Raw genomic sequence first — 1,153,433 nt, 5'->3', positions numbered from 1 at the left:
CCTCCTGGTCAATTTCCTCCCCAGCGCCAGCAACACCCATATCCTCCTCATCCTGGTGTACTTCAACACTGACATCTTCAATCTGACTATCAGGAACTGGACTGCGGGTGCTCCTTCCAGCACTTGCAGGGGGCGTGCAAATGGTGGAAGGCGCATGCTCTTCACGTCCAGTGTTGGGAAGGTCAGGCATCGCAACCGACACAATTGGACTCTCCTTGTGGATTTGGGATTTCAAAGAACGCACAGTTCTTTGCGGTGCTTTTGCCAGCTTGAGTCTTTTCAGTTTTCTAGCGAGAGGCTGAGTGCTTCCATCCTCATGTGAAGCTGAACCACTAGCCATGAACATAGGCCAGGGCCTCAGCCGTTCCTTGCCACTCCGTGTGGTAAATGGCATATTGGCAAGTTTACGCTTCTCCTCCGACAATTTTATTTTAGGTTTTGGAGTCCTTTTTTTTCTGATATTTGGTGTTTTGGATTTGACATGCTCTGTACTATGACATTGGGCATCGGCCTTGGCAGACGACGTTGCTGGCATTTCATCGTCTCGGCCATGACTAGTGGCAGCAGCTTCAGCACGAGGTGGAAGTGGATCTTGATCTTTCCCTAATTTTGGAACCTCAACTTTTTTGTTCTCCATATTTTATAGGCAGAACTAAAAGGCACCTCAGGTAAACAATGGAGATGGATGGATTGGATACTAGTATACAATTATGGACGGACTGCCACGGTTAGGTGGTATAAAAAAACCACGGTTAGGTGGTATATAATACAATTATGGATGGACGGACTGCCTGCCGAGTGCCGACACAGAGGTAGCCACAGCCGTGAACTACCGCACTGTACACTGGTTGATAAAGAGATAGTAGTATACTCGTAACAACTAGTATGACGACGGTATAAAGAATGGAAAAAAAACCACGGTTAGGTGGTATATATTATAATACAATTATGGTTGGACGGACTGCCTGCCGAGTGCCGACACAGAGGTAGCCACAGCCGTGAACTACCGCACTGTACACTGGTTGATAAAGAGATAGTAGTATACTCGTAACAACTAGTATGACGACGGTATAAAGAATGAAAAAAAAACCACGGTTAGGTGGTATATATTATAATACAATTATGGATGGACGGACTGCCTGCCGAGTGCCGACACAGAGGTAGCCACAGCCGTGAACTACCGCACTGTACACTGGTTGATAAAGAGATAGTAGTATACTCGTAACAACTAGTATGACGACGGTATAAAGAATGAAAAAAAAACCACGGTTAGGTGGTATATAATACAATTATGGTTGGACGGACTGCCTGCCGAGTGCCGACACAGAGGTAGCCACAGCCGTGAACTACCGCACTGTACACTGGTTGATAAAGAGATAGTAGTATACTCGTAACAACTAGTATGACGACGGTATAAAGAATGAAAAAAAAACCACGGTTAGGTGGTATATAATACAATTATGGTTGGACGGACTGCCTGCCGAGTGCCGACACAGAGGTAGCCACAGCCGTGAACTACCGCACTGTACACTGGTTGATAAAGAGATAGTAGTATACTCGTAACAACTAGTATGACGACGGTATAAAGAATGAAAAAAAACCCACGGTTAGGTGGTATATATTATAATACAATTATGGTTGGACGGACTGCCTGCCGAGTGCCGACACAGAGGTAGCCACAGCCGTGAACTACCGCACTGTACACTGGTTGATAAAGAGATAGTAGTATACTCGTAACAACTAGTATGACGACGGTATAAAGAATGAAAAAAAAACCACGGTTAGGTGGTATATATTATAATACAATTATGGATGGACGGACTGCCTGCCGAGTGCCGACACAGAGGTAGCCACAGTCGTGAACTACCGCACTGTACACTGGTTGATAAAGAGATAGTAGTATACTCGTAACAACTAGTATGACGACGGTATAAAGAATGGAAAAAAAACCACGGTTAGGTGGTATATAATACAATTATGGTTGGACGGACTGCCTGCCGAGTGCCGACACAGAGGTAGCCACAGCCGTGAACTACCGCACTGTACACTGGTTGATAAAGAGATAGTAGTATACTCGTAACAACTAGTATGACGACGGTATAAAGAATGAAAAAAAAACCACGGTTAGGTGGTATATAATACAATTATGGTTGGACGGACTGCCTGCCGAGTGCCGACACAGAGGTAGCCACAGCCGTGAACTACCGCACTGTACACTGGTTGATAAAGAGATAGTAGTATACTCGTAACAACTAGTATGACGACGGTATAAAGAATGAAAAAAAAACCACGGTTAGGTGGTATATATTATAATACAATTATGGTTGGACGGACTGCCTGCCGAGTGCCGACACAGAGGTAGCCACAGCCGTGAACTACCGCACTGTACACTGGTTGATAAAGAGATAGTAGTATACTCGTAACAACTAGTATGACGACGGTATAAAGAATGAAAAAAAAACCACGGTTAGGTGGTATATATTATAATACAATTATGGATGGACGGACTGCCTGCCGAGTGCCGACACAGAGGTAGCCACAGCCGTGAACTACCGCACTGTACACTGGTTGATAAAGAGATAGTAGTATACTCGTAACAACTAGTATGACGACGGTATAAAGAATGAAAAAAAAACCACGGTTAGGTGGTATATAATACAATTATGGTTGGACGGACTGCCTGCCGAGTGCCGACACAGAGGTAGCCACAGCCGTGAACTACCGCACTGTACACTGGTTGATAAAGAGATAGTAGTATACTCGTAACAACTAGTATGACGACGGTATAAAGAATGAAAAAAAAACCACGGTTAGGTGGTATATATTATAATACAATTATGGATGGACGGACTGCCTGCCGAGTGCCGACACAGAGGTAGCCACAGCCGTGAACTACCGCACTGTACTGTGTCTGCTGCTAATATAGACTGGTTGATAAAGAGATAGTATACAATACTACTAATATACTGGTGGTCAGGCACTGGTCACCACTAGTCACACTGGCAGTGGCACTCCTGCAGCAAAAGTGTGCACTGTTTAATTTTAATATAATATTATTTATCATGTACTCCTGGCTCCTGCTATAACAACCTGCAGTGCTCCCCAGTCTCCCCCACAATTATAAGCTTTATATACAATACATTGATGTGCAGCACACTGGGCTGAGCAGTGCACACAGACTGAGTCACTGTGTGACTGTGTATCGTTTTTTTCAGGCAGAGAACGGATATATTAAATAAAACAAACAACTGCACTGTCTCTGGTGGTCACTGGTCACTGTGGTCGTCAGTCACTAAACTCTGTCTGCACTCTCTTCTAATCTACAGTATCACAGCAATCTCTCTCTCTCTCTCTCTTCTAAATCTAATCTAAATGGAGAGGACGCCAGCCACGTCCTCTCCCTATCAATCTCAATGCACGTGTGAAAATGGCGGCGACGCGCGGCTCCTTATATAGAATCCGAGTCTCGCGAGAATCCGACAGCGTCATGATGACGTTCGGGCGCGCTCGGGTTAACCGAGCAAGGCGGGAAGATCCGAGTCGCTCGGACCCGTGAAAAAAAAAGTGAAGTTCGTGCGGGTTCGGATTCAAAGAAACCGAACCCGCTCATCTCTAGCTGAAAGCAGTCTTCTTTCCAAGCCTTCGTTTGTACCTGAAAGAGAATGTTTGCCCACCAAAAGGCCTGCTAATCGACACCCTGCTTTAGCTAGGACAATTAATATATAACTTGCTATGTACAAGTTGCTGAACAACAATTGTCAAGGTCTTTTAGAAACAAAGGGGGTAATTCTGAGCTGATCGCAGCAGGAAATTTTTTAGCAGTTGGGCAAAACCATGTGCACTGCAGGGGGGGCAGATATAACATGTGCAGAGAGAGTTAGATTTGGGTGGGGTGTGTTCAATCTGCAATCTAAATTGCAGTGTAAAAATAAAGCAGCCAGTATTTACCCTGCACAGAAACAATATAACCCACCCAAATCTAACTCTCTCTGCAAATGTTATATTTGCCCCCCCTGCAGTGCACATGGTTTTGCCCAACTGCTAAAAAATTTCCTGCTGCGATCAACTTGGAATTACCCCCAAAATACCTTGTACTTTTCTCATAAGTGCCCAGTCCATGCAGTTCTATAACCATGCAGTCCATCATTCTCCAACTGCGCACTGCGCAGCGATATAACATACTGTATGACACATTATTAAACATATTTTAAATACCCGGTGCCTAGCACCCACAATACATTTAAAGATGGCGCCTAGCGCCAGTGCATGTTTAAAAATGGCGCCAAGCGCGTATTGTCCGCAAAATGGCGCCGGGCACTGAGGGGTTAAACCCTTCAGTGCCACGGCCGCCATTAACCATGTGGCTGGGGGGTTTCTCCTGCCACAGGAAGCATTTCTGGAAATCTGAAAATCACTGCCAGGATTCTAACCCTATTCTGACATCTGCTAAGATGAAAAAAATGTCTTGGCTAACAAATAGGAAATATGGTAGGCATGCATTAAGTGGAACATATATTTTGACAATGCAGAAAATGGTTTCACAGCAGATCAGAAGTAGCAACTGGTGCCTCCATGGCCCCTTTATCTGGCTAGCAGGTTCCCTGGAACAGCTAGGGATGGCCATGGACCATCGATGATTCCTAATCATTGATGGTTTTGGTCGATGTAGAATACTTTTGCCATCGATGGGGTGGAACCAGATGGTTTCCCTCCATCGATGGCATTGCTTAACCAAATATGTTTTCTTTTAAACTAGGTGCCGGGACACAGAGCATAGCTCCACCCCCTGACACCCGTGAAGCCCCGTCCCAGGCCCTGATTGGCCCGCAGCTCACTCCGTACTAAAGTAGGGAGTGACATCTATGGGTGAAACCATCAACAGTTTCCTTAGAGATGGTTTTCCACCATCGAGGTTATCCATCAATGGCACCATTGATGGGAACCATCGATGGATAACCCACCGATGGCCATCCCTAGGAACAGCATCCTGCAGTGTGTAGAGCTCCCGATAGCTCTCCGCACTTCTCCTGCCGGGGGACCCGCCCCCTAACACTACAGCCTGGGTTTTGGGGGTGGGGCCAGCACGATGTCCGTGAGCACTTCTCCGGTGCTGGGTGGCTGTGCAACTGTTGTGTTCCTACTCTCCCTGGGCAGGGGCTCCCGAATCTCAGGGGCTCTCCTGGATGCCCGAGAGAGTAGTCAGGTATCGTGGAGCCCGCCCAAGTGAAGAGAGCAACCTTGGCGGCCAATTACGCAATTTCTGGTGAATCATGGCTCCGCCCCTGCTTAACAATGCTGGTAATCGGGGCATTGTTGTGCTGTCATGATCCGTGCTCAGCTTCCTGTTCCTGCCTCCTTGTAGCCCTTGTAGACCGTGTAGATGAGAAGTCAGCAAGTATGGTCTCACCAGGCCTTGTAACTTATCGTAACATTTTATGTTATAATGTTTACATATTGCCTCTATATTGTGGACACACTTAGACGATATTGGTATGATTTGCCGCAGAGGAAAGTGAAATCGCGCTAATTGTCTAATGTGTACCCGTGATTGCTCGCTCCCGCAGGTCGCATGTGGCATCCGTGCAGCGACGCCAACCAGAAGATATCGTGTGCGATCCGGTGCAGTGCAATGAAGGACAGAGTGAAATGTCAACCCGTCATTCATTACAGTACTTAGGGGTCTATTTACTAAGCCTTGGCTGGAGATAAAGTGGACGGAGATAAAGTACCAGCCAATCTGCTTCTAACTGCCATGTCATAGGCTGGATTTGAAAAATGACAGTTAGGAGCTGATTGGCTGGTACTTTATCTCCATCCACTTTATCTCCATCCAAGGCTTGGTAAATAGACCCCTTGGTGTGTACAGGCAATCTTCCATGGTGTGGGCAAACGCCCTGACCATCACCCTGATTGCCAGTCGTGCCCAGCCTAAGTGTCTACCCAGCCTTATATACAGACTGATGCCTCCATCAAGGTAGTCGAAACGGTTGTCTAAAAGGTCAACGGATAGAGCAGCTAAAACTCTTATTAAATGATCATTGTAACGCACAGGTGGGTCCACGGTTATCTTGGCTAGTTTGCTGCGCCTAGGCACAACATGGTTTATTAACATAAAACCTTCATCTATTGTTCTCAGCTGCAATACAATACAGAGAGAACAATACAGCAGGGGATTAAGTCATTACAGCAGGGGATTAAGTCCGACTACCCTGGCTCAGTTAATCCTATTAAAGGTCAAGATAAACATGGACCCATCTGTATGTTGGGGATGCAGTTAATTTGCCGGCGGTCGGGATCCCAGCGGTCAGGATACCGACCCTGGAATTCCGACCGCTGACAATGCCGCCAGCCGGAATCCCGGATAACAGGGGCTATTCCCACTCGTGGGTGACCACGACACCCATAGATTGGAAATAGAACCTGTGGCGAGCCAGCTGTCAGTAAATCAATCATCAGTATTGCTCCTGCAGTATATGAAGTCGCAGCTGTCTATTCATATTAGTTTATTGACATTTTCACATGGAAAGGATTTTATTCAAGGGGAAAACAACAGATGTTTCTATTTAATTTCATTTCCCTTCATTGAATTGGATTTCGTTTGTAATTGTGTTTGTAGTTAATAAAAATTTACATAATAATTGCAACAGTGTCGGAACACTTTTCTCTTGCACATATGGTACTTCATTATATTGTTGTGTAGTGCACAAATAATACTGTAGGGTAATGCCACATGTGTATGTATTGGTGACCCTGCCAAGCGGAATCTCTACGCTGCACTGGTTGCTCCTGACAACGTAAACCTGGCACATTGCTGTTGCTTAATTGGGCAAAATGTGACGTGTCCCTCTGAGTATGATGTAAATGAGTTCTTCTCCCTGAGTATGAACGGGGGGCAAATACTGTATGTTCAGGGGCAGAGGGCAGGGCTAAGCTCCGTGCCCTCAGACGCTGAGGAGAAAATTGTAAAAAAAAAAATTGGTAGCACTGAACCATCGATGGTGGGAAACCATCTGGTTCTCCCTCATAGATGGTAAAAGTATTCAACATCGGTCATAGACCATTGATGATTTTGAATCATCAATGGCAGATGGCCATCCCTACACTGAACGACACATATCTATAAGCTATGCACACCGTACACCCTGCACCAGCTACAGACTGGGGCTCAAAAACGGCCCGGACATTTGTGAATGCGCGCTCGGCATGGGGGCGCGCCGCCACGATGTACGGGGGCGTGCTGCGAGTCCCCATTACCATTACCATGGCAACGCTTGCTGGGGGCGTGGACTCACAGCATGCCCCCATTTCCATGGAAACCAGTGGCTGAACCAGAGAGCCGGAGGCTCCCGGCTCTCTGAGGGACCGGATAGACCCACCTGCCCATCGGCCCTACCCGGCTCTCTGAGGGACCGGATAGGCCCACCTGCCCATCAGCCCTTCTGGCATGTGCCAGAAGTGCCAAATGGCCAGTCCAGCCCTGCCCTGCACCCATCTGTTGAATACTTACCCCCTGAAGAGTACCCCATGTCAGTGGCAGCAGCACTGCACACATCACCAGAAAAATGGCACGGCGGACATTTTCCCGACATATTGTGCATGCGAAGTAGAAAAAGCGTGGCAGCCATTTTCCCAGAGACCTGCATTTGTGCGCTGGACTCTGGTACATTTCTGGGGTCTCCTAGTGACCCTAGTGCACAGAGTTCTACTGGGTTGAGGCTAGGGAGGAGGGAGCCCAGCCAAAGACTGCACACTGGCCCCCTCCTCTCTTAAAATGCCCCTGCACAGTGTAAATGACCACACACTGCTGGTGGTCCTGACTACAATGTCCAGGCAACTTGGGCCGTAAGCAACTTCCCACATGGTGCCCCCCATCATGACACCTGGCGAAGTCTTTTCTCTACTCTGGAATTTACACTACTGGGTTCACAAGGCACAAAAACAGAACAGCAGTGATCCTGACTGCAGGATGCCGCACCAGGGCCATGGGTCGGTGGCGGTACCGCCCAAAGAGCCCTTGCGCTCTGTGCTGTCACACATGTTGCACACCCCTAGTGATGGCCCTGCAACTCACCTTCTACAGTATTACAGCAGAAAATAGCAAACCACTTGAGCAATTCAGGATTACTCTGGTGTAGGGACGGATATGGTAGGTCAACATTTATCATCTGGACACCACAGAAAACTTGTGTTGAGCGGTGTTCAGTGAGTTTTCTATCCCTAACCCTACCCGGGCCTAACCCAAAGTGCATAGGTTCCCAAATACTGTCCCCAGGACCCCAAACAGTGCATGTTTTCCAGGTCTCCTAACAGAATCACAAGTGAAATAAATACCTCCACCCATAGATCATTGAGTAATGAGTAGGTGACCTAGAAAACGTCAGCTGAGGACTGGGTTTGAGAACTACTGCCCTAGTGCCTAACCTTAAACCCCCCCCCCCAAACCCTCCCCCTCCCATAGCCTAACCCTAAACTTCCCATCCCGCATCCTTACCCTAATGATGACATTATAAGAATGGTGACATTGTGAACTAAAACTACTGAAGATTTCAATTAATCAGGCCACTAATGGTGAATGGACCCTCTACTTAAACCCAGTGCTGTTTCTAGCGGCAAATGAGCCGTACGATCGCATGGGGCGCCTGCTGCGGCACTTGAATACTGCTATTATTATTATTATTATTATTATCCTTTATTTATATGGCGCTATAATCGGCTCCCCCTCCTCCCAGCCATAGTATTCCGCTCACTGGGTGGAGATTCAAGAAATGACGCGGTAATAAAAGGGAGCCGCTGTCGCTGGCCTTCGGTGCCAGCGAGCATTACACCTGACAATGAGCATTACAAACCCCTGTTAATGAGCATGACAACCAGAGCATGAAACCTCTGGCAACGAGCATGGAACCCAGATCATGAAACCCCTGTCAACTGCATGACACCCAGCGCATGAAACCCCTGGCAACGAGCATGGAACCCAGATCATGAAACCCCTGGCAACTGCATGACACCCAGAGCATGAAACCCCTGGCAACGAGCATGGAACCCAGATCATGAAACCCCTGGCAACTGCATGACACCCAGAGCATGAAACCCCTGGCAACGAGCATGGAACCCAGAGCATAAAACCTCTGACAACAAGCAGGTAATTTAAAAGTAATTAGAAGCCTTAATGAGGGGCATAATATGGTGCAAGGGGCTTTACTGTGTGGAGCTTAATATAGTGGATTATTTATCTTTTCTGTGGTAGCCGAGGTCTACTGGTGCACGGTCAAAAACCGGTGTGTAAGGTAGTCTTTTCCTGCGAGGCCACGCCCATTTCAGCGATACCATGCCCATTTTAACTAGGCCACACCCACTCATTGGGGCGCTAGCAGAATATATATATTTTTTGGTCTGTCGGGTGGGAGGGGCAAATTTTTTTACTGTTCGTACTGGGAGCCAATTAGCTAGAAACAGCCCTGCTTAAAGCATACGGTGTGTTTCTCTGTGTGGTATTGAGCCTGTTTAGCTTAATGGATAGGACACCATGAATCACATCAAACATGTTTTCTTCAAATCAAAGCTTTGTTATGGCGATATTCAATGTACGTGTCTGTTTTATTATAAGCATCTGTCAGCGGTTCTATGCTTTGTGCTGCTCAGTGTACCCACTCGCCGCTGTTCATTAAGCTCTAATCTCTAAATCGCTACATAAATGTTTCAGTGTTAATTACTTCTGATCTGCTGTTTGTACTAAAGTGATAAAATACAATCACAACGTGAAGTGCCTATTTTCTAATGGACATTTAAAGAGGGAGATTTGATATTCAGCTCCCGATGGAATTAAGTTATGAAAGTAGGATGATAATGTTGAGCCAGATAATGCATTCTGGCTCGATCCATTTTAAATAGGCATTCATGAAAATATGAATATATAATGTATCCAAGTGAAATGTTTTGGGTTTTTGTTTTTTTTCAAATACAGAATTTAAAACATTTCTTGTAATTATTACCTAAACTTCAGTGCCAAAAATGTATTTTTAAAATAATGTGGCAGTTGTACTAAGCCTGAAGAAGGGATAAAGCAGTGATAAGTGGAAGGTGATGATAATGCTCCAGCCAATCAGCTCCTACCTGTCATTTTTCAAATCTGTAATCATTGGCTGGTGTGTTATCACCTTCCACTTATCACTGATTTATCACTTCTCCAGGTTAATACATCTGCCTCAATATAGGATTATAGGGTGTATTTACTAAGCCTTAGATGAAGATAAAGTGGATGGAGATAAAGTACCAGCCAACCTGCTCCTGTCATCTTTCAAACCCAGCTTGTGACATGGCAGTTAGGAGCTGATTGGCTGGTACTTTATCTCCCTCCACTTTATCTCCACTCAAGGCTTAGTAAATAGATCCCTTTGTCACCCTTCCTATTGTACATGGTAATGTAGAGTGAGTACAGTGAGGGCTTGTTAGCACAACTGGAAACAGATGCGGAGTGACACGGAAAATCAGATACACCGGTCAGCAGCCATGTTGCCAGGGCCTGAGTGCTGGTGTAATATGTACCAATAGTAATTATGGTGATCGCCATCCGTTGCTGATTGTAGATTCATGTATTAAGCTTTCCTCACTGATCATGTCCAGTGCCAAATTTCCCATTAGGCACGAGAGGCACGTGCCTAGGGGCGGCGCCTGTTTGGGGGCGGAACTTGGATGCTTGTGTTGGTACTGTCTCCTGTAAGTGTACCGGTAACTGCAAAATATTTCCACTGTACTGTACCATATGCCATCTTGAATGGAGTGTAAATGGGTAGGACAACCGCATACTGCCCCTGTAGTAAATATGTATACATAATAAAAAAATAAATTAAAAAAATCATAGTTAGTGGCTTTTTCTTTATAATTCTATTATATTGGCTATCATCAAATGAGGGCTTATAACCAATCAATAAAAATAATGGAATTAGGCAGGCTGGAGGGGGGGGGGAGGGGGGGCATTACTGTTGTTCCTAGGGGCACCCTCACCCATAAATCTGCCCCTGATCATGCCTACATAGCAGATTTTCTCAAACTTTGACATTACAGGCCAGGTTTTAAGGATATCTATGCTTGAGCACAGATGACGTAATTAGTACCTCAGTCAATTTAATTTAACCATCTGTAGTCAAGCATGGATATCCTTAAAACCTGGACTGTAGTGACTGACTTTGGGAGACCCTGCTATAGTTTACTGTATTTTAGAAGTTATTTTTGGCTATTTTCATTTGTACAATAGAAAGACACTAGAACCGTCTGTGCTGATATACTTGCCAACTTCTGAATGCTAGTATCTGGGTGGTCTGTTTGGAGGGAGGTTTAGGTGGGTGGGGTGAGAGTACGGGTTTGCCACCCCCCATGATGTTTTGACAAAGTGTCTGGCTTATGAAGCTGGGTGTAGAGTGGTCGTATGGTGCAACTGAAAACAGTTTAGGACACCCACTAAAACAGATACAACCCCTACGCTATGTGTTCTACCTGCCTTGTTCGCTAGAATCTGCCATCCAGTAGCGCTTCCTGGACACAAGAACATCAGAGGGTTCCATGGTGAGTGCGGACTAGTGTATATTGTGGGATAGAGTTATCCACCCTTCTAAAGCAAACAAGTAAAGATGTTGCCCATAGCAACCTATCAGATTCTAGCTACCAGAAAGAATCTAATTGGATGCAATGGGCATCACATCCACTTTAGATGGAGGTGACCTTTTGAACCTGTCGACCTTTCGTCGATGTCAACCTTTTCCAATGTCGACTTTTCATAGGCCAATGTTTTCTCTGTGTCGACCTTTTGTCAGTGTCAATTTAATGCATGTTGACCATATGGGCAAACTTCTAGCATTCTTGTACAGATCAGTTATCCAGTATATTGGTGCAACTAAAAAAAAACACATATGTCGGGGAGAGCGGCTGCTCTAAGCATCGGGATCCTGCCGGTGACAGCCAACATCGGGACCCTATTTGATGATGTGAGTACTGCAGGACACATACGAGAAGTGGCTCTGGTGGGGGGAGATAGGCTAACCAGCCCTACTCCCTGGCCTCATAGTACAGTACCCACCTTAACTAACCCCCTTTCCCACATCCAGAATATACCCTACCCCCTGGTCCCAGGGATATACACTGCCCACCCTACCCCACCGGCCCCAGACACATACATTACCCACTCTACATCCCAGGCCCAGACACATAAACTACCCACCCTACCCCCAAGCTCCAGGGACATACGCTCTCCAGCCTACCCATGGCCCCTAGACATACAGTAGCCCCCCAGCCCGGGGACGTGCACTACAAATCCACCCGGCCCCAGGTACATATGCAGCCCACACAATGGAAATCAAATTTATTAACCCATGGAGGTCTGGATTTGGAGTCACATTCAAGTGCAAAAACACACTACAGGCTGATCCAACTTTGATGTAATGTCCTTAAAACAAGTCAAAATGAGGCTCAGTAGTGTGTGTGGCCTCCACGTGCCTGTATGACCTCCCTACAACGCTTGGGCATGCTCCTGATGAGGTGGCGGATGGTCTCCTGAGGGATCTCCTCCCAGACCTGGACTAAAGCATCCGCCAACTCCTGGACAGTCTGTGGTGCATGTCGTTGGTGGATGGAGCGAGACATGATGTCCCAGATGTGCTCAATTGGATTCAGGTCTGGGGAACGGGCGGGCCAGTCCATAGCATCAATGCCTTCGTCTTGCAAGAACTGCTGACACACTCCAGCCACATGAGGTTTAGCATTGTCTTGCATTAGGAGGAACCCAGGGCCAACCGCACCAGCATATGGTCTCACAAGGGGTCTGAGGATTTCATCTCGGTACCTAATGGCAGTCAGGCTACCTCTGGCAAGCACATGGAGGGCTGTGCGGCCCCCCAAAGAAATGCCACCCCACACCATTACTGACCCACTGCCATACCGGTCATGCTGGAGGATGTTGCAGGCAGCAGAACGTTCTCCTTGGCGTCTCCAGACTCTGTCACGTCTGTCACATGTGCTCAGTGAGAACCTGCTTTCATCTGTGAAGAGCACAGGGCGCCAGTGGCGAATTTGCCAATCTTGGTGTTCTCTGGCAAATGCCAAACGTCCTGCATGGTGTTGGGCTGTAAGCACAACCCCCACCTGTGGACGTCGGGCCCTCATACCACCCTCATGGAGTCTATTTCTGATCGTTTGAGTAGACACATGCACATTTGTGGCTTGCTGGAGGTCAATTTTCAGGGCTCTGGCAGTGCTCCTCATTTTCCTCCTTGCACAAAGGCGGAGGTAGTGGTCCAGCTGCTGGGTTGTTGCCCTCCTACGGCCTCCTCCACGTCTCCTGATGTACTGGCCTGTCTTCTGGTAGCGCCTCCATGCTCTGGACACTACGCTGACAGACACAGCAAACCTTCTTGCCACAGCTCGCATTGATGTGCCATCCTGGATGAGCTGCACTACCTGAGCCACTTGTGTGGGTTGTAGGGAGGTCATACAGGCACGTGGAGGCCACACACACTACTGAGCCTCATTTTGACTTGTTTTAAGGACATTACATCAAAGTTGGATCAGCCTGTAGTGTGTTTTTCCACTTTAATTTTGAATGTGACTCCAAATCCAGACCTCCATGGGTTAATAAATTTGATTTCCATTGATAATTTTTGTGTGATTTTGTTGTCAGCACATTCAACTATGTAAAGAACAAAGTATTTAATAAGAATATTTCATTCATTCAGATCTAGGATGTGTTATTTTAGTGTTCCCTTTATTTTTTTGAGCAGTGTGTATATATATATATATATATATATATACTAGGTGCTTCATCGCGCCCTACGGGCGCTCTTCACACCGTCGCAAGGGGCTACGCCCCCTTAACCCTTGCATGCCTTTCTGGGGTTCAATATTTGTATTATATAAAGTATTACCTGCATTCCTTTGTTAGTGGTTAAATATTGCACAATGAAAGGGCGTGCGATGGTGAAGGAGGCGCAGCCCCTTGCGACGGCGTGAACAGCACCTGCAGGGCACGATGTACAGAATGTAGCGGGTGCGGGGGGGGACTGCGGATGGTGTCTGTAGATGCTGCAGGTGGAGGGGGGGCAGAAGTGGGGGTTGGGCCCGGATGGGGAAGAGTCGGGAGGTGCTGCGGGTGGGGGAGGGGCAGAGGAGTGGGGGATGCAGATTGGGGAGGGGTCCGGAGGCACTGCAGGTGGGGGAGGGGCAGGGGTGCCATGGGTGGGAGAGGGGCAGGTGTGGGGATGTTGTGGATGGGTGAAGGGTTCCGGAGGTGCTGTGGGATGGGAAGGGGCGGGAGTGCCGGGGGTGGGGTAGGGGTCCGCAGGCGCCATGGGTAGGGGAGGGGCAGGTACGGGTGGTGCGGCGCATAGGTAAGGAGGTCCGGAGGTGCTGCTGGTGGTGGAGGGGCAGGTGCGGTGGTGCCATTGGTGGGGGAGGGGTGGGTGAGGGGGGGACCGCGGATGGAGAAGGGTGTCTTCAGATGCTGCGGGTGGAGGGGGGCAGGTGTGGGGGTGCTGTGGGTGGTGAAGGGGCGGAGGAGTGGGAGCCGCAGGTGGTGTAGGGGGTCTGGAGGCACAGCGTGTGGGGGAGGGGTGGAGGGGAAGGTGCGGAGGTGTGGTGCATTGGGGAGAGGTCTGGAGGCGCTGCGGGTATTGTACCTGCCTAAAAGGTAGTTGGAGGGCATGCAGTAACAGGGCCAGGACAGGGGTGACAGGGTCAGAACAGGGTTGACGGGGCCAGGACAGGGGTGACAGGGTCAGAAAAGGGGTGACGGGGCCAGGACAGGGGCGACGGGGCCAGGACAGAAATGACAGGGACAGGATAGGGGTGACAGGCCAGGATAGGGGTGGCAGGAACAGGACAGGGGTGACAGGGCCAGTATAGGGTTGACAGGACAAGCACAGGGGTAACAGGGCCAGGATAGGGGTAACAGGGCCAGCATAAGGGTAACATGGCCAGCATAAGGGTGACAGGGCCAGCATAAGGGTGAAAGGGCCAGGATAAGGGTGAAAGGTCCAGGATAAGGGTGAAAGGGCCAGGATAAGGGTGACAGGGCCAGGATAAGGGTGAAAGGGCCAGGATAAGGGTGGCAGGGCAAGGCCAGGGGTGACAGGGACATGACAGAACACAGGGCACGGGAGAGATTGGTATTAGGGACAAAACAGTGGTGACAGACAGATGTGTCTTACCGGAGTCACTGCTGCTGGCTGCTGCTGTTCCACTCCAACCTGTTGGGATCTGCTGCTGGTGGAGACTTGGCATGGCTGACTCTCTTAGGCTGGAGTCCTGCTTCCTCTGCCCGTCCGCATCCCTCCCCCCCCCCTCCTCAGTCACACACCGCAGACCTCGCGCAGCTGCCGGGCACTGTGGTAAGGGGAGACTGGGAGTGACTGGTTAGCCCCCAGGAGATGCTGCGGCTGGAGGGAGGAGGGGGTCGGAGCCTGCAAGCAGCTCGGACTTCTGCAGCGTTACCCGCCGGCTAAAGTGTGTGAAGGAGCTGGGCGCACCTCACTGTGGGTGGCAGCGCTGCAGCTAGCGGTGGGGTTGCCAGGGCTGGAGATAACAGGGGCAGTACGGAACCTGCACAGCGGCAGGTGCCCCACAAGACTGCAGCTAAGAAGCGTGGAGTGTGCCAGAAAGTGACGCTCCTCTGCGCCAGAGAGGGGGGGGGGTCAAGCACACAGTGAGCCGGTGCCCGTCTGTCTGTACGGCATACCCCCTCACACACCCCCATACCTCCCAAATGTCCCGATTTTCGCGGGACAGTCCCATTTTTTGGGGTCTGTCCCGCTGTCCCACCCGCGGGTCGCAGTGTCCCGCAGTAACGGGGGGGTCAGTTGGAAAGCTCCTGTACTCGCTGTTCTGCTTAGCAGAGCAGCGGTGAATAGTGGAGACAGAGGGAGAGGGGGCATCAGGGGGTATGGATTAAGGGGGGGTTCCAGCAGCAGAGCCGGATTAAGGGGGGGGCAGGGGGTACGTACCGTTGGCCCCACAGTTTTAGGGGGCCCCCCGGCTCGAGTAGCTCTGTCCCAGCTCAGAAGCCCCCCCCCCCCCCCGTCCTGGCAGCAACAACGGCAGCATTGTGCTACTGTCAGCACACGCTGCTGCGTGTTGGCAGGTCTGTGGTGTTGCAGGGAGGCTTTCTTCTGCCTGTGCGGGTGTGTAGGTGGGAGCGACCACCTCCTCTGGATTTACCCCTAGCTGAGGGGCCAAAATTCCAATTAAAAAAAAAACAAAACGGAAATTTGCGTAAGGGGGCGTGACCTCGCGTCCCGCGATTAGGCCACGCCCCCAACCCACAGCAGGCACAGCAATGAGATAGGGCTCCCCTGTCTCAAGTGCCCTGGCCCCCCCGGACTCATAATCAGCCCCTGGGGGCATGCCAGCAGCTCACAGAGCGCTGGGCATGCCCCCTCATTGACGAAAACGGGGCCCTCCCGTGAAGCCACGCCCCCTTTTCGCCGAGTGTGTGTCCCTCCTTCTGTCTGAAGAAAGCTCCTGCAGAAAGCTGGGAGGTATGCACCCCTGCCTGTGCCATGCCCATACTATCTGCTTCTGCTCCTAGTTTCCTGTAGATTTGGCCAGATCTGTGACTCATTTGACTAACTCCGCCCACTGTTGTGACTCCGCCCAGAGTTAGCAAATGAATCACAAAGTCACAGATCTGGGCTATTATATAGTAGAGATGAGCGGGTTCGGTTCCTCGGAATCCGAACCCGCCCGAACTTCAGCTTTTTTTACACGGATCCGAGCGACTCGGATCTTCCCGCCTTGCTCGGTTAACCCGAGCGCGCCCGAACGTCATCATGACGCTGTCGGATTCTCGCGAGGCTCGGATTCTATCGCGAGACTCGGATTCTATATAAGGAGCCGCGCGTCGCCGCCATTTTCACACGTGCATTGAGATTGATAGGGAGAGGACGTGGCTGGCGTCCTCTCCATTTAGATTAGAAGAGAGAGAGTGAGATTGAGACAGAGACACTTGATTTACTGGAGCTTAGGAGTACTAGAGAGTGCAGAGTTTACTAGTGACTGACCACTGACCAGTGACCACCAGTGCAGTTTTATTTAATATAATCCGTTCTCTGCCTGAAAAAAACGATACACAGTGACTCAGTCACATACCATATCTGTGCTCAGCCCAGTGTGCTGCATCATCTATGTATAATATCTGACTGTGCTCACACAGCTTAATTGTGGGGGAGACTGGGGAGCAGTTATAGGTTATAGCAGGAGCCAGGAGTACATATTATTAAAATTAAACAGTGCACACTTTTGCTGCAGGAGTGCCACTGCCAGTGTGACTGACCAGTGACCTGACCACACTGACCACCAGTATAGTATACTATATTGTGATTGCCTGAAAAAGTTAAACACTCGTCGTGTGACTTGTGTGGTGTTTTTTTATTCTATAAAAAACTCATTCTGCTGACAGACAGTGTCCAGCAGGTCCGTCATTATATAATATATACCTGTCCGGCTGCAGTAGTGATATATATATATTTTTTATATCATTATTTATCATCCAGTCGCAGCAGACACAGTACGGTAGTTCACGGCTGTAGCTACCTCTGTGTCGGCACTCGGCAGTCCATCCATAATTGTATACCACCTACCCGTGGTTTTTTTTTTCTTTCTTCTTTATACATACTACATCTCATTATCATCCAGTCTATATTAGCAGCAGACACAGTACAGTACGGTAGTCCACGGCTGTAGCTACCTCTGTGTCGGCACTCGGCAGTCCATCCATAATTGTATACCACCTACCCGTGGTTTTTTTTTTCTTCTTTATACATACTACATCTCATTATCATCCAGTCTATATTAGCAGCAGACACAGTACAGTACGGTAGTCCACGGCTGTAGCTACCTCTGTGTCGGCACTCGGCAGTCCATCCATAATTGTATACCACCTACCCGTGGTTTTTTTTTCTTTCTTCTTTATACATACTACATCTCATTATCAACCAGTCTATATTAGCAGCAGACACAGTACAGTACGGTAGTCCACGGCTGTAGCTACCTCTGTGTCGGCACTCGGCAGTCCGTCCATAATTGTATACCACCTACCCGTGGTTTTTTTTTCTTTCTTCTTTATACATACGACATCTCATTATCATCCAGTCTATATTAGCAGCAGACACAGTACAGTACGGTAGTCCACGGCTGTAGCTACCTCTGTGTCGGCACTCGGCAGTCCATCCATAATTGTATACCACCTACCCGTGGTTTTTTTTTCCTTCTTTATACATACTACATCTCATTATCATCCAGTCTATATTAGCAGCAGACACAGTACAGTACGGTAGTCCACGGCTGTAGCTACCTCTGTGTCGGCACTCAGCAGTCCATCCATAATTGTATACCACCTACCCGTGGTTTTTTTTTTCTTTCTTCTTTGTACATACTACTATAGAGTATAGTAGCTTACTGTAGCAGTCTGCGGTGCTGCTGAGCTGACAGTGTCCAGCAGGTCCGTCATCAGTCATCATTACCTAATAAATATATTATCTACCTGTCCGGCTGCAGTACTAGTGATATTATATATACATACATATATATATTGATTTCATCTCATTATCAATCATCCAGTCTATATTAGCAGCAGACACAGTACGTTAGTCCACGGCTGTAGCTACCTCTGTGTCGGCACTCAGCAGTCCATCCATAATTGTATACCACCTACCCGTGGTTTTTTTTTTTTCGTTCTTCTTTGTACATACTACTATAGTATAGTAGCTTACTGTAGCAGTCTGCGGTGCTGCTGAGCTGACAGTGTCCAGCAGGTCCGTCATCAGTCATCATTACCTAATAAATATATTATCTACCTGTCCGGCTGCAGTACTAGTGATATTATATATACATACATATATATATTGATTTCATCTCATTATCAATCATCCAGTCTATATTAGCAGCAGACACAGTACGTTAGTCCACGGCTGTAGCTACCTCTGTGTCGGCACTCGGCAGTCCATCCATAATTGTATACCACCTACCCGTGGTTTTTTTTTTTCTTTCTTCTTTGTACATACTACTATAGAGTATAGTAGCTTACTGTAGCAGTCTGCGGTGCTGCTGAGCTGACAGTGTCCAGCAGGTCCGTCATCAGTCATCATTACCTAATAAATATATTATCTACCTGTCGGGCTGCAGTACTAGTGATATTATATATACATACATATATATATTGATTTCATCTCATTATCAATCATCCAGTCTATATTAGCAGCAGACACAGTACGTTAGTCCACGGCTGTAGCTACCTCTGTGTCGGCACTCGGCAGTCCATCCATAAGTATACTAGTATCCATCCATCTCCATTGTTTACCTGAGGTGCCTTTTAGTTGTGCCTATTAAAATATGGAGAACAAAAATGTTGAGGTTCCAAAATTAGGGAAAGATCAAGATCCACTTCCACCTCGTGCTGAAGCTGCTGCCACTAGTCATGGCCGAGACGATGAAATGAGAGCAACGTCATCTGCCAAGGCCGATGCCCAATGTCATAGTACAGAGCATGTCAAATCCAAAACACCAAATATCAGTAAAAAAAGGGCTCCAAAACCTAAAATAAAATTGTCGGAGGAGAAGCGTAAACTTGCCAATATGCCATTTACCACACGGAGTGGCAAGGAACGGCTGAGGCCCTGGCCTATGTTCATGGCTAGTGGTTCAGCTTCACATGAGGATGGAAGCACTCAGCCTCTCGCTAGAAAACTGAAAAGACTCAAGCTGGCAAAAGCACCGCAAAGAACTGTGCGTTCTTCGAAATCCCAAATCCACAAGGAGAGTCCAATTGTGTCGGTTGCGATGCCTGACCTTCCCAACACTGGACGTGAAGAGCATGCGCCTTCCACCATTTGCACGCCCCCTGCAAGTGCTGGAAGGAGCACCCGCAGTCCAGTTCCTGATAGTCAGATTGAAGATGTCAGTGTTGAAGTACACCAGGATGAGGAGGATATGGGTGTTGCTGGCGCTGGGGAGGAAATTGACCAGGAGGATTCTGATGGTGAGGTGGTTTGTTTAAGTCAGGCACCCGGGGAGACACCTGTTGTCCGTGGGAGGAATATGGCCACTGACATGCCTGGTGAAAATACCAAAAAAATCAGCTCTTCGGTGTGGAAGTATTTCAACAGAAATGCGGACAACAGGTGTCAAGCCGTGTGTTGCCTTTGTCAAGCTGTAATAAGTAGGGGTAAGGACGTTAACCACCTCGGAACATCCTCCCTTATACGTCACCTGCAGCGCATTCATAATAAGTCAGTGACAAGTTCAAAAACTTTGGGTGACAGCGGAAGCAGTCCACTGACCAGTAAATCCCTTCCTCTTGTAACCAAGCTCACGCAAACCACCCCACCAACTCCCTCAGTGTCAATTTCCTCCTTCCCCAGGAATGCCAATAGTCCTGCAGGCCATGTCACTGGCAATTCTGACGATTCCTCTCCTGCCTGGGATTCCTCCGATGCATCCTTGCGTGTAACGCCTACTGCTGCTGGCGCTGCTGTTGTTGCTGCTGGGAGTCGATGGTCATCCCAGAGGGGAAGTCGTAAGACCACTTTTACTACTTCCACCAAGCAATTGACTGTCCAACAGTCCTTTGCGAGGAAGATGAAATATCACAGCAGTCATCCTACTGCAAAGCGGATAACTGAGGCCTTGACATCCTGGGTGGTGAGAAATGTGGTTCCGGTATCCATCATTACTGCAGAGCCAACTAGAGACTTGTTGGAGGTACTGTGTCCCCGGTACCAAATACCATCTAGGTTCCATTTCTCTAGGCAGGCGATACCGAAAATGTACACAGACCTCAGAAAAAGAGTCACCAGTGTCCTAAAAAATGCAGCTGTACCCAATGTCCACTTAACCACGGACATGTGGACAAGTGGAGCAGGGCAGGGTCAGGACTATATGACTGTGACAGCCCACTGGGTAGATGTATGGACTCCCGCCGCAAGAACAGCAGCGGCGGCACCAGTAGCAGCATCTCGCAAACGCCAACTCTTTCCTAGGCAGGCTACGCTTTGTATCACCGCTTTCCAGAATACGCACACAGCTGAAAACCTCTTACGGCAACTGAGGAAGATCATCGCGGAATGGCTTACCCCAATTGGACTCTCCTGTGGATTTGTGGCATCGGACAACGCCAGCAATATTGTGTGTGCATTAAATATGGGCAAATTCCAGCACGTCCCATGTTTTGCACATACCTTGAATTTGGTGGTGCAGAATTATTTAAAAAACGACAGGGGCGTGCAAGAGATGCTGTCGGTGGCCAGAAGAATTGCGGGACACTTTCGGCGTACAGGCACCACGTACAGAAGACTGGAGCACCACCAAAAACTACTGAACCTGCCCTGCCATCATCTGAAGCAAGAAGTGGTAACGAGGTGGAATTCAACCCTCTATATGCTTCAGAGGTTGGAGGAGCAGCAAAAGGCCATTCAAGCCTATACAATTGAGCACGATATAGGAGGTGGAATGCACCTGTCTCAAGCGCAGTGGAGAATGATTTCAACGTTGTGCAAGGTTCTGATGCCCTTTTAACTTGCCACACGTGAAGTCAGTTCAGACACTGCCAGCCTGAGTCAGGTCATTCCCCTCATCAGGCTTTTGCAGAAGAAGCTGGAGACATTGAAGGAGGAGCTAACACGGAGCGATTCCGCTAGGCATGTGGGACTTGTGGATGGAGCCCTTAATTCGCTTAACAAGGATTCACGGGTGGTCAATCTGTTGAAATCAGAGCACTACATTTTGGCCACCGTGCTCGATCCTAGATTTAAAGCCTACCTTGGATCTCTCTTTCCGGCAGACACAAGTCTGCTGGGGTTGAAAGACCTGCTGGTGAGAAAATTGTCAAGTCAAGCGGAACGCGACCTGTCAACATCTCCTCCTTCACATTCTCCCGCAACTTGGGGTGCGAGGAAAAGGCTCAGAATTCCGAGCCCACCCGCTGGCGGTGATACAGGGCAGTCTGGAGCGACTGCTGATGCTGACATCTGGTCCGGACTGAAGGACCTGACAACGATTACGGACATGTCGTCTACTGTCACTGCATATGATTCTCTCAACATTGAAAGAATGGTGGAGGATTATATGAGTGACCGCATCCAAGTAGGCACGTCACACAGTCCGTACTTATACTGGCAGGAAAAAGAGGCAATTTGGAGGCCCTTGCACAAACTGGCTTTATTCTACCTAAGTTGCCCTCCCACAAGTGTGTACTCCGAAAGAGTGTTTAGTGCCGCCGCTCACCTTGTCAGCAATCGGCGTACGAGGTTACATCCAGAAAATGTGGAGAAGATGATGTTCATTAAAATGAATTATAATCAATTCCTCCGTGGAGACATTGACCAGCAGCAATTGCCTCCACAAAGTACACAGGGAGCTGAGATGGTGGATTCCAGTGGGGACGAATTGATAATCTGTGAGGAGAGGGATGTACACGGTGATATATCGGAGGATGATGATGAGGTGAACATCTTGCCTCTGTAGAGCCAGTTTGTGCAAGGAGAGATTAATTGCTTCTTTTTTGGTGGGGGTCCAAACCAACCCGTCATTTCAGTCACAGTCGTGTGGCAGACCCTGTCACTGAAATGATGGGTTGGTTAAAGTGTGCATGTCCTGTTTATACAACATAAGGGTGGGTGGGAGGGCCCAAGGACAATTCCATCTTGCACCTCTTTTTTCTTTAATTTTTCTTTGCGTCATGTGCTGTTTGGGGAGGGTTTTTTGGAAGGGACATCCTGCGTGACACTGCAGTGCCACTCCTAGATGGGCCCGGTGTTTGTGTCGGCCACTAGGGTCGCTTATCTTACTCACACAGCTACCTCATTGCGCCTCTTTTTTTCTTTGCGTCATGTGCTGTTTGGGGAGGGTTTTTTGGAAGGGACATCCTGCGTGACACTGCAGTGCCACTCCTAGATGGGCCCGGTGTTTGTGTCGGCCACTAGGGTCGCTTATCTTACTCACACAGCGACCTCGGTGCAAATTTTAGGACTAAAAATAATATTGTGAGGTGTGAGGTATTCAGAATAGACTGAAAATGAGTGGAAATTATGGTTTTTGAGGTTAATAATACTTTGGGATCAAAATGACCCCCAAATTCTATGATTTAAGCTGTTTTTTAGGGTTTTTTGAAAAAAACACCCGAATCCAAAACACACCCGAATCCGACAAAAAAAATTCGGTGAGGTTTTGCCAAAACGCAGTCGAACCCAAAACACGGCCGCGGAACCGAACCCAAAACCAAAACACAAAACCCGAAAAATTTCCGGCGCTCATCTCTATTATATAGGAGATATATATATACTAGGTGATTCATTGCGTCCTACGGGCGCTCTTCACACCGTCAGAAGGGGCTACGTCCCCTTAACCCTTGCACGCCCTTGTGGCGTGCAATATTTTTATTATATTAAATATTATTTATTACATTTAGCATATCTACGATCAGGTCTGAAATAGGCCCCATGTGCACTGCAGGGGGGGGGGGGGGGGGGGCTGTGTCGGACTGGGGCATGTAGGGCCCTCTGGAGGAATGCAGTGGTAGGGGCCCATGTTTAGGGGTGTGGCCAGTCTGCTGAGGAGGTGTGGCCTGCCACCTCATTGGTTTGACTAACTATTAGAGAGTGCAACATCTGGGCCTCTTCATAAATATATACAGTAAATTCTGCTGCATGCATGATAATGTACCAGATTAATAACAGATTAATAACAGCAATGCACTGTAGAAAATACACCATAGTCCAGTATAAGGTAACATATGCATAATGTATAATTCAAGTGCACAGAACCTGATCCGTAGAGCAGGAAGTGGGACCCCCCAGGCAGTGGGGGCCACCAGTTGTTTCCCCTGTGGTCCAGTCCAAGCCTGGGGAGGGAGCAAATAATAACATGTGCAGAGAGAGTTAGATGTGTTTAAACTGAAATCTAAATTGCAGTCTAAAAATAAAGCAGCCAGTATTTACCCTGCACAGAAACAAAACAACCCACCTAAATCTATCTCTCTCGGCATGTATTATATCTGCCCCCCCCCCCTGCGGTGCACATGTGGGGTCATTCAGACCTGATCGCACGCTGAGTGAAGGGGGGTACTCACGGAGCGATCGCTGCTTAAAATCTAAGCAATCTAGCAGGCCAATCTAGCAGGTCGCTCATTTCACCCGCTTGGTGAAATGAGCGGCCCCCCAGTCTCCCCCCGCACGCTCAGCACACATCGCGCTGTGCTGAGCGGGGGGAGAGATGTGTGTTGAGCAGTTCACTCAGCACACATCTCTCCCACATCGGGCCGTGAGTTCTGGGCAACTCAGAAAGTGCACAAAGCTTTTTTGTAGTGCTCGGCTGCACATGCGATCAGACGCTTGCAAAGCAAAAATACACTCCCCTATTGGCGGCGACTATCTGATCGCAGCACTGCAAAAAAAAGCTAGCGAGCGATCAGGTCTGAATTAGGCCCATGGTTTTACCTATTAGAGAACAATTTTGCTGCTGTGAATACTGTAGGTCTGAATTAACTGACCGTACCTTCCAAGGGTTTGGGGCTCATTTACAATTGGACACGTCAATATATTTGCACTTCTGTACTAAGCATGCCTGCCTTCCAAGTACACATGATGAGAAGAAGTACTGTAGCGCTAAGCTAAGCTGATTCTGTAGTCTATAATGCCGTTAAGGACAGGACTACAGGCATTCATTCCTAAACACAATGCCACAAAAAAACTGAGATAACTTTAGCAATCAGTGATTATATGGAATAAGATGGTAATCTTACATTCTGTTGCCAGCAAAATTATAGCTTCTTTACTGCTAAAAGGATATCTCCTAGGGACATTAAATAAAAGCAAAATGGATTATCAAAGTTTAAATTGTTCTCAAAAGCGCACTGAACTTTAAATGAAGACATTTTATTATACGCATTCGTCTCTCAATCATATCATCTCTGAATTTGACACTTTTTCTTTTGATTTCATTATACCTTTCACGATTTCACAATGCTAAATTCATTCTGTTCTATCAGTGAGGATAAAAGTTACCAGGTATGGGGTCTGACGTACTGTACTGATGGTTTTCCCCAAGGACAGTATGCCAGTACAAGTGGGGCAGATTGGCCATAAGGATCACCAGGAAGATTCCTAGTAGGCTGACGTGTGTGTGGGGCCTGTTATGTGTGTTGTCATGTGACCCCACCCCCCACATGACAGGCAGCCCACCACACTCAGTACACTGCATTGTCCCCATTCATTCTGTTATTCCATCTCTGCAGTACAGTAACTCTGCCATCCAGTGATGCTGCCATGACTACACGGTATGTTATACCTCTTGTGCTGCCCATGTAGGACCACGTCTACAAAATTTTACAGGGCCACTTTTAGATCCCATTCTGCCCCTGGTTTCTGACACAACTGCAACAAAAGATTAAAGGAAGGCCGCATTTGTGTACAATCAGGCCCTATTAGGAGGGATCCCGGCCCGATCACCAGACCACACCCTCTCATCAGACCGGACCCCCATTAGGTCTGCTTCAATAAATTTCCCGGTCTGGTTTTCCATCCCAATCCACCCGAGTACAAGAACTGTATGGACAAGGAGGAGCGCATCTGCTAAACATCCTAGTGATATTTGGTGGACCCCCTTCTTTAAAGTAAACCTTCATTACCTTCACAACCAGAAATAAAGACACGGAGACTTGAATTTTGGCAGAAAAATTGCTAGCTATTTATTTGTCCCTAACCAATAGCAAACCTGTAAATAGAAATTTTTATTAAGATGCCGATCCAGCCGGCATATGGTGGCAGCAAAAAGAACGGCTCTATTAACCTAAATTAACCTTAAATTACTAAAACTTCGAAACGATCCTAATTTTAATACAACCATCACACACCGGTAATAGGTGACAACTCAACCCCCACAGTGACTTCCCACCGCTCCTGGGTGCCCTGCCGCTGCCTTCCCGGACGGGTGGTCAAGCGGCCAATAAGTCGATGGAGGGTGAGTGCACCTAAACCATACTAAACTGTAAAACACTACAGTTTACCATACAAATAGAAAACTGCCGTTCTTTTCCGCCAATAAATAGCCAACGATAAAACCAGCCAACAACTTAACGCCAAGGCACCACGTGCCAGAATCTCTGACCACAAGGGCGGGAGGGTGGAAAGGCAAAATCTCCACAAGAGAGATCTAAAATGGCCTCACCTTTCTTATATATCACAAACCCTCCCCTTCAAAAAGGGCTGTACTTTCTTCACAGCTAGGTCCACCCCTCACCAGATGTTTAACTCTTTCCTTTCCTATGCAGTCAATTCTCTCTCCTAAACATCCTAGTGATATTTGGTGGACCCCCTTCTTTAAAGTAAACCTTCATTACCTTCACAACCAGAAATAAAGACACGGAGACTTGAATTTTGGCAGAAAAATTGCTAGCTATTTATTTGTCCCTAACCAATAGCAAACCTGTAAATAGAAATTTTTATTAAGATGCCGATCCAGCCGGCATATGGTGGCAGCAAAAAGAACGGCTCTATTAACCTAAATTAACCTTAAATTACTAAAACTTCGAAACGATCCTATTTTTAATACAACCATCACACACCGGTAATAGGTGACAACTCAACCCCCACAGTGACTACCCACCGCTCCTGGGTGCCCTGCCGCTGCCTTCCCGGACAGGTGGTCAAGCGGCCAATAAGTCGATGGAGGTGAGTGCACCTAAACCATACTAAACTGTAAAACACTACAGTTTACCATACAAATAGAAAACTGCCGTTCTTTTCCGCCAACAGCGAAAGACTCATCCCCAACGTCTTCGCACCGCCACCATAACCTACCCTAACTCCTGCAAAACGAAACCAAGATCCTCCAGGAACAACATCATCCCCTCATTGGATAGATGTACCCCATCAGGCCGGAAAAGGTGGCTGTCTCTGAACCGAATCCTAGGGTGGCGAACCACCCTCCCTCCGTGGGACAGCACCCACTTCGCCACCGCCCCGTTCACCTTTATCCGGGCCTCATCAATCTGGCGACCATCCGCCACACCCCTCCAACTCAACCTCGGCACCATCAATGAAAAAACCAACACACAATTGGTCCATGCCGCGGCCACACTTGCCAGATCTTGTATCATGGCCCACCGCAGATCCAGGGATGTCCTCTTCCCCAGGTCGTTGCCACCTAGATGGACAACCAAGACCCTAGGGACTCCATGCTTGCTGGCCTGGCTAACTAGCCTACTCTTCAGCTCGCTCCACATCATCCCTCGCCAGCCAAGCCATCTAACACCCTGTGCTCCAGGCAACGCCTGAGCCCCCTCCGATGCCACAAACTTGGCCGCCCAGTACACATAGGAGTGGCCGACCACCCAAATAGCCAAATTGTCTTCAACCCAACCTGAAGGGGAAAAGAGGGGTAAAATTGATTACTAAAGCTTCATTAATTGCTTTCACCTGAAGGATCTGCCAAAAAGAAAAAACTTATAGATCTCGCTATTGCAGCAGTCACGGCCTAGCCGATCTGCACCATGCTTCCTTGCCAATCTGAAGCGAACATAGACACACAAAGGGGAAGTTCAAAATAAATTCAAACAAAATTAAAAGGGGGGGGGGGGAGGGGGGGTATAAAATGGGAAACACATGTAATAACTCAGCTGGAGGTGAAAGCGTAAAGACCTGCTGAGGGACTCTGATTAGAACAGATTAGCCGAATTGTATATTAGAATTCAGTCCGTCAAGTCAGGCAAAAAATCGCAAAATAACTCCAGACCCCCGCTGCCGACTCATGCCAGCAACGACGAGTAGCTAATCCCTGAGTAGGATAAAAAGGGGGAAACCAACAGACGCACAATACCATAACTTACAGAACTGTAACAACATAATACAAACGCAAATAAACAGAGCGCCATGCGCAATCCGCCTTCTCATGCCACGGGGCGAATATATCGTCTGTAACTTGACGACTTCCATCGCCCCACCGCCTGGATTTCAGTTCTGGACAAACCCGCTGCCGCAGCCGACGTCACAGCGCCTATTCGAAAGGAATGGGTACCGAACGCAGCGGGTGGGAGGCCCAAGCCTGTCAAACAACGCCTCAGCATCCAACGAAACTGGTATTTCGTCACCGGCAGCCCGTCATAATGCAATAGCCATGACCCCCTCCTAGCAGGCCGCACCGCCACATATTGCACAGCCAGACCTACTGGGCAAACGCTCTCCTCCTGTGCCGGAACCAAAGTGACCCAGCGACCTCTCCCCACTTGGTCCGTCTTAGAGCGCCGCAATCTACACAGCAAGGACCTCTCACCCACTACCACGTCTCCGACCAGCATGCGCGAATCTGCTCTCTTGGAAGGCGCTACCAACTCCGATACCCTAAAGGCCCCGTGGTAAGCCATTGAGAACGCCAAACTGAACAAAAGCGTCTCAAACCTGGACGACGCGACTCGCCCCACCGCCGCGATGACGGCCGGCAACAAAGCCGCATCGATGGGCCGCCTCCCATCTGGAGGCGTCAGCGCTACTCGCGCCCACCCTTTCATAGCCTTCCGCAGAACATCGCTTTTTGTCACATCGGGGACGCCCCGCAGCTTGCAGAAAAACGAGACTCCAGCCAAGTACCGGGATACCACCGCACGGGACCTACCGGAAACATACAGCTGCCAAATAAAAGAAAGCATCAGCCGATGCCTGCTCTTACCTTTCTGCTGACGACCTTGGACAAACTCCTCCCATTCGTTCCAAGCTTGTCCGTAAGCCTTGAGCGTGGCTGGCGCGACTGACCGCAACGCTAGACCCTCCAGTCCGGCCCGATCACCTGCCAAACATAACCGGGACAATGAAAACCTTGCTCGTCGGCCTCGGGTGCCAACAACCAAAACCTCTCCCACTGTCCTCGCGACAAAGCGTCGGCAATTCCATTCTCCAAACCGGGCACATGTTGCGCGCGGAACCACAGGTTCCTGCGCAAGCATGTCAAAAGCAATTGCCCTAGCACCCGCAGAACCACCAACGACTTTGCCCTCTGGTTATTAATGGCATGCACCACGCCCAGATTATCGCATCTAAACATTATGCTGCGATTAGCCAGCCGATCGCCCCAGACCTCCAACGCTACCATAATGGGAAAAAGCTCCAGAAGCACCAGATCTTTTGTTAGACCTTCGCTATGCCATTTTGCCGGCCAGGATGCCGCGCACCAAGATCCCTCCAGAAAACAACCGAATCCAGAGGCACCCGCTGCGTCGGTGAACAGCTGCAACCGCTCGCTGTCCACCGCTGGCGCTTGCCATATGCACACCCCGTTGAACTCCTCCAGGAACGAGGCCCATATGGCCAAATCCCTTTTTATTTCGGAGGACAAACGCACAAAGTGATGTGGCCTGGCACACCCCGCCGTCGCCCTTTCCAGCTTCCGGCAGAAAACCCTGCCCATCGGTATTACCCGACAAGCAAAGTTCAACATGCCCAGCAAGGACTGCGCCTGCCGCAGCGTGACTTTACGCGACCCTTCAAACCGGCAAATGGAGTCGCGGAGCTTCGAAACCTTGTCCCGGGGCAGCCGACACTCTCCCGCCACCGTGTCAATCTCAATCCCCAAAAATGACAAGCATGAGGCCGGCCCCTCTGTTTTTTCCACGGCCACGGGCACACCGAAGTGGTAAAATAGAGCTCGGATGCTAAAAAGCAAGTCCCCGCACCGCGTAGCATTAGCCGGACCCGCACACAGAAAGTCATCGAGGTAATGTGCAACCCCGTGACCCCCTGACGAAGACTCCACGCACCAATGAAGAAACGTGCTAAAACGTTCGAAAAATGAGCATGAAACGGAACATCCCATCGGCAAACATTTGTCGATGAAATACTCCGCTCCAATCCGGAAACCCATAAAACGGAATGAGTCCGGATGCAACGGCAATAACCTAAAAGCTGACTCAACATCAATCTTAGCCATAAGGGCCCCGGTCCCGTAGCTGCGGACCATCTCTAGCGCCTCGTCGAATGACTGATACACCACCGAGCAATGAGCCGGCGGTATTGCGTCATTGACCGACGCCCCTAACGGGTAAGAAAGATGCTGGATGAGCCAGAAAGCGCCTGGAGTCTTCTTAGGAACCACCCCGACCGGAGAGATGACCAAATCATCCACCGGGGGTGACATAAACGGTCCCTCCATCCTGCCCAACCTGACCTCCTTATCCACTTTCTCCCGAAGCACTCCCGGCAAGGCTCGGGCAGATTGGAGGTTCCTTTGTGCCCGCACGGACACCTCACTCGCAACAGGCAAGCGAAAACCAAACTTAAAACCGTCAAACAAAAATTTTGCATCCTCTCTATTCGGATACAATTCCAACCACCAGCCCATAGTCCCCAACTTAATTGGTGTTGGAGCTCTGCGGAGCGGACCCGCTCGCGGCCTGCTTGGGGTACGCTTGCTTACCCCGCGCTCCCTGTCTATCGCCTTTGAAACAAGAGGCGGCTGGGTGGGATCCACCACACTGCAAGCAGGAGTGACGAAAACGACACTGCTTGCCAAAGGAACATGTTCCGCTGTTAAAAGCGAAACACTTTCCTCTCGTGGCGGAACGCCCTCCTGCCCGGCCGGCCGATCCACCTGCCTTGGCAAATCCGCCGTCCACGCCGGACGCCTGGGCTGATGGCCCCGCGCGTCGCCCATCCGTCCCCTGTTTCCGGGGTTCCTCCTCCTGTTGCGAGGCCCGGGTTACTTTGAGCCAGACCTCCACATCCTTAAATCCGAAGTCCATGACCCGCAAGCCATCCTGCTTCTCCCGAAACTCCTGATCATACCGACGCCACTCCGAGCCCGAGGATGTGCGCTGCATGTCGTGTACGAGATGCAGATACCGGATTACATTCATGTGCTCCTCCGGCCTATCCTCCAAGTAGCATGCCGCAAATACGCAGAACCCGGCCAGCCAATTATCGAAGGACCGGAAAGCCTCAGCCCCCATGCCCTTCTTTGCGGCCGCTGCCTTATAATCCTTCTTCATGGCCCTTGTTAAAACGAAAACGTCCACGAAGTCACCCCTACGAATCTTCTTGCGGCAGCTATCCCGCAGCCCCCGCATTACTGCGGTGTAGTCGCAGCGAACGACCCCGGGCAAATCGCGGCGCTTCTTGGCCCTACGAGCTTCCTCGCTATCCCGCTTGTGCCGCTTACGCCTCTTCTGCTGCTTTGCCGCCCGCTTGGCGAATTTCGTCGCCCTCTTCCTCGCCCTAGTAGTGCTACTTGCTTCGGACGCCTGCGACGACAAGGAAGATGAAGAGGAGGAAGAAGAAGAGCTGCGCGAACTAGAGCTTGCGGAGGACCCCAATACTGACTGCACCACCTCACCTGATGCTGTCGACTGTTCCGACATGGAATCCTCTGGCGCGTCAACCTCGACGTCTTCATCCATGAAGCCTGCCATCCCTTCGTCCTCGTGTTCTACAAAAGACAAAGAAGAGGGAGACCCGGCTCGCACTCGCGGCGCATGCCGAGCCCCACGAGCGGGGGGCTCTGCACCCACGCGCCCCTGCCCATCCCGTCCTTGCCCTAGCTCCAATTCCGCAGCGGCTGCTCCAAGCTCCCGGCAGGCGCGGGCCACCCGCTGCGCTGCTGAGGCTCCCCGCCTGCCGAACCCGCCTGCCTCCGCAGACGCGCCGGAACTTGCTGCCGCCCTCGGGGAGGCCACCGCGGCAAGCGGCCCCAACGCCTCCACCACTGTGGCCAGGGCCGACGCCAGTGCCCTGGGAGGGTTCCGACCGCCGCGAAAACCGGTAACGGACCCCGAAGGACCCCCGGCCAGCGCCCGGGCGCGATCCCGCGCCCGCCGCCCGACGGTCGTGCTCCCGGCACCCGACGTCCGCCGCCCAGGCGGGAAAGCGGGGGCACCCCTGTCGGAACCCCCACTCTCCCCATCAGAAAACGCCTCCTCCCCATGGAACTCAGAGTTATCCCCCGAACCTGGGGAGGAGCCGCCATCCCTCCGGCCGCTGACCCATTCCCTGTCGCCCCTCCTCCCCCGGAAGCCACTGTATTCTGGCTCCGGTGAAGTATTTTGGGTAGACAGGGAGGGCCGCGGTGCTGCTGCGCGCGGTCCCGCGCGTACAGCACCGCCCGCGGTGGGCACGCGCGCACGCCGTGTACGCGCCCCAGCACCGCTCACTGAAAGGACCTCTTGCCCCTGCCTTGGTCTCTCCTGCCCAGCGCTGCCTTCAACTGACATGCGCTGCACCCCCCTGTCCGCCCCCCTCCCCTCTTCTTTATTTAATTCTAATAATTTTCCTGGCTGATAGCAGTGCCTCCCATACATAATGGGAACGGGGGCAGAGCAGGGAGCGGGGCCAAGCACTGGGCTGTAAAAGCCCATTTAAAAAGACGCTGAAAGCGGCACTGAAAAAAGTGCCTCACTGACAGGATCAGCGGTGGCCCTGCAGTGTATGCGGCTCTCCCCCGTGCGGCTCTCCCACGTCCTCCTCCGCCGACTCCGTCCTCCCGCTCACAGCCAGCAACAGCAGGTTAGTCAGTCTCTCTCTCTCATTTTTACAGGTACCCCTATTGGATTCTACATGGACAAGTGGACGTGATCGGAGTGGGATGTAGGTAAGTCATCTCTCTCTCATTTTTACAGGTACCCCTATTGGATTCTACATGGACAAGTGGACGTGATCGACGTGGGATGTAGGTAAGTATGTGTGAGTGTGTAAGTGTGTTTTAATACATTTTTACTTTCACGGTGTGTGAGTTGTGTTTTTATTTGGGTCTTTTTTGTTGTTGTAGAACTACAGGTACCAGCGGGCCCGTTATTTCCCCGCATGCTGGTACTTGAGGTTCTCCAAGTACCAGCAAGCGGGGGAGGCTTGCTGGGCCTTATAGTTCCACAACAAAAAACAATATTCTTTTTTTACACACATGGCAATCAGCCCGGCACCCACCGCCCAGGGGTGCTGGGGACAGCTTCGGGCTTCACCCCTGGCCCTTGGGTGCCTGGAGGGGGGGCCCCCTTGATTTAAGGGATCCCCACTCCTCCAGGGAACCCCAGCCAGGGGTGACTAGTTGGGAGGGGGTAATGCCACGGCTGCAGGGACCAACATAAATGTGTCCCCCCGGCTGTGGCATTATGTCCCTGGCTAGTGGAGCCCGGTGCTGGTTTTAAAAATACGAGGGGACCCCTACATCTTTTGTCCCCCGTATTTTTGGAACCAGGACCGGACTAAGAGCCCGGTGCTGGTTGTCTAAATACGGGGAACCCCTGTCCAATTTTTCCCCCAGTATTTAAACAACCAGGACCGGCTCAAAGAGCAAGATGCTGTTTATACTTAGGAGGGGGGACCTCACAAATTTTTTTTTATTTTTTTTTAACCCATTCAGACCCTTCTCCATTAAGTTAATGGAAGCCCTGGACAACAAAATTGCATTCATGTCCTCCTCCCACTCCCTTCCCAAACACAATTTTTTTATTTCTATAAAAATGTACAATATATCACAAGTATGATGAGCAGGCAGGCAGCGGGCATTGGCGGCATCGGACTGAGATGCAAATTAGTGGCGGCGGGCTGGGTCAGTTGATGGTGGGCGAGTTTGTAAGCCATTGGCGGTGGCAGCGGGCATCGGTTCAGAGGCAGTAGTGGGCATTGGCTTGGCAGCGGTAGGGGTCATCGGCAGGATTGGGCCTCACCAGCCACTGACCTCACCGCACGCCACTGGTTTGTGGGCTATATCCAAAGCAGCCAGCATTAACCCCAGATGAAAAAAATTAAATAAAATGTGTTTGCACTCCTTGCCACCCTTGTCCTACTCTCCCGGAGCAGTTGGGAGGTTCCCAAGAAGCAAGCTGAACTCCCGGCCTCCCAGAATGGGGATATCTCCCAGCTGGATGCCGCCCGCCTGCATCTCCCAACATCTGTCAGCAACCCCCCATGCCGCTGTCCAAAGTGCATGGTCTGGGGTGTCCGATGATGCCATTCATGCTGAATCGTATCATCGTGTCCCCACCACCTGCCTCACAATAGCAGTAATCTTGGCATTACGTAGTTAAGGCGGTGCCTTGATGATGTGATTGCGCAGTCATGACCCCATCCCCCCCCCCCCCCCCGTTCTGCCCTCTATTCCCCACCATTTTCCCCTTGTCACGCTTCCTCATGCCACACCATGCACTCTGCTGTGCTGACCTGGCAGGCCCCTCGCCATGCACCCTTGCAGTGCAACATGGCTTGAAGCAAGTTGAATTCTCAGGTTTTCTCCCATCTCAGAATAAGCCCCATAGTGATGATATTGAGAATGTAATTTTGGCTTAGAATAGCAATCAAAATTAACTTGAAGAATTTGAAAATATAATTAATGGCAATCTGTCACCTTTCTGCCTTTCACCTAACCTCATAGCAATAGGAAATCTCAGTTTCTCTTACTTCCTAGAGGATGCTGGGGTTCCATTTAGTACCATGGGGTATAGAAGGGTCCCTTGGGAGCCATGGGCACTTTAAGACTTTAATAGTGTGGGCTGGCTCCTCCCTCTATGCCCCTCCTACCAGACTCAGTTTAGAAAATGTGTCCGGTGGAGCCGGTCACAGCTAGGGGAGCTCCTAGGATTTTTTCTAGTTTTGTTATTTTTCTTAGAGTGTTAGGTACAGGGAGGCTGCTGGCAACAGCCTCCCTGCTTCGTGGGACTTAGGGGGGAGTAGGATCCAACCCTAGAGGTTAATGGCCCCTATCTCTGCTGACAGGACACTGAGCTCCTAAGGGTGATGATCGCAAGCCCCGAGGCGACCGCTCACTCCCGCAGCACGGCCGCCATCCCCTAACAGAGCCAGAAGATAAGAGTGGTATGACGCCGGGGACCCGGTAAGCAGGTTGCTAGCGGGAACGGCGCAACAAGGGTGGGAGCGCAGACGAGAGGCTGCGCTCCAGAGGGCTCAGAGGTACAGATGTGAGGGGTGCCCTGGGCCAGCGCAATTCCCCTTAAAACTGGTCACAAAGGCTATCAGGGACATGTACTGCTGTTAGCTGCTTATTACCTCAGGCCAGTATAATACAAGAAGTACGGGAAGACGCGCCATTACAGGGGGCGGGGCTTCTGCTCACAGCGGATGCAGCTTCTCACCAGCGCCATTTTCTCCATGCAGCAGCATCAAGAACGCTGACAGGGAGCGCTGCCCTCCACATAACTTTAGCTATCCTATGAGGTATAGGGGTTATAGAAAGGGGGGGGGGGGGGTATAATTATGCACTGTCTATCCTATTACAGGTTACTCAGTCAGCGCCGGCTGGTTGTCATGATAACGGCCTCAGGGGGCGCTGTGTGGCTGGCTCCTTATTCTCTGTGACTCTCTGAAGGTATTCTGGGTGGAAACTGTGCTGACATTTTCCTGTGTGTGTGTAAAAAATGTACCATATTTAAGGGACATGTACTAAGCAGTGATAAAAGTGGAGAAGTGAGCTAGTGGATAAGTTGCTCATGACAACCAATCAGCATTGATGTAACATTTATAATTTGCATATTATAAAAGTATAAAGAGCAGCTGATTGGCTGTCATGGGCAACTTCTCCACTGGTTCACTTCTCCACTTTTATCACTGCTTAGTACATGTCCCCCTTTGTCCTGTAATGCAGAATGTATTGTACATCTTCTCCTGGGGAGTCTATACCATGCTCAAAACTGTATTAATTCTCAGGCTTCGGTGGCAGTTCCCCTGGGGTGCCCTCCATAAGGTGTACTTTGATTTATATATTTTATATATATCCCATACTGGAAAGAAGCCACAGATTTGGGTAGTCTGGGGAATAATATTCCACAGCTGTGCCTCTCACCCCAATTACATACCCTAACAAGCGTACACTTGCCCATATACAGCATGACATATGGAGGGGGGGGGCAACATATGTTTGAGGCTATGAGGGATGAGGAATATTATTTACGTATATATATATATATATATATATATATATATAAAGTGGAACAGCCCGGCACTCCCTGAGTATGTCCAATAACAGGCCCGGGTGCCCTCCAGGATAATGCAACAATAGATAAAGAAAAATCAGCGGCACTCCAGAACTTCAAAGTAATAAAGATGTGTATTAAAACATCACAAAATACAAACTGTGACCGACGTTTCGGGGCCCGCAGCCCCTTTTTCTTGAACGTCGGTCACAGTTTGTATTTTGTGATGTTTTAATACACATCTTTATTACTTTAAAGTCCTGGAGTGCCGCTGATTTTTCTTTATATATATATATATATATATATATATATATATACCTTCCCACTGTGTAGGGCATTTAAGCTCCTTATTTGGGAAATCCTGAGTACACCCAGAGATATTCTCCACATCCCTAAAGAGTGTCTAAATTGTCAAGGGTTGTGTTACCTGTCCCTGGTACAACCTCCATAAAGGCTGAACGTGGATTGATGCTAATCTCTAATACACTGCTGCAGGTGTGACTCGGAGAACCACTATTGCGTAGATCTCTGGGGCTATTTTAATGTGGTCAGGCTCCTTACTTGATGATTTACTTGTTTACTTGTACTTGTTTCTATGTCATATACAGGATTCTACTGACTTCACGGCTGGACGCCATGAATGAGATTGGCCTGCTTAATGCAGGGACCACTGCTCTGGCAGTTTCGACACGCAGGGGACGGTGGCTACACCAATGGACTGTGGATACAGAATCCAAGTAAGGTATGGTGAATCAGCCCTTCAACGAGTGAGGCTCTGTTGGGATGCTCGGGATACGGGAATATCCGAGCCAACTGCGGGTAAGTGGACAAATCTTTTTTCCGCAGCTGCGCAGTCCAGGGAATTAGATCCTACACCTATAATGCAATCCCTTCAAACCACAATGTTTACACATAAACCCAAGGGGTCCTCTACTTCCTTTAGAGGACGGTGGGGGAATTCCAGAAAACCTGCACCGCCAGGTTCCTAGGAATGGTTTTGGGTCCGGTATTCTCAAAACCTTTGTTTTGACAATGGACCTCACTGCCTGGGGATCAAGCAGGTGGGAGAGAGACTAAAAAGATTTCAGTAAAACATCTAGGTGATATCCTGCCTAGTCAGGGGTGCAGACTGGAGTTTTTAGTACTCCCGCCTCACAGATTCTTCAAATCAGGCTTTCTAGCTTCTCAGGCTGAAAATACATTACTGCTGGAAGCTATTCTAACATTTGTCAAACACATGTCATTATTCCGTTTCCACCTCATTTACGTAACAGGGGTTACTTTTCAAACATAAGGTCATTGGACCCCTACTGGTGGATGCTCAATTCAGGAGGGAGTCTGAGAGCGGTGACCTCTGGTCAAGATATAGGGGAATTCCTGGTATCCCGGTGTTAGGCGCCGGGGTCCGCTCGTCGGTGCGGCCCGGCGCCTAGCAACCAGGGACGCCGTGCGCGTACAGCCGCCGGCTCCCTGGCAACGCTAGACGCCGGGCGCACGGAGCCACTCTGACCCTAGCAACGGGGACGCCACGTTCGGGCCGCGTTCCCCGTTGCTGGGTCTGTTCTAATTGTATCATGATGTGCTGATTGTATCATGGTGTGCTGGCCGTGCAGCATGCAAGCTGCACGGCATTAATTGTGATGACCCAGTCTGGCTCCTGATTGGGGAGCTCACACTTATAAGCACCCTTTGGACTTCTCACAGACGCCGGTGATAGCTTCCTGTTTGCCTTTGTCAGTTGCAGAGAGTTTCCAGTCCTGCTCTATCCGGTTGTTCCTGTCCTCAGTGGTCCTGTACTCGGATATTTGTCATCTATTCCTGGAGTCTGACCGAGCACCTTTAACATCCTGTGGTGTTCGTGAGTCGCGGCGCAGCCGTGTGTTGCGGCTTGTCCGCTTACTGTTTATTATTTAGTTTATTTGTGTTCTGGAGCTTTTGCGGAGGATTCCGCTCCCACAGATCCACTCTGGTATCCAGCGGTGCTGGATAGGAGTAACGGATCAGTGGATCTTTGGTTGTCCTTTTCCCTGGCGGCTAGTCCGCACATACCTTGGTTTAAGTTAGTTAGCTTGTAACCCCTGGCCTGGTTGCTTAGTCAGAAGGCCCCTTGTTATCACCCTGTCTCGGATTTCCCTTTGTCTCCCATTAAGACCTGAGGGGGCATCGGGGTTGGGCAGACATAATCCGCCCTTCGAACGTGGCTGCCATGGGCTCAAGCAACCATAGTCTCGCAGGGGATTTCTGATAACACGGGCGAGACAACGGAGTTAGGGCGCCAGGGGTTACTAGGCTCTCCTGCTCCCACAACCAGCAAATCTTCCCAGTACTCAGACCTCTGCCATTAGATCTCCTATGGTCTGGAGTACGGGAATCATAACATTATCACCGGCCAGACAAAAAAAAAAAAATTAAAATTAACAGGAGTTGATTTTTTTTTACTTATTCAGTTGGGAGATTTTTGTCGGCCTCATGAATCCCACCGGTGTTGGGCCAAATCCTGGCCAGCTTCTAGTTAGTCAGATTCAAGAACTTACTCAGATGGTTCAGGATCTGTCTCTCCGGGTGAGGTCACAGGAAGATCTGTTACGGACTTCCCCGAGGGTCATTCCTGAACCAAAGATGCATCTGCCTGACCGTTTTTCTGGGGATAGAAAACAGTTTTTTAATTTTAAAGAGTCTTGTAAACTTTATTTTCGTTTAAGACCTGTCTCCTCAGGTACGGAGGCTCAGCGGGTTGGAATTATTATTTCTCTGCTTCAGGGGGATCCTCAGACCTGGGCTTTTGGTTTAAAGACAGACGATCCAGCCTTATTGTCTGTAGACGCCTTTTTAAAATCGTTAGGGCTACTGTATGACGACCCTGATAGAGAGGCGTCCGCTGAGAGTCAGTTGCGTGCTCTCAGACAGGGTAGGAATCCCGCAGAGATTTATTGTACGGAGTTTCGCCGTTGGTCGAACGACTGTGGATGGAATGACCCAGCCCTGCGCAGTCAGTTTCGCCTCGGCTTATCTGAATCTATTAAAGACAGTCTCCTTCAGTATCCCGCTCCTGAGACTCTCGATAAACTCATGGAGCTCTCTATTAAGATAGATCGTCGGCTCAGAGAGCGGAGGGCTGAAAAAGGAGCGTCTGTCGGGTCTACTCCTTGTGTTTTTTCCATCCCTGTGGACATGGAGGAGCCTATGCAGATAGGTCTCTCCAAATTGTCTCCTGAAGAAAGAACCAGGAGGCAAAATTCTGGTCTTTGTTTATACTGTGGAGGTAAGGGACATTTTGCCCGTAGTTGTCCGAACAAGTCGGGAAACTTCCCGACCAAGTGAGTTGTGAGGGGGTTCACTTTGGTCTGCAGCTTATCTCCTCAAATAATTCACTGTTAGTTCCTGCTAAAGTTTCCTTTGGCAGCCTCTGTTCCTCGGTCTCTGCTTTTGTGGACAGTGGAGCTGCAGGGAACTTTATGGATTTAACATGGGCCAAGGCCTTAGGTATTCCTCAGTTAACCTTGGGTAGGTGTGTCACCATGCATGGTTTAGATGGGAGTCCCTTGTCCAATGGGGTTATTTCTCTCTGTACACCTCCTGTTTTACTTTCGGTAGGAGCTCTACATTCTGAAAAGATTGAGTTTTTCCTTACCCATTGTCCAGCAGTTCCTGTGGTTCTGGGTCACCCTTGGCTGGCCTTTCATAATCCCATCATTGATTGGCAGTCGGGGGAGATCTTACAATGGGGTACCATCTGTAATAAAGAATGTATTACGCTTCCTATCCGAGTAGCTGCCGCCGTTCCCGCACCCATTCCTGTGGAATACCAGGATTTTGTTGATGTATTTTCCAAGGGCAATGCGGATATTCTGCCTCCCCATAGGCCTTATGATTGTGCCATTGAGCTAATTCCTGGTGCCACGTTGCCTAAAGGAAGGTTATATGCATTGTCTGGTCCTGAAACTGTGGCCATGAATGAGTATGTGAACGAAAGCCTTGGGAAAGGATTTATCAGGCCATCCAAATCCCCTTTAAGTGCAGGTTTCTTCTTCGTAGAGAAGAAGGATGGTTCTCTCAGACCCTGCATTGATTTTAGAGCTTTGAATAAAATCTCAGTAAAGAATACTTACCCTCTGCCGCTGATCTCTGTCCTCTTTGATCAGCTACGTTCGGCTGTGATTTTTTCTAAGATTGACCTGAGAGGAGCATATAACCTCATCAGAATCAAGTCAGGGGATGAGTGGAAAACGGCATTCAGTACTCAGTCAGGCCACTATGAGTATCTGGTCATGCCATTTGGCCTGTCTAACGCTCCGGCAGTCTTCCAGGATCTCATTAACGATGTGCTCCGTGAATTTCTTGATTTCTTGGAAGGTTCGTTGTAGTCTACTTAGACGATATTTTGATATATTCTGATTCTGTAGAACAACATGTTACCCAGGTGCGTCAAGTTCTAAAAAAATTACGTGAAAATCACCTGTATGCCAAGCTGGAGAAGTGTGAATTTCATGTTACGGAGGTATCCTTTTTAGGGTACATTATTTCCCCTCGGGGATTCTGTATGGAACCAAAGAAGCTCCAAGCCATCCTTAGTTGGGCGCAACCCACCAACTTAAAAGCAATTCAGCGCTTTTTAGGGTTTGCGAACTACTATAGAAGATTTATTCACTCTTTCTCTGACCTAGTTGCTCCCATTGTGGCACTAACTAAGAAGGGAGCAGATCCTACCAATTGGTCACGTGAAGCTGAGTTATCTTTTCAGGCCTTGAAACAAGCCTTTGTCTCAGCCCCTGTCCTCAGACATCCCAACCCAGAATTGCCTTTCATTGTTGAGGTTGATGCCTCGGAGGTTGGAGTGGGGGCTATCCTATCTCAGAAGGATCCGGATTCCCTTGAATTACATCCTTGTGCCTTTATGTCCAGGAAATTCTCATCTGCAGAATCCAACTACGATGTTGGTAACCGGGAATTGCTGGCTATTAAATGGGCTTTCGAGGAGTGGAGACATTGGCTTGAAGGAGCGACTCATACTATTTCAGTTTTGACTGATCACAAAAATCTTCAATACATTGAATCAGCTAAGCGACTGAATGCCCGGCAGGCTCGTTGGGCTTTATTTTTTACTCGTTTCAAATTCATTATCACCTTCAGGCCAGGTTCCAAGAATACTAAGGCAGATGCCCTGTCACGCAGTTTTCTTCCAGTTCAAGACAACAGTCCTGTTACTCCCATACTGCCGTCCTCAACCATTCGGGCAGGCCTCACACAGGATGTATTTACCCAGTTAAAGCTGCTTCAACATCAAGCTCCTGGAAATACTCCTGCTGGTCGTCTTTTTGTCCCTGAGTTTTTGAGAGCAACTGTTTTGACGGAGTTTCATGATAGCAAAGTTGCCGGGCATCCGGGAATCGCTAAGACTTTGGAATTAGTCTCCCGCTCAGTATGGTGGCCTGGTCTTTCCAAAGACATTAAAGAGTTTGTTTTTTCGTGTCAGGTCTGTGCACAGCATAAAGTTCCCCGTTCTTTACCCATCGGTCAACTTATGCCCTTGAATGTTCCTCTTAGGCCATGGTCGCATATCTCCATGGATTTTGTGGTAGACCTCCCTCTGTCAGCCGGATGCCGAGTCATATGGGTGGTAGTGGACCGTTTTAGCAAAATGGCCCATTTCATTGCTCTTCCCCGATTGCCATCTGCCCAGGGATTGGCAGTCTTGTTCCTCCGCCATGTTTTCAGACTCCATGGCTTACCCACTGATATTGTTTCTGATCGGGGTCCACAATTCATTGCACAATTTTGGAAGTCTTTTTGTGCTTCATTAAAGATGAAGTTATCTTTAACGTCCGGCTATCATCCCCAATCCAATGGGCAGACTGAGCGAGTTAATCAATCTCTAAAACAATATTTGCGTTTGTACTCGGCCAAACTCCAAAATGACTGGTCGGAGTTTCTTCCATTGGCGGAGTTTGCTTATAATAATGCCTGTCATTCTTCCACCAATGTGTCTCCATTTTTTGCAGTTTTTGGTTTTCACCCCAGAGCTAATTCATTTTTTCAACATTCCTCTGTCTCCTCACTGGCCCTGACCTCTCATCTTAAACTTATTTGAAGAAAAGTGCACCTGGCTCTCAGAAAAGCGGCATTCCGGGAAAAAAGATTTTCTGACAGGCTCCGGCGGCCGTGCACTTTTAAAGTAGGAGATAAGGTGTGGTTGTCGACTCGCAACATTAAACTTCGACAAACCTCAGCCAGATTGGGTCCTAAATTTATTGGACCATTTCACATTATCAAAAAAGTCAATCCAGTTGCTTTCCGGTTACGTTTACCAAAAACTTTACGGATCGGAAATACCTTCCATTGCTCATTGCTGAAACCATATGTTTCGTCCAGTAGATTGCCTCGTAAAATATCTCAGGGGAGATCACCTATAAATGTACAGGGTCAGCAGGAGTTCTTGGTGGAGAAGGTTCTCGATTCCAAGTTGTCCCGGGGTCGGCTTTATTTTTTGGTACATTGGAGAGGTTATGGGCCAGAGGAAAGGTCTTGGGTCCTGGATGAGGATCTTCATGCCCCGAGGCTCAAAAGGGCATTTTTTCGAGAATTTCCTCAGAAACCTGGCTTTAGGGGTTCCTTGACCCCTCCTCAAGGGGGGGGTACTGTTAGGCGCCGGGGTCCGCTCGTCGGTGCGGCCCGGCGCCTAGCAACCAGGGACGCCGTGCGCGTACAGCCGCCGGCTCCCTGGCAACGCTAGACGCCGGGCGCACGGAGCCACTCTGACCCTAGCAACGGGGACGCCACGTTCGGGCCGCGTTCCCCGTTGCTGGGTCTGTTCTAATTGTATCATGATGTGCTGATTGTATCATGGTGTGCTGGCCGTGCAGCATGCAAGCTGCACGGCATTAATTGTGATGACCCAGTCTGGCTCCTGATTGGGGAGCTCACACTTATAAGCACCCTTTGGACTTCTCACAGACGCCGGTGATAGCTTCCTGTTTGCCTTTGTCAGTTGCAGAGAGTTTCCAGTCCTGCTCTATCCGGTTGTTCCTGTCCTCAGTGGTCCTGTACTCGGATATTTGTCATCTATTCCTGGAGTCTGACCGAGCACCTTTAACATCCTGTGGTGTTCGTGAGTCGCGGCGCAGCCGTGTGTTGCGGCTTGTCCGCTTACTGTTTATTATTTAGTTTATTTGTGTTCTGGAGCTTTTGCGGAGGATTCCGCTCCCACAGATCCACTCTGGTATCCAGCGGTGCTGGATAGGAGTAACGGATCAGTGGATCTTTGGTTGTCCTTTTCCCTGGCGGCTAGTCCGCACATACCTTGGTTTAAGTTAGTTAGCTTGTAACCCCTGGCCTGGTTGCTTAGTCAGAAGGCCCCTTGTTATCACCCTGTCTCGGATTTCCCTTTGTCTCCCATTAAGACCTGAGGGGGCATCGGGGTTGGGCAGACATAATCCGCCCTTCGAACGTGGCTGCCATGGGCTCAAGCAACCATAGTCTCGCAGGGGATTTCTGATAACACGGGCGAGACAACGGAGTTAGGGCGCCAGGGGTTACTAGGCTCTCCTGCTCCCACAACCAGCAAATCTTCCCAGTACTCAGACCTCTGCCATTAGATCTCCTCTGGTCTGGAGTACGGGAATCATAACACCCGGGATATCAGAGGTGCGTATGTTCACATGGACGACCTTCACATCCTCCAGGGAGATGTTGTTACAGAGTTTTGCTCTCTAACATCAACTGTCCCGGGATCTTGGGTGGATCCTGAAGCTTCCAATTTCACATATGGAACCGACAAGGAGGCGTTCCTTCCTGGAGATGATTCTCGACATAGAAGTGCAGAGGGTGTTTCTACCGGTGGAGAAAACGTTGGCGATCAAATCAATGTTCCGGGATGTCCTGAAGACAGCCCGGATATCGGTTCATCAGTGCATTCCCCTTATGGGGAAGATGGTTGCCTCCTACGAGGATCGACAGTTCAGAAGGTTCCTTGCATAGTCTTTCCAACTGGATCTCTTAGTCAAATGGTAGGGATCTCATCTTCACATGCACCAGCAAATACACCTGTTGCCGAAAGCCAGAATTTCATTCCTCTGGTGGCTGCAAATGTCTCACTTTCTCGACAGAGGTTGGGGAGCTGTCACCCAAGGGGAAAACTTCTACGGAAAGTGGTCAAGTCTGGAATCCATCCTTCTGCAAACATTCTGGAGCTAAAGGCCGGGTTCAACGGCCTTCTACTAGCGGCACATCTTCTACAAGATCAGGCCATTCAGGTTCAGTCGGACAATGTAACGGCGGGATCCTACGTAAACCGACAGGGTGGAACGAAGAGCAAAGCTGTAATGTCAGAGGTGACAAGGATCCTCCTCTGGGCAGAAAATCACGCAGTGGCGCTGTCAGCAATCTTCATTCTGGAAGTGGACAACTGGGAAGCGGACTTCCTCAGCAGACTCGATCTCCTTCCAGGAGAATGGTGCCTCCATCCGGAGGTATTCGTAGAGGTCACAAGCCGATGTGGTGTACCTCAGATAGGCATAATGGCCTGTCGCCTCAACAAGAAGCTTCAGAGGTACTGTTCCAGGTCGAGAGACCCACATGCAGTGGCGGTGGACACCCTGGAAACTCCGTGGGTGTTCCAGTCAGTGTATGTGTTCCCTCCACTTCCACAAATTCCAAGGACAGGCCCAGATGTGCTTGGTACACGGATCTTCTGGACTTACTGCCTGAGGATCTGAGGCCTCTTCCTCTTCGCAAGGACCTTTTGCAACAGGGACCATTCACCTATCAAGACTTCCCGCGGCAACGTTTGACGGCATGCAGGTTGAATGCCTGATTTTATCTCGGAAGTGCATTCAGAGACAGGTTATTCCTACCCTGATACTGGCTAGGAAGGGAGTAACATCTAAACATTACCATCGGATTTAGAAAAAGTATGTGTCTTGGTGTGAATCCAAGAAAATTCCTTCTGTGGAATTTCAACTGGGATGGTTTCTCCCCTTTCTGCAAGCTGGTGTGAATGTGGGCCTACACTTGGGCTCCATAAAAGTCCAGATTTCGGGCCTGTCCATTTTCTTCCAGAAACAATTGGCATCTCTCCCTGAGGTTCAGACTTTCTTGAAAGGGGTTCTGCACATCCAACAAGCATTTGGGCCTCCTACGGCACCGTGGGATCTTAATGCGGTGCTGCAGTTCCTGCAATCGGATTGGTTCGAACCTCTTCAAGAGGCTGAGGTCAAGTTTCCTACTTGGAAGGCTGTCGCACTGTTGGCATTGGAATCTGCTAGGTATATGGTAGAATTGGGGGCATTGTCCTACAAGAGCCCTACTTGATTTTCCGTGAAGATAGGGCTGAGCTCAGAACGCGTCAGCATTTTCTTCCAAAGGTTGTGTCGGCTTTTCATATCAACCAACCTATTGTGGTGCCAGTGGCTACTGACTCCTCAATTACTTCAAAATCCTTGGATGTTGTAAGGGCTTTGAAGATTTATGTGAAGAGGACTTTTCGTCACAGAAAGTCGGACGCTCTGTTGTCATTTATGATCCCAACAAGGTTGGGTGGCCTGCTTCTAAGCAGATGATTTCTTGCTGGATCAGGTTTACTATCCAGCGCGCTTATTCTACGGCAGGATTGCCGTGTCCAAATTTTGTTGAGGCCCACTCTACTCGTAAAGTGGGTTCTTCCTGGACGGCTGCCCGGGGTGTCTCTGCTTGGCAGCTTTGTCGGGCAGCTACTTGGTCAGGGTCGAACACGTTGGCTAAGTTCTACAAGTTCGATTCTTTTGCCTCGGAGGACCTTAAGTTTGGTCAGTCTGTTCTGCAGGAGCCTCAGCGCTCTCCCTCCCGTACTGGGAGCTTTGGTACATCCCCATGCTACTAAATGGAACCTCAGTATCCTCTAGGACGTAAGAGAAAATAGGATTTTAATTACCTACCGGTAAATCCTTTTCTCGTAGTCCGTAGAGGATGCTGAGCGCCCGCCCAGTGCTTCGTGATCCTGCATTATTACTTGGTGAAGTATTGGGACAGCTGATGCTGTTCCTCTTTCCTGCAGATTAGCATGGTTTCTTCATGTTGCATGATGGATAACATGGTTTCTTTATGTTGCATGCCGGTTGGCATGGTTTCTTCATGTTTCATGCTGGTTCGCTTGATTTCTTCAAGTTGCATGCTGGTTTGCATGGTTTCTCCATGTTGCATGTTGGTTTGCATGGCTTCTCCATGTTGCATGCCGGTTAGCATGGTTTCTCCATGTTGCATGCTGGTCAGCATGGTTTTTCAATTCGGTGTGAGCTGGTGTGAATCTCACCACTATCTGTGTATTTCCTTCTCTCGAAGTATGTCCGTATCCTCGGGCACAGTTTCTAGACTGAGTCTGGTAGGAGGGGCATAGAGGGAGGAGCCAGCCCACACTATTAAACTCTTAAAGTGCCCATGGCTCCCAAGGGACCCCCATCTATACCCCATGGTACTAAATGGAACCCCAGCTTCCTCTACGGACTACGAGAAAAGGATTTACCGGTAGGTAATTAAAATCCTATTTTTACTTTTACCTCTTGTGCAATAACGAAGAACTTTATTAATCTAAATTCTCTAACTTTTTTCAGATCAGATATTGGTCACCTAAACCTGGTTATTAACCATTTACCCTGGGGCCAATATTTAAGGATTTTTAATTACTCAAATTATTTATAAAGACTTTAAACAACAATGGGAAGTTTTAAAATGAAATGTTCTGAATATAGGATACAAGAAGTAGCACCTTGAAAGTTAACAACTAAGAAGGGGAGCACGGAAAATACCTGTCCATCTTTAAGACACCAAATGGCAAATTTTATTCCCATCTTTATTGAACAAGCAACACGTATAGTAGAATTATTAAAAAAACATTGTGGGCTCTATTTAGTAAAAAAGTGGTAACATACTGTAGTTAGAAATATATTGCTTGCTTTCACAGCATATGCCCAATCTATTTTCATGTTATTTAAAAGGAAATTAGTGCCGAAACTCACGCTGCTCTAAAGGTCTGCTCTGATTCGCTGTCGGCTCCCGCTGCCTCCAGAATCCCTCCCAGGAGGGTAGCAGCAGCATCCTCCCTCTCAGTGGCGTAACTAGAAGTTTTTCTCCCCCAAGCCAAAAAATTCTCCGGCGCCCCCCCCCCCCCCTCCCCCAATCCCCCATCCCCTATAATTGGCACTATGAAAGGGACAAACATGCGCGCGCCGCCAAAAAGGGTGTGTGGCTTCGTTGGAATGGGCGTGGCTTTGCATAAAGGGGCGTGGTATTGCAGGAAAAGACTTCCTTATACCCCCAGTTTTGCAACCTGCACGCCCAGACGTTAGCCACCACTGGAAAGAAAAATAATCCTGATTCATGCCCCTTACATTATTTGTCATTTTTCCTCCTTATAGTAATGCCCAGTATACATTATGCCACATACTGCAATGGCCCTTAGACATTATGCCACACACAATAATGCACATGACACAATATGCACACACCATAATGCCCCCGACACATTATGCCACACACCGTAATGCCTGTGACACATTATGCCACACACCGTAATGCCTGTGACACATGACGACAGGAATCGCAATGCCCGTTATACATTATGCTACACACTGCAATGCCCCTGATACATTATAGCACATACAATGCCTGTGACACATTATGCCACGCACCGTAATGCCTGTGACACATTATGCCACACACCATAATGCCTGTGACACATGACGACAGGAATCGCAATGCTCGTTATACATTATGCTACACACTGCAATGCCCCTGATAGATTATAACACATACAATGCCTGTGACACATTATGACACACACTGCAATGACCCTGAGACATTATACCACATACCACAATGCCCGTGATATAGTATACAACACACAGTAATGCCCGACACATTATGACACATACCGCAATGTCCGTGATACATTATGCCACACACTGCAATGACCCTGAGACATTATACCACATATCACAATGCCCGTGATATAGTATACCATACACCATAATACCTGTGACACATACCGCAATGCCCGTTATACATTATGCCACACTGCAATGCCCCTGAGACATTATACCACATACCACAATGCACGTGATATAGTATGCCACACACCGTAATGCCTGTGACACATTATGACACACACCGCAATGTCCGGTATACATTATGCCACACACCGTAATGCCCATTACACATTAAGTCCTACAGTAAGGCTTCTAATTACTTTTAAATTACCTGCTCGTTGCCAGGGGTTTCATGCTCTTGGTTCCATGCACGGTGCCAGGGGTTTTCATGCTCAGGGTGTCATGCTCGTTGCCAGGTGTTTCATGCACTGGGTGTCATGCTCATAGCCAGGAGTTTCATGCACTGGGTGTCATGCTCGTTGCTAGGGGGTAGTGCTTGTTGCTAGGGCTGTGCTCCCAGTGCCACATATGACCCTAGTGCCACATATTCCCCCACGGTGCCAGGTACTCACATGCCCCCAGTGCCAAATATAGCCCCCCCCCCCTCCCCCAGTGCCACATATGCCCCCAGTGCCAGATATTCCCCCACAGTGCCAGGTACTCACGTGCCCCCAGTGCCAAATATAGCCCCCCCCCATGTGCCAGGTACACATGCAGTGCCATATATCCCCCTCAGTACCCCCCCAGTGCCATATATGCCCCCTCAGTGCCATATATGCCCCCTCAGTGCCATATATGCCCCCACACTCCCCCCCAGTGCCATATATACCCCCGCAGTGCCCCCCCAGTGCCATATATGCCCCCTCAGTGCCCCCTGTGCCATACATGCCCCCTCAGTGCCTTATATGCCCCCTCAGTGCACAGCGCGCGCCTCTCTCATGTCCCTCCTGCATCTCCGTCTCTCTGGTCTAATAAAGGAAGTGCCGGTTCGTGAGCCAATCAGAGCTCACGAACGGCACTTCCATTATTAGACCAGACGGACGGAGACGCAGGATGGACACTGGAGAGGCGCGCGCGGCGCGCGGTGCCCTCCGTGTCCCGTCCCGTTACAGCAGGGAGGGAGAGGAGACAGCAGATTGACATGCGGACGCTCGTCCACATGTCAATCTGCTCTAAATCAGTGGCGGCGCCCCCGCAGCCCCTTGCCCCCAAGCCACCGCAAGGGCTGCGGGGGCAGTAGTTACGCCACTGCTCCCTCTCCAGCCCAGCACATATATAATGGCCAGCGATCGCCACTCCCCACAAGCAGATTTAGCTGCAATGCCCTCCAATGGTACATGATAGATATCATAATTATTAAATATAATTGGCGGGGACACTCAAATGATAAAGACCAAAGTTGGGAATATAGGGCCTAATTCAGACCTGATCGCAAAAGCAAAATCTTTCTCTAATGGGCAAAACCATGTGCACTGCAGGTGGGGCAGATGTAACATGTGCATTGGTTATATTGTTTCTGTGCAGGGTAAATACTGGCTGCTTTATTTTTACACTGCAATTTAGATTTCAGTTTGAACACAGCCCACCCAAATCTAACTGTCTGCACATGTTACATCTGCCCCACCTGCAGTGCACATGGTTTTGCCCATTAGAGAACGTTTTTGCTGTTGCGAATAGGTCTTAATTAGGCCCCTAATTCCATGCCCTCTGGTCCAAGAGGTCACATTAAGTTTCCCACGAGGCCATGCTCCCTTTTCAGGGGCATGCGGGTTCCCGATTTACTCTGGATGGCGCCAACCATAGTAATGGCACAAGGTTAGAAATCGAATCCATATTTTGTAACTGCACAATTAATAATGATTTTTCTTTTTTCTTCCTTTGTGCTTTAGAGATACGTAATTTTCCAGTCAGTTTTTTCTTTTATTATTCAGACCATTTATTTCTATGGCAACCAGGAACACTATCCTCACTAAAGAGCAGGACACACCTGAGAATGCTGTATGTGAGGTGCATCCGGCTTTTAGCTATTATGGAGGTTCTATTCACTGGGTGTGGTATGTAAGGTCGACAGTAAGTAGGTTGACAGTGTTTGGTTCGACCACTATTGGTCGACAGTAAGTAGGTCGACAGGGATGCTAGGTCGACAGGGTCTTTAGGTCAACATGTTTTAGGTTGACAGGTCAAAGTGACGACATACGTTTTTGATGTTTGTTTGGTGTCGTTTTCTCCGTACAGTGACCGGGAACCCCAATTAGTGCACCGTGTCCCCTCGCGTTTGGGCAAGGTTACCGTTCCCAATTGTAGTCCGCGTGGATCGTAAAGTATGAAAAAGTGCAAAAAAAGGGAAAAAATGTAAAAACTCATATTGACCTTTTGACCTGTTGACCTAGAACATGTCGACCTAAAGACCCGGTTGACCTAGAAACCCTGTCGACCTACGTACTGTCGACCAATAGTGGTCGACCAAAACATTGTCGACCTAAAGAACGGATCCCCTATTTACTATAGCAATGAATCATCTCTATAGTGGCAGCTGGACTCGCAGAACATTTTGCCCAGTATGTACAAAGATAAGTGTTCTGTGGTTAGAGAGGGAATACTTTTATATTCACATAGATGTTTTATATTTTGCAAATAAAGGCGATGCTATAATTATTCTATAAATAGAAGCTCGTTAGTAGCTTGGACTTATTTTGTTGCCTGTCTATCTGTGCTGCAATCGCAATTTTTCTTCCTCTTATCAGAAATATATTTGATGATAGAGATTAAGAGCCAGAAAAAGTAGATAGCAGCATAAGAGGCAGAGGGATTATTGCTAATTGCGGCTAGGGACATTTCTCATATGTAAAGGTACTTTGAATATTTGTCAAAGAACAGTACAGACTTGGGGGGTCATTCCGAGTTGATCGCTCGCTAGCAGTTTTTAGCAGCTGTGCAAACGCATTGTCATCGCCCACTGGGGAGTATATTTTCGCTTTGCAGAAGTGCAAACGCTTGTGCAGCAGAGCGTCTGCAAAATATTTTTGTGCAAAACAAGACCATCCCTGTAGTTACTCTTCATGGCCCTCATTCCGAGTTGTTCGCTCGTTAGCTGCTTTTAGCAGCATTGCACACGCTAAGCCGCCGCCTACTGGGAGTGAATCTTAGCATAGCAGAATTGCGAACGCAAGATTAGCAGAATTGCGAATAGAAATTTCTTTGCAGTTTCTGAGTAGCTCGAGACTTACTCTGCCACTGCGATCAGTTCAGTCAGTTTCGTTCCTGGTTTGACGTCACAAACACACCCAGCGTTCGCCCAGACACTCCCGCGTTTTTTCCCAGAAACGCAAGCGTTTTTTCGCACACACCCATAAAACGGCCAGTTTCCGCCCAGAAACACCCACTTCCTGTCAATCACACTCCGATCACCAGAACGATGAAATTTCTTCGTTAGGCCGTGAGTAAAATACCAAACTCTTTTGCAAATTTACTTGGAGCAGACACACTGCGAACGTTGCGCATGCGCAGTTTGCGACTAATCGCTCCGTTGCGAAAAATTCTTACGAGCGAACAACTCGGAATATGGGCCCATGTGCGTTGATTCTAATGACGGAGGGACGGCTTTTGTCGTTACACACCCGCACAGCGAACGCCCAGCCACGCATTTGTTTTTTCTGGCAAACCTGCGTTTTACCAAACACCACCTGAAAACGGTCAGTTGCCACCCAGATACGCCCACTTCATGTCAATCTCCTTGCGATCGGCTGTGCGTTTGGAATTGTCGCTAGAACCAGTGCAAAACCACAATGGACTTTGTACCCGTACAACGCGCGTGCGCATTGCGGTGCCTACGCATGCGCAGATTTGCCATTTTTACACTGATCGCTATGCAGCGAACAACGGCAACTAGCGATCAACTCGGAATGACCCCCTTAATCTGATCTGCTGTAGATGAGTTACTAAAGCTGTGAGTTTTCCCCCAAATGTACATCCATTAGCCTATGAGGTTACGATTTTATTTTAATTTGTTAAATTATTTTGGAATCTGATAGGCTACTGGACGCATACACAGGTCCATCCAGCTTGGAATAAGCCAAAGGTAATTATTTCTATACTTCTATACCTCCTGTTAGGAGGCGCGAGAATATCTAGGAGGCTTAGGGGCTGATGTGAGATGTAGTTCTTTTTCTATTTTGTTTTTGTACCCCCCCTCCCCACCTACATCTCCTCTACATTCCATCTGCCCCCTCTATCTTCTTCTTCGCAGCCTGCCCCTTACTCTAGTCTACATGTCGTTCACCCCCTCTCTCATCTTCGTTCCATCTAACCCTTCACTCTACTCTACATGCCATCCACCCCCTCTTTCCCCTACATGTAGTCCGTCCACTTTCTCCTCTAGATGCCATCCACCCCCTCTGTCCTTTACATGCCGTCTGTCCCCGCTCTGCTCTAAATGCTGTTCCCCCCCCTCTGTCCTCTACATGCCGTCCATCCCCTTTGACCTCTATCCCTTCATTCTTCTCTACATGTTGTTCACCCCTCTCTCCTCTGCATACCATCCACCTTTTCACTCAACTCTACATGCTGGCTACCCATTCTCTCCTCTACTTCATGTACTACCTCTTCATGTACTACCTCTTTCCTCAACCCGATCTGTTCTCTAGATGTCATCCGCCCCCTCTATCCTCTATATCATATCCACCCCTTCACTCTCCTCTACATGCCACCCACCCCTTCATCCTCCTCTATATGCCACCCACCCCTTCACTGTCCTCTACATGCCACCCACCCCTTCACTCTCCTCTACATGCCACCCACCCCCTCTTTCCTCTATAGGTCATCCACCCCATTTCCTCTACATGCCATCCACTCCCTATCTCCCCTACATGCCATCTACCCCCTCTCTCCTCTACATGCCATCCACCCCCTCTCTCCTCTACATGCTATCCACCCCATCTTTCCTCTACATGCTGTGCACCCGCTCTCTTCACTAGATGTCACCCACCCCCTTTGTCCTCTACATGCTGTCCATCCCTCATTCCTCTACAAGCAAACCACCTCATCTCTCCTGTACATCCCATCCACTCCTTTACCCTCCTTTACATGCTGTTCTCCCCCTCTTACCGCTACGTCCCTTCTGCCCCTATCATTCCATCTGCTCCCTTAAATTCTGTCCCCTTCTCTCCTGTACACTCTGAATTTTCTCTCCTCTACATCCTGTCTGTCCTTTCTCTCCTCTACATCCCAACTGCCCCTTCTCACCTCTACATCCTGTCCTCTCTCTCCTGTACATCCTGTCTGTCCTCTCTCTCTCCACTACATCCCAACTGCCCCTTCTCAACTCTACACATCCTGTCTATCCCCTTTCCTCTACATCCTGTCTGTCCCCTCTATTCTCTACATCCTGTCTGTCCCCTATCTCCTCTACATCCTGTCTGTCCCATCTCTCCTCTACATCCTGTCTGTCCCATCTCTCTTCTACATCCCAACTGCCCCTTCTCACCTCTACACATCCTGTCTTTCCCCTTCTCTAAATCCTCTTTGTCACCTCTCTCTTCTACATACTGTCTGTCCCCTCTCTCCTGTACATCCTGTCTGTCCTCTCTCTCCACTACATCCCAACTGCCCCTTCTCACCTCTACACATCCTGTCTATCCCCTTCTCCTCTACATCCTGTCTGTCCCCCCTCTCTCCTCTACATCCTGTCTGTCCCCTCTATTCTCTACATTCTGTCTGTCCCCTCTCTCCTCTACATTCTGTCTGTCCCCTCTCTCCTCTACATCCTGTCTGTCCGCTCTCTCCTCTACATCCTGTCTGTCCCATCTCTACTCTACATCCTGTCCTCTCTCTCCGTCTCCTGTACATCCTGTCTGTCCTCTCTCTCCACTACACCCCAACTGCCCCTTCTCACCTCAACACATCCTGTCTATCCCCTTCTCCTCTACATCCTGTCTGTCCCCTCTCTCCTCTACATTCTGTCTGTCCCCTCTCTTCCCTACATCTTGTCTGTCCCCTCTCTCCTCAACATCCTGTCTGTCCCATCTTTTCTCTACATCCTGTCTGTCCGCTCTCTCCTCTACATCCCAACTGCCCCTTCTCACCTCTACATCCTTTTCTCTTTCTCCTGTACATCCTGTCTGTCCTCTCTCTCCACTACATCCCAACTGCCCCTTCTCACCTCTACACATCCTGTCTGTCCCCTCTATCCTCTACATCCTACATGTCCCCTCTATCCTCTACATCCTGTCTGTCCCCTCTATCCTCTACATCCTGTCTGTCCCCTCTATCCTCTACATCCTGTCTGTCCCCTCTCTCCTCTATAAAATGCCTGTCCCATCTCTCCTCTACATCCTGTCTGTCCTCTCTCTCCACTACACCCCAACTGCCCCTTCTCACCTCAACACATCCTGTCTATCCCCTTCTCCTCTACATCCTGTCTGTCCCCTCTATCCTCTACATCCTGTCTGTCCTCTCTCTCCACTACATCCCAACTGCCCCTTCTCACCTCTACACATCCTGTCTGTCCCCTCTATCCTCTACATCCTACATGTCTCCTCTATCCTCTACATCCTGTCTGTCCCCTCTATCCTCTACATCCTGTCTGTCCCCTCTATCCTCTACATCCTGTCTGTCCCCTCTATCCTCTACATCCTGTCTGTCCCCTCTATCCTCTATAAAATGCCTGTCCCATCTCTCCTCTACATCCTGTCTGTCCCCTCTCTCCTCTATAAAATGCCTGTCCCATCTCTCCTCTACATCCTGTCTGTCCTCTCTCTCCACTACATACCAACTGCCCCTTCTCACCTCTACATCCTGTCCTCTCTCTCCTGTACATCCTGTCTGTCCCCTCTCTCCTCTACATCCTACATGTCCCCTCTATCCTCTACATCCTGTCTGTCCTCTCTCTCCACTACATACCAACTGCCCCTTCTCACCTCTACATCCTGTCCTCTCTCTCCTGTACATCCTGTCTGTCCCCTCTCTCCTCTACATCCTACATGTCCCATCTCTCCTCAACATCCTGTCTGTCCCCTCTATCCTCTATAAAATGCCTGTCCCATCTCTCCTCTACATCCTACATGTCCCCTCTCTCCACTACATACCAACTGCCCCTTCTCACCTCTACATCCTGTCCTCTCTCTCCTGTACATTCTGTCTGTCCCCTCTATCCTCTACATCCTACATGTCCCATTTCTCCTCTACATCCTGTCTGTCCCCTCTATCCTCTATAAAATGCCTGTCCCATCTCTCCTCTACATCCTACATGTCCCCTCTATCCTCTACATCCTGTCTGTCCCCTCTATCCTCTACATCCTGTCTGTCCCCTCTATCCTCTATAAAATGCCTGTCCCATCTCTCCTCTACATCCTGTCTGTCCTCTCTCTCCACTACATCCCAACTGGCCCTTCTCACCTCTACATCCCTGCTGCCACCTCTCTACATGCTGTTCACCCCCTTTCTTCTTACATCCTGTCTTTCCCTTCACTCTCCTCTACATCCTCTTCACCTCCCTGCCACCCACTGTGCCATTGAGGATCACCAATGTTCTCCTGTCCCGTGTACATTGTGGCAGTATGGAACTGTTGGGGGGGGGGGTGGGGGTGGGGGGCACCACGCACGCGGCACAGCCCATGACAGAGAAGGGTCAGACCATTGTTGTTAAATACAAGTTACGACACTTAACCATCCCCACATATTTTTTCTCCTTGCTAGTGACTTTCTAACTGTGATTATTAAACTAAAAGTCCCCCTTCTTAGTGACAGTTGTATAACATCCTGAAAATCTCTTTACCCACAATCCTATGCAAACAAAACGCAGTCACATATAATTAGTTTGCTTTAATTAATGTGTCCATGTAACAACACTGCCCATTTGAACAGCTGCAGGCTGTCTCTTATAACCTCAAGGCTGGGGATCCCAGGAGCCCGTTGCTCTTGGTCAGCAGCTCATTTAAAAGTTTTCACAGTCAAAACATTTCTTCTGCGTGGAAGCATCTTACTACCACAGGACAGGGGCAATTACTAGGGCTATGTATAATTAATGAGCACAGCTTAATTCATCACATCCAGGTTGTCCACTGCTGTGACAATACAGTCTGATTTCCCTATGTGATACTTCCATCTCTGTAAACAGTTTTTAAAGTAACAAAACAGAAAGTGCATTGAGTACAATGGTGAGAATAAAAATAAACTGTGCTTCGGTACTAAGGTCACACTTAAAGGCACTTACAATCTACTATACATGACAATTCAATACAACATGAATAGGTGTATTTTCTAGAAGCAACAACGGAAGAGCTCCTTTGGGCGAGCAGAAGAGACAGCTACCAGCGCTAACAATTGAATTTCCCCCATAGACAGATTTTTGCATAGCCGCTGCATACTGCATTGCAGCTGTGAAACCATTTGCATACATATCTGAATCAGGCCCTCAGTACAGCTGAAAGCTTTATGTAACAAGGAGGTTCTGCAGCAGAGCCTCCATTTATTTGCATGTCTTTTTCACCTTATTTTTGTTTCACCTGAATGTACTGATGGCTAATGGCAAACCCTTAAATTCACATTAACTAAAATTAAATTGTAAAAAAAAATAACGGAGGGAGCCCTGTGATAATAACATTATCTTCAGATAGTGTTAATAGGGCTTCCCTCCAGTTCTCCAACTCTAGCACATCCTTCTGTGCCTGCTGGCAGTGAAGGATGTGCTGGAATCTGGCACCTGTGGCCAGCCATGTGTGTCTAAAAGACTACAGGTTGATCACTGTGTAAAAAAAATGCTAGAAGAAAAAGGAACACTTACCTGCATCCAGAGACCAGTGATCAGTTATCCGATGAGGGCAGCCAGTCATCTGATCGCTGTGCTCTTGTTGTGACCCCCAGCACAGTAAAGTGAAGCTATTAAGCCAACATTTTACTTTACAACACCGGGGGTCACAGCAGAGCAGGAGCTGATGACCGGATGCTCTCCTGGATTGCTGATCACCGGTCCTGGGAGCAGGTAAGTCTAAGCAGAGATGGGGAGGGGTTGCGGGTGGTAGCCAGCGGCGGTGGTGACGCATGCATGGTCACACACTAAGAATTGCAGTAAGACTATTTGCAGGGACATAGCTCTCTTGCAAGCTCTCAACCTGCATGCGATATTTGATATATCCTGCGATGTATTGAAATATTCCATAGCAGATTTGGGTGAATTTATCACAACCTACATGAGATGTGGATTGAGATAAATATGCCCTTAATCCCTTCGCTGCTGAGGGTTTTCTCAACCTGAGGTAATTTTTTCACATTTGCGCTCGTCACATTCCAACGTCAACATCAATGATTTTTTTATGCTGTACACACACAAATTGTACATTAATTTTTTCAGAAGACTTTGGGGGAAATTTACTAAAGCGTCTAAAAGTAATATGAGGTGATGTTGCCCATAGCAACCAATCAGATTTTTTTCTATAATTTCCTTGGATGCAATAAAAAAAATGATAGAGTGAATCTAATTGGTTGCTATTGGCAACATCACCTCTTTTCACTTTTAGAAGCTTTAGTAAATGTATCCCTTTGTCCTACCATTTTAAAAACTAGAAAACTTACCACATCAAACAATCACTTTTTTTCAATTTTACATACGATGTGGGAGATACAGTATGGGCTTTAGATGCCCCTCATCTGTGCAAAATGTTATTTTTTTGTGTACAATTTAAGTTATTGTCTGGGGATCATCAGACAATAACTTCTAAAACCTGTTAAATATGTACTTTTTATCCCCATGTCCCCCTATATAACTATGTATATTCAGTGCGTGTATTTGTCCATTCCCCATAGCATGTCCCAATTATATAATATTATATATTATATAATGGGCTTATAGTCTGTCTAGAATTTACACACTAGATATAAGGAAGAGCCCCTCCTAAAGCTAAGTACACCATAAGTGATATGTCGGCCGTATGAATGGGCAATTTATCAAGAGCCGGTGAGTATCACGCCTCTGTGCAGCACAGCCAATGGGCGATATATATACAGATAGATCAGTACATCTGGCTGTGTGTACGGGCCATCCACCAACTGACCGCACACTTGCTGGAGGGGCTGATGTCACAGCTTGTGGGTAAATTCAAATGCCTGCCCAACTGAGTGACCTGACTGACACCTCAACTGGCCGATCAGTAAGTGTGTAAATTTATCTGAATCGGCCACTCTTACGGGGCGACGGCGGATCCACCGACATCTCGGTGTACCCAGCCTAAAATCTCTCAATGCTGCTAGATGCTAGACAGACATAGGACCTGCCCCACCTGCCAGCTAAATAGCGTACTGCACAAGAAGTAACAGTCCCGGCAACGGGGCAAATGCTAGAAAGCCCCTTGCAGGCTCGCTGCGTTCGCCACAGGTGGGAATAATCCTAGCGCAGCAGTCGGTAACCCCGGTGTCGGTATTCTGACCACCGGGATATTACCTACATCCTCTCTAAACATATAAAAGTGGCAAATTAGGGTCAGTCAAAAATTATTTTAATAACAAAGAGTTATTTCCCAATTAGTACCTCCAAGGTTAGTTTGTCAGTATAGTGTACAACAGGAATGCCTCAAAAGCAGTGTGTGCTTGAATGAACATGCAGTTGATGTTATTTTTCCTACTTTCCATGCAGTTTGGTATTGCTAGCTTTGATAATCTGCACACCACTTTCTACTGTAGGTCTTATTGGCAGATGCCTACAAGTTGGTAGGTGTGCAGTAGAGATGAGCGGGTTCGGTTTCTCTGAATCCGAACCCGCCCGAACTTCATGTTTTTTTACACGGGTCCGAGCGACTCGGATCTTCCCGCCTTGTTCGGTTAACCCGAGCGCGCCCGAACGTCATCATCACGCTGTCGGATTCTCGCGAGGCTCGGATTCTATCGCGAGACTCGGATTCTATATAAGGAGCCGCGCGTCGCGGCCATTTTCACACGTGCATTGAGATTGATAGGGAGAGGACGTGGCTGGCGTCCTCTCCGTTTAGAAATTAAAATAGATAGGAGAGTGAGAGTGAGACACTTCATTTACTTACTGGAGCTTAGGAGGAGTTATACTAGTGACTGATGACCAGTGACCTGACCACCAGTGCAGTTTTATAATTTATTATTATTTAATAATCCGTTCTGTTCTTGTTCTCTGCCTGAAAAAAACGATACACAGTGACTCAGTCACACTCACATACCATATCTGTGCTCAGCCCAGTGTGCTGCATCATCTATGTATAATATCTGACTGTGCTCACACAGCTTAATTGTGGGGGAGACTGGGGAGCAGTTATAGGTTATAGCAGGAGCCAGGAGTACATATTAAACAGTGCACACTTTTGCTGCCAGAGTGCCACTGCCAGTGTGACTGACCACTGACCACTGTGACCAGTGACCTGACCACACTGACCACCAGTATAGTATATTGTGATTGAATGTCTGCCTGAAAAAGTACACTCGTCGTGTGACTTGTGTGGTGTTTTTTTATTCTATAAAAATTAAAAAACTCATTCTGCTGACAGACAGTGTCCACTCCAGCAGGTCCGTCATTATATAATATATACCTGTCCGGCTGCAGTAGTGATATATATATATTTTTTATATCATTATTTATCATCCAGTCTACTAGCAGCAGACACAGTACGGTAGTTCACGGCTGTAGCTACCTCTGTGTCGGCACTCGGCAGTCCATCCATAATTGTATACCACCTACCCGTGGTTTTTTTTTTTCTTTCTTCTTTATACATACTACATCTCATTATCATCCAGTCTATATTAGCAGCAGACACAGTACAGTACGGTAGTCCACGGCTGTAGCTACCTCTGTGTCGGCACTCGGCAGTCCATCCATAATTGTATACCACCTACCCGTGGTTTTTTTTTTCTTTCTTCTTTATACATACTACATCTCATTATCATCCAGTCTATATTAGCAGCAGACACAGTACAGTACGGTAGTCCATGGCTGTAGCTACCTCTGTGTCGGCACTCGGCAGTCCATCCATAATTGTATACCACCTACCCGTGGATTTTTTTTCTTTCTTCTTTATACATACTACATCTCATTATCAACCAGTCTATATTAGCAGCAGACACAGTACAGTACGGTAGTCCACGGCTGTAGCTACTTCTGTGTCGGCACTCGGCAGTCCATCCATAATTGTATACCACCTACCCGTGGTTTTTTTTTTCTTTCTTCTTTATACATACTACATCTCATTATCATCCAGTCTATATTAGCAGCAGACACAGTACAGTACGGTAGTCCACGGCTGTAGCTACCTCTGTGTCGGCACTCGGCAGTCCATCCATAATTGTATACCACCTACCCGTGGTTTTTTTTTTCTTTCTTCTTTATACATACTACATCTCATTATCAACCAGTCTATATTAGCAGCAGACACAGTACAGTACGGTAGTCCACGGCTGTAGCTACCTCTGTGTCGGCACTCGGCAGTCCATCCATAATTGTATACCACCTACCCGTGGTTTTTTTTTTCTTTCTTCTTTATACATACTACATCTCATTATCATCCAGTCTATATTAGCAGCAGACACAGTACAGTACGGTAGTCCACGGCTGTAGCTACCTCTGTGTCGGCACTCGGCAGTCCATCCATAATTGTATACCACCTACCCGTGTTTTTTTTTTCTTTCTTCTTTATACATACTACATCTCATTATCATCCAGTCTATATTAGCAGCAGACACAGTACAGTACGGTAGTCCACGGCTGTAGCTACCTCTGTGTCGGCACTCGGCAGTCCATCCATAATTGTATACCACCTACCCGTGGTTTTTTTTATTCTTTCTTCTTTATACATACTACATCTCATTATCAACCAGTCTATATTAGCAGCAGACACAGTACAGTACGGTAGTCCACGGCTGTAGCTACCTCTGTGTCGGCACTCGGCAGTCCATCCATAAGTATACTAGTATCCATCCATCTCCATTGTTTACCTGAGGTGCCTTTTAGTTGTGCCTATTAAAATATGGAGAACAAAAATGTTGAGGTTCCAAAATTAGGGAAAGATCAAGATCCACTTCCACCTCGTGCTGAAGCTGCTGCCACTAGTCATGGCCGAGACGATGAAATGCCAGCAACGTCGTCTGCCAAGGCCGATGCCCAATGTCATAGTACAGAGCATGTCAAATCCAAAACACCAAATATCAGTAAAAAAAGGACTCCAAAACCTAAAATAAAATTGTCGGAGGAGAAGCGTAAACTTGCCAATATGCCATTTACCACACGGAGTGGCAAGGAACGGCTGAGGCCCTGGCCTATGTTCATGGCTAGTGGTTCAGCTTCACATGAGGATGGAAGCACTCAGCCTCTCGCTAGAAAACTGAAAAGACTCAAGCTGGCAAAAGCACCGCAAAGAACTGTGCGTTCTTCGAAATCCCAAATCCACAAGGAGAGTCCAATTGTGTCGGTTGCGATGCCTGACCTTCCCAACACTGGACGTGAAGAGCATGCGCCTTCCACCATTTGCACGCCCCCTGCAAGTGCTGGAAGGAGCACCCGCAGTCCAGTTCCTGATAGTCAGATTGAAGATGTCAGTGTTGAAGTACACCAGGATGAGGAGGATATGGGTGTTGCTGGCGCTGGGGAGGAAATTGACCAGGAGGATTCTGATGGTGAGGTGGTTTGTTTAAGTCAGGCACCCGGGGAGACACCTGTTGTCCGTGGGAGGAATATGGCCGTTGACATGCCTGGTGAAAATACCAAAAAAATCAGCTCTTCAGTGTGGAGGTATTTCAACAGAAAAGCGGACAACAGGTGTCAAGCCGTGTGTTGCCTTTGTCAAGCTGTAATAAGTAGGGGTAAGGACGTTAACCACCTCGGAACATCCTCCCTTATACGTCACCTGCAGCACATTCATAATAAGTCAGTGACAAGTTCAAAAACTTTGGGCGACAGCGGAAGCAGTCCACTGACCAGTAAATCCCTTCCTCTTGTAACCAAGCTCACGCAAACCACCCCACCAACTCCCTCAGTGTCAATTTCCTCCTTCCCCAGGAATGCCAATAGTCCTGCAGGCCATGTCACTGGCAATTCTGACGAGTCCTCTCCTGCCTGGGATTCCTCCGATGCATCCTTGCGTGTAACGCCTACTGCTGCTGGCGCTGCTGTTGTTGCTGCTGGGAGTCGATGGTCATCCCAGAGGGGAAGTCGTAAGCCCACTTGTACTACTTCCAGTAAGCAATTGACTGTCCAACAGTCCTTTGCGAGGAAGATGAAATATCACAGCAGTCATCCTGCTGCAAAGCGGATAACTGAGGCCTTGACAACTATGTTGGTGTTAGACGTGCGTCCGGTATCCGCCGTTAGTTCACAGGGAACTAGACAATTTATTGAGGCAGTGTGCCCCCGTTACCAAATACCATCTAGGTTCCACTTCTCTAGGCAGGCGATACCGAGAATGTACACGGACGTCAGAAAAAGACTCACCAGTGTCCTAAAAAATGCAATTGTACCCAATGTCCACTTAACCACGGACATGTGGACAAGTGGAGCAGGGCAGGGTCAGGACTATATGACTGTGACAGCCCACTGGGTAGATGTATGGACTCCCGCCGCAAGAACAGCAGCGGCGGCACCAGTAGCAGCATCTCGCAAACGCCAACTCTTTCCTAGGCAGGCTACGCTTTGTATCACCGCTTTCCAGAATACGCACACAGCTGAAAACCTCTTACGGCAACTGAGGAAGATCATCGCGGAATGGCTTACCCCAATTGGACTCTCCTGTGGATTTGTGGCATCGGACAACGCCAGCAATATTGTGTGTGCATTAAATATGGGCAAATTCCAGCACGTCCCATGTTTTGCACATACCTTGAATTTGGTGGTGCAGAATTTTTTAAAAAACGACAGGGGCGTGCAAGAGATGCTGTCGGTGGCCAGAAGAATTGCGGGACACTTTCGGCGTACAGGCACCACGTACAGAAGACTGGAGCACCACCAAAAACTACTGAACCTGCCCTGCCATCATCTGAAGCAAGAAGTGGTAACGAGGTGGAATTCAACCCTCTATATGCTTCAGAGGTTGGAGGAGCAGCAAAAGGCCATTCAAGCCTATACAATTGAGCACGATATAGGAGGTGGAATGCACCTGTCTCAAGCGCAGTGGAGAATGATTTCAACGTTGTGCAAGGTTCTGATGCCCTTTGAACTTGCCACACGTGAAGTCAGTTCAGACACTGCCAGCCTGAGTCAGGTCATTCCCCTCATCAGGCTTTTGCAGAAGAAGCTGGAGACATTGAAGGAGGAGCTAACACGGAGCGATTCCGCTAGGCATGTGGGACTTGTGGATGGAGCCCTTAATTCGCTTAACAAGGATTCACGGGTGGTCAATCTGTTGAAATCAGAGCACTACATTTTGGCCACCGTGCTCGATCCTAGATTTAAAGCCTACCTTGGATCTCTCTTTCCGGCAGACACAAGTCTGCTGGGGTTGAAAGACCTGCTGGTGAGAAAATTGTCAAGTCAAGCGGAACGCGACCTGTCAACATCTCCTCCTTCACATTCTCCCGCAACTGGGGGTGCGAGGAAAAGGCTCAGAATTCCGAGCCCACCCGCTGGCGGTGATGCAGGGCAGTCTGGAGCGACTGCTGATGCTGACATCTGGTCCGGACTGAAGGACCTGACAACGATTACGGACATGTCGTCTACTGTCACTGCATATGATTCTCTCACCATTGAAAGAATGGTGGAGGATTATATGAGTGACCGCATCCAAGTAGGCACGTCACACAGTCCGTACTTATACTGGCAGGAAAAAGAGTCAATTTGGAGGCCCTTGCACAAACTGGCTTTATTCTACCTAAGTTGCCCTCCCACAAGTGTGTACTCCGAAAGAGTGTTTAGTGCCGCCGCTCACCTTGTCAGCAATCGGCGTACGAGGTTACATCCAGAAAATGTGGAGAAGATGATGTTCATTAAAATTAATTATAATCAATTCCTCCGTGGAGACATTGACCAGCAGCAATTGCCTCCACAAAGTACACAGGGAGCTGAGATGGTGGATTCCAGTGGGGACGAATTGATAATCTGTGAGGAGGGGGATGTACACGGTGATATATCGGAGGATGATGATGAGGTGGACATCTTGCCTCTGTAGAGCCAGTTTGTGCAAGGAGAGATTAATTGCTTCTTTTTTGGTGGGGGTCCAAACCAACCCGTCATTTCAGTCACAGTCGTGTGGCAGACCCTGTCACTGAAATGATGGGTTGGTTAAAGTGTGCATGTCCTGTTTATACAACATAAGGGTGGGTGGGAGGGCCCAAGGACAATTCCATCTTGCACCTCTTTTTTCTTTAATTTTTCTTTGCGTCATGTGCTGTTTGGGGAGGGTTTTTTGGAAGGGACATCCTGCGTGACACTGCAGTGCCACTCCTAGATGGGCCCGGTGTTTGTGTCGGCCACTAGGGTCGCTTATCTTACTCACACAGCTACCTCATTGCGCCTCTTTTTTTCTTTGCGTCATGTGCTGTTTGGGGAGGGTTTTTTTGGAAGGGACATCCTGCGTGACACTGCAGTGACACTCCTAGATGGGCCCGGTGTTTGTGTCGGCCACTAGGGTCGCTTATCTTACTCACACAGCTACCTCATTGCGCCTCTTTTTTTCTTTGCGTCATGTGCTGTTTGGGGAGGGTTTTTTGGAAGGGACATCCTGCGTGACACTGCAGTGACACTCCTAGATGGGCCCGGTGTTTGTGTCGGCCACTAGGGTCACTTAGCTTAGTCATCCAGCGACCTAGGTGCAAATTTTAGGACTAAAAATAATATTGTGAGGTGTGAGGTATTCAGAATAGACTGAAAATGAGTGTAAATTATGGTTTTTGAGGTTAATAATACTTTGGGATCAAAATGACCCCCAAATTCTATGATTTAAGCTTTTTTTTAGTGTTTTTTGAAAAAAACACCCGAATCCAAAACACACCCGAATCCGACAAAAAAAATTCGGTGAGGTTTTGCCAAAACGCGGTCGAACCCAAAACACGGCCGCGGAACCGAACCCAAAACCAAAACACAAAACCCGAAAAATTTCCGGCGCTCATCTCTAGTGTGCAGTGGATGTGAGCTAGGAGGTTAATCCACATGTTGACTCCAAACCGGAGTAGGTTTTATTGAAGATAATAGGATATAGATGATAGAAGATAAACGGCAATCAATATTATAAGGTATAAATCTCTCTTGGACTAAGGGGGTCATCGTCGCCAGACAACGACGTGCACAGCGAAAAAAGAAGATGCAGCGCCGATCGCAAGAAGATTGACAGCGGAGAGGCGTTCCGGGATCGATACTCACCGTTGGATGCCGTTTTCGAGGAGTGGTCGTCCGAACGCAGGCGTGTCCAGGCAAATGGAGGGCGGGAGGAACGTCGCTGGATCCGTTGTACAGGGTAAGTACCTCCAGGGTTACTCTTCCACTGCACAAAACTTTTTTAGCTAGGCAGGGCTGCACAAGTGAACGCAGCCCTGCTAAGCTAAAATACACTCCCCCATAGGCGGAGATTAGTTGATCGCACCAGCAGCAAAAAGTTGCTGGCTGCGATCATCTCGGAATGACCCCCATAGTACTGTACAGCAGTAAAGCACTGTGACACTCACAAAGAAGCAAGCCAGTATTTACCCTGTACAGAAACAATATAACCCAACCAAATCTAACTCTCTCTGCACATGTTACAGTGCAACATGGTTTTGCCCATTAGTGTGCTTTTTTGGTTTGCTAATAAACCACTAACAGTGTCTGGCGCTAATCACTATATGTATAAAAATATATGTATAACTGCGGATAGGTGCATGCATCCACATACACACTTACCTCGCATATACACAAGGAATTTGATTATAAAAATTCATATATATTTTAATAGAAACGAACCCATATAATCTGCAGAGCAGCGAAGGTAAATTGGCTTGTGGATATAGACAACACAATCCCATCTGATATAAACCAGATGTGAACTTAAAAAAAACTAAAAAACTCCTCGCGCTAAAATAATTAATTTGAGGCAACAGGACATGAACATACTCAATTAGTTCTTTTATGGTATTTTTTAAAATCTATGAAATCAATCATATAAAACACAAAGAAACATCACAAAATTGACTTAATTAATATGCGCATATGTGAGGAAGCTTCAATTGGAAGCGAAACGCGTCAGAGAAAGTTCCCTATTGTGACCCAGTTGACAACCTTTGTTGGTCCCTGTTGATGTGCTTCGCTGTCGTTTGAGGCTGACAGTCGGGAGAAGGGAGGACGCTATATGCGGCGGCTTGAGGACGGGAGCATACTCAGCTGACAGGCGCCTCCGGTGCGCTCAGCTCCAGGAGCCGGACTGTTCTTTCCCCTAAAGCCTAAAAGGTGTGTGTATTGCTCACCGGAGTCATTCTAGTGGGAGACGGAGGACGCCACTTGCGGTGGTTGGAAAACGGGAGCCATAGTATTCAACAGGTGCTTACGGTGCACCGAGCCCCGGGTGTTTGATTCTACCCTCCAGGATCTAGGCTTTATCTCCCATAAGTGAAGAATATTTCATTCTGCGAGCATATGGATAATTCCATTAACTGGTAAACAAAATTCTATCCATAATACACTACATGATATCTAATTCAAGAGATTTTTAAGCATACCTAACGGGACTATCCTATTCAGGAATATAATAAACTAAGGACATTAGCACCTTTACAAATATTGGATTAGTCCACTGTGGTCAAGTATAGTAATATAGATATATGATCCTCCTCTTATGTTCAATTAATATTATTATAATTATTATTTTAGATTTATCGGTTTTTTTTTACATATGCGCATATTAAATTTAGAGATGTGCACCGGAAATTTTTTTAGGTTTTGTGTTTTGGTTTTGGATTCGGTTCCGCGGTCGTGTTTTGGATTCGGACGCGTTTTGCCAAAACCTCCCTGAAATTTTATAGGCTTGAATGGCCTTTTGCTGCTCCTCCATCCTCTGAAGCATATAGAGGGTTGAATTCCACCTAGTTACCACCTCTTGCTTCAGATGATGGCAGGGCAGGTTCAGGACTGTTTGCTGGTGCTCCAGTCTTCGGCATGCAGTGGCTGAATGCCGAAAGTGGCCCGCAATTCTTCGGGCCACCGACAGCATCTCTTGCACGCCCCTGTCGTTTTTTAAATAATTCTGCACCACCAAATTCAATGTATGTGCAAAACATGGGACGTGCTGGAATTTGCCCACATGTAATGCACGCACAATATTGGTGGCGTTGTCCGATGTCACAAATCCCCAGGAGAGTCCAATTGGGGTAAGCCATTCTGCGATGACGTTCCTCAGTTTCCGTAAGAGGTTGTCAGCTGTGTGCCTCTTATGGAAAGCGGTGATACAAAGCGTAGCCTGCCTATGAACGAGTTGGCGTTTGCTAGATGCTGCTACTCGTGCCGCCGCTGCTGTTCTTGCTGCGGGAGGCAATACATCTACCCAGTGGGCTGTCACAGTCATATAGTCCTGAGTCTGCCCTGCTCCACTTGTCCACATGTCCGTGGTTAAATGGACATTGGGTACAACTGCATTTTTTAGGACACTGGTGACTCTTTTTCTGACATCTGTGTACATTTTCGGTATCGCCTGCCTAGAGAAATGGAACCTAGATGGTATTTGGTACCGGGGACACAGTACCTCAATCAAGTCTCTAGTTGCCTGTGAATTAACGGTGGATACCGGACACACGTTTCTCACCACCCAGGCTCACAAGACCTGAGTTATCCGCTTTGCAGCAGGATGACTGCTGTGATATTTCATCTTCCTCGCAAAGGACTGTTGGACAGTCAATTGCTTACTGGAAGTAGTACAAGTGGTCTTCCGACTTCCCCTCTGGGATGACGATCGACTCCCAGCAGCAACAACAGTAGCGCCAGCAGCAGTAGGCGTTACACTCAAGGATGCATCGGAGGAATCCCAGGAAGGAGAGGACTCGTCAGACTTGCCAGTGACATGGCCTGCAGGACTATTGGCTTTCCTGTGTAAGGTGGAAATTGACACTGAGGGAGTTGGTGGTGTGGTTTGCAGGAGCTTGGTTACAAGAGGAAGGGATTTAGTGGTCAGTGGACTGCTTCCGCTGTCATCCAAAGTTTTTGAACTTGTCACTGACTTCTGATGAATGCGGTCCAGGTGACGTATAAGGGAGGATGTTCCTAGGTGGTTAACGTCCTTACCCCTACTTATTACAGCTTGACAAAGGCAACACACGGCTTGACACCTGTTGTCCACATTTGTGTTGAAATAATTCCACACCGAAGAGGGGATTTTTTTTGTATTTTGACCAGGCATGTCAATGGCCATATTCGTCCCATGGACAACAGGTGTCTCCCCGGGTTCCTGACTTAAACAAACCACCTCACCATCAGAATCCTCCTTGTCAGTTTCCTCCCCAGCGCCAGCAACACCCATATCCTCATCCTGGTGTACTTCAACAGTGACATCTTCAATTTGACTATCAGGAACTGGACTGTGGGTGCTCCTTCCAGCACTTGCAGGGGGCGTGCAAATGGTGGAAGGCGCAAGCTCTTCCCGTCCAGTGTTGGGAAGGTCAGGCATCGCAACCGATACAATTGGACTCTCCTTGGGGATTTGTGATTTAGAAGAACGCACAGTTCTTTGCTGTGCTTTTTCCAGCTTAAGTCTTTTCATTTTTCTAGCGAGAGGATGAGTGCTTCCATCCTCATGTGAATCTGAACCACTAGCCATGAACATAGGCCAGGGCCTCAGCCGTTCCTTGCCACTCCGTGTCGTAAATGGCATATTGGCAAGTTTACGCTTCTCATCAGACGCTTTCAATTTAGATTTTTGGGTCATTTTACTGAACTTTTGTTTTTTGGATTTTACATGCTCTCTACTATGACATTGGGCATCGGCATTGGCAGACGACGTTGATGGCATTTCATCGTCTCGGCCATGACTAGTGGCAGCAGCTTCAGCACGAGGTGGAAGTGGATCTTGATCTTTCCCTATTTTAACCTCCACATATTTGTTCTCCATTTTTTAATGTGTGGAATTATATGCCAGTATCAATAGCAATGGCCTACTACTATATATACTGCGCACAACTGAAATGCACCACAGGTATGGATGGATAGTATACTTGATGACACAGAGGTAGGTAGAGCAGTGGCCTTCCATACCGTACTGCTATATATACTGGTGGTCACTGTCAGCAAACTGCAAAACTAAAATGCACCACAGGTATAGAATCTAGATGGATAGTATACTTGACGACACAGAGGTAGGTAGAGCAGTGGCCTTCCGTACCGTACTGCTATATATACTGGTGGTCACTGTCAGCAAACTGCAAACCTAAAATGCACCACAGGTATTGAATCTAGATGGATAGTATACTTGACGACACAGAGGTAGGTAGAGCAGTGGCCTTCCGTACCGTACTGCTATATATACTGGTGGTCACTGTCAGCAAACTGCAAAACTAAAATGCACCACAGGTATAGAATCTAGATGGATAGTATGCTTGACGACACAGAGGTAGGTAGAGCAGTGGCCTTCCGTACCGTACTGCTATATATACTGGTGGTCACTGTCAGCAAACTGCAAAACTAAAATGCACCACAGGTATAGAATCTAGATGGATAGTATACTTGACGACACAGAGGTAGGTAGAGCAGTGGCCTTCCGTACCGTACTGCTATATATACTGGTGGTCACTGTCAGCAAACTGCAAAACTTAAATGCACCACAGGTATAGAATCTAGATGGATAGTATACTTGACGACACAGAGGTAGGTAGAGCAGTGGCCTTCTGTACCGTACTGCTATATATACTGGTGGTCACTGTCAGCAAACTGCAAAACTAAAATGCACTACAGGTATAGAATCTAGATGGATAGTATACTTGACGACACAGAGGTAGGTAGAGCAGTGGCCTTCCGTACCGCACTGCTATATATACTGGTGGTCACTGTCAGCAAACTGCAAAACTAAAATGCACCACAGGTATAGAATCTAGATGGATAGTATACTTGACGACACAGAGGTAGGTAGAGCAGTGGCCTTCCGTACCGTACTGCTATATATACTGGTGGTCACTGTCAGCAAACTGCAAAACTAAAATGCACCACAGATATAGAATCTAGACGGATAGTATACTTGACGACACAGAGGTAGGTAGAGCAGTGGCCTTCCGTACCGTACTGCTATATATACTGGTGGTCACTGTCAGCAAACTGCAAAACTAAAATGCACCACAGGTATAGAATCTAGATGGATAGTATACTTGACGACACAGAGATAGGTAGAGCAGTGGCCTTCCGTACCGTACTGCTATATATACTGGTGGTCACTGTCAGCAAACTGCAAAACTAAAATGCACCACAGGTATAGAATCTAGATGGATAGTATACTTGACGACACAGAGGTAGGTAGAGCAGTGGCCTTCCGTACCGTACTGCTGTATATACTGGTGGTCACTGTCAGCAAACTGCAAAACTAAAATGCACAACAGATATAGAATCTAGATGGATAGTATACTTGATGACACAGAGGTAGGTAGAGCAGTGGCCTCCCGTACCGTACTGCTATATATACTGGTGGTCACTGTCAGCAAACTGCAAAACTAAAATGCACCACAGGTATAGAATCTAGATGGATAGTATACTTGATGACAGCGAGGTAGGTAGAGCAGTGGCCTTCCGTACCGTACTGCTATATATACTGGTGGTCACTGTCAGCAAACTGCAAAACTAAAATGCACCACAGGTATAGAATCTAGATGGATAGTATACTTGACGACACAGAGGTAGGTAGAGCAGTGGCCTTCCGTACCGTACTGCTATATATACTGGTGGTCACTGTCAGCAAACTGCAAAACTAAAATGCACCACAGGTATAGAATCTAGATGGATAGTATACTTGACGACACAGAGGTAGGTAGAGCAGTGGCCTTCCGTACCGTACTGCTATATATACTGGTGGTCACTGTCAGCAAACTGCAAAACTAAAATGCACCACAGGTATAGAATCTAGATGGATAGTATACTTGACGACACAGAGGTAGGTAGAGCAGTGGCCTTCCGTACCGTACTGCTATATATACTGGTGGTCACTGTCAGCAAACTGCAAAACTAAAATGCACCACAGGTATAGAATCTAGATGGATAGTATACTTGACGACACAGAGGTAGGTAGAGCAGTGGCCTTCCGTACCGTACTGCTATATATACTGGTGGTCACTGTCAGCAAACTGCAAAACTAAAATGCACCACAGGTATAGAATCTAGATGGATAGTATACTTGATAACACAGAGGTAGGTAGAGCAGTGGCCTTCCGTACCGTACTGCTATATATACTGGTGGTCACTGTCAGCAAACTGCAAAACTAAAATGCACCACAGGTATAGAATCTAGATGGATAGTATACTTGACGACACAGAGGTAGGTAGAGCAGTGGCCTTCCATACCGTACTGCTATATATACTGGTGGTCACTGTCAGCAAACTGCAAAACTAAAATGCACCACAGGTATAGAATCTAGATGGATAGTATACTTGACGACACAGAGGTAGGTAGAGCAGTGGCGTACCATACCGTACTGCTATATATACTGGTGGTCACTGTCAGTAAAACTCTGCACTGTACTCCTCCTATATAATACTGCTGGTCCCCAGTCCCCACAATAAAGCAATGTGAGCACATATATATGCAGCACACTGAGCACAGATATGGAGCGTTTTTCAGGCAGAGATCGGATAAAACTGGTGGTCACTGATCAGCAAAACTCTGCACTGTAACATTTCCAATGCACGAGTGAAAATGGCGGCGACGCGCGGCTCCTTATATAGAATACGAATCTTGCGAGAATCCGACCACGGGGTGATGACGTTCGGGCGCGCTCGGGTTAACTGAGCCATATGGGAGAATCCGAGTATGCCTCGGACCCATGTAAAATGGGTGAAGTTCGGGGGGGTTCGGTTTCCGAGGAACCGAACCCGCTCATCACTTATATTAATTAAGTCAATTTTGTGATGTTTCTTTGTGTTTTATATGATTGATTTCATAGATTTTTAAAAATACCATAAAAGAACTAATTGAGTATGTTCATGTCCTGTTGCCTTAAATTAATTATATTAGCGCGAGGAGTTTTTTTAGTTTTTTTGGTTTGCTAACAAACACAAATAACTCCCTATGTATCCTTATTTTCTCACAGAAATTTACAATTACACCCCTTCCCAACTGGAAATCTCTCACATTTTATATCTGCCCCACCTGCAGTGCAACATGGTTTTGCCAAGGTGCTAATTGCTCCTTTTTTAATTTGCTCCTACTGTATCTCTCAATTAGGCTTACCATTTGCACATATATGTATGTCTACCTTCGGAGAATGAATTGACAGAATAGGAGAGGAGTGGGTTAAACCTCAGCTAGTCTGGGGGCAGGACGGTAAGGGATTTTGGGAGTTTCTTGTAGCCTATGGGAATGAACGTTGGGGGTGGGTAGAAAAGATTTTTAAGCCTGGTAAAGGTCAGCCTCTTTTGCTGTAATCGTCCCACCCTCCCTCTCTGCTGGTGGTGTTTGTTTTCTTGTGCTGTTTGCGTTGGCTATTTCCATGGTGTGGGTTGTCACGGTTTTTGTTGTGGCGGGAAAGAGAACGGCAAGTTAACTTTTGTTGTATTAAAGAAGTTGATTGGAGGTCGTTTGGTGGTTGGTTTTTAGGTGCGCTCACCTTCGTTGACTGGTACCACCTTCACGGGGGCAGCCTCATCACCTTCATGGGTGGGTAGTCAAGATGGAGGTTGAGCGGATACCTATTGTTTGTTGGAAGGTTTACTTCAGTTTTTATAAGGTAGGTTTTTTTGTTCATGGGATAGGGTTGTTTTAGCCGTTCTTTCTGGCCACCATACTTTAGTTCAGGGGTGGCCAACCAGCCAGTGACAAAGAGCCAAAAAACCTTGATAGGTACGTCAAAGCTAGACAACACTCCTAGTATAAAATACATTGAAAAAGCCAGAACAACATATATATTTTTTAAAGCCAGATCCATTGAAAAAGCAACTGTCACAAAAAATAATTGAAAAAGCCAGATTCACATAATAAACTTCAGCTCCCCCATGTGTCACTCCTGCTAGCACCCTCCTATGTCATTCCAGCCAGCTCCCCCGTGTCACTCCAGCCAGCTCTCCCATGTGTCACTACTGCCAAGACCCTGCTGTCACTCCAGCCAGCTCTCCGGTGTGTCACTACTGCCCAGACCCTGCTGTATCATTCCAGCCAGCTCCCCCATGTGTCACTCCAGCCAGCTCCCCCATGTGCCACTCCAGCCAGCTCCCCCATGTGTCACTCCAGCCAGCTCCCCCATGTGTCACTCCAGCCAACACCCTCCTGTCACTCCAGCCAGCTCTCCCATGTGTCACTAATGCCAAGACCCTGCTGTGTCACTCCAGCCAGCTACCCCATGTGTCACTCCAGCCAGCTCCCCCATGTGTCACTCCTGCTAGCACCCTCCTATGTCACTCCAGCCAGCTCCCCCGTGTCACTCCTGCTAGCTCCCCCATGTGTCACTCCAGCCAACACCCTCCTGTCACTCCAGCCAGCTCCCCCATGTGTCACTCCTGCTAGCACCCTCCTATGTCACTCCAGCCAGCTCCCCCATGTCACTCCATCCAGCTCTCCCATGTGTCACTACTGCCAAGACCCTGCTGTGTCACTCCAGACAGCTCCCCCATGTGTCACTCCTGCTACCACCCTCCTATGTCTCTCCAGCCAGCTCTCCCATGTGTCACTACTTCCAGCACCCTCCTGTCACACCAGCCAGCTCCCCTATGTGTCACTCCTGCTACCACCCTCCTATATCCCTCCAGCCAGCTCCCCATGTGTCACTCCTGCCAGCACCCTCCTATGTCACTCCAGCCAGCTCTCCCATGTGTCACTCCTGCTACCACCCTCCTATGTCACTCCAGCCAGCTCTCCCATGTGTCACTACTTCCAGCACCCTCCCACGTCACTCCTGCCAGGACCCTCCTGTGTCTCTCCAGCCAGCTCTGCCATGTGTCACTCCTGCCCACCCACATGTATCACTACAGCTCCCCCATCAACTTGTGCCATTGCAGCAGTCCCTAATGTGTCCTCTGTTTGCTTGTGGGTGTCTCACCTCTAGTATCTGGCTTCTTCAGATTTCAGTCCCTGTAGTGCTGCTGCGTGTCTGGCTGGAGTGCAGCGCTTTCTGTATCTGTTGTGGTCACATGATTTAGAGTGTTGGGAGCCACATTTGAATAAAGAAAGAGCCACATGTGGCTCAAGAGCCACAGGTTGGCCACCGCTGCTTTAGTTTAATTAGTCATCAGTTAATGGTTCATTTAAATAAATAGCTAAAATTTTCTGCCAAATTCAAGTCTCCGTGTCTTTATTTATTATAGCTAAGTGTTGAGATGTTATGGTTTAAGGTTACGGACAATCCTATATGAGGTTTAAGTATAAGCAAAGAAATACCACACCAAAAGTGGCTAAAGTAAAATTTACGAATGATTCTTGTAGTTTATAGTCCTGATCACAGAGCGAGATTAAGAGGGGGGGAGCAGGGACACAGCCCCCGGGCCCCCCTCTCTATAGGCCCCCCAGCCGGAGCAGCACACTGCTGCACTGTGCAGTATTACAGAAGCACTCTGGGGGTCATTCCGAGTTGATCAACTAGTCGCCGCCTATGGGGGAGTGTTTTTCTGCATAGCAAGGCTGCGATCGCTTGTGCAGCCCTGCGATGCAAAAAAAGTTTTTTGTAAACCAAGACCAGGGTAAGACTTACTTACCCTGTGCGATGAATCCAGCGTTGCAGGTCCCGAAATTGAAGTCAGACATCTGCCCTCCAAATGCCTCGACACGCCTGCGTACGGATCTTCACGCCCAGCAAATGGTGAGTTGAAATCCCGGTACGCCTCCCTCCTGTCAATCTTCTTGCGGTCGCCGCTGCGACCGCTTTCTTCATTAGCAGTGTCGCTGCCCGGTGACGGCTGGCACCGGGCAATGACGCGCCTGCGCAATGCGGGCACAGCGCATGCGCAGTCTCGACCCCATCGCATGGCTGCGACGAAGCACAGCGTGCAATTGGGTCGGAATGACCCTCATTGTGCGATCTCTGCTTGCCACAAATTACAAAATCATCTGCTTAGGTTTCCTGGTGCAACCACGGTTCTCCCACTGCAACACAATGGTGGTGCACCTGCCGCTGCTGCAGTCACAGTGTCACCAGCCACATCCCAGGGGACCTACCATTATCTGTGAGGGAAGCTCAGACAACTCCTTTGGTCATGTGATGGCACCCCCAGCACTGCACAGAATAGGCAGCTAAGTCCTGGGCAGTGCTGACAAGAGGGAAAGGGCCAGTGGATTTATTTTCGGCCCTCCTGTCTTAAGTGCACCAGGCCCCACAAAGGCTTAATCCGGCCCTGCCTGGTCACTGCATCATCCAACATCCAAAACAAGGGCGCACTCTGTTTCTAATGGGCCCACCGATACCAGTGAAAGATATGAACGATCTCGTTCATTAATGAACGAGATACCATTCATATCTTTAAGTGTGTATGCACCAACGATGAACGATGTGTGGCCCTGCGCTCGTTCATCGATGGTGCCGGCTCGTTTAAACATGCAAGCCAATATGGACAATCTCATCCATATTAACATGCACTGCTATGGAGCCAAGTGACGGGGGGAGTAAAGAAACTTCCTTCCCCCCCCCGTCATTCCCCCCCCCCCCTCACTGCCGGGTCACCTGTCGGCCGTATCGCCCGTCGGGCCCCTTGCCCGGCAATCGTGAAGTGTGTAGGGCCCTGGTATGTGCAGTCTGCATGTCTGTTTGAATTGCGTAACCCAATGGTTACTTGCCTTTGATATATTAGATTGATACAAGACCCTACATTCAGAACTGGTTCTGATACAATCACGTTTAACTAAGGTGGATGGATATGCATAAGGAAAAAGGTTAGTCGTATTTCTGGTACTGCAGTAGTATCTTCTGGAAGAAACAAGGTATAGCTTGTGCAGGTAGGTACTGCATTAACAAAATGTGATATTGATGTTGGAATGTGACGAGCGCAAATATAAAAAAATGGGCTCAGCACAGGGGTGAGATAACCCTCAGCAGTCAGCCGGCAGCTACAGTGGACTGTCCGGACACAAGCCCTACCTCTACACAGATGGGGCTAATACACCAGGAACCCATCAGCCAAGCTGCAAAAAGCAAAACTCCTGAGGGACTATAGATTGCACTGTGGAGAATTTCCTATTACTTCCATCACTGGATTTACTTATCCATTTGTAGACAGAGGCGACGAGAGGGGGAGAGTGGGTACTGATTACTTGGGCCCAGGCTTTTTGGAGGGGCCCGGGTCAGACGCTAAGGAGGCCATTGTCCCTATTTGCAGGACTGCTGAAGCAGGGCCGGCTCCAGGCCTACTAGCACCCTGAGCGAGAAAATGTAAAAGTGCCCCCCCCCCATGCGCGCGCCGAAGGCGCGCGCGCTCTTGGAAAAGTGGGCGTGGCCTCCTGAAAAAGTGGGCGTGGTCTCGTCCCCCAGCAGTGCCAGCTACACATGACATGCCCTCCAGCAGTGCCAGCTACACGTGCTAGTGTTCACTTTTTAGGGCAGGTTGCTGATCACAGGGAGGGCACATTTTTAAGTTAGGTGGGCAAAATGATGTACATACTGTAATGCTTGTTGTTCCCATTTCCACACGCTAAAGCATGGACAGTGCGTGCCGAAGGCGCGCAGCAAAAATTTAGGGGAGTCACTTCGTGGGGAAGGTGCGTAGCCACATTATAGTGGCAATTCACATTACACCACACAGTAGTGCAGCTAATACACATTGCACCAGGTAGAACCTCCTATAAGAGCACGTTAGACACATTGCGCCAGGTAGAGCACTGAGACACACTGCCCAGCCACAGACGCCTAGCGGGAACACTACATGATATGCCCCCCAGCAGTGCCAGCTACACATGACATGCCCCCCAGCAGTGCCAGCTACACGTGACATGCCCCCCAGCAGTGCCAGCTACATAAATGGCCACACAGTTCCAGATGGATAAATGCCTCCACAGCGCAGATATGCCCCCACAGTGCCACATACATTAATGCCCTCACAGTGCAAGATATGCCCCCACAGTGCAAGAAATGTCCCCACAGTGCAAGAAATGCCCCCACGGTGCCAGATACATAAATGCCCCCACGGTGCCAGATACATAAATGTCCCCACGGTGCCTGATACATAAATGCCCCCACGGTGCATGATACATAAATGCCCCCACGGTGCAGGATACATAAATGCCCCCACGATGCCAGATACATAAATGCCCCCACGATGCCAGATACAGATACATAAATGCCCCCACGGTGCCTGATACATAAATGCCCCCACGGTGCCTGATACATAAATGCCCCCACGGTGCCTGATACATAAATGCCCCCACAGTGCCAGATAAATGCCCCCACAGAGCTAGATAAATGCCCCCACAGTGCCAGAAATGCCCCCACAGTGCCAGATATGTCCCCACAGTGCCAGATATGTCCCCACAGTGCCAGATATGCCCCCACAGTGCCAGATATGCCCCCACAGTGCCTGATATGTCCCCACAGTGCCTGATATGCCCCCACAGTGCCAGAAATGCCCCCACAGTGCCAGAAATGCCCCCACAGTGCCAGATAAATGCCCCCACAGAGCCAGATAAATGCCCCCACAGTGCCAGAAATGCCCCCACAGTGCCAGATATGCCCCCACAGTGCCAGATATGCCCCCACAGTGCCAGATATGTCCCCACAGTGCCAGATATGTCCCCAGTGCCAGATATGCCCCCACAGTGCCAGATATGTCCCCACAGTGCCAGATAAATGCCCCCACAGAGCCAGATAAATGCCCCCACAGTGCCAGAAATGCCCCCACAGTGCCAGAAATGCCCCCACAGTGCCAGATATGTCCCCACAGTGCCAGATATGCCCCCACAGTGCCAGATATGTCCCCACAGTGCCTGATATGCCCCCACAGTGCCAGAAATGCCCCCACAGTGCCAGAAATGCCCCCACAGTGCCAGATAAATGCCCCCACAGAGCCAGATAAATGCCCCCACAGTGCCAGAAATGCCCCCACAGTGCCAGATATGCCCCCACAGTGCCTGATATGCCCCCACAGGGCCAGATATGTCCCCACAGTGCCTGATATGCCCCCACAGTGCCAAATATGCCCCCACAGAGCCAGATATGCAATGCCCCCACAGTGCCAGAAATGCCCCCACAGTGCCAGAAATGCCCCCCACAGAGCCAGAAATGCCCCCACAGTGCCAGAAATGCCCCCACATAACCAAAAATGCCCCCTGTGTGCCAGAAATGCCCCCACAGTGCGGTTCTCCCCCCCCCCCAAAAAAAAAAATACCTGCGGCGCTGGGGAGGAGTACTGCTGTCCGCCTGTGTGGGAGCGCTGGCGGGCGGGCGGGAGGCCGGGCGAGTGAGCCTGAGCCTGAGCCTGGGTCCGGGCGGGCGGGCGGGCGGCCACTTGTGCAGGCGGGCTATGCGCGGCGCCGGCGTCTGACGTTAGATACCGGCGCCGCGCAGCGCGCATACACAGCGCGACCGCCAAATGCTGCAGCAGCACACACACAGGGCCGGCTCCAGCATCGAATATGGCGGCGCCAGCGCGTGGCGCCCATTAAGGGTGGCGCCCTGCGCGGCCGCTCTATTCGAACATGCCTAGAGCCGGCCCTGTGCTGAAGGGGACATATGTCCTTCTGTGCAGCCACCGGTGCCCCTTGTGCAGATAGTTTTCATTCTTTCTTTCTGGAGGGGTCATGGCCATGTCTCACTGGATTTGACAACGGCCCCAGTACCCTGCCTGTGCCCGCTCTTGCCGGCCCTGTTTGCAGACAGTGGTGCAAACTTACTGGTACCTCTTAACATTCAAATACTATTTTCAACTGGTGGCTTATGATTTTATTTGGTTATCAGGCTTTAGAACGGGATGCAGTGACATGACTGGCGGTTGGGATCCCGGCGGTCAGGATGCCGACGCCGGGATCCCGATCGCTGGCAATGCTGAGAGCTGGCATGCCGACATACAGGGACTATTCCCACTCATGGGTGTCTGCGACACCCATAGAGTGTGAATAGAACCTGGCGAGCCACTGATCCCGCAAGGGGCTCCGTTGCTCTCATACACCTCCGCTGGAATTCTGGCGGCCGGGATCCCATGCAGGGGTGTATCTACCCATTGGCCAGGATGGCACTCGCCAGGGGCGCCAGCCGATGAGGGGGCGCCGCCCGGCAGTGCCACCCTCGACCTATGAGTGGAATCACTGAGTAGTGGCAGTGCCTGGGCTGGTGGTTCGCACAGCAGCCAAGAGCTGGCACCGGTGTTCGGCACCACAATGCACCACAGTGAAGAAACTCAAAATAAACTACTAGAATGCTATTCTTAATATATCACTACATCACCAGGTAGTGCGCAGAGATACCTTTACACTGCCATTAATATTTGATATACCCCCTGACTGCAGGAAACATCGCTGGGCAGCGCCCCTCCTTGGCAAGGCATTGATGATTTCTCCACAGTGCGACAAGGATTACTGTGTGGGCATGATGTGTATGGGGCACTATGGTGTAACATAATGTGTATAAGGGGTACTACTGTGTAATGTAGTTTGAATTGGGGGTACTATTGTGTGGTCATACTCCTTTCCCACAAGATCATGCACCTTTTTTGCCTATGCACCTTCCCTATTTCAAATATGGGGGGCGTCAGTCCCTTACTTTGCCAGGGGCACCCGGACCCCTAGATACACCTCTGATCCCATGATCAGTATGCTGACCTCTGGGATCCTGACTGCCGGAAAAACAATCCCAACCCTTTAGAACCCCACAGGGGAGATTTATTAAAGCTTAAAAAATGGAGATTGATGATATTGCCCACGACAACCAATTGGGATCTGTCATTTTTTTTTAAATCTAGGTAAAGAAAATATCTGTTATAGGTAATAAATATCTAATACAGATTGCGCTCTCTCTCTCTATCTATATATATGATAGCTGTGATCCTGTGAGGTTATAACAGTGCCATTGAAAAGGTGTAGTGTTGTCTATTATTTGAGACACTACAAGCCCAGGCTTGGGGATATCTGTTGAAGTAAATGTGGAATGCAGGGTTCCACGGTCCCTGAAGGAATTTAGGGAATATCACATCATCTAACTCCGACTTATGTGTTGTTAATTGTTACAATGAAGTCATTTAGATATCATAAGAATTGAATACAGAATGTTCTATTGGATATATCATTGAGAAATACATTGAAAAATACAACCAGTGGTAACCTTTTCTGTTATACAAAACCTGATTTTAAAAAACACCTGATGAAGTCCTAACGGACGAAACACGTTGGGTTTGCGATTTGGGTTAATAAAGCCTTTTCCACAAGCATCTGGTTGGAGATACATCCTTTCCAAGTCATAACTGTGACCACCTGATTGTAATTCCTCAGATCAATTAAGAAACATTTATGTATGAGATTGATGTACTATTTTAATAAGTTTTTACATATTTACGTCAAAGACGAATGTAATGTTGTGAATATTGTTCATTTTTGTGAATAAAAATTCTTTTAAATATTGTAGTCTAAAGGCGATCAGGCTCCCACGAGAATCTTTACCGTTATATATATATATATATATATATATATAATCCTCAGCACTGATGACAATATATAATAAAAATCCTCAACGTTAACCACTTTGCTGCAGAAACAGATAATGGTAAAGTCAGTATCCAAGCATTATAATATAATGTATATAAGATAAAGAAAGGTGAAATGATGAACGATTGAGCCAAACTGTGCAAACAAATGGAAAGAAAATCCCGTGTTGCTGAAGGCTTAAAGTCTGCATTGTGCACTACATCCTGGATACTGCTTACTTGGGAATATGAAGGTTTAAATAATTACTTAGAAAATAAATCTGTTTCGCAGCATTAAATAGCCACCAGGGTCTGTGCCGAATCAGTGGAGAGGTGATGGACAGGTCTACCTTATCCCTGATGATGGCAATTTGAAAGCTCCAAGACACATTCTGCTAAATTGCACTTCCAAATAATAAAATGGACTGTCTGTATCATGCAGCCATCAGCTCCTGGTTATCTGTAATTAAAATTTATATCCATCAAGAAGTCCATATTTGCTCAGCAAATCTGGCATTGAGGTTGGGAGGCAGCGTTTCTGTATAATACAATTTAGAGCTTTGTGTCTTGTAATTTTTCTCGACTGAGCACTTGTAAAGTTGCTGATTATAAATTCTCTTGTATCACTCTAGAGGCCAGATGTTCTCATTATTTTCATTCTCTTGGAATTCTGGGCTCGTATAGTTACTAATTTTAGTAGCTATCTCTGAATAGGGGATGAGGGCTGATGAATGAGTGGATAAATGCACTGCAGTCTGAGTGGGATCTGAATATTAACAAACGCATAGGAAGCAAGCTTCTTACCATCCAGTGTTGTGTTCCTTTACTTTGTAGCATGTATGCTTAAAAGGAATAATTACGTACAGTATATATTGGTTCTTACCTCCTGCTTAGTGACCATTTATGGAACAGATTTATCAAGCCTTGGAGAGTAATACATTTCACGGTGATAAATTACCAGCCAACCAGCTCCTAACTGTCATTTTTCAAACCCAGCCTTTAGCAGTTAGGAGCTGATTGGCTGGCACTTTATCCCCATGAAATTTATAACTTTTGAAGGCTTAGTACATCTCCCCCTAGTCAGCTTGTCAACAATGGTCTAAGTCGTACCTTCACTTAATGCTGCCATTACCACAAGGGGATCTGTACTTTCATGTGGGTTCTCTGGGCAAATTAAGACCATTTTTCAAATGCATGGAAATGCCTCATCCGTAAAACCAGGAGTAAGAAGGGAGGCTGGTATCCGTTCGGTACAGCTGCCAAGTAGGGAAAATGTGCAGCTTGCTGCAGCGATTGCGTGCTTTGAGGGGCCATGGCTACACCTCCCAGACGTGCATATGACCTCTCAGTATCACCCGAGATCTTCAGATCTCTCAATGGCCCTGTATAAAGCTAAAATACACATAAATGACTGAATTAAGGGGGTAATTCTGAGTTGATCGCAGCAGGAACTTTGTCAGCAGTTGGGCAAAACCATGTGCACTACAGGGGAGGCAGATATAACATGTGCAGAGAGAGATAGATTTGAGTGTGGTGAGTTAAATCTGCAATCTAAATTGCAGTGTAAAAATAAAGCAGCCAGTATTTACCCTGCACAGAAACAAAATAACCCACCCAAATCTAACTCTCTCTGCAAATGTTATATCTGCCTACCTGCAGTGCACATGGTTTTGCCCAACTGCTAAAAATTTCCTACTGCGATCAACTTGGAATTACCCCCTAAATTAAAATCTTACGTCTTAAAAATATGTAGAAAGGAAAAGAAAAGGCTGCAAGAAAAGGAGAGTCATCAGTTAATGTTTTTTTCCACCATTTTTCAGCGTCTTTGTTGCATACAGATGAAGCCATGCTCAGCTTTGTGTGGTGTATGTATCGCAGCATAGCTGGCGCGACAGGTGACCACGACTAGGACGCGAGTGTGCACACGTACCAGCATGCCCATAGCAATTAATGGAACGTACGCCAGCTGTGAATAGTCACGGTCTGGCGCACTATACAGCATGCTGCATCACGGCAAAGCTGAACATGGCTGCATCTATATGTATCAATGTATGGAGAGAGATAAAGTGGAGAGAGATAAAGTAACATAGTAACATAGTACCTAAGGTTGAAAAAAGACAATTGTCCATCGAGTTCAACCTATTTGTGGTCTCCTATGCAGGATTATTTTGTATAAAATTTTGACTGATGCTGATGTCTGCTGTTACGTTTTATCCCTCTTTTTTATAATACTATAGTGCGTGACTATGCACCATAACCCTGGATATCCTTATCCATTAGGAATTTATCTAATCCATTCTTAAAGGTGTTGACTGAGTCCGCCATTACAACTCCCTCAGGCAGGGAATTCCAAACACGTATCGTCCTTACTGTGAAAAAGCCTTTACGACGTATTGTGCGGAATCTCCTCTCCTCTAACCTGAGCGAGTGTCCACGAGTTCTCTATGTTGATCTAACCAAAAACAGGTCCTGCGCAAGATCTGTGTATTGTCCCCTTATATATTTGTAGATGTTGATCATGTCCCCTCTTAGTCTCCTCTTTTCCAATGTAAACATGCATAGCCTTGCACGCCTTTCCTCGTATTCCAGCGTCTCCATGCCCTTAATTAGTTTGGTCGCCCACCTCTGAACCTTTTCTAGCTCCAGGATATCCTTTTTGTAGTATGGTGCCCAGAATTGTACACAAAACAAAAAACTGCAACAAACGAGCGCCTAATCATCAAAATAAAAAGTGAAAACCAATACGTGTTTCATAGAATTAAATAATCACAATTTTATGTTCCTGATAGTCTGCGCTTGCCGGAATACTATGTGTAGTATTGTGGTGATAGCATGAAAAAAGAACAAACGGCTGCGCTGAATATCAGGAACGAAACATAATGTACAGAGAGCCAACGTAAAAAATAACAATGTTTATTAATAAAACATATAAAAAGATTAATTATCAAATAACCGGTGAATAATATATATAAATATATATAAGAACAATCACTAGACGTGAACTAGTGGTATATTGTAATAACTCAGCTTATTGGGGTGAAAAGTTCCGTGATTCACTTGTTAGATAGTTGATAAATACCAGGTGTGTTGGTAGGATCCTAATGAATTAAAAGTCCCTCAGTTGAAATTGATATTCAATACCTTTCCAAAATGGGCTGGTAAGAGCCGAGCGTCCTCGGCTTCAATGTCCTGCAATGCCCATATACGCTGTGCAGCGGAAAGGAATGGACCGTCTCTCTCACAACCCGGTCGTGGCGGCGTGTGCGCTGAAGCCGCTGATGTCGGATGCTGTAGACGGAGGGTGCAGCGGGGACCAAGGAACACCTGGAAGATTTCACCTGAGCTGAGTGTGGATAGGGGCGGGTCCTAAAATCATACAAGTTATGTGTGCCCGGGTCAGTCTTGAACTGATGACCCTCCGCGCTGTGGCTCAGTTGCTTATCCACTGAGCCACGGCAGCTACATAGGACCCGCCCCTATCCACACTCAGCTCAGGTGAAATCTTCCAGGACATTGAAGCCGAGGACGCTCGGCTCTTACCAGCCCATTTTGGAAAGGTATTGAATATCAATTTCAACTGAGGGACTTTTAATTCATTAGGATCCTACCAACACACCTGGTATTTATCAACTATCTAACAAGTGAATCACGGAACTTTTCACCCCAATAAGCTGAGTTATTACAATATACCACTAGTTCACGTCTAGTGATTGTTCTTATATATATTTATATATATTATTCACCGGTTATTTGATAATTAATCTTTTTATATGTTTTATTAATAAACATTGTTATTTTTTACGTTGGCTCTCTGTACATTATGTTTCGTTCCTGATATTCAGCGCAGCCGTTTGTTCTTTTTTCAGAATTGTACACAGTATTCAAGGTGTGGCCTCACTAGTGATTTATACAACGGGAGTATAACACTCTCGTCTCTAGCATCAATTCCCTGTTTTATGGATGCTAATATCTTATTAGCCTTCTTTGCTGCAATCCTACTTTGGGTACTACTGCTTAGTTTGCTATCTATGAGGACACCTAAGTCCTTTTCCAGTACAGAATCCCCTAATTTTACCCCATTTAGTATGTAGGTGTTATTTTTGTTCTTGTTACCACAGTGCATTACTTTACACTTGTCTGTATTGAAGCGCATTCTCCATTTCGCTGCCCATGCTTCTAATTTAACTAAGTCGTTCTGAAGCGACTCAGCATCCCCCTCCGTATTTATAACTCTACACAATTTGGTATCATCTGCAAAAATTGACACCATGCTGTCTAGACCTTCTGTTAGGTCGTCAATGAAAATATTGAACAATAGCAGTCCTAATACTGAGCCTTGCGGCACACCACTTAGCACTTCAGTCCAATTTGAAAAAGATCCATTAACCACAACGTGCTGCACCCTATTATATAACCAATTTTTGATCCAAGTGCATATTGTGCTTCCTAGCCCTATTTCTTGTAGGTTGTAGATAAGTCTCATGTGCGGTACAGTGTCGAATGCTTTCGCAAAGTCTAGAAAGATTACATCCACCTCTTTACCCTGATCTAAGTTTGCACTTACTGTTTCATAAAAGCCAAGTAAGTTGGTTTGACAGGATCTGTCCTTCACAAATCCATGTTGATTCCTTTTAATGACCTTATTGACTTCAAGGAACTTCTGAATACTATCTCTTAGAATACCTTCCAATACTTTCCCCACTATAGATGTAAGACTAACTGGTCTATTGGTTCAGCTTTACTTCCCTTTTTGAATATAGGCACTACTTCCGCTATACGCCAGTCTTTGGGAACCATACGGCAGTCTTTGCCAACCAATCAGCCTCTGTCACTTTACAGAAACATAACAGAAGTTGATTGGTTGATATTTTATCTCTCTCCAAGCTTTGATACATACAGTATGTCCCATAATGCACTCTGTTGTAAAAGTAGCAGGTTATCTATCACACAGATACTATAAGGCTTACCACTAGCTCCAGACTATGATTTGGGGCAGCAGGGATGGTGTAATGGTCAGTATTACAGCTTCACAGCACTGGTGTCATGGGTTAATTTCCCACTATATGGCCCAAACTGTGTGGAGTTTGTATATTCTCCCCATGCTTGAGTGTGTTTCCCACAATCCAAAAATATACTGGTAGGTTAATTGTCTCTCAACAATATTAACCTTAGCATGGATGTGTGTGTGCATACATGTGGTAGGGAATATAGATTGTAAGCTCCTCCACTGGAGCGCTGCGGAATATGTGTGCGCTATATAAATATGTAATAGATAAATGTCTAAATCAGGAGGGTCCCTACAACAAATTCTGGCAGACCTACATATCCACCTTCCCCTGGAGGGTGAGGCGAGGTGGGGAGCTATAACCTTCTGGTACCACATAAGGAGATGCGAGACATCTTGTGCAGTACAGCCCAGGTTACCTGGATGAGTACCAATGGGAGCCTAGTGACCTGCTGTTTATGCCATGGGTTTATGTGTTAGAGATGAGGTGCTGATATTGCCTGTTCCTAGTATAATACAATCAGTGAATCACAGGCTACAACTGGCTGCTTCCCAGGGGAATCCTGTGACACATCTGTGATTTACATCTAGCTCTAAAATGAATGTCCCAGGAAACACTTTAGTCTAAATCATTCCCAAGACGTGTGTCTGTGATATATTAGGATAAGGACAGCCAGTTTTTATGGCACTTCTGTAAGGGGCATGACGGTTGATCATGCAAACATTGCAGAGGCTGATATTACACTGGTGAACAGATTGCTCTGGGGTTTTATAACCTGTTGATATTAAAAAATGTCCAATGTTCCATGCATTTTATAGAGAAGATGGTGACTTGGTGCAATTTTGATGCCCTAGTCACCTGAAAATGTGTTGTGTAAACTGAGCATTAACTCAGATCCTGTGAGAAATTATGTGCAAGGATGCAGGAGGAGATGTACTAAGCCTCAGAGAGAGATAGAGTAGAGAGAGTTAAAGTACCAGCCAGTAAGCTCCTAACTGCCATGTTACATAGAAACATAGAATTTGATGGCAGATAAGAACCATCCAGACCATCCAGTCTGCCCCTTTTTTATCCTTTAGGTAATCTCAACCCTTTTTGAACTTTAATTCTTTGTAAAGATATTCATATGCCTATCCCAAGCATGTTTAAATTGCTCTACAGTCTTAGCCTCTACCACCTCTGATGGGAGGCTATTCCACTTATCCACTACCCTTTCTGTGAAGCAATTTTTCCTTAAATTTCCCCGGAACCTCCCCCCTCTTCAGTCTCAGTGTATGTCCTTGAGTTCTAATACTTCTCTTCCTTTGAAGAATGTTTCCCTTCTGAACTTTGTTAAAACCTTTCGTATATTTGAAAGTTTCTATCATGTCCCCCCTTTCCCTTCTCTCCTCCACACTATACATGTTAAGATCTTTTAGCCTTTCTGGGTAAGTTTTGTGATGTAGGCCATGCACCATTTTAGTTGCCCTTGTTTGTACACTCTCTAATGTATTATTTATATCCTTCTGGAGATATGGTCTTTAGAACTGGACACAGTATTCAAGATGAGGTCGTACCAATGACCTATACGGTGGCATTATTATTTCTCTTTTCCTGCTACTGATTCCTCTCCCTATGCAACCAAGCATCTGACTTGCCTTTCTCATTGCTTTGTTGCATTGCTTTCCTGCCTTTAAGTCACTTGAAATAGTGACTCCTAGATCCCTTTCCTCCTCAGTAGTTTCCATTATAGTACCCTTGATACTATATTTAGCCTTTGGGTTTTTGAGACCCAAGGGTATGATTTTGCATTTTTTAGCATTAAACTGTAGTTGCCACATTCTTGACCATTTCTCAAGCCTAGCTAGGTCATCAATCATTTGTTTTACCCCTTCCCGGTGTGTCTACCCTGTTGCCAATCTTTGTATCATCTGAAAAAATGCATACTTTCCCTTTAATACCATTTGCAATGTCACCAACAAAGATATTAAAGAGAACTGGTCCAAGTACTGATCCCTTTGGTACTCCACTGGTAACATTTCCTTCCAAAGATTGCACTCCATTTACTACAACTGTCTGTTTCCTATCCTGCAACCAGGTTCTTATCAATGTAACTGTTTTATAATCCACCCCGACGCTTTCAAGTTTATTTAGCAGTCTGCGATGTGGGACAGTGTCAAATGCCTTACTAAAGTATAGATATGCTACATCTACAGCTCCCCCTAGATCTATTATTTTCATCACAGAGTCAAAAAAGTCAATAAGATTTGTTTGGCATGATCTCCCACCAGTAAATCCATGCTGTTTTGGATCCTGTAAGTTGTTTGATTTAAGATATTCCACAACTCTTTCTTTTTATAGTTTCTCATACATCCTAGAGGATGCTGGGGTCCACTTCATGACCATGGGGTATAGACGGTTCCGCAGGAGCCATGGGCACTCTTAAGACTTTTCAATGGGTGTGAACTGGCTCCTCCCTCTATGCCCCTCCTCCAGACCTCAGTTTTAGAAATGTGCCCAGGCAGACTGGATGCACTCTGAGGAGATCTACTGAGTTTCTCTGAAAAGACTTATGTTAGGTTTTTTATTTTCAGGGAGAACTGCTGGCAACAGACTCCAGCTTCGTGGGACTGAGGGGGCAGAAGTAGGAAGCAGGTATGTACGGAAAGAGAAAAGTATGACTCTTGTTTGGGTGCACTCTTGTGTTAACTAAATGTAAGTTAATAGTATCTAAAAAATGATAAAGTCTTTATTTCTACTCTTTAAAATGCACGAAAATTCAACAAAACAAACTAAATGATATTTAGACAAGCATAGATGTGCCAGCTGGAGAGAAATGTCTCCCAAGATTGAAAAAAATGTTCAGATCTTAATTATGCCTGGATAAACGCATATCGGAAGATGGCTACATATTATGCTACTTCCGTCTGCTCAAGATCTGTACAAACTGTGTTTGTATTAATGCAGCCCTAAATTGGGTTAATTCGTGAGTGGGAGAACCCAATCACTGAATAACAATTCTAATAATCAACCACTGTCTAGGTGAAGGGAAAAAGGATGAAGAAGAAGGAGGATTGAGTGTAAGTGGTGATACTGCTGTTGGTGTAGTTTCTACAGGGAAGAGAGTCTTCCTACTTCACTGGGTATTCCCTAGTGGTCGCCCATCTAGGTACTGACTCAGCCCACCTAGGTTTAGCTTCCAAGATCGGACGAGATTGGGCGTGAACGTAGGGGTATGGTCGTAGGAAGGTTTGATCCTATAGCACCAATGAGAGTGCACCGAAAAGGGAGGATTGATTCCTCCTAGGAAACGGAATGCTGAGAATGCGTGAAAAAAGGGGAAAGGTAATAGATGAGTAGGTGTGAATCTGCTGTCCACGTTAGACTGAAGAGACGTGTCTCCTAGGGGGACACGCACCCCAGAATCATGGATGAGAGTTCACAGAAGGAAGAGAAGCAGGAAAATAATGCTAGAATAAGGACAAGTAGTTACAAAGGACTATTAGATTGGATTACAATAAATCCCTTTGGGTCACCTCTATTTTATGGATACTATTAGATCCTGGTTCAAATATATCACTATAACAGATGTCAAAAACACTTCACAGAAAGAATAATAATAATAATCAAGGTAATGCAAGTTTCATATGATAGGTGTCAGATCACTAGATATGTCTGACACTACTTATACATGACAGATTTCAATAGCATTCAATGATTAAAGATTTTATCCAGTGCACCATAGCCTAGGCAAACAATGGTGATATTGCCCGGAAGTCGTCTGTCGACAAAAAAATGTGCGTTTCTAATATGAACCAATGTGTGAGGCAAAGAGATTATCACCTATGCGAACGTCGTTTTGGTGATATATCCCCAAAGAAACAGAAAAACATGACACATACAGTTTGAAAATACTTAAGGCAGACTGAAAAGCGGGATTGCACAACAACTGTTCGATAATTTGAATACGAGAAAAGGATATGTTTTTATAAAGCAATTGGGCAGAAAATAAATAAACGTGGATATGCTAAGCTCATTCACTGAAAGACACCAGAAATATCATTAATAAAGATTCTTTCAGTAACCAAATGATAGCATTCTTTGCTGGAATGGAGAGACTTAGCTATAACGGACAAGTAATGGGTGTCATTCATTCAATTGGCAAGCAATCGAGGTGCCCGCACTGGGTGCTGGGCAGTCAAAGCCCTGCCCCTGTCACAGGGTTAAATCGCACTTGTACCTAACTAGAAAAGTACATATACATGCAATACAGTTTGGATGAAACCACCAGCAATATAGGTAATTTCTGAAGCAAAGATATATAATTTTTGCATTAAATCTGGTACAATAAATTGAATAAGCATCAAATATCACCCATTCAGATGTCAGACAAGTAAGGTGCCCGCAAGGAACAGATGTCAGACAGGTAAGGTGCCCGCAAGGAAAACGCGTTTCACCCGGTTACGGGCTTGTTCACTTCCATTCTGAGCTGCTTCCTGAATGTCAAAAAACTAAATATTTAAAGCCCCTTATGGTTGTCAGCCTATGACTGACCATGAGGGCGGGGTTGAAATAAGCATATGGTCCAATCAGAGGCCTACACGAAGTATGCATCACAGTGATATACTGAATTGAAATGGAAAGGGCGGAAGTTAAACTTCTTACTTCCGCCCCGGCTATTTGATCAAAGTGTAGCCACAGAGAGTGCTGTAATCCTATATTATAATGGGAGAGCTACGGCGATCTGGGGAGGGCGGGGTTACTCCCGCCCCGGACGGTGTAGCCTTGGCCTCCCATGACAAGGTTACACCGTCCGGGGCGGGAGGTTCCAGAGGTTCGGACCTTCATGAAAGGGGTTCTGCACATCCAGCCTCCATTTGTGCCTCCAGTGGTACCATGGGACCTTAACGTGGTGTTGCACTTCCTTCAATCAGATTGGTTTGAGCCTCTACAAGAGATAGAGTTGAAGTTTCTCACTTGGAAAGTGGTGATGCTTTTGGCATTGGCATCCGCGTGGCGAGTGTCTGAATTGGGGGCCTTGTCTCACAAGAGCCCTTACCTGATCTTCCATGAAGATAGGGCAGAGTTGAGGACTCGTCAACATTTTCTTCCGAAGGTGGTTTCATCTTTCCACATAAACCAACCTATTGTGGTGCCAGTAGTTACTGACACGTTCACTGAGTCAAAGTCTCTAGATGTGGTTAGGGCTTTGAGGATTTATGTTGCTAGAACAGCTCGAATACGGAAAACAGAGTCTTTGTTTGTCCTGTATGCTCCCAACAAGATTGGGTGTCCTGCTTCCAAGCAGACTATTGTGTGTTGGATCAGAAGTACGATTCAGCACGCTCATACTACGGCTGGATTGCCGTTACCGACGTCGGTGAAGGCCCATTCCACTAGGAAGGCGGGCTCATCCTGGACGGCTGCCCGGGGGGGGGGGGGGGGTCTCGGCATTGCAACTTTGCCGAACAGCTACTTGGTCGGGGTCAAACACATTTGCTAAATTCTACAAGTTTGACACCTTGTCCGATGAAGACCTCAAGTTCGGTCAATCGTTGCTGCAGGGTCATCCGCACTCTCCCGCCCGTACTGGAGCTTTAGTATAAACCCCATGGTCATGAAGTGGACCCTAGCCTCCTCTTGGACGTATGAGAAAACAGGGTTTTAATACCTACCGGTAAATCCTTTTCTCCTAGTCTGTAGAGGATGCTGGGCGCCCGTCCCAGTGCGTACTATACCTGCAGTTTTGTTATTAGACTTACACAAGTTGTGTTATATTAGTTTCAGCATGTTGCTGTAATTGGTTCATGGCTGCTGGCGTGTGTTCTGTTGAATGCCATGTTGTGCGGCATGGCTGAGGTGTGAGCTGGTATGTATCTCACCACTAGTTTAAAGTAAATCCTTCCCTCAAAATGTCCGTCTCCCTGGGCTCAGTTCCTATAACTGAGGTCTGGAGGAGGGGCATAGAGGGAGGAGCCGGTTCACATCCATTTGAAAAGTCTTAAGAGTGCCCATGGCTCCTGCGGAACCGTTTATACCCCATGGTCATGAAGTGGACCCCAGCATCCTCTACGGATTAGGAGAAAAGGATTTACCGGTAGGTATTAAAATCCTGTTTTTTCCATTACTTTCCCTACTACTGATGTAAGGCTCACTGGTCTGTAGTTACTTGCTTCTTCCTTGCTTCCACTTTTGTACAGTGGAACTACATTCGCTCTTTTCCAGTCCTCTGGAATGGCACCTGTATTTAGTGACTGGTTAAATAATTCTGTTAATGGTGCCACCAGCACATCTTTTAGCTCTTTTAGTATCCTTGGGTGTATCCCATCTGGTCCCATTGATTTATCCAATTTTAGTTTTGAAAGTTCTGTTAGGACCTTCTCCTCTGTAAATGTAGTTTCATCTACCTTATTTTCTCCTCAGCTTCTACCTCTGCACGTCTGATCACTTTCTTAGCATCCTTCCGTCTGTCAAGATACACCTCTTTGTCGTTATTATTTTGAGTCTGTTTGTATTTCCTAAAAGCCATTACAGGCTGCATTTGAAATATGACAGGAGCTTATTGGTTGGTACTTTATCTCTCTCCACTTTATCAATCTCAAAGGCTTAGAACATCTGCCCCAAAGTTCCCAACACAGCAAATAATCAATGTCTTAATGAATACAATGATAGAAAAAAAAGGATAATTTGCAAGTGACAAAGCAAATGCTTTGGCTGTTCCTTGGCAGTGACAGGAAGGTAGGTAAGCAGACGCACATTGATGGTTCATCTTATGAGAGTGTCGGGGGTGTTTCGCTGTAGTGGTTGTGAATTCACACACATAATTGTGCACATTAGAAACTATACTCAATGGTGCGACCAATGTTATTTCAGCATACAAAGACGCTTAAAGTACTGTAGGTGCCTCTTTCCCTGCACATTAATGGGTAAATTTGCTAAGATAGGAGTTCTATTTAACAATCAGATTCCGGGTATTATCTTCTAGTAGGGACTAGATAAATGATAAGTAGAATCTGATTGGTTGCTATGGGCAACATCCCATCTTAAATAGAACTCCCATCTTAGTAAATTTACCCCTAAGATTCACAGAAGTACACCAGAAGAGCTTGCAGCTGAATTTGCATAAAGTTGCAGACACACAACCGGATACAGATGTCGCTGCGTTTGACTCCGCTGCTTAATATTTTGTATTATTAACCGTGTAAAACAAAAGTTAGGATAGTCTTGTCTAATGAGGCGATTAGATTTTTTTTTTTTTATCTTTAATAAATCTGGTGTACAAAAAATTGCTGGAAAAAACGTCAACTTCATTAATTACTTTCGTAATTGTCCCCTGTGGCAAAAACATCTGAGCAAACGTCATCAAAATTCCTTTATGGAACAGACATATTGAGCTGCAGGGGTAGACTAAAATATTTAGCAAAGACGAAATTTAAATATCAGCTTTTAACATTAAAGGTAATTAAATGCCTAATGTCCCGTTATTGTCTGTAAGGACTTTCATGGAACACAAACCAGCAATCAGGCTCTGCTATGGGGATGTCTGTGCCAGTGAGGGTGACTGTACAATGCGGAGTCTGTGCAATGAGTCACCCTATTGTATAACCGGGAGGGCACAGTGCTATTACATAATGTGCAGGGGCAGACAAGGGCCCCATCTGAACTTATTCCAGCTCTGCAAAACTTTGGACATTTAACTGTCTACTTCTCCTCTCCTTCTGGACTCAGTCTCCAGTGGAGCAATCAGGGTACAGCAGCCGTAGTTGTGTTCCCTGTGCGGCCTTTCATCACCTCTCTCACTAGCTATCAGTATGCAGTCAGTGTATCGGGTTATGTCACAGGGGAAATCCATCCGTCAGGCACTTTTTACTGCCACTACTAGATGGCATTCAACTTCTGCCCTTTCTTACACTCTTCTCACTGCGGGATGAGGTCTCTTGAGGTCCAAGCTCTTGAAGCTGCGGATATATCATCTGGCTGTACAGCACGCCAGGGGACCTGATTATTAATAATCCCAGTACTCCCCTTGAAAATGAGCATTTCTTATTGGTGCCACACACACACACACACACACACACACACTTACTTACTTACTTACTTTTTTATTCGTAGGGGGGGCTATTTATCATGGCTAATTAAAATAATTATATTTATTCAGTGTGCCTGGCACACCTGTCATCTACACATGGGTTGGGGCTGATATGCCGGCATTCGAGATGTCGGCGGTCAGAATACCAACAGTGGCATCCTGATGGTTAGAATGTTAGTATGCTAAATCTCCCTTCTGTAGGGTTTGACTTGTTGCTGTTCCTCCATTCGCTGAAGCATATAAAGGGTGCAATTCCACCTGGTCACTATCTCTTGCTTCAGTTGGCGGCATGGCAAAAGGAGCTGTTCTTGCAGTCGCTGCAATTTTCTACATTCGTCTGCTTAATGAATGCCAAAAATGAGCAGAAATTTTTCAGGCCACAGACGGCATTAGGGAGGCCAATCCCGGGCCATTTTTTCAATATCGGGTATCGGGATTGAAAAATGGTCAATCCCGGGATAGTCTTGTTTCCTTTGTGAGCGCCCGCTCCGTATCCTCCAGCATACATAACTCACCATACAACACAGGCGGGAAGGTGGGTCACTTCCTCCGGGTGCGGTGAGTGACGGGTGGCTGGCCCACACACACTTCTTTCGGGTTTGGCGACGTCGGTGCGGCGGATGACGACACATCTGACTTCACATCACGCTGCGCAGGGGGAGCCAGGAGGAGGGAGCCGGGCAGCACTTGAGCATCCTTAGGACGCTCAACACTGCCCAACACTGAAAAAAAACAAGGAGCTTTCTAATCCCAAAATCCCGGCCAATTTTAGGCCTAAATCCCGGGATTCCACTGATCCCGATCCAGGGATTGGTCACCCTGGACTAGTGATGAGCGGGTTCGGTTCCTCAGAATCCGAACCCCCCCGAACTTCAGCCTTTTTACACGGGTCCGAGGCTAACCCGAGCGCGCCCGAACGTCATCATCCCGCTGTCGGATTCTCGCGAGGCTCGGATTCTATCGCGAGACTCGGATTCTATATAAGGAGCCGCGCGTCGCCGCCATTTTCACACGTGCATTGAGATTCATAGGGAGAGGACGTGGCTGGCGTCCTCTCCATTTAGATTAGAAGAGAGAGAGTGAGAGTGAGACACTTGATTTACTGGAGCTTAGGAGTACTCAGAGAGTGCAGAGTTTACTAGTGACTGACCAGTGACCACCAGTGCAGTTTTATTATATTATTATTTAATATAATCCATTCTCTGCCTGAAAAAAAACGATACACAGTGACACAGTAACAGTATACCATATCTGTGCTCAGCCTCAGTGTGCTGCATCATCTATGTATATCTGACTGTGCTGAGTGCTCAGTGCTCACACAGCTTAATTGTGGGGGAGACTGGGGAGCAGTAGCAGGAGTACATATTATTTAACAGTGCACACTTTTGCTGCCAGAGTGCCACTGCCAGTGTGACTGACCAGTGACCACTGTCTGACCACCAGTATATTGTGATTGTCTGCCTGAAAAAGTTAAACACTCGTCGTGTGGTGTTTTTATTCTATAAACGCATTCTGCTGACAGTGTCCAGCAGGTCCGTCATTAATTATATAATATATACCTGTCCGGCTGCAGTAGTGATATATATATATTTTTTATATCATTATCATCCAGTCTATATTAGCAGCAGACGCAGTACGGTAGTCCACGGCTGTAGCTACCTCTGTGTCGGCACTGCAGTCGCTCGTCCATCCATAATTGTATACCACCTACCTGTGGTGTTTTTTTTTTTTCTATCTTCTTGATACTAGTAGCTTACTTTAGGAGTCTGCAGTGCTGACAGTGTCCAGCAGGTCCGTCATTATAATATATACCTGTCCGGCTGCAGTAGTGATATATATATATATTTTTTATATCATTATCATCCAGTCTATATTAGCAGCAGACGCAGTACGGTAGTCCACGGCTGTAGCTACCTCTGTGTCGGCAGTCGCTCGTCCATCCATAATTGTATACCACCTACCTGTGGTGTTTTTTTTTTTCTATCTTCTTGATACTACTAGTAGCTTACTTTAGGAGTCTGCAGTGCTGCTGACAGTGTCCAGCAGGTCCGTCATTATATAATATATACCTGTCCGGCTGCAGTAGTGATATATATATATTTTTTATCTCATTATCATCCAGTCTATATTAGCAGCAGACGCAGTACGGTAGTCCACGGTTGTAGCTACCTCTGTGTCGGCAGTCGCTCGTCCATCCATAATTGTATACCACCTACCTGTGGTGTTTTTTTTTTTTTCTATCTTCTTGATACTACTAGTAGCTTACTTTAGGAGTCTGCAGTGCTGCTGACAGTGTCCAGCAGGTCCGTCATTATATAATATATACCTGTCCGGCTGCAGTAGTGATATATATATATTTTTTATATCATTATCATCCAGTCTATATTAGCAGCAGACGCAGTACGGTAGTCCACGGCTGTAGCTACCTCTGTGTCGGCAGTCGCTCGTCCATCCATAATTGTATACCACCTACCTGTGGTGTTTTTTTTTTCTATCTTCTTGATACTACTAGTAGCTTACTTTAGGAGTCTGCAGTGCTGCTGACAGTGTCCAGCAGGTCCGTCATTATATAATATATACCTGTCCGGCTGCAGTAGTGATATATATATATTTTTTATATCATTATCATCCAGTCTATATTAGCAGCAGACGCAGTACGGTAGTCCACGGCTGTAGCTACCTCTGTGTCGGCAGTCGCTCATCCATCCATAAGTATACTAGTATCCATCCATCTCCATTGTTTACCTGAGGTGCCTTTTAGTTGTGCCTATTAAAATATGGAGAACAAAAATGTTGAGGTTCCAAAAATAGGGAAAGATCAAGATCGACTTCCACCTCGTGCTGAAGCTGCTGCCACTAGTCATGGCCGAGACGATGAAATGCCAGCAACGTCGTCTGCCAAGGCCGATGCCCAATGTCATAGTACAGAGCATGTAAAATCCAAAACACCAAATATCAGTAAAAAAAGGACTCAAAAATCTAAAATAAAATTGTCAGAGGAGAAGCGTAAACTTGCCAATATGCCATTTACCACACGGAGTGGCAAGGAACGGCTGAGGCCCTGGCCTATGTTCATGGCTAGTGGTTCAGCTTCACATGAGGATGGAAGCACTCAGCCTCTCGCTAGAAAAATGAAAAGACTCAAGCTGGCAAAAGCACAGCAAATAACTGTGCGTTCTTCGAAATCACAAATCCACAAGGAGAGTCCAATTGTGTCGTTTGCGATGCCTGACCTTCCCAACACTGGACGTGAAGAGCATGTGCCTTCCACCATTTGCACGCCCCCTGCAAGTGCTGGAAGGAGCACCCGCAGTCCAGTTCCTGATAGTCAGATTGAAGATGTCAGTGTTGAAGTACACCAGGATGAGGAGGATATGGGTGTTGCTGGCGCTGGGGAGGAAATTGACCAGGAGGATTCTGATGGTGAGGTGGTTTGTTTAAGTCAGGCACCCGGGGAGACACCTGTTGTCCGTGGGAGGAATAGGGCCATTGACATGCCTGGTGAAAATACCAAAAAAATCAGCTCTTCGGTGTGGAAGTATTTCAACAGAAATGCGGACAACAGGTGTCAAGCCGTGTGTTGCCTTTGTCAAGCTGTAATAAGTAGGGGTAAGGACGTTAACCACCTCGGAACATCCTCCCTTATACGTCACCTGCAGCGCATTCATCATAAGTCAGTGACAAGTTCAAAAACTTTGGGCGACAGCGGAAGCAGTCCACTGACCAGTAAATCCCTTCCTCTTGTAACCAAGCTCACGCAAACCACCCCACCAACTCCCTCAGTGTCAATTTCCTCCTTCCCCAGGAATGCCAATAGTCCTGCAGGCCATGTCACTGGCAATTCTGACGAGTCCTCTCCTGCCTGGGATTCCTCCGATGCATCCTTGCGTGTAACGCCTACTGCTGCTGGCGCTGCTGTTGTTGCTGCTGGGAGTCGATGGTCATCCCAGAGGGGAAGTCGTACTCGTAAGACCACTTTTACTACTTCCACCAAGCAATTGACTGTCCAACAGTCCTTTGCGAGGAAGATGAAATATCACAGCAGTCACCCTGCTGCAAAGCGGATAACTGAGGCCTTGGCATCCTGGGCGGTGAGAAACGTGGTTCCGGTATCCATCATTACTGCAGAGACAACTAGAGACTTGTTGGAGGTACTGTGTCCCCGGTACCAAATACCATCTAGGTTCCATTTCTCTAGGCAGGCGATACCGAAAATGTACACAGACCTCAGAAAAAGACTCACCAGTGTCCTAAAAAATGCAGTTGTACCCAATGTCCACTTAACCACGGACATGTGGACAAGTGGAGAAGGGCAGGCTCAGGACTATATGACTGTGACAGCCCACTGGGTAGATGTATGGACTCCCGCCGCAAGAACAGCAGCGGCGGCACCAGTAGCAGCATCTCGCAAACGCCAACTCTTTCCTAGGCAGGCTAAGCTTTGTATCACCGCTTTCCAGAATACGCACACAGCTAAAAACCTCTTACGGCAACTGAGGAAGATCATCGCAGAATGGCTTACCCCAATTGGACTCTCCTGTGGATTTGTGGCATCGGACAACGCCAGCAATATTGTGTGTGCATTAAATATGGGCAAATTCCAGCACGTCCCATGTTTTGCACATACCTTGAATTTGGTGGTGCAGAATTATTTAAAAAACGAGAGGGGCGTGCAAGAGATGCTGTCGGTGGCCAGAAGAATTGCGGGACACTTTCGGCGTACAGGCACCACGTACAGAAGACTGGAGCACCACCAAAAACGCCTGAACCTGCCCTGCCATCATCTGAAGCAAGAAGTGGTAACGAGGTGGAATTCAACCCCTCTATATGCTTCAGAGGTTGGAGGAGCAGCAAAAGGCCATTCAAGCCTATACAACTGAGCACGATATAGGAGGTGGAATGCACCTGTCTCAAGCGCAGTGGAGAATGATTTCAACGTTGTGCAAGGTTCTGCAACCTTTTGAACTTGCCACACGTGAAGTCAGTTCAGACACTGCCAGCCTGAGTCAGGTCATTCCCCTCATCAGGCTTTTGCAGAAGAAGCTGGAGACATTGAAGGAGGAGCTAACACAGAGCGATTCCGCTAGGCATGTGGGACTTGTGGATGGAGCCCTTAATTCGCTTAACAAGGATTCACGGGTGGTCAATCTGTTGAAATCAGAGCACTACATTTTGGCCACCGTGCTCGATCCTAGATTTAAAACCTACCTTGGATCTCTCTTTCCGGTAGACACAAGTCTGCTGGGGTTCAAAGAACTGCTGGTGACAATATTGTCAAGTCAAGCGGAACGCGACCTGTCAACATCTCCTCCTTCACATTCTCCCGCAACTGGGGGTGCGAGGAAAAGGCTCAGAATTCCGAGCCCACCCGCTGGCGGTGATGCAGGGCAGTCTGGAGCGACTGCTGATGCTGACATCTGGTCCGGACTGAAGGACCTGACAACGATTACGGACATGTCGTCTACTGTCACTGCATATGATTCTCTCCCCATTGAAAGAATGGTGGAGGATTATATGAGTGACCGCATCCAAGTAGGCACGTCAGACAGTCCGTACTTATACTGGCAGGAAAAAGAGGCAATTTGGAGGCCCTTGCACAAACTGGCTTTATTCTACCTAAGTTGCCCTCCCACAAGTGTGTACTCCGAAAGAGTGTTTAGTGCCGCCGCTCACCTTGTCAGCAATCGGCGTACGAGGTTACATCAAGAAAATGTGGAGAAGATGATGTTCATTAAAATGAATTATAATCAATTCCTCCGTGGAGACATTGACCAGCAGCAATTGCCTCCACAAAGTACACAGGGAGCTGAGATGGTGGATTCCAGTGGGGACGAATTGATAATCTGTGAGGAGGGGGATGTACACGGTGATATATCGGAGGATGATGATGAGGTGGACATCTTGCCTCTGTAGAGCCAGTTTGTGCAAGGAGAGATTAATTGCTTCTTTTTTGGTGGGGGTCCAAACCAACCCGTCATTTCAGTCACAGTCGTGTGGCAGACCCTGTCACTGAAATGATGGGTTGGTTAAAGTGTGCATGTCCTGTTTATACAACATAAGGGAGGGTGGGAGGACCCAAGGACAATTCCATCTTGCACCTCTTTTTTCTTTCATTTTTCTTTGCGTCATGTGCTGTTTGGGGGGTGTTTTTTGGAAGGGCCATCCTGCGTGACACTGCAGTGCCACTCCTAGATGGGCCAGGTGTTTGTGTCGGCCACTAGGGTCGCTTAGCTTACTCACACAGCTACCTCATTGCGCCTCTTTTTTTCTTTGCGTCATGTGCTGTTTGGGGAGTGTTTTTTGGAAGGGACATCCTGCGTGACACTGCAGTGCCACTCCTAGATGGGCCAGGTGTTTGTGTCGGCCACTAGGGTCGCTTAGCTTACTCACACAGCTACCTCATTGCGCCTCTTTTTTTCTTTGCGTCATGTGCTGTTTGGGGGGTGTTTTTTGGAAGGGCCATCCTGCGTGACAATGCAGTGCCACTCCTAGATGGGCCAGGTGTTTGTGTCGGCCACTAGGGTCGCTTATCTTAGTCACACAGCTACCTCATTGCGCCTCTTTTTTTTCTTCTTTGCGTCATGTGCTGTTTGGGGAGTGTTTTTTGGAAGGGCCATCCTGCGTGACACTGCAGTGCCACTCCTAGATGGGCCAGGTGTTTGTGTCGGCCACTAGGGTCGCTTAGCTTACTCACACAGCTACCTCATTGCGCCTCTTTTTTTCTTTGCGTCATGTGCTGTTTGGGGGGTGTTTTTTGGAAGGGCCATCCTGCGTGACACTGCAGTGCCACTCCTAGATGGGCCAGGTGTTTGTGTCGGCCACTAGGGTCGCTTATCTTAGTCACACAGCTACCTCATTGCGCCTCTTTTTTTTCTTCTTTGCGTCATGTGCTGCTGTTTGGGGAGTGTTTTTTGGAAGGGCCATCCTGCGTGACACTGCAGTGCCACTCCTAAATGGGCCAGGTGTTTGTGTCGGCCACTAGGGTCGCTTAGCTTACTCACACAGCTACCTCATTGCGCCTCTTTTTTTCTTTGCGTCATGTGCTGTTTGGGGAGTGTTTTTTGGAAGGGCCATCCTGCGTGACACTGCAGTGCCACTCCTAGATGGGCCAGGTGTTTGTGTCGGCCACTAGGGTCGCTTAGCTTACTCACACAGCTACCTCATTGCGCCTCTTTTTTTCTTTGCGTCATGTGCTGTTTGGGGAGTGTTTTTTGGAAGGGCCATCCTGCGTGACACTGCAGTGCCACTCCTAGATGGGCCAGGTGTTTGTGTCGGCCACTAGGGTCGCTTAGCTTACTCACACAGCTACCTCATTGCGCCTCTTTTTTTCTTTGCGTCATGTGCTGTTTGGGGAGTGTTTTTTGGAAGGGCCATCCTGCGTGACACTGCAGTGCCACTCCTAGATGGGCCAGGTGTTTGTGTCGGCCACTTGGGTCGCTTAGCTTAGCCATCCAGCGACCTCGGTGCAAATTTTAGGACTAAAAATAATATTGTGAGGTGTGAGGTGTTCAGAATAGACTGAAAATGAGTGGAAATTATGGTTATTGAGGTTAATAATACTTTGGGATCAAAATGACCCCCAAATTCTATGATTTAAGCTTTTTTTTAGGGTTTTTTTAAAAAAACACCCGAATCCAAAACACACCCGAATCCGACAAAAAAAATTCGGTGAGGTTTTGCCAAAACGCGTTCGAACCCAAAACACGGCCGCGGAACCGAACCCAAAACCAAAACACAAAACCCGGAAAATTTCCGGTGCTCATCACTACCCTGGACAGCATCTTCTTCCCCTATCATTTAAAAAAAAATTGTGAACCATCAAGTTTAATGTGTGAGCAAAACTAAACCCCCCCCCCCCCAGCCTCCCTTATATATTTTCTTAGTCAATGAAACAATTATAGTAACTTATCTAATTAATCCTTCTTTCTTTTCTTTTACAGCAACTGATGAGAGAAAACACGAGGAAAGAAGACTCTTCAATCGTTACCGTCCCCTATGCCCCCATTGATTAAAATTTTCAGACACAAACAATGAAATAAAATGAACTTACGAATCAATCCTTCCTTCCTTCTGATCTAGTGTCAGGGTCCAGGGACATACCCACAGTGCAGGATCTCTGAGACTACTGTTGCGGGTGCTGGCGGTACCGCAGCGGCGGGCGGCCTGTCTTTGCTCCTGGCGGAGGCAGGGGAGACAAACTGAGGTGTTTGGAGTGGGCAGCCTTGGAGCTCGGGGAGCGTGGACAGTGCGTACAGGTGAGTGCTTCCTTGTGGTCTGCATTCCTGGGCGCCGCCATGTTGGAGGCAATAACCATGTACTTTTAGACAATGGCAGTTCTCTTGAGTTTCTCAACCAATCCGGGCTTGTCATTTCCTTTTAAAAGGGGTTTGGACCATGGAAACACCGCCAGTGCTTTAAGTAGCTAATCATAGTCAAGTCTCTCAGCACTGTGCTCCTGAGGGTGATCCTGAACTCCACACTGGTTGCTAAATCCCTGAAGGCTTCTAGTCTATTTTTTCAGTGCCTCATTGTTCTCTCTGCTGCACTCTGAGCCGGAGCGTTGCCCGGCGCCGCTCCTCGTAGATCGTCCATGCACTGAGCATTGTTTCACGGGGTCCGGTGCTGCTGGAGGTTTCACTGGTTCTCTATACAGTTACCCAGCTTCAGTCATCAGCAGTTCATGTTTCCACGCAGTGCCTGATCCAGCTTCAGCTTCCCGCAGTTCATGTTTTCAAGCATCTACAGTCTCAGCTTCAGCTTCCAGCAGTTCATGTTTTCAAGCATCTACAGTCTCAGCTTCAGCTTCCAGCAGTTCATGTTTTCAAGCATCTACTGTCTCAGTTTCAGCTTCCAGCAGTTCGTGTTTTCAAGCATCTACTGTCTCAGCTTCAGCTTCCAGCAGTTCATGTTTTCAAGCATCTACTGTCTCAGCTTCAGATTCCAGCAGTTCATGTTTTCAAGCATCTACTGTCTCAGCATCAGCTTCCAGCAGTTCATGTTTTCAAACATCTCCTGTCTCAGCTTCAGTTCTTATCAGTTCATGTTTCCACGCATTGCCTAATCCAGCCTCAGATCTCAACAGTTCATGTTCTCGAGCATCTACTGTCTCAGCTTCAGCTTCCAGCAGTCCGTGTTTTCAAGCATCTACTGTCTCAGCTTCCAGCAGTCCATGTTTTCAAGCATCTACTGTCTCAGCTTCAGCTTCCAGCAGTTCATGTTTTCAAGAATCTCCTGTCTCAGCTTCAGTTCTTATCAGTTCATGTTTCCACGCATTGCCTAATCCAGCCTCAGATCTCAACAGTTCATGTTTTCAAGCATCTGCTATCTCAGCTTCAGTCTTCAGCAGTTCCAGTTTCCAAGTATCCAGTTTTCACAGTCTGAGTTCTTCGATCACGATTACCAAGTACTCAGTTTTCACAGTTTGTGTTCCTCAGTCACAATTTCCAGTTATTTTCTTTAAGTCACAGCATTCCAGGATTTGTACATTTATTTATTCCAGCCAGAGCATTTCAGGATTTCCTCTTGAACTTGTTCACTCTTGCAGTATATTGTCACCCACAGTCAAATAAATACAAAGGGGTATATTTACTAAGGTCCCGATTTTGACCGAGATGCCGTTTTTTCTTCAAAGTGTCATCTCGGTAATTTACTAAGCAAAAATCACGGCAGTGATGAGGGCATTCGTAATATTTTGGAAGTCCTAGGAAAAAATCACGAATCAAAACACCATCGGTCAAATACGCCTGCAATTTGGTAGAAATCGGGAATTTACTAAAAAGTGCAAAACACAAACACTGCCGACAATGGCCCTCATTCCGAGTCGTTCGCTCGTTCTTTTTTTTTCGCATCGCAGTGAAAATCAGCTTAGAGCGCATGCGCAATGTTCGCACTGCGACTGCGCTAAGTAATTCTGCTATGAAGAAAGGATTTTTACTCACGGCTTTTTGTTCGCACCGGCGAACGTAGTGTGATTGACAGGAAATGGGTGTTACTGGGCGGAAACACGGCGTTTTATGGGCGTGTGGCTGAAAACGCTACCGTTTCCGGAAAAAACGCAGGAGTGGCCAGAGAAACGGGGGAGTGTCTGGGCGAACGCTGGGAGTGTTTGTGACGTCAAACCAGGAACGACAAGCACTGAACTGATCGCACAGGCAGAGTAAGTCTGGAGCTACTCTAAAACTGCTAAGTTTTTTTTGTTCGCAATATTGCGTAAACTTCGTTCGCACTTTTAAGATGCTAAGATACACTCCCAGTAGGCGTAGACTAAGCGTGTGTAACTCTGCTAAATTCGCCTTGCGACCGATCAACTCGGAATGAGGGCCAATAGCCAAACACTGCCGTGATGAAATACAAATCGTGAAAAAGTGCTAAAAAAAAACAGACCTGCTTTTTTATCCCGTGTTTGTATAGGCATGCACGGATCCATGAGATCCGTGCATGTTTTTCAGTGGGAAGGGGTGGGAAATGTTTTAATTTTTATAAAAAAAAATGCGTGGGGTCCCCCCTCCTAAACCAAACCAGCCTCGGGCTCTTTGAGCCGTCCCTGGTTGCAAAAATATGGGGGAAAAATTGACAGGGGTTCCCCCATATTTAAACAACCAGCACCGGGCTCTGCGCCTGGTCCTGGTTCCAAAAATATGGGGGACAAAAAGCGTAGGGGTCCCCCGTATTTTTGAAACCAGCACCGGGCTCCACTAGCTGGGCAGATAATGCCACAGCCGGGGGTCACTTTTATACAGTGCCTTGCGGCCGTGGCATCAAATATCCAACTAGTCACCCCTGGCCGGGGTACCCTGGGGGAGTGGGGACCCCTTCAATCAAGGGGTCCCCCCCCCAGCCACCCAAGGGCCAGGGGTGAAGCCCGAGGCTGTCCCCCCCATCCAATGGGCTGCGGATGGGGGGCTGATAGCCTTTGTTGAAAGTAATGAATATTGTTTTTAGTAGCAGTACTACAAGTCCCAGCAAGCCTCCCCCGCAAGCTGGTACTTGGAGAACCACAAGTACCAGCATGCAGCGGAAAACCGGGCCCGCTGGTACCTGTAGTACTACTACTAAAAAAATACCCCGATAAAGACATTACACACACACCTTGAAAGTATTACTTTAATGCATACATACACACCACCATATACACATACTTACCTTATGTTCACACGAGGGTCGGTCCTCTTCTCCATGTAGAATCCAAGGTGTCTAAGTGGGTTTCTTCAGCCAATCAGGGAGCGCCACGTTGTGGCACCCTCCTGATCGGCTGTGTGCTCCTGTACTGTATGACAGGCGGCACACGGCAGTGTTACAATGTAGCGCCTATGCGCTCCATTGTAACCAATGGTGGGAACTTTGCGGTCAGCGGTTGACCGAAAGTGACCTCACCGCTGACCACAAAGTTCCCACCATTGGTTACAATGGAGCGCATAGGCGCTACATTGTAACACTGCCGTGTGCCGCCTGTCATACAGTACAGGAGCACACAGCCGATCAGGAGGGTGCCACAACGTGGCGCTCCCTGATTGGCTGAAGAAACCCACTTAGACATAAGTCAGAGGGGGTTTCTGGCATTCGGGGAAAGGGGTCCCATGTGAAAACATGGGGCCCCTTTCAGTTCGTGGTCGGGTGTCCCGTTTTTTTTATTTTTACAAGTACGTGGATTACAAATGGATTACCCGAGGAGCCCTCTACACTGGATTTGGTGAGTAGGATTTTTTCAACAGGTACACCTTGGATTCTACATGGAGAAGAGGACCGACCCTCGTGTGAACATAAGGTAAGTATGTGTATATGGTGGTGTGTATGTATGCATTAAAGTTATACTTTCAAGGTGTGTGTGTAATGTCTTTATTGGGGTATTTTTTTAGTAGTAGCACTACAGGTACCAGCGGGCACGGTTTTCCGCCGCATGCTGGTACTTGTGGTTCTCCAAGTACCAGCTTGCGGGGGAGGCTTGCTGGGACTTGTAGTACTGCTACTAAAAACAATATTCATTACTTTCAACAAAGGCTATCAGCCCCCCATCCGCAGCCCATTGGATGGGGGGGGACAGCCTCGGGCTTCACCCCTGGCCCCTGGGTGGCTGGGGGGGGGACCCCTTGATTGAAGGGGTCCCCACTCCCCCAGGGTACCCCGGCCAGGGGTGACTAGTTGGATATTTGATGCCACGGCCGCAAGGCACTGTATAAAAGTGACCCCCGACTGTGGCATTATCTGTCCAGCTAGTAGAGCCCGGTGCTGGTTTTAAAAATACGGGGGACCCCTACGCTTTTTGTCCCCCGTATTTTTGGAACCAGGCGCAGAGCCCGGTGCTGGTTGTTTAAATATGGTGGAACCCCTGTCAATTTTTTCCCCATATTTTTGCAACCAGGACCGGCTCAAAGAGCCCGAGGCTGGTTTGGTTTAGGAGGGGGGACCCCACGCAATTTTTTTTTAAGTTTAAACATTTTTAATTTTTTTTCAAGGTGCACAATGAAGCCCAGCACGAATCTCTCAGATCCGGACGAGATTCATTGTATTAAAGTCGGAAGTGTTTTACAAGTCACTCATGTAAAACACTGCCTAAAAAAACGAATGACATCGACATCAGAAAAACCGAAAATGCAGAATACGGCAGCTTAGTAAATTAGTTGTAATCAATTCAAAAAGTTGCATATTTACACTTTCGATGTCATTCGTGATTGAACTTTGACCTCAAACGGGAAAATACGATTCTTAGTAAATTTACCCCAAAGTCTAGATTATTTGAACTTCTATGTGCTTATGAGTGTTCTGTAGTTTCATGAGCAAGAATTACAAAGGAGCATGGCCTCGAGGAAAGGGGGTGTGGCTTCCTGGGATTGTCGCTATCGCTAGCCACGCCCCCATTTTCACCACTATGGGGCCATGGCCAGCGCTCTATCAGCTGTTGGCATGACCACTCCTCCTGTATCTCCCGTGAACAGACAATGTACGCATGCGCACAGCATCTATTCACCGCTGCTCTAAGAAAAGCAGCGAGTGACAGGAGCAGGGCCGGCTCAGGGGCTTTTTGCGCCCCGGGCGGCCATAGAGGGCGTGGCTTCATACAGGGGGCGTGGTCAGTTACGCCGCCTGTACAGTAGTAGTGCCGCTGAAATGATGTGCGGTGCGCAATGACGTCATCGCGCACCGCACAGCAAAGGTCCTCTCCACGAAGGAAAACTAGACGCTACGCTTCTAGTTCCCTTAGTGGAGAGGACCTTTGCTGTGCGGTGCGCGATGACGTCAACGCGCACCGCACATCATTACAGAAAAGGCCCTCTCCACGAAGGGAAACTAGACGCGTAGCACATCATTACAGAAAAGGTCCTCTCCACGAAGGGAAACTACACGCTACGCGTCTAGTTTCCCTTCACAGCGGGCAGCGCGTCTAGTTTACCTTCACATCGGACAGCGGGCAGCGGCAGCGGGGGGCACAGCAGCAGCGGATCTTGCCGTGGTGCGGCGCCCTCCGGATGGCACCGGCGCCCTCCGGAAGGCGGCACCCCGGGCAAAAGTCCTGCTTGCCCGTGGCAAGATCCGCTACTGGACAGGAGCCTCCCAACTGCCCCCACCCACCACCGCAGGACACTGCCGCCAAAGGCAGCAGGGGGCACAGCAGCAGCGGATCTTGCCGTGGTGCGGCGCCCTCCGGATGGCGCCGGCGCCCTCCGGAAGGCGGCGCCCCGGGCAAAAGTCCTGCTTGCCCATGGCAAGATCCGCTACTGGACAGGAGCCTCCCATCTGCCCCCACCCACCACCGCAGGACACTGCCGCCAAAGGGTGGGCTGTCCCACAACCGCGACAGTGATTGTCCCGAGAAAATCGGGACACTTGGGAGGTATGCAAGACTGACCTGACATCTAGTTCTTCTTGATTAGTTAAACATTCTTAGTTTAACTTTTCTATAAGGTCGCATAGTTTATTAAACTGCCCTCCTGTCTGCCACTGCACTGCCACTCTGTTTCCTATGCCCCACAGTGCCAAGTACACATATGCCCCCAGTGCCAGGTACACATATGCCACCAATGTGAGATACACATATGCCCCACTGTGCCAGGTACACATATGCCCCCAAGCCAGATACACATATGCCCCACAGGGCCAGATACACATATGCCCCACAGGGCCAGATACACAAATGCCCCACAGTATCAGATACACATATGCCCCACAGTGCCAGGTACACATATGCTCCCAGTGCTAAATACACATATGCCCCACAGTGCCAGATACACATATGCCCCACAGTGCCAAATACACATGCCCCCAATGCCAGGTACACATATGCCCCCAATGCCAGATGCACATATGCCCCACAGTGCCAGATACACCCCCCTCCCATTCCCCAGAGCTGCTCACTGTGCTGCTGCTCTGCTGCTTTGTGTAAGGGGAGGAGAGAGCAGTGTGCACCTCTCCTGCCCCAACTGTGCCAGGTACACATATGCCTCCAGTACCAGACACACATATGCCCCCCAGTGCCAGATACACATATGCCCTACAGTGCCAGATAAACATATGCCCCACAGTGCCAAATACACATATGCCCCCAGTGCTAGATACACATATGCTCCACAGTGCCAGGAACACATATGCCCCCAGTGCCAGATACACCCCCCTCCCACTTCCCCAGAGCTGCTCACTGTGCTGCTGCTTTGCTGCTTTGTGGGAGGGGAGGAGAGCGCAGTGTGCACCTCTCCTGCCCCTCACTCTCCGGCGGCGGTGTACAGTATATCTCCAATTAGGTGCCGGTCCATGAGCCAATCAAAGCTCGCGGTCCGGCAGCCAATCAGGAGCCACAGCTGCCGGTCTGCAAGCTCTGATTGGCTCACGGGGCCAGTACCTTGGAAACGGTGATCAGCGTGCCGGGCAGCGGGAGGTATGAGCAGGGAGCCGACGAGCTGCATGCGGAGGGAGAAAGAGTCACATACGGCTCGAGAGCTGCGGGTTGGCCACTGTTGCCTTAGACCATAGTGGCCGACTTCCAGGCTGCATCCTTCGCGAGAGAGCAAACAGTGGGGAATGATGCAGGGGGTGTGACACATCACAGGGAGTGGGGGGCGTGGTGACAGCTATTGTGTTATTGTGACCAATATAGAGATTACCAGCATTATACAGTGAGGTGCGTGAGTGAAGCGTGCAAGGACGTGATTTGCACTGAATTGCACCATCATAGCCACTATAATGGTGCAATTCAGTGCAAATCACGTCCTCGCACGCTTCACTCAGTAACTGGACGTCCGGGTTACAGGATGCAACCACACTATCGGGAGACTTGCCCATTCTTCAAGGAGGCCAGGAGGGCCACACAATTTTTGGTAGCCTTCCTGACATTCAGGGAGAGTAGACACACAAAATCGGGGCAAAAATAAGCCCTGTTCTGCTGCACCCAAGCAACTCCTAGATTTGTCCCATCAACTTCCACTTCTGAGATTAAAATCCAACTCTTTCAGTTGGAGGTACAGTATGTCCAGACAAGCAACTCCTAGATTTGTCCCATCCAAAGGCGTAACTACCATAGGTGCAGGCAGTGCAGCTGCTATGGGGCCCAGAGTTGAGAGGGGCCCACCTTCCCTGTCACAGTTACATGTGTTATATACATTTTTCACAACTGAGTGGTACGTAGGGGTCCTTTCAAACTTTTCCCTTGGGGCCTGCAATATATCTAGGTATGCCCCTGGACCTGCTCATTGTAGTGTGGTATAAAATGAACTGGAGGGCATTTTAATGTTATATAATATAAACCGGGGCACTGTAATGAGGCACAATATGAACAGGTAGCACTATATATCATAATGTGAATTGGGGGTACTGTGCGGCATAATGTGTACTGGAAGCTCTGAAATGTGACATAGGGTGAACTTAAGCACTACTGCGATTCCTAAAAGAAACTAGGGCACTACTATGGGGCATAACATTAAATAAGGCTCTACTATGGTTCAGAAAATGAACTAGGGCACTATTATAGGGCATAAAATTAACAACTGCTGCAGAGAAGTGTCTCTCTAGAAGCATTGGGACGGGGGGGCCGTCAAAATGTTGCTATGGGGCCCACAAAGTTCTGGCTATGCCCCTGGTCCCATTATCTTCCACTCCTGAGATAAAAATCCAACTCTTTCAGTTGGAGGTACAGTATGTCCAGACTATCACTTTCATGTTTCCAAAATGCAAGACCACTGCTCCAGGCAATCAGGCCTGCCCTGCAAAAAGCAAGATCATTGAGTTTATACATTATTCCTGGGGAACTGGACTGAGATCCGGATTCCCTGTATGCTGTGTGTGTGTCATTGATATTGTTGAGGACATGACGGCTAAGAAAATGTAAGAGACAGTTTAATAGAAATCTTTGCTGAACCATGCCTGGAACCATTGGTTATCGTGGTATAGAACATGTAGCATGCAACCAGTAATGAAATGAGTTCATTAACATTGAAATTGCGCACACAGAGGCTGGAAAACACCAGAGAGACCAGAGTGTATGGAGAATAATGCAATGTCATCACGAGTTTCTATTTTAAAAGGGTTTCGACCAATGCTAAAAGGAAATTGTGGTTTGGGTTTTATTTTAGTCTTTTATGCAGACTTGTATTGCTGTAAACAGAAAACCTTAAACCACTGGCTTCAAAGAAACAAGAAAGAAATAGAGGCATGCAATGTGGTGATGCTGCAGAGAACTGTATCAGTTCCATTAATTAACTCAGTTTGCTCTATTCGGAAATGATGAAGTGGAGCTGGTGTGTTGTGAGGAATCCGGGCTTTAATAGATTTAAAAGGCCCAGATTTATCAAGCCTTGGAGAGTGATAAATAGCACAATGATAAAGTACCAACCAATCAGCTCCTAACTGTTATTTTTCAAACATAGCCTGTAACATGGCAGTTAGGAGCTGATTGGCTTTATCACCATGCTATTTATCATACTCCAAGGCTTGATAAATGGGGGCCTTTATCTGGGGAAATAATTGACTTTGGTTTTATTGGTTGTTTACAATCATGCTTGTTTAAATATTTGCTACTAGATTAATATACTTTAGCAACAAAGATGGCTGTCCTGCAACATCAGCAGCATAATTCATTCCCTTAACAACAACTTTATGGCTTAATATAAATTATTTTTATAATTATTAACAGATGACAGCTTCCAGTCCACGGTGGAACGCTAATTCCGGAAACCCAACAATAAGTGTGAATCAGCCTAGTTGGGGGGACTGGAGAGCCAGGGGATGTGGAAAGCCACTGAGGGGAGCACAGGACTTGCCCAACAGGAACTCTCCCATACTCCCGGTGGCACAATGCGACGTGAGCCCGGCATTTACAGATTTTGGCCACGGACGGTTTAAACCTGGGACATCTGTGCTTTGTGTGGCGCACTGGCTGCATCACACTAGTTATGGCCCTGCTCTTACAAACTGTGAAAATACAAAACCTAGACCTAGTACCAAAAATTCAATGGCTGAGCCCAGGTACTGGGTATAATTAGTATGTTGCTTTGCTGTGGCATACACAATTGGGGGTGTGGTTGCATCGCCAAGTTAAACCACACTGGGTGGGGGGGGGATAAATTTACTAAGAATTGTATCTCAATATGTTTCTCTGAGATTAAACACGTGTGGGATCGATCGAACACAGGAGCATTTTTTTTAATGAAATACCAAAATTTACTACTGTATGCGCCCGTGTTTTGGGGGATCATGTTTTCCGATAGTATATGCAATCATATTTTACAGGTGTGTTTCAGGCGAGAATCACCAAACACTCCCGTAAATGGCTGGTTTTGCGTCCAGTCTATGTTTTTCAATTGCGCCTGTTTTCCAGTCCGTGTTGGCATAATGTACATACACCGTTGTGTATGTTGTTCTTGAAGTGATATGTCATTTCTTATGAAAAGTGCAACCTTTTCATTTATGTTTAAATGTTACCAAAGAAAGGTTTACATGACAATGTTTTGTGATTCATGACTACAAAAGTCAATTAGATATTTATATTTTTAAATATCCATTGGCAAGTTATATGTGTATTTTTTTTTTAACAATTATATGGGTAACCCAAATAAAAAAACAAACGGAAAAGAAAACACCTTTACATTTCAAAAAAAGTACCTGTGTATAGTTTATTAAGTTAAACCTAAAATTAACATATATGGATATTGCATCCAAAATAACTGGGAACTGTTTTTTTTAAATTATTATTATTATTATTATTATTATTATTATTATTATTATTATTGTTTTTTTAATAATAAGTATATGGTTATGTTAAATGAGAAATGTTCTATTGTAAGTAATGAAATTATCATGTGTGATTTTGCAAACATGCTGCAGGGTAAATTTACTGAGCTCAGTTTTTGTCCAAATTTGCAAACACGGGAGTGTTTGGTAAATTTCTGTGATTTAAAAATTGACCAAAGACAATTGGACAATTCACGGGTGCTGGTAGAAAATAATAGAGATTTTTGTGCAGAAGTCCTTTGTGGCGCTTCTTATGGGACGGTTACTGCCTTCTATATCCACTTATGGACCTATCCCAAAATGGTCCAAGAATTCAAGTAAAGAGGAGATAGTGGGTTTGTGGAAAAGATGGCGCCACCGCAGGTGAAGGTAGAGAAAATATATAAAATTGAGGCTAATATACTTAGCTGTAGTAAATGTATCAGAATTGATGTCCTGGGATGTTCCACTTCAAGTGTTGGAGTGGGTCCTCAAGGATATTGTTACGTTCTCTGTGCTCAGAACGTGAGGTACTGAGTGGGTTAGTCCAGAGCACAGGAACGTGACGCTGTAATGATAGCAAAGTTCAGCAGCAACCCCCAGGAACCTAACTCTGTTGTTCCACCCGCATGGTCGGTGTCACGATCCGGGTATCTGGACGCCATTTCTTACCCATCAGATGCCTCCTAAGGCTGGCTCAGCGCTCCAGGACCGGATCCCATCTGTTATCCTAATGTTCACATTCCTGCATCCTCTCCTGTCTCTCTGAGACGCTGTCACAGTAACGCCTTATTACATCTGGCATGGCGTCTCCCGCGGCCTCCGCCGCCGTCCCTGACCTTCTGCATGCAGAGTGTCAGAGTGGCGATTACGTCAGCCGCGGCCTCCGCTGTGTCCGCGTGGTTGGATGTGCACTTGTCAGCCTGGCGTCTCCTGTCTCCAGTGGCCGGCGCCGCCATTACTGTTTTCATTACCACATGGATTACAAACCAAACTTCCCTCCAAGTGTCTGCATGGGCGCAGCCATCTTGGATTCTGTCAGCTGATCATTTCCTCCAATCTGTTGTCAGTATTGTTACTCTGCATAATTGCCTAGCCAATCCCTTCCTTGCTGCAGGTATAAATACACTGTGCCTGAGCAAGGAAGGCGTCAGTGCTTTGGTTGTCAAACCTAGTTCCTGTTTGTCTCTCTCCTGTGATTGTCTTCCAGGTTCCAGCTCCTGTCTCAAGACTTCCACCATAGAGACCCGCACCAGCATTCCACCTGCGGTGTAGCCTGACTCTCCAATCCATTGTGGATTCATCTGTTTCCAGCTACAACATTACCTGCTTCCAGCTCAGCTTCCAGCAGAGTACAGCTTCCCTTAAAGGGCCGGTGTCCTTTCTACACTTTACCACTCTCCACCGGTATTATTATTTCTCCGCTCTCAAGTTCTACATTTCAGTTCATATTTCATCGCTCCCAAGTTCATTTATTATTTAACTGGTTCCAGCCAGTATCCACTCCGTGCTAACAACAGTCTGGTTCCAGCCAGTATCCACAGCAGCTGTTTTACCTTCAGCAACCCAGCTTTTCCTGGAACACCAGCTGGCACAATCCTGGGTTATCTCCATTGCTACAGTCGGGCCTGGTAAGGACTTTCCATCTAGAAGATCATAAGAACTATCTCACACTACCAGTGCCCTGTGGCTCCTGCCATCCTGTAGTACCCAGGAACTGTATTTTTTATTTGCTGACTTTTACGTTTTCTTTTACTGCTGCTGTGTTGCGGAGTTGTCATAATAAACATCATTGACTTTTATCTAAGTTGTCGTGGTCACGCCTTCGGGCAGTTATTATTCATGTTACTTACATGTCCAGGGGTCTGATACAACCTCCCAGGTTCCGGTACATCTCAGCCCCTACAACTGAGGCTGCCTCCCGTCAGCTCAGGCCCTCAGTTGTGACAGTAAGCACTGACCTAATGAATCCAGCCGGAGACCAGGATCAAGCGGCCAGGCCGATGCAAGAACTGGCAGCCCGACTAGAACATCAGGAGGCTGCACAGGGCCACATCATCCGCTGTCTCCAGGATCTCTCTACTCGGCTGGATGGGATTCAGACAACTCTCCGTGGATCAGGCGCATCTGGTGCGTCAACCACAGTGACTCCAGCTATAACCCCACCCACCTTACCCATTTCTGCTCCACGTCTTCATCTTCCAACGCCAGCAAAATTTGACGGATCTCCAAGATTCTGCAGGGGATTTCTCAACCAGTGTGAGATTCAGTTTGAGCTACAACCTGGCAATTTTCCCAGTGACCGTACAAAAATTGCCTACATCATCTCTCTTCTCAGTGGCTCCGCCCTTGACTGGGCATCACCGTTATGGGAGAGGTCCGACACCCTGCTATCTTCTTACACTGCATTCGTGTCAACATTCAGGCGCATCTTCGACGAGCCAGGCCGGGTAACCTCAGCTTCATCCGAGATTCTCCGTTTACGCCAGGGGTCACGTACTGTAGGACAATATCTGATACAGTTCCAGATCCTGGCATCCGAACTGGCATGGAACGACGAGGCCCTGTATGCTGCATTCTGGCATGGCTTATCTGAGCTTATTAAAGATGAGTTAGCTACCAGAGACTTACCTTCTAAGTTAGATGAGCTAATCTCACTCTGCACGAAAGTTGATTTACGTTTCAGAGAGAGAGCAACTGAGCGTGGAAGATCATCTGCTCCAAAATCTTCTGCTCCTCCTCCTCGTCAACTGTCACCATCTAAAGATGAGCCCATGCAAATTGGCCGTTCCCGTTTAACTCCTGCTGAGCGCCGAAGACGTCTCTCTGAGTCTCTTTGTCTTTACTGTGCAGCTCCGTCTCACACCATCAATGCCTGTCCCGAACGTCCGGGAAAACTCCAAACCCTAGCTCGCCCAGGAGAGGGCCGGCTAGGAGTAATGATCTCCTCTCCATCTCCTCATGATTGTAATCTCCCAGTCTCGCTTCAAGTTGCTCAACGTTATCGGAATGTCATTGCTCTCCTTGATTCCGGAGCAGCTGGGAACTTTATTACTGAAGCCTATGTTAAACGGTGGTCCCTACCCACCGAGAGACTTCCTTCCTCCTTTTCCTTAACTGCCGTGGATGGCAGTAACATTTTTGATACTGTTATTGCTCTAAGGACTCTACCAGTTCGTCTGAGAGTGGGAGTTCTTCATTCCGAACTTATTTCACTTTTAGTGATTCCAAGAGCCACACATCCTGTGGTCCTGGGCCTTCCATGGCTCCGTCTTCACAATCCTACAATTGATTGGACGACTACGCAAATCCTGGCATGGGGTTCCTCCTGTGCAGAGACATGTTTGTTTAAAGTATTGCCTGTCTGTTCTTCCTCCCCCAGGTCGTCTGATGTTCCACCTCCTCCATATCAAGATTTCACGGATGTGTTCAGTAAAGCTTCTGCTGATATCCTTCCTCCTCATAGAGAATGGGACTGCCCGATTGATCTCGTTCCAGGGAAGGTTCCACCTCGAGGCCGAACTTATCCGTTGTCTCTGCCTGAGACGCATTCTATGGAGGAATACATTAAAGAGAACCTAGCAAAGGGGTTCATTCGACCTTCTTCTTCCCCAGCCGGCGCAGGCTTCTTTTTTGTAAAAAAGAAAGATGGTGGTCTGCGGCCGTGCATCGACTACAGAGGTTTGAACGACATTACCATCAAGAACCGTTATCCTTTACCCCTGATTACTGAGCTCTTTGACAGAGTTAGCGGAGCTACCATCTTTACAAAGCTGGACTTGCGAGGTGCATACAATCTCATCCGGATCCGTGAGGGTGACGAGTGGAAGACCGCCTTTAACACCCGTGACGGACATTATGAGTACCTCGTCATGCCCTTCGGATTGAGCAATGCTCCAGCTGTCTTCCAGCATTTTGTCAATGAGATTTTCAGAGACATTCTATACCGTCATGTCGTGGTCTATCTAGACGATATCCTCATTTTTGCCAACGATTTAGAGGAACATCGTTTTTGGGTTAAAGAGGTTCTGTCCCGTCTCCGTGTCAATCATCTCTATTGCAAATTAGAAAAATGCGTCTTTGAAGTCAAGTCCATTCCGTTTCTAGGGTACATTGTGTCCGGTTCCGGACTAGAGATGGATCCTGAGAAACTACAAGCAATTCAGAATTGGCCGGTACCCTTAACCCTCAAAGGGGTCCAGAGGTTCTTAGGGTTCGCCAATTATTACCGAAAGTTTATACGAGACTTTTCCACCATTGTGGCGCCTATTACTGCTTTCACCAAGAAGGGTGCTAACCCGTCCAAGTGGTCTGAAGAAGCCATGCAAGCTTTTCATCTTTTAAAACAGAGGTTCATCTCTGCGCCTGTCCTGAAACAGCCTGACATCGACTCTCCTTTCATCCTAGAGGTGGATGCCTCCTCCGTTGGAGTAGGAGCGGTGTTATCTCAGAGGGCTAAAGATGGCCATTTACATCCTTGCAGTTTCTTCTCCCGGAAGTTCTCCCCAGCTGAGCGCAACTATGCCATTGGCGACCAGGAGTTGCTAGCCATCAAGCTCGCTCTAGAAGAGTGGAGGTATCTGTTGGAGGGAGCTTCTCATTTAATCACCATACTTACAGACCACAAGAACCTTTTATACCTGAAGGGCGCACAATGTCTCAACCCTCGTCAGGCCAGATGGGCACTTTTCTTTTCCAGGTTCGACTTTAAACTCCAGTTCTGTCCGGGCTCTCAGAATCGCAAGGCCGATGCCCTTTCCCGCTCATGGGAGCAAGAAAATGAGTCAGAGTCTTCAGACAAGCATCCTATTATAAATCCGTTGGCATTCTCCACGGTAGGGATGGACTCTACGCCCCCATCAGGGAAAAGTTTTGTGAAGCCGATGCTAAGGAAGAAGCTCATGCATTGGGCCCATGCTTCCCGTTTTGCCGGACATACAGGTATCCAAAAAACCCTGGAGTTTATCTCTAGGTCCTATTGGTGGCCAACTCTGAAAAAGGACGTCTTGGAGTTTATTGCATCTTGCCCAAAGTGTGCCCAACATAAAGTATCCCGCCAGTCGCCTGCGGGGCAACTGGTTCCACTATCCGTTCCCCGTCGACCATGGACCCACTTGTCGATGGATTTCATTACAGACTTACCCATGTGCAACAAGTTCAATACCATCTGGGTGGTAGTTGACCGGTTCACCAAGATGGCACACTTCATTCCTCTCACCGGTCTTCCGTCAGCTTCCAAGTTGGCTCAAGTATTCATACAAGAGATCTTCCGACTCCACGGTCTTCCTGAAGAAATTATCTCAGATCGAGGAGTTCAATTCAAAGCCAAATTCTGGCGAAGTTTATGTCAAGTCCTCCAAGTCAAGCTAAAGTTTTCCACGGCTTACCATCCTCAGACCAATGGTCAAACCGAGAGGGTGAATCAGGACTTGGAGGCCTTCCTCCGCATCTATGTGTCCTCCTCTCAAGATGACTGGGTTCAATTACTTCCCTGGGCCGAGTTCTGTCATAACAACCAGTATCATTCTTCATCTGCTTCAACACCATTCTTCACTAACTTTGGATTCCACCCTAAAGTTCCTGAGTTCCAACCGCTTCCAGCAACTTCTGTTCCCGCAGTGGATATCACCTTGCATCAGTTTGCCAATATCTGGAAGAGCGTACGATCAGCTCTGCTCAAGGCATCGTTCAGGTACAAGAAGTTTGCGGATAAGAAGCGTCGAGCAGTTCCTGCTCTCAAGGTGGGTGATCGGGTATGGTTATCCACGAAGAATTTGAGGTTAAGAGTTCCCAGTATGAAGTTTGCACCTCGCTATATCGGTCCTTTCAAGATTGAACAAGTCATCAATCCTGTTGCTTACAGACTCCAGTTGCCTCCCTTCTTAAAAATACCCAGGACATTCCATGTTTCCCTGTTGAAACCGCTGATCTTGAATCGGTTTCATTCCTCACTTCCTCCAACTCCGAAAGTCCAAACTCAACGAGGCGTTGAGTATGAAGTGGCCAAGATCCTGGACTCACGTCACCGTTACGGTCAACTACAATATCTTATTGACTGGAAGGGTTATGGTCCTGAGGAACGTTCATGGACCAATGCTTCTGATGTCCATGCTCCTGCCTTGGTCCGGAGATTCCATTCCAAGTTTCCTCAAAAGCCAAAGAAGTGTCCTGGGGCCACTCCTAAAGGGGGGGGTGCTGTCACGATCCGGGTATCTGGACGCCATTTCTTACCCATCAGATGCCTCCTAAGGCTGGCTCAGCGCTCCAGGACCGGATCCCATCTGTTATCCTAATGTTCACATTCCTGCATCCTCTCCTGTCTCTCTGAGACGCTGTCACAGTAACGCCTTATTACATCTGGCATGGCGTCTCCCGCGGCCTCCGCCGCCGTCCCTGAGCTTCTGCATGCAGAGTGTCAGAGTGGCGATTACGTCAGCCGCGGCCTCCGCTGTGTCCGCGTGGTTGGATGTGCACTTGTCAGCCTGGCGTCTCCTGTCTCCAGTGGCCGGCGCCGCCATTACTGTTTTCATTACCACATGGATTACAAACCAAACTTCCCTCCAAGTGTCTGCATGGGCGCAGCCATCTTGGATTCTGTCAGCTGATCATTTCCTCCAATCTGTTGTCAGTATTGTTAATCTGCATAATTGCCTAGCCAATCCCTTCCTTGCTGCAGGTATAAATACACTGTGCCTGAGCAAGGAAGGCGTCAGTGCTTTGGTTGTCAAACCTAGTTCCTGTTTGTCTCTCTCCTGTGATTGTCTTCCAGGTTCCAGCTCCTGTCTCAAGACTTCCACCATAGAGACCCGCACCAGCATTCCACCTGCGGTGTAGCCTGACTCTCCAATCCATTGTGGATTCATCTGTTTCCAGCTACAACATTACCTGCTTCCAGCTCAGCTTCCAGCAGAGTACAGCTTCCCTTAAAGGGCCGGTGTCCTTTCTACACTTTACCACTCTCCACCGGTATTATTATTTCTCCGCTCTCAAGTTCTACATTTCAGTTCATATTTCATCGCTCCCAAGTTCATTTATTATTTAACTGGTTCCAGCCAGTATCCACTCCGTGCTAACAACAGTCTGGTTCCAGCCAGTATCCACAGCAGCTGTTTTACCTTCAGCAACCCAGCTTTTCCTGGAACACCAGCTGGCACAATCCTGGGTTATCTCCATTGCTACAGTCGGGCCTGGTAAGGACTTTCCATCTAGAAGATCATAAGAACTATCTCACACTACCAGTGCCCTGTGGCTCCTGCCATCCTGTAGTACCCAGGAACTGTATTTTTTATTTGCTGACTTTTACGTTTTCTTTTACTGCTGCTGTGTTGCGGAGTTGTCATAATAAACATCATTGACTTTTATCTAAGTTGTCGTGGTCACGCCTTCGGGCAGTTATTATTCATGTTACTTACATGTCCAGGGGTCTGATACAACCTCCCAGGTTCCGGTACATCTCAGCCCCTACAACTGAGGCTGCCTCCCGTCAGCTTAGGCCCTCAGTTGTGACAGTCGGTTTACACCTGCAAGACTATATGTTCTTGGGCCCACAGCAGCCGCGTTTGAAGGGCGGATTAAGTCTGCCCAACTCCGATGTCCCCGGTCTTAATTGGAGACCAGGCGTAAACTGAGACGGGGCGGTAACAAGGGGACTAGTAACTAAATAAAGCACAGAACTAGGGGCTACTACTAAACTCAAACAAAACGTATGTGCGGCACGGCCGCCAAAGGAAAAGGACAACAAAGGTATACTGTCCATACCCTACACGGCACAGTCGTGTACCGGGGAGGACAGCTAGAACGGAAACCTCCACAAAACACCAGCAACAAATATAATGAAAGAATACTACAGCTTAGGCCGCAAGATGCGGCAGAAGCCGCTACTCACAACACCGGGGAAGTAACCACAGGTGAACAAGACCCCGAGATGACAAACACAGGTTACAATCGACTGGAGGGCTGGAAGGACTCCTCTGACCGGCTTCCGATCACCAGGACTCAGGACCACTGGAACAGGGTAGAACACTGAACAGGGAATTCTCCAGAGCAGGAAGAGCTCACAGGAAGCTATCACCGGCGTCTGTGTCAGGCAGAGAGGCAGAATGTAACCAGAACTCCGCCAATCACAGCAGAGACCCTTAATTAACTGATGTCGTGCAGCTGCCCTGCTGCACAACCAAAAACTGACAGGTGAACTTAATTACCTGGCAACGGGGAACACGGTCCGCGCCCGGCGTCCCCGTTGCCAAGAACCCTGCGGCTCAGAGTGCTCAGCGTCCTGGCGTTGCCAGGCGCCGAGCGGGGAGCAGGAGGAGGCGCGGTGGATGTGACGCACCAGGACCGTTGCTTAGCAACGGTCAGGCGCTGGCGCGAGCCGCCGCACCTGACAGTACCCCCCTTGAGGAGGGGTTAAAAAAAAACTATATCTGGATTTATGAGGAAATTCCTGAAAGAACAACCTCCTAAGCCTAGAGGCATGCAAATCCTTGTCCAGGACCCAAGACCTTTCCTCTGGCCCGTACCCTTTCCAATGAACCAAAAAATAGAGCAGACCAAGAGAAAATTTAGAATCTAAGACCTTCTCCACTAGGAATTCTTGTTGACCATGAACATCCACTGGAGGTCTACCCAGGAAAATTTTCAGAGGAAATCTCCTGGAAAGAACATATGGCTTCAATAGAGAACAATGGAAAGTGTTGCCGATTTTAAGTGACTTAGGCAAGCGTAGCCGAAAAGCCACTGGATTGACTTTTTTGACAATAAGAAACGGTCCAATAAATCTGGGTTCCAGTCTAGCCGAGGATTGTCGGAGCTTGATGTTGCGGGTTGACAACCACACCTTATCCCCTACCTTAAATGTGCACGGGCGTCGGAACCTATCAGAAAAAAAATTCTCCCGAAAAGCAGCTTTCTTAAGAGCAAGGTGTACCTTCCTCCAAATAACTCTGAGACGGGAGGTTAAGGTCAAAGAAGTAGCTGGATAATGGGTAGTAAAGGAATTGGCTCTAGGGTGAAAGCCCAGGACCGGAAAGAACGGAGACTCCTTGGTGGGTGAATGGCAAGCGTTATTGTAGGCAAACTCGGCCAGAGGAAGAAAATCTGACCTATCATTCTAAAGTTTGGCAGAATAAAGACGTAAATATTGTTTTAGTGACTGATTCACACGTTCAGTCTGCCCGATAGACTGTGGATGGTATCCAGACGTTAGACAGAGTTTCATGTTTAACGAGGCACAAAAACGCTTACAAAAACGGGCAATAAACTGCGGTCCCCGGTCTGAGACTATATCCACGGGTAAACCATGAAGCCTGAAGACATGGCGGAGGAACAGAACTGCCAGAACTTGAGCGGAGGGTAATCGGGGTAAAGCAATGAAGTGGGCCATTTTACTAAAACGGTCCACAACTACCCAAATTACCTGGAACCCGGATGAAAGAGGAAGATTCACCACGAAATCCATGGAAATGTGTGACCATGGCCCGAGTGGAATAGCAAGTGGCATGAGTTGCCCGACCGGCAAGGATCGGAACACTTAGTGCTTAGCACAATCCTGACAGGAAAGAACAAATTCCCTAACATCCTTAGAAAGATCTGGCCACCACACCGAGCGAGAGATTAACTCCAAGGTTTTAGTAATACCAGGATGGCCAGCAACCTTACTATCATGGAACTCTGCGAGGACACTGCTTCTCAAGAACTCAGGAACGAAGAGACGACCAACAGGAGTATTACTGGGAGCCTGCTGCTGAAGCTGGACTAGCTGTGTGAACAAATGCTGTGTGAGGCCGGCCCGGATAACGGACGTTGAGACAATGGGAGTTGCGGAAGAGTGGTTATTGTGAGCAGGAAGAAAACAACGTGACAGGGCATCGGCCTTGGTATTCTTAGAACCGTGCCTGTAGATGATGATGTACTTGAATCGTGTAAAAAAACAGCGCCCAACGCGCCTGCCGAGCATTTAGCCGTTTAGCTGATTCAACATACTGTAGATTCTTGTGGTCAGTGAACACTGTAATGGTATGCTTCGCTCTTTCAAGCCAGTGCCTCCATTCCTCAAAAGCCCATTTGACTGCCAGCAACTCTCGATTACCAAAAGCATAGTTGGATTCAGCAGCGGAGAATTTCCTGGGCATGAAGGCACAAGGGTGTAACACCAGAGACTTGGGGTCTTCCTGAGAAAGAATGGCTCCCACTCCAACCTCTGAGGCGTCCACCTCGACAATAAAGGGAAGATCAGGGTTGGGGTGTCTGAGAACTGGAGCTGAGACAAAGGCCTGTTTTAGGGCCAGGAAGGTAGACTTGGCTTGAGGCGACCAGCTGGAAGGATCAGCTCCTTTTCTTGTTAACGCCACAATAGGAGCAACTAAATCTGAAAAGGCATGAATAAAACGTCTATAATAATTTGCAAAACCCAAAAATCGCTGGATAGCCTTTAAGTTAGTGGGTTGCGTCCAGCTTAGGATAGCCTGGAGTTTCTTAGGTTCCATAAAAAACCCCTTTGGAGAAATAATATACCCTAAAAAAGACCTCAGTGATGTGGAAATCACATTTCTCCAATTTGGCGTACAAATGATTCTCCCGTAACCTCTGAAGTACTTGTCGCACATGGACAACATGCTGTTCTGGAGACTCGGAATAAATTAAGATGTCAAATAAACGACCACGAGCTTCCCTAGAAAGTTGCGGAGGACATCATTAATAAGATCCTGAAACACCGCAGGAGCATTAGACCGAACGGCACCACAAGATATTCGTAATGTCCGGACTGTGTACTGAGAGCCGTCTTCCCCTAATCCCCAGATCTTATTCGGATGAGGTTGTAGGCTCCTCTGAGATCGATTTTGGAAAAAATAACCGCAGTGCGGAGCTAATCAAATAACACCGAAATCAACGGCAAGGGGTAGGTGTTTTTAATCGAAATCTTATTCAAGGTCTGATAGTCTATGCACGGTCTTAGAGATCCGTCTTTTTTCTCAACAAAAAAGAACCCTGCACTTAACGGAGATTTCGAGGGCCTAATAAACCCCTTCTTCAGTCTTTCCTGTACATAGTCATCCATGGCCTTTGTCTCGGGGCCAGACAAAGCATAAAGCCTCCCTTTAGGCAGAGTGGCACCAGGGACAAGGTCAATGGCGCAATCATATGACCGATGGGGTGGCAGGATATCAGCGTTACCCTTAGAGAAAACATCAGCAAAATCCTGATACACCGAAGGTAAGAGTCCCGAAGTAACACCCGCAACTCGGACTGGATGGGAAATACATTCTTTTACACAGAAGGAACCCCACCGGGAAATTTCCCCAGACCGCCAATATATGGTGGGATTATGAAGGGCAAGCCAGGGGGGACCTAAGACGACAGGCACAGCCGGACAATGGGTGAGATAAAACTCAATTTTTTCGGAATGTAAGGCCCCTACTGTCAGTTGTACTGGAGGGGTCCGATGAGTAATTACCCCATTAGAGAGTGGACCACCGTCTAGTCCATGCATGGTGATAGGTCTATCTAATTAAAGCTGCGGAACCCCTAAAGCCTGAGCCCAAGCAAGATCCATGAAGTTCCCGGCAGCTCCGCTGTCAATGAAGGCTAAAACAAATGAACTGAGACTTCCAAAATACATTTTTACAGGAACTAACAAGGAGTCATTTGAGGAGATTAACTGCAGACCCAAGTGAACCCCCTCACAATTCACTTGGTCAGAGCGTTTCCCTGTTTATTTGGGCAGTTACGCGCAACATGTCCCTTGCCACTGCAATATAAGCAGAGCCCTGAATTTAGCCTTCTGGCTGTTTCTTCTGGGGACAGCCGGGAGAGACCCACTTGCATGGGCTCCTCGACGTCCTCAGGGAGAGCAAACACACATGGACTAGACCTGAAATTAGCCCCTCTTTCAGCCCTCAGCTCTCGGAGACGACGATCAATCTTAATAGCAAGCTCTATGAGCTTATCTAAAGACTCCGGAGCTGGATACTGAAGAAGACTATCCTTGATTACTTCAAACAGACCGAGGCGAAACTGACTGCGCAGGGCGGGATCATTCCAGCCACAGTCGTTCGACCAACGGCGAAACTCTGTACAATATGCCTCTGCAGGATTTTTACCCTGTTTAAGTGCACGCAGGTGGCTCTCAGCCGACGCTTCCCTATCTGGGTCATCATACAAAAGGCCTAACGACTTAAAGAAGGCATCTACTGTTTGCAAGGCTGCATCGGCGGATTTCAACCCAAAAGCCCAGGTCTGTTGATCACCTTGAAGCAAAGATATCACTATGCCCACCCGCTGAGACTCAGTACCTGAGGACCGGGGCCTTAAACGAAAATAAAGTTTACAGGCTTCCTTAAAATTAAAGAAATCTTTTCGGTTACCCGAAAAGCGTTCACGAAGGTGCATCTTTGGTTCAGGAATCATACCCGGGGAGGCTCGTAAAAGATCTTCCTGCGATCTCACCCGAAGGGCAAGATCCTGAACCATCTGAGTGAGTTCCTGAATCTGATTGCCCAAAAGCTGGCTGGGATTTTGTCCTAGCACTGCCGGATTCATGAGGACCAAATTTCAAGGCCACCCTGGAAAAAAATAACAGGTTTTTTTTGTTTTTGGCCGGTGATAATGTTACGTTCTCTGTGCTCAGAACGTGAGGTACTGAGTGGGTTAGTCCAGAGCACAGGAACGTGACGCTGTAATGATAGCAAAGTTCAGCAGCAACCCCCAGGAACCTAACTCCGTTGTTCCACCCGCGTGGTCGGTCTACGCCTGCGAGACTATGTGTTCTTGGGCCAACGTCAGCCGCGTTTGAAGGGCGGATTAAGTCTGCCCAACTCCGATGCCCCCCGGTCTTAATTGGAGACAAGGCATAAACCGAGACAGGGTACTTCTAACTAAATAAAGCACAGAGCTAGCGGCTACTACTAAACTCAAACAAAACATATGTACGGCACGGCCGCCAAAGGAAAAGGACAACAAAGGTATACTGTCCACACCCTACACGGCACAGTCGTGTACCGGGGAGGACAGCTAGGGCGAAAACCTCCGCAAAACGCCAGAAACAAATATAACGAAAGAATACTACGGCTTAGGCCACGAGATGCGGCAGAAGCCGCTACTCACAACACCGGGGAAGTAACCACAGGTGAACGAGACCCCGAGATGACAAACACAGATTACAATCGACTGGAGGGCTGGAAGGACTCCTCTGACCGGCTTCCGAACACCAGGACCCAGGACCACTGGAACAGGGTAGAACACTGAACAGGGAATTCTCCAGAGCAGGAAGAGCTCACAGGAAGCTATCACCGGCGTCTGTGTCAGGCAGCTGCCCTGCTGTACGACCAAAAACTGACAGGTGGACTTAATTACCTGGCAACGGGGAACGCGGTCCGCACCCGGCGTCCCCGTTGCCAAGGACCTGGTGGCTCAGAGTGCTCAGGGTCCTGGCACTGCCAGGTGCCGAGCGGGGAGCAGGAGGAGGCGTGGCGGACGTGGGTCTGGGACTCCAGGTCGACAACAAAAAGGTCGACACACCTTAGGTCGACGCCAATTGGTCGACACACCTTAGGTCGACATGGACAAAGGGTCGACATGGACAAAATGTCGACAGGAACAAGGTCGACATGAGTTTATGTTTTTTTGGTGTCGTTTTTTTCGTAGAGTGACCGGGAACCCCAATTAGTGCACTGCTTCGCTCGCCATGCTTCGGGCATGGTGCCTTCGCTCCGCTTCGCTCGGCACAGATTACCGTTCCAATCGTAGCCCACGTGTATCGTTAAGTATGAAAAGGTTCCAAAAAAGAAAAAAATTGTGAAAAACTCATGTCAACATTTTTCCATGTCGACCTTGTTCCTGGCGACCTTTTGTCCATGTCGACCTTTTGCCCATGTCGACCTAAGGTGTGTCGACCAATTGGCGTCGACCTAAGGTGTGTCGACCTTTTGTTGTCGACCTGGAGTCCGGATACCGGCGGACGTGACTCGCCGGGACCGTTGCTTAGCAACGGTCGGGCGCTAGCGCGAGCCGCCGCGCCTAGCAGATATGTGGAAAATACAACATAAAACACACATGTGTAGTACTATTTTGGTATCAAGATCAATAACGATTTTTTTTCTGGTCAGGCTAGCATACCTCACTTATAATATAAGTAGAAAAACAAAAGCATATAGAGGTATCTTTATGCCAAAACCAAAATATGAAATAGATATGAGACAGATTCTCTATAAAAAGAAATCCTGTAGGATAAACACACCTAACTTAAACAAGTAAGGGTGCGTGAACACTCATTATCATTAACATCTTTAGACTTTGACTGAACTGGTCCAATAAATGTCCACTAGGTAGTGCTCCAAAAGCAGGTAAAAAAACAGGTAAAAGGTATGTTGATACACATCATGGTTTCTTTACACTGTAGGTAGGCAGGTGTCTTTATCATACAGGATTTCATTTTATAGATAATCTGTCTCATATCTACTTCATATTTTGGTTTTGGCATAAAGATACCTCTGATTGACAGGCAGAGTTGGTCATGGGGCGCACCCCGGACAACGGAGGCTTGTCCTGAACGTTGTAATGTCACACACAGCCGCTGTGACCCGGGACACGGCGAGAAGTTCCTGCAAACGCACAGGAGCTGCGATGGCAGGGAGCTACTCAGCGGGTGCAAAAGCATCGCCCCTGTGCGAGGCGGTATAGCCCTGTGCTGGGTGTCCCCCCCCCAGCAGGTCTGAGAAACTAATCGTAGATGTGCTAAATTTAGCACATCTATGATCAGATCTGAATTACCCCCTAAGTCTTGGATAAAGTGGTTGGAGATCAAGGGGGTCATTCCGACCTGATCACACGCTGACGTTTTTCGCAGCGCAGCGATCAGGTCACTACTGCGCAGGTGCGTCGTACAGGTACAAAATGGATTGTTGCTGGGCAATGGATTTAACGAAGAATCCATTCGCACAGACGATCGCAAGGAGATTGACAGGAAGAGGGCGTTTGTGGGTGTCAACTGACCGTTTTCAGGGAGTGGTTGGAAAAACGCAGGCGTGTCCAAGCGTTTGCAGGGCGGGTGTCTGACGTCAATTCCGGTCCTGGACAGGCTGAAGTGACCGCAGCGGCTGAGTAAGTTCAGACCTACTCAGAAACTGCACAAACTATTTTTATACTGCTCGGCTGCACAGGTGTTCGCACACTTGCAAAGCTAAAATATACTCCCCGTGGGCGGCGACTAGGCGCTTGCACGGCTGAAAAAAGTAGCTTGCGAGCGATCAACTTGGAATGACCCCCAAAGTACCAACCAATCAACCGGAACACTCCGTCACTTTATCTGTTTCAAATAAAAGGTAGACAACACATACAGTGCTATACAGTATTAAATGACTGGGCCCAGTGTGGGTAGCAATACAATGTGTAAACTGGAATACTTCACAACGGCGAAGTATTTCAATATTAACTCTTTTCTGAGCTTTAACTCTTTACTGTTCTAAATTAATCTAAGTGAATGTCACGTGACTCAGAGGTTCAACTACACTAAGGGCTTCAACTACCAACTACTGCACACCATGGCTATAGCATAAACATGAATAACCTGTTATTGGCACCTGTAAATGTAGCAACAACAAAAACACAATGGTGGTCATTCCGAGTTGTTCGCTCGCAAGCTGTTTTTAGCAGATTTACTCACGCTAAGCCGCCGCCTACTGGGAGTGAATCTTAGCATCTTAAAATTGCGAACGACGTATTCGCTATATTGCGATTACACCTCTCTTAGCAGTTTCTGAGTAGCTCCAGACTTACTCGGCATCTGCGATCAGTTCAGTGCTTGTCGTTCCTGGTTTGACGTCACAAACACACCCAGCGTTCGCCCAGACACTCCTCCGTTTCTCCAGCCACTCCCGCGTTTTTCCCAGAAACGGTAGCGTTTTTTCACACACACCCATAAAACGTCCAGTTTCCGCCCAGAAACACCCACTTCCTGTCAATCACATTATGATCGCCTGAACGATGAAAAAGCCGTGAGTAAAATTCCTAACTTCATAGCAAATTTACTTGACGCAGTCGCAGTGCGAACATTGCGCATGCGCACTAAGCGGAAAATCGCTGCGATGCGAAGAAATTTACCGAGCGAACAACTCGGAATGACCCCCTATATGATAACAACAGTTATGGGCAATACGATGAGTAGCAGACAGTGAAATCACAGTGAATAAGATCCAGAATATATAAATATAATAACCTTTGACAAATGAGTCCGGTAATAAATCCGGATAACCTTGTAAACCTGGAGGGGGGAGGGGGGGCTGTACTGCACACCTTCTAATCTTCCCTGGCCAGGCTTTTGTCGGTGCATTTAAAACGTGGGGGGAGGGGCACTTTCACACAATATTGAGCTCAGAGATAGTTGAGTGTGTCGGCAATTTGTTTCACTGAAATGGTTCACAGACTCTGGTATGATATCCTAAAGAATCAGAAGGACGCTGTCCCAAGTATAAGAACACTTTTGTTTGTCTGAGCTGCTGACACTTTATGTTGACAGAATCTCATTAAACTGTAAAAATAATGACACTGCCCCCTTTGGCTATATGCCCACTGATATGTGGACTGGGGTGTGATTTACACTGTGTGCAGGCAGAAACAGAGGTTAGCACTTGATCCATCTAATTGAAATCTAACTACAATATGTGCACCAGGCTGACACAAATGCCGGCAGCTGCAGCCTCTACTTAGGCAGTAAATGATGGCTCTGTCTATATCTGGGCACAATATGTCAGTAATGGCTCAAAGTCTCTGTGCACAGGGTGTAGGGGGTAATTCAGACCTGATCGCTCGCTAGCTGTTTTTTGCAGTCCTGCATTCGCATAGTCGCCACCCACTGGGGAGTGTATTAGCTGTGCAAGTGTGTGATCGCATGTGTAGCAGAGCGGTACAAAAAGATCTTGTGCTAAACATCCTAGTGACATTTGGTGGACCCGTTCATTCCAAGTAAAGCATTCGGTACCTCTAAACCCAATAAATAAAGACACGGAGACTTGAATTTGGCAGAAAAACTGCTAGCTATTTATTTTACCCTATCCATAGCAAACCTGTAAATGAAAACTTTGTTAAGATGCCGATACAGCCGGCATATGGTGGCAGCAAAAAGAACGGCTCTACTAACCTAAATTAACCGTAAAATACTAAAAATTCGAAACCATCCTAATTCTACTACAACTATCAAAAACCGGTAATAGGTGACAACTCCACCCCCACAGTGACTACCCACCGCTCCTGGGTGCCCTGCCGCTGCCTTCCCGGACGGGTGGTCAAGCGGCCAATAAGTCGATGGAGGTGAGTGCACCTAAACCAAATCAAACTGTAAATCACTACGGCTTACCATACAACCACCAACTGCCGTTCTTTTCCGCCAATAAATAGCCAACGATAAAACCAGCCAACAATTCAATGCCAAGGCACTCCGTGCCAAAAACCTTTACCAACAGGGCGGGAGGGCGGGAAGGCAATTTCACCAACAAGAGAGAGACAAGATGTCTATCCTTCCCTATATATACTAACCCTCCCCTTTTCCCAAAGGGCTGTACTTTCCTTCCAGCTAGGTCCACCCCTCACAAGATGTTTAACTCATTCCTTTCCTATGCTGTCAATTCTCTCTCCTAAACATCCTAGTGACATTTGGTGGACCCGTTCATTCCAAGTAAAGCATTCGTTACCTCTAAACCCAATAAATAAAGACACGGAGACTTGAATTTGGCAGAAAAATTGCTAGCTATTTATTTGACCCTAACCATAGCAAACCTGTAAATGAAAACTTTGTTAAGATGCCGATACAGCCGGCATATGGTGGCAGCAAAAAGAACGGCTCTACTAACCTAAATTAACCGTAAAATACTAAAAATTCGAAACCATCCTAATTCTACTACAACTATCAAAAACCGGTAATAGGTGACAACTCCACCCCCACAGTGACTACCCACCGCTCCTGGGTGCCCTGCCGCTGCCTTCCCGGACGGGTGGTCAAGCGGCCAATAAGTCGATGGAGGTGAGTGCACCTAAACCAAATCAAACTGTAAATTACTACAGCTTACCATACAACCACCAACTGCCGTTCTTTTCCGCCAACAGCGAAAGACTCCTTCCCCGAGTCTTCGCACCGCCACCATAACCTCACCCTAACTCCAGCAACCCTAGGAACAGATCCTCCAGGAAAAAACATCATCCCCTCATTGGATAGATGCACACCATCAGGCCGAAGAAGGTGACTTTGTCTCTGACTGAAACCTAGGGTGGCGAACCACTTGGCCTCCGGGGGACAACCCACTTCGCCACCGCCCCATTCACCTTCTGCCTGGCCTCCTCAATTTCGCGACCGTCCGTTATACCTTGCCAAATCAACCTTGGCACATCAAGGAGAACACCAATATACAAGTGGTCCATTCCCCTTCTGCGTGGCCTCCTCAATTTCGCGACCGTCCGCCACCTTGCCAACTCAACCTTGGCACCATCAAGAAGAAACACCAATATACAAGTGGTCCATTCCCCTTCTGCGTGGCCTCCTCAATTTCGCGACCGTCCGCCACACCTTGCCAACTCAACTTTGGCACCATCAAGGAGAACACCAATATACTATTGGTCCACTGCTGCGGCCAAACTTGCCAGATCCTGTATCATGGCCCACCGCATCTCCAAATAAGTCCTCTTCCCCAGGTCGTTGCCACCTAATGGACAACCAACACCCTAGGGCTAACATGCTTGCTGGCCTGACTCACTAGTCTACTTCTCCACTCCGTCCACATCATCCCTTGCCAACCAAGCCAACGAACTTCTCGAGCCCTAGGAAACATCTGTGCCCCCTGCGAGGCCAACACTGGGCGGCCCAATACACATAAGAGTGGCCAACCACCAAAATAGGCAAATCATCTTCCAACCAACCTGAAGAGGAGGAAAAGGGGGTAAAAGTGGTTACTAATCATCTATACCATTGTTTAATTTACTGCATTAACCTGAAGGATCTGCCAAAAAGAAAAAATTTTGCTGTCGTATATTGCAGCAGTCTCGGCCTAGCCGATCTGCACGAGCAATCAGCCATTTTGAAGCCTAATATGAACACACAAATGGGAAAGATGAAAATAACAAAGGGGGGGGGGGGGGGAGAAGGGGTAAAACATGTAATAACTCAGCTGGAGGTGAAAGCATAAAGACCTGCTGAGGGACTCTGATTAAAAACAGATTAGCCGAATTGTGGATTAGAATTCAGTCCGTCAAGTCAGGCAAAAAATTGCAAAATAACTCCAGACCCCCGCTGCCGGCTCATGCCAGCAACGGCGAGTAGCTAATCCCTGAGTAGGATAAAAAAAGGGGGAAGACAAACAAACGCACAACACCATAACGTACTGAACTGTAATAACATGAGTAAACGACTGGAATTGACACACAAGTACGCGCGAGCTAACATCTCATGTAACGGGGCGCATATACCGTCTGTAACTTGACGACTTCCATCGCCCCACCGCCTGGATCTCAGCCATGTAAAATCCCGTCGCCGCAGCCGACGTCGCAGCCCCTATGCGGAAGGAATGCATCCCGAACGCAGCGGGTGGAAGGCCCAAGCTCGCAAGACAGCAGCCCAGCATCCCATGAAATAGATACTTCGTCACCGGCAGCCCGTCATAGTGCAGCGGCCATGACCCCCGACCGTCTGGCCGTACTGCCTCATATTGCACCGCCAACCTCACTGGGCACATGCTCTCCTCAAGAGCCGGAACCAAGGTGACCCATTGACCTCTCCCCACTTGGTCCGCCTTAGAGCATCGCAATCTGCAAAGCAGGGACTTCTCACCCACCACCACGTCCCCGACCAGCATGCGCGAATCTGCTCTCTTAGAAGGCGCTACCAGTTCCGAAACCCTAAAAGCCCCGTGGCAAGCCATTGAGCACGCCAACCTGAAGAACAACCGCAATTCAAAACATGGACGACGCGACACCTCTAACCGCCCTGATGGCCTCCAGCAACAAGGCCGCATTAATGGGCCTCCTCCTGTCAGGCGGCGTCGGCGCGACTCGCGCCCCTCCTTTCATCGCCTTCAACAGAATCCCGCCCTTAGCCACGTCGGGGACGCCCTTTATTCCGCTGAAAAACGAAATCCTGGCCAAGTACCGGGATACCACCGCTCTGGACCTACCCGAAACCTACAGCTGCCAAATAAAAGAAAGCATCCTCCGATGCCCGCTGTTACCTTGCTGAATTCGTCCTTAAACAAACTCCTCCTACTCGCTCCAAGCTTGCGGCTTAAGCGTGGCTGGCGCGACTGACCGCAACGCAAGACCCTCCAATCCGTTCCGATCACCTCCCAACATAACCGGGAAACTGAAACACCATGTTCGTCGGCCTCCGGAGCCAACAAACAAAAAAAAAACTTTCCCACTGCCCTCGTGACAGAGCGTCGGCAATTCCGTTCTCCAGCCCCGGCACCTGTTGCGCGCGGAACCACACGCTCCGACGTAGGCATGCCTACAGCAACTGTCCCAGCACCCGCAGCATGACAGCGACTTCGCCCCCTTGTTATTTATCGCATGCGCCAACGCCCAGATTGTCACATCTAAACAAGATGCTGCGAGGAGCCAGCCGTTCGCCCCAAACCTCCAGCGCCCCCATAATGGGGAAAAACCCCAGAAGCCAAAGGTCCCTGGTTACGCCTTCGCGATGCCGTCCACGAAGCCGCGCACCAAGATCCCTCCCGATAACATCCGTATACAGAGGCCCCAGCCGCATCGGTGAACAACTGCATCCTAGCGCTGACCACCGTTGGAGCCTGCCATATACACCCCCGTTGAGATCCTCCAGGAATGAGGCCCATATTGCTCCCTCCCCTTAAATCTCGGAGGATCATCGCACGAAATGATGTGGTCTGGCACACCCCGCAGTCGCCCTTTCCAGCTTCCGGCAGTGTGATCTTACGCGACCCTTCGAACCGGCCCATAGCTTCGAGGAGCTTCACCACCTTGTCCCGATGCAGCCGACCCGATCCTGCCGCTGTGTCGAAATCGATCCTCAAAAGGACAAACAGGAGGACGGTCCCTCAGTTTTCTCCTCATCCACTGAAACGCCGAAGTGTAGAAAAACAGGGCTCGGATGCTGACCAGCAAGTCGCCGCACCGTGCTGAATGTGCCGCCCCGCACACAGGAAGTCATTGAGGTAATGGGCGACCCCATGACCCCTTGGCGAAGACTCCACGAACCAGTGTAGAAACGTGCTAAACCGTTCGAAAAACGAGCATGAAACGGAACACCCCCTCGGCAAACTGTTGCCGATGAAATACCCCGCTCCGATCCGAAACCCCATAAAAACGGAATGAGTCTGGATGTAACGGCAGCAACCGAAAAGCGGACTCAACCTCAATCTTAGCCATGAGTGCTCCAGTCCCGTAACTGCGGACCAGCGCCAATGCCTCGTCAAACGACTGATAAACCACCGAACCATGATCCGGCGGCCTCACGTCATTGACCGCAGTCCCCGATGGGTAAGAAAGATGTTGAATAAGCCGAAAAGCGCCCGGAGTCTTCTTCGGAACCGCCCCCACTGGAGAGATGACCTCCGTATCCACTGGGCCCGAACCGACACCTCGCTCTCAACAGGCACGCGAAAACAAAACTAAAACCGGAAAACAGAAATTTTGCATCCGCCCTCTTTGGATACCAATTTAACCCCTTGCCCATCGTTTCTAAAGCAATTGGCGTTGGAGCTCTGTGGAGCGCTCCCGCCCGCGGCCTGCCTGGGATAAGTTTGCTTACCCCGGGTACCTTGACGACTGCCTTTGAAGCAGGAGGAGGCTGGATTTGGCCGATCCACCGTCCGCGCCTTACCCTTGGGCGGACGACCCTGCGCGGTGGTGCCCGTCCGCCCCTGGCTTCCGGGGCTCCTCCGTCTGCTGCGAAGCCCGAGTGACTTTGAGCCAGACCTAGACGTCCTTGAACCCAAAGTCCATGACCCGCTAACCATCCTGCTTCTACCTACGCCATTCCGATCCCGAAGAAGTGCGCTGCAAGTCATGTATGAGAAGCATGTACCGAATCACGTTCCTGTGCTCGACCGGCCTATCTTCCAGGTAGCACGCCGCGAAGACCCAAAACCGGCCAGCCAGTTATCGAAGGTACGGAAGGCCTCGGCCCCGATGTCCCTCTTTGCAGCCGCCGATCTATACTCCTTCTTCGCTTCCTTCGTACAGACGAACACATGTACGAAGTCCCACTACGAATCTTCCTACGGCCGCTATCCCGCAGGCCCCGCATCACTGCAGTGTAGTCGCAGCGCGCCCACCCGTGCAAATCGCTGCGTTTCTTGGCCCTGCGAGCATCCTCCCTAATCCGCTTACGCCTCTTCGAGCTCCCAGCTGCCCCGCCGCCCTTTTGGCGAATTTAGTCGCCTGATTCTTCGCCCTAGTCGCGCTACCGACTTCGGACGCCTGCGACGACAGAGCAGAGGAAAAGGAGGAAGAGGAAAAGTTGCGAGAACTGGGACTCGTGGATGATCCCGCTACCGACTGTAACACCTCACCTGAACCCGTCGACTGCACCGACACGGAATCCTCCGGTGTGGCAGAACCGACGTCTTCTTACCCGTACTCCACCATCTCCACTTCGCCGCGATCCCCTGCAGGAGAGAAAAAGGGGGGCGAAAGACACAGGAAAACAACTGCGGCGCCTGCCGAGCCACTCGTGAGGGGGTTGTCCCCGCAGCGCGTCCCTGCCCGTCCTGTTACGGACCGTGTTCCAGGTCTGCGGCGGCCTCTCCGAGCTCCCTGCAGGCGTGGCAATTCGCCGCGCCGCTGAAGCAGACCGTCTTCCGGACCCGCCTTCCATCGCGGCCGCGTCGGAGCTTGCCGCTACCCCCGGTGATGCAGCCGCAGCCAGCGGCCGTAATGCCGCGCCCACCTTGGCCAGAGCCAACGCCAGAGTTCCGGAGGGGCCCTTACTGGCCCGAACCACGGCGCCGGCTCCCCGGTGCCCCCAGCCGGGGCCCCCGCGCGCCTACCCGCATGACGCCCGACGGCGTCACCCGGGGGCCGACGTCTGCCGACCCGTCTGCCTTGGCGGGAAAAAAGGGGGAGGGGGCGCCCGTCTCTACCGAGGGACTGGCCGTCGGCGCCAACGCTGCTGTCGCTCTCCGAACCCCCCGCAGATCGGAGCCAACTCCGCCCGCTAGGAGGGACCTGCGGCGAGGCCGGATAGCGCCCGCAGCAGCCCTGCGGCCCCCCCCACCCCTTCCCTGCCCCCCCTCCCCCGCAAGCCACTGGCATCTGGCTCCAGGGGAGCGAGTTGGGGAGACAGAGAGACGTGCGGTGCCGCTGCGCGCGCAAACGACGCCGCCTGCCGTGAGTACTCTTCTGAGGGAACCACCCTCGTACCTCTCCTCCCCCCCCCTGCCCCCCGCCGGACTCCGGCTGCAGGGGAGCAAGCTGGGGAAACCGTGAGGCTGGCGACGCCGCTGCGCGCCCCCGTGCGCGCACGGCGACGCCGGAAGCGAGCGTGGGTGTGCGCGCACCTCGTGCGCGCGTCCCACTGCTTCCCGGCCGGCCGCATCCCCCTGCAGATCCGCCGCGCGAGGCCCAGTGACAGACCTCGCGCGGCTAGCAGCCGACTCCGTCCTGGCCCCGCCATCCTGCACAGCGCCCAGGGAGCTGCACATGAGCCCCGTGCGGCTCCACGGACGGGCGCCCACAGCGGCGCGCATGCGCGCGCCCGCGGTCGCCCGCCACTAATCACCCGCCGCGCTCGGAGGTGGGGGCAGCCGCCCTTCCACCTCCGGGCGGCCGGGACGCACCGCTGGCCCACCCCGCTGCCCAAGCCCCTCCGGCAAAGCCGGCCTGGAACTCAGCAACAAGCTGACCCGGGCTGCCGCACCTCGGCCCCGCTCGAGCCCGTGGAGGCCAGCCGAACTGTAGACTCAAAAAAGGGAGGGGGGGGGGGGGAATGCAGAGGAGGGGACCAAAGTTAATGAGCCCCAGGGGAAACACAGTAGAAGTCGGTAAGCCTGCTATGCAGCACTCACCCACTCCAGGCAATTTCACCAACAAGAGAGAGACAAGATGTCTATCCTTCCCTATATATACTAACCCTCCCCTTTTCCCAAAGGGCTGTACTTTCCTTCCAGCTAGGTCCACCCCTCACAAGATGTTTAACTCATTCCTTTCCTATGCTGTCAATTCTCTCTCCAGTTTCTGAGTAGCCCAGGACTTACTCAGCCGCTGCGATCACTTCAGCCTGTCTGGGACCGAAATTGAAGTCAGACACCCGCCCTGCAAATGCTTGGACACGCCTGCGTTTTTCCAACCACTCCCTGAAAACGGTCAGTTGCCACCCATGTACACCTTCTTCCTGTCAATCTCCTTGCGATCGGCTGTGCGAGTGCGAATGGATTCTTCAATAAACCCATCACACAGCAACGATCCGCTTTGTACCCGTGTGATGTGGCCTGCGCATTGTGGTACATACGCATGCGCAGTTCTGACCTGATCGCAGCATTCCAAAAAATGATAGCGAGCGTTCAGGTCTGAATTACCCCCTAGAGAGGTGCAGGTAATCGCATTTGTTTATATCCCTGGTAGGCACAAGTGTGAGGTAAAACTGAGTGCAATGCCTCAGATCTGTTCCAGGAGGTCTGTGAGTACCTCTGCAGCTGAGCTTCCCTCCAGTGTTGCCCCAGGGAGTCTCCTCAGCTCTGTAATAGCCGCCTTGTTGATGGTCCCCCATGCTATCCAGCATGCTACACTACCACCGCCCGGCATCTTTCCGTTGTCTCCTACTACAATGGCCACTACAGTCATCGCTCTCTGGGTCATGCTGCCCAGTGCTTCTCTCTTACACCTGGTGCTGAAAATGTACTAATATGGGAGTTCTATTTAAGATGGGATGTTGCCCATAGCAACCAATCAGATTCCAGGTATTATCTTATAGAAGGTGCTAGATAAATGAGAAGTAGAATCTGATTGGTTGCTAAGGGCAACATCCTATCTTAAATAAAACTCCCATCTTAGTAAATTTACGCCTGTGTCTCTGTGTGTCAGATCCCGCTGCCTGCATGGCATCTGCAGCCTCTTGTAGCCCCTCAGGCTTGCCAGCGACTCCCTGAACTCCTTTGCTTGTCCCCCAGCAGCTCAGTTTCCCACATTGGGCCTGGAAGGAACATCCTTAGAGGTGTCTGCGGGTCCTAGAGCATGGCCATTAACCCCCACAATGATGGGGTATCACATACATACACTGAGGGGACAAATATTAGTATTTGTTGAGCCACCTTTTGCACTTTATAAGGCTTGAATTCTACTAGACCTGAACACTGACAGTATGGTTCATGGGGAATATTAGCCAAAATGTGATAAAATGCATCTCCAAAATGTTCCCTCCACCAACCTGAAGAGTCATGACGCTGCAAGAAGCATCCATACTTATGTGCTGTTGTCTCCATATCCTCACCCTACCATCTGCATGGTGTAATTGTAAACGAGGTTCGTCAGACCCACATGACTGACTTCCCATCATTTAATGTCAAATCATTTGCACCCTGCTGAATCTTTTATTAAGTCTGCCAATGTATGCATGCCCCTTTATTCTCTGAACGGTCTGAGGAATTAGTACGCTATATTTCACCCTTCACTGAACTGCTTACTTGGTACTGTATACCTACTGTCTGCTAACCTGCAATATCGAACTGTGCTTAATTCTGCTATTGACTTTCCATTATCAGCATTACCTGCTACTATTAAGACATTAGATTATAAAGGGTTCAGAATGATAGCATGTAAATTGACTCTTTTGCTGCCCTGGTTTAGTTCTGGTACTAGGTATACAACTCAGTCACCAGCAGCCTGTGACACAACAAAGGTTACCGCCCCGAGCAGGCATAGTAGAATATTACTAATTCTCAGTATGTAAATGCATATGCAAATGGTTTACTGATTTGATTATTAGTATACTGTGATATTGCTGTACCGTTTGCAACCTTATCCTATATCCTCCTGTGCACCCTTTGTCTTATTTGTAGAAGTGTATTTGCCTTTTAATCAATTATTCTCATAGAAGTGACCAGTTTGATCCTGATTAATAAATCTTTATGTCACCGTCCTAATGTGTGGTGACCTATAGTTTGGGTCCCCCAGGGTTGGGGTTCCTCCTCCCTCTGCCTAAAGTTCCAGAAGTGAAACATTAGGTTGACAGGGTCAAAAGGTCGACATGAAAGGGAAGACAGTAAAAAAAGGTCGACAGAGTCAAAAGGTCGACATGAAAATGGTCGACATAAAAAAAGGTAGACACATGGTTTTCTTATAATTTTATATGTTTTTGGACTATTTCATACCTTCTCTATCCATGTCGGCATAGAGTTGGTTATAAACCTTGTGGTGAGCGCAGCGTGGTGTGGAAAACGAGCCCTGCGAGGGTATGCCATTCTACAATTGGGGGTCCCAGATGACAATACTATCCACACAAACCACAAACATGCAAAAAAATGGTGTCTAACTTTTTTGTGTCGCCCATTTTCAGTCGACCTTTTGACCCTTTCAACCTTTTGACCCTGTCGACCTTTTGCACTGTCTACCTTTTTTATGTTGACCTTTTGACCCTACCAACCTTCTGACCCTGACGACCTAATGTCTGTCTAACATGTGGTGTCTATCTATTGACTGTCTAACTAGACATGTGACATGCGCACACACAAAGGCAGTGACTGAGTGAAGAATGAATTGGATGTAATAACTGTCAACATATTAAAAATTATTAGTGGCGTAGTAGCTCTTCCGATACACCCATGAGGTGTCTGCCCACTGTTGTTTTTGGAATTGGGGTGTCCCAAGCAGCCCTGATCTCCAGCTTTCCTTTCAGTTTTATTATCACTTTTCCATTGCGAGATGGGTTTAAGTTTTCCTTCTGTTATCAATGTTGCTATTCCAAGGCTTTTAGGTACACAACATTTTTTTCTGTTCCCACCTCCATTTCTGTCAGTTATTTTAGTTCATTGATTTATGGTTATTTCAGTCAGTTATTTCAGGTCATTGAATTATAGTTATTTCTGTAATTTATTACAGTTCATTAAAGTTTTCATCCAAATTCATCCAGTGGAAGGCTCAGAGCAAGCTCCCTGTATCAAAGTTCTGCCCAAAATACATCAACAGAAGGTCCGACTGGGACTTCAACCTCATAGTATGTCTTCTGGGATCAAATGTTACCACTCTGTGAAGTTTTCCTCAAAATCCATCAAGTGGAAGGCCCAGAACAGTCTCCTTGGGTCACAGTTCCGACTGGCGCATTCCGCCATGAGGTCCGACCGACCCCATCCCCCTAGTATGTGTTCTGGGATCCAATATTTCCATTCTGACATTTTCTTCCAAATCCATCCATTGGATGGCCCAGAACAGCCTCCCTGGGCCAAAGTTCTTTCCGCTGTATGACTTCTGGGATCCAATGTTACTACTCTGTGAAGTTTTCTTCCAAATCCATCCAGTGGCAGGCCCAGAACAGGCTCCCCAGGTCAAAGTTCTCACCAGCATACACCAACAGGACATCTGACTGGGACCCCAACCCCCTAATATGTCTTCTGGGATCCAATGTCACAACTCTGTAAAGTTTTAGTCTAAATCCATCCAGTGGAAGGCCCAGAACAGGCTCGCTGGGTCAAATTTCTTCCCAGCGCACTCCACCGTGAGGTCTGACCGACCCCAGCCCCCTAGTATGTCTTCTGGGATCCAATGTTACCAGTCTGTGATGTTTTCTTCCAAATTCATCCAGTTGAAGGCACAGAACAGGCAGCCTGGGTCAAAGTGCTGGCCGGCGCATTCCGCTGTGAGGTTCAACCAGGACTCTAATCCCTCTAGAACCTGTCCAGGATCCAACTGGACCACCATTCTTTGGTTTCATCCCAGTCAGTGCAGGGCTGGCCGCATGTATAAATGAACAAACAACCAAAACATCAACAAAGTTTATATAAAACAGATATATGACCCTGGACCCGAAAGGGGTGGATTTTTTAAGTTGCAACCCAGACAGTATAATGAAGATGATGTGTACCAAGTTTGGTCCAAATGCATCAAGCCATGCAGGAGCCTATGAAGGACAAACACACATACATACATACATACATACATACATACATACATACATACATACATACATACACACACACACATACATAAATAAATTAAATAAGTACATATTTTAACTTTTACATATATGAAGTTAGACATCTGTTACTCTAATTTTTTTAATTGGGAAGGTAGTCATGTAACATATCAAACATATGCAGAATTTCAATGGTGGAGGAAGTTTAGGAAATGGTATACTTCGATATCTTGCTACTAGTATGCAATTGGGAGTTCCTGATACTCTGCTATCCATGAGCAGTTCTGAATCCCTGACATTCTAGTACAAGGGTGCAATCCTGCTTCCTGATACCCTGCTACCCAAGTGCAACCCAGAGTTTCTGACACAATACATGTGCAATTGGGTACATTATACACGCACCAGATGTGTGCAATTCTATGTTTCTGAGGGATGGGTTCGTGCGGTCACCATACCGACGGCGGGATCCCGGATTTTAGATGGCCGGGAGGAGGTGGGGGATGGGTGAGCGCAACGAAGCCCCTTGGAAATAGCCCCTGTTGGCCGGCATACCGACCATTGGGCTATTCAACGTTCAGGATCCCAGCATTGGTATAGTGAGCGGTGGTCGGTCAGATAACCGCATCCCGTTCCTGATGCTAACAGTGCAATGCTGTTATAGCTCTTGGCCTAAACATTCCCATATTATTGTTAATTCTTAACATAAGGATAAAGGTGGTCATTCCGAGTTGATCGGAGCCAGCAACTTTTTGCTGCTGCTGCGATCAACTAGTCCACGCCTATGGGGGAGTGTATTTTAGCTTAGCAGGGCTGTGATCGCTTGTGCAAAAAAAATTTCAAGTAAAAGAAGACTAGCCCTGGACATACTTACCCTGTGCGATGATCTCAGCGATGCTGGGGCCAGCTTTGACGTCAGACATCCGCCCTCCGTTCTGCTGGACACGCCTGCGTTTTCTTCTCCATTCCCCGAAAACGGTCTCCAATGGTCCGGTGACGCCCAGGTACGCCTTCTTTCTGTCAATTTTCTTGCGGTCGGCTCTGCGACCGCTTTCTTCGTACTCCTGGACGTAACCCGATGACCCCTGTCGCCGGGCAACATCGCGCACGCGCAGTACGCCCGCCGCGCATGCCAGACCTGTTCACACCACAGCGACAAACCGCTGCGTGCGAATGGGTCGGAATGACCCCCAAAATTAATAAAAGCTGTTTTGCAATAGTTTAATCAATCAGAAGACACTCCCTTGAAGGAGGAATTTTAAAGAGGTTCACCCAGCACTTTCTGTAACTAAACCAAATGCTTCTTTTAATGAAATAGACAATTTATACGTATACTCAAAATGTTAACAGATACAATTTGCTTTATTCAGAATTCAATGGATGTATCATGTTACTTATCTAGCTGGCACAGAGAACCTTGTGTGTGAGTGACACATAGTTTATAACTGGGGGCGGAGTACCACATCTAAAAAAACTATGATTTCCAATGTGTTAATATTATTTAAACATTAAAAATCTACAGCTTATAAATTGTCAGCTAGCACCGACAGGTTTGTCCCCTTTATAAGATATCGCTTCTAATTCAGGCTTGCTCTTGCTATGCTTGAGCTGGAATTTATGACGGTGCGCTGTCTACAGCAAACTTATTAATTTTTTCCCATTCCTCAAACTTTAGAGGGTTGTAAATTATTTTTTTTTTTTGAAGCACAACTCAAATTTGCAATAAGCTCTCTCGCTCTCATGATTAAATTCCAATTTTTAATAAATGTAAAAACCAATCTTGTCCTTTAATGTTTGAAACCCTATCTAACCATGAAAAGGAAATATAGCTGATTGCTATGGTACACGAAACATACGTTACATTCCTGCTGCATAATACACAAGTGATGCTAATAAATGTAAATCTTTATAAACGGCGACTTCTGGTATAAGGGTCTATTCATCATCAGGTAATTTATAGAAAATAAGGTGAAAATTAAAATTTTCACCTACAGTACTTTTGTATAAATTAGGATTCAGTGCTATTCATTATAAAGGTAACGCAGGAGGTATCACAAATATCTCCTGCTTACCTGTCACTCCTGATATGATCCGCTGGCCCCATACACTAATATGGGTATAGGCAAACGCAGGGGGGTTTCCGGTTGCCCAGAAACCCCCCTCCTCTTGTCTTGTGGCTTAAATTATGACAACAATAGCAATCGTATATAATACTATTACTAGAGCGGCCGCCACATCATGCAGTTTAAGGGACCTATCAGAGCTGCTGTACATGCCCAGTGGTAGCAGCTTATTCTACCAAGTTTGGTTCCTTAATGAGTACACTTGACCAGAGAGTAGCTTCCAGGAAGAAGAGACAGGAGCCTTACCATGAGGTGGAAGCATGTGTCCTTAGAAAATGCAATACTTGTTCTATTATGTTTGTGTATATATTATGGTATGTTTAACCCTTTTCTCGACCACTTACTTTATTATATTATTTAAATATGTTTTATACAGCCTGTACCCTTCTCAAACTCAGTCCTCAGGACCCCACAAAATTCACGTTTTCCAAGTCACCAGGCAAGTGCACTGTGTCTCACCAACTATCACATTTAAAAAATCCACAGGTGTCTTGGAAAATGAACTGTGTGGGTTTCTAGGGACAGAGTTTGAGAGCATTTGCCCTAGACCATCTATAGTGTTAAATATTAATACTGTATTCCATACAGTGCCCAGTGTATAAAAAAGACCAATGTTATACATCCAGGGTCATTACTAGGTTCCTATACTGCTTCCCCAGACTCACGCACTTGCTCCAATGTTCCGCAGAGTGGGAGATTGTGGATTGTGGGGGTAATTCCAAGTTGATCGCAGCAGGAAATTTTGTAGCAGTTGGGCAAAACCATGTGCAGTGCAGGGGAGGCAGATATAACATGTGCAGAGAGAGATAGATTTGGGTGTGGTGAGTTCAATCTGCAATCTAAATTGCAGTGTAAAAATAAAGCAACCAGTATTTACCCTGCACAGAAACAAAATAACCCACCCAAATCTAACTCTCTCTGCACATGTTATATCTGCCCCCCCCCTGCAGTGCACATGGTTTTACCCAACTGCTACAAAATTTCCTGCTGCGATCAACTTGGAATTACCCCCAGTATTTGGAAACCCCCCTCTAGAAATCCTGCATTTGCCACTGATGTGGACCTACATTCATAAAGCGCCGAAACGACTGTATTTTCGGAGCTTGACTGCCACTGCACTGCTCCTTCAGCTGGAGGTCACGCATGCGCAGATATATTGGCCCTCATTCCGAGTTGTTCGCTCGGTATTTTTCATCGCATCGCAATGAAAATCCGCTTAGTACGCATGCGCAATGTTCGCACTGCGACTGCGCCAAGTAACTTTGCTATGTAGAAAGTAATTTTACTCACGGCTTTTTCATCGCTCCGGCGAACGTAATGTGATTGACAGGAAATGGGTGTTACTGGGCGGAAACACGGCGTTTCAGGGGCGTGTGGCTGAAAACGCTACCGTTTCCGGAAAAAACGCAGGAGTGGCCGGAGAAACGGTGGGAGTGCCTGGGCGAACGCTGGGTGTGTTTGTGACGTCAACCAGGAACGACAAGCACTGAACTGATCGCACAGGCAGAGTAAGTCTGAAGCTACTCTGAAACTGCTAAGTAGTTAGTAATCGCAATATTGCGAATACATCGTTCGCAATTTTAAGAAGCTAAGATTCACTCCCAGTAGGCGGCGGCTTAGCGTGTGTAACTCTGCTAAATTCGCCTTGCGACCGATCAACTCGGAATGAGGGCCATTATACACACACTCTACTAAACTACTGTGCCCGGTTAGTGTCTCCATGCTCTGTTAAGCACCATCACAAAAAAGTAGTAGACGGATATAGCGCCTCATTTTGGGGGTGTGGTTACCCCTCCCTGGCTTGCCCCCCTGGACTCACACCTCCTCTCAGCGTTACCGTATGTCACAGATGGTGTCGGGGGCCAAGACTGCAGATGAGCAAGGTGGCCCATATACATGCAGCTGAGTATCACTTATTATCATTTAGAAGCCATGATAATAATATAGGGCCTGATTCTGAGTCTGTCACGGAAATGCCTGCAGCGGTGTCTGTTGGCGGTCATCTAGCTGCGACTTTATGCTAAGAGTGAATGTGTCATGTGGCCAAATGTGCAAGGACAGAGACATCCACCTTTACCGCCCGTGGTGTAATACCTATTGGTGCGTCCTTATATGCCACTATCGGTCGCATCATGGGAACTTGCACCAGTCCTGTGACAGTTGCTATTTCTTTGTCTGACAATGGCCTCCTATGCCCGCAGCTGTGCGTCTAGAAATGCAGTGACATGCCTGCGACAGTCCCATAATATGCCCATTAAATGGCCCATTACGGCATGCACTAGTCACCTACCAGTCACAGCCCAGGAACGCCCATAATTTTCTGCAACATTTGTGATACTGTTTGAATTGATCGCAACAATGTGTTTGGGCGTACACTCTGGGGTGCATGTACTAAGCAGTGATAAAAGTGGAGAAGTGAGCCAGTGGAGAAATTTACCATGGCAACCAATCAGCTGCTCTGTACAATTGTATAGTATGCAAATTAGAAATGTTACGTCAATGCTGATTGGTTGCCATGGGCAACGTCTCCACTGGCTCACTTCTCCACGTTTATCACTGCTTAGTACATGTCCCCTTCTGTGTAACAAATTCCATTGGAGCCAGAAATGATTGCTTATGCACAGTTGCAAAAAATCACTCAACTGTAGGAGAGAGACGCCTCCTGTTTGCATTAGCGAGGATCCGAGTGCTACGTCTCAGGATGCAGCCTTCATAGGCGTGTGCACACGCCGACACGGGGGTACCACTCCGGACATCCCCCCTCTGCAGAATCATGGTCTACTCTCCCCCTCCCCGTTCATCACATAGACTGCTCACCTGGGCGGCCCAGGTGAGCAGTCTTATGTCCCAGAGCAAGGGGTGGAGGAGGTAGTCTGATACCCGCCAGAGGGGGGAAGTCTGGAGCGGCACCCCCATGTCGGCATCTGCACACGCCTATGGCAGCCTTAGATCACCATTGTGAGCATCGGCTTTCATTCCCATTGCTTTTAGGCTCCAGAGAGCCTGCATAAGCTGAAGCTTACTCAGGCTGGCTATCGGATCCGAACATCTGGGTCCTGGAAGTCTGCATCTGACATTGCAGACCCTGCAGAGCCATCTTAACAGCAGTGTGGGCCCCTGGGCACAGCAATGCACTGGGACCCCTGCCCACCCATCAGCGGTAGGGGTGGAGGGTGCTATCAGCGGCAGCTGTGATGTCCCTCGGGTGGTAGGGGGTGTTCTATCTTCCGCTCAGCATGTAGGAATTGGAGAAATAATTTCTGCTAATTACTCCTTTACTGCACAGATGGGGCTAAACTGTAGAAGGGGCATTGTGCTGAATGAAGGGGCCGCAGTACTTGACTTCCAGGGTGGTAGGGGGTGTAATACACAGGAGAGGGGTCAATATTTGAGTGGGCTTAATATTCATAATTTTCTTGTGTGATGGCAGCTTGCTTTACTGCAAATATCTCCAGTTCCTGGAAATAGATTTCTTAGCTTTAATGGGATAAAAAAAAAACTAGAGAGTCCCACCTTTAAGGAGGTACTGGGGACACCTGTCAGGAGATACTGGGGACACCTTTCAGGAGGTACTGGGGACACCTTTCAGGAGGTACTGGGGACACCTTTCAGGAGGTACTGGGGGCACCTTTCAGCAGGTACTGGGGGCACCTTTCAGGAGGTACTGGGGACACCTTTCAGGAGGTACTGGGGACACCTGTCAGGAGGTACTGGGGACACCTGTCAGGAGGTACTGGGGACACCTGTCAGGAGATACTGGGGACACCTGTCAGGAGATACTGGGGACACCTTTCAGGAGGTACTGGGGGCACCTTTCAGGAGGTACTGGGGGCACCTTTCAGGAGGTACTGGGGACACCTTTCAGGAGGTACTGGGGACACCTGTCAGGAGGTACTGGGGACACCTGTCAGGAGGTACTGGGGACACCTTTCAGGAGGTACTGGGGACACCTTTCAGGAGGTACTGGGGACTTGGGGATCAGAGGTTAGGAACCAGAGCAATCCACCAACGAAAATATAAAACTGCATACCAGGCGTGTGGAGCTGGAGCAGGCACCAGCTGCTAGAAGGCTGATATCTCTGGTTCTGGGCATAGTAGAGACAAGCTGCCAGTGTCCAGTGAATGGGGAGAGTCACAGCTTTTAGAGTACACCCTCAGAAAAACTCTAAGTCAGACAGAACTCGAGATATCTGGCTGGGAAGAGCAATTAAGAGGCTTGGATGGGGACCACTGCTTTGAAGTCAGATATCTCCGGTTCCCCAGGGCCGATTTTCAAAAATCTGGTACCCCTGGAAAGAGGGGACCCTCTGCTATCAGCCTAAGACCCTTTTACTCCTGGGGCCCTTGGGCAAGAGCCCATTGAGCCCATACGAAAAGACGGCCCTGCGACCCTGCACCGCTCCACTACCTCAAACACTGCAGCATGTCAGTCGGCTGACAGGGTGCTCCGAGAGAAATCTCAAGACTACACCTGTACAGAAGGGGTCTTGCGCCTGAGTAAACCCCCAAACATTGTATCTGTATGGAAACTATTGGGTTTGTGTACAAATATGAACAAAGGAAATAATTCAAATGAGTTGATGACAAGCATGGCTGAGTCCACATAGGGTGTGGCTCGTTGGGTCGACATTAACTAGGTCGACAGTCATTACAGTAGGTCAACCACTATTGGTCGACATTGACTAGGTCGACACCTGAAAACGAGATTTATGGTAAGAACTTACCGTTGTTAAATCTCTTTCTGCGAGGTACACTGGTCTCCACAGGGAATGACATTGGGGTGTAGAGTAGGATCTTGATCCGAGGCACCAACAGGCTCAAAGCTTTGACTGTTCCCAGAATGCATAGCGCTGCCTCCTTTATAACCCCGCCAACTGTTAGTAGCCACATACACCACATTCTCATGACAGGAGAAAGTGTCAACGGCTAATGCCATAACAACCCAAAGAAGCTAAGTGCGTCAGGGTGGGCGCCCTGTGGAGCCCAGTGTACCTCGCAGAAAGAGATTTAACAACGGTAAGTTCTTACCATAAATCTCCTTTTCTGCTGCGGGGTACACTGGGCTCCACAGGGAATGACATTGGAGATGTCCTAAAGCAGTTCCTTATGGGAGGGGACGCACTGTAGCGGGCACAAGAACCCGGCGTCCAAAGTAAGCATCCTGGGAGGCGGAAGTATCGATGGCATAGAACCTTATGAACGTGTTCACTGAGGACCACGTAGCCGCCTTGCACAATTGTTCAAGGGTCGCACCACGACGGGCTGCCCAAGAAGGTCCAACCGACCGAGTAGAATGGGCCTTTATGGTAGCAGGAGCTGGAAGGCCAGCCTGTACATAAGCATGTGCAATCACCATTCTAATCCATCTGGCTAGGGTCTGTTTGTGAGCAGGCCAGCCACGTTTGTGAAAACCAAACAGAACAAAGAGAGAATCCGACTTCCTAATGGAGGCAGTTCTCTTCACGTAGATACGGAGAGCCCGTACCACATCCAAATCCCGCTCTTTGGAAGACAAGTCAGGAGAGGCAAAGGCCGGAACCACAATCTCCTGATTAAGGTGGAAAGAAGACACCACCTTAGGTAAACACCTGGGACGTGTTCTAAGAACCGCCCGATCACGGTGAAAAATCAGATATGGTGACCTACAGGATACGGCACCCAAATCCGACACCCGTCTAGCAGAGGCAATAGCCAGCAGAAACAAAACCTTGAGAGATAGCCACTTAAGGTCTGCAGATTCAAGGGGCTCAAACGGAGACTCTTGCAATGTCTCTAGAACCACCGACAAGTCCCAAGGAGCCACAGGCGGGACATAAGGAGGTTGAATCCGCAACACACCCTGAGTGAATGTATGAATATCAGGTAAAGTCGCAATTTATCTCTGGAACCAAACTGACAAGGCAGAAATATGAACCTTGATGGAGGCCAGACGAAGGCCCAAGTCCAGGCCCTGTTGTAGAAAGGCCAAAAGTTTTGCCGTACTAAACTTGTAAGCGTCATGATTGTTAGATGCGCACCAAGCAAAGTAAGAATTCCAGACCCTATGGTAAATCCGAGCAGAAATCGGTTTCCGGGCCTTCAACATAGTTTGAATGACCACCTCAGAAAAACCTTTGGCCCTCAAGACGGAAGCTTCAAGAGCCACGCCGTCAAAGCCAACCGGGCTAAATCCTGATATACACAGGGGCCCTGAACGAGGAGATCTGGGCGCTGTGGAAGTAGAAGGGGACGCTCTATCTAGAGACCATGAAGGTCTGAGAACCAATGCCGTCTGGGCCACGCGGGAGAGATCAGATGTAGGATTCCTCCTTCTTGCTTGAACTTCCTTATTACTCTGGGCAGGAGTGACACCGGAGGGAACACGTATAGCAGCTGAAAGTTCCATGGAATTGCCAGTGCATCCACAAATGCTGCTTGAGGATCCCTTGTCTTTGCTCCAAAGACCGGAACGTTGTGATTGTGTCGAGATGCCATCAGGTCCACATCTGGAAGGTGCCACCTGTCCACGAGGAGTTAAAACACTTCTGGATGGAGGCGCCACTCTCCAGCGTGTACGTCCTGATGACTGAGAAAGTCCGCTTCCCAGTTTAGGACCCCCGGAATGAATACTGCCAATATGGCTGGCAGATTGCGTTCTGCCCACTGAAGAAGCCTTGATACTTCCTTCATTGCCATGCGGCTTAGAGCGCCGCCTTGATGATTGATGTATGCCACCGTGGTGGCATTGTCCGACTGTACTTGAACAGGTCTGTTCTGTATTAAATGCTGGGCCAAGTTCAGAGCATTGAACACCGCCCGCAGTTCCAGAATGTTTATCGGGAGGAGAGACTACTCCTTGGTCCACCGACCCTGAAGGGAGTGTTGCTCCAACACCATGCCCCAACCTCTCAGACTGGCATCCGTCGTCAGGAGGACCCAGTTGGAGATCCAGAAGGGACGAACCCTGCTCAATTGTTGGTCCTGATGCCACCAGCTCAGTGACAGACGGACCTCTGGAGACAAGGAGATCATTTGAGACCTGATCCGGTGAGGCAGGCCGTTCCACTTGGCAAGAATCAGCTTCTGCAGAGTGCGGGAATAGAATTGAGCGTACGCCACCATGTCGAAAGCCGACACCATGAGACCTAGCACTTGCATTGCCGAATGTATCGACACTTGCGAACGAGATTGGAAGCATCGAATCCTGTCCTGAAGCTTCAGGACTTTCTCCTGAGACAAGAACAACCACTGGTTGTGAGTGTCCAACAATGCCCCCAGGTGCACCATGCTCTGAGCAGGGACCAGGGAAGATTTCTTCCAGTTGATGAGCCACCCTTGGGCTTGCAGAAACTGGATAGTCAGATCCAGATGGCGTAGGAGAATTTCTGGGGAATTTGCCAGGATCAACAAGTCATCCAGGTACGGTAGGATCCTGACCCCTTGACGGCGGAGTACAGCCATCATTACCGCCATGACCTTGGAGCCATGGTCAAACCAATAGGTAATGGGAAAATGCAGGTAAGCATACTGTATGTCCAGGGAGACCATATAATCCTCAGGTTCCAAGGCCAGAACGATAGAGCGAAGAGTTTCCATACGAAACTTGGAGACCCTCACAAATTTGTTCAAGTACTTGAGGCTGAGAATGGGCCTGGAGGACCCATTCGGTTTCGGGACTAGGAACAGTGGTGAATAGTACCCCTTGCCTCTCTGAGAGAGAGGCACCTGTACTACCACTCCTGTGTCCAGGAGGGACTGTACCACCGAATGAAGAGTTTTTGCCTTCACCCGAGCCGAAGGGACATCTGTCAGGCAAAATCGATAAGGGGGACGATTCTTGAAGGATACGGCGTTACCTTGAGTGACGACTTCCCGTACCCAGGCATTGGAAGTGCTCCTCAACCATTCCTGGGTATACCCTAGAAGTCGGCCCCCCACCCTGGGTTTCCCCAGAGGAAGGTCCGCCCCGTCATGCGGCAGGCTTGTCAGTTTTGGAAGCAGGCTGAAGGGCAGCACAGGCCCTTTTGGGTTTGGGCTTATTGGGTTTGGAAGTGTGAACCTGTTTCGGGTACGCCTGACCTTTTGCTTTCCCTGAAGGACGAAAGGAGCGAAATGGAGTACTTTTAGCCTTCGGCACCGAAGGAGCAGTACTAGGTAGACATGCTGTTTTAGCAGAGGCTAAGTCAACCACTATCTTGTTGAGGTCTTCTCCGAAAAGAAAGTCTCCCTTAAAAGGGAGTACCTCCAGGGTTTTCTTAGAGTCCAGATCCACAGACCAGGACCGTAACCAGAGAATCCGGCGAGCCAAGTGGACGTAGTAGAAGCCTTGGCCGCCAGAATACCGGCATCAGAAGCCGCCTCCTTAATGTAATGAGAAGCTGTGACAATATAAGACACACATTGTCTAGCATGATCAGAAGCGTTGGAAGGCAACTCCGCCTCCAGCTCCTGAGCCCACGCTTCAACAGCCTCTGCAGCCCATGGTGGACCTATGCGCAGCACCAGTTAGGGTGTAAATTGCCTTTAAACAACCCTCCGCACGCTTATCCGTCGGTTCTTTCAGAGACGTGACGGTAGTTACCGGCAGAGCTGAGAATACCACCAGCCGCGCCACCTGCGAATCCACTGGCGGGGGTGTTTCCCAGTGTTTACTTAGCTCTGCAGCGAGGGGGTAGCAAGCCAGCATCTTCTTGTGAGGTGTGAATTTCTTTCCTGGATTTTCCCAGGACTCCTGACGTATGTCAACTAAATGGTCAGAATGAGGTAAAACTTGTTTAACCACTTTCTGACGTTTAAACCTGTCTGGTTTCATCAGGCTCCGGGTCATCAGTAATTTGAAGAATGGTCCTGATAGTCTTCAACAAGTCAGGAACATCCACCTGTGAAACAGATTCCCCATCAGAAGCGTTGGGATCATAATCTATGGGGCCCGCTTAGAGGACCCCTTGGTCTTAGGCGGGTGAGGGTTAGATTTCTGAGTAGTCACTGATTGGTTCAATTTCTGTAACTGAGCGGACAGTTGATCTGCCCATGGCGGGTTAACCGCGGGGACCATAAGCGGTTGTACCGGCACAGGAGGTCCCATAGGAGGCGTTAGTCTAGTTACCAGCGTATTCAATAGCGTAGAGAAGGTAGCCCAAGGTGGGTCATTTTGAACCCCCGTTGCTACAGTCACACTTGGGGGTAGGGATCCCCCAGAACCTGAACCCTTAGCTGCTATGTTTTCCTCAAATGTGTCTGCAGCATCACCACCACACAATGCGGGATCAACTCCAGCACCATTGCCCTTTGTAGCTGTGATATCCGAAAGCTCAATACAAGGCAACACAGTACAATATCAGCAGCACAATACCTGACAAGAACCCCCTGTGTAGTGTATCAGCACAAACAGGGAATTCAAGAGGTATATGGTGACTAAAAATCACAGAGAAAAATACACACTGATTATATCTTGTGAACTACCTATATTAAATGATAAACCTGACGCACTTAGCCCCCTCAGGTTATAGAATATAGGGATAGCAATCTGAGTGAGATACACGAAATTGAGGTCACACAGCAGCTATATGCACACACACATAGTCACAGTGTACAATGCAGAAATTATGACATGCAATAAAACTGCACTGGACTAGCAATATAGAGTAGTACTATGTATAGCTATACACTCAATAGATATAACAATGCACAGTAAAAACTGGATGTATATCACAGGGTAATTGTACTATATAACCCTGACTAAATGCACTCTTCCTTAACTAACACTGTCAGCAGACATGACATGTAGAATACTTAAGTGTACTGTAAAATGCACAGCGCTGACATTCAGGCAGCTTTACAGAGGAGGATTTGCCCAAACAGTCCCAGGATCAGCTCAGCTTGTCCTAATGGCGCCCAAACGCTGACAGGAAGAGAGAGAGAGAGATATGCAGCTCCAGGGCGGGAACATTTACTCTAAATGGTGCCCTGGGGCTGGGAGAGGGGCTACAAGTCAAAGCCTTATCCCCTTGCTGGACTTCACCTAGGGAGGCCAATCCCGGGAGCGGGATCCCGGGATTTAGGCCCAAAAACGGCCGGGATTCAATCCCGGGATTGGAAGCTCCAATCCCAGGGATTGAGGGATCAGCGTTGAGCGTCCTCAGGATGCTCAAACGCTGCCCGGCTCCCTCCTCCTGTCTCCCCCTGCGCAGCGTGACCTGTGACTGTGAGGTCACGCTGCGCTTTCAGCAGCCGCCGAGCCGGAAAGTACAGCGGTCTTCACCCACCGCCTCCTCCCGGCTTACCCTGTACTCACCCGCTGCCTCCTCCCAGCTCCCCTACACTCACCCGCCAGCTCCGCTGCACTCACCCGCCGGCTCCTCATCACCCGCTACCTGGCTGTGCAGGTATGTTTTTTTTTTATGTCTGCAGGGCGGGAGGGGCGGGGCGTGGGGGGCGGCCGGACACAGTCTAAAGCCAATCCCGGGTATCCTGGGAATCCCGGGATTGACCAATTTTCAATCCCGATACCCGGGATTGAGAAAATGGCCCGGGATAGGCTTCCCTAACTTCACCACCGGGTGCTGTGGTCTTATATAAATGGTTTATGAGAGAAAACCGACCTGTGACCTTGCCCTGGTGGTCTAGTGGGGTCCCTGTACTACCACAGTGTCCACGCCAGCGCGTGGCCCGCCTCCCACTGGCCACGCGGGATCGCGATTTACAGTGGGTCCCGACGGGGGGGACCCACTTACCGCCTCCCTGAGTGCGGCCACGCGATCCAGGAGAACAGCGGTGGTACCTGGCAACCAGGGGCGGGAGTGTACAGCGCCGCTGGGGGAGGTGATGGAGCTGCAGCAAGAGATGTCTGACTGACATCTAACACAGACAGTGCCTCTGCTGCAGCCCTTGAAGTCTTCATTTTTCTTTTAAAAGCTTCTTCCCAGGGCTGCTGGAGCAGCCCCCCTGTTGTATGCCTGCTTACTGCATGGCACCAACTACAAAACTGAGCTCCTGTGCACGGAGACGGAGTTATAGAGGAGGCGTCGCTATGCATTCTGGGAACAGTCAAAACATTAAGCCTGTTGGTGCCTCGGATCAAGATCCTACTCTACACCCCAATGTCATTCCCTGTGGAGCCCAGTGTACCCCGCAGCAGAAATAGGTCAACACGGTCATAAGGGCCAACATGGAAAATGTCAACATGGGAAAAGTTGACATGAGTTTTTTATTTATTTTTGGTGCTGTTTTCTTCGTAAAGTGACCGGGAACCCCAATTAGTGCACAGGTTACTATTCACAATCATAGTCCACGTGGATCAGAAAGAATGAAAAAGTAAAAAAATATATATTATTTTTTAAACGTATGTCGACCTTTTCATGTGTTGACTTTTGCCATGCCAGCCTAGTGACCATTACGACATAACGACCATGTCGACCAATAGTGGTCGACCTAATGAAAGTCGACCTAAGTGATGTCGACCTAAACACCGGATACAGGGGGTGATTCAAACCTGATCGTACATGTGCTAAACTTAGCACATCTGCGATCAGCTTCCCTGACATGCGGGGGAACGCCCAGCACAGGGCTAGTCCGCCCCTCATGTCAGGCCCGAACCCCCCGCACAAGTACAAAAGCATTGCACAGTGGCGAGGCTTTTGTATTGTAGGAGTAGCTCTCAGCCAGCGCAGATCCTGTGCGTTGGCAGGGAGCTACTCATCGCTGCCCGGTCGCAGCTGCTGCGTGTGATGTCATGCAGCCGCTGCAGCCCGCCCCCCCCCCCCCAACGGTCCGGGCACACCTGCGTTGCCCGGACCGCACCCCCTAAACAGCGGCCAAACGCCGCCGACCCGCCCCCTCCCACCCAGCGACCACCTCTGCCTGTCAATCAAGCAGAGTCGATCGCAGGGCTAAGACAGCCGTCGACTGTCTGCCATGAGCCGATGCACTGCGGCGCCAGCGCATGTTCACTCCGGACCTGATCGCTGCTGTGCGAAAACTCACAGCACCAATCAGTTCTGAATTAGTCCTGCTGTCCGCGTACTCTATGGTAATGTTTTTTCTCTGTAAAAGGCATATGAAAAAAGTTTGTTTTTATTGAGTTTTCTATTCTGTGCTTTTACTAGTATAAGGAAAAGGTGGGTAAAATAGCCTACATGAGCTGTTTCTGGAATCGTGGCTGATTACTACCCAGTAATAATCACAGAGGTGAAATTAAACGCTGTAATTTCTAGAGCCAGTTCGGCTATTTACAAATAATTGGTTGTAAATTGCAGCATGAAGACTTCAAAGAGAAAAACAGATGTTGATTGTGATGGGCAGAAAATGCACTTGGATGATATGTGCATGCTGACCTTGTTTGTAGGCATTGTTCCAAATGCTCTAATTGTGCCCCAGAGGATCCGAACACTCCTACTGCGGGTACACTGGGCATAGTCTGAGAGGTGGGCACCATGAAAATGTGTAAATTAAACAAAAACGTCTGAAAGTTCATAGGAAGGTCAGCAAATGTGTCGTGGGGGCAGCCGCTCCTGGGCAGACAGAGGGCCCAGTTCAGAACTGATCGTTGCTGTGCGTTTTCGCACAGCGGGCGATCAGGTCTGAACTGCGCATGTGCCGGCACTGCAGTGCGGCGGCGCATGCCAGAGATGCGATCAGCATCTCTGCCCAGCTATCGCCTCTGCCTGATTGACAGGTAGAGGCATTAGCTGGGCGGGAGGTGGCGGGCTGGTGGCGTTGGGCCGCCATTTTGGGGGTGCGGTGAGGGCAACGCAGGCGTGCCCGGACAGTGCGGGGTGGCGGGTAGCGGTGACTGTGTGACACCACATGCAGCCGCTGCGACTCAGAGAGCGACGGGTAGCTCCCTGCTAGCGCACAGGAGCTGCACTGGTAGGGAGCTACTCTTCAGGTACAATAGCATTGCCACCGTGCGATGCTTTTGTACCTGCGAGGCGGAGGGAGGGCCAGACATGTGGGGCGGACTAGCCCTGTGCTGGTCGTCCCCCCGCATGCCAGGGTGGCTGATCGTAGCCATTTACGTAGGTCCCTGCGGCCGTGGCATTACCCCCCCAACTAGTCACCCCTGGCCGGGATTCCCTGGAGGAGTGGGGACCCCTTAAATCAAGGGGTCCCCCCCCTCCAGGCACCCAAGGGCCAGGGGTGAAGCCCGAGGCTGTCCCCAGCACCCCTGGGCGGTGGGTGCCAGGCTGATAGTCATGAGTGTTAAAAAAAGAATATTGTTTTTTGTCGTGGAACTACAAGGCCCAGAAAGCCTCCCCCGCTTGCTGGTACTTGGAGAACCTCAAGTACCAGCATTCGGGGAAATAACGGGCTCGCTGGTACTTGTTGTTCTACAACAACAAAAAATACCCAAATAAAAACACAACACACACACCGTGAAAGTAAAATTTTATTATAACACACGTACACACTCACACATACTTACCTACATCCCACGCCGAGAATCACGTCCACTTGTCCAGTAGAATCCAACACTGGGACCTGTAAAAGTGAATGAAAATAAGGAGTTACAGAGGGGGGAAAAGGAGAGAGAGAGAGAGAGAGAGAGAGAGAGAAAAAACACACCTGCTGCTGTTGTCTGCGGACGGACCAGCCGCCCGGAGAGAGCCGCACACAGTACAAGCAATCAGCGGGAGGGGAGGACGGAGCCGCCGGACTCTGGCAGCTGTCAGGTGCCTGTGTGCGGGAGGGGGGGACGGGGCCAGCGGAGCATAACAGGGGAGAGCAGCAGTCACTGCAGACCCACCGCTGCTGCTGCTCCCCTCCCAACTTCTGCCTCCCGTCGCGTCTTGGTGATTGGACAGCGGATCCAGTGCTGGATCCGCAGTCCAATCACAGCTGCCTCGCTGACATGGGGGTGGTGTCCCTGTCAGCGAGGCACTTTTTTCAGTGCCGCTTTGCCATTGTATTTCAATGGGCTTTAACAGCCCGATGCTAGGCTCCGCCCCCCGCTCTCTCCCCGTTCCTATTCTGTATGGGAGGCACTGCTAACAGTGCCTCCCAAAGTAATTTCACCCCCCAAAAAATATGCCATTACATAAGGAAGATACTTATGACATAGAATATGTGTCATTAGTATCTTCTATGTATTCTTTTACTAATTAATCTATTCTTTTACTAATTAATCACAGGGGAGGCACTGCCTCCCCTGCCTCCCCTGACTGCACGTCCCTGCTACACACTGCAATGCCCCTGATACATTATAGCACATACAATGTCGGTGACACATTATGACACACACCGCAATGTCCGTGATACATTATGCCACACACTGCAATGCCCGATACATTATAGCACATACAATGCCTGTGACACATTATACCACACACTGCAATGACCTTGAGACATTATACCACAATGCCCGTGATATAGTATACCATACACCTGTCAAAGTCAGAAAAATGTCTCTATGCACGTTGCCATATTTGCACCGCACACTGGTCCGCGCTGCGCATGCGTACGCTCTCCCGTGAAGGCGCATACCCGCGATAGCGTGCACTCGCAGGCGCGGTATGCGTATTTACGGTAGAGTTTATGTAGTCGTAGCGTGCGACTCATTCGTTACAAATTTTCATAATTAGTGTAGTTTATAGATCATGATCCCCTTGATAGATTCTGAAAGTTTGGTTAAAATAGAAGGTCCCTGTTTAAAGGAATCCCTCTTTGTATTGTACGAAGGGTCTGACAGGAATCATACAGCAGTGTTTGGTACCCATCGGAAGAGTATTTAATTAGTAATATTCCGGTGTTGGTTTGGAGCGTATTAATCGCTCGTGCGAATAGTTATGGACATAAGAAGTTTATGTCCATTTCTATTATTTACACATACTCAGGTATGCGGCGGGAAACCCAGTTTCCCACCCACCTGAGCTGTTGGAAATCGTCACAGCCCACCTGTATGAATCACCCTATGACCTTTTGTTATGATGCAGGGCCGAATTCCTTCGGCCAATGGACAATGGGATTGTAGGACCATGAGATTGCATTGTGTGTGGGGCATAAATAGGCAGGCCGACCATATCCAACTCTCACTCTCTCTCATCAACGGTTATCTGCTGATAGCCGGGAGCTGGATATCGAGGCGCATGCGATCATACCCTTTGTGCGTAAGTTTTCTCTCCGTAATCATTGTCTTACTGTGAGCCAATTTCTCTCATCTCTCCCCGTCTCTCTCTCTCTCCTCTTTTCTCTTATATCTCTCATAGTATTATAGTATTGTATTGTATTGCATTTAGGTCAGTGTAGTATTGTCTTTTTGTATTTATTGTTTAGTTCTGTGGTTAGGAAGTCTTTGTTATATTGGAGTGTATCATTTGTACTGTTATCCCCTTTTTACAAGTATATTAGATATAATACAGTTAATAGGCTTCGGACCCTAAACCAGTATCTGTGTATTTTCTATAGTATTAAGTGTTCACTTGAGCGTCGGTGACGCTCAAGTAGCCTTGTAGTTAGTCAGGTTACACAAGGTTGCACTTACACCCCGATTCACATTAAGGTATTCTGTGTATTTCATTGGTATAAGGTTTAGACATAAAGGTATAGCATTGTGAGCGTCTGCGCCGCTGGTGACCTCGTGGTCTTGAGCGTAAGCCACGCCATAGCGAATCATTACTCTAGTCATAGCCAATAACGTGTCCTGTGATCACTGGGCCGTGAGCGAACGTGACGCTTGAGCGTCTCGCCTACGGCTGAGCGATCGTTACGCAACTAGCGTACCATTACGGTACTTCTTAAGCAAACAGCGTACAGTGTTCTTAGACTTCATAAAGGGTTGTTTATACGACAAAGGAATTTAGCATTGTCAATTGGGGACTCGTCCTATCCTTCTCATATCTGCACTAGGTAGATCAGCAGACATTATCCCCCCAGCAAAGGGTGGGAGGTTGTCTCCCAGTGCTGACGGGATAAGCGTCTGCTTCGCTTAGATAAAGAGTGCTGAAGGAATCCGGGAACCGGAAGTAAGAACAAAACGCTTGTGTCTTTTAAAACTGTTTTATTTCTCTTCTGTCTTGCGTATACACGCACGCATACATTTATCTGCATTTCTTTTTCAATTTCGTATATCACTATTCCTGTTTGCCAATTTTTATAGTTGATAGAAAGTGCAAAAAAAGAGATTTGCTGTTATTTCATAGTAAAGGTAATAGTTAAAGTATAGAACAACACACGATTTGTCTAGGAGACAAGGCAGTCAGTGTGGATTGCGGTAGATGATCAGGGATCATTTACATTGATAAAAGTATATATTGTGTTACGGTGGATCTTTGCATTGCGTACACGTGTCGCTAACAAAGACTAGCGTACGCAATCCAAAAGGCAGACGCACGCAGCGTTCACTACGCAACGTAGCGTCCGGTTACGCCCACGTAGCTCAAGTCACGAAAAGTTGAATTAGCGCAAAGCGATAATTAGCGCAAAGCGATAAGTAACGCACAGCGGTAGATAACGCGAAGCGGTAAATAACGCAAATCTATTTTTGAAAAAAATCTGAAATTTAGTTTAACAGATCCTGCTCCTAATTGGTAACACTGTTGGACTGAAGACAATTTCTGCGCAGAAATAGATATAGAAACAAAAGTGTACATGTGTTGAGTGAGTGTGTTTTTTTTTTTATACATAAGTTTATACAACTTTAAGGTGGAACCAAAAGGAAAGTCGGGTACTCGTCAAGGGACATACGTGTAAGTGACATATACGGTGGCTAGGGAGGCATCCCTGGTTAAATAATATTTGAGCATTAGAGTATAGCGGACCATAAGGTAACAAGACCAGGAGGTCATAAGGTCAAGACCAGGAGGTCACAAGGTACTAAAAGGTCCGCTATAAAGGTACAAGAGGCACAACGCCTGGGGTGTTGGTGCAGAACCCATATAGGCCATAAGCTCATGCTGAAGGAATCGCGGCCGGAAACATCGATTCCATTAAATCTCTCAGTACATAACAGGTAGTGCTTATGTACTGAACGATTGGACCGCACGTAATTGTGTGCAGTAGTTAGTAATCTGACCTAATACCATTAGAGTAAAGTGGTCACAAACGCTATTTGTACATTCTGACGTGATTTGTGTAATTTTTTATTTTTAAAGGGAAGTTCGCTGGTCACTCAGGAACTATCTAACAACCCCACCTTTACTGGAAAGAGTAAGTGTCCTGCGGGTAACCCTCATATGTTCCAGTAAACAGAAGGTTTTTGGTAGGGCCCGGTATCGAGTACGCCAGCACCACGTCGGTGTGATCAGGTCGTATTGGTCGAGGTGGGCGAGTGAGTGGGGTACTCGGTAAACCGCCACCGCCGGCCTACTGTGGAGTAATTTGGTTGTCTGTAAAGGCTTGCTGAAAACCTTGATACAGAAATCCAAGGAGGACTAAGCAACACCTGCAGACTATGGGGGCCAGTTGCTCAGGTAGGGGGCGATCAACCCTGGTTCAGGTTGATTCTGTGAACCGACCAGTTGGGTCGGCACGATATGTAATGTGTGAAAAATATGGAAGTCACACCGAATCTTTATGTGATGAATGGGAGAGAATGACTGTACAAGACAGGGACAAATTCCCAAGAATAGGTAGCTTTAGTCCAGAAGTGTTACAAAATTTAAGGAGGAGGATATGTCTCGTAAAATCAACAAAGAGACGAATTCAACATCATGATTATTTACAGTTATGGCACCAGGAAGGTGAGATACAGAGAGGTTTGGCTCTGGCGGCAGGATCTGGGGCAGTCAGGAAGCTGATAGCCACAGCTCCTCCTCCACCATACATTGCAGGAGAGAAGTTGATTGCGGAGAGAAACGCACTGGGTTGTAAAACACAAACTCTTAGTAACCCTGTAAATGTTAATGATGTTAACCAAATAACTCATGCAAGTATTAACCCGTGCAAGATGTACCCTGTTTTGAACCTTCCTCAGGAGTGTGATCAAGAAGACGATTCAGCAACAATTTCAGCTCTCTCTCTTGCAGCCACCATAGCAGAGACCACAGTAGGCACCGCGACACCCACGAGATTAGTGAAAGCCCCTAGCGGAGGGATAGGTGAGGTCGTGTCAACGGGTAAGTACGGCACCATGCACTACACTGAAACAATTGTACCACAACAAGCAGTAGAATCTACACAGGAAGAGGCTGTTAGAAGTGCTCCTGTAAGGGTAATAGCAGTTCCCAATGGAAAAACAGATGTGTCTGGAGCCACCCCCATAAGGAACATTGCCATGTACACTCCATTTTCCAGAATGGAATTAAGAACAATAGTGTCCGAATTTCCTGACCCCAGAAAGGACTTAGTTGCTAGCCAAAAATACATCAGGGATCTAGGTAACACTGTAGAACCCAACAACAAGGATTGGCAGATACTGCTAAGAGCTTGTTTACCTTCCAATGTTGACGCAACTCAATTTTTAGCTGACTGTGCATTGGATAAAGATGTACCGCTTACAGACGTGTACAACAAGGATAATGTAAAAAGGATAAATTTACAGCTAAAGGAGTATTTCCCAGCCGTTGTTAAATGGAACAAGATATTTTCCATTAAGCAAAAGGAGTCCGAAACGGCAACAGAATATTTTCACCGGGCACTATTAGAAATGGCAAAGTACACTGGTATAGAAGACATTAAGACCAACCCAAACCATCGAGAAGTAGCAGTATCTGTACTGATGGATGGTTTGAAAGAAACATTAAAAGCTAGGGTACAGACCACGCAGCCATGTTGGCGAGGTCTGTCAGTGTCCACATTGAGAGAGGCTGCTATTGATCACGACAGAAACATCACTAGGCACAGGGAATCGCAAAGTGATAAGTTGATGTCCGTAAGTATACAGGCGCTGACCACAAGGCAGCCTGCGTATGTACCACCGAATCCTGTGGGTAAGGCAAGTGTAATAACATGTTTTTCTTGTAACAGACCGGGACACTATGCACGAGAATGTAGAACAAAGAGTGTACAAAGATCTTTTCAACCCCCTAGACAACGACACGACACACGACATTGGGAGCAGGGTCCACAGAGGCGGAGTTTTGAGCCACATACAGGGGAAACAAAAAGATATCCCCCGAACAGAGATTGGCATGCCTCTGGTAGTTCCCAGCTAACCCCCGCACAAGTAGTCGCTGCCAGCAGGATTCAGGGAGGTCAGCATACCCAATAGGGGTGTGGCCATACCTGTAATCTGCACCCAGTTAAGTTGATTGCTAGTCTTGGAAGCGAACCAGAGATTGCAATCAATGTAGCTGGTAAAACTTTAAACTTTCTTGTAGACACAGGGGCGGCCAAGTCAGTGATAAATTCGACAGTGGGCATGAGAACCACTGGTAGGACAATTCCAGCCATGGGAGTAACAGGAGTAGTCCAGCACTACCCTGTTAGCAAACCAGCCGAGATTACAATAGGGCCTTTGCATACCAAGCATTCCTTTTTGCTGGCTGCATCGGCACCAACTAATCTCCTGGGAAGAGACTTACTATGTAAAATGGGTTGCGTCATTTATTGTACTCCTGAAGGTGTATTCTTGGACATCCCTGAGAATCACGCTCAGGAAGTACGAGACATGTTAGACTCCCCATCAAAATTAATGTCACATTCCATTATGACAAATAGGAACCCATCCCAAGTAGAAGAGATGACATCTCAGATACCAGAGTCACTTTGGACAAAAGATGGACAGGACACTGGATTAATGGCAAATGTAGCTCCAGTAGTTGTACAAGTAAAAGATGGTAGGATAGCTCCAAAAATCCCACAGTATCCTCTGAAGCCAGAGGTGGAGTTAGGAGTTTTTCCCGTAATAGAGCGCTTGCTACAACAGGGCATTCTAGTAAGAACGTCCAGCACAGCAAATAGTCCCATCTTCCCTGTTAAAAAGAGTGGGGGGAGGGGTTACAGGCTAGTGCAAGATCTAAGGGGGATTAACAAAATAGTTGAGAGTCAGTTCCCCGTAGTGCCTAATCCAGCTGTCATCCTAATGCAAATTCCTCCCACTGCCAAATTTTTCACTGTTATTGACCTCTGCTCCGCATTCTTTTCGGTACCTCTGCACCCTGACAGCCAATATTTGTTTGCATTCACATACAGAGGAGTCCAATACACGTGGACTCGGTTACCCCAAGGTTTCATAGATAGTCCAAGTATATTTTCTCAAGCTTTGCATGATTGTTTACAGTCTTTCCAACCGGAGAGTGGATCAGTGTTGATACAGTACGTGGATGATCTACTACTGTGTTCTGATTCATTGGAGGCATCCCTGAAGGATACGAAACAGCTCCTGTTTCATCTTTCAGACACAGGTCACAAGGTTTCCAAAGACAAGTTGCAATTATGCCAAGCTAAGGTAAAATATTTGGGACACTGTCTAACACAAGGACTGAGACACCTGACCGCTGATAGAATCCAAGCCATTAGAGACATGACACTGCCACAAACCCAACAACAGATCAGGACGTTTCTAGGAATGTGTGGGTATTGCCGTAATTGGATCCCAGGGTTTTCCATATTGGCGCTACCTTTGCAGGAAATGGTCTCCTCAAACAAACCTGATCGGATTTCGCATACAGACGAATCCGAAACAGCATTTGAGAGACTCAAACAGTGTCTAACGCAGGCACCAGCACTAGGTATGCCAGACTATGGGAAACCCTTTGAACTATACGGAACAGAAAGTGCTGGGTGCGCAGCAGGTGTACTAACACAAAAACACGGTGACGCCAGCAGGCCAATTGCATACTACAGCGCCCAGCTAGACACGGTAGCGCGATCCCTCCCCACATGCTTGCGTAGCGTTGCGGCGATAGCATTGCTAGTGACAAAAAGCGAAGATGTCGTGCTAGGCCACAACCTCACAATCCATACACCGCATGCGGTATCTGCCTTATTGAATTCTGCCCAAACCAGACACGTCTCATCAGCAAGGTTTACGAGATGGGAATTGGCATTAATGGCCCCAGTAAACATCACCATAAGGAGATGCAGCGCATTAAACCCTGCAACATTTCTCCCAGGTGTGCCTGGTCAGGCACAAAGGGTGGGAGGTGAGAGTGATGGGGAAGGAGGATTTAATGCAAAGGAAGATACACATGATTGTATGGAATATTTGACCCAAAATTTTACCGCAAGGCCTGACATCAGTGACAATCCACTGGAAGATGCAGAACTCACGTTCTACACGGACGGTAGTTGTCACAGACAGTCAGACTCGGGAGACTTGTGTACTGGATACGCAGTCGTAGATGACCAAGGCACCATAGAAGCGGAACCGCTAGGCCCACCTCACTCAGCCCAGGTTGCTGAACTGGTCGCCCTAACCAGAGCATGTGAATTGGCTAAGGGTAAGTCAGCCAATATCTACACCGATTCTAGATACGCCTTCGGGGTAGTACATGATTTCGGAGCGCTATGGCGGCTCAGAAACTTCATGACGGCGGCTGGTACACCGATAGCGCATGCAGCTTATATAAAAAGGCTTCTAACAGCGATACAGGAACCCGACAGAGTGGCTGTTATCAAATGTAAAGCACATACATATAGCCAAGACCCAGTATCCCTTGGTAACAGCCGAGCAGACGAGGCCGCAAAGCTTGCAGCTGCTACCCCCATACGGACAGACACCACACAACTGATGGTATTTAATACCATCAACACACAGAAGTTGTGTGAGATGCAGAATTTGTGTTCCACACAGGAAAGAGCAGTCTGGAGGGCAAAGGGATATGGCCAGGAGTCCTCAGGGCTCTGGACGGATGGACATGGTAAACCAGTGGCCCCCAGGGCATACCTTCCATGTCTGGCTGAAGCAGCTCACGGGCTGACTCATCTAGGCAAGGAGGGGATGTGCAAATTGGTAAGAGCATACTGGTGCGCCCCAGGATTCTCCTCTCATGCGAGTAAAAGAGCAATGTCATGCCTTACCTGTCTGAGAAAGAATATTGGAAAAGCAATACCTACAGAACCATCCCATATCCCACCTGCCGGCGGCCCTTTCCAGGTAATACAAATTGACTTCATTCAATTACCCCCATGCCGAAATTTGAAATATGTACTTGTCTGTATAGATGTTTTCTCGAATTGGGTCGAAGCATTTCCAGCAGCTACAAATACTGCCATGTTTACAGCTAAGAAAATTGTGCAGGAATTTGTATGTAGATATGGTATCCCTAGAATCATTGAAAGTGATAGGGGTACCCATTTTACAGGTGATGTCTTTCAAGGAATGTGTAAGTTGATGGGAATTGATAGTAAGCTGCACACTCCGTACCGTCCACAGGCGAGTGCGAAGGTCGAAAGAGTGAACAGCACTATTAAAAATAAATTGAGTAAAGTAATGACAGAGACAGGATTGACGTGGCCAGAAGCTTTACCCATTGTTTTGTATAGCATCAGAACCACTCCCAGGTCCCCCCTTAATCTGTCTCCTTTTGAAATCTTGTTTGGTCGACAACCGCATGTCATGATTAACCCTCAGGATGATTTGAAATGTAACAATGAAGTAACTGTAAAGTACTTGATTAACATGAGTAAGCAGTTGAGGAGTCAAAATGATAATCTGAAGTTGGTGATTCCTGATTTACCAGGTAGTAATTGTCATGACATTGAACCTGGGGATTATGTAATGATACGAAATTTTCTACGCTCAGGTTGTCTTATTGATAGATGGGAAGGACCATACCAGGTCTTATTGACTAGCACCACAACATTGAAGGTTGCTGAGAGAGAGACTTGGGTCCATTCATCCCACTGCAAAAAGGTTGCCGATCCAGAGAAGTCCCGTGATAAGGAACAGACGGTAGAGGTTGTATCACTGGAGTGTCTGTTCCAGGAGGACTGAGGCGGCACCTGAGCCTTGAAGACCGAAAGCAGTTGTCGACTCCCTTCTCCCTTTTATTGTTTTTCTCCACTTCCCAGCCCCTCACCCTTAAAATTTCTTTTTCCCCCTTCTCATTCTTCTCTATTTCCTCCTCAAAGATGGACTTGCCCCAAGAGACTGTGATCCGGATTTTGATGTTAACCATGATGTTGACCAGAGCAGTCTGTTCCGGCGAGAGTACCATAGAGGTCGAAAGAGGTTCTGGAATGGGTTCCGATTATGATGATGGAGGCGTAGTTTTCCAAGATCAACCAAACCAACAAGCAAAGGCGAGTATCAGAAAACGATCCGATAGAAGAAATTGTGATGGATTGTTAGCTGAAGAAAATTGTATCTGTAGGCTCTGTGATAATCTGGTTGAAGATGGGTGCATAAAGAAATGCCAATCCAGTTTTAATGTCCATATGGACCGGCATCCATTGAGTGACTATCACTCCTTAGTGGGTAACGTGTTAAACCAAACAGATTGTTGGGTATGCTCTCAAGTACCTCAGGGTCACAGCAAATCAGGGCTAGTACCATTTCCTTTAACGTTAGGGGAGGTACTTGAGCTAAGTGGTGGGAGACCGGTGGACCGGAGGTTTAACATCTCCAGCCCTCCTAGTTTGAAGCTCCACCAATACCATGTGGATAGGTCCCTCATATGTTTTAACATCTCCAATCCCAGAAAACCGGGAAATTGGGAAGTGTCATGGAGCAACCTTACCATGACCTTTTCACACAGAGCAGATAGAATGCCTACAGATACAGAGCTCGTACGCCATATAGCCAGTAGAGGAAAATCTTTTCGGTATCGATATACCTTAGGAAATAGGATTACTAGAGTTGGAGAGGTATCACCAGGATACTGTGCACATATCGTACAAACTGATACGTGCATTAAGCAGATGGAAGAATTAGGGTCAGGAGATTTCACCTGGAAGGTTTGTAACATGGTCATGTCCTTCTCCGTCCCTTATGTTCTCCCCGATGATGCATATTTCATATGCGGGAGAAAGGCGTACAAGTGGCTTGCCCCAAATTCTGAAGGATTGTGTTATATTGGAAAAGTATTGCCTGAAGTGATGACTGTTACACATGACAAAATGAAGGACATACACCGTGGTGCCCAAGCTCCTTATACTCACACTCATTACGAGCACCGAGTTAAAAGACAGCTGTCAGAAAGGTTAGAGCATCCGGCCTCTGATCTTATCCATGAATCCACCGGGATTCAGGTTCTGGTAGCGTTAGATTTCACTCGTACCGCTCGAGGAGTGATGAATTATAGATACATTTCCGCACTCGCCAATTTGTTAGATAATATCACTGAAATGTATGATGACACGTTTAGATACACTGGAAGAGAACTTCAAGCTTACAAAACAGAACTAGTTCAGCATAGGATGGTTCTTAATTATCTTACAGCAGTAACAGGCGGATATTGTGTTACATTGGCAACACAGTACGGCATAAAGTGTTGCACGTATATCACAAATAGCACCGAGGATCCGGTAGAGGTCATAGACCAAAAGATGGACGATATTCTCCAATTGAAGTGGGAATTTCGTCGAAAACACAATCTCACCCTTGCTGCTGTAGGTAATGAGCTGACTGGTTGGGTGTCATGGTTGAACCCGCGAAATTGGTTCTCCGGTTTAGGAGACTGGGCTCAAGGAGTCATAATGGATGTTGGAAAGTTTCTACTATGTATCTTGGGTGTCGTTATATCGATTGGATTGATATTTAGATGCGGGCAGGCTTTAATGAGGTGCAAACAAAGTACAAAAGTGATGAGCTTGAGGAGCGAGGAAACCGTAATTAACCTGGATTTGATTTATGACCCAATGATAGAAACCAGAATGTGATGAAAATGCGATTATACGGTCCGTTTCTTTCACCTGTTTTTCTGCTTTTCTCCCAGATACAAAGACCCCCTTGGACGAGGAAGCTGACGAGACGAGATGTATACAGACAACGGATTGACCAAAGAAGAAGATTTGACAACTTTAAATATGGACACTTGATGAACTTTGCCATGGATCCCCAGTTTCCCTAGTATTTTTTTTAACTCACGCTAGCCCAACATTTTTTGTAAATCTGATGGCTCAGACAAAGCTATTTGCTCATGCCCAAGGAGCAATACAGCGCAAAGAAGACGACTCTCAACAGATACCGAACACAACTTCAACAACAGATGTACATTTCCCTGACATAGAATATCATTGCATTTTTCGTAAGTGTTCTTTATCTTCATCTCTACAACCCCCAGGTAACGACACACATAGACGATAGGGAATACAGGCACAGATATCAGCAACCACATACCTCCCCCATTCATGTATCATCAACTAAAATGTGCATCCCCATTTTGTTACAACCACAGCCGAAATGAGCTCGGTAGAGTTTGACAGCCCATCCACAGACCTGTACCACAGGATAAGAAGGAATTCAAATGTATACTTCGCAATACCTCGAAGCTTGATTTACCACACGTACGGCACGATGATACATGACCCTCCAAACATGGACTCATACACACATGCTTCTACTTTCTCACTAGGTCATACCCTTTTCACACCTACTCCTCTCTTCTTCCTTACCCCACCATGGAAATCAATTAACCCCTGATTTACATTTTTCTCCTTAAAATATTTTAGAAGGTGGCAGTTATTATTGACTGCCAAAGGGTGGACTGTCAAAGTCAGAAAAATGTCTCTATGCACGTTGCCATATTTGCACCGCACACTGGTCCGCGCTGCGCATGCGTACGCTCTCCCGTGAAGGCGCATACCCGCGATAGCGTGCACTCGCAGGCGCGGTATGCGTATTTACGGTAGAGTTTATGTAGTCGTAGCGTGCGACTCATTCGTTACAAATTTTCATAATTAGTGTAGTTTATAGATCATGATCCCCTTGATAGATTCTGAAAGTTTGGTTAAAATAGAAGGTCCCTGTTTAAAGGAATCCCTCTTTGTATTGTACGAAGGGTCTGACAGGAATCATACAGCAGTGTTTGGTACCCATCGGAAGAGTATTTAATTAGTAATATTCCGGTGTTGGTTTGGAGCGTATTAATCGCTCGTGCGAATAGTTATGGACATAAGAAGTTTATGTCCATTTCTATTATTTACACATACTCAGGTATGCGGCGGGAAACCCAGTTTCCCACCCACCTGAGCTGTTGGAAATTGTCACAGCCCACCTGTATGAATCACCCTATGACCTTTTGTTATGATGCAGGGCCGAATTCCTTCGGCCAATGGACAATGGGATTGTAGGACCATGAGATTGCATTGTGTGTGGGGCATAAATAGGCAGGCCGACCATATCCAACTCTCACTCTCTCTCATCAACGGTTATCTGCTGATAGCCGGGAGCTGGATATCGAGGCGCATGCGATCATACCCTTTGTGCGTAAGTTTTCTCTCCGTAATCATTGTCTTACTGTGAGCCAATTTCTCTCATCTCTCCCCGTCTCTCTCTCTCTCCTCTTTTCTCTTATATCTCTCATAGTATTATAGTATTGTATTGTATTGCATTTAGGTCAGTGTAGTATTGTCTTTTTGTATTTATTGTTTAGTTCTGTGGTTAGGAAGTCTTTGTTATATTGGAGTGTATCATTTGTACTGTTATCCCCTTTTTACAAGTATATTAGATATAATACAGTTAATAGGCTTCGGACCCTAAACCAGTATCTGTGTATTTTCTATAGTATTAAGTGTTCACTTGAGCGTCGGTGACGCTCAAGCAGCCTTGTAGTTAGTCAGGTTACACAAGGTTGCACTTACACCCTGTATTCACATTAAGGTATTCTGTGTATTTCATTGGTATAAGGTTTAGACATAAAGGTATAGCATTGTGAGCGTCTGCGCCGCTGGTGACCTCGTGGTCTTGAGCGTAAGCCACGCCATAGCGAATCATTACTCTAGTCATAGCCAATAACGTGTCCTGTGATCACTGGGCCGTGAGCGAACGTGACGCTTGAGCGTCTCGCCTACGGCTGAGCGATCGTTACGCAACTAGCGTACCATTACGGTACTTCTTAAGCAAACAGCGTACAGTGTTCTTAGACTTCATAAAGGGTTGTTTATACGACAAAGGAATTTAGCATTGTCACACCGTAATGCCTGTGACACATACCGCAATGCCCTGCCCGTTATACCCTATGCCACACACTGCAATGCCCGTTATGTATTATGCCACACTGCAATGACCCTGAGACATTATACCACATACCACAATGCCCGTGATATAGTATACCACACACCGTAATGCCTGACACATTATGACACACACCGCAATGTCCGTGATACATTATGCCACACACTGCAATGACCCTGAGACATTATACCACATATCACAATGCCCGCGATATAGTATACCATACACCGTAATGCCTGTGACACATTATGACACACACCGCAATGTCCGTGATACATTATGCCACACACCGTAATGCCCATTACACATTAAGTCCTACAGTAAGGCTTCTAATTACTTTTCAATTACCTGCTCGTTGTCAGGGGTTTCATGCACTGGGTGTCATGCTCGTTGCCAGGGGTTTCATGCTCTTGGTTCCATGCACGGTGCCAGGGGTTTTCATGCTCAGGGTGTCATGCTCGTTGCCAAGGGTTTCATGCACTGGGTGTCATGCTCGTTGCCAGGTGTTTTATGCACTGGGTGTCATGCTTGTTGCCAGGTGTTTCATGCACTGGGTGTCATGCTCGTTGCTAGGAGGTAGTCCTTGTTGCTAGGGCTGTGCTCCCAGTGCCACATATGACCCCAGTGCCAGATATTCCCCCACGGTGCCAGGTACTCACATGCCCCAGTGCCAAATATAGCCCCCCCATGTGCCAGGTACACATATACCCCCCCAGTGCCACATATGCCCCCAGTGCCAGATATTCCCCCCCAGTGCCAGATATGCCCCCAGTGCCATATATTCCCCCCCAGTGCCAAATATGCCCCCAGTGCCATATATGCCCCCAGTGCCAGATATTCCTCCCCAGTGCCATATATGCCCCCAGTGGCAGATATTCCCCCCGTGCCATATATGCCCCCAGTGCCAGATATTCCCCCCCAGTGCCATATATGCCCCCAGTGCCAGATATTCCCCCCCAGTGCCATATATGCCCCCAGTGCCAGATATTCCCCCCCAGTGCCATATATGCCCCAGTGCCAGATATCCCCCCCCCAGTGCCAGATATTTCCCCCAGTGCCATATATGGCCCAGTGCCAGATATCCCCCCCCCCAGTGCCATATATGCCCCCAGTGCCAGATATTTCTTCCCCCACCTCCCGCCGCCGCCGCCGCTTTTTATAGGGACACGGAGGGCACAGCTCGCCTCTCCTGTGTCCCTCCTGCTGCATCATCTCCGGCGGCCGCGGGTCTAATAGGGGGAAGTGCCGGTTCGTGAGCCAATTAGAGCTCACGGACGGCACTTCCCCCTATTAGACCCGCGGCCGCCGGAGATGATGCAGGAGGGACACAGGAGAGGCGCGCGCTGTGCCCTCCGTGTCCCTCCAACAAGCGGCGGAGGGAAGGAGACCGCAGACTGACATGCGGACGAGCTCGTCCGCATGTCAGTCTGCTGTAAATCAGTGGCGCCCCCGCAGCCCCTCGCCCCCAAGCCACCGCGAGGGCTGCGGGGGCAGTAGTTACGCCACTGAAGCCAGCTTAATTAATGTATAAGTGAGATTGTTTGTCTTCTACTTTTTCTGTTTGCTTCTTTTGCTTTGAGAGTAACAGGGAGTTAGACCTTACAAACAATATGGGAGGGGCTGTGATTGGGGACCTCACTCAGTGCATGTCGTGCAAGATGTATGCACACCTGGAGCTACCGGCCCAGTATGATTACATCTGCACGAGGTGTGTGCGAACGGTTGCCCTGGAAGCCCAGATAACTGATCTAGAGAAAACCGTTACGCGACTGAGGGAGATTCACAATCTTGAGCGAAGTTTAGACAGAACGGTGGAGGAGTTGCGGGTGGGGTCACTGGTAGAAGAGGATGATGATGAGGTAGCCAGCTGGGTCACAGTTAGAAGGAAGAAAAAGAGGGGGAGGCTGGACATCTCCGAACTATCAAACCCGAACAAATTTGCCCGACTGGACGAGGAATCGGAGGATGATAGTGAATAAATGACGTGCCGGAGGGGACTGCTCCCTCTAGCATCCAGAGGAGCGGTACCTCTGGCGCAGTTGGGATAAAAGATAGTGAGGTACCTAGTCAGATGGTGGTGGTAGGGGATTCTATCATCAGGAAGGCAGATAGGGCAATCTGCTACCGTGACCATGATCACCGTACAGTCTGTTGTCTCCCGGGTGCTCGGGTACGGCACATCGCGGACCGGGTAGATAGATTGTTGGGAGGGGCTGGGAAAGACACGGCGGTCTTTTTGCACGTTGGCACCAATGACAAAGTTAGCGGAAGGTGGGATGTCCTTAAGAAAGACTATAGGGACTTAGGAAAGAAAATTAAGACAAGGACATCTAAGGTAATATTCTCAGAAATATTACCCGTGCCACGCGCTAGTCCAGGGAGGCAGAGGGAGATTAGGGAGGTAAATGTGTGGCTTAGGGATTGGTGCAGGAAAAAGGGGTTTGTGTTCCTGGAACACTGGGCAGACTTCTCAGTCAGGCGTCATCTCTTTTGTCGTGACGGATTGCACCTGACTGAGGAGGGGGCAGCGGTGCTGGGGGGAAGGATGGTTAGAAGGTTGGTGGAGATTTTAAACTAAGAGCCTGGGGGGAGGGTTTAGCTAGAAACTACGGGTCATGCAGGGAGAATAGTGGGGATGGCGGTAGTAAACGAAATGGGGGAGAAGTTGGGGGGAGGGTAAGAGCAGGCGGTAAAGTTACTAACATGGGTACTAAAAGAGATTTTACCAAAGCACTAACCAATGACGATTACAGGTCATCATTGCTACATAAGGTGAAAGATGTCCCTAACGCAAGGGAAAATACTTATCTTAGTTGTATGTATGTAAACGCTAGAAGCATTACTGGTAAAAAGGGCGAACTAGAAATACTTGCAGCAAGCAAACAGTATGATATTATAGGCATTACTGAAACTTGGTGGGACGAATCTCATGATTGGACAGTCAATCTAGAGGGCTATACACTGTTTAGGAGAGACAGACTAAATAAAAAGGGTGGAGGGGTGTGTCTTTACGTAAAGCCGTTTTTAAAACCTGATATACGGGAAGATATTCAGGAGGGGACTGTAGACACTGTCGAGACATTATGGGTAGAAATTGCATGCGGGGAAAAAGGAATAAAACAGTTAGTATTGGGTGTATGCTATAGGCCACCTGGTATCAACGTATCTGATGAGGAATTGTTACTAAAGCAAATTGAAAGAGCAGCAGGAGTAGGAGACATAGGGGTATATGCAATTGCGGTCGAATTGCCGCAAAAGTCGAAAACCGGGGCATTTTCGACAAAAAAAACATGTAGAATTGGATTCGACAATGCAATACAGTACTTTTCGACAAAAAAACGGACGTTTCAGATTCGACTTTTTGCAATTCGACATTTATAAAATTTGACATGTCTGCAGTGGTAAAATGCGGCTTTTCGACAAAAGTATATTCAATTGAAGAATGTCGATCCGACAACAGTGCTTTTCGACAGTAATTTCGTCAATTTCATTCTGCCTCACTTTGCTGGCGGAATCTATTAAAAAAATTTAAAAACATATTTTTTGTGTGTTTTTTTTATTGCTAATAGCATATCTATTTATATTAGAAGGGATTATGTACTTGGTTTGTCTATTAGGAGACACAAGTATTATTTATATATATTTTTAAATATTATAATTTTTTTTTAACTGACTAAAATAGAGAGAGCATGGTTTTCAGTGGGAAGGGGTGGGAATGGGTTAAAATCAAGAAAAAAAATGTGTGGGGTCCCCCCTCCTAAGCATAACCAGCCTCGGGCTCTTTGAGCCGGTCCTGGTTGTAAAAATACGGGGGAAAAATTGACAGGGGATCCCCTGTATTTTTAGAACCAGCACCGGGCTCTGCGTCCGGTCCTGGTGCAAAAAATACGGGGGACAAAAGACGTAGGGGTCCCCCTTTTTTTTAACACCAGCACCGGGCTCCACTAGCTGGAGAGATAATGCCACAGCCGAGGGACACTTTTATATCGGTCCCTGCGGCCATGGCATTAAATCCCCAACTAGTCACCCCTGGCCGGTGTACCCTGGAGGAGTGGGGACCCCTTAAATCAAGGCCCCCCCCCCCTCCAGCCACCCAAGAGCCAGGGGTGAAGCCCGAGGCTGTCCCCCTCATCCAAGGGCTGCGGATGGGGGGCTGATAGCCTTGTGTCAAAGAAAAGAATATTGTTTTTTGCATCAGAACTACAAGTCCCAGCAAGCCTCCCCTGCAAACCACAAGTACCAGCATGCGGGGGGGAAACGGGCCCGCTGGTACCTGTAGTTCTACTGCAAAAAAAATACCCAAATAAAAACAGTACACGCACACCGTGAAAGTAAAACTTTATTACATACATGCCGACACACACATACTTACCTATGTTGACACGAGGTTCGGTCCACTTCTCCAAGTAGAATCCACGGTGTACCTGAAAATAAAATTATACTCACCAAAATCCAGTGTAGATCGGTCCTCTTCTGAGCTTGTAATCCACGTACTTGGCAAAAAAACAAACCGCATACCCAGACCACGGACTGAAAGGGGTCCCATGTTTATAACATGGGACCCCTTTCCCCGAATGCCGGGACCCCCTGTGACTCTTGTCACAGAGGGTCCCTTCAGCCAATCAGGGAGCGCCACGTCGTGGCACTTTCCTGATTGGCTATGCGCGTCTGAGCTGTCAGACAGCGCATTGCACAGCCGCTCCATTATCTTCAATGGTGGGAACTTTGCAGTCAGCGGTGAGGTTACCCGCCGTCAGTGGCTGACCGCGAGTAACCTCACCGCTGACCGCAAAGTTCCCACCATTGAAGATAATGGAGTGGCTGTGCAATGCGCTGTCTGACAGCTCAGACGCGCATAGCCAATCAGGAGAGTGCCACGACGTGGCGCTCCCTGATTGGCTGAAGGGACCCTCTGTGACAAGAGTCACAGGGGGTCCCGGCATTCGGGGAAAGGGGTCCCATGTGTAAAACATGGGACCCCTTTCAGTCCGTGGTCTGGGTATGTGGGTATGCGGTTTGTTTTTTTGCCAAGTACGTGGATTACAATCTCAGAAGAGGACCGATCTACACTGGATTTTGGTGAGTATAATTTTATTTTCAGGCACACCGCGGATTCTACTTGGAGAAGTGGACCGAACCTCGTGTCAACATAGGTAAGTATGTGTGTGTCGGCATGTATGTAATAAAGTTTTACTTTCACGGTGTGCGTGTACTGTTTTTATTTGGGTATTTTTTTTTGCAGTAGAACTACAGGTACCAGCGGGCCCGTCCCCTCCCCCCCCCCCCCCCCCCGCATGCTGGTACTTGTGGTTCTCCAAGTACCAGCTTGCGGGGAGGCTTGCTGGGACTTGTAGTGCTGCAAAAAAACAATATTCTTTTCTTTGACACAAGGCTATCAGCCCCCCATCTGCAGCCCTTGGATGGGGGGGACAGCCTCGGGCTTCACCCCTGGCCCTTGGGTGGCTGGAGGGGGGGGACCCCTTGATTTAAGGGGTCCCCACTCCTCCAGGGTACCCCGGCCAGGGGTGACTAGTTGGGGATTTAATGCCACGGCCGCAGGGACCGATATAAAAGTGTCCCCCGGCTGTGGCATTATCTCTCCAGCTAGTGGAGCCCGGTGCTGGTGTTAAAATAACGGGGGACCCCTACGTCTTTTGTCCCCCGTATTTTTTGCACCAGGACCGGACGCAGAGCCCGGTGCTGGTGCTAAAAATACGGGGGATCCCCTGTCAATTTTTCCCTCGTATTTTTACAACCAGGACTGGCTCAAAGTCTGGACTTATAGGTTTCAGTAGGCTGTATTGAAATGAATAGTGTTTCACTGTGGTATGGAATATGAAACAATTGTTTCAGATGGTGTAGCCAGTGTTGATTTATTAACAAGTGTAACTACTGTACACAGCTGTGCTAGTAGTAAATTTTAAGCTAAGTGTTTTTTAATAAACTTGATGTTTTATTGAATAATTGAAGAATAGTAGCAAAAGGGTATATTATTTTTCATGTCTAATTACAAATTATTTTAATAAATAGTCTCTATTCTGGACAGCGCCTTCAATTTGTTTTTTCATTACCTTACACTTGTCTGTATTGAAGCGCATTCTCCATTTCGCTGCCCAAGCTTCTAATTTAACTAAGTCGTTCTGAAGCGACTCAGCATCCCCCTCTGCATTTATAACTTTACACAATTTGGTATCATCTGCAAAAATTGACATCATGCTCTCTAGACCTTCTCTTAGGTCGTTAATGAAAATATTGAACAATAGTGGTCCTAATACTGAGCCTTGCGGCACACCACTTAGTACTTCAGTCCAAGTTGAAAAAGATCCATTAACCACAACGCGCTGCTCCCTATTATCCAGTTTTTGACCCAAGTGCAAATTGTGCTTCCTATCCCTGATTCTTGTAGCTTGTAGATAAGTCTCATGTGTGATACAGTGTCGAATGCTTTGGTGTAGCCAGTGTTGATTTATTAACAAGTGTAACTATTGTACACAGCTGTGCTAGTAGTAAATTTTAAGCTAAGTGTTTTTTAATAAACTTGATGTTTTATTGAATAATTGAAGAATAGTAGCAAAAGGGTATATTATTTTTCATGTCTAATTACAAATTATTTTAATAAATAGTCTCTATTCTGGACAGCGCCTTCAATTTGTTTTTTTTGTTTGGTGTTATAATTAGTGGGATTCAACAACCCATTTTTTGAGGGCAGCAGTCCACAATAGGGAAGATTAGTACTAATTGAGGTAAAATTGTGACAGTTGACACACACTCCAGTCTAGCGCTTATATTTGGTTTTTGGTTAAGTGTAAGATAATGCACTGTGGTAACAAGAACAAAAATAACACCTACCTACTAAATGGGGTAAAATTAGGGGATTCTGTACTGGAAAAGGACTTAGGTGTCCTCATAGATAGCAAACTAAGCAGTAGTACCCAAAGTAGGACTGCAGCAAAGAAGGCTAATAAGATATTAGCATGCAGAAAACGGGGAATTGATGCTAGGGATGAGAGTATTATACTCCCGTTATACAAATCACTTGTGAGGCCACGCCTTGAATACTGTGTACAATTCTGGGCACCTTACTACAAAAAGGATATCCTGGAGCTAGAAAAGGTTCAAAGGCGGGCGACCAAACTAATTAAGGGTATGGAGACGTTGGAATACGAGGAAAGGCTTGCAAGACTAGGCATGTTTACACTGGAAAAGAGGAGATTAAGAGGGGACATGATCAACATTTACAAATATATAAGGGGACAATATACAGATCTTGCGCAGGACCTGTTTTTGGTTAGATCAACACAGAGAACTCGTGGACACTCGCTCAGGTTAGAGGAGAGGAGATTCCGCACAATACGGCATAAAGGCTTTTTTACGGTAAGGACAATACGTGTTTGGAATTCCCTGACTGAGGGAGTTGTAATGGCCGACTCAGTCAACACCTTTAAGAATGGGTTAGATAAATTCCTAATGGATAAGGATATCCAGGGTTACAGGGCATAGTCACGCACTATGCTTATTATAAAAAAGAGGGGTAAAACGTAACGGCAGTCATCAACTTCAGTCAAAATTTTATACAAAATAATCGTGCATAGGAGACCACAAATAGGTTGAACTCGATGGACAATTGTCTTTTTTCAACCTTAGATACTATGTTACTATGTAAAGACAGCATGTGTGCAGAAAGAAACCAGTGGCTAACACCTATAATTACATAATCAAATTGGACGTTGCTTGCATATGAACTGACCAATAACACATCATGAACAAGGGATCTCCCTCCCCTGGACCAATAACAGAAGACTCAGTCCCAGGCATGTACCTCCCCCAATACACAGTATATAGGTATTTCCCCTCACCCAGGAAATTCTGTTTGTTAGTTGCTGTTGGTGCAAATTCAAAGATGGAGCAGAGTGTGCATTGAGCAATGTATATATGTTAGAACTGAATGATATATTGTACATATGTTATATTGTATGCATACCCTTTTAATATCAAATATGTACATCTCTGAGCGTTGGACCTCAGCCTACAATTTGTGCGATTGCTTGTTTTCTCTTAAGGGATGTAGTGTTTGTGACATACAGCACACTTTTATCGTATATGGTAATAAGATGCGCCATGTGTCCGCAGCATATATTAACGCTGGCATTTGAAATGTTTATTTAGAAATAATTAGAAATTTACAAAAGGCAATTGTTCAATTGCTTTAACACGCTATACTATATATGCAGGAACATTCACATAGCCCCTGGAGGATCAATTTGCAGCAGTAAATTACCACAGTTAATTGGGTTCCCCCTATATTTTTTAAATACGCCAGACTGACCAGTGATGTACTTGTAGATGGATACAGTGACTGATCTGGAGTTGGACACAGATGTGCTGCAGACACGTAAGTACCTATATGCTAATGCTGCAACCAATTCTGTTCATACTAAGATGTGCTCCATCAAACATGCACCATCCAAACTTGTGGGTGCGGTTTTCCCTCTGAACATGGTGTTCTGTGTGAGCAGTTCTGTGTCTTTATACGCAACTGTCTTCAGCGACAAGTCTGCGTCTACAAGGCTGCCACCCTGTTACCTCAAAGAAACATCAACTAAATCCACTCTCCCTGTATCTAAATGAGTTCTTTGTCTGTGCTGTGCAATATTGGGATGTATGCGCAGACTTACAATATCACCACTCAGCAGAGGCGTATATAGAGAGAAGGGGACCCGTGTGCAGTCTCCGTGTGTGGAACCCCTCTACCGTAGCCGGTAGCGCCGCTGTTAGCGTTCTGAGCACTGAGACTCTGGCACAGTGCCAGAATCTACAGCGTATGCGCAGGACTCTGAAAAAATGGCTGCCGCGCATGCGCTGTAGACTCTGGCACTGTGCCAGTCTTTAGTACTCAGTGCACTAGCAGCGGCCGTGCCAGCTACAGGAGAGGAGGAGGCCCACACACGGTCACTGATGGACGCCGGAAAGGTAAGTATAGAAGAAATGGGTTCCCTCTGGACCCAGGGGCCTGTGTGCACTGCACACACTGCACCCATTATAGATACGTCACTGCCACTCAGGTGCAAGGTTTCTCAGCAGTCTAGGCAAATAGTCGATGCTGGCTGTCAAAATACAGACACTTGCTAATTAAGTAAGTGTAGCTAACCCTCCCCTCCCCCCCCCCCCCTCCCAGTGGTGCCTAACCCTTACTCCCACCTTCCTGCAGCCTAAACCTAACCTGCCCGCCCCCCTCCTAATCCTAACCCTCCCCAGTGGTGCCTATACCTAACCCCCCCTTCCTGCAGCTTAAACCTACCCCCCCTTCCCGCATGCTAAATCTACCCCTCCCTCCCCCACAGCCTAATCCTAACCCTCCTCAGAGGTGCCCTACCATAACACCTGTACCAGCAGCCTAACACTAACCCTCTTACCCCTGCAGACTACCTCTAACCCTCCCATCCTGCAGCCTAACCTCTGCCCCCAAAATAGTAATTTGGACCCATCCTACAACGCTAACTGGTATATACATATATATATATATATATATATATACATAAACACAGGGTAGGGTGATGCTATGTGACATTGGGGCTGTGCCTCACACAACCCATCCTCCTCCCCCAACCATGTAGAAGCCCCTCTGCATGACCACAGCACCGGTGACAGGGGCAGACTGTCCTAATAACAGTCCCACATGGGCGTCACTGTGTGGGAGTATGTGGCTCACTCCTGGCTGGAGAGGGGCGATGGTGCGGTGCTGTCAGTGTGTAAAGTAGCTTGCCGTCTGCATGTCCCTGCACTGCTACTCACCTCTTCTCTCTGCAGGGCTGAGATACGCTCATCGGCGGGATGAGGGTGAGTTGCGAGGCAGGGACACGCATGGAATGGGGGGTGGGGGAAGCAGCTCAAGCATTTGGATCCGCCAGTGGTTGGGAAAACCTCTCCACCCCAGGTGAAGGTCCCGGCCCCGGCCTCCTCTTAGGGCTCCAGCAGCTCCGTGGCCTCCTTGCATGGTTTGAGGACCCGGCGGAGGAGCAGGTCTTTTACACGGTCATCGGGATGGGAGGGTGGGGGGAAGTGAGGAACGCAGTCACTTGCTTCACTTTTTTTGTTGTTGCACTCAGCGCTGCCCTTCCAGTGCTGCTGCCCATGGGCAGCTGCCTAAAGCTGTCTAATGGTGGCGCCGGCCCTGTTACCACTACAGCCACCACTGAATCAGGCCCTCTTTATTCATTGAAGTACTCTCTTGCTAGGTGGTCCTATTACATGCAGGGGCAAACTCAGGATTTCTGGAGGGGTTTCCAAATGTTTGATTTTAGAGCGATTGTCACCAGCCCATGAAGGATGCATAATTAGCATGTAATAAGCTACAGTTTGCCCCAAACAAAGTGCAGCTTATGTAATACAGTACATCAGACATATGCAGGCCAGGCCCGGCGCTACCCGCTCAGCGAAGGGATGCAGTGCATCGAGGCGCTGGGAGGGAGAGGCGCTCCCCCTGCTTTGCATCCCTGAACCAACCTTCCCTGCTGCGCCGTCCTGTCCCCACTGCTGCTGCCAGCTGCTGTGCGGCGCTGGCAGCATGAAAAGCCCACTCCCCCCCACCCCTCACCTGTGTGTCAGTGGCTCCGTACATATCAGAGGAGGGGGCGGAGCTACACGGACCGGAATGGGCGGAGCTAAATGGGACAGAAGGGGCGGAGCTACACGGACCAGGTTGCTGCAGTGCTGTACTGAGGGAGACAGTGGCTTAGGTAAGTGGAGGGTGACAGAGAAATGTGTGTGTGTGTGTATATGGTGGGTGTGTATGTGTGTCTATATGTGTGAATTGTGTGTGTGCGCACGTGCTTTATGGACGCTACTACTGGGGGGGCATTACGTGTAAGGACGCAACTACAGGGGGGGCATTACGTATAACAACGCTACTACTACTGGGGGGGCATCACATGTAAGGACGCTACTACTACTGGGGGGCCATTACGTGTAAGGACGCTACTACTACTGGGGGGGGCATTATGTATAACGCTACTACTACGGGGGGGCGTTACATGTAAGGACGCTACTACTACTTGGAGTGCACTACGTATAAGGCCGACACTACTACTGGGGGGGCATTATGTATAAGGCCGATACTACTACTGGGGGGGCATTATGTATAAGGATGCTACTACAGGGGGGGTATTACGTATAAGAATGCAACTACAGGCGGGGCATTACGTATAACGACGCTACTACTACTGGGGGGCATTACGTATAAGGACGCAACTACAGTGGGGGTATTACGTATAAGAACGCAACTACAGGGGGGCATTACGTATAACGACGCTACTACTACAGGGGGGACATTACGTATAAGGACGCAACTACAGGGGGGGTATTACGTATAAGAACGCAACTACATGGGGGGCATTACGTATAACGACGCTACTACTACTGGGGGGCATTACGTATAAGAACGCAACTACAGGGGGGGCATTACGTATAACGACGCTACTACTACTGGGGGGCATTACGTATAAGGACGCAACTACAGGGGGGGTATTATGTATAAGAACGCAACTACAGGGGGGCATTACGTATAACGACGCTACTACTACAGGGGGGACATTACGTATAAGGACGCAACTACAGGGGGGGTATTACATATAAGAACGCAACTACAGGGGGGGCATTACGTATAACGATGCTACTACTACTGGGGGGCATTACGTATAAGGACACAACTACTACTGGGGGGGCATCACTTGTAAGGATGCTACTACTACTGGGGGGCATTATGTATAAGGATGTTACTACTACTGGGGGGGCCATTACGTGTAAGGACGCTACTACTACTACTGGGGGGGGCATTACGTATAACGACGCTACTACTACTGGGGGTGCACTACGTATAAGCACGCTACTACTACTTGGAGTGCACTACGTATAAGGACGCTACTACTACTGGGGGGCATTACGTATAAGGACGCTACTAATATAGGGGGGGCATTACGTATAAGGATGCTACTACTACTGGGGGGGCCATTACGTGTAAGGACGCTACTAATATAGGGGGGGCATTACGTATAAGGACGCTACTAATATAGGGGGGGCATTACGTATAAGGATGCTACTACTACTGGGCGGGCCATTACGTATAAGGACGCTACTAATATAGGGGGGGCATTACGTATAAGGACGCTACTAATATAGGGGGGGCATTACGTATAAGGATGCTACTACTACTGGGGGGGCCATTACGTATAAGAACGCAACTACAGGGGGGCATTACGTATAACGATGCTACTACTACAGGGGGGACATTACGTATAAGGACGCAACTACAGGGGGGGTATTACATATAAGAACGCAACTACAGGGGGGGCATTACGTATAACGACGCTACTACTACTGGGGGGCATTACGTATAAGGACACAACTACTACTGGGGGGGCATCACTTGTAAGGATGCTACTACTACTGGGGGGCATTATGTATAAGGATGTTACTACTACTGGGGGGGCCATTACGTGTAAGGACGCTACTACTACTACTGGGGGGGGGCATTACGTATAACGACGCTACTACTACTGGGGGTGCACTACGTATAAGCACGCTACTACTACTTGGAGTGCACTACATATAAGGACGCTACTACTACTGGGGGGCATTACGTATAAGGACGCTACTAATATAGGGGGGCATTACGTATAAGGACGCTACTAATATAGGGGGGCATTACGTATAAGGACGCTACTACTATAGGGGGGGCATTACGTATAAGGACGCTACTAATATAGGGGGGCATTACGTATAAGGACGCTACTTATATAGGGGGGCATTACGTATAAGGATGCTACTACTACTGGGGGGGCCATTACGTGTAAGGACGCTACTACTACTTGGAGTGCACTACGTATAAGGACGCTACTACTACTGGTGGAGGCATTACGTATAAGGACGCTACTACTACTGGGGGGCATTATGTATAAGGACGCTACTACTACTGGGGGGGGCATTATGTATAAGATAAATAAGATTGTGCTACATTTTGGCGTAATTTTAAATGGGGGTACTATTGTGTTGCCATGCTCCTTGTGAGACTACACCCCTTTTCCTGGCGCGCGCCAAAGGAATATGAGAGGGCGCTAATTTATAGTTTGCAGGGGGGCGCCGAACACCCTAGCACCGGCCCTGATGCAGGCCCAATGATCATGGTAAGCAACTTACCTGATTCTCTCTCTGGTGCGATGATTGTGCAATCAGATCCACACACATACAGCAGACTTGGTAGGAAAATCTGCAGTCGCTGGGTATGTGCAGCAGCACCATTCCACCCTTTATACTGCATGTAGTGGGCACTGACCAGGCTGTGGGGAAGGGGGGTTTGCGTTTGTATATGGCATGATTCACAGAAAACATCAGTTCAGCTCTCCAGTAATAATGTTTAGCTTGCGTGTGCCGCGGGTGGGTGGCGGATGTTGTGAAGGCTGTGGGTGCCACGAGTGGGAGGGGGGCGGGTGCGGCAGGCAGAGGTCGTTCAAGGCCTGTGCGGCAGCTGAGCAGTCACCGGCTGCAGTGTCACCAGGGTGCAGGGAGAGTACGGGGAGGGGGAAGAGAGGGGAGTGGGCGGAGATGGGGAGGGGACTGGACGGACCGAGGGAGGGGACTGTTCCCTGCCTGCATCCAGCCACCCAGATCTGTGACTGTGACTCCGCCCAGCGTTAGAAATCCAGGCTCAGAGACACAAAGGCTAATATATAGGAGATAAATGGCTCTCTCTTTACAGATTAGCAAATACAGTCTTTTGGCATATGTGTAAATATATCCATAGATCCTTGTGTGGTTCTCAGTGCTGCCACGCTGTCTGCACAGTGTCTCTCACACTCTACTGGAACCCTGCCGAGGTGCCCATCGCTCTGTTTTGCGGGCACTCAATGGCCCTGACTCTTGACACCACTTCAGCAACGTTACTTGCCCAGTCTGTACTGTCAAACCTGCGGCACCTCACCCTGCTCTACAGCTCTGCTCCTCTTTGTTTCCCAATCTCTACTGTGAGAACAAGTCTCCTTTAATCTTGGCAGAATGCCTTCCTTGTGCTTCACAGTTCCACTCAGTATTACATGGTCTAGGAGGACAGGAGTATCACATTAGCACCTAACATACAGTAAAATGGTCATATTCCCATGGGCCCCCTGAAGCTTTGTGCTCTGGGTGGCTACCCTGAAAGCAGGCAGTTACTGGAACCAGCATCTTGTGACATGTTAGTGTAGACATGTGGTTGTCACTGACCTATATAAGGTATGTGTGTTATGTATGTCATTGTCCCTGAGGAAAGTATTGAATAAAAAGACTGAAACATTGGATAACACTGACATAGACTTTGTGTCACTTCCCTAATCCAATTCAAGGTCCCATAGTCCTATGGTCGTCACCTTTTTTGTCTTATATGTTTGGATCACAGGAAGGCATCTGGGCAAGTTTTTTCTTTTTAGTAATTTGGAAGTTAAATAAATCTAAGACCATGGCAGCATCTTATTGGGAAATTATATTTTATGTTTATTGTAAACTCATATATGACTATGGTGACTAGTGTTAGGACAGTTATCTACATAGTCATAGCAGTGAAATGAAGCATCAACTCATTGACTCCTGGGGCCGAATCCCGGAAGTCAGGCTGCCGCTGCGCATCGCGGAGGACAGCTCTTATCGGAAGAGCTGTCCTCCGCAATGCTGATCGCATATGTTAGTACATATGCGATCAGCATCGTGGCGCAGGGCGGCGATGGGTGGCGATGTACATTAGTACATCCCACCCTGAGTGTTTCCTTTTTCATTGTTGGATGGACCTATGTCTGCTGTGACATGTATAAGTGTTTCTAAAATCATTTGCCATTAGTGTTTATCTTTCTTTCCCTCACCTCAAAACCTATTTCCGTCATTATATACAGTATATGTACTCCGACGTCTGCGTTTTGGTTTTGCCAAAACTGCCCTTACGTGTTTTGATTTTGGATCTGTATTTATTTTATTTTTTTATAAAAACACATAATTTGTGCTTTTTTTTTTGTTCCTTCAGTATTATTAACCCAAATAACATTAATTTCCAGTAATTTCCAGTCAGTTTTGACCACCTCACATCTCACAATATTGTTCACCAATGAACCAAGGCTGGCTGGCTGAACGAAGCATCAGAGCAGCGGCACAAACACATCGCAGTTCAAAAGAATATAGCACATCTATCTATATTTCAAAATACAAGGCCACATCCATATCTCACTATCTCTCCCCACCCACCCCACCCCACACAAACACACACCCTGGCACACAGCGCTATCCCACAGCACCCCAGCACTTAGCGTTACGTGGCTGTCCCCCAGGAGGCAGGAGATGGGAGGATATTGTACTAGTGGTTTAAACCTGCCTTGGTGCATAGTCCCTGGTAACATCTGCGGCCACCAAATTTTAACATTCCCCACTTTAAGATGGAGCCAAATACTGGAACCATTACCTCACTAACAGAATTGGATTTTGAGGACCAGACATCTTACACACTGGCTGCAACTGCTAAGGATAATGGTATCCCCCAGAAGTCTGACATTACATATCTAGAGATACTGATTTTGAATGCCAATGACAAAATGCCTCAGTTTGTGAGGAACCGGTACCAGGGTTCTGTATTTGAGGATGTTCCAAGTGTGCTACAAACATCTGCATCAGAGACTCAGGTCTATAAGATACCGGAGAGAGTTAGTGCAAATGGAATAACTATTGATTTTTATTTTATCCCCCAATTAAAAATAAAAAATAAAAAAAACAATCTAGGTAAATTATACCCCAGTTAGATAAGCATATGCACATGTTACATTGAACATAAATATATATTAAATTACAACACATAAAATCAGAAAGAAATTATAAAATCCCACAAATTCCTTAAAAATCCAACTGCTTGGGAATAAACCTATAGCGCATATATGTCCAATTTTATACTGTCTGCTGGCAGACTTAGGAGGTTATTTATTACCAGCGGCATCCAAGGATGCGGATGTGAGGTGATAAAATTAGCCGAATCCGCACTGCGATAATTGATTACATTGCACGGATGTATCAATTATGGCATGCAGCTCTTTCCCTGCTATGCCTCTCTGCAGCATCAGTGTAGTATTTTTTGTGAAAAATACCCCGATATCCTGCTGCGCATGTGCCGACATCGCCGCCACCAGGTCGAACCGCCGTCACGACAACCCATCCTGCGCTGCGGACTCTCCCCCCCCCCCCCCTCTCACAGTAAGTATACTTTCCAGTCCAGGGAGCCAGTCATCGCTGTTCCTGCAGGGCTGCCGGTGCCGGATCCTGTGCGCTGCTGTGACCCCTGGTGCTGTAAAGTGAGCTGCCATTTTGCAGCATCACTTTACTGCACCGGGGGTCACAGCGCAGCACATGGAGGACCCGGCGCCCAGCTGCCCGCAGCGGAGCACTGATTACCGGCTCCTTGGACTGGTAAGTATGAGTTTTTTTGTACTTTTTTTTTTTTGTTTTAAACAGTGATCAGAGCTGATCACCGGAGCCTGGTCCCGCAAAGGCTGCATATTGCAGTGCTGCCCTGTGATCTCGCCAGCCTGAGCTGGACACACTGCGGTGTTTTTTTACACTTTTTTTTTTTTTTTAGTAAATTCGCTCATATCACATTTCCCATTAAAAGTATGGTAAATGCGATGTGGGTTACTAAAAAAAATTACAATTAAAGGGTTTGGCGCAGTTTTTCATGAAAACTGGTTTAAATGCCCTTTAATACATTGGAGTGATACACAAATAATGTGAAAAGGGTTTGAAAACTAATACATAGGCCTCTTAGGGCCTAATTCAGTAAGGATTGCAATGCAAATGCAGGAGGAGGTGCTTTTGTGAAAGCAAGACTGTGATCACAGATCGGGGTGAACATCGCAACCATTACTCTCGATGTTCATCTGCGACGGCAGGCTGAGTAAACCTGAGCTCAATCAGGCTGGCAGTCGCAGGGCAGCTTGCGAGGCCAAGGAAACTGTGGCTTGTCAAGACGCAGTTCTTAGGTCTCGCCGCTCCTGGAAAACGGGGGCGACATGCCTCCGCCTGTCAATCAGGCAGAGACGTTCGCATCCCTGCGACCAGTTCTGCAATTGCGAGAAGATACTGTAAATGTCTCTGCATAAAGCAGACAGTCACCAAAAGGCACCTTCTAGAAGATAATAGCTAGAATTTGATTGGTTACTGAGGGCAACACCTCCACTTCCAAAAATCCGCACTTTAGTAAATACTGTATACCCCAATATCTCTACAGATATTCTACCGTGAACACTAACTGTAGCTGTATCAGAGCTGGCATTAATATCAAAGGGATAGATCCCTGATCACATGTGCCCTGTTCTTAAGTCAAAAGCCAGCGGCTGGGAACAGCAGTGGTGAATGCAGATGCTGTGGTTACAGGCGATGTCCCAACACATGCTCTGCTGTAGGCACTGACACCTCCGAAGCTGATAACCATGCATGAAAGAGGAACAGCAACAGCTGAACCAATACTTAACCAAGTAGCAACGCAGGAAAACGAAGCACTGGGCGGGCGCCCAGCATCCTCTACGGACTACGAGAAAAGGATTTGCCGGTAGGTAATTAAAATCCTATTTTCTCTTACGTTCTAGAGGATACTGGGGTTCCATTTAGTACCATGTGGATGTACCAAAGCTCCCTCTACGGGAGGGAGAGTGTTGAGGATTCTGCAGAACGGAGTGACCAAACTTTAGGTCCTCAGATGCCAAAGTATCGAACTTGTAGAAGCCGAGACACCCCGGGCAGCTGCCCAGAAACAACCAACTGTACGAGTAGAGTGGGCCTTAACAGATCTTGGACATGGCAGGCCTGCCGTAGAATAAGCATGCTGGATTGTAAACCCGATCCAGCGAACAAATGCCTGCTTAGAAGCAGGACACCCAACCGTGTTGGGATCATAAAGGACAAACAGAGCGTCCGACTACCTGTGACGAGAAGTCCTCATCACAGAAACTTTCAAAGTCCTCACAACATCCAAGGACTATGAGGTAATTGAGGTGTCAGTAGCCACTGGCACCACAATAGGTTGGTGATATGAAAAACCGACACAACCCTTGGAAGAAATTGCTGAAGCATGCTGAGCTCAGCTCCATCTTCATGGAAAAACATGTAGGGGCTCTTGCGTGACAATGCCCCCAATTTCGACACCCGTCGAGCAGATGCCAATGCCAACAGTGTGACCACCTTCCAAGTTAGAAACTTTACGTCCACCTCCTGTAAAGGCTCGAACCAATCCGACTGCAGGAACTGCAGCACCACATTAAGATTCCAAGGTGCCGTAGGAGACACAAAGGGTGGCTGGATGTGCAGAATCCCTATCAAGAAAGTCTGAATCTCAGGGAGAGCAGCCAATTGTTTCTGGAAGAAAATGGACAAGGCCAAAATCTGGACCTTTATGGAGCCCAAGCGTAGGCCCACAACCACACCTGCTTGCAGAAAGAGGAGAAACCGTCCTAGTTGAAACTTCACCGTAGGAAACATCTTGTGTTCACACCAAGACATGTACGGTTTCCAATGTGATGGTAATGTTTAGACGTTACCCCCTTCCTAGGCTGTATCAGGGTAGGAGTGATTTTGTTCGGAATGCCCTTCCGAGCTAAGATCTGGCGTTCAACCTCTATGCCGTCAAATATAGCCGTGGTAAGTCTTGATAAGCGAACGGCCCCTGTTGCAGAAGGTCCTCGCGAAGAAGAAGATGCCTGGGATCTTCCAGCAGTAACTCTAGAAGATCAGCATACCAAGCACTTTTTGGCCAGTCCGGAGCAATGAGGATCGCCTGAACTCTTGTTCTTTTTATTAGCTTGAGAATCCATGGGATGAGTGGAAGTGGAGGGAATACATACACTGACTGGAACACTCACGGAGTAACCAGGGCGTCCACTGCCACTGATTGTGGGTCTCGTGACCTGGAACAGTATCTCCGAAGCTTCTCGTTGAGGCGAGAGGCCATCATGGCTATCTGAGGTACACCCCATCGGCTTTTCACCTCTGCGAATGCCTCCAGGTGGAGGCCCCATTCTCCTGGATGGAGATCATGTCTGCTGAGGAAGTCTGCTTCCCAGTTGTCCACTCCCGGAATGAAGACCGCTGACAGCGCCCGCGCATGCTTCTCTGCCCAGAGGAGGATTATTGTCACCTCTGACATTGCAGCCCTGCTCTTCGTTCCGCCCTGCTTGTTTATGTTGGACACCCCTGTGACGTTGTCCGACTGAACCTGAACGGCTTGATCTCGCAGAAGATGTGCCGCTTGTAGAAGGTAGTTGTACACGGCCTTCAGATCCAGAATGTTTATTGGAAGGAGAGATACCTGAACTACTACTTTCCTTGGAAATTTTCCCCCTGAGCGACTGCTTCCCAACCCCTGAGACTTACATCTGTGGTTAGATGAATCTAATTCTGAATCCTGAACCTGCGGCCCTCGAGTAGGTGAGAAGTTTGCAGCCACCAGAGGACTGGAATTCTGGCTTTCGGCAACAGGCGTATCCGCTGGTGCATGTGAAGATGAGATCCTGACCATAAGACCAGGAGATCCAGTGGGAAAGACCGTGCAAGGAATCTTTCATACTGTCGAGCCTCTCAGTAGGCAACCATCTTCCTCAGAAGGCGAATTCACAGATGAACCGATACTCAGGCTGGCATCAGGACATCCCAAGCCATTGATTGGATCACCAATGCTTTCTTCACCGGTAGAAACACCCTCTGCACTTCCATGTTGAGAATCATCCCCAGGAAGGAACGCCTCCTTATCGACTTCAAATGCGAAATTGGAAGATTCAGGATCCACCCAAGATCCTGGGACAGTTGATTTGAGAGAGTAACACTCTGTAAAACAACATCTCCCTGGAGGATGTAAAGGTCGCCCAGATATGGAATTATGTCCAATCCTGGTTTGTGGAGCGGGAGTATAAAGGCTGCCATGGCCCTGATGAACACCCTCGGTGTTGCGTAGAAGCCAAGTTCAGTGTTTGGAACTGGAAGTGACATATTTGTAGTGCAACCCTAGATAGGCCTAGAGAGGCGGCCAGATTGGAATGTGAAGTATGCACCCCTGATATCCCGGGATACCAGGAATTTCTCTACATCTCGAGCAGATGTCACCACTCCCAGATTCCATCCTGATTTGAACACCCACCAGTAGGGAATCATTGACCCCAGGTTTGAATAGTAATCCCTGTTACGTAAATGAGGTGGAACTGGAATAATGACATTAGTTTGACAAATGATAAGATAGCTTCCAACAGTAGTGCACTTTCTGCCTGAGAAGCTAGTAAGCCTGATTTGAATAATCTGCGAAGCGGGATTACTAGAAATTCTAGTATGCACCCCTGGGTAACCCAACTGTTTCCAGGGGTCTAGGCAGGATATCGCCCAGATGTGTTACTGAATCTCTTTAGTCTAGCTCCCACCTGCCTGATCCCCAGGCACCGACAAACCAAAGGGTTTGAAAAAGGCAGAATTTTAAATCAGTCCCTGGGAACCTGGCGGCGCAGGTTTTCTGGATTTCCCCAACGTCCTCTAAAGGAAAAGGAGGAATATGTGGAATCATGTTCGAAGGAATCGCAGTGTAGGTGTAGGATATAATTTCCTGGTCTGTGCAGCTGCGGAAGGAAGACATACCGACTTACCTGCAGTTGACATGGATAACCAACAGGGTCTTACCTGTGAAGGGCGGACCTGTCACACCTTACTCAGATTCTGCATCCGCAGTCCATTGGTGTAGCCACCGTCCCCTGCATGTCGAAACTGCCAGAGCAGTGGTCCCTGCATTATGCAGGTCAATCTCCTTCATGGCGTCTTGCCGCGAAGCCTATAGAATCCTGTATGTGACATAGAACAAATACAAGTCACTTCTACACATAGAATCTAAATCATCAAGTAAGGAGCCTGACCACGTTACAATAGCCCCAGAGATGTACGCAAAAGTGGGTCTCCGAGTCACACCTGCAGTATTAGAGATTAGTCTCAATAGGTGATCAGCCTTTATGGAGGTTGTACCAGGGACAGGTAAGACAACCATATTTGACAATTTAGACACTCTATAGCAGGCTTTTTCAACCAGTGTGCCGTGGCACACTAGTGTGCCGCGACCAGCTGCAAAGTGTGCCGCAGAGCCAGAGCAGCTTCCTGCACCTTCAGAGTGAACTGTTAGCCCGGGCTCTTCTCAGAGGATTAGTCGTGCTCCGGCCGTGACCTATGCCTTGTAGACGCGGCGGTGTAATATCGTAGGTCACGGCCGCCGCATCTCACCACCCAGCCAGCCCACCCGCCTGCATACACATCTTCCGGTTCCTGCCTGCATACACAGCTTTACTTGCCCACCCACATCCACACCTGCCCGACTGCCCGCTGCTCAGTATTGGCAGCAATCGACTATGAACAATCCCCGCCACTGAGGGACAGGAAGGAGGACAGCTGACCGGTAGGGGCTAATATTTGTTATTTTATTTCTCCTGTGGGGAACAATAGGATTTATGTGGGGAGAATAAGGATTTATGGGGGGAACAATGTGAATAATTCATGTGGGGAGCAATAGGATTTATGTGGGGAGAAATGTGATTGATTTATGTGTGAACAACATGATTTTGTGGGGAGCAATGTAATTGATTTATGTGGGTAGCAATAGGATTTTTTTGTATTGAGCAACATGGTTTATGTGGGGAGCAATGTGATTGTTTTTTTCTGTGTAGGCCAATGTATGTGTGGAATTTTTTTTTTACTGTGAGGGCCAATGTGTGTGTTTTGTTTTTTTTCTGTGGGGAACTTATGGTATGCCTTGGCAATTTTAAAATATTGTTCAGTGTGCCGCGAGTAAAAAAAGGTTGAAAATCACTGCTCTATAGGGATGTGGATAATAACTCTGGGTGTACTCAGGTTTTCCCAAATAAGGAGTTCAATGCTCTACACAGTGGGAAGGCATTCATTATATACATATAATAATATTCCTTATCCCTAATAGCCTCAAACATATGTTGGACCCCTCATATATATGCATTATATGGGCAAGTGTACGCTTTCTAAGGTACGGAGTTGGGGGGAGAGGCACAGCAGTGGGATTTGAAACCCCACTTTTCTCAAAACTGCGGCCTCTACCCAGTATGGGATATATTGTAAGCAATATATTCTTAAAGCACACCTTATGGAGGCCACCCCAGGGGGATCTGCCACCGAAGCCTGAGATGTGTACAGTTTTGAGCATGGTATAGACTCCCCAGGAGAAGATATTCATTCTGCAGTACAGGACAAAGTCCCTTAAACATGGTAAAGTGGATTATACATACACAGGAAAATGTCAACACAGTTTCCCCCCCAGAATATCTTCAGAGTCACAGAGCACAAGAAGCCAGCCACAGCGCGCCCTTACAGGCTTTTATAAAGATAAAAGCCCCACTGACTAACGTAACCTTAACAGGGTAGCTAGTACATAATATCACTCCCCCCTTTTATAACACCTTTTACCTCAGTGCAGTTCTGTGGAGGACAGCGTTCCCTGTCAGCGTGTGTCTGCAGGGAGAAAATGGCGCTGGTTAGTGCTGGATCCGCTCTAAGGAGAAGCTCCGCCCCCTGTAATGGCGCGTCTTCCCGCACTTAGAGATTATACTGGCCTGAGGTAATTTTTGCAGCAAACTGTGTTAGACCTTGAAAGCTATGTTTGACCAGTGTCAGGGTATCGCGCTGGCCCAGGACGCCCCTCACAGCGCTGTACACAGTGTGCCGCTGAGCCTTCTAGAGCGCAGCCTGTCAGAGCTGCGCTCCCACCCTTGTGCCGCCATTCCCGCCGGGGACTCCAGCGTCAGATTCACTACTCTTCTTTCTTCTGGCTCTGTTAGGGGGTGGCGGAATGCTGCGGAAGTGAGCGGTCGTCTCGGGCGGCTAACGATCATCACCCTCAGGAGCTCAGTGTCCTGTCAGCAGAGATAGTGGCCATTAACCTCTCAGGGTTGGACACTACTCCCCCCCTAAGTCCCACGAAGCAGGGAGGCTGTTGCCAGCAGCCTGTCTGTAAAATAACAATCTCTAGAAAACAATAAAACTAAGAAAACTCCTAGGAGCTCCCCTAGCTGTGACCGGCTCCTCCGGGCACATTTTCTAAACTGAGTCTGGTAGGAGGGGAATAGAGGGAGGAGCCAGCCCAAACTGTTAAACTCTTAAAGTGCCAGTGGCTCCCAAAGGACCCGTCTATACCCCATGGTACTAAAGGAACCCCAGCATCCTCTAGGACATAAGAGAAACATAGTTAACTTCTCTATACCAGGGACAGCCAACAAATGCATCTCTCTGAACGTTCACCAAATTGAGACATCTGCAGGGCCTGGGTGATCCTGAGCGGAAGGGCCGGATTAAGAGTTGTGCGGGTCCCACCCAAAAAATTTACAAAACACACAGAAACACACAAACTTAACCTAGGGTCTCACCCACAGTCACTCGCAGCTCTTCTCACTGGCCAGGGCTCTGCTATGGTGCTCCACGGCTTCTCTTTCAGCTGCTGGGTGACAGATGGCTCTTGTCCTTGAGGCGATGCCACCTGTAGACTCTCCTTCATTGGTATGTATCCGGCACTGGCAGGGCACTCTCCGGGTCCTCAGTATGGAGCCCACCAGGCAGGGTCCTCATTGCAGAGTTCTGTCCGCAGGGCTTCTCTCTCACTGTCTGCATCACTGCTTCTGAATATATACTCTACTGCATACAGAGCGGCACTGTGTTTGCACTATGCATTCAGAAGCAGTTTTGGACAGACTGACCCTGTTGCCCCCCTCTTTAATCCGGCTCTGATGAGAGGGTGTGGACAAATTTGGAAAGTATGACCAAACCCCCTAAAAAAAAAACATTTAAGATAGTATGCGTACCACCGCAAAGCAGCATCACACACTACAATAGTGGCATTTCTCTTACTGGGCAGATGGCCCAGGCACCCGCAACGACCCTCCAACATGCCTGGATCCTAGGTAATTAGTAATTCCCTCAGCATCCCTACCTATGGCCACAGCAACTTCCTGCTTTATTCTCATGTGTGTTTGTTTGTTATAGCTTGTAACACTTGAATGTTATAAGTTATAGATGCTCTTTCTTTCATTTAATATATTGTTTTTATGTAAAGCGCATCAGGTTACTATCACTGCTCTATAGGGGTCATTCTGACCCGTTCGCACCCAGCGGTTCTTTGCTGTGGTGCGAACAGGTCGGAACTGCGCATGCGTGGCACCCGCAATGCGCACGTGCGTCGCTGCCCAGCATCGCCGGGCAACGACCAAAAGAGAGAAGAAAGTGATTGCTAGCGCGATCGCAAGAAGATTGACAGCGGGGATGCATTCCGAGGCGGATACTCACCGTTTTCCGGTCATGGAGATCCGAACGCAGGTGTGTCCAGGCATTTGGAGGGCGGTTGTATGACGTCAGTCCCGGGACCTTCGTCGCTGGATCCGTCGCACAGGATAAGTAAGTCTGACCCTGGTCTTGTTTTGCAGGAAACTTTTTTAGTATAGCAGGGCTGCACAAGCGATCGCAGCCCTGCTATGCTAAAATACACTCCCCCATAGGCGGCGTCAAATTGATCGCATGAGCAGCAAAAAGTTGCTACGTGCGATCAACTCAGAACGAGGGCCTATACCAGTGTAGGGAGCATAAAACTGTGTCATACCCAAGCGTAATGAAAATAAGAAATTGCACCTGATGAGAACAAAGCACAGGACAAGAAAAAGATAAATACATGCATTTAATATTGGTTGCATGACGGCACCAACCAGCTATTAAATAAAATAACGTGAAGGTGATAAACTCTTTTTAACAGTCGTGGTTTCGTTTCTGCAGTTTGCTACTGACCCTGTGTAAATGTGACAAGCTCCTCAGTGCTTATTCGATAACATTTTCTCATTAGGATGCACCTTTCCTGCCAAAGAAATGTCGCGTCACCTTTATTGACTAACCCGCGCATTGTGTTGTTCAAAGATGTGGGAGATTAATGACGTGATATAACATAGCTATTTTCCACATACATATAAAACCACAGGTTGTAATCTTTGCAGTCAGTTATAGCGATTTACACATTCCACTAACTGCATGATTTACAGTACACATTTTCAAACCCACATGGCCACCTGTAGCGGGATACCAAACAGTGGGGCAGATGTATTAAGCCTGGAGAAGTGATAAAGCAGTGATAAGTGCAAGGTGATAACGCACCAGCCAATCAGCTCCTAACTGTCATTTTTCAAACCTGTAATGATTGGCTGTGTGTGTTATCATCTTGCACTTATCACTGGTTTATCACTTCTCCACGCTTAATACATCTGCCCCAGTGATACCAGATGATGCGGGAGACTCTAGAGATGAGCGGGTTCGGTTTCTCTGAATCCGAACCCGCCCGAACTTAATGGTTTTTTTCACGGGTCCGAGCAGACTCGGATCCTCCCGCCTTGCTCGGTTAACCCGAGAGCGCCCGAACGTCATCATGACGCTGTCGGATTCTCGCGAGACTCGGATTCTATATAAGGAGCCGCGCGTCGCCGCCATTTTCACACGTGCATTGAGATTGATAGGGAGAGGACGTGGCTGGCGTCCTCTCCATTTAGATTAGAAGAGAGAGAGAGAGAGATTGACCTGATTTACTGGAGCTTAGGAGTACTGTAGAAGTGTAGAGAGTGCAGAGTTTACTAGTGACTGACCACAGTGACCACCAGACAGTGCAGTTTTATTTAATATATCCGTTCTCTGCCTGAAAAAAACGATACACACAGTGACTCAGTCACATACCATATCTGTGTGCACTGCTCAGCCCAGTGTGCTGCATCATCTATGTATATATATCTGACTGTGCTCAGCTCACACAGCTTATAATTGTGGGGGAGACTGGGGAGCACTGCAGTGCCAGTTATAGGTTATAGCAGGAGCCAGGAGTACATATTATATTAAAATTAAACAGTGCACACTTTTGCTGCAGGAGTGCCACTGCCAGTGTGACTGACCAGTGACCTGACCACACTGACCACCAGTATAGTTAGTAGTATACTATATTGTGATTGCCTGAAAAAGTTAAACACTCGTCGTGTGACTTCACTTGTGTGGTGTTTTTTTTTTTTATTCTATAAAAAACTCATTCTGCTGACAGACAGTGTCCAGCAGGTCCGTCATTATATAATATATACCTGTCCGGCTGCAGTAGTGATATATATATATTTTTTATATCATTATTTATCATCCAGTCGCAGCAGACACAGTACGGTAGTTCACGGCTGTAGCTACCTCTGTGTCGGCACTCGGCAGTCCATCCATAATTGTATACCACCTACCCGTGGTTTTTTTTTCTTTCTTCTTTATACATACATACTACTACATCTCTTTATCAACCAGTCTATATTAGCAGCAGACACAGTACAGTACGGTAGTCCACGGCTGTAGCTACCTCTGTGTCGGCACTCGGCAGTCCGTCCATAATTGTATACCACCTACCCGTGGTTTTTTTTTCTTTCTTCTTTATACATACATACTACTACATCTCTTTATCAACCAGTCTATATTAGCAGCAGACACAGTACAGTACGGTAGTTCACGGCTGTAGCTACCTCTGTGTCGGCACTCGGCAGTCCGTCCATAATTGTATACCACCTACCCGTGGTTTTTTTTTCTTTCTTCTTTATACATACATACTACTACATCTCTTTATCAACCAGTCTATATTAGCAGCAGACACAGTACAGTACGGTAGTCCACGGCTGTAGCTACCTCTGTGTCGGCACTCGGCAGTCCGTCCATAATTGTATACCACCTACCCGTGGTTTTTTTTTCTTTCTTCTTTATACATACATACTACTACATCTCTTTATCAACCAGTCTATATTAGCAGCAGACACAGTACAGTACGGTAGTTCACGGCTGTAGCTACCTCTGTGTCGGCACTCGGCAGTCCGTCCATAATTGTATACCACCTACCCGAGGTTTTTTTTTCTTTCTTCTTTATACATACATACTACTACATCTCTTTATCAACCAGTCTATATTAGCAGCAGACACAGTACAGTACGGTAGTCCATGGCTGTAGCTACCTCTGTGTCGGCACTCGGCAGTCCGTCCATAATTGTATACCACCTACCCGTGGTTTTTTTTTCTTTCTTCTTTATACATACATACTACTACATCTCTTTATCAACCAGTCTATATTAGCAGCAGACACAGTACAGTACGGTAGTTCACGGCTGTAGCTACCTCTGTGTCGGCACTCGGCAGTCCGTCCATAATTGTATACCACCTACCCGAGGTTTTTTTTTCTTTCTTCTTTATACATACATACTACTACATCTCTTTATCAACCAGTCTATATTAGCAGCAGACACAGTACAGTACGGTAGTCCACGGCTGTAGCTACCTCTGTGTCGGCACTCGGCAGTCCGTCCATAATTGTATACCACCTACCCGTGGTTTTTTTTTCTTTCTTCTTTATACATACATACTACTACATCTCTTTATCAACCAGTCTATATTAGCAGCAGACACAGTACAGTACGGTAGTTCACGGCTGTAGCTACCTCTGTGTCGGCACTCGGCAGTCCGTCCATAATTGTATACCACCTACCCGTGGGTTTTTTTTCTTTCTTCTTTAGACATACATACTACTACATCTCTTTATCAACCAGTCTATATTAGCAGCAGACACAGTACAGTACGGTAGTTCACGGCTGTAGCTACCTCTGTGTCGGCACTCGGCAGTCCATCCATAATTGTATACCACCTACCCGTGGTTTTTTTTTCTTTCTTCTTTATACATACATACTACTACATCTCTTTATCAACCAGTCTATATTAGCAGCAGACACAGTACAGTACGGTAGTTCACGGCTGTAGCTACCTCTGTGTCGGCACTCGGCAGTCCGTCCATAATTGTATACCACCTACCCGTGGTTTTTTTTTCTTTCTTCTTTAGACATACATACTACTACATCTCTTTATCAACCAGTCTATATTAGCAGCAGACACAGTACAGTACGGTAGTTCACGGCTGTAGCTACCTCTGTGTCGGCACTCGGCAGTCCGTCCATAATTGTATACCACCTACCCGAGGTTTTTTTTCTTTCTTCTTTATACATACATACTACTACATCTCTTTATCAACCAGTCTATATTAGCAGCAGACACAGTACAGTACGGTAGTCCACGGCTGTAGCTACCTCTGTGTCGGCACTCGGCAGTCCGTCCATAATTGTATACCACCTACCCGAGGTTTTTTTTTCTTTCTTCTTTATACATACATACTACTACATCTCTTTATCAACCAGTCTATATTAGCAGCAGACACAGTACAGTACGGTAGTTCACGGCTGTAGCTACCTCTGTGTCGGCACTCGGCAGTCCGTCCATAATTGTATACTAGTATCCATCCATCTCCATTGTTTACCTGAGGTGCCTTTTAGTTGTGCCTATTAAAATATGGAGAACAAAAATGTTGAGGTTCCAAAATTAGGGAAAGATCAAGATCCACTTCCACCTCGTGCTGAAGCTGCTGCCACTAGTCATGGCCGAGACGATGAAATGCCAGCAACGTCGTCTGCCAAGGCCGATGCCCAATGTCATAGTACAGAGCATGTCAAATCCAAAACACCAAATATCAGTAAAAAAAGGACTCCAAAACCTAAAATAAAATTGTCGGAGGAGAAGCGTAAACTTGCCAATATGCCATTTACCACACGGAGTGGCAAGGAACGGCTGAGGCCCTGGCCTATGTTCATGGCTAGTGGTTCAGCTTCACATGAGGATGGAGGCACTCAGCCTCTCGCTAGAAAAATTAAAAGACTCAAGCTGGCAAAAGCAGTAGCACCGCAAAGAACTGTGCGTTCTTCGAAATCCCAAATCCACAAGGAGAGTCCAATTGTGTCGGTTGCGATGCCTGACCTTCCCAACACTGGACATGAAGAGCATGCGCCTTCCACCATTTGCACGCCCCCTGCAAGTGCTGGAAGGAGCACCCGCAGTCCAGTTCCTGATAGTCAGATTGAAGATGTCAGTGTTGAAGTACACCAGGATGAGGAGGATATGGGTGTTGCTGGCGCTGGGGAGGAAATTGACCAGGAGGATTCTGATGGTGAGGTGGTTTGTTTAAGTCAGGCACCCGGGGAGACACCTGTTGTCCGTGGGAGGAATATGGCCGTTGACATGCCTGGTGAAAATACCAAAAAAATCAGCTCTTCGGTGTGGAGGTATTTCAACAGAAATGCGGACAACAGGTGTCAAGCCGTGTGTTCCCTTTTTCAAGCTGTAATAAGTAGGGGTAAGGACGTTAACCACCTCGGAACATCCTCCCTTATACGTCACCTGCAGCGCATTCATAATAAGTCAGTGACAAGTTCAAAAACTTTGGGTGACAGCGGAAGCAGTCCACTGACCAGTAAATCCCTTCCTCTTGTAACCAAGCTCACGCAAACCACCCCACCAACTCCCTCAGTGTCAATTTCCTCCTTCCCCAGGAATGCCAATAGTCCTGCAGGCCATGTCACTGGCAATTTTGATGATTCCTCTCCTGCCTGGGATTCCTCCGATGCATCCTTGCGTGTAACGCCTACTGCTGCTGGCGCTGCTGTTGTTGCTGCTGGGAGTCGATGGTCATCCCAGAGGGGAAGTCGTAAGACCACTTTTACTACTTCCACCAAGCAATTGACTGTCCAACAGTCCTTTGCGAGGAAGATGAAATATCACAGCAGTCATCCTACTGCAAAGCGGATAACTGAGGCCTTGGCATCCTGGGTGGTGAGAAACGTGGTTCCGGTATCCATCATTACTGCAGAGCCAACTAGAGACTTGTTGGAGGTACTGTGTCCCCGGTACCAAATACCATCTAGGTTCCATTTCTCTAGGCAGGCGATACCGAAAATGTACACAGACCTCAGAAAAAGAGTCACCAGTGTCCTAAAAAATGCAGCTGTACCCAATGTCCACTTAACCACGGACATGTGGACAAGTGGAGCAGGGCAGGGTCAGGACTATATGACTGTGACAGCCCACTGGGTAGATGTATGGACTCCCGCCGCAAGAACAGCAGCGGCGGCACCAGTAGCAGCATCTCGCAAACGCCAACTCTTTCCTAGGCAGGCTACGCTTTGTATCACCGCTTTCCAGAATACGCACACAGCTGAAAACCTTACGGCAACTGAGGAAGATCATCGCGGAATGGCTTACCCCAATTGGACTCTCCTGTGGATTTGTGGCATCGGACAACGCCAGCAATATTGTGTGTGCATTAAATATGGGCAAATTCCAGCACGTCCCATGTTTTGCACATACCTTGAATTTGGTGGTGCAGAATTTTTAAAAAAACGACAGGGGCGTGCAAGAGATGCTGTCGGTGGCCAGAAGAATTGCGGGACACTTTCGGCGTACAGGCACCACGTACAGAAGACTGGAGCACCACCAAAAACTACTGAACCTGCCCTGCCATCATCTGAAGCAAGAAGTGGTAACGAGGTGGAATTCAACCCTCTATATGCTTCAGAGGTTGGAGGAGCAGCAAAAGGCCATTCAAGCCTATACAATTGAGCACAATATAGGAGGTGGAATGCACCTGTCTCAAGCGCAGTGGAGAATGATTTCAACGTTGTGCAAGGTTCTGCTGCCCTTTGAACTTGCCACACGTGAAGTCAGTTCAGACACTGCCAGCCTGAGTCAGGTCATTCCCCTCATCAGGCTTTTGCAGAAGAAGCTGGAGACATTGAAGGAGGAGCTAACACGGAGCGATTCCGCTAGGCATGTGGGACTTGTGGATGGAGCCCTTAATTCGCTTAACAAGGATTCACGGGTGGTCAATCTGTTGAAATCAGAGCACTACATTTTGGCCACCATGCTCGATCCTAGATTTAAAGCCTACCTTGGATCTCTCTTTCCGGCAGACACAAGTCTGCTGGGGTTGAAAGACCTGCTGGTGAGAAAATTGTCAAGTCAAGCGGAACGCGACCTGTCAACATCTCCTCCTTCACATTCTCCCGCAACTGGGGGTGCGAGGAAAAGGCTCAGAATTCCGAGCCCACCCGCTGGCGGTGATGCAGGGCAGTCTGGAGCGACTGCTGATGCTGACATCTGGTCCGGACTGAAGGACCTGACAACGATTACGGACATGTCGTCTACTGTCACTGCATATGATTCTCTCACCATTGAAAGAATGGTGGAGGATTATATGAGTGACCGCATCCAAGTAGGCACGTCACACAGTCCTGTCAAAGTCAAAAATATTACATAGAGAGACCATATAAACTGCACACATATAAGTCGCTATACTTGCAAATATGCGCAGCGAGCACAGCAATATATGGAAACACACGCATTTGCTCGGACATGGCACAGAGATGGATTCGGCACTTGTTTCATACAGTACATGGTTATAATAATGAACAGCACCAGACATCATGGAGATTTAGAATTGGCTAATGAATTAATGTCATGGATGTGTATCATTCGAACCGAACCAGATAAACACATCATGTTTGGTATTGAAGCAAGCAGAATCAGGTGTGGGTTAGTTTGAGGCCTGTTGTGTTGTTGTGGGACATTGCAGCGGATAGATATGATTATATGTATAAAAGCTAAGATCATATTGTTAGAACAATATGATGCTCAAGACAACCTTTTACTAAGTTTTCAGGGCTGAACCTGATTAGCATATACAAAGAGAATGGTGACTCAATACAAAGGAGAAAGAAAGACCCCTCCCCCAGGTACTGGTCAAACAGGAAGGTAGTGGTCAGGTGTGGCCTCAGAGAACAGATGTAATGTAGCTACACTCACAGACACACACACAGCTACCTGGCACCAAGCAGCATGGCGGCTGAATCCCCAGGACATCTTCCAAACTAAAGGCTAAGTATATAATCACATGGCTATAGAAGGAAATATAGACATATTGCTTTCTGGTTTAAATAGGATATTGTAACTTGGCTGTGATGATTGTTGGGTGTTAGTGTTGGTGCCCTGTGGAATCTGTGATGGTAGCTGGGATCTTGTTAATCATAAATACCACCATGCAGTACTTTTGAATATGTGCTGGTAGCAATGGCAGGCTGATACTTGTGAGTACCTGGTGGTCTGGTCTTGTGATAACTCATATGCTCTGGTTATTGAGATACTGAAGTTGTTTGGGATGTGAAATTATGAGATGGTTCTAGGAAGTTGGATTACATTGTGAAAGGTGTTTTAGATGGTTTGGAATTGTAAAATCAGAACATATGCATTGTTTTGAGGCTTGGACATTTTGGAAGAAAATGGAGTCTTGTGTTTTCTGCTATGTGATTGTGGTTTAGTATAGAGTGCCATGTGTTTGGACCTGCAAATCTAAAATGGCTGCTGCTGGATGTCTTCCCCTCCCCCTTTCAGCCATGTGGTGTGGTCTTTGGAATCAAGTGGAGGTTTCTCAAAATGGAGTCTAGCTTCCATCCCATGCTGTATTCAGCATTGACTAACTGCGCAGCGATTGTCTCTCACATGTGTAGTTTTATCTGCAACCATGTTGTCTCTTATTTAATGTTATCATGAGCCATTTCTCTCTATCTCTCTCTTCTTCTCTTCCCCTTCCATTTTCCCATAAATAGTAATTGTATTGTATTGTATTTCTTGTGTAGTTATCTGGTTAGGTAGTCTCTGTTATATTGTAGTGTATCATTTGTACTGTGATTCTCTTTTACAAGTATATTAGATATAATACAGTTAATAGGCTTTGGACCCTAAACCAGTATCTGTGTATTTCCTATAGTGTAATGTGTTCACTTGAGCGTCGGTGACGCTCAAGCAGCTTTGTAGTTAGTCAGGTTACACAAGGTTGCACTTACACCCTGTATTCACATTAAGGTATTCTGTGTATTTCATTGGTATAAGGTTTAGACATAAAAGTATAGTGTTGTGAGCGTCTGCGCCGCTGGTGATCTCCTCGTGGTCTCGAGCGAACCGCTACGCCATAGCGAATCATTCTGTCCTGTGATCACTGGGCCGTGAGCGAACGTGACGCTTGAGCGTCTCGCCTACGGCTGAGCGATCGTTACGCAACTAGCGTACCATTACGGTACTTCTTAAGTAAACAGCGTACAGTGTTCTTAGCTTCATAAAGGGTTGTTATAAGGCAAAGGAATTTAGCATTGTCAATTGCGGGCTCGTCCTATACTTCTCATATCTGCACTAGGTAGATCAGCAGACATTATCCCTCCAGCAAAGGGTGGGAGGTTGTCTCACAGTGCTGACGGGATAAGCGTCTGCTTCGCTTAGATAAAGAGTGCTGAAGGAACCCGGTAACCGGAGGTAAGAACAGTACGCTATTGTCTTTGAAAATCTGGTTTTTATTTCAATTTGGTGCCAACTACACACTCAGGCCTAGAATAACTTTAGGAGTTTTGAATGATGACTTTCTTTGTGACAAGAGGCCGCATGGTCTGTCCACCATTTTGTGTGACCCTCATGGAGGTGGAAGGGGGAGGAGCAGCGGCCATTTTGGGAAGGTCAAATTTTTTTTTTTTCTGAGCGGCTGGTTTTCAGTTGACTCAGGAAACAATCAGCCATCCACTGTCAAAAAGAAATCATCATTTAATGAGTTTTTTTTAATGCATTTATTTAATCTATATCATAGTCAATCATAAGTAATAGTGATTGGTACTTATATGTAATATCTATATGCGTGTGCTTACATCAATGTATGTTATTAGATTAAATTTAGAATTGCATTTTCATCTGTGTAAGTTTCACATCTCACCTTCCTGTTTGCCATTTGCATTGATAACGTGCTGAGAAAAAAACAAGCACACAGCATAGAAGATACTGTGTGGTGTTTGGTAAGCGTTTATATAGTGAAATATCGCTTATAGTAAGGCGATACAGAAGCCACAAGACAATAGCACACATTTGTTCAGTTTCCAAAATTTAGTTTAAATACCTTACTTTACTGTAACGCCTCTGGGGAGAGCTATCAGACTACGGGAAATGATTTTTCTGATCAGAAAACTATAAGAATGATAGTGGGTTGAAAACGGTATGAGTGTATTGAATCCCGCTTTGTGGACTTTGTGATCTATGTGATAAAACGGTATTGAATTCCGCTTTGTGGACTTTGTGATCTGTGTGATCTATGTGGAACGTGATGAGCACGATCTGAGTGAAAACGTGCAACAGAGTGTGATAAAGTTTTCGTTGTATTACGCTCTGGCTGTTTTGGAGCACAGTAGGGAGACTCCAATGATCCTACCATTTATGGGCAACAAGTGTCTATAAGTGGTACGATTGGACCGCACGGTTGTATGTGTGACCAATAACGCAACGTGATATGAGGTCGTATATCCATGCGTAAATCATGCCCTCATACGTGTTGTAGGGAGCACATGCAAGCGTGATTTGTGTAAAGAAAAAGGAAGGGAATTTTCTCAGGAAAATCTCTAGAGATAGGGCCTGCAACGGCTACACGTGTCTGCTAGAAGGCGGACCGGAGATACCCGGAGCAGAAGAAGTTCAGTGGAAGAGCTTTAAGGATTTCCAACGAAGTTCTGTGTTTGGTGCATTTTAGGAAGTTTTTCTGTGTTAAAAAGGTCCACAATGGCAGCCAAGTGCACAACACAGAGACGGTCGGAGGTCAGGATTCAGACTCCAGAGGCTTGCAGACCCCGAGGGTCTGCTCGGTTAGTAATGTGGGGGAAATATGGTCCCCACACTGAGACCTTTTGTGATGAATGGACACGAATGACTGCGGGGGATAAGGCACCATTTCCCGGGATAGGTAGTTTTGACTTAGAGGTGTTGCATAATTTAAGGCAAAGGATCAGTCTCATAAAATCCTGGAAACAACGAGTTAAACATGATGATTGTTTGCAGTTATGGCAACAGGAAAGTGAAATGCAAAGAAATGTAACTTACATATCTAACTTTCATCTTGAGAGGAGAGACATGGCATTGAAGAGGATTATGGTTGCAGAGAAATGGCACAATGTTGTACGATAAAAATGCACTTAGTAACTGTATTAAGAATGAAAGTGTTAAATGTAATAATGTTTATGAAAATGAAAGTGTAAAAATTACAAATGTTAACCTGTGCAAGTCGCACCCCATGTTAAACTTCCCTCAGGATTACCAACAAGAAAGTGAGCCCAGAACGATGTCGGCACCTCTTAAAGAAGCCATCCTACAAGACATCCAGGTGGACGCGACCAAATTGGTAAAGGCAATAATCAAACCCCCTAACGGAGGGTCAGGTGAGGTCGTGTCCACAGGTACGTACAATGTTTTATATCACGCACAAACAAATGTACCCCATATTGTAAGACCAAAACAAGGTGATGTAATTGAGTTTAGTCCTGTCAGGGTGATCACAGTCCCCAATGGGAAGACTGACGATCAGGGAATCATTCCCGTCAAGGACAGTGCAATGCGCCATCCCTGGTCCCGGACAGAATTGAGATCAATCATGTCTGATTACCCAGATCCTAGGAAAGATCTAACTGTATGATCAAAGATTCACAGAAGGCATATCAACTCCCTAGACAACGACATAATCATGGTATCCAAGGAACCAGGTAGGTACAGGGAAAGCGGTTGAGGGTGATGAGCATCCAAACGTTTGAGGAGGCATCAAATCAACCAAAACCCCAGGCCATTGGCACATGGAGGAACTTAAGGAGTTGTGATCTGTGCAAAAGAGAACTGCAATAACCCACATAAAGTTAGACCCCCTAGACATGAAAATGAGCAAAAGTTATGACACACCAAATTACAAGCAGGGATCATATAGGAAGAATTTTGGGCCACACCCATAATATATAGTTAGGAAAGGTGATTATTAGGAATGGAGGCAAGCCTGAGGTAACGGTTAATAAAGTGGGAGGTCATTCACTGGAGACACAGGAATGACCAGGTTGAACGTTGTAAATGTATTTGTGAAAAATGTTTTTTTTTCTCTCTCTCTCTCTCTATCCCCATCTCTGACGAGTATTGGTAAGAATTCACACATTGCATATCCACTTGGTCCTTGCAGAAGTCTACCAAACCCCAGCATGACCTCCGCCACAATGTATTTCTGGCCAGATACAGACAGTGGAGTAATGCAGGTGCTGGTGGGGAGGGACTGCTCAAGGAGACCATTAGACACATAGATATGACAGCCTAATAAGTCTGACAATGTTTTTCTAATGCTAACAATGTTTTCTTAATGTTGACAATGTTTAAAAATGTTTTGTTTCTCTTTTCTCATTGGTGGTTATTGTCGAGTTATGTAATGTATATATGCACATGAATTGTTCTCTATCTCTTTTGTTTTTTTGTTGTCTCTCTCTTCCCACTCATGTTTCCATGGTTTAAAGATGGTATGTCATCCCTCAGTTGGACCAATGGTAATGCCAGATTTTTTCTCCTTACAGAAAGATCGCCGGTTAGGAAGGAATATTGCATCACCAGAATGTTCGTTTGGAAGACTGAGAGACAGCACCTTTGAGAGGACAGCAGAACAAGAAGAACAACAAGACGAGAGAACTTATTATCGTAACAAGTTCTCTCCCCCTCAAACTGTTTTCTTATACCCCCTTTACAAATTTCTTCTTTTCTCCTCCTGTAAGATGGACTTGCCCCAAGAGACTGTGATATGGATTTTCCCGTTAACCATGATGTTGACCAGAGCAGTCTGTTTCGGTGAGAGTACCAGTGAGGTCGAGAAAGGATCCAGAAAGGTCCTGATGACTGAGACGGAGGTGTAAATTTCCAATAGCAACCCAATCACCAAGCAAAGGCGAGTACCGGGCACGATCTAACAACCATGTTATCTGTAAACATTTTCTTTGAAGGATTGTTAGTTCAAAAAGAAAAACTGTATCTGTAGGCTCTGTGACAATGGTTGAAGATGGATGCATAAAGAAATGCCAATCCAGTCTTAATATCCATATGGACCGGCATCCATTGAGTGACTATCACTCCTTAGTGGGTAGTGTGTTAAATAAAACTGATTGTTGGGTATGCTCTCAAGTACCTCAGGGTCATAGTAAATCAGGGCTAGTACCATTTCCTTTAACATTAGGGGAGGTACTTGAGCTAAGTGGTGGGAGACCGGTGGACAGGAGGTTTAATATCTCCAGCCCTCCTAGTTTGAAGCTCCACCAATACCATGTGGATAGGTCCCTCATATGTTTTAACATCTCCAATCCCAGAAAACCGGGAAATTGGGAAGTGTCATGGAGCAACCTTACCATGACCTTTTCACACAGAGCAGATAGAATGCCTACAGATACAGAGCTCGTACGCCACATAGCCAGTAGAGGAAAATCTTTCCGGTATCGATATACCTTAGGAAATAGGATTACTAGAGTTGGAGAGGTATCACCAGGATACTGTGCACATATCGTACAAACTGATACGTGTATTAAGCAGATGGAAGAATTAGGGTCAGGAGATTTCACCTGGAAGGTTTGTAACATGGTCATGTCCTTCTCCGTCCCTTATGTTCTCCCCGATGACGCATATTTCATATGCGGGAGAAAGGCGTATGAGCGGCTTGCCCCAAACCCTGAAGGATTGTGTTGTATTGGAAAAGTACTACCTGAGGTAATGAGTCTAAGGAGTGAGGAAACCGTAATTAACCTGGATTTGATTTATGACCCAATGATAGAAACCAGAATGTGATGAAAATGCGATTATACGGTCCGTTTCTTTCACCTGTTTTTCTGCTTTTCTCCCAGATACAAAGACCCCCTTGGACGAGGAAGCTGACGAGACGAGATGTATACAGACAACAGACAAGCACCAAAGAAGAAGATTTGACAACTTTAAATATGGACACTTGATGAACTTTGCCATGGATCCCCAGTTTCCCTAGTATCTTTAAACTCACGCTAGCCCAACATTTTTGTAAATCTGATGGCTCAGACAAAGCTATTTGCTCATGCCTAAGGAGCAATACAGCGCAAAGAAGACGACTCTCAACAGATACCGAACACAACCTCAACGACAGATGTACATTTCCCTGACATAGAATATCATTGCATTTTCCATAAGTGTTCTTTATCTTCATCTCTACAACCCTCAGGTAATAACACACATAGACGATAGGGAATACAGGCACAGATATCAGCAACCACATACCTCCCCCATTCATGTATCACCAATTAAAATGTGCATCCCCATTTTGTTACAACCACAGCCGAAATGAGCTCGGTAAAGTTTGACAGCCCATCCACAGACCCTTAGTACGGGATAAGAAGGAATTCAAATGTATACTTCGCAATACCTCGAAGCTTGATGTACAACACGTACGGCACGATGATACATGACCCCCCAAACATGGATTCATACACACATGCTTCTGCTATCTCACTAGGTCATACCCTCTTCACATCTTCTCCTCTCTCCTCCCTTACCCAACCATGGAAATGTATTAACCCCTGACATATATTTTTCTCTTTTTGAAATGTTTTAGGAAGTGGTAGTTATTGGTGACTGCCAAAGGGTGGACTGTCAAAGTCAAAAATATTACATAGAGAGACCATATAAACTGCACACATATAAGTCGCTATACTTGCAAATATGCGCAGCGAGCACAGCAATATATGGAAACACACGCATTTGCTCGGACATGGCACAGAGATGGATTCGGCACTTGTTTCATACAGTACATGGTTATAATAATGAACAGCACCAGACATCATGGAGATTTAGAATTGGCTAATGAATTAATGTCATGGATGTGTATCATTCGAACCGAACCAGATAAACACATCATGTTTGGTATTGAAGCAAGCAGAATCAGGTGTGGGTTAGTTTGAGGCCTGTTGTGTTGTTGTGGGACATTGCAGCGGATAGATATGATTATATGTATAAAAGCTAAGATCATATTGTTAGAACAATATGATGCTCAAGACAACCTTTTACTAAGTTTTCAGGGCTGAACCTGATTAGCATATACAAAGAGAATGGTGACTCAATACAAAGGAGAAAGAAAGACCCCTCCCCCAGGTACTGGTCAAACAGGAAGGTAGTGGTCAGGTGTGGCCTCAGAGAACAGATGTAATGTAGCTACACTCACAGACACACACACAGCTACCTGGCACCAAGCAGCATGGCGGCTGAATCCCCAGGACATCTTCCAAACTAAAGGCTAAGTATATAATCACATGGCTATAGAAGGAAATATAGACATATTGCTTTCTGGTTTAAATAGGATATTGTAACTTGGCTGTGATGATTGTTGGGTGTTAGTGTTGGTGCCCTGTGGAATCTGTGATGGTAGCTGGGATCTTGTTAATCATAAATACCACCATGCAGTACTTTTGAATATGTGCTGGTAGCAATGGCAGGCTGATACTTGTGAGTACCTGGTGGTCTGGTCTTGTGATAACTCATATGCTCTGGTTATTGAGATACTGAAGTTGTTTGGGATGTGAAATTATGAGATGGTTCTAGGAAGTTGGATTACATTGTGAAAGGTGTTTTAGATGGTTTGGAATTGTAAAATCAGAACATATGCATTGTTTTGAGGCTTGGACATTTTGGAAGAAAATGGAGTCTTGTGTTTTCTGCTATGTGATTGTGGTTTAGTATAGAGTGCCATGTGTTTGGACCTGCAAATCTAAAATGGCTGCTGCTGGATGTCTTCCCCTCCCCCTTTCAGCCATGTGGTGTGGTCTTTGGAATCAAGTGGAGGTTTCTCAAAATGGAGTCTAGCTTCCATCCCATGCTGTATTCAGCATTGACTAACTGCGCAGCGATTGTCTCTCACATGTGTAGTTTTATCTGCAACCATGTTGTCTCTTATTTAATGTTATCATGAGCCATTTCTCTCTATCTCTCTCTTCTTCTCTTCCCCTTCCATTTTCCCATAAATAGTAATTGTATTGTATTGTATTTCTTGTGTAGTTATCTGGTTAGGTAGTCTCTGTTATATTGTAGTGTATCATTTGTACTGTGATTCTCTTTTACAAGTATATTAGATATAATACAGTTAATAGGCTTTGGACCCTAAACCAGTATCTGTGTATTTCCTATAGTGTAATGTGTTCACTTGAGCGTCGGTGACGCTCAAGCAGCTTTGTAGTTAGTCAGGTTACACAAGGTTGCACTTACACCCTGTATTCACATTAAGGTATTCTGTGTATTTCATTGGTATAAGGTTTAGACATAAAAGTATAGTGTTGTGAGCGTCTGCGCCGCTGGTGATCTCCTCGTGGTCTCGAGCGAACCGCTACGCCATAGCGAATCATTCTGTCCTGTGATCACTGGGCCGTGAGCGAACGTGACGCTTGAGCGTCTCGCCTACGGCTGAGCGATCGTTACGCAACTAGCGTACCATTACGGTACTTCTTAAGTAAACAGCGTACAGTGTTCTTAGCTTCATAAAGGGTTGTTATAAGGCAAAGGAATTTAGCATTGTCAGTCCATACTTATACTGGCAGGAAAAAGAGGCAATTTGGAGGCCCTTGCACAAACTGGCTTTATTCTACCTAAGTTGCCCTCCCACAAGTGTGTACTCCGAAAGAGTGTTTAGTGCCGCTGCTCACCTTGTCAGCAATCGGCGTACGAGGTTACATCCAGAAAATGTGGAAAAGATGAGGTTCATTAAAATGAATTATAATCAATTCCTCCGCGGAGACATTGACCAGCAGCAATTGCCTCCACAAAGTACACAGGGAGCTGAGATGGTGGATTCCAGTGGGGACGAATTGATAATCTGTGAGGAGGGGGATGTACACGGTGATATATCGGAGGATGATGATGAGGTGGACATCTTGCCTCTGTAGAGCCAGTTTGTGCAAGGAAAGATTAATTGCTTCTTTTTTGGGGGGGGTCCAAACCAACCCGTCATATCAGTCACAGTCGTGTGGCAGACCCTGTCACTGAAATGATGGGTTGGTTAAAGTGTGCATGTCCTGTTTTGTTTATACAACATAAGGGTGGGTGGGAGGGCCCAAGGACAATTCCATCTTGCACCTCTTTTTTCTTTTATTTTTCTTTGCGTCATGTGCTGTTTGGGGAGGGTTTTTTGGAAGGGACATCCTGCGTGACACTGCAGTGCCACTCCTAAATGGGCCCGGTGTTTGTGTCGGCCACTACGGTCGCTAATCTTACTCACACAGCTACCTCATTGCGCCTCTTTTTTTCTTTGCGTCATGTGCTGTTTGGGGAGGGTTTTTTGGAAGGGACATCCTACGTGACACTGCAGTGCCACTCCTAGATGGGCCCGGTGTTTGTGTCGGCCACTAGGGTCGCTAATCTTACTCACACAGCTACCTCATTGCGCCTCTTTTTTTCTTTGCGTCATGTGCTGTTTGGGGAGGGTTTTTTGGAAGGGACATCCTGCGTGACACTGCAGTGCCACTCCTAAATGGGCCCGGTGTTTGTGTCGGCCACTACGGTCGCTAATCTTACTCACACAGCTACCTCATTGCGCCTCTTTTTTTCTTTGCGTCATGTGCTGTTTGGGGAGGGTTTTTTGGAAGGGACATCCTGCGTGACACTGCAGTGCCACTCCTAAATGGGCCCGGTGTTTGTGTCGGCCACTAGGGTCGCTTATCTTACTCACACAGTCAGCTACCTCATTGCGCCTCTTTTTTTCTTTGCTTCATGTGCTGTTTGGGGAGTGTTTTTTGGAAGGGCCATCCTGCGTGACACTGCAGTGCCACTCCTAGATGGGCCCGGTGTTTGTGTCGGCCACTAGGGTCGCTAATCTTACTCACACAGCTACCTCATTGCGCCTCTTTTTTTCTTTGCGTCATGTGCTGTTTGGGGAGGGTTTTTTGGAAGGGACATCCTGCGTGACACTGCAGTGCCACTCCTAAATGGGCCCGGTGTTTGTGTCGGCCACTAGGGTCGCTAATCTTACTCACACAGCTACCTCATTGCGCCTCTTTTTTTCTTTGCGTCATGTGCTGTTTGGGGAGGGTTTTTTGGAAGGGACATCCTGCGTGACACTGCAGTGCCACTCCTAGATGGGCCAGGTGTTTGTGTCGGCCACTAGGGTCGCTTAGCTTAGTCATCCAGCGACCTCGGTGCAAATTTTAGGACTAAAAATAATATTGTGAGGTGTGAGGTATTCAGAATAGACTGAAAATGAGTGGAAATTATGGTTTTTGAGGTTAATAATAATATGGGATCAAAATGACCCCCAAATTCTATGATTTAAGCTGTTTTTTAGGGTTTTTTGAAAAAAACACCCGAATCCAAAACACACCCGAATCCGACAAAAAAAATTCGGTGAGGTTTTGCCAAAACGCGGTCGAACCCAAAACACGGCCGCGGAACCGAACCCAAAACCAAAACACAAAACCCGAAAAATTTCAGGCGCTCATCACTAGGAGACTCACGATTTTTAGGGTAGTCCCCGGAAAATTAAGTTGAACTCCCACATCTCGCCCACTTCCTATTGTAGTGGGCAGGATGGGGAGACATGAATTTGAGGAATTGCAGGTCCATATGAAGGGGACGGGGCTAAAATTATAAAAATTGTGCCATTTTATGTTGGCAGAGTGTTGCGGTGTCGGATAGGGATGTTAGTCCACACAACGGCACTTAACCAAGATAATTGGTTTATTCAGATAACAGAGATAACAGGTTGTAGTATGTAGAAGATGTTCTGCAGCAGCAGGAACTCACAGTATACATGTGAAGCAGTACAGCGGTAACACAGCGTTTCAGTACACACAGGATGCGGCTGTATACACACAGGATGCGGATGCAGGGTAGACAAGGTCGCACACTGAGGAGAGCAGAAGCTGCACGTTAGTGCAGTTGTCTCTCCCAGGAAGAACTCTCTCAGACTGTGCACTAAGCACCTCCTCCTGCACTGAGCTGACACTAGGAGGGAAAACACTAGAGCAGTGAAGCTGCCTCTAGTGCTGGGAACGGAGACAGACAGCAGAGTGATCCACAGTCCAACATTTTAGACTCGCAATTCACTGTATTTTGTGACTTGTCATGGGACGGGGTCTTACACTTGAGATCCCGCCAAATGACCAGCTTCATCTCCTTTCCGGGCTTTGAGCAACATACAGTAGGCAGGTATGCATTTAGGCCCTCATTCCGAGTTGTTCGCTCGCTAGCTGCTTTTAGCAGCATTGCACACGCTTGGCCGCCGCCCTCTGGGAGTGTATCTTAGCTTAGCAGAATAGCGAACGAAAGATTAGCAGAACTGCTACTAAATAATTCTTTGCAGTTTCTGAGTAGCTCCAGACCTACTCCTAGATTGCGATCAGCTCAGTCCGTTTAGTTCCTAGTTTGACGTCACAAACACGCCCTGCGTTCGGCCAGCCACTCCCCTGTTTCTCCATCCACTCCCGCGTTTTTCCCTGACACGCCTGCATTTTTTAGCACACTCCCGGAAAACGCTCAGTTACCACCCAGAAACGCCCCTTTCCTGTCAATCATTCACCGTTCAGCAGTGCGACTGAAAAGCGGCGCATGAACACCAGCAAATCTACTAAGTTTTGTGTTAAATAACTTAGCGCATGCTCTCTGCGTACCATGCGCATGCGCATTTAGCAACAAATCGCAGCATAGCGAAAATCGGCAACGAGCAAACAACTCGGAATGACCACCTTAATTCTTATGGTTTCTTATCAGGGCCGCCGACAGCTTCGTCGGTCCCTGGTACTGTGAGGGGGTGTGGCCAACTCGGGGAGGTGTGGCCAGACTCCACTTGTGCAAAACTGTTAAAAAATTGACCATGTGCATGCCCGCACAGGGTGGATTCCAGTTGGTGGTCAGCTAGGGGCGGATGGGGTGGGGGAAGTGGGGTGTCGAGTGCAATTGCTTTCCAACTCTGCCGCCACACCTCACGCGAGGAGGGAGAGGACTGACTGTTGCTGCACTCCCCACACGCCCCTGGAGAAGTTCAAGTGTTTCCACTGTATCACTTGCGAGTTCCTGAGAAATGTTGCATATACATGTAGAATCTGTTGATGAGGTCAGTCGCCAGCTTCTGATTGACTCATGGCGAGTTCACCTCTCTAGCTGATAGCGCTGTCGTACACTTGTGCATATATTATATGATTGTGAGGGCATATTTTACCTGTAATTTTTATTTATTGTTCCCGTGGTATTATAGAGGATTTTTTACATATATAGAGGATTTTTTTTTGGACATATTTACATTTTTCTACCATTATTCTTATTATTATTATTTTTAACATGGTTTATTTGGATAAACTACATCCTTGTACAGTACCATAGGCTTAAAGCAAAGCCTACTGCTTCAGGTACCAGTTAAACAATCAGTGAACATGCTGATTGAATCAACAAACCTATTTTGTAGACCAGAGCAATTTATGGCTCCCCGGCATGCTGAGACTTGCAGATTCACACCAGCTGGAGAGCCACGGGGATCCCTGAGCCTGCCATAGCGTGGTAATAACGACATTACTCCACTAATAATATCATTAAATAGAGAAATGAATGCAATACATAATGAATATAGTATTTTACAGTTAAGAAAAATTAAAGTTACGTATAATTAATAAAAATAAATGTAACTAATATTCTTGTGTTAAGTCATTATTTTTTTATAGCAATAGCTTTATTTTTTATGTGCGCGCTGTGGTGCATATAAACTATTGTCATCATCATTAATGTTATATTATTATCATCAGTAAATAAACTGACTTGTCAATTGGCATCTGCTGGCAGAGCTGGACAGAGATTGCCAGGGCCCTGATACAGTCAGGCAGAGGAGACAGCTGCACTCAGCGGCAACAGTCTCCCTGGATCCACCGCATGGGGCCCATGGCTTCATGGGGAAGGGGCGTGGTCACAAAATAATACCAATTCATATAACGCTGCACAGTAATCTACATTATTCAAATTACGCTGCACAGTAGCGCCAATTACACACATTACACCAGGTAGAGCCCATCACACATTACACCAGGTAAAGCCCCATTTTACACATTACGGTAGGCAGAGTTCCCTTTTACACATTATGGCAGGTAGAGTCCTCCTTTTTACACATTAAGGCAGCAGAGTCCCCTTTTTACACATTATGGCAGTATAATCCCCTTTTTACACATTATGGTAGGTAGAGTCCCCCTTTTACACATTACGGCAGCAGATTCCCCTTTTTACACATTACAGCAGCACAGTCCCCCTTGTTACACATTGCAGCAGCAGAGTCCCACTTTTAACAAATTGCGGAAGCAGAGTCCCCCTTTTTACACATTACAGCAACAGAAATCCCCTTTTTACACATTATGGCAGATATAAGTATTTTTGGAATAATATCACTTACAAGTGCCACCAGGAAGAGGACCAGGCAATGGGCTGTAGTAATATGATGCAGCGGTCAGAGGAGGGACTGAGGTTACAGCGGCTGCCAAGTGCTAAGACACACCGCACAAACGCACAACCTTCGATTTGTGGGTCTTTGAAGGGGCGGGGCCAAATTCCAGAGGGGGAGGTGCTCAAATAGCAGCCCGTGGCTTCTTTGCAGGGCAGTGCTGCAGCGGCGAGAGGCAATGAGACAGAGCGGGCAGCGGCCATGCGGGTAGTGCTGCCAGATAGTGCGTCCACAGCGCAGTTGCACTGTGTGCAATGCAAAACTGGCAGACACATAGTTACGGCCGTAGGAGGGCCGCGCTGTGTATGTGGCAAAGCCTCAATTAGGTCACCCTGCAAAAGTCAATGATGATCTAATTTTGATCAGGGTCCAATTTTATAATAATATAATAGATACGTTTAAACTCCTGTAAATAATATCTACATAAAAAAATTAATACAGTATCTTCACTTATAAACTGTCATCACTTCACTGTTCGTTAAGAGAATGTTCCTTTGAATCTGGCATAATTAACTGGAACTCTGTTCAGGGACATTCAGCTGGCTGCCAGGCAGCCTTTGATAAGAATCCAGAGTCCATCTTAAGTTCTCATGAAGCTTATAGATACTGATCTGGATCTCACAACTTAAATACTGGCAATGGCTGGGGTGCCAGGGTCCTGTGCATAAACAGTACCTTGTACTGAAACATATCTTGGATTAACCAAGGTAGGCCATGGTATTTCTTACTAGAAATGGGTAACTGTTCCTTCGAGTATAGAGCTGGCTATCAGGAGTGTGAGTTGAGAAGTCAATGGATTTGCAGATTTTTTGAAGGCAGTTTCAAGTACCAAGATGTGGATGGCATCTGTATATGTGCTGGACAAGGAAGTGTGATCACGCTCATAATCCGGCATAGCAGGTCCCTGGTTTTGGACTGCGACACCCACTTTGAGCTTCTGTAAATGCTGTAGTACCACCTGGTTCACCATGGAAATGTGCAGTAGCTCTATGGGGGTAATTCCAAGTTGATCGCAGCAGGAAAGTTTTTAGCAGTTGGGCAAAACCATGTGCACTGCAGAGGAGGCAGATATAACATGTGCAGAGAGAGTTAGATTTGGGTGGGTTATTTTGTTTCTGTGCAGGGTAAATACTGGCTGCTTTATTTTTCACTGCAATTTAGATTGCAGATTGAACTCACCACACCCAAATCTATCTCTCTCTGCACATGTTATATCTGCCTCCCCTGCAGTGCACATGGTTTTGCCCAACTGCTAACAAAGTTCCTGCTGCGATCAACTCAGAATTACCCCCTATGTCCCGTGCAGATTTTCCATCTGAGTATTGCCTCCAATATGAACAATTGAGCGTCTGTGTACACAAACCCTTCAGAGATACAGTACGCCTGTGATGGTATTCAGTCTATAGGTCGACAGCAAAATGGTCTAGTCAATAGGTCAACCACTAATAGTCGACATACATTAGGTTGACGTGGTCATAAGGTCAGTAAAACAAAAAGAGAAGAAAGACTCTATATTGGGGCACTCTTTATAGAAATTACTAGACAATAAAACTTAACTTTTAATTAATTTTCTAAAATATAGTGACTCAAGAGCAAAAATAAGCATCAGTATTTATACATACTTGTATGCAATAAGTTTAATTGATGGTACAAACAACAATAATTAAAATAGACTAGGTGCTTCATCGCGCCCTACGGGCGCTCTTCACACCGTCGCAAGGGGCTATGCCCCCTTAACCCTTGCATACCTTTCTGGGGTTCAATATTTGTATTATATGGAGTATTACCTGCATTTCTTTGTTAGTGGTTAAATATTGCACAATGGCGCAACGGCGTGAACAGCACCTGCAGGGCACGATGTACAGAATGTAGCGGGTGCGGGGGGGACTGCGGATGGGGGAGCGTGTCTGTAGATGCTGCGGGTGGAGGAAGGGGGGTGGAAGCGGGGGGGGCCCGGATGGGGAAGGGTCAGGAGGTGCTGCGGGTGGGGGAGGGGCAGAGGAGTGGGGGCTGCAGATGGGGGAGGGGTCCGGAGGCACTGTAGGTGGGGGAGGGGCAGGGGTGCCACGGGTGGGAGAGGGGCAGGTGCGGGGATATTGCGGATGGGTGAAGGGTTCCGTAGGTGCTGTGGGATGGGAAGAGGTGGGGGTGCCAGGGGTGGGGTAGGGGGTCTGGAGGCACCGTGGGTAGGGGAGGGGCAGGTACGGGTGGTGCGGCGGATTGGGAAGGGTGTCCGGAGGCGCGTCAGGTGCGGGGGTGCCATGGGTGGGGGAGGGGTGGGTGAGGGGGGGACTGCAGATGCTGCGGGTGGAGGGGGGCAGGTGTGGGGGGAGACATATATGGGGGGTGGATGGTGGAGGGGGTCTGGAGGTGCTGTGGGTGGTGGAGGGGCATAGGAGTGGGAGCCACGGGTGGTGTAGGGGGTCTGGAGGCACAGCGTGTGGGGGAGGGGTGGAGTGCCGCATGTGGTGGAGGGGAAGGTGCGGAGGTGTGGTGCATTGAGGGGGGGTCTGGAGGCGCTGCGGGTACTGTACCTGCCAAAAAGGTAGTTGGAGGGCATGCAGTAACATGGCCAGGACAGGAGTGACAGGGTCAGAACAGGAGTGACGGGGCCAGGACAGGGGTGACAGTGTCAGAACAGGGGTGACGAGGCCAGGACAGGGGTGACGGGGCCAGGACAGAGGTGACGGGGCCAGGACAGGGGTGACGGGGCAAGGACAGGGGTGACGGGGCCAGGACAGGGGCAACCGGGCCAGGACAGGGGCGACGGGGCTAAGACAGAAATGACAGGGACAGGATATGGGTGACAGGGCCAGGGTAGGGGCGGCAGGACCCGGACATGGGTATAAGTGCCAGCATAAGGGTGAAAGGGCCAGGATAAGGGTGACAGGGCAAGGCCAGGGGTGACAGACAGATGTGTCTTACTGGAGTCACTGCTGCTGTTCCACTCCAACCTGTTGGGATCTGCTGCTGATGGAGACTTGGCGTGGCTGACTCTCTCAGGCTGGAGTCCTGCTTCCTCTGCCCGTCAGCATCCCTCCCCCCTCTCAGTCACACACCGCAGACCTCGCGCAGCTGCCAGGCACTGTGGTAAGGGGAGACTGGGAGTGACTGGTTAGCCCCCAGGAGATGCTACGACTGGAGGGATGAGGAGGTCATAGCATGCACGCGGCGCGGACCTCGTGGCTGCCGGGCACTGTGGTAAGGGGAGACTGGGAGTGACTGGTTAGCTCCCAGGAGACGCTGCGGCTGGAGGGAGGAGGGGGTCGGAGCCTGCAAGCAGCTCGGACTTCTGCAGCGCTACCCGCTGGCTAAAGTGTGTGAAGGAGCTGGGCGCACCTCACTGCGTGCGGCAGCGCTGCAGCTAGCGGTGGGGTTTCCGGCGCTGGAGATAACAGAGGCAGTACGGAAACTGCACAGCGGCAGGTGCCCTACAAAACTGCAGCTAAGAAGCGTGGAGTGTGCTAGAAAGTGACGCTCCTCCGCGCCAGAGAGACCCTGCTGAGTATGCTGATGTGGGGGGTCAAGCACACAGTGAGCCGGTGCCCGTCTGTCTGTACGGCATACCCCCTCACACACACCCATACCTCCCAACTGTCCCGGGGTTCCGGCAGCAGAGCCAGATTAAAGGGGGGGGGGGGGCAGGGGGTACGTACCATGGGTCCCACAGTTTTAGGGGGCCCCCCGGCTGGAGTAGCTCTGTCCCAGCTCAGAAGCTCCTCCGTCCTGCCAGCAACAGCGGCAGCATTGAGCTACAGTCAGCACACGCTGCTGAGTGTTGGCAGGTCTGTGGTCTTGCAGGGAGGCAGCAGTCTCCCTGCTTTCTTCTGCCTGTGCGGGTGTGTAGGGGGGAGCGACCAGCCGACCACCTCCTCTGGATTTAGCCCTAGCTGAGGGGCCAAAATTCCATTAAAAAAAAAAATCCTGGAATTTGCATAATGGGCGTGGCCACACGTCCCGCGATTAGGCCACGCCCCCAACCCAACAGCAGGCACAGCAATGAGATAGGGCTCCCCTGTCTCAAGTGCCCTGGGCCCCCCGGACTCATAATCCGCCCCTGGAGGCATGCCAGCAGCTCACAGAGCGCTGGGCATGCCCCCTCACTGACGAAAATGGGGGCCCTCCCATGAAGCCACGCCCCTTTTTGTTTACCACGCCCCCTTTTCGCCATGTGTGTGTCCCTCCTTCTGCCTGAAGAAAGCTGGGAGGTATGCACCCCTGTCTGCCTGAAGAAAGCTGGGAGATATGCACCCCTGCCTGTGCCATGCCCATACTATCTGCTTCTGCTCCTAGTCTCCTATAGATTTGGCCAGATCTGTGACTCATTTGACTAACTCCGCCCAGTGTTGTGACTCCGCCCAGAGTTAGCCAATGAGTCACAAAGTCACAGATCTGGGCTATTATATAGGCGATAATAATAATGAAGCGCCTTGGTGAAAATTATTTTTAGTTCAACAATGTGTTGACTGGGTGGACCTGTATATTATAGTAAGACAGGTTAGTCTAAATCCCAGGAGGGTAATCAGTGTGTCCTTTCCATTTGCAAGGTAATTTAAGAGCAGTGCCATCAGAGAGAAGGTAAAATGTAGCCTATATAGGTTCTAGAACACCCTCAGCTCTATATTCAGGCGGTGGTGTCACCAAAAGGCATTTGATTCAGCAACTTTTTAGCCTCTTGCACCTAGCAAGAGCCTGAGGGTATGTAATATGAAACCCCTTTTAGAATGCAGAAGAAAAATGGAGGTGTTTATCAGACCTGAAATGCAGAAAAGACTTTTGGAGAAAAAAATCCAAAAAAGAGAAAGGATAATAAGTAGGTGTCTTACTTCTGCTGTTCAGCTGAAATGTTTACTGCACCTGGTGTTCAGTGCTGGTCTCCCAGCCAATTACTGGCCAGGCCTTCCATAGATTAGCTTCCAAAATCAGATGTCCTGTGGAGTATGGCAGTAATCTGCTGAATGAGAGAGTATGGCTACCTCATAGAGAGAATATGCTTCTGCTGTCCAGTTTAGTGGATGAGAGAGCATATGATAGAAGTAGAAAATATAGGGGTGAGATGCTGAAAAAAATGGGATTAATTGGAATATTGCTATCAAATAAAAATTGGGAGAATGTGGAAATGCTTAATATGGTAGATATCTATTCCTCAGTATTTTAGGTACTGCAAAATAGTAATTAATAATGGAGAGCAACACCTGCACAAAAAGTAATTTATAATAGAGAGCAACACCTGCCTAGTATCTAGCTATTTGGAATACTGCAGAGTGATAGGTGCATTAGCAATTAATACTCTTAATAGACCAAAAAGAGAAAAAATATGAAACATTTCTTAAAATAGAAAAATAAGGTTGGTGAATATTTCTCAGTGTTTAGAGTGCTGCAGAATAATAGATAATAATAGGAATTAGCACATATCCAGTATCACACTGATTAGACACTGCACAATAATACTTGGCTATGGAAGTAAGCACATAAATAAATATATATAAAGATTAAAGCCCAAATGGGCGCTTACTGGACCGATATACCCCTTCAGTGGGTGTGTGTTGCGCAATCCCACTAACCCCACTATCCAAACGGACCGTTTCACCTATGGGTAGTCTTGTTCACTGGTGATTGATACTTCTCAAATGAGGGTATATATAATGTTTAAGGTAATCATATAATTGATTACCTACAGGGCCACCTTGTGTCTCGCGGGATTGGCTTTGAATAGGAGTATGCGTCATTCGTGACGCGTCCTTACTCCTTAATACAGGATTTAACATGGGGGGCGTGACTACAATCGAGGAAGGTATATGTAAGGTAATCATGTACTTGATTACCTACAGGAACGCCTAATATCCCGAAGTGAGCATCACCCGAGGCAGACACTTCCGGAAATGACGTACATCCTGCTCTGTGTCAGAAACATCATGTATTGCCTGGAATATGCGTGCGTCCCCCGTGGTTGGCACTTACGTGGTTGGCACTTACGTGATTGGCTTCCTTACTCCTTAATACAGGATTTAACATGGGGGGCGTGACTACAATCGAGGAGCGGGGCGTCATTCATGTCATCATTCATGACGAGTCATTGCTTGAGGATTGACTACATTAGCATAGGGGGCACGGCTTTAGTTACGGAGCGGGGTCGCTGCTTCAGCTGAAATGTACATTGTTTGCCGTGTTAAGCATGTCCCGTATTGTTTTCACAGGGCATAAGATGATTTAATAGAAGCTGATGAGGAGTTTGTACACGGACTGATAAGGAGTTCATCCGAAGAAGGACACATAAGTGTCTATATATATATATATATATATAATTGTTTAAATTATGAGAACACATAATATATTTTATATTGGTGATCCTAGTCACTAGTAGTTGGTAAGTTCTGCCATGTTATACCGTGGGGTAGGCAAAAGAAGATGGTCTAATATTATATGCTGTAGAGACTGGATGATGTTATGGGTAACAAGAGGGTACAGACACTTTTTGTCTGATTGTTTGTTAGTGGATACCTATATTGTAGGGTTGATAAATTAGAATACAGATAAGTGTTTATAGGATGAAATAACCCATGGTGAGTATATTTATTCATGACATTGAGTGTCAAACTGGGATGTGCTCGGCAATGTAATATACTTGATAGGATGTGTGAAAGTATATAGTTGGTGATGAGATGGTTGCACCAAGGCTGCACAGTGTGCTAAATAGGGGCAAAGGAAATAATGTGTAGTGATGATGGGAGCTCAGCGTGAAAGAAGGTTTTCATCAAACATTAAAAAGGGGGTGATACCAGTGTAAAATGATAAGTCACAGTTATAGAGATGACTGTGATTGTAGGTGAAGGCTCCTGGGAAAAATGTGAAGAAGGTGAGAGAGTGATGTCAGTTGTTGGTGGGTATGAGTAATTGTGTATGCCAGTGAATGTTATAAATAGCTAACAATGGATTACAGAGATGATTTTGAATGTTTAAATAAAAACCTCATAGTTGATATATTCATTCATACCATGGGGTGTCAAGCTGTTTAGGTTGTAGGTCCACTCGGATTCTATCTTCATGAGTTCCTGGGTTATATCTCCACCTCGTACTCCTAGTCTGATTTGTTCCAAACCGAAGGCTGTTAATTCCCTTGGATCACTACCGTGGCGATGTTCCTTATGGTTCCCACATGTTCCAAAATGCGGAGTTTTAACTTCCTGGTAGTCATTCCCACATAGCGTAGAGCACATGTGCAGACTAGACAATTGACTACACCAATTGATTTGCAGTTAATAAATTGATTGATGTTCTTCGCATTCCCATATCTGTCTATGACCTTCATAGTTTTTGCCATATATGTACATGCTCTACATTCCCCACATGGATAGGAGCCAATGATGATAGGTGTGCGCTTAGGATGACTGATGAAGTGACTAGTGACTAGACGGTCTTTTAAATTGCTGGATCATCTCCAGCTCATTGCAGCTTTGACGTCAAGACTTTTTGATAGGTCCTCATCTAATAGGAGAACTGGCCAATGTTTCTGAATGGAATCTTTGATTTCCTTCCATTCTTTGCAGAAGGTTCCAACAAATCGTAATTTGTTATCCGATGTCTGTTTGTTCTTCGCTTTATTCCCACTTGAGAAAATGAGAGAGTCCCTCCCAGTTGATAGTGTATGTTGTTTTGCCTTTTTGATTGATCTCTTGCTCTATCCTCTTTCCTGGAGTCTAAGAGAGAGATCCCTGCTTTTTTCTTTGAAGATGTTAATATCCGAGTAGTTTCCTCTGAGATGCAAGAACTCCCCTTTGGGGATGTTTTCCACTGTAGGTGGGAAATGGGCACTTGTTTGATGGAGTATGCTATTAGAGGCTGTATCTTTGTGGTACAGCTTTGTGTGTACCTGTCCCTCCATATCTTTATATACAGTGAGGTCCAAAAACGGAATTGATGACTCACTAATGTGGTGAGTTAATTTCAGATTTATGTTGTTCTGATTCAATACTTCTATGAATTTCAGTAGGGATAATCTATCCCCTTCCCAAATCAGAAAAATGTTGTCGATATATCTCCACCATACAGTGATGAACTGTGTATATATCTCATTTGTGGGGTTATGTACAATCTCTCTCCTCCACCAGCCTAGATATAAATTGGAATAGGTGGGAGCACATGCCGCCCCCATTGCTGTACCCCTAGTTTGGAGGAAAAAGCGATCATTGAAAGTGAAATAGTTCCTGGTAAGTACAAACGTCAGGAGTTGGATCAGGAATTCGTTGAAGTCATTCTGTCCTTCCATATCCAGAAAGTATTTTACTGCCTGTAAGCCTGCTTGATGATTGATGCTGGTGTATAAGGACTCAACGTCCAATGTGACCAAGAGGTGTTTTTCTTTTAATGTCACATCATGGAGCCTTTGCAACACGTCCATGGTATCCTTAAGATACAATGGTAGGGTTAGTATATACTTCCTTAAATGGAGATCCAAAAAGGTACTAGGTTTCTCCAGGAGTCCATCTTGGCCTGATACGATCGGTCTGCCTGGTGGTGTGACAATGTTCTTATGGACCTTTGGCAGAAGGTAGAGTGTAGGTGTCTTTGGGTTGTTAGGTAGAAGGTACCTCAATTCTTGACTTGTGATCGTGCATTGTTCAAGATTCTCTTCAATTCCGTTGTGTAGTGATTGGTTGGATTGAACAATATGGGCTTATAACAATCCTGATCACCTAACTGTCTCATTGCTTCTCTAGTGTACATGTCAACTGGCCATAGCACAATGTTGCCACCTTTATCGGATGGTTTTATTACAATATCTGTCCACGTGCTGATTTCTTTAAGTGCTTGTCTCTCATTCCTACTGAGGTTATCCGTCCTATGCGTCTTGTCTTTTGATTTTTTTGTGTATGAGATCGAGGTCTCTGGAGATAAGTTCCTAAAATACTCTTACTTCTGGACAGATGTTCTCAGTAGGGAAAAAGGTGGATTTATTCTTACAGATTGGTCTGGTTCCTTGACTTGGATTCTCAGATTGAAGATCCTCCAATATGGCTATGGCTTCAAGGTCTTCTGTTGTTAAGGGTTGTTCTTCTGTGATTGAAGCTCCTATTGTTGGATCATCTTTCTTTTTGGCAAAAAACTTCTTTAAAAAAAGTTTACGGCCAAAAAGCTTGAGGTCTCTCTCCCATTGGAATCTACTGAGTGATTTCATGGGTGCAAAGGATAGGCCCATTCCGAGTACCATGATGTGATCTTCTGTTAGGTTTCTGTTTGATAGATTGATGATTTTTAGGTTGGTGTTTTCCTTTGATAGTACCGGGTTGGATATCTCGGTGACCAGTCTGGTTCGTCTCTGGGGTCTCTTCTTGCCCCTCCACGTCTTCCTCCTGTTCGTAGTCTGGATCTTCCTCTTTTCCTGCCTACCCCTAAAAAAGAGAATGAGCCCATATGGTTACTTGTGTCTGTGTTGCCATAGCGGTATGGTTCCAAGACTGTATTGTAGGAATCCGAGAAATATCCGCCTCTGGAGGAATCCGCTTCCGATGATGTGTAATCCTCGTAGGTATGTTCCTGGTTCCCTCTTGGGGCTTGTTCACGTTCCCTTCTTGTGATAGGTTTTTTCCAATTAAAGACATTTCCAATTTGGAAGTCTTTCATATCTCTCGCAAATTTGTTATGTTTGCAGTCAATGATTCTATGCTCATAAGGTTCCAGGTCCTTTTTTATTTTTTCAAATGTCTGTTGGAATTTAGCCTCTTTTTCCCATTTCTCAAGATTCTTTCCTAAGTCATCTATCTCTTTTTCAACCGCATTTAGTGTTAGATGACTATGTTTCACTAGTATAGCCATGAGGTCCTGCGCGCATTTTATAAGTGCCCCTTCCCATTCTACTGTGAGGTTGTCCGTTATTAGAGGGAAGGCGGGGAATATTTTTGGGTGATCTTATTCTTATCTTATTCTTGGTGTAACTCTCCAAAGTCTTTATATCCCAGGTGGCTCGAATTCTTTTCTGGAGACATGCTCTCAATTTATTTAGTTATTGTAGCCAATCTTTATTTTCCAGACTGGGTGTGCCCGTGTTAGAGAAGATGTCCTCAATGTCGTCAAGAGTGGTATTTTTGCGGCTTAGTTAATTCCGTAAGTTAAAGGCGGCCATGTTTAAGCGTATAATTAGTGAATACTATTGATGTGTTGAGTACGTCACGATAGAAACTGTATTACATGTGATAATTTATTAAATGTCTAGACCGTGCTGGAACAAGAACCTGAATTTAATCAGAGAAAGACTAAGCTTGGTACAAAAAGCAATAGTTCCGCAACAGGTTATGGTGTCAGACAAAAACCACTAATGGATGATGGTCTGATAAATGACTTTGCTAATTATTTACACAAGATGTGATGATTGGGCATCGGTGGTGCTCCCAGAGTCAGTAGAGATACATGAGTAAAACAAAAAGAGAAGAAAGACTCTATATTGGGGCAATCTTTATAGAAATTACTAGACAATAAAACTTAACTTTTAATTAATTTTCTAAAATATAGTGACTCAAGAGCAAAAATAAGCATCAATATTTATACATACTTGTATGCCATAAGTTTAATTGATGGTACAAACAACAATAATTAAAATAGATAACAATGAAGCGCCTTGGTGAAAATTATTTTTAGTTCAATGGTGTGTTGACTGGGTGGACCTGTATATTATAATAAGACAGGTTAGTTTAAATCCCAGGGGGGTAATCACTTAGTGCAGAGGTTCCCAAACTGTGTGCCGTGTCTCCCTGGGGTGCCTCGGGACACTTGCAGGGGTGCCCTTGGTTGGTGGTCCAGGACCAATTCAAATTATTCATGGTCAATATAATAGGCAAAACCAGTGCTGGTGGTTGCCTGTCATAAAATATGTGGCCAAACAGAAGCAAATCTTGTACCTCACCACACAACTGACCCTAAGGATGACATATAAACGCAATCTACTTAATGTAATATTTTTTTCTAAATTTCTCAATAAGAAATTTTTGGCCTAGGGGTGCCGTGAAAAAAATTCTGAAATTCTAGGGCGCCGTAATTCAAAAAAGTTTGGAAACCACTAACTTAGTGTGTCATTTCCATTTGCAAGGTCATTTAAGAGTAGTGTAATCAGAGAGAAGGTAAAATGTAGCCTATATAGGTTATAGAACACCCTCAGCTCTATATTCAGGCGGTGGTGTCCCCAAAAGGCATTTGATTCAGCAACTTTTTAGCCTCTTGCACCTAGCAAGAGCCTGGAGGTATGTAATATGAAACCCCTTTTAGAATGCAGAAGAAAAATGGAGGTGTTTAGCAGACCTGAAATGCAGAAAAGAATTTTGGAAAAAAAAAATCCAAAAAAGAGAAAGGCTAATCAGTAGGTGTCTTACTTCTGCTGTTCAGCTGAAATGTTTACTGCACCTGGTGTTCATTGCTGGTCTCATAGCCAATTACTGGCCAGGCCTTTGTCAAAGTCGAAAAATATTGCAGTACACACATCACGTACAAACTACACACAGATGGCCTCCGTGTGCGTACTTATTTCTACCGTGCGTTCACATATTCGCAATTTGCGTATGGTCGCTCCCGCGGTCCTGCGTATTAGAGCATGGTATGGGTAATTACGGTAGAGTTTGTGATCGCATGGAAAAGCCATAAAAACACATTACATATTTAATCCAAATAGTGCACAATGTACACATAGTCTCCCTGCACCACACCAGCAAGTTACAATAGTTTAAATGGTATCAGAACAAAGGGATTCACCTTTACAGGATAGGAGGGGACAGAACTAGGTTATAAGGTGGTGTTTGGTATCCAGCTGTAGGGTATATTAAGGGAAATATTCCGGTGTTGGTTTGCAGAAGATCGCATGCTCCTGCGAATAGTTATGCGCAGGAGCAGAATATAAATATTAACTGTATTTACTGTACATTTAGTATGCAGCTGGAACCCAGAGGAGACCACCTGCAAGTGCACCTGGAACAGACATCGCCCACCTATTCAAACCGACCTATGACCTCTCCTGTACTGTAAATGACCATCCCTGTGTCCAATGGACAAAGAGATTAACGTATCCATTGTGTTAGGTTTTGGACTATTGTATAAAAGAGCCAGCTGCATGCCCGGTCACACACAGACTCTGAAGGTCATCTCCCTTGATGACTGAGGGCCGGCCGGGAAGCGCAGGCAAAACCAAAAACGTATGTACCATTGATTGTAGCCATTATTCTATTGTATTGTATTGTTATTGTAACCCCCTTTCAGTAATTATATGTTGGTGTGTCGGAACCTGGCATTTTAAATACAATCTGGTGTCGTGTCTCCTTTCCCTGCTAAGGTTATAAGTGTATTTCAGTCACACGTGTAGTTGCTAGTTCTCACGGAGTATCTTTAGGTGTGTACGCACTGCGTGTACTTTGTACGGCCAGCGCGGCATCTGTACGCAAAGTACGTACACGGTACGGGGCTCTGTACGCTAATGGTGTAAAAAGTACGTAGGCTAAGGATTGATTACAGCGGCCGCAGGGGCTCCATTTAAAGTGTATTGAATGTCTTTTTAAAGTGTTGCTTTTAGTCCTGTATGTAAACCGACGTTTACAATTGGGGGCTCGATCCGGTTTTCACATGCTCACAGCCAAACATGTCATAGCAGACTTAATCTATCAGCAAAGGGTGGAAAGTTATTTTATGTAACCTTTTCCTGGTCGGTGGATGTTCTGAAAACCCTATTTGTGTGCTGTTAGATTGCGTCTGCTCTTTCTGGTCTGCAGAGGTGCTGATAGAACCCGTAAAACAGGAAAATAGCTATTTAAAAATCTGTGAATTTTTTTTGGCGCCAAAAGCGTACACAAAGGGCACCGATACTTTGCATACCCTCTCACATTGTTGCCGCAAGATTTAGATTGCTAGATTTGTTTAGATCTGTGTGAAATCGGATACATTTGTTGCTCTATAGTTAAATTTGAAATAAAGTATTTAAGGAAGTAAATATAAAGCACAACACGCAGGTCTGGCCCAGTCGTAAGGGTTACACAGAGCAAGCGGGGATTGTGTTTGTGAGTGATTATAGTTAGCATTGCTCACATTTATAGAGGTTGTGGGATTTGTTTTATTGCGGATGCACGGTTTTGTACACGTGGCTCGGACAAAGTACAGGACCACTCACGCAGCGTAAAAGACACGCACGGTCGCGTGTTTATGCAAAGTGCGTAAGAGTGCGGACGCTAAGTACAAATTACACAATAGTTTCGTTCAATTAAAAGGTGGGACAGTAGCCATGCTACAATAGCACATAACTATCCGGTTTCAAAAGCAGATTAGTAGAAAACTTTTGTTTAAACTGTATTGCCTCAGGGGGAAAAGCTGCCGATCAGAACAAGTGGAAATTTTCTGTACAGAAAAACAAAGCGTATTTGAGTGAGTGTAAGCAGGAGTGAGTGGGTTGAACCCCGTGGAATTCGGGATCCCGTCGTTTGGTACACCAAGTAAGTGGAGGCTTAGCGGCGTGAGGCGGCTGACTCACGTTAGTATAGATTGAAATACGCAAATCGTGAGGAGATTCTGTTTGGTAATGACAACTTTATCACTCCTGCAAAAATCTCTCACTGCTGCAACTTTACATTCATCACATGCTTTTTGAATTCTGTTTGGTAATGACAACTTTATCTTTAATTAGTTATTTCTAGGCCAGACTATAGTCTGTTCTAACTGTGTATTAGTGGGGTAAAGTGGTTTGTTCACACCTTGAGGCAACCTTTTGTTGTGGGTGGAGTTTTCAGAGGGTGGGTGCTGCTATCAATTAACCCTGTATCCATGTCTGCATGGTTATTTAACTAGTATAGATCAAGGCTGCAAGCATCTTTGGCTTCAAGCATCTTTTGTTGCTAAGTATGTTAGTGCAAAGTATGATGATATAATCTATGGATATATACGGAGATAAACAGGAGAGAAACAGAAGGACAACAGACTTTCACCCCCATCTCAACAATAGACCTGCAAACAACAGACTACAGTGAGTTATCTAAACCATTACCAGCAACACCTGCAGCCTGCTCAGCCTGGACACTAAACTACCTGTCTGATTACGTAACAGCCCTACTGCTCTCACACACTGCTCACACTCCTCAGTTACACAATCTACAACCACTGTGTATCCATCTCAGCCCTTCCGTTCCTTCCATTATTTCTTAAAATCCTGTTTGCACTGTCTTTTGCTTTTACTACACCCCGCATTCACCTTGTTCATTCTATACTACACCCACACCACTCTATTCCTCTGAACTACACTACTGTACCGAATTATGGCTCCTCGTTCCTGCCCCATATCAATCTTCACTGCCAGGTCTCACCCCCCAAATTCCAAATCACCCACATATGCTCAGAACCCAGCCAACCTTATCCCTATCTCCCCTGTCCCCTCCCTTCCTTTCTCCTGTGCACTCTGGAATGCTAGATCAATCTGCAACAAGCTGCCAACTATCCACGACCTCTTCATCTCCCACTCTTTTCACCTTCTCGCCATCACTGAAACCTGGCTCTCCTCCTCTGACACCACCTCCCCTGCAGCCCTCTCCTATGGAGGCCTCTCCTTCACCCACACGGTCAGACCTGATGGCCGCCAGGGTGGAGGCGTGGGCATCCTTCTCTCCCCTAACTGCACCTTCCGTGTCATCCCACCTGAGCCCTCCCTCAGCTTTTCCACCTTCGAGGTCCACACTATCCGCCTCTTCTACCCCATTCACCTCCTTGTGGCAGTGATCTACCGCCCCCCTGGCCACTGTTCACCTTTCCTCGACAACTGTGCTGCCTGGCTTCCCCACTTTCTCTCCTCCGACCTCCCCTCTGTCATCCTCGGTGACTTTAACATCCCTATTGACATCACTAATGCTGCTTCCACTAATCTTCTCGCCCTTTCCACCTCCTTTGGACTTTCTCAATGGATCTCCACCCCTACTCACAATCTCGACCACTCCCTCGACCTTGTCTTCTCCCACCGATGTGATCTCTCTGATTTCTCCAACTCTTCCTTCCCTCTCTCTGACCACCATCTGCTTTCTTTCACCCTCTCATCCTCCCTCCTCTCCACGCCCAGACCCACCACCACCAGATGCAATCTCGGGTCTCTCAACCCCACTTTCATGTCCTCCCTCTAGACTTTCCTCTCTCCTCTTTCCACTATGACTTGTCCCAACCAGGCAGCCTCCTTCTATAACTCTTCCCTAACCGCTGCTCTCGACTCTGTGGCCCCCCCTCTCCTCTGTCCCCCTCCGCCGCTCCAAACCCCAACCCTGGCACACAAAAACTAACACGAAATCTCACTCTCTGCCGGACTTCCTCCATTTCAAGTTTATTCTCTCCTCCTACAGCTCTGCTCTTTCCCTCGCCAAGCAATCCTTTTTCCAAGCACTCATCTCTTCTCAGTCCTCCTGTCCATGCCGTCTCTTTGAAACTTTCAACACTCTCCTTCACCCCCCTCCCATCCTCCCTCACTGCCATTGACTTTGTCTCCTTCTTCATCTCCAAAATTGAGGACATCCAACTCGACATCTCCCGCCGTCACCCCTCTGCTACCCCCCTGCCCCCTCTATCCCTCCCCTCCATCTATCCCACCCTGTCCTCCTTCCGTCCCACTTCTGAAAACAAAGTCCACTCCCTCATCTTATCCCCCCCAACTGCCCCCTGGACCCCCTTCCCTCCCGTCTTCTCCGCTCCCTCTCCCCCACTGACTGCTCCCACCTTGCTCACCTCTTTAACCTGTCCCTCTCTACCGGCATCTTCCCCTCACCATTCAAACATGCTCTGGTCTCACCTATTCTCAAAAAACCCAACCTCGACCCCTCATCACCCACTAACTACCGCCTCATCTCTCTTCTCCCTTTTGCCTCCAAATTACTTGAACGACTGGTCTACAGCCGTTTCACAAGCCACCTCTCTGACAACTCCATCCTCGATCCACTACAATCTGGCTTTCGCCCACTCCACTCAACTGAGACTGCCCTGGTGAAAGTCACCAATGACCTGATTTCGGCCAAATCCAAGGGCCACTTCTCTCTGCTCATCCTTCTAGACCTCTCTACTGCCTTTGACACCATAGATCATCCTCTCCTTCTGCGCACACTCCAAAACGCTAGCCTCTCTAGCACTGTCCTTAACTGGTTTTCTTCTTACCTCACTATCCGCTCCTTCTCTGTGTCTGCCTCCAGCACCACCTCACACCCTTCCATCCTTCCTGTTGGTGTCCCTCAGGGTTCTGTCCTTGGACCCCTTCTGTTATCCATGTACACCTCTTCCCTGGGTGTGCTCATTAACTCCTTTGGCCTTCAATACCACCTCTATGCTGATGACACACAACTCTACCTCTCCTCTCCTGATCTGTCCCCCTCTGTCCTCTCCCAGGTTTCCAGCTGCCTCTCCGCAATCTCCTCCTGGATGTCTGAGCGCTCTCTGAAGCTCAACATGGACAAAACTGAACTCATCATCTTCCCCCCATCCAGAGCAACACCCCCAACCAATATCTCTATCAGTGTTGACAACACCACCATGTCCCCCGTTCCCCAACTCCGCTGCTTGGGTGTCACTCTTGACTCCTCCCTCTCCTTTGCACCCCACATCCAAGCTCTGGCACAATCCTGTCGTTTCCAGCTACGCAACATTGCTCGTATCAGGCCATATCTCTCCCAGAGTGCAACTAAACTCATCATCCACTCACTGGTCATCTCACGACTTGACTACTGCAATGTTCTCCTCACTGGCCTCGCTTGCTCCCATCTTGCTTCCCTCCAATCTGTCCTAAACTCTGCAGCTAGGCTTATCTTCCTCTCCCGCTGCACCACATCTGCCACTCCCCTTCGCCAAAATCTACACTGGCTCCCATTCCCCTACAGAATCCTCTTCAAACTCCTCACCCTCACATACAAGGCCATCTCTAATTCCACTGCTCCCTACATCTCCAACCTCCTCTCCCTTCATACTCCCTCCCACCCACTACGGTCGACCAATGACCGTCGCCTCTCCACCGCCCTGGTCACTGCTTCCCATGCTCGTGTTCAAGACTATGCCCGTGCTGCTCCCCTTCAGTGGAACGCACTCCCCCGCTCCATTAGACTCTCCCAGACCTTGCAAAGCTTCAAACGGGCACAAAAAAAACCACCTATTCATCAAAGCATACCCTCCCGATGCATAACCCAGTCCTGAAGCCGCGCTTCCACCCCCCTGCCTCATGCTATGAACATCTCAGCTTTGCTTGCATACTGCCATCCGGCTAACTCCCGCTTGCCTGCACCTCTTGTCATCTGTCTGTCGCCCCTCCCCACTAGATTGTTAGCTCTTCAGAGCAGGGCCCTATTTCCTCTTTTTATCTAAGCCCTCATCTCGACAAATTTCACTCCCAGCTCTCCCCTACTCAAAGACCATCTTTACCCTGCAAGTAAAGGCTCATCTCCATCTATGGCCACCAGCCTCTAGTAGTACGATGATCAATCCCTCAATACTTACATCTTAGCTGTATTATGTCTTGAGAATGTGTGGTGCTCTATGTTACCTGTACTCTATTTCTGTTATTTATTTACTGTAATGCAATGTTTTGTCTCCCTGTACTGTCCTTTGTACGGCGCTGCGAAACACATGTGGCGCCTTATAAATAAAATGTAATAATAAATGTAATAATAATAATTTGCAGAGGAGCGTAATAGGGAATTGTGCATTGTGTAGTATTGAAGTAAAAAGGTTTTTTGTTACACTCCGGCTGAGGGTCGCAGTTTGTACATCGACTCGTGGTCGTACGGCAGCTAGGTAACAAGTACCTATACGCTGTGCGATTGGACCGCATGTTTGTGGGTGCAATACGTAGCGCAAGTTGATACCCCTTTTACGAGCTTTTGCGTAAAATCACGGTATCATTAGCGCCGTGTAGAGCATACACAAGCGTGATTTGTGTATAAGTGCATAGGGAGTTTTCGCTGGTCTCTCTCAGGAAAATCTCCAGCGGTGGATATTTGATGGAAAAGGTAAGTCACTCCTAACACTTCCAGTAAATAGAAACCTTAGGGGACCTCATTGGGTACGCGGTGGTCACTATTGGAGTGAGTCGTGGTACTCAGCGGAGAAGTAGTGGGTGAAAGCGCTCTAAGAACTTTCACCGTCTATTCGTGTCGTGCATTGGGGATTGCGTAAAAGGAAAAAGTCTGCGATGGGATCCAATTGCACAAGCGGTGAACGTATGGTAGCCAGGGTTCAGGTTGAAGAGCCGCGGCCCAAGGGGTCGCAAGGTTTATTATGTGTGGAAAATATGGTCCACACGCTGAAGACTTTTTGTCTGAATGGGTACGTATGACTGACAAAGATAGGGTATCATTCCCTAGGGTGGACAGCTTTGAACCAGAGGTATTGCAGAACTTAAGAATAAGGATATGTCTGATAAAATCCCAAAAAACAAAGGATTAGACATACAGATTGTTTAAATCTATGGCAGCAAGAGGGGGATGTGCAAAGGGAATTAGCTCACACAGCAGGTTCCAAACCTAGCGGGAAAACAATGGCGACCGCACCACCACCACCACCATATATTGATGGGGAGAAAGTGGCTACAAGCAATGGTGCATTGGTACAGGAGAGGAAAGTGATTGATAAATGTACTAACGCTAACCCTTGCCAGCTGTATCCCGTTTTAAATTTTCCCCAGGACTGTGAGCAGGAAGATGAGCCCAGCACGATATCGGCACTCTCTCTAGCAGAGTCCTATTCATAGAAGAGGTTCTTCTTTATGGCTTTATCTTCCAAAACGATGTACCTCAAACAGGAGAGAGAGTAATCCTTAGTGCAACACCGTTTAATAACCAGATGTATGACACACTAGTAAAAATATCACACTCACATTTAGTGAATATTAAAAAGGCACATCATCCTCCACTTTAGGGGATTTAAAGTTAGATCTCCACTTGAAAGTATATAGCTCTTTATCTTCCAAAACGATGTACCTCAAACAGGAGAGAGAGTAATCCTTAGTGCAACACCGTTTAATAACCAGATGTATCACACACTAGTAAAAATATCACACTCACATTTAGTGAATAATAAATAGGCACATCATCCTCCACTTTAGGGGATTTAAAGTTCGATCTCCACTTGAAAGTATATAGCTCAGAGAAAAAAGAAACAGATATAGTGCAACACTGTTTCTTAAAAGCATAACAATTTATTCCACATAAAAGCACTCACATTTGGCATAAGCATAAAAGGCACATATCACCTCCTGTGGGAATATACGACCTCTACAGAGATAAGAAACGGAACCAGCCGATCCAAAAATCATAAAGGTCGAAATCCCTATGGAGTTACCCAGAGGATGAAAAGTCCAGTCTCAGCATAAAAGGATCCACCAGCTTAGTGTGTCATACATCTGGTTATTAAACGGTGTTGCACTAAGGATTACTCTCTCTCCTGTTTGAGGTACATCGTTTTGGAAGATAAAGCCATAAAGAAGAACCTCTTCTATGAATAGGACTCTGCAATAAGAGGAAAGACTTTCACTGTTTATTACAAATATTATCACCTTTTTGCGCCACTGGGTTTCTCTCTTTTCTGTATTGTATTGTTTATTCATTGGTTGGTGAACCATTGTGAGTTTACCTGGGCTGCATTCAAAAGGTTTATGCGCAACTGTTCTTGGTGTTCTTTTCTTCACACTCTCTCTAGCAGCCACCATACAGGATACTCAGGTGGGCACGGCCCAACCACTAAGGGTTGTAGCAAGGCCCCCTAGCGGAGGGATAAGTGAGGTCGTGTCCACAGGTAAGTACGGTACCATACACTATGCAGAAACAATAGCTCCTCACATTATAGAGTCAAACCAGAATGATGTAATTAAATTAAATCCTGTCAGGGTGATTGCAGTCCCCAATGGGAAGACTGACGCTCAGGGAGTAACTCCCATCAGGAACATTGCCATGCATTGTCCTTGGTCCCGAGCAGAGTTAAAGTCAATTATGTCAGAATTTCACGATCCCAGAAAAGATCTAGTCGGATGCCAGTAGTTTGTTAAAGAGTTAGGTAACGCCCATGAGCCCACAAATAAAGATTGGCGAACAGTGCTACGGGTGTGTTTACCCTCAAATATTGACACCACGAAATTCATAACAGATTGTAAGTTAGACGCAGAAGTACCTCTCACTGATGAATACAATCAGGAGAATGTACGGCAAATAAATCTGCAATTAGGAGTGTATTTCCCTACTGTTGTCAAATGGAATAAAATCTTCCCCATAAGACAAAAGGAAGGTGAAATGGCATCCGAATATTTCCATTGAGCACTGCAGGAAATAGCTAGATACACTGGGATCGAGGACATTAAAGATAATGCACACCATAGGGAGGTAGCTGTTTCTGTATTAATGGACGGGTTAAAGGAGGCACTGAGAACAAGAGTACAGACCTCTCTACCTAACTGGAGAGGTATCTCGGTGGCTGCATTGAGGGAGTCCGCTATCGAGCATGACCGTAACATCAGTAAGCACAGGGAGTCTCAGGGGGATAAGCTGATGACAGTAAGTATACATGCTCTTACAACAAAACCACATCAGCCAAGACCCCAGACCCCTGATGGTAAGTCACGTGTAGTAGTATGCTATAATTGTCAGAAGGAAGGACATTACTCAAGGGAATGTAGGAATAAAGGGACACATAATGTATACCGACCCCCTAAACCAGGATACGAACCACACTACAATTCACATAATTGGGATCAGGGACCACATAGGAGAAATTACGAGCCACATACAGGGGAAACAAGGAGGTACCCACCAAGGAGAGACAGGCAGACCTCCGAAAATTCTCAGTTACCCCCCTCACATATTGTAGCTGCCATTGCGCTGCAGGATAGTTCCACTACACAATAGGGGTTGGGCCACACCTGTAGTCTGCAGCCAGTGAAGTTAATTGGTAGCCTTGGTAGTGAACCTGAGATCACGGTTGATGTAGCTGGTGTACCATTACCTTTTCTTGTAGATACAGGGGCGGCCAGGTCAGTGTTGAATTCCACATCAGGTGTAAAGACCACGGGAAAAATGATTTCGGCAATGGGAGTAACAGGAACGGTGCAACAATACCCTTTGAGTAGACCTGCAGAGATTACGATAGGGCCCTTGCAAACCAAACTTTTTTTTCTGCTGGCTGCATCGGCTCCGGCTAATCTACTCGGCAGAGATCTATTGTGTAAAATTCGGTGTGTCATATACTGTACTCCTGAGGGTGTCTTTTTAGATATACCTGAGAACCATGCTCAAGAAGTACAAGATATACTAGACACCCCTCAAAGGCTAATGTCGCATTCTACTGTTATAGACAAGTGTCCATCAAAGGTAGAGGAAATGATCTCACAAATACCGGGTTCCCTTTGGACTAAAGATGGACAGGACACTGGATTGATGGCGAATGTAGCTCCAGTAGCAGTACAAGTAAAAGATGGTAGGATAGCTCCAAAAATCCCTCAGTATCCTCTGAAGCCAGAGGTAGAGTTAGGAGTGTACCCTGTTATAGAGCGGCTGTTACAGCAGGGCATCCTAGTCAGGACGTCCAGCACCGCCAATAGTCCCATCTTCCCTGTGAAAAAGAGTGGGGGAGGGGTTACAGGCTAGTGCAGGATCTAAGGGGGATAAACAAGATAGTTGAGAGCCAATTCCCCGTAGTGCCCAATCCAGCTGTCATCCTCATGCAAATTCCCTCTACTGCAAAACTCTTCACTGTCATTGACCTCTGTTCTGCTTTCTTTTCTATCCCTCTTCACACTGACAGCCAATACCTTTTTGCAGGGGAGTACAGTACACCTGGACTCTACTTCCCCAAGGTTTCATTGACAGCCCGAGTATTTTCTCACAGGCCTTGCAATCCTTTCAACATGAGAGTGGATCGGTACTAATACAGTATGTCGATGACTTATTGTTGTGTTCTGACTCATTCGAATCGTCCTTGAAAGACACGAAACAGCTTCTGTTTCATCTTTCCCATACAGGACACAAGGTTTCAAAGGATAAGTTGCAGTTGTGACAGACCAGGGTCAAATATTTGGGACACTGCTTGACTCAAGGACTTAGACACCTTACCGCTGATAGAATACAGGCGATTCGCGACATGACTCTGCCACAAACTCAGCAACAGATCCGCACTTTCCTTGGAATGTGTGGGTACTGTCGAAACTGGATTCCAGGGTTCTCTATACTGGCTTTACCTTTGCAAGAAATGGTCTCTTCGAACAAACCGGAACGGATCTCTCACACAGATGAGTCCGAACTGGCGTTTGAGAGACTCAAACAGTGTCTATCACAGGCACCTGCATTAGGTATGCCAGATTATGAGAAGCCCTTTGAATTGTACGGTACTGAAAGTGCTGGGTGCGCGGTGGTGTCTTAACTTAGAGACATGGTGATGCCAGCAGACCAGTAGCTTACTACAGTGCACAGTTGGACACTGTAGCGCGGTCTCTCCCCACTTGCTTGCGAAGTGTTGCAGCGATAGCTTTGCTGGTAAGTAAAAGCGAGGACGTAGTGTTAGGACATGACCTGACCATCCATACACCTCATGCAGTATCAGCCTTACTGAACGCCGCCCAAACCAGACATGTCTCATCTGTTTGGTTTACAAAGTGGGAATTATCACTGATGGCCCCGGTAAACATCACCATTAAGAGATGCAGCTCACTAAATCCTGCAACCTACTTGCCAAGTGTGCATGGACAGGCACAAAGGGTGGAGGATGAGAATGATGGTGAAGGAGGATTTAGTGCAGATACTGATACGCATGATTGTATGGAATACCTGAATCAAACTTTCACTGCGAGACCTGACATCAGTGACAACCCACTGGAAGGAGTAGACTTTACCTTCTACACTGACAGTAGTTGCCACAGACAGACAGAATCGGGAGACTTGTGCACTGGATATGCAGTTGTAGATGACGAAGGTATCATAGAAGCTGAACCCCTTGGCCCACCGCACTCAGCACAAGTTGCTGAGTTGGTCACCCTAACCAGAGCATGTGAATTGGCCAAGGGTAAGTCAGCTAATATATACACAGATTCTAGGTACGCCTTTGGAGTGGTGCATGATTTTGGGGCCCTATGGCGCCTCAGAAATTTCATGACGGTAGCTGGCACACCTGTAGCGCATGCGTCCCACATCAAAAGGCTTTTGACAGCAATACAGGTACCAGACAGAGTGGCTGTTATCAAGTGCAAAGCACACACTTACAACCAAGACCCAATTTCACTTGGTAACAGCCGGGCAGACGAAGCTGCTAAATCAGCAGCAAGCACCCCCATACAAACGAACATCACATCACTGATGACATTTAACACGGTCAACACACAACAGCTAATTGAAATGCAAAATTTGTGTTCCCTACAGGAAAAGGCAGTCTGGAGGTCAAAGGGATATGGCCAGGAGTCCTCAGGACTTTGGACAGATGGACACGGTAAGCCGGTGGCCCCCAGAGCATATCTTCCAAGTCTAGCTGAGGCGGCACACGGTCTGACTCATCTGGGCAAAGAGGGTATGTGCAAACTGGTAAGAGCCTACTGGTGTGTGCCAGGATTCTCTTCTCATGCAGGTAAGAGAGCAATGACATGTTTTACTTGCTTGAGGAAGAATATTGGTAAGACAATACCAACAGAACCATCCCATATCCCTCCGACAGACGGACCTTTTCAGGTAATACAAATCGACTTCATACAGTTACCACCCTGTAGGAATTTGAAATATGTGTTAGTATGTATTGATGTATTTTCCAACTGGGTAGAAGCGTTCCCTGCTGCCACAAATACTGCTACATTCACTGCAAAGAAAATGGTGCAGGAATTTGTTTGTAGATATGGTAGCCCTAGAATGATTGAAAGTGATAGTGGTACCAATTTCACAGGTGAAGTCTTTCAGGTCATGTGCAAACTGATGGGAATTAATAGCAAGCTGCATACTCCATACCGGCCACAGGCGAGTGCAAAGGTAGAGAGAGTGAACAGCACTATTAAGAACAAGCTGAGCAAAGTAATGGCTGAAACTGGATTGCTGTGGCCAGAAGCTATGCCACTAGTGTTGTACAGCATCAGAACCACTCCCAGGTCTCCACTATCACCCTTTGAAATTCTTTTTGGTCAACAACCTCATGTAATGATAGACCCCCAGGATGATTTGAAATGCAATAATGAAGTGACTATGAAATATTTGGTTGGGATGAGCCAGCAGCTGAGAAATCAACAAAGAAATCTAAAGCTGGTGATTTCTGACCTACCGAACAGTAATTGTCATGACATTGAGCCTGGGGATTATGTGATGATTCGAAATTTCTTATGCTCAGGTTGCCTCATAGAGAGGTGGGAAGGACCATACCAAGTCTTGTTAACCAGCATGACAGCACTAAAGGTCACCGAAAAAGAGACTTGGGTCCACTCGTCCCACTACAAGAAGGTCGCTGACCCGGAGAGAACTTGTGACAAAGAGCAGGGTGTGGAGAACCTCGTATCACTGTAGTGTTTGTTCCGGGAAAGTTGAGAGGCAGGACTGTTGAAAGGCATCTGAGCACGGAGAGCAACAAGATCTAGTACGGTTGTCGCACCATTTTCTTTTTTCACCCCCCCTCCTGCATTTTCCTTCCTTTTCTCCTTATTTTCCTTCTTTCCCTTAGCGAAATGGATCTATCACAAGAGACTGCGTTTCGGGTTCTACTAGTAATTCTGTTTTTGATCAGGACAATTTGTTTTGGTGAGGGTCCCAGAGAGGTCGAGCAGGGATCTGGAATGGGTTTTGATGGCGAGTATGAATTTGTAGGATCTCAGGAGCAGCACATCACTCGAGTAAAGGCTGGTATCAGTAAGTGCTCTGGTAGTCATGGAGCTCGGAGGCACTGTGAAGGGTTATTGTCTGATGAATATTGTATTTGTAGGAATTGTGAGAATATAGTCGAAGATGGGTGCATCCAGAGATATCAGTCCAACCTTAATATCAACATGGACCGCCATCCGTTGAGTTATTATCACTCACTAGTGCAGAGCTGGCCAAACCAGTCCTCGAGATCTACCAACAGTTCACATTTTCCAGACCACCTAGCTGGTGCACAGGTGTAGTCATTACTAATTAAGATGTGCTGCATTTATTCCTACCTGACAATTCTACAGATCTCCAGGAGGCCTGGAAAACATGAACTGTTGGTAGATCTCGAGGACTGGTTTGGCCAGCCCTGCACTAGTGGGTAAGGTCTTAAACCAGACAGAATGCTGGGTGTGCTCACAGGTACCTCCAAGGTCAGAGTAAGTCAGGATTAGTACCATACCTTTTAGCAATAGATGAGGTACTGGAATTACGGGGTGGGAGATCGGTGGACAAGAAATTAAATATCTCTAGGCCCCCTAGTTTGAAGCTCCACCAGTATCATGTAGGCAGGTCCTTATTGTGTTTTAATATTTCCAATTTCCGAAAACCAGGAAATTGGGAAGTGACGTGGAATAACTAGACAATGACCTTTTCACACAGAGCTGATAAGATACCCATAGACTCTGAACTTGTACGCCAAATAGCCAACAGTGGGAGGTATTTTCGGTATAGGTATACCCATGGAAGCAAGACCATGTGGGTTGGAAAAGTATCGTCAGGGTATTGTGCCCATATCATCCAGCCCGATACTTGTACTGAGCAAATGGGAGAACTAGGGATTGGTTTCTTTACTTGGAAAGTTTGCAATATGGTGATGTTACATTTTGTCCCCAATGTTCTCCCAGATTATGCCTATTTCATATGTGGGAGGAAAGCGTACAAGTGGCTTGCCCCGAGCTCAGAGGGATTGTGTTATATTGGGAGAGTACTACCGGAAGTCATGACCATAACCCACGATAAAATGAAAGACGTTCACCGCAGTGCTCAGGCTCCTTATACTCATACTCACTATGAACACATCATCAAGAGACACCTCATAGATAGGGCAGAAAACGCAGCCTCTGATTTGATCCACGAATCCACCGGGATTCAGTTCCTTCTCGCATTAGACATCACCCGTACTTCCAGAGGAACTATAAATTATAGGTATATACATGCGCTAGCGAATAATATCACTGAGATGTATGATGACACCTTCAGGTATACGGGAAGGGAGTTACAAGCCTACAAAAAGGAACTGATCCAGCACAGGATGGTCCTTAATTATGTTACAGCCGTGACAAGTGGGTACTGTGTTACTCTGGCAACTCAATATGGTGTGAAGTGCTGTACGTATATTACGAACAGCACTGACAACCCCACAGAGATCATCTATCAGAAGATGGACAAGATCTTGCAGTTGAAGTGGGAGTTCAGGAGGAAGCATAACCTTACCTTAGCGACTGTGGGTAATGAACTGACCGGCTGGGTCTCATGGTTGAACCCACGCAAATGGTTCTCAGGTTTAGAAAAGTGGGCTCAAAATGTCATTACGGGTGTGGGGAAGTTTCTCCTTTGTATCCTGGGAGTCATCATAACTATTGGTTTGATATTTAGGTGTGTTCAAATTCTAACGCGGCGCAAGCACGGCACAAATTTGATGAGTCTAAGGAGCGAGGGCACTGTTACAGCAGCAGATTTAATTTATGATCCATCCATAGAGACAGTGTTATGATAAGGATTGCAAATTAATTTCATGGCCTGTTTCTTTCACCGTTTTTCTTTGTCTCCCCCTCTGCCCAGATACATCCAACCGGAAAAGACGTCAGCCCTACCCAAAATGTTTATGTGAATGTATTTTTATATATGTGTCTTATCTTCATCTCTGCAACCTCCAGTTAATGGCACACATAGTCGACAGGTGATATTCACATATACCAGCACTCACATATGTTCCCCCTCCATGTATCATCAACTAAATGTGCACCCCATTTGTTGGAACAAGAAGCCGAAAAGAGCTCGGTATGGGATGAGAAGGATTTAATGTATACTTCGCAATACCTGGAAGCTTATTTAGAACATATACGGCACGATGATACATGCCCCTCAGATATGGATTCATACATACATGCTTTTTACTATCCCACTAGGTCATACATTTCCCACCTACAACTCTCCTCCGATCATCCAAGCTTCTGTATATAGGAGGTCATTCCGAGTTGTTCGCTCGCAAGGCGATTTTAGCAGAGTTGCTCACGCTAAGCCGCCGCCTACTGGGAGTGAATCTTAGCATCTTAAAATTGCGACCGATGTATTCGCAATATTGTGATTACACACCTCGTAGCAGTTTCTGAGTAGCTCCAGACTTACTCGGCATCTGCGATCAGTTCAGTGCTTGTCGTTCCTGGTTTGACGTCACAAACACACCCAGCGTTCGCCCAGACACTCCTCCTTTCCTCCGGCCACTCCTGCGTTTTTTCCGGAAACGGTAGCGTTTTTTCCCACACGCCCATAAAACGGCCTGTTTCCGCCCAGTAACACCCATTTCCAGTCAATCACATTACGATCGCCTGAACGATGAAAAAGCCGTGAGTAAAATTACTAAGTGCATAGCAAATTTACTTGGCGCAGTCGCAGTGCGGACATTGCGCATGCGCATTAAGCGGAAAATCGCTGCGATGCGAAGATTTTTACCGAGCGAACAACTCGGAATGAGGGCCCTATTGTATAGATATTTTTCTATTTATTGATTAGTTAGTGGCAGTTATTGGTGACTGCCAAAGGGTGGACTGTCGAAGTCGAAAAATATTGCAGTACACACATCACGTACAAACTACACACAGATGGCCTCCGTGCGCGTACTTATTCTGCCGTGCGTGCACATAGTCGCAATTTGCGTATGGTCGCTCCCGCGGTCCTGCGTATTAGAGCATGGTATGGGTAATTACGGTAGAGTTTGTGATCGCATGGAAAAGCCATAAAAACACATTACATATTTAATCCAAATAGTGCACAATGTACACATAGTCTCCCTGCACCACACCAGCAAGTTACAATAGTTTAAATGGTATCAGAACAAAGGGATTCACCTTTACAGGATAGGAGGGGACAGAACTAGGTTATAAGGTGGTGTTTGGTATCCAGCTGTAGGGTATATTAAGGGAAATATTCCGGTGTTGGTTTGCAGAAGAACGCACGCTACTGCGAATAGTTATGCGCAGGAGCAGAATATAAATATTAACTGTATTTACTGTACATTTGGTATGCGGCTGGTACCCAGAGGAGATGTACAAAAGGTCGACAGGTTCAGATGTTCGACATGAAAATGGTAAACACATATGGTCAACACAAATTTTAAAGTTTTTTTGCATTTTTCCCCCCAACTTTTTCCTACTTTACCATCTACGAGGACTACGATTGGGAATAGTAACATGTGCAGAGCCCAGCGGTAGTGGAGTGAAGCACCTTGCTCATGGCATGGAGGGCGAAGTAAGCCATGCAAGGGGATGTGGTACAATAATTGGGGTTCCCTGTGCTTTGACAGCGAAAAACTGCACAAAAAATAAAATAAAATGTTGTGTCAACCTTTTTTTGTGTTGACCATTTTCTATTTTGTACCTGTTGACCTTTTCCATTGTCTACCTTTTACCTGCTCACCTAATGACTCTGTCGACATTTTACATTTCGATCATATGGCGTTGACCTATTGACTGTTGACCTAATTAAGGTCATCCTAATTATTCATACCGGCCTGTGACACTCCCATAACACGGACATATTATAGGCCTTAGGATCGCCTCATCAATTGTAAAACTATTTATCATTGGGAGGAAACGGTTAATGGCTACGAACCATTGATGACTGATCGCCAGAAGTAATGTCACCACTAAAGAGATGAAAGGGTAATAGAAGTATACATGCCCGGTGTATTCCCCTGGTGAAAGTGCCCTGAATGCACTCCATTTACTACCAATCTCTGTACGGAAGCAACAAATAAACAGTAAATTCCTTACAGTCTTCTTATGACTGTGCTTTAAATTTTCTGCTCAAACACGTTACTGTCTGCGCTCTCTTCAGTCCTTTCATTTCCATACATTTCTTTTGCCATGAAAAGTTTGTAACGTTTACTGATCGACATTTATATATATATATATAGTCTCGCAATGGTGTGGCACTCAGCTTGATAAATAAGCAATAAACCAGTCAGGTCTTACAACGTTTCAGTGCTTTATTGCACTATCGTCAGGATACCAGGTATCCTGACGATAGTGCAATAAAGCACTGAAACGTTGTAAGACCTGACTGGTTTATTGCTTATTTATCAAGCTGAGTGCCACACCATTGCGAGACTATATCTATACATTGGTATATGTGGAGGCACCAGCGCAGTTATTTGAGTCTTCCGTGGAGTGCCGGTCCGAAAATTGCTATATATATAAAAGTATAAAAAATATATATATATTTATATATATATTATATAAATATATATATGTGTGTTATATATATAATATATAAATGTGTGTGTGTGTGTGTGTGTGTGTGTGTGTGTGTGTGAATTTATGTGTATTATATATATATATATATATATATATATATCCATCAGTGATGTGCAGTCAGGTGAGCCAGAGCCGTATTTGTCATACTCCAGTATACGCCACGGTTCTGACCATATATAGTATATGAAAAATACAAAGAATATACTACAAATATATTTTTGTATTTTTCTAATCAGATTTATAGTCAAAATTCTGGAGTAAAAAGTCTATGACAAGTGAGGCAATACCAACCCCCCCCCCCCCCCTTCCCTCCGCCTACCTTGTCCGCACATCTCTGATTAAAACTCACCAAATACTGCTGTACCTGTGTATAATACCAACATGAACCCTTGGGCTCGTATATTGTGGGTAAATCTGGCTCTGGCCTACTGAGCCATTTACCTCATTACATGTCCCTGATACATCTACCTGACCACCACCTACATTTGGGCGTAGCCCACTGTGCTGTAACTAGGCATTTTAGCTCTGTGTGCAAGAAACGGTATTGGCACGCCCCCCCACCACCACCACCACCACTATGCAAGATAGGGGCAGTGTGCGCCGTAGGCACGCGAAAACTATATAGGGGCGTGGCTTCACTGAGAAGGGGTGTGGCCACAAAATAATACCAATTCATACTACGGTGTACAGTAGTCTCCATTATTCAAATGACGCCGCACAGTAGCGCCTCTACACCAGGTAGAGCCCCTTTTACACATTACGGCAGCCAGTCCCCCTTTTTACACATTACGGCAGCCAGTCCCCCTTTTTACACATTACGGCAGACAGTGTCCCCTTTTTACACATTACGGTATACAGTGCCTCCTTTTTACACATTACGGCAGACAGTGTGCCCTTTTTACACATTACGGCAGACAGCGTCCCCCTTTTTATACATTACGGCAGACAGCGTCCACTTTTTACACTGTACAGCAGACAGCGTACCCCTTTTTACACATTATGGCAGACAGCGTCCCCCTTTTTACACATTACGGCAGACAGCGTCCCCTTTTCACACTGTATTGCAGACAGCGTCCCCTTTTTACACATTACCGTAGACAGCGTCCCCCTTTTTACACATTACGGCAGACAGCATCCCCCTTTTTACACATTATGTCAGACAGCGTCCCCATTTTTATATTGTACAGCAGACAGAGTCCCCTTTTTACAATGTACGGCAGACAGCGTCCCCCTTTTTACACATTGCAGCCAGTCCCCCTTTTTACACATTGCGGCAGACAGAATAGATATAGAGATAGATAGACAGACAGACAGACAGACAGACAGAGAGATACTTACCATCTCTCCCCGCTGGCTCAGGCTCCTCGGTGCAGGTGCAGCAGATCCCAGGCAGGGGAGGAGGAGGAGGGAGGGGTACTGGAGCCGCAGCAGCGCAGTGTAATTGGTGGTGGCGCTGCTGCAGAAGTCACCCTCCTTCCGCATTGGCTGGCCGACGCCGCTGTGAATGCTGGGATGAGGGAAGCGCATCCCAGCATTCATAGCAGCGCCGGGCAGCCAATGCGGAAGCAGAGGGACTGCTGCAGCGGCGCCACTACCAATTACATAGCGCTGCTGTGGCTCCAGTCCCCCTCCCTCCTCCTCCTCCCCTGCCTCCGGCGCTGCTGCTCTTCTCTTCTCCTACAGCCGTGGCGCACACAGCATAGCAAAGGCAGCTTATAATGAGTCAATTTGACTCATTACAAGCCGCTAGCCATTGCACCCTCAGGGCGACTGCGCTGTGTGCCAGGCACACTTGGCACACATATAGTTACGGCACTGGTAGCCCATATAGTACATCACGTGTCGTGTGCTGGCTTGGTGGGTATAGTGGGTATATAAGGTGTCTGCACAATTTATGTCACTTGTTGCTGTCATGGGTAAAAGTGGTGATTATCCAAGTTGTGAAAAGGGATAATTATCGGCTTTCGGGCCAAGGGTGGCAGTATTTCTGACACAGGCAGTTTGGGAACTGTCCGCGTGCTGCTGTGGTGAAGGTGTATTGTGACTGGACATATTGCAGTATTGTGAATAACCGACGAAGAAACTGCAGAGCACCACGTGTCATTGATGTGAGAGGTGAACGTTGGCTACGAAGGTGCGTGAGGGCCGACGACACACTACAGTCCTGGAGCAGCTCACCATCAAAATGAACCTCGGGGGCTACCAGACGTGTGTCTAAACAACAGTTCAGCACGTCTAGCTGCTGTCCGTGCTGCACACGGCGGTTACTCTGGCTATTAGCTGGTGGTCATAATAATGTAAAAACGGCGGCTCATGCGCCGCTGGTGCGAGCAGTGTCCCGATTTTAATCGGCAAAATGTTGGAAAGTATTCCCCAGTGTTTTAGGTTGCCCAGACATATTTACTACTAGTATTACTAATGCATTTGTTTTGCCTGTTTATTGGCCCTCATTCCGAGTTTTTCGCTGGCAAGCTGCTTTTAGCAGCATTGCACACGCTAAGCCGCCGCCTACTGGGAGTGAATCTCAGCTTAGCAAAATTGCGAACGAAAGAATCTCAAAATTGCGAATAGAAATTTCTTAGCAGTTTCTGAGTAGCTCGACACTTACTCTGCCACTGCGATCAGTTCAGTCAGTTTCGTTCCTGGTTTGACGTCACAAACACACCCAGCGTTCGCCCAGACACTCCCCCGTTTCTCCGGCCACTCCCGCGTTTTTCCCATAAACGGCAGCGTTTTTTCACACACTCCCATAAAACGGCCAGTTTCCGCCCAGAAACACCCACTTCCTGTCAATCACATTACGATCACCAGAACGAAGAAAAAACCTCGTAATGCCGTGAGTAAAATACCAAACTTCTTAGCAAATTTACTTGGCGCAGCCGCAGTGCGAACATTGCGCATGCGCAGTTTGCGGAAATTCGCTGCGATGCGATGAAAAAGAACGAGCGAACAACTCGGAATGAGGGCCATTGTCTTTTTCATGGATTCATTTTATTTTAAACCCTTTTTTTTTTTTCACCAGCAAAACACATTAAAGTTAACAGATATACTATACCGACTTTGTATGACTCTTCCATTTCTCAGAATAAGAATATGCTGTTTCTTTGTGTCGAACTTTACATCCCGTGAAAGTTAAATACCCGACAAAGGATACAATAATTGTTTGTTGGGGAACATATATTTCATGCCGCAGTAGAAAGACTTACCAAGGGAGAAACAACCTTTTTTATGCAGGTTTTTTTTTTTAATACTAGAACTTATTACTTGTTTTATATATTGCTTGAGAAAGCCACATACTTTACCTTGTGAAGTCAAACTAAAAATTCCCAGATATTATATATCAGAGCTTTGTCAATACGCCCCTTGTCCTTTGTCGCGTCTTTTCTCCTTGGGTAAATAAAAGGGGGCGGTGTTGGATGAGCTGGAGGAGGTGTATAGTTACTAATTTAGGGGATATTTAGGGGTCTATTCATCAAGCCGTGAAAAGTGTGAAGAAGTGAGCCAGTGGAGAAGTTGCCCATGGCAACCAATCAGCATTGAAGTAACATTTACAATTGTACGGAGCAGCTGATTGGTTGCCATGGGCAACTTCTCCACACTTTTCACTGCTTCATAAATAGACCCCTTACTCACCAAACCCAGGATGGCACTGCTTCTAATTATAGACCAGCCACCAGTTCCTCCAGGGATCATCTCACTGCAAAAAGTCACCTGACTCCATGACTGATATCGCCCCTGGATCCTCAGCAGCCAGCACACGTGACACTCCACTTGAGCTACGACCATACGTCATGCTCTAGGCCACATCTGTCCACTTTGCCATCCTCAAAGTCCATATTAGCAAAGCATTAGTTTGTTGAACGCACTTTTTGTTCAATTCAAGTAAGCAAGAAATTAAGTATAGCAATCATGATGAAAGCTTGCTAGCTATATATAGCTAAAGTACGTACAATTGCAGCCTGTGAGGACTGAGGAAGCAGAAGGGATTTTATAAGGACACTACAATAGCAGTGGCAAACACAGGATTTCTAGAGGGGAGTTTCCAAATGCAATCCACAGTCTCCCATTCTGTGGGCCACTGGAGCAACTGTGGGAGTCTGGGGGAGTGGTAGAAGGACCCAGTAATGATACAGAGGGAAGGGGGTCCTAATCTGCACACCATAATTAGGTAATGAGGTGCTACTCTGCTTGAGACTTAATACAGTGTACAGAGGGGAAAAATAACAGGTGCACTATCTCACACTAGCTCAACCTGTAATAATCAGAGGCATTTAGCATAATCCTTGCCAGTGCTATGAGCTTACCCACTGCACCAAGGTAGCCTCTCATTGGGTAAGTCCCTAATACTAACTACAGGACACTGAGGTAAGACTCCTACATTTTGTTTATTATGGCAGTCAATATTGGGGGGATTCCCTGGGGTGTGGGGCTTCCTGAACCTGCCGTGGCTGGGCATCCCCGGGGCACCGCAATCTAACATTTATTTCAACACACTATGGCACTTATAGTTTGTTTTATATATGTGTAACACTTTCACACCAATTTCTTTCACTCTTCACATTACACACAGAGGCAGAACTCTGGGAGGCAATGGAGTCATCTGCCGCCGGGCTCCTGCTCTGAAGGGGGGCACCTCTCCTCCCATTCTGTGACACCATTGAATCAAAAGTTAATTGATAGGTGCTGCTGTCTTTTCAGTGGCCGACTTCCTCACTGGTCCCTGCACCTTACAAATAACACCCTCTTTATTATACTGAATATACACCTTTTACAAGTATCACACCCAGGATTAGAAACCACAACCTATTACACTGGAAGCAGACACCTTACTGATGGAGCTATTTGCTCCTGTATAGGAAATATGAGAAATTTAACTATATGAAGATACTTCTCTGACAATTACACATAACTTCATATAGTTAGAATTCTCATGCTTCCACTACAGGAGCAAATTGCTCCATCAGTAAAGTGTCTGCTGTTAGTGTAACAGGTCATGGGTTCTAATCCTAGGTATGACTGCTAAGAAATGTGTGATTTAAAATAAAAGACAATTAAATGTATAAATACAGTATATACATTTTTTTAAGAACACTCCATACACACACACACACACACACACACACACACACACATACATGTGTGTGTATATGTGTGTATATATATATATATATATATATATACACACACACACACACACACACACACACATGCACACATACATACATATATTTATCTTAATATAGGAAATAGGGGGGCACCAATATTTATCTTGCCTCCGGGCAACTGTGACGAACTTACGCCACTGATTACACACACATGCAGCAGCAGCTGCTCCTACCCACTTAACTCTTTGTTTGTATCACTCTTGCGGTGCCCTGGGGTTGTCTGGCTGGGTGGCTTTGGGGTGCCCTGCCCCCCGGACCTGAACCCCTGTAGTTAGTGTTAGGGACTTACCCAATGAGAGGCTACCTTGGTGCGGTGGGTAAGCTCATAGCCCTGACCAGGATTATGCTAAATGCCTCTGGTTATTACAGGTTGAGCTAGTGTGAGATAGTGCACCTGCATCTTTTTCCCTCTGGACCCAGTAATGACCCTGGACATTAATGTAAGTAAATAATGGTCTTTTCATACACTGGATACTGTATGGAATACAGTATTAATATTTAACACTCCCCCCCTCTCCCTTATCCGTTGTTTGCCTATGAAATAGGAGAATACATTTATATCCTCCCTAGTTAAAAATGTTGAGATTCAGGGTCTGGTTCAGAGGTGGATGCTATAGGCACCGCCCCCTGCGTCTTCAAAATATACAAAAGCCTCAGGAAAAGAGACGCCCACCGCCGGCTACTGTGATCTGTTGCCTGCGCCGGGAGACTTGGCATCGGATCAACATCTCCACCATCGGTGAACACACGACTGCTGCAGACTGTCAATCATCCATGGTCTGCAGCCGTAATGTGTCTGGCGATGCAACACCAGATCTGCACGTGCACAGATCTAAAAACATTGGTCAATCGCAACCGGTTAGCCACGGCATCTATCTCTGAATCAGGCCACTCAGATGATTTTTTTGCGCCCGGAGACTTGGCATCGTATCAACATCTCCACCATTGGTTGCAGCATCAGACATCTGAGTAACCTACAGGTTACTCAGGATGCCTGGCAAAACTATGCACCTACGGGCCAGGGAAACTGCACCGGAGGACACAGTCACTGACCTTGGTACATCCAGAAAGCGGGGCCAATACTCACCCATTTTTTGCAACACTGACTGTCACCAACACACGACTGCTGCAGACTGTCAATCATCCATGGTCTGCAGCCGTAATGTGTCTGACGATGCAACACTAGATCTGCACGTGCACAGATCTAAAAACATTGGTCAATCGCAACCGGTTAGCCGCGGCATCTATCTCTGAATCAGGCCACCCAGATGATTTTTCCTCCTTGGATTTCTTTCTGAAATCGATTATTAGTAATTTATATAGGTCTAATCATATTAGGTAGTGTTGTACATCAGAGGTAATCTTTAACATCAGTCCGGGCCCCAGTGGTTCTTACATTATGGTGCGTTCGCCTGTGACTTTTTGAACACGTCCATGAAGGAGCCCAGAGCCAGGAGTAAAAGACAATATATTTGTGGTGAGCTTTCCCCGCCATTGGATGATTATGGCCCCCCGAGGTTAAAATGTGTGTGTGGCTGAACCAGGCGCCTCCCCCCATCCTGGACAACTGATAATTATGGTCCTGCTGGGCCGGGAGATCCTGCTAACTGTGGATAGCTTTAACCACACAAAAATCAGAATCCAGTTAGCCTACCAGTGTGTTTGTAGACAGTGGGAAAAAACTGTCACATGGAGGAAACACTGGGAAGAACATGCAAACTCCACACAGACAGCACCACGGTCGTAATTGAAACCAAGGCCACAGCAATGTGAGGCTATAATGCTAACCACTGTCTCACTGTGCTGCCCTTGGTTATATAAACCTGTCAATTACACGTCAAAGTCCATCGTTCGGCCATGTTAGGACCAAAAACTTTATTAATTTCCACTTTGACCTCTTCCTCCCAAAACACTGCTTGATTTATGGTGTAAATGAATCATGATTGTGAGGGGAGACTGGGACTGACTTAATGATACCATTTTGCACAGGGCAAGGACGCCCCGCGCCCCCCCCCCCCCCGCTGAAATGTGAGCGCATCACTCAACAGCAATGCGCTTGCATCTTAAGGGTTGCCCCCTGCCTCCGCAGTCTAGCTGTAAAGGCAGTCGGCGGGCCGCCATATCTTTGGTCGCAGCGGCTGCGTGTGACGTCACGCAAACAGTCCAGATGCTCCCTCCCCCCAATGCCGCTACGACACCCCCAAAATACTGTGAATTAGCCCCGTCGCCACCCCCGCCAGTACTTAAATTGCGAACGCGATCTTCCGATCTATGTCCTCGTGCATGTGCACAGGGGGGTGTGCGCATGTGGAGAAGTGCGGAAATCGCAGAATAGTGATTTCCGCACTTCTGCAACTGAAGCTGAATTAGGCCTGAAATCTGCCTGGAAATGCTCTTTCCTGCATGGCAGCCATCAGGGGGGGACTGTGGGGACTGGTGTCCCGGGCCCTTACAGAGAGGGGGGCACACCCCTGGCTCCTACCACCAATACCTGTAGAACTGCAGCAGTCTGTGAATCAACAGCAGGCTGATGTGCAGGAAGAACGCCTTAAAACAAGCCTTCCCTGCGCATCAGCTCTCTGTAAATCGCTCCTGTAGGACCGCAACACTCCACCTATGTGTAACGTCACAATGTATGACATCACATAGGGGTGAAGCAGTGCGGAAGAATCTTTTTTTGGGGGAGGGAGAGGCCCTGTCTATTTTGTCAGTCCCGGGCCCCATAATTTGTGATGGCAGCCCTGTTTTCCTGTATAACGTGCAACTGGCAGGCACAAAATTGGTTCAACTGAAAGCCTAGCGCAACTCCTGGTTTTCACCATTTCCAAAGATTTGAAACAGGAAACAAGTCATTTTGGTGGAGAAAAAGCTGACCTAAATGCAACATCTCCATCTTTTTATTCATATTTAAATATTAATATCCTATAGATTGTAAGCTTGCGAGCAGGGACTTCCAACCTCTATGACTGATTGTTATTAACCAGTTTTGTTTTATCATTGTGTCCAATTGTAAAGAGCAACGGAATATGCTGCGCTATAAAAGAAACGTTTAAATAAATAAATATCCCACAATACATCTCTTTTTTTGCCCGTGCAAATTAAATTTTCTCACCATCCTGTCACTGACCGACGATGCCCGTTGTTGTTGGCCGACATGTGTGGACATTGCGGTGCATACGCATGCGCAGTCCATTGAACAAAAACGCACAGCAGCAATCAGGTCTGAATCACCCCCATGGGTCATAGACACGCCCGTCCAGTGGCTGATATCTCAGCGGCACTGCACATGCCCAGAGCTCACGCCCAGAGCTGTAACTACGTGTGTGCCAGGTGTGCCTGGCACACAGCGCAGTCGCCCAGAGGGCGCAACGGCCAGCGGCTTGTAATGAGTCAAACTGACTCATTACAAGCCGCCTGTGCTGTGTTGTGTGCGCCGCGCTGGAGAAGAGGAGAACAGCAGCTCCGGAGGCAGGGGAGGAGGTGGGAGGGGGACTGGAGCCGCAGCAGCGCTATGTAATTGGTAGTGGCGCCGCTGCAGCAGTCCCTCTCCTTTCGCATTGGCTGCCCGGAGCTGCTGTGAATGCTGGGATGCACTTCCCTCATCCCAGCATTCACAGCAGCGTCGGCCAGCCAATGCGGATGGAGAGGGACAGCTGCAGCAATTACACTGTGCTGCTATGGTTCCAGTCCCTCTCCCTCCTCCTCCTTCTCCCCTGCCCGGGATCTGCTGCATGAAGCCTGCACCGAGGAGCTTGACTGCCTGAGCCAGCGGGGATAGATGGTAAGTATCTATCTATCTATCTATCTATCTATTCTATCTGCCACAATGTGTAAAAAGGGGGACTGGCTGCCGTAATTTGTAAAAAGGGGGATGCTGTCTGCCGTAATGTGTAAAAAGGGGGATGCTGTCTGCCGTAATGTGTAAAAAGGGGACGCTGTCTGCTGTACACTGTAAAAAGGGGGATTCTGTCTGCCGTAATGTGTAAAAAGGGGGATGCTGTCTGCCGTAATGTGTAAATAGGGGGACGCTATCTGCCATAATGTGTAAAAAAGGGGGATGCTGTCTGCCGTAATGTGTAAAAAGGGGGACGCTGTCTGCCGTAATGTGTAAAAAGGGGGACTGGCTGCTGTAATGTGTAAAAAGGGGGACTGGCTGCCGTAATGTATAAAAAGGGGGACGCTGTCTGCCGTAATGTGTAAAAAGGGGGACTGGCTGCTGTAATGTGTAAAAAGGGGGACTGGCTGCCGTAATGTATAAAAAGGGGGACGCTGTCTGCAGTAATGTGTAAAATTGGGGACTGGCTGCCGTAATGTGTAAAAAGGGGGACGCTGTCTGCCGTAATGTGTAAAATTGGGGACTGGCTGCCGTAATGTGTAAAAAGGGGGACTGGCTGCCGTAATGTATAAAGGGCTCTACCTGGTGTAGTGGCGCTACTGTGCGGTGTAATTTGAATAATGGAGACTACTGTGCACCGTAGTATGAATTGGTATTATTTTGTGGCCACACCCCCTTTCCCATGAAGCCACCCCCCCCATATATTTTGCGCACGCCTACGGCGCGCACTGCCCCTATCTTGCATGGGGGGGCGGCGCCAATGCCGTTTCTTGCACACAGTGCTAAAATGCCTAGTTACGGCACTGCTCACACCTATGTCACTCCTACCATTACAATATACTAAATGCCATTTTGACGTGTAAAATCCATGCATGATGCACATGAAACATAAGCTGGCAAACTGCACATGGCATAAATGGCTTTTCTATTTGTTAAATGCGCATTTTCAAAATTTCCTAAATTACCCTTTTTAGGATCCCCACCCAAAGTTCTAATAGTAATCCAGTTATTATGTGGAATTTTGAAAAACAAAAAGAAACCAGTGGTCAGACCTCTATAAAAGCCCTGCTGGATGCATCACACATTTTAGTGCCGTCACTTTCACCCAGGCAAGTTAGGAAACATAAATAACATAATCTCATTTACAGCTATTAAACATGGGCAGTTCAGCGTATACATTCTCCACAGCATTAAGAGCATATCGCCGTGATCATGGCAGGGCAAGGGTTAACTTTCCCCCCCCCCTCTTCTTCTTAAATACACTGATATTGACTCCCAGCTGAGCACATGCCATGTTGTTAGTCTTAGGCTGCTGACCCCTCTGGTGGTTCTTTGCAATCATTGTTTTGCTGTCAGATTACCCCCAGCCCCTCTCCCCAGCTCTGCAGCACTGTAGGGGTTAATCCGCCCTCTGGCAGTGAAAGGGTGAACTGCAAGATAATTGTCACCCTTTAACTCCCTCTCAGGTTTCTCGGGGAACTTCCTGAGTGACAGATGACATCACTGGAGGTGTGACTGAGTGGTGATGTGGTGCTGTGAGAAGCTGCTGGTGTGTAGGGCAGGAATTCTGCTGCTGCTGCTGCACAGCACTGTGAGCCTTCTTCCAATCCTCTCTGCACTAAGTTCACCTAACACTGGGGCTGCCTGAGGTAAAGGAACAAAGTATAGGTGCAATAAGGAAAAGAAATCTCAGCACTTAACGTGCATGTGGGATCAGGCTGGCTGAGGGTGTGGGAGCCTGAAACTCCCAGGCATCTGCAGCAAGCTGGAAGGAAAATGATACCAGCATGGAAATCACACGAACACGTCTCCCCTCACTATCCCTGAATAAGGAAGCTGACTGCTCTCCGTTCCTTGAGGTTGACCTGCTGCTGCTGCTGTGCCGGTGAGTTTCCTGCCAGCTAACCGCATGGAAATTTTTAGCCCCAGTAACTATATAATGCACAGTCAGGACATGCAGGAAGGTAGGCTGCTTCGTAACAAGTGGCAGGACTTGCATGCTGATGGGAGGCAGCTGAACTGATTTCAAATTCCATTTGCTTTTGTTTTTGTTTTGTTTTTGGAAAAAAAAGGTCCTTTCAATCAGACAAGCATTGTGGAACAGCCAGGGAAACGGGAACAGATTAATTCCTGCCGTACGGCTGAGTACGGAGGTCTACAAGATTTATGGGCACCTACAGTACCCGTGGCTGGGAACAACCAGTACTGTTATCGTCTTTGGCGGTGGAGAACATCAGTCTGCACTGTACACAAGTAAACAAGCATGAGAGGAGCAGGTTTGCCGTTGCTGGAGAAACTGCGTGGCTGGAGACCTTGCAGGAGGGGACGCTGGAGGACTCTAAAGTCACAGCTCCTTGTGGCCAGCTTGACATGTGCCATGCTGTTAGTGTACGTGTGCACCCAGGACCTGTTGCAAAGTCCTTTGCCTTTCTCATTGTTATGGGAAAGTCCTACCAAACCAAGGCAGGTCACAGTCCTCATCTGGTATGAACCTTTCGGCAAAAAGAAACGGCTTGGAGACTGCCATGTACTGTTCAACATTACCGGCTGCCAACTGTCAACCAACAGGAGCCTTTCACAGGAGGCTGACGCCATCTTGTTCCATCACCGAGACATTGGGGACTATGTCGACTTTCCTATGGACAAGCGTCCAGCTTCTCAAAAATGGATCTGGATGAACTTTGAGTCACCATCACATTCCGCTTGGCTTTCCACCTTAGGGGGCATATTCAACTGGACCATGTCCTACAGGGTGGATTCAGACATATTTGTGCCATACGGCTATTTATTTTCCAGGAAACGTGCCAAAATAATTATCCCCCGCAAACGAAAGTTGGTCACTTGGGTAATTAGCAACTGGAATGAGGATCACGAGCGAGTTCAGTATTACAACCAGTTGAGGGAACACATTGACATTGATATTTACGGGAGGTATGGAATGGATTTAAAATACGACAGCATTGTAAAGACTGTGTCAGAATATAAATTTTATCTTGCCTTCGAGAATTCCCTGCACACGGATTACATCACTGAAAAGTTATGGCGAAATGCGTTCAAGTCCAGCGCTGTCCCCATCGTCATGGGCCCCAGCCGGTACAACTACGAGATGTTCATCCCCAGGAACTCCTTCATTCATGTGGATGATTTCTCCAGTCCCAGAAAGTTGGCCATGTATTTGAAATTTCTTGATAGGAACATTCACATGTACAGGAGATATTTCACGTGGAAAAAAAAGTTTGATATCCACGTGACTTCATTTTGGGACGAGCATTACTGCATGGCTTGTGGAACCGTCAAGGCAGCCGGCAATCGGTATCAGACGATATCAGATCTCGCAGCTTGGTTTGAGAGCTGATACTTCCTCTTAGTCCTAATGACAATGTGAGCCATATCCGGCAATATAGGCTTTGCAAGGCTCTACGGATTCATAAACTCACTCACTAATGCCAGATTAGAGCCAGGATCTACGGCACGGGAAACCTAATCTGGAGAAGTCAGATTTCTAAAGAGACCACGCTAAAAGATAAAATTCTTGTAATGAAATTCAACCCAATCTTTTATGTGTTCTACTTCTCTTTCATAACAATTTTAACAATTTCACAGGTTGTTTTTTTGTTTTTGTTTTTTTTCATAGTAATATTTATAATTGTTTTCTTGTTTTGAATATCAGTTCAAGAAGGCCTTCTATCATGGGAAATATTTATAAACTCATTATTTATATAGGATGTGTTTTTAACTTAAGTTTTTCAAAAGTAAGTTATTTTGCAGGTGGATTGGAGATTTGTTTAGACAAAATGATTTGAATATTTATGTTTACGTACATAGAAGATAATATTATTACTTGAAGTCTATACTGAGAAATTATTTACGGTTCCTTTGGTCTACAAACTGGTTGTGCAGCAATTTGCAAGGTAAATGAATGCACAGAAGCACAGGACGTTACTTACCTTTATGGGTAATATTTTGCTATGCAAAAGTTATTTTTGTAGAGTATAGCATAGCTGGAAGGCTACATATAGACTAACAGTCAGCATTTATGCAGATGGGAGTTAAGAAAGTCACATTGGGCGGATGTACTAAGCTTTGGAGAGTGATAATGTGGAGAGAGATGAACTACCAACCAAACAGCTCCTAACAGCCAGCAACATGGCATCTAGGAGCTGATTGGCTGGTAATTTATCTCTCCCCACTTTTTTTTCTCTTCAAGGCTTAGTACAAAGGCCCCGTAGTGAGGACTCGGAGGCAGGAACTGAAGCATACTTACCTGTTTTACAATATCCAGGTGGGTGGACTCCCCCACATGGTGCTATGAAATGCATCTTCATAGTCCTGCCTCATTATACAATGGGGGTCATTCCGAGTTGATCGCTAGCTGCCGTTGTTCGCTGCGTAGCGATCAGTGAAAAAAATGGCTAATCTGCGCATGCGTATGCACCGCAATGCGCACGCGCGTCGTACGGGTACAAAGACCTTTGTGATTTTGCAATGGTTCTAGTGACGATTCCAAACGCACGGCCGATCGCAAGGAGATTGACAGGATGAGGGCGTTTCTGGGTGTCAACTGACCATTTTCTGGGAGTGTTTGGAAAAACGCAGGCGTGGACGGGTGTTTGCTGGGCGGGTATCTGACGTCATTACTGTGTCACTCGTCGCAACAATCATCGCACAGGATAAGTAACTACAGGGCTGGTCTTGTTTTGCACAAAATGTGTTTGCAGGCGCTCCGCTGCACAGGTGTTCGCACTCCTGCAAAGCGAAAATACACTCCCCCGTGTGCGGCGACTATGTGTTTGCACGGTTGCTAAAAACTGCTAGCGAGCGATCAACTCGGAATGACCCCCAATGTTACTATTTGCAGCATTGTGCAAGGGAAAGGGGGATATGATAAAGCAACCCAAAGCAGATAGCGTCACCAAGCTCCCAGACCTCACTTTAGGGGAGGTAGGGCGATTACAGGAGTCTGGTCTACTTTCCCGAAAATTCAAGAGTCTCTTGGACATTCCAGGAAAGTCGGCAAACAGAATTTTTTTATTTTTTTATTTATCAGATTGCAGCCTACACCTTTGCTAGAGCTACTGACAACATTGAGGGATCCAGCACAAAATGGGCATTGAAAGCGTTGGATTATGTTGAGTAGTAATATTTAACCCACGTGTGTTGGCCGCTGAGAACATGGTGTTATGGGGTAGATTTATCAAATCTTGGAGCGAAATAAAGTACTAGTCAGCCTCTACCTGTGGCTGCGCAAGTAAAATGACAGAATTGGTTTCTATGAGCAATGTCTCTACTTTATCTCTCTCCAAGGCTTGATAGATCTCCCCCTATGACTCCAAATTTGCTGAACCCATATCAACATATCAGATGTTTGATCTTATTTTGTAAACAGCACTAGAAAATACACAGAACCCCAGCACTGCCCTACTTTTCAGCCACATTGAATAAGACCGGAATAAAATCTGATTCCATAACAGGAATAGGACTACAGGGACAGATAGGGGTCTCGTACAGGGTATTCCCCCCTGGCAGAGAGGATGGTGTTTGCTGGCACTAGCGAGCCGCTGGTTATTGGCAGTATGTGAACGCACTGACACTGACTGATGTTTCTACGTTGTCCGTGTTTTTGTTTGTGTATACAAGACAGGATGTGTTTCTGCTGTGTTATATGGATTTTGTACTTTAACTAATGCCTAAAAGTGAATGCATTTGTTGCACATAAAATAAAGGGTTTACAACATGGGCACTATTTGGGCGTCAGTGTCTGGGATGTATTTTTGCCGTAAACCGGTTGCGTGTGCCGCTATTGCTGACCGTCACTTATCTCGAGCTCCTCACGTGGCTGGAAATAATCGTTTTATTCTAGAGTAATTTATGCCACTGCTCCCAACATTTGGGAAGAGAAGGAGGGGGGATATTATGTGCCGGCCAAAGGTGAACGCACAAACAGGGAGTGTGGCCTAATGCCAGAGTCTAACGCGCATGCCCAGGCCTACGGGAACATGGCGACTTCGCCTTGTTCCCTGGGACATCTCCACTGCGCATGCGTAAATCACCCGGAAATGGCCGCGGCGGCCATTTTCCAAGTGATTTGGGCCCGCACTGCAGGGCTGTTGCCGATGGACTCCGGAGGGGTAAGTATGTGCCCAGAATCATCTATGATCAAATCAAAGAGCATTGGCCCAGATTTATCAAGCCTTGGAGAGTGATAAATTGCACGGTGATAAAGTACCAGCCAATCAGCTCCTGTCATTTTTCAAACACAGCCTGTAACAAGTCAGTTAGGAGCTGATTGGTTGGCACTTCATCACCATGCAATATATCACTCTCCAAGGCTTGATAATTCTGGGCAATAGTATGTGATAGACAGACATTACCACCTTCACTATAACACTGGTTTTCATTTGGTGTGTTGCCATAGCATGTAATATTTTCTACCACTCATATAAAACATAAAAGTCACCTGTACTTAAGCATGTATATCCTTTAAACCTGGACTGTTAGGGTGCCTTGAGGACCGTATTTGGGAACAATTGGATTAAGATGTTCTGATCTCTCATCCACTGCAATGCTTTCTCTTTGTAGTGTGACTGACAGCATGGGATGGGATAACTCATCTATCTGGGTCTGGAGTGTGTCACCACCAAAGATCCAGGGACGGATCTAGACTTTTCTTTAGGGGGGGGCGGTTTACTGTTTAATCTTGACTCCTCCCTCTACAGTCCCAACTCCTCCCATCTGTAGTCCTAACTCCTCCTCCTCTCAGTTCTGACTGAACTTTTTGAGTGAGACTGAGATAGAGCTTTGTGATTGTTCTATCTACATGTGACTGTGCTATGGGGTAATTGTATTTATTAGCCCTAGTAGCCAGTAGCCACACACCAGCAAGTGAGGGGCAAATGCTCTGTAACCCTTGCTCTCCTGGCTCCCCTGTGCTGCTGTGGTATAAGCTGCAGCACATCGTTCTGCCTAAGGCTCTCCCAGGAGAGCTCTCTTCTGCTCAAAAGGGGGCGTGGCTATGACTGTGTTAGGGGGGGGGTTTACATTGTATCCCTGTCACAAATTTGGGGACTCTGCATTATAAAGTCCATTTATTTTTCAGAGGGTTGTGTGCATACAGTATGTGTGAGTGTCTGGGAATCATTACAGATTTCAGGGGATTTATATTGTAAAACCAGAGAACTGGGGTCTCAGTTGTTCTGTCATCAGATATCTGTGTGTCTGCATTATATTGTGGCCTACAGATCAAGACGTACTGTAACGGTGATTACAATGTTTGCTGTACCGAATTGTGTGCCAGGCACTAAAACACACTCTCTATTATAAACCAGTCACTGAGAAGCTCTCTGTATTGTATAAAGGTTACTATTTTGCTCTCTGTATTGCATAAAGATCACTGTTCTGCTCTCTGTACTGCAAAGCGGTAATTCTAACAAGCTCTGCATTGAACACTGTTAAAATGGGGAGGTGCTGTGTCTTATTATAGGTATCGGAAATAACAATATCATATAGGGAACATTTGGCCTGATTCAGAGATGAAAGCAAACCACATTTTTTTTGCAGTTGATCGATTATTGACAGTCTGAGCATGTGTCCACGTCTCACTGTCCATGTGCTGTGGTGGTCTTGTTAAGGTAGTCACAGAGGGGATTTATTTGCAGATTTAGTGACAGTCAGGGACAGTTTGGAGAAGCAACTGGGAGTGGCAGCAAAAAACGCAGGCGTGTTGTGACCATTTCGGGAGGGTGTTACTGTTACTTCCTACTTAGAACTTTGCTAATCGACTAATCTGCACGCAGGCGCTGGGACTTGCAAAGCCGCCGGTAGGCGTCACAATACGAATCCAGGTGGCAGCTACATCATACCTCCCAACTGTCCCGATTTCAGCGGCACTGTCCCGCTGTCCCTCCCACGGGTCGCAGTGTCCCGCGGGCGGGAGGGGCAGTTGGGGAAGGCTTTGATCACCCGCTGCTTTGCTCTATTCAGTGATCACTGAATAGATGCCATGCGCACGCGCAATGCTGGGAGGGGAGCAGGGGGCTGCCCAGCTGCTCGGGGAGCGCTGGGCACGTCCCCCAAATGTCAAAAATGGGTCCATGGCACTCGACCACGCCCACTCGACTGAGTCCACGCCCCTCCCATGGTAAGCCACGCCCCTTTTCGAGTATGGCTACATTTGCATATTTTTGCCCAGCTGCTGAATCAGGCCCATTGATTGGCTGATGCTGCAGTCGAGAGCACTGACATTTAAAACGTTATTCAGTAGACGTGTTTAGCCCTACAAATCTAATTAGGCCTATTCCTCTTTTTCTCATTAAAAAATACTGAATAAAAGATGTGCATTAATTTCCTACCTTTTAGCCGTGAAGTGTTTTGCCAAGCTGCAGAGTTTATGAGAATAGAATGTTTTTCGGTTACACCCATGGGTCATTTAGTGAAGTCATGTTTATTGGACCAACTGCCAAAAATACATTTATGCAGCTCATACATTCATTGAACAACGGTATTCGATCTTTAGGTCGAGATCACTTAGGTCGACATGAGTTTTTCACTTTTTTTTATTTATGGTACTTTTTCATACTTTACAATCCACGTGGACTACAATTGGGAATAATAACCTGTGCCGAGGCACCGACCCGCAGCAAGGGGACACAGTGCACTAATTGGGCTTCCCGGTCACTTTACGAAGAAAACACCACCCCCCAAAAAAAATCCAAAACCTTGTGTCGACCTTTTCCCATGTCGACAATTTTCAGTGTCAACATCATGACCATGTCGACCCATTTCAGGTGTCGACCTAGTCACTGTCGACCAATAGTGGTCGACCTAATGACTGTCAACCTAGTTACTGTCGACCCAGTCATCCACACCCTTGCACAACATGGTGTGTATTCACGTGTCTGCTGTAACACGCACCTAGCAATAACAATTTTGCTTGGGACATTTTAGCGCTAGTTAGACTAACATTATGTTGGTTGCTATGGGTTACAGCACAATTGTAGGAGCTTGTTAATATATTATTAAACACAGCATTGTGAAGCACATGGGCTTTAAATAGTATGCTGTGGATTTTGAATGGACGCAACCGCATCTGTATCTGCATCTTCTGCTGGTTGCACGTCTGCGACTTTACGCAAATACCTCTATAAAGCCCTTTGCTGGTGCACATCCATGCATCCATATGAGCGTCCATACACACAGTTAATACTGATTGTTGTGTTTTTAGGCGCATCCTTGTCACCCCATCATAACTAGCACCAGCCTTGTGAAGGCCTCTGGGAAACTTGTCCACTGGGAGAGCCACCCACCGGAGATTCGGGATTCTCCAGGACTTTAAGGGGACCATTTATCAAACAATATTTGCGGCTATGGGTGTTTTGGGGGGTTTGATGAAAATATTAAGTATCCCCCTGAATGTACAGTATAAAGAAGGGACTGCATACAGATATCTCCGATACCTACTGCAATCCCTCCATTTCTGCCAGTTGCCGCATCCCCAGATTTACAATATCCAGAATGCAAAGCATTACAGAGATTGGCCCATGCAGCTACTGCCATCTGAAGAGGACGGTAGCACATTGTAGCCTATGGGCTACTCACCGCATTTGCATTTGGCAGAGGGTCCCCACGGAACCCTCACCGGAAATGCCCGCTGTGTACGTGCAATCAGCGGGACAGCACATGTGCAGCAGCCCCGGCACCACACTCGGTACATTGCAGGGACGGGCTCTGAACTCTGAGGCTGCATATTGATAAATGGCACCAATGTAATCACATTCTACGGTGCAATCATTGGCGCTAATATCGCGCCCAGATCACATTGCAAATGCGATTAATGAAGTATAGTGTGACATCTCTAGCACACACTGATGTCACAATGTTTATCATGATTTTAATCCATTGTTTAGCAGAATTCACCAGCTTTCTGTCACATTCGTTACCAATTTATGGAAACAACTGGTTCAAAGAAATGAATGGTGTGATGAATGGACAAATATAGACATACGCGTCGCATTCAATAATGATCAAGTTGCTAAGCCAATCCACATATGCTCTTTTATCTATGCAACTGTGAGGCTGTATAGTTCCATGGATCAATATTCAAAGAACATACAGTATATGGGGGAGATGTATCAACCCTTTAAAAGAGATAAAGAGGATGGAGATAAAGTGCCAACCAATTAGCTGCGTACTGTCATATTACAGGCTGATGGCTGATACTTTAATCTCGCTCCAGTTTATCTCCAAGCTTTAAATATCCTCCTCCCCTGCATCCACAGGCACGACTTTCGAACCCAGAGATGAAATCAGTGTTGCCCATTATTAGGGTTAAAAAAACAACCTAGAAAAGAAGCACTGGTTATCAGGCACTGACAATGATTTAGGGGGACATTTACTAAGCAGTGATAAGAGCAGTGAAGTGAGCCAGTGGAGAAGTTGCCCATGGCAACCAATCAGCACTGAAGTAACATCTATAATTTGCATACTATAAAATAATACAGAGCTGCTGATTGGTTGATGGGACCACTTCTCCACTGCCTCACTTCTCTGCTCTTATCACTGCTTAGTAAATGTCCCTCTAAATCACACAATCTAAAAACACCTTCTGAGGAAGCCGCTGATCTTGTGTGCAGGCAGGAAACACGCTGCGATCTATAAGTCGGTAATCTGTGACCTGTCCTGAGGAGGCTTGCAGTGATTGGAAATTGATCCTTCCGGAAAAGGCTGCATTATAGGACTGCACCAGCAGCTGGGAGCAGTGGCGTAAATTCGTCCCAGTCGCCCGGAGGCAAGATAAATATTGGTGCCCCCCCTATATTTAAATAAATACATGTATGTATGTGTGCATATATATATATATATATATATCAGTGACGTGCGGTGGGGTGAAGCAGAGCCTTTCCGGTCATGGTAACGTTTGTGCCAGAGGTTTGACTGAATAAAGTATATGAAAAATACAAATAAATATGTTTGAAATATCTTCTTTGCATTATTCTAATAATTTTTATAGCCAAAACTCTGGAGTAAAAAGTCTACGGCACGTCCCTGAGATTATATATATATATATATATATATATATACACACATATGTGTATATATATATCCATTATCTCTCTCTCTCTCGATAGAGATATATTTATATATATATATATATATATATATGTGTATATATATATATATATATATAGAGTGTTCTAAAAAAAAAGAAGTATATACTGTGTATTTGCTGTGTATTAAACATGTGTATTAATGTGAAAAAAAAAAATATATATTATATACTCTGCATTTGCGGTGTATTAAAAATGTATATACATTTCATTGTCTTTTTTTTTAATCACACATTTCTTAGCAGTTATACCCAGGATTAGAACCCATAACCTGTTACACTGAAAGCAGACACATCACTGATGGAGCAATTTGCTCCTGTACAGGAAGCATGAGAATTCTGACTATATGAAGTTACGTTTAATTGTTAGAGAAGTATCTTCATATAGTTAGATTTCTCATATTTCCTATAAAGGTACAAATAGCTTCATCAGTAAGGTGTCTGCTTCCAGTGTAATAGATTATGATTTCTAATCCTGGGTATGAGACTTGTAAAATGTGCATCTACAGTATAATAAAAAGGGTGTGATTTTTAAGGTGCAGGGACCAGTGAGGAAGTCGGCCACTGAAGAGATAGCAACAGCTATCAATTTACTTAATTCAATGGTGTCACAGAATGGGAGGAGAGGTGCCCCCTTAAGAGCAGGAGCCCGGCGGCAGTTGACTCCGTTGCCTCCCAGAGTTCCGCCTCTGGCTGGGAGGCAATGGAGATGCCTGGCTCCAAGCCGTGAAGGGGCACCTGCATGTATAGCAGCATCTCTGTGGTTCACAGCGGGATCCAAGTGTGACCGCTGCTCTTCCAATGGAGCTCTGTGGCGCACCCACTGCTGCTGCAGAGTTAATTGACTCTGTCCCAGGAACCCCTCTAACACCTGCAATAGGGGACAGGATGGTTCCCGCCTGGTACCGCTCAGCCTGCTCTGCAGCAAGCGATGATGCACCTACCGCTGCTGCCGGACTGTGAGATGGGACCGCTGGTGGATGCTGATTCTGCATGCTGCAGACGGCTGAATCTTGTAAGCCTGACTCTGATCCACCTGCCGTTTTCACAAAGTGTAGCTATATACACGCCATACTTACCAACCCTCCAGGAAGCTGCAGGAGACTAACGATTTATAGGGTAGTCCCCCGCAGCTTCGGAAAGGTGTGTGACTCTCCCGCAAACACCCGCATCCTGCCCGCTTCCTATTAAAGCGGGCAGGACAGAGATACAAAAAATGAATAACGCATCAGTAGCGGAAAGGAGTGGGTCTAATGAAGCAAATCGCTTACCTACGGAACCACAAATAGCGGGCATTTCTCTGGTTTGGGGGTGGGGCCTAATGACGTGACAGTCCGGTTTCACCTCCCAAAGTGATCTGCTGTGTCTCACCTTGGGGTTGGTGGGGGCACCAAACTCCAACTTGCCTCCGGGCAACTGGCATGAACCTACGCCCTTGTATATGACTGTCTCTTTGCATACAGTATATGCTTAATTCTAATGGGCTCATCTCCTATATATTAGCCCAAGTCTGTGATTCTGTGCCTGGCTGTAACGCTGGGCGGAGTCACAGGGCTGGGTGGAGTCAGCAGCCTCTGCCCTGTGTCAGCACAACACTAGGGAGGCGGACACACTCACCAGGGAAAACGCCACTGGACGGACGCCCCACTGTGCCCGGTCAACATTATACATCCAGAGCCGGATTACTGGGGGGTCACTACCCCGGGACTCCCTATCTTAAATGGCCCCTCAGCTGGAGCTCTGTCCCCATTCAGGTTGCCGGGCCAGGGGGGATTTACGCTGCCGCGGGAGGAGTGCGGGCTGTGCATGCGGCTTCCTCCTCTCGGGCAGCACGGTCCAGCCTCCGCCGCTACCAGGAGATACGCTGCTGCCGGCGGAGGCTGGAGATTGCTCGACCGTGCTGCCCGAGAGGATGAAGCCGCATGCACAGCCCGCACTCCGCCCCTGCCAGCGTGGATCCCTCCTGCCCCGGCAACCTGGTGTCCTCTCTCCCTGCTGCAGCGCTTCCATTGCCTGTGTGACTGGGCCAAGTGAGCCGCGCGAGCAGCGGGGGGGGGGGCTTGAGAGTGCTGGTGATCGCTGGGGGTGCTGGTTATCGCCGATGGGGGTTCCGCTGTTCCGCTGGGGGTAATGGTCCTCGATGGGGGGGTGCTGGTGATTGGGGGGGGCGCTGAGGGTGCTGGTGATCGGCAAGGGGATGGGTGTGCTGGGGATCATGGGGGGGGGGGGGGTGCTGGTGATCGGTGGGAACCGCTGGGGGTGCTGGTGATCGGTGAGAGGGGGGGGCGCTGGAGGTGCTGGTGACTGGCGGGGGTGATGGTGATCGGTGGGGGGGGGGGGGGCGCCGGGGGTGGTGATCGGCAGGGGGGTGCTGGTGATCGGCGGGGGGGTACTGGTGATCGGTCGGGGGGGGGGGGGCACTGGAAGTGCTGGTGATCGGCAGGGGGGGTGCTGGTGATCAGTAGGGGGTGCCCACTGGAGGTGCTGGTGATCGGCAGGGGGGGTGCTAGTGATCGGTGTGGGGGGGCCCACTGGAGGTGCTGGTGATCGGCAGGGGGGTGCTGGTGATCGGTGGGAGGCACTGGAGGTGCTGGTGATCGGCAGGGGGGGTGCTGGTGATCTGTGGGGTGGGGGGGCACTGGAGGTGCCGGTGATCGGCAGGGGGGTGCTGGTGATCGGTGGGGGGGGCCCACTGGAGGTGCTGGTGATCGGTGGGGGGGTGCTGGTGATCGGTGGGGGGGCCCACTGGAGGTACTGGTGATCGGCAGGGGGGGTGCTGGTGATCGGTGGCGGGGGGGCTGGGGATCGTCGGGGGGTGGGGTGTGTGCTGGTGATCAAGGGGGGTGCTGGTGATTGGGGGGGCCGCTGGAGGTGCTGGTGATCAGCAGGGGGGTGCTGGTGATCGGTGGGGGGGGCACTGGAGGTGCTGGTGATCGGCAGGGGGGTGCTGGTGATCTGTGGGGGGGGGGCACTGGAGGTGCTGGTGATCGGCAGGGGGGGTGCTGGTGATTGGTGGGGGGGTGCTGGTGATCGGTGGGGGGGGCCCACTGGAGGTGCTGGTGATCGGTGGGGGGGTGCTGGTGATTGGTGGGGGGCCCACTGGAGGGGCAGGTGATCGGCAGGGGGGTGCCGTTGATCGGTGGGGGGGGTGCTGGTGACCTGGGGGTGCTGGTGATCGGCTGGGGGGTGCCGGTGGTCGGGGGCAGCACACAACCACTCAAACCCTATCACATACAACATCTACCCCAACCCGTAAACCCCATACACCTCAAACCTCCCCCACCAAAAAAACACTATAAAACTACTATTCTACACCTTCACATTTCTCTGGAGGTTACGGGGGCGTAGCCCCTTTCGACGGGGGGGTGGGGTGTGTGCTGGTGGTCAAGGTGGGTGCTGGTGATTGGGGGGGGCGCTGGGGGTGCTGGTGATCAGCAGGGGGTGCTGGTGATCGGTGCGGGGAAGGGGGCACTGGAGGTGCTGCTGATCGGCAGGGGGGTGCTGGTGATCTGTGGGGGGGGGGCACTGGAGGTGCTGGTGATCGGCAGGGGGGGGTGCTGGTGATCGGTGGGGGGGCCCACTGGAGGTGCTGGTGATCGGTGGGGGGGTGCTGGTGATCGGTGGGGGGCCCACTGGAGGTGCAGGTGATCGGCAGGGGGGTGCCGTTGATCGTGGGGGGGTGCTGGTGACCTGGGGGTGCTGGTGATCGCCTGGGGGGTGCCGTTGATCGTGGGGGGGTGCTGGTGATCGGGGGTGCTGGTGATCGGTGGGGGGTGCTGGTGGTCGGGGGCAGCACACAACCACCCAAACCCTATCACATACAACATCTACCCCAACCCGTAAACCACATACACCTCAAACCTCCCCCACCAAAAAAACACTATAAAACTACTATTCTACACCTTTCACATTTCTCTGGAGGTTACGGGGGCGTAGCCCCTTACGACGGTGTGAAGAGCGCCCGTAGGGCGCGATGAATCACCTAGTTTATCAATAAGTGATACAGAGTGATAAATTGCACCAGCCAATCAGTTCCTTACTTCCATGTTACAGGCTGGGTTTGAAAAATGACAGTTAGGAGGTGATTGGCTGATGCAATTTATCACTCACAGTGAAATTTAACACTCATTGATAAATGAGCCTGTCAATGACCAAAAAGGAGTTACCAATAATGGCTTACTAACTCACACTAACCATCTTTAAATGTGTTGACCGGCCAGGAATGGACATTAAACAGTACAGATTAGTAAATAGATTGATATCTTTCACATTACTAATAGGCCCTGCCCTGCACCAGGGGTGGCCAACCAGTCAGAGACAAAGAGCGAAGAAATCTTGTTAGGTACATCAAAGAGCCGACTTCGAGCCGAAGGCACACTTGCAAAAATGGGGTGTGACCTTGTGCCTGACAGGACACGCCCCTGGTATAAAATACATTGAAAAAGCCACTTCTACATCAAATAATTGAAAAAGCCAGATCCACATAATACACTTCAGTCCCCCCATGTGTCACTCCAGCGAGCACCCACCTGTGTCACTCCAACCAGCTCCCCCATGTGTATTTGGCTCCCTTAGTTCTCAGTCTACATAGTGCTGCTGCATGTCTGGCTGGAGTGCAGCGGTTTACAGATCTCTTGTGGTCACGTGACTTTGAGTGTTGGGAGTAAAGAAAGAGCCGCATGTGGCTCAAGAGCCACGCGTTGGCCACCACTGCCCTACACACTGGGCGATAATTCTCAAATATATGAACAATCTCGTTCATTAATGAACGAGATACCGTTCATATCTTTGAGTGTGGAGGCACCAGCGATGAACGATGCGCGGCCCCGCGCTTGTTCATCGCTGGTGCCCCGTCGGCTGTGCATGCAGGCCAATATGGACGATCTTCTATGGAGCCGTGTGACGGGGGGAGTGAAGAAACTTCGTTAAATCGTTAAATGTGTAGGGCCTTTAACAAGTTCAGCAAGGACACTTACCTTACTAAACAAGTGGAAGTTTATCCCACTAACTAAGGGGGTAATTCAGACCTGATATAGCAGCAAATTTGTTAGCAGTTGGGCAAAACCATGGGGGTCATTCAGACCTGGTAGCACGCAGGCGTTTTTTGGCACTGCTGCGACCAGGTAATCGCCGCCTACAGGGGAGGGGGTAATCGCTGCGCATGGGTACAATCGGCTGTGCAGTGAGCTGTACAAACAAAAGTTTGTGCAGTTTCTGCACAACCCAGGACTTACTCAGCCACTGTGATGATCCGGGCCGGAACGCCTGCATTTCTCCGGACACTCCCTGAAAGCGGTGAGTTGCCGCCCACGAACGCCTTCTTCCTGTCAATCTTCTTGCGATCGCCGGTGTGATCGCTTTCTTCGTTAGTTCTGTCGTTGCCCGGCGTTCCCCGTCGCCAGTGGCCGACGCGCCTGCGTATTGCGGTGCATGCACTGCTCAAACCGATCGCACGGCTGCGAAAAAGGCAGCGTGCAATCGGGTCTGAATGCCCCCTCATGTGCACTGCAGGTGTCACAGATATAACATGTGCAGAGAGAGTTAGATTTGGGTGGGTTATTTTGTTTCTGTGCAGAGTAAATAGAGTAGATTGCAGATTGAACACACCCCACCCAAATCTAACTCTCTCTGCACATGTTACATCTGCCCCCCCTGCAGTGCACATGGTTTTTCCCAACTGCTACAAATTTGCTGCTACGATCAGGTCTGAATTAGGGCCCTCATTCCGAGTTGTTCGCTCGTAAGATTTTTTCGCAACGGCGCGATTAGTCGCAAACTGCGCATGCGCAACATTCGCAGTGCGCCTGCGCCAAGTAAATTTGCAAAAGAGTTTGGTATTTTACTCACGGCCTAACGAAGAAATTTCATCGTTCTGGTGATTGGAGTGTGATTGACAGGAAGTGGGTGTTTCTGGGCGGAAACTGGCCGTTTTATGGGTGTGTGCGAAAAAACGCTTGCGTTTCTGGGAAAAACGCGGGAGTGTCTGAAGAAACGGGGGAGTGCCTGGGCGAACGCAGGGTGTGTTTGTGACGTCAAACCAGGAACGAAACTGACTGAACTGATCGCAGTGGAGGAGTAAGTCTCGAGCTACTCGGAAACTGCTAAGAAATTTCTATTCGCAATTCTGCTAATCTTTCATTCGCAATTTTGATAAGCTAAAATTCACTCCCAGAGGGCGGCGGCTTAGCGTGTGCAATGCTGCTAAAAGCAGCTAGCGAGCGAACAACTCGGAATGAGGGCCTATACCCCCTAAGTGACTGCTTTTGTTGTTAACACTTTATTAGATTAAATAGTAAGGTGCCAGCCAAGAATCAGCAGCTCCAAATCCCAGTGGCAGTTGGGAAACATTAACAGGTGTTTTCTCTTATTTCTCAAAACCTATCTAGTAGAGATGAGTGGGTTCGGTTTCTCTGAATCCGAACCCGCCAGAACTTCATGTTTTTTTTCACGAGTCCGAGCGACTCGGATCTTCCCGCCTTGCTCGGTTAACCCGAGCGCGCCCGAACGTCATCATGACGCTGTCGGATTCTCGCGAGGCTCGGATTCTATCGCGAGACTCGGATTCTATATAAGGAGCCGCGCGTCGCCGCCATTTTCACACGTGCATTGAGATTGATAGGGAGAGGACGTGGCTGGCGTCCTCTCCGTTTAGACACTTGATTTACTAATTTTGGGGAGCATTAGGAGTACTCAGTAGTGTACAGTGCAGAGTTTTGCTGATAGTGACCAGTGACCACCACTTTTATTTATAATCCGTTCTCTGCCTGAAAAAAGCGATACACAGCACACAGTGACTCAGTCACATACATACCATATCTGTGTGCACTGCTCAGGCTCAGGCCAGTGTGCTGCATCATCTATATATATTATATATCTGTCTGACTGCTCAGCTCACACAGCTTATAATTGTGGGGGAGACTGGGGAGCACTACTGCAGTGCCAGTTATAGGTTATAGCAGGAGCCAGGAGTACATAATATTATATTAAAATTAAACAGTGCACACTTTTGCTGCAGGAGTGCCACTGCCAGTGTGACTAGTGACCTGACCACCAGTATATAATATTAGTAGTATACTATCTCTTTATCAACCAGTCTATATTAGCAGCAGACACAGTACAGTGCGGTAGTTCACGGCTGTGGCTACCTCTGTGTCGGCACTCCGCAGCCCGTCCATAATTGTATATACCAGTGACCTAACCGTGGTTTTTTTTTTCTTTCTTTATACATACATACTAGTTACGACGAGTATACTATCTCTTTATCAACCAGTCTATATATTAGCAGCAGACACAGTACAGTGCGGTAGTTCACGGCTGTGGCTACCTCTGTGTCGGCACTCGGCAGCCCGTCCATAATTGTATATACCAGTGACCTAACCGTGGTTTTTTTTTCTTTCTTTATACATACATACTAGTTACGAGTATACTATCTCTTTATCAACCAGTCTATATATTAGCAGCAGACACAGTACAGTGCGGTAGTTCACGGCTGTGGCTACCTCTGTGTCGGCACTCGGCAGCCCGTCCATAATTGTATATACCAGTGACCTAACCGTGGTTTTTTTTTTCTTTCTTTATACATACATACTAGTTACGAGTATACTATCTCTTTATCAACCAGTCTATATATTAGCAGCAGACACAGTACAGTGCGGTAGTTCACGGCTGTGGCTACCTCTGTGTCGGCACTCGGCAGCCCGTCCATAATTGTATATACCAGTGACCTAACCGTGGTTTTTTTTTCTTTCTTTATACATACATACTAGTTACGAGTATACTATCTCTTTATCAACCAGTCTATATATTAGCAGCAGACACAGTACAGTGCGGTAGTTCACGGCTGTGGCTACCTCTGTGTCGGCACTCGGCAGCCCGTCCATAATTGTATATACCACCTAACCGTGGTTTTTTTTTCTTTCTTTATACATACATACTAGTTACGAGTATACTATCTCTTTATCAACCAGTCTATATATTAGCAGCAGACACAGTACAGTGCGGTAGTTCACGGCTGTGGCTACCTCTGTGTCGGCACTCGGCAGCCCGTCCATAATTGTATATACCAGTGACCTAACCGTGGTTTTTTTTTCTTTCTTTATACATACATACTAGTTACGAGTATACTATCTCTTTATCAACCAGTCTATATATTAGCAGCAGACACAGTACAGTGCGGTAGTTCACGGCTGTGGCTACCTCTGTGTCGGCACTCGGCAGCCCGTCCATAATTGTATATACCAGTGACCTAACCGTGGTTTTTTTTCTTTCTTTATACATACATACTAGTTACGAGTATACTATCTCTTTATCAACCAGTCTATATATTAGCAGCAGACACAGTACAGTGCGGTAGTTCACGGCTGTGGCTACCTCTGTGTCGGCACTCGGCAGCCCGTCCATAATTGTATATACCAGTGACCTAACCGTGTTTTTTTTTTCTTTCTTTATACATACATACTAGTTACGAGTATACTATCTCTTTATCAACCAGTCTATATATTAGCAGCAGACACAGTACAGTGCGGTAGTTCACGGCTGTGGCTACCTCTGTGTCGGCACTCGGCAGCCCGTCCATAATTGTATATACCAGTGACCTAACCGTGGTTTTTTTTTCTTTCTTTATACATACATACTAGTTACGAGTATACTATCTCTTTATCAACCAGTCTATATATTAGCAGCAGACACAGTACAGTGCGGTAGTTCACGGCTGTGGCTACCTCTGTGTCGGCACTCGGCAGCCCGTCCATAATTGTATACTAGTATCCAATCCATCCATCTCCATTGTTTACCTGAGGTGCCTTTTAGTTGTGCCTATTAAAATATGGAGAACAAAAATGTTGAGGTTCCAAAATTAGGGAAAGATCAAGATCCACTTCCACCTCGTGCTGAAGCTGCTGCCACTAGTCATGGCCGAGACGATGAAATGCCAGCAACGTCGTCTGCCAAGGCCGATGCCCAATGGCATAGTACAGAGCATGTCAAAACCAAAACACCAAATATCAGTAAAAAAAGGACTCCAAAACCTAAAATAAAATTGTCGGAGGAGAAGCGTAAACTTGCCAATATGCCATTTACCACACGGAGTGGCAAGGAACGGCTGAGGCCCTGGCCTATGTTCATGGCTAGTGGTTCAGCTTCACATGAGGATGGAAGCACTCAGCCTCTCGCTAGAAAACTGAAAAGACTCAAGCTGGCAAAAGCACCGCAAAGAACTGTGCGTTCTTTGAAATCCCAAATCCACAAGGAGAGTCCAATTGTGTCGGTTGCGATGCCTGACCTTCCCAACACTGGACGTGAAGAGCATGCGCCTTCCACCATTTGCACGCCCCCTGCAAGTGCTGGAAGGAGCACCCGCAGTCCAGTTCCTGATAGTCAGATTGAAGATGTCAGTGTTGAAGTACACCAGGATGAGGAGGATATGGGTGTTGCTGGCGCTGGGGAGGAAATTGACCAGGAGGATTCTGATGGTGAGGTGGTTTGTTTAAGTCAGGCACCCGGGGAGACACCTGTTGTCCGTGGGAGGAATATGGCCGTTGACATGCCAGGTGAAAATACCAAAAAAATCAGCTCTTCGGTGTGGAGGTATTTCACCAGAAATGCGGACAACAGGTGTCAAGCCGTGTGTTCCCTTTGTCAAGCTGTAATAAGTAGGGGTAAGGACGTTAACCACCTCGGAACATCCTCCCTTATACGTCACCTGCAGCGCATTCATAATAAGTCAGTGACAAGTTCAAAAACTTTGGGTGACAGCGGAAGCAGTCCACTGACCAGTAAATCCCTTCCTCTTGTAACCAAGCTCACGCAAACCACCCCACCAACTCCCTCAGTGTCAATTTCCTCCTTCCCCAGGAATGCCAATAGTCCTGCAGGCCATGTCACTGGCAAGTCTGACGAGTCCTCTCCTGCCTGGGATTCCTCCGATGCATCCTTGCGTGTAACGCCTACTGCTGCTGGCGCTGCTGTTGTTGCCGCTGGGAGTCGATGGTCATCCCAGAGGGGAAGTCGTAAGCCCACTTGTACTACTTCCAGTAAGCAATTGACTGTTCAACAGTCCTTTGCGAGGAAGATGAAATATCACAGCAGTCATCCTACTGCAAAGCGGATAACTGAGTCCTTGACAACTATGTTGGTGTTAGACGTGCGTCCGGTATCCGCCGTTAGTTCACAGGGAACTAGACAATTTATTGAGGCAGTGTGCCCCCGTTACCAAATACCATCTAGGTTCCACTTCTCTAGGCAGGCGATACCGAGAATGTACACGGACGTCAGAAAAAGACTCACCAGTCTCCTAAAAAATGCAGTTGTACCCAATGTCCACTTAACCACGGACATGTGGACAAGTGGAGCAGGGCAGGGTCAGGACTATATGACTGTGACAGCCCACTGGGTAGATGTATGGACTCCCGCCGCAAGAACAGCAGCGGCGGCACCAGTAGCAGCATCTCGCAAACGCCAACTCTTTCCTAGGCAGGCTACGCTTTGTATCACCGCTTTCCAGAATACGCACACAGCTGAAAACCTCTTACGGCAACTGAGGAAGATCATCGCGGAATGGCTTACCCCAATTGGACTCTCCTGTGGATTTGTGGCATCGGACAACGCCAGCAATATTGTGTGTGCATTAAATATGGGCAAATTCCAGCACGTCCCATGTTTTGCACATACCTTGAATTTGGTGGTGCAGAATTTTTTTAAAAACGACAGGGGCGTGCAAGAGATGCTGTCGGTGGCCAGAAAAATTGCGGGACACTTTCGGCGTACAGGCACCACGTACAGAAGACTGGAGCACCACCAAAAACTACTGAACCTGCCCTGCCATCATCTGAAGCAAGAAGTGGTAACGAGGTGGAATTCAACCCTCTATATGCTTCAGAGGTTGGAGGAGCAGCAAAAGGCCATTCAAGCCTATACAATTGAGCACGATATAGGAGATGGAATGCACCTGTCTCAAGTGCAGTGGAGAATGATTTCAACGTTGTGCAAGGTTCTGATGCCCTTTGAACTTGCCACACGTGAAGTCAGTTCAGACACTGCCAGCCTGAGTCAGGTCATTCCCCTCATCAGGCTTTTGCAGAAGAAGCTGGAGGCATTGAAGAAGGAGCTGAAAGGGAGCGATTCCGCTAGGCATGTGGGACTTGTGGATGCAGCCCTTAATTCGCTTAACAAGGATTCACGGGTGGTCAATCTGTTGAAATCAGAGCACTACATTTTGGCCACCGTGCTCGATCCTAGATTTAAAGCCTACCTTGGATCTCTCTTTCCGGCAGACACAGGTCTGCTGGGGTTGAAAGACCTGCTGGTGACAAAATTGTCAAGTCAAGCGGAACGCGACCTGTCAACATCTCCTCCTTCACATTCTCCCGCAACTGGGGGTGCGAGGAAAAGGCTCAGAATTCCGAGCCCACCCGCTGGCGGTGATGCAGGGCAGTCTGGAGCGACTGCTGATGCTGACATCTGGTCCGGACTGAAGGACCTGACAACGATTACGGACATGTCGTCTACTGTCACTGCATATGATTCTCTCAACATTGATAGAATGGTGGAGGATTATATGAGTGACCGCATCCAAGTAGGCACGTCACACAGTCCGTACTTATACTGGCAGGAAAAAGAGGCAATTTGGAGGCCCTTGCACAAACTGGCTTTATTCTACCTAAGTTGCCCTCCCACAAGTGTGTACTCCGAAAGAGTGTTTAGTGCCGCCGCTCACCTTGTCAGCAATCGGCGTACGAGGTTACATCCAGAAAATGTGGAGAAGATGATGTTCATTAAAATGAATTATAATCAATTCCTCCGCGGAGACATTGACCAGCAGCAATTGCCTCCACAAAGTACACAGGGAGCTGAGATGGTGGATTCCAGTGGGGACGAATTGATAATCTGTGAGGAGGGGGATGTACACGGTGATATATCGGAGGGTGAAGATGAGGAGGACATCTTGCCTCTGTAGAGCCAGTTTGTGCAAGGAGAGATTAATTGCTTCTTTTTTGGGGGGGGTCCAAACCAACCCGTCATATCAGTCACAGTCGTGTGGCAGACCCTGTCACTGAAATGATGGGTTGGTTAAAGTGTGCATGTCCTGTTTTGTTTATACAACATAAGGGTGGGTGGGAGGGCCCAAGGATAATTCCATCTTGCACCTCTTTTTTCTTTTCTTTTTCTTTGCATCATGTGCTGATTGGGGAGGGTTTTTTGGAAGGGACATCCTGCGTGACACTGCAGTGCCACTCCTAGATGGGCCCGGTGTTTGTGTCGGCCACTAGGGTCGCTAATCTTACTCACACAGCTACCTCATTGCGCCTCTTTTTTTCTTTGCGTCATGTGCTGTTTGGGGAGGGTTTTTTGGAAGGGACATCCTGCGTGACACTGCAGTGCCACTCCTAGATGGGCCCGGTGTTTGTGTCGGCCACTAGGGTCGCTAATCTTACTCACACAGTCAGCTACCTCATTGCGCCTCTTTTTTTCTTTGCGTCATGTGCTGTTTGGGGAGGGTTTTTTGGAAGGGCCATCCTGCGTGACACTGCAGTGCCACTCCTAGATGGGCCCGGTGTTTGTGTCGGCCACTAGGGTCGCTAATCTTACTCACACAGTCAGCTACCTCATTGCGCCTCTTTTTTTCTTTGCGTCATGTGCTGTTTGGGGAGGGTTTTTTGGAAGGGCCATCCTGCGTGACACTGCAGTGCCACTCCTAGATGGGCCCGGTGTTTGTGTCGGCCACTAGGGTCGCTAATCTTACTCACACAGCTACCTCATTGCGCCTCTTTTTTTCTTTGCGTCATGTGCTGTTTGGGGAGGGTTTTTTGGAAGGGACATCCTGCGTGACACTGCAGTGCCACTCCTAGATGGGCCCGGTGTTTGTGTCGGCCACTAGGGTCGCTTATCTTACTCACACAGCGACCTCGGTGCAAATTTTAGGACTAAAAATAATATTGTGAGGTGTGAGGTATTCAGAATAGACTGAAAATGAGTGTAAATTATGGTTTTTGAGGTTAATAATACTTTGGGATCAAAATGACCCCCAAATTCTATGATTTAAGCTGTTTTTTAGTGTTTTTGGAAAAAAACACCCGAATCCAAAACACACCCGAATCCGACAAAAATAATTCGGTGAGGTTTTGCCAAAACGCGTTCGAACCCAAAACACGGCCGCGGAACCGAACCCAAAACCAAAACACAAAACCCGAAAAATTTCAGGCGCTCATCTCTACTATCTAGTAATTATGGAAATAAGGATTCTCCTCCGTTTGTTTGCGCGAACCTCAAAGCTTCAGGTCTGCATTGAGTAGTGAAATGGAATGGTATCTAGAACATACGAGGGGATAATTTCCCTTCCTGTGATTTGTGACTTAAGGGGCCTATTCATGAAGCAGTGAAAAGTGTGGAGAAGTGAGCCAGTGGAGAAGTTGCCCATGGCAACCAATCAGCATTGAAGTAACATTTATAATTTGCATACTATACAATTGTACAGAGCAGCTGATTGGTCGCCATGGGCAACTTCTCCACAGGCTCACTTCTCCACATTTTTCACTGCTTCATGAATAGACCCTTTCATACTTACAAGTCTCATGAAAATGTAGGAGAATGTGGGGGTCATTCCAACCCGATCGCTCGCTGCACTTTGCCGCAGCGCAGCAATCGGGTCGGAACTGCGCCGGCGCCGCAGTGTGCCGGCACATGGCAGTCGTCTCTGCCTAGCGATCGCCTCTGAGACAGAGGTGGTCGCTGGACAGGAGGGTGCTGAACGGTGGCGTTAAGCCGCCGTTTAGTAGGCGCAGTCCGGCCAACGCAGGCGTGGCCGGACCGCTGGGGGGGCGTGCAGCGGTGGCTGCGTGACGTCTCGTGCATCCGCTGCGGCCAGCGGCAGCGACCCACAACTCCCGGCCAGCCGCAGGAGCTGCGCTGGACGGGATGTGCTCCACAAATACAAGAGCATCGCTGCTGTGTGATGCTTTTGTAGTTGTGCGGGGGGGGGGGGGGGGGCGGCGGCACTGACATGCAGGGTGGACTAGGGTCAGGGAAGATGATCGTAGCTGTGCTAAATTTAGCACAGCTATGATCAACTCGGAATGACCCCATATGTTCCCATACATACAGTACAATGTGAAGAGGCCATGAGGGTCTGTGGTCCTATCCCATGGTATAGATATGAGGACGTAGGTCAATAAAAGTCATTGTTAAGACGACGAAGCTTCAGGAATCTTTGGAAAATGCACAGAGTTTACTGTAAATAATCTTAGATTATTATTATTATCTCAGGGGTATATGTACTAACGTGCTGATTTATAGAAGTGAAGATGTTACCCATAGTAACAATCTGATTCTAGCTATTCTGGAAGATACTAGATAAATGATACGTAGAGTCTGGTTGGTTGCAATGGGGAACATCTCCACTTCTATAAACCCGCACTGTAATAAATATACCCCTCAGTCTCCAGGCAAAATCAAATGTTTTGACAAGAACACTAAGGAGGAGCTGTATCAAACCTTCTAAAGAGGACAAGTGAAGGTGTTGCCAATAGCAACCAATTAGATTCAAAACATAATTTATTTAGGACATTCTAGAAAATTAAAGATAAAGGGGTATATTCAATTGAAGTCGGATCCATTCCGACATTCATTTGTCGGAATGGATCCGACCAGGGCTATTCAATGCATTCTCAATTAGACTTTTAAAAAAAAGTCGAATTGAGATGCGGGAGCTGAGACGGGGGAGAGCCGCGGGCAGACGGGGGAGAGCAGCGCTACAGCAGTGGCTACAGCAGCGTAGCCGGAGGATGTGTCACAGCCGCCGCTCACGGCAGCGTCCACCCGGCTCCAGCAAGCGAGGTCCAGCAAGCGAGGTCCCCCGTCTGCCTGTGGCTCTCCTCTGTCTCCGCCCCCCCCCCCGTCTCCTCCTCGTCTCCCCCCGTCTCCTCCTCTCCCTCGTCTCTGTTCCCGTATCTCAATTCGACTTTTTTTAAAGTCGAATTGAGATGGTCGAAAAGGTGGCCAAAACCTATCGGTTTTGGCCCCGTTTTCGACAGAAGCATGCGGATCGGCAGCTATTGCGCCGATCCACGTCCTTTTCGACAAGTTGAATTCCTCGACTTGTCGAATAATTTGGGGTTAGATTGAATAGGTCAGAACCCCTTCTTTGACCTAAAAAAGTCGAAAACTGACGTCTTTTCGACAGACGGCAGCTTTCAACTTCAATTGAATATACCCCAAAATCTGATTAGCATTTTAGATAAATCTGCCCCTTGACATGAAAGCATTGTTCGATATTGTTGGAGATGGTTTATATTTATCATTGCTATCTGAGATAAAAGAGGTAACCTTCCTTTTCCTGAACGGTGACCATATGCTCGAGCTCACCGGCTAGCAGGTCAAAGTTTAAAATGGATGTGCCATCATCAAGATGGACATGACATGGACGGATCGGGGTGTGGATGACCAGGGGCATTCATTTCCCAATCAGGAATATGCTGGGTGCAAAATATCCATCTGAAACAGGCACCCTACAATGAAGCTGAAACCTTGGCCTATACATGACCACAACACTCCTATGACGCCATACCCTCCAACATGACCCATTCCATTAGGTAGAAAATGCTCTGTTCCTGGACTTTCTAGCCACTGGCAGTTACAGAGGTGGGGATCCAGCACAGTCCAAAATTCAAATAGGGGAGCCACACCAACTGCCATCCCAAGCACTGCCAGACATCACCAGCTGGGACTCACTGGCAGTTGGTGTGGCTCCTCTATCTGAATTTTGGACTGTGCTGCAGCCCCACCTCTGTAACTGCCACTGGCAAAGAAGTCCAGGAACAGAGCATTTTGTACCTAATGGAATGGGTCATGTTGGAGGGTATGTGACGCTCCTACTAGACGGAACTGGTCCGTCCGTTTACAAGATCACCGGCCCAGAAACATCCATATTATGAATAATGTGGTCCCTCGAAAGACAGATCAATCCAGCACAATAGGAAACGCCATCCTTTTGCATAAGTCTGACTTGTTGCGTGCGCCGACTTCTTTCTTTAGCGTGTGCTGAAATCTGCAGTCCGACCACACTGCCACTTGCGTCCGACTCAGAACCAGCCCGTCAGTGTCCCTATCTGATATCTTCTGAGGTTACAGAAATAACATCTCTGTATCACACTGCACCCAGGGGACTGTAATGCCCATCGTACCAAACAAGCAACGCCCCTATGTGATCAGAGTGGTAGTCTGCTGCACGGAATACCTGGTTCTCGTTTTATGAAGACGCTGTGAGCCCTTGGCTTGATGACAGTTCTGCTTAATCCCTGTGACTGATTTATGAGCGCTGCTCTGAATAAGAGGATAAAGCTGCTTAGAATGGGAGATGCAATGTAGAATACCAGGGATTAACACAATTCCTAATAGGTTCAAATCATTTGTACTCTTCCCCAGACAAGAGAGCAGTATATCACAGGAGGTGACAGCATAATCACTGGGTATATCCTATGAATGTGTGTTTACACTTCGTATTATCTGCATATTAAAGAGAAGGCTCGCCCAGTCACAGCCCGTGCCTCTGCCACTGATAGCAATGCAAGAAAGAATCACAGCTTACAGTATATTAACCTGCCAAGGATTTAGGGCAGGGGCGTAGCCAGAACTTTGTGGGCCCCACAGCAACAATTTGAAGGGGCCCCATCCCACTGCTTCTAGAGAGACACTTCTCTGCAGCAGTTGTTAATGTTATGCCCTATAATAGTGTCCTAGTTCATTTTCTGAACCATAGTAGAGCCTTATTTAATGTTATGCCCCATAGTAGAGTCCTAGTCTCTTTTATGAATCGCAGTAGTGCTTAAGTTCACCCTATGTCACATTTCAGAGCTGCCAGTACACATTATGCCGCCCTGTACCCCCAATTCACATTATGATATATAGTGCTACCTGTTCATATTGTGCCTCATGATGGGTGTAGTACTGGTGACCGGCGGTCTCCTGACCGCCGGTCACCTTACCGATGCCGGGATCCCGGCAGCATACCGACGCCGGGATCCCGGCGGGGAGGGGCGAGTGCAGCAAGCCCCTTGCGGGCTCGCTGCGCTCGCCACGCTGCGGTCGCCACGGGTTCTATTCCCACTCTATGGGTGTCGTGGACACCCACGAGTGGAAATAGTCCCTTTTGGTCGGCATGCCGACCATCGGGATAGTGAGCCGTCGGGCTCATGGAGGAGGTCATGTGACTGTCGGTCAGCTGACCGGCGGTCACATGAATACCACCCCTCATGATTACAGTGCCTTAATTCATGTTATATAACATTAAAATGCCCTCCAGTTCATTTTATACCACACTACAATGAGCAGGTCCAGGGGCATACCTAGATATATTGCAGGCCCCAAGGGAAAAGTGTGAAAGGACCCCTACGTACCACCCAATGGTGAAAAATGTATATAACACCTGTAACTGTGACAGGGAAGGTGGGCCCCTGTCAGCTCTGGGCCCCATAGCAGCTGCACTGCCTGCACCTATGGTAGCTACGCCCTTCATTTAGGGGCCGATGTCACAAACTATTTTTGCTGTCAATCCACCAAAACAAGATGTTACTTAAGTATCAGGGGTACTCATTAAAATGGCACCTTGGGATTTCTCTCCGATACTGACCACTCCTGCATGTGCGGCCTACTGGCTGTGCACTAGCTGAGCCCGGAAGTAAAGGGAACGTGTAAGCAATAGCTTTACTTTTTCCACCTTGCAAGCACATGCTCTTATTGGAGCCTGAATCCCTGCAAGGTGTTGTTGATACATAGCTCAAAAAAAATATTTCTAATACCCCATTTATACAATAATCTCGGATCCGACACAGAATTTGGAACATGGTTCCATTCCGGGTCGGATCCGGAATTTACCCTGTTTACACTGCGGTACTGACCCAGGATATTCCCAGATTGGCACCGTTCACACTGCACACGGGTGTTGTGTCTTTAAGTCCGGCGACTGGAGATGACATCATCTCAAAGAGTTGGGCAATCTGCCGTTTTGGACCCCCGGTGCGGTTAGGTCACGCTGGGGGCAAACCCAGCACTCGAGAAGCTGCTGCCGGTCTGTGCGGTGAATGGACGCTGCACTCAGAAGCGCGGTATCCATTCACCTTCCCTACCGTCACCGCTGCTGTCTGCATAGCAGTGCAGACAGCAGCGGAGACAGCGTGTGCCCTGTCCCTCAACCTCCTGTTGGCTTAACTGACAGCTGACCCGGGTCAACCAGGCAATAACCCAGGTTTTCGGCTTGGTGTAAAAGGGGTATTATTGTCAGGATAAGCGATGAAAAAAGAAAAAAAAAAGGATGCTTAGTGGGGTGTAAAATGCAGTTAATTAAACGCTGACCTCTTAGATCATTCTTGGGATAACAGGTAGCATGAAGTGTGGAGTGTAGCCACTCCCTCACCAGTGGCCACACCCTTCCCAGTACCCAGGCCCACCCACATTCTCAGTGGTCCTGAATGCCATATAAATAAACGATAATACTACAAATAATACAGTGAACGGATCAGGGATTTCTTAATAAATAGAGTTAGCTGAAATAGTGGATTATTCCTTACAGGATGACTGGCCAGGTAACTAAATAATTGTATAACTTGAGTTAAACATTTTATTACAGTTGTGAAACCGCCTAACCCAGTCATACCCTCTAGAAACACACTCTGGTTTCTACAGCCTATAATTAACCACTTTAATGATGCCACATTGAGTATAATAGTTTGAACAGGCAATGTTAAAAGTTTCTGCCCTCAACTAATTCAAACTATTAAAAAGAATTTAGTCTTAGGGCCCTTTCAGTTATTTGCACAGTCGCAGTCTTCAGGAGTAGGAGCCAATAGGGAATACTAATCCTTTACGAATTCTTCACCTGGCCGCGGCTTATTGTGTGCGATCTGTAGGACTGCAATACTGACACTGAAGGGAAGATTTATTAAGCCTGGTGAAGTGATAAAGTGGAAGGTGATAAAGCACCAGCCAATCAGCTCCTAACTTCTATGTTACAGGCTGGGTTTGAAAAATGACATGAGCTGACTGGCTGGTGCGTTATCACCTTCCACTTTATCACTTCACCAGGCTTAGTAAATCTGCTCCTGAGAATGTGTTTACTGTAACTGTGTATGTCATTTTCCAAGGGCCATGCGTGTACGTTGTAGGGATGTGCACTTGAAATTTTTCGGGTTTTGTGTTTTGGTTTTGTGTTCGGTTCCGCGGCCGTGTTTTGGGTTCGAACGCGTTTTGGCAAAACCTCACCAAATTTTTTTTGTCGGATTCGGGTGTGTTTTGGATTCGGGTGTTTTTTTTCAAAAAACCCTAAAAAACAGCTTAAAATCATAGAATTTGGGGGTCATTTTGATCCCAAAGTATTATTAACCTCAAAAACCATAATTTCCACTCATTTTCAGTCTATTCTGAACACCTCACACCTCACAATATTATTTTTAGTCCTAAAATTTGCACCGAGGTCGCTGGATGACTAAGCTAAGCGACCCAAGTGGCCGACACAAACACCTGGCCCATCTAGGAGTGGCACTGCAGTGTCACGCAGGATGGCCCTTCCAAAAAACACTCCCCAAACAGCACATGACGCAAAGAAAAAAGAGGCGCAATGAGGTAGCTGTGTGACTAAGCTCAACGACCCAAGTGGCCGACACAAACACCTGGCCCATCTAGGAGTGGCACTGCAGTGTCACGCAGGATGGCCCTTCCAAAAAACACTCCCCAAACAGCACATGACGCAAAGAAAAAAAGAGGCGCAATGAGGTAGCTGTGTGACTAAGCTCAACGACCCAAGTGGCCGACACAAACACCTGGCCCATCTAGGAGTGGCACTGCAGTGTCACGCAGGATGGCCCTTCCAAAAAACACTCCCCAAACAGCACATGACGCAAAGAAAAAAAGAGGCGCAATGAGGTAGCTGTGTGACTAAGCTCAACGACCCAAGTGGCCGACACAAACACCTGGCCCATCTAGGAGTGGCACTGCAGTGTCACGCAGGATGGCCCTTCAAAAAAATACTCCCCAAACAGCACATGACGCAAAGAAAAATTAAAGAAAAAAGAGGTGCAAGATGGAATTGTCCTTGGGCCCTCCCACCCACCCTTATGTTGTATAAACAGGACATGCACACTTTAACCAACCCATCATTTCAGTGACAGGGTCTGCCACACGACTGTGACTGAAATTACGGGTTGGTTTGGACCCCCACCAAAAAAGAAGCAATTAATCTCTCCTTGCACAAACTGGCTCTACAGAGGCAAGATGTCCACCTCATCATCATCCTCCGATATATCACCGTGTACATCCCCCTCCTCACAGATTATCAATTCGTCCCCACTGGAATCCACCATCTCAGCTCCCTGTGTACTTTGTGGAGGCAATTGCTGCTGGTCAATGTCTCCACGGAGGAATTGATTATAATTCATTTTAATGAACATCATCTTCTCCACATTTTCTGGAAGTAACCTCGTACGCCGATTGCTGACAAGGTGAGCAGCGGCACTAAACACTCTTTCGGAGTACACACTTGTGGGAGGGCAACTTAGGTAGAATAAAGCCAGTTTGTGCAAGGGCCTCCAAATTGCCTCTTTTTCCTGCCAGTATAAGTACGGACTGTCTGGCGTGCCTACTTGGATGCGGTCACTCATATAATCCTCCACCATTCTTTCAATGGGGAGAGAATCATATGCAGTGCCAGTAGACGACATGTCCGTAATCGTTGGCAGGTCCTTCAGTCCGGACCAGATGTCAGCATCAGCAGTCGCTCCAGACTGCCCTGCATCACCGCCAGCGGGTGGGCTCGGAATTCTGAGCCTTTTCCTCGCACCCCCAGTTGCGGGAGAATGTGAAGGAGGAGATGTTGACAGGTCGCGTTCCGCTTGACTTGACAATTTTCTCACCAGCAGGTCTTTGAACCCCAGCAGACTTGTGTCTGCCGGAAAGAGAGATCCAAGGTAGGTTTTAAATCTAGGATCGAGCACGGTGGCCAAAATGTAGTGCTCTGATTTCAACAGATTGACCACCCGTGAATCCTTGTTAAGCGAATTAAGGGCTCCATCCACAAGTCCCACATGCCTAGCGGAATCGCTCTGTGTTAGCTCCTCCTTCAATGTCTCCAGCTTCTTCTGCAAAAGCCTGATGAGGGGAATGACCTGACTCAGGCTGGCAGTGTCTGAACTGACTTCACGTGTGGCAAGTTCAAAAGGTTGCAGAACCTTGCACAACGTTGAAATCATTCTCCACTGCGCTTGAGACAGGTGCATTCCACCTCCTATATCGTGCTCAGTTGTATAGGCTTGAATGGCCTTTTGCTGCTCCTCCAATCTCTGAAGCATATAGAGGGTTGAATTCCACCTCGTTACCACTTCTTGCTACAGATGATGGCAGGGCAGGTTCAGGCGTTTTTGGTGTTGCTCCAGTCTTCTGTACGTGGTGCCTGTACGCTGAAAGTGTCCCGCAATTCTTCTGGCCACCGACAGCATCTCTTGCACGCCCCTCTCGTTTTTTAAATAATTCTGCACCACCAAATTCAAGGTATGTGCAAAACATGGGACGTGCTGGAATTTGCCCAGATTTAATGCACACACAATATTGCTGGCGTTGTCCGATGCCACAAATCCACAGGAGAGTCCAATTGGGGTAAGCCATTCCGCGATGATCTTCCTCAGTTGCCGTAAGAGGTTTTCAGCTGTGTGCGTATTCTGTAAAACCGGTGATACAAAGCGTAGCCTGCCTAGGAAAGAGTTGGCGTTTGCGAGATGCTGCTACTGGTGCCGCCGCTGCTGTTCTTGCGGCGGGAGTCCATACATCTACCCAGTGGGCTGTCACAGTCATATAGTCCTGACCCTGCCCTGCTCCACTTGTCCACATGTCCGTGGTTAAGTGGACATTGGGTACAACTGCATTTTTTAGGACACTGGTGAGTCTTTTTCTGAGGTCTGTGTACATTTTCGGTATCACCTGCCTAGAGAAATGGAACCTAGATGGTATTTGGTACCGGGGACACAGTACCTCCAACAAGTCTCTAGTTGCCTCTGCAGTAATGATGGATACCGGAACCACGTTTCTCACCGCCCAGGATGCCAAGGCCTCAGTTATCCGCTTTGCAGCAGGATGACTGCTGTGATATTTCATCTTCCTCGCAAAGGACTGTTGGACAGTCAATTGCTTTGGTGGAAGTAGTAAAAGTGGTCTTACGAGTACGACTTCCCCTCTGGGATGACCATCGACTCCCAGCAGCAACAACAGCAGCGCCAGCAGCAGTAGGCGTTACACGCAAGGATGCATTGGAGGAATCCCAGGCAGGAGAGGACTCGTCAGAATTGCCAGTGACATGGCCTGCAGGACTATTGGCATTCCTGGGGAAGGAGGAAATTGACACTGAGGGAGTTGGTGGGGTGGTTTGCGTGAGCTTGGTTACAAGAGGAAGGGATTTACTGGTCAGTGGACTGCTTCCGCTGTCGCCCAAAGTTTTTGAATTTGTCACTGACTTATTATGAATGCGCTGCAGGTGACGTATAAGGGAGGATGTTCCGAGGTGGTTAACGTCCTTACCCCTACTTATTACAGCTTGACAAAGGCAACACACGGCTTGACAAATGTTGTCCGCATTTCTGTTGAAATACTTCCACACCGAAGAGTTGATTTTTTTGGTATTTTCACCAGGCATGTCAATGGCCATATTCCTCCCACGGACAACAGGTGTCTCCCCGGGTGCCTGACTTAAACAAACCACCTCACCATCAGAATCCTCCTTGTCAATTTCCTCCCCAGCGCCAGCAACACCCATATCCTCCTCATCCTGGTGTACTTCAACACTGACATCTTCAATCTGACTATCAGGAACTGGACTGCGGGTGCTCCTTCCAGCACTTGCAGGGGGCGTGCAAATGGTGGAAGGCGCATGCTCTTCACGTCCAGTGTTGGGAAGGTCAGGCATCGCAACCGACACAATTGGACTCTCCTTGTGGATTTGGGATTTCGAAGAACGCACAGTTCTTTGCTGTGCTTTTGCCAGCTTGAGTCTTTTCATTTTTCTAGCAAGAGGCTGAGTGCTTCCATCCTCATGTGAAGCTGAACCACTAGCCATGAACATAGGCCAGGGCCTCAGCCGTTCCTTGCCACTCCGTGTGGTAAATGGCATATTGGCAAGTTTACGCTTCTCCTCCGACAATTTTATTTTAGATTTTTGAGTCCTTTTTTTACTGATATTTGGTGTTTTGGATTTTACATGCTCTGTACTATGACATTGGGCATCGGCCTTGGCAGACGACGTTGATGGAATTTCATCGTCTCGGCCATGACTAGTGGCAGCAGCTTCAGCACGAGGTGGAAGTGGATCTTGATCTTTCCCTATTTTTGGAACCTCAACATTTTTGTTCTCCATATTTTAATAGGCACAACTAAAAGGCACCTCAGGTAAACAATGGAGATGGATGGATACTAGTATACTTATGGATGACGAGCGACTGCCGACACAGAGGTAGCTACAGCCGTGGACTACCGTACTGTGTCTGCTGCTAATATAGACTGGATGATAATGAGATAAAATTAAAATATATATATATATATCACACTAGTACTGCAGCCGGACAGGTATATATTATGTAATGACGGACCTGCTGGACACTGTCTGTCAGCACTGCAGACTCCTAAAGTAAGCTACTAGTATCAAGAAGATAGAAAAAAAAAAAAACACGGGTAGGTGGTATACAATTATGGATGGACGAGCGACTGCCGACACAGAGGTAGCTACAGCCGTGGACTACCATACTGTGTCTGCTGCTAATATAGACTGGATGATAATGAGATAAAATTAAAATATATATATATCACACTAGTACTGCAGCCGGACAGGTATATATTATGTAATGACGGACCTGCTGGACACTGTCTGCAGAATGCGTTTATAAAAACACCACACGACGAGTGTTTAACTTTTTCAGGCAGACAATCACAATATACTGGTGGTCAGCAGACAATCACAATATACTGGTGGTCACTGGTCAGTCACACTGGCAGTGGCACTCTGGCAGCAAAAGTGTGCACTGTACTTAAAATATGTACTCCTGCTATAACTGCTCCCCAGTCTCCCCCACAATTAAGCTGTGTGAGCAGTGAGCACTCAGCACAGTCAGATAATGATATACAGTATTACATATGATGCAGCACACTGGGCTGAGCACAGATATGGTATGTGACTGTGTCACACTGTGTATCGTTTTTTTTTCAGGCAGAGAACGGATTAATTAAACTGGTGGTGGTCACTGGTCACTGGTCACTGGTCACACTATCAGCAAGTAGTACTCCGTCCTAAGCAGACAATCACAATATACTGGTGGTCAGTGTGGTCACTGGTCAGTCACACTGGCAGTGTGGCACTCTGGCAGCAAAAGTGTGCACTGTACTTAAAATATATTATTTATGTACTCCTGCTCTAACTGCTCCCCAGTCTTTAAGCTGTGTGAGCAGTGAGCACTCAGCACAGTCAAATATACAGTATTACATATGATGATGCAGCACACTGAGGCTTAGCACAGATATGGTATGTGACTGTGTCACGCTGTGTATCGTTTTTTTTCAGGCAGAGAACGGATTAATTAAACTGGTGGTCAATGGTCACTGGTCACACTATCAGCAAGTAGTAGTACTCCAGTCCTAATATGCTCCCCAAAATTAGTAAATAGTGTCTCTAACTCTCTACTCTCTTCTCTATAAACGGAGAGGACGCCAGCCACGTCCTCTCCCTATCAATCTCAATGCACGTGTGAAAATGGCGGCGACGCGCGGCTCCTTATATAGAATCCGAGTCTCGCGATAGAATCCGAGCCTCGCGAGAATCCGACAGCGGGATGATGACGTTCGGGCGCGCTCGGGTTAACCGAGCAAGGCGGGAGGATCCGAGCCTGCTCGGCCCCGTGTAAAAAAAGCTGAAGTTCGGCGGGTTCGGATTCCGAGAAACCGAACCCGCTCATCACTAGTACGTTGGGTGGCGTTTCGCTATGGCATCGTTCCTGAGTTGTCACTGCAGCACGCTTTTGAAGTACTGATGTGGTAACAAGGTCTCTGTAGCTCAGGGTTCTACCTGTCCCTATCCTACTGTGTGTCCTTGGGCCAGCCTCGATATTCTTGCTCTCTCTGTGGGGGGGTATCAAATTGTGGGAGAGGTAAAGTGGAGCATTTTAGTGGATCAATTTCCCAAAGAAACCAATCGGCTTCTGTCATTTTTAAAACTGTGCTAGATAAATGTAAATTAGAACATGAATGGAACATGAATGGAACATGAATTAGAAATGTAAATTAGAACATGAATTAGAACAACGTCTCCACCAGAGGCGGGATGGCCCGGAGAACAGGGGCCACGCTACTCCCAAGGGTCACGGGCCGGCCGCCACCTTCCACTACACCAGCGGTGGCCAACCCGCGGCTCTCGAGCCGCATGCGGCTCTTTCTATCTCCGCATGCGGCGCCTCCCGCTGCCCTAGTCTGCAGTGCCCGGCGCCGGCCTGTAAACCAATCAGAGCTCGCAGACCAGCAGCGAATCAGGAGTCTTAGCCGCCGGTCCGCGAACTCTGATTGGCTCACGGACCGGCGCCTAATTAGAGAGAGTTAACGCTGCCAGAGAGTGGAGACTGAGAGGCAGGAGAGGCGCACGCTGCGCTCTCCTCCCCTCACAAGCAGCAGACTGAGCAGAGCAGCAGCGCGGCAGTGAGCAGCACTTGGGGGGGTGCAGTGTGGGGACATATGTATCTTACACTGGGGGCATATCTGGCACTGCGGGGACATGTATTTCTGGCACTGGGGGAATATCTGGCACTGGGGGGACGTGGATCTGGCACTGGGGGCATATCTGGCACTGGGGGGACATGTGTATATGGCACTGGGGGCATATCTGGCACTGGGGGGACGTGTATCTGGCACTGGGGGCATATCTGGCTCTAGGGAGATGTGTAGCTGGCAGTGGGGGCATATCTGGCACTGGGAGGGCGTGTAGCTGACAGTGGGGGCATATTTGGCACTGGGGGGACATGTGTATCTGGCACTGGGGGGATGTATATTTGGCACTGGGGGCATATCTTGCACTGGGGAGACGTGTAGCTAGCAGTGGGGGCATATTTGGCACTGGGAGCATATCTGGCACTGTGGGGACATGTGTATCTGGCACTGTGGGCATATCTGGGACTGGGAGGACATGTGTACCTTACACTGGGGGCATATCTGGCACTGGGGAGATGTGTATCTGGCAGTGGGGGGACGTATATTTGGCACTGGGGCATATCTGGCACTGGGGGCATATCTGGGACTGGGGGGACATGTGTACCTTACACTGGGGGCATATCTGGCACTGGGGAGATGTGTATCTGGCAGTGGAGGCATATCTGGCACTGGGGAGATGTGTATCTGGCAGTCGGGGCATATCTGGCACTATGGGGACATATATGTATCTGGCACTGTGGGGACATATATGTATCTGGCACTGTGGAGGAATATATGTATCTGGCACTGTGGGGACATATATGTATCTGGCACTGTGGGGACATATATGTATCTGGCACTATTGGGACATATATGTATCTGGCACTATGGGGACATATATGTATCTGGCACTGTGGGGGCATATATGTATCTGGCACTGTAGGGACATATATGTATCTGGCACTGTGGGGACATATATGTATCTGGCACTATGGGGACATATATGTATCTGGCACTGTGGGGACATATATGTATCTGGCACTATGGGGACATATATGTATCTGGCACTTTGGGAACATATATGTATCTGGCACTGTGGAGGAATATATGTATCTGGCACTGTGGGGACATATATGTATCTGGCACTATGGGGACATATATGTATCTGGCACTGTGGGGGCATATATGTATCTGGCACTGTGGGGACATATATGCAGGGGTGTATCTAGGGGTCTGGGCGCCCCTGGCAAAGTAAGGAACTGGCGCCCCCCACCTCCCTCACTCAGAGACACAGAGGCGGGAGGTACAGATAGGCTGAGGTCAGGGACACAGATGGAGAATTACAGGGAGGGTGCGGGTAGGGACAATGAGGTGGAGGGCTTACAGGGAGGCTGAGGTCAGAGACACTGAGGGGAATTACAGGGATGGTGTGGGCAGGGTCACTGAGGGGGAATTACAGGAGTGTGTGGGCAGGGACACTGAGGGGAAATTACGGGGAGGGTATGGGCAGGGACACTGAGGTGCAATTACAGGAGGTTGTGGGCAGGGACACTGAGGGGAAATTTACGGGGAGGCTGCAGTCAGGAACACTGAGGGAGAATTACAGGAAGGGTTCGGGTATGGAAAATGAGAGGGAGGGGCTACAGGGAGGCTGAGGTCAAGGACACTTAGGGGCAATTACAGGAGTGTGCGGGCAGGGACACTGAGGGGGGAGTCACAGGGAGGATGAGGTCAGGAACACTGAGGGAGAATTACAGGGAGGATGCAGGCGGGGACACTGAGGATGAATTACGAGGAAGGTGCGGGCAGGGACACTGATATGGAATTACGGGGAGGGTGCAGGCGGGGAGACTGAGGGGGAATTACGAGAAGTGTGCAGGCAGGGACACTGAGGAAGAATTACGGTTAGGGTGCGGGTAGGGACACGGGGAGGGTACGGGCAGGGATACTGAGTGGTAATTATGGGAAGGGTGCGGGCAAGGACACTGAGAGGGAATTACAGGGAGGGTGCGGGAAGGGACAATGAGAGGGAATTACGGGAGTGTGCGGGCAGGGACACTGAGGGGGGAGTCACAGGGAGGCTGAGATTAGGAACACTGAGGGAGAATTACAGGGATGGGTGCAGGCAGGGACACTGAGGGAGAATTACAGTTAGGGTGCGGGTAGAGACACGGGGAGGGTACGGGCAGGGATACTGAGTGGTAATTATGGGAAGGGTGCGGGCAAGGACACTGAGAGGGAATTACAGGAGTGTATGGGCAGGGTCACTGAAGGGGGCAGTTGCATGGATGGTGCGGGCAGGGACACTTAGGGGGAATTACAAGGAGGGTGCAGTCAGGGACACCAAGGGGATATATGCACACATACATACAGTTAAAAACCCCTCTCTAGGTGTGATGGCACTACATGTCCCAGCAAATCCAGTTGACAAGGTGTGCTGGGACTTGTAGTCTCAACACAGCGGGACAGGCAGTCACTGGTCTAGATACCTCTCTATACAGAGCTCTTTGTAAGCTGTGATCCAGACTGCCTGGATAGACCATGCAGTGCAGCTACGGTACTGCAGAAAATGTACAGGTATGCTCATACTGCACTGCTGACTGGTGCTGATTGTAGCGGCTGGTGTTTGGTGACAGACCGTGTGGGACCAATGAGAAGGAGAGCGGATGAGGAAGAGGAGGTGCCTCGCCCCTCCCCATACCTGGAAGTACCCCCCTCCCTGGCTATATTCACTATCATTGTGACTGTAGTCACAGAGAGTGTCAGAGTGCAATACACTTCTGGGAGTCCCGCAGTGGATGAGCACTACTAAGGGATGTATTCAGTGAGAACTACTATGTAATTCTACGCCCTGGCACGGGTGGCACTGCCAGGTGGTGCCCCCCTCTTGGCCGGCGCCCCTGGCAAGTGCCATCCTGGCCAATAGGAAGATACACCCCTGCATATATGTATCTGGCACTGTGGGAACATATATGTATCTGGCACTGTGGAGGAACAGATGTATCTGGTACTGTGGAGGAATAGATGTATCTGGTACTGTGGAGGAATATATGTATCTGGCACTGTGGGGACATATATGTATCTGGCACTGTGGGGACATATATGTATCTGGCACTATGGGGAAATATATGTATCTGGCACTATGGGGACATATATGTATCTGGCACTGTGGGGACATATATGTATCTGGCACTGTGGGGGCATATATGTATCTGGCACTGTGGGGACATATATGTATCTGGCACTGTGGGAACATATATGTATCTGGCACTGTGGAGGAACAGATGTATCTGGTACTGTGGAGGAATAGATGTATCTGGTACTGTGGAGGAATATATGTATCTGGCACTGTGGGGACATATATGTATCTGGCACTATGGGGAAATATATGTATCTGGCACTATGGGGACATATATGTATCTGGCACTGTGAGGAATATATGTATCTGGCACTGTGGGGGCATATATGTATCTGGCACTGTGGGGACATATATGTATCTGGCACTGTGGGAACATATATGTATCTGGCACTGTGGAGGAACAGATGTATCTGTTACTGTGGAGGAATAGATGTATCTGGTACTGTGGAGGAATATATGTATCTGGCACTGTGGGGATATATATGTATCTGGCACTGTGGGGACATATATGTATCTGGCACTATGGGGAAATATATGTATCTGGCACTATGGGGACATATATGTATCTGGCACTGTGGGGACATAAATGTATCTGGCACTGTGGGGACATATATGTATCTGGCACTATGGGGACATATATGTATCTGGCACTATGGGGACATATATGTATCTGGCACTGTGGGGACATATATGTATCTGGCACTATGGGGACATATATGTATCTGGCACTGTGGAGGAATATATGTATCTGAAACTGTGGGGACATATATGTATCTGGCACTATGGGGACATATATGTATCTGGCACTGTGGGGGCATATATGTATCTGGCACTGTGGGGACATATATGTATCTGGCACTGTGGGAACATATATGTATCTGGCACTGTGGAGGAACAGATGTATCTGGTACTGTGGAGGAATAGATGTATCTGGTACTGTGGAGGAATATATGTATCTGGCACTGTGGGGACATATATGTATCTGGCACTGTGGGGACATATATGTATCTGGCACAATGGGGAAATATATGTATCTGGCACTATGGGGACATATATGTATCTGGCACTGTGGGGGCATATATGTATCTGGCACTATGGGGACATATATGTATCTGGCACTGTGGGGACATATATGTATCTGGCACTATGGGGAAATATATGTATCTGGCACTGTGGGGGCATATATGTATCTGGCACTGTGGGGACATATATGTATCTGGCACTGTGGAGGAATAGATGTATCTGGTACTGTGGAGGAATAGATGTATCTGGTACTGTGGAGGAATATATGTATCTGGCACTGTGGGGACATATATGTATCTGGCACTATGGGGAAATATATGTATCTGGCACTATGGGGACATATATGTATCTGGCACTGTGGGGACATATATGTATCTGGCACTATGGGGACATATATGTATCTAGCACTATGGGACATATATGTATCTGGCACTGTGGGGACATATGTATCTGGCACTATGGGGACATATATATATCTGGCACTGTGGGGACATATATGTATCTGGCACTGTGGAGGCACCCATTTTTGGGTGTTTTTATATGTATGTGGCACTGTACAGCGGCTTTATTTGTATGTGGCACTGTACAGGGGCTTTATTTGTATGTGGCACTGTACAACATGACTAAAATTGGGTTATGACACAAGGTCATACTCCTACAAACGTCAAACCGAAAGGTGTGCGCATAAAAATTGGGTGTGGCTTTGTGACAACTATGCCACGCCCCCATTTTTGCTTGCACGCCTTTGGCGCGCATATGATATGGCTCTTACCCTTGACTACAGATCTTTTCTGGCTCTTTGCCACTGACTGGTTGGCCACCCCTGCACTACACAGCTCTGCTGAAGCCGCGACCGCACTGACAAATTTATAATAAAGTGTCTTTGGGATAATTTACACCAGGCCTAATTGTCTTTTATTAATAAATATTTTTTAAACAAAATAAACTCCATTTAAGATGGCACCATTACTTAAGGGCCAGTGCTCTGGACTTGCCCCCCAGGCTAAAAGTTGCCAGCCAGCCCCTGGTCTCCACCATATCCTTTTCCAAGGCTTGATACATGTCCATCTGTGACAGTAAGCACAGCCCTCCTGGGACTGTTCCGCATATCACTGCATCTTCAAAACTTGCTATTCAATCAAACTTTCTAATTTCCTCATTTAGGGGGACATGTACTAAGCAGTGATAAAAGTGGAGAAGTGAGCTGATGGAGAATTTGCCCATAGCAACCAATCAGCTGCTATGTATGTGTTTATAGTATGCAAATTATAACTGTTACGTTAATGCTGATTGGTTGCCATGGGCAACTTCTCCACTGGCTCACTTCTCCACTTTCATCACTGCTTAGTACATGTTCCCCTAAAGGATGCAATTTTTCTACTGATTTATACCCCTTCCACATTGCCGAGTCGTCCCGGATCGAGGTGCAGTGTGTAAGCGTCAAAGTGAATAACCCAGGTCGAACAACCTGGCATTTCAACCCGGGTTAAAAGAAGGGTTAAACACAGGTCGGACCCAGGTCGTTGTGCAGTGTCAAAGCCTCTGACCCAGGATATTCAACCCAGGTCTCAGAAAAAGGTGCTGATTCGCTGTTTATGTGTCTGCTCAGAGCAGTCCCCAGCCCCTCCTTTTATTTCCTTTGAAACCTCATTAATGTAAGCCAGAAAAGTCCATTTTAAATCACATCACAGTGTTAAACATGGGTGATCCGGGCAGGGCCGGTTCTAGACCCTTTGGCGCCCCGGGCGGAAAATGGGGGTGTGGCTTCATACAGGGGGCGTGGTCAGTTACGCCCCCTGTACAGTGGAGTAGCGCCGCTGAAAGAAAAAAAAATACTTACTATCCCCGCTCCCGACCGCTGCAGATCTTCGCCGGCACCGCTCCTTTCCTCGGATGACAGACACTAGAGGTCAATTATGACCCCTAGCGTCTGTCAGTCCCACAATGCTGTGCGGTGCGCGATAACGTCATCGCGCACCGCACAGCAAAAGTCCTCTACACGAAGGGAAACTAGACGTGTAGCGTCTAGTTTCCCTTCACAGCGGGGGACAGCGGGACCAGCGGGGGACACAGCGGCCAGCGGGGGGCACAAAGTAGTGGATCGTGCCATGGTGCGGCGCCCTCCGGATGGCGCCGGCACCCTCCGGAAGGCGGCGCCCCGGGCAAAAGTCCTGCTTGCCAGTGGCAAGATCCGCTACTGGATCCGGGTTCAGTGTGAAAGGCACCAGCCCGGGAATAACCTGGGAATAACCTTGTGTCGAAACTGCAATGTGAAATGGTTTGATGCCTGTTTGGACTTGGGTCGGACCCGGTTTCAAAAGGGTCCAACTGGGGTTTGTGCTTTGTGATATGAAAGTTGTATAAGAGAGACTTCAGGGCTGACAGTGTAGGCGGCACTAGCCACACCCACACTTCACAACAGATCTCTGGCTTCTCACAGGGGCCATTTAATAATTTTCAACCCCAGTCCCATCACGTGGCCCTTAATCCGGACGTAGGGCCTAATTCAGACCTGATCGGTGCTGTGCGTTTTCGCACAGCAGCCGATCAGGTCTGAACTGCGCATGCGCCGTCACTGCAGTGCGCCGGCACATGCCAGACAGCTGACGGCCGTCTCAGCCCTGTGATGACCTCTACCAGACAGGCAGAGGCGTTCCTTGGAGGGAGGGGGCGGGCCAGCGGCGTTTGGCCGCCATTTTAGGGGCGTAGTCCAGGCAACGCAAGCGCAGCGCAGTCCAGGCAAGGCGTGACGTCATACGCAGATGCAGATGTCCTCACAGCGACACGTAGCTCCTGGCAGGGAGCTACTCCTAAAGTACAAAAGCATCACCGCTGTGCGATACTTTTGTCCTGGTGCGGGGGAAGGGAGGGGCGTCCCCCCGCATGTCTGTAAATAGTAGAGATGTGCACCGGAAATTTTTCGGGTTTTGTGTTTTGGTTTTGGGTTCGGTTCCGCGGCCGTGTTTTGGGTTCGAACGCGTTTTGGCAAAACCTCACCGAATTTTTTTTTGTCGGATTCGGGTGTGTTTTGGATTCGGGTGTTTTTTTCAAAAAACCCTAAAAAACAGCTTAAATCATAGAATTTGGGGGTCATTTTGATCCCAAAGTATTATTAACCTCAATAACCATAATTTCCACTCATTTTCAGTCTATTCTGAACACCTCACAATATTATTTTTAGTCCTAAAATTTGCACCGAGGTCGCTGGATGGCTAAGCTAAGCGACCCAAGTGGCCGACACAAACACCTGGCCCATCTAGGAGTGGCACTGCAGTGTCACGCAGGATGGCCCTTCCAAAAAACACTCCCCAAACAGCACATGACGCAAAGAAGAAAAAAAAGAGGCGCAATGAGGTAGCTGTGTGACTAAGCTCAGCGACCCAAGTGGCCGACACAAACACCTGGCCCATCTAGGATAGGCACTGCAGTGTCACGCAGGATGGCCCTTCCAAAAAACACTCCCCAAACAGCACATGACGCAAAGAAGAAAAAAAAGAGGCGCAATGAGGTAGCTGTGTGACTAAGCTCAGCGACCCAAGTGGCCGACACAAACACCTGGCCCATCTAGGAGTGGCACTGCAGTGTCACGCAGGATGGCCCTTCCAAAAAACACTCCCCAAACAGCACATGACGCAAAGAAAAATTAAAGAAAAAAGAGGTGCAAGATGGAATTGTCCTTGGGCCCTCCCACCCACCCTTATGTTGTATAAACAGGACATGCACACTTTAACCAACCCATCATTTCAGTGACAGGGTCTGCCACACGACTGTGACTGAAATGACGGGTTGGTTTGGACCCCCACCAAAAAAGAAGCAATTAATCTCTCCTTGCACAAACTGGCTCTACAGAGGCAAGATGTCCACCTCATCATCATCCTCCGATTCATCACCGTGTACATCCCCCTCCTCACAGATTATCAATTCGTCCCCACTGGAATCCACCATCTCAGCTCCCTGTGTACTTTGTGGAGGCAATTGCTGCTGGTCAATGTCTCCACGGAGGAATTGATTATAATTCATTTTAATGAACATCATCTTCTCCACATTTTCTGGAAGTAACCTCGTACGCCGATTGCTGACAAGGTGAGCGGCGGCACTAAACACTCTTTCGGAGTACACACTTGTGGGAGGGCAACTTAGGTAGAATAAAGCCAGTTTCTGCAAGGGCCTCCAAATTGCCTCTTTTTCCTGCCAGTATACGTACTGACGTGCCTACTTGGATGCGGTCACTCATATAATCCTCCACCATTCTTTCAATGGAGAGAGAATCATATGCAGTGCCAGTAGACGACATGTCCGTAATCGTTGGCAGGTCCTTCAGTCCGGACCAGATGTCAGCATCAGCAGTCGCTCCAGACTACCCTGCATCACCGCCAGCGGGTGGGCTCGGAATTCTGAGCCTTTTCCTCGCACCCCCAATTGCGGGAGAATGTGAAGGAGGAGCTGTTGACCGATCAAGTTCCACTTGACTTGATAATTTTCCCACCAGCAGGTCTTTGAACCCCTGCAGACTTGTGTCTGCCGGAAAGAGAGATACAACGTAGGTTTTAAATCTAGGATCGAGCACGGTGGCCAAAATGTAGTGCTCTGATTTCAACAGATTGACCACCCGTGAATCCTGGTTAAGCGAATGAAGGGCTCCATCCACAAGTCCCACATGCCTAGCGGAATCGCTATGTCTTAGCTCCTCCTTCAATGTCTCCAGCTTCTTCTGCAAAAGCCTGATGAGGGGAATGACCTGACTCAGGCTGGCAGTGTCTGAACTGACTTCACGTGTGGCAAGTTCAAAAGGTTGCAGAACCTTGCACAACGTTGAAATCATTCTCCACTGCGCTTGAGACAGGTGCATTCCACCTCCTTTGCCTAGATCGTGGCCAGATGTATAGGCTTGAATGGCCTTTTGCTGCTCCTCCATCCTCTGAAGCATATAGAGGGTTGAATTCCACCTCGTTACCACTTTTTGTTTCAGATGATGGCAGGGCAGGTTCAGGCGTTTTTGGTGTTGCTCCAGTCTTCTGTACGTGGTGCCTGTACGCCGAAAGTGTCCCGCAATTCTTCTGGCCACCGACAGCATCTCTTGCACGCCCCTCTCGTTTTTTAAATAATTCTGCACCACCAAATTCAAGGTATGTGCAAAACATGGGACGTGCTGGAATTTGCCCAGATATAATGCACGCACAATATTGCTGGCGTTGTCCGATGCCACAAATCCACAGGAGAGTCCAATTGGGGTAAGCCATTCTGCGATGATCTTCCTCAGTTGCCGTAAGAGGTTTTCAGCTGTGTGCGTATTCTGGAAAGCGGTGATACAAAGCGTAGCCTGCCTAGGAAAGAGTTGGCATTTGCGAGATGCTGCTACTGGTGCCGCCGCTGCTGTTCTTGCGGCGGGAGTCAATACATCTACCCAGTGGGCTGTCACAGTCATATAGTCCTGAGTCTGCCCTGCTCCACTTGTCCACATGTCCGTGGTTAAGTGGACATTGGGTACAACTGCATTTTTTAGGACACTGGTGAGTATTTTTCTGAGGTCTGTGTACATTTTCGGTATCGCCTGCTTAGAGAAATGGAACCTAGATGGTATTTGGTACCTGGGACACAGTACCTCAATCAAGTCTATAGTTGGCTCTGAAGTAATGATGGATACCGGAACCACGTTTCTCACCGCCCAGGATGCCAAGGCCTCAGTTATCCGCTTTGCAGCAGGAGGACTGCTGTGATATTTCATCTTCCTCGCAAAGGACTGTTGGACAGTCAATTGCTTGGTGGAAGTAGTAAAAGTGGTCTTACGACTTCCCCTCTGGGATGACCATCGACTCCCAGCAGCAACAACAGCAGCGCCAGCAGCAGTAGGCGTTACACTCAAGGATGCATCGGAGGAATCCCAGGCAGGAGAGGACTCGTCAGAATTGCCAGTGACATGGCCTGCAGGACTATTGGCATTCCTGGGGAAGGAGGAAATTGACACTGAGGGAGTTGGTGGGGTGGTTTGCGTGAGCTTGGTTACAAGAGGAAGGGATTTACTGGTCAGTGGACTGCTTCCGCTGTCGCCCAAAGTTTTTGAACTTGTCACTGACTTATGATGAATGCGCTGCAGGTGACGTATAAGGGAGGATGTTCCGAGGTGGTTAACGTCCTTACCCCTACTTATTACAGCTTGACAAAGGCAACACACGGCTTGACACCTGTTGTCCGCATTTCTGTTGAAATACTTCCACACCGAAGAGCTGATTTTTTTGGTATTTTCACCAGGCATGTCAATGGCCATATTCCTCCCACGGACAACAGGTGTCTCCCCGGGTGCCTGCCTGACTTAAACAAACCACCTCACCATCAGAATCCTCCTTGTCAATTTCCTCCCCAGCGCCAGCAACACTCATATCCTCCTCATCCTGGTGTACTTCAACACGGACATCTTCAATCTGACTATCAGGAACTGGACTGCGGGTGCTCCTTCCAGCACTTGCAGGGGGCGTGCAAATGGTGGAAGGCGCATGCTCTTCACGTCCAGTGTTGGGAAGGTCAGGCATCGCAACCGACACAATTGGACTCTCCTTGTGGATTTGTGATTTCGAAGAACGCACAGTTCTTTGCTGTGCTTTTGCCAGCTTAAGTCTTTTCATTTTTCTAGCGAGAGGCTGAGTGCTTCCATTCTCATGTGAAGCTGAACCACTAGCCATGAACATAGGCCAGGGCCTCAGCCGTTCCTTGCCACTCCGTGTGGTAAATGGCATATTGGCAAGTTTACGCTTCTCCTCCGACGATTTTAATTTAGATTTTTGAGTCCTTTTTTTACTGATCTTTTGTGTTTTGGATTTTACATGCTCTGTACTATGACATTGGGCATCGGCCTTGGCAGACGACGTTGATGGAATTTCATCGTCTCGGCCATGACTAGTGGCAGCAGCTTCAGCACGAGGTGGAAGTGGATCTTGATCTTTCCCTATTTTTGGAACCTCAACATTTTTGTTCTCCATATTTTAATAGGAACAACTAAAAGGCACCTCAGGTAAACAATGGAGATGGATGGATACTAGTATACTTATGGACGACGAGTGACTGACGACACAGAGGTAACTACAGCCGTGGACTACCGTACTGTGTCTGCTAGTATAGAGATGATAATTAATGATATAAAAAAAATATATATATAACTACTGTAGGTATATATAATATAATGACGGACCTGGTGGACACTGTCAGCAGACTGCTAAACTACTAGTATGAAGAAGATAGAAAAAAAAAACCCACCACAGGTAGGTAGGTATACAATTATGGACGAGTGACGACACAGAGGTAGGTACAGCCGTGGCCTACCGTACTGCGTCTGCTAGTATAGATAATATACTAAATATATTACTACTGTAGGATTATAATGACGGACCTGGTGGACACTGTCAGCAGACTCCTAAACTACTAGTATGAAGAAGATAGAAAAAAAAACCCCACCACAGGTAGGTAGGTATACAATTATGGACGAGCACTGACGACACAGAGATAGCCACAGCCGTGGACTACCGTACTGCGTCTGCTAGTATAGATAATATACTAAATATATTACTACTGTAGGATTATAATGACGGACCTGGTGGACACTGTCAGCAGACTCCTAAACTACTAGCATGAAGAAGATAGAAAAAAAAACCCCACCACAGGTAGGTAGGCAGAGCCGGCCTTAGCTATAGGCAGGCTAGGCATTTGCCTAGGGCATCCAAGCATGTCTAGGGGCATCCAAGCATGTCCCTGCAGTATCTCATGCTGGGAAGGACAGTTCGCAAACTAACTGTTACTTTCCAAATGTATTCAATCAGTACTTGTATACACTGCTGTTTACATTTGTAAAAAAAAATGCACACTGTGCCTTAAACTTCCTCTGACATGCTTGAATGCCCCTGACTTGTGAGACCTCAGACAGACAGCAGAAGCCAAGTAAATGCAATTCCTGGACCTGTGACATTTTCACTGACTATATAAGGTTATTACTGGATGGCTTCTATAACACATGTGTATTTTGGAAGACTGCTTCACAGAAACCTGACATCACCTATACTGCTTGTGCACATAGGGGAGGGGGACCCTGTTATCCTGTGTCCCTTATCCCTGTGCAATTCCCAGGTGTCTGCAGGGACATAACATGGGCAATGTTCTCCCCACACTTTATTTCCTAGTCAGTCCATGCCGTAAAATTCCCCTGCCACCCAGCACTGTAACGTTATCAGTAAGTTGCATTGTGGTTTTCTATATGAAACATCAGTGCAGCATGACTTTCGGACACATCAGACTGGAGGGCAGAGCATATCACTCCCACAGTATAAAGTAAAGGGCATGCAGTAACAGACACCTGCAAACACACTGAATAGTGAAGAGAATGGGCAGTTTCTACATGTTTGATACGGGTCTTTTTGTATAACCAGCAAGTGTGGCAGTATCTGAGGCAGTATATGTGTATTATGGGCATTACTAATGTGGGGCATATGTGTAAGGTGCATTACTGTGTGGCATTATGTGTATTATGGGCATTACTAATGTGGGGCATATGTGTAAGGTTCCTTTATTGTGTGGAATTATATGTATTATGGTCATTACTGTGTGGCATTGTGCAGAGTTGAACTGGCCCACAGGGTAACCCCCCGGTGGGCCCCACTACCTGAGCGTTGCAGGTACAGATGCAGAACTAGCGGCGGAGCTAGGGGGCACCAGACAAAATTTTGCCTAGGGCATCAAATTGGCTAGGGCCGACTCTGTAGGTAGGTATACAATTATGGACGAGCACTGACGACACAGAGATAGCCACAGCCGTGGACTACCGTACTGCGTCTGCTAGTATAGATAATATACTAAATATATTACTACTGTAGGATTATAATGACGGACCTGGTGGACACTGTCAGCAGACTCCTAAACTACTAGTATGAAGAAGATAGAAAAAAAAAACCCCACCACAGGTAGGTAGGTATACAATTATGGACGAGCACTGACAACACAGAGATAGCCACAGCCGTGGACTACCGTACTGCGTCTGCTAATATAGAGATGATAAAGATAGAGATGAAAAAAAAAAATATAACACTACTGTAGGTAAATATTTATATAATATAATGAATGACGGACCTGCTGGACACTGTCAGGAGAATGCGTTTATACTATAGAATAAAAAAAAAAAACACCACAGGAGTGTTTAACTTTTTCAGGCAGACAATATACTGGTGGTCACTGGCAGCAAAAGTGTGCACTGTACTCCTGCTATAACTGCACCCCAGTCTCCCCCACAATTCAGCTGTGTGAGCAGTGAGCACTCAGCACAGTCAGATATACATAGATGATATATCATGCAGCACACTGAGGCTGAGCACAGATATGGTATGTGACTGTGTATCGGTTTTTTTCAGGCAGAGAACGGATTATAAATAAAACTGGTGGTCACTATCAGCAAAACTCTGCACTGTACTGAGTACTCCTAATGCTCCCCAAAATTAGTAAATCAAGTGTCTCTCTAATCTATTCTAAACGGAGAGGACGCCAGCCACGTCCTCTCCCTATCAATCTCAATGCACGTGTGAAAATGGCGGCGACGCGCGGCTCCTTATATAGAATCCGAGTCTCGCGAGAATCCGACAGCGGGATGATGACGTTCGGGCGCGCTCGGGTTAACCGAGCAAGGCGGGAGGATCCGAGTCTGCTCGGACCCGTGCAAAAAAGGCTGAAGTTCGGGCGGGTTCGGATTCCGAGACCCGAACCCGCTCATCTCTAGTAAATAGTAGGTGATACAACCAATCTGTAGGCAGCTCAGTGATGATATCACATGGGAGAGAGGTTACGGTTTAGTGCTCCTATAATGCTTGCAAAAAATCTGAACTTCATACAAGAGATACAATTAAACAAAAACCACATTTCTTGGCCATATCATGCAATATAGCAACTGCTGTAACGTGCTCCACAAGCACTGTATGGGACAGGTATGGCCGTAAATCCTTCTTTTATGGAACTGAAAGGGTTAACCATCAGTGTTCATAAAAAATTACTCCCTGACATTCTTATATGACAGCTTGTATAATGAACTTGTCCTGAATGCATTAGCACACTCCTATAGATTAAACAGTAGCCGGCCCTCAGTAATCCCAAACACCAATAAAAGCATGCAGCAACACAGAGGAAGCTGCTGACATCACTTACATTACTAGTACACAGCCCACAATCATTGGTGTGACTGATGATATATATATCGCATACTGGGGTAGTATATACCAGTGAAGTGTACAGTCACTCAAGTCAAGGTAATAACATGAGCACTTAAACCAACGGATATAAAAAAAAATTGACTAAATGCCTTTAAAAAACTAAATACATAATTATAACGTTATGTAGACTGCAATCAAATAGAATCTTTCTTTTCCACTTGTTTTGCTAGCATGTGAAACACGGAGGCAGATATCTGTGCATATCTATAATAAAGTGATAATATAGCATAATAAACATATAAAATTAAACTCTTGTTATCGCAACACTTGCATTGCATTAATATTAACACACTGCGAAACATTTACATTTTATTAATCCCATCTGTGACCACAGGAAGCCAGTTCAGGTCACTAAGGGTACACTTGAAGTCAAACAGAACAACTGAGCATTTTTTTTTTCTTTCAAGACAACATTCAACATCAGGACTCTTAGACACAGGAGTTAATTTTAAGAGTTTAACATGCATTATCAAAGTCCATGAAACTCGCTGTACACACGCTCAGAGTCATAGCTGGGTAAAAATCTGACCTGTGTGAGCACCGCCCCCGAACAGGTGATGTCATGAAGTCACAATGAGGTGGTGGGGAGGCCCGAACCGGAAGAAGTTGAGCTCCCAAACTAGATGGCTCTACAGACTGCGGGGAGCTGATAGAGGCACCCTACAATTGCCCTGGGGCAGCAACGGTGCCATTCCCTAGGTCCAGCGTTGTAGGCAGCATAACTGCTCCCCCCTTATCTAAAAAAGAATCCTCCGACACTACCAAATCATTCAGAATACATTCGGCAATACACGTCACCTTTTCGCAGAATAATATATTTTGTCATCACCAATGAGCAGGGCGCCAGAGTGGTAGTGGTCAGGCTATAGAGTACCAGGGTCCAGGACTTTCTAGTGGTGGGGAGGCATAACCACACCACTTCAAAATGTGCAGCAAGGAGCAGAAAAATCAAGCAATAATACAAATCTGAAGCATAAAATGGAAGTTGCTTAATCAAATTAGTAATACCATTCAGGTGGTGAAAGGGAAGGGTTGTTCTAAACTAGAAAGGTACACAAAGTAGATTTTCCCCAGCACACCAAGGGGTCTTAGCAATAAGATTTGAAAAACTACATGGTGGTAGATAATTCAGAGATCTTAGTTACATATATTTGCAAAAATTTGGTAAGCCTCCAGGCCAACGTCAAGGCTTCTCTGATACTGGAGGTCCCTACACTGCATAATAATAGCACCCACTCTTGGCCATAAAATTGTCTACTGCAAGGCCACATGATAAAAGCACATACAAAAATATATATAAACTGAGAGCTAGCTTACCAGGAGACATCCCTAGGTCCTCCAAACAGCACCAGAGGAACCAGCATGCTCTCCAAATGCAGGTCCCATCTATGTCTCTCTAAACTGAAATATAAAATGAAAGCTGCTCAATCAAATTAGTAATACCCCTCAGGTACTGAAAAGGAGGGGTTGTTCTAAACTAGAAAGGTACACAAAGCAAATTTACCCAGCACACCAAGGGACATTAGCAATACAGTAATATTTGAAAAATTACATGATATTTGCACTGATATGGTAAGCCTCCAGGCTTAGACATTTGCATTTTATTAAAATATTGACATAATTTTGTTTGCAGCAAAGGAATTTGTTCCCAGCATGGAAATAATCCCAGTGACTTCCCCATGAAATGTGGACCCAGGGGTGCTAAGAGATTGGGCGGGGGCCAGGGGGCAACATAAAGTGTCTGGGCCTGGGCCTGATGGGGCATCAGTGGTTTAAAGTTCAGAAACCTCCTGAGACCCATCTGTCATATATCCACAAAACCTCCTGAGATCCATCTGTGGCTTTCACATACCTCCCAAGGCCCATCTGTGGTACTCATAAACCTCCTGAGACCAGTGGCGTAACTAGGGCCCCGCAGCCACTGCGATCGTTTGGAGGCGCAGGGCTGCGGGGGCGCCGTCGCTGCCGCCACTGATTTCTGCTATTTTGGGAACGACACGGGGGGGCACAGTGCGCGCCTCTCCTGTGTGTCCCTCCTGGGTCTCCGGTGGCAGCGGCGTGTCTGTTAAATGAACTGTTGGTTCGTGAGCTCTGATTGGCTCACGAACCGGCAGCTCATTTGACAGACACGCCGCCGGAGACCCAGGAGGGACACACAGGAGAGTCGCGCACTGTGCCCTCCTGTGTCCTTCCCAAAACAGCACAGCAGCGGGGGAGCCCGGGGGGGTGGGGGGGTACCTGGCACTGGGGGAGCATATTTGGCACTGGGGGGGGATATATATGTACCTGGCACTGGGGGAGCATATTTGGCACTGGGCAGGGGGGTGTATATATGCACCTGGCACTGGGGGAGCATATTTGGCACTGGGGGGGGGGTATATATGTACCTGGCACTGGGGGAGCATATTTGGCACTGGGGGGTATATATGTACCTGCCACTGGTGGAGCATATTTGGCACTGGGGGGAGTATATGTGTACCTGGCAATGGGGGGTCATATTTGGCACTGGGGGGTATATGTGTACCTGGCACTGGGGGGCATATTTGGCACTGGGGGTATATGTGTACCTGGCACTGGGGGGGGGGGGCATATTTGGCACTGGGGGTATATGTGTACCTGGCACTGGAGAGGCATATTTGGCACTGGGGGTATGTGTGTAGCTGGCACCGGAGGGGGGGGGGGGCATATGGGGCACTGGGGGCATGTGCATCTGGCACTGTGAGGGAATATCTGGCACTAGGGTCATATGTGGCATTGGGAGCACAGCCCTAGCAACAAGCATTACCCCCTGGTTACAAGCACAACACCCAGCTCATGAAATCCCTGGCAACAAGCATTACCCCTTAGCAACGAGCATGACACCCAGTGCATGAAACCCCTGGCAACGAATATTACCCCTTGGCAACAAACTTGAAACCCAGCACATGATACCTCTGGCAACAAGCATAACACCCAGCGCATGAAACCCCTGGCAATAAGCATGACACCCTGAGCATGAAAACCCCTGGCACCGTGCATAGAACCAAGAGCATGAAACCCCTGGCAACGAACAGGTAATTTAAAAGTAATTAGAAGCCTTACTGTAGGACTTAATGTATAATGGGCATTATGGTGTGTGGTATACTATATCACGGGCATTGTGGTATGTGGTATAATGTCTCAGCATCATTGCAGTGTATGGCCTAATGTATCATGGACATTGCAGTGTGTGGCATAATGTATCACGGACATTGCAGTGTGTGTCATAATTAGAGATGAGCGGGTTCGGTTTCTCTGAATCCGAACCCGCCCGAACTTCATGGTTTTTTTCACGGGTCCGAGCAGACTCGGATCCTCCCGCCTTGCTCGGTTAACCCGAGCGCGCCCGAACGTCATCATGACGCTGTCGGATTCTCGCGAGACTCGGATTCTATATAAGGAGCCGCGCGTCGCCGCCATTTTCACACGTGCATTGAGATTGATAGGGAGAGGACGTGGCTGGCGTCCTCTCCATTTAGATTAGAAGAGAGAGAGAGAGAGAGAGAGATTGACCTGATTTACTGGAGCTTAGGAGTACTGTAGAAGTGTAGAGAGTGCAGAGTTTACTAGTGACTGACCACAGTGACCACCAGACAGTGCAGTTTTATTTAATATATCCGTTCTCTGCCTGAAAAAAACGATACACACAGTGACTCAGTCACATACCATATCTGTGTGCACTGCTCAGCCCAGTGTGCTGCATCATCTATGTATATATATCTGACTGTGCTCAGCTCACACAGCTTATAATTGTGGGGGAGACTGGGGAGCACTGCAGTGCCAGTTATAGGTTATAGCAGGAGCCAGGAGTACATATTATATTAAAATTAAACAGTGCACACTTTTGCTGCAGGAGTGCCACTGCCAGTGTGACTGACCAGTGACCTGACCACACTGACCACCAGTATAGTTAGTAGTATACTATATTGTGATTGCCTGAAAAAGTTAAACACTCGTCGTGTGACTTCACTTGTGTGGTGTTTTTTTTTTTATTCTATAAAAAACTCATTCTGCTGACAGACAGTGTCCAGCAGGTCCGTCATTATATAATATATACCTGTCCGGCTGCAGTAGTGATATATATATATTTTTTATATCATTATTTATCATCCAGTCGCAGCAGACACAGTACGGTAGTTCACGGCTGTAGCTACCTCTGTGTCGGCACTCGGCAGTCCATCCATAATTGTATTCCACCTACCCGTGGTTTTTTTTTCTTTCTTCTTTATACATACATACTACTACATCTCTTTATCAACCAGTCTATATTAGCAGCAGACACAGTACAGTACGGTAGTCCACGGCTGTAGCTACCTCTGTGTCGGCACTCGGCAGTCCGTCCATAATTGTATACCACCTACCCGTGGTTTTTTTTTCTTTCTTCTTTATACATACATACTACTACATCTCTTTATCAACCAGTCTATATTAGCAGCAGACACAGTACAGTACGGTAGTTCACGGCTGTAGCTACCTCTGTGTCGGCACTCGGCAGTCCGTCCATAATTGTATACCACCTACCCGAGGTTTTTTTTTCTTTCTTCTTTATACATACATACTACTACATCTCTTTATCAACCAGTCTATATTAGCAGCAGACACAGTACAGTACGGTAGTTCACGGCTGTAGCTACCTCTGTGTCGGCACTCGGCAGTCCGTCCATAATTGTATACCACCTACCCGTGGTTTTTTTTTTCTTTCTTCTTTATACTTATACATACTACTACATCTCTTTATCAACCAGTCTATATTAGCAGCAGACACAGTACAGTACGGTAGTCCACGGCTGTAGCTACCTCTGTGTCGGCACTCGGCAGTCCGTCCATAATTGTATACCACCTACCCGTGGTTTTTTTTTCTTTCTTCTTTATACTTATACATACTACTACATCTCTTTATCAACCAGTCTATATTAGCAGCAGACACAGTACAGTACGGTAGTCCACGGCTGTAGCTACCTCTGTGTCGGCACTCGGCAGTCCGTCCATAATTGTATACCACCTACCCGTGGTTTTTTTTTCTTTCTTCTTTATACTTATACATACTACTACATCTCTTTATCAACCAGTCTATATTAGCAGCAGACACAGTACAGTACGGTAGTCCACGGCTGTAGCTACCTCTGTGTCGGCACTCGGCAGTCCGTCCATAATTGTATACCACCTACCCGTGGTTTTTTTTCCTTTCTTCTTTATACTTATACATACTACTACATCTCTTTATCAACCAGTCTATATTAGCAGCAGACACAGTACAGTACGGTAGTTCACGGCTGTAGCTACCTCTGTGTCGGCACTCGGCAATCCGTCCATAATTGTATACTAGTATCCATCCATCTCCATTGTTTACCTGAGGTGCCTTTTAGTTGTGCCTATTAAAATATGGAGAACAAAAATGTTGAGGCTCCAAAATTAGGGAAAGATCAAGATCCACTTCCACCTCGTGCTGAAGCTGCTGCCACTAGTCATGGCCGAGACGATGAAATGCCAGCAACGTCGTCTGCCAAGGCCGATGCCCAATGTCATAGTACAGAGCATGTCAAATCCAAAACACCAAATATCAGTAAAAAAAGGACTCCAAAACCTAAAATAAAATTGTCGGAGGAGAAGCGTAAACTTGCCAATATGCCATTTACCACACGGAGTGGCAAGGAACGGCTGAGGCCCTGGCCTATGTTCATGGCTAGTGGTTCAGCTTCACATGAGGATGGAGGCACTCAGCCTCTCGCTAGAAAAATGAAAAGACTCAAGCTGGCAAAAGCAGTAGCACCGCAAAGAACTGTGCGTTCTTCGAAATCCCAAATCCACAAGGAGAGTCCAATTGTGTCGGTTGCGATGCCTGACCTTCCCAACACTGGACGTGAAGAGCATGCGCCTTCCACCATTTGCACGCCCCCTGCAAGTGCTGGAAGGAGCACCCGCAGTCCAGTTCCTGATAGTCAGATTGAAGATGTCAGTGTTGAAGTACACCAGGATGAGGAGGATATGGGTGTTGCTGGCGCTGGGGAGGAAATTGACCAGGAGGATTCTGATGGTGAGGTGGTTTGTTTAAGTCAGGCACCCGGGGAGACACCTGTTGTCCGTGGGAGGAATATGGCCGTTGACATGCCTGGTGAAAATACCAAAAAAATCAGCTCTTCGGTGTGGAGGTATTTCAACAGAAATGCGGACAACAGGTGTCAAGCCGTGTGTTCCCTTTGTCAAGCTGTAATAAGTAGGGGTAAGGACGTTAACCACCTCGGAACATCCTCCCTTATACGTCACCTGCAGCGCATTCATAATAAGTCAGTGACAAGTTCAAAAACTTTGGGTGACAGCGGAAGCAGTCCACTGACCAGTAAATCCCTTCCTCTTGTAACCAAGCTCACGCAAACCACCCCACCAACTCCCTCAGTGTCAATTTCCTCCTTCCCCAGGAATGCCAATAGTCCTGCAGGCCATGTCACTGGCAATTCTGATGATTCCTCTCCTGCCTGGGATTCCTCCGATGCATCCTTGCGTGTAACGCCTACTGCTGCTGGCGCTGCTGTTGTTGCTGCTGGGAGTCGATGGTCATCACAGAGGGGAAGTCGTAAGACCACTTTTACTACTTCCACCAAGCAATTGACTGTCCAACAGTCCTTTGCGAGGAAGATGAAATATCACAGCAGTCATCCTACTGCAAAGCGGATAACTGAGGCCTTGGCATCCTGGGTGGTGAGAAACGTGGTTCCGGTATCCATCATTACTGCAGAGCCAACTAGAGACTTGTTGGAGGTACTGTGTCCCCTATACCAAATACCATCTAGGTTCCATTTCTCTAGGCAGGCGATACCGAAAATTTACACAGACCTCAGAAAAAGAGTCACCAGTGTCCTAAAAAATGCAGCTGTACCCAATGTCCACTTAACCACGGACATGTGGACAAGTGGAGCAGGGCAGGGTCAGGACTATATGACTGTGACGGCCCACTGGGTAGATGTATGGACTCCCGCCGCAAGAACAGCAGCGGCGGCACCAGTAGCAGCATCTCGCAAACGCCAACTCTTTCCTAGGCAGGCTACGCTTTGTATCACCGCCTTCCAGAATACGCACACAGCTGAAAACCTCTTACGGCAACTGAGGAAGATCATCGCGGAATGGCTTACCCCAATTGGACTCTCCTGTGGATTTGTGGCATCGGACAACGCCAGCAATATTGTGTGTGCATTAAATATGGGCAAATTCCAGCACGTCCCATGTTTTGCACATACCTTGAATTTGGTGTTGCAGAATTATTTAAAAAACGACAGGGGCGTGCAAGAGATGCTGTCGGTGGCCAGAAGAATTGCGGGACACTTTCGGCGTACAGGCACCACGTACAGAAGACTGGAGCACCACCAAAAACTACTGAACCTGCCCTGCCATCATCTGAAGCAAGAAGTGGTAACGAGGTGGAATTCAACCCTCTATATGCTTCAGAGGTTGGAGGAGCAGCAAAAGGCCATTCAAGCCTATACAATTGAGCACGATATAGGAGGTGGAATGCACCTGTCTCAAGCGCAGTGGAGAATGATTTCAACGTTGTGCAAGGTTCTGCTGCCCTTTGAACTTGCCACACGTGAAGTCAGTTCAGACACTGCCAGCCTGAGTCAGGTCATTCCCCTCATCAGGCTTTTGCAGAAGAAGCTGGAGACATTGAAGGAGGAGCTAACACGGAGCGATTCCGCTAGGCATGTGGGACTTGTGGATGGAGCCCTTAATTCGCTTAACAAGGATTCACGGGTGGTCAATCTGTTGAAATCAGAGCACTACATTTTGGCCACCATGCTCGATCCTAGATTTAAAGCCTACCTTGGATCTCTCTTTCCGGCAGACACAAGTCTGCTGGGGTTGAAAGACCTGCTGGTGAGAAAATTGTCAAGTCAAGCGGAACGCGACCTGTCAACATCTCCTCCTTCACATTCTCCCGCAACTGGGGGTGCGAGGAAAAGGCTCAGAATTCCGAGCCCACCCGCTGGCGGTGATGCAGGGCAGTCTGGAGCGACTGCTGATGCTGACATCTGGTCCGGACTGAAGGACCTGACAACGATTACGGACATGTCGTCTACTGTCACTGCATATGATTCTCTCACCATTGAAAGAATGGTGGAGGATTATATGAGTGACCGCATCCAAGTAGGCACGTCACACAGTCCATACTTATACTGGCAGGAAAAAGAGGCAATTTGGAGGCCATTGCACAAACTGGCTTTATTCTACCTAAGTTGCCCTCCCACAAGTGTGTACTCCGAAAGAGTGTTTAGTGCCGCCGCTCACCTTGTCAGCAATCGGCGTACGAGGTTACATCCAGAAAATGTGGAGAAGATGATGTTCATTAAAATGAATTATAATCAATTCCTCCGCGGAGACATTGACCAGCAGCAATTGCCTCCACAAAGTACACAGGGAGCTGAGATGGTGGATTCCAGTGGGGACGAATTGATAATCTGTGAGGAGGGGGATGTACACGGTGATATATCGGAGGATGATGATGAGGTGGACATCTTGCCTCTGTAGAGCCAGTTTGTGCAAGGAGAGATTAATTGCTTCTTTTTTGGGGGGGGTCCAAACCAACCCGTCATATCAGTCACAGTCGTGTGGCAGACCCTGTCACTGAAATGATGGGTTGGTTAAAGTGTGCATGTCCTGTTTTGTTTATACAACATAAGGGTGGGTGGGAGGGCCCAAGGACAATTCCATCTTGCACCTCTTTTTTCTTTTATTTTTCTTTGCGTCATGTGCTGTTTGGGGAGGGTTTTTTGGAAGGGACATCCTGCTTGACACTGCAGTGCCACTCCTAAATGGGCCCGGTGTTTGTGTCGGCCACTAGGGTCGCTTATCTTACTCACACAGTCAGCTACCTCATTGCGCCTCTTTTTTTCTTTGCGTCATGTGCTGTTTGGGGAGGGTTTTTTGGAAGGGACATCCTGCGTGACACTGCAGTGCCACTCCTAAATGGGCCCGGTGTTTGTGTCGGCCACTAGGGTCGCTTATCTTACTCACACAGTCAGCTACCTCATTGCGCCTCTTTTTTTCTTTGCGTCATGTGCTGTTTGGGGTGGGTTTTTTGGAAGGGCCATCCTGCGTGACACTGCAGTGCCACTCCTAGATGGGCCCGGTGTTTGTGTCGGCCACTAGGGTCGCTAATCTTACTCACACAGCTACCTCATTGCGCCTCTTTTTTTCTTTGCGTCATGTGCTGTTTGGGGAGGGTTTTTTGGAAGGGACATCCTGCGTGACACTGCAGTGCCACTCCTAAATGGGCCCGGTGTTTGTGTCGGCCACTAGGGTCGCTTATCTTACTCACACAGTCAGCTACCTCATTGCGCCTCTTTTTTTCTTTGCGTCATGTGCTGTTTGGGGAGTGTTTTTTGGAAGGGCCATCCTGCGTGACACTGCAGTGCCACTCCTAGATGGGCCCGGTGTTTGTGTCGGCCACTAGGGTCGCTAATCTTACTCACACAGCTACCTCATTGCGCCTCTTTTTTTCTTTGCGTCATGTGCTGTTTGGGGAGGGTTTTTTGGAAGGGACATCCTGCGTGACACTGCAGTGCCACTCCTAAATGGGCCCGGTGTTTGTGTCGGCCACTACGGTCGCTAATCTTACTCACACAGCTACCTCATTGCGCCTCTTTTTTTCTTTGCGTCATGTGCTGTTTGGGGAGGGTTTTTTGGAAGGGACATCCTGCGTGACACTGCAGTGCCACTCCTAAATGGGCCCGGTGTTTGTGTCGGCCACTAGGGTCGCTTATCTTACTCACACAGTCAGCTACCTCATTGCGCCTCTTTTTTTCTTTGCGTCATGTGCTGTTTGGGGAGTGTTTTTTGGAAGGGCCATCCTGCGTGACACTGCAGTGCCACTCCTAGATGGGCCCGGTGTTTGTGTCGGCCACTAGGGTCGCTAATCTTACTCACACAGCTACCTCATTGCGCCTCTTTTTTTCTTTGCGTCATGTGCTGTTTGGGGAGGGTTTTTTGGAAGGGACATCCTGCGTGACACTGCAGTGCCACTCCTAAATGGGCCCGGTGTTTGTGTCGGCCACTAGGGTCGCTAATCTTACTCACACAGCTACCTCATTGCGCCTCTTTTTTTCTTTGCGTCATGTGCTGTTTGGGGAGGGTTTTTTGGAAGGGACATCCTGCGTGACACTGCAGTGCCACTCCTAGATGGGCCAGGTGTTTGTGTCGGCCACTAGGGTCGCTTAGCTTAGTCATCCAGCGACCTCGGTGCAAATTTTAGGACTAAAAATAATATTGTGAGGTGTGAGGTATTCAGAATAGACTGAAAATGAGTGGAAATTATGGTTTTTGAGGTTAATAATAATATGGGATCAAAATGACCCCCAAATTCTATGATTTAAGCTGTTTTTTAGGGTTTTTTGAAAAAAACACCCGAATCCAAAACACACCCGAATCCGACAAAAAAAATTCGGTGAGGTTTTGCCAAAACGCGGTCGAACCCAAAACACGGCCGCGGAACCGAACCCAAAACCAAAACACAAAACCCGAAAAATTTCAGGCGCTCATCACTAGTCATAATGTGTCACAGGCATTGTATATGCTATAATGTATCAGGGGCATTGCAGTGTGTAACATAATGTATAACGGGCATTGCGATGCGTGATATAATCTGTCACAGGCATTATGGTGTGTGGCATAATGTGTCAGGGGCATTATGGTGTGTGGCATATTGTGTCATGGCCATTATTGTGTGTGGCATAATGTCTAAGGGCCATTGCAGTATGTGGCATAATGTATAAGGGGCATTACTATAAGGAGGAAAAATGACAAATAATGTAAGGGGCATGAATCAGGATTATTTTTTTTCCTGTGGTGGCCAACGTCAGGGCGTGCAGGTTGCAAAACTGGGGTATAAGGTAGTCTTTTCCTGCAATGCCACGCCCCTTTATGCAAAGCCATGCCCATTTCAGCAAGGCCATGCCCCTTTTTGCGGCGCTCGCAGATTCATCGCTTTATTGGTGCCAATTATGGGGGGGGGGGGGCAGAGAATGTTTTGGCTTGGGGGAGAAATATTTATAGTTACGCCCCTGCCTGAGACCCATCTGTGGTTCTCACATACATCCTGAGACCCTTCTGTGGTGTTCACAAACCACCTGAGAGACATCACTTGGTCACAAAATGGTGTTAACAAACTTCCTGAGGCACCTTCTTGATGTTTACAAACCTCCTGAGACCCATCTGTGATGGTCAAAAGCCTGCTGAGGTATATACACAGTGTTCACAAACCTCCTGAGACTCATTTGTGGTGTTCATAAACCTCCCGAGAGCCATATATGGTGTCGACCAACCTCCTGTAGCCCACCCATTGTGTCCTGATGTTCTCTAGATCTACAAATGCCAATGCGCTGCATCCTGAGAACAATCAGTTTCTTCACAGGTCTCCCGAGTGTATTAGAAGGTGGTACCAATCCCAGAGAGAGAATGCCCCAGCACAGGTTGTGTGACTACAATGTGCAGTAGACATCTCCTGGTAATATTTACTATACTCTATCGTCAGAACTATGACCACTTCTATATATATATATATATATATATATCAGTCTCTGACAGTACTGCTTTGTCTGTTCCTTAATATCCCATCTTATTTCATTACTTACTGTTTGTTCCCATACGCTAAAGAGTATACTGGCGCTATATGGATAAATGTTCATAATTAATAAATAAAATAAATGTGGATAATTTCCAGATTTTCTTTCCGGGAATGATACCAGTATGTCCATGTTTTTCTTTACTGGTCATGAAAAATAATCATTTACTTTTTCACAACGCTGATTTAATTCCAGCTTAATCAATATTCTTAGAGCAGCGTGCCCAAAGGGAATTCAGTGAGACATTCAAAGCAACCTTTGCTTTAATTGAATTATTTCTATATAACAGTTTATGTAAAACGTAATGATTTTTGCTCCTTTCTAGTTTGCTATTCAGGAAAAGCGGTTTCTGTGTCTACATGCAAGGTAAAGGTGAGGAGATGTAGAACAGCGGCTCCGCGATCAATCATTGTCCGAGTCTGATATCTTCCTTGGCAGAGGCAACAATAACACGCTGGTCAGTAGGCAGCAGGTGGCAATGCCATCTATCATTATAAGAACAGCCTATGTAATGTAAGTGGCCTTGGCAGAAACAGTAGCTGCTTCCCAGAGGATGTCCGGAAAAGGGAACGATATTGGCTTTATTACAGCAAAATCCGGAATGATTAGTACACATAGGTTATTTATAATGGAAAATGAGTATTCTTTATGAAGGATCTGTGTACAAGAGAACTGATTAAGGCACAAAGACACACACCTCTCTCTCTCTCTCTCTCTCTCTCTCTCTCTCTCTCTCTCAGCGGTCTATTCATGAAGCAGTGAAAACAGTGGAGAAATAGAACAGTGGAGAAGTTGCTCACGACAACCAATTGGCATCTCCCTCACATTTTCTAAAATGTACTTGATAAAGGCTTCCTTCAAAGCTGATTGGTTGTCATGGGCAACTTCTCCATTGGTCCTGTTCTCCACTCTTTTCACTGCTTCATGAATAGACCCCTTAGTCTCTCTCTCTCTCTCTCTCTCTAGGCATAATTCAGGTTTGTACACAATGCCGATGTTCACACAATGGAGCAATTAATGGCAGATTGCGCATTTGCCGTGATGGCATGGCGCACGCGCTAAGGTCCCGCCACGATCGCACTTACACAGAGAACTTAAATGCAGAGTGAGTGACAGGAAGGGACCATTTGGGGGAGGTAACTGGGAGCGGCATGAAAAACACAAGGTGTGTCATGTGCGTTTCTGCATTTCTCAGCATTGAGGACACCATAAATCCTGACCAAATCCCCAACTCCACTTGCTGAAATGCAGCCCCAAACTTGCAAGGAACGTCCACCATACTTCACTGTTGCCTGTAGACACTCATTATTTGTACCGCTCTCCACCCCTTCGGTGAACAAACTGCCTTCTGTTACAGCCAAATCTTTCACATTTTGACTCATCAGTCCAGAGCACGTGCTGACATTTTGTCTGCACCCCAGTTCCTATGTTTTCATGCACAGTTGAGACGCTTGGCTTTGTTTCTATGTTGAAGGTATGGCTTTTTGCCCACAATTCTTCATTTAAGACCACTTCTGGCCAGACTTCTCTGAACAGTAGATGGGTGGACCTGGGTCCCACTGGTTTCTGCCAAATCTGAGCTGATGGCACTGCTGGACATCTTCCAATTTCAAAAGGAAGTAAGCATGATGCACTAAGTTTCCTTGTCCAACCACTGCGTCTACAGTCCTCAACGTTGCCTGTTTCTTTGTGCTTCTTCAAAAGAGCTTGAACCGCACATCTTGAAAATTCAGTCTGCTTTGAAATCTTTGCCTGGGAGAGACCTTGCTGATGCAGTATAACTACCTTGTGTCTTGTTGCTTTGCTCAGTCTTGCCATGGTGTATGACCTGCGACACAAAACGGTCTTCCACAACCACACCTTTGTAGCAGAGTTTGGCTGTTCCTCACCCAGTTTTAAGCCTCCTACACAGCTGTTTCTGTTTCAGTTAATGACTGTGTTTTAACCTACATATGAAAATTATGATCATTATCATGTGTTTGGTATGATTGGTTAATCATACACCTGACTATAATCCAACAAAATCTCTGACTTTGTGCAAGTGTACCTAGAAGAATTGATGCTGTTTTGAAAGCAAAGGGTGGTCACCCCAAAATATTGATTTGATTTACATTTCTCTTTATGTACATTCACTTTGCATTTTGTTATTTGATAAAACCCATCTAGTCTGCCCTTTTTCATTTATCCATTTGGTAGCTTCAACTCTATTTGTTCCTTTGTAAGAATATTCGTATAGATTGTAAGTAAGCTTGCGAGCAGGGCCTTCCTACCTCTAATACAGTCTGTTATTTCCCAGGTTTTTTTTTATCACTGTTGTTTCCAATTGTAAAGCGTAACGGAATTTGCTGTGCTATATAAGAAACTGTTAATAATAAATATCTATCCCAAGCGTGTTTAAATTACTGTCTTAGCCTTTATCACCTCTGATGGGAGGCTATTGCACTTATCCTCTATCCTTTCTGTGAAGTACTTTTTCCTCAAGTTTCTCCTGAACCTATCTCCTTCATTGTCAGTGCATACTCTTGTGTTCTTAGATTTCTCTTCCTTTGATGAATTTATCCACCCTCTATCTTGTTGAAGTCCCTTGATATACCGGAAAGTTTCTATCATGTCCCCCCTTTCCCTCCTCTGCCCCAAACAATACATATTACGATCTTTAAGTCTTTCCTGGTAAGTTTTGTGATGTAGGCCATGCACCATTTTAATTGTCCTTCTTTGTACACTCTCTAATGTATTTATATTCTTCTGGACATATGGCCTTCAGAACTGAACACAGTATTCTAGATGAGGCTGTACCAATAACTTATACAGTGGCATTATTACTTCTTGCTTCCTGCTACTGATTCCTCTTCCTATGCCACTAAGCATCTGACTAGCCTTCCTTTCAAATCATCTGGAATGGTGACTCCTAAATCTTTTTCCTCCTCAGTAGTTTCCATGATAGTGCCCTTGATACTATATTTAGCCTTTTGGGTTTTTAATGCCCAAGTGCATGATAGACATTCCCGGTACCTACGCGAGGGTCCTGTTTGTCGATTTCAGCTCGGCCTTCAATACAATCGTCCCCAGCATCCTCCACCCCAAATTACTTCGCCTAGGGGTCCCAGAAGCTACCTGTTCCTGGATAATAGACTTCCTGACAGATAGGACACAGGTGGTGAAAGCGGGGGAATTCACCTCTCAAGCGCGGTCCATTAGTACAGGGGCCCCCCAGGGCTGTGTACTCTCACCCCTGCTCTTCTCCCTATACACAAATGACTGTACCTCAGAGGCGCAATCAGTAAGGATCATCAAATTCGCCGATGACACCACCGTCATCGGCCTCATCAAGGATGGGGACGAATCGGCCTATAGACGGGAAGTAGACCGGCTGGACCAGTGGTGCATCCACAACAACCTCGAGCTCAACCCCCTCAAAACTGTCGAGATGATAGTGGACTTCAGGAAGAAGTCATCTAGTGCACCTCCGCTAACGATTGCTGACAGTGTGGTATCGCTAGTGGACTCCTTCAAGTTTCTAGGGACCACAATCTCCCGGGACCTTAAATGGGGGTCCAACGCTGACGCCACTGTTGGGAAAGCGCAGCAGAGGTTGTTCTTCCTCAGGCAACTAAGGAAGTTCAACATCCCACAGAAGCTTCTGCTCCTCTTCTACTCTGCGATTGTGGAGTCGGTACTGTGCTCCTCGATACTCGTATGGTACAGCTCCGCCAGCGTGAGGGACAGATGCAGGCTCCAAAAGGTGGTCAGAACCGCAGAGAAGATCATCGGGGCCGACCTTCCCTCAGTCCAGGACCTGTACTTGTCCAGAGCTAAAAAGCGGGCAATGAAGATAGTAAAAGACCAGCTACACCCTGGCCACAGCATGTTTAACTTGCTTCCTTCAGGCAGGCGTTACAGGGCTGTCCCCGCCAGATCCACCAGAAGCCTCAAAAGTTTCTTTCCCCAAGCGGTCCGCCTGCTGAACTCCTGAACATTGACTGACTAGACGTACATGTAACTTACTTGTGTTCCTACCGTATACCTATCTGTGTGACTTTGCTTACCCCCCCCCCCACCCACCCACCTGCTTATCTGTTACCTACTTGGCTGTTGTATAGCAAACCGAAGACAAATTCCTAGTATACGCAAGTATACCTGGCCAATAACGCTGATTCTGATTCTGATTCTGATGATTTTGCATCTGTACATACAGTAGGTCAGGTTGTTATGTGTCACCCTGAATATGTATTTTCTATATAGTAGTTTATGTGGTTTCCTTTATGTTTCATTAAAAAAAAAAAAAAATGGTCTGCTTCCTTATTGTGCTGTTTGTGGGCTAACTAGCGACCTAACTTGTCATCGCACGGTAGCAATCTTTAGAGATCTTTGTAAACCATTCTTTTGCTGTCATTTGGCAATCGAGATTCTTTTCTTGGTCAGTTTCATTTTTATAGGATAAACAAATTCTTTTAGCGTCCAATGTGCTACGACCTCTATTCGCTTTCCGTCACGGCATAATGGTAATAGAATATTTAAATATTAATTACATAGCTCCTCAAACAGAGATGTGTATACTCTCACACCGGCCAGCCACGCATGCACCTCCAATCGTCTCCTCCCCCGTCCTCCGCCGGTTTGGCATTTACCTTTTGAATTTTAATCCTATTGGATGGCTGTTTTCTCTATGACTGGGTCATTCCACATAAAATCAACACAATTCTTGAACAAATGCTACCTTACAATCTCTAATTTCAATTAAATTTGGTATAATAAATGCTGCCATGGGTGTAATTATTAGTTTTTATTGAAATATACTGCTGTTTCTCATACGTCCTAGAGGATGCTGGGGACTCCAAAAGGACCATGGGGTATAGACGGAATCCGCAGGAGACATGGGCACACTATAAGACTTTGAATGGGTGTGAACTGGCTCCTCCCTCTATGCCCCTCCTCCAGACTCCAGTTAGACTCTGTGCCCAGAGAGACTGGACACACACTGGGGGAGCTCTCCTGAGTTTCTCTTAAAAGACTTTATGTTAGGTTTGTTATTTTCAGGGAGACCTGCTGGCAACAGGCTCCCTGCATCGTGGGACTGAGGGGAGAGAAGCAGACCTACTTCTGTGAGTTTCAAGGCTCTGCTTCTTAGGCTACTGGACACCATTAGCTCCAGAGGGTCTGATCACTTGGTTCGCCTAGCTGCTCGTTCCCGGAGCCGGGCTGTCACCCCCCTCATAGAGCCAGAAGAAAGAAGCTGGGTGAGTATTAGAAGAACAGAAGACTTCAGTGACGGCAGAAGACTTCAGAGTCTCAGAGGTACCGCGCAGCAGTCGCGCTGCGCGCCATTGCTCCCACACACAAGCGGCATTACAAGGGTGCAGGGCGCAGGGGGGGGCGCCCTGGGCAGCAATAATACCTCATATAAATGCCTGGCAAAGAGGTGTACAGTGCATAGGCACTGTATACTGACCCCTGCCAGTATAAAAAGGTAAAACAATAGCGGGACTGAAGCGTGCCGAGAAGGGGGCGTGGCTTAGCCCTCACAACTCTATACAGCGCCATTTTCTCCTCACAGAGACGCTGGCCCCGCCAAAAACACTGTTGAACTACTAACAGTGTAAAACGAGGGGGGGGGGGCACAGTTGTTTAGTGCACTACAGGTTCATAAGCAGCACTATATATATATTCTCTCGACTAGGAGGGCATTGTGGATTCACCAAGGGCTTGCTGAGGCTGCCTCCGAGGAATACTGGAGTATCTTACCTAGAAAGGTGTAACCTGGTTTGGGGATGGCTTTGTTAAGTTAATCTCGGCAGGTACCAGTGGTAAGTCTACCTTCTTGACCTATGTCCCTCACAGAGGTTGGTGACGCATTTTTTTGTAGGATGCAGTCATTGGACCGGTTGGATACTGTTTTTTCCCCTTCGTTGCAGGTAGAGGAAGGTGAAAAAGGTAAGAGTTCTGCAACCTTTTCAAGTTCGCAGAAGCAGATATCGTTCTCTGTTTCTACCACATCCACCGCATGTCGCTGGGTCTATCTTGCTGGAGCCCACACCGGTGGGAACTCGTCTAATACTCTTCAGTCAGTCCTGGAATGGACTTGGACCAGTGAGTTAAGAATAGAGTCCAAAGAGGGACATATTGGAGTGTCCAGATGTTTCCCCTCACTGATATTTCAAATAAATCTTACCGATTCTCCTCTGGACGAGGAGGTAGTATGCAACGCCATACAAGAGTTGGGCCAGGATCAGGACACTGTCCTGCTGTCCCTGTCACACAAAAAAAAAAAGCTGTTATTCAAGCTTTTTCGTGCTTCGGAGCCTGGACAGCTCGGTCAGAACAATCCCAAAAAAGATTTCTACTTAAGAAGTTGAACTACAAGATGGAATCTCTCAGGGTAGGGATCTCCAACCTGTAAAAGAAGAAGAGGGTTTTAAGGCGTTTTCATCCGCATTAAGCTTACCTGGGTTTGCTATTCAGGATTGTCATTGCCATTTCACCGGAGTGATGGCAGTATGATGGTTTTCTTTCAATAGTAAGAGCCATTATTATTCTGTACTGGAACTCTCTCCTGACTATGGCGAGGTCAAGAAACAAATGGTACAAATCGTTGTTTCTCTCTGACAGTTCTTTAACAGAGAATCGCTGTTGATCCCTATGACGCAGAGGTCGGAGGTGGGAATAAGATTAGATACTGAACTGTTGAGAGTTTGTTTTTTCCTGTGGAAAGAGATCTGAGGATCCAGAGTCGGATCAGATTTGCAACAGTGTAAACACATCAATACGTTCCGTTGATGAAGAAGATGGTTGTGGCCTACGAGGCCATTCGGTGAGCAGGTTAAATGCCAGAGTGGTTTTAGCGGGACCAGTTGGACATGTGGTCCGGGTCTCACCTGCACATACACCGGAAAATATTCCTATTTTCCAGTACCAGGATATCTCTCCTGTGGTGGCTTCACAGTTCTCACCTCCTAGAGGGACGAAGGTTAGGGATCCAGGATTAGATCCTGGTGTCCATGGATACAAGTCTCCGAGGCTGGGGAGCAGTCTTTCCAGGGGAAAAGGTCAAGCCGGGAAGCTTGTCTGCAATAAGCATTCTTGAGTTAAGAGCTATTTACAACGGAACATCTTCTTCGTGATCTGCCCGTCTTAATTGTGTCGGATGACTTAACAGCAGTGGCGTAAGTAAGCCGCTAGGGCGGAACGAGGAGCAAAGCGGCAATGGCAGAAGCTGCAAAAGTTTTCCGCTGGGCGGAAAGGCATGTAAACGCTCTATTAGCGGTCTTCGTTCCGGGTTTTGACAACGGAGAAATAGACCTCCTCAGCAGACACGATCTCCATCCAGGAGAGTGGGGTCTTCATCAAGAAGTTTTCACAGAAGTGACAAGTTTTTGGGGAATTTCTCAATTAGACATGATGTTGTCTCGCCTCAACAAGAAACTTCAGGGATATTGTTCCAGGTCAAGGGACACTCAAGCAATAGCAGTGGACACCCTCGTGACACCGTGGGTGTTTCGGTCGGTCTATGTGTTCCCTCCACTTTCACTCTTTCCGAAGGTGATAAACATAAGAAGAACAAAGGTTCAGGCGATCCTCATTGTTCCGGTCTGATCGAGGAGGGCTTGGTATCCATATCTTCAAGACTTACTCATAGAAGATCCCTGACCTCTTCATCTACGAGAGGACCTGTTACAGCTAGGACCGGGCGTGTATCTAGACTTACCGCGGCTGCGTTTGACGGCATGGCGGATGAACGCCATATCCTAGCCTGAAAGGGTATTTCCGGTGAACTCATTCCCACATTGCTTCAGGCTAGGAAGGGAGTAACGGCGAAGCTTTACCACCGTATTTTGGAGGAAGTATGTGTCTTGGTGTGAATCCAAGAAGTCTCCTACGGAAGAATTTCAGCTGGGTCGTTTTCTCCATTTTTTGCAAGCAGAGGTGGATGCAGACCTAAAGTTAGGCTCCATTAAAGTGCAGATTTCGGCCTTATCAATTTTCTTTCAAAAATAATTGGCCACCCTTCCAGAAGTTCGGACTTTCGTGAAAGGGGTGCTGCACATCCAACCTCCATTTGTGCCCCCAGTGGCACCATGGGACCTTAACGTGGTGTTGCAGTTTCTTATGCCACACTGGTTGGAACCTTTACGAAAGGTTGAGTTAAAATTTCTCACTTGGAAAGTGGTCATGCTGTTGGCCTTGGTGTCTGCAAGGCGGGTGTCGGAATTAGCGGCCTTGTCTCACGAGAGCCCTATTTGATCTTCCATGTGGATAGAGCGAAATTGAGAATTCGGAAACAATTTCTGCCGAAAGTGGTTTCTGCGTTTCACATAAACCAACCTATTGTGGTGCGTGTGGCTACTGAAGCTTTGGCTGATTCGAAGTCTCTCGATGTAGTCAGAGCTTAGAATATTTATGTCGCCAGAACGGCTCAGATTGGGGAAACAGAGGCTCTGTTTATCCTGTATGCTCCCAACATAATTGGGGCTCCTGCTTCTAAGCAGACAGTTGCACGCTGGATCTGTGATACGATTCGGCAGGCTCATTCTACGGCTGGATTGCCATTACCGAAGTCAGTGAAGGCCCATTCTACCAGGAAGGTGGGCTCTTCTTGGGCGGATGCCCGTGGAGTCTCGGCGGTTCAACTTTGCCGAGCAGCTACTTGGTCGGGTTCAAACACTTTTGCTAAGTTCTACAAGTTTGATACCCTGGCTGATGAGGACCTCATGTTTGCTCAATCGGTGCTGCAGAGTCGTCCGCACTCTCCCGCCCGGTCTGGAGCTTTGGTATAAACCCCATGGTCCTTTTGGAGTCCCCAGCATCCTCTAGAACGTATAAGAGAAAATAGGATTTTAATACCTACCGGTAAATCCTTTTCTCTTAGTCCGTAGAGGATGCTGGGCGCCCGTCCCAGTGCGTACTGTATCTGCAGATATTGGTGGTTACACTCATGTGGTGTTTCTTGTCAGTCAAGTCGGTTGCTGACATTATTCATGCCATGGCATGCGGTATGCGATTATTGGTCGTGTTTACACACAGGTTGTGTTACAGTTTCGGTCAGCATATTGCTGTATATTTTTCATGCAGTTGGCTGGTGTTCTATTGAATGCCACGTTCTGCGGCATGTTCGAGGTGTGAGCTGGTATGACACTCACCGTGTTTAAACAATAAATTCTTTCCTCAAAATGTCCGTCTCCCTGGGCACAGTTCTCTAACTGGAGTCTGGAGGAGGGGCATAGAGGGAGGAGCCAGTTCACACCCATTCAAAGTCTTATAGTGTGCCCATGTCTCCTGCGGATCCCGTCTATACCCCATGGTCCTTTTGGAGTCCCCAGCATCCTCTACGGACTAAGAGAAAAGGATTTACCGGTAGGTATTAAAATCCTATTTTTGTATATCATATTGAAAGCCCATAAAGAGTTTTAAAATGAGACATTGCCCAGCTCTCTAAAATGCAATTAAAAAAAAAAAAAACATTAATAGTGAATTTTTTGTTACCAAAAATTGTATCTAAAGGGGGAGATTCAAATGTTTGAAAAGTCAGTTGGAAGTCTGTTTTTTCCTATCTAATAGATTGGAAAAAACAGACACCCAACCGACTTTTCAAACATTTGAATCTCCCCCTTAGAGTCATATAAATTCAAAATCACTACATAGCCTAAGATTTTTCAGTTATCTTCACACCCAAGGCATCAATAAATATACCGTATTTCATTACAATCTGAAATGGTCAATTTGACACTATGCGCCCGATTCAGACCTGATTGCTGTTGTCGAATGACTGCGCATGCATATGCACCGCAATGCGCACACGCATCGCCAAGCAGCGACAGGATGGTGCGAAAACTTAGATCGCTAGGCATTTGCAAGGTGATTGACAGGAAGAGGCAATTTGTGGGTGGTAACTGGCCGTTTTCTGGGAGTGTCAGGAAAAATGCAGGCGTTCCCAAGCGTTTTCAGGGAGGGTGTGTGACGTCAGCCCTGGCCCCGATCAGCCTGTTTGTATCGCACTGTAGGAGTAAGTCCTGGGCTACGCACAGACTGCACAGACTGGAAAAATTATTAGATGGTGAGTGAGTTGCGAAGGATTTGCAGCTGTCCACTGTCTGGCAAAATTTTCGCACGGTGTACACATGCATTCGCACACTTGCACGAGGCGGTTTTCAGTCTCCCTGGGCGCGACTATCTGATCGCAAACCTCTGCAAATTTGCAGCAAAGCGATCAGGCCTGAATTTTAGATTGCGGACGCATCAGAACTATGGCTGACATCTGGCAGCGCCAGGCGGTCGGCCATCATTTATTTATCATAGCGGCTATGTGTTATGTCACATAGCTACCCCGAAAATGGTACCAGCCCGCCCCCTCAATGCCATGTCGCCGCTCCGCAAAAACGCCTACCGCTGTCAATTACTTTGCGGTCCCATCTATCTGGGATGCGGCCACAATGTTTAAGTCCTTGCAGCTGCAATGTGGCCGATGCGCATGCTGCGGGCCGCATTAGCGGCAGGGTCTGAAAGATCCCCCTCTGTGTTGATTTGGTGTGGAGTAACCTGACTTGCTTCACTATAACCATCACTGCTCGGCTCCCTTTTGTCATAGATTAATGTTTCATATACCAAAGCCTTCCACGACAAGTGCAAACCGCATGAAAAACCCATCCAGTGGTTCTAGAGATTAGCCAAACAAACAGACAGACGTTTACCAGGGATTTTATATTATGTAGAGATAAGTTTCAGGTAATTGCATCCAGGGTCAGCTGGAGTTGGAAAGGTGGTGCTACCACATGAAGGGGTTACTGTCTCCAGAACCATGTGTATACTCTACCCTAGTGTTCTGGATCTAACCATTGTTTTGTTTTCGTTTTGAAAAACCACACTTAAGTGTTTTTAGGATTGGTTTTGGATCTGGATTTCTTTAAAAATCAATAAAAACAGTTAAAAAATCATTCAACTTGGACCTGTTTTTGTTCTTATAGTATTATTAACGGGGCAGTACGGATGGTGTAATGGTTAGCATTACTGCCTCACAGCACTGAGGTCATGGGTTCGATTCCCACCATGGCCCTAATTGTCCGGAGTTTGTATATTCTCCCCGTACTTGCGTGGGTTTCCTCCGGGTACTCCGGTTTCCTCCCACAATCCAAAAATATACTGGTAGGTTAATTGGCTCCCAACAAAAATTAACCCTAGCGTGAATGTGTTTGAGTGTACATGTGGTAGGGAATATAGATTGTAAGCTCCACTGGGGCAGGGACTGATGTGAATGGGCAAATATCCTCTGTAAAGCGCTGCGGAATATGTGTGCGCTATATAAATAACGGGTAATAATAATAATTAACATTAATTATATTAATTTCCAGTCAATTTTGTCCTCCTCACCATACACTTTCCTCAGTGAAATGGCCATGAAATCACAAGAGAAGGACTTACAAGCAATCCAAATCTCAAGATTCTGTTTTTAAATCCCATTCAGAACTCGAGGGAAGAGCTGACTCAGGACTCAGTTATACTTGTGACTCAGGAATCCACAAAAGTGATCCAAGTTGAGACTCAGTTCTACGTGGATCACCAAAGTTTGGGTGTGTTCGGTTTTCAACAAAGAACCACTCATCTCTAATAATGAAGAGTAGGGAGTGTGTTGTGTCAAAGTCGAAAAATATCATAATGCATATGTCTTGTACTAATACAATATGTCTTGTACCATGCACATGCCCGCTGCTCGTGCACTCAGTCCGCCGTACGTGCACATATCCGCAATTTGCTTAAGATCGCTCCGGCGATCGTGCGCATGATATAGGTATTTACGGCGGAGTTTGTGAGCGTGTAGCGTGTTATTAGAACATTACATATTTAACCCATATAGCGTATATTGTAGATATAGTTCCCCTAGACCATGTCAGCGAGTATTATTAGTTTAAGCAGTTCCTGGACAAAGAGATTCTCCTTTGCATGATAGGAAGGGTCAGATAAAGGTTGGAAGGTGATGTCTAGTATCCAGCTGTAGGGTATTTTGAGGGTAACATTCCGGTGTTAGTTAGAGAAAGATCGCTTACTCCTGCGTATAGTTATGTGCAAAAGTAGATTATGAACATTAACTGTATTTACTGTAAATTACATATGCGGCGGGAATCCAGAGGATACCACCCATAAGAGCAGTTGGAAGAGACATCGCCCACCTTTTTAAATCCACCTATGACCTTTGCTGTAATGTGGAGACATATCTCTGTGTCCAATGAACAATGAGATTACAGTGACCATTGTATTGTGTATGCATGTAGTGTATATAAGGACCATTGTTGCCTGGCCGGTCAGAAGACTCTAAACGCTATCTGTATGACCAGCGGAGGACCCAGTTCGGGTTGCGCTTGCAAAACATTCTCACGTACGTACATTCTCTGTAGCCATTATTCTGTTTAGATTTACTTGTTAGCCTGTAGTGTATAAATTGTACTGTTATACCTTTTTGGAATCAATCCACGGAGGCCTTAGAACCCTGTGGTTTCAACTACAAACGGTGTTGTGTTTTCACTTTCCTGCCTGGGCTTTAAAGTAGATTTTCCTGTTTAAGGTGTATAAGCATTGTTAAGGTGTATGCACTGCGGATACTTTGTATCGCCAGGTTTAAAGGTATTAACATCGTTGCAGTACATTGCTGCCAAAGGTTTAAAGTATAAGCATATCATTACATTGTATCATTAACAAGGTTTAAAGGTTATCCATTGTGTGTGCGCTCGCTGTGTGTATTCCATACACTCAGCGCAGCGTGCGTATCACGTGCAGGACTCTGTACGCAAATAACGTACAAAGTGCATAGCACGTGCACATAGTCTAGCGGCCATAGCGGCTCAACGGTAATAGTGTACAAAGGGGTATAGCTTTGCGGTCTAAGATAATATCGACATTATCAGTTGGCTCACTCTGTTTTTTTCCATCCTTCATCTTCCTCACTCCTGTATATGACTTGCCGTGTTTGGTGTTCCTGCACCAAGTCCTACAGGGATGCGGTCATGTGACTGCTGCTTGGGATTCTGTCGGTCACTATGCCGCCGCCGTGATCCTGAGCAATCAAACACCTGACAGTCGGCATGCCGACTAACAGGGACTATTCCCACTTGTTGGTGTCCACAACACCCATAGACTGGGAATAGAACCTGTACCTGGGGCCCGGTATACTGACAGCCGGGATTCCCAGCGCCAGTCTCCCAGGCCCATTATCCACATGTCAGAAGTGGAATCTATGTTTTTCAGGTAGTCCCACAACTGGCACAGGGCCTAATTCAGATACATAAACAAGACGTTTACATACATCTCCAATGTCTTTTGAGCTGAGCATGTGCAGAAGCTGCACCGGGGCTGCAATGTCTCTCGCAGTGCCCCAAACACCGCAGCATGTATGACACACTGTTGGAGTTCAGATCAGGCAACAGGCAGCATTCCAGAAAACTGTTGCGTATATCGGCCCCGTTTTCTGAGCTTGCTGAAGCCAGTCACAGTGGCACCGGCAGCATGAATGTCCTGGCCAACCTGAGTAATCTGGGGGTTACTCAGATGACCGATGTCCACGCAGGTCCAATGCTGCATCTTCGGACACAGCAGAAGATCACAAAAGCCGTCAGTGGGCATCTTTCTACATTCTACTACAGGCGCCTCCTGCTATTACAAAGATGCAGAGGCTGTAGCTACTGTATATTGTCCATCTCTGACCCAGGTCCAGAGTTTGATAGCCATTTATTTAATCGTTGTATTTATATTCCAGATCTACAGTATTTACTTATGCTGGGGCTTTCGCTGCACATTGAGTAGACCACCCTTGATTATTATGTAGATTTTATCTTTACAATTTCTGGTTATATATATATATATATATATATATATATATATATATTTTTTTTTTTATGTTTGCTTTATTTTTATTTTTTTGTTTTTTTTACTTTGTTCACTTATCTAATAGTCTTCTTTGTTTTTACATTTTATTCCTATATATTTTTTTCTTTTTATCTAATTGTTTTTCAGCATCATCACTTTCTATTCACTGGTTTTGTTAATCAGTTGTCCTCATTCTATATTTATCACAGATTTAAATAAACTTTATTAACACCTCTCACCTGTTTTCTTTTCATATTCTTGTCTATCTAACAATGTCATTCATAAGCATCCTCGACTTATATCCTCAATCATCTACCTCCTCTATAGCTGTATCACTGCTATAATTACTACACATATCTGACACCACACACATACGTGTCCCCTGCTCTGCTTTCTGCAATCCCCCTCTCCTCTACGTAAGATAATATTCCTGCTTCTCGCATCCCCACACATAGCGTTTCATACCAATATCTTAGTTTAGTCCGTGTTACTCCTATAACTTTTATATGAGTACATTTATCGCAACCTATCACTGTTATCTTCTTCTTCTCTTCATCCTTATCCTCATCAACTGCACCTTCATTTTCTGTAACCCACATCTCTTCCATTTATCCCCTCTTCTTCACTTCTTCTTAACTGTTACCTCACACAACCATTCCTACTTCTACCAGCCACACTCCCACTCAGCGCCGCTGCATCCCAGAGACATAAGTAACTTAGTTATGTACATCTATTATTTATGCAAATACTATGCATGCAAACACTCATAAGACTTCTGATCGATTATACCGATTCACTCCATGTATACAATAATTGAGAGTGGGATCCAGATTGCAAATTCCCCCTCCTCCCCCACCCACACACATCCACACACCAGGACACACAACAATTCTCCCCATGCCAAAGGAGTTAGGACAGATTAGCAGAAGGAAAGAATCGGCACATGGTAAGGATAGCTGGTCAAGGGAGAAGCTAAGACAACCTGGTCCCTGTTACTACTGTAGTTTTATATCACACCCTGTTATGCATTATTCCAGAATGCTATCTTACCTCACTTCTTTACCTGCATTTCTTGCATTACTTTTACTGGTTACTGTGCTCGCTCCATCCCTAGCTACAGGAATAGGATGATCCTTAGGATTCCATAACTACATTTAACAGAGACCATGGACCTGGTGAGCTTGGGTAGAACCCTACTCTTAGGGAAAGGATAACTGGCCTATGTAGACATAATGGCAGATGACTCTTGGGAGAAAAAGGCATACCAGCTATTTTTGACGGTCTACCAGAACCATATCAGAACTGAAGTCTTTCCATGGGAAATACACACTTTGGCAAAAGATAAATCAAGTCAACTCATGGTTACAGCCGGGGACCCAACCTTTAACCTGACTTTCTTAGTGCCTGGCTTGATGATCTACCTATATTGGGCCTCCATCATTATGCCTATATGCATCTAGTTAAGAATGCCCTGACTGCAGGAGAGACAGTAGGACAATACAGGACAATGCCTCACGGTTGCTCTAAGACAGGCATGTCAAACTCGTGTCCCTCCAGCTGTTGTGAAACTACAAGTCCCAGCATGCTTTGCCAGCATACCTTCCACTGATTAGCTGGTAAAGCATTCTGGGACTTGTAGTTTCACAACAGCTGGATGACCATGAGTTTGACATGCCTGCTCTAAGAGATAGTCACAATGATGGGAAGAGAAAAGAGGACAGCCATAGATTACAACAGACATATCTACCAATAGCCAAGAGTATGAGGACTACACCACATTTCTCACCTCTTTCTTGATGCCTCAGTTCCTCTACTCCAGACTCATATTCCCGGTCTTTGGTTTAGGATAGGGAACCATCATGTTTGGGCTGAGAAAAAAATGACATCCTGATGCCAGCTGGCCCCAGATGCGCTGTTCCTCTTGTTGAGGTCTTCAGTCCTGGCTGCTTTATTATCTGGGCCTGCCTTTAGCACAGGTGCTGTTGCTAATGCAGGGGATAAGTGGCCAGAGAGGCGGCAGAATCTGGGGAGGAGAATATGTCAGTTTGGAAGGGTAAGTATTTCAATCTTCAAGCTACGATTGAGCACGTAAGCTATCTGATACACCCCTGACACTCCCACAAGACAGAAGAGTTTTCCGCACAGCTACCACCCAGAAACGCCCTTTTCACGTATAGCATGCTCTGTCAAAAGACTGATAAATCCGTATACACTAGCCAACTCTGTGTACATATACAGTTGTACTCATAAGTTTACATACCCTAGCAGAATTTGTGGTTTCTGGCCATTTGTCAGAGAATATGAATGATAACTCACAAACTTTTCTTTCACTCATGGTTAGTGGTTGGGTGAAGCCATTTATTGTCAAACAACTGTGTTTACTCTTTTTAAATCATAATGACAACAGAAACTACCCAAATGACCCTGATCAAAAGTTTACATACCCTGGCCTGACAACATGCACACAAGTTGACACAAATGGGTTTGAATGGCTACTAAAGGTAACCATCCTCACCTGTGATCTGTTTGCTTGTAATCAGTGTGTGTGTATAAAAAGGTCAGTAAGTTTCTGGACTCCTGAAAGACCCTTGCATCTTTCAACCAGTGCTGCACTGACGTGTCTGGATTCTGAGTCATGGGGAAAGCAAAAGAATTGTCAAAGGATCTGCGGGAAAAGGAAATTGAACTGTATAAAACAGGAAAGGGAAATAAAAAGATATCCAAGAATTGAGAATGCCAATCAGCAGTGTTCAAACTCTAATTAAGAAGTGGAAAATGAGGGATTCTGTGGAAACCAAATCACAGTCAGGTAGACCAACAAAAATTTCAGCCACATCTGCCAGGAAAATTGTTCTGGATGCAAAGAAAAATCCACAAATAACTTCAGCTGAAATACAGGACTCTCTGAAAAAAAGTGGTGTGGTTGTTTCAAGATGCACAATAGGGAGGCATTTGAAGAAAAATGGGCTGCATGGTCGAGTCGCCAGAAGAAAGCCATTACTACGCAAATGCCACAAAGCATCCCGCTTACAATACTCCAAACAGTACAGAGACAAGCCTCAAAACTCCTGGAACAAAGTCATTTGGAGTGATGAGACCAAAATTTAACTTTTTGGCCACAACCATAAACGTTACATTTGGAGAGGAGTCAACAAGGCCTATGATGAAAGGTACACCATTCCTACTGTGAAACATGGAGGTGGATCATTGATGTTTTGGGGATGTGTGAGCTACAAAGGCACTGGAAACTTGGTCACAATTGATGGCAAGATGGATGCTGTCAGTGTTCGGAGTCTTACCAAAATGCTGGGGCTGCGGGGCTGGCTTCCTTGGCGATGTGCGGGCAGCGGCGGAGGTGGGCTGCTGCACCAGATCCGTGGGCAGCAGTAGCGGCGGTGAGGGGGTCCGCTCGTGGCGGCGGGACATCGCTACAGCGGGTCGCTCTTGCTGAGCCGTTGCTAGGAGACCAGGGGCAGTGAGCAATGTGGCTTTGCAAAAAGGTCTGCATTACTGGGCGCCGCCATGTTGTAGACCAAGTTTTAAGCATAGTTCCTGTTTCCTGTTTCTTCCAGCCAATCCAGGGGAAGCTCTCCCTATAAAAGGGGGCTGGTTTAGGACAGTGCTTCAAGTTATAACCCTGTTGTAGGTGCTTTAGCCTGTGTTCCCAGGATTCCTGCTGTATTCTGGTTCTTCCTGATCCTGCTTGGTCGGTTCTCTGTTGCTCCTGCAGCCCTGCCGTTTCTAGCCTGCTACTGCCTGTGGAAGTGCTCCTGGAAAACCCGGTCCAGTAAGACTCTTTGGGCACAGTCGGCCCCGGGTCTTCTGCCTCGTCTTTCAAGCCACACTCCACAGATCTCCTTCAACAGCCACGCCTTTGTACCACCGACCACAGTCTGCAGATTATTATCTTCAGCTTCGTTTTCCAAGCCACAGTCCAGTCCTTGTCTCCAGCCACGTCTTCAACCACCATCCACAGTTCATCATCTACAGTCTCGTCTTTCAAATCACAGTCCACGGTTCTTCACCTCCAGCCACGTCTTTAACCACTATCCACAGTTCCGCAGTTCATTAATCACAACCTCGTCTTTCAAGCCACAACCCGCAGTTCTTTATCCGCAATTATGTTCCTTAACCATCGTGCTCCAGCCTTGGTTCTCTACCTCAGCCCTGTACATAATAAATACTTTCCATTGACTCTCAAACCCCGCCTACGTTCTTCATTGCTCCGTGTCCCATGCGAAGGAACTATATCCAGCCCCCTCATCTTGTACATTCACAGCCTGCTACCTCCTCATGCAAATCTCAGCTGCCGGATCCTCAAACTTTGCTAGACGTGACAGATGCAGCATGTTATCAGAAAATACTGGAGGAAAATTTGCACTCATAAGCCCGGAAGCTGCGCATGGGACGTGCTTGGACGTTCCAATATGACAATGATCCAAAACACAAGGCCAAGTCGACCTGTCATTGGCTACAGCAGAATAAAGTGAAGGTTCTGGAGTGACCATCTCAGTCTCCTGACCTCAATATCATTGAGCCACTCTGGGGAGATCTCAAACGTGCAGTTCATGCAAGACAGCCCAAGAATTTACAGGAACTGGAGGCTTTTTTGCTAAGAAGAATGGGCAGCTTTACCATCTGAGAAAATAAAGAGCCTCATCCACAACTACCACAAAAGACTTCAAGCTGTCATTGAGGTTAAAGGGGGCAATACACGGTATTAAGAACTGGGGTATGTAAACTTTTGATCAGGGTCATTTGGGTAGTTTCTGTTGTCATTATGATTTAAAAAGAGTAAACACAGTTGTTTGACAATAAATGGCTTCACCCAACCACTAACCATGAGTGAAAGAAAAGTTTGTGAGTTATCATTCATATTCTCTGACAAATGGGCAGAAAATCACAAATTCTGCTAGGGTATATAAACTTATGAGCACAACTGTAGCTGATCCCGTGCATGCCCATTAGCCTATTTCTTGCTCTGGCGTGTGTGCAGTACGGTGAACTCATTAATATCCATGCACAATAACTACTTGCGTGCGGCTCAGAATCAGGCCAATAGGGTGGATGTTTGAGGGATGTATTGACCTATCAGACTGCCAGAGACCCCTTATAACATGCACTTCCCCAAGGGTGGGTATATGACTGTTAGTGGCATGCTTTTGCATTGAAAGAATCATACCTGTCATTCTTCAAAGGAAAATTATAACGAGACCTTTCCTGGTCTATCGCCCCTTAGCTTCCTGTTTTCATATTATTCCACAGATTGTTCTCTCATCCCCGACATCAGAAGAAAAACATACATAGATATCATTCCTAGGATGCCTGTGGGCCCTACTTATACAGGACTGAGATTTTCAGGGCAAAAGAAAACCACTTTGTGCCTTTTCCCAGGAGACAGAAAGGCAGGTAGAAAAAGCTCCAGGAGCCAGATGGACACAGGATGCAATAGATCAAGGATGCAATCCAAATCTGCTACACAGCAGAAAGGAAACACTGCCCAGCCTGATACACGCACATTGTACACGAGGAATAGCAGCCTCTTGTACAGAGAAGAAACAATATGAACCTACTTGGAGCTGTCCTCATACATTCATTACGCATTACAGAGCCAACATGTAGGCCTCCAAAGAAGCAGCTTTTGGCACATGATGTTGCAGTCTACTGTTCCCACTCTTAATTTATTCTTATCCTGCGAGTAGTGTAGCTGGGAGAACACAAAGCAATGCCTACATTTATCTTGCAGAACTTTACGTTCTTTCAGTATGAGCAGCAGCACAAAGGGTATCCGTTCACATGGTCGACCATGTTATGGTCGACAGTCATTAGTTCGACCACTATTGGTCGACATTGACATGGTCGACACATGAAAATGGTTGACACGTGAAATGTCGACACATGAAAAGGTCGACATGAGTTGTTTTTTTTCTTTTTTTTTTCTTTTGGGGAACTTTTCCATACTTTACGATCCACATGGACTACGATTGGAACGGTAATCTGTGCCGAGCGAAGCGGTAGCGGAGCGAAGGCACCATGCCCAAAGCATGGCGAGCGAACGCGGAGCACTAATTGGGGTTCCCAGTCACTTTACGCAAAAAACGACACCAAAAAAAGTTACAAAAACTCATGTCGACCTTTTCATGTGTCGACATTTCATGCGTCGACCATGCGTCCATGTCGACCATGTAAATGTCGACCAATAGTGGTCGACCTAATGACTGTCGACCATAACATGGTCGACCATTCATACCGGAACCAGCACACAGCACAAACCTACAGTACCTGGCCAATCGAAAGACTACCCTGCTTGCCTATCCAGTTTAAGTATTCAATTGTGGAGTCAAACTGGAGAGATGAGCTGGTTTACAGGTTCCCAGATTTATTTTCTTTAACCAACTTTTCTGTCTACAGGTGTACAGATAGGTCCTCATATACCTACCCTGTTTGTGCCATATGGTGTGAAATAATAGTAATTTTATTCATATAGCGCTCTTTCTCCAACAGGTCTCAAGTCGCTCTGCAGACATCAAAAACAAAGCACACAGTACAAAAGATTACAGGCTTAAAACAAAGTACATGAGGCCTAATTCAGACCTGATTACCAGGCTGCGTTTTCGTACAGCCTGAGATCAGGATTAAACTGCGCATGCATATGCACCGCAATGCACAGGCACGTCGCACAGGTACAAAGCGGAGCACAGCTCAACGATGGGTTTGTGCAAAGAATCCATTTGCACGGGCGTTCGCAAGGAGATTGACAGGAAGAAGCCGTTTGTGGGTGTCAACTGACCGTTTTCTGGGAGTGGTTGGAAAAACGCAGGCGTGTCCACGGGCCTAATTCAGACCAGATCGCTAGCAGGCGATTTTTGCACTGCTGCGATCAGATAGTCGCCGCCCATAGGGGAGTGTATATTAGCTGTGCAAGTGCGCAAAACAGATCTTGTGCAGTCTCTGCGTAGCCCAGGACTTACTGCAAACGCATGGACACACCTGGGTTTTTCCAACCACTCCCAGAAAAAGGTTAGTTGACACCCACAAACAGCTTCTTCCTGTCAATCTGCTTGCGATCGCTCATGCAAATGGATTCTTTGCACATACCCATCGCTGAGCGGTGATCCGCTTTGTACCCGTGCGACGCGCCTGTGCATTGCGGTGCATACGCACGCCCAGTTCTGACCTGATTGCAGGCTGTACGAAAACGCAGCCTAGCGATCAGGTCTGAATTAGGCCCATAGTACAAAAGATTAATATAGTAATACAAAGTAATAAAGAAAACCTAGATCGCACAGTAAGTGTAAGGCAGAGTTGGTGCAGACATTTTGGGTAATAACTTCCATGGGTTATATAGTCCACCCATAAAAAGGTACCAGGTAAGGCAGCCATGTTAGGTGCAAAATGTAGAAATACTCTGGGTGGACTAGATCGTAGAAGAGATTACACACAATAGAGAATAGGGTGATTGCTGCAATCGAACGCTAGAAGTAGGGTTCCAACATAACCGTCAGCTCCATGTATTTATCATCCCGTCCACGAGCGTACCAGGTGAGGCAGCCATGCTGGGCACACCATGAAGGTTACACTGTGGAAGATAAGCCATACAAGGACCCAAGGCATACATGGGAAAAACTAATGTCTGTAGTAGTACGATACACCCTGTATGGATAGAGCCACATGAAGCACATCTTGCACCACGTGGAGGTATAGCAGACAAGCATTGCATACGGTGGAGCGAAAGTACATAATACATGATGGGGTCCATGAGATAGCTGATAGAAGAAACCATAGATGGCAATATCAGCATACAGCAAAATAGGGCAGATTTGCAAGCAAGAGTCCAGCAAAACAAAAGTCCATGTGTGTGTGTCCCACTGACAACTCCAGCAGCCGTGTTCTCCTTTGGGAGTGCCAGTGTCCAGGAGGGTATCAGCGGGTAGGTGCTGGCAGAGCTAGGCAGGTCCACGGGATCCTGAGGTCCTCGCCCAGGAGAAGCAGCAGGCAGCAGGGTTGTGAATAAAGATGAGTGGGCTCAGTTCTCCGAGAACCAAGCCCACCCGAACTTCTGGGATCCGAGGGAATCCAAGCACCGTGTCAAGTTTTTCTGCCTCGCTTGCAAGATTCTAAAATTAGACAAAACGTCATCTTGCCGGCGTTGGATCTTGCGTGTTTTGGATTCTATATAAGTCACTCCTGTGGTGATTTGGGTGGCATTTTACACTGGACGGAGAGCACATCCACTAGACTGCTAAGGCATTAAGCATTATAGCAAAACTGGTGCATTGCTGACAGTCCAGACTTCCTCCTAAGTATCTCCTATGGGCAGTATTATTATTATTATTATTTTTTTTTTATGCCATACCGAGTAACCCTTCATTGGAGCACAGTCACAGCATAAGCCCTTGGTGATGTTCTTTTTTTTTGTCATTGCCCACAGTGTAGCATTAACCCCTTATTGGTGCATGCCACCATTACTAAAATAAGTACAGTGATTCACATCAGTATATATATATATTATATTATATATATATATATATATATATATATACACATATACACACACTGCTCCAAAATATAAAGGGAACACTAAAATAACACATCCTAGATCTGAATGAATGAAATACATAGTTGAATGTGCTTTACATAGTTTAATGTGCTGACAACAAAATCACACAAAAATGATCAACGGAAATCAAATTTATTAACCCATGGAGGTCTGGATTTGGAGTCACCCTCAAAATTAAAGTGGAAAAACACACCACTGGCTGATCCAACTTTGATGCAATGTCCTTAAAACAAGTCAAAATGAGGCTCAGTAGTGTGTGTGGCCTCCACGTGCCTGTATGACCTCCCTACAACGCCTGGGCATGCTCCTGATGAGGTGGCGGATGGTCTCCTGAGGGATCTCCTCCCAGACCTGGACTAAAGCATCAGCCAACTCCTGGACAGTCTGTGGTGCAGTGTAACATTGGTGGATGGAGCGAGACATGATGTCCCAGATGTGCTCAATTGGATTCAGGTCTGGGGAACGGGCGGGCCAGTCCATAGCATCAATGCCTTCATCTTGCAGGAACTGCTGACACACTCCAGCCACATGAGGTCTAGCATTGTCTTGCATTAGGAGGAACCCAGGGCCAACCGCACCAGCATATGGTCTCACAAGGGGTCTGAGGATCTCATCTCGGTACCTAATGGCAGTCAGGCTACCTTTGGCGAACCCATGGAGGGCTGTGCGGTCCCCCAAAGAAATGCCACCCCACACCATTACCGACCCACTGCCAAACCGGTCATGCTGGAGGATGTTGCAGGCAGCAGAACGTTCTCCTTGGCGTCTCCAGACTCTGTCACGTCTGTCAGATGTGCTCAGTGAGAACCTGCTTTCATCTGTGAAGAGCACAGGGCGCCAGTGGTGAATTTGGCAATCTTGGTGTTCTCTGGCAAATGCCAAACGTCCTGCACGGTGTTGGCCTGTAAGCACAACCCCCACCTGTAGACGTCGGGCCCTCATACCACCCTCATGGAGTCTGTTTCTGATCGTTTGAGTAGACACATGCACATTTGTGGCTTGCTGGAGGTCATTTTGAAGGGCTCTGGCAGTGCTCCTCCTGTTCCTCCTTGCACAAAGGTGGAGGTAGCGGTCCTGCTGCTGGGTTGTTGCCCTCCTACGGCCTCCTCCACGTCTCCTCATGTACTGTCCTTTCTCCTGGTAGCGCCTCCATGCTCTGGACACTACGCTGACAGACACAGAAAACCTTCTTGCCACAGCTCGCATTGATGTGCCATCCTGGATGAGCTGCACAACCTGAGCCACTTGTGTGGGTTGTAGGGAGGTCATACAGGCACGTGGAGGCCACACACACTACTGAGCCTCATTTTGACTTGTTTTAAGGACATTACATCAAAGTTGGATCAGCCTGTAGTGTGTTTTTCCACTTTAATATTGAGGGTGACTCCAAATCCAGACCTCCATGGGTTAATATATTTGATTTCCATTGATAATTTTTGTGTGATTTTGTTGTCAGCACATTCAACTATGTAAAGAACAAAGTATTTAATAAGAGAATTTCATTCATTCATTCAGATCTAGGATGTGTTATTTTAGTGTTCCCTTTATTTTTTTGAGCAGTGTATACATATATTGAAAAAAAACAGCAAGAAAAAAACTTGTGTGTTTCCAGAGACAGGCCATCCCGATGCTTTAATAATATAAGCGCAGCACTTTGCAGTAGTATGGGGGGGGGGGGGGAAACATCCCCCCAAACACCCATAGCAACTTGTGTTTGTTCAGGGCCAGGCCATGCACCATTTGAGTGTGAGTTGTAATAAAAAGTGGTTTTATTTATAACTTTTGTGTTCAATAATGCTTAATAGGTGCTGTGCTGCACTGCAATTAAACATATAAGCACTGTGACTCTGCAGTGTGAGTTGTCATTTCAGAAAAAAAGTTTATTAAAAAATGTGTTCTTTTTTTTTACAATTTGTGTGTGTTGTACCCCAGTGCATTTGTTTACATAATATAAGCACTGTGACTCCGCAAGCCATACCGCACTGCGTTCACATATGTACTGTGACTTTGCAGGTCGTACCCCACAGCATTCACATAATATAATACTGTCAGTTTGCAGTGATAGTTGTTATTTGCAAAAAAAAAGTTCAAATAAGAAATATTTGAAATAGTTTGTTTTTTGTACATCTTGTGTGTGCTGTATATGGTGTACACTATTGCGTTCTCATAAATATAAGCACTGAGTTGGTATGGATCATGATCAGTCAATAGAAGAGCAGGAGCAGTAACCAAGTGCTAGTGCCGTGGCTGTTGGCAGTCATGATAGTACTGCAACATCTAGTAAAGGTGGTCCAGTGGGCATAAAGTTTAGGAAAGAGCACCTGAAATTAAAATCATTCACACTGTTAAAAAAGGGGTAGCAGTTTCACATTAAAAACTGACAAATCAGTTCCAAAAAAAGAACACTAAATCTGAAAAACAAACAGTGTTCATAAATTCACAAGGAAAATCTAGATGTGTCCACGTTAGCTATGTGTGACTCTGACATTTCTCAGACTGTACTCATAGAAAAGCCTTATTTTCCTCCCACCATTTCTGCACCATCTGCAAATGAGCAGTACAAGTGTAGATGGTGATGATGATGATGATGATGACATAATAGAAATTGAGGATGATACTGTGGAAGTGTAACAGGATGAGGGGAATATTTATGTACTATCTTATGCTACTAAGGATGATGAGGATGTTGATGATGTCATGTGTGTAAATCAGCCACCAGTGGCAGCATTTCTTGCCCATGATAAAAAGAAAGCCACTGTGATGCTTGGCCAAGGACCAAAAAACCCAGCTCTTGGGTGTCAGATTATTTTTACCCAAATCCTGACACCACTTGTGAAAGCATCTGGTCCATTTGTGAGGTCAAAGTTAGTAGAGGTAGGGACGTTAACCATCTAGGCACCTCCTCTATGTTACATTATTTGTGGCGAGTTCATGTAATTTATTTTACAAAATTATAATAATTTGATGTAATTAACACCCTCATCATTAACCTCCTCATTCGTGATCAGAGATAGTCTGTTAAAAAAAATTGTTTGGTGGGGGCCCTAACAAAACAAGCACTACAGCCACAAAATGGCAGTCGCTGTCGCTGAAGTGCTTGGTTTGTTAGACTATGCATGTCCTTCATAAAAGTTGGTGGGACAAATACATCTTGCACCACTTTTCTTTTCATAATGGGCTATATTTTTGGGGGGCATTGGGGACGTTATTTTCATTACTATTTTGCAACACATTTTTCACAAGAAATTATGTGGTGCCTCACACATGCTAATATTAATGAATGAATCAATCAATCAATTAATCAAAAATTATTTTACCTGCCTTCCACTATATACTCCAACTACAATTCCCTGTACTTTCCTCAGGTCCCCGAGCTAGTTCTTAATTAATGAAGACATTCTTGGTTACTTTTTATGGGGTCGTATAGTTTATTAAACTGCCATTCTGTCTGCCACTGCAGTGCCACTCTGTTTCCTAGATTTGCCAAGTTTGAACTGCCACGTGTTTGTGCCGCCCAATGCTGTTGCTTAAGCTTAGTCAGCCAGTTATCTTGGTGCAACCTCTTGGCCTAAACTGGATGAAAACAATATTGTGAGCTGTGAGGTGGTCAAGACTGACTGGAAATTTATGTTATTGAGGTTAATAATACTGTAGGAACAAAGAAAAGGATCAAATTATGTGGTTTAACCTGTTTCTATACATTTTTGAGTCGAAACAAAGATAAAAACAAAAACACGTGAGGGTGATTTTGGCAAAACCAAAACAAGAGGTTAATACAGATCCAAAACAGAAACACTGGGGTAAGCGGATATCTCTATTTGTAAACAGCACTGACTCCCAGCTGGGGAACCCACGTGGCGGCGGTAAGATGGCGGCCGCAAGCAGGTCCTGGTGCTCCCTAATCTCTCTGCTATGGAGGCAATGCAGCTAGAAACAGCAGTGAAAGGAGTCCAAGGGAGACAGGGAGGCTGAAACTGTGACACACCCCGCCAGCAAATGTTCCCAGGGGTAGGGAGTTTTTAGGCAGAGGTGAGGCCACAGGGCAGCTGTGGAGACTGGGTGCTGATGAGAAGCATCAAGAGGGTTCAGCAGATCCAGTGGGAGATCCCAGTGGGCAGCAGAGGAACCTGGAGTAGATTAACCACATGTGTAAGACTGCAGCAGGCCAGGTGTACTACCACCACTATAGCTGCAGCTGCAGGAGTAGAGCAGATGTGGGTCCAGGAGGGCAGCAGAGGGACCAAAGCCACATAAGTGAAGAGGAGAGCAGCATTTACCGCAGTTACAGCTGGACGGGACACTCAGAGCAGCAGCACGGTGCGGTGTCTACAGCTGAGTGGTGGAGCAGAGCAGGGTACCGGAGCAGCATTAACAGTTGGAGCAGGTGCAGCTATAGGCGAGTGGCAGGCTGGTGCAGAGGGGCTCCCCAGGCAAACACATCAGTCCAGACCATAGTAGACTGTACACCAGGGAACGTCTCCCAGGTATGTCCGCTCAGTAGCATGACCAGAAGAGATGGATGGCATGACTTAACCACTCTTTCACGGGCAGTGCTACCTGGACTTTTCCCCCTGAATTTAGTGTCTTTTTTGCATCGTAGGCGCTCACTTATGTGGCGGGATGTAATGCCGCCCGAGTCCGGATGTTTTTTTAAAGGGGCAATCACTTACAAGGCATGGTTTTGCCTTGTAAGTGACTGCCTCTTTAAAAAAAAGTCTGAGATAAGCCGGCATCCTGCACACCCGCCAGACTCGGGCTTCATTACATCCCGCCGATGGTGTCCTAGCCACTTAGAATAAGTATTTTTGTTGCGAAGGAATTGGTATAAGATTAAGAACAATGAAACATGGTGCAAAGCCTTGAGCGGCTCAGTCGTTTCGGTTAGCGTTTGCGTTCCATACAGCTATAACAAGCACCAGTGTCCATGGTATCCGTGCATTACACAGGTGTTTCATTAGTGATGCCAATAAGACACATATTTTGTGATAAAGTCTGCGACTGGACTCAGGACTCATGAATGTTCCCAAACTACTGTGGGGCAGATGTACTGTACTAAGCCTTGGAGAATGATAAAGTAGAGAGAGATAAACTACCAACAAATCAGCTCCTTACTGTCATTTTTCAAACACAGGGGTCTATTTACAAAGCCTTGGATAGAGATAAAGTGGATGGAGGTAAACTACCAGCCAATCAGCTCCTAACTGCCATGTTACAGGCTGTATTTAAAAATGACAGCCATGTGCTGATTGGTTGCCACTTTATCTCCATACAAGGCTTAGAAAATTTATCCCACAGTCTGTAACATGAAAGTTATGATTGGCTGGTACTTATCTCTCTCCACTTTAACTCTCTCCAAGGCGTATTACATCTCCCCCTGAATCCTCTACTTTCTGAATGCCCCTGCCCCCTTGCATGCCCTTAGTGTACTGCCAGCATCACCATCCAATACTCTAAGAAAATGTGCACTTCAGTAAATCACTTGGCTCAGTTCTGTGATAGTAATTTGTCTTCTAAAATGGATTAATCTTTCTAATGCCGCGCCAGTTCTGAGATATTTTATAAATCCCATCAGATTAAGAATGCATTATTTCCAGAAGAACGTTGTCACTGATAATAAAAGATTAATACCTAGATGGGAGTTCCGTTATCACAGTTATATAAATCCTCGGAAAGCCCATGAAAGATGAATTTTGAATTGTCATTAATGCTCCTCTGGACTAAATCACGGAGAGCAGGAAGGTGTAACGAGGCTGCCAACTGCCACTAATTACCAATACTTAATTCTGAAACTGATTTTTTTTTTCTGCTGGATCCAATTCTCATCATCTCTTACATTTTTTTAAAACAAATTATTTGCATAGTTCTTCAGATTACCATCATTTAACCCTGATTAATTGAAATGTATTAAAAATATATAATTAAAATGAAATGTTAATAAATGATATGTACAGATATAATTTTTTATTATTATTTTCAGTAATCACGCAGATTTACTATTTATTTATTTTTTTTACAAAGAAATTAATTTAATCTTCTCATTGATACAGTGAAGTTCATTGAGTCCCCAACTAACCAATCAAGAGGCCTGATATGGAGTAGTCAGGGAATTTTATGTGCCCACGACACCCCTATACATTCGAGCAGCTGCCGCCCCGGATTTGCACCAGCCCTTTCCTGAGTGTAAGAGATCGATCTGAAATCACTGGATCTTTACATACGCTCACCTCTGAATAGTCTGCAAGTCTGTCAACACATTTATACCCCTCAGCAGCTCGCCCTGGACCCCACCAGGACCCTCCAACAGGCACAGGCCTGGGCAATTAGTACTGTCACCCACCTGCTCGTCTCTCATCATTCATGGTTGACAGTCCAACTGGCCTCTCTTTCATATTTCGGGTCTACAAGCGCCAACATAACCAAGCAGTTTTATGGATACCAGTGCTCGCTGGGACCAGTAGTACCACATATGTAAACATGCTGGCATGCCATCACACAAACACACTACCTGTCACAACTTTACGGAAGATCAATACACTCCGCTCCTGAAATACAATGTGCTGCTGTGAGCATTTCTTCATAACTGGCGCCTTGCATAAAATAAAACTGATCTGGTTGTAATTGGGTTAAACAGAATGTTCAGATCAGTTTTCCTGCTCAGTTAATGAGCCAGAACCCTTTATGAAACCTTGATTTACTCTTATATTACCCCCCCCCCCCCCCTCCACCTCTAGAATTCAAAGCTTACCTTTTTGTCTACCACCAAACCACAAAACCCCTGACTGTGAAGCTGTAACAATACCACTCCATTATTTAACCAGGTGACACCTCAAGAAAGTCGGAATTCCCTGGAGCAGGCCAGCAGTGCACACAGACAAATGTACCCATTCAGCCGGCTGTAAGGCACACCGCAGAGAGCTATGCCGGTAGAAAGGTCTGACGTTATTTTCATCTGGTAGAATCTGCAATGCCATGAAGTCTATTCTTTTCCACATAGTACCTGTCTGTTCCTTTCAAAGGAGAGTTACTCTTTTTTTTATGTTGCACTAGGGTCATCGATTGTACCTTTTTGTGTGACTTTGTTACTTGAGTAATCATTTGTTCCATCTTAGAGGTTCTTATGACAGTCACCAGTGAGCCCTTTATAATGAGAACATAGCAAGACATAAAGAACTTCCTCTCCAACTTCTCATGTATACAAGGGTATTACATAAGCCTTACTCAGCCAATTTCCCTGCCACAGCCAAAGGTTATTGGGGGTAATTCCAAGTTGATCGCAGCAGGATTTTTGTTAGCAATTGGGCAAAACCATGTGCACTGCAGGGGAGGCAGATATAACATGTGCAGAGAGATTTAGATTTGGGTGGGGTGTGTTCAATCTGCAATCTAATTTGCAGTGTAAAAATAAAGCAGCCAGTATTTACCCTGCACAGAAACAAAATAACCCACCCAAATCTAACTCTCTCTGCACATGTTATATCTGCCTCCCCTGCAGTGCACATGGTTTTGCCCAATTGCTATCAAAAATCCTGCTGCGATCAACTTGGAATTACCCCCATAATCAGGGTTGATTGCAAAGACTTTAAAAGTCACATTTTTAACAAGCCATAAAGAAAAAAATGTGGTCAGTAAAACAAAACAAACAAAAACCCCATAGACCCATTTTACTGTAGACGCTGGTTTCAGGTCTGGAGAACTTTTGTTACAGCATGACAATGAGTCACAAGAAAACCGCGAGCATTCAGTATAGTTTGATAAAAGCGTCAGTAAAAATATTTTCAAGGGCTCGCCACCCTGGTTTGAATGTTTTTTGTTGTTGTTTTTTTTATTTGATTGGTTTATCACTTGACTTTTTTTGTTATACATTTCTTTTAGGAAATAACTGTTTACATTTCATTTACTTTTTTTAATAGTTTTGATTTCTTATTTCCCCATTGCGTAAGACAGGACAGATGGCGTAGGCAGTACAGATGGTGTAATGGTTAGCATTGCTTTTACTGCCTCAGAGCACTGAAGTCATGGGTTCGATTCCCATGACAGCCATAACTGTGTGGAGTTTGTACGTTCTCTCCATGTTTATGTGGGTTTCCTCTCACAATCCGATATACTGGTAGGTTTATTGGCTTCCAAACAAACAATAACCGTGTGTGTGTGTGTGTGTGTATGTGTGTGTGTACACATATTATGTGCCAAGTGGTTCTTATCTGCTGTCATAGGGGGTCATTCCGAGTTGTTCGCTCGCTAGCAGTTTTTAGCAGCCGTGCAAACGCTATGCCGCCTCCCACTGGGAGTGTATGTTAGCTTAGCAGAAGTGCGAACGAAAGGATCTCAGAGTGGCGGCAAACTTTTTTTGTGCAGTTTCAGAGTAGCTTCAGACCTACTCAGCGCTTGCGATCACTTCAGACTATTCAGTTCCTGTTTTGACGTCACAAACACGCCCTGCGTTTGCCCAGCCACGCCTGCGTTTTTCCTGGCATGCCTGCGTTTTCCGAACACTCCCTGTAAACGGTCAGTTGACACCCAAAAACGCCCACTTCCTGTCAATCACTCTGCGCCCAGCAGTGCGACTGAAAAACTTCGCTAGACCTTGTGTGAAACTACATAGTTCGTTGTAATAGTACAATGCGCATGCGCATTGCGCCACATACGCATGCGCAGAAGTGCAGTTTTTTTGCCTGATCGCTGCGCAGTGAACGAAAGCAGCTAGCGATCAACTCGGAATGACCCCCATAGTCTGTAGACTAGAATTGGCCAATTACAAGAGAACATAATGTGTTTTCTGTAAGGATTATATGTACTTCAAAATAAAATAAAAGGCCTAAAAACAATTGTACATGAAAGTATATACAGGTTGAGTATACCTTATCCAAAATGCTTGGGACCAGAGGTATTTTGGATATCGGATTTTTCCGTATTTTGGAATAATTGCATACCATAATGAGATATCAGGGTGATGGGGCCTAAATCTAAGCACAGAATGCATTTATGTTTCATATACACCTTATACACACAGCCTGAAGGTCATTTTAGCCAATATTTTTTATAACTTTGTACATTAAACAAAGTGTGTGTACATTCACACAATTCATTTATGTTTCATATACACCTTATACACAAAGCCTGAAGGTCATTTAATACAATATTTTTAATAACTTTGTGTATTAAACAAAGTTTGTGTACATTGAGCCATCAAAAAACAAAGGTTTTCACTATCTCAGTCTCACTCAAAAAAGTCCGTATTTCGGAATATTCCGTATTTCGGAATATTTGGATATGGGATACTCAACCTGTATATAATATATTTTTATTTTTCCCAGCTCAATAGAGATGACCTATTATGACATTAAGGGGTAGTGGTGATTACAATCGTTCGTTGTAATAGTACGACGCGCGTGCGCATTGTGCCGCATACGGATGCGCAGAAATGCCGATTTTTGGCCTGATCACTGCGCAGTGAGCGAAAGCAGCTAGCGATCAACTCGGAGTGACCCCCATAATTCAATGTTTCTAACCCAATTTTAATATTGATTTCAGCTTTTTAGTTTGTATAATTAATGAAAACGTGCAAAGCGCCGGGCTAAAATTAAATAGCTGTGCATACCCTCCAACTGTCTCACAAGGGCAGGACAGCCCCGTTTTTCAGTGACTGTCTCTCGTTAGAATCAGCCCTGTATGACTGTCTCTCATTAGAATCAGCCCTGTATGACTGTCTCTCGTTAGAATCAGCCCGGTATGACTGTCTCTCGTTAGAATCAGCCCTGTATGACTGTCTCTCGCTAGAATCAGCCCGGTATGACTGTTTCTCATTAGAATCAGCCCTGTATGACTGTCTCTCGTTAGAATCAGCCCTGTATGACTGTCTCTCGTTAGAATCAGCCCGGTATGACTGTCTCTCGTTAGAATCAGCCCTGTATGACTGTTTCTCGTTAGAATCAGCCCTGTATGACTGTCTCTCGCTAGAATCAGCCCGGTATGACTGTTTCTCATTAGAATCAGCCCTGTATGACTGTCTCTCGCTAGAATCAGCCCGGTATGACTGTTTCTCATTAGAATCAGCCCTGTATGACTGTCTCTCGTTAGAATCAGCCCTGTATGACTGTCTCTCGTTAGAATCAGCCCGGTATGACTGTCTCTCGCTAGAATCAGCCCTGTATGACTGTCTCTCGCTAGAATCAGCCCGGTATGACTGTCTCTCGTTAGAATCAGCCCTGTATGACTGTCTCTCGTTAGAATCAGCCCTGTATGACTGTCTCTCGTTAGAATCAGCCCTGTATCCTTTAAGCTGGGTAACACTAGACGATATGTCGTTTGATCCAGCAGTACAGTACATCGTCTAGTGTTTACCCGCTATGTCACTGACTGCGTGCAGGGCGGATAGAAGACATTGCTAGCAAGGGTCATGCTGCCCCGCCATCGCTCCGTCGCTCTGTACCCAGCTTTAGTCTATAAGCTCTCACAAGCAGGGCCCTCCGCCATCTCGTTGTCTCCCTGCACTATCCCTGTCCCAGTCATGGTCACTGTGAATGATCCTTTCTGTTTGCCCGCCCCAGAACAGAGTTTATTTTACTGTACTTCACTGTTTAGTTTTTCCACTTATACGTTGTTGTTTTTTGTACTTGTTTCGATATTGAAGCAGTTGTGTTGCATTCGGTGGTGCAATATGAATAAAAGGTAATAATAATAATACCTAATAATAATAAATTCGGGTATGGGTGACCGGCGTTTTGGGATCCAGCCAGTCACCATACCGATGCCGGGATCCTGAGGTTTAGAATGTCGGCTGGGAGGGGGCAAGTGCAACGCTGCGCTCGCCACAGGTTCTACTCCCACTCTATGGGTGTCGTGGACACGATAAGCGGGAATAGTCCCTGTTAGTCGTCATGCCGACTGTCAGGCTTTCAAGTGCTCTGGATCCCGGCGTATGTATACTGACCAGCGAACTACATCCCATAAACTCTATAACCTACTCATATAAATTTTTGCCGTTACTTTATTGTAACACAGCAAACTGATTCTTTTAAGGAATGTTGGTTTTTACGTTATTTTTTTATATTAATGTTTTTCTGACAATGGATGTTGTACTTTGTCATTCCTGAAGTGTAAGTTAACTTTGCTCTATTTCTGTGAGACTGAGAGATAAAGAAAGGGAGAGATAACGTGTCGGCTCTGCAGTGTTACTGAGTGAGAGTCGGGGAGGGGCGGTGCCGCCGGCGCACCTTGTGACAGGTGTTCTAGCATGCTATTACTCTAAACTAACATTGTATTTGTTCTTCTTGGCATACACTTCTTATGCTGATTGCTCTTAGTGCAAATAATCCTTTATTTGTTTTTAATAATTTTTTTTTAATAGGTGTAACATTTGTACGGAAATGGCATGCCTGTAATAAGCAAGACAAGGTTCTGATGGGTCTATATTAGTGGCTTAGCCAATACCAGTGTGCAGATTTAAGGGCAGGGTATACACTGGGCCTGACTCAGAGTAGAGATGAGCGCCTGAAATTTTTCGGGTTTTGTGTTTTGGTTTTGGGTTTGGTTCCGCGGCCGTGTTTTGGGTTCGAACGCGTTTTGGCAAAACCTCACCGAATTTTTTTTGTCGGATTCGGGTGTGTTTTGGATTCGGGTGTTTTTTTCAAAAAACACTAAAAAACAGCTTAAATCATAGAATTTGGGGGTCATTTTGATCCCAAAGTATTATTAACCTCAAAAACCATAATTTACACTCATTTTCAGTCTATTCTGAATACCTCACACCTCACAATATTATTTTTAGTCCTAAAATTTGCACCGAGGTCGCTGTGTGAGTAAGATAAGCGACCCTAGTGGCCGACACAAACACCGGGCCCATCTAGGAGTGGCACTGCAGTGTCACGCAGGATGTCCCTTCCAAAAAACCCTCCCCAAACAGCACATGACGCAAAGAAAAAAAGAGGCGCAATGAGGTAGCTGACTGTGTGAGTAAGATAAGCGACCCTAGTGGCCGACACAAACACCGGGCCCATCTAGGAGTGGCACTGCAGTGTCACGCAGGATGTCCCTTCCAAAAAACCCTCCCCAAACAGCACATGACGCAAAGAAAAAAAGAGGCGCAATGAGGTAGCTGTGTGAGTAAGATTAGCGACCCTAGTGGCCGACACAAACACCGGGCCCATCTAGGAGTGGCACTGCAGTGTCACGCAGGATGTCCCTTCCAAAAAACCCTCCCCAAACAGCACATGACGCAAAGAAAAAAAGAGGCGCAATGAGGTAGCTGACTGTGTGAGTAAGATTAGCGACCCTAGTGGCCGACACAAACACCGGGCCCATTTAGGAGTGGCACTGCAGTGTCACGCAGGATGTCCCTTCCAAAAAACCCTCCCCAATCAGCACATGATGCAAAGAAAAAGAAAAGAAAAAAGAGGTGCAAGATGGAATTGTCCTTGGGCCCTCCCACCCACCCTTATGTTGTATAAACAAAACAGGGCATGCACACTTTAACCAACCCATCATTTTAGTGACAGGGTCTGCCACACGACTGTGACTGATATGACGGGTTGGTTTGGACCCCCCCCAAAAAAGAAGCAATTAATCTCTCCTTGCACAAACTGGCTCTACAGAGGCAAGATGTCCACCTCATCATCACCCTCCGATATATCACCGTGTACATCCCCCTCCTCACAGATTATCAATTCGTCCCCACTGGAATCCACCATCTCAGCTCCCTGTGTACTTTGTGGAGGCAATTGCTGCTGGTCAATGTCTCCGCGGAGGAATTGATTATAATTCATTTTAATGAACATCATCTTCTCCACATTTTCTGGATGTAACCTCGTACGCCGATTGCTGACAAGGTGAGCGGCGGCACTAAACACTCTTTCGGAGTACACACTTGTGGGAGGGCAACTTAGGTAGAATAAAGCCAGTTTCTGCAAGGGCCTCCAAATTGCCTCTTTTTCCTGCCAGTATAAGTACGGACTGTGTGACGTGCCTACTTGGATGCGGTCACTCATATAATCCTCCACCATTCTATCAATGTTGAGAGAATCATATGCAGTGACAGTAGACGACATGTCCGTAATCGTTGTCAGGTCCTTCAGTCCGGACCAGATGTCAGCATCAGCAGTCGCTCCAGACTGCCCTGCATCACCGCCAGCGGGTGGGCTCGGAATTCTGAGCCTTTTCCTCGCACCCCCAGTTGCGGGAGAATGTGAAGGAGGAGATGTTGACAGGTCGCGTTCCGCTTGACTTGACAATTTTGTCACCAGCAGGTCTTTCAACCCCAGCAGACTTGTGTCTGCCGGAAAGAGAGATCCAAGGTAGGCTTTAAATCTAGGATCGAGCACGGTGGCCAAAATGTAGTGCTCTGATTTCAACAGATTGACCACCCGTGAATCCTTGTTAAGCGAATTAAGGGCTCCATCCACAAGTCCCACATGCCTAGCGGAATCGCTCCGTGTTAGCTCCTCCTTCAATGTCTCCAGCTTCTTCTGCAAAAGCCTGATGAGGGGAATGACCTGACTCAGGCTGGCAGTGTCTGAACTGACTTCACGTGTGGCAAGTTCAAAGGGCATCAGAACCTTGCACAACGTTGAAATCATTCTCCACTGCGCTTGAGACAGGTGCATTCCACCTACTATATCGTGCTCAATTGTATAGGCTTGAATGGCCTTTTGCTGCTCCTCCAACCTCTGAAGCATATAGAGGGTTGAATTCCACCTCGTTACCACTTCTTGCTTCAGATGATGGCAGGGCAGGTTCAGTAGTTTTTGGTGGTGCTCCAGTCTTCTGTACGTGGTGCCTGTACGCCGAAAGTGTCCCGCAATTCTTCTGGCCACCGACAGCAACTCTTGCACGCCCCTGTCGTTTTTTAAAAAATTCTGCACCACCAAATTCAAGGTATGTGCAAAACATGGGACGTGCTGGAATTTGCCCATATTTAATGCACACACAATATTGCTGGCGTTGTCCGATGCCACAAATCCACAGGAGAGTCCAATTGGGGTAAGCCATTCCGCGATGATCTTCCTCAGTTGCCGTAAGAGGTTTTCAGCTGTGTGCGTATTCTGGAAAGCGGTGATACAAAGCGTAGCCTGCCTAGGAAAGAGTTGGCGTTTGCGAGATGCTGCTACTGGTGCCGCCGCTGCTGTTCTTGCGGCGGGAGTCCATACATCTACCCAGTGGGCTGTCACAGTCATATAGTCCTGACCCTGCCCTGCTCCACTTGTCCACATGTCCGTGGTTAAGTGGACATTGGGTACAACTGCATTTTTTAGGACACTGGTGAGTCTTTTTCTGACGTCCGTGTACATTCTCGGTATCGCCTGCCTAGAGAAGTGGAACCTAGATGGTATTTGGTAACGGGGGCACACTGCCTCAATAAATTGTCTAGTTCCCTGTGAACTAACGGCGGATACCGGACGCACGTCTAACACCAACATAGTTGTCAAGGCCTCAGTTATCCGCTTTGCAGCAGGATGACTGCTGTGATATTTCATCTTCCTCGCAAAGGACTGTTGGACAGTCAATTGCTTACTGGAAGTAGTACAAGTGGGCTTACGACTTCCCCTCTGGGATGACCATCGACTCCCAGCAGCAACAACAGCAGCGCCAGCAGCAGTAGGCGTTACACGCAAGGATGCATCGGAGGAATCCCAGGCAGGAGAGGACTCGTCAGAATTGCCAGTGACATGGCCTGCAGGACTATTGGCATTCCTGGGGAAGGAGGAAATTGACACTGAGGGAGTTGGTGGGGTGGTTTGCGTGAGCTTGGTTACAAGAGGAAGGGATTTACTGGTCAGTGGACTGCTTCCGCTGTCGCCCAAAGTTTTTGAACTTGTCACTGACTTATTATGAATGCGCTGCAGGTGACGTATAAGGGAGGATGTTCCGAGGTGGTTAACGTCCTTACCCCTACTTATTACAGCTTGACAAAGGCAACACACGGCTTGACACCTGTTGTCCGCTTTTCTGTTGAAATACCTCCACACTGAAGAGCTGATTTTTTTGGTATTTTCACCAGGCATGTCAACGGCCATATTCCTCCCACGGACAACAGGTGTCTCCCCGGGTGCCTGACTTAAACAAACCACCTCACCATCAGAATCCTCCTGGTCAATTTCCTCCCCAGCGCCAGCAACACCCATATCCTCCTCATCCTGGTGTACTTCAACATCTTCATCTTCAATCTGACTATCAGGAACTGGACTGCGGGTGCTCCTTCCAGCACTTGCAGGGGGCGTGCAAATGGTGGAAGGCGCATGCTCTTCACGTCCAGTGTTGGGAAGGTCAGGCATCGCAACCGACACAATTGGACTCTCCTTGTGGATTTGGGATTTCGAAGAACGCACAGTTCTTTGCGGTGCTTTTGCCAGCTTGAGTCTTTTCAGTTTTCTAGCGAGAGGCTGAGTGCTTCCATCCTCATGTGAAGCTGAACCACTAGCCATGAACATAGGCCAGGGCCTCAGCCGTTCCTTGCCACTCCGTGTGGTAAATGGCATATTGGCAAGTTTACGCTTCTCCTCCGACAATTTTATTTTAGGTTTTGGAGTCCTTTTTTTACTGATATTTGGTGTTTTGGATTTGACATGCTCTGTACTATGACATTGGGCATCGGCCTTGGCAGACGACGTTGCTGGCATTTCAAAGGACTGTTGGACAGTCAATTGCTTACTGGAAGTAGTACAAGTGGGCTTACGACTTCCCCTCTGGGATGACCATCGACTCCCAGCAGCAACAACAGCAGCGCCAGCAGCAGTAGGCGTTACACGCAAGGATGCATCGGAGGAATCCCAGGCAGGAGAGGACTCGTCAGAATTGCCAGTGACATGGCCTGCAGGACTATTGGCATTCCTGGGGAAGGAGGAAATTGACACTGAGGGAGTTGGTGGGGTGGTTTGCGTGAGCTTGGTTACAAGAGGAAGGGATTTACTGGTCAGTGGACTGCTTCCGCTGTCGCCCAAAGTTTTTGAACTTGTCACTGACTTATTATGAATGCGCTGCAGGTGACGTATAAGGGAGGATGTTCCGAGGTGGTTAACGTCCTTACCCCTACTTATTACAGCTTGACAAAGGCAACACACGGCTTGACACCTGTTGTCCGCTTTTCTGTTGAAATACCTCCACACTGAAGAGCTGATTTTTTTGGTATTTTCACCAGGCATGTCAACGGCCATATTCCTCCCACGGACAACAGGTGTCTCCCCGGGTGCCTGACTTAAACAAACCACCTCACCATCAGAATCCTCCTGGTCAATTTCCTCCCCAGCGCCAGCAACACCCATATCCTCCTCATCCTGGTGTACTTCAACATCTTCATCTTCAATCTGACTATCAGGAACTGGACTGCGGGTGCTCCTTCCAGCACTTGCAGGGGGCGTGCAAATGGTGGAAGGCGCATGCTCTTCACGTCCAGTGTTGGGAAGGTCAGGCATCGCAACCGACACAATTGGACTCTCCTTGTGGATTTGGGATTTCGAAGAACGCACAGTTCTTTGCGGTGCTTTTGCCAGCTTGAGTCTTTTCAGTTTTCTAGCGAGAGGCTGAGTGCTTCCATCCTCATGTGAAGCTGAACCACTAGCCATGAACATAGGCCAGGGCCTCAGCCGTTCCTTGCCACTCCGTGTGGTAAATGGCATATTGGCAAGTTTACGCTTCTCCTCCGACAATTTTATTTTAGGTTTTGGAGTCCTTTTTTTACTGATATTTGGTGTTTTGGATTTGACATGCTCTGTACTATGACATTGGGCATCGGCCTTGGCAGACGACGTTGCTGGCATTTCATCGTCTCGGCCATGACTAGTGGCAGCAGCTTCAGCACGAGGTGGAAGTGGATCTTGATCTTTCCCTAATTTTGGAACCTCAACATTTTTGTTCTCCATATTTTAATAGGCACAACTAAAAGGCACCTCAGGTAAACAATGGAGATGGATACTAGTATACAATTATGGACTGCCTGCCGAGTGCAGACACAGAGGTAGCCACAGCCGTGAACTACCGTACTGTACTGTGTCTGCTGCTAATATAGACTGGTTGATAAAGAGATGTCTATGTAACTATGTATGTATAAAGAAGAAAGAAAAAAAAACCACGGTTAGGTGGTATGCAATTATGGACGGACTGCCTGCCGAGTGCAGACACAGAGGTAGCCACAGCCGTGAACTACCGTACTGTACTGTGTCTGCTGCTAATAATATAGACTGGTTGATAAAGAGATGTCGTAGTAGTATGTATGTATAAAGAAGAAAGAAAAAAAAACCACGGTTAGGTGGTATACAATTATGGACGGACTGCCTGCCGAGTGCAGACACAGAGGTAGCCACAGCCGTGAACTACCGTACTGTACTGTGTCTGCTGCTAATATAGACTGGTTGATAAAGAGATGTCTATGTAACTATGTATGTATAAAGAAGAAAGAAAAAAAAACCACGGTTAGGTGGTATACAATTATGGACGGACTGCCTGCCGAGTGCAGACACAGAGGTAGCCACAGCCGTGAACTACCGTACTGTACTGTGTCTGCTGCTAATATAGACTGGTTGATAAAGAGATGTCGTAGTAGTATGTATGTATAAAGAAGAAAAAAAAACCACGGTTAGGTGGTATACAATTATGGACGGACTGCCTGCCGAGTGCAGACACAGAGGTAGCCACAGCCGTGAACTACCGTACTGTGTCTGCTGCGACTGGATGATAAATGATATAAAAAATATATATATATCACTACTGCAGCCGGACAGGTATATATTATATATTATATAATGACGGACCTGCTGGACACTGTCTGTCAGCAGAATGAGTTTTATTTTTATAGAATAAAAAAAAAAACAACACACAAGTGAAGTCACACGACGAGTGTTTAACTTTTTCAGGCAATCACAATATAAGTATACTACTAACTATACTGGTGGTCAGTGTGGTCAGGTCACTGGTCAGTCACACTGGCAGTGGCACTCCTGCAGCAAAAGTGTGCACTGTTTAATTTTAATATAATATTATGTACTCCTGGCTCCTGCTATAACCTATAACTGGCACTGCAGTGCTCCCCAGTCTCCCCCACAATTATAAGCTGTGTGAGCTGAGCAGTCAGACAGATATATAATATATATAGATGATGCAGCACACTGGGCTGAGCCTGAGCAGTGCACACAGATATGGTATGTGACTGAGTCACTGTGTGTATCGCTTTTTTCAGGCAGAGAACGGATATATTAAATAAACTGCACTGTCTGGTGGTCACTCACTATATAATATTATGTACTCCTGGCTCCTGCTATAACCTATAACTGGCACTGCAATGCTCCCCAGTCTCCCCCACAATTATAAGCTGTGTGAGCTGAGCAGTCAGACAGATATATAATATATATAGATGATGCAGCACACTGGGCTGAGCCTGAGCAGTGCACACAGATATGGTATGTGACTGAGTCACTGTGTGTATCGCTTTTTTCAGGCAGAGAACGGATATATTAAATAAACTGCACTGTCTGGTGGTCACTCACTAGTAAACTCTCTGCACTCTCTACACTTCTACAGTACTCCTCCTAGTCCTAAGCTCCAGTAAATCTCTCTCTCTTATAATCTAAATGGAGAGGACGCCAGCCACGTCCTCTCCCTATCAATCTCAATGCACGTGTGAAAATGGCGGCGACGCGCGGCTCCTTATATAGAATCCGAGTCTCGCGAGAATCCGACAGCGTCATGATGACGTTCGGGCGCGCTCGGGTTAACCGAGCAAGGCGGGAGGATCCGAGTCTGCTCGGACCCGTGAAAAAAACCATGAAGTTCGGGCGGGTTCGGATTCAGAGAAACCGAACCCGCTCATCTCTAACTCAGAGTAGCACACTAATGCATTTCCACCTGCGATACTGCGCGCAGCGGATGTGAGAAAATATGCAAATGACACAGACTCCTGGACTTCTATTGAGACGCCCACCGGCAGCTTCGCAGATAGAAGCATACAACTGCGTACAAACTTCGGTAATTGCTTTCCTGATTTACCCTATGGTCGCGCAGAATGGCCGGGGGAATTGAGACTCTGGCGCCATGTTTCATGAGTATGGGATCACAGGTGTAGGCTAAGTTACGTCCCAAAAACAGTCACGATACGCTTGTGATTTTGCTGCTGCACACCTTTACCACCTCCCCCTCCCCCAACGCCCCTGTCTGTCAATCACTTTGCAAAGAAATCCTCACTACGAGTGGCATCGGGTACCTGGCCGTGGTGTGCTCAGTGCAGCCGTGACAAATTCGCAGTCGGCTGATAATCGCTCAACTCAACTAAGGGCCTAATTCAGACCTGATTGCAGCAGCAAATTTATCTAAAGGACAAAACCATGGGGGTAATTCTGAGTTGATCACAGCAGGAACTTTGTTAGCAGTTGGGCAAAACCATGGCCCTCATTCCGAGTTGATCGGTCGCAAGGCGAATTTAGCAGAGTTACACACGCTAAGCCGCCGCCTACTGGGAGTGTATCTTAGCATCTTAAAATTGCGACCGATGTATTCGCAATATTGCGAGCACAAACTACTTAGCAGTTTTAGAGTAGCTCCAGACTTACTCTGCCTGTGCGATCAGTTCAGTGCTTGTCGTTCCTGGTTTGACGTCACAAACACACCCAGCGTTCGCCCAACCACTCCCCCGTTTCTCCGGCCACTCCTGCGTTTTTTCCGGAAACGGTAGCGTTTTCAGCCACACGCCCATAAAACGCCGTGTTTCCGCCCAGTAACACCCATTTCCTGTCAATCACATTACGTTCGCCGGAGCGATGAGAAAGCCGTGAGTAAAAATACTTTCTTCATAGCAAAGATACTTGGCGCAGTTGCAGTGCGAATATTGCGCATGCGCACTAAGCGGAATTTCACTGCGATGCGATGAAAAATACCGAGCGAACGACTCGGAATGAGGGCCCATATGCACTGCAGGTGTGGCAGATATAACATGTGCAGAGAGAGTTTGGGTGGATTATTTTGTTTCTGTGCAGGGTAAATACTGGCTGCTTTATTTTTACACTGCAATTTAGATTTCAGTTTCAACACACCCCACCCAAATCTAACTCTCTCTGCACATGTTACATCAGCCACACCCGCAGTGCACATGGGGGGTCATTCCGACCCGTTCGCACGCAGCGGTTTGGCTGGTCTGGAAACAAGGAAAGCGTCGCAAAGCCAACCGCAAGAAGATTGACAGAAAGAAGGGGTACCTGGGCGGATCCGGACCGTTGGCTGGCGTTTTTGGGGAGTGGAGAAGAAAACGCAGGCATGTCCAGCAGAACGGAGGGCGGATGTCTGACGTCAAAGCCGGCTCCAGCATCGCAGAGATCGTCATACAGGGCTGGACTTGTTTTGCAGGAAACTGTTTTAGCTTAGCAGGGTGCACAAGCGACAGCAGCCCTGCTAAGCTAAAATACACTCCCCCACAGGCGTGGACTAGTTGATCGCAGCAGCAGCTAAAAGTTGCTGACTGCGATCAACTCGGAATGACCACCATGGTTTTGCTCATTAGAGAACAAATTTGCTCCTGCGATCAGGTCTGAATTAGGCCCTAAATCAGGCTTACTATACCATATATTGGCCAATATTGGTACTTTCGATCAATTTGCATGACCATGTATAATATGTACAGTATGCCCAATCTGTTGTTCACTGCCACTGTTCATTTAGTCTTTCCATTTGATGTGCTCCACATGCAATAGGACAATTCCACAGCTGATGCGGTGAAGTTACAAACAGAATGTAACCAAGCACTGGGGGTAATTCAGATCTGATCGTAGATGTGCTAAATTTAGCACATCTACGATAATTTTCTCAGACATGCGGGGGGACGCCCAGCACAGCTACCTGCCACGTCCCGGGTCGCAGCGGCTGCGTTTGACGTCACGCAGCCACTGTGGCCCGTTCCCGCAATGGCCCCGGACACGCCTGTGTTGTCCGCACCCCTGCGCCCCTCCCGCCCCGCAACTGCCTCTGCCTGTCAATCAGGCAGAGGCGATCGTAGCTCAGAGATGCTCTTAGCATTTCCTTGGGCTCCTGGGGTGCGCACACGCAGTGCGCCCACGACTCCACAAAGAAATGCAGACTGCGCAGCGATCCAGTCTGAATTACACCCACTGCTCCATAGTATGTACGGATTGTGTAGTGTGTGTGGTGATCTAATGTATCATTACATCGCATCGCTGGGTCACACCGTTGTTCAGGTGGTTAGTTACCCAGCTTTAGCCATGGACAAGAAATAGTTGCTGAATTGTTTCCTCTCTGTAGCTATGTTTGGCAGAAGCAAAAACAGAAAATACAGGACCTGCTAACACTTTCCTGACTGGATGGCAGAGAGAAGTGAGAAGATAATGGCGGACTGATAGGCGTCTAGCTAGGGCTACCAATCGCTATGGGCGTGATTCAGAGATGGACGCTAAAAGTGTTGCTGCTATGTCTTTCAGGTCAATCTACGTGTGACTTACCTCGCACTAAGTGGCAATCATCGGTTCACTAAGTCAGAATCATCCTCAGGTGGCGTTATGTGACAAGAGTGTGTGTGTTTGTGTGTGTGTGTGTGTGTGTGTCAGTTACACATACGTCCTCACCACACACACACACACACACACACACACACACACACACACACACACACACGCACACACACACACACACACCTCTGATGGTTCAGCAGCTAGCTTTTTGGGACAGCACATTCACCACACTGATGTATTTATAATGGGTGCACACACTGCACTAATTTCTTCAATACTCACCCTTCCAGAGTCCGGCGCCGATGGCTGAATCACTGTGCAAGTGGTGCAGTGGCCATTTTCACTACGTTTGCACATGAGCAGTCGAGAAATCACTGAGATAATGGCCGCCGCGCCATTTTCCCATACATCTGCGCATGCGCATTACAGTCTTAGCCCTCTAGCAATCAGACGACTCTACAGCGCTGCCGGCAGAGAGCAGGGGGCCGGGACGGAGGAGGCTGCACATGGGCCTCCTGCTCTCTTAAAGCGCCCCTGATTCACCAGTTTATTGGGAGGAGCAGGAGAAAAATGATACAATTCTTATAGATTTGGAAATGATTGCTCTGCACAGACCTGCCAATCTTGGCATTATGCTGCAGTGAGGCGTGTCTCGAACCTGTGACCCTGTTTGAAGTATTGCAATGCATTAGCCCAGTCCAGTAGTAATTAGTTACATTTATATACTATGTCAGTATTAGAAATTAATTTGGGGCGTTGGGCCCCCTGGGCTGGTGCTGCCGGGCTGCTTCGAGGCATCATTACTGTTTGACTTAATCTAACTCTTTTTAGTACCTAAAATGCTTTTCACTAATGTTACACTTTTAAACACTTTAATTACTAGTTATCTATGTAACACTTCTAGCACTGAGCTGCTAATTCTTATTAATGTAATACTGTTAAACACTAATGGGCCCTACACACTTTGCGATAATACTGACAGATATGAACGATCTTGTTCATTAATGAATGAGATACCGTTCATATCTGGCAGTGTGATGGTACAAGTGATGAACGATGCGCGGCCCCGCGCTCGTTCACCGTTGGTGCCCCGTCGCTTGTGCATGCAGGCCAATATGGACAATCTAATCCATATTTGCCTGCACTGCTATGGAGCCGGGTGACGGGGGGAGTGAAGAAACTTCACTCCCCCCCGTCACTGCCCCCCGCCGCCAGGTCACTCGTCGACCGTATCCGCCGTCGAGCAGCTCGGCGGCGGATCTGCCAGTGTGTAGGGCCCATTAAGTAGGTAAAATATTGATGTTAATTGTCCCACCAGGGGCTATCCAATTAGTCCCAATAAGCCGGTGTGAGACAGGCAAGCAAAACCAAATCCCCAGAAATAGCCCCGTTTTCATGCGCAAAACGGGGCTTTTTCTATCGAAAATACACAGGTTTCACTGAACCTGCATGTTTTCGGGAGGAAAGAAATTGTAATTGGATATCCTGTAAAAAAAATATCGGTGAAACATCGGAAAAAAGTAGTTTCTAATTGGACACTCCCCTTAAACTGCTACTTGTCACTAGTGTGATGCCTTATGGAGGTTGGATTTGCTGGCCTGGGGGGTCTTATTCTTTGGACTTGATGCTTAGGAATATTAGGGACCCACCTGATGACACCACATGGGCCAAAAATTATGATAACAGTTTATTATAACTGTTCTGATTGTCAGTGTTCTTAGATGGTTTCTAGATTTCTAGGTACCCTTTTCTGTGTGCTCCACTGCCTTAATCACCACTACCCCTTAATGTCATAATAGGTCATCTCTATTGAGCTGGGAAAAATAAAAATATATTATATATATATACTTTCATGTACAATTGTTTTTAGGCCTTTTATTTTATTTTGAAGTACATATAATCCTTACAGAAAACACATTATGTTCTCTTGTAATTGGCCAATTCTAGTCTACAGACTATGGGGGTCATTCCGAGTTGATCGCTAGCTGCTTTCGTTCGCTGCGCAGCGATCAGGCAAAAAAAACTGCACTTCTGCGCATGCGTATGTGGCGCAATGCGCATGCGCGTTTTACTATTACAACGAACGATGTAGTTTCACACAAGGTCTAGCGAAGTTTTTCAGTCGCACTGCTGGGCGCAGAGTGATTGACAGGAAGTGGGCATTTTTGGGTGTCAACTCACTGCTTTCAGGGAGTGTTCGGAAAAACAAAGGCGTGCCAGGGAAAACGCAGGCTTGGCTGGGCGAACGCAGGGTGTGTTTGTGACGTCAAAACAGGAACTGAATAGTCTGAAGTGATCGCAAGCGCTGAGTAGGTATTGAGCTACTCTAAAACTGCACAAAAAAACTCTGCGATCCTTTCGTTCGCACTTCTGCTAAGCTAAAATACACTCCCAGTGGGAGGCGGCATAGCGTTTGCACGGCTGCTAAAAACTGCAAGCGAGCGATCAACTCGGAATGACCACCTATGTACTGTAAAAGGGGCAAGATATGCTAGTTCCTCACAAAATATAATTTGTACCCAGGGTCGGACTGGCCCACAGGGGTACAGGGGAAACCGCCGGTGGGCCCTACTGCCTAGTGTGGCCCAACCTCCTTCTGTAGGGAAGAGGTTCCAGACTGTGCACTTGAATTATACATTATGCATATGTTCCATCATAGGGGGTAATTCCAAGTTGATCGCAGCAGGAAATTTTTTAGCAGTTGGGCAAAACCATGTGCACTGCTGGGGAGGCAGATGTAACATGTGCAGAGAGAGTTAGATTTGGGTGGGGTGTGTTCAATCTGCAATCTAATTTGCAGTGTAAAAATAAAGAAGCCAGTATTTACCCTGCACAGAAATAAAATAACCCACCCAAATCTAACTCCTTCTGCACATGTTATATCTGCCTCCCCTGCAGTGCACATGGTTTTGCCTAATTGCTAAAAAAAAATCCTGCTGCGATCAACTTGGAATTACCCCCATAATGTACAGGACTATGGTGTATTTTCTATTATGCATTGCTGTTATTAATCTGCTATATTATCATGAATGCACTGGCAATATTGACTGTATATATATCAAGTGCCCCAGCCCATGCAGTCTCTAATGGTTAGGTAAACCAATGTGGAGGCTGGCCACACCCCTATGCATGGGCCCCTACCCCTGCATTCTCCCGGTAGGCCCTTCATGTCCCAGTCCGACACTGTTTGTATCTGACTCACATCGTATGTGCTACTGTATGTCACTAGGTCTGTGACAGCTGCACAGTACAAAAGCTCTATCTGATTACACTGTGCTTATGTTACGGGTCTCTACCCATGTAATTCTGCATCACCTGCTGCTGTTCATTTGCATTGCTCACCACACGTGGGCTGGCAGCACTTTTCTCGTGCTAGCGAGATATATACATCGGCTTCCTGCTTATTGTGCGTGTCTGATATATCATGTGGGTTTTGCTATGTTTATTATGAAATGGAATAGATGGCAGACAGAGGCGAGCCGTGCGGCGGTGATATGCTGAGACGACCCTCACTGATTTATCGGAGAGAACATGTGCTGATTATAAAATCCGGCTGATGAAGAACCAAGGAAACAGGTTTTATGGCAGCAATATATATACGGCTCCACAAGCAGGTGCAGGCGACATACAGTAAATACAGTAAATGAGCACAGGAAACATCCTGGCACTTTATATCACATTACATCAATGACTCCCCAATGCTTTCTCTTCCACTCACCGGCTTGTAGTAATATCATTCAGCCTGATGGGACACACTCCGAGAATATTTCTTTAGAAACTTTTTCTGCCGAGCCGGAACGCTTTGTAAAGGCTGATCTGTATTCAGGAGGAAAGAAGTAGAAGGAAAAAATAGAACTATCAGCAAAACCCCATTATTCCAGCAGTGTCCATGAACAGGGGCTAGGCTGACAGTCTCCAGGTACAATAGCATCAGTAATACCCCTTTCACACCAGGGGGGTCATTCCGAGTTGATCGCTCGCTAGCTGTTTTTAGCAGCCGTGCAAACGCTAAGCCGCCGCCCTCTGGGAGTGTGTTATAGTTTAGCAGAAGTGCGAACGAAAGGATCTCAGAGCGGCGGCAAACTTTTTTTGTGCAGTTTCAGAGTAGCTTCAAACCTACTCAGCGCTTGCAATCACTTCAGACTGTTCAGTTCCGGATTTGACGTCACGAACACGCCCTGCGTTCTCCCAGCCACGCCTGCGTTTTTCCTGGCACGCCTGCATTTTTAGAACACTCCCTGAAATGGTCAGTTGACACCCAGAAACGCTCACTACATGTCAATCACTCTGCGGCCAGCAGTGCGACTGAAAAGCTTCGCTAGACCTTGTGTGAAACTGCATCGGCCGTTGTGAAAGTATGTCGCGCGTGCGCATTGCGCCCCATACGCATGCGCAGAAGTGCCGTTTTTTTGCCTCATCACTGCGCAGCAAACATTTTCAGCTAACGATCAACTCGGAATGACCCCCAAAAGCCTGGGTCTGATCTAGGAGAATGAATGCAGTTTAGTTTCAACCCGTGTTTATCCCCCTTTCACACCAAGGCAATCAGAATCAGAATCAGAATCAGCTTTATTGGCCAGGTGTACTCACGTACACTAGGAATTCTTTGTGGTGCAATGCATCGCCAAGCAGCAACATGGAGGAAAAAACGTAGCATACATTACAAACATTACACATATAAGTTCATACTGCACATATGCAACTGTACAGTAGACATATTATACATTTAAGACTAAAAACTAAGGCTGCTTGGCAGAGCAGCACCGAGGCAGCCATCCGCGGCGCCAACTAGAACTCACACAATGCACATAATACAGAAGATTTAAGTATTACATCAAAAGATAAACCACACAGACAAAGACACAGAAAGAATAATGCATGATTGGTGTAGGCATTTTGAGTAATAACCTCCAGGGGTTGTGTATTCCACCCTCACAAGGCACCAGGTGCGGCAGCCATCTTAGGCGCACTGCGTAGGATTACCCAGGGTGGAATAGTCCACCCCTAGAAGAGAACACAAAATGGGAAGATTGCAGAGTCCTTAAGTTCAGAGTAGGGGTTCCAATAAAAACATCAGGTCCACGCATTTTTCATCCCATCCACAAGCGCACCAGATAAGGCAGCCATGTTGGGCGCACTACAAGGTTACACAGTGGGAGATGAGCCATACAGGGGCCCAGGGGTGTATCTTCCTATTGGCCAGGATGGCACTTGCCAGGGGCGCCGGCCAAGAGGGGGCGCCACCCGGCAGTGCCACACGCGCCAGGGAGTAGAATGACATAGTAGTACTCACTGCTGGACTCTCAAAAGCGTATTGCACTCTGACACTCTCTGTGACTACAGTCACAATGATAGTGAATATAGCCGGGGAGCGGGGCACTTCCAGGTATGGTGAGGGGTGTGGCACCTCCTCTTCCTCATCCGCTCCCCTTCTCATTGGTCCCATGTGGTCTGTCACCAAACAGCAGCCACTACAATCAGCACCAGTCAGCAGTGCAGCATGAGCATACCTGTACATTTTCTGCGGTACCGTAGCTGCACTGCATGGTCTATCCTGGCAGTCTGGATCACAGGTTACAAAGAGCTCTGTATTGAGAGGTATCTAGACCAGTGACTGCCTGTCCAGCTGTGTTGAGACTACAAGTCCCAGCACACCTTGTCAACTGGATTTGCTGGGACATATAGTGCCACCACACCTAGAGAGGAGTTTTTAACTGTATGTATGTGTGCATACATATATACCCTCGGTGTCCCTGTCCGCACCATCCTTGTAATTCCCCCTCAGTGTCCCTGCCCGCACCATCCCTGTAACTGCCGCCTCAGTGACCCTGCCCATACACGCCTGTAATTCCCTCTCAGTGTCCCTGCCCACACCGTTCCCATAATTCCCCCTCAGTGTCCCTGCCCGCACCCTCCCCGTAATTCCCTCTCAGTGTCCCTATTTGCACCCTAACCGTAATTCCCTCTCAATATCCCTACCTGTACTCTCCCTGTAATTCCCTCTCAGTGTCCCTACCCGCACCCTAACAGTAATTCCCTCTCAGTGTCCCTACCTGCACCCTCCCCGTAATTCACTCTCAGTGTCCCTACCTGTACCCTCCCTGTAATTCCCTCTCAGTGTCCCTACCCGCACCTTAACCGTAATTCCCTCTCAGTGTCCCTACCCACATCCTAACCGTAATTCCCTCTCAGTGTCCCTGCCTGCACACTCCTCGTAATTCCCCCTCAGTCTCCCTGCCTGCACCCTCCCCATAGTTCCATCTCAGTGTCCCTGCCCGCAGCCTCCTCGTAATTCCTCCTCAGTGTCCCTGCCTGCACCCTCTCTGTAATTCCCTCTTAGTGTCCCTGACCTCATCCTCCTTGTGACTCCCCCCTCAGTGTCCCTGCCCACACCCTCCTGTAATTCAACCTCCGTGTCCCTGCCCACACACTCCTGTAATTCCCCCTCTGTGTCCCTGCCCACACCCTCCCTGTAATTGCCCCTCAGTGTCCCTGCCCACACCCTCCCTGTAATTGACCCTCAGTGTCCCTGACCTCAGCCTCCCTGTAAGCCCTCCACCTCATTGTCGCTACCACATAGGCAAACGCAGGGGGGGTTGCCCGGAAAACCCCCTCCTCTTGGCAAGTGGCTCAAATTATGAAAACAATAGCAATGGTATATAACACGATAACTAGAGCTACCACCACATAATGCAGTGTAAGGGACAGAGCAGAGCTGCTGCACATGCCCAGTGGTAGCATCTTCTTCTACCAAGTTTGCTGTGTGAATCCTCTATAAGTACACTGGACAAGAGAGTAGCTACCAGGAAGAAAATACAGGAGCCTTACCATGAGGTGGGAGAATGTGTGCTTAAAAAGTGCAGGACTGGTTCTGTTATGTTTGTAATATTTATTTATTATGGTATGTTTAATCTTTTTCCTGACCACTTATTTACATTATTTAAATGTGTGATACAGCCTATACTATAGACCATCTATAGTGTTATATATTAATACTGTATTCCATACAGTATACATTAATGTCCAGTGTCTTCACTAGGTTCTTCTACCGCTCCCCCAGACTCCCACAATTGCTCCTACGATCCGCAGAGTGGGAGATTGTGTACTGCATTTGGAAACCCCCCTCTAGAAATCCTGTGTTTGACACTGTACCCACACCCTCCCTGTAATTCTCCCTCAGTGTCCCTGACCTCAGCCTATCTGTAACTCCCCCCTCTGTGTCTCTGGGTGGGGGGCGCCAGTTCCTTACTTTGCCAGGGGTGCTCAGACCCCTAGATACACCCCTGCAGGGGCCAAATGCATGTATGGGAGAACTGACACGTGTGTAGGAGTATGCTATACCCTGCATGGAAAGATCCAAGGACCGGGGACAAACACAGGCCGGTGTTGGTGTATATAGGTCAACCCGGGTTATGTGTGCTGGGTCTGCAGTCATGACCAGGATTATTTCCAAGTCCAAGCCAGATATACGCTGTGATGTGAAAGGGGGGAACCCGGGCTACTCGACCCAGGTTATATTTAAATGGTGGTCAATGATACCCCTTTTCTATCTACGTCCCGGGTCTGAACTGGGATTGGAACACAGTTCCAAACCAGGTCAGACCCGGGAGAGACCCCTTTCTAATGCGGCGCCGATCCAGGTTCACACTGCACACGGGTGCAATGCCGGCGCTTGTAGATGATATCAGCTCCTTGTCAGGGGCGTTTCTAGAGAGGAGGAGGCCCATGTGCATGCTCCGTCCGAGCCCCCTCCTCTCTAGCTAGCAGTGCAGAGACTCTGGGCACTAGGGTCCCTAGGGGACCCTAGCGCTGTCCCAGAGTCTAGGGAGCACGCACAGATCTCCGGGAAAATGGTGGCCATTTTCCCAATGGGTGCCACGTTCCCAGTGATTTTCCTACTGTGCATGCGCGAATCACAGAAATGTCACCGGACCATTTTCCCAGTGATTTCTGCAGCGCTGCTGCTGCACCGGTAGACTCTGGAGGGTGAGTATTAAACATAATGGGTGCAGGGTGTGTGGTGTCGGCTCCCCTGGACTCCAGGGGAGCCCGTGCACCGCACACACTTAATCCATTATAGATACGCCAGTGCTCCTTGTGCCGGGACAGCAGCTCTCCCCATGCTTTACACTGCAGCTGATCCAGGTCTTTGCTGGGTAAAACCCTGTTTGCTTTCACACCGCCACATGACCTGGTTTTTTCCTAGGTGTCAAAGGGGTATCAACTATCAACAAGGAAATTTGGTGTGAGAGGGGTACAATTTAGAATTGGACAATAGCTACGTTATTTAGCCCATAAAGCTTATACTGTATCTATATACTAAGCAAAATTTATTTGATGCCTTTAAGAACATATGTAAAAAACAAACAAAAAAACAACAACAAAATAAGCATTATTTTTTTGGGAATGGGGCAAATAAAATCAAAATAAATAAAAACAAAATGCTGCCTCCCACAAAGGGATCACTCTTGTTATGTGCCTTATTGGGCGGCAGTGGATTTGGGGCCTAATTCCATTGTGGTTGGTAGTGTACTGTACAGCTGCAAGGGAGTGGCTGTGCAATACCGTACAAGTCAAATTCAAATGCTATAAGAGACATTTGTATGAAATAGATGCCTCCTGCCAGCGAACTGATGCCCCCTGCCTGCCCATAGGTGCAACATCGAATCACCATCGCGTCCATCGTCATCGCCCTCAGCCAGTCTGCGTAAGACGAAGGTTACTAATACTAACCGTCGGAACCACACTGCCCGGTCCACGAAACCTGCATTCGTCAACACAGACCCTGGGATTGGCACGCCTAAAAAACGTGGGCGATGCACTCCATTATGTAGAACGGTCCCGGTTGATGCCTGCAAGCGGACAAGAAGGGGGGGAATGTGAGCGATCATGTAGGACCCGTTCTGCACGAGTCCAGGATCTGTCCTGCACATATGCAGGGTCAAACAAGGGATTAGAATGTAAACCATCAGGCCCAAAAAAATGTCCACACACAACATAATTATTATTATTATTGGGGGTAATTCCAAGTTGATCGCAGCAGGAAATGTTTTAGCAGTTGGGCAAAACCATGTGCACTGCAGGGGAGGCAGATATAACATTTGCAGAGAGAGTTAGATTTGGGTGGGTTATTTTATTTCTGTGCAGGGTAAATACTGGCTGCTTTATTTTTACACTGTAAATTAGATTGCAGATTGAACACACCACACCCAAATCTAACTCTCTCTGCACATGTTATATCTGCCTCCCCTGCAGTGCACATGGTTTTGCCCAGTTGCTAACAGAATTCCTGCTGCGATCAACTTGGAATTACCCCCATTATTACTTAAACCCACTCAGACCTTTTCTACATTTATTAGGGGCTTATTTACGGGTGTAGTATGGTATGCCGGCGGCCGGGCTCCCGGCGACCAGCATACCGGCGCCGGGAGCCCGACCGCCGGCATACCGACAGCGTGGCGAGCGCAAATGAGCCCCTTGCGGGCTCGCTGCGCTCGCCGCGCTGCGGGCACGGTGGCGCGCGCTATTTTATTCTCCCTCCAGGGGGGTTGTGGACCCCCACGAGGGAGAAAAAGTGTTGGTATGTCAGCTGTCGGGATTTCGGCGCCGGTATACTGTGCGCCGGGATCCCGACAGTCGGCATACTGAAGACCACACCTTATTTACAACAACCCGCCGTTTAAAATGCGGTTGCGGCATGAAAATATTGCAGTGCGGTACTAAAAATGACCACATGCATCTATTAATGTTGGGGCATCATACAAGCTCTTTCTAGAGCTAGAAGCTAAGCTATAGTAACTGGTGCTATCACTTTGCATGCGTGTTCAGACCATGCACACGTTCTCTCAGGTAAGAGGATTTTCTGCAAAGTATCTTTAATAACTATGGAGGTAATTCAGAGTTTATCGCAGCAGCAAATTTGTTAGCAGTTGGGCAAAACCATGGGGGTAAATCCAAGTTGATCGAAGCAGGATTTGTGTTAGCAGTTGGGCAAAACCATGTGCACTGCAGGGGAGGCAGATTTAACATGTGCAGAGAGAGTTAGATTTGGGTGTGGTGAGTTCAATCTGCAATCTAAATTGCAGTGTACAAATAAAGCAGCCAGTATTTACCCTGCACAGAAATAAAATAACCCACCCAAATCTAACTCTTTCTGCACATGTTATATCTGCCTCCCCTGCAGTGCACATGGTTTTGCCCAACTGCTAAAAAAAATCCTGCTGTGATCAACTTGGAATTACCCCCTATGTGCAGTGCAGGGAAGGGGGGGGCGGATATAACAGGTATGGGTCGTTGGGTCGAATCAACTTAGGTCGACAGTTATTGGGTCAACCACGATAGGTCGACATGTGTTAAGTCGACGGGGTAAGTAGGTCGACATGGCCGTTAGGTCGACTTGTACTAAGTCGGCAGGTGAAAAGGTTGACATGAGTTTTGGGATTTTTTTGTGTAGTTTTCTTCGGAAAGTGACGGGGAACCCCAATTAGTGCACCGTGTCCCCTCGTACGGCGAGGTAAAGTCCACATGGATTGTCAAGTATGGAAAAATGCAAAAAATGAGAAAAACTCATGTCGACCTTTAGACCTGTCGACCTAGTACAGGTCGATCTAATGACCTTGTCGACCTAGTTACCCTGTCGACCTAACGCATGTCAACCTATCGTGGTCGACCCAATGATTGTCGACCTAAGTTGGGTCGACCTAACGACCGTATCCTGATATAAAATGTGCAGAGAGAGTTAGATTTGGGTGGGGTGTGTTCAAAGTCTAGTGATGTGCACCGGAATTTTTTTTGGTTTTGTGTTTTGGTTTTGGATTCGGTTCCGCGGCCGTGTTTTGGATTCGGACGCGTTTTGGCAAAACCTCCCTGAAAATTTTTTGTCGGATTCGGGTGTGTTTTGGATTTGGGTGTTTTTTTACAAAAAAAACCCTCAAAAACAGCTTAAATCATAGAATTTGGGGGTCATTTTGATCCCATAGTATTATTAACCTCAATAACCATAATTTCCACTCATTTCCAGTCTATTCTGAACACCTCACACCTCACAATATTATTTTTAGTCCTAAAATTTGCACCGAGGTCGCTGGATGACTAAGCTAAGCGACCCAAGTGGTCGACACAAACACCTGGCCCATCTAGGAGTGGCACTGCAGTGTCAGACAGGATGGCACTTAAAAAAATAGTCCCCAAACAGCACATGATGCAAAGAAAAAAAGAGGTGCACCAAGGTCGCTGGATCGCTAAGCTAAGCGACCCAAGTGGCCGACACAAACACCTGGCCCATCTAGGAGTGGCACTGCAGTGTCAGACAGGATGGCACTTCAAAAAATAGTCCCCAAACAGCACATGACGCAAAAAAAAAAAAGAGGTGCACCAAGGTCGCTGGATGGCTAAGCTAAGCGACCCAAGTGGCCGACACAAACACCTGGCCCATCTAGGAGTGGCACTGCAGTGTCAGACAGGAAGGCCCTTCAAAAAATAGTCCCCAAACAGCACATGACGCAAAGAAAAAAAGAGGTGCACCAAGGTCGCTGGATGGCTAAGCTAAGCGACCCAAGTGGCCGACACAAACACCTGGCCCATCTAGGAGTGGCACTGCAGTGTCAGACAGTATGGCACTTCAAAAAATAGTCCCCAAACAGCACATGATGCAAAGAAAAAAAGAGGTGCACCAAGGTCGCTGGATGGCTAACCTAAGCGACCCTAGTGGCCGACACAAACACCTGGCCCATCTAGGAGTGGCACTGCAGTGTCAGACAGGATGGCACTTCAAAAACTAGTCCCCAAACAGCACATGATGCAAAGAAAAAAAGAGGTGCACCAAGGTCGCTGGATGGCTAAGCTAAGCGACCCAAGTGGCCGACACAAACACCTGGCCCATCTAGGAGTGGCACTGCAGTGTCAGACAGGATGGCACTTCAAAAAATAGTCCCCAAACAGCACATGATGCAAAGATAAATTAAAGAAAAAAGAGGTGCAAGATGGAATTGTCCTTGGGCCCTCCTACCCACCCTTATGTTGTATAAACAGGACATGCACACTTTAACAAACCCATCATTTTAGCGACAGTGTCTGCCACACGACTGTGACTGAAATGACTGGTTGGTTTGGGCCCCCACCAAAAAAGAAGCAATCAATCTCTCCCTGCACAAACTGGCTCTACAGAGGCAAGATGTCCACCTCCTCCTCATCGTCCGATTCCTCACCCCTTTCACTGTGTTCATCCCCCTCCTCACAGATTATTAATTCGTCCCCACTGGAATTCACCATCTCAGGTCCCTGTGTACTTTCTGGAGGTAATTGCTGGTGAATGTCTCCACGGAGGAATTGATTATAATTCATTTTGATGAACATTATCTCCTCCACATTTTCTGGAAGTAACCTTGTACGGCGATTGCTGACAAGGCGAGCGGCTGCACTAAACACTCTTTCGGAGTAGACACTGGAGGGGGGGCAACTTAGGTAAAATAAAGCCAGTTTGTGCAAGGGCCTCCAAATTGCCTTTTTCCGGCCAGTATACGTACGGACTGTCTGACGTGCCTACTTGGATGCGGTCACTCATATAATCCTCCACCATTCTTTCAATGGTGACAGAATCATATGCAGTGACAGTAGACGACATGTCAGTAATCGTTGGCAGGTCCTTCAGTCCGGACCAGATGTCAGCACTCGCTCCAGACTGCCCTGCATCACCGCCAGCGGGTGGGCTCGGAATTCTTAGCCTTTTCCTTGCAGCCCCAGTTGGGGGAGAATGTGAAGGAGGAGCTGTTGACGGGTCACGTTCCGCTTGACTTGACAAGTGTCTCACCAGCAGGTCTTTGCACCTCTGCAGACTTGTGTCTGCCGGAAAGAGAGATACAACGTAGGCTTTAAACCTAGGATCGAGCACGGTGGCCAAAATGTAGTGCTCTGATTTCAACAGATTGACCACCCGTGAATCCTGGTTAAGCGAATTAAGGGCTCCATCCACAAGTCCCACATGCCTAGCGGAATCGCTCCGTTTTAGCTCCTCCTTCAATCTCTACAGCTTCTTCTGCAAAAGCCTGATGAGGGGAATGACCGATCTCAGGCTGGCAGTGTCTGAACTGACTTCACGTGTGGCAAGTTCAAAGGGTTGCAGAACCTTGCACAACGTTGAAATCATTTTCCACTGCGCTTGAGTCAGGTGCATTCCCCCTCCTTTGCCTATATCGTAGGCAGATGTATAGGCTTGAATGGCCTTTTGCTGCTCCTCCATCCTCTGAAGCATATAGAGGCTTGAATTCCACCTCATTACCACCTCTTGCTTCAGATGATGGCGGGGCAGGTTCAGGAGTGTTTGCTGGTGCTCCAGTCTTCGGAAAGTGGCCCGCAATTCTTCGGGCCACCGACAGCATCTCTTGCACGCCCCTGTCATTTTTGTAAAAAATTCTGCAGCACCAAATTCAATGTATGTGCAAAACATGGGACGTGCTGGAATTTGCCCACATGTAATGCATCCACAATATTGGTGGCGTTGTCCGATGTCACAAATCCCCAGGAGAGTCCAATTGGGGTAAGCCATTCTGCGATGATGTTCCTCAGTTTCCGTAAGAGGTTGTCAGCTGTGTGCCTCTTATGGAAAGCGGTGATACAAAGCATAGCCTGCCTAGGAATGATTTGGCGTTTGCGAGATGCTGCTGCTGGTGCTGCCGCTGCTGTTCTTGCTGCGGGAGGCAATACATCTACCCAGTGGGCTGTCACAGTCATATAGTCCTGAGTCTGCCCTGCTCCACTTGTCCACATGTCCGTGGTTAAGTGGACATTGGGTACAACTGCATTTTTTAGGACACTAGTGACTCTTTTTCTGAGGTCTGTGTACATTCTCGGTATCGCCTGCCTAGAGAAGTGGAACCTAGATGGTATTTGGTACCGGGGACACACTAACTCAATAAATTGTCTAATTCCCTGTGAATTAACGGTGGATACCGGACACACGTTTAACACCACCCAGGCTGCCAAGGCCTGAGTTATCCGCTTTGCAGCAGGATGACTGCTGTGATATTTCATCTTCCTCGCAAAGGACTGTTGGACAGTCAATTGCTTACTGGAAGTAGTACAAGTGGTCTTCCGACTTCCCCTCTGGGATGACGATCGACTCCCAGCAGCAACAACAGCAGCGCCAGCAGCAGTAGGCGTTACACTCAAGGATGCATCGGAGGAATCCCAGGCAGGAGAGGACTCGTCAGACTTGCCAGTGACATGGCCTGCAGGACTATTGGCTTTCCTGTCTAAGGAGGAAATTGACACTAAGGGAGTTGGTGGTGTGGTTTGAAGGAGCTTGGTTACAAGAGGAAGGGATTTAGTTGTCAGTGGACTGCTTCCGCTGTCACCCAAAGTTTTTGAACTTGTCAATGATTTCTGATGAATGCGCTCCAGGTGACGTATAAGGGAGGATGTTCCTAGGTGGTTAACGTCCTTACCCCTACTTATTACAGCTTGACAAAGGCAACACACGGCTTGACACCTGTTGTCCGCATTTCTGTTAAAATAATTCCACACCGAAGAGGTGATTTTTTTTGTCATTTGACCAGGCATGTCAATGGCCATATTCATCCCACGGACAACAGGTGTCTCCCCGGGTGCCTGACTTAAACAAACCACCTCACCATCAGAATCCTCCTTGTTAATTTCCTCCTCAGCACCAGCAACACCCATATCCTCATCCTGGTGTACTTCAACAGTGACATCTTCAATTTGACTATCAGGAACTGGACTGCGGGTGCTCCTTCCAGCACTTGCAGGGGGCGTGCAAATGGTGGAAGGCGCCACCTCTTCCCGTCCAGTGTTGGGAAGGTCAGGCATCGCAACCGACACAATTGGACTCTCCTTGGGGATTTGTTATTTAGAAGAAAGCACAGTTCTTTGCTGTGCTTTTGCCAGCTTAAGTCTTTTCATTTTTCTAGCGAGAGGATGAGTGCTTCCATCCTCATGTGAATCTGAACCACTAGCCATGAACATAGGCCAGGGCCTCAGCCGTTCCTTGCCACTCCGTGTCGTAAATGGCAAATTGGCAAGTTTACGCTTCTCATCAGATGCTTTTAATTTTGATTTTTGTGTCATTTTACTGAACTTTTGTTTTTTTGGATTTTACATGCTCTCTACTATGACATTGGGCATCGGCCTTGGCAGACGACGTTGATGGCATTTCATCATCTCGGCCATGACTAGTGGCAGCAGCTTCAGCACGAGGTGGAAGTGGATCTTGAGCTTTCCCTATTTTACCCTCCACATTTTTGTTCTCCATTTTTAATGTGTGGAATTATATGCCAGTAATATATCAATAGAAATGGCCTACTTACCGTACTGGTGGTCAGCAAAATTCTGCACTGTCCTCCAACTATATACTGCGCACAACTAAATGCAGCACAGGTATGGATGCATAGTATACTTGACGACACAGAGGTAGAGCAATGGACTACTGTACCGTACTGCTATATATATACTGGTGGTCAGCAAAATTCCGCACTGTCCTCCTACTATATACTGCGCACAACTAAAATGCAGCACAGATATGGATGGATAGTATACTTGACGACACAGAGGTAGAGCAATGGACTACTGTACCGTACTGCTATATATATACTGGTGGTCAGCAAAATTCTGCACTGTCCTCCTACTATATGCTGTGCACAACTACAATGCAGCACAGATATGGATAGTATACTTGACAACACAGAGGTAGAGCAGTGGACTACTGTACCGTACTGCTATATATATACTGGTGGTCAGCAAAATTCTGCACTGTCCTCCTACTATATACTGTGCACAACTAAAATACAGCACAGGTATGGATGCATAGTATACTTGACGACACAGAGGTAGAGCAATGGACTACTGTACCGTACTGCTATATATATACTGGTGGTCAGCAAAATTCTGCACTGTCCTCCTACTATATACTGCGCACAACTAAAATGCAGCACAGGTATGGATGCATAGTATACTTGATGACACAGAGGTAGGGCAATGGACTACTGTACCGTACTGCTATATATATACTGGTGGTCAGCAAAATTCTGCACTGTCCTCCTACTATATACTGCGCACAACTAAAATGCAGCACAGGTATGGATGCATAGTATACTTGATGACACAGAGGTAGGGCAATGGACTACTGTACCGTACTGCTACATATATACTGGTGGTCAGCAAAATTCTGCACTGTCCTCCTACTATATATACTACAATGCACCATAGATATGGAGCGTTTTTCAGGCAGAGAACGTAGATATTTTCAGCACACTGAGCACAGATATTTGCAGCACACTGAACACAGAAACTGAGAGAACGCAGCCACGTCCTCTCGCTATCATCTCCAAAGCACGAGTGAAAATGGCGGCGACGCGCGGCTCCTTATATAGAAAATTAATCTCGCGAGAATCCGACAGCGGGATGATGACGTTCGGGCGCGCTCAGGTTAACCAAGCAAGGTGGGAAGATCCGAGGTTGCCTCGGAACCGTGTAAAATGTGTGAAGTTCGGGGGGGTTCGGATCCCGAGGAACCGAACCCGCTCATCTCTAGTTCACACTGAAATCTAAATTGCAGTGTAAAATAAAAGCAGCCAGTATTTACCCTGCACAGAAACAAAATAACCCACCCAAATCTACCTCTCTCTGCACATGTTATATCTGGCCCCCCCCCCCCCCCCCCTGCAGTGCACATGGGCCATCATTCCGAGTTGATCGCTCGCTAGCTACTTTTTGCAGCCATGCAAACGTATAGACGCCGCCCACAGGGGAGTGTATTTTCACTTTGCAAGTGTGCGATCGCGCAGTTTGCAGTTTCTGAGTAGGTCTGAACTTACTCAGCCCTTGCGATCACTTCAGCCTGTCCGGTCCAGGAATTGATGTCAGACACCCGCCCTGCAAACGTCTGGACACGCCTGCATTTTCCCTACCACTCCCAGAAAACGGTCAGTTGCCACCCACAAACACCCTCTTTCTGTCAATCTCCTTGCGAACGGCTGTGCGAATGGAATCATCGCTAGAAGCATTGCTCAGCAACAATGCTGTTTGTACCCGTATGATGCGCATGCGCATTGCGGTGCATACGCATGCGCAGTAGTAACCTGATCGCTGCGCTGCGAAAATCGGCAGCGTGCTATCAACTCGGAATGAGGCCCATGGTTTTGCCCAACTGCTAACAAATTTGCTGCTGCGATCAACTCTGAATGACCCCACCATGGGGTCATTCCGAGTTGTTCGCTCGTTGCCGATTTCGCTACGGAGCGATTAAGGCAAAAATGCGCATGCGCATGGTTAGTATTTTAACTCAAAACTTAGTAGATTTACTCACGTCCGAACAAAGATTTTTTTATCGTTGAAGTGATCAGAGTGTGATTGACAGGAAGTGGGTGTTTCTGGGCGGAAACTGGCCGTTTTCTGGGAGTGTGCGGAAAAACGCAGGCGTTTCTGGGAAAAACGCGGGAGTGTCTGGAGAAACGGGGGAGTGTCTGGGCGAACGCTGGGTGTGTTTGTGACGTCAAACCAGGAACGAAACTGACTGAACTGATCGCAGTAGGAGTAAGTCTGGAGCTACTCAGAAACTGCTAAGAAATTTCTATTCGCAATTCTGCGAATCTTTCATTCGCAATTCTGCTAAGCTAAGATACACTCCCAGAGGGCGGCGGCTTAGCATGTGCAATGCTGCTAAAAGCAGCTAGCGAGCGAACAACTCGGAATGAGGGCCATGGTTTTGCCCAACTGCTAACAAATTTGCTGCTGCGATCAACTCTGAATTAGGCCCTATAACCCTTAAAGTGAACTTGAAACCAACAGAGTTCAATCTTAAAACAAATTGCCAATATTATTAAAAGTTAAAAAAAAGGAGATTTATGGTAGACTTACCATGATTAAATATTTTTCTGCGAGGTACACTGGTTCTACAGGGAAACATCGGGGTGTAGAGATGGATCTTGATCCAGGCACCAACAGGCTAAAGCTTTGACTGTCCGAGGATGCACTGGGGCCTCCTCTATAACCCCACCTCCAGGCACTGTGAGCTCAGTTTCATTAACCAGTCCTATGCAGGAGCAGGTAAAAGAGAAGGTAGATGTTAGTCACATAGAACCACGTTCTCACGACAGGAGAAGGGACTAGCAGCTAATGCCATACAAACCCATAGAAGCTAGGTGCATCAGGGTGGGTGCCCTGTGGAACCAATGTACCTCACAGAAAGAGATTTAACCATGGTAAGTCTACCATAAATCTCCTTTTCTGCAGTGTGGTACATTGGATTCCACAGGTAAACATCGGGGATGTCCTAAAGCAGTTCCTCATGGGTGGGGACGCGCCGCAGCGGGTATGAGAACCCGGCATCCAAAGGAATCATCCTGGGAGGCGGAAGTATCAAAGGCATAGAACCTAATGAACGTGTTCACTGAGGACCACGTAGCCGCCTTGCACAATTGTTCAGCGGACGCGCCTCGGCGGGCCGCCCAAGAAGGTCAAACAGACCGAGTAGAATGAGCTTTGATAGTGTCACAACTGAGGGCCTGAGCTGACGGGAGGCAGCCTCAGTTGTAGGGGCTGAGATGTACCGGAACCTGGGAGGTTGTATCAGACCCCTGGACATGTAAGTAACATGAATAATAACTGCCCGAAGGCGTGACCACGACAACTTAGATAAAAGTCAATGATGTTTATTATGACAACTCCGCATCACAGCAGCAATAAAAGAAAACGTAAAAGTCAGCAAAGAATAAATACAGTTCCTGAGTACTACAGCATGGCAGGAGCCACAGGGCACTGGTAGTGTGAGATAGTTCTTATGATCTTCTAGATGGAAAGTCCTTACCAGGCCCGGCTGTAGCAATGGAGATAACCCAGGATTATACCAGCTGGTGTTCCAGGAAGAGCTGGGTTGCTGAAGGTAAAACAGCTGCTGTGGATACTGGCTGGAACCAGACTGTTGTTAGCACGGAGTGGATACTGGCTGGAACCAGTTAAATAATAAATGAACTTTGGGAGCGATGAAATGTGAACTGAAATGTAGAACTTGAGAGCGGAGAAATAATAATTCCGGTGGAGAGTGGTAAAGTGTAGAAAGGACACCGGCCCTTTAAGGGAAACTGTACTCTGCTGGAAGCTGAGGCTGGAAGCAGGTGGTGTTGTAGCTGGAAACAGATGAATCCACAATGGATTGGAGAGTCAGGCTACACCGCAGGTGGAATGCTGGTGCGGGTCTCTATGGTGGAAGTCTTGAGACAGGAGCTGGAACCTGGAAGACAATCATAGAAGAGAGACAAACAGGAACTAGGTTTGACAACCAAAGCACTGACGTCTTCCTTGCTCAGGTACAGCTTACTTATACCTGCAGCAAGGAAGGGGTTGGCTAGGCAATTATGCAAATCAACAACACAGACAGCAGATTGGTGGAAATGATCAGATGACAGAATCCAAGATGGCTGCGCCCATGCAGACACTTGGAGGGAAGTTTGGTTTGTAATCCATGTGGTCTGGGAAACAGTAATGGCGGCGCCGGCCACCGGAGACAGGAGACGCCAGGCTGATAGATGCACATTTAACCACGCGGGCACAGCGGAGGCCGCGGCTGATGAAAAGACCACTCTGTATGTGGAAACTCAGGAACAGCGGAATCCGGTCCTGGAACGCTGAGCCCGCCTTAGGAGGCATCTGAAGGGTAAGTAATGGCGTCCAGATACCCGGATCGTGACAGCACCCCCCCCTTTAGGAGTGGCCCCAGGACACTTCTTAGGCTTTAAAGGAAACTTTGCGTGGAAATTTCGGACCAAGGCAGGAGCATGGACGTCAGAGGCATTGGTCCAAGAGCGTTCTTCAGGACCATAGCCCTTCCAGTCAATGAGATACTGAAGTTGACCGTAACGGTGACGTGAGTCCAGGATCTTGGCCACTTCATACTCAACGCCTCGTTGAGTTTGGACTTTCGGAGTTGGTGGAAGTGAGGAATGAAACCGATTCAAGATTAGCGGTTTCAACAGGGAAACATGGAATGTCCTGGGTATTTTTAAGAAGGGAGGTAACTGGAGTCTGTAAGCAACAGGATTGATGACTTGATCAATTTTGAAAGGACCGATGTAGCGAGGTGCAAACTTCATACTGGGAACTCTTAACCTCAAATTCTTCGTGGATAACCATACCCGATCACCCACCTTGAGAGCAGGAACTGCTCGACGCTTCTTATCCGCAAACTTCTTGTACCTGAACGATGCCTTGAGCAGAGCTGATCGTACGCTCTTCCAGATATTGGCAAACTGATGCAAGGTGATATCCACTGCGGGAACAGAAGTTGCTGGAAGCGGTTGGAACTCAGGGACTTTAGGGTGGAATCCAAAGTTGGTGAAGAATGGTGTTGAAGAAGATGAAGAATGATACTGGTTGTTATGACAGAACTCGGCCCAGGGAAGTAATTGAACCCAGTCATCTTGAGAGGAGGACACATAGATGCGGAGGAAGGCCTCCAAGTCCTGATTCACCCTCTCAGTTTGACCATTGGTCTGAGGATGGTAAGCCGTGGAAAACTTTAACTTGACTTGGAGGACTTGACATAAACTTCGCCAGAATTTGGCTGTGAATTGAACTCCTCGATCTGAGATAATTTCTTCTGGAAGACCGTGGAGTCGGAAGATCTCTTGTATGAATACTTGAGCCAACTTGGAAGCTGACGGAAGACCGGTGAGAGGAATGAAGTGTGCCATCTTGGTGAACCGGTCAACTACCACCCAGATGGTATTGAACTTGTTGCACATGGGCAAATCTGTAATAAAATCCATCGACAAATGGGTCCATGGTCGACGGGGAACAGATAGTGGAACCAGTTGCCCCGCAGGCGACTGGCGGGATACTTTATGTTGAGCACACTTTGGGCAAGATGCAATAAACTCCAAAACGTCCTTTTTCAGAGTTGGCCACCAATAGGACCTAGAGATAAACTCCAGGGTTTTTTGGATACCTGTATGTCCGGCAAAACGGGAAGCATGGGCCCAATGCATGAGCTTCTTCCTTAGTGTCGGCTTCACAAAACTTTTCCCTGATGGGGGCGTAGAGTCCATCCCTACCGTGGAGAATGCCAACGGATTTATAATAGGATGCTTGTCTGAAGACTCTGACTCATTTTCTTGCTCCCATGAGCGGGAAAGGGCATCGGCCTTGCGATTCTGAGAGCCCGGACAGAACTGGAGTTTAAAGTCGAACCTGGAAAAGAAAAGTGCCCATCTGGCCTGACGAGGGTTGAGACATTGTGCGCCTTTTAGATATAGAAGGTTCTTGTGGTCTGTAAGGATGGTGATTGAATGAGAAGCTCCCTCCAACAGATATCTCCACTCCTCTAGAGCGAGCTTGATGGCTAGCAACTCCTGGTCGCCAATGGCATAGTTGCGCTCCGCTGGGGAGAACTTCCGTGAGAAGAAACTACAAGGATGTAAATGACCATCTTTAGCCCTCTGAGATAACACCGCTCCTACTGCAACGGAGGAGGCATCCACCTCTAAGATGAAAGGAGAGTCGATGTCAGGCTGTTTCAGGACAGGTGCAGAGATGAACCTCTGTTTTAAAAGATGAAAAGCTTGCATGGCTTCTTTAGACCACTTGGACGGGTTAGCACCCTTCTTGGTGAAAGCAGTAATAGGCGCCACAATGGTGGAAAAGTCTCGTATAAACTTTCGGTAATAATTGGCGAACCCTAAGAACCTCTGGACCCCTTTGAGGGTTAAGGGTACCGGCCAATTCTGGATTGCTTGTAGTTTCTCAGGATCCATCTCTAGTCCGGAACCGGACACAATGTACCCTAGAAACGGAATGGACTTGACTTCAAAGACGCATTTCTCTAATTTGCAGTAGAGATGATTGACACGGAGACGGGACAGAACCTCCTTTACCCAGAAACGATGTTCCTCTAAATCGTTGGCAAAAATGAGGATATCATCTAGATAGACCACGACATGACGGTATAGAATGTCTCTGAAGATCTCATTGACGAAATGCTGGAAGACAGCTGGAGCATTGCTCAATCCGAAGGGCATGACGAGGTACTCATAATGTCCGTCACGGGTGTTAAATGCGGTCTTCCACTCGTCACCCTCACGGATCCGGATGAGATTGTATGCACCTCTCAGGTCCAGCTTTGTAAAGATGGTAGCTCCGCTAACTCTGTCAAAGAGCTCAGTAATCAGGGGTAAAGGATAGCGGTTCTTGATGGTAATGTCGTTCAAACCTCTGTAGTCGATGCACGGCCGCAGACCACCATCTTTCTTCTTTACAAAAAAGAAGCCTGCGCCGGCTGGAGAAGAAGAAGGTCGAATGAACCCCTTTGCTAGGTTCTCTTTAATGTATTCCTCCATAGAATGTGTCTCGGGGAGAGACAACGGATAAGTTCGGCCTCGAGGTGGAACCTTCCCTGGAACGAGATCAATCGGGCAGTCCCATTCTCTATGAGGAGGAAGGATATCAGCAGAAGCTTTACTGAACACATCCGTGAAATCTTGATATGGAGGAGGTGGAACATCAGACGACCTGGGGGAGGAAGAACAGACAGGCAACACTTTAAACAAACATGTCTTAGTACAGGAGGAACCCCATGCCAGGATTTGCGTAGTCGTCCAATCAATTGTAGGATTGTGAAGACGGAGCCATGGAAGGCCCAGGACCACAGGATGTGTGGCTCTTGGAATCACTAAAAATGAAATAAGTTCGGAATGAAGAACTCCCACTCTCAGACGAACTGGTAGAGTCCTTAGAGAAATAACTGTATCAAAAATTTTACTGCCATCCACAGCAGTTAAGGAAAAGGACGAAGGAAGTCTCTCGGTGGGTAGGGACCACCGTTTAACATAGGCTTCAGTAATAAAGTTCCCAGCTGCTCCGGAATCCAGGAGGGCAATGACGTTCTGATAACGTTGAGCAACTTGAAGCGAGACTGGGAGGTTACAATCTTGAGGAGATGGAGAGGAGATCATTACTCCTAGCCGGCCCTCTCCTTGGCGAGCTAGGATTTGGAGTTTCCCGGACGTTTGGGACAGGCATTAATGGTGTGAGACGGAGCTGCACAATACAGACAGAGAAACTCGGAGAGACGTCTTCGGCGCTCAGCAGGAGTTAAACGGGAACGGCCAATTTGCATGGGTTCATCTGTAGTTGGTGACAGTTGGCGAGGAGGAGGAGTAGAAGATTTTGGAGCAGATGATCTTCCACGCTCAGTTGCTCTCTCTCTGAAACGCAAGTCAACTTTCGTACAAAGTGAGATTAGCTCATCTAACTTGGAGGGTAAGTCTCTGGTAGCTAACTCATCTTTAATACGCTCGGATAAACCATGCCAGAATGCAGCATACAGGGCCTCGTCGTTCCATGCCAGTTCGGATGCCAGGATCTGGAACTGTATAAGATATTGTCCTACAGTACGTGATTCCTGGCGTAAACGGAGAATCTCAGACGAAGCTGAAGTTACCCGGCCTGGCTCGTCGAAGATGCGCCTGAATGTTGACACAAATGCAGTGTAAGAAGATAGCAGGGTGTCGGACCTCTCCCATAACGGTGATGCCCAATCAAGGGCTGAGCCACTGAGAAGAGAAATAATGTAGGCAATTTTTGTACGGTCACTGGGAAAATTGCCAGGTTGTAGCTCAAACTGAATCTCACACTGGTTGAGAAATCCCCTGCAGAATCTTGGAGATCCGTCAAATTTTGCTGGCGTTGGAAGATGAAGACGTGGAGCAGAAATGGGTAAGGTGGGTGGGGTTATAGCTGGAGTCACTGTGGTTGACGCACCAGACGCGCCTGATCCACGGAGAGTTGTCTGAATCCCATCCAGCCGAGTAGAGAGATCCTGGAGACAGCGGATGATGTGGCCCTGTGCAGCCTCCTGATGTTCTAGTCGGGCTGCCAGTTCTTGCATCGGCCTGGCCGCTTGATCCTGGTCTCCGGCTGGATTCATTAGGTCAGTGCTTACTGTTACAACTGAGGGCCTGAGCTGACGGGAGGCAGCCTCAGTTGTAGGGGCTGAGATGTACCGGAACCTGGGAGGTTGTATCAGACCCCTGGACATGTAAGTAACATGAATAATAACTGCCCGAAGGCGTGACCACGACAACTTAGATAAAAGTCAATGATGTTTATTATGACAACTCCGCATCACAGCAGCAATAAAAGAAAACGTAAAAGTCAGCAAAGAATAAATACAGTTCCTGAGTACTACAGCATGGCAGGAGCCACAGGGCACTGGTAGTGTGAGATAGTTCTTATGATCTTCTAGATGGAAAGTCCTTACCAGGCCCGGCTGTAGCAATGGAGATAACCCAGGATTATACCAGCTGGTGTTCCAGGAAGAGCTGGGTTGCTGAAGGTAAAACAGCTGCTGTGGATACTGGCTGGAACCAGACTGTTGTTAGCACGGAGTGGATACTGGCTGGAACCAGTTAAATAATAAATGAACTTTGGGAGCGATGAAATGTGAACTGAAATGTAGAACTTGAGAGCGGAGAAATAATAATTCCGGTGGAGAGTGGTAAAGTGTAGAAAGGACACCGGCCCTTTAAGGGAAACTGTACTCTGCTGGAAGCTGAGGCTGGAAGCAGGTGGTGTTGTAGCTGGAAACAGATGAATCCACAATGGATTGGAGAGTCAGGCTACACCGCAGGTGGAATGCTGGTGCGGGTCTCTATGGTGGAAGTCTTGAGACAGGAGCTGGAACCTGGAAGACAATCATAGAAGAGAGACAAACAGGAACTAGGTTTGACAACCAAAGCACTGACGTCTTCCTTGCTCAGGTACAGCTTACTTATACCTGCAGCAAGGAAGGGGTTGGCTAGGCAATTATGCAAATCAACAACACAGACAGCAGATTGGTGGAAATGATCAGATGACAGAATCCAAGATGGCTGCGCCCATGCAGACACTTGGAGGGAAGTTTGGTTTGTAATCCATGTGGTCTGGGAAACAGTAATGGCGGCGCCGGCCACCGGAGACAGGAGACGCCAGGCTGATAGATGCACATTTAACCACGCGGGCACAGCGGAGGCCGCGGCTGATGAAAAGACCACTCTGTATGTGGAAACTCAGGAACAGCGGAATCCGGTCCTGGAACGCTGAGCCCGCCTTAGGAGGCATCTGAAGGGTAAGTAATGGCGTCCAGATACCCGGATCGTGACAGATAGCAGCAGGAGCTGGGAGTCCAGCCTGCGCATAGGCTTGGGCAATCACCATTCTAATCTATCTGGCCAAGGTTTGCTTATTCGCAGGCAAGCCACGTTTGTGAAAACCAAAAAGTACAAAAAGGGTATCTGACCTCCTTATAGAGGTAGTCCTCTGCACATAAATACTGCTCTTTGGAGGACAAATCAGAAGAGATAAAGGCCGGAACCACAATCTCTTGGTTAAGGTGAAAAGATGACACAACCTTAGGCAAATAACCAGGGTGAGTTCTAAGAACTGCCCGGTCACGGTGAAATATCAGAAAGGGTGGACTACAGGACAGAGCGCATAGGTCTGACACCCTCCTAACAGAGGCAATAGCCAGTAGGAACAGGACCTTGACCGTGAGCCATTTAAGGTCCACTGACTCAAGAGGTTAAATTGGAGACTCTTGCAGGGCATTCAGGACAACAGACAGATCCCATGGAGCCACAGGAGGGACATAGGGAGGCTAAATCTGTAAAACACCCTGAGTGATAGTATGAACGTCAGGAATAGACGCAATTTTTTTCGGAAACCACACCGACAAGGCAGAGATATGAACCTTGCAGGAGACCAGATGAAGGCTTAAATCCAGGCCTTGTTATAGAAAAGCCAGAAGTCTGGAAGTTCTGAATTTGTAAGCATCGTAATTCTTACCAGCACATCAGGTGAAGTAAGAATTCCAGACCCTGTAATAAATCCGCGCAGATGCTGGTTTGTGGGCCTTCAGCATAGTTTGGATAACCGCCTCGGGGAATCCTTTGGCCCTTAGGAGTGAAGCTTCAAGAGCCACGCCGTCAAAGTCGGTCTGACCAGGTCTGGGTAGACACAAGGGCCCTGAACAAGGAGGTCTGGGCGTTGAGGAAGTAGAAGAGGACGCTTTATCGATAGACCCTGCAGGTCTGAGAACCAATGCCGTCTTGGCCACGCTGGAGCGACTAGAAGTAGTATTCCTCCTTCTTGTTTGAACTTCCGCTGTACCCTGGGCAGGAGTGACACTGGAGAAAACACGTATGGCAGCCGAAAGTTCCATGGAATTGCCAGTGTGTCCACGAACGCTGCTTGAGGATCCCTGGTTCTTGATCCGAAGACCGGAACTTTGTGATTGTGTTGAGACGCCATCAGGTCTACATCTGGTAGACCCCACTTGTCCACTAGGAGTTGAAAGACTTCCTAATGAAGACTCCACTCTCCGGCGTGCAGGTTCTGATGACTGAGGAAATCCGCTTCCCAGTTGGGGACTCCCGGAATGAACACTGCCGATATTGCTGGCAGATGGCGTTCCGCCTTACAAAGGATTTTTGACACTTCCATCATTGCAATGCGGCTTCGAGTGCCACCTTGATGTATTTATGTATGCCACCGTGGTGGCGTTGTCTGACCGTACTTGAACAGGCCTGTTCTGCATCAGAGGCAGGGCGAGAGACAAAGCATTGAACACTGCCCGCAATTCCAGAATGTTTATCGGGAACATTCCGACCCTGGAAAGAGTGTTGCTCCAACACCGCACACCAACCCCTCAGACTGGCGTCCGTAGTCAATAGGACCCAGTTGGGGATCCAGAAGGGACAGCCCCTGCTCAACTGCTGGTCCTATAGCCACCAGGTTCGCGACAGACGAACCTCCGGAGTCAAGGAGATCATGTGAGACCTGATCCAATGAGGTAGGCCATCCAACTTGGAAAGGATTAACCTCTGCAGAGGGTGGGAATGAAATTGAGCGTACTCTACCATGTCGAAAGCCGACACCATGAGGCCTATAACTTGCATCGTTGAGTGAAACGACACTCTTGGGCGAGAGAGGAAGTATCTGATCCTGTCCTGAAGTTTCAGGACCTTCTCTGGAGACAGAAACAGCCGTTGACTGTCTGTGTCCAGCAGTGCCCCCAGGTGCACCATGCTCCGAGCAGGGACCAGCGAGGACTTCTTCCAGTTGATGAGCCACCCGTGAGCTTGTAGGAAGTTTACCATCAGTTGTAGATGACTGAGGAGGACATTGTGGGAGTTTGCCAGAATCAGCAAGTCATCCAGATACAGCAGGATCCTGACTCCCTGGCGACGGAGATGAGCCTTTATCGCGGCCATAACCTTGGTGAAGATCCGTGGGGCCGTGGCCAGTCCATACGGCAGAGCCTGGAATTGATAGTGAAGGCTGTCAATAGCAAACCACAGATATTGCTGATGCACTATGGCAATAGGTATATGCAGGTAAGCATCTTTTATATCCAGGGATACCATATAGTCTCCGGGTTCCATGACCAGTACAATTGAGCGCAGTGTTTCCATACTGAACTTGGACACTCTTACAAACTTGTTCAGTGATTTGAGGTTGAGTATAGGCTGGAAAGACTCATTGGGTTTCGGGACTAGAAACAGGGTCGAGTAGTATCCTCTGCCTCTCTGGGACAGAGGTACCGGCACTATCACTCCTATATCCAGGAGAGAACGCACAACCAGTTGTAGAGCTTGCGCCTTCAACGGATCCGAATGGATAACCATTGTGCCGAACTGGCGAGGGGGACGTCTTTTGAAAGAGACTGCGTACCCATGAGAGACAACTTCTTGCACCCATGCGTCTGAAGTGGTCTTCAACCAGACCTGGGTGAATCGCAGAAGTCGGCCTCCCACCCTGGGAACCCCCAGAGAAAGGCCCGCTCCGTCATGCAGCAGGCTTGTCGTGTTTAGAAGCAGGCTGACGGGCTGCCCAGGATTGTTTTGCCTTGGGCTTAGTGGCTTTGGGAGCACGAGATTGTCTCGGGCATGCCTGACCTTTTGCTTTCCCTTGAGGTCGAAAGGAGCGAAAAGTGGTACCTTTTGCCTTCTGTTCAGAAGGATTAGTATTTGGGAGAATAGCAGTCTTAGCAGCCGCTAAGTCAGTCACTATTTTATTGAGATCTTCCCCAAATAGGATGTCCCCCTTAAAAGGGAGTACCTCCAAAGTCTTTTTGGAGTCCAGGTCCACCTTCCATGACCTCAACCACAGAATACGGCGAGCCAGGATGGACGTAGTCGATGCCTTGGCCGCCAACACACCCGCCTCAGAGAATGCCTCTTGAATGTAATAGGCGGCGGTGGCAATATGAGACAGGTATTGTCTGGCAGTGTCAGAGATATCCTGAGGCAGCTCTTCCTCTAATACCTGAACCCATGCTTCAATTCCTTGTGCAGCCCAGGAGGCTACTATAGTGGGTCTATGTACAGCACCTGTAAGGGAGTAAATAGACTTCAGGCATCCCTCCACACGCTTACCTGTCGGTTTCTTCAGTGAGGTGACAGTGGTGACAGGCAGAGTAGATGACACCACGAGACGGATGACATGGGAATCCACCGGCGGTGAGTTTTCCCACTTGTTGCATAACTCTGAAGGGAGAGGATAGCGAGCTACCATCCTTTTAGATAAGGAGAATTTCTTTCCTGGAGAAGACCAGGGTTCTTGACGTATATCTACTAAATGGTCAGAATGCGGTAACAAAGTTTTAGTTATCTTCTGACGTTTAAACTTATCAGGTTTCTTAGACACCGTAGTGCAGGCATTCCCAACCACGGTCCTCAAGGCACACCAACAGTGCAGGTTTTAGTGATATCCAGGCTTCAGCACAGGTGACTTAATTAGTAGCTCAGTTATTTTGATTTAACCATCTGTGCTGCAGCCTGGATATCACTAAAACCTGCACTGTTAGTGTGCCTTGAGGACCGCGGTTGGGAATGCCTGCCGTAGTGGAATCCTCATCATCATCAGTGATCTGTAGGATCTGCTTAATAGCAATCACTAAGTCAGGTGGTAGATTCCTCGTCAAAAGCAGCTGTATCAGTGTCTGAAGGGTCAGTAAACTCCCCATACTCATCAGAAGAATTTTCTGAAAGATTAGTGGATTGTGAGGAGGAAGTAGCCCACTTAGATGACACAAGAGTGACTTGAGGCAGTTTTATGTCTAACCAAGGATTGATTCAATTGCTGCAACTGGGTAGACAAATTATCCGCCCAAGGCGGATTTACCATAGGGACAATATGTGACTGTAATGGCACAGGAGGTCCCACAGGAGGCGTAAGGCGTGTCACAAGCGTATTTAACATACTGTAGATGAGAACGCTTACAGGTTACAGGAGCTGCGGACTGACTGGGAGATGTATGGAACATAGGTGGTCATTCCGAGTTGTTCGCTCGCTAGCCGCTTTTCGCAGCAGTGCACACGCTAAGCCGCCGCCCTCTGGGAGTGAATCTTAGCTTAGCTGAATTGCGAACGAAGTATTCGCAATATTGTGAAAAGATTTTTCTTTGCAGTTTCTGAGTAGCTCGAGACTTACTCTTCCAGTGCGATCAGTTCAGTGCTTGTCGTTCCTGGTTTGACGTCACAAACACACCCAGCGTTCGCCCAGTCACTCCCCCGTTTCTCCAGCCACTCCCGCATTTTTCCCAGAAAAGGCAGCGTTTTTTCACACACTCCCATAAAACGGCCAGTTTCCGCCCAGAAACACCCACTTCCTGTCAATCACACTACGATCAGCAGAACGAAGAAAAAACCTTGTAATGCCGTGAGTAAAATACCTAACTTTTGAGTAAAATAACTAAGCGCATGCGCTCTGCGAACATTGCGCATGCGCAGTAAGCGACTAATCGCAATATAGAGAAAATCGGCAACAAGCGAACAACTCGGAATGACCACCACAGTACACAGACCATCATACAAAACTTTCCCCTCAGGCAAATCCATGGCGCATGCTCTGCATGATACAGGAGCGTCCGCGGATTTTCCGCCCTTTGTGTTAGACATTTTCAGTGAATGTAACCGCAGAGCGTATGAGTACGATACAGCCAGACAGAGTACAATACTTGCGAATAAATCCCCTAGTATGTGACAGCACACAGTACACAACACCAGCGACTAAGGGGGTGGGGGGGTCATTCCGAGTTGATCGTTCACCAGCAGTTTTTAGCAGCCGTGCAAACACATAGTCGCCACCCACTGAGGAGTGTATTTTCTCTTTGCAGAAGTGCGAGCGCCTGCAAAAACATTTTGTGCAAAACTAGACCAGCCCTGGACTTACTCTTCGTGTGCGGTTGGAGGGTTGGCTTTTGACGTCACACACCCACCCACCCACCCAGCATTTGCCCAGCCACGCCTGTGTTTTCCCTGGCACGCCTGCGTTTTTCAAAACACTATAAAATGGTCAGTTGACACCTAAAAACGCCCCCTTCCTGTCAATCTTCATGCGTTGTGCCGTGCGACTGAAAGCTTCTCTAGACCTGTGCAAAACCACAAAGGACTTTGTACCCGTACGTCGCGCGTGCGCATTGTGGTGCATACGCATGCGCAAAAATGCAGATTTTTAGCCTGATCGCTGCGCTGCGAACAACTGCAGCTAGCGATCAACTCGGAATGACCCCCTAAGTCCGGTACTCTGTGACTGCGTACACAGGGGGTAATTCAGAGTTGATTGCAGCAGCAAATTTGTTAGAAATTGGGCGAAACCATGTGCACTGCAGGTGGGGCAGATATAACATTTGCAGAGATAGTTAGATTTGGGTGGGTTATTTTGTTTCTGTGCAGGGTAAATACTGGCTGCTTTATTTTTACACTGCAATTTAGATTTCAGTTTGAACACACACCGCCCAAATCTAACTCTCTCTGCACATGTTATATCTGCCACACCTGCAGTGCACATGATTTTGCCCAACTGCTAATAAATTTGCTGCTGCGATCAACTCTGAATTAGGCCCACAGTACACAACACCAGCGAATAAATCCGACAGTATGTGACTGAGTACACAGAAGAATACGCTTAACGGTAAATACTGTGAAGCACTATATAAGTGACCCAGATGTTAAGTGACCTGCTCTGCAGGGCACCAACTCGAAACTGTGCTCACAGTGCATGGACGCGGGGTTATAGAGGAGGCCCCAACAAATCATGGGACAGTCTAAAGCTTTAGCCTGTTGGTGCCTGGATCAAGATCCATCACTACACCCCAATGTTTCCCTGTGGAAACCAATGTACCCCGCTGCAGAAAATAGGATTTTAATTACCTACCGGTAAATTCTTTTTTTAGTAGTTCGTAGAGGAGCAGGGTATTAATATTATTATTGTTATTATTTTTATTTCCTCTTAAATCTTAGAGGATGTTGGGGTCCATTTAGTACCATGGGGTATAGACGGGTCCTTTGGGAGCCACTGGCACTTTAAGAGTTTAATAGCGTGGGCTGGCTCCTCCCTCAATGCCCCTCCTACCAGACTCAGTCTAGAAACTGTGCCCGAGGAGACGGACATACTTCGAGAGAAGGAAATACACAGATAGTGGTGAGATTCACACCAGCTCACACATGACAAAAAGGAAAGCCAAGCTAACCAACTTGAAACAATTCAGCAACGGCTGAAACAACAATACTGAACCAAGTAACAATGCAGGAATACGAAGCGCTGGGTGGGCACCCAGCATCCTCTACGGACTACGAGAAAAGGATTTACCGGTAGGTAATTAAAATCCTATTTTCTCTTACGTCCTAGAGGATCCTGGGGTCCATTTAGTACCATGGGGATGTACCAAAGCTCCCAGTACAGGAGGGAGAGTGCTGAGGTTCATGCAGAACAGATTGACCAAACTTTAGGTCCTCAGAGGCCAAAGTATCGAACTTGTAGAACTTAGCAAACGTGTTCGACCCAGACCAAGTAGCTGCTCGGCAAAGCTGTAAAGCCAAGACACCCCGGGCAGCCGTCCAGGAAGAACCCACTTTACGAGTAGAGTGGGCCTTAACAGATTTTGTACACAGCAAGCCTGCCGTAGAATAAGCATTCTGGATAGTGAACCTGATCCAGACAGAAATAGTGTGCTTAGAAGCAGGACACCCAACCTTGTTGGGATCATAAAGGACAAACAAAACGTCCGACTTCCTGTGAAGAGAAGTTTTCTTCACAAACATTTTCAAAGCCCTTACCACATCCAAGGACTTTGAGGTAATTGGGGAGTCAGTAGCCACTGGCACCACAATAGGTTGGTTGATATGAAAAGCTGACACAACCTTCGGAAGAAATTGCTGACGCTTTCTGAGCTCAGCTCTATCTTCATGAAAAATCAAGTAGGGGCTCTTGCATAACAATGCCCCCAATTCTGACACACGTCTAGCAGATGCCAATGCCAATAGCGTGACTGCATTCCAAGTAAGAATCTTGACGTCCACCTCCTGCAAAGGTTCGAATCAATCCGATTGCAGGAACTGCAGCACCACATTAAGATCCCAAGGTGCCGTAGCAGGCACAAAGGCTGGTTGGATGTGCAGAACCCCTTTCAAGAATGTCTGAACCTCAAGGAGTGCAGCCAATTGTTTCTGGAAGAAAATGGACAAGGCCGAACTCTGGACTTTTATGGAGCCCAAGAATAGGCCCACATCCACACCTGCCTGCAGAAAGAGGAGAAACCGTCCCAGTTGAAACTCCACCGTTGGAAACTTCTTGGAGTCACACCAAGACACATACTTCTTCCAAATCCGATGGTAATGTTTAGACATAACTCCCTTACTAGCTTGTATCAGGGTAGGAGTTACCTTTTTCGGAATGCCCTTCCGAGCTAAGATCTGACGTTCAACCTCCATGCCGTCAAACGTAGACGCAGTAAGTCTTGATAGGCGAACGGCCCCTGTTGCAGAAGGTCCTTGTATAGAGGAAGAGGCCACGGATCTAGGGAGGCCAATCCTGGGATCAGGATCGGCGGGATCCCGGGATTTGGCCCCAAAATCACCGGGATTGTAATCCCGGGATTGCGCCTTCCAATCCCGGTATTTTCGGGATTAAACAGCGCATGCGCATTTCATTATTCCCGCTGTGTTGGGCTGTGTGCAGGGCGCCGCGTGACGTCACAGGTCACGCTGCGTAGACCCCCGCCGGCCCGCCCCTACAGCTGCGCCCGTCAGCCATTTTAAGCGGAGGCCGGAGTGGAGGAGAGCAGGGGACGAAGAGGGCTGACTGCAGTGCGGGCGGTGTCGCACAGCCACAGACGCCCTCAGACAGGCAGATACGGGCCCGGACCCTCACCCCCCCCCCCCCCCCCCCCCTTCACTATGGCACACAGTAAGTAGGACTGGAGTGGAGGAGAGTGGAGACAGAGCGCTGCTGGCTGCTTCCTGTCAGTGTTTTCACTTGTCAGTGACACTGACACAGCCAGCCGCGGCCCGCTTGGTGTGTGCGCCCTGGCCCCTGACTCTGGCTGCCTTCACTCACACAGCCACACTTGTTTTTTTTAGTAGCCTGCTGCCACTGACTGATGTGAAGGGAAAAGGAGGGAGCCCTGCCCTGCTGCCACTGCCAGAGTCCAGAGTCAGACCACTGCCCAGGGCCCATCCCCGCGCCCAGTGAAGCAGCGGCCATTTTAAGTGGAGGCTGGAGCCTAGAGGAGAGGACCAGGAGGAGACACCTGCCCAGGGGCCCAGACTAACCCACACAATCCCACTCCCAGTGACAGCACAGCACACAGTAAGTAGCTGCAGTGGGGGTGAGAGCTGCCTGTGGGCTGTGGCTGTCTGTCACTCATAAGGGTGACTTGCAGCAGCATAGTGTGTGCTCATGAAAGTTTCCTCTTTTTCCTGTAGGCCTGTGCTGGGCCATGAATGTTATTTATTTATTTCTTTATTTTTATACCTGTGGTGTTGGGGCACCATGCCTCAGCTGAATCTTACCCAACCCTATAACACCAAAGGAATAAATAACATTCATGGCCCAGCACAGGCCCATAGGAAAAATATTTTTTATTATTTTTCAGACTGTGGGCCTGTGCTGCTAGTGCTGGCCCATGATAAATGTTTTATTCCTGTTGTTGTGTTACGGTCCTGCTTGGGCTGGGGGCCGTAAAATATTTTTATTTCTTGCATGGTGTTGGTGTGTGTACTTTGTAGTGTGTGTGTTTATATACATTTTTTTTGTTTTGTTTTTTTCTTCTGCCTTTGAAAACTTTATTTAGGCTAATAATATTGATAAGAATGGATAGGGAAGAGACTCGGCAGTCGGCACATGCAGTGCATCGCAAACACAAGAAGTTTATGTAGTGTCAATTTTTTTTTTGTTTCTTAATTAATGCAAATCCAAAATACTTTATTTCAAGTGTTTGTTTTATTTTACCTCATTTTTTGTTTGTTTGTCACTCAGGAATCAGGATTTGGAATTTAGGATTGCAATCCACTGTCTAAACTTTCCAAAGTTCCGGTCCGTAACGACCTGTCTTATTGAACGAAGCAGACTCTACCCTGACCTGACACCTCCCCTGGCCCCTTGGTTCACCAGTCCACCACCACCACCACCACCACCACCTCCTCCTACTGGACTGGACCCTGGACGACCTATTAGCCTGACCATCGTTTTCAATGACTGCCTCAAAATCAAAAACTACTAGTAGTAGAGTATGTTGTTTATAAGTCTGAAGGAGTGTGGAATTATTTTTTACGTGATAAAGCCACAGGTGAAGCAGCTCAGTGCAAAGACAATGCACAAAATTTATATTCAACAAAAACGGTCAAATGTTGCTGCTCGTCGTGATACATTGAGCGCTCATGCAACAGAGTCTGACTCTGCACTGACTACTGGAACAAAGAAAAAAAGCCCTGATGCTGCAGTTGGGCCTATGTTGAAATTTCTTGTAAAAAATATAGAAAATTCACTACAGGCTACTCTTTCCAGAATGGTTGCGTGTGACGGACTGCCATTCCGTATCTTCATTACGTCACCTGATGTTAGAAAAAGTCTTGAGATGCAGGGATTTACACCACTCCCAAAATCAAAAGAAACAATAAAACAACTTGTCATGGAACATGGAGAGATGACGAGAAAGTTCGTAGCAAGTGAACTTGCAAAGCTGAAGGCAGATGGAAAACGCTTCAGTCTAACTTTTGATGAGTGGACATCTACTCGCAACAGACGTACATGAATATTAATGTTCACGTTGGGGAAGCTCAGTTCTGGAGCCTTGGTATGGTTCGAGTCTTAGGATCAATGCCTGCTGAAAAATGTGTGAACTTCTTGAAATGAAACTCTCTGTATTTAGACTTTCGCTCCAAGATGATAATGTTGCTATTTGTACTGATGGTGCCAGTGTAATGAAAAGAGTGGGCCGGCTCATATCTGCCAAACAGCAGCTGTGCTCATGGAATCCATTTAGCTGTTATGGATGTATTGTACAAGCGCCCTGAAAGTCCTTCGGCTTCAATAGCCAACATCCAGTCTGATGATTCAGATGATGAAGATGAGGAGGATGAATTTAAAGTCATGGACATCAATGTTGATGACATCGCAGAACTCTCAGAAGATTACCAGACCCTGGTCAACAGGATTAGGATGGTCATTAAAATCTTCAGACGGTCACCAACGAGAAACGATGATGTACTGCAGAAGTACGTAAGAGCTGAAATTGGGCACGAGCTGAACCTAATACTTGACTGCAAGACACGGTGGAATAGCCTTTTTGAAATGTTAAGTAGAGTTATATGTTTGAGGAGCTGTATCCTGAAAGCGATGATTGATGTTAAGTCTCAAGTTCACATAACGGATTCTGATTTTGAGAGTGTGCAGGAAATTGTGTCGGCGTTGCAGCCAGTCAAACTCGTTGTAGAAGCTCTGTGTCGTCGAGATATCAACCTCATCACAGCTGATGCTGCAGTTAAATTTGCTCTTCAACAGCTGGAAAAACAGTTTTCAGAATTGGCGAAGAACCTTGCAGTTGCTGTTCGTGCCAGGATAAGTGAATGTAGAAATGAATTTGCAGGGATTCTGCAATATTTAAATAATCCACGGGCCACAAATGACAGCACATTCACTGTTGCAAAATCGGCAGAAGTCAAAAGATCTGTTGTAGCATTGTTGCTACGTCTCCATTCTTTCAATCCGTCTAGGTCTGGAGGTGGTGGTGGTGGTGTCGCACTGTCAACTGAATCTAATCAAGTTACTGAATCTTGCAGTTTAATTAATAAGATTCAGAACAACCATTCTGAAGATGGACATTCCTGTGAAGTTGAAATAAGTCTACAAGAACAACTGGAACTGGCAATGAAAGATTCTTTAACACAACCTTCTTTCCGACAGAGTCAGTCTGATGAGGAGAAGGAGTTGACTAAAGCCATCAAGACTGAGATGGTATTGTTTGAAAGCAATGGAAAGCGTGGGTTATGTCTTCAGAAGGCTTATGAATTTCTGATGACCATTCCGGCTACATCTGTTGAGGCAGAACGTGCTTTTTCAGCAGCTGGCATAATCTGCACCAAAGTACGCACACACCTGGGAGATGAAACTATTGACACACTGTGTTTCCTACGATCATATTATAAGGACTTGCACAGTAAATAAACATATGTTTGTTTTCATGTGAGATTTATAGTCGGGGGTCCTGCTCCAGTCCATTCTTGTATTTTTTTGCTCTTTAATAATTACAGTCTTTAATAGATATTATTAATAATACTGTATTTTGTGCTGCTGATGCAGTGATGGGCCCAAGGGGGGTGTTTGCCAGTTGGTCATTGTCAGACTCAGGTCAGGGTCCAGTCTTTTTTCTCTTTCATTGTTCTTAAAGTCTTTAATAAGTATTATTAATACTGTATTTTGTGCTGCTGCTAATACAGTGATGGGCCCAAGGGGGGTGTTTGCCAGTTGGTCATAGTCAGACTCAGGTCAGGGTCCAGTCTTTTTTCTCTTTCATTGTTCTTAAAGTCTTTAATAAGTATTATTAATACTGTATTTTGTGCTGCTGCAGTGCTAATACAGTGATGGGCCCAAGGGGGTGTTTGGCAGTTGGTCATAGTCAGACTCAGGTCAGGGTCCAGTCTTTTTTTCTCTTTCATTGTTCTTAAAGTGTTTAATAAGTATTATTAATACTGTATTTTGTACTGCTGCTAATACAGTGATGGGCCCAAGGGGGGTGTTTGCCAGTTGGTCATAGTCAGACTCAGGTCAGGGTCCAGTCTTTTTTCTCTTTCATTGTTCTTAAAGTGTTTAATAAGTATTATTAATACTGTATTTTGTACTGCTGCTAATACAGTGATGGGCCCAAGGGGGTGTTTGCCAGTTGGTCATAGTCAGACTCAGGTCAGGGTCCAGTCTTTTTTCTCTTTCATTGTTCTTAAAGTCTTTAATAAGTATTAATAATACTGTATTTTGTGCTGCTGATGCAGTGATGGGCCCAAGGGGGGTGTTTGCCAGTTGGTCATAGTCAGACTCAGGTCAGGGTCCAGTCTTTTTTCTCTTTCATTGTTCTTAAAGTCTTTAATAAGTATTATTAATACTGTATTTTGTGCTGCTGTTACAGTGATGGGCCCAAGGGGGGTGTTTGCCAGTTGGTCATTGTCAGACTCAGGTCAGGGTCCAGTCTTTTTTCTCTTTCATTGTTCTTAAAGTCTTTAATAAGTATTATTAATACTGTATTTTGTGCTGCTGCTAATACAGTGATGGGCCCAAGGGGGGTGTTTACCAGTTGGTCATAGTCAGACTCAGGTCAGGGTCCAGTCTTTTTTCTCTTTCATTGCTCTTAAAGTCTTTAATAAGTATTAATAATACTGTATTTTGTGCTGCTGATGCAGTGATGGGCCCAAGGGGGGTGTTTGCCAGTTGGTCATAGTCAGACTTAGGTCAGGGTCCAGTCTTTTTTTCTCTTTCATTGTTCTTAAAGTCTTTAATAAGTATTATTAATACTGTATTTTGTGCTGCTGTTACAGTGATGGGCCCAAGGGGGGTGTTTGCCAGTTGGTCATAGTCAGACTCAGGTCAGGGTCCAGTCTTTTTTTTTCTTTCATTGTTCTTAAAGTCTTTAATAAGTATTATTAATACTGTATTTTGTGCTGCTGTTACAGTGATGGGCCCAAGGGGGGTGTTTGCCAGTTGGTCATAGTCAGGCTCAGGTCAGGGTCCAGTCTTTTTTTCTCTTTCATTGTTCTTAAAGTCTTTAATAAAGATTATTAATACTGTATTTTGTACTGCTGATACAGATCAGGGACCATTCACCATTCTATAGACTTGATTGATATACTAGAATAATTTAAATTTAACTTTGAATGCTTTAATACTTGTATTTTTAAAATGTTAATAAAAGCAAGTCATTTTCAGACCTTTATTTGTACTAGTCATTCATTTTTATTTTTGAAAAAGTACAGAATAAATAATAATTTCACTGACCAACTCAATCCCGGGTATCCCGGGAATCCCGGGATTGAGCATTTTTCAATCCCGAATCCCGGGATTGAAAAAATGGCCCGGGATTGGCTTCCCTACACGGATCCTCCAGCAGTAATTCCAGAAGATCGGCGTACCAAGCCCTCCTTGGTCAGTTCGGAGCAATGAGGATCGCCTGAACTCTTATTCTTTTTATGAGTTAGAGAACCCTTGGGATGAGAGGAAGTGGAGGGAACACATACACCGACTGGCACACCCATGGAGTTACCAGTGCGTTCACCGCCACTGCCTGTGGGTCTCTCGACCTGGAACAGTACCTATGAAGCTTCTTGTTGAGACGAGAGGCCATCATGTCTACATGAGGAACACCCCATCGGCTTGTCACCTCTGCGAACACCTCCGGTTGGAGGCCCCATTCTCATGGATGGAGATCGTGTCTGCTGAGGAAGTCCGCTTCCCAGTTGTCCACTCCTGGAATGAAGATTGCTGATAGCGCCAGCGCGTGCTTTTCTGCCAAAATAATAATTCTTGTTACCTCTGACATTGCCGCTCTGCTCTTCGTTCTGCCCTGACGGCTTATGTAAGAAACTGCTGTGACATTGTCCGACTGGACCTGTATGGCCCGATCTTGCAGAAGATGTGCCGCTTGTAGAATGCCGTTATATATGGCCCTTAGTTCCAGAATGTTTATCGGAAGTATGGACTCCAGACTCGACCACTTTCCTTGGAACTTTGCCCCTTGGGTGACCGCTCCCCAACCTCTTAGACTTGCATCTGTGGTTCGAAGGATCCAATTCTGAATCCCGAACCTGCGGCCTTCCAGTAGGTGAGAAGTTTGCAGCCACCAGAGGAGCGAAATTCTGGCTTTCGGCGACAGGCGTATCCGCTGGTGCATGTGAAGGTGTGATCCGTCCACTTGTCCAGGAGATCTAGCTGGAATGACCGCGCATGGAACCTTCCGTACTGAAGAGCCTCGTAGGAGGCTACCATCTTCCCCAGAAGGCGAATGCACTGGTGAACCGAAATCTGGGCTGGCTTCAGGACATCCCGAACCATTGATTGAATCACCAACGCTTTCTCCAACAGTAGAAACACCCTCTGCACTTCCATGTCGAGTATCATCCCCAGGAAGGGTAGTTTCCTTGTCAACTCTAAATGTGACTTTGGAAGATTCAGGATCCACCCATGATCTTGGAGTAGACGAGTTGAGAGAGCAATACTCTGCAACAACCTCTCCCTGGACGTTGCTTTTATCAGCAGATCATCCAGATATGGAATTATGTTCACTCCTTGTCTGCGGAGGAGTAGCATCATCTCTGCCATGACCTTGGTGAACACCCTCGGTGCTGTGGAGAGACCAAAAGGCAGTGCCTGGAACTGATAGTGACAGTTCAGCAGCACAAATCTGAGATAAGCCTGGTGAGGCGGCCAGATCAGGAATGTGAAGGTATGCATCCTTGATATTGAGGTATACTAGGAATTCCCCTTCCTCCAGACCGGAGATCACCGCTCTCAGAGACTCCAACTTGAATTCCCTTAAGTAGGGGTTCGATGACTTTAGGTTTAAAATTGGCCTTACCGAACCATCCGGTTTCGGTACCACAAACAGGTTTGAGTAATAACGCTTGTGGTATAGATGAGGTGGAACTGGGACAATAACATCTGTTCGGACCAATTTTTGAATGCCTTCCTGTAGGATAGCACTTTCTGTCAGTGAAACTGGTAAGCCTGATTTGAAGAATCTGTAGGGTGGGAGTTCCTGAAACTCCAGTCTGTAGCCCTGGGTAACAATGTCTGTCACCCAGGGGTCTAGGCCTGATGACGCCCAGATGTGACTGACATTTTTTAGTCTCGTTCCCACCTGCCCGATCTCCAGGCTGGGAGGTCCACCGTCAGGCTGAAGATTTTGAGGAAACAGAACCTGGTTTCTGTTCCTGAGAACCTGTTGGTGCAGGTTTTTTGGATTTTCCCCGACCACCTCTAAAGAAGGTGGAAGGGGATTTGGATTTTTTAGATTTTGCGGTCCGAAAGGACTGCAGTGTGGACGTAGGATAAGATTTCCTAGTCGGTGGAGCTGCTGAGGGGAGAAAGGTTGACTTACCCGCAGTTGCCATGGAAATCCACGCTTACAATGCATCCCCAAACAGAGCCTGACCTGCGAAGGGTAGGTTCTCCACACTTTTCTTAGATTCCGCATCCGCAGTCCATTGGCATAGCCAGAGTCCTCTGCGTGCTTAGACCGCCATGGAAGTGGCCCTTGCATTCAGCATTCAAAGGTCTTTCATGGCCTCCACCATGAACCCAGCAGAATCCTGTATGTGACGCAAAAACAAATCAATGTCACACCAATCCATAGTATCTAAGTCCTCTAGTAATGTGCCTGACCACTTTACTATGGCTTTAGAAATCCACGCACAAGCAATAGTGGGCCTTAAAGCTACGCCTGTAGCAGTGTATAGAGATTTGAGCATCGTCTCAATCTTGCGGTTAGCCGGCTACTTTAGGGCGGTTGAACCAGGGACAGGTAAAACCACCTTTTTAGACAACCTAGATATAGAAGCGTCTACTATAGGTGGGTTTACCATTTCTTTCTATCCTCTTCAGGGAAAGGAAAAGCAATGAGAATTCTTTTAGGGATCTGGAATTTTTTTCTCTGGGTTTTCCCAGGATTTTTCAAATAAAGAGTTCAGCTCTTTAGAAGCAGGGAAGTTTAGGGAGGATTTCTTATTTTCCGTATAATATGATTCCTCTTCTGGCTCAGGTACCTTCTCAGTAATATGCAAAACATCCCTAATGGCTTCAATCATCAACTGCACCCCCTTAGCAAAGGATGCATCCCCCCACCTGCATATCCCCATCACTGTCCCATGTATCAGAGTCGGTATCAGTGTCAACTTGCATTATTTGGGCAAGTGTACGTATTTTAGGGTATGTAGGTGGGGTATTTGAGTAAGTAGGAGCTGAATGCTGCAAACCCTCTACAGACTTTCTCAAAATCTGCGTCTTTTTCTCATTATGTGACATCCTTGATGAAATCTGGGATATCATTCTCCTTAAAGAATCCACCCGTGGGGGTTCGGATTCAGAAGGTTGGGAAAGCACATTGCAGTCCTGAGTACATGGGATAGACTCTTCAGGAGAAGATACACACTCTGCAGCACATGATACAGAGCCCCTAGACATGGTAATGTGGATATATACACATACACACACACATACAGGAAAATGTCAGACACAGTTTATCCCAGAGTACCTTCAGAGAGTCACAGAGTATAAGGAGCCAGCCACACAGCGCCCCAGTAGGCAGTTATTATGATAACAGCCCGGCACAGACTAAATAACCTTAATAGGTTAAATAGTACTAACTACACTCTCCTCCCCCCTGTCTATAACACCATGGTACCGCAGTAACTGGAGTTATAGGGAGGGTCAGCGCTCCCTGTCAGCGTGTCTCAACGTTCTGCAGGGAGAAAATGGCGCTGGTGAGTGCTGGATCCGCTCTGAGGAGAAGCCCCACCCCTGAAATGGCACTCGGCTTCACACACACTAAGATTATACTGGTCTGAGGTCTTCAATGCTAACAGTGGGATTAGCCCGTTAGCTACGTTACCAGTGTCAGGATGATTCCACTGGTCCAGGACGCCCCTCAGCCGCGTCTACATCAATATGTTGCTGAGCCTCCATGGAGCGCAGCCTGACAGAGCTGCACTCCCATTCTTGTGCCGCCATTCCCGCCGGCGACCCGCTAACCGGGCCGCCGGCGCTGAACTCACCACTCTTCTTTCTTCTGGCTCTGTTAGGGGGTGGCGGCCGTGCTGCGGGAGGGAGCAGTCGCCTCGTAGGCTTGCGATCAGCACCCTCAGGAGCTCAGTGTCCTGTCAGCGGAGACAGAGAACCATTAACTTCGAGAGTTGGTTCCTACTCCACCCCTAAGCCCCACGAAGTAGGGAGGCTGTTGCCAGCAACCTGCCTGTACCTAACAACTCTTACAAAAACAATAAAACTACAAAAACTCCTAGGAGCTCCCTTAGCTGTGACCGACTCCTCCGTGCACATTTTCTAAACTGAATCTGGTAGGAGGGGCATAGAGGGAGGAGCCAGCACACACTATTAAACTCTTAAAGTGCCAGTGGCTCCCAAAGGACCCGTCTATACCCCATGGTACTAAATGGACACCAGCATCCTCTAGGACGTAAGAGAAAATAAAAATAATAACAATAATAATATTAATACCCTGCTTGCTTAAGTATGCACACCCTTTCATATTGGGGAGCAAATCTGACTACCTTCTTGGAACATCTGAGCAACTCACAAATTTTAGGGAGTCCCCGCAGGCCCCCGGGAGAAGAGGACAGCCTCCTTTACCCTGCCCACATCATATTACTGTCTAAGCTAATTGTGTCATGAAAGCCCCATCCATCCCAACTGCATGGTTGTGCTTATTTATGCAAATGACCCTACAATCAATTTTTGCCTCCTCCAATAGGTATGCACACAAAAATCTGCACTTTTACCGCACTGCTGGGGGTAACATATATGCACGCACCCTTGTATAATCGGTAGTGTTCCTTATAACGGAATCAACACCTGTCTATTCCCTTGATCTAAATATATCAACCCATGTCTACGTACAGAGAAATGTGATGACTATGGAGTTGCTCCTGTCATGTTTCAAACACAACCTGTAACATGGCAGATAGTAGCTGATTGGCTGGTACCAGTGGCGTCACAGGGTGGGTGCGGGGGGTGCAGCCCGCACCCGGGTGTTATCCGCCGAGGGGTGACACCAAAGTGACGTCTCCGACTCCTGCTCATTGAAAGGAGCTGGGTGCGGCATTGTAACATTTCGAGCAGCAACCCGGCTCCTGTCACCACGTAGGAGCTTGCACTGCAGACACGCCAGTCTCCGGGGACAGGCTACAGCTCCCGGACCCCCAGATTGATGAAAATGCGGGTCGGGCCGCTTAGTCACGCCCCCTCCAATGAAGCCCCTCCCCTCCAACGGGTCGCCCGCAAAGCCACGCCCCCTGACACATTAGGTACAAAAGAGGTCACTGACGCCACTGGCTGGTACCTTATCTCTCTCCACTTTATCACTCTCCAAAGCTTACTACATCTCCCCCACAGTGGAATCAATCATGAAATTAACATATTACTTCAGAATTATCCTGATTAGGCAATAATCATGGTGGCTACTTGTAATCCATGTTTGTCTTATGTTAATATAATACAACAATCATCTAGGAAATTACTTTTCACTTCTCCGCTTGCTGTCCACAATTGAAGTAAATGATTTACATGCATTATGATTTGTTATTTTGCAGATTAGTTCATGCGTATTGAACAAGACAAATTTATAAACCCATATTGAACAACGGCAATTTACAAAGTCACTAGATATTTGTGCAGAACAAAGGAAGCGTCCCCAAGCTTTGAATGCTGCCCACTGGAATAACCGGCACAGTTTCCTTAATAAATGCAAAGCTGACATTAAATGTTATTGTTTATAAAGATTCAATGATTGGGGCAAATTTAGAGAGACGTTGGATGGAAGTTATTCCACGCTGTCAGCAATTCATCCTGCAACTGTAAAATGTCATTTTCCTGCAGTATGCTGTATAGTAGTACAATTAAAAAAATTCTAACTTTTGTGAGTGTTGATTGTAAAGTAATCCCTAACTGTGTGGTTGCTGTCATATAGGGGGTCATTCTGACCCGTTCGTTCGCTGCTTTTGTCGCAGCTGAGCGAACGGGTCCCTACTGCGCATGCGCCGAAGTGCGCCGGCGCATGCCAGACGGCCGAAGGCCATAGCAGGCATGTGATCGCCTCTGCCTGATTGACAGGCAGAGGCGGTCGCTGGGTGGGAGGGGGCGGAACGGCGGCCACCGTTTCGTGGGATCGGTCCGGCCAATGCAGACGTGGCGGGACCGAATGGGGGGCGGGCCGCAGCGGCTGCGTGACGTCACGCGCAGCCACTGCGGGCCGGGGAGCGATGAGTAGCTCCCGGCCAGCACGCTAAAGCTGCGCTGGCCGGGAGCTACTCTTGAAGTGCAAAGGCATCGCCGCTGTGCGATGCCTTTGCACTTCTGCGGAGAGGGGCCGGCACTGACATGCGGGGCGGACTAGCCCTGTGCTGGGCGTCCCACCGCATGTCAGTGTGATTGATCGTAGCTAACTCGGAATGTGATTGATCGGAGCTAACTCGGAATGACCCCCATAGTACAGAGTGAGCCACGCTAGTCGTGGCTCCGTCTGTGCTTAGATGCGCCCGCCTATGCGCTCCTAGGACTCGGCGGCTCCGTCTCTGACTGTGCGCGCGCGCCCATGAAGGAGACGCGCTCCATTCACTTGAATGGAGAGCGTTTCCGTCCGCACGTTTGCGATGGGGCCGCTATAGATAAGAGCGGCTCCATCTGTAGCTGCATTTTCTATTCCTGATTATTTGGGTATCTGCAGCCGCAATAATTGGCTTCCTATGCTACGTGCAAATAACATTTATAGTAGAGGTTATGCAAAATGACCTATGGTCCCAGATGTACACAAGAGCTATTTGGGGCAATTTTATGCAGATCTGAAAACCTATGGCTACATGCTATAGATAGGTATTTCAGTAATACCCTTTTACGCCAAGCGTTTGACCCGGGTTATTGCCAGGTTAATCCTGGTCGCAGCTTGGTGTAAAAGGGTTTACCCGGTTCTAGTGACCCGGGAATCCAACCTGGTTAGCTTGCAGTGTTGGTCCCGGGATGGACCCAGGTCGCAGTGCAGTGTAAATTGGTAAGCCGGGTCGCCGCGACTCGTGACCTGTTTACAGCATAGGAAAGCTAGCTCTAAGAGACATGTGACCACTGAAGTCACCGACCTGGCAATAAGCTGGGTCCTGGCGCCAGTCAGATCAGAGCTGCACCTAAGTTGGAGCCGGCTACAAAATCTGGGGTGGGACGCGGCAATTCGGTGTAAAAGCGGTATAACTCACTGATCATTTATAATAATACCCTTTTCACACAGAGATTTTGACCCAGTAAATTGCTAAGACAAGCCAGCTCAACCCAGATCCTTTGTCTGTGTCCACCCGGGTCAAAAATGCCAGGGCTTCAACCAGGATCCAGGACTTTCATACAGAGATTTGCCCTGGCAAATTTCTGGGTCCAAACGCTTGTCCCTGGGAATTTCATCTCTTGGGTGGGATGCATGACGCATTACATTTTGCATGTGAAGCATCCCTCCACTTATCACAAGCATAATGGTGTTTATTAAAAGGACAGCTCTCCCACTGAGACCTGTACTTTATGATAGAATGACCTCCAGGTGTAGGACCCCGGAGTTCTTCTGAGCATGGGTCAGTGAGTGATGCACACGCTGCAGGGGGTGCTGGGAGGGATCTGAGTAAATCCCTCTCAGGATGGGAAAACAAGAAATGAAGCCCATAGGCTTCAAATAGGGAACGCCATCTGAGCCATCGCCCACTGCATCCAAGCACTGGAACATATTGCATTCCGGAGCTTGGTGCATATGTGGCAAGCAGCCAAACCGACAATGGCATTTTCTGAGGCTTGGTGACAGTTTTAACTTTGCAGCATCGTGCCCCTTGTCACAAGGCGTAACTAGAATATTTTCTCCCCCAAGCCAAAAAATTCTCCGCCCCATCCCCCATAATTGGCACTAGTAAAGGGATAAACATGCGCACGCCGCAAAAAAAGGTGCGTGGCTTCGTTGAAATGGGCGTGGCTTTGCATAAAGGGGCATGGCATTGCAGGAAAAGACTACCTTATACCCCAGTTTTGCAACCTGCACGCCCAGATGTTAGCCACCACAGGAAAGAAAAATAATCCTGATTCATGCCCCTTACATTATTTGTCATTTTTCCTCCTTATAGTAATGCCCAGTATACATTCTGCCACATACTGCAATGGCCCTTAGACATTATGCCGCACACAATAATGCACATGACACAATATGCACACACCATAATGCCCCTGACACATTATGCCACACATCGTAATGCCTGTGACACATTATGCCACACACCGTAATGCCTGTGACACATGACGACAGGAATCGCAATGCCCGTTATACATTATGCTACACACTGCAATGCCCCTGATACATTATAGCACATACAATGTCTGTGACACATTATGACACACACCGCAATGACCCTGAGACATTATACCACATACCACAATGCCCGTGATATAGTATACCACACACCGTAATGCCTGACACATTATGACACACACCGCAAAGTCCGTGATACATTATGCCACACACTGCAATGACCCTGAGACATTATACCACATACCACAATGCCCGTGATATAGTATACCACACACCGTAATGCCTGTGACACATACCGCAATGCCCGTTATACCCTATGCCACACACCGCAATGCCCGTTATACATTATGCCACACTGCAATGCCCCAGAGATATTATACCAAAATACCAAAATGCCCGTGATATAGTATACCACACACCGTAATGCCTGTGACACATACCGCAATGTCCGTTATACCCTATACCACACACTGCAATGCCCGTTATACATTATGCCACACTGCAATGCCCCTGAGATATTATACCACATACCAAAATGCCCGTGATATGGTATGCCACACACCGTAATGCCTGTGACACATTATGACACACACACCGCAATGTCCGTGATACATTATGCCACACACCACAATGCCAATTACACAATAAGTCCTACAGTAAGGCTTCTAATTACTTTTAAATGACCTGCTCGTTGCCAGGGATTTCATGCTCTTGGTTTCATGCACGGTGCCAGGGGTTTTCATGCTCAGGGTGTCATGCTCGTTGCCATGGGTTTCATGCACTGGGTGTCATGCTCGTTGCCAGGGGTTTCATGCTCTTGGTTCAATGCACGGTGCCAGGGGTTTTCATGCTCAGGGTGTCATGCTCGTTGCCAGGGGTTTCATGCACTGGGTGTCATGCTCGTTGCCAGGGGTTTCATGCACTGGGTGTCATGCTCGTTGCTAGGGGGTAATGCTTGTTGCTAGGGCTGTGCTCCCAGTGCCACATATGTCGCCAGTGCCAGATATTCCCCCACAGTGCCAGGTACACACATGCCCCCAATGCCAAATATGCCCCCCCCCCAAGTGCCAGGTACACATATACCCCCCAGTGTCACACATGCCCCCTCAGTTCCACATATGCCCCCCCAAGTGCCAAATATGCCCCCCCTCCCCCAGTGCCACATATGCTCCCCAAGGTCCAGGTACAGCCCCCCCCCCACTCTCCGCTGTTTTGTGAAGGAGGAGACTGAGGGCACAGCGCGCGCCTCTCCTGTGTCCCTCCTGCGTCTCCGGCGTGCCTGTTAAATGAAGTGCCGGTTCCTGAGCCAATCAGAGCTCACGAACGCGCACTTCCTTCAATAGACCCGCCGGAGACGCAGGAGGGACACAGGAGAGGCACGCACTGTGCCCTCCGTGTCCCTCCTTCACAGCAGCGGAGGGAAAGAGGGAGAGGAGACGGCAGATTGACATGCGGACCAATCTGCACTAAATCAGTGGCGGCGCCCCCGCAGCCCTGCGCCTCCAAGCCACCGCGAGGGCTGCGGGGGCAGTAGTTACGCCACTGCCCTTGTGTGAAAGGGAGTGCTGAACTGGGCCCTGGATCCAATCCGTGTTCCAAAAGCCCAGGTTTGTCTGAGAGTGGCATAAATATCCATTTATTGCGCTGAACCTGTTGCCTTTTGCTTAATCCTACAAAGTACACACTGTACAGGTCGCTGTGAGCTAGATAAGTATACAGCTAATCATGATATCCCGCATGGCTGGAGCTGAGAACTGCAACTTTTTATGTGGTATTAATATATTATTATTAATGTATAAGTTTTGGATTCTGGAGCTTTTATACTGTATATACTGTAATGCATATTCAGAATTTCACAGTTGAATGCATTCTGCTAATTACTGTGGTATTCTATGTTTTTAATAATGCAGTTTCTAAAACTGTTATTACTATAGTATTATACCAAATTTACCATGTTTTCACACTCAGTAGTCTGGTCTTTGAAGCATACTGTCTGTAACCGTACGCTTCGCCTGCAGGGGGAGCTCTGCGCCACCGTTGGTTGGACCGGGTGTGGCCGCAGTTTGCTTCTGCGTTTGCGCAACGTCTGGGTGTGTCCGGCGGCGTGTGCAGCGTTTGCGCCATTTGGGGTGTGGTCGGCGGTGTGCGCGGAAGCTCGGGGGCAGGTAAGGGACGCTTCTGATCTGCGTTATACTGTGTAACCTTGTGAGTTTGCATTTGCATGGTGGTAACCCTGTCTGTGTCCTCAGGTGCAGATACTCGGGTAGGGACCTGGCTGTGAGTATGCATTCGCGTGTTGCATAATAATACATTGCATTGTCTTACTGCAATCTGTTGTGTAGTAATATCGCCTGTGGGTTTATTTGCATAATCCTGCTCTGTTTTTATGCAAATCACTGTAGTTGCTATGTAAGCTTGTGTTTATTATTGCAGGGACTACTAATACATATTTATTAGTGGATTTGTTTGCAATTAATTTGCTTTTTTGTTCATGGTGAGAAAATACATGGATGGGTCATATTTTCGGGATCCGGTCTGAAGATCGACAGTGTCTAGGTCGACAATGTTTAGGTCGACCACTATAGGTCGACAGTCACTAGGTTGACATGGATGGACGGTCGACAGGGTTTCTAGGTCGACATGTGCTAGGTCGACAGGTCTAAAGGTCGACATGAGTTTTTCACATTTTTGTTTTTTTAAATTTTTTCATACTTAACGATCCACGTGGACTACGATTGGAACGGTAATCTGTGCCGAGCGAAGCGAAGGCACCATGCCCGAAGCATGGCGAGCGAAGCGGTGCACTAATTTGGGATCCCGGTCACTCTACGAAGAAAACGACACAAAAAAAAAAAAAAAAAATCCTCATGTCGACCTTTAGACCTGTCGACCTAGCACATGTCGACCTAGAAACCCTGTCGACCTTCCATCCATGTCGACCTAGTAACTGTCGACCTATAATGGTCGACCTAAACATTGTCGACCTAGATACTGTCGATTTGATGAACCACACACATAAATACATATATACTGTTTATATACTTTATTATTTGTTTTGTATTATTTGTGTGATAAGTGTTCTGTGTAGCTTCACCAGAAAAATATTTACTGGAAAAAGATGCGCTGTTTTGTAAAGAAGCTTGCCAATGGGCTTGATTCAGTGCGGATTGAATAGCGCCGGGAATTAGCACCCCGTGCTATTCAATTCAGCGCGCTGTGACACCCGAAGAGAGGTTGGTGCGAACAGAAATCCGACAAAAGTGCTGGCGCAAAGCTGATTTCCCCCCTTTGCGCAGCGGAAACAGCATCGCGCCGGGCACTTGAGACAGATTACCGGTTCTCACGGCAAAACACCCTGTCCCGACATGACAGTGTGCTGAATTGAATAGCATCGGGAGCTAATTCCCGGCTATATTCAATCCACGTTGAATTGAATTGAGCCTAATGATATTTTACAATAATTAATTTTCTCTAACGTCCTAAGTGGATGCTGGGGACTCCGTAAGGACCATGGGGAATAGCGGCTCCGCAGGAGACTGGGCACATCTAAAGAAAGCTTTAGGACTATCTGGTGTGCACTGGCTCCTCCCCCTATGACCCTCCTCCAAGCCTCAGTTAGATCTCTGTGCCCGAACGAGAAGGGTGCACACTAGGGGCTCTCCTGAGCTTCTTAGTGAAAGTTTTAGTTTAGGTTTTTTATTTTCAGTGAGACCTGCTGGCAACAGGCTCACTGCATCGAGGGACTAAGGGGAGAAGAAGCGAACTCACCTGCGTGCAGAGTGGATTGGGCTTCTTAGGCTACTGGACATTAGCTCCAGAGGGACGATCACAGGCCCAGCTTGGATGGGTCCCAGAGCCGCGCCGCCGGCCCCCTTACAGAGCCAGAAGGCAGAAGAGGTCCGGAAAATCGGCGGCAGAAGACGTCCTGTCTTCAACAAGGTAGCGCACAGCACTGCAGCTGTGCGCCATTGCTCTCAGCACACTTCACACTCCGGTCACTGAGGGTGCAGGGCGCTGGGGGGGGCGCCCTGAGACGCAATAATAAACACCTTGGATGGCAAAAAATGCATCACATATAGCTCCTGGGCTATATGGATGCATTTAACCCCTGCCAAAATACATAAAAAAACGGGAGATAAGGCCGCCGATAAGGGGGCGGAGCCTATCTCCTCAGCACACTGGCGCCATTTTCCCTCACAGCTCCGTTGGAGGGAAGCTCCCTGGCTCTCCCCTGCAGTCACTACACTACAGAAAGGGTTAAAAAAGAGAGGGGGGCACAAATTAGGCGCAGTATTAACTATACAGCAGCTATAAGGGGAAAAACACTTATATAAGGTTATCCCTGTATATATATAGCGCTCTGGTGTGTGCTGGCAAACTCTCCCTCTGTCTCCCCAAAGGGCTAGTGGGGTCCTGTCCTCTATCAGAGCATTCCCTGTGTGTGTGCTGTATGTCGGTACTTTTGTGTCGACATGTATGAGGAGAAAAATGATGTGGAGACGGAGCAGATTGCCTGTAATAGTGATGTCACCCCCTAGGAGGTCGACACCTGAGTGGATGAACTGTTGGAAGAAATTACGTGACAGTGTCAGCTCTGTATAAAAGACAGTGGTTGACATGAGACAGCCGGCTACTCAGCTTGTGCCTGTCCAGACGTCTCATAGGCCGTCAGGGGCTATAAAGCGCCCGTTACCTCAGATGGCAGATATAGACGCCGACACGGATACTGACTCCAGTGTCGACGGTGAAGAGACAAATGTGACTTCCAGTAGGGCCACACGTTACATGATTGAGGCAATGAAAAAATGTTTTACACATTTCTGATAATACGAGTACCACCAAAAAAAGGGGGTATTATGTTCGGTGAGGAAAAACTACCTGTAGTTTTCCTGAATCTGAGAAATTAAATGAGGTGTGTGATGATGCGTGGGTTTCCCCCGATAACAACTGATAATTTCTAAAATGTTATTGGCATTATATCCTTTCCCGCCAGAGGTTAGGGTGCGTTGGGAAACACCCCCTAGGGTGGATAAAGCGCTCACACGCTTGTAAGGGCTCTATCCTCTCCTGAGATGGCCGCCCTTAAGGATCCTGCTGATAGAAAGCAGGAGGGTATCCTAAAATGTATTTACACACATACTGGTGTTATACTGCGACCAGCAATCGCCTCAGCCTGGATGTGCAGTGCTGGGTTGGCGTGGTCGGATTCCCTGACTGAAAATATTGATACCCTAGATAGGGACAGTATATTTTTGCCTATAGAGCATTTGAAAGATGCATTTCTATATATGCGTGATGCACAGCGGAATATTTGCCGACTGGCATCAAGTCTAAGTGCGTTGTCCATTTCTACCAGTAGAGGGTTATGGACACGTCAGTGGTCAGGTGATGCGTATTCCAAACGGCATTTGGAAGTATTGCCTTATTAAGGGGAGGAGTTATTTGGGGTCGGTCTTTCAGACCTGGTGGCCACGGCAACAGCTGGGAAATCCACGTTTGTACCCCAGGTCGCCTCTCAACATGAGAAGACGCCGTATTATCAGGCGCAGTCTTTTCGTGGATAAGCGGGCAAAAGGTTCCTCATTTCTGCCCCGTGACAGAGGGAGAGGAAAAAGGCTGCAGAAATCAGCCAGTTCCCAGGAACAGAAACCCTCTCCCGCCTCTGCCAAGCCCTCAGTATACGCTGGGGCTTTACAAGCAGAATCAGGCACGGTGGGGGGCCCGTCTCAATGAATTTCAGCGCGCAGTGGGCTCACTCGCAAGTAGACCCCTGGATCCTTCAGGTGATATCTCAGGGGTACAAATTAGAATTCGAGACGTCTCCCCCTCGCCGTTTCCTAAAGTCGGCTTTACCGATGTCTGCTTCTGACAGGGAGACAGTTTTGGAAGCCATTCACAAGCTGTATTCCCAGCAGGTGATAATCAAGATACCCCTCCTGCAACAGGGAATGGGGTATTATTCCACACTGTTGTGGTACCGAAGCCGGACGGCTCGGTGAGACCGATTCTAAATCTAAAATCTTTGAACACTTACATACAGAGGTTCAAATTCAAGATTGAGTCACTCAGAGCAGTGATTGCGAACCTGGAAGAAGGGGACTACATGATGTCTCGGGACATCAAGGATGCTTACCTTCATGTCAAAATTTACCCTTCTCACCAAGGGTACCTCAGGTTTATGGTACAGAACTGTCACTATCAGTTCAGACGCTGCCGTATGGATGGTCCACGGCACCCCGGGTCTTTACCATGGTAATGGCCGAAATGATGATTTCTCTATCGTCCTAGTGGATGCTGGGGTTCCTGAAAGGACCATGGGGGAATAGCGGCTCCGCAGGAGACAGGGCACAAAAAGTAAAGCTTTAGGATCAGGTGGTGTGCACTGGCTCCTCCCCCTGTGACCCTCCTCCAAGCCTCAGTTAGATTTTTGTGCCCGGCCGAGAAGGGTGCAATCTAGGTGGCTCTCCTAAAGAGCTGCTTAGAAAAGTTTAGCTTAGGTTTTTTATTTTACAGTGAGTCCTGCTGGCAACAGGATCACTGCAACGAGGGACTTAGGGGAGAAGAAGTGAACTCACCTGCGTGCAGGATGGATTGGCTTCTTTGGCTACTGGACATTAGCTCCAGAGGGACGATCACAGGTACAGCCTGGATGGTCACCGGAGCCTCGCCGCCGGCCCCCTTGCAGATGCTGAAACAAGAAGAAGGTCCAGAATCGGCGGCATGAAGACTCCTCAGTCTTCTTAAGGTAGCGCACAGCACTGCAGCTGTGCGCCATTTCCTCTCAGCACACTTCACACGGCAGTCACTGAGGGTGCAGGGCGCTGGGAGGGGGGCGCCCTGGGAGGCAATGAAAACCTATTTTTGGCTAAAAATACCTCACATATAGCCTCCGGGGGCTATATGGAGATATTTAACCCCTGCCAGAATCCGTTAAGAGCGGAAGACGAGGCCGCCGAAAAAGGGGCGGGGCCTATCTCCTCAGCACACAGCGCCATTTTCCCTCACAGAAAGGCTGGAGGGAAGGCTCCCAGGCTCTCCCCTGCACTGCACTACAGAAACAGGGTTAAAACAGAGAGGGGGGGCACTAATTTGGCGTTAGAAATATATAAAAAAGATGCTATAAGGGAAAACACTTATATAAGGTTGTCCCTATATAATTATAGCGTTTTTGGTGTGTGCTGGCAAACTCTCCCTCTGTCTCTCCAAAGGGCTAGTAGGTCCTGTCCTCTATCAGAGCATTCCCTGTGTGTGTGCTGTGTGTCGATATGTGTGTGTCGACATGTATGAGGACGATGTTGGTGAGGAGGCGGAGCAATTGCCTGTAATGGTGATGTCACTCTCTAGGGAGTCGACACCGGAATGGATGGCTTATTTAGGGAATTACGTGATAATGTCAACACGCGGCAAGGTCGGTTGACGACATGAGACGGCCGACAAACAATTAGTACCGGTCCAGACGTCTCAAAAACACCGTCAGGGGTTTTAAAACGCCCGTTTACTTTAGTCGGTCGACACAGACACAGACAGGGACACTGAATCCAGTGTCGACGGTGAATAAACAAACGTATTCCTTATTAGGGCCACACGTTAAGGGCAATGAAGGAGGTGTTACATATTTCTGATACTACAAGTACCACAAAAGAGGGTATTATGTGGGATGTGAAAAAACTACCGTAGTTTTTCCTGAATCAGATAAATTAAATGAAGTGTGTGATGATGCGTGGGTTCCCCCCGATAGAAAATATGGGCGGTATACCCTTTCCCGCCAGAAGTTAGGGCGCGTTGGGAAACACCCCTTAGGGTGGATAAGGCGCTCACACGCTTATCAGAACAAGTGGCGGTACCGTCTATAGATAGGGCCGTCCTCAAAAAGCCAGCTGACAGGAGGCTGGAAAATATCATAAAAAGTATATACACACATACTGGTGTTATACTGCGACCAGCGATCGCCTCAGCCTGGATGTGCAGAGCTGGGGTGGCTTGGTCGGATTCCCTGACTAAAAATATTGATACCCTTGACAGGGACAGTATTTTATTGACTATAGAGCATTTAAGGATGCATTTCTATATGCGAGATGCACAGAGGGATATTTGCACTCTGGCATCAAGAGTAAGTGCGATGTCCATATCTGCCAGAAGATGTTTATGGACACGACAGTGGTCAGGTGATGCAGATTCCAAACGGCACAAAGGTGTATTGCCGTATAAAGGAAGAGGAGTTATTTGGGGTCGGTCCATCGGACCTGGTGGCCACGGCAACTGCTGGAAAATCCACCGTTTTTACCCTAAGTCACATCTCTGCAGAAAAAGACACCGTCTTTTCAGCTTCAGTCCTTTCGTCCCTATAAGAGTCATATCTGCCCAGGGATAGAGGAAAGGGAAGAAGACTGCAGCAGGCAGCCCATTCCCAGGAACAGAAGCGTTCCACCGCTTCTGACAAGCTCTCAGCATGACGCTGAGACCGTACAGGACCCCTGGATCCTACAAGTAGTATCCCAGGGGTACAGATTGGAATGTCGAGACGTTTCCCCTGCGCAGGCTCCTGAAGTCTGCTTTACCAAGGTCTCCCTCCGACAAGGAGGCAGTATGGGAAACAATTCACGAGCTGTATTCCCAGCAGGTGATAATTAAATTACCCCTCCTACAACAAGAAAAGGGGTATTATTCCACACTATATTGTGGTACTGAAGCCAGAAGGCTAGGTGAGACCTATTCTAAATCTAAAAAAATTTGAACACTTACAAAGGTTCAAATCAAGATGGAGTCACTCAGAGCAGTGATAACGAACCGGGAAGAAGGGGACTATATGGTGTCCCGAGACATCAGGGATGCTTACCTCCATGTCCCAAATTTGCCCTTATCACTAAGGGTACCTCAGGTTCGTGGTACAGAACTGTCACTATCAGTTTCAGACGCTGCCGTTTGGATTGTCCACGGCACCCCGGGTCTTTACCAAGGTAATGGCCGAAATGATGGTTCTTCTTCGAAGAAAAGGCGTCTTAATTATCCCTTACTTGGACGATCTCCTGATAAGGGCAAAGTCCAGGGAACAGTTGGAGGTCGGAGTAGCACTATCTCGGATACTGTTACAACAGCAGGGGTGGATTCTAAATATTCCAAAATCGCAGCTGATCCCGACAACAAGTCTCCTGTGCTTAGGGATGATTCTGGACACAGTCCAGAAAAAGGTGTTTCTCCCGGAAGAGAAAGCCAGGGAGTTATCCGAGCTAGTCAGGAACCTCCTAAAATCAGTGCATCATTGCACAAGGGCCATGGTAAAAAAATGGTGACTTCCTTCGAAGCAATTCCAGTCGGCAGATTTCATGCAAGAACTTTTCAGTGGGATCTGCTGGACAAATGGTCCAGATCGCATCTTCAGATGCATCAGCGGATAACCCTATATCCAAGGACAAGGGTGTCTCTCCTGTGGTGGTTACAGAGTGCTCATCTTCTAGAGGGCCGCAGATTCGGCATTCAGTTTTGGATGTTGGTGACCACGGAGGCCAGCCCGAGAGGCTGGGGAGCAGTCACACAAGGAAAAAATTTCCAGGGAGTGTGATCAAGTCTGGAGACTTTTCTCCACATAAATATAGCTAAGGGTAAATTTATAATGCTCTAAGCTTAGCAAGACCTCTGCTTCAAGGTCAGCCGGTATTGATCCAGTGGGATAAAACATCACGGCAGTCGCCCACGTAAATAGACAGGGCGGCACAAGAAGCAGGAGGGCAGTGGCAAAAACTGCAAGGACTTTTCGCTGGGCGGAAAATCATGTGATAGCACTGTCAGCAGTGTTTCATTCCGGGAATGGAAACTGGGAAGCAGACTTCCTCAGTAGGCACGACCTCCACCCGGCAGAGTGGGAACTTCATGGGGAAGTTTTCCACATGATTGTAAACCGTTGGGAATTACCAAAGGTGGACATGATGGCGTCCCGTCTGAACAAAAAACGGGACAGGTATTGCGCCAGGTTAAGAGACCCTCAGGCAATAGCTGTGGACGTTCTGGTAACACCGTGGGTGTACCAGTCGGTGTATGTGTTCCATCCTCTGCTTTTCATACCTAAGGTACTGAGAATTATAAGACGTAGAGGAGTAAGAACTATACTCATGGCTCCGGATTGGCCAAGAAGGACTTGGTACCCGGAACTTCAAGAGATGCTCACAGAGGACTTATGGCCTCTGCCGCTAAGAAGGGACTTGTTTCAGCAAGTACCATGTCTGTTCCAAGACTTACCGCAGCTGCGTTTGACGGCATGGCGGTGGAACGCCGGATCCTAAGGGAAAAGGCATTCAGGAAGAGGTCATTCCTACCCTGGTCAAAGCCAGAAAGGAGGTGACCGCACAACATTATCACCACATGTGGCGAAAATATGTTGCGTGGTGGTGAGGCCAGGAAGGCCCCACGAAGAAATTTCAACTCGGTCGATTCCTGCATTTCCTGCAAACAGGAGTGTCTATGGGCCTCAAATTGGGGTCCATTAAGGTTCAAATTTCGGCCCTGTCGATTTTTCTTCCAGAAAGAATTGGCTTCAGTTCCTGAAGTCCAGAAGTTTGTCAAGGGAGTATTGCATATACAACCCCCTTTTGTGCCTCCAGTGGCACTGTGGGATCTCAACGTAGTTCTGGGATTCCTCAAAACACATTGGTTTAAAACCAGTCAAATCTGTGGATTTGAAGCATCTCACATGAAAAGTGAACATGCTCTTGGACCTGGCCTGGACCAGGCGAGTGTCAAATTGGTGGTTTTTTTCTCAAAAAAGCCCATATCTGTTTGTCCATTCGGACAGGGCAGAGCTGCGGACTCGTCCCCAGTTCTCTCCCTAAGGTGGTGTCAGTGTTTCACCTGAACCAGCTTATTGTGGTGTCTTGCGCCTACTAGGGACTTGGAGGACTCCAAGTTGCTAGATGTGGTCAGGGCCCTGAAAATATAGGTTCCAGGACGGCTGGAGTCAGGAAAACTGACTTGCTGTTATCCTGTATGCACCCAACAAACTGGGTGCTCTTGCTTCTAAGCAGACTTTTGCTAGTTGGATGTGTAATACAATTCAGCTTGCACATTCTGTGGCAGGCCTGCCACAGCCAAAATATGTAAATGCCCATTCCACAAGGAAGGTGGGCTCATCTTGGACGGCTGCCCGAGGGGTCTCGGCTTTACAACTTTGCCGAGCGGCTATTTAGTCAGGGGCAAACACGTTTGTAAAATCCTACAAATTTGATACCCTGGCTAAGGAGGACCTGGAGTTCTCTCATTCGGTGCTGCAGAGTCATCCGCACTCTCCCGCCCGTTTGGGAGCTTTGGTATAATCCCCATGGTCCTTTCAGGAACCCCAGCATCCACTAGGACGATAGAGAAAATAAGAATTTACTTACCGATAATTCTATTTCTCGGAGTCCGTAGTGGATGCTGGGCGCCCATCCCAAGTGCGGATTATCTGCATTACTTGTACATAGTTACAAAAATCGGGTTATTATTTGTTGTGAGCCATCTTTTCAGAGGCTCCGCTGTTATCATACTGTTAACTGGGTTCAGATCACAGGTTGTACAGTGTGATTGGTGTGGCTGGTATGAGTCTTACCCGGGATTCATAAATCCTTCCTTATTGTGTACGCTCGTCCGGGCACAGTATCCTAACTGAGGCTTGGAGGAGGGTCATAGGGGGAGGAGCCAGTGCACACCACCTGATCCTAAAGCTTTACTTTTTGTGCCCTGTCTCCTGCGGAGCCGCTATTCCCCCATGGTCCTTTCAGGAACCCCAGCATCCACTACGGACTCCGAGAAATAGAATTATCGGTAAGTAAATTCTTATTATTCCTTCAAAGGAAGGGAATTTTAGTTATCCCTTACTTGGACAATTCCCTGATAAGGGTAAGATCCAGGGAACAGTTGGAGGTCGGTGTAGCACTATCTCAGGTAGTGTTGCTGCAGCACGGTTGGATTCTCAATATTCCAAAATCGCAGCTGGTTCCGACGACTTGTCTTCTGTTCCTAGGGATGATCCTGGACACAGTCCAGAAAAAGGTGTTTCTCCCGGAGGAGAAAGCCAGGGAGTTATCCGAGCTAGTCAGGAACCTCCTAAAACCGAGCCAAGTCTCAGTGCATCAATGCACAAGGGTTCTGAGTAAAATGGTGGCTTCCTACGAAGCAATCCCATTCGGCAGATTCCACGCAAGAACTTTCCAGTGGGACCTGCTGGACAAATGGTCCGGGTCGCATCTTCAGATGCATCAGCGGATAACCCTGTCACCAAGAACAAGGGTGTCCCTCCTGTGGTGGTTGCAGAGTGCTCATCTTCTAGAGGGCCGCAGATTCGGCATTCAGGACTGGGTCCTGGTAACCACGGATGCCAGCCTGCGAGGCTGGGGAGCAGTCACACAGGGAAGGAATATCCAGGACTTATGGTCAAGCCTGGAGACATCACTTCACATAAATATCCTGAAGCTAAGGGACATTTACAATGCTCTAAGCTTAGCAAGACCTCTGCTTCAGGGTCAGCCGGTGTTGATCCAGTCGGACAACATCACGGCAGTCACCCACGTAAACAGACAGGGTGGCACAAGAAGCAGGAGGGCAATGGCAGAAGCTGCAGGGATTCTTCGCTGGGCGGAAAATCATGTGATAGCACTGTCAGCAGTATTCATTCCGGGAGTGGACAACTGGGAAGCAGACTTCCTCAGCACGGCCTCCACCCGGGAGAGTGGGGACTTCACCCAGAAGTCTTCCACATGATTATAAACCGTTGGGAAAAACTCGACAGGTATTGTGCCAGGTCCAGGGACCCTCAGGCAATAGCTGTAGACGCTCTGGTAACACCGTGGGTGTACCAGTCAGGGTATGTGTTCCCTCCTCTGCCTCTCATACCCAAGGTACTGAGATTGATAAGATGGTGAGGAGTAAGCACTATATTCGTGGCTCCGGATTGGCCAAGAAGGACTTGGTAACCGGAACTTCAAGAGATGCTCACGGAGGATCCGTGGCCTCTACCTCTAAGAAGGGACCTGCTCCAGCAAGGACCCTGTCTGTTCCAAGACTTACCGCGGCTGCGTTTGTCGGCATGGCGGTTGAACGCCGGATCCTGAAGGAAAAAGGGCATTCCGGATGAAGTCATCCCTATCCTGATCAAAGCCAGGAAGGATGTAACCGCAAAAACATTATCACCGCAATTGGCGAAAATATGTTGCGTGGTGCGAGGCCAGTAAGGCCCGACGGTGGAAATTCAACTGGGTCGATTCCTACATTTCCTGCAAACAGGAGTGTCTATGGGCCTGAAATTGGGGTCCATTAAGGTTCAAATTTCGGCCCTGTCAATTTTCTTCCAAAAAGAACTAGCTTCAGTCCCTGAAGTTCAGACGTTTGTAAAAGGGGTACTGCATATACAGCCTCCTTTTGTGCCTCCAGTGGCACTTTGGGATCTCAATGTAGTTTTGGGTTCCAAAAGTCACATTGGTTTGAACCACTTAAATCTGTGGAGTTAAAATATCTCACATGGAAAGTGGTCATGCTGTTGGCCCTGGCCTGGGCCAGGCGCGTGTCAGAATTGGCGGCTTTATCCTGAAAAAGCCCTTATCTGATGTTCCATTCGGACAGGGCGAAATTGAGGACTCGTCCTCAGTTTCTCCCTAAGGTGGTTTCAGCGTTTCACCTGAACCAACCTATTTGTGGTGCCTGCGGCTACTAGGGACTTGGAGGACTCCAAGTTGCTAGACGTTGTCAGGGCCCTGAAAATATATGTTTCCAGGAGGGCTGGAGTCAGGAAATCTGACTCGCTGTTTATCCTGTATGCACCCAACAAGCTGGGTGCTCCTGCTTCTAAGCAGACTATTGCTCGTTGGATTTGTAGTACAATTCAGCTTGCACATTCTGTGGCAGGCCTGCCACAGCCAAAAATCTGTAAATGCCCACTCCACAAAGAAGGTGGGCTCATCTTGGGCGGCTGCCCGAGGGGTCTCGGCTTTACAACTTTGCCGAGCAGCTACTTGGTCAGGAGCAAATACGTTTGTAAAATTCTACAAAATTGATATCCTGGCTGAGGAGGACCTGGAGTTCTCTCATTTGGTGCTGCAGAGTCATCCGCACTCTCCCGCCCGTTTGGGAGCTTTGGTATAATCCCCATGGTCCTTACGGAGTCCCCAGCATCCACTTAGGACGTTAGAGAAAATAAGAATTTACTTACCGATAATTCTATTTCTCATAGTCCGTAGTGGATGCTGGGCGCCCATCCCAAGTGCGGATTGTCTGCAATACTTGTACATAGTTATTGTTACAAAAATCGGGTTATTATTGTTGTGAGCCATCTTTCAGAGGCTCCTCTGTTATCATGCTGTTAACTGGGTTCAGATCACAGGTTATACGGTGTGATTGGTGTGGCTGGTATGAGTCTTACCCGGGATTCAAAATCCTTCTTTATTGTGTACGCTCGTCCGGGCACAGTATCCTAACTGAGGCTTGGAGGAGGGTCATAGGGGGAGGAGCCAGTGCACACCAGATAGTCCTAAAGCTTTCTTTAGATGTGCCCAGTCTCCTGCGGAGCCGCTATTCCCCATGGTCCTTACGGAGTCCCCAGCATCCACTACGGACTATGAGAAATAGAATTATCGGTAAGTAAATTCTTATTTTAATCAAGCTTTAGATGTGTAAAAATCCACTAAACCTCAATATTATGGGAAATGTGGAGCTGTACCCAGATTTTGAAAAACTTGAATTTAACCTGTTATTTGGACCATGTTTGTGAATTGGAAGTTATGCTCCAATGAAAGTCTGCTTCTTACATCTGCTTCTGTTGGTGAATTTCGACATTTTAAGCAAGTAAACACTTTACTGTAGCGATGTTGGGGTGAGGGATGTCAATTGCATTTATTTGGTGTCTTACCGCTATTTCCAACTGCGTTTCGCCATTGGTTAAGTGGAATGGAGCCATGCGCCAGAGACACTGATCAGATTTCAATGAGTTTTGCTGTAGTTTCTAAACTTGTGCATTAAGGCGCTTGTGCTGAGTGAGTACTACGTGAGTTTGCTTAGCGAATGTTACTGTAATTGATGTGGACATTCTCAGAAAGCGGATACGTCCATAATACCCACTGCAGGCGGACCACGAGGCGTGCTAGATCAGCACAGAGGGCAGAACCGTGACACAATGAGATAGCGACATTTCCGGCCACCACCCATCCGGGATTTGCAACCCTCCTTTCTCTGAACAGTGTTTCTAATTTCCGGATGCTACAGAATAATCCTGGACGGGAGGCAACTCTACTCATCCATGGTCGAACTGGTTCCACTTGTTTCACTATAGTTCGATTTTTGTGATGAATCTAAATTGCCAGAAATGATGGAGGATCTTCTCATTTTTGTACCAATGTGAGACCCCAATTCGATAAAGCATCTGTGACCGGAGCCCCGCATCTCTGCTGGGAGACTTTGCTCCTTGTACTATGCAACTTTCTGTCTGTGGCTTGCTACATTCCTACTTCAAATGACGCATGCTGCCATGGCCTCACATAGGGGGGGAGATTTATCAAAACTTGGAGAGATGAAGTACCAGCCAATCAGCTCATAACTGCCATGTTACAGGCTGTGTTTGAAAAATGTCAGGAGCTGATTGGTTGGTGTTTTATCTCTCTCCACTTTCCCTTTCCCTGGGCGGGATGTATTAACATACATCGCCGACCCTCGGCGCCCAATGCAGCGATTCTAATCGCATATGTACCAACATATGTGATTAACATCGCAATGCGGTGACGGAGCCGCCCGCGATACCTGTGAGGTGGTGTGCAGGGGGATCTCCTTCACATCCTTGGGCTCACCACCTCCTCCCAGGCCAGTAAGCAGGCAGCAGGCTGTCCCCGGCGCCTCCTCCTCCTCCCCCCCTGCAGCCGGAAAGAGGAGTTTGGTTTCCGGGACGAGGGCTGCCTGGATTGAGGTATGCTGGGGGGAGGGGAGTCGGCGTCAGTGGGATGACGGAAGCAGCGGAATGCAGTGTCCGGCGGTAACGGCGAAAACCTGGCGGCTGGGGGTTAGTAGATATGAAAATGCTGTAAAACCCCCGAAAAGTGTTTTTTTCCCGCAGTTTCCCTTTAGTACATCCTGCCCCCTGAGCCTTATTAAATCTCACCCATAATCACACAAGTAGACTGGTCACTGCCCTCCGCAAGATCATCTTACTATTTTCCTGAAGTACTCTGTCCTGCTGTGATCATTCGGATAATCTGATTGGCTGAAATTTGATCTATTCCCACCCACAACACAAGCAAGAGATGACGAATTACAATGAAAACGTGTCTTAACCCTACTGAAAAATACTTTAATATGTGCAATTTGTATTACGGTAAAAATGAATTAACTGCGAACCTTGAGATCTCTTCTTTGTGTGTTCAGCAGCTATCAAAACATACTTTAGAGCTGGCAAGTGTACAGTAATACTATACATTATACATACATTAGTGTAAATGCGTGTTATAAATGTTCACAAACGCTATCTTATTAAGGATAAAAAGCAAAGCAAAATATTTAATATTGTGCTGAGTTCTTCATGAACGCGAGTATATTCCAGAAACAGATATGCATCTGTTCAACTAAAACTGTTCTGTGGAATGAAAATAAATGTAACTTTGATTTATTATCCTAGTGAAATTGTCATTGCAATTTATCCTTGTAGTAAGTACATCATGAAACGGTGGAACTACATCGTTAAATCAGAGCAGGGCTTGTAGACTTTAAAACTGTCGCAGCTTGATAAGATGGGTGCAGGGCTTTTGGGGGAGAAAAAATGTACGAGCACAATAGTAAAATAATTATAGTGCCACTAAACAAAGCAGCGCGTGACAGAGAGTTATTGACTGGTATAAAGTGAAGATAAAAAGTTTAAAGTGTATGTGATTAATAGAGAGAGAATTATCAGGGTCATTCTCAAGGGTACAAGGGATTGTCTTCATGTGCACGGTGTAATTTTTTTATTGTGCTATAAATAAACTGATACTTTTTACTATTTTTATATATTTTTTGTATTGTTTGACTTTTGTAATTTTTAATAGTGGCCCCTGACCTACTGTACACGAACAGGAGTCATTTTGTGAGCTGAATCAATTCTAAGCCTATTCATTCCCTATCAACTAGTGCAGTGGTTCTCAAACTCGGTCCTCAGGACCCCACACGGTTCACGTTTTCCATGTCGCCCAGCAGCTTCACTGTGTATCACCAACTGTCACATTTGAAAAATCTACAGGTGACCTGTAAAATATGAACCGTGTGGGGTCCTGAGGACCGAGTTTGAGAACCTATGAACTAGTGTATGGAATCCCAACCATGGAGGTTATTCAGATCTGATCGCTGCTGTGCGTTTTCTCACAGCGGGCGATCAGGTACTAACTGCGCATGCACCGCATCGGAGAGCAACAAAGGGTATCGCCGGTCAGTGACGTGATGGTGTGAAAATCCGTTCGCATGGGCGTTCGCAAGGTGATTGACAGGAGGTAGCCGTTTGTGGGTGGTAACTGACCATTTATTGGGAGTGTCCGGAAATACGCAGGCGTGCCCAAGTGTTTTCAGGGAGGGTGTCAGACGTCAGCTCCGGACCCAATCAGCCTGTTCTCATTGCACTGGAGGAGTAAGTCCTGGGCTGCGCACACACTGGAAAAAGCATTCGATGGTGAGTGAGGTGGGAACGAATAGTAACAGTGTGAATGTAGCCAGTCAGCATGCTGACAATTAAAACCTGGAAAGATGTTGACCTATGCTGTCTGGATAGCTTCTCAGAGCCCCCTGATATTTGTAGGTGCAGAATCTTGGGTGAGAATGAACTTCTCTCCACAATGTCTCATAAATGCTTAATTGGGTTCATGTTGGGCGAATGTGGTTGAACTCTCCGGAATGCTAATCGAACCAATTCTGGAGAACCGATCACATGGTGCATTATACTGCTTGAATCTAACATTGTGGGGGTTCATGAAGTCCATGAAGGGGGGCAAATGGTTGTTCAGATGGACCGACGGACCCAACACATGCCATGTGAACACACCCCACACCATTGTAGAACCACTACGGTGCCTTATTGACAACTGGGGTCTGTGTCACACTCGAACCCTACCATCAGTACGAAACAACTGGTACCTTGACTCATCGCACCACGCCACATGTTGCTAGCCCTTTAGGGTCTAATCAGCGATGGCACGAACCCAGGTAAGGCAATGTGTCCGGTGTTATAGTGTTAACAGAGGTACTCTGGTGGGTCTTGAATGACCCATCTGTTGGGCACCCACAATCAATTCCCGTTCGAACTCTGATCATTCATGCCACCTTGCCATGAGCAGCCTAGCCAGTGGTCAGTCTGACTCACAAGATGTCAGATTACAACTGATGCAGGCCTGGCCATTTCCAAGACGTCACAGTACGGAGGCGACACCTGCCATTACTTTTACATACTGCTATCCCGTGACTTTCAGCACTTCAGTGTACAGTATATTAGTCAGTTAATTGGTGATAGGTCTACTGATTTTTCAGCAGGTTTAGAACGGGTCGTGTGAGCATTAACAATCTACGCATGTCTGACCAGCTGGTAGGTCAGATTGGATGAGAACAATTGGATTGGATTGGACAAGTGTATACCCAGCTTTACAGATGAGTGAGATTATTGCTATTAATAAAATATGTATATACCAAGATTTCACGAATTATCAGTACTGATGGAATTCTACATACAGCTCTGGACGTGTGGGAACATTTTTTCTCTGACGTCCTAGTGGATGCTGGGACTCCGTCAGGACCATGGGGAATAGCGGCTCCGCAGGAGACAGGGCACACAATTTAAAAGTTTGACCACTAGGTGGTGTGTACTGGCTCCTCCCCCTATGACCCTCCTCCAAGCCTCAGTTAGGTTTTTGTGCCCGTCCGAGCAGGGTGCAATCTAGGTGGCTCTCCTAAAGAGCTACTTAGAAAAAGTTTGTTAGGTTTTTTATTTTCAGTGAGTCCTGCTGGCAACAGGCTCACTGCAACGAGGGACTTAGGGGAGAAGAAGTGAACTCACCTGCGTGCAGGATGGATTTGCTTCTTAGGCTACTGGACACTAGCTCCAGAGGGACGATCACAGGTACAGCCTGGATGGGTCACCGGAGCCGCGCCGCCGACCCCCTTGCAGATGCCGAATAGAGAAGAGGTCCAGAAACCGGCGGTAGAAGACGTCTCAGTCTTCATGAGGTAGCGCACAGCACTGCAGCTGTGCGCCATTGCTCTCCGCACACTTCACACCAGCGGTCACTGAGGGTGCAGGGCGCTGGGGGGGGGCGCCCTGGGCAGCAATGTAATATACCTATTCTGGCTAAAATATATCACATATAGCCCCTGGGGCTATATGGATGTATTTAACCCCTGCCAGGTTCCCAAAAAACCGGGAGAAGAAGCCCGCCGAAAAGGGGGCGGGGCCTATTCTCCTCAGCACACAGCGCCATTTTCCTGCCCAGCTCCGCTGCGAGGAAGGCTCCCAGGACTCTCCCCTGCACTGCACTACAGAAACAGGGTAAAAACAGAGGGGGGGCACTTATTGGCGATATTTATAATATTTGAGCTGCTATAAAGGGAACACACTTATTAAGGTTGTCCCTATATATATTTATAGCGCTTGGGTGTGTGCTGGCAAACTCTCCCTCTGTCTCCCCAAAGGGCTAGTGGGGTCCTGTCTTCTATCAGAGCATTCCCTGTGTGTCTGCTGTGTGTCGGTACGTGTGTGTCGACATGTATGAGGACGATGTTGGCGTGGAGGCGGAGCAATTGCCTGTAATGGTGATGTCACCCCCTAGGGAGTCGACACCAGATTGGATGGCTTTGTTTATGGAATTACGGGATAGTGTCAGCACGCTACAAAAGTCGGTTGACGACATGAGACAGCCGGCAAACCAGTTAGTACCTGTCCAGGCGTCTCAGACACCGTCAGGGGCTGTAAAACGCCCTTTACCTCAGTCGGTCGACACAGACCCAGACACTGACACTGAATCCAGTGTCGACGGTGAAGAAACAAACGTATTTTCCAGTAGGGCCACACGTTATATGATCACGGCAATGAAGGAGGCTTTGCATATCTCTGATACTGCAAGTACCACAAAAAGGGGTATTATGTGGGGTCTGAAAAAACTACCTGTAGTTTTTCCTGAATCAGAGGAATTGAATGACGTGTGTGATGAAGCGTGGGTTACCCCTGATAAAAAACTGCTAATTTCAAAGAAGTTATTGGCATTATACCCTTTCCCGCCAGAGGTTAGGGCGCGCTGGGAAACACCCCCTAGGGTGGACAAGGCGCTCACACGTTTATCCAAACAAGTGGCGTTACCGTCTCCTGATACGGCCGCCCTCAAGGATCCAGCTGATAGGAGGCTGGAAAATACTCTAAAAAGTATATACACACATACTGGTGTTATACTGCGACCAGCAATCGCCTCAGCCTGGATGTGCAGTGCTGGGGTGGCTTGGTCGGATTCCCTGACTGAAAATATTGATACCCTGGATAGGGACAGTATTTTATTGACTATAGAGCAATTAAGGGATGCGTTCCTTTATATGCGAGATGCACAGAGAGATATCTGCACTCTGGCATCAAGAGTAAGTGCGATGTCCATATCTGCCAGAAGAAGTCTATGGACACGACAGTGGTCAGGCGATGCGGATTCCAAACGGCATATGGAAGTATTGCCGTATAAAGGAGAGGAATTATTTGGGGTCGGTCTATCGGATTTGGTAGCCACGGCAACAGCCGGGAAGTCCACCTTTTTACCTCAAGTCCCCTCCCAACAGAAAAAGCCGCAGTCTTTTCAGCCGCAGTCCTTTCGTTCCTATAAGAACAAGCGAGCAAAAGGACATTCATATTTGCCCCGAGGCAAAGGAAAGGGTAAGAGACTGCACCAAGCAGCCCCTTCCCAGGAGCAGAAGTCCTCCCCGGCTTCTGCAAAGGCCTCAGCATGACGCTGGGACCTTACAAGCGGACTCAGGGGCGGTGGGGGGTCGCCTCAAGAATTTCAGCGCACAGTGGGCTCACTCGCAGGTGAACCCCTGAATCCTGCAGGTAGTATCTCAGGGTTACAGGTTGGAATTCGAGAAGTCTCCCCCTCGCCGGTTCCTAAAGTCTGCTTTGCCAACGTCTCCCTCCGACAGGGCGACGGTATTGGAAGCCATTCACAAGCTGTATTCTCAGCAGGTGATAGTCAAGGTACCCCTTCTACAACAGGGAAAGGGGTATTACTCCACGCTATTTGTGGTACCGAAGCCGGACGGCTCGGTAAGACCTATTCTAAATCTGAAATCTCTGAACCTGTACATACAAAAATTCAAGTTCAAGATGGAGTCACTCAGAGCAGTGATAGCGAATCTGGAAGAGGGGGATTTTATGGTGTCCTTGGACATCAAGGATGCTTACCTTCATGTCCCAATTTGCCCTTCACACCAAGGATACCTCAGGTTCGTGGTACAAAACTGTCATTATCAGTTTCAGACGCTGCCGTTTGGATTGTCCACGGCACCCAGGGTCTTTACCAAGGTAATGGCCGAAATGATGATTCTTCTTCGAAGAGAAGGCGTATTAATTATCCCTTACTTGGACGATCTCCTGATAAGGGCAAGATCCAGAGAACAGCTGGAGGTCGGAGTAGCACTAACTCAAGTAGTGCTCCAACAGCACGGGTGGATTCTGAATTTTCCAAAATCCCAACTGATCCCGACGACACGTCTGCTGTTCCTAGGGATGATTCTGGACACTGTTCAGAAAAAGGTATTTCTTCCGGAGGAGAAAGCCAGGGAGTTATCCGAACTAGTCAGGAACCTCCTAAAACCAGGGACAGTGTCTGTGCATCAATGCACAAGAGTCCTGGGAAAAATGGTGGCTTCTTACGAAGCGATTCCATTCGGCAGATTCCATGCACAAATTTTTCAGTGGGATCTGCTAGACAAATGGTCCGGATCGCATCTGCAGATGCATCAGCGGATAAAATTGTCGACAAGGACAAGGGTCTCTCTGCTATGGTGGTTGCAGAGTACTCATCTGTTAGAGGGCCGCAGATTCGGCATACAGAACTGGGTCCTAGTGACCACGGATGCCAGCCTGAGAGGCTGGGGAGCGGTCACACGAGGAAGAAACTTCCAGGGCGTGTGGTCAAGCCTGGAAACGTCTCTTCACATAAATATACTGGAGCTAAGAGCAATCTACAATGCTCTAAGCCTGGCAAAACCTCTGCTTCAGGGTCAGCCGGTGTTGATCCAGTCGGACAACATCACGGCAGTCGCCCACGTAAACAGACAGGGCGGCACAAGAAGCAGGAGGGCAATGGCAGAAGCTGCAAGGATTCTTCGCTGGGCGGAAAATCATGTGATAGCACTGTCAGCAGTGTTCATTCCGGGAGTGGACAACTGGGAAGCAGACTTCCTCAGCAGACACGATCTTCACCCGGGAGAGTGGAGACTTCATCCAGAAGTCTTCCACATGATTGTGGTCCATTGGGAAAGACCAATGGTGGACATGATGGCGTCCCGCCTCAACAAAAAACTGGACAGGTATTGCGCCAGGTCAAGAGACCCTCAGGCAATAGCTGTGGACGCTCTGGTAACACCATGGGTGTACCAGTCAGTGTATGTGTTCCCTCCTCTGCCTCTCATACCCAAGGTACTGAGAATTATACGGCAAAGGGGAGTAAGAACGATACTCGTGGCTCCGGACTGGCCAAGAAGGACTTGGTACCCGGAACTTCAGGAGATGCTCACGGAAGATCCGTGGCCTCTACCTCTAAGAAGGGACCTGCTTCAGCAGGGACCGTGTCTATTCCAAGACTTACCGCGGCTGCGTTTGACGGCATGGCGGTTGAACGCCGGATCCTAAGGGAAAAAGGCATTCCGGAAGAGGTCATCCCTACCCTGGTCAAAGCCAGGAAGGAGGTGACTGCACAACATTATCACCGCATTTGGAGAAAATATGTTGCATGGTGTGAGGCCAGGAAGGCCCCGACAGAGGAATTTCAACTGGGTCGATTCCTACATTTCCTGCAAATTAGGGTCCATTAAGGTTCAAATTTCGGCCCTGTCGATATTCTTCCAGAAAGAATTGGCTTCAGTTCCTGAAGTTCTGACTTTTGTAAAAGGAGTACTACATATACAGCCCCCGGTTGTGCCCCCAGTGGCACCGTGGGATCTCAATGTAGTTTTGGATTTTCTCAAATCCCATTGGTTTGAGCCACTCAAATCGGTAGATTTGAAATATCTTACATGGAAAGTAACCATGCTACTGGCTCTGGCTTCAGCCAGGAGAGTGTCAGAATTGGCAGCTTTATCATATAAAAGCCCATATCTGATTTTCCATTCGGACAGGGCAGAATTGAGGACGCGTCCTCATTTTCTGCCTAAGGTGGTATCAGCGTTTCACCTGAACCAGCCTATTGTGGTCCCTGCGGCTACTAGCGATTTGGAGGATTCCAAGTTGCTGGACGTTGTCAGAGCATTGAAAATATATATTTCAAGGACGGCTGGAGTCAGAAAATCTGACTCGCTGTTTATACTATATGCACCCAACAAGCTGGGTGCTCCTGCTTCTAAGCAGACGATTGCTCGTTGGATTTGTAGCACAATTCAACTGGCACATTCTGTGGCAGGCTTGCCACAGCCTAAATCTGTCAAGGCCCACTCCACAAGGAAGGTGGGCTCATCTTGGGCGGCTGCCCGAGGGGTCTCGGCATTACAACTCTGCCGAGCAGCTACGTGGTCAGGGGAGAACACGTTTGTAAAATTCTACAAATTTGATACCCTGGCTAAGGAGGACCTGGAGTTCTCTCATTCGGTGCTGCAGAGTCATCCGCACTCTCCCGCCCGTTTGGGAGCTTTGGTATAATCCCCATGGACCTGACGGAGTCCCAGCATCCACTAGGACGTCAGAGAAAATAAGATTTTACTTACCGATAATTCTATTTCTCGTAGTCCGTAGTGGATGCTGGGCGCCCATCCCAAGTGCGGATTGTCTGCAATACTTGTACATAGTTATTGTTACAAAAAAATCGGGTTGTTTATTGTTGTGAGCCATCTTTTCAGAGGCTCCTACGTTATCATACTGTTAACTGGGTTCAGATCACAAGTTGTACGGTGTGATTGGTGTGGCTGGTTTGAGTCTTACCCGGGATTCAAAATCCTTCCTTATTGTGTACGCTCGTCCGGGCACAGTATCCTAACTGAGGCTTGGAGGAGGGTCATAGGGGGAGGAGCCAGTACACACCACCTAGTGGTCAAACTTTTAAATTTTGTGCCCTGTCTCCTGCGGAGCCGCTATTCCCCATGGTCCTGACGGAGTCCCAGCATCCACTACGGACTACGAGAAATAGATTTATCGGTAAGTAAAATCTTATTATTCTCATGCATACCATTCTGTAATGGAGCCTGCGCACCTGGCCATCCCTAGCATTTATTTCTACATGGGGAACAACCAAATCTGTGGTAAATGCCAGTTGTGACTTCAGACAGCAAAGACTGTACCAGTTACCAATCTTGCAGTAAAAATGGATTGGAATTTGCATTTTAGCAACGAAAAACTAAAGGTCAGTAAATATTTTTTTTACTTCCATGTGCCAATTCTGATATACATTAGGAGCATGTTAGTCACAACAACTGACCAGTCTGTCCATTCACTAGGTGACCTCAGGCCTCTGTGGTGTGACTAAAGGGCCCCATACACTAGAACGATAATGTCCGATTTCATCCAATTTCAGGTATTCGGACCGATATATCGGGTGAAATCGGGCATTCTGGATGTGATTCCGATCCGATGTTCATTCCCGTGAGGGTCGTATCGGCTCCCCTAGATCGTTAGTGCTGCACTCGTGATATGTCAGTTCCCGCAGGCATGGCTGGGATCGCATACGATATATTGCATGCAAAATGTACCAGATTGTATGGAACCACTCCCGGGAGAGTTCAAGGGAAATCGACTTCAGCATCAGACATATCGTTGTAGTGTATGGGGCCCTTAAGTTCTCAGTGAATGAGCAGACTTCACAGTCCTGTATATTAGGCTGATGTTATTCTGTGTGTAGCATTTGTGATACTTATGGTTTGCCTGGTACTGCCACCAATTCATTGGTTATGATTGAATACTAAGGGCTTGGTTCCTGGTTGCACGCAAGTCTGTTATGAGGACGGATGTTGCTATTTCTGCTTCAGGGTCCATAGGCATCCACTAGGAGGTAAGATGGTGGAGACCAGGATCCGTCACCAAACAGTTAAGCTTTTTGAGCTCCCAAGATGCACTGGTCCTTCTCACCCATAGCCCACCCACAGATCAGGCTCCACAGTTTTAATCCTAGTGGATACTGGGAAATGTGTAGTGCATCGTGAGACTTAGGGGGGGACCGAACCAACTTCCTTCGAGTTAATGGTTCGTATCCCCGCTGACAAGACACTGAGCTCCTGAGGTGATGTTTCTCATGCCCCAGGGTGTGAGCCAACGCCAGCAGCATGCCACCACCGCTGCGCAGTGAGTACAGACACCGGGGTCGTGGTTAGCGGGTCCCCGGTGAACATGGCGGCATGAAGGGGCAGTGGTCACCTGGCTACGGGCAGTGGTGCCCACTGCGTACCCACACTGGCAATGCATATAAAAAAAAGCGTTGCAAACTCTTTTTCTCTTACGTCCTAGAGGTTACTGGGGTCCATTTAGTGCCATGGGGTATAGACGGGTCCACTAGGAGCCTTGGGCACTTTAAAAAATCAATAGTGTGCGCTGGCAAATCCCTCTATGCCCCTCCTACCAGACTCAGTTTAGAAAATGTGCCCGGAGGAGCCGGTCACCCATAGGGAAGCTCCTGAAGAGTTTTCTGCATTTATTTTCTGTTTGTAATTTTCAGACAGGGCTGGTTGGCACCAGCCTGTCTGCTTCGTGGGACTTAGGGGGGGGGGGGGGGAGAAACGGCCCAACCTCCTATAGGGTTTATGGTCCCGTTCCCTGCTGACAGAACACTGAGCTCCCGAGGGAACTATTCGTAAGCCCCACCACGGCGAGCGTACATTCCCGCAGCACGCCGCCACCCTTAACAGTGCCAGAAGTTAAAAGAGAGGCTAGCGGGTCACCAGCTATTATGGCGGCACAAGGGTAGGAGCGCAGCTCTGAGTGCAGGCTGCGTCTCCAGGCTCAGATCAGCATTGCTGCACCGCTATGAGGGGTGAGCTGAGCCGTTTTTAAACAACTACCCACACTGGCACAGCGCTTAGAGGGGCTCTGACCCACTGTTAAGCACCAAAATCACCCCAGCCAGTATAAAAAAACAGTAAGACCGCGCCATTGAGGGGGCGGGGCTTCACTATGAGCGGATCCAGCAGCTCACCAGTGCTATTTTCCTTCTGCAACTTACACAGACAAACTGACAGGGTAGCGCAGCTCCTCCACGAGGACTCCAGATTACCTCAACGGTACCAGGGGGTCAGCAAGGGGGAGGGGGGCAATATTAGAATACTAAACCCTATTAAGGGTACTTACTTTGCGACCCAGCTAAGCTTGGCATTAGCTATAAGGGCGCGGTGTGGCTGGCTCCATCAAACTCTGTATCTACCTAGAGGGCTCTATGTGGGTGTGTCTTTCACATTTTACAATGTCAAAGGAGTGTGTCTCATGCAATGGGGGATCACTACAGTATACACAGGATAGTACACATTCTCAGGCTAGTGGGTCCGAACCAGTATGGTTGGATTCATTAAAAGGGGTGATCTCAAAAATTTCACATAAATTGTCCCAAAATGAGAAAGAGACGTAATACTTAAGACAGTCTGTGGATGACCTGATGTATAGAGATTCAGTGTCCATACCAGCGTCTCAGACACCTACCATTTGTCCACAAAAGCGTACACTGGCACAAATCCTGCAGGCTGACAATGATGATGTATCAGACTCGGAGGAGGGTGAGGTTGACTAGGGAGGGGGGAGGGGATGCAGCTCTGTCACAAGGAATACAGGCCCTGATAAAAGCTATTAGAGACATCCTGCACATTCCTTACAAAGTGACAGAGGAAGATGAGGAATCTTATTTTAATGTAAAAAAGAAATCCTCTGCTACTTCCCCTGCATCTAAGGAATTAAATTCCCTATTTGAAGAAACTTGGATTAATCCTGACAAGAAGTTTCAGATACCTAAAAGGTTACTGGTATCCTTCCCTTTTCCACAGGATGATAGAAAAAAATGGGAAAATCCACCAATTGTTGATGCATCGGTATCTCGGTTGTCACATAAAATAATCTTACCTGTCTCTGGGCAGCTTCCTTAAAGGACACAGCTGAACGCAAGATTGAGACCACTCTCAATTCTCTGTACACAGCTGCAGGGGTGGCCCAAATACCCACTATAGCTTGTGCTTGGATCACTAGGGCCATTGCAAAATGGTCAGGTGACCCAATTGAGGGGTTAGATTCCTTACCCAGAGGGGAGATAGTTTTACTCCTACAGCATATACAGGACTCTGCAAATTTTATGGTGGAGGCCATAAAAGAGAGAGGCTTGCTCCATGCACGCACCACGTCCATGGCAGTGTCAGCACGCAGGGGCCTATAGTTACGTCAGTAGACTGCGGATGCAGACTCCAGAAAAGATGTGGAAAGCCTACCATTCACAGGTGAGGCCCTGTTTGGAGATGAACTGGATACATGGATATCCAAGGCTATGGTGAGTAAGTCTACATACCTTCCTTCCGCAGCCCCCCCAGCTAGGAAGACCTACTCTGCTCCAACTCTGCAGTCCTTTCGGACAGAAAAATTTAAAAATAAAACCAAAGGTTCTTCTACAGCCTTGAAAGGCAATAGAGGTAAACCCAGAAAACAAGCAACTGCAGGTTCACAGGAACAGAACTCAGGTTCTGTTTCCTCAAAGCCTTCAGCATGACGGTGGATCGCACTGCCTGGAAACCAGGCAGGTGGGAGCCCAATTAAGTGATTTCAGTCACATATGGGCAACATCATGCCAGGATCCCTGGGTCAAAGAGCTCATCGCCCAGGGGTACAGACTGGAGTTTCAGGAACTCCCACCTCACATATTCTTCAAATCAGGCTTACCAGCTTCTCAGGAGGCAAGTATAATTTTACTGGATGCAATTCAAAAACTGGTACAGACTCAGGTCATTGTTCCAGTTCCACCTCTGCTACAGAACAAAGGTTATTATTCCAACCTATTTGTGGTACCGAAACCGGACAGTTCGGTAAGACCCATTTTAAACCTCAAGTCACTGAACCCGTGTTTACGGGTATTCAGATTCAAGATGGAGTCTCTGAGAGCGGTGATCTCAGGTCTGGAGGAAGGGGAATTCTTGTCTCTGCATATCAAGGATGCGTGCCTTCATATCCCAATCTGGCTGCCTCATCAGGCTTATGTAAGATTTGCATTACAGGACTGTCACTGCCAGTTTCAGGCCCTGACATTTGGCCTCTCCACGGCACCGAGGGTGTTCACCAAGGTAATAGGAGAGATGATGTTTCTCCTCTGCAAATAGGGAGTGAACATAATCCCGTACCTGGATGATCTGCTGATAAAAGCACCATCCATGGAGCGGTTGTTGGACAACATTTCCATCTCAACTACTCCGGGATCATGGGTGGATTCTGAACCTACGAAAATCTCACCTGAAGCCAACACGGAGGCTTCCGTTCCTGGGAATGATACTGGATACGGAGGCACAGAAGGTATTCCTTCCATTGAAAAAAAACATTGGTAATCCAGTAGATGGTGCGGGATGTTCTAAAACCAGCCCGGATATCGGTGCATCTATGCATTCACCATCTTTGAAAGATGGTAGCCGCTTACGAGGCACTGTAGGTACGAAAGGTTTCACACAAGGTCCTTCTGGCTTGATCTGTTGGACAAATGGTCCGTTTCGCATCTCCACATGCACCAGAGGATACGTCTGTCGCCAAGAGCCAGGATTTCTCTTCTGTGGTGGCTTCAGACGTCTCACCTGAAAGAGGGCCAAAGGTTCGGGATTCAAAATTGGATTCTGCTAACCATAGACACAAGCCCCAGAGGTTGGGGAGCAGTCACCCAATTGGGAACACTTCTAACGAAAATGGTCAAGTCAGGATACCATTCTTCCAATCAACATTCTGGAACTAAGGGCCATATGCAACACCCTTTTACAGGCATCACATCTTCTTCAAGATCAGGCCATCCAGGTTCAGTCGGACAATGTGACGGCGGTAACGTACATAAACTGACAGTGCATTACATAGCGCAGAGATGCAATGTCAGAGGTAACAAGGATTCTCCTCTGGACAGAAAGACACGCTGTGGCATTGTCCACAATCTTCATTACGGGAGTAGACAACTGGGAAGCAAACTTCCTTTGCAGACACGACCTCCACCCAGGAGAGTGGTACCTTCACCCGGAAGTGTTCGGGTGCTTAACACGTCGGTGGGCAAATCCACAGATCGACGTGATGGCTTCTCGTCTCAACAAGAAGCTCAGGTGGTATTGTTCCAGGTCGAGAGACCCACAGGCAGTGGTGGTGGACGCTCTGGTGTCTCCATGGGTCTATCAGATGGTGTATGTGTTTCCACCACTTCCATTGATCCCAAGAATTCTCAAAAGAATAAAAAGGGAAAAGGTTCAAGCAATTCTTCTTGCTCTGGAATGGCCGAAAAGGGCTTGGTACGCGGATCTACTGGAGATGCTCCTGGAGGATCCGTGGCCTCTACATCTTCGAGAGGATCTTCTGCAACAGGGGCCGTTCGTCTATCAAGACTTACCGCGGCTATGTTTGACGGCATGGAGGTTGAGCGTCAAATTCTAGCCCATAAAGGCATTCCGGACAGGGTAATTCCTACCTTGATCCAAGCCAGAAAAGGGGTAACGTCTAAACACCTCCAAATTTGGAGAAAATACGTCTCTTGGTGTAACAACAGGAAATTTCCTGTGGTGGAGTTTCAAGTGGGATGTTTTCTTCTTTTTCTGCAGTCAGGTGTTTATGTGTGCCTACGCCTGGGCTCCATAAAAGTCAAGATTTCAGCCTTATCCATTTTCTTCCAGAAACAGTTGGCTTCCCTCCCTGAGGTTCAGACGTTCCTGAAAGGTGTTCTGAACATCCAACCGCCCTTTGTGCCTCCCACGGCACCTTGGGATCTCAACGTGGTGTTGCAGTTTCTACAATCTGAATGGTTTGAGCCTTTACAGGAGGTTGACGTAAAGTTTCTTACGTGGAAGACCGTCACTCTGTTGGCCTTGGCTTCTACAAGACGTGTGTCGGAATTGGGGGCGTTGCCTCATAAGAGCCCTTACTTCATTTTTCATGAAGATAGTGCTGAACTCAGAACTCGTCAGCAATTTCTTCCAAAGGTGGTGTAGGCGTTTCATATCAACCAACCTATTGTGGTCCCGGTGGTTACCGACACCACTACTACTTCAAAGTCCCTGGATGTTGTGAGGGCTTTGAAAATCTAATTGAAGAGGACAGCGCGTCACAGAAAATCGGACTCGCTGTTTGTGCTCTATGATCCCAATAAAATTGTGTGTCCTGCTTCAAAGCAGTCTATTGCTCGCTGGATTCGACTTACTATCCAGCATACTTACTCTACGGCAGGTTTACCGGTTCCTAAATCTGTACAGGCGCACTCTACTAGGTCAGTAAGTTCTTCCTGGGCGGCTGCCCGGGGTGTCTCGGCTTTACAGCTCTGCCGAGTGGCTACTTGGTCATGTTCGAACACGTTTGCTAAGTTCTACAAGTTCGATACTTTGGCCTCTGAGGACCTTCAGTTTGGTCAGTCAGTTCTGCAGGAACCTCAGCACTCTCCCACCCGGTTTGGGAGCTTTGATACGTCCCCATGGTACTAAATGAACCCCAGTATTCTCTAGGACATAAAAGAAAATAGGATTTTAATTACCTAGAGGTAAATCCTTTTCTCGTAGTCCGTAGAGGATACTGGGCGCCCGCCCAGTGCTTCTTGTATTCCTGCACTGTTACTTGGTTAAGTAATGTTGTTGGTTCAGTTGTTGCTGTCCCTTGTCATTTTTGGTTAGCATGTCTTTCTTCTTGTTTGTGTGTGCTGGTTCGAATCTCACCACTGTCTCTCAAGGTTTGTCCGTCTCATCGGGCACAGTTTCTAGACTGAGTCTGGTAGGAGGGGCATAGAGGGAGGAGCCAGCGCACACTATTGATTTCTTAAAGTGGCCAAAGCTCCTAGTGGGCCCGTCTATACCACATGGTACTAAATGGACCCCAGTATCCTCTACGGACTACGAGAAAAGGATTTACCGGTAGGTAATTAAAATCCTATTTTCTCTATCGTCCTAAGTGGATGCTGGGGTTCCTGAAAGGACCATGGGGAATAGCGGCTCCGCAGGAGACAGGGCACAAAAAAGTAAAGCTTTTACCAGATCAGGTGGTGTGCACTGGCTCCTCCCCCTATGACCCTCCTCCAGACTCCAGTTAGATTTTGTGCCCGAACGAGAAGGGTGCAATCTAGGTGGCTCTCCTAAAGAGCTGCTTAGAGAAAGTTTAGCTTAGGTTTTTTACTTTACAGTGAGTCCTGCTGGCAACAGGATCACTGCAACGAGGGACTTAGGGGAGAAGTAGTGAACTCACCTGCGTGCAGAGTGGATTTGCTGCTTGGCTACTGGACACTAGCTCCAGAGGGACGATCACAGGTACAGCCTGGATGGTCACCGGAGCCGCGCCGCCGGCCCCCTTGCAGACGCTGAAGAGAGAAGAGGTCCAAAATCGGCGGCTGAAGACTCCTCAGTCTTCTTAAGGTAGCGCACAGCACTGCAGCTGTGCGCCATTTTCCTCTCAGCACACTTCACACAACAGTCACTGAGGGTGCAGAGCGCTGGGGGGGGCGCTCTGAGAGGCAAATAAAAACCTTATTAGAGGCAAAAAATACCTCACATATAGCCCACAGAGGCTATATGGAGATATTTAACCCCTGCCTAACTTCAAAAATAGCGGGAGACGAGCCCGCCGAAAAAGGGGCGGGGCCTATCTCCTCAGCACACAGCGCCATTTTCTCTCACAGAAAAGCTGGAGAGAAGGCTCCCAGGCTCTCCCCTGCACTGCACTACAGAAACAGGGTTAAAACAGAGAGGGGGGGCACTGATTTTGGCGATATTGTATATATATAAAAGATGCTATAAGGGAGAAACACTTATATAAGGTTGTCCCTATATAATTATAGCGTTTTTGGTGTGTGCTGGCAGACTCTCCCTCTGTCTCCCCAAAGGGCTAGTGGGTCCTGTCCTCTGTCAGAGCATTCCCGGTGTGTGTGCTGTGTGTCGGTACGTGTGTGTCGACATGTATGAGGACGATGTTGGTGAGGAGGCGGAGAAATTGCCTGTAATGGTGATGTCACTCTCTAGGGAGTCGACACCGGAATGGATGGCTTATTTAGAGAATTACGTGAGAATGTCAACACGCTGCAAGGTCGGTTGACGACATGAGACGGCCGACAATCTATTAGGACCGGTCCAGGCGTCTCAGAAACACCGTCAGGGGTTTTAAAAACGCCCATTTACCTCAGTCGGTCGACACAGACACAGACACGGACACTGAATACAGTGTCGACGGTGAATAAACAAACGTATTTCTCATTAGGGCCACACGTTAAGGGCAATGAAGGAGGTGTTACGTGTTTCTGATACTACAAGTACCACAAGAAAGGGTATTATGTGGGAGTGAAAAAACTACCTGTAGTTTTTCCTGAATCAGATAAAATAAAATGAAGTGTGTGATGATGCGTAGGGTTACCCCGATAGCAAATATTGGCGTTATACCTTTTCCCGCCAGAAATTAGGGTACGTTGGGAAACACCCCTTAGGGTGATAAGGCGCTCACACGCTTATCAAGTGGCGTTACCGTCTCCAGATACGGCCGCCCTCAAGGAGCCAGCTGATAGGAAGCTGGAAAAATATCCTAAAAAGTATATACACACATACGGTGGTTATACTGCGACCAGCGATCGCCATCAGCCTGGAGATGCAGTGCTGGGTTGGCTTGGTCGGATTCCCTGACTGAAAATATTTTATTCATGTAGAGCATTTAATAGGATGCATTCTATATATATGTATGTGAGATGCACAGAGGGATATTTGCTCTCTGGCATCAAGATAAGTGCGTTGTCCATATCTCCCAGAAGATGTCAGGGACACGACAGTGGTCAGGTGATACAGATCCCATACGGCAGATGGAAGTATTGCTGTATAAAGGGAAGGAGTTATTTGGGGGTCGGTCCATCGGACCTGGGGACCACAGCAACAGCTGGGAAATCCAACCTTTTTTACCCCAAGTTACATCTCAGCTAAAAAAGACACCGTCTTTTCAGCCTCAATCTTTCCTTTCCCATGAGGGCATGCAGGCAAAAGGCCAGTCATATCTGCCCAGACATAGAGGTAAGGGAAGTAGACTGCAGCAGGCAGCCCTTTCCCAGGAAAAGAAGCCCTCCACCGCGTCTGCCAAGTCCTCAGCATGACGCTGGGGCCGTGCAAGCGGACTCAAGGTGGGGGGGTAGTCTCAAGAGTCTCAGGGCGCAGTGGGATCACTCGCAAGTTGACCCCTAGATCGTACGAGTATTATCCCAGGGGTAAAGATTGGAGAGTCGAGACATCTTCTCCTCGCAGGTTCCTGAAGTCTGCTTTACCAACGGCTCCCTCCGACAGGGAGGCAGCATTGGAAACAATTCACAAGCTGTATATCCAGCAGGTGATAATCAAAGTACCCCTCCTACGACAAGGAAAAGGGTATTATTTTTCCACACTATATTGTGGTACTGAAGCCAGACGGCTTGGTGACACATAGTCTAAATCTAAAATGTTTTGAACACTTACATAAAAGGTTCAAATCGAGATAAAGTCACTCAGAGCAGTGATAGCGAACCGGAAAAAAGGGGACTATATGGTGTCCCTGGACATCAAGGATTACCTCCATGTCCAAATTTTGTCCTTCTCATCAAGGGTACCTCTGGTTCGTGGTACAGAACTGTCAATATCAGTTTCAGACGATGCCGTTTGAATTATCCACGGCACCCCGGGCCTTTTTACCAAGGTAATGGCCGAAAAGATGTTTCTTCAAAGAAAAAAGGCATCTAAATTATCCCTTACTTGCACGACCTAAAAAGGGCAAGTTCCAGAGAACAGTTGGAGGTCGGAAGAGCACTATCTAAAGTAGTTCTTCGACGGCACGACTGGATTCTAAATATTCCAAGAATCGCAGCTTTTTTCCGACGATACGTCTGCTGTTCCTAGGGATGATTCTGGACACGGTTCAGAAAAAGGTTTTTCTTCCCGAGGAAAAAGCCAAGGAGTTATCCGACCTGTCAGGAACCTCCTAAAACCAGGAAAGGTGTCTGTACATCAATGCACAAGAGTCCTGGGAAAAATGGTGGCTTTTTACGAAGCAATTCCATTCGGCAGATTCCATGCAAGAATTTTCCAAAGGGATCTGTTGGACAAATGGTCAGGGTCGCATCCTCAGATGCACCTGCGAATAACCCTGTCGCCAAGGACAAGGGTATATCTTCTGTGGTGGTTGCAAAAGGCTCATCTATTGGAGGGCCGCAGATTCGGCATACAGGATTTGATCCTGGTGACCACGGACGCCAGCCTGAGAGGTTGGGGAGCAGTCACACAAGGAAGAAACTTCCAGGGGGTATGGACGAACCTGGAAAAGTCTCTTCACATAAACATTCTGGTACTAAGAGCAATCTAAAATGCTCTAAGCCAGGCGGAACCACTCCTGCAAGGAAAACCGGTGTTGATTCAGTCGGACAACATCACGGCGGTCGCCCATGTAAACAGACAGGGCGGCACAAGAAGCAGGAGTGCAATGGCAGAAGCTGCCAAGATTCTTCGCTGGGCGGAGAATCACGTAATAGCACTGTCAGCAGTGTTCTTCCCGGGCGTGGACAACTGGGAAGCAGACTTCCTCAGCAGACACGATATTCACCCGGGAGAGTGGGGTCTTCATCCAGAAGTCTTCCACATGCTAATATACTGTTGGGAAAGACCAATGGTAGACATGATGGCGTCTCGCCTCAACAAGAAACTGGACAAGTATTGCGCCAGGTCAAGAGATCCACAGGCAATAGCTGTGGACGCACTGGTAACACCTTGGGTGTACAAATCAGTATATGTGTTTCCTCCTCTGCCTCTCATACCAAGGGTATTGAAGATTATACGGTGAAGAGGAGTAAGAACAATACTAGTGGCTCCGGATTGGCCAAGAAGGACTTGGTACCCGGAACTTCAAGAGTTGGTCACGGACGACCCGTGCCCTCTACTTCTGAGAAGGGACCTGCTACAACAGGGTCCCTGTCTCTTTCAAGACTTACCGCGGCTGCGTTTGACGGCATGGCGGTTGAACGCCAGATCCTAAAAGGGAAAGGCATTCCAGAAGAAGTCATTCCTACCTTGATTAAGGCAAGGAAGGAAGTCACCGCGAAACATTATCACCGCATTTGGCGAAAATATGTCGCGTGGTGCGAGGATCGGAGTGTTCCGACGGAGGAATTTCAACTGGGTCGTTTCCTACATTTCCTACAATCAGGATTGTCTATGGGTCTCAAATTGAGATCTATTAAGGTTCAAATTTCGGCCCTGTCAATATTCTTCCAAAAAGAATTGGCCTCAGTTCCTGAGGTACAGACTTTTGTTAAAGGAGTACTGCATATACAGCCTCCTGTGGTGCCTCCGGTGGCACCGTGGGATCTAAATGTAGTTTTAGATTTCCTCAAATCCCATTGGTTTGAACCATTGAAAAAGGTGGATTTTAAATATCTCACATGGAAAGTGACTATGTTACTGGCCCTGGCTTCCGCCAGGAGAGTATCTGAATTGGCGGCTTTATCTTATAAAAGCCCTTATCTAATCTTCCATTCGGATAGGGCAGAACTGAGGACTCGTCCGCATTTTCTCCCTAAGGTGGTATCAGCGTTTCACCTGAACCAACCTATTGTGGTGCCTGCGGCCACTGGCGACTTGGAGGACTCCAAGTTGTTGGACGTTGTCAGAGCCTTAAAAATATACATTTCAAGGACGGCTGAAGTCAGAAAATCTGACTCGCTGTTGATATTATATGCACCCAACAAGTTGGGTGCCCCTGCTTCTAAGCAGACGATTGCTCGTTGGATTTGTAACACAATTCAACTTGCTCATTCTGTGGCAGGCCTGCCACAGCCTAAATCTGTTGGGGCCCATTCCACAGGGAAGGTGGGCTCATCTTGGGCGGCTGCCCGAGGGGTCTCGGCATTACAATTCTGCCGAGCAGCTACGTGGTCGGGGGAAAACACGTTTGTAAAATTCTACAAATTTGATACCCTGGCAAAAGAGGACTTGGAATTCTCTCATTCGGTGCTGCAGAGTCATCCGCACTCTCCCGCCCGTTTGGGAGCTTTGGTATAATCCCCATGGTCCTTTCAGGAACCCCAGCATCCACTTAGGACGATAGAGAAAATAAGAATTTACTTACCGATAATTCTATTTCTCGGAGTCCGTAGTGGATGCTGGGCGCCCATCCCAAGTGCGGATTATCTGCAATACTGTACATAGTTATTGTTAACAAATTCGGGTTATATTGTTAAGGAGCCATCTTTAAGAGGCTCTTTCTGTTATCATACTGTTAACTGGGTTTAGATCACAAGTTGTACGGTGTGATTGGTGTGGCTGGTATGAGTCTTACCCGGGATTCAAATTGCCTCCCTTATTGTGTACGCTCGTCCGGGCACAGTACCTAACTGGAGTCTGGAGGAGGGTCATAGGGGGAGGAGCCAGTGCACACCACCTGATCTGGTAAAAGCTTTACTTTTTTGTGCCCTGTCTCCTGCGGAGCCGCTATTCCCCATGGTCCTTTCAGGAACCCCAGCATCCACTACGGACTCCGAGAAATAGAATTATCGGTAAGTAAATTCTTATTTTTTTTACACATTCAATAAGTGAAGCCAGTATAAATAAAATAGAGGGACCGCACGCCATTGAGGGGGCTGGGCTTCCCGGAGAACGGGACCAGAAGCAAAAGGTGAATCACCAATTGTACTGGTACCAGGGGGTTACAGAGAAGGGAGCGTATAGTCAGCGTTTATACTGCTTCAAGGTAAATCACACACATATATGTGTGTATATATATATAATGTATATGTATATATATATATATATATATATATATATATATATATATATATATATATATATATATATATACAGTTGTGCTCATTAGTTTACATACCCTAGCAGAATTTGTGATTTTCTGGCCATTTGTCAGAGAATACGAATGATAACTCACAAACTTTTCTTTCACTCATGGTTAGTGGTTGGGTGAAGCCATTTATTGTCAAACAACTGTGTTTACTCTTTTTAAATCGTAATGACTACAGAAACTACCCAAATGACCCTGATCAGACGTTTACATACCCCAGTTCTTAATACCGTGTTTTGCCACCTTTAACAGCAATGACAGCTTGAATTCTTTTGTGGTAGTTGTGGATGAGGCTCTTTATTTTCTCAGATGGTAAAGCTGCCCATTCTTCTTGGCAAAAAGCCTCCAGTTCCTGTAAGTTCTTCGGCTGTCTTGCATGAACTGCACGTTTGAGATCTCCCCAGAGTGGCTCAATGATATTGAGGTCAGGAGACTGAGATGGCCACTCCAGAACCTTCACTTTATTCTGCTGTAGCCAATGACAGGTCGACTTGGCCTTATGTTTTGGATCATTGTCATGTTGGAACGTCCAAGTACGTCCCATGCACAGCTTCCGAGCTGTTGAGTGCAAATTGTCCTCCAGTATTTTCTGATAACATGTTGCATTCATCTTGCCATTAATTTTGACCAAGTTTCCAGTGCCTTTGTAGCTCACACATCCCCAAAACATCAGCGATCCACCTCCGTGTTTCACAGTAGGAATGGTGTACCTTTAATCATAGGCCTTGTTGACTCCTCTCCAAGTGTAACGTTTGTGGTTGTGGCCATAAAGTTCAATTTTGGTCTCATCACTCCAAATGACTTTGTTCCAGAAGTTTTGAGGCTTGTCTCTGTGGTGTTTGGAGTATTGTAAGCAGGATGCTTTGTGGCATTTGCGTAGTAATGTTTTTTTTTTCTGGCGACTCGACCATGCAGCCCATTTTTCTTCAAATGCCTCCTTGTTGTGCATCTTGAAACAACCACACCACTTTTTTTCAGAGAGTCCTGTATTTCAGATGAAGTTATTTGTGGATTTTTCTTTGCATCCCGAACAATTTTTCTGGCAAATGTGGCTGAAATTTTTGTTGGTCTACCTGACCGTGATTTGGTTTCCACAGAATCCCTCATTTTCCACTTCTTAATTAGAGTTTGAACACTGCTGATTGGCATTCTCAATTGCTTGAATGTCTTTTTATATCCCTTTCCTGTTTTATACAGTTCAATTACCTTTTCCTGCAGATCCTTTGACAATTCTTTTGCTTTCCCCATGACTCAGAATCCAGACACGTCAGTGCAGCACTGGATGAAAGATGCAAGGGTCTTTCAGGAGTCCAGAAACTCACTGACCATTTATACACACACACTGATTACAAGCAAACAGATCACAGGTGAGGCTGGTTACCTTTAGTAGCCATTCAAACCCGTTTGTGTCAACTTGTGTGCATGTTATCAGGCCAATATCTGAGGGTATGTAAACTTTTGATCAAGGTCATTTGGGTAGTTTCTGTTGTCATTATGATTTAAAAAGAGTAAACACAGTTGTTTGATAATAAATGGCTTCACCCAACCACTATCCATGAGTGAAAGAAAAGTTTGTGAGTTATCATTCATATTCTCTGACAAATGGCCAGAAAAGGTATGTAAACTTGTGAGCACAACTGTATTTGTGTATATATATATATATATATATATATATATATATATATATATATATATATATATAGTCAGGTCCATAAATATTGGGACATCGACACAATTCTTATATTTCGGGCTCTATACACCACCACAATGGATTTGATATTAAACAAACAAGATGTGCTTTAACTGCAGACTTTACGCTTTAATTTGAGGGTATTTACATCCAAATCAGTTGAATGGTGTAGGAATTACAACGGTTTCAATATGTGCCTCCCACTTTTTAAGGGACCAAAAGTAATGGGACAATCGACTCAAAAACTATTACAGGAGTGGGCTATTCCCTCATTATTTCATCATCAATTAAGCAGGTAAAAGGTCTGGAGTAGATTCCAGGTGTGACATTTGCATTTGGAATCTGTTGCTGTCGACTCTCAATATGAGATCCAAAGAGCTGCCACTATCAGTGAAGCAAGCCATCATTTGGCTGAAAAATCAAAACAAACCCATCAGAGAGATAGCAAAAACATTAGGTGTGGCCAAATCAACTGTTTGGAACATTCTTAAAAAGAAAGAACGCACCAGAGAGCTCAGCAACACCAAAAGGCCCGGAAAACCACGGAAATCAACTGTGGTGGATGACAGAAGAAGTATTTCCCTGGTGAATAAAAACCCCTTCACAGCAGTTGCCGGGATCAAGAACACTCTCCAGGAGGTAGGTATATATGTGTCAAAGTCAACAATCAAGATAAGACTTAACAAGAGTGAATATAGAGGGTTCACCACAAGAAGTAAACCATTGGTGAGCCACAAAAACAGGAAGTCCAGATTAGAGTTGGCCAAACAACATCTAAAAAAGCCTTTACAATTCTGGAACAACATCCTATGGACAGATGAGACAAAGATCAACTTGTACCAGAGTGATGGGAAGAGAAGAGTATGGAGAAGGAAAGGAACTGCTCATGATCCAAAACACACCACATCATCAGTGAAGCATGGTGGTGGTAGTGTCATGGCATGGGCATGTATGGCTGCCAATGGAACTGGTTCCCTTGTATTTATTGATAATGTGACTGCTGACAAAAGCAGCAGGATGAATTCTGAAGTGTTTCGGGCAATATTATCTGCTCATATTCAGTCAAATGCTTCAGAACTCATTGGACGGCGCTTCACAGTGCAGATGGACAATCACCCGAAGCATACTGCGAAAGCAACCAAAGAGTTTTTTAAGGCAAATAAGTGGAATGTTATGCAATGGCCAAGTCAATTACCTGACCTGAATCCGATTGAGCATGCATTTCACTTGATGAAGACAAAACTGAAGGGAAAATGCCCCAAGAACAAGCAGGAACTGAAGACGTTTGCAGTAGAGGTCTGGCAGAGCATCACCAGGGATGAAACCCAGCGTCTGGTGATGTCTATGCGTTCCAGACTTAAGGCTGTAATTGACTGCAAAAGATTTGCAACAAAGTATTAAAAAGTGAAAGTTTGATTTAGGATTGTTTAGTTTGTCCCATTACTTTTGGTCCCTTAAAAAGTGGGAGGCACATATAGAAACCGTTGTAATTCCTACTCCGGTCACCTGATTTGGATGTAAGTACCCTCAAATTAAAGCAGAAAGTCTGCAGTTAAAGCACATCTTGTTTGTTTAATTTCAAATCCATTGTGGTGGTATATAGAGCCGAAAATATGAGAATTGTGTCGATGTCCCAATATTTATGGACCTGACTGTATATACCCAGCGGAGTGCTGCTCTGATCTGAGGTTTGTATGCTGGTCCCAATCCTCTCTGTGTCACTCCATTCGTGGTTGTCTGTGATAAGTGTGCTGTCTCACTAATACTGCTGTGTTTCCTCATTATCTCTGTGATTTCTGCTGCAGCATGTCTGAAAATAAGTCTGTGTGTACTTCATATAAGGATAGGTTTACACCTTCCTCACAAGGGTCTCTAATGTGTACCCAATGCTCTATACCTTCACAGGGTAGTAATATGCAGGACTCTGAGTGGATAGAATCATTTAAATCAATGATTACTAACATAAATTCAGAATTGGCTGCGGCTAAGCAAGAAAGAGAAACCCTGAAACAGTCTATCGACACTCTCATGTCAGCGACTGAAGACCACAGACAGGCGCTTCAGCCTCCCCTGTTGGTCTCTCGTAAATGCACTCTCCCACAGATATTGCAGTCTGACTCTGATTCTGAATTACCAGAGTTAGATGAGGTAGAAATAGAGGTAGATGAGGATAATTCCCTGTCCCCGGGAGTTGAGGCCCTTATTTATGCTATTAGGGAGGTCCTCAACATTCCAGATAAGGACGCAGAACCAGCAGAGGAATTGTTTTTCAATGTGAAACCAAAGTCCTCTGCAACCTTTCCTATTTCTAAGGAATTAAATTCCCTTTAAAGGGAAGCGTGGATAAATCCTGACAAAAAATCTGTTACTACTAAACGGGTACTAAATTCCTTTCCCTTTCCTGCCGAGGTTGGGAAAGTCTTGGAAAACTCACCTACAGTGGATACGTCTGTGTCCATGCTGTCACGTAAAATTGTACTATATGTACCTGGGGCTATCTCTCTCAAAGACCCAGCTGATTGCAAGATTGAGACCACACTCAAGTCAGTTTATACTGCAGTGGGCGTAACCCAATGCTCTACCATTGTTTGCGGCTGGATTTCTAGAGCCATGGTAAAATGGTCTGATAATATTATAAAGGGGTTGTATACACTACCTCAGGATGAGATAGTCACATTGCTGCAACATATTCAAGATGCTGCAAATTTATGAGTGAGGCTGTTAAGGAAGTAAGTATCATCAACGGCTGTACCACTGCTAAGGGCGCTATTGGCTCTTAGAGCCCTGTGGCTACGACAATGGTCAGCGGATGCTGATTCCAAGAAAGGTGTGGAGAACCTTCCTTTTACAGGTGATGCCTTGTTCGGGGAAGAACTGAACAAGTGTATATCTCAGGCGACAGCAGGTAAATCTACATATCTGCCGTCTGCTGCGCCTCCTGCTAGACGTCCCTATACTAGGCCCTCTCTGCAGTCCTTTCGTGTGGCCAGATTCAGAGGCAAAGCCAAAGGTGCCTCCAATGCTGCTAGAGGAACACGCAGTAAATCAGCGGCTGCTGGAACTTCGGACTTGGCCTCCGGATCCTCTTCCACGAAGCCCTCTGCGTGACGGTTGGCCCCAGCAGCAAGGCGACTTTCAGGTAGGTGCTCGCCTTTAACAGTTCGCACACATATGGGCAGAATCCTGCCAGGATCCTTGGGTGAGGGATCTCATATCCCAAGGATACTGGCTGGAATTTCAGGAACTACCTCCTCACAGTAAGTCAGTAACAAGAGCTACGTTACAAGAAGCCATTCAAAAACTGCTTTCAACGGGAGTTATTGTTCCAGTACCTCCTCCGTTACACACAAAGGGATTTTACTCAAGTCTCTTTGTAGTCCCGAAGCTGGACGGCTCTGTTTGGCTGATCCTGAACCTCAAATCCCTGAACCCTTATCTTAGGGTGTTCAAATTCAAGATGGAATCACTAAGAGCAGTGATATCAGGTCTGGAGGAGGGGGACTTTCTAGTATCCCTGGATATCAAGGATGCATACCTGCATATCCTAATCTGGCCCCCTCATCAAGCGTTCCTCCGGTTCGCTGTAGTGGACCAACATTTCCAGTTTCAGTCCGTACCCTCTGGTCTCTCCACGACTTCAAGGGTATTTACGAACGTTATGGCAGAGATTATGCTGCAATTATGCATGATGGGTGTCAACATAGTCCCGTACTTGGACGATCTCCTGATGAAGGCGGTGTCGAGAGAACAGCTGCTACACAGCATTGACTTGACTACTTGTCTGCTTAGGGATCTCGGGTGGATCCTAAATTTCCAGAAGTCACACCTGGAACCATCTCAGAGAATTCAGTTCCTGGGGATGATCCTGGATACGGTGTCTCAGAAGGTTTACATTCCAATGGACAAGGCCTTGACTGGTCCGATCGGTGCTAAAGCCACGCAAGATCTCAATTCATCTTTGCATTCGCTTGCTGGCCAGTCTGGATTAGGGAGTCTCCTGTGTATATGATTTTTATTGGATTTTTCTCTGACGTCCTAGTGGATGCTGGGGACTCCGTAAGGACCATGGGGAATAGACGGGCTCCGCAGGAGACTGGGCACTCTAAAAGAAAGATTAGGTACTATCTGGTGTGCACTGGCTCCTCCCTCTATGCCACTCCTCCAGACCTCAGAATCTGTGCCCAGCCAGAGCTGGATGCACCTAGTGGGCTCTCCTGAGCCTGCTAGTAAAGAAAGTAATGTTAGGTTTTTTATTTTCAGTGAGATCTGCTGGCAACAGACTCACTGCTACGTGGGACCGACAAACGTACCTGTTCACAGCTAGGTTGCGCTTCTTAGGCTACTGGACACCATTAGCTCCAGAGGGTTCGAACACAGGCAAAGGTCCTCGGTCGTCCGTTCCCGGAGCCGCGCCGCCGTCCCCCTCGCAGAGCCAGAAGATCAGAAGTTGGTGATGAAATCGGCGGCTGAAGACTCCTGTCTTCATTAAGGTAGCGCACAGCACCGCAGCTGTGCGCCATTGCTCCCACTGCACACCACACACTCCGGTCACTGTAGGGTGCAGGGCGCTGGGGGGGGGGGGGGCGCCCTGGGCAGCAATAAGAATACCTTTGGCATAAAAAAGACATAATACAGTCTTTGACTGTATATGTGTAAAACCCCTGCCATTTTTTAGTCAGAAACAGCGGGACAGAAGCCCGCCGCTGAGGGGGAGGGGCCTTCTTCCTCAGCACACCAGCGCCATTTCTCTTCACAGCTCCGCTGGAAGGACGCTCCCCAGGCTCTCCCCTGCAGTCTCCTGGCACTAAGAGGGTAAAAAGAGAGGGGGGGCACATAAATTTAGGCAAAAGGTGTATTGATACAGCAGCTATTGGGAAAAATTCACTTCTGGTAGTGTGTATCCCTGTGTATATAGCGCTGTGGTGTGTGCTGGCATACTCTTTCTCTGTCTCCACAAAGACCTTGTGGGGTCCTGTCCTCAGTCAGAGCATTCCCTGTGTGTGTCGGTACGGCTGTGTCGACATGTTTGATGAGGAGGGTTACGTGGAGGCGGAGCAAGTGCAGATAAATGTGGTGTCGCCCCTGTCGGTGCCGACACCTGATTGGATGGATATGTGGAAGGTCTTAAATGACAATGTAAACTCATTACATAAGAGATTTTATTATGTTGCTGCCGGGGGACAGCCGGGCTCTCAACCCGGGCCTGCCCAGGCGCCTCAGAGGCCGTCAGCGTCTCAAAAACGCCCACTATCTCAGTTGGTTGACAGATGTCGACACGGAGTCCGACTCCAGCGTCGACGAGGATGAGGCACTATTACAGCCCAAAATGACTAAGGCCATCCGATACATGATTATTATTGCAATGAAAAATGTATTACACATTTCAGAGGCTGACCCTGTCCCTGACAAGAGGGTAAATATGTTTGGGGAGAAAAAGCAGCCAGTGACTTTTCCCCCGTCACATGAATTAAATGAGTTATGTGAAGAAGCGTGGTCTTCCCCTGATAAGAAAGTGGTGATTCCCAAGAGAATACTAATGGCGTACCCTTTCCCGCCAACGGATAGGTTACACTGGGAATCCTCCCCTAGGGTTGACAAGGCCCTGACGCGCTTATCTAAAAGAGTGGCCCTGCCATCTCAGGATACGGCCGCCCTAAAGAAACCTGCGGATAGGAAGCAGGAAGGTATCTTGAAGTCTGTGTATACACATTCTGGTACTCTACTGAGACCGGCTATTGCTTCAGCTTGGATGTGCAGTGCTGTTGTAGCATGGACAGATACTCTGTCAGAGGGGTTGGATACCCTGGACAGGGATACCGTATTGCTAACACTTAGCCATATTAAAGACGTCGTCTTATATATGCGGGATGCCCAGAGGGACATTTGCCTGCTGGGCTCTCGAATAAATGCAATGTCCATTTCTGCCAGGAGGGTCTTATGGACTCGGCAATGGACAGGGGATGCCGACTCTAAAAAACACATGGAGGTTTTGCCTTATAAGGGTGAGGAATTGTTTGGGGACGGTCTCTCGGATCTCGTATCCACAGCGACAGCTGGAAAGTCGACTTTCTTGCCTCAGGTTTCCTCACAGCCTAAGAAAGCACCGTATTACCAAATGCAGTCCTTTCGTTCTCAAAAAAGCAAGAGAGTCAGAGGTGCATCCTTTCTTGGCAGGGGTAGAGGAAGGAAGCTGCACCATGCAGCCAATTCTCAGGAACGAAAGTCCTCCCCTGCTTCCACTAAGTCCACCGCATGACGCTGGGGCTCCACAGGCGGAGCCAGGAGCGGTGGGGGCGCGTCTCCGAAATTTCTGCAACCAGTGGGTTCGCTCACAAGTGGATCCTTGGGCTATACAAATTGTATCTCAGGGATACAAGCTGGAATTCGAAGTGACGCCCCTCACCGTTACCTAAAATCCGCCTTGCCAGCTTCTCCCACGGGGAGGGAGATAGTCCTGACGGCTATTCACAAGCTGTACCTCCAGCAAGTGATAATAATGGTACCCCCCCTTCAGCAGGGAAGGGGTTACTATTCCACACTGTTTGTGGTACCGAAACCGGACGGTTCGGTAAGACCCATTTTAAATTTAAAATCCTTGAACATTTACATGAAAAAGTTCAGGTTCAAAATGGAATCGCTCAGAGCGGTCATTGCCAGCCCGGAAGAGGGGGATTTTATGGTATCTCTGGACATCAAGGATGCGTACTTGCATGTCCACATTTATCCGCCTCACCAGGAGTACCTCAGGTTTGTGGTACAGGACTGTCATTACCAATTCCAGACGTTGCCGTTTGGTCTATCCACGGCACCGAGAGTCTTTACCAAGGTAATGGCGGAGATGATGGTACTTCTCCGGAAGCAAGGAGTTACAGTTATCCCGTACTTGGACGATCTCCTCATAAAGGCGAGGTCCAGAGAGCAGTTGTTGGTCAGCGTAGCGCACTCTCAGGAAGTGTTGCTACGGCACGGCTGGATTCTGAATATTCCAAAGTCGCAGCTAATTCCTACGACGCGTCTGCCCTTCCTGGGCATGATTCTGGACACAGAACAGAAGAAGGTATTTCTCCCGGAGGAGAAGGCTCAGGAGTTAGTGACCATGGTCAGGGATCTCCTGAAACCAAAGCAGGTGTCGGTGCATCACTGCACGCGAGTCCTGGGAAAGATGGTAGCGTCATACGAAGCCATTCCTTTCGGCAGGTTCCATGCCAGGATCTTTCAGTGGGATCTGTTGGACAAGTGGTCCGGATCGCATCTTCAGATGCATCGGCTGATCGCCCTGTCCCCGAGGGCCAGGGTGTCTCTTCTGTGGTGGCTGCGGAGTGCTCATCTTCTCGAGGGCCGCAGGTTCGGCATACAGGACTGGGTCCTGGTGACCACGGATGCAAGCCTCCGCGGATGGGGAGCAGTCACTCAGGGAAGAAATTTCCAGGGGCTGTGGTCAAGTCAGGAGACTCGTCTGCACATAAAAATACTGGAATTAAGGGCCATATACAATGCCCTGAGTCAAGCGGAGCCCCTGCTTCGAGACCAACCAGTGCTGATTCAGTCAGACAACATCACGGCAGTCGCCCATGTAAACCGACAGGGCGGCACAAGAAGCAGGGTGGCGATGGCGGAAGCCACAAGGATTCTTCGTTGGGCGGAGAATCACGTACAAGCACTGTCAGCAGTGTTCATTCCGGGAGTGGACAACTGGGAAGCAGACTTCCTCAGCAGGCACGACCTCCACCCGGGAGAGTGGGGACTTCATCAAGAAGTCTTCGAGCAGATTGCAAATCGGTGGGAACGGCCACAGGTGGACATGATGGCGTCCCGCCTAAACAAAAAGCTAAAAAAAAATAAATAAAAATATTGCGCCAGGTCAAGGGACCCTCAGGCGATAGCTGTGGACGCACTGGTAACTCCGTGGGTGTTCCAGTCGGTATATGTGTTTCCTCCTCTTCCTCTCATACACAAGGTACTGAGAATAGTAAGAAAAAGAGGAGTGAGAACAATACTCATTGTTCCGGATTGGCCAATAAGGACTTGGTACCCAGAACTTCAAGAGATGGTCACAGAGGACCCATGGCCTCTGCCTCTCAGACATGACCTGTTGCAGCAGGGGCCCTGTCTGTTCCAAGACTTACCACGGCTGCGTTTGACGGCATGGCGGTTGAACGCCGGATCCTAGCGGAAAAGGGTATACCGGATGAAGTAATTCCTACGCTGATAAGAGCTAGGAAGGATGTGACAGCAAAGCATTATCACCGCATATGGCGGAATTATGTTGCTTGGTGTGAGGCCAGGAAGGCCCCTACAGAGGACTTCCAGTTGGGTCGTTTTCTGCATTTCCTACAGTCAGGTGTGACACTGGGCCTCAAATTAGGGTCCATAAAGGTCCAGATCTCGGCCCTATCTATTTTCTTTCAAAAAGAACTGGCTTCACTGCCTGAGGTTCAGACGTTTGTAAAGGGAGTGCTGCATATTCAGCCTCCTTTTGTGCCATCAGTGGCACCTTGGGATCTTAACGTTGTGTTGGATTTCCTGAAATCCCACTGGTTTGAGCCACTTAAGACCGTGGAGCTAAAATATCTCACGTGGAAAGTGGTCATGCTATTGGCCTTAGCTTCGGCTAGGCGTGTGTCAGAATTGGCGGCTTTGTCATGTTTAAGCCCCTATCTGATCTTCCATATGGACAGGGCAGAATTGAGGACTCGTCCCCAATTTCTCCCTAAGGTGGTATCATCGTTTCATTTGAACCAACCTATTGTGGTGCCTGCGGCTACTAGGGACTTGGAGGATTCCAAGTTGCTGGACGTAGTCCGGGCTTTGAAAATTTATGTTTCCAGAACGGCGGCAGTCAGAAAGTCTGACTCGCTATTTATTCTGTATGCAGCCAACAAGGTTGGCGCTCCTGCTTCGAAGCAGACTATTGCTCGCTGGATCTGTAGCACGATTCAGCTGGCTCACTCTGCGGCTGGATTGCCGCATCCAAAATCAGTAAAAGCCCATTCCACAAGGAAGGTGGGCTCTTCTTGGGCGGCTGCCCGAGGGGTCTCGGCTTTACAGCTTTGCCGAGCTGCTACTTGGTCGGGTTCAAACACATTTGCTAAGTTCTACAAGTTTGATACCCTGGCTGAGGAGGACCTTGAGTTTGCTCATTCGGTGCTGCAGAGTCGTCCGCACTCTCCCGCCCGTTTGGGAGCTTTGGTATAATCCCCATGGTCCTTACGGAGTCCCCAGCATCCACTAGGACGTCAGAGAAAATAAGAATTTATTCACCAGTAATTCTATTTCTCGTAGTCCGTAGTGGATGCTGGGCGCCCATCCCAAGTGCGGACTTCTTCTGCAATACGTGTATATAGTTATTGCTTACTAAAGGGTTATTGTCAGGAGCCATCCGTTGATTGAGGCTCAGTTGTTGTTCATACTGTTAACTGGGTATGGTTATCACAAGTTATACGGTGTGATTGGTGTGGCTGGTATGAGTCTTACCCTGGATTCCAAATCCTTTCCTTGTAGTGTCAGCTCTTCCGGGCACAGTTTCCCTAACTGAGGTCTGGAGGAGGGGCATAGAGGGAGGAGTCAGTGCACACCAGATAGTACCTAATCTTTCTTTTAGAGTGCCCAGTCTCCTGCGGAGCCCGTCTATTCCCCATGGTCCTTACGGAGTCCCCAGCATCCACTACGGACTACGAGAAATAGAATTACCGGTGAGTAAATTCTTATTTTTTATTGTGTTTCACAGTGTTTGTGAAATTAATTTTATCCTATCTATGGTGGAATAAAACATTTTTTTATATAAACTATCGCTGTTCAATCGCATACGTTGGAGTCATCCGTTGGGGGTGCAGGAGGTCCGCATGCAAGCAAGGACCCAAAGATACCTTTCAACGCATATAGGGCTTAGTATAAAGGTAAGCCTGGTTCAGAAGAGCCTTCCACTAGAACACAGGTTCTCAAACTCGGTCCTCAGGACCCCACACAGTGCATATTTTGCAGGTCTCCTCACAGAATCACAAGTGAAATAATTAGCTCCACCTGTGGACCTTTTAAAATGTGTCAGTGAGTAATTAATACACCTGTGCACCTGCTGGGTTACCTGCAAAACATGCACTGTGTGGGGTCCTGAGGACCGAGTTTGAGAACCACTGCACTAGAAGATATCACATGGAGTTTTAAAAGAAACCTTTATGGGAACGCATCTTTTTAAGTACAGGTCAGTTTCCTATGGCAAAAAGTTCAGGACTGATCGAAAGCATTGAAATCTGCTAATTAACGTATTTCATATCATGTCTTCTTTTTGAGGAACACAGGAATATATGGATCAGAATTGTGTATAGCAGCGCTTGGAGATCTCTCTTCTATATATTGTTGGCCCTCATTGTCAGTTGTTCACTCGCTAGCTGCTTTTAGCAGCCGTGCAAACGCTAAGCCGCCACCCTCTGGGAGTGTATCTTAGCTTAGCAGAAGTGCGAATGAAAGGATCGCAGCGCTGCTACAAAAAAAAGATTGTGCAGTTTCTGAGTAGCTCGAGACCTACTCCTAGCTTGCGATCACTGCAGACTATTTAGTTCCTGTTTTGACGTCACAAACACGCCCTGCGTTCGACCAGCCACGCCTACGTTTCCCCCACCACGCCTGCATTTTTATCTGACACGCCTGCGTTTTTTCACACACTCCCTGAAAACGGTCAGTTGACACCCAGAAACACCCACTTCCTGTCAATCACTCTGCGGCGATCAGTGCGATTGAAAAGCGTCGCTAGACCTTGTGTGAAACTACGTCGGCTTTTGTGAAAGTACGTCGCGCGTGCGCATTGCGCCCCATACGCATGCGCAGAAGTGCCAATTTTTTGCCTGATCGCTGCGCTGCGACCGAAAGCAGCTAGCGAACAACTCGGAATGACCCCCGTTGTGTCTAGAAAGGAGTGGTGCTCTTTTTGGCTTTGCAAGACGGGTGTGGAATTGGGGGCCTTATCCTATAAGAGCCCGTACTTGATATTTCACGAGGATAGGGTGGAGCTCAGGACTCACCCACAGTTTTTGCCAAAAGTAGTGTCGCCATTTCAAGGAAATCAACCTATTGTGGTACCAGTGTTATCCGACGCCCGCCTCAATGCTTTGTTTTCCTGCTTACCTTGGTGTAAGTGTTCTTGGTAGGATCTGCTGTTGCTTTCCCTGTTCCATGTTTGGTTAACGTTGCTATCCTTCTTGTAGTTAGCGTTGCTTTCCTCTGTTCTGGTTAGCTAGGAGGGGCATAGAGGAAGGAGCCAGCCCACACTATCAATTTCTTAAAATGCCCATGGCTCCTAGTGGACCCGTCTATACCCCATGGTACTAATGTGGACCCCAGTATTCTCTAAGGACTACGAGAAAGGGAATAACCGGTAGGCATTCAATTCCTATTTTGTTTTCTTTTTTCTTTATGTTATTATATATGGGCAAACAGTACTAGGCAGTCCTCTGGATGCCCCTGACGACACGGCTACTCCAGCCATGGGGAACTTTTAACAAGACGCCAGGAGCCCTAGCTAGCAAGGATCATTGGTGACGCCCTGGACTGCAACCCGGAGCACGGGGCAGGTAATGCACTTGCAGAGGAAGCCTGAAGGGCGAAACGTGTTGAGATTGAGAGACCTGATTGAACATTCATCCTACCTACCTGTATCACTAAGCTAAGCCTTTTATGTTTTATTTCTATGTATTAAAAATTAAATTTTTATATTTTAATACAAGGGAGTCTTCCATTGTTTTATACGGATTGGATAAAGGTTTATCTGACACGTGCAGGTTAAAGATTTGATTTGGTACGCGTGATTTATAGGGGTGGGACCCCTGGTTGATACATTAAGATACTACACTATATGGCGATGTTCTATGTCTCCTGATATATAGGTGAAGAACAGCCACTGGATAAGGAATTGATAGGCCTTGACACAAGTTGCTATCTGGTACGGATCTCTCCATTATTTGTGTTTGTAAATACACTATTAACAAAATTACTGCACCATAAGGCGCTTGTTCTTCTTTCCTAGTACCAATGCACTTGCAGGAACCTGCATTTCACAGCAGTCCTACCTCCGGTCTTGGAGACAGACTGGTGGTGCTGGCGTGGACACCGGCTGCAACCGGGACTCCACTAGACCACCAGGGCACATGGTTACTGGCGCGGGTACCTTTTCAGATGGCAGGGGACCTGTTAGTTAATGTCAGCATAGGGGAGGCCAGCCCTCTCCCTGTGGCCCCTCACCCAGCTCAAGGCGCAATTCTGCTGAGGTCTTCCCATCGCTGAGCTGCTCCTCCTACTCGAGACAGACGCCAGCCATTTTCAAGCTCTCCACAGGTCTCCGGGAATGCTGGGTCCAGTATCCCTGTATACCTCTCCCAGGAGTCAGGTTATACAGTGCTATTTCCTACCAGCTTCTCACTGTAACCCTAAGATACAGGGTGTGTAATGGGTTCACACCCAGAGTATCAGAGTATCGTCTGGATTATACTCATCACCACCAGTGCCATTGCCATGTGGTGTCCCACAAGGTTCTATACTATCCCCCATGCTATTTGCAGTATACATGCTCCCATTGGGCGAAATAATCAGGCGCCATGGCCTGGTCTACCACGGCTATACAGATGATACACAACTGTACTTGTCCTTTGCTCCGGGCACTGATAACCCAATAGCAACCCTAAATGGATGTCTAGCTGAGCTCCAGGACTGGATGAGCGCCAGTTGGCTGTGACTGAACCCGGATAAAACAGAGGTCCTTATGATAAGACCGCAACATCAAAGGACAAGACTGCAGCATAGCCAACCAACTGGACTAACACTCGGGGATTCAGAATTACAGACCACTGATCGTGTGCGGAATCTTGGCGTTGTCCTGGATGGTGGCTTGACACTTAAACATCAGATATCAGCCACAATCAAATCCTCATTCTTTCACCTGAAGAACATATCCAGAATCAAGCACTTAATTCCCTCAGATGATCTGCCAAAAGTCATACATGCATTTGTATCATCTCGATTAGACTACTGTAATGCCCTCTACCTTGGTCTCCCAGCAAAAGAATTGCAGCGCTTACAGCTGGTGCAAAACACAGCTGCCAGGCTGTTAACCAACCAGCCCTGTTCTAGCCACATAACACCCATCCTCTACTCCCTTCACTGGCTGCCTGTAAGATGGCGAATCATCTTCAAGATTGGCTTACTGAGTTTCAAAGCATTACATGACCAGGGCCCAAGGTACCTGAAGCAGCTTCTGACCCCATACTGCCCCACTCGATTACTGCAATCTGTAGATGAAGGACTTTTAGCAGTACCTAGAATCTCCCGTAATTCATCTGGGGGTCGAACTTTTAGTCACGCGGCTCCGACTCTATGGAACTCACTTCCCCGCACAGTGCAAGAGGCCCCAACTATAGAATCCTTCAAAAGTAGACTCTAGACTTTCCTGTTTACTCAAGCATTTCCATAATGTCCCTTTTAGTATCTTCATGCTTCTGTATTTTATGAAAATGTACTTCATTATTTTCTGTACTATATTATGCTATGTATCTGTTAAGCGCCTTGAGTCCTATTGGAGAAAGAGCGCTATATAAATAAAATGTATTATTATTATTATTATTATTATTATTATTCACTGCACTCCACAGTTCACTGCATTTGTAGAGGACAATTATCACATACTGTTTTGGTTACACACTGCTCATTGCCATATTGTGTGTTTTCTCTAACGTCCTTGAGGATGCTGGGACTCCGTAAGGACCATGGGGAATAGACGGGCTCCGCAGGAGATAGGGCACTTTAAGAAAGCTTTGGATTCTGGGTGTGCACTGGCTCCTCCCTCTATGCCTCTCCTCCAGACCTCAGTTTTACACTGTGCCCAGAGCAAGATGGGTGCACTGCAGGGAGCTCCCTGAGCTCTGCCTAGAAAGCATTTTTGTTTGTATTTTTTCTACATTTTTACAGGGAGCACTGCTGGCAACAGGCTCCCTGCATCGAGGTACTGAGGAGAGAGGGGCAGACCTTCTTCATTAAGATAGGCTCTGCTTCCTCGGCTACTGGACACCATTAGCTCCAGAGGGGGTGAACACAGGTTCTTACTGGGCATCCACCCCCAGAGCCGCGCCGCCGTTCTCCTCACAGAGCCAGAAGAAACGAAGTCAGAAGACGTCTCAGGCGGCAGAAGCCTTCAGAGCTTCACTGAGGTAACGCACAGCACTGCAGCTGTGCGTCATTGCTCCCATACACCTCACATACTCCAGTCACTGTAAGGGTGCAGGGCGCAGGGGGGGCGCCCTGGGCAGCAATATAATATCTCTCTTATGGCAAAAGACAATGGCCCTCATTCCGAGTTGTTCCCTCTGTAATTTTCTTCGCATCGCAGCGATTTTCCGCTAATTGCGCATGCGCAATGTTCGCACTGCGACAAGTCATTTTGCTAAGAAGTTTGGTATTTTACTCGCGGCATTACAAGGTTTTTTCTTCGTTCTGGTTATCGGAGTGTGATTGACAGGAAGTGGGTGTTTCTCTGACGTCCTAGTGGATGCTGGGAACTCCGTAAGGACCATGGGGAATAGCGGGCTCCGAAGGAGGCTGGGCACTCTAGAAAGATTTATCACTACCTGGTGTGCACTGGCTCCTCCCACTATGACCCTCCTCCAAGCCTCCGTTAGATTTTGTGCCCGGCCGAGGTTGGATGCACACTAGGGGCTCTCCTGAGCCTTTAGAAAGAAAGTATAGAAATCAGGTTTTTTATTTTCAGTGAGACCTGCTGGCAACAGGCTCACTGCAGCGAGGGACTAAGGGGAGAAGAAGCGAACCTGCCTGCTTGCAGCCAGCTTGGGCTTCTTAGGCTACTGGACACCATTAGCTCCAGAGGGATCGACCGCAGGCCCAGCCTTGGTGTTCGGTTCCGGAGCCGCACCGCCGTCCCCCTTACAGAGCCAGAAGCAAGAAGAGGTCCGGAAAATCGGCGGCAGAAGACATCAGTCTTCACCAAGGTAGCGCACAGCACTGCAGCTGTGCGCCATTGCTTCTCACACACACTTCACACTCCGGTCACTGAGGGTGCAGGACGCTGGGGGGGGGCGCCCTGAGAAGCAATAATAACACCTTGGCTGGCAAAAATACTACAATATATAGCCCCAGAGGCTATATATGTGGAAAATACCCCTGCCAGAATATAGGAAAAAGCGGGAGAATAGTCCGCGGAAAAGGGGCAGAGCTATCTCCCTCAGCACACTGGCGCCATTTTCCCTCACAGCTCCGCTGGAAGGAAGCTCCCTGGCTCTCCCCTGCAGTCTACACTACAGAAAAGGGTAAAAAAGAGAGGGGGGGCACTAAATTTAGGCGCAGTATACATTTATATAGAAAAAGCAGCTATAGGGGACATAACTCAGTTAGTCCCTGCATTATATAGCGCTCTGGTGTGTGCTGGCATACTCTCACTCTGTCCCCCCAAAGGGCTTTTGTGGGTCCTGTCCTCTGTTGGAGCATTCCCTGTGTGTGTGCGGTGTGTCGGTACGGCTGTGTCGACATGTTTGATGAGGATAATGATGTGGAGACGGAGCAGATGCCTTTAGAAGGGATGTCACCCCCTGCGGGGCAGACACCTGAGTGGTTGAGCTTATGGAAAGAAATGAGTGCACGTATAGACTCCTTACATAAAAAATTTGACGACATGCCAAATGTGGGACAGCCGACTTCTCAGCTCGTGCCTGTCCAGGCGTCTCACAGGTCATCAGGGGCTCTAAAACGCCCGCTACCTCAGACCGCAGACCCAGATGTCGACACTGATACTGACACCAGTGTCGACGACGATGAGTCTAACCTGATGCCCACTAAGGCCATTCACTGCATGATTGAGGCAATGAAAGAGGTGTTACACATTTCTGATATAAATACAGGTACCACTAAAAAGGGTATTATGTTTGGGGAGAAAAAACTACCCGTAGTTTTTCCCCCATCAGATGAATTAAATGAAGTGTGTGAAGAAGCGTGGGCTTTCCCTGATAAAAAATTGGTAATTCCTAAGAAGGTACTAATGGCGTTCCCTTTCCCGCCAGAGGATAGGTCACGTTGGGAAACACCTCCTAGGGTGGATAAAGCGCTCACACGTTTGTCTAAAAAGGTGGCACTACCGTCTCCGGATACGGCCGCCCTCAAGGAACCTGCTGATAGAAAGCAGGAGGCGATCCTGAAGTCTGTATACACACACTCAGGCATTATACTTAGGCCAGCTATTGCGTCAGCATGGATGTGCAGTGCTGCCGCTGCGTGGTCAGATAAACTGTCAGAAAATATTGACACATTAGACAGAGACACGATCCTGCTAACCATAGACCATATCAAAGACTCAGTCTTATATATGAGAGATGCACAGAGGGAAATCTGCCGGCTGGCATCTAAAGTAAGTGCATTGTCCATTTCTGCTAGGAGAGGCTTATGGACTCGCCAGTGGACAGGAGATGCAGATTCTAAAAGGCACATGGAAGTTTTGCCATATAAGGGTGAGGAATTATTTGGGGATGGTCTCTCGGACCTAGTTTCCACAGCAACGTCTGGGAAGTCAGCATTTTTACCCCATGCCCCCTCACAGCCTAAGAAGGCGCCATTTTATCAGGTTCAGTCCTTTCGGACCCAGAAAAACAAGCGTGGAAAAGGCGGGTCTTTTCTGTCCAGAGGCAGAGGTAGGGGAAAAAGGCTGCAACAAACAGCAGGTTCCCAGGAGCGAAAGTCCTCCCCCGCTTCTTCTTCCAAGTCTCCGCCGCATGACGGTGGGGCTCCACAGGCGGAGCCAGGTACGGTGGGGGGACGCCTCAAGAATTTCAGCGATCAGTGGGCTCGCTCACAGGTGGATCCCTGGATCCTTCAAATAGTATCTCAGGGGTACAAACTGGAATTCGAGGCGTCTCCACCCCACCGGTTCCTAAAATCTGCCTTGCCGATTGCTCACTCAGACAGGGAGGCGGTGCTAGCGGCAATTTACAAGCTGTATTCCCAGCAGGTGATAATCAAGGTACCCCTACTTCAACAAGGCCGGGGTTACTATTCCACACTATTTGTGGTGCCGAAACCGGACGGTTCGGTGAGACCCATTTTAAATCCTTGAACACATACATAAAAAAATTCAAGTTCAAGATGGAATCGCTCAGGGCGGTTATTGCAAGCCTGGACGAGGGGGATTACATGGTATCCCTGGACATCAAGGATGCTTACTTGCATGTCCCCATTTACCATCCTCACCAGGAGTACCTCAGATTTGTGGTACAGGATTGCCATTACCAATTCCAGACGCTGTCGTTTGGACTGTCCACGGCACCGAGGGTATTTACCAAGGTTATGGCGGAAATGATGATACTCCTTCGAAAAAAGGGAGTTTTAATTATCCCGTACTTGGACGATCTCCTAATAAAGGCAAGGTCCAAGGAACAGTTGTTGGTGGGAGTAGCACTATCTCAGGAAGTGCTGCACCAGCACGGCTGGATTCTGAATATCCCAAAGTCACAGCTGGTTCCGACGACACGGCTACTGTTCCTGTGTATGATTCTGGATACAGTCCAGAAAAAATTGTTTCTCCCGGAGGAGAAAGCCAGGGAGTTGTCATCTCTAGTCAGAGACCTCCTGAAACCAAAACAGGTATCAGTGCATCACTGCACGCGGGTCCTGGGAAAGATGGTAACTTCTTACGAAGCAATTCCCTTCGGCAGGTTCCATGCCAGAATCTTTCAGTGGGATCTGTTGGACCAATGGTCCGGATCGCATCTTCAGATGCATCGCTTAATAACCCTGTCTCCAAGAACCAGGGTGTCTCTACTGTGGTGGCTGCAGAGTGCCCATCTTCTAGAGGGCCGCAGGTTCGGCATACAGGACTGGGTCCTGGTGACCACGGATGCCAGCCTTCGAGGCTGGGGGGCAGTCACACAGGGAAGAAACTTCCAAGGACTATGGTCGAGTCAGGAGACTTCCCTTCACATAAATATTCTGGAACTAAGGGCCATTTACAATGCCCTAAGTCAAGCAAAATCCCTGCTCCTACACCAGCCGGTGCTGATCCAGTCAGACAACATCACGGCAGTCGCCCATGTAAATCGACAGGGAGGCACAAGAAGCAGGATGGCGATGGCAGAAGCCACAAGAATTCTCCGATGGGCGGAGAATCATGTTCTAGCACTGTCAGCAGTGTTCATTCCGGGAGTGGACAACTGGGAAGCAGACTTCCTCAGCAGACACGACCTCCACCCGGGAGAGTGGGGACTTCATCCAGAAGTTTTCCAGATGCTGGTAAACCGTTGGGAAAAACCACAGGTGGACATGATGGCGTCCCGCCTCAACAAAAAGTTAAAAAGATATTGCGCCAGGTCAAGGGACCCTCAGGCGATAGCTGTGGACGCTCTAGTGACACCGTGGGTGTACCAGTCGGTTTATGTGTTCCCTCCTCTGCCTCTCATACCAAAGGTATTGAGAATAATAAGAAAGCGAGGAGTAAACACAATTCTCGTGGTTCCGGATTGGCCAAGACGAGCGTGGTACCCGGAACTTCAAGAGATGCTCTCAGAGGACCCGTGGCCTCTACCGCTCAGACAGGACCTGCTACAGCAGGGGCCCTGTCTGTTCCAAGACTTACCGCGGCTGCGTTTGACGGCATGGCGTTGAACGCCGGATCCTGAAGGAAAAGGGTATTCCGGAAGAAGTCATTCCTACGCTTATTAAAGCCAGGAAAGATGTTACGGCAAAGCATTATCACCGCATATGGCGGAAATATGTTGCATGGTGCGAGGCAAAAAAGGCCCCAACAGAGGAATTTCAGCTGGGTCGATTTCTGCATTTCCTGCAAGCAGGAGTGAATATGGGCCTAAAACTAGGCTCCATTAAAGTACAGATCTCGGCTCTGTCGATTTTCTTTCAAAAAGAACTAGCTTCAGTACCTGAAGTTCAGACATTTGTGACAGGAGTGCTGCATATTCAGTCCCCGTTTGTGCCTCCTGTGGCACCTTGGGATCTCAACGTGGTGTTGAGTTTCTTAAAATCACATTGGTTTGAGCCACTAAAAACCGTGGATCTAAAATATCTCACGTGGAAAGTGGTCATGTTATTGGCCTTGGCTTCAGCCAGGCGAGTGTCAGAATTGGCGGCTTTATCATGTAAAAGCCCTTATCTGATTTTCCATATGGATAGGGCAGAATTGAGGACTCGTCCCCAGTTTCTCCCTAAGGTGGTGTCAGCGTTTCACCTGAACCAGCCTATTGTGGTGCCTGCGGCTACTAGGGATTTGGAGGACTCCAAGTTGCTAGACGTTGTCAGGGCCCTGAAAATATGTTTCCAGGACGGCTGGAGTCAGAAAATCTGACTCGCTGTTTATCCTGTATGCACCCAACAAGCTGGGTGCTCCTGCTTCTAAGCAGACTATTGCTCGCTGGATTTGTAGTACAATTCAGCTTGCACATTCTGTGGCAGGCCTGCCACAGCCAAAATCTGTAAATGCCCATTCCACAAGGAAGGTGGGCTCATCTTGGGCGGCTGCCCGAGGGGTCTCGGCTTTACAACTTTGCCGAGCAGCTACTTGGTCAGGGGCAAACACGTTTGCAAAATTCTACAAATTTGATACCCTGGCTGAGGAGGACCTAGAGTTCTCTCATTCGGTGCTGCAGAGTCATCCGCACTCTCCCGCCCGTTTGGGAGCTTTGGTATAATCCCCATGGTCCTTACGGAGTTCCCAGCATCCACTAGGATGTCAGAGAAAATAAGAATTTACTCACCGGTAATTCTATTTCTCGTAGTCCGTAGTGGATGCTGGGCGCCCATCCCAAGTGCGGATTGTCTGCAATACTTGTAAATAGTTATTGCTAACTAAAGGGTTATTGTTGAGCCATCTGTTGAGAGGCTCAGTTGTTTTCATACTGTCAAACTGGATATAGTATCACGAGTTGTACGGTGTGATTGGTGTGGCTGGTATGAGTCTTACCCGGGATTCAAAATCCTTCCTTATTATGTCAGCTCGTCCGGGCACAGTGTCCTAACTGAGGCTTGGAGGAGGGTCATAGTGGGAGGAGCCAGTGCACACCAGGTAGTCATAAATCTTTCTAGAGTGCCCAGCCTCCTTCGGAGCCCGCTATTCCCCATGGTCCTTACGGAGTTCCCAGCATCCACTACGGACTACGAGAAATAGAATTACCGGTGAGTAAATTCTTATTTTCTGGGCGGAAACTGGCCGTTTAATGGGTGTGTGTGAAAAAACGCTGCCGTTTCTGGGAAAAACGTGGGAGTGGCTGGAGAAACGGGGGAGTGTCTGGGCGAACGCTGGGTGTGTTTGTGACGTCAAATTAGGAACGAAACTGACTGAACTGATCGCAATGGCAGAGTAAGTATCGAGCTACCCAGAAACTGCAAAGAAATTTCTCTTCTCAATTTAGAGTATCTTTCGTTCGCAATTTTGCTAAGCTAAGATTCACTCCCAGTAGGCGGCGGCTTAGCGTGTGCAATGCTGCTAAAAGCAGCTTGCGAGCGAACAACTCGGAATGAGGGCCAATATACATGTACAGGTGGGCACTGTACATGTATATAAAAGAGCCCCCGCCATTTTTTAATGACTTTGAGCGGGACAGAAGCCCGCCGCCGAGGGGACGGGGCTTCTCCCTCAGCACTCACCAGCGCCATTTTCTCACCACAGCACCGCTGAGAGGAAGCTTCCCTGACTCTCCCCTGCTTACACACGGTGAAGGGGTGTTTAAAAGAGGGGGGCACATAATTGGCGGATAACATATTATACAGCGCGGCTGGGGAAAAACATTTGTGTTGGTCACCAGGGTCATTGCGCTGGGGTGTGTGCTGGCATACTCTCTCTCTGTCTCTCCAAAGGGCCTTGACAGGGATACGGGTCTTCAGAAAAGGGGTTCCTTGTGTGTGTGAAGTGTGTCGGTACGCGTGTGTCGACATGTTTGACGAGGAAGGCTCGCTTAATGTGGAGGGGGAGTGCTTGAATGTCATGTCGCCGTCGGAAACGCCGACACCGGAATGGGTGGATATGCTGAATGTCTTAAATGCAAATGTCAATTTATTGCATAAAAGGTTAGACAAGGCTGAAGCTAGGGATCAGTCAGGTAGCCAGTCCATGCCTGTCCCTGTGGCGCCAGGACCTTCGGGGTCTCAGAAGCGCACCATATCCCAGATCGATGACACAGATACCGACACAGATACTGACTCTAGTGTTGACTATGAAGATGCAAAATTACAGCCGAGGGTGGCAAAAGGTATTCGGTACATGATTATTGCCATTAAAGAGGTTTTGCATATTACTGAGGAACCCCCTGTCCCTAACACGAGGGTACACATGTATAAAGGGAAAAAGCCTGAGGTCACCTTTCCGTCCTCATTTGAGCTGAGCGAATTGTGCGAAAAGGCTTGGGAATCTCCAGATAGGAGACCACAAGTTCCCAAAAGGATTCTTATGGCGTATTCTTTTCCACAAACGGATAGGATATGATGGGAATCTTTGCCTAAAGTAGACAAGGCGCTGACACGCTTATCCAAAAAGGTGGCACTGCCTTCTCAGGATACGGCTTCCCTCAAGGATCCTGCTGATCGCAGGCAGGAAATTACCATGAAGCACATTTACACTCATTCAGGTACTATTGTTAGACTGGCTATGGCGTCTGCCTGGGTTTGTAATGTTTTGGTGGCATGGGCAGATTCCTTATCTACGGAGATTGACACCTTAGATAGGGATGCCATTCTAATGACCATAGAGCATATCAGAGATGCTGCCTTGTATATGAGAGATGCTCAAGGAGACATTTGTTTATTAAGCTCCAGAATAAACGCTATGTCTATTTCTGCTAGGCGGCTCTTGTGGACCCGACAGTGGACGGGAGACGCCGATTCAAAGCGGCATATGGAGTCCTTGCCTTACAAATGGGAGGAGTTGTTTGGAGACGGCCTCTTGGACCTTGTCTCTACTGCTACGGCTTGTAAGTCGAATTTCTTACCTTTTGTCCCCCCGGAGCATACAAAAAAGGCAGCTCATTATCAAATGCAGTCCTTTCGTTCCAATAAGAGCAAGAAGGTACGGGGATCATCCTTTGTTGCCAGAGGAAAAGGCAGGGGAAAGAAGCTGCACACAGCTAGTTCCCAGGAACAGAAGTCCTCCCCTGCATCTGCAAAGTACACCGCATGACGCTGGGGCTTCCCGGGGGGAGGCAGATCTAGTGGGGGCTCGTCTTCGGTTTTTCAGCTACGTCTGGGTTCACTTGCAGGTGGATCCCTGGGCATTAGAGATTGTTTCTCAGGGATACAGGCTGGAATTCGAAGACTTGCCTCCTCGCCGGTATTTCAAATCGGCTCTGCCGGCTTCCCCGTCAGAGAGGGATCTAGTGTTGGCAGCAATCCAAAAATTGTATATTCAACAGGTGATTGTCACAGTTCCTCATCTCCAGCAAGGAGAGGGATATTACTCAACCCTGTTTGTGGTCCCGAAACCAGACGGTTCGGTCAGACCCATTTTAAATCTAAAATCCCTGAACCTGTACTTGAAGAGGTTCAAGTTCAAAATGGAATCACTCAGGGCGGTCATCGCCAGCCTGGAAGGGGGTATTGGATGGTGTCCCTGGACATAAAGGATGCTTACCTTCATGTTCCGATATTCCCCCCTCACCAGGCGTTCCTGAGATTTGCAGTGCAGGACTGTCACTACCAATTTCAGACGTTGCCGTTTGGGCTTTCCACGGCCCGAGAATTTTCAACAAGGTAATGGCGGAAATGATGGTGCTCCTGCACAGCCAGGGTGTCACAATTATCCCATACTTGGACGATCTCCTCATAAAGGCGAGATCTCGGGAGAAGTTGCTGGACAGCGTGTCTCTGTCCATGAAGACGTCGCAGTTACACGGCTGGATTCTCAATATACCGAAGTCCCAGCTAGTCCCTACAGCGCGTCTGACCTTTTTGGGCTTGATTCTAGACACAGACCAGAAAAAGGTTTTTCTTCCGATCGAAAAGGTTGAGGAGCTCATAGCCCTGGTCAGGAACCTATTAAAGCCAAAAAAGGTTTCAGTGCATCATTGCACACGGGTTCTGGGGAAGATGGTGGCTTCATACGAGGCCATCCCCTTCGGCAGGTTCCATGCGAGGACTTTTCAATGGGACCTCTTGGACAAGTGGTCCGGGTCCCATTTACAAATGCATCAAAGGATCACCCTGTCTCCCAGGACCAGGGTATCTCTCCTGTGGTGGCTGCACAGTGCTCACCTACTAGAGGGTTGCAGGTTCGGCATTCAGGACTGGGTCCTGGTGACCACGGACGCAAGCCTCCGAGGCTGGGGAGCAGCCACACAAGGAAGAAATTTCCACGGTCTCTGGTCAAATCTAGAGACGTCTCCACATCAACGTCCTGGAGTTGAGGGCCATATACAACGCCCTGCGTCAAGCGGAGGAATTGCTTCGGGAAAAACCGGTTCTGATTCAGTCAGACAATGTCACGGCAGTGACACCTTGGGTGTTCAGATCGGTCTATGTGTTTCCTCCTCTTCCTCTCATACCCAAGGTGTTGAGAATAATAAGAATAAGCAGGGTCAGAACAATCCTCATTGTTCCAGATTGGCCACGGAGGACTTGGTATCCGGAGCTGCAAGAGTTGCTCACAGACGATCCGTGGCCTCTTCCTCTAAGGCAGGACCTGCTGCAGCAGGGGCCCTGTCTGTTCCAAGACTTACCGCGGCTGCGTTTGACGGCTTGGCGGTTGAACGCCGGATCCTAGCGGAAAAAGGGATTCCGGAGGAGGTCATTCTTACCCTGAACAAGGCTAGGAAAGACGTGACGTTGAAACATTATCACCATATATGGAGAAAATATGTTTCTTGGTGTGAGGCCAGGGCTGCTCCTACGGAGGAGTTCCATTTGGGCTGTCTACTTCACTTCCTTCAAACAGGAGTGAATTTGGGCCTAAAATTAGGGTCCATAAAGGTCCAAATTTCGGCCTTATCCATTTTCTTTCAAAGAGAATTGGCCTCTCTTCCTGAAGTACAGACTTTTGAGAAGGGAGTGCTGCATATTCAGCCTCCCTTTGTACCTCCGGTGGCGCCTTGGGATCTTAACGTGGTGTTACGTTTCCTCAAGTCACCTTGGTTTGAACCACTCAGAACAGTGGAGTTGAAATACCTCACGTGGAAAGTGGTCATGTTGTTGGCATTAGCTTCGGCAAGGCGTGTTTCAGAATTGGCGGCTTTATCACATAAAAGCCCATACTTGGTTTTTCATGTGGAGTCCCTGGGTGTGGTCAGGGCTTTGAAGATTTATGTGACCAGAACGGCTAGACTCAGGAAGACTGAAGCTCTGTTTGTTCTGTATGCGGCCAACAAGGTTGGCGCTCCTGCTTCAAAGCAGACTATTGCTCGCTGGATCTGTAACACGATTCAGCAGGCGCATTCTACGGCTGGTTTGCCATTGCCTAAATCGGTTAAGGCCCATTCCACTAGGAAAGTGGGCTCTTCTTGGGCGGCTGCCCGAGGGGTCTCGGCATTACAGTTGTGCCGAGCAGCTACTTGGTCGGGGTCAAACACCTTTGCAAAGTTCTATAAGTTTGATACCCTGGCTGAGGAGGACCTCGTGTTTGCTTAATCGGTGCTGCAGAGTCATCCGCACTCTCCCGCCCGTTTGGGAGCTTTGGTATAATCCCCATGGTCCTTACGGAGTCCCAGCATCCTCAAGGACGTTAGAGAAAATAAGATTTTACTTACCGGTAAATCTATTTCTCGTAGTCCGTAGAGGATGCTGGGCGCCCGTCCCAAGTGCGGACTTCTTCTGCAAGACTTGTATATAGTTATTGCTCACATAAGGGTTATGTTATGGTTTATCGGTTGAACCGAGGCTATGTTGTTGTTCATACTGTTGACTGGGTAGTGTATTACAAGTTATACGGTGTGATTGGTGTGGCTGGTATGGATCTCGCCCTTAGATTTACAAAAATTCTTCCTCGTACTGTCCATCTCCTCTGGGCACAGTTTCCCTAACTGAGGTCTGGAGGAGGGGCATAGAGGGAGGAGCCAGTGCACACCCAGAATCCAAAGCTTTCTTAAAGTACCCTATCTCCTGCGGAGCCCGTCTATTCCCCATGGTCCTTACGGAGTCCCAGCATCCTCTACGGACTACGAGAAATAGATTTACCGGTAAGTAAAATCTTTTCTCTGACGTCCTAGTGGATGCTGGGACTCCGTCAGGACCATGGGGAATAGCGGCTCCGCAGGAGACAGGGCACAAAATTTAAAAGTTTGACCACTAGGTGGTGTGTACTGGCTCCTCCCCCTATGACCCTCCTCCAAGCCTCAGTTAGGTTTTTGTGCCCGTCCGAGCAGGGTGCAATCTAGGTGGCTCTCCTAAAGAGCTGCTTAGAAAAAGTTTGTTAGGTTTTTTATTTTCAGTGAGTCCTGCTGGCAACAGGCTCACTGCAACGAGGGACTTAGGGGAGAAGAAGTGAACTCACCTGCGTGCAGGATGGATTTGCTTCTTAGGCTACTGGACATTAGCTCCAGAGGGACGATCACAGGTACAGCCTGGATGGGTCACCGGAGCCGCGCCGCCGACCCCCTTGCAGATGCCGAATAGAGAAGAGGTCCAGAAACCGGCGGCAGAAGACGTCTCAGTCTTCATGAGGTAGCGCACAGCACTGCAGCTGTGCGCCATTGCTCTCCGCACACTTCACACCAGCGGTCACTGAGGGTGCAGGGCGCTGGGGGGGGCGCCCTGGGCAGCAATGTAATATACCTATTCTGGCTAAAATATATCACATATAGCCCCTGGGGCTATATGGATGTATTTAACCCCTGCCAGGTTCCAAAAAAACCGGGAGAAGAAGCCCGCCGAAAAGGGGGCGGGGCCTATTCTCCTCAGCACACAGCGCCATTTTCCTGCCCAGCTCCGCTGCGAGGAAGGCTCCCAGGACTCTCCCCTGCACTGCACTACAGAAACAGGGTAAAAACAGAGAGGGGGGGCACTTATTGGCGATATTTATAATATTTGAGCTGCTATAAAGGGAACACACTTATTAAGGTTGTCCCTATATATATTTATAGCGCTTGGGTGTGTGCTGGCAAACTCTCCCTCTGTCTCCCCAAAGGGCTAGTGGGGTCCTGTCTTCTATCAGAGCATTCCCTGTGTGTCTGCTGTGTGTCGGTACGTGTGTGTCGACATGTATGAGGACGATGTTGGCGTGGAGGCGGAGCAATTGCCTGTAATGGTGATGTCACCCCCTAGGGAGTCGACACCAGAATGGATGGCTTTGTTTATGGAATTACGGGATAGTGTCAGCACGCTACAAAAGTCGGTTGACGACATGAGACAGCCGGCAAACCAGTTAGTACCTGTCCAGGCGTCTCAGACACCGTCAGGGGCTGTAAAACGCCCTTTACCTCAGTCGGTCGACACAGACCCAGACACTGACACTGAATCCAGTGTCGACGGTGAAGAAACAAACGTATTTTCCAGTAGGGCCACACGTTATATGATCACGGCAATGAAGGAGGCTTTGCATATCTCTGATACTGCAAGTACCACAAAAAGGGGTATTATGTGGGGTCTGAAAAAACTACCTGTAGTTTTTCCTGAATCAGAGGAATTGAATGACGTGTGTGATGTAGCGTGGGTTACCCCTGATAAAAAACTGCTAATTTCAAAGAAGTTATTGGCATTATACCCTTTCCCGCCAGAGGTTAGGGCGCGCTGGGAAACACCCCATAGGGTGGACAAGGCGCTCACACGTTTATCCAAACAAGTGGCGTTACCGTCTCCTGATACGGCCGCCCTCAAGGATCCAGCTGATAGGAGGCTGGAAAATACTCTAAAAAGTATATACACACATACTGGTGTTATACTGCGACCAGCAATCGCCTCAGCCTGGATGTGCAGTGCTGGGGTGGCTTGGTCGGATTCCCTGACTGAAAATATTGATACCCTGGATAGGGACAGTATTTTATTGACTATAGAGCAATTAAAGGATGCGTTCCTTTATATGCGAGATGCACAGAGAGATATCTGCACTCTGGCATCAAGAGTAAGTGCGATGTCCATATCTGCCAGAAGAAGTCTATGGACACGACAGTGGTCAGGCGATGCGGATTCCAAACGGCATATGGAAGTATTGCCGTATAAAGGAGAGGAATTATTTGGGGTCGGTCTATCGGATTTGGTAGCCACGGCAACAGCCGGGAAGTCCACCTTTTTACCTCAGTCCCCTCCCAACAGAAAAAGCCGCAGTCTTTTCAGCCGCAGTCCTTTCGTTCCTATAAGAACAAGCGAGCAAAAGGACATTCATATTTGCCCCGAGGCAAAGGAAAGGGTAAGAGACTGCACCAAGCAGCCCCTTCCCAGGAGCAGAAGTCCTCCCCGGCTTCTGCAAAGGCCTCAGCATGACGCTGGGACCTTACAAGCGGACTCAGGGGCGGTGGGGGGTCGCCTCAAGAATTTCAGCGCACAGTGGGCTCACTCGCAGGTGGACCCCTGGATCCTGCAGGTAGTATCTCAGGGTTACAGGTTGGAATTCGAGAAGTCTCCCCCTCGCCGGTTCCTAAAGTCTGCTTTGCCAACGTCTCCCTCCGACAGGGCGACGGTATTGGAAGCCATTCACAAGCTGTATTCTCAGCAAGTGATAGTCAAGGTACCCCTTCTACAACAGGGAAAGGGGTATTACTCCACGCTATTTGTGGTACCGAAGCCGGACGGCTCGGTAAGACCTATTCTAAATCTGAAATCTCTGAACCTGTACATACAAAAATTCAAGTTCAAGATGGAGTCACTCAGAGCAGTGATAGCGAATCTGGAAGAGGGGGATTTTATGGTGTCCTTGGACATCAAGGATGCTTACCTTCATGTCCCAATTTGCCCTTCACACCAAGGGTACCTCAGGTTCGTGGTACAAAACTGTCATTATCAGTTTCAGACGCTGCCGTTTGGATTGTCCACGGCACCCAGGGTCTTTACCAAGGTAATGGCCGAAATGATGATTCTTCTTCGAAGAGAAGGCGTATTAATTATCCCTTACTTGGACGATCTCCTGATAAGGGCAAGATCCAGAGAACAGCTGGAGGTCGGAGTAGCACTAACTCAAGTAGTGCTCCAACAGCACGGGTGGATTCTGAATTTTCCAAAATCCCAACTGATCCCGACGACACGTCTGCTGTTCCTAGGGATGATTCTGGACACTGTTCAGAAAAAGGTATTTCTTCCGGAGGAGAAAGCCAGGGAGTTATCCGAACTAGTCAGGAACCTCCTAAAACCAGGGACAGTGTCTGTGCATCAATGCACAAGAGTCCTGGGAAAAATGGTGGCTTCTTACGAAGCGATTCCATTCGGCAGATTCCATGCACAAATTTTTCAGTGGGATCTGCTAGACAAATGGTCCGGATCGCATCTGCAGATGCATCAGCGGATAAAATTGTCGACAAGGACAAGGGTCTCTCTGCTATGGTGGTTGCAGAGTACTCATCTGTTAGAGGGCCGCAGATTCGGCATACAGAACTGGGTCCTAGTGACCACGGATGCCAGCCTGAGAGGCTGGGGAGCGGTCACACGAGGAAGAAACTTCCAGGGCGTGTGGTCAAGCCTGGAAACGTCTCTTCACATAAATATATTGGAGCTAAGAGCAATCTACAATGCTCTAAGCCTGGCAAAACCTCTGCTTCAGGGTCAGCCGGTGTTGATCCAGTCGGACAACATCACGGCAGTCGCCCACGTAAACAGACAGGGCGGCACAAGAAGCAGGAGGGCAATGGCAGAAGCTGCAAGGATTCTTCGCTGGGCAGAAAATCATGTGATAGCACTGTCAGCAGTGTTCATTCCGGGAGTGGAAACTGGGAAGCAGACTACCTCAGCAGACACGATCTTCACCCGGGAGAGTGGGGACTTCATCCAGAAGTCTTCCACATGATTGTGGTCCATTGGGAAAGACCAATGGTGGACATGATGGCGTCCCGCCTCAACAAAAAACTGGACAGGTATTGCGCCAGGTCACGAGACCCTCAGGCAATAGCTGTGGACGCTCTGGTAACACCATGGGTGTACCAGTCAGTGTATGTGTTCCCTCCTCTGCCTCTCATACCCAAGGTACTGAGAATTATACGGCAAAGGGGAGTAAGAACGATACTCGTGGCTCCGGACTGGCCAAGAAGGACTTGGTACCGGAACTTCAGGAGATGCTCACGGAAGATCCGTGGCCTCTACCTCTAAGAAGGGACCTGCTTCAGCAGGGACCGTGTCTATTCCAAGACTTACCGCGGCTGCGTTTGACGGCATGGCGGTTGAACACCGGATCCTAAGGGAAAAAGGCATTCCGGAAGAGGTCATCCCTACCCTGGTCAAAGCCAGGAAGGAGGTGACTGCACAACATTATCACCGCATTTGGAGAAAATATGTTGCATGGTGTGAGGCCAGGAAGGCCCCGACAGAGGAATTTCAACTGGGTCGATTCCTACATTTCCTGCAAACAGGATTATCTATGGGCCTCAAATTAGGGTCCATTAAGGTTCAAATTTCGGCCCTGTCGATATTCTTCCAGAAAGAATTGGCTTCAGTTCCTGAAGTTCAGACTTTTGTAAAAGGAGTACTACATATACAGCCCCCGGTTGTGCCCCCAGTGGCACCGTGGGATCTCAATGTAGTTTTGGATTTTCTCAAATCCCATTGGTTTGAGCCACTCAAATCGGTAGATTTGAAATATCTTACATGGAAAGTAACCATGCTACTGGCTCTGGCTTCAGCCAGGAGAGTGTCAGAATTGGCAGCTTTATCATATAAAAGCCCATATCTGATTTTCCATTCGGACAGGGCAGAATTGAGGACGCGTCCTCATTTTCTGCCTAAGGTGGTATCAGCATTTCACCTGAACCAGCCTATTGTGGTGCCTGCGGCTACTAGCGATTTGGAGGATTCCAAGTTGCTGGACGTTGTCAGAGCATTGAAAATATATATTTCAAGGACGGCTGGAGTCAGAAAATCTGACTCGCTGTTTATACTATATGCACCCAACAAGCTGGGTGCTCCTGCCTCTAAGCAGACGATTGCTCGTTGGATTTGTAGCACAATTCAACTGGCACATTCTGTGGCAGGCTTGCCACAGCCTAAATCTGTCAAGGCCCACTCCACAAGGAAGGTGGGATCATCTTGGGCGGCTGCCCGAGGGGTCTCGGCATTACAACTCTGCCGAGCAGCTACGTGGTCAGGGGAAAACACGTTTGTAAAATTCTACAAATTTGATACCCTGGCTAAGTAGGACCTGGAGTTCTCTCATTCGGTGCTGCTGAGTCATCCGCATTCTCCCGCCCGTTTGGGAGCTTTGGTATAATCCCCATGGTCCTGACGGAGTCCCAGCATCCACTAGGACGTCAGAGAAAATAAGATTTTACTTACCGATAAATCTATTTCTCGTAGTCCGTAGTGGATGCTGGGCGCCCATCCCAAGTGCGGATTGTCTGCAATACTTGTACATAGTTATTGTTACAAAAAAATCGGGTTGTTTATTGTTGTGAGCCATCTTTTCAGAGGCTCCTACGTTATCATACTGTTAACTGGGTTCAGATCACAAGTTGTACGGTGTGATTGGTGTGGCTGGTTTGAGTCTTACCCGGGATTCAAAATCCTTCCTTATTGTGTACGCTCGTCCGGGCACAGTATCCTAACTGAGGCTTGGAGGAGGGTCATAGGGGGAGGAGCCAGTACACACCACCTAGTGGTCAAACTTTTAAATTTTGTGCCCTGTCTCCTGCGGAGCCGCTATTCCCCATGATCCTGACGGAGTCCCAGCATTCACTACGGACTACGAGAAATAGATTTATCGGTAAGTAAAATCTTATTATTATTCTCTCCCTGCAGCTATGTCCACAAAGGCAAGAGAACTAAGCAGGCTTTGGCTCCTACACTAGAATCCTACAAATGCTGTTTAGCAGACTTATCCCAGCAGGATGTGGTGCAAGATGGTCTGTGTGACTCCTGTTATTCACCACCTGGCCAGTCAGCCCCTCCAACTGCAGCACAAGAACCCCCTTGAGCTTCCTTTTTACAAATGCTGGCAAAGAATGCAGACTGCATTATGGCGCAGGCGATAGGTTCCCATTTGGGATTACCGCATCAGTTGCCACAGCAGGTACTCCAGGCTATACCGGTCACGCCTGTCCTCCTCCATGGAAACACTTCCGTATGGAAACTCTTTTCTCTGACGTCCTAGAGGATGCTGGGGACTCCGTAAGGACCATGGGGGGTATAGACGGGCTCCGCAGGAGACATGGGCACTCTAAAGGACTTTAGATGGGTGTGCACTGGCTCCTCCCTCTATGCCCCTCCTCCAGAACTCAGTTAGATCCTGTGCCCAGAGGAGACTGGATGCACTACAGGGGAGCTCTACTGAGTTTCTCTGAAAATACTTTTGTTAGGTATTTTATTTTCAGGGAGCACTGCTGGCAATATGCTCCCTGCATCGTGGTACTGAGGGGAGAGAAGCAGACCTACTTAACTGGCTGTGCTTCTTAGGCTACTGGACACCATTAGCTCCATAGGATTGGAACACAGGTCTTATCCTTGCTGTTCGTCCCGGAGCCGCGCCGCCGTCCTCCTCACAGAGCCGGAAGATAGAAGCCGGGTGAGTATAAGAAGAAAGAAGACATCACAGGCGGCAGAAGACTTCAGATCTTCACTGAGGCACCGCGCAGCAGTCACGCTGCGCGCCATTGCTTCCACATTCACACACAGTGGCGGCACTGTAAGGGTGCAGGGCGCAGGGGGGGGGGGGGCACCCTGGGCAGCAAGAATAACCTCAAGGGACACTGGCTGACATATTATATACTGCGGAGGCTGTATATTAAAAAAAAACTGCCAGTATAAAGAATTTGAGCGGGACCGAAGCCCGCCGTTGAGGGGGTGGAGCTTGATCCTCCAGCACTAACCAGCGCCATTTTCTCCACAGCACGCTGCAGAGAAGCTGCTCCCCGGACTCTCCCCTGCTGAGCAAGTACAGAGGGCAAAAACGAGGGGGGACACACACATTTAATCGGCGCAGTGAGTGTATTATTGATCTATAAAAGCGCTGTACAGACTGGGATTTTGTTCCAGTGTCCAGTGGCGCTGGGTGTGTGCTGGCATACTCTCTCTCTGTCTCTCCAAAGGGCCTTATTGGGGGATTGTCCCCATATTTATTTATCCCAGTGTATATGGGGGTTGTCGGTACGTGTGTGTCGGCATGTCTGAGGCGGAAGGCTCATCTAGGGAGGAAGTGGAGCAGATGATTGTGGTGTCTCCATCGGCGCCGCCGACACCTGATTGGTTGGATATGTGGAATGTTTTAAATGCAAATGTGACTTTATTACATAAAAGATTGGACAAAGCAGAGTCCAGGGAATTAGCAGGGAGTCAATCCATGGCTTTGACTGTGTCACAAGGCCCTACGGGGTCGCAAAAACGTCCCCTATCCCAGGTAGCAGACACTGATACCGACACGGATTCTGACTCCAGTGTCGACTATGATGATGCACGGTTACACCCACAGGTGGCCAAGAGTATTCATTATATGATTATGGCTATAAAAGATGTTTTGCATATCACAGAGGACCCCTCTGTGCCTGACATGTTTAAGGAAAAGAAACCTGAGGTAACATTTCCCCCATCACATGAGCTGAACGCCTTATTTGAAAAAGCTTGAGAAACTCCAGACAAGAAACTGCAGATTCCCAAGAGAATTATTATGGCGTATCCTTTCCCCTCACAGGACAGGTTACGATGGGAATCCTCGCCCACGGTGGACAAGGCTTTGACGCGCTTGTCCAAAAAGGTGGCGCTACTGTCTCCAGACACGGCAGCCCTCAAGGATCCTGCTGATCGCAGACAGGAAAGTACCTTGAAATCGATTTATACACATACGGGTGCCTTGCTCAGACCGGCAGTAGCGTTGGCATGGGTGGGTAGCGCAATTGCAGCATTTTATTGACCTTGGGTCACATTAAAGACACAGCGTTATATATGAGAGAGGCTGCGAGAGACATTGGGCTGTTGGGTTCAATGCCATGGCAATTTCTGCTAGGCGGTCCCTGTGGACCCGCCAATGGACGGGTGATGCCGATTCAAAGAGACATATGGAAATTTTACCTTACAAAGGTGAGGTTTTATTTGGTGAGGGCCTCGCGGACCTGGTTTCCACAGCTACCGCGGGTAAGTCTTCTTTTTTGCCTTATGTTCCCCCACAGCAAATGAAAACACCTCAATATCAGATGCAGTCCTTTCAGTCGCATAAGTCCAGAAGGGGTCGGGGCACTTCCTTCCTCGCCAGAGGTAAGGGTAGAGGGAAAAGAACGCCTGCTACGGCTAGTTCCCAGGAACAAAAGTCCTCCCCGGCTTCTACAAAATCCACCGCATGATGCTGGGGCTCCACTGAGGGAGTCCGCGTCGGTGGGGGCTTGTCTTCGACTCTTCAGCCAGGTTTGGGTTCAGTCGGATGTGAATCCTTGGGCGATCGAAATTGTATCCCAAGGCTACAAACTGGAATTCGAAGAAGTGCCTCCTCGCCGATTTTTCAAATCGGCTTTGCCAGCTTCTCCCTCAGAGAGGGAAATAGTTTCAGCTGCCATACAAAAGCTGTGTCAACAACAAGTGATTATCAAGGTTCCCCTGATGCAACAGGGAAAAGGGTACTATTCAACCCTATTTGTGGTCCCGAAGCCGGATGGCTCGGTCAGACCCATTCTGAATCTAAAATCCCTGAACTTGTATTTGAAAAAGTTGAAATTCAAGATGGAATCTCTCCGGGCGGTGATCTCCAGCCTGGAAGGGGGGGATTTTATGGTATCTCTAGACATAAAGGATGCATACCTTCATGTCCCCATTTATCCCCCTCGTCAGGCGTACCTGAGATTCGCTGTACAGGACTGTCATTACCAGTTTCAGACGTTGCCGTTTGGGCTTTCCATGGGCCCGAGGATTTTCACCAAGGTAACATACATAGTAACATAGTATCTGAGGTTGAAAAAAGACAATTGTCCATCGAATTCAACCTATTTGTGGTCTCCTATGCATGATGATTTGACTAAACTTTCTGACTGATGCTGCTGTCAGCCGTTACATTTTATCCCTATTTATAGTAACTATAATGCATGACTATGCACCATACCCCTGGATATCCTTATCCATTAGGAATTTATGTAACCCATTCTTAAAGGTGTTGATAGATTCCGCCATTACAACTCCCTCGGGCAGGGAATTCCAAACATGTATTGTCCTTACCGTGAAAAAGCCTTTCCGCCGTATTGTGCAGAATCTCCTCTCCTCTAACCTGAGCGAGTGTCCACGAGTCCTCTGTGTTGATCTAACCAAAAACAGGTCCCGCGCAAGCTCTGTGTATTGTCCCCTTATATATTTGTAGATGTTGATCATATCCCCTCTTAGTCTCCGCTTTTCCAATGTAAACATGCCTAGTCTTTCAAGCCTTTCCTTGTATTCCATCGTCTCCATGCCCTTAATTAGTTTGGTCGCCCTCCTCTGTACCTTTTCAAGCTCCAGGATATCCTTTTTGTAGTACGGTGCCCAGAATTGTACACAGTATTCAAGGTGTGGCCTCACTAGTGATTTATATAACGGGAGTATAATACTCTCGTCCCTAGCATCAATACCCCGTTTTATGCATGCTAATATCTTTTCTCTGACGTCCTAGTGGATGCTGGGACTCCGTAAGGACCATGGGGAATAGCGGCTCCGCAGGAGACAGGGCACAAAATAAAAGCTTAAGGATCAGGTGGTGTGCACTGGCTCCTCCCCCTATGACCCTCCTCCAAGCCTCAGTTAGATTTTTGTGCCCGGCCGAGAAGGGTGCAATCTAGGTGGCTCTCCTGAGCTGCTTAGAATAAAAGTTTAGTTTAGGTTTTTTTATTTTCAGTGAGTCCTGCTGGCAACAGGCTCACTGCATCGTGGGACTAAGGGGAGAAGAAACGGACTCACCTGAGTGCAGAGTGGATCGGGTTTCTTAGGCTACTGGACATTAGCTCCAGAGGGACGATCACAGGTTCAGCCTGGATGGGTCACCGGAGCCGCGCCGCCGTCCCCCTTACAGAGCCAGAAGAGACGAAGAGGTCCGGTGAAATCGGCGGCAGAAGACATCCTGTCTTCAGTCTAAGGTAGCGCACAGCACCGCAGCTGTGCGCCATTGCTCTCAGCACACTTCACACTCCGGTCACTGAGGGTGCAGGGCGCTGGGGGGGAGCGCCCTGAGACGCAATATAACAATATACCTTAGGTGGCAAAAAGAATACATCACATATAGCTCCTGGCCTATATGGATGTATTTTAATCCCCTGCCATTTTTACACAAAAAAGCGGGAGATAAGGACGTCGTGAAGGGGCGGAGCCTATCTCCTCAGCACACAAGCGCCATTTTCCCTCACAGCTCCGCTGGAAGGACGGCTCCCTGACTCTCCCCTGCAGTCCTGCTTCAGAATCAGGGTAAAAAAGAGAAGGGGGGGCATTTTTGGCAGCAAAGAACGATAATAACAGCAGCTATAAGGGAATAACACTTATATAAGGTTATCCCTGTATATATATATAGCGCTGGGTTTGTGCTGGCAGACTCTCCCTCTGTCTCTCCAAAGGGCTAAGTGGGGTCCTGTCCTCTATCAGAGCATTCCCGGTGTGTGTGCTGTGTGTCGGTACGCGTGTGTCGACATGTATGAGGAGGAAAATGATGTGGAGGCGGAGCAGTTGCCTGTGTTGGTGATGTCACCCCCTAGGGAGTCGACACCTGACTGGATGATTGTATTTAAACAATTAAGTGATAATGTCAGCAATTTGCAAAAAACTGTTGACGACATGAGACAGCCGGCAAATCAATTAGTGCCTGTCCAGGCGTCTCAGACACCGTCAGGGGCGCTAAAACGCCCGTTACCTCAGTGGGTCGACACAGACCCTGACACAGATACTGAGTCTAGTGTCGACGGTGACGAGACAAACGTAATGTCCAGTAGGGCCACACGTTACATGATCACGGCAATGAAAGAGGCATTGAACCTTTCTGACACTACAAGTACCACAAAGAAGGGTATTATGTGGGGTGAGAAAAAACTACCAATAGTTTTTCCTGAGTCAGAGGAAATAAATGAGGTGTGTGAAAAAGCGTGGGTTTCCCCCGATAAAAAACAGCTAATTTCTAAAAAATTATTAGCATTATATCCCTTCCTGCCAGAGGTTAGGGCGCGTTGGGAAACACCCCCTAGGGTAGATAAGGCGCTCACACGTTTATCTAAACAAGTAGCGTTACCGTCTCCTGATACGGCCACCCTCAAAGAACCAGCTGATAGAAGGCTGGAAAATATCCTAAAAAGTATATACACACATACTGGTGTTATACTGCGACCAGCAATCGCCTCAGCCTGGATGTGCAGTGCTGGAGTCGCATGGTCGGATTCCCTGACTGAGAATATTGATACCCTGGATAGGGACAATATTTTGTTAACTATAGAACATTTAAAGGATGCATTACTATATATGCGTGATGCACAGAGGGATATTTGCACCCTGGCATCAAGAGTAAGTGCTATGTCCATCTCTGCCAGAAGAGCGTTATGGACGCGACAGTGGTCAGGGGATGCGGATTCCAAACGGCACATGGAAGTATTGCCGTATAAAGGGGAGGAGTTATTTGGGGCTGGTCTATCGGACCTGGTGGCCACGGCAACGGCTGGAAAATCCACCTTTTTACCCCAGGTCACTCCACATCAGCAGAAAAAGACACCGTCTTTTCAAACTCAGTCCTTTCGTTCCCATAAGTACAAGCGAGCAAAAGGCCACTCTTTTCTGCCCCGGGGCAGAGGAAGAGGAAAAAGACTGCACCATGCAGCCGCTTCACAGGAGCAGAAGCCCTCCCCTGCTTCTGCCAAGTCTTCAGCATGACGCTGGGGCTTTACAAGCAGACTCGGATATGGTGGGGGCCCGTCTCAAGAATTTCAACGCGCAGTGGGCTCACTCGCAAGTGGATCCCTGGATTCTACAGGTAGTATCGCAAGGGTACAAACTGGAATTCGAGGCGTTTCCCCCTCGTCGGTTCCTGAAGTCTGCTTTACCAAAGTCTCCCTCCGACAGGGAGGCAGTTTTGGAAGCCATTCACAAGCTGTATTCCCAGCAGGTGATAATCAAGGTACCCCTCCTGCAACAAGGAAAGGGGTATTATTCCACGCTGTTTGTGGTACCGAAGCCGGACGGCTCGGTGAGACCAATTTTAAATCTGAAATCCTTGAACACTTACATAAAAAGGTTCAAATTCAAGATGGAGTCACTCAGAGCAGTGATAGCGAACCTGGAAGAAGGGGACTATATGGTGTCTCTGGACATCAAAGATGCTTATCTCCACGTCCCAATATACCCTTCTCACCAAGGGTACCTCAGGTTTGTAGTACAAAACTGTCATTATCAGTTTCAGACGCTGCCGTTTGGATTGTCCACGGCACCTCGGGTCTTTACCAAGGTAATGGCCGAAATGATGATTCTTCTACGAAGAAAAGGCATTTTAATTATCCCTTACTTGGACGATCTCCTGATAAGGGCAAGATCCAGGGAACAGTTAGAAGTCGGAGTAGCACTATCTCAGGTAGTGTTACGTCAGCACGGGTGGATTCTAAATATTCCAAAATCGCAGCTGATTCCAACGACACGTCTACTGTTCCTAGGAATGATTCTGGACACAGTCCAGAAGAAGGTGTTTCTCCCGGAGGAGAAGGCCAGGGAGTTATCCGAGCTTGTCAGGAACCTCCTAAAACCAGGCCAGGTCTCAGTGCATCAGTGCACGAGGGTCCTGGGAAAAATGGTGGCTTCTTACGAAGCGATTCCATTCGGAAGATTCCATGCAAGAACATTTCAGTGGGATCTACTGGACAAATGGTCCGGATCGCATCTGCAGATGCATCAGCGGATAACCCTGTCGCCAAGGACAAGGGTGTCTCTCCTGTGGTGGCTGCAGAGTGCTCATCTACTAGAGGGCCGCAGATTTGGCATTCAGGATTGGATCCTGGTAACCACGGATGCCAGCCTGAGAGGCTGGGGAGCAGTCACACAGGGAAGGAATTTCCAGGGCTTGTGGTCAAGCATGGAAACATCTCTTCATATAAACATTCTGGAACTAAGGGCCATTTACAATGCCCTAAGTCAAGCAAAACCTCTGCTTCAGGGTCAGGCGGTGTTGATCCAATCGGACAACATCACGTCAGTCGCCCACGTAAACAGACAGGGCGGCACGAGAAGCAGGAGGGCAATGGCAGAAGCTGCAAGGATTCTTCGCTGGGCGGAAAATCATGTGATAGCACTGTCAGCAGTGTTCATTCCGGGAGTGGACAACTGGGAAGCAGACTTCCTCAGCAGACACGACCTTCACCCGGGAGAGTGGGGACTTCACCCAGAAGTCTTCCACCTGATTGTAAACCGTTGGGAAAAACCAAAGGTGGACATGATGGCGTCACGTCTAAACAAAAAACTGGACAGATATTGCGCCAGGTCAAGGGACCCTCAGGCAATAGCAGTGGACGCTCTGGTAACGCCGTGGGTGTACCAGTCAGTGTATGTGTTCCCTCCTCTGCCTCTCATACCAAAAGTACTGAGAATCATAAGAAGGAGAGGAGTAAGAACTATACTCGTGGTCCCGGATTGGCCAAGAAGGACTTGGTACCCGGAACTTCAAGAGATGCTCACGGACGAACCGTGGCCTCTACCTCTAAGACAGGACCTGCTACTGCAGGGGCCTTGTCTGTTTCAAGACTTACCGCGGCTGCGTTTGACGGCATGGCGGTTGAACGCCGGATCCTGAGGGAAAAAGGCATTCCAGAAGAAGTCATTCCTACTCTGGTCAAAGCCAGGAAGGACGTAACCGCAAAACATTATCACCGCATTTGGCGTAAATATGTTGCGTGGTGTGAGGCCAAGAGGGCCCCTACAGAGGAATTTCAACTGGGTCGTTTCCTTCATTTCCTGCAAACAGGACTGTCTATGGGCCTAAAATTAGGGTCCATTAAGGTTCAAATTTCGGCCCTGTCGATTTTCTTCCAAAAAGAACTGGCTTCAGTACCTGAAGTTCAGACATTTGTAAAAGGGGTGCTGCACATACAGCCTCCTTTTGTGCCTCCAGTGGCACCTTGGGATCTCAATGTGGTGTTGAGTTTTCTAAAGTCACATTGGTTTGAACCACTTTCCACTGTGGACTTAAAATATCTCACATGGAAGGTGTCGATGCTGTTAGCCTTGGCTTCAGCCAGGCGTGTGTCAGAATTGGCGGCTTTATCATATAAAAGCCCTTACTTAATTTTTCATTCTGACAGGGCGGAATTGTGGACTCGTCCTCAATTTCTACCTAAGGTGGTTTCTGCATTTCACATGAACCAACCTATTGTGGTACCTGCGGCTACCAGGGACTTAGAGGACTCTATGGGGGAAATTTACTAAGCTCACGATTTTGACCGAGATGCCGTTTTTTCATCAAAGTGTCATCTCGGTAATTTACTAAGCACTAATCACGGCAGTGATGAGGGCATTCGTAATTTTTTGCAAGTTCAGGTAAAAAATTACGAATGAATACACCATCGGTCAAAACGCGGCTGTTTAAGTATGAATCTCGGTCATTTACTAAGAAGTGCAAAGCAAAAAAAGAACAAACACTGCCGTGAAAAATTACAACTCGTAAAAAAGTGCTAAAAAAAAACAGACCTTTTTTTTTTATTCGTGATTGGATAGGCATGCACGGATCCATGAGATCCGTGCATGTATATCAGTGGGAAGGGGTGGGAAAGTGCTTATTTTTTAAAAAAAAATTGCGTGGGGTCCCCCCTCCTAAGCATAACCAGCCTCGGGCTCTTTGAGCCGATCCTGGTTGCAAAAATATGGTGAAAAAAATGACAGGGGTTCCCCCATATTTAAGCAACCAGCATCGGGCTCTGCGCCTGGTCCTGGTCCCAAAAATACGGGGGACAAAAATGAGTAGGGGTCCCCCGTATTTTTAAAACCAGCACCGGGCTCCACTAGCTGGACAGATAATGCCACAGCCGGGGGTCACTTTTATATAGTGCCCTGCGGCCGTGGCATCAAAAATCCAACTAGTCACCCCTGGCCGGGGTACCCTGGGGGAGTGGGGACCCCTTCAATCAAGGGGTCCCCCCCCCCAGCCACCCAAGGGCCAGGGGTGAAGCCCGAGGCTGTCCCCCCCCATCCAATGGGCTGCGGATGGGGAGGCTGATAGCCTTTGTTGTAAAAGAAAAGATATTGGCCCTCATTCCGAGTTGTTCGCTCGGTATTTTTCATCGCATCGCAGTGAAAATCCGCTTAGTACGCATGCGCAATGTTCGCACTGCGACTGCGCCAAGTAACTTTACTATGAAGAAAGTATTTTTACTCACGGCTTTTTCTTCGCTCCGGCGATCGTAATGTGATTGACAGGAAATGGGTGTTACTGGGCGGAAACACGGCGTTTCAGGGGCGTGAGGCTGAAAACGCTACCGTTTCCGGAAAAAACGCAGGAGTGGCCGGGGAAACGGTGGGAGTGCCTGGGCGAACGCTGGGTGTGTTTGTGACGTCAACCAGGAACGACAAGCACTGAAATGATCGCACAGGCAGAGTAAGTCTGGAGCTACTCTGAAACTGCTAAGTAGTTAGTAATCGCAATATTGCGAATACATCGGTCGCAATTTTAAGAAGCTAAGATTCACTCCCAGTAGGCGGCGGCTTAGCGTGTGTAACTCTGCTAAATTCGCCTTGCGACCGATCAACTCGGAATGAGGGCCATTGTTTTTAGTAGCAGTACTACAAGGCCCAGCAAGCCTCCCCCGCATGCTGGTACTTGGAGAACCACAAGTACCAGCATGCGACGGAAAAACGGGCCCGCTGGTACCTGTAGTACTACTACTAAAAAAATACCCAAAAAAAGACAAGACACACACACCGTGAAAGTATAATTTTATTACATACATACACACATACATACATACTTACCTTAAGTTCCCACGCAGGTCGGTCCTCTTCTCCAGTAGAATCCAAGGGGTACCTGTTGAAGAAATTATACTCACGAGATCCAGGGGTCCAGGCTCCTCGGGAAATCCAGGGGTAATCCACGTACTTGACAAAAAAAACAAAACGGTGTCCCGAGCCACGAACTGAAAGGGGACCCATGTTTGCACATGGGTCACCTTTCCACGAATGCCAGAAAGCCACTCTGACTTCTGTCTAAGTGGGTTTCTTCAGCCAATCAGGGAGCGCCACGTTGTAGCACTCTCCTGATCAGCTGTGTGGTCCTGTCCTCACTGACAGGCAGCACACGGCAGTGTTACAATGTAGCGCCTATGCGCTACATTGTAACCAATGGTGGGAACTTTCTGCTCAGCGGTGACGTCACTTTAGGTCAACCGCAGGGCAGAAAGTTCCCATCATTGGTTACAATGTAGCGCATAGGCGCTACATTGTAACACTGCCGTGTGCTGCCTGTCAGTGAGGACAGGACCACACAGCTGATCAGGAGAGTGCTACAACGTGGCGCTCCCTGATTGGCTGAAGAAACCCACTTAGACAGAAGTCAGAGTGGCTTTCTGGCATTCGTGGAAAGGTGACCCATGTGCAAACATGGGTCCCCTTTCAGTTCGTGGCTCGGGACACCGTTTTGTTTTTTTTGTCAAGTACGTGGATTACCCCTAGATTTCCCGAGGAGCCTGGACCCCTGGATCTCGTGAGTATAATTTCTTCAACAGGTACCCCTTGGATTCTACTGGAGAAGAGGACCGACCTGCGTGGGAACTTAAGGTAAGTATGTATGTATGTGTGTATGTATGTAATAAAATTATACTTTCACGGTGTGTGTGTCTTGTCTTTTTTTGGGTATTTTTTTAGTAGTAGTACTACAGGTACCAGCGGGCCCGTTTTTCCGTCGCATGCTGGTACTTGTGGTTCTCCAAGTACCAGCATGCGGGGGAGGCTTGCTGGGCCTTGTAGTACTGCTACTAAAAACAATATCTTTTCTTTTACAACAAAGGCTATCAGCCTCCCCATCCGCAGCCCATTGGATGGGGGGGGACAGCCTCGGGCTTCACCCCTGGCCCTTGGGTGGCTGGGGGGGGGGGGACCCCTTGATTGAAGGGGTCCCCACTCCCCCAGGGTACCCCGGCCAGGGGTGACTAGTTGGATTTTTGATGCCACGGCCGCAGGGCACTATATAAAAGTGACCCCCGGCTGTGGCATTATCTGTCCAGCTAGTGGAGCCCGGTGCTGGTTTTAAAAATACGGGGGACCCCTACTCATTTTTGTCCCCCGTATTTTTGGGACCAGGACCAGGCGCAGAGCCCGATGCTGGTTGCTTAAATATGGGGGAACCCCTGTCATTTTTTTCACCATATTTTTGCAACCAGGATCGGCTCAAAGAGCCCGAGGCTGGTTATGCTTAGGAGGGGGGACCCCACGCATTTTTTTTTATTATTTTACAGTGTTTAATTAAAAAAAAAAAAAAAAAAAAAAACCCCAGCACGGATCACACAGATCCGGCCGAGATTGATTGTAAAAAAAGTCGGCAGTGTTTTGCTAATCACTGCCGTAAAAATAGGTAAAAAACCACGAATGACATCGACATCGGAAGAAAAGAAAAACCCGAATACGACAGCTTAGTAAATCCATCGTAATCAATTCAAAAAGTTGCAATTTTACACTGTCGATGTCATTCGTGATTGAACTTGGACATGAATTTGGAAAATACGAATCTTAGTAAATGTACCCCTAAGTTGCTTGACGTTGTCAGGGCCTTGAAAATATATGTTTCCAGGACGGCTGGAGTCAGAAAATCTGACTCGCTGTTTATCCTGTATGCACCTAACAAACTGGGTGCTCCTGCTTCTAAGCAGACGATTGCTCGTTGGATTTGTAGTACAATTCAGCTTGCACATTCTGTGGCAGGATTGCCACAGCCAAAATCAGTAAAAGCCCATTCCACAAGGAAAGTGGGCTCATCTTGGGCGGCTGCCCGAGGGGTCTCGGCTTTACAACTTTGCCGAGCAGCTACTTGGTCAGGGCCAAACACGTTTGCTAAATTCTACAAATTTGATACCCTGGCTGAGGAGGACCTGGAGTTCTCTCATTCGGTGCTGCAGAGTCATCCGCACTCTCCCGCCCGTTTGGGAGCTTTGGTATAATCCCCATGGTCCTTACGGAGTCCCAGCATCCACTAGGACGTCAGAGAAAATAAGATTTTACTTACCGATAAATCTATTTCTCATAGTCCGTAGTGGATGCTGGGCGCCCATCCCTAGTGCGGATTGTCTGCAATACTTGTATATAGTTATTGTTACAAAAATTCGGGTTATTATTGTTGTGAGCCATCTTTCCAGAGGCTCCCTTGCGTTTATCATACTGTTAACTGGGTTCAGATCACAAGTTGTACGGTGTGATTGGTGTGGCTGGTATGAGTCTTACCCGGGATTCAAAATCCTTCCTTATTGTGTACGCTCGTCCGGGCACAGTATCCTAACTGAGGCTTGGAGGAGGGTCATAGGGGGAGGAGCCAGTGCACACCACCTGATCCTTAAGCTTTTATTTTGTGCCCTGTCTCCTGCGGAGCCGCTATTCCCCATGGTCCTTACGGAGTCCCAGCATCCACTACGGACTATGAGAAATAGATTTATCGGTAAGTAAAATCTTATTTTCTCTGACGTCCTAAGTGGATGCTGGGACTCCGTAAGGACCATGGGGAATAGCGGCTCCGCAGGAGACTGGGCACAACTAAAGAAAGCTTTAGGACTACCTGGTGTGCACTGGCTCCTCCTACTATGACCCTCCTCCAGACCCCAGTTAGAATCTTGTGCCCGGCTGAGCTGGATGCACACTAGGGGCTCTCCTGAGCTCCTAGAAAAGAAAGTATACTTTTAGGTTTTTTATTTTCAGTGAGATCTGCTGGCAACAGACTCACTGCTACGAGGGACTAAGGGGAGAAGAAGCGAACCTACCTGCTTGCAGCTAGCTTGGGCTTCTTAGGCTACTGGACACCATTAGCTCCAGAGGGATCGAACACAGGACCCGACCTCGATCGTCCGGTCCCGGAGCCGCGCCGCCGTCCCCCTTACAGAGCCAGAAGCAAGAAGATGGTCCTGAAAATCGGCGGCAGAAGACTTCGGTCTTCAACAAGGTAGCGCACAGCACTGCAGCTGTGCGCCATTGCTCCTCATGCACACCTCACACTCCGGTCACTGATGGGTGCAGGGCGCTGGGGGGGGGCGCCCTGAGCAGCAATATTAACACCTTTGTCTGGCAAAAAAATCACAATATATAGTCCTAGAGGCTATATATGTGAAAAATACCCCTGCCAGAGATCCACAAAAAAGCGGGAGAAAGTCAGCCGAAAAAGGGGCGGGGCTATCTCCCTCAGCACACTGGCGCCATTTTCTCTTCAAATAAATTCAGTATGGAACCGCACTAGTCTTAACAATCTAAACGAAATATAGAAATGACATCAAAGATAGAAAAACCAATATATATGCAGTTGACAAAAAAAGTTTTAAACTGCTAATGATTGGCGGTGCTCCCAGGAATTTTGTAGACTAGACTACAATTGAAAAGGAGAGAAAAGACAAAAAACCCTTGTTTGGGAGCACTCGTTTGTAATGATTGGTATAATGTGAAGTGAAATAAATGATGAAGTGAGATAAAACTTAACCTTTAATTGTTTCTTGAACAAAAGGAAATAAATGTGAAATAATTTTGAGACTCGTGTCTGATGTTTAGAATAAGAACCTTGTTTAACCTTTTTAACAAATGAGGTACAAGGTAATGAAGGAAGGTGAAGATATCAGAAAAAATGTGTTTAATGGATACCATAGATTTCTGATGAAATGAGGGTATCCAGAAGAGTCACTGTACATGCCTTGGAATGAAGGTTTTAATAATAGCGTGATATGGTAGCAAAGTTGGGTTAAGATAAAGGGAGATATATAATCCCTGTATTATATAGCGCTTTGGTGTGTGCTGGCATACTCTCTCTCTGTCTCCCCAAAGGACTTTGTGGGGTCCTGTCCTCAATCAGAGCATTCCCTGTGTGTGTGCGGTGTGTCGGTACGGCTGTTTCGACATGTTTGATGATGTCACCTTGAAAAAGATAACAGAAGGTTATCGAAACGCGTTGCTGGAGGTTCTGGGCGGTGATTGGAACTACTTACCTGCTAGTTTGGCGACGAATCCTGGGGACGCCTGGTGATCATCTGAAAACTTGCTTTTTGTCCATTTTACATCTATTGGATGGTGAGAGTCCATTTTCTGCCCATGTTTTAATGTTTAATTAGTTTTAATAAATGGTTTTACACTATTTGGAGCCTTCTTTTCACATATATCTATTGTGAATGGATTGGGGAGGATCCTGACTATCAGGAGAGTAAAGACAAGAAGTCCAATTACATCAGGGACCCACGCACACACCTGGAGTGGCTTTTTCTTATATGCCTATTATACATCCAATTAAAGGTGAGAGTCCATTTGATACTCCTATCTGTGTTTTCACATCTGATATACAGTAATACACTATTCAGAATTTTACTCCCACATGTACCATCTGTGAGTGTATCGGGAAGAACCTGAATTGTTGGGAGAACTAAGAATAGAGTGTGGGATCGTCCACATCAGCGGTTGGATTGTTCAAAGTGCATTTTATCCACCTTGGGGTACGAGTCTGACCATACCATCTTATTATTCCACTTAATATCACAGTTACACGCTATGTTTGTATTTTTTGTTATCTTTGTTTAAGAGCCATATTCCTGGTGAATACGAATATTCGAATCAAGCGCCCCAGACCCTTCTGGTAACATTTTTTGTCTATTTACCAAGGTAATGGCCGAAATGATGATACTCCTTCAAAAAAAAAGGGAGTTATAATTATCCCTACTTGGACGATCTCCTTATAAAGGCGAGGTCCAGGGAGCAGTTGTTGGTCGGAGTAGCACTATCTCGGGAAGTGCTACAACAGCACAGCTGGATTCTGAATATTCCAAAGTCGCAGCTGGTTCCTACGACGCGTCTACTGTTCCTGGGTATGGTTCTGGACACAGAACAGGAAAAAGTGTTTCTCCCGGAGGAGAAGGCCAAGGAGTTGTCATCTCTAGTCAGAGACCTCCTAAAACAAATACAGGTGTCGGTGCATCAATGCACGCGAGTCCTGGGAAAAATGGTAGCTTCTTACGAAGAAATTCCATTCGGCAGGTTCCATGCAAGGATCTTCCAGTGGGATCTGTTGGACAAGTGGTCCGGGTCGCATCTTCAGATGCATCGGCTGATAACCCTGTCTCCAAGGGCCAGGGTGTCGCTGTTGTGGTGGCTGCAGAGTGCTCATCTTCTAGAGGGCCGCAGATTCGGCATACAGGACTGGGTCCTGGTGACCACGGATGCCAGCCTTCGAGGCTGGGGGGCAGTCACACAGGGAAGAAGCTTCCAAGGACTATGGTCGAGTCAGGAGACTTCCCTACACATAAATATTCTGGAACTAAGGGCCATTTACAATGCCCTAAGTTAGGCTAGACCCCTGCTTCAACACCAGCCGGTGCTGATCCAGTCAGACAACATCACGGCGGTCGCCCATGTATACCAACAGGGCGGCACAAGAAGCAGGATGGCGATGACAGAAGCCACAAGGATTTTCCGATGGGCGGAAAATCATGTGTTAGCACTGTCAGCAGTGTTCATTTCCGGAGTGGACAACTGGGAAGCAGACTTTCTCAGCTGGCACGACTTCCACCCGGGAGAGTGGGGATTTCATCCAGAAGTCTTCCAAATGATTGTACACCATTGGGAAAGGCCACAGGTGGACATGATGGCGTCCCGCCTCAACAAAAAGCTAAAAAGATATTGCGCCCAGTGATCGCGCTGAGCCAAAAAAAAAGTGGGTCCCAGGGACCCCTCACTTTTAAAAATTGGGGTCCTACCGGTCTTTTTCTGGGTCCCATTGGAATGAAGGTTCGTATTAATGTTAATCTTGTTTGGACACTACAAAAGTGTTGCAAGGTGATGGGGTGACAATGCTGCTGGGCTGTGTAGCATGCAGGACACCCTGCACCAGAGGTGTAACTAGACATTTTGGTGCCCTTAGGCAGATAGTGAATTGGTGCTCCACCTACCAGACTGGAAAGCACAGGCGGTGCGCGCCGAAGGCGCGCCCAATTTTTTTAGGGGTGTTGCTTCATGGGTACGGGGGCGTGACCACATAATAGTGCCAATTCACATTACACCACACAGTAGTGCCGCTTATACACATTGCACCAGGTAGAACCTCCTATACACACTGCGACAGAGCACTTTATACACTTTGCTCCAGGTACAGCACGTTATACACTTTGCTCCAGGTACAGCACGTTATACACTTTGCTCCAGGTACACCACGTTATTATACACATTGCGCCAGGCAGAGCACGTTATTATACACATTGCGCCAGGCAGAGCACGTTATTATACACATTGCGCCAGGCAGAGCACGTTATTATACACATTGCGCCAGGCAGAGCACGTTATTATACACATTGCGCCAGGCAGAGCACGTTATTATACACATTGCGCCAGGCAGAGCACGTTATTATACACATTGCGCCAGGCAGAGCATGTTATTATACACATTGCGCCAGGCAGAGCACGTCACTATACACAGGCGGTGCGCGCCGAAGGCGCGCCCAATTTTTTTATGGGTGTTGCTTCATGGGTACGGGGCGTGACCACATAATAGTGCCAATTCACATTACACCACACAGTAGTGCCGCTTATACACATTGCACCAGGTAGAACTTCCTATACACACTGCGACAGAGCACTTTATACACTTTGCTCCAGGTACAGCACGTTATACACTTTGCTCCAGGTACAGCACGTTATACACTTTGCTCCAGGTACAGCACGTTATTATACACATTGCGCCAGGCAGAGCACGTTATTATACACATTGCGCCAGGCAGAGCACGTTATTATACACATTGCGCCAGGCAGAGCACGTTATTATACACATTGCGCCAGGCAGAGCACGTCAGTATACACATTGCGCCAGGCAGAGCGCGTCAGTATACACATTGCGCAAGGCAGAGCACGTTATTATACACATTGCGCCAGGCAGAGCGCGTCAGTATACACATTGCGCCAGGCAGAGCACGTTATTATACACATTGCGCCAGGCAGAGCGCGTTATTATACACATTGCGCCAGGCAGAGCACGTTATTATACACATTGCGCCAGGCAGAGCACGTTATTATACACATTGCGCCAGGCAGAGCACGTTATTATACACATTGCGCCAGGCAGAGCACGTCAGTATACACATTGCGCCAGGCAGAGCGCGTCAGTATACACATTGCGCCAGGCAGAGCACGTTATTATACACATTGCGCCAGGCAGAGCGCGTCAGTATACACATTGCGCCAGGCAGAGCACGTCAGTATACACATTGCGCCAGGCAGAGCACGTTATTATACACATTGCGCCAGGCAGAGCGCGTCAGTATACACATTGCGCCAGGCAGAGCACGTCAGTATACACATTGCGCCAGGCAGAGCACGTTATTATACACATTGCGCCAGGCAGAGCACGTTATTATACACATTGCGCCAGGCAGAGCACGTCAGTATACACATTGCGCCAGGCAGAGCGCGTCAGTATACACATTGCGCCAGGCAGAGCGCGTCAGTATACACATTGCGCCAGGCAGAGCACGTTATTATACACATTGCGCCAGGCAGAGCGCGTCAGTATACACATTGCGCCAGGCAGAGCACGTTATTATACACATTGCGCCAGGCAGAGCACGTTATTATACACATTGCGCCAGGCAGAGCATGTTATTATACACATTGCGCCAGGCAGAGCACGTCAGTATACACATTGCGCCAGGCAGAGCGCGTCAGTATACACATTGCGCCAGGCAGAGCGCGTCAGTATACACATTGCGCCAGGCAGAGCACGTTATTATACACATTGCGCCAGGCAGAGCACGTCAGTATACACATTGCGCCAGGCAGAGCGCGTCAGTATACACATTGCGCCAGGCAGAGCACGTTATTATACACATTGCGCCAGGCAGAGCGCGTCAGTATACACATTTCGCCAGGCAGAGCACGTTATTATACACATTGCGCCAGGCAGAGCACGTTATTATACACATTGCGCCAGGCAGAGCACGATACAGACACACACATACTTATTATAAGTACACAAACATCGACACACATGTATTTAAACAGACACAAACACAAGCTGCCCATCCCTGTTACCGGGTTGCTGGGTGCTGAGAATGGCAGGGGATCCATGACGATAAGGTCACAACCTGGGAGTAGCTGCGGATTAAGGAATTAGCCGGGAACAGAGCTCTTTCCACTCCGCGTCTCCTGCTGCGGGCCCCCAGGCCCGAGCTCCATAGACACACTGCCTGACATGCTGTCCTGCCCCCGCCGCCAGGTAATCACTGATCCGTTCTGGGCGCCGCTCTCTCTGCTGTGTCGGGCCGGCTGTGCGTGCGGGGAGGCGGCAGCAATGTCTATCAGTAACACGGTGGGACGGGGAGCTCACGGCAGCAATTGTAAGGGGACGGGGAGGCGGCACCAACCACGCTCCACCCTCCCTGTCTATCAGTGACTGAGGGGGGGGGGTGCTCACCGCAGCGCAGCACCAATTGGAAGGGGACGGGGAGGCGGCACCAACCACGCTCCCTCCCTGTCTATCAGCGACCCGGGGGGGGGAGCTCACGCCAGCGCAGCACCAACTGGAAGGGGAGGAAGCAGGAGGATTATAACACTGGCTGGTCGCGGTGTGCAGCGGTAATCACAGCGCGTCCTGTGGGACCCGCTGATTTTTGAAAATAGCGAGTATTTGCGATCACTGGCGCCAGGTCAAGGGACCCTCAGGCGATAGCTGTGGACGCTCTGGTGACACCGTGGGTGTACTAGTCGGTTTATGTGTTCCCTCCTCTGCCTCTCATACCCAAGGTACTGAGGATAATAAGAAAAAGAGGAGTAAGACTATACTCATTGTTCCGGATTGGCCAAGAAGAGTTTGGTACCCGGAACTTCAAGAACTGATCTCAGAGGACCCATGGCCTCTGCCGCTCAGACAGGACCTGCTGCAGCAGGGGCCCTGTCTGTTCCAAGACTTACCGCGGCTGCGTTTGACGGCATGGCGATTGAACGCCGGATCCTGAACGAAAAGGGCATTCCGGAGGAAGTCATCCCTACGCTGATTAAAGCTAGGAAAGAAGTGACCGCAAACCATTATCACCGCATATGGCGAAAATATGTTGCGTGGTGTGAGGCCAGGAAGGCCCCAACGGAGGAATTTCAGCTGGGCCGTTTTCTGCACTTCCTACAGTCAGGGGTGACTATGGGCCTAAAATTGGGTTCCATTAAGGTCCAGATTTCGGCTCTGTCGATTTTCTTCCAGAAAGAACTGGCTTCACTGCCTGAAGTTCAGACATTTGTTAAGGGAGTGCTGCATATTCAGCCCCCTTTTGTGCCTCCAGTGGCACCTTGGGATCTCAACGTGGTGTTGGATTTCCTAAAGTCGCATTGGTTTGAGCCACTTAAAACCGTGGATTTGAAATATCTCACGGGGAAAGTGGTCATGCTGTTGGCCTTGGCTTCGGCCAGGCGTGTGTCAGAATTGGCGGCTTTGTCATGTAAAAGCCCTTATCTGATTTTCCATATGGATAGGGCAGAATTGAGGACTCGTCCCCAGTTTCTCCCTACGGTGGTATCAGCTTTTCATTTGAACCAACCTATTGTAGTGCCTGCGGCTACTAAAGACTTGGAGGATTCCAAGTTGTTGGACGTAGTCAGGGCCCTGAAAGTTTATGTTTCCAGGACAGCTAGTGTCAGGAAAACTGACTCGCTATTTATCCTGTATGCACCCAACAAGCTGGGTGCTCCTGCTTCAAAGCAGACTATTGCTCGCTGGATCTGTAGTACGATTCAACTTGCACACTCTGCGGCTGGACTGCCGCATCCTGGATCGGTGAAGGCCCATTCCACGAGGAAGGTGGGCTCTTCTTGGGCAGCTGCCCGAGGGGTCTCGGCTTTACAACTTTGCCGAGCAGCTACTTGGTCGGGGTCAAACACATTTGCAAAATTCTACAAGTTTGATACCCTGGCTGAGGAGGACCTTGAGTTTGCTCATTCGGTGCTGCAGAGTCATCCGCACTCTCCCGCCCGTTTGGGAGCTTTGGTATAATCCCCATGGTCCTTACGGAGTTCCCAGCATCCACTTAGGACGTCAGAGAAAATAAGATTTTACTCACCGGTAAATCTATTTCTCGTAGTCCGTAGTGGATGCTGGGCGCCCATCCCAAGTGCGGATTGTCTGCAATACTTGTATATAGTTATTGTTTAACTAAAGGGTTATTGTTGAGCCATCTGTTGAGAGGCTCAGTTATATTTCATACTGTTAACTGGGTATAGTATCACGAGTTATACGGTGTGATTGGTGTGGCTGGTATGAGTCTTACCCGGGATTCAAAATCCTTCCTTATTGTGTCAGCTCTTCCGGGCACAGTATCCTAACTGAGGTCTGGAGGAGGGTCATAGTGGGAGGAGCCAGTGCACACCAGGTAGTCCTAAAGCTTTCTTTAGTTGTGCCCAGTCTCCTGCGGAGCCGCTATTCCCCATGGTCCTTACGGAGTCCCAGCATCCACTTAGGACTACGAGAAATAGATTTACCGGTGAGTAAAATCTTATTATTAGCCTTCTTTGCTGCAGTCCTACTTTGGGTACTACTGCTTAGCTTGCTATCTATGAGGACACCTAAGTCCTTTTCCAGTACAGAAACCCCTAATTTTACCCCATTTAGTAGGTAGGTGTAATTTATGTTCTTGTTACCACAGTGCATTACCTGAACATAAATTAGTGGAATTAATTGCGGAAATGATGGTGCTCCTGCGCAAGCAAGGAGTCCCAATTATCCCATACTTGGACGATCTCCTGATAAAAGCGAGATCGAGAGATCAATTACTGAAAAGCGTGTCGCTCTCCCTGAGAGTGCTGCAGCAACACGGCTGGATTCTAAATCTACTAAAGTCACAGTTGATTCCAACGACTCGGCTATCTTTTTTGGGCATTATTCTGGACACGGAAAAGAAGAGGGTTTTTCTCCCAACGGAAAAAGCCCAGGACCTCCAGAACATGGTCAGAGACCTGCTAAAACCAAAAAGAGTGTCAGTTCATCAATGCACTCGTGTACTGGGAAAAATGGTGGCGGACTACGAGGCCATCCCCTTCGGCAGGTTCCATGCGAGGACGTTTCAGTGGGACCTTCTGGACAAGTGGTCGGGGTCCCATCTACTAATGCATCAATAAAATAAGCCTGTCCCCCAGGGCCAGGGTGTCTCTCCTGTGGTGGCTGCAGAGTGCTCACCTTCTAGAGGGTCGCAGGTTCGGCATTCAAGACTGGGTTCTGGTGACCACGGACGCGAGCCTCCGAGGATGGGGAGCAGTCACACAAGGAAGAAATTTTCAGGGACTTGTCTACACATCAATGTGCTGGAATTAAGGGCCATATACAACGGCCTACGGCAAGCGGAGAATCTTCTTTGCGACCTACCCATTCTGATTCAATCGGACAACGTCACAGCCGTGGCTCATGTAAACCGCCAAGGCGGGACAAGGAGCAGAGTGGCAATGGCGGAGGCCACCAGGGTTCTTTGCTGGGCGGAAAATCATGTAAGCGCTCTATCAGCAGTTTTCATTCCGGGAGTGGACAACTGGGAAACAGACTTCCTCAGCAGACACGATCTCCATCCATGAGAGTGGGGTCTTCATCAAGAAGTTTTTGCAGAGATAACAAGTCGTTGGGGACTTCCTCAAATAGACATGATGGCGTCACGCCTCAACAAGAAGCTTCGGAGGTATTGTTCCAGGTCAAGGGACCCTCAGGCAGTGGCGGTGGACGCCCTGGTGACACCATGGGTGTTTCAGTCGGTCTATGTTTTCCCTCCTCTTCCGCTCATCTCAAAAATATTGAGAATCACAAGACGAAAAAAAGTGCAGACAATACTCATTGTTCCGGATTGGCCCCGAAGGGCCTGGTATTCAGATCTTCAGGAAATGCTCAGAAGATCCGTGGCCTCTTCCTCCCAGGGAGGACCTGTTGCAGCAGGGACCCTGCGTGTTCCAAGACTTAGCGCGGTTACGTTTGACGGCATGGCGGTTGAACGCTAAATCCTAGCTCTGAAAGGTATTCCGGGGGAAGTCATCCCTACTCTAATCAAAGCTAGGAAGGAGGTAACGGCGAAACATTATCACCGTATCTTGAGGAAATATGTATCTTGGTGTGAAGCCAAGGATGCTCCTACGGAAGATTTCCACCTTGGCCGTTTTCTCCACTTTCTACAGACAGGAGTGGATATGGGCCTAAAGTTAGGCTCCATTAAGGTGCAGATTTCGGCCCTATCAATATTCTTTCAGAAGGAATTGGCTTCTCTCCCAGAAGTCTAGACTATTGTAAAGGGAGTGCTGCACATCCAGCCTCCTTTTGTGCCCCCAGATGCACCATGGGAACTTAACGTGGTGTTACAGTTCCTTAAATCACACTGGTTTGAACCTCTTCAAACGGTTGACTTAAAGTTTCTCACTTGGAAAGTAGTCATGTTGCTGGCCTTGGCTTCTGCAAGGCGGGTGTCCGAATTGGCGGCTTTGTCTCACAAGAGCCCCTATCTGATTTTCCATGTGGATCGAGCTGAATTGAGGACTTGTCGCAATTTCTGCCTAAGTTGGTTTCGTCGTTTCATATGTACCAACCTATTGTGGTTCCAGTGGCTACGGGGGATTTGAGGATTCCAAGTCTCTTGGTGTAGTCAGGGCCTTAAAAATTTATGTAGCCAGGACGGCTCGAATTCGTAAAACAGAGGCACTGTTTGTCATGTATGTGGCCAACAAAGTTGGCGCTCCTGCTTCTAAGCAGACTATTGCTCGCTGGATCTGTAACACAATTCAGCAGGCTCATTCTACCGCGGAATTGCCGTTACCTAATTCGGTAAAGGCCCATTCCACTAGGAAGGTGGGCTCTTCTTTGGCGGCTGCCCGAGGCGTCTCGGCTTTACAGCTTTGCCGAGCAGCTACTTAGTCGGGTTCAAACACTTTTGCAAAATTCTACAAGTTCGATACCCTGGCTGATGAGGACCTCATGTTTGCAGAGTTCGCAGAGTCATCTGCACTCTCCTGCCCTGTCTAGAGGATGCTGGGCGCCCGTCCCAGTGCGGACTAATTTTCTGCAAGGCTTGTATATAGTTATTGCTTACATAAGGGTTATGTTACAGCTTAGATCAGTCTTTGGCTGATGCTGTTTTGTTCATACTGTTAACTGGTTCGTATATTCCATGTTGTACGGTGTGGATGGTGTGGGCTGGTATGTATCTTGCCCTTAGATTAACAAAAATCCTTTCCTCGTACTGTCCGTCTCCTCTAACCACAGTTCTCTAACGGAGGTCTGGAGGAGGGGCATAGAGGGAGGAGCCAGTGCACACCCATCTAAAGTCTTTTAGAATGCCCATGTCTCCTGTGGAGCCCGGCTATACCCCCCATGGTCCTTACGGAGTCCCCAGCATCCTCTACGGACTAGGAGAAAAAGATTTACCGGTAGGTTTAAAATCTTATTTTCTGTTGTACTAGCTATGTAGCCCTGGGAACTTTATGGTCCCTCTGGACATCCAGGATGCTTACTGACATGTACCTATAGTGCCCACTCATCAGCAATACCTTCGGTTTGCTGTCCTACAGCAGCATTTCCAATTTCAGGCATTGTCTTTTGGATTTTCTATGGCTCCGAGGGTCTTTACCAAACTTATGGCTGTCATGACAGCTCAGATTCGTCGTCATGGGATCAGAATACTCCTCTACCTGGACAACCTGCTGATTATGGCAGCACGGATTGCGTAATGGTTAGCACTACTGCCTCACAGCACTGAGGTCATGGGTTCAGTTCCCACCATGGCCCTAACTGTGTGAAGTTTGTATATTCTTCCCGTACTTGCTTGGGTTTCCTCCGGGTACTCCAGTTTCCTCCCACAATCCACAAATATGCAGGTAGGTTTATTAGCTCCCAAGGAAAATTAACCCTAATGTGAATGTGTGTGCGTGTACATGTGTTAGGGAATATAAATTGTAAGCTCCACTGGGGCAGGGACTGATGTGAATGGCCAAATATTCTCTGTAAAGCGCTGCGGATTATGTGTGCGCTATATAAATAACTGGTAATAAATAAACTCTACAGAGGTCCTCCACCGCCATCTTGAGGTAACCATAGCCTTCCTGCAGAGACACGGTTGGCTAATCAACTGGTAAAAATCTTCCCTGATCCCCTCTTGTATGGTACATCTGGGAGCTCATCTGGATGTTCACGTACACAAGAGTCTTCCTTCCAGCAGACAAGATTGCAGCACGACAAGTACCAGTGCGCAGATTTTTCCACAGTCGCAGAGTGTTCATTCACTCCGCAATACAGACCTTGGGATCCATGGTATCCACCGTCGACGTGGTGGAATATGCTCAGTTCCACTCCAGGCCGCTACAGCACCCTATCCTATCCAGGTGGAATGGGCAACCCAAGCAGATAGACAAAGGTCCTCTCTCCAGAAGTTCGGATATCGCTCCCGTGGTGGTTACAAACCTCCCACCTAGACAAGGGTCGTCATTTCTGAAATCCGGATTGGGTCCTACTCACCAGGGACGCAAGCCTCCTTGGGTGGGTGGCAGTCACCGGACAAGACCACTGGACTCCCACAGAGAGGGGCTTACCAATCAACGTCCTAGAACTTCAAGCTGTCTACAGGGCCCTCACTCTGGCTCAGGACATTCTTCAGGGTTGTCCTGTCCAAGTCCAGTTAGACAACACCACGGCAATGGTCTAAGTCAATCACCAGGAAGGGACTTGCAGTGTCTCGGCAATGAAGGAAGTGATGCAAATTCTCCAATGGGCCAAACGCCATCTTCACGGTCTTCATCCTGGGGACCCTCAACTGGGAGGCAGTCTTCCTCAGTCATCAGGATGTGCACGCCAGAGAATGGTCTCTATATCCAGAAGTCTTCTACCTTCTGGTAGACAAATGGGGTCTTCCGGAAGTGTAGACAAATGGGGTCTTCCAGAAGTGGACCTCATGGCACAACTACAAGCTTCCAATGTACTTGTCCAGGACAAGGACCCCGTAGTAGCCTACATGGATGCATTGGCAGTCAAATGGTCTTTCCATTTGGCTCACCTCCTTCCCAGGGTGCTTCGCAAATTCAAGAAGGAAGGCGGCACCGTGATTTTGAACCATTGGTTCACAGATCTCCAAAGTCTATCCATAGGCATTCCCTGTCTACACCAGGAGTTAGCTCACCTGTCTTTGACAGTTTGACTCTTGAGTATCTCTCTTAAGGTCAAAAGGTTTTTCCTGTTCTGTCATTCAGACAATGACTGCTTCAGCCCGCATCTATAAGTGTGGCATGCTTACTTCTAGTGATGTGCTCAACAACACTATGATCCACTGGTTTTTCGGGTTTCCAAAATCCTGGCCTTTCTCCAGGCAGGATTGGATCTCGAACTCCACCTTGCTTCTCTTAAAGTACAAGTCTCGGCTTTGCCAGTTTGGTTCCTGAAACGGATTGCTTCATTGCTTGATGTGCATACCTTCCTCCAGGGGTTACTGCATATTCAACCTCCCTTTGTCCCTCTGGTTGCTCTGTGGGATTTATATATAGTTCTCCATGCATTACAGAAGTCACCGTTTGAACTACTGGACTCTGTTGACCTCAAATGGTTAACAGCAAAGACATTTTTTCTTTTGGCTATAGCCTCGACAAGAAGGGTATCAGATTTGGGAGCGATTTACTGCCGCTCCCCATTTTTGATCTTACATCATGACAGAGCGGTCCAACGGAACAAACAGGGTTACCTCCCCAAGGTGGTGTCCAGCCTCCATCTTAATGAACAAATTTTAGTACTGGACTTCCATTTGCTAGACCTCTTGGTAGGTATGGCCTCCTTGGATGTGGCCTGTGCTCTTTGGATCTACGTGGACCATACTAGTTCCATCAGGAAAACTGTTTCCCTCTTTTATTCCACAAGCGGGGCTGACCAGCTAACAAACAGACTCTGACCAGATGGCTTTGCATGCTTACACGCAGGCTGACCTTCCTGTGCCGGATACAGTGTCTGCTCATTCTTCTCGCTCTGTGGGACCTTCGGGCAGCCCGTCGTGGCGCGTCTGCTGAATAACTATGCAAGGCAACCACATGGTCTTCTGTCCACATGTTTCTTAGGTTCTTTGCCTCTTATAAGTTTGCCTCTCAAGATGCTTCATTTGGACGCAACGTGGTCTCAGCCTAGGAGCGTCACCTCCCTAGTTCAGCTGCTTTGGAATATCCCCAATGTCATCCCTACGGATGTCTATGGACCCTGAAGAAGAAAATAAGAGTTATGGTAAAACTTACCTTTGTTAACTCTTTTTCTACAAGGTCCATAGGCTCCCCAGGGCACCCACCCTGGATTATCTAGCTTCAATGGGTTACTTTTCTTGGTCACTGGTTCCCGTGTCGTTGGTGTGAGAGTGTGTTAACTGTGTGTATCGTTCTACCTCCTCTCCAGCTGCTGCTTTGGGCTTGTTAACAAAACTGAGGAGCCTGAGCTGTGGGCAGGGTATGGGGGAGAAGGACCAGTGCATCTCGGAAGCTCGAAAAGCTTAACTGTTTGGTGCCGGATCCTGGTCTCCACCATCTTACCCCCTAATGTCATTCCCGTGGAGCCTATGGACCTCGAAGAAAAAGAGTTAACAGAGGTAAGTTTTACCATAACTCTTTTTGTGCACTGCGCACGCTTTACCAGTGAGCATACGCAACTTGGAGCTTGCAATGAGTTTTATGCATCTCCACTTAAAGCTCAGTGCATATAATGGCATTTGCACCTAGGCTAAGTGTTCCATGGGCATGTCATAGGCAGAATTGCAGGCTTTTCAAACTATGCAGAGATCCTGATTTCACACAGATCTTTTGCACTGGGTATAGGGTAAAGTAAGTTTGCACTGCTTGTGATGGTGGCTACTTCCACAAGTAGATTGATAGGTGTGTTGCAGCCTCATAGATATGAGCGGATATTCTCTTTTATTTCCATGTGTGCAACTCTGTAAATTCTCATGAGCAGGCACTGGCGTATCTATAATGGGTGCAGTGTTTGAGGTGCTGACGGGGTCCAGAGGGGCCCACAACGCATACCCTGCATCCATTTTTTCAATACATACCCTCCTGTCCTAGGTTCTGGGCCAGCGCTAGTGTCTCCTAGTGACCCTAGTACTCAGTCTATTGCTCTGCCGGCTAGAGAGGCGGGAGCCCGGATGGAGACTGCACAAGTCCTCCTCCTCTCTTGATGTACTCCTACAAGCAGGGACCTCTTACCTCATGTGCTTTTCCTTTCTTGAACCATCATCTCCTTCCCACTGCAAACAACAGCACCAAACCTTTGAGTTCTGCCCTCCCTGCTGCTTATTTGAGTGCTATGACTGCTGATGCAGCAATGGGGGTCATTCCGAGTTGTTAGCTCGTTGACGATTTTTGCAAGGCACGCAGGGCGCATGTGCTTAGTTATTTAACTAAAAACTTAGCAGATTTGCTGTGGATTCTGTGGCGCTTTTCAGTCGCTCTGCTGATCGGTAAATGATTGACAGGAAAGGGGCGTTTCTGGGTGGTAACTGAGCGTTTTCCGGGAGTGTGCTAAAAAACGCATGGGGTGTAAGGGAAAAACGCCGGAGTGTCTGGAGAAACGGGGGAGTGGCTGGCCGAACGCAGGGCGTTTGTGACGTCAAACCAGGAACTGAACGGACTGAGCTGATTGCAATCTGTGAGTAGGTCTGGAGCTACTCAGAAACTGCAGGAAAAGATTTATTAGCAGTTCTGCTAATCTTTCATTCGCTATTCTGCTAAGATAAGATACACTCCCAGAGGGCGGCGGCTTAGCGTGTGCAATGCTGCTAAAAGCAGCTAGCGAGCGAACAACTCGGAATGAGGGCCAATGTTTATAAGCCTGGTCCATGTTCTGCAATGTTCTGCATTGTAAGTCACTTTTGTTTCTCTTGTTTTGTTTATACTGTTTCATACCCTTCAGCTGCACCTTTTTGCCAGGTACAGTACCTTTTTTTTATGGTCTGTACTGATTTTTGACTCTCCAAACTTCCATTGAAAGTATAGGAAGGGGGATGTGGCCACGCCCCCTTTACCCATGACCACGCCCCCTTTCCTAATTTGTACCGATTTGTATGTGTAAAATGTTGGAGGGTATGCTGTTTCTGTATATGTTCTGTGTAAGGTTCTGCGGATCCCTTGTGGTGCTGTATTAATAAAGGATAATAAAACAAATCCCTGAATTACCATATCGCTGTTCCTCTATTTCACCATTGTTTCTTTATAAAAATGTTTATAGTAGTTCTTTGTTGTATTCTATTTAATTATTACATTCTGTGTGTTTTTAAATGTTAGCTATTTGCTAGAGATATAATAGAGTAGAAGCCTTTGGACATACTTAGTGGACCTGCTGGCCTTTACTGCACATTTTATGTGTAGACCAATGAGGATAAAACCTAGATGAGAACTTCTGCTGCATGTGGCAATGTAAAACGTGTAATGCCAGTCACACCCTGAGATATGGAAGCTGTTATAGGGACTGTGTCTCACTGTTGCAGAGTGTGCCATCTTCAAAATGGTATGGAAACAGTGATTACATGGGATCGCTAGAATTCCAGTTGGATGATAAACAATACCAGTGTGTGTGTGTGTGTGTGTGTGTGTGTGTGTGTATGCGTCATCGACATAAGACAATAACACAACGAGGTCATGCAAGAAATGATCAGTTCGTCTAGCCCAGGGATGGGGAACCTTCGGCCCTCCAGCTGCAGTTGAACTACACATCCCAGCATGCCCTGCAACAGTTTTAGCATGGCCAAATAGCAAAACTGTAGCAAGGCATGCTGGTATGTGTAGTTCAACAACAGCTGGAGCGCCAAAGGTTCCCCACCCCTGGTCTAGCCAGATGACTGGTATAGACCTCTGTGCCCGGATGGAAATGCAGAAATTTTGCATACAGTGAGATTTGGATGGTTCTTGGCCAAATCTTACTTCCAGTGAAATTGGCCATTTCAAAGCTGGAATTGGGCAGTGTCAGTGCCAGCGTACAGAACTGACCTTACTTGTGGTAGTGTCATGGGGGTGTCATGAATATGTATCTAAAGCTCTGTGTGTTTTTGAGTTGTGCGTACGGGGAATGGAAGTCTGTTTTTGATGGATCTCCTGCACCTAGCATGGTGCTGATTCAACTTCAGAACCCGGTGATGGTGGTTGCGGCGACTAGCATTAATTCAATGGGCGGTATAGCTTTCTGATTGCAGGTCCATGGATCCTCCCAGTAGCTGGATGGAATCTTGTATTAGGATAAGATAGTAAATCTGTCTGCAATAACAGCCACCTTGCATGCGACTCAGCCCCAGTGTGTGGACATTGATTTATTTTATAAAGAACAGCGTTCATTCCAGCATACTGCACCTTTCAAACTCTGTGCACTTCCTCTTTGTCGCTGTCTGCTGTGGTGCATCTAGCACAGTCTGGTCTGTATTCAGTGCTGAGATACAGAACGTTGGGGGTCATTCCGAGTTGATCGTAGCTGTGCTAAATTTAGCACAGCTACGATCATGTTCCCTGACATGCGAGGGGGCGCCCTGCACAGGGCGAGCCCGCCCCGCACAGGGCGAGCCCGCCCCGCATGTCAGTGCCCCCCCCCCCACAGAAGTGCAAAGACATCGCACAGCGGAGATGCCTTTGCACTTCAGGAGTAGCTCCTGGCCAGCGCTGCTTTAGCGAGCTGGCTGGGAGCTACTCCCCGCTGCGGCCCGCCCCCCGTTTCACCCCTCCCGGCCATCGATCGCCTCTGCCTGTCAATCAGGCAGAGGCGATCGCTGTCCTGCTACGGCCTTTGGCCGTCCGGTATGCGCAGGTGCATTACGGCGCCGGCGAATGCGCAGCAGGGACCCGTTCGCTCTGCTGCGTTAAAACGCAGCGAGCGAACGGGTCGGAATGACCCCCAGAGTGTGCTAGAAGCATCAAAGCAGAGAGCTACACCCCTGGCAGGAAAGAGGAACTGCATGAGTTTTGAAAGGTGCTAGAGTGAACGCTAAAGGATCCGCTCAGTCCTTGCCGCAGTGCGGCTTACAGACTAAACTCTACAACACACTGTCACTTTGGTTTGTCAGAAGCTCGCTGACCTACTAGCAGTGCTTGGACTGGATGTGGCATATGGCGGTATGCCATACCACTTACATGTTCCATACAGTTTCATGCCGCCACTTCTAAATGTTCATACTGCCAGTGCCCCCAGAAGGAAATGCACGCAATCACAGGGAGAACATACAAACTACACATGGGGTAGTTTACTGGTTGCAGCAAAGCCCATGGCCTCGCTGCTTTGAGGGAGCAATGCTAACTACTTTGCTAAGTACTGCCGGAATACATACGTATTCCCGGCGGACGGGTTGCTGGCTGTCAATATCCCGACAGCGGCATCTCACCCGCCAGAATGCCGGCAGCAGGACGAGAACGCAGTCGTCTCTGCACTCGCCACAGATTTTATTCCCACTGTATGTGTGTCATGGACACCCACGAGTGGGAATAGCCCCCTGTGCGCCAGCTGTCGCCATTGTCGGCTGACGGGATTCCGCCGTCGTTATCCTGACCACCAAGATCCCGACCGCCGGCAAATGAACTACATGCTGTACTGTCACTATAATGTTCCTCATACTTTTCATCTTGGTTTTGATGATCTCCTGAACGTTTGCCATATACATTTCATTAATGTTACGTTTAGCTCTTTTATATAAAGACTCCTAAGAAAGATTCTGGCACTATCAGACAAGTTTTGCGATGTCATTCTTCTAATACAGCCTGTAACATGACACAATCCGATTGTCTGGTACTTTGGGGGAGAGTTTTAAAATATTGGAGAGAGATAAAATACCAAACAATCAACGTCTAGCGGTCACTTTACAGGCTGAATTTGAAAAATGACAGATATGAGCTGATTGGTTTGTAATTCTCTCCACTTATGTCTCTCCAAGCTTTGCCAACCCTTCCCCTTTATCTTTGCCCAAGGTTTGAGACATCTACCCCATAATAATCCTGTTTACATCGCTACGCAGTTTTGATTCCTTTTCGTCTGGCATGTCAATTATGTAAATGTTAGATAGAAAAACTATGCATGAAGATATGTAAATATCTTTATTTTCTCTGACGTCCTAAGTGGATGCTGGGGACTCCGTAAGGACCATGGGGAATAGCGGCTCCGCAGGAGACGGGGCACAAAGTAAAAAGCTTTAGGACTACCTGGTGTGCACTGGCTCCTCCCCCTATGACCCTCCTCCAAGCCTCAGTTAAGATTTTGTGCCCGAACGAGAAGGGTGCAATCTAGGTGGCTCTCCTGAGCTGCTTAGAGAAAAAGTTTAAAGTAGGTTTTTTACTTTCAGTGAGACCTGCTGGCAACAGGCTCACTGCATCGAGGGACTAAGGGGAGAAGAAGCGAACTCACCTGCGTGCAGAGTGGATTGGGCTTCTTAGGCTACTGGACATTAGCTCCAGAGGGACGATCACAGGCCCAGCCATGGATGGGTCCCGGAGCCGCGCCGCCGTCCCCCTTACAGAGCCAGAAGACTGAAGAGTCCGGAAAATCGGCGGCAGAAGACGTCCTGTCTTCATTAAGGTAGCGCACAGCACCGCAGCTGTGCGCCATTGCTCTCAGCACACTTCACACTCCGGTCACTGAGGGTGCAGGGCGCTGGGGGGGGCGCCCTGAGACGCAATAGAAATACCTTTTTTTGGCTAAAAATACATCACATATAGCTCCTGGGCTATATGGATGTATTTAACCCCTGCCTAAATTACAATAAAAAAGCGGGAGAAAGGCCGCCGAAAAGGGGCGGAGCCTATCTCCTCAGCACACTGGCGCCATTTTTTCCTCACAGCTCCGTTGGAGGAAGGCTCCCTGACTCTCCCCTGCAGTCCTGCACTACAGAAACAGGGTAAAACAAGAGGGGGGGGGCACTAAATTGGCATATTAATATATACAGCAGCTATATTAGGGAAAAACACTTATATAAGGTTATCCCTGTATATATATAGCGCTCTGGTGTGTGCTGACAAACTCTCCCTCTGTCTCCCCAAAGGGCTAGTGGGGTCCTGTTCTCTATCAGAGCATTCCCTGTGTGTGTGCGGTGTGTCGGTACGTTGTGTCGACATGTATGAGGAGGGAAATGGTGTGGAGGCGGAGCAATTGCCTGTGTTAGTGATGTCACCCTCTAGGGAGTCGACACCTGACTGGATGATCTTATGGAAAGAATTACGTGATAGTGTCAGCACTTTACAAAAGTCTGTTGACGACATGAGACAGCCGGATAATCAGTTAATACCTGTACAGGCGTCTCAAACACCGTCAGGGGCTCTAAAGCGCCCGTTACATCAGGTCGATACAGACACAGACACGGACACTGACTCCAGTGTCGACGGTGAAGAAACAAACGTATTTTCCAGTAGGGCTACACGTTACATGATCACGGCAATGAAGGAGGTTTTGAACATTTCTGATACTACAAGTACCACAAAAAAGGGTATTATGTGGGGTGTAAAAAAACTACCCGTAGTTTTTCCTGAATCAGATGAATTAAATGAGGTGTGTGATGAAGCGTGGGTTTCCCCCGATAAAAAACTGCTAATTTCTAAAAAATTATTGGCATTATACCCTTTCCCGCCAGAGGTTAGGGCGCGCTGGGAAACACCCCCTAGGGTGGATAAGGCGCTCACACGCTTAACAAAACAAGTGGCGTTACCGTCTCCTGATACGGCCGCCCTCAAGGAACCAGCTGATAGGAAGCTGGAAAATGTCCTAAAAAGTATATACACACATACTGGTATTATACTGCGACCAGCAATCGCCTCAGCCTGGATGTGCAGTGCTGGGGTGGCTTGGTCGGATTCCCTGACTGAAAATATTGATACCCTGGACAGGGACAATATATTATTGACTATAGAGCGTTTAAAAGATGCGTTTCTATATATGCGAGATGCACAGAGGGATATTTGCACTCTGGCATCAAGAGTAAGTGCGATGTCCATTTCTGCCAGAAGAGGATTATGGACGCGACAGTGGTCAGGGGATGCGGATTCCAAACGGCATATGGAAGTATTGCCGTATAAAGGGGAAGCGTTATTTGGGGTCGGTCTATCGGACTTCGTGACCACGGCAACGGCCGGGAAATCCACCTTTCTACCCCAAGTCACCTCGCAGCAGAAAAAGATACCGTCTTTTCAGGCTCAGTCCTTTCGTCCCCATAAGGGCAAGCGGGCAAAAGGCCACTCATATCTGCCCCGGGGCAGAGGAAGGGGAAAAAGACTGCAGCAGACAGCCTCTTCCCACGAACAGAAGCCCTCCCCCGCTTCTGCCAAGTCCTCAGCATGACGCTGGGGCCTTACAAGCGGACTCAGGCACGGTGGGGGCCCGTCTCAAGATTTTCAGCGCGCAGTGGGCTCACTCGCAAGTGGACCCCTGGATCCTGCAGGTAGTATCTCAGGGGTACAAATTGGAATTCGAGACGTCTCCCCCTCGCCGGTTCCTGAAGTCTGCTTTACCAACGTCTCCCCCCGACAGGGAGGCGATATTGGAAGCCATTCACAAGCTGTATTCCCAGCAGGTGATAATCAAGATACCCCTCCTACAACAGGGAAAGGGGTATTATTCCACGCTGTTTGTGGTACCGAAGCCGGACGGCTCGGTGAGACCCATTTTAAATCTGAAATCCTTGAACACTTACATAAGAAGGTTCAAGTTCAAGATGGAGTCACTCAGAGCAGTGATAGCGAACCTGGAAGAAGGGGACTATATGGTGTCTCTGGACATCAAGGATGCTTACCTCCATGTCCCAATTTGCCCTTCTCACCAAGGGTACCTCAGGTTTGTGGTACAGAACTGTCATTATCAGTTTCAGACGCTGCCGTTTGGATTGTCCACGGCACCCCGGGTCTTTACCAAGGTAATGGCCGAAATGATGATTCTTCTTCGAAGAAAAGGCGTCTTAATTATCCCTTACTTGGACGATCTCCTGATAAGGGCAAGGTCCAGAGAACAGTTAGAGGTCGGAGTAGCACTATCTCAAATAGTACTACGACAGCACGGTTGGATTCTAAATATTCCAAAATCGCAGCTGATTCCGACGACACGTCTGCTGTTCCTAGGGATGATTCTGGACACAGTACAGAAAAAGGTGTTTCTCCCGGAGGGGAAAGCCAGGGAGTTATCCGACCTAGTCAGGAACCTCCTAAGACCAGGCCAGGTGTCAGTGCATCAATGCACAAAGGTCCTGGGAAAGATGGTGGCTTCTTACGAAGCGATTCCATTCGGCAGATTCCACGCAAGAACTTTTCAGTGGGATCTGCTGGACAAATGGTCCGGATCGCATCTTCAAATGCATCAGCGGATAACCCTGTCTCCAAGGACAAGGGTGTCTCTCCTGTGGTGGTTACAGAGTGCTCATCTCCTAGAGGGCCGCAGATTCGGCATTCAGGATTGGGTCCTGGTGACCACGGATGCCAGCCTGAGAGGCTGGGGAGCAGTCACACAGGGAAGAAATTTCCAGGGCTTGTGGTCAAGCATGGAAACGTCACTTCACATAAATATCCTGGAACTAAGGGCCATTTACAATGCCCTAAGTCAGGCAAGGCCTCTGCTTCAGGGTCAGTCGGTGTTGATCCAGTCGGACAACATCACGGCAGTCGCCCACGTAAACAGACAGGGCGGCACAAGAAGCAGGAGGGCAATGACGGAAGTTGCAAAGATTCTTCGCTGGGCGGAAAATCATGTAATAGCACTGTCAGCAGTGTTCATTCCGGGAGTGGACAACTGGGAAGCAGACTTCCTCAGCAGACACGATCTCCACCCGGGGGAGTGGGGACTTCACCCAGAAGTCTTCCACATGATTGTGAACCGTTGGGAAAAACCAAAGGTGGACATGATGGCGTCCCGCCTCAACAAAAAACTGGACAGATATTGCGCCAGGTCAAGGGACCCTCAGGCAATAGCTGTGGACGCTCTGGTAACACCGTGGGTGTACCGATCAGTGTATGTGTTCCCTCCTCTACCTCTCATACCCAAGGTATTGAGAATCATAAGAAGGAGAGGAGTAAAGACTATACTCGTGGCTCCGGATTGGCCAAGAAGGACTTGGTACCTGGAACTTCAAGAGATGCTCACGGAAGACCCGTGGCCTCTACCTCTAAGAAAGGACCTGCTCCAGCAGGGACCATGTCTGTTTCAAGACTTACCGCGGCTGCGTTTGACGGCATGGCGGTTGAACGCCGGATCCTGAAGGAAAAAGGCATTCCGGATGAAGTCATCCCTACCCTGATCAAAGCCAGGAAGGATGTAACTGTGCAACATTATCACCGTATTTGGCGTAAATATGTTGCGTGGTGTGAGGCCAGGAAGGCCCCTACAGAGGAATTTCAACTGGGTCGTTTCCTGCATTTCCTGCAAACAGGACTGTCTATGGGCCTAAAATTAGGGTCCATTAAGGTTCAAATTTCGGCCCTGTCAATATTCTTCCAAAAAGAACTAGCTTCAGTTCCTGAAGTTCAGACGTTTGTCAAGGGGGTACTGCATATACAGCCTCTTTTTGTGCCTCCAGTGGCACCTTGGGATCTCAATGTAGTTTTGGGATTCCTAAAATCACATTGGTTTGAACCACTCACCACTGTGGACTTAAAATATCTCACATGGAAAGTGGTAATGATGTTAGCCCTGGCTTCAGCCAGGCGTGTATCAGAATTGGCGGCTTTATCCTATAAAAGCCCTTACCTAATTTTTCATACGGATAGGGCAGAATTGAGGACTCGGCCTCAATTTCTTCCTAACGTGGTTTCAGCATTTCACTTAAACCAGCCTATTGTGGTGCCTGCGGCTACTAGGGACTTGGAGGATTCCAAGTTGCTAGACGTAGTCAGGGCCCTGAAAATATATGTTTCCAGGACGGCTGGAGTCAGAAAATCTGACTCGCTGTTTATCCTGTATGCACCCAACAAGTTGGGTGCTCCTGCTTCTAAGCAGACTATTGCTCGTTGGATTTGTAGTACAATTCAGCTTGCACATTCTGTGGCAGGCCTGCCACAGCCAAAATCTGTAAAAGCCCATTCCACACGGAAAGTGGGCTCATCTTGGGCGGCTGCCCGAGGGGTCTCGGCTTTACAACTTTGCCGAGCAGCTACTTGGTCAGGGTCAAACACGTTTGCTAAATTCTACAAATTTGATACCCTGGCTGAGGAGGACCTGGAGTTCTCTCATTCGGTGCTGCAGAGTCATCCGCACTCTCCCGCCCGTTTGGGAGCTTTGGTATAATCCCCATGGTCCTTACGGAGTCCCCAGCATCCACTTAGGACGTTAGAGAAAATAAGAATTTACTTACCGATAATTCTATTTCTCATAGTCCGTAGTGGATGCTGGGCGCCCATCCCAAGTGCGGATTGTCTGCAATACTTGTACATAGTTATTGTTACAAAAATCGGGTTATTGTTGTTGTGAGCCATCTTTTCAGAGGCTTCTCTGTTATCATACTGTTAACTGGGTTCAGATCACAAGTTATACGGTGTGATTGGTGTGGCTGGTATGAGTCTTACCCGGGATTCAATATCCTTCCTTATTGTGTACGCTCGTCCGGGCACAGTATCCTAACTGAGGCTTGGAGGAGGGTAATAGGGGGAGGAGCCAGTGCACACCAGGTAGTCCTAAAGCTTTTTACTTTGTGCCCAGTCTCCTGCGGAGCCGCTATTCCCCATGGTCCTTACGGAGTCCCCAGCATCCACTACGGACTATGAGAAATAGAATTATCGGTAAGTAAATTCTTATTATAAGCAGAAATGATTACTGTGGCAACGTTACTGGGAGAAATGTGCGCAAATGACTGTATATCAAAGTGCTTAAGCTGTACACGTCGAAGTATACCGTTGTTTTGACAGCAAATGCGTCTGGTCTACAACAAAGCATCATCGGCATGTATTTGCGTCTGTCCTACAGTAAGTGCCAAAGCTACTCCTAATAGGCATGTACCCCTGTGTCTACAGGTCTACATGAGCTTAATTTTCCTAAACACGCCCTTACTGTACTCCGCACACGTTAGACTGCACCATCCATCCCCTGTAGCACCCCCCCCCCCCCCCCTCCCGGCCCCATAGGGTGTCGTGCGTTCGTTTGGGTACATGGAGCAAAGTAGCCAAGATATGCTATGCACACTGATGCACGCCCCGTTCTGCAATAGCCCCAGTGTGTTAATCAGGATTGTCATTGGCTTGTATTACTGACTTATTTTAAAAAAAACGTTATTTTTTATAGGAAATATGGACGGACGGCCTCCTAAAAGAAAGCTGTCTGATAGTGGACACGGTTCCAGTACCAGAACATCTGAACGGGTATCTTTCATTATTTTCTGTAATAATGTTCACCAGGTTCCTACTACATTCTTATGTATAATTCTCTGTATACTGCACCCTCTTGGTGTATTCCTGATGAAGCTGGTCTTCTTAATGCAATATAAAAATGTTACAAGACTTTAATACAATTATCAAATCACAACCTCGCTGAAGCTGAACCAATGTTACTTACAATGCAGCTTACATTTTCATTTCCATAGGAGCAAGTCACATCAGTTTGCGGGTGTGGGGACCAGCAGGCTCTGTTTTGCTGGTCCCCATCACATGATTCTTGCGATATAGCCGCTGGATTTAAAGCAGCAATTAGTTTTAAGGCAAAAACAGCCTGGTTTTGAGTTACAACAAACTGCCATTTTAAATATAGTGACTAGGGGGGTAATTGAGACCTGATCGTAACAGCAAATTTGTTAGCAGTTGGGCAAAACCATGGGGGTCATTCCGAGTTGTTCGATCGTTATATTTTTCTCGCAACGGAGCGATTAGTCGCTAATGCGCATGCACAATGTCCGCAGTGCGACTGCGCCAAGTAAATTTGCTATGCAGTTAGGTATTTTACTCACGGCATTACGAGGTTTTTTCTTCGTTCTGGTGATCGTAATGTGATTGACAGGAAGTGGGTGTTTCTGGGCGGAAACTGGCCGTTTTATGGGTGTGTGCGAAAAAACGCTACCGTTTCTGGGAAAAACGCGGGAGTGGCTGGAGAAACGGAGGAGTGTCTGGGCGAACGCTGGGAGTGTTTGTGACGTCAAACCAGGAACGACAAGCACTGAACTGATCGCAGTTGCCGAGTAAGTCTGGAGCTACTCAGAAACTGCTAAGAAGTGTCTATTCGCAATTCTGCTAATCTTTCGTTCGCAATTTTGATAAGCTAAGATTCACTCCCAGTAGGCGGCGGCTTAGCATGTGCAAAGCTGCTAAAAGCAGCTTGCGAGCGAACAACTCGGAATGAGGGCCCATGTGCACTGCAGGGGGGGCAGATGTAACATGTGCAGAGAGAGTTAGATTTGGGTGTGGTGTGTTCATACTGAAATCTAAATTGCAGTGTAAAAATAAAGCAGCCAGTATTTACCCTTCACAGAAACAATATAACCCACCCAAATCTAACTCTCTCTACACATGTTACAGTATATCCGCCACACCTGCAGTGCACATGGGGGGTCATTCCGACCCGTTCGCTCGCTGCGGGTTTAACGCAGCAGAGCGAACGGGTCCCTGCTGTGCATGCGCCGGCGCCTTAGTGCGCCTGCGCATGTGGAACAGCCGAAGGCCGTAGCAGGACAGCGATCGCCTCTGCCTGATTGACAGGCAGAGGCGATCGATGGGCGGGAGGGGGCGAAACGGCGTAGGCGCGGTCCAGCCCAACGCAGGCATGGCCGGACCGAAGGGGGTGTGGGCCGCATTGGCTGCGTGACGTCATATGCAGCTGCTGCGGACCAGGGAGCGATGAGTAGCTCCCAGCCAGCATGCTAAAACTGCGCTGGCCAGGAGTTACTCCTGAAGTGCAAAGGCATCTGCGGGGGGGGGGTTGGGGGGGGGGGGGGCGGACCGACATGCGGGGCGGGCTAGCCCTGTGCTGGGCGTCCCCCCACATGTCAGGAAAGATGATCGTAGCTGTGCTAAATTTAGCACAGCTACGATCAACTCGGAATGACCCCCCATGGTTTTGCCCAACTGCTAACAAATGTGCTGCTACGATCAGGTCTGAATTACCCCCTATATCGCTAGAATCGCATTGGGATCAGCAAATCGGGGCCTTTTACATGACGGCCGATGCTTCTGTGATGTTGAATATTTTCTACAGGTTCTTTATCTGTCCATCACTAGTACTATAGTTAGAAGATATTTACATATGTAATGTACGACATGGACGCAGAAGCACAGAGATGCAGCATTGTGCTAAAATATGCTAATTCCGCAGGAGGAGTCTTGTATAATGGACGTCTCATCCCGGCATCACTGATCCAACGGACAACTCTACATGACCATCTGAGTAATGATCAGGTTACTCTGGTTGGCCGTGTTTTCCGTCAGCCGGGGGCCATTGTTGCTGTGTCCAAGGACATAGCCACTGGCCTCAACATGCTCCGTTTTTTTGGAAAGCTGACTGTGCCTGCCCTTTATGGCATCTTAGGGGGCAGCGTCATCACAGACGGAGATCTGCACACGCAGTACAGGTCCTGTGCACGTACAGATATGAAAACATTGGAGATATACAGAAACCATTGGGATTGCATGCATCTCTGAATCATGCTCAGAGTTATTTGTAATACAAGAAACATTTGTATCTTACCTTGTCTATTGTTATTTCTCTATCGTCCTAGTGGATGCTGGGGTTCCTGAAAGGACCATGGGAATAGCGGCTCCGCAGGAGACAGGGCACAAAAGTAAAGCTTTCCGATCAGGTGGTGTGCACTGGCTCCTCCCCCTATGACCCTCCTCCAAGCCAGTTAGATTTTTGTGCCCGGCCGAGAAGGGTGCAATCTAGGTGGCTCTCCTAAAGAGCTGCTTAGAGAAAGTTTAGCTTAGGTTTTTTATTTTACAGTGAGTCCTGCTGGCAACAGGATCACTGCAACGAGGGACTTAGGGGAGAAGAAGTGAACTCACCTGCGTGCAGGATGGATTGGCTTCTTGGCTACTGGACATCAGCTCCAGAGGGACGATCACAGGTACAGCCTGGATGGTCACCGGAGCCTCGCCGCCGGCCCCCTTGCAGATGCTGAAACATGAAGAGATCCAGAATCGGCGGCAGAAGACTCCTCAGTCTTCTAAAGGTAGCGCACAGCACTGCAGCTGTGCGCCATTTTCCTCTCAGCACACTTCACACGGCAGTCACTGAGGGTGCAGGGCGCTGGGAGGGGAGCGCCCTGGGAGGCAAATGAAAACCTATTTGGCTAAAAAATACCTCACATATAGCCTCCGGGGCTATATGGAGATATTTAACCCCTGCCTGAATACACTAAAGAGCGGGAGACGAGCCCGCCGGAAAAGGGGCGGGGCCTATCTCCTCAGCACACAGCGCCATTTTCCTTACACAGCTCCGCTGGTCAGGACGGCTCCCAGATCTCTCCCCTGCACTGCACTACAGAAACAGGGTAAAACAAGAGAGGGGGGGCAAAATAGTGGCAAAAATTATATTATAAAAGCAGCTATACAGGGAGCACTTATTATAAGGCTATCCCTGTCATATATAGCGCTTTTGGTGTGTGCTGGCAAACTCTCCCTCTGTCTCCCCAAAGGGCTAGTGGGGTCCTGTCTTCGTTAAGAGCATTCCCTGTGTGTCTGCTGTGTGTCGGTACGTGTGTGTCGACATGTATGAGGACGATATTGGTGTGGAGGCGGAGCAATTGCCTGTAATGGTGATGTCACTCTCTAGGGAGTCGACACCGGAATGGATGGCTTATTTAGGAAATTACGTGATAATGTCAACACGCTGCAAGGTCGGTTGACGACATGAGACGGCCGACAAACAATTAGTACCGGTCCAGACGTCTCAAAAACACCGTCAGGGGTTTTTAAAACGCCCGTTTACTTTAGTCGGTCGACACAGACACAGACAGGGACACTGAATCCAGTGTCGACGGTGAATAAACAAACGTATTCCTTATTAGGGCCACACGTTAAAGGCAATGAAGGAGGTGTTACATATTTCTGATACTACAAGTACCACAAAAGAGGGTATTATGTGGGATGTGAAAAAACTACCGTAGTTTTTCCTGAATCAGATAAATTAAATAAAGTGTGTGATGATGCGTGGGTTCCCCCCGATAGAAAATTATGGGCGGTATACCCTTTCCCGCCAGAAGTTAGGGCGCGTTGGGAAACACCCCTTAGGGTGGATAAGGCGCTCACACGCTTATCAAAACAAGTGGCGGTACCGTCTATAGATAGGGCCGTCCTCAAGGACCAGCTGACAGGAGGCTGGAAAATATCATAAAAAGTATATACACACATACTGGTGTTATACTGCGACCAGCGATCGCCTCAGCCTGGATGTGCAGAGCTGGGTGGCTTGGTCGGATTCCCTGACTAAAAATATTGATACCCTTGACAGGGACAGTATTTTATTGACTATAGAGCATTTAAAGGATGCATTTCTATATATGCGAGATGCACAGAGGGATATTTGCACTCTGGCATCAAGAGTAAATGCGATGTCCATATCTGCCAGAAGATGTTATGGACACGACAGTGGTCAGGTGATGCAGATTCCAAACGGCACAAAGGTGTATTGCCGTATAAAGGAAGAGGAGTTATTTGGGGTCGGTCCATCGGACCTGGTGGCCACGGCAACTGCTGGAAAATCCGCCGTTTTTACCCTAAGTCACATCTCTGCAGAAAAAGACACCGTCTTTTCAGCCTCAGTCCTTTCGTCCCTATAAGATCATATCTGCCCAGGGATAGAGGAAAGGGAAGAAGACTGCAGCAGGCAGCCCATTCCCAGGAACAGAAGCGTTCCACCGCTTCTGACAAGTTCTCAGCATGGCGCTGAGACCGTACAGGACCCCTGGATCCTACAAGTAGTATCCCAGGGGTACAGATTGGAATGTCAAGACGTTTCCCCTTCGCAGGCTCCTGAAGTCTGCTTTACCAAGGTCTCCCTCCGACAAGGAGGCAGTATGGGAAAAAATTCACAAGCTGTATTCCAGCAGGTGATAATTAAATTACCCCTCCTACTACAAGAAAAGGGGTATTATTCCACACTATATTGTGGTACTGAAGCCAGAAGGCTAGGTGAGACTTATTCTAAAAAATTTTTTTTGAACACTTACAAAGGTTCAAATCAAGATGGAGTCACTCAGAGCAGTGATAACGAACCAGGAAGAAGGGGACTATATAGTGTCCCGGGACATCAGGGATGCTTACCTCTATGTCCCAAATTTGCCCTTCTCACTAAGGGTACCTCAGGTTCGTGGTGCAGAACTGTCACTATCAGTTTCAGACGCTGCCGTTTGGATTGTCCACGGCACCCCGGGTCTTTACCAAGGTAATGGCCGAAATAATGATTCTTCTTCGAAGAAAAGGCGTCTTAATTATCCCTTACTTGGACGATCTCCTGATAAGGGCATAGTCCAGGGAACAGTTGGAGGTCGGAGTAGCACTATCTCGGATACTGCTACAACAGCACGGGTGGATTCTAAATATTCCAAAATCGCAGCTGATCCCGACGACACGTCTGCTGTGCCTAGGGATGATTCTGGACACAGTCCAGAAAAAGGTGTTTCTCCCGGAAGAGAAAGCCAGGGAGTTATCCGAGCTAGTCAGGAACCTCCTAAAAACAGTGCATCATTGCACAAGGATCCTGGTAAAAATGGTGGCTTCCTACGAAGCAATTCCATTCGGCAGATTTCACGCAAGAATTTTTCAGTGGGATCTGCTGGACAAATGGTCCGGATCGCATCTTCAGATGCATCAGCGGATAACCCTATATCCAAGGACAAGGGTGTCTCTCCTGTGGTGGTTATAGAGTGCTCATCTTCTAGAGGGCCGCAGATTCGGCATTCAGGATTGGATGCTGGTGACCACGGAGCCCAGCCCGAGAGGCTGGGGAGCAGTCACACAAGGAAAAAATTTCCAGGGAGTGTGATCAAGTCTGGAGACTTTTCTCCACATAAATATACTGGAGCTAAGGGTAAATTTATAATGCTCTAAGCTTTGCAAGACCTCTGCTTCAAGGTCAGCCGGTATTGATCCAGTGGGAAAAACATCACGGCAGTCGCCCACGTAAACAGACAGGGCGACACAAGAAGCAGGAGGGCAATGGCAAAAACTGCAAGGACTTTTCGCTGGGCGGAAAATCATGTGATAGCACTGTCAGCAGTGTTTCATCCCGGGAATGGAAACTGGGAAGCAGACTTCCTCAGCAGGCACGACCTCCACCCGGGAGAGTGGAAACTTCATCGGGAAGTTTTTTCCACATGATTGTAAACCGTTGGGAAATACCAAAGGTGGACATGATGGCGTCCCGTCTGAACAAAAAACGGGACAGGTATTGCGCCAGGTCAAGAGACCCTCAGGCAATAGCTGTGGACGTTCTGGTAACACCGTGGGTGTACCAGTCGGTGTATGTGTTCCCTCCTCTGCTTCTCACACCTAAGGTGCTGAGAATTATAAGACGTAGAGGAGTAAGAACTATACTCATGGCTCCGGATTGGCCAAGAAGGACTTGGTACCCGGAACTTCAAGAGATGCTTACAGAGGTCTTATGGCCTCTGCCGCTAAGAAGGGACTTGCTTCAGCAAGTACCATGTCTGTTCCAAGACTTACCGCAGCTGCGTTTGTCGGCATGGCGGTGGAAAGCCGGATCCTAAGGGAAAAAGGCATTCCGGAAGAGGTCATTCCTACCCTGGTCAAAGCCAGAAAGGAGGTGACCGCACAACATTATCACCACATGTGGCGAAAATATGTTGCGTGGTGTGAGGCCAGGAAGGCCCCACAAAGAAATTTCAACTCGGTCGTTTCCTGCATTTCCTGCAAACAGGAGTGTCTATGGGCCTCAAATTGGGGTCCATTAAGGTTCAAATTTCGGCCCTGTCGATTTTCTTCCAGAAAGAATTGGCTTCAGTTCCTGGGCTTCAGTTCCTGAAGTCCAGAAGTTTGTCAAGGGAGTATTGCATATACAACCCCCTTTTGTGCCTCCAGTGGCACTGTGGGATCTCAACGTAGTTCTGGGATTCCTCAAATCACTTTGGTTTAAAACCAGTCAAATCTGTGGATTTGAAGCATCTCACATGAAAAGTGACCATGCTCTTGGCCCTGGCCTGGACCAGGCGAGTGTCAAATTGGTGGTTTTTTTCTCAAAAAAGCCCATATCTGTTTGTCCATTCGGACAGGGCAGAGCTGCGGACTCGTCCCCAGTTCTCTCCCTAAGGTGGTGTCAGTGTTTCACCTGAACCAGCTTATTGTGGTGCCTTGCACCTACTAGGGACTTGGAGGACTCCAAGTTGCTAGATGTTGTCAGGGCCCTGAAAATATGTTCCAGGACGGCTGGAGTCAGGAAAACTGACTTGCTGTTATCCTGTATGCACCCAACAAACTGGGTGCTCTTGCTTCTAAGCAGACTATTGCTAGTTGGATGTGTAATACAATTCAGCTTGCACATTCTGTGGCAGGCCTGCCACAGCCAAAATATGTAAATGCCCATTCCACAAGGAAGGTGGGCTCATCTTGGGCGGCTGCCCGAGGGGTCTCGGCTTTACAACTTTGCAGAGCAGCTACTTGGTCAGGGGCAAACACGTTTGCTAAATTCTACAAATTTGATACCCTGGCTAAGGAGGACCTGGAGTTCTCTCATTCGGTGCTGCAGAGTCATCCGCACTCTCCCGCCCGTTTGGGAGCTTTGGTATAATCCCCATGGTCCTTTCAGGAACCCCAGCATCCACTAGGACGATAGAGAAAATAAGAATTTACTTACCGATAATTCTATTTCTCGGAGTCCGTAGTGGATGCTGGGCGCCCATCCCAAGTGCGGATTATCTGCAATACTTGTACATGGTTACAAAAATCGGGTTATTATTGTTGTGAGCCATCTTTTCAGAGGCTCCGCTGTTATCATACTGTTAACTGGGTTTAGATCACAAGTTGTACGGTGTGATTGGTGTGGCTGGTATGAGTCTTACCCGGGATTCAAAATTCCTCCCTTATTGTGTACGCTCGTCCGGGCACAGTACCTAACTGGCTTGGAGGAGGGTCATAGGGGGAGGAGCCAGTGCACACCACCTGATCGGAAAGCTTTACTTTTGTGCCCTGTCTCCTGCGGAGCCGCTATTCCCATGGTCCTTTCAGGAACCCCAGCATCCACTACGGACTCCGAGAAATAGAATTATCGGTAAGTAAATTCTTATTTTAGAAAGGTGTCATCATTACAGTGTAAATCAATGAAAACCGCAAAAAAATAGACAGCAATAAACATACAAATAATAATAACCGCTCGATCAGTTCCTGTGCAAAAGATCATAGCTATTTTTGTGTGGTATTTTTACCTTGCTTTAAATATAACTTGTTACAGACCATTTCTGTTTATTAACTTTGGTATCCGGACTATGGATAGATAGTGTCTAGATCAGAGGTGGCCAAAAGGTAGATCGCGGAGCATTCGCCGGTAGATCGCAACAGACTTAAAAGAAAATAACTGTAAGGAGCCTTCCGTTGCTGCTTCTCTTCACAGTTCCCAGGGATGCAGGTTGCGGGTGCGCAAGTGACGTAATGATGTCACCTGCGATGTGAGGAGCCTGGGCGCTAGTTGGATCCAGTTTGATCCAGACGGCGGTCGCAACAACAGGAGAAGCAGCCGGCGGGAGGCCATGCAGTGTGAAAGCGGGACTGCGGGGACAGGGAGGACTGAAGCTAGGCAGCCTGACAATTTGTCAGGTCAGTTATGCAAAGGGGGGGTTTCTACACAAGGGGAGGGACGATCTGCAAGTGGGGGGGGGGGGGTCTGCTCAGAGCGTGGTAGCTTCACAAAGGGTTGGTTTTTTTTTTTTTACACACAAGGGGAATATGCAAAGGGTGGAGAATCTGCACAGAGAGGATTATTGTACAGAGGGCTGTTATGCAGGGGACTGGATGGGGGGTATCTACACAAGGGGGGCGATTTGCACAAAGGAAGGTTATTTGATGTTGTCATTCTTAATGCTATTTTATATGTGAGCGTTATTATTGGTGTTTTTTGATGCCGGTAGATCATCAGTAAGTAAGTGAACAAAAAGTAGATCCCAGGTCCCAAAAGTCCAGCCACCCCTGGTCTAGACACTCAGAAGGTTGACACCATATGGTGGACTTGCATTAAGTCGACAGGTTCAAAGGTAGACAGGTCAAAAGGTCGACAGGTTCAAAAGGTCGACATAGCAATGGGCGACACACACACATATCTATATATATCTATATATATATCTATATATATATATATATATATATTTTTTTTTTTTTTCCACAGATTTTACTTGATTTACTTTCCACGTGGACTACGATTGGGAATAGTAACCTGTGCCGAGCGCAGCGTTAGTGGAGTAGGCCCCTCTACCCAAAGCATGGCGAGAGAAGCGAGCCCGCTATGGTCTACGTTACCACTAATTTGGGTCACAAATAATGAAACATACAAAATGATACCCAGAAAATAAAAATATGTCTACCTTTCTTGCGTTGACCATTTCCACGTCAATCTTTTGACCCTGTTGACCTTTTATACTGTCTACCTTTTACCTGTTGTCTTTTGACCCTGTTAGCCGTATGGTGTTGACCTACTGTCTGCCTAATAACTGTAGGTGTTCTATAGCACACCCATTTACTTTTGTAGGAGCGTGTGTAAATCTTTTTTCAGTGCTTGTTTTAATTGTCACCTGTAACTGTCACTTATTGTAGAGCTACTCCGGGGATGAAAACGACAGTGTAAAAGTTCTGCAGAACAGACACAATGCCAGCAGCAACGGGAATGGCGGTACCATTTGTACGTATCTGTTGTGTTCCGGGTTACTTGGCTGCATAAATGCAAGGCTTACATTGTAAGCATCTGGATTTCTCTGATGGTAACATTCTGTGGTATTAAAACAATGGAGACAAGTAAAATAAGTAGCAATCCATGTCAGCCAATCAGACTATTACTGTTATTTTCTAACTTGCTGTACCTTAGACCAGTCAATGCTGTTTGCTAATTAGCCCTTACAGATACAATTGTGCCACACGGTTTTTAAAAACTTGACAAAGATTGTTTCCTCTGAATGCCTACACATCATACCTTGTACCTGTGTCTTTAGTTCATGGTTAATTCATAGGTAGAATATCGGTACACAGACTAGCTGCTACATGGAGAACTCCATTCAAAGTGAATGGATAGCGGGTGCATGGGTACGTGAGCTACCGCTATCCACACATTGCAGCGACAATACGAAAGACGCGTGTATAACATGCCAACCATGCTTCTCATATTCATGAGGGAAAACAGTTGCTATACAGTACCTGGAGGTAAAATATGCAGGCAACAAGCAAGCTACTCATTTGTTGCAGGCAAGCCCTATAGGTTTGCTCAATGATTGCAGTTCATCATTATATGGGTCCTGCTGTAACTCATTTGTTCTGAGTTCCATCTTTATTTGCCTGTCCACACGCCTCTTTAATGTCCCTTATGCCTGATCACATGCCCCTTTTTTGCCACAAGACTCCTATAAATGCTGTTTATATACTCTCAGTCTCCTGCACGTCTCTTATATGCCATCACACTCCTACACATGCCCCTTTATTGTCATCAGACTCTTCATATGCCCCTTATATGCCATCACTCTCCTCCTCATGCCCCTTATTGTCATCAGACTCTTCATATGCCCTTATATGCCATCACACTCCTGCACATGCCCCTTATTATCATCAGACTCTTCATATGCCCCTTATATGCCATCACACTCCTCCACATGCCCCTTATTATCATCAGACTCTTCATATGCCCCTTATATGCATCATACTCCTCCACATGCCCTTATTGTCATCAGACTCTTCATATGCCCCTTATATGCATCATACTCCTCCACACGCCCCTTATATGCATCACACTCCTCATATGCCCCTTATATGCATCACACTCCTCCACATGCCCCTTATGTGCCAACAAACTTCTTCACGTGCCCATTATATGCATTATACACCTCTGTATGTCTCTTATATGCATCAGACTCTTCCATGCATATGTAACATGTGCAGAGAGATTTAGATTTGGGTTGGGTGTAGAAATAAACCAGCCATTATAAACAATATAACCCACCCACATCTAACTCTTTCTGCACATGTTATATCTGCCCCCCACTGCAGTGCAACATGGTTTTGCCCAATTGCTAACCTTTTTTGGTTTACTAACAAACCTTGATAATCCCCTTATTACTGACCGGAATCCAAATTTGGAATCTTATGTAACCAGGAACGAGCTTATGTAACCCAGATGAGGAACTCAGAAGAGAGGAGCAATCCAGATAAAACAATACTGGACATCGCAGTGCATAGACTGTAACTTGATTATGTACTCCAGCCTCAGAACCTGCACACTATACTGCCTGCCTAAGACAACAGCACAATAACCAATAATAATTAGAAAATTCCGTAACTTGAGTGTACCCAAGAGTATGCAGTAGGTAATGCTTACAAACACAGGCAGTGAAAGTATCCTCTATAATGCAGAGTGAAATCCACAATGGGTGTAGTATGGTATGCCGGCGCCGGGAGCCCGACCGCCGGCATACCGACAGTGTGGCGAGCGCAAATGAGCCCCTTGCGGGCTCGCTGCGCTCGCCAGGCTGCGGGCACGGTGCACGCTATGTTATTCTCCCTCCAGGGGGGTCGTGGACCCCCACGAGGGAGAATATATGTCGGTATGCCGGGTGTCGGGATTCCGGCGCCGGTATACTGTGCGCCGGGATCCCGACATTCGGCATACAGAAGACCACCCATCCACAAGAATGGTTATCGGTGAGTACAGCAGCAGATGAGATGAACCGCAGGTACTCAGGCCGGACTGAGATGGAGTGTTGGAAGCTAGTCTGTGTGCAGCGTGGTAGCCACAGCACTAATAGATGTTACACGTCGGTAATGAAGTTCAATTTACCCCCCCCCCCCACCCCCCTGGCAAATTGTACTAAGTTCCCCTCCTTGCACTTTTGTCCCTGGTGCATGAGCTCCAGAATTCCGTTCAGACGCGTTTCCGGCAGTGATGTCGGCATTCATGTACCCCTACATAACTGCCTGGGCGGCCGTGGAGCCGGAGGAAATCTGTTGCAGAAAATGTGCAGTATGGATTTCATTTTTAAAAGCTGTGGGACGCAGCGGGGTGGCTGCTGGGTGACCGTGCCAGCTAAAGCCTGTTCTACCGCAGCAGTTAAGTGGTTCAGGTGCAGTGCATGTGACCCCCTATATATTTGTGAAAAGTCACAAAAATCCCTTTTACAGTATGTATGAGCAGGTTGTATTATACCTTATACAGCCTTTAAAACAAGGTTGTCATTGCACCAAGTTGATCACAGCAGGATTTTTGTTAGCAATTGGGCAAAACCATGTGCACTGCAGGGGAGGCAGATATAACATGTGCAGAGAGAGTTAGATTTGGGTGGGTGTGTTCAATCTTCAATCTAATTTGCAGTGTAAAAATAAAGCAGCCAGTATTTACCCTGCACAGAAATAAAATAACCCACCCAAATCTAACTCTCTCTGCACATGTTATATCTGCCTCCCCTGCAGTAAACATGGTTTTGCCCAACTGCTATCAAAAATCCTGCTGCGATCAACTTGGAATTACCCCCTATATTTGTAGCCCTGTGTTTGTTGGTCAGATATGAAGCAGGATAAAGCTTTCTGACTAGGGAACCCGGAGTACAGACATAACTTCTGTGTCACATGACCCTCCTCATCACCGCTCACTTTTCCTGTGTATATATTATAGTCCTGGTTACTAATGTAGTGTCTTGTGTTTTATTTATGCTCTGTGTCAGAAGAGTGATTTAACAGGGGAACAGAGCCTGCAGACTTCCATTTTAGATGTAATCAGTTTGTAGCTTTCTGATCGGAGTTATATATTGGAGCTGTCAAGAGCTTCACTCCTAGCAAGATGATCACTTTTTTTTCTTTTTCTTGTGTCATGTGGAAGCTCAATGTTAAGAGGAAAGAGCTTCTGAAAGCACATAAAATACCCGATGGTCTGTACCTAATAAAATGAGGATGCGCCTCTCATTTAGCATGCAGTACAATATGGAAAGGATAAGACGAGGTGTTATTAAAAGTAGCTTGAAGTGCAATATACAAAGCATGCTATGTACGGGGATGAGAACAAAGGACTGCAGTGGAATTTGGGATTTGATAATTCCCCGATTCCTTGTCTACGTGTTGCCGATCTGTTACTACGGAGGAACAATGAGCTGGGCGCCCTTGAACATGCTCTCATTGCAGAACTACCGTATGCTCTATGAGAGGCTTATGTGCTATAAGTTTGCTCTAAACAAGTCTGATGTGGAGTAAAGGGCAAATCCTAGTACTTTTTTTTTTTTTTGGAGTGAGGGAGTTCGGGCACAGTCTAGAATGCAGTGAAAAAATAGAGCCGACCCATAAGTCTGTACTGCACGCAAGGCCTTGCAGTATTTACCCTGCATGTAAAAGAAAGTGTTTGCATTCACACCCCTTGCAACATACAGTATGTAGGGCTATATGTGCAAAGCATCGGCTTTTACAAGTCAACGCTACACGGCAGATTTCATCTTAAAATTTAAAGCAGCAACATTAAGTATAAGCCACGCCAGGTTTTACATTTAATGTTGGTGCCGCTTTAAATTTTCAGCTGAACCCTGCTGAGAAACACCAGCTTATAAAAGCCGCTGTTTCATAAATATAGCCCATAGATGACTCGGTTGTAAGTTCTGCATCAGGGTAAACGTTGCACCGATTTGTCTATACATTCTCTATGGCATACTGCGCATTTATATTATAACTTGCAGAAAGTGCCCTGTGAACGCATGGCAGCTTTGTGCACTCCCAGTAAAGAAATAATTTTTTTCGTTGCCGAGTTTGAAACACTTGAATGCTTATTAATGTTCCCCTTTTGGCCTCTTCCTAGTGACTGATGTCATAGGTTGAGGCCGGCGCACTCACATGGTGTTATGTGGCAGGTTATAGATGTATGTATCTGGCGTTCACGCTGGGCTTCTGTCGCCACCCCGCCCCTTTTTCAGCTGTCAATTTGCGCCCTGCCATCCTCCCGCTTTGGTCTGCCATTATTGCCGCACCCCGCCGCACTGACACTTTGATATATCATCTCCCTTCAGCTGCCTGACAGCTGTTCTCGGCTGCTGCGCTCTGAACTCTGCGTGCAGCTGTGCATTGCTTATTGGGCACTGCAGGTTCTGGTGAGACAGGAGGGCTGGCTATGACTCTACCGCCAGTGGAAACCCAGCCCTCCTGCCTGCCTGAAGTTTAAAGGAGAGGCTAGTGAGGAACTGTACCTTTGCTGGCCTGGTAATAAAGAGCCGTCCGCAGCAGCATGAGCTCCCTCCCTGTAGCTGCTGTGAGGCACACTATGGCCTGGCTATAGTTTCCCGAGCTTGTACGTTTTGGCTACCAGTGCAATGGATGCCATTTTGTTTTAATCTTGCACCACTATGATTTTAGAAAAGGCCTTGTGCCTCTGTAGCATTATTTATAGTACATCATAGTGCTGCCAGATTAAGGAACCACGAGGCATTTTATATTGTAGATCAAAGTGATGCCAAATTAAAGGTAATGAGGCACAAGGCATTTTATTATAAAATGCCTTGTGCCTCATTACCTTTAATCTGGCAGCACTATGATCTATTATATAAAATGCCTTGTATCTCTTTACCTTTAATCTGGCAGCACTATGATGTACTGTATATAAATGCCTCGTGCCTCCTCCTTAATCTGGCAGTACTATGATGTACTATATAGCAACATAGTAATTGAGGTTGAATAGAGGCAAAATGCCCGTCGTGTTAAACCTGTATTCTGTATTAAATTGAGTTGATTATAATGTAATATAAATGCCTTGTGTCTTTTTATCTTTAATCTGGCACCAGATGAATCCGTTATATAAAATGCTTTTTGCGACACCTATCCTTCAAAGCAAAGGTGTCACAGGCATTTTATATAGTATAATTGCAGCGTTCCCGCTAGCTTGATATAGCGTGGCACCACGCCCTGCCCGTTTCTAAAGTGATGATGTGCACCCTGCCCTGTTTGTGGGTGCCGGCATGCGCCCTGCTGCACCTGCATCTCCCTGGAGCAAGCCGACACGCACACTCGCAGAGCGGGGAGCAGGCAGAGCAAAGTGTTGGGTGGCCGTCCTCAACCCAGCCCCCAAGAGGCGGTCTGCACACCAGTGACCATTCAATTAAGAGCGAGGTCTTCCCGCTGTAGGTCACTGGCGCCTGTCACCTCTCACAAGTCGTCAGCCTGCCCTGTACTCGGGGAGAGATAGCGGGGCAGGGTTCCACAGGCCTCTCTCCTCCTTGTCCTTGTGATGCCGCTGAGAGTGCGCTGTGATAGAGAAATCAGGCAGCAGCTGCTGGCATACAGTAAGCGGAGATGGGGCTCGGACGGGGCCACCACCAGCAGCCACACGGACAGGGCGTAGCGGCAGCCGCCTGTGATCTGCATCCCAGAGGAGTTGTCACAACTGAGGGCCTGAGCTGACGGGAGGGAGCCTCAGTTGTAGGGGCTGAGATGTACCGGAACCTGGGAGGTTGTATCAGACCCCTGGACATGTAAGTAACATGAATAATAACTGCCCGAAGGCGTGACCACGACAACTTGGATAAAAGTCAATGATGTTTATTATGACAACTCCGCAACACAGCAGCAGTAAAAGAAAACGTAAAAGTCAGCAAAGAATAAATACAGTTCCTGGGTACTACAGGATGGCAGGAGCCACAGGGCACTGGTAGTGTGAGATAGTTCTTATGATCTTCTAGATGGAAAGTCCTTACCAGGCCCGACTGTAGCAATGGAGATAACCCAGGATTGTGCCAGCTGGTGTTCCAGGAAAAGCTGGGTTGCTGAAGATAAAACAGCTGCTGTGGATACTGGCTGGAACCAGACTGTTGTTAGCACGGAGTGGATACTGGCTGGAACCAGTTAAATAATAAATGAACTTGGGAGCGATGAAATATGAACTGAAATGTAGAACTTGAGAGCGGAGAAATAATAATACCGGTGGAGAGTGGTAAAGTGTAGAAAGGACACCGGCCCTTTAAGGGAAGCTGTACTCTGCTGGAAGCTGAGCTGGAAGCAGGTAATGTTGTAGCTGGAAACAGATGAATCCACAATGGATTGGAGAGTCAGGCTACACCGCAGGTGGAATGCTGGTGCGGGTCTCTATGGTGGAAGTCTTGAGACAGGAGCTGGAACCTGGAAGACAATCACAGGAGAGAGACAAACAGGAACTAGGTTTGACAACCAAAGCACTGACGCCTTCCTTGCTCAGGCACAGTGTATTTATACCTGCAGCAAGGAAGGGATTGGCTAGGCAATTATGCAGATTAACAATACTGACAACAGATTGGAGGAAATGATCAGCTGACAGAATCCAAGATGGCTGCGCCCATGCAGACACTTGGAGGGAAGTTTGGTTTGTAATCCATGTGGTAATGAAAACAGTAATGGCGGCGCCGGCCACTGGAGACAGGAGACGCCAGGCTGACAAGTGCACATCCAACCACGCGGACACAGCGGAGGCCGCGGCTGACGTAATCGCCACTCTGACACTCTGCATGCAGAAGCTCAGGGACGGCGGCGGAGGCCGCGGGAGACGCCATGCCAGATGTAATAAGGCGTTACTGTGACAGCGTCTCAGAGAGACAGGAGAGGATGCAGGAATGTGAACATTAGGACAACAGATGGGATCCGGTCCTGGAGCGCCGAGCCAGCCCCAGGAGGCATCCGATGGGCAAGAAATGGCGTCCAGACACCCGGATCGTGACAGCACCCCCCCCTTTAGGAGTGGCCCCAGGACACTTCTTTGGCTTTTGAGGAAACTTGGAATGGAATCTCCGGACCAAGGCAGGAGCATGGACATCAGAAGCATTGGTCCATGAACGTTCCTCAGGGCCGTAACCCTTCCAGTCAATAAGATACTGTAGTTGACCGTAACGGTGACGTGAGTCCAGGATCTTGGCCACTTCATACTCAACGCCTCGTTGAGTTTGGACTTTCGGAGTTGGAGGAAGTGAGGAATGAAACCGATTCAAGATCAGCGGTTTCAACAGGGAAACATGGAATGTCCTGGGTATTTTTAAGAAGGGAGGCAACTGGAGTCTGTAAGCAGCAGGATTGATGACTTGTTCAATCTTGAAAGGACCGATATAGCGAGGTGCAAACTTCATACTGGGAACTCTTAACCTCAAATTCTTCGTGGATAACCATACCCGATCACCCACCTTGAGAGCAGGAACTGCTCGACGCTTCTTATCCGCAAACTTCTTGTACCTGAACGATGCCTTGAGCAGAGCTGATCGTACGCTCTTCCAGATATTGGCAAACTGATGCAAGGTGATATCCACTGCGGGAACAGAAGTTGCTGGAAGCGGTTGGAACTCAGGAACTTTAGGGTGGAATCCAAAGTTAGTGAAGAATGGTGTTGAAGCAGATGAAGAATGATACTGGTTGTTATGACAGAACTCGGCCCAGGGAAGTAATTGAACCCAGTCATCTTGAGAGGAGGACACATAGATGCGGAGGAAGGCCTCCAAGTCCTGATTCACCCTCTCGGTTTGACCATTGGTCTGAGGATGGTAAGCCGTGGAAAACTTTAGCTTGACTTGGAGGACTTGACATAAACTTCGCCAGAATTTGGCTGTGAATTGAACTCCTCGATCTGAGATAATTTCTTCAGGAAGACCGTGGAGTCGGAAGATCTCTTGTATGAATATTTGAGCCAACTTGGAAGCTGACGGAAGACCGGTGAGAGGAATGAAGTGTGCCATCTTGGTGAACCGGTCAACTACCACCCAGATGGTATTGAACTTGTTGCACATGGGTAAGTCTGTAATGAAATCCATCGACAAGTGGGTCCATGGTCGACGGGGAACGGATAGTGGAACCAGTTGCCCCGCAGGCGACTGGCGGGATACTTTATGTTGGGCACACTTTGGGCAAGATGCAATAAACTCCAAGACGTCCTTTTTCAGAGTTGGCCACCAATAGGACCTAGAGATAAACTCCAGGGTTTTTTGGATACCTGTATGTCCGGCAAAACGGGAAGCATGGGCCCAATGCATGAGCTTCTTCCTTAGCATCGGCTTCACAAAACTTTTCCCTGATGGGGGCGTAGAGTCCATCCCTACCGTGGAGAATGCCAACGGATTTATAATAGGATGCTTGTCTGAAGACTCTGACTCATTTTCTTGCTCCCATGAGCGGGAAAGGGCATCGGCCTTGCGATTCTGAGAGCCCGGACAGAACTGGAGCTTAAAGTCGAACCTGGAAAAGAAAAGTGCCCATCTGGCCTGACGAGGGTTGAGACATTGTGCGCCCTTCAGGTATAAAAGGTTCTTGTGGTCTGTAAGTATGGTGATTGAATGAGAAGCTCCCTCCAACAGATACCTCCACTCTTCTAGAGCGAGCTTGATGGCTAGCAACTCCTGGTAGCCAATGGCATAGTTGCGCTCAGCTGGGGAGAACTTCCGGGAGAAGAAACTGCAAGGGTGTAAATGGCCATCTTTAGCCCTCTGAGATAACACCGCTCCTACTCCAACGGAGGAGGCATCCACCTCTAAGATGAAAGGAGAGTCGATGTCAGGCTGTTTCAGAACAGGCGCAGAGATGAACCTTTGTTTTAAAAGATGAAATGCTTGCATGGCTTCTTCAGACCACTTGGACGGGTTAGCACCCTTCTTAGTGAAAGCAGTAATAGGCGCCACAATGGTGGAAAAGTCTCGTATAAACTTTCGGTAATAGTTGGCGAACCCTAAGAACCTCTGGACCCCTTTGAGGGTTAAGGGTACCGGCCAATTTTGGATTGCTTGTAGTTTCTCAGGATCCATCTCTAGTCCGGAACCGGACACAATGTACCCTAGAAACGGAATGGACTTGACTTCAAAGACGCATTTTTCTAATTTGCAATAGAGATGATTGACACGGAGACGGGACAGAACCTCTTTAACCCAAAAACGATGTTCCTCTAAATCGTTGGCAAAAATGAGGATATCGTCTAGATAGACCACGACATGACGGTATAGAATGTCTCTGAAGATCTCATTGACAAAATGCTGGAAGACAGCTGGAGTCACTGTGGTTGACGCACCAGACGCGCCTGATCCACGGAGAGTTGTCTGAATCCCATCCAGCCGAGTAGAGAGATCCTGGAGACAGCGGATGATGTGGCCCTGTGCAGCCTCCTGATGTTCTAGTCGGGCTGCCAGTTCTTGCATCGGCCTGGCCGCTTGATCCTGGTCTCCGGCTGGATTCATTAGGTCAGTGCTTACTGTCACAACTGAGGGCCTGAGCTGACGGGAGGCAGCCTCAGTTGTAGGGGCTGAGATGTACCGGAACCTGGGAGGTTGTATCAGACCCCTGGACATGTAAGTAACATGAATAATAACTGCCCGAAGGCGTGACCACGACAACTTGGATAAAAGTCAATGATGTTTATTATGACAACTCCGCAACACAGCAGCAGTAAAAGAAAACGTAAAAGTCAGCAAAGAATAAATACAGTTCCTGGGTACTACAGGATGGCAGGAGCCACAGGGCACTGGTAGTGTGAGATAGTTCTTATGATCTTCTAGATGGAAAGTTCTTACCAGGCCCGACTGTAGCAATGGAGATAACCCAGGATTGTGCCAGCTGGTGTTCCAGGAAAAGCTGGGTTGCTGAAGATAAAACAGCTGCTGTGGATACTGGCTGGAACCAGACTGTTGTTAGCACGGAGTGGATACTGGCTGGAACCAGTTAAATAATAAATGAACTTGGGAGCGATGAAATATGAACTGAAATGTAGAACTTGAGAGCGGAGAAATAATAATACCGGTGGAGAGTGGTAAAGTGTAGAAAGGACACCGGCCCTTTAAGGGAAGCTGTACTCTGCTGGAAGCTGAGCTGGAAGCAGGTAATGTTGTAGCTGGAAACAGATGAATCCACAATGGATTGGAGAGTCAGGCTACACCGCAGGTGGAATGCTGGTGCGGGTCTCTATGGTGGAAGTCTTGAGACAGGAGCTGGAACCTGGAAGACAATCACAGGAGAGAGACAAACAGGAACTAGGTTTGACAACCAAAGCACTGACGCCTTCCTTGCTCAGGCACAGTGTATTTATACCTGCAGCAAGGAAGGGATTGGCTAGGCAATTATGCAGATTAACAATACTGACAACAGATTGGAGGAAATGATCAGCTGACAGAATCCAAGATGGCTGCGCCCATGCAGACACTTGGAGGGAAGTTTGGTTTGTAATCCATGTGGTAATGAAAACAGTAATGGCGGCGCCGGCCACTGGAGACAGGAGACGCCAGGCTGACAAGTGCACATCCAACCACGCGGACACAGCGGAGGCCGCTGCTGACGTAATCGCCACTCTGACACTGTGCATGCAGAAGCTCAGGGACGGCGGCGGAGGCCGCGGGAGACGCCATGCCAGATGTAATAAGGCGTTACTGTGACAGCGTCTCAGAGAGACAGGAGAGGATGCAGGAATGTGAACATTAGGACAACAGATGGGATCCGGTCCTGGAGCGCCGAGCCAGCCCCAGGAGGCATCCGATGGGCAAGAAATGGCGTCCAGACACCCGGATCGTGACAGGAGTACTGTGTGCGGGGCTCCTCCATCCATGCTAGAGCCGCAGCTCCCTTCTTTCAGCACCCTCTGCAGCTTAGGAAGGATGAACTGCTCGGACTGTCCGTGATCAGGACATGATGTGCTATTTGCTGCATGGATGAAGATGGTGGCATTGCGTGTAGCATGGGGCACAGTTACATCCCGGCTGCATAGGTCGCAGTGCTGTTGCCATGCTACTGGCAGGGCTGCATCCGTAGATGGGGCATACCTGGGATGCATAACAGCATGTTGGTATCGGGTGGCAACATGTGGCAGATGGCACAGCTGGCATTACTACCCTACATGTAGCTGCTATGTTGGTAGACTACGGGAAATAATGTTAGTATGTTTAGCTCTAGGTTGGGCAAACCCCAGAGTGATGGAAAGGGTGCGTGCCATGAGGCCACACCTCCTCAGTGAGGGGCCACACCCCTTTTGGCGGGCGCACCCAGTTGTGCACTCCTTGGTGTCTAGCACTCTGACCTAAAAATTCCAAGAGTGAACACAATGCATACCCTCCAACTGTACCTTTTTGGCAGGTATAGTACCTTTTTTATGGTCTGTACCGGTTTGTGGCTCTCCAAACTTCCATTAAAAGTATAGGAAAAGGGAAGTGACCACGCCCCCTTTCCCCGTGACCACGCCCCCTTTACAACTTTGTACCGATTTTTATGTGTAAAATTGTGGAGGGTATGCCCAATGTATCCACCAAACTGTCATCAGTTTTTCCTTTTTTCTTTTACCGTTTATTCCTTTATCCAATTGATGCAAATAGCTCCAATCGCCACATTCATATACCCCAAATCATTTGGGGATTGGAGCTATTTATTGCATCAGTCTTTGGAGAACTCTGTTTGAGACTTTAATTGAGGAAAAGGAGACGGTTACACCTAAGGAATGTGACTATTCTTCTGTCTCTGTTTTTATTCTTATTGTATAGCACCAGTTGGAGAGTTTCCATTTTGTGCATAAAGTTTGACTATTGGGGGTGTGGACAAATGCCTCCGGTTTCTCACCTATGGGCAGCTGTGGTTAATTGTGCATAGAGATTACCTGCACCTTATTTCCACTGATTATGTAGCAGGTCAGCCCATGATTGAACAGCAATAGTTTCTCTCCAGTTTGATTGGCTGATAGAGCTTAAACCTACTGTCTGGCTTTTGATTTGTGGTTTGTCTTGAACTCAGGCTGGGGCCACTGGGCAGATCAGGTTAGAACTGGAGTGAGCACAAGTGACTCTTCTCCACAATCACTACCGCCTTATATGAGAAGGAAGGTCTAGATTAGAACAAGCCTGGCCAACCTGTGGCTCTCCTGATGTTGTGAAACTACATATCCCAGCATGCCCTGTCACAGTTTTGTTATTAGGTAAAGCTAAAAATGTGGCAGGGCATGCTGGGACTTGTAGCACCCCCCCCCCCTTCCCCTTGCTTAGAAATACCCCTCCCTTTCAAGCACCTGAATGATATCACTAAGCTAATTGAGCATCTGCCACTATATATGTCACTTGTAGTTTCACAACAGCTGGAGAGCCACAGGTTGGCCAGGCCTGGTTTAGAATAATACTAGGCTGAAGAAGATGTATGCTACCTGAATGTTGTAGCAATAATACAAATGCCTAGTACATGAGTTAAGGAACAGGTGACGTGAAGCGATACAGTCAGGAAGGAATATAAACAGTCCATACACACTAGAGTTATGCGCCCTCTGTAGATGATGTTTGATGTAGAACAGGGTAAACCTGCAGGCTGAGACAGGTACTGCATGATATTATCAGACTGTAGCTTGAACTTTACACAGAAGTACTGTCAGGTTGCAACTGGAACTGCACAGTGATATTAGCAGACAGTGGTAACCAGGTCATGCAGGAGTTGAGCCTGCACACGAAAATGTTTAGGGTGAGGTATTGCAAGCAGGTAGGCAGGCTGAAGAAGTGAAGCACACTGGTGCAGTTGAAATGTCTGATAACCAGAGTGAATGCAGGAAACAGGTGAGTATTAGCACAGAGCTTGCAATGGGAAAGCGATGAGTGCAGGACTGGTAGCATTGGATAACTTGAGGATAGAGTAACAGTTCCTACAGACTGGTAACGATGTACACTAAGTAGGGTGTAGGTGAGACTGCGGGCAAATAATGATGTGCACCTGGGAGGCTGTAGCTCAGACTTCAGAGCAATGGGAGATGCATTCTACTGTAGCAGGGGAGCTCCGATCATGGTGAGGAGTGCATGGAGCTGGAAGTCAAAGGAATGGAGTTTGCACAGGGCAGACAACTGTTTATAACTGGAAATGGGTCACACTGCTGAGCCGAACAGTACAAGCAAAAGGGGGTACAAAGGAATATACATCCAGGAAACTCAAGGTCCCAGAGCAGAGTTTTTTGATGCTGGAGAATAGGAACTCCTATAAGACAGGTTGTACAGGCAATGAGTAAGTGCATAGCAATGGTTTAAACAGGGCACTCTTGGCTGGGATAGGTTGCTGGAATCATGTGAGAAGTAAAGCCTCCGTGAATGGCCGCAACAGAATCAGCTTGCCTCAGCAAGATGGTGGCGCCCATGCAATGATGGACTGCATTATCACTATAGCTTTAGGTAGTGACTACAGGGGCATCCTGGTAAGACTGACCATTGGAGACATGTCAGCCAGTAAATTGGCAGCTCCGTGTGTGGTAAGATGGTCTGGCTACCTGTCATTTGACACCCACTCTTAGGTATTATGAATACTTCATGCTGGTGCTGTGATTTTATGTTCTCTAATGCTTCTCTTCAAAGCTAATGTGATGTAGTACAAGGGCTGCTGGTCATGTCTACATGTTCCAATACATAATGATTGTCTAGAATCTTTTTCATCATCTTTATGTTTAAAGTCAGAACAAAGAAACAGATTGCTAAGTGTCAAATGTCAGAGAAACATGTTCATCCTTCTCTCCAGTGACATCTTTCTTTTACGTCCTAGAGGATGCTGGGGTTCCATTTAGTACCGGGGGGGGGGGGGGTATAGACGGGTCCACTAGGAGCCATGGGCACTTTAAGAGTTTAATAGTGTGGGGTGGCTTCTCCCTCTATGCCCCTCCTGCCAGACTCAGTTTAGAAAATGTGCCCGGAGGAGCCGGTCACAGCTAGGGGAGCTCCTAGGAGTTTTTCTAGTTTTATTGTTTTCTGAGTTTGTTAGGTTACAGGCAGGCTGCTGGCAACAGCCTCCCTGCTTCGTGGGACTTAGGGGGGGGAGTAGGAACCAACTCTTGAAGTTAATGGTTCTCTGTCTCCGCTGACAGGACACTGAGCTCCTGAGGGTGCTGATCGCAAGCTCACTCCCGCAGCATGGCCGCCACCCCCTAACAGAGCCAGAAGAAAGAAGAGTGGTGAGTACAGCGGGTCGCCGGCGGGGCTGGCGGCACAAGGGTGGGAGTGCAGCACTGACAGGCTGCGCTCCGGCAGGCTCAGCAACACACTGGGTTGGCGCTTGAGGGGTGTTCTGTGCCAGCGCAATTCACCCTAAACTGGTCACTTGGCTAACAGGGGCTAATTCCTGCTGTTGGCAACAAACACCTTAGGCCAGTATAAACAACTTAGTGCGGGAAGCCGCGCGCCATTGCAAGGGACGGGGCTTCCTCTCAGAGCGGATCCAGCACTCACCAGCGCCATTTTCTCCCTGCAGATCACAGTAAACAGGCGCTGACTGGGAGCGCTGCCCTCCAGATAACTCCAGCTATACCTCTGCGTACCAGGGTGTTATAGACAGGGGGGGAGTGTGGTAACAGTACTAACTACCCTATTAAGGTTAGTTGGTCAGCGCCTGGCTTTTATCATAATAACTGCCTACTGGGGCACTGTGTGGTTGGCTTCTTATACTCTGAGACTCTCTGAAGGTACTCTGGAGGAAATTGTGTCTGACATTTTCCTGTGTGTGTGTGTGTGTTAGTGATGAGCGGGTTCGGGTCCTCGGAAACCGAACCCCCCCTGAACTTCACCCATTTTACACGGGTACGAGGCATACTCGGATTCTCCCGTATGGCTCGGTTAACCCGAGCGAGCCCGAACGTCATCATCCCGCTGTCGGATTCTCGCGAGATTCGGATTCTATATAAGCAGCTGCGCGTCGCCGCCATTTTCACTCGTGCATTGGAAATGTTAGGGAGAGGACGTGGCTGGCGTCCTCTCCGTTTATTAATCTTGATGCAAAAATATTTGTGCTTATTCCTTAATTGTGGGGACTGGGGAGCAGCTGTATTATATAGGAGAAGTACAGTGCAGAGTTTTGCTGACAGTGACCACCAGTATACGTTGTCTGCCTGAAAAACACTCCATATCTGTGCTCAGTGTGCTGCATATATCTGTGCTCACACTGCTTTATTGTGGGCACTGGGGACCACCAGTATATTATATAGGGGAGTACAGTGCAGAGTTTTGCTGACCAGTGACCACCAGTATACGTTGTCTGCCTGAAAAACACTCCATATCTGTGCTCAGTGTGCTGCATATATCTGTGCTCACACTGCTTTATTGTGGGCACTGGGGACCACCAGTATATTATATAGGAGGAGTACAGTGCAGAGTTTCTCTTACGTCCTAGAGGATGCTGGGGACTCCGTAAGGACCATGGGGTATAGACGGGCTCCGCAGGAGATAGGGCACCTAAAAAGAACTTTGACTATGGGTGTGCACTGGCTCCTCCCTCTATACCCCTCCTCTAGACCTCAGTTAGATCTTGTGCCCAGAGGAGAAAGGGTACAATGCAGAGAGCTCTCCAGAGTTTTCTGTTTTAAAGAATTTTGTTAGGTTTTTTATTTTCAGGGAGTCCTGTTGGCAACAGGCTCCCTGCATCGTGGGACTGAGGAGAGAGAAACAGAGCTGGCTTGTCAAGTTGGGCACTGCTTCTAAGGCTACTGGACACCATTAGCTTCAGAGGGAGTCGGAACACAGGTCTCACCTGGGGTTCGTCCCGGAGCCGCGCCGCCGTCCTCCTCACAGATGCCGAAGATAGAAGCCAGGTGAGTATGAGAAGGCAAGAAGACATCAGGCGGCAGAAGACATCAGATCTTCATGAGGTAAGCGCGCAGCGGTAAGCTGCGCGCCATTGCTCCCAGTACACACACACACACACACACACACACACACACACACACACACACACACACAAGCAGGCACTGAAGGGTGCAGGGCGCAGGGGGGGGCGCCCTGGGCAGCAATATTCCTCTTTTGTGGCAATATAAGCAGGATTAGGCTGTGGCACAGTAAATCCACAAATCCCCCGCCATTTTTTTATATAAGTTTACTGGGACCGAAGCCCGCCGTCGGGTGGGCGGGGCTTGATCCTCAGCACTAATCAGCGCCATTTTCTCCACAGAAGCTGCACGAGGAAAAGCTGGCTCCCTGATCTCTCCCCTGCTGAACTTTCACAGGCTGGAAAAAAGAGGAGGGGGGCACTTTGGACGCAGTGAGTGGGAATTAAGGCTACATATATATATACAAAGCGCTATCTGGTATATATATTCCAGTGTTTTTAAGCGCTGGTGTGTGCTGGCATACTCTCTCTCTGTCTCTCCTAAGGGCCTGGTTGGGGTTTTGTCCCCTTATAGGTTAATCCCTGTGTGTGTGGGGTGTCGGTACATGTGTGTCGACATGTCTGAGGCGGAAGGCTTCTCCAAGGAGGAGGTGGAGCAAATGAGTGGTGTGTCCCCGTCGGTTGTGCCGACTCCGGATTGGATGGACATGTGGCATACGTCGAATGCAAGTTTGGCATGTTTACATAAAAGGCTTGATAAGGCTGAATTAGGGGGGACATCAGGGGGTCAATCCTCGGATTGGACCGACTCACAGGGCCCGTCGGGGTCTCAAAAGCGTCCCTTTACACAAGACACTACTACCGACACGGATTCTGACTCCAGTGTCGACTACGACGAAGTAAAATTGCACCCGAGGGTGAATAAAACCATTCAGTGTAGGATTGTGGCAATAAGGGATGTGTTACATATTGAGGATGAACCCTTGGTCCCCGACACAAGGGTACACATGTTTAAGGAAAAGAAACATATTATTAATTTTCCCACATCTCATGAATTAAATGATTTCTTTGGAAAAGCTTGGGAGACTCCGGAAAAGAGACCGCAGATCCCCAAAAGAATTTATATGGCATACCCCTTCCCTAAGCAGGACAGGGAGATTTGGGAATCATCCCCCACTGTGGACAAGGCCCTGACGCGCTTGTCCAAGAAAGTGGCGCTACCGTCTCCTGACACAGCGGCCCTTAAGGACCCTGCAGATCGCAGGCAAGAAACTAATTTAAAGTGTATTTACGGGTGCTGTGCTAAGACCGACAATTGCGTCTGCATGGGTGTGTAGCGCAATTGCAGCTTGGACAGATGAGCTGACAGATCACTTTGATAATATGGATAAGGATACTATATTCTTAACTCTAGCCCATATAAAAGACGCAGTATTATTTATGAGGGATGCTCAAAGGGACATTGGATTGCTGGCTTCTAGGGCCAATGCCATGTCTATCTCAGCAAGAAGATCCTTATGGACTCGCCAATGGACGGATGATGCGGATTCCAAAAAACATATGGAAGTACTACCCTATAAGGGTGATGTATTGTTTGGGGATGGGCTGACGGACCTGGTTTCCACAGCTACAGTAGGTAAAGCAAATGTTTTACCATATAGTCCCCAACAGCAAAAGAAAGTAACACCCTATCAGATGCAGTCCTTTCGGTCGCACAAGTCCAAAAGAGGTCGGCGATCCTCTTTCCTCGTCAGAGGTAAGGGCAGAGGCAAAAGAGCACCTGCTTCGGCAGGTGCCCAGGAACCAAAGTCCTCCCCGGCTGCTCCAAAACCCACAGCATGACGCTGGGGCTCCCCTGAGGGAGTCCGCACCGGTGGGGGCACGTCTTCGACTTTTCAGTCAGGCCTGGGTCAGATCAGACCTGAATCCCTGGGTGTTGGAAATAGTTTCCCAGGGGTACAAACTGGAATTCGGGGAGGTGCCCCCGCGCCGATTTTTTAAATCGGCCCTACCAGCTTCCACATCGGAAAGGGATGTAATGTTAGCTGCAATTCAAACGCTGTATATACAGCAAGTGATAATCAAGGTTCCCCTGCACCAGCAGGGAAGAGGTTACTACTCAACCCTATTTGTGGTCCCGAAACCGGACGGTTCGGTCAGACCTATTTTGAATCTGAAATCCCTAAACCTGTACATAAAACGATTCAAATTCAAAATGGAATCACTCAGAGCGATAATAGCCAACATGGAGGAGGGGGAGTTTATGGTGTCTCTGGACATAAAGGATGCGTACCTTCATGTCCCCATATATGCCCCCCATCAGGAATACCTGAGATTCGCTGTACAGGATTGTCATTACCAATTTCAGACGTTGCCGTTTGGACTTTCCACGGCCCCGAGGATTTTCACCAAGATAATGGCGGAAATGATGGTGGTCCTGCGCAAGCATGGAGTCACAATTATCCCATACTTGGACGATCTCCTGATAAAAGCGAGATCGAGAGAGAAATTGCTGAGCAGTGTGGCGCGCTCTCTCTGAGAGTGCTCCAGCAACATGGTTGGATTCTAAATCTACCGAAGTCACAGTTGATTCCGACAACTCGACTACCGTTTCTAGGTATGATACTGGATACGGAACAAATGAAGGTCTTCCTCCCAATAGAGAAAGCCCAGGATATCCAGAACATGGTCAGAGACCTGCTAAAACCGAAAAGCACTCGAGTTCTGGGAAAAATGGTGGCGGCCTACGAGGCCATTCCCTTTGGAAGGTTCCATGCAAGGACTTTTCAATGGGACCTTCTGGACAAGTGGTCCGGGTCCCATCTGCACTTATATCGGAAAATTACTCTGTCCCCAGGGGCCAGAGTGTCTCTCCTGTGGTGGTTGCAAAGTGCTCATCTGCTGGAGGGTCGCCGGTTCGGAATTCAGGACTGGATCCTGGTTACCACGGACGCGAGCCTCCGAGGATGGGGAGCGGTCACACAGGGAAAAAAATTTTCAGGGACTTTGGTCAGACCAGGAGTCCTGTCTACACATCAATGTGTTGGAACTCAGGGCCATTTACAACGGCCTTCGACAAGCGGAGAGTCTTGTTCGAAACCTACCGGTTCTGATTCAATCAGACAATGTCACAGCTGTGGCTCATGTGAACCGCCAAGGCGGGACAAGAAGCAGAGTCGCGATGGCGGAAGCCACCAGGATTCTTTGCTGGGCGGAAAATCATGTAAGCGCTCAGTCGGCTGTCTTCATTCCGGGAGTGGACAACTGGGAAGCAGACTTCCTCAGCAGACACGATCTCCATCCAGGAGAGTGGGGACTTCATCAAGAAGTCTTTACAGACATACACGTCTTTGGGGAACTCCTCAAATAGACATGATGGCGTCACGCCTCAACAAAAAGCTTCGGAGGTATTGTGCCAGGTCTCGGGACCCTCAGGCAGTGGCAGTAGACGCTCTGATAACACCGTGGGTGTTCAAATCGGTCTACGTGTTTCCTCCTCTTCCTCTCATCACAAAAGTGTTGAGGATCATAAGGCAAAGTAGAGTACAGATGATACTCGTTGTCCCAGACTGGCCTCGAAGGGCCTGGTACTCGGATCTGATGCTCACAGGAGATCCCTGGCCTCTTCCTTTGAGGGAAGACCTGTTGCAACAGGTGCCCTGTGTATTTCAGGACTTACAGCGGTTACGTTTGACGGCATGGTGGTTGAACGCCGAATCCTAGCGAAAAAGGGGATTCCGGAAGAGGTCATCCCTACTTTAATAAAGGCTAGGAAGGAGGTGACGGTTATCACCGTATCTGTCGAAAGTATGTGGCTTGGTCTGAGACCAAGAATGCACCTACGGAAGATTTTCATCTGGGTCGTTTTCTCCACTTCCTACAGACAGGAGTGGATATGGACAAGAGAAAAGGGCGGCTGCGCTGAATTTCAGAAATGTATGATATAATCAATAGAGAGAGCCAACGTGTCAAATCTAAAAATGAACAATTTTATTTAAAACACTGTTAATATAATAGAAAACAATAAATGAATATTCCTCAGTTACTTGTCTCAAATAGGGAACTGAGGAATATTAATTTATTGTTTTCTATTATATTAACAGTGTTTTAAATAAAATTGTTCATTTTTAGATTTGACACGTTGGCTCTCTTTATTGATTATATCATACATTTCTGAAATTCAGCGCAGCCGCCCTTTTCTCTTGTTTATTCCTTGCCACACTATAACACATATAGTTGTTTGGCTAGCGCAGCATTTCTGAAATAGGTATAATACACATTCTCAATCTATGTATATCCTCTGCTGAGGCGCTTTTTTAACAGTTAATATTCTTAGTAGTGGATATGGGCCTGAAATTAGGCTCTGTTAAGGTTCAGATTTCGGCCCTCTCGATTTTCTTTCAGAAGGAATTGGCTTCTCTTCCAGAAGTCCAGACGTTTGTAAAGGGAGTGCTACACATCCAGCCTCCTTTTGTGCCTCCAGTGGCACCGTGGGACCTCAACGTGGTGTTGCAGTTCCTAAAATCACACTGGTTTGAACCACTTAACAAGGTTGAGTTGAAATTTCTTACTTGGAAGGTAGTCATGTTGTTGGCCTTGGCATCAGCAAAGCGAGTATCAGAATTGGCGGCTTTGTCACACAAAAGCCCCTACTTGATTTTTCATGTGGATCGAACTGAATTGAGGACACCTCCGCAATTTTTGCCTAAGGTGGTTTCTTCGTTCCATGTGAATCAACCTATTGTGGTGCCTGTGGCTACAAGTGACCTGGAGGATTCCAGATCCCTGGACGTAGTCAGGGCCTTAAAGATTTATGTAGCCAGGACGGCTAGAATTAGGAAAACAGAGGCTCTGTTTGTCCTGTATGCGGCCAATAAGATTGGCGCACCTGCTTCGAAGCAGACTATTGCTCGCTGGATCTGTAATACAATTCAGCAGGCTCACTCTACGGCTGGATTGCCGGTACCAAATTCGGTTAAGGCCCATTCCACTAGGAAGGTGGGCTCTTCTTGGGCGGCTGCCCGAGGCGTCTCGGCATTACAACTTTGCCGAGCGGCGACTTGGTCGGGGTCAAACACTTTTGCTAAATTCTACAAGTTTGATACCCTGGCTGATGAGGACCTAGCGTTTGCTCAGTCGGTGCTGCAGAGTCATCCGCACTCTCCCGCCCGATTGGATGCTTTGGTATAAACCCCATGGTCCTTACGGAGTCCCCAGCATCCTCTAGGACGTAAGAGAAAATAAGATTTTAAACCTACCGGTAAATCTATTTCTCCTAGTCCGTAGAGGATGCTGGGCGCCCGTCCCAGTGCGGAAACTCTGCAAGACTTGTATATAGTTGTTGCTTACATAAGGGTTATGTTACAGTTGACATCGGTCTTGGACCGTTACTGTCGTTTGTTCATACTGTTAACTGGTTATGTATGATCCAGGTTACATGGTATGATTGGTGTGGGCTGGTATGAATCTTGCCCTTGGATTTCTAAATCCTGCCTTGTATTGTCCATCTCCTCTGGGCACAGTTCTCTAACTGAGGTCTGGAGGAGGGGCATAGAGGGAGGAGCCAGTGCACACCCATAGTCAAAGTTCTTTTTAGGTGCTCTATCTCCTGCGGAGCCCGTCTATACCCCATGGTCCTTACGGAGTCCCCAGCATCCTCTACGGACTAGGAGAAATAGATTTACCGGTAGGTTTAAAATCTTATTTTTGCTGACCAGTGACCACCAGTATACGTTGTCTGTCTGAAAAACACTCCATATCTGTGCTCAGTGTGCTGCATATATCTGTGCTCACACTGCTTAATTGTGGGGACTGGAGAGCAGCTGTATTATATAGGAGGAGTACCGTGCAGAGTTTTGCTGACAGTGACCACCAGTATATATAGCAGTACGGTACGGAAGGCCACTGCTCTACCTACCTCTGTGTCGTCAAGTATACTATCCATCCATACCTGTGGTGCATTTCAGTTGTGCGCAGTATATATAGTAGTAAGCCATTGCTATTGATACTGGCATATAATTCCACACATTAAAAAATGGAGAACAAAAATGTGGAGGTTAAAATAGGGAAAGATCAAGATCCACTTCCACCTCGTGCTAAAGCTGCTGCTACTAGTCATGGCCGAGACCATGAAATGCCATCAACGTCGTCTGCCAAGGCCGATGCCCAATGTCATAGTAGAGAGCATGTAAAATCCAAAAAAAAAAGTTCAGTAAAATGACCCAAAAATCAAAATTGAAAGCGTCTGATGAGAAGCGTAAACTTGCCAATATGCTATTTACGGCACGGAGTGGCAAGGAACGGCTGAGGCCCTGGCCTATGTTCATGGCTAGTGGTTCAGATTCACATGAGGATGGAAGCACTCATCCTCTCGCTAGAAAACTGCAGTGCCACTCCTAGATGGGCCAGGTGTTTGTGTCGGCCACTTGGGTCGCTTAGCTTAGTCACACAGCTACCTCATTGCGCCTCTTTTTTTCTTTGCATCATGTGCTGTTTGGGGACAATTTTTTTGAAGTGCCATCCTGCCTGACACTGCAGTGCCACTCCTAGATGGGCCAGGTGTTTGTGTCGGCCACTTGTGTCGCTTAGCTTAGTCACACAGCGACCTTGGTGCACCTCTTTTTTTCTTTGCATCATGTGCTGTTTGGGGACTATTTTTTTTGAAGTGCCATCCTGCCTGACACTGCAGTGCCACTCCTAGATGGGCCAGGTGTTTGTGTCGGCCACTTGTGTCGCTTAGCTTAGTCACACAGCGACCTTGGTGCGCCTCTTTTTTTCTTTGCATCAAGTGCTGTTTGGGGACAATTTTTTTGAAGTGCCATCCTGCCTGACACTGCAGTGCCACTCCTAGATGGGCCAGGTGTTTGTGTCGGCCACTTGTGTCGCTTAGCTTAGTCACACAGCGACCTTGGTGCGCCTCTTTTTTTCTTTGCATCATGTGCTGTTTGGGGACTATTTTTTTGAAGTGCCATCCTGCCTGACACTGCAGTGCCACTCCTAGATGGGCCAGGTGTTTGTGTCGGCCACTTGTGTTGCTTAGCTTAGTCACACAGCGACCTTGGTGCGCCTTTTTTTTTTCTTTGCATCATGTGCTGTTTGGGGACAATTTTTTTGAAGTGCCATCCTGCCTGACACTGCAGTGCCACTCCTAGATGGGCCAGGTGTTTGTGTCGGCCACTTGTGTCGCTTAGCTTAGTCACACAGCGACCTTGATGCACCTCCTTTTTTTCTTTGCATCATGTGCTGTTTGGGGATTATTTTTTTTAAGTGCCATCCTGCCTGACACTGCAGTGCCACTCCTAGATGGGCCAGGTGTTTGTGTCGGCCACTTGTGTCGCTTAGCTTAGTCACACAGCGACCTTGGTGCGCCTCTTTTTTTCTTTGCATCATGTGCTGTTTGGGGACAATTTTTTTGAAGTGCCATCCTGCCTGACACTGCAGTACCACTCCTAGATAGGCCAGGTGTTTGTGTTGGCCACTTGTGTCGCTTAGCTTAGCCATCCAGCGACCTCGGTGCAAATTTTAGGACTAAAAATAATATTGTGAGGTGTTCAGAATAGACTGAAAATGAATGTAAATTATGGTTATTGAGGTTAATAATACTATGGGATCAAAATGACCCCCAAATTCTATGATTTAAGCTGTTTTTGAGGGTTTTTTGTAAAAAAACACCCGAATCCAAAACACACCCGAATCCGACAAAAAAATTTCAGGGAGGTTTTGGCAAAACGCGTCCGAATCCAAAACACGGCCGCGGACCCGAATCCAAAACACAAAACCCGAAAAATTTCCGGTGCACATCACTAGTGTATGTGTATATATCTCACATGTCTAAGGACTCTGTGGCTCTCATTCTGAGTTGATCGCTAGCTGCTTTCGTTCGCAGCGCAGCGATTAGGTGAAAAAGCGGAACTTCTGCGCATGCGTACTTTCACAAAAGCCGATGTAGTTTCACACAAGGTCTAGCGACGCTTTTCAGTCGCACTGCTGGCCGCAGAGTGATTGACAGGAAGTGTTTCTGGGTGGTAACTGACCGTTTTCGGGGAGTGTGTGTAAAAACACAGGCGTGTCGGATAAAAACGCAGGAGTGGCTGGGGAAACGCAGGCGTGGCTGGACGAATGCAGGGCATGTTTGTGGCGTCAAACCAGGAACGAAACAGTCTGAAGTGATCGCTAGCTAGGAGTAAATCTCGAGCTACTCAGAAACTGCACAATCTTTTTTTTGTAGCAATGCTGCAATCCTTTCGTCGCACTTTTGCTAAGCTAAGATACACTCCCAGAGGGCGGCGGCCTAGCGTTTGCACTGCTGCTAAAATCAGCTAGCGAGCGAACAACTCGGAATGAGGGCCCGTGTCCGGTGCTTCAGAGTGTTTATCTTCTCCTGAAGAGTCTATTCCATGTACTCAGGACTGCAATGTGCTTTCCCAGCCTTCTGAATCAGAACCCCCATGGGTGGATTCTTTAAGGGGAATGATATCCCAGATTTCAACAAGGATGTCACATAATGAGAAAAAGAAACTCAGTTTTTGAGAAAATCTGTGGAGGGTTTGACATACTCAGCCCCCGCTGCTTCATCTAAGACCTCCCCTACATATCTACAAACATGTACACTTGCCCAGATAATGCAAGCTGACACTGACACCGACTCTGATACAGGGAACGTTGATGGGGGTATGCAAGGGGGGGATGCATCACTTGCAAAGGGGGTGCAACTAATGATTGAAGCCATTAGGGACATTTTACATATTACTGAGAAGGTACCTGAGCAGGTAGAAGCATCTTATTTTACAGAAACTAAGAAATCCTCGCTTACCGTCCTGGCTTCCAAGGAGTTAAACTTTTTGAAAAAGCCTGGGAAAACCCAGAGAAAAAATTCCAGATCCCAAATAGGGTTCTCATTGCTTTCCCTTTCCCTGAAAAGGACAGGAAAAAGTGTGAAAAACCCCCTACAGTAGACGCTTCTGTATCTAGATTGTCAAAGAAGGTGGTTTTACCTGTTCCTGCTTTAAAAGAGCCGGCTGACCGCAAGATTGAGACTACGCTCAAATCAGTATACACAACTACTGGCGTAGCTTTAAGACCCACTATTGATTGTGCATGGATGTCTAAAGCCATAGTAAAGTGGTCAGGCACATTACTAGAAGACTTAGATACTATGGATAGGAGTGACATTGAATTGTTTTTGCATCACATACAGGATTCTGCAGGTTTCATGGTGGAGGCCATGAAGGACCTTGGCATGCTGAATGCAAGGGCTACTTCCATGGCAGTCTCGGCACGCAGAGGACACTGGCTACGCCAATGAACTGCGGATGCAGAATCCAAGAAAAGTGTGGAGAACCTACCTTTCACAGGTTAGGCTCTGTTTGGGGACGCATTGGATGCGTAGATCTCCATGGCAACTGCGGGTAAGTCAACCTTTCTTCCCTCAGCAGCACCACCGCCTAGGAAATCTTATCCTACGTCCACACTGCAGTCCTTTCGGACTGCGAAAGTTAGAAAATTCAAATCCCCTTCCACTTTCTTTAGAGGTGGTCGGGGAAAATCCTGAAAACCTGCACCAACAGGTTCTCAGGAATAGAAACCAGGCTCTGCTTCCTCTAAGTCTTCATCATGACGGTGGACCTCCCAGCCTGGAGATCGGGCAGGTGGGAGCGAGACTAAAGGATTTCAGTCACGTCTGGGCGTCATCATGCCTAGACCCCTGGGTAAAAGATATTGTTACCCAGGGCTACAGACTGGAGTTTCAAGTGCTCCCACCTCACAGATTCTTCAAATCAGGCTTACCAGCTTCGCTGACAGATAGTGCTATCCTAAAGGAAGCCATTAAAAAATTGGTTCAAACTAATGTCATTGTTCCAGTTTCACCTCACCAAAAACACAAGGGTTATTACTCAAACCTGTTTGTGGTACCGAAACCGGACGGTTCGGTTAGGCCGATATTAAACCTAAAATCATTGAACCCCTACTTGAGGGAATTCAAGTTCAAGATGGAGTCTCTGAGAGTGGTGATCTCAGGTCTGGAGGAGGGGGGATTCCTAGTATCCCTGGATATCAAGAATGTGTACCTTCACATTCCGATCTGGCCGCCTCACCAGGCTTATCTAAGATTTGCGCTTCTTGACTGTCACTATCAGTTCCAGTCGCTGCCATTTGGCCTCTCCACAGCACCGAGGGTGTTCACCAAGGTCATGGCAGAGATGATGCTACTCCTCCGCAAGCAGGGAGTGAACATAATTCCATATCTGGACGATCTGCTGATAAAAGCATCTTCCAGGGAGAGACTGTTACAGAGTATTGCTCTCTCAACTCAACTACTCCAGGATCATGGGTGGATCCTGAACCTTCCAAAGTCACATTTGGAGCTGACAAGGAGACTGCCCTTCCTGGGGATGATACTCGACATGGAAGTGCAGAGGATCTTTTTACCGGTGGAGAAAGTGTCGGTGATCCAATCAATGGTCTGGGATGTCCTGAAGCGACACCGGGTATCGGTTAATCAGTGCATTCGCCTTCTGGGGAAGATGGTAGCCTCCTACGAGACTCTACAGTACGGAAGACTTCATGCAAGGTCCTTCCAACTGGATCTCCTGGACAAATGGTCGGGATCTCATCTTCACATGCACCAGCAGATAACGCCTGTCGCCGAAAGCCAGAATTTCACTCCTCTGGTGGCTGCAAGCTTCTCACCTTCTCGAGGGCCGCAGGTTCGGGATTCAGAATTGGATCCTTCAAACCACAGATGCAGGTCTTGGGGAGCAGTCACCCAAGGGGAATACTCCCAAGGAAAGTGGTCAAGTCTGGAATCCATCCTTCCGATAAACATTCTGGAACTAAGGGCCGTATACAACGGCCTTCTACAAGCTGCACATCTTCTGCAAGATTAGGCCATTTAGTTTCAGTCAGACAATGTTGTGGCAGTGTCCTACATAAACCGTCAAGGCGGAACAAAGAGCAGAGCGGCAATGTCAGAGGTAACAGGAATCCTCCTCTGGGCAGAAAAGCACGCGGTTGCGCTGTCAGCAATCTTCATTCTGGGAGTGGACAACTGGGAAGCGGACTTTCTCAGCAGACACGATCTCCATCCAGGAGAATGGGGTCCCCACCCGGAGGTATTCGCAGAGGTAACAAGTTGATGGGGTGTACCTCAAATAGACATGATGGCCTCTCGCCTCAACAAGAAGCTTTGAGGTACTGTTCCAGGTCGAGAGACCCACAAGTATTGGCATTGGGCGCCCTTGTAACTCCATGGGTGTTCCAGTCAGTGTATGCGTTCCCTCCACTTCCACTCATCCCAAGGATTCTCAAACTAATTAAAAGAACAAGAGTTCAGGCGATCCTCATTGCTCCGGACTGGCCAAGGAGGGCTTGATAGGCGGATCTTCTGGAATTACTGCTGGAGTATCCGAGGCCTCTTCCTCTTCCCGAGGACCTTCTACAACAGGGGCCGTTCGCCTATCAAGACTTACAGCGGCTACTTTTGACGGCAAGGAGGTTGAACGCCAGATCTTAGCTCGGAAGGGCATTCCAAACAAGGTCATTCCTACTCTGATCTAACCTAGGAAGGGAGTAACGTCTAAGCATTACCATCGGATTTGGAAGAAGTATGTGTCTTGGTGTGAATCCAAGAAGTTTCCAACGGTGAAGTTTCAACTAGGACGTTTTCTCATCTTTCTGCAAGCGGGTGTGGATGTGGGCCTCCGCTTGGGCTCCATAAAGGTCCAGATTTCGGCCTTGTCCATTTTCTTCCAGAAACAATTGGCTGCTCTCCCTAAGGTTCAGACATTCTTGAAAGGAGTTCTGCACATCCAACCACCTTTTGTGTCTCCTACGTCACCTTGGGATCTTAACGTGGTGTTGCATTTCCTGCAATCGGATTGGTTTGAGCCTTTACAGGAGGTAGACGTAAAGTTTCTTACTTGGAAGGCGGTCACACTGTTGGCATTGGCATCTGCAAGATTTGTATCAGAATTAGGGGCATTGTTGCACAAGAGCCCCTACTTGATTTTCCATGAGGATAGAGCTGAGCTCTGAACGCTTCAGCAATTTCTTCCAAAGGTTGTGTCGGCTTTTCATATCAACCAACCTATTGTGGTGCCAGTGGCTACTGACACCTCGATTACCTCAAAGTCCTTGGATGTTGTGAGGGCTTTGAAATTATATGTGAAGAGAACCTCTCATCACAGGATGTCGGATGCACTGTTTGTTCTTTATGATCCCAACAAGATTGGGTGCCCTGCTTTTAAGCAGACTATTTCTCGCTGGATCAGACTTACTATCCAGCATGCTTATTCTACAGCAGGATTGCCGATTCCAAAATCTGTTCAGACCCACTCTACCCGTAAAGTGGGTTCTTCTGGGACGGCTGCCCGTGGTGTGTCGGCTCTTCAGCTTTGCCGAGCAGCTACTTGGTCTGGGTCGAACACGTTTGCTAAGTTCTACAAGTTCGATACTTTGGCCTCTGAGGACCTAAAGTTTGGTCAATCTGTTCTGCAGGACCCTCAGCGCTCTCCCTCCTGGGAGCTTTGGTACATCCCCATGGTACTACATTGGACCACAGCATCCTCTAGGACGTAAGAGAAAATAGGATTTTATATACGTACCGGTAAATCCTTTTCTTGTAGCCCGTAGAGGATGCTGGGCGCCCGCCCATTGCTTTGATTTCCTGCATTGTTACTTGGTTAAGTATTGTTGGTTCAGCCGTTGCTGAATCGTTTCACGTTGGTTAGCTTGGCTTTCCTTTTGTTATGTATGAGCTGGTGTGAATCTCACCACTATCTGTGTATTTCCTTCTCTCGAAGTATGTCCATCTCCTCGGGCACAGTTTCTAGACTGAGTCTGGTAGGAGGGGCATAGAGGGAGGGGCCAGCCCACACTATTAAACTCTTAAAGTGCCAGTGGCTCCTAGTGGACCCGTCTATATATACTCCATGGTACTAAATTGGACCACCCCAGCATCCTCTATGGACTACGAGACAAGGATTTACCGGTAGGTAACCAAAATCCTGTAAATCTGTGCTGTGCAACCTATTAAGGTGCACAGTAAGGGCTGGATAAGGGTTTCCCTATATTCTGAAGTGCTGTGTGTGGGTTGGCTCCAATCTCTGTATCTCTATTGCCATTCTTAGGGGGGAACCTCTGTCTGCCCCTTCCCTGTGTGTGTGTGGAGTGTTTGTGATCTCCATTAAGCTATGTCCAGGGACTCTGTCATATGCTGCAGAGGATATGTCCTCTCAGGATGATCCCATTCCATGTAATCAGGATTGCACTGTGTTAGCACAGGTCCCAGCAAGGGAGCCTGAGTGGTTAGCCTCTATTAAAAGTATGATTTCTCAGATTTCCACTAGAGTTGCACAAAATGAATCTGCAACTCAGGTTTTACAGAACTCTATGGCAGTTTGGTCCGTTTCTGTTACCTCAGGGGCCCCTACTGTATGCTCCCAAAAACGTGCTCTTGCCCAGATTATGCAAGATGACACGGATACTGATTCTGATGCGGCAGATGGTGATGGGGATGTGCTGCGGGGGGTGGCATGTCTTGCAAAATGGGTGCAGTTCATGATAGAGGATATTAGAGATGTGTTGAATATTGCTGATACAGCACCTAAGCAGGTTGAGGAGGCTTACTTCACTGACAAATACGAAAGCCTCGCTAACCTTCCCTGCGTCTAAGGAATTAAATGCTATATTTGAGAAAGCCTGGGAAAACCCGGAGAAAAAAATTCAGATCCCTAGAAAGGTTCTGGTTGCTTTCCCTGAGGAGGATAGGAAAAAATGGGAAAACCCACCCATAGTTGACGCGTCTGTATCAAGACTCTCAAAAAAGGTGGTTTTACCTGTCCCTGGATCTACCGCGTTAAAAGAACCGGCTGATCGCAAGATTGATACTACGCTCAAATACATATACACGGCTTCAGGGGCGATTCTGCGTCACACTATTGCGTGTGCATGGATTTCCAAAGCTATAGTAAAGTGGTCAGGCACGTTACTTGAGGATTTGGATACAATGGATAAAAGTGATGTTGAATTGTTTTTACGTAACATTCAGGATTCTGCAGGATTTATGGTGGAATCCATGAAAGACCTGGGTTCCATGGCTGCAGGAATATCTTCCATGTCTGTCTCAGCTCGTCGAGGACAGTGGCTACGCCAGTGGTCTGCCGACGCGGAATGCAGGAGAGGTGTGGAGACCCTACCCTACACAGGTCAGGCTATCTTTGGGGAAGCGTTGGATGCGTGGATTTACACGGCTACAGCGGGTAAGTCACCTTTTCTTCCCTCAGCTGCACCTGCTACGAAGAAACCTTTTTCTTCAGCTGCCTCACAGTCCTTTCTCCTTCATACACTAGGGCCACTGGAGTGCAGATACAATGGGGATATATTAGGTAGTAACTGGGGAGCTGGCACTTTAAATTTATAACCATGTGACTAGCTCCTCCCCTACTATGTACCCCCTCCAAGCCAGTCTTAGTTTAGTGCCCGAGGGAGCTGGTTCACTTGGGTTTTATCTGAAGAATTTTTTTCTTTTTTCTTTATTATTTTTATTTTTCTTACTTACACTCACAGACTGGCAGCTTTGCCACTGCCAGTCTGCACCGCGGGAGCTGCCGGCGGGGTTCCATCGCAGCTGCGTGCGGCTCGGGATGGGCCCCGGCTGAAGGAGACACTGAGCTCTCCTGAGCTGGCCGGACACCGCTGCGTGCGGCGCGTGTCAGGGCCGCTCCGTCGGCAGAAGATTCCGACAGCACAGTATACGTGGCCGGACACCGCTGCGTGCGGCGCGTGTCGGGGCCACTACATCGGGACAGCGGTGAGTACAATTTCTCCCCCTCCACTGTTATAATTTTACATTTACAGTGTGTCCACTGTTTATTTACTCAATTTACCTGTGCAGTGTGCTCTGAGTGATAGTAGGGCATTTGTGTGGGCGCTCACCCAGAGAGATCCCGGCTCCCCTCTAATAAAGGCCAGTCATACCCTTTGCATAAATTTGGAAATTGGCGCCATTGAGGTGGGGGTGGAGCTTTAGCCCGCTCTGCACAGCGCCCGCTCTGTGCAGAGGGCTCAGCGCTCCCCGGCCGCGGCATACATTACCGGCGGGGGATACAGGACGCTCTCCGCTTCATCTACACTGAAGCGGGTTAGTTTTACATTTGGCGCCGAAACGGGGGGGGGGGCGGGGGGGGGGGCGGAGCTAACTCCCGCTCTGTACAGCGGGCTCAGCGCTCCCGCTCCCCGGCCGCTGCAGCATGCCGCTCACCACTTCATTCACGGCCGCTGAAAGCTCCTTCCCCTACAATGACAAGTACTGTGCATACATAAGGAGGGGAAGGACCTAAATCCCGCTTTACTCAGCGGGCTCCCCGGCCGCGGCTCACAGTGCTCTATAGCCCAGAGGGATCTCTCCCTGCAGGGGAGACCTTTGCCGGGCATTTCATAGAGGAAGCCTGCTCTGTAACAGGAGCTGTGTCTCAGCTCAATAAGGTTCAGGTCTAGTTGCATAGACAGGGCTAGTATAGCATATTAAGCAGGAACCCAGGTTTTCTCTACCCTATTGGCTAGGGGTGTATATTTCTCTAACGTCCTAGTGGATGCTGGGGACTCCGTAAGGACCATGGGGAATAGACGGGCTCCGCAGGAGACAGGGCACTTTAAGAAAGAATTTGGATACTGGTGTGCTCTGGCTCCTCCCTCTATGTCCCTCCTCCAGACCTCAGTTTGAATCTGTGCCCGGACGAGCTGGGTGCTACTTAGTGAGCTCTCCTGAGCTTGCTATAAGAAAGTATTTTGTTAGGTTTTTTTATTTTCAGAGAGATCTGCTGGCAACAGACTCTCTGCAGCGTGGGACTGAGGGGAGAGAAGCAGCCCTACTCTCTGAAGATAGGTGCTGCTTCTTAGGCTACTGGACACCATTAGCTCCAGAGGGATCGTACACAGGATCTCACCCTTTGTCGTCCGATCCCGGAGCCGCGCCGCCGTCCCTCTCGCAGAGCCGGAAGACAGAAGCCGGTGACAGAAGCAAGAAGACTTCAAAAGCGGCGGCAGAAGACTCCAGTCTTCAAACTGAGGTAGCGCACAGCACTGCAGCTGTGCGCCATTGCTCCCGCATTAAACCCACACACTCCGGTCACTGTAGAGTGCAGGGCGCGGGGGGGGGGGGGGGGGGGCGCCGCCCTGGGCAGCAATTAGGAACCTCTTGGCAAAAAGTAGCATATATACAGTTGGGCACTGTATAAATGCATGAGCCCCCGCCATTATTTTACACACAAACGCGGGACAGAAGCCCGCCGCTGAGGGGGCGTGGCTTCTTCCTCAGCACTCACCAGCGCCATTTTCTCCCCACAGCTCCGCTGAGGGGAAGCTCCCCAGGCTCTCCCCTGCAGAAACACGGTAGAAAGAGGGGGGGGGGGCACATGAATTAGGCGCAAAAAGCTTTATATACAGCAGCTACTGGGTTAACACTAAGTTACTGTGTGATTCCTGGGTCATATAGCGCTGGGGTGTGTGCTGGCATACTCTCTCTCTGTCTCTCCAAAGGGCCTTGTGGGGGAACTGTCTTCAAAAAGAGCTTCCCCTGTATGTGTGTGGTGTGTCGGTACGCTTGTGTCGACATGTTTGACGAGGAAGGCGATGTGGAAGCAGAGCGGGAGCAAATGAATGTGGGGTCGCCGCCGACACCCGATTGGATGGATATGTGGAAGGTTTTAAATGATAAGGTTAATTCCTTGAATAAAAGGTTAGATAAAGTTGAAACCTTAGGACAGTCAGGGTCTCAGCCCATGCCTGATCCTATGTCGCCGAGGCCGTCAGGGTCTCAGAAGCGCCCACTATCCCAAATTGTTGACACAGATATCGACACGGAGTCTGACTCCAGTGTCGGCTATGATGATGCAAAGTTACAGCCTAAATTGGCTAAAGCTATACGTTATATGATTATAGCAATGAAGGAGGTGTTGCACATCACAGAGGAAACCCCAGTCCCTGACAAGAGGGTTTATATGTATGGGGAGAAAAGGCAAGAGGTGACCTTTCCCCCTTCACATGAGCTAAATGAGTTATGTGAAAAGGCTTGGGAATCTCCAGATAAGAAACTGCAGATTTCCAAACGGATGCTTATGGCGTATCCTTTCCCGCCAACGGACAGGTTACGCTGGGAATCCTCCCCTAGGGTGGATAAAGCTCTAACACGCTTATCCAAGAGGGTAGCCCTGCCGTCACAGGATACAGCCACCCTAAAAAATGCTGCGGATAGAAAGCAAGAAGGTACTCTGAAGTCCATTTATACACATTCAGGTACCTTACTAAGGCCGGCAATTGCGTCGGCCTGGGTGTGTAGTGCTGTAGCAGCATGGACGAATACCTTATCTGAGGAACTGGATACCTTAGACAAGGATACTATATTAATGACCCCGGGGCATATAAAAGACGCTGTCCTATATATGAGAGATGCTCAAAGAGACATTAGCCTACTGGGCTCTAGAATAAATGCAATGTCGATTTCTGCCAGAAGGGTCCTGTGGACTCGGCAATGGACAGGCGATGCCGACTCAAAAAGGCACATGGAGGTTTTACCTTACAAGGGTGAGGAATTGTTTGGGGAGGGTCTCTCGGACCTGGTCTCCACAGCTACTGCTGGAAAGTCAATTTTTTTGCCATATGTTCCCTCACAACCTAAGAAAGCACCGTATTACCAAATGCAGTCCTTTCGTTCACAAAAAGGCAAGAAAGTCTGAGGTGCGTCACACACCCCACACCCCACACACCCCAGCGCTATTAACCCAGGAATAACACAGTAACTTAATGTTAACCCAGTAGCTGCTGTTTATATTGATTTTTGCGCCTAATTATGTGCCCCCCCCCTCCCCTCTCTTTTTACCCTCTTCTACCGTGTAACTGCAGGGGAGAGACTGGGGAGCTTCCTCTCAGCGGTGCTGTGGAGAAAAAACATGGCGCTGGTGAGTGCTGAGGAAGAAGCCCCGCCCCCTCGACGGCGGGCTTCTGTCCCGCTTTCATGTACAATTTTGGCGGGGGCTCATACATATATACAGTGCCCAACTGTATATTATGCAAACTTTTGCCAAAGAGGTCTCTAATTGCTGCCCAGGGCGCCCCCCCCTGCGCCCTGCACCCTACAGTGACCGGAGTATGTGGGTGTAGTGTGGGAGCAATGGCGCACAGCTGCAGTGCTGTGCTCTACCTCATATGAAGACTGGAGTCTTCTGCCGCCGATTTCGAAGTCTTCTTGCTTCTTTCACCCGGCTTCTGTTTTCCGGCTCTGCGAGGGGGACGGCGGCGCGGCTCCGGGATCGGACGACAAAGGGTGAGATCCTGTGTACGATCCCTCTGGAGCTAATGGTGTCCAGTAGCCGAAGAAGCAGGACCTATCTTCAGAGAGTAGGGCTGCTTCTCTCCCCTCAGTCCCACGTAGCAGAGAGTCTGTTGCTAGCAGATCTCTCTGAAAATAAAAAAACCTAACAAAATACTTTCTTATAGCAAGCTCAGGAGAGCTCACTAAGTAGCACCCAGCTCGTCCGGGCACAGATTCAAACTGAGGTCTGGAGGAGGGACATAGAGGGAGGAGCCAGAGCACACCAGTATCCAAATTCTTTCTTAAAGTGCCCTGTCTCCTGCGGAGCCCGTCTATTCCCCATGGTCCTTACGGAGTCCCCAGCATCCACTAGGACGTTAGAGAAAAAAAAAAAACTTAAGAGGAGCTCTCATAGCCTAGTGGCTTAGACTCCTAACCCGCAGCACAGCGTTACTAGTTCAGGTCTCTGCTGCTCCAAAAATAAGTTTTTCTCTGACGTCCTAGTGGATGCTGGGAACTCCGTAAGGACCATGGGGAATAGACGGGCTCCGCAGGAGACTGGGCACTCTAAAGAAAAGATTAGGTACTATCTGGTGTGCACTGGCTCCTCCCTCTATGCCCCTCCTCCAGACCTCAGTTAGAATCTGTGCCCGGCCAGAGCTGGGTGCTCCTAGTGGGCTCTCCTGAGCTTACTAGTAAAGAAAGTATTTAGTAGGTTTTTCATTTTCAGTGAGCTTCTGCTGGCAACAGACTCACTGCTTCGTGGGACTGAGGGGAGAGAAGCAAACCTACCTGCTTGCAGCTAGCTTGTGCTTCTTAGGCTACTGGACACCATTAGCTCCAGAGGGTTCGAACACAGGCACCTGTCCTCGATCGTCCGTTCCCGGAGCCGCGCCGCCGTCCCCCTCGCAGAGCCAGAAGAACAGAAGCTTGAAGACGACGAAATCGGCGGCAGAAGACTCCTGTCTTCATTTAAGGTAGCGCACAGCACCGCAGCTGTGCGCCATTGCTCCCAGCACACTTACACACTCCGGTCACTGTAGGGTGCAGGGCGCTGGGGGGGGGGGGGCGCCCTGGGCAGCAATTGAAGTACCTTTTGGCAATAAAAATACATATATACAGTCTGGCACTGTATATATGTAAAAACCCCCGCCATTTTTTTACACAGAAAGCGGGACAGAAGCCCGCCACTGAGGGGGCGGGGCCTTCTTCCTCAGCACACCAGCGCCATTTTCTCTTCACAGCTCCGCTGGAAGCAGCTCCCCAGGCTCTCCCCTGCAGTATCCAGGTACAAGAAGGGTAAAAAAGAGAGGGGGGGCACATAAATTTAGGCGCAAATAAAACATATAAGGCAGCTATTGGGTAATCACTTATTATAAGTGAAAATCCCTGTGTTATATAGCGCTGTGGTGTGTGCTGGCATACTCTCTCTGTCTCCCCAAAGGACTTTGTGGGGTCCTGTCCTCAGTCTGAGCATTCCCTGTGTGTGTGCGGTGTGTCGGTACGGCTGTGTCGACATGTTTGATGGTTACGTGGAGGCGGAGCAAGGGCAGATAAGTGTGGTGTCGCCCCCGTCGGGGCCGACACCTGATTGGATGGATATGTGGAAGGTCTTAAACGACAATGTAAGCTCCTTACATAAAAGGTTTGATGACGCTGCAGCCTTGGGACAGCCGGGGTCTCAGCCCACGCCTGCCCAGGCGACTCAGAAACCGTCAGGGGCTCATAAACGCCCTCTATCTCAGATGGTTGACACAGATGTCGACACGGAGTCCGACTCCAGTGTCGACGATGATGAGGCACATTTACAGTCTAAAATGACCAAGGCCATCCGATACATGATTATTGCAATGAAAGATGTATTACACATTTCTGAGATTAACCCTGTTAATACCAAGAGGGTTTATAAGTTTGGGGAGAAAAAGCAGCCAGTGACTTTTCCCCCATCTGATGAATTAAATGAATTATGTGAAGAAGCGTGGAGTTCCCCTGATAAGAAACTAGTGATTTCTAAGAGGTTACTGATGGCGTACCCTTTCCCACCAACGGACAGGTTACGTTGGGAAACATCCCCTAGGGTGGACAAGGCGCTGACACGCTTATCTAAAAAGGTGGCCCTGCCGTCTCAGGATACGGCCGCCCTAAAGGAGCCTGCGGATAGAAAGCAGGAAGCTATCCTGAAGTCAGTGTATACACACTCTGGTACTCTACTGAGACCTGCTATTGCTTCAGCCTGGATGTGTAGTGCTGTAGCAGCATGGACAGATATTCTGTCGGATGACATAGATTCCCTCGACAGGGATACTGTTTTGCTAACCCTGGGCCATATAAAAGACGTCGTCTTATATATGCGGGATGCTCAGAGGGACATTTACCTGCTGGGCTCTAGAATTAATGCTATGTCCATTTCTGCCAGGAGGGTCTTATGGACTCGACAGTGGACAGGAGATGCTGATTCTAAAAAACACATGGAGGTTTTGCCTTATAAGGGTGGGGAATTGTTTGGGGACGGTCTATCGGACCTCGTGTCCACAGCGACAGCTGGAAAGTCGACTTTCTTGCCTCAGGTTTCCTCACAGCCTAAGAAAGCACCGTATTATCAAATGCAGTCCTTTCGTTCTCAAAAAGGCAAGAGGGTCAGGGGCGCATCCTTTCTTGCCAGAGGCAGGGGTAGAGGTAAGAAGCTACACCATGCAGCCAGTTCCCAGGAACAGAAGACAGAAGTACTCCCCTGCTTCCACTAAGTCCACCGCATGACGTTGGGGCTCCACAGGCGGAGCCAGGTGCGGTGGGGGTGCGTCTCCGAAACTTCAGCAACCAGTGGGTTCGCTCACAGGTGGATCTCTGAGCTGTACAAATTGTATCTCAGGGATACAAGCTGGAATTCGAAGCGACTCCCCCCCGCCGTTACCTCAAATCAGCCTTGCCAGCTTCCCCCATGGAAAGGGAGGTAGTACTGGCGGCAATTCACAAGCGGTACCTCCAGCAAGTGATTATCAGGGTCCCCCGCCTTAAACAGGGAAGGTGTTACTATTCCACAATGTTTGTGGTACCGAAACCGGACGGTTCGGTGAGACCCATTCTGAATTTAAAATCCTTGAACACTTATATAAAGAAATTCAAGTTCAAAATGGAATCGCTCAGAGCGGTTATTGCAAGCCTGGAAGAGGGGGATATTATGGTGTCGCTGGACATCAAGGATGCTTACTTGCATGTCCCCATTTACCCACCTCACCAGGAGTACCTGAGGTTTGTGGTACACGACTGTCATTACCAGTTCCAGACGTTGCCGTTTGGCCTGTCCACGGCACCGAGGATATTTACCAAGGTAATGGCCGAAATGATGATACTCCTTCGGAAGAAGGGAGTTATAATTATCCCGTACTTGGACAATCTCCTCATAAAGGCGAGGTCCAGGGAGCAGTTGTTGATCAGCGTAGCACTCTCTCAGGAAGTGTTGCAACAGCACGGCTGGATTCTGAATGTTCCAAAGTCGCAGCTGATTCCTACGACGCGTCTGCTTTTCCTGGGCATGATTCTGGACACAGGACAGAAGAAGGTGTTTCTCCCGGTGGAGAAGGCCCAGGAATTAGCATCTCTGGTCAGGGACCTCCTGAAACCAAAACAGGTATCGGTGCATCACTGCACGCGAGTCCTGGGAAAGATGGTGGCTTCATACGAAGCCATTCCCTTCGGCAGGTTCCATGCAAGGATCTTTCAGTGGGATCTGTTGGACAAGTGGTCCGGATCGCATCTTCAGATGCATCGGCTGATCACCCTGTCCCCAAGGGCCAGGGTGTCTCTTCTGTGGTGGCTGCAGAGTGCTCACCTTCTCGAGGGCCGCAGGTTCGGCATTCAGGACTGGGTCCTGGTGACCACGGATGCAAGCCTCCGAGGATGGGGGGCAGTCACTCAGGGAAGAAACTTCCAAGGGCTGTGGTCAAGTCTGGAGACTTCTCTACACTTAAATATACTGGAACTAAGGGCCATTTACAACGCCCTGAGTCAAGCAGAGCCCCTGCTTCGAAACCGGATAGATATTGCGCCAGGTCAAGGGACCCTCAGGTGATAGCTGTGGACGCCCTAGTGACACCGTGGGTGTACCAGTCGGTATATGTGTTTCCTCCTCTTCCTCTCATACCCAAGGTACTGAGAATAGTAGGAAAGAGAGGAATAAGAACAATACTCATTGTTCCGGATTGGCCAAGTAGGACTTGGTACCCGGGACTGCAAGAAATGTGCACAGAGGACCCATGGCCTCTGCCTCTCAGACAGGACCTGCTGCAACAAAGGCCCTGTCTGTTCCAAGACTTACTGCGGCTGCGTTTGACGGCATGGCGGTTGAACGCCGGATCCTAGCGGAAAAAGGCATTCCGGATTAAGTTATTCCTACGCTGATAAAGGCTAGGAAAGACGTGACAGCAAAGCATTATCACCGTATATGGCGAAAATATGTTGCTTGGTGTGAGGCCAGGAAGGCCCCTACAGAGGAATTCCAGCTGGGTCGTTTCCTGCACTTCCTACAGTCAGGGGTGACTATGGGCCTAAAATTGGGGTCCATAAAGGTCCAGATTTCGGCCCTATCCATTTTCTTTCAAAAAGAACTGGCTTCACTGCCTGAGGTTCAGACGTTTGTTAAGGGAGTGCTGCATATTCAGCCCCCTTTTGTGCCACCAGTGGCACCCTGGGGTCTTAACGTTGTGTTGGATTTCCTGAAATCCCACTGGTTTGAGCCACTTAAGACAGTGGAACTAAAGTATCTCACGTGGAAAGTGGTCATGCTGTTGGCCTTAGCATCGGCTAGGCGTGTGTCGGAATTGGCGGCTTTGTCATGCAAAAGCCCATATCTGATCTTCCATATGGACAGGGCAGAATTGAGGACTCGTCCCCAATTTCTCCCAAAGGTGGTATCATCGTTTCATTTGAACCAACCTATTGTGGTGCCTGCGGCTACTCAGGAGTTTGGAGGACTCCAAGTTGCTGGACGTAGTCAGGGCTTTGAAAATATATGTTTCCAGAACGGCTGGAGTCAGGAAGACTGACTCGCTGTTTATCCTGCATGCACCCAACAAGCTGGGTGCTCCTGCTTCAAAGCAAACTATTGCTCGCTGGATCTGTAGCACGATTCAGCTGGCTCATTCTGCGGCTGGATTGCCGCATCCAAAATCAGTAAAAGCCCATTCCACAAAGAAGGTGGGCTCTTCTTGGGCGGCTGTCCGAGGGGTCTCGGCTTTACAGCTTTGTCGAGCGGCTACTTGGTCGGGTTCAAACACCTTTGCAAAGTTCTACAAGTTTGATACCCTGGCTGAGGAGGACCTTGTGTTTGCTCATTCGGTGCTGCAGAGTCATCCGCACTCTCCCGCCCGTTTGGGAGCTTTGGTATAATCCCCATGGTCCTTACGGAGTTCCCAGCATCCACTAGGACGTCAGAGAAAATAAGAATTTACTCACCGGTAATTCTATTTCTCGTAGTCCGTAGTGGATGCTGGGCGCCCGTCCCAAGTGCGGACTTTCTGCAATACGTGTATATAGTTATTGCTTAAATAAGGGTTATTGTTCTGAGCCATCCGTTGAGTGAGGCTCAGTTGTTGTTCATACTGTTAACTGGGTAAGGTTATCACAAGTTGTACGGTGTGATTGGTGTGGCTGGTATGAGTCTTACCCTGGATTCCAAAAATCCTTTCCTTGTAATGTCAGCTCTTCCGGGCACAGTTTCCCTAACTGAGGTCTGGAGGAGGGGCATAGAGGGAGGAGCCAGTGCACACCAGATAGTACCTAATCTTTTCTTTAGAGTGCCCAGTCTCCTGCGGAGCCCGTCTATTCCCCATGGTCCTTACGGAGTTCCCAGCATCCACTACGGACTACGAGAAATAGAATTACCGGTGAATAAATTCTTATTATTTGAAACGTATCTGTCACTGTACGTTATAGTGCAGACATTACATAGGGCTACGCTTCTTTAACCCACCTTTTCTCTTTTCGTTCGTATCACCTGGGACAGTTAGAGAAATCCCTGTTAGGTGTGGATTGTGCGGTGTAGCCATCTGCTTAGCCCTCAACGCAGCTGCAGGACACTCCTGTTTGAACAGCTCAGATTATGCAGGTAATGTCACTGTTAACCAGAGACCTTGTACGTCATTTTTCCTCGCCAGGTTTCTAAAAGGACCTTGCTAACCTCCATGTTACACTGCAGATGAGAGGCCTCTCTTTAAGGAGACGAGAGATGTCCAGGATACTGATTATGTTTCGTGGAGTCTGAACCAGTATCTCAGGATATTGAGGCGTATTGAACAGCAGTTCGTCTGGTGCTGCAGGTAAAGGAGTCGGACACTTCAGGTCCCTCGGGGTTTGACGCCAAGGAGGAAATGACAGCGACTAGTTCAGTTTCGGATTAGCTGGGCATGCTCTGGTAGGCGGCCGGGAGACATCCGAATGCACAATTTCAGGTATCAAACAATGTTTGTTTGCCTATCCTTTTCCCGCAGATAGCAGGAAACGATATCAGACCTCTCCAGGGTATACCCCTCAATGTATCGCCGGTCCAACAAGCTGCCGTTTTCCTGGGGCAACCTTGCTGAGGGATCCATCTGAGAGACATATGCGACAGCAGGGGTTCGACCTTGTCCGGAGCAGGTAGGTTGTGGAACAATTGTCCTCTAGGTTACAGGATGATTTGCATCAGGATCAACTGATGCTTTGGGACAGATCAGAGTCACGATTCTGCTCTATATTCTTTTGAGGTCTCCACGTCTGTATACTCGGAACCTGCATTTTCCCTTTGGCTGTCTTAACCCGACGACCTCTGGGGCTGCGACAGTGACAGGCGAACAGGGAATCCTAATGGGCAGCTGGTTCACGGGAAGGAACTTCCTGCATGATTTCTCGGACCATTGGGGGTAAGTCTACTTTTCTTTCCCCTTCGGCTGCCCCAGCTCCAAGACGGACCTTTACAGGTCTTTCATTTAGATCTTTCCGTGCCCTTTCAGGGTTTCGACTCCATGTCAGGGGCGGTATCTCCGTCACCAAGGGATCTCATGGTAACAGGCTGAAGCAGAGGTTCAGCATCCTCGGTCCAGTCTGATTTTAGGTCATCCAACACACCCACCGCAGGTCAGACATTCCTACCACCTGGGAGGTCCCAAGGTAGGCGCAGGTCTGTGGTCTTTCTGGGAGGACTGGGAAGGCTTGGGCGGTTACAGACTCGATTTTGGAGTCCAACCGTCTCAGGGGTCCCTCGGCATGGGTCGGCCGGTTTACGATGACAAGAAAGTCATACTGCAGGCGGCGCTCCAGATGTTTCTAACTGCAAAGGGTGTTGATCCCTGTTTTCACATATCATTTGAATCGGGTCATTTCTCAGGCCTTGGTTTTCTTTTCCCGTGCCGAAGCCAGATGGTTCGGCCAGGCATATTCTGGCCTTAGAATCCTTTCAGACTGTGATTGCTAGTTTGAAGAAGAAAGGGGGTTTTACGCGTCCCTTGTCTTCAGGGATGCCTGTTTACTGATTTCCGTTTGGTTTCCTCATCGGGTTTTTCTCAAATTCGCATTACAGGATACTCATTTCCACTGTCAGTCCTTTCCATTCGGTCTCTCTTCCACTCCCACAGTGTTCAGGAAGATCACAGAAGGGCTCTTTTTCAAAGGCAGGGAGTGACGTTTGTTCCCTAATTGGACAATCTACTGCTGGAAACCCACTCTGCAGATTAGGTTGCTTCTGAATATCCGGAGGATCCAGGAACTTTTGATTCGACAGGTGTCCAATTTATGCTCCTCGTAGACGGTTCTCAACTCGGTCCGTCAGAGGATTTTTCCTTCCTCGGGACCAGTTACTCTCTTTCTTCAGTCAAGTTGCGACGCGGTGAGTGGTCGCCTACATTACCCTCTGAGCGGAGGACAACAATCTTCATTCCAGGTCAAGCCGCCAGGTCAGACACCCGGGTGAGGGGACATTCCCCGGAGTTTTGTCAGCTGGTCCGCTGTTGGCGGAGATTTCGGATCGACCTCAGGGCATTCTGACTGACTCTTTAACCCTTTACTACTCTCGGACGTGAGCTCTGGCGGCATTAGCCGAGGATGCCCTCACGGCTCCTTGGAGTTTCTGGTTAGTCTATCTTGCCTCCTATTCTATTTCTACCTCACTTTCGGATGACACATGAGGGGAGAATGCGCTCTAGTCCTCCCGGTGACTCCGGTTTGGCTGCGCATGACTTAAAGATCCACCATGCACCTGTTGTCAGTAGAGGAGCCTTGGCTCCTTCCTCTGCAGGACTGTCTACTTCAACAGGGTCCTTTTCTTTGTTCAGTCTTACACAGGTTTCGTTTAACGGCGTGACTGTTCACAAGACCTCAGAAGTGAGGAGTTCCCTAGTTCGGTTATGCCTACTGGGCCCCGATTTCGGAAGTTGGTTACCTCTTCTCGCTTTTGCCACTTTTGGAAACTTTATGTGGCCCAGTGTGGATAACAGGGGTTTTCCCCTTTTGGTTTTTCATTTAGCCATCTTCTTTGGTTTCTCCGGGTGGTTTGCTCGGCTGCGCTTCAACTAGGTTGACCTGAATTTTAGGTCTCTGCTCTTTCGGTTTTCTTCCAAAAGAAATTAGCCTGGCGGCCGTAAGTTCGGGCTCTCTTACAGGGAGTACTCTATTGGCAACTCCCCCTTTCGACTAGGGTTATGGCTGAGCTTCATACTCAGCGGTCGTTTCTTCCAGGGGTGATGTCCGTTTTTCATATAAATCTGACACTTGTGTTTTCGGCCCTATTTGAATGTTGTCAGGGCTCGCCGACTCTCTCTACAGAGGTCTTCGGCTATTCGACGAATTGTTTTCTTCTTTGTTCTGTACGATGCTCCCGTACTAAATAGCCGGGGTCTCAGCATAAGCTGGGCTGTTGGATACATCTGACCATCAGACAGTCTTATTTTGCGGTTGCTCGAGAGCCTCCGTTTTCCATTTCGGCGCGCTCTGGGGGATCTTCGGTGGCGGCCGCCCACGGGGTTTCCATGAATGCTTTATGTTGCGATGCCGCTTAGTCGGGTCATCATACGTTGATTACGTTTTACACATTTGACTTTTTTGCGGCCTCTGTGTCACAGGTTGGCCGAGCGGTTTTGCAGGACTCTCAGCGCTCTCCCTCCCGTCTTGGGAGCTCTGGGACGTCCCCATTGTATCTGCACTCCAGTGGCCCCTAGTGGATGAAGGAGAAATCAGGATTTTGGTACTTACCGATAAATCCCTTTCTCCGATTCCACAGGGGCCACTGGACGCCCGCCCAGCGCTGTTTCCTCCTTCTACAATTATCGGGTTGCATGTCACTGTGTGACTACGCATTTTGTTTCCTATAACCTCTCACTATATTTCCAGGTTTCCTTGGTGTTATCCTGTTTTAGTTTACTTAGCGAACCTCCTCTACTTTGACGTTGGTCTTGTCCAGCTCTCCTCGGGCACAGTTTTAACTAGACTGGCTTGGAGGGGGGACATAGTAGGGGAGGAGCTAGTCACATGGTTATAAATTTAAAGTGCCAGCTCCCCAGTTACTACCTACTTTATCCCCATTGTATCTGCACTCCAGTGGCCCCTGTGGAATCGGAGAAAGGGATTCATTGGTAAGTACCAAAATCCTGATTTCGGGCTGCTAAAACAAGAAAGGCCAAGCCGTCCAACACCTTCTTTAGAGGAGGTCAGCCAAAATCCAAGAAACCTGCTGCAGCGAGTTCCCAGGAACAAAAACCCACTTCAGGTACGCCAAAGTCCTCCGCATGACGGTGGACAGCGCGGCCTGGAGGAGGGGCCGGTGGGGGCGAGACTCAGGCATTTCAGCCACGTCTGGGTGTCGTCTGGCCTGGATCCCTGGGTGCAAGATATTGTGTCCCAGGGATACAGGCTGGAGTTTTAAGATCTCCCTCCTCACCGATTCTTCAAATCAGGCTTGCCAGCTTTGCTGGCGGACAGAGCTAACCTACAGGAAGCCATCCAGAAGTTGGTGGAATCACAGGTAATTGTATCAGTTCCACCCCATTTACAAAACAAAGGTTACTATTCGAACCTTTTCGTGGTACCGAAACCGAATGGTACGGTCAGGCCCATTTTGAACTTAAAATCGCTAGACCCCTTTCTGGGGGAGTTCAAATTCAAAATGGAGTCTCTAAGGGCGGTGATATTAGTTCTGGAGGAGAGGGAATTCCTGGTATCCCTGGATATCAAGGATGCGTACCTCCATATTCAGATTTGGCCGCCGCATCAAGCTTTTCTCCGATTCGCACTGTTAGACAGTCATTTTCAGTTCCAGGCCCTGCCTTTCGGCCTGTCCACTGCACCGAGGTTATTCACCAAAGTGAAGGCGGAGATGATGGTTCTCCTCCGCAGACAGGGGGTAAACACAATTCCGTATCTGAACTATCTGCTGATAAAGGCATCGTCCAAGGAAAAGCTGTTACAGTCCATTGTTCTTATGTACCACCTACTCAGGGACCACGGTTGGATCAGGAATCTTCCAAAATCACATCTGGAGCCGACCAGGAGGTTGACCTTTCTGGGTATGATCCTCGACACGGAAGTGCAGCGGGTGTTTCTCCCGGAGGAAAAAGCGTTGGTGATACAAGCAATGGTCCGGGATCTCCTGAAGCCAGCCCGGGTGTCGGTTCATCAGTGCATTCGACTTATGGGGAAGATGGTAGCCTCTTACGAGGCTTTGCAGTACGGGAGGTTTCATGCTCGACCCTTCCAACTGGATCTCCTGGACAAGTGGTCGGGATCTCATCTGCACATGCACCAGAGAATACGTCTGTCGCCAAAGGCCAGGATTTTACTCCTCTGGTGGCTACAATTGCCTCACCTTCAGGACTGGATACTTCTAACCACGGATGCAAGTCTCCGGGCTGGGGCGCAGTCACTGAAGGGGGGACCTTCCAAGGAAGGTGGTCAAGTCTGGAAGCCGAACTACCAATAAAGATTCTGGAACTAAGAGCCGTCTACAACGGTCTTCTCCAAGCGGCTCATCTGCTGCGAGATCGAGCCATTCAAGTACAGTCGGACAATGTAACGACAGTGGCCTACATAAACCGGCAGGGTGGTACGAAGAGCATAGCTGCAATGTCAGAGGTAACAAGATTCATCCGCTGGGCAGAAAAACACGCGTTGGCGCTGTCGGCAATCTTCATTCCGGGAGTAGAAAACTGGGAAGCGGACTTCCTCAGCAGATACGATCTCCATCCGTGAGAGTGGGGTCTCCGTCTGGAGGTGTTCACGGAGGTGACAGATCTTTGGGGTGTTCCTTAAATAGACATGATGGCCTCCCATCTCAAAAAGAAGCTTTGGCGATATTGTTTCAGGTCAAGCGACCCGCAAGCCGTGGCGGTGGACGCCCTAGTGACTCCGTGGGTGTTCCAGTCGGTGTATGTATTTCCTCCACTTCCACTCATTCCAAGAGTTCTAAAACTCTAAAATGAGAAGAAGAGTTCAGGCAATCCTCATTGCTCCGGACTGGCTAAGGAGGGCTTGGTACGCGGATCTTCTGGATCTACTGTTGGAAGACCCAAGACCTCTAACTCTTCGGGAGGACCTGCTGCAGCAGGGGCCGTTCGCTTATCAAGATTTACCGCGGCTACATTTGACGGCATGGAGGTTGAACGCCAGATATTAGCTCGGAAGGGCATTCCGAACAAGGTTATTCCTACCCTGAAATATGTATCTTGGTGTGAATCCAAGAAGTTTCCTACGGTGGAGTTTCAACTGGGACGGGTTCACCTCTTCCTGCAAGCAGGTGTGGATATGGGCCTGAGGTTGGGATCCGTAAAGGTCCAGATTTCGGCCCTATCCATTTTCTTCCAGAAACAATTGGCTTCCCTCCCTGAGGTTCAGACTTTTCTGAAAAGGGTTCTGCACATCCGGCCTCCCTTTGTGCCGCCTACGGCGCCCTGGGATCTTAACGTGTTGTTGCAGTTCATCCAATCGGATTGGTTCGAGCCTCTACCGGAGGTTGAGGTCAAGTTTCTCAAGTGGAAGGCTGTCACTTTGTTGGCCTTAGCTTTTGCTAGGCGTTTGTCGGAGCTGGGGGCTTTGTCTTGTAAGAAACCCTACTTGATCTTCCATGAGGATAGAGCTGAGCTCCGGACACGTCCACAGTTCCTTTCCGAAGGTTGTGTTGGCATTTCATATCAACCAACCTATTGTGGTGCCAGTTGTTACTGACTCCTCAATTTCATGAAAGTCCTTGGTTGTTGTGAGGGCTCTGAAAATCTATGTGAAAAGAACTTCTCGTCACAGAAAATAGGACTCTCTGTTTGTCCTGTATGATCCCAAGAAACTTGGGTGTCCTGCTTCTAAGCAGACAGTCTCTTGCTGGATCAGGTTTACTATCCAGCATGCGTATTCTACGGCAGGATTGCCGTGTCCTACGTCTGTTAAGGCCCACTCTACTCGTAAGGTGGGTTCTTCCTGGGTGGCTGCCCGGGGTGTCTCAGCTTTACAGCTTTGCTGAGTGGCTACTTGATCTGGGTCGAACACATTTACAAAGTTCTACAAGTTCGATACTTTGTACTCTGAGGACCTGAAGTTTGGTCAATCAGTTCTACAGGAGCCTCCGCTCTCTCCCTCCCGTTCTGGGAGCTTTGACACATCCCCATGGTACTAATGTGGACCCCAGCATCCTCTAGGATGTAAGAAAAAATAGGATTTTAATTACCTACCGGTAAATCCTTTTCTCGTAGTCCGTAGAGGATGCTGGGCGCCCGCTCAGCGCTTTGTGATCCTGCAGTGGTTACTAGGTTCAGTACTGCTTAGTTCTTGGTTAAGTACTGTTTTTTCTCTGACGTCCTAGTGGATGCTGGGAACTCCGTAAGGACCATGGGGAATAGCGGCTCAGCAGGAGACTGGGCACAAAAGTAAAGCTTTAGGACTACCTGGTGTGCACTGGCTCCTCCCCCTATGACCCTCCTCCAAGCCTCAGTTAGATTTTTGTGCCCGGCCGAGAAGGGTGCACACTAGGGGCTCTCCTGAGATTCTTAGTGAAAGTTTAGTTTTAGGTTTTTTATTTTCAGTGAGACCTGCTGGCAACAGGCTCACTGCATCGAGGGACTAAGGGGAGAAGAAGCGAACCTGCCTGCTTGCAGCCAGCTTGGGCTTCTTGGCTACTGGACACCATTAGCTCCAGAGGGACCGAACACAGGCCCAGCCTCGGAGTCCGGTCCCAGAGCCGCGCCGCCGGCCCCCTTACAGAGCCAGAAGCAAGAAGAGGTCCGGAAAATCGGCGGCAGAAGACATCAGTCTTCACCAAGGTAGCGCACAGCACTGCAGCTGTGCGCCATTGCTCCTCATACACACCTCACACTGCAGTCACTGAGGGTGCAGGGCGCTGGGGGGGGGGGGGGCGCCCTGAGCAGCAATAAAAACACCTTGGCTGGCAAACATACATCACATATAACCCCCAGGGCTATATGGATGTATTTTAACCCCTGCCAGAATCCATAAAAATGCGGGAGAAAAGTCCGCGAAAAAGGGGCAGAGCCTATCTCCTCAGCACACTGGCGCCATTTTCTCTCACAGCTCCGTTGGAGGGAAGCTCCCTGGCTCTCCCCTGCAGTTACTACACTACAGAAAGGGGTTAAAAAAGAGAGGGGGGCACTAATTAGGCGCAGTATTAATAAAACAGCAGCTATAAGGGGAAAAACACTTCTATAAGGTTATCCCTGTATATATATAGCGCTCTGGTGTGTGCTGGCATACTCTCCCTCTGTCTCCCCAAAGGGCTAGTGGGGTCCTGTCCTCTATCAGAGCATTCCCTGTGTGTGTGCTGTGTGTCGGTACGATTGTGTCGACATGTATGAGGAGGAAAATGGTGTGGAGGCGGAGCAATTGCCTGTAATGGAGATGTCACCCCCTAGGGAGTCGACACCTGAGTGGCTGAGCTTATGGAAGGAATTACGTGACAGTGTCAGCTCTTTACAAAAGATTGATGACATGAGACAGCCGGCTACTCAGCCTGTGCCTGTCCAGGTGTCTCAAAAGCCATCAGGGGCTCTAAAACGCCCGTTACCTCAGATGGCAGATACAGACGCCAACACGGATACTGACTCCAGTGTCGACGATGAAGAGACGAATGTGACTTCCAGTAGGGCCACACGTTACATGATTGAGGCTATGGAAAATGTTTTACATATTTCTGATAATACCACTAAAAAGGGTATTATGTTGGGTGAGAAAAAACTGCCTGTAGTTTTTCCTGCATCTGAGGAATTAAATGAAGTGTGTGATGAAGCGTGGGTTTCCCCCGATAAAAACTGTTAATTCCTAAAAAGTTATTAGCATCATACCCCTTCCCGCCAGAGGATAGGGCACGTTGGGAAACACCCCCTAGGGTGGATAAAGCGCTCACACGCTTGTCTAAACAGGTGGCACTACCGTCCCCGGATACGGCCGCCCTTAAGGAACCTGCTGACAGAAAGCAGGAAAATATCCTAAAAATGTATATACACTCACACGGGTGTGATACTGCGACCAGCAATCACCTCAGCCTGGATGTGCAGTGCTGGGGTGGCTTGGTCGGATTCCCTGACTGACAATATTGATACCCTAGATAGGGACAGTATATTACTGACTATAGAGCATTTAAAAGATGCATTTCTATATATGCGTGATGCACAGAGGGATATTTGCCGACTGGCATCAAGAGTAAGTGCGCTGTCCATTTCTGCCAGAAGAGGGTTATGGACAAGACAGTGGTCAGGTGATGCTGATTCCAAAAGGCATATGGAAGTATCGCCTTATAAAAGGGAGGAGTTATTTGGGGTAGGTCTAACAGACCTGGTGGCCACGGCAACGGCTGGGAAATCCACATTTTTACCCCAGGTAGCCTCTCAACATAAGAAGACGCCGTATTATCAGGCGCAGTCCTTTAGGCCCCATAAGGGCAAGCGGGCAAAAGACTCCTCATTTCTGCCCCGTGGCAGAGGGAGAGGAAAAAGGCTGCAGCAGAAGCCATTCACAAGCTGTATTCCCAGCAGGTGATAATCAAGGTACCCCTCCTACAACAGGGAAAGGGGTATTATTCCACGCTGTTTGTGGTACCGAAGCCGGACGGCTCGGTGAGACTTATTTTAAATCTGAAATCCTTGAACACTTACATACAAAGGTTCAAATTCAAGATGGAGTCACTCAGAGCGGTGATTGCGAACCTGGAAGAAGGGGATTATATGGTGTCTCTGGACATCAAGGATGCTTATCTCCATGTCTCAATTTACCCTTCTCACCAAGGGTACCTCAGGTTTGTGGTACAGAACTGTCACTATCAGTTTCAGACGCTGCCGTTTGGTTTGTCCACGGCACCCCGGGTCTTTACCAAAGTAATGGCCGAAATGATGATACTCCTTCGAAGGAAGGGAGTTTTAGTTATCCCTTACTTGGACGATCTCCTGATAAGGGCAAGATCCAGGGAACAGTTGGTAGTCGGGGTAGCACTATCTCAAGTAGTGTTGTGGCAGCACGGTTGGATTCTCAATATTCCAAAATCGCAGCTGATCCCGACGACACGTCTTCTATTCCTAGGGATGATCCTGGACACAGTCCAGAAAAAGGTGTTTCTCCCGGAGGAGAAAGCCAGGGAGTTATCCGAACTAGTCAGAAACCTCCTAAAACCAGGCCAAGTGTCAGTGCATCAGTGCACAAGGGTCCTGGGAAAAATGGTGGCTTCCTACGAAGCAATTCCATTCGGCAGATTCCACGCAAGAACTTTCCAGTGGGACCTGCTGGACAAATGGTCCGGATCGCATCTTCAGATGCATCAGCGGATAACCCTGTCACCAAAGACAAGGGTGTCTCTCCTGTGGTGGTTGCAGAGTGCTCATCTTCTAGAGGGCCGCAGATTCGGCATTCAGGACTGTGTCCTGGTGACCACGGATGCCAGCCTGCGAGGCTGGGGAGCAGTCACACAGGGAAGAAATTTCCAAGGCTTGTGGTCAAGCCTGGAGACATCACTTCATATAAGTATTTTGGAGCTAAGGGCCATTTACAATGCCCTAAGCCAAGCAAGACCTCTGCTTCAAGGTCAGCCGGTGCTGATCCAGTCGGACAACATCACGGCAGTCGCCCACGTAAACAGACAGGGCGGCACAAGAAGCAGGAGGGCAATGGCAGAAGCTGCAAGGATTTTTCGCTGGGCGGAAAATCATGTGATAGCATTGTCAGCAGTGTTCATTCCGGGAGTGGACAACTGGGAAGCAGACTTCCTCAGCAGGCACGACCTCCACCCGGGAGAGTGGGGACTTCACCCAGAAGTCTTCCACATGATTGTAAACCGTTGGGAAAAACCAAAGGTGGACATGATGGCGTCCCGCCTAAACAAAAAATTGGACAGGTATTGCGCCAGGTCAAGGGACCCTCAGACAATAGCTGTGGACGCTCTGGTAACACCGTGGGTGTACCAGTCAGTGTATGTGTTCCCTCCTCTTCCTCTCATACCAAAAGTACTGGGAATTATAAGACGGAGGGGAGTAAGAACTATACTCGTGGCTCCGGATTGGCCAAGAAGGACTTGGTACCCGGAACTTCAAGAGATGCTCACGGAGGACCCGTGGCCTCTACCTCTAAGAAGGGACCTGCTCCAGCAAGGACCCTGTCTGTTCCAAGACTTACCGCGGCTGCGTTTGACGGCAGGGCGGTTGAACGCTGGATCCTGAAGGAAAAAGGCATTCCGGATGAAGTCATCCCTACCCTGATCAAGCCAGGAAGGATGTAACCGCAAAGCATTATCACAGCATTTGGCGAAAATATTTTGCGAGGTGCGAGGCCAGTAAGGCCCCGATGGAGGAATTTCAACTAGGTCGATTCCTGCATTTCCTGTAAACAGGAGTGTCTATGGGCCTAAAATTGGGGTCCATTAAGGTTCAAATTTCGGCCCTGTCAATTTTCTTCCAGAAAGAACTAGCTTCAGTTCCTGAAGTTCAGACGTTTGTAAAAGGGGTACTGCATATACAGCCTCCTTTTGTGCCTCCAGTGGCACCTTGGGATCTCAATGTAGTTTTGGGGTTCCTAAAGTCACATTGGTTTGAACCACTTGAATCTGTGGAGTTAAAATATCTCACATGGAAAGTGGTCATGTTGTTGGCCCTGGCCTCGGCCAGGCGCGTGTCAGAATTGGCGGGCTTTATCCTGTAAAAGCCCTTATCTGATCTTCCATTCAGACAGGGCGGAATTGAGGACTCGTCCTCATTTTCTCCCTAAGGTGGTTTCAGTGTTTCATCTGAACCAACCTATTGTGGTACCTGCGGCTACTAGTGACTTGGAGGACTCCAAGTTGTTGGACGTAGTCAGGGCCTTGAAAATATATGTTTCCAGGACGGCTGGAGTCAGAAAATCTGACTCGCTGTTTATCCTGTATGCACCCAACAAGCTGGGTGCTCCTGCTTCTAAGCAGACTATTGCTCGTTGGATTTGTAATACAATTCAGCTTGCACATTCTGTGGCAGGCCTGCCACAGCCAAAATCTGTAAAAGCCCATTCCACAAGGAAGGTGGGCTCATCTTGGGCGGCTGCCCGAGGGGTCTCGGCTTTACAACTTTGCCGAGCAGCTACTTGGTCAGGGGAAAACACGTTTGCTAAATTCTACAAATTTGATACCCTGGCTGAGGAGGACCTGGAGTTCTCTCATTCGGTGCTGCAGAGTCATCCGCACTCTCCCGCCCGTTTGGGAGCTTTGGTATAATCCCCATGGTCCTTACGGAGTTCCCAGCATCCACTAGGACGTCAGAGAAAATAAGAATTTACTTACCGATAATTCTATTTCTCGTAGTCCGTAGTGGATGCTGGGCGCCCATCCCAAGTGCGGATTGTCTGCAATACTTGTACATAGTTATTGTTAACTAAATCGGGTTATTGTTGTGAGCCATCTATCCAGAGGCTCCTCTGTTATCATGCTGTTAACTGGGTTCAGATCACAAGTTGTACGGTGTGATTGGTGTGGCTGGTATGAGTCTTACCCGGGATTCATAAATCCTTCCTTATTGTGTACGCTCGTCCGGGCACAGTATCCTAACTGAGGCTTGGAGGAGGGTCATAGGGGGAGGACCCAGTGCACACCAGGTAGTCCTAAAGCTTTACTTTTGTGCCCAGTCTCCTGCGGAGCCGCTATTCCCCATGGTCCTTACGGAGTTCCCAGCATCCACTACGGACTACGAGAAATAGAATTATCGGTAAGTAAATTCTTATTATTACTTGGTAAGTAATGTTGTTCAGCCGTTGCTGATGTTTCAAGCTAGTTAGCTTAGTTTGCCTTGTGTGTGAGCTGGTGTGAATCTCGCCACTATCTGTGTAAAATCCTTCTCTCAAAGATGTCCGTCTCCTCGGGCCCAGTTTCTTTTTCATCCACTAGGGGGCACTGGAGTACTCTTGGGATATGGACGGCTTAGCAGAAACAAAGGCACTGAATATTTAAATTTAGAACTCTCCACCCCTCCATATCCCAGAGTACCTCAGTGTACGACCTCAGTGTTTTTTCTGTGCTCAAAGCACTAACATCGGCTTGTGGGAGTTCCCACACTTTGTGGAAGATTTTATTAATTTTTCATTTTTACTTTTTACTTTTTACTTTTTTCAATAGCACATCCCTTCCCAGTTTCTGGAAAAACATGGGTCCGGGATAGTGCCGCTGCACGGGCAGCGCATGGCGTGTCGGTCCTCACAAAGAGCACCCTCACAGCCACAGGCAGCCCACTGTCTCCTGCAACAGCTGGACGGAGCTTACACATAGAAGCCCGTCGCAGCCATGACTGGAGAGCTGGATCGCAGCCATGACTGGAGAGCTGGACGGAGCTTACACATAGAAGCCCCGTCGCAGCCATGACTGGAGAGCTGGATCGCAGCCATGACTGGAGAGCTGGACGGAGCTTACACATAGAAGCCCGTCGCAGCCATGACTGGAGAGCTGGATCGCAGCCATGACTGGAGAGCTGGACGGAGCTTACACATAGAAGCCCGTCGCAGCCATGACTGGAGAGCTGGATCGCAGCCATGACTGGAGAGCTGGACGGAGCTTACACATAGAAGCCCCGTCGCAGCCATGACTGGAGAGCTGGACGGAGCTTACACATAGAAGCCCCGTCGCAGCCATGACTGGAGAGCTGGACGGAGCTTACACATAGAAGCCCCGTCGCAGCCATGATCGGAAGATACAGAGCAAGGTAGGCTGGGGAACGGGGCGGTCAGCGCAGGCTGCCGCCCCGCTATGTGGGTCAGTTTTGTTATGCCGCTCCCGCCGCTCATACATCCGCCCGCCACAGTGCCCAGCCGCTACGTCTGGCAGCCCCAGCCGCTCCATACGGCAGCCGCTCCGTCCGGCCGTCCCAGCCGCTACGTCCGGCCGTCAGTTGCCAGCGCTAAGAGGGTGACAACCGGGCCGCCGCTCCGTCCGGCCGCCCAGCACCATCCACCCGCAGACGCTCCGTCAGTTGCCAGCGCTAAGAGGGTGACAACCGGCCCGCCGCTCCGTCCGGCCGCCCAGCACCGTCCACCCGCAGACGCTCCGTCAGTTGCCAGCGCTAAGAGGCAACCGGGCCGCTCCTGGCGACCTCCGCTGCTCTGCAAGAAGGCCTCCCTGCAAGTCTTCCCGGGCTTCCCGCTGAGACACAGCGTTACAGGGAGTACGGGGGGAAGGGGGGCGGTGGAATCTGGCGGATTACAGCGGCAAGGGTATGTAAAATACCTATATGAACAGCAGCCACAGTTTATGTATATGGAGATATATATATGTGACATGTATTCACTGTATAATAGGATATTGAGCCTATATTAATGACGGTGATTATCACTGTAAATAGGCTATTGAGCTTATATTAACAATGGAGGCATGTATTGTAACCTGTCCTGTGAGTTTCACTGTATAATAGGCTATTGAGCCTATATTAATGTCTGTGATTATCACTGTATAATAGGTTATTGAGCCTATATATATTTATTCATAGAGCATGTGTTGTACCCTGCCTGTGATTATCACTGTATAATAGGCTATATTAACACTGAAACAATTGTAACTTGTTCTGTGATTATCAGGGTCAGCATGGCAAAGGGGCCATTTTAACCATGCTTCCTGTTGTTTTCCAGTTTGTAATTCCGGAACATTCCTGCCCTACATCTCTAAGCCACCAGAGGCGCAGGGGTGTTAGTGGGAATTTCTCTATCGTCCTAGTGGATGCTGGGGTTCCTGAAAGGACCATGGGGAATAGCGGCTCCGCAGGAGACAGGGCACAAAAAGTAAAGCTTTCCGATCAGGTGGTGTGCACTGGCTCCTCCCCCTATGACCCTCCTCCAAGCCTCAGTTAGATTTTTGTGCCCGGCCGAGAAGGGTGCAATCTAGGTGGCTCTCCTAAAGAGCTGCTTAGAGAAAGTTTAGCTTAGGTTTTTTATTTTACAGTGAGTCCTGCTGGCAACAGGATCACTGCAACGAGGGACTTAGGGGAGAAGAAGTGAACTCACCTGCGTGCAGGATGGATTGGCTTCTTGGCTACTGGACATCAGCTCCAGAGGGACGATCACAGGTACAGCCTGGATGGTCACCGGAGCCTCGCCGCCGGCCCCCTTGCAGATGCTGAAACATGAAGAGGTCCAGAATCGGCGGCAGAAGACTCCTCAGTCTTCTAAAGGTAGCGCACAGCACTGCAGCTGTGCGCCATTTTCCTCTCAGCACACTTCACACGGCAGTCACTGAGGGTGCAGGGCGCTGGGAGGGGAGCGCCCTGGGAGGCAAATGAAAACCTATTTGGCTAAAAAATACCTCACATATAGCCTCCGGGGGCTATATGGAGATATTTAACCCCTGCCAGAATACACTAAAGAGCGGGAGACGAGCCCGCCGAAAAAGGGGCGGGGCCTATCTCCTCAGCACACAGCGCCATTTTCCTTACACAGCTCCGCTGGTCAGGACGGCTCCCAGGTCTCTCCCCTGCACTGCACTACAGAAACAGGGTAAAACAAGAGAGGGGGGGCAAAATAGTGGCAAAAATTATATTATAAAAGCAGCTATACAGGGAGCACTTATTATAAGGCTATCCCTGTCATATATAGCGCTTTTGGTGTGTGCTGGCAAACTCTCCCTCTGTCTCCCCAAAGGGCTAGTGGGGTCCTGTCTTCGTTAAGAGCATTCCCTGTGTGTCTGCTGTGTGTCGGTACGTGTGTGTCGACATGTATGAGGACGATATTGGTGTGGAGGCGGAGCAATTGCCAAATATGGGGATGTCACCTCCTAGGGGGTCGACACCAGAATGGATGCCTTTATTTATGGAATTACGGGATAGTGTCAACACGCTAAAGCAGTCGTTTGACGACATGAGACGGCCGGACAATCAGTTAGTGCCTGTCCAGGCGCCTCAAACACCGTCAGGGGCTGTAAAACGCCCTTTGCCTCAGTCGGTCGACACAGACCCAGACACAGGCACTGATTCCAGTGGCGACGGTGACGAATCAACCGTATTTTCCAGTAGGGCCACACGTTATATGATTTTGGCAATGAAGGAGGCGTTACATTTAGCTGATACTACAGGTACCACTAAACAGGGTATTATGTGGGGTGTGAAAAAAAACTACCTATAGTTTTTCCTGAATCAGAAGAACTAAATGATGTATGTGATGAAGCGTGGGTTGCCCCCGATAAAAAGATGCTAATTTCAAAGAAGTTATTAGCTTTATACCCTTTCCCGTCAGAGGTTAGGGCGCGCTGGGAAACACCTCCTAGGGTGGACAAGGCGCTCACACGCTTATCTAAACAAGTGGCGTTACCCTCTCCTGAGACGGCCGCACTTAAAGATCCAACAGATAGGAGGATGGAAAATATCCAAAAAAGTATATACACACATACAGGTGTTATACTACGACCAGCTATAGCGACAGCCTGGATGTGCAGTGCTGGAGTAGCTTGGTCAGAGTCCCTGATTGAAAATATTGATACCCTGGATAGGGACAATGTTTTACTGTCTTTAGAGCAAATAAAGGATGCTTTTCTTTATATGCGTGATGCACAGAGGGATATCTGCACACTGGCATCACGGGTAAGTGCTATGTCCATTTCGGCCAGAAGAAGTTTATGGACGCGACAGTGGTCAGGCGATGCGGACTCAAAACGGCATATGGAAGTTTTGCCGTATAAAGGGGAGGAGTTATTTGGAGTCGGTCTATCAGATTTGGTGGCCACGGCTACAGCCGGGAAATCCACCTTTTTACCTCAAGCTACTCCCCAACAGAAAAAGACACCGACTTTTCAACCGCAGCCCTTTCGTTCCTTTAAAAACAAGAGAGCAAAGGGATATTCATATCTGCCACGAGGCAGAGGAAGGGGGAAGAGACACCAACAGGCAGCTCCTTCCCAGGAACAGAAGCCCTCCCCCGCTTCTACAAAAGCCTCAGCATGACGCTGGGGCTTCTCAAGCGGACTCGGGGGCGGTGGGCGGTCGTCTCAAGTATTTCAGCGCGCAGTGGGCTCACTCGCAGGTAGATCCCTGGATCCTGCAGATAATATCTCAGGGGTACAGGTTGGAACTAGAGACAGATCCGCCTCGCCGTTTCCTGAAGTCTGCTTTACCAACGTCCCCCTCCGAAAGGGAGACGGTTTTGGAAGCCATTCACAAGCTGTACTCTCAGCAGGTGATAGTCAAGGTACCTCTTCTACAACAGGGAAAGGGGTATTATTCCACTCTATTTGTGGTACCGAAGCCGGACGGCTCGGTAAGACCTATTCTAAATCTGAAGTCCTTGAACCTGTACATAAAGAAGTTCAAGTTCAAAATGGAGTCACTCAGAGCAGTGATAGCGAACCTGGAAGAAGGGGACTTTATGGTGTCCTTGGACATCAAGGATGCGTACCTCCACGTTCCAATTTACCCCTCACACCAGGGGTACCTCAGGTTCGTTGTACAAAACTGTCACTATCAGTTTCAGACGCTGCCGTTCGGATTGTCCACGGCACCTCGGGTCTTTACAAAGGTAATGGCCGAGATGATGATTCTTCTTCGAAGAAAAGGCGTATTAATTATCCCATACTTGGACGATCTCCTAATAAGGGCAAGGTCCAGAGAACAGCTAGAGAGGGGATTAGCACTGTCTCAAGAAGTGCTAAAACAGCACGGCTGGATTCTGAATATTCCAAAATCCCAGTTAATGCCGACAACTCGTCTGCTGTTCCTAGGGATGATTCTGGACACGGTTCAGAAAATAAGAATTTACTTACCGATAATTCTATTTCTCGGAGTCCGTAGTGGATGCTGGGGTTCCTGAAAGGACCATGGGGAATAGCGGCTCCGCAGGAGACAGGGCACAAAAGTAAAGCTTTCCGATCAGGTGGTGTGCACTGGCTCCTCCCCCTATGACCCTCCTCCAAGCCAGTTAGGTACTGTGCCCGGACGAGCGTACACAATAAGGGAGGAATTTTGAATCCCGGGTAAGACTCATACCAGCCACACCAATCACACCGTACAACTTGTGATCTAAACCCAGTTAACAGTATGATAACAGCGGAGCCTCTGAAAAGATGGCTCACAACAATAATAACCCGATTTTTGTAACTATGTACAAGTATTGCAGATAATCCGCACTTGGGATGGGCGCCCAGCATCCACTACGGACTCCGAGAAATAGAATTATCGGTAAGTAAATTCTTATTTTCTCTATCGTCCTAGTGGATGCTGGGGTTCCTGAAAGGACCATGGGGATTATACCAAAGCTCCCAAACGGGCGGGAGAGTGCGGATGACTCTGCAGCACCGAATGAGAGAACTCCAGGTCCTCCTTAGCCAGGGTATCAAATTTGTAGAATTTAGCAAACGTGTTTGCCCCTGACCAAGTAGCTGCTCGGCAAAGTTGTAAAGCCGAGACCCCTCGGGCAGCCGCCCAAGATGAGCCCACCTTCCTTGTGGAATGGGCATTTACCTATTTTGGCTGTGGCAGGCCTGCCACAGAATGTGCAAGCTGAATTGTATTACACATCCAACTAGCAATAGTCTGCTTAGAAGCAAGAGCACCCAGTTTGTTGGGTGCATACAGGATAACAGCAAGTCAGTTTTCCTGACTCCAGCCGTCCTGGAACATATTTTCAGGGCCCTGACAACATCTAGCAACTTGGAGTCCTCCAAGTCCCTAGTAGGTGCAAGGCACCACAATAAGCTGGTTCAGGTGAAACACTGACACCACCTTAGGGAGAGAACTGGGGACGAGTCCGCAGCTCTGCCCTGTCCGAATGGACAAACAGATATGGGCTTTTTTGAGAAAAAAAACACCAATTTGACACTCGCCTGGTCCAGGCCAGGGCCAAGAGCATGGTCACTTTTCATGTGAGATGCTTCAAATCCACAGATTTGACTGGTTTTAAACCAATGTGATTTGAGGAATCCCAGAACTACGTTGAGATCCCACAGTGCCACTGGAGGCACAAAAGGGGGTTGTATATGCAATACTCCCTTGACAAACTTCTGGACTTCAGGAACTGAAGCCAATTCTTTCTGGAAGAAAATCGACAGGGCCGAAATTTGAACCTTAATGGACCCCAATTTGAGGCCCATAGACACTCCTGTTTGCAGGAAATGCAGGAAACGACCGAGTTGAAATTTCTTTGTGGGGCCTTCCTGGCCTCACACCACGCAACATATTTTCGCCACATGTGGTGATAATGTTGTGCGGTCACCTCCTTTCTGGCTTTGACCAGGGTAGGAATGACCTCTTCCGGAATGCCTTTTTCCCTTAGGATCCGGCTTTCCACCGCCATGCCGACAAACGCAGCTGCGGTAAGTCTTGGAACAGACATGGTACTTGCTGAAGCAAGTCCCTTCTTAGCGGCAGAGGCCATAAGACCTCTGTAAGCATCTCTTGAAGTTCCGGGTACCAAGTCCTTCTTGGCCAATCCGGAGCCATGAGTATAGTTCTTACTCCTCTACGTCTTATAATTCTCAGCACCTTAGGTATGAGAAGCAGAGGAGGGAACACATACACCGACTGGTACACCCACGGTGTTACCAGAACGTCCACAGCTATTGCCTGAGGGTCTCTTGACCTGGCGCAATACCTGTCCCGTTTTTTGTTCAGACGGGACGCCATCATGTCCACCTTTGGTATTTCCCAACGGTTTACAATCATGTGGAAAAAAACTTCCCGATGAAGTTTCCACTCTCCCGGGTGGAGGTCGTGCCTGCTGAGGAAGTCTGCTTCCCAGTTTCCATTCCCGGGATGAAACACTGCTGACAGTGCTATCACATGATTTTCCGCCCAGCGAAAAGTCCTTGCAGTTTTTGCCATTGCCCTCCTGCTTCTTGTGTCGCCCTGTCTGTTTACGTGGGCGACTGCCGTGATGTTTTTCCCACTGGATCAATACCGGCTGACCTTGAAGCAGAGGTCTTGCAAAGCTTAGAGCATTATAAATTTACCCTTAGCTCCAGTATATTTATGTGGAGAAAAGTCTCCAGACTTGATCACACTCCCTGGAAATTTTTTCCTTGTGTGACTGCTCCCCAGCCTCTCGGGCTGGGCTCCGTGGTCACCAGCATCCAATCCTGAATGCCGAATCTGCGGCCCTCTAGAAGATGAGCACTCTATAACCACCACAAGAGAGACACCCTTGTCCTTGGATATAGGGTTATCCGCTGATGCATCTGAAGATGCGATCCGGACCATTTGTCCAGCAGATCCCACTGAAAAGTTCTTGCGTGAAATCTGCCGAATGGAATTGCTTCGTAGGAAGCCACCATTTTTACCAGGATCCTTGTGCAATGATGCACTGTTTTTAGGAGGTTCCTGACTAGCTCGGATAACTCCCTGGCTTTCTCTTCCGGGAGAAACACCTTTTTCTGGACTGTGTCCAGAATCATCCCTAGGCACAGCAGACGTGTCGTCGGGATCAGCTGCGATTTTGGAATATTTAGAATCCACCCGTGCTGTTGTAGCAGTATCCGAGATAGTGCTACTCCGACCTCCAACTGTTCCCTGGACTATGCCCTTATCAGGAGATCGTCCAAGTAAGGGATAATTAAGACGCCTTTTCTTCGAAGAAGAATCATTATTTCGGCCATTACCTTGGTAAAGACCCGGGGTGCCGTGGACAATCCAAACGGCAGCGTCTGAAACTGATAGTGACAGTTCTGCACCACGAACCTGAGGTACCCTTAGTGAGAAGGGCAAATTTGGGACATAGAGGTAAGCATCCCTGATGTCCCGGGACACTATATAGTCCCCTTCTTCCTGGTTCGTTATCACTGCTCTGAGTGACTCCATCTTGATTTGAACCTTTGTAAGTGTTCAAAAAAAAATTTTTAGAATAAGTCTCACCTAGCCTTCTGGCTTCAGTACCACAATATAGTGTGGAATAATACCCCTTTTCTTGTAGTAGGAGGGGTAATTTAATTATCACCTGCTGGAATACAGCTTGTGAATTTTTTCCCATACTGCCTCCTTGTCGGAGGGAGACCTTGGTAAAGCAGACTTCAGGAGCCTGCGAAGGGGAAACGTCTCGACATTCCAATCTGTACCCCTGGGATACTACTTGTAGGATCCAGGGGTCCTGTACGGTCTCAGCGCCATGCTGAGAACTTGTCAGAAGCGGTGGAACGCTTCTGTTCCTGGGAATGGGCTGCCTGCTGCAGTCTTCTTCCCTTTCCTCTATCCCTGGGCAGATATGATCTTATAGGGACGAAAGGACTGAGGCTGAAAAGACGGTGTCTTTTTCTGCAGAGATGTGACTTAGGGTAAAAACGGCGGATTTTCCAGCAGTTGCCGTGGCCACCAGGTCCGATGGACCGACCCCAAATAACTCCTCTTCCTTTATACGGCAATACACCTTTGTGCCGTTTGGAATCTGCATCACCTGACCACTGTCGTGTCCATAACATCTTCTGGCAGATATGGACATCGCATTTACTCTTGATGCCAGAGTGCAAATATCCCTCTGTGCATCTCGCATATATAGAAATGCATCCTTTAAATGCTCTATAGTCAATAAAATACTGTCCCTGTCAAGGGTATCAATATTTTTAGTCAGGGAATCCGACCAAGCCACCCAGCTCTGCACATCCAGGCTGAGGCGATCGCTGGTCGCAGTATAACACCAGTATGTGTGTATATACTTTTTATGATATTTTCCAGCCTCCTGTCAGCTCGTCCTTGAGGACGGCCCTATCTATAGACGGTACCGCCACTTGTTTTGATAAGCGTGTGAGCGCCTTATCCACCCTAAGGGGTGTTTCCCAACGCGCCCTAACTTCTGGCGGGAAAGGGTATACCGCCCATAATTTTCTATCGGGGGGAACCCACGCATCATCACACACTTTATTTAATTTATCTGATTCAGGAAAAACTACGGTAGTTTTTTCACATCCCACATAATACCCTCTTTTGTGGTACTTGTAGTATCAGAAATATGTAACACCTCCTTCATTGCCTTTAACGTGTGGCCCTAATAAGGAATACGTTTGTTTATTCACCGTCGACACTGGATTCAGTGTCCCTGTCTGTGTCTGTGTCGACCGACTAAAGTAAACGGGCGTTTTAAAAACCCCTGACGGTGTTTTTGAGACGTCTGGACCGGTACTAATTGTTTGTCGGCCGTCTCATGTCGTCAACCGACCTTGCAGCGTGTTGACATTATCACGTAATTTCCTAAATAAGCCATCCATTCCGGTGTCGACTCCCTAGAGAGTGACATCACCATTACAGGCAATTGCTCCGCCTCCACACCAATATCGTCCTCATACATGTCGACACACACGTACCGACACACAGCAGACACACAGGGAATGCTCTTAACGAAGACAGGACCCCACTAGCCCTTTGGGGAGACAGAGGGAGAGTTTGCCAGCACACACCAAAAGCGCTATATATGACAGGGATAGCCTTATAATAAGTGCTCCCTGTATAGCTGCTTTTATAATATAATTTTTGCCACTATTTTGCCCCCCCTCTCTTGTTTTACCCTGTTTCTGTAGTGCAGTGCAGGGGAGAGACCTGGGAGCCGTCCTGACCAGCGGAGCTGTGTAAGGAAAATGGCGCTGTGTGCTGAGGAGATAGGCCCCGCCCCTTTTCCGGCGGGCTCGTCTCCCGCTCTTTAGTGTATTCTGGCAGGGGTTAAATATCTCCATATAGCCCCGGAGGCTATATGTGAGGTATTTTTTAGCCAAATAGGTTTTCATTTGCCTCCCAGGGCGCTCCCCTCCCAGCGCCCTGCACCCTCAGTGACTGCCGTGTGAAGTGTGCTGAGAGGAAAATGGCGCACAGCTGCAGTGCTGTGCGCTACCTTTAGAAGACTGAGGAGTCTTCTGCCGCCGATTCTGGACCTCTTCATGTTTCAGCATCTGCAAGGGGGCCGGCGGCGAGGCTCCGGTGACCATCCAGGCTGTACCTGTGATCGTCCCTCTGGAGCTGATGTCCAGTAGCCAAGAAGCCAATCCATCCTGCACGCAGGTGAGTTCACTTCTTCTCCCCTAAGTCCCTCGTTGCAGTGATCCTGTTGCCAGCAGGACTCACTGTAAAATAAAAAACCTAAGCTAAACTTTCTCTAAGCAGCTCTTTAGGAGAGCCACCTAGATTGCACCCTTCTCGGCCGGGCACAAAAATCTAACTGGCTTGGAGGAGGGTCATAGGGGGAGGAGCCAGTGCACACCACCTGATCGGAAAGCTTTACTTTTGTGCCCTGTCTCCTGCGGAGCCGCTATTCCCCATGGTCCTTTCAGGAACCCCAGCATCCACTAGGACGATAGAGAAAAAGGTTTTTCTCCCGGAGGAAAAAGCCAAGGAGTTATCCGAGCTTGTCAGGAACCTCCTAAAACCAGGAAAGGTGTCTGTACATCAATGCACAAGAGTCCTGGGAAAAATGGTGGCTTCTTACGAAGCAATTCCATTCGGCAGATTCCATGTACGAATTTTCCAGAGGGATCTGTTGGACAAATGGTCAGGGTCGCATCTTCAGATGCACCAGCGGATAACCCTGTCTCCAAGGACAAGGGTATCTCTTCTGTGGTGGTTGCAGAGTGCTCATCTATTGGAGGGCCGCAGATTCGGCATACAGGATTGGATCCTGGTGACCACGGACGCCAGCCTGAGAGGCTGGGGAGCAGTCACACAAGGAAGAAACTTCCAGGGAGTGTGGACGAGCCTGGAAACGTCTCTTCACATAAACATTCTGGAACTAAGAGCAATCTACAATGCTCTAAGCCAGGCAGAACCTCTGCTTCAAGGAAAACCGGTGTTGATCCAGTCGGACAACATCACGGCAGTCGCCCATGTAAACAGACAGGGCGGCACAAGAAGCAGGAGTGCAATGGCAGAAGCTGCAAGGATTCTTCGCTGGGCAGAGAATCATGTGATAGCACTGTCAGCAGTGTTCATCCCGGGAGTGGACAACTGGGAAGCAGACTTCCTCAGCAGACACGACCTTCACCCGGGAGAGTGGGGACTTCATCCGGAAGTCTTCCACATGCTGGTAACCCGTTGGGAAAGACCAAGGGTTGACATGATGGCGTCTCGCCTCAACAAAAAACTGGACAGGTATTGCGCCAGGTCAAGAGATCCGCAGGCAATAGCTGTGGACGCGCTGGTAACGCCTTGGGTGTACCAGTCGGTGTATGTGTTTCCTCCTCTGCCTCTCATACCAAAAGTATTGAGAATTATACGGCAAAGAGGCGTAAGAACGATACTAGTGGTTCCGGATTGGCCAAGAAGGACTTGGTACCCGGAACTTCAAGAGATGATCACGGAAGATCCGTGGCCTCTACCTCTAAGGAGGGACTTGCTTCAGCAGGGTCCCTGTCTGTTTCAAGACTTACCGCGGCTGCGTTTGACGGCATGGCGGTTGAACGCCGGATCCTAAAGGAAAAAGGCATGCCGGAAGAAGTCATTCCTACTTTGATTAAAGCAAGGAAGGAAGTAACCGTGCAACACTATCACCGCATTTGGCGAAGATATGTTGCGTGGTGCGAGGATCAGAGTGCTCCAACGGAGGAATTTCAACTGGGTCGATTCCTACATTTCCTGCAATCAGGATTGTCTATGGGTCTCAAATTGGGATCTATTAAGGTTCAAATTTCGGCCCTGTCGATTTTCTTTCAAAAAGAATTGGCTTCAGTTCCTGAAGTCCAGACTTTTGTTAAGGGAGTGCTGCATATACAGCCTCCTGTGGTGCCTCCAGTGGCACCGTGGGATCTCAATGTGGTTTTGGAATTTCTAAAATCTCATTGGTTTGAACCACTAAAAAAGGTGGATTTAAAATATCTCACATGGAAAGTGACCATGTTACTAGCCCTGGCTTCGGCCAGGAGAGTGTCAGAACTGGCAGCTTTATCTTACAAAAGCCCATATCTGATTTTCCATTCGGACAGGGCAGAACTGCGGACTCGTCCGCATTTTCTCCCTAAGGTGGTGTCAGCATTTCATCTGAACCAGCCTATTGTAGTGCCTGCGGCTACAAGTGACTTGGAGGACTCCAAGTTACTGGACGTTGTCAGAGCATTAAAAATATATATTGCAAGGACAGCTGGAGTCAGAAAATCTGACTCGTTGTTTATATTGTATGCACCCAACAAGATGGGTGCTCCTGCGTCTAAGCAGACGATTGCTCGTTGGATCTGTAGCACAATCCAACTTGCACATTCTGTGGCAGGCCTGCCACAGCCTAAATCTGTAAAGGCCCACTCCACAAGGAAGGTGGGCTCATCTTGGGCGGCTGCCCGAGGGGTCTCGGCATTACAACTTTGCCGAGCAGCTACGTGGTCAGGGGAGAACACGTTTGTAAAATTTTACAAATTTGATACTCTGGCTAAGGAGGACCTGGAGTTCTCTCATTCGGTGCTGCAGAGTCATCCGCACTCTCCCGCCCGTTTGGGAGCTTTGGTATAATCCCCATGGTCCTTTCAGGAACCCCAGCATCCACTAGGACGATAGAGAAAATAAGAATTTACTTACCGATAATTCTATTTCTCTATCGTCCTAAGTGGATGCTGGGGTTCCTGAAAGGACCATGGGGAATAGCGGCTCCGCAGGAGACAGGGCACAAAAAAGTAAAGCTTTACTAGGTCAGGTGGTGTGCACTGGCTCCTCCCCCTATGACCCTCCTCCAGACTCCAGTTAGATTTTGTGCCCGAACGAGAAGGGTGCAATCTAGGTGGCTCTCCTAAAGAGCTGCTTAGAGAAAGTTTAGTTTAGGTTTTTTTCTTTACAGTGAGTCCTGCTGGCAACAGGATCACTGCAACGTGGGACTTAGGGGGAAAGTAGTAAACTCACCTGCATGCAGAGTGGATTTGCTGCTTGGCTACTGGACACCATTAGCTCCAGAGGGATCGAACACAGGCCCAGCCGTGGAGTCCGGTCCCGGAGCCGCGCCGCCGACCCCCTTGCAGATGCTGAAGCGTGAAGAGGTCCGGAAACCGGCGGCTGAAGACTCCTCAGTCTTCATAAGGTAGCGCACAGCACTGCAGCTGTGCGCCATTTTCCTCTCAGCACACTTCACTGGGCAGTCACTGAGGGTGCAGAGCGCTGGGGGGGGGCGCTCTGAGAGGCAAATATAAACCTTATACAAGGCTAAAAATACCTCACATATAGCCCATAGGGGCTATATGGAGATATTTAACCCCTGCCTGACTGGAAAAATAGCGGGAGAAGAACCCGCCGAAAAAGGGGCGGGGCCTATCTCCTCAGCACACGGCGCCATTTTCTGTCACAGCTCCGCTGGTCAGAACGGCTCCCAGGTCTCTCCCCTGCACTGCACTACAGAAACAGGGTAAAACAGAGAGGGGGGGCACATTAATGGCTATATATATATATATTAAAGCAGCTATAAGGGAGCACTTAATATAAGGATATCCCTTGTATATATAGCGCTTTGTGGTGTGTGCTGGCAGACTCTCCCTCTGTCTCCCCAAAAGGGCTAGTGGGTCCTGTCTTCATTAGAGCATTCCCTGTGAGTTTGCGGTGTGTGTCGGTACGTGGTGTCGACATGTATGAGGACGATATTGGTGTGGAGGCGGAGCAATTGCCAAATATGCAGATGTCACCCCCCAGGGGGTCGACACCAGAATGGATGCCTTTATTTGTGGAATTACGTGATGGTTTATCTTCCCTTAAACAGTCAGTTGAGGACATGAGGCGGCCGGACAATCAATTAATGCCTGTCCAGGCGCCTCAAACACCGTCAGGGGCTGTAAAACGCCCTGTGCCTCAGTCGGTCGACACAGACCCAGACACGGGCACTGATTCCAGTGACGACGGTAGAAATTCAAACGTATTTTCCAGTAGGGCCACACGTTATATGATTTTGGCAATGAAGGAGACGTTACATTTAGCTGATACTACAGATACCGTAAAACAGGGTATTATGTATGGTGTGAAAAAACTACAAACAGTTTTTCCTGAATCAGAAGAATTAAATGACGTGTGTGATGAAGCGTGGGTTGCTCCTGATAAAAAGTTGATAATTTCAAAAAAGTTATTGGCATTATACCCTTTCCCGCCAGAGGTTAGGGCGCGCTGGGAAACACCCCCTAAGGTGGACAAGGCGCTCACACGCTTATCCAAACAAGTGGCGTTACCCTCTCCTGAGACGGCCGCACTTAAGGATCCATCAGATAGAAAGATGGAAGTTATTCAAAAGAATATATACACACATGCAGGTGTTATACTACGACCAGCTATAGCAACTGCCTGGATGTGCAGTGCTGGAGTAGTTTGGTCAGAATCCCTGATTGAAAATATTGATACCCTAGATAGGGACAATGTTTTACTGTCGTTAGAACAAATAAAGGATGCATTTATCTATATGCGTGATGCACAGAGGGATATTTGCACACTGGCATCTCGGGTGAGTGCTATGTCCATTTCAGCCAGAAGAGCCTTATGGACACGACAGTGGACAGGCGATGCGGATTCAAAACGTCACATGGAGGTTTTGCCGTATAAAGGGGAGGAGTTATTTGGAGTTGGTCTATCAGACTTGGTGGCCACGGCTACTGCCGGGAAATCCACTTTTTTACCTCAAGTCACTCCCCAACAGAGAAAGGCACCGACCTTTCAACCGCAGCCTTTTCGCTCCTACAAAAATAAGAGAGCAAAGGGCTTGTCGTACCTGCCACGAGGCAGAGGAAGAGGGAAGAGACACCAACAGGCAGCTCCTTCCCAGGAACAGAAGCCCTCCCCGGCTCCTGCAAAAACCTCAGCATGACGCTGGGGCCTCTCAAGCGGACTCGGGGACAGTGGGGGGCCGTCTCAAAAATTACAGCGCGCAGTGGGCTCACTCGCAGGTAGACCCCTGGATCCTGCAGATAATATCTCAGGGGTACAGGTTGGAATTAGAGACGGATCCTCCTCATCGTTTCCTGAAGTCTGCCTTACCAACCGTCTCTTCCGAAAGGGAGAGGGTGTTGGAAGCCATTCACAAGCTGTACGCTCAGCAGGTGATAGTCAAAGTACCCCTATTACAACAAGGAAAGGGGTATTATTCCACTCTATTTGTGGTACCGAAGCCGGATGGCTCGGTAAGGCCTATTCTAAATCTGAAGTCCTTGAACCTCTACATAAAAAAGTTCAAGTTCAAGATGGAGTCACTCAGAGCAGTGATAGCGAACCTGGAAGAAGGGGACTTTATGGTATCCTTGGACATCAAGGATGCGTATCTACACGTTCCGATTTACCCCGCACACCAGGGGTACCTCAGGTTCATTGTTCAAAACTGTCACTATCAGTTTCAGACGCTGCCGTTCGGATTGTCCACGGCGCCTCGGGTCTTTACCAAGGTAATGGCCGAGATGATGATTCTTCTTCGAAGAAAAGGCGTATTAGTTATCCCATACTTGGACGATCTCCTAATAAGGGCAAGGTCCAGAGAACAGCTGGAGACAGCTTTAGCACTATCTCAAGAGGTGCTAAGACAACACGGGTGGATTCTGAATATTCCAAAATCCCATTTAATCCCGACAACTCGTCTGCTGTTCCTAGGAATGATTCTGGACACGGTTCAGAAAAAGGTTTTCCTTCCAGAGGAAAAAGCCAAGGAGTTATCCGATCTGGTCAGGAACCTCCTAAAACCAGGAAAAGTGTCAGTACATCAATGCACAAGAGTCCTGGGAAAAATGGTGGCTTCTTACGAAGCAATTCCATTCGGCAGATTCCATGCAAGAATATTCCAAAGGGATCTGTTGGACAAATGGTCAGGGTCGCATCTGCAGATGCACCTGCGAATAACCCTGTCACCAAAGACAAGGGTGTCACTTCTGTGGTGGTTGCAGAAGGCTCACCTATTAGAAGGCCGCAGATTCGGCATTCAGGATTGGATCCTGGTGACCACGGACGCCAGCCTGAGAGGCTGGGGAGCAGTCACACAAGGAAGAAACTTCCAGGGAGTATGGACGAGTCTGGAAAAGTCTCTTCACATAAACATTCTGGAACTAAGAGCAATCTACAATGCTCTAAGCCAGGCGGAACTTCTCCTGCAAGGAAAGCCGGTGTTGATTCAGTCGGACAACATCACGGCGGTCGCCCATGTAAACAGGCAGGGCGGCACAAGAAGCAGGAGTGCAATGGCAGAAGCTGCCAAGATTCTTCGCTGGGCGGAGAATCACGTGATAGCACTGTCAGCAGTGTTCATCCCGGGCGTGGACAACTGGGAAGCAGACTTCCTCAGCAGACACGATCTTCATCCGGGAGAGTGGGGTCTACATCCAGAAGTCTTCAACATGTTAATAGACCGTTGGGAAAGACCAATTGTAGACATGATGGCGTCTCGCCTCAACAAGAAACTGGACAAATATTGCGCCAGGTCAAGAGATCCACAGGCAATAGCTGTGGACGCACTGGTAACTCCTTGGGTGTACCAGTCAGTGTATGTGTTTCCTCCTCTGCCGCTCATACCAAAGGTATTGAAGATCATACGGCAAAGAAGAGTAAGAACAATACTAGTGGTTCCGGATTGGCCGAGAAGGACTTGGTATCCGGAACTTCAAGAGATGCTCACGGACGAACCGTGGCCTCTACCTCTGAGAAGGGACCTGCTACAGCAGGGTCCCTGTCTTTTTCAAGACTTACCGCGGCTGCGTTTGACGGCATGGCGGTTGAACGCCAGATCCTAAAAGGGAAAGGCATTCCAGAAGAAGTCATTCCTACCTTGATTAAGGCACGGAAGGAAGTCACCGTGAAACATTATCACCGCATTTGGCGAAAATATGTAGCGTGGTGCGAGGATCGGAGGGTTCCGACGGAGGAATTCCAACTGGGTCGTTTCCTACATTTCCTGCAATCAGGATTATCTATGGGTCTCAAATTGGGATCCATTAAGGTTCAAATTTCGGCCCTGTCAATATTCTTCCAAAAAGAATTGGCCTCTGTCCCTGAGGTCCAGACTTTTGTCAAGGGAGTACTGCATATACAGCCTCCTGTGGTGCCTCCGGTGGCACCGTGGGATCTAAATGTAGTTTTAGATTTCCTCAAATCCCATTGGTTTGAACCATTGAAAAAGGTGGATTTGAAATATCTCACATTGAAAGTGACTATGTTACTAGCCCTGGCCTCTGCCAGGAGAGTATCTGAATTGGCGGCTTTATCTTATAAAAGTCCTTATCTAATCTTCCATTCGGATAGGGCAGAACTGCGGACTCGTCCGCATTTTCTCCCTAAAGTGGTATCAGCATTTCATCTGAACCAACCTATTGTGGTGCCTGCGGCCACTAGCGACTTGGAGGACTCCAAGTTGTTGGACGTTGTCAGAGCCTTAAAAATATACATTGCAAGGACGGCTGGAGTCAGAAAATCTGACTCGCTGTTTATATTGTATGCACCCAACAAGTTGGGCGCACCTGCTTCTAAGCAGTCGATTGCTCGTTGGATTTGTAACACAATTCAACTTGCACATTCTGTGGCAGGCCTGCCACAGCCTAAAACTGTAAAAGCCCACTCCACAAGGAAGGTGGGCTCATCTTGGGCGGCTGCCCGAGGGGTCTCGGCATTACAACTCTGCCGAGCAGCTACGTGGTCGGGGGAGAACACGTTTGTAAAATTTTACAAATTTGATACCCTGGCAAAGGAGGACCTGGAGTTCTCTCATTCGGTGCTGCAGAGTCATCCGCACTCTCCCGCCCGTTTGGGAGCTTTGGTATAATCCCCATGGTCCTTTCAGGAACCCCAGCATCCACTTAGGACGATAGAGAAAATAAGAATTTACTTACCGATAATTCTATTTCTCGGAGTCCGTAGTGGATGCTGGGCGCCCATCCCAAGTGCGGATTATCTGCAATACTTGTACATAGTTATTGTTAACTAATTCGGGTTATTGTTAAGGAGCCATCTTTAAGAGGCCCTTTCTGTTGTCATACTGTTAACTGGGTTTAGATCACAAGTTGTACGGTGTGATTGGTGTGGCTGGTATGAGTCTTACCCGGGATTCAAAATGCCTCCCTTATTGTGTATGCTCGTCCGGGCACAGTACCTAACTGGAGTCTGGAGGAGGGTCATAGGGGGAGGAGCCAGTGCACACCACCTGACCTAGTAAAGCTTTACTTTTTTGTGCCCTGTCTCCTGCGGAGCCGCTATTCCCCATGGTCCTTTCAGGAACCCCAGCATCCACTACGGACTCCGAGAAATAGAATTATCGGTAAGTAAATTCTTATTTTCTCGGAGTCCGTAGTGGATGCTGGGCGCCCATCCCAAGTGCGGATTATCTGCAATAATTGTACATAGTTATTGTTAACTAATTCGGGTTATTGTTTAGGAAGCCATCTTTCAGAGGCTCCTCTGTTATCATACTGTTAACTGGGTTTGATCACAAGTTGTACGGTGTGATTGGTGTGGCTGGTATGAGTCTTACCCGGGATTCAAAATTCCTCCCTTATTGTGTACGCTCGTCCGGGCACAGTACCTAACTGAGGCTTGGAGGAGGGTCATAGGGGGAGGAGCCAGTGCACACCACCTGATCGGAAAGCTTTACTTTTTGTGCCCTGTCTCCTGCGGAGCCGCTATTCCCCATGGTCCTTTCAGGAACCCCAGCATCCACTACGGACTCCGAGAAATAGAATTATCGGTAAGTAAATTCTTATTTTTGGTTCGGGTTTCACATAGGCTGCCCATGTGAACTGCTTTTCAGCCATAAATAGATATATATGACACACCTTCAGATAATAACTTTACTAAGTCGTGCAAGTGTCTGTCCGTTGCCTATTGTGTGGTCTGTCTGCATAGGGAGTAAGGCTCCAGCGCAGACTAAAAATACTTTTAAACAATGTCTAGACATAAATCTACCACATGTTCACTATGTTTTGTAGGTTCAGGATCCCAGATCCTATGTTAAGCATTGGCAATTCAAATTAAACTCCGCTCGACAGGAGCGGTAACATCGGAGTCTCGGAAGTTACTCCGCCAGCTCTAACGAAGGACAGTCTTTCCAAAGGTCCAATTTCCCTTTGGGTACCAGGGTGTTTATTTAACTGGTCTTATAATTTAATGCAGTCGGACGATTCTATGTCAAATCTCACAGCGATAACTACGAGTGAGAAGGGTACATTAGACCAGCACTCAGATAGTGCGGGATTTTGACAACCATGCATTGCTAATAACCAGTGAGTCAATGTCTCAATTTTTACAGAGACTAGGTAGACTCTAACAACTATTTAACCGTTTCCACATCTAAATGGGAGAATCCGCCATTGGTGAATTCGTCTGTGTCAAACATTATAAAGACCCAAGATACATTTGGGTCACTAGACTCTATGTATGGAAACAATGACGATCACTGTTAATGAGAAGCTCCAGAGTATATTTGTAAAGCTTCTGCTAACGCCTGTTACCTCGATTCTCACTTTTCATCGTCGCTAGTTTCAGCACGACAAGGCCAGAAGTTGTTTGGTCCTAAATTTGATATTCAGGCCATTGCCGCCTCCAGTATCAAAACGGAAATACTTTGGTCCGGCGTTTAATCCCTTTAGACTTCAGTCTTTTCAAGGCTGTGGTACAAAAACAGTCACGCCTTGTAACGACAGGACGCTAAAGTCAACAAGCCAGTGGCTTGACGGCCTCTTAGGCCATCTCCATTTTCCAATTGTGGAAGCGCGTCTTTACACGTTACATTGGCCGGGTTTCCAGACATCAACTCATGGATGTATCCGCTATTTACAGATTAAAAGACAAGACTGCCTCTGTCGGACGAAATTAGGAGTTTTGGCAGGTTGCCATTCAGTCTCTGCTGGTTTCAGCTGTTTTTATTTCCAGGCCTGGTACACCAACAGAGTCAGGGTTACTTCTTCCCCTCTGTTTGGGGTAACGAAGCCGGAGGGCTCCGTCGCAGTCTCAATCAGCAAGTCACTTACTGCAGTTTGAAAATGGATTTTCTGCGGTTAGTATTTGCATATTGGGAGCCACAAAATTGCATAATTGCGCTTGATCTTCACAATGTGTATTTACCCATTCCAGTTTGGTCACCGCATCACAGGTTCTAGCGTTTTGCAATACGCCACAACCATTAACCATTTCAGGTTCTACCGTTTGGCCTCTTGTCAACGCCTCGGGTATTCACCAAAGTGATGTTGGTGAGGATAGCTCATCTCAGGGCCCTGGCAGTGACAATCGTTCCATACTTAGACGATCTGCTCATAAGAACTCTGTCTCAACAGAGGTTCCTCTTACTTGCGCTACTAACGTACACCACGGTGGCAGGCTCAAGTTCAAAAACAATCGCATCTAATTCCGTCTGAACGACTTCAATTCCTAGTTATGATTATAAATACGGTAAATCAAAGAGATTTACCTACTACACCAGAAAGAACACATTATACCATCTAGTACAATTAGTGCAAAAGCCACGCACTATACGGTGTATTCGCCTATTGGGAACAATGATGTGTTTTCGAAGCGCTTTAGTTTGCCGGGTTTCACTCGCGTTTCCCACAGGGGGGCGAGGGTGTCTATACTCTGGACGACAGTCTCAGAGGTCGAGGAGTTGTAGTTAAAAAACAGGGGTTCTAAAACGGATCACGACAGATTGCTGTCTATAAATGTCCGCGAACTCCGTGCAATTTACAATGCACTACATGCTTCGTTTTCAGTCTGTCCAAGTGCAGTCAGACAACGCAACGGGAGTTGCATATACAACAACCAGAGAGGATAGCTCGAATCCTCAATTGGCCAGAACACCATAAGGTGATGTTGTCGATCATTCCGGGAGTGGACATCGGTTAGACAGATGATCTCACCCGTCGGGATTTTCATCCAGAAAACTGGGCATGAAATCCAGAGGTGTTTCACATGTGGATCCACAGGTGGGGTTACCCTCAGGTGTACATGATGGCATCTCGCCACAATTACAAACGCTCAGTATGTGTACAGAACGACAGATCGCAAGGGCAGTGGCGGTGGAGGCTCTCACATTCGCGTGGTTGTACAGCCTCGTGTATCTGGCTCCACCGTTTTCCGCTGCTCTCTCCGTTGCTAAAACGGATCATAAGACAGTTCGTCACAGTCATACTAGTGATATCTCATGGGTTTCGGAGAGCTTGCTTCTCGAATCTCCAAGGAATACTCGCACACGATCTTTGCCCGCTCATAATACGTCCAACCTGTTACAACAGGGACCGTTCATTTACCCCTATTTACCTATGTACCGTGGCTGCGGTTGACGGGGTGGTGGTTCAAACCGCCCTCTTAAGAAAAGACATAGGGCATTACAGTATCGGTTATACCAACCATGTTACGAGCTAGGAAGCCGCTTACGGCAGCTCATTATTACAAAATTTGGTGTGTCTATATAGGTGGGTGTGAAGCTCGGAAGTTTCCGACATCATCTTTCAAGTTACCCGTATTCTGGTATTTTACAGACGGGGTGGGATGGAGAACTGCGTTTATCTACACTAAGGGTGCAGGTATCTGTATGGTCAATTTATTTTCAAAGACGTTTGACTCTATTGCGTCAGTACACACTTTTTTTACAAGGTGTCATCAGAGTGCAGCCTCCATTTATCCCACCTACAGGGCCATGCGACTTGAAGCTGGGTTCAGTTGTCTTACAGTTTTCATATTTTGAACCCTTACAACAAATGGGGATTAAGTTTCTCACTTGGAAAACGGTTTTTCTTCTAGCCTTAGCTTCGGCAAGGGTTTTGTTTTCACATTTGGGTGCCTTGTATTCCAAGCCACCGTATTTGGGTTTCCTCATGACAGAGCGGAACTTCGGACGAATTCCGATGTCTTATTTTTCACATCAATAAACCAATAGTGTTTCCTGTGTTGACAGCACATTCTATAATTCTGAATGTGGTACGCGCATTACGCGTTTATATGTCCCGAACGTCTACAGTTCGTAATACGGATACGTTGTTTGTTCTCTATGATGCTGCCAACTGGGGTTAGCCAGTTTCTCAGCAGACATTATCCAGTTGGATAAAACTGACTACAAGTCAGGCTTACCTTAAGGCTAAGTTACAGTCGCCTAGGTCAGTAATAGCTCATCCCACAGGTTCTGTGGGAATGTCATGACCAGCTGGTCGTGGAGCTTCTACGACGCGGCTACATAGTCTTCAGTGCACACGTTTGTGCGCGTTTACACGTTTTGAAACGTTTGCGGCATCAGCATCTAGCTTTGGCCGCCTACTGTTACAGGTGTCAAACAGCTCTCCCGCCCACGAGGGAAGCTTTGGTACGTCCCAAGAGTACTCCAGTGACCCCTAGTGGATGAAAAAGAAAATAGGATTTTGGTACTTACCAGGTAAATCCTTTTCTTTGAATCCATAGGGGGCACTGGACGCCCACCCAGAGCAGTTTTACCTGGGTTGTATTAAGCTCAGAGGAGCTTATGGTAACACATTTTCACCGATTGGTTCAAGTTATAAAGGTCTATCGGTTATGGTGTCAACTGTTTAGTTGACAGTAACGTTATGTGTCAACTTTGTTGTTGTCCGTTATGTTATAGGAATTCTCCATTGTCAACCTCTCTATAGTTCCTGTTCGCTCAGTAAAAAACACTGAGGTCGTACACTGAGGTACTCTGGGATATGGAGGGGTGGAGAGTTCTAAATTTAAATATTCAGTGCCTTTGTTTCTGCTAAGCCGTCCATATCCCAAGAGTACTCCAGTGCCCCCTATGGATTCAAAGAAAAGGATTTACCTGGTAAGTACCAAAATCCTATTTTCTAGACTGAGTCTGGTAGGAGGGGCACAGAGGGAGGAGCCAGCCCACACTCTCAAACTCTTAAAGTGCCAGTGGCTCCTAGTGGACCTGTCTATACCCCAGGGTACTAATGTGGACTCCAGCATCCTCTACGGACTACGAGAAAAGGATTCACCGGTGTGTAATTAAAATCCTATTTTAGGGTACTTAGTTTGCTATGCAGTTAAACTTGTACTTTAGCTATAGGGGCGCTCTGTGGCTGGCTCCATTATACTCTGTGTCTCCCTAGAGAACTCTGTGTGGGTTAACTGTGTTTTACCCTATTTTCGTGTGTGTGTGTGTGTGTGTGTGTGTGTGTGTGTGTGTGTGTGTGTGTGTGTATGTATTTCACATTTACTATGTCAAATGAGTGTGTATCATGCACAGCAGAGTGTTTTTCTCAATCTGGGGGATCACTGCTGTGTACTCAGGATAGTACACATTCTCAGACTAGTGGATCTGAACCAGTATGGCTAGATTCATTAAAAGGGATGATTTCACATATTTCTAATAAATTATCCCAAAATGAGAAGGAGACGCAATACTTGAGGCAATCTGTCGATGACCTGATGAATAGAGATTCAGTGGTCATTCCAGCGTCTCAGACCCCTACCATTTGTCCACAGAAGCGTACTCTGGCCCAAATCATGCAGGCTGATACTGATAATGATGATGTATCAGACTCAGAGGAGGGTGACGTGGACTCGGGAGGGGGCAATGCAGCTTTGTCACAGAGTATACAGGCCCTGATGGAAGCTATTAGAGATGTCCTGCACATCCCTGATAAGGTATCAGAGGACAAGGAGGAATCTTATTTTAATGTGAAAAGGAAATCCTCAGCTACTTTCCCTGCATCTAAGGACTTAAATTCCCTAATTGAAGCAACTTGGGTAAATCCTGACAAGAAGTTTCAAGTCCCAAAACGGTTACTCACATCCTTCCCGTTTCCTCAGGATGACTGGAAAAAATGGTAAAACCCACCGATCGGTTTCTAGGCTGTCACGTAAGATAGTTTTACCTGTCCCTGGGGCAGGGATCTCTAGGGTCATTGCTAAATGGTCAGGTAATTTAATTGACGGGTTAGATTCCTTATCCAGGGGGGAGATAATTTTACTCCTACAGCATATAAAGGATTCTGCTAACTTTATGGTGGAGGCCATAAAGGAAATTGGTTTACTCAATGCACACACCACTGCCATGGAAGTGTCAGCACGCAGGGGCTTGTGGCTATGCCAGTGGACTGCGGTCGCGGATTCCAGGAAAGGCATGGAAAGCCTACCTTTCACAGGTGAAGGCTTTTTTGGAGATGAATTGGACACGTCGATATCCATGGCTATGGCGGGTAAGTGTACATACCTTCCTTCCGCAGCTCCCCCGGCTAGAAAATCCTACACTGTTCCAACTCTGCAGTCCTTTCGGACAGCGAAGTTTAAAAACAAAACCAAAGGTTCTTCTACGGCCTTCAAAGGCAATAGAGGTAAACCCAGAAAACCAGCAACTGCAGGTTCACAGGAACAGAACCCCGGTTCTGCTTCCTCAAAGCCTTCAGATTGACAATGGACTGCACTGCCTGGAAGACAGGCAGGTGGGAGCCCGTTTGAGATTCTACAGTCACATATGGGCAACGTCATGCCAGGATCCCTGGGTCAAAGATCATCTAGCCCAGGGCTACAGACTGGAGTTTCAGAAACTCCCACCTCACAGATTCTACAAATCAGGCTTACCAGCTTCTCAAGAAGCAAGTATGATTTTACGGGAAGCATTTCAGAAAATGGTACGGACTGAGGTCATTGTTCCAGTTCCACTTCAGCTGCAAACCAAGGTTATTATTCCAACCTGTTTGTAGTTTCGAAACTGGACGGTTCAGAAAGACCTATTTTAAATCTCAAGTCGTTGAACCCGTACTTACGGGTGTTCAAGTTCAAGATGGAGTCTCTGAGAGCGGTGATCTCGGGTCTGGAGGAGAGGGAATTCTTGGTGTCTCTTGATATCAAGGATGTGTGCCTTCATATTCCGATTTGGCCGCCTCATCAGGCTTATCTATGGTTTTCATTACAGGACTATCACTACCAGTTCCAGGCCCTGCCATTTAGCCTCTCTACGGCACCGAGGGTGTTCACCAAGGTAATGGCAGAGATGATGTTTCTCCTCCGCAAACAGGGAGTGAACACAATACCGTACCTGGACGATCTGCTGCTCAAAGCACCATCCATGGGGAGGTTGTTAGTCAACATTGCCCTCACAATCCGACTAATCCAGGAACACGGGTGGATTTTTAACCTACCAAAATCTCATCTGGAACCACCACGGAGGCTTCCGTTCCTGGGGATGACATTGGATACGGAGGCGCTGAAGGTATTCCTCCTTTGGAAAAAGCATTGGTGATCCAGTCGATGGTGCGGGATGTTCTAAGACAGGCATGTCCAAAGTGCGGCCCTCCAGCTGTTGAGAAACTACACATCCCAGCATGCCCTGACACAACTTTAGCATTCTCTGACAGCAAAACTGTGCCAGGGCATGCTGGGATATGTAGTTTCACAACAGCTGGAGGGCCGCAGTTTGGACATGCCTGTTCCAAGACAAACCCTGGACATCGGTGCATCTATGCATTTGCCTTCTGGGAAAGATGGTAGCCGCTTACGAGGCTCTGCAGTACGGAAGGTTTCACACAAGGCCCTTCCAACTGGATCTGTTGGACAAATGGTCTGGATCTTCACATGCACCAGAGGATTTGTCGGTCGCCAAAATCCAGCGTTTCTCTTCTGTGGTGGCTTCAGACTTCTCATCTGACCGAGGGCCAAAGGTTCGGGATTCCAAATTGGACTTTGCTAACCACAGACGCAAGCTTCAGAGGTTGGGGAGCAGTCACCCAGGGGGAACAGTTCCAAGGAAAATGGTCAAGTCAGGAAGTCATTATTCCAATAAACATTCTGGAACTAAGGACTATATACAACGCCCTTCTACAAGCATCGCATCTTCTTCAAGAAGGTGTTCGGGTGCTTGACACGTCGGTGGGGAATGCCACAAATCGACATGATGGCCTCTTGTCTCAACAAGAAGCTCAAGCGGTCGAGGGACCCGCAAGCAGTGGCGGTTGACGCTCTGGTTACTCCACGGGTCTGCCAGATGGTTTACGTGTTTCCACCACTCCCATTGATCCCAAGGATTCTCAAAAGAATAAAAAGGGAAAAGGTTCAAGGAATTCTCATTGCTCCGGACTGGCAAAGAAGGGCCTGGTATGCAGATCTACTGGAGAACCATGGCCTCTACCTCTTCGCGAGGACCTTCTCCAACAGGGGCCGTTCGTCTAACAAGACTTACCACGGCTACGTTTGACGGCATGGAGGTTGAGCGTCAAATTCTAGCCCAGAAATGGATCCCAGATAGGGTTATTCCAACCCTGATCCAAGCCAGAAAGGGGGTAACGTCTTAACATTACCACCACATTTGAAAAAAATATGTCTCTTGGTGTGAGTACAGGAAATTTCCTGCGGTGGAATTTCAACTGGGACGTTTTCTCCTTTTTCTGCAGTCAGGTGTGGATGTGGGCCTACGTTTGGGATCCATAAAAGTCCAGATTTTGGCCTTATCCATTTTCTTGCAGAAACAATTGGCTTCTCTCCCTGAGGTTCAGACATTTTTGAAGGGGTCTCTGCACATCCAACCGCCCTTTGTGCCTCCTACGGCACCTTGGGATCTCAACGTAGTATTGCAGTTCCTGCAATCGGAATGGTTTGAGCCTTTACAGGATGCTGACGTCAAGTTTCTTACGTGGAAGCCCGTCACACTGTTGGCCTTGGCTTCTGCGAGGCGTGTGTCGGAACTGGGGGCGTTCTCTCACAAAAGCCCCTATTTGATTTTTCATGAAGATAGGGCTGAACTCAGAATTTCTTCCAAAGGTGGTGTCTGCGTTTCATATCAACTAACCTATTGTGGTCCCGGTGGTTTCCGACACCTCTACTACTTCAAAGTCCCTGGATGTTGTGAGGGGTTTGAAAATCTATGTGAAGAGGACAGCGCGTCACAGAAAATCGGACTCGCTGTTTGTGCTCTATGATCCCAATTAAATTGGGTGTACTGCTTCAAAGCACTCTATTGCTCGCTGGATCCGGCTTACTATCCAGCATGCTTACTCTACGGCAGGTTTGCCGGTTCCTAAATCTGTACAGGACCACTCCACTAGGTCATTGGGTTCTTCCTTTGGCCTCTGAGGACCTTCAGTTTGGTCAATCAGTTCTGCAGGAACCGCAGCACTCTCCCACCCGGTTTGGGAGCTTTGGTACATCTCCATGGTACTATATAGGACTACATAGGACCCCAGTATCCTCTAGTATGTGAGAGAAAATAGGATTTTAATTACCTACCGGTAAATCCTTTTCTTGTAAATCCTTTTCTCGTAGTCCGTAGAGGATACTGGGCCCCCGCCCAGTGCTTCGTTTCTTCCTGCACTGTTACTTGGTTAACTATTCTTGGTTCAGCGGTTGCTGTTCCTGGTTTAAAGTTTGGTTAGCTTGGCTTTCCTCTAGTTTGTGTGTGCTGGTTCGGAATCTCGCCACTATCCTTTTATATCCTTCTTTCAAAGTATGTCTGTCTCCTCGGTCACAGTTTCCTAGACTGAGTCTGGTGGGAGGGGCATAGAGGGAGAAGCCAGCCCACACTATCAATTTCTTAAAATGCCCATGGTACTAATGTGGACCCCAGTATCCTCTTTGGACTACGAGAAAAGGATTTACCGGTAGGTAATTAAAATCCTATTTCTCTGACGTCCTAGTGGATGCTGGGACTCCGTCAGGACCATGGGGAATAGCGGCTCCGCAGGAGACAGGGCACAAAATTTAAAAGTTTGACCACTAGGTGGTGTGTACTGGCTCCTCCCCCTATGACCCTCCTCCAAGCCTCAGTTAGGTTTTTGTGCCCGTCCGAGCAGGGTGCAATCTAGGTGGCTCTCCTAAAGAGCTGCTTAGAAAAAGTTTGTTAGGTTTTTTATTTTCAGTGAGTCCTGCTGGCAACAGGCTCACTGCAACGAGGGACTTAGGGGAGAAGAAGTGAACTCACCTGCGTGCAGGATGGATTTGCTTCTTAGGCTACTGGACACTAGCTCCAGAGGGACGATCACAGGTACAGCCTGGATGGGTCACCGGAGCCGCGCCGCCGACCCCCTTGCAGATGCCGAATAGAGAAGAGGTCCAGAAACCGGCGGCAGAAGACGTCTCAGTCTTCATGAGGTAGCGCACAGCACTGCAGCTGTGCGCCATTGCTCTCCGCACACTTCACACCAGCGGTCACTGAGGGTGCAGGGCGCTGGGGGGGGGCGCCCTGGGCAGCAATGTAATATACCTATTCTGGCTAAAATATATCACATATAGCCCCTGGGGCTATATGGATGTATTTAACCCCTGCCAGGTTCCAAAAAAACCGGGAGAAGAAGCCCGCCGAAAAGGGGGCGGGGCCTATTCTCCTCAGCACACAGCGCCATTTTCCTGCCCAGCTCCGCTGCGAGGAAGGCTCCCAGGACTCTCCCCTGCACTGCACTACAGAAACAGGGTAAAAACAGAGAGGGGGGGCACTTATTGGCGATATTTATAATATTTGAGCTGCTATAAAGGGAACACACTTATTAAGGTTGTCCCTATATATATATTTATAGCGCTTGGGTGTGTGCTGGCAAACTCTCCCTCTGTCTCCCCAAAGGGCTAGTGGGGTCCTGTCTTCTATCAGAGCATTCCCTGTGTGTCTGCTGTGTGTCGGTACGTGTGTGTCGACATGTATGAGGACGATGTTGGCGTGGAGGCGGAGCAATTGCCTGTAATGGTGATGTCACCCCCTAGGGAGTCGACACCAGAATGGATGGCTTTGTTTATGGAATTACGGGATAGTGTCAGCACGCTACAAAAGTCGGTTGACGACATGAGACAGCCGGCAAACCAGTTAGTACCTGTCCAGGCGTCTCAGACACCGTCAGGGGCTGTAAAACGCCCTTTACCTCAGTCGGTCGACACAGACCCAGACACTGACACTGAATCCAGTGTCGACGGTGAAGAAACAAACGTATTTTCTTTATCATCCACTAGGGGTCACTGGAGTACTCTTGGGATATGGACGGGCGTAGCCGAACAAAGGCACTGAATATTCAAATTTAGGACTCTCCCCCCCTCCATATCCCCAAGTACCTCAGTGTACTGTGCCAGTGTTTTTTCGGTGCTCACAGCACGAACATAGGCTTGTGGTATAACCACACTTGGATTTTTATTTTTTAATTTTTATTTTTAACTTAGCACATCCCTTCCCAGTTTCTGGAAAAACATGGGTCCGGGATAGTGCCGCTGCACGGGCAGCGAATGGCATGTCGGTCCTCACAAAGAGCACCCTCACAGCCACAGGCAGCCACTGTCTCCTGCAAGCTGAACGGAGCTTACAGAAAGAAGCTCCGGCACAGCCAGGATGAGACAAAGAGCTGGAAGAGCTACAGCTGCAAGGAGCTTACAGAAAGCCCGTCACAAGAGAAGCTGGAGGCTAAAACAGAGCTTGCAGAGAGAAGCTCGTCACAGCCAGGATGAAAACGGCACAAGGTATGGGTGTCAGGGCGGTCAGCGCACGCTGCCGCCCTACTGTGTGTGATGTTATACTGTAACGCCGCTGAAGGGGTCCTGCTTAACTACCCTACAGAGCGGCCGCACGTCACTCAGCCGCCGGCCGCTCTCACTGTACCCGCCGCTAAGCACGCCGCTGAAGGGTTCCTGCTTAACTACCCTACAGAGCGGCCGCACGTCACTCAGACGCCGGCCGCTCTCACTGTGCACGCTGCCGAGACTTTACCGTGTGCTAAAGAGCGGCCGCACGTCACTCAGACGCCGGCCGCTCTCACTGCGCTGATGGACCGGCACCAATACAGAGGCGCCGCCGAGAGTCTCCCGTGTGTTAACGAGCGGCCGCACGTCACTCACGGACGCCGGCCGCTCTTCCAGTCACCGCATGCTGATGCCAGACACAGAAACTGGGTACTATTGTTGGAAGGCCCGCCGCCGCCCGCTCTTCCGGACGGCTCCCCGGCGCTATATACAGCGTTCTCCTCCTCTCCCTGCACCCGATACCCGTACGCTGCAGGTAACATGGGGATGGGGGAGGGGAAGTAATGCCCATAGCAGCAGCAAAGGCTGCATGGGTTAAAAATAGACACAAGCAGCAAAGCGATTTTTATACAGTGTCAGGGGCTATAATATCACAGAACTGTGATTATACATGTTATATATATAATATATAATGAAGATTTTTGCTGCCAGAACTGTGTCTGATATCAGTATAAACTGTGATTATATGTTTAAGCAATTTATATATATATAATATATATATGAGGCTTTGGTTTGCAATGGGCTATCAGTGGCATAATCTATTCCACGTTTAACCATGTTTTCTGTTATTTTCTGTTAAGGCTGCAAGATAATAACATTAACTGCAGGCAGTGTAATGGATAACTAAATTCATGTATTTTTACTGTATCCTACACCTGTGTTATCATTGTATAATCTGTATAATAGGCTATTAAGCCTATATATTAAAACTGCAGCAAATAACCTGTACGGTGATTTTATGTGAAAACATGGCATGGCGGCCATTTTAATCATTGCTGTGTTTCCAGTTATAATTCCAGAACATTCCGGCCATACACCTCTACTCCACAAGGAGGCGCAGGGGTGTTAGTGGGAATTTTTAGTTCAGGATAATGCTAGAACATTCCTGCCCTACATCTTTAAGCCACCAGAAGGCGCTGGGGTGTTAGTAGGAATTTGGTTCGGGTTTCATATGCCATGTGAACTACTTTTCACATAAAGAACACTTTAGTTTCCTAAAGATTTCCGTAGAGATAAATATGCTGTTCAGCAATAACATATTTATATATATATATATATATATATATATATGCCATATAATAACTTCATTAAGTCGTGCAAGTGTCTGTCTGTTGCCGATTATGATGTCTGTCTACATAGCGAATAAGGCTCTAGTGCAGACTAAAAATATTTAATTATTTTTTTTAAGAAACCTATGTTAACATTGGCATTTCAAATTAAAAGAGCGGTAATCGGAGTCTCGAAATGACTCTGCCAGCTCTAACAAAAGACAGTCTTTACAAAGGGCCAATTTCCCTTTGGATACCAAAGGGTTTATGTCACTGGTCTTATAATTTAATGCACGATTCTATGTCAAATCTCACACCGAATAGTGCGGGGTTTTGGACAACCATACATAATCGTTTCCAAAAGGACGCGATCCACCATTGGAAGATGCGTTTCTGTCAAACATTACAAAAACCCAAGATACAGTTGGGTCACTAGAATCTATGTATGAAACCATGACGATCACTGTTAAAAGAAGCTGCAGAGTATATCTGTTAAGCTTCTGCTAACGCCGGTTATTTTCATTGTCGCTAGTTAAGCGCGACAAGGCCAGAGCTTGTTTGCTCCTAAAATAATATACTTGTAACGGCATTTTAACCCTTTATAACAAACAGTCACGCTTTGTAACGAAGGGACGTCACAGTCAGCAAGCCAGTGGTTTGATGACCTCTTTTATAATTGTGGAAGCGCGTCTTTACATGTTACTTTTGCGAGATTTCATGACTTCAACTCATATATGTCTCAGCTATTTACAGCTTAAAGTACAAAACTGATTCTGTCGAACGGTTTGGCAATATGTCATTTAGTCTTTGCTGGTTTATAAACCAGCCAATAGTATGCCAACAGAGTCAGAGTTACTTATTCCCCTCTGTTTGAGCAAAACCAAACAGCTCCGTTGCAGTATCAATCAGCAAGTCATTTACTACAGTTAGAAAATGGATTTTCTGTAGTTAGTATTTGCTTTTTGCAGCCACAAAATTGCATAATTGCATTTGAAATTCACAATGCGTATTTACCCAGTCCGGTTTCTTCATCACAGGTTCTAGCGTTTGCAAATCGCCACAACCATTACCCATTTCATTTCTACCGTTGCTTATCGCTTCCGGTATTTACCAAAGTGATGTTGGGATCATAGCTCATCTCACATAAGAACTATGTATCAACAAAGTTCTTCTAACTTGCGCTACTAAAGTATACTGCGGTAGCAGATCAAGTTCGAAAACAATCGCATCTAAGTCTGTCTAAACGATGTCAATTCCTAGGTAAGATTATAAATATGGTAAGTCAAAGACTTTTACCTACTACACCAGCAAGAACAAAAGTACACGCACTCTAGCGGTACATTGGTGTATTCATCTATTAAGAATAAAGATGTGTTTTCAATTTAGTTCGCCACCATTCACTCGCGTTTTCCACAGAGGGACAAGGGTGCTTATACTCGGGACGACAGTCACAGAGAGTCAGGATTTGTAGTTAAAATCAACTCAAAGGTTCTAAAACACGACAGATTGCTGTCGATAAATGTCCTAGAACTCTGTGCATTTTACAATGCAATAAATGATTCGCTTTCAGTCTGACCAGGCATAGACTCTGGTTTCTCTTCAGAACGAATACATCTTTCGCTTTTTACTAAAGATTTCCGTGGAGGGGGCGTGGCTACGACGGCTGAGGAGTAGGCAGCAGAGTTCGGGAGCTCCCCGGCCATTAACTCCTGCAATCAATCCTGACCCCCTCTGGTGTCTCTGCCCGGCCGGAATCTATCACCACAGGCTGTGGGCACCGGCGGGCACCTCACCGCGCACTCTCCGGGACTCGTGGAGCGGCATTTCCCGACTTCCAGCCCTGCGGCCTGCACCTCCTCCGGATCCCCGGCCTCGATTTTCGGCGACCCGGACCGCGAGTCGCCCGCAGCTCGAACGGCGGGTTGCTGCTGCTGCCGGAAGCCGCTGAGAGTCTGGAAACAGGGGATAACATCTCCTCTGCCTGTCGGGCCGTGATCTGGGGCCCTGGTAGCTGGAAAAGATTAAGGTACTCCTGGGGAAGGGGAAGAGGCACGGCGGCCATCTTAGAAGCTGATTATAGGCTGCTGCCCACGCATGGTCACATGTAAAATCACCTGATGGGATTCACATATTCTCATATGCCCTGCGAACTGTCCCTGCATTCTGAGACCTTTCTGCATGCTGCTCTCTCCCATTCCTGACACTGCCCTTCCAATATAACATACTGGAACTGCACTTAAATCAGATCTGCCTACACTGCTGTGCTGCACCAATTTCTCACAGTGTACTACGTACCATCATCCTCTTTTACTATTCTGACATATTGACTGTACGCGGCTGATTCCCGCCACTGATTATACGCGGCCTGGCTGCGTCCGTCATCTAGCCACAACCCTATACTATAGCCTTAATCTGGGAAGTGTGTGACTGCTCCTGCTCAGCATGGTGGGGGGCGGCCGGAGTGCGGCCGCGGCCAAACTTGAAAAATTTACCAGGCAACCCAACCCTAGGGCTGCACCGGCTCCTTCTCAAGAAGCCTCTCCAACACACTCGACCTTCCCTCCTGAGACAGCGGTTGATTCCCCGGAAGTGGTGGGGGCCCCGTCTATTCAACAAGTGCTGGAGGCTATAGCCGGCAGTGAACAGCGTCTCTCCGATAAGATGGAAAAGGTGCAGTGCGATCTCTCCTTGCTCCGCCAAGATGTACAGCGTATCCGAGAGAGAGTGGGTGAGGCGGAGACACGGGTCTCCAACCTGGAAGATTTATGTGGTCCCCTTAAGCAATCTGTATCCGGGGTGACCCAGCAGGTCTCCTCACTTCAAACCAAGCTCCTAGACATGGAGGGACGGCTGCGTAGGAACAACGTCAGATTCGTAGGCCTGCCTGAAAAAGAAGAGGGTCCGCAGCCGGAGGAATTCCTCGAATCCTGGCTTAAAGAACTATATGGCGCTGAGTCCTTTACGGCCCATTTTACGGTGGAGCGTGCACATAGGATACCATCTCGGCCTTTACCCCCAGGTGCCCCTCCTCGCACCTTCATCGCTAAATTCCTGCACTATAAAGACCGTGACTCGGTTCTCCGTTTAGGTCGCACGAAGGGCCCGCTGATCCGCAATGGAGTTAGGGTTTCGGCCTTCCCGGACTTTGCCGCTGACGTCCAGAAGGACCGTGCCCAGTTTATGCCCATCAAAAGACGGCTGCGAGACCTCAACATTTCATACTCTATGCTGTTTCCCTCAAGGCTCCGAGTTGTGGCGGATGGGGAGACCAAGTTTTTCAACTCCCCCAGAGAGGCGGCCCAGTGGCTGGACAGATATGCACCGGGTGCTCGGCAACTGGCTCCGGAGTGATCTCCTACGAAAACAGCCCGGGGTTTGATCCACCGGAGGCTTGATCATGGTTCGGGGAGCCCCCTCTCTTTGCACTGGTGGCTCAAGACTTGTACGGCCAAGCGGCGTTGGCTAGAGAAGGGTTGGAGGTTCAGTTAAGAATCTAGCCTTCCTAGCGCTTGGTAGCTAGCTGATTGTTCGGGATATAAGTATGCCGAAGTTGGGGGTGGTATACGGGGAGGGAATGGTTATTTGGGAAGCTGCTAGTTGCGTTTCCTTTTACTATTTTTGGGGTTTTATTTTTTTCTTTAGTTTGTTATTTTTCTTATTCAAGTATTTACGGAGGCAAGGATGTTTCATATTTAGATGCTGTGGCTTACAACGCAGGGCTCATATACGTCATGTTTTATGGGTATTGATAATGCTTATACTCAAAATGTATTTTGGGAGAGGTCCATCCGGGAGGTGTATAGAGTTTATAGGGGGTCATGATTAATCTGAAAATTCTGGCATGGAATGTTCGAGGTCTGAATAACAACATCAAACGCTCTTTGATACTAAATATGATTAAGAAATATGACCCGGATATTGCATGCCTCAGTGAGACCCACTTGGAGGGACAGAGGTTACTGTCCTTACGACGGGCCTGGGTGGGCTGGGCATATCATGCCTCCCACTCCTCCTTTTCTAGGGGGGTCTCAGTTTTGATTAAGAAGACAGTGCAATTCGAGTTGATATCGATTAAAACTGACCCGTATGGAAGATATGTATTTATAGAGTGCAAGCTGAACTCCCAGCCCTATTACATTTTAGCAGTGTATGTCCCCCCTCCTTTCTCATACAATGTGCTGCAACAAGCTGCGTCCTTCATAGCCCCCTCCCCTAATACCCCAGTGATATGCTTGGGGGATTTTAATAATGTCCTGGATCTGTCTATGGACCGATGGCACTCCCCACCGGCTGCGCTGGCGGGAGGTGGTCCTACCAAGTTTGCGGATTTTTTAAATAGTTTGCAATGGGTAGATGTATGGCGACTTCGTCATCCTGCGGTTCGTCAGTTCTCCTGCTTCTCCAGTACTCATGGCTCCTTCTCCAGAATTGACCTGATGCTGGTGTCCCCCACCCTCGTCCCTAGGATAATTGACGTCCACTACGAGGCTCGAGGGGTCTCTGATCACTCTCCTCTGATGATGACTCTTGCTGTGGAAAGTCAGAGGGGGCACTCCTATTGGAAATTGCACCCCTCCTGGCTGACCCAGCTGGGGGACTGCGGTGACTTGGAGACTCAATGGGAGGGGTTCTTTGGCGACAATATAGGGTCTGCCCCGGGTACAGTAGTTTGGGACTCGTTTAAGGCGTTCTTGAGAGGCTCATATATTGGACGGATAGCGGCTCATAAAATGGCCTCTAGGGAGAGAGAACAGGCCCTTGAAAAAGATGCTAGAGACCTAGAGTCCCAATATTTATCTGACAACGCCCCTGCGACAAAGACACGATGGCTGGTGGCTCAGTCAGTCTGGTTGGCCCACCTGTCTGATAGAAACTCTCGCTCCCTTCTTTTCAAAGCTACTAATATATATATGCAGGCTGATAGGACGGGGGGCCTTCTGGCCCGCCTTATACATTACGATCGCCCTGGGACCACGATCACCCAGATGTCCGGAGCGGATGGCTCCTTTGTCGACACCACACCGGACATTGCGCTGTTATTCCGATCTTACTTTTCTGAGGTTTATAATTCTCAGTTGCAGCGCTCTACTTCTGATCTTTCACGCTACATGGGGGGTGTCCCGCTACCTGCACTCTCCTCTGAGGCCTGCGAGTTGCTGGAGGCACCTTTAACGCTCGAGGAGGTGACTGCGGCCATTGGTATGTCCCCTAATGGCAAGGCTCCGGGATGCGACGGAATTCCCTCCGAGGTATATAAGAATCATATTGATTTTTTTGGCCCCAAGCTGCATGCCCTATATTTAGATATATTTGCCAGAAACGATCTCCCCCCCTCCATGTCAAAGGCAGTTATAATAGTGATCCCAAAACCCGGTAAAGACCCCAAATCTCTGGACTCCTATAGACCGATATCCCTGATTCCCACCGACGCCAAGATCCTGGCAAAGATACTGGCAATACGGCTTAACACAGTGATAACCTCCCTCATTCACCCGGATCAGACTGGCTTCATGCCAGGAAAGTCCACGTCTATTAATTTACGTAGATTGCATACCATTTTACAGCTCCCACGCGGACTCCCTTCTGACTCGGCTGTGGTCTCGCTGGACGCGGCCAAGGCCTTTGACAGCATTGAGTGGGCTTATTTGTGGGAGGTGTTGGCTCGTATGGGATTTGGACCCAATTATATAAAATGGATTAAACTACTGTATCAACATCCGAGTGCCAGGATCTTGGTGAACGGTTATGTATCCCCGTCTTTTCAGTTGACCCGAGGTACTAGACAGGGTTGCCCCCTGTCCCCTACGCTGTTTGCCTTGGCCATAGAGCCCCTGGCATGCTTGATTAGATCACACCCGGATATTGTGGGAATATGTACAGGATCACGTGAGGATAGGATAGCTCTTTATGCCGATGACATGTTGCTGTTTTTGCAGGATTACACCAGGTCAATGCCCATCCTGCTGCGTGTGATAGAAAGATTTGGAGATCACTCGGGCCTTAGAATTAACTGGCCTAAATCATACATTATGCCAGTCATAGGCCCCCCTCCTACTGTTTCCAAAATCCCCCTACCACTGTGTTGGACGGTACAGTTTAAGTACCTTGGAATCCAAATAACTAATGACCCTTCTGATTTTCTCCCCCTGAATCTGGATCCGACCATGCAGTGGGTCATGGGCAAATCTAAGACTTGGTGTAAGCTTCCACTAACGGTCTCTGGCAGGGTTAATCTCATTAAAATGATTATACTGCCTAAACTCCTATATATTATTCTTCAATCCCCGGTATATATCTATCCAACATTCTTTAGAAAATTGAATAGCGTTCTGTCCTCACTGATCTGGGCTAATAAAAGACCTAGGATACAGTTAAATACTCTTACCAGACAGAGATCTGACGGTGGCCTGGCTCTACCTAACTTTCAGATATATTACTTCGCTGCTCAGCTGACTCATATCACTATATGGGCACAAAACTCTGAGACCGACTCTCTACATTGTGAGTTTATCCGTTGTTACTTTCCCTACCTCTCTCCTATGCAGGTGCTACTGAGTGGGAGCATAGCTAGGTTTCTTCCCCCTATCATTTTTCAGGCCCTAAAGATTTGGAGGGCCCTGAGAGACCTCCTGAGATATGACGACCTAGACCCGGATACTCCCCTGTGGTACTCTGACTGGCTCCCTGAATTGCATGCGCTTGAGGGGCGGGAGGTGTGGGCTCCTAGATCGGTGATCTCTGTCTCTCAACTTTATCTAGATACTACATTAAAATCCTTTCAACAGCTGAGGGATGAGTTTGACCTACCCAATTCCTACTTCTTCAGATACCTCCAGCTTCGTCATGCCCTCCAGACCCAATTTGCTGAATCACCCCCGCGAATCCTCCCATTTCCCATCAAGACATTTGTGACCACTTTGGGTCAGGCTAAGATGGTCTCACTTGCGTATGGATATCTTCTCACCAAGCTCCATGCGGACCCCTTGACGCGTCTCCGTGGAAAGTGGGAGGAGGATCTGGGTCCAATAAATGAGGAGGATTGGGTCCTCGCTTTAGAATACCCTGCTAAGGTTATTAAGTCCCTTAGATATCAACAGATTCAATTCTTCATTTTACACAGAACTTATATGACTCCAGCTAGACTGGCTACGTTTGGCACAGGCAGATCTCCTCTCTGTCCTAAGTGTGGGGGGGCGGTGGGAACATACTGGCATTTAGTGTGGGACTGTCCGAGGTTGGGGGTGTTCTGGTCGGGGGTCGGGTCAATTCTGGAGAGTACGGGGGTGCCTGGCGGACTGCTTACCCCACAATTCTGTATATTGGGAATGGGGTGCCTTGCTCCTGAGTCTGGTTCAATGGGTCTCTATGCTCTAAATGTATGTGCCTTGGCTAAGGTTTGCATTGCAAGAGTGTGGATGGCCCCTAAAGGACCGTTAATATCTGCACTTAAGGCCTTAATTAATGACACTATAATTAAGGAGAGATATGTTTACATGAAGCAAAACGCATCAGCTAAGTTTGAAAAAGTTTGGTCTCCATGGCTAGATTCCCCCCACTCTCATCCTGTTCCCCAAATATAGTAGACACTAAAGTGCAAGCATGTCAATAAATTACTATGACTGAAGTGTACTGAGACGATGACGGTTGGGCCCTGTGAGCCCACATGCTCACACACGTGTATGACTAGTGGAGCCCTGAATCAAAATACTCCTTAATTTGCCTCCCTTGCCTTTTTCTTTGGTTGTTTGTTATTTTTCTATAGTTTAGATTACGGGTTTAAATATAAAAAATAAATGAGGACTAATATAGATGGGTGCGGATTTTGCAAGTCATGAAGGTTAGAGCATTAGGAAATCCTAGTATACATCTATACTGAAAATGTATTGATACTTTTTTGATGTAAGATATGTGTAAAACGCGACTTGACATATTTTGAATAGATGTAATGCTTGAGACATGATTATGCTCTGCAATGTATGTACCTTAATCTCCAGACTGCTGAATAAAAATTACTTTATAAAAAAAAAAGATTTCCGTGGAGAGAAACAACCGTGAGTTTCATGTAATTTTGTTTTTTCATGCCTAGATCACACTGGCCTTAAGCAGTCAAACAAAGCAACGCCAGTTGTATACACAACAACCAGTGAGAACCAAGAAGCCGCATGGCAATGCAGCAGGTCACTCAAATCTTCAATGGCTCAGAACGCCATTAGGTGAAAATGTCAAGAGATCAATCAGTGAGTGGACATCTGTTAGACAGATGATCTCACCCGTCAGGATTTGGATCTTGAAAACTGGACATTAAATCCAGAGGTGTTTCATATGTGAGTCCACAGAAGGGGGTTGTCCTCAAGTATACATGATGGCATCTCGCCACAATTACAAAAGCTCAGTAGGTGTACAAAACAGTTCACAAGGGCAGTGGCGGTGAAATCTCTCACATTCATGGGGTCATTCAGCATCGTGTATCTGGCTCCACCATTTTCCGCTTCTCTCTCCGTTGCCAAAACGGATCAGAAGACAGTTCGTCACAGTCATACTGGTGGTAGCTCATGGGTTTCGGAGAAGTTTGCTTCTCGAATTTTCAAGGAATACTTGCACACGATCTTAGCCCTCTCATAATACGTCCAACCTGTTACATCAGGGAACGTTCTTTTATCCATAGTTACCTATATACCTATTATCTGTATACCTATTATCTGTGTACCGCAGCTGCGGTTGACGGGGTGAGGGTTCAAACCGCCCTCTTAGAAAATAGAGCATTACAGTATCGGTTATACCAACCATGTAACGAAATAGTAAGCCGCTTAAGGCAGCTCATTATTAAAAAATTTCGTGTGCTTACATAGGTTGTAAACCTCGGTAGTTTCCAACATCATACTTCAAGTACCCGTATTCGGTTAAACGGGATGGGATGGAAAACTGCGTTCATCTGCACTAACAGTGCAGGTATCTGTGTGGTAAACGTATTTTCAAAGACGTTTGCCTCTATTTGCGTCTGTAAACATCTTTCTACAAGGTGTCACCAAAGTTCAGACTCTATTTATCCCACCTACAGCGCCAGGCGATTTGAGGTTGGGTTCAGATTTATTACAGTTTTCATATTTTGGAACCCTTTCAACAAAGGGGAATTAAGTTTCATATTTTTTGAACCTTTACAACAAATGAGAATTAAGTTTCTTACTTTGGAAAACATTTTTCTTCTAGCCTTGCCTTCGGCAAGGGTGCTTCGGCAAGGGTTTTGTTTTCATATTTGGGTGCCTTGTATTCCAAGCCACCGTATTTAAGTTTTCTCATGACAAAGCAGATCTTCGGACGAAATCCGCTTTCGTATTCTTCACATCAATATACCAATAGTGGTTCCTGTGGGGACAGCACATTCTAGAATTCTGAATGTGGTACACGCATTACGCGTTTATATATGTTCCGAACGTCTACATTACGTGATATAAATACGTTGTTTGTTCTATATAATACTGCAAACTGGGGTTAGCCAGTTTCTCAGCAGACATTATCCAGTTGGATAATAATGACTACAAGTCAGGCTTACTTTAAGGCTAAGTTACAATCGCCTACGTCAGTAATAGTTCATCCCACAGGTTCTGTGGGAATGTCAGACCCAGCGGGTCGTGGAGCGTCTATGACGCGGCTACATAGCCTTCAGTGCACCACGTTTGTGCACGTTTACACGTTATGAATGGTGGCGCCATCAGCATTCAGCTTTGGCCTGCCTACTGTTACAAGTATCAAACAGCTCTCCCGCCCACGAGGGAAGCTTTGGTACGTCCCAAGAGTACTCCAGTGACCCCTAGTGGATGATAAAGAAAATAGGATTTTGGTACTTACCAGGTAAATCCTTTTCTTTGAATCCATAGGGGGCACTGGACGCCCACCCAGAGCAGTTTTACCTGGGTTGTTTTAAGCTCAAGGGAGCTTAGTAAACAAATTTTACTTGGGTGGTGTTAAGCTCAAAGGAGCTTATGGTAACACATTTTCACCGATTGGTTCAAATTATAAAGTTCTATCGGTTAAGGTGTCAACTGTTTAGTTGACAATAAGGTTACAGGTCAACTTTGTGGTTGTCTGTTATGTTATAGGAATTCTCCATTGTCAATCCTCTCTATATCCTGTTCGCTCAGTAAAAAACACTGGCACAGTACACTGAGGTACTTGGGGATATGGAGGGGGGGAGAGTCCTAAATTTGAATATTCAGTGCCTTTGTTCGGCTACGCCCGTCCATATCCCAAGAGTACTCCAGTGCCCCCTATGGATTCAAAGAAAAGGATTTACCTGGTAAGTACCAAAATCCTATTTTCCAGTAGGGCCACACGTTATATGATCACGGCAATGAAGGAGGCTTTGCATATCTCTGATACTGCAAGTACCACAAAAAGGGGTATTATGTGGGGTCTGAAAAAACTACCTGTAGTTTTTCCTGAATCAGAGGAATTGAATGACGTGTGTGATGAAGCGTGGGTTACCCCTGATAAAAAACTGCTAATTTCAAAGAAGTTATTGGCATTATACCCTTTCCCGCCAGAGGTTAGGGCGCGCTGGGAAACACCCCCTAGGGTGGACAAGGCGCTCACACGTTTATCCAAACAAGTGGCGTTACCGTCTCCTGATACGGCCGCCCTCAAGGATCCAGCTGATAGGAGGCTGGAAAATACTCTAAAAAGTATATACACACATACTGGTGTTATACTGCGACCAGCAATCGCCTCAGCCTGGATGTGCAGTGCTGGGGTGGCTTGGTCGGATTCCCTGACTGAAAATATTGATACCCTGGATAGGGACAGTATTTTATTGACTATAGAGCAATTAAAGGATGCGTTCCTTTATATGCGAGATGCACAGAGAGATATCTGCACTCTGGCATCAAGAGTAAGTGCGATGTCCATATCTGCCAGAAGAAGTCTATGGACACGACAGTGGTCAGGCGATGCGGATTCCAAACGACATATGGAAGTATTGCCGTATAAAGGAGAGGAATTATTTGGGGTCGGTCTATCGGATTTGGTAGCCACGGCAACAGCCGGGAAGTCCACCTTTTTACCTCAAGTCCCCTCCCAACAGAAAAAGCCGCAGTCTTTTCAGCCGCAGTCCTTTCGTTCCTATAAGAACAAGCGAGCAAAAGGACATTCATATTTGCCCCGAGGCAAAGGAAAGGGTAAGAGACTGCACCAAGCAGCCCCTTCCCAGGAGCAGAAGTCCTCCCCGGCTTCTGCAAAGGCCTCAGCATGACGCTGGGACCTTACAAGCGGACTCGGGGGCGGTGGGGGGTCGCCTCAAGAATTTCAGCGCACAGTGGGCTCACTCGCAGGTGGACCCCTGGATCCTGCAGGTAGTATCTCAGGGTTACAGGTTGGAATTCGAGAAGTCCCCCCCTCGCCGGTTCCAAAAGTCTGCTTTGCCAACGTCTCCCTCCGACAGGGCGACGGTATTGGAAGCCATTCACAAGCTGTATTCTCAGCAGGTGACAGTCAAGGTACCCCTTCTACAACAGGGAAAGGGGTATTACTCCACGCTATTTGTGGTACCGAAGCCGGACGGCTCGGTAAGACCTATTCTAAATCTGAAATCTCTGAACCTGTACATACAAAAATTCAAGTTCAAGATGGAGTCACTCAGAGCAGTGATAGCGAATCTGGAAGAGGGGGATTTTATGGTGTCCTTGGACATCAAGGATGCTTACCTTCATGTCCCAATTTGCCCTTCACACCAAGGGTACCTCAGGTTCGTGGTACAAAACTGTCATTATCAGTTTCAGACGCTGCCGTTTGGATTGTCCACGGCACCCAGGGTCTTTACCAAGGTAATGGCCGAAATGATGATTCTTCTTCGAAGAGAAGGCGTATTAATTATCCCTTACTTGGACGATCTCCTGATAAGGGCAAGATCCAGAGAACAGCTGGAGGTCGGAGTAGCACTAACTCAAGTAGTGCTCCAACAGCACGGGTGGATTCTGAATTTTCCAAAATCCCAACTGATCCCGACGACACGTCTGCTGTTCCTAGGGATGATTCTGGACACTGTTCAGAAAAAGGTATTTCTTCCGGAGGAGAAAGCCAGGGAGTTATCCGAACTAGTCAGGAACCTCCTAAAAGAAGGGACAGTGTCTGTGCATCAATGCACAAGAGTCCTGGGAAAAATGGTGGCTTCTTACGAAGCGATTCCATTCGGCAGATTCCATGCACAAATTTTTCAGTGGGATCTGCTAGACAAATGGTCCGGATCGCATCTGCAGATGCATCAGCGGATAAAATTGTCGACAAGGACAAGGGTCTCTCTGCTATGGTGGTTGCAGAGTACTCATCTGTTAGAGGGCCGCAGATTCGGCATACAGAACTGGGTCCTAGTGACCACGGATGCCAGCCTGAGAGGCTGGGGAGCGGTCACACGAGGAAGAAACTTCCAGGGCGTGTGGTCAAGCCTGGAAACGTCTCTTCACATAAATATACTGGAGCTAAGAGCAATCTACAATGCTCTAAGCCTGGCAAAACCTCTGCTTCAGGGTCAGCCGGTGTTGATCCAGTCGGACAACATCACGGCAGTCGCCCACGTAAACAGACAGGGCGGCACAAGAAGCAGGAGGGCAATGGCAGAAGCTGCAAGGATTCTTCGCTGGGCGGAAAATCATGTGATAGCACTGTCAGCAGTGTTCATTCCGGGAGTGGACAACTGGGAAGCAGACTTCCTCAGCAGACACGATCTTCACCCGGGAGAGTGGGGACTTCATCCAGAAGTCTTCCACATGATTGTGGTCCATTGGGAAAGACCAATGGTGGACATGATGGCGTCCCGCCTCAACAAAAAACTGGACAGGTATTGCGCCAGGTCAAGAGACCCTTAGGCAATAGCTGTGGACGCTCTGGTAACACCATGGGTGTACCAGTCAGTGTATGTGTTCCCTCCTCTGCCTCTCATACCCAAGGTACTGAGAATTATACGGCAAAGGGGAGTAAGAACGATACTCGTGGCTCCGGACTGGCCAAGAAGGACTTGGTACCCGGAACTTCAGGAGATGCTCACGGAAGATCCGTGGCCTCTACCTCTAAGAAGGGACCTGCTTCAGCAGGGACCGTGTCTATTCCAAGACTTACCGCGGCTGCGTTTGACGGCATGGCGGTTGAACGCCGGATCCTAAGGGAAAAAGACATTCCGGAAGAGGTCATCCCTACCCTGGTCAAAGCCAGGAAGGAGGTGACTGCACAACATTATCACCGCATTTGGAGAAAATATGTTGCATGGTGTGAGGCCAGGAAGGCCCCGACAGAGGAATTTCAACTGGGTCGATTCCTACATTTCCTGCAAACAGGATTATCTATGGGCCTCAAATTAGGGTCCATTAAGGTTCAAATTTCGGCCCTGTCGATATTCTTCCAGAAAGAATTGGCTTCAGTTCCTGAAGTTCAGACTTTTGTAAAAGGAGTACTACATATACAGCCCCCAGTTGTGCCCCCAGTGGCACCGTGGGATCTCAATGTAGTTTTGGATTTTCTCAAATCCCATTGGTTTGAGCCACTCAAATCGGTAGATTTGAAATATCTTACATGGAAAGTAACCATGCTACTGGCTCTGGCTTCAGCCAGGAGAGTGTCAGAATTGGCAGCTTTATCATATAAAAGCCCATATCTGATTTTCCATTCGGACAGGGCAGAATTGAGGACGCGTCCTCATTTTCTGCCTAAGGTGGTATCAGCGTTTCACCTGAACCAGCCTATTGTGGTGCCTGCGGCTACTAGCGATTTGGAGGATTCCAAGTTGCTGGACGTTGTCAGAGCATTGAAAATATATATTTCAAGGACGGCTGGAGTCAGAAAATCTGACTCGCTGTTTATACTATATGCACCCAACAAGCTGGGTGCTCCTGCTTCTAAGCAGACGATTGCTCGTTGGATTTGTAGCACAATTCAACTGGCACATTCTGTGGCAGGCTTGCCACAGCCTAAATCTGTCAAGGCCCACTCCACAAGGAAGGTGGGCTCATCTTGGGCGGCTGCCCGAGGGGTCTCGGCATTACAACTCTGCCGAGCAGCTATGTGGTCAGGGGAGAACACGTTTGTAAAATTCTGCAAATTTGATACCCTGGCTAAGGAGGACCTGGAGTTCTCTCATTCGGTGCTGCAGAGTCATCCGCACTCTCCCGCCCGTTTGGGAGCTTTGGTATAATCCCCATGGTCCTGACGGAGTCCCAGCATCCACTAGGACGTCAGAGAAAATAAGATTTTACTTACCGATAAATCTATTTCTCGTAGTCCGTAGTGGATGCTGGGCGCCCATCCCAAGTGCGGATTGTCTGCAATACTTGTACATAGTTATTGTTACAAAAAAATCGGGTTGTTTATTGTTGTGAGCCATCTTTTCAGAGGCTCCTACGTTATCATACTGTTAACTGGGTTCAGATCACAAGTTGTACGGTGTGATTGGTGTGGCTGGTTTGAGTCTTACCCGGGATTCAAAATCCTTCCTTATTGTGTACGCTCGTCCGGGCACAGTATCCTAACTGAGGCTTGGAGGAAGGTCATAGGGGGAGGAGCCAGTACACACCACCTAGTGGTCAAACTTTTAAATTTTGTGCCCTGTCTCCTGCGGAGCCGCTATTCCCCATGGTCCTGACGGAGTCCCAGCATCCACTACGGACTACGAGAAATAGATTTATCGGTAAGTAAAATCTTATTTTTTTTATTTTTTTTTACTAAAATCATTTTGGTTAAGGTTAAATAGACATTCTACACCTTATTCACTCATAAATAAAAAAACCCGACAATTTCTAAGCGGTTTTTGGGAAAAAAAATCGTCAGTTAAGTGGTTAATGAATTAAAATCAATAAAAGATATGAAGGAAAAGTTGTAATCACGTTTGCCCTTTTAGGTTCTTTCCAAGTATGTTTATATAAACAAAAATACGTATGTAAATGAGCCGGAGGATGTAGTTGATGAATACCATGCGCTTTCTCCATTAGTATAAATTATGTGGCTTCTTCCTTTTGAAGGAGAGTTATAAATTGGATTTTAAGAGTTTGTTTTGTTAGTCTGCAACTAATTGATCAAGTTGGCAGAATTTCAGGGTTCCCGGAATATATATAAACCATGACATTCAGGGGTAAAGTGAACTTTGAAAAGTTTCAGTGAAAACTTGTATTACTGTATGCGACTCAGCTAGATTGCTGTGCTAAAGTCACAGTGGGCAGCACTCTAATCAGTGTTCAGCACTGGTCCCAGGTGGTCATTCCGAGTTGTTCGCTCGCTAACAGTTTTTAGCAGCCGTGCAAACGCTATGCCGCCTCCCACTGGGAGTGTATTTTAGCTTAGCAGAAGTGCGAACGAAAGGAACGCAGAGCGGCGCAAAGTTTTTTTGTGCAGTTTTAGAGTACTGTAGCTCAATACCTACTCAGCGCTTGCGATGACTTCAGACTGTAAAGTTCCTGTTTTGACGGCACAAACACGCCCTGCGTTCGCCCAGCCACGCCTGCGTTTTTCCTTGCACGCCTGCGTTTTTTTCAAACACTCCCTGAAAACGGTCACTTCATGTCAATCACTCTGCGGCCAGCATTGCGACTGAAAAGCTTCGCTAGACCCTGTGTGACACTACATCGTTTGTTGTAATAGTACGTCGCGCGTGCGCATTGCGCCGCATACGCAGAAGTGCAGTTTTTTTGCCTCATCGCTGCACAGCGAACGAATGCAGCTAGCGATCAACTCGGAATGACCACCCCAGTACAGTACTTTGCAAAAGTTTTAGGCACGTATGGAAAAAATGCTGCAAGGTATGAATGCTTTCAAAAATAGAAGTGTTAATAGTTTATTTTGATCAATTAACAAAATGCAAAGTGAACAGAAGAGAAATCTAAATCAAATAAATTTTTTGGTGTGACCACCCTTTGCCTTCAAAACAGCATCAATTCTTCTACGTACACTTGTACAGTCTTTGAAGGAACTCGGCAGGGAGGTTGTTCCAAAATTTTGTAGAACTAACCACAGATCTTCTGGTGATGTAGGCTTGCTCAAGTTCTTCTGTCCTTTCTCGTAATCCCGGACAGGCTCAATGATATTGAGAGTAGTGCTCTGGGGGCCATGTCATGACTTCCAGGTTCTCCTTTTTCTTCTTTGTGCTGAAGATAGCTCCCAATGACATTGGCTGTATGTGTGGGGCCATCCTGCTGCAGAATAAATTTGGAGGCAATCAGATGCCTCCCTGATGGTATTGCGTGATGGATAAGTATCTGTCTGTATTTTTCAACACTGAGGAGACCATTAATCCTGACCAAATCCCCAACTCCATTTCAGCCTGAAACTTGTAAGGAACCCCCACCATGCTTCACTGTTGCCTGGAGACACTCATTATAGTACCGCTTTCCAGCCCTTTGGTGAACAAACTGCCTTTTGCTACCGCCATATATTTCACATTTTGACTCATCAGTCCAGAGCACCTGCTGCGTATCCCGGTTCCTATGTTTTCTTGTATAGTTGAGTCGATTGGCTTTGTTTCCACGTCGAAGGTATGGCTTTTTGGACGCATTTCTTCCATGAGGATCACTTCTGGCCAGACTTTTCCGAACGGTAGATGGGTGTACTGGTTTCTGCCAGTTCTGAGGTGATGGCACTGCTAGACATATTCCGATTTTGAAGGGAAGTAAACATGATGTGTCTTTCATTTGATGCACTAAGTTTCCTTCACTGATCACTGCATCTACGGTCCTCAACATTGCCCGTTTCTTTGTGCTTCAGTGCAGAGAAATACAGGCAGGTACTTATCCATCATGCAATACCATCAGGGAGGCGTCCAGGAAGCACTGTTTTCGAGCTAGTACGCTATTAGTGGTGCAGAGGTCAGATGATTCCATAGAAGATATCATCACCCAGGAGATGCTTGGCGGAAAAATTTGTTCCCACAGTGCATGAAGCATCGCTGATCAGTGCTGGGGCAGTGGGCGAAGAACTGCGAACCCCAGGGAACCCTTAAATTTACCCCAGGGAACCCTTAAATTTGTCAAGAGAAGCACCAGAGCTGTAAGTATCGGGTAGGAGTTCTCTGGGCTGTGACATTACCCATCTACAGTTTTAAGAATAAAGGCGGGATGTAATAGCATCTGAGTTTGCCGGAGGAGCCGGTTTCTGGCCGAACTTTTTTTAAAGCGACAGTTATTTACAAGGGGAAACCATACATTGTACAACAATTGACTGCCGCTGTAAAAAAAAGTCAGAGTTTGGCCAACATTATGCACTTCTGGCAAACGTTGACACTATTACATACCGCCTCATGTTTAGAGAGGACCTTACAGTGCGCCTCTACGGCTGACATGTTAACTGAACTTTCAGATGCTAAAAAAAAAAAATGGTTAGCCAGTGATCAACAGCTCCCAAGCCATTCATGTGTTCAGATGGTGTCAAGTTCTGCCCCACCGCTTTGTTGGACTCATCCATAAGTAAGAAAAGTTTCAACTGTAGGTAATGTCAGAGTTGGGCAAATAACATTTAGCCTGATTGTTCCCAAAGGCAAGGACACCATTGGGGTCAGCCAGCATATGAAGACACCCTTCTGAGACCAGAGTTTAAATATAGTGCCTTGCTAAAGTATTCACCCCCCTTTGCACTTTTCATGTTTTGTTGCCTCATAACCTGGAATTAAAATGGATTGTTTGATTGTTTGCATCATTTCATTCACAGAGCATGCCTACAACTTTGAAGATGTTTTTTTTTTTATTGTGAAGCAAACAACAAATAGGACAAAATAACAGAAAACTTCACCACCCTAAAGTCACTACTTTGTAGAGCCACCTTTTGCAGCAATTACAGCTGCAAGTCGCTTTGGATAAATCTCTATGAGCTTGCCACATCTTGCCACTAGAATTTTTGCCCATTCCTCAAGACAAAACTGCTCCAGATCCTTCATGTTGGATAACAGCAATCTTCAAATCTGACCACAGATTCTCAATTGGATTGAGATCTGGGCTTTGACTAGGCCATTCCAACATATTTAAATGTTTCCCCTTAAACCACTCTAGTGATGCTTTAGCAGTATGCTTCGGGTCATTGTCCTGCTGGAAGGTGAAGCTCCGTCCCAGTCTCAAATCACAAGCAGACTGAAACAGGTTTTGCTCAAGAATATCCCTGTATTTAGCACCATCCATCTTTCCCTTAACTCGAAACATTTTCCCAGTCCCTGCTGCTGAAAAACATCCTCACAGCATGATGCTGCCACCACCATGTTAAACTGTGGGGATGGCGTTCTTGGGGTGATGGGATCTGTTGGTTTTGCACCAGACACAGCGTTTTCCTTGGTGGCCGAAAAGTTCAATTTTAGTCTCATCTGACTATAGCAGTTTCCTCCATACATTTGGGGTGTCCACATGCCTTTTGGCAAACTCAAAACGTGCCTTCTTATTTTTAACACTAAGTAATGTGTTTTTTCTGGCCACTCTTCCTTAAAGCCCAGCTCTATGGAGTGTACGGCTTATTGTGGTCACATGCACAGATACAACAGTCTCTGCTGTGGAACTCTGCAGCTCCTTCAGGGTTACCTTTGGTCTCTCTGCTGCCTCTCTGATTAATGCCCTCCTTGCCCGGTCTGTGAGTTTTGGTGGCCGGCCCTTTCTTGGCAGGTTTGTTGTGGTACCATGTTCTTTCCATTTGAAGGTGATGGATTTGATGGCGCTCCGGGTGATCACCAAAGATTTGGATATTTTTTTTTATAACCCATACCTGTCTTGTGGTTCTCAACAACTTTGTCCCTAACTTGTTTGGAAAGCTCCTTGGTCTTCATGGTGTGATGCCTCATGCATAGTGGTGTTACAGCCTCTGGGGCCTTTCAGAAAAGATGTGTTTATACTGACAGATCATGTGACACTTAGATTGCACACAGGTGGACTTAATTTCACTAATTATGTGACTTCTGAAGGTAATTGGTTGCACCAGGACTTTTGAGGGGCTTCATAGCAATGGGGGTGAATACATATGCACATGCCAATTTTCAAATTTTTATTTATAAAAATTATTTTTTATATACATTTTCTCATTTCACTTCACCAACTTAGACTATTTTGTGCAGATCCATCACATAAAATTCAGATTAAAGAATAAATAAAAATTACAGGTTGTGATGTAACAAAATAGGTAAAACGCCATCGGGGTGAATACTGTAGCGAGGCACTGTACACCTTTTTTTGCAATGCTGAATAGAGAGTATCTTAAGTACCACTGAACATAATTTCTTTATCTCTGTTGTGGAGATGTATTAAACCTTCGAGAGAGAGAAAGTGCCATCCAGTCAGCTCTTAACTGCCATGTTACAGACTGGAGTGAGGTTGTACTAAGTCTTGGAGTGTCAGAAAGTGGAGAGAGATAAAGTGACAGCCAATCAGTTCCTAGCTGTCATGTTACAGGCTGCGTTGGAAAAATGACAGGAGCTGGCTGATTATTTGATTTTTGTTTTATCAAGGCTAAGTAAATCAGCCCCTGTGTTTAAAAAATGACAGTTAGGAGCTGATTAGTTAGTTCTTTACCACTATCCATTTGATTTCTCTCTAAGCTTTGCTACATCTCCCCCAGAAAGTTTTAAAGTTGCATAGAGGATTCCCTTTTTGTAACTGCTGAGTCTGAGTACTAGTTTTTCCTGTATTGTACTTTGAGCGCCATAAGGGTTTCTTTCTTTGTGTAGTATTCATGAAGCCTGAGTCCCTGAGGGCTGGTTCCTTCTGCGTTCCTGTAAATATAAGTTCAGTCTTCATAAAGCCAAGGGTAGGTGGGGGTTGCTTTTCAATACATTATGTTCTTCCGGGCATTTTCCTGCCTCCCCAGTGTCACTTCCCACTTCTGAGAATACCTTGAGAATTACGGCTAGTGGGGATTAAAATGCTAAACCATCTTCTGCGGAAGAAAATAAAATAAAACAGGAACTATAACTCCTTCATCTCGGTGTCTCACTATGCAGAAAGTGCCACATAAATATAGATGAGGTTTATTGTCTTGAAGAATGTTTGAAAAAGAAATTGATTTTACCTTCAGAGTAACACAGGATCCGAGTACATCAAGGATTGAAATGTGAATCAAATATGTGCGGAGTGGCAAAGTTTTGCATTGCGAATATTACTTTCACCATTGTTGTTTATTCTGCAAGGTTTACTTTAGTATTATTTCTTCATAGTCATGATTTCCTAAGTAATATATCACCACTAAGTTTCCATTTTCACACCTAATGTAATAGTGTGGTAGTAACAATAACATTTAAACACTCAGCGAGTGTACGAGGGGTGTGCAATAATGTTCTGGACGCACAAAAAGTATTATATTTACAAAGTATACATTACAATTTTGTCATTGTTTTTGCCAGAGGAGTCTATGCAAAGTTGTATGTGCTCAAACCACTTGGTGAAGTAGCTGTACCAGTCCGAAGCAAGTACACTTGTGTCCTTCCTCATTTAGCCTTCGTAGGTAATGAGTCGCGGCACACAGAACGCATGAGAGCCGCCAGCTTCATGGCGACTCGGCCAGCGCCGGGCGTCTTTTGTCCCCTGACAATTTTACTTATTCGCATTGCTATGTGTATAACATGTACAAGCAGACTTTGCTGATTTGTGTATCTGCATACGAAATGCTACGTTACAGTGCTTTCCTGATAAACACTGTAACATAGCATTTCGTATGCAGATACAGCTGCGCTCGCACACAGCACAAAGAGACGGCACATATCATTTTAATCAGCAACGTCTGCTTGTGCATCTTTTTTGCAAATATGACATTTTCAGAGGGGAAAATGCATGAAAAGACATTAGTAAACATGCTCACGACTAGGCGCAAATAGAAGGGTTGTTTAACGTGACTGCAGTAATGATGAGGGACGGCACATCTGTATGTCTTATACATGCCGGATGACGATCTCCACTGCAGCTTTCGGTGACTCAAAATGAATCCCACACATCTTGCACTTAATTTGTGGGAACATGAAGAAGTTGCAGGGGCCAGGTCTGAGCTGTTCAGGGGATGACCAATCTCCTGGATGCATTCATGGGCCAGAATATCCACCAATTTCCTGGACTTGTGCTGCAGGTACATTGTCGTGATGGGGAAGGTCACAACGAGTGTGTGTTCTTAATGGTGCAAGGAAATCCCTACCAACACTTGGGTTGGCGTACCAGTCCCCAGTAATGGTGCGCTGCTGCACGAGTCGTATAGTAGCTACATGACCAGTCTTGACTACAAAAATAGCCACCATCTGCTTGGCCACGCTGTGCTAACGTCAGAACATCTGTGGCGGTGCACCTCCAACTGGGGTCCACCGCACCGACTGTTTGGTCTTGAGGTTGAAACTGTAGATCCAGGATTCATCACCTCTGATGAACTCATAGACAGAGTTTGAGTGACTTCTATTAAACCTTGCCAGCATGTAGTGACACCAAGTCGTCAGCCTGCTTTTGAGTCAGCTGATGGGGCATATCAAGCGGATGGTCCCAATTAGATGCCAATCTCCTTCCTTAGCTGGCCACGGTCACTCTGGCTACCACCTCAACTATGGCCCGCATGACAACAATGTTCGTGATGGCGAACATAGTTCAGCCTCAGCTCTCCTTGTCTTCCATGAACCATTTCCTGCGCCGAAATTCTGCAAACCACTCAAACCACTCAAACACAGTGCTTCCTCCCAAAAGCAGCTTGCAGTCGGTCAAAACTGCTGTCGGGAGCGGAGTGTGGACGGAGTCCTAGAGTGTCGGTTCCCATGTAAGACTGAACCTAGTGTTCAGCATACGCTTTTGTGATATTGGGCCTAATTCAGACCTGATCGCAGCAGCAAAATCTTTCTCTCATGGGCAAAAGCATGGGGGGTGATTCAGATCCGATCGTAGATGTGCTAAATTTTGCACATCTAAGATCAGTAATACCCGTTTCAGACTGCCACCTCTGAACACGGGTTATTGGCACATGAACGCGCATAACACGTGTTCATGTGCGGTCTGAAAGGATGGAAATACCGGGTCGAGTGTCCCGCTATTTAAACCCTGGTCATGAGCAGGGTTGAACACGTGTTCAACCTGGCTCACTGTGCGGTGTGAACGGGAGCCGGGTCAATGCAACCTGTTTCCCGTTCACTCTCTGTGTACGAGTGGCACTTGGAGATCATGTGATCTCCAAGCGCCGTCACCAACCCGGCAATATGGCGGTGTGCAGTCAGCGGCGACGGGGAGCCTGAGGTGGGTTGCACGCTGGGAGCTCCCGTGTCAGGATCCCGGGTGCGACCCCATGTGCACTGCGATCAGGTTTGTTATGCAAGATGTAAATCGCAATGTAGTTCCCTTTTCTGGACACCTAGGCTTGCCTCCAGGTAAGATCCAATGTGAAGCAGTACCCAGCTCCTGCACCTCAGGAGCTGGGTACTGCTTCAAATTGGACCTTACCTGCATATCTTGCATAACGACTGGAGCTTACAATAGAACTAATTCTGGGTCCACAATCAAACTGCTAAGAGGTCATCCATCTACTCCCATCAGTGGGAAACAATCTTCATCGCCACCTTGCATATTCCCAGGACTGTGGCCAGTTTCCAAGGACATAACTTGCACGTAAATCCCAGCTCATATTTATTCAGTACTTACAATTCTAACATGCAGTGCTAATGTTTGCCTATTTTCCTTTTCTTTTGCTCTCTCTCTCTCTCTCTCTCTCTCTCTCTCTCTCTCTCTCTATATATATACACACACACACACACACACACACACACACACACACACACACACACACACACACACACCTTATGATATGTTGCAATATTAATCTTTTATAATATTGTGTTTAAGTAAATGTAAACATATTTACCAAATCCAGCTATCTAAGCGCTGTTTATATCTGTTCCTACTGTATATTGCTCTTAATAGCTTTTCTCTATCGTCCTAGTGGATGCTGGGGTTCCTGAAAGGACCATGGGGAATAGCGGCTCCGCAGGAGACAGGGCACAAAAGTAAAGCTTTCCGATCAGGTGGTGTGCACTGGCTCCTCCCCCTATGACCCTCCTCCAAGCCAGTTAGATTTTTGTGCCCGGCCGAGAAGGGTGCAATCTAGGTGGCTCTCCTAAAGAGCTGCTTAGAGAAAGTTTAGCTTAGGTTTTTTATTTTACAGTGAGTCCTGCTGGCAACAGGATCACTGCAACGAGGGACTTAGGGGAGAAGAAGTGAACTCACCTGCGTGCAGGATGGATTGGCTTCTTGGCTACTGGACATCAGCTCCAGAGGGACGATCACAGGTACAGCCTGGATGGTCACCGGAGCCTCGCCGCCGGCCCCCTTGCAGATGCTGAAACATGAAGAGGTCCAGAATCGGCGGCAGAAGACTCCTCAGTCTTCTAAAGGTAGCGCACAGCACTGCAGCTGTGCGCCATTTTCCTCTCAGCACACTTCACACGGCAGTCACTGAGGGTGCAGGGCGCTGGGAGGGGAGCGCCCTGGGAGCAAATGAAAACCTATTTGGCTAAAAAAATACCTCACATATAGCCTCCGGGGCTATATGGAGATATTTAACCCCTGCCAGAATACACTAAAGAGCGGGAGACGAGCCCGCCGGAAAAGGGGCGGGGCCTATCTCCTCAGCACACAGCGCCATTTTCCTTACACAGCTCCGCTGGTCAGGACGGCTCCCAGGTCTCTCCCCTGCACTGCACTACAGAAACAGGGTAAAACAAGAGAGGGGGGGCAAAATAGTGGCAAAAAATTATATTATAAAAGCAGCTATACAGGGAGCACTTATTATAAGGCTATCCCTGTCATATATAGCGCTTTTGGTGTGTGCTGGCAAACTCTCCCTCTGTCTCCCCAAAGGGCTAGTGGGGTCCTGTCTTCGTTAAGAGCATTCCCTGTGTGTCTGCTGTGTGTCGGTACGTGTGTGTCGACATGTATGAGGACGATATTGGTGTGGAGGCGGAGCAATTGCCAAATATGGGGATGTCACCTCCTAGGGGGTCGACACCAGAATGGATGCCTTTATTTATGGAATTACGGGATAGTGTCAACACGCTAAAGCAGTCGTTTGTCGACATGAGACGGCCGGACAATCAGTTAGTGCCTGTCCAGGCGCCTCAAACACCGTCAGGGGCTGTAAAACGCCCTTTGCCTCAGTCGGTCGACACAGACCCAGACACAGGCACTGATTCCAGTGGCGACGGTGACGAATCAACCGTATTTTCCAGTAGGGCCACACGTTATATGATTTTGGCAATGAAGGAGGCGTTACATTTAGCTGATACTACTGGTACCACTAAACAGGGTATTATGTGGGGTGTGAAAAAACTACCTATAGTTTTTCCTGAATCAGAAGAACTAAATGATGTATGTGATGAAGCGTGGGTTGCCCCCGATAAAAAGATGCTAATTTCAAAGAAGTTATTAGCTTTATACCCTTTCCCGTCAGAGGTTAGGGCGCGCTGGGAAACACCTCCTAGGGTGGATAAGGCGCTCACACGCTTATCTAAACAAGTGGCGTTACCCTCTCCTGAGACGGCCGCACTTAAAGATCCAACAGATAGGAGGATGGAAAATATCCAAAAAAGTATATACACACATACAGGTGTTATACTACGACCAGCTATAGCGTCAGCCTGGATGTGCAGTGCTGGAGTAGTTTGGTCAGAGTCCCTGATTGAAAATATTGATACCCTGGATAGGGACAATGTTTTACTGTCTTTAGAGCAAATAAAGGATGCATTTCTTTATATGCGTGATGCACAGAGGGATATCTGCACACTGGCATCACGGGTAAGTGCTATGTCCATTTCGGCCAGAAGAAGTTTATGGACGCGACAGTGGTCAGGCGATGCGGACTCAAAACGGCATATGGAAGTTTTGCCGTATAAAGGGGAGGAGTTATTTGGAGTCGGTCTATCAGATTTGGTGGCCACGGCTACAGCCGGGAAATCCACCTTTTTACCTCAAGCTACTCCCCAACAGAAAAAGACACCGACTTTTCAACCGCAGTCCTTTCGTTCCTTTAAAAACAAGAGAGCAAAGGGATATTCATATCTGCCACGAGGCAGAGGAAGGGGGAAGAGACACCAACAGGCAGCTCCTTCCCAGGAACAGAAGCCCTCCCCCGCTTCTACAAAAGCCTCAGCATGACGCTGGGGCTTCTCAAGCGGACTCGGGGGCGGTGGGCGGTCGTCTCAAGCATTTCAGCGCGCAGTGGGCTCACTCGCAGGTAGATCCCTGGATCCTGCAGATAATATCTCAGGGGTACAGGTTGGAACTAGAGACAGATCCGCCTCGCCGTTTCCTGAAGTCTGCTTTACCAACGTCCCCCTCCGAAAGGAAGACGGTTTTGGAAGCCATTCACAAGCTGTACTCTCAGCAGGTGATAGTCAAGGTACCTCTTCTACAACAGGGAAAGGGGTATTATTCCACTCTATTTGTGGTACCGAAGCCGGACGGCTCGGTAAGACCTATTCTAAATCTGAAGTCCTTGAACCTGTACATAAAGAAGTTCAAGTTCAAAATGGAGTCACTCAGAGCAGTGATAGCGAACCTGGAAGAAGGGGACTTTATGGTGTCCTTGGACATCAAGGATGCGTACCTCCACGTTCCAATTTACCCCTCACACCAGGGGTACCTCAGGTTCGTTGTACAAAACTGTCACTATCAGTTTCAGACGCTGCCGTTCGGATTGTCCACGGCACCTCGGGTCTTTACAAAGGTAATGGCCGAGATGATGATTCTTCTTCGAAGAAAAGGCGTATTAATTATCCCATACTTGGACGATCTCCTAATAAGGGCAAGGTCCAGAGAACAGCTAGAGAGGGGATTAGCACTGTCTCAAGAAGTGCTAAAACAGCACGGCTGGATTCTGAATATTCCAAAATCCCAGTTAATGCCGACAACTCGTCTGCTGTTCCTAGGGATGATTCTGGACACGGTTCAGAAAAAGGTTTTTCTCCCGGAGGAAAAAGCCAAGGAGTTGTCCGAGCTTGTCAAGAACCTCCTAAAACCAGGAAAGGTGTCTGTACATCAATGCACAAGAGTCCTGGGAAAAATGGTGGCTTCTTACGAAGCAATTCCATTCGGCAGATTCCATGCACGAATTTTCCAGAGGGATCTGTTAGACAAATGGTCAGGGTCGCATCTTCAGATGCACCAGCGGATAACCCTGTCTCCAAGGACAAGGGTATCTCTTCTGTGGTGGTTGCAGAGTGCTCATCTATTGGAGGGCCGCAGATTCGGCATACAGGATTGGATCCTGGTGACCACGGACGCCAGCCTGAGAGGCTGGGGAGCAGTCACACAAGGAAGAAACTTCCAGGGAGTGTGGACGAGCCTGGAAACGTCTCTTCACATAAACATTCTGGAACTAAGAGCAATCTACAATGCTCTAAGCCAGGCAGAACCTCTGCTTCAAGGAAAACCGGTGTTGATCCAGTCGGACAACATCACGGCAGTCGCCCATGTGAACAGACAGGGCGGCACAAGAAGCAGGAGTGCAATGGCAGAAGCTGCAAGGATTCTTCGCTGGGCAGAGAATCATGTGATAGCACTGTCAGCAGTGTTCATCCCGGGAGTGGACAACTGGGAAGCAGACTTCCTCAGCAGACACGACCTTCACCCGGGAGAGTGGGGACTTCATCCGGAAGTCTTCCACATGCTGGTAACCCGTTGGGAAAGACCAATGGTGGACATGATGGCATCTCGCCTCAACAAAAAACTGGACAGGTATTGCGCCAGGTCAAGAGATCCGCTGGCAATAGCTGTGGACGCGCTGGTAACGCCTTGGGTGTACCAGTCGGTGTATGTGTTTCCTCCTCTGCCTCTCATACCAAAAGTATTGAGAATTATACGGCAAAGAGGCGTAAGAACGATACTAGTGGTTCCGGATTGGCCAAGAAGGACTTGGTACCCGGAACTTCAAGAGATGATCACGGAAGATCCGTGGCCTCTACCTCTAAGGAGGGACTTGCTTCAGCAGGGTCCCTGTCTGTTTCAAGACTTACCGCGGCTGCGTTTGACGGCATGGCGGTTGAACGCCGGATCCTAAAGGAAAAAGGCATGCCGGAAGAAGTCATTCCTACTTTGATTAAAGCAAGGAAGGAAGTAACCGTGCAACACTATCACCGCATTTGGCGAAGATATGTTGCGTGGTGCGAGGATCGGAGTGCTCCGACGGAGGAATTTCAACTGGGTCGATTCCTACATTTCCTGCAATCAGGATTGTCTATGGGTCTCAAATTGGGATCTATTAAGGTTCAAATTTCGGCCCTGTCGATTTTCTTTCAAAAAGAATTGGCTTCAGTTCCTGAAGTCCAGACTTTTGTTAAGGGAGTGCTGCATATACAGCCTCCTGTGGTGCCTCCAGTGGCACCGTGGGATCTCAATGTGGTTTTGGAATTTCTAAAATCTCATTGGTTTGAACCACTAAAAAAGGTGGATTTAAAATATCTCACATGGAAAGTGACCATGTTACTAGCCCTGGCTTCGGCCAGGAGAGTGTCAGAACTGGCAGCTTTATCTTACAAAAGCCCATATCTGATTTTCCATTCGGACAGGGCAGAACTGCGGACTCGTCCGCATTTTCTCCCTAAGGTGGTGTCAGCATTTCATCTGAACCAGCCTATTGTAGTGCCTGCGGCTACAAGTGACTTGGAGGACTCCAAGTTACTGGACGTTGTCAGAGCATTAAAAATATATATTGCAAGGACAGCTGGAGTCAGAAAATCTGACTCGTTGTTTATATTGTATGCACCCAACAAGATGGGTGCTCCTGCGTCTAAGCAGACGATTGCTCGTTGGATCTGTAGCACAATCCAACTTGCACATTCTGTGGCAGGCCTGCCACAGCCTAAATCTGTAAAGGCCCACTCCACAAGGAAGGTGGGCTCATCTTGGGCGGCTGCCCGAGGGGTCTCGGCATTACAACTTTGCCGAGCAGCTACGTGGTCAGGGGAGAACACGTTTGTAAAATTTTACAAATTTGATACTCTGGCTAAGGAGGACCTGGAGTTCTCTCATTCGGTGCTGCAGAGTCATCCGCACTCTCCCGCCCGTTTGGGAGCTTTGGTATAATCCCCATGGTCCTTTCAGGAACCCCAGCATCCACTAGGACGATAGAGAAAATAAGAATTTACTTACCGATAATTCTATTTCTCGGAGTCCGTAGTGGATGCTGGGCGCCCATCCCAAGTGCGGATTATCTGCAATAATTGTACATAGTTATTGTTAACTAATTCGGGTTATTGTTAGGTAGCCATCTTTCAGAGGCTCCTCTGTTATCATACTGTTAACTGGTTTTGATCACAAGTTGTACGGTGTGATTGGTGTGGCTGGTATGAGTCTTACCCGGGATTCAAAATTCCTCCCTTATTGTGTACGCTCGTCCGGGCACAGTACCTAACTGGCTTGGAGGAGGGTCATAGGGGGAGGAGCCAGTGCACACCACCTGATCGGAAAGCTTTACTTTTGTGCCCTGTCTCCTGCGGAGCCGCTATTCCCCATGGTCCTTTCAGGAACCCCAGCATCCACTACGGACTCCGAGAAATAGAATTATCGGTAAGTAAATTCTTATTATTTGCCTTATTTATAGCGTAAATTTTTCAGCAATTTTAAAATTAAATTTTGACATTTTTCCTAAAAATTCCAGCCCTGTTCAGCAGAAGTTTGCAACTGGTTTTATGCAGCAGGCTGGGGCTTGTTGTAATCGCACCTTCTGTAAATAGCGCAATATTTAAGATAAGACTTTTGGGGCCTTATTCTGAGGCGCAGGCTACGCCGATATTTGTGCACATGGGACCCTGTTCAGGTTGGATCGCAATTGGCAATCCAACCGCAAAAATACGATGATGATGCGGGCGCAAGCGCAGTGCCCGTCATGTGCAAGCGCCCGCATTTACTGCGGTCGACCCACAGTAAATGTGAACACCTCTGCCTGTCAATCAGGCAGATGCGTTCACTGGGTGGGAGGGGGGTGGCTGATCAAAAAGATGGCGGCAGCCCTCCTGCCGTCGCAGCCAGGCTGTGCCAGCAGGAGGCTTCCTTACTTTCTGCGTTCACGCTGGATTTGCGGTGCGACTGCAATTTCAGCCTGGTCACAGAGGGAAGGCAGCGGGTACCATCGCAGGGCGACCCCCAGCATGCGAGCAAAAGGTTTGCAAATTCTGCTAAAATGCTGAATTTGCAATCCTTACTGAGTATCGGGTCTTTGCTCCATGTTTTTCAGCTGTGCGTGCTAAAAGAAGTTCCACAGGGGATGCCTCCTGCGGTGTTTGCGCCACAGAGAGTTGCAGTTGTGACTGCGATGTGCGGTTTTAGAGTTGTATTAGAAATGTTCCTGTTTGGTGAGTAGGAGATGACTATTCAGATGGACGATCTGCACTGTCTGATGTGTGTTATGGGAGGGACGCATTACTGGTTGTGAATTGCTCACATTGGAGGCCGTATCGGTAAAGGGTCGTGGGATTTCAAGATTAAGGAAAATGTATAGATCCTCCACTGCGTGACGTCAAAAGAACATATAGGGTCACCCAAAGTGCACAACGATTCCAGAAAATAATGCTCACTTTCAAGCTTACATTAATCTATACAGTCCATGCTCATAAAGGTATCTTTAAAATGTTCTCTTGAATTCACATCTGGTAATTCAATCTTACTTGTATGCTTACTTGTAGCATATGTTGTAGATTCCTATAATGGTTTCTTTTTCCTCCCCGCATAAGTAGTACAATTTTATGAGCATAGACTGTATAGATTAATGTAAGCTTGAAAGTGAGCATTCTTTTCTGGAATCGTTGTGCACTTTTGAAATCCCAAGGCCCTGTACCGATAAAATACTATACATTGGAGCAAACTTTTTTGTTTCCCTTTTTTCACATGTACATTCCTTTGGAGGAGTTCACACATCTCTACAGACTAAGAAAGTAGGAATAACCTGAAAAAGACTGTGAACGTGATTCGGGTATCATTTGTAATTATACCATCTTAAACTATAGGATCTGTACCCATTTAATTTAGCGCATGTTGTGTATCACTGTTTACATTGGTGGTCATTCCGAGTTGTTCGCTCGTTGCCGTTTTTTGCAACGCAACGATTAGGTGGAAAATGCGCATGCGCATGGTATGCAGCGCGCATGCGCTAAGTACTTTCACACAAAACTTTGGAGACTTGCACAAACTCGAGCAACGTTTTTTCAATGCTCGAGTGATCGTAGTGTGATTGACAGGAAGTGTGTGTTTCTGGGCGGCAACTTGGCGTTTTCCGGGAGTGTGCTAAAAAACGCAGGTGTGCCAGGTAAAAACGCAGGAGTGGCTGGAGAAACGGGGGAGTGGCTGGCCGAACGCTGGGCGTGTTTGTGACGTCAAACCAGGAACTAAACAGTCTGCAGTGATCGCAGTCTAGGAGTAGGTCTGGAGCTACTCAGAAACTGCAGGGAATTATTTAGTAGCAATTCTGCTAATCTTTCGTTCGTTATTCTGCTAAGCTAAAATACACTCCCAGAGGGCGGCGGCCTAGCGTTTGCACTGCTGCTAAAAGCAGCTAGCGAGCGAACAACTCGGAATGACCACCATTATACAGCTACAGCAAAATTCACTAAAGTAGTCACACCAGATTCGGCACCTTGGTCGGCTCATTTATATATATATATATATATATAAAAGAAAAATTTTCAACATATGTGTATAACGGGTTCTAGAGCACAATACTGTAGAATGAAAATACTGGAGTAGTTTGCAGACCGCTTTTGGGGACTTATATTTCCTGGTGCTTGAGCAACAAAACAAATCCTCTAGAAAGGGATTCCGCCGCTGCTGCTGTCACATCATTGTATTTATTTCCGGTGACTTGTCTACACTTTAATGCAACCATTCATCTTTTTACAGCCCACTTTCCCTGGGTCCTATTTTGTTGTTGTTGTTGTTGTACCCAGAGCGAGTCTTTGAAGGAAGATTCCAGAGGACGTAAATTAAGTCCTGTCAGGTAGTGTGTTAGGGGCTTGCCATGGCGATAATATCATCATCACGCAATGTATTGCTCAGAGAGATGCATCATTCTATGTCAGTTAGAAATGTTTCTGGCCTGAGCAGTTCAATCTTTAAGACTCTGATCTTGGATATATTATCTGTAGGAAATGAGCCTCTGGATACTTCCATTGCTTCGCGCACTACACAGTGATAACTGCCTTCAAAATAAACCTGAAAGTTCTTCTCATTTAAAGTTCATAACCAATAAGCAAATGAACTAAAGTACTGTAGTTCTCATTCAACACATATCCCATTACATTGGATTAGTGTAATCCTGTAACAATTCTTCTTGTCCATGTGTGTTTTTAAAACAATATTTAAGGCCTTATTCTAGGTTGCACTTTAAAGTGATCGTATTTGCGTATTCCTCCAGCGATCAAATGAAATACGTGATGTAAAGGTCAATTTACTTTCCAGGAAAAACAATATCTACACACTCTGTGGTTCGGGCCCGCTGAGGCCGCTAAATGCAATCAATAGCCCCTACGATGTGTATGCACGTTGCGTATACACGCCGACACGCTATGTGCACAATACAGCGACACGTGTGGCTGAATATACCTTATTCCCCAAACAAGAATGGAAAGCGACACCAGTAGTTAAATGTTATGTTGTAGTCCAACGCATCAACAATATATTTACTCAAAAAGATACAAGTAGAAAATGCCACAATATTACAGAGATAAGCTACAACTAATAGTACATACGTTTGTTCGCCAGCTCTCCCAGTTCCAGGTCTCAGTCAGTCTTAGCATGATGACCTCCAGAGAATAGACTGATGCCTGGTCAGGGAGCCTCTCTTTTATACAATGGGTCCAAAATACAATACAAAGGAAATGTAAGCTCTTCTTCCATAGGTCAAGGGGCAGGTCATTTACAGTACATGAGGGGTCATAGGTTGGTTTGGATGAGTGGGGGATGCTTGGTCCAGGTGTGCTTGCAGGTCTCCGCCACCGGGTTCCCGCCGAATATCATGAGTACAGTAATTACAGTATTTATGAACATTACAATTCTGCGCATATTTATGCGCAGAAACTAGTGATTAACTGCACATAATCGGAATATAGGTCTCGAAATACTGCACATCTGGATACCAAACTAACCTTGTTCTGTCCCCTCACATCCTGTAAAGCTGGATATCTCCATTGTTTTACCCTCTGAGTAAATGTAACTTGCTGGCCATGTGTGTGGAGACTGTGTAAATTGTGCACTATATGAATTTAATATTGAATATGTCTTTGTAGCTTTTCTGTGCGAATGCGTATGCTACCGTATATACTCATACCACTCACCAATACGCAGGGCTCGTGAACCATTGTACGTAGCGTGCGTATATGTGTACGCACGGAAAAAACGCACCCGTGCAGAGGCCACTCTGTGTGGTGTTTGCATTTGGTGAGTGTAAGTGTAATATTTTCGACTTCGACAGTGAATATCCGCCTGTCTTCTGATCCATGCATTTATGTGAGAGCAGAGCAGGTGCAGATTGAACCTAGTGGATAGCGCCATCTATAGATGGTGTTACCCAATACAATCTTATGGGTTCTTTTCGCATTGCTGACATATCCAATCGGATCCCTACCAGCACCCCCAGCGGCCCGTGTGTCAGACGACGCATGCGCAGAGGGACTCCCGTGTCATTGCTAACTTATTTGGTTTGCTAACAAACCTGAGTAACCCCCATAGATTGTAAACTCCACTGGGGCAGGGACTGATGTAAATAGACAGAATTCTCTGTAATATGTGTGCGCTGTTTAAATAACTGGTAATAAATAATTACATTTTCTCTGACGTCCTAGTGGATGCTGGGAACTCCGTAAGGACCATGGGGAATAGCGGGCTCCGAAGGAGGCTGGGCACTCTAGAAAGATCTTAGACTACCTGGTGTGCACTGGCTCCTCCCACTATGACCCTCCTCCAAGCCTCAGTTAGATTTCGTGCCCGGCCGAGGTTGGATGCACACTAGGGGCTCTCCTGAGCTCTTAGAAAGAAATAGACTTAGGTTTTTTTATTTTCAGTGAGACCTGCTGGCAACAGGCTCACTGCAGCGAGGGACTAAGGGGAGAAGAAGCGAACTCGCCTGCTTGCAGCCGGATTGGGCTTCTTAGGCTACTGGACACCATTAGCTCCAGAGGGATCGACCGCAGGCCCAGTCCTTGGTGTTCGGTCCCGGAGCCGCGCCGCCGCCCCCCTTACAGAGCCAGAAGCAAGAAGATGGTCCGGAAAATCGGCGGCATGAAGACTCAGTCTTCACCAAGGTAGCGCACAGCACTGCAGCTGTGCGCCATTGCTCCTCTCACACACTTCACACTCCGGTCACTGAGGGTGCAGGGCGCTGGGGGGGGGCGCCCTGAGGCAGCAATAAAAACACCTAGGCTGGCAAAAATACCTCAATATATAGCCCCAGGGGCTATATATGAGGTAAATACCCCTGCCAGATTCCATAAAAAAGCGGGAGAATAGGCCGCGGAAAAGGGGCGGAGCTATCTCCCTCAAGCACACTGGCGCCATTTTCCCTCACAGCTCCGATGGAGGGAAGCTCCCTAGCTCTCCCCTGCAGTTTACAACACAGAAAAGGGTTAAAAAAGAGAGGGGGGGCATTTAATTTAGGCGCAGTATACATTATATAAAAAAAGCAGCTATAGGGGACATAACTCAGTTAGTCCCTGCATTATATAGCGCTCTGGTGTGTGCTGGCATACTCTCACTCTGTCCCCCCAAAGGGCTTTTGTGGGTCCTGTCCTCGTTTAGAGCATTCCCTGTGTGTCTGCGGTGTGTCGGTACGGCTGTGTCGACATGTTGAATGAGGAGGCTTATATGGTGACGGAGAAGAGGCCGATATATGTGATGTAGCCCCCTGTGGGGCCGACACCAGAGTGGATGGATAGGTGAAAGGTATTAACCGACAGTGTCAACTCCTTACATAAAAGGGTGGATGACGTAACAGCTGTGGGACAGCCGGCTTCTCAGCCCGCGCCTGCCCAGGCGTCTCAAAGGCCATCAGGGGCTCAAAAACGCCCGCTCTCTCAGATGGCAGACACAGATGTCGACACGGAGTCTGACTCCAGTGTCGACAAGGTTGAGACATATACACAATCCACTAGGAACATCCGTGACTTGATCCCGGCAATAAAAAGTTACTGATGGCATACCCTTTCCCGCCAGGAGGATAAGTTACGCTGGGAGATATCCCCTAGGGTGGATAAGGCGCTCACACGGTTGTCAAAAAAGGTGGCACTGCCGTTTTAGGAACGGCCACTTTGAAGGTACCTGTTGATAAAAGACAGGAGGATATCCTGAAGTCTGTATTTACACACTCAGGTACTAGACGGAGACCTGCAGATCGTGCTGCTGCAGCGTGGTCGGTGACCCTGTCAAACATGAGAACATATTAAAGACGTCGTCTTATATATGAGGGATGCACAAAGGGATATTTTGCCGGCTGGCATCCAAAATGAATGTAATGTCCATTCTGTCAGGAGGGTATTAGAGACCTGTCACGGGACAGGTGATGCTGACTTTAAAAAGATTCTGCCTTATAAGGGTGAGGAACTATTTGGGGATGGTCTCTGGGACCTCGTATCCACAGCCACAGCTGGGAAGAAATATTTTTACCTCAGGTTTCCTCACAGACTAAGAAAGCACTGTATCAGGTACAGTCCTTTCGGCTTCAGAAAAGCAAGCGGGTCAAAGGCGTTTCCCTTCTGTACAGAGACAAGGGAAGAGGGAAAAAGCTGCACCAGTCAGCCTGCTCCCAGATTCAAAATTCTTCTCTCGCTTCCTCTGAGCCCACAGCATGACGCGGGGGCTCCACAGGTGTAGCCAGGTACGGTGGGGGGCCGTCTAAAAAAATTTCAGCGACAAGTGGGCTCGCTCACAGGTGGATCCCTGTTTCTTTCAAGAAGTATGTCAGGGGTACAAGCTGGAATTCGAGATATCTCCCCCCAGCCGTTTCCTAGATTATGGCTTGCCGACAACTCCCTCAGGCAGGGAGGCTGTACTAAAGGCAATTAATAAGCAGTATTCCCAACAGGTAATACTCAAGTGCCCCTACTTCAACAAGGACGGGGTTACTATTCTACACGGGTTGGGGTACCGAACATTCAAGTTCAAGATGGAATCGCTCGGGGCGATTACTGCAAGCCTGGACGAGGGGGATTACATGGTATCCCAGGACATCAAGGATGCTTACCTGCATGTCCCCATTTACCATCCTCGCCAGAAGTACCTCAGATTTGTGGTACAGGATTACCATTACCAAGTCCAGACAGGACTGTACAAGGCACCGAGGGTGTTTACCGGGGTAATGGCCGAAATGATGATACTCCTTCGAAAAAAGGGAGTTTTAATTATCCCGTACTTGGACAATCTCCTTATAAGGGCGAAGTCCAAGGAGCAGTTGCTAGTCGGGGTAGCACTATTTTGGAAAGTGCTACAACAGCAGAGTTGGATTCTAAACAGTCCAAAGTCACAGCTGGTTCCTATGACACGTCTACTGTTCCTGGGGATGGTTCTGGACACAGACCAGAAATAAGTGTTTCTCCGGGAGGAGAAAGCCAAGGAGCTGTCATCTCTAGTCAGAGACCTCCTGAAGCCAAAACAGGTATCGGTGCATCATTGCACGCGAATCCTGGGAAAAAGGGTAGCTTCCTACGAAGCAATCCCATTCGGCAGGTTCCATGCAAGAACTTTTCAGTGGGACCTGTTGGACAAGTGGTCCGGATCGCATCTTCAAATGCATCGGCTGATAACCCTGTCTCCAAGGACCAGGGTATCTCTAAAATGGTGGCTGCAGAGTGCCCATCTTAAGGAGGGCCGCAGTTTCGACATACTGGACTAGGTCCTAGTGACCATGGAGGCCAGCCTTTGAGGCTGGGGGCAGTCACACAGGGAAGAAAATTCCAAGGACTTTGGTCACGTCAGGTGACTTCTCTACACAGGCAAGGCCTCTGCTTCAAAACCAGCCGGTACTGATCCAATCAGACAACATCACGGCGGTCGCCCATGTAAACCAACAGGAAGAAGGATGGCGATGGCAAAAGCCACAAGGATTCTCCGATGGACGGAAAATCATGTGTTAGCACTGTCAACAGTGTTCATTCCCGGAGTGGACAACTGGGAAGCTGATCTTCTCAGCAGACACGACCTCCACCCGGGAGAGTGGGGACTTCATCCAGAAGTCTTCCAAAGGATTGTACACCTTTGGGAAAGGCCACAGGTGGACATGATGGCGTCCCGCCTCAACAAAAAGCTATAAAAGATATTGCGCCAGGTCAAGGGACCCTCAGGCGATAGTTGTGGACGCTCTGGTAACACCGTGGGTGTACCAGTCGTTTTATGTGTTCCCTCCTCTGCCCCTCATACCAAAGGTATTGAGAATAATAATAAGAAGGCGAGGAGTAAGAACGATACTCATGGTTCCGGATTGGCCAAGAAGAGCTTGGTACCCAGAACTTCAAAAAATTATATCAGAGGACCCATGGCCTCTGCGGCTCAGACAGGACCTGCGGCAGCAGGGGCCCTGTCTGTTCCAAAACTTACCGCGGCTGCGTTTGACGGCATGGCGGTTGAACGCCGGATCCTGAAGGAAAAGGCCCCAACAGAGGAATTTCAACTAGGTCGATTTCTGCATTTCCTGCAAGCAGGAGTGAATATGGGCCTAAAACTGGGCTCCATTAAGGTACAGATCTCGGCTCTGTCGATTTTCTTTCAAAAAGAACTAGCTTCAGTACCTGAAGTTCAGACTTTTGTAAAGGGAGTGCTGCATATTCAGCCCCCATATGTGCCTCCTGTGGCACCTTGGGTTCTCAACGTGGTGTTGAGTTTCTTAAAATCACATTGGTTTGAACCACTAAAAACCGTGGATCTGAAATATCTCACGTGGAAGGTGGTCATGTTATTGGCCTTGGCTTCTGCCAGGCGAGTATCAGAATTGGCGGCTTTGTCTTATAAAAGCCCTTATCTGATTTTCCATATGGATAGGGCAGAATTGAGGACTCGTCCCCAGTTTCTCCCTAAGGTGGTGTCAGCGTTTCACCTGAACCAGCCTATTGTGGTGCCTGCGGCTACTAGGGACTTGGAGGACTCCAAGTTGTTAGACGTGGTCAGGGCCCTGAAAATATATGTTTCCAGGACGGCTGGAGTCAGAAAATCTGACTCGCTGTTTATCCTATATGCACCCAACAAGCTGGGTGCTCCTGCTTCTAAGCAGACTATTGCTCGTTGGATTTGTAGTACAATTCAGCTTGCACATTCTGTGGCAGGCCTGCCACAGCCAAAATCTGTCAATGCCCATTCCACAAGGACGGTGGGCTCATCTTGGGCGGCTGCCCGAGGGGTCTCGGCTTTACAATTTTGCCAAGCTGCTACTTGGTCAGGGGCAAACACGTTTGCAAAATTCTATAAATTTGATACCCTGGCTGAGGAGGACCTGGAGTTCTCTCATTCGGTGTTGCAGAGTCATCCGCACTCTACCGCCCGTTTGGGAGCTTTGGTATAATCCCCATGGTCCTTACGGAGTTCCCAGCATCCACTAGGACGTCAGAGAAAATAAGAATTTACTCACCGGTAATTCTATTTCTCGTAGTCCGTAGTGGATGCTGGGCGCCCGTCCCAAGTGCGGTGTATCTGCAATACTTGTACGTAGTTATTGTTAACTAAATCGGGTTATTGTTCAGCCATCTGTTGAGAGGCTCGGTTGTTTCATACTGTTAACTGGGTTTCATATCACGAGTTATACGGTGTGATTGGTGTGGCTGGTATGAGTCTTACCCGGGATTCAAAATCCTTCCTTATTGTGTACGCTCGTCCGGGCACAGTGTCCTAACTGAGGCTTGGAGGAGGGTCATAGTGGGAGGAGCCAGTGCACACCAGGTAGTCTAAGATCTTTCTAGAGTGCCCAGCCTCCATCGGAGCCCGCTATTCCCCATGGTCCTTACGGAGTTCCCAGCATCCACTACGGACTACGAGAAATAGAATTAACGGTGAGTAAATTCTTATTATATAAGGGGAAGGGGGCTGCTATGGGTGAAGATCTTTATTAGTGTTTGTAGAGGTCTTTTCACTTGACCTTGTTTCTGTGGCTTCTAATACATATCAGCAGATAAGAAATAGAATGCCAAAAATCCATATTGACTTTCCTTAATAATCTGCTTTCTCTTACGTCCTAGAGGATACTGGGGTTCCATTTAGTACCATGGGGTATAGAGGGGTCCACTAGGAGCCATGGGCACTTTAAGAATTTGATAGTGTGCGCTGGCTCCTCCCTCTATGCCCCTCCTACCAGACTCAGGTTAGAAAATGTGTCCGGAGGAGCCGGTCACGCTTATGGAAGCTCCTGAAGAGTTTTCTGCATTTATTTCATATATCTTGGTGTGAGAGCAGAACTTATTCTGCGGTGGAATTTCACCTAGGACGTTTCCTGCTTTTTCTGCAGGCAGGTGTGGATGTGGGCCTACGCCTGGGCTCCATAAAAGTCCAGATTTCGGCCTTATCCACTTTCTTTCAAAAACAATTGGCTTCTCTCCCTGAGGTCCAGACATTTTTGAAAGGTGTTCTGCGCATCCAACTTCCCTTTGTGCCTCCCACGGTACCTTGGGATCTCAATTTGGTGCTGCAGTTCCTCCAATCGGACTGGTTTGAACCATTACAGGAGGTGGACGTAAAATATCTTACGTGGAAGACCGTCACACTGTTGGCCTTGGTTTCAGCAAGACGTGTATCGGAGCTGGAGGTTTTCTTTCACAAGAGCCCCTATTTAACTTTCCACAAGGACAGAGATGAACTCAGGACTCATCAGCAAATTCTTCTGAAAGTGGTGTCTGCGTTTCACATCAACCTATTGTGGTTCCGGTTATCACCGACACTTCCGCGACTTCAAAGTCTTTGGATGTTGTGAGGGCTTTGAAGGTATACGTAAAGAGGACAACTCGTCACAGGAAATCTGACTCGCTGGTCGTTCTCTATGATCCCAATAAAATTGGGTGTCCTGCTTCAAAGCAGACAATTGCACACTGGATCAGGCTCACTATCCAGCATGCTTATTCCACGGCAGGTTTGCCGGTTCCAAAATCTGTATAGGCCCACTCTACTAGGTCGGTGGTTTCTCCTTGAGGCGGCTGACCGGGGTGTCTTGGCTTTACAGCTCTGCCGAGTAGCTACTTGGTCTGGTTCGAACACGTTTGCTAAGTTCTACAAGTTCGATACTTTGACCTCTGAGGACCTTCAGCTTGGTCAATCAGTTCTGCAGGTACCTCAGCACTCTCCCACCCAGTTTGGGAGCTTTGGTACATCCCTATGGTACCAAATGGAACCCCAGTATCCTCTAGGACGTAAGAGAAAATAGGATTTTAATTACCTACCGGTGAATCCTTTTCTCGTAGTCCATAGAGGATACTGGGCGCCCGCCCGGTGCTTCGTTCTTCCTGCACTGTTACTTGGTTAAGTATTGTTGGTTCAGCTGTTGCTGTTCCTGTTTAAAGTTGGGTTAGCATAGCTTTCCTCTTGTTTTATGTGTGCTGGTTCGGAATCTCACCACTATCTTTATCCTCTCAAAGTATGTCCGTCTCCTCTGGCACAGTTTCCTAGACTGAGTCTGGTAGAAGGGGCATAGAGGGAGGAGCCAGCCCACACGATCAAATTCGTAAAGTGCCTATGGCTCCTAGTGGACCCGTCTATACCCCATGGTACTAAATGGAACCCCAGTATCCTCTACGGACTACGAGAAAAGGATTTACCGGTAGGTTATTAAAATCCTATTTTCTGCAGCGGGGAACACTGTATTCCACAGGGAATAACATTGGGATGTAGAGTTGGATCTTGATCCGAGGCACCAACAGGCTAAAGCTTTGACTGTTCCCAGGATGCCTTGCACCGCCTCCTCTATAACCCCGCCTCCGTGCACAGGAGCTCAGTTTGTAAGTTGGTGCCTGCAGTGCAGGCAGCTAACAGGGAGGGCTGCGCTAGGCAGCCCTGAAAAAAGCTTTTCTGACAAGATAGACCCCCCGGCGGCGCTGTATACTCCCGCGCCCTGGTTACCAGTTACTTACAGCGGAGGGCTCCGGTATTCTTTAGGGCACACACACTTGCCGCTGCTCTTCAGGATCGCGTGGGCGCATCAAGGGAGGAGGTAAGAGGGTCCCCCAGGCGGGACCTGCTTAAAATCACGATCCGGCGCGGTCTCTAGGAGACGGACCGCGCGCGCTGGCGTGGACACTTTGGCCGTACAGGGACCCCACTAGACCACCAGGGCAAGGGCACAGGTCGGATTCAACAAAATTCCGTTTTACTAAGGCCCACAGTACACGGTGGTGAAGTCCAGCAAGGGGATAAGGCTCTGACCTGTAGCCCCTCCCCCAGCCCCTGGCGCCATTTACTGCAAATGTTCCCGCCCTGGAGCTGCATCTCTCTGTATCCCTCACTCCCTGTTTGCGTTTGGGCGCCATTTCACACATGCTGAGCTGATTCTGGGACTGCTGGGCAATGTCTCCTCTGTAAAGCCGCCTGCATCATCAGCGCTGTGCTCTTACAGAAAAACGTAAGTATTCTACATGTCTTTTAGACAGTGTTAGTTAAGAACAAGTGCATACATTCAGGGATATTTAATACAAGTACCCTGGGATATACATCCAGTCTTTACTGTGCATTGTTATAGCTATATATCTATATGTATATCTACATAGCTTTACTTAGTAGTAGTTACTTAGTATTGCTAGTCCAGTGCAGTTTTATTGTTTGTAATAACTTTTGCATTGTATATATGACTGTGTGTGTGCCAGTAGCTGCTGTGTGATCTCTATTCTGTGTATCCCACACATATTGTTATCCCTATATTCTATACCCTGAGGGGTGCTAAGTGCGTCAGGGTTTTCATATAATATAGTGTTTCGCTGGACATACTTATTTGGTATTTTACAGCAGTGGTGCAAGTAGAAATATTTTCTTAGTGGTACTGAGTGCCGAAAAATGGGCGTAGCCGTGTGTTGTGAGGGGTCGTGGTCACATGCTGCTAGTGGGAGTGGCTACATAACACTAGCGGCATGGCCACACGACAGACCCTTTTTTGGGGGGGAATCTAGAGAGGCAAGGCTAAAAATATATAGTAATGCCTCCAGTATAATAGAAATATATAGTGCTACCTCCAGTATAATAGAAATATATAGTAATGCTCCCAATTTAATAACAATATATAGTAATGCCTCCATTATAACAGGAAAATACAGCCACTGTCGCACTCCCAGTAACCCAGACAAAGTGGGAGGAGCCGTCATGCTGCCAAGCACCATGGTCTTGTTGCTTTATGGCACATTATAATTGTGGCAATGGCAAAGTTTGTGGCAGGTGGTACTGCGTACCCGCTGCTAAATTCTTAAGGGTTCTCAGTACCCGAGCGTACCCGCATACCTGCACCGCTGTTTTACAGTTACCACAAACCTCTTAAATTCTCTGTTTGTGCTCTGCTTTGCAGTCACACTATACTGGCTTTTTTTTGTCAGGTAATTTGTCTACTTAAATTTTACTATTACTCCCTAAGGTTACGCTTACAGATAATGGAGTATATGCAATTGCGGTCGAATTCCAGGTGGAATTCGACCGTTTTTAAATTCGACAGTCAGACACCCTCCCGCCGGGACCCGAATTCGACATATTCAATAAAAAATGGATTCGACAGTCCCGCTGTCGAAAAACGGACCAATTTTTGACGATGGTGTGCGTCTTGGATTCGACTTCATGGACGTCACAAAAGTGTGTAAAAAATCCTGAAAAAAAAGCGTGGGATCCCCCCTCCTAAGCATAACCAGCCTCGGGCTCTTTGAGCCGGTCCTGGTTGTAAAAATACGGTGGGGAAAAATGACAGGGGATCCCCCGTATTTTCACAACCAGCACCGGGCTCTGTCCGGTCCCGGTGCCAAAAATACAGGGGACAAAAACCGTAGGGGTCCCCCGTATTTTTAACACTAGCACCGGGCTCCACTAGTCAGAGAGATAATGCCACAGCCGGGGGACACTTTTATATCGGTCCCTGCGGCCGTGGCATTAAATCACTAACTAGTCACCCCTGGCCGGGGTACCCTGGAGGAGTGGGGACCCCTTAAATCAAGGGGTCCCCCCCCCCTCCAGCCACCCAAAAGCCAGGGGTGAAGCCCAAGGGCTGCGGATGGGAGGCTGATAGCCAAGTGACAAAAATAAAGAATATTGTTTTCTCTATCGTCCTAGTGGATGCTGGGGTTCCTGAAAGGACCATGGGGAATAGCGGCTCCGCAGGAGACAGGGCACAAAAAGTAAAGCTTTAGGATCAGGTGGTGTGCACTGGCTCCTCCCCCTATGACCCTCCTCCAAGCCAGTTAGATTTTTGTGCCCGGCCGAGAAGGGTGCAATCTAGGTGGCTCTCCTAAAGAGCTGCTTAGAAAAGTTTAGCTTAGGTTTTTTATTTTACAGTGAGTCCTGCTGGCAACAGGATCACTGCAACGAGGGACTTAGGGGAGAAGAAGTGAACTCACCTGCGTGCAGGATGGATTGGCTTCTTGGCTACTGGACATCAGCTCCAGAGGGACGATCACAGGTACAGCCTGGATGGTCACCGGAGCCTTGCCGCCGGCCCCCTTGCAGATGCTGAAGTAAGAAGAGGTCCAGAATCGGCGGCAGAAGACTCCTCAGTCTTCTAAAGGTAGCGCACAGCACTGCAGCTGTGCGCCATTTTCCTCTCAGCACACTTCACACGGCAGTCACTGAGGGTGCAGGGCGCTGGGAGGGGGGCGCCCTGGGAGGCAAATGAAAACCTATTTTGGCTAAAAATACCTCACATATAGCCTCCGGAGGCTATATGGAGATATTTAACCCCTGCCAGAATCCGTTAAAAGCGGGAGACGAGGCCGCCGAAAAAGGGGCGGGGCCTATCTCCTCAGCACACAGCGCCATTTTCCCTCACAGAAAGGCTGGAGGGAAGGCTCCCAGGCTCTCCCCTGCACTGCACTACAGAAACAGGGTTAAAACAGAGAGGGGGGGGCACTAATTTGGCGTTAGAAATATATAAAACAGATGCTATAAGGGAAAACACTTATATAAGGTTGTCCCTATATAATTATAGCGTTTTTGGTGTGTGCTGGCAAACTCTCCCTCTGTCTCTCCAAAGGGCTAGTGGGTCCTGTCCTCTATCAGAGCATTCCCTGTGTGTGTGCTGTGTGTCGGTACGTGTGTGTCGACATGTATGAGGACGATGTTGGTGAGGAGGCGGAGCAATTGCCTGTAATGGTGATGTCACTCTCTAGGGAGTCGACACCGGAATGGATGGCTTATTTAGGGAATTACGTGATAATGTCAACACGCTGCATGGTCGGTTGACGACATGAGACGGCCGACAAACAATTAGTACCGGTCCAGACGTCTCAAAAACACCGTCAGGGGTTTTAAAACACCCGTTTACTTTAGTCGGTCGACACAGACACAGACAGGGACACTGAATCCAGTGTCGACGGTGAATAAACAAACGTATTCCTTATTAGGGCCACACGTTAAAGGCAATGAAGGAGGTGTTACATATTTCTGATACTACAAGTACCACAAAAGAGGGTATTATGTGGGATGTGAAAAAACTACAGTAGTTTTTCCTGAATCAGATAAATTAAATAAAGTGTGTGATGATGCGTGGGTTCCCCCCGATAGAAAATTATGGGCGGTATACCCTTTCCCGCCAGAAGTTAGGGCGCGTTGGGAAACACCCCTTAGGGTGGATAAGGCGCTCACACGCTTATCAAAACAAGTGGCGGTACCGTCTATAGATAGGGCCGTCCTCAAGGACCAGCTGACAGGAGGCTGGAAAATATCATAAAAAGTATATACACACATACTGGTGTTATACTGCGACCAGCGATCGCCTCAGCCTGGATGTGCAGAGCTGGGGTGGCTTGGTCGGATTCCCTGACTAAAAATATTGATACCCTTGACAGGGACAGTATTTTATTGACTATAGAGCATTTAAAGGATGCATTTCTATATATGCGAGATGCACAGAGGGATATTTGCACTCTGGCATCAAGAGTAAATGCGATGTCCATATCTGCCAGAAGATGTTATGGACACGACAGTGGTCAGGTGATGCAGATTCCAAACGGCAAAAAGGTGTATTGCCGTATAAAGGAAGAGGAGTTTTTTGGGGTCGGTCCATCGGACCTGGTGGCCACGGCAACTGCTGGAAAATCCACCGTTTTTACCCTAAGTCACATCTCTGCAGAAAAAGACACCGTCTTTTCAACCTCAGTCTTTTCGTCCCTATAAGATCATATCTGCCCAGGGATAGAGGAAAGGGAAGAAGACTGCAGCAGGCAGCCCATTCCCAGGAACAGAAGCGCTCCACCGCTTCTGACAAGTTCTCAGCATGGCGCTGAGACCGTACAGGACCCCTGGATCCTACAAGTAGTATCCCAGGGGTACAGATTGGAATGTAGAGACGTTTCCTCTTCGCAGGCTCCTGAAGTCTGCTTTACCAAGGTCTCCCTCCGACAAGGAGGCAGTATGGGAAAAAATTCACAAGCTGTATTCCCAGCAGGTGATAATTAAATTACCCCTCCTACTACAAGGAAAAGGGGTATTATTCCACACTATATTGTGGTACTGAAGCCAGAAGGCTAGGTGAGACTTATTCTAAAAAAATTTTTTGAACACTTACAAAGGTTCAAATCAAGATGGAGTCACTCAGAGCAGTGATAACGAACCAGGAAGAAGGGGACTATATAGTGTCCGGGGACATCAGGGATGCTTACCTCTATGTCCCAAATTTGCCCTTCTCACTAAGGGTACCTCAGGTTCGTGGTGCAGAACTGTCACTATCAGTTTTAGACGCTGCCGTTTGGATTGTCCACGGCACCCCGGGTCTTTACCAAGGTAATGGCCGAAATGATGATTCTTCTTCGAAGAAAAGGCGTCTTAATTATCCCTTACTTGGACGATCTCCTGATAAGGGCATAGTCCAGGGAACAGTTGGAGGTCGGAGTAGCACTATCTCGGATACTGCTACAACAGCACGGGTGGATTCTAAATATTCCAAAATCGCAGCTGATCCCGACGACACGTCTGCTGTGCCTAGGGATGATTCTGGACACAGTCCAGAAAAAGGTGTTTCTCCCGGAAGAGAAAGCCAGGGAGTTATCCGAGCTAGTCAGGAACCTCCTAAAAACAGTGCATCATTGCACAAGGGTCCTGGTAAAAATGGTGGCTTCCTACGAAGCAATTCCATTCGGCAGATTTCACGCAAGAACTTTTCAGTGGGATCTGCTGGACAAATGGTCCGGATCGCATCTTCAGATGCATCAGCGGATAACCCTATATCCAAGGACAAGGGTGTCTCTCCTGTGGTGGTTATAGAGTGCCCATCTTCTAGAGGGCCGCAGATTTGGCATTCAGGATTGGATGCTGGTGACCACGGAGCCCAGCCCGAGAGGCTGGGGAGCGGTCACACAAGGAAAAAATTTCCAGGGAGTGTGATCAAGTCTGGAGACTTTTCTCCACATAAATATACTGGAGCTAAGGGTAAATTTATAATACTCTAAGCTTAGCAAGACCTCTGCTTCAAGGTCAGCCGGTATTGATCCAGTGGGAAAAACATCACGGCAGTCGCCCACGTAAACAGACAGGGCGACACAAGAAGCAGGAGGGCAATGGCAAAAACTGCAAGGACTTTTCGCTGGGCGGAAAATCATGTGATAGCACTGTCAGCAGTGTTTCATCCCGGGAATGGAAACTGGGAAGCAGACTTCCTCAGCAGGCACGACCTCCACCCGGGAGAGTGGAAACTTCATCGGGAAGTTTTTTCCACATGATTGTAAACCGTTGGGAAATACCAAAGGTGGACATGATGGCGTCCCGTCTGAACAAAAAACGGGACAGGTATTGCGCCAGGTCAAGAGACCCTCAGGCAATAGCTGTGGACGTTCTGGTAACACCGTGGGTGTACCAGTCGGTGTATGTGTTCCCTCCTCTGCTTCTCATACCTAAGGTGCTGAGAATTATAAGACGTAGAGGAGTAAGAACTATACTCATGGCTCCGGATTGGCCAAGAAGGACTTGGTACCCGGAACTTCAAGAGATGCTTACAGAGGTTTTATGGCCTCTGCCGCTAAGAAGGGACTTGCTTCAGCAAGTACCATGTCTGTTCCAAGACTTACCGCAGCTGCGTTTGTCGGCATGGCGGTGGAACGCCGGATCCTAAGGGAAAAAGGCATTCCGGAAGAGGTCATTCCTACCCTGGTCAAAGCCAGAAAGGAGGTGACCGCACAACATTATCACCACATGTGGCGAAAATATGTTGCGTGGTGTGAGGCCAGGAAGGCCCCACAAAGAAATTTCAACTCGGTCGTTTCCTGCATTTCCTGAAAGCAGGAGTGTCTATGGGCCTCAAATTGGGGTCCATTAAGGTTCAAATTTCGGCCCTGTCGATTTTCTTCCAGAAAGAATTGGCTTCAGTTCCTGAAGTCCAGAATTTTGTCAAGGGAGTATTGCATATACAACCCCCTTTTGTGCCTCCAGTGGCACTGTGGGATCTCAACGTAGTTCTGGGATTCCTCAAATCACATTGGTTTAAAACCAGTCAAATCTGTGGATTTGAAGCATCTCACATGAAAAGTGACCATGATCTTGGCCCTGGCCTGGACCAGGCGAGTGTCAAATTGGTGGTTTTTTCTCAAAAAAGCCCATATCTGTTTGTCCATTCGGACAGGGCAGAGCTGCGGACTCGTCCCCAGTTCTCTCCCTAAGGTGGTGTCAGTGTTTCACCTGAACCAGCTTATTGTGGTGCCTTGCACCTACTAGGGACTTGGAGGACTCCAAGTTGCTAGATGTTGTCAGGGCCCTGAAAATATGTTCCAGGACGGCTGGAGTCAGGAAAACTGACTTGCTGTTATCCTTTATGCACCCAACAAACTGGGTGCTTTTGCTTCTAAGCAGACTATTGCTAGTTGGATGTGTAATACAATTCAGCTTGCACATTCTGTGGCAGGCCTGCCACAGCCAAAATATGTAAATGCCCATTCCACAAGGAAGGTGGGCTCATCTTGGGCGGCTGCCCGAGGGGTCTCGGCTTTTACAACTTTGCCGAGCGGTTATTTAGTCAGGGGCAAACACGTTTGTAAAATCCTACAAATTTGATACCCTGGCTAAGGAGGACCTGGAGTTCTCTCATTCGGTGCTGCAGAGTCATCCGCACTCTCCCGCCCGTTTGGGAGCTTTGGTATTATCCCCATGGTCCTTTCAGGAACCCCAGCATCCACTAGGACGATAGAGAAAATAAGAATTTACTTACCGATAATTCTATTTCTCGGAGTCCGTAGTGGATGCTGGGCGCCCATCCCAAGTGCGGATTATCTGCAATACTTGTACATAGTTACAAAAATCGGGTTATTATTGTTGTGAGCCATCTTTTCAGAGGCTCCGCTGTTATCATACTGTTAACTGGGTTCAGATCACAGGTTGTACAGTGTGATTGGTGTGGCTGGTATGAGTCTTACCCGGGATTCAAAATCCTTCCTTATTATGTACGCTCGTCCGGGCACAGTATCTAACTGGCTTGGAGGAGGGTCATAGGGGGAGGAGCCAGTGCACACCACCTGATCCTAAAGCTTTACTTTTTGTGCCCTGTCTCCTGCGGAGCCGCTATTCCCCATGGTCCTTTCAGGAACCCCAGCATCCACTACGGACTCCGAGAAATAGAATTATCGGTAAGTAAATTCTTACTTTTTGTAGCAGAACTACAAGTCCCAGCAAGCCTCCCCCGCCAGCTGGTACTTGGAGAACCATAAGTACCAGCATGCGGGTTGGAAAACGGGCCCGCTGGTACCTGTAGTTCTACTGCAAAAAAATAACCAAATAAAAACAGTACACGCACACCGTGAAAGTAAAACTTTATTACATACATGCACGCCGACACACACATACTTACCTATGTTCACACGCCGACTCGCTCCCCTTCACCAGTAGAATCCATGGGGTACCTGAAAATAAAATTATACTCACCAAAATCCTGTGTAGATCTGTCCTCTACTACTTGTAATCCACGAACGACGTGGCTCTCCCTGATTGGCTGAAGGGACCCTCTGTGACAGGAGTCACGGGGGGTCCCGGCATTCGGGGAAAGGGGTCCCATGTGTAAACATGGGACCCCTTTCAGTGCGTGGTCCGGGTAATGCGTTTTATTATTTTGCCAAGTACGTGGATTACAAGTAGTAGAGGACAGATCTACACAGGATTTTGGTGAGTATAATTTTATTTTCAGGTACCCCATGGATTCTACTGGTGAAAGGGACCGAGTCGGCGTGTGAACAATGGTAAGTATGGGTGTGTCGGCGTACATGTATGTAATAAAGTTTTACTTTCACGGTGTGCGTGTACTGTTTTTATTTGGGTATTTTCTCTAACGTCCTAGTGGATGCTGGGGACTCCGTAAGGACCATGGGGAATAGACGGGCTCCGCAGGAGACAGGGCACTTTAAGAAAGAATTTGGATACGGGTGTGCTCTGGCTCCTCCCTCTATGTCCCTCCTCCAGACCTCAGTTTGAATCTGTGCCCGGACGAGCTGGGTGCTACTTGGTGAGCTCTCCTGAGCTTGCTATAAGAAAGTATTTTGTTAGGTTTTTTAATTTTCAGAGAGATCTGCTGGCAACAGGCTCTCTGCTACGTGGGACTGAGGGGAGAGAAGCAGCCCTACTCTCTGAAGATAGGTCCTGCTTTTTAGGCTACTGGACACCATTAGCTCCAGAGGGATCGTACACAGGATCGCACCCTTGGTCGTCCGATCCCGGAGCCGCGCCGCCGTCCCCCTCGCAGAGCCAGAAGACAGAAGCCGGTGTCAGAAGCAAGAAGACTTTGAAATCGGCGGCAGAAGACTCCAGTCTTCATATGAGGTAGCGCACAGCACTGCAGCTGTGCGCCATTGCTCCCACACTACACCCACATACTCCGGTCACTGTAGGGTGCAGGGCGCAGGGGGGGGGGGGGGGGGGCGCCCCGCCATATTTTTACACAGGAATGCGGGACAGAAGACTTCTTCCTCAGCACTCACCAGCGCCATTTTCTCTCCACAGCTCCACTGAGAGGAAGCTCCCCAGGCTCTCCCCTGCCGAATCACGGTAGAAGAGGGTAAAAAGAGAGGGGGGGCACATAAATTTGGCGCAAAAACAGTGTATACAGCAGCTACTGGGTTAACACTAAGTTACTGTGTGATTCCTGGGTCATATAGCGCTGGGGTGTGTGCTGGCATACTCTTTCTCTCCAAAAGGCCTTGTGGGGGAACTGTCTTCAAATAGTGCATACCCTGTGTGTGTGGTGTGTCGGTATGCTTGTGTCGGCATGTTTGACGAGGAAGGCTATGTGGAAACAGAGCGGGAACAAATGAATGTGGGGTCGCCGCCGACGGCGCCGACACCCGATAGGATGGATATGTGGAAGGTTTTAAATGATAATGTTACTTCCTTGCATAAAAGGTTGGATAAAGCTGAAGCTTTGGGACAGTCAGGGTCTCACCCCATGCCTGATCCTATGTCGCAGGGGCCGTCATGGTCTCAGAAGTGCCCACTATTCCAAATTGTTGACACAGATATCGACACGGATTCTGACTCCAGTGTCGATGGCGATGATGCAAAGTTACAGCCTAAAATGGCTAAAGCCATCCGTTACATGATTATAGCAATGAAAGATGTGTTGCACATCACAGAGGAAACCCCAGTCCCTGACAAGAGGGTTTATATGTATGGGGAGAAAAGGCAAGAGGTGACCTTTCCCCCTTCACATGAGTTAAATGAGTTATGTGAAAAGGCTTGGGAATCTCCAGATAGAAAACTGCAGATTTCCAAACGGATGCTTATGGCATATCCTTTCCCGCCAACGGACAGGTTACGCTGGGAATCCTCCCCTAGGGTAGACAAAGCTTTAACACGCTTATCCAAGAGGGTAGCCCTGCCGTCACAGGATACGGCCACCCTAAAAGATGCTGCGGATAGAAAGCAGGAGGGCATCCTGAAGTCCATTTATACACATTCAGGTACCCTACTAAGGCCGGCGATTGCGTCGGCCTGGATGTGTAGTGCTGTAGCAGCATGGACAGATACCTTATCTGAGGATTTTGATACCTTGGACAAGGATACTATATTACTAACCCTGGGGCATATAAAAGACGCTGTCCTATATATGAGAGATGCTCAAAGAGACATTAGCCTACTGGGCTCTAGAATAAATGCAATGTCGATTTCTGCCAGAAGGGTACTGTGGACTCGGCAATGGACGGGCGATGCCGACTCAAAAAGACACATGGAGGTTTTACCTTACAAGGGTGAGGAATTGTTTGGGGACGGTCTCTCGGACCGGGTCTCCACAGCTACGGCTGGAAAGTCAAATTTTTTGCCATATGTTCCCTCACAACCTAAGAATGCACCGTATTACCAAATGCGGTCCTTTCGATCACAAAAAGGCAAGAAAGTCTGAGGTGCGTCCTTTCTCGCCAGAGGCAGGGGCAGAGGAAAGAAGCTGCACAATACAGCTAGTTCCCAGGAACAAAAGTCCTCCCCGGCTTCCACTAAATCCACCGCATTACGCTGGGGCTCCACAGGCGGAGCTAGGCCCGGTGGGGGCGCGTCTCCGAAATTTCAGCCACAAGTGGGTTCACTCCCAGGTGGATCCCTGGGCTATAGAGATTGTGTCTCAGGGGTACAAGCTGGAATTCGAAGAGATGCCCCCTCACCGTTACCTCAAATCGGCCCTGCCAGCTTCCCCCTTAGAGAGGGAAAAATGGGGACATGAAGGTAAGCATCCTTTATGTCCAGAGACCCCATAAAATCCCCCTCCTCCAGGCTTGCAATGACCGCTCTGAGCGATTCCATCTTGAACTTGAACCTTTTCAGGTATATGTTCAGGGATTTTAATTTCAATATGGGTCTTACCGAACCGTCCGGTTTCGGTACCACAAACATGGTCGAATAGTAACCCCTTCCCTGTTGAAGGAGGGGAACCTTTACCACCACCTGCTGAAGATACAATTTGTGAATTGCAGCTAACACTATATCCACCTCATCAGGAGTATCTCAGATTTGTGGTACAGGATTGTCATTACCAATTCCAGACGTTGCCGTTTGGTCTCTCCACGGCACCGAGAATATTTACCAAGGTAATGTCGGAAATGATGGTGCTCCTGCGACAGCAAGGAGTCACAATTATCCCATACTTGGACGATCTCCTCATAAAGGCGATGTCCAGAGAGCAGTTGCTGATCAGCATGGCACGCTCTCGGGAAGTGTTACAACAGCACGGCTGGATTCTGAATATTCCAAAGTCGCAGTTGATTCCTACGACTTGTCTGCCCTTCCTGGGCATGATTCTGGACACAGGCCAGAAGAGGGTTTATCTCCCGATGGAGAAGGCCAAGGAGCTCATGACACTGGTCAGAGACCTATTAAAACCAAATCAGGTGTCGGTGCATCACTGCACACGAGTCCTGGGAAAGATGGTGGCATCATACGAGGCCATTCCCTTCGGCAGGTTCCATGCGAGGACCTTTCAATGGGATCTGTTGGACAAGTGGTCCGGATCACATCTACAAATGCATCGGCTGATCACCCTATCCCCCAGGGCCAGGGTGTCTCTCCTGTGGTGCTTGCAGAGTGCTCACCTTCTCGAGGGTCGCAGATTCGGCATTCAGGACTGGGTCCTGGTGACCACGGACGCAAGCCTCCGAGGGTGGGGAGCAGTCACACAGGGAAGAAATTTCCAAGGTCTGTAGTCGAGTCAGGAGACTTGCCTTCACATCAATATCCTGGAACTAAGGGCAATATACAACGCCCTACGTCAAGCGGAGACCCTGCTTCGCGACCGACCGGTGCTGATTCAGTCAGACAACATCACCGCAGTGGCTCATGTAAACCGCCAAGGCGGCACAAGGAGCAGGGTGGCGATGACGGAAGCCACCAGAATTCTTCGCTGGGCGGAGAAACACGTAAGCGCACTATCAGCAGTGTTCATTCCGGGAGTGGACAACTGGGAAGCAGACTTCCTCAGCAGGCACGACCTCCACCCGGGAGAGTGGGGACTTCATCAAGAAGTCTTCACGCAGATTGCAAGTCGGTGGGAACTGCCACAAGTAGACATGATGGCATCCCGCCTCAACAAAAAGCTACAGAGGTATTGCGCCAGGTCAAGAGACCCTCAGGCGATAGCTGTAGACGCCCTGGTGACACCGTGGGTGTTCCAGTCGGTCTATGTATTTCCTCCTCTTCCTCTCATACTCAAGGTGCTGAGAATCATAAGAAGAAGAGGAGTGAGAACAATACTCATTGTTCCGGATTGGCCAAGAAGGACTTGGTATCCAGAACTGCAAGAAATGCTCACAGAGGACCCATGGCCTCTGCCTCTAAGAGAGGACTTGTTGCAACAGGGGCCCTGTCTGTTCCAAGACTTACCGCGGCTGCGTTTGACGGCATAGTGGTTGAACGCCGGATCCTAGCAGAAAAAGGTATTCCGGATGAGGTTATTCCTACGCTGATAAAGGCTGGGAAGGACGTGACGGCTAAACATTATCACCGTATATGGCGAAAATATGTTGCTTGGTGTGAGGCCAGGAATGCCCCTACGGAGGAATTCCAGCTGGGCCGTTTCCTTCACTTCTTACAGTCGGGGGTGACTTTGGGCCTAAAATGGGGTTCCATTAAGGTCCAGATTTCGGCCCTCTCCATTTTCTTTCAAAAAGAACTGGCTTCTCTTCCTGAAGTTCAGACGTTTGTAAAGGGAGTGCTGCATATTCAGCCCCTTTTTGTGCCTCCGGTGGCACCTTGGGATCTTAACGTGGTGTTGAGTTTCCTGAAGTCACACTGGTTTGAGCCTCTTAAAACCGTGGAGTTAAAATTTCTCACGTGGAAGGTGGTCATGCTATTAGCCTTGGCTTCGGCTAGGCGTGTGTCAGAATTAGCGGCTTTGTCACATAAAAGCCCCTATCTGGTTTTCCATATGGACAGGGCAGAATTGCGGACCCGTCCACAATTTCTGCCAAAAGTGGTGTCATCTTTTCATATGAACCAACCTATTGTGGTGCCTGTGGCTACTCGTGACTTGGAGGATTTCGAGTTACTAGATGTGGTCAGGGCTTTGAAGGTTTATGTAGCCAGAACGGCTAGAGTCAGGAAAACTGAGTCACTGTTTATCCTATATGCACCCAACAAGCTGGGTGCTCCTGCTTCAAAGCAAACTATTGCTCGCTGGATCTGTAACACGATTCAGCAGGCTCATTCTGCGGCTGGATTGCCGCTACCAAAATCAGTAAAAGCCCACTCCACAAGGAAGGTGGGATCTTCTTGGGCAGCTGCCCGAGGGGTCTCGGCATTACAACTTTGCCGAGCAGCTACTTGGTCGGGTTCAAACACTTTTGCAAAGTTCTACAAGTTTGATACCCTGGCTGAGGAGGATCTTGTGTTTGCTCAATCGGTGCTGCAGAGTCATCCGCACTCTCCCGCCCGTTTGGGAGCTATGGTATAATCCCCATGGTCCTTACGGACTCCCCAGCATCCACTAGGACGTTAGAGAAAATAAGATTTTACTTACCGGTAAATCTATTTCTCGTAGTCCGTAGTGGATGCTGGGCGCCCGTCCCAAGTGCGGACTTTTTCTGCAATGCTTGTATATAGTTATTGCTTAAATAAGGGTTATGTTGGTTGCATCAGGGTTGATCTGATGCTCCGTTGTGTTCATACTGTTAACTGGGTAAGTTTATCACGAGTTATACGGTGTGATTGGTGTGACTGGTATGAGTCTTGCCCTGGATTCCAAAATCCTTTCCTTGTACTGTCAGCTCTTCCAGGCACAGTTTCTTTAACTGAGGTCTGGAGGAGGGACATAGAGGGAGGAGCCAGAGCACACCAGTATCCAAATTCTTTCTTAAAGTGCCCTGTCTCCTGCGGAGCCCGTCTATTCCCCATGGTCCTTACGGAGTCCCCAGCATCCACTACGGACTACGAGAAATAGATTTACCGGTAAGTAAAATCTTATTTTTTTTTGCAGTAGAACTACAGGTACCAGCGGGCCCGTTTTACCCCCGCATGCTGGTACTTGTGGTTCTCCAAGTACCAGCTTGCGGGGGAGGCTTGCTGGGACTTGTAGTTCTGCTACAAAAACAATGGGGGTAATTCCAAGTTGATCGCAGCAGGAAATTTTTTAGCAGTTGGGCAAAACCATGTGCACTGCAGGGGGGCAGATATAACATTTACAGAGAGAGTTAGATTTGGGTGTGGTGAGTTCAATCTGCAATCTAAATTGCAGTGTAAAAATAAAGCAGCCAGTATTTACCCTGCACAGAAACAAAATAACCCACCCAAATCTAACTCTCTGCACATGTTATATCTGCCTCCCCTGCAGTGCAAATGGTTTTGCCCAACTGCAAAAAAAATTCCTGCTGCGATCAACTTGGAATTACCCCCAATATTCTTTATTTCTCTTACGTCCTAGAGGATGCTGGGGACTCCGTAAGGACCATGGGGTATAGACGGGCTCCGCAGGAGACATGGGCACTCTAAGACTTTAGATGGGTGTGAACTGGCTCCTCCCTCTATGCCCCTCCTCCAGACCTCAGTTAGATCCTGTGCCCAGAGGAGACTGGATGCACTGCAGGGGAGCTCTACTGAGTTTCTCTGAAAAGACTTTTGTTAGGTTTTTTATTTTCAGGGAGCACTGCTGGCAACAGGCTCCCTGCTTCGTGGGACTGAGGGGAGAGTCGCAAACCTACTTTACTGATAGGCTCTGCGTCTTAGGCTACTGGACACCATTAGCTCCAGAGGGTCGGAACACAGGTGTCGTCCTCGCTGTTCGTCCCGGAGCCGCGCCGCCGTCCTCCTCACAGAGCCAGAAGATAGAAGCCGGGTGAGTATATGAAGAAAGAAGACTTCACAGCCGGCAGAAGACTTCAGATCTTCAGTGAGGTACCGCGCAGCGCGCCATTGCTCCCACACACACACACACAGGCACAGCAAGGGTGCAGGGCGCAGGGGGGGCGCCCTGGGCAGCAATAATTACCTCAAATAAGACTGGCACCAGGCTTAGGTACTGCGGAGGCGGTATATTATAAAACCCCCTCCAGTATAAAAAAATTGAATGGGACCGAAGCCCGCCATCGAGGGGGCGGGGCTTGATCTTCCAGCACTAACCAGCGCCATTTTCTCCACAGCATGCTGCAGAGAAGCTGCTCCCGGACTCTCCCCTGCTGAACCAAGTAACGGGATAAAAAACGAGGGGGGGCACATTTATTTGGCGCAAATCACATATACAAAAAAGCGCTGTATAGGCTGTGACTGTGTTTTTTTCAGACATCGGATTGGTTGGACATGTGGAATGTGTTAAATGCAAATGTGACTTTATTGCATAAGAGATTGGACAAAGCAGAGTCCAAGGACAAAGCAGGGAGTCGATCCATGGCTTTGGCGGTGTCTCAAGACCCTTCAGGGTCCTATAAACGTCCCTTTTCCCAGGTAGCAGACACTGATACCGACACGGATTCTGACTCCAGTGTCGACTATGATGATGCGAGGTTACACCCAAGAGTGGCCAAGAGTATTCAATATATGATTATTGCAATAAAAGATATTTTGCATATCACAGAGGACCCCTCTGTCCCTGACACGTGGGTCTGCATGTTTAAGGGGAAGAAACCTGAGGTAACGTTTCCCCCGTCTCATGAGCTGAACGCTTTATTTGAAAAGGCTTGGGAAACTCCAGACAAGAGACTGCAGGTTCCCAAGAGAATTATTATGGCGTATCCTTTCCTCTCAAAGGACAGGTTATGGTGGGAATCCTCGCCCACGGTGGACAAGGCTTTGACGCGCTTATCCAAAAAGGTGGCGCTACCATCCCCGGACACGGCAGCCCTAAAAGATCCTGCGGATCGCAGGCAGGAAACTACCTTAAAATCAATTAACGCGCATACTGGAGCCCTACTCAGGCCGGCGGTAGCATCGGCATGGGTTGGTAGCGCAATTGCAGCGTGGGTAGATAACTTGTCATCGGACATTGACACCTTAGATAAGGATAGTATTTTGTTGACCTTGGGTCACATTAAGGACGCAGCGTTATATATGAGAGAGGTTGCGAGAGATATTGGGCTGTTCGGTTCAAGAGCCAATGCCATGGCAGTTTCTGCTAGAAGGTCCCTGTGGACCCGTCAATGGACAGGTGATGCTGATTCAAAGAGACATATGGAAGCTTTGCCTTACAAGGGTGAAGTTTTATTTGGGGAGGGCCTCGCGGACCTGGTTTCCACAGCTAACACGGATAAGTCTTCTTTTTTGCCTTATGTTCCCCCACAGCAAAAGAAAACACCTCAATACCAGATGCAGTCCTTTCGGTCGCATAAGTTCAGAAAGGGTCGGGGCTCTTCCTTCCTCGCCAGAGGTAAAGGTAGAGGGAAAAGAGCTCCAGCTACGGCTAGTTCCCAGGAACAAAATTCCTACCCGGCCTCTACAAAATCCACCGCATGACGCTGGGGCTCCGCTGCGGGAGTCCGCACCGGTGGGGGCACGTCTTCGTCTCTTCAGCCAGGTCTGGGTTCAGTCGGATTTGGATCCTTGGGTGATCGAAATTGTATCCCAAGGCTACAAACTGGAGTTCGAAGATGTGCCTCCACACCGATTTTTCAAATCGGCCTTGCCAGCTTCTCCCCCAGAGAGGGAAACAGTTTCAGCTGCCATACAGAAACTGTGTCAACAACAGGTAATTATCAAGGTTTACCTAGGGCAACAGGGAAAGGGGTTTTATTCAACCCTGTTTGTGGTCCCGAACCCGGACGGCTCGGTGAGACCAATTCTAAATATAAAATCCCTAAACCTATATTTTAAGAGGTTCAAATTCAAGATGGAATCTCTCCGGGCTGTGATCTCCAGCCTGGAAGGGGGGGATTTTATGGTGTCTCTGGACATAAAGGATGCATACTTTCATGTCCCCATATATCCTCCTCATCAGGCGTACCTGAGATTCGCTGTACAGGATTGTCATTACCAGTTTCAGACGTTGCTGTTTGGGCTTTCCACGGCCCCGAGAATTTTCACCAAGGTAATGGCGGAAATTATGGTGCTCCTGCGCAAGCAGGGAGTCACAATTATCCCATACTTGGACGATCTCCTGATAAATGCAAGATCGAGAGATCAGTTACTAAAGAGCGTGTCTCTCTCCCTGAGAGTACTACAACAACATGGCTGGATTCTAAATCTACCAAAGTCGCAGTTGGTTCCGACAACTCGGCTGGCATTTTTGGGCATGATTCTGGACACGGGGAAAAAAGAGGGTTTTTCTCCCAATGGAAAAAGCCCAGGAATTCCAGAACATGGTCAAGGACCTGTTAAAACCAAAAAGAGTGTCAGTTCATCAATGCACTAGAGTATTGGGAAAGATGGTGGCGGCCTACGAGGCCATTCCGTTCGGCAAGTTCCATGCGAGAGCTTTTCAGTGGGACCTTCTGGATAAGTGGTCAGGGTCCCATCTACAAATGCATCGGAGAATAAGCCTATCCCCCAGGGCCAGGGTATCTCTCCTGTGGTGGCTTCAGAGTGCTCACCTTCTAGAGGGTCGCAGGTTCGGCATTCAAGATTGGGTTCTTGTGACCACGGACGCGAGCCTCCGAGGATAGGGAAATTTTCAGGGAATATGGTCAAGCCAGGAGGCTTGTCTACACATCAATGTGCTGGAATTAAGGGCCATATACAACGACCTACAGCAAGCGGAGAATCTTCTTCGCAACCTACCCGTTCTGATTCAGTCAGACAATGTCACAGCTGTGGCGCATGTAAACCGCCAAGGCGGGACAAGGAGCAGAGCAGCAATGGCAGAAGCCATCAGGATTCTTCGCTGGGTGGAAAATCATGTAAGCGCTCTGTCAGCAGTCTTCATCCCGGGAGTAGACAACTGGGAAGCAGACTTCCTCAGCAGACACGATCTCCATCCAGGAGAGTGGGGGCTTCATCAAGAAGTCTTTGCAGAAGTAACAAGTCGTTGGGGACTTCCTCAAATAGACATGATGGCGTCACGCCTCAACAAAAAGCTTCGGACGTATTGTTCCAGGTCGAGGGACCCTCAGGCAGTGGCGGTGGACGCCGTAATGACACCGTGGGTGTTTCAGTCGGTCTATGTGTTCCCTCCTCTTCCACTCTTCTCAAAACTATTGAGAATCATAAGACAAACAAGAGTGCAGACAATACTCATTGTTCCAGATTGGCCTCGAAGGGCCTGGTATTCAGATCTTCAGGAAATGATCACAGAAGATCCGTGGCCTTTTCCTCTCAGGGAGGACCTGTTACAACAGTGGCCCTGCGTGTTCCAGGACTTACCACGGTTACGTTTGACGGCATGGCGGTTGAACACCAAATCCTAGCTAGGAACGGTATTCCGGGGGAAGTCATCCCTACTCTAATCAAAGCTAGGAAGGAGGTAACGGCGAGGCATTTTCACCGTATCTGGAGGAAATATGTGTCTTGGTGTGAAGCGAAGAATGCTCCTACGGAAGATTTGCAGCTGGGTCGTTTTCTCCATTTTCTACAGACAGGAGTGGATATGGGCCTAAAGTTAGGCTCCAATAAGGTGCAGATTTCGGCCTTATCTATATTCTTTCAGATGGAGTTGGCCTCTCTCCCAGAGGTCCAGACTTTTGTGAAAGGAGTACTGCACATCCAACCTCCTTTTGTGCCCCCAGTGGCACCGTGGGACCTTAACGTGGTGTTACAGTTCCTTCAATCACACTGGTTTGAACCTCTTCAAACGGTGGAGTTAAAATTTCTCACTTTGAAAGTGGTCATGTTGTTGGCTTTGGCATCTGCGAGGCGGGTGTCTGAATTATCGGCTTTGTCTCACAAGAGCCCATATCTGATTTTCCATGTGGATCGAGCGGAGTTGAGAACTCGTCCTCAATTTCTACCCAAGGTGGTTTCGTCGTTCCATATGAACCAACCTATTGTGGTGCTGGTGGCTACGGGTGACTTGGAGGATTCCAAGTTCCTGGATGTAGTCAGGGCTTTAAAAATGTATGTAGCCAGGGTGGCTAGAGTTAGGAAAACAGAGGCTCTGTTTGTCCTGTATGCGGTCGACAAGGTTGGCGCTCCTGCTTCTAAGCAGATTATTGCTCGCTAGATCTGTAACACGATTCAGCAGGCTCATTCTACGGCGGGATTGCCGTTACCAAATTCGGTAAAGGCCCATTCCACTAGGAAGGTGGGCTCTTCTTGGGCGGCTGCCCGAGGGGTCTCGGCATTACAGCTGTGCCGAGCAGCTACTTGGTCGGGTTCAAACACTTTTGCAAAATTCTACAAGTTTGATACCCTGGCTGATGAGGACCTCAAGTTTGCTCAATCGGTGCTGCAGAGTCATCCGCACTCTCCCGCCCGGTCTGGAGCTTTGGTATAATCCCCATGGTCCTTACGGAGTCCCCAGCATACTCTAGGACGTAAGAGAAAATAAGATTTTAAACCTACCGGTAAATATTTTTCTCCTAGTCCGTAGAGGATGCTGGGCGCCCGTCCCAGTGCGGACAATTTCTGCAAGGCTTTTATATAGTTGTTGCTTACATAAGGGTTATGTTACAGTTGTGATCAGTCTCTGGCTGATGCTGTTTTATACATACTGTTAACTGGTTTGGTATATTCCATGTTGTACGGTGTGTATGGTGTGGGCTGGTATGTATCTCGCCCTTAGATTAACAAAAATCCTTTCCTCGTACTGTCCGTCTCCTACGGGCACAGTTCTTTAACTGAGGTCTGGAGGAGGGGCATAGAGGGAGGAGCCAGTTCACACCCATCTAAAGTCTTAGAGTGCCCATGTCTCCTGCGGAGCCCGTCTATACCCCATGGTCCTTACGGAGTCCCCAGCATCCTCTACGGACTAGGAGAAAAAGATTTACCGGTAGGTTTAAAATCTTATTTCTCTGACGTCCTACTGGATGCTGGGAACTCCGTAAGGACCATGGGGAATAGCGGGTTCCGAAGGAGACTGGGCACTCTAGGAAAGAATTAGGACTACCTGGTGTGCACTGGCGCCTCCCTCTATGCCCCTCCTCCAGACCTCAGTTAGAATCTGTGCCCGGCTCGAGCTGGTTGCACACTAGGGGCTCTCCTGAGCTTCTAGTAAAGAAAGTATTTATTAGGTTTTTTATTTTCAGTGAGATCTGCTGGCAACAGACTCACTGCAACGAGGGACTTAGGGGAGAGAAGCCAACCTACCTGCTTGCAGCTAGCTTGGGCTTCTAGGCTACTGGACACCATTAGCTCCAGAGGGATCGAACACAGGCCCAGCCTCGGTCGTCCGGTCCCGGAGCCGCGCCGCCATCCCACTTGCAGAGCCAGAAGCATGAAAATCTTCACGGAAAACGGCGGCTGAAGACTCCGGTCTTCATTAAGGTAGCGCACAGCACTGCAGCTGTGCGCCATTGCTCCCTGTGCACACCACATACTCCGGTCACTGATGGGTGCAGGGCGCTGGGGGGGGGCGCCCTGGGCAGCAATTAGAGTACCTTAAAGTGGCTAATCACACATAATATAGCCTAAGAAGCTATATATGTGTAAAATACCCCTGCCACATTATTATTATAAAAGCGGGAGAAGTCAGCCGAAAAAGGGGCGGGACTATCTCCCTCAGCACACTGGCGCCATTTCCTCTTCACAGCTCCGCTGGAAGAACGCTACCCTGGGTCTCCACTGCAGTTTCCAGGCTCAATAGGGTAAAAATGAGAGGGGGGGGCACTAAATGTAGGCGCAAATACTATATATATAGCGGCTATAGGGTAAATCACTTGTGTAGTGTAACTCCCTGCATTATATAGCGCTGTGGTGTGTGCTGGCATACTCTCTCTCTGTCTCCCCAAAGGACTTTGTGTGGTCCTGTCCTCAGTCAGAGCATTCCCTGTGTGTGTGCGGTGTGTCGGTACGGCTGTGTCGACATGTTTGATGAGGAGGCTTATGTGGAGGCGGAGCAGGTGCCGATAAATGTGATGTCACTCCCTGCGGGGTCGACACCTGAGTGGATGGATATGTGGAAGGAATTATGCGACAGTGTCAACTCCTTACATAAAAGGTTTGACAACATAGCAGATGTGGGACAGCCGGCTTCTCAGCCCTTGCCTGCCCAGGCGTCTCATCAGCCACCAGGGGCTCAAAAATGCCTACTACCTCAGATGGCTGACACAGATGTCGACACGGATACTGACTCCAGTGTCGACGACGATGAGACTAGTGTACATTCCAACAGAGCCACCCGTTACATGATTACGGCAATGAAAAATGTGTTGCACATTTCTGACACTAACCCAGGTACCACAAAAAAGGGTATTATGTTTGGGGAGAAAAAGCAACCAGTGGTTTTTCCCCCATCTGATGAGTTGAATGAAGTGTGTGAAGAAGCGTGGGCTTCCCCCGATAAGAAATTAGTGATTTCTAAAAAGTTGCTAATGGCGCACCCTTTCCCGCCAGAGGACAGGATACGTTGGGAGACATCCCCTAGGGTGGATAAAGCGCTCACACGCTTGTCAAAGAAGGTGGCACTACCGTCTCAGGATACGGCCGCCTTAAAGGAGCCTGCGGATAGAAAGCAGGAGGCTATCCTGAAGTCTGTATATACACACTCAGGTATTATACTGAGACCGGCTATTGCTTCAGCATGGATGTGCAGTGCTGCTGCTGCGTGGTCAGATTCCCTGTCTGATAACATTGATACCCTCGACAGGGACACTATATTGCTAACCATAGAGCATATTAAAGACGCAGTCTTATACATGAGAGATGCACAGAGGGATATTTGCCGGCTGGCATCTAGAATTAATGCAATGTCCATTTCTGCCAGGAGAGGATTGTGGACTCGGCAGTGGACAGGTGATGCAGATTCTAAAAGGCACATGGAGGTTTTGCCTTACAAAGGTGAGGAATTGTTTGGGGACGGTCTCTCGGACCTCGTTTCCACAGCAACAGCTGGGAAGTCGACATTTTTACCCCATGTTCCCTCACAGCCAAAGAAAGCACCGTATTATCAGGTACAGTCCTTTCGGCCCCAGAAAGGCAAGCGGGTTAAAGGCGCGTCCTTTCTGCCCAGAGGCAGAGGTAGAGGGAAAAAGCTGCACCATACAGCCACTTCCCAAGAACAAAAGTCCTCTCCCGCTTCCTCTAAGTCCACCGCATGACGCTGGGGCTGCACAGGCGGAGCCAGGTGCGGTGGGGGCCCGTCTCCGGAACTTCAGCGACCAGTGGGCTCGCTCACGGGTGTATCCCTGGATTCTACAAGTGGTATCTCAGGGGTATAAGCTGGAATTCGAGACGTCTCCCCCTCGCCGTTTCCTCAAATCAGCCTTGCCAATAGCTCCCCCAGACAGGGAGGCAGTGCTGGAGGCGATTCACAAGCTGTATTCTCAGCAGGTGATAATCAAGGTACCCCTCCTTCAACAAGGACGGGGTTACTATTCCACAATGTTTGTGGTACCGAAACCGGACGGTTCGGTGAGACCCATTTTAAATTTAAAATCCTTGAACACTTATATAAGAAGGTTCAAGTTCAAAATGGAATCGCTCATAGCGGTTATTGCAAGCCTGGACGAAGGGGATTACATGGTATCACTAGACATCAAGGATGCTTATCTGCATGTCCCCATTTACCCTCCTCACCAGGAGTACCTCAGATTTGTGGTACAGGACTGTCATTACCAATTCCAGACGTTGCCGTTTGGTCTGTCCACGGCACCGAGGGTATTTACCAAGGTGATGGCCGAAATGATGATACTCCTTCGGAAAAAGGGAGTTTTAATTATCCCGTACTTGGACGATCTCCTTATAAAGGCGAGGTCCAGGGAGCAGTTGTTGGTCGGCGTAGCACTATCTCGAGAAGTGCTACAACAGCACGGCTGGATTCTGAATATTCCAAAGTCGCAGCTGGTTCCTACAACGCGTCTACTGTTCCTGGGGATGTTCTGGACACAGACCAGAAAAAAGTGTTTCTCCCGGAGGAGAAAGCCAAGGAGTTGTCATCTCTAGTCAGAGACCTCCTGAAACCAAAACAGGTGTCGGTGCATCACTGCACGCGAGTCCTGGGAAAGATGGTAGCTTCCTACGAAGCAATTCCATTTGGCAGGTTCCATGCAAGGATCTTTCAGTGGGATCTGTTGGACAAGTGGTCCGGATCTCATCTTCAGATGCATCGGCTGATAACCCTGTCTCCAAGGACCAGGGTGTCTCTGCTGTGGTGGCTGCAGAGTGCTCATCTTCTAGAGGGCCGCAGATTTGGCATACAGGACTGGGTCCTGGTGACCACGGATGCCAGCCTTCGAGGCTGGGGGGCAGTCACACAGGGAAGAAACTTCCAAGGACTATAGTCAAGCCAGGAGACTTCCCTACACATAAATATTCTGGAACTAAGGGCCATTTACAATGCTCTAAGTCAGGCAAGACCCCTGCTTCAACACCAGCCGGTGCTGATCCAGTCAGACAACATCACGGCGGTAGCCCATGTAAACCGACAGGGCGGCACAAGAAGCAGGTTGGCGATGGCAGAAGCCACAAGGATTCTCCGATGGGCAGAAAATCACGTGATAGCACTGTCAGCAGTGTTCATTCCGGGAGTGGACAACTGGGAAGCAGACTTCCTTAGCAGACACGACCTCCACCCGGGAAAGTGGGGACTTCATCCAGAAGTCTTCAAAATGATTGTAAACCGTTGGGAAAGGCCACAGGTGGACATGATGGCGTCCCGCCTCAACAAAAAACTAAAAAGATATTGCGCCAGGTCAAGGGACCCTCAGTGGCACCTTGGGATCTCAACGTGGTGTTGGAGTTCCTAAAGTCGCATTGGTTTGAGCCACTTAAAACCGTGGAGATAAAGTACCTCACGTGGAAGGTGGTCATGCTGTTGGCCTTGGCGTCGGCCAGGCATGTATCAGAATTGGCGGCTTTGTCATGTAAAAGCCCTTATCTGATTTTTCATATGGATAGGGCGGAATTGAGGACTCGTTCCCAATTCCTTCCTAAGGTGGTATCAGCTTTTCATGTGAACCAACCTATTGTGGTGCCTGCAGCTACTCGGGACTTGGAGGATTCCAAGTTGCTGGACGTAGTCAGGGCCCTGAAAATATATGTTTCCAAGACGGCTAGAGTCAGGAAAACTGACTCGCTATTTATCCTGTATGCACCCAACAAGCTGGGTGCTCCTGCTTCAAAGCAGACTATTGCTCGCTGGATCTGTAGCACGATTCAACTTGCACATTCGGCGGCTGGACTGCCGCATCCTAAATCTGTAAAAGCCCATTCCATGAGGAAAGTGGGCTCTTCTTGGGCGGCTGCCCGAGGGGTCTCGGCTTTACAACTTTGCCGAGCTGCTACTTGGTCGGGTTCAAACACGTTTGCAAAACTCTACAAGTTTGATACCCTGGCTGAGGAGGACCTTGAGTTTGCTCATTCGGTGCTGCAGAGTCATCCACACTCTCCCGCCCGTTTGGGAGCTTTGGTATAATCCCCATGGTCCTTACGGAGTTCCCAGCATCCACTAGGACGTCAGAGAAAATAAGAATTTACTCACCGGTAATTCTATTTCTCGTAGTCCGTAGTGGATGCTGGGCACCCATCCCAAGTGCGGATTGTCTGCAATACTTGTATATAGTTATTGCCTAACTAAAGGGTTATTGTTTGGAGCCATCTATTCGAGAGGCTCAGTTGTTGTTCATACTGTTAACTGGGTATTGTATCACGAGTTGTACGGTGTGATTGGTGTGGCTGGTATGAGTCTTACCCGGGATTCCAAATCCTTTCCTTATTGTGTCAGCTCTTCCGGGCACAGTTTCCCTAACTGAGGTCTGGAGGAGGGGCATAGAGGGAGGAGCCAGTGCACACCAGGTAGTCCTAATTCTTTCTTAGAGTGCCCAGTCTCTTTCGGAGCCCGCTATTCCCCATGGTCCTTACGGAGTTCCCAGCATCCACTACGGACTACGAGAAATAGAATTACCGGTGAGTAAATTCTTATTTTTTTGTCACTTGGCTATCAGCCTCCCATCCGCAGCCCTTGGATGGGGGGGACAGCCTCGGGCTTCACCCCTGGCCCTTGGGTGGCTGGATGGGGGGGCGCCTTGATTTAAGGGGTCCCCACTCCTCCAGGGTACCCCGGCCAGGGGTGACTAGTCAGTGATTTCATGCCACGGCGCAGGGACCGATATAAAAGTTTCCCCCGCCTATGGCATTATCTCTCTGACTAGTGGAGCCCAGTGCTGGTGTTAAAAATACGGGGGACCCCTACGGTTTTTGTTCCCTGTATTTTTGGCACCAGGACTGGACGCAGAGCCCGGTGCTGGTTGTGAAAATAAGGGGGATCCCCTGTCATTTTCCACCCTGTATTTTTACAACCAGGACCGGCTCAAAGAGCCCGAGGCTGGTTATGCTTAGGAGGGGGGACCCCATGCATTTTTTTTTCAGGATTTTTTACACGTTCCCACCCCTTCCCACTGAAAAACATTCTCTGATCTCTCCATATTATTTTAGTCAGTAAAAAAAATAATAATATTCTTTTCAAAAATATATAAATAATACTTGCGGCTCCTAATGGACAAACCAAGTACATAATCCCTTCTAATATAAATAGATATGCTATTAGCAATAAAAAAAACACAAAAAAAACATGTTTTTAAAATTTTTTATTAGATCCCGCCAGCAAAATGAGGCGGACTGAAATTGACGAAATGACTGTCGAAAAGCACTGTTGTTGAATCGACATTCTTCAATTGAATATACTTTTGTCGAAAAGCCGCATTTTTACCATTGCAGACATGTCGAATTTTGAAAATGACGAATTGCAAAAAGTCGAATCTGAAACGGCAGGTTTTTTGACGAAAAGTACTGTATTGCATTGTCGAATCATTTTTTTGTGTCGAAAATGCCCCGTTTTTCGACATTTGCGGCAATTCGACCGCAATTGCATATACCCCAATGTCTGCTAAATAGGGTGGTAGCTCCATGGCTGATCCTGCACCAGGCAGTGCTGACTCCATGGATTACCCGGAGGAAAATATTGCTGCTGAGGGTTCAGGTACTAGGGTACTATAGCCCACAATCAGCCTGCAGCACCGGGGGCAAATCACGACCCGCCGTGGGCTACCTTCTCTAATTTACTGACTGTGCTGGTAACTAGACTTGCACCTCCTATGGGACCTCCTGTGCCATTACAGCCACATATTGTCCCTGCAGTTAATCCGCCATGGGCAGATACCCTGTCCTCTCAGTTATTGCAATTAAATCAGTTTTTGGCTAAACAAACTCCTAACCCTCGCCTGCCTAAGACCAAAGGGTCATCTAAACGGGTCATTACCTCCTCACAATCCTCAAATGTTTCGGATACTTCATCCGATGAAGATGGCGCTTACACTGACCCTTCAGATACTGATGCAGATGCTTCTGATGGGGAATCTCTGACACAAGTGGATGTTCCTGACCTCTCGGAGGCTTTGAGGCTGATTATTCAAATTGATGATGACGAAGAGCCTACAGCTACCTCTAAGAAACCAGATAAGTTTAAACGTCAGAAGGTTACTAAATTAGTTTCTCATACGTCCTAGAGGATGCTGGGGTCCACTTAAGTACCACGGGGTATAGACGGTTCCGCAGGAGCCATGGGCACTTTAAGACTTTTCAGAGTGTGAACTGGCTCCTCCCTCTATGCCCCTCCTCCAGACCTCAGTTTAGAAAATGTGCCCAGGCAGACTGGTCGCACTCTAGTGGAGCTCTACTGAGTTCTACTAAAAGACTTTGTTTAGGTTTTTTATTTCTCTAACGTCCTAGTGGATGCTGGGGACTCCGTCAGGACCATGGGGAATAGCGGGCTCCGCAGGAGACAGGGCACATCTAAAAAAAAGCTTTTAGGTCACATGGTGCGTACTGGCTCCTCCCCCTATGACCCTCCTCCAAGCCTCAGTTAGGTTTTTGTGCCCGTCCGAGAGGGTGCAATCTAGGTGGCTCTCTTAAAGAGCTGTTTAGAAAAGTTTTTTTTTAGGTTTCAATCTCAGTGATTCCTGCTGGCAACAGGATCACTGCATCGAGGGACTTAGGGGAGAGATTTCCAACTCACCTGCGTGCAGGATGGATTGGAGTCTTAGGCTACTGGACACTTAGCTCCAGAGGGAGTCGGAACACAGGTCAGCCTGGGGTTCGTCCCGGAGCCGCGCCGCCGATCCCCCTTACAGACGCTGAAGAGACGGCAGAACGGAGGTCCGGAAAACAGGCGGCAGAAGACTCCACAGTCTTCATGAAGGTAGCGCACAGCACTGCAGCTGTGCGCCATTGTTGTCACACGGCTCACTGACTCAGTCACGGAGGGTGCAGGGCGCTGCTGGGGGCGCCCTGGGCAGCAATATAATTACCTTTAGTGGCAAAAGAAATACATCACATATACCCATTAAGGCTATATGTATGTATTTTGACCCAGGCCAGTTTCTTAAAAACCGGGAGAAAAATCCAGCCGAAAAAGGGGCGGAGCTTATTCTCCTCAGCACTCAGCGCCATTTTCCTGCTCAGCTCCGCTGGTGAGGAAGGCTCCCAGGACTCTCCCCTGCACTGCACTACAGAAACAGGGTAACAAAGAGAAGGGGGGCATAAATTGGCGATATTTATATATTAAGAGCGCATATATAGTAAACAACACCTTCTAGGGTTGTTTATATACATTTATAGCGCTTTTGGTGTGTGCTGGCAAACTCTCCCTCTGTCTCCCCAAAGGGCTAAGGGGTCCTGTCTTCGATTAGAGCATTCCCTGTGTTGCTGCTGTGTGTCGGTACGGGTGTGTCGACATGTATGAGGACGATGTTGGTGTGGAGGCAGAGCAATTGCCGATGATGGTAATGTCACCCCCTAGGGAGTCGACACCGGAATGGATGGCTTTAGTTATGGAATTACGTGATAATGTCAGCACACTACAAAAGTCAGTTGACGAAATGAGACGCCCGGCAAACCAGTTAGTACCGGTTCAGACGTCTCAGACACCGTCAGGGGCTGTAAAACGTCCTTTACCTCAGTCAGTCGACACGGGTACCGACACAAATGAATCTAGTGTCGACGGTGAAGAAACAAACGTATTTTCCAATAGGGCCACACGTTATATGATCACGGCAATGAAGGAGGCGTTACAGATCTCTGATACTGCTGGTACCTCAAAAAGGGGTATTATGTGGGGGGTGAAAAAACTACCTGTATTTTTCCCAGAATCAGAGGAATTGAATGATGTGTGTGATGAAGCGTGGGTTACCCCCGATAGAAAATTGCTAATTTCAAAGAAGTTGTTGGCATTATACCCTTTCCCACCAGAGGTTAGGGCGCGCTGGGAAACACCCCCTAAGGTGGATAAGGCGCTCACACGTTTATCAAAGCAAGTGGCGTTGCCGTCTCCTGATACGGCCGCCCTCAAGGATCCAGCAGATAGGAGGCTGGAAACTACACTGAAGAGTATATACACACATACTGGTGTTATACTGCGACCGGCAATAGCCTCAGCCTGGATGTGCAGTGCTGGGGTAGTGTGGTTGGATTCTCTGACTGAAAATATTGAGACCCTGGATAGGGACAGTATTTTATTGACTCTAGAGCAATTAAAGGATGCTTTTCTTTATATGCGAGATGCTCAGAGGGATGTTTGTACTCTAGCATCAAGAGTAAGCGCGATGTCCATATCTGCCAGAAGAAGTTTATGGACGCGACAGTGGTCAGGTGATGCGGATTCCAAGAGGCATATGGAAGTATTGCCATATAAAGGAGAGGAATTGTTTGGGGTCGGTCTTTCGGACCTGGTGACCACGGCAACTGCCGGCAAGTCCACCTTTTTACCTCAGACCCCTTCACAACAGAAAAGGACACCGTCTTTTCAGCCGCAGTCCTTTCGCTCCTATAAAAAGCGACCAAAAGGACAGTCTTATCTGCCGAGAGGCAGAGGAAAGGGTAAGAAAGGGCAGCACGCAGCCCCTGCCCAGGAACAGAAGCCCGCCCCGGCTTCTACAAAGCCATCAGCATGACGCTGGGGCTTTACAAGCGGACCCAGGAACGGTGGGGGGTCGACTCAAGATTTTCAGCAATCAATGGGCTCACTCACAAGTGGACCCGTGGGTCCTGCAGATAATATCTCAGGGTTACATGCTGGAGTTCGAAAGGTTTCCCCCTCGCCGGTTCCTAAAGTCTGCTTTACCAACGTCTCCCTCAGAAAGGACGTCGGTTTTGGAAGCCATTCACAAGCTGTATTCTCAGCAGGTGATAGTCAAGGTACCCCTCCTACAACAGGGAAAGGGGTATTATTCCACACTATTTGTGGTACCGAAGCCGGACGGTTCGGTAAGACCTATTCTAAACCTGAAATCCTTGAACCTGTACATACAGAAATTCAAGTTCAAGATGGAGTCACTCAGAGCAGTGATAGCGAATCTGGAAGAAGGGGACTTCATGGTGTCCCTGGACATAAAAGATGCTTATCTGCATGTCCCAATTTACCCCTCACACCAAGGGTATCTCAGGTTCGTGATACAAGACTGTCATTATCAGTTTCAAACGCTGCCGTTTGGTTTGTCCACGGCCCCTCGGGTCTTTACCAAGGTAATGACCGAAATGATGGTTCTTCTACGAAGAAAAGGCGTATTAATTATCCCTTACTTGGACGATCTCCTGATAAGGGCAAAGTCCAGAGAACAGCTGGAAGTCGGTGTAGCACTAACCCAGGTAGTGCTTCAGCAACACGGGTGGATTCTGAATCTTCCAAAATCTCAATTGTCCCCGACAACTCGTCTGCTGTTCCTAGGAATGATTCTGGACACGGTTCAGAAAAAGGTGTTTCTCCCGGAGGAGAAAGCAAGGGAGTTATCCGAACTTGTCAGGAACCTCCTAAAACCAGGAACTGTGTCAGTACATCAATGCACAAGAGTCCTGGGAAAGATGGTGGCTTCGTACGAAGCGATTCCATTCGGCAGATTCCATGCACGGACATTTCAGTGGGATCTGCTGGACAAATGGTCCGGATCGCATCTGCACATGCATCAGCGGATAACACTGTCACCGAGAACAAGGTTGTCTCTCCTGTGGTGGTTGCAGACTGCCCATCTGTTAGTGGGCCGCAGATTCGGCATACAGGACTGGGTCCTGGTGACTACGGATGCCAGCCTACGAGGTTGGGGAGCAGTCACAAAGGGAAGAAACTTCCAGGGCGTGTGGTCAAACCTGGAGACGTCTCTTCACATAAATATACTGGAGCTAAGAGCGATCTACAATGCTCTAAGTCTGGCAAAACCGCTGCTTCAGGGTCAGCCGGTGTTGATCCAGTCCGACAACATCACGGCAGTCGCCCACGTAAACCGACAAGGCGGCACGAGAAGCAGGAGTGCAACGGCAGAAGCTGCAAGGATTCTGCGCTGGGCGGAGAATCATGTCATAGCACTGTCAGCAGTGTTCATCCCGGGAGTGGACAACTGGGAAGCAGATTTCCTCAGCAGACATGACCTTCACCCGGGAGAGTGGGGACTTCATCCAGAAGTTTTCCACATGATTGTGAACCGTTGGGAAAAACCAAAGGTGGACATGATGGCGTCTCGCCTCAACAAAAAATTGGACAGGTATTGCGCCAGGTCAAGAGACCCTCAGGCAATAGCTGTGGACGCTCTGGTAACACCGTGGGTGTACCAGTCAGTGTATGTGTTCCCTCCTCTGCCTCTCATACCAAAGGTACTGAGAATTATACGGAAAAGAGGAGTAAGAACGATACTGGTGGCTCCGGACTGGCCAAGAAGAACTTGGTATCCGGAACTTCAAGAGATGCTCACGGAGGATCCGTGGCCTCTACCTCTAAGAAGGGATCTGCTTCAGCAGGGACCTTGTATGTTCCAAGACTTACCGCGTCTGCGTCTGACGGCATGGCGGTTGAACGCCGGATTCTAAAAGAAAAGGGCATTCCAGAGGAAGTTATTCCTACCTTGATTAAGGCTAGAAAGGAAGTGACTGTACAACATTATCACCGCATTTGGCGAAAATATGTTGCGTGGTGTGAGGCCAAGAAGGCTCCAACGGAAGAATTTCAATTGGGTCGATTCTTACATTTCCTGCAAGCAGGATTGTCTATGGGCCTAAAATTGGGGTCCATTAAAGTTCAAATTTCGGCCTTATCAATTTTCTTCCAGAAGGAATTGGCGTCAGTGCCTGATGTACAAACTTTTGTCAAAGGTGTACTACATATACAACCCCCAATAGTGCCTCCAGTGGCACCGTGGGATTTGAACGTGGTTCTAAATTTTCTCAAATCTCATTGGTTTGAGCCGTTAAAATCGGTAGAATTAAAATACCTTACATGGAAGGTAACCATGCTGTTGGCCCTGGCTTCTGCCAGGAGAGTTTCAGAGTTGGCAGCTTTGTCATACAAGAGCCCATATCTGATATTCCATTCGGACAGGGCAGAATTGAGGACACGTCCTCAATTTCTCCCTAAGGTGGTTTCGGCATTTCACTTAAACCAGCCTATTGTGGTGCCTGCGGCTACTAGCGACTTGGAGGACTCCAAGTTACTGGACGTTGTCAGAGCATTAAAAATATATATTTCAAGGACAGCTGGAGTCAGAAAAACTGACTCGTTGTTTACATTGTATGCACCCAACAAGATGGGTGCTCCTGCGTCTAAACAGACGATTGCACGTTGGATCTGTAGCACAATCCAACTTGCACATTCTGTGGCAGGCGTGCCACAGCCTAAATCTGTAAAGGCCCACTCCACAAGGAAGGTGGGCTCATCTTGGGCGGCTGCCCGAGGGGTCTCGGCATTACAACTTTGCCGAGCAGCTACGTGGTCAGGGGAGAACACGTTTGTAAAATTTTACAAATTTGATACTCTGGCTACAGAGGACCTGGAGTTTTCTCATTCGGTGCTGCAGAGTCATCCGCACTCTCCCGCCCGTTTGGGAGCTTTGGTATAATCCCCATGGTCCTGACGGAGTCCCCAGCATCCACTAGGACGTTAGAGAAAATAAGAATTTACTTACCGATAATTCTATTTCTCATAGTCCGTAGTGGATGCTGGGCGCCCATCCCAAGTGCGGATTGTCTGCAATGCTTGTACATAGTTATTGTTACAAAATCGGGTTATTACTGTTGTTGTGAGCCATCTTTTCAGAGGCTACTTCGTTTTGTTATCATACTGTTAACTGGGTTCAGATCACAAGTTGTACGGTGTGATTGGTGTGGCTGGTATGAGTCTTACCCGGGATTCAAGATCCTTCCTTATTGTGTACGCTCGTCCGGGCACAGTACCTAACTGAGGCTTGGAGGAGGGTCATAGGGGGAGGAGCCAGTACGCACCATGTGACCTAAAAGCTTTTTTTTTAGATGTGCCCTGTCTCCTGCGGAGCCCGCTATTCCCCATGGTCCTGACGGAGTCCCCAGCATCCACTACGGACTATGAGAAATAGAATTATCGGTAAGTAAATTCTTATTTTTACAGGGAGACTGCTGGCAGCAGTCTCCCTGCTTCGTGGGACTTAGGGGGAAGAAGTAGGAACCAACTTCCTATATAGTGTCATGGCTCTGCTTCTGCTGACAGGACACCATTAGCTCCTGAAGGGTACTGAACACTAGCTGCGGCTATGTGCTCACTCCCACAGCACGCCGTCACCCCCCTAACAGAGCCAGAAGTCAGAAGACTGGTGAGTAGTGTTACCGGAGATCTGCAGAGATGAACCTCCGGTCATCATGACAGCTTAAGTAACGCGCTGCGAGTGGGAACGCTGCGCGAGCATGCTGTCCATAACAGAGCGCGGCAGGGCGCAGGAAGGGGGGGGGGGGGGCGCCCTGGGCAGCATGAACCCTACTCTCACTGGCAAGAGGTAGCATACTATGTTTTACAAGGTCCTCAACCCCCGCCAGTATAAAAATCAGTTGTATTGCCTGAGGGGAAACGCGCCATTACAGGGGGCGGAGCTTCTTCCTCAGACAGCCATCACACTTCTCAGCGCCATTTTCGCCCAGCAGCAGCAGGGGAAGACACGCTGATCCTCCTCTCCACATCTGACAAGTATCAGGGTGCAAAAAAAGGGGGGGGGAGGGTAATGTTTTAGGTGCTAATACCTATTATTGGCATTATAAGCGCTTGAAAGTCTCTGTACAAAAGACGCAACACAGGGATTTTTTCTTTTGGCGCTGAGTTGTGGACTGGCAATTCCTTTTCTGTGTCCCTCTGACAGATTTTACTGTGGGTCTGTCACCAGTAGCCCCGGAGTGTCTGTGGTGTGATTGTGCACGTGTGTGACATGTCTGAGGCAGGGAGCTCTTCCCCTGAGGGAGCCATTTTAGGGACGCAGAGTTGTAATGTGGTGGCGCTGCCGATGCTCCACAAGCCTGAATGGGAGAAAGAATTACGTGATAGTGTGAATCATATTAGTAAGAGATTGGATAAGTCTGTCTCATGCAGAAAACTGGAGAAAATCCGTGGAAGACGTGATTTTTAATAGTTCTGCCTTTTTATCCACAGGGGACCCCTCTGGTTCACAAAAAAGGTCATTTGCACAAGTAGTACAAACTGATACCGACACGGACTCTCATTCCTGTGTCGACACTGATTCCAGGGGAATAGATCCAAAGTTAGCAAAAACATTCAATACATGATTGTTGCTATAAAGGAGGTATTAGAAGTTACGGCGCCCCGTCCTTTACTACAGGAGAAGGCTTACTTTAATAAAGAGAAGAAAACTAATGTAACTTTCCCTCCATCTCATGAACTGAACAGTCTCTTTGAGGTAGTCTGGTCAAACCCTGAAAAGAAGTTTCAGATTCCCAAAAGAATTCAGGTTGCTTATCCTTTCCCTGCAGAGGACAGGAAAAGGTGGGAATCACCCCCCATTTTAGACAGTGCCCTCTCACGGTTAACAAAAAAGGTGATTCTCCCTGTGCCTGGGACGACTTCACTAAAGGAGCCGGCAGACCGCAAGTTAGAGACTACGTTGAAATCTATTTATGTGACCAATGGGACGCTACTCAGGCCTACCATTGCCTGTGCGTGGGTGAGTAGTGCTGTTGAAAAGTGGTCAGAAAACTTGTCATCAGACATTGACACGATAGATAGAGACGAGATACTCCTAACATTAGGTCACATCAAAGACGCTGCTGCGTACGTGCTGGAAGCCATGAAAGATATTGGTCTCATGAGATCAAGTGCCGCTACCATGGCAATTTCAGCAAGTTGGGCGTTGTGGATTTGCCAATGGAACGCAGACGCAGATTCCAAAAGGAATATGGAGGCTCTCCCGTATAAAGGCGAGGCCTTGTTTGGAGATGGGCTGGATGCCTTAGTTTCTGCGGCTACTGCAGGTAAGTCGACATTTTTGCCTAATGCTCCTGCGCTGGCAAAAAAGACATCACTTTCAGATGCAGTCCTTTCAGCCCAATAAATACAAAAAGGTTAAAGGTTCCCCTTTCTTTGCGGGAAAAGGAAGGGAAAAGATAAAAAGTCCACAGCGTCTCCAGGATCACAGGAGCAGAAATCAACCTCTGCTTCTGCCATATCTTCAGCATGACGCTGGGGCACCCTTGCGGGAGTCCGCTCAGGTGGGGGCACGTCTGAAGCTCTTCAGTCAGATTTGGGTTCAATCTGGCCTGGACCCGTGGGTCTTACAAATAGTGTCCCACGGGTACAAGCTATAGTTTCAAGACATTCCCCCATGCCGATTTTTCAAATCGGCCTTACCAGCTTCTGTCCCAGACAGGGAAGTGATATCAGCAGTAATACAAAAATTGTGTCAGGATCAAGTGATTGTCCTGGTTCCCTTGTCGCAACAAGGAGAAGGGTTTTATTCAAGCCTTTTCGTAGTTCCGAGGGCAGTGATTTGCAGTCTGGAGGAAAAAGAATTCATGGTGTCAGTGGACATAAAAGATGCCTACTTACATGTTCCTATCTATCCACATCAAGCTTATCTGAGATTCGCAGTGCAGGATTGTCATTACCAATTTCAGACGTTGCCGTTCGGACTCTCCATGGCACCGAGGGTGTTTACCAAGGTGATGGCGGAGGTGATGGTCCTCCTTCGACAGCAAGGAGTCAATATAATCCTTACCTGGACGATATCCTGATAAAAGCAAGGTCCAGGGAAAGGTTGGTGCAGAGCATTGCGCTCTCCCTGAGAGCGCACGTTTGGATCATAAATTTTCCAAAGTCACAGTTGGAACCGACGACAAGATTATCGTTTCTGGGGATGATACTGGACACAGAAGTACAGAGGGTATTTCTTCCAGTGGAAAAGGCTCTGGAAATCCAGAGAATGGTCAAACAAGTTCTGAAACCAAGCAAAGTGTCGATCTATCAATGCATTCGGTTGTTGGGGAAGATGGTAGCGGCATACGAGGCCCTACAGTTTGGCCGATTCCATACCAGAGTATTCCAGTGGGACCTGTTGGACAAGTGGTCCGGATCCCATCTACACATGCGTCAGAGGATAATCCTGTTATCCAAAGCCAGAATTTCGCTCCTGTGGTGGCTACACAGTTCTCACCTCCTAGAGGGACACAGGTTCGGGATTCAGGACTGGGTCTTAGTAACCACGGATGCAAGTCTCCGAGGCTGGGGAGCAGAAACACAGGGGGAAAGCTTCCAAGGAAGATGGTCGAGTCAAGAAACCTGTCTTCACATAAACATTCTGGAGTTGAGAGCCATTTACAATGGCCTTTTACAAGCGGTGCATCTTCAAGATCAACCGATTCAGATCCAGTCAGACAATGTAACAGCAGTCGCGTACATAAACTGTCAAGGCGGAACGAAAAGCAGAGCGGCAATGGCAGAGGTGACAAAGGTCCTCCTCTGGGCAGAAAGACATGCAACAGCTCTGTCGGCTATTTTCATTCCAGGAGTAGACAACTGGGAAGCGGACTTCCTCAGCAGACACGATCTCCACCCAGGAGAATGGGGCCTCCACCAAGACGTCTTCGCAGAGGTGACAGGTCATTGGGTTGTTCCTCAAGTAGACATGATGGCATCTCGTCTCAACAAGAAGCTTCAGAGATATTGTTCCTGGTCGAGAGACCCACAAGCAATAGCAATGGATGCACTAGTGACCCAGTGTGCATTTCGGTCGATGTACTCCACTTCCACTAATTCCAAAAGTTCTCAAGATCATAAGAAGAACAGGTTCGGGCGATCCTCATAGTCCCAGACTGGCCAAGGAGGGCTTGGTATCCAGATCTTCAGGAGTTACTCATAGAAGATCCTCGGCCTCTTCCTCTTCGAGAAGACCTGCTGCGGCAGGGGCCGTGCGTGTATCAAGACTTACCGCGGCTACGTTTGACGGTATCACTGTTGAGCGCCGGATCCTAGCCAGAAAGGGTATTCCCAAAGAAGTCATTCCCACTCTTATTCAGGCCAGGAAAGGAGTAACGTCTAGACATTACCACCGTATTTGGAGAAAATATGTGTCTTTGTGTGAATCCAAGAAGGCTCCAACTGAAGAATTTCAGTTAGGACGTTTTCTCCATTTTCTTCAGGCGGGTGTGGATGCTGGCTTAAGATTGGGTTCAATCAAGGTCCAAATTTCGGCTTTGTCCGTTTTTTTTCAGAAACAATTGGCTTCCCTTCCGAAAGTGCAGACGTTCGTGAAGGAGGTTCTGCACATCCAACCTCCTTTTGTGCCTCTTACGGCACCATGGGATCTTAATGTGGTTTTGCAGTTCCTTCAATCAGATTGGTTTGAACCTCTCCAGGAGGTGGAGTTAAAGTTTCTCACTTGGAAAGTGGTCATGCTGTTGGCCTTGGCATCCGCAAGACGGGTGTCTGAGTTAGGGGCCTTGTCTCACAAGAGCCCTTGCTTGATCTTCCATGAAATTAGCTCTGAATTAAGAACTCGTCAGCAATTTCTTCCAAAGGTGGTTTCTTCTTTCCATGTAAACCAACCTATTGTGGTGCCAGTGGCTACTGACACCTTCGCTGCTTCAAAGTCTCTGTATGTAGTCAGAGCTTTGAGAATTTATGTTGCAAGAACGGCTCTGACACAGAAAACAGATGCACTGTTTGTCCTGTATGTTCCCAACAAGATTGGGTGTCCTGCTTCTAAGCAGACGATTGCGCGCTGGATCAGAGGTACGATTCAGCTCCCTCATTCCACGGCAGGTTTGCCGATACCGAATTTGGTGAATGCCCATTCTACAAGAAAGGTGGGCTCATCCTGGGCGGCTGCCAGGGGGGTCTTGGCATTACAGCTTTGCCGAGCAGCTACTTGGTCAGGGACAAACACGTTTGCTAAGTTTTACAAGTTTGACACCTTGGCCGCTGATGACCTAAAGTTTGGTCAATCGGTTCTGCAGGGTCATCCGCACTCTCCCGCCCGTACTGGACCTTTGGTATAACCCCATGGTACTAAAGTGGACCCCAGCATCCTCTAGGACATATGAGAAAACAGGATTTTATTACCTACCGGTAAATCCTTTTCTCCTAGTCTGTAGAGGATGCTGGGCACCCAACCCAGTGCGTACTTTACCTGCAGTAGTTAATTTGTTATAGTTTTACACAGGTGTTGTATTCAATTAAGAAGAACGTTTTTGGTATGGGGCACTTTTCCCTTTGCGCTCTAAATTTCAAGTAAAAGTAGGAAAAAGATCAACTTAACTTAGAAAGGTAGATCCTCTATTTCTGTTGTATAGATCTCCACAACTGGATACCTTTGCGTATCATCATATCATATCATATCATGCCTTGACAAAGATCAGTGAACTGATTGAAACGCGTTGGCTAAGAGAAGGAAACAACAACGGCAGACTGTGCCCCATACCAAAAACGTTCTTCTAAGTTTATCTGAGGGTGAGGGAACACCCTCTCTTTGGGACACCATTCGATTCTTTGCGGCTAAAGTGCGCAATTGAAAATAAGTGCAAACCTTTTTCTAGTTGTATTCAATTGTTTCAGCACGTTGCTGCAATGGTCATGCTCATTGGCATGTGTTATGTTGTACGCCATGTTGTGCGGCATGGTTGAAGTGTGAGCTGGTGTGAATCTCACCATTAACGTAAATGTAAATCCTTTTCTCGAATTGTCCGTCTCCCTGGGCACAGTTCCTGTACTGAGGTCTGGAGGAGGGGCATAGAGGGAGGAGCCAGTTCACACTCTGAAAAAGTCTTAAAGTGCCCATGGCTCCTGCGGAACCGTCTATACCCCATGGTACTAAAGTGGACCCCAGCATCCTCTACGGACTAGGAGAAAAGGATTTACCGGTAGGTATAAAAATCCTGTTTTTACACCATTCTCACCACTTGGTTGACATATGTCAGGAATCCTGGGAATCTCCAGGAAATAAATTTTCCCTGTCTAAAAAGATGCTAGCTCGTTATCCCCTCGCTGCAGAGTTAAGTAAAAATTGGGAAACACCACCACCTCTGCTCTTCCTGTCACTACCGTCACCTCGCTGAAGGAACCAACGAATAAGCGTGTGTAGGGTTTCTTGAAGTCGATTTACACTCTGGCAGGAGCTGTGCATAGGCCCACTATTGCGGCTTTTTGGGCGGCAAAAGGTATTGAAGCCTGGGTACAGAAAGTTGAAGCGGAACTACCGTCTGATTTTCCTGATAATGCTAGACAATGTCTTTCATATATTATTACAGCCTCTCATTATATTCAGGAGGCAGCATCTGATACAGGTGTCCTGGCGGCCAAAGCGTCTACTACGTCCATTCTGGCTCGCCGGATTATCTGGTTGCTGTCCTGGTCCGTAGATCTGGACTCTAAAAAGACCTTGGAGGTGATCCCTTTTAAGGGAAACATACTTTTTGGGGAAGATCTCAACAAGATTGTTGCTGACTTGGCATCAGCTAAGACTGCATGTCTGCCTAGTACTACTCATTCGGCTCCGAAGGATAAGCGTACTTCCTTTAGTTGCTTTCGACCTCCAGGTAAATCAAAGGGTCAGGCTTACCCGAAACATGCTCGAACTTCCAAATTCACTAAGCCCAAACCTAAACGTGCCTGGTCTGCCTGTCAGCCTGCTTCCAAAACAGACAAGTCTGCTGCATGACGGGTCTGGCCTCCCCCTGGGAGGCTGACATCTACGGTTTGCCCAGGTGTGGTTACAGACCACTTTGGATGCCTGGGTAAGGGAAGTCGTCGCTCACGGATACGCCATCTCTTTCAAGAAATGTCCCCCTCGCCAGTTTTGCTCAACACACATCTCTTTGGATCAGGTAAAAGCAAAAACTCTCCATTTGATGGTACAATCTCTCCTGGATACAGGAGTGATAGTACCGGTGCCTCTGGCTCAGAGAGGCAGGGGCTACTATTCAACGCTGTTCCTAGTTCCGAAACCAATTGGGTCCTCTCGGCCTTTTCTCAACCTTAAGTATTTGAACAAATTTGTGAAAGTTTCCAAATTCCGTATGGAAACGTTTCGCTCTATTGTTCTGGCTTTGGAGCCCAAGGACTATATGGTATCCCTGGTCATACAGGATGCTACCTGCATATTCCTATTGCCGTGTCGCATGAGCAATACCTGATGATTGCTATTAGCAACCTACATTTCCATTCCAGGTCTTGCCTTTTTAGTGTGACCAGGGCTCCACAAATTTTCCCCACATGGCGGTCATGATGACTCTCCTCCGCCGTCAGGGCATCAGGATCCTGCCGTATCTGGACGACTTGTTGATTTTGGCGAACTCACCAGAGGTTTTCCTTCGTCATCTGGAACTGACGGTCCAATTCCTACAAGCCCACGGGTGGCTCATCAACTGGAAGAAATCCACCCTGGTCCCTGGTCAGAGCATGGTGCACCTGTACACACAACCAGCGGTTGTTTTTGTCTCCGGTGAAGGTCCTGAAACTTCAGGACAAAGTAAGACACTTCCTATCCCGCCCACGTGTGTCAATACACTCAGCGATGCAAGTACTGGGCCTCATGGTGTTGGCTTTCGACATAGTAGAGTACGCTCAATTTCACTCCCGCCCTCTCCAGAGGTTAATTCTTTCCAAATGGGACAGCCTGCCTCACCGGATCAGGACTCACATGATCTCCTTAACTCCGGAGGTTCGCTGGTCACTGACCTGGTGGCTACAGGGCCAGCATTTGAGCAGGGGTCGTCCTTTCTGGATTTCCAACTGGGTCCTTCTGATGACGGATGCCAGTCTGCGGGGTTGGGTCGCGGTGTTGGAGCAACATTCTCTTCAGGGTCTGTGGACCAGGGAGGAATCTCTCCTCCCGATAAACATTCTGGAATTGCAGGCAGTGTTCAATGCATTGACACTAGCCCTGCCTCTGGTACAGAACAGGCCTGTTCAAGTACAGTCAGACAACGCCACCACAGTGGCGTACATAAATCATCAAGGCGGCACTCGATGTCGCATGGCAATGAGGGAAGTGTCAACTATACTTCAATGTATGAAACGCCATCTGCCAGCCATATCGGCAGTGTTCATTCTGGGAGTCCTCAACTGGGAAGCCGACCTCCTCAGTCGTCAGGACGTACACGCCGGAGAGTGGAGCCTTCATCCGGAGGTCTTTCAACTCCTAGTGGACACGTGGGGTCTACCAGACGTAGACCTGATGGCGTCTCAACACAATCACAAGGTTCCGATCTTCAGAGCAAGGACAAGAGATCCTCAAGCAGCGTTCGTGGACGCACTGGCAATTCTATGGAAATTTTGGCTGCCGTACGTGTTCCCTCCGGTGTCACTCCTGCCCAGGGTAATACGGAAGTTCAAGCAATAAGGAGGAATACTACTTCTAATCGCTCTGGTGTGGCCCAGACGTATTGGTTCTCAGTAGAGATGAGCGGATTCGGTTTTACTCGGTTTTACTCGGTTCTCAAAACCGAATCTTATTGGCTATCCAAAACACGTGACATCCGTGAGCCAATAAGATTCGGTTTTGAGAACCGAGTAAAACCGAGTAAAACCGAATCCGCTCATCTCTAGTTCTCAGACCTGCAGGGTCTCTCGATAGAGCGTCCTCTTCTGCTTCCGCAACGCCCAGACCTCCTCGTTCAGGGCCCTTGCATCCACCAGGATCTGGCCCGACAGAATTGACGGCGTGGCTCTTGAAGCTTCAGTACTGAGGGTCAAAGGGTTTTCTGAGGCGGTCATTCAAACTATGTTGAAGGCCCGTAAACCGGCTTCTGCTCAGATTTATTATAGGGTCTGAAATTCTTACTTCTCATGGTGTGCTGCTAAAAATGTTGATGCATTCAAGTTCACTACTGCCAATCTTTTGGCTTTCCTACAACAGGGCCTGGACTCAGACCTTCGTCTGGCTTCCCTCAATGTTCATATTTCAGCCTTCAGTATGGTTTCAGAGAAAAATTGCATCTCTTCCTGATGTTCATACATTCACTTAGGGTGTTTTATGGATTCAACCTCCCTATGTTCCTCCTGTGGCTCCTTGGGATCTGTCGGTTGTTCTGGACGCCTTATAAGAGTCTCCGTTTGAACCTCTTAAGTCTGTGGACCTTAAATGGCTTACTCTTAAGGTCCTGTTCTTGCTGGCTATCGCCTCTGCTAGATGGGTTTCAGACTTAGTTGCCTTGTCCTGTCGGTCACCTTTTCTGATTTTTCACCGTGACCGGGCAGTTCTTAGAACTCGTCCTGGTTATCTGCCTAAGGTTGTGTCGTCTTTCCACCTTAACCAAAAGATTGTGGTTCCGGCCTTTACCTCTCCAGGTTTATCCCCCAAAGAGAGGTCTTTGGATGTGGTACAGGCTCTCCATATTTATGTGAAAAGAACAACTTCGCTTAGGAGATCTGATTCTCTCTTTGTTCTCTTTGGTTTTCACAAACGTGGTTGGCCTGCTAATAAGCAGACCTTGGCCAGATGGATAAGAATGGTGATTGCACATGCTTATGTACGGGCTGGATTTCCAGCTCCTGCTACCATCAGAACCCATTCTACTCGGTTTGTTGGACCTTCTTGGGAGGCTCGCCATGGTGCGACCCTTTGAACAACTGTGCAAGGCGGCTATGTGGTCCTCAGTGAAGTAGCACCTCAGTTCTATACCTTTGATACTGCTGCCTCCAAGGATGCTTCCTTTGGACGCCGGGCTCTTGGGCGTCCCCTCCCAAGAGGAACTGCTTTAGGACATCCCCGATGTTATTCCCTGTGGAATACAGTGTACCCTGCTGCAGAAAAGGAGATTTATGGTAAGAACTTAGCTTTGTTAAATCTCTTTCTGCGAGGTACACTGGATTCAACAGGACGCCCACCTTGATGTACTTAGCTTTTTTGGGTTTGTATGACATTAGCTGCTGGTACCTTCTCCTGTCGTGAGAATGTGGTTCGCTGTGGCTACTAACTGTTATCATCTCTTTTACCTGCAACTGCATTGGACTGTTTAACAAAACTGAGCTCCTGTGCACGGAGGCGGGGTTATAGAGGAGGTGGTGCAAGGCATCCGGGAACAATCAAAGCATTAGCCTGTTGCTGCCTCGGATCAAAATCCAACTCTACACCTCAATGTTATTCCCTGTGGAATCCAGTGTACCTCGCAGAAAGAGATTTAACAAGGGTAAGTTCTTATCATAAAACTCCTTTTTACAGATAACAACTGGTTTCATAATAAAATAATTTGCTTTTGAGTGTAAATTGTATGTGTAACTAGCCTATTCTCAATTGGTGTATTACAATATTGACGGAGGTATTCAGAATAACATAATACCAATACCAAAGACTGGGCACACCTATGCACTAACCATAAAGGCTGTGTGTATGTTTCCCATCTTCAGTCCTCAGAGGCCTGTAACAGTGCAAGCTTTATAGGTCTCTCAGTATCACAAGTGAAATAATTAACTCGATGTGTGGGTCTTTTAAAATGTATAAGTAATGCCTGTATTGTTGCACCAACTAGGAGATCTAGAAAACATGCACTGTTAGGTGTCCCCGAAAACTGAAGTTGGGAAACACTGCAATAGATAGCTCCCATTCCCATTTAGCTTGAATCACTAGTTTTCAGTCAGTACCCTAATGGATTGTTTAGCAGACACAGATGAACCAAAACACATCTAACTTCACAAGTAACTTCTAGGGACCACTTAGCAAGTTCTTGGCGTGTCTGCCCAATGTTTTACTTAAAACCAAGCTGGTTATGCCTGTGAAACATAAGGCAGACTAGCTGGGAAGTAGCAGTTGCTTGCATTCTGCAGGTTATTATATTTACCCTTATTTCTGTATTTATGTTCCATGATTGTTCAGCTCAAAGGAGACTTTAGTTCACATATTTCACAGAAACTGCTTGGTGAACCTTGTATATGTATGAATCCCACAGAATAGTAGCACTCACCTTCCCATCTCACCGTCCTTAGGTACCGTCTCGGCTGGAGATGGCAGGTACGTGATTGCAGAGAGGGGTCGGCGCCTTGGACGTAATATACAAGATATGGGTATTAACACCCGGCAGACCATGGCTCACGTGAAGGATCGTAAGACAGGTATGCTTGTTTTTTTATCTATCTGTCTGTCTGTCTATCTGTATTTCTTCTTTGGGTTCTATTGGACTCCACATGGGAGTAGGTGGAGGTAAAGGACCGAGCAGCAAACAGTTAAAGCTTTAGGTATATTGTTGAAAGGGGTGGATGCCTCAGCCCTGTATCCCGCCTCAAGCTCAGGCTCTGTTTCACAGTGGGGCTGCTATTAAGCAGGCCAAGCTTTCTTATTTTCCTTCTTAGTTATTTATTTTTCTGGAAATGAGCAGCAGCGGTAGGCAGTCCTCTAGATGCCAGTGCTGCTGATCCATCACTCCCCGCCAGTGCCGAAACTATGACCTCAGTTCTGGTTCTTCTGGCAGAGTGTCTGGGACCGCAGCTAGCACTGCTCCACAGGAGGACCCCAAGACTGCAACTGGCACAGGGCCAACACGTAATGTGGGTTTCCGCTCGCTGGAAACCGCGTCTTGTACTCAGTCCTACCTCTGGTCTCAGGAGACAGACCGGAGGGTCTGATGTGGACACCGGTTCGTCGAGGACTCCACTAGACCACTAGGGCAAACATACTAGTGCCCAGGTATTTATTACAAAGATGCCAGGGAACTTGTGGTGTATGTCAGCATAAGGGACTTCAGCCCTCTCCCTGCTGGCCCACCCCCAGTGGCTGAACCCCCCCCCCCCCCCCCGGAGGTGCACCCTACTATGCCAGGCCACGCTCTGACCCCTCCCTGGGTAGTAATTCTTTCCAACTCAGTGCAGTCTAGGTGCTACTTCTACCGGCCTTCATCAGATGTTACAGGGTGGCAGACCCTTGCCCACTAATGCCACTAGGTGTGCTGTGCCATCCTCACAGTCTACGCAGCTTTCAGATTCTGAGGCATCATCTGGAGAGGCAGAGGAGGCAGACGTCTCTCTCACTGAGTCTCCCTCAGCGGAGGAGAATCACCAGTCTACCTCAGATGTATCTGCGCTCGCAAGGGTTGTTAATTCTATTCTTCAAATGGAAAAGGAGGAACCCGCTTCCCAATCAAAGAAGACCCATCTTTTTAAGTGCCAGAAGGTAGTTCAAGCTAATTTTCCTCAGTCTGAGCATCTTACAGAACTCCTGCGTAAAGCTTGAAATACCTCTGGTAAATAGTTTCAGCTGCCGAAGCACCTAGCTTCGTTTTACCCTATTCCAGCTGCTGATTGTGCTAAGTGTGAACTTCCCCCAGCTGTGTATACCCATGTGGTACATATGGTTAAAACCTCTACCTTACCTTTCCCTACAACATCTTCTTTAAAGGAGACTACGGATAGGAGGATTGAAGCCTGTCTCAAATCTGTTTATTCCGTTACAGGAGCCATTGCTCGGCCTGCGATGACCGCTGCCTGGGTAGCCAAGACCATTGAAAACTGGGCATAGCTCTGAAGGAAGGCCTTCCCCCTGACATTTCCCGGGACCTTATGTCCCACATCACTCATATCAGGGATGCTGCTTCTTACCTCAGGGAAGTGGTTCTGAATACTGGTCTCCTGACTTCTAGGGCATCTTCTACCTCGGTGGAAGCGCACCGCATCCACTGGCTACTATACGTTCATGGAAAGCAGACATCGATTCCCTGAAGGCCCTAGAATTGCTGCCTTACACTGGAGATATATTCTTTGCCTCAGAATTGGATACATTTGTGGCTACTCTGGTGGCGGTCATGACTGCTTTCCTGCCCTCAGCCTCTGCTTTGTGATCTCGGCCATCTACCGTTCGGTCCATTCGCCCATAAGGCAAGGGAAAAGGTCAGTTCTTCCCTAGACAGTTGCCTTCCACAAAGACCACCAATCCCAGGACCAAGGCCTGGACTGCCAGACGTCCAAGTACCAAATCTAGCAACAAGCCCTCCTGGGGAATCCCTCGGTGGGAGTCTACCTTCTTCAATTTGGACACTTCTGATGTCAGAACACGGGTATGCTTTCTCATTCCGGAGAGGCCCCCCTCAACAATTCTTTTGCACAGGTCTCCATCGGACCAAAGCCAGGCTTTAACCCTCCAAGCAGTCATTCAGTCCCTTCTACAATCGGGTTATTGTTCCAGTTCCCTTGTTCCAACGCCAGACAGGTTTTTACTCTACCTTGTTCCTGGTTCAGAACCCCAAAGGGTCTTATTGACCTATTCCCTATCTCAAATCCTTCAACAAGTTTGTCAGGATGCCCAGGTTTTTTATGGAAACCCTCCACTTTATTGTCCTAGCTATGGAACCTGTGGACTTTATGGTGTCCCCAGACATTCAGGATGCCTATTTGCATGTCCTTATAGCACCTTCTCATCAACTGTTCCTACTGTTTGCTGTACTTCAATGACATTACCATTTTCAGGCCCTGCCCTTTGTTCTTTCTACTGCTCCCATGGTATTTACCAAATTTGTGGCTGTTATGGCGTCACAACTACGTCTTCCGACTACTCCCTTGCCTTGACAAACTGCTGATCCTTGCACACTCTCTGAAAGTCCTTCACTGCCATCTTCAGCAGTCCATTGCCTTCCTACAGCAGTACGGCTGGCTCATCAGTTTAAAAAAGTCATCCCTTCTGCCTTCTCAAAGGATGGTGCATCTGGGAGCTGTCAAGGACTCCCAGGTACAACAAATTTTCCTACCAGCTGACAATATTTCCTCTCTACAGCAACGGGTCTGCAAGTTGCTGTACATTTGCTGAGATTCAATCCACTCAGTTATGCAGGTCTTGGGGTCCATGATGTCTACACCTTCGACGTGGCATACGTCCAGTTCCACTCCAGACCACTGCAACACCTCATCCTATTTAAATGGAACAGACAACCACTGATCAGGTCCCAGATGATGGTCCTATCTGGATGTTCGTCTGTCTCTAACTTGAACTTGGTGCCCCACACGTTCCACTTGGACAAGGGCTGGCCCTTCTGAATCCCGGATTGGATTCTAATGATCACGGATGCCTGTCTCTGTGCCTGGGGGGCCATGTTCTGGCAAAACTGCTTTCAGGGCCGTTGGACACCTGCCAAAAGTTCTTGCCATTCAACGTCCTGGAACTATGAGCTGTCTACAGTGCACTCACGCTGGCATGGGACATTCTTCGTCGCAGATTGGTCCAGGTTCAGTCCGACAGTGCCACTTCAGTGGCCTACCTCAACTATCAGGGAGGCATTCGCATTTTGTTGGCGATGCAGGAAGTGGCTCACAGCCTCCGATGGACCGAATGTCATCTCCCGGCAATCTTGACATTGTTCATCCCAGGAGTTCTCAACTGGAAGCGGACTTCCCCAGCTGTCAGCGTGTTCACTTTCGAGTGGTCTCTACACCCAAAGGTCTTCCAGCTTATAGTGTACAAATGGGGTCAGCCGGACGTGGACCTCATGGCCTCACCACACAACCACAAGATTCCAATGCACAGGGTCAGGACACGAGACCTTCTGCTGTCCATTTCCCCCCCCGCTCTCCTTTCTACCACAGAAGCAAGAAGGAGGTACCGTCCTGTTGGTTGCTCCGGCCTGGCCCAGACGCCATTGGTTCTCCAATCTCTACAGTCTCTCCATAGAAGTTTCCTTTCCACTTCCACTACAACCTGATCTGTTGTCTCAGGGTCTCTGTATACACCCGGACCTCGCCCATTTGTCTTTGATGGTGTTGCTCTTTAGTCATCCCTCCTAAGGTCCAAAGGTTTCTCTTGCTCCGTGTGTCAGGCTCCGGTGCCTTACCTCCGGTGGGTGCTCCCGGGGGTTGCCGTCCCGCTGGTTGGCGTGGCTGCATCGGCAGGGAGCTGCTGGCGGCGGGCCGGGGGTCTGGAGAGCCGGGCGCTGCGGCGGGGATCGCTGCGGTAAGGTCCTTTAGTGTGACACAGTATAGTGTGTCAGAGTCAGAAGCTGGCTAAAGCTGTGTGCTAACAGCTGAGTATGTCTCCCGTGCTGGGGCAGCAATGTTAGAGACCAGAGCATTACCAATTAAGTTCCCGTTCTGTGTCCAGCCAATCCTGCGTGTTCTCCCCTTACAAAAGGGGGCTGGCCCAGAGGGAGATTGCCAGTGCTTCAGGTTACCTCCTTCTGAAAGGTTTTCCAGCTCTGTGCTCCCAGGTTACTTCTGGTGCCCTGGTCCTGGTTGCTCTCATCTATCAGTTACCTAAACGCTACTGCAGTCCTGCTTTCTAAGGCAGTCGCCACTCGTGGAAGCACTTATGGGGTCCCAGTTCGTAGAGGAGCTCCAGGTGCTAATGGCAGTTCTCGCAGACGTCTTCATTTATTCAAAGTCCATGTTCTTCAGCCTCGTCTTTCAGTCACAAATCACAAGGAGATTGCCCCAACATGGACAACCTCTATAATAAGAATACAGAGATCCACGTTAATGCCCTGTCCCAAGGCTTACCCTGTTCTCTGTTCAGTTATAGGTTGCTTACACCAGTGGTTCCCAAACTCAGTCAACTTACGCCGAGCGTGACAGTAAGCACTGGCCCAATGGATCCGGCAAGTGAGCAGGCTACCGACGGCGATGTCTCTGTGGATATTCTGACTTGTCTAAATAAACAGGAGGCCATACAGACACAGATTGTACAGTTCATGCAGAATATGCCCACTCGTTTGGATTCTCTTCATGCAGCCATATCCACATCTCGGACTCCGGCTCCAGCTTCCAATCCGCCAGCACCTAATCCTCCTGTGTCGATTCCAGTTCTTCGTTTACAACTACCGCCACCCAGCAAATTTGATGGTAGTCTATAGCAATGCGGAGGGTTCCTCAATCAATGCGAGATCCAGTTTGAGCTTCAGTCAGCTAACTTTCCATCTGATCGGACCAAAATCGCATACATCATTTCACTTTTGACCGGACAGGCTCTGGATTGGGCTTCGCCCTTGTGGGAGTGAGCTGATCTCCACTGATCTCCCGGATGCCTATCAGCCCTTTCTGGACGTCTTCAGTAAGCAGGGAACCTGTCTCGCCACCGAATTTGGGACTGTCCTATCGATTTACTGCCTGGTAAAACACCTCCCGGAGGCCGAATGTATCCTTTATCGCTCCCGGAAACCCAAGCGATGTCTGAGTATATACAGGAGAATTTGGCCAAAGGGTTCCTTCACCCTTCTTCTTCTCCAGCCAGGGCAGGGTTTTTTTTGTTAAGAAGGACGGGGGCCTACGGACTTGCATCGACTACCGGGGCCTCGACGAAGTTACAGTTAAGAACAGATACCCCTTGCCCTTGATTCCCAAACTATTTGACCGAGTAAACGGGGCTACCATTTTCACTAAATTGGACCTGCGTGGAGCTTATAACCTTATACGCATTCGCACGGGAGACGAGTGTAAGACTGCGTTCAATACTTGCGACGGGCATTACGAATATCTGGTGATGCCCTTTGGCTTATGCAATGCTCCAGCAGTCTTCCAGAATTATGTCAACAAAGTATTTTGAGATCTCCTCTATAAGTGCCTGGTTGTGTATCTGGACAAAATTCTAAAATTTTCCAAAGATCTGAAGGTCCATCGGGAACAGGTCAGAGAAGTCTTGAGACGTCTAAGGGAAAATCGACTTTCTTGTGGAGGTACTTGCAGGAAGGAGCTTAGCACCCAATCTCTGTAACCACAGATCACAAAAATCTTTTATATCTTCAGACTGCCCGATGTTTAAACCCACAGCAAACCAGGTGGGCACTCTTCTTCTCCCGTTTATCTTTCAAGCTCAGTTATCGGCCAGGGTCTCTTAATTGGAAAGCAGATGCACTTTCTCGTTCATTGAATTCAGATGAGTCCACAGATCTTCCAGACAGACAATTTATCCTAGATACTGCTACCTTTGCTGCAACTCATACTACTTCACTACCTCCACCGGGAAGAACCTTTGTTGCACCAGAACTCCGAAAAAGACTGCTCACATGGGCTCATACCTCATTTTGTATGGGTCATGCAGGTAGCTTCAAGACTCTTAAGTTCATCCAACGCTCCTATTGGTGGCCTCATCTGAAGACGGATGTTTTGGAATTCATAGCTGCCTGCCCAAAGTGCGCCCAACATAAAAGTCTAAGAGGATCACCATCTGGTCTTCTTCATCGTCTATCGGTTCCACAAAAACCCTGGACACACATCTCCATGGATTTTATAACTGACCTGCCTGTCTCCAGAGGACGAAACACCATTTGGGTCATAGTGGACCGATTTTTCAAAATGGCGCACTTTGTCCCACTCACAGGTCTTCCAACTGCTCCACAGCTGTCAAAATTGTTCATATCAGATTTCTTCCGGTTACATGAACTTCCACAAGAGATAGTTTCTGATGGAGGGCCTCAATTTGTGGCTAAATTCTGGAGAGCACTGAGTTCAGCCCTTGGAATGAAATTAAGTTTCTCATACGTCCTAGAGGATGCTGGGGTCCACATTAGTACCATGGGGTATAGATGGGTCTCTTGGGAGCCATGGGCACGTAAAGAGTTTAATAGTGTGGGCTGTCTCCTCCCTCTTTGCCCCTCCTACCAGACTCAGTTTAGAAAATGTGCCCGGTGGAGCCGGACACAGCTAGGGGAGCTCCTAGGAGTTCTTTTAGTTTTATTATTTAGAGTTAGGTACAGGGAGACTGCTGGCAACAGCCTCCCTGCTTCGTGGGACTTAGGGGGGGAGTAGGATCCAACCCAAGAGGTTAATGACCCCTATCTCCGCTGACAGGACCCCGAGCTCCTGAGGGTGATGATCGCTAGCCTCCGAGGCGACCGCTCACTCCCGCAGCACTGCCGCCACCCCCTAACAGAGCCAGAAGATCGAGGTGGTCAGTATGATGCCGGCGCCCCGATAAGCGGGTCACCGGCGAGAATGGCGCACAAGGGTAGGCGCTGCGCTCCGGAGGGCTCAGAGGTACAGTTGTGCGGCTCTGTGAGGGGCGCCCTGGGCCAGCGCAATACCCTAAACACTGGTCACTATGGCTATCAGGGACTCTGTACTGCTGCTAGCAACGCTTTACCTCAGGCCAGTATAAAATCAGAAGTGCGGGAAAACGTGCCATTACAGGGGGCGGAGCTTCTCAGAGCGAATCCAGCACTCACCAGCGCCATTTTCTCCCTGCAGATCACAGACAAGAGGCGCTGACAGGGAGCGCTGCCCTCCACATAACTCCAGCTATCCTGTGCGGTACCAGGGGGTTATAGAAGGGGGGGGGGGAGTGTTATTCACTGTTATTCTTGCTGTGTAATCTATTAAGGTTACTCAGCGCCAGGCATTTATCATATAACTGCCTAATGGGGCGCAGTGTGTGTTGGCTCCTTATACTCTGTGTCTCTCTGAAGGTACTCTGGGGGAAATTGTGTCTGCATTTTCCTGTGTGTATGTGTATGTTTATATATCTCACATTACCATGTCTAGGGACTTTGGGGGTCATTTCGAGTTGATCGCATGCTGACGATTTTCGCACCGCAGAGATCAGGTTACTGCTGCGCATGCATATGCACCGCAAAGCGCACGCGCATCGTACGGGTACTAACAGCATCGTTGCTGGGCAATGCTTCTAGCGACAAATCCATTTGCACGGGTGATCGCAAGGAGATTGACAGAAAGAGGGCGTTTTTGGGTGCCAAGTGACCGGTTTCTGGGAGTGGTAGGGAAAACGCAGGCATGTCCAGGCGTTTGCAGGGCGGGCGTCTGACGTCAATTTCCGGGACTGGACAGGCTGAAGTGATTGCAAGGGCTAAGTAAGTTCAGACCTAATCTGAAACTGCAAAAAATCTTTTTCTGCGTGTTCGGCTGCACATGCGATCGCACACTTGCAAAGCGAAGATACACTTCGCCGTGGGCGGCGACTTTGCGTTTGCATGGCTGCAAAAAGTAGCTAGCGAACGATCAACTCGGAATGAGGGCCTCTGTTTCTTGTGCTGCAGAGTGTGTATCTTCTCCTGAGGAGTCTATTCCATGTACTCAGGAATGTAATATACTGTCTCAGCCCTCTGAATCCGAACCCCAGTGGGTGGCTTCTCTTAAGGGAATGATATCCCAGATTTCATCTAGGATAGCTCATAACGAGACTGAAACACAGGTTTTAATAAGATCTGTAGAGGTTTTATCGTATTCAACTCCCACTACCTCATACAAGGCCCCTGATGTATATCATAAAAAGCGTGCTCTTGCAACAATAATGCGTGTCGACGCGGATACCGACTCTGATTCAGAGGGCGGTGATGGGAATATACGGGGGGACAGGTATCCCTTGCTAAGGGGGTGCAACTCATGATTGAGGCTATTCGGGATGTTTTACACATTACTGATCAGGTTCCTGAGCAGGTGGAGGAGGCTTATTTTACTGACAATAAGAAAGCCTCCCTTACCTTCCCTACGTCTAAAGAATTGAACGCATTGTTTGAAAAATCCTGGGAAAACCCGGAGAAAAATTTTAGATCCTAAAAGGGTTCTCATTGCTTTCCCTTTCCATGAGAAGGATAGAAAAAAGTGTGAAATCCCGCCTGTGGTAGACGCTTCTGTTTCTAGGTTGTCTAAAAAAGTGGTTTTACCTATACCTGGGTCCACCGCTTTAAAAGAGCCAGCCAACCGCAAGATTGAGACTACACTCAAATCTTTATACACAGCAAATGGCGTAGCTTTAAGGCCTACTATTGCTTGTGTATGGATTTCTAAAGCCATTGTAAAGTGGTCAGGCACTTTACTAGAGGATTTAGATTCTATGGATAGAAGTGACATTGAATTATTTTTACGTTACATACAGGATTCTGCAGGTTTCATGGTGGGGGCCATGAAAGACCTTGGACATCTGAACGCAAGAGCTTCTTCCATGGCTGTCGCGGCACGCAGGGGACTCTGGCTGCACTAATGGTCTGCGGACGTGGAATCCAAGAACAGTGTGGAGAACCTACTCTTCACAGGTCAGGCTCTGTTTGGGGAAGTGTTAGATGCGTGGATCTCCACGGCAACTGCTGGTAAGTCAACCTTTCTTCCTTCTGCTGCACCACAGACTAAGAAATCATTTCCTACGTCTGCGATGCAGTCCTTTCGGACTGCTAAAGCAAAATAGTCCAACCCCCCCTCCACTTTCTTTAGAGGTGGCCGGTGCAAATCCCGAAAACCTACATCCGCAGGTTCCCGGGAACAGAAACCTGGTTCTGCTTCCTCAAAATCCACGGCATGATGGTGGACCTCCCAGCCTGGAGATCGGTCAGGTGGTAGCAGGACAAAGAAATTTCAGTCATGTCTGGGCGTCCTCATGCCTGGATCCCTGGGTACTGGATATTGTAACCCAAGGTTACAGACTGGAGTTTCAAGAACTTGCGCCTCACAGATTCTTCAAATCGAGCTTGCCAGCTTTGCTGACAGAAAGTGCTATCCTACAGGAAGCCATTCAAAAGTTGCTAAGGTCAAATGTCATTGTTCCTGTTCCACCTAACCTACATCACAAGGGTTATTACTCAAACCTGTTTGTGGTACCAAAACCAGATGGTTCAGTAAGGCCAATATTAAACCTAAAGTCATTGAACCCCTACTTGAGCTAATTCAAATTCAAGATGGAGTCTCTGAGAGCGGTGATCTCAGGCCTGGAGGAAGGGGAATTACTAGTATCCCTGGATATCAAGGATGCGTACCTTCACATCCCGATCTGGCCGCCTCAGCTGGCTTATCTCAGATTTGCGCTACTGGACTGTCACTATCAATTCCAGGCGCTGCCGTTTGACCTCTTCACAGCACCAAGAGTGTTCACCAAGGTGATGGTGGAGATGATGCTACTCCTCCGCATGCAGGGTGTGAACATAATTCCTTATCTGGACGACCTAGTGATAAAAGCGTCTTCCAGGTAGAAGCTGTTACAGAGCATTGCTCTCACGACTCAACTACTCCAGGATCATGAATGGATCCTGAATCTTTCAAAGTCGCATTTGGAGCCGACAAGGAGACTGTCCTTTCTGGGGATGATCCTCGACACGGAAGTACAGAGGGTGTTTCTGCCAGAGGAGAAAGCATTGGTAGTACAAACAATGGTCCGGAATGTCCTGAAGCCAGCCCGGGTATCGGTTTATCAGTGCATTCGCCTTCTGGGGAAGATGGTTGCTCCTACGAGGCTCTACATTACGGAAGATTCCATGCACGGTCTTTCCAACTGGATCTCCTAGACAAATGGTCGGGATCTCATCTTCACATGCACCAGAGGATACGTCTGTCACCGAAAGCCAGAATATCGTTCCTCTGGTGGCTGCAAACTTCTCACTTACTAGAGGGTTGCAGGTTCGGGATTCAGAATTGGATCCTCCTAACCACGGATGCAAGTCTGAGAGGTTGGGGAGCAGTCACCCAGGGGGAAAACTTCCAAGGAAAGTGGTCAAGTCGGGAATCCGTCCTTCCGATAAACATTCTGAAACTAAGGGCCGTGTACAACGGTCTTCTACAAGCGGCACATCTTCTAAAACAGTGGTTCTCAAACTCGGTCCTCAGGACCCCACACGGTGAATGTTTTGCAGGTAACCTAGCAGGTGCACAGGTGTATTAATTACTCACTGACACATTTTAAAAGGTTCACAGGTGGAGCTAATTATGTCACTTGTGATTCTGTGAGGAGACCTGCAAAACATGCACCGTGTGGGGTCCTGAGGACCGAGTTTGAGAACCTGTGTTCTAAAAGATCAGTCCATTCAAGTTCAGTCGGACATTGTAACGACAGTGGCCTACATAAACCGACAAGGCGGAACGAAGAGCAGAGCTGCAATGTCAGAGGTAACAAGAATCATCCTCTTGGCGGAAAAGCAAGCGGTGGCGCTGTCAGCAATATTCATTCCGGGAGTTGACAAATGGGAAGCGGATTTCCTCAGCAGACACGATCTCCATCCGGGAGAGTGGGGCCTCCACTCAGAGATGTTCGCAGAGGTGACAGGTCTTTGGGGCGTACCTCAAATAGACTTGATGGCCTCATTCCTCAACAAGAAGCTTCGGAGGTATTGTTCTAGGTCTAGGGATCCACAGGCAGTGGCAGTGGACACCCTGGTAACTCTGTGGGTGTTCAAGTCAGTGTATGTGTTCCCTCCACTTCCACTCATCCCAAGGATTCTCAAACTAATAAAGTGAATAAGAGTTCAGGCGATCCTAATTGCTCCGGACTGGCCAAAAAGAGCTTTGAATGCGGATCTTCTGGAGTTACTGCTGGAAGATCCGAGGCCTCTTCCTCTTCGGGAGGACCTGCTGCAGCAGGGGCCGTTCACTTATCAAGACTTACCGCGGCTACGTTTGACGGTATGGAGGTTGAACGCCAGATACTAGCTCGGAAGGGCATTCCGAACAAAGTCATTCCTACCCTGATACAGACTAGGAAAGGAGTAACGTCTAAACACTACCATCGCATTTGGAAAAAGTATTTATCTTGGTGTGTATCCAAGAAATTTCCTACGGTGGAGTTTCAACTTGGACATTTTCTCCTCTTCCTGCAAGCAGAGGTGGATGTGGGCCTGCGCCTGGGCTCCGTAAAAGTCCAGATTTTGGCCCTATCCATTTTCTTCCAGAAACAGTTGGCTGCCCTCCCTGAGGTTCAGACTTTTTGGAAGGGAGTTCTGCACATCCAACCTCCCTTTGTGCCTCCAGCGGCACCTTGAGACCTTAACTTGGTACTGCAGTTCCTGCAATCGGATTGGTTCGAGCCTTTGCAGGAAGTTGAGGTCAAGTTTCTTACTTGGAAGACTGTCACACTGTTGGCATTGGCATCTGCTAGACATGTGTTGGAATTGGGGGCATTGTCCTACAAGAGCCCCTACTTGATTTTTCATGAAGACAGAGCTGAGCCCAGGACGCGTCAGCAATTTCTTCCGAAGGTTGTGTCGGCTTTTCAAATCAACCAACCTATTGTGGTGCCAGTGGCTACTCACTCCTCAATTGCTTCAAAGTCCTTGGATGTTGTGAGGGCTTTGAAGAATTATGTGAAGAGAACTTCTCTTCACAGAAAGTCTGACGCTCTGTTTGTCCTTTATGATCCCAACAAGGTTGGGTGGCCTGCTTCTAAGAAGACGATTTCTTGCTGGGTCAGGTTTACTATCCAGCATGCTTATTCTATGGCAGGATTGCTGTGTCCTTAATCCGTTAAGGCCCACTGTACTCGTAAAGTGGGTTCTTCCTGGGCGGCTGCCCGGGGTGTCTCGGCTTTACAACTTTGCCGAGCAGCAACTTGGTCAGGGCCGAACACGTTTGCTAAGTTCTACAAGTTTGACACTTTGTCCTCTGAGGACCTAAAGTTTGGTCAAACGGTTCTGCAGGAGCCTCCGCGCTCTCCCTCCCAAACTGGGAGCTTTGGTACATCCCCGTGGTACTAATGTGGACCCCAGCATCCTCTAGGACGTAAGAGAAAATAGGATTTTAATGACCTACCGGTAAATCCTTTTCTCGTAGTCCGTAGAGGATGCTGGATGCCTGCCCAGTGCTTCATTTTCCTGCAGTTGTTACTTGGTTCAGTACTGCTTTGTTCCTTGGTTAAGTACTGCATTGTTACTTGGTTAAGTTGGTCAGCCGTTGTTGACTTGATTCAAGCTGGTTAGCTTGGTCTTCTGTTGTTATGTGTGAGCTGGTGTGAATCTCACCACTATCTTGTGTATTTCCTTCTCTCGAAGTATGTCCGTCTCCTCGGGCACAGTTTCTAGACTGAGTCTGGTAGGAGGGGCAAAGAGGGAGGAGCCAGCCCACACTATTAAACTCTTAAAGTGCCCATGGCTTCCAAGGGACCTGTCTATAGCCCATGGTACCTAATGTGGATCCCAGCATCCTCTACGGAGTACGAGAAAAGGATTTACCGGTAGGTAATTAAAATCCTATTTTCTCCTCTGCATAATGTACCATACCCAATCGGATGGCCAGACTGAGAGAGTGAACCAAGACTTAGAGACTTTCCTGCGACTCTTCATGTCTTCTTCTCAGGATGATTGGCTAGACTATCTTCCATTTGCGGAATTCGCTCATAATAATCTTTACCATTCCGCTACCCATTCCACAGCCTGTGGAATTCACACATATGAATTATGGACTTCATGCACGTGTTCCTCTTTTTCAATCTCTTCCAGCTCTCGAAGTACCTGCTGCAGAGTTAGCCCTTCAGCAATTCACTAAGATGCGGAGACAAGTTCATGAGGCTTTGCTTAAAACATCCAATAAAAAAAAAAAAATTGCAGATCGGAAACGGAAGGCTGTCCCTAGTCTCATAGTGGGGGATCAAGTCTGGATTTCCAAGAAATTTGCCCACAGATTCATTGGACCATATCCTATTAAAAAAAGTATTGAATCCAGTAGCATACAAGGTTACGTTGCCTCCGTACTTGAAAATCCCAAATGCATTTCACATCTCCTTACTGAAGCCTCTCATACTTAACCGTTTTCGGGCTGCGCTCCCTAGACCTCCCAAGGTACAAGCTGCTCAAGGAGAAGAATTTGAAGTTCATGGGATCCCTGACTGTCGTAAAAGATATGGTCGTCTCCAATATCTTATTGATTGGAAGTGATATGGACCAGAGGAAAGGTCCTGGGTTTCTAAAGAGGCGTCCACGCTCCAAGATTAGTCCGGGCCTTTCATACCAAGAACCCAATGAAAGCACAAGGGTGTTCGGAGCCCAGCCTAAAAGGGGGGGAGGGGGTACTGTCAGGCTCCGGAGCCTTACCTTCCAGGGGTTGCCGTCCCGCTGGTTGGCGCGGCTGCAGCGGCAGGGAGCTGCTGGCGGCGGGTCCACCTGGACAGAAGTGCGGGGGCCGGGGGTCTGGAGTGCCTGGCGCTGCAACGGGGATCGCTGCGGTAAGGTCCTCAAGGGTGACACAGTAAAGTGTGTCAGAGTCAGAAGCTGGCTAAAGCTGTGTGCTAACAGCTGAGTATGTCTCCTGTGCTGGTCGGCAGCCATGTTGAAGACCAGAGCATTACCAATTAAGTTCCCATTCTGTGTCCAGCCAATCCTGTGTGTTCTCCCCTTACAAAAGGGGGCTGGCCCAGAGGGAGATTGCCAGTGCTTCAGGTTACCTCCTTGTGAAAGGTTCTCCAGCTCTATGCTCCCAGGTTACTTCTGGTGCCCTGGTCCTGGTTGCACTCATCTATCAGTTACCTAAACGCTACTGCAGTACTGCTTTCTAAGGCAGTCACCACTCGTGGAAGCACTTATAGGGTCCCAGGTCGTAGAGGAGCTCCAGGTGCTAATGGCAGTTCTCGCAGACGTCTTCATTTATTCAAAGTCCATGTTCTTCAGCCTCGTCTTTCAGTCACAAATCACAAGAAGATTGCCCCAACATGGACAACCTCTATAATAAGAATACAGAGATCCACGTTAATGCCCTGTCCCAAGGCTTACCCTGTTCTCTGTTCAGTTATAGGTTGCTTACACCAGTGGTTCCCAAACTCAGTCCACAATCATCCTATTGGACTAGGTCTTAAGCATATCCGTGCTTGGCTACAGGCAACTTACTTACTGTAGTATCTCAGTCAATTTGATCTAACCATGTGTGCTGAGCCATGGATATCTTTAAAACCTGGACTGCTAGGGTACCTCGAGGACCAAGTTTAGAAACTCTGGCTTACAATATTTTCCATTCAAAACACAACTATCACTTATTACTGACATAATTTCCAGGGTTCCTTAAAAAGCTGATCTCTCCCCCAGCACACACTCCCACTTCCCCAGCACACAAAACTTCATTACTCATTCATTAATGAGCACTGTGACGGCCGGCATGCACTGGGTTCTTTGCATACTTGTCCACTTTCATGCATTGACAATCCCAGTACAGTGTTAGAGATAGGGAAAGATCCATCAAATGCACTGGTTATTAAGGCAGCTTTGAGTTTGCAGATGATCCGTTGCTGGCTATGAAGCTTATTAACAATGACAGTAATACAAAGTGATGCATCTGCCTATTGTGATCTTGAAGCAGCAACATGAGACAGGTTGCACGTATTATTGCTATTGCTTGTTATTTCTATAGCATCAGCATTTTATACAGTGCTATATATAGACTGAAAATTATTTTTTTGGGGGGAAAAATGAAACTTCGTTATGTATGAGATTCGTTATCCACAGATGTGTCCTGATACATCTAGCCTGTACACACCATGCAGCGGGAGATGACAGGTGCCTTGCAATGCGCTTTTTTTTTCTTCTCTTGAAAATTCATCTAATTTGCAAGGGGACGTACTGGTAGACTTCTGATTAATTTGATATGCGACACTTGTATATGTGTGTGCGAGTCTGTATATGAAGCACAATGGAACTGCAGCAGCTGAATCGTAGCACTACGTATGCTGACACGCATTTTTGGCAAAAAAGACGCCCACCGCTAACGAAGTCTCATGGGACCTGGCATGCCAAGAGGGGCTGTAAGCACAGCTGTATGAGGATACATCTGTATGTACTATTTTGTATTGAGCAGGTATTTGTGACTGTGACTAATGAAATATAATTAATTTAGTTGCTCTGCCAGTAACTGCTCTCACCTGAAAGCAGTCTTCTATATATACCACGGTTCTTGAGAAAACTGAGATTTTCCCTTCAACATCACCAAATTTAACCAGCTCAACCACATGGTGATCAGATTGTGGGCGGGATGTATCATTGTGACCGGATGCGTCCTTACTGCTTGCGCTAAGTGATCACAGATTGGGTTTTGGGTCTCGCAGGACCTGGCCAGTAGGAGATTCCCTCTTACCGTCAGTGACCACCTTTTACTGCCGCCATCAGGCTCCTACTACCGGCACCTGAAACCTCGGTTTCTGCTCTTGCATGTACCACCAGCACCTGAATTCCACCTACTGCTGTGTATGCATAGACACGCTGCTGCCACACCTCCTGGGTGTCGGCTGATCCCCACTGGTCACTGACCAGGCCCTACATCGGTATCTGTCAGAAAGTGGAGCTTGGAGATGCAGGTCTCACTCCAGGACAGGCGGAGAACGGAACTGCGTTTGTCACATTCCTGGTAGTCACAAGATGAAGACAGTTGTCTTTGAGGCAAGGAGTATATTTGCTCAAATAGTCCTAACGAGACCCTTCCCTTTTGCAAGAGGATACTGCATACAATGTTACAGCAGTTCCCCTCTTCAAGATGTCACAGAAGATGTACACACTCTGAGGCTTGCAGGCCTCATTTTTATCTCAACACACAATACCACAGGGGTAGTACCACCCTGGGTCTTTTTAACCAATCAGGCTATCTCGCAAAATATAAATAAGTATAGATTAAATTTCAAAAGGGTTAAATAACTAGATAAGGTAATTTCCTGCTCTCTTTCATATGTAAACTAAACCAGTGTACTTTCCCAAGCAAAATCTGTTTAACATGTTCCTGTCTCTTTCACAAATGTAAATATAACTAAAATTTAAATTGCATCTCCCCCTTTCACATATCTATACTAAATCCAGTTAAGTATAATCAGAATCTTAACAACTTCTTAGGAACAGCATGAAATTCTGAAACCCAACAATATTGGGGTATATTTACTAAGGTCCCGATTTTGACCGAGATGCCGTTTTTTCTTCAAAGTGTCATTTCGGTAATTTACTAAGCAAAAATTTCGGCAGTGATGAGGGCATTCGTAATATTTTGGAAGTCCTAGGAAAAAATCACGAATCAATACACCATCGGTCAAATACGCCTGCAATTTGGTAGAAATCGGGAATTTACTAAAAAGTGCAAATCACAAACACTGCCGACAATAGCCAAACACTGCCGTGATGAAATACAATTCGTAAAAAAGTGCTAAAAAAAACAGACCTGCTTTTTTATCCCGTGTTTGGATAGGCATGCAGGGATCCATGAGATCCGTGCATGTTTATCAGTGGGAAGGGGATGGGAAAGTGTTCATTTTTAGAAAAAAAATTGCGTGGGGTCCACCCTCCTATGCAAAACCAGCCTCGGGCTCTTTGAACCGGTCCTGGTTGCAAAAATATGGAGGAAAAAATGATAGAGGTTCCTCCATATTTAAACAACCAGCACCGGGCTCTGCGCCTGGTCCTGGTTCCAAAAATACGGGGGACAAAAAGCGTAGGGGTCCCCTGTATTTCTGAAACCAGCACTGGGCTCCACTAGCCAGATACATAATGCTACAGCCGGGGGACACTTTTATATAGCTCCCGGCGGCCCTGGCATTACATAACCAACTAGTCACCCCTGGCCGGGGTACCCTGGAGGAGTGGGGACCCCTTCAATCAAGGGGTCCCCCCCCCTCCAGCCACCCAAGGACCAGGGGTGAAGCCCGAGGCTGTCCACCCCATCCATGGGCTGCGGATGGGAGGCTGATAGCCATTGTGTAAAAAAATGAATATTGTTTTTAGTAGCAGTACTACAAGCCCCAGCAAGCCTCCCCCGCAAGCTGGTACTTGGAGAACCACAAGTACCAGCATGCGGAGGAAAACCGGGCCCGCTGGTACCTGTAGTACTACTACTAAAAAAATACCCCAATAAAAACATAAGACACACACCTTGAAAGTATAACTTTAATACATACATCCACACCACCATATACACACGCTACATTGTAACACTGCCGTGTGCCGCCTGTCAGACAGTACAGGAGCACACAGCCGATCAGGAGGATGCCACAACGTGGCGTTCCCTGATTGGCTGATGGAACCCACTTAGACATAAGTCAGAGGGGGTTCCTGGCATTCGGGGAAAGGGGTCCCATGTGAAAACATGGGGCCCCTTTCAGTTCGAGGTCGGGTGTCCGTTTTTTTATTTTGACAAGTACGTGGATTACAAATGGATTACAAGCAGAGGAGCCTTCTACCCTGGATTTTGTGAGTATAATTTTTTCAACAGGTACACCATGGATTCTACATGGAGAAGAGGACCGACCCTCGTGTTAACATAAGGTAAGTATGTGTATATGGTGGTGTGGATGTATGTATTAAAGTTATACTTTCAAGGTGTGTGTCTTGTGTTTTTATTGGGGTATTTTTTTAGTAGTAGTACTACAAGTACCAGCGGGCCCGGTTTTCAGCCGCATGCTGGTACTTGTGGTTCTCCAAGTACCAGCTTGCGGGGGAGGCTTGCTGGGACTTGTAGTACTGCTACTAAAAACAATATTCAACACTTTCAACAAAGGCTATCAGCCCCCCATCCGCAGCCCTTGGATGGGGGGGACAGCCTCGGGCTTCACCCCTGGCCCTTGGGTGGCTGGAGGGGGGGACCCCTTGATTGAAGGGGTTCCCACTCCTCCAGGGTACCCCGGTTAGGGGTGACTAGTTGGGTATTTAATGCCACGGCCGCAGGGCTCTGTATAAAAGTGACCCCCGGCTGTGGCATTATCTGTCCAGCTAGTGGAGCCCGGTGCTGGTTTCAAAAATACGGGGGACCCCTACGCTTTTTGTCCCCCGTATTTTTGGAACCAGGACCAGGCGCAGAGCCCGGTGCTGGTTGTTTAAATATGGGGGAACTCTTGTCAATTTTTCCCCCATATTTTTGCAACCAGGACCGGCTCAAAGAGCCCGAGGCTGGTTTGGCTTAGGAGGGGGGACCCTACGCAATTTTTTTTTTAAGTTTAAACATTTTTTATTTTTTTTACAAGGTGCACAATGAAGCCCAGCACGGATCTCTCAGATCCGGCCGAGATTCATTGTATTAAAGTCGGCAGTGTTTTACAAGTCACTCACGTAAAACACTGCCTAAAAAAACGAATGACATCGACATCGGAAAAACCGAAAATGCAGAATACGGCAGCTTAGTAAAGTAGTCGTAATAAATTCAAAAAGTTGCATATTTACACTTTCGATGTCATTCGTGATTGAACTTTGACCTCAAACGAAAAATTACGAATGTTAGTAAATTTACCCCATTGTCTTTTCACCTATGTGTCTCTCAGACACAAAAATACTCTCCTGGACTGCATCTCAAAGAAATTGCTTGTCCAGGGACCCCCTTGCTGGTGCCGGGGTCATTAATATATCAGTTCCTAGGTGAGAATGTCCCAAGGCAATTTGTCCCCAAATGTTAATGCATATTAAAATCAACAACTTGCACATTCCTGATAAGTGCTTCGCCCATGCATTTTAAATGTGCAATTCTACAACCATGAATAGAGCACTAAATATATATCATGTTAAAACACATTATTAAGTATACCTTTACTGTACTAGGTGCCTATCTTCTATTCGTCCACAATCCTGTATTGCATAGTTCATCCCACCCTTTATCACTTGCATAGCAACATTTATGGGTGAGGGGCAGATCTTCATATAAACTTTATCTCCCATTATTTATTTATTTATTAACAGTTTCTTATATAGCGCAGCATATTCCGTTGCGCTTTACAATTGGAACAACAGTAATAGGACAAAACTGGGTAAAAACAGACAGACATAGAGGTAGGAAGGCCCTGCTCACAAGCTTACAATCTATATCCATGAGTCCTATTGTGCATGCGTGGCCGTTGGCCAATGCATGCGCAAGCAGCAAGGGGACGTCGAGGGATCCCTTTGAATCCTTTTCCAGGGAAATCTGTTGAAAGAACCTATATGTTTCTCTGACGTCCTAGTGGATGCTGGGAACTCCGTAAGGACCATGGGGGGGGGGGGGGGGATAGCGGCTCCGCAGGAGACTGGGCACAAAAGTAAAGCTTTAGGACTACCTGGTGTGCACTGGCTCCTCCCCCTATGACCCTCCTCCAAGCCTCAGTTAGATTTTTGTGCCCGGCCGAGAAGGGTGCATTCTAGGAGGCTCTCCTGAGTTTCTTAGTAAAAGTTTAGTTTTAGGTTTTTTATTTTCAGTGAGACCTGCTGGCAACAGGCTCACTGCATCGAGGGACTAAGGGGAGAAGAAGCGAACCTGCCTGCTTGCAGCCAGCTTGGGCTTCTTGGCTACTGGACACCATTAGCTCCAGAGGGACCGAACACAGGCCCAGCCTCGGAGTCCGGTCCCAGAGCCGCGCCGCCGGCCCCCTTACAGAGCCAGAAGCAAGAAGAGGTCCGGAAAATCGGCGGCAGAAGACATCAGTCTTCACCAAGGTAGCGCACAGCACTGCAGCTGTGCGCCATTGCTCCTCAGGCACACTTCACACTCCGGTCACTGAGGGTGCAGGGCGCTGGGGGGGGGGCGCCCTGAGCAGCAATAGAAACACCTTGGCTGGCGAAAATACATCACATATAACCCCCAGGGCTATATGGATGTATTTTAACCCCTGCCAGAATACAGCAAAAAGCGGGAGAAAAGTCCGCCGAGAAGGGGGCGGAGCCTATCTCCTCAGCACACGGGCGCCATTTTCCCTCACAGCTTCGCTGGAAGGACGTCTCCCTGACTCTCCCCTGCAGTCCTGCACTACAGAAAAGGGTAAAACAAGAGAGGGGGGCACTAATTAGGCGCAGTATAAATAAAACAGCAGCTATAAGGGGAAAAACACTTCTATAAGGTTATCCCTGTATATATATAGCGCTCTGGTGTGTGCTGGCATACTCTCCCTCTGTCTCCCCAAAGGGCTAGTGGGGTCCTGTCCTCTATCAGAGCATTCCCTGTGTGTATGCTGTGTGTCGGTACGATTGTGTCGACATGTATGAGGAGGAAAATGGTGTGGAGGCGGAGCAATTGCCTGTAATGGAGATGTCACCCCCTAGGGAGTCGACACTTGAGTGGCTGAGCTTATGGAAGGAATTACGTGACAGTGTCAGCTCTTTACAAAAGACGGTTGATGACATGAGACAGCCGGCTACTCAGCTCGTGCCTGTCTAGGCGTCTCAAAAGCCATCAGGAGCTCTAAAACGCCCGTTACCTCAGATGGCAGATACAGACGCCGACACGGATACTGACTCCAGTGTCGACGATGAAGAGACGAATGTGACTTCCAGTAGGGCCACACGTTACATGATTGATGCTATGAAAAATGTTTTACATAATTCTGATAATACAAGTACCACTAAAAAGGGTATTATGTTTGGTAAGAAAAAACTGCCTGTAGTTTTTCCTGCATCTGAGGAATTAAATGAAGTGTGTGATGAAGCGTGGGTTTCCCCCGATAAAAAACTGATAATTCCTAAAAGGTTATTAGCATCATACCCCTTCCCGCCAGAGGATAGGGCACGTTAGGAAACACCCCCTAAGGTGGATAAAGCGCTCACACGTTTGTCAAAACAGGTGGCACTACCGTCTCCTGATAGGGCCGCCCTTAAGGAACCTGCTGACAGAAAGCAGGAGAATATCCTAAAATGTATATACACTCACACGGGTGTTATACTGCGACCAGCAATCGCCTCAGCCTGGATGTGCAGTGCTGGGGTGGCTTGGTCGGATTCCCTGACTGACAATATTGATACCCTGGATAGGGACAGTATATTACTGACTATAGAGCATTTGAAAGAGGCATTTCTATATATGCGGGATGCACAGAGGGATATTTGCCGACTGGCATCAAGAGTAAGTGCGCTGTCCATTTCTGCCAGAAGAGGGTTATGGACGTGGCAATGGTCAGGTGATGCTGATTCCAAAAGGCATATGGAAGTATTGCCTTACAAAGGGGAGGCGTTATTTGGGGTAGGTCTATCAGACCTGGTGGCCACGGCAACTGCTGGGAAATCCACATTTTTACCCCAGGTAGCCTCTCAACATAAGAAGACGCCGTATTATCAGACGCAGTCCTTTCGGCCCCATAAGGGCAAGCGGGCAAAAGGCTCCTCATTTCTGCCCCGTGGCAGAGGGAGAGGAAAAAGGCTGCAGCAAACAGCCAGTTCCCAGGAACAGAAGCCCTCTCCCGTTTCTGCCAAGTCCTCAGCATGACGCTGGGGCTTTACAAGCGGACTCAGGCACTCCCCTAAAGTCTGCTTTACCGACGTCTCCCTCCGACAGGGAGGCGGTATTGGAAGCCATTCACAAGCTGTATTCCCAGCAGGTGATAATCAAGATACCCCTCCTGCAACAGGGACAGGGGTATTATTCCACGCTGTTTGTGGTACCGAAGCCGGACGGCTCGGTGAGACCTATTTTAAATCTGAAATCCTTGAACACTTACATACACAGGTTCAAATTCAAGATGGAGTCACTCAAAGCGGTGATTGCGAACTTGGAAGAAGGGGATTACATGGTGTCTTTGGACATCAAGGAGGCTTACCTCCATGTCCCAATTTACCCTTCTCACCAAGGATACCTCAGGTTTGTGGTACAGAACTGTCACTATCAGTTTCAGACGCTGCCGTTTGGTTTGTCCACGGCACCCCGGGTCTTTACCAAGGTAATGGCCGAAATGATGATACTCCTTCGAAGGAAGGGAGTTTTAGTTATCCCGTACTTGGACGATCTCCTGATAAGGGCAAGATCCAGGGAACAATTGGTAGTCGGGGTAGCACTATCTCAAGTAGTGTTGCGGCAGCACGGTTGGATTCTCAATATTCCAAAATCGCAGCTGATCCCGACGACAAGTCTTCTATTCCTAGGGATGATCCTGGACACAGTCCAGAAAAAGGTGTTTCTCCCGGAGGAGAAAGCCAGGGAGTTATCCGAACTAGTCAGAAACCTCCTAAAACCAGGCCAAGTGTCAGTGCATCAATGCACAAGGGTCCTGGGAAAAATGGTGGCTTCCTACGAAGCAATCCCTTTCGGCAGATTCCACGCAAGAACTTTCCAGTGGGACCTGCTGGACAAATGGTCCGGATCGCATCTTCAGATGCATCAGCGGATAACCCTGTCACCAAAGACAAGGGTGTCTCTTCTGTGGTGGTTGCAGAGTGCTCATCTTCTAGAGGGCCGCAGATTCGGCATTCAGGACTGGGTCCTGGTGACCACGGATGCCAGCCTGCGAGGCTGGGGAGCAGTCACACAGGGAAGAAATTTCCAGGGCTTGTGGTCAAGCCTGAAAACATCACTTCACATAAATATCCTGGAGCTGAGGGCCATTTACAATGCACTAAGCCAAGCAAGACCTCTGCTTCAAGGTCAGCCGGTGCTGATCCAGTCGGACAACATCACGGCAGTCGCCCACGTGAACAGACAGGGCGGCACAAGAAGCAGGAGGGCAATGGCAGAAGCTGCAAGGATTCTTCGCTGGGCGGAAAATCATGTGATAGCACTGTCAGCAGTGTTCATTCCGGGAGTGGACAACTGGGAAGCAGACTTCCTCAGCAGGCGCGACCTCCACCCGGGAGAGTGAGGACTTCACCCAGAAGTCTTCCACATGATTGTAAACCGTTGGAAAAAACCAAAGGTGGACATGATGGCGTCCCGCCTCAACAAAAAATTGGACAGGTATTGCGCCAGGTCAAGGGACCCTCAGGCAATAGCTGTGGACGCTCTGGTAACACCATGGGTGTACCAGTCAGTGTATGTGTTTCCCTCCTCTGCCTCTCATACCCAAGGTACTGAGAATTATAAGACGGAGAGGAGTAAGAACTATACTCGTGGCTCCGGATTGGCCAAGAAGGACTTGGTACCCGGAACTTCAAGAGATGCTCACAGAGGACCCGTGGCCTCTACCTCTAAGAAGGGACCTGCTCCAGCAAGGACCCTGTCTGTTCCAAGACTTACCGCGGCTGCGTTTGACGGCATGGCGGTTGAACGCCGGATCCTGAAGAAAAAAGGCATTCCGGAAGAAGTCATTCCTACTCTGATCAAAGCCAGGAAGGATGTGACCGCAAAGCATTATCACCGCATTTGGCGGAAATATGTGGCGTGGTGCGAGGCCAGGAAGGCCCCAACGGAGGAATTTCAACTGGGTCGATTCCTGCATTTCCTGCAAACAGGAGTGTCTATGGGCCTTAAAATTAGGATCCATTAAGGTTCAGATTTCGGCCCTGTCGATTTTCTTCCAGAAAGAACTGGCTTCAGTTCCTGAAGTTCAGACGTTGTCAAGGGGGTGCTGCATATACAGCCTCCTTTTGTGCCTCCAGTGGCACCTTGGGATCTAAATGTAGTTTTGGGGTTCCTAAAATTACATTGGTTTGAACCGCTTAAATCTGTGGATTTGAAATATCTCACATGGAAAGTGGTCATGCTGTTGGCCCTGGCTTCGGCCAGGCGCGTGTCAGAATTGGCGGCTTTATCTTATAAAAGCCCTTACCTGATTTTTCATACGGACAGGGCAGAATTGAGGACTCGTCCACAATTTCTCCCTAAGGTGGTTTCAGCGTTTCACCTGAACCAGCCTATTGTGGTACCTGCGGCTACTAGGGACTTGGAGGACTCCAAGTTGCTGGACGTTGTCAGGGCCCTGAAAATATATGTTTCCAGGACGGCTGGAGTCAGAAAATCTGACTCCCTGTTTATCCTGTATGCACCCAACAAGCTGGGTGCTCCTGCTTCTAAGCAGACTATTGATCGTTGGATTTGTGGTACAATTCAGCTTGCACGTTCTGTGGCAGGCCTGCCACAGCCAAAATCTGTAAAAGCCCATTCCACAAGGAAGGGGGCTCATCTTGGGCGGCTGCCCGAGGGGTCTCGGCTTTACAACTTTGCCGAGCAGCTACTTGGTCAGGGGCAAACACGTTTGCTAAATTCTACAAATTTGATACTCTGGCTGAGGAGGACCTGGAGTTCTCTCATTCGGTGCTGCAGAGTCATCCGCACTCTCCCGCCCGTTTGGGAGCTTTGGTATAATCCCCATGGTCCTTACGGAGTTCCCAGCATCCACTAGGACGTCAGAGAAAATAAGAATTTACTTACCGATAATTCTATTTCTCGTAGTCCGTAGTGGATGCTGGGCGCCCATCCCAAGTGCGGATTGTCTGCAATACTTGTACATAGTTATTGTTAACTAAATCGGGTTATTGTTGTTGTGAGCCATCTTTCCAGAGGCTCCTCTGTTATCATGCCGTTAACTGGGTTCAGATCACAAGTTGTACGGTGTGATTGGTGTGGCTGGTATGAGTCTTACCCGGTATTCAAAATCCTTCCTTATTGTGTACGCTCGTCCGGGCACAGTATCCTAACTGAGGCTTGGAGGAGGGTCATAGGGGGAGGAGCCAGTGCACACCAGGTAGTCCTAAAGCTTTACTTTTGTGCCCAGTCTCCTGCGGAGCCGCTATCTCCCCCCCCCCCCTATGGTCCTTACGGAGTTCCCAGCATCCACTACGGACTACGAGAAATAGAATTATCGGTAAGTAAATTCTTATTTTCTATAGGCAACACCATCTATAGATGGCACAAGATCTGAAAAGTTTTGCTTTCGGGAGCTTGAGCCATATACTGATTGTGAAAACCTTAGAAAACTGCATTTTAGTGCTTACATCCCACCCAGAGGCTGATATACAATTACAAAGATGTGTTGAGCCGCACTGCGCATCTACAGTAAAATGCATCCAAATTTAGTCAAGTGTCACTTGCACGTGAGCCTGGAGAGGTGAAATTGGGGCGTGTAAGCAGAAGTTATGGGGACTAATAGGAAACAAAACACATAGACACCGGTTGTTTCAATGATTTTATTAAAATACTGACTCATCTGAAGTCCTCTTGATTAGGCTTTGAAATACACTGGAAATCTTTTTTCTAGTTCATTTGGAATAAAAAAAAAAAAAAATTAAGCGATTTGTTTCTTGCAGAGCCACAATGCAAATACATGAACTTAATGGACCTCCAGGAGTAAATGTGGTAACAGGCATTCTGGGGCATAATCACCCCACCCCCCCCCCCCCCCCCGACCAACCAGACGCTTTGATTTGCTTATTACACATTGTCTAGGAGCGAGTATCATCATCGTCTTATGTTTTTATTTTTTTAATCCATTTGAGCTTTTTCAAGACTGCGTATTGGAGATTGCCAATGGGTTTGTGAGACTAGCTAAACTAGGGGGGCATATAATATATATCTGATCATCAGACTTTGGGACCTTGCTTGGCAAGAAATATATGAGGTGCGGCTATTAATAGCGAGACTGTACTTGCAATAAGTAAACCATACTGAGTGGGTTAAAAGGGAGCGGGGGAACATTGACCTTGGACTATCCCAAAACAGATTTGCAAGTATTTCCCCTCTTGCACAGAGAGTTTGCTGTCACACAGCGTTCAGTTAAGTTCAATGATTCCTGTTCATCGCAAAAACACTCAGTTCAAAAGTAGAATGATGTGTTAACTTGACATTTTTATGTAAATGGAACAAAATGCCCACATAATCTTTCCGTGTGCTAACCGAGGGTTACTGGGCAGATTGTATGTCTTGTGTGTGTGTGTGTGTGTGTGTGAGTGGCATGAAAGATTTAGTGACGGTTGTGATGATGTTGAAGATGATGAACATCCCAGAATGCCTTGCACATAAAAACAAACGAAAATGTGGAAACAATTGAGAAAATTGTTCATAGTGACCATCGAGATAGCTCCCGAATGACAGCAGAAATGGTAAACGTCGATAAAAAAAACGTTAGACAAGTTTTGCATCAAGATCTTAATATGACAACATTTTGTATCAAAGACATTTTGGAACAAAGTCAAGCAGATTCACATTTTTTAGTTACAGTTATTACCTGTGATGAAACATGGATCTTCCAGTACGATCCTGAGGTAAAACACCAGTCCATGCACTGGAAAACACCAATATCACCAAGAAAGAAGAAAGCACAGCAACGCTAATTCAAATTCAAAGCCATGTTAATTGTTTTCTTTGCTATCAAGAGTGTTATTTTGGAAGACTGGGTACCAGTAGGTGCAACAGTGAATCAACATTACTACAAAACGCTCCAGCTCAAACAGCTCTCTGTGACGCAGTTTTTGGCAGATAAGTAGATTGCAGTGCTAGAGCACCCTCCACACTCACCATACCTAGTACCGTGTAACTTATTTCTTTTCCAAAAAAGTCAAATCTGTACTTACGGGAACCCATTTGCATCAGTTACTGAAATAAAGAAGTAAACGATGGAGCTGTATGATATCCCGATGGATTCAGTAAGATATCCCCATGGAAGGGATGCCTGCCGTCAGAATACCAACAGCGGCATCCCAGCCATCAGAATCCCGACAGCCCCCCAGAAAGTACCCGAAGCCTCCCCTGCCCCCCTAACCCTCCCTTGTGGGTGCCTAATGCTAACTCTCCCCTGTGGTGCCTAACCCTCCCTTCCCCACTGCCTAAACCTAACCCTTCCCTTGAAATTGCCTAACCCTTATCCACCCTTCTAATGCCTAAACTGCCCAACCCCCCCTTCCCCCCTCCATGTCCTGCTGTAACAACGATCGGGATTCTGGTTGTAAAATAGCAAAACTGCAACTGAAGCTAAATAAGGTCTATACTGCAATGGTTGCATTTGTAGATGTATAGAAACACTCTATTGGGTCGATTCGATTTAACTACACGCGCCACGGGGCTTTGCGGCTATTCCTGACTGCCTGCGCAGAGATTGGACATTTATGGTAGTGCTTACATCACTAGTTTCCTTGCACCTCTATAAGATGCGAGGGAGAACTTGATGCTGATGAATGTGATGTGATGTTCCGGATTGGTCCAGGTCTTCAATCACTTTTAATTCAATCCCCGTATATAATTTGTTTTCTTATAAAAAATGTATTTCATTTAAAGCACACATAGAAACATAGAATTTGACGGCAGATAAGAACCACTTGGCCCATCTAGTCTGCCCCTTTTTTATTTTATCCTTTAGGCAACCTCAACCCTTTTTTAACCTTAATTCTTTGTAAGGATATTCATATGCCTGTCCCAAGCATGTTTAAATTGCCCTTTAGTCTTAGCCTCTACCACCTCTGATGGGAGGCTATTCCACTTATCCACTACCCTTTATGTGAAGTAATTTTTCCTTAAATTTCCCCTGAACCTCCCCCCCTCCAGTCTCAATGTATGCCCTCGAGTTCTAATACTTCTTTTCCTTTGAAGAATGTTTCCCTCCTGAACTTTGTCCCCTGATAGGGAGAGTAGTACAGCTTATTAGGTGAATGAGTGTGGCTAGATGCTCTTCAGTTGGCACGGGTGCTGGAGAGGGGAACGCCTCTCAAATTATTCTAAAAACAATTTGCGGGTAAGGGGATCACTTACCAAACAAATCCTATAACAATTGTTGCCGATGCCTGGAGAGGGGAACGCTGCCCAAAGTAATTTTATAGGACGTGTTTTAAAGTAGAAAACTGGCTTACTCCATTAGGTATGTTGAAAAAAAGCCAGAGGCCTACTTACCTGGGTTCTAGAGATCCAGCAGGTTCATTAGTGCTTGTAACGATCCGGGTAGACAATCTACTCTCCTGTGATCGTCCCAACATAAAAAGTTTTAGCATTTGGACACCTTATAGGCCGCATTACTACAACCAACACCCAGTACTCTAAGGGGAAAAGCTTGGAGAGAAACAAGGATATGTACTATGCAGTAAAAGAGTGGAGAAGTGAGCCAGTAGAGAAGTTGCCCATGGCAACCAATCAGCATTGATGTAACACTTAGAATTTGCATACTATAAAATTATACAGAGCAGCTGATTGGTTGCCATGGGCAACTTCTCCACTTGCTCACTTCTCCACTCTTTTCACTGTTTAGTACATCTGCCCCAAAGTACTAACCAATCAGCTCCTAACTGCCATGTTACAGGCTGTGTTTGAAAAATGACAGGAACTAATAAGTTAATTCCACTCCACTTTATCTCTCTCCAAGCTGTGATATATCTCCCACTGGGCTTTACATTTGATGCATGACTGAAAGGTATGGGTCAGCGTCGGTGCTATGTATCTTTATCAGTCTGTAAGTGACCCAATTATTCCCCTAGTTTTTATCACATTATGGGGCAGATGTACAAAGCCTTGGAGAGTGATAAATTTGGGAGAGATAAAGTACCAACCAACCAGCTGCTAACTATATATATATATATCACTATATTCTATACCCTGGGCTAGGTGTGTCTATGTCAAGTAATATAGTTGTACACAGTGTTTATTCATATATACGTATATTTCATCTGTGTCACAGTCACTCTATACCTTATCTGTTTATTCCACAGATTGTTGTTATTTTTCTGGCAGTATATCGTACTGTGTAAGTCCAATTGTTTACATTGTGCAATGTCTAACAAAAAGGGCAGCAAATCAGTGGAAGCTCCTGCATCATGCAGAGCGTGCTCCGCAGATTTATCAGAGGAGGAATTATTACATGAAGGTCTCTGTACTGCTTGTCATGCACCTCTCAGTCAATCCGGCGTCCCTGCATCTAGTCAGGAGCCACCATGGGCATCATTCACTGCCCTGCTGGGTACTCCCCCCCTATGGGGCCGCCTGTAGCATTACCCCCATAAATTGCCCCCTTCGTAAACCCGCCTTGGCCGAAAAATTCATCTAACCAACTGCAACAACTAAATCAGTCTCTGGTTAGACAGAAAACTGCCTCTGGTCAGACACATGTCCCTGATTCATCTAAGCGGCCTGCTTTCTCCTCTCAATCTGCAAACCTCTCTGAGGTCTCCTCTGACGAGGAGGGACAGCATATGGTCCTGTGGGCAGACGTGGACTCTCCCTTAATGATAGATGTCCCTGCCCTGATCATTGCTATTAAGCGTAATCTCCAAATCACTGATGAGGAGGATTCCACTACAGTGGCAAAGAAAACTGACAAGTTTAAACACCAGAAAGTGGTTCAAACTGTTTTACCCCATTCTTATCATTTAGTGGACATCAGACGGTAACCCTGGTCTAACCCAGGGCAGAAATTCCCTGTCCCAAAAATGGCTTTGGCTCGTTATCATCTCCCTGCAGAGCTATGTACCAAATTGGAGACTCCACCGCCGGTGGACTCTCATGTCACCCGCCTCGTGGTGTCGTCCATTCTGCCTGTCACCACTGTCACCTCAGTAAAGGAACCGACAAATAAGCGCATAGAGGGATGCCTGAAATCTATTTACTCCTTTACAGGAGTTGTTCATAGACCCACTATAGCTGCCTCTTGGGCCGAAAAAGGTATTGAGGCGTGGGTTCAGGCGCTAGAGGAGGAGCTACCTGAGGATATCTATGACAATGCCAGACAATACCTGTATCATATTACCACCACTTCTTATAATATCCAAGAAGCGTCCTCTGAGGCGGGAGTGTTGGCAGCCAAGGCGGCGACTACGTCTGTCCTGGCACGCCGCATTCTGTGGTTGAGGTCGTGAAAAGTGGACCTGGACTCCAAGAAGACCTGATAACATTTTATTTGGGGAATATCTAAATAAAATTGTGTCTGAATTGGCAGCCGCTGAGACGTCTTTTCTCCCCACATCTAACCCTTTGTTCTCAGAAGGTAAAAAGCACCACTTTTTGTTTCTTTCGACCTCATGGGAAAGTGAAAGGTCAAACATACCTAGACAGTCTCGTGTTTCCAAACCATCCAAGCCCAAGGCGAAACAGTCCTGGGCAGCCCATCAGCCAGCTGCAAAACATGGCAAGCCTGCCGCATGACGGGGCGGGCCTACCCCTGGGGGACCTCAGGGTGGGAGGCCGACTTCTACAGTTCACCAAGGTCTGGCTCACGACCACTTCAGATGCTTGGTTACTGGAAGTTGTGTCTCACAGGTACGCTGTCTCATTTAAGAGACATCCCCCTCACCAGTTCTGCTCAGCGGCGCTCCCGTCAGACCCGTTGAAGGCGCAATCTCTACAAATGGTTGTAAGCTCCCTCCTGAGTACAGGACTGGTTGTGCCGGTTCCTCAGCTGCAGAGGGGCAGAGGTTATTACTTTACCCTGTTTCTGGTCCCGAAACCCAATGGGTCCTATCGGCCTATACTCAACCTCAAATCTTTGATTAATTTTATGAGTATCAACGTTTCATATAGAAACACTGCGCTCAATAGTTCTAGCTGTGGAACCCAGAGACTATAGGGTATCCCTGGATATAGAGGATGCATATCTGCATATTCCTATTCCAATCTCGCATCAGCAGTTCCTGCGGTTTGCTATTGGCGACCTTCACTACCAAATTCCAGGCTCTACCATTTGGACGGGCTATGGCTCCTCGGATCTTCACCAAGGTCATAGCCGTTATGACGCGCACCTCCGTCGCTAGGGAATCCGAATCCTACCATACCTGGACTATCTCCTGATTCTGGCAAGTTCAAGGGAAATTCTCCTCAGTTATCTTCAGCTGACAGTGACTTTCCTGCAAGCCCACGGGTGACTGATAAAAGTCCTCTCTGAAGTACTACTGACAACAGATACCTGCCTTCGGGGATTAGGGAGCGGGGGTGTAGTACTGCTGACCAGACCTCCTGTCAGCTTACCGACGCCGGGATCCCGGCAGCATACCGACGCCGGGATCCCAGCGGGGGAGGGGCGAGTGCAGCAAGCACCTTGCGGGCTCGCCACGTTGCGGGCTCGGTGGCGAACTGCGGTTGCCACGGGTTCTATTCCCACTCTATGGGTGTCGTGGACACCCACGAGTGGAAATAGTCCCTGTTGGTCGGCATGCCGACCGTCGGGATAGTGACCCGTCGGGCTGGTGGAGGAGGTCATGTGACTGTCGGTCAGCTGACCGGCGGTCACATGAATACCACCCGGCTGCGGTGTTTGAGCAACACTTTTTTCAGGGTCATTGGACCAGGGAAAAATCTATTCTTTCGATCAATATTCTGGAACTGAGGGCAGTGTTCAATGCACTGACTCTCGCCCTTCCTCTGGTACGGAACAGGCCTGTTCAAGTACAATCAAACAATGCCACAACAGTGGCTTATGTAAACCATCAAGGCGGCACTCAAAGCTGCAGGGCAATGTTGGAATGTCCTATTTCTCATACGTCCTATGCTGGGGTCACTTCAAGAACCATGGGGTATAGATGGGATCCGCAGGAGACATGGGCACTTTAAGACTTTCAAAGGGGTGTGAACTGGCTCCTCCCTCTATGCCCTTCCTCCAGACTCCAGTTTTAGAATTGTGCCCAGGCAGACTGGATGCACTCTGAGGAGCTTTACTGAGTTTCTCTGAAAAAGACTTATGTTAGGTTTTTTATTTTCAGGATGACTCCTGGCAACAGTCTCCCTGCTTCATGGGACTTAGGGGAGAGAAGTCAGACCTACTTCCAGTGAGTTTAAAGGCTCTGCTTCTTGGCTACAGGACACCATTAGCTCCTGAGGGTTTGGAACACTAGGTACGCCTAGGGGTTCATCCCTAGAGCCCGCCGTCCCCCCACTTGCAGAGCCAGAAGTCAGAAGACAGGTGAGTAGAAGAAGCAAAGAAGACTTCAGTGACGGCTTCTGAAGTACCGCACAGCAATCGAGCGCTGCGCGCTGTGCTCCCACACACAGCGGCACTACTGGGCGCGGGGGCAGGCGGGCGCCCTGGGCAGCATAAAAAATCTCATATGAGACTTGCAAAGAGTGGTATAAGTGCCTAGGCACTAAATCCTAACCCCCGCCAGTATAAATATGTTAAAAAATAGCGGGGCTGAAGCACACCATTAAGGGGGCGGGGCTTAGCCCTCAGCTCTCATCAGCGCCATTTTCTCTTCACAGAGCTGCAGAGACGCTGGTCCTTCCTCAACACTGCTGTACAAGTAACAGGGTGCAAAACGGGGGGATGGGGGGGGGGGGGCACAGTTAATTTGGTGCAAAATAAGTTAATTATATAAGCGCTACAGGTCTGAGGCATTATATAAGAGTTTCAGAACCGGGATAAGCGCTGGGTTGTGAGCTGACAAACTCCCCCTGTGTTTCTCTGACAGGCTTTACTGTGGGTCTGTCCCCTATATGCCCAGTGTGTCTGTAGGTGTCGGTACACGTGTGTCGGCATGTCTGAGGCTGAGTGCACTGCCCAGGAGGAGACTGTATTAGGGACAGAAACAGCTGTGGGAGTGACCCTGTCGGCACCGCCGACTCCTGATTGGGTAAATGTGTTGAATGCTTTGAATGCTAATGTGGCTCTTATTAGTAAGTCTCAATATCAGGCATGGAAGAAATCTGTGGAGGTTGTGTTATTACAAGTCCAGACCCCCTCGGGGTCACATAAGCGTTCATTTGCTTAGTTGGCAGACACAGATACCGACACGGACACTGACTCCAGTGTCGACTATTGTGATACCAGATTAGACCCAAAATTGGTAAAGAACATTCAGTACATGATTGTGGCGATAAAAGACGTATTGCATATTACTGAGGACCCTACTGTTCCTGATAAAAGGGTCTGTATGTATAAGGGAAAGAAACCTGAGGTAACGTTTCCTCCCTCTCATGAAATGAATACTCTTTTTGAAAAGCTGTGGGAAAATACTGACAAAAAGTTTCAGATTCCCAAAAGGATTCCGGTGGCGTATCCATTTCCCTCTGGGGATAGAGAAAAGTGGGAGTCACCCCCCATTGTGGACAAGGCTCTATCACGGTTGTCTAAAAAGGTGGCTCTACCGTCTCCTGACACGGCAGCCCTAAAGGATCCTGCGGATCGTAGACAGGAAAATACGTTAAAATCCATTTACGTCACCACAGGTACACTACTCAGACCAACCATTGCATCTGCGTGGATGAGTAGTGCTATTGAGAAGTGGGCAGATAACTTGTCATCTGATATAGATACCCTAGATAGGGATAGCATCCTTTTAATGCTGGGTTATATCAGGGACGCTGCAGCCTACCTAAAGGAAGCGGCGAGAGATATTGGCCTTTTGGGATCAAAGGCCAATGCCATGGCAGTTTCAGCTAGGAGGACATTTGTGGATTCATCAATGGAATGCTGATGCCGACTCAAAGAAAAATATGGAATCTCTCCCATATAAAGGTGGTGTTTTGTTTGGTGACGGTCTCGCTGATTTGGTATCTACGGCTACCGCGGGTAAGTTGTTTTTTTTGCCTTATGTTCCTCCACAACAAAAGAAAGCTCACCACTATCAGATGCAGTCCTTTCGGCCAAATAAATACAAAAAAGGCTAAGGTTATTCCTTCCTTGCTAATAGAGGAAGAGGAAAAGGTAAAAGATCTCCGGCTGTGGCCGGTTCCCAGGAGCAGAAGTCCTCCCAGGCTTCTGCTAAATCCACCGCATGACGCTGGGACTCCTCTGCGGGAGTCCGCACCGGTGGGGGCACGTCTCAAACTCTTCAGTCAGTTCTGGGTTCGTTCGGATCTGGACCCATGGGTATTAGAAATAGTGTCCCAGGGGTACAAACTAGAGTTTCAAGACGTTCCCCCTCGACGATTTTTCAAATCGGCCTTACCAGCTTCTCTTCCGGACAGGGAGGTAGTATGTGATGCAATACAAAAGTTGTGTCAAAATCAAGTCATTATCAGGGTTCCCCCGTCACAACAGGGAGAAGGCTTTTATTCGAGTCTGTTCGTGGTCCCGAAGCCGGACGGCTCGGTCAGACCAATTCTGAACCTAAAATCCCTCAATTTCTACCTAAGAAAATTCAAATTCAAGATGGAATCTCTCTGAGCAGTGATCTCCAGTCTGGAGGAAGGGGATTTTATGGTGTCGGTCGACATAAAGGATGCCTACTTACACGTCCCCATATATCCTCCGCATCAGGCTTACCTGAGGTTTGCCATTCAGGATTGTCATTACCAGTTTCAGACATTGCCGTTTGGTCTGTCCACGGATTTTCACCAAGGTAATGGCAGAAATGATGGTTCTCCTGCGCACGCAAGGAGTCACAATTATCCCGTACTTGGACGATCTTCTGATAAAGGTGAGATCCAACGACAAATTGGTGCAGGACATTACGCTCTCCCTGACAGTTCTGCAACAACATGGTTGGCTCCTAAACTTGCCAAAGTCACAGTTAATTCCGACGAAACGGCTGTCGTTTTTGGGAATGATTCTGGACACAGAATTACAGAGAGTCTTTCTTCCAGTGGAAAAGGCTTTAGAATTTCAGATCTGGTCAAACAAATTCTGAAACCAGTGAGAGTATCAATCCATCAATGCACTCGATTGCAGGGGAAGATGGTGGCGGCCTACGAGGCCATTCAATTTGGCAGATTCCATGCCAGAGTGTTTCAGTGGGACCTGTTGGACAAGTGGTCCAGATCCCATCTGCACATGCACCGGAAAATAATCCTGTCCTCCAAGACCAGAATCTCACTCCTGTGGTGGCTGCACAGCTCTCACCTCCTAGAGGGATGCAGGTTCGGGATCCAGGACTGGATCCTGGTGACCACGGATGCGAGTCTCCGAGGCTGGGGAGCAGTCAGACGGGGGAAACCTTCCAGGGAAGATGGTCAAGGCAGGAAATTTGTCTACACATAAACGTTCTGGAGTTAAGGGCCATTTACAATGGCCTTCAAGCGGAACATCTTCGCAATCTGCCCGTCCTGATCCAGTCGGACAATATAACAGCTGTAGCGCACATAAACCGCCATGGCAGAACAAAGAGCAGGGCGGCAATGGCAGAGGCCACAAAAGTTCTCCGCTGGGCAGAAAGACATACAAGCGCTCTGTCAGCGATCTTCATTCCAGGAGTGGACAACTAAGAAGCAGACTACCTCAGCAGACACGATCTCCATCCAGGAGAGTGAGGTCTTCATAAAGAGGTCTTTGCAGAAGTGACAAGTCGTTGGGGAATTCCTCAAATAGACATGATGGCGTCTCGCCTCAACAAGAAACTTCAGAGATATTGGTCCAGGTCGAGGGACCCTTAAGCAATAGCAGTGGATGCCCTAGTGACACCATGGGTGTTTCAGTCGGTGTATGTGTTCCCTCCGCTTCCACTCATTCCAAAGGTGCTACGGATCATAAGAAGAAAAAGGTTCAGGCGATCCTCATTGTTCCGGACTGGCCAAGGCTGGCTTGGTATCCAGATCTTCAGGAATTACTCATAGGAGATCCCTTGTCACAATCCTGACTGTAGGTTTCAGATTTGGTGACTTACCCCTGCCATCTGTCCCGGATCCTGTGTCTTTTTACTCACTGAGTTAAACAGCTTGTCAGCACTGAGTTTTCCTGAGTTCTCTGCCTGAAAGGTAATAGTTAATTAGCTCCACCTGTGGTGAGCTCCTGTGTGAGGCTGAATTCAGTAATCTGTAGTTTAGGCCTAAAAGCCAGCATCTTATATTTTGCAGAAGTTCAGGCTTCAGTGTTCTCTCGGCCTGCTAGGCCTCATTCTACATCACAGCCTAGTCTAGAGTAGTCACATGGCAGTGACTGTTCACCTGAGCCAGAGTTGTCCAATCCTCTGCCAGCCTGAGACTCTCTGCATCACCTAATCCTGCTCACCAATCACCAAGGACCAGGAAGTATAAGTCAGGAGGCTGAGTTGGAAACTGGGCCAGTTCCTCGTGTCACACACAGCTCTGTGTGAGTCTTAAAGCTGAGCTCACTAAAGGTAACCTTTGTACCTAAGTTCCTGTGGAAACTGTTCCCTTGTTACCCTGTTTGGTTTACTTTTGTGTTGCCACTGATTTTACTGTTTCCATGAGCCTCAATGTAAAGGCACAGCTGTAGTGGTTTATCTTAAAGGCACAGTACTGTATTCCATAGTCTCCATTGAAAACCACAGCTGCCGTGTTTCAGTTTTATTGCTGTTGTAGTTGTGATCTCCAGAGCTCCCGTATCCCTGTGGCTTCCGTGCCTCAGCATCTCCGTGCCTCAGCATCTCCGTGCCTCAGCATCTCCGTGCCTCAGCACTTCCGTGCCTCCAAGAACCTCCGTGCCTCAGCACCTCTGTGCCTCAGCACTTCCGTGCCTCCAAGAACCTCCGTGCCTCCAGGCACCTCAGTGCCTCCATTCACCTCCGTGCCTCCAGACACCTCCGTGCCTCCAGGCACTTCTGCACCGCTGTGCCTCCAGGCACTTCTGCACCTCAGTGCCTCCAAGCACCTCAGTGCCTCCAAGCACCTCTGCACCTCCAAGCACCTCCGTGCCTCCAGGCACTTCTGCACCTCAGTGCCTCCAAGCACCTCAGTGCCTCCAGGCACTTCTGCACCTCAGTGCCTCCAAGCACCTCAGTGCCTCCAAGCACTTCTGCACCTCAGTGCCTCCTAGCACCTCAGTGCCTCCAAAAACCCAGTGCTCACAAGCGTAGTTGGTGTCTCCAGCATCCGGTACTCCTTAATTCTTTCCTCAGCACCTTTTTCAAGTTCTGTCTTTCAGGAGACCTCCAGCATCCATACCTGCTTCCTGTCTGCCGACCAAATCCTGCATGAGGAAAACCTAGATTCAGTCATCTCTGCTGCGGTCCCTCTTCCTGGTCACCGGAAGAAACCCCGAGCCCACAACACCTCCAGACCAGGTCAGTGAAGTATTCACATAGTCCTCCAGTCGCCCGAACAGACTTCACTAACACCGGGTTCACAAAACCTCAGTCATGACATCCCTGGCCTCTTCTTCTACAAGAGGATCTGTTACAGCAGGGGCCGTGCGTATATCAAGACTTATTGCGGCTAAGTTTGACGGCTTGGCGGTTGAACGCCGGATCCTAGCCCGAAAGGGTATTCCCAGTGAAGTTATTTCCACACTTCTTCAGGCTAGAAAAGGAGTAACGGCGAAACATTACCACCGTATTTGGAGAAAATATGTGTCTTGGTGTGAATCCAAGAGGGCTCATACAGAAAAATTTCAGTTAGGACGTTTTCTCCATTTTCTACAAGCCAGTGTGGGATGCAGGCCTAAAGTTGGGCTCCATTAAAGTACAAATTTCAACCTTATTGATTTTCTTCCAAAAACAATTGGCCTCCTTTCCTGAATTTCAGACTTTTGTGAAAGGCGTGCTGCACATCCAACTTCCCCTTGTGCCCCCTGTGGCACCGTGGGATCTTAACGTGGTGTTGCAATTCCTTCAATCTCATTGGTTTGAACCTTTACAAAAGGTGGAGTTGAAATTCCTCACTTGGAAAGTAGTCATGCTGTTGGCCTTGGCATCCGCAAGGCGGGTGTCTGAATTGGCAGCTTTATCTCACAAGAGCCCTTATTTGATCTTCCATGAAGATAGAGCAGAGTTGAGGACTCGTCAGCAGTTTCTGACGAAAGTGGTTTCGTCGTTCAATTTGAACCAACCTATTGTGCCAGTGGCCACTGACGCCTTGCTGGAATCGAAGTTTCTCGATGCAGTCAGAGCTTTGAAAATTTATGTCGCCAGAACGGCTCAGTTTAGGAAAACGGAGGCTCTGTTTGTCCTATATGCTCACAACAAGATTGGGGCTCCTGCTTCCAAGCAGACTATTGCGCGCTGGATCTGTCATACGATTCAGCAGGCTCATTCTACGGCTGGATTACCGGTACCGAAATCGGTGAAGGCTCTACCAGGAAGGTAGACTCGTCCTGGGCGGCTGCCGGGGGGTCTCGGCATTACAACTTTGCCGAGCGGCTACTTGGTCGGGTTCAAACACCTTTGCGAAGTTCTACAAGTTTGATACCCTGGCTAATGAGGACCTCATGTTTGGTCAATCGGTGCTGCAGAGTCATTCGCACTCTCCTGCCCGTTCTAGAGCTTTGGTATAAACCCCATGGTTCTTGAAGTGACCCCAGCATCCTCTAGGGCGTATGAGAAAATAGGATTTTAATACCTACCGGTAAATCCTTTTCTCTTAGACCGTAGAGGATGCTGGGCGCCCGTCCCAGTGCGTACTGTATCTGCAGTTATTAGTTATGGTTACACACATGTTGTGTTACGTTTATAGTCAGCCTGTTGCTGATGTTGTTCATGCCTTTGACTTGCGTTGTGTTGAATGCCGTGTTGCACGGCGTGCTTGAGGTGTGAGCTGGTATGTATCTCACCTTAGTTTAACTATAAATCCTTTTCCTCGAAATGTCCGTCTCCCTGGGCACAGTTCCTATAACTGGAGTCTGGAGGGAGGAGCCAGTTCACACCCCTTTGAAAGTCTTAAAGTGCCCATGTCTCCTGCGGATCCCGTCTATACCCCATGGTTCTTGAAGTGACCCAAGCATCCTATACGGACTAAGAGAAAAGGATTTACCGGTAGGTATTAAAATCCTATTTTCTCTGACGTCCTAGTGGATGCTGGGACTCCGTAAGGACCATGGGGAATAGCGGCTCCGCAGGAGACAGGGCACAAAATAAAAGCTTAAGGATCAGGTGGTGTGCACTGGCTCCTCCCCCTATGACCCTCCTCCAAGCCTCAGTTAGATTTTTGTGCCCGGCCGAGAAGGGTGCAATCTAGGTGGCTCTCCTGAGCTGCTTAGAATAAAAGTTTAGTTAGGTTTTTTTATTTTCAGTGAGTCCTGCTGGCAACAGGCTCACTGCATCGTGGGACTAAGGGGAGAAGAAACGGACTCACCTGAGTGCAGAGTGGATCGGGTTTCTTAGGCTACTGGACACTAGCTCCAGAGGGACGATCACAGGTTCAGCCTGGATGGGTCACCGGAGCCGCGCCGCCGTCCCCCTTACAGAGCCAGAAGAGACGAAGAGGTCCGGTGAAATCGGCGGCAGAAGACATCCTGTCTTCAGACTAAGGTAGCGCACAGCACCGCAGCTGTGCGCCATTGCTCTCAGCACACTTCACACTCCGGTCACTGAGGGTGCAGGGCGCTGGGGGGGGAGCGCCCTGAGACGCAATATAACAGAATACCTTAGGTGGCAAAACAGAATACATCACATATAGCTCCTGGGCTATATGGATGTATTTTAATCCCCTGCCATTTTACACAAAAAAAGCGGGAGATAAGGACGTCGTGAAGGGGCGGAGCCTATCTCCTCAGCACACAAGCGCCATTTTCCCTCACAGCTCCGCTGGAAGGACGGCTCCCTGACTCTCCCCTGCAGTCCTGCTTCAGAATCAGGGTAAAAAAGAGAAGGGGGGGCATTTTTGGCAGCAAATAACGATAATAACAGCAGCTATAAGGGAATAACACTTATATAAGGTTATCCCTGTATATATATATATAGCGCTGGGTGTGTGCTGGCAGACTCTCCCTCTGTCTCTCCAAAGGGCTAAGTGGGGTCCTGTCCTCTATCAGAGCATTCCCGGTGTGTGTGCTGTGTGTCGGTACGCGTGTGTCGACATGTATGAGGAGGAAAATTATGTGGAGGCGGAGCAGTTGCCTGTGTTGGTGATGTCACCCCCTAGGGAGTCGACACCTGACTGGATGATTGTATTTAAACAATTAAGTGATAATGTCAGCAATTTGCAAAAAATTGTTGACGACATGAGACAGCCGGCAAATCAATTAGTGCCTGTCCAGGCGTCTCAGACACCGTCAGGGGCGCTAAAACGCCCGTTACCTCAGTGGGTCGACACAGACCCTGACACAGATACTGAGTCTAGTGTCGACGGTGACGAGACAAACGTAATGTCCAGTAGGGCCACACGTTACATGATCACGGCAATGAAAGAGGCATAGAACCTTTCTGACACTACAAGTACCACAAAGAAGGGTATTATGTGGGGTGAGAAAAAACTACCAATATTTTTTCCTGAGTCAGAGGAAATAAATGAGGTGTGTGAAAAAGCGTGGGTTTCCCCCGATAAAAAACAGCTAATTTCTAAAAAATTATTAGCATTATATCCTTTCCCGCCAGAGGTTAGGGCGCGTTGGGAAACACCCCCTAGGGTAGATAAGGCGCTCACACGTTTATCAAAACAAGTAGCGTTACCGTCTCCTGATACGGCTACCCTAAAAGAACCAGCTGATAGAAAGCTGGAAAATATCCTAAAAAGTATATACACACATACTGGTGTTATACTGCGACCAGCAATCGCCTCAGCCTGGATGTGCAGTGCTGGAGTCGCATGGTCGGATTCCCTGACCGAGAATATTGATACCCTGGATAGGGACAATATTTTGTTAACTATAGAACATTTAAAGGATGCATTACTATATATGCGTGATGCACAGAGGGATATTTGCACCCTGGCATCAAGAGTAAGTGCTATGTCCATCTCTGCCAGAAGAGCGTTATGGACGCGACAGTGGTCAGGGGATGCGGATTCCAAACGGCACATGGAAGTATTGCCGTATAAAGGGGAGGAGTTATTTGGGGCTGGTCTATCGGACCTGGTGGCCACGGCAACGGCTGGAAAATCCACCTTTTTACCCCAGGTCACTCCACATCAGCAGAAAAAGACACCGTCTTTTCAAACTCAGTCCTTTCGTTCCCATAAGTACAAGCGAGCAAAAGGCCACTCTTTTCTGCCCCGGGGCAGAGGAAGAGGAAAAAGACTGCACCATGCAGCCGCTTCACAGTAGCAGAAGCCCTCCCCTGCTTCTGCCAAGTCTTCAGCATGACGCTGGGGCTTTACAAGCAGACTCAGATATGGTGGGGGCCCGTCTCAAGAATTTCAACGCGCAGTGGGCTCACTCGCAAGTGGATCCCTGGATTCTACAGGTAGTATCGCAGGGGTACAAACTGGAATTCGAGGCGTTTCCCCCTCGTCGTTTCCTGAAGTCTGCTTTACCAAAGTCTCCCTCCGACAGGGAGGCAGTTTTGGAAGCCATTCACAAGCTGTATTCCCAGCAGGTGATAATCAAGGTACCCCTCCTGCAACAAGGAAAGGGGTATTATTCCACGCTGTTTGTGGTACCGAAGCCGGACGGCTCGGTGAGACCAATTTTAAATCTGAAATCCTTGAACACTTACATAAAAAGGTTCAAATTCAAGATGGAGTCACTCAGAGCAGTGATAGCAAACCTGGAAGAAGGGGACTATATGGTGTCTCTGGACATCAAAGATGCTTATCTCCACGTCCCGATATACCCTTCTCACCAAGGGTACCTCAGGTTTGTAGTACAAAACTGTCATTATCAGTTTCAGACGCTGCCGTTTGGATTGTCCACGGCACCTCGGGTCTTTACCAAGGTAATGGCCGAAATGATGATTCTTCTACGAAGAAAAGGCATTTTAATTATCCCTTACTTGGACGATCTCCTGATAAGGGCAAGATCCAGGGAACAGTTAGAAGTCGGAGTAGCACTATCTCAGGTAGTGTTACGTCAGCACGGGTGGATTCTAAATATTCCAAAATCGCAGCTGATTCCAACGACACGTCTACTGTTCCTAGGAATGATTCTGGACACAGTCCAGAAGAAGGTGTTTCTCCCGGAGGAGAAGGCCAGGGAGTTATCCGAGCTAGTCAGGAACCTCCTAAAACCAGGACAGGTCTCAGTGCATCAGTGCACGAGGGTCCTGGGGAAAATGGTGGCTTCTTACGAAGCGATTCCATTCGGAAGATTCCATGCAAGAACATTTCAGTGGGATCTACTGGACAAATGGTCCGGATCGCATCTGCAGATGCATCAGCGGATAACCCTGTCGCCAAGGACAAGGGTGTCTCTCCTGTGGTGGCTGCAGAGTGCTCATCTACTAGAGGGCCGCAGATTTGGCATTCAGGATTGGATCCTGGTAACCACGGATGCCAGCCTGAGAGGCTGGGGAGCAGTCACACAGGGAAGGAATTTCCAGGGCCTGTGGTCAAGCTTGGAAACGTCTCTTCATATAAACATTCTGGAACTAAGGGCCATTTACAATGCCCTAAGTCAAGCAAAACCTCTGCTTCAGGGTCAGGCGGTGTTGATCCAATCGGACAACATCACGTCAGTCGCCCACGTAAACAGACAGGGCGGCACGAGAAGCAGGAGGGCAATGGCAGAAGCTGCAAGGATTCTTCGCTGGGCGGAAAATCATGTGATAGCACTGTCAGCAGTATTCATTCCGGGAGTGGACAACTGGGAAGCAGACTTCCTCAGCAGACACGACCTTCACCCGGGAGAGTGGGGACTTCACCCAGAAGTCTTCCACCTGATTGTAAACCGTTGGGAAAAACCAAAGGTGGACATGATGGCGTCACGTCTAAACAAAAAACTGGACAAATATTGCGCCAGGTCAAGGGACCCTCAGGCAATAGCTGTGGACGCTCTGGTAACGCCGTGGGTGTACCAGTCAGTGTATGTGTTCCCTCCTCTGCCTCTCATACCAAAAGTACTGAGAATCATAAGAAGGAGAGGAGTAAGAACTATACTCGTGGTTCCGGATTGGCCAAGACGGACTTGGTACCCGGAACTTCAAGAGATGCTCACGGACGAACCGTGGCCTCTACCTCTAAGAAAGGACCTGCTACTGCAGGGGCCTTGTCTGTTCCAGGACTTACCGCGGCTGCGTTTGACGGCATGGCGGTTGAACGCCGGATCCTGAGGGAAAAAGGCATTCCAGAAGAAGTCATCCCTACTCTGGTCAAAGCCAGGAAGGACGTAACCGCAAAACATTATCACCGCATTTGGCGTAAATATGTTGCGTGGTGTGAGGCCAAGAAGGCCCCTACAGAGGAATTTCAACTGGGTCGTTTCCTTCATTTCCTGCAAACAGGACTGTCTATGGGCCTAAAATTAGGGTCCATTAAGGTTCAAATTTCGGCCCTGTCGATTTTCTTCCAGAAAGAACTGGCTTCAGTACCTGAAGTTCAGACATTTGTAAAAGGGGTGCTGCACATACAGCCTCCTTTTGTGCCTCCAGTGGCACCTTGGGATCTCAACGTGGTGTTGAGTTTTCTAAAGTCACATTGGTTTGAACCACTTTCCACTGTGGACTTAAAATATCTCACATGGAAGGTGTCGATGCTGTTAGCCTTGGCTTCAGCCAGGCGTGTGTCAGAATTGGCGGCTTTATCATATAAAAGCCCTTACTTAATTTTTCATTCTGACAGGGCGGAATTGAGGACTCGTCCTCAATTTCTACCTAAGGTGGTTTCTGCATTTCACATGAACCAACCTATTGTGGTACCTGCGGCTACCAGGGACTTAGAGGACTCTAAGTTGCTTGACGTTGTCAGGGCCTTGAAAATATATGTTTCCAGGACGGCTGGAGTCAGAAAATCTGACTCGCTGTTTATCCTGTATGCACCCAACAAGCTGGGTGCTCCTGCTTCTAAGCAGACGATTGCTCGTTGGATTTGTAGTACAATTCAGCTTGCACATTCTGTGGCAGGATTGCCACAGCCAAAATCAGTAAAAGCCCATTCCACAAGGAAGGTGGGCTCATCTTGGGCGGCTGCCCGAGGGGTCTCGGCTTTACAACTTTGCCGAGCAGCTACTTGGTCAGGGGCAAACACGTTTGCTAAATTCTACAAATTTGATACCCTGGCTGAGGAGGACCTGGAGTTCTCTCATTCGGTGCTGCAGAGTCATCCGCACTCTCCCGCCCGTTTGGGAGCTTTGGTATAATCCCCATGGTCCTTACGGAGTCCCAGCATCCACTAGGACGTCAGAGAAAATAAGATTTTACTTACCGATAAATCTATTTCTCGTAATCCGTAGTGGATGCTGGGCGCCCATCCCTAGTGCGGATTGTCTGCAATACTTGTATATAGTTATTGTTACAAAGATTCGGGTTATTATTGTTGTGAGCCATCTTTTCAGAGGCTCCTTTGCGTTTATCATACTGTTAACTGGGTTCAGATCACAAGTTGTACGGTGTGATTGGTGTGGCTGGTATGAGTCTTACCCGGGATTCAATATCCTTCCTTATTATGTACGCTCGTCCGGGCACAGTATCCTAACTGAGGCTTGGAGGAGGGTCATAGGGGGAGGAGCCAGTGCACACCACCTGATCCTTAAGCTTTTATTTTGTGCCCTGTCTCCTGCGGAGCCGCTATTCCCCATGGTCCTTACGGAGTCCCAGCATCCACTACGGACTACGAGAAATAGATTTATCGGTAAGTAAAATCTTATTTTTGGGTGGAACGCCATTTACCAGCCATATCGGTGGTGTATATTCCAGGCGTACTAACCTGGCGTTCACTCCGGAGAGTGGGGTCTTCATCCCGAAGTCTCCCAACTCCTGGTGGACAGATGGGGTTTGCCGAATGTGGACCTCATGGCATCTCGACACAACAACAAAGTTCCAGTCTTCGGATCACAAACCAGGGATCCTCAGGTGGCGTTCGTGGACGTATTTGCCGTTCCATGGAACTTTCAGCTGCCCTACATATTCCTTCCGGTGTCATTCCTGCCCAGGGAACTTCGGAAGCAAGAAGGAGGTATACTGATATCGCTCCAGCATGGCCCAGACGGCACTGGTTCTCTGACCTGCAGGGTGTCTCGGCCGAGCGTCCCTTTCTAATTCCTCAGTGTCAAGACCTCCTCCAGCAGGGCCCTTGCCTATACCCGGACCTGGCCAGACTGGATTTGATGGCGTGGCTCTTGAAGCATCACTCCTGAGGTCCAAAGGGTACTCTGAGGTCGTTATTCAGACTGTGCTAAAGGGCCGCAAACCGGCCTCTGCCCGGATTTACTACAGAGTGTGGCATTCTTACTTCACCTGGTGTGCTGATAAAAATTATGATGCTTATACATTCAGAACTTCTAGAATTTTAGCTTTTCTGCAAAGAGGCTTAGACTTAGGTCTTCGGCTGGCCTCCCTCAAGGTTCACAAATCTGTCTTGTCGGTGTGGTTACAGCGCAAGATTGCATATATATCTGTATGTACATACGTTCATTTCCATTTGAACCTCTTGAATCTGTGGACCTTAAATGGCTCGCGGCCAAGGTCCTATTCTTGCTGCTATTGCATCTTCAAAATGGGTTTCAGACTCGGGAGCTTTGTCCTGTCGTCCATCCTTTCTGATTCTCCACTGTGACAGGGGGGTTCTCAGAACTCGACCCGGTTACTTACCTAAAGTGGTATCATCATTTCACCTTAATCAAGAGATTGTGGTTCCGGCCTTTGTCTCTCCGGACTTGGCGGCTAAAGATTGTTCTTTAGATGTGGTTAGGGCTCTCCGTGTCTATGTGGACAGGCCTGCTACTATTAAACGGTCTGATGCCCTCTTTGTCCACAAACGTGGCTGGCCTGCAAATAAGCAAGCTTTGGCCAGATGAATTAGAATGTTGTTTGCACATGCTTACGAACAAGCAGGTCTTCCAGCCCCAACTTCGATTAAGGCCTATTCTAATCAATCTGTTGGACCTTCTTGGGCAACCCTCCATGACACGTCTGCAGAACAATTGTGCAAGGGGGCTACGTGGTCCTCAGTGAACACGTTTCTTAGGTTCTAAGCCTTTGATACCTTTGCCTCCCAGGATGCTTCCTTTGAATGCCAGATTCTCACATCCGCTACGGCGCGTCCCCTCCCTTGAGGAACTGCTTTAGGATTTCCCTGATGTTTCCCTATGGAAACGTGTACCCTGCTGCAGTAAAAGAGTGTTACCTTAGACTTACCATGGTTAACACTCTTTCTGCGAAGTACACAGGGTTCCACAGGGCGCCCTCCCTGACGCACCTAGCTTCTTTGAGTTTGTATGGCATTAGCCACTGGTACCTTCTTCTGTCGTACGAATGTGTTTTTACGTATGTGACTAACATCTGCCTTCTCTCTTGCCTGCTTCCTGCATGGGACTGGTTAACAAAACTGAGCTCACAGTGCCTGGAGGCGGGGTTATAGAGAAGGCCCCTATGCATCCTGGGACAGCTAAAGCTTTAGCCTGTTGGTGCCTCTGGATCCAGATCTACTCTACACCCTGATGTTTCCCTGTGGAACCCTGTCTACTTCGCAGAAAGAGTGTTAATAATGTTAAGTCTACCATAACACTCCTTTTTTAAAACTGGCAGTTAGGAGCTGAGTGGATGATACGTTATCTCTTTCCACATTATCACTCTCCAAGGCTTGGTACACCTGCCCCTTGTTTTGTTAGGAGCACCCTTTTGCAGTAATTTATGTAATACGAGTAGACAGACAGTGGAAGAAGAGTGTAGATATTCCTCTTCTCTATCTGTGTGTAGAATCCCTCCAGGTGGCCGTAGCACAGAGATCTAAGTAATAATGTATAACGTAGCACAATAAACACTTACATCCTGTGGTGTGTACTTTATGCAGCCTGGCTCCCTGCTGCTGTGCCCAATAGATTTGCTGCGTTACTTGTCTGTCTGTATTACCTATATAATGACAGTAAACTATTTTCTCTCCACCTCCGTGCACAGAATTTTTTGTGTTTAGTTGCATTGTGTTTTCACATATTGTACACGCTTCCTATAAAATATCTAATAGTTTATTCAAAATGTTTCTTACCCTACTGTACATGTACCTCAACTGTCGGCATGTATACTTATATAATTTTTTTTAGAATTAACAGTACCTGCGCGTGCGTACTGCCGTCGAGGAAAAGCGATGTGACCTGAATAACCCCCATAGTTTGCAGAGGGATGCTCAGCACAGTGCACAGATCCTCAGTGTGTTAGTGAGGTAGATGACAGAACTTCTTAGTACATTAAGGACCACGTGCATCCTGTACAATATACTAGAGATGAGCGCCGGAAATTTTTCGGGTTTTGTGTTTTGGTTTTGGGTTCGGTTCCGCGGCCGTGTTTTGGGTTCGACCGCGTTTTGGCAAAACCTCACCGAATTTTTTTTGTCGGATTCGGGTGTGTTTTGGATTCGGGTGTTTTTTTCCAAAAAACCTAAAAAACAGCTTAAATCATAGAATTTGGCGGTCATTTTGATCCCAAAGTATTATTAACCTCAAAAACCATAATTTCCACTCATTTTCAGTCTATTCTGAATACCTCACACCTCACAATATTATTTTTAGTCCTAAAATTTGCACCGAGGTCGCTGTGTGAGTAAGATAAGCGACCCTAGTGGCCGACACAAACACCGGGCCCATCTAGGAGTGGCACTGCAGTGTCACGCAGGATGGCCCTTCCAAAAAACCCTCCCCAAACAGCACATGACGCAAAGAAAAAAAGAGGCGCAATGAGGTAGCTGTGTGAGTAAGATTAGCGACCCTAGTGGCCGACACAAACACCGGGCCCATCTAGGAGTGTCACTGCAGTGTCACGCAGGATGTCCCTTCCAAAAAACCCTCCCCAAACAGCACATGACGCAAAGAAAAAAAGAGGCGCAATGAGGTAGCTGTGTGAGTAAGATAAGCGACCCTAGTGGCCGACACAAACACCGGGCCCATCTAGGAGTGTCACTGCAGTGTCACGCAGGATGTCCCTTCCAAAAAACCCTCCCCAAACAGCACATGACGCAAAGAAAAAAAGAGGCGCAATGAGGTAGCTGTGTGAGTAAGATAAGCGACCCTAGTGGCCGACACAAACACCGGGCCCATCTAGGAGTGGCACTGCAGTGTCACGCAGGATGTCCCTTCCAAAAAACCCTCCCCAAACAGCACATGACGCAAAGAAAAAGAAAAGAAAAAAGAGGTGCAAGATGGAATTGTCCTTGGGCCCTCCCACCCACCCTTATGTTGTATAAACAGGACATGCACACTTTAACCAACCCATCATTTCAGTGACAGGGTCTGCCACACGACTGTGACTGATATGACGGGTTGGTTTGGACCCCCACCAAAAAAGAAGCAATTAATCTCTCCTTGCACAAACTGGCTCTACAGAGGCAAGATGTCCACCTCATCATCATCCTCCGATATATCACCGTGTACATCCCCCTCCTCACAGATTATCAATTCGTCCCCACTGGAATCCACCATCTCAGCTCCCTGTGTACTTTGTGGAGGCAATTGCTGCTGGTCAATGTCTCCACGGAGGAATTGATTATAATTCATTTTAATGAACATCATCTTCTCCACATTTTCTGGATGTAACCTCGTACGCCGATTGCTGACAAGGTGAGCGGCGGCACTAAACACTCTTTCGGAGTACACACTTGTGGGAGGGCAACTTAGGTAGAATAAAGCCAGTTTGTGCAAGGGCCTCCAAATTGCCTCTTTTTCCTGCCAGTATAAGTACGGACTGTGTGACGTGCCTACTTGGATGCGGTCACTCATATAATCCTCCACCATTCTTTCAATGGGGAGAGAATCATATGCAGTGACAGTAGACGACATGTCCGTAATCGTTGTCAGGTCCTTCAGTCCGGACCAGATGTCAGCATCAGCAGTCGCTCCAGACTGCCCTGCATCACCGCCAGCGGGTGGGCTCGGAATTCTGAGCCTTTTCCTCGCACCCCCAGTTGCGGGAGAATGTGAAGGAGGAGATGTTGTTGACAGGTCGCGTTCCGCTTGACTTGACAATTTACTCACCAGCAGGTGTTTGAACCCCAGCAGACTTGTGTCTGCCGGAAAGAGAGATCCAAGGTAGGCTTTAAATCTAGGATCGAGCACGGTGGCCAAAATGTAGTGCTCTGATTTCAACAGATTGACCACCCGTGAATCCTTGCTAAGCGAATTAAGGGCTCCATCCACAAGTCCCACATGCCTAGCGGAATCGCTCCGTGTTAGCTCCTCCTTCAATGTCTCCAGCTTCTTCTGCAAAAGCCTGATGAGGGGAATGACCTGACTCAGGCTGGCAGTGTCTGAACTGACTTCACGTGTGGCAAGTTCAAAGGGCATCAGAACCTTGCACAACGTTGAAATCATTCTCCACTGCGCTTGAGACAGGTGCATCCCACCTCCTATATCGTGCTCAATTGTATAGGCTTGAATGGCCTTTTGCTGCTCCTCCAACCTCTGAAGCATATACAGGGTTGAATTCCACCTCGTTACCACTTCTTGCTTCAGATGATGGCAGGGCAGGTTCAGTAGTTTTTGGTGGTGCTCCAGTTTTCTGTACGTGGTGCCTGTACGCCGAAAGTGTCCCGCAATTCTTCTGGCCACCGACAGCATCTCTTGCACGCCCCTGTCGTTTTTTAAAAAATTCTGCACCACCAAATTCAAGGTATGTGCAAAACATGGGACGTGCTGGAATTTGCCCAGATTTAATGCACACACAATATTGCTGGCGTTGTCCGATGCCACAAATCCACAGGAGAGTCCAATTGGGGTAAGCCATTCCGCGATGATCTTCCTCAGTTGCCGTAAGAGGTTTTCAGCTGTGTGCGTATTCTGGAAACCGGTGATACAAAGCGTAGCCTGCCTAGGAAAGAGTTGGCGTTTGCGAGATGCTGCTACTGGTGCCGCCGCTGCTGTTCTTGCGGCGGGAGTCCATACATCTACCCAGTGGGCTGTCACAGTCATATAGTCCTGACCCTGCCCTGCTCCACTTGTCCACATGTCCGTGGTTAAGTGGACATTGGGTACAGCTGCATTTTTTAGGACACTGGTGACTCTTTTTCTGAGGTCTGTGTACATTTTCGGTATCACCTGCCTAGAGAAATGGAACCTAGATGGTATTTGGTACCGGGGACACAGTACCTCCAACAAGTCTCTAGTTGGCTCTGCAGTAATGATGGATACCGGAACCACGTTTCTCACCACCCAGGATGTCAAGGCCTCAGTTATCCGCTTTGCAGTAGGATGACTGCTGTGATATTTCATCTTCCTCGCAAAGGACTGTTGGACAGTCAATTGCTTGGTGGAAGTAGTAAAAGTGGTCTTACGACTTCCCCTCTGGGATGACCATCGACTCCCAGCAGCAACAACAGCAGCGCCAGCAGCAGTAGGCGTTACACGCAAGGATGCATCGGAGGAATCCCAGGCAGGAGAGGAATCGTCAGAATTGCCAGTGACATGGCCTGCAGGACTATTGGCATTCCTGGGGAAGGAGGAAATTGACACTGAGGGAGTTGGTGGGGTGGTTTGCGTGAGCTTGGTTACAAGAGGAAGGGATTTACTGGTCAGTGGACTGCTTCCGCTGTCGGCCCAAGTTTTTGAACTTGTCACTGACTTATTATGAATGCGCTGCAGGTGACGTATAAGGGAGGATGTTCCGAGGTGGTTAACGTCCTTACCCCTACTTATTACAGCTTGACAAAGGGAACACACGGCTTGACACCTGTTGTCCGCATTTCTGGTGAAATACTTCCACACCGAAGAGCTGATTTTTTGGGTATTTTCACCAGGCATGTCAACGGCCATATTCCTACCACGGACAACAGGTGTCTCCCCGGGTGCCTGACTTAAACAAACCACCTCACCATCAGAATCCTCCTGGTCAATTTCCTCCCCAGCGCCAGCAACACCCATATCCTCCTCATCCTGGTGTACTTCAACACTGACATCTTCAATCTGACTATCAGGAACTGGACTGCGGGTGCTCCTTCCATCACTTGCAGGGGGCGTGCAAATGGTGGAAGGCGCATGCTCTTCACGTCCAGTGTTGGGAAGGTCAGGCATCGCAACCGACACAATTGGAGTCGGACTCTCCTTGTGGATTTGGGATTTCGAAGAACGCACAGTTCTTTGCGGTGCTACTGCTTTTGCCAGCTTTAGTCTTTTCATTTTTCTAGCGAGAGGCTGAGTGCTTCCATCCTCATGTGAAGCTGAACCACTAGCCATGAACATAGGCCAGGGCCTCAGCCGTTCCTTGCCACTCCGTGTGGTAAATGGCATATTGGCAAGTTTACGCTTCTCCTCCGACAATTTTATTTTAGGTTTTGGAGTCCTTTTTTTACTGATATTTGGTGTTTTGGATTTGACATGCTCTGTACTATGACATTGGGCATCGGCCTTGGCAGACGACGTTGCTGGCATTTCATCGTCTCGGCCATGACTAGTGGCAGCAGCTTCAGCACGAGGTGGAAGTGGATCTTGATCTTTCCCTAATTTTGGAACCTCAACATTTTTGTTCTCCATATTTTAATAGGCACAACTAAAAGGCACCTCAGGTAAACAATGGAGATGGATGGATTGGATACTAGTATACAATTATGGACGGGCTGCCGAGTGCCGACACAGAGGTAGCCACAGCCGTGAACTACCGCACTGTACTGTGTCTGCTGCTAATATATAGACTGGTTGATAAAGAGATAGTATACTCGTAACTAGTATGTATGTATAAAGAAAGAAAAAAAAACCACGGTTAGGTGGTATATACAATTATGGACGGGCTGCCGAGTGCTGACACAGAGGTAGCCACAGCCGTGAACTACCGCACTGTACTGTGTCTGCTGCTAATATATAGACTGGTTGATAAAGAGATAGTATACTCGTAACTAGTATGTATGTATAAAGAAAGAAAAAAAAACCACGGTTAGGTGGTATATACAATTATGGACGGAGTGCCGACACAGAGGTAGCCACAGCCGTGAACTACCGCACTGTACTGTGTCTGCTGCTAATATAGACTGGTTGATAAAGAGATAGTATACTCGTAACTAGTATGTATGTATAAAGAAAGAAAAAAAAACCACGGTTAGGTGGTATATACAATTATGGACGGGCTGCCGAGTGCCGACACAGAGGTAGCCACAGCCGTGAACTACCGCACTGTACTGTGTCTGCTGCTAATATAGACTGGTTGATAAAGAGATAGTATACTCGTAACTAGTATGTATGTATAAAGAAAGAAAAAAAAACCACGGTTAGGTGGTATATACAATTATGGACGGGCTGCCGAGTGCCGACACAGAGGTAGCCACAGCCGTGAACTACCGCACTGTACTGTGTCTGCTGCTAATATATAGACTGGTTGATAAAGAGATAGTATACTCGTAACTAGTATGTATGTATAAAGAAAGAAAAAAAAACCACGGTTAGGTGGTATATACAATTATGGACGGGCTGCCGAGTGCCGACACAGAGGTAGCCACAGCCGTGAACTACCGCACTGTACTGTGTCTGCTGCTAATATATAGACTGGTTGATAAAGAGATAGTATACTCGTAACTAGTATGTATGTATAAAGAAAGAAAAAAAAACCACGGTTAGGTGGTATATACAATTATGGACGGGCTGCCGAGTGCCGACACAGAGGTAGCCACAGCCATGAACTACCGCACTGTACTGTGTCTGCTGCTAATATAGACTGGTTGATAAAGAGATAGTATACTCGTAACTAGTGTGTATGTATAAAGAAAGAAAAAAAAACCACGGTTAGGTGGTATATACAATTATGGACGGGCTGCCGAGTGCCGACACAGAGGTAGCCACAGCCGTGAACTACCGCACTGTACTGTGTCTGCTGCTAATATATAGACTGGTTGATAAAGAGATAGTATACTCGTAACTAGTATGTATGTATAAAGAAAGAAAAAAAAACCACGGTTAGGTGGTATATACAATTATGGATGGGCTGCCGAGTGCCGACACAGAGGTAGCCACAGCCGTGAACTACCGCACTGTACTGTGTCTGCTGCTAATATATAGACTGGTTGATAAAGAGATAGTATACTCGTAACTAGTATGTATGTATAAAGAAAGAAAAAAAAACCACGGTTAGGTGGTATATACAATTATGGACGGGCTGCCGAGTGCCGACACAGAGGTAGCCACAGCCGTGAACTACCGCACTGTACTGTGTCTGCTGCTAATATAGACTGGTTGATAAAGAGATAGTATACTCGTAACTAGTATGTATGTATAAAGAAAGAAAAAAAAACCACGGTTAGGTGGTATATACAATTATGGACGGGCTGCCGAGTGCCGACACAGAGGTAGCCACAGCCGTGAACTACCGCACTGTACTGTGTCTGCTGCTAATATAGACTGGTTGATAAAGAGATAGTATACTCGTAACTAGTATGACTATAAAGAAAGAAAAAAAAAACACGGTTAGGTGGTATATACAATTATGGACGGGCTGCCGAGTGCCGACACAGAGGTAGCCACAGCCGTGAACTACCGCACTGTACTGTGTCTGCTGCTAATATATAGACTGGTTGATAAAGAGATAGTATACTCGTAACTAGTATGTATGTATAAAGAAAGAAAAAAAAACCACGGTTAGGTGGTATATACAATTATGGACGGGCTGCCGAGTGCCGACACAGAGGTAGCCACAGCCGTGAACTACCGCACTGTACTGTGTCTGCTGCTAATATATAGACTGGTTGATAAAGAGATAGTATACTCGTAACTAGTATGTATGTATAAAGAAAGAAAAAAAAAACACGGTTAGGTGGTATATACAATTATGGACGGGCTGCCGAGTGCCGACACAGAGGTAGCCACAGCCGTGAACTACCGCACTGTACTGTGTCTGCTGCTAATATATAGACTGGTTGATAAAGAGATAGTATACTCGTAACTAGTATGTATGTATAAAGAAAGAAAAAAAAACCACGGTTAGGTGGTATATACAATTATGGACGGGCTGCCGAGTGCCGACACAGAGGTAGCCACAGCCGTGAACTACCGCACTGTACTGTGTCTGCTGCTAATATAGACTGGTTGATAAAGAGATAGTATACTCGTAACTAGTATGTATGTATAAAGAAAGAAAAAAAAACCACGGTTAGGTGGTATATACAATTATGGACGGGCTGCCGAGTGCCGACACAGAGGTAGCCACAGCCGTGAACTACCGCACTGTACTGTGTCTGCTGCTAATATAGACTGGTTGATAAAGAGATAGTATACTCGTAACTAGTATGACTATAAAGAAAGAAAAAAAAACCACGGTTAGGTGGTATATACAATTATGGACGGGCTGCCGAGTGCCGACACAGAGGTAGCCACAGCCGTGACCTATCGCACTGTACTGTGTCTGCTGCTAATATAGACTGGTTGATAAAGAGATAGTATACTACTAATATTATATATACTGGTGGTCAGATCACTGGTCACTAGTCACACTGGCAGTGGCACTCCTGCAGCAAAAGTGTGCACTGTTTAATTTTAATATAATATTATGTACTCCTGGCTCCTGCTATAACCTATAACTGGCACTGCAGTGCTCCCCAGTCTCCCCCACAATTATAAGCTGTGTGAGCTGAGCACAGTCAGATATATATATACATTGATGCAGCACACTGGGCTGAGCAGTGCACACAGATATGGTATGTGACTGAGTCACTGTGTGTATCGTTTTTTTCAGGCAGAGAACGGATATATTAAATAAAACAAACAACTGCACTGTCTGGTGGTCACTGTGGTCGTCAGTCACTAAACTCTGCACTCTCTTCTACAGTATCACAGCCTCAGGTCAATCTCTCTCTCTCTCTCTCAACCCTAATCTAAATGGAGAGGACGCCAGCCACGTCCTCTCCCTATCAATCTCAATGCACGTGTGAAAATGGCGGCGACGCGCGGCTCCTTATATAGAATCCGAGTCTCGCGAGAATCCGACAGCGTCATGATGACGTTCGGGCGCGCTCGGGTTAACCGAGCAAGGCGGGAGGATCCGAGTCTGCTCGGACCCGTGAAAAAAACATGAAGTTCGTGCGGGTTCGGATTCAGAGAAACCGAACCCGCTCATCTCTACAATATACATGCCAAGTACATCAGTGACATATGGAATGGATGGGTTTCTTTCTTTAATCCTTTCTGCTTCGTGCATACAGATATGTCATCATACATCATTGCTGCAGTCACGCCAAACTGCCGCTCTAGGTGTGTCTGGTCCCGTGAGACTCTGCTGGCGTTGGTTGTCTTTTTTGCAGGTTTTAACTAAAACGTGTCTTCGTCACAGCGCGATGCATCTAGTACGCACCAGAAGAGTGTCCTGACTAATCTGATATGCGACACTTGTATACCTGTGCAAGACTGAGTGTCTGAATCTGTACACAAAGTGCTACAATGTAGCAGCTTCAGCGGTTTTCTAATACAAACCCTGTTTTGCTCCGTATACAGGGCCTAATTCAGAATGGAACGCTGCAGCCGCACTGCGCGTCCGCACACCTGAGATGGTTATGGGGTGTGTCGGCGGCATTTGGAAGGCATGTTGGGGGCGGTGGGGCGGTCTGGACAACGCAGGAATGTCCGGACCATTTGCGGGGCGGCCGCAGTGGCTGTGGCCAAAAGCATGGTGGGTAACTGCCTGCCTCTGTAGCTAGGCTGCGTAGGCAGGGAGCTACTCGCCAGGTGCAGGGCTGGGTAGGGCCTGGCATGCTGGGCGTCCCCCCGCATGTCGGAGATTGCGAAAAAAACGCACATCTACGATCACCTCTGAATCACCACAGACTCAGTCACACACAATACATACCCTCCAACATTTTACACATAAAAATCGTACAAATTAGAAAAGGGGGCGTGGCCACGGGTTAAGGGCTTTTCCTATACTTTCAATGGAAATTTGTAGAGTCAAAAATCAGTAAAGACCATAAAAAAAAGGTACTGTACTTGCTAAAAAGGTACAGCTGGAGGGTATGACAATATGCAAGTGTCATATAGCAATGCCAATTGCAGCTTCTTAACACTGTGTGTTTTTGTCATTGAAAACCAGAAAGACATTTGCTATTGCTGCTAACTGTAATATACTGCAAATCTCTGTGTGTCCTAGCAAATAAAACCATGGGAAATTTGTATTTTGATCAAAACAATTAAGGGACCCCAATTATCTGCAATTCCCTACACCAGCTAGTGGCTCCCTTACTTGAATTTTGGACTGTGCTGCAGCCCCACCTCTGGAACCACTACTGGTGGTTAGACAAATGCAGGCGTACTGTGACTGATTAATAGGGTTTCTCAGGTGACTGATGTTGTGACTGATGTGCATCCAATGGTCTGTCTTTGTACCTAAGTTGTGGATGAGAGTCTCCAGCTGGGGTCGTCTCTGTACAAATTCCAAATGATGCTCATTTTATGAGAACCGCCATATAGAATCACAGGGGGTAATTCAGATCTGATCGCAGCAACACATTTGTTAGCTAATGGGCGAAACCATGTGCACTGCAGGGGGGGGGGGGGGGGGGGGGGGCAGATATAACATTTGCAGAGAGAGTTAGGTTTGGGTGGGTTATCTTGTTTCTGTGCAGGGTAAATACTGGATGCTTTATCTTTACACTGCAATTTAGATTTCAATTTGAACACACCCCACCCAAATCTAACTCTCTCTGCACATGTTACATATGTCCCCCCTCCCTGCAGTACTCATGGTTTTGCCCATTAGCTAACAAATTTGCTGCTGCGATCAGATCTGAATTAGGCCCACAGTCTGTGATGGATTTTGGTGCACGTCTGCATCAGGTCCTGAAAGAATAGACTTGTGCTTTGAGTTCCACCAATTATTAAATAATAACTAATGTAAAAAAAAACAAAAAAAATAATATTTCAAAACCACTGATCAGTAAAAAATGTTTTAAAATTATTCATATACAAAAAAATTGTCATTAGATTTCCTCTGTTATTGCGGTACAGAGATAGGGATGGCAGAGCAAGTGTTGCGAAGGTACAGTACGTTTACTGTTGTCACTCTTCCTCATGCAAATTGCCGGAGAAACCCTATAAAGTTTCTTGTTGGTAGGAGTTCCCACACTCTGTAGCCCCATGTATATATATGGAGAACGAAATGACAGACATGGGAATGGAGAGAGTTAAACCTCCTGTGATGGGTGTGGACCAAATTGTTATGAAAGGTTACAGCCAATGGTAGATAGGGGAGGGATCAGCATATATAATAAGATTTTACTTACCGGTAAATCTATTTCTCGTAGTTCGTAGTGGATGCTGGGGACCCTGTAAGGACCATGGGGAATAGACGGGCTCCGCAGGAGACATGGGCACTTTAAGAAAGAATTTAGATTCTGGTGTGCTCTGGCTCCTCCCTCTATGTCCCTCCTCCAGACCTCAGTTAGAGAAACTGTGCCCGGAAGAGCTGACAGTACCAGGAAAGGATTTTGGTAATCCAGGGCAAGATTCATACCAGCCACACCAATCACACCGTATAACTTGTGATAAACTTACCCAGTCAACAGTATGAACAACAACAGAGCATCAGTTCAACCCTGATGCAACAATAACATAGCCCTTATTGCAGCAATAACTATATACAAGTATTGCAGAAGAAGTCCGCACTTGGGACGGGCGCCCAGCATCCACTACGGACTACGAGAAATAGATTTACCGGTAAGTAAAATCTTATTTTCTCTAACGTCCTAGTGGATGCTGGGGACTCCGTAAGGACCATGGGGATTATACCAAAGCTCCCAAACGGGCGGGAGAGTGCGGATGACTCTGCAGCACCGAATGAGAAACACAAGGTCCTCCTCAGCCAGGGTATCAAACTTGTAGAATTTTGCAAAAGTGTTTGAACCTGACCAAGTAGCTGCTCGGCACAGCTGTAATGCCGAGACCCCTCGGGCAGCTGCCCAAGAAGAGCCCACCTTCCTAGTGGAATGGGCCTTAACTGATTTTGGCAGTGGCAATCCAGCCGCAGAATGAGCCTGCTGAATCGTGTTACAGATCCAGCGAGCAATAGTTTGCTTTGAAGCAGGCGCACCAAGCTTGTTGGAAGCATACAGGATAAACAAAGAGTCTGTTTTCCTGACTCTAGCCGTTCTGGCTACATAAACCTTCAAAGCCCTAACCACATCAAGCAACTCGGAATCCTCCAAGTCAGTAGTAGCCACAGGCACCACAATAGGTTGGTTTATATGAAAAGATGAAATCACTTTTGGCAGGAATTGTGGACGGGTCCGCAACTCTGCTCTATCCGCATGGAAAACCAGATAGGGGCTTTTATGTGACAAAGCCGCTAATTCTGACACACGCCTAGCCGAAGCCAAGGCTAGTAGCATGACCACCTTCCACGTGAGATATTTCAATTCCACCGTTTTGAGTGGTTCAAACCAGTGGGATTTCAGGAAACTCAACACCACGTTAAGATCCCAAGGTGCCACTGGGGGCACAAAAGGGGGCTGAATATGCAGCACTCCCTTCACAAACGTCTGAACTTCATGTAGAGAAGCCAGCTCTTTTTGAAAGATAATGGATAGAGCCGAAATCTGGACCTTAATGGAACCCAATTTTAGGCCCAAAGTCACTCCTGACTGTAGGAAGTGAAGGAAACGGCCCAGCTGGAATTCCTCCGTAGGGGCATTCCTGGCCTCACACCAAGCAACATATTTTCGCCATATACGGTGATAATGTTGAGCTGTCACGTCCTTCCTAGCTTTTATCAGCGTAGGAATGACCTCATCCGGAATGCCTTTTTCCGCTAGGATCCGACGTTCAACCGCCATGCCGTCAAACGCAGCCGCGGTAAGTCTTGGAACAGACAGGGCCCTTGTTGCAACAAGTCCTGTCTTAGAGGAAGAGGTCACGGGCCCTCTGTGAGCATTTCTCGCAGATCTGGATACCAAGTCCTTCTTGGCCAATCCGGAACAATGAGTATTGTTCTCACTCCTCTTTTTCTTATGATTCTGAACACCTTGGGTATGAGAGGAAGAGGAGGAAATACATAGACCGATTGGAACACCCACGGTGTCACCAGGGCGTCTACAGCTATCGCCTGAGGGTCTCTTGACCTGGCGCTATACCTCTGTAGTTTCTTGTTGAGGCGGGATGCCATCATGTCCACCTGTGGCAGTTCCCACCGACTTGCAATCTGTGCGAAAACTTCTTGATGAAGTCCCCACTCCCTTGGGTGGAGGTCGTGCCTGCTGTGGAAGTCTGCTTCCCAGTTGTCTACCCCCGGGATGAACACTGCTGACAGTGCGCTTACGTGATTCTCCGCCCAGCGAAGAATTCTGGTGGCTTCCGCCATCGCCACCCTGCTCCTTGTGCCGCCCTGTCGGTTTACATGAGCCACAGCGGTGATGTCTGACTGAATCAGAACCGGTTGATCACGAAGCAGGGTCTCTGCTTGACGTAGGGCGTTGTAAATGGCCCTTAGTTCCAGGATGTTGATGTGAAGGCAAGTCTCCTGACTTGACCACAGACCTTGGAAATTTCTTTCCTGTCTGACTGCTCCCCACCCTCGGAGGCTTGCATCCGTGGTCACCAGGACACAGTCCTGAATGCTGAATCTGCGGCCCTCGAGAAGGTGAGCACTCTGCAGCCACCACAGGAGAGACACCCTGGCCCTGGGGGATAGGGTGATTAACCGATGCATCTGAAGATGTGATCCGGACCATTTGTCCAGTAAGTCCCATTGAAAGGTCCTCGCATGGAACCTGCCGAAGGGAATGGCCTCGTATGATGCCACCATCTTTCCCAGGACTCGAGTGCAGTGATGCACTGACACCTGTTTTGGTTTTAATAGGTCCCTGACCAGTGTCATGAGTTCCTGAACTTTCTCTATCGGGAGATAAACCCTCTTCTGGCCTGTGTCCAGAATCATGCCCAGGAAAGGCAGACGAGTCGTAGGAACCATCTGCGACTTTGGAATATTTAGAATCCAGCCGTGTTGCCGTAACACTTCCAGAGAACGTGCTACGCTGATCAGCAACTGCTCTCTTGACCTCGCTTTTATGAGGAGATCGTCCAAGTATGGGATAATTGTGACCCCTTTGCTTCCGCAGGAGTACCATCATTTCCGCCATTACCTTGGTAAATATTCTCGGAGCCGTGGAGAGACCAAACGGCAACGTCTGAAATTGGTAATGACAATCCCGTACCACAAATCTGAGGTACGCCTGATGAGGTGGATAAATGGGGACATGAAGGTATGCATCCTTTATGTCCAGAGACCCTATAAAATCCCCCCCTTCCAGGCTTGCAATGACCGCTCTGAGCGATTCCATCTTGAACCGGAACCTTTTCAGGTACATGTTCAGGAATTTTAAATTCAATATGGGTCTGACCGAACCATCCGGTTTCGGTACTACAAACATGGTCGAATAATAACCCTTTCCTTGTTGAAGGAGGGGAACCTTGACCACCACCTGTTGAAGATACAATTTGTGAATTGTAGTTAACACTTTCCCTCTCTAAGGGGGAAGCTGGCAGGGCCGATTTGAGGTATCGGTGAGGGGGCATCTCCTCGAATTCCAGCTTGTATCCCTGAGACACAATATCTATTGCCCAGGGATCCAACTGGGAGTGAACCCACTTGTGGCTGAAATTTCGGAGACGCGCCCCCACCGGGCCTAGCTCCGCCTGTGGAGCCCCAGCGTCATGCGGTGGATTTAGTGGAAGCCGGGGAGGACTTCTGTTCCTGGGAACTAGCTGTGTTGTGCAGCTTCTTTCCTCTGCCCCTGCCCCTGGCAAGAAAGGACGCACCTCGGACTTTCTTGTTTTTCTGTGATCGAAAGGACTGCATTTGGTAATACGGTGCTTTCTTAGGCTGTGAGGAAACATATGGCAAAAAATTTGACTTTCCAGCCGTAGCTGTGGAGACCAGGTCCGAGAGACCCACCCCAAACAATTCCTCACCCTTGTAAGGTAAAACCTCCATGTGCCTTTTTGAGTCGGCATCACTTGTCCATTGCCGAGTCCACAGGACCCTTCTGGCAGAAATCGACATAGCATTTATTCTAGAACCTAGTAGGCTAATGTCTCTTTGAGCATCTCTCATATAAAGGACAGCGTCTTTAATATGCCCCAGGGTCATTAATATAGTATCCTTGTCTAAGGTATCAAGTTCCTCAGATAAGGTATCCGTCCATGCTGCTACAGCACTACACACCCAGGCTGACGCGATTGCTGGCCTCAGTAAGATACCTGAATGTGTATAAATGGACTTCAGGGTACCCTCCTGTTTCTCTGACGTCCTAGTGGATGCTGGGAACTCCGTAAGGACCATGGGGAATAGCGGCTCCGCAGGAGACAGGGCACATCTAAAGAAAGCTTTAGGATCACCTGGTGTGCACTGGCTCCTCCCCCTATGACCCTCCTCCAAGCCTCAGTTAGATTTTCTGTGCCCGACGAGAAGGGTGCACACTAGGGGCTCTCCTGAGCTCTTTGTGAAAGTTTTAGTTTAGGTTTATTATTTTCAGTGAGACCTGCTGGCAACAGGCTCACTGCATCGAGGGACTAAGGGGAGAAGAAGCGAACTCACCTGCGTGCAGAGTGGATTGGGCTTCTTAGGCTACTGGACATTAGCTCCAGAGGGACGATCACAGGTTCAGCCTGGATGGGTCACCGGAGCCGCGCCGCCGGCCCCCTTACAGAGCCAGAAGAGCGAAGAGGTCCGGAAAAATCGGCGGCAGAAGACTTTCCTGTCTTCAGATAAAGGTAGGCGCACAGCACCGCAGCTGTGCGCCATTGCTCTCAGCACACTTCACACTCCGGTCACTGAGGGTGCAGGGCGCTGGGGGGGCAGCGCCCTGAGACGCAATAAATCGATAGAAAACCTTTTATGGCTAAAATAAATGCATCACATATAACTCCTGGGCTATATGGATGCATTTAACCCCTGCCAAAACATACAAGAAAACGGATGATAAGGACGCCGAGAAAGGGGCGGAGCCTATCTCCTCAGCACACTGGCGCCATTTTCCCTCACAGCTCAGTTGGAGGGAAGCTCCCTGGCTCTCCCCTGCAGTCACTACACTACAGAAAGGGGTTAAAAAAGAGAGGGGGGCACAAATTAGGCGCAGTATAAACAATACAGCAGCTATAAAGGGAAAAACACTTATATAAGGTTATCCCTGTATATATATAGCGCTCTAGTGTGTGCTGGCAAACTCTCCCTCTGTCTCCCCAAAGGGCTAGTGGGGTCCTGTCCTCTATCAGAGCATTCCCTGTGTGTGTGCTGTGTGTCGGTACGTTTGTGTCGACATGTATGAGGAGAAAAATGATGAGGAGACGGAGTAGAGTGTCTGTAATAGTGTTGTCACCCCCTGGGGGGTCGACACCTGAGTGGATGTACTGTTGAAATTGCGTGACAGTGTCAGCTTTGTATAAAAGACAGTGGTTGACATGAGACAGCCGGCTACTCAGCTTGTGCATGTCCAGACGTCTCATACAGGGGCTCTAAAGCGCCCGTTACCTCAGATACAGACGCCGACACGGATACTGACTCCTGTGTCGACGGTGAAGAGACAACCGTGATTTCCAATAGGGCCACACATTGCATGATTGAGGCAATGGAAAAAGTTTACACTCTTCTGATAATATAAATACCACCAAAAAAAGGGGTATTATGTTTGGTGAGGAAAAACTTCCTGTAGTTTTCCTGAATCTGAGAAATAAAATGAGGTGTGTGATGATGCGTGTGTTTCCCCCCGATAACAATTGATAAATTCTAAAAAGTTATTGGCAGTATACCTTTTCCCGCCAGAGGTTAGGGTGCGTTGGGAAACACCCCCTAGGGGGGATAAGGCGCTCACACGCTTGTAAGAACAAGGGCTCTACCCTCTCTGGAGATGGCCGCCCTTAGGGATCCTGCTGATAGAAAGCAGGAGGGTATCCTAAAATGTATTTACACACATACTGGTGTTATACTGCGACCAGCAATCGCCTCAGCCTGGATGTGCAGTGCTGGGTTGGCGTGGTCGGATTCCCTGACTGGAAATTTGATATCCTAGATAAGGACAGTATATTATTGCCTATAGAGCAATTAAAAGATGCATTTCTATATATGCATGATGCACAGCGGAATATTTGCCGACTGGCATCAAGTATAAGTGCGTTGTCCCATTATACCAGTAAAGTGGTCAGGTGATGCGGATTCCAAACGGCATTTGGAAGTATTGCCTTAAAAAAAAAAAGGGGATGTACCCCAGGTCGCCTCTCAAAATAAGACGCCGTATTATCAGGCGCAGTCCTGGTTGGCAAGCGGACAAAAGGGTTCCTCTTTTCTGCTCGTGACAGAGGGAGAGGAAAATGGCTGCAGAGATCAGCCAGTTCCCAGGAACAGAAACCCTTTTCCGCCTCTGCCAAGCTCTCAGTATGACGCTAGGGCTTTACAAGTTCAGGCACGGTGGGGGCCCGTTCTCAATGAATTTCAGTGCGCAGTGGGCTCACTCGCAAGTAGACCCCTGGATCCTTCAGGTAATATTTCAGGGGTACAAATTGGAATTCGAGACGTATTCCCCTCGCCGTTTCCAAAAGTCTGTTTTACAGACGTCTCCCGCTGACAGGGAGGCAGTTTTGGAAGCCATTCACAAGCTGTATTCCCAGCAGGTGATAATTAAGGTACCCCTCCTGCAACAGGGAACGGGGTATTATTCCGCACTATTGTGGTACCGAAGCCAGACGGCTCGGTGAGACCGTTTTTAAAATCTAAAATCTAAAATCTTTGAACACTTACATACAGAGGTTCAAATTCAAAATTGAGTCACTCAGAGCAGTGATTGCAAACCTGGAAGAAGGGGACTACATGATGTCTCGGGACATCAAGGATGCTTACCTTCATGTCAAAATTTACCCTTCTCACCAAGGGTATCTCAGGTTATGGTACAGAACTGTCACTATCAGTTCAGACGCTGCCGTAGGGATGGTCCACGGCACCCCGGGTCTTTACTGAAGTAATGACCGTAATGATGATATTCCTTCGAAGGAAGGGAATTTTAGTTATCCTTTACTTGGACGATTCCCTGATAAGGGTGAGATCCAGGGAACAGTTGGAGATCGGTGTAGCACTACCTCAGGTAGTGTTGCGGCAGCACGATTGGATTCTCAATATTCCAAAATCGCAGCTGGTTACGACGACTTGTCTTCTGTTCCTAGGGATGATCCTGGACACAGTCCAGAAAGAAGGTGTTTCTCCCGGAGGAGAAAGCCAGGGAGTTATCCGAGCTAGTCAGGAACCTCCTAAAACCGAACCAAGTCTCAGTGCATCAATGCACAAGGGTTCTGGGTAAAAATGGTGGCTTCCTACGAAGCAATCCCATTCGGCAGATTCCACGCAAGACTTTCCAGTGGAACCTACTGGACAAATGGTCCGGGTCGCATCTTCAGATGCTTCAGCGGATAACCCTGTCACCAGGGACAAGGGTATCCCTCCTGTGGTGGTTGCAGAGTGCTCATCTTCTAGAGGGCCGCAGATTCGGCATGCGGGACTGGGTCCTGGTGGCCACGGATGCCAGCCTGCGAGGCTGGGGAGCAGTCACACAGGGAAGGAATATCCAGGGCTTATGGTCAAGCCTGGAGACATCACTTCACACAAATGTCCTGAAGCTAAGGGCCATTTACAATGCTCTAAGCTTAGCAAGACCTCTGCTTCAAGGTCAGCCGGTGTTGATCCAGTCGGACAACATTACGGCAATCACCCACGTAAACAGACAGGGTGCCACAAGAAGCAGGAGGGCAATGGCAGAAGCTACAAGGATTCTTCGCGGGGCGAAAAACCATGTGATAGCACTGTCAACAGTTTTCATTCCGGGAGTGGACAACTGGGAAGCAGTTTTCCTCAGCACGACCTTCACCCGGGAGAGTAAGGACTTCACCCAGAAGTCTTCCACATGATTATAAACCGTTGGGAAAAACTCGACAGGTATTGCGCCACGTCAAGGGACCCTCAGGCAATAGCTGTAGATGCTCTGGTAACACCGTGGGTGTACCAATCAGTGTATGGGTTCCCTCCTCTGCCTCTCATACCCAAGGTACTGAGATTGATAAGATGGAGAGGAGTAAGCACTATATTAGTGGCTCCGGATTGGCCAAGAAGGAATTGGTAACCGGAACTTCAAGAGATGCTCACGGAGGATCCGTAGCCTCTACCTCTAAGAAGGGACCTGCTCCAGCAAGGACCTTGTCTGTTACAAGACTTACCGCGGCTGCGTTGACGGCATGGCGGTTAAACGCCGGATCCTGAAGGAAAAAGGCATTCCGGATGAAGTCATCCCTATCCTGATCAAAGCCAGGAAGGATGTAACCGCAAAACATTATCACCGCATTTGGCGAAAATATGTTGCGTGGTGCGAGGCCAGTAAGGCTCGACGGAGGAAATTCAACTGGGTCGATTCCTACATTTCCTGCAAACAGGAGTATCTATGGGCCTGAAATTGGGGTCCATTAAGGTTCAAATTTCGGCTCTGTCAATTTTCTTCCAAAAAAGAACTAGCTTCAGTCCCTGAAGTTCAGACATTTGTTAAAGGGGTACTGCATATACAGCCTCCTTTTGTGCCTTTAGTGGCACTTTTGGGATCTCCAGGTGGTTTTTGGGTTCCAAAAGTCACATTGGTTTGACACACTTAAATCTGTGGAGTTAAAATATCTCACAGAAAAAGTGGTCATGCTGTTGGCTCTGGCCTGGGCCAGGCGCGTGTCAGAATTGGTGGCTTTATCCTGTAAAAGCCCTTATCTGATTTTCCATTCGGACAGGGCGGAATTGTGGACTCGTCCTCAGTTTCTCCCTAAGGTGGTTTCAGCGTTCACCTGAACCAAACCTATTGTGGTGCCTGCGGCTACTAGGGACTTGGAGGACTCCAAGTTGCTAGACGTTGTCAGGACCCGGAAAATATATGTTTCCAGGACGGCTGGAGTCAGGAAATCTGACTCGCTGTTTATCCTCTATGCACACAACTAGCTGGGTGCTCCTGCTTCTAAGCAGACTATTGCTCGTTGGATTTGTAGTACAATTCAGCTTGCACATTCTGTGGCAGGCCTGCCACAGCCAAAAATCTGTAAATGCCCACTCCACAAGGAAGGTGGGCTCATCTTGGGCAGCTGCCCGAGGGGTCTCGGCTTTACAACTTTGCCGAGCAGTTACTTGGTCAGGAGCAAATACGTTTGTAAAATTCTACAAATTTGATACCCTGGCTGAGGAGGACCGGGAGTTCTCTCATTGGGGGCTGCAGAGTCATCCGCACTCTCCCGCCCGTTTGGGAGCTTTGGTATAATCCCCATGGTCCTTACGGAGTTCCCAGCATCCGCTAGGACGTCAGAGAAAATAAGAATTTACTTACCGATAATTCTATTTCTCGTAGTCCGTAGTGGATGCTGGGCGCCCATCCCAAGTGCGGATTGTCTGCAATACTGGTACATAATTATTGTTACCAAAAAATTTGGGTTATTGTTGTAGTGAGCCATCTTTTCGAGAGGCTTCTCTATTATCATGCTGTTAACTTGGTTCAGATCACAAGTTGTACAGTGTGATTGGTGTGGCTGGTATGAGTCTTACCCGGGATTCAAAATCCTTCCTTATTGTGTACGCTCGTCCGGGCACAGTATCCTAACTGAGGCTTGGAGGAGGGTCATAGGGGGAGGAGCCAGTGCACACCAGGTGATCCTAAAGCTTTCTTTAGATGTGCCCTGTCTCCTGCGGAGCCGCTATTCCCCATGGTCCTTACGGAGTTCCCAGCATCCACTACGGACTACGAGAAATAGAATTATCGGTAAGTAAATTCTTATTTTTCTATCCGCAGCATCTTTGAGGGTAGCCGTATCCTGTGACGGCAGGGCCACCTTCTTGGATAAGCGTGTCAAAGCTTTGTCCACCCTAGGGGAGGATTCCCAGCGTAACCTGTTCGTTGGCGGGAAAGGATACGCCATAAGAATCCTTTTGGAAATCTGCAGTTTTTTATCTGGAGATTCCCAAGCCTTTTCACATAACTCATTGAGCTCGTGTGAGGGGGGAAAAGTTACCTGCGGCTTCTTTTCCCCATACATATGAACCCTCCTGTCAGGGACTGGGGTTTCCTCTGTGATGTGCAACATATCCTTAATAGCTATAATCTTATAACGGATGGATTTAGCCAATCTTGGCTGTAACTTTGCATCATCGTAATCGACACTGGAGTCAGAATCCATGTCTGTATCCGTGTCAATAATTTGGGATAGTGGGCGCTTCTGAGACCCTGTCGGCCTCTGCGACATAGGATCAGGCATGGGTTGGGTCCCTGACTGTCCTGAGGCTTCAGCTTTTTCCAACCTTTTATGTAAGGAATTAACATTATCATTTAAAACCTTCCACATATCCATCCAATCAGGTGTCGGTGCCGTCGGCAGAGACACCACATTCATTTGCTCCCGCTCTGCTTCCACATAGCCTTCCTCATCAGACATGTCGACACAAGCGTACCGACACACCACACACACAGGGAATGCCCTTTTTGAAGACAGTCCCCCCACAAGGCCCTTTGGTGAGACAGAGAGAGAGTATGCCAGCACACACCCCAGCGCTATATAACCCAGGAATAACACAGTAACTTAATGTTAACCCAGTAGCTGCTGTATATTGGGGGTCATTCCGAGTTGTTCGCTCGCAAGCTGCTTTTAGCAGCTTTGCACACGCTAAGCGGCCGCCTACTGGGAGTGAATCTTAGCATATCAAAATTGAGAACGAAAGATTAGCAGAATTGCTAATAGACACTTCTTAGCAGTTTCTGAGTAGCTCCAGTCAGTTTCGTTCCTGGTTTGACGTCACAAACACACCCAGCGTTCGCCTAGACACTCCTCCGTTTCTCCAGCCACTCCCGCGTTTTTCCCAGAAACGGTAGCGTTTTTTCGCACACACCCATAAAACGGCCAGTTTCCACCCAGAAACACCCACTTCCTGTCAATCACATTACGATCACCAGAACGAAGAAAAAACCTCGTAATGCCGTGAGTAAAATACCTAACTGCATAGCAAATTTACTTGGCGCAGTCGCACTGCGGACATTGCGCATGCGCATTAGCGACTAATCGCTCCGTTACGAGAAAAAAATAACGAGCGAACAACTCGGAATGACCCCCATTGTGTTTTTAGCGCCTAATTATGTGCCCCCCCTCTCCTTTTACCCTTTTCTACCGTGAACTGCAGGGGAGAGCCTGGCCTGGGGAGCTTCTTCTCAGCGGAGCTGTGGAGAAAAAATGGCGCTGGTGAGTGCTGAGGGAGAAGCCCCACCCCCTCGACGGCTGACTTCTGTCCCGCTAAAATACGTATCTTTGTGGCGGGGGCTCATACATATATACAGTGCCCAACTATATATATGAGTACTTTTGCCAACAGAGGTCCATATGCTGCCCAGGGCGCCCTCTGCGCCCTGCACCCTTACAGTGACTGGAGTATGTGAGGTGTGTTTGGAGCAATGGCGCACAGCTGCAGTGCTGTGCGTTACCTCATGTGAAGAACGGAGTCTTCTGCCGCCGATTTCGTAGTCTTCTTGCTTCTCATACTCACCCGGCTTCTGTCTTCCGGCTATGCGAGGGGGACGGCGGCGCGGCTCTGGGATCGGACGACGAGGGTGAGATCCTGTGTACGATCCCTCTGGAGCTAATGGTGTCCAGTAGCCTCAGAAGCAGGACCTAGCTTCAAAGAGTAGGGCTGCTTTTCTCCCCTCTGTCCCACGATGCAGGGAGTCTGTTCCAGCAGAGCTCCCTGAAAATAAAAAAACCTAACAAAATACTTTCTTACAGCAAGCTCAGGAGAGCTCACTGAACAGCACCCAGCTCGTCCGGGCACAGATTCAAACTGAGGTCTGGAGGAGGGACATAGAGGGAGGAGCCAGAGCACACCAGAAACTAAATTCTTTCTTAAAGTGCCCATGTCTCCTGCGGAGCCCGTCTATTCCCCATGGTCCTTACAGAGTCCCCAGCATCCACTAGGACGTTAGAGAAATAGGGATGTGTAGGTCATCTAGGGGTCTCTTTTAGTCTGCCTTCCCGCCGTCCCACCCCAATTTGTCGATTGTTTGGCACGGAGTGTTTTGGCTTTGGGTTGTTAGTTGTGGTTTCTCGTTGGCTATTTGTTGGTGGAAAAGAACGGCAGGTTCTAGTTTGACTTGTTAGTCACAGTTTTTACAGTATTGGTGTGGTTTAGGTGCACTCACCTCCATTGACTTTTAAGGCCGCTAGATCACCCAACAGGGGGCAGCGTCATCACCCATCAGGGTGGGTAGTCAGCGTGGAGGTCTAAGTCGGGCACCTATTACCTATGTATGGTTTTTGTGGTAGATTAGGATTGTTTGAGTTTTATTGTTTCTGAGGTTATCTTCAGTGGGTTGTAACTGTTCTTTTTCTGCCACCATATTTCGGTTGATACGACATGCTAACTTAATATTTCCTTTACAGATTTTTTCTAGTGGTTATGGTACAATAAATAGCTAACAATTTTCTGCCAAATTGAAGTCTCCGTGTCTTTATTCTTAGTATAAGGGTATAGAATGTTTTACTTTTAGAATGGAGGTCCACACATTAGCATTAGGAGGTTTAATCTCCCAATAAGAATTCAATTAGAATGTCGTGCCGAGATACTGTAGGCAATCCATATGACAGGTATGCTGATGAAAACACACAATTCCTTGTTATACAGACGTTTCTTTCGTGTCTGTCGGTGTAATAGTTAACACAGCCGACATACGACTTTGTTGCAAAAAAATCATTGAAAACAAATGCACAGACTTTAAATATTTGTGCAGTCCATTACACTGCTGATAAATTATACATCCAGAAAGCCAAGCAGGAAAGGGAGCCACCTCTTTAGCAGTGATTCAGTCCCTGTAATTAAAAATTGATGGTTAAATAAAGTGGCACAATGCATTATCACTGTTAATATTTGATCTGCTCTGTTTCTCGCATTTCCCTAGGACGCGGGAAACTGTATAAACGCGGATAAAATCCGTGCAGTAAAAATACAGTATAATACATAAACAAGGATATTGTGGAAGGGAAAAGCTCCCAGAAAGTGCTGCGCCTAGCTCAAAGGGGATTTGGAGCAATTGCAGTTGATATGTGTTCTTCATAAACGTTTGTAAAAAATAATGAACTGATGACAAAAAGGAATCCAGGTCATATATACCATAGAGTATGATTAAAATCTAGAAAGCCATCTATCAACATTCGTGATATTCTTGCAAAGGTCGCAGTTTTCTTCTGTTTTATCATTTTAGCGTGATAGAACTCGGCTCCCTGTAGAGAACAGCTACTCACAGCCCCTGTCCATTTTGTCGCTACAAAAATGTTGCACGCGTATGCAGGATGCCCAGTGATAAAGCCCCACTGAAAGGGCATACCCTCCAACTGGACCTTTTTGGCAGGTACAGTACCTTTTTTTTATGATCTGTACCGATTTTTGGCTCTCCGAACTTCCATTGAAAGTATAGGAAAAGCTTACCCGTGGCCACGCCCCCCTTCCTAATTTGTACCGATTTTTATGTTTAAAATGTTGAAGGGTATGAAAGGGTCTTTTGTAAACGGCTTACATTCAGTATTCTGGTGCCATGTACCTATGTTGAAGGTTTGTTTCATTTGAATCAGAACATGTTTTGGTAATTGTTCACTTCCTGAATATCCTGGATGTTCACAGTTTTGAAGTGGGTAGAGATAGAGCTGACGGAGGCATTGCTGTGACGTGTGAGTAGTGGAATGGAAGCAGCAAGAAGCCACAGATTAAGAGTTATATAGTGGGAGGAGCAGGGTCCCCCAGCAGCACAGATTATATCAGGAGATGAGTGATATGGCAGTAAGGACAGGGCTGCATGTGAGAGGGGCAGTTGCATGATGTGAGGAGGGGAATGGTGGCAGCAGGAAGCCACAGACTGAGAGTTATATAGTGGGAGGAGCAGGGTCCCACAGCAGCACAGAGTATATCAGGAGATGAGTGATATGGCAGTGAGGACAGGGCTGCATGTGACGGGGGCAGTGACATGATGTGAGGAGGGGAATGGAGGCAGCAGGAAGCCACATGTGATAGCCGGGCAGCGGCCGGTCCATCAGTGATTTTAAAAAGCAATGTCACGCCAGGCCATCTCATCACATAAGCAAGCAGTTTATTCACAGTTCAGACAGAGTTATCACGACAGTAACATTTAACTCCTTGTTCTCCTCTCCAGCGCAATATTCATATGGGTTACATCAGGTTACATCTCCTTTCATTTGCTTCACGGGCAATAACAGCATTTCTCTGACGTCCTAGTGGATGCTGGGAACTCCGAAAGGACCATGGGGAATAGCGGCTCCGCAGGAGACTGGGCACAAAAGTAAAAGCTTTAGGACTACCTGGTGTGCACTGGCTCCTCCCCCTATGACCCTCCTCCAAGCCCCAGTTAGATTTTTGTGCCCGAACGAGAAGGGTGCACACTAGGTGGCTCTCCTGAGCTGCTTAGTGAAACAGTTTAAGTATAGGTTTTTTATTTTCAGTGAATCCTGCTGGCAACAGGTTCACTGCACCGAGGGACTAAGGGGAGAAGAAGCGAACTCACCTGCGTGCAGAGTGGATGGGGCTTCTTAGGCTACTGGACATTAGCTCCAGAGGGACGATCACAGGCCCAGCCATGGATGGGTCCCAGAGCCGCGCCGCCGGCCCCCTTACAGAGCCAGAAGACAGAAGAGGTCCGGGAAATCGGCGGCAGAAGACGTCCTGTCTTCAATAAGGTAGCGCACAGCACCGCAGCTGTGCGCCATTGCTCTCAGCACACTTCACACTCCGGTCACTGAGGGTGCAGGGCGCTGGGGAAGGGCGCCCTGAGACGCAATAAAAATACCTTAGATGGCAAAAAATACATCACATATAGCTCCTGGGCTATATGGATGCATTTAACCCCTGCCAGTTTTTCCTTAAAAAAGCGGGAGAAAGGCCGCCGAGAAGGGGGCGGAGCCTATCTCCTCAGCACACTGGCGCCATTTTCCCTCACAGCTCCGTTGGAGGGAAGCTCCCTGACTCTCCCCTGCAGTCCTGCACTACAGAAACAGGGTAAAACAAGAGAGGGGGGCACTAATTTGGCAGATAAATCAATACAGCAGCTATATAAGGGAAAAACACTTATATAAGGTTATCCCTGTATATATATAGCGCTCTGGTGTGTGCTGGCAAACTCTCCCTCTGTCTCCCCAAAGGGCTAGTGGGGTCCTGTCCTCTATCAGAGCATTCCCTGTGTGTGTGCTGTGTGTCTGTACGTTGTGTCGACATGTATGAGGAGGAAAATGGTATGGAGGCGGAGCAATTGCCTGTTATAGTGATGTCACCCCCTAGGGAGTCGACACCTGACTGGATGGTCTTATGGAAGGAATTACGTGATAGCGTCAGCACTTTACAAAAGACTGTTGACGACATGAGACAGCCGGCAAATCAGTTATTACCTGTACAGGCGTCTCAAACACCGTCGGGGGCTCTAAAGCGCCCGTTACCTCAGATGGTCGACACAGACCCAGACACGGACACTGACTCCAGTGTCGACGGTGAGGAAACAAACGTATTTTCCAGTAGGGCCACACGTTACATGATCACGGCAATGAAGGAGGTTTTGAACATTTCTGATACTACAAGTACCACAAAAAAGGGTATTATGTGGGGTGTGAAAAAACTACCCGTAGTTTTTCCTGAATCAGATGAATTAAATGAGGTGTGTGATGAAGCGCGTTGGGAAACACCCCCTAGGGTAGATAAGGCGCTCACACGCTTATCAAAACAAGTGGCGTTACCGTCTCCTGATACGGCCGCCCTCAAGGAACCAGCTGATAGGAAGCTGGAAAATATCCTTAAAAGTATATACACACATACTGGTATTATACTGCGACCAGCAATCGCCTCAGCCTGGATGTGCAGTGCTGGGGTGGCTTGGTCGGATTCCCTGACTGAAAATATTGATACCCTGGACAGGGACAGTATATTATTGATTATAGAGCATTTAAAGGATGCATTTCTATATATGCGAGATGCACAGAGGGATATTTGCACTCTGGCATCAAGAGTAAGTGCGCTGTCCATTTCTGCCAGAAGAGGGTTATGGACGCGACAGTGGTCAGGTGATGCGGATTCCAAACGGCATATGAAAGTATTGCCGTATAAAGGGGAGGAGTTATTTGGGGTCGGTCTATCGGACCTGGTGGCCACGGCAACGGCTGGGAAATCCACCTTTTTACCCCAGGTCACCTCTCAGCAGAAAAAGACACCGTCTTTTCAGGCTCAGTCCTTTCGTCCCCATAAGGGCAAGCGGGCAAAAGGCCACTCATATCTGCCCCGGGATCAAGGATGCTTACCTCCATGTCCCAATTTGCCCTTCTCACCAAGGGTACCTCAGGTTTGTGGTACAGAACTGTCATTATCAGTTTCAGACGCTGCCGTTTGGATTGTCCACGGCACCCCGGGTCTTTACCAAGGTAATGGCCGAAATGATGATTCTTCTTCGAAGAAAAGGCGTCTTAATTATCCCTTACTTGGACGATCTCCTGATAAGGGCAAGGTCCAGGGAACAGTTAGAGGTCGGAGTAGCACTATCTCAAGTAGTACTACGACAGCACGGGTGGATTCTAAATATTCCAAAATCGCAGCTGATTCCGACGACACGTCTACTGTTCCTAGGGATGATTCTGGACACAGTCCAGAAAAAGGTGTTTCTCCCGGAGGAGAAAGCCAGGGAGTTATCCGAGCTAGTCAGGTACCTCCTAAAACCAGGCCAAGTGTCAGTGCATCAATGCACAAGGGTCCTGGGAAAAATGGCTTCTTACGAAGCGATTCTATTCGGCAGATCCCACGCAAGAACTTTTCAGTGGGATCTGCTGGACAAATGGTCCGGATCGCATCTTCAGATGCATCAGCGGATAACCCTGTCTCCAAGGACAAGGGTGTCTCTCCTGTGGTGGTTGCAGAGTGCTCATCTTCTAGAGGGCCGCAGATTCGGCATTCAGGACTGGGTCCTGGTGACCACGGATGCCAGCCTGAGAGGCTGGGGAGCAGTCACACAGGGAAGAAATTTCCAGGGCTTGTGGTCAAGCATGGAAACGTCATTTCACATAAATATCCTGGAACTAAGGGCCATTTACAATGCCCTAAGTCAAGCAAGGCCTCTGCTTCAGGGTCAGCCGGTGTTGAGCCAGTCGGACAACATCACGGCAGTCGCCCACGTAAACAGACAGGGCGGCACAAGAAGCAGGAGGGCAATGACGGAAGTTGCAAGGATTCTTCGCTGGGCGGAAAATCATGTGATAGCACTGTCAGCAGTGTTCATTCCGGGAGTGGACAACTGGGAAGCAGACTTCCTCAGCAGAACAAGAAACTAGACAGATATTGCGCCAGGTCAAGGGACCCTCAGGCAATAGCTGTGGACGCTCTGGTAACACCGTGGGTGTACCAGTCAGTGTATGTGTTCCCTCCTCTGCCTCTCATACCCAAGGTACTGAGAATCATAAGAAGGAGAGGAGTAAGGACTATACTCGTGGCTCCGGATTGGCCAAGAAGGACTTGGTACCCGGAACTTCAAGAGATGCTCACGGAGGACCCGTGGCCTCTACCTCTAAGAAAGGACCTGCTCCAGCAGGGACCCTGTCTGTTCCAAGACTTACCGCGGCTGCGTTTGACGGCATGGCGGTTGAACGCCGGATCCTGAAGGAAAAAGGCATTCCGGATGAAGTCATCCCTACCCTGATCAAAGCCAGGAAGGATGTAACTGTGCAACATTATCACCGTATTTGGCGTAAATATGTTGCGTGGTGTGAGGCCAGGAATGCCCCTACAGAGGAATTTCAACTGGGTCGTTTCCTGCATTTCCTGCAAACAGGACTGTCTATGGGCCTAAAATTAGGGTCCATTAAGGTTCAAATTTCGGCCCTGTCGATTTTCTTCCAGAAAGAACTAGCTTCAGTTCCTGAAGTTCAGACGTTTGTCAAGGGGGTACTGCATATACAGCCTCCTTTTGTGCCTCCAGTGGCACCTTGGGATCTCAATGTAGTTTTGGGGTTCCTAAAATCACATTGGTTTGAACCACTCACCACTGTGGACTTAAAATATCTCACATGGAAAGTGGTAATGCTGTTAGCCCTGGCTTCAGCCAGGCGTGTTTCAGAATTGGCGGCTTTATCCTATAAAAGCCCTTACCTAATTTTTCATACGGACAGGGCAGAATTGAGGACTCGTCCTCAATTTCTCCCTAAGGTGGTTTCAGCGTTTCACTTAAACCAGCCTATTGTGGTACCTGCGGCTACTAGGGACTTGGAGGATTCCAAGTTGCTGGACGTAGTCAGGGCCCTGAAAATATATGTTTCCTGGACGGCTGGAGTCAGAAAATCTGACTCGCTGTTTATCCTGTATGCACCCAACAAGCTGGGTGCTCCTGCTTCTAAGCAGACTATTGCTCGTTGGATTTGTAGTACAATTCAGCTTGCACATTCTGTGGCAGGCCTGCCACAGCCAAAATCTGTAAAAGCCCATTCCACAAGGAAAGTAGGCTCATCTTGGGCGGCTGCCCGAGGGGTCTCGGCTTTACAACTTTGCCGAGCAGCTACTTGGTCAGGGGCAAACACGTTTGCTAAATTCTACAAATTTGATACCCTGGCTGAGGAGGACCTGGAGTTCTCTCATTCGGTGCTGCAGAGTCATCCGCACTCTCCCGCCCGTTTGGGAGCTTTGGTATAATCCCCATGGTCCTTTCGGAGTTCCCAGCATCCACTAGGACGTCAGAGAAAATAAGAATTTACTTACCGATAATTCTATTTCTCATAGTCCGTAGTGGATGCTGGGCGCCCATCCCAAGTGCGGATTGTCTGCAATACTTGTACATAGTTACAAAAATCGGGTTATTATTGTTGTGAGCCATCTTTTCAGAGGCTCCTCTGTTATCATGCTGTTAACTGGGTTCAGATCACAAGTTGTACGGTGTGATTGGTGTGGCTGGTATGAGTCTTACCCGGGATTCAAAATCCTTCCTTATTGTGTACGCTCGTCCGGGCACAGTATCCTAACTGAGGCTTGGAGGAGGGTCATAGGGGGAGGAGCCAGTGCACACCAGGTAGTCCTAAAGCTTTTACTTTTGTGCCCAGTCTCCTGCGGAGCCGCTATTCCCCTTGGTCCTTTCGGAGTTCCCAGCATCCACTACGGACTATGAGAAATAGAATTATCGGTAAGTAAATTCTTATTTTACAGTGATGTGGCAGCATTACAGTACAGTACATACCAGCGCAGTCTCTGGGAATCAGTAGTGCGGCTTTCGCAAACTGAGATTCATTTCAGTGTGCTCTCCCCCATTCGCTAGGGGCTCTATCTAAACGGGATCTCATGTACACATTACTGGGGGCCTTCCGCCAAACGTGGTTCCTACCACTCACCCAGCTCGTCCTATCCCGCAGACTCACACCTCCCGTCCTGCTTCTTGGGTACCCCTGAAGGTCCTTTCTTCCTGGTTCCTTCCACTGTACTCTGCATACTGTGGCTCTCACACTGCACTCTCCATCTCTCACTGAAGCTGCTGGCTGTCCTGTTACACTGCAGATATGGGCTCTCCCTCTCTTCATAGCAACACCCACACGCTGCTCTTCTCTCCATCATGCCAGGGACTGTGGACCATGCTTCTTCCACAGTCCCCGGACTGCGTTTCTCCTGGACACTAGCCTGTGCCCTCCATCCTCAGACCTCAGCTCACACTGCCCTGTCCTGTGCTTTGTTCGTTTTTCTAAAATCCCCCTTCACTTCCTGTCCTAACCCCCTAGATGTGGCAGGGTCTGCTAGAACTGGTATGGGGCCATAAAACTCCCCCACTCACTGATAAGAATTAAATGGCTTTTGGAACTTTCCAATATCTCTTGTCTCCTAACATTCCAGTATGCCACACACAGACTGAGAGTTATATAGTGGGAGGAGCAGGGTCCCACAGCAGCACAGAGTATATCAGGAGATTAGTGATATGGCAGTGAGGATAGGGCTGCATGTGAGAGGGGCAGTTACATGATGTGAGAAGGGGAATGGTGGCAGCAGGAAGCCACAGACTGAGAGTTATATAGTGGGAGGAGCAGGGTCCCACAGCAGCACAGAGTATATCAGGAGATGAGTGATATGGCAGTGAGGACAGGGCTGCATGTGACATGAAGGGAGGAGGGGAATGGAGGCAGCAGGAAGCCACAGGCTGAAGGGCCCCATACACTAGGATGATTTTACACAATTTCATGCAATTCCGATATATCCGTCTGATATATTGTATGAAATCGTGTACAATCCTATATGTTTTAGATCGTATCCAGTCTGATGCGCACCCCCTTGGCTGTCGGATAGGATCCCCTAGGTCTCTGGTGCTGCACTAATGATATATTGGAATTGGATGGAATCGGATGAAAAAAGTGTGTTTTTTGTGCATGTGATATATCACATGCGATGTATCACAGGGAAGTGTGACTGGCATTCTCAGGACACTCCCAGCCCCTGTAGCCCTCTATCCAGCCCATCAGATATATCTCATGGTACAATTGTATGCCATACGATATATTGCATGCGATGTATAGCAGCTTCATCAATCGCACGCGATATATCCGATGCAAAAATAGCACAAAAGTACCAAATTATATGGAATCACTCCCGTGAAGGTCTCGGGGGAGTTCAAGGGAAATTACATCCGACTTCAGCCTCAGACATATCGTTGTAGTGTATGGAGCACTTGAGAGTTATATAGTAGGAAGAGCAGGATCCCCCAGCATCACAGAGTATATCAGGAGAGGAGTGATGTGTTAGTGAGAACAGGGCTGCATGTGACAGGGGCAGTGACATGATGCGAGGAGAGGAATGGAGGTAGCAGGAAGCTACAGACTGAGAGTTATATATTGGGAAGAGCAGGGTCCCCCAGCATCACAGAGTATATCAGGAGAGGAGTGATGTGTTAGTGAGGACAGGAGCAGTGACATGATGTGAGGAGAGGAATGGAGGCAGCAGGAAGCCACAGACTGAGAGTTATATAGTGGGAGGAGCAGGGTCCCCCAGCAGCACAGAGTATATCAGTAGAAGAGTGATGAGTTAGTGAGTACAGGGCTGCATGTGACAGGGGCAGTGACATGGTGTGAGGAGGGGAATGGAAGCAGTAGAAAGCCACAGACTGAGAGTTATATAGTGGAAGGAGCAGGTTACCCAACAGCACAGAGTATATCAGGAGAGGAGCGATGTGTTAGTGAGGATATGGCTGCATGTGACAGGGGCAGTGACATGATGTGAGGAAAAGAAAGGCAGCAGGAAGCCATAGGCTGAGAGTTACATAGTGGAAGGAGCAGGCTACCAAGCAGCACAGAGTATATCAGGAAGTGAGCGATGTGTCAGGACATGGCTGCATGTGACAGGGGCAGAGACATGGGGGTATATTTACTAAGGTCCCGATTTTGACCGAGATGCCGTTTTTTCTTCAAAGTGTCATCTCGGTAATTTACTAAGCAAAAATCTCGGCAGTGATGAGGGCATTCGTAATATTTTGGAAGTCCTAGGAAAAAATCACGAATCAATACACCATCGGTCAAATACGCCTGCAATTTGCTAGAAATCGGTCATTTACTAAAAAGTGCAAAACACAAACACTGCCGACAATAGCCAAACACTGCCGTGCTAAAATACAAATCGTGAAAAAGTGCTAAAAAAAAACAGACCTGCTTTTTTATCCCGTGTTTGTATAGGCATGCACGGATCCATGAGATCTGTGCATGTTTATCAGTGGGAAGGGGTGGGAAATGTTATAATTTTTCAAAAAAAAATTGCGTGGGGTCCCCCCTCCTTAACCAAACCAGCCTCGGGCTCTTTGAGCCGGCCCTGGTTGCAAAAATATGGGGGGAAAATGGACAGGGGTTCCCCCATATTTAAGCAACCAGCACCGGGCTCTGCGCCTGGTCCTGGTTCCAAAAATACGGGGGACAAAGCGTAGGGGTCCCCCGTATTTTTGAAACCAGCACCGGGCTCCACTAGCTGGACAGATAATGCCACAGCCGGGGGTCACTTTTATACAGTGCCTTGCGGCCGTGGCATCAAATATCCAACTAGTCACCCCTGGCCGGGGTACCCTGGGGGAGTGGGGACCCCTTCAATCAAGGGGTCCCCCCCCCAGCCACCCAAGGGCCAGGGGTGAAGCCCGAGGCTGTCCCCCCCATCTAATGGGCTGCGGATGGGGGGCTGATAGCCTTTGTTCAAAGTAATGAATATTGTTTTTAGTAGCAGTACTACAAGTCCCAGCAAGCTTCCCCCGCAAGCTGGTACTTGGAGAACCACAAGTACCAGCATGCGGCGGAAAACCAGGCCCGCTGGTACCTGTAGTACTACTACTAAAAAAATACCCCAATAAAGACAATACACACACACCTTGAAAGTATAACTTTAATACATACATACACACCACCATATACACATACTTACCTTATGTTCGCACGAGGGTCGGTCCTCTTCTCCAGTAGAATCCATGGTGTACCTGTTGAAAAAATCCTACTCACCAAATCCAGTGTAGTGGGCTCCTCGGATAATCCATTTGTAATCCACGTACTTGTAAAAATAAAAAAACGGGACACCCGATCACGAACTGAAAGGGGACCCATGTTTTCACATGGCACCCCTTTCCCCGAATGCCAGAAACCCCCTCGGACTGATGTCTAAGTGGGTTTCTTCAGCCAATCAGGGAGCGCCACGTTGTGGCACCCTCCTGATCGGCTGTGTGCTTTTGTACTGTCTGACAGGCGGCACACGGCAGTGTTACAATGTAGCGCCTATGCGCTCCATTGTAACCAATGGTGGGAACTTTCAGGTTCCCACCATTGGTTACAATGGAGCGCATAGGCGCTACATTGTAACACTGCCGTGTGCCGCCTGTCATACAGTACAGGAGCACACAGCCGATCAGGAGGGTGCCAAACGTGGCGCTCCCTGATTGGCTGATGAAACCTTCTTGGACTTAAGTCAGAGGGAGTTCCAGGCATTCGGGGAAAGGGGACCCATGTGAAAACATGGGTCCCCTTTCAGTGCGAGGTCGGGTATCCGTTTTTTTATTTTTACAAGTACGTGGATTACAAAAGGATTTACCGAGGAGCCTAAAACACTGGATTATGTGAGTATAATTTTTTCAACAGGTACACCATGGATTCTACTGGAGAAGAGGACCGACCTGCGTGGGAACATAAGGTAAGTATGTGTATATGGAGGTGTGGATGGATGTATTAAAGTTATACTTTCAAGGTGTGTGTGTGTTGTCTTTATTGGGGTATTTTTTTAGCAGTAGTACTACAGGTACCAGCGGGCCCATTTTTCCGCCGCATGCTGGTACTTGTGGTTCTCCAAGTACCAGCTTGCGGGGGAGGCTTGCTGGGCCTTGTAGTACTGCTACTAAAAACAATATCATTCACTTTGAACAAAGGCTATCAGCCCCCCATCCGCAGCCCATTGGATGGGGGGGACAGCCTCGGGCTTCACCCCTGGCCCTTGGGTGGCTGGGGGGGGGACCCCTTGATTGAAGGGGTCCCCACTCCCCCAGGGTACCCCGGCCAGGGGTGACTAGTTGGATATTTGATGCCACGGCCGCAAGGCACTGTATAAAAGTGACCCCCGGCTGTGGCATTATCTGTCCAGCTAGTGGAGCCCGGTGCTGGTTTCAAAAATACGGGGGACCCCTATGCTTTTTGTCCCCCGTATATTTGGAACCAGGACCAGGCGCAGAGCCCGATGCTGGTTGTTTAAATATGGGGGATCCCCTGTCCATTTTTTCCCCATATTTCTGCAACCAGGATCGGCTCAAAGAGCCCGAGGCTGGTTTGCCTTAGGAGGGGGGACCCCACGCAATTTTTTTTTTACATTTAAAATTTTTTATTTTTTTATTTTTTTTTACAAGGTGCACAATGAAGCCCAGCACGGATCTCTCAGATCCGGCCGAGATTCATTGTATTAAAGTCGGCAGTGTTTTACAAGTCACTCACGTAAAACACTGCCAAAAAAAACGAATGAATTTTGCAACCCGAAAATGCAGAATACGGCAGCTTAGTAAATTAGTCGTAATCAATTCAAAAAGTTGCATATTTACACTTTCGATGTCATTCGTGATTGAACTTTGACCTCAAACGGGAAAATACGAATCTTAGTAAATTTACCCCAGGGTGTGAGGAGAGCAATGGAATCAGCAGGAAGCCACAGGCTGACAGCTTTGTTTAAGGTTAACAGTGGGTTGGAGGTGAAAATTTTAAAAGGCACTTGTAGTCATTGTAAAGCAAGCCAACACTTCGTAAATAAAGTTTTGAGAGTTACATAGCTGAAGTAGCAGGGTTCCCCAATGGCATATAGCATATTAGTGATGTATTAGAGTATGTCTACATGTCACAGAGGCATTCCCATCATTTGAGAGTAACTGATGCAGCAGGAAGCTACAGACAGAGGGGCAAATGCCACAGACAGAGGGGCAAATGTATTAAGCCTGGAGAAGTGATAAATCGGTGATAAAGCAGTGATAAGTGCAAGGTGATAACGCACCAGCCAATCAATTCCTAACTGCCGATTTACATACTGGAGGTGATTGGCTGGTGCGTTATCACCTTGCACTTATCACTGCTTTATCACTTCTCCAGGCTTAATACATCTGCCCCAGAGTTACATATACAGTGGAAAGAGCGGGGTCCCCCAGCAGCAGAGTATAGCAGAAGATTAGTGATGTGTTATTGAGGACAGGACTGCATGTAACAGGGCAGAAACATGATGTGAGGAGGGGAATGAAAGGAGCAGGAAGCCACAGACCATGGGGTCAATCCGATAAAATGTGAAGGGTGCAAGTTGCTATTGCCGTAGTTTTTCAACGCTGGCAATGGCACCGTACTGCATTTCAGCCTGAATTTGTTTTAAAGTGCTGGCAGCCTTATAGGGCTGCAAGCAGTTGTGTGCAAGTTGAAGTTGCCGCAAAGTGCAGCTGTTACTGTGCTGACTCGTGGGTGTGAGAAACTCGCATCTAATTGGATTGATCCCTATGAGTTTTATAGTGGAAGGAGCAGGGTCTCCTCACAGCACAGAGTATATCAGGAGATGAGGGATGTGTTAGTGAGCACAGGGCTCCATGTAACAATGGAACACAACCCAAGAACAAAAATTTGTCTGGTGGTCGCGCACACTTGAAAAAATAGGAGTTATATTTTATTGTGTATTAGTATTTTCTCTTACGTCCTAGAGGATGCTGGGGACTCCGTAAGGACCATGGGTATAGACGGCTCCGCAGGAGACATGGGCACTTTAAGACTTTAGAATGGGTGTGCACTGGCTCCTCCCTCTATGCCCCTCCTCCAGACCTCAGTTAGATCCTGTGCCCAGAGGAGACTGGATGCACTGCAGGGGAGCTCTACTGAGTTTCTCTGAAAAGACTTTTGTTAGGTTTTTTATTTTCAGGGAGCACTGCTGGCAACAGGCTCCCTGCATCGTGGGACTGAGGGGAGAGAAGCAGACCTACTTAAATGATAGGCACTGCTTCTTAGGCTACTGGACACCATTAGCTCCAGAGGGTTGGAACGCAGGTCTCATCCTCGCCATTCGTCCCGGCGCCACGCCGCCGTCCTCCAGCCAGAAGATTGAAGCCGGGTGAGTATGAGAAGACTTCAAAGACGGCAGAAGACCTCAGATCTGCAATGAGGTACACGCCGCGCGCCATTGCTCCCAACACACACACACACACACACACACACACACACACACAAAGGCACTGTACGGGTGCAGGGCGCAGGGGGGGCGCCCTGTGTAGCAATTATTACCTCAAAAACAGCACTGGCACAGGTCTCAGATACTGCGGAGGCAGTATAGTATAAAATCCCCGCCAGTATAAAGAAATTGTGCGGGACCGAAGCCCGCCGTCGAGGGGGCGGGGCTTGATCCTCCAGCACTAACCAGTGCCATTTTCTCCACAGCATACTGCAGAGAAGTGCTCCCGGACTCTCCCCTGCTGAACAATAACGGGGCAAAAACGAGGGGGGGGGGGCACATTTATTTGGTGCAGATTGTACATATATTTATATATATAAAGCGCTATTTAGGCTGGGACCTTGGTTTCAGTATATTGTGGCGCTAGGTGTGTGCTGGCATACTCTCTCTCTGTCTCTCCAAAGGGCCTTATTGTGGGTCAGTCCCCATATTTATTTATCCCAGTGTGTGTGGGGGTGTCAGTACGTGTGTGTTGACATGTCTGAAGCGGAAGGCTCGTCTAGGGAGGATGCAGAGCAGATGGTGGTGGTGTCTCCGTCGGCGATGGGTGGACATGTGGAATGTTTTGAATGCTAATGTGGCTTTACAGTATTACAGATTGGACAAAGCAGAGTCCAAAGACAAGCAGGGAATTAACCCATAGCTTTTACTGTGTCCCAGGACCCTTCAGGGTCCCATAAACGTCCCTTTACCCAGTTAGTAGACACTGATACCGACACGGATTCTGACTCCAGTGTCGACCAGGATGATGCAAGGTTGCACCCATGAGTTGCGAAAGTATTCAATATATGATTATTGCAATAAAAGATGTTTTGCATATCACAGAGGATTCCTCTGTCCCTGACACGAGGGTTGGCATGTTTAAGAAAAGTAACCTAACTCATCTCATGAGCTGACCGTTTTATTTAAAAAAAAAAAAGCTTGGGAGACTCCTGACATTAGACTGCAGGTTTCCAATGGAATTATGGCGTATCCTTTCCCCTCAAAGGACAGGTTACGGTGGGAATCTTTGCCCACGCTGGACAAGGCCTTAACACGCTGGTCCAAAAAGGTAGCATTACCGTCCCCTGATACGGCGGCCCTATAGGATCCTGCGGATCGTAGGCAGGAATCTACCTTAAAATCAATTTATGCGACTACAGGAGCCCTATTTAGACCTGCAGTAGCGTCAGCATGGGTAGGTAGCGCAATCACAGCTTGGGCTGATAACTTGTCTTATGACATTGACACCCTAGATAAAGATAGTATGGTGTTGACCTTAGATCACATCAAGGACGCAGCACTATATATGAGAGAGGCTGCGAGAGATATTGGGCTTTTGGGTTCAAGAGCTAATGCCATGGCAGGTTCTGCTAGTAGGTCCCTGCGGACCCGACAATGGACAGGTTATGCTGGCTCAAAGAGTCATATGGAGGCTTTATCTTGCAAGGGTGAAGTTTTATTTGGGGAGAGCCTCGCGGACCTGGTTTTCACAGCTACCGCGGGTAAGTTGTCTTTTTTGCCTTACGTTCCCCCACAGCAAAAGGAAACACCCTAATAACAGATGCAGTCCTTTTGGTCGCGGAAGTTCAGAAAGGGGCATGGCTTTCTTTCCTCACCAGAGGTGGAGGTAGAGGGAATAGAACACCGGCTACGGCTAGTTCACAGGAAAAATGTCCTCCCCGGCCTCTACCAAATTCATCAAAGAGGTGCTTCCACACCGATTTTCAAATCGGCCTTGCCAGCTACTTCCCCGGAGAGGAAAATAGTTTTGGCTGCCATACTAAAGCTGTGTCAACAGCAAGTGATTATCATGGTCCACTTAGTGCAACAGGTAAAAGGGTTTTATTCAACCCTGTTTGTGGTCCCAAAGCCGGATAAATCGGTCAGACCAATTCTGAATCTAAAATCCCTAAACCTATAATTAAAGAGGTTCAAATTCAAGATGGAATCTCTCAGGGCAAGGATATCCAGCCTGGAAAGTGGGGGGGGGGGGGGGATTTTATGGTGTCACTAGACATAAAGGATGCATACCTTCATGTCCCCATATATCCTCATCGGGCGGACCTAACATTCGCTGTACAGGATGTCATTACCAGTTTCAGACGTTGCCGTTTGGGCTTTCCATGGCCCCGAGAATTTTCACCAAGGTAATGGCGGAAATGATGATGGTCCTGCGCAACCAAGGGGTCACAAATATCACATGCTTGGACGATCTCCTGATAAATTCGAGTTCAAGGGAACATTTATTAAAAACCGTGTCTCTCTCCCTTAGAGTACTACAACAGCACAGCTGGATTCTAAATCTACCTAAGTCGCAGTTGGTTCCTGACAACTCGGCTGTCTTTTTTGGGCATGATTCTGGATACGGGAAAACAAAGGGATTTTTCTCACGGTAGAAAAAGCCCAGGAACTCCAGAACATGATCAAAGACCTGTTAAAGCCAAAAAGAGTGTCAATTCATCGATGCACTCGAGTTTTGGGAAAGATGGTGGCGGCCTACGAGGCCATTCCATTCAGCAGGTTCCATGCATGGACTTTTCAGTGGGACCTTCTGGACAAGTGGTCAGGGTCCCATCTGCAGATACATCGGAAGATACCCTGTCTCCCAGGGGCAGGGTCTCTCTCTGTCTCTCTCTCTCCTGTGGTGGCTCCAGAGTACTCCCCTTCTAGAGGGTCGCAGGTTCGGCATTCAAGAATGGGTTCTTGTGACCACGGACGCGAGCCTCCGAGGATGAGGAGCAGTCACACAGGGAAACAATTTTCAGAAAATATGGTCAAGCCAGGAGGCTGGTCTACACATCAATATGCTGTAATTATGGGCCATATACAACGGCCTCCGACAGGTGGAGAATCTTCTTCGCAACCTACCTGTTCTGTTACAGTCAGACAACGTCACAGCCGGGGCGCATGTAAACCGCCACGGCGGGACAAGAAGCAGAGCAGCAATGGCAGAAGCCACCAGGATTCTTCGCTGGGCGGAAAATCATGTAAGCGCTCTGTCAGTGGTCTTCATTCCGGGAGTAGACAACTGGGAAGCAGACTTCCTCAGCAGACACGATCTCCATCCAGGAGAGTGGGGACTTCATCATGAAGTCTTTGCAGAGGTGACAAGTCGTTGGGGACTTCCTCAAATAGACATGATGGCGTCACGCCTCAACAGAAAGCTTCGGACGTATTGTTCCAGGTCAAGGGACCCTCAGGCAGTGGCAGTGGACGCCCTGGTGACACCGTGGGTGTTTCAGTCAGTCTCTGTGTTCACTTCACTTCCTCGCATCTCAAGGATATTGAGAATCATAAGACGAACAAGAGGGCAGACAATACTCATTGTTCCAGATTTGCCTCAAAGGGCCTGGATTTCAGATCTTCAGGAAATGAACACAGAAGATCTGTGGCCTCTTCCTCTCAGGAAGGACCTATTACTACAGGGGCCCTGTGTGTTCCGAGACTTACCGCGGTTACGTTTGACGGCATGGCGGTTGAACACCAAATCCTAGCTAGGAAAGGTATTCCGGATGAAGTCGTCCCTACTCTTATTACAGCTGGGAAGGAGGTAACGGCTAAACACTATCACCGTATCGGGAGAAAATATGTGTCTTGGTGTGAAGCCAAGAATGCCCTAAGGATGATTCTCAACTGGGTAGTTTTCTCCATTTTCTGCAGTCAGGTGTGGATATGGGCCTGAAGTTAGGCTCCATTAAGGTGCTGATTTCGGGTTTATCTATATTCTTTCAGAAGGAATTGGCTTCTCTCCCAGAAGTCCAGACTTTTGTAAAGGGAGTGTGGCTCATCCAACCTCCTTTTGTGCCTCCAGTGGCACCGTGGGACCTTAACGTGGTGTTTTAGTTCCTTAAATCACACTGATTTGAACCTCTTCAAACAGTTGAATTGAAGTTTCTCACTTGGAAAGTGGTCATGGTATTGGTCTTGGCATCTGCAAGGCGGGTGTCCGAATTGGCGGCTTTGTCTTACAAGAGCCCCTATCTGATTATCCATGCGGATAGAGCAGAGTTGAGGACTCGTCCTCATTTTCGGCCTAAGGTGGTTTCGTCATTTCATATGAACCAACCTATTGTGGTGCCTGTGGCTACGGGTGCCTTGGAGGATTCCAAGTCCCTCGATGTAGTCAGGGCCTTAAAGATTTATATCGCCAGAACGGCTAGGGTTAGGAAAACAGAAGCACTGTTTGTCCTGTATGCAGCCAACAAGGTTGGCGCTCCTGCGTCTAAACAGACTATTGCTCGCTGGATCTGTAACACGATTCTGCAGGCTCATTCTACAGCTGGATTGCCGGTTCCAAAATTCGGAAAAGGCCCATTCCACTAGGAAGGTGGGCTCTTCTTGGGCGGCTGCCCGAGGCGTCTTGGCATTACAGCTTTGCCGAGCTGCTACTTGGTCGGGTTCAAACACTTTTGCAAGATTCTACAAGTTTGATACCCTGGCTGATGAGGACCTCATGTTTGCTCAATCGGTGCTGCAGAGTCATCCGCACTCTCCCACCCGGTCTGGAGCTTTGGTATAATCCCCATGGTCCTTAAGGAGTCCCCAGCATCCTCTAAGACATACGAGAAAATAAGATTTTAAACCTACCGGTAAATCTTTTTCTCCTAGTCCGTAGAGGATGCTGGGCGCCCGTCCCAGTGCGGAAAAATTCTGCAAGGCTTGTATATAGTTATTCCATACATAAGGGTTATGTTACAGTTGAGATCAGTCTCGGGCTGATGCTGTTGTTCATGCTGTTAACTTGTTTAGTGTATACCATGTTGTACGGTGTGTATGGTGTGGGCTGGTATGTATCTCGCCCTTAGATTAACAAAAATCCCTTCCTCGTACTGTCAGTCTCCTCTGGGCACAGTCCTAACTGAGGTCTGTAGGAGGGGCATAGAGGGAGGAGCCATTGCACACCCATTCTAAAGTCTTAAAGTGCCCATGTCTCCTGCGGAGCCGTCTATACCCATGGTCCTTACGGAGTCCCCAGCATCCTCTACGGACTAGGAGAAAAAGATTTACCGGTAGGTTTAAAATCTTATTTTTTACTTCAAGTGTGCGCCACCACAAGACAAACTTTTCTTGTTGTGTATTGTTCTGATGTATATGGGTAACCATACTGTCCTATGGTAACACCCCCAAACATAATTATATTATTGTGTGATCCAAATATGTGGTTTAAAATGTAATATATATATTATTTTGATTTATTCATTTTACTAGTGCAGTAGTTCTTCCCTTCCCATTTCCCGGAAATTCTTTACGCCATGTAACAGGGGCAGTGGCATGCTGTGAGGAGGGTGTGGCACCCCAGAATAGTACAGTGGTACCCCACTAAAGCTCCACATGCAATTATGGGTGCACGTCTATGGTGTTTATTTCATTGACTATTAAAGTGTTTACAGAAGGTATATGGGTAGAACATTGGTTGCTATTCAAGCTATGATAGGAGATTATGCTACTAGGCAGAGATTCTGGTGGAGTGTAAGAGGGGGGAGTAGGATGGGAACCGAGGAGGACAGGTCATGTCTAAGGAGTAACAGTGGGTCACTACTGAGATACAGAGGTAGATTGCCCTGGTACGATTATGGAAGCAAGGTTTTACATAGGAAGAGAGAGCATGGTTCAGCATTCTGCACCATCCCAGTGATATACCTGTAATTGATGTCCAGTCCTTGGCGCAGGTCTGGTGGTGGATAGCCATAGATTAAATACAGATATTTAGTTAAACAGTCACTCATTCCCCAGCTGTACCTCCTGATGATTAACTGTCCGGATACTAATTATCATTCAGTCTGAGCTGGTTATATGAATTTGCACCTCAGCCTTCCGCTGTAGGGCGTGGGGTATTGTCAGAACTCCAGTTTGATAGTCTATGCTTTCTTATGTGACTGATTAGAGATTGTAAGAGATGAACTCTGATGTACCTTGTATAAGGGGTGTATACCTGTAAACTTCAGTACCTACTAGACAGTATGGAAAAGAAGACACTCTGAGAGACTGCGTCCCTAATTTGCATAGTCAGTACACAGAAGCCCTCAGCATTCCTAGTCTGTGGTGTTTTCCAGCTGTATAGACTGTACATAGGTTCCTTAAGTAATCCTAATTTGCATAGACCGTACCCAGAAGTCACCAGTTTTTGTAATCATCTGCATAAAGATGGCTGCTGCCATTGGAAGTGTCTTCTTTGGGAAATTAAGCAAGTGCTCAGCACCTGTTCTACATAGACTACATGTAGAAGCTCTAGGTATGGTTAGGGATGGCCATCAGTGGGTTATCCATTGACGGTCATCATCAATGTCTAACGTCGATGGCATAAAACCATGTGCTAGGGAACCATCGATGGTTTCTCTCACCGATGGTTATCCCTGCTTTAATATGGAGTTGGTTGCAGTCCAGCCAGTGACTGGAGACGGGGCTTCGTGTGTGTTGGGGGTGGAGCTATGCTCCGTGTCCCAACACAATGTAGAGGGGGAAAAAAACAACTATCCGTTTGTTCTTTACCATTGATGGCAGGAAACCATCTGGTTCTCCCCTATCGGTGGCTAAAGTATTCAACATCAGCCATAGACCATCGATAATTTTGAATCATCGATGTTCCATGGCCAGCCCTAGGTGTGGTTGAAGTTTAAGAACAGCTAATGCAGCAAGTCACTTTCTGGCCAGTTACTTTAGCAAAGGTACATTACTATGGTGTAATGGTTAGCATTACTGACTCACAGCACTGAGGTCATGGGTTCGATTCCCACCATGGCCCTAACTGTGGGGAGTTTGTATATTCTCCCCGTACTTGCGTGGGTTTCCTCCCACAATCCAAAAATATACTGGTAGGTTAATTGGCTCCCAACAAAATTAACCCTAGCATGAATGTGTGTGCGTGTACATGTGATAGGGAATATAGATTGTAAGCTCCACTGGGGCAGGGACTGATGTGAATGGCCAAATATTCTCTGTAAAGCGCTGCGGAATATGTGTGCGCTATATAAATAACTGATAATAAATAAATAATAAATATTACTCCTGCTACTTCTATTATTAAGTTTCTGTTAATTACAAGAAAAGAAACATTAAACTAAAAAGTGCACTGACGAACGAAGAAGAGCGTTTGGCCACAAAGGTGTAAACTTCCTAAGAGGGATTATTATAGGGTTGTATTTATATTCTAGATTATATTAATGCAAGTGTGATGTACAGTATATGTACCAATTGTAAGCGGAGATATATATATATATATATATATATATATGTACTTCTAATTACAAAACAAGCAGCTGCACTCAGAGTCTTTGTATTTAAAGTGTATTAAGCGCTATATTAATGCACTTTAACTAAATATGAAGACTCTTGAGTGCCGCTGCTTGTTTTGGAGTTGGATGTCTTACCATGTTCCAGAGGACATATATATTATATAGTGGTGGATGCTTAATTAGCTTAGTGATATCACTCAGGTGCTTGGAAGGGAGGGGTATTTCTGAGCAAGAAAAAAAGGCATTTTGTTTCCCCCAGCACCCTGAATGAGACCAGTACCCAGATTTAAATCCCACACAATATTAGAATTCAGAGATCTCAGTTACATATACTTGCGCAAATGTATGAATAAGGCCCCAAGCCGTGTCAAGGCCTCTCTGTATATTGGGGTCCCTAGCGATATACCTAGGTGCAGGGCATGGCACCCCAAAAATCAGCATAATCCAGAAAGCCCAGTGCAGCATACCAGTGAAAAAACTATAGTGTTAATAAATTAGTGTTAGGAAGCCGAAGCTATATACAGAAAGTACACCAGAGCATTATACATGTAAGGCAGAGTGTATATATATTTAATATATACGTGTATTATGTAGCCACGCTCATCACAGCTTTGCCCCATCAATACATGCGCACCTAGTCGCACCTGCACCCGGCTGTGACAACTGCAGCTCAATACTTTATTAGTGGGCGGCAGCACGACTAAGGCGTACGCACACACCGCCTAATAACCAGAGTAACCAACACGTGCAGCACGGACAGCAGCTAGACATTTCCTGAACTGTCGTTTTAGACACACGTCTGGTAGCCCCCAGGTTAATTTTAGGGTGAGTTGCTCCTGTTACATGTTGGTAAGCCCTCACGCATCTTCATAGCCGACGCTCACATCAATGGCATGTGGTGCGCCTCAGTTTCCACGTCGGTTATTCGCAGTGGTGACATTTGTCCAGCCATGATACACCTTCACCGCAGCAGCACGCAAATTTCACTGTCTCAGAAATCCTGCCACACTTGGCCTGAAAACCAATAATCATTCCTTTTTGCAGCTCGAATAAATCGCCCCTTTTACCCATGACAGCAACGAGTGATATGTGTGCAGACGGCCTATCACAAACCTTATATACCCACCAAGCCAGCGCACGACACGTGACGTACTTCATGGGCTACGCACTGCCGACATCAAATATAGGAGGTGGTCATAATAATAATGTGATTTGACCATGTACGTATGTACATATATATATACACTGCTCAAAAAAATAAAGGGAACACTAAAATAACACATCCTAGATCTGAATGAATGAAATATTCTTATTAAATACTTTGTTCTTTACATAGTTGAATGTGCTGACAACAAAATCACACAAAAATTATCAATGGAAATCAAATTAATTAACCCATGGAGGTCTGGATTTGGAGTCACACTCAAAATTAAAGTGGAAAAACACACTACAGGCTGATCCAACTTTGATGTAATGTCCTTAAAACAAGTCAAAATGAGGCTCAGTAGTGTGTGTGGCCTCCACGTGCCTGTATGACCTCCCTACAATGCCTGGGCATGCTCCTGATGGGGTGGCGGATGGTCTCCTGAGGGATCTCCTCCCAGACCTGGACTAAAGCATCCGCCAACTCCTGGACAGTCTGGTGCAACGTGGCGTTGGTGGATGGAGCGAGACATGATGTCCCAGATGTGCTCAATTGGATTCAGGTCTGGGGAACGGGCGGGCCAGTCCATAGCAGCAATGCCTTTGTCTTGCAGGAACTCCTGACACACTCCAGCCACATGAGGTCTAGCATTGTCTTGCATTAGGATGAACCTACCGCACCAGCATATGGTCTCATATTTCTCTGACGTCCTAAGTGGATGCTGGGACTCCGTAAGGACCATAGGGAATAGCGGCTCCGCAGGAGACTGGGCACAACTAAAGAAAGCTATAGGACTACCTGGTGTGCACTGGCTCCTCCCACTATGACCCTCCTCCAGACCTCTGTTAGAATCTTGTGCCCGGCTGAGCTGGATGCACACTAGGGGCTCTCCTGAGCTCCTAGAAAGAAAGTATATTTTAGGTTTTTTATTTTACAGTGAGATCTGCTGGCAACAGACTCACTGCAGCGAGGGACTAAGGGGAGAAGAAGCGAACCTACCTGACTGGAGATAGTTTGGGCTTCTTAGGCTACTGGACACCATTAGCTCCAGAGGGATCGAACACAGGACCCGACCTCGATCGTTCGGTCCCGGAGCCGCGCCGCCGTCCCCCTTACAGAGCCAGAAGCATGAAGATGGTCCTGGAAATCGGCGGCAGAAGACTTCGGTCTTCAACAAGGTAGCGCACAGCACTGCAGCTGTGCGCCATTGCTCCTCATGCACACCTCACACTCCGGTCACTGATGGGTGCAGGGCGCTGGGGGGGGGGGGGGGGCGCCCGGAGCAGCAATATGAATACCTTGGCTGGCAAAAAATCACAATATATAGTCCCAGAGGCTATATATGTGATAAATACCCCTGCCAGAATCCATGAAAAAAGCGGGGGGAAAGTCAGACGAAAAAGGGGCGGGGCTATCTCCCTCAGCACACTGGCGCCATTTTTTCTTCACAGTGCAGCTGGAAGACAGCTCCCCAGGCTCTCCCCTGTAGTTTTCAGGCTCAAAGGGTTAAAAAGAGAGGGGGGGCACTAAATTTAGGCGCAATATGTGTATACAAGCAGCTATTGGGGGAAAAATCACTCAGTTATAGTGTTAATCCCTGCATTATATAGCGCTCTGCTGTGTGCTGGCATACTCTCTCTCTCTGTCTCCCCAAAGGACTTTGTGGGGTCCTGTCCTCAGTCAGAGCATTCCCTGTGTGTGTGCGATGTGTCGGTACGGCTGTGTCGACATGTTGGATGAGGAAGGTTACGTGGAGGCGGAGCAGAGGCCGATAAATGGGATGTCGCCCCCTGTGGGGCCGACATCAGAGTGGATGGATAGGTGGAAGGTATTAACCGACAATGTCAACTCCTTACATAAAAGGCTGGATGACGTAACAGCTGTGGGACAGCCGGCTTCTCAGCCCGCGCCTGCCCAGGCGTCTCAAAGGCCATCAGGGGCTCAAAAAACGCCCGTTACCTCAGATGGCAGACACAGATGTCGACACGGAGTCTGACTCCAGTGTTGACGAGATTGAGACATATACACAGTCCACTAGGAACATCCGTTGCATGATCTCGGCAATGAAAAATGTGTTACACATTCTGACATGAACCCAAGTACCACATAAAAGGGGTTTTATGTTTGGGGAGAAAGAGCAGCCAGTGTTTTGTTCCCCCATCAGATGAGTGAATGAAGTGTGTAAAGAAGCGTGGGTTCCCCCGATAAGAAACTGGTAATTTCTAAAAAGTTACTGATGGCGTACCCTTTCCCGCCAGAGAATAGGTTACGCTCGGAGACATCCCCTAGGGTGGATAAGGCGCTCACACGTTTGTCAAAAAAAAGGTGGCACTGCCGTTTTAGGATACGGCCACTTTGAAGGTGCCTGCTGATAAAAAGCAGGAGGCTATCCTGAAGTCTGTATATACACACTCAGGTACTATACTGAGACCTGCAATTGCCTCAGCTTGAATAGTGCTGCTGCAGCGTGGTCTGATACCCTGTCAGATAATATTAATACCCTAGACCACAGGTTCTCAAACTCGGTCCTCAGGACCCCACACAGTGCATGTTTTGCAGGTATCCCAGCAGGTGCACAGGTGAAGTAATTACTCACTGACACATTTTAAAAGGTCCACAGGTGGAGCTAATTATGTCAGTTGTGATTCTGTGAGGAGACCTGCAAAACATGTACTGTGTGGGGTCCTGAGGACCGAGTTTGAGAACCTATGCCCTAGACAGAGATAATATTTTGCTAACATAGAGCATATTAAAGACGTCGTCTTATATATGAGGGATGCACAGAGGGATATTTGCCGGCTGGCATCCAGAATTAAGGCAATGTCCATGCTGCCAGGAGGGTATTAGAGACCCGGCAGTGGACAGGTGATGCTGACTTTAAAAGGCACATGGAGATTCTGCCTTATAAGGGTGAGGAATTGTTTGGGGATGGTCTCTGGGACCTCGTATCCACAGCAACAGCTGGGAAGAAATTTTTTTACCTCAGGTTTCCTCACAGCCTAAGAAAGCACCGTATTTTCAGGTACAGTCCTTTCGGCTTCAGAAAAGCAAGCGGGTCAAAGGCGCTTCCTTTCTGCACAGAGACAAGGGAAGAAGGAAAAAGCTGCACCAGACAGCCAGTTCCCAGGATCCAAAATCTTCCCCCGCTTCCTCTGAGTCCACCGCATGACGCTGGGGCTCCACAGGTGGAGCCAGGTGCGGTGGGGGTGCGTCTCGGGAACTTCAGCGACCAGTGGGCTCGCTCACAGGTGGATCCCTGGGTTCTGTAAGTAGTATCACAGGGATACAAGCTAGAGTTTCGGGGCGACTCCCCCTCGCCGTTACCTCAAATCAGCCTTGCTTGCTGCCCTCGTGGAGAGGTAGTACTGGCGGCAATTCACAAGCTGTACTTCCAGCAGGTGATAATCACGGTACCCCTCCTTCAACAAGGCCGGGGTTACTATTCCACAATGTTGTGGTACCGAAACCAGACGGTTCGGTGAGACCCATTCTAAAATTGGAATCCTTGAACACTTATATACGAAGGTTCAAGTTCAAAATAGAATCGCTCAGGGCGGTTATTGCAAGCCTGGACGAAGGGGATTACATGGTATCACTGGACATCAAGGATGCTTACCTGCATGTCCCCATTTACCCTCCTCACCAGGAGTACCTCAAAATTGTGGTACAGGACTGTCATTACCAATTCCAGACGTTGCCGTTGGTCTGTCCCCGGCACCGAGGGTATTTACCAAGGTAATGGCCGAGATGATGTTACTCCTTCAAAAAAAGGGAGTTATACTTATCCCTTACTTGGACGATCTCCTTATAAAGGCGAGGTCCAGGGAGCAGTTGTTCGTCAGAGTAGCACTATCTCGGGAAGTGCTACAACAGCACGGCTGGATTCTGAATAGTCCAAAGTCGCAGCTGGTTCCTACAACGCGTCTACTGTTCCTGGGTATGGTTCTGGACACAGAACAGGAAAAAGGGTTTCTCCCGGAGGAGAAGGCCTAGGAGTTGTCATCTCTAGTCAGAGACCTCCTAATACAAATACAGGTGTCGGTGCATCAATGCACCGAGTCCTGGGAAAGATGGTAACTTCTTACGAAGAAATTCCATTGGGTAGGTTCCATGCAAGGATCTTCCAGTGGGATCTGTTGGACAAGTGGTCCGGGTCGCATCTTCAGATGCATCGGCGGATAACCCTGTCTCCAAGGGCCAGGGTGTCGCTGTTGTGGTGACTGCAGAGTGCTCATCTTCGAGAGGGCCGCAGATTCGGCATACAGGACTGGGTCCTGGTGACCACGGATGCCAGCCTTCGAGGCTGGGGGGCAGTCACACAGGGAAGAAACTTCCAAGGAAAGTCAGGAGACTTCCCTACACATAAATATTCTGGAACTAAGGGCCATTTACAATGCCCTAAGTCAGGCTAGACCCCTGCTTCAACACCGGCCGGTGCTGATCCAGTCAGTCAACATCACGGCGGTCGCTCATGTAAACCGACAGGGCGGCACAAGAAGCAGGATGACGATGGCAGAAGCCACAAGGATTCTCCGATGGGCGGAAAATCATGTGTTAGCACTGTCAGCAGTGTTCATTCCCGGAGTGGACAACTGGGAAGCAGACTTTCTCAGCAGACAACCTCCACCCGGGAGAGTGGGAACTTCATCCAAAAGTCTTCCAAATGATTGTACACCGTTGGGAAAGGCCACAGGTGGACATGATGGCGTCCCGCCTCAACAAAAAGCTAAAAAGATATTGCGCCAGGTCAAGGGACCCTCAGGCGATAGCTGTGGACGCTCTGGTAACACCGTGGGTGTACCAGTTGGTGTATGTGTTCCATTCTCTGCCTCTCATACTCAGGGTAATGAGAATAATAAGAAGGAGAGGAGTAAGAACTATACTCATTGTTCCGGATTGGCCAAGAAGAGCTTGGTACCCAGAACTCCAAGAAATGATCTCAGAGGACTCATGGCCTCTGCCGCTCAGACAGGACCTGCTGCAGCAGGGGGCCTGTCTGTTCCAAGATGTACCGCGGCCGCGTTTGACGGCATGGCGGTTGAACGCCGGATCCTGAAGGAAAAGGGCATTTCGGAGGACGTTATCCCTACGCTAATTAAAGCTATGAAAGAAGTGAACGCAAACCATTATCACCGCATATGGCGGAAATATGTTGCGTGCTGTGAGGCCAGGAAGGCCCCAACGGCGGAATTTCAGCTAGGTCGATTTCTGCACTTCCTACAGTCAGGGGTGACTATGGGCCTAAAATTGGGTTCCATTAAGGTCCAGATTTCGGCTCTATCGATTTTCTTCCAAAAATAGAACTGGCTTCACTGCCTGATGTTCAGACTTTTGTTAAGGGAGTGCTGCATAGTCAGCCCCCGTTTGTGCCTCCAGTGGCACCGTGGGATCTCAACGTGGTGTTGGATTTCCTGAAGTCGCATTGGGTTGAGCCACTTAAATCCGTGGAGCTAAAATACCTCACGTGAAAAGTGGTCATGCCTTTGGCCTTGGCGTCGGCCAGGCGTGTATCAGAATTGGCGTCTTTGTCATGCACAAGCCCTTCTCTGAATTTTTTATATGGATAGGGCGGAATTGAGGACTCGTTCCCAATTCCTTCCTAAGGTGGTATCAGTTTTTCATGTGAACCAACCTATTGTGGTGCCTGCGGCTACTTGGGACTTGGAGGATTCCAGGTTACTGGACGTAGTCAGGGCCCTGAAAAATATATGTTTCCAGGACGGCTGGAGTCAGGAAAGCTGACTCGCTATTTATCCTGTATGCACCCAACAAGCTGGGTGCTCCTGCTTCTAAGCAGACTATTGCTCGCTGGATCTGTAGCACGATTCAATTTGCACATTCTGCGGCTGGACTGCCGCACCCTAAATCTGTAAAAGCCCATTCCACGAGGAAAGTGGGCTCTTCTTGGGCGGCTGCCCGAGAGGTCTCGGCTTTACAAATTTGCCGAGCTGTTACTTGGTCGGGTTCAAACACTTTTGCAAGAGTCTACAAGTTTGATACCCTGGCTGAGGAGGACCTAGAGTTTGCTCATTCGGTGCTGCAGAGTCATCCGCACTCTCCCGCCCGTTTGGGAGCTTTGGTATAATCCCCATGGTCCTTACGGAGTCCCAGCATCCACTTAGGACGTCAGAGAAAATAAGATTTTACTCACCGGTAAATCTATTTCTCGTAGTCCGTAGTGGATGCTAGGCGCCCATCCCAAGTGCGGATTGTCTGCAATACTTGTATATAGTTATTGCCTAACTAAAGGGTTATTGTTAAGCCATCTGTTGAGAGGCTCAGTTATATTTTATACAGGTAACTGGGTATAGTATCTCGAGTTATACGGTGTGATTGGTGTGGCTGGTATGAGTCTTACCCGGGATTCAAAATCCTTCCTTATTGTGTCAGCTCTTCCGGGCACAGTATCCTAACTGAGGTCTGGAGGAGGGTCATAGTGGGAGGAGCCAGTGCACACCAGGTAGTCCTAAAGCTTTCTTTAGTTGTGCCCAGTCTCCTGCGGAGCCGCTATTCCCCATGGTCCTTACGGAGTCCCAGCATCCACTACGGACTACGAGAAATAGATTTACCGGTTTACTGCACCAATCCTGCGTTATGCTTTCTGTGGGCTTAAGGTTTTCTTTTATGTCTGTGTTGCTTGTCTATTGTTGTATTACTCAAATCCTCTGTATCATGTGTACTGTTTTTGATGTCTGTAAAGCGCCTTGAGTCCTGTTGGAGAAAGAGCGCTATATAAATAAAATTATTATTATTATTATTATTATTATAAAATCTTATTTTCTCTTACGTCCTAGAGGATACTGGGGACTCCGTAAGGACCATGGGGTATAGACGGGCTCCGCAGGAGATAGGGCACCTAAAAAGAACTTTGACTATGGGTGTGCACTGGCTCCTCCCTCTATGCCCCTCCTCCAGACCTCAGTTAGATCTTGTGCCCAGAGGAGAATGGGTGCACTGCAGAGAGCTCTCCAGAGTTTTCTGTGGAAAAATAATTTTGTTAGGTTTTTTATTTTCAGGGAGTCCTGTTGGCAACAGGCTCCCTGCATCGTGGGACCGAGGAGAGAGAAGCAGAGCTGGCTTGTCAAGTTGGGCACTGCTTCTAAGGCTACTGGACACCATTAGCTCCAGAGGGAGTCGGAACACAGGTCTCACCTGGGGTTCGTCCCGGAGCCGCGCCGCCGTCCTCCTCACAGATGCCGAAGGTAGAAGCGGATAGAGAAGACAGAAGACATCTTAGGCGGCAGAAGACATCAGATCTCCCAGTCACACACACACAGAGCAGCACTGAAGGATGCAGGGCGCAGGGGGGGGGCGCCCTGGGCAGCAATAAACCTCACATTTTGGCACAAAACAGTGGCATTAGACTGCGGAGGTAGTAAATCGCTGATCCCCCGCCATTTTATTGAAAAATCACTGGGACCGAAGCCCGCCGTCGGGTGGGCGGGGCTTTATCCTCAGTACTAACCAGCGCCATTTTCTCCACAGAAGCTGCATGAGAAAGAAAACGCTGGCTCCCTGGTCTCTCCCCTGCTGAACACAGGCTGGAAAAAAGAGGAGGGGGGCACTTTGGCGACGCAGTGAGTGGGAATTGACATAATATATATAAAAAAGCGCTATCTGGATATATATATATTTTCTTCCAGTGTTGTTAAGCGCTGGTGTGTGCTGGCATACTCTTTCTCTGTCTCTCCTTAGGACCTGGTTGGGGTTTTGTCCCCATATAGGTTAATCCCTGTGTGTGTGGGGTGTCGGTACGTGTGTGTCGACATGTCTGAGGCGGAAGGCTTCTCCAAGGAGGAGGTGGAGCAAATGAGTGGTGTGTCCCCGTCGGTTGTGCCGACTCCAGATTGGATGGACATGTGGCATACGTTGCATGCAAGTGTGGCATCTTTACATAAAAGGCTTGATAAGGCTGTTTTAGGGGGGACATCAGGCGGTCAATCCTCAGATTGGACCGACTCACAGGGCCCGTCGGGGTCTCAAAAGCGTCCCTTAACACAAGACACTACTACCGACACGGATTCTGATTCCAGTGTCGACTATGACGAAGTAAAATTGCACCCTAGGGTGACTAAAACCATTCAGTGCATGATTGTGGCAATAAGGGATGTGTTGCATATTGTGGATGAACCCTCGGTCCCCGACACAAGGGTACACATGTTTAAGGAAAAGAAACAGATTATTAATTTTCCCACATCTCATTAATTAAATGAGTTCTTTGGAAAAGCTTGGGAGACTCCGGATAAGAGACCGCAGATCCCCAAAATAATTTTTATGGCATACCCTTTCCCTAAGCAGGACAGGGAGATTTGGGAATCACCCCCCACTGTGGACAATGCCCTGACGCGCTTGTCCAAGAAAGTGGCGCTACCGTCTCCTGACACAGCGGCCCTTAAGGACCCTGCAGATCGCAGGCAAGAAACTACATTAAAGGGTATTTATTCTCATACGGGTGCTGTGTTAAGACCGACGATTGCGTCGGCATGGGTGTGTAGCGCAATTGCAGCTTGGACAGATGAGCTGACATCAATTTGATACTATGGATAAGGATACTCTAGCCCATATAAAAGACGCAGTCTTATTTATGAGGGATGCTCAAAGGGACATTGGATTGCTAGCTTCTAGGGCCAGTGCCATGTCTATCTCAGCGAGAAGATCCTTATGGACTCGCCAATGGATGGGTGATGCGGATTCCAAAAAACATATGGAAGTACTACCCTATAAGGGTGATGTATTGTTTGGGGATGGGCTGACGTACCTGGTTTCCACAGCTACAGCAGGTAAATCAAATTTTTTACCATATATTCCCCAACAGCAAAAGAAAGCAACACCCTATCAGATGCAGTCCTTTCGGTCGCACAAGTCCAAAAGAGGTCGGGGATCCTCTTTCCTCGCCAGAGGTAAGGGCAGAGGCAAGAGAGCACCTGCTTCGGCAGGTGCCCAGGAACAAAAGTCCTCCCCGGCTGCTCCAAAAACCACAGCATGACGCTGGGACTCCCCTGAGGGAGTCCGCACCGGTGGGGGCACGTCTTCGACTTTTCAGTCAGGCCTGGGTCAGTTCGGACCTGAATCCCTGGGTGTTGGAAATAGTTTCCCAGGGTTACAAACTGGAATTCGAGGAGGTGCCCCCGAGCCGATTTTTCAAATCGGCCCTACCAGCTTCCACATCGGAAAGGGATGTAGTGTTAGCTGCAATTCAAACGCTGTGTATAGAGCACGTGATAATCAAGGTTCCCCTGCACCAGCAGGGAAGAGGTTACTATTCATCCCTATTTGTGGTCCCGAAACCGGACGGTACGGTCAGACCGATTTTAAATCTGAAATCCCTAAACCTGTACATAAAAAGATTCAAATTCAAAATGGAATCTCTCAGAGCAATAATAGCCAACATGGAGGAGGGGGAGTTTATGGTGTCTCTGGACATAAAGGATGCGTACCTTCATGTCCCCATATATGCCCCCCATCAGGAATACCTGAGATTCGCTGTACAGGATTGTCATTACCAATTTCAGACGTTGCCGTTTATACTTTCCACGGCCCCGAGGATTTTCACCAAGATAATGGCGGAAATGATGGTGGTCCTGCGCAAGCATGGAGTCACAATTATCCCATACTTGGACGATCTCCTGATAAAAGCGAGATCAAGGGAGAAATTGCTGAGCAGTTTGGCGCTCTCTCTGAGAGTGCTCCAGCAACACGGTTGGATTCTAAATCTACCGAAGTCACAGTTGATTCCGACAACTCGACTACCGTTCCTAGGTATGATACTGGATACGGAACAAATGAAGGTCTTTCTCCCAATAGAGAAAGCCCAAGACATCCAGAACATGGTCAGAGACCTGCTAAAACCGAAAAGGGTGTCAGTTCACCAATGCACTCGAGTTCTGGGGAAAATGGTGGCGGCCTACGAGGCCATTCCCTTCGGAAGGTTCCATGCAAGGACTTTTCAATGGGACCTTCTGGACAAGTGGTCCGGGTCCCATCTGCACTTACATCGGGAAATAACTCTGACCCCAGGGACCAGAATGTCCCTCCTGTGGTGGTTGCAAAGTGCTCACCTGCTGGAGGGTCGCCGGTTCGGGATTCAGGACTGGATCCTGGTTACCACGGACGCGAGCCTCCGAGGATGGGGAGCGGTCACACAAGGAAAGACTTTTCAGGGTCTTTGGTCAGACCAGGAGTCCTGTCTACACATCAATGTGTTGGAACTCAGGGCCATTTACAACGGCCTTCGACAAGCGGAGAGTTTTCTTCGAAACCTACCGGTTCTGATTCAATCAGACAATGTCACAGCAGTGGCTCATGTGAACCGCCAAGCGGGACAAGAAGCAGAGTCGCGATGGCGGAAGCCACAAGTATACTTCGCTGGGCGGAAAATCATGTAAGCGCTCTGTCGGCTGTCTTCATTCCGGGAGTGGACAACTGGGAAGCAGACTTCCTCAGCAGACACGATCTCCATCCAGGAGAGTGGGGACTTCATCAAGAAGTCATTGCAGACGTAACACGTCTTTGGGGAACTCCTCAAATAGACATGATGGCGTCACGCCTCAACAAAAAACTTCGGAGGTATTGCGCAAGGTCTCGGGACCCTCAGGCAGTAGCAGTAGACGCACTGGTAACACCGTGGGTGTTCGAATCGGTCTACGTGTTTCCTACTCTTCCTCTCATCACAAAAGTGTTGAGGATCATAAGACGAAGAAGAGTACAGACGATACTCGTTGTCCCAGACTGGCCTCGAAGGGCCTGGTACTCGGATCTACAAGAGATGCTCACAGGAGACCCCTGGCCTCTTCCTCTGAGGGAAGACCTGTTGCAGCAGGGGCCCTGTGTATTTCAAGACTTACCGCGGTTACGTTTGACGGCATGGCGGTTGAACGCCGAATCCTAGCGAAAAAGGGGATTCCGGAAGAGGTCATCCCTACTTTAATAAAGGCTAGGAAGGAGGTGACGATAAAACATTATCACCGTATCTGGCGAAAGTATGTGTCTTGGTGTGAGACCAAGAATGCACCTACGGAAGATTTTCATCTGGGTAGTCTTCTCCACTTCCTACAGACAGGAATTGATATGGGCCTGAAATTAGGCTCGGTTAAGGTACAGATTTCGGCCCTCTCGATTTTCTTTCAGAAGGAATTGGCTTCTCTTCCAGAAGTCCAGACGTTTGTAAAGGGAGTGCTGCACATCCAGCCCCCTTTTGTGCCTCCAGTGGCACCATGGGACCTGAACGTGGTGTTGCAGTTCCTAAAATCACACTGGTTTGAACCGCTTAACAAGGTTGAGTTGAAATTTCTTACCTGGAAGGTGGTCATGTTGTTGGCCTTAGCATCAGCAAGGCGAGTGTCAGAATTGGCGGCTCTCTCACACAAGAGCCCCTACTTGATTTTTCATGTGGATCGAGCTGAATTGAGGACACGTCCGCAATTTTTGCCTAAAGTGGTTTCGTTGTTCCATATGAATCAGCCTATTGTGGTGCCTGTGGCTACCGGTGACCTGGAGGATTCCAGATTCCTGGACGTAGTCAGGGCCTTAAAGATTTATGTAGCCAGGACGGCTAGAATTAGGAAAACAGAGGCTCTGTTTGTCCTGTATGCAGCCAATAAGATTGGCGCTCCTGCTTCGAAGCAGACTATTGCTCGCTGGATCTGTAATACGATTCAGCAGGCTCACTCTACGGCTGGATTGCCGGTACCAAATTCGGTTAAGGCCCATTCCACTAGGAAGGTGGGCTCTTCTTGGGCGGCTGCCCGAGGTGTCTCGGCTTTACAACTTTGCCGAGCGGCGACTTGGTCGGGGTCAAACACTTTTGCTAAATTCTACAAGTTTGATACCCTGGCTGATGAGGACCTAGCGTTTGCTCAGTCAGTGCTTCAGAGTCATACGCACTCTCCCGCCCGATTGGATGCTTTGGTATAAACCCCATGGTCCTTACGGAGTCCCCAGCATCCTCTAGGACGTAAGAGAAAATAAGATTTTAAACCTACCGGTAAATCTATTTCTCCTAGTCCGTAGAGGATGCTGGGCGCCCGTCCCAGTGCGGAAACTCTGCAAGACTTGTATATAGTTGTTGCTTACATAAGGGTTATGTTACAGTTGACATCGGTCTTGGACCGTTACTGTCGTTTGTTCATACTGTTAACTGGTTATGTATGTTCCAGGTTACATGGTATGATTGGTGTGGGCTGGTATGAATCTTGCCCTTGGATTGCTAAATCCTGCCTTGTATTGTCCATCTCCTCTGGGCACAGTTCTCTAACTGAGGTCTGGAGGAGGGGCATAGAGGGAGGAGCCAGTGCACACCCATAGTCAAAGTTCTTTTTAGGTGCCCTATCTCCTGCGGAGCCCGTCTATACCCCATGGTCCTTACGGAGTCCCCAGCATCCTCTACGGACTAGGAGAAATAGATTTACCGGTAGGTTTAAAATCTTATTATATATACAGTACACAGATGGAGTCTCCGTTGTCTTACCCCCCCCCCCCCCAGTCGCAGACGTGCACTCCCAGCGTGACTGTGTGATCTGTCCGCCTAGTCACGCCGGGAGTGCGCAGAGCCGCTTCCCATTGTGCGCACGCCCGGACGGAGACGCACTCCATTAAAGTCAATGTGGCGCGTCTCCATCCGGGCGCCTAGTCACAGATGGAGCCCCGACTAGTGTGGCTACATTTGTATGTTGTTTTGCTGAATTGTTACTTTGTTTATACACCGTTATAGTGTTACGGCGGATGAAGTGCTCTAGTCTAGTAATACTTCATTTAATTAATTTCATTAAATAACGTGTCATTACTGGGTCTGGAGTGAGGTTGCCTACACCACTTAGCCAAGGAAGAAAGGGAAAGCATTCCTGTTACGGAGCCCTGATTTTTTGAACTTTTCCAAACCACCGGACACCAAAGGTGGGTGTAAAAAGGGGAATGGAGGCAGTTAGAAACCACACACTAAGAGGGAATTCAATTATTTCCCCCTGGCAGCTGCCACTAATGGGTGCCTGAGGGTACAATTAATTTGTTGCTTCATTCGGGTGCAAATGCTGCGGGTGAGCAAATTTCTGTTCGCAGCCTCTTGTTGTGGCGAGCGAATATGTGCGAAAATTTATTAGTTTGTGCACCCTATCGTCTATTTGGCCGTACTGTCCAGTTTTGACGGGTTTAGCGGCTACACAAAGCTAAATCTGGTCTAAGTGGGCGCGCAAGCGCGATAATTAATAGGCGCCCAGCGCAATTGAAGTGTTCCTCCTATTCATTAACACTGGATAAAAAACAATTGAGTTCTATCATTGAAGGAGCAGGGTCCTCAAGCAGGACAGAGTACTGATGAAAGATTGTGGTGGAGCTTTGCATGAAGGAACGTTCAGAAATGTGACTTGTTCACATGATACTCTTGTTTTTACAAACTAAGGGTGGATTGGAACATCAGGTTAGCTTCATTTTTGTTCAGGAAGATGATTCCCTTTGCTGTAACTCTTCCAAGGTCGTACTGTATTCACCATAATCTAAATTCCACTAACATCCAGCTCTTCAGAGGGATTCCAGGCCTGTGTCACGTTTAAAGCTAAGTTAAGAGCCTGTTGGCTCACTGGCGCTTGGAGATTATGTAATTTCCGAGCGCCGTCAGAGGGAAGACCTACCACTGGTATCAGTCACACAGATGTGTCCTCAGGCACCATCTTTGCGCCATACATTTACGAGATGCACGGCACGACTGAAACGCTGTGAGACACGTAGTGTATCATATTCTTATAGTTTTGCATATAAGTCGCATGGCAGGCGCAGTGAATCCCCGCCCATAATGCACCAGAGAAGCTGGCCTGCAACTTTAATTGCAGCGGAATTGGTATAACACATGCCTGATTCAGATGTGGTTGGAGTTGCTATCGCTGCTTCTTATATAGAAGCTGCAGCGATAGCACTAATATGGTAATGCAGCAGGAAGCATCAAGCCTCTTACTGCAATACTGTACCGAGCTGTGTCCAAGAACGCAATATCGGATCATATCCACACCATTGGGCAGCTTGCAGGACCCATAGAGGCGCGAATGCCACCTGTCGCAGAAGCCGGAAAATCTCTGTGTAACTAAGGAGATACCTGGCCTCTTCCATCCCCCTAAACAGATGTGTCACCTCAGTTTTTACAAACGGAGGCTATTGTTACCCCCTTCTCGCCCCCAGTCGGCATTAGAAGACTGTCAATCACTGTCAGTGATGGCGTCCCTGCATCCCCTGTTGCAGGACCTGTTTGCGCATCCGCAGAACGGGTCCTACACATGCGCAAAGTACCAATAATCAGTGCTTTGCACATCAGGTGGCACCTCCAAACCACATCTGAATCAGGCCCGTGAAGTGCAACGGAACATCCGTAAAAACAGTCGCAGCTGCTCGCAATGGAGCTCTTTTTACACAGATTCAGACGGGTGTGGTATGGTATGCCGGCGGCCGGGCTCCCGGCGACCAGCATGCCGGAAGCCCGACCGCCGGCATACCGACAGCGCGGTGAGCGCAAATGAGCCCCATGCGGGCTCGCTGCGCTCACCGCGCTGCTGGCACGGTGGCTCGCCACGTTATTTATTCTCCCTCCGGGGGGGGTCGTGGACCCCCACGAGGGAGAAAAACTGTCGGTATGCCGGCTGTCGGGATTCCGGCGCCGGTATACTGTGCGCCGGGATCCCGACAGTCGGCAACCTGAAGACCACCCATTCAGACACAGTGGCACACAGATGTACAAGTGGCGCAAACCCAATTTTGCACATATTGAGCGGAATAGACTCTGGACTTTGCAGAGATGCCCGGGACCTGGCGCGCTGAGGGGCTGTTTGGTGCAGTGTGAGCCACAGTGTAGACGAACTCATCCGTAATTACTGTGCTAATTTCTTAAACCTTTACCAGAAAGATATATGAGGATATGACATCACACCCTTCAGCGCATCAGTAGTTGGGTTTTGTAGAAATATTAATGTATATGTTAATCATGGTATAACTTGGCGAGTTTTCCTTCCCTGTGCTGTTTTTTTATTTTCCTTTTCTTTGTCTGGAATAACATTCACCTGCAACTCAACCTACTAAATCCTCATTAACACAAGCTTAACGAACCGGTGGCAAACATCGTTTTGGAAGATTGTTCCATTTAACTAGGCTCTAGCTCTTGTGTGGAGACCAGGCTGAAAGGAAATATAAATAGCTTCTTCAGTGGGTTTATTAATTGAAGTCAAGCTTGGTAATAGCCTAGAATTGGACTTTTGTGTTCTCCCGGTCGCTGTGACACGTGGCAGTGTTAAGCACATAATCATTTCTGGCTCCTTTGTGTGTGTAGCGAACATCGTTATGTCTTTTCAGGGCACCTAAGGAGAATTGGGCGATAAATAGAGGGGCGTTGCTGGGAGAACTTTTTCAGGGCAACAAAACCTTCTAATGAGCAGATTTCCTCTTGCAGCTTAGTTACCTTTCGGCAGCTCATATCTCTTGTCGTTTTTATACAGCATAAGAGGCTTGCTCAGGTTCAAAAAGAGGCATCAAACGCCTGAACTTATCTAGAGCTCCGGCCATAAGAAGAGTGTTTGGAATACATGTGCTCTAACTAGGGTGGCCAATCCTGTGCCATTTTTTCAATCCCGGGTGTCAGTAGACAAGTAACATATATCACTACATCGCTCAACACAGCCACTGATGCAAAGAGCTGGGTTCAAATGTGTTCTCCCAGGCTGCGATGTTATTGTAGACGGGCACGACAAGTTAATTTCAGCTTGCTACCCCCCTGAGGTAGCGAGCTGAAATACGCATAAAGAGACCCGTTTGGGCACCCAAACGGGTCTCTTCACGATCGCGCCCAAACCCGACAGTACTGGGCGCGATCAGCTCGATAATGCGGGCCATTTGAATATCGCACATCTATCTTCCGTCACTTTAGACGGGAGATAGGGGGTGCGTGAACTTTTGAATTCCCCCCAAAGGGTACAATGGAAAATCTGAAACCTGTGCTGTTAGTGTGGGCGCAGATAACGGGTCTGGGTCATTTTGAAGAATTGAAAAGATTAAAGGAGTGGAATCTGGGGTCAAAGAGCCCAAGGAGGAGGTGGTAAGAGTGTAGCTGGTGTGTAAGAGAAGTAGGTAATGAGGACAGGAGGGAGGAGGGCCCTGCTCATGGAGCTTGCAGTCCAACTATACATACAGTACATTATAGCGCACCCTTCAACTTTACTATATAAACGATGAATATTTATTCACCTTAATTACACTAAGCACAACCTACTGATACTAGCTTTAGTACATGGGATCGGTATGCGTGACCGGCGGATGGGATGCCGATGGTCACAGTACCGATGCCGGTATTGTCACGATCCTGACAGGGGGAGGTAAGTATTCTAGCTCTCCCCACCATCCTTCTAACCCTTCCGTAGTGCCTAAACCTAACCTCCCCTGGTGGTGCCTAACCCAAACACCCCTGGGTGACCCCTAAACCTAACTAAAATAAAGTAGACACAGAGATTCAAGGGTACACTACTCACTAACATTTAAAAAAAAATATATATATATATATATAAAAAAAAAAATATATATATATATATATAGATAGATAGATAGATAGATATATCGATATATATTTTTCTGCTGTATAATGTATGTAAGAAATGAGTGTACCTGTAGCCTGCATGCACAGTGTCTCTGCTCGGTTCTAGACCAAGAAACATATTCTTTGTCCCTCTGTCTTCAGGAACAAGCGGGAGCCCACTGAAGCTTGTGACCAACTTGTTTGGCTTGGGGTTATCCAGCCAGTGGCTACTGTACCAGTACCATGTGGACTTTAACCCCGCCATCGCCTCCATGAGACTTAAGGCTGCCTTACTGTACAGTCACGGGGAGATTCTGGGCACTGCCCGTGCATTTGACGGAGCTATGCTTTTCTTGTCACGCAAACTGGACGACAAGGTAATAGTGTTTTCCAAACTTTCCAACAATACCATATGTAATAAACATGTTACATGACCCACGCAAATGCTTAATAATAATAACAACATTTATTTATACCGCCAGGGTTACCTGAAACAGATTCAAGTATTTCCAAGTGCTAACCTAAACGTAACAAGTTATGCATTATAAGCCTTTTAGAGCAAATGTGGTAATTTAGACACATAATAAACTTTTGGTAATCTTTTACACACATTTATGGGGGTTTATTCATTAAACGTCGGGTTCTGAAAACGGTATCTGTATTATAGACAGTGTCTAGTTAGACAGTCAATCGATAGACACCAAATGTTAGACAGACATTAGGTCGAAAGGGTCAAAAGGTCGACATAAAAAGGTAGACGGTACAAAAGGTTGATGAAAATGGTCGACATAAAAAAGGTAGAAAAGGTTTTTTTTCATACCTTCTCTATCCGTGTCGGCATAGCGTTGGTTATAAACCTTGTGGCAAGCCACCGGGACCTAAACATGGAGAGCGAAACGAGCACCGCGAGGGGATGCCTTTACAATTGGGGTCCCAGATGACAAAACTGTCCACACAAACCCCAAAAATGCAAAAAAAAAATGGTGTCTACCTCTTTTATGTTGACCATTTTCATGTCGAACTTTTGACCCTGTCGACCTTTTGTACTGTCTACTTTTTTCATTTCTACCTCTGACCCTGTCAACCTTTTCACTGTCTAACATGTGGTGTCTATTTATTGACTGTCTAATTAAACACTGTCTATCTATTATACCACACCCTCTAAAAACCCAACACTTCCAAACGCTCGAAATTCAAAAGGGCAATGCTTTTACCAGCCACGTTTTGCTAGTGAAATTATTGTCCTTTTAATTTTGGGTAATAAACACGATTGGACCTGTCGCTTATAAATAAATTAACCCGTTAATGCTGATTAGCCCTTTATAAGTGGTACTAGGGTTACACTGACGCACGGTACGGGGTACTTGGTAAATATTTACCATCCTAAAAGGGTATGTGATAGAAAATGGTTGAGAAACCAGATTTAAAAGAATATTCTTCATATCTAGCATTAAGTAACCTTTCCTGCTGCTAGCACCTCCGCGTCCCTACTGACTGGCCCCAGCAGCTTTTGCGGCAGCTGCACATTCTCCCCTCTCTACCTCTCCTCACTGCAATTAGTGAATTGTGATTAAATCGGGTCTGCAGGGATAGCTTTACTGGGGTTGGAGACAGCAGTGCTGGACTGCTCTGTACTCTGCAGAGTAAGTCTTTTTTGTTTTCACTGTGATAGAAAAATTGTTTTTATTAGCAATATATATTTAAAATTTGACCGCTGGTGGAGACTCTTATTAACCTATTTATTTGATGCTAGTTTGCCGGAGTGCATTGAAGATGAAAGGAGACGAAGCGAGATAGAGAGATCATAAAGAGGAAACGATACAGTGCACTCCAGTAATAAATACATAATGCAGTAATAAAACCTTTATTTGACGGAATAAAGCCGTAAAATAGAAATCCCTCAAGGAAAGTGACTGAAGCCAGCATATATCCGCTATAGAAATAGTGTGTTGCTTAGTAGTAGGATATATCCTTTTAAAGCATTACCCATTTCTGCCACAGTATATAACAGTGCTTCTCAACTTCAGTCCTACCCCCAACAGGTCATGTATTCAGGATTTCTGTCAGTGGAAACAGGTCCAATAATTACTGAACCAGCAAAATAGATTGTTAGGAATGAAATATCGTTTGTCGGGATCCCGAGAGTCAGAAGACAGACAGCGTGATCCCAACGGCCCTAACCCTAACTCAGAACAGTCTTGCTCCAGCCTATAATTATCCATCTGAAAACCGATGCACTTCTGCAGCGGGGTACATTAGTTTCCACAGGGAAACATCGGGGTGTAGAGATGGATCTTGATCCAGGCACCAACAGGCTAAAGCTTTAGACTGTCCCAGGATGCATTGGGGCCTCCTCTATAAACCCGCCTCCTGGCAGTATGAGCTCAGTTTCGAGTTGGTGCCTGCAGAAGCAGGTAACTTAACAGTGGCTGCACTGGGCATCCCTGAAAAAGCTTTTAGAAGACTTCAAGGGGCCGTAGCACTTACATGTCAGGGTGCTGCGGCTCCACCACCACCCCAGCGGTGTCGCATACTCCTGCTGGCTCTGTTTCTGGGTAATTGCGGCAGAGACGCTCCGGCTCTAGGCACACAGTCGCAGACGCTCTCCTGGTTCGCGTGGCTGCTACTGAAGGGAGGAGGTAAAAGGGTCCCCCAGGCGGGACTCACCATTAAATCGAGTTCCGATCGCAGCCTAAGGAGACGGACTGTGACACTGGCGTTGACACTGTAACAGAGCAGGGACCCCACTATATCCACCATGGCATAGGAGTACAGGTCGGATATCTAAATATCCTCTTTATTAAGACTCCATAGTACCAGGTGGTGAGGACTAGCATAGGGGAGAAGGCGCTTGACCTGTAGCCCCTCCCCCAGCTACGGGCGCCATCTACTGCTGGTGTTTCCGCCCTGGAACTGCCTCACATTCTCCCACACTCCTGGACTGAGAAGCTAAGCGCCATCTTCTATGATTAGCTGTAAATCCGCCTGTACATCAACCCCGTGATTTTACAGACACTTCAGTATTCTACATGTCATTATTAAGACAGCGTTAGTTAAGAACGTGTACCTGTGCCAGAATATCTTGTACGAGTATTCTGATATATACATCCGGTCTCGGACTGCTCATTGTTATATATATATACGTATACTAGTCCAGTGCAGTTTTAGTGTCTTACTAAAATAATTATCTGCATTGTCACTGTGACTGTGTGTGCCTGTATCTGCTGTATGGATTTCACTTTCAGTGTATCCCAGCTTTAGCTATCACTGTATTCTGTACCCTAAGGGACTAGGTGCGTCAGGGTCTCATATATAGTGCTTCACAGTATTTACTGTCAAGTGTATTCTGTGTACTCTGTCACATAATACCGGATTTATTCGCTGGTGTTGTGTACTGTGCGGGTCATTCCGAGTTGTTCGCTCGTTGCCGATTTTCGCAACGGAGCTATTAAGGCAAAAATGCGCATGCGCATGGTACGCAGTGCGCATGCGGTTAGTATTTTAGCACAAAACTTAGTAGATTTACTCACGTCCGAACAAAGAATTTTCATCGTTGCAGTGATCGTAGTGTGATTGACAGGAAGTGGGTGTTTCTGGACGGAAACTGGCCGTTTTCTGGGAGTGTGCGGAAAAACGCAGGCGTGTCAGGAAAAAACGCGGGAGTGTCTGGAGAAACGGGGAGTCGCTGGGCGAACGCTGGGCATGAGTGTGACGTCAAACCAGGAACGAAACGGCCTGAGCTGATCGCAATCTGTGAGTCGGTCAGAAACTGCTAAGAAATTTCTATTCACAATTCTGCTAATCTTTCGTTCGCAATTCTGCTAAGCTAAAATACACTCCCAGAGGGCGGCGGCCTAACGTGTGCAATGCTGCTAAAATCTGCTAGCGAGCGAACAACTCGGAATCACCCCCAGTGTACGCAGTCACATTATACCGGATTTAGACGCTGGTGTTGTGTACTGTCTACACTATCACATACTAGGGGATTTATTCGCTGGTATTGTACTCTTTCTGGCTGTATCGTACTCATACGCACTGCAGTTACATTCACTAAAATGTCTAACACAACTGGCGGGAAATCCACGGACGCTCCTGTATCATGCAGCGCATGCACCAGGGATTTGCCTGAGGGGGAAGCTTTGTATGACAGTCTGTGTACTATGTGCCATACATCTCCCAGGCAGTCCACAGCTCCTGTAACCAATGAGGAGCCACATTGGGCGGTGTTCTCATCATGTCTTACGCCCCCTATGGGACCTCCTGTGCCATTGCAGCCACATATTGTCCCTATGGTAAATCTGCCTTGGGCAGATAATTTGTCTACCCAGTTCCAGCAATTGAATCAATCTTTGGTTAGACATAAACCTACTCCAAGCCACTCTCGTGTCAAGGGGTCATCTAAGCAGGCCACTTCCTAATCACAATCCCCTAATCTCTCTGAAGATTCTTCTAATGAGGATGGGGAGTACACTGACCCGTCAGACACTGATACAGCTGCTTCTGATGAGGAATATACTATTCAGGTTGATGTCCCTGATTTAGTGGTTGCTATTAAGCAGATCCTACAGATCACTGATGATGATGGTGATGAAGATTCCACTAAAGTTTATAAGAAACCTGACAAGTTTAAACGTCAGAAGGTAAATAAAACATTATTACTGCATTCTGACCATTTAGTAGACATACGTCAAGAACCTTGGTCTTCGCCAGGAAAGAAATTCTCCCTATCTAAGAAGATGGTAGCTCGTTATCCTCTCCCTTCTGAGTTGTGTAACAAGTGGGAAAAGTCACCGCCGGTGGATTCCCATCTCCCCTGTCTCGTGGTGTCATCTACTCTGCCTGTCACCTCACTGAAGGAACCAACAGATAAGCGTGTGTAGGGTTGCCTGAAATCTATTTACTCCCTTACAGGTGCTGCCCACTATAGCAGCCTCCTGTGCTGCAAAAGGAATTGAAGCATGGGTTCAGGCATTAGAGGAAGAACTGCCTCAGGATATCTCTGACACTGCCAGACAATACCTGTCTCACATCGCCACTGCCACCTATTACATTCAGGAGGCGTCCTCTGAGGCAGGTGTGTTGGCGGCCAAGGCATCAACTACGTCCATCCTGGCTCGCCGTATTCTGTGGTTGAGGTCGTGGAAGGTGGACCTGGACTCCAAAAAGACCTTGGAGGTACTCCATTTTAAGGGAGACATCCTATTTGGGTAGGATCTAAATACGATTGTGACTTACTTAGTGGCTGCTAAGACTGCATTTCTCCCGAATACTAATCCTTCTGCACAGAAGGCAAAAGGTACCACTTTTCGCTCCTTTCGGCCTCAAGGGAAGGCAAAAGGTCAGGCATTCCCGAGACAATCTTGTGCTCCCAAAATCACAAAGCCCAAGACAAAACAATCCTGGGCTGCCCATCAGCCTGCTTCTAAACACGACAAGCCTGCTGCATGACGGGGCGGGCCTCCCCCTGGGGGACCCCAGGGTGGGAGGCCGACTTCTGCGATTCACCCAGGTCTGGTTGAAGACCACTGCATGGGTGCGAGAAGTTGTCTCTCATGGGTACGCAGCCTCTTTCAAGTGATGTCCCCATCACCAGGTCTGCACAACGGTTATCCCTACGGATCCGTTGAAGGCGCAAGCTCTACAACTGGTTGTGCATTCCCTCCTGGATACAGGAGTGGTAGTGCCGGTACCTCTGTTCCAGAGAGGCAGGGAATACTACTCGACCCTGTTACTAGTCCAGAAACCCAATGGGTCTTTCCAGCCTATACTCAACCTCAAATCACTGAACAAATTTGTGAGAGTGTCCAAGTTCCATATGGAAACACTGCGCTCAATTATTCTGGCCTTGGAACCTGGAAACTATATGGTATCCCTGGATATAAAAGATGCTTACCTGCATATTCCTATTGCCATATCGCATCAGCAATATCTGCGGTTTGCTATTGGTAACCTCCACTATCAATTCCAGGCTCTGCCATTTGGACTGGCAACGGCCCCTCGTATCTTCACCAAGGTTATGTCCGTGATGACGGCTCATCTCCGTCGCCAGGGAGTCAGAATCCTGCCGTATCTGGACAACTTGCTGATTCTGGCAAACTCCCAAGTTGTCCTTCTCAGTCATATACAACTGACGGTAAACTTCCTACAAGCCCACGGGTGGCTAATCAACTGGATGAAGTCCTCGCTGGTCTGTGTTTTATGAGCATGATGCACCTGGGGGCACTTCTGGATACACACAGTCAACGGCTATCAGATACATCCTCTCTCGCTCGATACACTCAGTGATGCAAGTACTAGGCCTCATGGTGTTGGCTTTCGACATGGTGGATTACGCTGAATTTCATTCCCGCCCTCTGCAGAGGTTAATTCTTTCCCAGTGGGACGGCCTGCCTCATCGGATCAGGTCTCACATGATCTCCTTAACTCTGGAGGTTTGTCTATCGCTGACCTGGTGGCTACAGGACCAGCAGTTAAGCAGGGGCCGTCCTTTCTGGATCCCCAACTGGGTTGTACTAACGACAGATGCCAGTTTGAGGGGTTGGGGCGACACTACTTCCAGGGTCGGTGGACCAAGGAGGAATCACTCCTCCCGATAAACATTCTGGAATTGCGGGCGGTCTCTCGTCCTGCCCAGGCCTGTTCAAGTATGGTCAGACAACGCCACCACGGTGGCATACATAAAACCATCAAGGAGGCACTTGAAGCCGCATGGCAATGATGGAAGTATGAAAAATCCTTCATTGTGCGGAACGCCATCTGCTAGCAATATCGGCAATGTTCATTCCGGGAGTCCTCAACTGGGAAGCGGATTTCCTCAGTTGTCAGGACGTGCACGCCGGAGAGTGGAGTCTTCATCAGGAAGTCTTTCAACTCCTATTGGACAAGTGGGGCCTATCAAATGTAGACCTGATGGCGTCTCTGCACAATCATAAAGTTCCAGTCTTCGGATCAACAACCAGGGATCCTCAAGCAGCGTTCGTGGACGCACTGGCACTTCCATGGAACTTTTGGCTGCCCTACGTGTTCCCTCCAGTGTCACTCCTGCCCAGGGTACTACGGAAGTTCAAACAAGAAGGAGGAATGCTACTTCTAGTCGTTCCAGCGTGGCCCAGATGGCATTGGTTCCCAGACCTGCAGGGTCTATTGATAGAGCATCCTCTTCTACTTCCTCAGTGCCCAGACCTCCTTGTTCAGGGCCCTTGTGTCTACCCGGACCTGGCCAGACTGGCTTTGACGGCGTGGCTCTTGAAGCATCACTTCTGAGGGCCAAAGGATTCTCTGAGGCAGTTCTGCAACAAGGCTTGGATTTAGGGCTTCGTCTGTCCTCCCTCAAGGTTCATATATCTGCCTTGTTGGTGTGGTTTCAGAGAAAAATTGCGTCTATTCCAGACGTTCATACTTTCACTCAGGGTGTGTATTGGATTCAGCCTCCCTGTGTCCCTCCTGTGGTTCCATGAGATCTGTCTGTCGTCCTGAATGCTTGCAAGATTATCCATTTGAACCTCTTGAGCCAGTGGACCTTAAATGGCTTACGGTCAAGGTCCTGTTCCTACTAGCTATCGCCTCTGTTAAGAGGGTGTCAGACCTAGGCGCTCTGTCCTGTCGTCCACGCTTTCTGATATTTCACCGTGACCGGGCAGTTCTTAGAACTCGCACGGGTTATTTACCTAAGGTGCTGTCATCTTTTTACCTTAACCAAGAGATTGTGGTTCTGGCTTTCATCTCTTCTGGTTTGTCCTCCAAAGAGCGGTCTTTGAATGTGGTAGGGCTCTCCGTATATACGCGGAGAGGACTGCCTCTATCTGGAGGTCAGATACCCTTTTTGTACTTTTTGGTTTTCACAAACATGGCTGGCCTGCAAATAAGCAAACCTTGGACAGATGGATTAGAATGGTGATTGCACAAGCTTATGCACAGGCTGGACTCCCAGCTCCTGTTGCTATTAAAGCCCATTCTACTCGGTCTGTTGGACATTCTTGGGTGGCCCGCCGTGGCTCGTCCGCTGAACAATTGTGCAAGGCAGCTACGTGGTCCTCAGTGAACACGTTCATTAGGTTCTATGCCTTCGATACTTCCGCCTCCCGGGATGCTTCCTTTGGACGTCGGGTTCTCTTACCCGCTACGGCGCGTCCCCTCCCATGAGGAACTGCTTTAGGACATCCCCGATGTTTACCTGTGGAAACCAATGTACCCCGCTGCAGACAAGTAGATTTATGGTAGACTTACCATTGTTAAATCTCATTCTGCGAGGTACATTGGTTCCACAGGGCGCCCACCCTGACGCACCTAGCTACTATCGGTTTGTATGGCATTAGCCGCTAGTCCCTTCTCCTGTTGTGAGAACGTGGTTTTATGTGACTAACATCTACTTTCTCTTTTACCTGCGACTGCATTGGACTAGTTAACGAAACTGAGCTCACAGTGCCTGGAGGCGGGGTTATAGAGGAGGCCCCAATGCATCCTGGGACAGTCTAAAGCTTTAGCCTGTTGGTTCCTGGATCAAGATCCATCTCTATACCCCAATGTTTCCCTGTGGAACCAATGTACCTCGCAGAAAGATATTTAACAATGGTAAGTCTACCATAAATCTCCTTTTATGCTTCCATCCAGCTCTGCATAGCTCGTTGTCATTGGATACACTGAACGCTGCCAATGCAAGAACACGACGATATAGCCCATTGCCGGCCGTTCAGTCTCAAATGAAGATGGGTCATTCCATGAAAATGGTCTTTTTATGTAACGTTTGTTACCAGTTTTCATGACAAGCTTTGCATCAAAATTAAAGCATATCATGTTCCATACAAACAACATTTTCTTTGCACAAAATAATCAAATCACATGCTCAAAAAAATATATTTCACATGGAATATATTTCAAAATATAACATTTGTTACCATGGAATGACCCAGATGCGAAATGTACAAAACTGCATCGCCCACATTGTGCATGTTTGTTCCCAGAGCATGCGCAGTGCGAAAACGTGCAAGATGCACTCCGCAAACAGACATGCGTTCAGCTCTGCATCGGATCCTTTGTATCTAGTTCCTGGTGGCTTGATAGCTTGAACATTCCAGTATATATACTGTACTAATTGTTTCTAGGCTGAACATTAGCAATACTTTGCCGCCCCTCCCCCAAGTCACCTTCTTACATTCCCATTGGACTCTAAGGAGCAACGACACCTCAACAGTGGAGTAAACCTGTCTCACGGCAACCTGACTTTAGCTGATATTCCGTTTTTGTAGGTCAATTCTGCTTCACATAGGATGAACTTCCTGTATTTTAGGGTGTGACGATCGCCTACACTGGAGTGGTCTTCAGTATGCCGGCGGTCGGGCTCTCGGCGACCAGCATACTGGCGCCGGGAGCCCGACAGCCGGCATACCGACACTTATTCTCCCTCGTGGGGGTCCACGACCCCCCTGGAGGGAGAATAAAATAGTGTAACGCGCCACCGTGCCCGTAGCGTGGCGAGCGCAGCGAGCCCGCAAGGGGCTCATTTGCGCTCGCCACACTGTCGGTAAGCTGGCGGTCGGGCTCCCGGCGCCGGTATGCTGGTCGCCGGGAGCCCGGCCGCCGACATATCGTAGTGAACCCCTACACTGTGTCCACGCTTAGGCCTACATTGTACATGCACTTGTGCCGGCACACGCTACAAGGAGCAGACAAGAGCCCCTGAGATGGTGGGAAATCATTGCCGTGTCCCCTTCAGTGGCCTCACCCTGTGCTTTCATTTTAGTGATGGACCTCAGTATAATTTGGCTGTTTCTGTACCACAGGAAGTGTCATTACTTAGGAATCAGAATATCCGGTAGTTTTATTTCTTCAGGAAAAGTCAGTGTCTATAACACATATTGAGGAGACATTTTAGTTCTGCAATAAAGATAAAAATAAAAAAAATTTCCGCTGTCTTTTATCGTATATACCACAGCAGTCTGTTTCCCTGTACTAGACAAAACATAGGTAGTATGGGGATAGATTCACGATCTCGACAGGAAAAACGGGTCATTTACAAGTCTCTGGTGTCTTATCTTTTCTCTTACGTCCTAGAAGATGCTGGGGACTCCGTAAGGACCATGGGGTATAGACGGGCTCCGCAGGAGACATGGGCACCTATAAAGAACTTTTAGTTTGGGTGTGCACTGGCTCCTCCCTCTATGCCCCTCCTCCAGACCTCAGTTAGATCTTATGCCCAGAGGAGATAGGGTGCATTACAGGGAGCTCTCCTGAGTTTTCTGTGTAAAAGAATTTTGTTCTGGCAACAGACTCCCTGCGTCGTGGGACTGAGGAGCGAGAAGCAGACCTACTTAAATGATAGGCTCTGCTTCTTAGGCTACTGGACACCATTAGCTCCAGAGGGAGTCGAAACACATGTCTCACCCTGGGGTTCGTCCCGGAGCCGGGCCGCCGTCCTCCTCGCAGAGCCGGAAGATAGAAGCCGGGTGAGTATGAGAACAAAAGAAGACTTCAAGGCGGCAGAAGACTTCAGATCTTCATGAGGTAAGCGCGCAGCGGTAACGCTGCGCGCCATTGCTCCCACACAACACACACAGGCACAGATGGGTGCAGGGCGCAGGGGGGGCGCCCTGGGCAGCAATAAACCTCGTTTTTGGCACAAATATATATATTAGACTGCGGAGGCAGCAAATAGACGATCCCCCACCATTTTTATGATATTGAAGCGGGACCGAAGCCCGCCGCTGGAGGGGGCGGAGCTTGATCCCTCAGCACTTACCAGCGCCATTTTCTCCACAGAAACTGCAGAGAAGGCTGGCTCCCCGGACTCTTCCCTGCTGAACGCATCAGAGGGCTGAAAAAAAGAGGAAGGGGGCACATTTCAAGCGCAGTGAGTGGGAATAGCATTGGCATTATATATAAAAGCGCTATCTGGGTTTTCCAGTGTCAGTTTGGCGCTGGGTGTGTGCTGGCATACTCTCTCTCTGTCTCTCCAAAGGGCCTGGTTGGGGAATTGTCCCCGTTTAGTTATATCCCTGTGTGTGTGGGGAGTCGGTACGTGCATGTCGGCATGTCTGAAGCGGAAGGCTTATCAAAGGAGGAGGTGGAGGAGATGAGTGGTGTGTCCCCGTCGGTAGTGCCGACTCAGGAATGGATGGATATGTGGCATATGTTAAATGCAAGTGTAGCATCATTGCATAAGAGGCTAGACAAAGCAGAATCCAGGGAGACATTAGGGGGTCAATCCACGGATTGGACCGACTCACAGGGTCTGCCAGGGTCTCAAAAGCATCCCTTGTCACAAATTGTGGACACAGATACCGACACAGACTCTGATTCCAGTGTCGACTATGATGATGCTAGATTGCACCCTAGGGTGGCAAAAACTATTCAGTATATGATTATTGCAATTAAAGATGTTTTGCATATCACAGACGACCCCTCTGTTCCCGACACGAGGGTGCGCATGTATAAGGAAAAGAAACCTGTGGTAAACTTTCCTTCATCTCATGAACTTAATGAGTTATTTGAAAAAGCTTGGGAATCTCCAGATAAGAGACTGCAGATTCCCAAAAGGGTTCTTATGGCGTACCCTTTCTCTACACAGGACAGGGCACGTTGGGAATCCTCTCCCATAGTGGACAAGGCTCTAACACGCCTGTCCAAGAAGGTGGCGCTGCCGTCTCCAGATACAGCGGCCCTCAAGGACCCTGCGGAACGCAGGCAGGAGACTACATTAAAGTCTATTTATACACATACTGGTACTTTACTTAGACCGGCAATTGCGTCGGCATGGGTATGTAGTGCAGTTGCAGCGTGGACAGATACCCTGTCAGCTGACCTTGATACCCTAGATAGGGATACTATTTTGCTAACTTTAGCACATATTAAAGACGCAGTCTAATATATGAGAGACGCTCAAAGAGACATTGGATTGTTGGGTTCCAGAGCCAATGCCAATGCTATTTCTGCGAGACGATCCTTATGGACCCGCCAATGGACGGGGGATGCGGATTCAAAAAAGCATATGGAGGTTTTACCCTATAAGGGGGACGTGTTGTTTGAGGATGGGCTCGCGGACCTGGTTTCCACAGCTACCGCAGGTAAATCTACCTTTTTACCTTTTGTTCCCCAACAGCAAAAGAAAACTCCACAGTATCGGATGCAGTCCTTTCGGTCGCAAAAGCCCAGAAGAGGTCGGGGCTCCTCCTTCCTTGCCAGAGGTAAGGGTAGAGGGAAAAGAACACCTGCCGCGGCGGGTTCCCAGGAACAGAAGTCCTCCCCGGCTTCTACAAAATCCACCGCATGACGCTGGGGCTCCCCTGCGGGAGTCCGCACCGGTGTGGGCACGCCTTCGACTCTCCAGCCAGGTCTGGGTTCGGTCAGACGTAGATCCTTGGGCGATGGAGATAGTTTCCCAAGGCTACAAGCTGGAATTCGAAGAGGTGCCCCCACGCCGATTTTTCAAGTCGGCCTTACCAGCTTCTACCCCAGAGCGGGAAGTAGTGTTAGCTGCAATTCAAACGCTGTGTCAACAGCAAGTGATTATAGGGGTTCCCCTGAGCCAACATGGAAAAGGGTACTATTCAACCCTCTTTGTGGTCTTGAAGCCGGATGGTTCGGTCAGGCCCATTTTAAATCTAAAATCCCTAAATCTGTACTTGAAACGTTTCAAATTCAAGATGGAATCACTCCGAGCTGTAATAGCCAGCCTGGAAGGGGGGGATTTTATGGTGTCACTGGACATAAAGGATGCTTACCTTCATGTCCCCATATATCCCGCTCATCAGGAGTACCTGAGATTCGCGGTACAGGATTGTCATTTCCAGTTTCAGACGTTGCCGTTTGGGCTTTCAACGGCCCCGAGGATTTTCACCAAGATAATGGCGGAAATGATGGTGATCCTGCACAGGCAAGGAGTCACAATTATCCCATACTTGGACGGTCTCCTGATAAAGGAGAGATCAAAAGATCGATTACTGAAGAACGTGTCACTCTCTCTGAGAGTGCTCCAGCAACACGGTTGGATTCTCAATCTGCCAAAGTCACAGTTGGTTCCAACAACTCGACTATCGTTCCTAGGCATGATACTAGACACGGAACGAAAGAAGGTTTTTCTCCCGTTGGAAAAAGCCCAGGACCTCCAGAACATGGTCAGAGACCTGCTAAAGCCAAGAAGAGTGTCAGTTCATCAATGCACTCGAGTTCTGGGGAAAATGGTGGCAGCCTACGAGGCCATTCCCTTCGGCAGGTTCCATGCGAGGATGTTTCAATGGGACCTTCTGGACAAATGGTCCGGGTCCCATCTACAAATACATCAGAAAATAACACTGTCCCCCAGGGCCAGGGTGTCTCTCCTATGGTGGCTGCAAAGTGCTCACCTTCTAGAGGGTCGCAGGTTCGGCATTCAGGACTGGGTTCTGGTAACCACGGACGCGAGCCTCCGAGGATGGGGAGCAGTCACCCAAGGAAGAAACTTTCAAGGACTATGGTCAAGCCAGGAGTCCTGTCTGCACATCAACGTGCTGGAATTAAGGGCCATATACAACGGCCTTCGACAAGCGGAGGGTCTTCTTCGCAACCTACCGGTTCTGATTCAATCAGACAATGGCCCTCATTCCGAGTTGTTCGCTCGGAGTTTTTCATCGCATCGCAGTGAGAATTCTCTTAGTGCGCATGCGCAATGTTCGCACTGCGACTGCGCCAAGTAACTTTACTATGAAGAAAGTAAGTTTACTCACGGCATTTTCATCGCTCCGACGTTCGCATTGTGATTGACAGGAAATGGGTGTTACTGGGCGGATGCACGGCGTTTTAGGGGCGTGTGGATGGAAACGCTACCGTTTCCGGAAAAAACGCAGGAGTGGCCGGAGAAACGGTGGGAGTGCCTGGGCGAACGCTGGGTGTGTTTATGACGTCAGCCAGGAACGAAAAGCACTGAACTGATCGCACAGGCAGAGTAAGTCTGAAGCTACTCAGAAACTGCTAACTCGTTTGTAATCGCAATATTGCGCGTACGTCGGTCGCAATTTTAAGAAGCTAAGATTCACTCCCAGTAGGCGGCGGCTTAGCGTGTGTAACTCTGCTACATTCGCCTTGCGAGCGAACAACTCGGAATGAGGGCCAATGTCACAGCCGTGGCTCATGTGAACCGCCAAGGCGGGACAAGGAGCAGAGTCGTGATGGAGGAAGCCACCAGGATTCTTCTCTGGGCAGAAAATCACGTAAGCGTTCCCACAGAAGCATGCACTTGCCCAGATTATGCACGATGACACGGATACCGACTCTGATACAGCAGCCGGTGATGGGGACGTGCTGAGGGGGGCGGCATCACTTGCAAAGGGGGTGCAGCTCATGATTGAGGCCATTATAGATTTGTTAAACATTAATGACACGCCACCTGTGCAGGTTGAGGAGGCTTACTTCACTGACAATAAGAAAGCCTCTCTAACCTTCCCTGCGTCAAAAGAATGAAATGCTATATTTGAAAAATCCTGGGAAATTCCGGAGAAAAAATTCCAGATCCCAAAAAAGGTTCTGGTTGATTTTCCCTTTCCTGAGGAGGATATGAAAAAAATGGGAAAACCCACCCATAGTTGACACATCTGTCTCCAGACTGTCTAAAAAGGTGATTTTACCTGTCCCTGGATCTACTGCGTTAAAAGAACCAGCTGATCGTAAAATTGACATTACGCTCGAATACATATACACGGCTTCAGGAGTGGCGTTACGGCCCACTATTGCCTGTGCATGAATTACTAAAGCCATAGTAAAGTGGTCAGGCATATTACTAGATGATTTGGATACAATGGATAGAAGTGACATTGAATTGTTTCTACGTAACATACAGGATTCTGCGGGGTTCATGGTGGAATCAATGAAGGTCCTGGGTACGCTGACTGCAAGGATATCTTCCATGTCGGTCTCAGCTCGCAGGTAACTCTGGCTACGCCAATGGTCTGCAGACGCGGAATCCAGGAGAATTGTGGAGAACCTACCCTACACAGGTCAGGCTCTTTTTGGGGAAGCGTTGGATGCGTGGATTTCCACGGCAACCGCGGTTAAGTCACCTTTCCTTCCCTCTGTTACACCATCTGCGAAGAAACCACTTTCTTCAGCTGTGTCGCAGTCCTTTCGGACCGCTAAGGCAAAAAAGTCCAAGCCTCCTAAACCTGCTTCTGGTCCCTCAAACTCCTCAGCATGACGGTGGACCGCACAGCCTAGAGGACGGGCTGGTGGTTGCGAGACTCAGACGTTTCAGCCACTTCTGGGTGTCGTCCGGCCTGGATCCCTGAGCACAGGATATTGTATCCCAGAGGTACAGACTGGAGTTTCAAAATCTCCCACCTCACCGATTCTTCAAATCAGGCTTGCCAGCTTTGCTGACAGACAGGGCTATCCTACGATAAGCCATCCTAAAATTGGAAAAGTCACAGGTCATTGTCCCTGATCCACCTCATATGCAAAACAAGGATTACTATTCAAACCTTTTCATGGTACCGAAACCGGATGGTTCAGTCAGACCAATTGTGAACTTGAAATCGTTGAACTCTTACCTGAGGGTGTTCATATTCAAAATGTAGTCTCTCAGAGCAGTGATTTCACGTCTAGAGGAGAGAGAGTTTCTGGTATCCCTGGATATCAAGGATGCGTACCTCCACATTCCGATTTTGCCGCCACACCAGGCTTATCTCAGATTTGCACTGTTAGTCACTATCAATTTCAGACACTGCCATTCGGCCTCTCCACAGCATCACGGGTGAACACCATGGTGATGGCCGAGATGATGGTTCTCCGCAGACAGGGGTGAACATAATTCCATATCTGGACGATCTGCTGATAAAGGCATCGTCCCGGGAGACGTTGTTGCAGTCCATTATTCTCACGACTCATCTGCTCAGGGAACACGGTTGGATCCTGAACCTTCCAAAGACACATTTGGTGCCGACAAGGAGATTGTCTTTTCTGGATATGATTCTCGACACGGAAGTGCAGAGGGTGCTTCTGCCAGAGGAGAAAGAGTTGGTGAGTCAAACAATGGTCCGGGATGTCCTGAAGCCAACCCGGGTATCGGTTCATCAGTTGATTCGCCTTCTGGGAAAGATGGTTGCCTCCTACGAGGCTCTGCAATACGGAAGGTTTCATGCTTGGTCCTTGGTCGGGTTCTCACCTACGCATGGACCAGAGGATACGTCTGTCACCGAAAGCCAGGATTTCACTCCTCTGGTGGCTGCAAATGCCTCACCTTCTGGAGGGCCGCAGGTTCGGGATTCAGGACTGGGTCCTTCTTACCATGGATGCAAGTCTCCGGGACTGGGGCGCAGTCACTCAGGGGGAAACTTTCCAAGGAAGGTGGTCAAGCCTGGAATCCAGTCTTCCAATAAACATTCTGGAACTAAGAGCCGTCTACAACGGTCTTCTCCAAGCGGCTCATCTTCTGCCAGATCGAGCCATTCAAGTGCAGTCGGACAATGTAATGACGGTGGCCTACATAAACTGTCAGGACAGACCGAAGAGCAGAGCTGCAATGTCAGAGGTAACAAGAATCATCCTCTGGGCAGAAAAACACGCAGTGGCGCTGTCAGTAATCTTCATTCCGGGAGTAGACAACTGGGAAGCGGACTTCCTCAGCAGACACGATCTCCATCCAGGAGAGTGGGGACTCCATCCAAAGGTGTTCAGGAAGGTAACAGATCTTTGGGGTGTACCTCAAATAGACATGATGTCCTCCCATCTCAACAAGAAGCTTCGGAGGTATTGTTCCAGGTCAAGAGACCCGCAAGCCGTGGCGGTGGACGCCCTAGTGACTCCTTGGGTGTTCCAGTCGGTGTACGTGTTCCTCCACTTCCACTCATTCCAAGAGTTTTAAAACTCATAAGAAGAACAAGAGTTCAGGCAATCCTCATTGCTAAGGACTGGCCAAGAAGGGCTTGGTACACGGATCTTCTGGGTCTTCTGCTAGAACAGACGAGGCCTCTTCCTCTTAGGGAGAACCCTACTGCAACAGGGGCCGTTCGCTTATCAAGACTTACCGCGGCTGCGGCATGAAAGTTGAACGCCAGATATTAGCTCTGAAGGGCCTTCCGAGCAAGGTTATTCCTACCCTGATACAGGCCAGGAAAGGAGTAACGTCTAAACATTACCATCGCATTTGGAACAAGTATGTGACTTGGTGTGAATCCAAGTAGTTTCCTACGGTGGAGTTTCAACTGGGACGGTCTCTCCTCTTCCTGCAAGCAGGTGTTGATATGGGCCTGAGGTTGGTATCCGTGAAGGTCCAGATTTCGGCCTTATATATTTTCTTCCAGAAACAGCTGGCTTCTTTCCCTGAGGTTCAGACTTTCTTAAAGGGGTTCTGCATATCCAGCCTCCCTTTGTGCTGCCTACAGCGCCCTGTGATCTTAACGTGGTGTTACAGTTCCTCCAATCGGATTGGTTCGAGCCTCTACAGGAGGTTGAGGTCAAGTTTCTCACGTGGAAGGCTGTCACTTTGTTGGCCTTAGCTTCTGCTAGACGTGTGTCGGAGTTGGGGGCTTTGTCTTGTAAAAGCCCCTGCTTGGTCTTCCATGAAGATAGAGCTGAACTTCGGACACGTCAGCAGTTCCTTCCGAAGGTTGTGTCGGCATTTCATATCAACCAACCTATTGTGGTGCCAGTGGCTACTGACTCCTCAATTTCATCAAAGTCCTTGGATGTTGTAAGGGCTCTGAAAATCTATGTGAAGAGGACTGGTCGTCACAAGAAATCGGACTCTCTGTTTGTCCTGTATGATCCCAAGAAACTTGGGTGTCCTGCTACTAAGCAGACTATATCTCGCTGGATCAGGTTTACTATCCAGCATGCGTATTCTACGGCAGGATAGCCGGGTCCTACGTCTGTTAAGGCCCACTCTACTCGTAAGGTGGGTTCTTCCTGGGTTTCTCGGCTTTACAGCTTTGCCGAGCTACTTGGTCTGGGTTGAACACGCTTGCTAAGTTTTACAGGTTCGATACTTTGGCCTCTGAGGAACTAAAGTTTGTTCAATCAGTTCTGCAGGAGCCCCCCCCGTTCTGGGAGCTTTGGTACATCCCCATGGTACTAATGTGGACCCCAGCATCCTCTAGGACGTAAGAGAAAATAGGATTTTAATTACCTACCGGTAAATCCTTTTCTCGTAGTCCGTAGAGGATGCTGGGCGTCCGCCCAGCGCTTCGTGATCCTGCAGTGGTTACTTTGTTCAGTACTGCTTAGTTCTTGGTTAAGTACTGCGTTGTTACTTGGTTAAGTAATCTTGTTCAACCGTTGCTGAGTTTTCAGGCTAGTTAGCTTGGTTTGCCTTGTATGTGTGAGCTGGTGTGAATCTTGCCACTATCTGTGTAAAATCCTTCTCTCGAAGTTGTCCGTCTCCTCGGGCACAGTTTCTAGACTGAGTCTGGTAGGAGGGGCATAGAGGGAGGAGCCAGCCCACACTCTTAAACTCTAAAAGTGCCAGTGGCTCCTAGTGGACCCATCTATACCCCATGGTACTAATATGGACCCTAGCATCCTCTACGGACTACGAGAAAAGGATTTACCGGTAGGTAATTAAAATCCTATTTTTCCAATTTAACCAAGACATGAACTAGCCATACAAATAAGAAAACAGAATAGGTTTTGGCGCCACCCGGGAGAGGTTAGGGTTAGGCCGTGTGGGGGGTTAGGCACCTAAAAGGCAGCGGTAGGGTAGGGTAGTGGGAGGGTTACGCTACAAGCTGCCCCTTGTCTGGATTTCCATTGTCGGGATGCCACTGTCGGTCTCCTGCCGCCGGCATCGAGACAGCCGGCAATTCGCTACCGATCCCAGTAAACTAGCAGACGTTAGTGAATTACAGCTAATAGCTACATTGCAAATACAGTCAGAATGTAAATTCCTATGAAGGTGTGGTGCGTTGTTAGATATAGCTGTCGTGTCACCGGTCATTTTACAGCACTTGTGTATTATTGTCGTTTAGGTTACGGAACTGACCAGCACTACAAAGAATGGGGAAGTTATAAAGATCACAGTGACCCTGACAGCTACACAGCCAGCCGGGTCTCCCGTCAGCATCCAGTTCTTCAATGTTCTGTTCAAGAGGTAAGTACACCTGTGCCTAAGTTATGAGCTAATTGTTTGTTAAAGTGACAGGAAGCTTAGGAAAATATTTTATGGTGTGGGGACACCTTATCCAGGTTCTCTGCGAGTAATGTCAATTCATCATATTTTGGAGCACCTAGGAATATACGTTTTCAGCCACCTCACGGATCTGGAACTGACAGAGCGCATAGAATGGCAATCCAGAGGTCTAATGGTCTCCTATATTTGCACACGTCATTGGAGTGGGAGGCACTCGATATACCGGCTGTCGGGATCCCGACCGCCGATATACCAACACCTAATCTCCCTCTTGGGGTGTCCATGACACCCCTGGAGGGAAAATAGACACCGCTGCCGGCATTCCAGTGGTCGGGATATCGGTGCCGGTATGCTGGGCCCCAGGATCCAGAGCGCCGGCCACTCGTAGTACACCCCATTGGGGTTTGTATGCCTAACATTGATGCTAATAGCAATATCACACAGAATCTAATCTTCCCTCTTTTGTTGGGCTCCACTTTGTTCCCCATCCTCAGCTTCTCCAGATACAACCGTGTGCCCTTCCCAGTCATGGTCTTTTATCCACATCCCCCTTCCACCTCCTAGAAAGGCTTTAACGTGGCTGGGATGCAGGGACAATGAGCACGGATAAGATAGTACAGATGTGTTCACATACACCTATCCTTAAATCAGGTGAAATAGCCACATTTATCTTACCATGGCTCTGCTACTTAGCTGCACCAATATCCTAAGTACCTACTACACTATGGAACTGATTCAGATGTGGTTGTTCTTGCTGCAGCTGCTGCTACTGTCTTTTGCCGTACGCAATTATGATTATATACTAATATGGGCAGAAGCTAACCTGAACATAGCGACGCCCACTGCTGTCTCATCATTTCCATCTAACGGCATACAGCTGCTGATACATCGGTACCATCGTCACAAATCGGGTCATGTTGCACAGTCTGAGTGCCTCTATAGATGCGCAGGCTGAGCTGCTCTCCCGGGACGCAGAGGGATCTTCAGTAAGATCGCAACTGCTAATTTATGCACTCCCAACAAACGCGGCCGGACCGCCAAGATACAGCTACGTTTACCCGCCCACTCAGTCACTTACTGTGCAACTAATTCCTCTGTGCGACCGCTATTGCAATTCACTCACTGCCCGTGCGCACTGCGGCTCATGCGCAATAACAAAACATTTACTTTTCTCTAACGTCCTTGAGGATGCTGGGACTCCGTAAGGACCATGGGGGAATAGACGGGCTCCGCAGGAGATAGGGCACTTTAAGAAAGCTTTGGACTCTGGGTGTGCACTGGCTCCTCCCTCTATGCCCCACCTCCAGACCTCAGTTTTACACTGTGCCCAGAGCAAGATGGGTGCACTGCAGAGAGCTCTCCAGAGTTCTCTGCCTAGAAGCATTTTTGTTTGGATTTTTTTTTCTACCTATACTACTTTTTCACAGGGAGCACTGCTGGCAACAGGCTCCCTTCATCGAGGGACTGAGGAGAGAGGAGCAGACCTTCTTGTCAAAGATAGGCTCTGCTTCCTCTGCTACTGGATACCATTAGCTCCAGAGGGGGTGAACGCAGGTTCTTACTGGGCGTCCACCCCCGGAGTCGCGCCGCCGTTCTCCTCACAGAGCTAGAGGTACAGAAGACAGAAGTCGTCAGGCGGCAGAAGCCTTCAGCTTCACTGAGGTAATGCACAGCACTGCAGCTGTGTGTCATTGCTCCCATACACCTCACATACTCCGGTCACTGTAAGGGTGCAGGGCGAAGGGGGGGGCGCCCTGGGCAGCAATATAAACCTCTGCATGGCAAAAAGACTATATACATGTACAGGTGGGCTCTGTACATGTATATAAAAGAGCCCCACCATATTTTCCTAAGTTTAAGCGGGACCGAAGCCTGCCGCCGAGGGGGCGGTGCTTCTCCCTCAGCACTCACCAGCGCCATTTTCTCTCCACAGCACTGCTGAGAGGAAGCTCCCCGGACGGACTCTCCCCTGCTTACACACGGTGAAAGGGTGCTTAAAAGAGAGGGGGGGGGGGGCATATAATTGGCGGTTTACATATTATACAGCGTGTCACTGACCTAGGTTGGGGGTGTTGTGAACTCGGGGGTTCTCCCGATGGTAGGGGAGAGGAACCACATTTGGGTTGGAACAGGGATGGCTTGATATAGGTCTTCCTCATACAGGACTCTGACAGTAAGGCTTGGTGAAAACATTAAAGAACTTTATTGCAGGAAGGGAGCAACACAATGTCACCTAGCAGAGAAGGAACGTATGGAGGGAATGTCCAGGCCTATAGGAGGACTTGTAAGCAATGTTGAAGATTCCAGGAAAAGAAGTACTTGTGAGTGTTGGTACAAGATAATAGTGACTGAAGAACTTGTGAGTGATGTTTTTAAAGATACTGCTGATTTGAAGAACTGGTGAACGGTGGTTAAAGACTCTGATGATTTGAAACACTTGTGAGCGGTGGTTAAAGACACTGATGATTTGTATGACTTGAGAGCGGTGATTAAAGACACTGTAGAACTTGAGAACGGTGGTTAAAGACACTGATGATTTGTATGACTTGAGAGCGATGATTAAAGACACTAGAACTTGGGAGCGGTGGTTAAAGACACTGGTAACTTGCAAAACTTGGGAGCGGTGGTTAAAGACACTGATGACTTGTAGAATTTGAGAACGGTGTTTAAAGACACAGATGACTTGTAGAACTTGAGAGCGGTGTTTAAAGACACAGATGACTTGTAGAACTTGAGAGCGGTGTTTAAAGACACAGATGACTTATAGAACTTGAGAGCGGTGTTTAAAGACACTGATGACTTGTAGAACTTGAGAGCGGTGTTAAAAGACACAGATGACTGGTAGAGCTTGAGAGCGGCGTTTAGTCCGCAGCCCATGCTGACTCCAAGAAGCACTGGTGACTGGATTGCAGAGGAACACACCAGCCGCTGTATACGCTGGAACTGTGCAGCAACTGGCACCTGGAAGCGCCGGAGACACTAGGGTACGACTGCAGAGAGACTCGCCGGGAACAAGAGCACTGGCATCCACTTCAGGGGAAAAGACGATACTCAAGCGCAGAGGCGCTGCCCGGCGTCTGCCTTTGAATCTCCCGCCTCCGCTGGATTGGCGGAACAGTCTGATGATGTCACCTGCTCCCCGCCCACGTGATGCCGGGTGTCATGGCGGCGCCCCTGCCCCGGGGAACTGCCGGGAGCCGCGCCAGCCAGGCGCCGGAGCCCGTGGACCATCGAAGGCGGAGGCCGCAACACAGACCAGCAGGCACGCAGGGGTAAGCGCGGTGAACGCCGCCTATGGCGTGTGACAGTACCCCCTCCTCCAGGAGTGGCCCCCGGACACTTTCCAGGTTTTGTTGGATGTCTGGAATGGAAAATCCGCACCAGTCGGGGAGCCATAACTTCAGTAACCTTGACCCAGCTCCTCTCCTCGGGGCCAAAACCTTTCCACTCCACCAAATACTGTAGATTCTTGTGAAGATAACGAGAGTCAAGAATAGCTTTGATTTCAAAGTCCGTTCCTGCTTCAGACTCTGCAGAGGTTGGCCTTGGGGACTTTGAATGGAACCGGTGTAAAATAAGGGGGCGAAGGAGAGAGACATGAAAAGAGTTTGGTATCCGGAGGTGGGAAGGCAATCCCAATTTGCAGACAACCGGGTTCAGGACTTGTAACTGGGTAAGGACCAATAAACTTTGGGGCGAACTTCATAGTGGGCACCCTTAACCGGAGGTTGCGGGTGGAAAGCCATACCCTGTCACCAACCTTGTATTGGGGAGCTGCTCGTCGCTTCCTATCCGCAAAGAACTTTTAGAGGACAGAAACTCTCTTGAGATTAGCATGAACTCGACTCCAAATTTGGCTGAAGTGCCGAAGAGTAGAGGCTGCAGCAGGAACATCCTCCGGAGAACAAATGGGTAATTCAGGAACTTGAGGATGGAACCCATGATTAATGAAAAATGGGGACTCACCAGTCGAAGAGTGGTACAGATGATAATGGGCAAACTCGGCCCATGGCAACAGTTCTACCCAATTATCTTGCGAAGGTGAAAGATAAACACGGAGAAAAGTCTCTAAATCTTGATTGACGCGTTCAGTTTGCCCATTGGATTGTGGATGGTAAGCGGATGAGAACTTGAGTTTTATTTGTAAGGCCGTACAGAGAGCTCTCTAGAATCTTGCAGTGAATTGTACCCCCCGGTCAGAGATGATTTCCTGAGGTAAGCCGTGCAGGTGGAAATGTTCTCGGATAAATAACAAAGCCAACTTGGGAGCTGATGGTAACCCGGTCAAAGGTACAAAATGTGCTATCTTAGAGAAACGGTCGATAATTACCCAGACAGTATTGTGACCCTTGGAGAGGGGCAATTCAGTGACAAAGTCCATAGAGATATGGGTCCAAGGCCTCTGAGGAATGGACAGTGGATGCAACAACCCCGCAGGAGGCAAACGAAGAATTTTGTGCTGAGAACACTGAGGACATGAGTTGACATAATCTTGAATATCCTTCTTCATAGTGTCCCACCAGTAAGACCTTCGTAGAAACTCCCACATCTTTTGAACTCCAGGATGACCGGAAAACTTGGAAATATGAGCCCACTGCAACAACCTTGGTCGAAATTTAGCTGGCACAGACATTCTCCCAGGAGGAGTACCCAGAGCGGTGGGAGCCGCTGACATAGAAACTGGACTGAGAATCAAAGCCTTCTCAACAGAATTCTCCTCATCCGAAGCTGTTAAAGAACGGGATAAAGCATCAGCCTTGGTGTTAAAAGTCCCAGCCCGGTACTTAATAACAAACAAAAACCGAGAAAAGAAAAGCGCCCATCTAGCTTGACGGGGATTCAAGCACTGGGCCGTCTTGAGGTACAGCAAATTCTTATGATCAGTGAAAATTGTAATTAGGTGTTTAGCACCTTCCAAAAGATATCTCCATTCCTCCAAGGCAGATTTTATTGCCAAAAGGTCTTTGTCTCCAATGGTGTAATTCTGTTCCGCAGGAGAGAATTTGCGAGAATGGAAACCACATGGATGTAACTTCCCATCTGGAGCGTACTGCGAAAGCACGGCACCTATGCCTACCATGGAAGCATCAACCTCCAAAAAGAATGGTTTTGAAAAATTTGGTTGTTGAAGTACTGGAGCGGACATAAAGGCTGCCTTTAACTGGGCGAACGCTGCTACAGCTTCGGAGGACCAATGACTTGGGTCAGAACCCTTCTTGGTTAGGGCAGTAATAGGTGCCACGATGGTAGAGAATCCCTTTATGAATTTCCGGTAGTAATTTGCAAAACCCAGAAATCGTTGTACCGCTTTCATGGAAAGAGGCTGAGTCCAGTCCCGGATGGCAGTGAGTTTCTCTGGATCCATACGAAGCTCCGTGCCCGAAATGATGTAACCAAGAAATGGAATAGAAGGAACCTCAAAAGTACATTTGGAAATCTTGCCATAAAGATGATTCTTTCGCAATCGAAGAAGTACCTCTTTGACCTGTATTCTGTGCTCTGTGAGATTTTTTAGAAAATATCAGAATGTCATCCAAATATACCACTACACTTAGGTATAGCATATCCCGAAAGACTTCGTTAATGAATCCCTGGAAGACGGCAGGGGCGTTGCTGAGGCCAAACGGCATTACCAGATACTCGTAATGCCCGTCCCTGGTATTGAAGGCCGTCTTCCATTCGTCGCCCTGTCGGATACGTATCAAATTATAAGCTCCCCTTAAATCAAGCTTGGTGAAAACTCGGGCTCCGCGAACTCTATCAAAAAGCTCCGTAATGAGCGGCAAAGGATACTTATTCTTAATGGTGACATCATTTAGACCACGATAGTCAATACATGGTCTCAGCCCTCCGTCCTTCTTCACAAAAAAAGAAACCCGCCCCCGCCGGGGAGGTAGAGGGGCGGATGAATCCTTTCTGCAGATTAGACTTGATATAGTCCGACATAGCTTGGGTCTCGGGCAGTGATAAGGGATAAGTGCGACCCCGAGGTGGCATTTTCCCCGGAATGAGCTCAATGGGGCAGTCCCAGGGTCTATGCGGTGGTAGCTGATCGGCCGCTTGCTCCGAGAACACATCAGAAAACTCCCGATAGGCCTCTGGAATGAGCCCTTTATCTGACTTGGAAGATACACGAAGCGGATAGACAGGGGTGAGACAATTTGAATGACAAAAAGAACTCCAAGATGTTATTTGTGTCGAACTCCAGTTGTGAAGTTTAAGCCAAGGAAGGCCAAGAACCAGATCGTGGGGCATCTCACGAATCACTAGGAACTCCAGGTGTTCTTGATGCAAAGCTCCCACTTGCAGTTTGATTGGTACTGTGCAACTTGAAATCAGACCGTTAGAAATTTGGGTACCATTGATAGCAGTCAACGTAATAGGTCGTTCGACCGACCGTAGCTGAAAACCCAGATCCTGGGCACAGGAAAGGGAAATAAAATTCCCTGCAGCCCCTAAACCCAGCAGAGCCTTAACGGGTTTGGCTATTGACTCGGAGAACAGAGACACGGAGAGTAAACAGTCCACTGGCGGAGAAGGTTTAGAAGAAACCCCTAGCTCGACTCCTCCGGAACAAGCTAGGACTGCCCGTTTCCCGGGCGAGACTTGCAAAACTTGAGAAAGAGATACGCGGCTCCACAGTAGAGGCAGAGTCTACCCTCACGACGACGCTGACGTTCTTCTGGGGACAGCCGAGACCGATTAATCTGCATAGGTTCATCAGGACTTGGAATAACCGTTTGCTTAGATGGAAGAGATCGGACCCTTGATCGATCTGACCGACTACGTTCACCACCTCGTTCCTGCATGCGAAGATCCACCTTTACACAGAGCGAGATCAACTGTTCTAAGGAATCCGGCAAATCTTTAGTGACCAACTCGTCCTTTAGACGATCGGAGAGCCCGTTCCAAAAGGCAGCCCGAAGGGCATCATTATTCCAGCGCAGTTCTGAGGCTATGGTCTAAAAATTAATCACATACTGTCCCACTGAACGAGAGCCTTTTCGGATACGAAGCAAGTCTGCAGAGGCAGCAGTCGTCCTGCCAGGCTCATCAAAGATCCTCCGGAATGTCATAATGAAATTGGTGTAACTAGAAACCAATGGATCAGATCGCTCCCATAACGGAGACACCCAATCCATCGCTGAACTCTCGAGCAAAGAAATAATGTATGCCACCTTGGACCGATCAGTAGAGAAGTTATGTGAAAGCAGTTCAAAATGTACCTCGCACTGATTGAGAAAACCACGGCAATTCTTTGGATTCCCATTATAGCGAAGGAGTAGGGAGCTGAAGGCGTGATCTGGTTCCAGAGGAGGATGGAACATTACTAGAGACAACCACTGGAGCGGGTACTGGAGCTGGGGCCGGTACTACTGAAGCCAGAGAAGTCTGAATTTGATCCAGCCGGCCAGATAATTCCTGGAGATAATGCATCACCTGGCCCTGTGCTGCTTCCTGACTTTGTACTCGAGAAATCAAGTCCTGGATGGTACTTGCCTCTGGGCTCCGATCCCCCGGGTCCATGAGGCCTGAGTATGCTGTCACTGACCTAGGTTGGGGTTGTTGTGAACTCGGGGGTTCTCCCGATGGTAGGGGAGAGGAACCACAGTTGGGTCGGAACAGGGATGGCTTGATATAGGTCTTCCTCATACAGGACTCTGACAGTAAGGCTTGGTGAAAACATTAAAGAACTTTATTGCAGGAAGGGAGCAACACAATGTCACATAGCAGAGAAGGAACGTATGGAGGGAATGTCCAGGCCTATAGGAGGACTTGTAAGCAATGTTGAAGATTCCAGGAAAAGAAGTACTTGTGAGTGTTGGTACAAGATAATAGTGACTGAAGAACTTGTGAGTGATGTTTTTAAAGATACTGCTGATTTGAAGAACTGGTGAACGGTGGTTAAAGACTCTGATGATTTGAAACACTTGTGAGCGGTGGTTAAAGACACTGATGATTTGTATGACTTGAGAGCGGTGATTAAAGACACTGTAGAACTTGAGAACGGTGGTTAAAGACACTGATGATTTGTATGACTTGAGAGCGATGATTAAAGACACTGTAGAACTTGGGAGCGGTGGTTAAAGACACTGGTAACTTGCAAAACTTGGGAGCGGTGGTTAAAGACACTGATGACTTGTAGAATTTGAGAACGGTGTTTAAAGACACAGATGACTTGTAGAACTTGAGAGCGGTGTTTAAAGACACAGATGACTTGTAGAACTTGAGAGCGGTGTTTAAAGACACAGATGACTTGTAGAACTTGAGAGCGGTGTTTAAAGACACTGATGACTTGTAGAACTTGAGAGCGGTGTTTAAAGACACAGATGACTTGTAGAGCTTGAGAGCGGCGTTTAGCCCGCAGCCCACGCTGACTCCAAGAAGCACTGGTGACTGGATTGCAGAGGAACACACCAGCCGCTGTATACGCTGGAACTGTGCAGCAACTGGCACCTGGAAGCGCCGGAGACACTAGGGTACGACTGCAGAGAGACTCGCCGGGAACAAGAGCACTGGCATCCACTTCAGGGGAAAAGACGATACTCAGGCGCCGAGGCGCTGCCCGGCGTCTGCCTTTGAATCTCCCGCCTCCGCTGGATTGGCGGAACAGTCTGATGACGTCACCTGCTCCCCGCCCACGTGATGCCGGGTGTCATGGCGGCGCCCCTGCCCCGGGGAACCGCGCCAGCCAGGCGCCGGAGCCCGTGAACCATCGAAGGCGGAGGCCGCAACACAGACCAGCAGGCACGCAGGGGTAAGCGCGGTGAACGCCGCCTATGGCGTGTAACACGGCGCTGCTGGGGAAAAACATTTTGTGTTGGTCTCCAGGGTTATTGCGCTAGGCATACTCTCTCTCTGTCTCTCCAAAGGGCCTTGACAGGGATACTGTCTTCAGGAAAGGGGTTCCCTGTGTGTTTGTGAAGTGTGTCGGTACGCGTGTGTCGACATGTTTGACGAGGAAGGCTCGCTTAATGTGGAGGGGGAGTGCTTGAATGTCAGGTCACCGTCGGCAACGCCGACACCGGAATGGGTGGATATGCTGAATGTCTTGAATGCAAATGTCATTCTATTGCATAAAAGATTAGACAAGGCAGAAGCTAGGGATCAGTCAGGTAGCCAGTCCATGCCTGTCCCTGGGGCACCAGGTCCTTCGGGGTCTCAGAAGCGCACCATATCCCAGATCGATGACACAGATACCGACACAGATACTGACTCTAGTGTCGACTATGAAGATGCAAAATTACAGCCGAAGGTGGCTAAGGGTATACGGTACATGATTATTGCCATTAAAGAGGTTTTGCATATTACTGAGGAACCCCCTGTCCCTGATACGAGGGTACACATGTATAAAGGGAAAAAGCCTGAAGTCACTTTTCCAACCTCATTTGAATTAAGTGACTTGTGCGAAAGGGCTTGGGAATCTCCGGATAGGAGACCACAAGTTCCCAAAAGGATTCTCATGGCGTATCCTTTTCCACAAACTGATAGGATACGCTGGGAATCTTCGCCAAAAGTTGACAAGGCGCTGACACGCTTATCCAAAAAGGTGGCACTGCCTTCTCAGGATACGGCTTCCCTCAAGGAACCTGCTGATCGCAGGCAGGAAATTACCTTAAAGCACATTTACAATCATTCCGGTACTATTGCTCGACCGGCTATGGCGTCGACCTGGGTTAGTAGTGCGGTTGTGGCATGGGCAGATTCCTTATCTACGGAAATTGACACCTTAGATAGGGACGCCATTCAAATGACCATAGAGCATATCAGAGATGCTGCCTTGTATATGAGGGATGCTCAGAGAGACATTTGTTTATTAAGCTCCAGAATAAATGCTATGTCTATTTCTGCTAGGCGGCTCTTGTGGACCCGACAGTGGACGGGAGATGCCGATTCAAAGCGGCATATGGAGTCCTTGCCTTACAAAGGGGTGGAGTTGTTTGTTACGGCTGGTAAGTCAAATTTCTTACCTTATGTCCCCCCGCAGCATACAATTAGGCACCTCATTATCAAATGCAGTCCTTTCGTTCCAATAAAAACAAGAAGGTACGGGGATCGTCCTTTGTTGCCAGAGGGAAAGGCAGGGGAAAAAAGCTGCACACAGCTAGTTCCCAAGAGCAGAAGTCCTCCCCTGCATCTGCAAAGTCCACCGCATGACGCTGGGGCTTTCCGAGGGGAGGCAGATCTGGTGGGGGCTCGTCTTCGTTTTTTTAGCCACGTTTGGGTTCACTCGCAGGTGGATCCCTGGGCATTAGAGATTGTTTCTCAGGAATACGGGCTGGAATTCGAACACTTGCCTCCTCGACGATTTTTCAAATCGGCTCTGCCGGCTTCCCCGTCAGAGAGGGAGCTAGTGTTGGTAGCAATCCAAAAATTGTATATTCAACAGGTGATTGTCACAGTTCCTCATGTCCAGCAAGGAGAGGGATATTACTCAACCCTGTTTGTGTTCCCGAAACCGGACAGTTCGGTCAGACCCATTTTAAACCCGAAATCTCTGAACCTGTACTTGAAGAGGTTTAAGTTCAAAATGGAATCACTCAGGGCGGTCATCGCCAGCCTGGAGGGGGGATATTGGATGGTGTCCCTGGACATAAAGGATGCTTACCTTCATGTACCGATATTCCCCCCGCATCAGGCGTTCCTGAGATTTGCAGTGCAGGACTGTCACTACCAATTTCAGACGTTGCCGTTTTGGCTTTCCACGGCCCCGAGAATTTTCAACAAGGTAATGGCGGAAATGATGGTGCTCCTGCGCAGGCAGGGGGTCACAATTATCCCATACTTGGACGATCTCCTCATAAAGGCGAGATCTCGGGAGAGGTTGCTGGACAGCGTGTCTCTGTCCATGAAGACGTTGCAGATACACGGCTGGATTCTCAATATACCGAAGTCCCAGCTAGTCCCTAGACCTTTTTGGGGCTGATTCTAGACACAGACCAGAAAAAGGTTTTTCTTCCGATCGAAAAGGTTCAGGAACTCATAGCCATCGTCAGGAACCTATTAAAACCAAAAAACGTTTCAGTGCATCATTGCACGCGGGTCCTGGGGAAGATGGTGGCTTCCTACGAGGCCATCCCTTTCGGCAGGTTCCATGCAAGGACTTTTCAATGGGACCTCTTGGACAAGTGGTCCGGGTCCCATTTACAAATGCATCAAAGGATCACCCTGTCTCCCAGGACCAGGGTATCCCTCCTGTGGTGGCTGACCAGTGCTCACCTACTAGAAATTCGCAGGTTCGGCATTCAGGACTGGGTCCTGGTGACCACGGACGCAAGCCTCCGAGGCTGGGGAGCAGTGACACTGGGAAGACATTTCCAAGGTCTCTGGTCAAGTCTAGAGTCTGGTCTCCACATCAACGTCCTGGAGTTGAGGGCCATATACAACGCCCTGCGTCAAGCGGAGGAATTGCTTCTGAGAAAACCGGTTCTGATTCAGTCAGACAATGTCACGGCAGTGGCTCATATAAACTGCCAAGGCGGAACAAGGAGCAGAATGGCCATGGCAGAAGCGACCAGGATTCTACGCTGGGTGGAAGGCCATGTAAGCGCGCTGTCAGCGGTGTTCATCCCGGGGGTGGACAACTGGGAGGCGGACTTCCTCAGCAGGCACGACCTGTATCCGGGAGAGTGGGAACTTCATCAAGAAGTCTTCGCACAGATCACGGATCGTTGGGGACTGCCTCAAATCGACATGATGGCATCCCGTCTCAACAAAAAGCTAAAGCGGTATGGCGCCAGGTCAAGGGACCCTCAGGCAGTAGCGGTAGACGCTCTGGTGACACCTTGGGTGTTCAGATCGGTCGATGTGTTTCCTCCTCTTCCTCTCATACCCAAGGTGTTGAGAATAATACGAAGAAGCAGGGTCAGAACAATACTCATTGTTCTGGCTTGGCCACGGAGGACTTAGTATCCGGAGCTTCAAGAGTTGCTCGCAGGGGATCCGTGGCCTCTTCCTCTAAGGCAGGACCTGCTGCGGCAGGGGCCCTGTCTGTTCCAAGACTTACCGCGGCTGCGTTTGACGGCATGGCGGTTGAACGCCGGATCCTAGCGGAAAAAGGGATTCCGGAGGAAGTCATTCCTACCCTGATCAAGGCTAGGAAAGACGTGACGTTAAAACATTATCACCGTATATGGCGGAAATATGTTTCTTGGTGTGAGGCCAGAGCTGCTCCTACGGAGGAGTTCCATTTGGGCCGTCTACTTCACTTCCTTCAAACAGGAGTGAGTTTGGGCCTAAAATTAGGGTCCATAAAGGTCCAGATTTCGGCATTATCCATTTTCTTTCAAAGAGAATTGGCCTCTATTCCTGAAGTACAGACCTTTGTGAAGGGAGTGCTGCATATTCAGCCTCCCTTTGTGCCTCCGGTGGCGCCTTGGGATCTTAACGTGGTGTTACGTTTCCTCAAGTCACCTTGGTTTGAACCACTCAAAACTGTGGAGTTGAAATACCTCACATGGAAAGTGGTCATGTTGTTGGCGTTAGCTTCGGCAAGACGTGTTTCCGAATTGGCGGCTTTATCACATAAAAGCCCATACTTGGTTTTTCACGTGGATAGGGCAGAGTTGAGGACTCGCCCTCACTTTCTGCCAAAAGTGGTCTCATCTTTTCATGTGAACCAACCTATTGTCGTGCCTGTGGCTACACGAGTCCCTGGATGTAGTCAGGGCTTTGAAGATTTATGTGACCAGAACGGCTAGAATCAGGAAGACTGAAGCTTTGTTCGTTCTGTATGCGGCCAACAAGGTTGGCGCTCCTGCTTCAAAGCAGACTATTGCTCGCTGGATCTGTAGCACGATTCAGCAGGCGCATTCTACGGCAGGATTGCCGTTACCGAAATCGGTTAAGGCCCGCTCCACTAGGAAAGTGGGCTCTTCTTGGGCGGCTGCCCGAGGGGTCTCGGCATTACAGTTGTGCCGAGCAGCTACTTGGTCGGGGACAAACACCTTTGCAAAGTTCTATAAGTTTGATACCCTGGCTGAGGAGGACCTCCTGTTTGCTCAATTGGTGCTGCAGAGTCATCCGCACTCTCCCACTCGTTTGGGAGCTTTGGTATAATCCCCATGGTCCTTACGGAGTCCCAGCATCCTCTAGGACGTTAGAGAAAATAAGATTTTACTTACCGGTAAATCTTTTTCTCGTAGTCCGTAGAGGATGCTGGGCGCCCGTCCCAAGTGCGGACTTCTTCTGCAAGACTTGTATATAGTTATTGCTTACATAAGAGTTATGTTATAGTTTTTCGGTGGAACCGTGGCTATGTTGTTGTTCATACTGTTAACTGGGTAAGTTTATCACAAGTTATACGGTGTGATTGGTGTGGCTGGTATGAATCTCGCCCTTAGATTTACAAAAATCCTTCCTTGTACTGTCCATCTCCTCTGGGCACAGTTTCCCTAACTGAGGTCTGGAGGAGGGGCATAGAGGGAGGAGCCAGTGCACACCCAGAATCCAAAGCTTTCTTAAAGTGCCCTATCTCCTGCGGAGCCCGTCTATTCCCCATGGTCCTTACGGAGTCCCAGCATCCTCTACGGACTACGAGAAAAAGATTTACCGGTAAGTAAAATCTTATTATTTGCACACAATAACCGCTTTGCGACCACATCTGAATTAGGCCCTGTAAGCGAACTAAGGGGGTTATTCAGACCTGATCGCTGGGCTGCTAATTTTGCTGTCCTGCGATCAGATCGTCGCTTCCGCCAGGGGGAGTGTATGTTCGCCGTGCAAGTGTGTGATCCTATGTGTACGACGAGCTGCTAAAATCCACTGGCCCTCATTCAGAAACTCAGAAACTGCTTGAAAAAATTTAGACGCCATTCTGCGATCCTTTCGGTCGCACTTCTGCTAAGCTAAGATACACTCCCAGAGGGCGGTGGCTTAGCGTTTGCCTGCTGCTAAAAGCAGCTAGCGAGCGATCAACTCGGAATGAGGGCCACTGTGTGCAGTCTCTGCACAGTCCAGGACTTACTCCTCCAGTGCGATGAGAAGAGGCTGATCGGGTCCAGGGCTGACGTCAGACACCCTCCCTGCAAACGCTTTGACACGCCTGCGTTTTTCCGGACACACCCAGTAAACGGCTGGTTACCACCCACAAACAGCTTCCTCCTGTCAATCACCTTGCGAATGCCCGTGCGATCTGATTTTTCGCACCATCCCATTGCTGACCGACGATGCCCTTTGTTGCTGTCCGACGCACGTGCGCACTGCGGTGCATGCGCAGTTAGTACCTGATTGCCCGCTGTGCACAGCAGCGATCAGATCTTAATGACTCCCTAAGATGTAAAAATTGAGGAAACAGAAGCACGGTGGTGGACTCGTGTGTCTGAAGTGTTTGAGGCAAAACAGGGTTATTAAAAAGGAAAAGGTAAAAAATATACTTCCTCTTAATATAAGGATGTCTGCAGTAGATGATTCACAGATTTATCCTTTTAGTGGTATTAATATGACCGATGATTTCCACATGTAATGAGAAGAGTTGCAACAATAGTGTAATATGTTGACATATAAACATTTATTACTCAATGTTACTTGATAAAAATATAACAAAATTGTATAAGGTATACATGGGGTCATTCCGAGTTGATCGTAGCTGTGCTAAATTTAGCACAGCTACGATCATCTTCCCTGACAGCACAGGGCTAGCCCTCCCCGCATGTCAGTGCCGCCCTCCCCCCCCCCCAGAAGTGCAAAGCCATCGCACAGCGGCGATGCCTTTGCACTTCAAGAGTAGCTCCCGACCAACGCAGGTGGTCTGGCCTGCGTTGGCCGGACCGCGCCTATGAAACGACGGCCAGACGCCACCGTTCTGCCCCCTCCCGCCCAGCGACCGCCTCTGTCTGTCAATCAGGCAGAGACCATCGCAGCCCGGCAACGGCCTTCAGACGTCTGGCATGCGCCGTAGAGACCCGTTCGCTCGACTGCGAAAAACAGCAGCGAGTGAACGGGTCAGAATGACCCCCACAGAGGCTCTGGATACTCCTGCACACCTATCCATGGAAGGTACACTTGGTACCTGCAATGTCCCTATGTTCCTCAGTCTTTCACTCCCCTTGTAGCCTCAAACGCGTTTCGGGTCAGAAACTCTTTATCAAGGCAGTCCTATTTTAATAACCCTGTTTCTCTTACGTCCTAGAGGATGCTGGGGACTCCAAAAGGACCATGGGGTATAGACGGGATCCGCAGGAGCTTGGGCACACTGAAAAGACTTAAATTGGGTGTGAACTGGCTCCTCCCTCTATGCCCCACTCCAGACCTCAGTTAGACTTTGTGCCCAGGACTGACTGGACACTCACTAGGGGAGCTCTCCTGAGTTTCTCTAGAAAATACTTTTGTTAGGTTTTTTATTTTCAGGGAGACCTGCTGGCTACAGGCTCCCTGCATCGAGGAAGTGAGGGGAGAGAAGCAGACCTACTTCTTCTTAGTTTAAGGGCTCTGCTTCTCGGCTACTGGACACCATTAGCTCCAGAGGGTTCGATCACTTGGTGCGCCTGGCTGCTTGTTCCTGGAGACACGCCGTCACCCCCCTAACTGAAGCCAGAAGAAAGAAGTCAGGTGAGTATGAGAAGAACAGAAGACTTCAGGACGGCAGAAGACTTCAGTAACCAGGTACAGCACAGCGGTAACGCTGCGCTCCATGCTCCCACACACTGTCACTAACGGCACTCACAGGGTGCAGGGCGCTGGGGGGGGGGCGCCCTGGGCAGCATGTTGCTGGGGTCCGGGAGCCGGCAGAAGCCTTTTCGGTGCCTCGGCACCGTTTCGCAGACCCCCGCCGGCACTTTTACAATTTTCAAATCTGGCGGGCTGAAGCGCGTCGGGAAGGGGCAGAGCTTAGCTGCGCGGCTCACAGCGCCATTTTCTCCTCCAACACGCGGCAGCAGAAGATGCTGGCCCGGGACCTCCACAGCTCCTCTCAAGTGACGGGGAGCAAATCGAAGGGGGGGGGGGGGGCGCAGTTGTGGTGCATTTTTATTATAATAAGCAACGCTGGTCACATATATCCCTTGACGGGATATTGGGGCGCTGGGGTGTGAGCTGGCATACTCCCTCTGTGTCCTCTGTCTGGGCTTCATTGTGGGCCTGTCTCCTAGCTGAGGCATTTTGTGTGTGTCCGTGTGTTGATAATACGTGTCGGCATGTCTGAGGCTGAATGTTATTCACCGGAGGAGGTTGTTCGGGGAGCGGATGCGGGTCTAGATTTGGGCCTGTCGCAACAGCCGACACCTGATTTACTCACATTGCTAAGTACAATCAATACGAATGTAGCTTCTTTATCAAAGAGATTGGGTAAGTCTGAGTCACAGACACATGTGTGGAAAAAGTCCATAGAGGAGGCTTTGTCTCAGGTGCAGAGACAAGCGGCCATTTACTCAAGTGGTAGATACTGATACCGACACGGACTCTGATTCCGAGGTCGATTTCACTGAGGCTGCTTTGCATCCACGTTTAGTGAAGAGTACTCAATACATGATTGTGGCTATAAAAAATGTTTTACGCATTTCTGATGAACCTGCGGTACAGGAAACAAGGATTTGCTTGTTTAAGGGAAAAAAACCTGAGGGGAAGTTTCCTCCCTCTCATGAAATGAATACTCTTTGTGAAAAGGCTTGGGAGTCGCCGGACAAGAGGTGGCAGATTCCCAAGAGGATTTACATGGCGTATCCTTTCCCCTCTGATGACAGGGAAAAATGAGAGTCGTCTCCAAATGTTGACAAAGCTCTATTTCGTTTGTCTAAGAAAGTGGCGCTTCCGTCTCCTGACACGGCAGCTCTCAAGGATCCGGTGGATCGCAAGCTGGAGACGTCTCTGAAGTCCATTTTCGCTAATTCGGGTGCATTGCTCAGACCTGCGGTGGCGTCGGTATGGGTGAGTAGTGCTATCGCTTAATGGGCTGAGAATTTAGCTGTCAGGTCTCTGGTTTTGTGTGTCCCCGGCGGGGGCGCTAGTGGGTCAGTGTTGGTGCGATGTACAAAGCGGGGAGGCAATATAAAAGTCCTGCGCATAAGCGCTGATATTTATTAATGCAAAGCAGATGGTATAATACTGAATACAATGGAAACCGGTAATGTGGAAAACTATGACAGGTAACTGAATCCAAACAACTTAAAAGTCTCTTGCAGCAGAACGTAAAATAACTTGATAATGAATGCAGGTGAAATAACAAAACTCCAGTAGTATTTGGAAATACACAGTCTCTGAATAACACAGGGCAAACTGATAATGGTTAGGAAAGCAGAACTCCGGAATGTATAAGTAACTCACAGTCTCTGTAAAGCACAAGTCCATATAGCCACACTTAGGCTAAAGCAGGAGCCAGTCTCTAAGCAAGTAGATGTTATACTGCTGAGTTGCACAGATGGTATGCTGACAATTAGTGCACAGGTAAGTAATGAGAAAGAACACCTGAGGAGAGTCTCTTACTGCTGATGGGTTTGAAGCTGGATGTAGCTGAAGTCCGGAGTAACAGGAGAGCTGTAGAAATGGAAACTGGAACAAATGAGGTAACCACAGGGGAACGCTGAAAACAGGAACGCAGGAACTGGGAGAACTAGACACAGGGTATGTGACTCGTTGTCCGAGGCGATGAGAGTGAGCCCCGGACAGGAACTTATACCCCTTGCTCTGCAGTTATTGGTCGCAGCGTTCTGGCTGGAAACACAAAGCTGGATTAGATGCCGGGATTAGCTGAGTGCAGGTGTCATAGCCGCATCCATACAGACCGGATGCCGGCACACAGCGGAATACAAACGCAGGACCAGACTCAGGGGTACTCAGCGACACGGGAGATGACGCTCGCGGTCAGCGCATCCATGCAGCCGCGACTGGGGCCATGACCTCCGGAGGCCTGCACATCAGCGCGCTGGTAGGTGAGACGCAGCTGACCGCCGATTCCTGACATTAGCTAATGATATGGATACCCTTGATAAAGATAATGTTCTTTTGACTCTTGGTTATATCAAGGATGCTGCAGATTATCTGAAGGATGCGGCGAGGGATGTTTGTCTCTTGGGATCAAGAGCCAATGCCATGTTGATATCGGCCAGGAGGGCGTTGTGGATCCATCAATGGAATGCTGATGCCGACTCCAAGAGAGCTATGGAAGCTTCAAAGGTAATGTCTTGTTTGGGGACGGCTTGGCGGACCTAGTCTCTACCGCGACGGCGGGTAAGTCCTCTTTTCTTCCCTATGTTCCCACACAACACAAAAAGGCACCACATCAGCAGATGCAGTCCTTTCGTCCCAGTAAATACAGGCGTGGGAAAGGTTCGTCCTTCCTCGCTTCTAAGGGAAGAGGAAGGGGAAGGAAGTCACCTGCCGTGTCCGGCGCCCAGGTCCAAAAGTCCTCCCCTGCCTCTACCAAGTCCACCGCATGACGCTGGGGCTTCCTGGGGGAGTCCGGACCGGTGGGGGGCCGTCTGCGAGTCTTCAGTCAGGTCTGGATTCAATCAGACCTGGATCCTTGGGTCCTAGAGATTGTGTCTCAGGGATACAAGCTGGAGTTTCGGGAGGTGCCCCCTCACCGGTCATTGTTCCCGTTCACCCGTCACAACGGGGGGAGGGGTTGTACTCGAGCCTATTTGTTGTGCCGAAACCGGACGGTTCGGTCAGACCGATTCTGAATCTAAAATCCCTCAATCCATACTTGAAAGTTTTCAAGTTCAAGATGGAATCTCTTCGAGCGGTGATTTCCAGCCTAGAAGGGGGGGATTTTATGGCGTCAGTCGACATAAAGGATGCCTACTTACACGTCCCGATATATCCCTCGCATCAGGCCTTCCTCAGGTTTGCGATACAGGATTCTCATTACCAATTTCAGACGTTGCCGTTTGGGCTTTCCACGGCCCCGAGGAATTTCACCAAGGTCATGGCAGAAATGATGGTTCTCCTTCGCAAGCGAGGGGTTACAATTATCCCGTACTTGGACGATCTCCTTATAAAGGCGAGGTCCAAGGAACGGTTGCTGAGGAGCGTAAATTTGGTGCTGTCGGTGCTGCGACAGCACGGTTGGGTGCTCAATTTGCCGAAATCTCAGTTGATTCCGACCACTCGACTGTCCTTTCTGGGCATGATTCTGGACACGGAGTTACGGAGAGTATTTCTTCCAGAAGAAAAAGCTCTGGAACTGCAGTCGATGGTCAGGGAACTTCTGAGGCCGACGAGTGTGTCAATCCATCACTGTACTCGGGTTCTGGGGAAAATGGTTGCGGCGTACGAAGCCATTCCGTTTGACAGGTTTCATGCCCGTGTGTTTCAGTCGGACTTACTGAGCAAATGGTCCGGGTCTCACCTGCAAATGCATCGGAAGATAAGTCTATCTCCCAGAACCAGAATTTCTCTCCTGTGGTGGCTGCAAAGTTCTCACCTCCTAGAAAGTCGCTGGTTCGGTATCCTGGACTGGGTACTTCTGACAACAGATGCAGGTCTCCGGGGCTGGGGTGCAGTCACCCAAGGAAGAAACTTCCAGGGGAGATGGTCGCTCCAGGAAGCGTGTCTCTACATAAATGTTCTCGAGTTAAGAGCCATCTACAACGGCCTGCTACAAGCAAGAGGCCTTCTTCAGGGTCGACCTGTCCTGGTACAGTCAGACAACATCACAGCAGTAGCACATATAAACCGTCAAGGCCTAACAAGGAGCAGAACGGCAATGGCGGAGGCCACAAGAATCCTTCGCTGGGCGGAACAACACGTGAGCGCCCTGTCAGCATTCTTCCTACCGGGAGTGGACAACTGGGAAGCAGATTTCCTCAGCAGACACGATCTCCATCCGGGAGAGTGGGCTCTTCACCAAGAGGTATTTGCAGAGGTGACAAAGTGTTGGGGAATTCCGTTAATCGACATGATGGCGTGATGGCGTCTCGTCTCAACAAGAAGCTCCTAAGGTATTGTTCCAGGTCAAGGGACCCCCAAGCCAGTGCAGTGGACGCCCTGGTGTTTTCGTGGGTGTTCCAGTCGGTGTATGTGTTCCCTCCACTTCCTCTCATTCCAAAGGTACTGGGGATCATTCGACGAGCAAGGGTTCAGGCGATTCTCGTCGTTCCAGATTGGCCAAGAAGGGCCTGGTACCCGGATCTTCAGGATTTACTGGTGGAAGATCCTTGGCCGCTTCCTCTAAGAGAGGACCTGTTGTTGCAGGGTGCATGCGTGTTTCCAGACTTACCACGGCTGCGTTTGACGGCATGGAAGTTGAGCGCCAGATCTTAGCTCGTAAGGGTATTCCCGGGGAGGTCATTCCCACTCTCATTAAGGCTAGGAAGGAGGTTACGGCGAAACATTATCACTGTATTTGGAGAAAGTATGTTTCCTGGTGTGAGACTAAAATGGCTCCTGCGGAAGATTTTCACTTGGGTCGTTTTCTCCACTTTTTGCAGGCAGGTGTAGATGCAGACCTGAAATTAGGCTCCAACAAAGTGCAGATTTCGGCTTTGTCTATTTTCTTTCAAAAGGAATTAGCTGTCCTCCCAGAGGTTCAAACTTTTGTGAAAGGAGTAATGCATATCAATCCTCCGTTTGAGGCTCCATGGGATCTTGAGGTGGTCTTACAGTTTCGCATGTCTTGGATAAACAAATGCCTTAGTTTCTCATGTCTTCCTGGTTGAACCTTTGCGTAAGGTTGAGTTGAAGTTTCCCACTTGGAAGGTAGTCATGCTGTTGGCGCTGGCGTCTGCCAGTCGAGTGTCAGAGTTGGCGGCCTTATCTTATAAGAGCCGTACTTGATTTTTCATTCGGATAGGGCGGAATTGAGGACTCGTCAACAATTTCTGCCGAAGGTGGTTTCTTCGTTTCACATTAACCAACCTATTGTGGTGCCGGTGGCTACGGATGCTGTGGCGGTTCCAAAGTCTCTGGATGTTGTGAGAGCTTTGAAGATCTATGTCGCCAGAACGGCTGTTGCCAGGAAAACTGAGGCGCTGTTTGTCCTGTATGCTTACAACAAGATTGGTCATCCTGCTTCAAAACAGACTATTGCACACTGGATTTGTAGTACGATTCAGCAGGCTCTTTCTTCGTCCGGGCTACCAGTGCCGAAGTCGGTAAAAGCCCATTCTACCAGGAAAGTGGGCTCATCTTGGGCGGCTGCCCGAGGCGTCTCGGCTTTACAGTTTTGCCGAGCGGCTACCTGGTCGGGTTCAAACACTTTGCTAAGTTCTATAAGTTTGATACCTTGGCTGATGAGGACCTTGCGTTTGCCCATTCGGTGCTGCAGAGTCGTCCGCACTCTCCCGCCCGGTCTGGAGCTTTGGTATAAACCCCATGGTCCTTTTGGAGTCCCCAGCATCCTCTAGGACGTAAGAGAAAATAGGATTTTAGTACGTACCGGTAAATCCTTTTCTCCTAGTCCGTAGAGGATGCTGGGCGCCCATTCCAGTGCGGACTGTTACTTGCAGTGTATTCTTGTTGGTTAAATTAGTTTATACACGGGTTGTGTATTTCTGGTTTTCAGTTTGTTGCTGTTGTTAATTCATACTGTTATCTGGTTTACTGTTACTCCGTTTGTACGGTATGTTTGTAGTGTGGGCTAGTATGGTTGTAGCCCTTAGTTTACACAAAAATCCTTTCCTCGAAATGTCCGTCTCTCCTGGGCACAGTTCCTATAACTGAGGTCTGGAGGAGGGGCATAGAGGGAGGAGCCAGTTCACACCCACTTTAAGTCTTTTCAGTGTGCCCAAGCTCCTGCGGATACCGTCTATACCCCATGGTCCTTTTGGAGTCCCCAGCATCCTCTACGGACTAGGAGAAAAGGATTTACCGGTAGGTACTAAAATCTTATTTTTTCCTAAAACACTACAGACACACTAGCGCCTGAAACCTCTCCATATATACATACGGATTTTGTGCTGCAGTCTAACAGACTGGAACACATTGGAACGGAACACACTTTTGAACATAATTGTTCGAAAAACAAATTGGGCAATAAGTCAGTGATTTTATATCTTGTGTCAAAGAGGTGCCAGGGGAAATTGACCCTTTATTGACATGGCCCTTTCAGCACACATAGGGGGTCATTCCGAGTTGATCGCTAGCTGCATTCGTTCGCTGTGCAGCGATTAAGCAAAAAAAGGCACTTCTGCGCATGCGTATGCGGCGCAATGCACACGCGCAACGTACTATTACAAAGAACGATGTAGTTTCACACAGAGTCTAGCGAAGCTTTTCAGTCGCACTGCTCGCCGCAGAGTGACATAAAGTGGGCGTTTCTGGGTGTCAACTGACCGTTTTCAGGGAGTGTTCGAAAAAACGCAGGCGTGCCAGGAAAAACGCAGGAGTGTCAGGAAAAACACAGGGCGTGTTTGTGACGTCAAAACAGGAACTGATCAGTCTGAAGTGATCGCAAGCGCTGAGTAGGTCTGGAGCTACTCTAAAACTGCACAAAAAAACTTTGTAGCCGCTTTGCGATCCTTTCGTTCGCACTTCTGCTAAGCTAAAATACACTCCCAGTGGGAGGCGGCATAGCGTTTGCACGGCTGCTAAAAACAGCTAGCGAGCGATGAACTCGGAATGACCCCCATAATGCCATGCTTGTGATAGAGAGTGTCACACTTCCCGAGTCACTTTGTACTTTAAATACACTTTGCTGCAGGATAGAGGCTCTAGCAGGCCTCTGTTTACCTCCACATCACTCAGAATAATCAGCGGTACAGTCTCTTTATCCTGGGACTGCCTTTACTCTCAGTGTGCACAGAACAGTGCCACTCATCACTTCTAAGGGCAGTCGTTAGCAAAAGCTGGAATGGCAGAATTTTGACATTATAATTTAGTATTTTGACATGGTAATGGTGAGACTAGGAGCGATGTAATCAGTGCTTAATGTCCAATGCAATGTATGAATAGATGGCATTTCCAAATACGTGTATTCATTTCTACAGCCTGTACTTTAATCTGTAGACGAGATGCTGCACACTTCTTGGCTGCACAAGTTGTCACGTTGTGGGTCATTCCGAGTTGATCGCTAGCTGCCGTTGTTCGCATCGCAGTGATCAGGCTAAAAAACGGCTTTTCTGCGCATGCGTATGCACCGCAATGCGCACGCGCATCGTACGGGTACAAAGCCCGTTGTTGTTTTGCACAGGTTCTAGCAAAGTTTTCAGTCGCACGGACGGCCGCAAGAAGATTGACAGGAAGGGGGCGTTACTGGGTGTCAACTGACCGTTTTCAGGGAGTGTTTGCAAAAACGCAGGTGTGTCTGAAAAAATGCAGGCGTGGCTGGGCGTTCGCTGGGTGGGTGTATGACGTCAAATCCGGACACGAATAGGCTGAAGTGATCGCAAGCGCTGAGTAGGTTCAGAGCTACTCAGGAACTGCACAAACTGTTTTTGCAGAGCTCGGCTGCACATGCATTCGCACTTCTGCTAAGCTAAAATACACTCCCCAGTGGGCGGCGGCATAGCGTTTGCACGGCTGCTAAAACTAGCTAGTGAGCGATCAACTCGGAACGACCCCCATAATACAAGATTTAGGGATCTATTTACTAAGCCTTGGAGAGAGATAAAGTGGACATAGATAAAGTACCAGCCAGTCAGCTTCTAACTGCCATGTCACAGGCTGTGTGTGAAAAATGACAGGAACTTTATCTCTCTCCAAGGCTTAGTACATATAGCCCTCTTTTTTGTCAAAGCCGCTCTGTTGACGATGCTTATGGGCCAGGCACAAGCCCAGTCTCCTTAGATAATCAGTGCAGTACCAGAGATAAACTACAGTGATACTGAACTGTGGGGCTGATTCAGCCCCACACGCTGTCACGAATCGGTTGCATTTGAAAAATGTTTTTGGAACTGCGCTGGAACTGCAGTGAGCATGTGCCGCGATAGTGCTGCGCGCTTCTGTCGTCGTGCTGGTTGACATTTATTTCTCTAGCATCCAAGGGATACTGGGGTCACTTAGTACGATGGGGTATAGATGGGATCTAAAGGAGCCGGTGCACTTTACATTTCTTCAACTGGGTGTGCTGGCTCCTTCCCACTATGCCCCCTCCCACAGCCAGTTTAGAAAAATGTGCCCTCAGGAGACTATGCACACTCTGGAGCTCCAGAGGATTTTTCTTCAGTTTCTTGGCGCCTTCCTGTGCTTCCAGCAGCAGAAGCACGGCACACAGCTCCTCCAGGGACACTCCAGATACGCAGGAAACTGGTACAGGGGTGTTAGTAAGGAGGAGAGCCGCTAGTATACATAAAAGTAGAGTCCTGAAAGCTCTGGTGTTTACACCGAACTCACAGTGTAATATACAGCCTTCAGTCTTACTGAGTCTGCTTGGCTTGGTGTGCTGGTCCTTTTCTCTCTGGGTCTCCTACTTGCATTCCAGTCTGGACTGGCTTGCTATATACTTGTCTGTGTGGTTGTGTGTGAGTGTTTTTGTCTCCTATAAACATGTTAAAACACCAATTATGCATGGTATGTAATACCAGATTCTCCCCCTCAATGGCTGGTTCCCTCTCATGTGAACAATGTAGCCAGTCCTCCCAAGTTAGTGAGGCAGCTGGGGAGGAGGTTCAAAAGCCATCCTGGTTAGTTTCTATAAAATCCATGATGGCGGACGTGTCCTCTCAGCTGCAGCACACTGTAGCAGACCAGGCTGCAAAGGCAGATGGCAGACAAACCCCTCTCCCTAGTTCAGGGCCACATAAGCTTGGGCTGCCTGACTTACACTCGGAGTCTGATGAAGAGCGTCTGGAGGAGGGGAAAGAGCTGGAACCTGGTACAGAGGATCCAACTCCAGTACAAGGGATTGTACCTCTCATACTTGCTATCAGAGATGTGTTAAAAATCCCAGAGGAAGACGCTGCAGTACAGCAGTCATTCTTCTCTTCACTAAAAAAAGTTAGCGTCACCTTCCCTGATTCTAAGGAACTTGATGACATGTTTAAGTCAACCTGGAATAACCCTGATAAAAGATTCCAGGTGACAAGGCGCTTTCTAAGCCTCTTCCCATTTACCCCTGAATGCAGGAAAAATTGGGAAGACCCCCCTGCTGTGGACGTATCTCGCGACTATCTAAAAAGCTGGTATTACCGGTCCCTTGCACCTCTACCTTAAAGGATCCTGGGGATAGGATAATAGAAACTACATTAAAATATATTTACACAGCAGCTGATGTATCACAAAGACGTGTGATAGTGGGTTGCAGGATGACACATGCCATTTACACCTGGGAGGGCCAGATTCAAGAGGGCCTTGCGGGGGATATGCCTCTGGTGAATATGGTTACACTGGTAAAACACATTCAGGATACTGCACGCATCCTGTGTGACTCTATCAAAGAGATAGGCGCTATTAATGCAAGGACTACTGCCATGGTAGTGTCTGCGCGCAGAGCCTTGTGGATGCGTCTGTGAATAGCGGACGCAGATTCTAAGCGCAGTGTGGAGGCGCTTCCTTTCCCAGGTGAGTGGTTATTCGGGGTCGAGTTGGATACGTTGATTTCAAAGGCTACCTCGCTGAAATCCACTTTACTCCCCTTTGCGGTCCCACCGGCCAGGCGCTCCTACCTGGGGCCATCTTTACAGTCTTTTCAGACCGCTAGATGTAGGTCAAGAGCCAGAGGCACCTCAGATGCCGCAAGAGGCCCCAGAGGCAAGACAAGAAAACCAGCCGCTGTCGGTTCTCAGGAACAAAGCACCAGCACTGCTTCCACCAAAGCCTCGGCATGAGGTTGTTCCCCCACCCCGAGGAAATCTTGAGGTGGCAGCTCGGTTGCGTCACTTCAGCCGCATCTGGGAAAGCTCCTGCCAGGATGCCTGAGTAAGAGATCTAATTTTTCAGAGCTACAAGCTGAAGTTCGACAGTGCTCCTCCCTACTGTTTTTTCAAATCAAGCTTACCACTTTTGGAGGATACGCGAATTACACTGCAACAGGCCATCCTGAAGTTGGTCCAATCCAAAGTCATTGTTCCAGTGCCACTGCAACAACAGGGGGAGGGTTACTACTCCAACCTGTTTGTGGTAACAAAACCGGTCGGTTCGGTAAGGCCCATTTTGAATCTAAAATCCTTGAACCCTTACCTAAGGGTCTTCAAGTTCAAGAGGGAATCCTTGCGAGCAGTGATTTTGGGTCTGGAAGAACGGGAGTTTATGGTTTCGCTGGCTATAAAGGATGCTTATCTTCATATCCCGATTTGGCCACTCACCAGGCTTACCTACGGTTCGCCCTGTTGAACGCCCATTATCAGTTGTAGGCGCTGCCCTTCGGCCTATCCACGGTTCCGGGGGTCTTCACGAAGGTGATGGCAGAAATTATATTTCAGCTTACTTGGACGATATCTCGATAAAGGCGAGATCTAGGGAGCTTCTATTGCTCAATATCAACCGCACTAGTCAGCTTCTGTCACATCATGGCTGGATTCTCAAATTGCAGAAGTCTCACCTAGAACCTACTCAGCGGCTCCTGTTCCTGGGGATGTTTCTGGATACAGTGGCTCAGAAGGTATTCCTCCCAGAGGACAAGGCATGGACGCTCCAGGAGATGGTCCGTGCAGTCCTAAGGCCGAATCGAATCTCCATCCATCTTTGCATAAAATTGATGGGAAATATGGTAGAGTCCTACGAGGCGATCCAGAACGGAAAGTTCCATGCCAGAACATTTCAGGCCAGGATTTCCCTGCTGTGGTGGCTACAGTCCTCAAACCTGCTGGAAGGTCGAAGTTTCGGAATTCAGGATTGGATCCTCCTCACAACGGATGCGAGTCTGAGAGGATGGGGAGTTTTACCCGAGGGGCTCAGTCCCAGGGCAGGTAGTCAGCCCATGAAGCCCTACTTCCGATCAACATTATGTAACTTCGGGCGATCTACAATGCTCTGCTTCAGGCCTCTCCTCTACTCCGGGATCAGGCCATTCAAGTTCAGTCGGACAACGCCACAGCAGTGGCTTACATCAATCGGCAGGGAGGAACGAAGAGCAGAGCCTGCATGAGAGGTGTGACAGATTCTTCTCTGGGTAGAAAGAAATGCAAAAGCAATGTTGGCAATCTTTATTCCGGGTTGGACACCTGGGAAGCAAACTTCCTAAGTTGTCACAACCTCCACCCATGAGAGTGGGGCCTCCACCCACAGGTGTTTCAACAGATCACCGATCTGTGGGGCTGCCCACGGATCAACTTGATGGCATCTCGTCTCAACACGAAGCTTCGCAGGTATTGTTCAAGAACCAGGGATCCTCAGGCTACAGCAGTGGATGCACTGACGACGCCGTGGCCTTACCGGTTGGTTCACCTGTTTCCTCTGTTGCTCCTGAGGTTGCTAAAGAGAATTAGCCATCAGAGAGTCCAGGCAATTCTGATTGCCCCAGACTGGCCTCGGAGGACGTGGTATGCGGATCTTCGAGACATGTCCGTCGAAGATCCTTGGCCTTTACCAGTGATCAGGTTGAGAGGAAAAGTAAGAGGGAAACTGTATGGTTGACGCACTGGAAAAAAGTTTACTTTATCTTAAAACTTAACCTTTATTAGATATACATTAAATTATCAATTATTACCCAGACAACAGTGAAACATAAGAGTTAAAATCAGACAAACTAACATATATGTGAAACCTATAAGATAGGAAATTGTGAAAAAAAGAATTTAAAAGGCGTGTCCGCGTGTGTTTGATACGCGTAATATTCTTGAAATACTGTATCTATTTAAATATTGCCATTATCTGACCCATTGGCAATATAATTCTTGCAATATGATGGCTGTTACTTTGATATTGTTAAACGGCTATCTATTGATATTGTGAATACTACATGCTGTTTGCAGTAGAATTTCTTATACTTTAAACACAGCAGCTGAGGTTTTAGGTAGTATATAGCGATATTAGCTGAGTCCTGCCGATGGGAATAATTCTATTTAATGAGAGACAAGTGATCCCATGTACAGGACGACATTGCTACTATCATATACACCAGCTGCAACATATGTGATATACTGTAGGTGTGTTAAAATGTTACAGTGAAGTATTCCCAGAAATTAAGGGATAGAGAAGTTATAAGACTTATACATCACACTGTAATGCACTACAATATAGCAGACAACGTGGCAAACATTTAAAATTATAAGGTGGCTACATGTCTACATGGCTAAATGAATTTACTCACCACTACTGGGAAGGTATAATAAATGTGGGACTTATAAAGTCTCTTAGTTTAATACCAGCAAGGGAGATGATATGTGAGATAGACATATAATCTCAAAAGGAGTCTGGTCCTCTAGAAACACTACAACTCCACATCTCTAAATAAAACACCTCAATAAAGAAGTGACTAAAGCGGGTCTAATAGTATAAAAACTATCGCATGGGGCTGGGAATACATGTGGTGGACATCACAAATAGGGATTGCTATACCCCTTAATGTTCTATACCATATTTGGGACTGCTATATCCCCTAAACAAAATCCCCCTTCTCTATATCTGATTATATTATACTAATGAAATATGAGTAAGGGATATGAAATGTGGGATTGACATATATCCTTAAAGGAGTACGGTCTCCTAGAATGCTACAGCCTTACATCTCTAAATATCTTAATAGAGAAGTGACCTAAGCGGATCTGACAGAATAAAATACAGACTACCGCATGAGGTGGAAATATATGTGGTGGATATTAGAAATAGGGACTGCTATATCCCTTAATGATCCACACCACAGTTGGGACTGCCATATCCCCTAAATAAAATCCCCTCTCACTTTACTTTTCTCTACATATACCCTTGCGAAATTTGTGGTGGATATTACGAATAGGGACTGTTATATCCCTTAATGATCCATACCATATTTGGGACTGCCGTATACCCTATAATCAAATCCCTTTTATTCGTTTCTACACATACCCGTGTGAATTCAGTGTCTGTGTATTAACATAGACAGTGAGTGCAAATTAATACTTACCTTCCTGGAGAATAATCTGGAGATAGAGATATTCATCTTGCAGCTGATTCCGGCCAAGTATCACAATATTGAGATGTAGGAATATTAATTGACCATACACAATTTTTTATTTATTTACTGGTAGCCAATATATATCTACATAATCTGGTGATTATAGTCCCTGAATTGGGATTTATCCCCAAGAAAAATTTATTATAATTTTTTTTGCTGAATAGACATTATAGATAGCCGTTTAACAATATCAAAGTAACAGCCATCATCTTGCAAGAATTATATTGCCAATGGATCAGATAATGGCAATATTTAAATAGACACAGTATTTCAAGAATATTACGCGTATCAAACACACGCGGACACGCCTTTTAAATTCTTTTTTTCACAATTTCCTATCTTATAGGTTTCACATATATGTTAGTTTGTCTGATTTTAACTCTTATGTTTCACTGTTGTCTGGGTAATAATTGATAATTTAATGTATATCTAATAAAGGTTAAGTTTTAAGATAAAGTAAACTTTTTTCCAGTGCGTCAACCATACAGTTTCCCTCTTACTTTTCCTCTCAACCTGATCGCTTATACACTGTAATTGACAGCACCCCCTTACCATATTAAGCACTGTCTGATATAAAGGGAAAAGGGGTCTAACAAGTGATGATGTGATGATGGTTCACATACATTCACAATATCGTTAATATATTGATTGTGCAGATACCCAACTCCTGCCTTTACCAGTGAGAAGAGACCTTCTTCAGCGAGGCCTGTTTGTTTTCCAGGACTTACGGTGGCTTTGTTTGACGGCATGGCGGTTGAGCGGAACATCCTAGCTCGCAAAGGCTTTTCCAGAAAGGTTATTACAACTATGGTTCTGGACAAAAAACCTGTGACGTCAAGACACTGCCATCATATCTGGAGGATATATGTCTCTTGGTGCAAGGAACGCACATATCCTTTTGCGGATTTTCACCTGATATGCTTCTAACGTTTCTTGCAGGCTGGAGTGGAGTGGGCCTATGTCTGGACTCACTTAAGGTCCAAATTTCGACCCTCTCTATTTTCTTCCAGAAGAAGTTGGCAGTGTTACCAGAAGTTCAGACCTTCTTGCAAAGCGTACTTCACATAGAGCCTCCCTTTGTGCCACCAACGGCACCCTGGGATTTGAACATGGTATTGGATTCTCTACAGTCCTCCTGGTTTGAACCATTGATGATGGTTAAAGACAAGTACCTTACATGGAATACAGTAATGTTACTGACCCTGGCTTCTGCTAGGCGTGTCTCTGAATTGGGGGCCTTGTAGTGTAAATGTCCATACTTGGTCCTTTATGAAGACAGAGCAGAGCTCCGGACTTGGCAGTAGTTCCTGCCGAAGGTTGTCTCTGTATTCCTCTTGAACTAACCTATAGTGGTCCAGTCAGGTTCTGGCACTTCTGCTCCTCCGGACGCATTGGATGCTGTGCGAGCCTTGAAGATATATTAAGAGGATGGCTCGGATCAGAAAGACAGATTCCCTGTTTGTGCTCTATGATGCGCAGAAGAAGGGTTGCCCTGCTTCTAAGTAGTCCATTGCTTGTTGGCATAGACTGACTATCCAACAGGCCTATGTGTCAGCAGCCTTACCTGTTCCGCAGTCTCTGAAGGCCCACACTACAAGATTGGTGGAGTCTTCCTGGGCGGCTGCCCGTGGGGTCTCGGCCTTGCAACTATGCCGAGCTGCTACCTGGTTGGGGAAGAACACCTTAGTGAAGTTCTACGAGAGTGATACCCTGGCCAAAGAGGATACCCAGTTTGGGCAGGCGGTGCTGCAGACATCTCCGCCCGTTCTGTAAACTTTGAGACGTCCCCATCGTACTAAGTGACCCCAGTATCCCTTATAGATGCTAGAGAAAATAGGATTTCTCTAACATCCTAGAGGATGCTGGGGTCCACATTAGTACCATAGGGTATAGACGGGTCCACTAGGAGCCACTGGCACTTTAAGAGTTTAACAGTGTAGGCTGGCTCCTCCCTCAATTCCTTTCCTACCAGACTCAGTTTAGAAAATGTGCCCGACGGAGCCAGTCACAGCTAGGAGAGCTCTATAGGAGTTTTCCTGGTTTTCTTATTTCTCTTAGAGTTAGGCACAGGGAGGCTGCTGGCAACAGCCTCCTTGCTTCGTGGGACTTAGGGGGGGAGTAGTGTCCAACCCTGAGAGGTTAATGGCCACTATCTCCGCTGACAGGACACTGAGCTCCTGAGGTTGATGATCATTAGCCGCCCCAGGCAACCGCTCACTCCTGAAGCATGCCGCCACCCCCTAACAGAGCCAGAAAATTCCGACGAACTGACAAGCGGGGACCCGGTGTGAATGGCGGCAACAGGGTAGGAGCGCAGTACTAACTGCGCTCCGGAGTGCTCAGCGGTACATCAGTGCGGTGCCAGGAGGGGTTCCCTGAGCCAGTGATGTTAATACCCCACACTGGTCACTAAAAGGGCTTTCAGGGACCTCGGTAATGCTGATTGCTAAAATCCTCCGTCCAGTATAAAATTTGAAAGTGCGGGAAGACGCGCCATCATCAGGGGGCGGAGCTTCTCAGAGTGGATCCAGCAGCGTTCAGCGCCATTTTCCTCCCTGCAGCTCAAGCTACAGAGACGCTGACAGGGAGTGCTGTCCCTCCACACGACTCCAGCTATCCTGTGCGGTACCAGGGGGTTGTAGAAGGGGGGAGACTGTGTATTTACTGTTTAGGCCATTAAGGTACACAGTCAGCGGCAGGTATTTCTGTAATAACTACCTAGTGAAGCGCTGTGTGTGTGTTTGCTGGCTCCAAGCTCTGTGTTTCTTTGAAGGTACTTGGTGGGGAATCTGTGTCTGACATTCTCCTGTGTGTGTGGGTGTATTCTTTCTCACATAGCCATGTCCAAGGACTCTGTGTCTTATGCAGCAGAGGACATTTCTTCTCCAGAGGAATCCATTCCATGTACACAGGAATGTAATGTCTTGTCTTAAATCCCTATTACTGAGCCAGAATGGCTGACCTCTATTAAGGGAATGATCTCTCAGATCTCTATTAGGGTAGCTCACACTGAGACTAAAACTCAGGTTTTAAAGAATGACAGTTTGGTCAGGTTCTGTTCCTATTCCTTCAAAAACCCCTAGCATATACCCAAAGAAACGTGCACTTGCCCAGATTATGCAAGATGACACGGATACCGACTCTGACACAGCAGACGGTGATGGGAATGTGCTGAGGGGGGCCGCATTCCTGGCAAAGGGGGTGCAGCTCATGATTGAGGCCATTAGAGATGTTTTAAACATTACTGATGCAACGCCTGAGCAGGTTGAGTAGGCTTACTTCACAGACAATAAGAAAACCTCGCTAAGCTTCCCTGCATCTAAAGAATTAAACGCTTTATTTGAAAAATCCTGTGAAACCCCAGAGAAAAAATTCCAGATCCCCAAGAGGGTTCTGGTTGCTTTTTCTTTCCCTGAGGAGGATAGAAAAAAATGGGAAAACCCGCCCATAGTTGGCGCATCTGTCTCCAGACTGTCAAAAAAAGGTGGTTTTACCTGTCCCTGGTTCTATCGCGTTAAAAGAACCAGCCGATCGTATGATTGACACTACACTCATATCCATATACACTGCTTCGGGGTGGCCTTAAGGCCTACTATTGCCTGTGAATGGATTTCTAAAGCTATAGTAAAGTGGTCAGGCACGTTACATAGAGGACTTAGATACAGTGGATAGAACTGACATTGACCTGTTTTCACGTAACATACAGGATTCTGCGGGGTTCATGGTGGAGTCCATGAAGGACCTGGGTACGCTGAATGCAAGGATATCTTCCATGTCAGTCTCAGCTCGCAGGGGACTCTGGCTACGCCAATGGTCTGCAGACGCGGAATCCAGGAGAAGTGTGGAGAACCTACCCTAGACAGGTTAGGCTCTCTTTGCGGAAGCGTTGGATGCGTGGATTTCCACGGCAACCGCGGGTAAGTCACCTTTTCTTCCGTCAGCTGCTCCTTCTGAGAAGAAACCCTTTTCTTCCTCTGCATCGCAGTCCTTTCGGACCGCTTAGACAAAAAAGTCCAAGCCTCCTACCACCTTCTTTAGAGGTGGGCGGGCAAAATCCAAAAAGCCTGCACCTGCAGGCTCCCAGGACCAGAAGCCTGCTTCTGGTCCCTCAAAATCCACAGCATGACGGTGGACCACACAGTCTAGAGCACGGGCTGGTGGGGGCGAGACTCGCGTTTCAGCCACGTCTGGGTGTCGTCTGGCCTGGATCCCTGGGTACAGGATATTGTACCCAAATCAGGCTATATTTTTCAAATCAGGCTTACCAGCTTTGCTGACAGACAGGGCTATCCTACAGGAAGCCATCCTAAAATTGGAAAAGTCAGAGGTCATTGTTTCAGTTCCACCTCATATGCAAGACATGGGTTACTATTCAAACCTTTTCGTGGTACCAAAGCCGGATGATTCGGTGAGACAGATTTTGAACTTGAAATCACTAAACCCTTATCTAAGGGAGTTCAAGTTCAAAATGGAGTCTCTCAGAGCGGTGATCTCAGGTCTGGAGAAGGGGGAGTTTCTGGTGTCCCTGGATATCAAGGATCCGTACCTCCACATTTCGATTTGGCCGCCGCTCCAAGCTTATCTCAGATTTGCACTGTTAGTCACTATCAGTTTCAGGCACTGCCATTCAGTCTCTCCACGGCACCGAGGGTGTTCACCAAGATGATGGCAGAGATGATGGTTCTCCTCCGCAGACGGGGAGTGAACATAATTCCATATCTGGACGATCTGCTGGTAAAGGCATCATCCAGGGAGAAGCTGTTGCAGTCCATTGCTCTCACGGCACATCTGCTCAGGGACCATGGTTGGATCCTGAATCTTCCAAAGTCACATTTGGAGCCGACAAGGAGATTATCTTTCCTGGGGATGATCCTCGACACGGAAGTGCAGAGGGTGTTTCTACCGGTGGAGAAAGCGTTGGTGATAAATACAATGGTCTGGGATGTCCTGAAGCCATCCCGGGTATGGATTCATCAGTGCATTCGCCTTCTGGGGAAGATGGTTGCTTCTTACGAGGCTCTACAGTTCGGAAGATTTCATGCTCGATCCTTCCTACTGGATCTCCTAGACAAGTGGTTGGGTTTTCATCTACATATGCACCTGAGGATACGTCTGTCACCGAAAGCAAGGATTTCACTCCTCTGGTGGCTACAAATGCCTCACCTTCTGGAGGGCCGCAGGTTCGTGATTCAGGACTGGATCCTTCTAACCACTGATGCAAGTCTCCGGGGATGGGGCGCAGTCACTCAAGGGGAAACCTTCCAAGAAAGGTGGTCAAATCTGGAATCCAGTCTTCCAATAAACATTCTGGAACTAAGAGCCGTGTACAACGGTCTTCTCCAAGCGACACACCTTCTGTGAGATCAGGCCATTCAAGGAAAGTTGAACAATGTGACAACGGGAGCCTACATAAACCGACAGGGCGGAACGAAGAGCAGAGCTGCAATGTTAGAGGTAACAAGAATCATCCTCTGGGCAGAAAAGTACGCGGTCGCACTGTCAGCAATTTTCATTCCGAGAGTGGACAACTGGGAAGCGGACTTCCTCAGCAGACACAATCTCTATCCAGCAGAGTGGGGCCTCCGTCCGGAGGTGTTCACGGAGGTGACAGATCTTTGGGGTGTACCTCAAATAGACATGATGGCCTCCCATCTCAAGAAGAGGCTTCGGAGGTATTGTTCCAGGTCAAGAGACCTGCAAGCAGTGACAGTGGAGGCCCTGTAAATCCGCGGGTGTTCCAGTCTGTGTACGTGTTTCCTCCACTTCCACTCATTCCAAGGATTCTAAAGCTCATAAGGAAAACAAGAGTTTAGGCAATCCTCATTGCTCCGGACTGGCCAAGAAGGGCTTGGTACGCTGATCTTCTGGATCTACTGTTGGAAGATCAGAGGCCTCTTCCTCTTCGGGAGGATCTGCCGCAGCAGGGGCCGTTCACTTATCAAGACTTACCGTGGGTACCTCTGACGGCATGGAGTTTGAACGCCAGATATTAGCTCGGAAGGGCATTCCGAACAAGGTTATTCCTACCCTGATACAGGCTAAGAACGGAGTAATGTCTACACATTGCCATCGCATTTGGAAAAAGTATGTATCTTGGTGTGAATCCAAGAAGTTTAATACAGTGAAGTTTCAACTGGGACGTTTTCTCCTCTTCCTGCAAGCAAGTGTGGATATGGGCCTGAGGTTGGGATCCGTGAAGGTCCAGATTTCGGCCTTATCCATTTTATTCCAGGAACAGCTGGCTTCCCTCCCTGAGGTTCAGACTTTCTTGAAAGGGGTTCTACATATCCAGCCTCCCTTTGTGCCGCCTACGGCACCCTGGGATCTTAATGTGGTGTTACAGTTCCTCCAATCGGATTGGTTCGAGCCTCTACAGGAGGTTGAGGTCAAGTTTCTCACATGGAAGGTTGTCACTTTGTTGGCCTTAGCTTCTGCTAGACGTGTATCGAAGTTGGGGGCTTTGTCTTGTAGAAGCCCCTACTTGGTCTTCCATGAAGATAGAGCTGAGCTCCGGACACGTCAGCAGTTCCTTCCGAAGGTTGTGTCGGCATTTCATATCAACCAACCTATTGTGGTGCCAGTTGCTACTGACTTCGCAATCTCATCAAAGTCCTTGGATGTTGTAAGGACTCTGGAAATCTATGTGAAGAGGACTGCTCGTCACAGAAAATTGGACTCTCTGTCCTGTATGATCCCAAGAAACTTGGGTATAGTGCTTCTAAGCAGACAATCTCTCGCTGGATCAGGTTCACTATCCAGCATGCGTATTCTACGGCATGATTGCCGTGTCCAAAATCTGTTAAGGCCCACTCTACTCGTAAGGTGGGTTCTTCCTGGGCGGCTGCCCGGGGTGTCTCGGCTTTACAGCTTTGCCGAGCGGCTACTTGGTCTGGGTCGAACACATTTGCTAAGTTCTACAAGTTCGATACTTTGGCCTCTGGGGACCTAAAGTTTGGTCAATCAGTTCTTCAGGAGTCTCCGCGCTCTTCCTCCCGTTCTGGGAGCTTTGGTACATCCCCATGGTACTAATGTGGACCCCAGCATCCTCTAGGACAGGGGTGGCCAACCTGTGGGTCTTGAGCCGCATGTGGCTCTTTCTTTCTTTAAATGTGGCTCCCGACACTTGAAGTCGCATTACCACAATAGATCCGGTAACCACTGCACTCCAGAAAGAAATGTGGAACCACTACGAGGGCTGTGCACTGAGGGAGCCAGATACTAGAGATAAAACACTCACCGTCAAACAGAGGATCCTTAAGCCCCTTTCACATCGCCAATGCAGGATCCCACCCGGGAATTAGAAACGGTCCTTCCCGGGTCGAATCCGGCGTTGGACCCTAACAGGTGGCTTCCCAACCCGGCAATTTGATGGGTTGGTTGCCATAGCTGCAGGGGGGACGCGGCAGCGGGGGTGGAGGCGGCGTTGGGAGATGAGCTCATCTCCGTGCCACCTCTCCCTATGTAGTAAACGGGTCCCATCGACCCGGGAACCCGTTTACTGACCTGGTATTCAACCCAGGAATAACACTGCTTATAACCCGGGTTGAATTATCGGGTCAGGCAACCCAGGAATTCGACCATGGCCCATTCACACCGCACACCAACCCGGGTCGATACCGGGATATTTGTGCAGTGTGAAAGGGGTAATAAGGAGCTGCTACAATGGCATGAGTTGGGGGGTGGGGGGGGGGCTCTGAAGTGACAGATGAGGGTTCTAGCAGGAGTGACACGTGGGAAAGCTGGATGAAGTGACATAGGAGGGTGCTAGCAGGAGTGACACATGGGGGAGCTGAAGTGTACTATGTGAATCGTCTTTCATTATATTTTATATGGTTCTGGCTTTTTCAATTATTTTATGTGGAAGTGAATTCTTCAGTGTATTTTATGTTGAATCTGGCTTTAAAAATGTATTTATGTGGATCTGGATTTTTCAATGTATGTTACACCAGGGCGTGGCCTAGCGGGCACAAGGCCACACCCCATTTGTGCATGCTCACCTTCGGCTCTTTGACGTACCTAACAAGATTTTTTGGCTCTTTGACTCCGACTTGTTTGCCACCCCTGCTCTAGGACGTAAGAGAAAATAGGATTTTAATTACCTACCTGTAAATCCCTTTGTCATAGTCCGTAGAGGATGCTGGGCGTCCGCCCAGCGCTTCGTTATCCTGCATGATTACTTGGTTCCGTACTGTTATTCAGCTGTTGCTGAGTTTTCAAGCTACTTAGCTTGGTTTGCCTTGTTTGTGTGAGCTGGTGTCAATCTCGCCACTATCTGTGTAAAACCTCCTCCGGGCACATTTTCTAAACTGATTCTGGTAGGAGGGGTGAGCCAGCCCACACTGTTAATCTCTTAAAGTGCCAGTGGCTCCTAGTGTACCCGTCTATACCCCATGGTACTAATGTGGACCCCAGAATCCTCTATGGACTGTGAGAAAAGGATTTACCGGTAGGTAATTAAAATCCTATTTTTAATTACCTACCGGTAAATCCTTTTTTCGTAGTCCATGAGGGATACTAGGCGTCCGCCTCTGTGCGTTGACTTTTCTGCAGGTTTTTCTTATATACAAGTTTACCTCTTCAGCTGTTGCTGTTTTGTTGCCAGCCGTTGCTGGTCAGTTTATGTTGTGGTGTGCTGGTGCGTGAATCTCACCACTCTTTGTTTGTTATGCTGCTTCTCTCAAGTATGTCCATTCTCCTTCGGGCACAGTATTACCTAGACTGGCTGTGGGAGGGGGCATAGAGGGGAGGAGCCAGCACACCCAGTTGAAGAAATTTAAAGTGCACGGGCTCCTTTGGACCCCATCTATACCCCATCGTACTAAGTGACCCCAGTATTCCTTATGGACTACTAGAAAAGGATTTACCGGTAAGTAATTAAAATCCTATTATTGGTCCCTGCGGCCGTGGCATTAAATCCTCAACTAGTCATCCCTGGCCAGGGTTCTCTCAGGGAGTGGGGACATCCCCTATAAAGGCGCCCCCTCCTTCCCTCCACCTCAGGCACCCAAGAGCCATGGATGAAGCCCTGGGCTGTGGATGGTGGGCTGATATCCCGTGTGTAAAAAAAAAAATTAATATTATCTTTTTCCTGTGACACTACAGGTACCAGCAAGCATCCCCTGCATGCTGGTACTTGGAGAAGCACAAGTACCAGCATGCGGGATATTAAAGGACACGCTGGTACCTGTAGTTCCACCTTTAAAAGAAATATTACAAAGACAGTACACACCCTTTGTGAAAGTAAAACTTTAATTAAACATACATGCACACTTACATATACTTACCTTGTGCTCTACGGAGCCCCTCGGTCCCCTTGTCCACGTATAATCCGCATGATTCCTGTAAATAAAAAAATTATACTCACGTAATTCGGTGTAGGTCGGTCCTGTTCATTCCATGTAGGCATCCACAGGGTTAAAAAAAAAAAAATCCCAGTCCACGCAACTTTATGGGATCCATTTGTCACATGGATCCCCTTTCCCCCGAATGCCGGGATCCCTCGTGACTCCTGCCACATGTGGACCTGCCAGCCAATCAGGAAGCGCCACGTCATAGCGCTCTCCTGATTGGCTGTGTGCTCCTGGGCTGCCAATCAAATGGAGCGCATAGGCAATATTGGTGGAAGAAATCCCCATTATCGTTTATGGTTGGAACCTGCGGTCTGCGGTAGACCGCAAGGTTAATTGAGGTCACCCACAAGAGTAGCTTCTTATAACTGGGACACTATATTAATACTAGGTGATTCATCGCGCCCTACGGGCGCTCTTCACACCGTCGTTAGGGGCTACGCCCCGTTAACCGATGCACGCCTTTGAACATACGCAGGGCGGTAGATAACAGAATCAGAAACGCAGGGCAGTATAGAGGGCATACAGAAATGGTGTCCAGTTGAGATAAGATAGAGAGGCGTAGGGGGGGAGAAAGGGAATGTACAGAAACGCTGTGCGATCGGTAAAGGATAGGGAGAGGCAGGGTGGTAGGGAGAGGATAAAGAGAGGAAAGGTGTTAGACAGAAAATACAGTTGCAAGGGGCTACGATCCATTATCCCCTGCACGGGCTTCAGCTGTGCTATAATTGTTATTAGATGGAGTATTACCTGATTTTTTTTTTATGGCAGTGGGTAAATATTGTAAGGGGGGAGAGCGTGCGATTGTCAAGGGGGCGTAGGCCTTTGTGAGGGCGTGCAGAGTGGCCGCAGGGCACAATGAATAACATAGTGTAGAGTGTAGTATATATTGCTAGTGTCTGCATTATGAAGTACCAGATGAGTAACAGCAATGCACTGTAGATAAGATACCAAGGTGCTGTGGCCACAGGTAGCAGAGCCGCTTATACACACAATGGCCACAGGTAGCAGAGCCGCTTATACACTCAATACCCACAGGTAGCAGAGCCGCTTATACACACAATACCCACAGGTAGCAGAACCGCTTATACACACAATACCTACAGGTAGCAGAGCCGCTTATACACACATTACCCACAGGTAGCAGAACTGCTTATACACACAATACCCACAGGGGGCAGAGGCGCTTATACACACAGTGCCCACAGGTAGCAGAGGGGCTTATACACACAATGGGCACAGGTAGCAGAGCCACATGTACACACATTACCCACAGGTAGCAGAACCGCTTATACACACAATTCCCACAGGGGGCAGAGACACTTATACACACAGTGCCCACAGCTAGCAGAGCCGCTTATACACTCAATACCCACAGGTAGCAGAACCACTTATACACACAATGGCCACAGGTAGCAGAAACGCTTATACACACAGTGGCTACAAGCAGGCCCGGCGACAGGGGGGGTCAAAGGGGACACCCGTCCCGGGCCCCGTCATTGTGAGGGGCCCCAAGGTCCAGCGGTGGCAGCATATCATAATAAATGTACATAATTCTATAACTCGCGGCACCGCACCAGCCGCGTGCGGCCCGCTGTGTGGTTGAGTTGTTGTTTTTTGCAGCAGCACCCCCCCATCCCCCCAAGCCGTGTGGTCACCCCCTCAGTGCACAGCCCCAGCCAGGTCAGCTGTCAGCCTGAGCCAGCCAGTCCCCGGCCGTGCTGTATGCTGTGCAGTGCACTGACGTTGCACCAGTCACACACGATGACGCCCCGTCCGGACCGCCCCTCCTCTTCGAGTCCTCACCGCACGCCTCCCTGTCTCTGCTGTGTGAGCTGTAAGGAGCCGGAGCGCCAAGCAGGAGTGGCCCAGGACAGTACTGCGGGATTCTGAGCCTGGTCAATTAGCGGCGCCGGCGGCTGTGTGTTGCTGCTGGTAAGGCTCTCCAACTCCAGAATGTTTAGGGATTTGGGTTTGGTTTCGGGCTTTGGGATTGGTTTGGGTTGGGCTGCGGGCAGGCAGGCACATTATGCATGCAGCATTCTGCACATATAGATGCATCTGCATGTATGCATGTCAGATGAGATCAGTGCAGAATGTCTGTGTGGTGGTGACTGGTCTTTCAGGCTCATCTGCTGCTCAGCACAGACAGTACAAAATGCCTGGCCATTGTGTGTCTGGGAATCTTCATTTTGGAAAGAGATGATCCCAATATATCAGTATTGTATTAGGCAGGCGGGGTTGGGATCGGGTGACCGGCGGTCGGGATCCCGGTGGTCAGCATACTGACGCCGGGATACCTACAAGTGGGAATATGGCTGGGCCCCCTGCCGGCATTCTGGCGTCCGGGATCCCGGCGTCGGTATGCAGACCACCAGGATCCCGGCTGCCGGGATCATAACTACATCCCAGGGAGGTGCATGTGACGGTCGTGGGGAAGAACATAGTGCAGACAATGTTTTTAGGGCCGGGTGGGGGGGCCCGCAGAGATTTTACTGTACCGGGCCCCAAGATTTCTGTTGCCGGCCCTGGCTACAAGTAGCAGAGCCGCTTATACACACAATACCCACAGGGGGCAGAGGCGCTTATACACACAGTGCCCACAGATAGCAGAGCCGCTTATACACACAATACCCACAGGTAGCAGAACCGCTTATACACACAATACCCACAGGTAGCAGAACCGCTTATACACACAATACCCACAGGTAGCAGAGCCGCTTATACACACAGTGCCCACAGATAGCAGAGCCGCTTATACACACAATACCCACAGGTAGCAGAACCGCTTATACACATAATACCCACAGGTAGCAGAACCGCTTATACACACAATACCCACAGGGGGCAGAGGCGCTTATGCCCACAGGTAGCAGAGCCGCTTATACACACAATACCCACAGGGGGCAGAGGCGCTTATACACACAGTGCCCACAGGTAGCAGAGGGGCTTATACACACAGTGCCCACAGGTAGCAGAGGCGCTTATACACACAATACCCACAGGTAGCAGAGCCGCTTATACACACAATGGCCACAGGCAGCAGAGCCGCTTATACACACAATACCCACAGGTAGCAGAGGCGCTTATACACACAGTGGCCACAGGTAGCAGAGCCGCTTATACACACAATGCCCACAGGTAGCAGAGCCGCTTATACACACAATACCCACAGGTAGCAGAACCACTTTATACACACAATACCTACAGGTAGCAGAGCCGCTTATACACACATTACCCACAGGTAGCAGAACTGCTTATACACACAATATCCACAGGGGGCAGAGGCGCTTATACACACAGTGCCCACAGGTAGCAGAGGCGCTTATACACACAATGGGCACAGGTAGCAGAGCCACATGTACACACATTACCCACAGGTAGCAGAACCGCTTATACACACAATTCCCACAGGGGGCAGAGACGCTTATACACACAGTGCCCACAGCTAGCAGAGCCGCTTATACACACAATACCCCCAGGTAGCAGAGGCGCTTATACACAGTGCCCACAGGTAGCAGAGGTGCTTATACACACAATGGGCACAGGTAGCAGAGCCACGTGTACACACAATACCCACAGGTAGCAGAGCGGCGTATACACACAATACCCACAGGTAGCAAAGCCGCTTATACACACAGCGCCCACAGGTAGCAGAGGCGCTTATAAACACAGTGTGCACAGGTAGCAGCGCCACTTATACACAATGGGCACAGGTAGCAGTGTTGCTTATACACATATTGGCCACAGTATTAGTGTTTCTAATTAATCCAATGTCCATTGGTAGCAACTATACTCACAAAAGTTTGGGGGGTTTGGAAAGGGGGTGGGTTCAGTGAGGTTCCTATCCGTGCGGCTGATCAGCCCGATTCAGGGAATCACTTGTAGCGGCTGTGGATGGTGTCCGAGGTGCTACGTGTGGTGGAGGGTTGGGTGTGGGAGGGGGTCCAGAGGTGTTGTGGGTGGCGGAGGGGTGGGTGCAGGGGCACGGATGGCGTAAAGGGTGCAGAGGTCCTGTGGGTGGGGGAGGGGTAGGTGTAGAGGGGGCGTGGATGGGAAGTGTAGTTGCTGTTGGTGGGGGAGGGGTGGGTGCGGGGGACTGTGGATGAAGGAGGGGTTATGGAGGTGATGTGTGTGTGGGAGGGGCGATGTAGGGGTGTGCGTTTGGAGGTGCAGGGGGGTTGAGCTTAGGTGATGGGTTTCAGAAGTGCTGTGGGTGGGGGAGGTGTGGGATGGCACGGATGGGGGATGTAGATGTTGTGGATGGAGGAGGGGTGGATGGGGGAGGGAGTCCGGAGGTGGTTCGGGTGGTGGTCCAGAGGTGTTGCGGGTGGGGGAGAGGAAGGTGTGGGAGGTCCGCAGATGTGGAGGGTGCCTGTAGATAATGCGGGCGGGTAGGTGCTGTGGTTGTGGGAGTGGCGGGGGTGTTGCGGGTGGGGTACGTGATCTGGATGGGGTAGGTGATGTGGATGTGCGGTAGCCAGGGGAGGTGCGGGGATGGCACGGATGGGGGAGGGGGTCCGTGGGCGCTGTGGATGAGTGAGTGGTGGGTGCGGGGTTACGCCGGTTGTGGTGGGCCAGGTGTGCTGCTGCGGTGGGTGGGGGAGGGTGCCGGTGCAGGGATACTGCAGTTGGGGTAGGGCGGTTGGTGCAGCTGCGGCGAGTAGGGGAGGGGGTGCGGCGGTGGAAAAGGGGCGGGTGTGAGGATGCTGCGGGTGGGGTGCCAGGGGTTGGGGGGGGGGGGCGTGAGGGTGTGTGGATGGGGTCTGTTGATGCTGCTGGTGGTGGAGGGGCAGATACAGGAGGCTGTGGATGAAGGAGGGGGTCTGGAGGTGCTGTGTGTGGGGGAGGGGCGATGTAGGGGGAGGTGGGGTTGCAGAGGGGGAGGTTGGGTGATGGTTTGTTGAAGTGCTGGGGGTGGGGGAGGTGTCTGTAGATGATGGGGGTGGGCGAGGGGCCGGAGGTGCTGTGGGTTGGGGAGTGGTGGGGGTGTGGTGGTGGTCCGGATGTGCCGCGGGCAGGGGAGAGGCGGGGATGGGGCGGATGGGGGAGGGGATCAGAGGGCGCTGTGGGTGGGTGAGGGGCTGGTGCGGGGTTAACGCAGTTGGGGAGGGCCGGCTGTGGTCGTGTTGCGGGTGGTGGAGGGGCAGGTGCGTGGGTGTTGGGGAGGGGCGGGTGCAGGTGTGCTGTGGGTGGGGGAGGGGGCCATTTGGCGGGGTGGTGCGGTTGGGTGGGAGGTGGGTGTGAGGGTGCCACGGTTGCGGGGGCGGGTGGTGCTGCAGGAAGGGGAGGGGTGGGGGAGCTGCAGCAGGGGTCCTGTGCGTAGGGGATGGGCGGGGTGCCATGGGTGGAGGGTTGGGAGCAGGGGTGATATGGGTGTGGGAGAAGCTGGTGTGGGAGTGCCGTGGGAGGGGGGGGGGGGGCTGCGGGTGGGAGTGTGGTGCCATGGGTGTGGGGACAGGTGCGGGGGGCAGGGACGGGTGCAGTAGTGCTGCGGTTGGGGTGTGGGAAGCGGCTGCGGGGGTTTCCGAGGGTTGGCGCGGGTGGGGGAGGGGGTGCGGGAGCAGGGGTGTTGCGGATGGGGGAGCGGCGGGTGCAGGAGGTTGGCAGATTTGGTGGTGGTGCGGGTGGTGTGGAGGGGTGTAGCGGGGGAGAGGTGGCTATGGGGGTTGGGAGCAGGGGTGATGTGGGTTTGGGAGGGTTGGGGGGGCTGTGGGAGAAGCTGGTGTGGGAGTGCCGTGGGTAGAAGGGGGGGGGGGGGGCGTTGTGCCATGGGTGGTGGACAGGTGTGGGAGGGCAGTGGCGGGTGCAGTGGTGGTGCAGATGGGGGGTGGAAGGCGGCTGCGGGGGTTCCGAGGGTTGGCGGTGTGGCGTGGGTGGGGGAGGGGGTGCAGGAGCAGGGGTGTTGCGGATGGGGGAGGGGTGGGTGCAGGAGGGGCAGATGCGGTGGTGGTGCGGGTGGAGTGGAGGATGCAGAGGTGTAGCGGGGGAGAGGTGGGTATGGGGGTGGAGTGGGGGGGTGCCACGGGTGGGGGAGGGGGCGGTATGCCAGTGTGGTGCATTGGGGGGGGGGGGGGGGGTTGAGGGTGCCACGGTTGCAGGGGCAGGTGCTACAGGTAGGGGTGGGGGTGCGGGAGCAGGGGTGCTGTGCGTAGGAGAGGGGCGGGGGTGCCATGGGTGGGGGGTTGGGAGCAGGGGTGATGTGGGAGAAGCTGGTGTGGGAGTGCCGGGGGGGCGTGGTGCCATGGGTGGGGGGACAGGTGCGGAGGGGGGGGCAGGGGCTGGAGCAGTGGTGGTGCAGTAGGGTGGTGGGAGACAGCTGCTGGGGTTCCGAGGATTGGGGCGGTGGTGCGGGTGGGGGAGGAGTGGGTGCAGCGGGGGGGAGAGGTGGGTATGGGGGAGGGGCAGGGTTGCAGCGGGTGGGGGAGGGGAGGGGGGTGCTGCAGGTGTGGGAGCTATGGGTGGGGGCGTGAGTGCCGTGGGTGGGAGCGGATGTGGGGGATGCGTTGGGTGCCGCAGGGGGGGCAGCGGGTGTTGGTGCTGTAGGTGGGGGAGGGGGCAGGGTGGTGCGGGTGTTGGTGCTGCGGGTGGGGGAGGGGGTGGAGTGCCACGGGTGGTGGGTGGATGCGGTGGGTGGCGCGGGTGTTGGTGCTGCGGGTGGGGGAGAGGGTGGGTATGGGGGAGGGGCAGGGTTGCAGCGGGTGGGGGAGGGGCGGGGGGTGCTGCAGGTGTGGGAGCTACGGGTGGGGGCGGGAGTGGGGGATGCGTTGGGTGCCGCAGGGGGGGTGGGCAGCGGGTGTTGGTGCTGTGGGTGGGGGAGGGGGCAGAGTGCCACGGTTGGTGCTGTGGGTGGGGGAGGGGGTGGAGTGCCACGGGTGGTGGGTGGGTGCCGCGGGTAGGTGGCGCGGGTGTTGGTGCTGCGGGTGGGGGAGAGGGTATGAGTGCCGCGGGTGGGGGGCGAATGCGGTTGGTTGCCGCGGGTGTTGGTGCTACGGGTGGGGGAGGGGGCGGGAGTTCCGCGGGTGGGTGGCGCGGGTGTTTGTACTCTGGGTGGGGGAGGGGACGGGAGCAGTGACGCCACAACGTGGGTGCGGGGGGTGCGGGCCGCACCCGGGCGTTACCCAAAGTGCCGGCTCCTGTCACAGTGCAGAAGCCAACACTGCAGATTCAGCAGTGTCCGGGTGAAGGCCGTCTCCCCCGACCCAAAATGTGCCGAAAACGGGGGTCGGGACGCGAAGCCACGCCCCTTCCGTGAAGCCACGCCCCCTTTTCACCCTCTACCGCATATAAAAGTAAGTGACGGTGGATGCCGCGGATGTTGGTGCTGCGGGAGGGCCGCGGGTGGGGGGCAGATGCGGGGGGGGGGGGGGGGGGGGTGCGGCTGTCAGTGTTCAGCATGTCCCCCTGACTCAGTGGCAGCCGCAAGACTGTGAGGCATGTAGTGTGAGTTCCGCTCACAGTCAGCGGCTGCGATGTCACCAGGGGCAGGGAGTGTACGGGGAGAAGGGAGACAGGGGACTGGGCGGAGATGGGGAGGGGACTGGGTGGAGAGAAGGAGGGGACTGTTCCTGCCCAGATCTGTGCCTGTGACTCCGTCCAGCGTTACGGCCAGGCACAGAATCACAGAGTTGGGCTAATATATAGGAGATGAAAACTTGGAAATCTTTGTTCTATGAAAATAAAGGGGTTGTTGCAGGGTTGAACGCAACTTGGCCGTAATTGCACACTTTGTTTTAAACCAGTCAGTTTAATCGCACACTTGCACCAGCCCTGTGTTAGGTGGTGATTCAGACCTGGCGTTTTCATACAGCGGGCGATCAGGTAATAAATCCGCATGCGTATGCACCGCAATGCACACGCGCGTCGTACAACAACAAAGGTCAGCGACGGGATGATGCAAAATCTGATCGCACGGGCGTTCGCACGTGATTGACAGGAGGAAGCTGTTTGTGGGTGTTAACTGACCGTTTATTAAGATTGTCCGGAAAAACGCAGGAGTGTCCAAGCGTTTTCAGGGAGGGTGTCTGACGTCAGCTGCGGCCCCGATCAGCCTGTTGTGATCGCACTGTAGGAGTAAGTCCTGGGCTGCGCAGAGACTGCACACAGTGGATTTTAGCAGCTTGGCGTACACATAGTATCACACACTTGCACAGTGGATATACACTACCCCTGGAGGCCGCGACTATCTGAATGCAGGTCTGCAAATTTAGCATGCCCAGTGATCAGGTCTGAATCACCCCCTTTGTTTCAAATGATACGTCTGCATACAGGCTTAGGTGTGGAAACTGCGTTACAGACCATTTTCACCTCTTTATTTACTTGTGGAGACAGCATGACTCTTCATCGCTCTTATCTACAAACGTTTGGTTCTGTAAAGAATGCGCAGAAACACTCAGCAATCCGGCATAGGAATAAATGCCCTATCTATAGTCATCAGGTTAAGATTGCTGCCGGCAATATACAGTATAAGTGGGACTTGTCTACTAACATCATTTTCTTACAAAGCATTTATGAGATGAAGTCACACCAGCCAGTGCAACCTAAAGGGTCTGACTCAATTAGGCGCAGCGTCACTACAGAGCGTCCCGTGTTATGTTTCTGAGCAACTTATTGGCAGTTTCGCTAATGAAGAGGTCGCTAATTTTGACAAATATCACTAGGTAACATAGGGGGTAATTCATACCTGATCGCTTGCTAGCGCTTTTTGCAGCGCTGCGATCAGGTCAGAACTGCACATGCGTATGCACAGCAATGCGCAGGTGCGTTGCACAGGTACAAAGCGGTTCGTTGCTGTGCGATGGGTTTTGGGAAAAATCCATTCGCACGACCGATCGCAAGGAGAGTGACAGGAAGAGGGCGTTTGTGGGTGGCAACTGACCGTTTTCTGGGAGTGGTTGGAAAAATGCAGGTGTGTGCAAGCGTGTGTAAGGCGGGTGTTTGACGTCAATTCCAGGCCTGGACAGGCTGAAGTGATCGCAACGGCTAAGTAAGTCCTGGGCAACTCTGAAACTGCACAAAGTTTTTTTGTACTGCTCGACTGCACATGCGATCGCACACTTGCACAGCTAACATACACTCCCTGGTGGGCGGCGACTATGCAAATGCAGGACTTCAAAAACCAGCTAGCGCGCGATTAGATCTGAATTACCCCCATAATGCATGATGTTACTGCCAGGAGCTTGCAGCTAAATGAATCTCCCCCATAGTGTAATAGTATGACTGCTGCACGGCTGTTAATCCTACCAATGTTAGGTTTATTTTAAATCAGTGCTCTTAAGGCCCATGCACACTTGTCGATAAAATGAGCGACGTCGCTCATTTTCCCCCTCCCTGAGCGACGTCGCTCATTTTATCGACCGATGTGCGGCCCCGCAGGTCGGCAACGATCGTCGCTGTCGGTAGGGCATGCATGCAGAATCTGGACTGTCGTCCAGGACCTACATGCACGGCTGGCGGAGGCGTGACGTCACTGAGTGATATGAGCGGTCATATCGCTCAGTGTGTACAGTCGGCCGCCGACCGGCCGGCCCGGGAGGGGAAACATTAGACGACGTCGCTCATAGAGCGACATCATCTAATGTGTACGGACCTAAAGTGTAGCTTACTACTACGCACAGCGGGGGTCACTTACTGAGCATGGTTCTGCATTACAGTGCAGGAGAGACCCAGGAGAATGGCTGGATGTAGCAATCCTTTGACCCCCATCTAGGAGGAGGGAGCATATTAGGAAAATACACTTCTAGGTGCTAACACAGCTGTAACTAAAGGTGTATGTCAGTGGGAATGAAGGTGCTTATGTGCTGCCAATTTCAGTTTGATCCTAAAATAAGTATCAGGTCTATATCTTCCTCTAAATGATCGAAAAATGTACTTTGTTGCATTGGTGCATGTAGGTTCCATATAGGAAATGCGCCCATATATATATTCTGCACTTATTACAGGTATATTACCGTCATTTCTGTCGGGTCCCCCATCTTATATTGCAATCTGTTGGTTTTTTTGATTGCTTATTTCCATTATGCATTTTTCTCTAACGTCCTAAGGCAAATTGGCCAACCTGTGCCTCTCCAGATGTTGTGAAACTACACATCCCAGCATACCCTGCCACAGTTTTAGCATTCTCTATTAGCAAAACTGTGGCAAAGCATGATGAGACTTGTAGTTTTTTACAACAGCTGGAGAGCCGCAGGTTGGCCAGGCCTGTCCTAAGGGATACTGGGATGGATTAGTACCATGGGTATAGCTCCGGTCCATTGGAGCCTGGCACTTTAAGAAATGTTCAGTGTGTGCTGGCTCCTCCCCTCTATGCCCCTCCACCAGACTCAGTTTAGAAAAATGTGCCCAAGTAGCCGGGTGCATTCTCTGGAGCTCCAGAGAGTTTTCTTCAGAAATGTATTTTAGTTTGTTCTTTTCATACAGCACTGACTGGCATCAGTTTGCCTGCGTTGTGGGACTTGGTGGGGACCGAACCAACCTCCTATAGGGTTTATGGTTTGCATCCCTGTTGACAGGACGTTAGCTCCTGAGTCGCTGTTTCACATACCCCCAGGGTGTGCGCACACGCTAGCAGCATGCCACCACCTCTAACAGATGCCGAAGATGCGGTGCGGTGAATACTACCACCGGGGTCCCAGTTAGCGGGTCCCAGGTGACAATGGCGGCATAAGGACACGGCGGGCACCCGGCTTCAGGCTGCGGTGTCCGCTGTGAACACCCATACTGGCACTGGTGTAATAAGGGGTCTTAACTTAATGTTACACAAATTCTGACACAAAGCCAATGTAAACTCATATGAGGGACCGCGCGCCATTATGGGGGCGGGGATTCCCGGAGAGTGGGACCAGCGTCTCAGAGGCGCTATTTCCAGCTGCTGCTGATATCCAGACTGCATGCACAGCGCTGCTCCTCCACAGACCCTGCTAAATCACCTTGAACTGGTAACAGGGATTTATAGCAAGGGGGGAGCATATAGGTTACATTATATACACCAGCTGCCTTATCTAGGGCTCTGGTTTATGCCCAGCGGAGCACTGCTTTGACTGAGTGGCATAGTGTGCTGGTCTCATCCCTCTCTGTATCGCTCCATTAAGGACTGTCTGGGACTCTGTTTTCTCTAACGTCCTAGAGGATGCTGGAGACTCCGTAAGGACCATGGGGATAGACGGGCTCCGCAGGAGACATGGGCACTTTAAGAAATTAGTTCCTGGTGTGCACTGGCTCCTCCCTCTATGCCCCTCCTCCAGACCTCAGTTTGATACTGTGCCCAGAGGAGCTGGGTGCTTTTCAGTGAGCTCTCCTGAGTTTGCTCATAGAAAGTATTTTGTTAGGTTTTTATTTTCAGGGAGCTCTGCTGGCAACAGACTCCCTGCATCGTGGGACTGAGGGGAGAGAAGCAGCCCTACTCTCTGAAGCTAGGTCCTGCTTCTTAGGCTACTGGACACCATTAGCTCCAGAGGGATCGGTACGCAGGATCTCACCCTCGCCGTCCGTCCCAGAGCCGCGCCGCCGTCCCCCTCGCAGAGCCGGAAGACAGAAGCCGGGTGAATATGAGAAGCAAGAAGACTTCACAGGCGGCAGAAGACTTCGTGATCTTCACTGGACGTAACGCACAGCACTGCAGCTGTGCGCCATTGCTCCACACACCTACACATACTCCGGTCACTGTAAGGGTGCAGGGCGCAGGGGGGGGCGCCCTGGGCAGCATTTGGGACCTCATATTGGCAAAAGACCACATATATACAGCTGGGCACTGGGTAAACACTAATTCTTTGGCGGGGGCTCATACATACCCAGTAGCTGCTGTATGTATGAGCCCCCGCCAATGAATTACAATTTAAGCGGGACAGAAGCCCGCCGCCGAGGGGGCGGGGCTTCTCCCTCAGCACTCACCAGCGCCATTTTTTCTCCACAGCACGCTGAGAGGAAGCTCCCCAGGCTCTCCTCTGCTGATACACGGTAGAAGAGGGTTGAAAAGAGAGGGGGGGGCACATAATTAGGCGCAAAAAAAGATATAAACAGCAGCTACTGGGTTAACATTAAGTTACTGTGTTATTCCTAGGTTATATAGCGCTGGGGTGTGTGCTGGCATACTCTCTCTCTGTCTCTCCAAAGGGCCTCGTGGGGGAACTGTCTTCAGAAAGGACATTCCCTGTGTGTGTGTGTGTGTGTGTGTGTGTGTGTGTGTGTGTGTGTGTGTGTGTGTGTTGTCGAAGTCAGAAAAATGTCTCTATGCACGTTGCCATATTTGCACCTCATTCATGTCCGCGCTGCGCAGGCGTACGCTCTCCCGTACGTACACATACTCACAGCCGCGGGCACCCGCAGGCGCACGGTATGCGTATTTACGGTAGAGTTTATGTAGTCATAGCGTGCGATTCATACGTTACATATGTTCACAATTAATGTAGTTTATAGATCATGGTCCCTTTGATAGATTCTGAAAGTTTGGTTAAAATAGAATGTCCCTGAGCTGAGGAATCCCTCTTTGCATCGTACGAAGGGTCTAACAGGAATCATACAGCAGTGTTTGGTACCCATCGGAAGAGTATTTAATTAGCAATATTCCGGTGTTGGTTTGGAGCGTATTAATTGCTCGTGCGAATAGTTATGGACATAAGAAGTTATGTCCATTTATTTATTATTATTTGTTCTTACTTAGTCATGCATCTGAACAGTTGGAGACAGGCATCAGTAGGTCTCAAATGTCTCTTTGACCTCAGAGATCCCCCAAACAATAGTTTGCATGTTAAGAGGGCCTCATATCTACACATGCATAAGGTAAACACAGGAATAGTAATTGAAGATCAATTGTACTCCAAATCAGTATCTTTCCCGCAGACGGAGTACAATAGCCTTTAATTACACTGAGCTTTTGAGACTCAATAAGGAGGGCCAACACCTGTGTTTACAAATGGGGCTGGATTTGTATACAGGAGAATGAGGGCTGAGATGTCATTGTCTCAACTGAAAGTGGACATCATGAATATAGAACAAAACCCAGACAGGATTCTGTTTTGTATTCGCCAAACAATAGCTTCTCACTAGACAGGAATGTGTTGGTCATCACCCATTGTGTTACATAACCAAGGCCACTGATGCAGCTGGCTCACATGCTGGGAGGGACACACACTTCCTGTGGTTGACACACCCCCACAGCTGGAATGCAGGTATGATATACCCACTGGAGATCACAGGGCTGACTCTCTCACTCAGAACTAAGCTAGCATCAAGCAGCATGGCGGCTACATCCCCAGGACAGAATTCCTTCCCAAAGGCTAAGTATAGAATCACATGGCTATAGAAGGAAATATAGACATATTGCTTTCTGGTTTAAATAGGATATTGTAACTTGGCTGTGATGATTGTTGAGTGTTAGTGTTGGTGCCCTGTGGAATCTGTGATGGTAGCTGGGATCTTGTTAATCATAAATACCACCATGCAGTACTTTTGAATATGTGCTGGTAGCAATGGCAGGCTGATACTTGTGAGTACCTGGTGGTCTGGTCTTGTGATAACTCATATGCTCTGGTTATAGAGATACTGAAGTTGTTTGGGATGTGAAATTATGAGATGGTTCTAGGAAGTTGGATTACATTGTGAAAGGTGATTTAGATTGTTTGGAATTGTAAAATCAGAACATATGCATTGTTTTGAGGCTTGGACATTTTGGAATAAAATGGAGTCTAGCTTCTGCCCCATGCGGCATTGTAGGGACGATTGTGTAGCTGGGTGTTGTGTATATAGGGACAGGCAGCATGGGTAAGCTCAAGTACTTTCTAAACAAAGATTCTCAGCATTGATTAACTGCGCAGCGATTGTTCCTCACATGTGTAAGCTTCGCTGCAACCATATTGTCTTTTAATGTTATTGTGAGCCAATCTCTCTCAAATCTCTCTCTCTCTCTTGTCTTCTCATCTTCTCTTATTTCTCCTTAAACTTAACTGTATTGTATTGTAGTGTGTTTCCTGTATAGTTATCTGGTTAGGTGGTTTATGTTATACTGTAGTGTATCATTTGTACTGTGATTCCTTTTTGCAAGTATATTAGTTATAATACATAGTTAATAGGCTTTGGAACCTAAACCAGTATCTGTGTATTTTCTATAGTGTTAAGTGTTCACTTGAGCGTCGGTGACGCTCAAGCAGCTTTGTAGTTAGTCAGGTTACACAAGGTTGCACTTACACCCTGTACTCACATTAAGGTATTCAGTGTATTTCATTGGTATAAGGTTTTAACATAAAGGTATAGTGTTGTGAGCGTCTGCATCGCTGGTGACCTCCTCGTGGTCTCGAGCGTAGGCTACGCTACAGCGAATCATTCCCCTAGACATAACCAATAACGTGTCCTGTGATCACTGGGCCGTGAGCGAACGTGACGCTTGAGCGTCTCGCCTACGGCTTAGCGATCGTTACGCAGATAGCGTACCCATACGGTATTTCTTAAGCAAACAGCGTACAGTGTTCTTAGCTTCATAAAGGGTTGTTTATACGACAAGGGAATTTGTTATTGTCAATTGGGAACTCGTCCTATACTTCTCACATCTGCACTAGGTAGATCAGCAGACATTATCCCCCAGCAAAGGGTGGGAGATTGTCTCATAGTGCTGGCGGGATAAGCGTCTGCTTCGCTTAGATAAAGAGTGCTGAAGGAACCCGGTAACCGGAAGTAAGAACAAAACGCTTGGGTCCTTTTAAAACTGTTTATTTTTCTTTTGTCTTGCGTACGCACGCATATATCTGCATTTCTGTTTCATTTTCGTATATCACTATTCCTGTTTGCCAATTTTATAGTTGATAGAAAGTGCTAAAAAGAGATTTGCTGTTATTTCATAGTAGAGGTAATAGTTAAAGTATAGAACAACACACGGTTTGTCTGAGATACAAGGCAGTCAGTGTGGATTGCGGTAGATGATCAGGGATCATTTACATTGATAAAAATATATTGTGTTACGGTGGATCTTTGCATTGCGTACACGTGTCGCTAACAAAGACTAGCGTACGCAATCCAAAGGCAGACGCAACGTAGCGTCCGGTTACGCCCACGTAGCTCAAGTTGTGATAAAGTGAAGTAACGCACAGCGGTAGATAACGCGACGCGGAAAATAACGCAAGTCTATTTTTGGAGAATCTGAAATTTAGTTTAACAGATCCTGCTCCTAATTGGTAACACTGTTGGGCTAAAGACAAATTTCTGCGCAGAAATAGATATAGAAACAAAAGTGTACATGTGTTGAGTGAGTGTGTTTTGTATACAAAAGTTTATATAACTGTAAGGTGGAACCAAAAGGAAAGCCGGGTACTCGTCAAGGGACATACGTGTAAGTGACATATACGGTGGCTAGGGAGGCATCCCTGGTTAAATAATATTTGAGCATTAGAGTATAGCGGACCATAAGGTAACAAGACCAGGAGGTCATAAGGTAACAGACCAGGAGGTCATAAGGTAACAGACCAGGAGGTCATAAGGTAACAGACCAGGAGGTCATAAGGTAACAGGTAAAATAGACAAAGAGGTCCGCTATAAAAGTCCAGTGGCACAACGCCTGGGGTGTTGGTGCAGAACCCATATAGGCCATACAAGCTCTTGCTGAAGGAATCGCGGCCGGAAACATCGATTCCATTGATCTTTCAGTACATGACAAGTAGTGCTCGTGTACTGAACGATTGGACCGCACGTAATTGTGTGCAGTAGTTAGTAATCTGACCTAATACCATTAGAGTAAAGTGGTCACAAACGCTATTTGTACATTCTGACGTGATTTGTGTAATTTTTTATTTTTGGAAGGGAAGTTCGCTGGTCACTCAGGAACTATCCAACAACCGATACTTGCTGGGGAACGCGCCCCAGTAAATAAAGGTTCACAGGGGCCCTGGGTTGGGTACCGCAGCTCTGGATACAGTGATTGCAGCACAGGCCAACGTGGGCGAGAAGTAAGTGGGGTACTTGATAAACCACCACCGCCGGCCTGCCCAAGGACATCTTGGTTTGTTTGTAAGGGTTCGCTGAAAACCTTGAGATAAAGATCCAAGGAGGAATAAGCAACGCCTGCAGATTATGGGGGCCATTTGTTCCGGTAGGGGGCGATCAACCTCGGTTCGGGTTGATTCAGAGAACCGACCAGTTGGGTCGGCACGATATGTAATGTGTGAAAAATACGGTAGTCACACAGAGGTTTTATGTGATGAATGGGAGAGAATGACTGTACAAGACAGGGACAAATTCCCAAGAATAGGTAGCTTCAGTCCAGTAGTGTTACAAAATTTAAGGAGGAGGATAAGTCTCATTGAACCAACGAAGAGACAAAATAAACATTATGAATATTTACAGTTATGGCAACAGGAAAGTGAATTACAAAAAGAGTCTATTGACTTTTCTGACTCTTATCTTGAGAGGAGAGACAGTGGCATCAGGAGAGGGGTTGATTGCGGAGAGAAAGACACAAGGGTGAACAATAAAAACGCTCTTAGCAACTGTAATATAGATTATAAGAATAAGTGTAATAAATGTAACAATGATTATTGTAATACTGTTGAATGTACAACTATTAACCTGTGCAAGCTGCACCCCATGTCAAACCTCCCTCAGGAATACAAACAAGAAAGTGAGCCCAGAACGATGTCGGCACCTCTTCCAGAAGCCATCCTACAAGACATCCAGGTGGACACGACCAAATTGGTAAAGGCAATAATCAAACCCCCTAACGGAGGGTCAGGTGAGGTCGTGTCCACAGGTACGTACAATGTTTTATATCACGCACAAACAAATGTACCCCATATTATAAGACCAAAACAAGGTGATGTAATTGAGTTTAGTCCTGTCAGGGTGATCACAATCCCCAATGGGAAGACTGACGATCAGGGAACCATTCCCGTCAAGGACAGTGCAATGCGCCATCCCTGGTCCCGGACAGAATTGAGATCAATCATGTCTGATTACCCAGATCCTAGGAAAGATCTAACTGTATGATCAAAGATTCACAGAAGGTATATCAACTCCCTAGACAACGACATAATCATGGTATCCAAGGAATCAGGTAGGTACAGGGAAAGCGGTTGATGGTGATGAGCATCCAAGCGTTTGAGGAGGCATCAAATCAACCAAAACCCCAGGCCATTGGCACATGGAGGAACTTAAGGATTTGTGATCTGTGCAAAAGAGAAGGGCATTGTGCTAGCAACTGTAATAACCCACATAAAGTTAGACCCCCTAGACCAAGAAATGAGCAAAATTACAATACACACCATTATAATCAAGGATCACATAGGCAGGAAAGGTGATTATTAGGAATGGAGGCAAGCCTGAAGTAACGGTTAATGAAGTGGGAGGTCATTCACTAAAGACACAGGAATGACCAGGTGAAAAGTTGTAAATGTATTTGTGAAAAATGTTTTTCTCTCCCTCTCTCTATCCCCATCTCTGACTAGTAGTGGTAAGAATTCACACATTGCATACCCACTTGGTCCTTGCAGAAGTCTACCAAACCCCAGCATGACCTCCGCCACAATGTATTTCTGGCCAGATACAGACAGTGGAGTAATGCAGGTGCTGGTGGGGAGGGACTGCTCAAGGAGACCAGTAGACACATAGATATGACAGCCTAATAAGTCTGACAATGTTTTTCTAATGCTAACAATGTTTTCTTACAATGTTTAAAAATGCTTTGTTTCTCTTTTCTTATTGATGGTTATTGTCGAGTTATGTAATGTATATATGCACATGAATTGTTCTCTATCTCTTTTGTTTTTTTTTATTTTCTCTCTCTTCTCACTCATGTTTCCATGGTTTAAAGATGCTATGTCACCCCTCAGTTGGACCAATGGTAATGCCAGATTTTTGCTCCTTACAGAAAGATCGTCGGTTAGGAAGGAATATTGCATCACCAGAATGATCGTTTTTGAAGACTGAGAGACAACACCTTTGAGAGGACAGCAGAACAAGAAGAACAACAAGACGAGAGAACTTATTATCGTAACGAGTTCTCTCCCCCTCAAACTGATTTTCTTATACCCCATTTACAAATTTCTTCTTTTCTCCTCCTGTAAGATGGACTTGCCCCAAGAGACTGTGATATGGATTTTTCCCGTTAACCATGATGTTGACCAGAGCAGTCTGTTTCGGTGAGAGTACCAGTGAGGTCGAGAAAGGATCCAGAAAGGTCCTGATGACTGAGACGGAGGTGTAAATTTCCAATAGCAACCCAATCACCAAGCAAAGGCGAGTACCGGGCACGATCTAACAACCATGTTATTTGTAAACAACTGTGAAGGAATGTTAGTTCAAAAAGAAAGTTGTATCTGTAGGCTCTGTAACAAAGAAATGCCAATCCAGTTTTAATATCCATATGGACCGGCATCCATTGAGTGACTATCACTCTCTAGTGGGTAACGTGTTAAACCAAACAGATTGTTGGGTATGCTCTCAAGTACCTCAGGGTCACAGCAAATCAGGGCTAGTACCATTTCCTTTAACGTTAGGGGAGGTACTTGAGCTAAGTGGTGGGAGACCGGTGGACCGGAGGTTTAATATCTCCAGCCCTCCTAGTTTGAAGCTCCACCAATACCATGTGGATAGGTCCCTCATATGTTTTAACATCTCCAATCCCAGAAAACCGGGAAATTGGGAAGTGTCATGGAGCAACCTTACCATGACCTTTTCACACAGAGCAGATAGAATGCCTACAGATACAGAGCTGGTACGCCACATAGCCAGTAGAGGAAAATCTTTCCGGTATCGATATACCTTAGGAAATAGGATTACTAGAGTTGGAGAGGTATCACCAGGATACTGTGCACATATCATACAAACTGATACGTGCATTAAGCAGATGGAAGAATTAGGGTCAGGAGATTTCACCTGGAAGGTTTGTAACATGGTCATGTCCTTCTCCGTCCCATATGTTCTCCCCGATGACGCATATTTCATATGTGGGAGAAAGGCGTACAAGTGGCTTGCCCCAAACTCTGAAGGATTGTGTTATATTGGAAAAGTATTGCCTGAAGTGATGACTGTTACACATGACAAAATGAAGGACATACACCGTGGTGCCCAAGCTCCTTATACTCACACTCATTACGAGCACCGAGTTAAAAGACAACTGTCAGAAAGGTTAGAGCATCCGGCCTCCGATCTTATCCATGAATCCACCGGGATTCAGGTTCTGGTAGCGTTAGATTTCACTCGTACCGCTCGAGGAGTGATGAATTATAGATACATTTCCGCACTCGCCAATTTGTTAGATAATATCACTGAAATGTATGATGACACGTTTAGATACACTGGAAGAGAACTTCAAGCTTACAAAACAGAACTAGTTCAGCATAGGATGGTTCTTAATTATCTTACAGCAGTAACAGGCGGATACTGTGTTACATTGGCAACACAGTACGGCATAAAGTGTTGCACGTATATCACAAATAGCACCGAGGATCCGGTAGAGGTCATAGACCAAAAGATGGACGATATTCTCCAATTGAAGTGGGAATTTCGTCGAAAACACAATCTCACCCTTGCTGCTGTAGGTAATGAGCTGACTAGTTGGGTGTCATGGTTGAACCCGCGAAATTGGTTCTCCGGTTTGGGAGAATGGGCTCAAGGAGTCATAAAGGATGTTGGAAAGTTTCTACTATGTATCTTGGGTGTCGTTATATCAATTGGATTGATATTTAGATGCGGGCAGGCTTTAATGAGGTGCAAGCAAAGTACAAAAGTGATGAGCTTGAGGAGCGAGGAAACTGTAATTAACCTGGATTTGATTTATGACCCAATGATAGAAACCAGAATGTGATGAAAATGCGATTATACGGTCCGTTTCTTTCACCTGTTTTTCTGCTTTTCTCCAAGATGCAAAGACCCCCTTGGACGTGGAAGTTGACGAGACGCTATACAGACAACAGACAAGCACCAAAGAAGAAGATTTGACAACTTTAAATATGGACACTTGATGAACTTTGCCATGGATCCCCAGTTTCCCTAGTATTTTTAAACTTACGCTAGCCCAACATTTTTGTAAATCTGATGGCTCAGACAAAGCTATTTGCTCATGCCCAAGGAGCAATACAGCGCAAAGAAGACGACTCTCAACAGATACCGAACACAACTTCAACAACAGATGTACATTTCCCTGACATAGAATATCATTGCATTTTTCGTAAGTGTTCTTTATCTTCATCTCTACAACCCTCAGGTAACGACACACATAGACGATAGGGAATACAGGCACAGATAGCAGCAACCACATACCTCCCCCATTCATGTATCATCAACTAAAATGTGCATCCCCATTTTGTTACAACCACAGCCGAAATGAGCTCGGTAGAGTTTGACAGCCCATCCACAGACCTGTACCACAGGATAAGAAGGAATTCAAATGTATACTTCGCAATACCTCGAAGCTTGATTTACCACACGTACGGCACGATGATACATGACCCTCCAAACATGGACTCATACACACATGCTTCTACTCTCTCACTAGGTCATACCCTTTTCACACCTACTCCTCTCTTCTTCCTTACCCCACCATGGAAATCAATTAACCCCTGACTTACATTTTTCTCCTTAAACGTTTTGTGGCAGTTATTATTGACTGCCAAAGGGTGGACTGTCGAAGTCAGAAAAATGTCTCTATGCACGTTGCCATATTTGCACCTCATTCATGTCCGCGCTGCGCAGGCGTACGCTCTCCCGTACGTACACATACTCACAGCCGCGGGCACCCGCAGGCGCACGGTATGCGTATTTACGGTAGAGTTTATGTAGTCATAGCGTGCGATTCATACGTTACATATGTTCACAATTAATGTAGTTTATAGATCATGGTCCCTTTGATAGATTCTGAAAGTTTGGTTAAAATAGAATGTCCCTGAGCTGAGGAATCCCTCTTTGCATCGTACGAAGGGTCTAACAGGAATCATACAGCAGTGTTTGGTACCCATCGGAAGAGTATTTAATTAGCAATATTCCGGTGTTGGTTTGGAGCGTATTAATTGCTCGTGCGAATAGTTATGGACATAAGAAGTTATGTCCATTTATTTATTATTATTTGTTCTTACTTAGTCATGCATCTGAACAGTTGGAGACAGGCATCAGTAGGTCTCAAATGTCTCTTTGACCTCAGAGATCCCCCAAACAATAGTTTGCATGTTAAGAGGGCCTCATATCTACACATGCATAAGGTAAACACAGGAATAGTAATTGAAGATCAATTGTACTCCAAATCAGTATCTTTCCCGCAGACGGAGTACAATAGCCTTTAATTACACTGAGCTTTTGAGACTCAATAAGGAGGGCCAACACCTGTGTTTACAAATGGGGCTGGATTTGTATACAGGAGAATGAGGGCTGAGATGTCATTGTCTCAACTGAAAGTGGACATCATGAATATAGAACAAAACCCAGACAGGATTCTGTTTTGTATTCGCCAAACAATAGCTTCTCACTAGACAGGAATGTGTTGGTCATCACCCATTGTGTTACATAACCAAGGCCACTGATGCAGCTGGCTCACATGCTGGGAGGGACACACACTTCCTGTGGTTGACACACCCCCACAGCTGGAATGCAGGTATGATATACCCACTGGAGATCACAGGGCTGACTCTCTCACTCAGAACTAAGCTAGCATCAAGCAGCATGGCGGCTACATCCCCAGGACAGAATTCCTTCCCAAAGGCTAAGTATAGAATCACATGGCTATAGAAGGAAATATAGACATATTGCTTTCTGGTTTAAATAGGATATTGTAACTTGGCTGTGATGATTGTTGAGTGTTAGTGTTGGTGCCCTGTGGAATCTGTGATGGTAGCTGGGATCTTGTTAATCATAAATACCACCATGCAGTACTTTTGAATATGTGCTGGTAGCAATGGCAGGCTGATACTTGTGAGTACCTGGTGGTCTGGTCTTGTGATAACTCATATGCTCTGGTTATAGAGATACTGAAGTTGTTTGGGATGTGAAATTATGAGATGGTTCTAGGAAGTTGGATTACATTGTGAAAGGTGATTTAGATTGTTTGGAATTGTAAAATCAGAACATATGCATTGTTTTGAGGCTTGGACATTTTGGAATAAAATGGAGTCTAGCTTCTGCCCCATGCGGCATTGTAGGGACGATTGTGTAGCTGGGTGTTGTGTATATAGGGACAGGCAGCATGGGTAAGCTCAAGTACTTTCTAAACAAAGATTCTCAGCATTGATTAACTGCGCAGCGATTGTTCCTCACATGTGTAAGCTTCGCTGCAACCATATTGTCTTTTAATGTTATTGTGAGCCAATCTCTCTCAAATCTCTCTCTCTCTCTTGTCTTCTCATCTTCTCTTATTTCTCCTTAAACTTAACTGTATTGTATTGTAGTGTGTTTCCTGTATAGTTATCTGGTTAGGTGGTTTATGTTATACTGTAGTGTATCATTTGTACTGTGATTCCTTTTTGCAAGTATATTAGTTATAATACATAGTTAATAGGCTTTGGAACCTAAACCAGTATCTGTGTATTTTCTATAGTGTTAAGTGTTCACTTGAGCGTCGGTGACGCTCAAGCAGCTTTGTAGTTAGTCAGGTTACACAAGGTTGCACTTACACCCTGTACTCACATTAAGGTATTCAGTGTATTTCATTGGTATAAGGTTTTAACATAAAGGTATAGTGTTGTGAGCGTCTGCATCGCTGGTGACCTCCTCGTGGTCTCGAGCGTAGGCTACGCTACAGCGAATCATTCCCCTAGACATAACCAATAACGTGTCCTGTGATCACTGGGCCGTGAGCGAACGTGACGCTTGAGCGTCTCGCCTACGGCTTAGCGATCGTTACGCAGATAGCGTACCCATACGGTATTTCTTAAGCAAACAGCGTACAGTGTTCTTAGCTTCATAAAGGGTTGTTTATACGACAAGGGAATTTGTTATTGTCAGTGTGGTGTGTCGGTACGCTTGTGTCGACATGTCTGAGGAGGAAGGCTATGTGGGAGAGGAGCGGGAGCAAATGAATGTGGTGTCTCCGCCGACGGCGCTGACACCTGATTGGATGGATATGTGGAAGGTTTTAAATGATAATGTTAATTCCTTGCATAAAAGATTAGACAAGGCTGATGCATTGGGACGGTCAGGGTCTCAACCCGTGCCTGATCCTATGTCGCAGGGACCGTCAGGGTCTCATAAGCGCCCACTATCCCAAATTGTTGACACAGATACCGACATGGATTCTGACTCCAGTGTCGATTACAATGATGATGCAAAGTTACAGCCAAAATTGGCTAAATCCCTTCGATATATGATTATAGCGATAAAGGATGTTTTGCACATCACAGAGGAAACCCCTGTCCCTGACACGAGGGTGTATATGTATAAGGGAAAGAAACCTGAGGTAACTTTTCCCCCCTCACACGAACTGAATGAGTTATGTGAAAAAGCTTGGGAATCTCCAGATAAAAAACTGCAGATTTCCAAACGGATTCTTATGGCGTATCCTTTCCCGCCAACGGACAGGTTACGATGGGAATCCTCCCCTAGGGTGGACAAAGCTTTAACACGCTTATCCAAAAAGGTAGCCCTGCCGTCCCAGGATACGGCTACCCTCAAGGATGCTGCTGATCGCAAACAGGAGGGTACCCTGAAGTCCATTTATACACATTCAGGTACCTTACTCAGACCAGCAATCGCGTCGGCCTGGGTCTGTAGTGCGGTAGCGCGATGGACAGATACCTTATCAGAGGAGATTGATACCCTAGATAAGGATACTGTTTTATTGACCCTGGGGCATATTAAAGACGCTGTCCTTTATATGAGAGATGCTCAAAGAGACATTAGTCTACTGGGTTCTAGAATAAACGCTATGTCGATTTCTGCCAGAAGGGTCCTGTGGACTCTGCAATGGACAGGTGATGCCGACTCAAAAAGGCATATGGAGGTTTTACCTTACAGGGGTGAGGAATTGTTCGGAGAAGGTCTCTCGGACCTGGTCTTCACAGCTACAGCTGGAAAGTCAAATTTTTTGCCTTATGTTCCCTCACAGCCTAAGAGAGCACCGCATTATCAAATACAGTCCTTTCATTCACAAAGAAACAAGAAAGTTCGAGGTGCGTCCTTTCTTGCCAGAGGTAGGGGCAGAGGTAAGAAGCTGCACAACACAGCTAGTTCCCAGGAACAGAAGTCCTCCCCGGCCTCTGCAAAATCCACCGCATGACGCTGGGGCTCCACAGGCGGAGTCGGGGCCAGTGGGGGCGCGTCTTCGGAATTTCAGCCACATGTGGGTTCACTCCCAGGTGGATCCCTGGGCAATAGAAATTGTGTCTCAGGGTTACAAGCTGGAATTCGAAGAGGTGCCTCCTCACCGGTATTTCAAATCGGCCCTACCGTCTTCCCCCCTAGAGAAGGAGATAGTGTTAAATGCAATACAAAAATTGTATCTTCAGCAGGTGGTGGTCGAGGTTCCCCTCCTTCAATAGGGAAGGGGTTATTATTCGACCATGTTTGTGGTTCCGAAACCAGACGGTTCGGTCAGACCCATATTGAATTTAAAATCTCTGAACCTATACTTTAAAAGGTTCAAGTTCAAGATGGAATCGCTAAGAGCGGCCATCGCAAGCCTGGAAGGGGGGGATTTTATGGTGTCACTGGACATAAAGGATGCGTACCTTCATGTCCCCATTTATCCACCTCATCAGGCGTACCTAAGATTTGCGGTACAGGACTGTCATTAACAATTTCAGACGTTGCCGTTGGGTCTCTCAACGGCCCCGAGGATTTTCACCAAGGTAATGGCGGAAATGATGGTGCTCCTGCGCAAGCAGGGTGTCACAATTATGCCGTACTTGGACGATCTCCTCATAAAAGCGAGATCAAGAGAGCAGTTGCTGAACAGCGTATCTCTTTCACTGAAAGTGTTACAACAACACGGCTGGATTCTCAATATTCCAAAGTCGTAGTTGGTTCCTACGACTCGTCTGCCTTTCTTGGGCATGATTCTGGACACGACCCAGAAAAGGGTTTATCTTCCGATAGAAAAAGCCCAGGAACTTATGACTCTGGTCAGGAACCTTTTGAAATCAAGACAGGTGTCAGTGCATCATTGCACTCGAGTCCTGGGAAAGATGGTGGCATCATACGAGGCCATTCCCTTTGGCAGGTTCCATGCAAGGACTTTCCAATGGGATCTGCTGGACAAGTGGTCCGGATCACATCTACAGATGCATCGGTTGATCACCCTGTCCCCCAGGGCCAGGGTGTCACTCCTGTGGTGGCTACAGAGTCCTCACCTTCTCGAGGGCCGCAGATTCGGCATTCAGGATTGGAACCTGGTGACCACGGACGCAAGCCTCCGAGGTTGGGGAGCAGTCACACAGGGAAGAAATTTCCAGGGTCTTTGGTCAAGTCAAGAATCTTGTCTGCACATCAACATCCTGGAACTAAGGGCCATATACAACGCCCTGCATCAAGCGGAGACCTTACTTCGCGACCAACCAGTTCTGATCCAGTCAGACAACATCACCGCAGTGGCTCATGTAAACCGCTAAGGCGGCACAAGGAGCAGAGTGGCAATGGCGGAAGCCACCAGGATTCTTCGCTGGGCGGAGAATCATGTAAGCGCACTGTCAGCAGTGTTCATTCCGGGAGTAGACAACTGGGAAGCAGACTTCCTCAGCAGATACGACCTACACCTGGGAGAGTGGGGACTTCATCCAGAAGTCTTCGCACAGATTGTGAGTCGGTGGGAACTGCCACAGATAGCCATGATGGCGTCCCGCCTCAACAAAAAGCTACAGAGGTATTGCGCCAGGTCCAGCGACCCTCAGGCAGTAGCGGTAGACGCCCTAGTGACACCGTGGGTGTTCCGGTCAGTCTATGTATTTCCTCTTCCTCTCATACCCAAGGTGTTGAGAGTAGTAAGAAGAAAAGGAGTGAGAACAATCCTCGTTGTTCCAGATTGGCCACGACGGACCTGGTATCCAGATCTGCAGGAAATGCTCACAGAAGATCCGTGGCCTCTTCCTCTAAGACAGGATCTGTTGCAACAGGGACCCTGTCTGTTCCAAGACTTACCACGGCTGCGTTTGACGGCATGGCGGTTGAACGCCGCATCCTAGCAGAAAAAGGCATTCCGGCTGAGGTTATCCCTACGCTGATAAAGGCTAGGAAGGAAGTAACAGCAAAACATTATCACCGTATATGGCGAAAGTATGTTTCTTGGTGTGAGGCCAGGAATGCTCCTACGGAAGAATTCCATCAGGGACGTTTCCTTCACTTCCTACAAACTGGAGTGGATTTGGGCCTTAAATTGGGCTCCATTAAAGTCCAGATTTCGGCCCTATCCATTTTCTTTCAAAAAGAATTGGCTTCTCTCCCAGAAGTTCAGACCTTTGTAAAGGGAGTACTGCATATTCAGACTCCTTTTGTGCCTCCGGTGGCGCCTTGGGACCTTAATGTGGTGTTGAGCTTCCTAAAGTTACACTGGTTTGAACCACTTAGAACGGTGGAGTTGAAATATCTCACGTGGAAGGTGGCTTCGGCTAGGCGAGTGTCGGACTTAGCGACTTTATCACATAAAAGCCCCTATCTGGTTTTCCATATGGATAGAGCGGAATTGCGGACACGTCGTCAGTTCCTGCCAAAAGTGGTTTCATCCTTTCATATGAACCAACCTGTTGTGGTGCCTGTGGCTACACGGGACTTAGAGGATTCCGAGTCCCTTGATGTGGTCAGGGCTTTGAAAATTTATGTAGCCAGGACGGATAGAGTCCGGAAAACAGAAGCACTGTTTGTTCTGTAAGCAGCCAACAAGCTTGGCGGCCCTGCTTCAAAGCAGACTATTGCTCGCTGGATCTGTAACACGATTCAGCAGGCGCATTCTACGGCAGGATTGCCGTTACCTCTATCGGTCAAGGCCCATTCCACTAGGAAAGTGGGCTCTTCTTGGGCGGCTGCCCGAGGGGTCTCGGCACTACAGCTGTGTCGAGCTGCTACTTGGTCGGGTTCAAACACCTTTGCAAAATTCTATAAATTTGATACCCTGGCTGAGGAGGACCTCATGTTTGCTCAATCGGTGCTGCAGAGTCATCCGCACTCTCCCGCCCGTTTGGGAGCTTTGGTATAATCCCCATTGTCCTTACGGAGTCCCCAGCATCCTCTAGGATGTTAGAGAAAATAAGATTTTACTTACCGGTAAATCTTTTTCTCGTAGTCCGTAGAGGATGCTGGGCCCCCGTCCCAAGTGCGGACTTCTTCTGCAATACTTGTATATAGTTATTGCTTCAATAAGGGTTACGTTATTGTTGCATCGGGCGTGAACTGATGCTATGTTATTGTCATACTGTTAACTGGGTTGTTATCACAAGTTATACGGTGTGGCTGGTATGAATCTTGCCCTGGATTACCAAAATCCTTTCCTTGTACTGTCAGTCTCCTCTGGGCACAGTTTCTCTAACTGAGGTCTGGAGGAGGGGCATAGAGGGAGGAGCCAGTGCACACCAGGAACTAAATTCTTTCTTAAAGTGCCCATGTCTCCTGCAGAGCCCGTCTATCCCCATGGTCCTTACGGAGTCCCCAGCATCCTCTACGGACTACGAGAAATAGATTTACCGGTAAGTAAAATCTTATTTTTTCACTGTTTTGTGTTATTTCACTGCACTGAGTTGTTTCTCAAATACTGTGTGTGATTGCACTGTGTCAGAATGTCTGGCAAGAAGGCTGTGTGTACCTCCTGCCGCAAAAAGTTTTCCCCTTCACCGGGGGGATCTCTCCTATGTACTCCGTGTTCTCTCCCCTCACAGGATAGTAGTGTACAGGAGCCAGAGTGGTTGGAATCATTTAAATGAATGATTACTAATATTAATACAAAGTTTGCTACTGCCAGGCAAGAAAGGCAGACCCTTAAGAAATCTGTGGATGATTTTTTGATCAAGGCTGCTGACCACAGGCAGGCTCCTCAGCCCCTCTTGCTGGCCTCTCATAAACGCATACTCCCACATGTACTCCAGTCTGACTGATAATGACATGCCAGATCTGGATGAAGGGGAGGTGGACATGGAGGGTGACAATACTTTGTCTCAGGGTGTGGAGGCCCTAATGTATTCTATTAGGGAAGTCCTCAACATACTGGATATGGAGAGAGAACCTGAGAGAGAGTTGTTTTTTAATGTGAAACCAAAATCTTCCTCCACCTTCCCTGTCTCCAAGGCATTAAACTCAAGAGACGTGGGTCAATCCTGACAAAAAATTTCAAACCCCCTAAACGGTTGCTAAATTCTTTCCCTTTCCCACCGGAGAATAGGAAGGTATGGGAGAACCCCCCACCCCCGTGTGTGAATACATCAGTGTCCAGGCTGTCATGTAAGGTTGTACTGTCTGTACCTGGTGCTGTCTCTTTCAAAGACCCAGATGACCGTAAAATTGAGACTACACTCAAATCAGTTTATACCGCAGTGGGCGTGGCGCAGAGGCCCACCATTGCTTGCGGTTGGATTACGAGGGCCATGGTGAAATGGCCTATTAATATAATAGTGGGGTTTGATTCTCTATCTCAGTATGAGATCCTCACTCCACTGCATCCTATCTAGGATGCTGCAAATTTCATGAGTGAGGCGATCAAAGAAATAGGCCTCATCAATGCCCGTGCCACCGCGATTGCAGTTTCGGCTCGCGGAGCTCATTTGTTGCGACAATGGTCAGCGGATGCTGATTCCAAGAAGGGCGTGGAAAATCTTCCCTTTACAAGTGAGGCCTTGTTTGGGGAAGAACTGAACAAGTGGATTTCTCAAGCAACGGCGGGTAAGTCTACCTATCTGCCGTCTGCTGCACCTCCGGCTAGACGTCCCTTTCCTGGGCCTTCTCTGCAGTCCTTTCGTGTGGCCAGATTTAGAGGCAGATCCAGGCTTGCCTCAAATGCAGCTAGAGAAAACAGAGGTAAACCCCGTAAACCAGCGGCTGCTGGGTCTCTGAACCAGGCCTCCGGATCCTCATCCATTAAGTCTTCCGCGTGATGGCCGTTCAAGTGGGTGCTCGGCTTCAACACTTCGCCCATGTGTGGGCAGAATCCTGCCAGGACCCTTGGATGAGGGACCTCATATACCAGGGTTACCGGTTGGAATTCCAAGCACTCCCTCCTCACAGATTCTTCAGGTCAGTCTTACCAGCTTCACCTGTAGCAAGAGTCACCCTGCAGGACGCCATTCAAATCTACTACAAACAAAAGTTATTGTTACGGTACCTCCTCTGTTGCACAACAGGGGATTTTATTCAAGTCTATTTGTGGTACCGAATCTGGACGGTTCGGTACGGCCGATCTCGAACCTCAAATCTCTGAACCTGTATCTTCGGGTGTTCAGGTTCAAGATGGAATCTCTAAGGGTTGTGGTCTCAGGTCTGGAAGAAGGGGAGTTCCTGGTATTCCTGGATATCAAGGATACCTGTCTACACATCCCGATATGGCGCCCTCATCAGGCTTATCTCAGATTCGCTATACTGGGCCAGCACTTCCAGTTTTAGGCCTTACCCTTTGGTCTTTCCACAGCTCCAAGGGTATTCACAAAAGTCATGGTGGAGATGATGCTGCAACTCCGCATGATGGGAGTCAATATAGTCCCCTACTTAGACGATCTCCTGATAAAGGCGGTGTCCAGGGAGAGTCTGCTGAATAGCATCGACTTGGCTACTCGCCTTCTTATGGAACATGTGTGGATCCTAAATTTCCAGAAGTCTCACCTGGAACCGTCACAGAGAATTCAGTTCCTGGGAATGATACTGGACACGGTGTCTCAGAACGTATTCCTCCCTATGGACAAGGCATTGACTATCCAGGTTATGGTCCGCTCGGTACTCAGACCCCGCAAGGTCTCCGTTCACCTTTGCATCCGCCTACTGGGAAAGATGGTGGCCTCCTACGAGGCAACACAGTACGACAGATTCCATGCCCATCCATTCCAACGGGATCTGCTGGACAAGTGGTCTGGGTCTCAACCTGCACATTCACCAGAGTATAGCTCTGTCGCCGAAAGCACGGATCACTCTGTTATTGTGGCTACAAGTCTCTCACCTTGTGGAGGGTCGGAGTTTCAGTGCCCAGTCTTGGACTCTGCTGACAACGTATGCCAGCCTCCGGGGCTGGGGGACAGTGACCCAAGGGTCTCAGTTTCAGGGAATGTGGTCGAGTCAGGAATCCTCGCTCCCGATAAACGTTCTGGATCTCAGGGCAATTTACAGTACTCTTCTGCAGGCCTCCTATTTTCGCCGAAATCAGGCCATACATGTACAGTCGTACAATGCCACGGCGGGGGCATACATAACCCGAGAGGGAGGAACAAGAAGCAGGGCCACAATGCAAGAGGAGTCAATGATACTCCTCTGGGTGGAAAACAACACAAGGGCCATCTCAGCAATATTCATTCCAGGAGTGGACAACTGGGAAGCGGACTTGCTCAGCAGGCACGACCTCCGTCCGGGGGAAATGGGGCCTTCACCCTCATGGGTTTCAACAGCTATTTCACCGGTGGGGCTGTCCGCAGACAGACCTAATGGCTTCTCGTCTCAGCAAGAAGCTGCGTCGCTACTGTTCCAGGATGAGGGATCCGCAGGCGGATGCGGTGGACGCTCTGACGTAACCATGCACTTACCAGTTTGTATACCTGTTTCCTCCAATCCCTCTCATTCCCAGAGTTCTAAAAAGACTCAAAAGGGAAAACATTCAGGCAATTCTAATTGCCCCGGATTGGCATCGACGGGCCTGGTATGCGAACCTCCTAACCATGTCTCTGGAGGAGCCCTGGCTTCTAACGCTACCCAAAGATCTTCTTCAACAAGGCCCATTCGTCTATCCAGACTTATTGCGGCTTCGTTTGACGGCTTGGAGATTGAAAGGGGGATTCTAGCCAGGAAAGGCGTTCCCTCCAGGGTTATCACAACTATGGTCCAAGCCCGGAAGGTGGTGACTTCTAAGCATTACCACCGCATCTGGATATGTTTCATGGTGTGAGGGTAGAAAATATTCTACTATGGATTTTCAAAGTGCCCATTTTCTGCTCTTCCTTCAAGCAGGCGTGGATATGGGCCTATGGTTGGGCTCCATCACAGTTCAGACTTCAGCCCTCCATATTCTTCCAGAGGCATCTTGCTGTTCTTCTGGAAGGTGCAGAGATTCTTGAAGGGTGTTCTTCGCATTCAACCACCTTTTGTCCCTCCCACGGCTCTGTGGGATCTCAATGTAGTCCTCAACTTTCTTCAATCGGACTGGTTTGAACCCTTGCACAGGGTGGACTTTAAATATCTTACTTGAAAGACTGTCATGCTATTGGGTTTGGCCTCTGCAATACTAGTGTCGGAATTGGGGGCCTTATCCTTTAAGATCCCTTATTTGATATTTCAAGAGGATAGGGCGGAGCTCAGGACTCGCCCACAGTTTTTGACGAAAGTAGTATCTGCTTTTCACATTAATCAACCGATAGTTGTTCCGGTAATGTTTGACACATCGGTTGCTCCAAAGTCCTTGGACGTGGTTCGGGCTTTGAGGATTTACGTCAAGAGGACTGCTCGTCACAGAAAGACGGACTCGCTCTTTGTCCCCTACGACGCTACGAAGATTGGATGTCCTGCCTCTAAGCAGTCCATTGCTCGTTGGATCCGTCTTAACTATCCAACAGGCTTACTCTTCGACAGCATTGCCGCTGCCAAGTTCTATTCAGGCCCACTCCACATGGTTGGTGGGTTCTGCCTGGGTGGCTGCCCGTGGCATCTCGGCCTTGCAGTTGTGCCGTTCTGCAACTTGGTCTGGTTCGAACACATTGGTAAAGTTCTATAAGTTCGATACCTTGGCCAGTGATGACCTTCAGTTTGGTCAGGCGGTTTTGCAGTGGTCTCAGCACTCTCCCACCCGTTCTGTGAGCTTTGGGACTTCCCTATGGTACTAATCCATCCCAGTATCCCCTAGGACAGTGGTTCTCAAACTCGGTCCTCAGGACCCCACACAGTGCATGTTTTGCAGGTAACACAGCAAATGCACAGGTGTATTAATTACTCACTGAGACATTTTAAAAGGTCCGCAGGTGGAGCTAATTATTTCACTTGCGATTCTGTGAGGAGACCTGCAAAACATGCACTGTGTAGAGTCCTGAGGACCGAGTTTGAGAACCTATGCCCTAGGACATTAGAGAAAATAGGAATTTGATACCTACTGGTAATTCCTTTTCTCGTAGTCTGTAGGAGATATTGGGCGCCCGCCTCAGTGCTTCGTGTTTCCTGCTTACCTGGTTGTAAGTTCTTGGTTGGGTCTGCTGTTGCTGTCCCTATTACTGTTCGAGTTAGCGTTGCTATTCTTGGTTTGGTTAGCGTGGCTATCCTTTGTTCTGGTTAGCGCGGCTATCCTGTCTTACTGTTGTGTGTTGGTTCGTTACCTCACCGCAGTTGTTATCTGTTTTTCTTCTCTCAAAGTATGTCCGTCTCCTCGGGCACAGTTTTCCTAGACTGAGTCTGGTGGAGGGGCATAGAGGGGAGGAGCCAGCACACACTGAACATTTCTTAAAGTGCCAGGCTCCAATGGACCCGATCTAAACCCATGGTACTAATCCATCCCAGTATCCCCTACGGACTATGAGAAAAGGAATTACCAGTAGCTATCAAATTCCTATTTTTTGCTTGTTATTCTGTGACAAATTGTAATAATATATTGTAATGATAAATATGTATTTTTCTTCCCTAGGGTATTTAAATGTCTCAACATGTACCAGGTGGGACGCAATTACTACAGTCCTTCGGACCCCGTGGAAATTCCTCAGCACAAGTATTACATATATAACTATATTATATATACAACTATCTATAAGATAGAAACTGTTTACCCCATGCAGACTTTGCAGCATTTCCACCTAATCATTACTGAACAAAATGCTTTTTCATTAAAATGATCCATTATACACCTTAACGGAAAATGTTTGTTGTATACTGTAGTATAATGATGTATTTTAAAATCATACTACAGGTTGAGTATCCCATATCCAAATATTCCGAAATACGGACTTTTCTGAGTGAGAGTGAGATAGTGAAACCTTTGTTTTTTGATGGCTCAATGTACACAAACTTTGTTTAATACGCAAAGTTATTAAAAATATTGTATTAAATGACCTTCAGGCTGTGTGTATAAGGTGTATATGAAACATAAAGGAATTGTGTGAATGTAGACACACTTTGTTCAATGCACAAAGTTATAAAAAAATATTGGCTAAAATGACCTTCAGGCTGTGTGTATAAGGTGTATATGTAACATAAATGCATTCTGTATATTAGATTTAGTTCCCATCACCATGATATCCCATTATGGTATGCAATTATTCCAAATTACGGAAAAATCCGATATCCAAAATACTTCTGGTCCCAAGCAATTTGGATAAGGGAGACTCAACCTGTATTGCAAATGCATTATCCACTCTAATGGTAGCTGTTGCTACAAATCAAGGGATTCCTGCTATGAATATACTGGTACTCTGATCCTCTCGCATTCACAGAGCCATCACAGGCTGTTGTGTCTGTGAGATGCTGTTCCTGCATTCAGTCTGAATCAGTCACCAGAGTACTGGGAATTCCCACATGTTCATCATGTAGCTATTCACACTGCAAACTATGGGGGAGATTTATCAAAGCTTGGAGAGAGATAATGGGCCAGATGTACGAGACACTGGAGAAGGATAAAGTGGAGAGAGATAAAGAGATCACTCTCCATTGCTTAGTACATCACCCCCAAAGTACCAGCTCCTAACTGCCATATTACTGTCTGTGGGCCAGATGTACTAACCCTTGAAAAGTGATACTTTTCACGGTGATAAAGTACCAGCCAATCAGCTCCCAACTGTCATTTTCCAAGCCCAGCCTGTGACATGACATTTAGGAATTCATTCGCTTGTACTTTATCACTCTTTATTCGTTTCCACTTTATCACTTTTTAAGGCTTAATACATTTGCACCTGTTTTTGAAAACTTACAGGAGCTGGTTGGGTGGTACTTTACCTCTTCACTTTATCTCCCGCCTAGTTTTGCTAGTCGGTAGCGACTTTTTCCATTAAAATGCGTCTTGTTCCCAAAACAACGATTAGGACGCACAAGCAGATTTTGCTGATTAAAATGATATGCAACATGCCTGTATTCTGTGTGCGACCATAGTATCTGCATATAAAATGGTACGATACAGTGTTTTCCTAGAAAAAATTGAAACGTACCAATTCGTATGATGCAGATACAGCCACAGGCGCACAGAGAATATAGGCATGCTGCATATCATTTTAATCAGCAGAATCCTCTAGTGTACGTCCTATTCGCATAGCAATGTGAATAAGACGCATTTTGGCAAAAATAGGAGCTAACGGAGTTGCACGGAACCTGTTAGCTCACTCACGCTAGGCATTTCCCACTACGTGGCGTATTGAGGCAAGGTGTATAAGGACACAGCTGTAGTTTATTCATATTTTGTCACATTGGACAGGAATGAATGGTAGGGGATCAGTATTAAAAATCCGTGGGCGAGATCCCGGCTGTCAGTATACCGACAGCGGGATCCCGTCCATTGGTATGCTGGCAGCAGGGCGAGCGCTAGAAAGCCCCTGGCGTGCTTGCTGCGCCCGCTGCGGGCGGAGGACCGATGCGCTGACCATGGGTTATATTCTCCCTCTATAGGTGTCGTGGACACCCATAGAGGCAGAAAAGCCTGTGGCACCGGAATTACGGCGGCGGTATTTCACTGCTAGTCGGGATTCCGGCGTCTGCATTGTGACGTCCGGGATCACAACTAGCGGTATTGTAAAGGTATGCCAGTGGTAGGAAGATATAGGTCACCTGACTGAGGTCTCGTAGCTGGTCTATGCTATTTTGATGCGAGATTAAACTTGATTTAACGTCATCCAACAAGTTTATTATATTTTGCTATTGCAATACAGAATAGACTTTGCCTGCAGTGTACCTGATGTCATACTATGCCTATAACCCATAGGTAGCTGCGAATAACCCATAGGTAGCTGCGATTCGGCAGATGTGCTTGACACGTCTGCTAGGCAGCTTCTCCTCGCCTTGTCTCAGCCTGACTGGTTTAGCTGATGTCCTGGCTGTTCCCAGAGCTAGTGTGTGGGCTTTTGGTTCAGTTGGCGCTTTATGGTAAATTATTATTGTTTGCAGGAAACCTCCTGAGGTCCCGATGATGTCAAGTTGGAAGAATCTGATTAATGAAATCATCATCATCATAAAACTCACTTATTTCTCTTGTCGATGCTCAGTTGAGTTTACTAAAGTTTGTATTCCATGGGTTGTACTTGTTATGTGTTTCTTTTCCTTGTATATTTAAAAAAGAAAAACAAAAAAACAACTTGTGTCCTATATTATGAAATCCCAGACAGCAGAGTCTCATATGGGTTTCTGCAGAGATATCTATGTAAAGTAGGAGCAAGACTCTTTAAAAGGTGGTGGTATACTGGCCCCATTTTTGAAGTGAGCCTCATGTCTGTATACCTTATCTTTGTTCCTGTTTCTTCCATCTGATTCTATCACCCTCTTTCCCTGAGCTCATCCAAGGATAAAGTGGACACCTCGGCTATATGTGGTTAGAAGCGGATGGTTATCACTGAGGCCCTGGTCCCACAGGAGCGATTCAAGATAAAGTCACATGTGCTGACCATCATCAATCAGTGGTTATCACTGAGGCCCAGGCTGGATCTGAAAAATGACAGGGGTTGATTGGTTGGTAGTTTATCTCGCTCCACTTTATCTCTCTCCAAGGCTTAGTCACATATGCCGACAATCATTATTCTAGAGGTGCAGAGTTTGAATTATTAATAGGCATGAATTGCCTTCAAGATTATACCTGAGTCATCTTATCTCTACTACACTGTCACCACCTTGGAGGGCATCCCCTGCTTGCTGTTACTCCTGTATCCTGCACAGTCCAGGTTCATGCACTCCCCCAACAAATCCCCTAGTCTCCTTTTCATGTTCCATCCTAATTGTTTACAAGGTTTTTATTCCCTGGTGTGGTACGAGGACATCCACATCTGTTGGTATGAAGGCTCTTCATAGTCAATTTCTGAAAGGTTGCCATGACACCCAACAGCGTTTGGTTTTGAGGGGAGGCTCTCCACTGTCATTGTCAGGGAACGTTCCTCATACTTATTGCAGCATCCATCAATATGGCAGGAATATGGTCATTAGGTCGACAGTCATTAGGTCGACCACTATTGGTCGACATGCATTAGGTTGACATGGTCACTATGACGACAAGATCAATAGGTCGACATGGAAAAATGTCGACAGGCCTTTTTCACTTTTTTTTCTTTAATTTTTTTTTACTTTTTCATACTTTATGATCCACGTGGACTACGATTGGGAATAGTAACATGTTCCGAGCACAGCGGTAGTGGAGCGAGGCACCTTTTGCTCGCCATGCGAGGTGACACGGTGCACTAATTGGGGTTCCCGGTCACTTTATGATGATAACAACACAAAAAAAGTTAAAAAAACAACAACTCATGTCGACCGTTTTTCATGTCGACCTAATTACTGTGTTGACCTATTTCACGTGTCGACCTAGTCACTGTCGACCAATAGTGGTCGACCTAATGACTGTCAACCTAACGCATGTCGATCCTATGACCCATACCCATATGGCATATGCCAGGGCAGGTAGATGATGCTACTATGGTGGCTTGCCTGAGCCATTATTGGGAGTCTCAGTGCCCTCAGGCCATAAAAGAAACATCTCACTCCCTGCAGTGGGCAGAGATGTGTTCTGGCCATTTCTATTTTCTGTATGCTGTGAGTGGGCAACTGACTTGCAGTGGACAAAGCCTTGGTCCTCTCAGATGGGTCACTTTGTAAAGTTTTTCGGCTTTCCTAAACATCTGGAGGTTTGCAGAGGTCTATCCTTGCTTTGCAATGATGCTATGCCGCACTGTGGCCTTTCTGGTTTTTCCTACCTTTTATCCTTACTCTGCTGATTACTTATATTGCTTTACATCCAGATCTCATCTCCAAGGAATTTATCGTGCTGGAGTTTTAAACCAAGATCGCAAATCTTTTACTTTGACTTTGGAAGGGAAGGGATCCGCTGATGAGATTGATGCAAGGCTGCAGGCACTGAAGCCTTGTTCCTCAATCACAAGGCATCTTGTTGTGGTTAGTGCAAGGACAAGTTTCCCGGTGGTGGTTCTTCATGTGGCTTTGGGATATCCCAATGTCTTTGTCTCACTAAACTATGTAGACAACAGTTATTGGACACTGATAGCAAATAGATTAACAAGATTTTATTTAAAGTCAGTACTGTGTAGTCCACCACATGCAGTGATTATTGCAGATATCCTTCTTGGCAAACTGTCCACAAGTTCCTGGACAGCAGCTGGCGATATGTTTTACCAAGTACAGTGAACAACTGTGACAATGTAGAAAGGTCGAGTCGGTCTAGAATGCACCTGTCACTCCAATTCATCCTAGAGGTTCTCAATGGGCTAATATCTAGACTCTGAGTTGGCAAGTACCAGTCCAGTGTCACCCTGGAAACATGACGGGTGGCATTGCCGTCCTAATAAAAACATTTGTCTTTTCTGTAGAACTGCCTCAATGTAGGGAGCACAGAGTCATCTAGAACATCTCTAGACTTCTCAGAGTTAATGTGACCATGTATTACAACTAGTGGACCCATGGCAAACCAGATGAAATAGCTCCATAGCCTAATGCCACCACCTCCATGCTTTACTATAGGTAAAATATACTCTGGCATCAGGCGTTCTCCTGGCAATCGCCAAACCCAAACACGTCTATCTGATCTGAAAATTGTAAGTTATGATTTGTCATTCCATGACGCTTGTAGCCATTGTTCCAGATTTTGCGCTCTTTCGAAGTTGATGAGCAGCTACTTGCCATCCAAGTGCATGGGCCTCCCTATGAAGTGTTCTTGTTGAAACCTGCATGTTAGTGGTCATTTAGAACTTGTGTGCAGTGGCATGCATGGGACGAACCCTGTTCTTTCACAGCTCCCTTTCCGGTCTCTGAGGTGCAGTTGCGGGGGTCTTCCAGGTTGAGGTGCATTCCTGCAATGACCGTTCTTCTTCCACGCATTAATGACAAAAGACACAGTGGATTTAGGAACCTTCCTAACATCCGCAGTGCTTCTCACACTCATACCTCCGATCGTGCAGCCTACAATAATCATCTTTTTAAACTCGGTTAGCTCCTTCCAGTAAACCATTTTGTTAGTAAATGATCTAGTCAGTGCCCCTGAAGTGTACAGCAGGAGAAAAGGGAATTTATTTTGTATGTGAATCCTTTTTCTCTAAAGATTCAGGGAGATTGCTCATTTTCTGTTTTACGTTACTCTTCCTCATCTTACTGTAGTTACGTCTTTTCTGGGCTAGTGGACCTCTGAGGGGGGAGCAGGAGAGAGAGAGAAGTCATGATTCTTCCTGTGAGGATGCAGGCCTAATGTCAACATTTACATTCCCGACACCACCTTTATGATGTTGACATCGGTTGAAATATCATCGTGTGAAATGCTGGCATTCTCAGAATGCCGACATTAGGGTTAGACTGCTGGGGGTGAGGTTATGGTCAGGGATAGACTTACTCACCGGCAGATCTGTACAATCATCTGGAACTCACCGTTAGCTGACCACTGGACCTGGAAGCCACCACTGGAGCCACTGAACCAACCAAACGAGGTTAGTCACCGCTGACCACCAGGAATGTTTTGACGTAATTCTAATCATGTCGACCCTTCATCAGTATCAACATGATAATTGTCAATGTGGCCAATGTTGACATGCCAAGCAGCTCGAGGAGCTGCATGTCTACATTACGACCATGTTGACATTCTCTTGTCTCTTGCACAAAATCCCCCTATTACATGGATGACACAGGTGTGGTGCTAGACTGCTGAAATAAGTTTTCTTTATTACACATACACTTTCCTGTTAATTGCACATATAACACTGATGACAGCCTGTGAACTGAAGCCCAGTTGAGTGATAACTTTACTTTAAAACAAATATTCTACAAACTGTTTTTCCATCAAGTTTGCTGTCAAGTAACAAACCATAGCATATACCCTGTTGTTTCACAGTCCTGTAGTTGTCCAAATTATCTGAAGTGTGGAAGGTTCCACATGAATTAAACGTTCCCTTTATTTGTGTTCTAGTTTAATCTTAACGTGGGTGATATAGTCTTATACTTCTAAATGTAAAAGGTCATTGGTTGTTTGTGAGAGATTCAGTGTGCAGGAGATTCAGTGTGTCCCAGTGACGTGCGGTGGGGTGAGGCAGGAGAGGCAGAGCCTTTCCTGTCATACTAATATATACGCCAGAGTTTTTACTATATAAAATACATAAAAAATACAGAGAATATATTAGAAATATCTTATTTGTATTATTCTGATCATTTTTATAGTCAAAGCTCTGGAATTAAAAGTCTATGGCAGGTGAGACAGTGCATCCCCCCCCTCCGCCTACCTTGTCCACACATCTCTGATCAAAACTCACCAAATTTCCAGCAGTATATACTGCTATACCTGTTTATAATGCCCACATGTATATACTGCTGCACCTGTGTATAATGCCCACAGGTATATACTGCTGCACCTGTGTATAATGACCACATGTATATACTGCTACACCTGTTTATAATGCCCACATGTATATACTGCTGCACCTGTGTTTAATGCCCACAGGTATATACTGCTACACCTGTTTATAATGCCCACATGTATATATACAGCTGCACCTGTGTATAATTCCCCCATGTATATACTGCTGCACCTGTGTATAATGCCCACATGTATATACTGCTGCACCTGTGTATAATGCCCACATGTATATACTGCTGCACCTGTGTATAATGCCCACATGTATATACTGCTGCACCTGTGTATAATGCCCACATGTATATACTGCTGCACTTGTACATAATGCCCACATGCACCCTTGGGCTCATTTATTGTGTGTCAATCTGGCTCTGGTACTAGCCAGTGCCTCCTGAGCCACTTACCTCACTGCAGTCCCTGATGCGTCCTCATACCACCTAACCTCAATACGCGACGCGGCATGAGTAAGCCACCAGGTCCTGTGTGACTCTGTTTGCTCGATTGCTATTTGCGTCTTTTTCATTGAATTTACATCTTTGTTACATTGTGATGTGACAACACCGAGACTGCACCGATTAATTTAATATGTGATAACTTGTATATCTGTGTGCGACTGAATTTGTGTTTGAAGCACATCGGAACTTGGCTCTCTGTATACAGATTGAGATCCCGTTGTACATAGATTCGGGTGAAAAAGACACGGTGCCAGTTGAATTGCACAGGACCTGGTGCACCAAGAAGGACTGCTTGACATCACTACGGCAATAGTGTACAACGTTTCTATTAAAATAGTTGTCGCTCATCTTTTTACATTTAAAAAACAAATCACTCATTAGTCGCTATAGGTTACAATACCTTCTTGTGCAGTTACCTATACACCATTGTTCATAAGCTTTGTTCCTATGTGTCTTGGGCATGTGGTTCTGTTTGGTCTATAGTGATAAAGTTGTTAATAAACATTTTCCGAAGAGTCTGCCCACAATTAGAGACTGACTCATAGAGACTGAGTTATATTTACTAAAAGGTCAATTTCAAATCGATTAAAATCGATTGTAATCGATGTCTAGCTTCAAGGGCTAAAACACACATTTACTCACATTTACATATCAATATAAAAAAATCATCTGTTAGCAAATGTGTGTTTTAACCTTGAAGCCCAACATCGATTAAGATTAATTTTAATTACTCTTAAATCAATTAATACCGACCTTTAGTAAATATAGCCCTTCGTTTTCTGACCTATTCTCACTGTATATGTCAGGTTGATGCTCTGGCCCGGTTTCTCCATCTCCGTCACAAATCTGGAAAGTCAGCTAACTCTGAGCGCCGACGTGAGCCACAAAGTTCTACGCAGTGAGACCGTCCTGGATTTCATGAATGAGCTCTACTCTAGGATTCCCGTGGAGCGTTTCACCGATGCCTGTGAAAAAGAGATTCTGGGGATGGTTGTGCTGACCAGGTACTGGTCTTGGTCGTTTTATAAGATACTGGAATTCTAAAGGGGCCTACACATGGTGCGATACTAGCTATGAACGATTTAAGCTTAACGATTTTCCTTGAACTTCCCCGGAGTCCAGAACCAATGATATTGACTATACACACTGAAAGGTTTTGGCTATACTAGAAACTATATAGTCAAGTTTCCATCCAAAATAGACTGTGCATGCACATTCTATATTTTGTCCACCGATGACGGATCACGTGAGCACATAACGTTCATCGTTGGTTCTATACATATGGAACAATATGCACTAGTTTCTCTTGCGTCCTAGAGGATGCTGGGGTCCACATTAGTACCATGAGGTATAGACGGGTCCACCAGGAGCCATTGGCACTTTAAGAGATTGAGAGTGTGGGCTGGCTCCTCCCTCTATGCCCCTCCTACCAGACTCAGTTTAGAAAATGGGCCCGGAGGAGCCGTTCACAGCTAGGGGAGCTCTCTTGAGTTTTCCTGGTAAAAGTTATTTCTCTAACGTCCTAGTGGATGCTGGGAACTCCGTAAGGACCATGGGGAATAGCGGGCTCCGAAGGAGGCTGGGCACTCTAGAAAGATTTAGGACTACCTGGTGTGCTCTGGCTCCTCCCACTATGACCCTCCTCCAAGCCTCAGTTAGATTTCGTGCCCGGCCGAGGTTGGATGCACACTAGGGGCTCTCCTGAGCCCTTAGAAAGAAAGTATAGTTTTAGGTTTTTTATTTTCAGTGAGACCTGCTGGCAACAGGCTCACTGCAGCGAGGGACTAAGGGGAGAAGAAGCGAACTCGCCTGCTTGCAGCCGGATTGGGCTTCTTAGGCTACTGGACACCATTAGCTCCAGAGGGATCGACCGCAGGCCCAGTCCTTGGTGTTCGGTCCCGGAGCCGCGCCGCCGTCCCCCTTACAGAGCCAGAAGCAAGAAGAGGTCCGGAAAATCGGCGGCAGAAGACATCAGTCTTCACCAAGGTAGCGCACAGCACTGCAGCTGTGCGCCATTGCTCCTCATGCACACTTCACACTCCGGTCACTGAGGGTGCAGGGCGCTTGGGGGGGGGCGCCCTGAGCTACAATAAAAACACCTTGGCTGGCAAAAATACCACAATATATAGCCCTAGAGGCTATATATGTGGTAAATTCCCCTGCCAGAATCCAGAAAAAAGCGAGAGAATAGGCCGCGGAAAAGGGGCAGAGCTATCTCCCTCAGACACACTGGCGCCATTTCTCCTTCACAGATCCGCTGGAAGGAAGCTCCCTGGCTCTCCCCTGCAGTCTACACTTCAGAACAGGGTAAAAACAGGGAGGGGGGGCACTAAATTTGGGCGCAATACATATATAATATAAAAAAGCAGCTATAGGGGACATAACTTAGTTAGTCCCTGCATTATATAGCGCTCTGGTGTGTGCTGGCATACTCTCACTCTGTCCCCCCAAAGGGCTTTTTGTGGGTCCTGTCCTCATTCGGAGCATTCCTTGTGTGTGTGCGGTGTGTCGGTACGGTGTGCGGTGTGTCGACATGTTTGATGAGGATAATGATGTGGAGGCGGAGCAGATGCCTTTAGAAGGGATGTCACCCCCTGCGGGGCAGACACCTGAGTGGATGGGCTTATGGAAAGTAATGAGTGCACGTATAGACTCCTTATATAAGAAAATCGATGACATGCCAAATGTGGGACAGCCGACTTCTCAGCTCGTGCCTGCCCAGGCGTCGCATGGGTCGTCAGGGGCTCTAAAACGCCCGCTACCTCAAGCAGACCCAGATGTCGACACGGATACTGACACCAGTGTCGACGACGATGAGTCAAACCTGATGCCCACTAAGGCCATTCACTGTATGATTGAGGCAATGAAAGAGGTGTTAAACATTTCTGATATAACTACTGGTACCACTAAAAAGGGTATTATGTTTGGAGAGAAAAAACTACCCGTAGTTTTTCCCCCATCAGATGAATTAAATGAAGTGTGTGAGGAAGCGTGGGCTTTCCCTGATAAAAAATTGGTAATTCCTAAGAAGGTACTAATGGCGTTCCCTTTCCCGCCAGAGGATAGGTCACGTTGGGAAACACCCCCTAGAGTGGATAAAGCGCTCACACGTTTGTCTAAAAAGGTGGCACTACCGTCTCCGGATACGGCCGCCCTCAAGGAACCTGCTGATAGAAAGCAGGAGGCGATCCTGAAGTCTGTATATACACACACAGGCATTATACTTAGGCCAGCTATTGCGTCAGCTTGGATGTGCAGTGCTGCCGCTGCGTGGTCAGATAAACTGTCAGAAAATATTGACACATTAGACAGAGACACGATCCTGTTAACCATAGACCATATCAAAGACTTAGTCTTATATATGAGAGATGCACAGAGGGAAATCTGCCGGCTGGCATCTAAAGTAAGTGCATTGTCCATTTCTGCTAGGAGAGGCTTATGGACTCGCCAGTGGACAGGAGATGCAGATTCAAAAAAGCACATGGAAGTGTTACCATATAAGGGTGAGGAATTATTTGGGGATGGTCTCTCGGACCTAGTTTCCACAGCAACGTCTGGGAAGTCAGCATTTTTACCCCATGTCCCCTCACAGCCTAAGAAGGCGCCGTTTTATCAGGTTCAGTCCTTTCGGACACAGAAAAACAGGCGTGGAAAAGGCGGGTCCTTTCTGTCCAGAGGCAGAGGTAGGGGAAAAAGACTGCAACAAACAGCAGGTTCCCAGGAGCAAAAGTCCTCCCCCGCTTCTTCCAAGTCCGCCGCATGGCGGTGGGGCTCCACAGGCGGAGCCAGGTACGGTGGGGGGCCGCCTCAAGAATTTCAGCGATCAGTGGGCTCGCTCACAGGTGGATCCCTTGATCCTTCAAATAGTATCTCAGGGGTACAAACTGGAATTCGAGGCGTCTCCACCCCACCGGTTCCTAAAATCTGCCTTGCCGATTGCTCCCTCAGACAGGGAGGCGGTGCTAGCGGCAATTCACAAGCTGTATTCCCAGCAGGTGATAATCAAGGTACCCCTACTTCAACAAGGCCGGGGTTACTATTCCACACTATTTGTGGTACCGAAACCGGACGGTTCGGTGAGACCCATTTTAAATTTGAAATCCTTGAACACATACATAAAAAAATTCAAGTTCAAGATGGAATAGCTCAGGGCGGTTATTGCGAGCCTGGACGAGGGGGATTACATGGTATCCCTGGACATCAAGGATGCTTACTTGCATGTCCCCATTTACCATCCTCACCAGGAGTACCTCAGATTTGTGGTACAGGATTGCCATTACCAATTCCAGACGCTGCCGTTTGGACTGTCCCCGGCACCGAGGGTATTTACCAAGGTGATGGCGGAAATGATGATACTCCTTCGAAAAAAGGGAGTTTTAATTATCCCGTACTTGGACGATCTCCTAATAAAAGCGAGGTCCAAGGAACAGTTGTTGGTGGGAGTAGCACTATCTCAGGAGGTGCTGCACCAGCACGGCTGGATTCTGAATATCCCAAAGTCACAGCTGGTTCCGACGACACGACTACTGTTCCTGGGTATGATTCTGGATACAGTCCAGAAAAAAAAAAAGTGTTTCTCCCGGAGGAGAAAGCCAGGGAGTTGTCATCTCTAGTCAGAGACCTCCTGAAACCAAAACAGGTATCAGTGCATCGCTGCACGCGGGTCCTGGGAAAGATGGTGGCTTCTTACGAAGCAATTCCCTTCGGCAGGTTCCATGCCAGAATCTTTCAGTGGGACCTGTTGGACCAGTGGTCCGGATCGCATCTTCAGATGCATCGCTTGATAACCCTGTCTCCAAGAACCAGGGTGTCGCTACTGTGGTGGCTGCAGAGTGCCCATCTTCTAGAGGGCCGCAGGTTCGGCATACAGGACTGGGTCCTGGTGACCACGGATGCCAGCCTTCGAGGCTGGGGGGCAGTCACACAGGGAAGAAACTTCCAAGGACTATGGTCGAGTCAGGAGACTTCCCTTCACATAAATATTCTGGAACTAAGGGCCATCTACAATGCCCTAAGTCAAGCAAAATCCCTGCTCCTACACCAGCCGGTGCTGATCCAGTCAGACAACATCGCGGCAGTCGCCCATGTAAATCGACAGGGCGGCACAAGAAGCAGGATGGCGATGGCGGAAGCCACAAGAATTCTCCGATGGGCGGAGAATCATGTACTAGCACTGTCAGCAGTGTTCATTCCGGGAGTGGACAACTGGGAAGCAGACTTCCTCAGCAGACACGACCTCCACCAGGGAGAGTGGGGACTTCATCCAGAAGTCTTCCAGATGCTGGTAAACCGTTGGGAAAAACCACAGGTGAACATGATGGCGTCCCGCCTCAACAAAAAGTTAAAAAGATATTGCGCCAGGTCAAGGGACCCTCAGGCGATAGCTGTGGACGCTCTAGTGACACCGTGGGTGTTCCAGTCGGTTTATGTGTTCCCTCCTCTGCCTCTCATACCAAAGGTATTGAGAATAATAAGAAAGCGAGGAGTAAACACCATTCTCGTGGTTCCGGATTGGCCAAGACGAGCGTGGTACCCGGAACTTCAAGAGATGCTCTCAGAGGACCCGTGGCCTCTACCGCTCAGACAGGACCTGCTACAACAGGGGCCCTGTCTGTTCCAAGACTTACCGCGGCTGCGTTTGACGGCATGGCGGTTGAACACCGGATCCTAAAGGAAAAGGGTATTCCGGAAGAAGTCATTCCTACGCTTATTAAGGCCAGGAAAGATGTTACGGCAAAGCATTATCACCGCATATGGCGGAAATATGTTGCATGGTGCGAGGCCAAAAAGGCCCCAACAGAGGAATTTCAACTAGGTCGATTTCTGCATTTCCTGCAAGCAGGAGTGAATATGGGCCTAAAACTAGGCTCCATTAAAGTACAGATCTCGGCTCTGTCGATTTTCTTTCAAAAAGAACTAGCTTCAGTACCTGAAGTTCAGACATTTGTGAAAGGAGTGCTGCATATTCAGCCCCCATTTGTGCCTCCTGTGGCACCTTGGGATCTCAACGTGATGTTGAGTTTCTTAAAATCACATTGGTTTGAGCCACTAAAAACCGTGGATCTGAAATATCTCACGTGGAAAGTGGTCATGTTATTGGCCTTGGCTTCAGCCAGGCGAGTGTCAGAATTGGCGGCTTTATCATGTAAAAGCCCTTATCTGATTTTCCATATGGATAGGGCAGAATTGAGGACTCGTCCCCAGTTTCTCCCTAAGGTGGTGTCAGCGTTTCACCTGAACCAGCCTATTGTGGTGCCTGAGGCTACTAAGGATTTGGAGGACTCCAAGTTGCTAGTCGTTGTCAGGGCCCTGAAAATATATGTTTCCAGGACGGCTGGAGTCAGAAAATCTGACTCGCTGTTTATCCTGTATGCACCCAACAAACTGGGTGCTCCTGCTTCTAAGCAGTCTATTGCTCGCTGGATTTGTAGTACAATTCAGCTTGCACATTCTGTGGCAGGCATGCCACAGCCAAAATCTGTAAATGCCCATTCCACAAGGAAGGTGGGCTCATCTTGGGCGGCTGCCCGAGGCGTCTCGGCTTTACAACTTTGCCGAGCAGCTACTTGGTCAGGGGCAAACACATTTGCAAAATTCTACAAATTTGATACCCTGGCTGAGGAGGACCTGGAGTTCTCTCATTCGGTGCTACAGAGTCATCCGCACTCTCCCGCCCGTTTGGGAGCTTTGGTATAATCCCCATGGTCCTTACGGAGTTCCCAGCATCCACTAGGACGTTAGAGAAAATAAGAATTTACTCACCGGTAATTCTATTTCTCGTAGTCCGTAGTGGATGCTGGGCGCCCATCCCAAGTGCGGATTGTCTGCAATACTTGTAAATAGTTATTGTTAACTAAAGGGTTATTGTTGAGCCATCTGTTGAGAGGCTCAGTTGTTTTTCATACTGTCAAACTGGATATAGTATCACGAGTTGTACGGTGTGATTGGTGTGGCTGGTAAGAGTCTTACCCGGGATTCTAAATCCTTCCTTATTATGTCTGCTCGTCCGGGCACAGTGTCCTAACTGAGGCTTGGAGGAGGGTCATAGTGGGAGGAGCCAGTGCACACCAGGTAGTCCTAAATCTTTCTAGAGTGCCCAGCCTCCTTCGGAGCCCGCTATTCCCCATGGTCCTTACGGAGTTCCCAGCATCCACTACGGACTACGAGAAATAGAATTACCGGTGAGTAAATTCTTATTTTTTTAGAAGTTTATTGTTTTACATGGAAGCTGCTGGCAACAGCCTCCCTGCAGCGAGGGACTGAGGGGGGAGCAGTGTCCGCCCTGCGGGGTCTGAGCCACTGTCTTCGCTGAATGGACACTGAACTCCAGAGGGGTCTGATCGTTCTCCGCCACATGGGACCGCTCGCCCCAGCAGTATGCCGCCACCCCCTTGCAGAGCTGAAGAATCTGTAGCGAGTGAGACACTGACCCCCCCTAGCAAGCGGGGGGTCGTGTGAAGATGGCGGCAGCAGGGTAGGAGCGCAGTATTAACTGCCCTCCGGGGATGGCTCAGAGGTACATGGTGCGGCGCTATGAGGGGCGCCCTGAGCCAGCGCGACACCCTATACTGGTCCAGAAGCCTGTCGGGGTCCCCGGATCTCAGCCAGCACTAAATCCTCAGGCCAGTATAATCTGATGAATAGCGAGAAGACAGCGCCATTTTGGGGTCGGAGCTTCTTCTCAGATCGGACCCAGCAGCGTTCAGCGCCATTTTCCTCCACAGCAACTCCAACTATCTGTAAACGGTACCAGGGGGTTGTAGAAGGGGGGGAGGGGGGGTAAGCTGCAATACGACTGTGTATCCTATTAAGGTACACAGTCAGTGCTGAAAAGGGGTCTCCCTTTGGTAAAAAAAAAAAGCGCTGTGTGTGGGTTGGCTCTTGGGGGGGAAACTGTGTCTGCCCTCCTGTGTGTGTGTGTGTGTGTGTGTGTGTGTGTGTGTGTGTGTGTGTGTGTGTGTGTGTGTGTGTGTGTGTGTGTGTGTGTGTGTGTGTGTGTGTGGAGTGTCTGTGGTCTCCATTAAGCTATGTCCAGGGACACTGTGTCATATGCTGCAGAGGATTTGTCCTCCCAGGATGATCCCATTCCATGTAATCAGGATAGCACTGGTTTAGCACGGATACCAGCAAGGGAGCCTGAGTGGTTTTCCTCTATCAAACCTTGGATTTCTCAGATTTCTGACAGGGTTGCAAGTAATGAATCTGCAACCCAGGTATTACAGAACTCTATGGCAGTATGGCCCGATTCTGGTACCTCGGGACGCTCCGCTATATACCCCCACAAACGTGCGCTTGTGCATGTCACACAGGATGACACGGATACCGATTCTGACACCACAGATGGTGATGGGGATGTGTTGCGGGGGTCTGCATCTCTTGCAAAGGGGGTGCAATTGATGATAGAGGCTATCAGGTATGTGTTACATATTAATGATACCACACCAGAGCAGGTTGAGGAGGCTTTTTTCACTGAAAGTAAAAAAGCCTCGCTAACCTTCCCTGCGTCAAAGGAATTGAATGCTATATTTGAGAAAGCATGGGAAAACCCTGAGAAAATTTCCAGATCCCTAAACAGGTACAGGTGGCGTTTCCTTTTCCTGAGGAGGATAGGAAAAAATGGGAAAACCCGCCGAAAAGAGACAGCTGATTGAAAAATTGATAACACACTTAAATCAATGTACACGGCTTCAGGGGCCATATTACGTCCCACTATTGCTAGTGCATGGATTGCAAAGAATATAGTAAAGTGGTCGGCTACCTTACTAGAGGATTTGGATACGATGTATAAGGGTGATGTTGAATTATATTTACGCAACATTCACGATTCAGCAGGTTTTATGGTAGAATCCATGAAAGAACTGGGTTCCATGGCTGTGGGAATCTCTTCCATGTCTGTTTCAGCTTGTCTGGGACTGTGGCTGCGCCTGTGGTCAGCCGACGCAGAATCCAGAAAGAGTGTGGAGTCCCTACCCTATACAGGTCAGGCTCTCTTTGGGGAAGCTTTAGACGCGTGGATATCCACCGCTACAGCGGGTAAGTCTCCGTTTCTTCCCTCAGCAGCACCTGCTCCAAAGAAATCCTTCTCTTCTTCAGCAACACAATCCTTTCGGCCTAACAAGCCTAGAAAGGCCAGACCGTCCCATACCTTCTTTAGGGGAGGTTGAGTTAAGTCCAAGAAACCTGCCGCTGCAGGTTCCCAGGAACAAAAGCCTGCTTAAGGTACGCCAAAATCTTCCGCATGATGGTGGACCGCGCGGCCTGGAGGTGGGGCCAGTGGGAGCGAGACTCAGACAATTCAGTCACGTCTGGGTATTGTCCGGCCTGGATCCCTAGGTGATAGATATTGTATCCCAGGGATACAAGCTGGAATTTCACCCTCCACATCACCGAGGGTGTTTACCAAGGTGATGGCAGAGATGATGGTTCTCCTCCGCAAACAAGGGGTGAACATCATTCCATATCTGGACGATCTGCTGATAAAGGCAACGTCCAAGGAGAAGCTGCTGCAGTCCATTGTTCTCACAACCCGAGATCTACGGTTGGATTCTGAACCTTCCAAAGTCACATTTGGAACCAACCCAGAGGTTGTACTTTCTGGGAATGATCCTAGACACAGAAGTGCAGAAGGTGTTATTTCCGCAGGAGAAGGCGTTGGTGATACAAACAATGGTCCGAGATGTCCTGAAGCCAGCCCGGGTGTCGGTTCATCAATGCATACGCCTGTTGGGAAAGTTGGTGGCCTCTTACGAGGCTCTCCAGTACGGGAGGTTCCACGCTCGGGCCTTCCAACTGGATCTCCTGGACAAGTGGTCAGGATCTCATCTCCACATGCACCAGAGAATACATCTGTCGCCGAAGGCCAGGATTTCGCTCCTCTGGTGGCTACAATTACCTCACCTTCTAGAGGGCCGCAGGTTAGGGATTCAGGAATGGGTCCTTCTAACCACGGATGCGAGCCTTCGGGGCTAGGGAGCAGTCACTCAAGGAGTAACTTTCCAAGGAAGGTGGTCAAGTCTGGAAGCCGGCCTGCCACTCAACATCCTGGAACTAAGAGCTGTCTACAATGGTCTTCTTCAGGCGGCCCATCTTCTAGGAAATCGGGCCATTCAAGTGCAGTTGGACAATGTAACGACAGTAGCCTACATAAACCGACAAGGCGGAATGAAGAAGAGTGCTGCAATGTTGGAGGTGACAAGAATCATCCTCTGGGCAGAAAGACGCGCGTTATCGCTCTCAGCAATATTCATTACAGGAGTGGACAACTGGGAAGCAGACTTCCTTAGCAGACACGATCTCCATCCAGGGGAGTGGGGTCTCCATCCGGAGGTGTTCAAGGAAATAACAGACCTTTGGGGGTTTCTCCAAATATACATGATGGCCTCTTGTCTCAACAAGAAGCTTCGACACTATTGTTCCAGGTCGAGGGACCCACAAGCAGTGGACGCCCTGGTGTCTCCGTGGGTGTTACAGTCGGTATACGTGTTTCCACCACTTCCACTCATTTCAAGAGTTCTAAAGCTCGTAAGGAGAACAAGAGTTCAAACAATCCTCATTGCTCCAGACTGGCCAAGGCGGCTTGGTACGCGGACCTTCTGAATCTCTTGCAGGAAGAGCCGGGGCCTCTTCGGGAGGACCTGCTGCAGCAGGGGCCGTTCGCCTATCAAGACTTACCGCGGCTACGTTTGATGGCATGGAAGTTGAGCGCCTGATACTTGCTCGGAAGGGCATTCCGAAGAAGGTCATTCCTACCCTGATACAGGCTAGGTAAGGGGTAACGTCTAAACATTACCATCGTATTTGGAAGAAATATGTCTCTTGGTGTGATTCCAAGAAGTTTCCTACGGTGGAGTTTCAACTCGGACGTTTTCTCCTCTTCCTGCAAGCAGGTGTGGATATGGGCCTAAGGTTGGGATCTGCGAAGGTCCAGATTTCTGCCTTATCCATTTTCTTCCAGAAACAATTGGCTGCCTTCCCTGAGGTTCAGACTTTTTTGAAGGGAGTTCTGCACATCCAATCTCCCTTTGTACCGCCTACGGCCCCTTGGGACTTTAACGTCTTAACGTTGTGTTGCAGTTCCTCCAGTCGGATTGGTTTGAGCCTCTACAGGAGGTTGAGGTCAAATTTCTTACATGGAAAGCTGTCACGTTGTTGGCCTTAGCTTCGGCTAGGCGTGTGTCCGAATTGGGGGCTTTATCCTGTAAAAGTAGAAGAGCTGAACTCCGGACACGTCAGCAGTTTCTTCCGAAGGCAGCAGTTTCTTCTGAAGGTTGTGTCGGCATTTCATATAAACCAACCTATTGTGGTGCCAGTGGCTACTGACTCCTCAGTTACATTAACGTCCTTGGATGTTGTGAGGGCTCTGAAGATAAATGTGAAGAAAACTTCTCGTCACAGAAAGTCGGACTCTCTGTTTGTCCTATATGATCCCAAGAAAATTGGGTTTTCTGCTTCTAAGCAGACGATTTCTCGCTGGATTCGGTTCACTCCGCGCTTTCCATCCCATTTTGGGAGCTTTGGTGAATCCCCATGGTACTAATCCTCTAGGACGTAAGAGAAAATAGGATCTTGGTTACCTACCAGTAAATCCTTTTCTCGTAGTCCGTAGAGGATGCTGGGTGCCCGCCCAGCGCTTCGTTTTCCTGTAATCATTATCTGGTTCAGTACAGCTTGGTTTAGTTATGTACTGCATTGTTACTTGGTAAGTAATGTTTCAGTAGTTTCCGAGAGTTTCAAGTAAGTTAGCTTGATGTGCCTTGTATGTGTGAGATGGTATGAATCTCGCCACTATCTGTGTTAAATCCTTCTCTCGAAGATGTCCGTCTCCTCGGGCACAGTTTCTAGACTGAGTCTGGTAGGAGGGGCATAGAGGGAGGAGCCAGCCCACACTCTCAAACTCTGAAAGTGCCAATGGCTCCTGGTGGACCCGTCTATACCCCATGGTACTAATGTGGACCCCAGCATCCTCTACGGACTACGAGAAAAGGATTTACCGGTAGGTAACCAAATTCCTTTTTTTTTTTTTTATGATACAAGACTATATAGTCCATATCGTTAGCTCATATCGCTCTATGTGCATGCTCCATTAGAGACATGTAATAATAGGTAATTTTGTGAAAACTTTTTTTTCTCCTGCAGGGTCCACAGGATAAACATTGGGATATGAGGTAGCGACAGCAGATTGGCACCAACGATCAAAGCTTTCGGCCTCCTAAAATGCAATGGGACAGTCCCCTATATATATATTCAGCTTTGTTGTTAGTGCGGCAGGAGCCAGACCACGATCTTTGACCTGCTGATTTTTGCAGCCATAACCTTCTTTATTTATTTTTTATAGTCTTACGTTTTTTGAGCGAGTTTTCTAAAAAGCGTCTCACACGCACCTTAGAAAGTCACTCCAACAACTCTCCGCCGGGTCGCGACAACACACCCACGTGTACAGTGCTGTTTCGGGGGGCGTCTGTGCCGGATGTACTAGCAAGTCCAGCGGACGTTGCCAGGCTGTGGCCGGAGCACGGGAAAAGGGTAAGGTGTCGGTTCCGCTTAGCGGGGGAGACGCAAGACACAGCCGCACTGTTTCGGGAGTAGACTACCGGACAGTAGCCGAAGCAATTGCCACCTCGGTTGCACCCGTGCTAGGCCCCAGATATCATAGGCTCCAGGGATTAGTGTGAGGCTGCGATCCTTGGGGTTGTTGTCAGCAGTGGGGAGTAACACTCTCCCCTGGTCGCCCCTCCCCCGGGTTAATGACCAGTTTCCTCAGAGTTTCCCACCATGAAGGTATCTCCCACTTCCGTTTGAGGCACTTTGTATCTAAACGACCCAGTCGCAGCATTGGTGGCTCTATGACTGGAGCGTCTGTGTTCACTGTAGGTTCACTAGGCGGTTGTGTACACTATTAGCGTCTAGATCCACTCAGCGTTCACTAACGTATTGATTGATCCTGGAAGCGGGGTGAAGTCTCCCTGTATCCCACTCTTTTGAGCTGGATGATACAGCACTAGGGCCCTAATTCCGAGTTGATCGCTCACTAGCTGCTTTTAGCAGCAGTGCAAACGCTAGGCCGCCGCCCTCTGGGAGTATATTTTAGCTTAGCAGAATAGCGAACGAAAGGTTAGCAGAACTGCTCGAAATTTTTTTCATGCATTTTCAGAGTGGCTCAGAACCTACTCCTAGATTGTGAGCACTGCAGTCTGTTTAGTTCCTGGTTTGACGTCACAAACGCCCTGCGTTTGCACAGCCACTCCCCCATTTCTCCAGCCACTCCTGCGTTTGAGCCTGACACGCCTGCGTTTTTTAGCACACTCCCGGAAAATGCTCAGTTACCACCCAGAAACAACCACTTCCTGTCAATCACTCACCGATCAGCAGAGCGACTGAAAAGCGTTGTTCGCCCCTGTGTAAAATTGCTTAGTTTTGTGTGAAATTACTTGGCGCGTGCGCCCTGCAGCCCGTACGCATGCGCAGAACAGCCGTTTTTTTGCCTGATCGCTATGCTGCGAAAAACGGCAGCGTGCGATCAACTCGGAATGACCCCTTAACTCTCTATCCACCATTGAGTAGAAATAGTTGGATAAGTGCCTAATGCATATGAGTCTGTAAACTATTGTTGCTGTTTCTTTCGCTGCACGACTGAATACGCTTAAAGTCCTATATAAGGTAATGCAGTAATATGTTTCGTCTACATACTTGAAATGTATTTGTAGTTGATTATGTGCTCATATTGCTTATTATAGTAATGAATAACCTGTGGCTGATTGCTAGTGTGATTGCTGACTTATTATTTCTGTCAGTTTCTGTGTATTCCGATCCTCAATGCTGGTGCAAAGCAGGAAGGGATCAGATTGTATGTAACTTTAACAAGTTTTAAAGTAATTTCAGTCACAAATTTTGTAGTTAACACTGTACAGGTGTGTGATTTGTTTATCATGTCTAAGAGAGGCAAGGGTGAGGAGGATACACTCTCCACAGCAGTACCAACACTCATTTCATGTTTGTCTTGCAAAGCTGGATTAATCTATCAGGATCTGGTTCAAAATGGATTATGTGCAAACTGTTTTAGCTTTGACCAAAGCCTCCTGAATAATCCAAGGCAGGCACAGGTTCAAGTTGAACCCCCATGGGCTTCTTTAGCACAGACATTAGGCCTAATTCAGACCTGATTGCTCCCTAGGGGTTTTTTGCACTGCTGCGATCAGATAGTCGCCGCCCATAGGGGAGTGTAGTTTCGCTTTGCAAGTGTGCGAGCGCATGTGTAGCAGAGCTGTATGAACAGATCTTGTGCTGTCTCTGAGTAGTCCAGGACTTACGCAGCCGCTGCGAACACTTCAGCCTGTCCCAGACCGGAATTGACGTCAGGATCCTCCTTGCAAACGCATGGACACGCCTGCGTTTTTCCAACCACTCCCAGAAAACGGTCATTACCACCCTCAAACTGCTTCTGCCTGTCAATCTCCTTGCAATCGCCCGTGCGAATAGATTCTTCACACAAACTCATCACTGAGCAGCAATCCGCTTTGTATCTGTGCGACGCACCTGCGCATTGCGTTGCATACGCCTGCGCAGTTCTGACCTGATCGCAGCGCTGCAAAAACCGCTAGCGAGCGATCAAGTCTGAATTACCCCCCATTATCCAGTAGAGCTGAGCGAGTAATGCCAGCTCCTATACCAGGGATAGGTTACCGTATTATCCCTTACGTACAACATACCACCTGGGGCTTATCACATCCAGTACAGGAATCTGCAGCCTTTCAACAAAAACAGGCTGAAAATCCAATGGAACATAAATCACATAGACATGAAACAACATCTTCACAGTCTACACATGTTTCAGATGGGGAATTGTTGGAGGATGAGGACTCATCACACTAAGGGTCTGCATACAGAGACGATGATGAAAGTTTCAGCTCAATGGACATACCTGAGCTAATTAGTGCTATGAAAGCCATTCTATCCTTAGAGGAAGCAGCATAGCCTTTATTAAAATCTAAGGCACCTGTGTTTAAACGTCCCAAAACAGGACTGAATTTCCTGGGTCAGAACAGCTGGCGGCTGGTCTTACGATTGCCCCAGAAAAGGAGTTTTTAAAAAACCATCTATTTTCCTATCCATGACCTCATTTAATAATGTTGAAGGCATAGGTAATGTAGATTTTCGCACCAATCGAATGACATTTGGGAAAAAAGAGAGCAAAGTGATGATTAATAGTAAACCTTTAATTATCAAAGATTTTATTATTTGCCATACACAGAATGTTATATATGGAACAGAATGTGTATGTGGGAAGTTTTATATTGGGAGGATCAGCAGACCTTCAAAATCTAGAATTGGAGAGCATCTAAGAAATGTTAGGAAGGGTTTGGACACAAACGCCTTGTCTGCACATTTCAAGAGCTCGCACGAATGTGATGTATCTAAAATAAAAAAACTTTTATGGTCTGAGAAAAGTTACTTTAAATCCTAGAGAAACAGATATAACAACTAAATTGGCCAAAGAAGAAATGAGTTTTATATATAGATACAAAACCCTTATTCCCACAGGATTAACTAAAGATTTTGAAGTAAAATGGTTTCTTTAACCCATGTATGTTATGTTTACTATTTTTTCACACTTGTTCTTCTCTTGCTAGGAATCTTTATTTTACATCCGATTAGAGTGGCCAAAACTCTACTTTATACAAAAATATGATCCTTGAATGATTTGGAACGCATGGTGACCCGCACTAACTTCCTTATACGAATGAACTCTGATCCTTAACTATGGATGAATACAATCACGTGATCTCTATTGCTCATAGGAAGTTCGGGTCCTGCTCCGGTCAACAGTGGAACGCAAATCGTCACTTCCGGTTAGCGGAAAAGCAGTGGCAGCCTGGGCTGATGCATTGGAGGATGATCTTTCATTGGCATGTAGAGAGCAAAAATCCCATATTGCACATATCAAACAGGCGGCTCGGATATGGGTACAATTGTCTCTTAAACGTCAGCCTCAGCAGTAGCAGATTGCAGAGAGGTTTAGCTACGTACATGGAAACCTGACTCAGAATCCAAGAAGGTTCTGGAGCCTTTGCCTTTTACTGGAGATATTCTTTTTGGTAAAGAATGAAACAGTATTTTGGAGTCAGAAGCAGACTCCAAGAAAGTGAAGTTTCCTTCAACACGCAAATCCAAGCCTAAATTTCCAGCTTTTTGGCCCTTTCGGACTCCAGGAAAAGCAAAAGGAAAGGGGTTATGGCAAACAGTCTCAGTCTGACAAGTCTGGTAAGACTTATTAATAGCATTGGACTACCAGAGCGCCGGTTTCCAAGTCAGAAGATAATTCATCAGACTGATGGTGTGGGCCTCCACCTGAGGGATCCCAGGGTGGGAGGCCGACTTCTTCATTTTACACAGATCTGGCAGTAGTCCACCACAGATGCTTGGGTGCAAGAAGCTGTATCTCAGGGTTATGCGTTTGTTTTCAAGAAACACCCTCCTCAAAGGTTTTTTGTACCAGCCTGTCTGTAGTTGAAACGAAGGCCAGGGCTTTGCAAATAGCCATATTTAAGCAGCAGCAGAACCAGCAGCCAGAATGCAAGCAAGATAATTGGGGTAATTCTGAGTTGATCGCAGCAGCAAGTATGTTAGCAATTGGGCAAAACCATGTGCACTGCAGGAGGGCAGGTATAACATGTGCAGAGAGAGTTAGGTTTGGGTGGGTTATATTGTTTCTGTGCAGGGTAAATACTGGCTGCTTTATTTTTACGCTGCAGTTTAGATTTCAGTTTGAATACACCCCACCCAAATCTAACTCTCTCTGCACATGTTACATCTGTTCCCCCTGCAGTGCACATGGGGGGTAATTCCAAGTTGATCGCAGCAGGAAATATTTTAGCAGTTGGCCAAAACCATGTGCACTGCAGGGGAGGCAGATATAACATTTGCAGAGAGAGTTAGATTTGGGTGGGTTATTTAGTTTCTGTGCAGGGTAAATACTGGCTGCTTTATTTTTACACTGCAATTTAGATTGCAGATTGAACTCACCACACCCAAATCTAACTCTCTCTGCACATGTTATATCTGCCTCCCCTGCAGTGCACATGGTTTTGCCCAACTGCTAAAATATTTCCTGCTGCGATCAACTTGGAATTACCCCCATGGTTTTGCCCAACTGCTAACAAATTTGCTGCTGCGATCTACTCAGAATTAGGCCCAATGGCCCTCATTCCGAGTTGTTCGCTCGCAAGCTGCTTTTAGCAGCATTGCACACGCTAAGCCGCCGCCTACTGGGAGTGAATTTTAGCTTATCAAAATTGCGAACGAAAGGTTCTCAAATTTGCGAATAGAAATTACTTTGCAGTTTCTGAGTAGCTCGAGACTTACTTTTCCAGTGCGATCAGTTCAGTGCTTGTCGTTACTGGTTTAACGTCACAAACACACCCAGCGTTCGCCCAGACACTCCTCCGTTTCTCCAGCCACTCCCGCGTTTTTCCCAGAAACGGTAGCGTTTTTTCACACACTCCCATAAAACGGCCAGTTTCCGCCCAGAAACACCCACTTCCTGTCAATCACACTCCGATCTCCAGAACGAAGAAAAAACCTTGTAATGCCGTGACTAAAATACCTAACTGCATAGCAAATTTACTTGGCGCAGTCGCAGTGCGAACATTGCGCATGCGCAATAAGCGGAAAATCGCTGCGATGCGAAGAAAATTACCGAGCGAACAACTCGGAATGACCACCAATATGCAGTGCAGGTAGAGACACAGGAATATCATGTTTCATAAGCTACTGACAGAGCTTTTTGACCAGAAGAGAGATAGGAGGGTGGAGAGAGCTGTAAGTGACGGGATGCGGTCAAGGTGCCGCCGGACGGAATCCCGGTGGTCGAAATACCGACGCCGGAATCCCGACCGCCACAATCCCGACATATTCTCCCTCCGTGGGTGTACACGACACCCATAGAGGGAGAATATAATAGTGTGCAGAGCGTAGCGAGGCACCGTGCCAGCAGCGTGGCGAGCGAAGCAAACCCGCAAGGGTCTGCGTTCCGCTCGCCACCCCTGTCGGGATTGTGTGGTCGGGATTCCGGCGTCGGTATTTCGACCGCCGGGATTCCGGGCGGCGGCATTTAGTACTGATCCCTAAGTGACACAGGGATCAAAGCTTCTCCTCCTCAACTAGGTGTCTGAGTCCTGTGTAAACTGTTATGCAACTAAACCATTTGGGTCTAGAGATAGAGAGAGACACAGAGTCCTCCTGGGTCCTGACCCAGTGTGTAAGTAGTACAGAGGCTGCTGCTATTCTTGCATGTGACAAGATACATTATTTTATTTTTCTTTGTATATTTTCTCATACTTGCTAGAGGATGCTGGGGACACCATAAGAACCATGGGGTATAGACGGGATCCGCAGGAGACATGGGCACTTTAAGACTTTGAAAGGGGTGTGAACTGGCTCCTCCCTCTGTGCCCCTCCTCCACACTCCATTTTAGAATCTGTGCCCAGGCAGACTGGATGCACACTGAGGAGCTCTACTGAGTTTCTCAGAAAAGACTTTATGTTAGGTTTTTTATTTTCAGGGAGCACTGCTGGCAACAGGCTCCCTGCATCGTGGGACTTAGGGGAGAGAAGTCAGACCTACTTCCAGTGAGTTTAAAGGCTCTGCTTCTTGGCTACAGGACACCATTAACTCCTGAGGGTTTGGAACACTAGGTACGCCTAAGGGTTCATTCCCAGAGCCCGCTGTCACCCCCCTTGCAGAGCCAGAAGACAGGTGAGTAGAAGAAGATAGAAGAGTTCAGTGACGGCTTCTGAGGTACCGCATAGCGATCACGCTGCGCACCATGCTCCCACTTACAGCGGCACTACAGGGTGCAGGGGGGGGGGCGCCCTGGGCAGCATTAAAACTCCGCATTTGAGACTGGCAAAGTGTGATTGAAGTGCCTAGGCACAAAATCCTTACCCCCGCCAGTATAATTATTTTGAAAAATAGCGGGGCTGAAGCGTGCCATGAAGGGGGCGGGTTTAGCCCTCACAGCTCTCATCAGCGCCATTTTCTCTTCACAGAGCTGCAGAGACGCTGGTCCTTCCTCACCACTGCTGTACAAGTAACTAAAATAAGTTATTATAAAAGCGCTGCAGGGTCTGAGGAATTATATTATAGTTTCAGAACCGGGATAAGCGCTGGGTTGTGAGCTGGCAAACTCCCTCTGTGTTTCTCTGACAGGCTTTACTGTGGGTCTGTCCCCTTTTTGCCCAGTGTGTTTGTGGGTGTCAGTACACGTGTGTCGTCATGTCTGAGGCGAAGTGCTCTTCCCAGGAGGAGACTGTGTTAGGGGCAGAAACGGCTGTGGGAGTGACCCTGTCGGCACCGCCGACTCCTGATTGGGTAAATGTGTTGAATGCTTTGAATGCTAATGTGGCGCTTATTAATAAGAGATTAGATAAATCTGAGTCTCAGAACCAGACATGGAAGAAATCTGTGGAGGATGTGTTATCACAGGTCCAGACCCCCTCGGGGTCACATAAACGTTTGTTTGCTCAGTTGGCAGACACAGATACCAACACGGACACTGACTCCAGTATCGACTATAGTGATACCAGATTAGACCCAAAATTGGCAAAAAGCATTCAGTACATGATTGTGGCAATAAAAGACGTGTTGCATATCACTGAGGACCTTGCTGTTCCTGATACTAGGGTCTGTATGTATAAGGGAAAGAAACCTGAGGTAACGTTTGCTCCCTCTCATGAACTGAATACCCTTTTTGAAAAAATGTGGGAAAATCCTGACAAAAAGTTTCTGATTCCAAATAGGATTCAGATGGCGTATCCGTTCCCCTCTGGGGATAGAGAAAAGTCTCCTCCCATTGTGGACAAGGCTCTATCACGGTTGTCTAAAAAGGTGGCTTTACCATCTCCTGACACGGCAGCCCTTAAGGATCCTGCAGATCGTAGACAGAAAATACGTTAAAATCCATTTACGTCACCACAGGTACACTACTCAGACCAACCATTGCATCTGTATGGGTGAGTAGTGCTATCGAAAAGTGGGCAGATAACTTGTCATCTTATATAGATACCCTAGATAGGGATAGCATCCTTTTAACGCTGGGTTATATCAGGGACGCTGCAGCCTACCTAAAGGAAGCGGCGAGAGATATTGGCCTTTTGGGATCAAAAGCCAATGCCATGGCGGTTTCAGCTAGGAGGGCATTGTGGATTCATCAATGGAATGCTGATGCCGACTCAAAAATATGGAATCTCTCCTATATAAAGGTGGTGTCTTATTTGGTGAAGGTCTCGCTGATTTGGTATCTTCGGCTACCGCGGGTAAGTCGTCATTTTTGCTTTATGTCCCTCCACAACAAAAGAAAGCTCACCACTTGCAGATGCAGTCCTTTCGGCCAAATAAATATAAAAAAGGCAGAGGTTATTCCTTCCTTGCTAATAGAGGAAGAGGAAAAGGTAAAAGATCTCCGGCCGTGGCAGGTTCCCAGGAGCAGAAGTCCTCCCAGGCTTCTGCCAAATCCACCGCATGACGCTGGGGCTCCACTGCGGGAGTCCGCACCGGTGGGGGCACGTCTCAAGCTCTTCAGTCAATTCTGGGCTCGTTCGGCCCTGGATCCATGGATTTTAGAAATAGTGTCCCAGGGGTACAAACTGGAGTTTCAAGACGTACCCCTTCTATGTTTTTTCAAATCGGCCTTACCAGCTTCTCTTCCGAACAGGGAGGTAGTATGCAATGCAATACAAAAGTTGTGTCTGAATCAAGTCATTATCAGGGTTCCCCCGTCACAACAGGGAGAAGGCTTTTATTCGAGCCTGTTTGTGTTCCCGAAACCGGACGGCTCGGTCAGACCAATTCTGAACCTAAAGTCCCTAAATCTTTACCTAAGAAAATTCAAATTCAAGATGGAATCTCTCCGAGCAGTGATCTCCAGTCTGGAGGAAGGGAATTTCATGGTGTCGGTCGACATAAAGGATGCCTACTTACACTTCCCCATATATCCTCCGCATCAGGCTTACCTGAGGTTTGCTATTCAGGATTGTCATTACCAATTTCAGACGTTGCCATTTGGTCTGTCCACGGCTCCGAGGATTTTCACCAAGGTAATGGCGGAAATGATGGTTCTCCTTCGCAAGCAAGGAGTCACAATTATCCCTTATTTGGACGATCTCCTGACAAAGGCGAGATCCAAAACAAGCTGGAGCAGGACATTGCGCTCTCCCTGACAGTTCTGCAACAACATGGTTGGCTCCTAAACTTGCCGAAGTCACAGTTGCATCCGACAAAACGGCTGTTGTTTTTGGGAATGATTCTGGACACAGAATTACAGAGAGTTTTTCTTCCAGAAGAGAAGGCTTTGGAAATTCAGAGTTTGGTCAAACAAATTCTGAAACCAGCGAGAGTATCAATCCATCAATGCACTTGATTGCTGGGGAAGATGGTGGCTGCCTACGAGGCCATTCAATTTGGCAGATTCCATGCCAGAGTGTTTCAGTGGGACCTATTGGACAAGTGGTCCGGATCCCATCTGCACATGCACCGGAAAATAATCCTGTCCTCCAAGACCCGAATCTCGCTCCTGTGTTGGCTGCACAGCTCTCACCTCCTAGAGGGACGCAGGTTCGGGATCCAGGACTGGATCCTAGTAACTTCGGATGCGAGTCGGATCCTAGCCCGCAAGGGTATTCCCAGTGAAGTTATTCCCACTCTTCTTCAGGCTAGAAAAGGAGTAACATCTATACATTATCACCGTATATGGAGAAAATATGTGTCTTGGTGTGAATCCAAGAAGGCTCCTACGGAAGAATTTCAGCTAGGGCGTTTTCTCCATTTCTTGCAAGCAGGTGTGGATGTGGGCCTAAAGTTAGGCTCGATTAAAGTACAAATTTCTGCCTTATCGGTTTTCTTTAAAAAACAATTGGCCTCCCTTCCAGAAGTTCAGACTTTCGTGAAAGGAGTTTTGCACATCCAACCTTCATTTGTGCCCCCAGTGGCACCATGGGATCTTAACGGCATTTCCTTCAATCACATTGGTTTGAACCTTTACAGAAGGTGCAGTTGAAATTTCTCACTTGGAAAGTGGTCATGCTATTAGCCTTAGCATCCGCGTTTGTCTCACAACAGCGGCTTTGTCTCACAACAGCCCTTATTTAATCTTCCATGAAGATAGAGCAGAGTTGAGGACTCGTCAACAATTTCTGCCGAAGGTGGTTTCATCGTTCCACATGAACCAGCCTATTGTGGTACCGGTGGCTACTGACGCCTTCGCGGAGTCAAAATCTATCGACGTTGTCAGGGCCTTGAAGATTTATGTCACCAGAACGGCTCAATTTAGGAAAACGGAAGCTCTGTTTGTCCTGTATGCTGCCAACAAGATTGGGACGCCTGCTTCCAAGCAGACTTTTGCGCGCTGGATCTGTAATACGATTCAGCATGCTCATTCTACGGCTGGATTGCCGTTACCGAAATCAGTGAAGGCCACTCTACCAGAAAGGTGGGCTCATCCTGGGCGGCTGCCCGGGGGGGTCTCGGCATTACAACTTTGCCGAGCAGCTACTTAGTCGGGTTCAAACACTTTTGCAAAATTTTACAAGTTTGATACCCTGGCTGATGAGGACCTCATGTTTGGTCAATCGGTGCTGCAGAGTCATCCACACTCTCCCGCCCGTTCTGGAGCTTTGGTATAAAACCCATGGTTCTTATGGTGTCCCCAGCATCCTCTAGGACGTATGAGAAAATAGGATTTTAATACCTACCGGTAAAGCCTTCTCTCTTAGTCCGTTGAGGATGCTGGGCGCCCGTCCCAGTGCGGACAGTTATTAGTTATGTTTACACACAGGTTGTGTTATGTTATAGTCAGCCTGTTGCTGACATTGTTCATGCCGTTGACTGGAGTTCTGTTAAATGCCATGTTGTACGGCGTGTTTGAGGTGTGAGCTGGTATGTATCTCAACTTAGTTTAACAATAAATCCTTTGCCTCGATATGTCCGTCTCCCTGGGCACAGTTCCTATAACTGGAGTCTGGAGGAGGGGCATAGAGGGAGGAGCCAGTTCACACCCCTTTCAAAGTCTTAAAGTGCCCATGTCTCCTGCGGATCCCGTCTATACCCCATGGTTCTTATGGTGTCCCCAGCATCCTCTACGGACTAAGAGAAAAGGATTTACCGGTAGGTATTAAAATCCTATTTTAAGGTTAAGTTGTCTTTGTTCCACTACAAGAAAAGTTTATAAAATTGTTGTCTTTCAATTAGGTGGAGCTATAAACAGTACCCAGGCATTATTAAACTATTAGTTAAAACTAATGTACACCTTTGGTTTAAATTATATATACACAATCTCTACCTCGCACCATGACCCATTCCAGGAGGGATAACATGCCGTCTACCTGATCTTCCTTCTTAATTTATGATTGCAACCACCTGTTTTAAAGTACCTTTCTTATCAATTAAATAGTTCAACACAGTTGACGCCAATAATATATATTAAGTGGGAATCCAGGTAGAGAGCATTTTGTCCCTCTTGGAATGGGACATGTTGGAAGGTATGCACAATTTAATATACATCCCCCACCTTCCAACGGGCCCCCTGTTTTACGTGCCCCGGGCACCCCCAAGGCTTAATCCGGCCCTGGCTTTGCAAGAGACAGTTCAGAAGTTGCTTCAGTCAGGAGTGATAATTCCAGTTCCTCCTGCGCAATGAGGACAAGGTTTTAATTCCAACCTGTTTCTAGTCCAGATGCCAAATGGGTCTTTCCGGCCTATACTCAATCTCAAAGTGCTAAACAAGTACATTTTGGTGCCTTGGTTTAATATGGAGACTTTACGTTCCATTATTTTGGCCATGGAGCCGGAGGATTTTATGGTATCCCTGGATATCCAGGATGCTTACCTACATGTTCCTATAGCACTGTCTCATAAGTGCAATCGCAGGCTTGCTATCCTCCAGCAACGTTTTCAGTTTCAGGCCCTACCATTTGGACTAGCCACAGCTCCCATAGTGTTCACCAAAATGATGGTGGTAATGGCGGCTTATCTCCGTCAGAAGGGAATAAGGATTTTTCCATACAGCGACTATTTATTAATCCTGGCACAATCTCAGGAATTGCTTCAGTGTCATCTACAACAGATAATAGCTTGTTTGCAGAGACACGGTTGGTTCATAAATTGGGCAAAGTCGTCCCTGGTTCCATCACAACGGTCGACTCACTTGAGGGCTGTGTTGGATTTGGGTCTTCAGAGAGTAATTTTACATCTGAACAAAATATCCAAACTTCAGTCAAGGATCTAGGCTCTGCTACACAGTCAAAGGGTATCCATTCACGGAGCAATGCATGTGATGGGATTGATGGTGTCAACATTAGACATGGTAGCGTATGCTCAGTTCCACTCGAGGACTCTGCAACATATTATCCTTTCCAAATGGAATGGGTTAAATCAGACAGTAAAAACACATACTATGGTTCTTCCTCTGGAAGTAAGGAGGTCATTAGCCTGGTGGCTGCAGACATCCCATCTGGACAAAGGGAGACCCTTTTGTATATCAGATTAAGAAGTTCTGACAACGGATGCAGTGTCAGGAAGAAGTTCCTTCCAAGGGCAGTGGACCAAGGAAGAAAGTTGCCTGCCACTAAATATATTGGAACTTCGGGCCGTATATATGGCACTCATTCAGGCAAAGGACATTCTTCAGGGTAAACCAGTTCAAATTCACTCGGACAATGCAACAGCAGTAGCGTACCTCAATTATCAAGAAGGAACTCGCTTCCAAAAAGCAATGAAGGAGGTAAGCCTCACGTTAAGGTAGGCAGAACTTCGTCATCCAGCCTTGTCTGCAGTGTTCATTTCCAGGAGTCCAAAACTGGGAAGTGGATTTTCTCAGTCGACAAGCCGTTCATGCAAACGAATGGGCTTTACCCCCGAGGTCTTCCAAATTCTGGTAGACAAGTGGGGGTTACCGGAGATAGATCTCATGGCGTCCCGACAGAACAACAAAGTTCCTGCATCCGGGTCAAGAACAAAGGATCCCAGAGTGACCTTTGTGGATGCCCTGTCAGTGAGATGGGACTTTCATGTGGTCTATGTGTTTCCACCGATTGCCCTGTTGCCCAGGGTGATGCGAAAGGTAAAACAAGGAAAGGGCACCGTGATACCTTTAGCTCTGGCTTGGCCCAGAAGACATTGGTACACAGATCTGCAGAGGCTGTCGATGGATACTCCATTCCTACTCCCTCAGCATTCAGATCTACTATCCCTGGGTCCTTGCTATTACAAGCACCTGGATCGACTGTCTTTGACGGCGTGGCTCTTGAGACTTCCATCCTGAAAGCAGGAGGATTGTCACAACAGGTAATTCAAGCAATGCTCAGAGCAAGGAAACCATCCTCAGCTCGCATTTATCACTGAATATGGCAAGCCTATATTCAATGATGCAGTGTCCGTAAATTTGACCCTAGGTCTTTCAGAGTTTCCAGTCCACAAAGGTCTATGGGTGGCTTCCTTGAGAGTGCAGGTGTCAGCATTGACTGTGTGGTTCCAAAACAAAATTGCTAACCTACAGTTCGCACTTTCTTCCAGGGAATGCTTCACATCCAACCTCTTTTTGTTCTTCCTGCAGTGCCTTGGGATTTAAATTTAGTCCTAAAGGCGCTTCAAGTTACTTCATTTGAACCACTGAAGCAAGTGAATTTTAAATGGTTAACAGCTAAAGTTCTCTTTCCACTGGCTATTGCTTCATCTAGAAGAGTTTCAGATTTAGGGGCAGTATTATGTTGCCGTCCTTTTCTGATTTTTCATCCAAATCTGCTCATCTTCCTAACGTGGTGTCTAAATTCCAAAATTCCTCCTTAACGAAGAAATTGTAGTGACGGCCTTCCAAGGTCCGGACCTTTCTGCGGGAGATGCATCATTGGACATAGTCCGTGTCTTAAGGATCTACGTGGATCGTACCAGTGCCATTAGAAAGACAGACACCCTCTTCATTCTCAACGGATTACACAAGAGAGGATGTACTGCTGACAAGCAGACACTGGCGAGGTGGCTTCGATTGATGATTTCAGAAGCATGTTCTCAAGCTGATCTCCCTATTCCGGCTAATGTCTCTGCTCACTCTACTCGGAAGTTAGGTCCGACATGGGTAACACAACGTGGTGCTTAGCAGAACAGATACTTAAGGCAGCCACATGGTCTTCCATTACCAAATTCATTAGACATTATGCCTTGGATACCTTTGCCTATCAGGACGCTGAATTTGGGCGAAGGATTCTCCTGCCCAATCAGGAGCGTCCCCACCACTAAATTTGCTTTGGGACATCCCAATGTTTATCCTGTGGATAACCTGTGGACCCTGCAGGAGAAATATATAGTTATGGTAGTCTTACTATTTCTCCTAAGCCCACAGTATCCACAGGGATCCCACCCCGATGCACCTGATTTGAGGATCTTTTCACCTACTAACCTCTTCCTTCTTGTACGGAAGGGTGTGCATGTTTGTTCTTCTCGCCTGAGTAGGGCTCTCTATGATGCTCCTGCCTTGAGCTTTGGAAAACAACTAAATTACCTGAGCCAGTGGGCGGGGATATAGGGGACTGGCCCGTTGCATTCTGGGAGGCTGAAAGCTTTGATCGTTCGTGCCAATCCGCTGTCGCTACCTCATATCCTGTGGCAACTGAGGAGTTAGGAGAAATAGAGTTATCGACAGTAAGTCTACCATAACTATATATTTTTTATTTGTACTTGAAATGAAGTGGTATATTTAAAACGGCATTAGCAGTAAATGCAGAAGAGCAAACAAACAAACAAACAAACCTGATTTAGCATTCATTACTATTGTCTTTTTTTAAATCAGCGGTCAAAACAGCTTTAAAACCCTACTTCAGGCCTGGCCAACCTGTGGCTCTCCAGCTGTTGTGAAACTACAATTCCCAGCATGCTTTGCCACAGTTTTGCCATTAGGGAATGCTAAAACTGTGGAAGAGCATACTGGGATGTGTAGTTTCACAACAGTTGAAGAGCCACAGGTTGCCAGACCTGCCCTACTTTTTAGCAAATATGGGATAGGTGCATCACAACTATAAAATAATTGAGATGTTGCCCATAGCTTTTACCTTTTGAAAGAATGTATTTGATTAGTGCTAGCTAGCAGTTAGATTGGTTGTTATGGACACTTGCTCCACTTCTTGGAAGCTTAGATACAATTCCCGCATATACTGTATCCCTACTGTCATGATTCTGGCATGGCGATTCTCCAAATACACCAATCTGAGATCCGCTGCCCGTGAAACCATACTGATTACCTCAGCGCGTGTAGTAAATCAACGCGGTAACTCACACCAGCAGAAGTACCTTTTGGGTCAAGCCCAGGGTGAGCTTCTGCTCTCTACCGCACACATGATTATTAATACTTAAAAAAATTAAGTAACATGAGCCTTTCTGGGTTTCGGTGTAAAAACACAGAATCCAGAACTAAAATTAGGATTTTTTATTTTATTTACGTAGACCCTTCAAAGCCTACAGTTACAGAAACGTAATGGTTACAAGCATTTAATAGTGTAAATAGTCATATCAGTAATCACAATTTCAAGAGATAAAAATAACGAGAAAAGCAACGTTCAAGTCACCTGCAATACCGAACGCTGATTGAGTGAGGCCACTCATTATAACCTGGTATCATTATAGGACCAGTCTAATACTGGACCCACCTCAATGACAATGAACAATATGTAGAGTCGGTTTCCCATGTTTAAAGCTACTTAACTTTACATGCAGCCTCCCCCTCTTGGGATTTCTTTAACCCTTCCAAAACCAGAGCGGATTGAGTCTCAGATTACACTTTGGGGTTTCTGAGTCATTCTGGCAGGGGTAGATTCCCTTATCTTTAATTACTTGTTTGAAGCCGGCAAACTAGGATTGTGTACACAAACTGGACTTGTTTTTACGATAGGCAAGGTAGAACGTGCAGGGGGGACTCCTGCAGTGTTATACACAAACGTCAACTGCTAATTACTGTCATACAGGATCCTAGGGCTTTTAACAGCTTGTCTCTGAATTAGTGTGACAATAATGAAATGCCAGCAAGGCCATTAACTTCCACCCATTTGTCATGTAAAGACATAAACCTGTATAATACCTTGATACATCGATACATCACCCAATGTGAATAATACCATTTTTTAATCATGCCCATTCCAATGTAAACTTGGGCGGGTACTACACTACTATGTGTGATTTCACGTGTATGCTCTTTCCTTCAGGTATAACAATAAGACATACAGAGTTGACGACATAAATTGGTCCACCAAGCCAACAGACAAATTCCCAAAAAAGGATGGAACTGAGATTTCCTACGTGGATTATTATAAACAGGTACATTGACTCTCACATACACTGATATAGCTGTTCATGGTTACATTATTGCCGAGGAATACCCAACATAAGATTTTCCTAATCCGTGTGTTGTATCACAGGTATTCAGCTGTTACCTAGAGAAACAGGTTTTTCAGCAATGGAATTTCCCCTTAACAGGACAAAAGACATCCGTCTTCTATATGTACGATGGAGAGCAGTTTGTGAACTAAACAATATCTGTGAGAATGCAGCCAGTCAGTTCACTAGGAGCAGGTGACATCACTAAAGCACTTAGTTAATCAGATAGATTCTCACGGATATTGCATAAGTTGCTGCCATGTGAGCAGGAGATGGGAGTCCCTTTACAACAGAATATTGACATTTAAATATTTTTAAGTGAAAGTCTCACTAAAATGTAGTTGCAAGTCCAGATATGTCCTTCTACGGGATCCATTTAATTTGCCGGCAGGATACCGACGCCAGAATCCCAACAGCTGGCAATTCCGCCAGCTGGAATACCGGCGCTACAGTACTATTCCCACTTGTGGGAGTCCACAACACCCATAGAGTGGGAATAGATCCTGTGGCAAGCGCAGCAATCTTTCAAGGGGACTCTTTACGCTCGCCATGCTACAGGTATACTGGCGGCCGGTATGTCGCTGTCGATATATTGACAGCCGGCATCCCGGCCACTGGTAAATCATACTGATTCCCTTCCTACACCTAGCATCTATACACATGATGGAACTAGATGCCCCAGTGCGGCTGAGACACTCCGAGAGATACAGCATACCGTAACGTATTTTGCTCACATTTTGCGTCTTATTCACATCACAGATGCAGCAAAACACCACTCACAGTGTACTACAGACGCTGCAACCTTAACTATGCAGGAATTTGTTCTAAACACTTAAAAAGTCACAGATGAAGCTCAGCGAAGATTAATGTGAGAAAAAGCTGCGTCCGCTGCACAGTAGTACTTCTGATACAGATTCAGACTCAGCCACACACATATATACAAATGTCACACATCATATTGATCAGTGGAGTTTAGCAGAGTAGTTTTGTCACTTCAAATTGTTTTATTTATGCTACTGAGAAAGAAATGCGCACGCCTGGGTCCTGGTGCACCGAGTGGTGCTATATGGCGTGACTCGAGCAGCAGTGTTTAAGGACATGTCTGTATAAGCACTTCCTTAGTTAGAAGTACAGCAAAGCTATGTTTATATAGTATTCCATTATAGCGTGGTTGACAAGCTACAGCCGTTTGGGGGCGGGCATGGCCAGCGTTTCAGAAAACAAGGGCATGACTGCCATATTTTATGGGCGCACCGTGGCCAATGGCTGCATCCTTGGACACATCTTCACTGGCCCCGGCTGTGTGAAAAAAATGGCCAACCAGAGTGACCTTAGTGTACTGCATTATCACTGGTAGTAAGTAACCAGCATTGCTAAACAGGTTCCACTTCATTTCTGTGTCCTGCGGCAAACTTTTTATTAGCTCTTCTTATATAACATTTACAGAGTTTTCTGTCCTTTTTTTAGAATACAGATATGTTCCTTTTCATCCAGCCGGCGAAAGGGCCACATGTGCGGCCGCATCGCGATTACAAATTACTGCTCCCACGTGTGACCCATGTGCGGGGGAGATCCTATGGACCGTGGGGGTGTGTGCAGTGCACGCGCATGGCTGTGAGCACACTAGTCGCGGCAAACGACCCTCGTTTTCTGAAACTAGGGGAATAGATGAGCTGCGACATATGAGCTGATTGTCGCTGGCTGGAGGAGAAGACTGACTTGTGTTTGTTGTAGAAGATTAAAGATTTTCTTGAAAAACTAAATTAGTTTATATTTTGTTTGCAAAGGAGCCTCTCAGTTACATTGGTGCTGTTTGTGCTATACTGTTTTTGTTATTGGTGTAATAATCAAGATTCTACCATAACAATTATCTTCCAGCAATACAATCTAGAGTTGACCGATCTATTCCAGCCCATGCTTGTCAGCGCCCTGAAGGTAAAAAAGAAGGATGTCTGTGACGTTCCCCGTGCTGTCCACCTGCTCCCAGAATTGTGCTACATCACTGGTAGGGACCATCTATATATACATTCCCCGGGAGAGGGTATAAATAGCAGGGGGGGGGGGAATCATGCTCTGCTTCTTCAGTTTTTCATGTTTTATCTATGTGGAAAGGTGGTGGTTGTGGCGGGTTCTATTGCCCAATATTTAGTGATAATCTATTAGATGGGGAGTTGGGGTGTGGGCCCTTTTATCATAGTATATTTGCGCCTATATCCCCGAAAGCACCCATTTTTAAGTAACACCTGAATGTAAGAATCCTGCTGCGATTCCTCTGTTGCCGCCGATAGCCGCATCCCCCCATAGCTTTCTATGGTGGATGCGATGCTCCAAGATTTACCAGTATCCCGAATGCAATGCATTCCTGATATTGGCCCCGCAGCTATGGGTTACAGATCACATAGCTGGTCGGCAGAAGGGTCCCCCAGAAGTGGTCTTAGCTGATCCCTGGCAGCTGTCACAGCACGTCGCAGGGACGGGCGCCTTTCCTTGCATGTACTGGATAGTACATCCAGCTGATAGGATCGCATAAGATCCCACCTAGATCGCATATATGTTGTTATACTGTATATTTAGTTGTGTATATTAGCTGCTCTATGTCCAGTCTATGGAATTTATTCTGGGCTGTCTGAGTTACTTGTCGCTGTTTCCATTGCTCCGCATGGATAAACACTCTGAAGAGCGCTGAGTAAAATCTGTCATCTGTGCAAATGTGTCTGGAACGCTAAACAAAACGTCAGGTGCTGCTGGGGCTCGTCCTGCTTATCTGCATGAATCTAGGACAATGAAATCATTGGGAGTCAGTCCTTATTTTGATCAAGATCTATAAACTAGCAATCTGGTGTCAAGGTCTCCTTAAGTTTTTTACAAGCCCAATGACATCTGCGCTTCAGACGCTGGGGCAGATGTGTTAACCTGGAGAAGGGATAAAGTGATAAAGCAGTGATAAGTGCAAGGTGATAACTCACCAGCCAATCATTAGTTTTGAAAAATGACAGTTAGGAGCTGATTGGCTTGTGCATTATCACCTTCCACTTATCACTGCTTTATCCCTTCTCCAGGCTTAATATGCCTGCCCCACTATTAGATTGTTAATTCAGATCATATGCACTAACCTCCCAGGGCATCTTAACAAGGGCTTGTTTGTAAACCACTCTAATCGATTAGCACTGCAGCCGCTCCCGTCAGCGCTGTGGCAGCATGTGCGCTGAGATGTGGTGTCATTTGGAGGTCTTCGGAGTGTCAGTCTGGCCGAGGCTGGTGAGCATAGCATACACTGTGAGAGTCTAGATGTGGGGACAACGGGGGTTATTCGGAGATTTTGCTATCTTGGCAAAATCTGCGACCACTGAAATCACATGCTGAGGGCCGCCCAGCACAGGCCACGGTGTGATGCCACCCCGTGATGTGATCGCAATTCAATTGTGATTGCATCGCAAAGACCTCAAATAGAGATTGACTCCTGCCTACGCAGCATGGCTGCTTAGGCAGGAGCACCGCCGCCATATTTCCGATCACAGGAAATGCAGGTGACGTCATCGACTGGCCATGAAAATGGCCCCTCAACGCCGTGTCGCCACCCCCAGACAACCGCCTCCTTTCAATCACTATGCGATCGCATTATTCCGGGATCTGATCGCATAGTAGAGGGTCGCACACATGCATTGCAGACGTTGCTTGTGCGCAGTTTCCCAAAAATCGCCCATTTGTGATTTTCGGGACACTGCGTCCGTCTCTGAATAGCCCTCCTTCGTGCCAGCAGGGAGGGGGGATTTTATTAAAAAAATAATAAGTGGAGGACTTTATAGATACACAAAGAAGTTACATTAATCAAGCAGTGTCATTATTATTTCTGCACTGTAGCTGACAACGGCTGAGAATGAAGTCCGTTTCATACCACAGCTTTGGGAGATCTTAATTATCTGGCTACAAGCTTGCCATAGCATGTGCCTTACTTAGAGTAGATTTCCTTAAGGGATGAGTGCAATATTCAATTCTTGGCAACCCTTCTCCCCATCAAGATGGAGCTCTAACAAGACACGTGTGTTTCCTGACATAAGTGCAGTGTGTCTTTACAACACGCCGATCCTGACACAAAGCTGACTGAGACTCAACAAGCTGCCCTAATGAATGAAGCATTGTTCCGTACTGCTGTTGCGCAGATGATGTAGACACGCGGCACCGCCAAAGGAAGCATGTGTCATTAAATATTTAGATGTAAGAAAGATACAGCATACATTACGCCAGAAAATCTGTCAATCGCCCACTCAGCATTTATGATACTAATTTGCCAGCCTATAACATGCAGCTTGTCCTGTGATAATTAACTGCTTGGGTGCCAACAAATAAACATTATTTATTCTGAAATAGCATAGTGGATGGGAAGAAAAAATATTGGCGTTGGAAATCTAGGAAGAAAAGGAATTTACGTAATAATGTAAGTGCTACAATTCCAGAAAGAGTAAATGCAATTATATCATTCATTCAATTACACGTGAGCTGCCATTGTGCATTTGTAATTCTGGTTCTGCTTGCACCTCCATAGACTGCAAACAGAATCACAGCCAATGGCTATGCCCCCCTCCCGGCTTGCATTTGGCTTTTACATTTGGCCCTCAGGCTTCCATGACGTACTGTAGGAGCTGATGGAGAGATGAAAGCTGATGGAGAGATGAAAGATATCGCGGCTTCTGTGATCGTCTACTGCGTCCGAGTACGCACATTGTACCATCTGCATGAATATCGCCCATTTGAGTTCAGCACGCCCAGAAACTAAGACCGTCATGCCCCCGTTTTCTGGAATGCTGTCCATCGCCGCACCTTCCCTATCCCCTAGCTGCACTGCGGCTTATAGAACACTGCAACCTTCGTTGCAGAAACAGATTTGCACATGCAGAGTATGGACCCTATGCATGCGAAGATCACTTAAGCAGAGATGTACTTGAACCATCGGAAGCCATTTTGGCTGCTTTTCCGGATGATTGAATCAACTCCTTGGTTATCCTATGTACTGCAGAATGAACGAGTGCTTTCCTAAATTGACGTTATTGCAATCCTATAATTCCTGCTTAGTTCATCTTGCTCAGATTTAATAGCAATGTCATTGCAGAAAAAAAAGAAAATAATGTAACAAAAAAAAATCAGCTTTCATAGAACAGCCCTACAGATGGGATAGACGTAAATTTATACTATGAAAAGTGTCGCAGGTGTCGCAGATAACCCGCATTCATTTCACATGATATAGGGCCTCATTCAGGTTGGATCGCAGTGTGGACCCAGGGCGGAGATGGAGCGTCGCGGGGGTGGCAACGTTGAAATGGGGTCAGCGACGGGGAAACCGTGGGCGTGACAGGGGCATGATTGTGGCGGCTGCGTGAGGTCACACGCAGATGCAGCGATTGGAAGCATGGCAGCGCGCATCCTGCGCCGGCAGGAGGTATCCTTAATTTTTGCTAACAAGCATCGCAATTTCTGCTTGTTGAAGGGGGGGAGGCAGTGGTCAGCATGTTGGGCAGCCTTGCCCTGCGATAGACGGCCCCCAGCATGCTAACAAAAGGATTGCAAATTCTTCTAATTGGCACAATTTGCAATCCTTACTGAATTAGGTCCCTAGTGTTGCAATAATCCCTGTAATTACTGAGTTGTTATGACATTAAGGGTTTGTTGATTGTGTCTGTGGCGCCCCTGTAAATTCTGGGGTGAGAGTGAAGCTGGGTGGCCTAATAATGCTTTTTCTCATGAAGGCCACTAGTAGCAGCGCGCTTCAGAAGGGGTAGGGCAGATACTGAGAACAGGTGCAGGTTAGTAGGATAGCCTGTGGCTGTAGCAGTAAGTAAGATATCTTGGAGCAGACTTTACACTGGAACTGGGTGCTGGGAACACAAATTAAGCGGACTGCAGAAAACACTGGAACTGTGTGCTCTAATGGAACAGGCTGCGGTAATATATTCTTGATGTAATACCAGAACAGGTTTTGCTGGATTATTCTGGTGGGAAATGCTATGAAACAATTACTGAAGCAGGTTTGCTGAAACACACTGAGGCAGAATGCTATGAAGTAAATCTGGAGCAGTTGCTGAACCAGAAGCTTGTGCACTGATCCTCAGAGAGAGTTGTACCGTTGGCAATGTGTTGTCAGCAGTTCCTGGTTTAAATAGGGTGCTCTAGGCACTTATAGGCTGAGCAGAACATGTGACTGAAGTTGCTGGAAGCTGGTTGGCAGAGCAGGTCATGTGATCCAATCCAAGATGGTGGCACCCATAATTTAGAACGTCGGGAAACGCAGGGAATAGAAAGCCAGCCACAATAAGATATAAATTCTTAAGCAATTTGATAGTGCTGCAGGTGGTCTGCGAGGACATGGAGGACCGCAGGTAATGGGGCCCCAGACTCTGGCATGTGAAATGAGCTACATTAATTGAGTAAAGCAATGACAGCAATATTGCCGCCCAGCTCAGTGGCTAAATCTGACCTCGTCACCTAGTCTGTGGAAAGCTATAAATGTTGCAACAAAGGCTGTTTCATCTGTATGCTGACGCAGATCTTGAAGTCCATGTACAAAGCACAGTCAGTGGGTAGCACCAGCCATCACAGCACATTAAGTGCACATTAGAAGTGTGGTGCAGTGTTTTACAGAGGTGTAAATAAATAAATGTGAGTCCAGCATCCCTCAAGGACTCACTAGGTTCTGATCTGATGTTTGGATGAATATTTACAAGGCCCATCTTGTTTTTCAATTAAGTCAATGGTTATGTGTTGTACACAAATGTACTGGCATGCTTACACCGTGGGATTCCATCACACCCCTTTGCTATGTGTAAGTGTTATGATGAATTGTTGCCTACTTGTGATTTACGCTCCCAGTGAATGTACTGTAGTCTTACCTGTATTACACATTCATGTGATAAGTGACACAGGCACTCTGGGATCCTATGTTTCTCTAATACTGGTGCCAGAGGTGTTTTCAGCTATTGTACACGTTAGATTGTGCAAGAATTTCCATTGCTGCTTTTACAGCCAACTTCAGTCCCCAAATCTTCAAGTGGTGTGTAACAGGGTCTCCCATAATAACATGGGAGCATTCCTAGAGACATTTACTCTTTATACTTTACCAATGTTTCTCAAACAGTATAAAAAACCCTGCAGCTGTGCCCACATTGCTGGTGGGACACCCACAGTGCATTGCGTTCTGTGCAGTGGTAGCTTTGTTACCCTCTGCGGAATGAACACACTGGGGCTCACAAAGATTTCGAAGCACCTTAGAAAGATGTGTTCATTCGTAGCATGCGCGCCAGGATTAGCAGTGTGTGTAATGACGCCACGCGGTAGCGTAGAGAAAGCATATTGATATCGTAGGCATAGTGTAGAGATTTAATGTGAAAGGAAAGTTGTGTTGCCGTATTTATACACATTATTATAATGAGGTGTGTGACAAGAACACTGGGATAGTGTTTGAGGGCAGGTATGTTTGTCCCAGGTTCTTGTCTTACATGTTTTAGAAAATGAAAACTTCTAGGAAAAATGCTTTTGTTTTGTCAGAACCTTTTCAGTTTGCTGTAAAAGCTGGGTAAAGGCTCTGAGAGAGAGATAAGGCGAGTTCTAGACATTGGGCCCAGTTCGGGTCTTTGGCCTCACAGAGGGCTAATCAGGGTTTCAGCTGTGTAAGAGTGTTATAGGGCTGCTAGCCTGATTAGTATGGGCAGACTGCCTGGGAAGACTGGAGGGATCTGTGTGAGAGAAACACGCTTCTGGATACAAGTGAGCTATACAGTGTTTACTGGAGAACCCTGTGTTTTTGTTTAGTGATAGTTAGGAACATCTTGTGTTTAGTTAGTGCCGGACAGGCAAGGTATTTTCTTTTGGTGTTTGTTTTATTTTCTGTTTCAATAAAACTGGCCGGGGCCAGTTGTACCAGAAACTGGACTTGTGTTGTTTCTCAGCTGCTGCGTGCTGCCATATTCCCCAGGAAGAGGCGCCTTGCACCCCTACAGTGTTACAACTTGGTGGAGAATGCGAGCATGCCGCTCTGCGCATAAGTGAAAGCAGCAGCTTTATGAGGCCTGCAGAACACGGTGGTTTATGCAGATACAGCCCAGTGTGAAGTTGCTGAGACTCACCCCGAGGGTTTGATATATGTCCTGGGTGAAAGCAGCTACAAAGCCGCCTGAAAAATCTGTCGACATGGAGGAACTGCTTAAAGCCCTGCTGCAAGCTACAGCGGCACAGCAGGAGGCCATCAGACAGCAGCAGGTGGCAGTGGAGGAAAATTGGAGGCAACAGCGTCAGGATAGAGAGGCCTTAGCAGAAGTGGTGCAGAGACTTGCAGCTCGGGTTGGAGATGTGGCCGTCAGTGCTCCGACCAGCTCTAGTTCTATACGGGCCAGTCACTTCCTGCAGAAAATGACAGAGGCTGATGATGTGGAGGCCTACCTGACCACGTTTGAAAGGACTGCCGAGCGTGAGAACTGGCCGAAAGCGCAGTGGACCAGTCTGCTGGCACCTTTTTTGTCAGGTGAGCCCCAAAAAGCGTACTTTAATTTAAGCCCTGCTGAGGCTCGGGACTATGATAAACTAAAGACTGAGATCCTGACCCGCCTGGGAGTCACGCTGTCAGTACGAGCACAACGGGTGCACCGTTGGGTGTACGCCATGGAGAAGCCTCCGCACTCCCAGATGCACGACCTTATTCAGCTAACAAAAAAATGGCTACAGCCAGAGACATTAACTGGTCCCCAGATGGTTGAAAGAGTCGTCGTGGACCGCTACTTGAGATCTTTGCCCATGGTCCTGCGCAAGTGGGTGAGCCATGGAAACCCGGGTACTGCTGACCAATTAGTGGACATGGTAGAGCGGTATTTGGCAGCAGAGGAACTACTGATGACCACCCAGCAACCCATAGATCCTCGACAGCGCCCTTCAGTAAAGACTGGTAAGACTGTTCCGTGGGAAAACGTTGCTGGGCGGTTAAGAGAACGCAAGGCTGGAGAGACTGTAAACACTGGCCCTGGAGACAGGCCAATGGGGCTAGAATGGTCTAAGTTGCCCAAACGGGTTGATAATCGTGTGGTTAAATGTTTTAGATGTGGTATGCCAGGTCATGTTATTGCCAATTGCCCAGTCATGCAAGAACCCATGCAATGTGATGCTGCCTTTGAATGTCGCAGAATGTCTTTCTTTGCTAGGTTAGCCTGTACTGTGGTACCTTCACCTGAGCTGGAAAAACAAATGTGTGATGTGTTCTTAGAGGGTAACCGGGTAGAGGCCTTGCTAGATTCAGGAAGTTTAGTTACCCTCGTGAAAGCTGGGTTAGTGAACCCCTTAAAGGTCCAGCAAATACCTATTGGGGTAACTTGCATACATGGGGATACCCAATATTACGTCACTGCTGAAGTGAATATAGAAACTTGTTGTGGGTCAGCAATGGTTAAAGTAGGACTGGTCCCCACCTTGGTGCATAAGGCCATAATAGGGAGGGATTTTCCTCATTTTTGGAAACTGTGGGAATCACGTTTATCAACATGTGAGAAGTGAAGAGCCAGTTGGTAATACCGGTGATTGTATGGATGTACGTGTGTCTTCGGAACTTTCTGACCCTTTGCCTTTTGCCAGTTTGGCTGGGGAAGTGACAGACGGGGAGTCCAGTGAGGACCCTCTTGCTGGGAACAGAGACATAGTGGTTAGAAACGAAAGTGTGCCTGACCTGGAGGTAAAAAGGGATCTGTTTGCATCTGAACAGTTAAAGGATCCTACCTTGATAAAGGCTAGAGAGAATGTTAAGATTGTTAATGGGGAGCCTGTGGTACCAGGTGACAGGGTTACGTATCCCCACATGGCCATCTGTAATGAGCTCTTGTACCACATTGTCAAAAAGGGTGAGGATGTGGTGGAACAGCTGGTAGTACCCCAGCCTTACCGGAGAACGGTACTAGATTTAGCTCATAGTCACGTTACAGCAGGACATTTAGGGGCAGAAAAAACCACTGAAAGAGTTTTACAAAGGTTCTTTTTGCCAGGGGTTTATAAAGAAGTGTCTGAATATTGTTCTTCCTGTCCTGAATGCCAGTATCATGCCCCTAGACCCCATTTCAGGAGCCCACTAGTTCCTATGCCTATTATAGAGGTCCCGTTTGACAGAATAGCCATGGGTCTCGTGGGGCCCTTGTTAAAGTCCGCTCGGGGCCATCAGTATATCCTGGTAATAATGGACTATGCCACTCGATATCCTGAGGCTGTCCCTTTACGCACTATCACAACCAAGGCGATAGCTAGGGAGCTGGTGCAGGTTTTTAGTAAAGTGGGAATACCAAAAGAAATTTTGACTGACCAAGGTACTCCATTTATGTCAAGGGTCATGAAAGAATTGTGCAAATTATTTAAGGTCACTCACCTCAGGACGTCCATTTACCATCCCCAAACTGATGGGTTGGTGGAAAGGTTTAATAAAACATTAAAAAGTATGTTAAAAAAGGTGGTTGATAAAGATGGGAAAAACTGGGATTGTTTGTTGCCCTACTTGTTAATGGCCGTCAGAGAAGTTCATCAGTCCTCTACGGGGTTTTCTCCATTTGATTTGTTGTATGGTAGACACCCCAGAGGGCTGTTGGACGTGGCCAAAGAGACGTGGGAAGGACAGCCCACTCCTTATAGAAGCGTTATTGAACATGTAACACAAATGCAGGATAGGATTGCAGCCGTGGTACCTGTTGTCAGAGAGCACATGGAACAGGCCCAAAGTGCTCAACAGAGGGTCTATAACCGGAGTGCCAAGATACGGGAATTTGCTCCTGGAGATAGAGTTCTTGTTTTGGTACCCACTGTGGAAGGCAAATTCCTAGCTAAATGGCAGGGTCCATTTGAGATTAGGGAAAAAGTGAATGAGGTTAATTACAAATTATACCAGCCGGGAAAGAGGAAACCCGAACAGATCTACCATGTTAACTTAATCAAACCCTGGAAAGATAGGTTGTCTCTGTCAGCGGAGCCTTGCCCTTCGGTGTCTTCCCCCCGGTTGCTTCCTGCAGTGAAAGTGTCAGAGACATTATCAGCTGATCAGAACAATCAGGTTAAAGAATTTCTCATCCAAAATAGGGAGATATTTTCAGAGCTGCCTGGCCGAACGACCATAATAAAACATGACATTGTCACAGAACCAGGGGTCAGGGTTCATTTAAAGCCATATAGGATTCCTGAAGCTCAGCGAGAAGCTATTTCTAAAGAAGTTAAAACCATGTTAGAACTTGGAGTCATAGAGGAGTCTAACAGTGAGTGGTCCAGTCCCATAGTGCTCATCCCGAAGCCCGACGGTAGCATACACTTCTGTAATGACTTTCGTAAGTTAAATGAGGTGTCCAAGTTTGACGCATACCCCATGCCCCGTGTGGATGAGCTTGTAGAAAGGCTGGGAACAGCCAGGTTTCTCACCACATTGGACCTGACCAAAGGTTACTGGCAAATACCTTTATCTGATAGCGCCAAAGAAAAAACAGCCTTCTCGGTTCCGGAGGGGCTGTACCAGTATAAGATGTTACCCTTTGGGTTGCATGGGGCTCCAGCAACCTTTCAACGGGCGATGGATAAAATTTTGAGGCCCCATAGAAAATATGCAGCTGCCTATTTGGATGATGTGGTAATTCACAGTACAGACTGGGGGTCCCATTTGGTTAAAGTACAAGCAGTACTGGACTCAATCAGAGAGGCAGGGTTAACTGCTAACCCAAAGAAGTGCTGCCTCGCAATGGAGGAGGTCAAATACTTGAGCTTCACCATAGGCAGAGGTCTGATTAGGCCCCAATTGAATAAAATTGATGCTATTCAAAACTGGCCTCGTCCAGTGAATAAAAAACAGGTAAGGGCTTTTTTGGGAATTACTGGGTACTATAGACGGTTTATTCCCAATTTTGCGACCACAGCGGTGCCGTTGTCAGACCTTACCAAAGGGAAGCAGTCAAATATGGTGAAATGGAACCCTGATGCAGAAAAAGCGTTCCAAGCGTTAAAAGTGGCTTTGTGTTCACAACCGGTGTTGATAACACCAGATTTTTCAAAAGAATTTGTGGTACAGACAGATGCCTCAGAGGTAGGGATAGGTGCTGTGCTGTCCCAAACCAGAGATGGGGACGAACACCCTATCATTTATTTGAGTAGGAAACTCAATGAGCATGAAAAAAGGTATGCCATTGTGGAAAAGGAGGCTTTGGCCATTAAGTGGGCACTAGATACCTTGAGATATTACCTCTTGGGTAGACAATTCAGACTAGTGACAGACCATGCCCCTTTAAAATGGATGTATGTAAATAGAGGCAAGAATGCTCGTGTAACTAGATGGTTTCTAGCGTTGCAGGACTTTAAGTTTACGGTCGAACATAGACCGGGAACACAATTGGCCAACGCAGATGCATTGTCTCGCATCTTCTGTTTGGGGGCTACAAGTGTTCCGGCCCCTAGGTCGAAACAAGGGAGGGGGATATGTGACAAGAACACTGGGATAGTGTTTGAGGGCAGGTATGTTTGTCCCAGGTTCTTGTCTTACATGTTTTAGAAAATGAAAACTTCTAGGAAAAATGCTTTTGTTTTGTCAGAACCTTTTCAGTTTGCTGTAAAAGCTGGGTAAAGGCTCTGAGAGAGAGATAAGGCGAGTTCTAGACATTGGGCCCAGTTCGGGTCTTTGGCCTCACAGAGGGCTAATCAGGGTTTCAGCTGTGTAAGAGTGTTATAGGGCTGCTAGCCTGATTAGTATGGGCAGACTGCCTGGGAAGACTGGAGGGATCTGTGTGAGAGAAACACGCTTCTGGATACAAGTGAGCTATACAGTGTTTACTGGAGAACCCTGTGTTTTTGTTTAGTGATAGTTAGGAACATCTTGTGTTTAGTTAGTGCCGGACAGGCAAGGTATTTTCTATTGGTGTTTGTTTTATTTTCTGTTTCAATAAAACTGGCCGGGGCCAGTTGTACCAGAAACTGGACTTGTGTTGTTTCTCAGCTGCTGCGTGCTGCCATATTCCCCAGGAAGAGGCGCCTTGCACCCCTACAGTGTTACAGGTGTCAGACACACAAGAAAGATTAGAGTCATGACAGGTTTTAAGGGGTGTGGTATATTTTGTCTGCATTCGTTATATCGGCATTCATATTGTCAACATGGAGAATGATGACACGATTGTAAAATCAACATGATTAGAATATTAAAATAAGTCCCTGGTGGTCTAGTGTCAACTTACCAAGTGCAGCAGCTTCACCAGTGTGTTCTGAGTCCAGAGAGGATGTCCTGATGAGTTCCAGCTCATTATGTGGTGCTTCTGATGGTAACCCTCCCGCTAGTTCCAAAACCTAACTTCCTCTCCTGCAGCCTAACCCTACCCCTAGTGCCTAACACTCCACTCCCGCAGCCTAACCCTTGCCCAGTGCCTAACCCTCCCCCATAATGCTTAACCTTCCCCTCTCACAGCCTAATCCTCCCTTCCTGCAGCCTAACCCTCGCCCAGTGCCTAACACTCCCCTCCCGCAGCCTAACCCTCGCCCAGTGCCTAACCCACCCCCATAATACTTAACCTTCCCCTCCCACAGCCTAACCGGAATGTAGTTATGTGACTGGCAGTCAGGAGACCGCCGGGAACCCATCCCCTCACAATCACGACAGTCTCCCGACCACGCAAACCAAACCCGCCTATCCCTCCCTCTAGTGCCAAAACCTAACTTCAGCTAGTGCTTAACACTCCCCTAGTGTGCCTAACACTACTGCAGCTAAACAATATCCCTCCACCTAGTGTGCAACCCTCCCCTCCCACAGCCTAACCCTTCACATAGTGCCTAACTGTCCCTGCTAATGCCTAACCCTTCCCTCCCGCAGCCTAACCCTTCACATAGTGCCTAACTGTCCCTGCTAATGCCTAACACTTCCCTCCCGCAGCCTAACCTTTACCCTCCCCCTAGTGCCAAACTCTCCCCGAGTGCATAACCCTTCCCTCCCACAGCCTAACCCTAACCACCTAGTGCCTAACCCTCTCCCGAAAGGCTCTTATGGTACCACAGATGGAAGTGCCCTATTCAGCCTAGGTGATATAAAGGCTCTGATGGTTCCACACGTGTAAATGCATGACTCGGCCTAGCAGGTATAATGGCTCTCATTATACCCCACCTGCAAATGCACTCAGCATAGCATATATAAGACTCTCACGGTACCACATGTGGAAATGCACAACTCAGCCTAGCAGGTATATAGGCTCTCATGATACCACACGTGGAAGTGTAACACTCGGCCTAGCAGGTATAAGGCTGTCATGATACCACACATGGAAGTGCACTTTTCAACACAGCATAGCATGCATAAAAGCTCTCATTATACCACACGTGGAAGTCCACCTCTCAGCCTAGAAGGTATAATGGCTATCATGATCCGACACGTGGAAGTGCACCACTCGGCCTAGAAGGAATAAAGGCTCTTATGATGCCACACTTGGAAGCGCACCACTCGGCCTAACAGATATAAAGGCTTTGATGATGCCACATGTGGACATGCACTGGTTGACCTAGCAGATATAACGGCTCTCATTATACCACATGTGGAAGTGCACCATTCAGCCTAGCAGATATAATGGCTATCATGATCCCACACGTGGAAGTGCACCACTCGGCCTAGCAGATATAATCGCTATCATAATCCCACACGTGGAAGTGCACCACTCGGCCTAGAAGGTATAAAGGCTCTTATGATACCACACCTGGAAGTGCACCACTCGGCCTAGAAGGTATAAAGGCTCTTATGATACCACACATGGAAGTGCACTTCTCTACATAGCATAAAAGCTCTCATTATACCACACGTGGAAGTGCACCTCTCAGCCTAGCAGGTGTAATGGCTATCATGATCCCACACGTAAAAAGGGCACCACTCGGCCTAGAAGGAATAAAGGCTCTTATGATGCCACACTTGGAAGCGCACCACTCGGTCTAACAGATATAAAGGCTTTGATGATGCCACATGTGGACATGCACTGGCTGACCTAGCAGATATAAAGGCTCTCATTATACCATACGTGGAAGTGCACCTCTCAGCCTAGCAGATATAATGGCTATCATGATCCCACACGTGGAAGTGCACCACTCGGCCTAGAAGGTATAATAAAGGCTCTTATGATGCCACACGTGGAAGTGCACCACTCGGCCTAGCAGATATAAAGGCTTTGATAATGCCACATGTGGACGTGTACTGGTTGACCTAGCAGATAAAATGGCTATCATGATCCCACACTTGGAAGCGCACCACTCGACCTAGCAGATAAAAAGGCTCTCATGATCCCACACTTGGAAGTGCACCACTCGGCCTAGCAGATATAAAGGTTCTCATTATACCACACGTTGAAGCTATAAAGATAAAGCAACATATTTAGAAAAGGATGTAAGAAGTGAAATAAAATTGAAAGACACTGAAATATTGTGGTGAGTGAATGGGTGACCGCTTAATACTGTTCCATACAGATATTATAATACATATTCCATATTATTACTTTTTAGTCAAATTTAGGGTGCAGTCTGAAAATGGAAACGATGAAGGGCTTTTTGCCAGTCCTGTGCCAGAGAGGAAGACTGCTGGGCTTTGAAGAGAATGCTTCCAGGCTACTTGGCCAATATGGTTTCTGTCTTTCCCAGTTCGGGTGTGGGTGGAATCTTGGCTCTCCTGTATACTGTTGGTATCTGTCTCTCCTTGTACTGGTACTACAGTATATACAGAATAGTGGGGGTCATTCCGAGTTGTTCGCTCGTTATTTTTTTCTCGCAACAGAGCGATTAGTCGCTAATGCGCATGCGCAATGTCCGCAGTGCGACTGCGCCAAGTAAATTTGCTATGCAGTTAGGTATTTTACTCACGGCATTACAAGGTTATTTTCTTCGTTCTGGTGATCGTAATGTGATTGACAGGAAGTGGGTGTTTCTGGGCGGAAACTGCCCGTTTTATGGGTGTGTGCGAAAAAACGCTACCGTTTCTGGGAAAAACGCGGGAGTGGCTGGAGAAACAGAGGAGTGTCTGGGCGAACGCTGGGAGTGTTTGTGACGTCAAACCAGGAACGACAAGCACTGAACTGATCGCAGATGCCGAGTAAGTCTGGAGCTACTCAGAAACTGCTAAGAAGTGTCTATTCGCAATTTTGCTAATCTTTCGTTGGCAATTTTGATAAGCTAAGATTCACTCCCAGTAGGCGGCGGCTTAGCGTGTGCAAAGGTGCTAAAAGCAGCTTGCGAGCGAACAACTTGGAATGACCCCCAGTATTTCATATGAAAGTCCCTAGCTCTAAGTGGTTCCACCATTCAATACAATTACTAAGATCACCAGACAATTTCTACTAAGGTGCCACAGCATTTTAAAGAGTGGACTCCCCTCTTTCATATGCAGGTGTCTTAGGCATAATTCCACCCCCACCCTCTGTCCAATGCTGAAGATGGAGGAGAAGGAAGACACAGAGGGGAACTTCTGACTGTCACTCTGCAGCTGCAGTGGCCGGGTGCATCGTCGCTCACTGCACTGGGTGATCAGTGGTCTCAGGCTGAAGCTGTCTGCTGCTGTATAGGGATAGGTGGGCTTCCCGGGACTTACATGACTACACTTTTGGTAGCAGTGCCTCCGGTAACAGCTGCTCTGGGTGCTAGTGCTTGCCGGCAAATCAGAAGCAACGTTATTAGAGCCGCCAAATATCAGACAGCCAACGAGCAGTGTGGGGGCCCCGCTGCTGCTTCCTTTGTAATGCAGCAGGAGGCGTCTGATATAAGTAGATGACTCCTGCTTCCACATCTGCAGCACCATCGGCCAGCTACGTGATCCATGGGGTCGCGCAAGCCAGCTGCTCCAGTTCCTTCAAAGAGACAAGGAAATCTCCGCCTTCTGACGGAGGTCCTGTCCTCGGCAATCTCCCCAAAACGGAGGCCGTTGGCGCCCCTACGCAGCAGTAGACTCAATTGCTGACAGTCTGCAGCCGTAATGCGTCCAGCGACACAGGTCCCGTGCTGCACATGTGCAGTATGGGTCCGGTGCATACGCAAATTACCGAACATCAGTACTTTGCGCTGTATGCCACACATCCAACTTCATCTGGGTTAGACACGTAGTTTGAAAAGGGATGCCTCTTCTTAAAACAATGGTGCCCTAGTCTTTATTGGCACTACCTGGTCAGCATCGGGGGCTGCCCAGAGCCAATCAGAATGGCTTTATTAACAGTGGGAGGGATTTAGATGCACTCAGCCAATCAGAAATGGCAACTGATAGTTATCATTATCAGTCCGTACTTTGCACCAGGGTGGAGCACCCGCCTGTGATCCATATGCGTCGTTTTTGTTGTCAGTATGTGCGCAAGCATTGTCTTAAACTTGCGCTTCCCCCAACCACTGTTCTGTCTCAGTACAAGGGGTCATAAGTCTCCCAATGAACGGATGCATATGGTGGGTATGCACAGTAAAAATAACACTGTTTGCAATAAAGAACAAAGTTTGTGCTTTCAACTCTTCATGAGCCCCATAGTTGGTATATCAAGAAAAAGTGGAGAAGTTGCCCATAGCAACCTGTCACCTTCTACCTAGCATTTTACATAATGTATTTGAAAATTGCTAGCTAAAAGCATATATGTTGCTATGGGCAACCTCCCCACTCTTTAGAATGTATGCTACACCTCACCGTAAGTTACTTGTATTATGTAACTATAGATGATTACAGGATGTTGTTAATGTCCCGGTGTTCAGGATACCGACGCCGAAATCCAGACCGCCGAAGTGCTGATAGCGCTTGCCACGGCTATTCCCACTCATGAGTTTCCACTACACTCCAGAAATTTTAAAAAGATGTAATTATTGGCCAATTAAAAACGATTAATAACTTCTAAGTGACTAATTAGTCATTAAGGGGGTGTCCCAGGGGTCCAGAACCAAATCCCAATATTCTTAAAATACAGATCTTGCACGACTTTTCACCTGCTCAGGAGGTGGTGAAAAGAGATTTGTGTTGAATATCGGAATTTCGCAATAAAAGCCCTGATTTTACTACGAAAACTGGATTTCGCAGACAATTGAATCTCCCCTCTAAAGCCAAAACGTAAAAGTTATGATTAGTGATTATGAATATAGCATAGATTCCAATAGATCAATATGCTGCATGTGATGGAAGCAGTATGTTATGCCGGCGCTTGAAATACCGATGCCGGTATCCCGAAGTTTAAAATACAGGGGTGAGTACCCTCTCCCCACCCCTCTAACTCTAACGCACCCTACCCACAGCTTAAACCTAGCCTCCCCCTTTAATGCCTAACCCTAACCACCCCCCAGAGGTGCCTAAACCCCTACCCCCGTCCCCGCTGCCTAATCCTAACCCTCCCCCTCATCCTGACCCTAACCTCCCCCTGGGATGCCTAATCCTAACCCACCTTCCCTGCAGCTTAACCCTTACCACCCCAGCCTAAGCCTAACCAACCCCACTCCCACACACCCGCCCCGCCAGCTATACTTACAGACGGGATGCTGGCTGTCAGGATTCCGGCGTCGGTATCCCGGCCCATTCGGGGTTCTAACGTCTGGATTCAGAAGGGTGTCGGCATTCCGGCGTTGGCATTTTCTTCACCACATCCACATATGATAAATAGATTGCATACCTATAAAATCCCGGTCCATTTTGTGGATGATTTCTATCCCCTATATAACAGTCAAAAAATAAAATATTGACAACTCAATTTCTTTCCACCCAGAAATCCTTGGACACTTCAATTAATATAAATTTTCTGCTGTTTGAGTTCTTGGATATTGCTGACATTGTCATAGCATCAGCGCCGTTCAGTATCTGACTGTTGCCATCTGTACATATAGTTGGAGATGGGAGAGCCAGCAGCTGCATGTTGTTAATTGCCATTTCTGCATTATCACTAGGACTGTCGAGCCGGGCACTTACGGACTTCCGCCTGATGAAGGACCTGTCCATGGAAACACAATTAAACCCGGAGCGCAGGCAACAGAGATTGCAGCGGCTGGCAGAAAACATTGAGGAGTAATTCATTTAACTTGTTGTTGACTTGTTACCATTCCAGGAATTGTGCGTTAAATCACTTCTCAGATAAATTACTAAGAGCTTGTAAATTCTTGTGTCCCTTTGCTGGGCCAAGAGAGCAGGTTAGAGTTGTGTATTGTGATATTGCAGTCAGTAGTATTAGAGTTCGTCATTGATTGTACAGTCCATGTGCCTTTATAGAGAAGAGCATTTCCATTTAACAATAAAAAAGGTAGGGAGAAGACCTTCACCTTCATGTCAAATCAAGCCACTAATTGATCCACTTTCCTTCAGTTCTTCAGCTCAATGTCGCCAGCGAGGCATTATTATACTGTTCAGCAGGACACGTCTGCAGTATAAGCTAGATGTTGTAAGTTCTAAGGGGGTAATTCCAAGTTGATCGCAGCAGGATTTTTGATAGCAACTGGGCAAAACCATGTGCACTGCTGGGGAGGCAGATATAACATGTGCAGAGAGAGTTAGATTTGGGTGTGGTGTGTTCAATCTGCAATCTAATTTGCAGTGTAAAAATAAAGCAGCCAGTATTTACCCTGCACAGAAAAAAAATAACCCACCCAAATCTAACTCTCTCTGCACATGTTATATCTGCCTCCCCTGCAGTGCACATGGTTTTGCCCAGTTGCTATCAAAAATCCTGCTGCGATCAACTTGGAATTACCCCCTAAAAGCGTAATACAGATGTGTCCATACACACCTATCCTCAGTTTGTACCAAACACCCGCTTAGTGCGCTATGAACTTTGCATGTTATCCGGACCCAGGACTTTATTCAGAGATGGGTGCAGATTGCAGCGTACACACCAAGATCTGCGTCCATCTCACTTGCTGGGGGCCGCCCAGCACAGGGCAAGACCGCCCTTCTTGTGTGGCGCCGCCTCACGATGCATCCGTAATTACATTGCGGACGCATCTAACTAAGGTTGATCCCTGGCGCGCTGTCAGGCAGTTCACCATTTTCTCTAACGTCCTAGTGGATGCTGGGAACTCCGTAAGGACCATGGGGAATAGCGGGCTCCGAAGGAGGCTGGGCACTCTAGAAAGATTTAGGACTACCTGGTGTGCACTGGCTCCTCCCACTATGACCCTCCTCCAAGCCTCAGTTAGATTTCGTGCCCGGCCGAGGTTGGATGCACACTAGGGGCTCTCCTGAGCCCTTAGAAAGAAAGTATAGTTTTAGGTTTTTTATTTTCAGTGAGACCTGCTGGCAACAGGCTCACTGCAGCGAGGGACTAAGGGGAGAAGAAGCGAACTCGCCTGCTTGCAGCCGGATTGGGCTTCTTAGGCTACTGGACACCATTAGCTCCAGAGGGATCGACCGCAGGCCCAGTCCTTGGTGTTCGGTCCCAGGGCCGCGCCGCCGTCCCCCTTACAGAGCCAGAAGCAAGAAGAGGTCCGGAAAAACGGCGGCAGAAGACATCAGTCTTCACCAAGGTAGCGCACAGCACTGCAGCTGTGCGCCATTGCTCCTCATGCACACTTCACACTCCGGTCACTGAGGGTGCAGGGCGCTTGGGGGGGGGGGCGCCCTGAGCTGCAATAAAAACACCTTGGCTGGCAAAAATACCACAATATATAGCCCTAGAGGCTATATATGTGGTAAATACCCCTGCCAGAATCCAGAAAAAAGCGGGAGAATAGGCCGCGGAAAAGGGGCGGAGCTATCTCCCTCAGACACACTGGCGCCATTTCTCCTTCACAGATCCGCTGGAAGGAAGCTCCCTGGCTCTCCCCTGCAGTCTACACTTCAGAACAGGGTAAAAACAGAGAGGGGGGCACTAAATTTGGGCGCATTACATATATAATATAAAAAGCAGCTATAGGGGACATAACTCAGTTAGTCCCTGCATTATATAGCGCTCTGGTGTGTGCTGGCATACTCTCACTCTGTCCCCCCAAAGGGCTTTTGTGGGTCCTGTCCTCATTCGGAGCATTCCTTGTGTGTGTGCGGTGTGTCGGTACGGCTGTGTCGACATGTTTGATGAGGATAATGATGTGGAGGCGGAGCAGATGCCTTTAGAAGGGATGTCACATCCCTGCGGGGCAGACACCTGAGTGGATGGGCTTATGGAAAGTAATGAGTGCACGTATAGACTCCCTATATAAGAAAATCGACGACATGCCAAATGTGGGACAGCCGTCTTCTCAGCTCGTGCCTGCCCAGGCGTCGCATGGGTCGTCAGGGGCTTTAAAACGCCCGCTACCTCAAGCAGACCCAGATGTCGACACTGATACTGACGCCAGTGTCGACGACGATGAGTCAAACCTGATGCCCACTAAGGTCATTCACTGTATGATTGAGGCAATGAAAGAGGTGTTAAACATTTCTGATATAACTACTGGTACCACTAAAAAGGGTATTATGTTTGGAGAGAAAAAACTACCCGTAGTTTTTCCCCCATCAGATGAATTAAATGAAGTGTGTGAAGAAGCGTGGGCTTTCCCTGATAAAAAATTGGTAATTCCTAAGAAGGTACCAATGGCGTTCCCTTTCCCGCCAGAGGATAGGTCACGTTGGGAAACACCCCCTAGAGTGGATAAAGCGCTCACACGTTTGTCTAAAAAGGTGGCACTACCGTCTCAGGATACGGCCGCCCTCAAGGAACCTGCTGATAGAAAGCAGGAGGCGATACTGAAGTCTGTATATACACACACAGGCATTATACTTAGGCCAGCTATTGCGTCAGCTTGGATGTGCAGTGCTGCCGCTGCTTGGTCAGATAAACTGTCAGAAAATATTGACACATTAGACAGAGACACGATCCTGTTAACCATAGACCATGTAAAAGATTCAGTCTTATATATGAGAGATGCACAGAGGGAAATCTGCCGACTGGCATCTAAAGTAAGTGCATTGTCCATTTCTGCTAGGAGAGGCTTATGGACTCGCCAGTGGACAGGAGATGCAGATTCTAAAAAGCACATGGAAGTGTTGCCTTATAAGGGTGAGGAATTATTTGGGGATGGTCTCTCGGACCTAGTTTCCACAGCAACGTCTGGGAAGTCAGCATTTTTACCCCATGTCCCCTCACAGCCTAAGAAGGCGCCGTTTTATCAGGTTCAGTCCTTTCGGACCCAGAAAAACAGGCGTGGAAAAGGCGGGTCTTTTCTGTCTAGAGGCAGAGGTAGGGGAAAAAGGCTGCAACAAACAGCAGGTTCCCAGGAGCAAAAGTCCTCCCCCGCTTCTTCTTCCAAGTCCGCCGCATGACGGTGGGGCTCCACAGGCGGAGCCAGGTACGGTGGGGGGTCGCCTCAAAAATTTCAGCGATCAGTGGGTTCGCTCACAGGTGGATCCCTGGATCCTGCAAATAGTATCTCGGGTACAAGCTGGAATTCGAGGCGTCCCCACCGGTTCCTAAAATCTGCCTTGCCAATTGCTCCCTCAGACAGGGAGGCGGTGCTAACGGCAATTCACAAGCTGTATTCTCAGCAGGTGATAATCAAGGTACCCCTACTTCAACAAGGCCGGGGTTATAATTCCACAGTATTTGTGGTACCGAAACCGGACGGTTCGGTGAGACCCATTCTAAATTTGAAATCCTTGAACACATACATAAAGAAATTCAAGTTCAAGATGGAATCGCTCAGGGCGGTTATTGCAAGCCTGGACGAGGGGGATTACATGGTATCCCTGGACATCAAGGATGCTTACTTGCATGTCCCCATTTACCATCCTCACCAGGAGTACCTCAGATTTGTGGTACAGGATTGCCATTACCAATTCCAGACGCTGCCGTTTGGACTGTCCACGGCACCGAGGGTATTTACCAAGGTTATGGCGGAAATGATGATACTCCTTCGAAGAAAGGGAGTTTTAATTATCCCGTACTTGGACAATCTCCTAATAAAAGCGAGGTCCAAGGAACAGTTGTTGGTGGGAGTAGCACTATCTCAGGAGGTGCTGCACCAGCACGGCTGGATTCTGAATATCCCAAAGTCACAGCTGGTTCCGACGACACGGCTACTGTTCCTGGGTATGATTCTGGATACAGTCCAGAAAAAGGTGTTTCTCCCGGAGGAGAAAGCCAGGGAGTTGTCATCTCTAGTCAGAGACCTCCTGAAACCAAAACAGGTATCAGTGCATCGCTGCACGCGGGTCCTGGGAAAGATGGTGGCTTCTTACGAAGCAATTCCCTTCGGCAGGTTCCATGCCAGAATCTTTCAGTGGGACCTGTTGGACCAGTGGTCCGGATCGCATCTTCAGATGCATCGCTTGATAACCCTGTCTCCAAGAACCAGGGTGTCGCTACTGTGGTGGCTGCAGAGTGCCCATCTTCTAGAGGGCCGCAGGTTTGGCATACAGGACTGGGTCCTGGTGACCACGGATGCCAGCCTTCGAGGCTGGGGGGCAGTCACACAGGGAAGAAACTTCCAAGGACTATGGTCGAGTCAGGAGACTTCCCTTCACATAAATATTCTGGAATTAAGGGCCATCTACAATGCCTTAAGTCAAGCAAAATCCCTGCTCCTACACCAGCCGGTGCTGATCCAGTCAGACAACATCACGGCAGTCGCCCATGTAAATCGACAGGGCGGCACAAGAAGCAGGATGGCGATGGCGGAAGCCACAAGAATTCTCCGATGGGCGGAGAATCATGTACTAGCACTGTCAGCAGTGTTCATTCCGGGAGTGGACAACTGGGAAGCAGACTTCCTCAGCAGACACGACCTCCACCCGGGAGAGTGGGGACTTCATCCAGAAGTCTTCCAGATGCTGGTAAACCGTTGGGAAAAACCACAGGTGGACATGATGGCGTCCCGCCTCAACAAAAAGTTAAAAAGATATTGCGCCAGGTCAAGGGACCCTCAGGCGATAGCTGTGGAAGCTCTAGTGACACCGTGGGTGTACCAGTCGGTTTATGTGTTCCCTCCTCTGCCTCTCATACCAAAGGTATTGAGAATAATAAGAAAGCGAGGAGTAAACACCATTCTCGTGGTTCCGGATTGGCCAAGACGAGCGTGGTACCCGGAACTTCAAGAGATGCTCTCAGAGGACCCGTGGCCTCTACCGCTCAGACAGGACCTGCTACAACAGGGGCCCTGTCTGTTCCAAGACTTACCGCGGCTGCGTTTGACGGCATGGCGGTTGAACACCGGATCCTAAAGGAAAAGGGTATTCCGGAAGAAGTCATTCCTACGCTTATTAAGGCCAGGAAAGATGTTACGGCAAAGCATTATCACCGCATATGGCGGAAATATGTTGCATGGTGCGAGGCCAAAAGGGCCCCAACAGAGGAATTTCAACTAGGTCGATTTCTGCATTTCCTGCAAGCAGGAGTGAATATGGGCCTAAAACTAGGCTCCATTAAAGTACAGATCTCGGCTCTGTCGATTTTCTTTCAAAAAGAACTAGCTTCAGTACCTGAAGTTAAGACATTTGTGAAAGGAGTGCTGCATATTCAGCCCCCATTTGTGCCTCCTGTGGCACCTTGGGATCTCAACGTGATGTTGAGTTTCTTAAAATCACATTGGTTTGAGCCACTAAAAACCGTGGATCTGAAATATCTCACGTGGAAAGTGGTCATGTTATTGGCCTTGGCTTCAGCCAGGCGAGTGTCAGAATTGGCGGCTTTATCATGTAAAAGCCCTTATCTGATTTTCCATATGGATAGGGCAGAATTGAGGACTCGTCCCCAGTTTCTCCCTAAGGTGGTGTCAGCGTTTCACCTGAACCAGCCTATTGTGGTGCCTGCGGCTACTAAGGACTTGGAGGACTCCAAGTTGCTAGACGTTGTCAGGGCCCTGAAAATATATGTTTCCAGGACGGCTGGAGTCAGAAAATCTGACTCGCTGTTTATCCTGTATGCACCCAACAAGCTGGGTGCTCCTGCTTCTAAGCAGTCTATTGCTCGCTGGATTTGTAGTACAATACAGCTTGCACATTCTGTGGCAGGCATGCCACAGCCAAAATCTGTAAATGCCCATTCCACAAGGAAGGTGGGCTCATCTTGGGCGGCTGCCCGAGGGGTCTCGGCTTTACAACTTTGCCGAGCAGCTACTTGGTCAGGGGCAAACACGTTTGCAAAATTCTACAAATTTGATACCCTGGCTGAGGAGGACCTGGAGTTCTCTCATTCGGTGCTACAGAGTCATCCGCACTCTCCCGCCCGTTTGGGAGCTTTGGTATAATCCCCATGGTCCTTACGGAGTTCCCAGCATCCACTAGGACGTTAGAGAAAATAAGAATTTACTCACCGGTAATTCTATTTCTCGTAGTCCGTAGTGGATGCTGGGCGCCCATCCCAAGTGCGGATTGTCTGCAATACTTGTAAATAGTTATTGTTAACAAAAGGGTTATTGTTGAGCCATCTGTTGAGAGGCTCAGTTGTTTTCATACTGTCAAACTGGATATAGTATCACGAGTTGGTGTGGCTGGTAAGAGTCTTACCCGGGATTCTAAATCCTTCCTTATTATGTCTGCTCGTCCGGGCACGGTGTCCTAACTGAGGCTTGGAGGAGGGTCATAGTGGGAGGAGCCAGTGCACACCAGGTAGTCCTAAATCTTTCTAGAGTGCCCAGCCTCCTTCGGAGCCCGCTATTCCCCATGGTCCTTACGGAGTTCCCAGCATCCACTACGGACTACGAGAAATAGAATTACCGGTGAGTAAATTCTTATTTTTTTCATCGGAGCGGCTGTGTGTGACGCTCCTGACACACCCGCGTTCGTCCTGCCATGCCCCCAAACACATTGCGGCTGCATCTTACCGGGATGTGGCCGCAATGTTTGTGCGCGGTTTGCCGATACAGGTGCTGCGGGGAGAAGCAGCGGCCAGGTTTGAATAAGGCCCTAAAACTTCAGTCCTATGTACCTAGGGCCTAATGCAGAGTTATACACTAATGCAATTGCAACTGCGATTTTCTAGGCTACGGAACTGTTAATGTTAGCCAGTGAAGCAGCCGGCCAAAAATGAAAAGACACCCACTGGAGCTGTTGCAAACTCATTGGTGATTGCGTACACAATGGCAGCTTATACACAATAAAAAGGAACATTGGCTGCTCGAGTAGGTATATGGCTACGCCGACTGGCCACGGCAGTAGTGACACAGGCGCCATGTTTCTCTGCGTACATGATCGCAGCTGACGTCAGATATACACCCAGAAAACGTCCATGACACGCCAGCCTTTTCCCAACCACTCCCCTAAATCCAGAAAGAAATTGGCGCTAGAGAGCTGAATAAATAAAAATATATCACAATTTTATTAATACTCTGTATAATCCTATTGTTGCAACATTCGTTAAAAAAGGTTAAATTTAATAAGGGCATAGTATAGCACTGCATTCAATAAAAAGTTCCATATAGAAATATATAGAATTGTAAAAAGTGCTGGAACTCAAAGATTAAAGTTCATCCGAATGTTATAGCCACAGTCCAGGAACAGGTAAAGCGAATGGAATATTTACCAACTGCAGTTGGAATTGGGGACCTTGTGATGGCTTGGTTCAAGATTCCGCTTGTTCCAATTTGTAAGCTCAGGTCCGGGTTTGCAGATATCCAACTCGCCAGTGAGTGTTCCTATATCCGACTTCCAGGCTTGGTTTTGGGATGAAATGAATGAGAGTCCAGCTCCTCCACCAACGCGTTTCACTGTTTCACACAGCTTTTTCAAGGATTACAAAGTCCCCAATTTCAACTGCAGTTGGTAAATATTCCATTCGCTTTACCTGTTCCTGGACTGTGGCTATAACATTCGGATGAACTTTAATCTTTGAGTTCCAGCACTTTTTACAATTCTATATATTTCTATATGGAACTTTTTATTGAATGCAGTGCTATACTATGCCCTTATTAAATTTAACCTTTTTTAACGAATGTTGCAACAATAGGATTATACAGAGTATTAATAAAATTGTGATATATTTTTATTTATTCAGCTCTCTAGCGCCAATTTCTTTCTGTGTTTATCTATTTGTGGGGACTAACTATCCCGATATTTATTGGCAGCATTTAGTTAAGCAGCTCACGATCAGCGCCATAAAAATTACTTAGTAATTTATTTCTTGCCACTCCCCTAAATCTTCCTGTTACCACCTTCAAACGGCAACTTCCTGTCACTCACTCTGCAACAAAGTTCTCAGTGCGAGCGGGATCTCAGCAGCACCCTCGCGCATACCGATTGCCATCGCAGCACATGCACAGTTTGCCGATAATCGCTCAATTGCGAAAACATCGGTGTAATGTACAACTCTGAATTAGGCCCCTAGTACACTACGGGCCTAATTCAAGGGTAAGTGCAAAACATTTTGTTATTTTGTTTCTGTGCAGGGTAAATACTGGCTGCTTTATTTTTACACTGCAATTTAGATTTCAGTTTGAACACACTCCACCCAAATCTAACTCTCTCTGCACATGTTATATCTGCCCCACCTGCAGTGCACATGGTTTTGCCCATTAGAGGAAAATGTTTTGCAATCAACCTTGAATTAGGCCCTATAAGCAAAGTCAGAGACAAAATTGATGAAAGAGTATGCAGTCTGTGTAAATAGGAGAAAGGCAGGTCCGATACGAGTGTCCTGCACTGTGATGTATTCATGAGACCGACGGTCACATAACCTCCCCCTACATCACTCTCTCTCACAATGCCGACCAACAGGGACTATTCCCACTCATGGGTGTCCAAGCCACCCATAGAGTAGTTATAGTCGCCACCGAGCCTGCATGAGGCTTGTTGCACTCCCCCCCACACCCTCCTGCACTATGTGTCGTTATGCTTAATGTGCTGCTTTATACTAATTGCTTGGCAACAAAATATCCAACTAATCCTAACTACAGTTGGACTCATTCGATGCAGCTTTTTCGTCGTTTGACTGTGGATGTCTACTTACTACATTATGCTAATGCCAGAATCCAGTCATATAGAATGAAAATCTGTGTGGCTGCGTGTGGAAGCTATTCCTGCCCACTGTTCTTACATCCGAGGCTGTCGTTAGTGTCATGTCTTACGCCAACCCTATGCTGTGTGCAAAAGGTTTGCCGTAAGCTGCAAACGATCACTGAAGTCGCCCAACATACTGTACCCATGCCACTCCCATGAGACGAAGTTCTGAGTCTGGTCTCATGATTGCCGCCTAGTTACCCCCGAGAAACTAAACATTTCACGGATAGTTTGATCCGTCAACAGATGGATGAATCTACAGAACTCCATCTATGTGCCTAAGGGGGTAATTCAGATCTGATCACTAGGAAGCGATTTTTGCTGTCCTGCGTTCAGATAATCGCCGCTTACAGGGCGCAAGTGTGCAATCGCATGTGTAGCAGAGCTGCACAAACCGATTTTGTGCAGTGTCTGCGTAGCCCAGGGCTTACTCAGCCGCTGCGATCATGTCAGCCTGTTCGCGACCAGATTTGATGTCAGCACCCTCCCTTCAAGTGCTTGGTCCCGCCTGTGTTTTTCCAGATACTCCCTCAAAACAGTCAGTTGCCACCCACAAACGCCCTCTCCCTGACAATCTCCTATCGAACGTCCGTGTAAATGGATCCTTTGCACAAACCCGTCACTGACAGGCGATCCACTTTGCAGCCGTCCGTCGCGCCTGCACATTGCGTTGCATGCGCAGTTAGGATCTGATCGCCCACTGTGCGAAAACGCACAGCATCGATCAGATGTGAATTACCCCCTAATGGTGCCCATACACTTGTGTGGTGCGACGCAACATCGCGGGGCATCGCACTGGCAGGTCAGGTGCGACGAAATCGCACCTGAACTGCCAAAGTGATTACCATGTGATAGATCGCATGGTAATCACGTGATGGGCACGTCACCGCCGAGTGGGAGTGGCCTCCGTCCGCTCCCAGCGGGTGCCCATCGCAGTGCGATATATCGCATGTGTTTTTAAAACACATGCGATCGCACTGCGATTTGATAAATATCAAGTGCAGCACATAATATCTTGAGACACGAGATTCGGCCGGCGTGCCCGTGCATTGCGTGGCAAGGTACCTAAAATGTGCATTCAGTCCTTCGATTTCTCTCACAGATGCGGTCGAAATCGAAGGTTAGCACCGATTATCTCACAAGTGTATGGGCACCATATGTCTGATTTGGCACATCTTCAGTCTTTTTTGTCTTTGCTGAATGAGCCTGTCTCCGATTCCAGATCTGCCCCTGCATGACAACTAAGATGCACACCGTGTTTACCGTGCCAGGTGTATGGTGGCATATGGCTTAGGAAGGAGAGGTGCCTGAGGACACATCTGTATGTCAGATGTACAGTAGTGCGTGTAAACTATATTGCCTTTGTTTTCAATTCAATTTACAAGTAATATAAGAGATAATGAAAACCAGTATTTCATTAGTGATGCTAGACAAGATCATTATGAATGATTGCACCTTGCAGACAGATTTATCTGATTCACTGTTCTGTTTGCTCATTTGATTTAGTTGCTGCACTCATTACCTTGGTGTGCGTGCGTAGGATGCCAGCTGCACTTAGCGCAACCTCTTATAGGCTGGCACCGGGACAAAATATATAATTATATCAGAACATCCCATAGAAGAGGAAACTCGTTGGGTGACGGCAGTAACAGTCCATGTTTTTAATGTGCTGATTGATGTTTTTCACAGGAATCGGGGGGCGAGCTCGGAGCTGGGAAAGTGGGGACTGCGACTTCAGCAGCAGTTGTCTGTCACCGGCCGCCTGGTGCCACCGGAGAAGATTTGTATGAGGGACAATATAGTAAGTATCTGGTGGGACCTAGACGAGAACATCGGGGCGGATGGAGATGTGTCTGATCTGAAAGTACAGTGAGGAACGCTATATAATATTCGTGCTGGGAGCATAGACAGGTGCAAGTCCTCACAGATGGTGGTGGTTAGTAGCACACCAGACATGGGATCCGGTCTGAAGATCGACAGTGTCTAGTTCGACAATGTTTAAGTCGACCACTATAGTTCGACAGTCACTAGGTCGACATGGATGGAAGGTCGACAGGGTTTCTAGGTCGACATGTGCTAGGTCGACAGGTCTAAAGGTCGACATGAGTTTTTCACAGTTTTTTTTTTTTTTTTTTGGATTTTTTCATACTTAACGATCCACGTGGACTACGATTGGAACGGTAAAGTGTGCCGAGCGAAGCGGTAGCGGAGCGAAGGCACCATGCCCGAAGCATGGCGAGCCATGCGAGGGGACGCGGTGCACTAATTTGGGATCCCGGTCACTCTACGAAGAAAACGACACCAAAAAAAAAAAAATCCTCATGTCGACCTTTAGACCTGTCGACCTAGCACATGTCGACCTTCCATCCATGTCGACCTAGTGACTGTCGACCTATAGTGGTCGACCTAAACATTGTCGACCTAGACACTGTCGATAAAACGAACCACACCCACCAGACATACCATGACGTACATACCGTTCTGCATGCGGGCGTGTTTATGCTTGTTATTGCGCTTTTTTTTTTCTGTGCACAATCTCAGTGAATGTGTAAAACATCAAATCAGAATTCCTTTTAGAATATATTTTTATTTCAAATGAAAAAAAAATCACAGTTTATATATATATATATATATGTGTGTGTATGTATAAAAATGACATAAGTGTTAAAAGCTTTAAAACACAAATATACATTTCCTAGTGCCAACCGATGTCAGCTGCGGACTGGTCTCGGGAGACACGGAACGCAAGGGTGATCAGCGCTAGCTCCCTCTCCAACTGGCTGCTGCTATTTACCCACCGCAATGGGGACATCGTTGAACAGCTGATTTACAGCCTGAAGAAAGTAGGAGATGGAATGGGCTTTAATATTGAATACCCCAAAACGTAAGAATAAATCTATGTCTATTCTACAACGTGATTTGAGGTGTGTTTTGTTAGACCTTGAAATAATGTTTCTCTAACGTCCTTGTGGATACTGGGGAATAGTAGATTACCATGGGGTATAGATCAGGTCCACTGGAGCCTGGCACTTTAAGAAATTAATAATGTGTGCTGGCTCCTCCCTTCTATGCCCCTCCTAGCAGACTCAGTTTAGAAAAATGTGCCCAAGGGGCCGGGTGCATTCTGTTGCTCTCCAGAGAGTTTTCTTCAGAAATTTATTTTAGTTTATTATATCAGTTTGCCTGCGTTGTGGGACTTAGGTGGGGGGGGGGGGGGGGGGGGGGGCGATCCAACTTCCTAAAGAGTTAATGGCTCGTATCCCCGCTGACAGAACACTGAGCTCCTGATGTGCTGATCTCATACCCCTCGGGTTTGAGCCCACACCAGCGGCATGCCGCCACCCCTAACAGATGCTGAAGATGCGGTGCGGTGAGTAATACGCTGGGGTCCCGGTTAGCGGGTCGCTGGCGCAAAATGGCGGCATAAAGGAACAGTGTTCCCCCAGCTACGGGCTGCGGTGCACACTGAGTACCCACACTGGCGATTTAACATAAAAAGGGTTTCACACTAATTTTTATTATATTATATGGAGAAATACTGAAAGGAGCCGTGCGCCATTACGGGAGCGGGGCTTCCCGGAGAGCGGGACCAGCGGCTCTGAGGCGCCATTTCCTGCTGCGGCTGCTGTACAGACTGCTTGCGGGCTGCTCCTCCACAGGACCCACTGTATCACCAATGAAACTGGTACCAGGGGGTTACAATGAGGGGGGAGCGCAATTCGCTGCGAGGTAAAATACATTATATACATACCCAGCGGAGCGCTGCTCTGACTGAGGTAACGTGTGCTAGTCCAACCTTCTCTCTGTGACACTCCATTCAGGGTTATCTAGAATAAGTGTGCTGTCTTTATTATACTGCACTTTGTTTTTCTCTCTTAGGGGGTCATTCCGAGTTGTTCGCTCGCAAGCTGCTTTTAGCAGCTTTGCACACGCTAAGCCGCCGCCTACTGGGAGTGAATCTTAGCATAGTAAAATTGCGAACGAAAGATTAGCAGAATTGCGAATAGACACTTCTTAGCAGTTTCTGAGTAGCTCCAGACTTACTCGGCATCTGCGATCAGTTCAGTCAGTTTCGTTCCTGGTTTGACGTCACAAACACACCCAGCGTTCGCCCAGACACTCCTCCGTTTCTCCAGCCACTCCCGCGTTTTTCCCAGAAACGGTAGCGTTTTTTCGCACACACCCATAAAACGGCCAGTTTCCGCCCAGAAACACCCACTTCCTGTCAATCACATTACGATCACCAGAACGAAGAAAAAACCTCGTAATGCCGTGAGTAAAATACCTAACTGCATAGCAAATTTACTTGGCGCAGTCGCACTGCGGGCATTGCGCATGCGCATTAGCGACTAATCGCTCCGTTGCGAGAAAAAAAATAATGAGCGAACAACTCGGAATGACCCCCTTAATTCTGTGTTTGTTGCAAAAGCATGTCTACCAATAAGTCTGTGTGTAATGCATGCAAGGCTAGCTTTACACCTTCCTCACAAGGGTCTCTCATGTGTACCCAATGCTCACTACCTTCACAGGGTAGTGATGGGAAGGAACCTGAGTGGCTGGATTCCTTTAAAACTATGATTAAAAACATAAATTCAGAGTTAGTCATGGCTAAACAGGCGAGGCAAACCCTGAAACAGTCTATCGACACATTCATGTTAACCACTACTGACCACAGACAAGCTCCCCAGCCCCCCCCCCCCCACCCCGTTGGTTTCTCATAAACGCACTCTCCCACAGATACTGCAGTCTGACTCTGATTCTGAATTACCAGAATTAGATGAGGATGAGTTAGGGGAGGACGAGGATAATTCCCTGTCCCCAGGAGTTGAGGCCCTAATTTTTGCTATTAGGGAGGTTCTCAATATTCCATATAAAGAAGCAGAACCTACAGAGGAAGCCAAAATCCTCAGCAACTTTCCCAGTTTCTAAGGAATTAGGGGGTCATTCCGAGTTGGTCGCTCGTTGCCGATTTTCGCAACGGAGCGATTAAGGCAAAAATGCGCATGGTATGCAGTGCGCATGCGCTAAGTATGGTGGTCATTCCGAGTTGTTCGCTCGGTAATTTTCTTCGCATCGCAGCGATTTTCCGCTAATTGCGCATGCGCAATGTTCGCACTGCGACTGCGCCAAGTAAATTTGCTATGCAGTTAGGAATTTTACTCACGGCATTATGAGGTTTTTTCTCCGTTCTGGTGATCGTAATGTGATTGACAGGAAGTGGGTGTTTCTGGGCGGAAACTGGCCGTTTTATGGGTGTGTGTGAAAAAACGCTGCCGTTTCTCGGAAAAACGCGGGAGTGTCTGAAGAAACGGGGGAGTGTCTGGGCGAACGCTGGGAGTGTTTGTGACGTCAAACCAGGAACGAAACTGACTGAACTGATCGCAGTTGCCGAGTAAGTCTGGAGCTACTCAGAAACTGCTAAGAAGTGTCTATTCGCAATTCTGCTAATCTTTCGTTCGCAATTTTACTATGCTAAGATTCACTCCCAGTAGGCGGCGGCTTAGCGTGTGCAAAGCTGCTAAAAGCAGCTTGCGAGCGAACAACTCGGAATGAGGGCCTATTTTAGCACAAAACTTGGTAGATTTACTCACGTCCGAACGAAGAATTTTCATTGTTGAAGTGATCGGAGTGTGATTGACAGAAAGTGGGTGTTTCTGGGCGGAAACTGACCGTTTTCTGCGGAAAAATGCAGGATAAAACGCGGGAGTGTCTGGAGAAATGGGGGAGTGGCTGGCCGAACGCAGGGCGTGTTTGTGACGTCAAACCAGGAACAAAACGGGCTGAGCTAATCGCAGTGTAGGAGTAAGTCTCGAGCGTGATTAAATCCTGATAAAAAATGTATCACTCCTAAACGTATACTAAATTCCTTCCCATTTCCTATAGAGGATAGGAAAATCTGGGAAAACCCCCCCAATAGTGGATACGTCTGTGTCCCGGCTGTCACGTAAAATTGTACTACCTGTACCGAGGGCTATTTCTCTCAAAGAGCCTGCTGATCGCAAAATAGAGACCACTCTTAAGTCTATTTATTCTGCTACAGGTGTAGCCCAACGCCCTACTAAAGTGTGCGGCTGGATTTCCAGAGCCATGGTCAAATGGTTTGAAGTCATTTTAAATGGGTTGCATACACTACCTCAGGAGGAGATAGTTACGTTACTTCAACATATCCAAGATGCTGCGAACTTCATGAGTGAGGCTGTTAAGGAACTGTGTATCATTAACGGCCATACATCGGTGATGGTGGTATCGGCTCGCAGAGCGCTATGGCTGCGACAATGGTCCACAGATTTTGATTCTAAAAAAGGTGTGGAGAACCTTCCTTTTATAGGTGATGCCTTGTTTGGGGAAGAACTGAACAAGTGGATATTCCAGACGACTGCAGGTAAATCTACATACCTGCCGTCTGTTGCGCCACCTGCTAGACGTCCCTATCCTGGGCCCTCTCTGCAGTCATTTAGTGTGGCCAGATTTAGAGGCAGAGCCAGAGGTGCCTCCAATGATGCTAGAGGAACTCGAGGTCAGTCCCGTAAACCAGCGGCTGCTGGAACTTCGGACCATGCCTCCGGATCCTCTTCCACAAAGCCCTCCGCATGACGGGTGGTCCCAGCAGCAAGGTGATTTTCAGGTAGGTGCTCGCCTTCAACACTTCGCCCACATATGGACGGAGTCCTGCCGGGATCCTTGGTTGAGGGATCTCGTATCCTAAGGCTACCGGCTGGAATTCCAGGAACTCCCTTCTCTCAGATTCTTCAGGTCGGGCTTACCAGCTTCACTGATAGCAAGAGTTACCTTGCAAGAGGCAGTTCAAAAACTGTTTTCAAGAGGAGTTATTGTTCCAGTACCTCCTCAACTCCACACAAAGGGGTTTTATTGAAGCCTCTCTGTAGTCCCGAAACCAGACGGTTCGGTACGGCCGATCCTGAGCCTCAAATCCGTAAACCCTTATCTTCGAGTGTTCAAATTCAAGATGGCATCACTGAGAGTTGTGATAGCAAGTCTGGAGGAGGGGGTGTTCTTGGTCTCCCTACATGTCAAGGAGGCATACCCCAATATGGCCACCTCATCAGGCGTTCCAATGGTTCGCGGTACTGGACCAACACTTCCAGTTTCAGGCCTTACCCTTCGGTCTATCTACAACCCCAAGGATATTCACGAAGGTCATGGCAGAGATGATGCTGCAATTGCGCATGATGGGTGTCAACATAATCCCGTACCTGGACGACCTGCTGATAAAGGCTATGTCAGAGGAACAACTGCTGTGCAGCATCAACTTAACTACTCAACTGCTTACGGATCTCAGATGGGTCCTCAATTTCAAGAAATCTCACCTGAAACCATCATAAAGAATTCAGTTCCTGGGAATGATCCTGGATACGGTGTCTCAGAAGGTTTACCTTCCAATGGACAAGGCCTTGACTATTCAGTCTATGGTCCGCTTGGTATTAAAACCACGCAGGATCTCAATTCATCCTTGCGTTCGCTTGCTGGGCAAGATGGTAGCCTCTTACGAGGCAATACAATACGGCAGGTTTCATGCACGGCCATTCCAACTGGGTCTGTTGGAAAAAATGGTCGGGTTCACACCTGCATATGTATCAGACTGTCGCCGAAAGCACGGATATCCCTACTATGGTGGCTACAAGTCTCCCATCTGGTAGAGGGTCGGAGTTTCAATATCCAGTCTTGGACTCTGTTGACAATGGACGCCAGCCTCCGCAGTTGGGGTGCTATGACCCAAGGGGTGCATTTCCAGGGGAAATGGTTGTCAGGAATCTGCACTTCTAATCAACATCCTGGAACTCAGAGCAATTTACAATGCTCTCCTGCAAGCCTCATACTCCCTTCGGAATCAGGCCATCCAGGTGCAGTTGGACAACGCAACAGCAGTGGCGTACATCAGTCGACAGGGAGGAACAAAAAGCAGGGCCGCAATGCAAGAGGTGTCAAGAATACTTCTCTGGGCGGAATCCAACGCAAGGGTCATCTCAGCCATATACATTCCAGGAGTGGACTTCCTCGGCAGGCACGACCTCCATCCGGGGGAATAGGTTCTTCACCCTCAGGTTTTTCAACAACTGATTCACCGGTTGGGATGTCCACAAATAGACCTGATGGCGTCTCTTCTCAACAAGAAGCTCTGTTGTTACTGCTCCAGAACGAGGGACCCACAAGCAATAGCGGTAGACACTCTGACGAAACATTAGACATACAGTTTGTGTACCTGTTTCCTCCTCTTCCTCTCATTCCCAGAGTTCTAAAAAGAATCAAAAAGGAAGGAGTTCAGGCAATTCTGATTGCCCCAGATTGGCCTCGACGGGCCTGGTAGGCGGACCTCCTGTTATTGGCTCAGGAGGAACCCTGGCCTCTGCCGCTACACAAGGACCTTCTTCAACAAGGTTCTTTTGTCTATCCAGACTTACAGCGACTACATTTGACGACTTGGAAGTTGAGAGGGAGATTTTAACTAGAAAGGGTCCCCCATCCAAGGTTATTTCCACTATGGACCAGGCCCGTAAGGTGGTTACATCCAAACATTACCACCGTATTTGGAAGAAATATGTTTCTTGGTGCAAGGGTAGAAAATATTCCCCTGTGGAATTTCGACTGGGCCGGTTTCTGCTGTTCCTACAAGCAGGAGTGGATAAGGGCCTAAGATTAGGCTACATCAAGGTTCAGATTTCGGCTTTCTCCATCTAGCGCAGGGGTGGGGAACCTTTTTTCTACCAAGGGCCATTTGGATATTTATAAAATCCTTCAGGGGCCATACAAAAATTATCAACTTAAAAATTAGCCTGCCCCCAGTAGATATGCCCCCATTAGAAATGACACCTAGTAATGCCGCTTACACACACACATTAAAAGAAAGAAAAAACACAATACTCACCAGCCCCGCTCCTGCTTCTGTACCCTTGCCCTCTGCCTGGCTGGCCGCTCCTCAGAACTATGGGAGAGACGTCATGACATCTCTCCCATAGCACCGCATAGGCACATACGCAACACTACCAGAGCCGGAAGCCAGAGCTCAGGAGTGAGCTCCTGCCTCCGGCTGCTGCTGAGGGGAAGAAGCCGGGCGTCCGCTAGTAACAAAATCTCCCTTGGTTAGGTGAGCCTGCGAGGGCCGGATCAAGTGGCTTTGCGGGCCTTATACAGCCCGCGGGCCTGAGGTTCCCCACCCCTGATCTAGCGGTACTTCCAGAAGTACAGACTTTTCTAAAGGGGGTTATGCACATTCAGCCGCCCTTTGTCCCTCCCACGTCTCCGTGGTACCTCAATGTGGTATTGACCTTTTTCCAGTTGGATTGGTTTGAACCTCTACATAGGGTAGACTTGAAACACCTAACGTGGAAGACAGTTATGTTACTGGCCTTAGCTTCTGCTCGACGGGTGTCAGAATTGGAGGCCTTATCCTGTAAGAGCCCATACTTGATATTTAATGAGGATAGGGCAGAGCTCAGAACTCGCCCACACTAATTGCCGAAGGTAGTCTTGGCCTTTCATGTGAATCAACCGATTGTGGTTCCAGTGTTGTTCGACACTTCTATTGCTCCAAAGTCCCTGGACGTGGTTCGGGCTTTGAAGATCTACGACAAAAGGATGGCTCGTCACAGGAAATCTGACGCGCTTTTTGTCCTCTACGATGCTACTAAAATTGGTCACCCTACCTCTAAGCAGTCCATTGTTAGGTGTCTCAAATTGACTATTCAACAAGCCTATACTTCAGCAGCTCTACCGTTGCCGAGTTCTATTCAAGCCCACTCCACAAGGTAGGTGGGTTCTTCCTGCGCAGCTGCCCGGGGTGTCTCAGCCTTACAGTTGCTTCGGGCAGCTACTTGGTCTGGTTCGAATACGTTCATTAAGTTCTACAGGTTCGACACCTTGGCCAAGGATGACCTTCAGTTTGGTCAGGCGGTTTTGCAGGGGTCTCAGCACTCTCCCACCCGTTCTGGGAGCTTTGGGACATCCCCATGGTAATCTACTATTCCTCAGTATCCACTAGGATGTTAGAGAAAATAGGAATTTATTACCTACCGGTAATTCCTTTTCTCGTAGTCCGCAGGTTTGTGATTCAGAATTTAATCCTTCTAACCACGGATGCAAGTCTCAGAGGTTGGGGAGCAGTCACCCAGGAGGAAAACTACCAAGGAAGGTGGTCAAGTCTGGAATCCATCCTTCCAATAAACATTCTGGAACTAAGAGCTGTGTACAACGGTCTTCTACAAGCGGCACATCTTCTAAAAGATGAGGCCATTCAGGTGCAGTCGGACAATGTGGCCTACATAAACTGACAGGGCGGAACGAAGAGCAGATCTGCAATGGCAGAGGTGACAAAGATTCTCCTCTGGGTAGAAAAGTACGCAATGGCGTTATCAGCATTGTTCATTCCGGTTGTGGACAGCTGGGAAGCGGACTTCCTCAGCAGACACAACCTCCATCCAGGAGAGTGGGGACTCCACCCCTAGGTGTTCGCAGACGTGACAAGTCTTTGGGGCGTACCTCAAATAGACATGATGGTCTCCCGCCTCAACAAGAAGCTTCGCAGGTACTGTTCCAGGTCAAGAGAGACCCACAAGCAGTGGCGGTGGACGCACTGGTAACTCCGTGGATCTTCCAGTCGGTGTATGTGTTTCCTCCTTTTCCATTCATCCTAAGGATTCTAAAACTTATAAAAAGAACAAGAGTTCAGGCGATCCTCATTGCTCCGGACTGGCCAAGACGAGCTTGGTATGCAGATCTTCTGGAGTTACTTCTGGAAGATCCGAGGCCTCTTCCTCTTCGAGAGGACCTTCTGCAACAGGGGCCATTCGCTTATCAAGACTTACCACGGCTACGTTTGACGGCATGGAGGATGAACACTAGATCTTAGCTCGGAAAGACATTCCACCCAAAGTTATTCCTACCCTGATACAGGCTAGGAAAGGAGTAACGTCTAAACATTACCATCGCATTTGGAAAAAGTATGTGTCTTGGTGTGAATCCAAGAGGTTTCCTACGGTGGAGTTTCAACTTGGGCGGTTTCTCCTCTTCCTGTAAGCAGGTGTGGATGTGGGCCTACGTTTGGGCTACATAAAGGTCCAGATTTCAGCCTTGTCCATTTTTTTCCAGAAACAATTGGCTTCCCTCTCTGAGGTTCAGACTTTCTTGAAAGGGGTGTTGCACATCCAGCCTCCTTTTGTGCCTCCTACGGCACCTTGGGATCTTAACGTGGTGTTGCAGTTCCTGCAGTCGGATTGGATCGAGCCTCTACAGGAGGTTGAGGTCAAGTTTCTCACTTGGAAGGCGGTCACACTGTTTGCATTAGCTTCGGCTAGGCGTGTGTCTGAACTGGGGGCATTGTCCTGTAAGAGCCCCTACTTGATTTTCCATGAAGATAGAGCTGAGCGCAGGAAGCGTCAGCAGTTTCTTCCAAAGGTTGTGTCGGCTTTTCATATCAACCAACCTATTGTGGTGCCAGTGGCTACTGACTCCTCAATTACTTCAAAGTCCTTGGATGTTGTGAGGGCTAAGATTTATGCGAAAAGGACTTCACGTCACAGGAAGTCAGACTCTCTGTTTGTTATTTATTATCCGAAAAAGGTTGGGTGTCCTGATTCTAAGCAGACGATTTCTTGCTGGATCAGGTTCACTATCCAGCATGCTTATTCTACGGCAGGCTTGCCGTGTCCAAAATCTGTTAAGGCCCACTCTACTCGTAAAGTGGGTTCTTCCTGGGCGGCTGCCCGGGGTGTCTCGGCTTTACAACTTTGCCGAGCAGCAACTTGGTCAGGGTCGAACACGTTTACTAAGTTCTACACGTTCGATACTTTGGCCTCTGAGGGCCTAAAGTTTGGTCAATCTGTTCTGCAGGAGACTCCGCGCTCTCCCTCCGGTACTGGGAGCTTTGGTTCATCCCCATGGTACTAATGTGGACTCCAGCATCGTCTAGGACAAAAGAGAAAATAGGATTTTAATTACCTACCGGTAAATCCTTTTCTCATAGTCCGTAGAGGATGCTGGGCGCCCGCCCAGCGCTTCGCTCTCCTGCAGTTGTTACTTGGTTCGGTACTACCTTGTTACTTGGTTAAGTACTGCATTGTTACTTGGTTAAGTACTGTTATTCAGCTGAATTGTTCAAGATAGTTAGCTTGGTTTGCCTTGTTATGTGTGAGCTGGTGTGAATCTCACCACTATCTGTGTATTTCCTTCTCTTGAAGTATGTCCGTCTCCTCAGGCACAGTTTCTAGACTGAGTCTGGTAGGAGGGGCATAGAGGGAGGAGCCAGCCCACACTGGCCCCGCGCCTCGCTATCGCTGACTCTAGATTTGGCATGCATGCATGCCAAATCTAGTAGATTGCTCACTTCACTGCTTTGTGAAGTGAACGGTCCCCCGTCCCTCCCTCACTCAGCACACATCTCCCCCGTGTGTACAGGGCTCAACACTCCTTGTCATAGATTCTCTTCTGATGTGCTGCAGCTTTCTGCATCTGATTGCTATTTGACCTTAACTCCATTGGCATTATCCAATTTAACAAGTTGCAAAGTTAACTTTTTTTTTTTTTTTTAATGCTTTGCTCTCATAGAGTCAGCCTCATAATCTTCAATTTGATGCAGGCCATAATCTAGGATTCAAACTATGGACCTAATTAAGACCTGATCACAGCAGCAAAATATTTCTCTAATGGGCAAAACCATGTGCACGGCAGGGGAGGCAGATGTAACATATGCAGAGAGAGTTAGATTTGGTTGGGTTATTTTGTTTCTGTGCAGGGTAAATACTGGCTTCTTTATTTTTACAGTGCAATTTAAATTTCAGTTTGAACATAACCCAAATCTAACACTCTCTGCACGTTATATCTGACCCCCCCAGTGGCGGATACAGACAGGGACGATCAAGGCGATTGCCCCCCGTAAACACACATTCACCGCCACCGTGCCATTTACTCAATCTGCATCGCTTACTGATCTCACTACTGTGGAGTGGGACGGGAGAGACAATTCAGCCAATCAGATGACATCTGTGGGTCACTAACCAATGAGAAGCCTGCTTATCTCACTGTACTTCCTCGTCATCCAATCAGCAGCCTGCGTGCCCGATGTGTGGTGGGACATTAGCCTCTGCTGTGCCACCACATTTTGAATAACCCGCTGTCTGTGCAAGTGCACTGAGAGCAGTAAGTAAGCAGCACCAGTACCAGGCTGCCGTTATACCCACACCCGCACTATGGTGGAAGGTCCGGGCTGCACGCTGAACGGGGAGAAGTGTGGTCAGCAGCAACTGCAAGGTATCTATGCTTAATGCCAGTCTCTGGTTTGTCAGCAGGGCCCCCACCCATTGGTTCCTTTATTGCCTGTTGTTATAGTAGCTCCTCACTCACTATGAGCTGTACACAGATTGCAATAAAAATAAAAAAAATAAAAACTACAAAAAAATCACAGTTGCAATGTGCTACAGCACAAGCACAGCCTAATCTCACCGTTATATGCAACACTGCAGCATAAATCAGTGGAGGCCAGTCACCTGTGGCAGCCCCTGGGAGAGTCACTCCGCTTCCTGCCCCAGGCACCACTAGCATGGACGCTCCGCCAGTGTTCTGGGTTTCCAGTTTCCTAGACTGGTGCATGGCTTTGGGGGGAGACATGCCGGGGAGATGCCCTCCATCCCCCTACAGTCAGCGCTGTGCATCCCCGCTCTCAGTATGCAGTAGCTCAGCAGCCACATTACTGTTATTACTGCGGCCCCCCATCCACAGAGCAGCCCATTACAGTGAATCACCCACCCCACGCTACACCTGGTACTGTGCACCTCGCACTCCCTCCCCCACCACCAATCTCTTGTCTTTGTGTTATTGCTATCTGCTCTTAGCATTTTCTCCATTATCATCAACTTCTGTAATTTTCACATAACCTATCCTCTCTTTATTATCCCATCAGCCTCTCCTGACTATATTATCCCTATCAACCTCTATTATTTGTATTTCCTATATCAACCTCTCTTCCCAGTATTGTCCCTATAAGCCTCTATTCTTTCTTATTTCTCCATCAGCATCTCCACTCTGTATTGTTCCTGTCAGCTTCTGTGTTGTATTTATCAGCCTCTCCTCTGTGTTGTCCATATCAGCCTCTCCTCTGTGTTGTCCATATCAGCCTCTCCTCTGTTTTGTTCATATCAGCCTCTCCTCTGTGTTGTCCATATCAGCCTCTCCTCTGTGTTGTCCATATCAGCCTCTATTCTTTGTTGTCCATATGAGCCTCTCCTCTGTGTTGTTCATATCAGCCTCTCCTCTGTTTTGTCCATATCAGCCTCTCCTCTGTGTTGTCCATATCAGCCTCTCCTCAGTGTTGTCCATATCAGCCTCTATTCTGTGTTGTCCATATGAGCCTCTCCTGTGTTTCCCATATCAGCCTCTCCTCTGTGTTGTCCATATCAGCCTCTCCTCTGTGTTGTCCATATCAGCCTCTCCTCTGTATTTTCCATATCAGCCTCTCCTCAGTGTTTTCCATATCAGCCTCTCCTCTGTGTTGTCCATATCAGCCTCTCCTCTGTGTTGTCCATATCAGCCTCTCCTCTGTGTTGTCCATATCAGCCTCTCCACTGTGTAGTCCATATCAGACTCTCCTCAGTGTTTCCATATTAGCCTCCCCTCTGTTTTGTCCATATCAGCCTCTCCTCTGTGTTGTCCATATCAGCCTCTCTTCTGTGTTGTCCATATCAGCCTCTCCTCTGTGTTGTCCATATCAGCCTCTCCTCTCTGTTGTCCATATCAGCCTCTCCTCTGTGTTGTCCATATCAGTCTCTCCTCTGTGTTGTTCATATCAGCCTCTCCTCTGTGTTGTACATATCAGCCTCTCCACTGTGTAGTCCATATCAGACTCTCCTCAGTGTTTCCATATTAGCCTCCCCTCTGTTTTGTCCATATCAGCCTCTCCTCTGTGTTGTCCATATCAGCCTCTCCTCTGTGTTGTCCATATTAGCCTCTCCTCTGTGTTGTCCATATCAGTCTCTCCTCTGTGTTGTTCATATCAGCCTCTCCTCTGTGTTGTCCATATCAGTCTCTCCTCTGTGTTGTACATATCAGCCTCTCTTCTGTGTTGTCCATATCAGCCTCTCCTCTCTGTTGTCCATATCAGCCTTTCCTCTGTGTTGTACATATCAGCCTCTCCTCTTTACATTTTCCCTATCAGTATCTCCTCTTTGTATTGTCACTGTCAGTCTCTTCACCATTGCCCCTTCCTCATTATATTGTCCCCATCAGCCTCACATTTCAGAGTGTATCCATCAACCCCACATATTTGTATTGCCCTATCATTCTCTCATTCATATATGTTTCCTTTCTGTATTGAAGTTCTCAACCTATTTTCTCTTACGTCCTAGAGGGTACTGGTGTCCACATTAGTACCATGGGGTAGAGACAGGTCCACTAGGAGCCTTGGGCACTTTAAGAAATCAATAGTGTGCACTGGCTCCTCCCTCTATGCCCCTCCTACCACACTCAGTTTAGAAAATGTGCTCGGAGGAGCAGGTCACGCTTTGGAGAGCTCCTGAAGAGTTTTCTACATTTATTTTTTCTGTTTGTTATTTTCAGACAGTGCTGTTTGGCAAAAGCCTGACTGCTTCGTGGGACTTAGGGGGGAGAACGGCCCACCTTCCTGGAGAATTAATGGTCCCGTTTCTCTGCTGACAAGACACTGAGCTCCGGAGGGAGCCATTTGCAAGCCACACCACGGTGCAGCATACCCTCCCGCAGCACGGCCTCCACCCCCTAACAGAGCCAGAAGAAAGAAGAGTGGTGAGTATGAAGCCGGCGGCCCGGGAAGCGGGTCGCCATTTAGTGTATTAACTGCCTACTGGGGTGCTGTGTGGCTAGCTCCATATACTCTGTGACTCTCTGAAGGTACTCTGGGGGAAACTGTGTCTGCATTTTCGTGTGTGTGTGTGTGTGTGTGTGTGTGTGTGTGTGTGTGTGTGTGTGTGTGCCCCCATGGATGGATTCTCTTAGTGGAATGCTATCCCAGATTTCATCTTGGATGGCTCAAAATGAGACTGAAACACAGGTTTTCAGAAAGTCTGTTGAGGTTTTGTTGTATTCAGCTCCCACTACCTCATCAAAAACCCCAATTATATACCCTAAGAAGCGTTCTCTTGCCCAGATAATGCAAGCTGACACGGATACCGACTCTGATAGAGGGGACGGTGATGGGGATATGCAAGGGGGAGATGCATCCCTTGCTATGGGGGTGCAACTCATGATTGAGGCTATTAAGGCCATTTTACACATTACAGGTCTGTGGGGCATGCGTCTTATAGACATGATGGCCTCCCGCCTCAACAAGAAGCTTCGGAGGTACTGTTCCAGGTCGAGAGACCCACAGGCAATGGCGGTGGACGCCCTGGTGACTCCGTGGGTGTTCAAGTCCATGTATGTGTTCCCTCCACTTCCACTCATCCCAAGGATTCTCAAACTAATAAAAAGAACAAGAGTTCAGGCGATCCTCATTGCTCCGGACTGGCCAAGGGCTTGGTACTCGGATCTTCTGGAGTTACTTCTGGAAGATCCGAGGCCTCTTCCTCTTCGCGAGGACCTTCTGCAACAGGGGCCATTCGCTTATCAATACTTACCACGGTTACATTTGACGGCATGGAGGTTGAACGCCAGATCTTAGCTCGAATGGGCATTCTGAACAAGGTTATTCCTACCCTGATACAGGCTAGGAAAGGCCTGCATTTGGGCTCCATAAAAGTCCAGATTTCAGCCTTGTCCATTTTCTTCCAGAAACAATTGGCTGCCCTCCCTGAGGTTCAGACTTACTTGAAAGGGGTTCTGCACATCCAGCCTCCCTTTGTGCCTTTTACGGCACCTTGGGATCTTAATGTGGTGCTGCAGTTCCTGCAGTAGGATTGGTTCGAGCCTTTGCAGGAGGTTGATGTCAAGTTTCTTACTCGGAAAGCGGTCACATTATTGTCATTAGCATCTGCTAGACGTGCCTCAGACTTGGGGGCATTGTCCTACAAGAGCCCCTACTTGATTTTCCATGCAGATAGAGCTGAGCTCAGGACGTGTTAGCAATTTCTTCCGAAGGTTGTGTCGGCTTTTCATAACAACCAACCTATTGTGGTGCCAGTGGCTACTGACTCCTCAATCACCTCAAAGTCCTTGTGAGGGCTTTGAAAATTTATGTGAAGAGAACTTCTCGTCACAGAAAGTCAGATGCTCTGTTTGTCCTTTATGATCCCAACAAGATTGGGTGTCCTGCTTCTAAGCAGACAATTTCTCGCTGGATCAGGTTCACTATCCAGCATGCTTATTCTACGGCAGGATTGCCGTGTCCAAGATCTGTTAAGGCCCACTCTACTCGTAAAGTGGGTTCTTCCTGGGCAGCTGCCCGGGGTGTCTCGGCTTTACAACTTTGCCGAGCGGCTACTCGGTCAGGGTCGAACACGTTTGCTAAGTTCTACAAGTTCGATACTTTGGCCTCTGAGGACCTTAAGTTTGGTCAGTCGGTGCTGCAGGAGCCTCCACGCTCTCCCTTCCGTACTGCGAGCTTTAGGACATCCCCATGGTACTAATGTGGACTCCAGCATCCTCTAGGACGTAAGAGAAAATAGGATTTTAATTGCCTACCGGTAAATCCTTTTCTCATAGTCCGTAGAGGATGCTGGGCGCCCGGCCAGCGCTTCGCTCCCCTGCATTTGTTACTTGGTTAAGTACTGCATTGTTACTTGGTTAAGTACTGTTGTTCAGCCGTTGCTGACTTGTTTCAAGCTGGTTAGCTTGGCTTTCTGTTGTTATGTGTGAATCTCACCACTATCTGTGTGTCCTTCTTTCGAAGTATGTCCGTCTCCTCGGGCACAGTTTCTAGACTGAGTCTGGTAGGAGGGGCATAGAGGGAGGAGCCAGCCCACACTATTAAACTCTTAAAGTGCCATGGCTCCCAAGGGACCCGTCTATACCCTGATAAACGTTTATACCGTTTGGTCTTTCCGAAAATAATGGCAGTTATGGTAGCACAGCTACGTCGTCAGGGAGTCAGACTATTCCCTTGTTTGGGACGACTTGCTCGTTCTGGCGCACTCCCCTGAGGTCCTACAACGCCATCTCGAGGTGACTGTTGCCATCCCTCACACCTTCACAATGGATGCTACATCTGGAGCCCTCCTAGAGTCTCAGGTTCAGAGTCTTTTCCCGCCTGCAGACATAATTTCAGCACTACAGCAACGGGTAAGCAAATTGCTATACAATTGTTGAGGATGCATGTCCTGGGATCCATGGTCTCCACCTTCAACATGGTGGAGTACGCACAGTCCCACTCAAGGCCCCTGCAATGCTTGATCCTGCACGGTAGAATGGACAAGTCATCTGATCAGGTCCCAGATGATGGTCCTCTCCCCTGAGGTCCAACTGTCCCTAACCTGGTGGCTCTAGACAGCACGACTAGACAAGGGGTGACACTTCTGGATTGGGTACTTCTAAGACCAGACAACATTCCTTTCAGGGCCATTAGACGGGTGTGGTATGGAAGGTAGATAGTAACTAGGTCGACAGGGATGCTAGGTCGACAGGGTCTCTAGGTTGACAGGTCAAAAGGTCGACCTAGTTACTGTCGACCAATAGTGGTAGACCTAGTTACTGTCGACCTAGAGACCGGATCCCCGTTGGACTCCCGCAGAGAGCTGCTTGCCAATTAATGTTCTGGAGCTCCGAGCTGTCTACAATGCCCTCACTTTAGTGCAGGACCTGCTTTGGGCAGACCTGTCTGATTCAGTCAGACAATGCCACAGTGGCTTACCTCAACCATCACCTCGGCACTCGCAGTCACTTGGCAATGTAAGAGGTGGCTCACATTCTCCGGTGGGCCGAATGCCATCTTCCGGCAATCTCAGCAGTCTTCATCCCAGGGATACTCAACTGGGAAGCGGACTTCCTCAGGCGGCAAGACGTACACATTGGCAAGTGGTCTCTACACCCGGAGGTCTTGAAGCTCCTGGTGCACAAGTGGTGCCAACCGGACGTGGACCTTATGGCTTTCCGACACAACTGCAAGGTTCCCGAGTATGGGTCCAAGAAAAGAGATCCCGAAGCAGCCTTCGTGGACACCCTGGCCGTGAGGTGGATCTTCCGTCTGCCGCATGTCTTTCCACCAGTCTACCTTCTTCCGCGGGTTCTTCAGAAGTTCAAGCAGGAAGGAGGCATCGTCCTCTAGGTATCTTCGGAATGGCTCAGGCGTTACTGGTTCTCCAATCTTCAGAGTCTCTCCATAGACGCTTCCTTTCCACTTCCTCTGCGACCATACCTGCTGTCTCAGGGTCCTTGTCTGCACTCGGACGTAGCCCAACTGTCTTTGATGGTGTGGCTATTGAGTCAGTCATCTTAAGGTCCAAAGGTTTCTCAAGCTCTATGGTCCAGACCATGCTCAGAGTGTGGAAGCCAGCCTCCTACTATATCTATTACCAGGTGTGGCATACGTACTTCCAGTAGTGTGCTGCCTGACACTACTACCCTCTGGTGTTTAGAGTTTACAGAATCCTTGCCTTTCTTCAATCTGGATTCAATCTGGGCCTCCACCTTGCCTCTCTCAAAGTGCACGTCTCTGCTCTGTCAGTCTGGTTCCAGCGCAGGATTGCTCTACTGCCGGATGTTCGCACCTTTCTTCAAGGTGTCCACCGTGTTGAACCTCTCTTCGTCCCTCCAGTGGCTTCTTGGGATTTGTCAGTGGTTCTCCACGTGCTTCAGGAGCCTCTATTTGGATTCAGTGGAGCTCATGTGGCTAACAGCGAAGAATATATTCCTTGTGGCTATTGCATCTGCCCGACGGGTGTCAGATTTGGGGGCGCCCTCCCGTCGCTCTCCCTTTCTGATTTTTTATCGGGACACAGCTGTTCTTCGAACTTAGGCTGATTACCTTCCTAAAGCAGTGTCCTGTTTCCACCTTACCGAGGATATCTTGGTACCGGCTTTCCTCTCCCAGGAGCTCTTGGCAGGGAAGGCCTCCCTTGATGTGGTACATGTTCCGGATGTATGTGGATCATACCAGTTCCATCAGGAAATCGGATTCCTTCTTTGTCCTCTACGGCTTCCACAAGAGGGGCTGGCCAGCTGACAACCAGACTGGCCAGATGGCTTTGCATGACTATGTCACAGGCATACACACAGACTGACCTCCCTGTGCCGGCTATAGTCTGGTCATTCTACTAACTCTGTGGGTCCTTGGTGGGCATCTCAAACAATTGTGCTAGGCGGCCATGTGGTCTTCTGTCCATACCATTCTCAGGTATTATGCCTTTGATGCAAGGATCAAAGGATGCTTCATTTGGACACCGGATTCTCCTATCTGCTCAGGAGTGTCCCCTCCCTTGAACAGCTACTTTGGGACATCCCCATTGTCTCCCCTGTAGAGCCCTATGGAAACCTAAGAAGAAAAGGAGAGTTATGGTAGAATTACCTTGGTTAACGCTATTTCTTAGAGGTCCATAGGGTCCACAGGCCACCCACCCTGACGCATCTGGCTTCCATGGGTTTCTTCTCCTAGTCACGGGTTCCCTTCTTTGGTCTGTGAAAGTGTGTTCTTGTGTGTACCATATCTTCCTTCTCTCCTATCCTGCTCCTGCCTTCGGCCTGTTGACAAAACTGAGGAACTTGAGCATGGAGGTGGGCTATGGGGGGGAAGGGCAAGAGTTTCTTGGGTTACCTAAAAGCTTAACTGTTTGGTGCTGGGTCCTATACCATCACCTACACTCCCACTGTCTCCCCTATGGACCACGAGTAAAGGGAGTTGACGAAGGTAAGTCTATCATAACTCTGCTTTTTTCAGTTACTTTTCAGTTGTTTTCTATTTGCTTTTTGCTCATCAACTACTAGAAAAAAGGCCAGTACATGCACTTATCCAGATGCCAGAGGGTACCCGTCCTGTGTTTATATCTGATGATGTATTTCTCTTTGTCTTTCAGAGTACAAGTAGAAGACAGCTCTATCTCTTACCTGCGTGCTCTGCAGCAGCACGTGACCCGCGACGTTCAGCTGGTATGTGTTTTATATTTGCACACAAACTGTGATTGCCATTAGGATATGCACGGAAAGTTCTACAAATGGTGTTAGGTTATTACATTTCTTTATCATCCACTAGGGGTCACTGGAGTACTCTTGGGATATGGACGGGCGGAGCCGAACAAAGGCACTGAATATTCAAATTTAGGACTCTCCCCCCCCTCCATATCCCCAAGTACCTCAGTGTACTTTGCCAGTGTTTTTTCGGTGCTCACAGATGAACATCGGCTTGTGGCAATGGCCACTTTTCAGATTTTTATTTTTATTTTTAATTTTTACACTGCCCGTCTCAGTTTATGGAAAAACATGGGTCCGGGATGGTGTCGCTGCAAGGCAGCGGATGGCGTGTCGGTCCTCACAAAGAGCACCCTCACAGCCACAGGCGCTATAGACAAGCGCATGGCGTGTCGGTCCTCACAAAGAGCACCCTCACAGCCACAGGCAGCCATTGTCTCCTTTAAACTGAACGGAGCTTACAGAAAGAAGATCCGTTACAGCCAGGATAAGACAAAGAGCTGGAAGGAGCTTACACTTACAGAAGCTCCGTCACAGCCAAGATGAGGCTGAAACGGAGCTTGCAGAGAGAAGAGAAGACGGCACAAGGTATGAGTGTCAGGGCGGTCAGCTCACGCTGCCGCCCTGCTGTGTGTGTGTTATGCTGTAGAAATGACATAGCCGCTGAGCACGTGAACTACACGCCGCTGAAGGTCTTGCAGAACGATGCGCAGAGCGGCCGCACGTCACTCAGACGTTGGCCGCTCTCACTGCGCTGATGGCCCGGTACGAGAATCTCCGTGCGCTGTACTAAGAGAGCGGCCGCACGTCACTCAGACGCCGGCCGCTCTCACTGCTCTGAGGGCACGGCACCGCTAGACGCTACCGCCATTCTCCTGGGCTGAACTAAGTAGAGCGGCCGCACGTCACTCAGACGCCGGCCGCTCTCACTGCTCTGCTGCGACACCGTTACACGCCGCCGACATTCTCCGGGAGCTCAACTAAGAGAGCGGCCGCACGTCACTCAGACGCCGGCCGCTCTCACTGCTTTCATGGCCCGGCACCGCTACACGCCGCCGAGACAGTGGCCGCACGTCACTAAAGGACGCAGGCCACTTTTCCAAAGACACACCGCAGACACAGGGAGACTGTGTACTGCTGTAGGAAGCAGCTGCCGGACGGCTCCCCGGCGCTAGATCAGGCTCTCCTGCTCTCCCTGCTCCCGATCTCCGTACGCTGCAGGTAAGGGATGCAGGGGGGGGGGGAATAATACCCATAGCAGCAGCAAAGGCTGCATGGGTTCAAAATACACAAGCAGCGCAGCACGTTAACAGCACGTTTTATATATATAAATATAATGAAGCTTTTGCTGGCAATAATATCAGTATGAACTGTGATTATAGGTGTAAACACTTTGTATATATATATAATATATATATGAGGCTTTGGCTGGCAATAGGTTATCAGTGGCATAACCTATTACACGTTTAACCATGTTTTCTGTTATTTTTGGTTACAGTTGCATAAATACACTGCAGGCAGTGCTCATATTATTTGAATACATATATTTTACTGTATCCTATGTATAATAGGCTATTAAGCATAGTAACTGTATAATAGGCTATTAAGCCTATATTAAAACTGCAGCAGGTACCCTGTACTATGATTTTCTGGGAAAGCATGGCATGACGGCCATTTTAATCATTGCTGGTTTTCCAGTTATAATTCCAGACCATACACCTCTACTCCACAAGGAGGCGCAGGGGTGTTAGTGGGAATTTTTTTTTTAGTTCAAGATAATTCTGGAACATTCCTGCCCTACATCTTTAAGCCACCAGAAGGCGCAGGGGTGTTAGTAGGAATTTGGTTCGGGTTTCATGCCCATGTGAACTGCTTTTCACATAAAGACTTTGGTTTCCTAATAAATATGCTGTTCAGCAATAACATATATATATAGATATATATGCCATATAATAATCGTGCAAGTGTCTGTCTGTTGCCTATTATGATGTCTGTCTACATAGCGAATAAGGCTCTAGTGCAGACTAAAAATGTTAACATTGGCAATTCAAATTAAAACAGCGGTAATCGGAGTCTCAGAATAACTCCGCCAGCGCTAACAAAAGACAATCTTTCCAAAGTGACAATTTTCCTTTGGGTACCAGAGTGTTTATTTCACTAGTCTTATAATTTAATGCACGATTCTATGTCAAATCTCACACCGATAACTACAAGTGAGCAGGGTACATTAGTCCAGCACTCAGATAGTGCGGGGTTTCAGACAACCATACATAATAGTTTCCAAAAGGACGCGATCCGCCATTGGTATATGCGTTTCTGTCAAACATTATAAAAACCACAGATACATTTGGGTCACTAGAATCTATCTATGGAACCATGCCGATCACGGTTAAAAGAAGCTGCAGAGTATATCTGTAAAGCTTTTGCTAACGCCGGTTATTTTCAAATTGTCGCTAGTTAAGCGCGACAAGCCCAGAGCTTGTTTGCTCCTAAATTGGATATATGTGTAACGACATTTTATCCCTTTACGATATTCTGCCATTAGCGCATACAATATACTTGTAACAGCGTTTTATTCTTTTATAAACATCAGTCACGTCTTGTAACGACAGGACGTTACAGTCAGCAAGCCAGTGGTTTGATGACCTCTTTTACATTTGTGGAAGTGCGTCTTTTCAGGTTACATTTGCGAGGTTTCATGACTTCAACTCATATATGTCTCAGCTATTTACAGCTTAGAGTACAAAACTGCTTCTGGCGAACGGTTTGGCAGGTTGTCATTTAGTCTTTGCTGGGTTATAAACCAGTCAATAGTACGCCAACAGAGTCAAAATGACTTATTCCCGTCTGTTTGAGCAAAATCAAACAGCTCCGTTGCAATATCAATCAGCAAGTCATTTACTACAGTTAGAAAATGAAAATGGATTTTCTGCAGTTAGTTTTTGCTTATTGCAGCCACAAAATTGTATAATTGCATTTGATCTTCACAATGCGTATTTACCCAGTCCGGTTTCTTCATCACAGGTTCTAGCGTTTGCAAATCGCCACAACCATTAACCATTTCATTTATACCGTTGCTTATCGCTGCCGGTATTTACCAAAGTGATGTTGGAATAATCGCTCATCTCACATAAGAACTATGTATCAACAAAGTTCCTCTATCTTGCGCTACTAAGGTATACTGCGGTAGCAGATTAAGTTCGAAAACAATCACATCTAAGTCGGTCTAAACGATGTCAATTCCTAGGTAAGATTATAAATACGGTAAATCAAAGACTTTTACCTACTACACCAGCAAGAACAAAGGTACACGCACATTAGCGGTACATTGGTGTATTCACTTATTAAGAATAAAGATGTGTTTTCAATCGCGTTTCTCACAGAGGGACAAGGGTGCGTATACTCTGGACGACAGTCACAGAGAGTCAGGATTTGTAGTTAAAATCAACGCAAAGGTTCTAAAACACGACAGATTGCTGTCAATAAATGTCCTAGAACTCTGTGCATTTTACAATGCAATAGATAAATGTCCTAGAACTCTGTGCATTTTACAATGCAATAAATAATTCGTTTTCAGTCTGTCCAGGGATAGACTCTGGGTTCTCTTCAGAACGAATAAATCTTTCGCTTTTTACTAAAGATTTCTGTAGACAGGAACAACCGTGAGTTTCATGTAATTTTGTTTTTTCATGCCTAGCTCACGCTGCCCTTAAGCAGTCAAACAAAGCAACGGCAGTTGCATACACAACAACCAGTGAAAACCAAGAAGCCGCATGGCAATGCGGCAGGTAACTCAAATCTTCAATGGCTCAGAACGCCATTATGTGAAAATGTCAAGACATCAATCCGTGAGTGGACATTTGTTAGACAAAAGATCTCACCCGTCAGGGTTTGGATCTTGAAAACTGGACATTAAATCCAGAGGTGTTTCATATGTGAGTCCACAGAAGGCGGTTACCCCAAGTATACATAATGGCATCTCGCCACAATTACAAAAGCTCAGTATATGTACATCACATTCATGGGGTCATTCAGCATCGTGTATCTGGCTCCACCATTTTCCGCTTCTCTCTTCGTTGCCAAAACGGATCAGAAGACAGTTCGTCACAGTCATACTGGTGGTATCTCATGGGTTTCGGAGAAGTTTGCTTCTCGAATTTTCAAGTAATACTTGCACACGATCTTGCCCCGCTCATAATACGGCCAACCTGTTACATCACGGAACGTTCTTTTACCCATAGTTACCTATGTACCTATTATCTATGTACCGCAGCTGCGGTTGACGGGGTGAGAGTTCAGACCTCTCTCTTAAAAAATAGAGAATTACAGTATCGGTTATACCAACCATGTTACGAAATAGTAAGCCGCTTAAGGCAGCTCATAATTAAAAAATTTCGTGTGCTTACATAGGTTGTAAACCTCGGAAGTTTCCAACATCATACTTCAAGTACCCGTATTCTGTTAAACGGGATGGGATGGAAAACTGCGTTCATCTGCACTAAGAGTGCAGGTATCTGTGTGGTAAACTTATTTTCAAAGCGTTTGCCTCTATTTACGTCTGTAAACATCTTTCTACAAGGTGTCACCAAAGTTCAGACTCTATTTATCCCACCTACAGCGCCAGGCGATTTGAGGTTGGGTTCAGATTTCTTAGTTTTCATATTTTGGAATCCTTTCAACAAATGGGAATTAAGTTTCATATTTTTGAACCCGTACAACAAATGGGTATTAAGTTCTCACTTTGGAAAACATTTTTCTTCTAGCCTTGGCTTCGCCAAGGGTGCTTCGGCAAGGATTTTGTTTTCATATTTGGGTGCCTTGTATTCCAAGCCACCGTATTTGAGTTTTCTCATTACAAAGCAGATCTTCCGACAAAATCCGCTTTCGTATTCTTCACATCAATATACCAATAGTGGTTCCTGTGGGGACAGCACATTCTAAAATTCTGAATGTGGTACACGCGTTACGCGTTTATATATGTAGTACGTGATATGAATACGTTGTTTGTTCTATATGATACTGCAAACTGGGGTTAGCCAGTTTCTCAGCAGATTTTATCCAGTTGGATAATAATGACTACAAGTCAGGCTTACTTAAGGCTAAGTTACAATCGCCTACGTCAGTAATAGCATCCCACAGGTTCTGTGGGAATGTCACACCCAGCGGGTCGTGGAGCGTCTACGACGCGGCTACATAGCCTTTAGTGCACCACGTTTGTGCACGTTTACACGTTATGAATGGTGGCGCCATCAGCATTTAGCTTTGGCTGCCTACTGTTACAAGTATCAAACAGCTCTCCCGCCCACGAGGGAAGCTTTGGTACGTCCCAAGAGTACTCCAGTGACCCCTAGTGGATGATAAAGAAAATAGGATTTTGGTACTTACCAGGTAAATCCTTTTCTTTGAATCCATAGGGGGCACTGGACGCCCACCCAGAGCAGTTTTACCTGGGTTGTTGTAAGCTCAAGGGAGCTTAGTGAACAAATTTAACTTGGATGGTATTAAGCTCGAAGGAGCTTAGGGTAACACATTTTCACCAATTGGCTCAAATTATAAAGTTCTATCGGTTAAGGTGTCAACTGTTTAGTTGACAATAAGGTTACGGATCAACTTTGTGGTTGTCCGTTATGTTATAGGGATTCTCCATTGTCAACCTCTCTATATCCTGTTCGCTCAGTAAAAAACACTGGCAAAGTACACTGAGGTACTTGGGGATATGGAGGGGGGGGAGAGTCCTAAATTTGAATATTCAGTGCCTTTGTTCGGCTCCGCCCGTCCATATCCCAAGAGTACTCCAGTGCCCCCTATGGATTCAAAGAAAAGGATTTACCTGGTAAGTACCAAAATCCTATTATAGCTAGAAATGGAAATGTCTTAGAAATACAGTAGACTATTAGCGCTTAATAAATAGGGCCTGATTTAGAGTTTGAAGCACCTCACACCAAGAATGTGCACATTTCTGATGCAGAAACTAAAAAAGTACCCATGTGTTTTGAGTTGCACATATTTAAAGTCAAAACACAGCAGAATCTCTGCGTCAGACATGCAGATTACACCTAACCTTACTCATACACAATACAGTATAGTGAAGTGTCATAGGAAAAACAATACTATATTAACAGTATTAATATACGGGTAATATGTAATTATACTGTATTGCAACATCACCTCATCTGTCTTTTATAAATCCACCAGGAATATTTTTCTCTAAGCAGAGATTATTATTATAATAGATACAGTACAGAACATTGCAGCACATAGGATACATTTCACCTAAACATCATTGCATACTGAATAGCCACACAGTTAGTGCCCGCTGAACCCGAAGGCTTGGTGTCTACGTTGGCAGGAGATTTAGGGAGGAGATGATGGTATAAGTGAGGGAAGTAAAGGCACATGAGAGAACCTGTTGAGGCAAAATACCCTCAAAACCAAACTTGTTAATGTTTGCTGGTCGCACTATAACAGACAGTCTACACCAAATATGGGAGCTGGTGCAGCTTTCGATGGTGCGACCGATGGTGGTGTGTAAAGATGCCCCAAGCATGATGTCATTTGGACACACTTGCTGTGGGCGTCTCAGTGCTTGCACATGTGCGGCTGTACAACAGAGGAGGACTTGTAGTGGTACGTGCTTAGAGTCGTAGACGTACGACCGACAAAAGAGACTCACATGCAGACCCAGCCGGCCATGACCCAGAATCAGGTCCACAATGTATATTTTAGCTTATTTATTGCACAGGGTTATACCTGATTTACTATGTCATTACAAATTCATTGTTCTGTTGTATTGTTCTGTTGTGAAGAGATGATTATCAGTTCAGAGATTTCCCAGTATGCCAAGAGGGCAAACTGTTAATATTATTTTCTCTGACGTCCTAAGTGGATGCTGGGGACTCCGTCAGGACCATGGGGAATAGCGGCTCCGCAGGAGACAGGGCACAAAAGTAAAAGCTTTAGGATCAGGTGGTGTGCACTGGCTCCTCCCCCTATGACCCTCCTCCAAGCCTCAGTTAGATCTTTGTGCCCGGCCGAGAAGGGTGCAATCTAGGTGGCTCTCCTAAAGAGCTGCTTAGAGTAAAAGTTTTGTTAGGTTTTTTATTTTCAGTGAGTCCTGCTGGCAACAGGCTCACTGCATCGAGGGACTTAGGGGAGAAGGAGTGAACTCACCTGCGTGCAGGATGGATTGGCTTCTTAGGCTACTGGACACTAGCTCCAGAGGGACGATCACAGGTACAGCCTGGATGGGTCACCGGAGCCGCGCCGCCGACCCCCTTGCAGATGCTGAAGAGAGAAGAGGTCCAGAAATCGGCGGCTGAAGACTTCCCAGTCTTCTTAAGGTAGCGCACAGCACTGCAGCTGTGCGCCATTGCTCTCAGCACACTTCACACCAACGGTCACTGAGGGTGCAGGGCGCTGGGGGGGGCGCCCTGGGCAGCAATTAAAGTACCTATGCTGGCAAAATATACATCACATATAGCCTCTGGGGCTATATGGATGTATTTAACCCCTGCCAGGTTGTCAGAAAAACGGGAGAAGAAGCCCGCCGAAAAGGGGGCGGGGCCTATTCTCCTCAGCACACAGCGCCATTTTCCCTCACAGAACTGCTGGTGGGAAGGCTCCCAGGCTCTCCCCTGCACTGCACTACAGAAACAGGGTTAAAACAGAGAGGGGGGGCATTTTTGTGGCGATATTATTACATATTAAGATGCTATAAGGGAAAACACTTATATAAGGTTGTCCCTGTAAAATTATAGCATTTTGGTGTGTGCTGGCAAACTCTCCCTCTGTCTCCCCAAAGGGCTAGTGGGGTCCTGTCCTCTATCAGAGCATTCCCTGTGTGTGTGCTGTGTGTCGGTACGTGTGTGTCGACATGTATGAGGACGATGTTGGTGAGGAGGCGGAGCAATTGCCTGTAATGGTGATGTCACTCTCTAGGGAGTCGACACCGGAATGGATGGCTTAATTAGGGAATTACGTGATAATGTCAACACGCTGCAAGGTCGGTTGACGACATGAGACGGCCGGCAAACCAATTAGTACCTGTCCAGGCGTCTCAAACACCGTCAGGGGCTTTAAAACGCCCATTACCTCAGTCGGTCGACACTGACTCCAGTGTCGACGGTGAAGAAACAAACGTATTTTCCATTAGGGCCACACGTTACATGTTAAGGGCAATGAAGGAGGTGTTACATATTTCTGATACTACAAGTACCACAAAAAAGGGTATTATGTGGGGTGTGAAAAAACTACTTGTAGTTTTTCCTGAATCAGATAAATTAAATGAAGTGTGTGATGATGCGTGGGTTTCCCCCGATAGAAAATTATTGGCGTTATACCCTTTTCCGCCAGAAGTTAGGGCGCGTTGGGAAACACCCCCTAGGGTGGATAAGGCGCTCGCACGCTTATCAAAACAAGTGGCGTTACCGTCTCCAGATACGGCCGCCCTCAAGGAGCCAGCTAATAGGAGGCTGGAAAATATCCTAAAAAAGTATATACACACATACTGGTGTTATACTGCGACCAGCGATCGCCTCAGCCTGGATGTGCAGCGCTGGGGTGGCTTGGTCGGATTCCCTGACTGAAAATATTGATACCCTTGACAGGGACAGTATTTTATTAACTATAGAGCATTTAAAGGATGCATTACTATATATGAGAGATGCACAGAGGGATATTTGCACTCTGGCATCAAGAGTAGATGCGATGTCCATGTCTGCCAGAAGATGTTTATGGACACGACAGTGGTCAGGTGATGCAGATTCCAAACGGCACATGGAAGTATTGCCGTATAAAGAAAAAGACACTGTCTTTCAGCCTCAGTCTTTTCGTCCCCATAAGGGCAAGCGGGCAAAAGGCCAGTCATATCTGCCCAGGGGTAGAGGAAAGGGAAGAAGACTGCAGCAGGCAGCCCCTTCCCAAGAACAGAAGCCCTCCACCGCTTCTGCCAAGTCCTCAGCATGACGCTGGGGCCGTACAAGCGGACTCAAAGGCGGTGGGGGGTCGTCTCAAGAGTTTCAGCGCGCAGTGGGCTCACTCGCAAGTGGACCCCTGGATCCTACAAGTAGTATCCCAGGGGTACAGATGGGAAATTCGAGACGTCTCCCCCTCGCAGGTTCCTGAAGTCTGCTTTACCAACGTCTCCCTCCGACAGGGAGGCAGTATTGGAAACAATTCACAAGCTGTTTTCCCAGCAGGTGATAATCAAAATACCCCTCCTACAACAAGGAAAGGGGTATTATTCCACACTATATTGTGGTACTGAAGCCAGACGGCTCGGTGAGACCTATTCTAAATCTGAAATATTTGAACACTTACATACAAAGGTTCAAATCAAGATGGAGTCACTCAGAGCAGTGATTACGAACCAGGAAGAAGGGGACTATATGGTGTCCCTGGACATCAAGGATGCTTACCTCCATGTCCCAATTTGCCCTTCTCACCAAGGGTACCTCAGGTTCGTGGTACAAAACTGTCACTATCAGTTTCAGACGCTGCCGTTTGGATTGTCCACGGCACCCCGGGTCTTTACCAAGGTAATGGCCGAAATGATGATTCTTCTTCAAAGAAAAGGCGTCTTAATTATCCCTTACTTGGACGATCTCCTGATAAGGGCAAGGTCCAGAGAACAGTTGGAGGTCGGAGTAGCACTATCTCAAGTAGTTCTATGACAGCACGGGTGGATTCTAAATATTCCAAAATCGCAGCTGTCTCCGACGACACGTCTGCTGTTCCTAGGAATGATTCTGGACACAGTCCAGAAAAAGGTGTTTCTCCCGGAGGAGAAAGCCAGGGAGTTATCCGAGCTAGTCAGGAACCTCCTAAAACCAGGAAAAGTGTCAGTGCATCATTGCACAAGGGTCCTGGGAAAAATGGTGGCTTCTTACGAAGCGATTCCATTCGGCAGATTTCACGCAAGGACTTTTCAGTGGGATCTGCTGGAAAAATGGTCCGGATCGCATCTTCAGATGCATCAGCGGATAACCCTGTCTCCAAGGACAAGGGTGTCTCTTCTGTGGTGGCTGCAGAGTGCTCATCTACTAAAGGGCCACAGATTCGGCATTCAGGACTGGGTCCTGGTGACCACGGATGCCAGCCTGAAAGGCTGGGGAGCAGTCACACAAGGAAAACATTTCCAGGGAGTGTGATCAAGTCTGGAGACTTCTCTCCACATAAATATACTGGAGCTAAGAGCAATTTACAATGCTCTAAGCTTAGCAAGACCTCTGCTTCAAGGTCAGCCGGTATTGATCCAGTGGGACAACATCACGGCAGTCGCCCACGTAAACAGACAGGGCGGCACAAGAAGCAGGAGGGCAATGGCAGAAACTGCAAGGATTCTTCGCTGGGCGGAAAATCATGTGATAGCACTGTCAGCAGTGTTCATTCCAGGAGTGGACAACTGGGAAGCAGACTTCCTCAGCACGACCTCCACCCGGGAGAGTGGGGACTTCATCGGGAAGTCTTCCACATGATTGTGAACCGTTGGGAAAGACATGATGGCGTCCCGCCTGAACAAAAAACTGGACAGGTATTGCGACAGGTCAAGAGACCCTCAGGCAATAGCTGTGGACGTTCTGGTAACACCGTGGGTGTACCAGTCGGTGTATGTGTTCCCTCCTCTGCTTCTCATACCTAAGGTACTGAGAATTATAAGACGTAGAGGAGTAAGAACTATACTCGTGGCTCCGGATTGGCCAAGAATGACTTGGTACCCGGAACTTCAAGAGATGCTCACAGAGGACTCATGGCCTCTGCCGCTAAGAAGGGACTTGCTTCAGCAAGTACCATCTCTGTTCCAAGACTTACCGCGGCTACGTTTGACGGCATGGCGGTTGAACGCCGGATCCTAAGGGAAAAAGGCATTCCGGAAGAGGTCATTCCTACCCTGGTCAAAGCCAGGAAGGAGGTGACCGCACAACATTATCACCGCATTTGGCGAAAATATGTTGCATGGTGTGAGGCCAGGAAGGCCCCCACGGAGGAATTTCAACTCGGTTGATTCCTACATTTCCTGCAAACAGGAGTGTCTATGTGCCTCAAATTGGGGTCCATTAAGGTTCAAATTTCGGCCCTGTCGAATTTCTTCCAGAAAGAATTGGCTTCAGTTCCTGAAGTCCAGAAGTTTGTCAAGGGAGTACTGCATATACAACCCCCTTTTGTGCCTCCAGTGGCACTGTGGGATCTCAACGTAGTTCTGGGATTCCTCAAATCACATTGGTTTAAACCGCTCAAATCTGTAGATTTGAAATATCTCACATGGAAAGTGACCATGCTGTTGGCCCTGGCCTCGGCCAGGCGAGTGTCAGAATTGGCGGCTTTGTCTCACAAAAGCCCATATCTGATTGTCCATTCGGACAGGGCAGAGCTGCGGACTCGTCCCCAGTTCTCCCTAAGGTGGTGTCAGCGTTTCACCTGAACCAGTTTATTGTGGTACCTGCGGATACTAGGGATTTGGAGGACTCCAAGTTGCTAGATGTTGTCAGGGCCCTGAAAATATAGGTTTCCAGGACGGCTGGAGTCAGGAAAACTGACTTGCTGTTATCCTGTATGCACCCAACAAACTGGGTGCTCTTGCTTCTAAGCAGACGATTGCTAGTTGGATGTGTAGTACAATTCAGCTTGCACATTCTGTGGCAGGCCTGCCACAGCCAAAATATGTAAATGCCCATTTCACAAGGAAGGTGGGCTCATCTTGGGCGGCTGCCCGAGGGGTCTCGGCTTTACAACTTTGCCGAGCTGCTACTTGGTCAGGGGCACACCCTGGCTGAGGAGGACCTGGAGTTCTCTCACTCGGTGCTGCAGAGTCATCCGCACTCTCCCGCCCGTTTGGGAGCTTTGGTATAATCCCCATGGTCCTGACGGAGTCCCCAGCATCCACTTAGGACGTCAGAGAAAATAAGAATTTACTTACCGATAATTCTATTTCTCGTAGTCCGTAGTGGATGCTGGGCGCCCATCCCAAGTGCGGATTGTCTGCAATACTTGTACATAGTTATTGTTACAAAAATCGGGTTATTATTGTTGTGAGCCATCTTTTCAGAGGCTCCGCTGTTATCATGCTGTTAACTGGGTTCAGATCACAGGTTGTACGGTGTGATTGGTGTGGTTGGTATGAGTCTTACCCGGGATTCAAAATCCTTCCTTATTGTGTACGCTCGTCCGGGCACAGTATCCTAACTGAGGCTTGGAGGAGGGTCATAGGGGGAGGAGCCAGTGCACACCACCTGATCCTAAAGCTTTTACTTTTGTGCCCTGTCTCCTGCGGAGCCGCTATTCCCCATGGTCCTGACGGAGTCCCCAGCATCCACTACGGACTACGAGAAATAGAATTATCGGTAAGTAAATTCTTATTATTTACTGTAATAGAGTTTAATCTTGCACTACGTGTAAAAGGATTTCCTCATGTACCCTTTATTTGATTTTTTGCTTACCTTTAATTATCCTCCGCTTCCTACTTCTCCCTTCACTAATTCTCTGCCTATCCACCCCTAATAAACAGCAAGGGCCATAGTTGCACACAGCTCCGTATACAGCTGCAAATAGCGAGTTTTGGCAAACTGCAGTAGAGTCAGGCGGAACTTAGTGACAGTTGCGGCAATGGACGGAAAAACAGTGGGCAGAGCGGCTGCACACTTGAAGTCGCATGAATTCTTGAAGATGCGTAAAGGTAGTAAATCCACCTGCCACGACTTCCTAATTTGGAATCAGACTGTTAGTGTGTGTCCCTATCCCTTGACGCCATGTTCCAGTTGGTGCCTCGCCTGTCTGCATGTTGGGGACTTGTATGGAGACAGAGGAGAGTGTGCAGTATTCTTCTGTGTAATGTGTATGCTGTGTGGATTAATGCAATGGGTATAAGACATTTAGGATAATTTAGCTTATCACTGAGGCATTTTCACCGTTACTGAGCTATGAGGCACGATATGCATCTTTCTGGCGGCAAAATTTCCTCATAATGCCAATATTTCCTTATGTAGGAAAAGTAACATATTTAGACGTGTAGCAAGGGTCAGTATACTAGGGTGGTCACTGACCCTGCTACTCCTCGCCTGAAGAGGCCCTGGACATGGTGGCAGGAAGGGAACCAGAGGAATCCTGGACCCGTTAGAATGTGTGGCGGGGCCCAACAGCGGCAACGGGCAGAGCTGGGGACCTGGATCTTGTTCGATCCGGCGGAGATTTCCACCGCTGCTTCATGTGCGTGATGGCGGCGGGCCTGCATCTGCAGGGATTCAGGTCCCTCCAGTCACGGTGTAGTGTTTTGAATTTGGCGCCAACAGTGAGCACTGGCCACCGTTGCTCAGATGAAGACTTCGGAAAGCCAGAGGTGGTGGGAGTTGTCCCACATCTGGCGAAGACCACGTGGTGGGCTCGGCTGTAGCTGGCTTGGTTCGCCAAAAGCCCTCGGGATTATTAAATATATTGTTTGTGTGCCTCTCTAGATCATAAGAACTCAGGCACTAGGCCCATGTGCAGTATAAGGCATTCAGCCTGTAGTGCAGAAGGTGGGTCTTAGACTTGGGAGGCATAAGGGGGCATTAGGACCTTTAAAGGTATTTGGCTGCAGGATAGGCGGCACTAGGCCTATGTGCAGAGTGCATTAGGCCCTATGGAATTGTGGGTTATCCACTAGGCAATAATAGGCTGGGGCACCGTGAGATTTAGGCCCCATAGCTATTGCATTGGTCTCAACTAGGTGGGCAAATAGGCCCTGTTTGTTGTGTACTGAATACTGGATTCACATTGATGGTAAGTCGGCGCTAGGCAGTGGTATTAAACAATATGGTGCTAGGCCGCAGGTATGGTAAGTCGGCACAAGCCGCAGTTATGGTAAGTCGGCACTTGGCCATGGCATTGGACAATCCAGCGCTAGCCACAGGTATGGTAAGTTTGCTGGTGAGTATTGAAGGGTTTGAAACTGCATAATCGCATTCTGGGGGTAATTCCAAGTTGATCGCAGCAGGAAATTTTTTAGCAGTTGGGCAAAACCATGTGCACTGCAGGGGGGGCAGATATAACATTTGCAGAGAGAGTTAGATTTGGGTGGGTTATTTTGTTTCTGTGCAGGGTAAATACTGGCTGCTTTATTTTTACACTGCAATTTAGATTGCAGATTGAACTCACCACACCCAAATCTAGCTCTCTCTGCACATGGTATATCTGCCTCCCCTGCAGTGCACATGGTTTTGCCCAACTGCTAACAAAAATCCTGCTGCGATCAACTCAGAATTACCCCCTCTGTTGTAACCATTGCATTATGTTGCCCATTGTATTGTCTGTGCTGATGTCCAGACAGGGACTGTAGGACAAGTGTAGCAGCGCCATGTCGGTGGGCTGTGTCTTTGTGTAGTAGTGCAGGCACCAGAAGAAGGACCAGTCGTCCGGCAGGAATTAACATCTGCTGATAATATTCTTGTTTCGTTCTTATCTGTTGTTCCTTTCCCCTTTGAGCGGTTTCGTTCAGGGATGCACCAGGTGTTTTGCACCAAAAAGGGGCGCTCAGTCTCAGGCCACAAGTACCAGTCATGACCATTCACTGAGCCCAGTGGAGGTCATCCCTGCGTAGCGTGGCTTCCTGGTTTTATGCATCCAAACTGTGTTCTAGGAATGTCTCAGTGCATCTTTGGACTGAAGGTGGGAACAAGTGGCGTGATGTAAGTGCCCGACCACACCTATACCGCAGCAGACGTGCTTGTGCGCTCCGCCACCCTCCCGCAAATGCACAGTTTATAACAAATCATTTGACTGCCTCTTCCTGCAAAACACTTGCATTGAGGAATATGTACACCCGCCCAGACCGGCTTATTAACATTCTCTAGGTCTGTGAACAAAGTCTCATAGAAATCAGAGCATAGGGGGTAATTCAGAGTTGATCGCAGCAGCAAATTTATTAGCAGTTGGGCAGAACCATGGTGGTCATTCCGAGTTGATCGCTCGCTAGCTAGTTTTAGCAGCCGTGCAAACGCTATGCCGCCGCTCACTGGGGAGTGTATTTTAGCTTAGCAGAAGTGTGAACGCATGTGCAGCCGGGCTCTGCAAAACCAGTTTGTGCAGTTTCAGAATAGGTCTAAACCTACTTAGCGCTTGCGATCACTTCAGCCTATTCGTGTCCTGATTTGACGTCATACACACGCCCAGCCACGCCTGCGTTTTTTCAGACACGCCTGCGTTTTTGCAAACACTCCCTGAAAACGGTCAGTTGACACCCAGTAACGCCCCCTTCCTGTCAATCTTCTAGTGGCCGCCAGTGCGAAGAAAAACTTTGCTAGAACCTGAGCCGTCGCACGTGCGCAATGTGGGGCATGCGCATAAATGCCGTTTTTTCACCTGATCGCTGCGCTGAAAAAGTCGGCACAGCGAGCAATCAACTCGGAATGACCCCCATGTGCATTGCAGGTGGGGCAGATATATCATTTGCAGAGAGAATTAGATTTGGGTGGGTTATTTTGTTTCTGTGCAGGGTAAATACTGGCTGCTTTATTTTTACACTGCAAATTAGATTTCAGTTTGAACACACACCACCCAAATCTAACTCTCTCTGCACGTTATATCCTGCTGCGATCAACTTGGAATTACCCCCATGGTTTTGCCCAACTGCTAACAAATTTTGCTGCTGCGATCAACTGAATTACCCCCATTGTCCTTACATAATATATAGCATTGTTACATGACTGCACATTGGGATCAATGATTCCTGGAGAGCTGTCACGCCTGGCCAGCACTATCAGCTTTTCCTCTACAACCCCATATATGGTATGGATTGTTACATTTTATTTTTTTGTTCATATGTCCTTTGTGTGTTTACCTTTAAACTGACACAATGGTGACATGTAGCGTCTTCTGCAAAGCGTTATTAAAATTCCTGATGAGTAAGTAACACATTTTCATTGCAGTTGGTAGCAATTAAATGAGATTTAGCTGCTTTGAATGAGTTTAATTGTGATCGTATCCAGTTAATAAGAGTTGCCCTGGGGAACAGATACCTCTGCTTAGTAGAAGTATGAAAGACTTTGCTCCAGTCTCCCAGTATCTTGTCATACATAAAGCATAGAAGATGCATGAAAGACGTAGCTTTGTATTCAGAGTCTAATTCCTAGAACGCCGGCGAGATGGCAGTTCTTGTCCCATGTCACCGCCAGACTCACGATATCTATCAGTAGGCAGAAGCCCTCTTTCATTAACAGATTATTTGAGTTGAATCCGTGCTTTAGAAATTGCATCATATTTGTTTTAGTCGCTGCTTCTGAATAACTTAAGTAAATTCATTTAAATAACACATTTTGGGGGTCATTCCGAGTTGTTCGCTCGCAAGCTGCTTTTAGCAGCTTTGCACACGCTAAGCCGCCGCCTACTGGGAGTGAATCTTAGCTTCTTAAAATTGCGAACGAAAGATTCGCAATGTTGCGATAAGACATCTCTGTGCAGTTTCTGAGTAACTCGAAACTTACTCGGCATCTGCGATCAGTTCAGTGCTTGTCGTTCCTGGTTTGACGTCACAAACACACCCAGCGTTCGCCCAGACACTCCTCCGTTTCTCCAGCCACTCCCGCGTTTTTCCCAGAAACGGTAGCGTTTTTTCACACACACCCATAAAACGTCCAGTTTCCGCCCAGAAACACCCACTTCCTGTCAATCACAGTACGATCACCAGAACGAAGAAAAAACCGTGAGTAAAATTCCTAACTGCATAGCAAATTTACTTGGCGCAGTCGCAGTGCGAACATTGCGCATGCGCACTAAGCGGAAAATCGCTGCGATGCAAAGAAATTTACAGAGCGAACAACTCGGAATGACCCCCTTTGTTTTTTTGTAAGACAGTAAGCTGTGTGTTTAGTAGTGTCTGATTATAGCAGTGTGAGTAAAGTCTTCTCAAACATGTTGCAATGTTTTTCTAACGCACAATTATGTCAACGTTATGTGAGCAAATAAAAGCAACGCTAGAACAAGCTGATGTGTGGTTTAGCATTCTGTGGATTTATGAGGTACATTGTTAGACGCTTGTCCCCATTTAAGGGGAGGATTAATCAACATGACACCTTTCTCATAACATTGACATTATGATGCGTAATTAGAAGAATGTTTGGGAAGTTAGTACAATGAGTGTTTCTTTGCGAATGTCAATATTTTTTTTAATAATAAATACACAAAAGTTGAATTAACATGGTAAAGTAAAGAAAGCTTACATTATAAGTGTGCCAGCTGTCTACGTGACTGAGGTAATTTGTAAATCTGGTTTCTCTAACGTCCTAGTGGATGCTGGGACTCCGTCAGGACCATGGGGATAGCGGGCTCCGCAGGAGACAGGGCACATCTAAATAAAGCTTTTAGGATCACATGGTGCGTACTGGCTCCTCCCCCTATGACCCTCCTCCAAGCCTCAGTTAGGTTTTTGTGCCCGTCCGAGAAGGGTGCAATCTAGGTGGCTCTCCTAAAGAGCTGCTTAGACAAAGTTTTTTTAGGTTTAAATCTCAGTGAGTCCTGCTGGCAACAGGATCACTGCATCGAGGGACTTAGGGGAGAGATTTCCAACTCACCTGCGTGCAGGATGGATTGGAGTCTTAGGCTACTGGACACTTAGCTCCAGAGGGAGTCGGAACACAGGTCCTCCTGGGGTTCGTCCCGGAGCCGCGCCGCCGATCCCCCTTACAGACGCTGAAGACGGAGGTCCGGAAAGCAGGCGGCAGAAGACTCCTCAGTCTTCATGAAGGTAGCGCACAGCACTGCAGCTGTGCGCCATTGTTGCTACACGTCTCACTGATTCAGTCACGGAGGGTGCAGGGCGCTGCTGGGGGCGCCCTGGGCAGCAATATTAAATACCTTTAGTGGCAAAATAAATACATCACATATAGCCATTAAGGCTATATGTATGTATTTAACCCAGGCCAGTTTTCTTAAAACCCGGGAGAAAGGCCCGCCGAAACAGGGGCGGAGCTTATTCTCCTCAGCACTCAGCGCCATTTTCCTGCTCAGCTCCGCTGGTGAGGAAGGCTCCCAGGACTCTCCCCTGCACTGCACTACAGAAACAGGGTAACAAAGAGAAGGGGGGCATAATTTGGCGATATTGATATATTAAAAGCGCTTATATCAAAAACAACACCTTCTAGGGTTGTTTATATACATTTATAGCGTTTTTGGTGTGTGCTGGCAAACTCTCCCTCTGTCTCCCCAAAGGGCTAAGAGGGTCCTGTCTTCGATTAGAGCATTCCCTGTGTGGCTGCTGTGTGTCGGTACGTGTGTGTCGACATGTATGAGGACGATGTTGGTGTGGAGGCAGAGCAATTGCCGGTAATGGTGATGTCACCCCCTAGGGAGTCGACACCGGAATGGATGGCTTTAGTTATGGAATTACGTGATAATGTTAGCACATTACAAAAGTCAGTTGACGAAATGAGACGGCCGGAAAACCAGTTAGTACCGGCTCAGGCGTCTCAGGCACCGTCAGGGGCTGTAAAACGTCCCTTACCTCAGTCAGTCGACACGGGTACCGACACAGATGAATCTAGTGTCGACGGTGAAGAAACAAACGTATTTTCCAATAGGGCCACACGTTATATGATCACGGCAATGAAGGAGGCTTTGCAGATCTCTGATACTGCTGGTACCTCAAAAAGGGGTATTATGTGGGGGGTGAAAAAACTACCTGTAGCTTTTCCAGAATCAGAGGAATTGAATGACGTGTGTGACGAAGCGTGGGTTAACCCAGATAGAAAACTGCTAATTTCCAAGAAGTTATTGGCATTATACCCTTTCCCACCAGAGGTTAGGGCGCGCTGGGAAACACCCCCTAGGGTGGATAAGGCGCTCACACGTTTATCAAAGCAAGTGGCGTTGCCGTCTCCTGATACGGCCGCCCTCAAGGATCCAGCAGATAGGAGGCTGGAAACTACACTGAAGAGTATATACACACATACTGGTGTTATACTGCGACCGGCAATAGCCTCAGCCTGGATGTGCAGTGCTGGGGTAGTGTGGTTGGATTCTCTGACTGAAAATATTGATACCCTGGATAGGGACAGTATTTTATTGACTCTAGAGCAATTAAAGGATGCTTTTCTTTATATGCGAGATGCTCAGAGAGATATTTGTACTCTAGCATCAAGAGTAAGCGCGATGTCCATATCTGCCAGAAGAAGTTTATGGACGCGACAGTGGTCAGGTGATGCGGATTCCAAAAGGCATATGGAAGTATTGCCATATAAAGGAGAGGAATTATTTGGGGTCGGTCTTTCGGACCTGGTGGCCACGGCAACTGCCGGCAAATCCACTTTTTTACCTCAGACCCCCTCCCAACAGAAAAAGACACCGTCTTTTCAGCCGCAGTCCTTTCGCTCCTATAAAAACAAGCGACCAAAAGGACAGTCTTATCTGCCGCGAGGCAGAGGAAAGGGTAAGAGAGGGCAGCAAGCAGCCCCTGCCCAGGACCAGAAACCCGCCCCGGGTTCTACAAAGCCATCAGCATGACGCTGGGGCTTTACAAGCGGACTCAGGAGCGGTGGGGGGTCGACTCAAGATTTTCAGCAATCAGTGGGCTCGCTCACAAGTGGACCCGTGGATCCTGCAGATAATATCTCAGGGTTACATGTTGGAGTTCGAAAGGTCTCCCCCTCGCCGGTTCCTAAAGTCTGCTTTACCAAAGTCTCCCTCAGAAAGGACGTCGGTTTTGGAAGCCATTCACAAGCTGTATTCTCAGCAGGTGATAGTCAAGGTACCCCTCCTACAACAGGGGAAGGGGTATTATTCCACACTATTTGTGGTACCGAAGCCGGACGGTTCGGTAAGACCTATTCTAAACCTGAAATCCTTGAACCTGTACATACAGAAATTCAAGTTCAAGATGGAGTCACTCAGAGCAGTGATAGCGAATCTGGAAGAAGGGGACTTCATGGTGTCCCTGGACATAAAAGATGCTTATCTGCATGTCCCAATTTACCCCTCACACCAAGGGTATCTCAGGTTCGTGATACAAGACTGTCATTATCAGTTTCAAACGCTGCCGTTTGGTTTGTCCACGGCCCCTCGGGTCTTTACCAAGGTAATGACCGAAATGATGGTTCTTCTACGAAGAAAAGGCGTATTAATTATCCCTTACTTGGACGATCTCCTGATAAGGGCAAAGTCCAGAGAACAGCTGGAAGTCGGTGTAGCACTAACCCAGGTAGTGCTTCAGCAACACGGGTGGATTCTGAATCTTCCAAAATCTCAATTGACCCCGACAACTCGTCTGCTGTTCCTGGGAATGATTCTGGACACGGTTCAGAAAAAGGTGTTTCTCCCGGAGGAGAAAGCAAGGGAGTTATCCGAACTTGTCAGGAACCTCCTAAAACCAGGAACTGTGTCAGTACATCAATGCACAAGAGTCCTGGGAAAGATGGTGGCTTCTTACGAAGCGATTCCATTCGGCAGATTCCATGCACGGACATTTCAGTGGGATCTGCTGGACAAATGGTCCGGATCGCATCTGCACATGCATCAGCGGATAACACTGTCACCAAGAACAAGGTTGTCTCTCCTGTGGTGGTTGCAGAGTGCCCATCTGTTAGAGGGCCGCAGATTCGGCATACAGGACTGGGTCCTGGTGACTACGGATTCCAGCCTACGAGGCTGGGGAGCAGTCACACAGGGAAGAAACTTCCAGGGCGTGTGGTCAAACCTGGAGACGTCCCTTCACATAAATATACTGGAGCTAAGAGCGATCTACAATGCTCTAAGCCTGGCAAAATCGCTGCTTCAGGGTCAGCCGGTGTTGATCCAGTCGGACAACATCACGGCAGTCGCCCACGTAAACCGACAAGGCGGCACGAGAAGCAGAAGAGCAATGACAGAAGCTGCAAGGATTCTGCGCTGGGCGGAGAATCATGTCATAGCACTGTCAGCAGTGTTCATCCCGGGAGTGGACAACTGGGAAGCAGACTTCCTCAGCAGACACGACCTTCACCCGGGAGAGTGGGGACTTCATCCAGAAGTCTTCCACATGATTGTGAACCGTTGGGAAAAACCAAAGGTGGACATGATGGCGTCTCGCCTCAACAAAAAATTGGACAGATATTGCGCCAGGTCAAGAGACCCTCAGGCAATAGCTGTGGACGCTCTGGTAACACCGTGGGTGTACCAGTCAGTGTATGTGTTCCCTCCTCTGCCTCTCATACCAAAGGTACTGAGAATTATACGGAAAAGAGGAGTAAGAACAATACTGGTGGCTCCGGACTGGCCAAGAAGAACTTGGTATCCGGAACTTCAAGAGATGCTCACGGAGGATCCGTGGCTTCTACCTCTAAGAAGGGATCTGCTTCAGCAGGGACCTTGTATGTTCCAAGACTTACCGCGTCTGCGTTTGACGGCATGGCGGTTGAACGCCGGATTCTAAAAGAAAAGGGCATTCCAGAGGAAGTTATTCCTACCTTGATTAAGGCTAGGAAGGAAGTGACTGTACAACATTATCACCGCATTTGGCGGAAATATGTTGCGTGGTGTGAGGCCAAGAAGGCTCCAACGGAAGAATTTCAATTGGGTCGATTCTTACATTTCCTGCAAGCAGGATTGTCTATGGGCCTAAAATTGGGGTCCATTAAAGTTCAAATTTCGGCCTTATCAATCTTCTTCCAGAAGGAATTGGCATCAGTGCCTGAAGTACAAACTTTTGTCAAAGGTGTACTACATATACAACCCCCAATAGTGCCTCCAGTGGCACCGTGGGATTTGAACGTAGTTTTGAATTTTCTCAAATCTCATTGGTTTGAGCCTCTAAAATCGGTAGATTTAAAATACCTTACATGGAAGGTAACCATGCTATTGGCCCTGGCTTCAGCCAGGAGAGTTTCAGAGTTGGCGGCTTTATCATACAAAAGCCCATATCTGATTTTCCATTCGGACAGGGCAGAACTGCGGACACGTCCTCATTTTCTCCCTAAGGTGGTTTCGGCTTTTCACTTGAACCAGCCTATTGTGGTGCCTGCGGCTACTAGCGACTTGGAGGACTCCAAGTTACTGGACGTTGTCAGAGCATTAAAAATATATATTTCAAGGACAGCTGGAGTCAGAAAATCTGACTCGTTGTTTATATTGTATGCACCCAACAAGATGGGTGCTCCTGCGTCTAAACAGACGATTGCACGTTGGATCTGTAGTACAATCCAACTTGCACATTCTGTGGCAGGCCTGCCACAGCCTAAATCTGTAAAGGCCCACTCCACAAGGAAAGTGGGCTCATCTTGGGCGGCTGCCCGAGGGGTCTCGGCATTACAACTTTGCCGAGCAGCTACGTGGTCAGGGGAGAACACGTTTGTAAAATTTTACAAATTTGATACTCTGGCTAAGGAGGACCTGGAGTTCTCTCATTCGGTGCTGCAGAGTCATCCGCACTCTCCCGCCCGTTTGGGAGCTTTGGTATAATCCCCATGGTCCTGACGGAGTCCCAGCATCCACTAGGACGTTAGAGAAAATAAGAATTTACTTACCGATAATTCTATTTCTCATAGTCCGTAGTGGATGCTGGGCGCCCATCCCAAGTGCGGATTGTCTGCAATACTTGTACATAGTTATTGTTACAAAGATCGGGTTATTACTATTGTTGTGAGCCATCTTTTCAGAGGCTACTTCGTTTTTTGTTATCATACTGTTAACTGGGTTCAGATCACAAGTTGTACGGTGTGATTGGTGTGGCTGGTATGAGTCTTACCCGGGATTCAAGATCCTTCCTTATTGTGTACGCTCGTCCGGGCACAGTACCTAACTGAGGCTTGGAGGAGGGTCATAGGGGGAGGAGCCAGTACGCACCATGTGATCCTAAAAGCTTTATTTAGATGTGCCCTGTCTCCTGCGGAGCCCGCTATCCCCATGGTCCTGACGGAGTCCCAGCATCCACTACGGACTATGAGAAATAGAATTATCGGTAAGTAAATTCTTATTTTCTCTTACATCCTAGAGGATACTGGGGTTCTATTTAGTACCATGGGGTGTAGACGGGTCCACTGGGAGCCATGGACACTTTAAGCGTTTGATAGTGTGCGCTGGCTCCTCCCTCTATGCCCCTCCTACCAGACTCAGTCTTGGAAACTGTGCCCGGAGGAGCCCGAAGAGTTTTCTGCATTTATTTTCTATGTTTGTTATTTTTCAGGCAGGACTGGATGGCACCAGCCTGCCTGCTTCGTGGGACTTAGGGGGGGGGGGACGGCCCAACCTCTTGAAGGTTCAATGGTCCCGTTCCCCGCTGACAGGACGCTGAGCTCCTGAGGGAACTATTTGCAAGCCCCACCACACGAGCGTACATTCCCGCAGCATGCCGCCACCCCTAACAGAGCCAGAAGATAGAAGAGTGGTGAGTACTAAGCCGGCGTCCCGACTAGCAGGTCGCCGGCCATTATGGCGGCATGAGGGTACGGAGACGCACGGCTTGTAACCGAGGCGGATAGCGTATCCAGACACAGTACACAACTGCATCTCAATACATTGTACATAGTACCCTGTACATAGGCCCTCATTCCGAGTTGTTCGCTCGGTATTTTTCATCGCATCGCAGTGAAAATCCGCTTAGTACGCATGCGCAATGTTCGCACTGCGACTGCGCCAAGTAACTTTACTATGAAGAAAGTATTTTTACTCACGGCTTTTTCTTCGCTCCGGCGATCGTAATGTGATTGACAGGAAATGGGTGTTACTGGGCGGAAACACGGCGTTTCAGGGGCGTGTGGCTGAAAACGCTACCGTTTCCGGAAAAAACGCAGGAGTGGCCGGGGAAACGGTGGGAGTGCCTGGGCGAACGCTGGGTGTGTTTGTGACGTCAACCAGGAACGACAAGCACTGAAATGATCGCACAGGCAGAGTAAGTCTGGAGCTACTCTGAAACTGCTAAGTAGTTAGTAATCGCAATATTGCGAATACATCGGTCGCAATTTTAAGAAGCTAAGATTCACTCCCAGTAGGCGGCGGCTTAGCGTGTGTAACTCTGCTAAAATCGCCTTGCGACCGATCAACTCGGAATGAGGGCCATAGTACCTACACTGGCAAAAACAGCCTGAAAACGTTTTTTTTTCCATTTTAAGCAACAGATCTCTGGCCCATATCCTACAGTCTGACGCTGATGGGTCAGACATGGAGGAGGGTGAGGTGGATTTAGCGGGGGGATATGCTACTCTGTCACAGTGAATAGGGGCTCTTATAGAGGCTATCAGAGATGTTCTGCAAATTCCTGATAAGTTGTCAGAGGAGTGTGAGGAATCTTATTTTAATGTAACAAAGAAGTCCTCAGTCACTGTTCCTGCGTCAAAGGAATTTGAAGAAATTTCAAATCCCTAAAAGGTTGCTCTCATCTTTTCCTTTTCCTCTGGAGGATAGGAAAAAGTGGGAAAATCCACCGATAGTGGACGCATCAGTCCATAGGCTGTCAAGAAAAATTGTATTGCCTGTCCCTAGTGCAGCCTCCCTAAAAGATACAGTTGATCGTAAAATTGAGACTACACTCAAATCATTGTACACAGCTGCTGGGGTGGCCCAGAGACCCACTATTGCATGTGCGTGGATCACAAAAGCCATTGCGAAATGGTCAGGTAACCTAATTGAGGGGTTAGATTCCTTGTCTAGGGGGGATGTTGTTTTAATCCTGCAGCATATATAGGACTTTGCAAACTTTATGGTGGAAGCCATAAAAGAGATTGGTTTGCTTAATGCACGCACCACCACTATGGCTGTGTCAGCACGCAGGGTCTTGTGGCTACGCCAGTGGACTGCTGATGAGGACTGCAGGAGAGGCGTGGAAGGCCTACCATTCACAGGAGAGGCCTTGTTTGGAGACGAATTGGACAAATGGATCTCCAAAGCTACTGCGGGTAAGTCTACGTATCTTCCTTCCGCAGCTCCCCCAGCCAGGAAAGCTTATTCAGCTTCAAAGTTACAGTCCTTTCGGACAGCCAAGTTAAAGGGAAAATCCAAAGATGCTCCAGAGGCGCAAGAGGTAAACCACGCAAACCAGCAGGTGCTCAGGAACAGAGCTCAGGCTCTGCTTCCTCAAAGCCTTCAGCATGACGGTGGACCGCGAGGCCTGGAGGACTGTCAAGTGGGAGGACGACTAAAATTCTTCAGTCACATCTGGTCAAGTTCATGCCAGGATCCCTGGGTAATAGATCTTATTTCCCGGGGCTATAGACTGGAGTTCCAAGAGCTCCCACCTCACAAATTCTTCAAATCAGGCTCAACAGCTTCACAAAAGGGAAGTATAACTTTGCAGCAGGCCATCCAAAAACTGGTACAGACTCAGGTTATTGTTCCAGTCCCACCTCATCTTCACTACAACGGGTACTATTCCAAGTTGTTTGTAGTACCAAAACCGGACGGTTCGACACGACCAATTCTGAACCTCAAGTCCTTGAACCCGTTCTTAAGAGTGTTCAAGTTCAAGGAAGTTCATGGAATCTCTGAGAGCGGTGATCTCAGGTCTGGAGGAAGGGGAATTCCTAGTGTCTCTGGATATCAAGGATGCATACCTTCACATTCCGATCTGGCCGCCTCATCAGGCTTATCTACGGTTTGCACTGCAGGACTGTCACTACCAGTTTCAGGCCCTGCCATTTGGTCTCTCCACATCACAGAGGGTGTTCACCAAGGTGATGGCAGCGATGTTTATACTCCGCAAGCAGGGAGTGAACATAATTCCGTACCTGGCGCTGTCCAGGGAGAGGTTGCTGGACAGCATTGGCCTCTCAACCAAACTTCTCCAGGATCACGGGTGGATTCTGAACCTTTCCGAAATCTCACCTACAGCCAACACGGAGGCTCCCATCCCTGGGAATGATATTGGACACGGAGTCGCAGAAAGTGTTCCTGCCTTTAGAAAAGGCATTGGTAATCCAGTCGATGGTTCGGGATGTCCTGGAGCCAACCCGGATATCGGTGTATCTATGCATTCGCCTTCTGGGGAAAATGGTGGCCTCTTACGAGGCACTTCAATACGGAAGGTTTCACGCAAGACCCTTCCAGCTTGATCTGTTGGACAAATGGTCCGGATCGCATCTTCACATGCACCAGAGGATTCATCTGTTGCCAAAAGCCAGGATCTCCCTTCTGTGGTGGTTACAGACCTTGCACCTCGTTGAGGGTCGGAGGTTCGGAATTCAGGACTGGATCCTGTTAACCACGAACGTAAGCCTCCGAGGTTGGGGAGCAGTTACCCAGGGGGTGCAGCTTGAGGAAGATGGTCAAGTCAGGAAGTCATCCTTCCAATCAACATTCTGGAACTCAGGGCCATATACAATGCCCTTCTGCAGGCCTCTTACCTTCTTCAGAATTGGGCCATTCAAGTCCAGTCAGACAACGTGGCGGCAGTGACGTACATAAACCGACAGGGCGGAACGAAAAGCAGAGTCGCAATGTCAGAGGTGTCAAGAATTCTCCTCTGGGCTGAGAGAAACGCTGTGGCGTTGTCAGCGGTCTTCATTCCGGGAGTAGACAACTGGGAAGCAGACTTCCTCAGCAGACACGACATGCACCCGGGGGAGTGGGGCCTTCACCTGGAAGTGTTCAGGTGCTTGACACGTCGGTGGGGATATCCACAAATCGACATGATGGCCTCTCATCTCAACAGAAGCTCAGGCGGTATTGTTCCAGGGCGAGAGACCCACAAGCAGTCGCGGGCCATTGCTCCCACACAACACACACACGGCAGGCACTGTAAGGGCGCAGGGGGGGGCGCCCTAGGCAGCAATTTAAACCTCTGGTCTGGCAAATCAGGACATATATGGGCTTTGCACGGTATATCTGAGATCCCCCGCCAGTTTTTCAAAGTAATCAAGCGGGACCGAAGCCCGCCGCTGAGGGGGCGGAGCTTAATCCTCAGCACTCACCAGCGCCATTTTCTCCACAGCACACCGCTGAGAAGCTGGCTCCCCGGACTCTCCCCTGCTGAACACGGTGACAGAGGGTTTGAAAGAAGGGGGGGGGGGCACATAATTTGGCGCAGTGTTATATATATTTGTGATAAAAGCGCTATCTGGGTAATTTTTTTTTTTTCCTGGGTCATTAGCGCTGGGTGTGTGCTGGTATACTCTCTCTCTGTCTCTCCAAAGGGCCTTGTGGGGGAACTGTCTCCAGATAGAGAATTCCCTGAGTGTGTGGTGTGTCGGTACGCGTGTGTCGGCATGTCTGAAGCGGAAGGCTCTTCTAGGGAGGAGGTGGAGCAAATGAGTGTGGTGTCTTCGTCGGCAACGCCGACACCTGACTGGTTGGATATGTGGAATGTTTTAAATGCAAATGTGAATTTATTGCACAAAAGGTTGGACAAAGCTGAGTCCAGGGAATGTACAGGGAGTTTAGCCCTGCCTTTCACTACAGTATGTCACAGGGACCTTCTGGGTCTCAAAAGCGCCCACTATCCCAAATAGTAGACACTGATACCGACACGGATTCTGACTCCAGTGTCGTCTACGATAATGCAAAGTTGCAGCCAAAATTGGCTAAAAGTATTCATTATATGATTATTGCTATAAAAGAGGTGTTGCATATCACAGATGAACCCTCTGTCCCTAACACGAGGGTCCACATGTTTAAAGAAAAGAAACCTGAGGTAACCTTTCCTCCATGTCATGAGCTGAACGCATTATTTGAAAAGGCTTGGGAAACTCCAGACAAAAAACTGCAGATTCCCAAAAGGATTCTTATGGCGTATCCTTTCCCGACTAAGGACAGGATACGGTGGGAATCCTCTCCGAGGGTGGACAAAGCGTTGACACGCTTATCCAAAAAGGTAGCGCTGCCATCTCAAGATACAGCAACCCTCAAGGATCCGGTGGATCGCAGGCAGCAGACTACCTTGAAGTCTATTTACACACATACTGGTACCTTACTCAGACCGGCGGTAGCGTCGGCTTGGGTTTGTAGCGCTGTAGCAGCGTGGAGAGATAACTTATCTGCTGATATAGATACGCTGGATAAGGAAACCATTTTTTTGACCCTGGGTCATATTAAAGATGCTGTCCTATATATGAGAGATGCTCAGAGAGACATTGGCCTACTGGGTTCCAGAGCCAACGCTATGTCGATTTCGGCTAGACGAGCCCTATGGACCCGACAATGGACGGGCGATACCGACTCGAAGAGGCATATGGAGGTTTTACCTTACAAGGGTGAGGAATTGTTTGGGCAAGGTCTCACGGACCTAGTTTCCACGGCTACGGCTGGTAAATCAACTTTTTTGCCTTATGTTTCCTCACAGCCTAAGAAAACGCCGCATTATCAGATGCAGTCCTTTTGGTCGCATAAACCCAAGAGAGCGCGGGGATCTTCCTTTCTTGCCAGAGGTAAGGGCAAGGGGAAAAAGCTGCCAGCCACAGCTAGTTCCCAGGAGCAGAAGTCCTCCCCGGCCTCTACAAAATCCACCGCATGACGCTGGGGCTCCGCTGAGGGAGTCCGCCCCAGTGGGGGCACGTCTTCGACTTTTCAGCCACGTCTGGGTTCACTCACAGGTGGATCCCTGGGCAATAGAAATTATTTCCCAGGGTTACAAGCTGGAATTCGAAGAGGTGCCTCCTCGCCGGTTTTTCAAATCGGCCCTACCGGCTTCTCCCCCAGAGAGGGAGATAGTGTTAAATGCAATTCAAAAATTGTGTCTTCAACAAGTGGTGGTCAAAGTCCCCCTACTGCAGCAGGGGATGGGGTATTACTCAACCCTGTTTGTAGTCCCGAAACCGGACGGTTCGGTCAGGCCCATTTTAAATTTTAAATCATTAAACCTATACTTAAAAAGGTTCAAGTTCAAGATGGAGTCGCTCAGAGCGGTCATCGCCAGCCTGGAAGGGGGGGATTATATGGTGTCCCTGGACATAAAGGATGCATACCTTTATGTCCCCATATATCCGCCTCATCAGGCGTTCCTGAGGTTTGCTGTACAGGATTGTCATTACCAATTTCAGATGTTGCCGTTTGGGCTTTCCACGGCCCCGAGGATTTTCACCAAGGTAATGGCGGAAATGATGGTGCTCCTGCGCAAGCAGGGTGTCACAATTATCCCGTACTTGGACGGTCTCCTAATAAAAGCGAGATCGAGAGAACAGTTGCTGAACAGCGTATCACTCTCCCTGAAGGTGTTGCAACAACACGGCTGGATTCTCAATATCCCGAAGTCACAGTTGATTCCAACGACTCGTTTGCCTTTCTTAGGCATGATTCTGGATACAGACCAGAAAAGGGTTTATCTTCCGATGGAAAAGGCCCAAGAACTCATGTCTTTGGTCAGGGACCTATTGAAGCCAAAAAGGGTGTCGGTGCATCACTGCACTCGAGTTCTGGGAAAGATGGTGGCGACTTACGAGGCCATTCCATTCGGCAGGTTCCATGAGAGAACTTTTCAATGGGACCTTCTGGACCAGTGGTCCGGGTCACATTTACAGTTTCATCAGATGATCACCCTGTCCCCCAGGGCCAGGGTGTCTCTCCTGTGGTGGCTGCAGAGTGCTCACCTTCTGGAGGGTCGCAGGTTCGGCATTCAGGACTGGGTTCTGGTAACCACGGACGCGAGCCTCCGAGGTTGGGGTGCAGTCACACAGGGAAGAAACTCCCAGGGTCTCTGGTCAAACCAGGAGGCTTGTCTTCACATCAACGTACTGGAGTTGAGGGCCATATACAACGCCCTTCGACAAGCAGAAAATTTGCTTTGCGACCTACCGGTTCTGATCCAGTCAGACAACATCACCGCAGTGGCGCATGTACACCGCCAAGGCGGAACAAAGAGCAAAGTGGCAATGGCAGAAGCCACCAGGATTCTTCGCTGGGCGGAAAATCATGTAAGCGCCCTGACAGCAGTCTTCATTCCAGGAGTGGACAACTGGGAAGCAGACTTCCTCAGCATAAGACGAAGAGGAGTACAGACAATTCTCATTGTTCCAGATTGGCAGCGAGGGGCCTGGTATCCGGATCTCACAGAAGATCCGTGGCCTCTTCCTCTCAGAGAGGACCTGTTACAACAGGGGCCCTGTCTGTTCCAAGACTTACCGCGGCTGCGTTTGACGGCATGGCGGTTGAACGCCAGATCCTAGCGGAAAATGGCATTCCGGATGAGGTCATTCCTACTCTGATAAAGGCTAGGAAAGACGTGACAGCGAAACATTATCACCGTATATAGCGAAAGTACATATCTTGGTGTGAGTCCAGGAATGCTCCTCCGGAAGAATTCCATTTGGGCCGTTTCCTTCACTTCCTACAGACGGGAGTGAATTTGGGCCTAAAATTAGGCTCCATTAAGGTTCAGATTTCGGCCCTATCTATTTTCTTTCAGAAGGAATTGGCTTCTCCAAGAAATCCAGACTTTTGTGAAGGGAGTGCTGCATATCCAGCCTCCTTTTGTACCTCCAGTGGCACCCTGGGACCTTAACGTGGTGTTGCAGTTCCTTAAGTCTCACTGGTTTGAACCACTTAAAACGGCGGATTTTAAATATTTCACTTGGAAAGTGGTCATGTTGTTGGCCTTGGCATCGGCAAGGCGAGTGTCGGAGGTGGGCTCTTCTTGGGCGGCTGCCCGAGGTGTCTCGGCGTTACAGCTGTGCCGAGCTGCTACTTGGTCGGGTTCAAACACCTTTGCGAAGTTCTACAAGTTTGATACCCTGGCTAATGAGGACCTCATGTTTGCTCAATCGGTGCTGCAGAGTCATCCGCGCTCTCCCGCCCGTTTTGGAGCTTTGGTATAATCCCCATGGTCCTTACGGAGTCCCCAGCATCCTCTAGGACGTAAGAGAAAATAAGATTTTAAACCTACCTGTAAATCTTTTTCTCCTAGTCCGTAGAGGATTCTGGGCGCCCGTCCCAGTGCGTACTACAACTGCAAGACTTGTATATAGTTTTTGCTTACTTAAGGGTTATGTTACAGTTTGATCAGTCTCGGGCTGATACTGTTTTGTTTCATGCTGTTAACTAGTTCGTATATTCCATGTTATACGGTGTGGATGGTGTGGGCTGGTATGAATCTTGCCCTTAGATTAACAAAAATCCTATCCTCGTACTGTCCGTCTCCTCTGGGCACAGTTTCTCTAACAGGTCTGGAGGAGGGGCATAGAGGGAGGAGCCAGTGCACACCCATATCTAAAGTTCTTTTTAGTGCCCATGTCTCCTGCGGAGCCCGTCTGTTCCCCATGGTCCTTACGGAGTCCTCAGCATCCTCTACGGACTAGGAGAAAAAGATTTACCGGTAGGTTTAAAATCTTATTTTTTCCCTTTCGGCCCCAATTAACAATGAGTAACCTTTTATCACGTTTTTTTTATTCTAACAAGCACTTTTTTAGTGTCTATGAAGGCATATACGCAGTATGACTAATAAGAGTGAGCACTGCAGCACTCTGTTGCTTTCTCCCACCCATACAAATTGAACCTCCAAACTCTTAATATTGGCATCTGTTAGTTTTGCCGAGCAGTATTGTCAGGGAGGTGGAGGCATCTGGGACATTACCCACAATGCACTGCTGCAGCTCCTTCTCTGACTCCTCCCTCTTGCACTCTTCCCCTTTCCTCCTCTGGCTCAGACTGCCTCAGGATATGATGTTACGTGTATAAAAAAGTAGCAGTACAGTTTCCATTCTTAAATTATTTGACAACTTCTTTCTGCAACTGTTGCATTGCATTATTTCTTTTTATTATTGAACCTATTTCAAGAAAGGTTAAGCTTCAGCAATGCTCTCACCTGCCCTGGCTTCTTTTTATATAAATAAGAAGTTGGTTGAGGTGATTGATTGCTTGATTGGTTGTTTAGTTTAGTATTGGAAATATGTAAAAAAAAAAAAAATGTGTATTTATAAGTCTGTATCTAGATTTCTGAGTATTGTTGGCTAGAATCCCTCACGCCTACAGGGGAATTTGGTTGCTGGCGAATAAAACAGCGGTGCTTGATTTGCTATTCAATTAGAAGAGAGAACATGAGACACTGTGATTTCTATAATAATCTGCCTGTCTTTTTTCACGCACACCCCCAGAGTATGTCTGATTTTATTCTACACTCCATAAGGGACACAGGGTTGAAGTTTTTATTTTTAGTAAAAATTACCGGGACTTGTTCTGGCACCCCCTGCAAGAACTAATTAAGCAATTGGAAGTCAGTTATTACTCAACTTCTGAAGCGGTGTCTTCTCCAGCATCAGGGTCCGGACTCCTGTAGCAAGCGTGAGTATTATCCCTTTCACACCGCACGGTAAATTGCCGAGTCGACACGGGTTGATGTGCAATGTGAAAGGGGTATGTCCTGAATTCCTGGGTGCCTGTGCGTTGTGGTGTGAATGGGGAACCCGGGTCGATGTGATCCAGAACCCGTTCACAGTATGGAGGAGGCGGCGTGGAGATGATCTCATCTCCAAGCACCGCCTCCACCCTTGATGACGCCAATGCAGCCTCCGCTTCTGCCCCCAGTGGCAACCCAACCCGGCATATTGCTGAAAGGGGTCTCACGGTGGGTCGCACTCGGGAAGGACCCGTGTACAATTCCCAGGTGTGACCCGTGATTGCCATGTGAAAGTGGTATTCATGAGGTCTACGTGGGTGTATGTAAGTGTGTGTGTGTGTTAACCCCCATGTGAATGTTATCCCCACCAGAGGCAGCCATCAGGAGAACTACATCTCCCAGCAGCCACCTTCCATCCTAGCAGCCCCCTCCCCAGTGCAAAGATGGAAGGGAGACCACCGGAGAGGTGTCTTTTTTTCTCTTACGTCCTAGGGGATACTGGGAATCCATTTAGTACCATGAGGTATAGACAGGTCCACTTGGAGCCATGGGCACTATAGAAGTTTGACAACATGTGCTGGCTCCTCCCTCTATGCCCCTCCTACCAGATTCAGTATAGAAAATGTGCCACGAATGAGCCGATCACATCTCTGGAAGCTCCTGAAGAGTTTTCTGCATTTATTTTAAGTTTGTTATTTTCAGGCAGGACTGGTAGGCACCAGCCTGCCTGTTTCGTGGTACTTGGGGGTGGGGGGGGGAATGGACCTACCCCACTAAGGGTTAATGGTCCCGTTCCTCGTTGACAGGACGCTAGCTCCTGAGGGAACTATTCGCAAGTCTCACCACGGCGAGCGTACATTCCCGCAGCACGCCGCCACCCCTAACAGAGCCAGAAGAAAGAATAGTGGTGAGTACTAAGCCGGCGTCCCGGTTAGCGAGTCGCCGGCCATTATGGCGGCATAAGGGTACAGAGACGCACGGCTTCTACACGGGGCGGAATTAATCTCCAGACATAGGGCCTAATTCAGACCTGGTCGCACGCAGGTTATTTTTTGCACTGCTGCAACCAGGTAATCGCCGCCTACAGGGGAGGGGGTAATACCTTTGCAGTGGTGCGTTCGCTTGTGCAGACTCTGCACAGCTTAAGACTTACTCAGCCGCTGCGATGATCCTTTCTGGAGCTGTCAGGATCCCTCCCTGGAAACGGCCGGGCACGCTTGAATTTTCCTCGACACTCCCAGAAAATGGTGAGTTCACACCCCCGGATGGCCTCTTAATGTCAATCTTATTGCGTTTGCTGCTGCGAATGCTTTCTTCGTTCTTTTCAACGCTGCACGGCGACGGCCGTTGCTGGCCAGCGACTCGCCTGCGCATTGTGGCCCGCATGCATGCGCTGTTCAGACCTGATCGCACGGATGCAAAAACCGGTAGCGTGCGATCGGGTCTGAATGACCCCCTTAGTACACTGTTTTGTACACAGTACCCAGACTGGCAATACAGGCTTAAAAAGGGGCTTACTCCATTTTATGCACTCAGACACATATAGTCCAGTATAAAGAAGAGCGGGATGACTGCGCGCCATTGAAGGGACGGGGCTTCACTCTGAACGGATCCAGCAGCTCACAGGCGCCATTTTACCCTACTGCAGCTACACAGATGCTGACTGCAGGGACACGCAACTCCTCCTGAGGGCCTCCAGATTACCGCAGCGGTACCAGGGGGTCATAGCAGGGGGGAGCTATATACTAGTGAACTATGTCCTCAATCTAGGTACTGTACTTAGTCTGTGACCCGGCTAAGCTTGGCTTTAGCGATAAGGGCACCGTGTGCTGGTTCTATCCTCTCTCTGTGTCTCTCAGGAAGGGAAGGGCTCTTTGTGAGTTAATTGTGCATTTAACCTTTTCCAAAGTGTGTGCTGTCACTGCTGCAGTATGTCAGGCTATGAGTGTATTTCAAATAAAGCATAGTGTTCCTCTTCTCCAGGGGGGTCCCTAGTATGTACTCAGTGTAGTATCCCTTCTCAGGCTAGTGGGGCGGAGCCAGCATGGCTGGACACCATTATGGGGATGATCTCCACCATCTCTACTAAATTATCTCGTTATGAGAAAGAGACGCAATACTTAAGACAGTCTATGGCTGAGTTTATGCAAAAGGACTCAGACCAGCGTCTCAGTCCTCTACCATTTATCTGCAAAAACGTACTTTGGCCCATGTCCCGCATTCTGACTCTGATAATGAAGGGTCAGAAATAGAGGTAAGGGAGGGTAATCTGTCTCAAGGTGTAGAAGCTCTCATAGATTCTATCAGAGAAGTCCTAAATATCCCTGATAAGGTGACAGAGGAGTGTGAGGAATCTTACTTTAATATAAAGAAACAAATCCTTAGCCGTATCAAAGGAACTAAATACCCTGTTTGAAGAACCGTGGGTTAATCCAGACAAGAAATTTCAAATTCCTAGGCGTTTATTATCAGCTTTTCCTTTTCCTCCTGAGGATAGGAAATAATGGGAAAATCCACGGGTAGTGGATACATCAGTCTCCACTACCTGTTCCTGGTGCAGCCTCCCTAAAGGATACAGCTGATCGTAAAATTGAGACTACACTCAAATCTGTGTATACAGCTGCAGGGGTGGCCCAAAGACCCACTATAACATGGGGGTGGATTACTAGAGCCATTGCTAAATGGTCTGTTAATTTAATTGAGGGGTTAGACACCTTACTTCAAGAGGAAAATAAGAATTTACTTACCGATAATTCTATTTCTCGTAGTCCGTAGTGGATGCTGGGGACTCCGTCAGGACCATGGGGAATAGCGGCTCCGCAGGAGACAGGGCACAAAAGTAAAAGCTTTAGGATCAGGTGGTGTGCACTGGCTCCTCCCCCTATGACCCTCCTCCAAGCCTCAGTTAGGATACTGTGCCCGGACGAGCGTACACAATAAGGAAGGATTTTGAATCCCGGGTAAGACTCATACCAGCCACACCAATCACACTGTACAACCTGTGATCTGAACCCAGTTAACAGCATGATAACAGCGGAGCCTCTGAAAAGATGGCTCACAACAATAATAACCCGATTTTTGTAACAATAACTATGTACAAGTATTGCAGACAATCCGCACTTGGGATGGGCGCCCAGCATCCACTACGGACTACGAGAAATAGAATTATCGGTAAGTAAATTCTTATTTTCTCTGACGTCCTAAGTGGATGCTGGGGACTCCGTCAGGACCATGGGGATTATACCAAAGCTCCCAAACGGGCGGGAGAGTGCGGATGACTCTGCAGCACCGAGTGAGAGAACTCCAGATCCTCCTCAGCCAGGGTGTGCCCCTGACCAAGTAGCAGCTCGGCAAAGTTGTAAAGCCGAGACCCCTCGGGCAGCCGCCCAAGATGAGCCCACCTTCCTTGTGGAATGGGCATTTACATATTTTGGCTGTGGCAGGCCTGCCACAGAATGTGCAAGCTGAATTGTACTACACATCCAACTAGCAATCGTCTGCTTAGAAGCAAGAGCACCCAGTTTGTTGGGTGCATACAGGATAACAGCAAGTCAGTTTTCCTGACTCCAGCCGTCCTGGAAACCTATATTTTCAGGGCCCTGACAACATCTAGCAACTTGGAGTCCTCCAAGTCCCTAGTATCCGCAGGTACCACAATAAGCTGGTTCAGGTGAAACGCTGACACCACCTTAGGGAGAAACTGGGGACGAGTCCGCAGCTCTTCCCTGTCCGAATGGACAATCAGATATGGGCTTTTGTGAGACAAAGCCGCCAATTCTGACACTCGCCTGGCCGAGGCCAGGGCCAACAGCATGGTCACTTTCCATGTGAGATATTTCAAATCCACAGATTTGAGCAGTTTAAACCAATGTGATTTGAGGAATCCCAGAACTACGTTGAGATCCCACAGTGCCACTGGAGGCACAAAAGGGGGTTGTATATGCAGTACTCCCTTGACAAACTTCTGGACTTCAAGAACTGAAGCCAATTCTTTCTGGAAGAAATTCGACAGGGCCGAAATTTGAACCTTAATGGACCCCAATTTGAGGCACATAGACACTCCTGTTTGCAGGAAATGTAGGAATCGACCGAGTTGAAATTCCTCCGTGGGGGCCTTCCTGGCCTCACACCATGCAACATATCTTCGCCAAATGCGGTGATAATGTTGTGTGGTCACCTCCTTCCTGGCTCTGACCAGGGTAGGGATGACCTCTTCCGGAATGCCTTTTTCCCTTAGGATCCGGCGTTCAACCGCCATGCCGTCAAACGCAGCCGCGGTAAGTCTTGGAACAGACATGATCCTTGCTGAAGCAAGTCCCTTCTTAGTATCTCTTGAAGTTCCGGGTACCAAGTCCTTCTTGGCCAATCCGGAGCCACGAGTATAGTTCTTACTCCTCTCCTTCTTATAATTCTCAGTACCTTGGGTATGAGAGGCAGAGGAGGGAACACATACACCGACTGGTACACCCACGGTGTTACCAGAGCGTCCCAGCTATTGCCTGAGGGTCTCTTGACCTGGCGCAATACCTGTCCAGTTTTTTGTTCAGACGGGACGCCATCATGTCCACCTTTGGTCTTTCCCAACGGTTCACAATCATTTGGAAGACTTCCAGATGAAGTCTCCACTCTCCCGGGTGGAGGTCGTGCCTGCTGAGGAAGTCTGCTTCCCAGTTGTCCACTCCCGGAATGAACACCGCTAACAGTGTTATCACATGATTTTTCGCCCAGCGAAGAATCCTTGCTGCCATTGCCCTCCTGCTTCTTGTGCCGCCCTGTCTGTTTACGTGGGCGACTGCCGTGATGTTGTCCGACTGGATCAGCACCGGTTGACTTTGAAGCAGAGGTCTTCCTAGGCTCAGAGCATTGTAAATTGCCCTTAGCTCCAGTATATTTATGTGGAGAGAAGTCTCCAGACTTGACCACACTCCTTGGAAATTTCTTTCCTGTGTGACTGCTCCCCAGCCTCTCAGGCTGGCATCCGTGGTCACCAGGACCCAGTCCTGAATGCCGAATCTGCTGCCCTCTAGTAGATGAGCACTCTGCAGCCACCACAGAAGAGACACCCTTGTCCTTGGAGACAGGATTATCCGCTGATGCATCTGAAGATGCGATCCGGACCATTCGTCCAGCAGATCCCACTGAAAAATTCTTTAGTGAAATCTGCCGAATGGAATCGCTTCGTAAGAAGCCACCATTTTTCCCAGGACTCTTGTGCATTGATGTACTGACACTTGGCCTGGTTCTAGGAGGTTCCTAACTAGCTCGGATAACTCCCAGGCTTTCTCCTCCGGGAGAAACACCTTTTTCTGGACTGTGTCCAGAATCATCCCTAGTAACAGCAGACGTGTCGTCGGAATCAGCTGCGATTTTGGAATATTTAGAATCCACCCGTGCTGTCGTAGAACTACTTGAGATAGTGCTACTCCGACCTCCAACTGTTCTCTGGACCTTGCCCTTATCAGGAGATCGTCCAAGTAAGGGATAATTAAGACGCCTTTTCTTTGAAGAAGAATCATCATTTCGGCCATTACCTTGGTAAAGACCCGGGGTGCCGTGGACAATCCAAACGGCAGCGTCTGAAACTGATAGTGACAGTTCTGTACCACGAACCTGAGGTACCCTTGGTGAGAAGGGCAATTTGGGACATGGAGGTAAGCATCCTTGATGTCCAGGGACACCATATAGTCCCCTTCTTCCTGGTTCGCTATCACTGCTCTGAGTGACTCCATCTTGATTTGAACCTTTGTATGTAAGTGTTCAAAGATTTCAGATTTAGAATAGATCTCACCGAGCCGTCTGGCTTCAGTACCACAAATAGTGTGGAATAATACCCTTTTCCTTGTTGTAGGAGGGGTACTTTGATTATCACCTGCTGGGTGAATTGTTTCCAATAATGCCTCCCTGTCGGAGGGAGACGTTGGTAAAGCAGATTTCAGGAACCTGCGAGGGGGAGACGTCTCGAATTTCCAATCTGTACCCCTGGGATACTACTTGTAGGATCCAGGGGTCCACTTGCGAGTGAGCCCACTGCGCGCTGAAACTCTTGAGACGACCCCCCCCCACCGCACCTGAGTCCGCTTGTACGGCCCCAGCGTCATGCTGAGGACTTGGCAGAAGCGGTGGAGGGCTTCTGTTCCTGGGAAGGGGCTGCCTGCTGCAGTCTTCTTCCGTTCCTCTACCCCTGGGCAGATATGACTGGCCTTTTGCCCGCTTGCCCTTATGGGGACGAAAGGACTGAGGCTGAAAAGACGGTGTCTTTTTCTGCTGAGATGTGACTTGGGGTAAAAAGGTGGATTTTCCAGCTGTTGCCGTGGCCACCAGGTCCGATGGACCGACCCCAAATAACTCCTCCCCTTTATACGGCAATACTTCCATGTGCCGTTTGGAATCTGCATCACCTGACCACTGTCGTGTCCATAAACATCTTCTGGCAGACATGGACATCGCACTTACTCATGATGCCAGAGTGCAAATATCCCTCTGTGCATCTCGTATATATAGAAATGCTCTATAGTCAATAAAATACTGTCCCTGTCAAGGGTATCAATATTTTCAGTCAGGGAATCCGACCAAGCCACCCCAGCGCTGCACATCCAGGCTGAGGCGATCGCTGGTCGCAGTATAACACCAGTATGTGTGTATATACTTTTTAGGATATTTTCCAGCCTCCTATTAGCTGGCTCCTTGAGGGCGGCCGTATCTGGAGACGGTAACGCCACTTGTTTTGATAAGCGTGTGAGCGCCTTTAATTTTCTATCGGGGGAAACCCACGCATCATCACACACTTCAATTAATTTATCTGATTCAGGAAAAACTACAGGCAGTTTTTTCACACCCCACATAATACCCTTTTTTGTGGTACTTGTAGTATCAGAAATATGTAACACCTCCTTCATTGCCCTTAACATGTAACGTGTGGCCCCAATGGAAAATACGTTTGTTTCTTCACCGTCGACACTGGAGTCAGTGTCTGTGTCTGTGTCGACCGACTGAGGTAATGGGCGTTTTAAAGCCCCTGACGGTGTTTGAGACGCCTGGACAGGTACTAATTGGTTTGCCGGCCGTCTCATGTCGTCAACCGACCTTGCAGCTTGTTGACATTATCACGTAATTCCCTAAATAAGCCATCCATTCCGGTGTCGACTCCCTAGAGAGTGACATCACCATTACAGGCAATTGCTCCGTCTCCTCACCAACATCGTCCTCATACATGTCGACACACACGTACCGACACACAGCACACACACAGGGAATGCTCTGATAGAGGACAGGACCCCACTAGCCCTTTGGGGAGACAGAGGGAGAGTTTGCCAGCACACACCAAAACGCTATAATTTTACAGGGACAACCTTATATAAGTGTTTTCCCTTATAGCATCTTAATATGTAATAATATCGCCACAAAAATGCCCCCCCTCTCTGTTTTAACCCTGTTTCTGTAGTGCAGTGCAGGGGAGAGCCTGGGAGCCTTCCCACCAGCAGTTCTGTGAGGGAAAATGGCGCTGTGTGCTGAGGAGAATAGGCCCCGCCCCCTTTTCGGCGGGCTTCTTCTCCCGTTTTTCTGACAACCTGGCAGGGGTTAAATACATCCATATAGCCCCAGGGGCTATATGTGATGTATTTTTAGCCAGCATAGGTACTTTCATTGCTGCCCAGGGTGCCCCCCCAAGCGCCCTGCACCCTCAGTGACCGTTGGTGTGAAGTGTGCTGAGAGCAATGGCGCACAGCTGCAGTGCTGTGCGCTACCTTAAGAAGACTGGGAAGTCTTCAGCCGCCGATTTCTGGACCTCTTCTCTCTTCAGCATCTGCAAGGGGGTCGGCGGCGCGGCTCCGGTGACCCATCCAGGCTGTACCTGTGATCGTCCCTCTGGAGCTAGTGTCCAGTAGCCTAAGAAGCCAATCCATCCTGCACGCAGGTGAGTTCACTCCTTCTCCCCTAAGTCCCTCGATGCAGTGAGCCTGTTGCCAGCAGGACTCACTGAAAATAAAAAACCTAACAAAACTTTTACTCTAAGCAGCTCTTTAGGAGAGCCACCTAGATTGCACCCTTCTCGGCCGGGCACAAAGATCTAACTGAGGCTTGGAGGAGGGTCATAGGGGGAGGAGCCAGTGCACACCACCTGATCCTAAAGCTTTTACTTTTGTGCCCTGTCTCCTGCGGAGCCGCTATTCCCCATGGTCCTGACGGAGTCCCCAGCATCCACTTAGGACGTCAGAGAAATTGTGTTACTCCTGCAGCACATACAAGACTCTGCAAACTTTATGGTGGAAGCCATTAAAGAGATAGGTTTGTTTAATGCACCCACTACAGCTATGGCAGTGTCGGCACACAGGGGATTATGGCTATGTCAGTGGACTGCTGACGCGGATTCCAATAAAAGGTTTCACAGGTGAGGCCTTATTTGGCGACAAACTCGACAAGTGGACCTCTGGAGCTACTGCGGGTAAGTCCACTTATCTAGCTTCTGCAGCTCCGCCAGCAAGGAAGGACTACTCAGGACCCAACTTACAGTCCTTTCGGACTGCCAAGTTTAGGGGCAAAGCCAGAGGTTCTTCTACCGCCGCCAGAGGTGCTAGAGATAAACCACGCAAACCAGCGACTGCTAGTTCACAGGAACAGAGCTCAGGCTCTGCCTCCTCAAAACTTTCCGCATGACAGTGGACCGCGATGCCTGGAAGACAGGCAGGTGGGAGGCCGGTTACAATTTTTCAGTCACACCTGGACAAGATCTTGCCAGGATCCCTGGGTCATAGACCTTATATCCCAGGGCTACAGGCTGGAGTTCCAGGATCTCCCTCCTCACAGATTCTTCAAATCAGGCTTACCAGTTTCACAAGAAGCAAGAGTAACCTTGCAAGAAGCTATTCAAAAACTGTTACAGGGCCAGGTCATTGTTCCAGTTCCACCTCATCTACAAAACAAGGGATACTATTCCAGCTTGTTTGTACTGTAGTTCCGAAACCGGACAGTTCAGTAAGACTGATTCTCAAGTCATTCAACCCCTATGCTCAAGTTCAAAATGGAGTCTCTGAGAGTGGTGATCTCTGGACTGGAAAAGGGGAATTTCCTAGCATATCTGGATGTCAGGGATGCATACCTTCACATTCCAATCTGGCCGCCTCATCAGGCTTATCTACGGTTTGCACTGCAGGACTGTACTACCAGTTTCAGGCCCTGCCGTTTGGTCTCTCCACGGCACCGAGGGTGTTCACCAAAGTGATGGCAGAGATGGTGATGTTACTCTGCAGACAGGGAGTAAATGTAATTCCTTACCTGGACAATCTTCTGCTAAAGGCTGCGTCCAGGGAGCAGTTGTTGGAGAACATTAGTCTCCCGACCAGATTACTCCTGGCTCATGGGTGGATTCTGAACCTACCAAAATCTCACCTAGAACCATGCAGAAGCTTCATTTCCTGGGAATGATACTGGACACAGAGTCTCAGAGAGTGTTCCTTCCCTTGGAAAAGGCAATGGTAATCCAGTCAATGGTTTGGGCTGTCTTGAAGCCGACCCGAATCTCAGTACATCTGTGTATCCGCCTTGTGGGGGAAATGGTGGCTTCTTACGAAGCAATTCAGTACGGAAGATTTCAAGTGAGGGGCTTCCAGCTGGATCTGTTGGACAAATGGTGCAGATCGCATCTTCACATGCATCAGCGGATTCGTCTGTCGCCAAAAGCCAGGATCTCCCTCCTGTGGTGGCTACAAACCTCTCACCTAGTGGAGGGTCGAAGGTTCAGGATTCAGAATTGGATTCTGCTAACCACAGACACAAGCCTCAGAGGGTGGGGTGCAGTTTCAAGGAAGATGGTCAAGTCAGGAAATCATTCTTCCAATCAACATCCTTGAACTCAAGGCTATCTACAACACCCTTCTGCAGGCCTCATCTCTTCTTCAGAATCAACCCATCATCTTACATCAACCGACAGGGCGGAACGAAAAGCAGAGCCGCAATGTCAGAGGTATCAAGAATTCTCCTCTGGACAGAAAAACACGGCGTGGCATTGTCGGCGATCTTCATTCCGGGAGCAGACAACTGGGAAGCAGACTTCCTCAGCGACACCTGCAACCGGGGTATGGGGCTTCCACCCGGAGGTATTCCAGTGGCTGACACGTTGGTGGGGCTATCCACAAATCGACATGATGGCCTCTCGACTCAACAAGAAGCTCAAGCGGTATTGTTCCAGGTCGAGGGACCAACAAGCTGTAGCGGTCGACGCCCTGACAACTCCGTGGGTCTACCAGCTGGTGTACGTGTTTACTCCCATTCCTCTACTCCCAAAAGTTCTGAAAAGAATAAAAAGGGAAAGAGATCAAGCAATTCTCATTGCTCTGGACTGGCTGCAAAGGGCCTGGTATGCGGATCTTCTGATCTTCTCGAGATGCTAATCGAAGATCCGTGGCCTCTGCCTCTTCGAGAGGATCTTCTGCAACAGGGCCCATTCGTCTATCAAGACTTACCACGGCTACGTTTGACGGCATGGAAGTTGAACGGCTGATTCTAGCCAGTAGAGGGATTCCTGACAAGGTTATCCCGACTATGATCCAAGCCAGGAAGGGGGTAACATCAAAACATTACCATCGTATCTGGAAAAAATATGTCTCTTGGTGTGAGAGCAGAAGATATTCTATGGTGGAATTTAATCTGGGACGTTTCCTGCTTTTTCTGCAGTCGGGAGTTGATGTGGGCCTATGCCTAGGCTCCATAAAAGTCCAGATTTCGGCCTTGTCTGTTTTCTTTTAGAAACAATTGGCTTCTCTCCCTGAGGTCCAGACATTCTTGAAAGGTGTTCTTCACATCCAACCTCCCTTTGTGCCTCCCACGGCACCTTGGGATCTCAATTTGGTTCTGACATTCCTCCAATCGGACTGGTTTGAACAGTTACAGGAGGTAGACGTAAAGTATCTTACGTGGAAGACCGTCATGCTGTTGGCCTTGGCTTCAGCAAGACGTGTGTCGGAGCTGGGGGCGTTGTCTCAAAAGAGCCCCTACTTGATTTTCCATGAGGACAGAGCTGAACTCAGGACTCGTCAGCAATTCCTTCCTACGGTGGTGTTGGCGTTTCACATCAACGAGCCAATTGTGGCCCCGGTTGTTACTGACACCTCTGCAACATCAAAGTCCTTGGACGTTGCAAGGGCTTTGAAAGTAAATGTAAATGCTCGTCACAGGAAATCCGACTTGCTGTTCGTTCTATATCATGCCAACAACCTACTTGATTTTCCATGAGGATAGAGCTGAGCTCTGAGCTCTGAACGCTTCAGCAATTTCTTCCAAAGGTTGTGTCGGCTTTTCATATCAACCAACCTATTACCTCGATTACCTCAAAGTCCTTGGATGTTGTGAGGGCTTTGAAATTATATGTGAAGAGAACCTCTCGTCACAGGAAGTCGGACGCACTGTTTGTCCTTTATGATCCCAACAAGATTGGGTGTCCTGCTTCAAAGCAGTCAATTGCTCGCTGGTTCAGGCTCACTATCCAGCATGCTTATTCCACGGCAGGCTTGCCGATTCCAAAATCAAAGGCCCACTCGACTAGGTCGGTGGGTTCATCTTGGGGGCGGCTGCCCGGGGTGTCTCCACATAACAGCACTGCCGAGCAGCTACTTGGTCAGGTTGGAACACGTTTGCCAAGTTTTATTTTTTCAAATAGAGTAATTTTTTATTCACCACAAAATTAGAGATACAGACATTTCAGAATACGTTACTGGTCATAGTGGATAATCACAGTATTCAGTCATTCATATTAACTTTATGATAGTATACATGTACGAATGATATTCCCCATGTTACCATTTCCGTGCGGTCTTCCCGCAGTATGCATATTGTTTGTAGTCTGTAGCCAAGTCATGGTTCACATACTTAACATTTTCTATGTTTTCTCCCCCCACCTTATGTGTAATTACCCCGTCTAGTGAGCCGTATATAGCCCACAACCCCACTACCCCCGAACTAACCCTCTAAAACAAACTCAAGCCTAGTCAAACTAATGTGTACATGGTGTGGTGCGACAGCTAAATGATTAAGCAACTGCGTTAGGAGAGGTAAAAGGTTCGGCCCAACGCCCCGGGGCCCAAACAGCGCTTCCGCATCAATGGCCAGTGCCCGCTACATTTGAAGGGCAAGGGAGGAGTATGTGGAAGTGATCCAAGGAGACCAAATCTTCTCGTATCTGGTAAGGGCATTATATTTCATATATACATATCGTTCTTTTAATAGGGTATCATTGACCAAACTTTTAAGAGCAGGTATTGTGGGAGGGCTGGGGGCCATCCATGTCCGCGCGATACACACTTTTGCAAGTGCGCATACGCTGCGGGCATACATGCTTTCCCATCGGGACCCAGAATCCGAGTCACCCACCCCCAGAATGCAAAATCTCGGAGTCAGCATTCCCCTCTGTGTTCCCGTATGTTCCAGAATCGACCTGACCCCAGCCCAGAACACCTGCAGCAACGGGCATTCCCATATGAGGTGCCAGAATGTGCCTCCGGCAGCCCCGCACTTGGGACAAACATCAACACCATCAGACCTGAATCTGGCCAGCCTGCTCGGTGTCATGTATGATCTATGCAGGATGAAAAGCTGTATCTGCTGAAACCGCAGCGATTTGGTGACCTGGCTCGGATTGCCCAAAGCGCCCTCCCAGTCTTCCCCGTCTATGGGACCCAAGTCACACTCCCAGTTCTCCCGAAGATTCGAGAGCGGGTCTGCATGTATTGTTTGAAGAAGGTATGAGTAGGTGAAGGAAATCACCTTGACTCGACCCAGTGAATGTAGAAATGTTTTGATGGGAAAGGGGAGGAGCGCCGGGGGGGAATCTCCAAATTGCGCCTGCAAGGCGCGCCTGAGCTGTAAAAATCTGTAGAAGTAAGAGTTCGGGAGTCCAAACTCCTCCTTTAATTGGTGAAATGATTTCAATGAACCGTCACTATATAATTGGGACAGCGAGTCTATCGAATACGGAGCCCATACCTCCCCGCCCTCTAGGGACCTCAGTTCATTAAGCATTGTGGAGTGCCATAGGGGAGTATCAGGGTCCATGCCTTTATACCCGAGTAGGCCCTTCAATGCTAGCCATATTCTCATCGCCTGAAAGACAATAGGAGGTAAAAATCTAGAAGGGTTTTCCCCCACCAGGACCTGTGCCGGGGAAAGGTCCGGGTAATAGCATTGAAGGAACGCCCAGCCCAGCCCCCCCCCCCCCCCTCCCGAAGCCACATACTGATATGTGATAGCTGAGCAGCATAATAATATAGTTGGAAGTGGGGCAAGGCCAGACCGCCGTCCCTTTTTTGTCTGGTGAGGGTGGTTAATTTTATTCTAGCTCTTTTATTGGCCCATATAAAGGAGGACAGGACGCTATTTAATTTCCTGAAGAAGGCTGGAAAAAGGAATACAGGGGACTGTAGTAGAACATACAATAGTTTAGGCAAGACTACCATTTTAATAAGGCCGACCCTGCCCGTCATTGTCAGTGGTAGCTTACCCCAAGCTCTCGATTTGCGCGCTACTGTCTGTACTAGAGGATCGAGGTTTAAGGGCACAAAGTCTGATGGGTCGTTTGTAATTAGAATTCCGAGGTACTTAAACTGGACTGTCCAGCACAACGGCAGGGATATTTTCGGAACCTGAGGGAGGGAGCCTATAATGGGCATAATGAATGATTTAGTCCAGTTTATGCGGAGACCCGAATACCCACCGAATGTCTCAATGACCCGCAGCACAGTGGGCATCTCTACTGCGTAGTCTTGAAGGAATAACAACAAGTCATCCGCATAAAGGGCTATCTTGTCAGTGCAGGAGCCGGTACCTATTCCCCCAATGTCCGGGTGCGATCTGATCAGGCAAGCGAGGGGCTCTATGGCTATGGCAAACAGGGCAGGAGAGAGGGGGCATCCCTGTCTGGTGCCCCGTGTCAAAGGGAAGGAGGAGGAAATGTAGCCGTTCACCAAGACCCTGGCGCGTGGATTCTGGTATAGTAATTTGATCCATTGAATAAAGTTTGGGCCGAAGCCCATGTTCCTCATGACTCCCCACAGGTAAGGCCATTCAACGCTGTCGAATGCCTTGGCTGCATCCAGTGAGACTACAGCCGCGTCCGAGGGGAAGTCGCGAGGGGCCTGCAAAATGGTGTATAGCCTGCGCAAGTTAATGGATGTGGATTTCCCAGGCATGAAGCCGGTTTGATCCGGATGAATTATAGATTCAATTACTAGGTTGAGTCGGACCGCAAGAATTTTCGCCAGGATCTTGGCGTCAGTGGGGATGAGGGAGATCGGCCTGTAGGAGTCCAACAACCTGGGGTCCTTACCAGGCTTTGGAAGCATTATAAGGATCGCCTCGGACATTGAGGGAGGAAGGCTGTTAGTGGCAGTCATTTTAACGTACGTGTCAAGCAGCCGGGGACCAAAGAACTCAATGTACTGTTTATATAGTTCCGTGGGAATACCGTCACTACCCGGGGATTTACCGCTAGGAGACACCTCTACCGCCGCCACCACCTCTTCCAGGGTCAGAGGTGCGTCCAGTGCGTCCCTGGCCTCAGGGGAGAGTTTAGAAAGGGGAATGTTTGTCAGGTACAGGTCTAGTTCCTCCGTGGAGCATGTCAGTCTACTATCGTATACCTCTCTGAAGTAGCCGAGGAACATCTGTGCGATGTCAGGGGTGGCATCCACCATGGAGCCGCCTGAGTCAAGCATTTGCGCTATCGTGGTCCCAGGTCGATCGTAGTGCACTAAGTGGGCCATCAGGCTACCTGGTCTGTCCGCCTGCATATATATGTTAGTGGCCCTAAACAAAAGGGAACGTGCATTTATATCTGAAAGGTGAGCCAGCCAGGCCTCCTGAGCCGCAAGCCAGCGGGCCTTCAGCTCAGGAGTACCCTCAGTCAGGTAACGCATCTCCAGATCCCTACACTCAGTCTCAAGCTGTCTTTCCATCGCCCTTCTAGCCACCTTGCAGGCTGCAATTTTGCCGATCATTGTACCTCGCAAATACGCCTTGAACGCGTCCCAAACAACCGGGGCCGGGGCCGATCCCACATTATCTGCAAAAAATCCCTCCCATGTGGACACCAACTCCGGGCATTCGCCCAGCTGGGCCAGCCAAGAAGGGTGTAGCCGCCAATATGACTGTCCCCTCTGACATTCCCCATCTATTGAGAGCACCAGGGGCGAGTGATCAGACACCCCCCGTGCCTCGTAACGGACATCTGTCACGCCAGGCAAAAGCCCAGGCGAGACCAGGGCCAGGTCGATTCTAGAAAAAGAGCCATGTGTACCCGAATAACAGGAGTATTGCCTAAGACTAGGATTCCGAATTCTCCAGACGTCTACCCACTGCATACCGTCTAGAAAATCTGCGAATTTAGATCCCGATGAGGTTGAGCCGCCCCCCGTCCCTTGATCCCGGGGAGCCCTCCATCTGTCTAAGGAGGCATCCAACACAGCGTTGAAGTCCCCCAAGCAGATAACAGGGGTGTGTGGGGAGGAGGCAACAAATAAGGCGGCCTTTTGCAGGACATCATATGAAAACGGGGGGGGAACATACACGGACAACAGGAAAAAATTACGTGAGAACAATTTACATTCTATGAACACGTATCTACCATGTGGATCTGTATTTACTCTGATCATCTCAAACTGTACAGTCCTCTTTATCATTACCGACACCCCTCGGGAATATGAGGAGTGCGAGGAATGATATGCCCAGCCCACCCAAGGCCTGCGGAGCGACAACAGCCTATTTCCCTCCAAATGGGTTTCGCTTAAACAGATAATATCCGGGCAATATTTCTTGATCATCTTAAACACTAAGGATCGCTTTACTTTGTTGTTAATGCCCCGGACATTCCACGCCAAGATTTTTAAGGGAGGCATGTCAGCCAAGTCATCAGCTGGGGCGCAACACTCCTATCGACCACCCATCCCCCCGGCTCCTTGCTCGCACAATCGCGCCGTCCACCGGCCCCGGACCTCGAGCCAAACCCCTGAAAACAGTGCGACCCCACCACACCCTCCGAATGACTAGTATATAGGCTTCGTAAATTCAAAACATAAAACAGAAAAACTACTGGGGGGCCAACAGCGGCCCCCCGGCATCCCCCCTCCCCGTATACCTCCCCGAACTGTGGCATACCTAAATCCCTAACCGAACTCTAGCCCTGGAGAACCCAAAGCCTACGGCAACACTGTACTAGGCGTACAGATCAAACAACCCCAATACTTAAACCCTTATGTGTTTATACGTTTATAACACTTCTCAGCAAAGTCCAGTACCACTAAACGAGAGGAAGCTCCCTGGACTTATACTTGCGAGTTGTAGGCTCATAGAGGAAGGCGACCCGATGTCAGTCTGGAGCCAGCTGGCGTGCCCCCGGAGCATATCTGTCCAACCAGGAAGCCGCTTCCCTGGGCGAGCTGAAGAATTTAGTCTCCCCGTCCGCCACCACACGCAATCTGGAGGGAAACAGCATTGAATAGGATATATTCAGGTCACGAAGGCGTCGCTTTATGGGGAAAAACTGTGCTCGGTCTTTTTGGACGTCCGCTGCAAAGTCCGGAAATGCCGACACCCGGATTCCATTCCGGATCAGGGGACCCTTCACGCGTCCCAGGCGCAGGACGGAGTCCCGGTCCTTGTAGTGCAGGAATTTTGCTATAAAAGTTCGTGGTGGGGCGCCTGGTGGTAAAGGCCGGAAGGGCATGCGGTGGGCCCGCTCCACTGCAAACTGAGAAGTAAAGGATTCAGCACCGTATGCCTCTTTTAACCAGGATTCCAGGAAATCCTCGGGGTGTGCCCCTTCTTCTTTTTCGGGGAGGCCTACGAACCTCACGTTGTTTCTGCGGAGTCTGCCCTCCATGTCCAGGAGTTTGGCTTGCATCGTTGTGACTTGCTGTGTAACTGCAGACACCGATTGTTGCAGAGGGCCGCTGAGGTCTTCCAGGTTGGAGACCCTTGTCTCAGTTTCGCCCACCCTCTCCCGTACTCGTTGGACGTCCTGTCGTAGCAGTGATAAATCACACTGCACCTTCTCCATCTTGTCCGATAGGCGTTGCTCGCTGGCCGCTATGGCCTCCAGGACCTGCTGGATGGAGGGAGCAGACGGCTGCGTATTCGCCCCCGAGTCGGCCCCAGCCGATGGATCCATTCTGGCAGGGGGGGAGGGCTTAGGAGATGACTGCGTCGACTGAGATGCAGGCTGTCGGGCAAACTTCTCCAATTTAGCCGCGGCCGCACTCTGGCCGCCCCTCACCATCTTGTGGGGGTCCAGCAGTAATGAGAGTCCCGTTGTTCAGTGTCAAAGGTATAACAGTGGATGGTAAATGCAGTATCAGCAGCACGCCAGGCACTGGGATAGCCAGATGTTATAATGAAGGGAGAAGGGGGACCTGGGGGGTCCAATGGTATAAATAAATATGTCCAGTGTGTGATATTCCAGCAGTATAAGCAGTAGGAGGCAGGGCAGCTGGGACAGTATCCAATCCTCCAGCCCAGTGCAGTCTTCACCCACACTGCACCTTGCTGTGTTCAGTACCTCAGGGAGCTGCAGGTAAAATGGCCGCCCAGCACAAGGATTTCCCCCTCTTCCCTCACTGCACCAGCCTTCAGGGGATCAGGATGGCTTATGGATGTGGCCCTGGGGGTGCAGGAGTGGGGTGCCGCTCCTTTCCGGTGCCGCTGGACGCCGTGTCCGCCTCGGGCGCTCTATCGCGTGCGCGCGCACGCGCCCGGCGGAGCTTCAAAATCGAGGCCGGGGACTGAGCTGCGGCCTAGGCCCGGAGTCCGGGCGGCCGCCGACGCGAGCCGGGAGTGCTCGCACACACGCACCACCGCCTCCCCAGCACCGCCAGGCAGGAGAACAGTCCAGAGGAGAGCAGGATCGGGGCCCCAGGATTGTTACAGGATTAATTATCCAGGGAGCTCCTCGATCCTGCTGCCTAGTCCTCTGCCGCCGTGGCCACGCCCACGTTTGCCAAGTTTTACAAGTTCGATACCTTGGCCTCTGAGGACCTTCAGTTTGGTCAGTCAGTTCTGCAGGAACCTCAGCACTCTCCCACCAGGTTTGGGAGCTTTGGTACTTCCCCATGGTACTAAATGGATTCCCAGTATCCACTAGGATGTAAGAGAAAATAGGATTTTAATTACCTACCGGTAAATCATTTTCTCGTAGTCCGTAGGGGATACTGGGCGCCTGCCCGGTGCTTCGTTCTTCCTGTACGGTTACTTGTTTAACTACTGTTGCTTGGTTCAGCTGTTGCTGTTCCGCTTTTCAAGTTGGGTTAGCATGGCTTTCCTCTTGTTCTGGTTGTGCTGGTTCAAAATCTCACCACTTTCCTTATCTATATCCTTCTCTCAAAGTATGTCCGTTTCCTCGGGCACAGTTTCCTAGACTTAGTCTGGTAGGAGGGGCATAGAGGGAGAAGCCAGCACACGTTGTTAAACTTCTATAGTGCCCATGGCTCCAAGTGGACCCATGTATATCCCATGGTACTAAATGGATTCCCAGTATCCCCTACGGACTAAGAGAAAAGGATTTACCGGTAGGTAATTAAAATCCTATTTTATTTTATCACAACGTTTTAACAGCTGAAAACCCTGCAACCTTTTTTATTTTTATTGAATATCGCAGGTATTGGCTGCGCGCATATCTGCGGTAATTCAAACTTGGGCACGAGGTCTGCAGTGTGTTTTACCTTGCTTAACCCCATGCCCTGTTGAATTCCCAGTTACAAAGGTGAAACTAGGACGTACAGGGAAGAGCAAGCCTAGACTGAGCAAACTCTTACATTTAGATGTGGGCACATTCCCAGGTATGTACGTATATTAGATTTGCCTGGAGAGACAGAACAGTGGTAGGAAAGTATGTAAGTAAGGGTATGCTCATTCCAAGTCTAGCACGCCCCTTGGAAATGCAAAATGGATAGGGACACATCCCCAAATACGCCTTTATTATTGCTATAATTATCATTTACAATAACAAATAATACACGGTTTATCTAACATTGGATTCTAGGCATAGCAGAATAACATCTGTGCTTTATAATAATGCCTTTTTTCTAAAAAAAAATATATGTTTTTTATGTGTTTGAATCAAATGCCTAAAATGTGTAGCAATAATATGGTAGCCCAACCAGTCATACCATTTTGATAAAGAGATCACCTTTCACATCAGATAATGGAAACCCTATGTTTATTGGTGCCAGGATGGGGGTTATATGGGCATTAGAACCCTCTCCCCCATCTCTGGATTTCCAAACACTTTCTTGACTACTACTTTGTCTGAAAGAGAGTACTGCCGTTCCTCACACAGAAGTTCCCTGCACGTTCCCTCAGCTGCACTAGTTTTTCCCCTCTTTGATGTGTGGGTGCCACTATGGCTGAAGTATTCCCCCCATTCCTGGAATTCATAGTGATATCTGCAGTGCATGGGTGCTCTCTGATGATCAAACATGGCAGCCATCTTGAGGGGTACACCTGAGCATGTGGGTGCCAGGATGTTGACGATAAATTTCCTAAAGCTTCTAAAAGTGAAAAGTGGTGTGACCAATCAGATTCTAGCTATCATTGCTCTAGTGCATCATAGAAAATTATAGAATCTGGTTGCTGTTGGAAACAGCACCACTTTTCATTTTTTGAAGCGTTAGTAAATCTAACCGTTAATGCGTACCATTTTTCTTATATAACTGTAACTGAGGATTTGTAGCTTCTCCCCGATTTGAACCCCTACAGTCCCACTTATCCTTAGCAGAAGTGGAGTTAATAGACACCATAAATCGGTGATTGTCGCAATTTCTCATTCCCTCAAAGCCGGGGAATCGGTAATATTCAACAGGTTTAAAGGTCTTGATTCCCCGAGCAAGACCAAGAAATGGTCTGAATTGGCGAATCGGGGATTTATGACATGAAGACTTTACCTGATTAGCTGACGGATTCCGATCATCAAAGGCCACCAATTGGGAAAACGGCGGCTGGATGTATGGGGACTTCCTTTAGAGACAGGAAGTTAGGTGTGCATAGAAAAAAAAATCACCCCCAAGAAGCATAGCCTTCTCTCATATCTTTATTACTGGAGATTTTCAAAAACATTTGCATTATTGATACACGTGGTTGAAGGTGAGGCGGTCATTTCATAGCTGTAACAGCTGCTGATATGAATGTTGTGGTGTTCTCTTCCCCTGCTCAGGTGTTCTGCATCCTGCCTTTCAATTCAAAGGATAACTATGATTGCATAAAGAAGTTCCTGACGGTGGAGTTACCGGTTCCCAGCCAGTGTGTGCAGTCCCGCACGCTAAGCAAGCAGCACATGCTGATGAGTGTGGCTAACAAGATCACCATGCAGATGATCTGTAAGATAGGAGGAGAGCTGTGGTCCGTGGAGATTCCCGTGAGTTTCGCCTCCTTCCCTGTAGACGGCACACACAGAAATGAGTTCTCATTGTAATGATCTCTGTCATGCCTTCACAGCTCAAGTCGCTCATGGTGATCGGGATTGATGTCAACAAAGACGCGCTGAATAAATCTCATTCAGTCGTTGGGTTTGTGGCCAGCACCAATTCTAGGCTCACAAAGTAAGTGGGGTCATTTCAGTGGTTCCCCTAACCTGGCTGCAGCTCTGTGTTCCTCGGTATATAATGTAGCCTTAGCCTGGGACTGATATATAGGAGGGATTTATCAGGCCTTGGAGAGAGATAAAGTGCCAGCCAATCAGCTCCTAACTGCCATGTTATGGGCTGTGTTTGAAAAAAGACGGGAGCTGATTGGTTTGCAGTTTATCTCTCTCCAAGGCTTAGAACATAGGTCCCTTTATCTTAGTACATGGGTCCCTCCACCTTATGTCTCTCCTATGCTTGATACATCTTCCCCATAGTGATTAATGGAAGATGCATAGTAGAGAGATCCCCCACTGTCCAAAAACACCACCTAGTGGAGCGATTACCCCATTGCCCAGAGCTCCTCCATGCTGGCTCTATCCATTCCCCCATCCTCCTTACTGCTACATACATTTCCCCAGACACTAGATCAATTGCCTCCTCAAAAGGGCTGATTGTGAGCCGGGCACAAATGGTAAAGCGGGCATTTCTTGCAGAACTCAACGTAGTGTGCATGCGTGAAATAAAACGACGACTGCGCATGCGCCAGGCCAAGCTTACACTGATGGAGATCACTCCAGCAAACGGATTGATCTGTCTATTAATGAACTGTACTTTCTGGGAAATGGGCATTTCTGCGTGAGAAACAAGGCGGCAAACATGCGTTCCCAGGCAACAGCCCATTTAGTGGGAACATTGTGGGCGGGTAATTCAGCTTCCATGCGTCATTGCAGCATGCGGGCTGAGCTGGAAAACCTGTTTCTGACGGATCTTTTGCGCCTAATATGGGGCTGATGCAGGTAGAAAAACTATTAGTGGTGGCTAAGCTAGCAGAGCCCCATTGGGCAGGCCAGGCTTCCACTTTCAGCGGCGAGGATTCTGGCATTTACATGTGAAAGTAAGTACAGTAGAGTGCCATGGATGTACATTAGAGCAGCTGCAGATGTGTACAGCTCAGAATCAGCCTCAAAAGTTCTCTGGAGGTTCCAGATCCATACAGACTTATGCATGTCTCTCTGAAGAGCTGTATGGATGACATGGGTAGATGTGGAGGAAATGTTGGTTCTGTGGGGGAGCTCGGAATCTTTGCTGTCACAGATGACCCATGCATTACCTATCTGCTTTTGCCTGTTAAATGATTGTCCCTTTAAAACAGCGCTCAGACTCGCCGGAAAGTCGCTGATGCCTTCAGATTGCGGCCTGTTGCATTTACCCCTTAGAATCTGAACAGGTCAGGATGAATGATCGCTGCAATGGTATGTGATACGCTTTACCGGCGGTCAGGATGCATCTCAATGGAGAGAATCCCGACAGGGGGTAGGTAAGTATACTTACCCTCCCTCAATAGCTCCCTGACCCTCTTTTCCCGTAGCCTAACCCTCCAACCCCGCAGCTAACCCTAATCCTCCCTGGTGGTGCCTAAACCTAACACACATCCCCACCCTCATCCCCGGCAGCCTAAACAACCCTCCCTCCCCCACACACTAATCCTCCCTGGAGGTGCCTTAACTTAAAGAGATTGGTGTATGAAGAAGTGAAAAGAGCAGAAGTGGACCAGTGGAGGAGTAGCATTTATCAAGTACATTCTATAAAATGATAGGTTGAAGCCGTTCCACTTGTCTACTTATCCACTCTTTTCACTGCTTGATATGTCAACCCCAAAGTGACCTATTTCCTGAGCTCACTTGCTGGTGTTATACGGCAATATATATAAAGGACCTCAATTCTCTCCTCTTTTGTCAAAGCCATCTTCAGTTACCTTCAACAACAAAAAGTGTTGTAACTTCTGAACCATAACTGCTCTTTAAAATCTGTTTGCAGCAATAAACTTTTCTGCAAATTCTGATGTTGTTTGACATATTACACAACCCTCTTTCCATTTGAAAAAACTGACTTAGATTCAAGATGGCCGATTTCAAGATGGCGCCCATGTTCGGTACATACTCTGAAAGATGGCTCACCTCACCCATACCTTACTGGAGTATTCAGTTTTCCCATTTCCTGCACAGTTTTTGAAACAAAAGGGTGTACTGCGACTTTTGAATCATCCTTTATACAGTGTATGTATATATATATATATATATATATATATATATATTTATTTATTTAAACTTGTTTGAACGGCAGTATTTTTGTTGCTGTTATTTCCATGTAGGTATCATTAAGGTGGGAAACGGAATATCTCTGGTAACAGATAGTGTTTTCTACACTCTGGGCTATCTAGCAGTGAAGTTCGTTCAGCTGAGAGAATGAGGTTGCTGGAATTGAGCTTGTGTTTTATTGTTTTTTTATGTTTATTTTTGTGTTTTTCAGGTGGTTTTCACAATGCATCATTCAAAAGACATCAACAGATTTTGCCGATTGCCTGAAAGTGTGCATGAGAGGTAATTTATCCTCCAGCCCCGGAGATACAAAGACTGGCAGATCGCTCGCTCTGTGTATTAATCATCAGTCCTGAGATATCAGGCGGCAAATAGGCAGCGCAAACATGTTTACAATTAATCTGCAAAATGTTTTCTCTAACGTCCTAGTGGATGCTGGGGACTCCGTAAGGACCATGGGGAATAGACGGGCTCCGCAGGAGACTGGGCACTCTAAAGAAAGATTCAGTACTATCTGGTGTGCACTGGCTTCTCCCTCTATGCCCCTCCTCCAGACCTCAGTTAGAATCTGTGCCCGGCCAGAGCTGGGTGCTCCTAGTGGGCTCTCCTGAGCTTGCTAGAAAAGAAAGTATTTTGTCAGGTTTTTTATTTTCAGAGAGCTTCTGCTGGCAACAGACTCTCTGCTACGTGGGACTGAGGGGAGAGAAGCAAACCTACTCACTGCAGCTAAGTTGCGCTTCTTAGGCTACTGGACACCATTAGCTCCAGAGGGATCGAACACAGGTACCTAACCTTGATCGTCCGTTCCCGGAGCCGCGCCGCCGTCCCCCTCGCAGAGCCAGAAGCAGCAGAAGCAAGATGACATCGAAATCGGCGGCAGAAGACTCCTGTCTTCACTTAAGGTAGCGCACAGCACTGCAGCTGTGCGCCATTGCTCCCGCAGCACACGCACACACTCCGGTCACTGTAGGGTGCAGGGGGGGGCGCCCTGGGCAGCAATTAAGATACCTGATGGCAAAAGTATACATTTATACAGTCAGGCACTGTATATATGTGCGAGCCCCCGCCATTTTTACACATGAGAAGCGGGACAGAAGCCCACCGCTGAGGGGGCGGGGCCTTCTTCCTCAGCACACCAGCGCCATTTTCTCTTCACAGCTCCGCTGGAAGGACGCTCCCCAAGCTCTCCCCTGCAGTATACAGGTGCAATAGAAGGTAAAAAAGAGAGGGGGGGCACATAAATTTAGGCGCAGAGATATATAAAAACAACAGCTACTGGGTAAACACTAAGGTACAGTGTAATCCCTGGGTTATATAGCGCTGGGGTGTGTGCTGGCATACTCTCTCTCTGTCTCCCCAAAAGCCTTTGTGGGGTCCTGTCCTCAGTCAGAGCGTTCCCTGTATGTGTGCGGTGTGTCGGTACGCCTGTGTCGACATGTTTGATGAGGAAGGATACGTGGAGGCAGAACAAGTGCAAATAGATGTGGTGTCTTCCCCGACGGGGCCGACACCTGATTGGATGGATATGTGGAAGGTGTTAAATGATAATGTAAGCTCCTTATATAACAGATTGGATAAAGCTGTAGCCTTGGGACAGTCGGGGTCTCAACCCATGCCTGCTCCCACAGCGCAGAGGCCGTCAGGGTCTCAAAAGCGCCTAATATCCCAGTTAGTTGACACAGACGTCGACACGGAATCTGATTCCAGTGTCGATGACGATGATGCAAAGTTGCAGCCTAAAATGACTAAAGCCATCCGCTACATGATTGTGGCAATGAAGGATGTGTTACACATTTCTGAGGAAAATCCTGTCCCTGACAAGAGGATTTATATGTATGGGGAGAAAAAGCAAGAAGTGGTTTTTCCCCCGTCCCATGAATTGAATGAATTATGTGAAAAAGCGTGGGATTCCCCTGATAGGAAGGTAGTAATTTCCAAGAGATTGCTGATGGCGTATCCTTTCCCGCCAACGGACAGGTTACGCTGGGAATCCTCCCCCAGGGTAGACAAGGCGTTGACACGCTTATCTAAGAAGGTGGCCCTGCCGTCTCAGGATACGGCCGCCCTAAAGGATCCTGCGGATAGAAAGCAGGAAGCTATCCTGAAGTCTGTTTACACACATTCTGGTACGCTGCTGAGGCCAGCAATTGCTTCGGCCTGGATGTGTAGTGCGGTAGCAGCATGGACGGATACTCTGTCTGAGGAGTTAGATACCCTGGACAGGGACTCTGTTCTAATGACCCTGGCACATATCAAGGACGCGGTCCTATATATGCGGGATGCCCAGAGGGACATTTGCCTGCTGGGCTCTAGAGTAAACGCAATGTCCATTTCTGCCAGAAGGGTCTTATGGACTCGGCAATGGACAGGGGATACCGACCCTAAAAAACACATGGAGGTTTTACCTTATAAGGGTGAGGAATTGTTTGGGGACGGTCTCTCAGACCTAGTTTCCACAGCTACGGCTGGGAAGTCAAATTTCTTGCCTTATGTCCCGCCACAGCTTAAGAAAGCACCGTATTACCAAATGCAGTCCTTTCGTTCGCAAAAGAGCAAGAAAGTCAGAGGTGCATCCTTTTTTGCCAGAGGCAGGGGTAGAGGAAAGAGGCTGCACCACGCAGCTAGTTCCCAGGAACAAAAGTCCTCCCCGGCTTCCACTAAATCCACCGCATGACGCTGGGGCTCCACAGGCGGAGCCAGGAGCCGTAGGGGTGCGTCTCCGACATTTCAGCCACCAGTGGGTTCGCTCACGGGTGGATCCTTGGGCTATACAAGTTGTGTCTGGAATCCCTCACCGTTACCTAAAATCCGCCTTGCCAGTTTCCCCCATGGAAAGGGAGGTAGTGCTGGCAGCAATTCACAAGTTATACCTCCAGCAGGTGGTAAAGGTTCCTCTCCTTCAACAGGGAAGGGGTTACTATTCCACTATGTTTGTAGTACCGAAACCGGACGGTTCGGTCAGACCCATCTTGAATTTAAAATCCCTGAACATTTATCTGAAGAAATTCAAGTTCAAAATGGAATCGCTCAGAGCGGTCATTGCAAGCCTGGAAGAGGGGGATTTTATGGTGTCTCTGGACATCAAGGATGCTTACTTGCATGTCCCCATTTATCCACCTCATCAGGAGTACCTCAGATTTGTGGTACAGCGTAGCACACTCTCAGGAAGTGTTGCAACAGCACGGCTGGATTCTGAATATCCCAAAATCGCAGCTGATTCCTACGACACGTCTGCCCTTTCTTGGCATGATTCTGGACACAGACCAGAAGAAGGTGTTTCTCCCAGCGGAGAAGGCTCAGGAGCTCGTGACTCTAGTCAGAGACCTCTTAAAACCGAAACAGGTGTCGGTGCATCACTGCACGTGAGTCCTGGGAAAGATGGTGGCATCATACGAAGCCATTCCCTTCGGCAGGTTCCATGCGAGGATCTTTCAGTGGGATCTGTTGGACAAGTGGTCCGGATCGCATCTTCAGATGCATCGGCTGATCACCCTGTCCCCCAGGGCCAGGGTGTCTCTTCTGTGGTGGCTGCAGAGTGCTCACCTTCTCGAGGGCCACAGGTTCGGCATACAGGACTGGGTCCTGGTGACCACGGATGCGAGCCTCCGAGGATGGGGGGCAGTCACTCAGGGAAGAAACTTCCAAGGGTTGTGGTCAAGTCAGGAGGCTTGTCTGCACATAAATATCCTGGAACTAAGGGCCATATACAACGCCCTGAGTCAAGCGGAGCCTCTGCTTCGCAACCAACCGGTGCTGATTCAGTCAGGCAACATCACCGCAGTGGCTCATGTAAACCGCCAGTGCGGCACAAGAAGCAGAGTGGCGATGGCGGAAGCCACCAGGATTCTACGTTGGGAGGAGAATCACGTGCAAGCACTGTCAGCAGTGTTCATTCCGGGAGTGGACAACTGGGAAGTAGACTTCCTCAGCAGGCACGACCTCCACCCGGGAGAGTGGGGACTTCATCAAGAAGTCTTCACGCAGATTGCAAGTCGGTGGGAACTGCCACAGGTGGACATGATGGCGTCCCGCCTCAACAAAAAGCTAAAAAGGTATTGCGCCAGGTCAAGGGACCCTCAGGCGATAGCTGTGGACGCACTGGTAACACCGGGGGTGTTCCAGTCAGTCTATGTGTTTCCTCCTCTTCCTCTCATACCCAAGGTACTGAGAATCGTAAGGAAAAGAAGAGTGAAAACAATACTCATTGTTCCGGACTGGCCAAGAAGGACTTGGTACCCGGAACTGCAAGAAATGCTCACAGAGGAAGCATGGCCTCTGCCTCTCAGACAGGACCTGTTGCAACAGGGGCCCTGTCTGTTCCAAGACTTACCGCGGCTGCGTTTGACGGCATGGCGGTTGAACGCCGAATCCTAGCAGAAAAGGGCATTCCGGATGAAGTTATTCCTACGCTGATAAAGGCTAGGAAGGACGTGACAGCAAAGAATTATCACCGTATATGGCGAAAATATGTTGCTTGGTGTGAGGCCAGGAAGGCCCCTACAGAGGAATTCCAGCTGGATCGATTCCTGCACTTCCTACAGTTAGGTGTAACTATGGGCCTAAAATTAGGGTCCATAAAGGTCCAGATTTCGGCCCTATCCATCTTCTTTCAAAAAGAACTGGCTTCACTGCCTGAGGTTCAGACGTTTGTTAAGGGAGTGCTGCATATTCAGCCCCCTTTTGTGCCACCAGTGGCACCTTAGGATCTTAACGTGGTGTTGGATTTCCTGAAATCCCACTGGTTTGAGCCACTTAAGACCGTGGAACTAAAGTATCTCACGTGGAAAGTGGTCATGCTGTTGGCTTTAGCTTCAGCTAGGCGTGTGTCAGAATTGGCGGCTTTGTCATGTGAAAGCCCCTATCTGGTTTTCCATATGGACAGGGCAGAATTGCGGACTCGTCCGCAGTTTCTGCCAAAGGTGGTGTCATCTTTTCATTTGAACCAACCTATTGTGGTGCCTGCGGCTACTCGTGACTTGGAGGACTCCAAGTTGCTGGACGTAGTCCGGGCTTTGAAGATTTATGTAACCAGAACGGCTGGAGTCAGGAAGACTGACTCGCTGTTTATCCTGTATGCATCCAACAAGCTGGGTGCTCCTGCTTCAAAGCAAACTATTGCTCGCTGGATCTGTAACACGATTCAGCAGGCTCATTCTGCGGCGGGATTGCCGCAGCCGAAATCAGTGAAAGCCCATTCCACAAGGAAAGTGGGCTCTTCTTGGGCTGCTGCCCGAGGGGTCTCGGCATTACAGCTTTGCCGAGCTGCTACTTGGTCGGGTTCAAACACTTTTGCAAAATTCTACAAGCTTGATACACTGGCTGAGGAGGACCTTGTGTTTGCCCATTCGGTGCTGCAGAGTCATCCGCACTCTCCCGCCCGTTTGGGAGCTTTGGTATAATCCCCATGGTCCTTACGGAGTCCCCAGCATCCACTGGGACGTTAGAGAAAATAAGAATTTACTCACCGGTAATTCTATTTCTCGTAGTCCGTAGTGGATGCTGGGCGCCCATCCCAAGTGCGGATTGTCTGCAATACTTGTATATAGTTATTGCCTAACTAAAGGGTTATTGTTATGAGCCATCTGTTAGTGAGGCTCAGTTGTTATTCATACTGTTAACTGGGTATTGTATCACGAGTTGTACGGTGTGATTGGTGTGGCTGGTATGAGTCTTACCCTGGATTCCAAAATCCTTTCCTTGTAATGTCAGCTCTTCCGGGCACAGTTTCCTTAACTGAGGTCTGGAGGAGGGGCATAGAGGGAGGAGCCAGTGGACACCAGATAGTACTGAATCTTTCTTTAGAGTGCCCAGTCTCCTGCGGAGCCCGTCTATTTCCCATGGTCCTTACGGAGTCCCCAGCATCCACTACGGACTACGAGAAATAGAATTACCGGTGAGTAAATTCTTATTTTCTGCATATGGCAACTGGCGTCTGTCTACTCACAGAAACCCAAAGCACCAAGTTGTTTCTGTCGTAAGCTGGTTCAAGTAGGACTGCAGGAATTGTCAGTATATAAAGCTACAGATGTGTTCTCATACATCAAGCCTCAATGTGCCACGCAGCACAAGATGCCCGGCATGAGTAAGCTGCCAGGTGCTTTGCAAAGACTTGCTCGTCTTTTTTTTTATGTAAATGCGTCTTAGTCACTAAGCGATGTGACTAGGACGCACAAAGAGACTGTGCTGATTCATTTGATATGTGACATTTGTATATTGGGCCTATTTCTGAGTTGATCGCAGCAGCAAATTTGTTAGCAGTTGGGCAAAACCATGGGGTCATTCCAAGTTGTTCGCTCGGTAAATTTCTTCGCATCGCAGCGATTTTCCGCTTAGTGCGCATGCGCAATGTTCGCACTGCGACTGCGCCAAGTAAATTTGCTATCCAGTTAGGAATTTTACTCACGGTTTTTTCTTCGTTCTGGTGATCGTACTGTGATTGACAGGAAGTGGGTGTTTCTGGGCGGAAACTGGCCGTTTTATGGGTGTGTGTGAAAAAACGCTACCGTTTCTGGGAAAAACGCGGGAGTGGCTGGAGAAACGGAGGAGTGTCTGAGCGAACGCTGGGTGTGTTTGTGACGTCAAACCAGGAACGACAAGCACTGAACTGATCGCAGATGCCGAGTAAGTTTCGAGTTACTCAGAAACTGCACAGAGATGTCTTATCGCAACATTGCGATTCTTTCGTTCGCAATTTTGATAAGCTAAGATTCACTCCCAGTAGGCGGCGGCTTAGCGTGTGCAAAGCTGCTAAAAGCAGCTTGCGAGCGAACAACTCGGAAGGACCCCAATGTGCAGTGCAGGGGGGTCAGATATAACATGTGCAGAGAGAGTTAGATTTGGGTGGGGTGTATTCAAACTGAAATCTAAATTGCAGTGTAAAAATAAAGCAGCCAGTATTTACCCTGCACAGAAACAAAATAACCCACCCACATCTAACTATCTCTGCAAATGTTATATGTGCCCCCCCCCCAGCAGTGCACATGGTTTTGCCCAATTGCTAACAAACTTGCTGCTGCAATCAACTCAGAATTACCCCCATTGTGTGTGAATGAGTCTGCATATGAAGCACAACAGAACTTGGTATGGAATGCTGCTGCTGTATGGTAGCACTTAACATGCTGATCAATATACCAGTGTCACATATCAGATATCAGCACAGTCTACTGATGCGTCCTAGTCGCAACTCATTACAACTGATACCCCTTTGACGCATCTGACTCGGGAAATTGCCAGATCTAGCACGCCGGATCTAGACTTTGTCCCGATCCGGGTCTAGATTTTGTCCTGGGTCGTTTGTATTCAGACATACCAAAATCCCGGGTTGATGCGCGTTCACGTGCATAAACCCTGGATTTAGCTGCATATCTGAAAGGGGTAAAAAGACATGAAAAGAGATGCCTGGTGCTAGCGGAGTCTGACATGACTGCAGCAACAATGTATATCTACATATCTGTAGTATGCTGTAGGAACCCTGTCTGGGATTAAGCTTTCATTGCTATGCAATCTGGATAGCTACTGCCAAGAAATGGTTAATTGTTATCATCATGTACTGTAAGGCTTTACTATTTATTTTGTGGGAGGAAAAGTTTTATATAACCCCATATATTCTCTGTGACCTCTACAGCTCCCTGACATTACAAATAAATGTACATAAAAGATCTATTCAGTAACAATTGCAACAAATGACACACCCCTATATACATATAATGAACGGTTTTGTACTACAGATCTGGTGTAAAAGTTCCTTCATGAGTGGAGTCCACACCTTCTGATTTAAAAATGATAAGGTGTTGTTCACATCCAAAATAAAAACAGAACTTTCTTCTTCGGGTTCCAGAGGGCTCCACAGGGATAACATCGGGGTTATTGACAGTAGGATCAGCTCCTGGGCACCATACATTAAAACCTGTCTCTGCTCCGTCAGTCTGGTTCCAGCGCATGATTGCTCCACTGCCGGATGTTCGCACCTTTCTTTGAGGTGTCCCCCGTATTCAACCTCCCATTATCCCACCAGTGGCTCCTTGGGATTTGTCAGTGGGTCGCCACACACTGCAGGAACCTCCGTTTGCACCTCTGGATTCAGTGGATCTCAAAATGCTTACAGCGAAGACTCTGTTCCTTCTGGCTATATTATATATTTAGGGTCGCTCTCCTGTCTCTCTCCCTTTCTCATTTTTCATCCGGACAGGGCTGGTCTTCGAACTCTGCTTTGTTACTTTCCCAGGGTTGTGTCCCATTTACACCTTAACGAGGATATCGTGGTGCCAGCCTACCACGCGATCTCTCAGCAGGGCAGGCCTCCTATGATGTGGTCCATGCTCTCCGGATCTATGTGGTCGTATCAGTTCCATCAGGAAATCGGATTCCCTTTTTTTCCTATGCGGCTTACACAAGAGGGCTGTCCAGCCGACAAACAGACTCAGGCCCATTGGCTTCGCATGACTATCTCACAGGCATATACACAGGCTGACCTTCCTGTGCCGGCTACAGTCTCTGCTCATTCTACTCGCTCTGTGGGTCCTTCTGGGGGCGGCCACATGGTCTTCTGTCCACACCTTTCTCAGGCTCTATGCCTTTGATACATTTGCTTTCCAAGATGTTTCCATTGGACACCGGATTCTCCTATCTGCTCAGGAGTGTCCCCTCCCTTGAACAACTGCTGTGGGACATCCCCATTGTCCCCCTGTGGAGCCCTATGGAACCCAAAGAAGAAAAGGAGACTTATGGTAGACTTAACTTTGTTAACTTTCTTTATTCAAGGTCCATAGGGTCCACAGGACGCCCACCCTGACGCACCTGGTTTGTGTTTCTTCACTTGGTCACCAGTTCCCTTAACTGATCTGTGGGAGTGTATTGTTGTGCGTACCATGTCTTCCTTCTCTCCTATCCTGCTCCTGCCATGGGCTTGCTGACTAAACTGAGGAGCCTGAGCATGGAGGCGAGGTATAGGGGGGAAGAACCGGAGCATCTTGGGATACCTATAAGCTTAACTGTTTGGTGCCCAATCCTATACTACCACCTACACCGCCATTGTCTCCCCTGTGAACCCTATGGGCCTCAAATAAGGAAAGTTAACAAAGGTAAGTCTACCATAACTCTCCTTTTTTGACCAATGGACATTATCGCAGTATCTGATTAGGGTCGGTTTCAATTGGTCGAAAACGGACCCACGATCACGCAAAAACGAATAGGTTCGAGGATAAATCCCCGATCCCATGCCTTATCGCAGCTCCGGCAGCCGCTTATTGCAGATTATGCTATGGGTGCCTGAGGCATCCGAATCATAATCCACAATAAGTGCCGGCATCGGGGTGGTGGTAGTGGGGGGGGAGCGCACCACTTCGGGGCTAATAGGATAGCCCCCGGCAATACAATTACCCACGGTCATTGACTGCAGGTAATTGGATACCCCTATAGTTAGGAAAACCTGGTGTATAGTGAGTGCCCAGACGGGCTAGAGTTTATTTTTTGTTTCAAATAATAGCTGAGGCTATTTGCACCAAACACCCTGGACTAGCGTGTCACTATTTGGGCTGCTGTAAGAAAATGCATCCATCTACACCAGGAGTTGGCATCCTTACCCTTATCCGCTCACAATATAAATATATACCAGTGACGTTCGGTGAGGTAAATGGCTCAGGAGGCACTGGCTAGTACCAGAGCCAGATTTACACACAATGTAAGAGCTCAAGGGTTCATGTGGGCAGCAGACTATAGGGGGGATTCAGTCCTGATCGCTGGGCTGCTAAAATTGTTGTCCTGTGATCAGATAGTCGCCGCCCAAGTGGAGTGTATATTCCATGCAAGTGTGCGATCGCATGTGTACGCCGAGCAGCTAAAAATCCCTCAGTCAGAGGACAGCTGCAAATTTCGTTAGCACTTTACATACCATTGAATGGTTTTTGCACAGCCCAGGACTTACTCCTACAGTGCGATGAGAACAGGCTGATCGGATCCGGAGCTGACGTCACACATCCTCCCTGAAAACGCTTGGGAACGCCTGCATTTTCCCTGACACTCTCAGAAAACGGTCAGTTACCACCCACAAACAGCCTCCTCCTTTTAATCAGCATGCAAATGGCTGTGCGATTGGATTTTTCACCACCAGCCTATCGCTGATCAGCGATGTCTGTTGTTGTTTGCCAACGCGCGTGCTCATTGCGGTGCATGCGCAGTTAATAGCTGATCGCACGCTGTGTGACAACACACAGCAGCGATCAGGTCTAAATCGGGCCCTACAGTATACTGCTGGACCTTTGGTGAGATTTCATCAGAGATGTGTGGAAAAGATGGGGGGTGGGGGGGGGGGGGCGCACTGCCTCTCCTGCCGTAGACTTTTTACTCCAGAGTTTTGAGTATAAAACGAGTTTTATGGTAAGAACTTGCCTTTGTTAAAACTCTTTCTGTGAGGTACACTCGGCTCCACAAGGATAGACATTGGGGTGTAGAGTAGGATCTTGATCCGAGGCACCAACAGGCTCAAAGCTTTGACTGTTCCCAGAATGCACAGCGCCTCCTCTATAACCCCGCCTCCCTGCACAGGAGCTCAGTTTTTAGTTAACCAGCCCAATGCAGTAGCAGGAAAAGAGACGACAACGGTTAGTAGCCACATACACCACACTCTCACGACAGAAGTGTCAGCAGCTAATGCCATACCAACCCAAAGAAGCGAAGTGTGTCAGGGTGGGCGCCTTGTGGAGCCCAGTGTACCTCGCAGAAAGAGTTTTAACAAAGGTAAGTTCTTACCATAAAACTCGTTTTCTGCTGCGGGGTACACTGGGCTCCACAAGGATAGACATTGGGGATGTCCTAAAGCAGTTCCTTATGGGAGGGGACGCACTGTAGCGGGCACAAGAACCCGGCATCCAAAGGAAGCATCCTGGGAAGCGGCAGTATCGAAGGCATAGAACCTTATGAACGTGTTCCCTGATGACCACGTAGCCGCCTTGCACAATTGTTCAAGGGTCGCACCACGTCGGACCGCCCAAGAAGGTCCAACAGACTGAGTAGAATGGGCCGTAATGGGAGCAGGAGCTGATAGACCAGCCTTCACATAAGCATGTGCAATCACCATTCTAATCCATCTGGCCAAAGATTGCTTGTGAGCAGGCCAGCCCCATTTGTGAATTCCAAACAGCACAAAGAGAGAATCAGATTTCCTAATAGAAGCAGTTCTCTTCACAACATAGATACGGAGAGCCCTTACCACATCCAAAGACCGCTCTTTGGGAGACAGATCAGGAGAAACAAGTGCCGGAACCACAATCTCCTGGTTAAGGTGGAATGAATAAACCACCTTAGGCAAATGACCGGGACGAGTCCTAAGAACCGCCCGGTCACGGTGAAATATCAGATATGGGGAACTACAAGACCAGGCACCCAAATCCGACACTCTTCTAGCTGAAGCAATAGCCAGCAGAAACACCACCTTAAGGGAAAGCCACTTAAGATCAGCTGAACCAAGAGGTTCAAACGGAGACTCTTGTAATGCCTCCAAAACCACCGACAAGTCCTAAGGAGCCACAGGCGGGACATAGGGAGGTTGGATACGCAACACACCCTGAGTGAAGGTATGCACATCAGGTAAGGTCGCAATCTTTCTCTGAAACCACACCGACGAGGCAGAGAATTGAACCTTGAGGGAGGCCAGACGCAGGCCTAAGTCCAGGCCCTGCTGAAGAAAGGCCAACAACTTGGCTATACTAAACTTGGAAGCGTCATAATCGTGAGATGCGCACCAAACAAAGTAAGAATGCCAGACCCTATAGTAAATCCGAGCAGAAGTTGGTTTCCGGGTCCGCAACATAGTTTGAATGACCGCCTCAGAAAACCCTTTAGCCCTCAAGACGGAAGCTTCAAGAGTCACGCCGTCAAAGACAGCCGGGCTAGGTCCTGGTAGACACATGGGCCCTGAACGAGGAGGTCTGGGCGTTGTGGAAGTAGAATTGGACGCTCTGACGATAGGCCCTGCAGGTCTGAGAACCAGTGCCGTCTGGGCCACGCTGGAGCTATGAGAAGCAGGATTCCTCTTTCTTGCTTAAACTTCCAAATTACCCTGGGCAGGAGTGACACCGGAGGGAACACGTACGGCAGCCGAAACCTCCACGGCACCGCCAGCGCATCCACGAATGCTGCTTGAGGATCCCTTGCTCCGAAGACCGGAACCTTGTGATTGTGTCGAGACGCCATCAGATCTACGTCTGGAAGGCCCCACTTTTCCCCTAGGGGTTGAAACACTTCTGGATGGAGGCCCCACTCGCCGGCATGTACCTCCTGACGACTGAGAAAGTCAGCTTCCCAATTCAGGACTCCCGGAATGAATATTGCCGATATGGCCGGTAGATGGCGTTCCGCCCAATGTAGAATCCGTGAGACTTCCTTCATTGCCAGACGGCTTAGAGTGCCGCCTTGATGATTTATGTAAGCCACTGTGTGGGCGTTGTCCGACTGTACTTGAACAGGACGGTTCTGAATTAAATGCTGGGCCAGGTTCAACGCATTGAAGACCGCCCGCAATTCCAGAATGTTGATCGAGAGGAGAGATTCCTCCTTGGTCCACCGACCCTGAAGGGAGTGTTGCTTCAGCACTGCTCCCCAACCTCTGAGACTGGCATCTGTTGTCAACAGGACCCAGTCAGAAGGGACGGCCCCTGCACAGTCGTTGGTCCTGGAGCCACCAGTGCAGCGACAGATGAACCTCCGGAGTCAATGAGATCATGTGAGACCTGATCCAGTGAGGCAGGCCGTCCCACTTGGCTAGAGTCAGCCTCTGGAGGGGGCGAGAATGAAATTGAGCATACTCTAGCATGTCGAATGCTGATACCATGAGGCCCAGCACCTGCATCGCCGAAAGTATCGACACTTGCGGACGAGAAAGGAAGCAACGAATCCTGTCCTGAAGCTTCAGGACTTTCTCCTGAGACAAGAACAACCGCTGGTTGTGAGTGTGCAATAGCGCTCCCAGGTGCACCATGCTCTGAGTAGGGACCAGGGAGGATTTCTTCCAGTTGATGAGCCACCCGTGGGCTTGTAGAAAGTGTACAGTCATATCCAGATGACGTAGGAGAATTTCTGGGGAATTTGCTAGGATCAACAAGTCGTCCAGATACGGCAGTATCCTGACCCCTTGACGGCCGAGTACCACCGTCACCACCGCCATAACTTTGGTGAAGACTCGCGGAGCCGTAGTTAAACCAAAAGGTAACGCCCAAAACTGGTAATGGAGGTTGCCAGTCTCAAACCTCAGATATTGCTGATGTGACACTGCTATAGGAATATGCAGGTAAGCATCCTGTATGTCCAGGGAGACCATGTAGTCCCCAGGTTCCAAGGCCAGAACTATAGAGCGAAGGGTTTTCATACGGAACTTGTTCAATGCCATGAGGTTGAGAATGGGCTGGGAGGACCCATTCGGTTTCGAGACCAGAAACAGCGGAGAATAGTACCCCCTCTGAGCAAGAGGCACCTATACTACGACTCCTGTATCCAGGAGGGTCTGTACCACCGAATGTAGAGTGTTTGCCTTTGTCTGGTCCAACGGGACGTCTGTCTGGCAAAATCGATGAGGGGGTCGGTTTTTGAAGGCTATGGCGTAACCTCGAGTGACGACTTCCTGTACCCAGGCATCTGAAGTGGTCTTCAACCATTCCTGGGTATACCCTAGAAGCCGACCCCCCATCCTGGGATCCCCAAGGGGGAGGCCAGCCCCGTCATGCGGCAGGCTTATCGGTCTTGGAAGCTGGCTGACGGGCAGCCCAGGCTCTTTTGGGCTTCGGCTTACCAGGTTTGGAAGTGCGGACCTGCTTGTTGTACGCCTGACCTTTTGCTTTACCTGAAGGACGAAAGGGGCGAAAGGAAGTACCTTTAGCCTATGACACAGAAGGAGCGGTACTTGGCAGACAGGCAGTTTTGGCAGTAGCCAAGTCAGCTACTATCTTATTTAAGTCCTCCCCAAACAGAATATCTCCCTTGAAAGGGAGTACTTCCAGGGTTTTTCTAGAGTCCAGATCCACAGACCAGGATCTCAGCCACAATATCCGGCGAGCCAGGACTGATGTAGTGGAGGCTTGGCTGCTAGGATACCGGCATCAGAAGCCGCCTCTTTAATTGTCTAGCATGGTCAGAAGAGATTTCAGCTTCTAACTCCAAGGCCCATGCTTCAATAGCCTCTGCAGCCCATGTTGCTGCAATAGTGGGCCTTTGTGCAGCACCCGTGAGGGTGTAAATCTCTTTCAGACAACCCTCCACACGTTTATCCGTAGGCTCTTTTAGAGACGTGTCGGTAGTGACAGGTAGAGCTGAGGAAACCACCATCCTAGCCACATGTGAGTCTACTGGAGGAAGCGTTTCCCAATTTTTAGACAGCTCTGGCGCGAGGGGATAGCGAGCCAGCATCTTCTTTTGAGGCACAAACTTCTTTCCCGGGTTTCCCCAAGGTTCCTGACGTATATCCACTAGGTGGTCAGAGTGAGGTAAAACTTGTTTAACCACCTTCTGACGCTTGAACTTATCTGGTTTCTTAGGAGGGGCGGATGGATCGGGATTATCCGTAATCTGTAAAATTAATTTAATAGCCTCCAAAAGATCAGGAACATCCACATGTGAACTACCCTCCCCATCAGCAGTATCTATGTCAGAATCTGTGGGGTCAGTGTAAGTGCCATCTTCATCAGACGAGGTGTCAGTGACAGCAGTGGATTGTGAGGAGATAAGAGCTCGCTTAGAGGACCCCTTGGTCTTAGGCGATGGTCAGACCTTTTAGTAGTCAAGGACTGGTTCAACTTCTTCAATTGAGCAGATAAATTGTCCGCCCAAGGCGGGTTAGCTGCGGGGACCACATACGGTTGTACCGGCAAAGGAGGTCCCATAGGGGGTGTTAGTTTAGTAACTAGCGTATGTAGAAGCATGGAGAAAGTAGCCCACGGTGGGTCATTATGTAAACCCGTTGCCACAGTCCCACTGGGGGGCAAGGAGCCCCCAGAACCAGAGCCCACAGCTGCTATAGTCTCCTCATACGGGTCTGTGGCTTCAGCAACACCGGCAGTGTGTTCAGCCCCAGAACCGTTACCTTCAGAAGCAGACATGATATAACTTGCAGTATCAGGTAACACAGTACAATTGGCAGCAGCACAATACCTCTTACCCAAACCCCTGTGCAGTGTAGTCAGCACAAACAGGGATACAGGAGAGATATGGTGACTAAAATCACAGAGAAAAATACGTATTAAAGTATATCTTGTGAAACTCCTATATAATTATAAAACCTGACGCACCAAGCCCCCTCAGGTTATAGAATATAGGGATAGCAAGTTGAGTGAGAGACACGAAATGGAAACCACTCAGCAAGCTAATGCACACACATATAGTCACAGTTATACAATGCAGAGGTTATTACTAACAATAATACTGCACTGGACCAGCTTATAAAGCTATGTAATCAATAGATATAACACTACACAGTAAGAACTGGATGTATATCACAGGGTACTTGTACCAGAGAACCCTGACTAAATGCACTCTTTCTTAACTGACACTGTCTAATTGACATGTAGAATACTTAAGTGTCATGTAAAGTCACAGCGCTGACAACCAGGCGGCTTTACACAGGAGGATTTGCCCAAGCAGTCCCAGGAACAGTGTAGCTGAGAGAAATGGCGCCCAGACACTGACAGGGAGTGAGGGAGAGACAGATATACAGCTCCAGGGTGGGAACATTTGCGGGAAATGGCACCCTGGGGCTGGGGGAGGGGCTCCAGGTCTAAGCCTTATCCCCCTGCTGGCAAAACCACAGGGTACTGTGGCTACTAGTAAAACGGTTTTAAGGGAAAACCTGACCTGCACCCATGCCCTGTTGATCTAGTGGGATCGCCTGTACTGCCACAGTGTCCACCGCCAGCGCGCGCTGCCCGCCTCCCACTGACCAAGCCGGATCGCGATAAAGTACGGGTCCCGCGAGCGGGACCCACTCACCACCTCCCGAAGCGCGGCCACGCGATCCCGGAGTGCCCCCGTCGTGTGTGCCTGACTTTAGAAGAAAGCCGGAGCCTCCTGCTGTAGGTACCCGGCAACCAGGGCTCGGGAGTGTACAGCGCCACTGGGGAGAGATGGAGCTGCAGCAGTGAATGTCACCAGACATGTACACACTGCTGCAGCCCTTGAAGTCTTCACTTTTCTTCTCAAAAACCTCTTCTTAGGGCTGCCCAGAGCAGCCCCTCTGTTATGTGCCTGCTATCTGCGGCACCAACAAGGTGACAAAGAAGGTAATCAGATGTGCAAAGGCACAAGCTGAGGAGAAAATGGCCCAGTCAGTGGGTAAAGGAGGCAAAACTTTTTTTAGGTATATAAGCGAAAAAAGAAAAACAAAAGGCGGAATTATAAAACTAAAGACGGACACTGGGAATCTTGTTGAGGGAGACAATTTAATAGCAGATCATCTTAATGATTATTTTTGCTCAGTATTTACTACTGAAAGAGAGGGGAAGGGGCCACAGTTAAGTTGCAGGGATATTCAGGAAAATGAAACAAGTACATTTACAGAGGAGAAGGTCCTAACAGAACTCTCAAAGCTGAAAGTGGACAAATCTATGGGGCCAGATGGGATACATCCAAGGATACTAAAAGAACTTAAAGAGGTGCTGGTAGCACCATTGACAGAATTATTCAACCAGTCATTAGCTACAGGAGAAATTCCAGGGGACTAGAAAAGAGCAAACGTAGTCCCACTGCACAAAAGTGGAAGCAAGGAAGAGGCAAACAACTACAGACCAGTGAGTCTTACATCAGTAGTAGGGAAATTGATGGAAACACTCTTAAAAGAAAGAGTTGTAGATCATCTCAAATCCGGCAATTTACTGGATCCCAAACAGCATGGATTCACTGGGGGAAGATCATGTCAAACAAATCTTATTGACTTTTTTGATTGTGTGACTAAAGTGATGGATAAAGGTGGAGCCATGGATATAGCTTATCTTGACTTTAGTAAGGCTTTTGACACAGTTCCACATCGCAGACTGCTAAATAAACTTGAAAGTTTGGGATTGGATATTAGGATTATTGAATGGATAAGATCTTGGTTGAAGGATAGAAAACAGAGAGTTGTGGTAAATGGAGTGCATTCACAGGAGGGAAATGTTACCAGTGGAGTACCCCAGGGATCTGTACTTGGACCAGTGCTTTTCAATATCTTTATTGGTGACATTGCAAATGGGATTAAAGGGAAAGTATGCCTTTTTGCAGATGACACAAAGGTATGCAACAGGGTAGACACACCAGGTGGGGTAAAACAAATGATTGAGGATCTAGGTAGACTAGAGGAATGGTCAAGAGTCTGGCAATTACAGTTTAATGCCAAAAAATGCAAAATCATGCACTTGGATCTCAAAAATCCTAAAGCTAAATACAGTATTAATGGCACTATACTGGAAACTACTGAGGAGGAAAGGGATCTAGGAGTCACTATTTCAGATGACTTAAAGGCAGGTAAGCAATGTAACAAGGCAATGAGGAAGGCTAGTCAGATGCTTGGCTGCATTGGGAGAGGAATCAGCAGCAGAAAGAAAGAAGTAATAATGCCACTGTATAGGTCATTGGTACGGCCTCATCTAGAATACTGTATTCAGTTCTGGAGGCCATATCTTCAAAAGGATATTAATACATTAGAAACTGTACAAAGGAGGGCAACTAAAATGGTGCATGGCCTACATCACAAAACATACCCAGAAAGACTAAGAAATCTCAATATGTATAGTTTGGAGCAGAGAAGAGAAAGGGGCGACATGATAGAAACTTTCAAATATATGAAGGGTTTTAACAAAGTCCAGGAGGGAAACATTCTCCAAATGAAGAGAAGCAATAGGACACGAGGACATGCACTGAGACTGGAGGGGGGGAGGTTCAGGGGAAATTTGCGGAAAAATTATTTCACAGAAAGGGTAGTGGACAAGTGGAATAGCCTCCCATCAGAGGTGGTAGAGGCTAAGACAGTAGAGCAATTTAAACATGCATGGGATAGACATAAGGATATCCTTACAAAGAAATAAGGATCAAATAAGGTTAGTGATAAAAAAAAATAATATATAAAAAAAAAAAAAGGGGCAGACTAGATGGGCCAAGTGGTTCTTATCTGCCGACAAATTCTATGTTTCTATGTTTCTAACTACAAAACTGAGCTCCTGTGCAGGGAGGCAGGGTTATAGAGGAGGCGGCGCTATGCATTCTGGGAACAGTCAAAGCTTTTGAGCCTGTTGGTGCCTCGGATCAAGATCCTACTCCACACCCCAATGTCTATCCTTGTGGAGCCCAGTGTACCCCGCAGCAGAAAAATGATTAGAATAATACAAAGAAAGTATTTCTAATCATTCATTTTATTATTCATTTACTTTATATAGTCAGAACTCTTGCTTATACTGGAGTATGACAGGAAAGGATTTGCATCACCGATAAATACACATGCACACCCCATATTCCTGAGGTGAATTACCTGACTGCTGCTGAGATGAATTACACCTTGGTAGCTGCATTTTGCTCTGTGACTGCAGCATCTAATGAAAGGTATTTGGACTGTATAACACACGGCTGACAGCTATTATTAGCAAAATAAGATAAGAAGTGGAAAATATTATGTGATCCCAAGGACTCTTGTATCGCGCCTGCTAACAGAGAATGCTTGCTGATAAGATTTTAGTCTGTATTCAGCATGGAGTTTGCAATTTATTCAACACATTATGCTGACATTAATGGACGTTATCTACAGCGGGTACATCAGTGGGCAGGTGGTGAATGACCTGGCATAAAATATTATCCTAACTGATGACAGTCTGTACTCCTATCAGAATATAGAGAATTATTATCTCGGTGTACAGAAGCACAATCATTACATTTGTTGATGAAGGAATTGACCAGTGGCCAGGGGAGAGCACGGTTCTAAGGTCGTGAATCATTCCTTTGGTTTCCTGGCCTTGTAGTCAGTGTAGACACTGTTGTTCCTGCTAATGCAGTGGAAGGAGGGTGTTCTAAATCTTGGTGGTTTTCACTACACCGCCTCTAAGGGTGACGTATGTGCACCAAGGGGATCAGTACGTATTACCGCCGGACAGAATACCGACACCGGGATCCCGACCGGCGCAATCCCGACAGGGGGACGAGCGCAACGCAGCCCCTTGTGGGCTTGCTCCGCTCGCCGCGCTGCGGGCACGGTGCCTCGCTACGCTCGGCACACTAATTTATTCTCCCTCTATGGGTGTCATGGACACCCACAAAGGGAGAATATGTCGGGATTGTGCCGGTCTTGATCCCGGTGTCGGTATTCCGACCGCCGGGATCTTGACCGCATCCCGCACCAAAGGCCTCATTTAGCATTCAGAATAAATCTAACCAAAAGCTGCAATTTTACGCCATGGCAAAACCATTTCCCATTGCATGGAGTCATATTTTAAATTTGCAGACATGCTTAGATTACCTGATTCTGAGTCACAAAAAAATCAATGGGGTTTCCATGGTTGGTCTAAGAGAGGAGGTGGCCCATATGTGCGCTTGAATCATTCCTCCTCCTCTCTGGCAGTGAGGGAGAGTGATGAGACTGACCATGGATAAGATATTGTTTGCAGTATAGAAAACAGAGAGTTGTAGTAAATGGAGTGCATTCACAGGAGGGGAATGTTACCAGTGGAGTACCCCAGGGATCTGTACTTGGACCAGTGCTTTTTAATATCTTTATTGGTGACATTGCAAATGACATTAAAGGGAAAGTATGCCTTTTTGCAGATGACACAAAGGTATGCAACATGGTAGACACACCAGGAGGGGTAAAACAAATGATTGAGGATCTAGGTAGACTAGAGGAATGGTCAAGAGTGTGGCAATTACAGTTTAATGCCAAAAAATGCTAAATCATGCACTTGGATCTCAAAAAAACAAAATCTAAATATAGTATTAATGGCACTATACTGGAAACTGCTGAGGAGGAAAGGGATCTAGGAGTCACTATTTCAGGTGACTTAAAGGCAGGTAAGCAATGTAACGAAGCAATGAGGAAGGCTAGTCAGATGTTTGGCTGCATTGGGAGAGGAATCTGCAGCAGAAAGAAAGAAGTAATGCCACTGTATAAGTCATAGGTACGGCCTCATCTAGAATACTGTGTTCAATTCTGGAGGCCATATCTTCAAAAGGATATTAATACATTAGAGACTGTACAAAGAAGGGCAACTAAAATGGTGCATGGCCTACATCACAAAACATACCCAAAAAGACTAAAAAACCTCAATATGTATAGTTTGGAGCAGAGAAGGGAAAGGGGGGACATATTAGAAACTTTCACATATATCAACGGTTTTAACAAAGTCCAGGAGGGAAACATTCTTCAAATGAAGAGAAGTATTAGAACACGAGGACATACACTGAGACTGGGGGGAGGTACTGTAGGTACAGGGGAAATTTACTTCACAGAAAGAGTAGTGGACAAGTTGAATAGCCTCCCATCAGAGGTGGTAGAAGCTAAAGGTGCCCATACACTATACAATATTTCTGCTGCGGGGTACACTGGGCTCCACAAGGATTAACATTGGGGTGTAGAGTAGGGTCTTGATCCGAGGCATCAACAGGCTCAAAGCTTTGACTGTTCCCAAGATGCACAGCGCCACCTCCTCTATAACCCCGCCTGTGTGCACAGGAGCTCAGTTTGTAAGTTGGTGCAATGCAGTAAACAGGCAATCAACAGGGGGCTGCTCTTGCAGCCTATATTATAGCTTAATTTCAGAAGACAGAAGAAATTTGAAGACTTCAAGGGCTGCAGCTTTCCTGAATGTCAGATAGACATCCTCTGCTGCAGCTCCATCACTCCCCCAGCGGCGCTGTATACTCCCACGCCCTGGTTGCCGGGTCACTACAGCGGAGGCTCCGGTGTCATTCCTGTCAGTCACACACAATCGCTGCTGTCCACCCGGATCGCGTGGCCGCAGGTACAAGGGGAGGTAAGGGGTCTCTTTGGCCCGCTTTTACCGCGATCCGGCGTGGCCGTAGGGGGGGGGGGGTGCGCGCGCTGGTGTGGACACTGTAAAGGGCAGCCTCTCCACTAGTCACCGGGACACACGGCACAGGCAGGGGTTTTTTTTCTCCTATAAAAACCCATTTTCTGCTGCAGGGTACACTGGGCGCCACAAGGATTCACATAGGGGCGTAGAGTAGGATCTTGATCCGAGGCACCAACAGGCTCAAAGCTTTTGACTGTTCCCAAGATGCACAGCGCCGCCTCATCTATAACCCCGCCTCCATGCACAGGAGCTCAGTTTGTAAGTTGGTGCCATGCAGTTGTCTGCCAAAGAGCGGTCTTTGGATGTGGTACGGGCTCTCTTTATCTATGTGAAGAGAACTTCCTCCATTGGTGAATCTGATTCTCTTTTCGTGCTGTTTGGTTTTCACAAACGTGGCTGACCTGCTTCCAAGCAGACTCTGGCCAGATGGATTAGAATGGTGATTGCACATGCTTATGCGCAGGCTGGTCATCCGGTTCCTGCTACCATCAAAGCCCATTCTACTCGGTCAGTTGGACCTTCTTGGGCGGCCCACCGTGGTGCGACCCTTGAACAATTGTGCAAGGCAGCTACATGGTCCTCAGGGAACACGTTCATTAGGTTCTACGCCTTTGATACCGCCGCTTCCCAGGATGCCTCCTTTGGACGCCGGGTTCTTGTGCCCGCTACAGTGCGTCCCCTCCCATAAGGAACTGCTTTAGGACATCCCCAATGTTATTCCCTGTGGAATACCAGTGCACGCTGCTGCAGAAAAGGAGATTTATGGTAAGAACTTACCTTTGTTAAATCTCTTTCTGCGAGGTACACTGGATTCCACAAGGCGCCCACCCTGACGCACTTAGCTTCTTTGGGTTTGTATGGCATTAGCCGCTGGTACCTTCTCCTGTCGTGAGAATGTGGTTATCTGTGGCTACTGACTACTGTTGTCTCTTTTACCTGCTACTGCATTGGACTGGTTAACAAAACTGAGCTCCAGTGCCTGGAGGTGGGGATATAGAGGAGGCGGTGCAGTGCATCCTGGGAACATTCAAAGCTTTAGCCTGTTGGTGCCTCGGATCAAGATCCAACTTCACACCCCCGATGTATTCCCTGTGGAACCCAGTGTACCTCGCAGAAAGAGATTTAACAATGGTAAGTCGTACCATAAATCTCCTTATAAGCGATTTGTCCATTTCCGACTAATCGGAACTACAAATCGTTCATAATAGTGCTGATCGTTCAGTGTCTGTGAGAGATCACAATGCGCGGAAAAAGCTGGCTGTTTGCCGAAGCTTCTGATCTTACCAGCTGCAGGGAAATACTATAATATCCTAAATTGTCCACTGGGTGGCGTTTGACGTCTCTATTACCAAGTCCCTATACCTGTGGCCCCGTTATATACCAGTCAAAGCTCTGTCCACTACAGGCACTTATAGGGCACGATAAAAAGTGTAAATACTCGTTAATGTTCCTCACAAATAGAATCCGCTGCCTATTAACAGTCTGTTGAAGTGATTAAGTAAGCAGACCTAGCAGAGCAGTAGCAAGAGTTGCAGGTTTTAGCTTAGCATGCAGGCAAGTTCTGAAAGTCAGACAGAATTGTACAGCAGTAGCTCATGCAGTTCCTTTATCTTCCTCACAGTTACGCAAGCAGAAAGTAACACAGGTCAGCTAGATAGCAGGTAAGGAAGCCGTTGCAGTTACTCAGTTCAGTGAAATTAAGCAAACAAGCAGAGAGGAACAGTTCCAGCAGGGTATATAACGACAGCCCAGTTCACTCTGTCGGTGTCTCACTAGTTATCATTGAGCTGGGGAACGCCCACACTTTGTAATATGCAATAATCTCTCCTCTTGCACTAAGGCTGACTCTTGGCTAATAAACAGTTGCCCTCTCCCTCTATGTCACTGCATCTCGCTTTGATCACACAGTAGTAGATATTGACTAATTCTCTCCTGTTAATAAAAGTGGAGGGAAGTGCTCTGGTTGCCCTAACTGTAGGTAACTCCCAGGGGGGCATCTACTAAGCAATGGTAAAAGTGGAGAAGGGAGCTAGTGGAGAAGTTGCCCATGGCAACCAATCAGCATTGATGTAACATTTATAATTTGCATACTATAAACATATACAGAGCAGCTGATTGGTTGCCATGGGCAGCTTCTCCACTGGCTCACTTCTCCTCTTTTATCACTGCTTAGTACATGTCTCCCTCAGTCTCTAAAAAGGGCTGCAAGATAAGGGGTGAAGGAACTCCTATTGAGCCACCCCATTAACTAGGAAGCGGATTTGCTGGGATGTGGGCTAGCAGACAGTATTTGGGCTGACCTATCACTCCAGACACGGCTAGGACTATTACGGGATGGCACTGATGCTGACACTTTATGTATAACTGGCTGATGGGAGGTGGAGTGAGGGGAGTACCTGGTAATGGCGGGCACTGCCACTAGCCACTCACTCTGCTCCCCGAATGACTGAATCTCCTCACAGTCACTGGTCACTGTCTCGATCCCGGCCACTGTCTGCAGGTGTGTACATTCTGCACGTTGTTCTGACCGGGGCTCCGTCCCTAATGCACAGCACCGTCACTTTCCGCGGCTGTACTCTGTGCCCCAGGCAGCTCACACTGCTCTTCCCCTAGCGTGCCCACCATGACCTGAGGTGGCTTCTCCACAGCGCAGCGCTTTCCTGTCAGGTTCCCTCGGCAGCGCTCTTCCTCTCCTCATCACAGAGATCACCTCCAGGCTCTCCTCACAATCTCCTCAGGACGCAACTCCTCCACTTACGTATCTTCCCTCAGGGTTCCACCGGGAGGTAACCCCGCCTCCTTTCCCCCCGCTCTGCAGGCTCCTCCCAGGTGCAGGGGAATTGGACAATCCTCCCAGTCTCCAGGCACTGCAGCTTCTCTCCTCTGGGTCCTTGTGTCTGCCGAGTAATGCTGTTCATGTCACAGGAGAGAGGAGGGGTTTGTTCACTCCTGCAGCATCAGTCTTCCTCCTGACGCTGGGAGCACAGGATCCACACAGGGCTTGCTATGGGGGGTACCACACCTTAATTTCTCTGACGTCCTAGTGGATGCTGGGTACTCCGTAAGGACCATGGGGTATAGACGGGCTCCGCAGGAGACTGGGCACTCTTAAAAGAAAGATTAGGTACTATATCTGGTGTGCACTGGCTCCTCCCTCTATGCCCCTCCTCCAGACCTCAGTTAGTATCTGTGCCCGGCCAGAGCTGGATGCACCCTAGGGGCTCTCCTGAGCTTCCTAGAAAAGAAAGTATTTGTTAGGTTTTTTATTTTCAGTGAGATCTGCTGGCAACAGACTCACTGCTACGTGGGACTGAGGGGAGAGAAGCAAACCTACCTGCTTGCAGCTAGCTTAGGCTACTGGACACCATTAGCTCCAGAGGGATCGAACACAGGCCCAGCCTCGGTCGTCCGGTCCCGGAGCCGCGCCGCCGTCCCCCTTGCAGAGCCAGAAGAACGAAGAGAAGTTGAAAATCGGCGGCTGAAGACTCCGGTCTTCATTAAGGTAGCGCACAGCACTGCAGCTGTGCGCCATTGCTCCCTTAGCACACCACACACTCCGGTCACTGATGGGTGCAGGGCGCTGGGGGGGGGGGCGCCCTGGGCAGCAATTAGATTACCTTACTTGGCGAAAAGCACATAATACAGTCTGATAAACTGTATATGTGCATTAACCCCCGCCATTAAAGTACATAAAAGGACAGAAGCCCGCCGCTGAGGGGGCCGGGCCTTCTTCCTCAGCACACCGGCGCCATTTTCTCTTCACAGCTCAGCTGGAAGGAAGCTCCCCAGGCTCTCCCCTGCAGTATCCTGGTACACAAAGGGTAAAAAAGAGAGGGGGGGCACATAAATTTAGGCGCAAAACTGTGTATATAAGCTGCTATAGGGGAAAAATCACTCAGTATAGTGTACATCCCTGTATTATATAGCGCTGTGGTGTGTGCTGGCATACTCTCTCTCTGTCTCTTCAAAGGGCCTGGTGGGGGAACTGTCTTCAAATAGAGCATCCCCTGCGTGTGTGTGGTGTGTCGGTACGCGTGTGTCGACATGTCTGAGGTAAAAGGCTCCTCTAAGGAGGTGATAGAGCGGATAAGTGTGTGGGAGGGTGTCTCCGTCAACAACGCCGACACCTGTTTGGATATGTGTAAGTGCTGAGGTAAAATTATTGCACAAAAGGTTAGTGAACAGAAAGGAAATCTACCCTGGTCTGTCCCTATGTCACAGAGTCCTTCAGAGTCTCTCTATGTTCACTATCCAAAATAACAAAGTATCGACACGGAGTTTAACTCCACTGTCGACTACGATAATGCAAAGTTACAGCCAAGAGGGCTAAAAGATATTCAATATATGATTATTGGAATAAAAGATGATTTGCATATCACTGATGACTCATCTGTCCCTGACACGAGAGTACACATGTTAAGGGGAAGAATGCTGAGGTAAATTTCCCTCCTCTCATGAGGAAAAAGAGTGGGAATCTCCAGACAAGAGACGGCAGCTTCCCACAAGAGAATTCTCAGGCTGTATCCTTTCCCCACTAGGGCCAGGATGTGTTGAGAATCTTCCCCTTGGGTGTCCTGTTTGCACTAGCTATTCTCAGGGATCCTGCAGATAGCGTGCACATTCTAGTATACTACCCAGACCGGCGATTGTGTCGGCATGGGTTTATAGCGCTGTGGCAGCGTGGACAGGTACCTTATCAGCAGAGATTGAGACCCTAGTATGCATATAAATATTTTAAGATGCTGTCTTAAGTGATAGATATATAATTATAAAGCATGCCCAAAGGGACATGAGTATACTGGGTCCTAGAGACAAAAGCTATGTCGATTTCTGCTTGACGTGTCCTGTAGAATATACATTGGACAGATGATGCCGACTTAAGAGGCATATGGAAGGCTGAGGATTGTGTGGAAAAAGGTTCTCGGGCCTGGTCTCCACAGTTATAGCTAGTAATTCTGATATTTTGCCTTATATTCCTGCACAGCCTAGGAAAGCACGACATAATTAAATGCAGCTTTTCGAATAAAGAAACAAGAAAGTCTGAGGTGCGTCCTTTCTTGTCAGAGCCGGGGGCAGAGGAAAGAAGCTGTACAACACAGCTAGTCCCCAGGAACAGAAGTCCTCCCTGGCCTCTACAAAAATCCACCGCATGTCGCTGGGGCTCCACAGGCGGAGCTAGGCCCGGTGGGGACACGCCTTCGTAAGTTCAGCCACAAGTGGGTTCACTCCCTGTTAGATCCCTGGGCAATAGAAATTGTATCGCAGGGATACAGGCTGGACTGTGAGAAGATGCCCCCTCACCGAGGACCCGGCGGGCTTCCCCCCAAGAGAGGGAGCCAGTGTTAACTGCAATTCGTAAATTGTATCTTCAACAGGTGGTGGTCAAGGGTCCCCTCCTTCAACAAGAGGGTGTTATTATTCGACCATGTTATAATCCCAAAACCAGACGGTTCGGTTAGACCCATATTGAATTAAAATCCCTGAACATATACCTGAAAAGGTTCAGGTTCAAGATGGAATCGCTAAGAGCGGTCATTGCATGCCTGAAATGAATCGGGACATAAGGGATGCATACCTTCGTGTCCCCATTTATCCACCTCATCAGGCGTACCTCCGAATTGCGGTACGGGATTGTCATTACCAATTTCACCAAGGTAATGGCGGATATGATGGTGCTTCTGCGGAAGCAAGGTGTCACTATTATCACATACTTGGATGATCTCCTCATAAAAGCGAGATCAAGAGAGCAGTTGCTGGACAGCGTATCACCTTCTCTGGAAGTGAAACGGCAACACGACTGGATTCTGTATATTCCAAAGTCGCAGTTGGTTCCTACAGCTCATCTGCCTCGCCTAGGCATGATCCTAGACACAGACCAGAAGAGGGTTTATCTCCCGATAGAGAGAGCTCAGGAGCTCATGACACTGGTCAGGAATCCATTGAAAACCAAAACAGGTGTCAGTGCATCACTGCACTCGAGTCCTGGGAAGGATGATGGCATCATACGAGGCCATCCCCTTCGGCTGGTTCCATGCAAGGACAATGGAACTTACTGGACAAGTGGTCCGGATCACATCTTCAGATGCATCGGTTAATCACCCTATCCCCCAGGGCCAGGGTGTCTCTCCTGTGGTGGCTGCGGAGTGCTCACCTTCTCGGGGGCCGCAGATTCGGCATTCAGGACTGGGTCCTGGTGACCACGGATGCAAGCCTCCGAGGGTGGGGGGCAGTTACACAGGGAAGAAAATTCCAAGGTTTGTGGTCAAGCCAAAAGACTTGCCTTCACATCAATATCCTGGAACTAAGGGCCATATACAACGCCCTAAGTCAAGCGGAGTTCCTGCTTCGCGACCTACCGGTTCTGATCTAGTCAGACCGCAGGGGCTCATGTAAACCGCCAGGGCAGGACAAGGAGCAGGGTGGCGAGGGTAGAAGCCACCAGAATTCTTCGCTGGGCGGAGAATCAAGTAAGCGCACTGTCAGCAGTGTTCATTCCGGGAGTGGACACGACCTCCACCCGGGAAAGTGGTAACTTCATCAGGATGTCTTCACGCAGTTTTGCAAATTGATGGAAACTGCCTCAGGTGGACTACATGGCGTCCCACCTCAATAAAAAGATAAAAAAGGTTTTACGCTGGGTCAAGGGACTCTCAGGCGATAGCTGTGGTCGCACTAGTAACACCGTGGGTGTTCCAGTCGGTCTATATATTCCCTCCTCTTCCTCTCAGACCCAAGGGCTGAGAATTGTAATAAACGGAGGAGTGTGAACAATATTCTTTGCTCCGGATTGGCCAAGAAGGACTCGGTACCCGGAACTGCAAGAAATGCTCTCAGAGGACCCATGGCCTCTGCCTCTCAGTCAGGACATGTTGCAACAGGGACCCTGTCTGATCCAAGACTTACCGCGGCTGCGTTGGACGGTATGGCGGTTGAACGCCGGATTCTAGCGGAAAAGGGCATTCCGGATGCAGTTATTCCTACGCTGATAAAGGCTAGGAAAGACGTGACAGCAAGACTTTTTCACTGTATATGGCGAAAATAGGTTGCTTGGTGTGTGGCCGGGAAGGCCCTACAGAGGAATTCCATGGGGGTCGATTCCTGCACTTCCTACAGTCAGGAGTGACTATGGGCCTAAAATTAGGATCCATAAAGGCCAAGATTTCGGCCCTATCCCTTTTTCTCTCAAAAAGAACTGGCTTCACTGCCTGAAGTTCGGACGTTGTTACAGGGGTGCTGCATATTCAGCCCCTTTTGTGCCTCCAGTGGCACCTTGGGATCTTAACGTGTGTTGGATTCCTAAAATCCCACTTGTTTGAGCCACTTAAGACCGTGGAGCTAAAATATCTCACGTGGAAAGTGGTCATGCTTTTGGCCTTAGCTTGGACTAGGCGTGTGTCAGAATTGGCGGCTTTGTCATGTAAAAGCCCATATCTGATCTTCCATATGGAAAGGGCAGAATGGAGGACTCGTCCCCAATTTCTCCCTAAGGTGGTATCATCGTTTCATTTGAACCAAGCTATTGTGGTGCCTGCGGCTACTAGGGACTTGGAGGATTCCAAGTTGCTGGACGTATTCCGGGCCCTGAAACTTTATGTTTCCAGGACGGCTAGAGTCAGAAAAACTGACTTGCTATTTATCCTGCATGCACCCAACAAGCTGGGTGCTCCTGCTTCAAAGCAGACTATTGCTCGCTAGATCTGTAGCACCATTCAGCTTGCACATTTTGCGGCTGGACTGCTGCATCCTAAATCAGTAAAAGCCCATTCCACGAGGAAGGTGGGCTCTTCTTGGGCGGCTGCCCAAGGGGTCTCGGCTTTACAACTTTGCCGAGCTGCTACCTGGTCGGGTTCAAACGCTTTTGCAAAATTCTACAAGTTTGATACCCTGGCTGAGGAGGACCTTGAGTTTGCTCATTCGGTGCTGCAGTTTCATCCGCACTCTCCCGCCCGTTTGGGAGCTTTGGTATAATCCCCATGGTCCTTACGGAGTACCCAGCATCCACTAGGACATCAGAGAAAATAAGAATTTACTCACCGGTAATTCTATTTCTCGTAGTCCGTAGTGGATGCTGGGAGCCCGTCCCAAGTGCGGACTCTCTGCAATACATGTATATAGTTATTGCTTAACTAAAGGGTTATTGTATGAGCCATCTGTTGAGAGAGGTTCAGTTATTGTTCATACTGTTAACTGGGTATAGTTATCACGAGTTGTACAGTGTGATTGGTGTGGCTGGTATGAGTCTTACCCTGGATTCCAAATCCTTTCCTAGTAATGTCAGCTCTTCCGGGCACAGTTTCCCTAACTGAGGTCTGGAGGAGGGGCATAGAGGGAGGAGCCAGTGCACACCAGATATAGTACCTAATCTTTCTTTTCTCTAACGCCCTAAGTGGATGCTGGGGACTCCGTAAGGACCATGGGGAATAGCGGCTCCGCAGGAGACTGGGCACAAAAGTAAAGCTTTAGAACTACCTGGTGTGCACTGGCTCCTCCCCCTATGACCCTCCTCCAAGCCTCAGTTAGATTTTTGTGCCCGAACGAGAAGGGTGCACACTAGGTGGCTCTCCTGAGCTGCTTAGTGAAAAGTTTAGTTTTAGGTTTTTTATTTTCAGTGAGACCTACTGGCAACAGGCTCACTGCATCGAGGGACTAAGGGGAGAAGAAGCGAACTCACCTGCGTGCAGAGTGGATTGGGCTTCTTAGGCTACTGGACATTAGCTCCAGAGGGACGATCACAGGCCCAGCCATGGATGGGTCCCAGAGCCGCGCCGCCGGCCCCCTTACAGAGCCAGAAGACAGAAGAGGTCCGGAAAATCGGCGGCAGAAGACGTCCTGTCTTCAACAAGGTAGCGCACAGCACTGCAGCTGTGCGCCATTGCTCTCAGCACACTTCACACTCCGGTCACTGAGGGTGAAGGGCGCTGGGGGGGGGCGCCCTGAGACGCAATAAAAACACCTTGGATGGCAAAAAATGCATCACATATAGCTCCTGGGCTATATGGATGAATTTAACCCCTGCCAGAATACATAGAAAAACGGGAGATAAGGCCGCCGATAAGGGGGCGGGGCCTATCTCCTCAGCACACTGGCGCCATTTTCCCTCACAGCTCCGTTGGAGGGAAGCTCCCTGGCTCTCCCCTGCAGTCACTACACTACAGAAAGGGTTAAAAAAGAGAGGGGGGGCACTAATTACGCGCAGTATTAAAGATACAGCAGCTATAAGGGGAAAAACACTTATATAAGGTTATCCCTGTGTATATATATAGCGCTCTGGTGTGTGCTGGCAAACTCTCCCTCTGTCTCCCCAAAGGGCTAGTGGGGTCCTGTCCTCTATCAGAGCATTCCCTGTGTGTGTGCTGTATGTCGTTACGTTTGTGTCGACATGTATGAGGAGAAAAATGATGTGGAGACGGAGCAGATTGCCTGTAATAGTGATGTCACCCCCTAGGGGGTCGACACCTGAGTGGATGAACTGTGGGAAGGAATTACGTAACAGTGTCAGCTCTGTATAAAAGACAGTGGTTGACATGAGACAGCCGGCTACTCAGCTTGTGCCTGTCCAGACGTCTCATAGGCCGTCAGGGGCTCTAAAGCGCCCGTTACCTCAGATGGCAGATATAGACGCCGACACGGATACTGACTCCAGTGTCGACGGTGAAGAGACAAATGTGACTTCCAGTAGGGCCACACGTTACATGATTGAGGCAATGAAAAATGTTTTACACATTTCTGATAATACGAGTACCACCAAAAAGGGGTATTATGTTCGGTGAGGAAAAACTACCTGTAGTTTTCCTGAATCTGAGAAATTAAATGAGGTGTGTGATGATGCGTGGTTTTCCCCCGATAACAACTGATAATTTCAAAAATTTTATTGGCATTATATCCTTTCCCGCCAGAGGTTAGGGTGCGTTGGGAAACACCCCCTAGGGTGGATAAAGCGCTCACACGCTTGTAAGAACAAGGGCTCTACCCTCTCCTGAGATGGCCGCCCTTAAGGATCCTGCTGATAGAAAGCAGGAGGGCATCCTAAAAGGTATTTACACACAGACTAGTGTTATACTGCGACCAGCAATCGCCTCAGCCTGGATGTGCAGTGCTGGGTTGGCGTGGTCGGATTCCCTGACTGAAAATATTGATACCCTAGATAGGGACAGTATATTATTGCCTATAGAGCATTTAAAAGATGCATTTCTATATATGCGTGATGCACAGCGGAATATTTGCCGACTGGCATCAAGTCTAAGTGCGTTGTCCATTTCTACCAGTAGAGGGTTATGGACACGACAGTGGTCAGGTGATGCGGATTCCAAACGGCATTTGGAAGTATTGCCTTATTAAGGGGAGGAGTTATTTGGGGTCGGTCTTTCAGACCTGGTGGCCACGGCAACAGCTGGGAAATCCACGTTTGTACCCCAGGTCGCCTCTCAACATGAGAAGACGCCGTATTATCAGGCGCAGTCTTTTCGTGAGCAAGCGGGCAAAAGGTTCCTCATTTCTGCCCCGTGACAGAAGGAGAGGAAAAAGGCTGCAGAAATCAGCCAGTTCCCAGGAACAGAAACCCTCTCCCGCCTCTGCCAAGCCCTCAGTATGACGCTGGGGCTTTACAAGCAGAATCAGGCACGGTGGGGGCCCGTCTCAATGAATTTCAGCGCGCAGTGGGCTCACTCGCAAGTAGACCCCTGGATCCTTCAGGTGATATCTCAGGGGTACAAATTGGAATTCGAGACGTCTCCCCCTCGCCGTTTCCTAAAGTCGGCTTTACCGATGTCTCCTTCTGACAGGGAGACAGTTTTGGAAGCCATTCACAAGCTGTATTCCCAGCAGGTGATAATCAAGGTACCCCTCCTGCAACAGGGAATGGGGTATTATTCCACACTGTTGTGGTACCGAAGCCGGACGGCTCGGTGAGACTGATTCTAAATCTAAAATCTTTGAACACTTACATACAGAGGTTCAAATTCAAGATTGAGTCACTCAGAGCAGTGATTGCGAACCTGGAAGAAGAGGACTACATGATGTCTCGGGACATCAAGGATGCTTACCTTCATGTCCCAATTTACCCTTCTCACCAAGGGTACCTCAGGTTTATGGTACAGAACTGTCACTATCAGTTTCAGACGCTGCCGTATGGATGGTCCACGGCACCCCGGGTCTTTACCAAGGTAATGGCCGAAATGATGATACTCCTTCGAAGGAAGGGAATTTTAGTTATCCCTTACTTGGACGATTCCCTGATAAGGGTAAGATCCAGGGAACAGTTGGAGGTCGGTGTAGCACTATCTCAGGTAGTGTTGCGGCAGCACGATTGGATTCTCAATATTCCAAAATCGCAGCTGATTCCGACGACTCGTCTTCTGTTCTTAGGGATGATCCTGGACACAGTTCAGAAAAAGGTGTTTCTCCCGGAGGAGAAAGTCAGGGAGTTATCCGAGCTAGTCGGGAACCTCCTATAACCGAGCCAAGTCTCAGTACATCAATGAGATGGTTCTGGGAAAAATGGTGGCTTCCTATGAAGCAATCCCATGCGGCAGATTCCACGCAAGAACTTTCCAGTGGGACCTGCTGGACAAATGGTCTGGGTCGCATCTTCAGATGCATCAGCGGATAACCCTGTCACCAAGCACAAGGGTGTCTCTCCTGTGGTGGTTGCAGAGTGCTCATCTTCTAGAGGGCCGCACATTCAGGACTGGGTCCTGGTGACCACGGATGCCAGCCTGCGAGGCTGGGGAGCAGTCACACAGGGAAGGAATTTCCAGAGCTTATGGTCAAGCCTGGAGACATCACTTCACATAAATATCCTGAAGCTAAGGGCCATTTACAATGCTCTAAGCTCAGCAAGACCTCTGCTTCAAGGTCACCCGGAGTTGATCCATTCGGACAACATCACGGCAGTCACCCACGTAAACAGACAGGGTGACACAAGAAGCAGAAGGGCAATGGCAGAAGCTGCAAGGATTCTTCGCTGTGCGGAAAATCATGTGATAGCACTGTCAGCAGTATTCATTCCGGGAGTGGACAACTGGGAAGCAGACTTCCTCAGCAGACACGACCTCCACCCGGGAGAGTGGGGACTTCACCCAGAAGTCTTCCACATGTTTATAAAACTTGACAAGTATTGCGCCAGGTCAAGGGACCCTCAGGCAATAGCTGTAGACGCTCTGGTAACACATTGGGTGTACCAGTCAGTGTATGTGTTCCCTCCTCTGCCTCTCATAACCAAGGTACTGAGAATTATAAGATGGAGAGGAGTAAGCACTATATTCGTGGCTCCGGATTGGCCAAGAAGGACTTGGTAACCGGAACTTCAAGAGATGCTCACGGAGGATCCGTGGCCTCTACCTCTAAGAAGGGACCTGCTCCAGCAAGGACCCTGTCTGTTCCAAGACTTACCGCGGCTGCGTTTAACGGCAGGGCGGTTGAACGCCGGATCCTGAAGGAAAAAGGCATTCCGGATGAAGTCATCCCTATCCTGATCAAAGCCAGGAAAGATATAACCGCAAAACATTATCACCGCATTTGGCGAAAATATGTTGCGTGGTGCGAGGCCAGTAAGGCCCCGACGGAGGAATTTTCAACTAGGTCGATTCCTACATTTCCTGCAAACAGGAGTGTCTATGGGCCTGAAATGGGGGTCCATTAAGGTTCAAATTTCGGCTCTGTCAATTTTCTTCCAAAAAGAACTAGCTTCAGTCCCTGAAGTTCAGACGTTTGTGAAAGGGGTACTGTATATACAGCCTCCTTTTGTGCCTCCAGTGGCACCTTGGGATCTAAATGTAGTTTTTGGGTTCCAAAAGTCACATTGGTTTGAACCACTTAAATATGTGGAGTTAAAATATCTCACATGGAAAGTGGTCATGCTGTTGGCCCTGGCCTGGGCCAGGTGCGTGTCAGAATTGGCGGCTTTATCCTGTAAAAGCCCTCATCTGATTTTCCATTCGGACAGGGCGGAATTGAGGACTTGTCCTCAGTTTCTCCCTAAGGTGGTTTTCAGCGTTTCACCTGAATCAACCTATTGTGGTGCCTGCGGCTACTAGGGACTTGGAGGACTCCAAGTTGCTAGACGTTGTCAGAGCCCTGGAAATATAGGTTTCCAGGACGGCTGGAGTCAGAAAATCTGACTCGTTGTTTATTCTGTATGCACCCAACAAGCTGGGTGCTCCTGCTTCTAAGCAGACTATTGCTCGTTGGATTTGTAGTACAATTCAGCTTGCACATTCTGTGACAGGCCTGCCACAGCCAAAATCTGTAAAAGCCCATTCCACAAGGAAGGTGGGCTCATCTTGGGCGGCTGCCCGAGGGGTCTCGGCTTTACAACTTTGCCGAGCAGCTACTTGGTCAGGGGCAAATACGTTTGTAAAATTCTACAAATTTGATACCCTGGCTGAGGAGGACCTTGAGTTCTCTCATTCGGTGCTGCAGAGTCATCCGCACTCTCCCGCCCGTTTGGGAGATTTGGTATAATCCCCATGGTCCTTACGGAGTCCCCAGCATCCACTTAGGACGTTAGAGAAAATAAGAATTTACTTACCGATAATTGTATTTCTCGTAGTCCGTAGTGGATGCTGGGCGCCCATCCCAAGTGCGGATTGTCTGCAATACTGGTACATAGTTATTGTTACCAAAAAATCGGGTTATTGCTGTAGTGAGCCATCTTTTCTAGAGGCTCCTCTGTTATCATGCTGTTAACTGGGTTTAGATCACAAGTTATATGGTGTGATTGGTGTGGCTGGTATGAGTCTTACCCGGGATTCAAAATCCTTCCTTATTGTGTACGCTCGTCCGGGCACAGTATCCTAACTGAGGCTTGGAGGAGGGTCATAGGGGGAGGAGCCAGTGCACACCAGGTAGTTCTAAAGCTTTACTTTTGTGCCCAGTCTCCTGCGGAGCCGCTATTCCCCATGGTCCTTACGGAGTCCCCAGCATCCACTACGGACTACGAGAAATAGAATTATCGGTAAGTAAATTCTTATTTTAAGAGTGCCCAGTCTCCTGCGGAGCCCGTCTATTCCCCATGGTCCTTACGGAGTACCCAGCATCCACTACGGACTACGAGAAATAGAATTACCGGTGAGTAAATTCTTATTTTATAGAAATTGTTTTACAGGAGCCCATTTATCAAAAATTGCATTTGCAATGCAATTTGGGCATGGTAGTAGCTCCCAGTTTCACATTACAGGATGAGATTCTTATGGCGGGACTGGTGAACGGTTTTTGCTGGCTCGGCTGAGCGTCACTCGCTGCCACAGCACTGGCTGGTGCGGCGGTAAGAATGCCCTTGCTTCTGACAACTAGTATCGCTAGGAACTGAGCGTCTCTCAATGCCACAGTGACATTTTGTTAGCAAATTGCAGTGATCACTGAATCTCTATCCCGTCGTACACATACCCCTTTAATGGTATATTTACAAAGTGACAGGTTTTTAAAACCGCCAATTTTCAGTTTAGAAAAAAAGTTGTTTAAAAAATACACCCCTTAAGGTGACCACAAACGGTGCGATGTGTCCTTCAGGTACATATCTCTAGCGACGGGTTCCGGTACACTTGCTGATGCCGGCAATGATGGCATGGGGGGGGGGTGGTAGGGTTCTCCAGCTCCTCAGATCTTTCTGCATGTTGAAGAGATCTGAGGAGGCGACGAACGACCCGCGGGTGTGCACATCACCATTGTTATTGTCCGTACATGTGGCACTTAAATGATGTGTCGTTACGAACGGTCGGAAACGCCCACATCGTTTAAAATATTGTGCTGTGTGTGGGCACTTTTAGTCTGACATGAAAACAGTGACTGTATAGCGCAGGCTTTTTCAACCAGTGTGCCGCGACCAGTTGCAAGGTGTGCCGCGGAGCCAGAGCAGCTTCCTGCACCTTCAGAGTGAACTGTTGTCCCGGGCTCTTCTTAGAGGATCAATCGTGCTCTGGCCGTGACCTATGCCTTGAAGACACGGCGGTGTGATATCATAGGTCACGGTCGCCGCATATCACCAGCCAGCCCACCCGCCTGCATACACATCTTCCAGTTCCTGCCTGCATACACAGCTTTCCTTCCCACCCACATCCACACCTGCCCACCGCCTGCTGCTCAGTATTCACAGCACTCCAATATGGACAACCCCCACCATTGAGGAACAGGGAGGAGGTCAGCTGACTAGTAGGGGCTAATATTTGTTATTTTATTTCTCCTGTGGGGAACAATAGGATTTTAATAGAATTTATGTGGGGAGAATAAGGATTTGTGGATTTATGGGGGGATCAATGTGAATAATTCATGTGGGGAGCAATGTGATTGATTTATGTGGGTAGCAATAGAATTTATCTAGGGAGCAATGTGATTGTTTTTTCTGTGTAGGCCAATGTATGTGTGGATTTTTTTTTACTGTGAGGGCCAGTGTGTGGTTTTTTTTTTTTTTTTTCTGTGGGGAACTGATGGTGTGCCTTGGGAATTTTAAAATATTGGCCCTCATTCCGAGCTGTTCGCTCGCAAGCTGTTTTTAGCAGATTTACTCACGCTAAGCCGCCGCCTACTGGGAGTGAATCTTAGCATCTTAAAATTGCGAACGACGTATTCGCAATATTGCGAATACACCGCTCTTAGCAGTTTCTGAGTAGCTCCAGACTTACTCGGCATCTGCGATCAGTTCAGTGCTTGTCGTTCCTGGTTTGACGTCACAAACACACCCAGCGTTCGCCCAGACACTCCTCCGTTTCTCCAGCCACTCCCGCGTTTTTCCCAGAAACGGTAGCATTTTTCCGCACACACCCATAAAACGGCCAGTTTCCGCCCAGTAACACCCACTTCCTGTCAATCACACTACGATCACCAGAACGATGAAAAAGCCGTGAGTAAAATTCCTAACTACATAGCAAATTTACTTGGCGCAGTCGCACTGCAGACATTGCGCATGCGCACTAAGCGGAAAATCGCTGCGATGCGAAAAAAATTACCGAGCGAACAACTCGGAATGACCACCATTGTTCGGTGTGCAGCGAGTAATAAAAGGTTGAAAATCACTGGTATAACGTATGTACATACAGTATTGAGGTATCTGAAGTAATTTATATATTTCTGAATGTTCATGTTCGGGTAGAACAAGTTGTACTTTCAAATCGGTGACCCTTTAAATGTGCTGTTTTACCTCCACATAACAGGCGCAATTGAAAGGTGGCAGAAATGCAATAATGAACTACCGGGCCGCATTATCATCTACCGTGATGGCGTCGGGGATGGACAGTTACAGATGGTTTTGGATTATGAAATCCCCCAAATTCTGAGCTACTTTACTGAGACCCGGACTGCTTACAGGTATGGCCACTTCATGGTGTGTTTTTTTAGCGATGTCACTATAATAAGCAAGTGATCTAACAGATACTCCACATGTATCGCAGTTAGACTGCACATCCCAAAATAATTATTTTTCTCTAACGTCCTAAGTGGATGCTGGGGACTCCGTAAGGACCATGGGGAATAGCGGCTCCGCAGGAGACTGGGCACAGCTAAGAAAGAATTAGGACTACCTGGTGTGCACTGGCTCCTCCCACTATGACCCTCCTCCAGAATCAGTTAGAATCCTGTGCCCGGCCGAGCTGGATGCACACTAGGGGCTCTCCTGAGCTCCTAGAAAGAAAGTATATGTTAGGTTTTTTTATTTTACAGTGAGATCTGCTGGCAACAGACTCACTGCAGCGAGGGACTAAGGGGAGAAGAAGCGAACCTACCTAACTGGTGGTAGCTTGGGCTTCTTAGGCTACTGGACACCATTAGCTCCAGAGGGATCGACCGCATGGAACCGGCCATTGGTGTTCGGTCCCGGAGCCGCGCCGCCGTCCCCCTTACAGAGCCAGAAGCAAGAAGAATCCGGAAAATCGGCGGCAGAAGACATCAGTCTTCACCAAGGTAGCGCACAGCACTGCAGCTGTGCGCCATTGCTCCTCATACACACTTCACACTCCGGTCACTGAGGGTGCAGGGCGCTGGGGGGGGGGGGGGCGCCCTGAGAAGCAATAAATACACCTTGGCTGGCAAATATATCACAATATATAGCCCCAGAGGCTATATATGTGATAAATACCCCTGCCAGAATCCATAAAAAAGCGGGAGAAAAGTCCGCGAAAAAGGGGCGGAGCTATCTCCCTCTGCACACTGGCGCCATTTTTCCCTCACAGTTCCGCTGGAAGGAAGCTCCCTGACTCCCCTGCAGTCTACACTACAGAAAAGGGTAAAAAAGAGAGGGGGGGGCACTAAATTTAGGCGCAAAATACATGTATAGCAGCTATAGGGGATATAATTTAGTTAATCCCTGTATTATATAGCGCTCTGGTGTGTGCTGGCATACTCTCTCTCTGTCTCCCCAAAGGGCTTTGTGGGGTCCTGCCTTCTGTCAGAGCATTCCCTGTGTGTGTGCGGTGTGTCGGTACGGCTGTGTCGACATGTTTGATGAGGAGACCTATGTGGAGGAGGAGCAGGTGCCTATAAATGTGTTGTCACCCCCAGTGATCGCGCTGAGCCAAAAAAAAAGTGGGTCCCAGGGACCCCTCACTTCTAAAAATTGGGGTCCTACCGGTCTTTTCCTGGGTCCCATTGGAATGAATGTTCGTATTAATCTTAATCTTGTTTGGACACTACAAAAGTGTTGCAAGGTGAAGGTGATGGGGTGACAGTGCTGCTGGGCTGTGTAGCATGCAGGACACCCTGCACCACAGGTGTAACTAGACATTTTGGTGGCCTTTGGCAGATAGTGAATTGGTGCTCCACCTACCAGACTGCAAAGCACAGGCGATGCGCGCCGAAGGCGCTGCAATTTTTTTTTAGGGGTGTTGCTTCATGGGGACGGGTCGTGACCACATAATAGTGCCACTTCACCTTACACCACACAGTAGTGCCGCTTATACACATTGGCCCTCATTCCGAGTTGATCGCTCGCAAGGCGATTTTAGCAGAGTTACACACGCTAAGCCGCCGCCTACTGGGAGTGAATCTTAGCTTCTTAAAATTGCGACCGATGTATTCGCAATATTGCGATTACAAACTACTTAGCAGTTTCAGAGTAGCTTCAGACTTACTCGGCATCTGCGATCAGTTCAGTGCTTGTCGTTCCTGGTTTGACGTCATAAACACACCCAGCGTTCGCCCAGACACTCCTCCGTTTCTCCGGCCACTCCTGCGTTTTTTCCGGAAACGGTAGCGTTTTTAACCACACGCCCATGAAACGCCGTGTTTCCGCCCAGTAACACCCATTTCCTGTCAATCACATTACGATCGCCGGAGCGAAGAAAAAGCCGTGAGTAAAAATACTATCTTCATTGTTAAATTACTTGGCGCAGTCGCAGTGCGAATAATGCGCATGCGTACTAAGCGGAATTTCACTGCGATGCGATGAAATATACCGAGCGAACGACTCGGAATGAGGGCCATTGCACCAGGTAAAACCTCCTATACACACTGCGACAGAGCACTTTATACACTTTGCTCCAGGTACAGCACGTTATACACTTTGCTCCAGGTACAGCACGTTATACACTTTGCTCCAGGTACAGCACGTTATACACTTTGCTCCAGGTACAGCACGTTATACACTTTGCTCCAGGTACAGCACGTTATACACTTTGCTCCAGGTACAGCACGTTATACACTTTGCTCCAGGTACAGCACGTTATTATACACATTGCGCCAGGCAGAGCACATTATACACTTTGCGCCAGGCAGAGCACATTATACACTTTGCGCCAGGCAGAGCACATTATACACTTTGCTCCAGGTACAGCACGTTATTATACACATTGCGCCAGGCAGAGCACATTATACACTTTGCGCCAGGCAGAGCACATTATACACTTTGCGCCAGGCAGAGCACATTATACACTTTGCGCCAGGTACAGCACGTTATTATACACATTGCGCCAGGCAGAGCACGTTATCATGCACATTGCGCCAGGCAGAGCACGTTATACACATTGCGCCAGGCAGAGCACGTTATTATGCACATTGCGCCAGGCAGAGCACGTTATTATACACATTGCGCCAGGCAGAGCACGTTATTATGCACATTGCGCCAGGCAGAGCACGTTATCATGCACATTGCGCCAGGCAGAGCACGTTATCATGCACATTGCGCCAGGCAGAGCACGTTATTATACACATTGCGCCAGGCAGAGCACATTATTATGCACATTGCGCCAGGCAGAGCACTTTATTATGCACATTGCGCCAGGCAGAGCACGTTATTATGCACATTGCGCCAGGCAGAGCACGTTATTATGCACATTGCGCCAGGCAGAGCACGTTATACACATTGCGCCAGGCAGAGCAGATTATTATACACATTGCGCCAGGCAGAGCACGTCAGTATACACATTGCGCCTGTTAGAGCACATAGAATCCACGAATTACCTGTAAAAATCAAATTATACTCACAAACAATCCAGTGTCGGCCCTCTTCTTTAACGTTGTAATCCAGGGACTTGTTTAAAATAAAACAAAAAACGAATAACCCGAACCACGCACTTCAAGGGGTTCCATGTTTACACATGGAACCCCTTTCCCCGACTGGCGGGACCCCCATGACTTCTGTCAGTGAAGGTCCCTCCAGCCAATCAGGGAGCGCCATGTCATGGCACTCTCCTGATTGGCTGTGCGAAGTTAATTGGGGTCACCCACAAGAGTTGCCCCAATTAACAGTGTCAGCAGCCCCCTCTATCACACTAACGCCGGACCCACAGCGTTCTCTCTCCGTCTCTTCTTCTCTCCAGCTCTCTCCTTTCTCTCCCCCCAAACTATCAGGCAATTCAGCTGTTAGTGGTCGGCTGTGTTTTTCTCCATCACCACAGGTTATGTTGTGATTCACCACATAACCTGTGGTGATGGGGAAAAACACAGCCGACCACAGCTCCAGCCCCCCTCCCTCCGAAGACGCCAGCCAGCCAAGGAACCTTTACAGCGCCTGCAATTACTGACCACTTAGTCTCCCGGCGGGAACCCCGGACACCAGTCAGCAAACCAAGGCATAGTGACTGACACGACCGTGACTAACACGCGTCACGGCCGCAGCTATACATTACCTCCACCAAGTTTACCAGGTGGCCATAGCGGACAGACTCACGGGATTCGAGCACACCACGTCAGCAGGGATCGGCGTCCGTGATCTAGTGGCTAAAGCTGGGCAAAGTGACTGGGGCTTCCCGCGGTGCCGTCTGAGGCAGTGGCCGCGCTGCTGCTCTTGCTTTGAGAGAACACATCAAAGGCAAGAGCGGCAGCGCGGCCACTGCCTCAGACGGCACCGCGGGAAGCCCCAGTCACTTTGCCCAGCTTTAGCCACTAGATCACGGACGCCGATCCCTGCACATTGCCAGCACCTCTCATCCCTGTGACAATCCCTGTGACAACCCCCGTCCCACCGATACACTTACGGACACCGCGAGTCAGCTGGCCTCCGCAAGCAGCCAGGCGCCAAAGAGGAGGGGAAACTGGCTCCACCTCCTCTTTATAGCATTCACCACGAGGCCAGCATGTCAGTCAAACAAATCCCCCTTACGTATTTGCGGAATGAGGAGTTCCGTGTCTTCAAAAACGGGTAAAAAACGCTCCATAGCGCGTTTTTGCGATCACTGACGCCCTGCGGGGCAGACACCGGAGTGGATGGACTTGTGGAAGGAATTACGCGAAAGTGTCGACTCCTTACATAAAAAAATTTGACGACATGCCAAATGTGGGGCAGCCGGCTTCTCAGCCCGTGCCTGCCCAGACGTCTCAAAAGTCATCAGGGGCTCTAAAACGCCCGCTACCTCAGGTGACAGACACAGATGTCGACACGGATACTGATACCTGTGTCAACGACGAAGAGACTAATGTAATGTCCAATAGGGCCACTCGTTATATGATTGAGGCAATGAAAAATGTTTTACACATTTCTGAGGTGACCCCAGGTACCACAAAAAAGGGTATTATGTTTGGGGAGAAAAAACTACCAGTAGTTTTTCCCCCTTCTGAAGAATTAAATGATGTGTGTGAACTAGCGTGGGCTTCCCCTGATAAAAAATTTGTAATTTCAAAAAAAAAATTACTAATGGCGTACCCTTTCCCGCCAGAGGATAGGTCACGTTGGGAAACACCCCCTAAGGTGGATAAAGCACTTACGCGCTTATCAAAAAAGGTGGCACTGCCGTCCCAAGATACGGCCGCCCTAAAGGAACCTGCTGACAGAAAGCAGGAGGCTCTCCAAAAAGCTATATATACACACACTGGTATTATACTGAGACCAGCTATTGCCTCAGCATGGATGTGCAGTGCGGCAGCTGCATGGTCAGACTCCCTGTCAGAGAACATTGACACCCTAGACAGGGACACTATATTGCTAAACGTAGAGCATATTAAAGACGCTGTCTTTTACATAAGAGATGCACAGAGGGATATTTGCCGGCTGGCATCAAAAATAAGTGCACTGTCCATTTGTGCCAGGAGAGGGTTATGGACCCGGCAGTGGACAGGGGATGCAGATTCCAAAAGGCACATGGAAGTTTTGCCTTATAAGGGTGAGGAGTTGTTCGGGGATGGTCTTTCAGACTTAGTTTCCACAGCAACAGCTGGGAAGTCGGCATTTTTGCCACATGTCCCCTCACAACCAAAGAGAGCACCGTATTATCAGGTGCAGTCCTTTCGCCCTCAAAAGAGCAGACGGGGTAGAGGCGCGTCCTTTCTGCCCAGAGGCAGAGGTAGGGGAAAAAAGCTGCAGCATACAGCCACTTCCCAGGAACAAAAGTCCGCCCCCGCTTCTTCTGCTAAGTCCGCCGCATGACGCTGGGGCTCAGCAGGCGGAGCCAGGTACGGTGGGGGGCCGTCTCAAAAACTTCAGCAATCAGTGGGCTCGCTCACAGGTAGATCCCTGGATCCTTCAAGTGGTATCTCAGGGGTACAGGCTGGAATTCGAGACATCCCCCCCCCCCCCCCGCCGTTTCCTCAAATCTGCCTTACCAACGACTCCTTCAGAAAGGGAGGCTGTGTTAGAGGCAATTCACATGCTGTATTCCCAGCAGGTGATAGTCAAGGTGCCCCTACTTCAACAAGGACGGGGTTACTATTCCACAATGTTTGTGGTACCGAAACCGGACGGTTCGGTGAGACCCATTTTAAATTTGAAACCTTGAACACATATTTGAAAAAATTCAAGTTCAAGATGGAATCGCTCAGGGCGGTTATTGCAAGCCTGGAAGAGGGAGATTACATGGTATCTCTGGACATCAAGGATGCTTACCTGCATGTCCCCATTTACCATGCTCACCAGGAGTACCTCAGATTTGTGGTACAGGATTGTCATTACCAGTTCCAGACGTTGCCGTTCGGCCTGTCCACGGCACCGAGGGTGTTTACCAAGGTAATGGCCGAAATGATGATACTCCTTCGGAAAAAGGGAGTTTTAATTGTCCCATACTTGGACGATCTCCTGATAAGGGCGAGGTCCAGAGAGCAGTTGTTGGTCGGCGTAGCATTATCTCAGGAGATGCTACACCAGCACGGTTGGATTCTGAATATTCCAAAGTCTCAGCTGTTTCCGGCGACACGTATACTGTTCCTAGGGATGATTCTGGACACGGTCCAGAAAAAAGTGTTTCTCCCAGAGGAGAAAGCCGAGGAGCTGTCGTCTCTAGTGAGAGGCCTCCTGAAACCAAAACAGGTGTCGGTGCATCATTGCACGCGAGTCCTGGGAAAGATGGTAGCTTCCTACGAAGCGATTCCATTCGGCAGGTTCCATGCCAGAACTTTTCAGTGGGACCTGTTGGACCAATGGTCCGGATCGCATCTTTTTACAATGCCCTAAGTCAAGCAAAGCCCCTGCTTCAAAACCGGCCGGTTCTGATCCAGTCAGACAACATCACGGCGGTCGCCCATGTAAATCGACAGGGCGGCACAAGAAGCAGGGCGGCGATGGCAGAAGCCACAAGGATTCTCCGTTGGGCGGAAAATCACGTGTTAGCACTGTCAGCAGTGTTCATTCCGGGAGTAGACAACTGGGAAGCAGACTTCCTCAGCAGGCACGACCTCCACCCGGGAGAGTGGGGACTTCATCCAGAAGTCTTCCAACTGATTGTAAACCGTTGGGAAAGGCCACAGGTGGACATGATGGCGTCCCGCTTAAACAAAAAGCTGGAAAAATATTGCGCCAGGTCAAGAGACCCTCAGGCGATAGCTGTGGACGCTCTAGTGACACCGTGGGTGTACCGGTCGGTTTATGTGTTCCCTTCTCTTCCTCTCATACCCAAGGTACTGAGGATAATAAGGAGAAGAGGCGTAAGAACTATACTCATTGTTCCGGATTGGCCAAGAAGAGCTTGGTACCCGGAACTTCAAGAAATGAACTCAGAGGACCCATGGCCTCTGCCGCTCAGACAGGACCTGCTGCTGCAGGGGCCCTGTCTGTTCCAAGACTTACCGCGGCTGCGTTTGACGGCAGGGCGGTTGAACGCCGGATCCTAAAAGAAAAGGGTATTCCGGAGGAAGTCATTCCTACGCTTATTAAAGCTAGGAAAGATGTAACCGTACAACATTATCACCGCATATGGCGAAAATATGTTGCGTGGTGTGAGGCCAGGAAGGCCCCAACGGAGGAATTCCAGTTAGGTCGATTTCTGCACTTCCTACAGTCAGGGGTGACTATGGGCCTAAAATTGGGTTCCATTAAGGTCAAGATTTCGGCTCTGTCGATTTTCTTCCAAAAAGAACTGGCTTCACTGCCTGAAGTTCAGACATTTGTCAAGGGAGTGCTGCATATTCAGCCTCCTTTTGTGCCCCCAGTGGCACCGTGGGACCTCAACGTGGTGTTGGGTTTCCTAAAGTCACATTGGTTTGAGCCACTCAAAACCGTGGATTTAAAATATCTCACGTGGAACGTGGTCATGCTTTTGGCCTTGGCTTCGGCAAGGCGGGTGTCAGAATTGGCGGCTTTGTCATGTAAAAGCCCCTATTTGATTTTCCATATGGATAGGGCAGAATTGAGGACTCGTCCCCAATTTCTTCCTAAGGTGGTATCAGCTTTTCACTTGAACCAACCTATCGTGGTGCCTGCGGCTACTAGGGACTTGGAGGACTCCAAGTTACTGGACGTAGTCAGGGCCTTGAAAATTTATGTTTCCAGGACGGCTGGAGTCAGGAAGACTGACTCGCTATTTATCCTGTATGCACCAAACAAGATGGGTGCTCCTGCTTCAAAGCAAACTATTGCTCGCTGGATTTGTAGCACAATTCAGCTTGCGCATTCTGTGGCTGGCCTGCCACAGCCTAAATCTGTAAAAGCCCATTCCACGAGGAAAGTGGGCTCTTCTTGGGCGGCTGCCCGAGGGGTCTCGGCTTTACAACTTTGCCGAGCTGCTACTTGGTCAGGGGCAAACACGTTTGCAAAATTCTACAAATTTGATACCCTGGCTGAGGAGGACCTTGAGTTCTCTCATTCGGTGCTGCAGAGTCATCCGCACTCTCCCGCCCGTTTGGGAGCTTTGGTATAATCCCCATGGTCCTTACGGAGTCCCCAGCATCCACTAGGACGTTAGAGAAAATAAGATTTTACTCACCGGTAAATCTATTTCTCGTAGTCCGTAGTGGATGCTGGGCGCCCGTCCCAAGTGCGGACTGTCTGCAATACTTGTATATAGTTATTGTTAACTAAAAGGGTTATTGTTGAGCCATCTGTTGAGAGGCTCTGTTATGTTCATACTGTTAACTGGGTATAATATCACGAGTTGTACAGTGTGATTGGTGTGGCTGATATGAGTCTTACCCGGGATTCAAAATCCTTTCCTTACTGTGTCAGCTCTTCCGGGCACAGTATCCTTACTGAAGTCTGGAGGAGGGGCATAGAGGGAAGAGCCAGTGCACACCAGGTAGTCCTAATTCTTTCTTAGCTGTGCCCAGTCTCCTGCGGAGCCGCTATTCCCCATGGTCCTTACGGAGTCCCCAGCATCCACTATGGACTACGAGAAATAGATTTACCGGTGAGTAAAATCTTATTTTCCCCGCTGCACCTGATGGATCCCCCTCCAGCGCTCATTAAGGGTCATGCTCTCTGTACTTGGAAGCAGCCTCTGCATACATAAGGGTGGTCATTCCGAGTTGATCGCAGCCAGCAACTTTTTGCTGCTGCTGCGATCAACTAGTCCACGCCTATGGGGGAGTGTATTTTAGCTTAGCAGGGCTGCGATCGCTTGTGTAGCCCTGTTAAGCAAAAAAAAAATTCAAGCAGAAGTAGACTAGGCCTGGACATACTTACCCTGTGCGATGGATCCAGCGATGATGGGCCCGGCTTTGACGTCACTCCTCCGCCCTCCGTTCTGCTGGACACGCCTGCGTTATACTCACCACTACCCCCAAAAACGGCTCCAAACGGTCCGGATCCGCCCTGGCATGCCTCCTTCCTGTCACTCTGCTTTGCGGTCGGCTCTGTGACCGCTTCCTTTGTAAGTCGCGACGTAACCCGGCGACCCCTGTCGCCGGGCAACGTCGCGCACTGCTCCCGCCGCGCATGCGCATTCCGCACTCGTTTGCACCGCAGTGATAAACCGCTGCGTGTGAACGGGTCGGAATGACCCCCAAAGTACGCTGTAATGTGTGTACAGACAGTAATCTTCAAGGGGTGCACTGCACAAAAGTATAGATACCACCTCAAAGGTCAACTTCTGAGTGCTTTAGAACCATAGCTTTCAATCAAATAAACTTTTACTTCCAAATACTGGTTTAGCCTTATGCAAGGTATAGGGTGACTTTTTATTGAACGTGTCCCTTTTGTGTGTGTAAAGCTTTTCATTAGAATTATTAGTTTATTATTTTTATTATGATGATTATTACAGGTTGAGTATCCCTTATCCAAAATGCTTGGGACCAGAGGTATTTTGGATATGGGATTTTTCCGTATTTTGGAATAATTGCATACCATAATGAGATATCATGGCGATGGGACCTAAGTCTAAGCACACAATTCATTTATGTTTCATATACACCTTATACACACAGCCTGAAGGTCATTTAATACAATTTCTCTAACGTCCTAAGTGGATGCTGGGAACTCCGTAAGAACCATGGGGAATAGCGGCTCCGCAGGAGACTGGGCACAACTAAAGAAAGCTTTAGGACTACCTGGTGTGCACTGGCTCCTCCCTCTATGACCCTCCTCCAGACCTCAGTTAGAATTTTGTGCCCGGCCGAGCTGGATGCACACTAGGGGCTCTCCTGAGCTCTTAGAAAGAAAGTAATATTTAGGTTTTTTATTTTCAGTGAGATCTGCTGGCAACAGACTCACTGCTACGAGGGACCTAGGGGAGAGAAGCGAACCTACCTGCTTGCAGCTAGCTTGGGCTTCTAGGCTATTGGACACCATTAGCTCCAGAGGGATCGAACACAGGCCCAGCCTCGGTCGTCCGGTCCCGGAGCCGCGCCGCCGTCCCCTTAGCAGAGCCAGAAGCAAGAAGACGTTCCTGGAAATCGGCGGCAGAAGACTTCGGTCTTCATTAAGGTAGCGCACAGCACTGCAGCTGTGCGCTATTGCTCCCCAGGCACACCACATACTCCGGTCACTGATGGGTGCTGGGGGGGGGGGGGGGGCCTGGGCTGCAATATAAGTACCTTACTTGGCAAATTAACACATAATATAGCCTTTAAGACATGGGTCTTCATCCTGTGGCCCTCCAGCTGCTGTGAAACTACACATCCCAGCATGCCCTGCCACAGTTTTGCTATTAAGGTATGCTAAAACTGAGGCAGTGCATGCTGGGATATGTAGTTCCACAGCAGCTGGAGGGTCGCAGGTTGAAGACCCATGCTTTAAGACTATATATGTGTAAAATCCCCTGCCATAACTGTATAAAAAAAGCGGGAGAAGCCCGCCGGAAAAGGGGCGGGGCTATCTCCCTCAGCACACTGGTGCCATTTTCCCTCACAGCTCCGCTGGAAGGATCGCTCCCCAGGCTCTCCCCTGCAGTTCCAGACTACATAGGGTAAAAAAGAGAGGGGGGGCACTAAATTTAGGCGCAATCTTTGATATATAAGCAGCTATAAGGGGTAAAATCACTGTGTAGTGTGTATCCCTGTTTTATATAGCGCTCTGGTGTGTGCTGGCATACTCTCTCTCTGTCTCCCCAAAGGGCTTTGTGGGGTCCTGTCCTCAGTCAGAGCATTCCCTGTGTGTGTGCGGTGTGTCGACATGTTTGATGAGGAGGCTTATGTGGAGGCGGAGCAGGTGCCGAAAAATGTGATGTCACCCCCTGCGGGGTCGACACCTGAGTGGATGGATATGTGGAAGGAATTACGCGACAGTGTCAACTCCTTACATAAAAGGTTTGACGACATATCAGATGTGGGACAGCCGGCTTCTCAGCCCGTGCCTGCCCAGACGTCTCAAAAGCCATCAGGGGCTCTAAAACGCCCGCTACCTCAGATGGCAGACACAGATACTGACTCCAGTGTCGACGATGATGAGACTAGTGTACATTCCAATAGAGCCACACGTTACATGATTACGGCAATGAAAAATGTGTTGCACATTTCTGATATTACCCCAGGTACCACAAAAAAGGGTATTATGTTTGGGGAGAAAAAAAAAACAGTGGTTTTTCCCCCTTCTGATGAATTAAATGAAGTGTGTGAAGAAGCGTGGGCTTCCCCCGATAAGAAACTAGTAATTTCTAAAAAGTTACTAATGGCGTACCCTTTCCCGCCAGAGGATAGGTCACGTTGGGAGACATCCCCTAGGGTAGATAAAGCGCTCACACGCCTGTCAAAGAAGGTGGCACTACCGTCTCCGGACACGGCCACCCTAAAGGAGCCTGCTGATAGGAAGCAGGAGGCTATCCTGAAGTCTGTTTATACACACTCAGGTATTATACTGAGACCAGCTATTGCTTCAGCATGGATGTGCAGTGCTGCAGCTGCGTGATCAGATTCCCTGTCAGAAAATATTGATACCTTAGACAGGGACACTATATTGCTAGCCATAGAGCATATTAAAGACGCAGTCTTATACATGAGAGATGCACAGAGGGATATTTGCCGGCTGGCATCTAAAATAAGTGCAATGTCCATTTCTGCCAGGAGGGGTTTATGGACTCGGCAGTGGACAGGGGATGCAGATTCTAAAAGGCACATGGAAGTTTTGCCTTACAAGGGTGAGGAGTTGTTTGGGGATGGTCTCTCGGACCTCGTTTCCACAGCGACAGCTGGGAAGTCAGCATTTTTACCCCATGTTCCCTCACAGCCAAAGAAAGCACCGTATTATCAGGTACAGTCCTTTCGGCCCCAGAAAGGCAAGCGGGTTAAAGGCGCGTCCTTTCTGCCCAGAGGCAGAGGTAGAGGAAAAAAGCTGCAGCATACAGCCAGTTCCCAGGAACAAAAGCCCTCCCCCGCTTCCTCTAAGTCCACCGCATGACGCTGGCGCTCCACAGGCGGAGCCAGGTACGGTGGGGGCCTGTCTCAAGAACTTCAGCGACCAGTGGGCTCGCTCACGGGTGGATCCCTGGATTCTACAAGTAGTATCTCAGGGGTACAAGCTGGAATTCGAGACGTCTCCCCCTCGCCGTTTCCTCAAATCTGCCTTGCCAACAGCTCCCCCGGACAGGGAGGCAGTGCTGGAGGCAATTCACAAGCTGTATTCGCAGCATGTGATAGTCAAGGTACCCCTCCTTCAACAAGGAAGGGGTTACTATTCCACAATGTTTGTGGTACCGAAACCGGACGGTTCGGTGAGACCCATTTTAAATTTGAAATCCTTGAACACCTATATAAAAAGGTTCAAGTTCAAGATGGAATCGCTCAGGGCGGTTATTTCAAGCCTGGAGGAAGGGGATTGCATGGTATCACTGGACATCAAGGATGCTTACCTGCATGTCCCCATTTACCTTCCTCACCAGGAGTACCTCAGATTTGTGGTACAGGACTGTCATTACCAATTCCAGACGTTGCCGTTTGGTCTGTCCACGGCACCGAGGGTATTTACCAAGGTAATGGCCGAAATGATGATACTCCTTCGAAAAAAGGGAGTTTTAATTATCCCATACTTGGACGATTTCCTTATAAAGGCGAGGTCCAGGGAGCAGTTGTTGGTCGGGGTAGCACTATCTCGGGAGGTGCTACAACAGCACGGTTGGATTCTGAATATTCCAAAGTCACAGCTGGTTCCTACGACACGTCTACTGTTTCTGGGGATGGTTCTGGACACAGACCAGAAAAGGGTGTTTCTCCCGGAGGAGAAAGCCAAGGAGTTGTCGTCTCTAGTCAGAGATCTCCTGAAACCAAAACAGGTCTCGGTGCATCACTGCACGCGAGTCCTGGGAAAAATGGTAGCTTCCTACGAAGCAATTCCATTCGGCAGGTTCCATGCAAGAATTTTTCAGTGGGATCTGTTGGACAAGTGGTCCGGATCCCATCTTCAGATGCATCGGCTGATAACCCTGTCTCCAAGGACCAGGGTGTCTCTGCTGTGGTGGCTGCAAAGTGCTCATCTTCTAGAGGGCCGCAGATTCGGCATACAGGACTGGGTCCTGGTGACCACGGATGCCAGCCTTCGAGGCTGGGGGGCAGTCACACAGGGAAGAAACTTCCAAGGGCTATGGTCAAGCCAGGAGATTTCCCTACACATAAATATTCTGGAACTAAGGGCCATCTACAATGCCCTAAGTCAGGCAAGACCCCTGCTTCAAAACCAGCCGGTACTGATCCAGTCAGACAACATCACAGCGGTCGCCCATGTAAACCGACAGGGCGGCACGAGAAGCAAGACGGCGATGGCAGAAGCCACAAGGATTCTCCGATGGGCGGAAAATCACGTGTTAGCACTGTCAGCAGTGTTCATTCCGGGATTGGACAACTGGGAAGCAGACTTCCTCAGCAGGCACGACCTCCACCCGGGAGAGTGGGGACTTCATCCAGAAGTCTTTCAGCTGATTGTAAATCGCTGGGAACGGCCACAGGTGGACATGATGGCGTCCCGCCTCAACAAAAAGCTAGAAAGATATTGTGCCAGGTTGAGAGACCCTCAGGCAATAGCTGTGGACGCTCTAGTGACACCGTGGGTGTACCAGTCGGTTTATGTGTTCCCTCCTCTTCCTCTCATACCAAAGGTACTGAGGATAATAAGACGAAGAGGAGTAAGAACTATACTCATTGTTCCTGATGGGCCAAGAAGAGCTTGGTACCCAGAACTAGAGATGTGCACCGGAAATTTTTCGTGTTTTGGTTTTGGGTTCGGTTCCGTGGCCGTGTTTTGGGTTCGAACGCGTTTTGGCAAAACCTCACCGAATTTTTTTTGTCGGATTCGGGTGTGTTTTGGATTCGAGTGTTTTTTTCAAAAAACCCTAAAAAAACAGCTTAAATCATAGAATTTGGGGGTCATTTTGATCCCAAAGTATTATTAACCTCAATAACCATAATTTCCACTCATTTTCAGTCTATTCTGCACACCTCACACCTCACAATATTATTTTTAGTCCTAAAATTTGCACCGAGGTCGCTGGATGACTAAGCTCAGCGACCCAAGTGGCCGACACAAACACCTGGCCCATCTAGGAGTGGCACTGCAGTGTCACGCAGGATGGCCCTTCCAAAAAACACCCCCCAAACAGCACATGACGCAAAGAAAAAAAGAGGCGCAATGAGGCAGCTGTGTGAGTAAGCTAAGCGACCCTAGTGGCCGACACAAACACCTGGCCCATCTAGGAGTGGCACTGCAGTGTCAGGCCGAATGGCCCTTCCAAAAAATACTCCCCAAACAGCACATGACGCAAAGAAGAAAAAAAAGAGGCGCAATGAGGTAGCTGTGTGACTAAGATAAGTGACCCTAGTGGCCGACACAAACACCTGGCCCATCTAGGAGTGGCACTGCAGTGTCACGCAGGATGGCCCTTCCAAAAAATACTCCCCAAACAGCACATGACGCAAAGAAGAAAAAAAAGAGGCGCAATGAGGTAGCTGTGTGACTAAGATAAGCTACCCTAGTGGCCGACACAAACACCTGGCCCATCTAGGAGTGGCACTGCAGTGTCACGCAGGATGGCCCTTCCAAAAAACACTCCCCAAACAGCACATGACGCAAAAAAAAAATGAAAGAAAAAAGAGGTGCAAGATGGAATTGTCCTTGGGCCCTCCCACCCACCCTTATGTTGTATAAACAGGACATGCACACTTTAACCAACCCATCATTTCAGTGACAGGGTCTGCCACACGACTGTGACTGAAATGACGGGTTGGTTTGGACCCCCACCAAAAAAGAAGCAATTAATCTCTCCTTGCACAAACTGGCTCTACAGAGGCAAGATGTCCACCTCATCATCATCCTCCGATTCATCACCGTGTACATCCCCCTCCTCACAGATTATCAATTCGTCCCCACTGGAATCCACCATCACAGCGCCCTGTGTACTTTGTGGAGGCAATTGCTGCTGGTGAATGTCTCCACGGAGGAATTGATTATAATTCATTTTAATGAACATCATCTTCTCCACATTTTCTGGAAGTAACCTCGTACGCCGATTGCTGACAAGGTGAGCGGCGGCACTAAACACTCTTTCGGAGTACACACTTGTGGGAGGGCAACTTAGGTAGAATAAAGCCAGTTTGTGCAAGGGCCTCCAAATTGCCTCTTTTTCCTGCCAGTATACGTACGGACTGTCTGACGTGCCTACTTGGATGCGGTCACTCATATAATCCTCCACCATTCTTTCAATGGTGAGAGAATCGTATGCAGTGACAGTAGACGACATGTCCGTAATCGTTGGCAGGTCCTTCAGTCCGGACCAGATGTCAGCATCAGCAGTCGCTCCAGAATGCCCTGCATCACCGCCAGCGGGTGGGCTCGGAATTCTGAGCCTTTTCCTCGCACCCCCAGTTGCGGGAGAATGTGAAGGAGGAGATGTTGACAGGTCGCGTTCCGCTTGACTTGACAATTTTCTCACCAGCAGTTCTTTGAACCCCTGCAGACTTGTGTCTGCCGGAAAGAGAGATACAACGTAGGTTTTAAATCTAGGATCGAGCACGGTGGCCAAAATGTAGTGCTCTGATTTCAACAGATTGACCACCCGTGAATCCTTTTTTAAGCGAATTAAGGGCTCCATCCACAAGTCCCACATGCCTAGCGGAATCGCTCTGTGTTAGCTCCTCCTTCAATGTCTCCAGCTTCTTCTGCAAAAGCCTGATGAGGGGAATGACCTGACTCAGGCTGGCAGTGTCTGAACTGACTTCACGTGTGGCAAGTTCAAAAGGTTGCAGAACCTTGCACAACGTTGAAATCATTCTCCACTGCGCTTGAGACAGGTGCATTCCACCTCCTATATCGTGGTCAGTTGTATAGGCTTGAATGGCCTTTTGCTGCTCCTCCAACCTATGAAGCATATAGAGGGTTGAATTCCACCTCGTTACCACTTCTTGCTTCAGATGATGGCAGGGCAGGTTCAGGCGTTTTTGGTGTTGCTCCAGTCTTCTGTACGTGGTGCCTGTACGCCGAAAGTGTCCCGCAATTCTTCTGGCCACCGACAGCATCTCTTGCACGCCCCTCTCGTTTTTTAAATAATTCTACACCACCAAATTCAAGGTATGTGCAAAACATGGGACGTGCTGGAATTTGCCCAGATTTAATGCACACACAATATTGCTGGCGTTGTCCGATGCCACAAATCCACAGGAGAGTCCAATTGGGGTAAGCCATTCTGCGATGATCTTCCTCAGTTGCTGTAAGAGGTTTTTAGCTGTGTGCGTATTCTGGAAAGCGGTGATACAAAGCGTAGCCTGCCTAGGAAAGAGTTGGCGTTTGCGAGATGCTGCTACCGGTGCCGCCGCTGCTGTTCTTGCGGCGGGAGTCAATACATCTACCCAGTGGGCTGTCACAGTCATATAGTCCTGAGTCTGCCCTGCTCCACTTGTCCACATGTCCGTGGTTAAGTGGACATTGGGTACAACTGCATTTTTTAGGACACTGGTGAGTCTTTTTCTGAGGTCTGTGTACATTTTCGGTATCGCCTGCCTAGAGAAATGGAACCTAGATGGTATTTGGTACCGGGGACACAGTACCTCAAACAAGTCTATAGTTGGCTCTGCAGTAATGATGGATACCGGAACCACGTTTCTCACCGCCCAGGATGCCAAGGCCTCAGTTATCCGCTTTGCAGCAGGATGACTGCTGTGATATTTCATCTTCCTCGCAAAGGACTGTTGGACAGTCAATTGCTTGGTGGAAGTAGTAAAAGTGGTCTTACGACTTCCCCTCTGGGATGACCATCGACTCCCAGCAGCAACAACAGCAGCGCCAGCAGCAGTAGGCGTTACACTCAAGGATGCATCGGAGGAATCCCAGGCAGGAGAGGACTCATCAGAATTGCCAGTGACATGGCCTTCAGGACTATTGGCATTCCTGGGGAAGGAGGAAATTGACACTGAGGGAGTTGGTGGGGTGGTTTGCGTGAGCTTGGTTACAAGAGGAAGGGATTTACTGGTCAGTGGACTGCTTCCGCTATCGCCCAAAGTTTTTGAACTTGTCACTGACTTATGATGAATGCGCTGCAGGTGACGTATAAGGGAGGATGTTCCGAGGTGGTTAACGTCCTTACCCCTACTTATTACAGCTTGACAAAGGCAACACACGGCTTGACACCTGTTGTCCGCATTTCTGTTGAAATACTTCCACACCGAAGAGCTGATTTTTTTGGTATTTTCACCAGGCATGTCAATGGCCATATTCCTCCCACGGACAACAGGTGTCTCCCCGGGTGCCTGACTTAAACAAACCACCTCACCATCAGAATCCTCCTTGTCAATTTCCTCCCCAGCGCCAGCAACACCCATATCCTCCTCATCCTGGTGTACTTCAACACTGACATCTTCAATCTGACTATCAGGAACTGGACTGCCGGTGCTCCTTCCAGCACTTGCAGGGGGCGTGCAAATGGTGGAAGGCGCATGCTCTTCACGTCCAGTGTTGGGAAGGTCAGGCATCGCAACCGACACAATTGGACTCTCCTTGTGGATTTGTGATTTCGAAGAACGCACAGTTCTTTGCTGTGCTTTTGCCAGCTTAAGTCTTTTCATTTTTCTAGCGAGAGGCTGAGTGCTTCCATCCTCATGTGAAGCTGAACCACTAGCCATGAACATAGGCCAGGGCCTCAGCCGTTCCTTGACACTCTGTGTGGTAAATGGCATATTGGCAAGTTTACGCTTCTCCGACGACGATTTTATTTTAGATTTTTGAGTCCTTTTTTTACTGATATTTTGTGTTTTGGATTTTACATGCTCTGTACTATGACATTGGGCATCGGCCTTGGCAGACGACGTTGATGGAATTTCATCGTCTCGGCCATGACTAGTGGCAGCAGCTTCAGCACGAGGTGGAAGTGGATCTTGATCTTTCCCTATTTTTGGAACCTCAAAATTTTTGTTCTCCATATTTTAATAGGCACAACTAAAAGGCACCTCAGGTAAACAATGGAGATGGATGGATACTAGTATACTTATGGATGACGAGTGACTGACGACACAGAGGTAGCTACAGCCGTGGACTACCGTACTGCGTCTGCTAGTATAGAGATGATAATGATATAAAAAATATATATATATATCACTACTGCAGGTATATATAATATAATGACGGACCTGCTGGACACTGTCAGCAGACTCCTACTACTAGTATGAAGAAGATAGAAAAAAAAAACCCCACCACAGGTAGGTATACAATTATGGACGAGCACTGACGACACAGAGGTAGCTACAGCCGTGGACTACCGTACTGCGTCTGCTAGTATAGAGATGACAATGATATAAAAAATATATATATATCACTACTGCAGGTATATATAATATAATGACGGACCTGCTGGACACTGTCAGCAGACTCCTAAACTACTAGTATGAAGAAGATAGAAAAAAAAACCCCACCACAGGTAGGTATACAATTATGGACGAGCACTGACGACACAGAGGTGGCTACAGCCGTGGACTACCGTACTGCGTCTGCTAGTATAGAGATGATAATGATATAAAAAATATATATATATCACTACTGCAGGTATATATAATATAATGACGGACCTGCTGGACACTGTCAGCAGACTCCTAAACTACTAGTATGAAGAAGATAGAAAAAAAAAACCCACCACAGGTAGGTATACAATTATGGACGAGCACTGACAACACAGAGGTAGCTACAGCCGTGGACTACCGTACTGCGTCTGCTAGTATAGAGATGATAATGATATAAAAAATATATATATATCACTACTGCAGGTATATATAATATAATGACGGACCTGCTGGACACTGTCAGCAGACTCCTAAACTACTAGTATGAAGAAGATAGAAAAAAAAAACCCACCACGGGTAGGTATACAATTATGGACGAGCACTGACGACACAGAGGTAGCCACAGCCGTGGACTACCGTACTGCGTCTGCTAATATAGAGATGATAAAGATGATAGAGATGAACAAAAAATATATAACACTACTGCAGGTAAATATTTATATAATATAATGAATGACGGACCTGCTGGACACTATCAGCAGAATGCGTTTATAGAATTTAAAAAAAAAACACCACAGGAGTGTTTAACTTTTTCAGGCAGACAATATACTGGTGGTCACTGGTCAGTCACACTGGCAGCAAAAGTGTGCACTGAACTCCTGCTATAACTGCACCCCAGTCTCCCCCACAATTCAGCTGTGTGAGCAGTGAGCACTCAGCACAGTCAGATATACATAGATGATATTATCATGCAGCACACTGAGGCTGAGCACAGATATGGTATGTGACTGTGTATCGTTTTTTTTCAGGCAGAGAACGGATTATATTAAATAATAAATAAAACTGGTGGTGGTCACTAGTAACTATCAGCAAAACTCTGCACTCTGAGTACTCCTAATGCTCCCCAAAATTACTAAGTTAGTAGTAAATCAACTCAAGTGTCTCTATCTATTCTAACGGAGAGGACGCCAGCCACGTCCTCTCCCTATCAATCTCAATGCACGTGTGAAAATGGCGGCGACGCGCGGCTCCTTATATAGAATCCGAGTCTCGCGATAGAATCCGAGCCTCGCGAGAATCCGACAGCGGTATGATGACGTTCGGGCGCGCTCGGGTTAACCGAGCAAGGCGGGAAGATCAGAGTCTGCCTCGGACCCGTGTAAAAAGGCTGAAGTTCGGGGGGGTTCGGATTCCGAGGAACCGAACCCGCTCATCTCTACCCAGAACTTCAAGAAATGATCTCAGAGGACCCATGGCCTCTGCCGCTCAGACAGGACCTGCTGCAGCAGGGGCCCTGTCTGTTCCAAGACTTACCGCGTCTGCGTTTGACGGCATGGCGGTTGAACGCCGGATCCTGAAGGAAAAGGACATTCCGGAGGAAGTCATCCCTACGCTGATTAAAGCTAGGAAAGAAGTGACCGCAAAGCATTATCACCACATATGGCGAAAATATGTTGCGTGGTGTGAGGCCAGGAAGGCCCCAACGGATGAATTTCAGCTGGGAAGTTTTCTGCACTTCCTACAGTCAGGGGTGACTATGGGCCTAAAATTGGGTTCCATTAAGGTCCAGATTTCGGCTCTATCGATTTTCTTCCAGAAAGAACTGGCTTCACTACCTGAAGTTCAGACATTTGTTAAGGGAGTGCTGAATATTCAGCCCCCTTTTGTGCCCCCAGTGGCACCTTGGGATCTCAACGTGGTGTTGAATTTCCTCAAGTCACATTGGTTTGAACCACTTAAAACCGTGGATTTAAAATATCTCACGTGGAAAGTGGTCATGCTGTTGGCCTTGGCTTCGGCCAGGCGTGTGTCAGAATTGGCGGCTTTATCATGTAAAAGCCCTTATCTGATATTCCATAAGGATAGGGCGGAATTGAGGACTCGTCCCCAATTTCTCCCAAAGGTGGTTTCAGCTTTTCATTTGAACCAGCCTATTGTGGTGCCTGCGGCTACTCGTGACTTGGAGGATTCCAAGTTGCTGGACGTAGTCCGGGCCCTAAAAATCTATGTTTCCAGGACAGCTGGAGTCAGAAAGACTGACTCGCTATTTATCCTGCATGCACCCAACAAGTTGGGTGCGCCTGCTTCAAAGCAGACTATTGCTCGCTGGATCTGTAGCACGATTCAACTTGCACATTCTGCGGCTGGACTGCCGCATCCTAAATCTGTAAAAGCCCATTCCACGAGGAAGGTGGGCTCTTCTTGGGCGGCTGCCCGAGGGGTCTCGGCTTTACAACTTTGCCGAGCAGCTACTTGGTCGGGGTCAAACACATTTGCTAAATTCTACAAGTTTGATACCCTGGCTGAGGAGGACCTAGAGTTCGCTCATTCGGTGCTGCAGAGTCATCCGCACTCTCCCGCCCGTTTGGGAGCTTTGGTATAATCCCCATGGTCCTTACGGAGTTCCCAGCATCCACTTAGGACGAGAGAGAAAATAAGATTTTACTCACCAGTAAATCTATTTCTCGTAGTCCGTAGTGGATGCTGGGCGCCCGTCCCAAGTGCGGATTGTCTGCAATACTTGTATATAGTTATTGGTTAACTAAAGGGTTATTGTTGAGCCATCTTTTGAGAGGCTCAGTTATATTTCATACTGTTAACTGGGTATAGTATCACGAGTTATACGGTGTGATTGGTGTGGCTTGTATGAGTCTTACCCGGGATTCCAAATCCTTTCCTTATTGTGTCAGCTCTTCCGGGCACAGTATCCTAACTGAGGTCTGGAGGAGGGTCATAGAGGGAGGAGCCAGTGCACACCAGGTAGTCCTAAAGCTTTCTTTAGTTGTGCCCAGTCTCCTGCGGAGCCGCTATTCCCCATGGTCCTTACGGAGTTCCCAGCATCCACTACGGACTACGAGAAATAGATTTACCGGTGAGTAAAATCTTATTTTCTCTTACGTCCTAGAGGATGCTGGGGACTCCGTAAGGACCATGGGGTATAGACGGGCTCCGCAGGAGATAGGGCACCTAAAAAGAACTTTGACTATGGGTGTGCACTGGCTCCTCCCTCTATGCCCCTCCTCCAGACCTCAGTTAGATCTTGTGCCCAGAGGAGAATGGGTGCACTGCAGAGAGCTCTCCAGAGTTTTCTGTTGAAGAATAATTTTGTTAGGTTTTTTATTTTCAGGGAGTCCTGTTGGCAACAGGCTCCCTGCATCGTGGGACCGAGGAGAGAGAAGCAGAGCTGGCTTGTCAAGTTGGGCACTGCTTCTAAGGCTACTGGACACCATTAGCTCCAGAGGGAGTCGGAACACAGGTCTCACCTGGGGTTCGTCCCGGAGCCGCGCCGCCGTCCTCCTCACAGATGCCGAAGATAGAAGCCGGATAGAGAAGGCAGAAGACATCTTAGGCGGCAGAAGACATCAGATCTTCATGAGGTAAGGCGCGCAGCGGTAAGCTGCGCGCCATTGCTCCCAGTCACACACACACAGAGCAGCACTGAAGGGTGCAGGGCGCAGGGGGGCGCCCTGGGCAGCAATAAACCTCACATTTGGGCAAATACAGTTTGATTAGGCTGCGGAGGCAGTAAATCTATGATCCCCCGCCATTTTTATTGAAAAATCACTGGGACCGAAGCCCGCCGTCGGGTGGGCGGGGCTTGATCCTCAGCACTAACCAGCGCCATTTTCTCCACAGAAGCTGCATGAGGAAAACGCTGGCTCCCTGGTCTCCCCCCTGCTGAACTTCACAGGCTGGAAAAAAGAGGAGGGGGGCACATTAGCGACGCAGTGAGTGGGAATTGGCATATTATATATAGAAAAGTGCTATCTGAACATATTTCTCTGACGTCCTAGTGAATGCTGGGAACTCCGTAAGGACCATGGGGAATAGACGGGCTCCGCAGGAGACTGGGCACTCTAAAAGAAAGATTAGGTACTATCTGGTGTGCACTGGCTCCTCCCACTATGACCCTCCTCCAGACCTCAGTTAGATTTCTGTGCCCGGCCGAGCTGGATGCACACTAGGGGCTCTCCTGAGCTCCTAGAAAGAAAGTTTATTTTAGGTTTTTTATTTTACAGTGAGACCTGCTGGCAACAGGCTCACTGCATCGAGGGACTAAGGGGAGAAGAAGCGAACCTACCTGCTTGCAGCTAGCTTGGGCTTCTTAGGCTACTGGACACCATTAGCTCCAGAGGGATCGACCGCAGGACCCGTCCTTGGTGTTCGTTCCCGGAGCCGCGCCGCCGTCCCCCTTACAGAGCCAGAAGCACGAAGATGGTCCGGAAAATCGGCGGCAGAAGACTTCAGTCTTCACCAAGGTAGCGCACAGCACTGCAGCTGTGCGCCATTGCTCCTCATACACACTTCACACTCCGGTCACTGAGGGTGCAGGGCGCTGGGGGGGGGGGGGGGGGGGCGCCCTGAGCAGCAATAAAAACACCTTGGCTGGCAAAATAATCACAATATATAGCCCCAGAGGCTATATATGTGATAATTACCCCTGCCAGAATCCATAAAAAAGCGGGAGAAAAGTCCGCCGAAAAAGGGGCGGAGCTATCTCCCTCAGCACACTGGCGCCATTTCTCCCTCACAGTTCCGCTGGAAGGAAGCTCCCTGGCTCTCCCCTGCAGTCTGCACTACAGAAAGGGTAAAAAAGAGAGGGGGGGCACTTAATTTAGGCGCAGTATAACTTATAGCAGCTATAAGGGGACATAATTCAGTTAGTCCCTGCATTATATAGCGCTCTGGTGTGTGCTGGCATACTCTCTCCTGTTAAGAGCATTCCCTGTGTGTGTGCGGTGTGTCGGTACGACTGTGTCGACATGTTTGAGGAGGAGGCTTATGTGGAGGCAGAGCAGATGCCTATAAATGTGATGTCACCCCCTGCGGGGCAGACACCTGAGTGGATGGACTTATGGAAGGAATTACGTGCAAGTGTCGACTCCTTACATAAAAAATTTGACGACATGCCAAATGCGGGACAGCCGGCTTCTCAGCTCGTACCTGCCCAGACGACTCAAAGGCCATCAGGGGCTCTAAAGCGCCCACTACCTCAGATGGCAGACACAGATGTCGACACGGATACTGATACCAGTGTCGACGACGAAGAGTCTAATTTAATGTCCACTAGGGCCATTCGTTGCATGATTGAGGCAATGAAAGAGGTATTACACATTTCTGATATAAACCCAGGTACCTCAAAAAAGGGTATTATGTTTGGGGAGAAAAAACTACCCATAGTTTCTCTAACGTCCTAGTGGATGCTGGGGACTCCGAAAGGACCATGGGGAATAGCGGCTCTGCAGGAGACTGGGCACAAAAGTAAAAAGCTTTAGGACTACCTGGTGTGCACTGGCTCCTCCCCCTATGACCCTCCTCCAAGCCTCAGTTAGATTTTTGTGCCCGAACGAGACGGGTGCAGGCTAAGGGGCTCTCCAGAGCTGCTTAGTGTAAAAGTTTAAAGTAGGTTTTTTATTTTCAGTGAGACCTGCTGGCAACAGGCTCACTGCACCGAGGGACTAAGGGGAGAAGAAGCGAACTCACCTGCGAGCAGAGTGGATTAGGCTTCTTAGGCTACTGGACATTAGCTCCAGAGGGACGATCACAGGCCCAGCCATGGATGGGTCCCAGAGCCGCGCCGCCGGCCCCCTTACAGAGCCAGAAGACTGAAGAGGTCCGGAAAATCGGCGGCAGAAGACGTCCTGTCTTCAATAAGGTAGCGCACAGCACCGCAGCTGTGCGCCATTGCTCTCAGCACACTTCACACTTTGGTCACTGAGGGTGCAGGGCGCTGGGGGGGGCGCCCTGAGACGCAATAAAAACACCTTTTTTGGCAAAAAAATACATCACATATAGCTCCTGGGCTATATGGATGCATTTAACCCCTGCCAATTTTTCCATAAAAAAGCGGGAGAAAGGCCGCCGAGAAGGGGGCGGAGCCTATCTCCTCAGCACACTGGCGCCATTTTTTCCTCACAGCTCCGTTGGAGGAAGGCTCCCTGACTCTCCCCTGCAGTCCTGCACTACAGAAACAGGGTAAAACAAGAGAGGGGGGGCACTAAATTGGCATATAAATATATACAGCAGCTATATTAGGGAAAAACACTTATATAAGGTTATCCCTATATATATATATAGCGCTCTGGTGTGTGCTGGCAAACTCTCCCTCTGTCTCCCCAAAGGGCTAGTGGGGTCCTGTCCTCTATCAGAGCATTCCCTGTGTGTGTGCTGTGTGTCGGTACGTTGTGTCGACATGTATGAGGAGGAAAATGGTGTGGAGGCGGAGCAATTGCCTGTGTTAGTGATGTCACCCCCTAGGGAGTCGACACCTGACTGGATGGTCTTATGGAAAGAATTACGTGATAGTGTCAGCACTTTACAAAAGACTGTTGATGACATGAGACAGCCGGCAAATCAGTTAATACCTGTACAGGCGTCTCAAACACCGTCAGGGGCTCTAAAGCGCCCGTTACCTCAGGTCGATACAGACACGGACACTGACTCCAGTGTCGACGGTGAGGAAACAAACGTATTTTCCAGTAGGGCCACACGTTACATGATCACGGCAATGAAGGAGGTTTTGAACATTTCTGATACTACAAGTACCACAAAAAAGGGTATTATGTGGGGTGTGAAAAAAACTACCCGTAGTTTTTCCCGAATCAGATGAATTAAATGAGGTGTTTGATGAAGCGTGGGTTTCCCCCGATAAAAAACTGCTAATTTCTAAAAAATTATTGGCATTATACCCTTTCCCGCCAGAGGTGAGGGCACGTTGGGAAACACCCCCTAGGGTAGATAAGGCGCTCACACGCTTATCAAAACAAGTGGCGTTACCGTCTCCTGATACGGCCGCCCTCAAGGAACCAGCTGATAGGAAGCTGGAAAATATCCTAAAAAGTATATACACACATACTGGTATTATACTGCGACCAGCAATCGCCTCAGCCTGGATGTGCAGTGCTGGGGTGGCTTGGTCGGATTCCCTGACTGAAAATATTGATACCCTGGACAGGGACAATATATTATTGACTATAGAGCATTTAAAGGATGCATTTCTATATATGCGAGATGCACAGAGGGATATTTGCACTCTGGCATCAAGAGTAAGTGCGATGTCCATTTCTGCCAGAAGAGGATTATGGACGCGACAGTGGTCAGGGGATGCGGATTCCAAACGGCATATGGAAGTATTGCCGTATAAAGGGGAGGAGTTATTTGGGGTCGGTCTATCGGACCTGGTGGCCACGGCAACGGCTGGGAAATCCACCTTTTTACCCCAAGTCACCTCGCAGCAGAAAAAGATACCGTCTTTTCAGGCTCAGTCCTTTCGTCCCCATAAGGGCAAGCGGGCAAAAGGCCACTCATATCTGCCCCGGGGCAGAGGAAGGGGAAAAAGACTGCAGCAGACAGCCTCTTCCCACGAACAGAAGCCCTCCCCCGCTTCTGCCAAGTCCTCAGCATGACGCTGGGGCCGTACAAGCGGACTCAGGCACGGTGGGGGCCCGTCTCAAGAATTTCAGCGCGCAGTGGGCTCACTCGCAAGTGGACCCCTGGATCCTGCAGGTAGTATCTCAGGGGTACAAATTGGAATTCGAGACGTCTCCCCCTCGCCGGTTCCTGAAGTCTGCTTTACCAACGTCGCCCCCCGACAGGGAGGCGGTATTGGAAGCCATTCACAAGCTGTATTCCCAGCAAGTGATAATCAAGGTACCCCTCCTACAACAGGGAAAGGGGTATTATTCCACGCTGTTTGTGGTACCGAAGCCGGACGGCTCGGTGAGACCCATTTTAAATCTGAAATCCTTGAACACTTACATAAAAGGTTCAAGTTCAAGATGGAGTCACTCAGAGCAGTGATAGCGAACCTGGAAGAAGGGGACTATATGGTGTCTCTGGACATCAAGGATGCTTACCTCCATGTCCCAATTTGCCCTTCTCACCAAGGGTACCTCAGGTTTGTGGTACAGAACTGTCACTATCAGTTTCAGACGCTGCCGTTTGGATTGTCCACGGCACCCCGGGTCTTTACCAAGGTAATGGCCGAAATGATGATTCTTCTTCAAAGAAAAGGCGTCTTAATTATCCCTTACTTGGACGATCTCCTGATAAGGGCAAGGTCCAGAGAACAGTTAGAGGTTGGAGTAGCACTATCTCAAGTAGTACTACGACAGCACGGATGGATTCTAAATATTCCAAAATCGCAGCTGATTCCGACGACACGTCTGCTGTTCCTAGGAATGATTCTGGACACAGTACAGAAAAAGGTGTTTCTCCCGGAAGAGAAAGCCAGGGAGTTATCCGACCTAGTCAGGAACCTCCTAAGACCAGGCCAAGTGTCAGTACATCAATGCACAAGGGTCCTGGGAAAGATGGTGGCTTCTTACGAAGCGATTCCATTCGGCAGATTCCACGCAAGAACTTTTCAGTGGGATCTGCTGGACAAATGGTCCGGATCGCATCTTCAAATGCATCAGCGGATAACCCTGTCCCCAAGGACAAGGGTGTCTCTCCTGTGGTGGTTACAGAGTGCTCATCTCCTAGAGGGCCGCAGATTCGGCATTCAGGATTGGGTCCTGGTGACCACGGATGCCAGCCTGAGAGGCTGGGGAGCAGTCACACAGGGAAGAAATTTCCAGGGCTTGTGGTCAAGCATGGAAACGTCACTTCACATAAATATCCTGGAACTAAGGGCCATTTACAATGCCCTAAGTCAGGCAAGGCCTCTGCTTCAGGATCAGCCGGTGTTGATCCAGTCGGACAACATCACGGCAGTCGCCCACGTAAACAGACAGGGCGGCACAAGAAGCAGGAGGGCAATGACGGAAGTGGCAAGGATTCTTCGCTGGGCGAAAAATCATGTGATAGCACTGTCAGCAGTGTTCATTCCGGGAGTGGACAACTGGGAAGCAGACTTCCTCAGCAGACACGATCTTCACCCGGGGGAGTGGGGACTTCACCCAGACGTCTTCCACATGATTGTGAACCGTTGGGAAAAACCAAAGGTGGACATGATGGCGTCCCGCCTCAACAAAAAACTGGACAGATATTGCGCCAGGTCAAGGGACCCTCAGGCAATAGCTGTGGACGCTCTGGTAACACCGTGGGTGTACCAGTCAGTGTATGTGTTCCCTCCTCTGCCTCTCATACCCAAGGTACTGAGAATCATAAGGAGGAGAGGAGTAAAGACTATACTCGTGGCTCCGGATTGGCCAAGAAGGACTTGGTACCCGGAAATTCAAGAGATGCTCACGGAAGACCCGTGGCCTCTACCTCTATGAAAGGACCTGCTCCAGCAGGGACCATGTCTGTTCCAAGACTTACCGCGGCTGCGTTTGACGGCATGGCGGTTGAACGCCGGATCCTGAAGGAAAAAGGCATTCCGGATGAAGTCATCCCTACCCTGATCAAAGCCAGGAAGGATGTAACCGTACAACATTATCACCGTATTTGGCGTAAATATGTTGCGTGGTGCGAGGCCAGTAAGGCCCCTACAGAGGAATTTCAACTGGGTCGATTCCTGCATTTCCTGCAAACAGGACTGTCTATGGGCCTAAAATTAGGGTCCATTAAGGTTCAAATTTCGGCCCTGTCAATATTCTTCCAAAAAGAACTAGCTTCAGTTCCTGAAGTTCAGACGTTTGTCAAGGGAGTACTGCATATACAGCCTCCTTTTGTGCCTCCAGTGGCACCTTGGGATCTCAATGTAGTTTTGGGATTCCTAAAATCACATTGGTTTGAACCACTCACCACTGTGGACTTAAAATATCTCACATGGAAAGTGGTAATGCTGTTAGCCCTGGCTTCAGCCAGGCGTGTCTCAGAATTGGCGGCTTTATCCTATAAAAGCCCTTACCTAATCTTTCATACGGACAGGGCAGAATTGAGGACTCGTCCTCAATTTCTCCCTAAGGTGGTTTCAGCATTTCACTTAAACCAGCCTATTGTGGTGCCTGCGGCTACTAGGGACTTGGAGGATTCCAAGTTGCTGGACGTAGTCAGGGCCCTGAAAATATATGTTTCCAGGACGGCTGGAGTCAGAAAATCTGACTCGCTGTTTATCCTGTATGCACCCAACAAGCTGGGTGCTCCTGCTTCTAAGCAGACGATTGCTCGTTGGATTTGTAGTACAATTCAGCTTGCACATTCTGTGGCAGGCCTGCCACAGCCAAAATCTGTAAAAGCCCATTCCACAAGGAAGGTGGGCTCATCTTGGGCGGCTGCCCGAGGGGTCTCGGCTTTACAACTTTGCCGAGCAGCTACTTGGTCAGGGGCAAACACGTTTGCTAAATTCTACAAATTTGATACCCTGGCTGAGGAGGACCTGGAGTTCTCTCATTCAGTGCTGCAGAGTCATCCGCACTCTCCCGCCCGTTTGGGAGCTTTGGTATAATCCCCATGGTCCTTTCGGAGTCCCCAGCATCCACTAGGACGTTAGAGAAAATAAGAATTTACTTACCGATAATTCTATTTCTCATAGTCCGTAGTGGATGCTGGGCGCCCATCCCAAGTGCGGATTGTCTGCATTACTTGTACATAGTTATTGTTACAAAAATCGGGTTATTGTTGTTGTGAGCCATCTTTTCAGAGGCTCCTTCTGTTATCATGCTGTTAACTGGGTTCAGATCACAAGTTGTACGGTGTGATTGGTGTGGCTGGTATGAGTCTTACCCGGGATTCAAAATCCTTCCTTATTGTGTACGCTCGTCCGGGCACAGTATCCTAACTGAGGCTTGGAGGAGGGTCATAGGGGGAGGAGCCAGTGCACACCAGGTAGTCCTAAAGCTTTTTACTTTTGTGCCCAGTCTCCTGCGGAGCCGCTATTCCCCATGGTCCTTTCGGAGTCCCCAGCATCCACTACGGACTATGAGAAATAGAATTATCGGTAAGTAAATTCTTATTTTTTCCCCCATCTGAAGAATTAAATGAAGTGTGTGAAGAAGCGTGGGCTTTCCCCGATAAAAAATTGGTAATTTCTAAAAAGTTACTAATGGCGTTCCCTTTCTCGCCAGAGGATAGGTCACGTTGGGAATCTCCCCCTAGGGTGGATAAAGCGCTCACACGTTTGTCAAAAAAGGTGGCACTACCGTCTCCGGATACGGCCGCCCTAAAGGAACCTGCTGATAGAAAGCAGGAGGCTATACTGAAGTCTATATATACACACACAGGTGTTATACTGAGACCAGCTATTGCTTCAGCATGGATGTGCAGTGCTGCTGCTGCATGGTCAGATTCCCTGTCGGAAAATATTGACACCCTAGACAGGGACACGATGTTGCTAACCGTAGAGCATATAAAGGACTCAGTCTTATACATGAGAGATGCACAGAGGGAGATCTGCCGGCTGGCATCTAGAATAAGTGCATTGTCCATTTCTGCTAGGAGAGGCTTATAGACTCGGCAGTGGACAGGGGATGCAGATTCAAAAAGGCACATGGAAGTTTTGCCTTATAAGGGTGAGGAGTTATTCGGGGATGGTCTCTCAGACCTAGTTTCCACAGCAACAGCTGGGAAGTCAGCATTTTTGCCCCATGTCCCCTCGCAGCCTAAGAAAGCGCCGTATTATCAGGTACAGTCCTTTCGACCCCAGAAAAACAGACGGGGAAAAGGCGGGTCCTTTCTGTCTAGAGGCAGAGGTAGAGGGAAAAAGCTGCAGCATACAGCCAGTTCCCAGGAGCAAAAGTCCTCCCCCGCTTCTTCCAAGTCCGCCGCATGACGGTGGGGCTCCACAGGCGGAGCCAGGTACGGTGGGGGGCCACCTCAAAAACTTCAGCGATCAGTGGGTTCGCTCACAGGTGGATCCCTGGATCCTTCAAGTAGTATCTCAGGGGTACAAGCTGGAATTCGAGGCGTCTCCCCCCCGCCGTTTCCTCAAATCTGCCTTGCCGACAACTCCCTTGGGCAGGGAGGCTGTGCTAGAGGCAATTCACAAGCTGTATTCCCAGCAGGTGATAGTCAAAGTGCCCCTACTTCGACAAGGACGGGGTTACTATTCCACACTGTTTGTGGTACCGAAACCGGACGGTTTGGTGAGACTTATTTTAAATTTGAAATCCTTGAACACATACATAAAAAGATTCAAGTTCAAGATGGAATCGCTCAGGGCGGTTATTGCAAGCCTGGACGAGGGGGATTACATGGTATCCCTGGACATCAAGGATGCTTACCTGCATGTCCCCATTTACCTTCCTCACCAGGAGTACCTCAGATTTGTGGTACAGGATTGCCATTACCAATTCCAGACACTGTCGTTTGGACTGTCCACGGCACCGAGGGTGTTTACCAAGGTAATGGCAGAAATGATGATACTCCTTCGAAAAAAGGGAGTTTTAATTATCCCGTACTTGGACGATCTCCTTATAAAGGCGAGGTCCAAGGAACAGTTGTTGGTCGGAGTAGCACTATCTCGGGAAGTGCTACAACAGCACGGCTGGATTCTAAACATTCCAAAGTCACAGCTGGTTCCTTCCACACGCCTACTGTTCCTGGGGATGGTTCTGGACACAGAACAGAAAAAAGTGTTTCTCCCGCAGGAGAAAGCCAAGGAGCTGTCATCTCTAGTCAGAGACCTCCTGAAACCAAAACAGGTATCGGTGCATCACTGCACACGAGTCCTGGGAAAAATGGTGGCTTCATACGAAGCAATTCCATTCGGCAGGTTCTATGCAAGGACCTTCCAGTGGGACCTCTTGGACAAGTGGTCGGGATCGCATCTTCAGATGCATCGACTGATAACCCTGTCCCCAAGGACCAGGGTGTCTCTGCTGTGGTGGCTGCAGAGTGCTCATCTTCTAGAGGGCCGCAGATTCGGCATACAGGACTGGGTCCTGGTGACCACGGATGCCAGCCTTCGAGGCTGGGGGGCAGTCACACAGGGAAGAAATTTCCAAGGACTTTGGTCAAGTCAGGAGTCGTCCCTACACATAAATATTCTGGAACTGAGGGCCATTTACAATGCCCTAAGTCAGGCAAGGCCCCTGCTTCAAAACCAGCCGGTACTGATCCAATCAGACAACATCACGGCAGTCGCCCATGTAAACCGACAGGGCGGCACAAGAAGCAGGATGGCGATGGCAGAAGCCACAAGGATTCTCCGATGGGCGGAAAATCACGTGATAGCACTGTCAGCAGTGTTCATTCCGGGAGTGGACAACTGGGAAGCAGACTTCCTCAGCAGACACGACCTACACCCGGGAGAATGGGGACTTCATCCAGAAGTCTTCCAAATGATTGTACACCGTTGGGAAAGGCCACAGGTGGACATGATGGCGTCCCGCCTCAACAAAAAACTAAAGAGATATTGCGCCAGGTCAAGAGACCCTCAGGCGATAGCTGTGGACGCTCTGGTGACACCGTGGGGGTACCAGTCGGTTTATGTGTTCCCTCCTCTGCCTCTCATACCAAAGGTACTGAGAATAATAAGAAGGCGAGGAGTAAGAACGATACTAGTGGTTCCGGATTGGCCAAGAAGAGCTTGGTACCCAGAACTTCAAGAAATGATATCAGAGGACCCATGGCCTCTACCGCTCAGACAGGAACTGCTACAGCAGGGGCCCTGTCTGTTCCAAGACTTACCGCGGCTGCGTTTGACGGCATGGCGGTTGAATTCCGGATCCTAAAGGAAAAGGGCATTCCGGAGGAAGTCATTCCTACGCTGATAAAAGCCGGGAAAGAAGTAACCGCAAACCATTATCACCGTATTTGGCGAAAATATGTTGCGTGGTGTGAGGCCAGGAAGGCCCCTACAGAGGAATTTCAGCTGGGTCGTTTTCTGCACTTCCTACAGTCGGGAGTGACTATGGGACTAAAATTGGGTTCCATTAAGGTCCAGATTTCGGCTCTGTTGATTTTCTTCCAGAAAGAACTGGCTTCAATGCCTGAAGTTCAGACTTTTGTAAAAGGAGTGCTACATATTCAGCCCCCTTTTGTGCCTCCTGTGGCACCTTGGGATCTCAACGTGGTGTTGAGTTTCCTGAAATCACATTGGTTTGAGCCACTTAAAACTGTGGATCTGAAATATCTCACGTGGAAAGTGGTCATGTTATTGGCCTTGGCTTCGGCCAGGCGTGTGTCAGAATTGGCGGCTTTGTCATGTAAAAACCCTTATCTGATTTTCCATATGGATAGGGCAGAATTGAGGACTCGTCCCCAGTTTCTCCCAAAGGTGGTATCAGCTTTTCACTTGAACCAACCTATTGTAGTGCCTGCGGCTACTAGGGACTTGGAAGATTCCAAGTTACTGGACGTAGTCAGGGCCTTGAAAATTAATGTTTCCAGGACGGCTGGAGTCAGGAAAACTGACTCGCTTTTTATCCTGTATGCACCCAACAAAATAGGTGCTCCTGCTTCTAAGCAGACTATTGTTTGCTGGATTTGTAGCACAATTCAGCTGGCGCATTCTGCGGCTGGATTGCCGCATCCTAAATCAGTAAAAGCCCATTCCACGAGGAAAGTGGGCTCTTCTTGGGCGGCTGCCCGAGGGGTCTCGGCTTTACAACTTTGCCGAGCTGCAACTTGGTCAGGGGCAAACACCTTTGCAAAATTCTACAAATTTGATACCCTGGCTGAGGAGGACCTTGAGTTCTCTCATTCGGTGCTGCAGAGTCATCCGCACTCTCCTGCCCGTTTGGGAGCTTTGGTATAATCCCCATGGTCCTTACGGAGTTCCCAGCATCCATTAGGACGTCAGAGAAAATAAGATTTTACTGACCGGTAAATCTATTTCTCGTAGTCCGTAGTGGATGCTGGGCGCCCATCCCAAGTGCAGATTGTCTGCAATACTTGTATATAGTTATTGCCTAACTAAAGGGTTATTGTTGAGCCATCTGTTGAGAGGCTCTGTTATATTTCATACTGTTAACTGGGTATAGTATCACGAGTTATACGGTGTGATTGGTGTGGCTGGTATGAGTCTTACCCGGGATTCAAAATCCTTCCTTATTGTGTCAGCTCTTCCGGGCACAGCATCCTAACTGAGGTCTGGAGGAGGGTCATAGTGGGAGGAGCCAGTGCACACCAGATAGTACCTAATCTTTCTTTTAGAGTGCCCAGTCTCCTGCGGAGCCCGTCTATTCCCCATGGTCCTTACGGAGTTCCCAGCATCCACTACGGACTACGAGAAATAGATTTACCGGTGAGTAAAATCTTATTTTTTCCAGTGTTTTTAAGCGCTGGTGTGTGCTGGCATACTCTCTCTCTGTCTCTCCTTAGGGCCTGGTTGGGGTTTTGTCCCCTTATAGGTTAATCCCTGTGTGTGTGTGGGGTGTCGGTTCGTGTGTGTCGACATGTCTGAGGCGGAAGGCTTCTCCAAGGAGGAGGTGGAGCAAATGAGTGGTGTGTCCCCGTCGGTTGTGCCGACTCCAGATTGGATGGACATGTGGCATATGTTGAATGCAAGTGTGGCATCTTTACATAAAAGGCTTGATAAGGCTGAATTAGGGGGGACATCAGGGGGTCAATCCTCGGATTGGACCGACTCAAAGGGCCCGTCGGGGTCTCAAAAGCGTCCCTTAACACAAGACACTACTACCGACACGGATTCTGATTCCAGTGTCGACTATGACGAAGTAAAATTGCACCCTAGGGTGACTAAAACCATTCAGTGTATGATTGTGGCAATAAGGGATGTGTTGCATATTGTGGATGAACCCTCGGTCCCCGACACAAGGGTACACATGTTTAAGGAAAAGAAACAGATTATTAACTTTCCCACATCTCATGAATTAAATGAATTCTTTGGAAAAGCTTGGGAGACTCCGGATAAGAGACCGCAGATCCCCAAAAGAATTTATATGGCATACCCATTCCCTAAGCAGGACAGGGAGATTTGGGAATCACCCCCCACTGTGGACAAGGCCCTGACGCGCTTGTCCAAGAAAGTGGCGCTACCGTCTCCTGACACAGCAGCCCTTAAGGACCCTGCAGATCGCAGGCAAGAAACTACCTTAAAGTGTATTTATTCTCATACGGGTGCTGTGCTAAGACCGACAATTGCGTTGGCATGGGTGTGTAGCGCAATTGCAGCTTGGACAGATGAGCTGACAGATCAATTTGATAATATGGATAAGGATACTATATTCCTAACTCTAGCCCATATTAAAGACGCAGTCTTATTTATGAGGGATGCTCAAAGGGACATTGGATTGCTAGTGTCTGTCTCAGCGAGAAGATCCTTATGGACTCGCCAATGGACGGGTGATGCGGATTCCAAAAAACATATGGAAGTACTACCCTATAAGGGTGATGTATTGTTTGGGGATGGGCTGACGGACCTGGTTTCCACAGCTACAGCAGGTAAATCAAATGTTTTACCATATATTCCCCAACAGCAAAAGAAAGTAACACCCTATCAGATGCAGTCCTTTCGGGCGCACAAGTCCAAACGAGGTCGGGGATCCTCTTTCCTCGCCAGAGGTAAGGGCAGAGGCAAGAGAGCACCTGCTTCGGCAGGTGCCCAGGAACAAAAGTCCTACCCGGCTGCTCCAAAACCCACAGCATGACGCTGGGGCTCCCCTGAGGGAGTCCGCACCGGTGGGGGCACGTCTTCGACTTTTCAGTCAGGCCTGGGTCAGTTCGGACCTGAATCCCTGGGTGTTGGAAATAGTTTCCCAGGGTTACAAATTGGAATTCGAGGAGGTGCCCCCGCGCCGATTTTTCAAATCGGCCCTACCAGCTTCCACATCGGAAAGGGATATAGTGTTAGCTGCAATTCAAACGCTGTGTATACAGCAAGTGATAATCAAGGTTCCCCTGCACCAGCAGGGAAGAGGTTACTACTCAACCCTATTTGTGGTCCCGAAACCGGACGGTTCGGTCAGACCTATTTTAAATCTGAAATCCCTAAACCTGTACATAAAAAGATTAAAATTCAAAATGGAATCTCTCAGGGCGATAATAGCCAACATGGAGGAGGGGGAGTTTATGGTGTCTGTGGACATAAAGGATGCGTACCTTCATGTCCCCATACCTGAGATTCGCTGTACAGGATTGTCATTACCAATTTCAGACGTTGCCGTTTGGACTCTCCACGGCCCCGAGAATTTTCACCAAGATAATGGCGGAAATGATGGTGGTACTGCGCAAGCATTGAGTCACAATTATCCCATACTTGGACGATCTCCTGATAAAAGCAAGATCAAGGGAGAAATTGCTGAGCAGTATGGCGCTCTCTCTGAGAGTGCTCCAGCAACACGGTTGGATTCTAAATCTACCGAAGTCACAGTTGATTCCGACAACTCGACTACCGTTCCTAGGTATGATACTGGATACGGAACAAATGAAGGTCTTCCTCCCAATAGAGAAAGCCCAAGACATCCAGAACATGGTCAGAGACCTGCTAAAACCGAAAAGGGTGTCAGTTCACCAATGCACTCGAGTTCTGGGGGAAATGGTGGCGGCCTACGAGGCCATTCCCTTCGGAAGGTTCCATGCAAGGACTTTTCAATGGGACCTTCTGGACAAGTGGTCCGGGTCCCATCTGCACTTACATCGGAAAATAACTCTGTCCCCAGGGACCAGAGTGTCCCTCCTGTGGTGGTTGCAAAGTGCTCACCTCCTGGAGGGTCGCAGGTTCGGAATTCAGGATTGGATCCTGGTTACCACGGACGCGAGCCTCCGAGGTTGGGGAGCGGTCACACAGGGAAAACATTTTTAGGGTCTTTGGTCAGACCAGGAGTCTTGTCTACACATCAATGTGTTGGAACTCGGGGCCATTTACAACGGCCTTCGACAAGCGGAGAGTTTTCTTCGAAACCTACCGGTTCTGATTCAATCAGACAATGTCACAGCAGTGGCTCATGTGAACCGCCAAGGCGGGACAAGAAGCAGAGTCGCGATGGCGGAAGCCACAGAAATCCTTCGCTGGGTGGAAAATCATGTAAGCGCTCTGTCGGCTGTCTTCATTCCAGGAGTGGACAACTGGGAAGCAGACTTCCTCAGCAAACACGATCTCCATCCAGGAGAGTGGGGACTTCATCAAGAAGTCTTTGCAGACGTAACACGTCTTTGGGGAACTCCTCAAATAGACATGATGGCGTCACGCCTCAACAAAAAACTTCGGAGGTATTGCGCCAGGTCTCGGGACCCTCAGGCAGTAGCAGTAGACGCTCTGGTAACACCGTGGGTGTTCAAATCGGTCTACGTGTTCCCTCCTCTTCCTCTCATCAGAAAAGTGTTGAGGATCATAAGACGAAGAAGAGTACAGACGATACTCGTTGTCCCAGACTGGCCTCGAAGGGCCTGGTACTCGGATCTACAAGAGATGCTCACAGGAGATCCCTGGCCTCTTCCTCTGAGGGAAGACCTGTTGCAGCAGGGGCCCTGTGTATTTCAAGACTTACCGCGGTTACGTTTGACGGCATGGCGGTTGAACGCCGAATCCTAGCAAAAAAGGGGATTCCGGAAGAGGTCATCCCTACTTTAATAAAGGCTAGGAAGGAGGTGACGATAAAACATTATCACCGTATCTGGCGAAAGTATGTGTCTTGGTGTGAGACCAAGAATGCACCTACGGAAGATTTTCATCTGGGTCGTCTTCTCCACTTTCTACAGACAGGAGTGGATATGGGCCTGAAATTAGGCTCTGTTAAGGTACAGATTTCGGCCCTCTCGATTTTCTTTCAGAAGGAATTGGCTTCTCTTCCAGAAGTCCAGACGTTTGTAAAGGGGGTGCTGCACATCCAGCCCCCTTTTGTGCCTCCAGTGGCACCATGGGACCTGAATGTGGTGTTGCAGTTCCTAAAATCACACTGGTTTGAACCGCTTAACAAGGTTGAGTTGAAATTTCTTACCTGGAAGGTGGTCATGTTGTTGGCCTTAGCATCAGCAAGGCGAGTGTCAGAATTGGCGGCTTTGTCACACAAGAGCCCCTACTTGATTTTTCATGTGGATCGAGCTGAATTGAGGACACGTCCGCAATTTTTGCCTAAAGTGGTTTCTTCGTTCCATATGAATCAACCTATTGTGGTGCCTGTGGCTACAAGTGACCTGGAGGATTCCAGATCCCTGGACGTAGTCAGGGCCTTAAAAATTTATGTAGCCAGGACGGCTAGAATTAGGAAAACAGAGGCTCTGTTTGTCCTGTATGCGGCCAATAAGATTGGCGCTCCTGCTTCGAAGCAGACTATTGCTCGCTGGATCTGTAATACGATTCAGCAGGCTCACTCTACGGCTGGATTGCCGGTACCAAATTCGGTTAAGGCCCATTCCACTAGGAAGGTGGGCTCTTCTTGTGCGGCTGCCCGAGGCATCTCGGCTTTACAACTTTGCAGAGCGGCGACTTGGTCGGGGTCAAACACTTTTGCTAAATTCTACAAGTTTGATACCCTGAGTGATGAGGACCTAGCGTTTGCTCAGTCGGTGCTGCAGAGTCATACGCACTCTCCCGCCCGATTGGATGCTTTTGTATAAACCCCATGGTCCTTACGGAGTCCCCAACATCCTCTAGGACGTAAGAGAAAATAAGATTTTAAACCTACCGGTAAATCTATTTCTCCTAGTCCGTAGAGGATGCTGGGCGCCCGTCCCAGTGCGGAAACTCTGCAAGACTTGTATATAGTTGTTGCTTACATAAGGGTTATGTTACAGTTGACATCGGTCTTGGACCGTTACTGTTGTCTGTTCATACTGTTAACTGGTTATGTATGTTCCAGGTTACATGGTATGATTGGTGTGGGCTGGTATGAATCTTGCCCTTGGATTGCTAAATCCTGCCTTGTATTGTCCATCTCCTCTGGGCACAGTTCTCTAACTGAGGTCTGGAGGAGGGGCATAGAGGGAGGAGCCAGTGCACACCCATAGTCAAAGTTCTTTTTAGGTGCCCTATCTCCTGCAGAGCCCGTCTATACCCCATGGTCCTTACGGAGTCCCCAGCATCCTCTACGGACTAGGAGACATAGATTTACCGGTAGGTTTAAAATCTTATTATTTTTTATAACTTTGTGCATTAAACAAAGTTTGTGTACATTGAGCCATCAAAAAACAAAGGTTTCACTATCTCAGTCCAACTCAAAAAAGTCCGTATTTCGGAATTTTTGGATATGGGATACTCAACCTGTATCGTCTAAAATGGACCTTTTATGAAAACTGATCAGATGTGATCTTACTTTTAATCAGACCCGTTGAGGTGGAGCAGAGGGTCAATTCAGTGTATGCCCCTGTATAATATTATTATTATTATTATTTATTTATATGGCGCCACAGGTACAGGGTATATAAACATAGCTGCATCAGCAGACAACACTGAAATAAGTATCAGGGTGGCAGAAAGCTGAGGGATTTGGTGCCATCAAAGGACGGATTGAAAAGAAGATTGGTTAAGTAAGTGACGAAAAAGTACGAGGGAGAGAGCCCTGCTCGTGAAAGCTTACATTCTAAAGGGGAGGGTCAAACAGACAGGGGTGACACAGACGGGGTAGAAAGTGAGTGTGGGCCACAGAGGGCTTAGGATAAGAGACGGCTGGGTTTGGTTTAAGAAATGTGTCTTAAGAGCCCATTTGAAGTTTTGTAGAGAGGTGGAGAGTCTGAGGAGGGCGAGGTAGAGAATTCCAGAGAAGGGGAGCAGCACGTGCAAACTCTTGGAGGTAGGAGTGGGAGCATTGGGGGTACTGTGCGGCATAATGTGTACCGGCAGCTCTGAAATGGGACATGGGGGGAACATAAGCACTACTGCGATTCATAAAAGAAACTAGGGCACTAATATGGGGCATAACAGTAAATAAGGCTTTACTATGGTTCAGAAAATGAACTAGGGCACTATTATAGGGCATAAAATTAACAACTGCTGCAGAGAAGTGTCTCTCTAGAAGTATTGGGACGGGGGGCCTTCAAAATGTTGCTATGGGGCCCACAAAGTTCTGGCTACGCCCCTGAGTAGGAGGAAGTAATCAGAAGGCAGGGGAGGCGGCGTGCATTGGCAGAGCGAAGAGGACGGGTGGGAGTGTAAAGGGAGATAAGGTTAGAGATGTAACTAGGAGAGAAGTGGGTGAGGGCTTTGTAAGTGAGTGTGAGAAGCTTGAAATGGATTCTGAAGGGGAAGGGGAGCCAGTGATGGGCTTGTAGGAGAGGTGAGTTGGATGTAGTGCGTTTGGTGAGGAAGATGAGACGGGCAGCAGCATTGAGGATAGATTGGAGTGGAGAGAGGTGTTTGTCAGGGGAGCGACAAAGAGAAGATTACAGTAGTCCAGTGTGAAGATGCCCTGTGCAGAGGCGGAACTACCGCCAGTGCAACCAGTGCGTTGCACTGGGGCCCGCCTCTGTCCAGGGGCCCAAAGCATGTAATGAGTCAAACTGACTCATTACATGCCGCTGTGCGCTGCGGGCAACCACTGCCCGCAGCGCACAGCCGCCCAGAGAGGAGAGGAGCAGCGGTACGGGGGTAAAGGAGGAGGAGGGAGCCGCAGCAGCGCTTTGTTACTGGTGGAGGCGCTGCTGCTGCTGCCCCTCTGCTTCACTATAGGCTGTCTTCCGAGAACAGCCTATAGTGAAGCAGAGGGGCAGCAGCAGCAGCGCCTCCACCAATAACACAGCGCTGCTGCGGCTCCCTCCTCCTCCTTCTCTCCTGCCCGGGAATCGTCTGACGCTGCACCGAGGAGCCTGAGCCAGTGGAGAGGGTAAGTATAATTCTTCTTTCTTTCTTTCTTTTTTTCTTTCTTTCTACAAAAAAGGGGGACTGTCTGCCACAATGTGTAAAAAGGGGGAATCTGCCTGCCGCAATGTGTAAAAAGGGGGAATCTGCCTGCCGTAGTGTGTAAAAAGGGGAAATCTGCTTGCCGCTATGTGTAAAAAGGGGGAATCTGCTTGCCACAATGTGTAAAAAGGGGGAATCTGCCTGCCGCAATGTGTAAAAACGGGGAATCTGCCTGCCGCAATGTGTAAAAAGGGGGAATCTGCCTGCCGCAATGTGTAAAAACGGGGAATCTGCCTGCCGCAATGTGTAAAAAGGGGGAATCTGCCTGCCGCAATGTGTAAAAACGGGGAATCTGCTTGCCACAATGTGTAAAAACGGGGAATCTGCTTGCCGCAATGTGTAAAAAGGTGGACTGTCTGCCGCAATGTGTAAAAAGGGGGAATCTGCTTGCCGCAATGTGTAAAAAGGGGGAATCTGCCTGCCGCAATGTGTAAAAACGGGGAATCTGCCTGCCGCAATGTGTAAAAAGGGGGAATCTGCCTGCCGCAATGTGTAAAAACGGGGAATCTGCTTGCCGCAATGTGTAAAAAGGGGGACTGTCTGCCGCAATGTGTAAAAAGGGGGAATCTGCTTGCCACAATGTGTAAAAAGGGGGAATCTGCCTGCCGCAATGTGTAAAAAGGGGGAATCTGCCTGCCGTAATGTGTAACAAGGGCACGCTGTCTGCCGTAATGTGTAACAAGGGCACACTGTCTGCCGTAATGTGTAACAAGGGCACGCTGTCTGCCGTTATTTGTAAAAAGTGTACGCTGTCTGCCGCTATGTGTAACAAGGGTACGCTGTCTGCCGTTATGTGTAAAAAGGGGATGCTGTCTGCCGTTATGTGTAAAAAGTGCACCCTGTCTGCCGTTATGTGTAAAAAGGGCACGCTGTCTGCCGTTATGTGTAAAAAAGGGGGACGCTGTCTGCCGTAATGTGTAAAAAGGGGACGCTGTCTGCTGTAATGTTTAAAAAGAGGAATCTGTCCGCCGTAAGGTGTAAAAGGGTCTCTACCTGGTGTAGTGGTACTACTGTGCGGCGTAATTTGAATAATGGAGACTACTGTGCACCGTTTTATGAATTGGTATTATTTTGTGGCCACACCCCTTCCCCACGAAGCCACGCCACTATGTATTTTTGCCCGCGCCTACGGCGCGCACTGCCCCTGTTTTGCATGCAGGGGTTGGGCTCCGATGCCGTTTCTTGCACACAGTGCTAAAATGTCTAGTTACGGCACTGTTGCTAGGTATCCACTTCCCTGAGCAGGTCCCCCTCACCAGATCCTCTCCAGGGGTGAGGGGGTGAACTGGGATGGGGGGGGGGGCCCCAAGCCATTTTGTCGCACATGGGCCCACCGCTCGCTAGTTCCGCCACTGGCCCTGTGAGTGGATAAGGGTCTTAGTGGGATCCTGGAAATATTTTTTAGATAAAAGTGACAGGTTTGTGAGAGATGCTGAATGTGTGGTTTGAAGTAGAGGGAGGAGTCGAGGATTACTCCAAGATAGCGCACTTGGGGGCTAGAGGAGATAGTAGTGCCATCAATAGATACTAAAATTGTGAGGTTGTGTGGGAGGGTGGGAAGATGATCAGCTCAGTCTTAGACATGTTAAGTTTAAAAAAGGGCTGGAACATCCAAGAAGAGATAGCAGAGAGACAGTTGGAGATACAAGTGAGGAGAGCGGGGGAGAGGTCCGGAGTGGAAAGATAGATTTGAGTATCATCAGCATAGAGATGATATTGTAAGTCAAAAGAGCTAATAAGTTCTCCTAAAGAGGATCTATAGAGAGAAAGGAAGAGTACGAAAAACAGAACCTTGGGGGACACCTACAGTTAGTAGAAGTGGGAGGGAGGTGGAGCCATGAGAGGAGACAGAGAAGGAACAGTCAGAGAGGTTGGAGGATAGCCAGGAGAGTGCAGTATCATGCAGACCAAGGGAGTGAAGGATTTGCAGAAGGATAGGGTGGTCCACAGTGTCAATAGCAGCAGAGAGATCAAGGAGAATAAACAAAGAGTAGTGGCCTTTGGATTTAGCAGAAAAAAGGGCATTGCAGACTTTTGTAAGGGCAGTTTCAGTGGTGTGGAGAGGACGGAAGCCAGACTTTAATGGGTCAAGCAGTGAGTAGGAGAAGAGAAAGGCAGTAAGGCGGTTATAGACAATACACTCAAGGAGTTTGGAGGCAAAAGGGAGGAGAGAGATGGTCGATAGTTGGAGAGAGTGTGTGGATTAAGGCTAGGTTTTTTTAAGAATAGGGGAGACAAGTGCATGCTTGAAGGCAGATGGGACAGTGCTTGATGAGAGGAAGAGAATAAGGAGGTCAGAAAGATGGGAGGAGGCAGTGAGAGTGAGGTAGCGGAGGAGGCGGGAGGGGATAGGGTTAAGTGGAGGGGGGTAAGGGCCATGACTTCCTCACCAGATACATGGGAGAAAGATGTCAGAGTTTGTGAGAGGGAAGGGGAGGGGTAGTAAGGGAAACGAGGTGACTAGTTGCTGATGGTTTGGTGGGATGTGATGTCCTGACATATGGAGTCAATTTTGGATGTGAAGTAAGTGGCAAAGTCAAGAGGGTGAGGAGGGGAGACGAGGTGGGGGTGGAGAGAGAAGGGAGTTGAGATTGGCAAAGAGACGCCGGGGGTTGGAAGACTGTGAGGAGATGAGGTTCTTGAAGTATGACTGTTTAGCGAGGGAAAGGGCAGCACTGAAGGATGAGAGCATAAGTTTGGAGGAATGGAGGAAGTCTGCCTTAGAGCGTGATTTCCTCCACTGACGCTCAGCAGTATGTGAGCATTTTTGCAGATATCTGGTGCATTTGGTGTGCCAGGGTTGAGGTGTTGATCTGCGAGGGCGAATAGTGGTTTGTGGCGCAACAGGAGTAGAAGTAAGGAAAACATTATATAGGGATGTGGCTTGTTCAGGGCATGATAGAGACAGTATAGGAGAGAGAAGTGAATCGAGCAGGGAGGATAGGGTTGTGGTGTCGATAGCCTCAATGTTGCATTTCGTGATGGTAGCCTTAGGAGGTAGAGACAGAGAAGCAGAGAGACAAGTTAAAGGAGAGCAGGTGGTGGTCAGAGAGGGGAAAAGGGGATTTGGAGAAATCAGAAATATCACAACGGTGAGTGAAAACCAGATCAAGTGAGCTCCTATTCACATGGGAGGGTGAGGAGGTCCACTGGGAGAGATCAAATGAAGATGTGAGGTTAAGGAGTTTAGAGGCAGGGGATTTTGTGGGGATATCGATTAGGATGTTGAAATCGCCTAAGATAATGGAGGAAATGTCAGAAGAGAGGAAGCCAGGAAGCAAAGTTGTCAAGGAATTTGGAGGGCATGCCAGGGGGACGCTAAATATATGTAGCGTTTACTTTCCTAATGCACAGAATTGACTATGTGTTTTTCTCCCAGCCCTAAGATGACGGTGGTTGTGGTGAGAAAACGGTGTACCGTACGATTTTTCAGCGAATCAAACAGAGGGTTACAGAACCCGCCGCTGGGCACCATCGTTGACAGCGAAGCTACAAGACCTGAATGGTAAGTACACTCTCTGTCAGCAGCCCATCAATTCCCATTAATAGTCTTTGTTCCTGCAGCTGGTTCTGCGTGCATTCTCCCACTGGCAGTAATTTTCAGGGGCACTGAGAGGTGACCGTCTGTCGGGTGGGGGTTTAAGACGGGTGTTGCAGTGCTATCGCAGCATCTATCCTTCGTTCTGGGTGCCAACATTTGTCATGGCGCAATTTTGATAGCACAGTTCTGGAAGGCTGTGTATATGTTTACACCTTGGTTTCTCTTACGTCCTAGAGGATGCTGGGTTCCAATTTAGTACCATGGGGCATAGATGGGTCCTTTGGGAGCCACTGGCACTTTACGAGTTTAATAGTGTGGGCTGGCTCCTCCCTCTATGCCCCTCCTATCAGACTCAGTTTAGAAAATGTGCCCGGAGGAGCCGGTCACAGCTAGGGGAGCTCCTAGGACTTTTTCTAGTTGTATTGTTTTCTAAGAGTTGTTAGGTACAGGAACGCTGCTGGCAACAGCCTTCCTGCTTCGTGGGACTTAGGGGGGGAGAAGGAACCAACTCTCGAAGTTAATGGTTCTCTGTCTCCGCTGACAGGACATTGAGCTCCTGAGGGTGCTGATCGCAAGCCCACGAGGCGACAGCTCACTCCCGCACCACGGCCGCCACCCCCTAACAGAGCCAGAAGAATGAAGAGTGGTGAGTTCAGCGCCGGCGGTCCGGTTAGCGGGTCGCCGGCGGGAATGGCGGCACAAGGGTGGGAGTGCAGCTCTGTTAGGCTGCGCTCCACGAAGGCTCAGCAACATTGTTATGTAGACGCGGTTGAGGGGTGTCCTGGGCCAGCGCGATCACCCTACACTGGCAAAACAGCTAACAGGGGCTAATCCCACTGTTAGCACTAAACACCTCAGGCCAGTATAAATAGGATTTTGGTTACCTACCGGTAAATCCTTTTCTCGTAGTCCGTAGAGGATGCTGGGGTCCACATTAGTACCATGGGGTATAGACGGGTCCACCAGGAGCCATTGGCACTTTAAGAGTTTGAGAGTGTGGGCTGGCTCCTCCCTCTATGCCCCTCCTACCAGACTCAGTCTAGAAACTGTGCCCGAGGAGACTGACATCTTTGAGAGAAGGATTTTACACAGATAGTGGCGAGATTCACACCAGCTCACACATACAAGGCACATCAAGCTAACTAGCTTGAAACGCAGCAACCGCTGAAACATTACTTACCGAGTAACAATACAGTACTCAACTAAAACGAAGTTGTACTGAACCAAATAACGATAGCAGGAAAACGAAGCGCTGGGCGGGCGCCCAGCATCCTCTACGGACTACGAGAAAAGGATTTACCAGTAGGTAACCAAAATCCTATTTTCGCTCATGTCCTAGAGGATGCTGGGGTCCACATTAGTACCATGGTGATATACCAAAGCTCCCAGAACGGGAGGGAGAGTGCGGAGGCTCCTGCAGAACTGATTGACCAAACTTCAGGTCCTCAGAGGCCAAAGTATCGAACTTGTAGAACTTTGCAAACGTGTTCGACCCAGACCAAGTAGCCGCTCGGCAAAGCTGTAAAGCCGAGACACCCCGGGCAGCCGCCTAGGAAGAACCCACCTTACGAGTAGAGTGGGCCTTAACAGACGTTGGACATGGCAATCCTGACGTAGAATACGCATGTTGGATAGTGAACCTAATCCAGCGAGAGATTGTCTGCTTAGAAGCAGGACACCCAAGTTTCTTGGGATCATACAGGACAAACAGAGAGTCCGATTTTCTGTGACGAGCACTCCTCTTCACATAGATTTTCAGAGCCCTTACAACATCCAAGGACTTAGATGAAATTGAGGCGTCAGTAGCAACTGGCTCCACAATAGGCTGGTTGATATGAAATGCCGACACAACCTTCAGAAGAAACTGCTGACGTGTCCGAAGCTCAGCCCTATCTTCATGGAAGATCAAGTATGGGCTTCTACAGGACAAAGCCCCCAACTCCCGACACACGTCTAGCAGAAGCTAAGGCCAACAAAGTGACTTCCACATGAGAAACTTGACCTCAACCTCCTGTAGAGGCTCAAACCAGTCCAACTGGAGGAACGGCAACACCACGTTAAGATCCCAGGGCGCCGTAGGCGGCACAAAGGGAGGTTGGATGTGCAGAACTCCCTTCAAAAAAGTCTGAACCTCAGGGAGTGCAGCCAACTGTTTCTGGAAGATAATGGATAGGGACGAAATTTGTACCTTTATGGATCCCAATCTCAGGCACATATCCACACCTGCTTGCAGGAAGAGGAGAAAACGTCCCAGTTGAAACTCCACAGTAGGAAACTTCTTGGACTCACACCAAGATACATATTTTTTCCAAATACGATGGTAATGTTTAGACGTAACTCCTTTCCTAGCCTGTATGAGGGTAGGAATAACCTTGTTCGGAATGCCCTTCTGAGCTAGTATCTGGCGTTCAACCTCCATGCCATCAAACGCAGCCGCGGTAAGTCTTGATAGGCGAACAGCCCCTGCTGCAGCAGGTCCTCCCGAAGAGGAAGAGGCCTCGGCTCTTCTAGCAGTAGATCCAGAAGATCCGCGTACCAAGACCTTCTTGGCCAGTCTGGAGCAATGAGGATCGCTTCAACCCTTGTTCTCCTTATGAGCTTTAGCACTCTTGGAATGAGTGGGAGTGGTGGAAACACGTACACCGACTGGAAAACCCACGGAGTCACCAGGGCGTCTACCGCCACTGCTTGCGGGTCCCTCGACCTGGAACAATATCGCCAAAGCTTCTTGTTGAGATGAGAGGCCATCATGTCGATTTGAGGTACACCCCAAAGATCTGTTACCTCCGTGAACATCTTCGGATGGAGTCCTCACTCTCCTGGATGGAGATAATTTCTGCCGAGGAAGTCCGCTTCCCAGTTGTCTACTCCCGGAATGAAGATTGCTGACAGCGCCAACGCGTGTTTTTCTGCCCAGGGGATGATTCTTGTTACCTCTGACATTGCAGCTCTGCTCTTTTGTTCCGCCCTGTCGGTTCATGTAAGCCACTGTCGTTACATTATCCGACTGCACTTGAATGGCCTGATTTCTAAGAAGATGGGCCGCTTGGAGAAGACCGTTGTAGACGGCTCTTAGTTCTAGAATGTTTATCGGCAGGCTGGCTTCCAGACTTGACCACCTTCCTTGGAACGTCTACCCTTAAATGACTGCGCTCCAGCCTCGGAGACTTGCATCCGTGGTTAGAAGGATCCAGTCCTGAATCCCGAACCTGCGGCCCTCCAGAAGGTGAGGTAGTTGCAACCACCAGAAGAGTGAAATCCTGGCCTTTGGTGACAGACGTATCCTCTGGTGCATATGTAGATGGGATCCCGACCACTTGTCCAAGAGATCCAGTTGGAAGGACCGAGCATGAAACCTCCCGTACTGTAGAGCCTCGTAAGAGGCCACCATCTTCCCCAGAAGGCGAATGCACTGATGAACCGACACCCGGACTGGCTTCAGGACATCCCGGACCATTGTTTGTATCACCAACGCTTTTTCCTCTAGAAAAAACACCCTCTGCACTTCCGTGTCGAGGATCATTCCCAGAAAGGACAACCTCCTGGTTGGTTCCAAATTTGATTTTGGAAGATTCAGGATCCAACTGTGTTCCCTGAGCAGGTGTGTCGTGAGATGGATGGACTGTAACAGCTTCTCCTTGGATGGTGCCTTTATCAGCAGATCGTCCAGATATGGAATTATGTTCACCCCCTGTCTGCTGCGGAGAACCATCATTTCCGCCATCACCTTGGTGAAAACCCTCGGTGCTGTGGAGAGGCCAAATAGCAGAGCCTGGAACTGATAGTGACAGTCCAACAGTGCGAATCGGAGATAAGCCTGATGCGGCGGCCAAATCAGAATGTGGAGATACGCATCCTTGAAATTTATTTATTTATTAACAGTTTCTTATATAGCGCAGCAAATTCCGTTGCGCTTTACAATTTGAAATAACAATAACAAACTGGGTGATAACAGTCATAGAGGTAGGAAGGCCCTGCTCGCAAGCTTACAATCTATAGGGAAATAGGCATATGTACACAAGGAAAGGTGCTATCTATTGCATAGAATGAACAGACATGTGAGGATATGTGTGGACTGTACAGAGTGGATGCAATTTGATAGGAAGGTTTATGAAAGTTATGTGGGCGGTTCAGGAATTTGATACGCTTGCCTAAAGAGGTGAGTTTTGAGGGAACGCTTGAAGGTTTGGAGACTAGAGGAGAGTCTTATTGTGCGTGGTAGGGCATTCCACAGAGTGGGTGCAGCCCGATGAAAGTCCTGCAGTCGTGAGTGGGAGCGAGTAATGAGTGTGGATGAGAGACGCAGGTCTTGTGAAGAGCGAAGAGGTCGGGTTGGGAGATATTTTGTGATAAGCGAAGTGATGTACGTTGGTGTAGTTTGGTTAATGGCCTTGTGTGTGAGTAAAAGTATTTTATATTGAATGCGGTAGAGTACAGGTAACCAATGGAGGGACTGACAGAGTGGATCTGTAGACGATGAACGTCTAGCGAGGAAGATAAGCCTCGCCGCTGCATTCAGAATGGATTGTAGTGGTGAGAGTTTCGTTTTGGGAAGACCAGTTAGGAGACTATTGCAATAATCAATGCGGGAGATAATGAGAGCGTGGATTAGAGTTTTAACAGTGTCTTGTGTAAGGTATGGTCATATTTTGGATATGTTTTTTAGATGCATGTAACATGATCTTGAGACAGATTGAATGTGGGGAACAAAGGACAGATCAGAGTCAAGGATGACACCTAGGCAGCGAGCTTGTGGGGTAGGGTAGATAGTCGAGTTTTCAACAGTGATAGAGATATCAGGTTGGTACCTACTATTGGCCGGTGGAAATATAATTAACTCTGTCTTTGAAATATTAAGTTTGAGGTGGCGAGATGTCATCCAGGATGAGATGGCAGAAAGGCATTCAGTGACACGGTCCAGTACAGATAGGGACAAGTCAGGGGAGGATAGGTAGATTTGAGTATCATCTGCGTACAGATGATACTGAAAACCAAAATAGCTGATTAGTTTACCAAGAGATGAGGTATAGATAGAGAAAAGCAGAGGACTCAAGACTGAGCCTTGCGGTACTCCAACTGAAAGAGGTAGCGAAGAGGAGGTAGATTCAGAGAAGCGAACACTGAAGGAGCGATTAGATAGGTACGATAGGAACCAAGAAAGGGCTGTGTCTTTAAGACCTAGGGATTGTAGTGTCTGTATGAGAAGAGAGTGGTCTACAGTGTCAAATGCAGCAGATAGGTCTAGAGGAATAAGTAGTGAGTAGTGGCCTTTAGACTTCGTAGTGACCAAATCATTAACCACTTTAGTCAGTGCGGTCTCTGTGGAATGTTGGGAACGGAAGCCTGACTGAAGTGGGTCCAACAAAGTGTATGAGTTAAGAAAGTGTGTGAGTCGAGTGTAGGCAAGTCTCTCAAGTAGCTTAGAGAGACAAGGGAGCTGAGAGATAGGGCAGTAGTTTGAGAGAGCATTAGGGTCAGAATTTTGTTTTTTTAAAATGGGAGTAATCACTGCATGCTTGAAGAGTGAAGGAAAAATACCAGTAGAGAGAGAGAGATTACAGATGTTAGTTAAGGTAGGGATGAGCACCAGAGACAGAGCTTTACTTATTTGTGAAGGGTAAAGGATCAAGAGGAGAGGTAGTAGAGAAGCAGGATGAGAAGAGTGATGATACTTTATCTTCACTTGTGGGATCAAATGAAGAAAGAGTGCCAGAGGGTTCAGGTAAAGAACGGAGCAGGTCACTGGCTGCCGAAGAGCATACCATTTCATCTCGGATCTTAGCAATCTTCTCCTTGAAGTAGGAAGCAAGATCCTGTGCCTTGATAGTGGCTGGTGGGGTAGGTGCGGGAGGATTCAGAAGTGATTTAAATGTATTAAAGAGTCGTTTGGGGTTAGAGGCTTGAGCAGAGATAAGAGTTTGGAAATATGTTTGTTTGGCAGTGTCCAGGGCATTTTTATAAGGATGGTAGACTGTCTTATATGTGAGGAAGTCACTTGAAATACGAGATTTACGCCACTGACGTTCAAGTTTTCGTGTGAGTTTTTGTAGTTGTCTTGTTAATTTGGAGTGCCATGGTTGACATCTAGGCCTACGTGGAGTGTGATGGGTAGCTGGAGCCACTTCATCAAGGGCTAGTTCTAGAGTCTCATTAAGGTGTGATACAGCCATCTCAGGAGAGGTGAATGCAGAAATAGGTGAAAGCAGTTGTTGGAGTGATATCCAGGAATACCAGGAATTCCCCCTCTTCCAGACTTGATATCACCACCCTTAGAGACTCCATTTTGAACTTGAACTCCTTCAGAAAGGGATTTAGCGATTTTAGGTTCAGAATGGGCCTGACCGAACCATCTGGTTTCGGTACCACGAAAAGGGTCAAATAGTAACCTTTGTTTTGCAGATGAGGAGGGACCGGTACAATAACCTGCGCCTCCAACAACTTCTGGACGACTGCCTGCAGGACAGCCCTGTCTGCCAGTAAAGCTGGCAAGCATGATTTGAAGAATTGGTGAGGAGGGAGATCTTGAAATTCCAGCCTGTACCCCTGGGACACGATATCTTGCACCCAGGGATCCAGGCCGGACGACACCCAGACGTGACAGAAAAGCCTGAGTCTCGCTCCCACCTGCCCCACCTCCGGGGAAGGGGAGGGGAGGTAAACTACCGTCATGCGGAGGACTTCGGCGTACCTGAAGCAGGTTTCTGTTCCTGGGAACCCGCCGCAGCCGGTTTCTTGGATTTGGGCCGGCCACCCCTAAAGAAGGTGTTGGACGGTCTGGCCTTTCATGGCTTGGCAGCCCGAAAGGGCTGTGATGCCATTGAAGAAAAGGGTTTCTTCGTAGCAGGTGCAGCTGAGGGAAGAAAAGGTGACTTAACCGCCATAGCCATGGAGATCCACGCATCTAACGCTTCCCCAAAGAGAGCCTGATCTGTGTAGGGTAGGGTCTCCACACTTCTCCTGGATTCCGCGCCGGCAGACCACTGTCACAGCCACAGTCCTCGACAAGCTGAGACAGACATGGAAGAAATTCCTGCAGCCATGGAACCCAGGTCTTTTATGGATTCTACGAGAAATCCTGCCGAATCCTGAATGTTACGCAAAAACAATTCAACATCAGATTTATCCATAGTATCCAAATCTTCAGATACTGTGCCTGACCACTTTACTATAGCTTTGGCAATCCAAGCACTGGCAATAGTGGGACGTAATATAGCCCCTGAAGCCGTGTACATGGATTTGCGCTTATTGTCAATTTTACGATCAGCCGGCTTTCAAGGCGGTGGATCCTAGAACAGGTAAAACCACCTTTTTTGAGAGTCTGGATACAGACACGCCAACAATGGGCGGGTTTTCCCATTTTTTTCTATCCTCCACAGGGAAAGGAAATGCCACCAGGACCCTTTTAGGGATCTGGAATTTTTTCTCAGGGTTTCCCATGCTTTTTCAAAAATAGCATTTAATTCTTTTGACGCAGGGAAGGTTAGCGAGGCTTTCTTATTTTCAGTAAATTAAGCCTCCTCAACCTGCACAGGTGTTGTATCAGTATTATTCAACACATCCCTAATGGCCTCTATCATCAACTGCACCCCTTTTGCAAGAGATGCGGCCCCCCTCAACACATCCCCATCACCGTCCTCAGTGTCAGAATCGGTATCCGTGTCATCTTGCATAATCTGTGCAAGAGCACGTTGTTGGGAATATACAGCGGGGGGCCCTGAGGTAACAGAACTGGGCCAGACTGCCATAGAGCTCTGTAAAGCCTTAGAGGATAACCACTCAGCTCCCTTGCTGGTATCTGTGCTTAAACAGTGCAATCCTGATTACATGGAATGGGATCATCCTGAGAGGACATATCCTCTGCAGCATATGACACAGAGTCCCTGGACATAAGTTAATGAAGACCACAGATATTCCACACACACACACACAGGGTGGCAGACAGAGTTTCACCCCCAAGAATGGCAAGAGAGACACAGACATTGGAGCCAACCCACACACAGCGCTTTTTAGGTAAAGGGAGACCAGCGCTGACTGTGCACCTTAATAGGTTATGCAGCCTGTATACAGCCCCCTCCCCCTCTTCCCTTCTAAAACTCCCAGTACCGTGAGAGATAGCTGGAGTTGTTCTGGAGGGACTTGCTCTTCACTGACAGTGTTGTGCAGGCAGGAAAATGGCGCTGAACATTGCTGGGTCCGCTCTGAGAAGAAGCTCCACCCCCAAAATGGCGCTGTCTTCCCGCTCTTCATAGGATTATGCTGGCAGAGATCCCGGGACCCCGACAGGCTGTGTGACCAGTGTAGGGTATAGACGCTGGCTCAGGGCACCCCTCACAGCGCCGCACTATGTACCGATGAGCCCCGGAGCGCATTTAGTACTGCGCTCCATACCCTGTTGCCGCCATCTTCACACCAGCTCCCCGCTTGCTAGGGGGGTCGGTGACTCACTCGCCACCAATCTTCTGGCTCTGTAAGGGGGTGGCGGCATGCTGCTGGGGTGAGCGAACCCCTGTGGCAGGGAACGATCGATCCCCTCAGGAGCTCAGTGTCCTGTCAGCGGAGATAGTGGCTCAGACCCCGCAGAGCAGACACTACTAACCACCCCCCACCACCTTAGTCCCACGAAGCAGGGAGGCTGTTGCCATCAGCCTCCATGTAAAATAACAAACTCTGAAAAAAAACTTTTTCTAAAGAAGCTCTGTAGAGCTCCCCTAGCTGTGACCGGCTCCTCCGGGCCCATTTTCTGAACTGAGTCTGGTAGGAGGGGCATAGAGGGAGTAGCCAGCCAGTGGCTCCTGGTGGACCCATCTATACCCCATGGTACTAATGTGGACCCCAGTATCCTCAAGGACGTAAGAGAAATCATATTATACAGGGGTGGGGCTTCTCCTCAGAACAGATCCAGCACTCACCAGCGCCATTTTCTCCCTGCAGAACACTGAAGCACGCTGACAGGGAGCACTGACCCTCCACCTGACTCCAGTTACTGCGGTACCAGGGTGTTATAAACGGATCCAGATCCCTAAAAGAATTCTCATTGCTTTTCCTTTCCCTGAAGAGGATAGAAAGAAATGGGAAAACCCGCCTGTGAAGATATCGGGTTCCAAATCACTCAAGCTTGGTGGTAGATGAAAAACCAACCGGGGTTTATTGACAGAATAGGTTATATAACACAGTTCAGCACACTTCTGTAATCCAATTCCACATGACAGTTCCCACCACAGTCTCCTGACAGAACATTACTTCTTAGTCTGGGAGCAGAGAGTCTCTTCTAGCAATACAGAGTCCCAGATAAATCCAATATAATGGGTTCCCAAGCAGATCCCTGGCAGAACATTACTTCTTAGCCTGGGATCAAAGAATCTCTCTTCAGCTCTCTGGGTAGCTCTACTTATACCTCCAGAAGCTTCATATTGCTGGGGGGGGTGTGATCTCTGTGTTTTAGGATTTTACAGCATTGGAATACAATACATATTCTAATCTCGGTGATTACATCAGTCAGAGAGCCACCCTGTCTGGTCAGCTCACTTTTGGACAATAGGGAGTAAACAAACATGGACAATGGTACATTAAATGACTCACCCTTTGAGTGTCCACTGTGGTGTATGAAAACAATAGGAAACTAGGTCTAACATAAATACATTATCTAAAGGGTAACAGACAACATAACACAATTGCATATATTAACAATATTTAGGTTGATTTAAACACAGTTTTGGGTGTGCAGTAATGGACATGTTATGGAGAATGAACAAACAGACGAATTGGATGTATATGGAGATGGGTATAAAAAGTACATATTTGACATGGGAAATGAGGCATAGCTATATTAATTGCCACAGACCTCATTTCCTCACACTAGTATATAGCTAAATACAGATCGGCAATTAGTGTAGTCCATGGGATTGGAACAGGGCTAGGAAAGTAATTGCGTGTCTTTTACCACTGTGCGACACAACGCGCCGGCTGTGTTGTTACACCGCCTATAGTAGACGCTTCTGTATCTAGGTTGTCTAAAAAGGTGGTTATACCTGTTCCTGGTTCAACCGCACTAAAAGAGCCGGCTTTAAGGCCCACTATTGCTTGTGCGTGGATTTCTAAAGCCATAGTAAAGTGGTCAGGCACATTACTAGAGGACTTAGATACTATGGATAGGAGTGACATTGATTTGTTTTTGCGTCACATACAGGATTCTGCTGGATTCATGGTGGAGGCCATGAAAGACCTTGGAATGCTGAATGCAAGGGCTACTTCCATGGTGGTCTCGGCACGCAGAGGACACTGGCTACACCAATGGACTGCGGATGCAGAATCTAAGAAAAGTGTGGAGAACCTACCCTTCACAGGTCAGGCTCTGTTTGGGGACGCATTGGATGCGTGGATTTCCACGGCAACTGTGGGTTAGTCAACCTTTTTTTACCTCAGCAGCACCACCGACTAATAATTCTTATCCTACGTCCACACTGCATTCCTTACGGACCGCAAAATGTAAAAAATCCAAATCCCCTTCCACCTTCTTTAGGGGTGGTCGGAGAAAATCCAAAAAACCTGCACCAACAGGTTCTCAGGAACAGAAACCAGGTTCTGTTTCCTCAAAATCTTCAGCATGACGGTGGACCTCCCAGCCTGGAGATCGGGCAGGTGGGAGCGAGACTAAAAAATGTCAGTCACATCTGGGCGTCATCAGGCCTAGACCCCTGGATGACAGACATTGTTACCCAGGGCTACAGACTGGAGTTTCAGGAACTCCCACCTCACAGATTCTTCAAATCAGGCTTACCAGTTTCGCTGACAGAAAGTGCTATCCTAGAGGAAGCCATTCAAAAATTGGTCAAAACAGATGTTGTTGTCCCAATTCCACCTCACCTACACCGCAACGGTTATTACTCAAACCTGTTTGTGGTGCTGAAACCGGATGGTTCGGTAAGGCCGATTTTAAACCTAAAGTTGTTGAACCCCTACTTAAGGGAATTCAAATTCAAGATGGAATCTCTGAGAGCGGTGATCTCAGGTCTGAAGGAGGGGGAATTCCTAGTATCCCTGGATACCAAGGATGCGTACCTTCACATTCCGATCTGGCCGCCTCACCAGGCTTATCTCAGATTTGCGCTGCTGGATTGTCACTATCAGTTCCAGGCACTGCCTTTTGGTCTCTCCACAGCACCGAGGGTTTTTACCAAGGTCATGGCAGAGATGATGCTACTCCGCCGTGAACATAATTCCATATCTGGACGATCTGCTGATAAAAGCATCATCCAGGGAGAGGTTGTTGCAGAGTATTGCTCTCTCAACTCTTCTACTCCAGGATCATGGGTGGATCCTGAATCTTCCAAAGTCACATTTGGAGCCGACAAGGAGACTGCCCTTCCTGGGGATGATACTCGACACGGAAGTGCAAAGGGTGTTTCTGTAGGTAGAGAAAGCGTTGGTGATCCAATCAATGGTACGTGATGTCCTGAAGCCAGCCCGGGTATCGGTTCATCAGTGCATTCGCCTTCTGGGGAAGATCGTAGCCTCCTGCGAGGCTCTTCAGTACGGAAGATTCCATGCGAGGTCCTTCCAACTGGATCTCCTAGACAAATGGTCGGGATCACATCTTCACATGCACCAGCGGATATGCCTGTCGCCGAAAGCCATAATTTTGCTCCTTTGGTGGCTGCAAACTTCTCACCTACTCGAGGGCAGCAGGTTCGAGATTCAGAACTGGATCCTTCTAACCATGGATGCAAGCCTCAGAGGTTGGGGAGCGGTCACCCAAGTGGAAAACTTCCAAGGAAAGGGATCAAGTCTGGAATCCATCCTTCCGATAAACATTCTGGAACTAAGGGCCATATACAACGGCCTTCTACAAGCGGCACATCTTCTGCAAGATCAGGCCATTCAGGTTCAGTCGGACAATGTAACGGCAGTGTCCTACATAAACCGACAGGGCAGTACGAAGAGCAGAATGGCAATGTCAGAGGTAACAAGAGTCCTCCTCTGGCGCTATCAGCAATCTTTATTCCGGGAGTGGACAACTGGGAAGCGGACTTCCTCAGCAGACATGATCTCCATCCAGGAGAACGGGGCCTCCATCTGGAGGTGTTTGCAGAGGTGACAAGCTGATGGGGCGTTCCTCAGGTAGACATGATGGCCTCTCGCCTCAACAAGAAGCTTCGGAGGTACTGTTCCAGGTCAAGAGACCCGCAGGCAGTGGCGGTGGACGCACTGGTAACTCCGTGGGTGTTCCAGTCAGTGTATGTGTTCCCTCCACTTCCATTCTTCACAAGGATTCTCAAACTAATAAAAAGAACAAGAGTTCAGGCAATCCTCATTGCTCCGGATTGGCCAAGGAGGGCTTGGTACACGGATCTTCTGGAATTACTCCTGGAGGATCCGAGGCCTCTCCCTCTTCGCGAGGACCTTTTTCAACAGGGGCCGCTCACTTATCAAGACTTACCGCAGCTACATTTGACAGCATGGAGGTTGAACGCCAGATCTTAGCTCGGAAGGGCATTCCGAAAAAGGTAATTCCTACCCTCATTCAGGCTAGGAAGGGAGTTACGTCTAAACATTACCATCGAATTTGGAAAAAATATGTGTCTTGGTGTGAATACAAGAAGTTTCCAACAGTGGAGTATCAACTGGGACGGTTTCTCCTCTTTCTGCAGGCAGGTGTGGATGTGGGCCTACGCTTGAGCTCCATAAAAGTCCAGATTTCGGCCTTGTTCATTTTCTTCCAGAAACAATTGGCTGCCCTCCCTGAGGTTCAGACATTCTTGAAAGGGGTTCTGCACATCCAACCACCCTTTGTGCCTCCCACGGCACCTTGGGATCTTAATGTGGTGTTGCAGTTCCTACAATCGGATTGGTTCGAACCTTTGCAGGAGGTGGACGTCAAGTTTCTTACTTGGAAGGCGGTCACACGGTTGGCATTGGCATCTGCTAGACGTGTACTTGCAATGGGAGAGAACAGAAGGCTCTTGTGTGGGCGCACTCTTGAGAAAAAAATATATAGATAATGTATGAAAATTTAGAAAATGCTTAAGACATAACTTTTATTAACATTGTTAAAACGAAATTGCCCTTTCCAATGATCTATGAAAAAAATAAAGATTTGAGAAAAAAATTTTAAAAAATTCTTCTGGTCTCTTTATTTCAAAGAGTATTTGGAAAGGTTGTAGACATTGAATTGTCATACCCCCATTTCCCCTGACCAGTACAGGGTTTCTGTATTGATGGAACCGGGGGTTGGTCAAAACACAGTTTTTATAAGGGAAGTCCAAATGAATAGACTATGAATAACTAGAATGGTAATCAGCGGTCACCACTCTAGGGATTATATACCTGAATTACATATAGGTGCCATATTTACAGGCAAAATTGTAGGCATCATAATACAGTCAAAAAACTATTAGTATTGTAAACACTGTGATGGAGAAATACAGAATAGAGTTAGTGGTGATACTGCTGTTGGTGTTATTTATCACATAAAGGAGGAAGTTAATTCCAGCTCTACAACACCAGGTATTCGCAGGCAGTCGCCTTTCCTGATACTAACCCGGCCCAACGTTGTTTAGCTTCCAAGATCGGGCGCTGACAGCGTGGTATGGTAGTAGAGATTTATGTGTACACCAATGAGAGTGCACCTATATAGGAAATAAGAAATTAAGAGAAACAGAGAGGAGGTGGAGAATAAGAAAAAAGTTGGTGAAAATATGTGGATCTGCTTTCCACGTTAGACCCGGTTCATAAGTTCCCACTGTCGTGGTACAATGTTCCGGGAATCATGAATGAGAGTCCACGAAATTAGTGAATGAAGAATGTGATAGCTAGTTAGTTAGATAACACATATGTTAGGCTAATAACTTTAGCCAAATAGTACAAAGATTTTGCTGCTACCCGAAATATAATTACTGTAGACTGAATTCTTTCAATAATAATGGCAGAAAATTCCCTGGTGTCTCACCCTTAAATACTGGTATGATTGAGAATCTTATTATAATATACACAAAAATCTTAATAACCGATGGTATGCTCCTTGATACAGTAGGAATATGATATAATGTAAACGGGTTCTCACAGTATTAGGTAGAATACAAATAAGGGCATCATATGTCAGTTATTAGATATAGGTGATATGGGGCTTTGTAAATAAATTACACAAAGCAAGGTATGTGATCATGCAAAGAAAAGAGCATGAAAAAAACAGGGAAAAAAACATGAAAGAGCATAAAAGGATTGTCCCTATATGAAAAGAAAAAATGCAGCAAAAAAAAATCAGAGTTTACAAGAGGAAAAATAAATCTGTAATACTGTTGATGCCAATTGATATATCGGTGTGTGTATATATATATATATATATATATATATATATATATGTAGAAGATACCAATATTGTTAATGACGCTGTCCTGGCCTCAGTTAAGAGAGAAACTGAAAATTTGGCTCATTGAGAAGCCCCTTAACAACAAAATAATCACACTGAAAAATAACATGTGTAATAAGGGAAAGAAATTGATATGAATTTCCCTAAATGGAATGTTGCTATCTGTGGCATAAGTCCACAAGATAGAGGGGGCTTACGAATCTCCAATCAGTCAGAAAGCCAGGAAAGCCGATAAGGTGTTTTAGGATAATGCCATGGTGGAACTGTGTGGACGGATCCCCCCGCAGAAAACGCGTTTCACCCTTAGGGCTTGTTCACTTCCGGGTTCCGTGTGGTCCGGTGGGGGAACAGGTTTTTAAAGCTGCTAGAGAGTGCAGTTAGCCAATAGGAACGTGTAATCTAGCATTGAATTACCGCTAAAATCCGCGGTTGCTAGGAGATGTAAGAACGAAAAGCGGAGACCTAATAGGTAGACGAGGTCTCGCGAGATTGGAGGCGCCATTTTGGTTAAGGGAATAGAGATTGGAGCTCAGGGCAGGCTCCGGAAATGCTGGGTATTACTAGGTATGGTTTACTATAAGAAGGTGGATGAATGACAACATATATGAATATATAACAAAAACATTTTTATAGAAAATTATTGTTGCTATAAGACCGTGGAAGTGTAAGGCCTGAGTATAGAAAATGAATATGCAAGGAGATAGGGTATATCAACATAATAATTGACCGGAATGAAAATTTATAAGTGTCCCTAGAGGCAATTAGCGCCATATTGGTTAAGGGAAGGACTGTGGGCTGATGAAATATAACTTTGAATGTAGGAAAAAGGGGAAAAAAACGTAAGGATAAGGTAGGTGAATATGTGGAGAAGTGAAATGTGCAAACTAAAAGGGTAATAGGAATAAAGAATTATATATAAAATTGCGTTCATATGGGTGAACGGTATAATTAAGCAGTGTCCTGGGAACTACTTTAAGACACAAACTTTTTGGGTTTATAGCAAGAATGCATTATACGTAACATTAATTGTGGAAGGGATGGTGTATGGAAATATATGAATGGGTTAAACCTATGTTAACCAATGAAGTGACATTGCTGAAAATGTGCGTGTAGTGACTGGAAATATGTGAGAATAAGGATTAAATGATATGTGAGAACTGTGAGGAATGGAAAAAATTAAATAAGGAATAATGTACAATCATGGGAGAAAACTGAATTTGGGTGAAACTGAGGTGTGGGAAACGGTGAAGGCATGTGGGATGTAATAGTATCACTATGGGGCAGATTTATTAAGCTCGGTGAAGTGATAAATTGGAAGATGATAATGGACCAGCCAGTCAGCTCCTAACTGTCATTTTTCAAACCCAGCCTGTGACATGGTAGTTAGGATCTGATTGGCTGGTCCTTTATCACCTTCCACTTTATCACTTCACCGAGCTTAATAAATCTGCCCCACTGTTACATAAATTAGACAAATTAATGAATGGCTGGTGTGTGAAGGAAATGTAAGGGGAATAGGGTGTAGGCTAATGGAAGGTAGGAGGAGGACAGAGAGGAAGCTGGGAAATATAAATAGTGGAAATGATGTGAACAGGAGACAAGAATAAAAGTGATCATTGGGTGCAGCAGGAAATGGAAAGTGAAAGGGGAGTGAGAGAGGGAAAATTGAAGGAAAGAAAAATGAGAGGAAGGAAAAGGGGAAAGGAAACAGGAAAGGAGGAGGGAAAAGACTGCTAAAATAGGTAAGGAACAGGACAGTAGGGTTAGGGAATGAAATGAAAGATGGACAGGTAGGACAGTGGGAAAATGGGTGGGGAATGGGCCTGGAAATGTAGGAGGGGATAAGAAGGTGATGGGGAGAAAAAAAAAAAGGGGGGGGGAGAAAGGGGGGAGGGGGGGGGGAATGTGTGGTGACAAAAGACTCATGAGCAAAAAAGGGGGGGGGGGGTTGGTATTCAACTGTTATAATTGGGGGATAATTAGAAATCATTCTGTTACAGGGGTTGAATGAGTGTATAAGTAGAAATCACTGAAGAACTGCTAGTTTTGTAATGTAATATTGTAGGGACTGAAAAGGATGTATATCAGAGAATGAAGAAGAATCTCGGGATTCCCAGGAAAGCTCAATAATTGACATGATATTGTTATTGGGACTGAAATAGGTGTAATTAGGGGAATGAGGGGGAATCACAGAAAAGCTCCATAATTTATAGTTTCATTGAGACCAAAAGGCTTCAAACTGTTCAGGCGAAAAATCCACTCGCTCTCTTTCTTGTAGAGTTCTTTGGTTATGTCCCCTCCTCGTATGCCCAGATGAACACGATCCAGGCCAAAGGTCTTGAATTCTTTGATAGATCCTTTGTGAAAAAAATGAAAATGCCTGGCTACTGACGTGAGTTGTTTCATCCGTGCCAGATCTCTGGAGGCATTGCGGATGTTTCCTAGATGTTCCAACACTCTCTCTTTGAATTTACGCGTGGTCATGCCAATATACTTGAGATTGCACCCGCAGGTTATGCAATAGATCACCGCCTGTGTATTGCAATTGACGAAATGTTGTAACGTAATAGACTGGCCATATCTGTCAATGACAGTATTGGTTTGCAGGATCTGTGGACATGATTTACATTGTCCACAAGGAAAAGAACCGGTGATAGAAGGTTTTTTGGAGATAGAGGTAACCAGGTGGCTGCGCACTAGCTGGTCTTTCATATTTCTAGATCTACGCCAGCTCATTTGTAATGGAGAATTGAAGAGAGGTGCTAGGTCCGGATCCAGTTGTAGAATGGGAAGATGTTTGGTTATGGCTCCTTTATTTATTATTTTTTTCATAGATCATTGGGAAGGGCAATTTTGTTTTAACAATGTTAATAAAAGTTATGTCTTAAGCATTTTCTAAATTTTCATACATTATCTATATATTTTTTTCTCAAAAGTGCGCCCACACAAGAGCCTTCTGTTCTCTCCAATTGCAAGTCTATGTACTTTCTGGCTCTGGGTGCACCACCAACCAGGACAGTATACCATTGAAAAAAACGATAATATACGTTTTTTTTCTCCCTATTAATAAGGGTTATAAACTGTCCAATTTTTGTCTCTTTCGTTTGCATTAATAAATTATCATATTTAAATTAACCCTGTGCCAGATCGCCCGTTGTCTTTCCATCTGCTAGACGTGTGTCAGAATTAGGGGCATTGTCATGCAAGAGCCCCTACTTGATTTTCCATGAAGATAGGACTGAGCTCAGAACGCGTCAGCAGTTTCTTCCAAAGGTTGTGTCAGCTTTTCATATCAACCAACCTATTGTGGTGCCAATGGCTACTGACACCTCGATTACCTCAAAGTCCTTGGATGTGGTGAGGGCTTTGAAGATTTATGTGAAGAGAACTTCTCGTCACAGGAAGTCGGACGCTTTGTTTGTCCTGTATGATCCCAACAAGGTTGGGTGTCCTGCTTCTAAGCAAACGATTTCTCGTTGGATCAGGTTTACTGTCCAGCATGCTTTTTCTACGGCAGGCTTGCCGTGTCCAAAATCTGTTAAGGCCCACTCTACTCGTAAGGTGGGTTCTTCCTGGGCGGCTGCCCGGGGGATCTCGGCTTTACAACTTTGCCAAGCAGCTACTTGGTCAGGGTCGAACACGTTTGCTAAGTTCTACAAGTTCGATACTTTGGCCTCTGAGGACCTAAAGTTTGGTCAATCAGTTCTGCAGGAGCCTCAACACCCTCCCTCCCGTGCTGGGAGCTTTGGTACATCCCCATGGTACTAAATTGGACCCCAGCATCTTCTAGGACGTAAGAGAAAACAGGATTTTAATTACCTACCTGTAAATCCTTTTCTCGTAGTCCGTAGAGGATGCTGGGCGCCCGCCCAGTACTTCGTCTTCCTGCATTGTTATTTGGTTTAGTTTGTTGGTTCTGCCGTTGCTGAATCGTTCCAAGTTGGTTAGCTTGGCTTTCTTTTTGTTATGTATGAGCTGGTGTGAATCTCGCCACTATCTGTGTATTTCCTTCTCTCAAAGTATGTCCGTCTCCTCAGGCACAGTTTCTAGACTGAGTCTGGTAGGAGGGGCATAGAGGGAGGGGCCAGCCCACACTATTAAACTCTTAAAGTGCCAGTGGCTCCTAGTGGACCCGTCTATACCCCATGGTACTAAATTGGACCCCAGCATCCTCTACGGACTACGAGAAAAGGATTTACCGGTAGGTAATTAAAATACCGTTTTATGTTTTGTTTCTGTCTATTCTGTGATTAGATTTATGGGTTTATGGGCCCGATTTAGGAGCCAATTCAGACCCTGACACTGATTTGCAAAAATCGCTATGAAGCGAATTCTGCAGATCTGCGCGTGCGCTGGTACGCGCATGTGCAAGGTCCTAAACTGCGTTTTCTTCAGAGCGCTGTTTAAGACCTGGAGGGGGGCGGAAACGGGGCGTCATTGCCGGCTTTTGTGGACATTGATGCTTAGTTTTAAAGGAGTGTTCCAGGACTACAAAGGTGTATCTGGACCGTTTGCGGGGTGGGTCGCGGCGGCTGCGTGATGTCACACACAGCTACTGCGACACTTAATATCTGCCTTCGCAACTAAGCTGTGCAGGCAGAGGCCTACTCGAAGCATGCGATGCTCTCGCTGGATCTGGCATGCGGGGGGGGGGGGGGGTAACTTGCCCTGTTCTGGGTGTCCCCCCGCAAGTCAAAGAAATTGATGGCAGATGTGTGTATTCTCGCACATCTACGATCAACTCTGAATTAGGCCCTTGGATCTGACCGCAGGTCTGTGTCTGGCTGCTGTGCAAGGGGAGTTATTCAGAGATGGACACAGATCGTACGCAGCATGATCTGCATCTATCTCCTCATATGATGGGGGCCACCCAGCACAGGGTAAGGACACCCAGCATGTGAGTGACGCTGCCACACAATGCATCCATAATCTAATTGCAGACACGTCAAATTAAGGTTGACCCCTGCCAGTGCAGTTTGGCTGTGCTGTCAGGTGATCCGCCGCCATTTTTTTTAATTTGTGACGCAGCTGTCCCAAAAACGCTCTTGACATGCCCCGTTTGGCCTTCCCAACGCCTGCCACTGTCAGTCATGTTGCCACATCCTTCGGGGATGCGCCCGCAATGTGTATGACCATGCAGGTGCGATGTCACCACTGCGCATGGCAAACTGCGATGCGGCGACATTAACGCCCAACTCTAAATTAGGGACAAGCACCGTTCTGGGCATGTTCAGAAGGGGCTTTGAGATCTGTCCTGCACTTTTGCTCTGCCGCTGCCTGATTGACAGGCATCGATCGGCATTGAGGGGGTAGGCCTGTGTTCTCAGAAACGGGGGGCGTTTCTCCCATGTTTTCTGGGAGGGGAGAGCCAGGGGTGTGCATGTTACTTTCTCTGACGTCCTAGTGGATGCTGGGAACTCCGTAAGGACCATGGGGAATAGCGGCTCCGCAGAAGACTGGGCACAAAAATAAAAGCTTTAGGACTACCTGGTGTGCACTGGCTCCTCCCCCTATGACCCTCCTCCAAGCCTCAGTTAGATTTTTGTGCCCGGCCGAGAAGGGTGCACACTAGGGGCTCTCCTGAGCTTCTTAGTGAAAGTTTCGTTTTAGGTTTTTTATTTTCAGTGAGACCTGCTGGCAACAGGCTCACTGCATCGAGGGACTAAGGGGAGAAGAAGCGAACTCACCTGCGTGCAGAGTGGATTGGGCTTCTTAGGCTACTGGACACCATTAGCTCCAGAGGGACCGAACACAGGCCCAGCCTCGGAGTCCGGTCCCAGAGCCGCGCCGCCGGCCCCCTTACAGAGCCAGAAGCAAGAAGAGGTCCGGAAAATCGGCGGCAGAAGACATCCTGTCTTCACCAAGGTAGCGCACAGCACTGCAGCTGTGCGCCATTGCTCCTCAGCACACTTCGGTCACTGAGGGTGCAGGGCGCTAGGGGGGGGGGCGCCCTGAGCAGCAATAAAAACACCTTGGCTGGCGAAAATACATCACATATAGCCCCCAGGGCTATATGGATGAATTTTAACCCCTGCCAGATTCCACAGAAAAACGGGAGAAAAGGCCGCCGAGAAGGGGGCGGAGCCTATCTCCTCAGCACACTGGCGCCATTTTCTCTCACAGCTCCGTTGGAGGGAAGCTCCCTGGCTCTCCCCTGCAGTTACTACACTACAGAAAGGGGTTAAAAAAGAGAGGGGGGCAGTAATTAGGCGCAGTATAACAATACAGCAGCTATAAGGGGAAAAACACTTATATAAGGTTATCCCTATATATATATATATATAGCGCTCTGGTGTGTGCTGGCATACTCTCCTTCTGTCTCCCCAAAGGGCTAGTGGGGTCCTGTCCTCTATCAGAGCATTCCCTGTGTGTGTGCTGTGTGTCGGTACGTTGTGTCGACATGTATGAGGAGGAAAATGAGGTGGAGGCGGAGCAATTGCCTGTAACAGAGATGTCACCCCCTAGGGAGTCGACATCTGAGTGGATGAGCTTATGGAAGGAATTATGTGAGTCAGCTCTTTACAAAAGATTGATGACATGAGACAGCCGGCGACTCAGCCTGTGCCTGTCCAGGTGTCTCAAAAGCCATCAGGGGCTCCAAAACGCCCGTTACCGCAGATGGCAGATACAGACGCCGACACGGATACTGACTCCAGTGTCGACGATTAAGAGACGAATGTGACTTCCAGTAGGGCCACACGTTACATGATTGAGGCTATGGAAAATGTTTTTACACATTTCTGATAATACCAGTACCACTAAAAAGGGTATTATGTTGGGTGAGAAAAAAAAAAAAAAAAACTGCCTGTAGTTTTTCCTGCATCTGAGGAATTAAATGAAGTGTGTGATGATGCGTGGGTTTCCCCCGATAAAAACTGTTAATTCCTAATAAGTTATTAGCATCATACCCCTTCACGCCAGAGGATAGGGCACGTTGGGAAACACCCCCTAGGGTGAATAAAGCGCTCACACGCTTGTCTAAACAGGTGGCACTACCGTCCCCGGATACGGCCGCCCTTAAGGAACCTGCTGACAGAAAGCAGTAAAATATCCAAAAATGTATATACACTCACACGGGTGTGATACTGCGACCAGCAATCGCCTCAGCCTGGATGTGCAGTGCTGGGGTGGCTTGGTCGGATTCCCTGACTGACAATATTGATACCCTAGATAGGGACAGTATATTACTGACTATAGAGCATTTAAAAGATGCATTTCTATATATGCGTGATGCACAGAGGGATATTTGCCGACTGGCATCAAGAGTAAGTGCGCTGTCCTTTTCTGCCAGAAGAGGGTTATGGACAAGACAGTGGTCAGGTGATGCTGATTCCAAAAGGCATATGGAAGTATCGCCTTATAAAAGGGAGGAGTTATTTGGGGTAGGTCTAACAGACCTGGTGGCCACGGCAACGGCTGGAAAATCCAAATTTTTACCCCAGGTAGCCTCTCAACATAAGAAGACGCCGTATTATCAGGCGCAGTCCTTTGGGCCCCATAAGCCGAAGCCCTCTCCCGTTTTCTGCCAAGTCCTCAGCATGACGCTGGGGCTTTACAAGCGGACTCAGGCACGGTGGGGGCCCGTCTCAAAAATTTCAGCGTGCAGTGGGCTCACTCACAGGGGACCCCTGGATCCTTCAGGTGGTATCTCAGGGGTACAAATTGGAATTCGAGACGTCTCCCCTTCGCCGTTTTCCTAAAGTCTGCTTTACCGACGTCTCCCTCCGACAGGGAGGCGGTATGGGAAGCCATTCACAAGCTGTATTCCCAGCAGGTGATAATCAAGGTACCCCTCCTACAACAGGAAAAGGGGTATTATTCCACGCTGTTTGTGGTACCGAAGCCGGACGGCTCGGTGAGACCTAATTTAAATCTGAAATCCTTGAACACTTACATACAAAGGTTCAAATTCAAGATGGAGTCACTCAGAGCGGTGATAGCAAACCTGGAAGAAGGGGATTATATGGTGTCTCTGGACATCAAGGATGCTTATCTCCATGTCCCAATTTACCCTTCTCACCAAGGGTACCTCAGGTTTGTGGTACAGAACTGTCATTATCAGTTTCAGACGCTGCCGTTTGGTTTGTCCACGGCACCCCGGGTCTTTACCAAAGTAATGGCCGAAATGATGATACTCCTTCGAAGGAAGGGAGTTTTAATTATCCCTTACTTGGACGATCTCCGGATAAGGGCAAGATCCAGGGAACGGTTGGTAGTCGGGGTAGCACTATCTCAAGTAGTGTTGCGGCAGCACGGTTGGATTCTTAATATTCCAAAATCGCAGCTGATCCCGACGACACGTCTTCTATTCCTAAGGATGATCCTGGACACAGTCCAGAAAAAAGGTGTTTCTCCAGGAGGAGAAAGCCAGGGAGTTATCCGAACTAGTCAGAAACCTCCTAAAACCAGGCCAAGTGTCAGTGCAGCAGTGCACAAGGGTCCTGGGAAAAATGGTGGCTTCCTACGAAGCAATTCCATTCGGCAGATTCCACGCAAGAACTTTCCAGTGGGACCTGCTGGAAAAGTGGTCCGGATCGCATCTTCAGATGCATCAGCGGATAACCCTGTCACCAAAGACAAGGGTGTCTCTCCTGTGGTGGTTGCAGAGTGCTCATCTTCTAGAGGGCGCAGATTCGGCATTCAGGACTGGGTCCTGGTGACCACGGATGCCAGCCTGCGAGGCTGGGGAGCAGTCACACAGGGAAGAAATTTCCAGGGCTTGTGGTCAAGCCTGGAGACATCACTTCACATAAATATCTTGGAGCTAAGGGCCATTTACAATGCCCTAAGCCAAGCAAGACCTCTGCTTCAAGGTCAGCCGGTGCTGATCCAGTCGGACAACATCACGGCAGTCGCCCACGTAGAGAAGCTGCAAGGATTTTTCGCTGGGCGGAAAATCATGTGATAGCATTGTCAGCAGTGTTCATTCCGGGAGTGGACAACTGGGAAACAGACTTCCTCAGCAGAAGTCTTCCACATGATTGTAAACCGTTGGGAAAAACCAAAGGTGGACATGATGGCGTCCCGCCTAAACAAAAAATTGGACAGGTATTGCGCCAGGTCAAGGGACCCTCAGGCAATAGCTGTGGACGCTCTGGTAACACCGTGGGTGTACCAGTCAGTGTATGGGTTCCCTCCTCTTCCTCTCTTACCAAAAGTATTGAGAATTATAAGACGGAGGGGAGTAAGAACTATACTCGTGGCTCCGGATTGGCCAAGAAGGACTTGGTACCCGGAACTTCAAGAGATGCTCACGGAGGACCCGTGGCCTCTACCTCTAAGAAGGGACCTGCTCCATCAAGGACCCTATATATTCCAAGACTTACCGCGGCTGCGTTTGACGGCAGGGCGGTTGAACGCCGGATCCTGAAGGAAAAAGGCATTCCGGATGAAGTCATCCCTACCCTGATCAAAGCCAGGAAGGATGTAACCGCAAAGCATTATCACCGCATTAGGCGAAAATATGTTGCGTGGTGCGAGGCCAGTAAGGCCCCGATGGAGGAATTTCAACTAGGTCGATTCCTGCATTTCCTGCAAACAGGAGTGTCTCTATGGGCCTAAAATTGGGGTCCATTAAGGTTCAAATTTCGGCCCTGTCAATTTTCTTCCAGAAAGAACTAGTTTCAGTTCCTGAAGTTCAGACGTTTGTAAAAGGGGTACTGCATATACAGCCTCCTTTTGTGCCTCCAGTGGCACCTTGGGATCTCAATGTAGTTTTGGGGTTCCTAAAGTCACAATGGTTTGAACCACTTGAATCTGTGGAGTTAAAATATCTCACATGGAAAGTGGTCATGCTGTTGGCCCTGGCCTAGGCCAGGCGCGTGTCAGAATTGGCGGCTTTATCCTGTAAAAGCCCTTATCTGATCTTCCATTCAGACAGGGCGGAATTGAGGACTCGTCCTCATTTTCTCCCTAAGGTGGTTTCAGCGTTTCATCTGGACCAACCTATTGTGGTACCTGCGGCTACTAGTGACTTGGAGGACTCCAAGTTGTTGGACATAGTCAGGGCCCTGAAAATATATGTTTCCAGGACGGCTGGAGTCATAAAATCTGACTCGCTGTTTATCCTGTATGCACCCAACAAGCTGGGTGCTCCTGCTTCTAAGCAGACTATTGCTCATTAGATTTGTAATACAATTCAGCTTGCCCATTCTGTGGCAGGCCTGCCACAGCCAAAATTTGTAAAAGCCCATTCCACAAGGAAGGTGGGCTCATCTTGGGCGGCTGCCCGAGGGGTCTCGGCTTTACAACTTTGCCGAGCAGCTATTTGGTCAGGGGCAAACACGTTTGCTAAATTCTACAAAATTGATACCCTGGCTGAGGAGGACCTGGAGTTCTCTCATTCGGTGCTGCAGAGTCATCCGCACTCTCCCGCCCGTTTGGGAGCTTTGGTATAATCCCCATGGTCCTTACGGAGTTCCCAGCATCCACTAGGACGTCAGAGAAAATAAGAATTTACTTACCGATAATTCTATTTCTCGTAGTCCGTAGTGGATGCTGGGCGCCCATCCCAAGTGCGGATTGTCTGCAATACTTGTACATAGTTATTGTTAACTAAATCGGGTTATTGTTGTTGTGAGCCATCTATCCAGAGGCTCCGCTGTTATCATGCTGTTAACTGGGTTCAGATCACAGGTTGTACGGTGTGATTGGTGTGGCTGGTATGAGTCTTACCCGGGATTCATAAATCCTTCCTTATTGTGTCAGCTCTTCCGGGCACAGTATCCTAACTGAGGCTTGGAGGAGGGTCATAGGGGGAGGAGCCAGTGCACACCAGGTAGTCCTAAAGCTTTACTTTTGTGCCCAGTCTCCTGCGGAGCCGCTATTCCCCATGGTCCTTACGGAGTTCCCAGCATCCACTACGGACTACGAGAAATAGAATTATCGGTAAGTAAATTCTTATTTTGCATGCCCCCGCTTCCATCGGTCAGCTGGAGCTTACTCAGTTGGCCATCTGCGTTGGATGTTGGATCCGAGCTTGCGATGTCAGTCGCAGTGCTGGGATCACAACTACATGCAGGATGTGTTTCTTCCTGCATGTCCCTCCTTTAGATCGGGCGGAAGTACAATGCTGCTTGCTTTCAGCATAGCATTCCTGTCCATTTCAGAATCAGGCCTTCTATGTGATCGTTCCACCCCCTCCCTCTCTCCTTCTCCCAATTTGTCGGCTCTCTGTCTTTTTCCAGTTCCTCCAAATTGGCCATGTCGCAGAGATAAGAGGATTCCGGTCTTTGGTGTGATCAGTTATACAACCCTTGTAGAAGTTATGTAACGTCTTGAAACATTAATATTTTACTTATCCCTTAATGGGATGTACTCATAATGTCGACACCACAATCAGCAACAGTTATGATGTCGACATTGTTAAAATGTCAACATTAAACATGTTGGCATCTGAAGAATGTGAACATGTTCACAATGTCAACAGGTGAAACAGTGACATTCTGCAGGGACTAGATGGTTAGGCTGCGGGGGGGTGGGGGTGGACTAGGCATTAGGGGGAGGGTTAGGTTGTGGGAGGTTAGGGTTAGACACAAAAGGGAGAGTTAGTGTTAGGCTGCAAGAGAGAGGTTAGGCACTAGGGGGAGAGTTAGGCTGCAGGAGGGAGGTTAGGATTAGGCTGTAGGAAGTAGGTAACGCACTAGGGGGAGAGTTAGGGTTGGGCTAGAAGTTAGGGTTAGGCACAAGGGGGAGAGTTAGGGTTAGGCTGCAGGAGAGAGGTTAGGGTTTGACACTAGGGGGAGGGTTAGGCACTAGGGGGAGGTTACGCACTAGAGGGAGAGTTAGGATTAGGCTGCACGTGGGAGGTTAGGGTTAGGCACGAGGGGGAGGGTTAGGCTGTAGGAGGGAGGTTACGCACTAGGGGGAGAGTTAGGATTAGGCTGCACGTGGGAGGTTAGGGTTAGGCTGCAGGAGGGATTTTAGGGGGAGAGTTAGGGTTAGGCTGCAGGAGGTATGTTAGGGTTAGGCACTAGGGGGAGGGTTAGGCTGCAGGAGGTATGTTAGGGTTAGGCACTAGGGGGAGGGTTAGGCTGCAGAGGTATGTTAGGGTTAGGCACTAGGGGGAGGGTTAGGCTGCAGGAGGTATGTTAGGGTTAGGCACTAGGGGGAGGGTTAGGCTGCAGGAGGTATGTTAGGGTTAGGCACTAGGGGGAGGGTTAGGCTGCAGGAGGTATGTTAGGGTTAGGCACTAGGGGGAGGGTTAGGCTGCAGGAGGTATGTTAGGGTTAGGCACTAGGGGGAGGGTTAGGCTGCAGGAGGTATGTTAGGGTTAGGCACTAGGGGGAGGGTTAGGCTGCAGGAGGTATGTTAGGGTTAGGCACTAGGGGGAGGGTTAGGCTGCAGGAGGTATGTTAGGGTTAGGCACTAGGGGGAGGGCTAGGCTGCAGGAGGTATGTTAGGGTTAGGCACTAGGGGGAGGGTTAGGCTGTAGGAGGTATGTTAGGGTTAGGCACTAGGGGGAGGGTTAGGCTGCAGGAGGTATGTTAGGGTTAGGCACTAGGGGGAGGGTTAGGCTGCAGGAGGTATGTTAGGGTTAGGCACTAGGGGGAGGGTTAGGATTAGGCTGCACGTGGGAGGTTAGGGTTAGGCACGAGGGGGAGGGTTAGGCTGTAGGAGGGAGGTTACGCACTAGGGGGAGAGTTAGGATTAGGCTGCACGTGGGAGGTTAGGGTTAGGCTGCAGGAGGGATTTTAGGGGGAGAGTTAGGGTTAGGCTGCAGGAGGTATGTTAGGGTTAGGCACTAGGGGGAGGGTTAGGCTGCAGGAGGTATGTTAGGGTTAGGCACTAGGGGGAGGGTTAGGCTGCAGAGGTATGTTAGGGTTAGGCACTAGGGGGAGGGTTAGGCTGCAGAGGTATGTTAGGGTTAGGCACTAGGGGGAGGGTTAGGCTGCAGGAGGTATGTTAGGGTTAGGCACTAGGGGGAGGGTTAGGCTGCAGAGGTATGTTAGGGTTAGGCACTAGGGGGAGGGTTAGGCTGCAGAGGTATGTTAGGGTTAGGCACTAGGGGGAGGGTTAGGCTGCAGGAGGTATGTTAGGGTTAGGCACTAGGGGGAGGGTTAGGCTGCAGAGGTATGTTAGGGTTAGGCACTAGGGGGAGGGTTAGGCTGCAGGAGGTATGTTAGGGTTAGGCACTAGGGGGAGGGTTAGGCTGCAGGAGGTATGTTAGGGTTAGGCACTAGGGGGAGGGTTAGGCTGCAGGAGGTATCTTAGGGTTAGGCACTAGGGGGAGGGTTAGGCTGTAGGAGGGAGGTTAGGGTTAGGCACTAGGGGGAAGGTTAGGCTGCCACAGGATCCACCAGAAGTCACCTGGAAGTCCCCACTGGACCACCAGGAACGTTTTATCAACATTCTAATTACTTTGTAAAAGTCGACATGGTGAATGTTGATAAAACATACCACATCTTCTCTTAATATTTCCATTAGATAACTGCAGAATATGGTAATGGCATGTATAATAAAATACCTGTTTGCAGCCAGATTACGTATTATGATAGCGGAGATTACTGGAATCAAATCATTAACTGTTTGTTGTTCAACTTAATTCTCAATCGATTCCTTTGATCTCAGTGAGTGTTCCTCTCTCATGATTCCACCACTGTCCCCATGGCATAAACAGTCCCTGAGAAGGACAATAACAACTGTATCACTGCCAGTGGGCTGAGCCGTCATTTGCTTCTCTGTCCCCATAGATTGTGTAACCTGTTATCACTATCTATTGTCACATATTATCTGGAGTCATCTTCCATCCACATTCATGAAGGCGTCTGATGATGACTCTGTTTTTAATAGAACGATTGTCGGAATGCACTTTTGTGTTCTGGCCTTGCATGCTGCAATAATGCCCCATTGCCCGGTGTACATGTCCCACATCGCTTTCCTCATTGGTTACAATGACTTGCTCCGCTCTTTTCCACCAGAGTTTGTTTTATGGGGGAATTGTGTTTCTTTAAACTAAGAATCCTCTCTTCCCAGGTACGACTTTTTCCTGATCAGCCAAAATGCTCGCCAGGGGTCTGTGAACCCCACTCACTACAACGTGCTTTTCGACACCAATTGTTTGAAGCCGGACCACCTGCAGCGATTAACGTATAAAATGTGTCACCTGTACTACAATTGGCCGGTGAGTAGAACATCCTCTGCTTCTATCTCAGATCACTGAATTGTCCTTGTGTATGTGCAGACGTGTTCCGCTGCGTTGTCGCTGTGTACAGCAGCTTACGGTAGCGGTTCACATCGCGGCATGCTGTGCTCGTTCGCATTGCTGCCGGGTCCCATTAACTTCAATGGCACAGCGGGAGCGTGTAAACGCAAGGGTCCGGCTATGCCACAACATCCGTATCACAGCAAGAATGTAAAAGGACACATCTGTATGCTGCTATGGTGGAGGTCTAATCAGAGCTGCTGGGTAGTACGTTACTCAGTCCTGATACAGAATGCGGTATATACAAGATGGGGGATTTCACATGCCAGTGTACATCAGGGGTAGGCATCCTGTGACACTCCAGCTGCTGTGGAACTACACATCCCAGCATGACCTGCCACAGTTTATGCATGTTCCAACAGCAAAACTGTGGTAGGGCATGCTGAGATGTGTAGTTCCACCACAGCTGGAGTACCGCAGGTTGAAAACTCCTGCTCGTTAGAGTTAATAAATAGGTTAAACAAATGTGTCTGAGATTATTTGGATTATCTGTTTAAAATGAACCGTTGTGATTGGTCATAATCATCACTTGTAATCAATCATATCACTTGTAATCATATCACTTGTTAAAAAAACGAGGATACTCCAGAGTGATCCAGTAACAATATGAAATAACTGGGGCAGCCCAGCATCTCCGGGAATCTTGTGCACACCCCCGGAAGTGATGAAATTAGAGTCAAGACGCAAGGTCACGCCCCCTTCCCGTGAGGACACGCCTCTTTTGTGCAGGTGGGGTGGGGCTTTCCACACCAGGTGTCACTGAACCCAGTGATGCCCCTTGATCTAAAGTGTCTCCATAATACATTGATTTGCTTTTAGGCCGGGTTATACTTCATTGCTCTTATTCAGATCACATGGAGAAACCACCCAGGAAGGTGCAGCTTCCATGTCTCCATTCCTTTATTACCAGCTAACATTTTCCACAATTTATAATTCGATCTGTCCAGCACAGAGCAGTCACTGGGGGTAATTCAGACTGGCAGCGATCGCAGTCTGAAGCCCTTTGTGCGAGAGCGCACCCCAGGAGGCCCAGTGATATGCTTACAGGATCTAAGGCTTGCGATCGCCTCTGCGTGATTGACAGGCAGAGGCGGGGGGGGGGGCGTGCCAATGGCATTAGAACGCCTTTGGTGGGGCGTGGTCTGGACTATGCAAGTGTGTCCGGACCGTTGCGGGGGCGGGCTGCGGCGCCTGCGTGGCGTCACATGCAGCCGCTGTGCCCCCAAATGCGGCGAGTAGCCGCCTGCCAGCACAGCTAGGCTGCGTAGGCAGGGAGCTACTCAGTGAGTGCAAAAGCATTGTCGCCGCGTGATGCTTTTGCGCCCTTGCGCACAGGGCCGTCTTAACAGCAGTGTAGGCCCCTGGGCACAGCAATGCACTGGGCCCCCTACCCATCCTCCAGCGGTAGCGGTGGGGGGTGCTATCAACGGCAGCTTTGATGTCCCGTGGGCGGTAGGGGGTGTTCTATCTTCTGCTCAGCATGTAGGACCTGGAGCAGTAATTTCTGCTAATTACTCCTCTACTGCACAGATGGGGCTAAACTGTAGAAGGGGGCATTGGGTTGAATGAAGAAGCCCTGGTACATGACTTTCAGGGAGGTAGGGGGTGTTTAATACGTAGGGGAGGGGTGGATAGTGGAGTGGGCTTAATATTTATCAATTTCTGGTGGGAGGGCAGCTTGCTTGACTGCAGATATCTCAAATTCCTGAAAATGTATTTCTTAGCTTTGAATGGGATAATAAAAAACTAGAGAGTGCCACTTTTCAGGAGGTTCTGGGGACTTGGGGATCAGAGCTCAGGAACCAGAGCAATTCACCAATGAAAATCTAAAACTGCATATTAGGCATGTGGAGTTGGAGCAGGCACCAGCTGCTTGAAGGCTGATATCTCTGGTTCTGGGCATAGTAGAGACAAGCTGCCAGTGTCCACCAAAAGGGGAGAGTCACGGCTTTAGGATTATACCCTCAGAAAAACTCTAAGTCAGACAGAACCCGAGATATCTGGCTGGAAAGAGCAATTAACAGGCTTGAATGGGGACCACTGCTTTCAAGTCTGATATCTCCGGTTCCCCATGGCCGATTTTCAAAAATCTGGTACCCCTGGAAAGAGGGGAACCTCAGCTATCAGCCTAGGGCCCTTATACTCCTGGGGCCCTTGGGCAAGAGCCCATTGAGCCCATACGAAAACACGGCCCTGCTTGCGCACGGGGGGAGGGGGGGGGGGAGACATATGCAGGGCCTGACATGCGGGGCGGACTAGCCCTGTGCTGGGTGTCCCCCCGCATGTCAGTGAATCTGATTGTAGATGTGCTAAATTTAGCTACGATCAGATCTGAATTACCCCCATTGTGAATTGTAATTCCTAGCTATGCCATAAAATAGCATATTATGCTGTAATAAGAAGACAAGATTTCTGTCTGTACTGCTTGACCAGAGCTGCAGTTGGAGTACATTGATATTTAAAAAATTATGGGGCAGATGTGTTAAATCCTATAAACATTGGAGAAGTTGCCCACTCTTTAGGAGTTATGATACTTGTTCCCGTTAATCCATTATAGGAAGGGTTGCGGCGTCATACGATGCCATATTACTGTCCTGGATACAGCTGCAGTATAACATCTGTTTTCTTTGTCTATGTTTGAGTTTATTTAACATTTTCTTTGTTTCAGACTTTTTAATGATATCTGAACCAGTGTGGTGGGAATAAGCATGGAGATCTATTACGAGATTAAATGTTAGGGAAATTTCAGCAGCGGGCAGCACAAATAACAGTTTAGTTCTAGCAGTGTGTTAATAATGATAATAATAAAGATAGAAAGTGACAAGATATACAGATTTGCTGTATCCGAGCATTTCTTAATAATACTGGGAAGATTATCCAGGGCTTGTGAGGGATTTTGTGTGCTGGACATAGCAGTTTGTTGAAGATTTAATAAAACACATTGAGCAAGAATATTCTAAATGAGCAAGAGCAGAGTGTGTGGGCTAAATCGTAATGCAGAGTGGCTGCATGCTGTGTGCTCTGGCGACCTCTGCTGTTGCAATTGGGGAAGTACACACAGTAGTTCTAGAAATTCCTACTGCCACAATACACACAAAAATAAAATAAAGCAGTGCTCATTGGGAATATATGAAATCTTTTATAGTAATTTTATAATAATATTCATGATCATGCGTGATGCATTCTATCACTTTATTATATACCAATAACACCAATGAGGCACATAGTAGGTTTCAGAGACGTGAGGGGTAGCTGTCAGAATTGTATAATAATTGGGGGCAGCATTACAGTAAAAAGAAAGAACATCCGCTTTCACAGAACTCCCTACTATCATACCACAGCCTCTAATAAAAGTGTTTTTCACTGCCAGCTGCTCTCAATAAAATACAATGTTCAAAACCATTATCTATATTCATGTATTCCACACTATGCTCATGCAAGTTTTGGTGTATTTATTATTATTATTATTATTATTATTATTGTTAGTAGGGTTCTGTAGCGCCTAACAAAGTGCGTAAACAAATAAGCAAAACAAGAAAACAGTGACTAATAGTACAAAACAATGTCGGACAAGTACAGGGTATATAAACCTCAGGGGACAGGACACTGAAATAATTATCAGGGTGGCAGAAACCGAGGGTTAGGTGCCGTTGTATGGAGGAGAAAATATCTAATGCAGCGGTACACACTAGATGATGTTGAAAATGATGTGCCTGATTCCAACAGATCAGAATTGACTCATCGTCTAGTGTGTACGCACCATGGACCTAATTCAGACTTGATCTGCACATGATACATCTGCCCCCCCCCCTCCCCTTGCAGTGCACATGGTTTTGCCCATTAGAGAAATATTGTGCTGTTGCAATCACGTCTGAATTAGGCCCTATGTCGCTCATCTTCTGTCTGACCTGCATGAGTGCATGGAGAGGTCGTAGGGCCGGATTCAGTCCTGATCGCAGCAGCAAATTTGGGCAAAACCTTGTGCACTGCAGGGGGGGGGGGGGCAGATATAACGTGCAGAGAGAGTTACATTTGGGTGGGGTGTGTTCAGACTGAAATCTAAACTCCAGTGTAAAAATAAAGCAGCCACAGAAACAATATAACCCACCCAAATCTAACTCTCTCAGCACGTGTTACATCTGCCCCACCTGCAGTGCAACATGGTTTTACTCATTAGAGAACAAATTTGCTGCTGCGATCAGGACTGAATTAGGCCCAGAGTTTGTTCTTTCCCTTCCAATGGGTGATCTGAGGCTGCCCCATGTCACTTCCCCATGTGGTTGCCATAGGTACAAGCGACCCTTGCTGCCTCTCAACATGTTGATGTGCAAAATGGGTGTGGCCTCACAACCGCCCGCCACCCCAAGGCTCTCCCCACACTTTGACACACAGATGCTGTATGCATGCGCACGGCTCTGCATAGTGACACCCCCACACAACTACTCCCCTCTCCCTGCGCAGGACACTGCATCCTGTGGTGTGACAGTGCCACAATTCCTGAAAACAGGACAGTTGTAAATGATGGCAACAGTTTACCTTTTCGCTCAGGTACAGTTACCCGGAGATCACGTCTGTTGATTTCCAACCTGCGTGCTCCTATATTGTGTTGCCAAAGGTCTCCTCTCCAATCTGGACACTGCTACACTTTGCTTACAGAGAAGGAAACAATGGGTGACTACAGAGAGGAATTGTCAGAGGGTCAAGTCATAACTTCACCAACAGACGGGTTGGGGCTGATATGCCGGCGGTCAGAATACCAACCGCGGCATCCCAATGGTTAGAACTCTCCCCGGTAGTGCATAAACCTAACCCTCCCTTCCCGCAGCCTACACCTAAACCCCCCCACATGCGCAGCTTGCCTCTCCAGTGGTCCGGCAACAATTGTTTGCGATCCCAACGGTCAGGATCCTGGCTCCGGGATTATGATCCTGTTTGCAATGCCGGTGCTGGCATTCTGAGCAGTGTAGGGATTCCAGCGTCGCACTTTTGACTGCTGGGATCCTGACCGCATCCCCATCAGGCTTATTAAGTGATCGATTTCATCGTTCTCATCTTTTCCAGCTTTACAGAAATGCTTACAGTAGATCAGAGTTTTCCAAATCCAGTTCTCAAGGACCCCTAACAATGCATGTTTTCCAGATCTCCTAGTTGGTGCACAAGTGTATTCAACACTGACTGATGCATTTTAGAAGATCCACAGGTGGAGCTACAGTAATTATTTCACTTGTGACGCTGAGGAGACCAGTAGAACATGCACTGGTAGGAGTCCCTGAGGACTGGATTTGGGAAACGCCGGCTTACAGTGTGATTTGTAGTTTGTGCAGATGGAAGTGAATTTGATGTCTAATTTGTTCAACTTTCGTTGTAGGGGGTGATCCGCGTGCCCGCTCCCTGCCAGTACGCACATAAGCTCACCTTTCTCGTTGGGCAGAGCATACACCGAGAGCCCAGCCTGGAGCTATCACATACCTTGTTCTACCTATAAGTGCTTGATCTGTTTCCTGAAGCAGGAAGGTAACATGCTGCCCTTGTGAATAAAACAAGGGGTCGGTCTGGACCACTGTACATCTCTGATTGAAGTGTTGCTTCATGTCACATTTTATACACGGTTTTATGAGAATGTTCTTCATCTTTTGTAACCAATGTCTAGTTTGTTATTAAAACCTTATTGTTTGTATTCTTCCCTGTTCTCCTTTTGTTGACGCAGTAGCTCTGAATTCTACATTTTTATTTATTTTTACCAGTGAATTACATTACCAAAAAAAGTTTTGAATAGATGTAGGTAAAACTGTCTCGGCTGGTGACTTTCTGCATTAGTTAGATGGGAGGGGTTGGGGCCGCGTTACCGGCGGTCTGCATCCCGATGCCGTAATCCAATTGAACCAGCTTAATTTCTAAATAAGTGACGCACGTGTTCCCTGTTTCCTGACACTGAGATCCTGTCTAAGTCATTATACAAAGAAACTTGCACGATTAGATAATTCTGCCTGTGATATGTGTATGGATGAACTGGATAACTTGCTTCTAGGCAGGAATAGTCCTCAGAACTCCTGGACTTTTTGTGGCGTCCAGCTCTTGTTTCCCTAAAGATCAGAGTTAAAACGCTCCTGTTTGGGAACTGCAATTAGATCTCATAGAGGGCTAGTAAATAGAATGGTAATTAGCTGTAATTGGCAGTAAAACAACCTAATAACTCACAAGGACAAGTAAGTCTTCTGTAACTGAAGCTGATGAGAGGGTGGTTATTCCCAGGCGGGGGGTGGTATCGACGAATGGGGAAGTTCAGATGCTTTTGTGACTGAGAGGGCAGGTCACTAAAATGTAAGTACCTAGTCTGCAAGGATGTGTAGGTAGGTATAAGTATCAAATTAATGTCCACATGACTGACCGGGATCAGGGTTCCTCGGTAGAACATTAACATATGTCCGGAGTTAAGTCACCAAACCTACCGGAGTGACGAAATACATTGGAAACAACATACCTGCAGACCAGCTTATAGTACGGAATGACTTACAGCCTCAGCACCCAACATCCCACAACCTCGGGTAATAGCACCTGCACCACAAGTACAAGCCATCACCCAACATCTGTGAGGGAGTCTTTGCTGGGCTGTCTCCAACACCAGTCCAGTGCATCCCTATGCAGCCCGCCCTAGGAGAGTTCTACGCCACTCGAGACAACCACAAAAGTTATTTCTACAGGCTTCCCTTCCCCCTTATATATGGAGCTTTTGTTACAAGCCTGCAACACTCCCACAAGACAGGGTGGTTCGCGATGTTGCCTCCCTGAAATGCAGAATTTCACAAAAAGACAGAACAGCTCCGTGCGATTGCATTGTTGCTGCCTAGTTCTGACTCCAGAAATGCACATCAAGGTAAGGTAGGTCTAGCAAAGATCCGTCTGACTCGGAATAGGACGGAAATAAGCGAAGATGTGTAAATTCATATCTGCTCCTGCACTGTGTGCACAGAATCGCCAATTGCATCCATGTACAGAGAGCCATAGGAGATCAGTCCCTTTATCTACATCACAAACATATACATAATCAGGTAGACGCATGTAACACACATTGCTGCACATTGTGACTGCTGCATGCCACCCACCTTTTTTGTCTTCTGTTATATGGGGGTGCACTGTGGATATATACCCCTGAATCCCATTATTATTTCTCCTTCATCCACTAGGGGCCACTGGGGTGCAGATACAGTGGGGATATAGGTGGTCATTCCGAGTTGTTCGCTCTGTATTTTTTTCTCGCAAACGGAGCGATTAGTCGCTAATGCGCATGCGCAATGTCCGCTGTGCGACTGCGCCAAGTAAATTTTCTATGCAGTTAGGTATTTTACTCACTGCATTACGAGGTTTTTCCTTCGTTCTGGTGATCGTAATGTGATTGACAGGAAGTGGGTGTTTCTGGGCGGAAACTGGACGTTTTATGGGTGTGTGCGAAAAAACGCTACCGTTTCTGGGAAACACGCGGGAGTGTCTGAAGAAATGGGGGAGTGTCTGGGCGAACGCTGGGCGTGTTTGTGACGTCAAACCAGGAACGACAAACACTGAACTGATCGCAGATGCCGAGTAAGTGTGGAGCTACTCAGAAACTGCTAAGAAGTGTCTATTCGCAATTCTGCTAATCTTTCGTTCACAATTTTGATAAGCTAAGATTCACTCCCAGTAGGCGGCGGCTTAGCGTGTGCAAAGCTGCTAAAAGCAGCTTGCGAGCGAACAACTCGGAATGAGGGCCATAGTAGGCAGTAACTGGGAGCTGGCACTTTAAATATATTTATATATATATATATATATATATACACACACACACACACACATATTGTGAAGAGAGGGTGCCCTCTCCTCGGGTGGATGGGCACTTCCAAACACACAGCAGCTAGGAAATAGCACACCCGTCCAGGGTTTTTGTGCATCCTAGCCGTAGCTAGTTTTATTGTGCAGTACAAACAACATAAAAATAAATCCTAGCCAGTGGCGGCTGCCCTGGGCTGCAGCATCGACCACACAGTGCAGGGGGTGGGGGAGTCTTGGCAGTGCTGTGTCATAAGTGCCGCGCAGCACCCGATACTCAGCATTAGACTTTACGTCTCCTTCCAAGCCTGCCCCCAGACTCCATTGCCTAGTTTCCCACGAGTCTGGGGTCGGGCTTAGAAGGAGAAGAAGTGAAACCAAATGCAGAGTCCCGGTTGCTGCATGGCCCCTGTGATAGACATAGCGCTGCTGATCCCCGGGATAACCAGGCAGCACATATATTACATACATAACCAGGCAGCACATATATTACATACATCATAACATGTATGTTTATATGTGTTAAGCGGCCCCCCTTAAATAGCCATCATTGTTATCAGCGCATACTTGTGCCAGCCCTGTCCTTACTGCAAGAGATCCATCTGCAATATCTGTGTACACACAATTCTACATTGCCTGAAATATTGACCGCAGACACTTGCTAGACCTAGCTCACGTTACCACCTAGCTACACACATTTTACTGCATGTGGATGTGATTGAGATGTGTACAAGTCACCTGTATGCTCAGCTACAGAGTATGTGCAGTTTGACATATTGCAAGATCTTGTTCATCAGCTCCTCTGTCTCTGGTACATTTGAGAAACTATAAGTTTCAGCAGACCCTGGCTGGCATGCTGGCCCTTGTGATCCTCAGTTTAGAAACCAATGGGTTCCGTCGCAGATTGAAAGTGTGTTTTAATCCCAAAGTACAGCATTTACTAAAGGTCAGTTTCTCTTTCCTCCATAGGGGATACTGGGGATGCTGTTTACAGTGGGATATAGACAGGGTCCAGGGAGCCGGTGCACTTTAAATGTGTGTGTGGCTGGCTCCTCCCCTCTATGCCCCCTCCCATCAGACCAGTTTAGAAAAAAGTGCCCTCAGAGCCGGCCACATCTTCGAAGATCTCCAGAGTTTTTCGTTATTTATTTATTTTATATATATTTTTATTAGTTTAGTATTTATTAACATTTCTTATATAGCGCAGCATATTCCGTTGCGCTTTACAATTAGAACACCAGTAATAGAACAAAACTGAGTAATAACAGACAGACATAGAGGTAGGAAGGCCCTGCTCACAGGCTTACTTACACTCTATAGGGAAATAGGCATTGCTACACAAGGATAGATGCTACCTGTTACATAATGGTCCACCACGTGGCAAAGGTTCTTAATGGGCTGTAAAATATGGTCACCCAGCATACTGGCCAAGGGTCAGGAGGGTGTGAGAGTAAAGAAAGACAAGATATGTGATGTTATGTGTACTGGGTGTGGTATGGAAGGTAGATAGTAACTAGGTCGACATGAGTTTTTTATGGGGGGGTTGTGTCGTTTTCTTCGTAGTGTAACCAGGAACCCCAATTAGTGCACCGTGTCCCCTCGCCATGCTTTGGGCAAGGTGCCCCGCTCCGCTGTGTTCGGCACAGGTTACAATTCCCAATTGTAGTCCACCTGGATCGTTAAGTATGAAAAGGTTCAAAAAAAGAAAAAAAATGTGAAAAACTTATGTTGACCTGTCGACCTAGTCACTGTCGACCAATAGTGGTTGACCTAGAGACCGGATCCCATGTGTACTGTACAGAGAGGATGTAATTAGATAGGGAAGCACTGAAGGTTATGTGGGTGGGTCTGGAATTTGGTAGGCTTGTCTGAAGAGATGAGTTTTCAGGGAACGTTTAAAGGTTTAGAGACTAGAGGTGAGTCTTATTGTGCGAGGGAGGGTATTCCACTGGCATTAACAATCTTCAACAGGCAAACAGCTAGCACCTATTTGCCTGCTACGTGGGAGCTACCGGGGGATCCGGTCCCACCTTAAGTGGTTGGCATCCGAATCCCCGGCTGCTCGGACAATGGTTTTGGGAAGCCACTAAAGATAGCAGTGGTGATCATAACTCAGGTACCCGACTAGCGGGGTTCCTGATGAGGCGGCAGTGCAAACACGGCTCTAAATAGAGTGCAACAGCAGATCACCCTCTGGAGGCTCTTGCTCTCCTGAGGTGGCACAAAAGACAGGCTGCCTTCCGTGCCATCACAGAGACTGGAGATCTAGACAGCATTAATGCAGGAAGTGCGCCAAGACGTGCTGAGGAGCAGAGCTTATAACGGCGCCTCCTCAGAAGCACCATTTTACAGAGAGGCTGCTGGGAGTAGAAGCCTGCGTGGATCTCGCATATCAGCTCCAGGTGTGACTACACAGTGGGGGAGAGACTAATATATATATATATAGTTCTACTGTTCTCTATTAACAGAGTCCGGGGCAACAGGCTGCCTCACTGTTTGCATAGTAATAAAAGCAGGTGTGGCGGTTCCCTCCTCTGAGGCTCTCTGTTACCATACACTGTTTGTTGCTGTGTTTGATTCTGTTATCTATGTGTATGTGGTTCTGTGAGAATGACAGGCAAGGGCACTACATACCTGTACAAGGGCTCACAAAAGCTCTTCACATGCAAAGGCTGTACCAGTAAGTTTACACAGACATCTGCAGACATATCCTTATTTCTCTGACGTCCTAGTGGATGCTGGGAACTCCGTAAGGACCATGGGGAATAGACGGGCTCCGCAGGAGACTGGGCACTCTTAAAAGAAAGATTAGGTACTATGGCCCTCATTCCGAGTTGTTCGCTCGCAAGCTGCTTTTAGCAGCTTTGCACACGCTAAGCCGCCGCCTACTGGGAGTGAATCTTAGCTTATCAAAATTGCGAACGAAAGATTCGCAATATTGCGAAAAGACTTCTCTGTGCAGTTTCTGAGTAGCTCGAGACTTACTCTTCCAGTGCGATCAGTTCAGTGCTTGTCGTTCCTGGTTTGACGTCACAAACACACCCAGCGTTCGCCCAGACACTCCTCCGTTTCTCCAGCCACTCCCGCGTTTTACCCAGAAACGGTAGCGTTTTTTCACACACTCCCATAAAACGGCCAGTTTCTGCCCAGAAACACCCACTTCCTGTCAATCACATTACGATCACCAGAACGAAGAAAAAACCTCGTAATGCCGTGAGTAAATTTCCTAACTGCATAGCAAATTTACTTGGCGCAGTCGCAGTGCGAACATTGCGCATGCGCAGTTAGCGGAAAATCGCTGCGATGCGAAGAAATTTACAGAGCGAACAACTCGGAATGACCACCTATATCTGGTGTGCACTGGCTCCTCCCTCTATGCCCCTCCTCCAGACCTCAGTTAGAATCTGTGCCCGGCCAGAGCTGGATGCACCTAGTGGGCTCTCCTGAGCTCACTAGAAAAGAAAGTATTTGTTAGGTTTTTTATTTTCAGTGAGATCTGCTGGCAACAGACTCACTGCTACGAGGGACTGAGCGGAGAGAAGCAAACCTACCTGCTTGCAGCTAGCTTGTGCTTCTAAGGCTACTGGACACCATTAGCTCCAGAGGGATCGAACACAGGGCCCGACCTCGATCGTCCGGAGCCGCGCCGCCGTCCCCTTTGCAGAGCCAGAAGACGGAAGATAAAGATGAAAAACGGCGGCTGAAGACTCCTGTCTTCATTAAGGTAGCGCACAGCACTGCAGCTGTGCGCCATTGCTCCCATAGCACACCACACACTCCGGTCACTGTTGGGTGCAGGGCGCTGGGGGGGGCACCCTGGGCAGCAATTAGTTTACCTTTTTGGCACAAATAGCACATAATACAGTGTATAACACTGTATATGTGCAAAAAACCCCGCCATTAACATTATAAAAAGCGGGAGAAGCCCGCCGCTGCGGGGGCGGGGCTATCTTCCTCAGCACAGCCAGCGCCATTTTCTCTTCACAGCTCCGCTGGAAGGACGCTCCCCAGGCTCTCCCCTGCAGTATCCAGTACAACAAGGGTAAAAAAGAGAGGGGGGGCACATAAATTTAGGCGCAATTTGTGTTAATAAGCAGCTATTGGGAAAAATCACTCAGTATAGTGAAAATCCCTGTGTTATATAGCGCTGTGGTGTGTGCTGGCATACTCTCTGTCTCCCCAAAGGACTTTGTGGGGTCCTGTCCTCAGTCAGAGCATTCCCTGTGTGCGGTGTGTCGGTACGGCTGTGTCGACATGTTTGATGAGGGCTACGTGGAGGCGGAGCAGGAGCCGATAAGTGTGATGTCGCCCCCTACGGGGCCGACACCGGAGTGGATGGATATGTGGAAGGTATTAACCGACAGTGTCAACTCTTTACATAAAAGGTTCGATGACGTAACAGCCTTGGGACAGCCGGCATCTCAGCCCGCGCCTGCCAAGGCGTCTCAGAGGCCATCAGGGGCTCAAAAACGCCCGCTAGCTCAGATGGCAGATACAGATGTCGACACGGAGTCTGACTCCAGTGTAGACGAGGATGAGACAAATGTACAGTCCACAAGGGCCATCCGATGCATGATTACGGCAATGAAAAATGTGTTGCACATTTCTGACATTAACCCGGTTACCACTAAAAAGGGTATTATGTTTGGGGAGAAAAAGCAGCCAGTGACTTTTCCCCCATCTGATGAATTAAATGAATTGTGTGAAGAAGCGTGGTGTTCCCCTGATAAGAAACTAGTGATTTCTAAGAGGTTACTGATGGCGTACCCTTTCCCGCCAACGGATAGGTTACGCTGGGAGACATCCCCTAGGGTGGACAAGGCGCTCACACGATTATCTAAAAGGGTGGCACTGCCGTCTCAGGATACGGCCGCCCTAAAGGAGCCTGCAGATAGAAAGCAGGAGGCTATCCTGAAGTCTGTATATACACACTCAGGTACTATACTGAGACCTGCTATTGCTTCAGCATGGATGTGTAGTGCTACAGCAGCATGGTCTGATACCCTGTCAGACAACATTGATACCCTCGACAGGGATGCTATTTTGCTAACCATAGAGCATATAAATGACGTCGTCTTGTATATGAGGGATGCACAGAGGGACATTTGCCGGCTGGCATCTAGAATTAATGCAATGTCCATTTCTCTATCGTCCTAAGTGGATGCTGGGGTTCCTGAAAGGACCATGGGGAATAGCGGCTCCGCAGGAGACAGGGCACAAAAAAGTAAAGCTTTTACCAGATCAGGTGGTGTGCACTGGCTCCTCCCCCTATGACCCTCCTCCAGACTCCAGTTAGATTTTTGTGCCCGGCCGAGAAGGGTGCAATCTAGGTGGCTCTCCTAAAGAGCTGCTTAGAGAAAGTTTAGCTAGGTTTTTTATGTTACAGTGATTCCTGCTGGCAACAGGATCACTGCAGCGAGGGACTGAGGGGAGAAGGAGTCAACTCACCTGCGTGCAGGATGGATTGGCTTCTTGGCTACTGGACATCAAGCTCCAGAGGGACGATCACAGGTACAGCCTGGATGGTCACCGGAGCCGCGCCGCCGGCCCCCTTGCAGATGCTGAAGACAGAAGAGGTCCAGAATCGGCGGCTGAAGACTCCTGCAGTCTTCTAAAGGTAGCGCACAGCACTGCAGCTGTGCGCCATTTTCCTCTCAGCACACTTCACACAACAGTCACTGAGGGTGCAGAGCGCTGGGGGGGGCGCTCTGAGAGGCAAATAAAAACCTTATTAGAGGCAAAAAATACCTCACATATAGCCCACAGAGGCTATATGGAGATATTTAACCCCTGCCTAACTTCAAAAATAGCGGGAGACGAGCCCGCCGAAAAAGGGGCGGGGCCTATCTCCTCAGCACACAGCGCCATTTTCTCTCACAGAAAAGCTGGAGAGAAGGCTCCCAGGCTCTCCCCTGCACTGCACTACAGAAACAGGGTTAAAACAGAGAGGGGGGGCACTGATTTTGGCGATATTGTATATATATAAAAGATGCTATAAGGGAGAAACACTTATATAAGGTTGTCCCTATATAATTATAGCGTTTTTGGTGTGTGCTGGCAGACTCTCCCTCTGTCTCCCCAAAGGGCTAGTGGGTCCTGTCCTCTGTCAGAGCATTCCCGGTGTGTGTGCTGTGTGTCGGTATCGTGTGTGTCGACATGTATGAGGACGATGTTGGTGAGGAGGCGGAGAAATTGCCTGTAATGGTGATGTCACTCTCTAGGGAGTCGACACCGGAATGGATGGCTTATTTAGAGAATTACGTGAGAATGTCAACACGCTGCAAGGTCGGTTGACGACATGAGACGGCCGACAATCTATTAGGACCGGTCCAGGCGTCTCAGAAACACCGTCAGGGGTTTTAAAAACGCCCATTTACCTCAGTCGGTCGACACAGACACAGACACGGACACTGAATACAGTGTCGACGGTGAATAAACAAACGTATTTCTCATTAGGGCCACACGTTAAGGGCAATGAAGGAGGTGTTACGTGTTTCTGATACTACAAGTACCACAAGAAAGGGTATTATGTGGGAGTGAAAAAACTACCTGTAGTTTTTCCTGAATCAGATAAAATAAAATGAAGTGTGTGATGATGCGTAGGGTTACCCCGATAGCAAATATTGGCGTTATACCCTTTCCCGCCAGAAATTAGGGTACGTTGGGAAACACCCCTTAGGGTGATAAGGCGCTCACACGCTTATCAAGTGGCGTTACCGTCTCCAGATACGGCCGCCCTCAAGGAGCCAGCTGATAGGAAGCTGGAAAAATATCCTAAAAAGTATATACACACATACGGTGGTTATACTGCGACCAGCGATCGCCATCAGCCTGGAGATGCAGTGCTGGGTTGGCTTGGTCGGATTCCCTGACTGAAAATATTTTATTCATGTAGAGCATTTAATAGGATGCATTCTATATATATGTATGTGAGATGCACAGAGGGATATTTGCTCTCTGGCATCAAGATAAGTGCGTTGTCCATATCTCCCAGAAGATGTCAGGGACACGACAGTGGTCAGGTGATACAGATCCCATACGGCAGATGGAAGTATTGCTGTATAAAGGGAAGGAGTTATTTGGGGGTCGGTCCATCGGACCTGGGGACCACAGCAACAGCTGGGAAATCCAACCTTTTTTACCCCAAGTTACATCTCAGCTAAAAAAGACACCGTCTTTTCAGCCTCAATCTTTCCTTTCCCATGAGGGCATGCAGGCAAAAGGCCAGTCATATCTGCCCAGACATAGAGGTAAGGGAAGTAGACTGCAGCAGGCAGCCCTTTCCCAGGAAAAGAAGCCCTCCACCGCGTCTGCCAAGTCCTCAGCATGACGCTGGGGCCGTGCAAGCGGACTCAAGGTGGGGGGGTAGTCTCAAGAGTCTCAGGGCGCAGTGGGATCACTCGCAAGTTGACCCCTAGATCGTACGAGTATTATCCCAGGGGTAAAGATTGGAGAGTCGAGACATCTTCTCCTCGCAGGTTCCTGAAGTCTGCTTTACCAACGGCTCCCTCCGACAGGGAGGCAGCATTGGAAACAATTCACAAGCTGTATATCCAGCAGGTGATAATCAAAGTACCCCTCCTACGACAAGGAAAAGGGTATTATTTTTCCACACTATATTGTGGTACTGAAGCCAGACGGCTTGGTGACACATAGTCTAAATCTAAAATGTTTTGAACACTTACATAAAAGGTTCAAATCGAGATAAAGTCACTCAGAGCAGTGATAGCGAACCGGAAAAAAGGGGACTATATGGTGTCCCTGGACATCAAGGATTACCTCCATGTCCAAATTTTGTCCTTCTCATCAAGGGTACCTCTGGTTCGTGGTACAGAACTGTCAATATCAGTTTCAGACGATGCCGTTTGAATTATCCACGGCACCCCGGGCCTTTTTACCAAGGTAATGGCCGAAAAGATGTTTCTTCAAAGAATAAAGGCATCTAAATTATCCCTTACTTGCACGACCTAAAAAGGGCAAGTTCCAGAGAACAGTTGGAGGTCGGAAGAGCACTATCTAAAGTAGTTCTTCGACGGCACGACTGGATTCTAAATATTCCAAGAATCGCAGCTGTTTTCCGACGATACGTCTGCTGTTCCTAGGGATGATTCTGGACACGGTTCAGAAAAAGGTTTTTCTTCCCGAGGAAAAAGCCAAGGAGTTATCCGACCTGTCAGGAACCTCCTAAAACCAGGAAAGGTGTCTGTATATCAATGCACAAGAGTCCTGGGAAAAATGGTGGCTTTTTACGAAGCAATTCCATTCGGCAGATTCCATGCAAGAATTTTCCAAAGGGATCTGTTGGACAAATGGTCAGGGTCGCATCCTCAGATGCACCTGCGAATAACCCTGTCGCCAAGGACAAGGGTATATTTTCTGTGGTGGTTGCAAAAGGCTCATCTATTGGAGGGCCGCAGATTCGGCATACAGGATTTGATCCTGGTGACCACGGACGCCAGCCTGAGAGGTTGGGGAGCAGTCACACAAGGAAGAAACTTCCAGGGGGTATGGACGAACCTGGAAAAGTCTCTTCACATAAACATTCTGGTACTAAGAGCAATCTAAAATGCTCTAAGCCAGGCGGAACCACTCCTGCAAGGAAAACCGGTGTTGATTCAGTCGGACAACATCACGGCGGTCGCCCATGTAAACAGACAGGGCGGCACAAGAAGCAGGAGTGCAATGGCAGAAGCTGCCAAGATTCTTCGCTGGGCGGAGAATCACGTAATAGCACTGTCAGCAGTGTTCTTCCCGGGCGTGGACAACTGGGAAGCAGACTTCCTCAGCAGACACGATATTCACCCGGGAGAGGGGGGTCTTCATCCAGAAGTCTTCCACATGCTAATAAACTGTTGGGAAAGACCAATGGTAGACATGATGGCGTCTCGCCTCAACAAGAAACTGGACAAGTATTGCGCCAGGTCAAGAGATCCACAGGCAATAGCTGTGGACGCACTGGTAACACCTTGGGTGTACAAATCAGTATATGTGTTTCCTCCTCTGCCTCTCATACCAACGGTATTGAAGATTATACGGTGAAGAGGAGTAAGAACAATACTAGTGGCTCCGGATTGGCCAAGAAGGACTTGGTACCCGGAACTTCAAGAGTTGGTCACGGACGACCCGTGCCCTCTACTTCTGAGAAGGGACCTGCTACAACAGGGTCCCTGTCTCTTTCAAGACTTACCGCGGCTGCGTTTGACGGCATGGCGGTTGAACGCCAGATCCTAAAAGGGAAAGGCATTCCAGAAGAAGTCATTCCTACCTTGATTAAGGCAAGGAAGGAAGTCACCGCGAAACATTATCACCGCATTTGGCGAAAATATGTCGCGTGGTGCGAGGATCGGAGTGTTCCGACGGAGGAATTTCAACTGGGTCGTTTCCTACATTTCCTACAATCAGGATTGTCTATGGGTCTCAAATTGAGATCTATTAAGGTTCAAATTTCGGCCCTGTCAATATTCTTCCAAAAAGAATTGGCCTCAGTTCCTGAGGTACAGACTTTTGTTAAAGGAGTACTGCATATACAGCCTCCTGTGGTGCCTCCGGTGGCACCGTGGGATCTAAATGTAGTTTTAGATTTCCTCAAATCCCATTGGTTTGAACCATTGAATAAGGTGGATTTTAAATATCTCACATGGAAAGTGACTATGTTACTGGCCCTGGCTTCCGCCAGGAAAGTATCTGAATTGGCGGCTTTATCTTATAAAAGCCCTTATCTAATCTTCCATTCGGATAGGGCAGAACTGAGGACTCGTCCGCATTTTCTCCCTAAGGTGGTATCAGCGTTTCACCTGAACCAACCTATTGTGGTGCCTGCGGCCACTGGCGACTTGGAGGACTCCAAGTTGTTGGACGTTGTCAGAGCCTTAAAAATATACATTCAAGGACGGCTGAAGTCAGAAAATCTGACCCGCTGTTGATACTATATGCACCCAACAAGTTGGGTGCCCCTGCTTCTAAGCAGACGATTGCTCGTTGGATTTGTAACACAATTCAACTTGCTCATTCTGTGGCAGGCCTGCCACAGCCTAAATCTGTTAAGGCCCATTCCACAAGGAAGGTGGGCTCATCTTGGGCGGCTGCCCGAGGGGTCTCGGCATTACAATTCTGCCGAGCAGCTACGTGGTCGGGGGAAAACACGTTTGTAAAATTCTACAAATTTGA

General features: G+C 48.0%; 2 protein-coding genes, 1 long non-coding RNA gene, 1 other non-coding gene and 3 pseudogenes across 8 annotated transcripts; 4 read left to right on the top strand and 3 right to left on the bottom strand.

Moving 5' to 3' along the window:
• Nucleotides 1-88,604: 88,604 nt before the first annotated feature.
• LOC135051891 (5S ribosomal RNA) lies at nt 88,605-88,723 on the bottom strand (annotated as a pseudogene).
• Nucleotides 88,724-202,256: 113,533 nt separating this feature from the next.
• Nucleotides 202,257-345,072, bottom strand: LOC135050522 (uncharacterized). Of its 2 annotated transcripts, XR_010241647.1 has the most exons (4): nt 344,853-345,072; nt 331,017-331,253; nt 305,076-305,159; nt 202,257-202,490 (listed from the first exon to the last, which is right to left on the bottom strand). It is a non-coding gene; the product is annotated as an uncharacterized LOC135050522 (long non-coding RNA). The 2 variants fall into 2 exon arrangements; XR_010241646.1 differs by lacking the exon at nt 305,076-305,159.
• Nucleotides 254,101-258,327, top strand: FUT4 (fucosyltransferase 4). Its single transcript, XM_063951462.1, has one exon. It carries the CDS (start codon nt 254,835-254,837, stop codon nt 255,924-255,926), a length of 1,092 nt encoding a protein of 363 aa, XP_063807532.1. The 5' UTR covers nt 254,101-254,834; the 3' UTR covers nt 255,927-258,327.
• A 62,535-nt stretch (nt 345,073-407,607) lies between the features above and the next one.
• PIWIL4 (piwi like RNA-mediated gene silencing 4) lies at nt 407,608-1,141,143 on the top strand. 4 transcript variants are annotated; one of them, XM_063951459.1, is made up of 22 exons: nt 407,608-407,749; nt 407,834-407,847; nt 512,796-512,872; nt 522,251-522,335; nt 688,738-688,863; nt 796,306-796,520; nt 815,070-815,191; nt 886,161-886,241; nt 894,325-894,522; nt 921,755-921,866; nt 923,805-923,931; nt 940,818-940,935; nt 951,517-951,628; nt 952,527-952,711; nt 970,749-970,821; nt 1,023,234-1,023,434; nt 1,023,515-1,023,618; nt 1,025,953-1,026,023; nt 1,062,913-1,063,066; nt 1,106,737-1,106,862; nt 1,135,238-1,135,385; nt 1,140,835-1,141,143. In XM_063951459.1, exons 3-22 carry the CDS (start codon nt 512,801-512,803, stop codon nt 1,140,949-1,140,951), a joined length of 2,547 nt encoding a protein of 848 aa, XP_063807529.1. In that variant the 5' UTR covers nt 407,608-407,749; nt 407,834-407,847; nt 512,796-512,800; the 3' UTR covers nt 1,140,952-1,141,143. The 4 variants fall into 4 exon arrangements, with proteins under 4 accessions (XP_063807529.1, XP_063807528.1, XP_063807530.1 ...); XM_063951458.1 differs by having other exon boundaries at nt 407,655-407,749; nt 407,834-407,861; XM_063951460.1 differs by lacking the exon at nt 886,161-886,241 and having other exon boundaries at nt 407,655-407,749; nt 407,834-407,861.
• LOC135054201 (U5 spliceosomal RNA) lies at nt 607,094-607,147 on the top strand (annotated as a pseudogene).
• LOC135054164 (U5 spliceosomal RNA) lies at nt 974,451-974,566 on the top strand. Its single transcript, XR_010243401.1, has one exon. It is a non-coding gene; the product is annotated as a U5 spliceosomal RNA (small nuclear RNA).
• Nucleotides 1,120,387-1,120,495, bottom strand: LOC135052547 (5S ribosomal RNA; annotated as a pseudogene).
• Nucleotides 1,141,144-1,153,433: the final 12,290 nt, after the last annotated feature.

The sequence above is a fragment of the Pseudophryne corroboree genome, chromosome 2 (assembly GCF_028390025.1).
Source record: "Pseudophryne corroboree isolate aPseCor3 chromosome 2, aPseCor3.hap2, whole genome shotgun sequence".
Classification (NCBI taxonomy): Eukaryota; Metazoa; Chordata; class Amphibia; order Anura; family Myobatrachidae; genus Pseudophryne; species Pseudophryne corroboree.
The sequence above is the reverse complement of the archived record's forward strand: the minus strand, read 5'-3'. Positions and strand labels throughout refer to the sequence as shown.

Coding starts and splice junctions, on each gene's coding strand:
- FUT4 (XM_063951462.1), top strand. CDS start 254,835: ATGAGAGGAGCAGGTTTGCCGTTGCTGGAGAAACTGCGTGGCTGGAGA.
- PIWIL4 (XM_063951459.1), top strand. CDS start 512,801: ATGGACGGACGGCCTCCTAAAAGAAAGCTGTCTGATAGTGGACACGGT. Junction 921,867..923,804: donor ACGTGGATTATTATAAACAG/GTACATTGACTC, acceptor ATTATCTTCCAG/CAATACAATCTAGAGTTGAC. Junction 1,106,863..1,135,237: donor GAAGCTACAAGACCTGAATG/GTAAGTACACTC, acceptor CTCTCTTCCCAG/GTACGACTTTTTCCTGATCA.